At 47.8% G+C, this 1153433-nt stretch overlaps 6 protein-coding genes, 3 long non-coding RNA genes and 1 pseudogene across 17 annotated transcripts; 8 read left to right on the forward strand and 2 right to left on the reverse strand.

Moving 5' to 3' along the window:
• Positions 1-14045: 14045 nt before the first annotated feature.
• Positions 14046-19150, reverse strand: LOC113598588 (uncharacterized). Its single transcript, XR_008298213.1, has 4 exons — positions 18238-19150; positions 15671-15910; positions 14776-14870; positions 14046-14408 (listed from the first exon to the last, which is right to left on the reverse strand). It is a non-coding gene; the product is annotated as an uncharacterized LOC113598588 (long non-coding RNA).
• Positions 19109-28420, forward strand: MPC1 (mitochondrial pyruvate carrier 1). Of its 2 annotated transcripts, none has more exons than XM_053221997.1 (5): positions 19109-19303; positions 24641-24701; positions 26698-26794; positions 27413-27545; positions 27911-28420. In XM_053221997.1, the coding sequence occupies exons 1-5, from the start codon at positions 19233-19235 to the stop codon at positions 27933-27935; spliced, it is 387 nt and encodes a 128-aa protein (XP_053077972.1). In that variant the 5' UTR covers positions 19109-19232; the 3' UTR covers positions 27936-28420. The 2 variants fall into 2 exon arrangements, with proteins under 2 accessions (XP_053077972.1, XP_026912282.1); XM_027056481.2 differs by having other exon boundaries at positions 19110-19303; positions 24641-24644.
• Positions 28421-49190: 20770 nt separating this feature from the next.
• Positions 49191-65092, forward strand: SFT2D1 (SFT2 domain containing 1). The gene is made up of 8 exons (XM_027056483.2): positions 49191-49346; positions 55226-55312; positions 56088-56170; positions 57343-57424; positions 59519-59554; positions 61243-61301; positions 62970-62999; positions 64582-65092. The coding sequence occupies exons 1-8, from the start codon at positions 49284-49286 to the stop codon at positions 64619-64621; spliced, it is 480 nt and encodes a 159-aa protein (XP_026912284.2). The 5' UTR covers positions 49191-49283; the 3' UTR covers positions 64622-65092.
• Positions 65093-66557: 1465 nt separating this feature from the next.
• LOC113598590 (uncharacterized) lies at positions 66558-67907 on the forward strand. The gene is made up of 3 exons (XR_003419197.2): positions 66558-66890; positions 67067-67473; positions 67567-67907. It is a non-coding gene; the product is annotated as an uncharacterized LOC113598590 (long non-coding RNA).
• Positions 67908-72531: 4624 nt separating this feature from the next.
• PRR18 (proline rich 18) lies at positions 72532-76046 on the forward strand. Its single transcript, XM_027056339.2, has one exon. It carries the CDS (start codon positions 72532-72534, stop codon positions 73195-73197), a length of 666 nt encoding a protein of 221 aa, XP_026912140.2. The 3' UTR covers positions 73198-76046.
• A 69146-nt stretch (positions 76047-145192) lies between these two features.
• On the reverse strand, positions 145193-149628 carry LOC128315453 (uncharacterized). Its single transcript, XR_008298214.1, has 3 exons — positions 149266-149628; positions 148497-148575; positions 145193-146379 (listed from the first exon to the last, which is right to left on the reverse strand). It is a non-coding gene; the product is annotated as an uncharacterized LOC128315453 (long non-coding RNA).
• Positions 149629-209368: 59740 nt separating this feature from the next.
• Positions 209369-218145, forward strand: TBXT (T-box transcription factor T). 2 transcript variants are annotated; one of them, XM_027056340.2, is made up of 8 exons: positions 209369-209580; positions 209985-210249; positions 211007-211141; positions 211940-212001; positions 212123-212184; positions 213710-213886; positions 215315-215444; positions 217241-218145. In XM_027056340.2, exons 1-8 carry the CDS (start codon positions 209375-209377, stop codon positions 217512-217514), a joined length of 1311 nt encoding a protein of 436 aa, XP_026912141.1. In that variant the 5' UTR covers positions 209369-209374; the 3' UTR covers positions 217515-218145. The 2 variants fall into 2 exon arrangements, with proteins under 2 accessions (XP_026912141.1, XP_053079390.1); XM_053223415.1 differs by having other exon boundaries at positions 213713-213886.
• Positions 218146-332233: 114088 nt separating this feature from the next.
• PDE10A (phosphodiesterase 10A) lies at positions 332234-940832 on the forward strand. 7 transcript variants are annotated; one of them, XM_053222003.1, is made up of 23 exons: positions 332234-332837; positions 591615-591749; positions 759464-759592; positions 820416-820444; positions 838933-839053; positions 840069-840118; positions 851288-851428; positions 854308-854463; positions 856022-856072; positions 857108-857166; positions 859219-859270; positions 867024-867166; positions 869656-869748; positions 872518-872704; positions 892220-892362; positions 894659-894742; positions 897092-897242; positions 900478-900633; positions 906442-906614; positions 925843-925954; positions 928692-928772; positions 932390-932478; positions 934969-940831. In XM_053222003.1, exons 2-23 carry the CDS (start codon positions 591701-591703, stop codon positions 935084-935086), a joined length of 2367 nt encoding a protein of 788 aa, XP_053077978.1. In that variant the 5' UTR covers positions 332234-332837; positions 591615-591700; the 3' UTR covers positions 935087-940831. The 7 variants fall into 7 exon arrangements, with proteins under 7 accessions (XP_053077978.1, XP_053077976.1, XP_053077975.1 ...); XM_053222001.1 differs by lacking the exon at positions 332234-332837 and adding an exon at positions 332927-334089; XM_053222000.1 differs by lacking the exon at positions 332234-332837 and adding an exon at positions 378143-380511.
• Positions 459340-552727, forward strand: LOC113598449 (uncharacterized; annotated as a pseudogene).
• A 14499-nt stretch (positions 940833-955331) lies between the features above and the next one.
• CB2H6orf118 (chromosome B2 C6orf118 homolog) lies at positions 955332-981845 on the forward strand. The gene is made up of 10 exons (XM_015083242.3): positions 955332-955457; positions 961520-962202; positions 963043-963165; positions 963992-964051; positions 965724-965848; positions 972176-972234; positions 975297-975478; positions 978478-978531; positions 979085-979146; positions 981622-981845. Exons 1-10 carry the CDS (start codon positions 955433-955435, stop codon positions 981728-981730), a joined length of 1482 nt encoding a protein of 493 aa, XP_014938728.2. The 5' UTR covers positions 955332-955432; the 3' UTR covers positions 981731-981845.
• The last annotated feature ends 171588 nt before the right edge of the window (positions 981846-1153433 follow it).

A 1153433-nucleotide genomic window follows, 5' to 3' on the forward strand; every position in this document is an offset into this window, starting at 1 on the left:
TCCTTGAGAAAACCGTCCAGTGACGGCTCACACACGCACAGGGACACAAGACCCATGGGGACTCGCCTCCCAACAGTAGCGGCTCTGTGTCTGCTGTCCCCGAGTGTCACCCAAGGACTTGCAGTGGTCCTGCAGATACCTTTCATGTGGCATACTGTGCATTTGTTCTCAGACTCAGCTGGTCCCTTGTCCTAAGGGACACCGACCCAGGCTGAGACCAAGAGGCTGAGGCCACGTGTCGTAAGGGAGCCTTAGGCCTGGCTCTTGGCTTGCCAAGGCTCGGCCCCGGCAGACTCCGACATTTCATCTGGCCTGTGACCTCCTAGGTACAAGGAGCACACTTTGTTTGCGAAGGCGGAATTCCAGAGTCCGAGGCCCACAGCAGGTGCAGGTGTGCCCCCCCCCCCCCGCCCCGGGCAGTGTGCACGCGTCCCGCGTCCCCCTAGCTGGGCTTGCTCAGCCTCGCCCGGGACCAGGACACCTGCCTTCACGCGAGTTCAACCTCATCTGTTGTTGCCAGTTTGTCAGCGTTTCTACCCAGAGTGAAGTGATGTCGTAAACGCTGCATGAAAAATCAGACCGAATGAGACGATCCCTCCCTCGAGGCAGAGATTCAGTAATTCAAAAACCACTTCCTGAGCCCGGACCACCGCCCCTCACTGTCCCCGGAGCTAGAGATGTGGCAGCAGCAAAGCAGCGCCCCCACCCCCGCCCCGGGAAGGCAATCCCCTCGCAGAGGGAGAAAGAAAACAGCAGTAAGATAAGCAGCAGGCTCCCAGCACGACTGCTGAGAAGGGAAGCCAAGGTGGAGTGAGGGGGTTACTGCTTGAGTTAGGAAGGGGATTCACAGCGTAAACCCTTCCTCAAGCTTCCCCAGCTCCTCTCAGCCACAAATGTTACCAGCCTGTGAAGGCACAGCTATGAACTTTGTAGTTTAGTTCATGCATTCCCTGTGCATGGCGATAATTCAGGATCTAAAATCAAAAGCATTCATCCATGACGTCTGTCCAATCCGGGTATATGTTTGTCACTTTACCGTGATGAGGAAAAAACAGCCAATAACGGGCGCCTGGGGGGGCTCAGCCGGTTAAGCGTCCGACTTCAGCGCGGGTCACGACCTCATGGTTCAGGGGTTCGAGCCCCACATCGGGCTCTGTGCTGACAGCTCACCTGAAGACCTTGAGAGCACAGACCAAGGTTTCCCAAAGAAGAGGGAATTCTCCTCAAGACTGCAACATGGAGACCCTGCCCGAGTCTCTGACCATCAGACTCAGACCATCAGACTCATCGCCTCTTACCTGAGTCTCCAGCCTGCTGGCTCGTTCTATGTACGTCAGGTTTGCTAGTCCCCAGGATGGCGTGAGCCAGTTCCTTAAAATAAGTGTCTCTCCCTCTCAGTAGATAGATAGATAGATAGATGATAGATATATACATAGTAGATATAGATAAATAGATAGATGATAGTTAGATACAGAGGGATACCTATGTAGCTAGAGATAGAAATATATCTCCTATTGTCTCTGTTTCCCAGAAAACTCTGATTCAGTAAGACTGCGTTTCCCTTGGAGAAAATGAAGAGGCAAACCTGGCTGTCACCTGGGCCCGATACAGTCACACCAAGTCATATGCACACCATCAAATCCGCAGCAGGGGCCCAGGCAGCTCCCTCATTGTCAAGGACCTCAGACCCGCTTTCATTGTGGCCACGTGTATCCAATCATCTGGCTCAACTACTTCATGCTAAACGTTGTGGGCAAGGCGAGTGCAATGCTGGTCCCAAGTGTTTCTCGGCATCATCAGGGCCTGTCCAGCCAACCAAATTCTGCCCCCTCCTTCACGTGCCAGCTCAGGCACAACCTTCTCTGGACCGTGTCGCTACTCAGAGTCCCTACCACAGCGAGGAAGACGTTGCCAGGAATTCGGTTTGGGTGCGTCCTTCTACCCCTGCCTGGGACGCCGCTGAGGGTATGTTCTCCCTTCCTTCCTTTCTTTGCAAAGTTATTTATTTATTTTTGAGAGAGAGAGAGAGAGAGAGCACGCATGCGCACCTGAGCAGGGGCGGGGCAGAGAGGGAGAGAGCTCACGACTTGAGCGGAAACCAAGAGTCAGTGGGACGCTTAACCTGCTGAGCCCCCCCAGGCGCCCCATGGGCTGTGTTCTTTCTATTCTGAGCCCAGCACAGCGCCTGGCAGAAAAAAAGTATTTGCAAATGAACAAATAGATGAGGTATGGAGCTGCGGGGCATAGGACATTCTAAATAGGGCCTGGCGTCCTCAGGTGGGTTAGGTGGCCTCACTGAGGGCGGCGGGTGGATGACATTAGCTCATTTCTTCTTCCCAAAGCTTCGCTGCTGCGCCCAGCACCCGGCACCTGCCATCGGGGTGCTCGCGGTTGGCACAGACCGCCACCAGAGGGCGCAGGGCAGCTCCCTCCAGACCCAAACTTGGCTCTCCTCCTGGATCCCTGCACTCACCTGAACGCACTGCACAGCATTTCCTAGGGATGAAGCCGCGATCCTTTGATCCGAAGCCTCTCTCCCACCCCTCACCTCCCGACAAGTCACGTGCATGGCGCCTGAGTCTGCACGGCCCTGGGCCACCGAGGTCACCTCCGGACACTGCAGCTCAGAGCTCTGTCCGAAGACGCAGCACCCCCCCCCCCCCACCCCGCCCCGTGACCTTGGCCAGTACGACGTCCTGGGCCGTCTCCAGGCCCACCGCACCCGAACTTTATGCTGTGCTGCTGAGAGGCCATGAGCCCACATGGGGCTATTAACGCTTAAACTTGACATACAGTTCAGCTTCAGTTCTGTGGCCACAGTGGCCACGTTTCAAGTGTCCCACAGCCGCGTGAGGCTAGGGCTCCCGTGCTGGACAGCAGAGACTCTAGAACATTCCCTTAATCGCAGACTATTCTAGTGTGCCGATCGGGAGTCTTAGTTACAGACAAGAGAATCCACCCCAGCCGGGCGTAAGCAGGAAGAGAGTTACTCAAGCGTATTGGGTAACTTGAGCCCGCGGCCGAGCAGGCCTGGAAAGCTGCGTGGCCAGAGACCGCGAAACCAGAGACAGTGTCCCGGCAGCGTTGGGGGGGGGGAGGTGCTGGCAGAAACACCCTGCCCCCCGCCCGCGCACCTGCCCTTGCCCCTCCCCAGGCCCCTGCCCACGCACTGCACCCGTCCCTGCCCCCACCACCTTTCCCTGGCCCTCGCAACCGCACCTGCCCCTCCCCCAGCCCCCTGCACCCGCCCACACACCCAGAACCTGCCCCTGCCCCCACCACCTGGCCCTCTCCCTGCCCCTGTCCCTGCCCCCACCCTGTCTCTCGCCCCCACTCCCTGTCCTCCCCACCCCTGCCCCTGCCCCCTGCCCCTGCCCCTCCCGCTGCCCCCTGCCCCCACCCTGTCCCCCGCCCCCGCTCCCTGTCCTCCCCGCCCCCTGCCCCTGCCCCCACCACCTGGCCCTCCCCCTGCCCCTGCCCCTCCCCCTGCCCCCACCCTGTCCCCCGCCCCCGCTCCCTGTCCTCCCCACCCCCTCACCTGCCCCCTGCCCCTGCCCCCACACCTACACCTACACCCGCACCCACACCCACTCCCTGTCCTCCCCGCACCCGCCACCTGCCGCCCAGCTTAGCCTGCCAGGGACCGCAGGCTGGATCACCCCGGACAAAACTCCCTCCGCCCCCCGCCTCGCGAGGACGACGCCTTTCCACCTGGCTCCCAGACTTCCAGATATCTGCACCACAACAAAGCCGATCCGTCACGCCATCCACACTGCAGCCGGCGGCCCACAGCAGGTGCTACAGCCCCTCTCCCTGTGCTGGGAGCGGCAGTGACAGCGGACGCATGGCCGCCTCTCAGGCAACGACCCTTTGTAAATGATGGGGGCGCAACGCGCCCCCCGCCCCGGAGAGAAAACCCAGACAGGCCTCAGCCCATCAGCTCCGCTGCCGGTGACCCTCCCCGTCCAGCCCGTCCAGGGCCAAAGCCCAAAACGGAGGAACCACGCGGTGCCACCCACGGCCAACTACAGAAACGGGGGACCCCGGGGAGGGGCGGGGGGAGGAAATGGGTTATGGTAAAGCCCAGGAAGAAGTTGTGGGTACTCACCGTTCAATTGTGTCCCCTGCAGACAAGGTCCTCAGCCCACGGAGGACTGTGGGAGCTCAGTCCAGTTAGGGTGGCGTCGCTGGATGGGCCCTCGTCCTGTATGACTTTCCCTGGAGGAAGGGGGTCCACGCCAGGCACCAAGGCCTCCACAGAAACCAAGCCTTCTCACGCCTTGGCTTTGGACCTCCAGCCTCCAGAAGTGAGACAGAGAAATTTCTGTTGTTTAAGCCCCCCGTGTGGTGGTTTGTCACCGCAGCCCGAGTGCACAGACACGGCCACCGTAGCTGTCACAGCAGAAGCTGGTGGCAGCCCCAGCTGCCTCCCCCAGGTCTGATTCCATGTACCTTTCCCCCCAACCAGGGTGTGAGCTGCCTGGGACCTTCTGTCTCGTGTTCACCTTGTTTTGCACCTGGGGGGTGGGCCTTTGTCACGGGGGACCAGGGGGCCACCTCCTCACCCCCCCCCCACCCCCAGGGTAGCAAGAGCCCCGGTGCCCTTGTTCACCAGCTGAGATCACTGGAAGGTGACGCCTGGGGTCTGTGGGTTACGCAAGACATCTGACGGGTCAGTTGGAGCATTTGTGTCGCCTGGGGAAGCATCCTTCCGCAGAGCCCAAGAGCACAGAGAAAGGAAGGAAATGCTTTGCTGGTGAGTCCCCGGCCGCCAAGGGAGGGAGTTCTGCTGGCTGCTGGCACCTACCTCCCACAATCTCCAGCCCAACAAGGGCAGAAAAGCGCCTCGTTGCAGGGCCAGTGTCGGCTGCCCAGGCCAGGACATCCCCCCCCCCACCCCGGTCCCCCAGTGCCGTGACCATCCCTCAGTCGCCCACACCGCTATCCTAACAGGGCACCATCCGTAGGACCGCATGGCAGGACTCGAGAATCCCGGGTCATTGGCTGCTGGGTCTCCTTCCCTCCCGTCTTGGTCAGCTCAGGCCCTAACAAGACACCTGACTGGGGTGGACACAAGGGGCCTTCGTTCCTCGTCGTTCAGGAGCCCAAGAAGTCTGAGGTTGGGGCACCAGCACGTCCCTGTCTGGTGGGACCCACCTCCTGGCTCACAGAAGGTTCTAGTATCTTCCTTTAAGGGGCTCCACCTCCATGACCTCACCTCAACCTAATCACCTCCAAAGGCCCCCCTCCAAATACCGTCACCTCAGGGGGGTAGGGCTTCAAAGTATGGACCTGAGGACACAAACCCTCAGCCTATGGTGCCCCTTGGCCGTGAGTTTCTGGGTCAGAAACTATTCGTGCATTTTCAATGCGTTTGGGCCAAGGGTCGCCCACGGGTGCAGCTGCTGGAGAAAACAGGGCGTGTATCCATGACTGGCACTTACTGTGCCCTCCCTTCGCCCCCCTCCCCCAAGCAGGTCAGGGAGAACCACCCTGAGGCCACCAGGAGGTGCCGGGGGCTGGGCCACCGCTGGCGCAACACACCTGCGCCAGACTGCCCACCGCCTCGCACAGCCTCCAGCTGTGAGCGGGACAGATGGAGCCCGGAGCCCCGGTCTGCTGTGCCCTGCCCCGTCACCTCATGGGACTCCCTCTGGCACTCAGCACGACCTGCCAGATCTATCTCCTCCCCCGCCCCCCACTGCCCCACCTGCCTCTCCGAGCCGCGTCTCCCTTAGAAATACTGCCCTTCCTCCTCCTCCCCACCTGCCCCAAAACTCCCTAGGAATCGATTTCAGCACATGGTACCCGGGCTGCGTGAAAGCAGACGCACTTGTGCACTTTGGCATCTGGGAGTCAGGGTTTCGAATTCGAGCCTGGGCCTTTCTGATGGGCGTGAGGACCCACCCGGGGGTCCTTCCCTCAGGGAGACCTCACAGAAGCGCAGGGGCCTCCCGCACCCCGCGTGCAAGGCCACGGGACCCAGGAGGTGCCCTGTTCCCTTGGCAGAAACATGCAGAGCAACTGACTGCCACCGCAGGCAATGTCCCCTTAAGGTTAATCATTCAGCGGCACTAGAGTTTGACCAGGGAATCCAGTAAAACCGCATCTTCTTATGTGTAGAACGAGGCCAGGGATACGGGATGAGGATAAGCCAAATATTAGCTTTCAGATATGCTGCCTAGGACGGCCTTCCAGACCTGAGCGGTGTGGCCCACGTGGAAGTTGCTCTGAGGTCAAGCAAACACACTTAACCCTGGTGAGCGGCGAACTTCGACCCACTTTGTGGAAGATTCCTACAGAACTGAGCTGAGCTCGCTCTGTGTTTTCACGTCCCTGACTCATCCGTGTGACGGTACGACCCTCCCGGGGAGTTCAGGTCAGATGTGCCTCGGTTCACCTGGCAATTTTCACCTCCAGCACTGAGATCACATTTAGGGGAAAAAAAGAAAAAAGACGGTGTGTCTGCTGAAGTCCAGACAAAGCCCTTGGAATTCAAGTTCCCCACCGCCAGCTCCAGGCGGACAAGAGGCACCATCGTGGAAAGCTCGTGGAGCTTGGTGGGGGCCACGCAGGGAAAACAAGAGGCGACCCCGGGCCATGACCAGGAGGAAACGTTCATGGCGCATCAGAGGCGAGAATCCGCCACGTGTCTTGGGGAAACGAGCCACCGACCACGGGTGGAATGTAGCAAGGAAGGGCCACACTGTGGATCGTGATACAGACAATTCATATTCATGACAATATGCTCAGCCAGTATTATGTACTCAGAATAGACACAAAATCTTCCACTGCCGGAATGTCATTTTTTTAATGTTTATTTTTGAGAGACAGAGAGAGAGAGAGAGCGCGCGCGCAAGCGGGGGAGGGACAGAGAGAGAGGGAGACACAGAATCCAAAGCGGGCTCCAGGCTCTGAGCTGTCAGCACAGAGCCCGACGCGGGGCTCGAGCCCACAAGTCGTGAGATCAGGACCTGAGCCAAAGTCGGAAACCCAACGACTGAGCCACCCAAAGCACCCCATGGAACATCATTTAGCTTAAAAACGGTAACACCTAATGGGCTGATCTAAAACACACTAGCAACTGCAGTATGAACCAACATAGAAAATACAGAACAGAATTTCAAATGTGGAAACAAACGTTGCCAATTCGTCGCCTGAAAAATAAACCCAGGGAGAGGGTGTTTTTGAGTCCTGAGTGTCGGCTAGAGGTGAACAAGCTGATGTGTGTCACAACAGACGGTGCTCTAGCTATGTTAGCTGTGAACTGGGATTTACTGGAATTTTAAACTGCGACCCTGATGTTCCTCTTAGGGCTCTGTGTGTTACATTGTGTGATACACTGTGAAAATACTGTATTCAGTCTTCTGAAGCACACACTAGGAAGAAAGTCACAGAGTTTTTAAATTGTGCAAATACCATGAAGCATCGTCAGTTTCAAAGACCCTGGAAAGAAACAAAGGACAAGGAACAGAATGATGTCTGCCAGTGCTTGTTGGCTGAGTCACAAAAGAGTCCTTTACCTGCAGTCCAAGAATTTCTCAAGGGACGGACGCCTGGGCATCTGAGTCGGTTGGGCATCTGACTCTTGATTTGGGCTCAGGTCATGATCCCAGGGTCGTGGGATCGAGCCTTGCATCCGGCTCCATGCTGACCACAGAACCTGCTTAAGATTCTCTCGCCAAATACTCAATAATCAAAGACAACAAATGGAGTGGGATTTATGTTTTCTCATCAATATCAGCGTGTGCATAGAAGAGCTCAACGTGAAGCTTAACAACACCATTTAAGAGCTTTTTGGGGGCAACTGGCTGGCTCAATCGGCAGAGAGGGTGACTCTTGATCTCAGGGTAGTGAGTTCGGGTCTGACGTCGGGGATCTCAGGGTAGTAAGTTCGGGTCCGACGTCGGGTGTAGAGATTGCTGAAAAGTAAAATCTTTGGCGGGGGGGGAGGGAAAAAGCTTATTGGTGACCTTGCTAGGCAGGTAGGGAAATGTATTTGCAATCCAAATCTTTGGAACACAAATCCATATGCTGATTTTACGAATTTTTCTAACGTGAATAAATAGGCAGAACGTGTTAACAGCACAAATTTACAGCATTATAAGAATTAGCTGCAAACACTACCCCCAGAGCTGAGGGGCTGCTTCTCAGTTTACACAGTAAGGAAACTTTGAATTCAGTGCTAACACAACTGAGTTGAAGCGGGAGGAGGCCGGTTCACCTACATTGAGCTGATGTATTTTGCAACTGATACGCTTTTGCTTCAAAGTAAATTCTCCTAAAAAAGATTAACTAGTATTGCCAGTGCGAACGCAAATGTTAAAGGAAAATGATTTTAGGGGTTACTCGATTCAGTTTTGGACACTTTTTCTATATGCCTGAGATAACTTGGTTACATAAATATAATTTTTAAACTATAAATTCTATGAAATTTAAATACAGATCAAATATTGCTAACGAAGAGGCACCCAGGGGGCTCAGTGGGTTGAGTGTCCGACTTCGGCTCAGGTCATGATCTCACGGTTTGTGAGTTTGAGCCCCGCATCGGGCTCTGTGCCGACAGCTCAGAGCTTTGCACCTGCTTCTGATTCTGTGTCTCCCTCTCTCTCTGCCCCTCCCCTGCTCACGCTCTGTGTCTCTCTCTCTCAAAAATAAATAAACATTTAAAAAAATTTTTTTTAAATATTGTTAATGAAAATTTAGCATCTGGGGAGCGCCTGGCTGGCTTAGTCAGAGGGGTGCGTGGCTATTGATCTCGGGGTCTTGAGTTCACGCCCTACATTGGGTATAGAGATTACTAAAAACATTAAAAAAAGAAAACTTACCATCTGAATTGAAATGAATCATAAGTGTAAAATACTCACCAGATTTTGATGACTTCATATGAAAATAAAATACTTCAATAATAATTTTATACTGATTACACATTGAAATCATATTTTGGATATTCGGCCGGACTATATCACTAAAATTAACCCCACCTATTTCCTTTACAGCTTGAATGTGGTCACTAAAAACTTCAAGTCCTGCGTGTGGCTCCGGTGATATTTCGAGTTCCTTTTTCCTCATGCTGGGGTCTCGTGGGAGAGGGATTCTGTCGCCGGCTGTCCTATTGCATGTTGCACCTGCTGGGACATGTTTGATTACTTCCTGAGAGTGTCCCTGGGTTACATGCCTTAATCCTTGCATTTCCAGGCTTGATGGGACTCAGGTTCCAGATGTGGGTGACCCTTCACCAGCTGTTTACTTGAAGCATCACACCGGGAGGCAGTAAGTTACAGTCCTTCTGATGGTGATGCTAAGTGGAATCTCCTGGATCCCTCCTTGTACATTTGCATTTCCCCTTTCACACAGCGAACAATCCCTGGGAAGATCTGGCTCCCATTTATTTACCAAATGACTAGAGTTCTGTGCTGCCTTCTGTCTGAATCCGTCCCTGCAGTCGGGATTGCAAACTGGTGTTCTTTTCATTCGACCACTCTCCCATATCTATTAGCCGAACTCCTTCTGAGGACAAGAGCTCTCCTCGGTCACTAGGCCTGTCTGAAGTAGTTCATATGGGTAAACGCTTCTTTTCCTTTAATTACCGGAAGAGTTGGCGCACGAATTATGACAAAGGAGTTTCAGGCTTTTATTTTGTTGGCTTTTCTTTCTGTGCCTTTTTTAAGGTTTTTGTTTGTTGCTAAGTTTTTTAAAATAACTTTACCGGGATGCAACTCGCATATGCAATGTCCGCCTTTAAAGTGTACAATTCAGTGGTTTTTAGCACATTCACAGAGTTATCCCACCATCTGTACAACCAATACTGGACGGTTTCCACCCGGAAGAAGAGTGCATGGCCCTGCCCCAAGCCTCGCAGCCCCAGGCGGCCGCTAGTCTGTTTCCTGTCTCCCTGGATGAGCCCATTCTGTGCACATCATATACGTGGCCTCATACTGCATGCGGTCCCGGGTGCCTGGCTCCTTCATAAGCACCGTGCTTGCTAGATCGATCCATGTGGTAGCACGTGCCAGGACTTCGTTTCGTTTTATTGCTGAGTAATATTCCATCGCATGGCTAGTCCACAGTTTATCTGTTCCTCAGTTGACCCAATATTTGGGTTTTCACTCTTCGGCTGTTATTTACAATGCTGCTATGAGCATTTGGATACAAGCGCTGTGTGGACATATGTTTTCAGTTCTCTTGGGTGTGTATCTGGGGGTGGGGTGGCTGAGTCATGTGGCAACCCCGTGTTTCACCCCGGGAAGACAGCCGGGCTGTTTTCCAAAGCAGTCAAGCCACTTTGCACGCCTAGCGGCCGCGAGTGGGGGTTCCCATCCCTCTACATCCTGCCCGACACCTGTTGTGTTCCACTCTCTTGATTGTGGCCTTTCTGGAGAGTGTGAAGGGGGGTCTCATGGTGGTTTTATCATTTCCCTGATGGCTAATAAGTTTCGTGAGCTTATTGGCCATTTGTGTGTCTTCTTTGGAGAAACCTCCATTCGGTCCTTTGCTTGTTACTTAATTGGGCTGTCTTTGTATTACTAGGTTGTAAGTTATTCTTTAAATAGTTCCTTATGGGGCGCCTGGGTGGCTCAGTTGGTTAAGCAGCGACTTCGGCTCGGGTCATGTTCTCGCAGTTCGTGAGTTCGAGCCCCGCGTCGGGCTCTGTGCTGACGGCTCAGATCCTGGAGCCTGTTTCAGATTCTGTGTCTCCCTCTTTCTCTCTGACCCTCCCCCATTTATGCTCTGTCTCTCTCTGTCTCAAAAATAAATAAACGTTAAAAAAATTAAAAAAAAATAAATTAAAAAAAATAAATAGTTCCTTATCAGATATATGACTTGCAACAAGTTTCTCCCATTCTGTGGTCTTCCTTTACATCCTTTGGTTTTCCCTTAGGGGTCCTGCAGTCAGGCTTTGTTCTTTCTGATACTCGGATTGTCCTGGGTTTAATCACTGGGAGGCCCTCCCCACGGCTTCCTTTTCTATCAACACAAAAGGTAGAATTTCAGCCAGCTTCGGAGCAGACCAGGGGGCTTTGCAGGCTCCTGCCGTCACAACCCAAGAGCTCATCCCGTGGCCGCTCCGTCCTGCTGCACAGAGAAGGAGGACTGTCTGCAGTCAGCCATGTGAGCTACCCCTTCTGTGGGTGTGGCTGTAGCCGGGGCCCAGGGCCCCAAACACACCAGGTTCGCCCACTCGCTGCTGGCAAAACCCAAAGGCAGAGAAAGGAGTGATGGAGAAACAGGAAAGGGACTGATTTCAGGGAGGCCAGCTCCGGGAAGACGGCGGACTGGCGTCTCAAAGACGGTCTCCAAAGTGCCGAAGATACTTGCAGGTGTATGCGAGGAGAACGTGGGGCAGAGGTGGGTCTATGCAGGTGGGCAGTGAAGGTCAAAGGCAGCTTGTCTCCCAGTGATCCCGGCTGGTCCTGCTGGCTCAGCTCGGTCCTGATGCTCAAGGGGGTAGTTTGGGTTCCATCAGGTGATGCTTTGCCCTCAAGGGCCCTCGCCCCAAGCCAAGAGACCAGCTGGAAGGAAGAACCAACAGGGAAGCGTGAGGTCAAAGGGGAGGCAGCCTCAGTCCTTTTTCCCAGAGCAACTTGTCCCCACAGGGTGTTTTCACCACACTCAGAGCCAAACCATTGTATGAGAGAAGTTGAGATCCCCCCCCCCCACCTTTCTCCAACATTTACAGCCCCTCACTGATTAGAAAACGGAGCAGCAGCAGCAGGGGGCTCACAGGTAGGCACAGAAACTCAACTGCATATATGGTGCGATATTGGCTCCGTTTATAGATTAAAAACTGAGGCCTAGGCAGTTTTAAAAACTTGCCAAATGCAGGCAGCTAAATAAAAAGTGGCAGGATTTGTTCACCTGACTGGCAGGTCTGGTTTCTTCCATCGGCACACCCTGGCGGCCGGGCACGGGGCCACTGGAGCCCCTGGACCACCAGTCCCACGAGATGCTCCTTCCAAAGGGATCTCTGGTTAAGGACATTTGGTAACTGCTCCATGGATTAACTTTTATGCCATCACAATTCACATGAGCTTCATAAAGGCTCTCAAAAGAGCTGCAGAAAAAAATTAAACTTGTCGGATTCACACGTTTCCTAAATGCCTTTGGCCCAGGAAACCCTGCCCTCCATTGGCCCAGGACCCCCTGCCCTCCACCGGCTTCATTTTTCCCCTGAAGCCCCTAAGAACACCATGGTAGGAGAAAGCTGTCTATACTCACAAAGCGTGTTGGCCTCTTCTTCCCTGTGACCAGCAGTGGGCGATCCGTGGGTGACAGTTTGGCATCCTGTGATTACCCAGTTCCCTCTCGCCTTTCAGGGGTTGGGTTTACTGTCTAGTTCAGTGTTTAGTGGGAGTTGTGGCTCCAATCACTCATTTCAGTATAGAATGCAAACGAGTGATGCCTCTGTTTCCTTTAATCCTTTATCATAAACGATATCCTTTACCGTTTATGCCTAGGAAACTCCTGAATTGCCAAGCAAAATGAAGATTTCTTGCCCGTGAAGCCATTTCTTTGTGACTTCTGGAGGAACAGTATTGATGGGGCTTTGGGGTGATGGTGGGGTTCGGAGCCGACGGCCAAGGAAGAATTCTTGAAGATGTCTTTGCTGCAAAAAGGTGATTTTGTTAAAGCACAGGGACAGGACCCGTGGGCAGAAAGAGCTGCACTGGGGTTGTGGTGAGTGACTCATGATATACCCTCAGGTTGGGAGGGGGTCAGGGACAGAGTAAGTCTCTAAGGTATTTTGGAAGCAAGGTTTCCAGGACCTTGAAAACACTATTTATTACCGTTTAGTAAAACCTCAGTCATGAGACCCTTCAGATGTATACCAGGGGCCATAAGCTTGGAGTATGATTGCCGGCATGTATCCTGGGGGAGTTGAGACAAAGGAGGTTTCCAAAATGAGTTTTTATATGTTAGTTAAAGTAGACTCATGGGATCCTGGGGATCAGGCTAAGGTTAAGCCAAGATTCCCTTTTGCCCCCCAGCAAAGTTATCAACAAGCCAGCTGAGCTCCTAGAGGAAGGTCACTCTGCCTGTTTCAAGGACTTGTAGCTGGGCTGTAGGCAGTAAGGGAATTTAATTTTTCATTTGCCTTTCTTTCCTACACCACCATGGCCAGCAGTTAACCCCCCTTACATCTTGGTGAGGGTGATATTAGGGCTTCAGGAAATGGAGTCTGTAGGTTTCTGTGGCTAAGATTGCCTCTTTTTAAAAAAAAAAAAAATTTGTTAACGTTCATTCATTTTTGAGAGACAGAGAGAGACAGAGCATGAGCGGGGAAAGGGCAAAGAGAGGGAGACACAGAATCTGAAGCAGGCTCCAGGCTCTGAGCTGTCAGCACAGAGCCCGATGCGGGGCTCGAACCCACGAACTGCGAGATCATGACCTGAGCCTAAGTCGGACCCTCAACCGACCGAGCCCCCCAGGCGCCCCTAGATTGCCTCTTTCTTGCAGTTTATTAAGTTCTCCGTAAACTGAAGGAGCCCCCTGTCCCGTATGACGATGATCTCCACCAGTCAGACATTTGCTTTCTTTCCTTTCCCCTGTTCTTGGGCAGCCAGGAGAGTCAGAGGAATATCACACACACATCCCACCTGAGGTGCTGGGTGCTGTTAGCCTGTCCTCTGCCCTCAGCTTGCCCCATGCTCCCTCATCAGTATGGGAACAGTGACCCAGGAGAAAAGTGCGTGGGGGCAGGGGCTGTTGATCTCGAAGTATTCAAGCCTTGGGGGCAGCGCGATGGATTGATTACAGGTAGGACCTGAAGAGCTAAGGAGGCAAGAAAGTACACATCCATATTCTAAACGGTGCACTGGCTTCTGAGTGTCCCTGGTTCTCACTGAACTCCCGAGTTTCTTGGCTTACTCATTTACTGCATTCTTTAAATTACTAAAGCAATCAAACTAATGTGTGTTACCTAGCTGGAATCCATGTAAGGCAGGTGTTGGGCTGCAATAGATGGGCAGCAGGACGTTAACAACACATCTATGTTTTGAGTGTGTGTGTGTGTGTGTGTGTTTTAAGTTTATTTAGAGAGGGGCGCCTGGGTGGCTCAGTCGGTTAAGCAGCCGACTTCAGCTCAGGTCACGATCTCGCGGTCTGTGAGTTTGAGCCCCGCGTCGGGCTCTGTGCTGACAGCTCAGGGCCTGGAGCCTGTTTCCGATTCTGTGTCTCCCTCTCTCTCTGACCCTCCCCCGTTCATGCTCTGTGTCTCAAAAATAAATAAATGTTAAAAAAAATTTTTTTTTAAGTTTATTTAGAGAGCGACAGAGACAGTGCGCACAGGCGGGGGCAGAGAGAGTGGAACGGACACCGAGGTTCGCACAGAGTCGAGACACCGAAGCGTTTCTTTCCAGGAAGGAACTTTGTGCCGGCAACGCTCGGTTGGGTTCGCACTGGAAAAGCTGAGCCCCGAGTGCAGTGAGGTGTAGTCTTTTATAAATGTTTTTCTTGCCCGTCTCCCATACATGGTAACACCCAGTCACGCGGTCTGATTAGGTGGCCTCATGCCACAGGGTCGTGAGACATGTTACGTACATGGCAGACAGCCAGGTTGCCTTCCCTTATCTTGAGGGGTCCCCCCCCAACAGTCCTTAGGGATGAGACAAAATCCCAAGCAGGCTCTGTGCTGTCAGCGCAGAACCCACCATGGGGCTCGATCCCACGAACTGAGAGACCGTGACCTGAGCCGAAATCAAGAGTCAGGGGTCTGACCGACGGAGCCACCCAGGAGCCCGGTCACACATCGATGTTTATAAAACACGTACTCACCCCCCAAGTCCTCCTCGGAAATTGTCTCTTGTCATCACAACAGCTGTCCCAGATGGACAACATGGTCCTCGTTATCCCCATTTCCAGAAGAAAACCTGTGTAATTAAGTGTGTTAGTTCATAAGCAGAACTACCATGTCTTTTCCTTTTCTTTTCTTTCTTTTTTTTTTTGTTTTTTGTTATTTTGATAAGTGAAAAAACATGGCAAGTTTACTGCCATAGAGAAGATTGCTTCCACCGTGTGAGGCATCACAGACCTGCCTGCCAGGAAGCCCTCCACAGGACCCCCACGGAGGACCCCCCTACCCACACAAGCACTGCCCTGGATACGGTGTATATGGACTGCCTACACAACACCGGCCCACATGGGTGCGGTGTAACTAAGGGCCAGCTTCCCCCCTCCTCTGACTTCAATCTGTCTGAGCTCACAGTTCCCGTTCCTCATAGTCAACAGGGAAGCCCTGTGTGTGACCGTCATTTCTGGACTTTGAGAACGCTGGGCGTATGAGGTTCTGGCTTGATGCTAGGCCTTTGCAGCCTCTTCCGGAAACCTGGGACCCAAGCCAGCGATGTTTCATTTTTACTTTTCCATACTCTGTCCGTGTAGGGACCGGGTGAGGTTTCTAGGCCTTTCTAGAATTTCAGGAAATAATGTAGCTGGGTCTCTTGCCTCCTGCTGTGTTCTCTTATACATTAGACCATATTACCTGCTCCGTAGTTGAAGTAGGAAAGATACATATTTACATGGAAGAAGTCCTAATTGTGGCAACACGAAATAAGCAAAGAAAGCACGGCTCTTAGAGAAAGAGAGCCAGATTCAGATCTCGGGGAAGCTGCTGCTTAGCAGAGCGTTATTCCTTTTATATATTCCTTTAATTAAATCCTCTAGCTCCTACCTTCCACGCAATGGGACCTTAACAGAAGCCTCGAAGATCCAAGTGTGGCCGAACTGTGGCAAGCAGAATGTTCAGAAGCTGGCCTGGTGGTGACACCAGGAACTGGGGACAGGAGCCCTCAGTAGTGTTTCTCCACATGCTGTCACTGACCAGCTTTCAGAGGCTCCCCTCCAGATCTCCTGAAGCTCTAAGCTTGCGGGGGTCTAGGAATCTGCAGAGGATTCTTCTGATCCACTGCTCCTGAGGAAAAGAAAATACTAGGAGATAAGACTGAGCCATTGTGAGAACCGGGAGCCTCTTCTCACACTGGGTATTGGGGAGGGACCCTTCCCACGAACCCTGCAGAAGCACCTTGGTTTTATTCAAGAAGCCATTCAGTTTCTTTACGCTGCTCCCACCCCTCTGGGTTGTAAGAACTAATGTAGGAAAAGTGCCTAGCGGTTAACACACGGTAGCGAGCATTAAAAAACAAAACTCAAGAAGTAAAATTTAAAGAGCTACTTGGCTTTATTAAGCGATTCATGAATTGGGCAGCATTCCATCAGGCCAGGAGAGACGTGCTCCAAGGAGTTGTCCAAAATGGAAGGTGCCAGAGTCCAGCCCCAGCAGGCCCAGGGGTTCCCGAAGGATGAACGGCGTCGGCAAAAATAACAAACGCACACAGACGACAGCAGTGTGTTAGACAGGCCGCTTTATTGTGGCAAGCGTGGCATTATACGCGTTATTCCTTGTGGCGTGCATCATCTATGTTTCTCGGCTTTACCTAATGCTAAAAATGCTCCTTTGTGTCATCACCCATTAAGGAACCTCATGGTTATTTCTTTGTAACATTCCCTCCTCCCCTTTGCTTATTAATTTCTTGATACTACTTTCGTTATGTATCTACGTTTACTTATAGTTTATAAAGCGTTTGCTCTGCTATTTTCATGAAAGGCCATCCAGCTCTCAACACCTCAAGTGGAACGTTGACAGGGACATGACTTAATTGTTCAATTGATCCTTTGAACAATTTGCGGTACAAGGAACAAAAGTATTCGCTTTGGTCTGGGGTGCCGGGAGGGAGCCAAGAGGGCCCTGGGAACCCACGCCTTGTGCGCTCCCAGAGAGACAATGTATACCTAGGAATTAATGAACCATTCTATACCTTAACCCACCAGGTCCAATTACCATCTGGAATGCCTCTTGGGGGCCAAGTGGGCCTAGGGGTTGGAGTAACTTGTATCCAGATACATTCCTTTGTGGCCAGAGTGGGGCTTTCGAACCCATTTGCCCCCCTCCCTGGCTGGGAAATATATGGGGCTATCTTTCCTTTAGGGGACAGGCAGGCGGGGATGGCACCCACTGGATAAAAGGTTTCTTTTTTGTACTGGGGGTCATCCCCAGAAAATATCCCCAAGTTTGCCCCCATGGGTTTATTTTGAATCATCAATGCCAGTTGGACCATGGGGATGGCCGTGATGAGTAAGAGGAGGGATACCAGTAGCTTCCCATTCGGAGGGTCGCTGTGCATTGCCCTTCCGCCAACCACCGGGGCTGTGCCATCAGGAAGGCTGGACGGATCGGCTCCCGGCAGGAACGTTTTTATAGGAAAGAGGGAAGCAAGAAGTTATTTGCAAAAGAAAAGATGGTTTCAGGCAAGGTCACCTTGGGAAGGGCAAGGGGTCTTATCACGCACATTATGTCACCTCCTTTGGGGGCAGGGGGGGACTGGAAAGGGCCCAAGTAACATATTACCTCACTGATACTGGCCAGAAAATTCCAGATTGCCTGGCTTCAAATTCCACTCCCAGAAAGTTTGAAACTGCAATTAAGTCTTGGTTTGCAGGACTGGAGGCAAGTGACTCCACCTTGGGCCTGCGTTTTCTTTTTAGCGCTAATAACCATAGCACTATTAATGATCAACCCTCTTGTTTTTTCTCAGCTCATTCATTTATTCCTTCACCTTGAAGCACCAGCTAAACATAACCGACCTTCCTGCGTTATTCTGGGATGGCAGTGCTGCCTATTCAGACAACTTTCAAACAAGATCAAGGTCAGGTGTGACCCACGGAGATCCTGAGCAGAAAATGAATCTGACTCAAAGGCCTGCTGTTTTACTTCTCAAAGGCATTTCTTTAATGCCATTTAAAAAGATTTTTTTTTTTTTTTGAGAGAGAGAGTGAGCCGAGGAGGGGCAGAGAGAGAGAGAAGGAGAAAGAATCCCAAGGAGGCTCTGCACTGTCAGCACAGAAATCAAGAGTCGGAGGTTCACTGACTGAGCCACCCAGCGCCCCTGATGTTTATTTTCGATAGCGTATGTTTCCTGTACAAATTTCAATAGGAATAAAAAAAGTATACAGTGAAAAGGCTGTTTCTCTCCAGCCCTCTGCACTTGGACATCTTTTGAGGCAGTCCCTGCCAACACGTCCCTTTCAACTTTGGAAACAGACTTACAGATTTTCTCTGTCCCCGTGCACAAATGAGTAGCGCACTTTACACACGATTCTGCCCCTTGATTTTTCTTACACATTTTAGAGCTCTTTCCATACCGGCACACACAGAGCACCCTTCCCCTTCCGAGCTGCTACATGATTCAGTGGAATGGATGCAGCGTGATCTAACTCTCCCTGTGGGTGGACATATTAAAAATAATGCTGTGCATCTGAAATTGCACAAGCTTGCCTGTCGGGGGGGCGGGGGGGCCGCTGGAGAAGGGCCAGCTGGGCCAAAGGGCGTGTCCATAGCCAACGTCAATCCACGCCACCAACCGCCCACAGCAGTGTTGACATCCAATTTAGGCTCCTACCAGAGACTGCCTGCCGCCCGTCCCCTACACCTTCACCAAAAGGCATGGTGAGGGCCGATGGTTTTCATCTGGGGCCCCTAACAGAAGATTTTAAAAACCAGGGCGCCTGGGTGGCTCAGTCGGTTAAGCAACCCATTCCGGCTCAGGTCATGTTCTCTCTCGGGTCCTTGAGTTCTAGCCCCGCGTCAGGGTCTCGGCCGCTCTCTGCGCAGGCAGCACAGAGCCTGCTTTGGATCATCTGTCTTCCTCTCTCTCTGCCCTTCCCCCCACCTCAAACATCAGCAAATAAAAAAGCGGGGGAGGGGGGACAGTTAAAAAAGAGACCCGACCAACCGAACCCTCCTGTCCCGCCTCCCCGACAGGGCGTACCCAGAGCGCACCCGGGCCGCCCACGCGGACACTCCGGGCGCACCCCGGCCCGGCCAAGGTGCCCTTGCGGGTACCGCGGCACAGACCCTCGGGCGGCCGCCACCGACCGTCACCTCCGCGCCAGAGGACTGCGGCGGCCGGGGCTGAGCCAGCGCCAGCCAATCCCCGGCCGGCCCCGGCCGTTTTACGGCAGCAGGTCCCAGCCAATCCGCGCCGCCGCCTCCCGCCCTGCGCCCTCCCATAGGCCGAGCGCCCGGCGGCGCGGCGCGGCCGTAAGGCGGAGCCGGCTGTCGTGACGCGGGCCCCGGGGGCGGGGGCGGCGTTCCCGCTGTTCGCCGGACTGGGTGTCATTGGGCTCCGAGGAGCGGCGGCCGGGGCACTGCGGGGTGTCTGGTGTCGGGCACGGCCATGGCGGGCGCGCTGGTGCGGAAAGCGGCGGACTATGTCCGGAGCAAGGACTTTCGGGACTACCTCATGAGGTGACGAGTCCCCCGGGCCAGACCTCCGGAACCCCCGAGGGCTCCCGGAGGTCGGGGTTGACGCCGCCCGGGACGCGGGGGCCACGAGGGCGCGGGGGCCGGGCGGCGGGGCCAGCGGGGGTGGGGGGCAGCGGGGCGGGCTCCGGGCAGCGCCGAGGACCCTGGCCCCTGGCGCGGTTTCCTGGCCGGATGTCGCTTCTCGGCACCTGCGGGGCAGCTGGGCGCCCAGGTGTGGGGCTGGGAGGGGCCGGCGGGAGGCGCCGGGAGAGCGTGCGCGCGTCCAGGACGCGGGCGCTGCTGCAGGTGCGCTGCAGGTGCGCGCGATCGCCCCTCCTGGAGTCCCCGCGATCACTTGTGCCGGGTCCCGCGCGCCTTTCCGTTTTCCGGCTTCGGAGGACTTTCAGTCTGAGCGGGGAAGGGAATCCAATCTCAAATATTTTTATGCACGAATATTCTGACGGCCAAAGTAAAGCAGCGCGTCTCCAAGGACATGCTTTTCCTTACTCGATTTTCCCTTCACTCTTCCTTTCCAGTTAGAAACGAAGGGCATTTGCGGGTGAAAGGGCCCAAGACACACTTTCTACATTCTATTTCCATCTCGAGTCTTGAGACTCTTGCTTTTATTTCAGAATATGTAGTATAACTTTACAAGTTTTATATATTATTATATTATATCAACCAGGTATTAGAGATTTTTAATTTTTTTTAAAGTAATCTCTACACCCAAGGCGGGACTTGAATTCACAACTCCTGAGGTCAAGAGTTGCAGGCGCTACCCACCGAGCCAATCTAGTGCCCCCGAAACAGTTTTAAATACTTTATTTAGGAGTTTAAGTTTTGGTTTTCCTGTCTTGTGATTTTAAAACCTAGGTGTTGGGCTATGTTTTGATTTGTTTTGTTTTGTTTTGTTTTTGGGGGGGGGGGGGGAGAATCCCAAGCAGGCTCCACGCTGGGTGAGCAGCTGGACCTGGGGCTCAGTCCCACCACCCTGAGATTCTGACCTGCGCCGAAATCGAGAGTCCCACGCTTGACGGACTGAGCCATCCAGGCGCCCCTGTTTTGTTTTGTTTTGTTTTGTTTTGTTTTGTTTTGTTTTGTTTTGTTTTGTTTTCCAATGGTGAATAGCGTGCCGAAGAGGCTAAGTGAGGACCACTGAGGACAAATGAGTCCTGTAACCATCCAAAAGGTACAGCGCGAGGGCAACTGAACCTCTGCCAATGTGAAAAGAATTCCTTTTTAAGTCCTGAACTCTGCAAACACTGTTTACTTGTGATTTTACAGAGCAGCAGGGTGAGAGGTACGATTCAGTCTCTCCTGTGATGAATTTGGAAACACCCTTCACTCCCAGCTCTCCAGTTAGGAAGTTTCTGTACTTGAGTAGGACGGTGATCAATGAGGACAGATGTTTAGTGCTGTGGAGCAGGGTGGTTTATCAGAGGAACGTGTTGGGGAAATCTGAGCAAGCAGTCCTGCGAGGGTCAGTTCTCAGCCCTGCGGTTAAGTTTCTCTTGGAATGTTACCTTTTTACTACTGTTTTCTGCTTTGGATAATGGGCCTTCCTAATCATTAGGTACAGCAAAGGATAAAATTGTATGGAATAATTGAGAACAAAGTGGTCACACCTTATTCATTTAAGAAAAAATATTGATTTTTAGGTAACGTCCTATTACCTAAGAATAGTTTGTTGGATTTATTTTCGGGGCGCCTGGGTGGCTCAGTCAGTTTAGCGTCCAACTTTAGCTCAGGCCATGATCTCCCAGTTCATGGGTTCGAGCCCCACAACAGGCTCTGTGCTGACAGCTCAGAGCCTAGAGCCTGCTCTTGACTCTTTGTCTCCCTCTCTCTGCCCCTCCCCTACTCGTGCTCTCTCTCTCTCAAAAATAAACATTAAAAAAATGTTTTTTAAATATATTTTCAAGGAGGTGAGCCCTGCTTTTCTACTTATTTCTATTCTTATTTTTACTATTTTCTATTTCTGTCTTTTTTTCCTAGCAGTTAGGTTTCCCAGAGCCGGACTTTGTAACTCAATATTTTGATATGGTTTAACCTTTCTTCCTAAGATTAACTTCATGTGGTTTACTGTGTGTATACTTTTTCCAGTGTTACTTTGAGTTAAGTCTTGACTAAATGAGGAAGAGAGTGGCAGTGCCCGGGGAAGAGTGCTGTCTCCTGGGGCAGCAGACGGAAGAGTGACTCCTACTCAAGGGATCCCCAGCAAATCCAATCCCAGTGGGCCTCGGTTACCTGCCTGTGAAATGGGTTTAATGATCATGCCCTTTCTGGTTGGGTTGTTGAGAACATTAAACTGGATGAAGGATGTGAAAATAAATACTCAGACTCCCAATCACCATGCAATTCATAATTTATATTACGCTCTGTGTGTGTGTGTGTGTGTGTGTGTGTGTGTGCGATCAGAAACACTCTATACTGTTCTGGAAAAGGTTAAAATCTTGTGAAGCTCTGTGATCCTGACCTGAAATGACTTCTGTGAACTGACTGGATGGAGCGAGATGCCAGGCTGGCTGTGTTTGCCCTGCTGCGGCTGTTGGCAGCAGTGGGGTTTCATGCCCCCCACAGCCGGGGGTGGAGGGCCGCTGAAGGGCTGGTATCAGAACTCTCACCAGGCGATCTTTCTTTGAGCTTTTTCTCCTAGAAAGAGAACCTGCTCCCCCTACAACTTACAGGGGAAAGCTCTCCCTGTGTGTTCTCCCAAGCTGCTGTGCTTTGCAAATGAGAATTAAGCCCAAGGAAGAAAACCTCATCACCTCTCTCTTCCATCAGAAATGAGGGTCTGCACATTCTCACCTCCGCAGTGACTTTGCACTCCCTACCAGCGGAAGATCTGGATCCTTACGACCTACTGAGGGGAGACAGAGATCTTCTAAACTAAAGCTGTTCCTGAATTTTTTTTTTTAATGTTGTATTTATTTTTCAGAGAGAGTGCAAGTGGGGGAGAGGCAGAGTGAGAAAGGGACAGAGGATCTGAAGCAGGCTCCGTGCTCACAGCACAGAGCCCACTGCGGGGCTCGAACTCAAGAACTACGAGATACGACCTGAGCTGAAGTCAGACGCTCAACCAACTGAGCCACCCAGGCGCCCCATAAAAATTATTTTAATAACACAGTTGAGTGTTTCAGCAAAAATATAAAATCCTATTTCATACAGATTATAAAATTCTGTCTGTCACATTGTATGAGTAAGATGGAAATGTCTTTCTTACTAATGTGGATTTCCAAGTGTATTTTAAAATGTTCATTTTTTTTGCACCAAGCAACAGAAGTTAAGGAATCGGCTGTAGCCATAGCAAGAGTGTGGACTTTGATTGGATATAGAGTGGAAAAAAATGAAAGGCATTACGAGGATGTTTAAGTAGGGTCTTTTTTTTTTTTTAATGTTTTTATTTATTTTTAAGGGAGAGAGAGACAGAGCATGAGCAGAGGAGGCGCAGAGAGTGAGAGGGAGACACAGAATCCAAAGCAGGCTCCAGGCTCTGAGCTGTCAGCACAGGGCCCGACACGGGGCTCAAACTCACAGACTGTGAGATCATGACCTGAGCCGAAGTCAGACGCTTAACCAACTAAGCATCCTAGGCACCCCTAAGTAGGGTCTTAATATCAAGTAATTACTGACAGCTTTCGTCAGATGTGATTTATGGTAACGTGAGACCCAAGTGATGAGTTTGAACAGTGAGTGGGAATCCTGGCGCCCATCATTTTTAGCTGCGTGGTCCTGGACAATTACTTATCTTTTGTGCTTTGGTAGCTGTTTGACAGTATAGTATCCTGCTTGGCAAAAGTAAGTGACCCATTTATTCTTTATTATTATGCCATGTTGAATCCTCTGGGTTCTGATACTCTTTTTTTGGTGCCTTCTGTCTCTTCTCCGGCTGATTTTCTTACCCTAACCAGGATCTTGAATCAAGAACTTCCTGGATCTCTGCTATCTTTTTTTTTTTTTTTAAACTAATCGCCAAAGTGGGTCTTGAACTCACAAGCTGAGATCAAGAGTCGTGTGCCCTACCAACTGGAGCTGGACAGGCACCCCTATCTTTTTTTTTTTAATTTTTAAAAATTTTCTCATATACCTTCTTGATGGAGTAAAAGAAATTGCTTTTTGTTTTTCCTTTCTTCATTCTTGCTCCTGAATTTTGGCTAAGGAGAATGAATTAAGATTGAACAAGTAAATTCTGAGGTGTAAGGCATATGCTTTAATGATTGAGTCAGTGACGGTCTGTGCAGATTAATTCTAGAGATTTACCCCCTTTCCTGAGAGAGGTGGATGGATGGGTGGATGGATACACACACACACATCTGTGTGTGTGTGTGTGTGTGTGTGTGTGTGTGTGTGTGTGTATACGTATATAGGGAGACACAGGATCTGAAGCAGGTTCCAGGCCCAGCTGTCAGCACAGAGCCCGACACGGGGCTCGAACCCACAAACCGTGAGATCATGACCTGAGCCGAAGTCAGACGTTCAACCGACTGAGCCACCCAGGTGGCCCTTGATGTATTTTTAAATGGTACCGGGTTTAACGATCAGAAAAAAAAATCACTGGAAAGTTTTTACTATTCATTCAACAAAGACTTTTTGAGTGCGTGGCAAATGCTGGGCACTGTTTGACGTTCCAGAGTTTTAGAAGTGAACAGAATGTAAAATTACTTGCCTGTCTTTAGGGGCTTTCTTTCTGGCGATAACCTGTTCCTAACGGCGAGCTCGCCGTTGCCGGAGCTGTGCGTCACCGCATCTCTCTCCTGCTTGTCCTTTCCAGAGAAACGCCCCCGTTCAGCCTGTGCCGTCCAGCCTGACGGCCGTGAGCGCTTTCGCTGTGGCCACAGTCCAAATGGGGTGCACCCTGAATGTCTACATGCACCGGATCTCAGGAGCTTAGTACAAAAAAAGAATGTAAAATAGCCCATTCATAAGTTTCTCTCGATTACGTGTTCAGATTAAGATATTTCCGGTACGTCAGAATGAACTTAATAAAATCGACTTCTTTTGTTTTACTTTTGTGAACGTGGCTTCTGGAAATCTTAAAATTAATGTGTGGCTGCTGCTAGTCACTTGCATCACCTTTCTGCGGGACAGCTTTGCTCTGAGGCTTCAGCATTAGACCGTGTCGTGAAACGGAGGTCAGCGCTGTTGCTGGGATTACCCCCACATCTCAGGGAGAGAAGAGTGTGCTTGCTCACCTGTGGCTCTGCTTCGGGAACCCGAGCAAAGTGGGAGGTCGCAGGAACCTGGAGGAACAGACGTCTTTCAAAGCAGCTGATCTCTCTCTCTCTCTTTTTTTTTTTTCCATGTCTCTTGTCTGCGCCTTGGTGACTCCTCACCAAATAGTACGGTAAGAAAATTGTTCTCCTTCATTTCAGGCTTTTGCAGACTTTCTGCACTAACAGAGGTATGGACGGCAGGCCCGGCCTCCTTTGCTTGAGATAGCGTATCCAGCCACCGTGCCTGGTGGCTCTCCCGGTGTCCCCCTGGGTGACCTGGTCCACTCTGGGCGCTAACCCCTGGCAGGACCAGTGCCTCGACTGCTGAGCTGATGGGCGTGGGCCAAACACGTATTTCCAAACAGGGAAGTGACACCTAGAGGCGTGTACTAGGCGAAGGATGCGTTACTGACTTTCCAAGGTTAGATCTCTTAGTGAACGAGTATTCAAATTATTTTTACCTTTCATGTTATTTTTAAGAAACAGCGTTCATAATCGAGTGTGTAGATAGCCTTCGACTTGCAGTGCTCTGCCTCACGCTTAAGTCCTCACACCAGAATTTGTAATCTCATCATTTGTGCGGACAACCCCAGGGCTGCTGGGGATGTGGGATTTCTGCCCTGGTCTTGTCCGTGGCCCCAGCCGTGAGGGAAGACGCCTGTGTGCCCGGTGGGGGAAGCCACTCCTAGGCAAACTCTGCAGGCTGTTCCAGCCCGGAGGCTGTGCGCGATAAAGTAGATACCGGGCCACCGCACAGTGCAGAGCTGTGGAAAGATTAACTAGAAAAAGATGAAACTAGACCCAAGTGGAGAAAGGCCTGGTCAAGAAAGGAGGAAAGGAAGACACTGGGTGGTAGCTGGAAAATGAAGGGACTCCCAGGCAAAGGACAGGTGGAGAAGGGAGGAAGTTGGAGACGGAAGGCTGGGGGCCCTCCGTCACCAGGCGTCTGGGATGGAGGGGAGAGAAGGGACAGCGGCCACCCGTCATCCAGGTACTGGAAGTTAAAGTTCTAGAGGTGTGTCTCACCCAGATAACATCCGGTCTAAAGACGAGGACTAGTTAGCCGCCCAGAACCCCGGAGATCGTTTGCACCCGCTGTGTCTAGTTTGCGGGGTCCTGACTCTGTTGTAGACTGTCAGTGCCTAGCGTCCCGGCCCTGCGGGAGCTCTGATGCGTCACCACTGTTTCAGACCTAGCATGCGAAGTAAGCACTGCAGAATGCTCTCCTGTCCGGCCAGGTGTCATTCTCCTCTATTTTTCTTGGATTTCCCTGGTCTCCCGCTGCTTATGGGAGTTTGGGTTTCAATGACTCCTGGTCAGTGTCAGAAACGGATTCAGCAGCTTGAATTTGTCTTAAATGCTCCAGCGGGCAGCACTGCACAGATTACTGCTTAATATTCTGAAAACTAAGAAGGGTGTTTAGCCAATGACGTGTGGTTTCTTTCACATTTTAAAGTACTGAAAATTGCACATTCATAAAACAATTTTTAATGTACTGGAAAAGCCAGCAGCCAGTTTTATCAAATTGGGTGCCGCTGCTGTTAAACACGGGCAACTTCTTGGTTCCGGGGCGGCCGCGGTCACAGTGTGGCACAACAGCGGGGGCTTTGCCATCGAGAGTAGTTTCCAACCTTAATTTCCTAGGATCTGGCAGTTCTGAGTGCGGATTTCCAGGCTCTCTGATCTTAATCTAGTTCACACGAGCTGAAAAGCAGTTTCTCCCCTCTTAGGGTACTTTCTTCAGAAAAAATACCCAGTTTAGGATCTGCATGGTAAGAGATAGTGACAGATCTCTTAATGAGCATTTGAAGGGGGAGGGGGGCTGATAGATTTGAACATTACCTTGCGGAGGATAGTTGTGATGAGGTTTAAGTTGTGCCAGGAGGGCATGGGGTGAGGAGTTAATCGGATTGAAAGTTCTCTGGGCAGGGCATTCAGTTCCCTGGTGGGAAGCTGCCAGATATTTTCTGCTTCTGGGCTCACCTCTGAAGAGCGGCCCATTTCTGGGCTGACCCTTGAACAGTCAGGGCCCGGATGTTAACCGGCCTGCAGGCCGTGCACACGATGGTGAAGTCCTGTCCTGACGCATTTCCATTATCTGCGTTATCACTTAACGGAGGGCCGCAGCTGTTCACTCCCGCCTTACCCTTTTCCTCTTCCCTTTCCCTCCTCTCATTTCTGTAGCACTTCTGGGGCCCTGTAGCCAACTGGGGTCTTCCCATTGCTGCCATCAATGACATGAAAAAGTCTCCAGAGATTATCAGTGGGCGGATGACGTTTGGTAAGGATGCGGCTGCGAACAGCTGGGAGGGCTTCACGCATAGAATCACGCGGAATATGGCTCCCACGCTCCGCTGTTCGCAAATGACCCATGGAGCGACACAGCGTTGGAACGGCGTCGCTTGTCCGTGGGGTGGAAAAAGCAGAGCTGTTTTGAAATATTTATCTCGAAAGTGTTGGGGTCCTGTGTGCCTCTCAGATGGGCACACAACTGAAAACTGTCCTCTTGAACCTCTATTTGGAGGACGTGCCTTTAAGTGCGTTTGGAGCCCTGCTACTTGTCCTTAAGGCGTTGCTGCTGCGGGATTAAGTAGGAGTTCTTCCAGACGGTGGGCCGTAAACAGTCCTGAGGGGACAGGAAGTGGCCAGAGCTACTGGCCACTGCAGCGAGCAGACTGTCCTTAGAGTGTTTGGGAAGTAAGGCACCAAGCGGCAGAGTAAAATGTAGGATGAGCTTCCCATTCACGGAAGCATTTAGGCAGCGACGTTCTTCATCTGCCACGAGTTTTAGCAGGAGAGATTCTTGTTCCGATTAAGCTGATTGAGCCCCGACCTCCGAGCACGCAGCTCGGGGTCTGCTGAGCCGTAAGTCATTGCCTCGCTTTGATGTTTCCGGCAGCCCTCTGCTGTTACTCCTTGACGTTCATGAGATTTGCCTACAAGGTGCAGCCTCGAAACTGGCTTCTCTTCGCCTGTCACGCCACAAACGAAGTCGCCCAGCTCATTCAGGGGAGTCGCCTTATCAAATACGAGTAAGCCCCTTCCGGTCTCATCACTTCCGTTTTGAGAAATTACGGAGAACGAAACTCAAATCTGGAGGCGTCGGGGGCACCGGGCGTGAGTGTGTGCGGAGAGGACGCGTTAGCTGTGGGGGAAGCTGGACTCTGGGCAAAAATATGCTGTTGAAAAAAAAAAATATGCTGCTGAATTGAAAACAGTGAGTGCACTGCAGGTTTGCTTATGAAAACGTGCAAATTAACAGGAAGTAGGATATTGCTGTTTCCATAACACGTTCGGTTTTAATAAATGTAAAGGTGTCTTCTCAAAGTCATCCAAGTTCTTGGAGGCCCCAGTGAAATTTGTCTCAAACTGAATTTTTCTTTGTGTTTATTTCCAGGATGACTAAAAAGGCATCAGCGTAACAAGGGAAAATGAAAAACCAGCTGTTGGAAGGGAAGCTATGCCGCTGCTGAGTCAGTCTGCCTCACGATAGGCTCGCTAAGGAAAACAGGCTGGCTACTATTTTTACTAACCAGTTTTTCTAGAAATAGCTGAGAGTCCCGAAGCCAACTCTCTGCTGCCTTACAAGTACCGAATATTTTACTTCTCTTCGTAAAGAGTAGCTCAAAATATGCGATCAATTTGGTAATTCCCGATGATGGTTTTATCTGCGGTAATATGGATAGTACCTGTTAGAATTTACTTAATGAAAAACCGAAGAGAACATCGTTTGTAATTATTAGCATTTAAGTACTCAGAATTCTTAACTGTAATGACCACAAGACCGACGGCTGGCCACATACTCCAATCTCATTGCCAATGTTTTGAAAAAGTGTGTATTTCCATGCAGTGTGTATATTGAGCTTCTGGAACTTAATGGCAATAAATGATTTAAATATTTGTCAAATGAGTGTGATATTAAGTATCTTGCTGGGCTAAAAAACCGCAGAACCAGAATGTCCCTGGAAAGAGCCTTGTGCGTAGAGTGGTGCTCCTGGAAAACGAGGAAGGCAGCCGGGGGACGGCGAGCTGGACGGCCGGTGTCGGGAAGGCGCCGACGGTCACTCAGGACACGCTCTTTCCTCCGGGCGGCGTTAGAAAGTGCACCCATGGGTGGCACCTGGAGCAGGCCGTGGGGTAGCTGATGTCAGAGCCGAGCCGTGCCCCCGAGAGCCGTCGGGTGACAGCCCACAGCGGACAGGCGCGTGTCCCCAGCTCTGCGGGCGCCCGAGCAGGGGAGCCCGTGGCTCAGGAGCCGCTCCGGGGAGTCGGCCGGGTGGGGAGAGGCCACAGCGCTAACCTCTCCCCACGGATGGCGGCACCGCTTTCTGTGGCAAAGAGCGGCAGGCGGATCCAAGTCATTTCTCGCTGTCACTCTCTTTAAAGGCGTGAGACCGTGGGCAGAGCATTCTCACCTGTGCTCCCGTTTCCCCTCTGGAGGCGAGGGGGCGCCGCCTCCGGGGTCCCCTCAGGCCCGTTGCTCCGCACTTGACCTGAGCGGGGGTCGGGCGAGAGGACCCAGCGACGAGAGCCCGGACTGGCTTAGCGAAGTGAGAGCGCCGGGTTCCAGTCGTGCAGGTAACGTCGCTTGTGAGAACCCCAGACCGCAGGGTGTGGAAAGTGCCAGCTGGAACCTGCCTGGGGCTTCCGGCTGCCCTCTGGTGCCAGTCACCGCTGGCGTTCTGGTTTGGGATCTTCCTCTTTTAAAAAGGTTTTGTTTCAATTTTATTTATTTAGAGAGAGCACACACACACGCGGGGGAGGGTCACAGAGAAGGCGTGACAGAATCCCAAGCAGGGGCTGCAACATCATCACAGAGCCCGATGTGGGGCCCGAACCCACAAACTGTGACATTGTGACCCGAGCCGAGATCAAGAGTCGGACACCCAACCCACTGCGCCCCCAGGCGCCCCTGGGATCTTCCTCTTTCTTTTGTCCCTTGCAAGAATTCTCGTCCACCCGTCTCACGTGCTCCTGGGGAGCAAGGGCCTTTCCTGCCTCTGAAGGTACGGCTGTCCCGAGAGCCTCGGGGATCGTGGTGCAGACACTGCAGACCTGTGAGCAGGAGGCCTGATGACACAGTTCCGCAGGCTGCCTCAGTGGGCCTCCCCATACACCTGAGAAGGCAGGCAGGGGCCAGCATGGTCCCTTCTCCAGCAGGTGTTCCTGACGTGAGACAGAAACCTGCAGGGACGTCTGGGCGGCTCAGGTCACGATCTCAATGGCTTGTAGGTTCAAGACGCACGTCGGGCTCTGTGCTGACAGCACGGAGCCTGCTTGGGATTCTCTCTCTCTCTCTCTCTCTCTCTCTCTCTCTCTCTCTCAAAAATAGACAAATACATTAAAAAGAAATCTGCAGATGGACACAGAGGAACACATGGGATGAAAGTCCATGCAGACGATGCAGAAGTTGCATGAGGAAGGGGTACTGGGTGCCCTAGGGGAGCAGGGAGGTTTCACCATCCTGGGGAAAGGAGCGAGGGACCAGGAGGGGACACTGATCCTGTCCCTGGCTCCCTCAGAGGGTCTGAAGCTCCCAGCCGTCTGCCTTCTCTGCGCAGAGCCGAGTGCTTGCGGGTCGGAGGGAGGGTACGGGCGAGACCAGAAGGTGTGAAGCGTTCCACTGCGGGGGTCTGGGTCCTGATCTCACCCAGATCAACGCCGACGTGAGAAAGTACGTTCCAGAGCAGAATTCCTTTGTGTTTTTGTTCTTGTTGTTTTCAAGCTTCTTGGTTGCTTTAAAATGACCAGTAGCAGAAAGGACACTTCCCGCAAGTGGGCGTCCAGGTCGTCGGTGATCCTTGTCAGGAGAAGACCGACCGGTTAGCCGTCACTCTGCTCTCGGGCAGTGGCAGCCTTCCAGGCGGCAAGGACTCCGAGGCCTGGGCCGGCTCGCGCCCGTACTGCTTTCTTCCTGGGGACTGGCACGGCTCTGCCTCCTAGGGACGTTTGCGGGATATTCTCACGAGAGGTGGCGTCGGGTCCGTGCCCAGGGCCGTGTGTGGTGGAGACACTGCTGGTGACGTTTATACCGTCACCACAACACGAGTCAGCCCTCCAAGTGGTAGTGGCCCCACGAGAAAACGCAGAGACGGGACGGGGTTGAAGCAAAACTCGGTTACCCGAAAAAGCCCAGAAATACACGCTCAGAATGTCTAATGCCTGCACGTGACCATCTCTAAAGGTAACACACAAGGGCTCCCGAGTACTTTTCGTTTTCCGGTAGCAGAATACACGGATGCACGTGTGCTGTCACCAACCTCCAAGGTGAGGCTGGCACCAGCTGTCCGTGCTCACGTGCTGTGGTGGCTTCAGGCATCTCCCTTCTTGCTGTGACCACCCCGTGGGGCGGAGGTGACCACTGTCGAGCACTTCCTGACTGCGCGCCACAGACAGCGGGGGTCCTGGCGCGGCGGCTCAGGGCGAGAACGGCCACAGCCAGCTTGAGGAAACCGGACCCTCAACGGCCTTTTGTTTCCTAATCCTTCCTCCGCAGGCGGCTGGCACCGTGCCCTCAGCCACACGCCCGCCCGGCGGGACCCAGGCTGGGCTCGTTCGTCTCCGTCCTCTTCCACTTGGACCTTGGCTTCCCAGGTGCGTTGCGGGGTCCGTCTGGATGGCGCGTTTACACGCTAGTGAGAAAGTGAGCGTGGGCCCTGGCATGTCGACATTGCATCACTTGGAAGTCACTTGGATGGCCTCAGAGATAATGGCCACGTCATCTAAAGCAAAGCCCGAGTTACCTGGCACCGGAGCCCTTGGGGGAGAGCAGCGGCAGGGGTCCGAGCAGAAAGGGGCCGCTCCGGGCAGGAAAACCCCCAGAAAGCCCCGGCCTCACTGTCAGCCCCCAGGCACCTGCTGAGAGCTGAGCTGAGCCGGGCGGGCCCACAGCACTCCCAGGGTTTTGCTGGTTTGGGTGGAGGTGACAGGAACCGCGGGAGGGTGGCACGAGGAGGATGAGCCCCTGGCAGCTTGACTACGAAAGGACACAGCTGCTTTACCTACGGGCACAGCAAGTGATGTTCCTTGGCCCGTTAGCCAACATCCGCCATATTCCTAACGAACCTGGCGGAACTGCTTTCAGGGGCTCTGGAAGGTCTGTCTGCGGCAGATGGGACCATATCGCAGCCCCGCCTGGACATTCCCACCGAAACCGACAGGTGCGTGGTGCTGGTTAAATGGTGGTTTTCTATTTCTGTTTATCAGCAGGACGCTCACTTACAAACAGCCCTACTGAAACGGCAGGATACGTGCTCCACTCTTTCCTTTCTCACTCGATTTTATTTTATTTAAAAAAAAAATTTATGTTTATTTCTGAGACAGAGAGAGACAGAGCATGAGTGAGGGAGGGGCAGAGAGGGGGAGACACAGAATCCGAAGCAGGCTCCAGGCTCTGAGCTGTCAGCACAGAGCCCCACGCGGGGCTCGAACCCACAGACCGTGAGATCATGCCCTGAGCCGAAGTCAGACGCTTAACCCACTGAGCCACCCAGGCGCCCCGAGTTCACTGCTGTTGCTCAGGTTTGTTTTAAAGGTGAAGGCTTTTGCAATTCTTGGAGCTGATAGTTCTGAGGACGTGGTAGCTTTGGGCCAGTTTTCTCAGTGCGGGAAATCGGGGGTCAGCCTGCGAGCGCACTTCGAGGTGACGGGCCCATCTGAGCAATGCGATCTCTACGAGCGCAGTAGCCACGTGGGGAGGAAGGGGGCACGCGTGCCCAGGGCGTGCTCGCGGAGTCGCTTACCTGAAGTGCTCTGCCCCGGGCTCTGATCGTTTCTCTCCGCCAGAGGCAGAGACGCACCCTTCCCTGGGCTGACCCTTCCCCAGGCTGACAGCCAAGTGCGGCTGAAAGTGGTGTCACTGTGACAGTGGTCTTGGGTTTTTTTGTTTGTATTTTTAAGTACACAACTATAGTCCTTAAAAGGTCTTAAATACAGGGGCGCCGGGGTGGCTCAGCCGGTTGAGCGGCTGACTTCGGCCCACGTGTTCGTGGGTTCGAGCCCTGCATGGGACTCTGTGCTGACCGCTCGGAGCCTGGAGCCTGCTTCAGATGCTGTGTTTCCCTCTCTCCCTGCCCCTCCCCCGCTCCTGCTCTCTCTGCGTCTCAAAAAGAAATAAATGTTAAAAAAAAAATTTTTTTAAAAAGGTTTGATTCTGTCCATCTCCCTAGAATCTCCCAGAGCAGGGTTAAACGGACTCCCACGAAGTCAGGAGGCTGTTCAGAGAGAATTGTTCGGATTTACACGACGTGAGCCTCGGCGCGGAAGTACATAGCCTGGTCCGTGGAAACTGTGGGTGCCACGGGCATTTACGGACAGAAGTCAGAAAGGGCGGGCACGAGGTAGAACTTTCACATCGGGACGAGAGTAGACAGTTGAACTGTGTAGGTCGGTGACAGCACTAGAAACGAAGTAGGAAAAGGTAGAGTTGACTTGTTTGGGCCAGAACTCATCAGTCGTCACAGTGACACTGCTTTTGGCCACACTTGGGCGTCAGCCCGGGGAAGGGTCGGCCCGAGGCCACTGCAAGGCTAACGTGGGCGGTAGGGAGCTTCACCGCAGCGTCTGGTTTTGGCCGAGAGAAACATGTCAGAGCCCAGGGCAGAGCACTCAGGCAGACGATCCGGGAGCACGCCCTGGGCACGCGTGGCCCCTTCCTCCCCAGTGGCTGAGGCACTTTGCACAGAACAGAGAAAACGGAGACTATCAACACAGTAATAGAGTGGTCAGCGGACCCAGTCTTTCAAGTTCTTCTGCATTTCGGTTCAACCACACTCCACTGCCTCCTAAAAGCCTTTCTAATTAAGAATTATATATAACTTGGGGGCGCCTGGGTGGCTCAGGCGGTTGGGCGTCCGACTTCAGGTCATGCTCTTGTGGTTTGTGGGTTCGAGCCCCGCGTCGGGCTCTGTGCTGGCAGCTCGGAGACTGGAGCCTGCTCTTGATTGTTTGTCTCCCTCTTTCTGTGCCCCTCCCCTGCTCATTCTCTCTCAATCTCTCTCTCTCTCCCTCTTTCTCAGAAATAAATATTTTTAAAATTTTTTTAAAAGAATCATAACTTGATGATTTTCTGTCGTAGTTTGCAGAAGTTGCTGCACAGAGTAAGTCTTTAAAAACGCCTGGGGTGTGTCAGACCTGAGGGGCGAGGAAGGCATCTCAGCAAGTGCTTTTTCTAGACTGATCCGAAAGCCCTCTGGTTCAATGAGGTGAGGTCTCAGTAAATAGAAGGCTTACGATGTTTTTAAAGCAGTCTGAAAAATGCTGGACGCATAAGGGAGAACTCTGCCAATTTCATTATTTTCCTTTAATATTTATTTTGGGGACAGCACAAGCAGGGGAGGGGCAGAGAGAGGGGGGGACCAGGATCGGAAGCAGACTCTGCACCGACAGGCTGACAGCAGGAGCCGACGTGGAACTCGAACTCATGACCACAAGGTCCTGACCTGAGCCGAAATCGGATGCTCACCCGACTGAGCCACCCAGGTGCCCCTGCAAATTTCATTTAAAACTTAAAGGTCTTCCTTTTCGTCTGGAAAGGAGACTTAGACAAGCCCTCCAGGGAACTGTTTTTCCGTGTTGATGTCTCAGGGTAGGCGTGACATCTTGGGTCTATCTGGGTCACCCGGCCGGCAGGCAGTTCCGAAATCTCTGTGGTTGGACGGCAGGCTCCCTGGGGGATCGTGGGGAGTGAATGTTTGTCATAAACCGAGGCCCAGAAGGATTCAAACAGCTTTCGCGTATTTTCGGAAGTTCCCAAACTTCCTGTTTATCGGCTCTGCCTCCCGAGGCGCCTCCCCGGTGCCAGGCAGGTGCCAACCGGGCGCTCCCACGCCCTGCTTCCCTCTGGAGGCGAGCGTCCCCAGGCGGGCTCTCCTAGAGCATCTGCCTCCCTGGCCCATGCAGCTCCTGCCTGAAAACCGCATGTGGTCTGGCAGCAGCCGCCAGGCAGGGAGCTGGCAGGGACCCTGGGGCCGGCTCTCTCGTCCTCCCCGTCCAGGGCGCGGGTCACAGGCTGGCCCGGGACACACGCCCCGTCTCCGCGCTCCTCCCGTTCCACACCACCCTGTGACTGACCTCACAGCCCGTAGTCAACCCTCATCTGCTTACGCTGGCCAGAGCACGTGGCGTCCACAATTAAGGACTCGACCGACCTCGCACAGGAGCACGACTTCTTCCTCCCCATGTCCGCCATTCCTGATGAGAAATTAGCAGAGGCCACGGGCATCTGGAAATACCTTTTACAGTTACTAGAATGCAATGCCTTCTTAGGGAAGACCAGAGGCCCCGGGCCCAGAGACTCTTCTCCATGCCTTAGCTCCTGCAAGTGCTCAAAACTTAAAGTGTACTGCAGACACAAGACAGAATGCCTCCTTAAAAGCTGCAGTGATAAATCTCAAATGGACTGAATGGCTCCTGTTGGCAGGATAAGTGTGTCTCCGCCTTTGGCTACAGTAAAAGCCTGAGGGATTAGGGCAGGACTCACTGGAACGTAGATGGGGGGAGGGAGGAGAGAAGGAGGGAGTAGTTCAAGCATAAAGAACGCACAGAAGGCCAAGCAGGGATGACAGAAAAACCACACATGGGGGTAGTATAGCAAAGCCCAAGAATATCAGATGCAAAAGGAAAGTTCTAAAACCTTCCAGAGAAAAGGAATAGACCATCTATAAATAGGATGACTAAACCTATGAATAAATAAACCACGTGTCTTAGTTTACCTACAACCTTCCCGGTTTGTACCTCCCGTCCAAGCTTAATTATTAGTAGCGTCCCGCTCACTCAAAAGTGTCCTGGTTAAATGACGAATTATTTCTTCACTCTACCTACCAAGGGCTAAAAAGATTGATAAATGCTATGCGAGGATAATGGAATATAATCCTTGTAATGTGTTAAAAGGAAAGTTCTGAGTGTTAAATTTTTATCCAAATTGTCATTCAGATGTGAGAGTATAATATACGTTTTCTCACTTACATAAAGCCTCAAACAATTGCCACACGTGGGAAATGCTCTTGAAGGAAGCACTCGGGTCAGAGAAGAAAGGAATCCAGGAGATTGTTCCAGAGACACGGGATTCAGGGTGATCAGACAGCTACGGACAGTCCATTACAGGATCACAGCAAAACAGACTGTGTCTACCACACCGGCTCTGTGTACAGACAACCACGGAGCAGAGGGGACCTCTGGCCTCGAGACAGCGAGGGCCTGAGGCTCGTAGCCCGACACCCGGTGAGGAATTACCTCCTGTCAACAGCAACGCATGTGAGCTGGAGTGTGGTCCTCCCTCAGCCCAGCCTTCAAGTGAGACTGCGGCCCTGCCCTCCGGCCTGTCTGCAGCCTCGCAGGGGAGACCCTCGCCGATGGCCGGGCCACGCTGCTCACAGACTCTTGACCACAGATGCCATGCGATAGTCAATGGTCGCTGTTTTAAGCTACCACATCTGGAGACATTTGTTGCACAGCAGTACAGAACTTACAAGTCCATCAACTGCAAGTTATGTATATACGTGCATTAGGTTAATCATCACAGCATTGGGGCTCCTGGGTGGCTCAGTCGGTTGAGCATCCGACTGCGGCTCAGGTCGTGATCTCGCAGTTTGTGGGTTCGAGCCCCGTGTTGGGCTCTGTGCTGACAGCTCAGGGCCTGGAGCCTGCTTCAGATTCTGTGGCTCCCTCTCTCTCTGCCCCTAACCCACTTGCATTCTGTCTCTCTCTTTCTTAAAAATGAATAAACATTAAAGAAGATTTTTAAAAATCATTACAGCATTGTTTTGTATTGAAAAATTATAGAAAGAGTCGTAGTCATTGAGAAAACTTTGAAACATAACATAGTATTTGGCTGTTGTAACAAAAAAGAGAGAGGGGCACCTGGATGGCTCACTTGGTTAAACGTCCGACTTTGGCTCAGGTCAGGCTCTCACAGATTTGTGAGTTCGAGCCCCAGGTCAGGCTCTGTGCTGACAGCTCGGAGCCTGGAACCTGCTTTGGATTCTGTGTCTCCCTTTCTCTCTGTCCCTCCCCCACTCACTCTCTGTCTCTCTTTCTCTCAAAAATACACATGAAAAAACATTTTTTTTAATTAAAAGAAAATTTTTTTTATGTTTAATGATTTTTGAAAGACAGAGACAGAGCACAAGTAGGGGTGGGGCGGAGAGAGAAGGGGACACAGAATCTGAAGCAGGTTCCAGGCTCCGAGCCGTCAGCACAGGGCGCGATGCGGGGCTCGAACTCACGAACCGTGAGATCATGACCTGAGCCGAAGTCAGACGCTCAACCGACTGAGCCACCCAGGCACCCCTAAAAAATTTTTTTTGCAAAGAGAGCTGGAGGGTGGGGGGAGAGAAAAGTCTCTAAGAACTGATATTGTCTGATTTCAGGATATATCGTTAAGTGAAAAAAGCCAACACGCCATCCTCGTGGAAGAAAGAAGGCCGTGGGACAGATACATGCATCTGATCTTTTCTTTAAAAGAAGTACAAGAAGCATAAACCAGGAATTAATGCGGTAACCTACCTGCAGGGGGTGGGGGGGGGGTGGGGAGGACGGCAGGAGGGGGACGGAAAGGAGGAAAAGAGGCTGAGTGTGCTTGGGTACGGTCCTCTTAGAACAACTCTCCCCAAAATAAATACTTCAGATCAGCCGGGCCGTGGGGGACCCCATTTGGGGTAGCACTAAATGGCCCTCCGTGCACATGGGTGAACCACATAACCGCATTGGGGGGTGGGGTGGGGAGAAAATAACTAACCTGTATCCGTTTGGAGCACGGTGTACCGACTGCACATTGTGAAGCTGCACACAAATCCTGTACTCTCATTGGGAAATGTGTTTTCCACCACGGTGCGGGCAAGAAATTCTGAAACGATGCGGCATTGAATCTAGCAAATACCTAGCTATGCTGTGGTTTCTTATTTGCAGAACAGATGACGCAAATAAGGCAAGGTGGGAGGCATAAGAGCTCATGATGTGAGTGTATACATCTATATATGTATTTATCGTGTATTATATATTATGCATATGAACGTAATCTATGTACATACACACACACGCACGTACACGTGTATCTGATTCCCCCCGCTCAGGTGGCCTAGAGGCTAGGTCCCCCAGGGGTAATGTGCACACCCAGAACTCGGCCAGACATCCGCTCATAAATATGAATTTCCAGGAAAAGAAACCGGGGCTCCCTGGTAAACGGTGGACTCCAGGTGGGGTGGGGAAACGCACGATGAGTCCGGCACATCTTCTGGTGCCAGAAATGAAGGAAGCCCTCAAAAAACGATGAGGGCATATTGAAGGAACACGAGAGCTGGCTTGTGGCGCTCCCAGTCTGGGAAAATCTGAGCAACAAAACCAGTAACGATGGCAATTCCTAACTCATAGAGTAAAATAAAGACCCAGAAGTCCACAGTCCTATAACTGAATAACGAACAGAATGAATAAGTGAACACACACACGGATGCATGCGTACACGGGGGAGGAGGGGCCGCTCTTCCTTAGAATGCCCCAAGATAGATTTTAAAACAGTTTTTAATGTTTATTTTTGAGAGACACAGAGAGACAGAGCACGAGCGGGGGAGGGGCAGAGAGAGAGGGAGACACAGAATCGGAAGCGGGCTCCAGGCTCCGAGCTGTCAGCCCAGGGCCCGAGGCGGGGCTCGAACTCACGGACCGCGAGATCGTGACCTGAGCCGAAGTGGGACGCCTTACGGACTGAGCCGCCCAGGCGCCCAATACTTGTCACAAGACAAGTATTGAGTGGCTGATGGAAGTTTCCGGTAGGCAGCGCCGGTCGTAATGGGCGTGGGCCACAATCATCATTGATGGTAAATTCAAGGCGAAATAATAGTCACACCGTCGGTAAATCTCATCACAGGTGCCATCGGTCACAGAGGGGAAAACAGCAAGGCTCCAGTGAAGGACTCTGGCGGATGGCCCCCGACCCAAGGGATCCAAGTCAGCCGTATCTGTAACGAGATTTCTGCACACCCCGCTTGCGGTTGGGACGCGCCAAGGAGCCCGCAGGCGCCACTCTTGCCAAAGGCCCAACGTCAGCCGAATCATGGGGAAATCCCAGATCATCCCCCAAACAAGGGGCAGGTACAAAATCACGGGCCACTAATCTGCAAAAGCGTTAAGGGTGTGAAACATCAGGACTGAAAAGCCGCCCCAGGCTGGAGACCCCCGGCCGAACAGAAGGTGGAGGCCAGGCCCGCACCTGCCAGCGGCGCGCGGGCGGGACAGCCGCAGAGGTCGAGCGCCACCTGCAGATTAGCGGGCGGTACTGCGTCAGCGTTCGCTTCCTGGTCCAGATCCGGGCGGTCCCGTGATGTAGGAGGTTCACGTTAGGCAACGAGGGGAAAGGCAGAAGCAAACTCTACTTACGTTTGCGACATTTGGGGGAGGCCAAAACTATTCCGAAAGGAGCCATCCTGCAGGACAAAGGGGAGCTACTCCTAGCATGACGGCTTTGCGGTAACAATCATATGCGACGCGCTTCAGGTGCTCTAGGCCCTTTGCAGGTCTTATGTCCCCCCTTCCACATAAGGACAGCGGATACAGAAGGGGAACCAGCATGCCAGATCACTCACACAGCACGGCTTCAGGGTTGGAACCCAGCTCTTCCAGAAGCTACCGGCTAACCCCTAAGCAATGCCCTGAATGGCAGTTCCCAGTTTTCATCGTGCACCATTCGCCAAATTGACAAGTTCTGCCGTGGTGACTGCCACGGCCACCGCGCTAGCTGGGATGCTGGTCTCAGCCCAGGTCCGAGAGAGCAGTGCACGTGATGGGGGTTTGCCGTGGTGGGGGCCAGAGCTGGTGGCCAGGAAGGATTCTTGAGACGTCTTCGGTGCAGAAAGGTGATTTTATTAGAGCATGGGGACAGGACCCGTGGGCAGGAAGAGCCGGCCCAGGATCATGAGGAGAGACTATGCTATGCTATGGGGCTGTGCCGCGGGGCTGGGGGAGGTAAAGTCCAGGGGAAGTTTCCAGTGAGACTTTCATAGGCTAAGGAAGACTCACAGGCTGTGGAGGCCTAGCTATTGTCAAGCTAAGGTTGACCAATTGGCCAAGCATTAACGTTAAGGCTGCAGGGAGTTCCTGGAGAAACGTTACTCTCTGCCTGCCTCAGGTATTTGCCAATGGGCTGTGGGTTATTAGGAAAGGTAATTTTACCTGCCATGTCCTTCTGCCTTTCTTCCCCACATCCCAAGCATCCGTCATCCAGCAGGCATCCCTAACCAGAACTCAGAGGACACCAACTAGTCAGGGAAAAGAACTGTCATCTGTCAAAGCAGCACAGCCAGGATGGAGACGTCCTTCCACAAAGCCTGTGACACAGAGTTGTTCCCCTGGGGGGGGGGGGGGGGGGCTCTGCTCTTCCTCCGGCCACAGAGAAAAGTAATAAAGGAAGTGGAGGCTTCTGAATATGAGAGAGAGAGGGAAAGAGAGAAATGTGGGAGGAAAGGAAGGAGAGGAGGGGAGGGGTGAGAAAGAAGGAGAGGGAGAAAGAGAGAAAGAAAGGATGGAAGGAAAGAGGGAGGGAGGAAAGAAGAAGGAAGAAGGAAAGGAGGAGAAAGGAGGAAGGAAGGAAGGAAGGAAGGAAGGAAGGAAGGAAGGAAGGAAGGAGGAAGGAAGGAAGAAGGAAGGAAGGAGGAAGGAAGGAAGGAAGGAAGGAGGGAGGAAGGAAGGAACGAGGGAGGGAGGGAGGAAGGAAGGAAGGATAAAATCTCCTACGCCATCCACCTGTCTGCAGGGATAACTCCACTGTCCCCCTCTGTCAGTTGAGGCCTCTCAGGGACACTGGCCCGTGCGGGAAGGGACCTCCCTGGGCTTCCAACGAGCCGGCGGCAGTTGAACAGCGCAGACAAGGGACAGATTTGCCCTTTCCCCTGGTCGGAGACTATTTTGTGGCTACGTGACGCCATCTTGTGGCCTCACAAGACTGGAAAGCTGAGGTCACGCGTGATCCATCGATCACGTCCAGCTACTCGTTGTTGTAAAAAGCATACAGACACCTTTCCAAACACGTACACCCTCCTATTGGAGTATCTGTCTTTTCTACTAACGCATCTATGAGAATGGAGGGCAGAGAGCTCGCAGACATGTCAGGTGCGGGGTCCGGGCCAAGTGCAGGGGCGGGGGAGGGGGAGCAAAGACCGAGGGAAGGTGCTGAGATTGTACCACCTGCATTTTTTGTTTGCGCCCAACCCCGTCGCAAGAGCGATTAACAAGTGACCCCGATGCAAAAAGCAAGAGTCGACCCCGTACCTCACTTCCGCCTCCTTAGCTGTATGAATGGGAAAGGCAGCTGGGCAGCTCGGAGGCTGTTCCCACCGGGGATGACTCCTGAGAACCGGTCCTCTCCGCCTCCCACCCAGGCCCACCGACACGGGTTCTGGAGTCATTTGCCCGCCTCCCAACCAGCAAAAACACTGCAAAGTGGGCGCCTGGGTGGCTCGGTCGGTTGAGCGACCGACTGCGGCTCGGGTCACGATCTCCTAGTTTGCGGGTTCGAGCCCCGCGCGGGGCTCTGTGCTGAGAGCTCGGAGTCTGGATGGAGCCTGCTTCCAATTCTCTCTCTCTCTCTCTCTCTCTGCCCCTCCTCCGCTCGTGCTCTCTCTCAAAAATAAATAAACATTAAAAAAATTTTCTTTTTAAGCAAACAGAACGAAACAATCCACACACGATCACGGAAGTGAGTGACCACGCTGGCACACAAGTGGGGGTTTATCCAACGACGGGTTTATCGAAAGCATCATTCGCTGCTGGACCATGTGACACGAGGCAGGCGTCGTTCTGAGATCCCCACTTGTCCCGTTTAACCCTTGCAACGTTCCCGGGATGTCAGTTCTCTTACGATCCCCAATTTACCGAGAAGAAAACAGGAAAATGGACTGGACCGCTCATGTTTAAGGACAGTCGGATTCAAAGACGGACGGCCCCCAACGTTGTAACAAGCGGTTGCTAAGCTGTCCCTGAAGTAACTTCCTGGCCTCCAGCCTCAGCTTCAAGAACGTGCAGGCTGCTGGTATACATCCGTCCACGCTTTTTGTCCCCAGCACTTGCCACAGAAGCCCCACATGCCCCTTGCAAGTCCCCCAGGCGGTTGATCAAGCTTTCTGGCCACGCGCATCTCCCCGGCCCCAGCCCAAGGCCCCAGCCCGAGTCGGGGCAGTTGCCGACCTTGTCTTAGCTCCCACACTGACCTCACAGGGGGCAGCGCCGCGGTGCTCCCTGTCCTCTGTCCTGGGTCACTAGGCTGTCCCCTCTCACCTGTAACCTTGGATGAGCCACCGGAAGCCGGTCGAGCTTCTCTCTAGAACCTGCCAGAGGCTGCTCCCAGAGCATCATGGGCGGATGCAGAAATGAGGGCCTGGACCTCCCCCTCCAGGTAGGCGGCCTCTGTAGGCCGGAAGACTTTGGGGTGGCTATTTGTAGTCCAGTGTCCCTCTGCCCACCTCGGCCCCCCCACCTTCCCCCGGGTGCCGGTCCTGCGTCCTGCTTGCCTGTGTCCTGTGGAACCCAACTGGGGCAGGCTGGAAGGACCTGGCCCGTTTGTAAGGGCGTCCCAGGCGGGCGTGAAGGCCGAGGGGCCATCACCTGCCTTCCACGGGTCACTTGGGCACTGGCACGGGACACGGGTTAGAGCAGAGGAGCCAGAGAGACGGAGAAAGCAGGAGATGAAACCGATTTTGAACTAAGATCTGTGCGTACGAGAATCCACTTCCTGAATAAGATAGCCCTGGCATCTCCCTTTCTGGGAGCATCCGTGGAGACACCAGGGGGGTCCAGCGCCCGTCCCACTTTCCCCGTGCGGATTTCCCACCTGGGGGTCCTGTGAGCAGGAGGCTCTCACGCGTAAGGCCGGCAGGCTCCGGAGACTGCATTTCGCACAAGCTTCCAGGTGCCAACCGGGGGGCCATCGGGGCCACAGTCTCAGTAGCAAGGGTCTAATGGGCGACGTGAGAACCCAGGACACGCCAGGTCGCTTCTGTCCGTCCCCATGAAATCTTATTTCGAAATTTAACTTGTAAATTCTTTGAGGACGAGGTGGTACCTTTTTCTTCCCCGGAGTACCGAGTACACGGCAAACGTGTGTTAATCCACTAGCCCCTTGAAGGCAAGACGGTGTCATTCGTGACGAGGCCGAGACTTGGCCTTGCCGACCCGCACTTTTCCTCTACAGATTGCATCCTGGTCAGCTCCAGCGCAGTTACCAGGGAAACACGTGTGACTCGTAGGTGCCGTATTAAAGTCGCGTTTCCGAGAACTAATAGGGATATTAGCAAATGGACCGGGAGAAAAAAACGAACGAAATGCCAAGTATATTTTTGGTTTGAAGCAACCAACATCCAACACTTGTTTATAGGTGGCTCATTCATTCCAAGCATGAGTCCCGGACCCCTGTTTTCATGGACCACAAATGAGTTTCGCGACGGCCTCAAAAGAACATTAGTAAGTGGCCAGCAGCTACGCTTGGCCGGGACCACAACAGGGATTTTCTGTCTCACAACACCAGCTGTTGTCAGAGAGAGAAAGCAAGGAGCAGAGTTCTGTTCTTAGGGTACGAGGTTCCCTCTCCCGAGAGATGGGATTTAGGGAAGGCATTTTCCCTTATCAGAGATCGAGGTGTAAAAACTTCTTGGAAAGATATAGTGCCTGGTAGGCATTAAAAAGTCATCCTGTGTCTTTATATTTTTATTTTTAATTTATTTAAAAAATTTTTTTAATGTTTATTTATTTTTGAGACAGAGAGAGACAGAGCATGAACGGGGCGAGGGAAAAAGAGAGAAAGGGAGACACAGAATCGGAAGCAGGCTCCAGGCTTCGAGCTGTCGGCACAGAGCCCGACGCGGGGCTCGAACTCATGGACCGCGAGATCATGACCTGAGCCGAAGTCGGACGCTCAGCCGACTGAGCCACCCAGGCGCCCCTACATTTATTTATTTTTGAGAGACAGAGAGAGACAGAGTGAGCAGAGGAAGGGCAGAGAGAGAGGGAGACACAGAATCGGAAGCAGGCTCCAGGCTCTAAGCTGTCAGCACAGAGCCCGACGTGGGGCTCGAACTCATGACCCCCAAATCCAGAGTCATAGGCTCTTCCGACTGAGCCAGCCAGCCGCCCCACAGAGCAGGACATTTTCAACAAAGAGCAGATCCTTGGGGAAAACATTTCAGTCACTCACCGTTCGGTGATTTACGTGGCTCAGCAAACGACAGAGAACAGGAGTGTCACGGCAAATCTGGCGTCGCCGGACGTCAGCAAAGATTCTGGGTCTCCTGCTCAGTAATGGAGTGACGCTCCCTGAGCGCCCACGGTAGAGGAAATGCCTGGTTTATTTGGGCCATTCGAATACGCATTAGCTCTGCAGGGAGAGCAAGGGAATTACAGAGGCGCCTCGGTGGCTGGTGTCCCGCCCAATCGCTCATCGTAGACAAAGGGCCACCCACTGGGCCGCTTCCCTGCCCTCTGCTCCCTGCTCCTCTCCTTGTGCAGATGTCCCTCCCCCGCCCCCACGCCCCTCCTCTGCCACCCTCTCTGCACTCAGTCGAGGCCCGTGGATCCCACCTTTAGTCTGGTGACTGGTCGCTCTGCCCATCTCCATGCCATCGTAGTCTCAGGCACCGTGACCCTCCTCGGGCCCACCGTAAAAACCCGAAGAGATCTCCGCCCGTCCACACCTGCCCTCTGAGACCCACTTATCAAGCATGAGTGGGCGAGCTTTCTAAAATGCAAATCTGGGGGCGCCTGGGTAGCTCAGTGGTTTAAGCATCTGACTCTTGATCTCGGCTCAGGTCTTGATCTCAGGGTTGCGGGATGGAACCCCAAGATGGGCGCCAGGCTGGGTGTGGAGGCTGCTTAAAAATAAACAAATAGCCATTCTGACGTGTCACCTTCGCATTTGCCGTGACAAGTTCAATGGCTCCCCATCCTTTGGAAGTCACAATCCCAGATCCTTAACATGCTTGCTATGGACTGAATGTTGATGTCCCTCCAAGCTTTGTATGCTGAGGCCCTAATCCCCAGTGCGATGGTATTTGGGGAGATGAGGGTTAGATTAGGTCGTGAGAGTGGCGCCCCCTCCTGATGGAACTGATGCCTTCATAGAAGGAGGGAGAGACCAGAGCTTCCTCTCTCCCCGCCTCCTGGGGACACAGGGAGGAGGGGACCGGCTTGGATGTCCAGCCTGCAGAGCTGCGTGGTATAAATTTCCGCAGCGTGAGCTGCTGTTGCCAGAGCCCGTTTCAAAGGTAACGGTGCAGTCACCTTCCAACCTCGTGACCCCCTTCTCCCCCTTGCGCTGCACATACCAGCCGAACAAACTTAACACAACTTCTGTTTCAAATGTGCTGAGTGCCTTCCCACCTCCAGCCCTTCGCCCTTCCTGGAGCGCAGAGCCCGACGCGGGGCTCGAACTCGTGGATCCCAAGATCCTGACCTGAGCCGAAACCAGGAGTCAGACGCTTAACCCACTGAGCCACCACCCAGGTGCCCCTAACTTATTATGTCTTTTATGATTATCACCGTGGCCTTTATTCTAAAAACACAAGAAAGTTGTTGAAGGTTTTTAAGCAGAGGAGTGAGAGGCACGGATTTAAAAGGACCTCCGCACTGAAGAAAGAGAAGGCCCTCGGCAGCCAGGGCATGGAGAGGGGCTACAGGTGGGGAGGGACTGGACGTACCCGCCGGGGGTGACACCGGCCGCTCTGGTATCACCTCCTCAAACCGTGGGGCTTATTGGCCCCCATGTCTGCCTCCCCTTGGAGCAGGTATGTCTCCGAATCGCCCCACTGCCCCTGCTGACCGCGTGGAGGCGTGGGGGTGGGGCTACCCCTCTGTGCCCCACGCACCTGCCTTGTGTCACCGCCCTGGCAGTGGTGGCCGGGCAGCTAGCTTTCTAGGGGCTGTCAGGAACGGAGCTGGGAAACGCCATGGGGAGAATCAAGGTCTGTGCGGACAACCAGAGAGCGTTATTAGAACGTAGGCTGTTTTTCCCAAGGCGTGTCTCCTCTGTTCTCGTCTCAGACATGTTCCTCGTAAGCAATGACTGGAGTCTTTGGACTGGAGTCTTTCCTCTGGTCTGAGCACCCTGCCACCCCCCGCGCTCCCTTGTGCCCAGGCCTCCCCTGGCCCCCCGCACTCTCCTCTGACCCCGGCCCCTTCTGCCATGAGAGCTCAGACGACTACAGCAACAGACTTGCTTTTCTCTCTGCACAAAGCACTCTGGGGCCTCAGTCCTTAAGGAAGATTCGATGTTACTAGTTGTGTCCGGAGTTGCTACCATGTCTAGAGAAGTGGTTGAAATCAGCTCAAGAGAGAGAGTTTTAAAAGACCTGCGAGGGGCACCTGGGTGGCTCAGTCGGTTAAGTGTCCGACCTCAGCTCAGGTCACGATCTTGTGGTCCGTGAGTTTGAGCCCTGCGTCGGGCTCTGTGCTGACAGCTCAGAGCCTGGAGCCTGTTTTGGATTCTGTGTCTCCCTCTCCCTGACCCTCCCCCATTCATGCTCTCCCTCTGTCTCAAAAATAAATAAACGTTAAAAAAAAATTTTTTTTAATAAAAAATAAATAAAAGACCCGTGATTAGACATTAGGAGATCTTTCCCGGACTTGTGGGTTCTGCGCTCTTTCTAAGCTGCTTCTCACTGCTCAGGGCTTAGAATTTCAATTTCAAGGGTCATTTCCTGCCTGGACACTTAAGAGCGTCGGACACATTCAATACTTTCTGCCAAGTGCTTTATGCAGTCTTAAGAGATGGGAGTGGGACATTTGAAAGGTTCTAAAGTATCTTCTTTCAACATGCTTGGCATGCTGCCACTGGGGAAGGGTCCCCACACCCTTTCTGATGCTCCTGCCCTAAGAAGCCCTCTGGGAACCAAGCCAACGTCACCAAAGTCAGTGGGAACAGGGGTGGTGGTTTGTGCACGGGGCCCCTTGGGGGCACGGCTCTGGGAAAGCAGCCTGGGAGACGAGGCCTTCTTGTGCGGACACTAGATGGCCCTTGTGCTAGGCTTGGGGCCATTCAGAACAGTGAGAAACACGGCAAGTTTGTGTGGTTTTGTTACATCACAAAAAATGGCACTCGTGTACGGTGGGAGCCAAAAGAAGAAGGCAGGGAGGGTGTCACCTCGCTCCCTCTTAGCTGGGCCCACGCACCCCAGGTGACTCTGCTTTTTTACTGTTCTGCACATGTCCTTCAGCGACCATGAAAACGTGTGCAGGCATTGATTCTGGGGCTACAGAGGAACTTGGGCAAGTAGGCGAATTTGCAAGTATAGAACCCATGAAGAATGAGGATCTAGGGCTGAGGTGTTTTCTTTAATCCTGGTGACAACCCTGCAAGGGAGGAGCTGTTGTCTTATGCCTTGATTTTCACACCTGAGAAAGCGAAAGCGAAAGGCTTGAGTTGCTGGTTCAAAATCCGGAAGTAACAAAATGGGGGAGCTGGGACTCCAACACAGGCAGGCTGGCTTCAGAGCCTAGACTCAGCGTTGTAGGACTTCTTTTAAGGTTTGTACTTTCAATGAACTTGGTGCAGAATATTTCAGGAAACTAAGTTGGCCCATAAGGCACGAGAAGTCAAAGATCCCAAACCACACTCTTAAACCTCCAGTGTTATTTTCCGAGTGAAATTTCTTACGCCCAGGTACAGGTCGAAACACAGGAAGTTGCCCTTTTTAGGTCAAAAGTAGTTGGGCTTTCCCAGTTTTACATGGTTCAACCCCGTATCTCCTTGGAAAACTTTCTCTCCATCACCGGAGATATTGGTTTATTTCCTCTTTTGGCATATGGAAAACTAAAGTCACTACGCTTCAAATCGAAGTTTCTGAACAATGTGCAGACATACCTTTTTATTGACTAGAAGTGTACAGATTTGTTATCTTACAGCAGACATTTATCATCTATTTTCCGATCTTGTAAAATTAAGGACAAAAAGATAAGATCTCACACTTTAGTAGAAATAGGCCAAATAGAAGTATTTTCTGCCCCCCAAATACTGAGCATTGGACCATTTTCTCAGAGCAGTATATGATCTGCTTTTTCTTTATTTTATTTTTAATGTTTATTTATTTTTGAGACAGGGAGAGACAGCATGAACGGGGGAGGGTCAGAGAGAGAGGGAGACACAGAATCTGAAACAGGCTCTAGGCTCTGAGCGGTCAGCACAGAGCCCAACGCGGGGCTTGAACTCATGGACCGCGAGATCATGACCTGAGCCGAAGTCGGACGCTTAACCGACTGAGCCACCCAGGCGCCCCAGATCTGCTTTTTTAGGGGTCTAATAATACCTGTATTTATCTAATTGGGATTAGACAACATCTCTACTGAAGACAGTAGCATGGGTAATAAAAGTCTCCAGGGGTCCGTCCACCTTTTAACTGTCAGCTCTGAGGAATCTGGGTGATGTAACAAAACAAAATAACAGATGCTCCCATTATGGTCTTGGCAAAGTGAAAAGCAAAAGCTATCCCTTGGTGACCTTAGGGTAGTATATTTGTGGAAAACTCCAAGATACCCTGAAATTCATGTTGTACGGGCAGCCCTAATTTTTAATCTCTCTTTAAAATATCCATGGTGGATAACAAGAAAAAAAAAGCCACTTCCTCGTTTGCTGGCGTTCATTCACCCAGGACCAACCAGAGAACAGTAAACAGTTGTTCAGAGGTTCACAGTGTTTATGCAAAACCAGACAGATGGGTTGGATTATCTCTTCCTCTCCTGAGTAGGGTCTCGCTCTTTCAAATTCCTGGTTGGAAGATAAACTGAGTACATGAGCACCTCTCACACATAAAAAGAAAGAAGGCAGCCTCCTGTTATTTCAACTGAGATGATCTGAAGTACATCTATTCTCATTTAACCTTGAAAAAGTAGGTGCTCCGTCTTGAGGAGATGGGGCTGGGAGAGAGCTGAGCCCCAGCGCCACCTGGCGGTCAGAACACAGAACCGGGTGCCCCAAAGCCGGCCCTCCCTCCCTCCTTGACTCGCCCCAAGTGCAGATGTTTGGAGCACTTCACTCTTAGTAAGGAGATGTCCACTTTAGAACTGAACCCCCGCTAGTATTCCCGAAACGGCCCTCAGTAGTCTCCTGGGGTCAGGCCTGAACATCACGTTTGTTGCACCGGATGTTGGGGCCGCTGCACTTGATGTTGGTGTGCAGTGCCGGACGCAGGACTTAATAGTACTGGGTGTCGGGGCAGCAGCGCTAGACCCTGGGGCTGCAGTACCGGACGCTGGGGCTGTAGCGCTGGGGGACAGGCTGGCAGTACTAGATCTGGGGCTCCAAGACTGGACGTGGGGGCCGCAGTACCGGGTGTCGGGGCTGCAGTGCCGGGGCTCCGGTCTGGGGCACCCGCCGTGGGTCTGCGGTGCGGAGCGCCACGCGCGAGGACCCGCGTTCGCGGGTCTATTCGTCCTACAGCAACGGCTGTGCGTCCGCCGCGACCCGACGCCAGGCGAAGGGAGGCGGCGCCCGCCGCGGTCCGAGGGGGGTGGTCACCGCCACCGCCAGGCTGGCCGGCGGGAAGGGAAGGGGAGGGAAGCGACGGCCGCGACGCCCACGCCCGCCGCTCGCAGGCGCGGACCCCGACCCCCGCCAGACGGGCGCCGGCGCGCATGTGCGCGCTGCTAGATAGCGGCGGGGGGGCCGCGCGGGCGCGCCGGAAGCGGGCGGCCCGGACTTCCGGTCCCGTGGGGTTTTGGGTTCCGGCTTCCTGGTTCCGGGTTCCGGCAGGGCACGGGGGGCCGGCAAGCGGGAGCTGCCAGGGCGGCGGCGGAGCAGGGCCATGGAGAAGCTGCGGCGGGTCCTAAGCGGCCAGGACGACGAGGAGCAGGGCCTCACGGCGCAGGTAGCGGGCTGGGCGGGGGGGAGGTCCTGTGCGGGCCGCGTTGCGGAGGGACGACTCCGCCGCCTCCCGGGGAGACTCTGGGGAGCCTCCCCGGTTTTCGTGGCGTCTGCAGAGGCTCGCTTTGAGACCCACCCCACGCCCCGCTTTTGGCCTTCTGACCCTCGGGAGCCCCTCTGCTGCCCGTCTTCGCGCCCCCGGATCAGCCAGCCGCTCTCAGCCCAGCTCCGCTGGGTTTGCTGCGCTCGGCCTGGACCCTGAACCCGGCTGGGCAGCGCCAGCAGGTGGGCAGCGGCTTTGTCCTGCGAGCCGCAGCGAGCCCAGAGCTTACAGTCCCGTGCGTCCGCCGTGGAGGCGGACGAGGCGCTGGGAGTGCGTGTGTGCGTGTGTCTTTTGGGAGTAGGGACGCAGGAGAGGGGCGGGGAAGGTCGTTGAAAAAGCGAAATACGCGGAATTAGAAGTTGTCCGTTAGGGCATCCAGCCCCTGCCACAAGGTTAAACGTAAAACAAAAACATCCTTTGCTTCTGCGCTCTGAGCCGGGAGGCTTGATGAGGGTTACTTCCTCTAGCGAGAGGGTTAAAAATAGCAGTGGAGAAGGAACTGCTTTGTAAGTGTTTCTGTGGCGCGCATGCTGACGAGCCGTTACTGGCCTGTCCCGGGAGTGGGGCACTTACAACCCCATAGTGCTGCCCGAGGGTCGTTTGTTAGTCCCTTTCCATTCCCATCTCCCTTCCTTGTCGTGTTCACTCAGCACTTCTTGTGGCCAGGGTTCTAGGCTAGTCTGTGGGGGCTCAGGGGCTGGCGGAGAAGCCTCGGCTCTCAGGGGACGCTGTGACCAGTTGGGCCAATCACAGTGGCAACACAAGAATCCACGAGCGGTAGGTAGTGTGAGAAATGCCACTAGGGCAGTAATGGCTCACCCAACTCATTGATCGAGCCACTCTTTTGTTCCCCACCTTATGCCCCACGTCTGTGCTATATAGTACAGGACCCAGAGCTGCGTGTGGTTTTTTACATTTGCGTTAGTGAAAATTAAATACAATTTGGAATTCTTTCTTAGTCACACAGGTCACATTTCAGGTGCTCAGGGGGCACACGTGTTAGTGGCTGCTGTACAGGACAGTACGTGAGTGGGACACCTCGTGGCGGAAAGTTCTGTTGTACTGAGCCGCTCTAAGCCTTGGGGACAGGGAGGTGATAGTGCCCCTTTTCTTGAGCCCACAGTCTAGAGGGGAGAGAGATGTTGAGAATAGTCCAGAAAAGGGGGAAGCTGACGATGCAGTCAAGAGAGGGATCGTTGCTGGGGTGCCGTCCAGGAGTGGTTGGGAAAATCCCAGGAGATGGGACGTGTGCACAAGAGAAGGGGCCGGCCTTGGCCAGCTCACGCAGGCTGGTGTGCGGGCGACGGGAGGAGAGCGGGGAGAGCGTGTGGCACAGCTCCAGGTGCTGCCTTCAGAGCGGGAGAGGATTCTCCCCCGACTCCTTAGCTGTCCACACTGAAGCAGGAAATGAGGTTGCCAGGTGGAAGTTTGGAGGGGGTGAGCGTTGAAGTTCAAGGAGGTGCGAAGTGGTTGGTTAGAGAATAGGAAAACGAATGGAGGGGGGCAGCGTTGGGACTGTTCGCAGCACAGGGCCCCACCTGTGGGCAGTGGTCCTGAATTTGAAGCGGGAGTCACGTTCAGCAGCAGGAGGGCAGGGCAGGGCTGGCAGAGTTGGATTTCACCAGGGTTCACATTTTGCCCAGTGAATGCGTCAGAGGGACAGAGGGCCGAGTGATTATAGGAGGGCAGCCAGGGTGGGGGTCGGGGGGTGCTGGAGGGTAGGGGCTGGTGATCGGAAGGAGGACGCTTGAAACTGAGGTCACGGAGATTGTCGACACGTGGTGTATTTATTGCCAGAGAGAAGGGGCTCGGTTGACGTAAGGTGCAGAATTTGACCTTTGGAGGAGAGACGCTCGAGAAACCAAGAGTCTTAGAGTTTGGAAGCTGGCTTACTGCAGTGATGAAGTCACCAGGAGTTCAGACAGGAGTGGGGGGATGGTGGCGAGCCCCGTGCAGAGTCCTTACAAGAGCAAGAGTTGTGATGGGGCAGTGATGGGGGTGACCCAGGGGATGGTAGTGACAACAGTGAGAAGCAGCAGCAGGTGGCCTGGCGTGATGGCAGGATCTTGGAGGAGGCGTTTCTGGGGCTGAGGAAGGGAGGAGCGTGGCAGTGAACCCCCTAGTTATCAGGACCGGCGGGGGGGTTCTTGAGAAGATGGGGCCCCCCTTGGCGAGTGCAGACAGCGGGGAACGGGCCGGTCAGGGCACGGCTGGGGTGGGGGGGCGGGGAGGATGCCAGGAGCTGCTGGTGATACCTAGGGTGGTGTCCCTTGAGTGTGGCCGGGCGCATAGGAGCCGGGGTTGGAGGACTTGATGGAACTGGCTCAGGGCAGGCTGGGGAGGTGGCCAGACAGTGGAGGAGGGATCTGAGATCTGGGACTGCCCCATCATCCTGCTGAGGGTGGGGAGGGTGGAGGCCAGAGTTCGAGGCACGTCCCCAGAGGCCTTCAGCAGGACCACCCGCTCTGGCTGCTGCCCTCCCTGCCCTCCAGCCTGGGAGCTGCCTGATTTCCCCTGCAGCACATCCCGCCCCTGCTGTTCTGTTCGCTGGGCATTTGCTTGTTTGAAGTCATCTTCTCCCCCCCCCCCCCCCCCAGTCTCCCGCCCCCAGTAGCCGGTTAAAGCACTAGGCCACGAGAGAGGGCACTTCCTGCCTTGGAGCACTTTCTGCGATAGACGCAGCAGGAGGCTGGAATCCAGAAAGGGCTGGCTTCCCTCTGGGCCATTCCCCCAGGGACTCGGCCCTGCCTGGGGCTCCACTCACTGTCAAGGGAGCAGCACGCAAAGGGCTCGCGGGAGCCTGACGTCAGGGAGCAGGTGCGGGGCGCAGGTGCAGGGAGGGCGAGACCCTGAGCGGCCCGTGGAGCTGGCACCCGGGAGCACTCCGTAGGTATTTGCGGAATGGATGAGCAGAGGCCGGAGGGAAATCAGGCGAGCTTTTTCTTCAAGATGGGAGAGGCCCAATCACGGGGACAGGTGGAGAGACATGGTCTCAGGGAGAGAACTCGGGGCGCTCTTGGGGGTGCGGAGCTGACAGTGCAGGTTCCCAGAGAAGGTGGAGGGCTGGGCTCTAGGGCAGGGCGCACCGACCTCCGTGGTGATCCGAGGGAAAGGAGAGAGGTTCTCGAGGTCGGCGCGGCGGTTCGGCGGCAAACGGTGGAGGGAGGGCGTGTTGATGGTTTCCGTTTCCTGTGAAAGACGGGGAGCTGCCCGCTGGAAGTGTCAGGGCAAGACTGGAGGTTTGAGCAGTCAGCTGGCCACGGAGCCAGAGGCAGACAGACATCGCTGTGTCACGTCAGGCTGCCGGGCAGGCAGGGCCCACCGGAAGGTGCCGATGGCCTGAGCACCTGGCTGGGAGCCCCCCGTCCTGCCGTCGGACCGCCCAGAGGAAGAGGACGGCAGGCTGGAGTCGCGGTGGGATTTTGCCAGATGGGTGCGGCGGGAGGGAGATTCCAAAGGCCCTCCTGAGTCGGCATGGCGTGGGAGTTCCGCAGAACAGAAGGGAGGAGGAGGACCGGGGGGGGGGGGGGGCTGGCTAAGGGGACCCAGAGGCCGCGGTGCAGCCGGGACACGAGCAGTTGAATCAGCGCGGCCACCGTCGGGGGCCGGCAGCTGCCGCTTGAAGTTTGGACGTGGGCTGATTCCGGGTGGTGAGAGTGGCCTGGCTCACTGAGTGCACTGGAGGGCAGAGGTCACGGGGACTAGGGGGCGAGGCGCAGGGAGGCCAGGCTGTCCGGGTGGGTGCTGAAAGCATCCAACACTCTGCCGGGATGCAGGGTGGGACCTGTGATCAGGGGTCCCGAGTGGGAGAGGATGACCAGAGAGCAGTAGGTGACAGGAGTGGGGAGGGCAGGGGTGGCCGTTGACGCATGAGCCTGCCAGTCAGGGGAGGGGACTGGGCCAGGCGCAGGGCGCCCGGGAATGTGGGGTGACGATCCCACTCAGGAGAGTCGCTGGACACCTGTTGCCTGTGTTCGCCGTCGGCTCACCTTCAGCTCTTTACGCTGAGCCCAAGACCGGTCTTTGCTCGCGGGTTGAGTATTCTGTATTTACCAATAGAAATAACTCGTTTCGGTTTCGGTTTTAAGATCACCCCGTGGAAGTGGTAACAGGGGGAGACGCCTCCTGTTGTGCAAATAGCTGAGCAGACAGGAGAGCAACAGTGGGGTGAGTTAAACTTGTAGAGAAAGTGCAAACGACACGCGCCCGCATCACGGTGTCCTCACCCTGACCGTTCGGAAGTCGGGCTCACGGAGGACCCTGCCCTGCACGTGTCGTGCTCCACCTCTGGGCTTTGTTGTGCTCTGTGTAGCAGGGACACTGTTGGCGGGCGCCCTTCTGGTCCCATGAGGTTCGGATGTTTTCACGGCCGGTCTGGCCTGCACGTACAGTGGAGCGATTCTGTAAACGGGACGTTGCTGGAAGCAAGAATGGGAATTAAAGCAAATTTTTGAAAAAACCTTTCTTAAATGTGTTAAAAAGTGATGTGTGTTACATTTACAATCTTTATTTAGTTATTTTTATCTACTTTTCATGCTGCATAAGGACTCCCAGACTAACCTGTCGAGGTAAGGAATGTAGCCAAAGGTATTTTGAGCTTTCGCATATAAAACTTTCTGGTTTTGCTTCATTATTCTCGAGAATACATACTAAGCGTGTCTCATTTTTGAGTATATACGGTAACGGTAACCTAAGTCAGAAATGACATGTTGATACATGAGTTCTCAAGATCTGTTTCTAGTTTCTTGAGGCAGCCACTCTTGTCCTGCCCCAGCCTCACTGGGACAGAAGTTGCAAGAGTGTGTTGGCCCCGCCCCCCATCAGTGTGTCAGGAGCGGGGTCACTGCCGCTCTCTTCCCTCACCGTTTGGTCAGAATTTGCACAGCATACAGGAATGTTCTTGCTCTAGCATAAATGATCTTTCCAGTAATGTGTTTTTAATAATGGGTGAGGGCTTTCCTGAGTTGGTTTTAAGTGAACTTGTATAACGCATGGAAATGATCACCCCTGCTGGCTGCCCAGGTCCCCGTCACGGGGCGGGTGTACCCACCTCCCAGCAGCTCACCCTGGATATCCTGCAGTCACCCCACTTTGCCCCCAGCCAGGGACCGGCGGACGGGAGGTGGGTTCCGGAAGGCTGGCCCCCTGCCTCGAGGCAGAAGTGACACTGAGGTGCGGGGTGACGCTGCAGGCCGGGGCTGAACTCCAGCCGACGCCACATCAGGTCCCCCGTCCCCATCCAGCCCCCCGACTTTCTACAGGGTTTCTCCTGAGAGCAGTTCGTGTTCCAGATCCCTGTCTCGGGCTCTGCATCAGGGAGCCTGCCGTATGCGACCTCCGGCGGGGATGCGGGGAGGCGGTGATCCCTGCGTGCCGGGACCGTCTCCGCATCATCAGTCCACAGTCCGCTTGTCTTGTTTCTTTAAGCACTGAGTATTTTATAACACGCATCATACGCTGTGTCCACTGGTCCACGTCCATGTGCGCCTGGCGTCCCGCCCAGGTAAGGCCCTGGAGAACCGGGAGCCCAGGGCTGCTGTCACAGCTGCTCTCACACCTGGGCAGGGCTCTCGGCTTCTCAGGACCATGTGAGTCCCAGGTGATGTTCACATCTCCCTTGGCAGCCGTGGACTGTGGCTCTTCTCCAAGGCCCGACCATGTGCAGCATAAGACCGATTCCCCGTATGGGTCAAAATGAAACTGGGCCATAATTCAGCATAAAGAATCAGATTGGTTCATAGCAGGTTAAGAACGTGTTCTGATCTCCCTTCCTCTTGAAGGTCCTGGATGCCTCGTCCCTTAGTTTCAACACCAGGTTGAAGTGGTTTGCGATCTGCTTCGTGTGCGGCATTCTCTTCTCTATCCTTGTGAGTTAAAGCTTCGTGTTGCCCGATCGCTTTTACTTTTTGTCAGACCGATGACCCCGTGTAGTGGCAGCGAGCAGCCTGTAGTCGATCGCAGTGAGTCTGTTTCCACGGGATGTATGTCGCCTGAAATAGGGGCGAGGAGATCAGGACAGGGAGGCGTTCACATTTCATGGGGTTTAGGGGCTGTGAAAATAATTTAAAAAAAAATTTTTTTTTAATGTTGATTTATTTTTGAGACAGAGAGAGACAGAGCATGAACGGGGGAGGGGCAGAGAGCGAGGGAGACACAGAATCCCAAACAGGCTCCAGGCTCGGGGCTGTCAGCACAGAGCCTGACACGGGGCTCAAACTCACAAACCGTGACACCATGACCTGAGTTGAAGGTGGACGCTCAACCGACTGAGCCCCCCAGGCGCCCCGAAAATCATTTTTTTTAAGAAAACCCATGTGTGTAAAGAGCTGTAGGGTCAGGAATCGAGATGCCTTAACTACTTTGTTTAACTTGCCGTTTACCAGGCCTGTTGACGTAAGAGTGAGGTTGACTCACGTGCGCAGGGGAGGTTGTGTTACCGCTAAGTTGTGCGCACCGACCCGCAAAACAGGCAGAAGGCTCAGAGTCGATGACAAGGAAAGTTAACTGCCTTTTTAAAGCTGCAAAAAGTCTGCATTGGTGCATTTATGCTTAAACTGCATATTATGTAACGATCATACGTAGCACGTTTGTGTTTCAAGCTGTCCCGGTGGTGTCATGATTTTAAAATCTGTCTTAACTCAGGGAACTGGATTACTGTGGCTTCCCGGGGGCATCAAGCTTTTCGCAGTGTTTTACACGCTCGGAAACATCGCCGCGCTGGCCAGGTACGTGTAGAAGCCGGGCTCTTCGGGTCGTTTGGGTTGCTGTTGCCATCGCAGTCTTCCTTCCCGGTGAGCACTTCCTGCTAGGGTCTTCTTCTGTAGCTGCACAGTTGATGTTCGCGCAGGAAACGTTTATCGTTCCCTGCCGTGGGCCAGCGGCGCGGCGGAGTGGGGTGGGCAGGGGGAGCCAGCATTTGGGGCACTTGCCGGGTGTTTCTCTCCGTTACCCCAGTGTGTGATCCTTGGAGCTGGGTGAGTCCCTACCCCGGGGGTGTGCCCAGTTGAGGTGACCAGGCGCACTTCCCACCAGACCGTCCTCCAGAGCCCCGCTCCCTGCTTGTGAAGCCTCGTCTTAGTGAGAGAAAGGACCGGCCCTCCAGCCGACCAGCCCGAAGATCCGGCCTTAATGGTGGCGAGCACCAGCGAGCCCAGTGGCATTTCGGATCGGGCTTTCGCAAATTCCTGTCTGAGGATCTTTGGTGCATGTTTGGGTGTTTGGAGATCTGTTGAAGTAGGTGTCAGAGGCAGGAGTTAGCTTTCCCAGGTGACCTTCTGTCTCCTCCGGAACTTTCTGGATCAGAGGTAGTCACGTGAAGCTGTGTGAGCTGAGGCCAAGCTCAGCCCGCTTTCCTGGGCTTGTGCCTGCAGGCCTTCCCTTCCAGGCTCTGGTCTGAGCAGAGCCCAGCTCAGCACGTGTATGTGTTGCCGCTGTCCGGGGCTTTAAACGGACCTGTGTCCGGAGGGCATCGTTCATCGCTCTGGCCCGTCACGGGCGGAAATGAGGAAGGGTAGTGACTGAGTTGGCACAGATTGGAAGCAGGTCACCTGTGAGTTCAGGATCCCTCCGACCGCCAGTAATTTGTAAAAAGGCATTTATGTGTGTCATAGGAAACTAAGGTTTCCTTTTAGGGCCCCTGGCTGGCTCAGTCCGTAGAGCACGTGACTCTTGATCTCGGAGTCGTGAGTTCACGCCCCACGTTGGGCCTAGAGCTTACTTAAATAAACAAGTTTTAAAAAAAACAAAGGTTTCCTTTTAATATTAAAGAAAAATATAAGTGATTTAGTGAGAAATTTGTATTCGTAAACCAGCATGGGATGTCTTTTCTTGAAAGCATTTTTGTTTATATGGCCAGACAAATTATAGATTCATCTCTGCTCCTGTTTGTTTCAAATAGTACGTGCTTTTTAATGGGACCCGTGAAGCAGCTGAAGAAAATGTTTGAAACGACAAGATTGCTTGCAACAATCATCATGCTTGTAAGTAAACACTGACAATTCAAGCGTTTGGACGTGTCTTGCGTTACTGCTTTGCAGATGGTCGCCCGCCCTTCTGTCTGGACTCTTCTGTTTCTCTCACTGCCTGTATGTCATCCTCACATCCCTAAGCCTGTGTGTCTGCAGGAGGTAGATGGTACAGCATTGCCTAATTGGCCGACTCGGTAAATCCCGCCTTCTGTTGCACGTGCTCCGGAGCTCCGTGGGTTCAAAGCGGAGCTGGGAGGTGCTTGAACGCTGTTTCCAAGCCCCGCAGAGCGCCTCTTACCGGATGTGTGTGCTCTCGGGGAGGTGGGGCTGGAGTACAGGTCTCCTCCGGGGCCACTGGAGTCCTCTCGGGGACGCTGGGCTCAACTGACATAGCCGGTCGTCTGGCTTTGGTGCCTTCCCGTGTCACCGTTTGTACTCCCAACAGCGTGGCTTCTGTGGCCGGACCTGTGAGTGTGCCGGGTCCCTGTCACCGGACTGTGCACGGCTGCCAGGTTGTCACCCTACACTTGGCGTTCTCTTTATCTGTGAACCGGGTGAGGGGCGGGTAACCGTTTTCACGTCGCACATTTTGGGCTCTCGGCTGACGTTTTGGGGCCCCGGGCCGAGGAACTCGAGTGTCCCTGTGTGCACTGAGCCCCCGGCTCCCAGCGTGTTCGTCTGTGTCTCTGGCGGCTTCCTCTTGCCTCTTTAACACACGTTGTGGAGTGTAAGGTCAGTCGTATCGGCCGGTTTGTCCTTGTAACCAGTGCTAAGCTTCTAGACGCAGCTCATTCTCAACCATAATGTGTGTCTCCTCCCACCTCGTTACCAGAGGGAACACCTGTTTCAGACTAACTTCTCGTTCGTGTCCTTTTTCACTGTCGTCCTAGTGTAGGACCGTATTTCCGATTTTTCCAGTTAGAATTTCGTGTGTTAGCATGTACAGCGATACATTAACACTCAACTTTGTCTAGGTTACTGGGAAGTTATCTCATGCTATTAGACCGTGAGAAGTTTATATTTTACTAGGATTTTTTGGAGACTGGCTTTGCGTAGAGTCTCCTGGAACCCGTCTTAGTCGTGTATAAGCATCAAGTGGAGAAGGCTGTGCAAACATTTAGAAATGTAGACCATTTCCCAGAAGAGACCGTTAAGTATTTATATGACACAACTTCGGTGATGACTCCAGTCAGCATGTCCACCTGACTGTTCTGTGTGGTCTCATTTGCTGCTCACGTAAAATTTTGCCTGATGATGGCCGTGCGCCCATCCGGCCACTCACGTGGCGTCTCCTCAGTGCCAGCCCCCACCTCAAGCACGTCACAGACCAGTTCTGCTTCGTTCATTGCCGGAGCCCTTCAGAGCATGTGGATAGACAGCGTCCTCATTTTCAAGAGAAGATTACTGGAGTCTGGACCGAATGACTGATTTAACACTCGAAGCGTCAAAGCCTAGGGCTCTCTGTCCGCCAGCCTCCTGCTTGTCACTGTTGCTGTCACCTGCCCCTTGGGGGACCCAGGGATGTGGAGTGGTGCTGTCATCTTCTGCATGGAAATCATTACAGTAGATTCCTTCTGTAGAGTTAAGTAAAGTAGAATTACTGGGCGTCCCCGGTCATACTAAGCTCTCTGTCGGCGATTTTGTGTTACCAGACACGAACACAAGCGTGCGTAAGAACGGCTGTTGTCTGGGATTAAGAGGGTGGGTGTCGTGACGAGCACGGAGTCATGTGTAGAAGGGTTGAGTCCCTCCGTTGTACACCTGAAACTAATAGAACATAGATGTTAATTATACAAGAATTGGAAAAATTGAAGATCAAATTAAAAGAACAGCTGATATCACTAAGCCATTCCTCAAACGTCCTTTCCGTTGATTTGATCAACGGATTGTTCACTAGGAGCTTCCAGTTTGCCTGGGAACACTGCAGTCACGGACTCGAGGGGAGGATGAACTTGGCACGCAGTGTGGAACGCGGCTAGACTTGGCCGCGGCTCTGATCTTGTCCTGTAGTTTTATTATGCATGCAAATGATGCAGATTAGTTTATGATTTTTTTTAAGGTTTTGAAAGGACTCACATTTGCAATTTTTTCTTTCCTTTCCTATAGTTGTGTTTCATACTTACATTGTGCGCTGCTCTTTGGGTAAGTATGTCAGCTGCGCCTGCTTTCTGCTAACTGGCCCCTCACCGTCATGCTCATCCTGCTGTCCCAAAGGAGCTCAAAGTCTGCTTCTTGAAGCCCACAGAGGTTGGGTGTCCCTAACATTGTGTATCGTGACATGAGCTTAGTGGCTACACTCGCGATGAACCCCGCCATCCAACACAGGCGGGCTCCTGCTTGCCTCTGGAGCACACTGACCTGACCCTGACGGCTCCTGGGCTCCCAGGGGCTCCTGCTGGGGTCTGTCTGCTCTCGTCTGCGGTGCTCGCGAGCCGGGCCATCCTATCCCCTGCGGCAGAGAGGAGGCCGCTGATGAGGGAGTGCGTTTCGAGTCGCAAGATGTCAAAACTAATAAGAAAGGGCAAGAAAACAAACCAAAACAAATTAGCAGAAGGGGGCGCCCGGCCGGCCTGGTCGGAAGAGCGTGCGACTTGATCTTGGGGTTGCGACTTCGAGCCCCACGTTGGGTGCAGAGGTTACTTTAATTAATTAATTTTTAAGAAGATGTAAAATCGCTTAAAAAAAAAAGGGCGGGCGGGCAAAAGAACTTCAGTATACCTGTTACTGTTAAGGTGAACAGCTCTTCATTAGCCTGAAGTTCAGCACACTTTCCAGTGCTCCTGAGTCTTTATTCCCTTTATTTATTTGCCACCCCCCCCATCTACTTAGGGATTTGAGGTGGTTCGTGAGCTATCGAGAAAACTACACATTAAAAAAAAAAAGAAACAGTAGCATATATGTTCTAGAAATATTCTGTCAAAATGGACTGAGCTTTAATTGTGTGACAATTCTCACACCTCATTTCTCAATGATGACTGAAAGAATATTCTTTAGTTTTTTTCATGTTTGTTTATTTTTGAGAGAGAGCATGAGCACGAGCGGGGGTGGGGCAGAGAGGAAGACACAGAATCCAAAGCAGGCTCCAGACTCTGAGCTGTCAGCCCAGAGCCTGACTCAGGGCTCGAACCCACAAACCGTGAGATCATGACCTGAGCCGAAGTCAGAGGCTTAACCGACTGAGCCACCCGGGCGCCCCTAAAAGAATGTTCTTAATTAAACAGTATTTGCATATCTGTATGGAACATTGAGTTTTGGCCTTGGTCTAACAGCCTATTTATTTATAGGCAGTAAGTTAAAATGAATAAAGAAGTAAGCAAAAATAAAAATGAACAAGGAATTCTAAAAACAGGCCATTTTAAAACCGAAACTGTTAATTTTACGTTATTCTAGAAGATCACGGTAAAATGCCGTTTTTCTTCAAAAAATAACTCCAGGAGCAAGAGAGAAAGGAGTAAAGGGTGCACATCCCACCCAGGACAGAGATCGGATAGCTCCGTGGGGTCTTCAGGGTTGATTTTAGTGAAGGTGGCGTCGACTTGGGGAGCTGGCCGGAGAGCACCGGCGCGTGCAGCCTCGCGCGGTTACTTCGGGGACACTCACCCGGTGCCCTGTATTTCCCAGCGTCTAAATTGATACGGAGACTTTAGAAAGGAAAGATGCTTCATGGAGATTTAAAGTTTGGATCTACCGAGTCTCAAATTTGTCACAGTAAAACTTAATAACGTAAATGAAGCTGTCTGCATTTTCGAAGGGGAGGAATTGAAACCTGTTTGAGAAAAATGTTTTTAAAGATTCCTAACTTGCTGTTTGTCTGTTTTTGCTGTTGTTAGTGGCACAAGAAGGGCCTGGCCTTGTTGTTCTGCATATTGCAGTTCTTGTCGATGACCTGGTAAGTCTTGCTTAGGCTGGTGAGAAACTTCAAATGCCCTAAGTCTCGATAAGCATTTTCTTATGGAGCCTTTGAGCCTGGGAACGTCTAGCCTTTCGTGTGATGGTTCGAAGCATGTGCCCTGGAGGGGACGGACCTCCTGAGAGGTCAGATGAGTGCGATTTGCAGTGTCCCGTGGGACCCACACGTCGCTCGGTGGCGACTGGGGAGGGGTGGGGACGCACCAGTGGGGGGTGGGGTGCTGTTGCACAATGATGCCCTTACTTCTTCTTCCTCGTATGAGAAAGAAACGACAGCACATGTAGGGAATACCAGATGGACGTGTACGAGCGAGGCCATGTCAGGGAGAAGCCCGGGAGAATACTGGCTCTTTGCTCCGTGTTGCCCGATGGTTGTAACGGAGAATTCCCTCTGCTGAACGTGGCCCTGTGAGATCTGGCACGTCCCATCTGAATCGTCAGTGAATACAGTTGACCTTCGGCACGAGGGGCACCAACCCCCACCGCGGGAAATCTGTGTATGACCTTTGCCCCAGAACTTAACTACCAAGAGCCTACTGTTGAAGCTTCGCCAGTTACAGAAACAGTCGATTAATACGCATTTTCTGTATGTGTCCCGTAGTGTGGGCTTACGATAATACCTATTCCTTAATTCTTTTTGGTATTCCTCGGCCGCGGGCTTCATCTGCCAGGTTTTTTCAAAATGGTGCAGATCTCCAGCCAAAAAATTTCCCAGTTGTATTTATTGGGGGAAAAAAAGAAATCCACATTTAAGTGGACCCAATGAGTTCAAACCCACGTGGTTCCACAGAGTCAACTGCCCGTGGTTGCAAATCCCGCTTCTCGGCCTTCCCGTTGCCTGTGGTGACCTGTGCCTCCGAGTATTCGGCCTCGCCCTTCCCTCCTGGCCACATGCTCCCCTCCTCCGGGAAGCCTGTTTAGGGTCTGGGCTGCAGTGAGTGTGTGATCGGGTTGGTTGTGCCCCTCCTCACACGCCTCCGTGTTTGTCCCAGATCCAGTATCTGTCAGAGGGTTTTCCTTCTTCAGAGCTTAGTTCGTGCGCTCCCTGCAGGGGTCAGGCCACCCTGCCTGGGCTTGTGGCCTTCAGCCTCTCTTGACGTCGCCCCTGCGAGATCAGTCTTTCCTTGCGCCCTGTTCCCCTCCGCTGGTCGCGGCCTCGACGGGTGTTACCTGTGCTTCTCTGTGCATGGCTTCACTCTTGTTCGGGGAACCGTGGGAAGATGTAAATCCCGTGCCTTGGCCTTTTTCTGTAAGAGGTTGCATTTTGTGGCATCATCTGTACGTGATGGTTGATGTATCCCTGAAGGGGAATGCCGTTTATTCTCGCTTTACTCTCTTGATCGAAAAGACTTAAAAGGGTGACCTTCTTACCGGAACAGGCCCAGACTGTAGCGGGCGGTCGAGTCCCACAGATGGCTCCTGAAAACACAGAGTTTCTTGTTCGGGAGGCGGGGGGCGGGGAACAATCACTTGCCCATTTAACAAGTTCCCGGCTGAAGCTGCCGTTACTGGTCTGGGGCTGTGCTTTGAGGGTTACTGCACAGTATCGTGCAGCTTTGTTTGTTACGGTGTTGGAGTGTGGCCCCTCGGCATGAAGAAGAGCGGCAGGTGTCTGGATCGTCTCCGCATCTTTGAATTTCTCTTGCAGGTACAGCCTGTCGTACATCCCGTATGCAAGGTGAGACTGTTCAAATTCCATCTTGTCATTTCTGGTCCTCTGCTGATCTTGACACAGCTACGTGAATTTTAGGATATGCACATTCAAATATGATGTAAAAAGCTGTTTTTCGTAGACTTTCTCTCCGCATGCCCCCCCCCCATTTACTTTATTTACTTTTTAAATCAGATCAATAGAAGTTTGCCGTATAAAGCAAAACCATTCAGAACATGTGTAGCAACCAGGTTGGAACCTCCTGTTTTTACCAATTAAACATTTACAGTTAGGAAATTTTGACGACAGATTCCTGATCCTTCCCTGACTGCAAATACTCGGTAAATGGGAAGGACAGACACCAGTAAAACAAAATTCCACATTAAAAACAAAAAAACAGGAAGTTAGTGAGAAACTGAGGTCTGATACATCGGTGTTTGTTTGAAGCCAGTAGAAACATATTTATTTTATGTGTCAAGAGTAACTACCATTCTCTTGCATTTTTTTCAGAGAAATGTACTAATTTAGTTGTGGAGGGAAAAACCTAATTATAACCTTAAACCTGACCGGTTCAGAAAAGTACTCTGTTGAGGCACCACTTTGCTTCTGGGTGAAATTTGGGAACAGGTTACATATGAAAAACAGCAAACTCGTATGCCTAACGTGAACAATGAAGGAAACTGTAGAAATACGATTTTTATTCATCTCAAATGGATGATTCTTTCTGATGAGTGCCTGTACGGGGTCAACCCAGGTGGGCAGGCTGTCCAGCAGGGGGACCATAGGTAGCTCGCCTGTCCTCGGGGCCCCAGCTGGGAGATGTCGTGCCGTTTCTCAGCAAGAGGACAGGTCACCTAGAAGTGATAACCACCCCTGTAAGACTGAGTTCAAAGCCGTGGCCAGGCTACTAGAAAGTGCTTAACCCTCTGCCTTTGAGGGCAGCATATAGAATCTGCTCACACAGCTCTAGTCCCCTGGTGAGTGCTTTCCTTAATTTTTTTATTTAGTAAGGTTTTTTTTAAAAAATCCCTACACCCAGTGTGGGGCTCAAGTTCCTAACCCCGAGGTCCAAAGTCTCATGTTCTTCTGACTGAGCCAGCCAGGTGCCCTGACTGGTGCATGCTTTTAACAATCCGTATACAAATAGTAATTTTAAATGCATAAAAGCATCAAGTGGTAGTTCAAACAAACTGTTTTGGAAAGAAAATGTGAAGGGCGAAGTCTTGTGAATTTTATTTTTTTTGAATTCTGAGGATTCGTCATACACGTTTTGCTTTTTAAAATCCAGCTGGTTGTTTTAAAACTTGGTTCTTTTGTCAGGTTATTTTTGGTATTTATGTTTATTTCTTTACATTAAGATTAGCATGTGTGCTGGAAAAGATTTCCTAAAATAAATGCCATTTCAGACGTTAAAACATTATTTTGAAATTTCAGTTCCTGATTTCAAGTGATACTCAGCAGAGTTTTAGTTAGAAAATGTTTTGATGGCTTCACTGAGTTCTCTTGTAAAAGGTCCTCACGTGTCTGTCTCTTGGCGGGAATGTGTTGTCCACGTTTGCTCCTGAGGCAGGTTATTATATTGTTTTCCCTCTTTTTTCCCCCCAACCAGGGATGCGGTAATTAAATGCTGCTCTTCTCTCTTAAGTTGAAAATGAGAAATTCTTTGAAAAGAGCATTGGAAGGACTGATGTTGTGTTTTTGGTGAAGTACGCCTTTCCCGATGCAGTAATCACTCCCCCTACAGCTGCCGTGACCATCGTGACCGTTTTGTGTGCTGGCGGAAAGGCCACGCTTGATTAAACTGTTAAACACTCGTAACGTGAAATTCATGATGTGTCGCTAACATGCTCTCCCCGCAGATTAGGAGCTTTTAATCTCTGCCAATTGTAAATGATTTTTGTCCCTGGTTTTTTAACCTTTTCTAAGCAGCATCTAAGATGTGAATATTTAAGACTGTGCCGCAAGCTCTTTTAAAAATGTCTGTTTTTAAAGTATCTTTTTTTTAAAAAACACCTTAAATGTGAAAGTTTTTACTTTAAGCTAAAAATTGCTTATCATATGTAATAAAATAATATATAAATCTTGACAATTTTGAAATAAATCCACACTTGGACAAAGAATATTTTCTGGATCAAATTTATAACGTTTTAGGTGGGGGGCACACTGATGGAGTTCTGGCACGACACAGTGTTTCTGTAGAAAAATGAATGAGAGACAGTCTCTGTCCTAACAATGCTGTGAACATTTGCACAAGATCACAGGACTGTGATGGTGACGGCAGGGAAGAGGGTGTCATCCAGACCGAAAAACACACCAGAAAGTTGAGGAGGAGGGTGGGGCGTGGGGGACGGTTCCAGAGGTGTGAGGAGTGTCCACGGGGCAAGTCGGGTAGGTGAGGGTAGGTGAGGCAGCCCCAGCAGGAAGCTGCTTTCACCCCTGCGCTGGAAGAATGGTTGGGGGTGGGTGGGTGAAGCCCAGCCCCCCACTCCTGTTCTGAGGTTGTTCCCCCACCCCCACCCCACGTGTGGATCCGTGGTCAGATCCATAGCCAGCAGCACAGGGGAAGGGCCAGCACGGCCCTTGGCCTTGGTGTGGCGATCCTTGATAACGATGTGGGCTCAGACGGGTGGTGGGAGGGTTAGCTCTTCAGTGGTTAACCCCGAAAACATTCCCCGGCCTTTGCCGGGGGGGGGACAGGGCAGATCGGAGCTCGACTGGGGAAGGCTGGCGGTGGGGAGCGAGGCCAGGCCCAGGCCCCACGCCCTAAAGGATACCGCAGGTCAGGGTGGGAACACGGCACCAGGCGGCGGTGACAGGCGACCGCCTGACACCTCCCCCGGCCCCCCAAGAGGTCCCAGTCCCGTGGCGGTTGTGGTTACAGAGAGTCACAGGACACCGTGGGAGGGCGGAGAGGACAGCTCGCTGCGCCGCGGGCAGAGGTGCGTGCAGAGCAGGGAGGGAGGGGAGGGGGGTGTGGTGTGTACCACACGGGAAGCGGGCTGTGCAGGAGGCCCGCCGAGGGGCCGGGGTGTGACCTGGAGGCGTGGAGCTCAGAGAAGTGGGTTATTCTCGGTGTCGGTAGATGACGGTAGCCACAGAGAGTCCGTCTGCGGCCCCAGGAGGATCAGCCTTGAGCCGGCGGCCCCCGTTGGGGTGGCGGTACGGTGACGTGGCCCCGTTGCCGTGTTCGTGCACAGGGTCCCGGGACGGAACACAGAACTTCGGGCGACATTCCTGCTGTGGAGGTGCAGGCTCAGCCTCGGGACGGAGCAGAAGCCCGGTCGGTCCGCCCACCGAGATGGCGCGGGCGCTGCCTTGCCTGGAGCTGCCGGGCTTCCCGGGTGGCCCCCCTGTCCCGGCCCAGGCGGCAGAGGTGGCGGGCGTCCCCCGGGCACGTGCGGGTGGGGGGCGGGGTGGTGGAGAAGGACCGGACGAGGTGAGGTGCATCTTGTTAACTTCCTCGCTCGCTGGACAGGACCCGCCCCCCCGCGGATGACAGCCGGGCCCTGCAGGGGGAGGGGGGACACCTGCGGGGTGCCACAGCCCGCAGGGTGAGTGGACGGGGCGGGGCCCTGGCTGGGGGGGGGGGTGAAAGGTACGGGGGAGTCTCCTTATGACCCCAGAGAGTGCAGGTCAGGGTGTGTGGGCGGGGCCCTGTCCTTGGGAAGGTCACCCCGGTGCCCCCTGCCGCCCCTCCTGTTCTCAGGGCTTACGTCCCCCCGGCTCCACCAGCGCTGGGGGGGGGGGGGGGGGGACCGGCGGGCATGTGTGGGGCCAGCGCCTCCGCCTCCCTGAGAGCAGATCGGCCTGGCAGGTGCAGTGGCTGTTGGCCCCGCATAGGGGTCCCCAAACATTAAAATCGACGGGCGTAAGCAGAGAAGGGCCTTCTGGCTGAACCGAAGAGGGGCATGAGCCGGCGTGGGTCACCCTGGCCGGGATTGTCGGCCGCTCGGTCACTGCAGAGAGCTTGGGGGGGCTCCACGTCCGCGTGGCCGTGCGCGCCCGGGCTGCGTCCTCCCCTCTGGGACCCCCACCCCGCTGCCGTCTGAAGATACTTTATTTGCTTGATAGAAGATCGTTTATTTGCTTGATAGGACGCGCGGGGGCAGAGCCGGCCCGAGATGCACACTGAGGGAAGGCCGCTCTTAACACACTTCTCTGTGCGACCTTGCACGTCACCGGGCCCCACCTGACGGCTCCCGGAGCATGAGTCCGCGTGAGCTCACCCCGCGCTGCTGCAGCGCGGGGCTGTGCGTGCTGCTCACGTCACGGCCGCAGTGACAGGGCTGGGGGGTTGGGTAACCTGCGTGCGACGGTGACCACCGGGATCCTTCGGGGACCTTGGCAAAGGGCTGTCCCCAGAGGGCAAGGCCAAGCAAACGGTTCCGTGAGTCTCCAACTATTCCGTCACCTCCCGGTGTGTGAACCAGCCTTCGGGGTGTCCACGGTCCTCTGAAATGCCACTGCGCATCTCTGCAAGGCCGAACGCGGCAAGGAAGAGGTGCGGTGTAAGCTTCAGGCCTATCGTTTTAAGGGAAGCCTGTGTCTTTTCTCCCCACACCGTCCTGTTCTGATTTGCTTCGGGCTTTTCCAGGCTGTTGCAAGAAAGAGCCACGTGTGAAGTCTCGCTTTCAAAGCAGCTCACCTCCTAGCCACCATTGTGGCTCACCATCCCGAGCGGCGGGTTCCTGGTGCAACACGGCAGGCAGTGTGGCGATTCTCAAAGTGGGGTCCCGGACACCCTGCCGGGGCCCGCTTTGGCGCTAATCCCAAGACCCTGTGCGTCCACTCGTGCTACCATGAACGCACGGCGGAGTCACGGGGCTGTGGACGCGTGATCACACGAGAACCCGGCAGGACGGAGCCCACCCCTCATCTCTGATTTGTTGGTTTTAGCAAATACCGTTATTTTTCATTAAAAACATGTTAACGTGATGGGTGTATTGTTCGTTTTTCAGTTTATTTTTTTACTCATGTCTACACCCGATGTGGGGCTTGAACTCACAACCGCGAGATCGAGAGCCATGTGTTCTTCTTACTGAGCCAGCCGGGCGCCCCAACGTAATGGGTGTATTGTTAATGTCACGAGTTTGTTGTCATTTTTAGATGTGTTAATACACGTTTTTTAAGTCACTTGGAATTTCTACTGAGGTTAACATCCAGAGAGGCCGTAAAAACAGAAGCGGGTCCTCGGAGTGTCAGGGAGGCGTTGAGGCCCCACGGCAGCGAGGGGAGAGGGCTCTGGGGCCTCCCTGACCCGGCAGGTCTCCTTGTGGCTGGTCGTGAAGCTCCTGGGGAAATCTTCGTCGGTCGTCCATAAAACACAGGTCCTTCTGGTTCTTCTCTCCTAAAGCTCGTGAGGTTTGAGTGGAGCAAAATCCAGATAAAGTGGATCATTATGTTAGCGTTGGGGAGAAGGACTCTAAAGCAAACAGTGTCTGAACAGGTTCCTGAATGTTTTCTACCCCCAGACCCTCTCACGGTAACAGACCACTGTGAGAAGAAGGAATGGACGTATTTCTGGTTATCGACCAAGTTGTCTGTGTCTCAGGGGTCCACGAGGATTCTAACAGCCAGAAGGAGACCTCTTGCGGTTTAAAATTCAGACTCCATGTTGGTTCTGGCTGTTGGACGATTTACCGCCCCCTCGCGTGAAGTCATTTGAGTCAAAACACGGGAACAAAGCACAGCATGTGGGAAGAAGGTGTGATTTGGAAAAGCAGGGCATCGATCTCTTTGCCTTTGGACATTTTTCTGAACGTGCGCTGAAGTCGTCATACCGAGGTAAAGCCGAGACACTGATGAGTTCGTGAGAAAAAGGAACTTTCTTAAAATAGCGACTGGTTTCCGGGCACCATGGTGTGATCGCCGGTGCTGCCTCAATTAGCAGCCTCCGTGGGGATGAGCTGGTGAGCGCAGTGTGTCTGTACTCAGGATTTGGGGGGATCCCCGTGGGACCCCAGCCTCCCACAGAGCAGGCTCAGCATCCCGCAGGCTGCACGGTTTTCCCTTCCCTTCAAACCTGCACAGCACTTGTGCTGATTTTAGTGGGGCCTGGATATCGTCTTGCTTCTTTATTTTGGTGATTTAAATATTTTCTGCTTACGTCTTTGTTTGTCCTGGAAACAGTTTCAAGGGTTGTCATAACAAAAAGTCCGCGTTCCTACACTTAACTCTGATACAACAGTGGGAGAAAAAATGACCATGAATTCTCAAATGGTGGACCACACCATGTTCGCGTTTGTTCAGAATCTGAAAATCAAACAAATGTCACGGCATCGTCTGGTGACAGGTGATAGCGACGCTCGTGAGCACAGCATCCCCCACAGACGGGTCGAATCGCTGTGCTGTGCACCTGACGCTGATGTGACAGTGTGCCAAGTGTAATGTTTCAAAAAGGAGCATCGAGGGGCGCCTGGGTGGCACAGTCGGTTAAGCGTCCGACTTCAGCCAGGTCACGATCTCGCGGTCCGTGAGTTCAAGCCCCGTGTCGGGCTCTGTGCTGACAGCTCAGAGCCTGGAGCCTGTTTCCGATGCTGTGTCTCCCTCTCTCTCTCCCCCTCCCCCGTTCATGCTCTGTCTCTCTCTGTCCCCAAAATAAATAAAAAACGTTGAAAAAAAAATTTAAAAAAAAAACAAAAAACAAAAGGAACATCGACGTAATTGGAAAGTGAGACAGCACAGGCAAAAAATACGGACAGTTCTGAGTACGTATATGGGCTTTTGCGTAACTGACCTTGCAAATCGACCAGCTTATAGTTGAGGTAACTTTTGTGACCTCCAGATGAAACATACTCATGGGTTTTAGAGTCCGGAGACCCCAGGAATACAGTGTGAAACTGATAACCCGATCCCAGGATTCTGGTCCTCCTGTTTTCCTGTTTCACACGTAGCTACAGCCCCACTGTTGGGTTCTGGGCCCAGCACGCAAAATCCCACGCAAATGACCAAGTTACAGCTGGCTGTCACTTCTTGACTGTAGTTGCTTTTCTGTCGCGCCCCCAATTCTGGAGGGAAGTTTGGCTGGCTGTCCTAGTGTGGTTTTCCTTCCTGGTAACTGTCACCAGCGGCTCGATTCAACCACACAGACTGTAACGGATTCTGTAACAGCCAGCGGGCCGCGACAGTGCAGGTGATGCGCGCTGCTCTCCCACGGTCACCGCCAGGCCAGGCCACTCTTTCCAGCCTCCAGTTTCCCAGGGGCCGAAGGGTTCGAGTAGAGGAGGTGGCTGGCAGGGAGCAGGGATGCTGTCATCTGGATGCTTGAGCGGAGTCTGAAGAGCAGAGTCCTGTGGGGGACACTCACTCCTCTGCCGCTCCGGGGCCAGTAGCCCACCACCAGGTACCGGAAGTTGTCGCCCCCGGCAGGGGTGCTTACCGGGCCTTTGAGGAAAGACAGGAGAGGAGCGCCCTTCTGACCTGGGCAGGTGACGCGATGGCAGGCGCCCGGCACTCACTTTCTCCTCGGAGGTCAGGCAGAGACTTCCAGCTTCCCAAGTCCCCATGCTTCTGGGCTGGGACAGGATGTGGGGGTTCTGGAGGATCCCAGGGACAGTCTCGTCCGACGTGTGCAGCGGTCTGACGAATCTCACTGTCTCTTCTTGGAGGAAGATGCCCAATCTCTGCTACTGTGGATGTGGGCGTGGCTAATAGCCCCTCACCCTTGCCCAGGACTTTCCTTCGCTTCCTCAAGGTGCTGGCTCAGATGTGGTGTGTCTGGAATTCTGTTGCTGGGATCGTCTCCTCTCCTCCATCCCACTCCGCCCCCAGTTCCTAGCCGAAGGGAAATGGTGACAGAAGCCACACAGGCAGGCGATTATGGGATCGCCAGCTCCGCCTGCTCACCTGCGACTGTCCTGCGGGACTTAGGAATCAGGACCCCGTCACGGATGCCACTGCAGCCACTGGGCATCTGGGACCCATGCTCCAGTCTCGGGAGGATCCAGTTTGCTGCTTTTCCTGTGTGTCACCTTCCCCTCCGAGTCCTCCTGTGCCCCCGTCCTCTCCTGTCTTCACTGTGTCCGCCTGCCCTCCAACCCGGGCTCTCGCGGCGGGATGCTGTCCACCCGCTGCACCACTAACCTACCCGGTCCCGCATCCACCTAGAAATACAGAAACTTGGAATAAAACACACAGGCGCGTTCAGCACCTGCGGCAGAGATTTATGACCCAACCTGCCTCAAACATCCCGGCCTCTGAGCAGCGGGCAGTGGGAGGCTAACCTTGAGGCGCCGGCAGGATGGGGAGAACGTTTGAGAGAACGACGCCTGTCTTGAAGCCGCGTTTGCACATGTTGTGGAGAACACGTATGTAGATGTGGTTTTCGGTTGCAGGTGGAGATTATGGGACCTCAGCCCCCTTCTCCACCCCCAGCTGTGGGGAGAAGGGCTCTGGCCACCGACCGAGTTCCGCTCTTGCCTGGTGCCCTGACACGGGGGCAGGAGGGACAGGGACGCGGCCAGTGCCCTCACGGCCGGAAGGTGCTGCTGGGGTGGGGGGGGGGGGGCGGCCACTGGCCCAGCGCACTTGGAGTTCACCCACACTTGAATGCTTTCGGCTGACCTGGGCCATAGCCGCACAACCTGGTCCCGTCCCCGGTTAGGCCTGAAAGCACCTCCTATGGAAGAGTGTTTCCTGGGGGATAATTCTCCTTGAGTGGTGCCTTGACTTGTGATGCGTCGCCGTGTGACGTCATCACTCATCTGAACGTCGGAGGGAGGTCTCTCCAGGTCTCCTCCTCGAATATGGGATGACAGTCACGATGTGTCACTCGCTTGAACCACCGTTACAGCAGTAAGTACATTGCTCTGCGCCCAGGAATCCCTCCGTGTGCACCGTTTCCTCTGTCATTGTCATGGCATCGCTGACACGGGCCTGTTTTGCCCGTTGATAAAGCTAGGGCTCGAATTTCAGGGGACCGCCTTTCAGCAGTGGCATCAGCATTGTAAAAGGGGGAACTAAGAGGATCCCCCGAGATGCCTTTTCCCCAGCGCCATCGAGGGCGGCCGGCCTTCCCCTCTGACACCAGGGCGCGGGCCGGCAGCCTGGCCTGGCGGGTGACCCCGCGGCCCAACTCCCACCCTCTTAAAGGCGCCAAGCGGTTGTCCAGGACTTTCCCTCCAAGCGGCAGGGACTCCGCCCAGGACTCGGGACCCAGCCGGCCCTCCCGCCTCCGCCCCGGGGTTGATTGAGTCTTGTGGGTGGTGGGGGCCGACGGGGGAGGCCGGTCCCGCCCGGTCCCGCCCCACGCCGTCCGGCTCCGGCTCCGTGGCCGGTCGCACGCAACAGTCGGGTCGTGACACCAGCCAGACGCTCGGCTCCTCCTGCTGGCGCGTCCCCGCCCGGGCCGGGCTCGGGCGGCCGGTGACTGTCCCCGAGCGAGGGGAGGGCCCCGGGAGCCGGGACGTGAGCGAGCCGGCGATGCCGCGGCCGGACGCAGGTGGGTGCGGCGGGGGGCACGCGGCGCCGAGCCCGGCCACCCGCGGGGACGCCCCGGGCCCCCCCCCCCCGCCCCCGCGCCCCCGCGACTGAGAGCCGCCCGTCTCCTTCCAGGGCGCCGATGACCCGCCGGCTCGGTGGCACCATGCCCTTCCCGCCCACGCCGACCCCGGGGGCCCCCGCCGCGCGCCCCCCGCCCCGCAGGCCCGGCGCCCCGCGCAGGGCAGCGCCCTCCCGCGCCCCGCCCGCGCCCGCGCCCTCGCCGCCCGCCGCCGCGGACAGGAGGAGGCCCCCCGAGGGCGCGCTGTCCGGCTCCTGGCCCCCCGCCGCCCTGAAGCGGTCGCCGGCCCGGCGCGGCCCCGGCCCCGGCCCCCCGCGCGCCCCCGCCCGGCCCGCCCGCTCCGGCCACAGCCCCGCGGGGGACGCGGCCCCGGGGACAGGACCCGCCGCCGCCGCCGCCGCCGCCGCGCGCTTCTCGCCCGGCCTGCCCCCCGAGGCCGTCCTGCTGCTCCAGGGGCGCCACCTGCAGAGGCGGCTGCCCGCGCGGCCCTGCCGCCCGCCGCCCTCGCCCTCTCCCGCGGGTCCCGGCCGCCGCCCGGCGCCGCGCGTGTCGCTGCTCAACGAGCGGCACCGGTACGACGACGTGGAGTACGAGGAGGAGGCCCGGGCGGTGGACGAGGGCCTGGTCCGCAGGTGCACCGAGTGGCTGCGCGGCGTGGAGTCGGCGGCTGCCGCGCGCGACCTCGCGGGGCCCCTGGACACGCTGCCGCACCTGAGCACGCTGTGAGCCGGAGCGGGGGTAGGGGGGTGGGGGCTCCCCGCGGACCCGAAGGTGCCCCCCCCCCCGCACCTGCGCCTGCCTCCTGGATGCCCGTGAGCCTGGGGGTCCCCCACCCCCGCACCTGTGCCCACCCCCTGGATGCCCGTGAGCAGGGGAAGGGAACTCCCCACCTCCTGGAAGCGTGGCCGCACCCTGTGAGCCTGCCCTCCCCCCACCCCCAACGCCCACGGCCACCCTCCGACACCTGTGAACCCGCTGCACCCGGTGGGCAGGACCGGATGCCCCTGGCTGACCGCGCGAATGGCCTTTCCTCCGGGGCACCCTGGCGGCACACGCACAGCCTCGTCTGCCTTGCCTGGGCCCCTGTGAGCCGGGGGTGGAGGGGGGGCTAGCCTAGGACACGGCCTCCCTGACCCCCGGGCCCACGTCCTGGCCAGGCTCTGCCCCGTACCCCCAGCTGGGGCAGCCACCCTTTCCCTCTCCCACCCTGGTCGGCCCCACCCCCCAGGTGTTGCCTTCCGGAGACTTCTGGCCTCCTCTTGGCCCCCCAGATGCCTTTAGGGCTCAGGGTGAAAATGCCTCCCGTTCCTCACCCCTAAGGTTCCCGTGGGTCCCAGGGACCCTCTGGCTGGGCCGGTGGTTTGTCTGTGTCACTCCCTGTGGACGACAGCCTGGGGGAGGGCACCCGTGAGGGTGGCTGGCTGTTTGCAGAGCTGGCCTTGGTGCCGCATTTATGATTCCGTTTCTCCGAAACAGAGAACGCGTCTGGGGTTTGGGAAGCTGGGAAACTCAAGTTAACCTAATTTTCAAGCTCGGAGGGGAGAAGGGTGGGAACACCAGCAGCTACTCCACCCGCTGAGCGAGGCCGAGGTTGGAAACTGCTCGTCCACACTGCAGGCCTCCGCCAGGGCCCTGTTGTGCCGCCCCGCGCCCTCTGCCAGCCGGGCCTGCCTGCCCACATTGCCCCCACGCACAGTCACACGCATGCTCACACACCCACGCCCACAGAGCTCTCTCACGAACACTTAGCTCCCGGGGGGCTGGGGGCCTCAGCCGGTCTGGTGTCCGACTTCTGCTCAGCTCACGATCTCCCCTCTTGTGGGTTCGAGCCCCGCGTCGGGCTCTGTGCCGACAGCTCCGAGCCTGGAACGTGCATCGGATTCTGTGTCTCCCTCTCTCTGCCCCTCCCCCTCTCTCATATATAAATAAACGTTAAACATTTTTTAAAACCACGTTCCTGCTCACGTACCCACGTGCACACAGAGTCACGGCCACACACGCACACGCACAGACCCCATCACGCACACAAGTGTGTCCCTGGAGCACAGCGACGGGGATGGACTTGAAAGGCCGGGACAAGATGTGAGCGGGGGTGAAGGTCAGCTTCTGCTGAAGGTCGCTGTTTTTCTTGGAAGCGCCACCTGCAATGTGACTTCTGTGCTGCGGAAAGGCCGACCGCGGGGGGAGGGGAGAAGGCAAAAAGCCGTGTGCGGACAGACGGACGCAGATCAACATGTTCCGGGCCAGGCGGGCAATTCATTTGAGGGAGGAAGTGGGGGGTCCCTGGGGGCAGATGTTACGATTCCAGCGGCTTTAATCACCGGGTAAAAATCGGTGACATAGTGGCTTTGTACAATTGTGTATACTCATTTTTTTAGAAGAGAAAATCTCTGCCTATTATTTGAATAAAGGGTTAAAACTCCTCGGCCTTTTGGGAGCCGCCCATACCCTTTCTTGCTAACTCCAGGCTGGTTTCTACACACTCCCTCCATGCATCTGATTATACTTAACTCTAAGGTTGAGAAAGAGGAGGGAAAAAGTCGTAATCAGAGAAGGCTGGTCATAGAAGAGTAATGTATTACCTCACCTTTTGACTTGTGTGAAAGTCAGTAAGTAGTTGAATGTTTATCTCGTTGGGCTTTAATGTGGGAAGTCTTAATTATATTTTACACGGAAGCCTTACATTTTTAAAAGCCAGTGTTATATTGTGCTTGTGATCTCTGCCCCACTCTCTCTGTCTCGCTCTCTCTCACTAGACACAAACCTAGTCAAACAGGAAGCGTTTAATCCGGCAGGAGCGAGGTCAGCCAGCAGAGGAGTTTGCAAAGCCAAAGCCCCTCCCCACCGACTGGCTTGTCTTTTCCGACTCCTGCCTGGATGCATAGAGCTCAGTTGTCTTTCATGGAAAATGAACGCGTCAGCACCAGAGAGGCCCAGGTGGCAATCCGGCTGAGGCGACACGGAGACGTGGCCGTGGACTCTCAGTCCGGGACGGAGCGCTGGTTCTGGACGTTAACCAGCCCCGGGAGTGAGCGTGAGTGGTGGTCCCGTGGGCAGGGCGCTAACTGCTCTCGCGTGTCCTCTGAGCAGATACCAGGACTCGAGAGACCCAGGTTTCTGTTGAGTTCAGTAACGTTTTAAAGACTTTCGTAAAGTAGGTGACTTTTCGAAGCACCTTTCCGTGGCTGCCCATGTGCGTGCGTGTCCCTCGTCCCGTCACGGTCACAGTGCATGGGTCTGTGTGTCCCTGTTCTTTGTCTCTCCCTCTCCTCACCCTCTTCCTTCTCTGGGTCCCCTCCCCCCCGCCCCCGCCCCAGTTCTCTTGACCGGCCCCAGTCCGGTACTGTGCTCCTTTTTCCCAATGGCATTTGTCAAACAGAGTTTTGTGTGCCTTGTTCTTCACTGTAAAAGCAGATGAGCAGAACGTTTATGTTGCTCCGGCTGATGACCCTCGAAGAGACGGAACTTCTACCTATGACACTGGATGTCTCGTCGTGTTGTTATGGACATTTTGAGAAAGTTTTCGGAGTCACTGTGCTGCAATTTCTTAATGTTTAAATAAAAGAGAAATTCAATGCCTTGTGTTTTCTTTTGGGGGAGGATTTTAAAAACTGGTCTGGGGGCGCCTGGGAGGCTCAGTCGGTTGAGCGTCCGACTTCGGCTCAGGTCATGATCTCTCGGTCCGTGAGTTCGAGCCCCGCATCGGACTCTGTGCTGACCGCTCGGAGCCTGGAGCCTGCTTCGGATTCCGTGTCTCCCTCTCTGCCCCTCCCCCGCTCGCACTGTGTTTCTCAAAAACATAGACATCAAAAAAAATGTTTTTTAAATATTAAAAGCTGGTCGGGAAGAGATTACCAAGGTACTTAGAGTTCATGTGAGGTGGTCCCCCCGTGTTGCTGCCCCCATCCTGCCTGGAGGGCCTGGGATTCGGGGGGTTGGTAGACGTTCAATGGCTTTAAATACTACTGGCAATGACCAGGTTTTTTCGGAGCCCTACATGGGGCTCAAACTCACAAATCGTGAGATCGTGACCTTAGCTGAAATCAAGAGTCAGACGTTTAGCCGACTGAACCACCCAGGTGCCCCGTGATCGAACATTATTGGAAGAAAGCTATTTGGCAATGATACTTAGCCTTGTGTTGGGTCACAAACCCCACGCACGTTATATTCCAGATACACTCCCAAGATGTATCCCGTGACCACAAAAATTTGCATGTATTTTAGGAAGCTCATGGACCCCAGACTAAGAACTCCTGTACTTTCACTGGAACACTTTTCTTTTGCTGAAAGTGATTTCAAAATGGTAGGTGACACCGATCAGAAGTTGAAGGGTCAGTTTGAATAATGGCGAGAGCTATTCGATCACCAAAAAGGATGATGTCACCTAGTAAATGTGGTTTGTCTTTAGAATATTGGGATACCTATCGGGCTCTGGGCTGATGGCTCAGAGCCTGGAGCCTGCTTCCGATTCTGTGTCTCCCTCTCTCTCTGCCCCTCCCCTGTTCATGCTCTGTCTCTGTCTCAAAAATAAATAAACGTTAAAAAAATTTTTTTTAAAAAAAGAATATTGGGATACCCAGAGAAAAAAGTAATAAAAGGGGTCCGTGGAAGTAAGACAGTTGGGAACACGCTGTCTCTGGAGGCGCCGTGGTATTATTGTCAAATTCTCCCAACACCGCACGGTCCTACAGCAGGGACAAGGGAACCCCTCTGCGGAGGCTGAGCCTTCACTACGTGTTGTGGGGACAGATCGTGGGACACCACTGTCTAAGCCAAGTGCATGTAACATGCTGGAGACTGAGCGAATATGACTTAGTCCCATGTATTTAAAGCATACCCAAGCATTTCAAGAGAGGTGTTTACATCGATCTCCTTTGTTTCTGGAAAAAGGAGACGCCAAAAGCCAGAACCTTTGGTTTCGTGGCTTCCCTAGAAACTGCGCAGTTCCGTCGAGGGTGGATGATCTATGGGCTCTGGTCACAGAAAACTTACTCTGAAGCTATACGTTCGTGCCTGTTGTTTCTAAGCATGGAAATACCTGCCTGAGCAAGTCCTGAACTACATCTTATGCACAAAGAACAGTAAGAACCCGTGTGCGCTGTGAGTAAGGCACGCAGGTGTCTTGGTAACCTGTGGGGTGTTTGGAGGGGCCCGGTTCAGACCCGCATCGCTGGTCTCGTGGCCTGCGAGGGTGGCCCCAAGTCCAGCCTAGAGACCGAGTGCCTCCCCAGTGTGGTGCAGGAGGAGAGCCCTCCCCGTGGGTAAAGGTCGAACAGAGAATTTCCATCCTGATTCTGTCCTGCGTCAGCCGTGTCTCGTTAGACTTCTTTGTCATAAGATGCCATCGAAGACCCTGGTAAGGATTATGACGACGTGTGTGTAAAGCCTTTGGGACAATCCCTGCGCGTCGCCAGCTCAGGGTAACTATCACTGCCACAACGAAAAACCTCACCACTCGTTAGAACACATAAGTCTCTGGTACTTGTATGTGCAAAATCAAAGCCTATCTTGGTTACCATATTCTGAGGGTTTTCTCTCTAACCATTTAATGCACACCCGGGGTGGGGGCTACACTTTTAGTTCCCTGAGGAGTTTAAAAATGTCGACTGTGTTTTACCTTCTTATTCCAGAATTATTTATGATCTATGTCCTGAATACAAAACGCACCGCCTTGCTTCCCGGTAGTAAAGACAAAATGAAAAATAATGAATTACGTAATTTCAATATCCAATAACAAGAACACGAACTCGTTACGGGAGATCAACGTTTTCCTTGGAGAAAAGGAATTTTTGTGTGATGCATATATTTGTATTATATGCAATGCGATGGACAGCGTCCTTCAATGCAGCTTCTGGAAGATGCAGAGATGTGCTTCATGGCGGTATCTGTTCCTGATAAAAGCCAGCAGGAGAATTCGCATTTGCATCCTCTCCCCCATTGGACCACCCCCCCCCCCCCGGGACAGGTGGGTTATTTGGACCCCTGGCAACAATGGTAGAGAATCTTTAGGAAGTGCTTTTAGATCAGTAAGTACTGGCCTAAAACTCCAGGAAATTTTATATCAATACCTGAACTTTTTGGTCTCAAGACTCCTTTATACTCTTAAACATTTTTCAGGGAGGCCGCATAACTTTTGTTCATGTGGATTATACTGTCCAACACTTTCTGCATTAGAAATAAAAACCAAGACCCTCAGAGGGCCTCAAAATCTTAGGGCTGCGCTTTGAGAACCATTGTTTTTTACCGTAGAGGTCAGTTCCTAGGTCCTGCTGTCCTTGCCGAGCGGGCTACATCTGAGATACTGGGGAAACATTGCAAGATACAGATGATCCAGACCCCCAACCTAGGGACCCCAATTCAGCAGATGTGAGACAGGGTCCAGCAGGAGCTGGTGTGTACCCGGGTCTGGGAACCACTGCTCTACAGCAGGAAATACAGGGCGGTACTGGAGGAACGTACCAATCGTGTTCTGTCATAAGAGACCTCGAGTGTCAATTTCAGAAAAAGTCATTTTCTAGGGGTCATACCCCCTTCCCAGCTGCATGTTCCTCGTGGCGGAGAGAGCTTAACATGGTGACCAAAATAAGGAAAGTCCTCACCGGTCAGTGTCGCCACTTGGCTCAAAATGCCCGCAGGAACCATGACGCCGGGAACGCTGGATGTCCTGCCTGAGGGGGCCTTGCCTCAGCCCTCCTCTCCCAGAGTCCCTGCCGTCCCCCGGCCGACTGATGTCCCAGCTGGTCCCTCATCCACCTCTGTCATCATAAGTGCTTCCCAGAAACACGTACTCCATAGCCCTACACGCCATGATGTTCCCAGAGGGGCAGGGGGCGAGCCGTGAGGACCACAGACGCCCGCTCTTACGCACTGAAAACCATCTCCAAATGGTGCACATTTGTCCAGTATTTCCTGATTTTATGCACCAACTCTAATAAACATTTATAGAACGTTTTACTTTGAGCAGGATAGTATTCCAGGAGACCCAGAAAAATTCATTCATCCATTCAGCAAATATCTGCCCTGTTTCCACTGGATGGGGGGTACCCGAGATGCAAGACTAATTAGGAACTACTCCCTGTCCAAATGCGTGAATCCACCTGTTAAAAGCCATAATTTAGGAGACCATCTGCCAGGAGCAATGACTGTGGTTGGACAGCACTGAATTTGGGGGGGGGACATCATTCAGTGTATAACATGGACTATGACTTGGGGTGCTTTTTAAGGTCATTTGTTTTTTTTTAATTTTTTTTTAATGTTTTATTTTTGAGACAGAGAGAGACAGAGCATGAGCAGGGGAGGGGGAGAGAGAGAGGGAGACACAGAATCCGAAGCAAGCTCCAGGCTCCGAGCTGTCAGCACAGAGCCCAACACGGGGCTCGAACTCACAGACAGTGAGATCGTGACCTGAGCCGAAGTCGGACGCTCAACTGACTTGAGCCACCCAGGTGCCCCAAGGTCATTTGGTTTTTTTTAAGTTTTTATTTTATTTTATTTTATTTTATTTTATTTTATTTTATTTTATTTTACTTTACTTTACTTTTTACTTTACTTTACTTTACTTTATTTGAGAGACATAGAGAGTGAGCAGGGCAGGGGCAGAGAGAGAGGGAGAGAGAGAATCCACAGACAGCACAGAGCCTGATGCGGGGCTTGAACCCTCGAACAGTGAGATCATGACCTGGGCTGAAGTCAGGAGTCGGACGCTTCACCGACTGAGCCAGCCAGGTGCCCCAAGGTCATTTATATATATGACAGCAGGAAAGGATCATCGGTTCCCTCCTAGCACGCGCACACACATACAACTCTGGGAAGCACAAAGATGTAAGAGAACAAATTTTGACTGAAATCTGGAGAAAAAGAAACAGTCCCTTCTTGGTATTTCTATACACAAGGATTTGGAGGTGAAGAGATTTGCCCAACTGGTCAGAAGGGCTCGAGCTGGGCTGTAACCTAACATTTTAAAGATTTTCTTTGCCCTCCACCTCTCTCTCTCTCTCTCTCCTTGTTTTTGTGCCTGTTTCTGTGTTAACTCCTGTCCTGAGGTTCCTGATGAGGTCTTTGGCGGTGGGTGCCTGGTGGTGGGAGGTTATGTGCAGGGGGAGGCGTGGTTTGGTTTGGGCCCATCCCCTGCACGCTGGGGGCGCCCTGCCAGGCTCTGTCCCCCTCCCCTGGGGTGCGCCCTCACTCGCGCGCTCTTTTCCACTGTCTTCATCCCACTTTCCTTCCTCTCCCACCTCTCCCCTCCTTCCTTCTTCTGACCACTTCCTGGCTACCTTCCTTGTTCCTAAAGGTCCTCTTCCAGGGCATCTGCTGCTGCGAGGCTGTTACTGCCCATTGTTTCTGGCTGATTCCCAGTTATTTGCCTGTCTCTGTGTGGGTGGAGGCCACCACACGAGGAGAAGAGGCCACGCTGCGGGCCTCTTGTGGAGTCTGCGGGGGGCCCGCCGGGCTCAGCTGCCCGGAACCCTTCCTTTTCCTGTCTGTGTTTGCACCTCTGCGCGCACAGGCATGCTTGAACAGGCACGCGTGCACGCACGCGTGGATTCACGTGCCCGTGGACAGGCACCCAGACACGCGTGCACACACACACGTGCACACACGCACGCCGCTGGAGAAGCAATTGTGTGAGCGGTTGCTCTTGACGTGATGTGACTCAATCCGAAGAGGAAGACACACTTGAAATCACATTCAGTAGTGTCTCTGAAAACGCCGAACACTTGCGAGTGGTCTCCTTGAGAAACTGTGCACGATTTCGCTGGTACTGAATGCTGAATGTTTCCAAGGGAACCTCGTCTGTTCCCCACACCCTCTCTCCAGTTCTGTGGGCGAAGCACCGTGTTTCATTTTTTAGTCTTTATATCCTGGGTGACGAATGTCAAGAGTTTGTAGAATGAATGAGCGGACGCTGATGCTCGTATCACGGACTCCTTCGCCTGTGACATACTATGCGATTCAAGAAGGTTCTCATTACGCCTACAAGCAACAGTCAATGGAGCAGGAATGAGGACCCGTTGACAGCTCAACTCTGTGAGTAGGTGAGAGAGACATCCTCAGATGACAGATCGAGAGAGGAGATAGATCGATAGAGGGATACGTGTATCTATCGATACAGATCGATAGAGAGATAATGCCGACTGTCTGTGTCTCCCCAGAATCCACACATTGAAACCTGCCCCCGCATGTGATGGTATTAGGACCCAAGGGAAGTGATTAGGTCATGGGATGGGGTCCTCACAAATGGCATGTGTGCCCTTAGAGACCCCAGGGAGCTCCCTTGCTCCTTCCCCCATGAGGACGCAAGCAGGAAGCGAGTTGTCACCGGATGCCGACTCTGCCGGCATCTGGATCTGGGACTTGGAGCCTCCAGAGCCGAGAGTAATCGATAATCAATGTCTGCTGTGTATCATCCCCCGCCCCTGCCCCAGCCCGTGGTATTCAGTTAGAGCAGCTGGAACTAGAACAGAAATACCAGTGGGTATGCAGGTGGACAGATAGACAGACAGACAGGGCTGAGAACCTGCCCCATCCCTGCCCGGCGTATGCAACATCCCTTCCGTCGGGCCTCAGGCATCACACGGGCTGCGTCTCCCAGTCGAGGGTGGCCGTGCTGCAGACAGCTGAAGAGGGGAGGGAGGGAGGACGGTTTCCTCCAGCTTCTGGTGGTGCCCCAGCAGTAATAGCAGTGGTGTGCGGGGGGTCCTGGGCTCCTGCTCAGGCGGCAGCTGGGGGACCCAGCCACCGTGGCCTGCTGTAGCCCCGACTGTCCTGCAGTGGCCGCGGTGGGCAACTCGGGATGACACTGTGCTCCCCTTCGCTCCTCCAGAACTTCCCACACTTGGAAACCGATGTGCTGTGTCAGGTTCCCCCGCCTCATCCCTACAGCGGTCTCCACTTGGCGGTGACGCACAGGGGTGTCCCAGAGCCTGCGCGAGCCGCCCCTCGTGACTCCCACAGGGAGCTTCCTCCCCGTGTCCGCCTGGCTCCTCCGACCCGCAGGGGGGCTGAGATGCTGTGCTGGCCGCACGGGCACACTGGTCCTCACAGCCAGCTTCCCTCTAGTTCCAGAGGCAGAAGGGGTCTTAGGGTAAGGAGCTCGCACCAAGAGCTCACGACGATCCCGCTGTTGAGCTGGGCATCACACCTAGGTCCACCTGAGTTCTGGTTCCCCACCTTCCTGCAAACGGGCCAGCTGAGCACCGTGGGGGCCACCATGAGCAAACAGCAAGGACTTGTGCGCAGCGTGACTTCTGGGAACCTCTTTCGAGGTGGGTTTTAGGAAGCTTGGAGTTTCTGCGGAACATTGGTTTAAAACTCCTCACGAACAGAGATCACGACAGAGGTCCATGAACCAGGACACAAACAACAGAGAAAATTAGCAGAGCCCCAAGCTGGTTCCTTTAAAAGACTCGTTGCATTGAGCAACCTGTAGCGAGACTCGCCAAGGAAAAAGGAAATTTTTAAAAAATCCCAAATGGCTGACACCGGGAATAACAGAAGGGCTATCAGGTTTTGAAATGGCCGTCGGACAAGACCGTGGACTGAACGACTGAGGGCACAGCCTCCAGCCTCCTGGCGACGGACAGTGTTGTTCAGAGCAGGTGCTGAGCAACGTTGTCTCTGCGTTGTTTCAGCAGATATCCTTTCCGACGTCCGCGTCTAGTTTGCCAAGCAACAAAAACGGCCAGTATTCACACCCGAGACATGGAAGTTTTTGACTCTTCGATGTAGTTCATCAGATTGGATGCAAAGAGGATTCTGCCTCTATTTCCTTAAGCAAAATAGCAGATGCAACTTCGTATCACAGGCAGTCACCGGGACGTGGGAAAAATACTCTCCTTTTGCAAAGAGAGCCTGATGTGCGTGGTCACACGAGTCAGTGAGAAGAGTCTCTCCTGCATCTATGGGAATTCTCACTCCGTCCACAGCGTCCCAGTGTCCCGTGTCCCCATGTCCCATGCGTCTAGGTGCCTGCAGTCCATGTGTCCCAGTGTCTCACAGTGTCCCATGGTGTCCCCCAGTGTCCCAGGTGTCCCAGTCCCCAGTGTCTAGATGTCCCATGTCCGGATGTCTAGGGTCCCATGTCCATGGTGTCCAGGTCCCATGTCCAGTGTCCCATGGTGTCCAGGGTCCAGGTTCCAGGTCCCAGTGTCCCAGTGTCCCAGTGTCCTGTGTCCCCAGTCCATGGTGTCCGGATCCTCAGTGTCCCAGTGTCCCAGTGTCCCAGTGTCCCCCAGTGTCCCATGGGTCAGTGTCCGGTCCCATGGTGTCCCCATGCCCAGTGTCCAGTGTCCCCCATCCCCTAGTGTCTAGGATGTCCCACAGTGTCCCAGGATGTCTAGGGTGTCCCACATGTCCCATGGTGTCCCATGGTGTCTAGGGTGTCCTGCATGTCCCATGGTGTCCCCCAGTGTCCCACATATCCCCGGTATCCTATAGTGTCCCATGGTGTGCCATAGCATCCCATGGTGTACAGAGTGCCCCACATGTCCCATGGTGTCCAGGGTATCCCAGTGTCCCATGGTGTCCCAGTGTCCCACAGTGTCCCTGGTGTCCCACAGTGTCCCATGGTGTCCAGGGTGTCCCCCAGTGTCCCACGGTGTCCCATGATGTCCCCAGTGTCCCACAGTGTCCCATGGTGTCCAGGGTATCCCAGTGTCCCATGGTGTCCCAGTGTCCCACAGTGTCCCTGGTGTCCCACAGTGTCCCATGGTGTCCAGGGTGTCCCCCAGTGTCCCACGGTGTCCCATGATGTCCCCAGTGTCCCACAGTGTCCCATGGTGTCCAGGGTATTCCTCAGTGTCCCACGGTGTCCCAGTGTCCCCAGTGTCCCTGGTGTCCCCCAGTGTCCCATGGTGTCCAGGGTGTCCCTCAGTGTCCCACGGTGTCCCAGTGTCCCCAGTGTCCCTGGTGTCCCCCAGTGTCCCATGGTGTCCAGGGTGTCCCCCAGTGTCCCACGGTGTCCCATGGTGCCCCATGGTGTCCCCGGTGTCCCTCAGTGTCGCACGGTGACCAGGGTGTCCCGCAGTGTCACCGATCCCGGAGCGGAAGCACTGCTGCTTTGTGGGGCCACGCCACAGACTTCCCACACCAGCGTCACTCTCGAGGCAACAGCAGCTTCGAACAAAGTTTCCTCCACGACCAGGACTGGCCCAGGGGGTGCGGACACGACAATGGCTGGCTCGCGGATGGTGCCTGGGGTCCCCTCCTCCTTTGGGGAAGCGCACTGCCCCAGCCGCGGCACCGGATGACCGCGATGATTTTAGCCGCAGGCTCCGCTGTTCACCCCCACCTGCCTCCGGCCACCCACACTTTTCCCAGGGATGCCTGTGTGTGCTGAGAGCCTAGTGCGTCTAGAAGAAATTACACCCAGTCTCCCACCAATAACGGAACGTTTGCCAGAATTTTAGGAAAATGTGGCCAAGATGTCAGCAACACAGCACAAAATGAAGGGACCCCACGCCCAAGAATGGGAAAAGCGTGTGGACGTCCAGGCGAAATAGAACCGACCACATCGGTATCATTTCCCGTGTGTATTTCTTAGTCACACGTCCCTTTGTTCTGGAATTGCCAGCACACTCCCGGAGGGGAATCACTGAGGAGCTGGGGCACAAGGGGAGAGAGCCTTGAGTTCCACGAAGATCTGCTGCCTAAGAAAGGGCCCTGTGCTTTTGGAACCCCAGGGCGGCTGTGTCCAGCTGGGGACCAGGGAAGGGGGCCTGTTTCCTGTGGCTCCCGCGTCACCGAATGCACTGTGGGCACACTTGTTGTCAGTGGCCTGAAGAGTCTTTTTATTATTTTATTTATTTATTTTTTAATGTGTATTTACCTTTGAGACAGAGGGAGACAGAGCGTGAGTGGGGGAGGGGCAGAGAGAGAGGAAGACACAGAATCCGAAGCAGGCTCCAGGCTCCGAGCTGTCGGCACAGAGCCCGACGCGGGGCTCAAACTCACGAACTGTGAGATCATGACCTTGAAACGCCCAGAGTCTAAGAGACCCCCAAAAACGAACCACCAGAGTCCAGAGTCAAAGCTAAGCAGCAAGGGTCATTTATTGCAGGTTCGAACCTGGACCTCTGCGCCCCCGTTGCCGGTGACGCCAAGAGGCCCTGAGAGACGTTTTTACATCCCTTTTATAGACAGGTACAAACAAGTCATGGGGAAATCAGGAATTTTCCACAGTTACAGAGCTGCGATTGGTTGGTGTTTAAAGTTGGACACTTAACAGTATTCGATTGGTTCCTGCCTTTAGGTCAGACCACAACCCGGGGTACGGGTATCACAATGATTGATCAGGAATACACGGATGTGCCAAGCAACAATGATTGATCAGGAGTACACGGATGTGCCAAGTAACAATGGTTGATCAAGAATATACGGATGTGCCAGGCAATAATGATTGATCAGGAATACATGGGCGCGCCAAGCAATTGTACAGAAGCGGAACAAGCTGGTTAAGCTTGGTTAGGTTTCAGTTTCCCGTAACTTAAGCTTTTAAGTTTCAATTTTCTCAGGCCTCTCAACCTGAGCCGAAGTCGGACGCTCAACTGACTGAGCCACCTAGGTGCCCCCCTTTTTAAATTATTGATTGATTGATTGATCTATGTTTATTTACCTTTGAGAGAGAGAGAGAGACAGAGCATGGGGGGGGAGGGGATTGGCCTGAAGATTCTAGCTTTGCCCTGAAACACAGGTATTTATAAGGCTCTGCAGGCAAGACCACCGGCGGGGGGGGGGGGGCGGCATTTGCTCCAGAGTAAGTTGTTGGGTTTCTTTTTTTTTTTCCCAAGGGGAGAGGAGAGGGCATGAAGCATTTGGAGAGGTTGGGGGGCAGGGCATAGGATAGCAGATGGGGGAGACGGGAAGGAAGGAACAGGGTTGGCTGGGGCACTGGCCATCGCACTGTCACCGTTCTGTCTGCTGCCCTGGGGGAGGGGAAGGGGAAGCCTGGAGAGCAGGGCGGGTGGGGAAGGGTGGGCATCGGCGTGGGCCCCTCGGTTCACCCTTCCCAACCCCACCCTCCCGCACTCGAACCCCCACCCTGTCCTTAGGCCCGACCAACCCTCCGGAGCTGACAATACCTCTGATACTTCCCTGTGGGAAATGCCTTCAGAGCCCATTCCTAAGGAGTCAAACCCAAATCAATATCATTACATCATTGTTCAAACGTATATCTGAAAACGTATTTGCCATATTTTTGGACCCTGTTTCCAGGAGACGTGTGAACAGTAGCTCCTGCACAGTGCCCTGACCCTGCTGTGATGGATGTCCCCACGTGCCCAGGGCTCCACGGAACGTCCAGTCACGCTGTCTGGCCGTGTCTCAGAGCCCTGCCTGCTGTGAGGTACGCCAGCTTCTTCAGCTCTGATAGAACCATTAACATCTCCACGTGGAATTGCAGACAACGAAAGTCGTCCCTTCACCTGGGGCTGGAGAGCCTCCTCTTGCTTCCAGAACATGACTGACTGAGTCTGGTGCGGCACGTCCAGTGTTGGCTCGCTCAGCAAATCGAGAGGTCAAGAATTCCCAGCGCTCGGACTGGCGAAGAGCCTCGCAGACGTGGACCAGGAATGGTGCCCTGGTGCCGCTGGGAGACGCGTCCGGATGTGTTTCGGGAAGCTTGAGCGGGCTACCTTCCGAGGATCTGCTCTTTGAGATCATTGAACCACGAGCAAGATGTTTTTAGCGGGTTGTGTTGACATGGCACAAGTTTGTTCCCAAGAGCGCCGGAAGCACCTGGAAGCCGTCTCACATAATTGCTAACAACCCCAGATACTTGACAGGAAGTTCTGCCACATGGAACTGGACGTGGGGCATCACGCAGTAAAATAATTTTCAGTTAAAGTGTTTTTTATCAGCCTGTTTTTTTCATTATAAATTCCACATGTGACCCGAAAGACCAGATATACAAAGAAAAAGTGAGGAGTCCCTGTCCCCGGTGCCCCAAGGCCCTCCTCGCGGGGGAGCCAAGAGGAATCTGGAGTGGGTTCCTCCGACCTTCTCCAGTCATCACTGGGTTTACTCTTGTCCTCGTTGGCTGTGATGCTATACTCTGCATTTTGCATCTAAGAGAAAAGAAGACAAATGAAATTATTTTTTTGGGTTTATTTAAGAAAATATTCATCTGATACTAGAAAAAGGCCTCAGGCACTTGCCCAGCAAAAGGCGTTGACTTTACCAGGGTGAACAGAGGGCCCCAGGCCCCACCCTCCAGCGGTCACCAAGGATGTGGACAAACACACCTGTGGTTGTCATGCTCCGTGACCCCGGGCGGACCTGCCCACGGGTTTCCTGAGAACAAACTGTCTGAGCAGCGTTTCCCGGAGCTGTTTCCCGTGGCACCCGGGATCAGGGTGTTACGGGCATGTACCCGCTGTGTGGCCCCATCTCTCAGCCAGGGTGACCCTGCTCCCCCCACCCATCTGCACCCATCAGCAGGAGCCAGCACCACCCAGGCTGGAGGCGCCTTCACATCACCTCTTGATGTCTCCTCTCATCCCTGGATGGAGGGAAATGCAAAGCGACACCTTTCTCATAGCCACAAATTCTGGATTCTCCAGGGACGTCTGATTCACTAAGATTCTTGCCCCATGTCGATTTTAATGTCGTGTTGGAAGAAATAAATAGATGACCCTCCCACAGACTGGGCGGTGTGGGCCCGGGGTGGGCACCTTCCCTCTGCGGGCTCTAAGTATTTAAAGTCCCTCTATGGGTTCTTCTGTGGGAACCTCTTCTGGCTCCTTTAAGAGTGAGTAAGCGTCACTTCAGTGCACGATAAACCCAAAGTGAGAAAGGGATCGCCTTTATTCGGAATTCTCTCTGTTTCCTGGTCACATAATAATTTCTTAAAATAATAAGAACCTTGCCAAAACATGAGCCAGGGGCGGGGGCGGGGGGGCAAGGTATACGCCTATGCTCTCCAGCTTAAAGCCATCGTCAAAACCAATACACGAGGGACTGTTAAATAAAGAAGAAAACCTCTCATGTGGCTTCCTCAGCTCCCTCCGAATTCTCAGGAAGTCCGTTCTATTGTATATCAACTGATTTGGCTACAGGTCATTACTCCCTTTCTTTTTATTCTCAAACAACTTAGTATCTCACGGAAGCTTACGATCAAGTAAAAATATTATAAATCATAATAAATAGAAGTACTACATCTCTAGTAGCATTTTAGCAACTCCATGGCTATATAATAGTAAAATTTAGGTTATTATTTAAAATTATTGGGGCGCCTGGGTGGCTCAGTCGGTTGAGCGGCCGACTTCAGCTCAGGTCACGATCTCTCGGTCTGTGAGTTCGAGTCCCGCGCCGGGCTCTGTGCTGGCAGCTCAGGGCCTGGAGCCTGTTTCGGATTCTGTGTCTCCCTCTCTCTCTGCCCCTCCCCCACTCATGCTCTGTCTCTCTCTGTCTCAAATAAACGTTAAAAAAAAATTAAAAAAATAAAATAAAAATAAAATTATTTCACACTTAAATTAAAGTTTAAAAGGTGAAAAGATCACAGGGGAGCAAAGGAGAAGAGAAGGCTCTCCATCATCACTGTAATCTTGGTCGAAAAGACTGATTTTCTCTTGTCTCCCCTTTTCTGGGTGTCTGTACGAGGGCAAAGAAGATTTAAACTTAAGTACCTCACGCATTATGCACCTGGAATTAAATATGTTAGGATTCGAACACGGAAGTGGTTCATCTTTAAATCGATATTTAATTCTGGGGCGCCTGGGTGCCTCAATCAGTTAAGTGTCTGACTTTTGATTTGGGCTCAGGTCATGGCCCCAGGGTCATGGGATCGAGCCCCACATGGAGCTCTGTGCGGAGCGTGGAGCCTCCTTAAGATCCTCTCTCTCTCTCTCTCTCTCTCTCTGTCTCTCTTTCTGTGTCAAATAAAAAAAAATTGATCCTTAATTCTAAGGCTAGAGCAGTTTGGATCAGCTCCTCCTGATTTTCCACGAGTGGAGAGACTGAGAGAATCATTACTGACTCTCCCGCTAAGTAAGATTTGAAGCCCGTTTGACCTTCGCGCCCGTAAACTCCTCTATTCGTACCGTTACTCATATTGAGCTCATACTGCAGAACGTGGGTGTTCTCCGGTGATCTTAAAGGGCAGGTGACAATCCAGGAGCTCGTGTTGGGCGTCTGTCCTGCACAGGTGTGTGGCTCCTCACCTGAGGGCTGTCCCCCGCCCTCCCCTCAGGTCCTTGTCGTCTCTGGCTACAAACCCCAGACTCGGAGCCACCAGCAGCTCTCCCTGCCGGTGCGCGCGCGTGAGCTACTAAAAGCAGAAATCACTGTCACCTGCAAGGTCAGGGGTCACCTCCCCGCTGGAGCCACCCTGGGGGCTTTAGCAGTGCAGCTCATGATGGAACGTTCGCCCTGTTTACTCTGCGATGCCCTTTTCCATTCGTGTTTGCCGCAAGTATCAGGCGGCCTGATAAGATGGTCATCTGGTGATTTCCCAACAAAGCAGCAGGAAAGCTGGTGACTGGAAAATCCGTTCACGGGCGTGCCAGGAGCAACCAGAAACGCGGGAACAAGTCGATGTCGTTTGGCTGACAAGACTCTAAGCGAGGGGCCACGGATGCTGGGAAGGACGCGGGGGATTTTTAACATTGCTTCTTTGGTATTGGGTCCTGCCCGTAATTAACACGAGTTCTAGGAAGGGGCTGTTCGAGTGTCATTTGGGCAGGAACCACACACGAGCACATCCCGGGGGCTCAGTCCACGTACTAAGTTAAAGAAAATGACTTCCTAACCTTGGTCTTCATCACCCCCCAAAGAGTTTAAGTAGAGAAACAGGAGAAAGCAGAATCTATGTTCAGGATTCTCTGGTTTCTAGAAATAGCGGCCAAGTCTGCTCCAACTTGAGCAGAGAGGACAGTCCTGAGAAGGCCGTGGGGTGTAGGAAGGCAGGGAGGGGAGGCCGGGCAAGCGGGCCGTGGAAAGGGCGGGCGGGCTGCGGGGACAGAAGGGGGGTCCGTCAGGGGCTGGGGGAGACGGGGGCTGCGGTTTGATCTCACACGCTGCTGGGGGAGGGGCCCGGGCATGTTTGACCAGAGAAGGGCGGCCTGACTGCCGGCTGCCACTACAGCTCGGCCGCGGAGCAGCCCTCTGTGCTGGGCACCGACGCGCACGGTTGTGGCACATGTAGCCCCGGTCATCCACTTACCGCGTGCCCAACACGGGCCGGCCCTGGTCTGAGACTTGGCGTCCCCGCAGGGCTCGGATCCTGGGGTGGGAGACGGTGACAAACGAGGAAGATGGCCCGATGTGTTAGAAGGCGGTTCATGCAGTGGGAGAAAGAAAGCAGATCGGAGGGTCCATCGAGGGGGGCGGGGGGCAGCAGGCTGTGGCAGCGGATCGGGTAGCCGGGTCGGCACCACCGGGACGCTGAGTCCCAACAGAGACTTTGAGAAGTCGGGGGGCTGGCCGCTCGGGTCTGGGGGGCCTGCGGTCAGGCAGGGGGGTCAGCCAAGCGGGGAGATCAAGCCACAAGGAAGCTCGGGTGCCACTGGGCCGCGAGCCCAGAGGAGACGCGCGGGGATGGGGCGGGTCACGCAGGGCCTTGCAGGGACCCCGTGAGCACGGTACGGGGCAGGTAGGTTTCAGAAGTTGCCCACACACGTCTATTTCGTGGCAGAGCTGGTCGCGAAACCTGAGGAATTCTATGCCTTCCACCCTCCCGAGGAAGGACCACGGGGTCCCTACCTCTGCCCATGGGGCCCCGTCCCCGCAACTGAGACTCGGCCCCCCCATAAATGCTGCACCTGTGTTCTGAGCGGAGTGAGGACTGTTCTCTGAATCTCGCGTGCCCACGTTTGGCTTGTCGGTAACGGAATTTGACATTTCCATCTGCTTTGTCTCATTGTTCACCAACGAAAACACCAAATCGAGGGCAAAAACAGCCTGTATCTTAGGAGATGAGGTATCCAAATGCGATACCACACCAGTGAAAGGAACAGGGTGAACCTGGGGCATTTTCCAGGATATGTGGCCCTTGGGAGGGCACCATTGGCATCACGTGACTGTTTCTCCTGAATACCAAAGTGGAATGATGAGGTCTTTTTTAAGAACGAGATTTTCCTACTTATAAAAAACCTAGGAGATATGGAGAAGTATAGATTAGGAAATAAAAATCATGATCCTACTATTTGGGGATGAGCCCTTCTCCCATCTTCGTGTATTTCCTATAGACAAGACGAGCTATTAAAAATTAACACGAGGGATGGGGCGCCTGGGTGGCTCAGTCGGTTAAGCGTCCGACTTCAGCTGGGGTCGTGATCTCACGGTCTGGGAGTTCGAGCCCCACGTCGGGCTCTGCACTGACAGCTCAGAGCCCGGAGCCTGCTTCGGATTCTATGTCTCCCTCTCTGCCCCTCCCCTGCTCGTACTCTGTCTCTCTCTCCTTCAAAAATAAACAAACATTAAAAAAAGTAAAGAACAATTAACACGAGGGGCCTTAAGGAAGACTCTTGTTGGTGGAGCACAAAATTGACACGAGGATTTTTCTCACATTGTTAAATACGTTCCTACCACATGATTCGACTGGCTCTGTAGCTTTGCACTAGTTTCGTAATTCTGAAAACAAATTCCTTGAGCAAACACTTGGCTTGTCCCCCTTCTGGGGCATTATAATACCACCGCGGTGAGCCACTGTGCCTGCTGAATTTCTGTATTTGTGAGTCATGAAAAAGTCACGCGTCTCTAGGTGCGTGTCTGGGTTTTCTTGGGACGCAGCTCTGGAAAAGGGAGCCATGAGTATGCATATTGATTTGTTTATGACGACTTTTCCCCTGGAAAGTCTGCACCAATGTTTGCGCCAAAGCGTGTCTGAGAATGGCCCTTCCATTCACCTGCAAACATGTGACAGGATCAAAGATAGGATCATCTTTGACGCGTTGTTCTTCTGTTCTGTTTTTGAAATGCGACAATACCCAGTAAGGTCCGTAAAGTGTTTAGTGTCTACCGGACTGTCTTTTCATTGGTGGACTTTTCCCTTGACCGGACTTGAGCCTCTTTTTAACGAGGCCTCGTCCTTGGGCCTCGTCCTTGGGCCCTGTCCTTGGCCGGCCCAGCGCCATTGTGGCAACACTCCTGCTCCGTTTGGAGAGTTTCCCCTCCCTTGATGCCTGATCACCCCTGTGACGTCTCCGCAGTGATTCCCCACGCACTGAGCCCCACTCTGCCCCTCTGCCGTGACCCCAGCCGTCTTTGTTCTGTTTGGCGCTGACCTTGCTCTCTCTTGCTGTTTGTGACAGTTTGGGCGACTGGTGCATAGCCCTAAATAAAGTCTTCCTTACCGTTTTTTAACAAGTGGCAGAATAATTATTTCTCTGACACGGTACATATATGAACCCATGCAATTAGCCTGACATCTTTGTGACACAGAGGTTACTTCAAGGCTGAGGCCCAGAGAGGCTGATCCGCCTGCCCACTGTCACCCAGCAGCAGGGGCGGGAGCTGAGGTTTGAATCTCAGCAGGCCTGCTCCCGACTGCTGCCTCGTGTATGTGCCATGGGCTTCAAGGACGGAGGGAAGGGGGCTTGGAGTTGTGAAATTGGTGAAGAGATACCCTACCAAGCGGCTTTACTCTTCTTCCACTACGTTAGCGCTCTGCCCTGGCTGGTCCTGTAGAGATGGCTGGACCAGGGTTGTGGCAGAATAATTCAGGACCCCTGCCTCTCATCAGCACAGCTGCTGACCTCCTTTAGCAGCCCTGCGGCTGGTCTCAAGGGTTAACTTGCTTCAAGGGAACGCACTCCTTGCTTGCTGACTTAGGGCCCGGGATCTGTAACAGAACTCATTGACTGTCTTTGAGATTTGCCTTGGGGAGTGAAGGACCAGAACATCCCCAGGCCCCAGAGGCCAGCGGGTCTGTCTGAAGCCCCCTCGGCTTTGTGATCAGCCCAGTGATCTGTTAGCAAAAAATGTTTTTCTTTTTTAAGGACATGCGCGTGACTTTGCTGACATCCCTTTGCGCATCCGTAGACTTTGAACTCCTTGGTGGAAAGAACAGAATACTCTTGCACAACCCTTGGGCACCGAGGAGCCAGACCTCCTTGCACAACCCGCCTAACCTCCCCCGACCCCGACCCCACCCCAGGCGCCAAGAAGCCAGACTTCCTTGCACAGCTCACCCACCTGACCCCCTGCTCCCCGCCCCAGGCACCAAGGAACTAGACCTTGGACAACTTCGGAGCACCGAGATAACTCCGTGGCTGACATCATCAGTCTGCACGTAGCCAAGAAATGTCACAGACCACTGCCCTCCCTGAACTGATTAAACCCCTCTAAAAATCTCTGGGCCAGGCAGAAAACCGGGAGTTGGCCTTTGGACGAGAGTCCGCCTTCTCCCCAGGTGGCCGGCCTCCAGAGTAAAGCTCATATTCCTTCCCAGTCAACATTCCTCTCTTGAGTGGTGGCCGTTACAGCGACAGGCAGCGGAACATGGTGACACATTCGGCGAGCCGGGCTGGGGGGCGAGCAGGCCTGGGCCTGGGCAGAGGAAGCAGAAGGCCAGGCCGCAAGCCTGGGCTCACTCTTTGCGTCCAGGCTAGTCACTCTGAGGGTCATGGGAGACAAGCTGGAGCTTAGTTGGCCTTGGAAGGGAGCCTGGGGGGCCCGGCCCTGCTGCTGTGCTTGTCTTGAGGAAACTGCCTGCTGATTCCAGACCAACCACACCAACTGCTAGTTTCGCCTTTCGGTTTGAGGGGACAGGACAGGAGCCTTTGGCCGAGCTGCTTCTGGACCAGGTGAGTCGCTCGGAGTAGCCGCCATATTTGGAACTTGGAGCAGGTGTGTTTTGGGGTGTGAGGGGGCTGTATTGTGTTGTGTTAAGGTTGTGTACAATGCGGGTTCTATTTCTGTCCCACCAAACAGCCCATAGGGCCATATGTTGAACACATGGGAAGAATATAACCCAAAGCCCAGGACTACGAAAAGGGTGACTATTTTCTACCGTTACACTACCTGGCCTATGTATGCGGGTGAAACACCCCCCACCCCCACTTTACAGGGGGAAGCAAATGCTAACAGCTGCATCTGGTCATGATTCTGGGTCTTTCGTGTTCGTTCTGGGCTTTGGCCCTGGAGGATGGGGAATGCACCTTTGGTTCCCAAAGAAAGTCCACGAGGACATATTTCCCAGAAACGGTGCAGAGAGCTGGAAAGCAATCGGAGGAAAAGCCTGTTTTGCAGGAAGGGAGACAGGAAACAGAGAAAATGGAATGTTAGTCTAGACTTTAACCGCCCCCCTGCCCTCCCGCCTCACCGGCGGCACCCCCGTCCCCTCTGCCGCCACCTCCCCAACTCCTGTTCCTGTACCACTGCAGGTGTGGCTTGTGTCACGGGCCCCCTGTGCCATCCCCCTGGCATCATTAGCTCCTGACCCTCCTGACCATCACTGTTGAGGAGCCAAGAGCCCTCAAGCTGTTGGACCACTTCCTTACAAGGCTCAAACCGAGGCAAGTCCCACATCAGCACGGACCGTCCCGGGGGCTCCCCCAGCACTGAAACTGCCAGATCTCCCCACAGGTGCCCCAAACACAACAGACAGCGGGAACAAGCGGAGCGACTGTCATGGACGCAGGTGCAACGTATTTGATGTTAAGGCTAGTTCAAAGCTGTTACTTTAACTGAAATAGACATGTCCTTAGAGTTCTTGGCATTGGATATAAAACCTTTATTCTACCAAGGAGCTCATGTTATTTCGACTGCGATTTGTCAGCAAAGGTGGCTTCAAATGATGGTTCCTTTTGTCTCATGAAGTTCTCCTGGGTAATTATTAAGATAGCTTTCAAAATCTTTGGCAACCTAAAACTTGGAGTTTTTGCTAAATTATAAATTGGGTTGAATTCATTGGATAGCTAAGTCTCGAAAATACTGAAACATGAATTATTGAACATATGTATTATCTGCTTTAAAACAATTTTTTTAACGTTTATTTTTGAGAGAGAGAGGAGGAGGGGCAGAGAGAGAGGGAGACACAGTATCCGAAGCAGGCTCCAGGCTCTAAGCTGTCGGCACAGAGCCTGACGCGGGGCTCAAACTCACGAACTGTGAGACCATGACCTGAGCCGAAGCTGGATGTTTAGCCGACTGAGCCACCCAAGAGCCCCAAGGATTATCCGCTTTTGACTTCTTATTGCAGAGAAAATAAAAATGTTTGGGTCCTTACTGAAAGATCGTACTATGAAAAATGCATGTATTCATAACTTTGCCATCTAAAGAATCCTGGTGTAACAAACACTTCAGGGGCACCTGGGTGGCTCAGTCGGTTGGGCGTCCGACTTCAGCTCAGGTCATGATCTTGCGGTTCGTGGGTTCGAGCCCCGCGTCGGGCTCTGCGCTGACAGCCCGGAGCCTGGAGCCTGCTTCCGATTCTGTGTCTCCCTCTCTCTCTGCCCCTCCCCCGCTTGTGCTCTGTCTCTCTCTGTCTCTCAAAAAGAAATAAATGTAAAAAAAAAAAATTTAACCAAACACTTCACAACTGGTTACTAGTTTTCCCTGGAGACTAAGGTTTCCAAGAATTAAAATTCTGCTAAGTGTAGGGAAGCCTGGTGGAAATGATAAGGAAAGTAGGAGATAAGTAAGAAAGGTATAAGAAAGGAGAATACATTTCTGTTGAGGTAAAAGGAAGTAGTTTTGTCCTAAAATGAGACCGGTTATCTAGAGAGAAGGCTTAGAACAGAATCTGAATGCAAAAGACAGTTGTAGAAGTCTTGCAAAGGGAAAGCGTTAGAAAGGAATTTTACGTGTGGTCAGGACCAAGATTGAAATGAATGAATTTCAAAAACTCTACTGGTAGAGGCTTTTCTCTCGGTTCAAAAGACGAAGTGTTCTTGGACTGTTGGTTTGCACTTGATAAGAAATTGTAAACAAAGCCTTCCTCTTTTCTTTGCCCGGAAAACCAAAGTTTCTATGTTTTGTCTTTATTGGATGTTTGGTTCCTAAAGAGAACTAAAATTTCTCAGTGTTAAAGGAGCTGAGGTTTTTTTTCTTAGCATATTTATTTAGTTATTTAGAAGGCGTGCGTAGGAGGGGCGAGAGAGAGGGAGGGAGAGAATCCCAAGCAGACTCCGCGCTGTCAGCACAGAGCCCAGCACGGGGCTCGATCCCCTGAACCGTGAGATCATGACCTGAGCCGAAATCAAGAGTTGGAGGCTTAACCGTCCGAGCCGCCCGGGTGCCCCTAAAGGAGTCAAGTTTTACGCACAACTATGTATCCCTATGTAGTTGCCTTTGGAGTCTCTTTTGCTACTTTGGTTAAACAAATGATTAAGTTTTAAGTTTTGCAATGAGCTGTAATCCTCGTTTGGCATGCACTTTATAACTTTCTGAGGTTTTACTTATTTATTTAAAGAAAGGCAGTCTGCCACCGTCAGGCTGGGGTCTTGGAAGCCTGACTACCCTACGTTCTCCCACAAACGGACATCGAGGGCATGTTGGGAGGTCTAGCAGGGGGCGCCTAGTATACCCTTGACCAAAGAGCAGTCCTCCTCTCTCGGGGAAGGAAGATCATCTTCTTCCACCAAGAGAGCGCCCGCCAGTTCAGCCAAATGAACCCTGGTGATCAATGCGGTGACAGATGTCACAGCCAGATCGCCATCGCCTCCTTTTTTAAAAAAAAAAAAAAAAACAAAATTCCCAAGATTCAGATTCTTTTTTGTTTTTAATTTTTTTTTTCAACGTTTATTTATTTTGGGGACAGAGAGAGACAGAGCATGAACGGGGGAGGGGCAGAGAGAGAGGGAGACACAGAATCCGAAGCGGGCTCCGGGCTCCGAGCCATCAGCCCAGAGCCCGACACGGGGCTCGAACTCCCGGACCGCGAGATCGTGACCTGGCTGAAGTCGGACGCCCAACCGACTGCGCCACCCAGGCGCCCCAAGATTCAGATTCTAAATGAAATCTTTTTGACTCATTGGGCTTGTTTATTTGGTATGTTAAAGGACATGGGAAGCATTGTCAACCAGACGATGATAGACTTTGGGTTTGATTGCATGGGTAAATGCTGTCACTGTTTTAGGAATTAGGTGAAGTTGCTAACGTGTTAGTATGTGCTGGTGTAAGGCCACCACTTGAATTATGGAAATGCCATGTGTCACAGAAATAACCCGATTTCCTTGTCATATGCATTAGAATGAGCTCTCGTCAGATCTTTAGCTGGGGCTATTTTTTAGGGGTTTTTTTTTGTCATTTATAGTTATTGTTTGTTATAGTTACTGTTTTGGGATCTTCAAGAACATAAAACTAAGCTGAAAGTTTCCAGAATTTATGAAAAAACTGTGTTCAAGCAGAACAAGAATTATTAGTAACATGGGGCTGAATGGATTGAGGAAGATGATGGTAGTTTTTATGACTCGTGCTTGAAATATTGCTGGTTTTCTAATGTTTTCTCTCCCACATTCAAGGAAACGTTCTCTTACCTATGGCTTACAGAAATACGATAAATTATTCTTTTGTGAACAAATTGAAGCATTTAATTTTTCTCCCTACCTGAGCCCTCTGAAATTCAGAAACTCTCAGGAAGCATTCTTTCTTTCATGGTGATTATAGTTACCTATGTAAGTTCAAGAAGAATCTGTTCTCCTTGTCACAGGACACCACTGGGAACATTGGTGACTTTACCAAGGCTTTGACTGGAATGTCATATTTGAGAGTGACATTCATAGACTCACATATGACCAGACAGCTTTAGGGAACTAAGGTTGACTTTACGAAGCATGGAACCAATAAAGCCCCTTGGAAACGTTGGCCTGATACCTGGCTTCCAGGGTTTCTAGCAACCTTACCAGGTGAGTAAAGAGCGTCACTTCCTGGCAGGTGCTGGAACCTCAGGATATTTGGGGACCTCAAGAACAGGAATTTGCCCAAATTTACATGTGTTGCAGGCAAGTGTGATGGCAAGCATTTGACTTGGCTTTTGGCCTCAAGAATCTATTAAAAGTTCAATCCGGAGATTCCTTATATGAAGAGTTCCAGCAAAATGAGTTTTAAAGAATCTACATGGTCAATCACTGTTCTTGCTGAGCTTATATAAATAATTAGGCCAAGTCTGTTAAAACTGGATTTGTTTTCAAATGAATTAATCTTAATTTGGCTATCGTTGGAAGTGAGAGTGGTTATTATGGTTTAATAACACACTTCTGGGGATGTTAAATTCTTGTTCTGATTAACTCTCTTTGAATGTTGTTTCCCTAAGCTAGACAACTCGATGTTAACTTCAGAGAAATGGACACAGTAGGTCATGTATAGACAGTCTTTGTGCTTGTTGCTCTGTGGGGACAGTAACAGCTCCCACGGGCATGTGATTACGTGACCAGCTACACGATAGGATGGACTCCCAGCAATTGTGTAACTCAACTCTCACCTTGACCATCGATGCGGCCACGATGACAAAATCACTTAAAAGCCCGAGTGTACCTCACTCCACTGGGTTGACAATGGACTTGTGGAGACAGTAGGTGGTCCCACTTTCCTTATGGTTGGATTGGATGATGCCCTTGGGGACACCCATAGGCCCAGACATCTTCTCCCACTTGCCCGAAATTCCTCATAATTGGGATATCGTTAAGAGTAGACATCAAACGAAAAGAGCTTCTTGGTGGTTTGATCTCTTAGCCATATTCTTCCCAGGAACTACCTCTGTTATGTAAAATTGCAACTAGAGGCTTGACCCGAGCATCCAGTGGCCACCTGTAACCAAATCTGCCACACAGTCACCCACAAATTTGAAAGGTGGCTCTCCAAAACCAAATGGCCCTTGGTATGCCGACTGTAGTTGAAGGAGGCCCATTTTCATGCTCTCATTAAAACAGAGTGCCGTCTATGTCCAAATTACCTGAAAGATATAACAGAAGTCATGAAAAATTCACATAAACATATCACAGCTATAGATGCCCTCTCCATAAATTCTTTTAGCAGCTGGCTACATTCAACTCCTTCCAAGAGGAAATATAACGTATTAAGCATGGCTGTGTTTCTCATTCCCTTTCTCTTTGGTTGATGTTTGACTTTTTACATCTGTTGAGCAGGAGCTCATGCCATCGGTAATGGCCTGGAGATGCCCTTACTGTCCCCCTCGCAGCAAGCGCAGGAAACAAGATTCTCCCACTCTGTAACAACTTCCGCTCCCAAATCCCTACGCCTCCTGATCAGCAGGAAGTAGCTACAGAAGACGGACCTTTGCCCTTAATCCCATAGTTACAGAATAGTGAGATCAACAGTGGGGATTGATAGCAGCCCTGTGTCTGGTCTTAAGGGTTACCTTGCTTCAAGGGAACACACTCCTCGCTTGCTGACTTACGGCCCTTGATCCGTAACAACTCATTTACTTTCTTTGGGATTTGCAGACCGTTGGCCTTGGGGAATGAAGGACCAGGACATCCCCAGGCCCCAGAGGCCAGCGGGTCCACTTGAATCTGTGTTGGCCTTCTGATCAGCCTGGCGATCTGTTAGCAAAAAATGTTTTTCTTCTTTAAGGTCATGCACATGACTTTGCTGATATCCCTTTGTGCATCCGTAGACCTCGCGCTCCTTTGCGGAAAGAACAGAGCACTCCTGCACAACCCTTGGGCACCAAGAAACCAGACCTCCTTGCACAACCTGCCCAACCTACCCCACCCCCCGCCAAGCCCTGCCCCAGGCACCAAGGAACTAGATATTGCACAACCTCGGAGCACCGAGATAACTCTGTAGCTGACATCATCGGTCTGCACGTAGTCAAGAAATGTCACAGACCACTGCCCTCCCTGAACTGATTAAACCCCTCTAAAAATCTCTGGGCCAGTCAGAAAACTGGGAGTTGGCCTTTGGACGAGAGTCCACCTTCTCCCCAGGGGGCCGGCCTCCAGAGTAAAGCTCGTATTCCTTCCCAGTCAACACTCATCTCTTGAGTGGTGGCCTTTCAGAGTGATGGGCAGCCCAGCTTGGGTTTCGGTGACACTTGGCTGCAGTAGACACATTAAGGGCAAAAGGAAGGGACTCCAGTTGTGTTTCCTTATCACCGGGTGGTGGTGCCCTCTCGGGGATCGGACTCACTCACAGCTCCCCCTCCCAGGGATGCCCAGGCTACCCTCCCAGTGCCAGGATCCAGACCCATGAAAGCACCTATGGGAGGGAATGGTGTGACTTAATGGAACAACAAACACAGAAAATGACTCCTGGGGCGCCTGGGGGGCTCAGTCGGTTAAGCGTCCAACCTCGGCTCGGGTCACTATCTCACGGTTCGTGAGCCCGTGTCAGGCTCTGTGCTGGGCAGGGAGCCTGCTTGGGATTCTCTTTCTCCCTCTCTCTCTGCCCACTCCCCACTCTCTCTCGTTCTCTCTCTCTCTCTCTCTCAAAATAAGTAGATGAACTCTAAAAAATAGAAAAGAAAAATTACAAGTGTTCGTGAGGATATAGAGAAAGGCAAACCCTCATATATTGCTGCTGGGAAAGTGAAATGGTTCAGCAATGTGGAGAACAGATTGGCGGTTCCTCAAATGTTAAACATAGACTTACCGATACCCGACAATTCCGCTCCTAGGTAAATACCCCTCGAAACGGAAAACAGGTACGTAACCTACTAGATGTACGCGCACACTTACAGCAGCCCTATCACAGCGGCCAAGAGATGGAAACAACCCAAACATCCATCAGTGGATGAATGAACACACAGATTGTGGTCCAAACATACAGTAACATATCAGCCATCAAAAAAAATGAAGTTCTGATACCTGCTACCGTGTGGATGAAGTTCAGAATCGTTGCATTGCGTGAAAGAAGCTGGACACAAAATGCCACATATCTTATGATGACCTTTATTTAAAATATCCAAAATAGGTAAATTGGCAGACAGGATGCAGACTGCTGGCTGGCAGGGCCAGGGGAGGGACATATGGGGGCCACTGATTAATAGGGATGGGGTTGCCTTTTGAGGTGATGGAAACGTTTTAGAACTAGGCTGAGGTGTATAACATGATAAATATTCTAATGTCCCTGAACTAGGCACCTTAAAACCATTAGTTTGAGGGGCGCCTGCGTGGCTCTGTCCGTTAAGCGTCCGACTTCAGCTCAGGTCATGATCTCACGTGAGTTTGAGCCCCGCATCGGGTTCACTGCTCTCAGCGCAGAGCCTGCTTCGGATCCCCTGTCTCCCTCTCTCTCCGTCTCTCCCCGGATTCCATACTTGCTCTCTCTCTCTCTCTCTGTCTCAAAAATAAATAAACAGAAAAACGTTAAAGATAAAATAGAGCAAGAAAAATTACACGGCAAGGGCCAACACGCAATGCCCTACCCCCCACACCCCCCTAAGCATAGGTGCCTGTCTGGTAGCTCATGAAGGACAGTGACCGGGGACGCTGGCACAGGGCGCTGGCTCCTGTTGTGACAACTGGCTGGAGACGCGCGGGGCCTGGCCCGCCAGGACCAGGGACCCCACCAGTTGCATTGGCGTCAGAGCTCTGGGCTCGGGGAGGGCGGCAGGGGGCATCGAGGCTGGGTCGGTGGGCGAGGAGAGACACAGAGAGCAGAGGAGGGAGGACCAGCCCCCTGGGAGGCCACCTGGCTCCTGAGTGGGCCCAGGCAGGACCCGGCCAGAGTGCTTCTCTAGGGACTTAGCAGAGATTAAAATCGCCTGGCAGGCCTGTGAGGCCACTTTATTCAAAATACCACGGGGGGGGGGGGGGGGGGCGGGAACAAACATCACATTGTTTGGTGGCTTGTGGATTTTTTTTCTGTTTCTTTTGCAAAGCTAGAGGGAGCACAGACTTGTGAGCCCTTCCAATTGTCATGAAAAGGACTCAGAAGAGAGGAGATTTCTCACATTCTTAAATACGCTTGGTGATAATGTGTAGTTTTTGGCATTAAAATGGCCTTTAAGTGGCAGTACCATTAAATGATTTTTTTTTTCCTTCTCGCCCCGAGTTCAGAGCTCTTGAGCTCTTCCGTGTTGGCCCTGGCTGCCCCGGGAGACTTAAAAACAAAACAGTGAAAACACAACTCTGCCTTCAGAATCCCCGGCTAAAACCTTTCTTCCTGCAACTCCCCCCCCACCCCCATGGACCAGATATTGAAATGTATCTCCAGCGCCGCAACTTAAAATCCATGCAAATTTTGTGTCTTTCCTCCTCATCGTTTACAGAGGAGAAACCTTGCCAATTTGGGTCTTCTGTGTAATTGGGGGGAATGGAAGGAGTTCGGAGAGATGTTAATTCCTGACATGAAAATCCCGGGAGGCTGCTGTCTGGCTTTTGGTAACATGAACCGTCTCCAACACTGGGGAGCAGCACCCCGCACGTTACTGAACCAGACAGAGCCGAGTTGCCTCCAGTGGGTTCCGGGTGTGGACAGGATGAGCCCTTAAGAGTCTGTACCGGAGTTGGTGGGGGGTGGGGGGGGGGTGCTCAGTTGGTTGAGAGTCCGACTTCCACTCAGGTCACGATCTCACAGTCCGTGAGTTCAAGCCCCGCGTCGGGCTCTGTGCTGACAGCTCGGAGCCTGGAGCTGCTTCGGATTCGGTGTCTCCCTCTCTCTCTGCTCCTCCCCCGCTTGTGCATGTTGTCTCTCTCTCTCTCTCTCTCTCAAAAATAAATAAGTAAACATAAAAAAAACAATCAGGGTGAGGGCACCGTCCTGACCAAGTAAATCAGAACGTCCGGGAATGACTGAGGCCCCTGACTTAGGCGTTTTGGTGACACTCCCTGGGGACCCTCACGTGCAGCCAGAGTCCACAGCCGGTGCCCCACTCTGCTCCAAGCCCTGCTCCACGTGGGCAGCAGCACCGACCCTGCCCCAAACCTGCCACATCAAAGTCCCCGTTGAGGGGTCAGGAACGTGTCCCCCCAGCGCCCCAGGGGGCCGTGCGCATTGAGTCCCATCAACGCGAGGGCACCTCTGGCACAAGGAACAGGGTGATGTCGCCTTTGTAAAGCTCCTCGGCCCCCACAGAACGGGCTGTTCCTTAGTGAGAGGGTTTCGAGACCCTGCCGGGGTCCCCCGTTGTCACTGGCCCCCAGCTGTGCTGAGCCACAGTACCGCGGACGTCCAGCCGTCAGGGGTTCCCCGGCAGCACTCGCGGACCCCCGTTTGGGAATGCCCTAGAGTGTCTTGTTTCCTCGTCGCTCGCAGAGAGGGGGGCGCGGCCGTGCTGGGAGGCTGGGACTGGGCAGCCGGCCAGACTCACTGGCCAGCTGAGAGCCGCAGTCTCACGCCAGACCCAGAGCCGACGGGCCTCCGTGGCGGATCCAAACACTGACGCGCGTCATGGGCCTCTGGGGTTCCTCTCAACGAAGCAAAGCTTTGAACGTCCCGCTCTCCCCCTCCTCCCCCGAGTTGTCACCCTCAAGGGCGATGTCTGGCCTCTGAATGCAAGGCCGCTCAGGGCCCGCTTCCCCGAGGGGGCCGGAGACCTCCCAGCAATGTTCCCGAAGGCACTTACAGTTGTGCCACATGGGCGCGTGTGAATTCTTGGAAAGGCAGACAACCCGCGTCTTCAGCTCTGCCGATGAGTCAGGACACGGTGAGGGCTGGTCCGGCCGCCTGGCCCTCCACTCACACACCGGTGAGGCCGTGCCCTGGACGGGGTCACCGACGTAAGGGAAGCGGTGTCTGCTTCCGGCCCTCCTTTCCCACCGCAGGAGGCGGGTACGGGCAGGTGCTCTGTTCCAGGAACACCGGCCGGCAGGTGCCGAGAACCCGCTCTCCAATGGCTCATTTCTACTCGGAAGGTAAAAGCCACGCGGGAACCAGCACGTAGGAGCGGGTGCCCTGCCCACACGGCCCTCACCCCCCACGACCCCCCACCCGGCTGCGGGCCACCTCCCGGCCCCTTCCGCACGCGCACCCCTTGGCCTGCCTGGCGCACTCCAGCTCGGGGTCGTGTCCGCTGCACCCTCACTTCCTCCTGTCTGGTTTTACCTCCTCGTCCTCAGTCCAGGCAAGGTGGGCTTCTTCCTGGCTGCGCTCCCGACGCTGTTGTCCCTCTGTTGTGTGACTTCCCAGGCTGCGATTTATCAGCATTCCAACCCAATTCCCCCGTGGGAAAGCCCGGGGCCCAGGCAACCCCGCTGGCTGGGGGACGAACCTTTTCAGCTCCGGCCACACTTCCTCCCGGGGTCTGTCCACGCGGGGCCTCGGGGCGCAGAGACAAGCTCTTTGGAGAAACCTCACGATGGCTCGGGCACCTGCTGGCCCAGCCCCCACCTGCCGCCAGAGGGTGGGGGCACTTCCTGTGGGACACCAGGTAGGACAGACCGTGAACGCTGGGAATAACCACAGCGGGAACAGCCGAATATGGTAAAGGAAGGACCGTCTCCACCGCCGTGGGCTTCGCCCATCTCCGGCCCTCCGCGGGAAGCGTTTGTCCCTCTAGCGATGGTTATGTTAGACGTGACGCACTGACCCGACCGATTTTTCACAAACTTCCTTCCATAGCTCGGCCAATTATTCTATAGATTTTCTTTGCGTCTCAAATTATCTGCGGTTGAGGATCGTGGTTTTTGTGGCATCACACTTTCAACAAAATGAACCAGACATCCAAAAGACAAACCGAACTTCTCAATGATGAGGCTCAACAGATATTAAACGACTCTGCTCACTTGGCCGTGAAAGTCGGAAACCCTGACTGTCCAGCCCTGTCCTCATGTCCTTGTGCTCACGCGGAGCGCCGTGGTCCGAAGACGGGTGTGCCCGCCAGCAGGCGTCTCTGTGTTTGCACATGTGTGTAATGTGTAGAACCTTCTACACACGCCTTTTTACGAGTAGGAGGCTCGGCTCGTATCCTGACACACCCGCCGAAGGAATGATTTGAACCAAGTTACTCGCTTGCGCAGCACGTGTTTGCGTTGAACCTTCTGTCCGGGCTTGGCTTTATTTTTATCCCTAAACCCACTGGACTTGTTGTTCTCCTTTGTTGTTTCCAATCAGGATGACTCATTTTGTGTAGCGCCCGTCCGGGCTCGCTGGCTTGCCAGGAGAGATTTGCATGTGTGTGACAAGTGTGGGCTTGTCTGTTTTGGTCCCGGAGCTGGGTAGTGAGCGGGACGCCATTCGCCATTCATGACTTCATCTCCCTTCTTTCTGTCAGCTTTGGAAGATATCCAGTTAGCTCCACAAAGGCCCTGTGGTAGCCTTTTCTGCCCACACACGTCCTGCCCCGTGCATGGCACTCCGCTGTCCTCTGAAAAGGTGAGGGCCATCTTGCCGTTCAGCTGGAACATTCAGGGTTCCCTGGCTTTATGTTCCCAATGCCGTCTTTGCTGTCCTTCTTACTCACCATATTTGGTCAACAAAATTGCGGGGGGAGTCCTTTCTAATGCCAGACACACTAAGTGGTGGAGATCGAGCCAGTTAGACTCTTGAAATAAGTTAAGCTAAAAACAAAAACAAAAACGAACAAAAAACCCACAACTGGGGCGCCTGGGTGGCGCAGTCGGTTAAGCGTCCGACTTCAGCCAGGTCACGATCTCGCGGTCCATGAGTTCGAGCCCCGCGTCGGGCTCTGGGCTGATGGCTCAGAGCCTGGAGCCTGTTTCCGATTCTGTGTCTCCCTCTCTCTCTGCCCCTCCCCCGTTCATGCTCTGTCTCTCTCTGTCCCAAAAATAAATAAACGTTGAAAAAAAAAATTAAAAAAAAAAAAACCCACAACTGATTCGAAGAAGCCTGGAAAGCTGCTAGCAGTCTAGAGAGTGTGGCGCGGGAAGGCAAGCAGGTGCGGCCAAAGTCACAACGGGGCGTCACCCGATGCCATCACTACCGCGGTCCCACCCCGTCGAGGCTGCCGCATGCTCTGAGTATCCCCCCCCTCCCAGCCCCAGAAATCATATCCAAGCAGAAGCTTCCGACTGGGCAGGCGTGGGTCCCGAGCCAGTTGAAAACTGCCAAAGGTGCAGGGTTTGGATGGGGGGTGGCCGTGCGGGACCAGAGCACACGAGTGTGCAAAGCTGCACGCCCCTGGGACCCTCTGGCGTCTCCTCTCTGGGGGGCACCACAGTGGGAAGTTAGGAGGGCCGGTCACAAGGGGCTTTGTGGGTCCCGGATGGACTCGGGGCCTCATCCTGCCCCAGGGCCCCTCATTCTCCAGCACACTGACCCCCGAGGCTGGAGGGGCCCTGCTGTGGCGGGGGTGGAGCTGCCCTGGGCCCGGAGGGGTGCGGGCAGCATCCCCGGGCTCCACCCACAAGCTCCCTGGCACACGCCCCTCCCCCACTTATCCCCAAATCAAAACCGTCTGGGGGGTTTCTCACCAGGCCCTTCCCACTTCCCTTCCTCATCGGGCACCGGGCGTTTGGTTAAACTGTCGACTCCTCAGCACCCCTCGGGGCGGCTGAAGCCAAACCTCTGGCCCGGGAGGCTGCACCACCTCTTGAATGATCCTTCCGGAAGCTTCTCACACACAGGCAGGCCCGGCTGCCTCGGGAGGGTTTGCCGGGACGGAGAGGGCCTCGATCTGGCTTTCAGTGGCGCGGCCCTGCCGGTGGAGGCGAGGGAGCAGGGGGACAGGCCGAGGGCTGGGGCGGCAGGTGGCGGGCACGTGGAGCCACGGCTTGGCACGGCCACCACCGGCGGGTGGGGCTCGCGGGCCTGGGGACGGGCCGTCGATGCGGGGGGACGCGTCAGGGCCCCCCTGGCTCTCGGATTTGGAGGACGGCGTGACGTTGCTCAAGATGTACGGGGGGTGGGGAGGTGAGTCTCGGGAGAGGCGAATGGGCGGATTTGAGGCCCTGGGACTGCTGGGGACTCTTGTTGGGTGTGATGTGGAGTCGGGACAGAGGGCAGGGCGCGGGGAGGGGCGCTGAGCCATCAGCGTCCTGGGGCAGCTTCGGAAGGAGTGGCCGAGGCCCCCAAGGACAATGCAGAAGAACAGAAGGCCCACTTGTGAGAAGTAGGCGGTGAGAGAGGGGGAGGGGAGCGGCCGCCGGCTGGGGGGGCCGCGGACCCGCAGTGGCAGCGCGATTACACCCTGCAGGCGAGCAGTGGCCCCCCCAGGAGTGGTTTCCTCGGAATTGGGATGACAGAGATCAGCTCACGGTGGCCACAGGGCAATGAGGACAAACGCCACCTTTAGAGAGAACAGGGCGGGTGACAGGTGGGGACCTGCGGCGGCAAAGGGGGTTCTGTGTGTCCTACAGCTTTCTGGGGCACCCTTGCCGGGCAGTGAGCCGCATAAACCCATCTACTCCAGTAAGTCTGGGCTCTGTATGCACCTGTGAAGCCGTCCCCACATGCAAAACGCCTGACATGCCCAACACCCCCCCAATTTCCTTGTGCCCCTTTGAGAATTTTCCCCTGCCCTCTTCTGGCTCTCTCCCCTCATCGTTCCAAAGCAACCGCTGAGACATTAATTGGTATTTTCTAGAACTCTCTCTTTTTTATTTATTTATTTATTGAGAGAGAGAGAGAGAGAGAGAGAGAGAGAGAGAGAGAGAATCCCAAGCAGGCTCTGAGTCGTCAGCACAGAGCCCGATACGGGGCTCGATCTCATGAACCCTGAGATCGTGACCTGAGCCAAATCAAGTGCCGGACGCTTAACCCACTGAGTCACCCAGGTGCCCCTGCCTTTTTCTAGAATTCTACGCAAGCGACTTTTCCGCTAGGCAGGCTTTGGTCTGTTCTTTTTCCTCTCAGAGGACCGGCCTTGTGCAGGTGCGGCGTGAATCCCTTCTATCGCGGAGCAGCGTTCCTTCAGACGGCCCCCCTACCCTTGGGTTCCCCGTTCCCAACTCAGTAGACCTTGGGGTTCCTTCCAGTTTTGGGGTCGTCACAGCTGAGGCTGCTGTAAACACGCCTGTGCACGCCTTTCTGTGACGCGCACATCATTTCTTTTGGGTAAAGGCCTAGGGGTGGAAAGGGGGCTCTTGGGCAAATGTATGTTTATCTGGTTAAGAAGCCGTGAGACCGGCTTCCGAAGGGGTCGTGCTGACTTACAGCCCCACCGCCAGTAGATGCGAGTTTTAGTTTCTTCCCGTCCCGGCCCAGGCTCTGTGTGGTCACCTGTAGAATTGTAGCCCTCCTCGCAGGTCCCAGGGAGCATCTCGCCGGGGTTTTGATTTTCTTCCCTCCGACGACCAGTGCCGCTGAGTGCCATCTCTGTCCCTAGACCCGCTCTGGGGGAGCGTCCGTTCCCGTGTTTGCCCGTTTTGAAGATAGGTTGCTTCCTAATTATCATCCTCATTCTACTCCAAAAGGGTCCCTTGAACTTACTGAGGCTGGGGTAAATATTTGCGGAGAAATACCACGGATTTAGAGAACACTGGCTTTTGCTGGGTTTTCTTGAACAGTCTTCTCTCCCCGTGCCACTCCTGTCCCTAAGAATCTCCCTTTACTTCCTCAGTGACTGAAGGGTCAAGTTCAGGTAGGGGGGGAGAGGAAGCAGGATCTGACCCGAGATCCCGTCTCCGTTGTGAGCTGGACCAGGTCACAAGGCCACCGTCTGCCAGGCAGCCTCGAGGGCCCTTCCTCCACGTGGAGCAGCGCCTGGGGCCAGCCACGCGCCCCCTCATCATGGGTCTCGTGGTTCGGCCGTGAGGTGTGGGCGCCCCTACCGAGTCCCCCGCCCTCTCCGGAAACGGAGGTTCGGGCTGTCACCAAGGGAACAGGAATGTCTGCCCGTTCTGTCCGCCCTGCCCCCTCCTCTAGACGAGCGTCTCACGGAACAGCGACAAAGACCAGAGCTGAGTTGTGCCCGCTGGCAGAACAAATCGCTCAGCCGGGGGTGGGGGTGGGGGTGCTGCCAGCCCCCCCTGCAGGCCTGGGGGCCTCCCCGGGCTCTGTGGCACAGGAACAATGCAAGGGGCGGGGGGGGGGGGGGGTGGTTGCCTGGGCGGCAGGTGCCGGTAGGCATGGCGACGGCGACGCTGTTTGCAGAAGGCGCAAGCCCTACCAGGTTGCCATAGCAACACAGGCGGCGTCGCCTCTGCACCTGCCCAGCCCCGATTTCTGTGTTGAAAGCGACCTCTGCCTTTGGCCTCGACTGCCTTTGGTAGAGCACTTCTACTGGTTAGGTCACCATCGGAGGCACTTTGTTCGCCTCCAGGAAACCGCCCAGGGCTCCAGCCCCCAGGACCGCGCCTTCCTCCGAGGTCCCCCCTGCGGTGCCCCCCAGCCCCACCTCCTCTTCTCTCTCTGGTGCGACTGGTGCGCAGGTAGCAAAGGCTTCTTCGCATCCTGAAGACAGGTGCACAGACCTCCCCGAGGTTGGGGATCCCAGCCTTCCCAGAACCCTCCGGGGCTGGTGGCCTGCCTCCTCGGCCCCCTCGTCCCTGGAAGGAGTGCCTTTGCTTTTCCTTTCATTTCCTCTGGCGCCGCCGCGACCTACAGTAAGAAGTACATGCACTTCCCACTGTGTGTGTGTGTGTGTGTGTGTGTGTGTGTCTGAAGCAAAACTGGTAACAAAACCACGCTTCCCCTTGCTGTGTTAAGTGCAATCTCTTCTACTCCTTTACGCTCTATGTTACTTAGCATACGTCACATTCTTCTCTCTTCTGTTGCATTAAAAAATGCTGGCCAGACTCACTGAGCTGAATTTGTGAACCACCAACGCTGGCAGACTTGAGGTTTGGACGCAGCCGCCCCCGTGAACACGCCCGATGGGAACGGGGTGGGGGGGGGGGTTCAGACCGCTTCCTCCGGGTGGTCCGCCGCCTCCCCTCCTCAGCTTCCAGGCTGAGCCAGAGGAAGGGTTCGCTAACGTGTGGAGCCTGAGAATTCCAAGTGCACGTCCGTCGGGTCAGTATCGTTTCGGGGAGTAAGTCTAGACACGGTCAGAAGCATGGTTTCTTTCTTCCCGAGGACACCGGGGTGCAGACCCCGGAAGGTCCTTGCATGAAGTCACGCAGCTGAGCCGCAGTCTGACATCTGTCCACCGCTTCCCATCTCTTGGAGGGAAAGCGGCGTCTCGTCCTCGGCTCTCTACACAATTTTGGTCACGCCGACACTGACCTACACGGCCTTCCCTTGAAGGATCCGACTGCTAATGGGAAGGCACTGGAGTATCAGTGTTTCCTTTCCTTTTCTGTTTAAAAAGACGTCCAGGCATAATAGCTAATATTCTTAGGATTTCAAAATCGCCCCAAGGAAGTCACCTCAAAGTTTGGAAAAATTTCTGGGAAGATTTCCTCCAGTTTGGGAAGTTTATGTACGTTGTGAAAGCATGTGTCTCTAGAAGCTCCGTACCATTTCTATTTTTCTTTTCAAAATTGAGTTTACACAATTTTTTAAGTTTATTTATTCTGAGAGAGAGAGAGATTGAGAGAGCAAGCATCAGCGGGGAAAGGGCAGACAGAGAGAGAGAGACTCCCCAGCAGCCTCCTCGATGCCTGTCCAGAGCCTGATGTGGGGATTGAACCCATGAACGATGAGATCATGAGCTGAGCAGAAATCGAGAACCACACGCTTAACCGACTGAGGCACCCAGGTGCCCCGAGCTTATACGATTTAAACATTTTCTTCCTATTTTTATAATTTAGTGCGACAAACTTTTGAGTTGTAAGAAATACACAGCATGGTGAGTTAGGACGGGCCCACGGCCTTTGTATACTTACTTTGCAGAAAACAAACAAAGAAACAAACAAAAAAACCTCTACCAAGAAACATAATTATCGCAAAAGAGTATAAGATAGATTTCAAATGTCAAAACCTTGTTCTGTACTCTCCTCCATTTTCCCTATCGCTCCTTCCTTTTCTTCCCTCCCTCTTTCTCTGTTTCTCTCCTCGTTTAGTCTTTCCCTCCATCCGCTCCCGAGCCTGAGTAAGTTCGTCCACCGTGAACCGTCCGCGCCGATTCTCTGAGGTCACTTGTAGGCCAGGCCGTCTGAATGCCCAGGCTGCCGGACCGTCAGTCCGTTGGTTTCCACGCCGGTGGCCCCTGCCTGGACCCGCCTGGCCGCCCCCTGCCCTGGCCGGAGGGCGGTCGGACTGAGAAGCGCCGAGCGACGCGCAGCGTGTCTCTGGAGATTCCCTGTGAGGTGAAAACATGAGAGGTGGCGCAGATCGGCAAGAGCGCGGCGAGTTGGGTGTGACAAACAAGATCGACGACAATGCCGCCTTTCTTTGCGACCACAAGGCTTTGCGAGGAGTTCGAGCGGCAGCTGCATGGCACTGACCTCACTTTTCGGGGGGGGGGGGCATGAAGGAGAGGTGACCCTCCCAGGTCAGCCGCCGGCCGCCAGCGGGAAGTTAACGTGGCACCTGCCTAACACGGAGCCAAGGAGCAGCTTGGACGTGGAATCCGGAGAACGTAGTGAAAGGGTCCTTCAGGGGGAGGGGGAGGGGGAAGGGGGGGAGGACAAAGGGGAGAGTGGGGGGGGGAGAGCAGGGAGGGAGGGGGGATGGAGCAGGGGTAGAATGAGGGGGAGAGCCGGGCGGGGAGAACGAGGGAGGGGGTGAGGGGGAGAGTGGGGGGGATGAGGGGGAGGGGGGAAAGGAAGAGAGCTGGAGCGAGGGGGAGGGGGGAGAACGAGGGAGCGAGGGGGAGAGTGAGGGGAGGGGGAGAGCGGGGCGGGGAGAACGAGGGAGGGAGTGAGGGGGAGAGTGGGGGGGTGAGGGGGAGGGGGAAAAGGAAGAGAGCTGGAGCGAGGGGGAGGGGGAGAACGAGGGAGGGAGGGGGAGAGTGGGAGGAGGGGGAGGGGGAGAGCAGGGCAGGGAGAACGAGGGAGGGAGCGAGGGGGAGAGTGGGGGGAGGAGCGCTCGCTGCTTAGAGACCTTTGATGCCCCCCACACCTCATGCGTAGTCCCTCGTGTCCCCCCCCCCCCCCGCCTCACACGCTTTCCGTCACACGGTCTCTCACACTCATGCACATTCACACACACACACTCTCAAACTTTCACAACTCTCACTTTCACACACTCACACTTTTTCATATACACTCACAATTCTCTCGCACACACTCAATCTCACACACGTTCACACACTCTCACATTCACGCTCACACACCCTTCACACACACTCTCACTTACACATTCACACATACTCCTGCACACTCACCCATTCTCACTCTTTCACATACACTCTCGAAATTCTCACAAACCCTCTCACACTGTCTCACAACTCTGACACAGTCTCTCACACACTGTCTCACACACACTCCCACACTCACATGCACTCTCATGCACACTCATTCTTTCACACACACTCTCATATACAGTTTCTCACACACTATTTCACAACTCTGGCTCACTCACACATACTCTCACACACACACACACCTACGCTCCCACAGTCTCTCACACTCTCACACACACACACACACACACACACACACACACGGCTGCCATCTCCCTCCCCGAGTCCCGAGAGCGGCACGCCGCAGGCAGGAGTCGCGTCGTCAGCGCGAGACGCTGTCCTTCGAGGCAAAAGTGACCTGGGCGGGCAGCTGGTCCCCTCCTGGAGCCCCGCAGACGTTCTGGAAAGCGGGGGACTGGCTCCGAGGCACGAAGCCGAGCCCCGTTTCTCAACCCTGACGCTCGCACCGCGAGCCCGAGCTCGGCCTCCGAGGCGCCCGCGGGTCTGCGGGTTCGAGGCCCGGCCCCGGCTCAGCTCAGACCCCGCCCCCCCGGGCCGGAGAAGGGAAGAAGCGAGGGGGGGACCGGAAGTCCCTTAGACGGCAGCGTGCAGGGGCCTCTGCCACACGCGCTCGAGTCACTCGTGTCTCCGGGCGTCACGACCGCTGCTGGAGACGGATGACTCGTCCCTGAAGCCAGCGCCCCGAGCCCCAGCGTCTCCAAATGACACACTTCAAAGACGCTAATGGCAGGCGGAGGGGAGTGTGCGGGGTTCAGCCACGTGGAAGACGGCACAATCCTCGGGTGCTTCTGAAGAAGTCACCGGAGTAGGAGGCACAGCGCGGGGACAGTGGGTGTCGTCTTGGCGCCGTGAGGTGACGGCGGCAGCCGCGGCGTGGCGAGCACGGCGTCAGGTACGGCTTGTCGCGCCGCCGTCTGTACGCCTGAAACCAGGGTCACATCGTGTGTCTACGCTCGAGCAGAAGGAAAAGAACAGTAAGGTAATGAAGTAAAAAGAGGATTAAAAACCCCACTGGCTCAGTCGGTGGCGCGTGTGACTCTTGACCTTGGGGTCGTGAGTTCCGGCCCCACGTGAGGTGTAGCGACCTCTTAAAAAACAGAAATAAATATGTACATTTCGAAAAGAGTAAAAAAAAAAAAACATGAAAAAAAAGATTTGTCACGTAATAAAGTAGAGGGGACAAAGAACACTGAACATGATTCTCTCTTCGTCCCATGAAAGACTTGAAGCACCACAAGGGATGGCGGCCTTTACAATAGCCTTGGGGAAATAAGCAAGCAAAGAAATAAAACGGACCTAAAATTAGGCTCCAAAATAGATTTATAATGCTTTTATTTTTATTATTTTCTATTATTTTTATTTTACTTAAATTTTTTCTAATCTTTATTCATTTTCGACACGGAGAGCGAGTGGGCGAGGGGCTGAGAGCGAGGGAAACCCAGAATCCGAAGCAGCTCTGAGCCATCAGCACAGAGCCCGAGGCGGGGCTTGAACCCACGAACCGCGAGATCGTGACCTGAGCTGAAGTCGGAGGCTCAACCGACTGAGCCCCAACCCCCCAGGCGCCCCTTGTTTTTTTGTTTGGAAAGAGAGAGCGCATAACATGCAGGAGAGAGAGAGAGAGAATCTGCTCTGGGCTCTGGGTTCTGCCCCACAGACCCTCTCCACGCACAAGGCCGGGAGCCAGCCTTTTTGGTTTGCTTGTGCCTTACGTCCCCTTGGGGCCGGCGACCGCCCTGCTCAGGCCCGGCCTGTGGTCTCGGAACCTCTGAGCACATCCCGGCCTGGGCCCCGGCGGGACAGTCCCGTCCCCAAGAGGCGAAGCCAGGAGCCGAGCTGACGCGTTATCCGGACCTGCCTCTCCAGGAGGTGCACGAGGTGTCCTTGGCTTTAGAACGAGGAGGAACGTCCCAGCAGGAACTCAGGCCCGCCCGCCAGGTGCCCCAGGGGCCGATTCCGGCCCGCCCGCGGTCTGGGGGACTCCAGCTCCGTTTCCGAGGCGCTGGCCTCCGCCCAGGGCCGTGTCACGTTCCAAAGTCGGCTTTAGCACACGGGCTTTTCTCCGGGTCTCTCCAGGCTCTGCCTCCAGCTTCTGAGGGGGGCAGCTGGGGGGGTGGTGGGTGGTGCAGGGGCAGGCGGGGCCTCGGCACAGCCCGGCACCCAGGGCGTGGAGCCCGGGAATGGGCCCCGTTACGCAGACGCTTGCTGGGTCCCCTGATGCCCCATCAGTCGTCTGCCGCCAGCCCCGCTGGGGGCCAAGGCGGTCGGCTGTTCACGTGACTCTCACGTGGCCTGTGTTACACCGTTTTGTGAAGTTGCACTAAGGCACCCAAGGAGATGGCCCAAAACTGGATTGCAAAACTAACCTGGAAGGGCGTCTGGGTGGCTCAGTTGGTTGAGCGTCTGACTCTCAATGTCGGCCCAGGGTCACGGGCTCACAGTTTGTGAGTCTGAGCCCCACCTCTGGCTCTGCGCACTGACAGGGCCTGCTTGGGATTCTCTCTCTCCCTCTCTCTCTGCCCCTTCCCCTCTTGCGCACACACTGTCAAAATCAATACATAAATTAAAAAAAAAAATTAGCGTGGAGATACAGAATTTGAACGGAAGACACTAGGCCTTTCTGGAAAGGTATAGGCTGGGGGCTGTGACCAGGGCCCCAGTCACGGAATCTGTGCTCTGATGGGGGACAGGTACGCCAGTGCACAGCTCCGTGCAAGCCAGGTGACGGTGGAGGTGGTGGGGAACAAGGAGGGAGTGGATGTGTTCTGCTGGAGGGAGACGGAAGGGCATGTTCGAAGAGACTTACAAGAGGCTGCGTACGGGGAGGGCAGAGGAATGTTCTGGGAAGCGGTCGGGGCCAGACCGGAGAGTTTTCTAGGTCGCGCTGCAGTGTGTGGGCTCCGTCCTCGGGGGAACAAGACGCCGTGGCGTGGTTTTTTGTTTTTTGTTTTTTAATGTTTACTTATTTTTGAGAGAGAGAGAGAAAGAGAGGGAGAAAGAGCACGAGTGGGGGAGGGGCAGAGAGAGAGGGAGACACGGAATCCAAAGGAGGCTCCGGGCTTGAGCCGTCAGCACAGAGCCCGGCGCAGGGTTCGAACCGGGAACGGCGAGATCATGACCTGAGCCGAAGTCAGACGCCCAACCACCCGAGTCACCCAGGCGCCCCGTGGAGTGTTTTTAAATACTCCGATGAGGTCACCTCCCAGAGACACCGCTCAGGGACCGTGTGTAGTGAGTGGTTGGCTTGGAGGCCGGAGGACCCGAGGTGGGAGGTTTGTCCGGGTGAGCAGCGGCCTGAACAGAGGTGGTGGCAGTGGGGGGGTGGGGGTGGGGATGGGGAGAGGGGCTAACACGTCGCAGAGTCCAGATGCACGAGTGGCAAGAGTTGGCACCGGCGGGGGCGTGGAGGGGAGGGGAAGCCCAGCAGAGTCCCAGGCTCCCGGCCGCGCCGCCGTGTCACTGGGGGGGGGTGGGGGTGGCTGTGTCGCTGGGGGTGCCGGTCCCTGAAGGGAGCGCTCACACATGTAGCTGGGGCCATGCTGCTTATCGGAAGCGCAGGAGACACCCGATGAGACTTCCTACCTGGTGACAGGGACACCTTGAGGAGGGACAGTGTGAGGTGTCCCTGGGAGGCTTGGGCACAGGCGGGAGCGTCTGGAGAGAACGAGCCGGAGCGTGCGGAGGAGACGTCCAAGGACCGTGAGAAGACGACGCCAGCAGAAGTCACTGGAAGAGAGCTTGGGGGTTTGGATACGGGCTCCAGGTGCCAACGTAAGACGCAGACCAAAAAGCGCCCAGAGATTTAGCGGCACAGAGGTCCCCGGCGTCCCAGGGGGCAGCTTCCGAGGGCTGATGGGAGGACAGCAGGCGGGGAGGTGGAGGAGAGCACAGGTGTCAGAGAAGGTGACTGACAGGCTCGAAGCCTCTGCGGGGTGACGGGGGTGAGGCCACGTTATCAAGAGAGGGCGTGCGGTCAGCAACTTCAGGAGGAGAGAGGACGTTCGAATCGGCCTCTGCGTGGAGCAGATTTGGGCGTCAGAAGCCTCGCCGGGCAGCGGGGGCTCCTGATGGGGTGGAGGGCGTCAACCGAGCCACCTGATCACCCGCCGCGCTGGACACGGTGGTCGGCGGGGCAGACCCAGGGCTGGGCTGGGCTGCAAGTTTCAGCAACAGGACACAGGCATCGAGGGGGCCGGGCAGGGAACAATGAGAATGTACCACAGAAACGTTCCGACTCGCGGTTCCGGAGGCCAGAGGTCGGAGACCCAGGTGTGGACGGGGATTGGCTCCTTCGGAGGCTGGGGGAGAAACTGATCCAGGCCTCTGACCAGCGTCTGGGGGGCCGCTGGCACGTGTGACGTTCCCCGGCTTGTAGTAACGGGTCTGCCTCCTCGTCCCAGGGTGCCCCCCCTCCCCCGTGTGTGTCTGCGTCCAGATCTCGGTCTCTGAGGACACCAGTGACAGCGAATCAGAGGCCCAGCCTGCTCCAGCATGACCTCGTCTTCACTAATTCGATCCTCAGCAACCCCTATTTCCGAATAAGGTCGCATGCTAGGCGCTGGGGGTGCAGACACACACGTGTGGGTTTTTAGTGGGTACAATTCAACCCCTAAGTGTACGATCCCATTGTAGTTGTCACATCTTCCCTTTTTAAGCTGCATCTTGGCTTTAGCATACGGGACGTCAAGACCTCAGGGTTTCAAGGTGAGTTCTGTTTTCTGTGGCTGGTGTGTGAGCGGGGTGGGGGGGGGGGTAGGTAAAAACGACAGTCTGCATGCCTGAGCCATGCTTCCTTCCGTCACATTTGGACCAGACCACCGAGGGCCAACGCAGCGCCAGGAAGGATGTTAGGGTCCAACGTGATAACGTTTGCTGCTTTTTGTGGAACTCTGTGACCCTGTTCGAGACATCACCGCTCCTCAAATGGAGGGTTCGTGTACACGTATGTTTTAATCCCGTGTAACACCTCCCTCTGCTCCGCGCTGAGCTTTTCTTCTTCTGCAGCCCTCTCTTCTGTCACCCTGCAAAAGCCCAGGTGCAGCGGGAAGAGATCTACTGAGATCTAAAGCACTCTGAACAATTGCTTTAAAAGCATAGAGTCAAGTTGACCCAAGGAGATTTCAACTGTATTATTGCATTATCAAAAATTTTTAAGTTTATTTATTTATTTTTGAGAGAGAGACAGAGAATCCTAAGCAAGCTCCGCACCGTCAGTACAGAGCCCAGTGCGGGGCTCAACCTCAGGAACGGTGAGATCATGACTTGAGCAGAAACCAAGAGTCGGATGCTTAACTGACCGAGCCACCCAGGCGTCCCTCATTATCAAATTTAGAACAATTTCATTTAAGACACTCATAACTGCTGGATCACTTGGACTTGTGCTGGAGAAATACTACCACTCATTTTCTGCTCTGTTGGGACTAAAGTGACCATCACAGGGGCCACCAGCTTATCAGTCGTTCTCACCCCTCCCGGACATCATAATACACATTCAGTTCAACAAATATTCACTGGGTGCCTCCTGTGTGCCAGGCAGTGCTCTGGTCGTAGGGATACGAGCCGTGGACAGAACGTACAAATCCCTGGCCTTGTGAACCTCAACGTGGGTGGAAAGAGACCACGAAGCCAGATAAGTGAGTCAACTGTTTCTAAAACTACCGAAAATTACACGTAAGCAGGTTGTATTTCTGTGCGCGACGTGTTAGAATGACGACATCGCTCATGACCGGGGGGATGATCTGCTTACGTGGGAGAAGACGCATGCACACGGGTCTGCGGGCACACACGTGCACATATGCACACCTAGACGGTCTCAACCATGCCAACACGGACGGACCACAAAACCGATACTCGGATTCAACAGCGGGCTGTACAACCAGTGAGAATGTGCCTGCTGCTTGCGAAAAGCACAGCTATTGGAAGTGAGGTACGGAGAATTGGAACCCTTGTCCGTTACTGGGGAACCCAAAATGGTGCAGCCACTTTGGGGGGGTCTGGCAGTTGCTTAGAAAAGTTAAACATAGGATTACCACACGGTCCAGAAATTCTACTTCTAGGTATATATATATATACACACACACACCCAGGATAACTGAAAATACGTGTTCACACAAAACTTGCAAATGATTTTCGCAACAGCATTTTCCTAACAGTGAAAACCACCCAGACATCCATCAAGTGATAAATGGAAAATCAAAATGTGGGCTCTCTATACAGCGGAAGCCTATCCTGCCGTGAAAAGGTGCAAAGTACTTGACAGATGCCACAACAGCGATGACCCTTGAAACCACGAGGCTGAGCGACGGAAGCCAGACTCCATGTTGGCGGATTCCCCTCGTGTGCGAAGTCGGGAATTGGAAAGTCTATGGCATCAGGCTGCTGGGGTTGCCCTAACAGAGCACCACAGACTGGGGGCTTACACAACAGACAGTTGTGTTCTCACCGCCCTGGAGACGGAAGTCCGAGATCCGCGGCGGGCAGCTTCGTTTCCTCTGAGGCCTCTCTCCTTGGCCTGCAGACGGCCGCCTTCTTGCTGTGTGCCCACATCTTTTCTCAGCGTGTGCACCTCCCTGCTGTCTCTCTGTGTGTCCAAATTTCCCTTCTTGCAAGGGCGCCATTCAGACTGAAGGAATGCCTGCCATAAGGGCCTCGTTTTAACTGAATCCCCTCTTTTTTAAAGAAAAAATTTTTTGAATGCTTATTTATTTTTGAAGGAGAGAGAGAGAACACAGCGTGAGCAGGGGAGGAGCAGAGAGAAAGGGAGACAGAATCCGGAGCAGGCCCCAGGCTCTGAGCTGTCAGCACAGAGCCCCACGCGGGACGCGGGGTTCGAACTCGCAAACCGTGAGTTCGTGACCTAAGCCAAAGTCGACGCTCAACCGACTGAGCCACCCAGGCACCCCTGACTGAACCCTCTCTTTAAAGGCCCTGTGTCCAGATACAGTCACGTGCTGAGGTCCTGGGGTCAGGACTTCAACATACCAATGGAAGGGGGACACAGTTCAGCCCCGAACACTGGTAGAGACGGAAAGCGGGTTGGTGGACGCCAGGGGCCAGGGGGAGGGGAAATCAGGAATGCCCGCTAGGGGGTGGGGGCCTTCTTTTTGGGGGTGGTGAAAATGTTCCACAACCGATTGTGGAGATGGTTGTGCATGAACCGCACACCCTGAAAGGGGGAGTTTTATGGCATGAGAACTATGTATCTCAATTAAAAACCCATATTCTGCTCACCTCAGGAAAAGACGAATACAGGCACCAGTGAGGGGAAGACAAGAGAAACGGACAAGGTCACGAAGCAAGCGTTTTCCTGCGGGTCTCCAGCCCCCTGGGCTGGTTTCCTGCTTTGACGGCCACCTGCCAGGGCCAGGGCTCCCCCCTTCTCCTGCCCAGCACCTCTGCCCCCTGCCACCAGGCTCCCTAATCCAGGAAGGAGAGGAGGCCAAGAAAGCAGCGAGGGCCTCAGGGTGGCTGCGGAGGGCCCCGGTGCGGCTCTGGCTTCTGCGGGAGGGACAGGGCCGCCTGGGTGCCGCCCTCTTGGAAAGACTGTGACTCCGTGGCCTGGTTCTCTGTCACTCCTGTCTCAACACAACCTTCCTCTTTTGCAAGAGTCATGGTTCCTGCTTGGCACCCAAGCCCGCGGGAGCCTGGGGAGAGAGGGACCCCCTCATCTGCCTGCAGCGCTCCCCGCGGGGCAGGGGAGCACCCGCCGTGGTTACCCCCTGCGTGCTGGTCCCCTGGGCTGTGAGTTTGCACACAGGCAAACACAACACCACAACCCCTCTCCCGGCCACAGTTGTGGGAGAAAAAAAAAAAAAACAACACAAAGCAAAACACGTCTTGGAGTAAAAGTTCACCTGATCCAAAATTTGATAACACTTTTGAAAAAGGTGTGTGACTCAGGATGTCACAAATCTTAATTTTTTGGATTTTGTACTTATTGTTATTCAAGTGTGACGGACACACAATGTTATGTTAGCTTCAGGTGTGCGATACAGTGAGTCGAGAACTCCATACACTACTCAGTGCTCATCATAAGTGTGCTCCTGGGGGTGCTTGGGTGGCTGAGTAGGTTAAGTGCCTGACTCTTGATTTCAGCTCAGGTCGTGATCCCACACTTTGGTTCCTGAGTTCGAGCCCCACGTCAGCCTCTACACTGGCAGGGAGGAAGCTGCTTGGGATTCTCTTTCTCTCTCTGCCCCTGCCCCCTTCACATGCTCGCCCTCTCTCCTTCTAAATCAATAAACTTTAGAGGAAAAAAAAGTGTGCTCCTACTCGCCTTCACCTGTTTCACCCGCCCCCCCACCCGCCTCCCCTCTGGTGACCATTAGTTTGTTTTCTCTAATTAAGAGTCCGTTTTTGTCTCCGTCTTCTCCTTTCTTTCGTTTCTTAAATTCCACATACGAGTGAAATCATACGGTATTCGTCGTTTTCTGACTTATTTCACTTAGTATACTCTCTAGCTCCATATATGCTGTTGCAAATGGCGGGACCATTTATTTATTATTATTTTTTAATGTTTATTTATTTTTGAGAGAGAGAGAGAGTGCCACGTGGGGAAGGGGCACAGAGAGAGGGAGACACAGAATCCAAAGCAGGCTCCAGGCTCCGAGCTGTCAGCACAGAGCCCGACGCGGGGCTCGAACCCACGAACTGTGAGATCGTGACCTGAGCCGAAGTCAGACGCCACCCAGGCACCGCCACAGGTCATTTAAACCAAAAGTCTACAGTCTGACAAAATCCAAACTTTTCTTTGAGGGCGTCAACTCGCAATTTCTAACAAAAGTTTTAGAAAAAGGTCACTTTCTTTGACATGATGCATGTGAAAAATTCACACAGCTTCGGCCATCCACGGTCACAAAAGAGAAGACGACCAACCGAAATCAACCCAAAATACTGAAAACCCTAGACCCCCCACCCCCACCCCCGTGTGTAGTTTATTTCCCTGTTCCCAGGAGACCTGCGCCCAGCAGCGCAGTGAGCTGCGGCTCGTTGTCCTACGGCGCCCTCTAGGGGACGAAAGGGGAAGCAGCGCCGGGGCGGAGGGGCGTCTGGGCCCGGACCGGACCGCGGGCAGCAGGGGCTCCCGTGAACACCCGCTGTGCCCCCACACATGCCCCGTATTGGGGGGAAAGGTATAGGTCCGCCACCCCCCCAGCACCACAGCCTCCTCACCACCTCTGCCCTTGGCACATGAAACTTCCGCACAGAGATACACACGCAGGAGCGTGCACACACACACACATGCGCAAATACACAGAGGAGCGTGCACAAGACATGGGCACATACGTGCACACAGACGCACAGGGGCGTGCACACAGACACATGTGGGGAAACACAGATACACACGCAGGAGCGTGCACACACACATGCGCAAATACACACAGGAACGTGCACAAGACACATATGGGCACATACGTGCACACAGATGCACAGGAGCGTGCACACAGACACGTGGGGAAACACGCACAGCTACGCAGGAGCGTGCACACACACAAGGACACACAGATACACATACAGGAGTGTGCACACAGACACATGAGCGCGCACACACAGATACACACACAGACATAAACGCACGGGCACACACTCTAACAGAAGCCAGACACAGACACGAGCATCCACACAGACACACACGAGCACACGCACACACACATACACACTCGAAGGAGAAGAAGACCGTGAAAACGAACGCGCAGACACAGCAAGGGCTCAGCAGTGTAGAGCAGGGGAGTCATTCTGAGGCTTCAGGATGAATAGTATCCGATAAAACCAATGTACTTGTTCATACAGGAGGAAACATCTCAATGAGGTTTCAGAGATGATCTCATCTAACAGGCGAGATGGGCTGGGGTCGGTTTCAGATTAAAAACACGATTTTATTCTAAAGAGCAATAAATTACCCTCCGACAGGATTGTTTGTAACCGCAGCATTGTTTGCGGCAGCGCGAGGCTGGAAGCGCCTGGAATCTATCTCCCTGAATGGAGCGCTGGAGGTGAAGCTCCCAAAAGAGGGGGAAGACCTCTGTGCACCACACAGTAAGGTCTCCGAAAGGTCACATCAGGCAACAAAAGGCCAGGGTTGGGGCGCCTGGGTGGCTCAGTCAGTTGGGCGACCGACTTTGGCTCAGGTCATGATCTCGCAGTCTGTGAGTTCGAGCCCCGCATCGGGCTCTGTGCTGAAAGCTCAGAGCCTGGAGCCTGTTTCGGATTCTGTGTCTCCGTCTCTCTCTGACCCTCCCCCCTTCATGCTCTCTGTCTCAAAAATAAATAAACATTAAAAAAAAATTTTTTTTAAAAGGCCAGGGTCGAAACAGAATAAATGGGATGTTCCATCTCGTGTACTGTAGGCGAGAAGTAAGAAAACAGACTAGCACCGGAAGAAACAGGTGAAAGTCGTGGGCAGGTGGTTGTCTGTAGTGGCCACGTGGGGAACACAAGTCTCGTGGGAGAGGGAGACTGCAGTCCTTGATCCTCTAACCCCCCTCGAGTTTCGAACAATGTAATTTTATCACGCGACCAGCAGAAAAAAAAACCCTTGAAATTGAAAACTCAGATGAGGGAACCTAACTGTATATCACATTCATAATGTAACTGGAGAGAGAATGTTTAATTCATGGGTGTTTAAAGCATAGTGTTTGTATTATTGTACGTGCACAGTGGAATATAGTCTAGTAAAAAAGGAATTGCAAAGAGATCTTAAACTTTACATAGTAATTTGTTGTTCGTAATGATATTAGAAATATGACTTGGATATTATCTTATGCATGTTATAAAAAAGAAGTAATTTTAGGGGCGCCTGGGTGGTTCAGTCAGTTAAGCTTCTGACTCTTGATTTTGGCTCAGATCATGATCTCCCAGTTCATGAGTTTGAGCCCCGTACCGGGCTCTGTGCTGACAGTGTGGAGCCTGCTTGGGATTCTCTCCCTCTCTCTCTCTCTCTCTGTCTCTCTCTCTCTCTCCCCCTCTTCTGCGCTCTCTCAAAATAAATAAACTTTTTATTTTTTTTTAATTTTTTTTTCAACGTTTATTTATTTTTTGGGACAGAGAGAGACAGAGCATGAACGGGGGAGGGGCAGAGAGAGAGGGAGACACAGAATCGGAAACAGGCTCCAGGCTCCGAGCCATCAGCCCAGAGCCTGACGCGGGGCTCGAACTCACGGACCGCGAGATCGTGACCTGGCTGAAGTCAGACGCTTAACCGACTGCGCCACCCAGGCGCCCCTAAATAAACTTTTTAAAAAAAGAAGTAATTTTATTAATGTTCTTGTAAACCAAGGATTTTAGCGTGAGGGAGAAAATACAAGTAGACAAATGTCTATGCAGAACCGTCAATGGTACGTTCACACTGAAAACATGGATGTGAAGTCATGCTTTCTTTTCCAGATGTGCTTTCTCACTTCAGTCTGCTGAAAGGGGCCAAGGAGCAAGGGCACCCCCATAGCAATGAGCACCCATCCTTGAACACAGATCTGATCTCTAAGTGTTCTTCCCACTATGAGGGACAAGAGCTCTGTGGTAGAGAGAACTATTTATCCTCCCCGCCTCCTGCCCCTGCTGTGTCCCTGTGTACCTCCTCTCATTTCGGTGGAGACTCTGCTGGGCTGTGTGATTTTCTCTGGCTGATGGGATCATGGCAGGCCCGTCGGGCATGCTGGGGTTAAACGTGGTGGTTGGGCATGCCCTCTGTGCCTCCGCCGTCACCACGGAAGGCATGTCCCTAGGCTAGCCGACTGGTTAAAGAATGTTTCATCATACTATATACAACTCTAAAGTAAACATTCGGAGCATCTGCATAGAGTGAGGGGTTTGTTACGCATATATAAAGTAGTAACCAGGGGCACCTGGTTGAGTGGCTCAATCCAGCCGACTGGGTGGCTCGGTCGGTTAAGCGTCCAACTTCAGCTCAGGTCATGATCTCACGGTTCATGGGTTCAAGCCCTGTGTTGGGCTCTGTGCTGACAGTTCAGGGTCTGGAGCCCGCTTCGGATTCTGTGTTTCCCTCTCTCTCTGACCCTCCCTGGCTTGTGCTCTGTCTCTCAAAAATAAACGTTAAAAAAAAAAAGGCACAGCAAATAGAAGAGTTAATCAAAGAACTATCTTCCTAAAATGCACTCTGACAGTTTTAACATGTTTTCATAAAATTGGTCACTTTTTTGCTATTTAAACTGATTCAGTGCATTAAGAAATTTTTTGAGATGAGAAAAATGTTGATTTTGGAAAAGATACTTTACCTAAAGATCAAAAATAAAGAACTGATCTTACTTATGAATATAGATTCAAAAATCCTAAATAAATTTCTATCTAGTAAAATCCATTAAAATATAAACAGAATATAAAAGTAATATGGGACCAAGCCGGAATTTTACTTGGAAAAAAATGGTTCAGTATTGTGAAATACACTATTATAATTTACCATATTATTAATTCAAATGAGAAAATCATATATGATTTCAATAGATATTGGAAAAGAATCTGAAAAAACTAAATTTCATTCCTTGATTAAAAGAAACTCTACAGAAAATAAGAATAAAAGAATATTGACTTGATTACTGTATCATGCTTCATGGTGAAAAATGACAAGTGCTCCTCAATGAGATTAATAGACAATCGATTTCTCATCAGAAACCATAAAGGTGAGAAGAAAGTGGTTCAATGTTTTCAGACGTTGAAAGAGAAGAACTGTCAACCCAGAATCTTATACCCAGTGAAGATATCTCTGAGGAATGAATGGGAAATTAACATGTTCAGAAGAAGAAAAATAAAGAGATTTGTCACCAGCAGACAGACCCTAAAATAATCACTAAAGACAGTTCCCTGAAAAGAAAAAGAAATAATAAAGAAGGAACTTAGGACATCAAGAAAGAAGAATGGGCACAGAAAGACAAATCTGGGTGAATATAGTAGGCTTTCCTTCTCTTCTTGAGTTTTTTAAATTATGTTTGACAGTTGAAGAAAAAAGCATAATATTGTTTCATATGGTTATAAATGGATATAAAGGAAATATTTAAGATGATTAATTCATAAGCAGTGGAGGAGAAAGAAGTTTGAAGGAGATAAGTTCTCTCTACTTCACTCAAATTAGTATAAAGGCCAGTAATGTGTATATAATGTAAGACCTAGAACAGCCACTAAAAAAGCTAAGCAAGTTTATCCACTCAACAATGCTATAGTTAAACTAGAAATCCAAAAGGGTTCAGATAATCCACAGGAAAGCAGGGAAAAGGAACCAGAGAAACAGAAAACAAGGAGAGAGCACAGAGAAAAGAAAAGTGACAGAACTAAGCCCTAATATAATGGGGCGCCTGGGTGGCTCAGTCGGTTAAGCGTCCGACTTCGGCTCAGGTCACAATCTCGCGGTCCGTGCGTTCGAGCCCCGCGTCAGGCTCTGTGCTGACAGCTCAGAGCCTGGAGCCTGTTTCAGATTCTATGTCTCCCTCTTCCTCTGACCCTCCCCTGTTCATGCTCTCTCTCTCTCTGTCTCAAAAATAAATAAATATTAAAAAAAATTTTTTTAAATAATTTCCATTAAATGTAAATGGCCTAATTACACCAATTAAGAGAGGTAGAATGAATTTATTTATTTATTTATTTATTTATTTATTTTAATTTTTTTTTGAACGTTTATTTATTTTTGAGACAGAGAGAGAGCACGAACGGGGGAGGGGCAGAGAGAGAGGGAGACACAGAATCTCAAGCAGGCTCCAGGCTCCGAGGTGTCAGCACAGAGCCCGACACGGGGCTCGAACTCACGGACTGCGAGATCGTGACCTGAGTCGAAGTCGGACGCCTAACCGACTGAGCCACCCAGGTGCCCCAAGAGAGGTAGAATGAATTTAAAACATGACCAGCTTTATGCTTTCTACAAGGAACTCATTTTAAATATTAGAATATTGGCAGCTTGAAAGTAAGAGAATGGAATAAAGGTATGTTGTGCGAAGATTAATCAAAGGAAATCAGGGGCAGTCATGATAATGATATGACATGATAATGTCCACGTAAAGTAGACATGAGCACAAAGAAAATTACCGGAGAAAGATGTTACGTTGTGATAAAGGAGTCAGTCCACCAAGAGGACCCGCAGTCCTAACATCATGAACATGCGCACATAACAGTGCAACCACACAGGCCTGGAGATTGTATTGTCAATTGTCAACGTCGGGATCTCCTGAACAAACAATTCTTTGTTTTGTCGATTTTCTCTATTGTTGTTCTGTTGTTACGTTCATTAATTTCTACTTTTATCTTTATATCTTCATAATTTCCTTGGTTCTGCTGCAAAGTATGTGGAAAAATGAATAGAAGTGAAAAGAGAAATCGAGAAATCCACGATCGTATTTGGACACCTCAGCATGATTCTATCAACACTGACAACACAGCAGACCGCAACGTCCGGAGGATCTAAGAGACCCCAACGGTGTCTTCAACCAGCGGGTTCTCATTGACGTTTGTGGAACTCGCCACCCAACAGCAGAGACTACACATTCTTTCAAGTGCCCATGGAACATGGACCAAGATAGACCGCATCCTGGGACACGAGACAAACCTCAAAAAATGTAAAAAAGTTGAAATCGTACAGAGTTCATTTTTGACCACAGTGGAATCAAACTAAAAATCAATAGCAGAAACATGACAGAAAAATCTCTGAAGCAAAAACAACACACTTGTGAAAAATCCACGGGCCAAAGAGGAAGTCTCAGTGGAAAAAATACATAGAACTGGATGAAAATGAAAATACAGCATATCAGAATTTGTGGGAAACAACGTTGTTCAGCTAAAGCAATCCAGAGAAGCAAATGTATAGCAATAAATCATCTATTAGAAAAGAAGCAAGTCTCAAATCAATAACCTAAGCTCCCACCTCAAGAACCTAAGGAATAAAGAGGAAAATAAACCCAAAGGAAGCAGAAGAAAAGAAAGAATAAAGATGAGCAAAAATTAAATTAACTTGAAAACAGAAAAATAATACAGAAAATCTCAGAAACAAAGAATTGAGTTTTTGAAGACTAATACAAACCCTAGTCAGACTGACAAAAAAATTACTAATCTCAGAAATGACACAGGATGTCACTGTAGAACCTGATGAAAGGATAACGCTATGAACAACTTTACACACATAAATTTGACAACTTGGATGAAACGGACCAAATTCTCCAAAAACCCTAACTACCATACTCAAGATGAAACAGATCATTTGATAGCCCCATAGCTATCAAAGACATTGAATTTGCCATCTTAAAACTCCCCCCAAAAGAAGTCTCCAGACCAATATTGTTCTCTGGAGAATTCTATCAATTACTTGAAGAATAATTAACATAAACTCTATATATTTTTCCCCAGGAAATAGAAAAGAACACTTTCCAACTCATTTCATGAAGCTAGTTTTAGCCTGATACCAAAAACAAAGACAGTACAAAAAAAAACCACACTACCTAACAACATCCCTTATGAATATGGACACAAAAATCCTTAACAAAATATTAGCAAGTAAAATTTAGCAAAGCATGAAGATAATATATTACAACCATGTAGGATTTCTTCTAGGCATTCAAGGCTGGTTTCGTATTTGAAAAAATCAATCAATTTATTTAATTAGCTATGTTGGCAGGTTAGAGCTTATGTGATCATATCGATCAATGCAGACAAAGCATTCATTCAACACCCATTCATGATAAAAGCTGTCAGAAAAACAGAAATAGAGGGAACTTCCTTACTAAAACTCTCTCCAAGGACCACATCATTGATATTATGCTTAATGGTGAAAAATTGAATGCTTCCCCTCAAAGTTTGGAAACAAGGCAAGAATGTCTACCCTCACCCCTCTTGTTCAACATACAGCCAACTCAATAAAGCAAGAAGAGGAAATAAAAGATATTCAGATGGGAAAGGAAGAAATAAAAGTGTCTCTGTTTGCCTTTTATAATCACTCCAAAAAATTAAGTACTTTTTAACAAAACAATGATCAGATCCGTATGCTGAAAAGTACACGATGCAGATACATAAATAAATGGGGAGACATCCACATTTATGGACTGGAAGACGTAACGTATTAAAGGTGTCAACTCTCCCCAACATGATATATAGGTATAATGTAATTTCTTTTTTTTTTTTTAAGTATATTTATTTCTTTCTGGGGATGCAGAGAGAGAGGGGGAGAAAGAATGCCAAGCCAGCTTCACGCTGTCAGCACAGTCTGACAGGGCACGATCCCACACACCGTGAGATCATGACTTCAGTCAAAATCAAGAGTCGGTCAATTTACCGACTGAGCCACCCAGATGCCCCTGTACTGCAATTTCTATTGAAATGCTGGCAAGACTTTTTTTTGCAGGTAGGAAACAATTATTTTAAAATTTAGATGGAAAGGCAAAGGAACTAAAATGGCTAAAACAAGTTTTTAAGAGAATAAAATGGGAGAAATCATTCGACCTGATTTCAAGACTTGGTATAAAGCTACAGTAATCAGGATTCTGCAGTATCTATGGAGGGACTGACACTACAACAATGGAACGGACTAAAGAACTCAGAGACAGACCCACACAAATGTCCCAGCTGATTTTAACAAAGGTTCAAGAGCAATTCAACGGAGGAAAGACAGCGATGGCACTGGAGCGATCTGCCAAGCACAGGCAGAAACAGAGAAGCCCAACCCTGGCCTCACACCGTCCACAGAAACTAACTCAAATACGTTCCTTAAAAGGAAACCGTAAATCTGGAAGACTTTTAGCAGAAAACCTACGAGAAAATAATTCAAAATATAGGCAAAGATTTCTTAAACTCGATAGCAAAAACACAATCCAGGGAAAGAAAAATCGTTACGTTGAACTTCACCAAAATTAAAGCCTTTTCCTCTGTAAAAGACCTGTTAAGAGGATGAAAAGACAAAATGCAGAGTGGAAGAAAATCTTCGCAAATCACCTATTGACCAAAGACTGATATTCCAGAATGTATAAAAATGACCGGAAACTCAACAGTAAAAAGCACAGAACCCAGTTAGAATATGAGCGAAAGACACGAAGAGACATTTTCCCAAAGGAGATACGCAGATGGCAGGTAAGTGCATGGAAGGATATTCGCTGCCGTCAGCCGTTGAGTTAATGCAAGCGAAAGCCACAAGGACGTCGCACCACACACGATCAGAATGGCTAAAATAAAAAATAGTGACAACACCAGGTGCTGACGAGGATGTGGAGGAACGAGATCACGCATACGTTGCTGCTGGGAATCTAAAATGGTGCACTGTTCTGGAAAACAGTTCGATGCAACAGTTCGATCGTAACAACTGTACGATGCAACTACCATAGGACCCAGAGAAATGAAGACTTACATCCACACCAACACTTGTACGGGATTGTTCATAGCAGCTTTATTTAGAACCGCTGACAACTGGAAACAACCAGAATGTGCTTCAGGGGGTAAGTGGTTAAACAATCCAAGCACGGGACACGTCTTAGCAATAAAAAGGCATGAACTACACACGCACACACACACACACACACATACGCACACCCACGCACACACAATAATCTGCACGAATCTCCAGAGAATTACACTAAGTGTGAAACACCACTAAGTGATTCCATTTTTATAACTTTCTTGAAATGACACAATTATAGAAATGGAGAACAGATTTGTGGTTGCCAAGGGTTACAGAGGGGGCAAGGGCAGGCGGGACATAGGCTGTAAAGCGAAAGCAGGAGGGACCCTTGTAGAGGTGGAAACATCCTGAATCTTGATTTTATCGATGTCTATAGTCTGGTTGTGGGACAGTGAACCCTAGTTTTGAAAGATGCCATCACTGGGTGAAATTGGATAAAAGTACACAGATCTCTTTGCATCCTCTTTCTTCTTTCTTTCTTTCTTTCTTTCTTTCTCTCTTTCTTTCTTGAGACAGAGAGAGCAGGCGGGGGAGGGGCAAAGAGAGAGGGAGACACAGAATCCCAAGCAGGCTCCAGGCTCTGAGCTGCTAGCACAGAACCCAAGGTGGGGCTCGAACCCACAGACCGCGAGATCATGACCTGAGCTGAGATCAAGTCAGACGCTTAACTGACCGAGCCACCCAGGTGCCCCTCTTTGCACCATTTCTTACAGCCACATGTGACTCTACAAGAATCTCAGAATGTAAAGTTTAATTAGAAAACAAATTATATATGTATAAATATATCAATTACATATGCATAAACCATGTATACGTGCCCGTATATATATGAAATGCCTTAAATACCTACTGGGAGACACCAGATCAGACTTTCATAAATGGGAAGATGCACAATATTTTTGTGTAGGAAGATTCACATAGAGATGTCAATACTCCCTAGTTAACTTTCAAAATATTATGTAATGCCAAGGGAAAAGCAGCAATTTTTTCCTGGAGCTACACAAATGATTATAAAGCTTACTTGGAAAAATAAATAAGAGGGGCACCTAGGTGGCCCGGGCAGTTAAGCATCTGACTCTTGATTTGGGCTCAGGTCACGATCTCATGGTTCATGGGTTCGAGCCCCGCATCAGGCTCTGCGTTGACAGCGTGGAGCCTGCTTGGGATTCTCTCTCTCCTTCTCCCTCTGCCCTTCTCCCACTCGCACCCTGTCTCTCTCTCTCTCTCAAAATAAATAAACAAACATTAAAAAATAAACCAGAATAACCGGGAAAATCTTGAAAATGAACATTTTAGGTGGGGGACGCGACTAAGCCTTCCGGACACGAAGACCTATTAAAAGTCTCTATAAAGCAATCAGAGTGTCATCAACGCACCATTGGAACAGAACAGAAATTCAAGACGTGCACCAAGTGCATACGGAAAGTTAGAGCGACCAATGCAGCACCTCGGAGCAGATGAGCTCTTTACGAAAGAGCTCTTCATAGGAAGATGAGCTCTTTACGAAATGATACTGAGACAAGTGGATCATCCATCCTTTGGAAAAAAGAAAAATTGGATCTACACCCCCACAGTGCACCCGGGATGGATTTCAGTGCTTCAGGTCAAAACGTCAAAAGAGAAACTGACAAGTACCTAAAGAAGTCAGCTATCCCAGACCCTTACGTACGTGGTGCTACATTTGGGGGCTCTTCCTAGCAAGGAACCTGTGGTCTGTCCCCTTTGCTAGAAGTGTGGAGTTGGGAGTCCGTTGAATGTGTCACCTGCATAAACTCAGGACTTTTCAGGTTGCTTGTGCCCAAGCAAGCAAGATTCTCACTGCCACTGCTCACTCACAACCGGTTCATGGAACCGGTTAACCAATATCCTCGTTCTTCTGAGAGACAGAACCTTCACCGAGAATAATTTCCTCTAAAGGGAAAGGATTAAAAAGAACAAAAGCGCCATTACACATTTGGCCCCTTGAACTTTATTTATTTTTATGTAAATAACAGTGATATTCCCCAACCCTGAAAAAGATTTACCAAAAAAAATTTTTTTAAGTTTATTTATTTTGAGAGAGACAGAGACAGCATGAGCGGGGGAGGGGCAGAGAGAGGGGGAGAGAGAGAATCCCAAGCGGGCTCCTCACCGTCAGCACAGAACCTGATGCAAGGCTCAAACCCATAAAACCATGAGATTGTGACCTGAGCCGAAACCAAGAGTCGGATGTTTAACCGACTGAGCCACCCAGGTGCCCCTACAAAAAATTTTTGATCTGAGACAAAGTATTTTTCTTCTGGAGAGGAGCGTCCGTGCTCAGTGGACCACGGCTGAGTTTTGTGCAGGTCTGTCTCCCTCCAGCCTACCAACTAAAAAGCGTGTCTAAATTCTGGAAAGCGGACACTTCTTCAAGGCTTTCCTCCTCCTTTGCCCCGAATGCGAGGACAGAGAGGCTCCATGATGAGCAGAAGTCTACGCGTACACCTGTTTTCCTCCTGCGTGCGTCCTGACCCAAACATGCAGTTTTTCAAGATTAAGTCAAAGGGATGAATGTGATTCTCAAATGCAATTCTAAATTATCCGTGGCAATTGTGCACGACCTCACATTCTTCCCTCTTGTGACCAAGCGATCCTAAAATAATAAGACTGGGTTTCATGCCTGCGTGTAGATGTTAGCCTTATTTCTTTATAGTGAGAGGTTGTCCACACAGATCTCAGAAGTTTCTTAACTGAAGGATCACCTGTGATGTAGAATAGGATAGGGACATATTGCATGTTATTACTTAAAAAAAATCATATATTTAATCAACTTTATTGAAGTGTGATTTACACACACTAAAGTTCACATTTTTTGAGTGTACCGTGGGTGGCTTTTTTTTTTTTAATGTTTATTTATTTTTGAGAGAGAGAGAGAGAGAGACAGAGCATGAGCAGGGGAGGGGCAGAGACAGAAGGAGAGACAGAATCAGAAGCAGGCTCCAGGCTCCGAGCTGTCAGCACAGAGCCCGACGTGGGGCTCGAACTCAGGAAAGCTGAGATCATGACCTAGGCCGAAGTCTCACGCTTAACCCACTGAGCCCCCCAGGTGCCCCTGGGCTGCGATTTCAAATCAGATGACCAGGGTTGGCTCCAAGGAGGGGGCTCAGAGGAGGAGAGGGACTGGTCAGGGGACAGAGGTGGGACAGCGTGCCCAGAGGGCCTAGGAGGGACTTTGGCTTTTACTCTGGGTCAGATGGGGAGCCGTTGCAGGGTCCCGGCAGCAGACTGGCACAGACTATTGACACGTTCACACTTAATACCCCCAAACTCCAGAACCCGCTTGAATCCTTCTGTGGGTTTTTGCCTATCGCTGTGAAGGCGACCTCGGGTGTATTTACATTGCGTTTCTTTTTCATACAGCATATTCAGCAGCTGGAATATGTCTGAAATGGTCCTGTTTCCCGAGAGGAGAGGGCCGGGCGTGTCTGTGAGGCAGGGGGGAAGGCATCACACTTTAAGGGACCCCAAGCCTGTGTCACAGGCAACAGATTTCACGGTTATTAACTGGCCCATTCGACTGAATGGAGCCTTCGACTCTTGATCTCGGGTCATGAGTTCAAGCCCCACATTGGGCATAGATACTGCTTTAAACAATGGGGAAAAAATAGGGTCATGGAAGATGTAATAAGAGGAAGATGTAATAAGATGTAATAAGATGTAAGATGAGGGGTGTCCCAAACCCAACATGACTGTGTCCTCATATAAGGGGGGGGGGGGTGGCACACGGAGGAGACGGCTGCGTGAAGCCAGAGCAGAGACCAAGAGACTTCGGGAAGAGCCCAGGGATCCAAAAGCTGGGGAGGCCAGGCAGGATCCCCCCCCCCCCCCCCCCCCCGAGGCCTTGGCAGAGAGCCTGGCCCTGGCTTTCAGACTCAAGTCTCCAGGCTGCCGGGAATGTGCTCCTGCTGTTCCCAGCCACCCGGACTGTGCCACTCTGTTTGGGGCGCTAAGGAACGAATTCGTCCCGCCGTGGCTCCTGCGCTGACTTCTGGGGCTGTGGCTGCGCGTGCCTGGGCTCAGGGGACCTCGGGGCCCCCTTGACAGCCCTTGCTGTCCACGTGCACGCCTCCTGGCCCCGCCGCCCGCGGAACTCGGTCGCCCCGGGAGCCGTCCCCCAGGCGGACGTCGCTTCTCCCCTGGACGACGGTGGCTCCGGTCGCTGGCACCACCGTGGACGCCTCTCCACCGGCGGCCACGCTCTGCTCCGGCCACCCGCCGTCCCGCCGCCCTCGCGGGCCTCCCTCCTGAGCACCAGGTACGCCCCTACCCACCCGGACGGCCACCCGCTCTGCCTTGTCGCGGGGCCAGGACTTCATCTGTCGTGTTCACCCCTGTGTCCCCGAAAGCCGAGAGCGGCGTGGCCACAGGTGAGGCGTTTCATAGGTGGGTTTGAAGGAACGAGGGGACGCCCGCGAGACAAGCCACTAGAGTTTCTCCTCGGTGCGGCTGCAGCTTCCTGCAGTGTAGCCTGTGGTTAAACAGTCCGTCTGCCTGCACCGGGCAGCACTTGGGTGCAGACAGGACAGCCACGCGACCCGGGCTGCGGGTGTGGATTTCCTCCGCGGGGAGCCTCCCCGGACCCCCCCCCCCCCCCCCCCCGGGCTTCTCCGTCCTCCCCTCCTTCCCCTTCCTCCCGCCTCCCACCGGCTTCCCCGCCCTCCCCCCTTCCCCTTCCTCCCCCCTCCCACCGGCTTCCCCGCCCTCGCCTCTTCCCCTTCCTCCCCCCTCCCCCCGGCTTCCCCGCCCTCCCCCCTTCCCCCTCCCACCGGCTTCCCCGCCCTCCCCCCTTCCCCTTCCCCCTCCCACCGGCTTCCCCGCCCTCCCCCCTTCCCCTTCCTCCCCCCTCCCACCGGCTTCCCCGCCCTCCCGCCCCCCACCCCACCAGCTTCCCCTCCCCCGGGGGGTGCTAGATAGGCTTTCTCTGGGCTCTGAACCAGCGTCCTTTCCTTATCCAGCACATGGTAAACGCGCCCCCTTTTCGGAACATGAAAGCTTTAGGGTATCTGAGAAGCACCCCTGGTGCCTGAGAGCAGGGAGTCTCCAGAGTGGCCCTCGGACCAGCAGCAAGGGTGTTCCGGGAGCACTCAGAAATGCAGAGGCTGGGCCCCACCCGGGGCCTGTGGCATCAGCAGGGGCGCCGGCCCAGTTGCGGCAGGAAGCACCCCCCCCCCCAGGTGAGGCCCACTCAAGTTGGGGAGCCCCTGCTCTCCTGGTGGCGTTAAACAAATAGAGCCACCCGAAGACTTTGAAGGAGACGTTTGCGCCTTTTACAAGACCCCCTTGATGTGGAGATAATTCCTAAATCACTCTGCCGTCCACCGGGCCCAAGTCAAGCCAGAAATTCATTCCCAGGCCCTGGGATCTCCCACCTCCCCAGCCCCGCCCCCGCCCCGCCCCCTCCCCCCCCAATAGGCACCTTGATGGGATTAAAAAATGCACCAAAAACCTTTTTGTTGACAATACTCAGCGCCAAATACCAGGGTCCTTCCAGGAGGCTCATTAACATTCTGTTAATTATGTGCATAAAATCTTGTCTGCGTCTGAGCCCAAATACACAGACTGGGGACTCAAAGAGAAACGCTTCCCACCTTTTGCCGGCTTCCTCCCGAACAGTTATTTGTTTTAAAACAACTTCCTCGGGGAATTTGCTTTCTCAAAGAAACTCCTCTCCATTTTAAAGGAAAATTACCCCCTGTTCCCCTCTCCTTAACCCGTCTCTGACAGGGAGCCCCTAATGAGTGCCCGGAGATCGCAACTGGGGTTTTCTCTCCTCTTTTCTAAGGCTGCGGGCACGGCTCCTTAAAAAAGCCTCTGAGGAAGCGTGGGGGCCACAAATGACTCACAGTCTGTGGGCCGGGTGACCCCTGAATCTCACAGGCTGAGCCTCCCCGAGGTTCTCCGCACTCAGCCTTGTCGAGGCAGGACGAGAGTCAGGTCACAAAAGCTAAGCACTTCAGGCTGTGGCGGCAAAGGCTGTGCTCTAAAACGCGTTTTTAAAATTGGCTTTTGAAGGGTGGGACACCTTTTATACAGTCTCGTTTCTCCAAGACACAGGAGAGTGAGTTTCGGACTCTGCAAACGCCTCCCCGTTTCCCCGCGCGTGCATTTAAGACATGATTCTCGTTGCACCTTCCCGGAGCCTCTCCCCGCACAGTGAGCCACACGTACAGACCAAACCTACCCGACGGGGATGTGGGGTCACTGGGCGAAAGGCAGAGGAATTGTTTCTGCCTTATCTGCTGTGCGTAAACTGCACTGATTGCCCTGAAACATAAAAAGGCCTATTTCGTAGCACCGGGAAGGTCCACACACGGACTTCGCTCATGACCCATTCACACCTTATTTAATCCTGGAGGAGAACGTAGCGGATCCATGAGACTTTATAAGGAAGGCGGACCCAGGAGGCAGGCTTCAATCGGTTCAGGAAAGGACCTGTATTTTCCAGTTAGAAGGACTCACACTAAGAGAGCTAGGGTGTTTCCGTCAAGGCAGTCAGCATTTCCACCGCGACTTGCCTTAGCCAGAGACTTAGAATGCCGTGGGAATTGTAAAGGGTGCGTGCTTTTGAGGTTTACTGTGCTACATGTGCTAAATGGCTACGCTTAAATTCGGTTTTGCTTTTTTGCGGTTTCGATTCTTCCTTCGCGTAAAGGATCTAGACTTTCTCATTTAAGACAATTAATAGATACGGGGCGCCTGGGTGGCTCGGGAGGGTGGGCGTCCGACTCTCGATTTTGGTTCGGGTCAGGTTCTCACCGTTCGTGGGATCGAGCCTCACGTTGGGCTCTGCGCTAGCAGTGCTGAGCCTGCTTGGGATTCTCTCTCTGTCCCTCCCCCACGGTCTCTCTCTCTCAAAATGAATAAATAAACATTTTTAAAAAAAAGAAAATTAGGGGCGCCCGGGTGGGTGGCTCAGTCGGTTGAGCGTCCGACTCCGGCTCAGGTCATGATCCCACCGCTTGTGATTTCGAGCCCTGCGTCAGGCTCTGTGCTGACGGCTCAGAGCCCGGAGCCTGCTTCGGATTCTGTGTCTCCCTCTCTCTCTCTGCTCCTCCCCCACCTGTGCTCTCTCTCTCTCTCTCTCCGTCTCACAAAAATAAGTAAACATTAAAAAAAAAGGAAAGTTAATAGATACGAATGTCAAGTGGACTGTTGAAATAGCAAACAAAGTATAATGCAGAGAATTTGCATGCTGAGTGGGAGGCAGGCAGGACCCAACTGCCATCCTCCTCCCCCCCCACCAGCCTCCTCACTCCCCCTAAAGTGTAGGTTCTACCTCCACGTGTTTAGGACCAGGCTTACGCGCGCACTTCCTGGTACCCCTGTCCTTGGAAGGAAATCCAAAGCCCACGTTTCCCTTTCAAGCAGCCGTTCCGTGAGTGCCATCTTACTCATCGTCAGTGTGCTGGTGAGGACCGTTGTCACTAGGCACAGTGAGTCTCTGGTCCAGAGGAAAGAGCTGCAGGAGGGCAGAGCAAGGTACGTTAGCAAGAGGGGGCACAGGCATAGGCCGATTCTCCAAGGGTGGACGTCGGGGTTCCTCTGAACGGGCTCGACGGTCATTCCTCGTGGAACCTGACGCGGCTGGCACTCTGAGCCCCAAATAAACGACACGAGCCCCGGCCCAGCTCGGCCCGCAGATTAACTGCGTTTTCCAACCTCCATCCCCAGAGAAGAACCCAGTTTGGGATGTTAGGATCCCCTGTATTAAGCCTAAAAGAGGGCAGATGGCCATCTTTCCCATTTCTGAAATGATCAACTTGCCTGTGACGCAATTGGAGCTCTGTGAACTCGCTCCCTCAGAGCTGGTCCTTACCAAGGAGATAAAATTGCTGACTTAATGAATTTGAATACAATAAATGTGAATAATTTACTTTTTAAACTTTATATTTTTTTTCTTCACGGTACGTGCCCTCTTTAATCCCCATCCCCTACTTCGCCCCCACCCACCTCCCCTCTGGTGACCATCAGTGTGTTCTCTATAGTTAAGAATCTGTTTCCCAGCTTGCCTCTCTCTCTCTCTCTCTCTCTTTTTTCCTTTGCTCATTTGTTTCTTAAATTCCACAGAGAGTGAAATCATACGGTATTTGGCTGTCTCTGACTTGTTTCACTTGGCATGATACTCTCTGGGTCCACTCACGTCGTTGCAAATGGCGAGATTTCATTCTTTTTCATGGCTAAGTAATATTCCATTTATGTATATACCACATTGTCCTCATTCTTCAGTTGATGGACACTTGGGGTGCTCCCATAGTTTGGCTATTGTAAACAATGCTGCAGTAAACATAGGGGTGCACATATCCCTATTTCTGTATTTTTTTTTTGTAATTCATATTTTTGTATTTTTTTTTTTTTTGTAAATACCCAATAGTACAAACACTGGGTGGTAGGTAAGTTCTATTTTTAACTTTTCGAAGGACCTCCATACTGTTTTCCACAGTGGCTGCACTAATTTGCATTCCCGCCAACAGGGCAAGAGGCTTCCTTTTTTTCCACATCCTCGCCAACACCTGTGGTTCCTTGTGTTTTTGATTTTAGCCATTTGACAGGTGTGAAGTGATAGCTCACTGTGGCTTTGGTTTGCAGTTCCCTGATGATCAGTGGGGTTGAGCATCTTTTCATGTGTCGGTTGGCCATCTGGATGTCTTTGAAGATATGTCTTCTCATAGCTTCTGTCCATTTTTTTTAATCGGAGTATTTGTTTTTTGGATATTGAGCTGTGCCAGTTCTTTATATATTTTGGACCGAACTCTTTCTTGCGTATGTCATTTGCAAATATCTTCTCCCATCCGGTAGATCGCCTTTTAAGTTTTGTTGATTATTTCCCTCACTGTACAGAAGCTTTTTATTTTGATGTAATCCCAACAGTTTATCTTTGCTCTTGCTTCCCTTGCCTCGGGAGACATGTCTAGAAAAATGTTGCTATGGCCAATGTCAGGGACCTTACTACAGCCTGTGCCCTCTTCTAGGATTTTTATCGTTTCAGGTCTCATATTTAGGCCTTCAATCCATTTCGAATTTATTTTTGCGCATAGTGAGGGGAAGTGGTCCATTTCCATTCTTTTGCGTGTGGCCGTCTAGTCTTTCCAACGCCATTTGTTGAAGACACTGTCCTTTTCCCATTGGATATTCATTCCTCCTTTGTCGAGGATTAATTGGCCATATCGTTGTGGATCTATTTCTGGGTTTTCTAGTCTCTTCCATTGATCTGTGTGTCTATTTTTATGCTAGTACTGTACTGTTTTAATTACTACCACTTTGAAACATAACTTGAAATCTGGAATTGTGATACCTCCGGTTTTTCCTTTTTCAAGATCGCTTTGGTTATTCGAGGCCTTTTGTGGTCCCATACGAATTTTAGGACTGTTTGTTCTAGTTTTGAAACACGCCGTTGGTATTTTGATCGGGAGAGCAATAAATTCGTAGATTGCATAGTGAGCACTGGGTGGCGTATGTAAGTGACGAATCACTAAATTCTACTCCTGAAACCAATACTACACTACACGTTAACTAACTAGAATTTAAATAAAAATTTAAAAGAGAAAAAAAAATGCGTAGATTGCCTTGGGTAGTATAGACATTTTAACAGTATTTGTTCTTTCAACCCATGAACGTGGACTGTTTTTCTATTTCTTTGCATCATCTTGAGTTTTTTTCATCAGCGTCTTATAGTTTGGGGAGTACAGGTCTTTCCCCCTTTTGAGTACGTTTATTTCTAGATATTGTATTGCTTTGGGTGCACTTGTAAATGGGATTATTTTCTTAATTTCACTTTCTGCTGCTTCATAATTAGTGTATAGAAATGCAGCAGACGTCTGCACCTGATTTTGTATCCTGCAACTTTACTGAATTCTTTGATCAGTTCTAGTAGTTTGTTGGGTCTTCTATATGGAGCATCATGTCATCTGCAAATAGTGAATGTTTTAATTTTTCCTTACCAGTTTGGATGCATTTTATTTCTTTTTATTGTCTGATTACTGTGGCTGGGACTCCCAGTATTATGTTACAAAACAGTGGTGAAAATGGACATCCTTGCCTCGTTCCGGACCTGAGGGGAAGAGCTCTCAATTTTTAACCATTGAGCTCCATGACGTTAGCCATGGGTTTCTCATATATGGCCTTTATTATGTTGAAGTATGTTCCCTCCAAGTCTACTTTGTTGAGGGTTATCGTGAATGGATGTTGTTAATGAACTGAGACAGGAATGAAAGCATTAGCATTTGGCAGATTTGGGTGGGCTCAGAAAATATCATTATTTTCAGCAAACATTTTTCCAGGTGGGCATTGTTCTATTAATAATTATACCTCAGAGTATTAATATCAAATAATCAATTAAAAATACATTTTAGTCATGGAAAAATGATTACAATTAATTATTTTTGATACAAGAAATCATTTAGTGGTTTTCAGAATAATAGAAAATTGTATTTCATTTGCTACTTGGCATACATATGCTTTGCACAATAAATATTGGTTTCGTGGGCTTTGCTTACAAAGCACCAAAAATAACTGATTATATGATCAAAATGGAGCTTTAAAAAAAATGTTTATTTACTTTTGACAGAGAGAGAGTGCAAGTGGAAGGGGGCAGAGAGGGGGACAGAGGATCTGAACGGGCTCTGTGCTGAGAGCAGAGAGCCCCATGTGGGGCCTGAACCCACGAACCATGTGATCATGCCTTGGGCCGAAGTCAGATGCTTAACGAACTGAGCCACCCAGGCGCCCCGCAAAATGGTGTTTTATGTCAAGGAATCTAGTATGCAATTTCCTGTGAACTTGAACCTGGTGGAGAAGACTGCATCATGAAAAGTTACATTATAACCACAGAGTAATCAGAATCGAACGAGAGAATCCATTTCAGTATGCGAGCACCATTTTTTCCGTTCCTCAAGCAGAGTGCTATCTGCTAGTCGCAGTTTCTTTAAATCTACTTTGCACAAATGAATGCATGAGATGTGTATGTATGCATGCGTCTGTGTATGTGCATCTTTTAAAATCACACTACCAAGAAAAATCAAGATCAACTCGAGAAATCCTAGCACTCATGCATTACTCAGGCATGTGTAATGGCATCTCTTCTAAATATGACTTAACTACCCAGCACTTCCTGCCGTTTGGAACTTTGCTGAGAACAGCAACTGAGCCAAATGACCTTAGAGAATCGAAACACATGTCACAGAGCCCGTGTGCTACGTACTCATAATTACTGACATATTGATAAAGCTGTAACAGCCACAAACACTTAGAGAGGATTTAGCGTGGCCAGCCCACCTCCGCGTACTTTGTCTGTATCAACGAACATGGCTCTTGAAAAAACCACAGAACCTAGGCCCTGTTGTTTCCGAGTCCATTCCACAAGCAAGGAAAACCTCTCTCTCTCAAAATAAATAAAATAAAAAATAAATAAAGTCCTGTGGCTTGTAAGTGGCAACGCTGGAATTTGAGGCTAGATTCTGGCTGCCGCACACACCCTTTGACCTTTCAGCCTTTCGAATGACCCTTTGTTATGAAGGCATTCATGGAAACTCATGCATTTTCCTTGTGGGCAGGATAAACATTCATCTGGACTTTATGGAGAAGTTTAATTGTCTACACAGTTGGCCAAGTATCTGATTCTTTTGTTCTTGTTGCTTATCAAATATGGTCATTATGGGGCGCCTGGGTGGCTCAGTTGGTTAAGCGTCCAGCTCTTGGTTTCAGCTCAGGTCGTGATCGTGCAACTTGTGAGTTTGAGCCCCACAGTGGGCTCTTTGCTGACAGCCCAGAGCCTGCTTGGGATTCTCTGTCTCCCTCTCTCTCTGCTTCTCCACCTCTCTCTGTCTCTTTTAAAAACAGTACTAAAATATGGTCAATTTACACATTTTTTACACTCTTTATTTTTTTTTGAATGTCTATTTATTTTTGAGAGAGAGGGAGAGCGCGAGAGTGTGAAGAGGGAGGGGCAGAGAGAGAGGGAGAGAAAACATACAAAGCAGGTTCCCGGCTGTCAGTGCAGAGCCGGATGCGGGGTTCAAACCCACGAACCGTGAGATCACGACCTGAGCCGAAATCAAGAGTCAGACGCTCAACCAACGGAGCCACCTGGGTGCCCCCGGAAGATTTACTTCTCAGATTTTTAGAGTACAAAGGGGCCTCATAAACTGCTGTTTGCTTTTAATTTACACCCATGGCCTGAAGGAATGGGACACACACACACACACACACACTCACAGCTTTTTTTTTTTTTTTTAATACCAAACCCAATTGAGTGTTTAGGACATGACATGAAATCATAGCTCATTCAACATGTATTTATATCCTCAGCACCACCCGTCAGGATGCAGTGTAGCATAGCTTGCTCTGTGGACTACCCAGGGAGCAAGCAGGGGATGGGGGTGCGGGGCTGGGGAGGCGGGGGCCTGTGTCCGCTCTACCGGGTAAGCTGTCGTTGCCCTTTCCATCCACAGACATGAACCATGAAGCCCAGAGAGGTCAGGGAACCTCCCAGAAACCCAACTGGAAAGCACCGGGGCTGGGAGTTGGGCTCTGGAAGTCTGGTGGCAGGAACCCAGCCCAGTGAGGGGCAGAGGCACATCGACAGGTATATTCTCTAAAGTGTGGGAACACGGAGGTGCGTGAGTGATCTTTTGGCGGAAGTACAGGCGTCCCCACAAGACAGCTGGTATGACTCCGGGAACCTCGCCTCTGGGACTCTAGGTTGATAAACGGTAACGTTTAAACAACACGGAGGAAAAAGTGCTGTAAGCGTCCTGGGGTTCACTGCGTCGGCTCTGAGGCTCCCAGGAAGTGACCACAAACCGAGCAGCTGACACAGAATTTATTCCGTCACAGCTCTGGAGTCCAGAAGTCTGAAATCAGACTGTCAACCTCTCCCGATGGCAAACGATGCAAAACTTGAGTCATCAGGGTCAAGAGAAAAAGCCGAGGACATGCCTGCACAACGTCCGCACGATGCCTCACAAAGATCCCAAGGTCGGGGAGTCCGGTCACACAGGGCCTTTTCAAAACAGTCAAGGTGAGCCTCAGATCCTGTTGGTCAACCCTGGCGCCTCCATGGAGATTCAGAGCATGCCCCAGGGTCATCTTAGCAGGATCCAGAGGCAGAGAAGGGTCATCTCAAAAAGACCTGTGGGTGAGGTCTTTGTTTCATGAAATGGGTCCCATCGAAATCCACGGGAGACACACGAAGTTTTGACAAAATTGCTTCTGCAGAAACCCTGCCAGCCTGGCCAGAAAGGAGGCCGTCAGACCCCCGGGCCCCCAAACCCTATTGTCAGAAAGCAGGCTGAGAAAACCACTCAGCTGCAAACATGTGGCGCCTTTTGTTTCCAAGCAAGGAAGACTCAGAAAGTGCAGCCAAGGGCCCGGATTGGTGAAACCGCAAGCGTCATTCCCGTGCCTCGAACCGTCATCAAGGGACTTCCAACCGCACCCGTCTGGATTCTGAGACCCCTTTGAGCCTTCCATTTTCTCTCTTCTGGAGCAGAACTGTCTGTGGCTGTTTTCCGCTGCCTGTCCCACCAGTGCACGCTCGGTGTGTTGGGAGCGGATAATTCTTCTCTTTGGTTCACAGGTCCGAGGATGGGCAGAAGTTGAGCCCCGGGAACTGAGCTTAATGATTAGACCCAGGAGCCTAATAATGAGATTTTGAAATCTGAGCTGATGTCATGAAGAGAAGAGAATCTTGGGAACTTTGGGAGGTGCCGAATGTCTTTTGCCCATGGGAAGCACGACGACACAAGAGCCAGACGGCAGACGACGGCAGGTGGACTCCCAAGGTGGCCCCCGTGATTCTTGCCTCCTGATATTTATGCCTGTGTGTAATCCCCTACCCTGAATTGCAAAGCAAGACCTGTGACTTGCTCCTAAACAATGGCACATGGCAACAGTGACGGAGGCCACCCTGGGATCCTGCAGCATCATATAAGCCTTCATCCCACTAGTAACTCACTCTCTCTCTCTAATGTTTTTAATGTTTATTTATCTGTGAGAGAAAGAGAAACGTCACAAGCGGGGGAGGGGCAGAGAGCCAGAGGGAGACACAGAATCTGAGTCAGGCTCCGGGCTCCAAGCCATCAGCACAGAGCCCAATGCGGGGCTCGAACCCATGAACTGCCAGATCGTAACCTGAGCCGAAGTCGGACGCTCCACCGACTGAGCCACCCGGGCGCCCCTCTCCCTCCCTTTGTTGACTTTGAGGAAGCCAGCTGCCATAAATCCCGTGACAGAAAGGAACTGACTTCTGCCAACATCCTCGTGAGCAGGGGTGCACACGCTTCCCCAGTCGGACCTCCAGATGAGGGTGCAGCCTGGTCAACACCTTGACTGCAACCTCGAGACTATAAGCAGAGTCCCCAGCTAACCCATTTCTACATTTCTGGCTCACAGGCACCGTGTGGTTGTAAATGTGTGTCGTTTGAAGCGGCTACAGCTGTGGTGCTTTGTTACACAGCAATAGATAACTAATGCATGCCATTTATTCCATTTATTCCACTGACACGAGTTAAGAGTTGTGATGCCGATACATAAAGATGTTAATGGCCACATGGTTATCGGTCGGCATCATTTTTATTAATCTGAGCATATCTGTAGAGTATTGATAGCCTAGTCCATTCATGAAATAGATAAAAGTCACGACTGTTTTTAAAAGTCACTTATTTTGATAGAGAGTGAGCAAGCGTGAGCCAGGGAAGGGCAGAGAGAAGGAGAGAGAGAATCCCAAGCGGGCTCTGCACTGTTAACACAGAGCCCCACGTGGGGCTTGATCTCATGAGCATGAGATCATGATGACCTGAGCTGAAATCAAGAATCAAACGCTTAACCGAGCCACCCAGGTGCCACCTAAGTTACGATTTGTAAACAATTTTGCACACAATACCAGCTCCTCTATATAATTAGCCCTCAAATTAGTTGACACAATTAGTAGATAAAACTTTAAGACCCAAGGGGTGCAAAAGGATTATTTAAATCCACTGATTTCCCACCATTTACCAGGCTGCTCTGGGCACTTTACAGACTCCAGCTTCTTACCCTCAGGACGATGCTGGAAGGAAGCTGTCTTCAGTAAATCTAGTTTCCACCGGGAAAACTCAGGATTGGAGAGATTAAGCAACTTGCCCAAAGGACGGAGCTTGGATTTGAGCCCGAGTTAGACTGACCCCAAACGTTTATGTCCTTTTCATATATTATGCTGCTTATTTTTCACGTTTTTAAACGCCAAAGGTAGGAGATTCTTTTCCCGCGGTTTTATTCATTTACTTTTACCAGTACGTTTTTTAAAGGAAGATGTTTAAATGGTTTTAAACGTTCGTAAATATGCTGAACACACGAGGTAGTGGAATCGCAAGCATTTTCCTTTATTCTTTCACCAAACGGTTTTGAGCATCTTTTATTAAATGCCATGCAAATACAAAATAAGTAATTTTAATTTTGCTAGTTGTCAGCCACATTCTTTCACTTTATTCCTTCCATAAATATTTGCATCACAAAAGATATTGCATTCTGTATTTATTCTGGATGTGAAAGAGCCGCAATTAATGTTTACCAAGCACTTCACAGATGTTAAAGTATAATTTTCAAAAACTTAAAACCATAGTTCCCGCACAAGCAAAAAATGAACATGTAGAAAAGACCAATGAAGCTAAGAATTGGTTCTTGGTAAAAATAAACAAAATCGGCAAAAAAAAAAAAATTTACTGGAGAGAGGACTCAAATAAAATCAAACGAAAGAAGAGACATTATGACTGATGCCACAAAGATACAAAGGATCACAAGAGACGACTATGAACAATTACACTCCAAGAAATTGGCCAAACTAGAAGGAATGGATGAATTCCTAGAAACACACCATGTTGAATGACTGAATCATGACGCAATAGAAAATCTGAAGAGATGAATTACTAGTAAGGAGATTGGATCATTAATCAAAAACCTCCCGACAAAATCCGGGACGAGATGGCTTCACTGGTGAATTCTACCAAACATTCAAAGAAGAAATAATACCAGTCCTTCTAAAACTCTGCTGAAAACCAGAAGAAGAAGGAACTTTTCTAAGCTAATTTTACCAGACCACCATTACCCTGTTACGAAAACGAGACGAAGAGACCACAAGAATAGAAATGTACAGGCCGCTATCTCTGATGAAAATATATGCAAAACTCCTCAATAAAACATTAGCAAATTGATGGGGCCCCTGGGTGGCTCAGTCGGTTGTGCGTAAATAAGGCCGGGGTGGGGTGGGTAGAAGTCAGAGGCTGAAGGTATAAGGCAGGAGGAGGGCACACCGGTTCCCGGAGGGTGTGACTGTTTCCCTTGAGCTCTGGCTTTATGACTTTTAAAGTGAAGGGGCGCCCTGGTGGTTTAGTCTGTTAGGCGTCCGACTTCAGTTCAGGTCATGATCTCACAGTTCATGGGTTCGAGCCCCGCCTCGGGCTCTGTGCTGACAGCTCAGAGCCTGGAGCCTGCTTCGGATTCTGTGTCTCCTTCTCTTTCTGCCCCTCCGTCGCTCACACTCTGTCTCTCTCTGTCTCCCAAAAATAAATAAAGGTTAAAAAAAATTTTTTTTGAATATGAACAAATTGAATTCAACGATGTATTAAAAGGACCATATACTGGGATCGAGTGGGATTTTCCCCAGGAATGCAAGGATGGCTCGCTATTTGCACATTGGTCAATGCGATCCACCACATTAACAAAAGGAAGGATAAAAGTCGTATGAACCTCTCAATAAATGCAAAAAAAGCATTTGACAAAATTGAACATCCATTTATGATAAAAAAACCTCTCAACAAGTGGATATAGAAAGAACATTTCTCAACATAATGAAGGTCTCATAGGACAAGCCACAGCCACACGGTGCTCCATGATGAAGAGCTGAAGGCTTTTGCTCTAAGATCTGGAGCAAGACAAGCCTACCCACTCTTGCCATTTTTATTCAACACAGTATTAGAAGTTTTAGCCAGAACAATTAGGCAAGAAAAAGAAATAAGAGGCACCCAAATTGGAAACGAAGAAATAAAACTTTCACTATTTGCAGATGATATAATATTGTATTTCGAAAGCCTAGACTCCACCGAAAAACTTACAGGCTTATAAAAGAATTCAGTAAAACTGCACGATACAAAATCAATGCACAAAAATCGGCTGCTTTTCTATATGCTAATAACAAACTCTCAGGAAGAGACATTAAGAAAATTATCCCATTCACAATTGCATCAAAAAGAATCAAATACTTAGGAATAAATTTAACTAAGGAGGTGAAAGCCTTCTACATTGAGACCTACAAGATATTAATAAGAGACACTGAAAAAGACACCAATAGATGGGAAGCTATACCCTGCTCACGGATTGGACTATTGCTAAAATGTCCACACTACCCCAAGCAATCTACAGATTCAATCCAACCCCTATCAAAATACCAATGGCATTTTTTCTAGAAAGAGAACAAACCATTCTAAAATTTGCGTGGAACCATAAAAGACTCCTAGCAGCCAAAGCCATCTTGGATAATTTGTCATGGTTTAAGAATATCTCTAAGGCAATTTTATATTTATAGATTTCTTTCTGTGTTCCTAGGGGAAATATTCTCCCAAAACACTGATTTGAAAGAAAGGGCCAAATTTGATGATCAAGTCTGGTGTGCCTGGTATGTAGATACTATAATTTATGACTACAGAGATTTAAAATTCCCCACAGTAATGAGATTCCCGCTGCCACGGTGGTTCCATGACTTGAAGCTCCTTCCTCAGTCCATGGTGAGCAGTGGAGAATAATAAGGTGTAAAGTTTGGGGTCTTAGGGAGGAGACCTCAGTGGGTCTGGTGCTGTACATCCTGGGAAATCAATGCAAATGAGCTATTACCCAAGAAAAAGGAAAATCTTCCGAGGGCACTCAGGTTTGTGTAAGGAAAATTCTCCTCGGACACCTCCATTCTTCTGAGAGGTGTCACTCGTTCACAATGAAAGAGAAAAAGGAACAGTAAACACACTTGCTATACATCTAAAGAAAGAAGAGACTGCAGAAAGTTGCAAAAATTTTTTTTTCCACGGTGGTGGTTATTCTCTTTGGGACTAGGCTTATTCAAACATAATTACCAACGGAAGTGGGTCAAGTTGAAATTTCTGTGAAGCCGGCTTGGGGTGGATTGGACGGAAGAGGGGTCAATTGCTTTTTACTTTAAGCCTTCTGAAAAATGTGATTTAAAAACAAACAAACAAACAAACAAAAAACCCATGCCCGTATGTTAATGTGATATTTTACAACAAAATTACGAAGGAATCTAAAATTTTAGATTCAGAAGGCACTGAAGGCACCCTCTAATCCAACTCATTTTATAGAGAGGTTTTAGTGTTAGGATCAGAGATGTTGGGTTTAAAACTAAAAATAATGAACAAGCTATGCAGAGAACATATATATATTCCAGTCCAAATTCCTGTGTTTCCAGTTAAAACCAATGCAATAGCGTGATAGCATTATTAAAGCTTAGTTCAAGGAATTCTAACTCAACACCCAGGCACAACACAGGAAATTTAACCATGAGAATATATTTGAATTAATTTTCACTGACAAAGGCAAACCGAAAGAGGCGGCAAGACTCAACTCAGAAGACAGAACGCCTCCAGCGGACAGAGGGCCCCGCACCCAAGTTTCTTTTAGGATCATCGGAGATGATCTGCTGTTGTCTCCTTCAACTTCACCAATGTCTACACCGCCAGGCGACCTATGGAGATGTATTTATGATTAAATATAGTCTCTTCTCAGAAAGGGAGCACCGTATGTAAAGGCATCATCAAGAAAGAATGCCCAAGTCTTGGGGAAGGCCTAGCGATTCTTGCTTGTCCAAGCATCTGGAGCCGGCTTTCTGAAATGAAATTTACCCTAAGCCACTTTCCCACTGGCTTTCTAAAATGCTTAAAGTAAACAAGCTGGAAAGGCACGACTCTGCCGCTCTTGGAGGGCTCGGCAGGGGTCCCGAAGTTCATAAGCCCTTCTCTGTGGGTGGTCGCCCCCCCCTGGCTTCCCGCCGAGGCCCAGGCACCCAGGCCCGGGGCGCACGCGGCCTCCGGGTGTCGCTGCTGCCGGGGCCTCGGCCCAGGAGGTGGCCGCGGGCCGCGCGCCGGCGGCGCCACCTGCCCCAGGGGCACTTGTCGAATCGGGACCCACCCGTCCGGAGAGAGCACTGTCGCTGCCAACATGAAAGCCGGCGACACGGTAGCTTAAACAGTCCAGACAGAAAACTCGCCGCGGGACGATTAACTCGCTCGGCAAACCGCTGCGACCTGGGAACATTATTTTCTCGAGACTCGTTTAAGCTTTACGGGAGCACAGAGGCACATCTGGTCGCTCGACAGAGTTGACTTTTACGAGAAGCTAGTCGGCCGGACTGCGTGGAAAGCGGCTCGATACTCACATCTTGGCGCTCGCACGCGGCCGCTGAAGGGCAGACGTGAGAATGTGCAAGATCACAGAATCCCGGTTTTCTCTCGGCCCCTGGAGTCTTCTCACCGCCAAGCCAGTAATTGCGGCTTCTGATGGCACGACCGCGGGGGACAGAGGGGCCCAGCAGGTTTACGGCCTGCCAGCGGGGCTCCGGGCGGGTCGGGGCCCCCGCGGCGCGCTCATTAGCGCCCACTCTCCTTAATGGCTTCCTGTGGCTGGGTGTTTACTTGTCATTTGTTGTCGCCTTTGTCTCCCCGCCACGGAACCGCAGGCCGACGGGGCTTTTCTTTCCTGCCCCGCGGCTCGCTCCTGGGGGCGAACAGGCGCCCCCGAGACCCCCCGCCCCGCGCCCCGCGCCCCGCAGACACCTCCCCCTCACGGCCCCCTCGCGTACACCCCACCCTCCCCGCGCACAGCCGCCCCCCTGCCCCGGCCCGCTGCGTGCACCCCGCCCCCCAGGCATCCCACGCACCGCAAACAGCCCTGTCTCGCCGCCCCCAGCCTGCACCCCACGAACCGCCCCTCCCCTTGCACCCCGCTCCCCCACGCCTCCCACACACCCCGAACACCCACCCCCCGCCTCACCGCCCCCCTGCGCGTCCCGCAGGGGGCGCCACTGCGCACGGCGCCTCCCCGCCCGCACTGCCCCTTCCGCCCGTCGTCCCCCATTCGCTCCACGCTCCGCGAATAGCTCCACTGCCCCGCCCCCGTGCATGGACCCCAGCGGCGCCACCCCACCTGCTCCGCGCGCCCCGTGTCCCCACGCGCACCCCGCGCACGCGAACCCCGCGCTCCAGCGCCTACCCGGAGGACCGGGGAGCAGCCGGGCTGGAAGCGGGGCTGAGCAGCCCCGGACGGGCGCTCCCGCTCCCGCTGCCGCAGTGTCCCGGTTCGCACGTGCCTCGCCGTCAGAACGACCCGGGAATCGGGGGCCCCGGACCCCGCAGCCCCTCCGCCCCGCGTAGGGGAGCACGGTGCCAGGGCCTGTCAGCCGCTCAGGGACACGTGAATCGCCGACAGCGGGACAGAGGGAAGACCCAAACACCGCGCCCCCCCTCCCCCAAGCCCCTACGCTTCCCCGAGGGGCCGCTGTCCTTGCAGAGCAGGGACTAGCGGTGGCGGGCACCGCGGACCTCGGTGCACCCCAGCGCCCCGAGCGGAGCCGGGACAGCAGCCGGGGGACGAGCGCCCTTCCCGCCAAGGCCGGGCGGGGGAGGGGGACCTCCCTGGGGCCCCCAGCCTCCAGGAGGCTGACCTCGTGAGGAATCGCTCTAGAAATTGCACGGAAACACGGTCTGATTAGTGCCGACGCCGTGACCTTTGCGTCGTCCGCACAGCACCCCCCCCCCCCCTGACCTCGGCGGCGCCCCGTGCTGCCCGATTCCATTCTCCCTGAGCCGGACGCGGGAAATCCCAGCCCCAGGTTAACCCCCCCCGCCCCCCCCCCCGGTAAATGAGCTCTTCTGGGGGTCCCTCTATCAAAGAAGCCCTTCCATGTATGCGGTCATACTAAGGCCTCATCGGTGCGACCGGGACTCCCAGTTAGGAGGCGAACTGGTAATTCACAAGAGACGGGATTTCCGGCCCCCTCATTTGTTATTACAAGCATCGTATTCCCGTGTGACAGTTGGTTTCTAGTGTGCGGTAATCCAAAGTCTCCCTGTGAAAGGGAGATAAAACTAGAAATTGAATTATGAAGGAAAAGTATCTGTATCGACTTCCTTTCATTGTCCTCAAAGCTGCCCTTCCCGTCTCTCCCTTCCCTCCCAAACGGATCTTCCTCCAGCCTCGTCTATTAACTCCTAGCAGCTACCCTTGAGGAGAGGAGGGGGGAGGAGGAGGTGGGGGAGGGGGGAGGAGGAGGTGGGTGAGGAGGGAGGGGAGGAGGAGGAGGGGGAGGGGGAGGGGAGAAATAAAACCATTACTTCCCCTCAAAGTGTTCCCTTTAATTTTTGAGTACCAATGAACCCCTAGAATTTAGGGACAGAGACTTTCAAAGGTGTTACTCTTTTGGGGTCACTTTGAAAATACCTGCAAGGTATCCACATGTCGGATTCCTATGCTTAGAAATGGCATTAGGGGCATCTGGGTGGCTCAGGTTTAGCATCTGACTTTGTCTCAGGTCATAGTCTCACCTTTCAGAGGCTGGAGTCTGTTTCGGATTCTGTGTCTCCCTCTCTCTGCCCCTCCCTGCTGGAGCGCTCTCTCTCTCTCTCTCTCTCTCTCTGTCTCAAAAAATGAATAACCATTAAAAGAAAAAAAAAGAAAAATGGGAAATGGGATTTTAAGTTCCTAGCTATCTGCTGGTTTATAATTTGCCATTAAAAATATCACTGCGAAATACAAGGATTGTTCTAAGATTACAGAGTTGCAAAGTGGCTTGGCCACGTGTGTGGACTCTTGAAGCATGTGGACAACTGTGAGTTTTGGAAGCTGATTCAGGAGGGAGCTTGTGGAACAGAGATCACACAAAAGCTCCAGAATGTAAAATTTACAAGTTTGTATGTTTCTTGCTTGCTTGCTTGCTTGCTTTTTCTGGATTTTGATTAATGTTTTCACTTTTTAGGAGTTAGTTCTGGTAAGTAGTGATATATATAATCTGCCTTATAGTTAGGTTAACATCACAGGAGGAATGTTTTTAAGGTTTTTCAAAGTGTGTATTTGACACTATGTTGATCTCAATATAATTTTTTTAAATAAACAGCTACTGCAAAATCGAGCTTATCCGGTTGGCATTTCCTTTTGTGAACTGATGTCCTTGACAGCGTGAATCATCAAGTTAAATTTCTTTATCACGTCCTGTCACGCCGATCATGTCCCACCGTGGGCTTCCTCTCGACAGTATCGTTCACGCTTGGGGAAGCGTGATGGTTAAACGTGGAGGAGAGGGGCGCCTGGGTGGCTCAGTCAGTTAAGCGTCTGATTTCAGCTCAGGTCATGATCTCACACGCCATGAGTTCGAGCCCCGTGTCGGGCTCTGTGCTGACAGCTCAGAGCCTGGAGCCCGCTTCAGATTCTGTGTGTCTCCCCCTCTCTCTGCCCCTCCCCTGCTCATGCTCAGTCTCTCTCTGTCTCAAAAATAAATAAAAACATAAAAAAAAAAATAAAACAAAGTGAATGAAACTCCTGCCAATACCATTGGGTGGCTTGTGGTGTTTTCAGATGAACTAATTGGTTCAAGTGACCCCTGTAAGAAATCTCACAGGGTCGGGGGCATGAAGGCTACCTTCTCTGAGGTCTAGTGGTATTCCAGGACGAACAAAGTCCTCTCAAAATCTTGCCTAAGTGTTTGTTCAGTGTTCCCCACGCCAGGCGCTGTTCTAGGCAATGTTGGTATACAGTGACTGTGACCTGATGACATGCACACCTTTTTCTTTGGGCAAAATGCTGAGGTGAAGTATTTTTAGACGAGCATCGTGTTTCGTTAACTACGCATTCACATTCATAGCTTGCATGAATATTCTAGACTCCCTTCTCTATCCTGTGTTCTGGGTTTTACAGACAATGTTACCTTTCACATGATCCCAAATACCGTTTTGTGCCGTTTCCATAAAAACATCCCAAGAAATTTTGCTCAACCGGAAAGGTTGCTTCTGGTAATTTAGTGCACTTAATCCATTTAACACAAAAAGTTAACTTCCAGAGAAGATTCAAACATTGTTAGCAAAGCAACTGGTTTTTTTTTTTTTTTTTTTTTTTGGAAAAATTCAAATGCAAATTTCGGTGAGGTGTGTTGGGGCAAAAGGCCTGTGGCTTTTTCATGTGCACGCAGATCTCCTGCTGAGAGATGCTTCCACCTGGGAATTCATGGCCAGGTGCCAGTGCTCCCGGTGGAAGGAAGGAGGGAGGGACAGTTTGGAGCCGGTCACCGGTCACCGGGGAACGCATGTCTTATGCGTGTGCCCCCTGACCTGTAAACTGGGCTCAAACCCTGGAACCCTGGGTTCCACAGACAGTGGATCTTTTTGAGTGGGCATGGACACTGGGACATCTGAGCAAAGCCTGTAAATTAGAGACAGAAGGAATCAAAAAGCCCCAAACAACCATCCTTATTCTTGAGAGCATGTAGGTGTGCAGGTGCAATATGGACCTTCTGCCCTGAGCTCAGAAGAGTATCTGTCGCCAAATATGTCTTTCCGCCCTTAGCAAGTGTTCTGTGTTTTGTAACAGACCAGCGCGGTGAGGGGGAGATGGCCTAACCACTGGAAATCTCCACCATCATCTGTCAATTGCAGATCTGTTACAGTCACAACGCTAGACTTCCGGGTGTGATATGAAAGAGTCTGGACACCCAAGTGGGCAGCCTGCTCATAAACGTTCGCCAAAGAAAATTAGTGCCATTTTCTGGAAAACACGGGACCTTGTTCCTAATAAGTATCTACAAACGCTGTTTACCATAAGTTTGGGATATTTAAATGGTACATATAAAATGTGTTTTTCGTCTCTACCAAGAAGTTTAGTTTTTCTTGGCGTTTTAAGAATTGAAACGTATTGGTGTAATGTTTGATTTTTGTACAGTGATAAATAAAAGATCTACCAGTATCCATGTGTATAAATAATATTATTAAATATTGAAATACCAGAATAAATCTTTTTAATTTTTTTAATGTTTACTTTCTTAAACATTTCAGAGAGACAGAGTGTGAGCGGGGGAGGGACAGAGAGAGAGGAAGACACAGAATCAGAAGCAGGCTCCGGGCTCTCAGCTGTCAGCACGGAGCCCAATGCAGGGCTTGAACCCATGAACTGTGAGACCATGACCTGAGCCAAGGTCGGACACTTAACTGACTGAGGCACCCAGGAGCCCCCGGAATAAACCTTGCGTAACAAGCACTTTAAATTTCCAGTTTTATGTCAAAAGGATGAATTTACTGTTCAAATGTTAAACTTGATCTTAAATATTAACCAATGTATCTCAATGTGAATTCATATTCCTTTCTATTTATAAGGTAGTGAAGGGGCGCCTAGGTAGCTCAGTCGGTTGAGCGTCCAGCTTCAGCTCAGGTCATGATCACGCGGTCTGTGAGTTCGAGCCCTGTGTCGGGCTCTGTGCTGACAGCTCAGAGCCTGGAGTCTGCTTCTGATTCTGTGTCTCCCTTTCTCTCTGCCCCTCCCCCACTCATGCTCTGTCTCTCTCTGTCTCAGAAATAAATAAACATTTTAAAAAATTTTACAGGGTGGTGAAAATTTGCAATATCAAATGCTACATTGCGTTACCCCATGAGTGGATGGGTCCTTGATCACTTTAAAACATCTCTCTCCAGTGTCTACTCGGAGCCCCTGGGCTGCTTCCAGGACAAGAGAGACCAGGCTGATGGCCAACGCTGATCAGAAAAAAGAGGTGAGATTTCTCATATGGAAGAAAAATGGGTTTTCTAACACTATATTTTAATTCCATTAGGGAATATTTTTTTGCATGTCTACTATGTTTCATGATTTTTAACTAGTTAGATTTAAAATATCCCTTTCAGCAAAGTGGTGAGTGTAATAAGTATTTTTCAATTCTTATTTTATGCGAAGTAATGCTTTGCACCATCCAAATAATTTTCATCTGGATGATCTAAAAAAAGATGGTCAAGGTCCCTGCCTCTGGAGAGAATACAGCGTGTCTGGGGAGATGAGACATAACTAACTAACATACTAACAAGGAGAGTAACAAAATCACCAAGTAGAAATACAGGTTTGGAGAGGAAGAAAAGAAACGACGCCTGTTCCTTATTAAATAAAGTCAGGGTGAGAATGGAGCAAGGCATTTCTCTATAAACATCGGGTTTAGTACAGTCTTAAAAGGTTTGTTTTTCCAGAAAGGTGAGTGCTTTGTCCCCACGTGTCTCTGGTCTTCTGAGCTGGTTTTAGCTGGTGTGGCTCTGGAAGTTGATGGCTCCACTGTCACAGGGGTTGGGGATGGGTTTATTCGGCTTCTTTTTTAAAAGTTTATTATTTATTTTTGAGAGAGAGACAGGAACAGAGCACGAGCGGGGGAGGGGCAGAGAGAGAGGGAGACACGGAATCCGAAGCAGACTCCGGGCTCTGAGTTGTCAGCATAGAGCCCGATGCAGGGCTCGAACTCATGAACCATGAGATCATGACCTGAGCCAAAGTCGGACGCTTAACCTACTGAGCCCCCCAGGCGCCCCGAGATGGATTTCTTCTGACAGGTTGTGTGCTTTCCTTCATTCATTCTTTTGCTATTCTGTGCACCTCCATTCCCTCCCTGAGTGGCATCTTACCTGTTATTCCAAAGCTTGATGGCACAATTTGGAAATTAAGACCAGAAGGATCTAGGATAGAGTGTAGACCGTTATGAAGTGCATTTTCATAGCTGCGCTTTGCTGGTTAGATTTCAAAACCATGATAACTTTGTTTTCTTGGCTCAGAGTGTTGGATTTTTTGTTTGGTTTTGTTTGTTTTGCATCCCACACAAGGCGTTGGTGGCAAAGGGAAGGCTCAGTCCCGGAGTCAGGAAATCTGGGTCTGGCTTCTCATGTTGCTCCTCTGAGGGGATCTGAGCAGGTCCTCAACCCTCTCGAGCTCATCTAGAAGGTGGTGATGACCGTGGCTATTTCGTGAGAGGAGCCCAACGTGAAAGTGCCCGGCACGAAGTCATTTAAAGATAAAATGAAGAGTGTCTGGTCTTTGCAGTAGGGTTTGTTCACTGTGCATGGTCTCGGCTGCTCTTTTCCCGAACAACGTGCTACGTACGTTGCGTCCCGAACCGGGTCTTCACCGGAACATCGTTTGGGCACGCGTGGTACCCACGGCCGTGTGGCGGTGGGCACAGTTGTCGGTGCCCTCCTACGTGAGCAGGGGAGGCCGGCCCCTTGCGCCTGGGCGCGAGGCAGGCACGGCCCTCGGGCTGCCGGACAGGGCAGCATTGCCAGGGCCATTTGGTCAGATGGCCGGAAGAGGCTGGAGGCTTGCAGCGCGCACCGTGCTCTCGGAGGAGGAGACAACGTGGTCTCATGACGGCAGGCTCGAAGTTCCACTTCATACCTTCCAATCAAGATAAACCCTACATATTGAACTAGGTAGGAGAGATGGGTTTCCGGAGTAATGTTAGAAATGTGGAGCTTTTGAAAACAGTCACTATCTGCCTGAGAGGAAGACTTGTCTCTGGAGCCACTGAAGCCAGGACAACCGGTTTTGATGTGAGTGACTTCTGGTCACCCCCACCCGCTCCCCCAGCGCTCAAAGAACTGAAAGTAGTTTCTCCAGCCACACCTCCACGCACGTGTGTAGGAGCATTTATGCTGGCAACGGTGGGGAAGATTTAGTAGACGACTTAAAAGATTTCATGCAAGTTTCAAGACAAGGATGAAAATGTCACCCCCTTTTCAAAAGAAAGCTGGACTGTATAGGAAAGCTCTAGAAACTTGCACACAGGAAGGACTCCGGCAGGTTTACCTGGGCCTGGGAAGAGGGAGCGTCAGTGTCTCCAGACACCTGGGGTTTTCATGTGGGTTTCATATTATTTCGTAATGATTTCATGTTCCAATCAGCATATTCGGATGTATTTGGCATTTTTCCTAAGTAGCTTCAGAGACCAGACTAGAACCCAACGGAAGCAATTACAAAGAAGTAAATTTCAGTGCAGCAGGAGAGGGAATGTTTTCAATGGCTAAAGGAGCATCTTTGCTCCAGCCTGACTCTGGGTAGCTTGGAACTAACTGTGCATGTCAAAACCGGGCACCACCACCCACCTTGCCCCCATCCTGCCATCCTCCCCGCACCCCCACACCAAGGATTTTGGTTTTGAAAGACAGGTTCACGTAGATGGATGCTAACGTTCCTTCCGATTCAAAGTGTATAGTCATCTGGATACAGAAGAAAAAAAAAACCTAGAAAAATAAAAACACACAAAGTGAAAAACAAACACACTGTGCACAAAACTCTTATTCAGAAGACTGCTTGCGTATGGAAGCTAGTTTATGAACCAGAAACCGCAATCCACGTGCAAGTGTTTGCTGATGTGTAATGATTAATTACAGCTTTCCACTTTACAAGTTTTTAGGAGATGTTAACATTACTTTACGCATGAAGGAAATTACCGCTGAATTTAAGTAAGACTTATTTTACAGGCATTGATCTGCAGTATCACGCTGCCATGGGAAAAGGCTCCAGCGAGTAGACTAAAAACAACAAAAAAAGTCCCGTATGAAATATTATATTAAGGTGAAAAAGGGCTTTTAGTTCATATTAAAGCAAAAAGATGTGGGCAAGGCAAATGACAAAAACTATGATACTACGTATTTATTTAATATATTTCAAGCATTGTACCCGGGTTATCCCAATTAATCCTCCCCCAAACCCTGTGACATGGTGTACCTACTATTTTTTTTAGTAAGTCCTCTTTGCAGATGAGGAAATGGAAACTTAAGACAATTGATAACTCACTCACATGGGTTAACCATTTACCCGTGTAACTGGTTACGGACCCTGTGTCCAAACCCAGCCTGCCTCCAAAGCCTGTGGACTATCTAGGGTAGAGCACAAAATTAACATGCAACAAATGGACAGAGAAACCCTTCCTTGTGCCCAGTGAACATTAGCCTGCCAATTTCATTCTTAGTGTTATTAATAAAGTGATATACATTACATTACAAGAAAAGACAACTACAGACCAATATCTGGCATGACCATAAATGCAAAAGTTCCCAACAAAATAGTAGCAAATCAAATCCCCCAAAATATAAAAAGAATTACATACTATAACCGAGTGGGATTGATCTCAGGTATATAAGGCTGGTTCAACATTTGAAAATCAATTAATGTAATTCGTTACATCAACTGACTGAAAAAGAAAAATCACACGATCACATGAGTAGAGGCAGAAAACACATGTGAGAAAAATCCAACACCCGTGCACGATAAAACAACTCTCAGTAAAGTCGAAATAGGAGGTATGTCCTTAGCTTGATAAATGTCTACAGAAACCTGCAAGTAAGATCACACTTAATGATGAGAAACTCAAAGCTTTCTCACTAAGATCAAGTACAAGGAAAGTGTCCCTTCTCATCATTCCTTTTCAAGATTGTACTGGAACTCCGTATTTGTGCAATTAGATAAGAAAAGGAAATAAAAGGTATACAGATTGACAAGAAAGACATAAAACTATCTTTGTTCTCAGATAACATGATTATCTATGTACAAAATCTGACAGTATGGACCAAAGAGCTCTTGGAGCTAATCAGCAATTATAGTGTAGTTGGAGGAAACACGGCTAATATACGAAAGTCAGTTGTTTTACTACAGACCAGCAGTGAACAAGTGAAGTTTGAAATTAAAAACACAGCACCAATTACATCAACATCCGCACGCCCCCCAAAAAAGAAAGACTTAGGCATAACTCTAACAAACCATGGACAAGATGAGCAAAACTGCAAAGTTCTGACAAAGAAATGAAAAGAACTAAATAAGTGGGAAAATATCCCATGTTCATGGATATGAAGACTCAGCATTATCAGGATATCAGTTCTTCCCAGTTTGATCTCTAGATTCAGTGCAATCCCAATTAAAATCCCAGGAAATTATTTGGTGAATATCAACAAACGGTTTCTGAAGCTTATTTAGGAAGCAAAAGGCCCAGAATAGTCAACACAATATTGAAGAATAAACTTGGAGGACTGACACTACCCTACATCGACACTTACTATAAAGCTATGGGAATCGAGACAGTGACGTATTGGAGAAAGAACAGACAAATGGTTCGGTGGAACAGAGCAGAGAGCCCAGAAATAGACCCACGTAAATTAGTCAACTGGTCTTTGACAAACGGGCAAAGGCACCACAATGGAGCAAAGGTCGTTTTTGTAATAAGGGTGCTGGAACAAGCAGAGATTCACACAAAATGAACCTAGAGCTTACGCCCTTCCTAAAAGTTAACTCAAATGGATTATATTATTTTCTTATTAACAATTTATTTATTTTTTAATTTACATCCAAGTTAGCATATGGTACAACAATGATTTCAGGAGTGGATTCCTCAATGCCCCTTACCCATTTGGACCATCCTCCCTCCCGCAACCCCCCCCCCCCCCAGTAACCCTCTGTTGGCTTTAAGAGTCTCTTCTGTTTTGTCCCCCGCCGTTTTTATATTATTTTTGCTTCCCTTCCCTCGTGTTCATCTGTTTTCTCTCTTAAAGTCCTCATATGAGTGAGGTCATATGATATTTGTCTTTCTCCAACTGACTAATTTCACTTAGCATGATACCCTCCAGTTCCATCCACGTAGTTGCAAATGGCAAGATTTCATTCTTTTTGACTGCCGAGTAATACTCCATTGTCTTTATTATACCACATTTTCTTTATCCGTTCAACAAATGGATTATATTCTTAAATCTAAATGCAAAAGTGTAAAAGTAGCAGAAAACAGAGGAGTAAACCCATATGACCCTGGTATGGTGATGACTTTTTAGATACAACACCAAAGCCGTGGTCCATGAAAGAAAGAATTGATAAGCTGGACCTCATTAAAATTAAAAACTTCTGCTCTGTGACAATGTCAAGGGAACTTAGAAGACAAGCCAAAAGATGGGAAGAATAGATTTGCAAAAGGCACATCTGACTGATAAAGGACTATTATCTAAAATATACAGGGGTACCTGGGTGACTCAGTCAGTTAAGCGTCCGACTTCGGCTCAGGTCATGATCTCACGATTCGTGGGTTCAAGCCCCACGTCAGGCTCTGGGCAGACAGCTCAGAGCCTGGAGCCTGCTTCAGATTCCCTGTTTCCCTTTCTCTCTGCCCCTCCCTCCCTCACTCCGTCTCTATCTCTGTCTCCCCAAAATAAAAACTTAAAATATACAAAGAACTCGTAAGACGCAACAATAGGAGAACAACTCAATTTAAAATGGACCAAAGACTGTAACAGACACGTCACCAAAGAAGACGTCCAGATGGCAAATAAACTAGGAAAAGAGGCTCTGGATCATGTCCTTAGGGAAATGCAAATTCAAACAATGAAATACTGCTGGACGCCTATTAGAATGGCCAAAATCTGGCCAACACTCAGTGCTGGCAAGGATGTAGAGCCCCAGGAACTCTCGTCGCTGGTGGGAAAGCAAAATGGGGCATCTGCGTGCAAGACGGTGCGACAGTTTCTTACGAAACTACACACGCTCTTGTCATACGATCCAGCGATCACGCTTCTTGTCATTTGCCCGAAGGAGTCGAAAACTCTGTCCACACAAAAGTCTGCCCACGGATGCTTATAGCAGCTTCATTCATAACTGCTTTCCCTGGGAAGCAACCAAGGTGTCCTGTAGTAGGTGAGTGAATGAAGAAACTGGTCCATTCAGGCAACGGAATACTATTCAGTGCTAGAAAGAAATACACCATCAAGCCACGAAAGGCACAGAGAAACCTCACATGTGTATTACTAAGTGAAAGAAGTCGCTCTGTAAAGGCTTCATACTGTAGGATTCCAGCTATATGGCATTCTGGAAAAGTAAAACTACAAGGAGGTGAAAAGATCTGTAATTGATCGGTAATTGATCGGTAGTTGATGGGGCTGGGGAGGCAGAAAAAAGGAGGACACGGAAGACTTTTAGGGCAGTGAAGACATTCTGCTTGTTATTATGTTGCATATATGTCATTATACATTGGCCCGCCCCACAGAACGTCCATCAAGAGTGTATCAGTGGAGCGGCGCCTGGGTGGCTCAGTCGGTTGAGCCTCCGACTTTGGCCTCTGACGGTTCGTGAGTTTGAGCCCCGCATCGGGCTCTGAGCTGACAGCTCAGAGCCTGGAGCTGCTTCAGACTCTCCCTCTCTCCCTCTCTCTTTCTCTCTCTCAAAAATAAATTAACATTAAACAGAAATGATATAATGCGACTCGGAAGTCGGGAAGTGCCTTCCTAATCATTGCTTCCTGCTAGATGCAGGTGTTTTCACCAGAAACCTTTCTGCAGAAGGGCCCTTCAGGTGAATTTGGAACTGGGTGAGTGCAGCTCGCACCTAGCTGTGAGAAAGCCTCTTGGCCTTTTATCTGGCCCTTGGGTCTCTGCCGGCTGCGGAGCCCCTGTTTGGTTTGCCTGTATTTAAGGCAAACATATCCTTGACTCAACATTGTTACCCACTAGCTGACCGAGGAGGAGATTGTTCACAGAAAGGCGAGAAAAAAATAAAACTGAAATGAGGCAAGACCGTTTTTTAACAAGAGAAGGAAAAGTACCACTTGAGATTGCATCCAAAATGAATTTAAGGTGATTGCCCTAACAACTTGTCAACAGAAAGGGCAAGTGAGTGTGGCAAGCCCTGCTCTGGGGACCTGACAACGGAGAAAAGGAAGAAAAAGTGCAGATGAGGGGAGGACGTGTCTCTGGCTCCCAGTGGGTCCGGTTGTACCGTTTTCGCCTCCCCAGTTGCACGCTTTCCTCCCCAAACCGTGTGGCACAGGGTCATGGTTTTTACCGCCCCGCGACCCAAGAGGGTGCGGGACAGTGGTCCCTGGGGCGAGGGGCTGGCCGAAATTTAGCCACTCAGCCTGGCATCTGCTTAATTACTTGGACTTCAGAAACTCTGGAAAGAATGCCCTCGAAAGACTGAAACCGGGTCACGTGGTTTGGGAGCATCTCGGGCCCATGTGGCCATGAGAACCCTTTGAGCAGCCCCAAGTCCGCCCCGCCCCCCTGGAAACGCAGACGCTCGGTGGCCATCTTAGCAGAGAGTGCGGGATTTGGGCCACAAAAAGTAAATGTCTGGCCGCAGTGGGAACTGCCCCCTTCAAAGTCAACGTCAGGCTGCTGGTTGAATCATGTTGGGAGCCCACTCTCCTTTGATCCCTAAATACTCTGTTTTATTATCGCCTTTTGACTTTTCTATACCGCCAAAGAGTTATGTGCATGGACCTTGTCTCTCACGGAGGGAGCCTCTCTGAAGGTCTAGGGCGAGATCGTTAGTCCTGCTCCTGTGGATCCGCCCCTCTGCCAGCTCGTCGGCCTCTCAGCAGCCCAGCCTGGGCGGGAGTGCTGCACTGAGCAGGGCACGACACCAGGGGACTTACGTGCACAGACGTGGGCGTATCAGCAAATCTGGGCTCTCTTAGATGTGTTGGGATAGATTCTGCACCATCAACAGCAACAATATACCCAATCCCTTACCTCTCTCCCTCTCTCTTTCCCTCTCTCTCTCTCTCTCTCTCTCTCTCTCACACACACACACACACACACACACACACACACACACACAGCGAGAGTGGCCGAGAGTGGCCGTGGCCAGCCCAGCACCCACTGGAACTTCTTAGAAGTTCGAATCCCCAGCCCATCACAGACTCGTTGAATGGGAAACTCTGGGGTGGGGCCCAGCCGGCTGTTTTGAACAAGCTTCCTGGGATTCTGGTGCAGCTGGAGTGTGAGAACCGGGGCCCTGGGCAACCCCCCGGCGTCTCGCTGTCCTGATTGAATTGCCCGCTGTCGGATCAGCTAGTGAGAGTCTGCCTGACTTCACGTAATGACATCAGGGCTTGCTTCTGGAAGTGATTCTTTTCTATTTTGTGCACCAGCCCCAAAGGGGGCAGCAGACGGGGACTCTCCCCATGCCTGTCTAGGGACACACCTGCACCCTAAGACAGCCTCGGGTGGCCTGGGCTGAGTCCTCCCTTCCCTGCTGGGAGTGGATTTGCCCCAGCTGGGCACCTGGCCACCAGGGGCACATATTTGAGAGAAATTCATTTGTGATTAAGTTCTTCTACTTGGGGCTAAAGCTAACCGTGGCCTTGGTTAGCCCGAGTCTAAGCCCCTGGGCTACAGGGACGCACCTGCTAAGGTCCATCTGCCCCTGGCCCAGCTCGGGAGGGTGAGGGAGGAGACTCTCCTTTACGGTGTGAACAAGCGTTTGTTTGTGTGAATCAGCGGCTTAGCGCTTCCTGGAATTCACGCTCCGGGCCCCGCAGAGCACAGGGCAGCCACCAAAACTGGTTCCCAGCTTTGGTTCCCAGCCAAGTTTCCGTGTGCTTCAAAATCCAATTAATTGCACACAACCTGTATCCTCAGTGGGTGTTTTACTGGGCCTTAGGGCCCGTGTTAAGCACCTGCTGGCTACAGAGGAATCAGGGGGCCCTTTCAGAGCACATGGTTGGCTCTCTAGCTGTGCCCAGATACTCGTTCTGCTGCCCAGTTAACTGCGCCCCCTCGTCCCGTCTCCTTACCCTCCGCAGCATGGGATGTAGAACTGTCACACGTCAGGCCCCGATCACCTGTGACTGCGGCAGGTGAGCGGAGAATTGGGTGGAGGAGAGGGAGGGGGAGGGGAGGAGAGTGACACACAGGAGACTAGGGGTGCTTGTGTCGTCTTATAGAGCGTGTCAGGGAGAGATCTCTTAGAAGGGAGATTGCGGACGCCCTGGGAAGGCCATAGCAGGCCAGAGACGTTTACAAGCTGCTAGTGTCCAAAGAGCCAGATGCGAACCGCGGTTTTCTGACTCTGGGGAAAGACTGTCTCGGAAGCAATGTGTTCCTGGGCATGTGGTAGGTGCCAGTACATCACTGAGGACTGAGGAACTCCTAGAATCATGGAGCTCATTCCCCAGTGAGGCGGGCGGAGCGCCAGCTGGATCCCCTAGAAATGAGCATCGTTTCTGCCTGGGAACGTCCAGGGAGAACAGAACCGAGGCTGGGTGGCTGTTTGTGGCTTGGCGTCCCTGTGACGCTGTCCTCGTGAGATCCCCCCACAACCGTTCTCCCTTTCGGTGTCGCGTCCCCTCGGTGAGCTGCTTCTGGAGGACGGGAAGGGCTGGGTCCCTCCTTCAACTCTCAGAGACAAACGGCCATCGGCGTCCATGACTCTGGAAGGGTCTGTGGTATCAAGCTTTACCTTGCTGCCCTCTCACGGTCTCGGCACCCGGACGCGGAGCTGTAAGGAGTTCCTAGTTCCCTGTGCGTCCTTGGGGGACCGGTGACTCTTGCCAGCTCTGTCCACTCCCAGCGCAGGCCCGCTTCCGCTTCCGAGTGCAGGAACGTCCATCTGGCCCGGTCTCGGGAACACGTGCCTGGTACCCTCAGACCGTGCCACTGGCGACGGGGACTTGGGACCGGATTCATGCTCCTGCTCTGGGGAAGAATGAGCTCCCGGCTGTGAGGGCGACTTTGTCCTTGCCTCGTCTCTCTCGTCCCCGCTCGCGTCCGATGTCCACGGTTGTGTGGGCCCTCCCTTCGCAGAATACCCAGAGGAAGCCCCAGAAAAGCTGTGCCTGTGTCAGAACTTTGTGTAAATGCAAACATACTCCGGAGTCGGGGGACGTCTAGGCGCGTCGCCGAATTTGTGACTAACGACACGGCCAGGCCAGGCTCACCTCTTGTCAAGGTCCTTGCCCCTCCGCTTCCAACGCACATGCATGTAGTCTGGTGTTAACGCAGGAGCCACACTGATCCCGCACAGGGCTGCCATAATCTGGAGGATTCTTTCGTTGGTCTCCTCGGGGCTCAATCACGTGGCTGCGTTTGGCTGTGAGCTGGGCTGACGCTAGTTTGTCCAAGATGGCCTTAGACCTTCTCTGTCTGTGTGTGTGTGTCCGTCTCTTTCTCCCTCTTGCTCTCTGCCTCTCTATACCTCTGTTTCTGCGTCTGTCTCTCCACCTCTGTTTCTGTGTCTGTCTCTGTTTTTCTCTCTTTTCTGTCTCTCTCGGTCTCTCTGTGTCTGTCTCTCTATACCTCTCTTTCTGTCTCTATCTCTGCTTCTGTCCCCCTCTATCTCTGTGTCTGTTTCTCTGTCTCTCTCTCTCTCTCTCTGTCTCTCTCCCTTTCTCGGCCGGGGCCGCTGCGTTTCCTGAGTGGTGACTGTCTTCTAAGCCAAAGGAAGCAAAAATGGGTTGTCCTCTCAAGGCTGGTTTGGGAGTCCCAGAACTGCACTCTGTCACATGCTAGGAGTCAGAGCAAGTCACAGGGCCACCCGGGTGCGAGGGGAGGGGAGACCCATCCCGCCTCTTCATGGGAGCAGCCACAGAGGCGAAGGAGCTGGGCTGCCCTCAGAGACCAGCTCCCATAGACGTAAGCCTGCGAACTCACCCAGACGGCTTCTTTTGCTGCAAAAGCCAACGCCCCGCCTCACTACAGCCTATAAGACCTACTTGTTTTCTGCTTATTTGTCCCGGCGCCTGCCCCCCTTCACCTGAATGCAAGTTCCTTGAGGGCGGGCATTTCTATTCACTTGTCCCCTGTTGTCCTCACCGCCCAGAGCAGCGACTCGTGAGTAGGAAGAGGCGGATGATATTTGTTGAATGAGTCGAGGGGACGTTTGGGCGAACCCATACCTGGGCTCCCACCTAAGTGCCTGACTGTATTTGTAAGCGTGCGCCAAAGGAGGCACAGACACGACACCACGTGACTGGTGGCTGCGGTGACGTGTGTGACACAGGAAATGCCGCCTTGAGTCTGGCTTTTGAAGGTTTTCAAAACCTTTGAAGGTTTTGTGCTTGGAGCTCAGGTGCCGTCTGGCTGAGCCCGTGTGCGCCGCACCTGTGCGGCCAGCTGCTCGGAACCTGGGAACGGCGTGGCAGGCCCACGACACTGAGAGACCACAGCGCGAGGTGCCCATGCTGGGCCTGTTCGGTCACGGGATTTGCCAGACAAGTTTCTCTCTTCCTACAGAATGAGACCTGACGCTTAGGGTGGTGACGACCATCCCCCCCGGCATCTTGATCGTCTGTGGATTCCCGTCACGTTGGGTTTTCTTCCCCCTCTTCTGGGTGGGAAACCCAAACATGCTAGTTTTACAATGAAAACTATATTAAACAAATATAGAAAATATTTTTGGCTCGGATCGATCTCCAGTGCTGAATTCTTTCCTTTAACATGCCTTTGGGGCATAGAGGTAGATTAGCCTAAGAACAACACGAGCTTCGTCTGTTGAGAGTCCTATTCTAGAAACTTGGTCCATGCCACAACAGGGCCCTCAACGTTGGGAGGTGTTCCCTAATTTTTTTTAATGTTTATTATTTATTTTTGAGAGAGAGCGAGATGGAGCGTGAACAGGGGAGGGGCAGAGAGAGAGGGAGACACAGAGTCTGAAGCAGGCTCCAGGCTCCGAGCTGTCGGCACAGAGCCTGACGCGGGGCTCGAACTCACGAACCGCGAGATCGTGACCTGCGCTGACGTCGGACTCCTGGCCGACTGGCCCCCCTGGGCGCCCCGCTAATTTTCATACCATCGGAAGGGTATCTGCTAGTGTTTTCAGTAGGGATGGAGGAAGAAATGTCATAGTTACACTGCGTCCAGGGTCATAGTAAGGAGGAATCCATGTGTCTAAACGCCAAGGACACATCAGCAATGTGGGAATGTCCTTTGGCAAGAGCACTACCTGGCCATTCTTCCCTTGTGAGTGTCACTCTCTCTACATTGTCATTTCTCTCTCCCGGGGCCGGCGCCTCCGTGGTTTAGGGGTGAACTGTCAGCCCGCCCTGTTCTCGCACACGCTCAGTTTTCGCAGATGCCGCGGGTTGAAATCTCCATGTTACTTACACCTAAATGGAAACAATATTTGTCGTTGATCGATCAGGAATAATAAAACTTTTCACACTTGAAACATGAAAAGATGAAACAATTATGGTCATATTAAATATAGACTACTTTGACTTGACTCACTTCTAATGAAGCTGGAATTGCAAAAAAATATCGGTTCAACTTTTCTTGTGATGTTACTTTTCTCCACCGCGGGTCTGCCCACCCTTACTTTGACCAGAGCGCTGTGCCGAAAGCTTAGGTAGATATCCCGAGAAGCAACAAATAACACACTTTTGGATACTTAGTGCTGCGCTCTATGAATCTTATCAGTCACTGATATTGACATAAAAGGACATTTTCCAGAACCAAAAATAGTTTTCCTCTAAAAGTGATACAAAATAATAATGCATTTTGGGTTCCTTGTTACATTCAGGTATTATTGTACGTTGAGAATCTAGACTGTATTTATTCGAGTGGGGAAATACTGGAATGACCAAATGTATGTGCAAGGGTATGCCTTTTCATTCCGGAAATATTGAAACACACGGTAACGTCTCCAGATAAGAGGTGTTTTATGTTTGCGAAATGCTTTTGATCAGTGAGGCATCTCTTCGTTGGAGCTGACCTTTCACGGAGTTGAACATCTAGTGTTTTCTTACAGACCGGGGTCTCTTCCCGGGCGTCAGCGGCCTGCATGCCTCAAGCACAGGAAGGTTGTCAGCAGCCCCTTCCCAGGGTGACGGACATGAGACCCTTCTTTGTGGCCTTGAAACCGAAGGGGTATTGGCCAAGTTGATAATTAAACCAGGACTCAGCGTGGCGAAAAATGGCCTCCCTGCCCCAGACACTAACTGTAGAATCTGTGTGGGTGTGCTCATGCCTGGGTGAATGTGTGGACATGTGCGTGCACGCGCGTGTGTAAACCAGGAGAATATGGCCGCTGTCTTTGCTGTTAGCACATTGTCCTGTAAGTGAGGGTGTGAGTCTCTAAAAATCCGGGGCTTCTGAACTTCATCAAGTATCATCATCCGTCCCTCCACCCAGCCGTAAATTGATCTGCTGAAACCACTTATTTGAGGATACACCAAAATAGATTCTGAGACAGAGAAGGAGAGGAATCAGCTCCTCAAATGACTAACATTTTGGTAAATTCTTAGCATTTATCGCACCGCCACCTGATCTGGGTTTTAGAAATAGCGGTAGAGTGATTTTTCACGATGATAATGTGCAATTTGATGTTTTTTCCCTTAAAAACAATTCCAGTATACGAAAGTGTGTAAAAGGGCAGAGAAGTTCCAGCCAATGGGAAAAAGTCAACGAAAATACATACACGTTGTCCCCTTGTTCTCTCTCTGATTCACTTGGCAATGTTTCCATTTTTCTTGGTTTGTCCAGGGGCTCCCTCCCACCCGCACTCCCCGCACACAATCTGCACTGAATGGGGAGGGAGTGGTTTAGGATTATGTTTGCAAAGAGTTCCTAAAAGATAAACAAACAAACAAACAAACAAACAGTACTCTTTCCGAAGCTCTTATCATCGAACCATGAAAGACATTTTTGTAGTTGCAAGATCTTAAGGGTTCGGATAACCCCCAGAAGCAAACAGGGGAGGGTGGGAGAGGGGTCCACCTTGCTCTACGTTTTTCTTGAAATGCCAGCATCAGAGAACCAGTCCCCTCCCCTTTCACCTGGTGAAATGAAAGCGGAAAGAATCTGACTGGCTTTCACAAGATCGAGGTGACGTTTTAGGAAAAACGAACTCTCCTAAGGAGGGGCGTGCACGTCCTGGGACTCCGGGTGGGCACTCCCTGGTGCCTGGAGCCGAAGGGCTGATTCCCGGGTGCTCAGACCATAAACAGCCTTCAAGGCACTTCAAAAATCTGCATTTTGTGGGTGTTGGCAAAACCACCCTGGCTTCCTCCTCCGCCATCTGTTCTTTGTGTGTGAGTCTCCCTTTGAACATTTGCCTTGGCTCGTAAATACCTCCATTTATTTCACTCTGGGCTTCGAGTTGATGCTATTTTGCCAAATGCACTTGTGGTGGCTCTGTTCCCAAAAAAGTCTGTGCTTTTGTTACCCGGACTCCGCTTTCCTTGGTAAAAGCCCGGTGCAGGTTTTAGGGAACTTAGGGGCGCCCTTGGGAGCCGCCAGCCTGTCCTGCTGATGGCCATGGTGAGGACAGGAGCCACCTTTCCCAGCTCCTTTTACGACCCGCTCCAGACTGTCACTTTAGAGCCCACATGCAGATCCCTGCAGGCCCACTTAGGAGACGTGCCCTCAAATCCAACGTCCCCTCGTCCCCTCAGGACTCTCCAGACCCAGGCCGGTGTCTCGGCCCCACTCCGTCACTCATGGGCACACGACACTCGTATCCGAGAGAACGCTTTGCTTCAGGGAGCAGAAATGCTGGGGTCTCGCTGTGGGCACGATGGACCGGGTCCCTGTTTTATGGATTTTCTCGAAGAGGCTTCCTAATACCTCAGGAGGACTAAAGAGGACTTTGCGACCTCTGCGACTTGCAAAACCTTCACGACGTAAGGACGGAGCCAGAATTGGTGAAGCATCTCGTGGCTGTGAGATAAATCTAAAGATCGTGCCATGATGTAACAAAAGGCAGTCTCCCCCTTTGTGGGTCTGATGACATTCTGGGAACTGTCCTTCTGTCTGGGGTCTCAGCTCCCTGTTTCCAGGCCTTTCCGTAGGTTTATCCCAGTAGCTGTCCGCTCCTTGCTCTTTCTGCCCTGGCCACCCCAGGGCCTTTGCACACACAGGTCCCTATTCCAGGAAGGCCCTCCCCGCAGATTTCCCCATCGCTAACCCCTCACTTCCTTCTTTAATCAAAAGGCTCACCCCGAGGACCCTAGTGGAGCTCCCACACGGCCTCCACGCCCTGCCCTATGTCTAATCACCGTGGCCCGCTTTGGTTTTCTTCCTGGGCGCTCATCACCATCCAGCGTCATGAGTACTTTATTATCCTCGTTAGTGCTTTGCTCTCCCGTCTACTCCAGAGCATCATTCTCACTCTGTACAGTGTTTTCTGTGTCTAAAATAAAGGGGGGGGGAGGGCCTGTCATTCAACAAACACTTGATGGATTCGTGAAAAGATTAGATTTTCCTTTTTTTTTTTTTTAAATCTTTTTTAACGTTTATTTATCATTGAGAGACAGAGAGAGACAGAGCATGAGCAGGGGAGGGGCAGAGAGAGAGAGGGAGACACAGAATCCGAAGCAGGCTCCAGGCTCTGAGCTGTCGGCACAGAGCCCGACGCAGGGCTCGAACTCACGGACCGCGAAATTGTGACCTGAGCCGAAGGCGGACGCTTAACCGCCTGAGCCACCCAGGCCCCCCAAAAGTTTAGATTTTCTAGGAAATGTTGTTTTCCTCAGCAGCGCTTTTCATTTGATTTCGTTACATGGTTTCTGAGCCACCGGCACAAGGCGGACGGAGCGTGTTTAACCTGGAGATAAGGTCAGACCTGGCGTTGGAGGGTCTGCCATCTGGCGGCCGCTCCCCCCCCTCCCCCCGGGCCGCAGGGCCTCTGATCCCCTTGCCCCGGCCACCCACCGTTCGTTCCCTCCTCCCGGGCCTGCTCGAAGTTTCCTGGGCCAGGCTCGTGCCTCCCCTGCCCTGCAGACCTTCCCGGACCGGCCGCTGCTCCTGGCTCTTCCCCAAGGTGTGCGTGGGCAGCTCGGTCCTGGCAGGGACCCCACGTTCCTCGGTGGGACCGCTGTGCCCTCTGCTTCGGCACCCCCACCCCGGGCTGGCCCCCCGAGCAGCGCTGTGCATACTGCGGGCTCGGCCCAGGCTGCGGGGAGCCCCGTGCTCCCCACGGCACATCTCGTCCGGTTCGTTGACCTCCTCCTCCGCCCCGTTTTCCCTCTTCCTCTCACACCCACACCTTCCATGGGCAGCCCCTGTCATCAGCCTCTGGGGTCACAGCTCGGTAGGGACACAGGTGCCTTCAGACAGAGTTGCGATGATCATTCGGTTAGAAATGGGGTTCCCGAGGCCATGGCCACCGGTCCCCTCCTGCACGCTGGATCCGTCGGCTCCAAGGGGCGGAAAACTTCCTCCCCCGGCGCCAGCCTCCCTGGCGGTCATTCCCGCGTGTTTACTGAGCTGGGGACAGGGTGCCTGTGCCCCGTGCCGCATGTAGGTCTGTGAGGAAGGCTCAAACACACCTGCTGAGCGATCCTCCTTTTTAAAACAATTTTCTTTTGGCTCAAAGTTCCATTTCAGGGAGCGCCTGGGGGGCTCAGTCGGTTGAGCGTCCGACGTCGGCTCAGGGCATGATCTCACGGTTCGTGAGTTCGAGCCCCGCGTTGGGCTCTGGGGCCTGGAGCCTGCTTTGGATTCTGTGTCTCCGTCTCTCTCCCTGTCCCTGCCCAGCTTGCACTCTGTCCGTCTCTGTCTCAAAAATAAACAAAAACATTTAACAACTTTTTAAAAAGTTCCATTTCAGGAAATCTCTTCCTGACCCGAGAGAGATGGCTCAATTCTACTGACTACTTTTTCATGAGCGGCATTAGACCCTCTATTAGACCAGTTGTAGGCTTTGGAGATGGAAGGAATAAAGGATCCGCACAGCGAAGGAAAAATAAGTGGTTATGATCGCGTCTCACAGCTGGCGACCTCTATGTTTTAAATATCTCCTTTTCCTCCGCGAATACTCATTATGATTGGGTTATGTACCTCCGGTTTGGGCAGTGTTTTCACCCATCTCGTTTTCTCATTTACTCTGTGTCCGAGACCGAGTGTCTTCAGGCCAGAACTAGACCTTTGTCTGTATGCGTCGAGGGTCTAGCACAGAGTTAGTAGGAGCACGATTAACATTTAAGATACAAGGAGCAAGCCAGTGAATGACTGAATTCACGAAGTCCTCACCGACTGTACTGGGTCAGGAGAATGACCGGTGATAATATGTCTCGGGTGGGGCGGGGGGCGGCGCCTGGGTGGCTCAGTCGGGTGAGCGTCTGACTCTTGATTTGGGCTCAGGTCATGATCCCAAGGTCATGGGATCAAGCCCCGAGTTAGACTTCGCCCTGAGCGTGGAGCCTGCCTGAGCTCCTCTCTCTGCCTCTGCTTCTCTCCCCCACTCGTGTTCTCTCTCCCTCAAAAAATAAACAAATGCATCCGTACGGACATAAAAATAACAGGTCTGGGGATATCTCACGGGTGGTGAAGTTGTTAGGAGTACTGATGACATTGTCTTGGCCTTCTATGGGGACCACAAGTTCGTTGCCTCCTCTCCCAGAGAGGCTGTCGGCTCACCAGATGCCCCGCCCTCCCCCGGGAACGGTCACGATACGGATTCTACTCCGTCGGAATGCACGGACAGGTAGAAAAAATATACTTTTAAAGCTTACCTACCACCCACATGTAGGGTATTCTCAATTATGCCTCGAAGCCCTTCACTTTTTTATCTTTGTCGGAAAATGTTTTGAGCTGCGACACGCCATGCTGCCGACTTATTCTGTGTCACCCACATGTGGGCTGTGATGCCACCTGTCGGTCGGCAACCTTGGCTAAGTCCCTCGCGTTTATCATGTGTCAGCTTTTTTTCTAAGCTTTTATTGTGATTCCAGTTGGTTGACACACGGTGTTATGTCACCATCAGGTGTGCAAGATCGCGATCTGGTGACCATCAGTGTGTTCTCCAGGGTGAAGAGTCTGTTTCTTGGTTTGTCTCTCTTCTCTCGTTTTTTTCCGCCCTCTTGTTTTTCCATTTGTTTTGTTTCTTAAATTCCACACATGAGTGAGGTCATAGGGTATTTGTCTTTCTCTAACTGAGCTTATTTCAATCAGCATAACACTCTCTAGCTCCACCCATGTCATTGGAAATGGCAAGATTTCGTTCTTTTTTGTGGTTGAGTAATATTCCAGTGTGTGTGTGTGTGTGTGTGTGTGTGTGTGTGTGTGTGTGTATACACCACATCTCTACCCACTCATCCGTCGACGGACACCAGGGCTGCGTCCACAATTTGGCTGTTGTAAATATTGCTGCCATGAGCCTAAGGATGCGTGTGTTCCTGTAAATTAGTTCTTCTATCCTTTGGGTAAATACCTAGGAATGCACTTCCTGGCTCAGAGGGGAGCTCTCCTTTTAGCTTTTTGAGGAAGCTCCACACTGTTTGGCACGGTGGCTGAACCGCTTTGCGGTCCCACCGGCAGTGCCTGAGGGGTCCTTCTCCCCCACGTCCTGGCCAACACCTGTCGTTGTGGCTTCAGCCATCGTGACAGGTGTGAGGTGCGCGCGTCAGCTTTCTTATCTGTAAGATGGGAGCACTGATTCCTACCTCCTAAGGTGACTGAAGAATTCAACGAGACGAGTTACACAAAGTAGCTCATACAAACTTACCCCTCATTAAATGCACTTTCTTCTTTTCTTATTTCTCCAGCTGAGGTCAAGTTAAAAAATAATAGCCATTCTGGGGCGCCTGGGTGGCTCAGTCGGTTGAGCATCCGACTTCGGCTCAGGTCACGATCTCGCGGTCCGTGGGTTCGAGCCCCGCGTTGGGCTCTGTGCTGCCAGCTCGGAGCCTGGAGCCTGTTTCGGATTCTGTGTCTCCCTCTCTCTGACCCTCCCCCGTTCATGCTCTGTCTCTTTCTGTCTCAAAAATAAATAAACGTTTAAAAAAATTTAAAAAAATAGCCATTTAAATTAAAAATGTCAGTGGAAATATGAAGAACTGAAAATAATGGGGAGACAACTTATGCTATCCGGCATCTCTGCTTATAAGTTTGTCCTAATTTAGAATAAACTCAGTAGTCAGGTAATGCCACAGCTAGTTTCTCTGTTTTATAAACTTAAGAAATGGTTTCGTATCAGGTCAATCCAGTGCACAGTTTTATTCTTTTATATGAGCAGGGGTGGGAAGGCTTGGTTGCCTCCTCCTGGGGCAGTGTGAGGTCCTCCCTGCACTGCCAGGCGCTCCTCCCCACCTTGTGAGGTCCTCCCTGCACTGCCAGGCGCTCCTCCAGAGGCAGGTGGCTGCTTGATGTCAGATGCAGACGACGTCATTCTCTGTTAAGTGGTTTTGTTTACTAGGGAAAGTTACATTCCTGCTTCTCAACAAGAGGATTCGATATGAATCCCAAAGTTCTTGGAACGTTTAGGGGAGTCTGTCTGCCTCGTCTGTCCTCGCATTTACTCCAATAATCTTCCCTAATTACTTGTGTCTGTTTGTATCTCCCCAAAACTTCGCAACTCAGCACAGTCCCCCGGGCCACCAAGATGTGTCTTATCACATTCTACGCAAAGCGATTGAAAAATAGACTTTGGGACAATACGTGGCTGCAGCTGACAGAGCGGCTTGCCATCGTGCAGATGTAGAGGAGACTTCTTGTTGTGCCTAGTTGATGGGGTGGGATGGGGGTTTTGCATGCAGTTGGCTAACCGTGGCAGGCAGCATGTACTTAATGAGACCCCACTCGTCCTGCAGGTAAGTTGTAACAAGTCAGTCAGTGCCTGTCCCTGTGGGGTCCAGTGTGACTCCAGGTCTGGCCAGTACAAATGGCATTAATGGCCTCGAACGGGCATATGCCAAATGGAGTCATCGGTTTTAGGAACTAGCCATACCCTCCACTTAGATCAAGGATCCAACTTTTATTTTGCCTGCTTCCAGAAAAACACGTCTTGTTATGGTTATACTGAGCAAACAAATAATCACTAAGAGGAGGACAGTCCAGAACAAATTTCCTTCTCATCTGATTTGCTTTCTTTTTAGATGCTCTGCATATGAACAGATAAATCTAGGCTGATCGGTTTCGCCTTAATTTCTCAAAATGCTTCAATTTCCCCTCATTACCAAATAGACTTAAAACTAACATAAAATAGCAAAAATAATGTAAAAGTTCTGAAAATTCCAACTTCAGCCTACGAGTAGTTTACCGCATCCACCTGAGGACAGCGTGTAACTTCACCAGCAGGAACGGAAACGGCTTCCTTGTTCCTCTTAAACCATGGAAGGTAGCCGGGCGTAATTTGGTAATTAAAGACTTCTCTTCAATTACACCTGAAAAGTAGCTGTATCCCAGGTGACACAGTCTGGGTGGTTTCGATGCGGTTAGGAACCATGGTTCTTAAAAATGCAGGTTGGCATGCACACTCATACACACGGGCACATAGTTTAGTTTAACCACGTAAAGTGTCTGGGTTAGAAGAGTCAGCAGACGGAGTGGGCCCGAAAGACCTTTCAGAAAGCCACGGTGTTCGGATGCCCTTGAATGTGTAACGTACTGATTTCCTCGTGAGGACTAATGTGCCCTCAGTGCTAACTCGGGAATTCAGAAATAGCGTTAAGATTAATCTTAATTAAACATAGAGCCCGCCAATATCTGAGACCCTGACAACTCTAAGAGCAGGAAGGAAATGATGTGGAGTCAGTATGCCTTTTTTTCTCGCTGTACTCAGATCCAGGCATTTTCTGGAAAGGACTAGGTGCCAGTCGTCTTGGCCACATTTGGTTCGGTCGCTGTCATTTTTCTTTCTTTTTCTGTGTTTTTTCTTTCTTTCTTTTTCTGTTTTCTTTCTTTCTTTCTTTCTTTCTTTCTTTCTTTCTTTCTTCCTTCTTTCCTTCCTTCCTTCATTCCTCTCTCTCTTTCTCCCTCCCTCTCTCTTTCTCCCTCCCTCTTTTTTCTTTCTTTTTCTCTTTCTCTCTTTTCTTTCTCCCTTTTCTTTCTTTCTTTCTTTCTTTCTCTTTCTTTCTCCCTCCCTTCTTCCTTCTTTCCTTTCTTCCCTCCCTCCCTCCCTTTCCTTTCTTTCTTTCTTCCTTCCTTTCTTCCTCTCTCTTTCTCCCTCCCTCGTTTTTCTTTTTTCTCTTTCTCTTTCTTTCTTTCTTTCTTTCTTTCTTTCTTTCTTTCTCTTTCTCTCTCCCTCCCTTCTTCCTTCTTTCCTTTCTTCCCTCAGTCTTTCCCTTTTCTTTCTTTCTTTCTTTCTTTCTTTCTTTCTTTCTTTCTTTCTTCCTCTCTTTCTCCCTCCCTCTCTCTTTCTCCTTCCCTCTTTTTTCTTTCTTTCTTTCTTTCTTTCTTTCTTTCTTTCTTTCTTTCTTTCTCTTTCTCCCTCCCTTCTTCCTTCTTTCCTTTCTTCTCTCAGTCTTTCCCTTTTCTTTCTTTCTTTCTTTCTTTCTTTCTTTCTTTCTCTCTCTCTCTGTCTTTCTCCCTCTCTCTCTCTTTCTCCCTCCCTGTTTTTTCTTTTTCTCTTTCTTCCTTTCTCTATTTTCTTTCTTCCTTTCTCTATTTTCTTTCTTCCTTTCTCTATTTTCTTTCTTTCTTTCTTTCTTTCCTTCTTTCTTTCTTTCTTTTTTGTTGTTTTTAAATAACCGTTTGAAAATGTAAAAGCCACACTCTGGGCTCACAAGCTAGAGTTTGCAGAACTCTGATCTAGGATGTTAACTCGGTGGTTCTCCTTTCTAGACTCGGATGATAGAAAAACGAATGGAAATACGCCGTTCATCTTTTGGAAGCTAAAAGTACCAAAGCCCACCTTCTTTATGACCTTGCGTGCTTCTTTATGATCTTGTGTGCCTTATTGTGTTTGATCCTCATATGCCAAGATCCTCGCCCAATGCCTGGCATATGGCAGGTTCTCAGAAAATGTTTGCTACAGAATAGCATTCCTTATTTTCATCTAATGCTACAGGATCGAAAGGACGGCTTCATTTCCGAAAGATGGTTATTTTACCGCTGGCCTTAACAGTGGTGTTTCCAGGGCCACCCCTCCCCCCACCCAACAGTTCTCTCTGGAAGTTAAAGTATGGAGCCCAACAGATGGAGCTGATCTAAACTGCAGCCTCGATGAGCAGCATTATGTATGATGCAAACACAATATTAAAGAGTAAAAATAAGAGTGCAAGATAAATTCCTGGCTGCCTGTTTTAAAAATGCATCTAAACCCAGTTTATGTTTATTTTGGGGGTATCCCGATTATAAAGTAATGTCTTATAACATCGTACGTCAACTATATTTCAATAAAAATTCACATAATGTCCTTGAGGACAAAACCAGGACATTAAAATTTTCTTTCTTTCCTTCATTCCCACCTCCCCCCTGCCCCCCGCCCCCTGCAAAGTGGTAAAGTGATCACTAGTGAACACACAGGGGCTTAATAAATACCACAGACCACTGTATTTGCTTTGCGAACCGTCTCTAGGATGGGTCCTCCCCTCTTCTATGTTTCCTTTCCCGTGGCAAAATGCCGCGCCCACTTTTTCCATTCCTTTAAAGAAGTGTGCTCATCTTTCAATCTGCCAAGTAAAAACAATATAAACACTTTATCTTTCGATCCATTTTCTGGGTTTCTCCCCTCCCCATCTGCTTCAAAACACGGGATCAAAACCATAAGGTGGGATGAGCTAGTGCTTTGCAAAGTTTTGTTACGATCGACTAACACACCGTCTGTAATTACCGATTTCTTCTGTCAGTAAAAGGAAAGGGCAAACACAGTCCATTTTTCCTATTCAGTGCCACTGGGCAACTGACGTCTTGGAGAACGCGCATGATGTTTATTTCTGTCTCCCAGCCTGGGGAAGCGACAGAACTCGATCTTGCAGATTTTAAAGCACTCCGCCGTGGGACTTGACGTGGTTTGACCTCTTTTTTTCCCTTGGGTTGTCACATGTTGGGGTTGACGGGGCTTCTGTCTGCTTCCCCCGTCCCGGTGGCCTGAGTTCCAATGGACTTGTGCGCGGGACCCAAGTCTCTGTGGGAGGTTCTGAGACCCGCTTCCCCGCAGCCCCTCCCGGTGCTGAGGGCAGCAATTTTGGGGATCGTTTTTGGGGGGAGCTGACCCGCTCACCCTCCCAAACAGACAGAGCTCCCATCTCCCTCCAGCCCCAGCTCAGCTGGCCAGGGTGTCAGGGAAATCATTAAGGGGGCATCCTGGCCTCTCCCGCCCACACCTGCGGGTCCTGGTCCCCTGCTGTAGTTTTATGGGCCGTGAGGAGGCAGGTTTGACGCCACGGGGCACAGGCCCTGCCAGCGGCTGCAGACGAGTCAGCTCCCCAGACAGTAAAATGTAAAGCGGGGGGAGGGAGAGATAACCTTTGAAGTTCACAAAAAAGCCTGACTTTGACCACTTCCTTCTTCCTTTTTCAATTGGTGTCCCAGGTATGGTGAGAGGAGCCATCCGCTAACTTTACAAGGAAAGACCCACTTGCTCCCAACACTTTAGGGCCACGGGATTCCCAGCATGTGAGTCCTCGGCGGCCTCCTTCGATCTGGCCCGTCTGCAGCGAGCAGGGGAGGAGGGTGTTTGAAGCCAAGCGGCGTGTGGGCGCCCAGAGGTGACGCAGACGTGTCTCTGGAAATGTGCGCTCACGTATATGCAAAGGGCATCTGGATTCAAGTTTAAGGTTAAAGACGCGAACCCTCCCCGGCCGCCCCCCCCCCCACCGGCCACCTTCCCCACGGGCTGACGCCGCTTGGGGGCTTCTCGGTTTCCTCCTGAGAAGAGGTGACGGGAATCTGGGTCCCTGTATTTTCCCCTGATTTTCATCTCAATTTTGTTCTATTTTTTTTTAATTTTTTAACGTTTATTTATTTTTGAGAGAGACAGAGAGACAGAGAGCGCGCGAGTGGGGGAGGGGCAGAGGGAGAAGGAGGCACAGACTCCCAGGCAGGCCCCAGACCCCACGGTGGGCTGGGTGTCGTCCCCCACGTGCTGGGTGTCCCCTGGCTGTCAGACACCAGCAAACTAACTAATAGTCCCGGGGGTCGACAGGACAAAGCTGTGCGGAGGGTGGAGGGTGTCCAAGAGGGACGGTTTCTGAGTCCGGTGGGCGGGGGGGAGGCACACAGAGGCTCGTCCTTTGATGGGCACCTAGAAGCTTTGCACACGAATCATCACATAAGAGCACAGAGTGGGACTGCTGAGTTGAGTGTGACGTCTTCACGGTCATGGTGACCTAAGCTGTCTTCTCGTGCACACCGTGCAAGCACCTGTCTTCACACTGCCCAGCCCTGAGGGGTCCATAACACCCGTTGATACCACATTATAAATACTAGCGGTTGGTTTCTCATCCTTTATGCTGGTGAGCTGGAACACGCTTTCACGGTCTCCTGGGTGTGTATTCCTCACGTCCCTCTCCCTAGCAGCCATCCCTGTGTGTACACAGGGGGCCAGAGGAGGGATTTTGATGGCCCGGTTTCTTTTTGCTTCCTAAGATCTCATCATCGCGCTATCAGCCCTGTGCCTGTCATAGAGGGGCAAAAAGTTACCGGTTTGTCATTTACCTTTCAGTGCTCGTGTTTTTTAAATTTGTGGGAGCCAACGATAGCTTCAATTCGGAGGTGATTGCAATGTTTCAATCTTTCCCTTTATGTCGTTTATCTTCCTAAAGCAAGCGGTATATAAGTATTGATCTGTATTGTGGTTTGTCACTTTGGCCACACAGTGGAGCCCCCTGAGGAGCCTGAAAACCTAGACGCCTGGGACCCGCCCGGGGCGGGGGGGGGGGGAGGGTTTCACCACGCGGCCGCACTTGAAAACCCGTTTATGTGGTGTGGTAATTTTTATAATTTCACTCTCTACATTTGCTTGCTCATGAGGTCGGAATCTGACCTTATATTGCCAAAGTATTTAGCCGTTTTTCTTAAAGCCATTTGTTAGACAATTCATTCTCTACCAGATACTACCCTTTCAAAGATGTTTGAGTGTTTTCCTTTAAAACATTTTTTTAATGTTTATTTCTGAGAGAGAGAGAGAGATGAAGAGAGGGAGAGAGAGACAGAGTGTGAGCAGGGGAGGGGCAGAGAGAGAAAGGAAGACACAGAATCCGAAGCAGCTCCGGGCTCTGAGCCATCAGCACAGAGCCCAACGCGGGGCTCGAACTCGCAGACCGTGAGATCTTGACCTGAGCCAAAGTCGGAAGCTCAACCGACTGAGCCACCCAGGTGCCCCTTTCCTTTTTTATTTTTTAAAGATTTCTATTTTTAAGTAATCTCTACAGCTCCCGTGGGGCTGTAACTCACAACCACGAGGTCAACAGTTGCCCGCTCAACCGACTGAGCCACCCAGGCGCCCCTGGGTATTTTTCTGTGTTTCGATTCTGTCCACCCGATTCCTGTGAAAGTACTTTACGGTATCGCAGAGGACGAATCTCCCATTGTTACTTTTTGAGATGTGGAGGTCACATGTCACTCCTAAATTGAGACTAACTGGACGGAACCTAGAGGCTAACAATTCGTCGAGCCATCTGCATCAGGTGGCAGGCAGTTAATATTAAAAGCTGCTCTGTCCTCGAATCACTTACCGTGAATACGTTTAAAGGAAATGCACACATATTCATCCCCTGGCTTTTGGTGGCGCCCAGGCTTTCCCTTTGAGGCTGGGTCTGCTGACTGGTTCGGTGTGGTTTTCGTGCGTCCTCCGTAACTGGATGTGTTGTCTGCGTCCTAGACTTCCTGTTGGTGATGGTGTCAGCGCCGGGGACGGCCAGCCCAAGTGCAGACGCCTTTCCGACTCGACGGTTCTCTCCCCTGCGCTGATTCGCTGGCTGTTTCTTAGGTGACTCACCTCCATCATGTTTCCCCAAAGCGGTCAGCTTGATGGTTTTGTTTTTTCGGAAAGAACCCCCTTTAATAGTCCCATTTTACGAGGTTATGTCAAAGCTTCGCTGAATTATAAAACCCGACTGTAACTGCGCTTGGCCTCAGTGGGGAACACACGCAGACGGCTGATGACCATCAACCTGATGGTGGACAGAGCCAGGCGGCCGCCCACGGGGGGCCTGCCGTGGGCTCAGCCTGACCTGGGACCCCTCGGTGTATTTCGAAGAGGGTCATGGGCTCACCTGGTCGATGGGTTCAGTGGGGTTTCGGGGAGGTTCTGGGGTGCCCGTGGTGGGGAGGCAGCATGGAGGCAGGAAGCAAGCGTGGCCAGCAGAAGAAGGTGGGCCAGTGGGAACCCGCGTCTGCCCAGCGGTGGGGCTCTGGGAACGCTCTTTCTGTCCCTGCCACTCTCATTCTGTGCCAACGAGGGGGATGCCACAATCGCCGTGAGCATTCAGCGTAAGGGGGCTATAGTGCCTGCACCCCGGAACCTGGGAGTGACCCCTTCCATCACCCTCTACTCCCGCAACACCTAACGTACCCCAAGCTCCTTCTCATATCCCGAACTCGCGCATCTCTCAGGCCCCCACACTTGGCCGGGCCACCGTGACCTGGACCAGTGGCCTCCCTGTGTCCACTCTTGCCCCTCTCACACCAATTTTCAACTGGATAGTGATTTTAAAACACATCTAGGGATATCAGCCTCCCCTTCTAAACATCTGTGTCTCCCCCCCGCCCCACCCCGCTCTTATGATAAAGATGGAAACCGTCATCCGTCCTGCTCTGTCCTCAGCTCTCATCTCCCTGGCCTCTGGGTGCTTGTGGTGGTGGTGGCTGATGGGGGGTGGACAGAGTGCTTCTTCACAGGGAGTCTGGTGCCCAAACTTCCCTCCGGCCCCCTGCTGGCTTAGCCTCACTCCTGGGGGGGGTGGGGATTCTCCTCCTCCAACACACTGGGTTCTCAGGCCTGGGGGTCTCCTTCCTCAGGGACACTCACTCAGCTGTAGGCGGGGGTCTGTGGTTACCTGGTTACCATCTGTCTCCCCTGGGGGACGGTGGGCCCCATGGCCAAGGAACCCTGTCACTGAGCGAATGCTCTACAGAAAAGCTTCAAGTTTCGGGAGTATTCTCAACTGGTCCTGAGTCAACTGCTCTCCCTCAACCTTAATCCTTGGTAACAAACTGTCACAGTTTCGGATCATACCAAATTGTGGTTTATTTGTAATTATATTAGACTTCTTTCTCCCCCGTTGAGCTCTGGCAGGGAAGGTGAGGCCGGCTTTGATCTGGGAGCAGGTATGTTAATGCTGCAGCTACAGGAAGCCCTCGGGATTGCCGCCCACCCCGCCCCGCTCCCGGCCTCCACGCCATTTATCTGCCCGGCCAGATTAAGGAGACCAACTTGAAAGGCGCAGGCACTTGGTCATATTTACATCAGCTGTATCCATTCTAAGGAAAAAGAAAAACTTTATGGGGGAAAGAAAAAGCCTTAGTGACTCAGGGGTTCGTCAGAATCCCCGGTTAGTACAAGGTTTGGGACTTCTTATTCGTATTTTCTAGGGGTCTGCAGGCTTTTTCCGTAAAGGGCCCAGGGTGGGGGTGGGGCGCGTCTACACTCCTCTTTATGGGGGCTGCTCAGCCCATCGAGTCTTATTGCGGGGGGGGGGCTTCGAGAACCACCCCCCCTCGCCCGCTTTCCTCCCACACCCCTCCCACAGCACGGCAGAGGAATCTTCCTGATGGGACCACTTGAGGGTCTAAGTCGCCCCTCCCCACAGGGCTTCCCAGGTACCTGACCGCCTCCGGCCCCCCTGCTGCCCCGCAGCCACTCCCCTCTGCTCTCCCAGCACTGGCACTCACCCGGGCCCTCTCCCCCCGCCCCCCCTGCTTGCAGACCCCTCCAGGGCGGAAGCTTAGATTCCCACGTATCCCCTCAAAACGTGGTGGGAACAGAAACTCTGGGCAGAGGGGCACATGTCTGTCCCATGGCACTTTGCACGCGGGAGCTTGGGGATCTGTACCCCGTGGCCTGGTGCACAGAGGGCCGGCCACCCCGCCACGGGGATTGCTGTTGTGGCAAGAACGCCCTCCCCTTGAAAGGGGACAAAAGCTTGAGATTCAAGTGTGGGAGTCAGTGTTCTCCAAAGTAGGGTGCTCTCCGTTACCCATTTGGGGGAGAAATCTTCTATTCACGTTTTTTTTTTTTTTCTAAAAAAAAAAAAAAAAAAGGTGTGAAGGGTCGCTGATATTTAACCTACGGGCAGAGGCTGGGGGCCTGTCCTGTGTCATCAGTCACAGGGCGCCGTGGCGGGGCCGGGATTCGTGGGGCCTGGAGCGCACACGCTTTCCAGAGCAAAAGGGGTTCTTGGGGGGTTCGGCAATGAAAAGACTCGCACTGTATGTGACATCATGCTGAGGCCGCCCGGTGGGACAGCCGTGCTGCCGTCACTCACTGCAGCTCTTTGGGACACGCCGTGGCTTTCACGGTTGGGTAAGCGAGCGTACAGATTATGCTTCTTCCACACCCCTCGGTGCCGGCCCCCCCGAAGGCAGCGGGAAACCACAGGAAATGGCAAAAAGAAAGCCTTTGGGGCCTAGGCTGAAACCTTGGTCAGTTTTATGAAGCCGGGGACTGGGCACGACAATCGAATCAGAGGCTAAGTCAGGAAAAAAATGACAAAAGCCCTGTTGAAAATGTAGATTCATATCCTAATCTCCCACGGGGGCAAAATCCCCCGGGGTGCACACCGTGCTTTGGGAGACTGGCGAGTGACCCCACAAAACCTTGGTGACTTAGCAAGACATTTAAAGGGAAGGATGGGGTGGGTGCACCTGGGTGGCCCGGTGGTCGGTTGAGCGTCTGACTTCAGCTCCAGTCACGATCTTGTGATTCACGAGTTCGAGCCCCGCGTCGGGCTCTGTGCTGACAGCTCAGAGCCTGGAGCCTGCTCCACTTTCTGTCTCTCCCTCTCTCTCTCTGCCCCTCCCCAGCTCCCGCTGCGTCTCTGTCTCTCTCAAAAATAAATAAAAACATTAAAAAAAATTTTTTTAAGTAAATTTAAAAAAGTAAACCAAAATATGTCAGGATTGTCAGAATGGCATGTGCCATGACACGGGCTGTGGTCACGGCATCTCGTGCCACACAGAGGCTACTGGTCACATCTACAAGGGGTACTTGGAAGATTTCAGTGACAGATGAATCACACGCCTTTATTCTATGCAGAGAAGGTGACCTAAATTTGCCGGCGTTTTCTGTGTGACAAGTGACTGGTAGATTGCAGAGGGTTAAAAAGAAAAGCCGAATCCACATCCTTCAAGGTAAAGACAGAATGATCAATTTGTGACTTATTTGTTTTAATTTTTTTTTTTAATGTTTACTTTATTTTTGAGAGAGACAGAGGTCAGAATGCGAGTGGGTTAGGGGCAGAGAGAGAGGGAGACACAGAATCCGCAGCAGGCTCCGGGCTCCCAGCTGTCAGCACAGAGCTCGACGCAGGCCTCGAACCCACAAGCCGCGAGATCATGACCTGAGCCGAAGTCGGACGTTCAACCGACTGAGCCACCCAGGCTTCCCCAATTTGTCATTATTAACTGTAGTCCACAGCGGACTTTAGGGTTCACTCTTGGTGTTACACATCCTACGGGCTTCGACACACGTGCCACGTCACGTGTCCACCGTTTGAATATCACGCACTTTCCCTGCCCTAAAAATCCTCTGTGCTCTGACTGTTCACCCCTCCCGCCCTCAGTGCCTGGCACACAGGGATCATGTCACCGTCTCCGCAGTTTAGCCTTTTCCAGAATGGCGTGTCGCCGGCGTCATGCAGGGCACAGCCTTTTCAGATTGGTTTCTTTCCCTCAGTGATACCATTTAAGGGTTCTTCGTGCCTTTCCGTGGCTTGATCATTTCTTCTGAGTGCTGAACAATATGCTATTGTGGGGCGGCGCCACGGTTTATGTATTCATTTACTTACTGAAGAACATTTTGCTTACTTCCTAGTTTGGGCAATTGTAAATAAAGCTGCTATAAACATCTGTGTGCCGCTTTTCACGGGGACAGAAGCTACAGCCCCTTTGGGTAAATACCAAGGGGCCCAAAAGCCAAATCTTACGGTAAGAGCATGCGTAGTCGTGTAAGAAACCGCCCGTCTGTCTTCCGCGTGGCCGCACGATTTTGCACGCCCACCAGCAGTGACAGTTCCCGCCGCACCACAGCCCTGCCGGCATTGGGTGTCAGTGTTGCAGGTTTTGGCCATTTTGGCCTTTCTAACAGGCGGGTGGTGCTAATCAATTTGCATTTCCCTGAAGACATGACCTGATCACGTGTTCATGTGATTATCTGCCGTGGGTTTGTTTTCTTGGGTCAGGTGCCTGCGAAGATCTTTGGCGCATTTTTTTATCTTTTTGTTTTTTTAAGTTTATTTATTTATTTTTGAGAGAGTAGGGGGGAGGGGCAGAGTGAGAGGGAGAGAGAGAGAATCCCAAGCAGGCTCCGATCTGTCAGCACAGAGCCCGATGCGGGGCTGGAACCCATGAACTGCGAGATCGTGACCTGAGTAGCATTCAGACGCTTAACCAACTGAGCCCCCCCCCCCCCCCCGCCGCCTCCAGGTGCCCCTTGGTTGTTCCATTTCTTGAGAAGACTATCCTCTCTCTGTTGAATAGCCTTCACTCCTTCGTCAAAGATCAGTTGATGTGTTTGTGTAAGTCTGTGTTTATTCTGTCCCATTGGTGTGTTTGTCTATTTGTTCACCAAGAACACACCATCATGATTTTTGTAGCCTTGCTAAATCTTCAAGTTGCATAGTTTTCACCCTCTGACTTTGTTCTTCTCTTGTGCTACTGTGATGGCTATTCGGGGTCTTTTGACTTTTCTTTCTTTCTTTTTTTAAGATTATTTATTTTGAGAGAGAGAGAGGCCGAGTGAGAGGGAGAGAGAGAATCCCAAGCAGGCTCCAGACTGTCAGCGCAGAGCCTGACGTAGGGCTCGAACTCAAGAACTGTGAGATCATGACCTGAGCTGCAGTCAAATCGGAAACTTAACCAACTGAGCCCTGCAGGTGCCCTGCTCTGTACTGTGTTGTGTGTGGTTGTTCTAGATATTACAGTCTATAAGTGACTTATCCCACACTCCTCATATCAAAGACTTAACATTTCGAGCGAAGCATCGAATGTTTCCTTCCATTTAGGTCCTTTTATTCTTTCCACTTTTTAAAAAGATTGGATTTCCTCTGCGTACACTGAGCGCTGCGTCAGGTAGTGTTAAAAGATTTGTTTCAACCATGAAGTCTGATTTAAGAAACTCATAGAATGGTACTCTATTATTTCCCTCCTATTTTCCCCCAATGCATCAGTCTGCTAGGGCCCCCATAACAAAATACTGCAGACGGGAGGGATTAAACCGCAGGAATTTCTTTCTCAGGGTACAAGAGGCTGCGAGTGCAACATCAAGGTGCCAGGATGGCGGCTTCCCAGCGAGGCTCTCCTCCCACCCTGCAGACGGCCGCCTTCTCCCTGCCTCCTCACTTGGCCTTTCCTCTGTGCGAGCGCACATCCTCATAAGGACACCAGTCCTATTGGGTTAGGGCCCCACCCTTATGACCTCATGTAACCTTAATTACTTTCCAAAAAACGCGGTCTCCAAATATGTCACATTGAGGGCTGGGACTTCCATATGTGAATCTGGGGGAACACGATTTGGTTCATAACACTCGCCCCCTTTTTCCCTTTCTGCAAACAATATCGAGCGCCTCGAGAACTCACGGGCCATCCTCGCGCAGGCAGGTGGATCTCTGCGTGGTTTCGTTTTCCCTGTGTGTGGCTGAAGTGAGCGCCCCAGTCGCTCTTTGAATACTTAAGTAATTCCTTTTGATTGAGTCTGATTGTCATCCTAGGAACAGGCATGTTGCACCTTTCTGATATAGACGCATTCTCAGAGTTAACGTCCCCTTCTCTTAGTCGGCTGGATCTCAATATAACCTTAACACATTATCTTCACCGGTGTATCGGAGCCACTGGTGAAATTTGAATCGAGTTGTACATGAGACAATAGCATTACAGCAATACTCAATTCCTAAATTTGTCAGTTGGCTAAGGTTATATGAAAGCATGACCTTTTTACTGGGAAGCATATGATGAACTATTTAGGGGTAAAGGGTCATTATGTCTGTAACTTTCTCTCAGATGATGAAGTAATAATAATAATAATATAATTATATCTACAATGTATGTATATGTAAGGTAGGTATCATATATATGCATGTATATGAAAACCCACATATAGAAGGAGAGAAAGAGAGACCCGAAACATGTATTTCATGTGACGCACAATGCGAAAAAAATGTTTACAACGGATACATCTGACTCAAGGACATATAGGAGCTCATTATACTATTCCTGTAACTTACGCGTAAGTTTAAAACATTTTGCCAATAAACAGTCGAAACGTTTCAGAGTTAAAAAGACAACCCTTCCCCTCCCCGCAACTTGACCTGGGGGTATTATATCGTCCAAGATATTAAAAGTAGGATGAGGTCTATTTTTTTTTCTTCAGTATATAGTGTTACCAGTAAAGACAGATTGAAAACAAAATCACACTACTAATTCCAACTGGCCAATAGTCGGTATGTGTCTCCAAGTACAGAAAGCAGCTCCACAGAATTTGGTGTTTCCGTCGATTCCCCCGGAAGATTTGGTGATATTGTTTAACGTGGCAGAAGCTGTGGGAAAAGTGTGCTCATCATGAACCATTGACGAGCTTGTTATGAACCACAGATACGCAGTTTGAGACGGAGACCGGAGGTAAATTAACTTTGTGCCCCCAAAGATCGGAAGGCTATCACCTAGACCCAGGAGCAGACGAGGCAAGTCAGATGTCTCTCAGATTACGGTGGGTGGTTGTGTAAAACACCTGAAGACCCGGACAAGCGCTTGGGAACGGACATGACCGATTTGGCGGACGACGTCAGCACAGCCAAAATTCCACAACGGGGTGAGAAAATGAAAACCTGCAACAAACGGGAAGGTCGTAAGTGACGGAGGATCGTGACCAGAAGTGTTTGAGAACGTTAACCATCTCTGAGATACAAACGCTTCTAGAATAAAAGGAGGAAATAAAATACGTGAAGACCTTTGCTGCAGGTGTGACCTTTTACATGAGAATGGGACATAGTCGGGGACAGTGTAGCTGCCATGAATTGCTCGGAGCCCACGCTCAGCTTTATGATTTAAGAAGCATTACGTCAAACTTTCAAAAACCCTACTTAAGCATGTAGAACATGAGAACATGCAAAATCTTCACCGTAATTCCCAAACTGAGCCGAGGCCATCGGATGGCAGCTCGCCAGCAACTTGAGGCTTCCGTCCGAAGTGGCGAACATCCAGCAGAGAACCATAGAAGGCTGAGGAAGAAAAGACTTCCTCCCCAGCACCCTCCTTGGTTCACGCGGGGATCCACAGGCTGGGTATTGACGAAGGAGGAGGCGAAGAGGAGAGGAGGGGGCGCGAAGAGGGGAAGGGGAAGACGAGGAAGACAAGGAAGAGGAATTGGTGAATGAAAAGGAGGCGCGCAAGCAGAGAAGGGGTGCGTCCGGTAAGGCATTGCAACTCCAACTAAGTAAACAAACGTCTTCCAGGGAAACTTTCCCAACGTAGATTTAATCACTGATCGTCGCCAACGGCGACATCTCTACCGATCAAGCGATACAAAGATCAAACACACCCACAAATGGAGAGATTATGTGACCATCAGTGACAGTGGCTTATCACCCAATGGGATCCTCTAAAAAAAAATTGTCACTAGGATCGAGTCACTTTAGCAAACAAGAGGATGGCAACCTCACCGGGGGGTGGGGGGTTGGTGGCTGAGCTCAAACCCAGAACTGCACGTTAGGACGCCTAGACAGGCCTTTGCTTTCTCACTCGCTGCTCTTCCCCTTGCTGAGGGACGAGGGAACCCCCATAAGAGACAATGTGCATTCCCAGGGCATCAGCTGCCCTGGAAATATGGACAAAAGCACATTATTCTGAGGTTGAAGCAAACATGTGAAACGTAGAGTAAAAGAACAATTTGCAAGAATTTTTAGTGAAACATATGATGTCAAGGAAATGTTGCTCTTGAAGTGGCTGAGTCCCTGGTGCCGTGGGGGGCGAGCCTGCTTCCCGCTGACATCAGTGGGGCTTTTTGGAAGCTTCACCCAAAAATTCCCTTACATATCGTTGTCCCGAGCTCCATCACATTGCCATTGGAACTCACAAGGGGGCCGGAAAACACGGTTTCTTCAGCTGGGCGCCTCGCCCCCCCACAGCGTGGCTGGGGCCCTGTTAGTTAAGGAAGACATGGGTGACAGGCATTGGGTCCTTAGCCAGCAGCGTTGGCCACCTCGGGAGAGCCCCTGCCACTTGCTGGGCCTGGCGGTGGCTTCGCGCTGATCACTGGGAAATGGGCATGGAAAGCCTGCGACGGGTACCGAGCACTCAGTGACGCTGCTGCAGGTGGCCGGTGCTGAGGGGGCGGGGCTTTGCCAGAGTGACCTTGTTTATGTTTATTCTTGTTTCATTTGCTTTGCTCATGTGCTTTGCTCAGTTTGTTTCCCGTAGGCTCCTCGAGTCCCATTATAAATAACCCCGCAGCAGGCGTGCCCTAGGCGAGCGACAGGTGTGGTGATATTGTGAACTTAGGCGTCCCCACCATTTCTGTATTTGAAACATTCAGCTGTCCCTGTGTCACCATCGGGTGAATGAACGAGGCCAATTATTCTCCATAAAAGGCTTTAAAATCTCATCGGCCCCCTGGATTTTTCTGTCTTTTTTTAAGCCCCGAAAATCATTCTTCATTTCAGTCTCGGAGTGGGGCTTACCTTACCGAAGACTTCACCCTCGCTGCGTTTGATGTTCTCTTGCCACATTTCGTCTCACTTGTCACTAAAAGTGGATTTCTCCTTTGCATACTGAAATTCTATTTCTGAGACCTTCCAGTTCCGGAATTTGTCCAAAACTCTCGCTTTTTTATGGTAAGGACTTAGGAAACAAGAGAATCAGACGTGTCGAATTGCTTTGTTACGTAATAGGCCAATACGCCTTGAATTTGACGCCACACGTGTCATGACGTTGACCTCCTTTATTTTTTTTATTTAAAAAAAATTTTTTTTTCAACGTTTGTTTATTTTTGGGACAGAGAGAGACAGAGCATGAACGGGGGAGGGGCAAAGAGAGAGGGAGACACAGAATCGGAAACAGGCTCCAGGCTCTGAGCCATCAGCCCAGAGCCCGACGCGGGGCTCGAACTCACAGACCGCGAGATCGTGACCTGGCTGAAGTCGGAAGCTTAACAGACTGCGCCACCCAGGCGCCCCAACCTCCTTTTTGCTCCGAACTGGCCTTTGCTATAAAACATTAATGTATAAATAAGTAGGCTCCAGTATACTGAGGAATAAAAGTACAGGAAATTCTTTCTGTTCGCATAAAGATCATGTCGTGCTCTAAGCATGGGAGTGACGTATACTGTTTGGAGGGTGTGGGCTGGGTGGAGCGATGGCCGGCATTGGGGCTGCCTTGTCCCTGTCTCGCTTGGTGTGTGTGGCCCCCTCCCCCCACCCCAGCCCCGCCCCGCCCCCAGCCGCCCTTCCGGGGGTGTTTGGGGGTGTGGCCGAGTGCACGCTTCTGCACCCACATTCTATGTTGTTAACACAATTCAACGGGGTACCTTTTCAAGGTCCCATTGGCTTTATTTGGCGATTCACGAATTGGGCAGCGTCCCATCGAGCAGAGAGAGAGGAGCTCTGAGGAGCTGGACACAACGGAAGGCTTACGGGCAGAAGAGAGTGGGGACAAGAAACTGATAGGAGTCAAAAAAGCACTCTTTCCCTCGGGGACGGCTGATGTCTCGCAAGTACCTAATGGTAGTTAGAGCTGGTCAGGTGATTCCTCACGGGCGGGCTGAAGTCTCCGTTTCCCGGAAAGCGGAAACCCCGCCGAAGTCTCAGTTTGGTGACGCGGGGCTTGGCGTAAGTGACTCCATTTTGAGCCTTGTTGTTTAAATGACGTCTGCATCCAATCTCATGCTTCCAGCGGTTGCACCATATTCCGTGGTGAGCGTTCCACCCCGTTTTTCTTACCCGCTCTCACTGGGTGGCTTACGTCCGCAGAGATGACACCAAGGGCGAGAGCAAGTGGCCCGGAGAGGCCAGCGCCGCAGCATCAGATGAAAGAGCGCCAGGCCGGGGACCCCGCACAGGGCAAGCCCGGTGCGCGCAGGCCGGGGTGACGTGTGGTCACGGGAAGCTGGAAGAAGGTCCTGGAGGCAAGAAGGGGCCAGATCAGACCGCCAGCCTCGTGGCAAAGGGTCCCCGGGAGCTGAAAGGCAGAAACGGCCAATTACCCTTATCAGCCAGCGTGCATTAAACGTCCCCAGGTGCCAACATGTCACCCACCGCGCAGCTTGGCGGGATGCCATGGCCTTTGCCGGGCCGGCGAGACGCACGGGGCGTGAGTCGGTCATCACCCAGAGTGACAGGACAGAAGGCCCGGAGCTCCATTTCAACCCGGAAAGACCGAGTTCCGGATGCACACGCCCCCGCCCCCCTGCACAGTCAACTGCAAGGCCGAGCGGAGGGCAGGGGGAGACGGGGGCCCGCCACACAGATTTTGCCTGGTTTTCCCCTGAGATGATTGGAGAGAAAGAAATAGACAAACCCGAAGGAAGACTAGGGACCGGCATCCCCAAAGCCTGCGAGCCAGTGAGGAGGAACCAGTACGTGCTCTTGTGCGTCTGATAGGACACACGATACTGACGTGTAACCGGGCGGCTGGCATCGTGCGTAAGGCACAGTGAGGCCAGTGCCGGTGCTGTCCAATCAGAGGGCCTGAATGGCGGGGGGCAGCATGTAGGGGCGACAGGGGTCACCGAAACGTGGGTGTGGCAACAACCCCGCGCCCCGTTTGCAATCTTGGCCTTACGTTCCAGGGGGGACCTGGCCCCCGTCGGGGTGCAGACGTGAGGCGAGTTTCCCAGTTTTTAAGGTGTGGCGGAAATCAGAAGGCCTCCGCGTGGCTGAGGGCATCACCGATCTGCGGCACCGAAGGGTGTGTGTAAAAGTCTGTCTCCTGTTCCCTCTCAGGACTTTGTCGGCTGGTGGAATCCAGGATAAAGTGGGATAAATCCAGGATAAAGCAGGATGTGGCAGAAAGGCTGGCCCGAGGCCAGGACCAGGTGAGCTGCTCCCGGACACCTTTGCTTGCCTCTCTCACCTCTTTCTGCCCTGGCCCCCCGTCCAGTCGGGCTGTCTGTACCCGAGAGAAGGCCCAAGGTGCTGGGGGTTCAATGTGGAATCTAGAAGAATCCATAGTAGACAAGAAAAAAATGAAAGGATTCAGACAAATGCTTTTTCTTCTTGTTTTTTTGGTTTTTTTCTTTTTTTCCAGACAAATGTTTGTTTTCTTGTTTTTTCGTTTTTTTTTTTCTTTTTTTCCAGACAGATGCTTTCTTTATCCTGAGAATAGTGACAGAGCCCAGCTGAGTGTTGGGTAAAGGTGACCGTCCCACCCGTGTTTCCTCTGACTGAGGCCAGACTTCTCTTTACCAATCACAAAGCCAGATAGCTGGGCTTAGTTTCCTAAAGCATGTCAAGATTACATCAGTATAACCTGAGAAACAGTCGGCCTTCTTAAGGTGCATGTGACTTCTTGAAATTCATGAAACGAAATGAACAAACTTTCCCCCGAGGACTGCCCATAATGGATTATGAGCTAGAATTGGACTCTGTTTAATATGTACAGGCTATGGGTTAAGGGGCTTGGCTGCAGAATGCTCCCAAACTCAGGAAGGGGTAAAGACACACACCTGTAATATGTGCTCACACGCACACAGACGCACAAACTTACACGGCTCACAGAGGTGCACCTGTTGTCTGTTGGATGAGGGACCCTGACGGGATGATGTTCTTGGCGGCCCATCCTGCCTCTAACATTCTGTGAATATATATGATCTAGAAATCCAGGGATGTGTTTATCACCACGACCCCAACAGCACAACCACACTGGAAACACACACATGCGCTTACTTGGGCCTTTAATTTAGAAAACAAAACGTGTCCTATTGCTAAGATAGTCTAGCTGTAAGTTGGATTGTTTTTTTAAAAACGTATTTATTTTTGAGCGGGGGAGGGGCAGAGAGAGAGGGAGACCCAGAATCCGAAGCAGGCTCCAGGCTTCGAGCTGGCAGCCCAGAGCCCGACGCGGGGCTCGAACTCATGGACCGTGAGATCGTGACCTGAGCTGAAGTCGGACGCTTAACCGACTGAGCCACCCAGGCGCCCCTATATTTGATTCTTGAAGCAAAGAATACAGTGGCAAGTTGTTGGCATATGTTTGGGGCTGTCCAAGAAGGCTGGTTTGTTTTCCTGAGCCGGACTCGGCGGTACCAGGGTTCCCCAAATGTGCTGAGTCATCGTGGTCACGGGGGCTCTTGGTAAAAACGTGCAGTTCTAGGCCTTTCCCCGAAGACTCGGATTTAGTTGGTCTGTGTTGGGACCCAGGAATCTGTGCTGTTATCAAGCTCCTCGGGTAATTCCTGTGATTACCTGTGATTCCTGTGATTAGACAAGTCTGGGACATCCTGAACGGGGTAACCTGCTGTCCCTACTGGTACCCGATTCTGTCTGGACGTGAAGTTCAAGGACAGGTCATGATCGTAGGCGTCTCCGTTGGAGCACTGACTGAGGGTGTGCTTTGCTTTACGTGTAATAATTTCTGCACCAAGGACCACTGGGGCTTGAAAATGCTCTGCTGTGCGTCCTTCCGGGCCCCCCCTTATATTCCCACTTGTTCTTATTTCTTGTTTTTCCATCTTTTTGAAATTCTCACAGACCTAATACTCTTTCATTTGGGATTCAGTTGGATGTAACTTTCTAGCTACTTGTATGGGTTTTTTTTCTCCTCGTTTTCTTAGAGGGGTGCAGTTTATGTGACTACGTTTGGATTTTTTAAATATTATCTCAAATACTATACTTGATAACACCCTTAATTGTGCTTCAGTTAATATCATCCACTTTTTTTTTTTTTTTAAGTTTATTTATTCTGAGAGAGACAGAGAGTGAGCAGGGGCAGGGCGGAGAGACAGGGAGAGAGAAGGAATCCCAAGCGGGCTCCACACTGTCAGCGCGGAGCCCGAGGCGGGAATGGAACTCACAAACCGTGAGATCATGGCCTGAGCTGAAACCAAGAGCCAGACACTTAATCGACTGAGCCCCCCAGACGCTTCAGTCCGTTTGCTTTTTACCAGCCTGAGCCTGGGTACCTCGCTGTCTGTCGGACTCCTGCTTTTCTGTAGAATTAGCCTGCTCTCACGAACTAACTTATCCTGGAGGATCAAGGCCAAGGAGTCGAGGTATTTGCAGCATGCCCAGAATATTTTGACACGCATCCGAAAGCAGAAGTGTAAACCGGGAAGGATTTGTGCTGGATTCGCTCGTCTTGAGAAGCAGCCCAGTGTGCTGCCCGTGTGGGATAGATCGATCTGTGCGTTAGAGATGTAAAGAGGGAGAGAGAGGAACCTGTCCTCGGCAGTTCTCAATTCCAGCGGTGGAGGCAGGACATGAACAGAAACAAGCATAAAACGTTTGTTTCAGAACAAGACGGTGTGTAAGTCAGAGGAGAAGGAATCCCGAAGCAAAGCATACCTTCGCCGCTTACGTCGCATGTATTCTGCTTCTCTCGCCAGCATGGACTTCTCCAGGAGGTGAGTTCCTTCCTGAATGTGTGGGGGTATGTGGATTTTCTAAATAGTACTTTGCAAACTCATATTCACTGCCTTGTCACAGATCCACGAGAGAATCGTCACTCTACATAGTGGTAGCACACGGTTCCCCAGTAAAAGAAGGGTCACAGGGGCGCCTGGGTGGCTCAGTCGGTTGAGCGTCCGACTTCGGCTCAGGTCACCATCTCGCGGTTCGTGGGTTCGCGCCCCGCATCGGGCTCTGCGCTGACGGCTCGGAGCCTGGAGCCTGCTGTGGATTCTGTGTCTCCCTCTCTCTCTGCCCCTCCCCTGCTCACGTCGTCTCTGTCTGTCTCTCAAAAAATAATAAATAAACATTAAAAAAAAAAGATGTTACAAAGGCCAATCGGCAAGAAAGAAGCTGTCAGAGTGTAGATCTAAACCGTAAACCGGAGTAACCCCTGCTCTTTGAGACCCTCGGGGACCGTAGGAAGTAGCCCCGCGGGAGGGGATCCTTACCCTTGAGGATTGTATAATTATTCCGTCGCGGCTGGAAATTGCGAAAGCATCTTATTGGCACAAACTGAAAACCAGTGTTGCTCTCCCAGACACACATACGCCCGCAGAATGGAGCTAACCCTCACAAGGCACCCAGGGAACCCGGGAGCGGGCCACTTGGTGAGCGGTGTGCCCCATGCCGGGCACAGCGTAGGTGCAAGGCCAAAACGTGCGGGGCTGCACAAGTGGTGGACAAGGCAAACGCAAAACCAAATGTTACGAAAGCGCACTGAAACAATGGCAAAAGAGAGACAGAGGAGAGGAGTTGTTAAAACCTCTCCATCATCTGCCCCGTGTTCCAACCCCGAGGGCTTTCCCAGGCCCCTCGGCAACAGAGGCAAGCTAGTGTCTCCTGGGACAGGGAACAGGGATGGGGGTGACAGAAGAGACCACGTTCTTGGAGTCAGAGCCTCTTTCAAAGCGAAGGCCCCCTTCTCTTCTGCAGAACCCCACACGCTGAGCATGCCTCACCCCCAGGCCACCACGGATGTTTCCCATGAAGCGGTTTAACAGACGGCCCCGCCCGCCCGACTGGAAGAATCCTGTAGATTTCTTGCAGCAAAGGAGTGAGTTTCTGGTTGTTTGCAGGGAAGAGCGTCTCCCTTTTAGGGGCCAATTCAGCTCCGGCCATTAGCATTTGAATCGGTCCACCAGGCTGTTTTGATTGAAGAGAGAAACACAGCCTTTGTTGCTGTGATTTAGGGGCGTAAGTAATTTTCCAACCCCCTTTAATCAGTTCACACAGTTGGGGAAATGGTAATATATAGGAAGGGTGTGGTCTGGCCTCGGAAATGCAGATGGGGCTCCTGTCCGGAAGGTTCCCCGTGGCAGCTCCTGGCCCTGCCTGCGGCCGCTCCCTGAGCTCTGGGGACCTCCCCCCCAGGGCCGCCTGTCCTTCTCATCAAAAATTGGCTGAAAGTCTTCAACACGTTCTTTGTTTGGGTTAAACCGACTCAGGTAATCACAGAAACCCAAGGGGCCCGGAATGACACATGGCCGTCGCCTCATCTTCCGGGGCTGACCCGTGCTTCCGACACACGGATATGGGCCAACACAGGGGTCCCGTCCGAAACATGACGGGAAGCTGGGCTCCCTGGGTTCACCGGGCCACTTTACAACCTGTCATTGACTCGCTTAGCAGACGTGCTTCTGTGGCTGAGAAAAACCGCCAAACTTTAGGTTTAAAGAGAGGGGAGACGGCGTCTTCCAAGATCCCGTTGGCCGCGTTTTCCTGCCGCACCTTTGCTCATCTCGTGCGTGTAGACGCGTGGCGGTTTAGGCTGCGTAGCAAGGCAGCGCCTGGGGACGACCTAGCTGGGAAAAGCAAGGTCTTCGCGAAGCTGCTGCCCGTGCCGCCGGGCTCAGAGCCGAGTTTCACGCGGCGTGTTGGTTTCTCCGTGGACACTCAGGCAGAGGCCTCGGCCGAGCCGGGTACACTTCTCAGCGCTCCGAGGCTTTAGCTCCGTGGCCCGACGGAGAGTGACCGGTTGGCTGAGTATCCCCCCCCCGCGCCCCCGCTGCCCCCAGCGTTGACCAAACACCCCTGGAGGACACCCGAGCCCCGAGGCCCCACACAGGGGGGTGCACCGGGACCCCAGACGGCCGTCGGGGGGCGGGCCTTGGGCTCCAGCCGTGAAGGAGCTGCAGTGGTAGCCGCGGAGGCGACGGGAAGATGCTTCACCCCGCTCGGCCCGAGACCAGAGTCAACGACGACACGTTCGCCCCAAAACGTGCCTTCAGAGGGCACCCGCGCCCACCCGAACGCACTCTGCCCGCTACCTTGGCTACCGTATTTGCGAGCCACCTTTCCCTCCGCGGGCAAATTCCCTCTCTGAGACTGGGTTCCAGTCTCCCTTTACCTCTTCCCTCCTGTCAGCTAATCCATCACCTCCTCCAGGAGGCATTCCTGGACTCCTCTACCTCTCTCACTAGCTCCTGCCTCAGCTGGGGCTGAACTTGTCCCTCGGCGAGTTACGTTCTTCGGCTTTCTCGGAGCTCTCAGCGCCTCCGAGGCGGGTACTGCGGCTCCTAATCACCGCGTGTCCTCCCGTCGCCGGGCCCGGGTCCTTTTCCAAGAAAAGCAAAGTGTCAAGCAGCTGTTCCCCGGGAGCTGATGAAAGGCTGTGTTTGTTTCTTCGTTGGTGTTTGCTGTGTCGTGTGCACAGGGACAAATGGCAGGAGGGGCTTTCAGGCACCTGTCTCATCCCAGTGGGAGAGGCACCGTCCTGCTCCTGCGCCCGCTGGTGCCCCCAGCCCTGCCCGGGGCCCCCGGGGCCTTGCTGTGGGCTCGCCCTGGGGTGGGGCTCACCCTGTGCCCTGCTTCACCTGGCCTCACCAGGAGGAGCACCGGGAAGGAAGGAGTCCCCTGGGGCCGGGCGGTGGTCGCTGTGAGGTCTGGAACTTGACCTGGACAGCGCCCAGGGCTGGTGGAGGCCTGAGGGGAAGTCCCCACGAGACACAGTCTCCCCACCTCCTTCTCCAAGGTCACAGGGCGCAGGATGCAGGCCGTGGAGGGGAGGGGACAGCACAGTGACAAACGTTCATGTCCCATTAGCACTGAGAGAGAGGCAGCAGCTTGGGGCGCAGGGTGGGGGGGCGATGACTGCATTCTAGGCCCGGGGCGAGCTTCCCCGAGGACCGCCGTCCCTTCGTCCCCCCCCCCCCCCCGAGCGATGAGGGGTTCTCGTCACATATCGCAGCTCAGCGGCTGCGAGGGTCTCGGCCAAGCGGAGACTGACACCCTCCATCCAGGAACCACCCCCTTGGGCCATCGACACTTCTTTGGCCCCACACTTCCCGGCTCGAGACCCACTTTATTTTTAATTCTCCGAGTGAGCGAAAGGAAAATGCAGTTTCAGGGGCTACACCAGGGGGCCGGCGGCACCACTCGTCCGTCCGCGGTCGCCTCCCGCGTGGCACGTCGAATGCTTCCCTCACCGCGCCCAGCCGACCGTTGCGTCTTCCAAGATGCCTGTGAGCCACAGGCTCCCAGCAAGAAAAGCTGTCGAGGCCGCTCTAACAACAGCACTGTGTGTTCAAGGAGTGCTGATCTTGACAGCTTTGCTTCTGTTTGCTTTTCTCTGCTTGGTGCTACCGCGAGCAAACTCCTGGAGAGGGGCAGCTGGTTTGCAGATGTGGACGCGGAGGGCAGAGCCGGAGACCTGGTCAGTGTCATCTGGTCCGAGGCCGCACAGCGAGGCTCTGTCTTCGGGCTGCGGGGATGTGGGCCAGGGGCCAGCAGGGCGGGGGCGGCCGGGGGTGAGCAAAAATCTCCAGTGAGAGCTCTGATCAATGCCAGAGGGCTGCCTGTAAGCGGGGGCTGCCGTTTAGAACTAAGGGTGAAGAGGCACATGCCCTGCCCTCCTCCCAAACTACACTTCCATCCCGGGGCTTCACGTGGGGACCAGAGGACAGAGGGGTTGGTGACAGTGGTTACAGAGATAAAAATAGAATCTTGAGTCTGACTCAACGACAAAACACGATGTAAACAGCACTTGCCTGTCCGTGTTCTGGCTTCCCTGTCCCTTCCCTGCATCGCCAGGGCACTGCCCAGCAAGGCTGGCACGCAGGGGGCTGACCGGACAAGACGAGCCCGGGGCTTCCAGGGGACATAATGCTATTTCTTGGCCGTAAGGAACTATCTCCTACAATACCAAAGGGTATGCGAGGGAAGATTTTAAGATCGGAGTAAATAAACCCACACTTTAATGATCCTTCTGGTCCAGCTTTACCAAGTTCTGCTTTAAAAGTTGACATTCACACCCTAAATGTCATGTTTGCTTCCTAAAGCGGGATTGCGTGTTCCCAAGTGGACATGGGCAGCGTGGAGCGCGGCCCGGGCCCAGGGGGAGGAGGACAGGGGGCAGCGTGTGCCCACCTAGGCAGCGGCCTGCAGCACAGCCTCCCCTCAGCTTCCTGAAATGCGACAGTCCAGCTGCTAAAACAGAAGGTCCCAATCGGAAGACGAGAGGGCACCAACCAGCCCGGTGTGGCATGTGAGTAGTCTGGAAAAAAAAAAAAAAATGCCAGAGAGAAGAAATAGTGCAAAAAACCCCAAAGTGCAGTTTTTGAGAATTTAGCGGTGAAGGGGTAACGGCGACCGAACGCGAAGGATGCCAGGTTTAGGGGGCAGGCTCCCACCTCAGATCTCCGCCTGAGGCCACTTTCTCCGGGAAGCCTTCCGGGACGCCCCCCAGGAAAAGGTGGGTACCCCGCATTTCCCTCCACTCCCACCACAGACCCGCTCTTTGCCTGTCTGCCTGCCCCTCCCCCACGGTCCCCCCTGTTGGAAACCCAGCGAGGGGACCCGGCCTACCACGTTCCCTGTATGCCTCCTGCTTCTGGTTCAGTCGCTGGCAAACAGCAGGAGCTCGGTTAATTTTTCTTGAATGAATGAATGAATGAATGAATGAACGAGCTCCCTCTGGTTCAGTTTTCCACCTATGTCTACGGCCCCCTTTCTCGCTCCGAGGCAGGATGGCACCCCAGGCGTCGCAGGGCATACCTGATTCGACTCCCGGCCACCCCATCTATCCACGAGGCCTTTGTCAGGCCCAGCCTTGGTTTCCTCATTTTGCGCGGTGCGTATGGAGATACCCACGCGAGGGTCTTGCGCGGACTCAGTTGACTGACGTCTGTCAGGCGCTTTTCGTACCCCCGGGACGTGTTACCAGCTCTTTGAACGCTGAGTTCTTTGTACAATCCGGGTCCCGTGTGTGCAGGCAATGTAGGTGGCGGTCGTCGAGAGTGCCTCGTGCGGGCGGGAGCAGGCGCCCCTGGCCAGGCATCTCCCATCCCTCCAGCGACCAGGTCCACCAGCGGAAGCAGCGAGGGCCCCCTGCTTCCTTCCAGGGAGACACCCAGGTGCGGCCGGGCCTCTGACTGTGTTCAATTGCGTTGGGGGGACAGCTGTTTTCAGCCGTAGTCTGTCTCGAGGTGGCGTGGCAAGGCCTAAGGTGCCTGGATCGGTCTCTTACAACCCGGGTACCCCGTCAGCATCCGCTTTTCGTTTCAGAGTCCTTTCCAGCGTGACTGAAATGAACAGAATTACTATTTGCATCAAGGCAACTTGTACTTTCGAGCGTAACCGTCACACTGTCACCACAAAGATGAAGCTTAGCCCAGAGGCCGGTGACGCCTGAGGAATCAGGTGCACGCTCCGTGCAGGTCGGGAGCTGGTAAGGAGCCGGAATTTGCTCTTAACCCAACGAACTCTGCTCTCCGGCCTCCAAAAAATGTCACAGGTGGCGTTCCTCTGGGCACTCGGGTGTAGACCCGGAACTGAAGACGAGACAGGATCATCGGATACCAGCTGTCCTCTGATCTCTGTTTCCTGGGTAGCCCTCAAATTCTACTCGATTATAGATGTTTTATGGATATTAGTTTCAAGCCAACACTTACAGCCCACGTGTGTGCCTCCTGAGTCATTTATTTGTTTGGCTTTTCACGCGACTGCAGCGGAGATCTTTCTTTCCTGCACGCACACGTAAGCATACGCGCACACAAACCCTCCTTAATAGTGATTTGTTTTCATTTCTCTGATAACTGGTTTTGGTGAAGCTTACTTTGTCTTGTTGGCAGCAGACATGGTTTTATTTAGCCGAGATATGTGGCTCTCAAAACGTCTTCCGAAGCAGAATTGCGGAGTATAAAATGTGAATCCGAAATTTACACGCCTTATTTTCCGAATTTTGAAAACATTTCCCTGAGTTCCCCAGTGCTCAAAATTTCCAGCCTGAGATATAACTGCCTTACGGATTCGCATATCAGAAAAAGAGGTCGGGGTGCCTGGGTGGCTGACTCGGTTGAACGTCCGACTTCGGCTCCGGTCACGATCTCACAGTCTGTGAGTTCGAGCCCCGCGTCCGGCTCTGTGCTGATGGCTCGGAGCCCGAAACCTGCTTAAGGTTTTGTGTCTCCCTCTCTCTCTGCCCCTCCCCTGCTTGTGCTCTGTCTCTCTCTGTCTCAAAAATAAATAAATGTTGGGGCGCCTGGGTGGCTCAGTCGGTTAAGCGTCCGACTTCGGCTCAGGTCACGATCTCGAGGTCCGTGAGTTCGAGCCCCGCGTCAGGCTCTGGGCTGACGGCTCGGAGCCTGGAGCCTGCTTCCGATTCTGTGTCTCCCTCTCTCTCTGCCCCTCCCCCGTTCATGCTCTGTCTCTCTCTGTCTCAAAAATAAATAAACGTTAAAAAATTTTTTTTTTAAATAAATAAATGAACTTAAAAATAAATAAATAAACGAACTCTTGTAATAGAATTTTAGAAAGAAGATCAACGGGAATCTCAAAATCCTTCGTAGTCAGGAAAATGTAATTCGAAACCATAACATTCTTTGTATACCTATCAGATGGGAAAAATGATAAAATTGGACGAAGGCCCGTGTTGGGCAGGCTGCAAAGCGAGTGGATGCTCGCTCACTGCAGGTGGCCTCTAAAACTGGTTCAGCCTTTTTGGGAAAAAATTCGGATATTCCAGAAATCCTACAGGTGGATATTAACCCAGAAATTCCCTTTCGAGGCTTAAAACGCAGCTGTGGAAACTCTTGCACAGGGGGCATCAAAAGATACGTGTCAGAATCTTCTCATGGATTCATGAGACTGACAGGGAGATCCGAACCCTGACTAGATTTCTGATGACATTAAGGAATTATTATTATTTTTTTTTGGTTTTGATAATGGTGTTACGGTCAGGTAGAACCAGAAAGAATCCTGTCTTTTTTTTTTTTTTTAATTTTTTTTTTTTAACATTTATTTATTTTTGAGACAGGGAGAGACAGAGCATGAACGGGGGAGGGTCAGAGAGAGAGGGAGACACAGAATCCGAAACAGGCTCCAGGCTCTGAGCTGTCAGCACAGAGCCTGACGCGGGGCTCGAACTCACGGACCGCGAGATCGTGACCTGAGCCAAAGTCGGACGCTTAACCGACTGAGCCACCCAGGCGCCCCAAGAATCCTGTCTTTAAGGGATACACGCCACAATAGTTCTTTCATGGGTGAGGATCGGACATCAAAGGGATCTGGAGGTGTGGGAGATGGGGCGAGGGGTCCGATGAAACAAGACGGCCCACGAGTATGTCTCATTGATGCTGGGTCATGAGTCCACGAAGGTTCACCAGGGGGTTTACTCTCTAGGCAGTCTAGACCCGCTTGCTCAGCCCCAATGCTGGCTCGCATCACCGCACCGTCTTCGGGAACGCGATGCAGCCAAGAGACCCAGACCCGCGGCTCCAGGTAGTGAGGGCCCCCCACCCAAGCGGGCTGACGCCCTCCATCTCCTTTCCTTTGCTGCTCACGGGGTGTCTAGTTGATTCAACCTTGTGATCTGAGCCTCTTCACTTGGCCTGTGAACCCTTCTGTTTTGTGACTTCTGCAACGGCTATGCTGGCAGTGAACTTGAAGGCTGTATCTCCATCAGAGTCACTTCCCACTGTGCCACCACCAGGCGCCCCCGGAGCCCAGCTTGGCACGAGCATCTGGGGCCGGGGAGGGACGTGGAGGAGGAGTTGATTTTGACCGTTGTGTTGAGAACGGACCACAGGGCAAGATGGCTAGGGAAGCCGGATGCAGGTAAAGAATTTGCTAGATTGGGTCCAGGGTTTTAAGTAAGCCAAGGATTATGGCAGACAGTCGAACAATCGTTCAATATGTTTGTATTTTTCCGAACGGAAGGTGTTCCCAAGGGAACTGTTCGGCACGTTGCAATCCCGCAGACTCGATCTTTGGCAGGTCTGTTACTTGGAGGGCTTATTTTCAAAAGACTCAAAAAACAAGCGGTGGCCCAGTGTTGGGCACGGAGCCCAGCGATTTTCGGAGGACCTCTTGCACCTCAGTGCAGAGCCGAAAATGGCACCGATTCAAAACGGCATCTTATTAGCCCTCACAAACCTTTGCACGGAGCCAGCATACCTACGTTACAAATTGTGAAAGAAACTCAGGCTACAGATGTCAAGTGATTTTCTCGGGTGATGGCCGTAACTGACCCGATCTCTAATCCCCTACCCTGGCCAGCTCGCCAGCGGATGATTCACGTTATTGCTTGTCGTGAAAAGTAACAAAATTCCCCCATCTTTAAGTTTTAATTAGGTTTTCAATTTTAACACAGTTTTTGTTTTGCCCCAAACATGAGCCAACAAGTTTCCGTAACACTGCCAGGGTCCTTCACCGCCTTCGGTCTCACGAACCTTTCTCGCACCCCGGTGAAGAAGCTATCACAGTAGCGTGGTGTTTCCAAAAGCCTCCGTCTGGGGTTAATGATGATGTCAGAAACCTAGACGACAAGCAGACGAGCAAAGACCAAGAACGTGACTTGACTCTCCCTACCCCTGTGTTGGAGTCACCTTAGTCCGCTAGCATAACGTGCGATTCTTGCTGTGTGACCCTGGGGAACTTCTCTACCTCTCAGATCTACATTCTCTTTTACTACGAAACATGTTGTTTATTTATTTATTTTTAAAAGTTTTATTTATTTTGAGAGAGAGAGAGAGAGAGAGCATAAGCAGGGGAGGGGCAGAGAGAGAAAGAGGGAGGGAGAGAGAGAGAATCCCAAGCAGGCTCTGCACTGTCAGCGTGAGATCATGACCTGGGCCAAAATCCAGAGTCTGCTGCTTAACCGGCTGAGCCACCCAGGCGCCCCACTATGAAAGAATTTAAAGGGGGAGGCTAACAGTGCTGACGTTCCCAGGGTTCTGTGGGATCGGGACCAGGAGAATGTGTTCAGCCCGAAGCTCTAGTCGGCTTTGGCCCCTCTTCCCTCTAGTTTCCGACACCTTTGACCGCACGGCCAGCTGTTTAAGGATTGAGATGTTCCTTCTTCAGCCCCTAGTTTACCGTCGTCCTTCGTGTGACTATCGCGTGTTTCAGATTTCCAAAGTATTTAAGCTGACCCTTGCCCCTTCCCCAAACGCACACACCCCAGGTTCCTTTTATAACTGGAATGTATGCGCGTGGCGGGCGACAGGGGGACGGTGCGTTTGTCTGCACTTGCCATGTGCTTAACCTGGTTTAGTGGAAACAGGATGGGTTTAAACGGATGGCTTCTTTACCCCAAGCCGTAGTTGCCTGAACCTGAAGGAGAGGCTCTCAGCCCCCCGCACCCCCACACCTCCCCCGGGCAGGGCCGCCGGCGTCCAGATCATGGCTTGGGGACAGTGGCCTCCGTGAACGCGAATTCCTCCTGCTTGCGTCCGGGGGTGGGAGGCTGGGCTGGGGCGGGGGTTGGGGGGGGGACCATCCTGCAGGCAGTGTGTGTTAGCACCTATGTAGAAAGGGCAGATTCTAGTTTCCGGAGGACTTTCCTCCCCAGCGGCTGTGGTGAGAACCATGGATGGAGCGGCTCTTCCTGGGGCCCTGCTGAGCCCTCCCGTGGCCTCATCAGTCTGCTACTTGACCCGTAGGGAGCTCATACCTTAGGCCCTCCCTCCCCATCCTTCTGAGCAGACACGAGGGGGCCAGGCCAGCAACCCCCACCCCCAGCCCTGCCGTCTTCTGCCTCCTCTCCTCCCTCGGGCAGGTTTCTGCCCGGCTCTGCCTCTGGCCTCCCTCCTCTCGCCTGCCCCCAGCCAGCCATCCCCAAACTATTCCTACAATTTGATCGCTCTCTTATTCTTCCTTGTTCGTTTTTGGTCTTCATCTGCGTTGTTTATGGGAATCCCTACAGGAAGCCCCCGGAAGGGTTCCACTACCTTCACAGGCTACACTGCAGACCTTTTCAGGGCCTTCCTATCTATCCTTGTAGATGCTGAAAGCCCATCCCCTTCAGGAAGTCTGCTCCGGGCCTCACCCCCATCCCAACCTACCTGACTGCTGCCCCCTTTCTCTTCCCACATCGTGCACTTAGCACGCCTGTCTCGCCGTGGAATGTCCTGCCCGCGTGGCCTCGCTCTTGCTAGATCGGGGACTGTGTCTTTGAGTCTCTGCTGTCATGAAAAGTGGACTCCCTCCTAGCCACACATCCCTTGCTTCTACAAAAAGCTCCGTCTCTCTTCCAGTCCCGGGCCGGGAACCCTGCCCTGTCCCCGGGGCCACACCCCCAGGCTGCCTCTGCTCTCTCCACACAAATGTCGGGTGTCCCAGCTCTGAGCCCGAGCCGCTGCGTGGCCCTTGCAGCAATGAGGACAACCCTTCAGGATGACGTCCACCCTCACTGCTAACTAGTGATTGTGGCGACCAGAGCTGGGCAGGCCTGGACGCGTGTCTGTATCCCCAACATTCTTTTCTACGAGACAATACATTTGGGATCTCATGTTGCTTTCAGTAGCAAAATAGGAGTTTCCAAAACATAGGTGCAGATGTAGAGAAGGTACAAAGAAAGGAGACAGCAGGTCCCACAGTGTTAAGTGTATCATCATCCCTTAGATGATGGAGTGGAGGCCCGGTCAGGGCTTCTTGAGTAATTTTAAATGGTGGGGGGATGCTCTGATCGCTTTCACACTCACTTAGTTAATTTCTCTTCCTTCTCTGGGCCTCATTCGATACACAGTTTCCACAGAGAATCCCTCCTTCATGGTCTTCAAGACAATGGACTATTTGAGCCCATGAGTGTGGGAGCCTGCACCTGGCCTGTGACGGGGCGTCCACGTCCACACATCGAGACCACGGAGAGCGAGCCCCAGGCACCGAGGCCTCCCTATTTAGGAGGAGTGAGTGCGGAAAGCAAGTGGCGCAGAGCTGAGTGTTGGGGGCTAAGGGCGGTGGGATTATCTAGAAGGATCAGAGGAAATAATAAACTATACGAACCAGAAGACGAATCCAGAAAACTGCTGGGCCTTCTCAGTGAGACCCAGAAAGCTGTGGCCTCTGAGAGACAGAGCCCTGGGGAGCGGGAGCCTGCGAAAGGGGCCAGCGAGGCCACGGAGGGCGCGGGGGCTGCTGGAAGGCCACCACAGAAGCGAAATCTCCATCGGAAGCACTAGACCCAAAAGGGACACTGAGACGAGTGGACACTTCGAGAGCCACTTACGACATGCAGAAAGGCCTGGGGGCCACAGCTGCGGGAGCCAGCAGGGCAAACAGAACAGGCCCTGGCCAGGGGCCGGGTGTGGATGCGGGGAGTCCCCAGAAGACAGCAACTGTCAGTTGCAGACAGCAACTGTCAGCAACTATGACCGACCACGGAAGGGCTCCCCTTGCATTCGAGAGACGTCGGGGGAAAGACACCCCACTCACACACCATGGGGAAACCCGTGCCCCGCAAGCATGGACAAAATTGAGCGTCCCTACAGAGAGCACTCGAGCTCCCACCGCGGGAGGGACGGCAGTCCGGCCGGCCCACGGAGCCCTCCTCCGCAGCCTTGAACCCGAGGGGACCTGAGCAGCCGCCCTGGAGTTTTAAGGAGACGCGCCCCAATCCCAGGCCCTGAGCCTCTCACCAGGCTTGTTTGTTTTTAATGTGTGAACTCCCGTCAGGAAACCGTGCACGGTCATGTGCCACAAAGCACACAGAACGTCTACTGAGGACGTATTTGGGTTGAAGTGCTTCTCCAGTGGACCATCCTCCAATCCAGGGGCTGTGAGGGCCGTCCCAGCAGGCCAGGGGACAGCAGGCCGCAGCTCAAGATGGCGGCCTGACCGTCACCTTCCCGTGGCTGCACTGAGCTGGGCCAGGGTACTCAGAAAAAGACAGGTCCCTGTTCTTCTCCACAAACCACAAGTGCCCCCCAAACAACCCAATGGCCTTAACATTTTTTTTTAATGGTGAGGAGTCCAGAGAATTATATTATGGAACTCTACAAACCATAATACAATTAATTGGGTTCCTTTCAATGGGAGAGACAAATAAACCAACTGATGACACAAATGATTTGCTATTCCCCACTCTATCTACGTTGTTTTAAATTTAGGACTTGCCAAAGCTTTTGGCCGCCGGGCCTGACCAGTACGGGAGAGTGAGCTCGGCAGAAGGAAAAAAATGAACAAAAGTGAGGAAAGGCCAGCAAAATGTGAAGAGTGGTTAGTGACGGAGGTTTTTATTTTCACACACACATGCATACATAAGTCTCTATTATATTCCACACTGAACAGAAATTTTACAATCAGAAAGTAAAACTTAGTTTTTCTTCCAGAAAAGGAGGGTCCCGCAATGCTGTCCCCTGCCCCTGCCGGCCTTGAGCCTGCTTTGGGACATCGATACCTACTCCTTAAAGAGAAACGGTTTTGTTGCTTGAAAAGGGTTGGGCCTGGGGAAAATGGTCTCTGGGAATTGAGGGGTGTGTGTGTGTGTGTGTGTGTGTGTGTGAGAGAGAGAGATTTCTTGTAAAGTGTTTGCTAAGTTATTTTGGGGGTGACCATTTGCATTCTGAGGTCCAGCCGTAAGACCTTTTGCAGATTTTCCCCTGAAAGGCTGGGCTTCCCGAGGAAAGACAGACAGACTTTTGGACAGAGCAGCTGGCCGCACCTCCTCCTTCCCAAGGAGGCACATTGTTACTAACCGGGAATCCTTTATAGCTGGGCCTGAGGAAGTTTTTGGCTGTAAACTGTCATGCACGGAAGCCTTCAGTGAAAAGGCTGGAGAGTTGGAGATGCTTCTCCTGGGAACCGAGGAACAAAGATCCAGAAGACAAGGCCCAGAAAGGTGAAGGTGAAAAAGGAGAGTGCTTCCCAGCTCCGCACAGTCGGGAACCCCCAGCCCCTAGCTGCACCAGCTACGGGGGCCGAATTTCTGGGTGGTGTTCTTGAACCCTTGGGACGTTCTTTGTGGAGAGTAAAAATGGCATTGCACGGCTTTGAAACTTAACATTCTTTCCTGATGGGGTTTTATTCTTAGCTGGTCGTGCCCCCTCCTGTTTGTGGAGCCCGCTGAAATCAGAACCATAGTTCTGGAACGATCTGGAAAACCTTCATCACCGGGAGCTCTACTGGGCTTTGTGCAATACACCGACATAACTCGCGCCTTACCGGTCAGGGGGCGTTGGAAGCGCCGCTTCTGATGGGGGGAGGGCTTCAGAGAGCCTCCATTGCCGGATCCCCTCCCTTCTTTCTCCACCTCACACCCGGCCTCTCCCCTTTAGGACAAGTGCGGACTTAGAAATGACCTTTGACACATTCGAATTCTCTCGGAAAAGACTCGCCCCCAAATCCTAAGGCCCAAAGAGCCGGGTGGATGGCAACTCGGGAGGGCCCGGCTGTCAGGGGCAAATGAGGTCCTTTCGGTGCCTCTTTCCAGAAGGAAAAATCCCCCCTCCCCCCACCCCCCCCTCGGGTCAGCCCCTTGGGAATCGCCTGCGTCCTAGACAACAAAAGAAACCGAGAAATGCGTACAGGGACGAGGTGCGCTGGGCTTCCCGAATCTTCAGGACCCATTTGGAGAGGGGCGGAAACCAGCTCTGGAAACACGCTATCTCCACCCCAGGGGGGCGGCGGGCGTCCCCTGTACCCCCAGGGCTGGCTCCCGGGAGGCAAAGGCCCGGATCCCTCCCGCGGCTTGCCCCGGCATGGAGGGGGTGGCCGGGGCGCAGACCCCGCGTCCTGCCTGGAGAGCCCCATAGCTCCGGCGCGGGGCTTTCCTGCGTGGGCCGCCCTACCCGATGCACTGGCTCCCCCCCCCCTCCCCGGGCCGTGGGGGCGGAGTGCGCGCGGCGAAGACCCGGGAACCGGCTGGAACCGCACGCTCGGGTTAGAGCGGTGGCCATGGGGTTCAGAGGCGCGCAGCCGGCGCTCTCTGAGCTGCTGCTCCTCCTCGCCTCCCGGGCTCCCGTTTTAGGAGGAATGTTATTGTTTAAAGAGACCTCATTGAACTATTTCCTGCTCATTGTCACCTTTCCTTCGCTCTTCTGGCGGAGGTTCTCACCGAAAGGTCATAAACCACCCGTTCCCCACGCCGCCGGGCGCTGCGGCCCCCCGGGGCCTGGCGGGGAGGCGCACCCCGATCCCTGCTCTCCGGGGCGCACCCTGGCCAGCCTCCTCCCGCGCCCACCTTCCGCGGAAGGAAAGATCAGACCACAGAAGCCACGCAAACCCCCAGGTCCCACTCAGTGCACGCGCAAACCCCGTCATCCAAGTCCCGCGTTTACGCAGCAGGCGGAAAACTTCCTAAAGGGACCCGTTTGGTTGATTTCTGAGTATTTCCCTCTCTGGGCTCGGAGCCCACCGTCGGGCAGAGGCTCGGGCCGCCGAGGCGCGGGGACGGGGGCGCCGGGTGGGCCGATCCCCGGTCTCGGGCGCTAGCGGAGCGGAGGCCGGGGCGCACGACCGGGCGACGCGGCGCGGGGGCGCGCGCCTTCTGCGGGGGCCGGGCTCCGGGCGCCGGCGGGGCGATCCCGGGCCGGCTCCCGCGCGACGGCAGCCCCTCGGGGACGCGCGGGCAGGGGCCCAGCCCCAGTGTCCGGCCCCGCGGCCCCCGCCCCGCCGCTTTGATGGAGGCGCAAACGTTTGGGGGAGGGCGGGGGCGGAGGGGCCGGGCCGGGGACGCGTCGGGCCGGGGCCCCGGCTGACAGGAAGCGGGCGCGGGAGCCCGGGGTGGGTCCCCCGGCGTCCCCAGCCCCCGCGCCGGGTCTGAAATGGCCGCGCGCGGCCAATGGGCAGTCGCCCCCGCACTTCAAAGGGCGCGCGGCCCAATCGGCCGCTCCCCTCGGCGGCCGCCGCGGCCCTATTTATGGGAGGGGACGCCGGTGCGGTCCCCGGAGACCTACTCGGGTCGTGCGTCGCGGGGGTTCAAGTGGAAGAGCCTTCCCCCCCACCCCTCTCCCCCGCCCCCTCCCCCCCCAGGTCGCGCTCCTCGCCCTCCGCCCGGGAGCCCGGCGCCGTCTCGGAAAAGCGGCCGCCGGCCGGGGTGAAGGTGGCCGTCGCGTCGCGAGTCGGGGCTTCGGGGGGCGGCGGGGAGGGGGCGGGCGGGAGGATGAGCTCGCCCGGCGCCGAGGGCGCGGGGAAGAGCCTGCAGTACCGAGTGGACCACCTGCTGAGCGCCGTGGAGAGCGAGCTGCAGGCGGGCAGCGAGAAGGGCGACCCCACGGAGCGCGAGCTGCGCGTGGGCCTGGAGGAGAGCGAGCTGTGGCTGCGCTTCAAGGAGCTCACCAACGAGATGATCGTGACCAAGAACGGCCGGTAGGCGCGCGCGGGGCGCCCGGGGGCCCGGAGAAGTCTTCCTGCCGGGACGGGGGGGGGGGGGGGGGGGGCGGTTTCTTGCTCCCTTCCGCTCGCTCGGCCGCGGAGCCCGGTGTGCCCCCGCCGCCACTCTCCTGAGGTCTTCCCCGCGGAAGTTCGGGAGGCGTCCCGGGGACACGCGCTTGCCCCGCGCGCGGAGAACCCTCGGCCAGTGCTCCCCGACCCTGCCTCCGGAGGCCGTGAGAGTGCGTGGGGGACGCCTGCGGACCTAGGGGGGCTCTGGGAAGCGGGGGCGTGGGGGCTTCTCTCTGCCCCCACATGACAGCCGCCTCTGTCCCAGGTTGCGTGCCTTCCGTCCGAAAGCTCCTCTCTGGGGGTCCTCCTGCGCACTCCTTCCTTTCCAGGAGGATGTTCCCGGTGCTGAAGGTGAACGTGTCCGGCCTGGACCCCAACGCCATGTACTCCTTCCTGCTGGACTTCGTGGCGGCCGACAACCACCGCTGGAAGTATGTGAACGGAGAGTGGGTCCCGGGCGGCAAGCCCGAGCCGCAGGCGCCCAGCTGCGTCTACATCCACCCCGACTCGCCCAACTTCGGGGCGCACTGGATGAAGGCGCCTGTATCCTTCAGCAAAGTCAAGCTCACCAACAAGCTCAACGGAGGGGGTCAGGTAGGTGTGATGGAGCCCGCGCCGGGCGGGGGCAGGGGCCGCGCCAGGCGGGCCGGGGGCCGCACCTTCCGCTGGCGGAGCCTTGGGAGGGGCTGTGCTTGCGCGCCAGGTGACCTCTGTCCGGGAGAAACTGCCACCGCCGGCCTCAATTAAGCCTTCGGTGTTGTTTACGGGAAAGCGATGACGGCAACACCAAGGCCTGCAGCGCGGGGCAGGGGGCAAAGCTTCCCCTTTGAAGACTCAGCGGGTCTGGGTCTCAGGCTGGGGGGGAGCTTTTGCAATCAAGCCCGCGACCGCCCTAGGGGCAGAGAAAATACCAGCCTTGAGGGGCAGTGGTCACTTTGGAGCTAAATATGGGCTGCCATGTGGCCCCGTGCTCTGAACAAACTTGTAAATTTGGCATTTTCTGAGAGCCCAACCGGGAGACCCCAGGTTCAGGCGCCTCGCACACAAGCTCAGGGTTTTAAAGACGTCTACTTCCCATCCTGGAAGCATTAACAGGTTACTCCACCGGGTCAGAGGATTTCATGATGGGCATTCATTGCCTTTAATGGGGTGTAGCATCTCACATTCCTTTTTTTTTTTTTAACGCTAGTCGTGGGAAGCAGTGCCCGTGGGCAAGCCCGCCCACTTACCAGCAGAGAGACACTTTGCTGTGAGCTCCACGGCTCTGTGCACATCGCGTGTATTTTTCTCCTCGGCAGCAGGGCAAGGGACGTTTCCTTATCTGACGGTCTGGTTTCTCTGCTTCCCCCAGATCATGCTGAACTCCTTACATAAGTACGAGCCTCGGATCCACATAGTGAGAGTTGGGGGCGCCCAGCGCATGATCACCAGCCACTGCTTCCCCGAGACCCAGTTCATAGCGGTGACCGCTTATCAGAACGAAGAGGTGAGCGGCGGGGAGGGCGTCCGGGTGGGCGACGTTCCCTCGGAGCTCACAAAGCATGCAGAGACTCTGCGTGTGGGGCCCTGGGGCATTTTAGCCTGGTAAGTAAGGCCTCATCAGATAACCTGCCATGAGCGTGGAATCGGCCCAGAGCGGTGAAAAGTTTAGTCCCGGTCCTTGGCCAGGCCTTTTGCCTTTATTTCTCTGTCAACGCGTCTAAAACTAGAACCATCTAGCAAATGAATCTCCGAACGAAAAGAGCAAAAGTTTTAGGCGAAGTGCCATGCGAATTTCTTGAGAGCAAGATGAGGGAGGGAGGGAGAAAATCTTTGGAAAGCGTCCTGACCGGCAGCGGGGAGGGGCAAGAATCCGCAAGGTGCCCAACCCTGGTCCCTGCCTGTAAATCTCGAAGTCTGAGCCCCGCGTGCAGAAGTTTTGTGATGAGCTGGTTAGGTTGTCCGTGTTGGCCACCTGAGGGCCCTGGAAGGTCGCTCTTTCCCAAGCAGATCCGGGTTATGTTTTGAACCACGTTGGTTTGATTTCTGCGCGCAGAACGTTGTCAGCCGCGGGTTAAACTCCTTCCCGTGATTTCCGCTCAGAAAAGCAGCTTTTAACAACGTACTTTGTGAAATGTTCCCATCGCTCAGCCACCTCAGACCCAAACAGAAAAATCCACCGGGAGGGGGTCCGGTTCTGTCGGAATCTTTAAAGGGACGCACTGATGTTTCCCAATTTCCCGGTACCAAACAATCCTCCAGCTGACGAGCAGTGTACCAGTAACCGCGAATTCTTGTTTTGCAGATTACAGCTCTTAAAATTAAATACAATCCGTTTGCAAAAGCTTTCCTTGACGCAAAGGAAAGGTGAGCGATTTCTAACTTCTACCCTGCGGGCCAAGAAATATGCAGAAAGAGGAAATATTTCTGCAAATGCAGTTTTTCGAAAAGTTCTCCTTTTTGACAGTTCGATGCGTTGTTTTGACAGAAGCGATCACAAGGATATGACGGAGGAGCCTGGAGACAGCCAGCAGCCCGGGTACTCCCAATGTACGGTTTGTTGCACTCTGTCTCGGCGTCCCTTCCCTCGGGGACTAGGCAGCTGAGGGCCGGAAGCCGGAGGGGCGACCCGCGGCGCGTTTGGGGGAGTTGACCGCCCTTCTGCCGTGCAGGGCACGTGGGCCCATGATGTTGAGGCTCCTTTACTACTGGTCTTCACCCTCGATCCAACTGGGAGGGCTGTGGGTGCCATTCAGCACCCTTGACCCAGAAGCCCGGGGAGAGTTTACCTGGGGTCTTTTGTCCGGCTCCGAGGCAGCTCGAGCCAGGGCTGGGTCGGATCGCTGAGATCTTGGTGGGTGGCTGGACCCTGCCGTGTTGGGCAAGTGGAGAAGCCAGCTCGTTAGACACGGTTTCTCTCTTTTGTCAGCGATAGGAGACTGGAGGATCGTGTTGGGAACGATGCTCATGAGGGGTGTGGTTTTTCCCTTGGCCCGTTTCGGTTCCAGGGGTGGCCGTCACCTGAGGCTGGTTTTAGAGGGAACGGCAGCTTGCAGGCTGGGAAGAGGGCTCCCAGTCCAGCTCCCTTTTCCAGTTGCACCAGCCAGAGCCCGGGGGTGCGGGTCTAGAGAGCCATCAGGAGACCAAGTTCCGTGTAGCTGTCCTCTCTATACAGGGAAGGGGCTTGGAATTTAAATAATGGACAGAAAAGTTCACGTTTGCCGCCTCTTCCAGAGGCATGGCACGTTTCCGGTCTATTTCTTCTTTAACCCTCTTCTCGGCTAATTTAACAAACAGCTCTTCTAAAGTGGCTCCCGCGTGGGCTGCCACCGCTCGGCACACGGGACCTTTCCCTCATTTAAATGTGGTCCCAGGAATTGTTTGTCATTTGGAAATTAGAGCCAGAATAGCTGTCCCTTTAGAGGTTGCGTTTCTGAATTAAAAAAAAAAAAAAATGCCTTAGAAACCAGTGACTGGAAAAGAGATTGGAGGGTGAGAGGCGGGCGGGGTGTGGAGGGAGTGATTCTCTGATGCACAACGGGGAGAACCTTGAGCCTAGAGCAGAAGAAAAGCAGGAGGAAACTGGCTCCAGTGGGGACACAGCTCCTGGGGCGGGGGGGGGGGTGGCGGTAGGAGCAGGTGAAGGGTGGGGAGGGGGCGCCACGCGCGCGTCGCCCCATGTGTCTTGAGCGCGTCTGGTTCTGAATTTCATCTGTTTCCGCATTTTTTTCATGCTCAGCAGTTAGGGCCTGGGAGTTGACGGGCCTCGGAAGGTTCTGGGGGGTTGAAGCAGAGGGGGTGAGGAAGCAGCAGGTGTTGGCCGAGGCTGGGGTTCCCCAGCCCTTCTCGGGTGCCCTGTGGCTGTGGAAACCCTCGTCCGCCTATGGCCTCTCATGTGGAGCTGAAGCCCAGATGCCTCGGGACTTGATCTGGGGACTTGGTGTTAGACACTATGAGTCCTCTCTTCGTCGGGGACCCCTCAGGAAGACACCCCCGGTCTTCTGGTCTCCGCTCTCCTGTCCTTTAAATAAGGGAGGTATGCAAATGCCAGTTACTCAGCACTCTCTTCTCACAGCAGGGGGGTGGCTCATCCCTGGAACCAGCACCCTGTGCCCGCCCGCCGCCCCCCACCCACAGTTCGGAGGGCCCCTCTCACTTCCCTCCACTCACGGCTGTGAAAGGTACCCCGCCCTGAGGAACCACCGTCCGTCCCCCTACCCCAGCCCTTATGCACATCGGAATAATTCTCCAAGTAAGTTCTAAGTCGCAGTAGACCCGGGCTTTGGGGGTGGATGGGAGACCGCGTCTGGAAAAGCCTCTATGGGTAGGATGGGTTCTGGAGACCAGGATTGGAAGAATGTCCTCTGGAGCGGACCCAAGCCAGCCCTTTAGTGGCTCAAGACGGACCTTCGTTTCGCATCCCGCCCACCGCTGGCTTCGCATTGAAGGTGTGAGGTCTGGACCAGGGGGCTTGCGGTGCTGAAATGCATCTGTTTTTCCTGAGCTGTGGGTCTGTCTCCGGGGGCCCAGGTTTGGATATTTTATGGACCCCTCTAAAGTGATGATGCTGGGTCAGATGGGCGTGAGAATTACTGGCTGAACCAGACCCACGCGTGATTTTCCAGTGTCTCTCCAAGTGTGGTGCCTGGGCCAGCGGCGTGGGCATCACCTGGAAACTGCCCCACACCTACTGAATCCGCAGTCTTCCGGCTGATCCTGACGAGGGCTTAAGGACTGTGAGCACAGGGCTGGACCACTGACATCCCTTCCCTAACTTCCTCTAACACCGTGCACGGCTAGACTCGATATTGTCTGGCTCTACAAAGAGGAGCATAGTTAATGAACACCATAAAACAATTAAGCAATTAAAGCTGATTTGAAATGAAAGGAGCTTATTTGGGAAAGAAATAGTCACTGGGACTTGTTCAACCAGCGGCCGGACCCTGAGGTTAGAAGATCATAGTTTTGTCTGAAGCAAGTGTTTCTAAAGTCCTTTCAAATCTTAAGAAATAATGTTTTGGGAAAAGACAGGCTGAAGTTACATTTATTATTTTTTTTTAGCGTGTATTTATTATTGAAAGAGAGAGACAGAGTGGGAGCCAGGGAGGGGCAGAGAGAGAGGGAGACACAGAATCCGGAGCAGGCTCTAGGCTCCAAGCTGTCAGCACGGAGCCCGACGCGGGGCTCGAACTCACGAGCCGCGAGATCGTGACCTGAGCCAAAGTCCGATGCCCCTGTTTATTTTTATTTTTAAAGATAATTAATCCCTAGGGCGCCTGGGTGGCTCAGTTGGTTGAGCGTCCGACTTCGGCTCAGGTCATGATCTCGCGGTCCCTGAGTTCGAGCCCCACATCGGGCTCTGTGCTGACAGCTCGGCGCCGGGAGCCTGCTTCGGATTCTGTGTCTCCTTCTCTTTCTGCCTCTCCGTCGCTCACGCTCTGTCTCTCTCTGTCTCCCAAAAATAAATAAACGTTAACAAAATTTAAAGATAATTAATCCCCCATCCAGTGGTTGTAGGATTCTGTTTCTGCGGGGCATCTGCTGATCTAAAGATACAGAAAAGGCTTGGGTTGACTTGGATGTATTTTCCAAAACAGACGTACGGCCATAAGTATTTGCCTTTGATGACCAATGAAACAGGCCAATGGCGTCCATAACGATGGCTTGTCACCTCCCACAGCCTATTCTGACAATCCGTCTGCATGCTTATCCATGCTCCAGTCCCACGACAGCTGGCCCAGCCTTGGAACGCCTGCCCATACCAGCATGCTCCCCGTGGGCCACAGCGCCGGCCCGCCCGCTGGCTCCAGGTAATGTACGTCTGGACATGATGCAGAGCGTCCTGGGACCCCGAATGTGGCGTCCTGCCGTTTCCATCCTTGGTCTTTATTCTGCCCTTCACCTGGGGGTGGCTGGGCAGTTATTTGTAGCCATACCGCTAACCCGGGGATCCCAGGTTGCATGACCGTGGTGAGGCATGGATAGAGATATAACAGGGAAGCCAGGGCCCCCATCCTGGCTCTGGCACTTACTAGTTCCTGCGAAGGACAAGTCTCTTAAACTCTCGGAGCCTCGTTTCTACAAGAATGCCAACTGACCCCATCTCTTTGTCTTTAACAGAGTTGGGGTCAGCAGGTGTAATCTGAAGAAATGTTTCTAGCACCTTTTTTTGAGAAGAGCTATTAAATTAAGGGAAAAGATGTAGTTGGCTTTCCTGTGGTATAGGACCAAAGTCCTTAACGTGGTTGCTGGTAACTAGTAAAGAACAATGAATGCTTTATTATTAACTTGAAAATAACGTAGAGGGAGATGGACTTAAAAAATCAAGCTGATTGGTGAACATACGGAGGGTTTTCATAGGATTATTATAAAAAACTAAGACAAAGTTGAAAGTCAACTCTCATTTTCTACCGAGGAAACAGGCTCAGGGATATTAAATGATTTGGCAAGTTGGTGGCTCACGGTAGAATGAGTCTGTAGACAAGTTATCTCGACTTCGAAAGCAGTGCCTTTATTCTATTTAGCATATCATAATATGCCTCAGATCTTAATTCTTTTGTCTAGGAAAGAATTCTTTGATAATAAGAATCTAAGTGTCTGCCTGTAAAAAATAAAGCAAACAGCACTTCAGGTGCGTAAAGCAGCCAACTTTTCAAGGGCTGGACGGTCGCTTAGAAACCAGCACAGAAATGGAATCACCTGCCGGTTACAGACCCCTGGCGGGGGGGGGGGGGAGGACCCCACAGCACCATCCGGACTGGGCATCTCAGAGCCATGTGTTCTGTCTATAAACAGGGGGCAGTAGACTACTTCCTTCACCTCAGGGTTGTTTTCAAGTTCAGATACAGCTGAAATACAGCACATGGCTCGGTAAGCATTATAGCACCACGTAGAGTAAGGTCGCCTTCATTTATAGGAAGACGTTTTCTCCAAACGATTTTAGCAGGTTTGCAACCTGCTGAAGTCTATGTTCCCAGACTGAAGGGTCTAATACCGATGTCCAACCCCTCCTTCCACGGATTGGGAGACAGGCTCAAAACTGGTTACAGGCCAGTGTTCCCTGACGCAGCTAGGGAAGGGCGGGGCTCCGGGTCGGACTCTCAGACCCGTTCTTGCTGCACTGCGCCCCGCTGGCGGGCATTGCTGCCCAGGACAAGGTGCAGGGGACGGTGTCTGTTTTGGAGTCACCGTAAGAAGCACCTTCCAAACCATCATGCTTCAGGAGGGTGTTGTCTGCCTCTCGAGGGTCGGTACAGTGGGGTGGGGGCGTGCCGAAGCATCCGACTGGGGGGATTCGGGGGTTCGGGATTCTGCATGAGGGCGCCAAACCACGAGCCTGGCGTCCTTGGCAGCGAGAGTTGCCGTGTGCGCGCGCAGCGCTCTGCGTGTGGCTCCCACGGTCGGTCGTGTGTCTTGTTGATAGGTGTGCCCGGCGCTTGTGCACGCCTCAGGGTGTGGTTGACTAACAGAGCGGGTGACCTGCTCGGAAGACGCTGTCCGGCGCCCTGGTCAGCACTCGGGTCGTTGGCCGTTGCTGTCCCTCCCGCAGCCGGTCTGGGGCCCCGCTCCTGGTCTCCGCCTGACTGTCTCCACGTTTGCATTTCAGCCAGTACCCGAGCCTGTGGTCCGTGAGCAGCGGCTCCATCACGCCCGGCGCCCAGGCCGCGGGGATGTCCAACGGGCTGGGCGCCCAGTTCTTCCGGGGACCCTCCGCACACGCGGCGCCTCTGGCCCACCCGGTCCCGGCCTCCCCCTCCTCGGGATCCCCGCTGTACGAAGGGGCCCCCGCGGCCACAGACATCCCTGACAGCCAGTACGACGCCTCGGCCCAAGCCCGCCTCATAGCCTCGTGGACGCCCGTGTCGCCACCTTCCATGTGAATCGAGGCCTGTGTCGTAAACGACGCGGGACTTCGCTGTGGCGGCTGCGAGTGCGGGCCCGATTCACCTCCCAGGTACCGAGGTGGCCGCTCCTGGGTTGAGGGAAGGAAACAGGCCCTGTCACCCTCCCTTTACGGGTAGGAGGAGGGACACGTGTCCCGCTGTCCCTCAGGAGTGCTGTGCCCGCCGCGCACCCGCAGGGAACTCTGCACGGACGCAGCGCGGCGGCCCGAATTTACCGCGATTCGCGATAAACGCCATTTGCTGGGGTCAGACACGTGGCGTTTCTCATACGGCCCGTGCAGCCTCGGCCCGCTGGCAGTTGTGAACCCCGCCGGTCCCACTCGTGCAAGAGACACGCACACTCAGTTCTCTTCCTTGTGGCTTTGGAGGACTTCCCAGACCCTCTGTGGCGGCGGTCACAGGTGGGCCTGTGCCGGGAAGGACAGGATCACGTCACAGCCGAGCACAGCAGGTTGTAGTTGAAACGCAGACTTGCCCGCTCTGCCCACTAGAACGTGTTCATTTTGAGCATCGGTAGTTGATCTCTTGTGTTGTTAAACCTACGATCGTTTATGTTTGTCTTTTAAGTAGCCAAAGACAATCAGCAGGAGGCCTTTTTCTGCAAAATAAAAGCAATATCCAAATTTGGTTGGTCTAGTTTTTCTTCAGATTCCTCTTTTGGGGGGGCGAGAGTCTGTGACGGCCGGTGGCAAAGACCTTGTCCCAAAGGAGCATTGTAATCTGTTGCGAACCTTAATGCTTCATCTAACGAGCTGCAGAACTGTGTGTGAACTGCGTGTGTTTACTCGTTGCTCATTACCACAAAAATGCAGAAGGTGATCATTGATGACATCGTGGGCGATGGCCAGGGCTAAAATGGGCGATGGCCAGGGCTAAAATGAACTGACACAAAGCGACAGTTGATATGTGGGAACAATAGGGCATTGGTAAATATCTTCCCTGCTGGCGTTCTGAGCAGAGAACCAGACGGCTCGATCGGGGCAGTCTTTCCATCTAGTGGCCGAACCCTTAGTTTGATGCTGCGTATTTGAACCTCCTATTCAGAATTGCCAAGGGCTACAGATGGCCAGTCCGTCGGAGCTCGGCCAGTAAGGTGACACTGGATACACGTGGTGTCGTGGACGTTAAGGGTGAAGAGGAACGAGGCAGAGGGGCTTCGAAACTTCCCGAGGGAGTGGGAGAAGTGTTTTTACAAGTCAGCACTGCTAACTTTTTAGCGCCCTTGGTGAACTCCTTAGGTATCATGGCCAGGGGCCCAGCCCAATGCTGGGGCTTCCTTCGGCTCCACTGCTCTTTCTAGGACCCGCGGCGATCCATTTGTCGTACTGAGCGTGAACCCAGAACTCAGCGCAAAGGGCTGAGTGTGCAGGGCCCTTGTGCCTGCTTTCCAAGCGGGACACGGCTCTCGTCCACTCTTTGCCCCTAGTTTTCCTTGATTTCGTAACCACTGCTCACGTGCAGACCTATCCCACATCAGCAGGTTTATTGGCAAGGCTGTTACGAGCATGATTTTTGAATTATGCGCGAGTAGAGGTGGGAAATGAAACGGGCCGTAGTCTGCACTGTGGCTCCTGCCCAGCACAGGCGGGGTCTGCTGGAGAAGCACTGGGCTTTGGAGGGACGGACAGTCCCCTGGGATCCCGAAAACTTGCACTCCCCTGCAGCCGGCTGCTCTGTGAAGGCTGGCATCAGGGTCTTGTCCCCCAGGACTGACCTGCGGGAGCAAGAGGAGACTGGGTGGAGGGTTCTTGTCTTGAGGACATGTTCCTGGAGGTCGCGGCCAGGGAACACGGCCCTGCCCCATGCTGGGGACTGCAGGGAGACTGAGTCACACGGCCCTTTCTCCAGGGGCCTTCCACTCTGGCCAGGGAGACTGATTTTACATGTAGAAGAGGGACACGGGAGTTTCTAAAGGTGACCCCCGGTTCAATTTCAGGGAATTAATACTGAAGTAACCAAACAGTGATTTCCTGCTTGTGCGGTGGGGCGGCGACAGCCATGTGGTGCAAAGAGCCCACAGTTTGGTGCAAAAGACCTGGATTTGAGTGCCCGTTGGCCTCACTTGCTGTGGGACCCCAGGAGAGTGAGTTGCGCACTCCGGAAATTCAAGTTCCTTATCTGTAAAGACGGAGGAAGAACATGCTTGTCTGCTGGGGTTGTGGTGAGAAATGAGAGAGATAAAGGTGTTGGAAAGCGGGTTGAAACAGTGATTTGTGCTACAGCATCATAGATAAAATTCTAAGCCAATAAAACAAACAGTTGCCCAGTTCTACTTATGGAATCCTTAGAATAAGGTATGGCTGCATGTAAGAAACATCTAGTCAAGATCCTAGGCCATCTGTCCCGATTTGGACTGCAAATTTCTTTCTTATCTGGAGGGACATTCCTAGGAATTATTTCTCTACCAAGATTAAGGCAGGCTCTCAATTATTCATGAACAACAAAAGATATACAGCCCAATATTTGAAAAGAAATTGTATAATCTGCATCCCTTGTCTGTGGCTTCTGGGCGGACTGAGCCCTGTGCGTATATAAAGTGAAGGTGGTCTTTAGAAACTGTTCTCTACAACTTTTAATGTGTGTGGCTGGATTGTTTTATTAGATCTTTTTCCTTTTGGGGGGAAGGTGGTGGTGATAGGGTTATGCCTTCTAAAAAGAAAAATACTTTTTGGGGCACCTGGGTGGCTCAGTTGGTTGAGCATCCGACTTCAGCTCAGGTCATGATCTCACAGTTCATGGGTTCGAGCCCCACATCGGGCTCTGTGCTGACAGCTCGGAGCCCGGAGCCTGCTTCCGATTCTGTGTCTCCCTCTCTCTCTGCCCCTCCCCACTCACCCTCTGTCTGTCTGTCTTTCCCTCTCAAAAATAAATAAACGTTAAAAAAAAAAAAGATCTGTTTTATCCAGAACTTGAACTTTTCAGGGCAGCACTTTGTCCCATTGGCTACCTCTGGGTCAGTTGAAAATGCTGTGACATTCATTCACCGGAAGAAAGACAACCCAAAAGACACCAGGAACTTTCACCACCAGTGCACAAGAGGAAAGAGGACTGCGGAGGAAGAAAAGAGGCCACCAGGCAGTGTAGAGGCAGAAGCGATCGGAATGTTCGAAGGGGCTCTCCGATTGTTGGCAGGGGCGCTGCATTCGGGTCCACGTGGTAATAGAGACAAGAGACGACAGAGGACAGCCATCGAGTCTGAGAGGACTTGATGGCAAATGTTAGAATATTAAAAAAAGAACACGAGAGAAACCGCAACATCTCTATGAGAAATCCGGGATCGGAACACGACTTTCTGATGGAGTGGTTTGGCTCATCTCTGGAAAGACAAAGCAGAGGGCTTAGTGGAACCCACATGTAGCTCGTAGAAAGGTGGTTGCCTTTGAAGGTAAGAGTCAACCGCTCATCAGAAAGGACGTGAAGCTGGAAAGCCAGAAATCTACAGAAGTGCTAGAAGGGTCTAGAAAGAAGTCTTTAGAATGGAAGAAGAAAAATAATGAGGAAAAGGGAGGTCAAATACGAACCCCCTTGGGGTCGGGAGAATAAGTCAGACTACAAAGGGCACAGAGAATATGTGAGAATATGTATCAGAAGATCGGAAGGATGTATCAGACCACACGGAGCACGGAGCTCTTGCTGCTAAGAACGGAAGACTGACAGGGCTGCCTTCAGAGCTCTGGGGACAGATGGACAATATTGGACAGCTCAGGACGACTCGGAAGACACTTTCCCTTCCAACGGGGATGAAAATGAACTGCGCTCCACCCGACTTCTCCAGGCGGGAGCGCAGTTGCGAAAACAAGCAGTGGAATGTATCAGGCGACCCTGAGTTGGCCGGTCACTAGAGCGAGAGGGTCAAAATTGAAGAGGAGACACTGACAAGCATTTTCTGGGCAAAACTCTGCGCGCGACAGAAGGTAAGAGAATCTGAAGCCAAACCTGAGTGGGGGAAAGGTTTCGGTTCCGGGAGAGTGACGTGAAACTCGCCGTGTTCAGGTGGAAAACGCGTGGAAATGCCTGCACCTCCAAGTTGAAGGCAACATGTTGTCTCTTTCTTCTACACCCAGAAGTGCCCCCCGTGGCGTCATCAGCGAGGCCTCCTCTGGGCCCAGAGCCAGCTCCTCGGCTAGGAGGGGCCAAAAGGCTCCACTGGCCACACTCGTGAGCCAGCCGGTGTTTTCTTCCCCTTTATTTTTGTTATTATTTTTTATTTTAAGTAAACTCTGCACCCCACGTGGGGCTCGAACTCATGACCCCAAGATCAAGAATCACACGATCCACCCGAGGCAGCCTGGTGCCCCTCTCTCTCGTTAAACAGGCAGTAACTCTGGGGTTTTTCTCCTCTTGGCCTTCATTTGCATAGGTTTGGGGTTATGGAGGGCCTCAGGTCTTAAGAGTAAATAGCTTTTGGACCGAAAAGAGCGGGCCAATCTGCTTAGGGCCTTATTTCAGACAAGACTTTATTCTGATATCTCTTGTCTCTTTCTCAGAAAGAATCCATCCCTAACAAATGAGACGATCGTTTTTGATGGATACCCTCTCTTACCTTGTTCTAGGAACAAAGCCTAGGCTTGCACGTGAGTAAGGATAGTGACCCCTGATCCCAGCGTGTCATGTTTGACACCTGTGTAAACATCTGCCTCCCATCAAGCCTCTATGTATGTGCTCAAGGAGTGTGTGGCTGGAATATCCCATTTAGACAAAGAATTCCATGTGCTTCCAAGTCCCTGCTGAGTTTCACGTTGGTTACGAAATTCTCCAATTCTCTTTTTCCGGTTTATTTATTTATTTTGAGAGAGAGAGAGATCGCGCGAGAGAGCTGGCATGTGCGAGTGAGAGTGAGGGGGGTGCCGAGAGAGGGGGAGAGAGAGAGAGAGAGAGACAGAGAGAACCCCAAGCAGGTTCCGTGCTGTCAGCACAGAGTCCAACTCGGGGCTCAATCTCACGAACTGTGAGATCACGACCTGTGCCGAAACCAAGATTCGGACGCTTAATCACCTGAGCCACCCAGGCGCCCCAGGAAGTCTGCAGTTCTCAAGCTTTATCAGGTTTTGACGTGGCAATGCTGTGTAACAACCTCAAAATCTCAGGTGCTCGCAAAACCAGACCCTTATTTGGTTTCAGCCCAGCCCTGCCTGGAAGGGAGCCACAGACCCCGATCTTGTTTGTCAGGGTCTGCAGATTGGGGTCTGTGGCTCCCTTCCAGGCAGGGCTGGTCTAAGTATGGTCCATGGGTTTTTTTTTTTTTTTTCCCCGGGGACGAGGCTCAAGGGACACACCATCTGGGGACGCGGTTCTCACGGTGGAGGTTAGAAGTGACCGGAGATCCAACGGAAATTTCCACGCTTCTTAAACCTTTTACTCATAGCCCGCCAGCTTTAACTTTCACCCATATTCTGCGATTCCAATCAAGTCACACGGCTAAGCCCTACATCGGTGGGACGGGGAACCATAACTCCCCACCCAGGGCATTCGGTGGGAGATGAGACCCAAGAGTCAGGAGACAGTAATTCAACTTATCGTCGACTCTCTGTCCATTTCTGAGTCAAATAATTCGGGGTGAATCCAAAAATATATATTTTTTTCTCATTACAAATGAACACCGCTTTTTAACTAATAGCTTCTTATGCCTTTTATGTGTTTAATTTAGACATACTGGGTTTCAGTTCTAATGAAGGCACCTCACGTGTTTGGTAAATGATCCCAAATGACATTACAATGTACTATAGAAAACACCCTTAAACGGGAAAAACGTATCCCCCCCTTTATCCTGTCCTTCTTTTTTAACCTATGATTACTCTTCGGCGTCGTTTATAGAGAACCTGTGTTAATAAATAAACATTATCTGGGGCGCCTGGGTGGCCCAGTCCGTGAAGCGTCCGACTTTGGCTTCTAAGTGAGGTGAGCTGTCTCACCAGGTAAATGGCGGTAAAAAGCCTGATGGTGTGAGAACCAGTGGTGAGCATTCCCCACAGAGTGGTTTCCCCTGGTGAGAGTTTGAGTGGAGGTGTTTTTCCAGCTCCTCCCTTCCACGTACACTCTCCCCTAGAAGTGACCTGCTTGCAGAGGTTCTGGAAGGTGGAGGTTCCCCTTCCCAATCCTGCTCACTATGGCCCTTCTTCCACTTAAAAGGAAAGGTTTACTGCTGACTCACCCGGGATCTTCATTGACTCAGGTGTAAAAGCTTCCAGACATCAAACGAAGAGACCATTGTTCAGTCCCAGGGCATCGTAAAGGTCCCAGACGCCCCCCCGCTCCCCCAATAAATCCCAGGGAGAATCCTCTCGGTAGAAGACGCTCGCTTCCCAGCACCCAAATGGACACCACCGCTTTGGTTCCCGCACCCACAGAAGCCAGCTGGCTGACCCGACTCCCAGCTTTACATTCCTGGGACTTGGCAACAGCTGCCATGTTGGGTGCTTATGACGCGCCTGTTACTATTCTAAGTGCATCGCATGTGTCAACTCAACCTCCTAAGAAACGATCCCCTTTTTGTAGAAAAGGAGGTAGAGGTGTGAACGGGCAGGAAAGGGAGAGACGTGTGGACCCCCCCAAGCCTCCACAGCTGTGGCTGTCCTGCCCCCTTCTGTCGGTCCGTATGTACTGAATACGCATGTGTGCTAACACACAGCGTTGGGTGGAGAAGGAACGCAGTGGATGAAACCCCGTCACTTCGTCTAAAACAAGAGGAAAAGTTCTTAAAGGAACACACGTGTGAATCGTGCTAAGTACATGGGAGAAAACAAGCCGTGTCTTAGGAGGAAGGGCGACCTGGGCTGGGAGCCCTTAAGGTAAGGTAAGAAGAGTGCTTCTCCAGGGAGGTGACTGAAGCCAAGCCTGAGGTCACACAGACCTGTGGGCAGGGGCAGATCTGTGGGAGCACTTTCCTGGGGCCGAGCAGCAAGCCAGAGACCCTGAGAGTAGAGATAGCCGTTCCGCTTAAGGAACGAGAAGGGCAACATGGACGGAGCGTAGGGAGCGAAGGCGGGCGGTGGGGAGTGGGGGACATGGGCAGGCCGGGACCGGGCAGGCCCCGGTGGGCCAGCCGAGACTTGTGTGGTTTTCTTTTGAATGTTCATTTATTTATTTTGGGAGAGACAGAGACAGAGCACGGGCGGGGGGGGGGGGTGCGGGGGGGGGGTGGTGGGGGGAGAATCCCAAGCAGGCTCTGCGCTCAGTGCCAAGTCCGATGCCCGTTCCATCCCATGACCGTGAGATCACGACCTGAGCCCAGACCAAGAGTCAGGTGCTCCGCCGACTGAGCCCCCGGGCGCCCGAGACTTGTACGTTTTTAAAATTGTCGTAAAATACACACGACATGAAAAGTGGACCGTCGTAACCCTTTTTATGTGGCATCACGTACATTCATGTTGTGCACCTATTCCCACCATCCGTCTCCAGAACATTCTCATGATGGCAAACTGAAACGCTATCCCCTTTAAACACTCACTCCCCCCCGCCCCCGCCCGGGCACCCACCCTTCTCCTTTCTGTCTCGGGGGCTGTCCTGACTCTAGGGGCCTCACAGAAGACAGATCATACAGGATTTGTCTTTTTGTAACTGGCTTATTTCACTGAGCAGGATGTCCTCAAGACTTATCCCTGTAAAGGGAATTTCCTTCCTTTTTAAGGCTAAATAATATTCCGTCGTTTGTATGGACCACATTTTGTTTATCCACCCATCTGTCCGCGGACACTTGGGTGGTCTCTACCGTTTGGCCGTTGGGAATAGCATTGCTGTGAATCCAGGAGAGCAAATACCGTTTTGAGACCCTGCTTTCCGGTCTTTTGGATGTATGCCTAGAAATGGGACAGCTGCTGAGTCATGTGGTGATTCGATCCCTTTTCTTCTTAATGTTTTTCTTTTTATTTTTTTGAGAGCAAGAGAGAGCGAGAGAGAGCGAGAGACAGTGAGAGCGGGGTGGGGAGGGGAGCAGGGAGAGAGAGGGTGACACAGAATCGGAAGCAGGCTCCAGGCTCTGAGCTGTCAGCACAGAGCCCGACCCGGAGCTTGAACCCATGAACCACAAGATCATGACCTGGGCCGAAGTCGGAGGCTCAACCGACTGAGCCACCCGGGCACCCCTGGTAATTCTATTCTTAATCGTTACCATGATGTACTACTTTATTTGGTCTTCAAACTTTAAACCAATCTTGCTTTCTTCAGATAAATACCATTGATCATTATGTAATATCCTTTTTATACATTACTGGATTCATTTGCTAATATTTTTAATAATGATTTTTGTCGATATACTTCTGAGGGATATGAACATGACCTTTTTTTGGATAACCTCTTTATCAGTTTTTATTATCAGAATAATGCTGATTTCATAAAAAGTTATGTAAAAATGTTTTGTAAAATTTACCAGAGAAGTCACTTGTCCTTGGAATTTTCTTTTCTTTTCTTTTTTCTTTTCTTTTCTTTTCTTTTCTTTTCTTTTCTTTTCTTTTCCTCTCCTCTCCTCTCCTCTCCCCTCCCCTCCCCTCCCCTCCCCTCCCTTCCCTTCCCTTCCCTTCCCTTCCCTTCCCTTCCCTTCCCTTCCCTTCCCTTTCCTTTCTCTTTCCCTTCCCTTCCCTTCCTTTCCTCTTTCCCTTCCCTTCCCTTCCTCTTTCCCTTTCCTTTCTCTTTCCCTTCCCTTCCCTTCCTTTCCTCTTTCCCTTCCCTTCCCTTCCTCTTTCCCTTCCCTTCCCTTCCCTTCCCTTCCCTTCCTTTCCTTTCCTTTCCTTCTTTCCTTTCCTTCCTTCCTTTCTTTTCCTTTATTTTCAGCTTCTAAAGAGTTACAACTTTCATTCACGAATCTATCAACTGTAAGATTGAATGAATTTCACGAAAGAAGAGATGTCAGTCAGGAAGGGCCGGGTTCATGATGGCTTTGCAATGGAGACCATCACGCTTGGTGCACGCCTGGTGATCAGCGCAGAAGAGGAAAACCAGGCAATGGGCATTTGTTTCACGTTTTGCGAGGGCTCCTTATAGTATTTCCACTGCTCATGTGAAAAGCATTGACCATAGTTCAGGAAAAGAGACCGCTAATGTTAAAAGAACTTATTTAATATTAACAATCTGGTACCGTCCTAAAATTTGGAGGAAGGTATTCCATTGATCCAAAGATCTTGCCCCAAGGAGAACTGAGATGCCGATCACATCCAGCTTTTCACGAGGCTTCCGTAGAAAAGTTTACTTGAGTCTTTCATTTGGGATTAAAATACGCGGAGTTTATAACTCAAATTCGTATGAAATTTCGTGCAAAATGTCTTGGGCTCAGAAGGCGATTCTTAAATCATCTCTGTTTCCATATAATGTTTGGATTGTAGTAACCATTGTTAACCGGATCCAAAGAAAAAGCTGGTTTAGATGATGCATGCGTGCTTTATTTGAATTGCTGGGTGGATCTGCTTTAATTATTTAATTAATTATTTATTTATTTATTTAAAAACTACCTACAAAGACTGAGTGGGGTCAAGAGTCTGAGTGCCACGTTGAGGATGACGGGATGTTTTTGTTTTGTTCATTTAGTTTTGAGAGAGAGAGAGAGTGTGTGAGCAGGGGTGGGGGCTGTGTAGAGAAAGAGAACAGAGGATCCAAAGTGGGCTCTGAGAAGAGCGAGCCCGACACGGGGCCCGAACCCACAAACTGTGAGATCACGACCTGAGCCGAAGTTGGATGCCTAAGTGACCGAGCCACCCAGGTGGCTGATGTTACTGATATATCACTGATGTTACGGATTTATTTTTCTATCTCTCGCATTTACAGCGGTTCTAATTTCTGGGGTCCACGTCTCTGCCGAGTTTCGCCATCTCTCTACAGATGGAATGGACCTCTTCCCACTGGATACCCCCTCAGCGTTTTAATTGTCAAGTCTCTGACTCTTCACGATGTCTGAGTCTTGACAATTGTCCTTTTTTTTTAAAAAAACCATGGGTCACTTTTTCATATATCTTGTAATTTCAGTTTCCTGCTGGATATTTTTGTAGAAAAGAGCCGTCGCGGTTGAAGTTAACGACACTGCCTCTTACTCTGTTGGGCTGAAGAGAGGACAGGTTGACCTGATTTCTCGTGGAGTGTGGTCTGGGCTTGGTTGCAGTTTCTTAAGTTCGGCTCGCTCCTGGCTCATGTAATTTGAGGGATGGGTCAGCAGAACCTGGGATCTGGAGTTGGCATGGTTCCAGGGCCTGTCTGAGCGGCTTCGTATCTGAGCTGCGATATCTGAAGAGCTGGAATGCCTCGGAAGGATCGCTGTCAGCCATCTCGCTCATCCCCCGCCGTCCGAGTGACTCCTTGCACTTGGGTGAGACCCTGCACACCTCACCGGGCAGCCCCCTCCCCGATCCCAGCTTTTGCTCCCAGAAGCCAGTGAGGCATGCGGTGGAGGCCTGTGGAAGAGGGTTAGAGGCTGGTGCAGGACCGGTCGGTGGCTCAGGCTCCTCAGGGTCCCAGCCACGCAGATGTAAAACATTCCCCTAGACCATCCCTACCGCCATCCTTCGCACATTCCTCCCATCCTTGCCGTTCTGACACGGATGCCAGTGTTCTCGGGTGTTTCCCTCCTACAGATGGTTTGTCACCGTCTAGAGTTTAGTCCGTTTATGTGTCTTTGTCTCCTGAGAAATTTGAACAAAGGCTGTTATTTTGTAGCTCATGTCCCTCTTTTTCTTGCTAAGTTGCAATCAACGGTCTCAGGAATTCAGTTTTTACTGAAACCAGAAGCAAAGACTCCCCTGTGTTATTCATGTATCAATGCATTCTGGTTTCTTTCCTCCAATTTCTTTTCTTCCTTGTGGTTTCAATGTCTAATATTGAGCTGGCGCCTTTCTCATTGCTCACCTTTAAATGAAATGAGTTTCGGGGCGCCTGGGTAGGCTCAGTCTGTTGAGCGCCCAACTCTGGGTTTCGGCTCAGGTCATGATCTCACAGTTCCGTGGGTTCAAGCCCCAGGTCGGGCTCTGTGCTGACTGTGTGGAGCCTGCCTGGGATTCTCTCTCTGTCTCTCTCTCTCTCTGTCTCTCAAAATAAGCTTAAAAAAAATCTTAAAAAAGAAATAAATGAAGTGAGTTTCCTCCTGGCCAGCTGCTGAAGGCAGAGGTAAGAACATGCTTTACACTAGGAACAAGTCCTCGTTTCCCCGTGTGTGTGTGTGTGTGTGTATGTGTGTGTGTGTATGAGTGCGTGTCTCCAGCCCGGCAGGCAAGCACAGATGCCCGTGACCAGTCACTCTTCTCCTCTGTCTCTGTGATGCACCTGTTCCTCCCAGGTAGCTGCTTGTGCCTGTGCTCATTTCCAACTGAACTCCCTGACTTTTAAAGTCCCAACAATCATAATTTAATTCTGAGCTTCTTTCTGAAACGGAGAACTTAACACGCAATTAAACGTATATTGGTTTGCATGATGGTCTGACTTCCGTACCTTATGTTAAACTGTGTGCTCTGAGTTCCTGGGGCCTCATCCGAGTGGAAACCCAGATACCACTGATTCTCATTCCCAGACACCGGGAGACCATGTCTCCGTCATAATCTGGCGAGCCCTCTGCACCGCACCCTTTTGTCGCTGGAAGGCGTGTCCGGGGCCAGCCGGGGCCCGCGCAGAGCCCCCGTCGGGTCAGAATGAGAAACCTGCTCAGGGCTCCCGCAGCCGCAGTGGACGGGCAGCACCGGGCGCACGTGGGTTTCGGCCCCACCTGTTCCCCGCCAGGTCCGCTCCCGCAGGGTCCCCGGCACCCGTGAGACAGCACGGACCTCACCCCGAGACGCCTGTCGCTTTGCGGTCCCAGAAGTCCGGGGGACCTGCCGTTTGCCAAGCGTTGATCTCCGGCTGCATACTGAAGACTGGCTGCGGCTGCCCCTGCCGGGGGGCCACCTGGCTGCCCTGGGGCCCACTCAGTGCCAAGGACGGAAGAGGGGAAGGCACGGCCTCTCGCGTCTGCATCGCACTCTGCAAGAGAAGCTGGCAGCCGTTTCTGTCTGGCCCTCGGGGACTGATAGAATTTTTAGTGACAGTTTTTTTTCTAATTTGAAAAACCCTGACGACTGGTTTCTCCCCAAGGTACAGACACGGAGATGATGTCAGTGTGGGGAGAAACAGCCACCACAACCCAGATCACTCTTTCCCCCTACTTTTTTTGAACGTTTATTTATTTATTTACTGATGTGGAGAGAGACAGGGAGTGCACACACAGGGGAGTAGCAGAGAGAGAGAGGGAGAGAGAGAATCCCAAGCAGGCTCCGCTCTGTCCCCGCAGAGCCCGACGTGGGCCTCGAACTCATGAACTGTGAGATCACGACCTGAGCCGAAGTCAGAGTCTTACCCGACTGAGCCACCCAGACGCCCCTTCCCTCTGACCGTTAACACCTTTTCCCAGGTCAAACCCATCACACTTGGCTTCTTCAGCCCTCCTAGAAATCAGCTTTCACTGGATCGTTGGCCGGACAGGCCCAGGTACTTGTGAACGCAGGTAAGTGTAGGCGTCCGTCCAGTTCTTGCCACAGCGCTGCCTCCAAGACCCGCGAAAGCAGGCTGCACAGGGGAGCCCGGCCTGAGTGCCTTTCACTCTGGATTCTTGCGCACAGCCTGCTGAAGTCCACGCCGCTGGATAAATATTTGTGTCTGACTTAATGGTTCCCACCTTCCCTACGTGGGATCTGATGCTCTGATCAGAATCTGCTTTATTTATGCTCAAGAGAGGTATGAGTTCTGCAAAAGCCACACGGCTCCAAGTAATTGGGCTTCCTTTGCATTACACAACGAGAGACGGGTGAGAGGCGGACCCGGGTTTATGATGAGGCTGTGGGTTGTTACTAGGATCACACATTGTTGTCTCTGTCTGCCCCACCCTGTTGGATTTAATCCTCTGTCCCGGGGCTTCTGTGTTTGCAGGCTTCCGTCCAGGTCTCAAGCAGAGGAAAGAGAAAAGGAGGCACAGGAGCGACTCGTTGTCCCCGTGCCATCCTGCCATGGCCAGAACTGTCCCTCGGCATGTCCCTCGGCTGCTTGCAGCCAGGCGGGAGGTGGAGAAACCAGACCGACAGCCTTTCGTGGTGGGAGCAGGAAAGGTAGAGGAGGGCAGAGGAAGTGACCTGCCCTAGAGAAACTGAAGTTTCTCTAGACAATGAAACTCCCAACCCCAGGGGTGCTGAAATGTTGAAAAGTGGTGTAGGTGGACAAGGAAGTGGCTTTCTTGGTTCCTCATGAGTAACACCACCATCAGCATAACCTTCGTCCCGCGCTCCTCCTCGGGTGCACGACATACTGTGGTTTAGCCCCGTCCTTTTCCTCGGAATTACACCTAGTTTTCCAGGAGGCTGGGGGGGCATCGCCTCTGTGGAGGGCAGCGTCTCCGTCCACGCCTGTCTGTGTGCTCAGTTCTTAGAGGCCAAGTGTGGGAAATGAATGCCATTCCTCACCTATGTAGGAGAATCTTCTCATCGGGAAAAACACATAGTTCAGACAGCGTTGGGGAAAATTCCTTGGGTCTGGGTGATTGATGGGCCGGAAAGCAGGAGGTGGGGTGTATCCTAATTAAATGGTACATGGTTTTGGAGAAAGTGGCACATCCTTTTTTTTTTTTTAATTTAATGTTTATTTTTGAGAGAGGCAGAGTGCAAGTAGGGGAGGGGCAGAGAGAGAGGGAGACACAGAATCTGAAGCGGGCTCTGGGCTCTGAGCTGTCAGCACGGAGCCCGACGCAGGACTCGAACCCATGAACCTTGAGATCGTGACCTGAGCCGAAGTCAGACTAACCCACTGAGCGACCCTGGTGCCCCTCCTTCTTGCTTTTGAATGCGCTTAATCCAGTAAGATTCTTCTACAAAAGACAAAGCTAGGTTGCTTCTAATTCCAAAATCATGTGTGTTCTTTCTGTGATCTCATCACAATATATTGAAGAACAACATAAAAGCATCTTAGAAACATTCTCAGTTCATAAAACACTGCTCTTTGGCTGTGCTCTTGAGGCTACGCAACTTCCTGAAAATGTCTGCCCGAACACGAAAGTCACCGTTAAAAACGAGTCACATGAACCCCAGCTGCAGTTTTTGTAAGAGACACTTTAGGAAGAAGTCAAATACGAAGGAAGGTTCAACCACAGCTAATTAGCCACGTCAAAAATAAATAAGTTAGCTACCGTTAGGATGTGCCACTTTCTGGGGCGCCTGGGTGGCTCAGTCAGTTAAGCGTCCCACTTCGGCTGAGGTCATGATCTCGAGGTTTGTGAATTCGAGCCCCGCGTCAGGATCTGGGCTGACAGCTCGGAGCCCGGAGCCCGCTTCGGATTCTGTGTCTCCCCCTCTCTCTGCCCCTCCCCTGCTCACGCTCTGTCTCTCTCTCAAAAATAAACATTAAAAAAAATTACAAAAGCAAGGAGGAACGGCATTTTAAAACTCTCGTATTAGAAACCTTGTAAGCTGTCATTAGATTTGAATTATTTGTCGTAATTTTTAGTCTACCGTACTTCCAGAAGTAAAATATTTTGTTGTGTTACTTAATTCTGTGCTCCAAGTTTTGGCTTGGGAAGTGTGTGTGTCCACTCCGTGTGCGGAGGTCTTGTGAGAAATATGTCAACATCACGGCCTAAGTCTTTACGGAGACTTTCAAGTACCTTGGTCAAAGTTCCTTTCTTTCAATAAAGTGGAGAGCTCTCGACTCTGTCCTTCCCTCACTAACTTCTCATCTCCTGTCCTTTCAGGCAATCTCTTTGACATTGTCATTTTCCGTGTCTGTTGTAGACAGTGACCCTTCTGAAAATCTAACAGGCCCCTGAGAGAAAGCCCGGTTGTTACCGCTGACGTCTACGGGCCCACTTACTCTGTGCCCGGAGTTATACCTAATAACGTGTTCCTATTTTGTCTCCACACTAACTCATGGAGACAAACACGGTTCCTATGTGCACTGCACACAACAGAAACCGGGGTGGGGGAGCCTCTGCAGTACAGCACGCCCCCAAATTCGAGATGTAAACTTGGGAAAACCAAAGAAGGGGAAAGGGAGACCAATGGGCCAGTTTTATGCCAATGGAATGCCTTCTCGTAGCTATTCGTGTCCACGGTAACCGAGATGGGGGAGGCGTCACGGAATTCTACTTTTATAATCATAGCGTAGCTTGGAGTTTTCAGATGTGCGTCCAAACTTATATAATTAACGGGATGTTCAAAGTACAACCATGTCTGAGTCTGTCTCTAAAGTCCGTGGTCTGTCCAGGATGTCTTCCCTGGGTGTTCACACGGGCACGATAGTTACCATGTTAGGTGGTCCCTCTCCACTAGCACGACTAAAGCAAAATTAAGTTGTTGGGTCAGTCTGCGTTATTTTGAAGTCAGTCTACATTATTGTTAAGCCGTGTAACTCTTTAAAGCATGAGAACGTGAGTTTCAAACAGGACAACACCTGACTCCTTTGCTCACAATCTCACACATCTCAAAGTTGAACATATTCTGGAAAGAAATGATCATTCATTTCTTCGTCTTGGTAAACTAACGTCACAGATAACATGTTGGAAACAATTTCCAGCGGCTAACACGGAGCTTCACAGAAAAGATGTTAAATATTCTGAAGATGTGACGAGGCCATATTTTCTGAGATGCTTTTCCAGCTTCCGATAGGTGAGGCCACAAGGATTCTGACCTCTGGTTTCAATGTCTTCTCGGCCAAGGCAGTCAGCACAGCGGGGTGACCATGCATCCCAGGGCTGGTGGCTGAGTCACCCCGTGTCGATCGAGATGTAGCCGGAGCGCCCACCCGCTCCTTTCTTGCCTCCTGCCCGGCTAATCCCAAGTCGGGTAAGATGTGAAATTCTCCCTTCAGAACTAACCTGTGGCGCTGGGTGGATGTTTTGTCCCCTGCCATGGTGACGGTTAGTGAAAAGTTGCCAGTGGAATTTTTAGAAAGAAAACGTGGTGAGTCAGAGTTCTCTAAGTGGGTTTGTCATTTGTTTCCAAAGCACTTTTGAGGTCCCATCAGTTTTAATGAGATGTGACTGGCCCCCCGGCGTCTTTCTCCTGGTGGAGGGCGGGGCGGTGAGGCGGGTGGTGGGTGGGCTGGGCAGCCGTGGGTCAGAAATGTCAAAGGGAGGAGGGTGACGTATGACTCATACTTACTGCAGTGCCGACCGTGAGGACATTCCCTCCAGATGAGGCAAACGGAATCTGTGTGTGTCCGTGAACGCTTGGCCGTCCACGAAGGCAAACGGGCCTGACCCGAGGGCTCCCGGGGCAGACAGTGGGCTTGGCGGCTTGCAAAGGTAACTGCACAAGTTAGTGGTGGTACTTTTGTGGTGCCACCTCATCCTGGACGCTTGACCAGGTCAAAGGAGAGCCTCACAGCTCTGGACTGACGGCAAGGGGAGGCAGAGACAGAATGAGGGGCACGAGAAGCTACGCAGCGGAGCTGTTACCAACGTGGGTTGCAGTAATTGGATGGGGTTGAATGCACGCTCATCAGGTTCCAAAGCGGATGATTCTCCGTGACTCAAGGCTGACTCCCTTCTAGGCAGATGATACGAAGCTCACAGTGGAAGACGATGGGTACAGACTGGACGTCAATGATTATAACGCAAAGCTGCTTTGCTCACCGCACCCCCCACGGCCCAACCACCGCCAGCCCGCACCTGTTCTCCGAGTCCCTCATCGCCCTCCCCTCTGCACAGCGTCTCATCCCTCCCATCCCCCATTACGACAACCTCGCTTTACCTCCTATGTTAACAAAAACATCAGGATCGGAAACCCTTGTCCTGTGTATCTGACCTGCAGAAATACTTTGTTCAGTCACACCATGTTTTAAAAATAGGTTGAATTCGGGGCACCTGGGTGGTTCAGTCGGTTGAGCCTCTGACTCTTGATTGCAGCCCAGGTCATGATCCCAAGGTCATGGGATGGAGCCCCGCCTTGGGTTCTGTGCTGTGCGTGGAGCCTGCTTGGGATTCTCTCTCTTCCCCTCTCTCTGCCCCTACCCCACTGTCGTGTGTGCACGTGTTCTCTCTCTCTCTCTCTCTCTCTCTGTCTTTCGCTCTCTCAAAAAAATAAAAATAAAAAAATGAAAATAGTTTGAATTCAAATGCCTTTTCCAGGTAGACTCTACCAATGGCTATTATTGTTTACTGCCTGTTCAACTAATAGACTGTACCTTCCTAGACGTGACAACAGTGAATTTAAGACCCTTATATACATGCAAGGTAACCCGCAGGGAAGAAAACATGTGGTCTCGCCTCCGATGGTGGCCCCATTTTGCAGGTGGAACCCTGTTACCAGTTTCTCACCCAGGCGTGTTTCATTTTACGTGCTTTTACTTTGTGTTTTTAATATATTACATGCGTTAGGTTTTGCCTTTTGATCCAGTTTGAGAGTCTATCTTTTAAAAACAATTAGTTCAGTTGCCTTTATTGTTATGGAGGGCACTTTTCATATTCACTTTGTCATGATTTTTATGTCGCATTTATTATTTTTATTGCTTATTTAGAACATGTTTTCCACTAAGTTGATCTGTGTGTTTTTGTTGTTTTACGTATGTACTTCTAGTAAACTCGACTTTTCTATTTTGTTCTAGCAGTGACTTTTATTTCTATTTTTTTACTCTATATTCTATTCTTTTATGCTTTAAAATTTTTTAATGCTTATTTATATTTGAGAGAGAGAGAGAGAGGCAGAGCCTGAGCAGGGGAGGGGAAGAGAGAGAGGGAGACACAGAATCTGCAGCAGGCTCCGGGCTCTGAGCTGTCAGCACAGAGCCCGACACGGGGCTCGAGCTCACAAACTGCGAGATCATGACCTGAGCTGAAGTCAGACGTTTAACCTACTGAGCCATCCAGGTGTCCCTATTCTTTTATGCTTTAAATAACAGGTCGGGTGAAAAATTGATTGACCCCTCATTTTTTCTTTAAGAATCTGTAGGGATTGCTGCACCAATGGATGGAACATGCTGAGAATTATTCTGCAGCCATTTCGACAGTTTTCTTTTATAGGTTACTTCATCTTTTTCTCTCCAGATGTTTAAACATTTCTTCTTTACCATTGCTTTACAGTATCTTCTGGATTGTCCTGTGTCTGTTTTTCAATGGCTGTAGTGGGCTAACGCGCATATATTTTTTATTTCTCTTTTTAAAGTTTATTTATTTTGAGAGGAGAGAGAGACAGACAGACGGAGACAGAGTCCCAAGCAGGCTCCACGTTGCCAGTGCAGAGACCAACGCGGGGCTCAATCCCATGAACTATGAGATCATGACCTCAGCCGAAATCAAGAGTTAGACGTTTAACTGACTGAGCCACCCAGTCTCCCCCTAATTTCTTTAATTTCTTATAGTTTATAATTTATAACATATTTCTTTATAAGCATTCTGTTCTGTTATTTTGGTTCTCCCTTTTGGGAGAATGAATCTGTCGTATCTCATCTGAATGTCATTTGAATACACCACTTTTTACCCTTACTTCTTTAAATTATTATTAATTTCCACTCTAAACTCTTAATCTTCCCTGCTGTGTTATAAGCAGTACCCCCTCTGGCTTTTTGTCTGTATTATGGGTGAGTTGACTATGGGTCAAGCTGTCTGCTTGACCACGGATGAAAGCCGTGTGGTAAAACTAATAGGGAAGAAATACAGAGCCACCTGGGCCTCGAAAACCATCATGGATCTCCCGCACAAACTTTGAACTGCCTCTTTTAAGATTTATACGTTACAGAAAATTAAACTTCCATCTTTTTACGCTACTGTAATTTGAGTTTTCTATTTTATCTAATAACACCTCTCTTATCTGATGTAACATGGAGGCATTACAATTTACCTAATTATGGATATTTGTCTTATTTGTAATATCTTGCTGCAAAACATTGCTGAGAAGTATAGAAGAAGATGTAGATAAATGGAGAGATATACTATGTTCATGGATGAGAAGACAATATTGTTAAGATGTCAGTTCTTTAATTGATTGATGGATTCAAGGCAATTTCAATTAAATCCCAGGAGATTTTTTAGTCTAGATGTTGAAAAGCTAATTATAAAGTTTAAATGGCAATGCAAATGAATTGACATGGTCAAAATAACATTCAAAGAGAACAGATTTGGCTAATTTATCCTAAATGATTTAAAGAAACATTATATATTTACATTAAAGCCGTGTGATATTGGCAGACAGATAGAAAAGAATAAATGGAAAGTGCAGAAATAGACCCATATCGTTCTAACCAATTGATTTTTGACAAAGTGCCAAGGCAATTCAAGGATAACCTCCTCAAAACAAATGGTCCTAGGACAATTGGTAGCCATATAAAAACAAAAACAAAAACGCAGGCCCTTACCTCACACCATATGTAGCATCAACTTGAAATAGGTCTCAGACCCAAATGCAACAGATAAAACTATAAAACTTCTAGAAGAAAACAGGAGAAAATCTTAGTGACCTCGAATTTGGCCAGATTTCTTCAAAAGGACTCCCAAACCACAAATTGTAAAAGACACACACAAAAATGATAAATTTGATTTCCTCAAAATGAAACTTGCTGTTTAAAACACACACTTTAGAACTCATGAAAAGGCAAGTCACCGATTGGGAGAACATATTTGTAAACTATATATCCAACAGAGGACTTGTACATGTAAAGAACTCTTACTGTTAAATTATAAGAGACATTTCACTAAATAAAAAGTATAGCTAGCAAATAAAAAATGAAACTCTGCTCAGTGTAATTAGTTGTATAGAAATGTGAATGGAAACCACAGTAAGAAACCACTACACCTGCTATGATGGCTAAAATTAAAAAGACTGACCATATTAAGTATTAGCAAAAATGTGGAAACTTTCACACACTGGTGGTAGCGATATAAAATACTCCATCTACTTTGGGAAATGTTTCATAGTTTCTTAAACAATTGAAGAGCTATCTTCTATATGGTCCAGCCTTTCTACTCCGAAATACTTACCAAGAAAAATGCGCATTTTGTTCCAAAGAAATGGAAGCATACAATGTTCACAGAAGCTTTATTTGTAACGCTAAACAACTGAAAACAGCCGAAGTGCTCATCAACAGGTGAATGGATAATCATATTTTGGTATATTCACACAATGAAATATTATTCAATGATAAAAAAAAAAGTATTGATCCATGAAACAACATTGAAAAATCTCAAAATAATTATTTTACATAAAAGAAGCCAGACAATAAAAAGTACATGGTCTAGGGGCGCCTGGGTGGCTCAGTCAGCTGAGCGTCTGACTTTGGTTCAAGTCATGATCTCGCGGTTCGTGAGTTCAAGTCCCACGTCGGGCTCTGTGCTGACAGCTCGGAGCCTGGGCCTGCTTTGGATTCTGTGTCTCCCTCTCTCTCTTCCCCTCCCCAGCTCATGCTCTGTCTCTCCCTCTCTCTCAAAAATAAATAAACATTAAAAAAAAGCACATGGTCTATTATTCCATTTACACAGGGTTGTATAAAATACAAAGTGATATTTAGCTACAGAAAACTTATCTGTGGTCGTGCAGGATGGAAGTCGGGAGGGAGATGAGTCACAGAGGGTGTGGGGAAAAGCTGAGGTGTGCTGGAAACACTCACAGTCCTGATTGTGCTGATGACGTCACAGGAGCACACACATGTCAAAACACATCAAATAAATAGTACAGCCTAAATATGTACAATTTGTTATAGGTTACTTACACACCAGTAAAGCAGTACAAATTTAAAATAAAAAGGGAGCTCTCAGATGTGCAGGGGAAGGGTTTGGGAGGGTGGAAAACTGGGTCAGACTGGGGAGTGCACGGAGCAGGGGGAACAGGGCATCTGGGTGAGGGTGGTCTGCGCACACTGGCCCAGCGCAGGATGGCAAGGCCACCCTGGGGCATTGCTCTCTCAGGCAAGGGTAGGGCTCTGGGGAGACCTTCTCTACCTGGGATGTGGGAGCCATGGCGGGGGTGGGGGAGCAGGAACCTAGCTGTGGCAGGGGACAAACAAGCGATCATGTGACAGTCACTATGCATACAATATACATATTCATATGGGCATACCCACACAGGTGTATGCATATATTCATATATATGCACACACACATCATATACGTGCACATGCATATTTGCATATGTGCACATAGTCATAGATGTAACGTAACACAGATACATATTCATATATGTAAACATGCACTCATACACATATTCATATAATAAATGCACATGACAATGCATGACATTACGTATTTATATAATACACATATATGAAATTTTGTATATGCATACACATTCGTATCCATAATATATTCATATACATATACACACATACACATAATATACATGTACACAGGATACATACTTATAAGCATACTCATATACATTGATACATACGTATTAATATACATGTTTATATGCATGTACACACATACATATGCATACGCCCATATATACACTCACATATACTTTTAATTCTTCCTATAACCTTGCCAAGTGCTTCTCATCCCCATTTTGCCCACGAGGAAACTGCATCTTCGAGAGGCTAACAATTGACAATTAACACTGATGATTAGCAATTAACCCGTGCGGCCCCCTCTCCCAGGGCCGAGAGTCAGTCCAGGGTCCCCTTCAGAGAACCTGTGGGCAGCAGTCCCGAGGGCCTGGCTCCGCGCCCCGATGCCCCGGCTGCGCTCCGGGGCTGGCTCAGGGCCCGGGGCTGAGCAGGGGTGTGGTGGGGGGCGGGGTGCCGCCCGCTCCCCGCACGGCCCTCCCCCGAGCGCCTCCTGCGGACCTGGCAGGTGTCACGTACCACCGGCCTCCTGGCGGTGACTCGGCTGCTGCGCGCAGGGGTGTGTGTGGAATCTCAGGGAGAGACCCCGCCAGGGCGCCCCCTGTGCCCCGACGGCGGCGGGACAGGGGGCTCGTGTTTCCAGGAGGGCAGGCGGGCCCCGTGGAGACGTCCCACAAACAAATTTGTGTGTTGTCTCCTAGCTGTTTGCCGTCCCACGCGCCTGTGGGCATTGGGATGGCACTGAACGTGCCGGCGTTGAGTCAGCGGTTTGAGCGAGGTGCTAACTTTCGCACGGTCCTCCTATTTGGCCATCCCTCCTCCCCGGGGACGAGGTGGCGAGCCGGCCCCAGAGACCCGACGACGTAAGGCTGCAGGGCTGTCTCCCCGCCAGCCCCGGAGGGGGCGCCGCGCTCTTCGTTGCACCTGCTGCAGGAACCCCAGCGCGCCGGCCCTGCGCCCAGCTCTTCCCTTCTCCGAGTAAACCATCTCGGGGGAGCGAGCGCTCCGCAGCAACGTGCGGGAAGCACGTTGGCCTTTGTGCCAACAGCCCTGTTGCCGCAGCCCGCGGGCAGTGAGCCCCCCTCCCCGCGCCCGGTCGCTCCTGCGGCCACCATGGAGTCATTGCCGCTGTCGCCGGGGCTCCCGCGTATATAGTGTTGCCGGTGGAAATGTTCCTCGGGGCCCAGCCACCTGAGCGCTCTGTGGGGTGTCAGGAGGGAACCACCTCCTGTTCCTGGCGCTGCAGCCCCCCCCCCCCCCCCCCCCCGTCGAGATTTTCCCGGAAGAGTGGACAAAGCCGGCTGAGATGGGCGGTGACAGTGACTCCCAGGTCCCTGAGGAGCAAGAAGGTAACACAGGCAGCAGTGTGTGCAGCCTGGAAACCTGGGCCCCTCCAGGGGGAAATAAGATAATTCCAGACACACCGTTGGGTGTACCTGTGCCCTTCCCAAGTGGGTTTGTCAAATAACCATTTAGAGAAGTTTGGGCTGGGAGCCCTTGGGGCCTGGATGGGTCATGAAGTCAAAGACTGGATGCTGTTACTTCGGATTCCAGGCAGGGCTCGGAAGACGCCTTGGTGCCTGAATCTGAGACACTATCGGTTTTAGATCAGAAAGGCCTGCAGAGCTGGCGAAAGGCCAAGGACTGGCCGGAGGGAAAGACAAGGAAGGTCAAGGAGGTGGTGATGACGGAGGGGAGCACCCCACCAAGGAGAGTGCATCCCCAGGAGCACAGTCCTGCTCAGGAGCACGAGGGCTAATGTGGAGCAAATCCATAGGAACCAGATTTAAAGGACTTGCTGGGAACACAGCTCAGTCTCTCTCCTGCTTATTCTGGTCCCTATGCACTTTGCTCTCTGTACTTATTTTCTTGGACGTTCAGTATCAGATCTAGAATCAGGAGGCCATGGAACTGCCTGGGCACGGCCCATGTCCATCCTGACCTTTGGAGGCCATGAAGCAGTTAAAGGCTGAGAGGAAGCTGAGATAACTCCTGGTGCCTTGCCCCTTAAGGTTTAAAAAGTGTAAGAGTTGGGGCGCCTGGGTGGCTCAGTCGGTTAAGCGTCTGACTTCAGGTCATGATCTCATGGCTTGTGAGTTGGAGCCCTGCGTCGGACTCTGGGCTGACAGCTTGGAGCCTGGAGCCTGCTTTGGATTCTGTGTCCCTCTCTCGCTCTGCCCCTCCCCTGCTCATGCTCTCTCTGTCTCTCTCTGTCTCTCTCAAGAATAAACATTAAAATTTTTTAAAGGACAAGAGCAGCCTGCCTAATTGAAGAATCTGGGTCCACAGCCGGTTTTCTGCTGTCATTTTGGCCCAATCCACATCCACGCCTGCTGATTAGAAAGTGGAAAAGCCGTACAGATTTTGTCTTGGGTGCCACATCAAGACTGAAGTAAGAAGAAAATACCAGTCTCCATAGGAATCCAGAGAAGCTGGACGTGTCTGCGTGTTGCTAGGGACTGGCTGTTTTCAGTTGACGCTATGAGTCACCAATCTGGACGAAAATAGTTCGTACCAGCGTGGGGAGCCCAGGCAGAGAATCTCACCGCCCCTTCCCGGACGGGCAGGTGGCATCTCTCTGTGAATACGAGGACAGCGCTAGCCACAAACACATGCTTGTTGAAAGGGTTTCCCTCTGTCTCCAGCCCATCAGACTCCCCTCCCTCCCTCCCAGCGACAGAAGGGCACCCCAGCAGAACTGCTTCCTTCTGGATGCTTCTGGTAGTGGAGGAGAAAGTACCTCTCTGAAGCAAGTGGATTTACGAACGCTGGAATGTTCTTCAAACCAAGAGTTTTCATCCTGGAATCTATGGGGGTTCAGGGACGTTTGGAGACTTACGAAATTGATTGCAAATTTTTTTGCATTGTCTTTTTCTTGTACACTTTCCTGTTAATAACCTGTTAGAAAAAACGTATGCAAAATTTTCAAAGAGTAATACAATAAACACGTTAATCTCTATCGTTCAGCTTATAAAGCAAAATACTACAAACAGAGTTGAAGTCTCTCGTCTCTGCCTCTCCCTGATTGTATTACCCATACTCTCGGCTGTAGGAAACCGTTCTCCTGAATGTGGTGTTCATTTCCGCAAACAGCTATATTTTGACAGTATACACATTTATCACAAAACTATATACAGTGTTTTTAACCTTTTATTTTGTAATGGTCTTAGACTTAACAAAAAAGGTAGCAAAAACTAGTCCAGGAAGTTCCCAAATAACCTTTATCCAGTTTATTTGGATACCAAAATCTTATATAACCATTATATATCTATCAAAATCGGAAATTAAAATTGGCACAATACCATTAACTAAACCACAGAACTTTCTCAAATTTTGTCACTCGTACAATATTTATAGCTCATTACATATCGACACATGTAGAGCTACCAAATCTGTTGTGTACCTCTATGAACTTACTAATAGAACATGTTTCTAGAACTTGAAATTCTGGGTGTATGCATATTAAATATTGACAGATACTACTGTGTCGTCCGTGAAAGAGGCTGGACCAATTTACGTGACCACCTTCAGGGGATAGAGTCCCTACGTATCCATGGCCTTATCGGCCTTACCTGTTCGCAAGCTTTTAGACATTATCGCTGTGGTAGGTGAAAATGCTGCCTCATTTAAAAAATGACAGCTTTATTGAGTTCAAATTCACAAGCTATAGACTCACCCTATTTCAGCGTGCAGTTCACGGTTTTAGTATATTCAAGATTGTGCAACGAGTATGACCACCGAATGTGAGGGTGCTTTTCGCCACCCACACCTGTCAGCTGTCACTCCACATTCTTCCCTCTCCCCAGCTCCTGGAAACCACCAGCCCTATCCCAGTGGGTTTGCCTATTCTGGGCATTTTGTATACGTGGAACCATATACTATGCGTTCTTTTGTCCTGGCTTCTTTTACTTAGCGTAATGTTTTCTCAAGATTCATCTACGTCACAGCGGGTATCAGTATGCCCTTCCTTTCTATCAATGAATAAGAATCCACTGCACGATACATCACATTGTGTTTATCCATTCATCTTCCAGTGGACATTTGGGTTGTTTCCACTTTCGGGGTGTTGTGAATAACACCGCTATGAACATTTATGTGTAAGTTTTTGTACGGACATATGTTTTCATTTCTCTTGGCTATATCCCTAGAAGTAGGATTGCTGGGTCATATGGTGACTCCATATTTAATGTTTGAGGGACTGCCAAAATGTTTCCCAAGTTGCCGCAACATTTTGCAATCCCATTAGTGATGTGTGAGGCTTCCAAGTTATCCAGATTCTTGCCCGCCATTGGTATTGTCTTTCTTTTTAAAGTCTTAGCCATCCTAATGGATGTAAGATCGTATGTCATGGTGGTTTTGATTTGCATTTCCCTATTGACTAATTATGTTGAACATCTTTTCATGTGTGTTATGTCTGTGTTTCCTCAAAATTCATGTATGGAAACCCTAATCCCCAATGTGATGATATTTGGGAATGGGCCTTTGTGGGGGGGCGGGGTGGTGATTAGGTTATGAAAGTGGAGCCCTCATGAATGGGATTAATGCCTTTATAAAAGACACCCCAGGGGCGCCTGGGTGGCTCAGTCGGTTGGGCGGCCGACTTCGGCTCAGGTCACGATCTCGCGGTCCGTGAGTTCGAGCCCCGCGTCGGGCTCTGGGCTGACGGCTCAGAGCCTGGAGCCTGCTTCCGATTCTGTGTCTCCCTCTCTCTCTGCCCCTCCCCCGCTCATGCTCTGTCTCTCTCTGTCTCAAAAATGAATAAAACGTTAAAAAACAAAATTAAAAAAAAAAAAAAGACACCCCAGAGAGCTCTTCTGTCCCTTCGGTCATGTGAGGACACAGTGAGAAGACAGCTGTCTATGAGATAAGAAGCGGACCCTCACCAGACACTGAATCTGCTGAGGCCTCAGTCTTAGACTTTCCAGGCTCCAGAAACTGTAAGAAATAAGTGTTTGTGGTTGAAGCTATGGTCATTTGTTATGGTAGCCCGAGCTAACCATGACAATGAGCTTAGCGGCCATTCTGCATCCTTAAAAAAAATACCTATTCCAATCTTTTGCATATTAGAAAAATGGAATTATTGGTTCTTTTATTGTTGAGTTGTCAGAGCTCTTTATGCATCCTGGATATAAGTCCCTTCTCAGATACATGATTTGCAAATGTTTCTCCTGTTCTGTAGGTTATTTTCTCACTTTCCTGATGATTTCTTCTGATGTACAAAAGTATTTAATTTTGATGGGATCCAATTTATCCATTTTTAATTTTGCTGCTTGTGCTTTTGGTGTCCTATCTAAGAAACCATTGTTCAACCAAGATCACAAAGATTTACTCCTAGGTTTTCTTCTAAGAGTTTTATACTTTTAGCTCTTACAGGTTGATCTTAGATACATTTTGAGTTAATTTTTGTATATGGTGTGTGGAAGGGATTCAACTTCATCTTTTTTTGAGTTTTTTTTGTGTTGTTGTTTTTTTTTTGCATGTAAATATCAAGTTGTTTTAGCAACGTTTGCTGAAAAAACTATTTTCTCCCATTTTATTGTTTTGGTATCATTGGTAAAAATAAATAGGAAGCTTACTGCATTTCATGTCATTTCTCCAACTTTTTTTTTTCTTTAGAGAGATCAGGGGACAGAGGCAGAGGGAGAGAGAGAGAGAATCCTAAGCAGGCTCCACACCAAGCACAGAGCCTGACAGGGGGCTCAGTCCTATGACCTTGGGTTCATGACCTGAGCTGAAATCAAGAGTCGGTCACTCCAACTGACCTAGCCACCCAGGCACCCCATTTCTCCAACTCTTTCCTTCCCTTCAAAAACTACTTGCTTTCGTTTACTTTTCAGAGTTCAGAGTAGTTCCTTTTTTTTGTTTTGTCCAGAGATTTTAGGTTTAATCAGGAGAACAGACAGTAGTGAGCATATACTGTTAGTCAAAACTCCTCCCAGAAGATAAACACAAAACCCGCTCACAAATGCCTACAGCAGCTTTATTCATAATTTCCCAAACTTGGAGGCAGCCAAGAGAATTGTCATTGTCTGACCTGTGAGTCCTCGGAAAAGACTCAGAGGGCTTGTCTGTATTTGACCTGGCTCAGAGCTTGCTCAGTGGCAGAGCCCTACCCTCAGGGCATTTATCAAAAACAATCAACTGTGATTGTTGACCCTCATATCTGCCTGAGGTGGGAATGTGTGTTCTCAGAATCTAATTGTGTTGGTTGGTTGGTAAAACAAAACAATATTCTCCAAAGATTATAATGGAAATCAGAATCAAAACAACATAACATTCACAACATTCACGTGTCTGCGATATCATCCAAAATTGCTTAACTTACAAAAAATCAGGAAAATATATGATCAGATGAAAAGGCAATAAACAGAGACCAACCACAAGGTATCCAGACATGGAGATTATGAGACAAGGATTTCAATCTGCTATTAGCACTATGCTCCGTGAAATAATGGTAAACAATTTTGAGATTAACAGGATGACAGAAGTGACTAGCAGAGAAATCAAAATTATTAAAAAGAACCAAAAGGAAATTTGAGAAAAAATAAACTTGTTGAAGTTAAAAATTCACTGGATGGGCTCAATCAATATCAGAGGACAGAATAGTGTCCGTGAATTTAAAGGTAGATCAATAAGATAATCTAATCTGAAGAACAGAGGACAATTATTAAAAAAAAAAGACACACTCTCAGGGAGCTGTGAGACTGTGAGGAAACGTCATAAGGTCTAAAATGTGTGTCATTAAAGTTTCAGAGCATCAGAAAAAGACATTGGCATAGAAAGAGTATCTGAAGAAATAATCACTGAAAACTTCCCAAATTTGATGAAAGACATATTTATTTACAGACTCAAAAAGCTCAGTGAATCCCAAATAAGATAAACTCAAAGAAAACTATGCCTAGACGTAGCATAAGCAAATTGTTCAAACCCAAAGATAAGGAAAATCTCTTTAGTGCAGCTAGAGAAAAAATGGCACACATCATACCGGGAAACAATAATTTGAATAACCACGGATGTCACATTGGAAACCATGAAAGTCGGAACACATTGGAACAGCACGTTCAAAATGCCGAAAGAAAAGAACTGTCAATCCAGAATTCTGTATTAACCAAAAATATTTTTTCAAGGATGAGGCAAAATAAAGATATTCTCCGGTAAAGGAAAACTAAGAAACTATCACTGGTGGACCAAAATATGAAAAACAGTTCTTGATGCTGAAAGAAAATGGCACCTGTGAGACTTGCATCTTCACTAAGAAAGGCAAAGTGATGATAAATAGCTTGGACAATATGCGTGCCTATTTTTCTTCCTCTGAAGTTCTTTAAACACTTATGACTATTGAAAGAAAAAGCTATAGTATCGTCTGGTGAGGTTTTCAATGAATGCAGACATCCTTCTCAGACAACTGAAGCATAAAGGTCAGTGGGACGGTGTCGGTAGAGGGGCCGATAAGTCTGCGAGTCTTCCACGTTTTACTAGAAGTGAGACAATATTAACTGTAACTCAAATGTCAAACAAGGGGTATGTACATTTTAATCTGTAAAGCAACAACTAAAAACACACAGGGGACATAGCTGAAAAGTTCTTGGATAAATTAAAATGGAATACTAACAATTTAGATTATCCAAAAGAAGGACGGAAATGAGAATCAGAGGAACAAACACAGAGGGAACAAACAGAAAACAATAACCTAACCATGACAACCATTACATTAAATGTTAATGGTATAAATGCTCTAATTAAAACCCAAAGACTATGAAAACAACAACAACAGAGATTGTCAAAATGGACAAAAACAAGACCAAACTATATGGTGGCTATAAGAGACACACTTTAAATATAACGACAAAGATAGGTTGAAAGAAATGGAACAAAAAAGACATACCATTAGCAAATGTTAAGCATAAGAAGACTTAAGTGGTTATTGTAATATCAGAGTATTACCAGAGACGTTTCATTATCATAATCAGAAAAGTAACAGTTCATCAGGAAGGCTTAGAGATTAAATAAAAATTAAATAAATATTTACACTTAATAACAAAACTTCAGATACATAAAGCAAGCTGAACGTAGTAGGTCCTATCAGCTTCTGACTTAATTCCACTAGCCAGTGGGGCAAACACCGCAATTTCTTTCCCCCACCTGGGCCAACGGTTGTGAAATGCAGCCCGGCTTAAAAGCCTTTAGATGCAATACCCTAAAAGGCCACACGATGGCGAGACAACCTCGGCAAAGCTTCGCAGGTCGCTGTGTTTGAAAATGGCTGGTTAGCGCACCCTCTTCTGTGTGTGAACAGACACACTCACCCCTTCACCAAGTCCCTTGTTGGTTCAGTTAATATTTACGGAGCCGTTACTACGTGTCAGGTCCTGGCACTACCACTATGAGCAATACACTTTTCTCCCCAGGTGGGATACTGGGGTGCAGAAAAAAGCTAAAGTAAGTCAAAAAGGATAATTTTGCAACGTGGAAAAGACTCCAGGGCAATAGATATAGGCATTCTGGAGAGCAAGTTGTACTGGTGGAGAAGCAGAGCCGTGGACAAGGCACGGCTGTCCCTGGGTTCAGGACCACAGGGAGTGGACCGCCGACGCCCGGGCGCCATATGCACGCTGACTCACAATGGTGTGGGGCAGGCTCCGTGCACACATTCGATCACATTTACTGTGCTTGTCAACTTCCAGCACTGAACTAGACAGCTTTTATCTTGCCTGGCTGTGGTTTGACTTTGCTTCTGATGTATGGATCCAGTTTATCTATCGATCTGCAGTCCCTCTGCCTATCTCTACCCATCTGTCTCTCCATCTCTCTACCTGGGATCCCATTCCAGCTGGGAATCAACCTCCCATATGCATCTTCTCTAGAACCAGAGGGGTGGGCATCCCTCTGTATTTCAAAAAGGTCCTCTCAGGCAAGCAAAATTCAGAGTGTAAAGGTAGGGAAATTGGGATGTGCTCCGAGACAGAAGAGCGGAGCATAAGAAACCGTATTTCATGAGTTGTGGTTGAAGAATCTTGGGTTGCTATCTGGAAAGAAGAAACCTCAGAGTTTTGGGGCAAAGTCGGGGCCACGCGAGAGCCTTCTGTGTCTGGAGTGATTGTGCGGAGAACAGGGACAGTTCTTGTACTTGGTGACTTCGAGGGGCAGAACTGCCAAAGGCTGTAGGAAGCCAGTTTTTTTGGGTAACCGATAGATCTTCCTACACTGTAGCTAGGTGAAGGTACATTGCTCTGCACACGGGCAGTTAGAGAGGGCTGTGGGGAGGGTATTAAACTGTAGATCGTGGCTGGAACATAACTTTTGAGATTCGCTATCATTCTGAAATTCCCTGATCTTTAAGAGAAATTCGGACAGTCCAGAGACAGCATAAAGAGGAGTCAAGAAAAGAAACTAGACAAGTTGGCAAAGTTAGAGCAAGGAAGGAAAATACAAAAGTGGGTCAGGAAGCCGAGGGAAGGGGCTCGGGGACTGGGAGGTGCCTAGGGGTGCTTAGTGCTGTCAAGGTGGGGACGGAAGACAGAGTAAAGCATTGGCTATCTGTCTACATCTATCTATCTATCATCTATCTATCCATCTATTATCTACCTTTCTATCTATCTGTCTATATCTATCCATCCATCATCTATCTATCCATCTATTGATTATCTATCTGTCTACCCATCTATCATTGATCTACCCATCTATTTTCTATTTATCCATCTACATTATCTATCTCTCCATCTATCTATTATCTACCTATCCATCTATTATCTATCTATCTATCTATCTCTCCATCTATCTATCATCGATCTATCCATTTATCTATTATCTATCTGTCTATCTATCTATCATCACTGGGACCCCTGCAGTTCAGTATAATAGGAAGATTGTAGCCAGATTTCAAGGGGACGAACAGAAGGGTTGGCAGAGCAGGTGAATAGCAGAAGACTCTATAAACACGAGTGTGCCGGGAAGGGACAAGATAGGTCTGAAGCTGACAGGGAGGCAGGAAGGAGAAAACGTGCTTTTGTTTCTTTCTTTGTTTCTTTTAGGATTTTTCCACAGAGAGACGTTACCCAGCAGAGTAGATGGACAGGGAACCACGGAAGATGTAAGTAATCGTGGAAAGACTTAGTTTATAGAAGAGACCTATCAGCATCCGGGGGAATCACGTCAACACATCTGGGCAAAGGAAAGGTGTCACCTGTGATGCCGTCACGGCAAGACTGAGTGGAAAAGCTGGCTGAGAAGCTGGTGAAGAAGAAGGGACCAGAGCTTAAAATCCAAAGCCGGGTTTGAACCCTGGCTCGACTTCCTACAACTGCCAGGATCTCGGGCAGGTCATGTGACCAGAGGAATCTTGGGTTCTCGTCTGTCAATAATCATCAAACAATTGCTACTATTTGTTTACTGACGCCCAGCCCTGGGCTAAGTCAGCGTTTCCCCTGCACCGGCTCACAGAATTCCCACAAGGTGACGGGGCCAATCTGATGCCTGTTCCTCTAGACACTGGGGTGCAGGATACCCCTTCCCCCCAGTCGTCTGCCTCTCACAGTTGTCCTGAGGGTTAAGAAATAATGGACATTCAACATATTGTGATTATTATAGTGGGATTAGGACCTCCCATGATCTGACAAATATGCTTCTATTAATATAACCCCACGTTCCAGGTTAGCTAAGTTTCACAGTAAGCACATGATTAAACTCTGGGGGGCATTTGATTGATTTGAAGAATCTGCCCCAAGTTTAGCGTAAGGCATTTAGAATGATCATGAAATTACTCCCTTTTAGACTGTGTGACGTCATCTCACACTCTTTTTAGCGGGCTCTGGGTAAAGTGGCCTCAGCTGGAAAGAGTCTGACCGCTGACCTGGAGCTCACGATACGCTCCTCCAAGTGTAAAGAACATTTGTTTGCTTTTCCCTTTAGGCTTCAGGCGATGTCGTGTCCTTTCTTCTGAGGTTACTCCCCGAGACGTCACCGCTGTGTTTGAGAGCCAACAAAACTCAACCTCTGCCCCGCCGTCCTCCTCCCTGGTGCTCCCAGCGGGGAAATACATCTACCTCATTGCCTCTTGTTCCAGACGCCTCTGTAATTCTGAGCAGCATACACAGCGTCTCAGATGCTGAAGCCCCGAATCGGGCTGTTCCTGGGTTTCTAACTCCCTCCTGTGGATTTGCTGCTGTGACCTTCTGAACGACCTTGCCCAGTCTCTGCTGCTTGTTAACGCTTTACCAGGTGGAACCACACCGATCCGTAGGGTCACGCATGCAGCGGTGCCCCGGGAGGGACAGGGTCTCAGCCTTCCAAATCCAGGATTTACGTGTTTAGCTTTTCTCACAGTGAAACATCCTGTACGGTTCTGGTGTTTCCTCCGCCGTTTGCAATTTCTTAGATGGATGGCGGTAACTAGGTAACTGTCAAGAAAAAAACAGCGACTCGTTTATTGCTTTAAAATATGCAACCAAAGCCAAGAGTACGAAATGCGTTCTTAAGATGAATAGGTCAGTTAAGTTGTGCTTCCCAACTCGATAAGGGCTATAATTAATCTTTTTAAAGTTATGCTACAGTGCTCTTACGCACTTACGCGAGCGTACACCTTGAGCGTATAAAATGCGTCAGTGGCCTTGCTAGATGACAAGGATGAATTGTGAGCAACAACAACAGAGAAAGGTGCATATCTTCGTGAAGCTCAGGGTCCAGTGGGACGGGCCGGCGTTGGTGACGTCATCGAGGGACGAGATGTCACACTGACTGTGACAGGCCACACGGAAAAGAATGCCTGGGTCAGCGGTGGCTTTTCGGAGTGATCCGGGAGGTCACGCCTGTGGGATCTCCTTTTAGAAGCTTCGAGTTTCATCTCGCGCTGGATTCTCCTGCTTTATTCCCTACTGGGTCTCTCCGGCAGATGCCTGTCTGCAGTCTTGGAGGTAGGAGAATAAACCCAGAATTCATCGGGGCCCCTGGGTTCCTGTAAAATCACTGACATTCCTTTCGGTTTCCAAGAGAACATCCCGACTCCCGCTCATTAGAGACGACTTTGTAAAGATTGCGCCGTCTTTTTATTTTAAAGGAATGGAAACGACTGTCCTTCCAGTTACGCAGCTAACACATACATACGGGGAAAATTCAGGTGACGCAGAAAATCAAAAAGAAGAAATTAAAAATCGTTAAAAAGAAACTTGCAGCTGCTGTTACCGTTCGCTAAACCTCCTTTCCCCATCTCTCTTTGTGCAAGCACGGACCTACTCTTTTAAACCTTGTTAAACAACAATTGACAAATGCAATTGTATAGATTTAGTGTGCAGTGTGGTGACTGGATATACATGTCCGCTGGGAGGGATTGCCAAGACCAAGAGAATGAGCACATCCATCACCTCACCTCGCTGACGTGTGTGTGAGTGTGCGTGTAAGTGGTGTGGACACGTAAGGTCTACGCCCAGCAATTTCCGGTATATGATACCGAATTATTAGCCATGGTCCCCACGCTGTACACTAGGTCCTCAGAACTTCTTCTTCCGACTGAACATTTGTATCCTTTTAACCGTAGCTCCCCATTTATACTCCTTCCCACCCCTGAAACCACGATTCGGTTCTGTTTCTGTGACCTTTTTTCTTGATTCCACATGTAAGTGATATCATACAGCCTTTGCCTTTCTCCGTCCGGCTTATTTCACGTAGCACAAAACCGTCCAGATTTATCCGTGTTGTTGCAAATGGTAGGATTTCCCTCGTTTTATGGAAGAAGAATATTCCAGTGTGTGTGTGTGTGTGTGTGTGTGTGTGTGACCTTGTCTTTATTCACTCATCCCTCGAAGGACACTTAGGCTGTTTCCGCGTCTTGGCCATTGTAAATGATGGTGCAGTGAACGTGGGGGAGCGGGCATCTCTTCGAGATACGGATTTCATTTCCTTCGGATATACGCTCAGAAACAGGATTGCTGGGTCCTACGATGGGCTCATTTTTAATTTTTTGATTCACGTTCATACTGTTTTCCATAGTGGTTGCAGCAATTTACAGCACCACAAAGAGTGCATGAGGGTTCCCTTTTCTCCACATCCTCTTGACGCTTGTCATCCTTACCCTTTCCGTAATAGCATCCCAACAGGTGTGAGGTGATATCTCACTGTGATTCTGGCCGGCCTCCTGTGCCTCTTGTTGGCAGAAATGCACACTCAGGTTGATACCAACATGCCTTGGCCTTCTCGCCACACGAGCGCTAGGGACGAGGGTCCTTCTCCCCGCGGTGAGTCGCATTCCACTGAGGGGTGGGGTCCTCTGGTAGGGAACCAGGCCCACGATGATGGACGTGAATTCATTTCCAATTTTTCATTATTTTACACCACGCTGGGGAGCCTCGGCTGAGCGTCCGACTTCGACTCAGGTCATGATCTCGCAGTCCGTGAGTTCGAGCCCCGCGTCGGACTCTGTGCTGACAGCTGAGAGCCTGGAGCTTGCTTGGGATTCTGTGTCTCCCTCTCTCTCTGCCCCTCCCCAATTCGTGCTCTGTCTCTCTCTCTCTCTCAAAAATAAACATTTAAAAAAATAAAAAAAAAAACAATGCTAAAGTGAGTACCTTTGCACATACAGTTTTGTTTTTCTCTCATCGGTAAGTTACTAGATTCTTTCTGTAGCTAAGGTGGGTTTCTGTTTTTGTTGGTTTGACACCAAGGTAATCCCAGAGCTGACACCCAAGGCAGCCACCAGGGGGAGCCCCAGCAGCCCTGGGTCACTGGGCAGAAGGGATAGGGCGCAGAATTCACCCACGGCACACATAGCCCGGGTTTCCCAAGGCACAACACGAAGACGCTACATCACCGCCGTTTTCACTGCAAAATGGATTTGGTGAATCGTATCTTTCAATTGTAGTAAAGGATGTGTTTTGCAGGACGGAGCTGCACAGGGAGTTCAGTTTTAAAGGTAGAGAGGATGAAGGCTGGCGGGGCTTGCTGAGTTGTGCTCTGTTAGCTGGGCCGTGTGACTTCGCTTCGAAAGCTCCTCCCTGTTCAGAGGGGAGGAAGGCTTTACGCGGGATTTTTTAATGGGATCACAGCAGAGAGCTCGAGCTGAGTCTGTGCGGCGAACCTGCCCGAGTAAAGGGGGTGTTTCTCCCCCACGCGTGGGTTTTGGTTCAGAACAGTCCTGCAGCCGGCATCAGTTTGGTCTGAAACTTATAAACAATTTATAATCATTTTCCTTCTGGGGAATGAGCATCTGTTTTGCGCTTGTCTTCTTAATTTCTCCTGGGAGACGGTTGGTGACCTCCAATGTAGCGACGTCCGACTGCCTTGGGCACCACTCGAGGTTAGTCGACAGTAGAAGCCACATAAAGGCTCCTTGGTTTGGACTCTGGTTTTCTTTCTTCTTCTTCTTCTTCTTTTTTTAAGTTTAGCATTTATTTCATTTTAAAACATTTGCATACAGTAACATTCGCTTTTTTGGTGTCCTGTTCTGCGGGCTTTAACACACGTGATTTTTGTAACCAGCAGCACAAACGGGACACAGAGCAATTCTAACAAGCAAAGAATCCCCCGGTGCCTCCCTCCCACCCCACCCCACCCCAGTCCCTGGCAACCACTGATCCTACAGGCGTTCCTTTTCCAGAGTGTCACGGAGGCGGAACCACGTGGTACATGCACCTCACACTGGCTTCCTCGCTCGTCAGCGTCATGCACTGAGGCTGGCCACACTGTCACCCATGTCACTGGCACATGGGTGGAGCCATGCTGTGGACAGAGCGCAGCTGGTTTGTCCGCGTACCCATCGAAGGCCATTTGCGGCGCGTCCGGTTTTGGACGAGGATGAATAATGTTGCTGTAAATACTCACGGACAGGTTTTTGCGTAAAGATCGTTTCTCATTCCCCTGGGACAGATACCTAGACATGGGGTGCCTCCAGGCTGGGCCACATGGTCCGTGGATGCGCGCCTCTGTAAGAAAGTGTCTGGCCTTTTTAACCACACTTCCTTCTTCGCTCTTTCCTTCAGTGGCCTCAGTATTTCCAGGTGTTGACACGCCGTCTACGCACTGAGAAGGTCCAAATGATATCTCTAGCCCAGACGTTTCTTCTGAAACCCAAGTTGGATGATGACATTGCTCGTTAACACAGACAACGCAACCACAATGGATACAGGCAGCTCAAACGTGGCCTGTCTAGAAGGAGCTCTTGAGACTCCCTCCCGAACTGAACCGTCTGCCTCCCATCTCAGTAAATGGCACCTGCCTCCACCATGAGGTCCGTCCAGCCATGGGGTCACCTTGAGTCGACCCTTCCGCTTTCCCTCTTCCTGGTCACCAATAAATCCCGTCGATTTGATCTTCAAAATACGTCTCGAGACCACCCACTTTTCTCTGTCTCCACCTTGCTCTCTCTGTCCATGTCACTGCCATCCTGAGCTGGATTATCCCAGCAGCTTCCTGACTGGTTTAGCTGTTCTCGTTTTTGCTTTGCTCACCAACGCAGTCTCCAAATAGTAGACAGAATGAACTTTTAAAGGGATAAACCAATCAGATAACAACACACCCTTCAAGCTCCCGATGGCCCTCGGTGCAATATTTGGCTCCTGCCTGCCTATCCAGCCTCAGCATCTAGAAGTGTCTGCTTGGCTCACCAAGCACCATCCCTGGGCCGTAGGGTGCTAGAACATGCCTGGTGTGTTCCTGCAGCAGGGCCTGGGGGCCTGGGATGCCCCCAGACCCATCACATGGCTGTGGTTCTCATCCTTCGGGCCTCCTTCAAAAGCCATCCCTGACCACACACATCCCCTAGCATAGGTGTCTCTGCTTTTTTCTCCTGTTGGAACCTCATTTCCCTCTCCAGGATGAAAACAATCTTCAATTACCCAATTCGGTGAATTTTTCTTTATTAGAATTACTGGACTGTGGGCTCTGCAGTGTGCATTTACTTTTGAGAGTTTCAATTCTACAGTGAGAAGTGAACGTTTGTAAACCAGGGTGAAAACGTAAGACATGTTAAGTACAGAAAAGGAGCTAGAAGCAAAAAGTTTGTTAGGCACGGGCAGAGCTCTTGGGTGGTGCTAAGTATAGATAAGTAGTCGGCAGTGTGTGAGTGTTAAATAGAGAAGAGAGAGATGGAGGAAATGGGCACCTAATATTCATGAGTTGCCTGGGTACTGAATATTCATGATCCATTCAATACACAAAGGTGCCAAATACTTATGACCTCCTGAATAATTATATACAGAATATGCGTGATCCAAATTCATGAGTCACTAAAGTTTCAGGATACACTAAATATACAATAGTGTATACAAATATACACTAAATATACAACATATATGCCCTTAATATTCACGAGGCTGTAATTCAATTCAGCTTGGTGACACCCATCCTGGTCTTATGTGTTCCCTTCCCAAGAAACCCAAATAAAGCTTGTCCAGTAGAACAGCTGGGTGTCGTTGGCCCAGGCCACCTTCTTAACGTGGACCCCCTCTTGCTCAAAAGTCAACTTTGGTCCGCATGACAGCATCATCAGTGGGAAAAGCTGATGCAAGAGAAAGAGAGAGGCAGACAGATAGAGAGACAAACAGATGGACAGGTATGTAGATAGATAAAGATCTGACCCACAGAACTGCTTTGGTGACCAACCAGAGCAGGGAGCCAGGAACAAGGTGTAATAGAGAAATTATTCACCAGGCAGCTGTTAAAAACAGGAAGGCAGATTTTGTTTGAGCTACTGCAGTAGAGGAGAGAGACTTTATCCAGAACTGGGCTCCACTCCCCACGCAGCAAAGGCGACGGGGATTTACAGCTGGTGAGCAGAGCAGGGGGGGGTGGGGGGGTGGGGGGCGGGCCAGAAAACTACTCCGGAGCCTGATTAGACATCAACGGTGAAGGGATTTTTGCTAAACTGACCTAGCAGGATTCTTCGCTAACACTGGGCTTCGCTAACACTTCAGGTCGAGGGCAGGGTGGCTGGTCAAGGTCAAGTCCCAGTCGAGAAGAGAGCTCAGAGGGGCCTGCTTCAGGTCTGGTCAAGGAGAGAGTCTTTGTGAGGGGAAGGTGGCGTGGAGAGATCTTTCCATGTGAGGACCGTCTCTGAGAGACTGTGATTCTGACGAAAGTGGTTTCATGCAATTTATGTCTGAGATTATAAAGGAGACTATAAATTCCCTTACGATTTTAAGTCCGTTTGAATCCTGTCGTTGTTATTATTTTTGTTGTACTTCTGTTTGTCGCTCGCAGCCAGATGATCCCAACTGACCAGACACAGCCTGTCACGGAGCAGGCTGTCAGAATTCGGGTGAATAAAGAAAACATCCGGGGCGCCTGGGTGGCGCAGTCGGTTAAGCGTCCGACTTCGGCTCAGGTCACAATCTCGCGGTCCATGAGTTCGAGCCCCGCATCGGGCTCTGTGCTGACCGCTCAGAGCCTGGAGCCTGTTTCCGATTCTGTGTCTCCCTCTCTCTCTGCCCCTCCCCCGTTCATGCTCTGTTTCTCTCTGTCCCAAAAATAAACGTTGAAAAAAAAAATTAAAAAAAAAGAAAACATCCACGTCCGTGGCATTGGCATTCGAAGTTAGTAGGCTACAGAGGAGTTTTACAACTCTGTATGGTTATTCTTTTTTTAAATGTCAACGGCTTCTATTTTCGTTTTATTAGGCCTCCTCTATTAGATTTTTACCAATATATATGCATCGTGGGTAAAGTGCTAATGTTACTTAAGCGGTTTTACAATTACAAAGTATTTTCCAGTAACTCTGTTTACTTGGATTTGCCTTCCCCGACAAAGTATGCAGCCCGAGTTTTCACTCCCTCTTCAGATCTTTATTAGGTGCCCGCTGTACCCCAGGCATGGTGCTGGGCACTGGGCGTGCCCTACCCCCACGGAGTCGGCTCTGGAGCCAGCAGATGAGGTTCTCGGAATAGGCGGTAGGAGATGGAATAGATTCACGGGGTGTGATGTTTGGTTAAGACACGAGCATGAGAAGGACTACTTGTGCGAGCGGTTCAGATGTGTGGATTCCAGGCAGAGGAATGGCCTTAAAGAAAAGGACGCTTTGGTGCGTTGCCGAAGAAATGCCACAGGACTGGGTGAGAGAGAGAGATAGGAAAGATGAGGGTGGGAAGACAGGTGGGGCCCCTGGGACGAGGACTCTCAGAGGCCGTGAGGAATTTAGGGGAAAGAGATCAGTTGGTGGGGTCGGGACAACAGCAAACGCCGAGAGACCTGTGAGGTGTCGGGGCCCACGAGACACGAGTGGCCAGGCGGAGACAGAGCCGAGGGGACGCACAGACGTCATTCTGGCCACTGGTTTGACTGGGTTTGCTGGGACCTGGGTGTGAACATTAAGAGAAAGGGGACGCCGGGGTACGTGCCTGGGTTTCTGTCTGGAGTGACCGGATGAACCGTGGCCCCAGGGACGGGTGGCACAGGTACGTATCGTTTGGGGGGGGGGGGCACATCGAAGAGTCTCCCTTCGGACACGCGGAGTTTGAGATCCTTGTGATTTCTGTCGCATATTCAGGTTTGAAGCCAGGAAGAAAATCCAGGCCAGAGATGATCGTTTGGAGTCCCCAGCACGCGGATGGTCAGTGGATTTCTGGGAGAGACGAGAAGAAGGCCTCGGGTCCACACAATGTTTAGGGCGGGGAGGGCGAGGAGACAGTCATCAAGAAGGCGGAGCTGGAGTCACTGCCCAGGTGGGGAGGCAGAAGAGAGCCAGAGGGACGAAGCCCGGGGCCCATGGTGTTTCCAGGAGGGGGTGTCAACTGGGCAGAGTGCTCCCCCAGGGAAGGTCAGGGCAGAAATGTCACCGGGGGGGGGGGGGGTGAGGTGGGCAGCTAACACGAGTGTCATGTTGGGGATGGAAGCCAGCCGGGGAGAAAAGGGGTGAATGGGAGGTAGAGATGAACACACAGTGTAGACGAACCCACGGAAGGGCTTGTCCACGAGGAAAACGGAGCCGGAGGCCCTCAGTACGGGGAACCCCCTTGTCCTGGAGGGGGTCTCCCGCGGAGACGCAGGTGCAGATGGGATGGTCCTGGGGCGCGTGCGGGGCGCGGGGGGGGGGGACCCTGCCAGCGTCGCCAAGTCTCAGAGCCCCGCTGACGGCTCCTGATACCCCTCTTACAGTGGGAGAAACCGGTCTCAGACACGGACGGTTGTCCGCAGTGACGAGGACGGCAGGCGTCCGGGCAGCTGGCACCGCGTCCCCCTTTTCCTCTTCTTCCCCACGGTTTGTCCCACGATGCGCGGGGCTGCATGACTGGGATGTTGGCTGAGGGGCATCCTTGGGGCAGTGGTGACGGGGTCCCCGGGGACCCCTCGGGGAGCCTCCTTCCTGCCCGGCGCCCACCCGACACGCACGCAGGCAGAGGGTGCTGGCCGGTCATTCCCCTCGGGGCGGCGGGGCAGGTGCTGTGGGCCAGTAGGCCTCTGGGTTGGGGGGGGGGTGCACAGGTGACGCGGGCCGGGTGCCCCCTCGGGGCGCGGGAGCAGGTGGCATGGGTCTGGCGCTCCCTGGGGGTGGGGAGCTGCTGTCGCGGGCAGGGACCCCACGTCTCAGGGTGGTGGGGCGGGTGGTGCGGGCAGGGCGCCCCCTGGCGGAGCTCCTCTTGGACAGGTTTAATGGAGCATCTTTGACTTCTGTGCGGCCTTCACCGGCCCCGGCAGGCCCTAAAACAGAACCTTCCGCAGATGGAAAGTAGTTTTCGTTATTTGAGATCAGGTGTGGAGAGTTTTAAACTGGAATCGCTTCAGAATGTAATACAAGGTCAAGGTGAATGCCTTACAAATTCCCCCTCAATCCTTTTGCAAGCGCACAGCCACTCTGACTTAATTCTAAGGTACTTTGTAAGTAAAATCAGGATTAGTGTGTGCATGTGATTTTTGGGTGAACTTTAGAAAAATTCTAAACTCATAATTTCTTCCTTCCCTACCCCCACGCCCCACCTCCCACCCCCCACCCCAGGAGCTTGGGATGTGGAGCATCTCGGAAACTGATTCTGTGGTTTATCTGTTTCATTTCCACCCTTTCTTGACCCATCCAATTGCTAAGCTGGTATTTGTCCTCACAAGACATTCAAATTAAAAAAGGTAATTCCAGGGGCGCCTGGGTGGCTCAGTCAGTTACGCGTCCGACTTCGGCTCAGGTCATGATCTCTCAGTCAGTGAGTTCAAGCCTGGCATCGGGCTCTGTGCTGACAGCTCAGAGCCTGGAGCCTGCTTTGGATTCTGTGTCTGCCCCCCTCTCTGCCCCTTCCCCACCCATGTTCTGTCTTGCTCTGCCTCTCAAAGATAAATGTTAAAAAAACATTAATAAAAAAAAGATAATTCCAAATCTTTGCCAAATAAAAATGTGCACATTTGAAGCTAAGTCTGAAGATATTCTGTATTTCTTCTGTTTTCAGAGTCAGTGATGGGGTTGGGGGGGGGGTGTCCCCAGGCGAGGAGTTCTGTGGGTGATATATTGCTACTTCTTCCCTGAACCTGCACTTATAATAATATGCCCTGTGTGTGTATATCCCCTTAAGATGCAAAATCGCTGTCATATTCATCATTACTTTGAACTCTTACAGTCGTCTTGCAAGCTAGGGATGGTTATTCCAAATTTATGTATGAGCAAGTGGGCTTATACTGGATAAGTGGTTTGCCTGTCCAATTGATAAGCAGCAAATTCTGAATAAGTACCTGTTATTTTAAAAGTATATGGTTTTGGGGAGCCTGGGTGGTTCAGTCGGTTAAGCATCTGACCTCGGCTCAGGTCACGATCTCACGGCTCGTGGATTCGAGCCCCGCGTCGGCTCTGTGCCGACAGCTCAGAGCCTGGAGCCTGTTTCAGATTCTGTGTCTCCCTCTGTCTCTGCCCCTCCCCCGCCCACACTCTGTCTCTCTCTCCGTCAAAAATAAGTTAAAAAAATATAATATAAAAAAAGTATATGGTTTTGAATGATCTGTTACTCTCCCCAGTGGCTCAAAAATATACGGGCAAAATATTTTATATGTTTACTAGCATTTAGTTTTTTCGTGCTTCATATAGACAAAAACTACCCTTATGAAAAAGAAGATGGGTGTTACATTATTAACTCAGCCGCATCAAATCTTATTTTCCTTTTCATTAAAGGTAATATGGTACAACTAAAAATAAAACTATTTTCATTGATGTCGAAAGTCGGGGAGTGTTCAGTATACCAAACAACCCCTGCACTTCTGCATTGGCCCAAGGAGAAGGCACTTTGCCACATCAAAGCTACGAAAATTTGAAATCCTTCTGTTAACCTTTAGTATCTTGGAGATTAATTTCTTCAACATTTGAAAATGTGATTTCCAGCAGGCGATACAGCTGTTTGGTGAAGAATTCTAAACACAAAGTACTTGTTTGGTATATTTGCCACGGCTTTAATCTATCGCTGGTGCCTCTCAATCTGCCTTGTGCAACAAAGCTCCAAATAAGTTTGTGAATGTCAGCGAACAATGACGCGTGCGCATTTACTCACGGGCTGTTGAAAAACCAAGTCTACGGTAAGAGCTTAGCTTTTGACAATGCGGTGGGAAGGAGCCTTTAAGTGTCTCCCAAGAGAATAGGGGGCAAACAGTACAAATATGACCTTTGTGCTTTTCAGGACTCTACGCCATCTAGCCCCAAACTAATTTGTCTCCTTTTCATGTCTTTACATATTTTTTGCCTACTTTTTTTGTGTTTTTATATTTACACACCTTGATCCTTCTAGGTAACAGATATCAGTGTCTGTGAAACTACCCCCTTTCCCCCAAAATTTGGAGGGATGTGTCTTAAATATGCGTTGTTAAGATATTAAATTACAAACTAGCATTAGAGAAAAGGTCTACTCTTAAATTTCGACATGCTTTTTAAAAAAATACGTGACACAGTATTGTTGAGTGGTATTAATTAATGTACACATCTGAAAACAGGTGAGTATTATCCCATGCTAGAAGCCTTTCTGGGGGTGTTTGGCTTAAGGGCATGAACATGCAGTCCATCCTGAAGGGTGCCCCAAATCCAGTAACAGCAAAAATTCGAACCACCAGAGCAGTAAAATAGTATTTAGGACGCGTTTATAAGTACAGTTTGCAACTGGGAGCCTCCAAACCCCAACTGATGTGAACTCAGCAGCGTGGCATTACGGGATGGCTTGTAAAGCGACAATGAAGAGGCTGTCCAACCGTCACCCTGACCGGCTACTGCAGTGTGGGTTTCCAGACGGCAAGGGACTGGCTAAACGCAATTCTCTCATGCCATTTTAGAAAGATGGCTTCAGGTCCTTCCGCGACTATCAGAGGCATTTACGAGAACTGGCTTGGGTGTCACTTAACAGTCGCGACATAAGCTAGATTTAGTTTTGCTGACGTGGCTTAAATAATTTTGCGTGCTTGGGAGATTTTCTTTTTTCTTTTTTCTTTTCTCTTAACGTTTTATTCATTTTTGGGACAGAGAGAGACAGAGCATGAGCGGGGGAGGGGCAGAGAGCGAGGGAGACACAGAATCGGAAGCAGGCTCCAGGCTCCGAGCCGTCGGCCCAGAGCCCGACGCGGGGCTCGAACTCCCGGGCCGCGAGATCGTGACCTGAGCCGAAGTCGGCCGCCCAACCAACGGAGCCACCCAGGCGCCCCGTGCTTGGGAGATTTTCAAGCCTGGTCTCCACTTAATTTTCTTTTAACAAAGGTTAACGCAGTGGTGAGGAGACAGGCTGGTCGTGAAAGGAAAGATGACAAAGTGGCAGGTGCTTGTGCATATGCCATGTCTTTTGTCTTTTGTAGTGTGCTCGGTGCTTAAACTTTTCCGATCTGATCTGAGTCTCAAGAATCGTGGGTGGTGGTTGTTATTTTCGTAGGTATTTCTAGCGCTGGGCCACAGTGATAAGGAAGTGACGCTGCCTCACTTAGAGATGATTAGCTGGTAGGTGCCCACAGGTTAGTAGAGGAAGTCGTATTCACGTTCTGACCTAAAATGCCACAGCCCAAATTTTTGTGCGTATGTTTAAGCGCTTATTCATTTCCGTTGCAGAAACAAAGATGTTCATGAGGAGATTCAGAAAAGGGGGGGTACCTGGGTGGCTCAGTCGATGAAGGGTCGTATTCTTGATTTCGGCTCCGGTCATGATCTCGTGGCTCGTGACTTCGAGCTCCGCACAGGGCTTTGGACTGACAGCGTGGAGCCTGCTTGGGATTCTCTCTCTTTCCCTCTCTCTGTTCCTCCCCTGCTTGTTCTCTCTCAAAATAAATCAATAAAAACTTAAAAAAAAAAGAGATTCAGAAAAGTATAAGGAAGAAAAAAATAATCTAAGTTTCTGCCAAGCAGTATTTTCGTGCATAGTTCTCATGTGTTTATATTTTACTGAGGTAGCCGTGTGGCTCTCTTGCATCCAGAGACGGGCAGTCTCACAACCAACAATAACATAGAGGGGAATCCGGTCTTTTAAGAGCCCCTCTCAAAGCCACACCCCACGGCAACCCTGAGCATCTCACAAGACCCCAGAGCCTTGCCTCTTCCGTTGCCAACACTTGTTAAATGCTATCGAGGTGCATGAGCGGGGTCCCCATAAAGGCAAGTAAAACATGCAGACTGTTGGTGTGGGCAGGTGTCAAATTTCTCTATTCATCGGGTTCCTCGTTGTGGCCTGGGGTCTCAGGCTGCCTGGTGAGCAGACGTGTGAGTGACGCCTGACCCGGAGCACGGTGCGGCTTCAGTACGTGGTCTCCTCCCGGCTTCCTGCTACTCCTTCTCATGGAACATTTTTCCGTGCCGAAAGTATTTATTGTGCAGCACGTCGATGAAAAAATGGAGGTCACTGGCCTTCCACCAGATTCTGGTCGGAGAGCCAAGATTCGTCCACCCACAAGAGTCAAGTAATAACACACAAGCATCTGTCATTATTGGAGGAAGGTCATCACGAGTCCTTCATTCACAGAAGGTCCGACCTTGTTGCCCTCTTGCAGTCATTCATTTCACTCCTGCTCCAGTGGGGTAACTGCATGCCGTAAAACATCCCGGTGTCTTCGGTGGGAACTGAAGGTTGGAGTGGGTTGAAGAGAGGCTGGTTCCATGTTCACCCGGAGCCTCAGAATGTGAGGTTATTTGAAATAGGGTTTTCACGGAGGTCATCAAGTTGGTCATCAAGTTGGATAGGGTGGCGGTAATGACTCAGTGTCCTTAGAAGCAGAGGGGAATTTGGACACAGGCTCACAGAGAGAATGCCACGTGCAGACACAGAAACACGCATGGAGAACACATGATACCGTGGATGCGGTGACCGGAGTTACGCTGTCCCAGGCCAAGGAACTCCAAGGATCGTTGGCGGCCACCAGAATCTTGAAGAGGCAGGGAAGGAGCCTCCGTGAGAGGCTTCAGGGACAGTGTAGTTCTGCCACCATCTTGATTTAGAACTTCCAGCCTCCAGATGGTGAAAGAACAGTTCCCTGGTGTCACAAGTCACCTCGGTTGTGGTACTCTGTTACGGTGGCCCTGGGAGACTGAGGAGAGGTCTTCTGCGGTGGTTTAGGACCATGTCGGCAGCTCTGTCCCGCGGTCCTCCACTTTGCCACACTGGTCCTGAGCACGCCCGCCCTTTCACCACCTCTAGGCCTTGGGCAGGACGTCTGTTCCATCGGGATGAACTTCTCTTCCTACACAGTCTCATCTCTGACTCTTCAGTGTGGTTACAGGCTCAACCGGAAACCCAGGAGAAGGGCTTAAGAGTAACGATTTCAGAACCAAACCTCTCATTTTTCGTGGATGTGTATCTTGTGTGGGGGATGCTTCGTGCAGTTGTTGAGAGCGCTTTCTGATCTCGTTAACCATAAATAACCGTGTCACCTCCAGCATTTAACTGGTATACAGGTAACAGCCTACATAACCCTTTGATTTATTTAGTGATCTGGAAGTTTTTTGTTTTTTAAAATTGTTTATGCTTATTTCCTTTTGAGAGAGAGAGAAAGACAGAGCACGAGCAGGGGAGGGGCAGAGGGGGAGAGAGAAAGACAGACAGACAGAGACATAGAATCCTAAGAAGGCTCCAGGCTCCAAGCTACCAGCACGGAGCCCGAGGCCAGACTCAAACCCACGAGCCGCAAGATCATGACCGGAGCCAAAGTCTGATGCTCAACCGACTGAGCCACACAGGCGCCCCTAGCGATCAACAAGTATTAATGCTTAATGTTAGATTTTACTTGTTTACTTTTTTAGTTTGGGGAAAGGAGGTCTTTGTGGGTGTTTTGACACATATGCTTTTAATTTTTTTCCAAGTGTGGAGGTATTTTAGTAATCCAAGGCCATTTGGCAAACTAGCCCAAACCTCAGGGACTGAAACCAGTAGCCATTGGTTTGCGTATGATTTTGTTTTCTTTTTCACTTTGTAAATGTTTATTTATTTTTGAGAGGTGGGGAGGGAAAGAGAGAGGGGGTCAGAGGATCCAAAGCAGGCTCTGCGCTCTTTGCACAGAGACCAACGCGGGCCTCAAGCCCACAAAACCGTGAGATTATGACCTGAGCTGAAGTCAGACACCAGGCGCCCTGGTTTGGGTCTACCATGCAGACCGGGCTCGCCTTGACAGCTCTGCTCAGGTCACTTGGTGTCGCTCATATGGCAGCAAGACGTCTCCGCTCACATATCTGGTGCTTCTGCTCAACGGCTGTAATGGCTGGTGGCTGCCCCAACGTGGTCTCTCCCTGTGGTCTCTCCGGCAGGGTAGCCATACCTCTTAACATGGAGTCAGACATCAGTCACATTTCCGGGAGCAGCCGAGGAAAGCGTGGGGCGCATCCGGCCCCTCGGTGGTACTCCTGGCTGGCGTGAATCCTTGCAGCGCCTGTTGGCCCGTCTGGTGGCGAGCACCGCACGAGCCACCTTGAACCAAGACTTCCCGTCCGCCTGTCTTTGAACCCAGACAAGACTTGGGGAGATGACCTAGTTGACTAAGCTAGAGGCACGGTGGCCATTCTCTGTGTTGTGATCAAGCCAGAACTGCTTTCCAAGGAAAACCTGGGCTTGGGCTCTGTCTTCAGATACCGCCTCGGAGCTCCTCCCTCTGAGGGGAAATGGCCGTCGAGCTGTCCAGGTCAGTACCCATCCTGACCTGGGCATGATGGGCATGGCGTGCAGAAGCCCCTCCTACCAGACTGTCAGAGAGCTGTGGGTCCGGGCTGCATTATTTTGATACAAAATAGAAGTACTTTTCTCCAGCTGTACTCTGGTGGTTGTGCCTCAGGTCCCTCGGAAGGGGAGCTATTTCCATTCACACTTTTCTTAATGTCCAGACCTTGTCAAGGACACTGTTCACTACGTCATGAAGAATCACCCGGAGACACACGTCAGGGTTCCATGAAATTAACCCATGCGTCTCTGGCGCAATTAATTTTTTCTTAATTTGGATTTATTTATTCATTTTTAATTTTTTTGTTTTAATGTGTATTTTTGAGAGGAGACAGAGACAGAGCACAAGCGGGGGAGGGGCAGAGAGAGGGAGACACAGAGTCCCAAGCGGGCTCCGGGCTCCCAGCTGTCAGCACAGAGCCCGACGCGGTGCCTGAACCCGCCAACCGCGAGATCATGGCCTGAGCCGAAGTTAGACGCTTCACCGACTGAGCCACCCAGGCGCCCCCCCCCCCCACCCCCAGCAATTGATTCTTTTAAAATTTGGTTTCCACTGGCAACGAGGCAACCGATTGTGTCTTCCTCTTTTCGTTGGTTGGTTGGAAGTACAGAGCCAATTTTAAGCGCAACTTACGGTAGGTATTTTGAGTACTAATCTCATTCTTGTCTTTATTTAACATTTTCTGTCCTGTTGTCCCATGTCCCCAAATTCTTTTTTTTTTAAGTTTATTTATTTATTTCGAGGGGGAGGGCGGGTGAGGAGCAGAGAGGGAAGGACAGAGAGAATCCCAAGTAGGCTCCACAATGTCAGCACAGCCCGACGCGGGGTTCAAACCCACGAACCTGTCAGGAGATGATGACCTGAGCCGAAATCGAGAGTCTGCTGCTCAACTGACTGAGCCACTCAGGTGCCCCTGTCCCCCAGGTTCTTACTCTTCATTTCCAGCTGCATATACATATTTCTTTTCTTTGTCGTTTTATTCTCGTAACGTCCGGTCCTGTTTCTTAGTTGTGGGAAGTGCTTGGTATGTGTGTTCATTGCCCCCGCCACCAGATGTTCAGTCCCCACCCCCCCTTGGGTGTGTTATGAAGGATGCTCGTCTCCGGGCGTCTTCTCCTCCTACTTGGCTGCCAAGGAAATTCCTAACTACTTTTCAAGTCTCAGTTCCAAGATGTAGATAACCTTTCTGAAGTTTGGCAACCCTTTCGGGAAGACTTGTATCGTCCTCCTCCTGCGTGCCCATGTGTTTCGTCCCAAACCTCCCAGGCTAAACGTCTGACCCAGATTTTATTGCACGACAAATATTGTTGAATGGTTACAGGATCCTAGTGTGTCTTGACTTGAGCTTGGGTATGATCTATTTCTCACTGAACTGGGGAGTGTGAATGTTCTTTCACTGCTGACCTTTTTCTTCTTTTGTCCCCAGCAGCCCCACTGTCCAGAGAGATCCCAGACAATGTCCACATCTATGTCACCACTCCACACAGGGCCCTGCGCTGACTCAACAAGCCAGGATGTGGGGCGCCTGGGGGGCTCAGTCGGTTAAGCGTCCGACTTCGGCTCCGGTCATCATCTCACAGTTTGCGGGTTTGAGCCCGCATCAGGCTCTGTCCTGACAGCTCGGAGCCTGGAGCCTGTTTCGGATTCTGTGTCTCCCTCTCTCTCTGCCTCTCCCCCGCTCACACTCTGTCTCTCTTGATCTCTCAAAAATAAATAAATGTTATAAAGAATTAAAACAAATGAGCCAGTAGTGTTCTGTGTCATTTGCTTTGTAGACCCCAAAAGTTGTTAGCCAAATTACCAAAAAAGAAAAAAAAAACCTCTTTGAAAATGTATCTATTATAATAGGAATTAATGGCAACTTTCACTGAAATGTGTCTAGATTTCTGGCTCAACACATTGCTCTCTGCTGTGTGGATGCTTTCAGCACAATAACAACTTGTTGATAGCCCTGAGTTTCCCCAGAGTTTCAACAGTTAGTTCTGATCTCCTCACATGTAGAAAAGCCGAAATTGTAGAATGTGTGATATTTTTAAGCTAGTTATTTCCACATGGTATTGAAATCTATAATCCCCAGATCACAAAATGTGAGCTGAGACCATTTACACACCTCCCACATTTAGTTTTTCCTTGGGTTCTCATAAAGGATCAGTTTTCAAATACTGGAGGAGACGAAATCCAGGAAATTGGAAATACTTACAAAATTTGGAGGTACATATGATTCTGATTATTTTAACTACAGACGTTTGGTTCAGAAAAATCCGTGGAAAAAACTGCTCGGTGGTTGAAAACTTTAGCATTCACAAATTTATGCGTTTATGATTTTAAGAAATGTCCTGTTTCACATCACTTCACCGTGTCACATGGATGAGTTTTAGAAATTGCTTAAGAATGTATATTCCATGGGGCGCCTGGGTGGCTCAGTGAAGCGTCCAGCTCTGATTCTGGCTCAGGTCGTGATCTCACGGTCATGGGATCGAGCCCTGTGTTAGGCTTCTAGCTGGGTGTAGAACCGGCTTGAGATTCTCTCTCTCCCCCGTTCGTGCTCACTCTCTCTCTCTCAAAAAAAAAAAAAAAAAAAAATCAGAAAGAACGTACATTCCATGATCAATCTCTAGAAAAAGGAAGGGGCAACCCCACATAAATGGCTTATTTTTTAAATAATGGCATTTGTTGGAATTTTTATTTTTTATTATTTATTTGTTTGTTTATTTATTTATTAATTAAAATCTTTGTTCCTGGAGTTCTGTTCATCACCACATCGTTTTGTTTTTTTTTTGAAGTTTATTTATTTATTTTGAGAGAATGAGAGCAGGGGAGGGACAGAGAGAGAGAATGAATCCCAAGCCGACAGTGCAGAGCCTGCTGCGGGACTCGAACCCACAAACCGCGAGGTCACGACCTGAGCCGGAACATAGAGTCGGAAGCTTAACCAACTGAGCCATCTAGGCGCCCGTTGGTGGAATTTTCAGCTTGTGTCAAAATGCTGAAAATTTTGTGTCTGAAGGGTGCCTCGAAGAGAAATAAACTGGCCCTGTAGCAAGCTACTATTTCATCATGAATGATGCGGAAAACTCACAGAAGATTTGATTATTTGGTGGAAAAGGATGAGAGGGAGCAGCTGGGGACCCAAGTTTACTCGACTTTGATGATCTGTCTGTAGGGGTCCCCCCCTCAGTTCATTTTTAATTCAGAAAGTCGGGTAGATATTTCCTCAGCTTCAGGGCTGGTGCCGAGGGTTCTCGCTCGACAAAGAAAGGTGCCAAAAGAGGTCAGGCAGCCCACGGGTCTGTGGCATTGTCACCTACGACCCTGGCCACTCAGCCCCTTCAGTCAAGGGATGCCTTAGGAGCACGCGGACTGACCTTCAGGGCTTGGCGATTGATACTGCAGCTGTTGGTGCCACTGGCCCTCGCCCGTCAGGCACCAGTTTCATGAGCCAGGTCCCCCCTGAGTGAAAGGAAACGGTCAGCATGTGTTAAAACTTGTCCTGAGTTCAAAATGTCCCTTGGCTCACAGCCGGTATTTCACAGTTTGTAGATAAAGACGTAGAAAACGAGGAAAACTCCAAAGAATGCTGCTTGGGAGATTCTTGGTCCGATTCCTTTCCGGGCACTTATTTCTGAGCCCTGTAACTGATGGCTCTGTTTCCCTTTCTCTGGAGAATAAAATGGAATTTTAAAAGTGTATCCATGAAGGCTGTTAGACCAGGATCTGAGCGTTCTTCCTGAAACAGTAACTCACAAGCCATGTAACGAGGGAAGAAAATGCGTCATGCTGGCAGAGTTCTGGGGAGCAGTCTGCCTTTGTCCACAAAGTGGGTTCGCTTCCTGCTTGTGCTCCCGCTTAGTGCCCGAACCTCACCTCAGCGCACTGCTTCCGCCACGGCCCTAGCCCTCCGAAGCAGTGACTCAGTAGGTAGTCCCGTGAGGGACGGTCTGTGGCTGTGGAAAAATGCCTATTTGTCTCTGGGCCCCATTAGGTAGCCAAGTTCATCACCATTTGAGTAGAGGGCAGAAAACGGAGCCAGAAGGTTTTGAATATTCATCCCTTCACACCTCCTTCTCTCACTCTCTCTCTTTTTTTGAATTTATTTGAGGCGGGGGCGGGGGGGGGGGGAGGCAGAAAGAGAGAGAGACACAGAAACCCAAGCAGGCTCCAGGCTCCGAGCTGTCAGCACAGAGCCCGCCGCGGGGCTCGAACCCACAAACCATGAGATCATGACCTGAGCCAAAGTTGGAAGCTCAACCGACTGAGCCACCCAGGTGTGCTCCCTTCACGTGTCTTAAGGTACAAGGGGGAGTAAAATGTTTGGATGTTTGCCAAATGACGGGATCACCCATGCAGAGCCAGGTTCCAAGGAAGCAAACCATTGAAGCCTGAAGGCAAGTCAATGAAATCAGATCAAATTCCAGTTGGATCAGACCAGCCGATCCGAGAAACGGCACATGGGACGTACAGAATGCAGATAAGATTACTGCGTTTCATAGCAGCCAAAGGAATCTAATAAACAAACAAAACCCCCCAAACTTCGGGCAAACGAAAAACTTGCTATTTTATCCGACACCGGGCAAACTGTAGTATATTCGCTACTGGGACACCGTGAGTCGGTCTCATTGTATTCAAACTATGACCGTGGTTTTTCCTGGTCTTCGGCCGCCCCCAGAAATTTATGATACACAGAATAACCGGTGTGTATGTGCTCAAGCGTAACGCCTCCTTGTTCCCCTAAATTGCCAACGCTGTGTTTTGATCCACATCAACTCTAGATGAGGTGAGGACAGAAATTGGTTCTCGGAAAATACACCTTTTCTTCTTCAGTGGTGATAATGCGTAGTCAAATTTTTTACGTTCATATGGCGGTAGGTTATTTTGATCTCAATGTTTAACCGTAAACAAACACGAATAGAAGCCTTACATACATTCCCCGCTTGGATTTTGCTTTTATTACTATCTGCTCTATTCCTGTCAATCGTAGGGCATTCTCTGTCTTCCAACAGGACTATATTATTCTAACAAACCCGAGACTAGGCAAATTCTCCTTCCAGTCGAGCATCTTGTTCAAAAACGTCTTTTGAAAACTTGTATAGGCCACGCCGTCTTTAAAGCGATCCATGTGGTAAAGACAAAGGCAGGCCAAAGAGATGTTCTAGATCAAAGGAAGGTAAACAGACAAAAAAAAAAAAACATCATCCCGGATGATAGCCCAAACCGGAGTTTGATTTGCGTGTCTGTTTCTCTGTAAACGCCCATTTGTGGAACACTTGGCATCGTTTTAAAAAGGTCTGTTGTTGGGGCGCCTGGGTGGCTCAGTCGGTTGAGCGGCCGACTTCGGCTCAGGTCACGATCTCGCAGCCCGTGAGTTCGAGCCCCGCGTCGGGCTCTGGGCTGACGGCTCAGAGCCTGGAGCCTGCTTCCGATTCTGTGTCTCCCTCTCTCTCTGCCCCTCCCCCGCTCATGCTCTGTCTCAAAAATAAATAAAACGTTAAAAAAAAAATTTTTTTTTTAAATAAAAAAAAAAAAGGTCTGTCGTTGTAGATGTTAGTGCCGTATCAAGGTTACTTCCCGATTTCATCCACCGCACTGTGGCTGGATAACAGCACGTTCTTGTTTTTAAGGAATGTCCACAGAAGCGTTCATGGATAAAAGTGGCATTCTGTCCGTAGCATTGTGTTTGCAGCTATGCGTGGAATTCTAATGGCAAGGAGGATCAGGAAACCAAGAGAAAACATGCAAAGGCATGCTGTTAGTGTTGCTGTATGATCATAGAGAAGAGGTCAAGGAAATTATAAACATGCGTCCTGCCCAGTTCTACGATAATAAATGGGGGAAGTTTGGTTGGAATAGCAAATAGACTCTCAAGAATCAGAAAGTGTAGCTTTATTGAGCTTTACTGGTGACCCGACAGGTGCAGGTAATCCCGAGACCCCGGGGAATCGAGGGGAGGGCTAGGTCACCAGTGCAACTCCCAGGGTCTTGCTTGAAAGATCTATCTTGTGAGGCTCCTGGTCAGGCGTGCAGGGCACGGCTGTCCCCCAAAGGGGGCATTTCAATCATACGGTGGCTCTACTTTATAGTCTAATAATTACGTATTTGATGTTGACATTTTCCATAGGCTCATGGGCTATAAATTTATAAATCCTGTAGTCATGCGTCACGTGCAACCTAGACAGACCACGTGTAGCCTGCTAAAAGCACTCTCTAGACAAAGCCTCTCTGTTACCTTTTGCTTGTAAATCTCGTGGAGAAGTGTGATGAGCAGGCTTCCAGGGAGATTTGAATAGGACATTGTTTTTTCATTTTTCCTCGTCTCCTCAGGTCCTCCAGAGAGAGAATGCATCACAGAGCCCAACTTACCCTGAACTTCCCTAGACCCACAACATCCCTCGTCTGTCTGGGGGCATCTTGGTTTTATGTCTGTTTGGGCATCTGTGTGGTTGGCGCCCTTCTTAAATCTTAAAAATGCTCCACTTTGAAAAATAAATTGCTTGCCCCTCATACTTACAAGCAATCCCAGAAGTTTTTCAAAAGGCACAAGGCTTTGGGAGTTTTATGCAAATAAGCTCAAAACTTTAAAGAAAACGATTGTGGACTATATACTATTCCAGGACATAGTCTATATACTGGAAAGCATTTTAACTGTTTTAGAGAAGGGGCGCCTGGGTGGCGCAGTCGGTTAAGCGTCCGACTTCAGCCAGGTCACGATCTCACGGTCCGTGAGTTCAACCCCCGTGTCGGGCTCTGGGCTGATGGCTCGGAGCCTGGAGCCTGTTTCCGATTCTGTGTCTCCCTCTCTCTCTGCCCCTCCCCCATTCATGCTCTGTCTCTCTCTGTCCCAAAAATAAATAAACGTTGAAAACAAAATTTTTTTTTTAACTGTTTTAGAGAATAACCCTGATACCTTGGCAGGACAAATGTGGTATAAATAAAGATTACTACAGATCAATTTAAGTCTATTACCTCTTGCAGCATGGCCGGAACAGGGAGTGATTAATGAAATTTAAAAATCTGGGGGTGCCTGGGTGACTCAGTCAGTTAAGCATCTGACTCTTGATTTCAGCTCAGGTCATGATCCCAGAGTCGTGGGATCGAGCCCCGCGTCGGGCTCTGCACTGAGCCTGGAGCCTGCTTAAGAGTCTTTCTCTCTCCCTCTCTCTGCCCCTCCCCTGCTCCGGCGCACCCCCCCCCCATATAAATAAATGAACATTAAAAAAAATCTGTTTCTGGGGTGGCTGTGTGGCTCGGTCAGTGGAGCGTCTGACTTTAGCTCAGGTCAGGATCTTCCCCTGAGTTCGAGCCCTGCATCGGGCTCTGTGCTGATGGCTTGGAGCCTGGAGCCCGGAGCCTGCTTTGGATTCTGTGTCTCCCTCTCTCTCTGCCCCTCCCCTGCTCACAGTCTCTCTCTCTCTTTCTTTTTTTTTTTTTTAATTTTTTTCAACGTTTATTTATTTTTGGGACAGAGAGAGACAGAGCATGAACGGGCGAGGGGCAGAGAGAGAGGGAGACACAGAATCCCAAACAGGCTCCAGGCTCTGAGCCATCAGCCCAGAGCCCGACGCGGGGCTCGAACTCACGGACCGTGAGATCGTGACCTGGCTGAAGTCGGACGCTTAACCGACTGCGCCACCCAGGCGCCCCTCTCTCTCTCTTTCTCAAAACAAACAAACATTACAAAATTTTTAAAAAATCTGTTTCTCGTTCTGTCATTTGCTTTTAATTTCATCTGTGTTAGCTTTATCCTAGGGCAACATCATATATATATATATAATACATATGTTATATGTTACATGTTATATGTTTTATATTATATGTTATATTATATGTATCATATCATACATACATATATTTTATATATATCAATTATCTAATGCATACTGGTGAGAGAACACATGTATTCTGAAAACCATCCCTTTCAATGTTACTTTTCATGTTAATGACACAACTACCGTTTGAACCTTCCGAAGTTGGCTTATTGTAACAGATGTACCTGTAAACTGGTGCTAAGTGTGGGAAAGGTTGACAAGCACTCTGGAATCTTCATCAAACAGACTTTCGGTAACAGCAGCTCTCATTAAAGCAAGGAAGAAGGATCGATTCCGTGCAGGTTTAGGAAAGAACGGTTTTCCTGAATAAAGACTGATTCATATAAGAACATTAGTGTGTCTTTATCTACCTTTAAATATTTGGTTTATGCCTTTATGACGTCACACGCTGCCTTTTATCATGAAAAGCTCTGTAGGAGGCTGTTGGTTCCACTGCATTGTGAACCCTTTAGAGGAGGGGCTGGCACCATTTTTATCCCCAAAGTGACTTTCAGAGAGAGACGGCTAACCCACGTCTGTGCGACAAGTGACTTCATTCATCATCGTGTTCTCCAATCTCTGCTCTCTTCTAAGCTTTGGTATTTCAAAGTTTCCTCTCTGTTTAGTTCTTATTTCATACGGACAAAGCATAGATCTGGGGGCCCCGATGAGAGTTCTAATTAGGCCAGGTTGGATTCTGACCACACAGAAACGGCTTCTTGGAAGGAACGTTCATTTATTTAATAAGCAAGGGAGCTCTGGTAACGCAGTTTAGTTAGGCTGACAAGCAGATCAGCATCATTCTTGTTTCCAAGATGCCTGCGAGTGTCTGTAGGCTTAAGAGATGTTCTGACAGAAGAGTTCTCATGTTTCTAACCTACCAGGTTGAAGGGTCAGGCTGTGGGGACGACAGGCCTACCATGACCACACTGCTGGGACGTCTGGCGTCCCATTCTTGTGTCCACTTAGCCCGTGGGCCTGGGACGCCCCTCGCGAGCCAGCGGGAGCCCTGGCTGTGTGGCCGGGCTCTGCTTCCCCCAGGGAGCTGCGTTGGGACCTCACCGAGTGGTCACCACAGTGCCCTGCTTCATCTCTGCTCACACTGCTCCTTCGGTTCCCTCCCAGCTCTCTCTATCTGTCCCCCGTCTCCTCTGGCTGTCTCTTCCTGTGCACCGGCTCTGCTCCTGCCCACTGCCTTCCTCTGCCCCGTATTTATACGCCCCAAGAAAAGTCCTCAGTGGAGGCCCCTGTAGATAACTTGGCCCCAGACCTTCTAGCAGACGCCCGCCTTTGGTCTGCTCGGTTGTGGCGGGGGGAGGGTTGCATGGCATAAGGCAGGGTCTAGCAAACGACCTTCAGATTTTTGAATGACATGGCCAATCACTCGTGATTAAAGATGGGCCCCCTTCTCCGCCACCTGACTCCAGGCGGGCTGTTGCAACCCGAGAAGTCTCGAACTCGGTTCTGCCTCACCTGTGTCTGTTAAGAGGCAGACCCCAAGGCCACATACAGCTGGCTTTGTGGTCTTTGGTGGAATCCTTTCTACATGTCCCCAGGTACAAGTGGGGAGCCCCAAAGTACCCCATGTCAGGGTCAGGCTTCTCGGATGAAGTAGGCGACCATTGTCTTTCGTCCTCTCTAGGTGGAGAGCCCCAGATCTAGGGCCCCGCTCCCTGTGGATTAGATGTAACCAGACTTTAACACCTGTCTGTACAAGGGCAGTGGAAACTGTAAAACTTCCCACACAATTGCGGTTTCTGAAAACTATTTCCTTCACCAAGGAAAATTTGCTAATTCAAGACATTTCTACAGCAGATTTATGTAGCAGTGCCTCAAAATCCTGTTACAGTTACCCGTGAAGTGTAGATTTCTGATTAGCTACCTACTCGCTAAGTACCCTTAGGCTTTAGATTAAAATGAACTTGTATGCACATCCGTTCACTACTCCTTATTTCGAAGTAGTTAAAAGTTCGCTGTGCGTGGGGACCTATGTGTCAGCTGACATATATGTAGCTGCTTCCAACATTCTTAAGAAAAGGGAAGGGTGAGGTGCGGCCTGGGTGGCTCCGTCGGTTAAGCGGCCAACTTCGGCTCAGGTCACAATCTCGCGGTCCGTGGGTTCCAGCCCCGCATCGGGCTCTGTGCTCACAGCTCGGAGCCTGGAGCCCGCTTCCGATTCTGTGTCTCGCTCTCTCTGCCCTTCCGCTGCCCGCTCTCTGTCTCTCTTTCTCTCTCAAAAATAAATAAACGTTAAAAACATTGAAGACAAAACAGAAAGGGGACGGTGGTAATTTAAGAATTTCCATCATCCACAATCCCGTCCAAGACAGAAATGAAATTAGCAAGATGTGGTTTGTTCCTGAACTCAAAATGTGGATGAACGCGTGCACTAATCACACAGGAAAGAATGGCCTGGGATCAAGTAATTTATCAACCTACCCTCTCTTTTGTCCGTCATTTTTTCCTTTGTGCATTTTGAAAATAAAAAGCTGATTTACATGTTTTCCCCCTCATTTTTAAAGTTCCTCAAGCATTACACGCAGTTTTCCGTCCATTTCATACACAAGTATTTTCCACGTCTTTGGAACTAGTTGGTTCAGGCCGACAGCCTCAAACTCATTTGCATCAACAATTTTAAGATTCCTCTTCGTATCTTAATTTTGTCTCCTTTTACCTCTTACTTCTTTTTTTCCCCCCAAAGATAATTCTGGGTAGAGACATTTTGTTGTCTGTTGACTTCGCAGGGCGTGAGCCCTGGCTAGACGATCATGCATGAGCGTGGGTAGCGGGCCGCAGCTCTGGAGTATCAACCCCTTGGCTCTCTGTTTTTCTGCTTTCCACTCCCTTTTTTCTTGGTGCCTCATGAGCACCTGCAGCAGAAACGGAGTCCCAAGGGACCTCTAACCCAAATGTCTGGCATAAATATTTAGAGGCAGGATCCCAGAGCCTGATTTTTTGTCTCAAAGGTTGCCTTGGTCTGTTTGGGTTGCCATAACGAATTGCCACAGAGTAGTGGCTCATAAACAACAGACATTTATCGGTCACAGTTCTGAGGCCGGGAGCCTGAGAGCCGGGTGCCAGCACGGTCGCGGTCTGGTGAGGGATCTCTCCTGGATCTCCGTCTCTGAACTTCTGTCTGTCTCCTCACACGGCTGGAAGCGGGAAGGAAGTTCTCTGGGGTCTTTTAAGAGGGCACTAATCCCATTCACGAGGGAACCCCTCTCATGAGCTAATCACCTGCAGAAGGCCCCACCTGCTAATTCCATCAGCTTGGAATCAGGATTCCAAGGCATGAATTTGGGCAGGACACAGACATTCGGTCCACAATAAAGATGAATCAGTCCAGAGATGGGGGGAAAGACAGAAGGCTGGAAAATTGTTCTCAGAGAGACAAATATTTGAAAACGGTGGCGTTCTTGGGATATTCTGTTCCCCACAAGCAGGGAGTGGTCCCCCTGCCCTTGAATGGGCACCTCCCTCACATCAGCGTGCACTCCCCACCTTCCAATGGTGGGGGCACCATTGGAAGGGACACATGTAAGATGGGGACACATGTAAGTGAGACCCTGAACGGAACCCAGGCGCTCATGTAGCTTGTGGCATATGGAGACCGGAAGGCCAGTTCTGTCCTCTGCCAAGGTCAACAGAACCATACCTGTGGAGGCAAAGACGGACTCACTTCTATTGCTTCAGTTGGTTATGTCTAACACCTGAAGTTCAAGATGCTAAAGAAGTTCGGGGGTTGAGTGGGGAGGGGAAAAGGCAACTATTTACAGTGAGACAAGGTAGGTAATTTCACTAGGGCTTCTGGGCAGGAAGGAGGCAATGGTGACAGGTGCCTGAATTTGATCGGTTCCAACGATGCAGTCAGCGTGACTCATAGAGGGATATGAAGAGGGGTTGGGCAGGTGGTAAAGAAAAGGACGTTGTGACTCCCCTAACCAGGGCTTTTGAGATTTTTTTTTTTTACCACACTTTTAATTGGCCCCCAGTACCTAGATATAAATATAACATTTAGAAAACATCTTTTTTTCTCTCTCCAGAACCCTAAGGGCCAGATGGTTGTATTGATAAGTTGTATTCAATTTGTAGGAAACAATTCATTTCTACTTGACAACGTTTCCCCCCCCCCTTTGTATAAAAAATGCACTTTTCATTCTATTGCTAGAACAGGACAATTCAAGAGAGGACAATTACAAGCATAGTTTATTTTGAACACAGGTGTAAATGTTTTCAGTGAGAGATAGCAAAGAAAATCCCATAGTATATTTTTTAAAAAGAGGTGGTAATTAAATGAGACTTATTCATGAATGCGAGAGGGAACACATCAATGGAATTCACCACATTGACTAAGACTCAAGTATATGATGCATGATTACCCGAATGGATGCAGAAAACATTCTTGGTAAATTCAACACGTAGTGAGAATGACTACTAGAAGCATAAAAGACATTCTTGTTACCGTTATGTACTCTGAAAGTGACAGCATACTTTAGTCTTATTAAGGACATTTTACTGTTTCCTCTGAAATTGTCAACAAGGTGGGGATACACATCATCACTACGGTTATTTAACATTTGTACTTAAGCTTCTGACAGGTGTTACCAAGAGAGAAACAGAAGTAAGAATCGGAGGGACATAAAAACTGTTGTTACTTCCAGATGATATAATCATCTATCAAAAAAAAAATCCAGTAATAGTTGGAACTAGTAACAGAATTCACCAACATTTTCGGATCCAAGAACTTATGAAATGTTAGCATCTCTCTACCATGACAATACTAACTAAAAAAAATATAATGAACACACTAAAATTGTCAGAACTCTAGAGTAAACAGGAAATAATCATCAATGCACCGGAACTCCACATGGGAAACTATAAGATATCCCTCGATATCTGTTAGATCGGTGAAAGTCATGCATAGTGTCAGTTTGGTGGAATAGAAGTATAGGAATCCCATGTGTCGACAGGTGCAACCATTTTGAAGAGTGCCCTAGCAATATTAGTCAAATTAATATATGTTTGTTAAATCTTCACATGGGTTCACCACGGACACATGAAAGAATGTTTATTGTGGTGTATTTCTATGGCAGGAATTTGGAGATAGTGATGGACAAATGCAGTAGGTGTATATCTGGTGTGCAAGGTGGTGGTTAGAAGCAAAGCGAATAGATCTTAAAAACATGGTGCTCGGTGAATAAAAACAGAAGCAATATAGGAGCTAGAGCACAATGTCACTCACCTAAATGAAAATATGTGCGCACGTGTGCGCGCGCACACACGCATTACAAGCAGAAGAATGCTCCTGTGGGACTTGTTAAAAATATTTACAATTGGTGTAAATTCAGACGTAAATCAAGAAATGAGACGCGTATGTCCCTTTTGTTTATTACTAACCTGTACCCCTCATTCAACTGGTGGGAGATTGTGATGCAGAGCATTGGTTTCTTGACAAGTCACTCTAAGACATTTCCATGGATTTGTCCATTTGCTACAACCTGTTGACGCGCTCTTTCTTGTAGCGTGGACATCTCTGGTTGGACGGTTTTCCTGTCCGAGTCACGATCTGATGTGGGAACCGCTTCAAACTCTCCCAAGGATTTGAAGGGAAGGGATATGGGGATGGGGAGGAAAACTAAAATATTCATTCGTAAGTACATAAAAGAAACACGAAAAGGGCTAGAGATGGGTAGCCCCGTGGGTAGAGATGATATTGTGCCAAGAACTTAGGAGTGTGATCAACTCAACTTTTTATACTTGATGCTCCAAACAGAAACTTTAAGAACATGCTGGCCATGACTCGTAGGAATGTAAGTGAAAGAGATGCCAGCCTTCTCCGCACACAGACTTTACGGGAATGTTCATGGCAGCTTTGCCTGAAATAGCCAAAACCTAGGAAAAACCCCAAATGTCGATCAACAGGTGAATGGATATAAAATTGTGGTTTCCATACAATGGAAAGCTACACGGTAATAAAAAGGCCCTGACACGTGTAAGAGTGATGAATCCCAAAGAAAAATTTACCCTGATCAAAAGCCAGGCACGAGACCGTGTGTAAATGATTCTATTTGGATGAAATTCTAGAAGGGGGACCTAACCTATGATGGTTCTAAAGCACATCCATGGTTGCCTGGTTGCAGGTTAATGAGGCCATGTGGCCCCGTGACCTCTGGGTGATGGAAAGGTTGATTGTAGTGGCAGCCCCACGGGTGTAGACACCAAAAGCCATCGATGCCAGATCAGAAATATTCCCATGTAGTCACCTATTATAGTCCAGGCAGATCCTGAGATGTTGGGAAATGCGATAGCATGAAGGGAAATGAGGACTCTTGGTTTTCCATGTCAGTCTCTGGCTTAGTGATATTTTAAAATGTTAATTACTTTTAATAATGCAATTATGAGGCAAGAACACCTCCTGCATGTTGCAGACATTCCCAAGACTCGTGGGAAATACGCACTTGCATAGCAAAGGTTGATACGCCAACTTGGCAACATGTTCCAGGAGAAAAAAATAATAACCTGGGGGTATCTGTATCAGGTTGCATTGGCACTGGAGATAAAAATCTATTCCTTGTAACTGCGTCAACATCTCTAGATATTTGAGGTCAGCTCTCAGGTCTCCTGTTTTCTTCTTGAAGCTCAATGTCACCAGTAACTTTGGTCTTCCCAATAAACAATGGTTCCTTCCAGGAACAATCCTTCCCTCCAGGATTCCAGCTGCCCATAGCTGGATTTACACAAGTCTGTCAAAGTGTTTCCAAAAGCATGCCCGCAGACCCTTCCACAGTGCTGGGTCACGTCAGGGTTAACATCTCCCTTTCTTCTAGAATCTCTTTTAATATAGCACAAGGGCACACTCCCTTGGGGTTTGGGTCAGTGAATGAATGATGCCACGCATTCCCTTGGGAGTTTAGAGTTTCTGAATCCTAAAATTCTGCGGCAACCTGCTGTGAGGCGGTGCCTTTCTGGTGCCGAATTCGAACGCAAGACTTGAGATGACACTTACCAAGTTTCACCACCTGGGAGTCAGACTGATGTTTGAGACTGCCGAGGTCTCTGTTTTTTGTTTTATTTTGGTTTTTAGTCTGACCTACACATTGACTTTCCTTGAGAACTTTCCATCTTGAATGCATGTGACAAGGAGACCATTTGCTTTCAAGATTTGTTTCTAAGACCATATTGAAGCTCTGTGGTGCTCCACGGGAGACTGTCCACATGGCATCGTTCCGCTAACTGCCCCACGGAACTCGCAATGGGGCCACCAGTCTTCACGGTCATCCAGCCTACATCGAAATGGTTTCCATTGGGGTGCCTCAGTGTGGCTCAGTCGGTTGAGCATCCGACTTTGGCTCGGGTCATGAGCTCGTGGTTCGTGAGTTCGAGCCCCACGTCGGGCTCTCTGCTGTCAGCACAGATCCTGTCTCCCCTTCTATCTGCTCCTCCCCTGCTCTCTCTCTCTCTCTCTCTCTCTCTCTCTCTCAAAATAAATAAACGTTAAACAAATTGGTCAGCAAATAACTGCAGGATTCTGAGAATCGGGTGACGTTGGGAGAAAACGAGGGCAGCTGAGGGAGGGGTGGTGTGGTGCAGGATTGTCACCAAGAGCACGGGTCCACACAGTACAGAAGTTCTGGGGACCCAAGCGCCCGAGCCTGGTCGGTCAGCCAGCGGCGCGGCTTTCTGCGGGCCGGCCTCCACACCTCCTCTCCCGTCTCCAGGTTTGGAGCCTCAGGCCCTCATAGTCTGTAATTAAGTTAGGCTGCCAGCTCTGCGGGAGGAATTTCAGATGAAAGTAAGCGCTGATAGAAGAGAACATTTCCTATTTAGATCACGAACTGGGCCAGTTTCGTCCGTTTCCTTCCACCCAGCACCCTAAGCTTCCGTGAGTCCCGCCGTGTGAGTTCCCTCCCGGGTTTATTCGCCCCACCGTAGCGACAAAGAGATGCACGGTTTACTAAGCCCATGGAAAAGCCTCAAAGAATGGGTTCCAACATTAAAAAAAAAAACCTGGCACTATCGTGAGAAAGAAATGCATCGTTAAGGGTGGCGTTCGTCGTAACCACGCACGCTTAACTCCTGTATTTTTCATCGACAGAGTCACAGCCTGAGAACGGGATGACCGAAGGGCCCGGGAGAGCCCCAAATGTCCTTGTTGAGAAAATCAGAGAAGGTGAATGTGAATACCGAGAAGCAAAGTCAGCTGATAACAGGGGACGGAAAAGACAGAAACACGTGGGAGGCAGGCTAAGCGCGAGCTCCTTCCAGACTGGGCTCTGCCAGTTGACGTCAGCCCCCCACGAGCCTCCCCCGGATCCTGCAGACCAGCTGGGCCGCCCAACTGTGCAGGCTGTGGATTGGTGTTGAAATATTTGGATGTGGTCGTGGAGACTGAACAGACTCTTAGAATCACAGACTGTTTTCATTGCTAGCAGGATCCCGGGAGACAAAATCCCTATCAGAAAGGATATTTTCCTGCGTTCATTTTTGTCAGTTACATAAATCAGGAAAACTCGTGATTTCAAATCCGATTTGAAGTTAGTAACAAGACAGATGAATTAAAACCTTTTGAACATAAGCCACTTTGCATGTCCACGGTTTAGGGCCTAAGGATGTGATGACATTGCAGGGGCCCCCGGGTGGTTCAGCCGATCAAGTGGGTCCAACTTTTCAGCTCAGGTCGTGATCTCAGGGTCTGTGGTGGGTTCAAGCCCCGCATCGGGCTCTGCGCTGACAGCGTGGAGCCTGCTTGGGTTTCTCTCTCTCCCTCTCTCTGGTCCTCCATCACTCGTGCTTTCTCTCTCTCTAAATAAACACATAAACATTAAAAAAAAAAAAAAGAATGTGCACTCCAGTACATGCATGAGAATCAGGATTTTAAAAATGGGAGTAAGCTCTGGAGAAAAGACAAGTCAAAGCTCGGGGTCCCTCGGGGTCCCTCCATCACCACTGACAGCTTCTACGAATGATTACTGAGCGCCTACGTGGGCCAGGCTACATTCTACCCACCCCCCTCCCAGGAATACATCTGTGCACGAAAAACCAGAACTCCCTGCCCTCCTGTGATCGAAAGCCCAGTAAAGGAGACAGAAAAAGTGGAAACACGGCACACTGTTTAGCGTGCTATAGGAAGGAAATGCTGTAAAAAGTGGAACAGAGAAAGGGTTTTGGACGAGGCCAAACAGAAGGGTGGAGTGTGGGTCTGGTTTACAGGTAGTTATTTGGCCAGGACCTGGAGAAGGAGAAGTGAGCCACGAGGATGTCCTGACAAAGAGCCTTCCAGGCCCTGAGGTGGGGGCCCCTTGCGCTGATGGAGTGACTGTGAAGAGAAGTTTCCGGAACAGCGAGAGGGGCGGCCATGTGGGACATGTGTTCAGAGAGGCTGGGGGGACACTGGCAGGGATTTACGGACCGTTGTCACGTCTCAGCCTCTCACTCTGAGTGAAATGGAGGGAGACCAGAGGGTCTTGAGTGCGGAGTAGGACCAATGTTACCTGACTTAACGTTTTTAAAGGATCGTTTCGGCGGAAGTCTGGAAGCTCACCCCAGGGCCGCAGCAGCCAAGGGGGAAGAAGGGCTCGGCCTCCGACACGTCGCGTTTTGAAGGGGGAGCCAGCCCCACCAGGTGGAGGGACAGATGTGGGATGTGAGAGAAAAGGATGAGTCAGGAGTAACTTGACATGTTTGGCCCGAGCTACCGGAGAGAAGGCGTTTCCTTGCCGTCGACAGAGACGGGATTACAGTGGGATGCTGTCACCCGCTATGAGCTCAGCAAGGTGCCAGGTGCTGACTCCCCAAGCGGGAGCCGGGCCAGTATGTTTCCAGCTTCGGGCCATGACCAGCTGGGAAGCTAGAATTCAGTGAGTCTCAGTGAGAATGTTTTTTAAAAAATCAAATAGAATGACGCTGTGGGTACTTGGGGGCCCCACCCACCGCAGCTGGGGTGCGGGGAACATCGATAGATAAGAGTCCTCACCGGGCAGTGTCTGTGAGCGCGGGGAAGCACCTTGTTTGAGGAGCACATGGCCCATGTCTGGCGGGTGGGGATATAGCATCTGGCCTCTTGATTTCAGCTTGGAAGGCACTGGAAGGGTCACCCCAGTTCCAAAGTCTCCCACAGGATTGGCTGCGGCCTCAGCGCAAAAGCTCCGTGTTCTCTTCTGGAAGCTAGAGGAACATCGAGGGCCAAATCCTCCTGAAATCCATCTGAAGATAGGCGGGCTTGCCGAGAGAACAGAGGGGCCGTGTGGAGATGAGCGGGAGCAGTGGCATCTAGAAAATACCTACTGGCGGAGGCCTGAGGCACGCGAAGAGCAGAGAGAGAGATCCGGAAGCTCGAGTATGGCCCTTGGGTCCTGCATCTCCATGGGAGACACACGAGGTGAGCCCAGAACGGTAGAAGAGGTCCCTCGGCAAGGTGCAGGCCACTCAGGGCGCAGGGCGCATGGGAGGTCAGGAAATCTCATCTTACGCACAGATCATTGCGTGGCCCAGGTGACATTTTCCGGGGAAATGTGTACCGCGCACGTGTGGAGTCTAGGTTCGTTTCCCACAGGTTTAAATTTAGATAAGAATATGCAATAGACAGGGACTGTCCCAGAAAATATTCCTTGTCAGGAGGGTCAGTTACCAGCATGTTCAGAAAGAAACCAGACCGGGTCCCCCTACGTTTTTCTCGTTTTCTTTGCGAGCGTCTTTCTGCCAATCTCCCTACGGTGCCAGGTGCTCTTTCCCTGACGTGAGATTTAACACCCTGGCAAGGACTCCCAGGAGGGAGTGCAAACGTATAGCTAGGAATGACCTGGAATTCTGGAAAAGTGATGGCTGTGTCCGCTTAAGGGAAGCGGGAACACAAGGACTCCGGGGGAGATGGTGGAGGGAGGGGTCTCAGGAAGGTGGTCACGGACCAATAGACAACCCAAGTCCAGAGAACCCGTAAGCCGACTGCGTTTGGCACAGTGTCTGGGAAACACCCCATTCGCTACATCAATACAGGACATGCTGGGGACTCCCACGTCCAGCCCAGATGGAGTGAGAGAGACCAGATTTACCTGCCACCTTACCCAACCGTAAAACGATACAGAACGTAGAAAGCAATGGTGTCAGACACGGGGCCACGGGCGGCAGGGGAACGAGATCTCTGAGGGAAGGGGAAACAGAGGAGCTGAGCTCGATGTCCCCTCTGCCTAATGCCCAGAGACTGTCTCCAGGCTGCGGGGCAAGGGTATGAAAGCAGTAGGGCCTGGCAGCATTACGAACACGAGGAGACACAGTTGGAAGCTCGTGGAGGCAGAGGTGGATAGAACTCGCAGGTTCAAAAATACAAGAGATGAGGGAACTACGGAGAAAGAGAAGAATGCACAGAGGGGTCTCCCTGAGCCGCTGAGTGAGTGCGGATGCACACGTACAGGAGGGGGATTTGCCCAAGGCAGCCAAAAAAGAAAGACAAGGGAAAGAGCAGATAATGCAATTCTTGCAGCCCCCACAGGACAAGGAATAATTCCTGCACCAGTAAAGAGAGAAACAGGGAGCGTGAGCATCAGCGAGACCCTCATCAGAAGATTGTTTTAGTAGTGGGGCCGTAGTGCCCTAAGGATGGCCCTGGGCTTCCTAACATAGCTTCAGAGAAAGCCTCCAAAGGATGCCACTACTCGTAACTGCACACGTGGCCGAACAAACAGTTTTTAGAAGAATACGGCAAAACCCAGAAGCCAACAACGCCAACGTCACGGTGTCCAGGATAGCATATCAAACCGCCTGGCAGGCAAAAAGAAGCAGGAAAATACGACCCTTCATCAGGAGATACATCAACCAGTGGAAACAGAACCAGAAATGAAAAGATGATGGAAGGAGCAGGAAAGGAGATCGAAGAGATATTCCCCATGTGCCGTATCTTCCGGGGGACAGAGATGCCCGTGAGCATGGTGCAGACAGAAATGGAAGGTGTCGACAAAGGTTGAGGTCATAGTTCTAGAGATGAAAACGCGTAAAACATCTGAAAGCAATCGGATGGGATTAACAGCAGATTAGGTGTGGTAGATAAATATTTTAAAAAGCAGTGAACTTGAGGACATGATGGTAGAAAGTATCTGAAATGAAGCTCACAGAGGAGAAAAGGCTGGGAAATAATCAACAGAGTATTCCCGGCCTGTGGAAAACATCACGTAGTCTCATATGCACAGAATTGGAGTCCCAGGAGATGGGGGAAGGGGCAGTAGAATAGTATTTGAAGAAATAATGGCAAAACAATTTACAAATTTAAGAAAAACTATAAGCCCACCAACACCAGATACTCAATGAGTAGAAAGAAAGAAAGAAAGAAAGAAAGAAAGAAAGAGAGACTACGTTGTGTGCATCATCATTAACTTGCTAAAAACTAGTAATAAAGAGAAAATTTAGCAGGAGCCAGAAAAAATTACACCTGCCTAGGAGCAATGAGAACAAATACGCCAGGTTTCCCATCAGAAAGTATGGAAGCCAGAGTGCAATGGGAGATGTATTTAAGATAATTAGAAACAAAAATCAACCTAGAAGTCTTTACAAAACAAAAATAATTTTTCAAAAATTAAAACTGAGTAAAGCCTTCGTGAGAGAAAGAAAACTTAAGGGACTTCCCCATGAGCAGAGCAGTAATTCCAAAATGTTAAAGGAAGTTTTTTGGGCAAAGGGAGAATATTCCCAAATAGAAGTGAGATCCTCTCAAAGGAATAGAGAACCCGAAGTGGTAGCTAGGTAGGTCTGTATGATACCTTTTTCCCTCATTTTTAAAAAATTTCTTTAAAACATAATTGACAGTTGAAAGCAAAAATTACAATACTAGGTTAAAGGACTTATAAATTATGTAGAAATACATCATTTCTAGTGTACAAAATACAGCCCAAGGAACAGAAAGGATTAAGGTAAAAGGACTGTCGTTAGGTTCTTCACAGATGCCTAAGGCAGGCTAATACTACTTAAGGTAGATCGTGTTAAGTTAAATATGTATTTTGTAAACTCTAGAAAAACCACTTAGAAATAACACAGAAAAGTATAGCTAATAGCCAACAGTGGAAATGAAATGAAATTGTTAGCAAACCTGATTTAACTGGAAAGGCACAAAAGGAAGATAAGACAAATAGAAAATGCATTGCAAAGTGGTTATTTTCAGTCTATCCACATTGATAATTAGATCACATATATGTGGTCTAAACACCAGAACCGAGTGTGAGGGCTCATCAGATCGGACATGTCCACAAAATACCCACTTTGGATATCAAGCCACGTGCTAAAAAGGAAAGGGTGGGAAACGGTAGCTCATAAAGACGCCCATCACAAGGACACCAGAATGGCTATGTTGATGACAGTCCAAATACACATCAGGGTAAGGAAAATTGCTAGAGATGAAATGAGACACTTCCTGACGAGGAAAGAGACAATTCTCACGAGAACGTAATAGTGTGAAATGTATAACATAGGTACAGAACGCAAGAAGCAGAACGGAGGCAGAAAGAAAAAGAAACAGATCATACAGTTATGGCTGGGGACTGGAACATGCCTCCCTCGTTAATAGAATGAATAGGCCAAAAATAAATAAGGATATAGAAGTCCTGAGCAACGCGATTGTGGTAGTTTCCTACGGCTGCTGAAACAAATTACCACGGACTTGGTGGTTTAAAACAAGACACACGTGCTCTCTTGCAACCTGGAGGTCAGGAGTCAAGAATGGGCTTCACTGGGCCGAAATCAAAGTGAAGAGAAGGCCATGCTCCCTCCAGAGACTCCAGGAAAAGTCGATTTCCTTTCCTTTTCCACGTGTTAAAGCCACGTTCTCTGCATTCCTCGACTCATGGCCCCTTCCTCCACCTTCAATACCAGCAGAGCATTGATCTTCAAATCTCTCTCTGCTTCTGTCTTCACTTTTCCCCTTCTGTGTTCAGATCTGCCCCTCTTCCCTCTTATAAGGACTCTCATGGATACGTGTCGGACGCATCCGGATAATCCAGGGTGATCGCCTCCTCTCAAAATCCTTACCTTAATCACACATGCAAATCTCTTGTTCCCATAAAAGTAATCTTCACAGGTCCCAGGGATTAGGACCTGGATATCTTTGGGGACCGTTATTCAGTTTATCACAACTGTCATCCAACTTGCTATAACTGACATTCGGAACTCACTTCACCCAACAGCAGAATATACCCTCTCCTCAAGTAGAAATAAACACGTATCAGAATAGACCCTATTCTGGCCGTAAAGCAAGTCTAAATAGATCTGAGAGGACAGAGTGCATGTAAGTATATTTTCTTTTCATAACAGCATACAATTAAAACTCGATAACAGAAATAGAGACAATTTCCAAGTATTTGGCTACAGGAAAACACATTCGAAATAACCATGAGGAAAAGAAGAAACCACACGCACACAAATTGAAAACATTTTTAATTGTGTAAAGATGAAGGCCCAGCACGCTGATGTTGGTGGCTGTCCTTAGTGAGCAATGTTCAACATTAAAAGCTTGTGTGAGAAAAGAGGAAAGGTCTCAAATCAATCACCCACGCGTCAGCTCGAAGAAATTAGGAAAGAAGAGAAAACTGAACCGAACGAACCAAGAAGGAAAAATATTAAAGATAAGAAAATAGATCTGTCAAGTAGAAAACAGAAAACCAGGGGCGCCTGGGTGGCTCAGTCCGTGAAGCATCCAACTTTAGCTCAGGTCATGATCTCGTGATTCACGAGTTCGAGCCTGGCGTCGGGCTCTAGGCTGACCACTCAGAGCCTGAAGCCTGCTGAAGATTTCTGTCTCCCTCTTTCTCTGCCTCTCCCCAGCTCGAGCTCTGTCTTTCTGTCTCTCAAAAATAAATACAAACATTAAAAAAAATTTTTTTTAAAGAAAAGAAAACAGAAGACCGATAAAGTCACTGAAACCAGAACTGTGCTATTTGCAAGGGTCAATAATTAATAAAGTATAATCAGACCGACCAGGATAAAATAGAAAAGATAAAATTTACCAAAATCAGGTGAGAGAGAGGGGTCATTGGTACAGATCTCACACATGCTGAAGGGATAATGAGGAAATATCATGAACTACAGTTGACCCTTGAACGACGTGGGGGCTGGAGGCGCTGATCCCCCCCCCCACCATGCACTTGAAAATCCACCTTTAACTTTGACTCCCCCAAAACTTAACTACAAAGTCTACTGTTGACTGGGAGTCTTACCATAACATAAACCATAAGTTAACACACATTCTGTATGTTATCTGTGTCACATACTGTATGCTTACAATAGAGTAAGCTAGAGAAAAGAAGATAAGAAAATCACAAAAAAAGAAAAAATACATTTACAGTACTGTACTGCATTCATTGAAAAAAAATCCATATATAAGTGGATTCAGGTAGTCAAAGTGATATCCTACAAGGGTCAACTGTACTCTACAGAAACCGGTCACTTTACAGGAATTAGTTTCATAGGAACTAATACGTCAACTCAGATGAATTGGACGACAGTCCTTAAAGGTACAAACTACCAGCTGACTCAAGAAGAAACTGATGACCAGAATAGCTCTGCTTCTTCAAAATAATTACAGGATGGTTTAAAACAGCCCCAGCAGAAAACCCCAAGCACAATAATCCTGGCCCAGCGAGCTTCCGGAAGTAGTATAAACCCTTCTAGGACATACCAGGAGGTTGATGGCGCTGAGACCAAAAGCAGATAAACAGACCTCATGATGAGAGACACAGATACCCTTAACAAAATACAGACAGAGCAAATCCTGCCTACTATAAGAAATGTAATACGTCATAAATAAGTGAGCAAAATTTCATGAAAGTAAGGTTGAATCCACATTTGAAAATCAGTTAGTGTGATTTACCATACCAACTGACTAAAAAGGAAACAAAATACGATCATCTCAACGGATGCAAAAGAGACACAAAATTCAATATTCATTTTTGATAAATAAAATTCTTGGAACACTGGGCATATAACTTAATTTTATCCACATAATAAAGCACTGCAATAGAAAAACGTACAGCCAACGTTGTGGGTCATAGGGAAAGCCTGATCTGAAATAAGGCACTTCTACTCACCATGGTTTGGAGGTCCTATCTACCAGTGCCGTAAAACAAGGTGGGGGTTGGGGGGACCATGCAGACTGAAAGGGAAATATAAAGCTGATTTTCTTTAGAGACTACATAATTATCTACATAGAAAAATCCCCAAGAACCTATGAAAAAAAAGCTACTAGAATAATAAATTACTTTAGCAAGGTTGCAGGCGACATGATCAAGACACAGAAATTAATTATTTTTCCATATACGAGCAATGACTGATTGGAAATTAAAATTTAAATGAGACCATTTACAAGAGCAGCAAATAGATGAAATAATTAGGGATAGCCTTAACAAGATACGTGCAAAACCTCTCTATTGTAAGCTAAAAAAAGAAAACTGTTGGAAAACAATACAGAGGTCTTGGCAAGTGTAGACGGCTTTCAACCTCAGGAGATAGAGGGATTAATTAGTATTATTAAGACGTTTTCTTTCCCCACACTGACCTTGGTGTTCATCGAGGTCCTGATCCAAATCCCAGCAGGCATTTTCGTAGAAATTAAGAAATTAAGAAGCTGATTGTAAGCTTTCTTTGAGAGTTATGCAAAGAACCTAGAACATCGAAGACACTTTTGAAAAATTATGACAAAGTAGGAAAGCTCACGCTACCTGACTTCAAGGCTATTATTACAGCATCTGCACATAACAGAATACGATTAGGCAGGAAAAAGGAACACATCACCCACGCACACGACACACGGCTGAACCTCCAAAGCATGACGTCGAGTCACAGAAGCCAACCGTGAAAGACCACATGCTGCCTGAGTCCATTTGTATGAAATTCTGGAAAGGGCTAAGCTGTAGTGACACAGGTCACACTAGTGGTTGCCAAGACCCAGGTTTGGGGGAGTGGACAGGATGCAAAGGAGTAGGAGGAAACTTTGAGATAATAAAAATTCTAATCATGGTAAAACCCACTGGATGCTACCCTTGAAACTGTTGAGTTGCGTTGTATGTAAATTACGCCGGAATGGAGTTGATTGAAAAGATGAGGAATGGACTCGTAGGGGAACACCAGGCTTACTGAGCGGCTCCTTTAACCAGTGACCAGTACGTGGTACTGTGTCCCCAGCAGGTGTGATATACGGGTCTGGGAATCAAGGGGTGGAAGGAAGTCCCGCTACCACCCGCCCCCCCCCTCCCCCCCCCCGCCAACCGTGATCCCAGAAAAGGATCCCAATCTCCCAACGAAATGTGCACCTGCAACTTTAGGTTGGCAGTTGGCGCGTCCCGGTTCCCAGAGGGCAAACATTTCCACATTTCCATCTGGGGGCACGGATGACAGTCCTATTCAAATTCAAGCTGTGGCTGTCACCCAGGCGTTTCAGGATCCTTGTGCCAAGACAGCAGCAGGAAAGGGAGGAGCAGTCATGTTGGCGTGAGAACGGAGCGCTCTTCAGGAAGAGCTGGGGCTGTTACTTCCCGTGGGGGAAGGAAGGGATCTGTTTGTTGTTCAGACCATCCACAGTGCTCCTACGCTCAGGGTTTAAATTTTAAAAAACCCAAAAAACAAAAGACAAAAACTCAAACTTACAAAAAAGGTGCCATTCGGAAGATGCGCAGAATCTGAATCTTTTGAAAGGTATTTGCCAAGCTCAGGACCTACCGCCCACCAGTGCTTCCGTGTGCATTTCTTCAGTAGAAGGACATCTTCTTACGTACGCACAACGCAGCCGTTAAAATCGAGAAATGAACGATGGTACATTACCGTGGTCGAGTCGCAGCCGTTGGGGAGCGTGCTGGTGGGAGGTTCAGAACCAACAATGCAGCCGTGGTGCAGGCTCAGGGACCCCAGCGCAGGCCAGTTCGCGCCCCTGACCCCAGGGACCACGTCACGTTTCATCTCCCTGCCCTCCCCAGCTTTCCCCGCACTGTATAACCTATTGCCTCTAGGCTTGAAATACCTACTGTAATTCCCATTTCCTTGAGTGGGTCCTGCCTCACACACAGACTTCAAAGTCAAAGGGGCAAAGGTTTTACTGCAAAACTTGGCGATATGCATGTGACCCTACAAAGTCCGGGGCCACGCGGTCATTCCCATCTGCCTCCGTGATGGTCATCAGGTGTGCCCGTGGAGATCTCAATTGTCCTCCTTCTCCGGATGCATGCGGCAAGGCTGCACTTGGTCACCCACTTTGAAGTCAGCAGTGACCTGTGACTCGCTTGGACAAGAGCTGAGCCACTTCACAGAAGGAGCCTTGAGTCTGTGCGCATCCACCATAGTCCTTTTCCTCTCTTGGCCCTGGGGGAAACACGTGAGAAGGCGGGCTCCCCACCAGACTGGTTCCGAAGGGGCCACGGTAAATAAAGACACCCTAGTTGCGCACAGTGCCGAAGCACGAGCAAGGAATAAGTACTGTTTCAATCCCTTAGGCGTGGGAGCTGTTCGTTCCCATGGCAGTGCCAAGGCTAAGTGAACCCACATGCTGAGAATGCATTTGACATTTCCCGAGGATTGCTCACGCCCAGAGCGGCAGTATGGACGGGGCTGCGGAAACCGCTTTCTTACACAAATATGCGATTTCTTCCTGCCCTTCCGACTTAGCTCCTCCAGGTGGACGTCTGGCACACGTCACAGGCACGGTGTTCCCATTTCTGTAAAACATGCAGTGGTGGTAGCCGCCAGTGTGTAGAAGGAGTGTGAATGACCATCTCGAGCGTGGCTTGTGTTGTCACGTAAGAGGGCTCGGTGACATGATCCTGATTGGAGATGGAACTTTTCTTTTTGGAGGTTTGTCCTCTTCTTCTTTACATTTCTGGCCTCTGCATGGGCACCAAAAGAAAATGCACAGTCAAGGATAACTTCTGGAAGGAGATGGATTTCCTGGAGGCCAGAGGCTACGTCCTCTCATGGTGCATTGCCGATGCGGTGTTTCTCTCCACTCGAAGAGATTTTGTTACTTATTTTGTCTGGTTTCAAATTTCAAATAAAAAATTCAAAATTCAGGAAGGCATCATGTCATAAAATAATCAGTCAACAATCCACGTCTTCACGTGCATTTAATAATTATACGTAGGTACTCAGGCTTTGCAAAAATGACAAATTTTGCAGACTCTAGCCAAAATAATCTATAAAGGAAATACCTGAGCATGCAACCATGTTGAACACGTCGTGCTCTTTCCAATCGCAGGGTCTGACATATGCTGAACTCTCTGCGACGCTATTTTCCCCATTCTTCCCCTGGCTAAATCTCCTGTCTCAGACAACTTAAATAACCTCGCGTTCAATGTAAGTTCTCCTATGATACTTTGTAGTTTTTCTTCTTAATCTTCACAAATCGGTCATGGCTTATTTCGTTTGATGGTTCCATGTTTTTTTTAATTTATTTTAAAACGTTTATTTATTTTGAGAAAGAGAGCATGTGAGCAGGATAAGGGGCAGAAAGAGAGAATCTCAAGCAGGCTCCGTGATGTCAGCCCAGAGCCTGACACGGGGCTTGATTTCCACGAACCATGAGATCATGACCTGAGCCGAAATGAAGAGTCAGACACTTAACCGACTGAGTCACCCGGGTGCCCCAAAGGAGATTATGTTTCAGTTGTTTTCTCTCTTGAGCGAAATAGGATTGTAAATTTACAGTTAAAATTCTGCCAGTTATAATTTCACCATTTTCCCGACTTCCAATGGAAATGCACCTGTCATCGCTGGAAGCACCATGGGCCTGGGTTGCAGATTCTCCGAGCACGAGACGATGCCCGGTGTCTGGGGCCTCAACACCGGAACAGCAGTTTGTTCCGATGAAACAACACGCTCTAAGTCCAGCATGATCTGACACAAGGAAGAAACACAGTCTTAAAGAAGGAAAGAGCCCTCAATATGAGATGGTCCAGCTGCTTTACTTTAAAACTCTTTTCTTAACGTTTATTCCTTTTTGAGAGATGAAGAGAGACAGAGCACAAGCAGGGGAGGGGCAGAGAGAGAGGGAGACTCAGAATCTGAAGCAGGCTCCAGGCTCCGAGCCCAATGCGGGGCCTGAACTCACGAACCGTGAAATCGTGACCTGAGCCGAAGTCGGAACCTTAACCGACTGAGCCACCCAGGCGCCCCTTCACTGTAAAGACCACAAAGCCAGAGCTCAGAGGAAACAGGCACACCCTCCAGGAAGAGGTTCGGGCTCTCCTGCTGCCTTGCACCCTCGGTCTCCTTGACTTCTTCCCACCCCACCCCACCTTATTTGCGTTTCCTTCTCTCTCAAGTGGAACCCAGAGTCAGCAGAGAGAGGAAACGTGCATGTGTACGGACTTACGTCGTGTGGCTTTGACACGAGCATCTGTTTGACAGCAGCTAGACATCAGTCCTTTTGCCGCGAGCCCGGTGGCCTTAAATCATTCTCGTTGCTTATGAGACTCGCTTCCGTGGTGTCTCCTTCTGAATGCACCAAACAGGTGCTCCTCGAGGTTCTCTGGCAGCCCCTGGAGGGCCCCGTGAGTAATGCCACTGACCTAAGTGGGGAGAAAATCTCTTTCCCTTTGTCCACCCACCAAAGAGAATGGCACCTTGGACCCATTTACACTGATTTCTAGAGCAACACAAGCGCTTCTCAGGTCTCTGGCTGCTTTGAGAGACCTCTTCTATGGTCACCAATCTCCCTGAAGTAATTCACTCAGAAACAGTTTGAAAGGGACTGCCCCAATTATGGCTGCCCCACAGTAGATGGAAACTTCCGGACCATGCATAATTATAGGGGGCCCAGGAGAAAATTCTGTCCATCTCTCACCAAAGAAGTCCTCTGCTGAGTGTTTACTGTCAGCATGTTTTCCACTCTGTCTCGTAGGGGATTCTCTCTGCGTTCAACGCTAAGCTGTGCTCATTCAACAGTCAATTCCACAGACTCACTCAGTACAGTGTCCTCAATGGACACCAGAAGCCAAGCATCCCCAGACGCGTGCGTGAAGGAGGGAGAAAAATAAAGCAGATTAGTTCTCAGTCACCGTGTCATTGCTGGGGACAGAAGATACATTTAGATCATGCGTTTGCCTCCATGAAAACTGTGTGTGGTCTAATAAAAACATGAATTTTTGATCTTTGTCTGGTCCTGGGCACACACCCTTAGAATTCCCGGGTGATAAGTGTCTTTTGTGTGTTAATGAGGTGGCCCAGGTTGGCCTCGTTGCCAGGAAGACCACCACACCAAGAGAGAGTTGGAACCTTCGGCCTAGAAGATCACCAAATCTGAGAAGGCAGTCCTGGGAGCCTCTTGATTTATAACCTATAGTTCGTCAGAAGTCCAGGGGGCCTCTGAGGAGCGAGCCGTCCTTCCCCCCAGGCATCCGTGTGCTGCTAAATGTATTTATTGGGATGCCTCGGCCTGGCCCCTCGGTCCCCCTCCTCGTGCTCTGTGGAGTGCACACCTTGACCCCTAAGCGTGGAGGGCGGCCGAGGCCTTGCGGGGGCTCTGCTGCGACCCTGTTCTCCCAAGCCTCTCTGTTCCTCCAACCCTTGCCTCCCCCTGTCCCCACACTGTACCTGCTAGCCTCCCTCGGTGTCTATGCGAGCTCTTTCGCCAGGGCAATATTCCTGCCCTCCTCCCCCACAAACCCTGCCTTGCTCCCTGGGAACCTTGGTAATCCCAGTAAAATTCTGAGCAAATTCCAAAAAAAAAAAAAAAGATGTCCAGAAGAATTTGTTGGAATGAAGAAAAACGCCCCACATTTGACGTCAGAGTTTTGTGAACAAAATCGGCTCCTACAGTGCACGTCATGGGCCCCGATTCTCCGCTTTTAGATCCCCACCCTAGAGAGTTGCTCCCACATAGGACGTAGCAAGCTGCTGAAAATGTCATTTTCTTCCTGGTAACAGGAGAAAACTGGCTGATCTACAGACTCGTAACTTTCCTCGAGCTGCTCATCAAACGGACTTTGCAAGGCAACCAAGTCACCCGAGTTCCGAAGACAAACTCTCCGAGGACAGACGGACACTCCAAGCGTCTCACTTGAGCAGAGCGTGGGCCAGAGGTGGCTGGGAAATAAAGGGCAAGAAGAAATCACCTTGAATGCCAGCACTGCGCCGAGGGCCAAGGGTGGGCCAGCGGCTGTGCTTGGAGCAGGGGGTCTCGGACACACAGGACGTGGTGCCGCCTTGGCACGGGCCTCCCTCACCGGGACAGACCCAGCACACTACGCACTGCCCTGCTCCTTTTGTCTTAAAAGTCTTACCTCCCTGGAAGAGACACAGCAAAGTGTCACCTCCAGGTTGCAAGCAAAGACCCATGATAGCCAGGGAAGGGAGAAGAGACATCTTCTGCTTCTGGACAAGGGGCAAGAAACCCTCTTGGGCCAGGATCCCGCACTGTGCCAAGAAGGGGTGTGCTGACGTGGGGAAGACAGATCCCTCCCTGCCAAGTTCTTCCGGGGGGTGCGTGGGTGCTCGGGTGCGGGGTGTGTGGATGCAGGGGTGCGGGGGTGTGGGAGTGAGCGGGTGCGCGGGTGCTGGGGGGTCCTGGGGGGTGCGTGGGGGCGGGGGTGTACAGGGGCGAGGGTGCGCGGATGAAGGGGTGCGGGAGAGGTGTACGGGGGCGCCGGGGTGCGCGGATGCGGGGGTTCGCGGATGCAGGGCAAAGGTTCACTGCCCCAGGGCGTGGGGGCAGGGATGCTGCCGGAGCCTCCCCTCCCAGCCCCCGGGCACAGGCTCTGCCTAACTCAGGATGTGCCCGGACACGGAGAAGCCCGCTGCCCCCACCACGACCCAGCCCCGGCGCCAACACCCTTACCCCCCTGCTGGGGAAGGGGGCGCCCCGGTGAGAGGCTGCACTCTGGGGACAGCTGCTCAGGGACAGCTGATTGCCCAGGGGACGCCAGGAGCTGAGAAGAGCTCGGGGCACCTCAGGGTCCCTGCAGGAATGTGAAGCCTGAGGTGCATGATGACAGCTACAAAGCCAGCAGGGTCCCTCTCTTTCTGCCCCGCCCCCACTCATGCTCTCTCTCTCTCTCTCTCTCTCTCTCTCTCTCCCTCTCAAAAAAATAAAAAATAAACATTATAAAAATGTTTAAATAAAGGGGCATCTGGGTGGCTCAGGTCATGATCTCGCTGGTCATGGGTTCGAGCCCCACGTCGGGCTCTGTGCTGACAGCTCGTAGCCCCGAGCCCGCTTCGGATTCTGTGTCTCCCCCTCTCTCTGCCCCTCCCCTGCTCATGCTCTGTCTCTCTGTCTCAAAAATAAATAGGAACATTAAAACCAAAACTTTAGAAAAATGTTGAAATAAATAAATACGCTCAAAATGCTGAAGCAGTTTAAATTGCTAAAACCAGTCTGATGAATTAAAATAAGATGGTTCCACACAGAAAAGAGAGAAATTCTCTAAAAGTACTAAACAGATATCTTGGTGTTGAAAAATAGAACTGTTGAGTGCTTTCCCCCCTCCCTGTGGATTATACTTAGCTGTTTCTGGGCAGTCTGGATAATATGTTAGATCTTACATATCTGGGCAGTCTGGATAATATGTTAGATCAATATTTGGATAACGTTCTGTATATACTGTATATTTAGCAACTATGGAATCTGCTATTTCCCACTGGAGGGTATGGTTGCTGGTGTTTCATTTGTGTAGGGACTTCCTTACACTAAATCTGGGAAATCTGGTTCCCCTATGGTGTGTGGCCAATGCTGTCTTTGCTCAGTTTTGTTTTGTTTTTTTTTTCAATCTTGTTTTATTCTTCAGTCTGGCATTTGAGGGTTTGAGGGCTCATCCTTGTGTCTGCATAGCACAGTGGTTAGCAGGGGACTCTGCTCAGGGGCTGTGCTTAGACAGCTCCAGCCAGTAAAGCTTCCACCACCCGCCGGTAGGTCAGTTTATGACTCAGGGAGGGCCCTCAGGTCTCTCCTGGCTCTAACGTTCCCCTCTCTGCACAAGTGCAGGCCCACGGTCAGTTCACGGAGAGCGCGGGCTCTCTCCAGTCTCTGCCATGTGAATGCACGGAGCTGGCCTCCAGAGCTGTCCCAGTTTCTGGATTGCCCTGCTGATTTTCCGGCCAGTCCTCTGCTCTGCCGCTTGTCCCAGTCAAGACCAGACCGCGGGCTAGCTGACTGTATCCTGACTGCCTTTCCACGGCCTTTGCCACCAGGTCTCTGCTGTTACTGACAACGGCCCTGGAGGCGGGGTTGTCATTTGCTAGTTTTGTACTCCCCTCAAAATAAGTGAGGCTCGGCTAGTGGCAAGGTCGCTGACTTCCACGGCTCACCCCAAACTGGTGCAGCTCTCTCACTGGTGAAGCAGAGAGTGCTGGGGTCCGCTGGGGCAAGGACCCTGCCATCTCCCTCCATTCTTACCTGAGGATCAATAGGTTTTCGTGAATAACCATTTCTCAGTTGTTATATGTTTTGGGTCAATTCCCAGAGCCCTGAAATTGTTGTTTTGTTATTTTTGTCTTTTGGGGGAGAGGACTCGCCACATTCCTTACTCTGCCATATCAGAAGTCTTTCCCCTTACTAGTTTTCTTAGGTTGGGAGCTTAGATCACCGGTTTGAAATATTTATCGTCTAACATAAGCATTTGAGGCTATAACTTTTCCTTTAAGTACTGATTTGGCTGCATCTTGCAAATTTTGACAGACTGTTTTCATTTTTATCCAAATCAAAGTATTTTTCTAATTTCCCTTTTTAATTTCTTCTTTGAAACATTGCATGTTTGTTCAATATCCAAACATTTGGGGACTTGCCACATATATTGCTGTTATTAACTTCTAATTTAATATCACTTTGTTCAGAGAATATTCTTTTTATGATTTCAATCTTTTAAAATTATGGACAGTTAAGGGGCACCTGGGTGGCTCAGTTGGTTCAGCTGAGGTCTGAACTTCAGCTCAGGTCATGATCTCACGGTCCGTGAGTTTGAGCCCTGCGTCGGGCCTGTGCTGATAGTTCAGAGCCTGGAACCTGCTTCAGATTCTGTGTCTCTTTCTCTCTCTACCCCTCCCCCGTTCACACTGTGTCTCTCGAAAATGAATAAATGTTAAAAAAAAATTCCGGACAGTTGTTTTTTGGTCCTGAATGTGGTCTACCTTGGTAAAAGTTCCATGTGCACTTGAAATGAATGTGCATTTTGTAGTTGGGGGTAGTTTTCTATAGATGTCAATTAAGACAATTGATATTAGTGTTTGCCAAAACTTCTGTATCTTTATTTATTTATTTAATGTTTATTTATTTATTTTGAGAGAAAGAAATCGAGAGCACAGGCAGGGGAGGAGCAGAGAGAGAATCCCAAGCAGGCTCTGCACTGTCAGCACAGAGTCCGGTGTGGGGCTCAAACTCACAAACTGTGAGATCATGACCTGAGCCCAAACTAAGAGTCAGATGCTTAACAGACTGAGCCACGTGGGTGCCTCCTGTATATTTATTAATCTTCTGTTTCCTTGTTTTATCAATTATTGAGACAGTAGGTTGAAAGCTCCATTTATAACTATGGATTTGTTTATTTATCCTTTCATTTTTATCAGTTTTTGCTGCAAGTATTTTGAAGATCTGCTATTAAGTGCATTGAATGTTAGCATTGAATGTTCTAATGATGAATTGACCCACTTATCATTATAAAATGTCTCTTTCCATCCTGGGCAACAGTCTTTGTTCTAAATCTACTCTGTCTAATGTTAATCTCGCCACTTCAGCATTTTTTTTTTTTTGACTGCTATTCTAATAATACACGTGTTCCCAATGTTTTATGATTAGCGTCTCAGTCTCTTTATATATAGGTTTGCCTGTTAACTGGACCACTTAGGCCGGAGGCCAGCAAGCTATGGCCCCTGGGCCAAGTCCCACCACCTGGTTTTGTAAATAAATTTTGTTGGAACACGGCCACATCTATTCAATGGCGGAATGTCTGTTACTGATTTCTTGCTACAACAGCAGAGTTTTGTGTTGGTAGCAAAGATCTTATTGCGTGCAAAGCATAAAATGTTTACTCTCTGGCTGCTGGCAGAAATTCCTGAATTAGACCCTTTACATGCCCAGCGGTTATCAATATTTTCGTGTTTACATCTATTCTCTTGCTATTATTTTTGGTTTATGCCATCTGGTGTTTGTCTCTTTCTCTCTTCTCCTGTATTCTGTATTAACTATTTTTTAATAATCCAATTTTATTGCTATAATTGGCTTCTTAGCCGTATTTCTTTCATGCACATGTATAGTTGTCCTGGGGTATATTATGTACGTTAAATTTATCAAGTCTACCTTCAAGTGAGTTTCAGTCACTTTCTGGGTGTTTCCGCATGTGGTGTCTCCTTCAGTCCTTCTATGAGGCTTAGGCCTTTATTCATCATTTATAGGCGGGGGGATGGAAGGTCATCTTCTGCAACTTACAGCATCGCTGATATTTGAAAACTTACCAGAAAGAAAAGCCCATTAATCACAATCGCTGTCAATTTTAGTGAGTCCTAGAGGTGTGCTGTGAGAGTCAGCCTTCAGTCCAGAAGTGTCAGGGGGCCTGGAATGTTCCCCACTCGCAAGCTAACAAATCAGCACGCCCAGCCCACAGTCCCCAGGTGCTGGTCCAGATGAAGGCCAGTCGGTCACTCACCACGTTGGCAGCTGATGGCTCAGTGCCCCCAAACCCCACTTCCTGTAAGCCAACGCGAAGGGGACATGTTAATTTGCAGTTATGCGCAGCTCTGGAGAAGAACCTGCCTGAGGGATGTGAACGGACGGACCGGGCGAGTGTGCCATTGGCTGTGGAAGGGGACATCGTGTGTCCCACTGGACGGTAAGCATGCATGCCGTTTGCTGTGGAGGAAGATTCCACCTTATTCCCAAGGCTGCTCACACGCAAACATCCTTGCAACGATGTCCAGAACAAAAGCAGCCTGTGCCTCGCGTGCAAGGCATCCAGGAACACAAAAGACCCATGGAAAATTGTCTCCCAACATCCAGCTCTTAAAGAACTTAGGGGATCTGGGAGACTGAAATGTGTTCACTATCCCAGCCTCAGGGCCACATGGGGTCGTTTATATGTTGTGGGCATCCATCGGAGGGTCTAAGAGTTGTTAAGGAAAGGATCCAGATGAGTTGGATACTAGGTTTTATTCCTAGATTTGTTACAGTTGTGTGCTTCTATAAAACTCTGTCCTTTTTGGTTGAAATTTATTTTGGATCAGCCTTCAATAATCCACATTCTCAAGATGACGGCACCATGGGAGTTTAGAAGGGGGGCAGGGCCCCCCCCCACAGCTTGCCTGGACCCACACTGGGACAACAGGGTGGTCGCACGGGGGCCACACAGTGGGTACATGATGGGTGGGGTGAAGTTCCATGTCACACACGTTAACCCGGCCTCCTGGCCATTACACCACCGCCTCTCCTACGTGTGTTGCAGAAGAGAATGTGTCACCATCTGAGAGCAGAATTCCCCTGGCTCATCTCGACCAAGGAGGGGTAGAGAGTGTTAGTAACTGTCAGATAGCAGATCAGTGAAGACAGCTGAACTACCAATTCTAGATTTTTCCAAGCTTCAGCCTCCAGCTTAGTATCTCCATTGATGAGAGTAACATGATAAAAACACAGTCTCCTCTTTTCATCTTGTTACTCAGACATGCTTATGTTATCGATCTGTGAATCAACAGATCTGCGTTTTAAGTCACTATGTATGAAATAATCAGCATCAAACACAGTCCTAGCATTTTATGGTAATTTGGAAAACGCATCAAACCAATGCCTTCTTTGCCTTCCTTTGTCTTTCTGGGAGGGTCTGGAGAAGTCACATACAGCCTATAGGATATTTGGTGGGATGACATACAAATAATTCCTATCGTACAAGACATTTCATTTTAGGGTGATAATCGCAAATTAATATGTTTTTAACAGCTCACCAGAAACCCTGAGATTTTCGTATACTACGTAGCAGGCTGAAAACAGAGACACTTTTTTACAAGACCTCCTATTACCCAGGCTGTCATTTTTCCATTCACAACTGGAAAGACTTTAGAGTGAGGTCATTCATGAAACATGACTCATGCACACCTCGGTACAGACTCAGTAAATGCCTAAAATCCGCCCTTTGTCGCCTAGCCCTTGTGATTAGAGGCCATCTCTGTGTGTGCTCATTGCATAGACAGAAGCGCTCTTTTGTTGTAGGAAATCTGAAGGGTGCAGAAGACCAAATAGTGAAAAAAAAAATCATACACACCGTCTTCCTGCCCAAAAGAGCCAAGGGTACCCGAAGGGCGCTGGGTGTGTTAGACAAAGTTGCTGTTTCTGGTGAAAAGCACGAGAGGAAGAAAAATGAGAACGTTACTCACGGTCGCTTCCTGAACCAGAGCAAGGAATAGAATCCTCCAGGCACTCTCATTGCCTGCTTGAGTAACTGAGTCTGTCTGAGGAAGGAGTTCAGAATCCAAGGGCGTTTATCGCCATGAGAGACTAAGGAGTCTCCCCAGAGAGCCTGGCCTGGTCCTTAGTCCTTACCAACCACAGGGCATGTGGAAACAGGGGAGATTCTGAGAACATTATCACTTGGATAAATACACCCCATTTCCCCCCTTCACCACACACACACCAATCAGGACATCACCTGCCCATAGGCTGTAGCTGATGTAAAAACCAAAAAGGTGTTTCACTAAAAACTCTGTGGTATAGGGTTTGCAAAGAGCTACGCTTGCAAAACGTATGACAAAAAGGAGGGAGGGAGAGGGGGTCTGCTGCCCCCAGGAGTCCCGGGGAAGCTGTGTGGCTGTGAGTTCAGTGCAGGCTAACACCACCCAGCCAACAACGATCAAGGGTGTGCAAGCTGGAGGCTCCCGTGGCAGCCCAGAGGCTGGAGAGAAATTCTCCGCAGACACTCATTACTGGGCAAGAGTTAAAGCCAATGAAATTCTAGTTAAAATTCAGTGCCTCCCAAACTTGGCTGCAACTAGAATTCCTTGGAAACTTCTGGAAACAACTTTTGTCTTGGGGGTGGTTCCTGGAAATCTGTATTGGGGTAGGATACCCATTAGCTGAGGCCACCATACAAAGATGGTCTTTAGGAAAAAGAGCCAGGCTGTGGGGCAGGAGCTGTGGGCGGCTGGGTTCCCTCTCCCAGGCCCCAGTTACTGTGAAGGTTAACCACAATTGGCTCAAAGCTGCCTCCTTGGGATACTTGCTCTGGGGGGCGGGGGGGGCGGGTAGAGGGGAATGGGGGTGGGAGCCTGCTACGGCAGGAGTGGCTCCTGGGGTGATGCTTGCTCCAGAGCCCCTCTGGGGTCAGGTCAGAGCTGGCCTTCTGCTAATAACACTTCTGGGAGGTTCCTCTTCTAAGGCATCTCCTGCTTCCCTCCTCCTGACCGGCTCCTCTGGGGACCCTTCCTGGATAACTACTCAGACAAGAACCCCGAGGAGTCAGGCTCTGCTGGGAAAGACCCCAGTCGAAGACAACAGGCATCATCAGGAGCTGGTTAGAGGCTCTGGGCCAGCCCAGACATGCCACTCAGACTGCGCATGTGAACAAGACAGATGCCCACAGGTGATCTGTGCCTTAATGCTGCCCGAGGAACGGGGCTCAGGCTGTCACCCCGGTGTGCGGGGCCAGGGGTGGGTTCACCCCACCCTGCCCACCCCACTCAGTTCTCTGTGGCGTGAGCTCTCTGTAGATGAAAGAGAAGCTTTCAAAAAGAAGAAAAAAAGTCTCCATAGGTACAGAAGTCCTACTGGACTGGATTTGGTGCGATTTTTAAGAACTACAAAGGGAAAAAATTGGCGGCAATTTGTGGGTGGGAGAAACACAGAAAACTTGAAATAAATAAATGTTTAACTAAATGCCCACAAAATATGACATTATGCCAACCGGTTTCCTGCAATTTAACTAAACCCATTTATATTTAATGTGGGATGTGGTGACTTTTTAATATGTGTGCTCTGTAGTGGCAGGGGCCCTACGACCAAGAATGCCCAGAGCTATAAAAAATGGAACCGACTCTGGAAAGAGGAGCCGCAGGGACAGTTTGCCTTGGAGGGACCAGTAAGCTGACTCAGCTCTCCTGACCAGCCTATGAGACTGCCCTCCTCCCCTCTCCCTCCCTGTGCCTCAGCACACCCCTGTGGGGCAGGACCATCACAGGGACAATTGCTGGTCGCTCGGCATGATCATGAGAGCCTGACTTGGTGTCATCAGCCTTAGCTTCCCTGGTTTTTTTTTTTCTTCTTTTTGAAAAATCAGTTCATTAAGTTGATTTTAACTTTGTTAAAGTATAATTTGCATAAACTGCAACACACCCCGTTTAACATTTATTTATTTTTGGGACAGACAGAGACAGAGCATGAACGGGCGAGGGGCAGAGAGAGAGGGAGACACAGAATCGGAAACAGGCTCCAGGCTCTGAGCCGTCAGCCCAGAGCCCGACGCGGGGCTCGAACTCACAGACCGCGAGATCGTGACCTGGCTGAAGTCGGACGCTCAACCGACTGTGCCACCCAGGCGCCCCAACACACCCCGTTTAAAAGCTGTTAAGAGAGTAAATCCTAAGGGTTCTCATCACAAGGAAAACACCATTTTTTTTCCTATCTCCATCAAATGATGGATATTAACAAAACTAATAATGGTCCTCGATTACAATGCATGTAAGCTAATCACTGTGCTGTACACGTTAAACTTTGATAGCATCGTATGTCAATTACATCTCAATAATATTGGGGAAAAAATGGACAAAAGCCAACTCCGAGAAGATGTTGAAAAGCTGTGGTGTGAGGGGACATGTTTGCCTTGTTTCTGATCTTAGCGAGAAAGCTTGGAGTTTCTCACCATGAAGTATGATTGTAGCGATAGGTTTTTGTAAATTTTCTTTATCAATTTGAGAAAGTTCCTTCTATTCTTAGCTTGCTGGGAGTTTTTATTAGGAATGGGTGCTGCATTTTGCCAAACGCTTTTTGTGCATTTATCAAGATGATCATGTGATTTGTCTTCTTTATCCTGTTGATATGATGGGTCACGTTAATTTATTTTCAAATGTTGACCCAGGCTTGCATGCCTGGCATGCATACCAACAAGTTCCAGCTGGTGGTGGTGTATAATTCTTTTTCACATTGTAGGATCTGATTTCATAAGACGTTGTTGAGGACTTTTGCATCTATGTTCACGAGAGACACTGCTTTGTAGTTTCCTCTTTTTTCTTTCGTAATTCCTGTCTTTGTGTGGTTTTGGTACTATGGTAATGCAGGCTTCACACAGTGAGTTAGAAAATAGTCCCTGTGATTCCATCTTCTTGAAGAGATTACAGAGAATCGGTATCATTCCTTCTTTAAATGTTTCATAGAATTCACCAGTGAATCCACATGGGCCTGGGGCTTTCTGTTTCGGAAGGCTGCTGTAGTAGAGGTATCCTCTGCCATTATGGACATTGGTAACATCTCTTCCTTCTTCTTCATCAATCTGGTTAAATTTTTATCAGTTATATACAATTTCTTTTTAAAAGAACCAGTTTGATTTAATTGATTTCCACTCTTGGATTGTCCATTTTGTATTTCGTCTGTAATAATATTCCTTGTTGTATAATCTGTTTTGCCTAGCATTAAGGTAGCCGTTTGAACTTTCTTAACACCTGTTGTTTGCATAATGTATCTTTTTTCCATTCTTTTAGGATATATAAAATGTATATTTGTAATATCCACTTCTTTTAATTTAAAGTGCATTTCTTATAGACCAAAGATAATTGGATCTTACTTTTATATCTAGTCTGATCATCTCTGGTGTTTGACTGGAGTGTTTGGTCCATTTGTGTGTAATAATATGATTGGATTAAGGCCTGCCATTTTGCGATTTGTTTCTTATTTGTTTCCTCTCTTTTTTGTTTTTCTTATTTCCTGTTCTCTTTTGTGGTAAACAGAATTTGTAACACATCATCTTTATATTTTGCCATATTTTGTTTTCCTATCTAGCAGTTATTCAAGGGATTAAAATATATATTTTACATTTATCAAAACAGCCTACAGATTAATACTGACCCAGTTACAGTGAAATATAAGAACTTTACACCAATATGGTGGTGTTCCCCAAAACATTCCCTTTGTGCTAGTATGGTCATATATAATGTCTCTACAAACTTTCTAAATTACCAGTATAATGTTTCAATCCTTGCTATTTAATAGCAATATGTCTTTTAAAGAACATAAGAGAGTACACACACACACACACACACACACACACACAAATTCTTTTATGTTTACCAAATAGTTACCATCTGGTGTGGCTGGGATGGCCACCACACCCAGTTCCTGAAAAATTTTACCTAGAATTTATTGTAGTGCAGGTATTGGATCAACAAATTATCTCAGTTTTCATTTATTAAGAAAGACCCTTTTTAGCCTTCATGTTTGAAGGATGGTTTCATGACATACGGAATTCTTAATTATCTGTATTTTATTTCAACACCTGGAATAGGATATTCCAATGTGTCTGGTCTCCACTGTTCCTGAGGAGATGTCAGCCATTCTGTGTATCATTTTCCCATGTGACCAGATGTATAATTTTCCCTTGTTAATTTCAATATTTTCTCTTTGTTTTTGGCTCTCAGCAATTTGACTACGACTTGTCGAAGTGAGGTTGTGTTCATTCTACTTGGGGTTTGATGCCTTTCTTGAATCTTAGATTTGATTTTTTTTCTCAAGTCTAATTTAAAGATCTTACCATTATTTCTTCTAATAATTTTTGTAACCCTTTCAATCTGCCCTCTTCCTGGGAATACAATCATGCCTACAAAAGTTTGACTAATATTTTTCCACAAGTCCCTGAAACTGTTCGTTTATCTGTCATCTTTGATTACTTAGTTCAAAATAAATAATTTCTAATTATTTTTCTTTAAGTTTACTGATTTTTTTCTCCAGCCATTCCCCAATGTTATTTTAATTTTGTTTTCAGTCATTATACTTTTTAGCCCTAGGGTTTCTGTTTTTTAAGTTTCCATTTCTTTTTCTTTCTTTTTTTTTTAAGTAGGCTCCACACCTAAGGTGGGGCTTGAACTCACAACCCTGAGATCAACAGTCACATGCTCTATTGGCTATGCTGGCCAGGCACCCCAAGTTTCCATTTCAATGTTGAGATTTTCTATTACTTCACTGATGCCCTATTTTCTTTTAGTCCCATGGATAGACTTATAATGTCTGCTTTATTTAAATGTATTTAAATTTTATTTATTTATTTAAATGTCTGATGTTTACCTTAGCTAAATACATCATAAAAACTCAACAGACAGAATATGTTCCATCAACTGTGGATGGTATGAAGGTTCTTGTTTGTTCGTTTTTTCATGGACAATGAACTTACCTGGAATTGAACTGAAATATGTCACCCCTGCATTGTGGAGCCACTGATATTTCCAGGAAGGGTTTTCAACCAGGCAATAGGAACACTTATTACGTGTGATGAGGTTAATCTGTCAGCTGTAACCGGAAAGTTTGTGGAAATCTAATTATGTAAGTAAACATTTACCTCTTCTTAAAACTTTTATTTGTACAACATCTCTATTCTTAATCAAACCTAATTTTTAAAGTGGCTGGTTAATATTATTATCTAAAATGCAGAAATAAAGCCCATGTTACTTATTTTTATTCCTAAATTATTGGTGCTGTACCAAGGCTCCCGCGGCTTTTCTGTCAAGTGTAGTGAATCTCTCCTGAATGCATTATTAATAGTAAACCCAATGATGATAATGAAGGTTAGTTACTCTGAAGAAACGAAGGCAAAACTTTCACTAGTTTTATTGAGAAGTGTGCTCCTTCTTATATTGCCATTGGTTTGATAGCCGTAATCAGTGGTGAAGTGTTAAAACCAGAAAATACTATTTGCACAGGTATACTGGCTGATAAAGTAACGAAGTCATTAGAATCTTAGTGGCATTTACATACAAAACATAGAGAAAAAAATCTTTGAAAGCCCCAGTAGAATGTCTTGAAGAAAAGAGTATCAAAATAAGAAACCACTGAAGCAGATGTTCAATATTTTACAAAAAAAAAAACCCACCACGTTGGTGCACCGTGGGCTTCTTATAAGGCCTGTCTCAGGTTGACCGGACTAAACCATCACACACAACAGCTCAGATCTGGGGGGAAACTGCCCCCAGGACATTCGCTTGCAAATGTTGAGTGAATCTGTGCCCAACAGCGTAGCTCATGTCCCACTCTCTGATGACAACACAGTCCACGTACTCAGGAGCTGCAAATGACACGGAAATCCAACCACAAAACCCAAACAAAACAAAAGAATTTTAAACAAAATTACCTTTTCGCGGCCACGTGACCACTGACTTCCGGTGCCAACATGGCGACTCTTCAGTACTTTGTGACTTGAACGGGATGGTGATGTGAAAGAAATTCCCCTTCTCAGTTTCCTTTCCAGCAAACACAACTAGTTCTCGCCTGAATAACACTATGAAGGATTAACCCACCAACAATGTGGATTGTAGTTCAAATGTCTAGGATAGCTTCTGGTCTATGATTCCAGGCAGCTTTACGTGGTGGCTGTTGTCACAAGCCACTTCCCCATGGGCTCTCTTCAATATGGTGGCCACAGAGACCCTTTAAAAATGTGAGTAAGGTCTTGTCATCCCTCTAACCCACACACTCCATCAGTTGGCTCTGCAGGGCTCTAAAGAGATAAAGTCTAAGGTCAAAGCCCTCACAGAGCTGACACGCTCCATGATTCCTGCTTGCTCAGTCCTTAGTCTTCCCATGGCCATGTCTCTCTGTCTCTCTCTTTCAGCTGAGGTGGTTTGACCCTGTCACACTTTAGTGAGGACGTCACACCCTTAACTTCCTTTCTCTTCCGCCATTTTGTCCACAAAAAGATGTATTGAGGCACCTTGATCCATTCAGAGATTTTTCAAATAAGCCATACCTTTAACTGACCATTGCCTAAAGCCGGGTGGGAATTGGCTTTTGTCCCTCCAAGACTTCCTCCAATATGTATGTTAGTGTTTGAGATTGAAAGTTCTCTCCCAAACTTACGAGTCCTCATGCAGATGTGATGACTAATGGAGAAGGAATTGGTGGGCTCTTGAGATAACATTAGTTTGAGATTAGTTATGGGTGCATGGGGTAATACTTAAATAATAATACTTCTGGGTGGATGCCTTTTAGACCAAGTGTAGAATTTCCCATATTCCCCTCTGACTGAGGGAACTGAAATGTTCCCTCTGACAGGACAGAATACATCTGTATCCAGTCACAAGCTAACGTTAATCAATAAATTTATCCCTCCCCAGAAAATAAAATAGACCTTAGAATATTTCAATTCCATTTATCCCGCTCACACCATACACGGTATTATCTTCATACATTTTAATTCTATGTTTTAACCCCATAATACATTATTATTTTTTGTACTAGCAAGGCAAGGTTAATTTAGATTTACTCCGACGTTTGTCTCTTTCTTTTCTCTTTATTCCTTCAGGCATCTCTGTCTTTCCCTCTGGGCCATTTTCCTTCTGCCTCAAGCACATTCTTTAGAATTTCTTTTAGGGTGGCCTTGTGGTGACAAACCGTATCAGCCACTGCTTGAATGATATGTCCTTCTTTTCGTCGCCGCTGAAGGTTGCCCGGGATTTCGTGTCGGCACTCTCGCTGAGGATGCCATTCGGTCTTCAGGCTTCCTGTCTCAGTTTTCTGGAAATTCAGTGCTCAGTTTTGGGACCCTTTGAAGATAGCCCATTTTTTCTTCTTCGGCTACTTTCTCTTTCCATGTTATGTTTAGGCGAGGACATCTTTTCTTTATCCTGTTTGATACTCTCTGGGTTTCCTGAACCTGTGGATTGATTTCTTTCATCATTTCTGGGAAACCATCCACCGTTATCTCTTCAATTGTCAATTGTTGCCTCTCTCCCATTGAATCATTTCTATCTTTGGGGGATTAAAACACAAAACATTTATACCTCTTCAGTACACCCTACCTCCTTTTAAAATTTGCCCCATATTTGATCACTCTGTGTCATATTCTGGACACTTTCTCCTGATGAATCTTCTTTTTTAATAATTTCTCTTCAGCTGTGTCTGTCCATTGACTTTAAACTTTTATTTTATTTTATATATATTTTTTAACGTTTTTATTTATTTTTTTGGGGACAGAGAGAGACAGAGCATGGATGGGGGAGGAGCAGAGAGAGAGGGAAACACAGAATCGGAAACAGGCTCCAGGCTCTGAGCCATCAGCCCAGAGCCTGACGCGGGGCTCGAACTCACGGACCGCGAGATCGTGACCTGGCTGAAGTCGGAGGCTTAACCGACTGCGCCACCCAGGCGCCCCGACTTTAAACTTTTAAACTCACCCACTGACTTCCTACTTGTGATCAATGCGTTTTTAAAATCCAGAATTGATTTCTGGTTCTTTTCAGATTTGGTGTGTTACTTTCCAGGTTTTGCATTTTCCCAGTAAGACGTTCCCACTGCGATTTTATTTCCTTAGCATCACCCTCTGCTCCCTTTTTCATGACATCCCACATCGAAGCTCACAGAAATCCTCTGGGCTCCACCTTCGAAATATACACAGGATATGACAGCATCTTATCATCTACCACCCTGCTCTGGGTGGCCTCACCCCCCACTGGGGTTTCTGCGATGTCTCCACACTGGCCTCCCTGCTGCCCCCATCTGCCCCCACCAGTCCGTTTTCCACCCTGTAGCCCACGAGATCCTTCTCCCACGCATGCCAGATTCTGTCATTTTTCTGTGCAAAAAGGAATGGCTAGGCCTCCATTTCCAGGTAAAAACTTAAATCCTTGCCATGACCTGCAGGGTTTCCTAATTACTTCATGTCCCAGTCTCTGGTTCTTCCTCGTAACTAGAACATTCTTTGCACCCCCCCCCACCCCACATTACCAACTCCTTCACCAACTCCAATCCTGCTTTAATGCCTGCCATCTCCTTGGTAAAGCCCACCATTACTCCATCACCCTTACATACTCCTGTGTTTGGTTTTTTCTCAAAGCATAGATTGCCTTCTATCGTAATATCTGTTTTTCTCACTTATTATCCTCGATCGTATGTCCCTCAGGCAATAGAACGCAAGTTCTCCAAGTGTAAGAATTATAGCTTATTTTGTTCATGGGTGACTCTCATGCACCTAGAAGGGAGCCTGGAATACAGTTACCCCACCCATCTGTTCAACGAACACAGGCACGGATTCCTTCTTCACTTTATTTGACTCCTTCCCCAGATGGGGTCCTTCATCAAATCCGTGCACACTGTCAGCGGGGAGAACTAATCACAGTAAAGCAGCTAAGCTCTGACCTGAACTGGGAGGCCCGGCACCCCTCCCCTCCCCCTCCCAGGGCTGCTGGACGCCTCTTCCCAGCCCTAGAACTGCTGGAAATCACTGCCTTGCCTGCACTTAACCCAAGGGTCATTTCTTGTAGGCAGACACACATCGCTGCCCCTCAGGAAGCCCTGACACCGAGTGGCACGCATCAGGGTGAAATAGATCCAGCCAACTGTCTGTCCAGTTAACTTGGCACTCAACACAGGGGCGTATGCGCTCGTGTCTACGGATGTCACCAGCTGGAGAAGGGCAGAGGGCCAGGGAATGGAAGGAAGGGCTGTTGGTGCCAAGCCCGCACCTGGAGTCACTGGGCCCTAAAGACCCGTAGGAGACTTCTCTCCCTCTCCTCCTTTGGTTCAGGCTCTGCTGTCCCCACACAACCCTGGGTCATCTGAGAGGCAGGCCAGGGTCTGCTGGCGGGTCTGTCCCCGAGCCACCTCTAAAGCACCTGTCCCACCATCGGCGTGGCCGGGAGCTGCACCTGCTGAGCTGGTTTCTCTCGAGGCTGCTGAAGCCACCCAGCGCACCACGCCGGTGTGAAAATGCTGGATTTCTTCCCTCTGCGACTCTCAGCTGCATCCTTGGAGAAACTCAGCACTAGCTCCTCATGGACCGAGGCGGGGACCATCCAAATGTTACAACCCCAAAGCACCTGCTAAGGCTCAAACTGTGTGCTCTGAGGCAACCCCGACCCCTGGCATCAGTGAACATGATCTTATTTGGAAATCGGGTCTTTGCAGATGTATCAAGTTAAGATGAGGTCATTTGGGTGGGTCCCAATCCAATATGACCGATGTCCTTAGAAGAAAATCAGAGGACACACAGAGAAGGCCATGTGACGGCAGAGGCAAAGAGCAGAGTGATGCAGCAGGAGGCCAAGGAACCCCAGGGATCACAGCTGGCACCAGAAACTGGAGGAACCCAGTCTCAGAGGGCGTGCGGCCCTGCCCTCACCTTGACTCCTGACGTCCAGCCTCCAGGACTGTGACGGGATAAATTTCTAGCCATCTAGTTCCTGGGACTCCATTACAGCAGTTCTAATGGTGTTCATTCACTGCCGTCTGTTAATGGCTCCCGAGACAGAACCCAAACACCTTGACTCTCTTGTCGCAGAGTGATTCCCCCAGCTTCCTGTCTCAACCTCCTTGAGGTTCCAGGAAACGTCTGCCTCCCTTGTCATTCAAGAGCAGGAACCTTGAGGCCCCTGAGCCCAATGACCAGTTCTCAGAGTAGAATTTATGACTGCTTCCAGAATCCCGTCGTGTGTCCTTGCAGAGACACCCCCGGGGCAGCTTGCCCCGGCACCTCGGGGTCCCCACTCAGTCCCCTTGCAACCCGTAAGAACCACGCAAGTATAAGGCCCGGCTCATCCATGACTACTGCTGTGCTCACATCAGAGCCGCCCTTACCATTTCACCACGAGATACTTTAGAAACCGGTCGTGAAGCCCCGTGAAGGCAATTGAGAGGGGGGACAAATGCAAAGATTGATATCACATTTAAAATTATTTTTTCTTAACATTTAATTTTTTATCTGGTAAACATACTTATTTTTGAAAGAGAGAGAGAGAAAGTACCCAAGTGGGCGAGGGGCAGAGAGAGGGAGACACAGCATCCCAAGCGGGCTCCAGAGCCCGGCCGCACAGAGCCCGACGCCAGGCTCGAACTCACAGACCGCGAGATCATGACCTGAGCCAAAGGCAGATGCCTAACCGACTGAGCGCCCAGGCGGCCCTATTTTTCCCTCTTTGGCATTTTGAACAATGATAAACAAAAAGAAGAGAAGCAGTACCATGAAGCGACTTGTGAGTCCTAGCGAAGAAATACTGGCACAGTTCCAGAGAACTCGGTGGACTCTCCTTTCAGCGGAAGCATCTTGCGCCCTGAGCTCGCTCTCTGGTTTACTGTGCCAACCGTTCCTATGGAAAAACAACAACGACATTTTGTAAACACAATCCTAAACTCCTTTAATGTGTCAGTTGCCCTTTCTTTCCTCCTCCTAGCCGTTCCTTTCAACCAGTAAAATTAAAATGTATCAAGACTCTCCAGCTAGAGCCACGCCAAGGTCAAGGATTTCCCCCCACTAGCGGTGCGCGCGTGCGACACCGCAGCGGGTTTGCGGGATCGCAGCGGAACAAAGCCCGAGGCGAGGACGTCAGAGGGGCTACACCTGACGTCCTCGGGCACAGGTCACATCTTTGGCTCCCGCGTTCCCTCCCTGCACACGCTGGGGAGCGTGGTGACAACGGAGGCGGGTGCTGGGTGCCCAAATAGCTGGAGACATATGCGTTGAAGACTATCGCTTATAGGCAGTGCATGTTTCCCAGACTCAGTCCTTCTGCAGGGTTACTGTACGTTCTGTGAGCGTGTATGCTCAGAGGGCGCGCACACACACACACACACACACGCGCGCGCGCGCGCGCAGTACAGTCCCCCTGCAGGGAAAGGATAGGAGATGACACGTTCAACTTGTCACTGGAGGACGTACACAAGACAGTCCCCATTTGGGGGTTTCCCTTGCCCGTGGGCAGGGCTACAGAGGAGGTCGGTGGTTTCCTGCGCCCCTCCCCGCGCCCTCCCCCGCCCCCACCTCCGTGTCTGCCGGCGTGGGGGCGGGGGGGGGCACTGCAAGCTGTGCACCGACGCCGACTCGGTGGGTCTTTCCAGCAGGTGGGCGGGCGGGGCTGGTTCCCGGGTCAGGGTGTGTGGGCGCCTCCCGGGCAGGGATCCGTGCGGCACCCGCACCCGGGACGCACTCGGGAGCCGCAGGGGCGGAGCCAGCCGCTGGCAGGCCCCTCCCCCCCGCATCCCGCCCTTGGTGAAAGTCAGTGCGGGACCCACTCCTCCGTCCTTATCCCTTATCGCGCCCATTTCCTCCTCTGCAAAGGAGTCCTGATCCCCTTTCTCGGCACGGACATCCGTATCTTTACATATTTGCAAAGTCTATCGTTTCTCTGCTTTGGATGCAAACAAACAAAAAAAAAGTGAGCTAATAATTATCTGATAGCATTCACTGCGTCTGCCCAGTTTTGTATAAAAATCGTTTTGCAATAGGACCAATTCTGGCTTGTTTGTGCAGTAAGTGGGATCTTCCACTGAAGTTTATCCGTCACCGTGTTAATACAGGTTTCATCTGTCGCCCCCAGGCTGCACACCACGGTTACCCTCCAGAGCGGAATATGGGCTTAGACACAGATGACAGAGGTTCTATTTGCAATTCTGTCCTAAGGCTACAACGTCCTCACGCCCATTTCTTTTGTTGTTGTTGTGCACCCCAAAACTGCTGGGTGCCACAGTTAGTATAAAAGACGTCATCCTGCACATCCATGGGTTACAATCCTAATGCCGCAAACAGGCCAGGCTGTAAGCGTTCATTTATCCTTTCCACGTCTCCCTCCTTCCACCCTCCTGAGCCCTCTCTTCAGGCCTCGCTCCTTCCCTGTTTTCCTTCTCTCTATCCTTGCTGGAGTGAAAGAAATGTGAGGAATTCAGCAGTTGATGTGATCACTCCTTACATGTATCACTCGCCTCCCTTAGCTGGCCATAGTCAATTTATTAACTCCTTTGGAGGAAGCTCACCCACAAGCAGAGAGCTTGTCTGCTGGAAAAACGCAGCCAGATGTAGATGGTGTGGGTGCAACCGGCCACCCGAACACGGCGGTTCAGGCAGGCAGACAGCCCGCTCCTCTGTGGCAGTGTGCAGCCTGGGTCTCTGGCTGCAGCAGAGTCGGAGAAGAGAAAGGTGTGGAATTGGAACGAACAGACACAACCCCCTCTGCTCCCGGGTGATATTTATGGCCATGGAAGAAATTCGGAGCAACGGAGACCACAGGGGAAAAGGGGACTTAAAATCATTATGAATTTACCCAAAATGGGGTCACGGTCTTTGTAGCTACTTTCCTCCGAAGGCACTGTGCTCTGGGCACCCACTTTTCGTTGAAGGAGCTGGGCTCTGGGAGATGTCCGCGTGAGCCCAAAGAGGCTGCCTGGAGAAGTTACCGGACGCGGTGCAGCTCCATCAGGGAAGCCCCTGACCCCAGGGTTCAGAGCTCCCCCCGAGCACCTGTTCGGGAGAACTTGGCGTGGCTGTTCCAGTAGGTGGCTTCAGAGAGGTGGGAGGGGTCTGTCCACTCCCAGGAGCCGGGACCCCCTCCCCGGGACCCCTACCCCACGGCTCGATCCCTGGGCCTCCCTGTGAAACGGCCGGGCCATCACCAGTGTTGGGACCTCTGACAAGAGTAAGGACGGAGACCCCGTGACATTCCCCGCCCCACCCCCCTCCGGGAGTCAACCTGGGCCTCCCACCCCCCAGCACCGAGAAGCACGAGCGGGCTGGACCGTTTGGGGACAGGCGTTGATCGGATCTACCCGCGCTGTTTATCGTGGCAGAAGCCTGCCGGCGCCCTGGGCATCAGGACGCTGAAGCCTGCCGGCGCCCTGCCACCCCAGACGCCTACTGCCGCTGACGCATTTGCTCCTTGATTTGCATTCATAGCCGGTGCTCTGCTTTGTGTCCGTAACGCACCCCCACAAAAACCCGGCGGGGGGCGAGGCTGCAGCTAATGCCGCTATGCACCAACACCCCCCCACCAACACGACGTCGGGCCGCTCGGCTCGTGTCGCAGCAGCAGCTTGAAGGCGGGCCAGCCCGTCGCCCCGCACCTCCCGGTCTCCCCCTCCGCCCTTGTGAGCGCGGCGCTGGCCGGACCGCCCAGGCTCGGGCGGGCGCGGAGCTCAGGGCGGGCTGCCCGGGGTCCACCTGCGCGCACCGCGCCCGGAGCCGGGGGTTTAAAGCGGTGCGGGGGGGGGGGGGGGCGGGGGGGGACCGGAGGGACGGCCGCCTGCCCCACCCCCTCGCTTGCTGCGGGGGGGCGGGTGGGGGGTGGGGGTGGGGTTGCTGGGCACGTGCCCGGCGTGACGGCCCCGCAGCGTGATTTATGGGTCTGATAATAAAAATCCCATTAGGCTCCTCTCATTGAGAAAAAGGAGCAGGAGAAAAAAAAGCTGCGTGTGTCACCGAGGCATTGACGCAGGCGGCTCTGACGCCAGCAGCCTCGGGCGGGGGTGCGGGGGGAGGGGGCAGGGGGCCCGCGAGGGGAGCGCGAGGGCCGGCCTTCCCTGGGCCTAGCTGCTGCCCTGCCGCCCCTGCTGCTGCTGCCACGCCTCCCCCCCCCCCCCCGCAGCTCCCCCTACACCCCCACCACCGCCGCACTCCCCGCTCCCCCCTGCGCCACTGCCCCCCTGGCCTGTCCCTTCTGTCTCCCCACAGCCGCCACACCCTCCTCTGCTGCACCACTGCCCCCCCCCCCCCCCCCGGGCACCCATCTGGGTCCCTTGTGCTAGCCTTGCAGGACCCTGCCGATCCCCCAGCATCCCCAGCAACTCCTGCCTGGGAGAGCTGGAGAGGATCCGGAATGGGATGGAGGGGGAGGGATACCCCAGTTCCCGGGCTGCGGGCGGGGAGCGACCGCGTTTTCCAGGCCACAGATCTTGATGCCCAAGCCCGCCCCCTCCCCCCAGACGCCATCACTGGAACCCCCTGCAGACCCACGTTGCCCCCAGACCTCCTACCCAGCCACCTCTCCAGCAAGTGCCTATTGTTCGTGGCCTGAGAATCTACCTGAGTCAGTGTTATTTTTCTGTTAAAAAAGTCATCAGGGCAGGAAGAAGATTAGCTGTGATGTGCTGTGAGTGTGCATGTCTGATCCAGGGCCCTGCGCCCGCGTCCACGTGTGTTTCCTCTTGGAAAGTTCTGGGCCTGGGTCCCGGTGTGCTGGAGAAGCCAGGAGCGGTGCTATTGGGTGCCTTGGCCGTGCGGGACGGTGGGCAATCAGACAGCCTGGAAGAGGGGTGTGGGTCGGATGCAGCTTTGTGGCCTAAATGAAATGCTGCTTCTCTATCAGAACTAAATAAAATTGCTGTCTGTAAACATCTGGATTTGCAGACCAGAGGGCTCGTCCACACTCTCCAGAACACAGTAATTTGGGCCATTTTACTCCTGCCTAAATGTGCCACCAAATTCATCCTATAGGATAAGCTTGAACTTGGCAGGCTGGGTTCAGCCCCCAGCTGTAAATTCCGACCTTTCTGCTCTCACCCACTTGATGTGATTGATACCTTGTCCCTAAAGTCCTGGTGGCACGGCACTTCCCAGCCGGACTGCAGTTAAGAGCACCCCCGCTGGTAGAGTCTGAGAAACCCCCTTTTTAACGGTCTTCTCATCACTGATAAACCAGAAGTGTGCCGAGAATGAAAACCGGGAATGTCTGAGGTTTGGACACCATTGCTCACAATAGCCAAAAAGGTGGGTACAACCCAAATGCCCATCAGCTGCTGAGTGGATGAACAAATGTTGATGCACGCAAAGGAATATTATTCAGCCATAAAAAGGAATGGGGTTCTGGCCCGAGCTACAGCTTGGATGAAACTTGAGGACGTCGTGCCAAGTGCCGTAAGCCAGGTACGGTGGACGAAGACCGTGTGCCTCCTCTTAGATGAGGTCTCTGGAGTCATCAAATCCACAGAGACAGGAAGTGGAGGGTGGGAGCCCAGGAAGGGGTTGGGGGGTGTTTGGTGAGGACAGAGTCTGTGTTTGGGATGAGTGGAAAAGTTCTGGGACCGGACGGTGGTGATGGCTTCACGGCACCGTGAATGCGAAAGATGCCACTGAATTGTAGACTTAAAGATGCCTAACGTGGTCTCTTTTGTGTCACGTATGTTTAACATACTGAGAGCAAACATAAATATCTCTTAGAAAGGGTATGTCTCCCACGTGTCCCCTTCAAACGGCCACCTGTGGCAAGAGCGTCCGGTGAGGCGTGACTTCCCCTTCTACGAACACCCGCTAAATGCACCTATGGCTGCCTTAAAACCCAAATGAGAGAAGATGCTGAAAGTCACCAAGGACTTTCGTGCCCTTTCATATTATGCCAAAGAGGTCATTGTATCTCTTTGAGAATGTTTGGGAGTGGACTCAATTCTTATACCTTCTGGATCTTTCTTTGCGAGTGCCTTACGTTAGGCGCCTGAGACACACCCCACCCCCAATACTACCACAGACACAGGCTAACATAACGGGTTTTTTGGAAGAGACGTAATTTCCATATCTTTGGTTATTGCCGACCTAAGTGTATTAGTTTCTTGCTGCTGCTGTAACAAATTTAGTGGCTTAAAGCAACACAGATTGACCGTCTTACAGTTCTGGAGGTCAGAGGTCCAACACAGTCTCACGGGGCTACAGTCAAGGGGTCAGCAAGGCTGTCTGTTCCTTCTAGATTCTCCTCTCGAGAAACCCACCCCTGCTTTGCCCAACTTCTGGAGGTGCCTGCGTCCATGGCCTCTGGCCCCTTCTCCATCTGCCTTTCTCAGCACAGCTGTTAAGGATTCGGGGGATTAAATTGGCCTGGCCTACCTCGATAATTCCATTTACTCTCCCCATCTCAAGTCCCCCTCCGCATCCATGATCACACTGCCGAGTCCCCTTTGCCATGGGAGCTTCCCCACTCCCGGTCCCGAGGATGAGGACGAGGACATCTTTGGGGCCATGAATCCGTAGACCACACTAAGGCACCTGTTTGAGTTCATGGCTTTCTATAAGGGGTATGGCCCTGGGTGAGCGCGGAGGTGCAAACCAGCTTGCTCTCTACATATGAGTACTCGGGGGAGAGATTCACTAAGCTTCTCCTCTGTGATTCATCTCTCAGTGGCTTCACGACTCATTTCAGGATCTGGGATAGTGGCACTGGTGTCTCCATTTTCCTCCAGCGAGGTCTTCTCTTTGCCTCGTGTCACGATGGTACCGCGCCTCAGACGAGCGGAGAGTCTTGCCTGGGAGTGTATCTTGGTGGTTGACACCCCTGGCAACCCCGCGGATTATGTCGCCGGTCCCGGGTGGATGGCATCCGCTGGCCGGCTGGGAGTCCCTGCCGCTGGCCTTCTACCCCGAGCAGCGCTGAGCACCCAGAGCACAGCCGTGCTGGACACTCTCAGATGGACTTGACCATTCGAGGTTCCTGCCGCGGGGGCCTCGGGGGCAAGGGCGATGCCGGCCCGGGTGCCCCCCTGCTCTCATCTGTCAGCGCAGAAGGCTCCGTCGCTCTAACAAGCAGCCTGACGATAAAGCGCCTCAGGGCTAAGGCCTCGGCAGCAAGGAAAGGAAAGCCTAGAGCAGCCACACCGGGTCCCTACGGGCTGGACTGGCACACGTCGAGTTCCCCTCTTGCTGCTGGACAGCACTCTTCCCGCGGTGGCCCCTTCTGCCTGCAAGGAGCCCGGGAGACCTGTAGCTCTGCGTGGGGCAGTAGGTGGACTGGGGCAGAAGGGGCAGGTGGGTTCTGTGGTTCGGCCCTGCCCTCTGCCTCCCTGCATCGCTGGCCCTCCTGCTCCTGGGCTGCACTCTGGCCTGGGTCCCCACCCGCCCTGCCCCGCCATCCGCAGCCCTGCTGTCTCCTTTTTAACCCACTGGCTCTGAGTCTCAGGGGTCCTCACGGTCTCTTCCTCTGAGTGCAGCCATAATGAAATCATTTTTAACAAGGTGTTTCCTCATTCCCCAGGCTTTGGTGCAAGGCAGGGAGACCACAACGCATCCCCAGTTTGCTCCCTAGAAACGTGTGATTTTAAAAATTTTTTTAAAAGTTTATTTATTTATTTTGAGAGAGAGAGTGGGGGAGGGGCAGAGAGAAGGAGTGACAGATTCCCAAGCAGGCTCAGCACGGTCAGCGCAGAGCCCGATGCAGGGCTCGAACTCACGAACCGTGAGATCATGCCCCGAGCCGAAACCGAGAGTCCGAGGCTTAATCGACTGAGCCCCCCAGGCGCCCCTAGAAACATGCCATCTTGAGCTGATGACGTGGACAGGAGAGAGGGGCACGTGCTGGACCTCGGGGGAAATGAAACACGTCCGACGCTGTCACCTTCCCACTGAAACCCCTGTGAGGCCCACCTGTGGGCAGACCTACGTACCCGTCACAAGGCCCCGTGTCACCTCGGCTTTTCTGTGGTGCCCCCAGAATCATCACTTAGGATGTATTTGGCTCCAGTGACATGCACAGAAATAGCAAACGGAAACTAAAAGTATAACAGTGACGAACAAAGACCACTGTTAGTAACTGAAGACTCATCAATCGATTGCTGGAATATCTGATCCATTGGAATATTTTGCTTAGTTCTTACCCTGCACCCTCCCTGGCTTGCCCACTGCTCACCTCTTAGTCTCTGGGAGCTCTCTCTCTCTCTCTCTCTTTCTCAGCCTCGCCTAGAGCCACCCCCCACTCGCTCCTCCGTAGGCCGGGGCCCGCCATGTTTTGAGATCCTGCTAGAAATACCACTTCCAAGATGTCTTCTCTTACGGGTTTCCATCCCGTTCCACAAGCACAGCTTGACCGTGATCTGTGACCTGTGACTGTGCTCGGGCACTTCTCCTTCACCGCCCGAAGCACGCCCGCGCTTACACCTGCCTCGCCAGCCCAGGAATCTCCTCCAGGAGCCTGGGCACTGCTGACGGGCACCCGGTGCCCCAGGGTGCGCGGCGCTGGGCCTGGCCCACGGCGCTGTGTTTTCCAGAAGCAAAGAGATAAACACAGGGATGGTGGGGGGCTAGGCTGAGCCCAGACACGGATGGCAGGAGAGCCCTTGCTTTTGCGGCTGGTGTCCAGCTTCAAGCTCTTCATTACCAGTGACCACTGATGTGGCCTTGAGAAGTGTGAGAAGGCGGGGCCCCCAACCTGCTCCGCAGCCCTCTGGACTCTCTGGTCAGCCTTCCTTTTTTCTGTCCCCCTGCTCATTGTTCTTCCCACGTGCAAATTTCCCGTCTCTGTCACCTATGAACTCTGCGAACCCTATCGATTCCTTTTACAATTTCGAGCGGTGGAAATATTTTGTTAGCTATTTTCAGCATGTATTTAAGATAAACGCACCTCAAGACGTAGAAGACAATTCGCAGACATGAGCAATGGGGTTTTCCTTGAAGGCGCCTTGATATACTTGAAAGAGATTAAAGATGTTTCTTGCCATCCTTACTTGACGCGTATAGAATTTCTTCAGATGGGCAGTTGTGTGAAGTTTCCCAGCTTCCATCTCTGTTCAAGTTGAACATGTGTTCGTGCATACCATAATAATCCTTTTACAACACTCATTGTATACATTTATGCTTTAACACTGCCATGGTGACCAGAATAAGGAGTTGAAAAAAACGTTGACCAAAGATCCAATTACAAATGAGTTACATGTTGCAACAGTATGTACTTTTATTGATTGAGTCAAAATCATAGCATTTCTCAACGGAAAATTCTAGATTTGCAACACCATCTCTAACATTTATTTTGTTTTTTTTTAATTTTTGAGACAGAGAGAGAGACAGAGTGAGAGCAGGTAAAGGGCAGAGAGAGGGGGGGACACAGAATCCGAAGCAGGCTCCAGGCTCCGAGCTGTCAGCACAGAGCCCGACGTGGGGCTCGAACCCACAAGCCGTGAGATCGTGACCTGAGCCGAAGTCAGACACTGAACCAACTGAGTCACCCAGGCACTCCTCTAACATTTCAGACCTCAGTTGTGTTGAGAACTATCTCAAATCTGAGGGAAACAATTTCAGAACTTCCAATGACCTGCTTATATGTTCTCCATGGAAGATAAGCCTTGTGTCGAGCTGTTAACAGATAGCAAGGGGGCTGCGGCCGCTAGACCAGCGATAGAGCTGTGCACACGCCCAAGGAGCTCTGACTTTCAATACGATTGCACTGGCCAGTCCTGCTTATATGCTATAAAAAACTTACTTGCTCCCAGAGGGTGAATGGATGAACACCAGGCCATCCAATTTAACTTTGGCGAACGGCTACATCCTGGTTCTTGTCACATACAGCAAATGGGAGGCATGTTTATGCTGGCATTTGGCTTGGCTCAGCAATCCTTCTACCTTCTTGACCGCGCTTACATCGGTCTCCTCGAGGCTTTTAGCCTCTGGTCAGTCAGTACTGTTTCTGTCACAGCTTATCAGTTGCCATTCTAAAATCAAGGGTGATAGCATAGTTTGATCGTTTTTCTCCTCACAAATGGGTCAACGTGCGCAGTCCCTAATGGGGGACAGGAGTGACATCTCATGATGTCACTGAAAGACGTCTCATGAGGTCTCATGAAGTCATTGAAAAATAAAAACCACCTGCTTTACGCCAAATGAGAACACGTTTGGTATGAAGAGAGTAATGCCTAGGGTAGTTAACTCCTGCCTGGTCATCATCATCGAAAAATGATTTCGTGGGGCGCCTGGGTGGCGCAGTGGGTTGAGCGTCCAGATTCGGTTCAGGCCACGATCTCGCGGTCCGTGAGTTCGAGCCCCACGTCAGGCTCTGTGCTGACAGCTCGGAGCCCGGAGCCTGCTTCGGATTCCGTGTCTCCCTCTCTCTCTCTGCCCCTCCCCTGCTCACACTCTCTGTCTTAAAAATAAATAAACATTAAAAATTAAAAAAAAAAAAGATTTCTTGCGACGACAGAAGAACACTGCCATGGTAAAAGCAGGGTCCTCCTGACCTCCAGCTGACCAGTCCCGATGATGCGCCCACTGCGTGGGGCCGGGGAGGCTGGGCGCTGAGGGGTGGCAGTGGGTGGGTCAGGGCACAGGTGCCACAGCCCTGCTGACTGCATTTCCAGATTCCATCTGGTCTCCCTTCTCCCCCCCAACGGGAGGGGAGCAGCACCAGGTGAAGCGGTCCTGTCCCCCTGCTGCTCTCGTGCCGGGGATGGCCTGTAACACCGTCCTGGCCAACGAGACGTAAGCCAGCGCTGCAGGGGTCCAGCCATGGTTTTATTTTTCCTGGGAACAGGAGCAGATGTCAGTCTTTCTTTTCTCATCTCCACGCCTTGAATACAAAACGGCACCTGGACGTGGGCGGCCGTCGTGCCGGTGAAGCGACCAGCGGGAGGAAGGACCCCAGCACTGACGGCGCCGTCAGCAGCCCATTGCCGGACACGCCGCTGTGTGAGGGCGAGGGGCGGGGGTTCCCGTTGCTTCTGGCAGGACGCGTTTCCACCGATGCACGGGGTCTGACTGCAAGAATGCACTGGGCGAAGGGGGTGCCCTTGCACAGGTGTATCCAATGCCATCCAGGGGACGGGGCATCACCGCGTCCCAGGGAGGAGAACAGAGGAGGAGAGATGCCAGGGCAGGCAGCCCGCGAGCTGCGGACTCGCGGAGAAGGAATCAGTCACCTGGTGGATTTTGGCCTCGGGCAAGCGTCCGGGCAGGACATCCTGGCACAGGGAGGGCGTTGGTGAGGGTGGGGAGGCTGGAGAGGCTGGCACTTGCCGGGAACTTCAGGTGATGGGTGTGGCTGGAGGGGAAGGGACCCAGGGCAGCTGGAGGAGGGTAAACGTAGACAGGTGAGCAAGAGCCAGCTCTCGGGGCCATCCGTGCCCCGTGCACAGTCAGCCTTGTCCTTCTGGGAGTGTTGCACCATGTGAAGCTGGGGTATGGTGTGGTCAGACATCATTTCCTAAGACTGCGTCGGGCAAGGGGTGTGTTAGGTGACCTCCGTGTGGTCTAAGCTGAGAACGACGAGGACCTCAACTCAGACAGGGGGACAGTGAGAGGAGACACCTCCTCGATGCTTGGGGACAGAGGCCCGACCGTCTGTGATGAGTCGGAGGCAGGTGGAAAGAGGAAGGGGATTTTTTTTTGACGACACTGATGGCTCGCTCCCAGACTGGGGTGAGAGCTGTGAAGACAGGTTTTCTAAGAGCCACTGGGAGGATAAAGAGGCTCTGATGGAGACGAAGAAGGGTCGCGCCGGGCCTGGCCGGGGCGGAGGCGGTCAACTGGTCTGAATGGCTGTGGGCTGCGAGAGGTGTAGACGAGACTGCGGCTCCAGACTGGAGCCGGCAGCGTGCTGTCTCAGAGACACCTCGCCTTGCTAACCTGGTCCACCGGGTGGCCGGGGAGTCCCGGGCCTGAAGGGGTTGCTGTGTTGGAGTCAGGGCGTCAGAGCCTTTGAGGAAGGAGAGTCTGAACAATGACAGGGAGCCGTTGGCCAGCTGGTAGGCTCTCTCTTCGTTTGCCTCCTGCCAGGTGAGGCACTTCCTGCATCTCAGCCACTCAGAGTGACAGAGTAGAGGGATGGTGTCCTTCTGTCTCTTTTATGTTATTGTCTTCCCTTGTTGGCTGACTAAGCTCAGACTAATTACCCTGCATCTTACGGCTAGACAAGGGGGGAGAAAAGCCCTGAGTACTTTCCACCAGGTCAAAGGTGGCTGGTTCTGCTGGGTAGAAAAATGATCTTAGACTTTCAGGGACCGCAGAAGCTTGCTTTGGTAAATGTTCCGTTTTCAAGCAACTTACTTCTTGGTGAAGCTCTTTAAAGAGGGGACGTGGTGTTCTTCCCAGACACCCGTGATCTCGCTGCCGGCCTCACATAGGTTACTTGAAGCAGCCACATGTTTTAGGACCATAGAGAGCCTCACAGGGGAAGGAGTTCAACCCTGTCCCCGTATGAAGATGGAACATGATCCAGAAAAGACAGAATAACATTTCCAGAGATAAACAGTGTGTTAACAGTGGTGAGGATGAAAATGAACAAAAACACAGGTTTCTTTTTTTTAATTTATTTAAAAAATTTTTTTTTAATCTTTATTTATTTTTGAGAGAGAGAGAGAGCGTGCGCAGGGGAGGGGCAGAGAGGGAGACACAGAATCCGAAACAGGCTCCAGGCTCTGAGATGTCAGCTCTGAGCTCTGAGCCCGACACGGGGCTCAAACTCACGGACCGCGAGATCATGACCTGAGCCGGAGTCGGACGCTTAACCGGCTGAGCCACTCAGGCGCCCCCAAAGACACAGGTTTCTTAAATTTGAGTTAAATATTCTTTCCCCTTGCTGTCTAGGAAGGAAGATATTTCAAAGACTCTGGACACATAGAGACAAAAGATAGATGATAGATAGATAGATAATACTTTGTCATCTATGTCTATAAATGACACACGCATTTGGTCCTTAAACCAAACTGTTGTGTAGTCAGGGAAAATATTTCTATCCCCATTTTACAGATGAGGAAACAGAGTCATAGTAGCATCAAATGGTTTTCCCAAATTCTCAGAGCAGGAGCATAACGCAATTGAGAACAGAAACTATTCCTGGTTCCAACTCCTCTCTTTCTAGTCGATTTCTTACATAATACGGAGGAATTCCGGGTTCAGCATTCATTTGCTCCACTCAGTAGACAAGAGTTACTGAAGCATGCACTTCTGTTACATCCTGTTAAGTTCGCTACATCCCAAGCTGCCCGATGATAAAGCAGCCTCTAGGCACTAGCCCTTTCGGTTCATTCCTTCCTTAAATTACTTCCTTAAAACATATTAAATATTTTTTTTCATTAGTGGAGATCCATTGACACTTGGGAAAATTTATTTATTTTTATTTTTTAAAAAAGTGATTGATGGGGGCACCTGGGTGGCTTAATCGGTTAAGTGTCTGACTTCGGCTCAGGTCACGATCTCGCGGTCCGTGAGTTCGAGCCCCGCGTCGGGCTCTGTGCCGACCGCCTAGAGCCTGGAGCCTGTTTCAGATTCTGTGTCTCCCTCTCTCTCTGACCCTACCCTGTTCATGCTCTGTCTCTCTCTGTCTCAAAAATAAATAAATGTTTTAAAAAAAAAAGTGATTGATGAATTGTAAACTAAAGCTCTTGACCCTGCCTAAGAAAACTGTGTTTATACTTACCCTGTGGCTCTGCAACCCCACCTGCAGGGATGTGCCCTGAGGTGCACCTCTGACTGTATGAAAATGTAAGTGCACAAAGCAGTTCAGGGCAGCCAAGTTAGCTAAATGCCCAAGCATAGGACATAGGCTGGCTGAGCCATGGGGCACTCATACAGCTGTTCGAGAAAGCAAGAAAAGTGCTGAGAAATCGGCAGAATGTGATTTCCAGGAAATGTGATTCAGCAAAAAATGGCAGATTGCAAAGGAGCATGTATAGGATACGTTCTGTGGAGAAAACAAGGAAACAAACACTACCTGCTCACCTTTACAGAAGGCAACAGAGTGAAGATAAACCAGAAGACAAGAAACTGGCTTCCTACAAGGGGCTGGGGGAGAGACAGAACGGAAGGCACACGGGAAGGAAGGACCTTCTCTCTGGATGTCTCCAAGGATAGCTTTGACCTTCAGGAGCATATTCACAATACTTACAAACGTAAAATTAAATCAGTAAAAATGGGAAGGGGGAACACATGGAAGGAAACCGAAACAAAGGAATCCAGTCATTCTTTTCCAATAAAAGACAGTGAAGGGAACTAAGAAAGAACAAGTCCAGATGATTTCTGAACACAGCCTTTGACTCTAGATCCAACGGACTTGGTAGCACGTGGTACGAGAATCACAGACAAACCCTGACCTCTTGTCGTGGTTGCTTTGTTGTACGGCTGAGGGCAAGGGAATTAGGAAACTGTTAGATGCACTATTGGGCTGAGCAGATGAGCAAATCCACTGATGCTGTCGGGAACAGGACTTCACTGTGGTAGAAGAGATAACACCTGACTTCTCAGATATGCAAACGTGGGCGTATGTGTGCAGGTGTGCTTGTCTATAATGTGCATATGTGCATATATCTGTGTGTGCATGCGTGTGTGCGCTCACTTACTGCCTAGTGTGTGTGCTGCAAAGCCAAGAGGAGCAGACACCCAATAGCAGTGAGCACCCCTGGTCCCAGATCTTGGTCTCTAACTCCACCACAAGGACCAGTGTTCCTCGAGGAAGGGGCTGATTCCAGGCTGAGCACGGTAGGTCCAAGATGGCCCTGAAACATTTTGCTGGTAAGGAATGCTGAGGAAATGACAGGGCACGGCCTGTGGACGCAGGGTCATCTTCAAGGGACTCTCACCTGACCTTTAATAGACCAAATATGAGCAAAATAATTACATACAGAAATGAATTATAAACCATTGAAATAGGAAATTATGGTCTTTACTACTTAAATACTCATAATATCCCCAAGAAGTAGATGCAGGAAATGGTAAAAAGGACGGAGAAGAAGCGAGGGTGTGTGCCCCCTCCAGGGCGGGTGAGTAACTTTGAGGGAGTGCTGAGTGAGGAGGCCGTCACGCACAAGTGGACAAACCGGAACCCTCCATGGAAGCCAGTTCTGGGCAGATAGAGATTCACAGCAGAATACTCGCCAGATCTTCAAGTGTCTCCCTACAGATCGCTTGCTAGTTTCAAGTGAAATGAAAGGAGTGATTACACGGAGGGAAATCAGACAAGGCCTGGATCAGGATTCAGACCAGATGAGCCAGATGGACAGCAAGAGATTCCAGATGCGTATGCTGGTAAAGACACCACCTCCCCTTGGTAGTATTTCGGCTGAAAATGCGTAACCTGAATCGAACCATGAGGAAACATCAAATCCACACGGAGAAATGGTTTATTAAGAATAGGGAGATGAGATGTCTATATTCTTCCAAAATGTCTGTGTCATAAAAGACAAAGAAAGGTTCTGGAAATGTGCCAGATGGAAGGATTCTAAGAAATAGGGCAATTAAAGGCAATCCTTGACCCCTGACTGTATTCTGTTCTGTGGGGTCTGGGGGGGGGGTATTCTAGAAAACACCAACTGGGTGGAAAAAACTGGAATATGGACAGCAACCAGATGAACATACACATCAGTAATTTTAATTTACTGAAGTTGGCCACAGTGCTGTCTTTATATAAGAAAATACTCCTATTCTTAGGAAATACACAATGAAATATGTTGGGGGGCAAAGGGTCTCACTCATAACTGATTTAAAGAATAGAGTGCACACAAGTGACATGCAAATGGAAATAAAAGGTCAGCAAGAGGGGAATCTGGGTGTTCGTGGTATCATTTTTATGCTTGCGACTTTTCTGTAAATTCGAAATTACTTCCAAATAAAAATCTTGAAAAGTGAGTGCTGAGGGGCACCTGGGTGGCTCAGTCGGTTGGGCGTCCAACTTAGGCTCAGGTCATGATCTCACGGTCTGTGGGTTCGAGCCCCGTGTCGGGCCCTGTGCTAACAGCTCGGAGCCTGGAGCCTGTTTCGGATTCTGTCCCTCTCCTGCTCACGCTGTCTCTCTCTCTCTCTCTCTCTCTCTCTCTCTCTCTCTCTCTCTCTCAAAAATAAATAAACATTTAAAAAAATGTTTAAAAAGTGAGTGCTGAAATATACATAGGTGAAATATTTAGGATGAGTTAGGCTGCTTTATGGAAGAAGAGGAATGGATACGATGTGATTAAATTTCTGTGTTTACGTGATCGGTTTTAGCATCCGAACATGATGCGCAGCTATAATATCCTCCTTCTGAAAACAAACCTTCTGAAAGTCCTCACTACTCTTTGGCTGTGTTATGTTGCTTGAGCTCCTTTTCTTCATTTATAACATAGACTTTGGGAGCTAAGGGATTAGTCTCATTAGATAATCGAATGTTCTTTCTGGCTCTACCAATCAGTGATTAGACCAAATGTTTATTTTCTGATTTCAGCTACTCACAACATTAAATAAGCTACTTTCAGATTCTTCATGTCTCCAATATCCTCTTGAGAATCATTTTCTCATGACTCAGAAATTCTTTTGGGCATAGAAACGACTGTGCTTAGTGGGTCAACAGGAACATGGGTTTTTCTAACAAGGTGTTTACAAAACAGGCCGCCTTGTCCGGGCCGGCGACTTTGATCTGGTTCTTTCTATCTGTTCTTGGAAGTGGTCCAAATTAACACCCCAGTATCCTAAGATCTCACTTCCTCTCCAAATGAAAAGAATCTGGGAAAAGAAAAATGAACTGGTCTCTGACTGGGCGAAGGAGTGCCCGCACTAAAACCGAGCCCCTCCCGGTGTTCGAAGAATCTCAAAGTCCCCTGCAGACCTTGTTGTTCCTACAGTCCTCCTCAGTCGGGGTCTGGAAGCAGTAGCCTGAAGCAGCGAAGCCCAGCTCAAAGCCGGTATCTTCCCCTCACGGTGGGGAGCCACGGAGCTCCCTCAGAGACCACAGTGCCTTTGCTCCCCCCACATCCCTTCCATAGTTGGGCGAAATGGCTTCCAAGCCCATATAACGTCCTATAATTTGATGTGTTCTTTCCCTGAACAAAAGGGGAGAGGATCCCAGTCCTCACCAAGATGTGCCCCCCACTGGAAACGGACAAGGAGGCCCTGGCTTGTACATCCGTTTCTCGAAAGTCTTCACGGAAGCTCCTCCTTCCTGCTCTGCTGGGGTCGCGTCAGTAACACGGAGTGTCCAGGCGTGCAAGGTGGGTAACGCATCTCCAGCTACAATCGTTTACGGCCCAGAAGCGGAGCCTGCCTGCCTGCCTGCCTGCTTGACGTGGATTACCTGGCCATCCTCAGCAGAGCCGAACTTATTTTTGGCTCCGACAATCACACCTGCATTCTAGAACCACTTCCGTTGGCCCCTCCACACCCCGCTAGCATGAGACTGGCATGTCCTCGCTCAAGGTCACGTCCGGTCACTGCTTCACTGTCTCTCCTCTTACTTCTTCAGATGCTCTCTCCAATTTTCCTTCTAAAACACCATTTCATCTCTTTCTGAAAACCCATCAAGGCCTGGGACACACTTCCAACTCTTTAGCGAGGCCACGAGGCCCCTCACTACCTGCTCACCTCCAGCCCAACACTGGAGTGCCCTGATATGTTGCAAACCATCCACCCTCTTGAGCCTCCGGGCTTGCTTTCTGTCTATACTGCGGAGCTCCCTCCAGCCTACAGGGCCTGCCTGGGTGTGAGCTGCCCCAGGCCTCTTCTCTGACCAACGGTCCTCTCTGGGGACAGCGCTCAGCCCAGGGCATCTTGTGCACATGCACCTGTTCCCCTCTGCTGGATGGGGGGCCTGGAGGGGAGATCCTGGGACGTTGGGGTTTGGAGCGCAGTGGTTACTGAAGGAATATAATGTTTGACTTCTAGAGTGGGCATTCCAAAGTTTCAGGAACTGGAAGGCAGTTCCTCTTACGGCAGGCATAAGGCTTGGGCGGGAAGGGAAGGACTATGAGGACAAGGAAAGAAGGGGGAAGTGATTGAAGAGGAAAGTGAGGAAGAGAGCGGATGACTCCTCAGGGACCACCCACAGACCTAACGGTGCTCTTGGGCAGGGGGCTCACATACTCTCACACGGATCTTTCATTTGGGGGATATTGTGGCAGAACAAAGAACCCCCCCCCGCCAACAGCCTCCAAGCTCACCTTCTTCTGCTTGCCGACAAATCAAGCATCTCTTGAATGTGTGGTGAGGTGAAGAACTTTCGTGAGGCTAACTCCAGTTTTTATGTGACTATAAGCAAAGATTAAAAAAAAAATCCCCATGATCATGAAGCTGGCATTTTAGTTTTTATTTTTTATTTCTTTTTTTTTAAACATGTTTATTTATTTTTGAGAGAGAGAGAGAGAGGAGAGAGAGAATCCCAAGCAGGCTCTGAGCTGCTGGCACAGAGCCTGATGCAGGGCTTGAACTCGTGAACTGTGAGATCATGACCTGAGTCGAAGTCAGACCCTCCACCGACTCAGCCACCCAGGCGCCCCTGACGCTAGCATTTGAGTGAGGGGGTAGAATAAACAGGGCAAATCAGTTAACTGGAAATAGTCCAGGTAGGAAGATTAAGTAAGGCCAGGGACAGGAAGTGTGTTCAAGTTTTAGGCAGGGTGGCCCCTAGAGGTTCCCGAGGATGCCCGGGTACAGGTGAGGAGGGGAAGAGAATGAGCCTAGTTAGGATTCAGCAGCAGAAGGGTCCAGAGAGGGATCGGCATGGGTGCACCTCTCCACGTGGGTGCCAGAAAAGGCCTGGGGGGCTGGGGACCACGGAGCTGGGAGGCAAGAGGCATAAGCCCTGATGGCCGGGCATGGGGGGTAAGGGGGGCAGGACTGGCAGATCATTATGAGGACCTCGCTTCCTCGGGCCTGGAGGGACTTTTCCTAGAGAAGGAACATGGTTTGGAACTCTACGGGAAAGACAGCAGCAGCCGACAGGAGGTGAGATTGGGGGAGCGTCAGTGGGGAGGTAGCGACTTGGCATCCGGGCATATGTAGAGGTAGAGGGCACAGAATTTGCTGGTGGATGGAACGTGAGGGAAGGAGAACACAGGAGTCCTTGTCACTGCAGCGTTTTCGGCCTCAGGGCAGCAGAAAGGTTGAAACGTTCGTTCATTTACCGACGTGGGAAAAACCATAGGACAAGCAGGTTTGGGGCGAAGGTAACATCCGGAACCTAGTTACAGCCCTGTTAGGTGTGCCTTCCGGGCATCCAGGTGGAGGTGTCACTTAGACTGGGGGTCCAGCCTCATCTTCTGGGCTCAGATAGGACTGGACCGGGGGGGCTGAGTGAGAGCAGCAGGGCTGGAGGCGTGGGACATGATAAGGGGCCGTGGGCCGTGGGCCAGTCCTACAGCCTTCCAACATACAGCCTATATGTCCTTCCAACAGCAGGAAGCTGGGCAGATACAGCTTCAACAGATGCGACCCCAGGGGACAGCCAGTAAGGGAGGAGGCAGTCCCGGGAGTGTGGCGTCCTGAAGGCCGAGGGAAGGACGTGTCGATGCGAGGGAAGCGTGAACTCTGCCCAGTGTGGTTAGCAAGGCAGACGAGGTGAGGACTGAAAACTCGCCTTTGTCCGGGGTGGCGCAGGCTGGCAGGTGGCCGGGGAACAGCAGAGTTTCTCTGAGTAGTTGAGGCAGATGTCTTAAGACAGTGTTACTGGGGCTGGTTCGAGAGCAGGTGGGAGGTGAGAAGCCAGAGCCAGTCCAGGGCACGGGCTGGGTTGTGAACAGGAGAGAGACTGGGTGGGGTGAGGGACAAGGGGGGCTACGGATGGTCGTCTTCCTGCAGGAGAGCCCAGGGCGGGTGTGTGTGTGTGTGTGTGTGTGTGTGTGTGTATGTTGGAGAGCAAACTGCACATGACTTGGGATTAGGCCATGCCGAGGGGGACGGTGAAGGCATTTCTTCTACTGGAAGAGGGGCTGGGGTCCAGTGCCCAAGTGGCAGGGTGACTGTGTACGAGGCAGGATCACCCGGGAGGAGCCTTCTCCCACAGGCTGGGCCACCGCTGGCTGGGAAGGTCTCTGCAGACACCACACTCTTGGTTGCGTGCTGTCCCCAGGCCCAGCTCGGGGGTCTTGGGGAAGCAAAGGGGTTTGGGTTCACTTTGGCCACGTTTGTGGAAGCCTTTGCCAGCAGGTGAGGCTCCTGTGGTGTGCAGGGCGCCTCGGAACTCAATCTTTCGTGTTCCTGGGTGAGAAGCCCGGGGCGGCACCCAGCGAGGGGGTGGGGGTGGGTGCGCTCCCCTGGGCGGGCGTGGGCCCAGCCATCAGGCACCCTCCGGCAACTGCGCGTGGGGGGCGTAAGCCCACGGATTCCCTGGAGCGGGGTTTTGGCCGTGGAACCGCCCCTTGGGGCGCCCCTCACCCCGCACCCCCACCCAGGCGCGAGCACCCCTGGGGGCTCCGGGTGGAGGGCGAGCGGGTTTGGGTTGGCATAGGAGCGCAGAGGGAGGCCCCAGCCTCTGCCCTGTGCCACGTGGCCGCTCCCCTGGCTGTTGCTAAGGTCTGGGAGTTCGGGGGGCACACAGGCCTGGCGGGTCCCGCACCCCCACTCTCACCGCGCGGCCCAGCCTGGCTCCATTCTCTTGGTGCTCGCACTGCATTGGCAAGGAAGGCCCCTGGGGCTGGAGGGGCAGGGCAGGCCGGGCCCCTGGCCTTTGAAGGGTGGTCCTTTGGGATCTCCCCCCGCCCCCGCCCGCCCCCGCCCCGCGGCGAGGGTGGTTGTCCCCGCGTGGGAGCAGCGCCCCCTGCAGAGGCGACGTCCTCACCGAGTGGAGGTCCCCACGCGCGCGGGCATTAGTCCATTCACTGCGACTCCCTGAGCCCCGGGGCGGCCCTGACACGCCAGCCACCGAATCTATGAATGGGGAGAGGGAGAGAAGCCGCGTCTGCCTCCACTCCCCGCCCCTCCCCCGCCTCCCTCCAGGCCCGAGCGGAGCGAGCCAGATACAAAGTGACAAGGGGCCGGGCGGGGGGGGGGGGCACTGCGGGGGCGTGTAAGAGGGGTGCAAGTCTGGCTGGAGACAGCACTATTTATATACTCCCGAGCTCCAGAACAAAGAGGGCTGGTCGGAGTCCCCCGCCCCCCAGCCCCAGAGCCTCCCCGGCCCCCTCCCCGGTGGCTTTGATTTCATTACCCCCCCCCCCCCCGGGGGCGGGCTGGCAGGTGCGGGGGTGGGAGCCGTCTCCGCGGGAGCAGCCTTGCCAAAGGTCCGGCTGCTGACGTCGGAGAGCGCCCGCTCCTGTCAATGAAGGCAGCGGCAGCCTGGGGACGGTCTGGCAACGAGGCTACAGACGTCATCGCCTCCTGTTGGACGCGGGGGGTGTCCGAGCAGCGGCTCCGGCTTAAAGGAAAACTCTCCAAGTTCCAGGCAGCCGCGGAGAGTCGTTCCTGAGAGCCCATGCACCCCCAGATGCCCAGTGTGCGCGGCACACGGGCTGGCACACGCGCGCGCGCACACACACACGCACACACACGCGCGCACACTCGCACTCCTGTTCTGCATAGATGTGTGGGTCCAAACTTGCGGCAGCACCGAGAGAATGGGCTGAGATGGACCGGTCCTCCTTGGCGCCTGGAGGGCTCAGCGCGGCTTCCCTCGACACCCCCAGATGGAAGGGAGGGAAAGAAGACCGTGACACCCCGTTTAGAGTTGTCCCCCCCTTTTCTGAGAAGATCGGCGCGAAAGCCGGGGTGCCCGAAGCCTTTGGAATATGCCTGCTTGGCGGAGCCGAAGCGAGCGTTCTTGGAGAGGTCCCGAACTTGGGCCACCGGCCTCGCCTGGCAACTCGTTTTGCGCAGTTTTCGTCGGAGCCCTGGACCCGCCGCGCTCCTGGCTGGCTGGCGCCGCCACCCCCACCTTTTCCCTCTTCCTTTTTCAAAGGCACGAACTTGAAATGAAGCGGAGACCAGGTCCGCGCCTCAGCACACTTTGGCGGGTAAGTTGATAGTTGCTTTTACCTATTATTTAACCCTTGGGAGTCCGGAAAAACTTCATTCGAACCTTTTCCCCGACTCTCCCCCCCCCCCCCGCCCCCCATCATTTCTGTCCATCCTCTTTGTCAGTGAGATGGGGCGCGAACGCGTCGTTTGGGAACACGGCTGCTCCGGAGGAGAGTGGCTCGCGGGAGGGGGGAGGACGAAGCCTGAGTCTGTAGAAGCCAGACTCAAGGCTGTGAGACTGCAGCCAACTCCGGGTGCTGAGTTGATTGCCTCCGGGCCACTGCCTGGCCCGAGTTTCCAGCCCCAAGTTCCCCGCGAAGGCTGCCCTCCAGCCCCGTGATGCCAGCCTGGCAGGTGCCGGGTGAAGCGGCCAAGAGGAGCTGCTGGTGTTCCAGCACCTTCCTTCCTCCCTTCTTGGCTTCCCCCTGGAGTTCTGGATGGGGGCAAATCCCCCTCCTCCTCTCTCCATCCCTCACCTCTGCTGCCACTCTCCTCTGCCCCCCCACCTCCCCCCCCCCCAGTCCCTTTCTCAAAAGCCTACGTGATGTCATCGGGAGGAGGGTTCGGAACCTCCAGCACCTGAAGGCATCACTGTATCGCACCCTGCAGCATTTGGTTTTCTTCATTCCACCCAATTTTCCTTGCAGTCCATGGAAAGCACCCCCCACCAAATATCACAAACAGTGTCCCCCCTCCCACCCCCCCCCCCACCGCTCTTTCATGAACGGACAGGGCCAGGGGTCCCAGTACAGGGAACCCCCCCTCCCCCTCCCAGATTAGGAAGAAATCAGCTGAGGGGCCCCGAGGAGCCTCTCCTCTCTGGGTGCTGAGCTCTCCTCCGCTCTCAGCTCACCCTTCTAGTGGAAAGAAGAAGAGGCAGGAGGAAGGAGAGAGCCGGCCGGTGCCAACAGCCCCCTAGACGTGGAGCTGCTCGGCTGAACGGAGGGATCTGTGCGCCAGTCCCTGCCTCCCCTGCCTCCCCTGCCTCCCCTGCCCTCCATCTCCCTCCCCGGTCTCTACTCCCCACCCCTTCCGTCGCGCTTGCTCCCCTCCACCTAACCCCACCTTCGCTCTCCTCTCTGAGGGGGGAGGGCCCGGGGTGAGGAAAGAAACCCCCGAAGCCCCAGTCCCGGGCAGAGATGTCGAAGAAACGCAAAGCCCTCGAGGGTGGAGGAGGTGGAGGAGAGTCCCCGAGCCCAGAGGAGGAGCCCAGTGCCCGGCCTGGGGGCCGAGGCAGCCCGGAGCAAGGTAGGGGGAGGGGGGAGGAGGAGAGGGAAGGAGGCGGCCGGCCGGGAAGCCTCTAGGAGTTGAGATCCTCTGCAGAACGCTCTAGCCCAGCTTCTCCGGCACAGCCTTCCGGGTCAAGGCAACTTGAGTAGACTTCTCTCCCCACATATGGGATTTTACTGGTGTCTTGAGGAAATTGGGGGTACGGTGGGATGAGCTGATTCAGCCGGTGCTGGAGGCCCAGACTGGGGAGAACTTGAAGCTCTGTGGAGAGCAAGGGAAGGTGGGGTGGGAGGGGAGAGAGCAGCAGGAGGCCGGGGAGGTGTGGGTTGGGGGCTGCCGACCCTTTCCAGGTCCTCTGCCTGCCCTGCTGTCGCGGGTGCTGGTGTGACCGGCTGTCCTGTGGACGTATGGGCTGCGTGGCTGCTCGTGTTGGACACCTGTGTCGAGAGGGTGGGGTGCCAGGGCTGTCCCTGAGTGTCTGTGGCCGGTGAGGGACAGCAGGGAGGATGTCGACTTCTTCCATGCTTCTCCAATCCAGGCAGGCTGAGGGTTGCGTCATGCTGAATCCTCACCCCTGCACAGGCAGGCCCTCTGCTTTCTCCTGAAGTTGGAGGGGAGGTTTGAAGCAAATTGGGTGACGTGTTGTGATTTCGAGGAGAGATGTTGTGATGAAAGCAGTTGGGTGCTCCTCTGCCTGGAATAATAGCAAGGACAAAGTGAAGAGGGCAGTTTCCTGTGGAAACAAAAGTAATACCTGGGCGTCTGGTCCCCACAGGAAAGAAACCCAAACAGACACCTTTCATTTCACCGAAAGCATCGGGGATTTGGAGGAAAGCAGGCCCCAAGGAGCCAGTCACGCCCGGTCTAGGCTGTCATTAAAATACAAAGGGAAGATGACCCCGGTGCAAATGTTTTGCTGTCGGTTAAGCTGTGGAAGAGGACAGGGGGCGTGACCTGAATCGAGGCAGGTGGAGGGGTTGTTTTGAGCGATGGCTTTGCTTTCCAGAACTCAGCTTTGTGGTCTTGGTCGGCGGCAGGCGCAGGTCTGAGCAGAGCACCGGGAGACATGGGCGTGCGTCTCCAAGATGGGAGTCGATGGCTCTTCTCCCTTGACGTCATAAGAAACACAGAGTCACCAAAGTCCTTCCTGCGCACGAGACCCGAATCTCTGGGCCCACTGGGGACCTTTTGCACGGCTTGTGTGCATTTTAAAGCAGAGGTTGGGTGTTGGCCATCCCTGGACAGCGCGTCTGGGATTTAATAGAAATAGGTGAGAGCATATTGTTGTCCGCTTACCTGGAAACGGGTTGCATTTTCGTGACTGCCCATGTTTTGACTTTATTTGCTCAGTTATGATCTTAGAGCAAAAGTCAGTACGTTTCTTACATTCGTTTTGCTGGAAAACTGGCATTTGGTAAGAAGTGCAAATGTGGCAAATGACTGGATCTGAGTGGTCGGTGGTTTTCCGTCTTTGAGGAGAATAATTTGGTATCACCTTGGGTATCTGACAAATTCATCAGTTGTGTACCCGGCATCCGGGTTTGACCTGAGGGTTACTCTCAAAGATACATAGCATGTTCTTCTGGTGAAGCTGCTAGTGACGTCCATGGGAAATGACATCATTATCATGGCAAATAACAACATGGGGGCATTTTACAGCGTTTTACTAATTGACGAATACATGTCTTCCAGTTGTAAAATAAATACGAGTTGTATCTTCACAGACGCGTCTCGTCTTTTTTTGTTGAAACGCATGGTTTTAGCATTTAAAAAGGTAGGCTGTGGAGGTCCTGTACTAACAGCAAATAATTTCTACATTCCTTTGCTGGGAATATTTTGCAGGTTGGGACCGGGAACAGAACGCATCCATATTACTCCGAGATTACAATAATTTTGGAATGACCTGTTCTACAGATTGGTTTTGTTTTAGGGCTTAAAAATCTCTAATGATTTTACCGTATCCTTTGTATTTGGCAAATAAAAAATGCCACTTGATAATTGCCTGCGAGTATGTAACTGTAGAAACCATTAAGAGTGTAAACATTCAACTACTGTATTACTGTGAATGCGTTTCTTTGGGAAATGGTAGCCGGGCACACGCCCCAGGTGGGGGAAACATATCTTCTGCCTATATGGTAGAGTTTATGGCTGTGCACCCCTTGACAGTGGGAGATGGGGAGGCCGGGAGAAAACGGGTGTGAGCCACGCGTGATGCGCGTGCGCTGAAATGTGCAAAGACCCTCACCCCCGTGGTTAAGGAACTGGATGTCCTCCACCTCCGCACTCAGTGCTGCTGTTCTTGTCTTTTCCTTTGGACCTCTTGGCCAAAGTTGACAGTGTGCACACGGAAGAATAGAGAAAAATATTTACATCCGTCTTGCTGACCTTGACTATCAGAAGGGGCTTCTGTTAAAAGTTTCCACAACTCGGAAGGCCAGTGTGTTTGTTCATTTTAACCATTGAGAGCATATGATATAGCATGTGGTAAGTTAAGGCGATTGGAAATTAAATTCCAGTGGTAGGCATGGATTACAAGACCATCTGTCAGCAGGGTGCATTGATCCAAAGTTTTAAATAGCTGGTAAGCACACAGGCTACCTGGAGAGAGTGTGGTGGGACCTTTGAATGTAGGAACAAACATCCATTGTGCCTTTTCCTGCCCTCACCTCTCACCGGTCTATGCCAGGTGCACACGGTTCCCAGGCCTGGCTGGGAGGTGTGGGTATTTTCCCGGTTGTTGTGTTCGAATGGCTCCTGCCCCCTTGATAGTGTCTCTAAAGGAGATTCCTTATGGGGATGCAGGCAAGGTCGTAAACGGGTCATGGTGAAGGCACATGGAAGGCTTTGGTTTTCTCCCTGACTGTGATCGCGCCATCCTATTTCATTTAGCTGAGTAAACAGGAGAAGGAAGTGCATTGTCCTAGCGTTGGCTGAACATTTCTTTGCATGCCCATTGAAATTATTTGACATGCATGCGTGCGTGTGCACTCGCACGCACATGTGCCTGGCGTGTGTGTGTGTGTGTGCACGCACGCACTAAAATCACGGTCAGGATATAGTCCTCTCGTGGATCCCAGCTGGCCCTGTGTCCAACACGTGTTCGGATTATACTGATGAAAGATGTTTGCATACAATGTTAACTTTGTAAAGTTTTGTCTTTCCAACTAAGAGAAGTTTGGTGTGCGGGTAGACAGTGCCAGCCCACAGTTTTTGTTTTACTGTGCTTGTACTTTTCTTTTTTTTTTTTAATTTTTTTTAACGTTTATTTAGTTTTAAGACAGAGAGAGACAGAGTATGAACGGGGGAGGGTCAGAGAGAGAGGGAGACCCAGAATCCGAAGCAGGCTCCAGGCTCTGAGCAGTCAGCATAGAGCGCGACCCGGGGCTCGAACCCACAAACCGTGAGATCATGACCTGAGCTGAAGTTCGATGCCTAACCGACTGAGCCACCCAGGCGCCCTGTACTTTTCTTGGTTGCTCTGAACTTCTATCCAAGACCACGTCCCATTGTTCAGTTAGCTGTGAAGATGATGGCTGTGTTGAAGGCTGCACGGGAAGAGTCTCTGATGAAAACACTGAATAAGTTTATTGATTGATCTCATTCCACGGGCGGATACTCTTAGTTTCCCACTCTCTTCGCATTCTCTTTATGGTAGTTTCTTTCCGAGGAATTACTGTCTGCTTAGAAACTGGTTTGACCACAGGACATTTCATCAGGCACCCTGCCCTGAGACACAGCAGGAGGCCCTGTTTGCCCAGCTTTGTCCTGGTGGGAAGTCTACCTTCCTGGCCCTGTAGGCTCCCCGAGTCTGTCTTCCTGTCTGCGTCCTCATTGTTCTGCAGCGTTTCGTCTTCTAGTTTTTGCTCTTTTTTTCTTTTAGGATGATATTTGGATGAAAATGATGTCCACTGTTCACTATTGCATTCCCTTTAAAAATAAGTAGTTTCTATTTTTGATGAAATTGGTTAAGACCCCATCTGGCACAGTTTTCCAGATTCCCGCCACGGCAGAGTCTCCTGAAGGGGGGGGGGGGCTCTGTGTAGAGGGGAAGCAGGGCAGGTTTGCACAGGACTATGGTCTACTCATATTTTACACTCCCCAGACTTCCTGAGCTGTGGGAAACCATCTACGGGCAGCTATTCCTTCATCTGATGAGTTAATGACTGAACCAAACATGTTACTTCCTCCGTGTACCTTTTTGACATCACAAAGGCATTCGGGTTTTGTGGCTTCTCTGTGTCACTAATGGATCGTGGGTTTTGGGGGGGCATCTGGAACTGGAGGCAGGGGGAGTATTATCAATTCTCTGGCTCTAAAACTCAGAAGGTAAATAAACATCTAGGTTCGTAGCTGCCTTGCATCTCCATGACCCCCAAAACTAGTTGGAATGACTTTTTTCCTAACAGATCAATTTCTAAAAAATAATTGATGAGACTGTTTTATTATGAGAAAAACTCTCTTAAAGGGTGATTTATAATCATTAGTAAAAAAGAAGTGGTTATGACCTCTGGACCAAGAATTGATGTTAAAGAACATTCTTACAGAGGTTTGATAGCAAAGAGCGACAGTTGAGACGACTTTTCAGTTCCGTTAGTTTCTCTGGCTCCCAGCAGAGAGGCCAGTGTGGTGCAGGCGGTGCCACAGAGGATGCAGGAGAGAGGGGAGTCAGGGAAAGGGATGTTCAAGGGTGCAGAGTGGAGTCCAAGAGTCCGTGCTCAGTTGGGCCAGAAAGGAAATTACACGTGTCTGGAAACAGACACGTGTCTGTTTCCTCCTCCTAACTTTGGAAGGTTGAATTGGATGACCCTGGGGGGGTGGGGTGGGGGTCAGACCTCTAAGACTTTGGTTATGGTTGCGTGAAGAAATGGACAAATTGTACCGACTCCGGACTCAGTGGTAACTCACAAAGGAGGCTGTGCAATGAGAAAAGCGGTAATTCACACGCATAAACAACAATGGCTTATAGAGTGTAAGTGTTGTGTAACTTCATTATGAAGGTCCGGAGAATAGGGGGAAGAGTGATTTGTTGTAACATCCAAGGAAAGTCCTCTGTCAGCTGTTAGTGTGGTCATCTGTCCTACCCGCTGCTTAATATTAAGCTCTTTTCTTGACCATTTCCTCCAGTTTTTGTTATTTTCCGTCTGATCGTCAGGTTTCTGAAGTCATTGCTATTTAGTTGTCTGAAATGCAATGCAAAGGAATTTCAGAGTGGCATTGAAATTCTGCCAATGGCAGGATTTCATGGAGTCACTGAGAGTGACGCTGGGGCCAGCCTCACGCGTGTGCTAAGCCGTTGAAAATAGGGTTAGACTTTCATCAGAAGAAAGAAAATCAACAAGGATTATCCAATGTTCCTGCTACTGTATATTTTATCCCATTTTATTCTGTTTGTCAGACATCTTCGGATTTAGCACTGGGCCAGTGCTAAGTGCTGGCCATACAGGGTCCTTGAGAATGGGCATGACCTTGGGGTTAGGGTCAGGGTCATCACTGGGCGATGAGATGTTTACGTCCTAGGAAAAAATGCTCTCTGAAGTTTTCTTATTTTGCTCACTTTTTTTTTTTTTATGGCCTGCCTGTCTCTCCCTAGGAAAATGTGTTTTTCATAAAGGTAGAAGGTTCTGTTTGTTTGCTTGTTTGTTTGTTTGTTTTTTACAGTGTACTTCTAGAAGATAGAATAAAGCCTGGCAACATTCAGTGCTCTGAAATATTTGCTGAATGAACGTGTAGATGAATGATTGCACTCCCTTTTTCATGGAACTTTTCTGCGGATGTAGGATGCACAGAATGTACTACAGAAAGAGGCAAAGGAGGACTTTTAGGGGAGCCCCTAGATGGACTCCGTGTCCTCAGCTCTCCCTTGAGGCTCCTCGCAGGTACAGGTGGTGAAATCCGAAGAGGAGGAAGTACAGAGCAAGGGGTTTTCAGGAAGGTTCTGGAACCGCACACGGACTTGAGGGACAGTCACGGGGAGAAGGGTGGGACCCACAGTCTTGGACTTGGCTCCTTGCATCATCCATTCCCCCAGATAACGAGGCCAAGGCCAGGTGAGATCCTCCGCCCCAGAGCAGAGAGCCTGCTGGCCCAGCCAAAATAGGAACTAGTCCGGAGATGGAATTCCTCATTCTTGCACAGTGAGACGGGCGGGGTCTCTTTCTCTAAGAGGGCAGGACACGAGATGGTGCATCAAACAGGACAGCCACCCCTACCCCTGCCCCTTCTCCCAGCAGGAAATCACCAGCACTAATTTGGTTCTCTAGTAGAATCAGGCACAAACACTCTCCTTTGGCATGAAGGTCGGCCCCACGGGTGTCCTAAAGGAGACCCAGGGAGATCATGGAGGAGCCCGTGGTTTGTCAACTCACAATAGCGACGCACAGGGAGGCCTTAATATCGGCGTTCACCTCATTCCTGCCTTCCGGGTACCGCACCTTGCCGCTAAGAGGACAAGTACCTTCCAAGAGTGCTTACGAAGCTTCCTCTTCTGAGGGCTCCTTTCTCCGCTCCGTGTCTCTCTGTGGCAACTTGAAGCATCCGTGGATCCCCTCGGAGTTGCTGTCTCCTCCGTGAGGCCAGGGCCATCTCCCCCAGTGGTGGCACCTTCCCCTCCTGAGTCTGGAGCTCCGGTGGGGTCCCAGGCGCTGCCCACGTCCCGTGTGGCTTGGGGACCGGTTCAATAGTGTTCAGACGCTTCTTCCTTCCATTGGCCTGAAAGATTCTAGAGAAGAGGGAAACGCTGTAGAGTCATGAGTTATCACTTGGCAAATATGTACGCACGGGGGGCGGGGTGGGGGGGCAACTCGAAGAAACAAAACCTTACAAATGTGCACTGATGAGCTGCTCTGCACGAATTACTAGTGATGGTCTATACACGGCATGGGAAAGCAATTTCAAAATTGCCGTAAACCTTTATAACGTTATTTAAGAATTAATTAAAAATGTAATAGGCTGAATCAAGTAGTGTGCTGGAGGTGATAGAAAATACCAGAACTTGTTTTGCTTCGATGACTTCTTTACGAGGCAGATAATACATAGGCAAGCATGCTTAAGTTTTGTCAAGAAATTTTGTCGTGTTACCGAAGAAGGGAATTGACCGGATAGCCAAGAGGAGGGATTACGATAAAGAACAAACACCTTGCATGGACAACCGGGGTGCTATGTTTGCAAATAAGCAATGCTGAGTCATTCCACACACATGCGGGCATTCCTGGCGATGATGGGTCTTCTCCCCGCCCCATCATCAGCCTGTCCTCTGCCCTCACCCAGTGTTTCTCAGATGGTGGGTAGTAACCTACTTGGGAGTCACAAAACCTATTTTTGGTGAATCCCAACCAGATTTGTAAGAACAATGGAATGGGGAGAGGGCAAGGGAGAGGAGGAGGGGGGGCAGAAGGGGATGGGGAAGTGGGGAAAAGGAAGGGGAGGGGAGGAGAGGGGGAGGAGGGGGAGGGGAGGGAGGGGAGGGGAAGGACAAGGAGAGCTAGAGGGTCCAGCAGAATGGGCAGGTATTATTTAGTGGCCTGTGTGTATATTTGGTGTATTGTAAGAATACGTTTCTTCCTAGGAGTTGAAAAAGGAACAAAATCGCTGGTCTAGACCATATTTGGCAACTCCCTTAGTGACAGTGGTCCCACAGCTCCAGAATTGTTGTGGCCTCTTGGTGAAAAACAGTAAATTAAAGCCAAGTCTCTTTGGACAAAGGGTTGTGACCCGGAGGGCCCTGTGCTTTGGGAATGCGTTAACGGGGCGGCATCTACGAGGCCTCTGCCCACCCTGGTCTGTCACATCGCTGACCAAGGCAGCCCTGCCCCGCGCCACTTCCAGGGTGGCTCCAAGATTGTGCATCGAAGGTTGTTTCCATGTGAGGCTGTGGCTCCCCAGCTAGATTGAAAAGAATATATATATTAAGAGCCCGATCAACTCATCATTCCTGTTTTTCTTCCAGGGATGGGCACAGAGTAGGTAGACGGCAAATGACTTTACATTAACATCTGAGACAGGAACCCACGCGTTGGAACCCAGCATGGGGAGAGGGAGGAGGAAAGGAACCAGGAAGACAGATGAGAAGGTCCAGGGCGGATCGGAGCAGTCGGTGTGAACCCTTCCCCCCCAGGCAGGTGTCAGTCCCCACCGGGAGCCAGAGTCCTCGATTCCCCGAGGAGCAAAAACAGCTTCACCGTCCACCGCAGAGCGAAAGGCACACTGTCCTCTCTAAAACCATTTCTGTGCTCTTGAAAACTTGTCACATCTGGTTCTCAATCTATATGTGCTTGGGGAGTATTTACCTTTTCTTTATTTTTTTCGAGTGAGAGTCCTTTAGGCTTCCACTGATACAGAACGTAGGTTTTCACGCCCTCAAACCCCAGGAGGCTGGACTTTAGCCCCCGGTATTTACGCCATGGGTACATTTTCAGGGATCACTTGTTATTTTATGCTTTAAAATGTTTCAAGTTAAATGCAGTGGGTACATACAGTTCTTTACTTTTCCACTTCAAGTGCCGAAATCTGGCTAGTCTAGGTTTGATAGGTAAAGAGGTAAAATAACGAAATAAATAAAGAAAAGCTTTGTGGCTGCCCACACACGCCAATCTGCAGAAATTAATGCCAAATAATCTTTGGAAATGTGTGGAACAGCCGTGGTTGTCAGAACCCGGGTCTGATGATTGAGACTTTCTGGCTCTCTTTTTAAAACTTAGAGGCAGTACATTACTGGTGTTTTACTCCCTTTCCACCCCACTTGGTTCTTAACTGATGAGGCCCCAGTAACAATCTGGGTGTGAGTTCGGATCGAGAGAGGGAAAAGAGAACGAGTTCACTGTCACACAGTCTCATGCCTCCTGTGCACAAAGTACCAACCCCCTGGCTACTGGTGGCCAGGGGAGCATTTTTCCCAGCCCTTAAGGAATTTTCAGTCTTTACAGGAAGATAAGAATGTGTAACACCAGCCCTTAAGTGAGCCGTCTCATGGAAGCCATCCAAAGTTTAGAAGAGATGTTTTCAGACCAGCCCTCCCTGAAGCCGGGCCCGCTGAAAATTCTTGTTCCGGCCATATTTGCGTCCACATGCTATCTTTGTTGCTGTAATTTTTTAAATTTTTTGTTTTAATTTTTTAAAATATCTATTTATTTTTGAGGGAGGGAGAGAGAGAGAGAGAGAGAGAGAGAGAGCGAGCATGAGCCAGGGGAGGGGCAGAGAGAGACACACACACAGAATCCGAAGCAGGCTCCAGGCTCCGAGCTGTCAGCACAGAGCCCCCCATGGGGCTCCAACCCACGAACTGTGAAATCATGACCTGAGCCAAAGTCAGACGCTTAACCGACTGAGACATCCAAGCGCCCCTAAAATTTGCTGTTGAATAAAAAGTAAATGTAATTTGTAAAAATTGGAAAGACACAAAAGGTATATAATTTAAAATGTCTGCTTTTTTGGCGGTTAGTAGTATTTCCCACTTTGCTTCATCTGGATCCTGCCTGTTTCCTCTAAATTTATTCTTAAGTATGGTCTTATAAATGGAATTATTTTTCCCATTAATTTTTTTAGACTAGTTTCTTGTGTGTGGTGAATGCTATTTTTATAAACCGCTTCTGATTTTTTTTCAATGTTTATTTATTTTGAGAGAAAGAGTGTGTGTGTGTGCATGAGACCAGGGCAGGGGCAGAGAGAGATGGAGAGAGAGAATCCCAAGCAGGGTCCTCGCTATCAGCACAGAGCCCAACTCGGGGCTCGATCGCAGGAACTTTGAGTCCGTGACCTGAGCCGAAATCAAGAGTCTGACGCTTAACCGACTGAGTCACCCGGGTGCCCCTGTAAACTGCTTTTTAAATCTTGACACGATCTCAAACTTACAGAAAAGTTGAAGTACAGTAGAAAGGCTTTCTTTAACCGGAACCATCACCCTGACCATTTTAGTGTGCACTTTCTACAAACCAGAGCTGGCTTTTACACGAATGCGATACAACCATCAAAAACTAGAACCAAACATTGGTCTCTCATTGCCATCTAACCTCCAGACCCCGCTCACATTTTCTAGCAGTTCTAATAATATCCTTAATAGCAAAGGGTCAGGTCCAGACCTACCTGTGCATTTGTCTTCTCTTTAGTCTCCTTCGGTCTGGAGCTGTTTGAAAGACTTTTATCGCTTTGGTGTTTAAAAATTTCTTTTTTATGTTTATTTAGTTTTTGAGAGAGACAGACGGAGCACGAGTGGTGGAGGGACAGGGAGAGAGGGAGACACAGAATAGGAAGCAGGCTCCAGGCTCTGAGCCGTCAGCACAGAGCCCGACGTGGGGCTCGAACTCGCGAACCAGGAGATCATGGGCTGAGCTGAACTCAGACGCTCAACGGACTGAGCCACCCAGGCGCCCTGCCTTGGTGTTTTTAAAGATAACGAGTAAGGTGTTTTGCAGAATGTCTCTTGGTTTGAGTTAGTTCTGATGTGTGCTCAAGGTAGATCCAGGCTCTGCCCTGCCGGGAGGAACATCACAGAAACCATGCTGTGTTCCTCTTACTGTGTTTTGACAGGTGGCCCCGGAATTAGAGTTACCCTGTAACTGACGACGTCCACCTTGACCGCTCGATCTCTTGTTTAGGGTAGCGTGTTCCAGTTTTCTCCGTCGCAAAGTTACACATCCCCTCTCCCCTCCATTCTGAGCAGTAAGGAATTGTGGGAAGGTACTTCGATCCTGCAAATACTCTTTTCCTTTTCAAACTCCTTCCTTTTCCACTCATTCACTTGTTGATATACATGAGTTTGAAGTCTTGGTCTCTTACAGGTCATCATGCATTACAGCCATTATTATTTTGAAGCTCATGTCGTCCTAGATTTGGCTAGCGCAGGCTGCCTCAAGGTCACCTCTGTGCCTTTGGGCACACACACGTCCACCTCACGTCTTGATCTCTTTCTGTGTATCTCGCTATGTAGAGAGACTGAGACATACACACCTGTATAAACACGTTCACATCTGTAGTCTTTCCTATATTTATCTGTATTCAGAACCGGGAGTTCTTACCAACACTTCCGTTCCAAACCACTGTTTCAGGGCGCGTTCTAGATTTTTCCTTTCCCACTCTCTTCTCTGATAGCGAGACACCCGGCTGGCTGTATCTACACCCATGCTAGCTGATGAACTTTCTCCCCTCACTGCTGCCCTCGCTTCCCCGTGGGGACACGTGCCACACACATCCTGGCTGCACCTCGAAGATCCAGTCCAGCATAGCACTGCCCTTGGCCTTGGCCAAGCTGCCTGTCTGGCCCCGTCTAACGGCCTGAGGACTGAATTATTCAGAAATGAGAAAAGGAAGAGAAAGACGGAGAGGGACGAAGGATATTTGCATGCTGATTTTGTGCTCTGCTACCTTGCTGACTCTTGTGTCGTTTATATTTGTTGTTCGATTATTTTTTCAAGCGTCCCAGGTAGTCAGATACAAATAATGGTGATTTGAGCTTCCCTTCCCACGTGTGATGCCTTTATCTTCCTCATCTGACTGCACTGCCTGATACTTCCGGAATGTCATTAAAAAATGCTGATAAAGACTGTGGGGCTGCGTCTTTTGTTTTCGCACAGACCGAGTTGCTGGCCTTTGGGTAGAGACAGGGAAACCTCATCGGGGTGATTATTCCTAAATGCAAACCCGATCACATCACACGCCTGTATCCAACCGTGAGCGGGATTCCCACGGACCACCGTAAAACTCCCTTCACACCCCGGGCTTCACCTCCTTCCCCAGCTTTGCCTCAGGGCTTCTGATAACAGTTTCATTGAGAGTGGACGTTGGAGGTAGACTTTTTGTCACGTGACTTTCTACTTCTGATGCATATATTCATATGAGTTTTTACTTTTGATCTTTTAATCGCTTCAAAACACTTAAAAATGTTCTTTAACGTTTATTTAGTTTTGAGACACAGAGAGACAGAGCGTGAGCAAGGGTGGGGCAGAGAGAGAGGGAGACACAGAATCGAAAGCAGGTGCCAGGCTCTGAGCCATCAGCACAGAGCCCGACGCGGGGCTTGAACGCACGAACCGTGAGATTATGAAGTCGGACGCTCAACCGACTGAGCCCCCCAGGTGCCCCATTGCTTCAAAACGTTTTAAAGCTCCTCGTTCACAAGGAAGCCCCCGATTAGGTATGACTGAGGTTTCCCACGCCACCTGGTCAGGCCAGGTGACCTAGACAATCCCTGCGACTCGGTCCCTCTCTCCCTGTCTGCCACGACACCTCACCACGGTAGACACCTTGGCGTGGTGCGTCTGATTCTGCTCTTCCTTGGCCAAAAAGTTATCGGTATCTTTGACCCATTTTCTGCACAGGTCTTTGGGTAGGAAACAGCTACCGTGGCAGAGGGTCATGTGACAGATCTTACTGTCATCTGGGCGTGTTAATAAGGCTTTCTGCCTACGCTTCACCACTGGGAATGACTCCGTCCCACGTGCCCGGATAGGCTTGGATCTGGATGTTTTATAAAATACGAGTGTGCATTTGTTTTATGGAAGCCTGGCTTTCGTGCTCGTACACCCTGTAAATCCCCCCGCGACTGTCACGCCTCTTGGTGAGTCATCTTTGCCTTGTGCGTGTCTCCGATGCCTTCTTCAGAGCAGACGTCTGCTGCTCCTTCTCCGTCATTTCCGTCGGATGAGGGACATTGTCACAGATCAGCCCACTTTGTTTCGGTCTTTTGGTGCTACTTTCCCATAGCTTTTGGGTGACTGCTATTCTGTTTTCCCACAGGGTCCTCTGACCTGGGATTTCCGTGTTGGGTGCCCGGACCGCTAAGCGTCTGTGCCCGGATTCCCCTTGGTGTGTTTGACACTCACATACACATTACATATTTGGGGGAGGTGAGCAGAGCAGGATTTCGGGGAATGCTATCGTGACACCTAGGAGGGGACAGACTTTGTGGATAAAACAGCCACCCACCCGTTTACCCATTTAAGGAAACCCAGGGATCCTTCATCATTTCACCTGTGCACAAGTGCGTACCAGCTGATCAGAGAGCGCGATCGCTGGGCTTTCTCCGGGGCAGAGCTGGAGCCCGGGCCCGACCATGAAAACAGAGGCATCGTTTCTCGGGGAAAACGCCCCTGATGTTTCTCTTTCTTCTGCCTCTCGTGTCTCTGCGATGTCACAGAGGGCGCAACCCCAGAGGAAAGGTGGGCTCCAGACGAGGGAGCCGCCCCGCCTCCGTTTTGATACACCTGCGGGAGCTGCCTCCAGAGCTCCACGCAGCGCCGCGCTCCCACGTTCGGTCCCCTACACCTGCACCTGCCTTTGTGCCGCGCACTCTGCAGTTCACCTTGTGTCTGCCCGGAGCAGCTGCACCCCCCCCCCCCCCCACCCCACGCCATTCACCGAGCCGCCCAGCCCGGAAACCTCGGGTCGTCCCTCTTCGTGACGATCGTGTAAGTTCTGAGTCCTCGGCACCTCCGTCCTCCGGGCACTTACACCGTCCCCGCTGCTGCCGCCCTAGTTCTGTCCCTCATCCTCTCTCACCCGGAAGACCCGGGTCCCAGCCCGGGTGCACCCGCTTCTTGTCCGCACTCTGCACGGCCGGACAGGGCGTTCTCAAATGAAGGCCGTCCGTATGGTGCCCTTGTGAACCCTGCGGTGGCCGGTCTCCGGGGTCGAGTTCGGCAAACGGGTCCTTCATCCGCCCTCCTCCCCCACCTCCTCGCTGACCGCCTCCGTCCCAGTCACACGTCCCAGACCCCCCGGGCGCTGGGGCCACGTCTCTGTCCCGCCGCCTCTGCCTCTCCCGCAAAACAGCCTCCCCTTTACAAAGTGTTCCCTCTGTTTTCCGGTCCTTCCTACGTCTTACCAGCGTTCCTAAGACATTCCTCTGCTGATTGCGTGTGTGGATCTGCGTGTCCAGAACAAAACAGATGCCGAAGAAATACTTGAGCTGTTATTTCATTCGCACATCTGTCTAGTGATTATTTGCGTACAAGGCCGCCCCCCTTCCGAACTGGGCACTGCTTGATAATAGGGACCGTGTCTTACACAGTTGTGGATCCCTCGTGCCCAGCACGGCTGGCACCTAAGTGTGCTGTGCGTCTTTGGTGACGAGAGGGAGGGGTCACCGCTAGTCTCGTGGTAAATCCTGGTGTCACTCCAGTAGAGCTGGCTTGACGTTTTTTAGTTGTGAATATTTTAGATGCATTATGCCCAGATTTTCTCCCTATGTTTTATTATTTTGTAGGAGTTTATTTATGTTAGAGAGAGAGAGAAAGCAGGGGAAGGGGCAGAGAGAGAGAGAGAGAGAGAGAGAATGCCAAGCAGGCTCTGTGCTATCAGGACAGAGCCCGACGTGGGGCTCAATCCCACGAACCACGAGATCACGACCTGATGCTTCACTGATGGAGCCACCCAGGTGCACCTGCAGGTTTCAGAACAAGGAAGCGAGTTCAATTTTACAGGGAAGGTTTATAGGTAAAATGAATAATTTCTTGGCAATAGCAGAGAGAAAAGAGTGAGACAGCTGACTAAGAGAAGTCTCCGTGTCCGTGGATTTCAAACCAAGAGGTCACTGTCTTTGCGTGCGTGCGTCTTCACCTCCCAGGAAACCAGGTGACTCTGTGTAGCTGACACACTTGGCTGTATGGTTCCTGCTCTTCCCTGATGATCCGCTGTGACCTGGGGGGGGGGTGTGAATCTGGCCCTCAGAGCCCAGCCAGGCGAGAGGCCTGCCCCAAGGGGCCAGGGAAGTGAGGCCTGGAGTTCCCACGTTAAAAAACTGGGGGAGGGGATCTACGCGGTCACCTGCCGGTCACAGGTGTGCCTGTGGGTTTCCAACGCTCCTCAGCAGCAGGCTTTGGGTCGTTTACCTTCCGGGCCCTTTTCTTTAGTGGTAAAGCCATTTGTGTATTTTTCTGCTTGATGCTTCCAATAGTTTCCACCACAGGCCTCTGAGCCATACTTTGTCCTCCCACTTGAGAAAATTTTGACCCAGAGATTTAAATAACCTGTGCTGTCACGCAGCTCGGATTTGAACCAGAATTATGCCGCTCATGTTGTCTTTTGAAATACGAAGACATCCAGGGGCGCCTGGGGGGCTCAGTCGGTTAAATGTCCGACTTCGGCTCAGGCCGTGATCTCGCGATTGGTGAGCTCGAGCCCCGCGTCGGGCTCTGTGCTGATGGCTCAGAGCCTGGAGCCCGCTTCGGATTCTGTGTCTCCCTCTCTCCCTGCCTGTCCTGTGCTCGCACTCTGTCTCAAAAATAAGTAAACGTTAAAAAAAAAGTTTTGGAATACCAAGTCACCCCCTAAGAAAGTGAAGGTAGCACACGCCAGGCCCGCGGGAGCGTTGGACGAGACGGCGTCCCGGGTGCTGTTCTAGAGATCGATGCGCTGTCCAGACAGGGAACAAGACAGCCCTGTTTTACAGCCGCAGACTTCCAGCTGCCCTGGGTCACCATTAGAGACGTTGTTGGTCCTTCCTTGTGTAAAAGTGTGTGTGAGAAGGTGAGAGACAGGGGGAAGGGGGGAGGAAACCAACACAGCTCTTGATCAATTACTCGAAAACTTGCCTTTCAGAGGACAGAAAGGTTGGTTGCATTTTTGTCAACATCTGAAAAATTATCGTTGCTGGTGCGTGACCTCATGTCTAGGATCAGGTCGTTAGAGCAGTTACAGCCCAGGGATGTGTGTGCGTGCGTGCTTGTTTCGCATTTCAGCATGCAATCATCAAAGTCACTGTGCAGCACACGCATAAACCGTGGGGCGCAGTTGACAGGCAACTTGCTGGTCACACGTGTCTCTGTTGAGGGCGCAAAGGCTTGACCGAAAGCAGGCAGGCAGATTCTCTCCACCCAGGGAGTGTGGCCGGGGTCTTGACTGTCCTTGCCTGGGGCCCCTCGCTGGCGTCTGCATCTGGGTGCCTAAAGACGTGGACAGAGACAGCTGACCTGACCTGGCTCTCGCAGGACCAGATATGACATCACCCACGGCCCATCCGGTGGCTCAAGTTGTGACGAGCGTCATCCAGACGCTTTAACCAACGTACAGAGCACGCGAGGCCCGTCTTCTGCGTCAGGCGGTCAGAGTCTGGAAAGACGGACCCCGGACCCGATCACATCCTTTCTCAGGGCCCACGGGAAAGCACGTTGCTCCGCGAATTTGTCCGAACGTGCATCCCACCTGACTTGTGTGGCCGGGCAACGCTGAACCGGGACCCAGAGCTCACGCATGTCGCTGCCAGCTTCCGAGCCTCGGGCCGCTTACGCCCTGAGCCTCAGTCTGCCCATCTGTCCGTGTCTCTGTGCTGTTGTCGGAATAATACTGGGCCACGGGGTGGTCGTGAGGATTTGAAATCCCGCGTGTAAGGTGTCCAGTGTGGAGCTTCGAGGGCAGGACCCTGGGAGCGGCAGTCGTGCTGACCAGAGGGCCCGGGGTGCTGTATGGTGTGTGGTGTGCAGGCAGGGGTGCTGCTTGCCCTCTGGAGCTGGTGCCCCCTGCCCTGCCCCCAGACCACCTCGTCAGCACGCGTCGTGCCCGGACAGAGAAGACGTGCATCGAGGCCACGGAGACCTTCGGGGATTTCTGGAAAGGAGAACTCACGACGGGCTCCCTGGGCTTCCCTCCGAGGACGGCGTGCCTCCCCTGGGACCACGCTTCTTCCGGCCGCTCGGCCGTGGATTCCGGGCCTCGCCGTCCAGCCCAGGGAACGTCTGCACAGCCTGTGGTGGCAAACTGGGGGGCGCTGGGTGCACAGGGTGGCAGACCCCCTTCTCGTAGTTTCCCAAGCCTTGGGGGGCCCGTCCAAGCAGACACGGGCGGAGAGAGGCGGGCGGCCTGGCCACTGTCTGTGGGTAAAGCTCCAGTCCCGTGAGAAGCCGGCAGTGTCCCTGCCGTTCGGCCCCACTCGCTTGCTGTGACAATGTGCGCCTCCCGTTAAGGGACACGCAGCGTTTCCATGCAACCATTCTAGGTGGCCGTTGCCCCCTGGTCAAGTAGGACGGGACCCCGTTTAGCCAGCATGGAGTCGTCATGCAATCTCATCCCAGGACCCGAGGCCGGGCCGGAATCCCGGGTCCTGACTCTGTCTTCATCCCGGGGTGGGGGGCGCGGGGCGCGGGGGCACGAGCACCTCCGTGATGAGGACTGAGTACCCAACTGTGGGCGCTGTGCACCTGCGCCCATGGGGCCCCTGCCTGCTGCCTTCTGTTAAATATCTTCCTGGATGTCTGGCTCTTCCCTGCCCCGTCTTTTCGCGACATCCAGCCTGTCCTGGTCACCAGTGCTCTGAAATTGGACTAAGACGCGTCTAGGTGTGGCTTCAGCATTGTGTCCCGTTTGCAATCAGCAGACCTCGGACTTAATGCTTTCCCTCCGCTGCAAACAGCGTGCCGCCGTGGGTTGAGATGTGGCCTCTTCCCCTTGCCCCGTGCCCCAGTAGGGGTGCTCTGCGCCACGGCCCCCCCACCCCCACCGCACATGTTGGGTCTTTCTTCTTATTTTTTTAAATGTTTATTTTTGAGACACACACAGAGAGAGAGCTAGAGAGAGAGAGAGCACGAGTGAGGAGATCAGAGAGACCGAGAGAGAATCCCAAGGGGGCTCCACGCTGCCAGCTCAGAGCCCGACATGGGGCCCGAACTCACCAACCGTGAGATCATGACCTGAGCTGAAACCAACCGTCAGACGCTTGATCGACGGCGCCCCCCAGGCGCCCACTGCTTGGGTCTTTGTACGCTGGCCAGCCATTATTAATTCTCTTTTCACCTTGACAATTCGATTTTTCTCCCGTGTGGCCGTCACTGATTCTTGTCAGTCTCACCTGCTCTCTTGCTCCCCGCCCTCCTCTCCTGGCCTTCCAGGGTGGCACATCCTTAAGTGAGCTCCTCGTATGTGCAGGAAGCCCCGGGCGCTGGGCTTGTCACTCTTCCGGTCTCGGGGCCCCGCTTCCTTGCCGCACCCTACCCTGCTTTTGCGCGTGGCGGGCGTGTGCCCCTGCTGACTACGGTGCAAGTGGAGAAGGGCAGGGTGTGCTCTTTGGCTGCTGAGCGTGTGGGGCCGGCCGCTTCTGCCCATCCCCGGGCCTGGCCGCTCGTCCAGGAGGCGCACACCCGAGGGGGCAGCAGGCAGAGAGGCTGGGACGTGTCCTGAGCTGTCCGGCCCGTCCCTGGGAGCCAAGCTTGAGCCCTCCTTGCCCAAAGTATTCAACTACCCCCTTCATGTTCTTTTCCCCAAAAACTAGAGGCTCTGGATGGAATCTTTTTCAGGGAATCCACTTTCTAGGCCGCCTTCCACAGACGCCCCGCGGATCGCCAATCTCCCCCAACGAATGCAACGTCTCGCCAGTTAGCGTGTTTCTCTGACTTCATCCACACAGAATGCTGTGTAACATTTTTCACGAGGAGGACGTGGTTCATTATAAAGGGCTCGTTATACGTTTATGGCGGGAACACTGAAACTTTTTCTTCTATCTTCACCAAATCATTCCAGATGGAGATAAAAGCCAAGGGCTTGGACATGACCTTTCGTTTCCTCCCAGCCCTGTCCTGTGCTGTCCTGTCTTGTCCCTGGCTCCTCCTGTCCCCACCCCACCCAGCTCTGGACGAGGCAGCTCCTCGCACGCCAATCTGGAAACCATTGGGTGGAAACAGGGAGCCGAACATTCTTTAGGAATGGCCTCACCTTGGCGTCTAAGTCTGCCGAGCATATTGCAGACTTCTCGCTCTGTTATGTATGTATGCCGTTTGCCAAGAACAGCCGGAGGCAGAGGTGTTGAGCCTGAAATCCTGTTGCGTTCAGAAGTGAAGCGCAGCACGCCCTCGCCGTGCACACCGCCCGAGCCCAGCCGGTGTCCCTCTCCACGCCCGGTCTGAGGGCCCTGCTGGCCGGGACCCGCGCTTCCCCTGTTCGCAGCAGCCTCTGGCGTTTCGGGTACGGCTGGAACTTTGAAAGGGAAGACGAAACACTGTGGAACAAGACCCTGTGGATTTTTAGAGGACGCGAAACTTTCTTTTAGAACCAGGCCAGGGGCGCCTGGGTGGCTCAGTCCGTGGGGCGTCCAACTTTGGCTCGGGTCATGATCTCGCGGTTGGTGAGTTCGAGCCCCGCGTCGGGCTCTGTGCTGGCAGCTCGGAGCCTGGAGCCTGCTGCGGATTCTGTGTCTCCCTCTCTCTCTGCCCCTCCTCCGTTCGCGCATTGTCTCTGAAAAATAAACATTAAAGAAAAATTTTCTTAATAAAAAAAAAAAATAAAACTAGGCCAAAGGGTAATTATTTGTCATGCCTTGTTCCTGTAGAATAAGAGTTTCTTTCGGCTTTCTTTTGCATCGTGGGCCTTTTTGTACTTTGTTCGTTTGCACGTGAGCTGAGAAAGACCTTTTTGTGCCTTGGGATCCGGCCACTGCCCACCCCCCACCCCCCACCCCCCACCTGGCATCTCTACCTTCCAGCCCTAGCAGCGCAGAGATGAGAGAAAGAGCTAGATTTTTTTTTTAATGTTTATTTTTGAGAGAGAGAAAGAGCATGAGCAGGAGAGGAGCAGAGAGAGAGGGAGACACAGAATCCGAAGCAGGCTCCAGGCTGTTAGCACAGAGCCCAATGTGGGGCTCAAACTCATGAACTGTGAGATCATGACCTGAGCCGAAGTCGGATGCACCACCCAGGCGCCCTGAGAAAGAACTAGACTTTAAGCCAGGGTCTCCAGGGTGGCACGGGCCTAATTCGGATCCCGTCGAACAGTATTTCTGAGGAAGACAGAACAAATCTGTCTTAAAGACGCTTGCTGCTAGCTTTTGTATTATTATTTGTCTCCGAACAAGCTTTCCTCCTTCAAAAGCTTTTAAGCTCTTAGAGGCCAGGGGCTGTATTTCCTGTAGGTCACTCATTTTATCGTCACAAAGGCCCAGCCACAGCGCCCTGGGCGGCAAGTCCTTAATTATGAGGGAGGTCCCGGAGCAAAGTGGTGTCGCGCTGGACCCTGCTGGGCACTGCAGTCAAATTGCCTTAAAGAGAATAATTCATGTGAAGAGCTTAGCACATTGACCAGCAGAGGAGCAACGGGTAAATGTCAGTTGTGATTGTTAGTAATAATACATGCTTCTTTTTTTTTTTTAATTTTTTTCATGTTTATTTATTTTTGAGAGAGACAGAGACAGAATGCGAGTGGGACAGAAAGAGAGGGAGACACAAAAGCAGAAGCAGGCTCCAGGCTTCAGCCTCCGAGCCATCAGCACAGAGCCCGACGCGGGGCTCGAACCCACGAGCCGTGAGATCATGACCTGAGCCGAAGTCGGACGCTCAACCGACAGGGCCCCCCAGGCGCCCCATCATGCAGTAATCAGTTAAGGGGAAGATACATTTGGGAATGTGCCACCCCTTGGGTACAGCGGTCTTAAGACCCCAGGCTTCCTTTCGTTCTGTGATGTGACTGAGCCCTGTACCGCCGCAGACACATCTTCTCTTGTGCCCCACGGACACGGAAATGTTTGTGGTGAAAAATCCTTGTAATTCGCTACTTCCTTGTATGAATAGTTGTTTCTAAAAGTCAAGTGAGAATCATAAGAAGAGGCAGAATCTGGTGAATGGTGCCACAAGTTGTTAAGAAAGATCTAAAATATTCCTCGCATTTGGTGGGGCGGAAGTCTGTCTGCTCACGGGCACTAGAAAGGTCCTGTGAGTAAGTATCACGGGGTGGTGTGAGCGGGCCAGGCTGAAATTCCTCAAGAATTGCTTTCCTTGTGCGACTTCCATCATTCTTGCTAGGTTTCTGGACACCAGTACCGTTTGGAGCTGGGTAGAACCACTCGAAGCAATTACATGAGACACCACAGAATGGAGTCACCCGAATAGGGGTTTTGGAAAAGGACTAAGTGAGGTGGAGAGCAGTTCCTTCTCTTGGACTCTTTTAAAAAAATGTGGTGAAGGGCCGCCTGCGTGGCTCAGGCGGTGGAGCGTCCAACTTCGGCTCCGGTCATGATCTCGCGGTCCGTGAGTTCAAGCCCCGTGCCGGGCTCTGTGCTGATGGCTCGGAGCCTGGAGCCTGCTGGCGATTCTGTGTCTCCCTCTCTCTCTGCCCCACCCCTGCTCAAGCTCTGTCTCTGTCTGTCTCTCTCTTTTTTTTTTTTTAACGTGTATTTATTTTTGAGACAGAGAGAGACAGAGCATGAACGGGGGAGGGTCACTGTCTCTCTCTTTAAATTTAAATAAACTTGGGGAGCCTGGGTGGCTCAGTCGGTTGAGCCTCCAACTTTGGCTCCGGTCATGATCTCGCAGTCTGTGAGTTTGAGCCCCGCATTGGGCTCTGTGCTGATGGCTCAGAGCCTGGAGCCTGCTGCAGAGTCTGTGTCTCCCTCTCTCTGCCCCTCCCCTGCTCAAGCTCAGTCTCTGTCTCTTTCTTTAAATTTAAATAAACTTGGGGCGCCTGGGTGGCTCAGTCGGTTGAGACTCCGACTTCAGCTCAGGTCATGATCTCGCGGTCTGTGGGTTCGAGCCCCACGTCGGGCTCTGTGCTGACAGCTCAGAGCTTGGAGACTGTTTCGGGTCTTGTGTCTCCCTCTTTGCCGCTCCCCAACTCATGCTCTGTCTCTCTCTGTCTCAAAAATAAAATAAACATTAAAAATTTTTTTAAAATAAGAAATGCAGAATTTCTTCGTGCTGCTGTGCTTCCCCCTCCTCCAGACTCTGGATTCCCACATGTGTTAGTCACATGTTTACGTGAGTTAGGGAGAGATTGTTGGAAATGCAGTGCTGCCATTATTAAGTAATTTAGTAACTTTTAAAACATTCTTTTATTTTTCTTCTAAATATCTAACAGTATTGAATGTTTTAAAGCTGGAAGGACCCCCAGTGAGGTTCCCACTCTGTCCGCCTATCTTGTGTCCAGTTTATGAATATGCCCATTTTACTGATGTGACAGTTGAGGCCCAGAAGATTAAGGAATTGCTAAAAAATTGTAGCAAAACAGAATGCATACTATGCTCTTCTCCATGTAGCTTTAGAGATTTTCATATATGTGAAAGTATATAATGTTGTTAGTCGGTTACCAAAGCACAGTCTTTAAATTCTCTGGTTTTATATCGTTCGTCTTCCTTGAATAATTCCTTTGGTGGGGAGAGAGGATTACAAATAATTTTTATTGGGTTTAGGTGTATTCTATTTTTTTAATGTTTCAAGTTTTTATTTAAATTCTAGTTGATTAATATATAGCATAGTATTAGTTTCAGTCCTTCAAATAGCCCTTAAATTTTTAAAAAAATGTTTATTTACTTTTGGGAGAAGGGCAGAGAGAGGGGAGGGGGACAGAGGATCCAAAGCAGGCCCTGCGCTGACAGCACTGAGCCCGATGTGGGGCTTGAACTCACAAACCGTGAGATCAGGACCTGAGCCGAAGTCAGACGCTTCACCGACGGAGCCCCCCAGGCACTCCGGTGCTTAAAATAATCCTTAAAGCACATCTACACTATGAAATAACTTCCAGAGGTGCCTGGGGGGCTCAGTCGGTTGAGCATCTGACCTTGGCTCAGCTCGTGATCTCACAGCTTGTGAGTTCTAGCCCCGCATCCGGCCCTCGGCTGTCAGTGCTGAGCCCGTTTCGGTTCCTGTCTCCCTGTTTCTCTGCCCTTCCCCAGCTCCTGCTTTCTATCTATCTCAAAAATCAATAGAAACATCAAAAAAATTTTTAAGTGTACAATGTTGATGTACTTAAAAAAATAACTTGTACTCACATCTCAAACGCTTTAATATATATGCCATACGAGAGCTGTCTAATTGGATTAGTGCCTGGCTTTCCTTGGTTTGTGCATGGAAATATGCATTTTTGTAAGAAGGGCGCATTACAGACAGAGGGAACAGCATGAGCAGAAGCTCAGAGGCAGGGCCTGTGGTCAGACTGGGGATAGTGAGACGGCAGGCAGGTGGCGGGGAATGTTGTGTGTCAGACTAAGACATCGGGGTTCTGGGCGGCAGGCAGTGGGGAGGCAGCAAAGATTGGGGGGCAAGTAAGAGAGACGCTCTGCCGTGTTTCGGGGTCAGCTGGAAATACAAAGGGGAACGGATGGAATACGGGCAGAGGGAACAGCTAAGCAGTTATCGCAAAGACCTCAGCGAGGGATAGCAAGGCCTGAGCGGAAACAAATGAGAAATGCCACTAAAACGAGCTTTGGCCTCTTCTCTCCTCCCTGTCCCTCCAACTCGGTGTTCAGGGCCCGAGCTTAAACGTCAGGGACGGGCAGAGTTGGGTCTGGTAGCATGCCAGGGGCCCCCCAGAAGACAAGATTGCCCAGGCGTGTTACACGCACACGCTGTTGGGCCGGGGGACAAGCGGCTGTGACAGCAGCCAGGAGGAGAGCTCTTGGAACCCGCGCCCCGTGTTCGCGTCTCTTGCCAGCCGGGTCTCAGCGAGGGCGGCAGGGAGATCCCGGGGGGTTGGGGGGCAGCGAGCATGGGCCGAGCTGGAGCTGTGCCGAGTCTGTTGATCGTGGTTGCTTGTTTCCTGCGGAGGCAAAACGTCCGGGTTGAGCTAGTCCGACACGTTCTTGGTGCCCTCTCCTTTGGTCTCCTCTGCCACGGAACCGGGAGGAGCAAAAGGCTTGCCTCCCTGCCTCCCCCCCGGGCAGAGGGGGCACGGGACGCTGCCTGGCCAGTGAGGTGCAAACCAGAGAAGCCTTCACGGAGGCTCCCTGGTCAAAGGCGTGCTGGCACCGGCCCTCCCGTCCGGCTCGAGGGCTGCGGCACCCACCGTGCAGCCAGGAGCCCACAGGGTAGAGGTGGCCAGCGTGGTGCGTGCGTGGACGGCAGGAGGAGGGGCGGGAGGACCGTGTGACTTGGCTGGCAGCATCAGCAGGTGCCTCCCGCGGGTCTTGTTATCTTGGAGGGATGAAGCTCTATTGTTTCAGGCTCTGTCAGAGGCTGGGTTTTCTGTCGCTCGTCCAGAGCGCGTTCCGACACGCGTTTACCTTTCTGTCTCCTTCCTCAGGAGCACGGCACTTCCTAACAGGTGGATGCCAGGCTCTGAGAATCTAGAATGGGACCAGATGTCGCGGTGGGTGTGGGTGTTCCAGGCGATACGCTGTAGTTGTCTTGTTCGCAGTGCCGTTATTTTCAGGTTCGGTAATGTAACCCTAATAACATCAGCAATCGCGGCGATCATAATGTCAAAAGTGGCATCTGCTGTGATGCTTTTATTTTTAAAAGTGTAGCTTGGGGCGCCCGGGTGGCTCAGTCGGTTAAGCGGCCGACTTTGGCTCAGGTCCTGATCTCGCGGTCCGTGAGTTCGAGCCCCGCGTCGGGCTCTGGGCTGACGGCTCAGAGCCTGGAGCCCGTTTCAGATTCTGTGTCTCCCTCTCTCTGACCCTCCCCCGTTCATGCTCTGTCTCTCCCTGTCTCAAAAATAAATAAAACGTTAAAAAAAATTTAAAAAAAAAGTTTAGCTTAACCATTTTTTTCCTTTATAGAAAAAAGAACTTGCACATGGATATTTGTAACAGCTGTAGTCATAATTGCCAAAACCTGGAAGTAATCGAGATGTCCTTCCGTAGGGGAACAGATACATAAAATGATACCTCTGGACAACGGAATATTATTCAGCACCAGAAAGGAACGAGCCATCACGTCCTGGAAAGACATGAAGGAAACTTAAGTGCGTATGGCTCATTGGAAGGAGCCAGTCTGAAAAGACCACGCAGCGTATGGCATTAACTATGACATTCTGGAAAAGGCGAAACTCTGCAGACGTACAAAGATTAGCTGCTGTCAGGGGTTAAGTGGGGGGAGGGACGAACACAGTCCTTTTTAGGGCAGTGAGACGACTCTGGAGGATGCTGTCATGGTGGATACGTGACAGTTGGCAAAACCTATAGTATATGCAGGGCCAGGCGTGACCCCTGATGTAAACTGTGGACTCCAGTTCATAGTAACGTATCAACATTGGTCCATCAGCTGTAACAAATATGCCACATCATTTTTTAAAAAAAATTTTTTTTAACATTTATTTATTTTTGAGACAGAGAGAGACAGAGCATGAACGTGGGAGGAGCAGAGAGAGAGGGAGACACAGAATCGGAAACAGGCTCCAGGCTCCAAGCCATCAGCCCAGAGCCCGACGCGGGGCTCGAACTCATGGACCGCGAGATCGTGACCTGGGCTGAAGTCGGACGTCTAACCGACTGAGCCAGCCAGGCGCCCCTATGCCACATCATTAACAAGGGAGCTGAGGGAAGGAGGGAAGGAGAATATGGGACCTCTCTACTTCCTGCTCAATTTCCTATAAACTTAACACTGCTCTAAAATATTAATACCTTTGATTTTCAATTTTTTTTTGTCTGAGTATAGTCGACACACAGTGGTATGTTAGTTTTACATGTACAACATAGTTCACTCCTGTGTGGAATCTGAAAAGCAGTAAGTATTTTAGAAAGCAATATTTGGGGGCCCCTGGGCGGCTCAGTCGGTTCAGTGTCTGACTTTGGTTCAGGTTCGTGATCTGTGCTGACAGCTCAGAGCCTGGAGCCTGCTGTGGATTCTCACTCTCTGTCTGTACCCCACTCATGCTCTCTCTCTCTCTCTCTCTCTCTCAAAAATAAATACTTAAAACATTGAAAAAGGAAGAAAGTAATATTTCACCATTGAATATGGTAAAGGGAGAAGTAGGGAGTGATAAAAACTAAAGAGTCTAAAAGCATTTCTGGAAGAACAGAGAGAAGAAAGCCCCAAAGTCATAGCGTAAACCATAGAGCGAAATCTAATATGTAGACTTCAGCTAGTAAGTTTCAGGCAACACAGAAATGGTCATTCCGCAGCAAGCTCGAAAGACTGGGTCTTCATTTCTCAGGCCTGCCCTGTTTCGGTTCCTAATTTCCTCTAATGCTGGGTTTGAAATGCAATGTTCGGGTGGGCGGGAGAGGTTGCTCCCCAAAACGGGATGGAAAACCCACAGCTTTTGGGTAGGAATGCTCTGTGGCCACTTTTTGCTTTTATGAAACTAAAAAGTGGCTGAGGAAGCACACATTAAAGAACTCTCAGCAAAGCCAATGGAGCCAAGTGGGAAGGACAAGAAGAGGTCTCGAATCCTAGCGGCTAGAGCCTCTGTGGACTTGAGGGTGCGGGTGAGGCAGGGCTAGACAGGGCAAGGCAGCCTCGGCCGGTCTCCCAGCCCTGCCTCGGAGCAGGGAGTTGAGAGGTGTGGTTTCCTGCCTCTCCCAGATTTCTCAGGCTGCTGGTGAGTTTTCCCTATTTCTTTGAGAAGACAAAATTAACACCTAAGGGAAAAATGTTGGAAATTTTACTGCAATAGTAATATTGTAGGAAAATCTCAATACAGTAGGCAAGTTCCAGAACTGAGGTTGGAAGCATACATAAGCCTGGGGAGCGTATTCTTTTCTGGAATTTCCCTAAATACAGTAAAACCTTGGCTTGCAAACATAATTTGTTCTGGAAACCCGCTCGTAAACCAAAGCACTTGTATATCAAGGCGTACTTCAAGAACCATGGGCTCAGTTGTGATCACGTGACATTTGGCGTCAGGTACGGCTCGTATTGTGAGACATCGCTCGTTTATCAAGTTAAAACTTATTAGAAATCTTTGCTCCTCTCGCGGAACCCTCCCAGCGCAAGTTCCTTGCGATCCAAGGCTTTACTGCTGTAAAGCATCAGTTCACATCGTAGGCACATTTCCACGGCTCCCACATCTAATTCCGTCTGGATCTCATCCTGGTTTTGTGAATCTGGTTTCCCTAGGAGCTGTAGGGTTATGGTCGCTGAGAGATTCGGAGTCGGCGAAGCTAAGTTGGGGACACAGGACGAGCACAAGTGAAAACCTGACAACGTGGGAAAACAGTATGTGGCAAAAGCAGTAACAGCCACGGCCGCCTGGTGGGACGCAGAGCAGGCTGGTGGCCGTGAGGGGCTTCTGGAGCCAGAACGCCAACTTTTATCCCGGCTGGGGAAATTATTTCATTTCTCTGTGCCTCGTTGCTCATTTGAGAAACTGAAGGTAACGTCAGCCCCTACTTTAGAAGGCCACTGAGAGGGTGCAAGAACGCACACGCTGGGAAGGACTCACATTGCCTGGTGCGGTAAATTGTCGATGAACGTCAACTGTTTATTATAAATCATTACGGCGAGTGTTTGACGACATAACCAGCCCAGCACATTGACCGGCTAGCTCCAGCAATGCCTCGCGCTCAGGAGGTCCTCAGCAAAAGCTTGCTGAATGAACACACGGGACAAGTACCCTTCCGTAAAGAAGGAAGAGACCGTAAAGAGGAAACGAGAAAGGGGAAGGCCTGCCTCGGCCTGGAGTTGGAAGATTTTGCGTTGTGGACGGAAGCGTTGAAATTAAACAGCAAGCAGGGGACGCCGCTGAAGGACAGTGACTGACCTGTGGAAGAACGAGATTTGGGAGGAGACCCAACTAGGAAGGAGATCGGAACCCGACCGAAAAGGATGTTGAATACGAGGGTCGGGCGTTTAAATTTCCCATCATGCTCGTGTGTGTGTGTGTGTGTGTGTGTGTGTGCGTGCGCGCGCGCGCGCGGGAGGGGGGTTCAAGGAAGAATAATCTAGCATCACGCACGAGATCAGTTGGAAGGGCAACCACCTGTTGGTAGGGAAGCAGAAAAGCTGCCGGGTATAAACCGGGCGGTCTGCCAGTAATTCCAGAATGTTCTGAAGAACGGACCTCGGGGTGGGCAGAACCAATTTTGAAAGAGATTCCACCTCAGTTGAAGTTCTGTGAAGCTTTAGAAGGAAACAGAGTACAACACCCCAGGAGGAGACATAAAATACTTTCGGAAGTGGGGTTCACATACTGACCATTGTTATCTTGCCCGTGATGCGATCTGTCACTTTAGAGAGGTGCTGAATCCAGTGTGACGCTTGGTCAGCTCAGAAGGTGGTTTTCCAGATCCCTCCCTGCCGACAGGACACCCCTATCCAGCGATAAAGGCTGACAGGACACCCGTAACCAGTGATAAAGGCCTCTAGGGCCTGGCCCGCTCCACAAACCCACTTTGCAGAGCTTGAAGGGATGTACAACGATATGACGTGTAGGAGCCACAGGGAATCCACATTCTAGATCATTCCAGCCTCTATGAGAGCGGAATGTCCAAAGAAATCCGTACCTTTCCGGAAAGGGTGCGGACACGTTATTGAATCAGTACAGGAGCCCAGATGTCCATACTTGTTCTCTAGGTTTCCGTTACTTCGGTGAATTTTTTGCCATCAGTTTTTCTCTTTTACGTGGAGTCCTGATGTGTGAAGTTTCAGTCAGATCGGGCTTTGAATTGTCCTTTATTCCATCCTTCGCTGCAGATGCCACCCCTCCCCCCCTTTCGGTGCTTTGGACTTGTAAGGTTTGGCTGAAGGCCGGCATAGTTTTTGTTCTCACGATCCATAGGGCCCTGCTTCCAGGCTCGCTGCTTTCTTCCTCCTGGGAAAGGGCCCTCCCTTTCTGCCTCCCAGACGGACCTGTTCGTCCTAAGCACTGGGAGGTTCCCATGAATGCCCACTTGCAGAAAGAGCTCTGTGCGCAACAGAAGTTTCTGAGGAGAAAGAACCCCCTGTGGGGAAGGCCTTTAGGAACGGGAGCTCTCGACAAGCGTTCCTTCCGGGGCAGTGACAAACGTAAAACAGGTAGAGGTTGCTCCCAGCTTAAGATAGTGTTGAAAGGAAGGAAGCTCCTCTCTTGTCCTGGTGATGGAAATCATGAGCTGAAAACTTGAGAAGTGCTCAGAACGCGAGCAGAAAGCGGTAAAAGAAACTATGAACCTGTTACTGTGAGCGAATTATGCCGGATTCAGAACCTGTCGCTAGCAAACTGCATAACCCTATTGCAACCCTCGGCAAAAACTGTACTGTTGTAGACGTAGGATGATTAAGTATTGTTGTAGCATTTTCTGGGCCCTCCCAGTGAGATCACAGAGGATGTTCTGTTTTATGTGTAATTTTGGAAATTTGAAATATGTAAAAGAAATAGGGCGTATTTGCAAGTCAACGTAAGTTCACTTTTTAAGGAAGATAACGGAACAACACAGAAATCCACCATAACAAGATAAAGGGAAAAGGAGAGATTGGACTAAATTCGTGCAAAATAATAGTGATTTTTTAAGAAGTCTGTTAGATCAGGGGCGCCTGGGGGGCTCAGTGGGTTGAGCGTCCGACTTCGGCTCAGGTCACCATCTCACGGTTCGTGGCTTCGAGCCCTGTGTCGGGCTCTGTGCTGACAGCTTGGACCCTGGAGCCTGCTTCGGATTGTGTGTCTCCCTCTCTCTCTGCCCCTCCCCTGCTCGTGCTTTGTCTCTCTCTCTCTCAAAAATAAACAAACATTTAAAAAAAAGTCTGTCACATCAGAGGTGCCTGGGGGGCTCAGTTGGTTGAGCATCGGACTCTTGATTTCAACTCAGGTCATGGTCTCAAGGTCCGTGAGTTTGAGCCCCGCATCAGGCTTTGTGCTGACAGTATAGAGCCTGCTTGGGATTCTTTCTCTCCCTCTCTCTTTCTGCCCCTCCCCCAGTTGCATGGGAGTGTTCTCTTCCCCCCACCCCAGTCTCTCTCAAAATAAAAAAAAAAAACTTAAAAAAATAAAAAAGCCCAGTGTTATTAAAAACAAATCTCTTAGCTCAATATTCTTGTTCTTCCTCACATTTTAGCCCACATTATTATGATATAATTGTACAGTATTTTACATTTTCAGTCTCCCAGTTTTTCCTTAGGTCATTTTTTTTAATGTTATTTTTGAGAGAGAGAGAGAGAGACAGAGTGTGAGAGATGACACAGAATCCGAAGCAGGGAGAGAGGGAGACACAGAATCCGAAGCAGGCTCCGAGCTCCGGGCTCCGAGCTATTAGCACAGAGTCTGAGGCGGGGCTTGAACTTACGAACCGCAAGATTATGATCCGAGCTGAAGTCAGACGCTTAACTGACTGAGCCCCCCAGGTGCCCCTCCCTAGGTCATTTTTATTCTCTATCAAAAACAATAATGGCCAGAGTTATTTTGGAACTCAAAAGATAGCTGCCAATGATAAAGTTTTATGACATCGGAGTTTCTCAGGATTCACATGGGGTCATTTTGGTAAAAGTCCCTTTCGTCAATTTTCTGAAGGACTGTTCATCATCTTTTGATATTCAGATCATTTTGTTTGAAGAACCCACCCCATCCACACCCTTGTTGGTTCTGTCTTCCTCGTACCTGGTCTTACTGCCGGATCCCCCTCTGTCAGCGGGTCGTGGGGATAGGGCGGTCCTTCCAAGTCACTCTCGTCGACTTCCTGGAATCTTCACTTTTATTTTACCGTAAAGGGATGCAGTTTTACTTTACGATAGATTGGCATCGAATCTTGTCCTGACGTGTCTACACTGTGAAGGCAGCAAAGACTGACAAGCACAGGCATCGATCGGATGGTCTGGAACAGACATCCCTAGTAAGTGGGAGAGGTTCGAATGGGGACTCAAATTCCTTAGATACTCAATACCTTAGGGAAAATGTGTTTCAGTGGCCCTGTAACCAGCGGGATCAGATCCTGAATTCTCAGAGCATTTTCGCTGGAATGAACTTGAAAACAGTAAATGTCAACATCGTGACGTCAGCAGTGAATGAGTTACTGTTACTTTCCCAGAGGACAGTTCAGCCCAGGATCCTTCTGCCAGGTCAGAGGGCCCATAACCCAGGAGCTCTAGGGAATCCTTCCTCCAAGGGCAGGCTGGGGTGGGCTGGGGGTGGGCCGGCGAGCCCACATTTGAGCCTAACCCCAGGGGTTCTGTTTCTCCTCCCATTTAATGATCTCTTCGTACTCCCTTCTGTCCTGGGTCCTTCTCTGTGTAAATGCGTACCGGACGAGTGCTTGTCTCGAATTCCTGTGTCCAGGAGTCACCTGGGGATTGTTGCCTGCCGGTTCTGGTTCAGCAGGTGTGGGTGGGCCCTCGGGTCTGCATTTCCGACCAGCAGGTGCTGGCCGGGGGGGGGGCGGGGGGGGTGTGGGCGGTGGTCACACCTGCAGAAGCCATGCTGCAGAGCCCATCCTGTGTGGCGTGACCCGAGGGGGAGGCAGGCAGTGCACGTGTCCTCTGCCTGCAAAACACTCAGAGCTTAGAGAGGGTCACGGACCAGCGCGGGGTCGCACAGCACAGAAGCTGAAGGGCCGAAGAGCTGGGAAGTAAACCCAGACGGGGACAACTCTAAAGCCGACTCAGCCACGGCCGGGGGTGGGGGGGGGGGGCACTTCTTACCCTCTGAAGCCAGGGAGACAGCGGGGGCCACTGCTCCCCCTTCTGGAAGGAAGGAAACGCAGCCGGACCTTCCCGTGGGTAGACCCCGCAGTGTGGGGGTCCAGGATGAGGTTCTAGCAGGTGTCCCCATCACCCCTCCCACGGTGATGAGCAGGAGGACAGGGGGATGGGGGCCTGGCCCTCACACAAAGGAAGGCCGTAGGCCGGCTCTCATCCTGGGCATCCTGGTTCTCGGGGTCTGCACCAGCCGCCTGTGGACGTTATCTGGGAATGTTAGTGACGTAAATTCTCGAGTCCCGCCCTGGCGGAGTGAGGCTACCAACGTGACGTCACCGACGCAGAGTTGGGAACAGATACCCATGATGGGCTCTTGTGAGCGAGAGCCGGTGGAGGGAGGGGGCACCCAAGTTACTTCTGTCCTGACACAACATCCTGAAAGTCAGCACGTCAGGCAAAACCGTGTGGCAAAGAACCCATAGGGCCCGTGGGAACACGGGACTGGGGCCGCCCTGCTCAGACACCGCCCCGGTGACACATCAGAGGACAGCAACCCAGTAAACACGGCAATTTGTACATGCTCCCTGGATAAATAGTGCAAGCAGCACATCACGTGGAGAAGGTCGCCTCGAGGAAGACCTGAAGTTTGCTCTGGAGTTGGTACGTGCATTTGTGTGGCCCCCCTGTTTGCAGGAAGAGGAGAACAAGGCGGGGTGGGGGGGTGGCGAGCCAAGAGGGAGGCAGCCGGAGAAAAGGAACAGAAAACAACAGAAAACAAACCAACCAGCTGGGGAGGAGAAGGGGGAGTCCCGGGGTGGGGGGGGGGGGCAGGCAGCAGGGTCGTCTGTGTCCCAAAGCCGTGTCCCCAGATGTGGGTGGGACGGCGAAACCAGAGTGTGTGGTTTGTGATTCCTGCTGTCTTCACCTGGCTTTTCCGAGATGGAATTGCACACGTGCAGGCCGAAAGGCACATTCTGCTCACATTGTTTGGTATGTGCAATCCCGTTGGAGCAAATCCTCATGTTTGAAACGGGCTTTTAGCACAACTGGCAGAATTTACACCATGGAAATCGGCAAACTCTCGACGTCGGGGCTTTCCCTCCCTGCGGGGCCAGCCGAGTACCTGCCAGCGCACCTGCTGATCGTAGAGCACTGCATGTAGTGGTTGGTATACAGCAAGTGCCTAATAAATGGTCGGAATGAGTAGCACTTTCCCCAGGAGGAAGTCAAGTGGGATTTGAAGGGAACAAGCCGCAAGTAAAGTGGACAAGGCCACGGCGGGTGAGCAGAGGGGCCGGCACAGGCGAGCACCCGTTGGCTGGGACCTCAGGCAGACAGAGAGAGGCGTAGAAACTTCTGGAACCTTCGCCCCCTCCCATCCCCTGGGGGTGCGAAGAGACACCAAATGCGTCACACATTCTTAGCATCTTCCGCAATTATTTTCAAGGTAGAAACAAAACAGAAAGCCAGTAAGTTCCAGGGAGACTTTTAATTATTCCGTGAAGGTGTTTTTTTCATCCAAAGTTGTCATTTTCAACTCTCCTGCCAACCCCAGTGCCTGCACAGCTCACTACAGCGTGCTTATTGGCAAGCCTGAATGGGGTATTTCATAAATGAGGCAGTAGCAGATGTTTACTGAACAAAGTTTTTATGAGGAAAACCAAAATGTGCAAGTTTTTATGGTACTTGCCATCGAGCACAAGGGGCGAAACTTACTCCTAAACCGTTGTGCAAACTGCGTGCTAAGAGGAAGGCTGAGTGAGTGGAGACAAGGGCAAAGCCCAGGTGAGACCCCTCTGCCTGGAGTCTCAGAGAAAGCATCACTGATGATGGGAAGCTGAGGCCGGCCTTGAGCCAGCGTGGAAATTGCAGGAGATGGGTGTGCACACGGCACTGCAGGTGGAAAACAGACTCCAAGGGTAAGGGCGGCGAAGCACGGAGCATGTTCTAAGGACTGGAAGAAGTTTGCTTTGGGCAGACAGTTTATTTTTATTTTTATTATTTTATTTTTGAGAGAGAGTGCCAGCAGGGGAGGGACAGAGGGAGAGGGAGACAGAGAATCCCAAGCAAGCTCCGTGCTGACAGCCAAGAGCCCTATGCGGGGCTCCAGCTCACAAACCGTTTGATCGTGACCCGAGCCAAAGTCGGATGCTTCACCGACTGAGCCACCCGGGCGCCCCAGGCAGACCGTTTATGAAGGGGCATCTCTGTATCTCTTGCGGGATAGTGCCTTGACGGCAGTAGCTGGGGCGATTTGTGCTGGTTTCAGACAGGCTCGTGTCAATGTCCTTATTCGAGGTTCACTGTTAATGAGTTACGAAAGCTCTCACTTGTTGGTCAGAGATGGAAGTGATCAGCCTCTCATTTAATCCTTACAGAGATCTAGGAAGCGGGGGATACTGCCGTTCCCCTTCGACATGAGGGAACTGAGACGGGAAGAGGGTAAGGGGCTTGTGTAAGGTCACGGGGCTGCTGAGTTGCGGATTTGGGTTCACGTCCCAGTCTGACTTGGCGGCTAAGCTCCTGACTTCCCCTGCCACTGCCTCTTCGTGGGTCCACACCAACAGGTGCTGGAATGTGCCTGCAGGCCGTCCTGAAGCTTCGGGCGGACCATGGGTCCTGAAAAGACTACGAAGATAAAACGTTGTCAGCTCTGTGTTCTTTATAGAAAAGCAAAAGGATAGGGTTGCATCAGGATCTGGAGAAAATTACCTTTACTCCCGTATTTCATCCAGGAAAGAGGTTACGGAACTGCGCATGTCATTAGTTAATTCCCAATGACCGATCACATTTCACTTTATGTGAGTCCTCGCAAGAGGTGGGGCTCCGGGCCGAGGGTGGAATCGGTGGGCGCTCTGGGGAGAACCTCCCAGAGGCACAGGAGAGACTAGGTCCCCAGGAAGGCGGATCAGCCCCCAGAAAGGGGTGCTCAGCGGGGCGTGTGGAAAGTCTGCCGAAGGTGACGACGTGAGTTCGGACACTGAACACCCAAATGGATCGGGGCTGAAGGGAGAAAGCCAGCGTGGTCAGCAGGGCACCGGGCCACTGGTCCTACAGATTCATCGTGATGCAGAACTACACTGGGGCCTCAGGTGAACATTCCACGAGCACATGTGTAAGAGGGGGGCTGTTGTTCCCAGCACGTTCCCCCTTCCAATAGGAAATGGTTCGGGTCGATTTTCCCTGATTACACCTTCTCCTTGGCCTAGTGGCTGGCTGGCTGCTGACGGTGTATCTGTGGGCTTCCTCCGTTAGTTTCCATGGTGTGTGTTTTAATACTGGCGTCCGTTTTCCGCATTGATTCAGGCCAACCCTGCCCGCAAAGACTCAGTCTGATAAAATTTGAGTCCCGGTGCCACAGATTGGAAGGCACTAAAGACACTACAACATATTGCTCAAAGAGTCTTTATTCTGAGCATAGAGGAGACACCTAGTAAATGTTCTTGGACAACAAAACACCTGGGACTCGTGTCTTGAGGTTCTCCAACTGAAAGGCCTGGGTGTTGTCACATCTAGGGTTTACCAGTTGCCTCCACGGCATGGATGTGGGATTGCCGAGCACTGAGAATCCTATGACGTCCTCAGCCAATCCCAGGGCCCAGGAACTCAGGGGTGGGTGTTGAGTGCAGTCATCAAAGCGTTCAGTGGCAAAGAGTGTGTCCATTGTTGGAGCTGACTCCGTGTGATTCCCCACGCGGGTCTGATGTGACAGAATCAGACAAGGGTTTCAGGAGGCTCGTGAGTAGTCCATATGATTTGGGAGTTGGGCGGCCTCGGGCGACAGGTCCGGTCCTGCTGGCTATGGGGTTACATAAGCGCAAGCGTCTTAACCTCAGCGGGAACCATTTTCCTCACCTGCATCTCCTTCTGAAGGTCATTACAAGGGCAAGGACAAGGCAGTACCTACAATGTGCCAGACATCGGCTCATACCCAGTGTAGATACTGTTTACAGGGATAGAAATACCGGAAGAAACCAAACGACACAAGTTAAAACAATTTACCTGTTTCATTTCTTCCTTCTAGAAATTGTGGGTAGAATTTTATTACATGGATTTACATAAATACTTTTATAAATGTGGAGATCTTTCATAAATGCAGAAAAGTGGAATAATGCTATTTATTGATGTACACATATAATTATATAACTATATGACTAACTCTATATATACACACACATACATATACACACACGTATACAGATGCCTATGCAGGTGCCTTTCACTATAATGAAATCTCATTATCTGAACTTGTTATTCAAACTCAAGAACAACAGGGCTGGAGAGAAAGCACACATGGCTTCTGTGTTATTGTTTGCTTTACAAAATAAGGACATTATACATATTTTCTATACCTTGGCTCAATGAGCCGTGCTACCTAGAAATCTCACTGAATCAACTGGTGTATATTCTACCTAATTCTTCATGCTGGCTGAATAATATTGTGTGGTGTAGATGAGCGATATTTTACTCATTCCCGTATCAAAGGGCATTTATTTTCTTTCTAGTTTTCTGAGGCTATAAAGAAGGCTGCCATAAATATTCTCGTACAGACATCCAAAGGACTCAAGACTTGACTTCCCTAAATAAAATATCATTTGCACTCTCTAAATAGAATTTCATTTTCCTTTTTGTTTAATCCACTTTTACACAAACACACACACACACACACACACACACACACCCCAGGTAACCTAGTTATTTATAGTAAGTGTTTTATTGTTGTTTTTGTTGGTATAGCCTGAATACTTCTGGACTTCTTTATGTCTATGTCTTGATGAAATACTTAACAAGGGACTCAGGAACTAGTGTGTTGGAACTTTCTCCAGAGAGAAAACCCTAGGTGGGTTCTCTGGGGCCCTGAATTTGTCCGGTGAGCAGTACAAAGCTGCATACCCTCACATAAAACTCTCACAAGCTCAGTAGCATTTTAGCCAAAAGTCAGCTTTATGGCATTATTTCATTAAAAAAAAAAAACATACTGCATTGCAATAAAATTGGTAAACTATGCTGAGTAGTGACTTAAATGAACTCTTCAAAAGATATGAGCTGGTGATGTCCCTTTATTCAAGTAGGAAACTTAATCATATTTCTACAGTGTGTCCAGGGATGCCCATCACTGTCAATGAATTCTATACTACAGTTTTACGAAAGCTTTTTTAAAATTGGAGTATAGGGGCGCCTGGGTGGTGCAGTCGGTTAAGCGTCCGACTTCAGCCGGGTCACGATCTCGAGGTCCGTGAGTTCGAGCCCCGCGTCAGGCTCTGGGCTGATGGCTCAGAGCCTGGAGCCCGTTTCCGATTCTGTGTCTCCCTCTCTCTCTCTGCCCCTCCCCCGTTCATGCTCTGTCTCTCTCTGTCCCAAAAATAAATAAACGTTGAAAAAAAATTAAAAAAAAAATTGGAGTATAGTGGACGTACAACGTTGCATTAGTTTCAGGCGTACGACGGACTAGACAAGTTTATATGTCACGCTGTGTTCACCACAGTGTAACTGCCATCTGTCACCACACAAACTGTTCTGGGTCCTTTGCCTTACTCCTGTGTTGTACCTTTCATCCCTGTGACCTCTTCATTCCGTGACTGTAAGCCCATATCTCCCTCTTCCCATCACCCATTTTGGCCCATCCTCCCGCCCCTCCCACCCCCACAGGCCACCACCAGGTGGTTCTCTGTATTTATGGGTCTGTTTCTGCTTTCTGTTGTTTATTCATTTGTGTGTGTGTGTGTGTGTGTGTGTGTGTGTAAGATTCCACATATAAGTGAAATCATAAATTTGCCTGAAATAAGTTGTCCATGAAATAAGTCACTCCGTCCATGTTGTGGCCCGTGACAAGACCTCATTCTTTTTCATGGCTGTGTAATATTCCACCGCATATGTGTCACGTCTTCCTCATTCCTGCATCTGAATGTTCAGTGGACACTTAGGTTACTTCTGTATCTTGGCTTTTGTAAATAACGCTGCAGTAAACATAGGAGTGCATTTATCTTTTTTGAGTTAATGATTTCGTTTTCTTTGGGTAAATACCCAGTACTGACGTTGCTGGACCATGGGGTAGTTCTATTCTTAATTTTTTTGAGGAACCTCCCTACTGTTTTCCACAGTGGCCGCACCAGTCTGCATTCCCAACACCAGTGCACGAGGGTTCTCTTTATTTTCCACATCCTCACCAACACTTGTTATTTCTTGTCTTTTTGATTCTAGCCGTCCTGACGGTTGTAAGGTGATATCTCATTGTGGTTTTGATTTCCTGACGGTGAGCGACGTGGAGCATTTTTCGTGCGTCTGTTGGCCATCTGGATGGTTTTTTTTTTTTCTGTTCAGGTCCTCTGCCCATTTTTAAATCAGACTTTCTGTTTTTGTTTTTGTTTTGGCATTGCTCGTAGAAGTTATATATTTTGGATGTTAACTCCTTATTTAGTATATCACTTGCAAATATTTTCTCCCATTCATTAGGTCATCTTTTTGTTTCGTTGGTGGTTTCCTTCACTGTGCAAAGGCTTTTTCCTTTGGTGTAGTCCCAATAGTTTATTTTTGCTTTTATTTCCCTTGCCTGAGGAGACCCATCTAGAAAAACGTTGCTACAGCCAGTGTGAAAGAAATTACTGCCTGTGTTTTCTTCTGGGACTTTTATGGTTTCAAGCCTCACATTTAGGTCTTTAATCCATTTTGAGTTTATTTTTGTATATGGTGCAAGAAAAAAAAAACCCACCAGTGTTAGCTTTTGGTGGCACAGCTGTTCTGTTCGTGTCATCAGGCCGTTCTGATTTTGAGCTGGTTTCATCGGGGTGTTTCACTCCGAGTCGCTGCTGTGTTCACGGTTGTGGTTCAAGAGAGCCAAAGCCCATCACGCCGTTTACAAGGGCCCTTGACTTGGTGGGGAGGGGAGCGCGTCATTTACTGAGACTTTGGACATTTACAATCTGATTTTTTTTGCTTCCAAAGTCTTTATGGAGAGAGAAGCCTGGGGACAGACCAACATGCGACCCTTCCCTGGCGTGGGGTTTCTGCAGACGTCTGGATTTTTAAACACTTACGCCGCTTTATTTTCTACATCAGGAGCTGGTTTGTAGGGCCCCGAATTTAAGCTTTGACAGGTAAGAATGTCTGAGCTTAGCAAGACTCTTTTGATTAGCACTCATTAAGAGGCCAGTTTGGCTTAGAGCAAGTCAATTCTTAATTATGTCCTGTTTATAGGACTTGAGTAATGTTTTTTTGTTTCCAGTTGTGATTTGCTGCTCTTGATGGTAGGCTTTGTGTAACAGACAGAAGCTCACTTCTTAGCCTGGTTTTGTGTGTTTGCCGAAAATAACTGGCCACTGTCCTTTCACGGAATGATCACTGTTGATTCTTCATTCTTCCAACAAATATTTATTGAGTCCTACTGTGTGCCAAACAGTGGAGAGCCTCTAACGATGTCTAGACATGTACTGGGCCCACTCTTCTGATAAATATTTCTTTCGTAAGTTGTGAAAAAGTGTTATTCAGAGACATTAAGAAAGAAGGGATCTAGTAAGGTCAGGTTTTTTTTTTTTTTTTTTAATATGTAAGCTTATTTTGGGTGCATACGAGAGCGAATTCCAACGCAAAGTTGTTTTTGGAGAATGTGAACATCTCCTTTGAATGACTTGGGAGAAAAGTTGCTTCGCGGATTCACAGAAGTAGGTCGCAGATGAAAAGAGAGCTCACAGAATAGGGATGTTAGCTGATGTCTCCTTATCTTGTACTTGGGCAAATAATAATAATAATAATAATAATAATAATAATAATAATAAAAGGCAGGTCGAAGCCTCGCAAGATCTCAAGAGGGTGCCGCGTGGAACCCATGCGGAGGATGGACCCACGTCGCAGGCAGCTTGTGGGGGAGGGCCTCCGGGGTGCCGTAAGGGGACTCGTGCAGGCCGAGGAGATCGCGGTCGCCCCCTCGCTACGTAGGACTTCGGTCCAGTGTCGGTAAGCGGTCCTCTGAAATTTGTACAGACCTTTCCCTGACATCGCGGTCCGACTCTCCCATCACGGCCAGGGTCTTTCTCCCCCGTCTGTCCCTCCTCAGTCCTGGCAGGAGAGGACTGAAGAAACACACCTGGGGAGAGGAGGGCTGGTAGCGTTGCTGGCTTGAAAGGGAGGATGCTGGGGAGGATGCCCTGTGGCCCATCTCTACCCCTTGGCCCCTCTTCCTCAGTCTCCCCGCACATTCCTCATTCCTCTAGAATTGCCCCCCACCAAATGCCTACTCCCTCCTCCTCTGCCCTCCCTGACCCATCCGTCTGTTTTCTCCTCATATTAAAAATATTACTGTTCTAGGGGCGCCTGGGGGGGCTCAGTCGGCTGAGCGTCCGACTTCAGCTCAGGTCATGATTTCACAGCTTGTGAGTTTGAGCCCCGCGTCGGGCTCTGTGCCGACAGCTCGGAGCCTGGAGCCTGCTTTGGATTCTGTCTCCCTCTCTCTCTGCCCCTCCCCCGCTCATGCTCTGCTCTCTCCCTGTCTCAAAAATAAATAAATATTCAGCAACAACAACAACAACAACAACAACAACAAAAAGCAAAGAAGCAACCCAAACACAGCCTTGCGTACACAGCCTTCCCCAGTCCTCTCTCGCCGGTGATAACCTTCTTTCCCTGAGCAACCTGCCGTGTGTCTCGGGGTGGGGGGCCCTTCGCATACTGCTCTGGGCTTCTTGATGTACGCGTCCCCGTTCGCCACTAGATGGTGAGAGCTTCCTCAGGGAAGAAGCTGCACGTTACCCATGGCTGGAGCTTTCCGGGAGCCGTGCCTGGCACGGAAAGTTCCTGTCTTCTCAGATGCTTCACGTCGGGGGCGCCCCTTGTGTACGTGTTTCCCACTCCAGTGGCCTGGAGAGAATACTGCCTGTCATCTGCCTCGCGGGATGTGCGACTCTAACACGTGGCGGTGTGTGTGACAGCACTTCCCAAACTGAAGTTCATAGCCAAAAGCACGACAGCATTGTTGTTGTTGTTGTTTTCGCCTACCAGCCCGCTTTGGTTTTGGATCCAGAGCCGTGTTGTGAGGCAGACGTGTCATCGTGGAGGCTGGTGGGGGAGGAAGGGGGGAGTGAGAGCCCTGCGTGGGGGTCCCGTGCTCCCGCGAGCTGGCTGAGCCACCAGGAAAGCCGGATTCCTCTAGAGTCTGTTTTCCCGGCTTCTAAATAAGCACGTTTCAGTGGCCACTCTTTGTGGCTGTTCGGAGAGGTGTGCAATAATAAGCTAGATGTCAGAACGGTAAACGCAGAATTCACGAGAAAAGTGGGGCAAAGAAAAAAATAATGATGATTGAGAAAGATGCATCCAGAGTCCGTCTTTGGTCACCGGGTTCGGGAAAAGTTGATGGTGTGGACAAGGTGGGGGGTAAAGCCACGGTTTCGGGCCGAGAAGCACATTCAGACTCAAAGCGGTGGATGTCCAGCAGCTGGGGACCCGGGAACGGTCAGGTGGTGAGAATTATTCAGAGAAGCCAGTTGGTGTTTCCGCACGAAAAACGGCCACGCGGGGCTCTGCCTGTGTCCCAGAGTTCGCGATCGTAGGCCGTGTGCCAGGCTGTCGATGTCCTACGAGCTCTGCGAAGCCACCGTCCTGCTTGGGCTTCTGCCTGCGGCACCGGGGACGGAAGCTGAGGTCTCGCCCTGCGTGCTTAGTCTAGAGTGTCTCACTGAGTTTTTGAATGTGGGTTGAATATAAATGTTTCCTATGGAAATACTGGGCTAAAAATATTGTGTCGAAAAATCTGTACATCCCATGAAGTTTGGGCTATAAAAACAAAGAAGCACTCTGTTGACAGTTCTTTAACCCGAGAGGTCTTCCTTGGGTTCATGTCTTTATATTTAAAAAAAAAAAAAGATGTTTATTTTTGAGACAGAGCGGAACAGAGCATGAGTTGGGGTAGGGACAGAGCGAGAGGGAGACACAGAATCGGAAGCAGGCTCCAGGCTCCGAGCTGTCAGCACAGAGCCCCACGCGGGGCTTGAACCCATGAGCCATGAGATCATGACCTGAGCCGAAGTCGGCCGCTCAACTGACTGAGCCCCCCAGGCGCCCCAAGTTTATTTAAATTTAAAGAGAGAGAGAGAGAGAGAGAGAGAGAGAGAGACAGAGTGTGAGTGGGGGAGGGGCAGAGAGAGGGAGACACAGAATCCGAAGCAGGATCCAGACTCTGAGCTGTCAGCACAGAGCCCGACATGGGGCTCGAACCCACCAACCGTGAGATCATGACCTGAGCCGATGTCGGAGACTTAACCCACTGAGCCATCCAGGCGCCCCTTGAAATTTTTTTTATCGTGTCTTTATATTTTTAAATGACATTCCAGTCTCTGCATCCCATGTGAGTTTGGATAAATGTACATAACAGATGGACACTGATGCTTTCTTTTCGAGTATGTTCTCTTAGAAGTGGACCCGTGTATTTTTGGGAAGTAATATCAAAGGTCTACTTGGTCTAAGTTCCTTTGTCCCCACCATGTCTAGAATGCTGACGTGAGAAAAACCGGGGTTCCCTGGTAATATCCACATTCATTAAACAATGGCTCTGTGCCACATGCTGGATACTCTGTAAGGTGCTTAAAAAGACAAGGACGATTTAGTTTCTGTTTTAAAGGAACTCAGAGTCTGGTATGAGACAGACCTGAAGTGTGGGATTATAACACAGCATAAGGAAGATTTTAATAAACGTGCGTCAGGGTCCATGAGCAGAGAGGAAGACAGCTGACTTTCCACGAGGAATCCGGGAAGGCGTCAGAAAAGAGTTTGAACTGAAAATTCAAATTGGAATTGACAGCATTTGATGCGAATGTTCAGGGGTTGGTAGGAAGGAAGAGGGATTTCGGACTGAGGATGAACTTGAGAAGTCAGAGCTGGAGGTGTGAAACTGACAGAGACAGACAGAGGGCCCTCACAGCTGGAGTAAAGAGGAAGTTTCTGGGGCAGGCAGGAGTGAAATTGGCCTTCCCATGGGATCCATACAAGTCATACTTTCTCTGACATGACACTTTTCTCTAACATGACACTTACCACACTGCTTGTTTATTTATTGGAATCGCCCACCATGCCCTTCAAAAATACCCGTCAACATGCCCAGCACCAAGTAGGTGTTCAACAAATACCTGACAAAGCTTTAGCAGATGGCTGCAGACCCCAGGCGCTGCTCGGAGTCTAGACGTGTTCCACTTGTTACCGGCAAGGGGACACTGACATTAATGTGCTTTACGGGAGGGAGGTGACACGATCAGACCTCCATTTACAAATCATCTGGGTGCTTATGATCACTTAGTAGTCTCAGATGTTCTTGCCTCGGTATCAGTATGGACTCAATTCCACCTTCTAGAGTGTATTCAGACAGTAATTACAGAACACTTACAACATAGCGGACACCTTCTCTGGGGAACAAGACAGAGTGTCAGCTTTCTCAGGACGTGGAGACTGTACCAGCAGATGGGAATGAGAAGGGACAGACAGTGACCAAGTAAAACAGGTAAATAAATAAGATCATTTCAGGTAGTGATGACTCTTACAATATGATGGAGCACTTTTAAAAATTGGGTTGTTACGGGGCGCCTGGGTGGCTCAGTCGGTTGAGCGTCCGACTTTGGCTCAGATCGTGATCTCACAGTTCCTGAGTTTGAGCCCCTGAGTTGGGCTCTGTGCTGACAGCTCAGAGCCTGGAGCCTCCTTCAGATTCTGTCTCCCCCCTCTCTGCCCCTCTCCTGCTTGCACTCTGCCTCCAAATAAATAAACACTAAAAATTCTAAAAATGAAATAAAAATAAAATTGGGTTGTTATATTGGCCTCTGAGAGAAGGTGACAATTTTTTTTCCCTGAGAACTGAATGATAAGAGGGAATCATAACTGGCTTAGAGCATTCCACTTACTTAGGGCTGATTTGTGTCCCAGTATATGGAGAACGTTCCATGTGCACTGGAGAAGAATGTATATTCTGCTGCTTTAGGATGAAACGTTCTGAATATATCTGTTAAGTCCATCTGGTCCAGTGTGTCATTCAAAGCCGTTGTTTCCTTGTTGATTTTTTGATTCGATGATCCGTCCATGGCTGTGGGTGGGGTGTTGAAGTCTCCTACTATTATGGTATTGCTGTCGATGAGTTTCTTTACGTTTGTGATTAATTGATTTATGTATGTGGGTGCTCGCACATTTGGCGCATAAATGCTTACAATTGTTAGGTCTTCTTGGTGGCTAGACCCCTTGATTAGGATACAATGCCCTTCTGCATCTCTTGATAGTCTTTATTTTAAAGTCTAGGTTGATTGATATAAGTATGGCTACTCTGGCTTTCTTTTGTTGACCATTAGCATGGTAGATGGTTCTCCATCCCTTTATTTTCAATCTGAAGGTGTCTTTAGGTCTCAAGTGGGTCTCTTGTAAACAGCATATAGATGGAGCTTGTTTTCTTATCCATTCTGTTACCCTATGTCTTTTGATTGGATCATTGAGTCCATTGACGTTTAGAGTAAGTACTGAAAGATATGAATTTATTGCCATTATGATGCTTGTAGAGTTGGAGTTTCTGGTGGTGTTCTCTGGTCCTTTCTAATCTTTGTTGCTTTTGGTATTTATTTATTTATTTATTTATTTATTTATTTATTTATATCTTCCTCTTTTCTCCCCTCAGAGAGTCCCCCTTAACATTTCTTGCAGGAGGGCTGGTTGGTCACAAACTCCTTTAATTTTTGTTTGGGAAACTTTTTAACTCTCCTTCTATTTTGAATGACAGCCTTGCTGGATAAAGAATTCTTGGCTGCATATTTTTCTGGTTCAGCACATTGAATATATCCTGTCACTCCTTGCTAACCCTAACCCTAACCCTAACCCTAACCCTAACCCTAACCCTAACCCTAACTCCTTTCTGGCCTGCCAAGTTTCTGTGGCTAGGTCTGCTGCAAACCTGATCTGTCTTCCCTGGTAGGTTAGGGACTTTTTTTCCCCTGCTGCTTTCATGAGTCTCTCCTTGCCTGAGTATTTTGTGAATTTGACTGTGATATGCCTTGCTGATGGTCGGTTTTTGTTGAATCTAATGGGGGTCCTCTGTGCTTCCTGGATTTTGATGTCTGTGTCCTTCCCCAGGTTAGGAAAGTTTTCCGCTATGATTTGCTCACATAACCCTTCTACTCCTATTTCTCTCTCTTCCTCTTCTGGGACCCCTATGATTCTGATATTGTTCCTTTTTAATGAGTCACTGATTTCTCTAATTCCTAAATGATGCTCTTTTGCCTTAATCTCCCTCTTTTTTTCTGCTTCCTTATTCTCTATAAGTTTGTCCGCTGTATGGCTGATTCTCTGTTCTGCCTCATCCATCCTTGCCACCATGGCATCCATCCATGATTGCAGCTCAGTTAGAGCATTTTTAATTTCATTCTGGCTATTTTTTACTTCTTTGATCTCTGCAGAAAGGGATGTTCATCTATTTTCGACTCCAGCTAGTATTCTTATTATCGTGATTCTAAATTCTGGTTCAGACATCTTGCTTGTATCTGTGTTGGTTAAATTCCTGGCTGTCGTTTCTTCGTGCTCTTTCTTTTGGGGTGAATTCCTTCATTTTGTCATTTTGAAGGGAGAAAAGGAATTAATGAGGTAGAAAAATTGAAATAAAATTAAAATTAAGAAAATACTAAAATTAAAAATTACACACACACACACACACACACACACACACACACACACACACACAAATCGAATATATGATGCTAGATCCTAGATGTGTTTTGGTCTAGGTGTTGAAAGTGGTTTGACAGATTAGAGAAAAAAAGGGGGGGAAGAAAAAAAAGAAAAAATGAATTCACTGAAGTAGACTAAAATGAGCTGATGGGGGTAAAATAGAATTTGAAAAAATATACACAAAAGTAAAGAATATAGTAGAAAAAAATTAAAGAAAAATATTTTTAATAAAAACTAAAAATAAATATGAATTTTTTCTTTTTCTGTACTCAAGAGAAAAGAAATGAAAAAGAGAAAAAAGGTTTAAAAAAAGAAAGAAAAAAAGGAAATCGTTTGTAAATTTTAAAAAGTGAATACACTGTAGTAGACTAAAATAAAATGATGGAAGTAAAATAGAATTTGAAAAAATTTACGTAAAAGTAAAAAATATAGTGAAAAATTAAAGAAAAATATTTTAATAGAAATTGAAAGTAAAAATGAAGTTTTTCACTTTCTGCATTCGAGAAAAAGAAAAGAAACGAAAAAGAAAAAAAAGAAAAAAGGAGATCGTTTGAACATTTGAAGAGGTGAATACACTGAAGTAGACTAAAATAAAATGATGGAAATAAAATAGAATTTGAAAAAATTTACACAAAAGCAAAAAATATAGGAATAAAAATTGAAAATAAAAATGAATTTTTTCTCTATCTGTATTCAAGAAAAAAAAGTGTAAAAGAAAAAATAATTAAAAAAAATAAAATTGAATAGATGGACCTGCTAACAGACTGAAGTAGGACTGAAATTACTTCGTTTTCCCCTAGAAGTCAGTCTGTGTAGCGCCTCATAGTCCATAAACTAAGCCGGCGGTGAGACTTGTGTTCTTCAAGAGCGAAGTTGGCCCAGTTGGGCGGGGCTCAGTGTAACGTCTCCGCTGTCCACTGGATGGCGCTGCTAGCCTCCTGGGGTGGAGTGTGGCGGCGCTCCTTGGTGCGTATGCGCATGCGCGGGAGCGGAACATGGCGTCAGCCAGCTACCCGGTCTGTTTTCCCAGATCAGCAATCGCGCACCCGTCTTCTGTCTTCAGCTTTCGTCCACTCTCCGCCCTTTCACTCTCCGCGACCAGGCCCCAGGCAGTACCTCTCTGCCGAGTTTTGTCTCAGATGCGGCTGTTTTCCCCGGCCCCTTACTCCCGAAGGACTGCGGCTTTGACCCGTTCCGCCCCTCCGCGGGAGGGTGTCACCGAGCACTGGCCCAACGAGCAACGGCCGAATGTCCGCTGAACCCAGGAACGCCCGCTGGACCCTGCTGCTGCCGGTGCCCCGAGACTGCGGCCAGGTGCCAGCCCGCCCCAGAAAAAGTTCGCGAGCCGGTGTAGCAGCAGCGTTTCAGGGATGGTGGGAAATCACAACACGCACCTGGCACCAGGCCTCACCCTTAACGACCTTGTTTCCAGCACCAGCGAATGTGGCCGTTTTCCGGGGTCTGCTGGGACCAGGTGGCTTCAACAGTCTCCACCAAATGTCCTTCCAGCAGTGGGACTGCTTCTCCCCGTGTGGCCCGAGCACCTCCCGGACCCCACTCTGCTCCTGGGGATTCGCCCTTCCCACCAGAGCACCGCCAGGTAGGGAGCTGCGGGGTTGCAGCCTTTGCGCCCCCCCTTGTTTACAGTCTGAATGGAATTGAAACCCTCTCCTTTCTCCTTTCTCAGTTGAGTCCCGGCGGCTGTTTCCAATCTTCCACTTTCTCTCCAGCTGCTTTTGGGGGGGGGATGCTTTTCCCGTATTCTCTACCCACCCCCCCGCCTCTGTCCTCTCTCCGCCTGCAAAAGCACCTCCCTTCCTGCGACTTCTCGCTCCCCGAGTTCGCTGCGCCGCGTACCTGCTGAATTCTGTGGTTCAGGTTGTGCGGATTGTTGTGTTTCTCCTCCAGTCAGTTTTCTAGACGTGCAGGATGGCTTAGTGTTGGTCTGGCTGTATTTCGTGGACGCGAGACCCACAAAAAGCTTCCATGCCGTTCCGCCACCTTGGCTGCCCCCAATCTTTGTCCAAGGGTTGGAACATCTTGATTTTGCTCATGAACGTCCCTGGGACTTCCGTTGTTTCTTTGTCCCTTTCCTCTTAGTCTAAATCTCAGTCATTACTTCCACCGTGTTTTCAGATCCTTTCTTTCTCTTCTCTTTCTTGTTTTTTTATTTTCTTTTCCGTTTGCTGGTGCGACTCTTTCTGGCCAGACACAGGTCAGAGCTCTGGTGGCTTGAAGCCGAGATGCCGCGGCTCCATCCGGTCGCCTCAGGCTGGTGTAGAGCATTCCAGGCAGAGTTTTGCAGACACCCTACACTGTCCAGCGAATTCCGTTTTCTCTTTCTTCCGCGATGCAAAGCCAGGCGTCTCCCAGTGCCCTGTGGGAGCAGGTGTGGCCCGGGGACTGGGTGCCTGCCCCTAGAAAGGGAGCCACCTCAAGGTCTGACCCAGGAAGCCGTTCACCGCAGCCCCTGATGCTCCTTCCTCCTCATCTGGGGCTGCAGAGACCCAGGGCGTGACAGCCACATGAGGGAAGGTTCTGGGTCCCTGAGCGACCGCGTGGCAGAGTGCATTTTTCTTCAGTCTAAGCAGGGAAGCAGCTCTCACTTTGTCTCACTTTGTTCCCGAGACACTCTCTTTCTTTTGAATCTGGGACTGTCCATTCTTAACTGCGTTGGACCAACTTTTCCCGTAGCGAAGTCACTGGGATGGTGTTGGGACCTTGAACTTACATCTGTTTATCCGAACCTGGTAGTAATGGATCCTGCTAAACAAGGATGCTTTGACTTCATGATTTTCTAGTAGCAAATTCAAGGCATCTACCCCCTTCCTGCTCACGGGGGTGGGGGTGGAGGGGCCGCCACACTGGAGGTGTCAAGGTTGCCCCAGTACTTGGAGGGGGACGGCTGAACATGCGTTATCGGAATGTTTCTGGCAGCGCTTTAAAGAACCGGAGGGTATTATGCTAAGTGAACTGAGTCAGTCAGAGAAAGACACATACCATATGCTTTCACTCCTCTGTGGATCCTGAGAAACTTAACAGAAGACCTTGGGGGAGGGGAAGGGGAAAAAGAAAAGTTACAGAGAGGGAGGGAGGCAAACCATAAGAGACTCTTAAAAACTGAGAATAAACTGAGGGTGGATGGGGGGTGGGAGGGAGGGGAAAGTGGGTGATGGGCACTGAGGAAGGCCCTTGTTGGGATGAGCACCGGGTGTTGTATGGAAGCCAATTTGACAATAAATTATATAGGAAGGAAGGAAGGGAGGGAGGGAGGGCGGAAGGGAGGACGGTCTGCATAATTCTGTGGGAAAAATTGGAACTTATCCAGAACCCCAGGGCAAGAAAAATAATCTTCCTCGGATCAATATCCACTCTGCCCTTCCCAGAAGCAGACACACAGATGTGAGGCGGGGGGAAGGTGTGCGTCCCATCCCGAATCATTCCCCGTTTCCAGACCCTTCCGGTGCTGTCACCAGATCTACAGGTGAGGAAGCTGCTTGGTGCTTTGCAGATGTCTCGTTTTCTTTCATTTTGTTTTGTACACCAGCCCCTTTTCTGATGGTTATTGAATGTCTACAGCGAGGAAGGCCACAGATGGAATTGGTTCCTTGGTCAACGACTACCTCATGCCAGAGTTGACACACAGGATTTGATGTGGTCCTGGTAGCAGCCTTGCGTGAGGGCAGGATTATTCCCCTGATAGATGGAGACTCAGAAGCTCAAGGAGGCCGGTTCCCTTGATTAAGGACACACAACCTTCAGGGGAAGAGCCCGGGCTGGAAACTAGAACAGGGCCCTGCTCCATGTTGAATTCTTCTGTTGCACCAACAAGACGGGGCCGGCAGGTCCCCAGCGACGGGGTTCCTCGCGTCCACTCCTCCTCCTCCATTCCCCTGAGTACGTTTTGGGGCACCATCTGAGTAATCTCTGGTTTTTCCTGCAACGTCTTGGGGGTCCCAGGGCCTACCGTAGTTCCTAACACTTAGAAGAGGCTGCCCCACGAGTATCTACTGAGAGCGAATTGAAGAGAGCCAGCGATGGCCTGAACCCCCACGACCAACACCACAGGGTGCTGGCACCCCCAGGCTTTCAGAGATGAAGACAGGTTTGTCCTCTTTCCGCGCAGAGTGAATGCCAGGCAAGAGGGGTCCCCACTTGTCCCGCCTGTCGTTCTGAAAATATTTCCATTCTTTAGTTCTAGCAGGGTGACAAGGTTTCAGGGGCGCCCGGTACATCAAGGGTGAGGGGTTGAGCTTTACTGCTCTGTGCTCAGCCACTTAGAGGGTGGGTGTCCAAGCACTTGCTGGCCTGAGGGCCCACTCGGATTCTGCCAGGTGGCTTCCAGAAGGTTCTGTGGCAATTATGTATGGCCCATTCTTCTCTTGGGCTCTGTTAATTTCCTTGAGCCCCATTTAGTCTGATCCTCCAAGAAATCTGCATATAGTACAAATAAGAATGATTCTCATGCAGAGTACCTTTGGATCTCATTTCTGACTTAAAAGCGTCTGTAAGAATGCCCATGTGCGTCCTACGCTTCCCTCTAGCACCTGTGTCTGAGTAAGATGTACACAGAGCCTCGATGTACTGACTTTCCGTATATAATATACATCGTATATTTAATGACGTATAAATAGTAACTAGATATTTTAAATACTGTGTTATAAATTATGTATAATTTAGGTATAAATATATAATCTATACAAATGCATAACTTATACGTAAACTATAAGTAATGAATATATTGTCCTCCTTAATAATTGGAATGAAAGAAACTGAGAAAAGACAGACAAAACTAGGTGAAAATACAAGGCCTCCTGAATTCTACTCATAGACCACTATACGGAATATCTTTGTGTTTGTGCTTCAAACCTTCTGCGTAAAGTCATTTATACATTTATGTTTTTTCTAAAAATAATGGTTTACTGTAGTTTATAAAACATTTTATGCTGTCATTTTAATATGTAACTGTCGATAACTCATACAATCTTTCGTTGTTGACTTTTAGCTATTTTTCTTAATTTATTTTTAATGTTTACTTATTTTTGAAAGAGAGAGACAGAGTGTGAGCAGGGGAGGGCAGAGAGAGCGAGGGAGACACAGAATCCTAAGCAGGCTCCAGGCTCTGAGCTGTCAGCACAAAGACTGCCACGGAGCTCGAACTCGTGAACAGCGAGATCATGACCTGAGCTGAAGTGAGACATTTAACCGAATGAGCCACCCAGGCACCCCGACTCTTAGCTATTTCTAACAATAGTGTAACAGAAATCCTTACAGCTAAATCTTTAATGGCATCCTTAATTATGTTCTTATGCTGAATTCTCGATCGTTTAATGGCTGGCGCATACTTTTTGAAGGGTCTTAGCATACTTCTAGTAAATTTGTTCGATAGCTAATAGTTGGAGAAAAATCCAGCAACCTTTGTTCTGCCCTGAGCAAGCCTATATATGCAACTATAAAATCTGTCGAACTGCAACATAGTTCTGTTAGACAATTAAATCATCTTTGGTGTTAAGTAAAGCATCTTAATTAGAAAACAGAATTATTTTCAGTAGCTCTGATGTTGGAAGATCTCTACAATGACCAATGGAGTCATTCGAGGATAAGGAGAGCCGAATCTGCCTGACACGCTGTGGATGTTTAGCACGGGGTGGGATTGTGGGGAAAGTCTGACTCTTCTCGCCTTCGATGCTGTGCTCTAATGGCCAGGGGCTGGGAGCCCGGCTTGTTTTTTAACTGTCTCTGGTGCAGGGACCTGCAGGGAGAGTGTGTCCAAGCTCACAGCCAAGGTTTCCAAATTAACTGCAAACTTCTGAGTTTTTTAAAGGTCCGACTTTTTTGTTTGATTTTTCCATTTCAAGTGGAACTTTTGTGTCTAAGAAGGATTTAGACACGGACACAAATGCTGCGGAAGAAGTCAAAATAGGATTGCTTTCTCAACACTCAACGACACATGCACATTTAATTCTAGATTATTGTGGCTGATGGGTTATCACCAGCATTTGGTGTTAGCACTAGTTTTTACGGGCTCGGCCATCTGATAGGTGGGTACGGACAACTCACCGTGACGTTCATTTGTGCTTCCCTAAGGGTTAATAATGCCGACCACCTTTTCCTGGGCAGAAAATTGCCATCTGTGTACCCTCTCGAACGAAACGTCTGCTCCTACCTTTTGTCCATTTTCTAATTTGATAATTTGTCTTTCTGTCGAAGCTTGAGAATTCCTTATATATTCGAGATACCAGACCCTTGTTTATGTGGTTTTGCCAATATTTCCTCCCAGTCTGTGGCTTCACCTTTTCAACCTCTCCACAGGGGCTTCTGCTCAGCACGAGTTTTGAATTTCGGTGAAGCCCATTTTGTTGATTTTCCTTTTTATGGGTTATGCTTTTGTCAAGCTGAAGAAGTCTTTGCCTCGCCCCAGGTCCTGAAGATTTTCTCCTGTTGTCTCCTAAAAGTCCTTTTTTTTAAAAAAAAAAATTAATGTTTATTTTTGAGAGAGAAAGAAGAGGGGGCAGAGAGAGACACAGAATCTGAAGGAGCTCCAGGCTCGGAGCTGTCAGCACAGAGCCTGACGCGGGTATCGAACTCATGAACTGTGAGATCATGACCTGGGCCAAAGTCAGATGCTTAACCGACAGAGCCACCCAGGCACCCCTATGTCTTACGTTTAAGTTTGTGGCTCATTTGGAGTGAATTTTTGTATGAAGTGTGAGCTTTGGGTCCAGGTTCCCTTTTTTCTTTCTTTTTCCTTTTTTGTCCTTTGGCTTATGACTACTCAAGATACGGTTTTGTATCAGGGGCGTCTCTGCCCCCACTCCAGGGCTCTGGCCACCCCCGTCCCCACCACCCGCCCACATCTCCCAAACTGTGAAATAGGAATTCAGGTGTCCGTCGTGCCTCCCTAAAGACAGATTCTGAAGAGCGAATTATGTCACGGGTGTGAGAAAGCCAATACGACTACGTCTACTGCAACTATCACAGCCCATCTCGGGTCACCTGCATCCAGGTAACCTAGTCCTTGTCCCTACTGAGGTGGTGTGTTTTGGGTTTCGGAACCTTCCCTCCAGCCCGTTGGAGAAGCCTCGGAGGCCCAGCTTGCACGCGCCCCCCACAGCCATTCGTACGCAGTCAGAGAGGGTCACCCTGAGAGTATGAGCATGTCTGAATATATAGAGTGGCAGACCAGGTCCCCTGTGATTTGAGCAAAGGGAAGGAGCCGTGCACCCATGACCCGGTGGGTTTCTCCCGACAGCACCCGCGCCCCACGACTGGGAAGGCAGGATGTGTCAAGAATGCTGTGTCCGAGCCACAGCCCGTGGCATATGGATACCTTGGTATTTCTGACATCCTGAACTTTCTCTTGAGCCTGCTTTCCCGCCACCTCCTGGACTATTTATTTTCTTTTTGCAGGAAACCCCTTTAATGGCTCATTTGTGCTCACAAGCTCGAGTCTCTCTCTTCTGTGCTTCCCTCTGGGGTTTCCCTCCAGTCAGACCCCCACCCGCCTTTCTCCACAGAAACTGCCTTGTCAGAGTCACCGATGACCTCTGTGTGGCCGAATCCAGAGGTTAGCTCCTGGCCCTCTTCCGTCTGGCTCTGTGAACACACTGGACAGATGACCAGCCGTCCGTGCTCCCCCTCTTTAACACACAGCCCTTTCTTCACGTGGTCCCAACACATCACATTCTGCTCGGCCTTCTCCAGACTCACTCCCGTCCTCGGCTCGTGGCTGCTGTTCCTCTACCCCAGGCTCCCTAATGTGGAAATGCCCCAGAGCTCACTCGTCCGTCTTCTTCTCAACCTGTTCTCCCCTCCTTGGCCGATCTTACCCAGACTCCTGGCATTAGATGACATCTACACACCATCAATTTCCAGACTGATTTCTCTTGTCCACACTTCTGGCCTCCCCTCCAGACTTGTGTATCTGCTCGGCATCTCCATTTGGATGTCTAGGAGATACCTCACACTCGTATATCTGAATCTGAGTCCCTGATCTGTCCCCACCCCAAACTCTCTTACCCTTCAGCCTCCCTCATCTCCGCTGATGACAATTCAGGTCTTTCTGTTGCTCAGGCCAGAAGTCTTGTAGTCATCGTCCAACCCTTTCTTTCTCTCACATCCCCTGCCTGATCCATTGAGTAAATCCTATTCACTCGACCTTCAACATACATCTAGAATCCTACTACTTCTCATTATCTCCATTGCCACTACCCTGACCCAGCCACCGCCATCCTGCACTGGTCTCCCTGCCTCTACTCTTGCTTCCCTGTAGTCTAGTCTCAACACGATGGCAAGAGCAGGCCTGTTACAATGTAAGTCGTATCTTGCTTCTCAGCTCAAAGTTTGTCAATCCTCCCTACTTCACCGAGAGTGAAAGCTAAAGTCCTTCAAAGGGCCAGCATGGCCCCACGTGGCCTGCCCCTGCCTCCCTGAACTAGCTTCCTACTGCTCACCCCTTGGTTCACTCTGTTGTGGCCAACTGGTCTCCCTGCTGTTCTGTGAGCACAGCAAGGCCTCCCTTGTCTTAGGGACGTTACACTGGGTATTCCCTTTGCCTGAAATACCCTTTCCCCGGGAGTCTCCATGTATCATTCCCTCACCTCTTTAAAACCTGGGCTCAAGTGTGATCTTTCTTAACGAGAACTATTACACGATTTAAACTAGAGCACTATTCAGATTTCAACTCGTGCCCCCCCAAATTCCTCTTCCTGTTCTTCCTTATCCTATTCTTTTATCCAAAGCATTATCACCTTCTAATATACGGAGTGACTTTTTTATTACTTTCTTAGAGAGAGAGAGAGAGAGAGAGAGAGAGAGAGAGAGAGGGGGAAGGGGAAGGGGAAGAGAGAGAGAGAGTCCCAATCAGGCTTCATGCTCAGTGCAGAGCCCAATGTGGGGCTTGATCTCACTACTATGAGATCATGACTTGAGCCAAAATCAAGAGTCAAACACTCAAGGGACTGAGCCACCCAAGCGCTCCTATACCCAGTGATTTTTAAGTTTGTGTTGTTCTTATTATTTGACTTCATCTTCAGCTTCTAGAATATTCAGTTCCCTCAAGGCAGCAATCATTGTCATTTTGGTTCCCTGATGTATCCTATGTGTTCAATGTATTGATCCTCCTTAATAATACAAATGAAAGAAAAATGAGAAAAGACGGCCATAAATTGGCAAAAATAAGGCCTCTTGAATTCCACCCCCAGACCAACACAATACCTTTGTGATGTGTTTGCTGGATAAATAAATCACCACCAACAACAGGTTGTTCTTTTTGTGCCTTCTAATCTGACCACGTAGGACTAAACGCCTCCAAGTTTAAGTCCGTTCCTATCCATCTATCTGCAACTGAGATCCACTTACCTTGGCTCTTACCTCTTAGCTGTTGGAGACATTCCAGGATAGTGACAAGCCGTGTGAGCAGGAGCTGGGGAACACTAACAGAGGAAATCTGTGACCCGGAGTCATTCTCGTGGAGAGATGGCTGTCCGTACGGCACACCTCAGAGCCAGCAGGCCCGCACTTGGCTTTTCTATCCCCGAGACTTCGTTGGTAGGGCCTGACAGCACGTATCAGAAGGCACAGACCTGCACTCAAGGCCAGGAGCAACAACAAAGTCCACCTTCAGATTATTCTGTGAGTGTGTGAGTTCCCTTCTCCCTTCTCAAAGAAGATTTTGATCACGTAGAGGTTGGAGAAGGGGCTCTTGGTGTCTTGAGAATGTATGTATTTAACTAGTATTAACTGAGCACTGACTGTGGTCTCAAATGATGGGGCTGTGGTGGTGTAAGATAAAACTCCCTGACCCATGGGATATATTCTGGTATATTATCCTGTGTAGAACAAGTAAATTAACAAATATACAAATAAAAACGTTTCAGGTAACGATAGACATAGTGAGATGGGAAACTATTCATGAGTAGTTATGAGCACAGAAAGAAAGGTGGAAACATCAAAAACAATTTTTTACCAACTTTAAAATATAAACAAAGTTGATCGTACCCGTTGCTGACTTTGATCTTTGTTCTAGAGTCTGTGGCAAGCAGGTGTGTGTGTGTGTGTGCGTGCGCGCACACACATACACACCTGAGAACCCAATCATGGAAGGATAAGCATTTTGATAGTTGCTCAATACAATTATACCAGGATTGGAAGACCAAGGGCCTTGTTCTTAAAGGTAGGGGTTCTTTTTCTGTAACACGTCCTCCCTCCAGACTAACAATGTCCTGTACACAGAAGACTGTCAGTGAGAATTTTTGATGGAAAGAATGAGTGTGAGCGTGCGTGCAGGAGGACAGGTAGGTAACTAAGTAGAAAATACATAAAGAAATAGCCTTGATCCTGCTTTGTACTTTAGAGCGGGGGTCAGGAAACTCTTCCTGTAAAGGGCTAGCAGTAAATATTTCAGGTTTTGTGGGCCACATGGTCTCTATTGCAACCACTCAGCTCTGCAACTGCGGTAAGAAAGCCACCACAGACGACATGCATCCACACGAGTGTGACTGCATCCCGAAAACGGTTCACCAGACGGGCAGAGAGAGGACAGTAGCGGCCGACCACTTTAGATGAGTGCCATTTTGTATGGCGATTGAAGAGAGGCTAATGATGTGTAATGACACAAGCCAAACCTATAAAGACATCGGAGACTCTGAGGCATGTAGAGAGTGCATCACCAGGGGAGTAACCTCATTGCCACGAGGTTTCTGAAAGCCACCAACAGAGAGGTTTCTGGCCTGGCTGGACTTTTACTAGAACATTATATTGCGCTCCTCTGCACAATAAAGTTCAAGGAATGTTGAATGGATAGGATTGAAGGACCACAAAATGATTATTGTTCTGAAGTAGGCTTGTCAAGATAGCTCAAGATGGTTTGCCTGGGTTGGCCAACCGCAGAGGGCAGGCCAGTCAACCCGGGGCCTGTTTCTGTACGGGCGGTCAACAGAATGGTTTCTCAAAGGGTTGTAAAAGAGGAGGAGGAGGAGGGGAAGAAGGGCGGGGATGAGGACAGAGGACAAAGGATCACAGAGATCACAATGTGACCCCCAAAGCCTAAACTATGATCTGGCACTTGCAGAAGTTTGCCGACCCCCGGCTGCAGAACGGAAAGACCATGGTGACAGAAGAAACCGAGTCTGTAGAATGACGAGGCGCTCACTCTCAACAACATGAATGGGCCAGGCCATTCTAGGAGGGTGTAGGCCCGGGCAACGCCTTCGCAGTTGTGCCACCTGTCACCTACGGTGTCTTCACGTCCCATGTCCCAGTGTGGGGCCTAGTATGTCTGCACGGGCTGCCCTGTCCCAGGGCACGGTGTGTGCGGTCCCATCCCAGGAGGCAATGACGAGGCTCTGGGTCTCTGTTTCCTGTCTAAAGAAGCTGGTCCATTCAGAGAGATGCGTGTTTTTTTCAAGGATAGAGTTTTGTGAACCTTGGCCATTTGCCACTGCCGTGGGTACAGACAAAGCGCTTCCCCGAAGTATATGATTTGCGTCCACACTTTGCGTTTGGTAGGAGCAGATTTTCTGCCATCTGTCATTGAAAACAGCTCTCTGGGGCGCCTGGGTGGCGCAGTCGGTTAAGCGTCCGACTTCAGCCAGGTCACGATCTCGCGGTCCGTGAGTTCGAGCCCCGCGTCAGGCTCTGGGCTGATGGCTCGGAGCCTGGAGCCTGTTTCCGATTCTGTGTCTCCCTCTCTCTCTGCCCCTCCCCCGTTCATGCTCTGTCTCTTTCTGTCCCCAAAATAAATAAACGTTGGAAAAAAAAATTTAAAAAAGAAAAGAAAACAGCTCTCTGTAACTGAGCACAAGGTTGCAAACACATCGGACAGAGAATGTGAGACTCTGTCACTCATCAGTGTCATTAATTTCCAAGGTGCCCTCACTGGCTCCCCCTGCAGGCCAGGCTTCAGATGCAGAGAAATGGTTGCGGATAGGCGTGTTTGTAGGAAATGTTCTAATATCTGACACCATAATAAATTTGTTTTAAAAATACAAACTAAGGGGCGCATGTGTGGTTGAGTCAGTTAAGCGTCCAAGTTTGGCTCAGGTCATGATCTCATGGCTCGTGAGTTTGAACCCCGTGTCAGGCTCTGTGCTGACGGCTTGGAGCCTGGAGCCTGCTTCGGATTCTGTGTCTCCCTCTCTCTCTGCCCCTCCGCTGCTCATACACTCTCTCTCTCAAAAATAAATAAACATGAAAAAATATTTTTATTTATTTAATATATTAATTCATACATTAATTAATACATTATTTATTTAAAAAATATTTATTATTTAAATACATTCTGCTTGATTTTGTCAGAACCTAAAACGGCCCTGGAAAAAAAAGACCACTAAAAACAGTACATCCATGTTTGAGCCCACCTTCCAGAGAATTCTATACATGATGAGACCACTGTGGTTAAAAAATGCCCACAGCTTCTAATATGTGGCGTTTGAATGTTCACTCTGTATTGTCCTGCACCACCGTGGTGTTGTTGGATTGCACAATTATTTCCCCTTTTGAAGTATAAGTGAATTAATTCCTGTGGGCTTCCTGTACTTACTGAGCAATGTCTGGGGGATGAGGAGAAAGAGGTTGAAACCAAGAGGCGTCAGAGGCCTGGTCTCTCTCTCAGGAGCAGGTGGGAAGAAATACAAGTCAAAAGGGACGGCTGGATGGAACCGACATCATGAAATCACAAACCCCAGTGCACACGTGGATGTCGGGTCTTGGGATCCTGAGGCTGGAGCAAAGCTAAGGGCTGGAGCACTGCCAGGGGGTGGGGCGGGGGGGGCGCCTGATGGTGGTGTGGGGGGGTCTAATGGCGGTGTGGGGGGTCTGACGGCAGTGTGTGGGAGTCTGATGGCGGTGTGGGGGGTCTGATGGCAGTGTGTGGGGTCTGATGGTGGTGTGTGGGGTCTCATGGCAGTGTGTGTGGGTCTGATGGTGGTGTGGAGGGTCTGATGGCAGTATAGGGGGTCTGATGGCAGTGTGGGGGGTCTGATGGCGGTGTTTGGGGGTCTGATGGTGGTGTGGGGGGTCTGATGGCGGTGTGGGGGGATCTAATGGTGTGGGGGGGTCTGATGACGGTGTGTGAGGGTCTAATGGTGGTGTAGGGGATCTGATGGCAGTGTGTGGGGGTCTGATGGTGGTGTGTGGGGGTCTGATGGTGGTGTGGGGGGTCTGATGGCGGTGTGCGGGGGTCTGATGGCGGTGTGGGGGGGTCTGATGGCGGTGTGGGGGGGTCTGATGGCGGTGTGTGGGGGTCTGATGGTGGTGTGGGGAGTCTGATGGCAGTGTGTGGGGGATCTGATGGCAGTGTGTGGGGGTCTGATGGCGGTGCGGGGGGTTCTGAAGGTGGTTTGAGGGGGTCTGATGGCAGCAAGGCCTGGGAGAGAGGGAGGCTTGCTGGGGGCACTGGCTGCACCTGCACTTGCCCTGCTCAAGCTCTCTACGTGCCCCGCCGAAAGAACATCTTTCTGGCTCTTCTGTTTCTTTTCTTTAGTTGATCTACCCTTGTATGGCTCATAGATGTACTCTTGTGGAGGCCAAGCCCTTATTCCTTGATCTGCCTGACCTGACTTGGGACACTCACCATCTCCTTTGTGTGGGATTGGCAGGCACGTTCACAGCCAGTCTTTCTCTGTGCTTCTGTGTTGCTGGCAGGATCCCAGCTGTGCCCTTGTCTTCACCTCCATGTGTCCTGGGACGGATCTAAGCCTGTGGTGGGTTAGCGATAGCCCAGCATGTGCCCTGCACCCCAGCCCCAGGCTCTGAGTCAGGAGACAGCTGCTGGGAAAAAATGCATATTTGGGGTGCGAGCATGACCCTTTTCCTTCATGGGCTGAGCGCAGTGCTGGGACTTAGTGTCACTGTCTTGAAACCATGAAGGAAATCCAAAGGCATTTCAGCACAGCCAACCAGGGACCCTGATTGAGCTGTGAGCTGTTGAGTTACCGACCTTGGAACCACCCAGCCCCCAGGCTTCTTACGTGAAATACCAAATCCCAGTTTTTTGAACTCTTTTTCACCAGATCTTCTGTTGCCTGTAACTGAGAATATCCCACCAACACATAACTTGAACAAGAGAGGTGACTGTTTGAAGATCCCCCATGTGGTAGAGACAGAACTGGGCAGTGTCGTTTAACAGAGGACATTCGTGGGGCGCCTGGGTGGCTCAGTTGGTTAAGTGTCCAACTTTGGCTCAGGTCACGATCTCACGGTTTGTGGGTTCTAACCTCACGTCAGGCTCTGTGCTGACAGCTCAGAGCCTGGAGCCTGCTTCAGATTCTGTCTCCCTCTGTCTCTGCCTCTCCCCTGCTCATGCTCTGTCTCTCTCTGTCTCAAAAAAAAAAAAAAAAAAAAAATTAAAAAAACAACAACAGGACATTCGTGTTTTAATGTACTAGAATGACAGCATGGTTGGTCCACATCCCACAGAGCGAGTGAAAATTCCAGTCGTTTGACAGCTACAAAACAGGCAGAAATGTTGGTAATTGCTGAAGACCAAAAGAAGTCAGTTTTTTGTTTTGTTTTTACCGTCTCTTAACTCAGAGCCTTGCAACAGGACACTTGCTGTACCCGAAAGTTCGGTACATGCCTGTGAATCTGGCATGAGGGGGACAGACAGGTGGTGGAAGGAAAGGCGTGTTTTCTTTTCTCCTTTGTCATTAGCTTGGGCTGCTCTGTGGTCATGTCAGCTGTAGCCGGCAATGAGGCTCGACCTTATGTTCCTGGTTTGAATCTGAGTACTCACTGACCCAGTTTGGGCAGAAAAGAACATGTGGAAATCAAACTTGGAATTAGGTCACGAGTCTCATGACGCTGACAGACGTCTTACCTTTTTGATACAGGCCGATCTCGCAGAAACATGTTTGCGTCATCGGACCGCAAATTCAGAACTGGCATTAGGTCCGACAATAGCTGACGACAGTTTCGCTTAGCATATTTAAAGCGGAATCATTATACATTGTGAAATTAATATTTCCATGGCAATGTCAGCATAGCCACCTCATGCAAAAGTCATTACTCATGGATTGTTGCTGTTTGCATCTTAATTTAAAGACCGACGTGCGGACCTAACGATAGGGCTGGATTAAGCATTTTTAGGGATACCTTTGTATCAAAATACCTTTCTCTGGTGGATTCATATATTTTAATGCCAGGGTTATCTCAGGCTTTGATTTGTTTCAGAAGGCCGACCAAAAATAGGATTTAAAAAGAGTGATCATCAAAATGGCGATGATGCACCCGTCTTTGCACCCCCGTGTTTGAGCACACCGAGGGGTGCGTTGAAAGGAACCGTTGAATGGGGGCACCTGGGTGGCGCAGTCGGTTAAGCGTCCGACTTCAGCCAGGTCACGATCTCACGGTCCGTGAGTTCGAGCCCCGCGTCGGGCTCTGGGCTGATGGCTCGGAGCCTGGAGCCTGTTTCCGATTCTGTGTCTCCCTCTCTCTCTGCCCCTCCCCCGTTCATGCTCTGTCTCTCTCTGTCCCAAAAAATAAATAAACGTTGAAAAAAAAATTAAAAAAAAAAAAAAAGAAAGGAACGGGAAAGCAGAAGAAGCTTTGAAGTATGCACATGGCCATGATCTAGGCTGGGAGCGGTCATCTGAGCTTTTAGGAAAGCAAAGGGGAGAGCTCATCAGACCACGGTTCCAATGCCACAGTGGGTGTTTAGGCACTGCAGCTTGTAGGGCCGGCCAGGTCACCCGAATCAGAAAGCTGGGAAGAGAAAGGAGGGCTCTGAACTAGGCGGTTCTTCCCCGTCCTATTGTGCGGCTGCTTCTCCGGTGTAGAGAAAACGTGGGCTGAACCGTGACAAGTGATGGCAGGTGTGGAAAGGCCCCCCCTCTGACCTCAGCCCTCTGGGATCTCTTTTTTTATTTTTTATTAAAAATTTTTTTTTTAATGTTTATCCATTTTTGAGAGAGAGAGACAGAGACAGAGACAGAGCATGCATGGGGAGGGGCAGAGAGAGAGGGAGACACAGAATCCGAAGCAGGCTCCATACTCCCTGGCTGTCAGCACAGAGCCCGACACGGAGGTCAAACCCACGAACTGTGCGATCATGACCTGAGCCAAAGTCAGACGCTTAACCACTGAGCCACTCAGGCGCCCCGACCCTCTGGGATTTCTCAGTATGCATTCTAGCCTTCTCATGGAATGTATGGTCTGAATCAAATTTTGGGATTTCATTGTATTTTCTTGTCTTATTCTCAAATTATTTCTCATTATTATGTAATTTTTAAAGCTGCTGGTTAATTTTTTAAAAAATTATTACGGTGTGGGAGGAGAGGCCCTGTTTTGTCCTCTCCTTCAGCCTCAGCATGTACCTGTATTTGGGCACCGGATTGGCCAGGCTTCCATCCGAGCTTCTAGCTGAATACAAGCACTTCTAACAGGCAGTTAGATGACATATTTTCCTGTTGCAAAAGGAAATTGGTTTTGGACACACTCTGTAATTGTGCATTTTCAAGTTAGAACTCCATGCTGTTTGTTAAAAGCCCCCTTTGGGTTAATTACCAAGCGCCTAAATGATATTTGATTATTTTGGAAGCAAAATAGGCATTAGGAGAGTGCTTCCGTGCCTGGAGACCAGTTGAGTGACGTTCCGTCCTCTCATTTCGCTTTTGCTCTCGACACATCCTGAACCACATCTGCCTTCAAACAAACCATCACTGCGATACAGCAGAGAGCAGCACGGAACCCCCTTCCCAAGGCCAAACTTTAGGTCTTCGATGTACGTCAAGACAGCCGACACTCACATAACTCGCTTCTGCCCGTTTGTCCCGTCTCTGATACCTTCCCCCACGAGCTCGCACACTGGAGATAGTGACAGAATGGAACAGAGGTGGGTGTGCCTCTCTACATGTGGGCTGTCCCGTGGCTTGAGGGGGAGAGCGTGTCATGTGGCTCCTGCTTCTCCTCGCCTTTTTCCAGAGTGGCTCCTGCCGCCTGCGTTGGCGATATCACCGGACACTTTCCATTTCGCCCCCTCCCTCTATGCCTGTGCACAGCTGTTGCCCATTTCCCCCTGAGCTGCCGTGTCTCCGTTTTGACCTGTGTTCTGCAGCCGGGAGAAATCTGCAGGGGCAACTTGGTGAGTGCTGTGAACCCCTTGAGAATGAAAGATGCCGTAGCAGTGAAATCCTGGAATTCAGCTTATGAAATGGCCTGAAGACTCTCCATGACGCTGGGCCCGGGACGTCTGCCCTCTAAGCCTCGGAGGCAGACGGAGATGTGGGGACACCCAGGAGGAAACGTCCGCTTGTTTTCCGAGTTAGTGTAGCTCACTGATGACGTCGTAAGATCGCTATCACCTAGGCGATGGAACATGTTGCTATGGGAACCTCAGATCTGTCTGATAACTGTGCTTCAAAATGTTGACAGTTGGAAAAGCCTCCTTTTTCTGTACAGCAAGCCAATAGGGGCGTGTACACAGAGGGTGGGTTTGTTTAAAAAGTTAGCACTTAAAGTTTACTAATACAAACTATTTGGAGACACATTTGTGAAACTGAAAACATTTAGAATATTGACATTTCTTGGAGAAGTATTACCATCTAGCTGCACTGAAGGAAGCCCTCGTGTGCGAGACTCTCATGGGCCTAGTGAAGTCAGAGTTGTTATAAGAAAGATATAAAATCTCCTCACAAGGTGAAGAGCACAGATATCTCCCATGTCACATCTCGTTGGAGTCTTGTGTTGAACTTTGGCCACGGACGAGCGTTTTATGCACAGACTCTTAATGTGTTTCTCTGCCCTCACATTTTCCATCTCCTGAGAATGTTGGTTTCACACTCTAAGTGATATTGAATCAGGACAGCGTTGTCTCATGAAACCATGACCTCAGCCCTATGTCATATCCCCCCCGCATGCTGACATAGTCGCACATATATGTGTGTGAATGTCAATACATACATTTGTAAACACACATAAAGTCACACAAACACCAAACTGGCAAACGCTGGGCCATGGCTCCTAGCAGAAATACAGGGTTAGTTTCCCGCAAACCTCTTCACAGTTTTGTCCGCTGATAAATGTAAAACCTTATTTTATGTGTGTTTCTGATTAAAAACACCTTACTTTTTAAAAACATTTTAATGTTTATTTTATTTTTGAGAGAGACAGAGACAGAGCATGAGTGGGGGAGCGGCAGAGAGAGGGGGAGACACAGAATCCGAACTGGGCTCCAGACTCTGAGCTGTCAGCACAGAGCCCGACGCGGGGCTCGAACCCACGAACTGCAAGATCATGACCTGAGCTGAAGTCAGACGCTTAACCAACTGAGCCCCCCAGGTGCCACCAAAACACCTTACTTACTATATAGTGTTGATTCAGTAACATTGAACTCATGGCCAACGGCAAGTTAGCTCATGCCTGAACAAAGCTTATCTAACACGTGTTTTCTCTATAAGGCGCTAGACAGCGAGCGCTCCAGCACACCCCACACACACAGCCTAAAAATGTAGAGAATGTGGCACTAAGTAGACCACATCAGGACACTTGTTTACGGTATGAGAGCTCAAACAAGAAGGCAAAGCGTTGCCCCATTCGGCCTCCTTGGGGACACGTCCATAAAGAAGCTCAAAGTTTTCGTTTCTCTGCACGTGTTGGGAAACGAGCAGAAACAGTTGCAAGTGCTGATTTGAGGTTTACAAATAAATTTTAGCAAGTAGGCAAATTCACGAGTATGGAATCCGTGACTAATGAGGATCGACTGTAAGCGTCTATCTAGAATCTTCCCACCCACCGGAAGATGCAGTGGTGAACCATTTGCAAGTATAAGGACATGCCCCTCCCCCCAGAGAGAAAACATGCACCGCCTTGTCCCTCGAAGGCCCCTGTCACGGCCCCTTGAGAATGAGCTCTCCCTTCCCGGGCTCTCCAAGCACCGGCCTCATCCCGCTCACATCACAGTCACCATGCCCGTCTGGTGTTATGCATTCTCCGGGTATGTCGTCCCTTCTGGGTTGTGTAGATTGTGGAGGGTGAGACGAGTGTCCCGGACCCAGTGACCGTGTTCGGCACCCAGGGGGTGAGCCACATATGGGGAACGACTGTGATACAGAAACACACATGTCAGGGGACTGAAGGTGAAAAGGCCTCATTCGAAAGGGTGCTAGTGGCTTGCGTCTCGCTTTTCCAAGGTTCATCTGTCTGGTTTTTACCCGGCCATAGGGTCACTGACAGTAAGGGATTAGAAGCCTGGCGACCATGGCGCATCTTGTCTCTACGACCAGATGGGAGTTGGCCATCGAGTCCCTGTCTATAGAACAAGATCATTTATTTCGGGGAATTCTTTGGTTTTAAAGTTCTTTTTAGGAAAAAAAAAATTTCAGTATGGAGTGCTAAGAAACGGATGGAGTTGTGTGACTGGGTCTTCGGATGTCATGTTGGGAGCTGTGCTCTCCTGAAAGTGTTCAGGGAACAGGGCAGATACATTTTTTGTTCTCCATCAAGAGGTAGATGTGTTTTCACCAAAAACACTGATGGGTTTTTCACCAAAAGCACAGTTTTGGGGGAAGGTTTGTTGATGGCTTATGTAGATGCCATACATAACATAATGGGTTGTTAGAAGTTGTAAGATTGAGCTCTAAAAGCACCGTGATTCTAAACAGTGCTTTCATAATGTCACGATTGGTCCATTTTGCTGTCGTTTTTTTTTAACTGAAAAGACATAGATTGTTAGTCACTTCGGAGCTTGAACTATGTGCTGAGTGCCCTTATAGCTACTATAATTACAGCCGTTCTAATCCAAAGCCCTACAAGGTTCCCATTTTTCACATGGTGAAACCAAGGCTCAGAATAGCGACGGTGACTGGTCAGCAATTCAAATCCAGCTCTGATTCCAAAACCTGCACTCTTTCTCTGTGGCTTTAAACTGATTTGTGTTAGATTTTATTCACATCATTTAGAAAAGATTTTTTTTTTTTATAGTCTTTAGCTCCAGTACCGTTATAGGATCCTCTAGTATAAGGGAACAAAGAAATTGAGGAAGCAAATTCATTGTGCTAGGAACCAAAGCTTCATCCCCTTTGCAGAACCAAATTAGACTTCCAAAAAAAAAACAAAAAACAAAAAACAAAAAAACAAAAAACCACAACCCACCCTCAAGATGTTATTAAAAGAAACTTTCAAATATAGTTTTTACAGTGGCAGTATTGCGTCTAAGCTGGCGCACACTGTGTGTGTCAGATGCCTTGTGACTCTTCTGAACAGAAAGCACTGCACTTAGCAAATTTGTCAGCACTTTGTTTAGACGCAGTTTGACTATCTGATGAGCAATCAAAACGTTTCCATCTGTTCGTCGGGGAGATCTGAATGTAAACTTGCCCTGCGGCTCAGCGCGCCCCAGTTCCGGCTTCCTGCGCCTCTGGCCAGCTCGGCCAGCTCACCAGCCTGGTCGCCAGCGTCTTGCGCACTGAGGCTTCCGCACTTTCCAGAGCCTCCCCTGCCGCCACACTGGATGTGTCTCCACGCCCCCCAGTCCAAGAGAGGATGGTTCTGTCTTATCACATCTCATCATTCACTCAGCATGTCTTGGTTGAGCATCGAATTCATGCCAGAGTCCCCTGAAGACATTGAGGACAGAGAGAAGAAAACACTAGAGTAAAACCCCTGCCCGGGGCTTGAACTATAGTGGAGAAAAGAGAAAATAAGCCAGAAAAATACATTTTTAAAGCAGTGGGAAGTGCTAAGAAAAAATAAGGCAGGGAAAGGAGGTGCGGAAGGAAGGGGGGTGGGGACAAGAGTCCAGAGTCGGGCCCCGCAGGAGCAAGCCCTTTGACGCCCCATTGAGGAACATGGCAGGGAGAAGGAGAGGTGAGTGAAGGCAGTGTCGTCGCACAGGAGCCTGGGGGCCTCCGGGGCCGTCCTAAGACCCTGGGCTTGATACAGAGCAAAGTGGGAAGCCGGTCAGGGTTTGAGCGGAATGCGTTTTCACCCTGCTTGCTGTGCCCTGGGATAGCAGAGTGACGAGGGCCCAAAGCAGGGGACCTCTTGGGGCCATCCATGTGAGGGGTGGGGCTTCCATCAGAGCACTGTAGATGCAGGAGAAGGGGTTGGATGCTGGGTCTACGAAAAGCTAAAGGCAGCAGGATGTGCTGGGGGCTGCAAGGGGTGTGAGAGAGGCATGCGTCAGAGGACTCCAAGATCAAAGTCCTGAGCAGCGAGGAGAAAGGGTTCCCGGGGACAGGAAGCCTGGAGAAGGGATTTTGGGGAGCAGGTGAACACAGCAGGGCCTGTAGGGGGATGTCTGTGTCTGCGGCTTGGCCTGAAATATGACGTAGGGTCACCCGTACTGTTGTTGTTTGATGTCATGGGATGGGGAGGGGGTGTAGACAGGAAAGGAAAGAGGCTGGGAGGTGCCCCCCCCCCGTTTGAAGGTCTGGGTGGGGGGGCAGCAGGAAGGAGATTGGGAAAAGGGGGAGCACACAGAGGAGACGTGGCAGGGGGGTACGCGACCCTGACCGGGCATGCAGGCAACGTGCTGAGCCCCGCTCACCGCTGCTGGCCGCTGGGTGCCACTGCCCGTCTCCGGCGTGCAGCCTTGCAAAGGAGGGGTGGGAGGGGAGAGCGTGGAGGGCACAGGAAGCCAGAGGGCCGGCGGGGGAGCCGTGGGGACAGTGTGGTGGAGAAGGAGGGTCACAGGATGGCCTCGAGGCAAGGCCAAGGGAGAAGCAGGGAGTAGGGCAGAGGTGACACGGGGGCGAGTGAAAGGTGGTGCGGGCAATGGTCGTGGTGACTACAGCAGGCTGGACTGCAGGGACTGGAGTGAAGCCCCGACATGTCTGGGACAACCAACCAGGAGCAGGCGGTGGGTGGCGTGGAGAGTGAGTGGGGATGTGGCCAGGAGGCGGTGACACGGAGGAGACACGGAGGAGGCAGGTGACACGGAGGAGACACGGAGGAGGCAGGTGACACGGAGGCAGATGACACGGGGGAGACACGGAGGAGGCAGGTGACACGGAGGAGACACGGAGGAGGCAGGTGACACGGAGGAGACACGGAGGAGGCAGGTGACACGGAGGAGACACGGAGGAGGCAGGTGACATGGAGGAGACACGGAGGAGACAGGTGACACGGAGGAGGCAGGTGACACGGAGGAGACACGGAGGAGGCAGGTGACACGGAGGAGGCAGGTGACATGGAGGAGACACGGAGGAGACAGGTGACACGGAGGAGGCAGGTGACACGGAGGAGGCAAGATGACCAGAGGAGGGATCACCGGGGAAGCCATAATGACAGGCCCGAGGTCATGCAGCGCAGGCACGAGGGGCCTCCCGGGGTCGTGCTGCTGGACCAGGCAGGTTGGATTGAAGCTGTTATTCCAGAGAGGCAGGGGCAGAGCCATAGTTCTCTTCACCGTTATTGTGCTCTAACCGCCTACTTTCTGGGCGCTTTCCGTGCGCCGGGCACCGCGGGAAGGCCTCTGCCCGTCACAGCCAGCTGTGAAGACAGCCCTGGGGGTCTCAGGCCCGCTTTGCCGGAAGGGAGACCCCAAACGTTGAACTACCCGGCCAAGTTCAGACTGCGCGTGCGCAGGGCGCTGCCGGGAAGGGCGGGCCTTCTGGCTCCGGGCTCCGCCCGCTCAGCTGGGTTACTATGATCGACGGGGAGCCGATAATCACGGCCAGGTCTCCGTCCCCCCCTTCGGTGTCTAGAACCCCATATTCGAATCCGCCCCAGGTGACCACAGTTGCTAGAATGTGCAGATTTAGCGGTCCTGACTCTTCATCCTGCATCCTTCCCACGTGGGGTCCCCAGGCGTGAGCCCGAGGGATGCCAAGAGCAGTCACAGTGGGGGGACCCTTGGGACAAACCCCGGGGCTGAGAGGAGATCTGGAGAAGCCATCCCTTCTGGATTGTTACCCTGGGGCAGGGCAGGGCAGACCTCCAGGGCTGGCCGGGGGAGGGGGCACACAGAGTAGGGGGCAGAGGGAGGGGACACCCCTGAGGAGGAGGGCCTCTGCCCACTAGCACTTTCGAGAGCATCGGGACGTCTCTCTCAGAGATGCCATGGTGGTGGGGGGTGGGCAGCTCCAGGTTCCCGCTTGGCCCCTTCCCATTAACCCTGGGTGGCTTACCGGCCAGGCCGGTGGGCAGTCTTGGGCTTTGCTGTCCTTCCCAGGCGAGGTCTTCGCATTAGCAGGGGAGCCACACAGCTCCCGGGGCTGATGCCCGCACCTTCCGAGCCTTGTGTGAGCCCAGGAAAGCGGTCTGTGGCCTCGTGGGCCAGCCTGTACCAGTTTCCCCCGGGAGCAAGGAGGTGGCCGGTTAGAAACGTCTTTTGAATGTGGCTCCCAGACCTCTGTAAAGCATCAGGCCGTTGCTTCGGTTGACTTTTATCCTGCAGCCATAATACACACAGCCAGGGACCCATTTTCTATCTCGTTTCCCATTTGCCTGAAGCTGTCCATGTCTCACGGGCAGCAGCTGACGTAGCTTTGGAAAATTTCCCACCCGGCTCTCGCCCATCGTCAACTCAAGACCTACTGTCAGGATAATTCAAACTCTGGAATCACTGAAAGGCATCTTCGCCACGCCCTTCCTTTCTCTCTCTGGCACTGCCCTCACCAGAGGGCCCAGGGACTGCGTGTCCTGCAAAGACCAGGCTTTCGGAACCGGCGGCGACATTCAGGTTCCCCCGAACGGATGCGGCTCCTTCCGCGGCTTCCAGGTTGGACTGAGCCAACTCTGAGAGTGTGTGTTCCATCGTGTCAACGTTCCACGGAACTGTCACGTGTCACGTGTTATGGAGATAGAGTGGCGGCTTTGCCCGGAACCCTAATTCCCACCTGGGAGGCCCTTGCCATCCAAGGAAACTTGAAACCTGGGAGCGGTGCCCTAAAGAGATTCTCCGGGAATCGGGGGCTAAAATCGTACTGTAAATGGGGAATATTCTGAGTGCGATTTTATTTTGAAAAAGTAAATCATTATATGTTGTAGTCTAAAGAATTAGGTATTTGTTTCAATTACCGGTTAATTCTGAAAGTTTTCCTTACTCTTGGCCAATGACCTCCCCTTGTTGATTATTGCAGTAATAGAACAGAATTCATCACAGAGACTTCCTGGTCTTTTTGCCAACTTGCACAATCCATACCCAGGGGGGGCCCTCCGTCCTCTTCTGTTACGACAGATGAGATCCCTCTGCCCCTCCACTGGGGTTCAGGAGCCTGTGCCTTCTCTTGGGTCAAGGATTTTGTCTCACAGTTACTTTCTCCTGTGCTACCAATTGTTTTCTGTACTTGATCATTTGCCTCCACATGAAGCATTGCTCTTGTGTTTTTCGTCTTTAACAAAACAACCCTCCGAAATCCCGCAATCCTCTCCAGTAGCTGCCCTGCTTCTCTGCTCCCCTGGGAAGCAGACATCTCCATCCCTGCATCCTCAGCCTCAGATTCTGTCCACGGCCTTCTGTCTCTCCACCCAGCGAAAGCTCCCTAGTGTCTCTGTCTTCCAGACCCAGGGGTCATTTCTCTTCTCAATTCCTCAACAGCAGCTCAACATAGGCTCACTTCCTCCTCCTGGAAAAGTCCCCTTCTTTTGGGCCCTGTGACATCTCCCCTCCTGTTTGCCCCTCTTTCCTAGTGTTCTCCATCCAACCTCTCTGTTTGCTCCGTGTTGGGGAACCCAGCCCTCGTCTGTGGCCGCACTTTCTCCCCAGGCGATCTCATCCAAGATAATGGTTTTAAATACTGTCTCTACAAAAGTGATTTCCAGAGTTTGACCTCTGCCTTTCATATTATCAGTGAGCACCAGACTGTGGTATACAGCAGTTTTCTGGACCTCTCCAACACCGATGTCTCGTTGAAATCTCAAACATCCTACGTCCAAAGGAAAACTCCTGCTTTGGCCTCTAATTGCTTTTTGCTCTCCAGTTTTGTGCACTGACCTCTGACCCAAACTGGCCATCGCCTCTTATCTCTCTCCCTTCTATACCAATGGCATCCAAACCTTAAAGAAATGCTGTTGCCTTTACTCTCAAAATCAGTCTGCTCTCTGTCTCCACGCCTGCCAGCCTGCTCACCTTCTACTTCAAATCAGCTTTCCTCCTGGTGTCTGTCTCCTTGTCTTCCTGCAGTGTGGTCAGAGCAGAGACAATTCTTTTAAAAATGGAAACCACATGCGCCGCCTGGGTGGCTCAGTCGGTTAAGCGTCCGACTCTTGATTTCGGCTCAGGTCGTGATCTTGTGGCTCATGAGTTCGAGCCCCGCATCAGGCTTGGCACTGACAGTGTAGGGCCTGCTTGGGATTTTCTCCCTCCCTCTCCCTCTGCCTCCTGCCTCAAAATAAATAAATAAACTGAAAGAAAAAAACAGAAACCACATGAAACTCCATTGATCAATATTCTTCAGTGGGCTCTCAATGCATGAGAACAAAAATTCCAGCTCTTTACCTGACTGTTCCTTATAGAACTCTACAGGAGCTGGAACGCACCCCGTTCGCTCCTTCACCCTGCCTCAGCTGTGCTAGGAAGTCCGGCAACGGGACTTGGTAATGAATTACATACAGGACGCGAGGAAAGCAGTGTCCAGAATGGCCTGTGCGTCTTCCCTGCTCCATCGGATAAGGTATCAGCGACAGTCACACTTGTCACCGTAACAGATAGTTCGCAAAAAAGAGGCTCAAATACAATAGAGGTTTAGTTCTGCTTCACGTGCCGGTATGAGATGTGTGTTTCTGGTCCGGTCAGATTTCCCCCATTCGGAGACTCAGGGGCCCAGGCGCCGCCCATCAGACGGGTGTTCTGTGCGTCCAGACTGTGGAAGGAGAACGAGTGTGTGGCAGTCACATCTGCTTGTGAGTCTTGGTCCAGAGGTGACACCTGGCTTTTTCGCTTGTATCCTGCTGTCAAGGGGCAGCCAGGAGGCCACGTCTAGATGCAAAGTGAGGCTGGGAAATATCGTCCCTGGGGCAAAGCCACTTTCTAGAACCCTTTTCTGTGGTTGGGGAACACAAATCCTGGTGGTCGTCTAGCCAGTTCTGTCACACATAACCACTCTCTGATGTGGGGACCCAGAGCCAGTTTTGTGAAGGGACATAGGAGTTCACAAGGCATCCATCCAGGGAGAAGAAGAAGAGAATGTTTCAGGGTGAGCAGTCTATACATATGATCCCAAAGACCATCACTCCGTCTAGATGGGAATCAATTAGTCAACTGATAATTTGAGACTTTGAAGCCAGAAACACAAATCAAAGGAAAATGCTCATTTCTCAGAAACCATCCAAACACTGCATAAACTCAGCCACCGAGGGGCAGATCCAAATCCCGGTGCCCATTTTGTGGCTCTCTGAGAAACCAGGGCAGTGGTCAGAAAGACAGGCACGTGATAAGATGGGTGGGCTTCCTTGAACACGGATTCTGGAAAGACCATGAGCTTCTAAGACAGAGTGTAATCTGTATATACAGTCAATGCAGGCTCCAAAAAAGACTTGTCTTCATGTTATTCAATTCGGAAATAGTTATTGATCACCACTTCTACAGCTCCCATAAACGATGTAAGAAGAAGGCGATCCATTGTTGATAACAGGCAGACTGTTTGGAAAGCAACTTTGACGATGGAGCATATGTATAAGTAGCTCTAGATATTCGGTCCTCAACACCGACTATCAGATCAGCTAACATTTTGGACTTTTATGTGACAGGACTATGCTTAGTGGTGGCAAAAAAGAAAATTAAAAAAAAAAAAAAGCCTGCTCTCTAGGGCAGACGTCACACCATATGGTAGAGACGTGGGAATAAAAATGGATTATTGCAGTGCCCTTGGATGAGGTCTAAGTAGGACGGCCTGCTCAGGGTGCCGTGGAAAAGAGAGGGGAGGCCGCCTGGCAGGGGGGGAAGACTAAGTTGAGTCTTAAAGCTGAGTATGTCAGAAGGGCGTTCCAGGCAGAGAAGACAATGAAAATTAAGACGCGGCTGCACAGGGACGCCTGGGTGGCTCAGTTGGTTAAACTACTTGATTTCGGCTCAGTTCATGATCTCACGGTTCGTGCTGTGCTGACAGTGCGCAGCCTGCTTGGGGTTCTCTCTCCCTCTCTGTCTGCCCCTCCCCCTCCCTCTTTCTCTCTCACAATAAATAAAAAATAAACTTATAAAAAAACCCACAGCTGCACAAATCAGAAGGGCTGCTGAGGGAGCGCTAGGCCATTCCGTAGTGGCGGAGGGTAGACGGCGAGGGGCTGAGACACACGGGGCTCCCGAGCACACAGAATAAAGTCCAAGTTCGTCAGCAAAGCTGTGGGCCTCGCATGGCCTGGCTCTGCCTGCCTCCTACCCCCACCAGCCCCAGCCTTGCCGTCCACCCCCCACCACTACGGAACGGCCCAGCGCGCCTTGACGTGCCACACTGTCGTCTTACAGCAGAGGAGAGATGAGGCCCCTTGTTACACGTTACACGAAGTGCAGACTGAGTTTGAAGAGATGCCTGGAACAGAGTTGAGAATAACAGAGGAAAGAAAGCCCATCCTTTGCTGCTTGGTGTGGCCGTCTGTTCATTTGTGCACGCGTGGTTCATTCAACTGGTATTTAGGGAACGTCATTGTCATGCGGGCTACTTGGCCCTGTGCTGGAGATGCGATTGAAAACGGGCCCTGTGCAGAAGGTGCTTCCATTTGGGCGAATGTTTCCCTGTGTAGTCATCCAAATCTGCTCATCCAGAATTAGGTTGAGAGTTCAATATGTATTCCAGCGTGGAAAATGCTGGGCTTCTAGACTCTCGATCTCGTCCCTCGTAGGCTCTCCGCTTCTGTGGTTGACCACGCGAGGTGAGAGTGGCCGGCTACAGAACCTCTCTACCGAGTAAGAGAGGGCCCGAGTCTGGTTTTAGCCATGAACTTGCTCAGCACTTCCGTCAGATCCTGTTGTGAACATTCGGGTTAGTCCGGGAAATATCACATATTTTACTCTATGTGATAATCACTGTGTTATCCCATAGCCAACTGTATGCGTGGAAAGTGTACTGAATAAAGGCAAGCTGATTGTTTGGCTTTATGGACCAGTGATGGCGTTTGGACTTAAGACTGGAGTTTGAGAAGGAGAGACTGATCTTCGCACTGATTTGTCCTATAACCTTATTTCCCTTACCATCCAATACCCTCTGAGTTGGAAGAAAGGTATTCACCTTTAGTCTCTAGTCCTTTCCAGTTAGGTAGGTGAGTGTGTGTGTGTGTGTGTGTGTGTGTGTGTGAGAGAGAGAGAGAGAGAGAGAGAGAGAGAGAGAGAGAGAGAGACTTGATGCCCATTGGCCAGATAGATGTCTTTACTCTTGAGTGACAACCAGAAAGGCAACCCTTATGCCCTTTGTGTCCTTGAAGTCCTCCCTGTGGTTTCCTTCAGCCTCTGCCTTTCCTATAAGGTTGGGCAGGAAGCCCCCAGATTCCGCCTGGGTCGTCGGCTCCAGCAGCGAGCCTGCACGGGTTCTGCTTCCCTCCCCTGTGGCGTCACGGTCGCCCTAGCTCTTGCCAGCATGACTTACCACATTGCTCTGACCAATCAGCCCTTCCAGAGTAACTACGCAAAGGGCCAATGAAAAATTAGTGTTCGAGGAGATTCAAAAAGGAAAAGGAAAAAACCAGGTTGCTCAGCAACCTGACTCCGTAAGCAGAGGAAGATGCTATTTTTACACTGAGAAGGTGGCTGCGGTTGATTTTGTAGCAAACTCCTGAGAGGGCAGAGTCCCGGCCTCAGCCAGCGGCACGACCTCCTGAAGATCCGGGAATGAGCCGCAGAGCTTGGCCAACACGCACATCCTCCGGGTCCGTGGGTGTCACGCCTCTGCGTACCTTGCTTTAGGTCTGCGGTTAAATGTGACCTGTTCAGAAAGGACTCCACGCTAATTATGTCCCTTAGAGTGCCCTGTGCGTTTTCTGCATAGCACATGTCAGAATTTGTAATTATCAAGGGACTTTTTTATATTTACAAAAATCTCCCCGGGCGCTAGACTGGAAGCTTGCCGAAGGTACGCACAAGTGCCTGTTTCTGCTTAGCCCATATGTCCCCAGCACGCCTTACGTCAGCTGGGACACAGCCAGTCTCAACCAGTCCTTGTGGAGGGAATTAATGGACAAGGAGACAGGGTGCCTGGGTGGCTCATTGGGTTGAGCCTTGGGCTCCGGCTCAGGTCATGGTCTCGCGGTTCGTCAGGTTGAGCCCCGCATCGGGCCGTCTGCTGTCAGCACAGAGCCCGCTTCACATCCTCTGTCCCCCTCCTCAAAAAATAAAATAAACATTTAGTGGACAAGGTGAGAATGCGGCTCCTAGTGGTTTGGATCTGATTGGCATTAAATGTCCTCTCTGGTCAAAACGTGGGAGGGGGTCACGATCTCAATGGTGTTTCTTTAAGTCGCCAGCAGACGTCTTTCTTGATGATAAAATACCTAGACTCCGGCAGCGCATAATTGAGCATTGTTCCAAAAATTAGCCAACACGCTCGCGTTCGCCGCACACACATTTGTTGATCGCTATTCTGTCAGGCATTCTTCTGGAGGCTGGGAATAAGCACATAAATTACCAAAGTCCCTGGCGGCCTGGAGCCCACATGGGCGGGAACAGTCCCGGCGAGCACGGGCTTCCGGGGGCCGCCCTGTGGGGGAGCACAGCAGGTGGAAGGCTGGGCTGCCCAGCGGAGAAGAGGCTGAGCCACGCCGACCGCGCTCTCCTTCTGGGGTCTCTTCACCCCGCACACCCCTTGTCCTTCTCCATCCTTCCCGCTGCCAAACACTGGAGGCCCCGCCTGCCCAGGCTGCTGATGGATTTTTCCTCTCTCTTCTTGGCTACGAACACCACGTCTCTCTGGCTGGTGTCACCGCCTCTCGAAAACGTGTTTTTCAATACAACCCACACGTGAATGTCTCCCGAACTCATGTTGTCCTTCTGAAACTCTGCCTCTCAATTCCAGCTTGTAAACCAAGTGCCAGAAGCCACTGGCCGCACGTCAACTATTTCTGCGTTAGGCTTCCAAACACAGAGGGTCCGGCCTTTTTCCGGACACCCCGAGTTGTGGGGTGGGGAGCTTCATTCTGCTTCTCTGCTTCCCTTTCAAGTTCCGGAGCCACAAAAACACGCCCACGTTCTTGTCCAACTGATGCTCGTGCTTCTCAAGATGGTTCCTCTAGCTCTTTTCGTTTGCGTGTGTGCGCGGCATGGCACCAGGTGCTTTGGCTGCTACAAGGATGGGCGCAAAGCCGGTCCTCAGGCGTCTCCCGGTTCAACAGGAGTGAGGAGGGTGGGCCTGTGTCAGCGGGGACCGGCTGCACCCGTGGGGCAGAGACCCCCCCAAAAGCCAGGGCCCCGAGGACACGAGTGCTTGTGCAGGGAGGCGCTGGGTCCGGCTGGGGGGTGCAGGGGGCTTGGGGGGAGGAGCGCACTTGAGCAGGAATGTGGAGGGCTGGCAGGATGCAGACACTTGGAGACAGGGAGGCTGAGAGAGCGCTGAGTGCAGGCCAGAAGCAGGGAGGCCCCAGGCGCCAGGCCAGGAAGAGTTCAGGTGTGTGGCTTGAGGACCAGATAAGGAGACTGTGTGATTCCCTGGGTCTGCTGTAGCCAGAGTCCCCCCGACTGGGCTTAAACCACCGAACTTTATTCTCTCCCAGGTTTGTAGGCTGGAAGTCCAAGATCAAGGTGTCAGCAGAGCCTTGCTTTCTCTGAAACTCCAGGGAAGGAGCCTTCCGCACATCCTCCCCCAGCTTCCGGTGGCCCCAGGTGCCCCTTGGCTTCCGGCAGCCTCCTGCCAGGCTCTGTCTTCACGTGACCCCCTTCCCTCTGCGTGTGGGTGTCTCTGCTTCTCTTCTTGTAGGGTCACCTGCCATATTGGACCGCCCCCCCCCCATGACTGCCCCCGCACTGGAGTATGACCTCATTTTAACTTGATTATTATATCTGCCAAGACCCTATTTCCCAATGAAGTGGGGTTCACAGGTACTTGAGGTTAGGACGTCAAACACATCTTCTGGGGGCACACAGTTCAACCCGCAGTGAGAGGGTTTTGGAAGTTACAGAGAGAGAGTGGTCTGGGGGCAAACCCGTATTTCTCTGACGGCCGGGCTGTGGAGTTCAGACTTTGTCCCTTAGGCCAACGGTTCTAAATCCTGGCTTTTCATCGGAAACACCTGGAAATCTTTTAAAAAGGCAGACGCCCAGATTCTGCACCAAACCAGAATCACAGTCATCCCACATATGAAACTTGTAAAGCCCCCCGGGGTTTCTGACACTGAACTGGGGCTCTGAGCCACTCATCCGGTTAATGAGAACCTATTAAAAGGTTTTCTCTTCGTATGATGTCAGTCTTAGGGAGCCTAGAGATCTTGAACAATGATATATGAGTGTTTTCCAGCGTTTCCACCCTAAACTGTGGCCCTCCAAATTGCACATAATCCTTAAGCTATTGTGTGGCCAGTCTGAGCACAGGGGGGGCCACGACCAAGTTTGCTCTGCGTCTTTTTCTTCCATGAACATGGCATAGGGTGGGGGTCCCTCTCACCGTAGTCGCATCTGCCCTGGGCCCCCTATTGAGTTTATGATCTTCCTCAAACTCCTCTGTGTCCTTTTCACACGAATGCCTGTAAATCCCGGTTTTCAGCACTGATGCAATTGATTTTTGGATCCTAAAAGCAAGCCTTAACATACATCTCTGTTTCATTTCGTCTTGGGTTTCAGTCAAGCGTTCTGGCCTGTTGAGGCCTTTGGCAGTTCAAGTCTATCATTTATCATGTTAGCTACATCTCGTAAGTCTGTCGTCTGCAGATTTGGTAAACACGTCTCTTCCGGCTTCCCCCAAATCGCTGTAAAACTGGTTAAACATGTCACGGGGAGAGACATACGACATTCCTCCAGAGACTGACCTCCGTTGGCAAATACACTTTGGGTGCATGGTTCCTAAATCAGCTGTCCTATTGAACCGGCTCTTATTGAAGCCATATTTTGTTCTCAGAGAATTCTTTGAAACTTCAGTCATGCAGGAAGTGCCACAGAATTATCATCGGCCCTTAAAGTACATGACAAGAAGACCAAAGAGCGGCAGGTGAGGTTGACCCGGGCCGTGAGTGCATGAGTACATCAGCAACGAGACAACTCAGGCCATAAACAAGGAATTTGTATCGTCAGCGTTAAACCCAAAGCAACCAGTGAGTCAACTAAGCACCAAGTGACCATATGCTGAGAAACAAATTTGAAAAGCCCACGTAGCGTGAGTTTTGGAACTAGAAGCTAGAGCGTGGTGTTAGCTGTGCTGCAATCCAAGCCCGACTGAAGTTCCGTGTGGTGCCTGGAATGTTCAGCTCCGTCGGAAGACCTTTCCTGAGCTCTGACTGCACATGTAGCCTGTGCTGGGTGCTCTGCAGTAGACTGACACGTGGCCATCTGGGAAGAGGAGACTAAGGATCACAGATGGGCAAGCTGGCGATCTGGCGGCATAGCCGTGTGGCTGCATGAACTGAAGGGCACGCTCCTGGGATGGACAGATGGGACTCACGCACCCATGTGACAGTTGATTGCCGTGGGACTGCCGTGGTGTCATTTAGGTTCTCTGAGCCTCATTCGAGCCGTCAGTTAAGTGTTGGCAACGATAGACGCTCACCTAACAAGATGGAGAGAGTGATGTGGAACGTGTGCAAAAGTGTAACCAGGAGTGAGCCCAGCACAGAGCCTGGGGGTCAAAAATCAGCTTTTTTTTTTTGTTTGTTTAAGAGAGAGAAAGTGACAGCACAGAGAGAGAGGGAGAGAGAATCCCAAGCAGGTTCCACACTATCAGCATGGAGCCTCATGCGGGGTTCGAGCTCCCGAACTTTGAGATCATGACCTGAGCCAAAATCGAGAGTCGGATGCTTAACCCACTGAGCCACAGGGGCGCCCCCAAAAGTCAGCTTTTCTAAGAAGTTCTGACAACTAAATGTAATATGTCATCCTGAACCGGAAAATGGATGTTAGTAGGACAATTGGCAGAATTTGAGGAGCGACGACAGCGCAGTTAGAGTCAGCTGTGTGGATGTTACCTCCTGATTTTGTTCGTCTCACCACAGTTACCAAACGTGTGGAAAGGACACCGGAAACACCTTCCATTCTTCTTGCAGCCCTCCTGTAATCGTCGCAGCATGAAGGACAGATGCGGGCATCAGCTCCTTTAGCATGTTGTCCGTCCCGCTCTCCAGGAGTCTCCAGCCTCAGCGGGGACACAGGCGTAGAATGAGGCAGTCCCAGAGCCACACGGAGGAGGGAGGACTCTAAGCCGGAGTGTGCGTGGTGCAGGCGAAAAAGGCGAGAGACAACAGAGATAGTGCATACAGCCTTCTGGGGTCCCTCTTGTCAGCACCTGAACATTTTCAAGTTCGTAGTCAGCCATCCCTCGGACAGAGTCACTGCTGAGACCCTGCGGTGGGGACAACCAGCAGTTTGGACGTGACGTGGACACAGGGCCTTTTCCCCGGGATTATTCCTAGCAGGATGTGGCCAGACACTCGTCGGACAAGAAGACAGTTACAGTGCTTGGGGACGCACCCTGGGAGCAGCTGGAGGTGACGGGCGCAGGGTGCAGGTACAGCTGCCCACGGGGGTCAGAGAAGCCAGAACACGGGGCTCCGGGACCCACAGGGGGCAGCGAGTGTCAGGAGTCCAAGAGGAACATGAACCCTGAGCTGTGGGGGAGGGGTTAGCAAGGCCAGTCACCAAGAGCTAGTATTTTCTCATAAAAAGGGCCACCAGGGGCTCGCATGACTATCTGGGCTCGGTTTCCCTGTGGCCTCTTTACGACAAAAGGTGTGGGGGGAGCAGTGCTGGTGAGGTTGTAAGCAGGGGCTCACTATTTCCTCTCGTCGTCAGACAGCACCGGGGGACTAGGGGGCTGGGGAGCAGGACCTCTCGTGGCCGTGACCCGCCCGGCCTGACCACCCACTCTCACTCAGCGCACCACCCTTGTCCTCTGTACCCGCAGCTTCTGTCGCCTGCCCCCCATTACTTTCCAGTTATTATCGAGAACTTGGAATTGGAATTTCAGGGGAGGAAGGGCCAGGAGCCTTTGTTCAGAACATATATAAACATTTTCCCTCCATAAGTTTTCTTCTTCAAACATTTTTTCCCAGATATTCCATGCCTGGGGCATGTGGGGCGAGGTTGGTAGGGGGAATTGTGTTGTGTAGGACTTTGGGTGCATGAATATTGGCCGCTGCAAACCCTTGTCATGTTAAAACAAAAAGAAAAAGAGTAAGAACAAGAGGAAAGAAAGAAAGAAAGAAAGAAAGAAAGAAAGAAAGAAAGAGAAAGTGAAAAAGAGAGGAAGGAAGGATGTGAAAGAGGAAGAAAGAACGAAAGAGAAAGAAGAAAAGAAAGAAAAGGTGAGAAAGAAAGAGAGGAAGGAAGGAAGGGAGGAAGAGAAAGAAGAGAAAGAAGGAAAGAAAGAGAAAAGGTGAGAGAGAAAGAGGGAGGGAGGGAAGGAGGAAGGAAGGAAGGAGGGAGGGAGGAGCTCAAGGTGGGTTCTCTCTCTAGAACCACAGTAACCACTCTCCGAATCTCTGTAACTACTGGAATTGATCACGACGCTGCTAATAAGCACACATCTTACTCCCTTTGAGCGGCTGTAACCGAATGCCAGAGACCCAGTGGCTCCTGAACAACAGACATTCATTTGTCTCAGCTCCGAAGGCTGGCGGGTCCAGGGTGCCAGCAGGCTCCGGTTCCCGCCCTCTTCCGGGTTGCACGTGGCTGTCTTCTCGCCGTGTCCTCACCCGGTGGAAAGGGCAGGAGAGCTCGCTGGGGTCTTTTTTGTAAAGGTGCTCCCTGCGTTCGTGACCCGATCACCTCACCTCCTGAAGGCCCCACCTCCAGCCCGATCACGTGGGGAACAGAGCTGAGTGGCAGCCAGCACCTGGGTCCTGGTGGCACCTTTGAGCCCCAGATCCACCCACACCTGCCACTGTGACCATGAACTTATATTTGCATGAATGAATACGTTCTCCAATACAGAAAATACAGGAAAAAATGCTCTAAATGTAGAACCACCATAACTTGAAGTGCCTTCAAATTATCTGCAAAAACCCTTTCAAATATCTTTTTTTTTTTTTATTTTTTAAAAAAAAATTTTTTTTTTCAACGTTTATTTATTTTTGGGACAGAGAGAGACAGAGCATGAACGGGGGAGGGGCAGAGAGAGAGGGAGACACAGAATCGGAAACAGGCTCCAGGCTCCGAGCCATCAGCCCAGAGCCCGACACGGGGCTCGAACTCACGGACCGCGAGATCGTGACCTGGCTGAAGTCGGACGCTTAACCGACTGCGCCACCCAGGCGCCCCTCAAATATCTTTAAAATGAGACCGAAAATCATGACTCTTTATGGAACACAATGGATGGTGTGTTATTTATCAGACATTAAAAGGGTCCGAAAACACCAAGTTCAGCCTCAGCCCCTAGTCTCCCAACATGCTTATGCTTTGGCTATTTTAAAAAGATAGTCTATTAGAAAGAAAATGATGGGGGGGGGGTGCGGGTTCTGTTTTCTTGTAAAATTTGAAAGGAGGTGTGACAGTTTAGGATGAGGGGGTGAGAAGTGATCCTGAAATGTTTGGCCCACCTGTCTGGTACCATGCAGGGCAGGGATCCCTTCGGAAATGTACACATTCGACTCCTTCTTTCCTTGACTTGAAAGTAATGACAAGTTTAGATGGAGTGCTGTCAGAGTTAGAAGGCGCTAACACCATTCATTATATGATGACCCACACCCCATGCCTTCTTTAACTTCATCACTCGGACCCCGTTCCATCGTTGGCTGCTGGTACTTTCCTCGGTGAACAGCGGGAGGGCTCTGTGCGCACCAGGGACCCGCGGGAAGCGTGGGAGTACGACGGGGGACCTACCCAGCTGGAGGAAAAGGAGTAACCTGTAACTGTTTGTTTTTAAAATAATTAACAACTTGTGTATGTTAGAGCCGTTTTAAGCGCAAGCAGAATTGAGCAGAAGGTACAAAGAGCTCCATGGAACTCTTGTCCCCCTTCCGCCACCCCCACTGTCGACACCCCACCCCCGAGGTGCCTTTGTTACAGCCCTCGAGCCACACTGACCGTCCTTCAGTCATTCACGCTGGATTTGATGGTTTTGCCGTAAAGACAAGGAAGGTAAGTGGTGGCTGACAAAGGTCATGAACTTCTCATGAGGTCTCCCCACGGGCCACGGAATCAAAAGTCGAGGCTTCAGAACTTGGGAAAGAGCGAAAGGCAGCCTCGCAGGGGCCCTTGGTTTACTCTCGCCATCCCCCTCGCCTGCCTCCCGTATCTACAGATCTTCCGGCTTAAAAGGCAAATGCCACTGCTGAGCCTCCCGGCCATCTTCCTGTCCTCAGTGGCCAGGGACGTCTTTCCAGAGTTTGCTGCCACCCAGTGGAAACAAGGAAACACAGTGTTTGCACGTCCTCCTCCGGGAGACGTTCATTTGCATCAGGACAACGCGGAGCCCCTCTAGTTTTGCGTAAACGCTTCCTTAAATTGCATTCAGCTGAAGTCACGGGACACTGGTCTGAAGTGGCCATCAGAAGGGGATGTAGCCCCATGTTGGTGGCAATCACTGTCTCTCAGGGCACAGCGGCCAGCATCGGGCACCGAGCGGTGCTTGGGAAAGGTGTGTGGGGGATGGACAGGGGAGGGAAAAACCATGTGCCTCTTGGGTCCCTCGAGGAGAAAAGCAGCTGGACCCTCAGGTCTAGGGAGTCCTAAGTCTCATTGCCTGAAATAGTCTCGCTGTGGAAGATTCTGATGTGGGAGGTGATTCTGAGATTGTTATTTACTGAGGTTAAGGACAAGAGAGCCTAGGGAAGGTCCAGGTTTATCCGTATGTCCTGATGTGTGCCTCGATGGGGTTAACAGCTCAAACAAGGTCTCATACTAGCTTGGTGGCCCTCCCAATCCAGACAGGAAGTCGAGGCGAACCAGCGGTATGGCAGAACCACTTGTGACAGGTGCATTTTACCAAGAAGTGGGCGTGTCATTGCTCTGGTGTGTGTTACACCAGCGGGCCCACCAGGAAACAACTAGCAAGAGTGTGCTTTTGTCTCTGTAACAATTGTGCAAAGGGCGGTCCAAATATAGCTTTCCCTCCTTACTAGTGGTACCCAGAGTTGATCCTTATCAATAGGCAGAATTGCATAGTGATTGCTGGCAATGGACACCGTCGATCATGCCTTCTCGAAGAGGTGGTGTCCACTCCAAGGGAGTAAAAGTTGGTTGGGGAGGGGTGGAAAAATGTCAGATATTGCCATGGTTTGTGGCCCCCCCAAAGCTGAACCCTACTCAGCCGAACTTTTCTCTTAGTGTTTCATTCTTTCGTTGGGTTTTCTTGAGCATCTCGTAGGCAGCGTTGACATTGAACTCATGAAAGTTGCTCAAACGTGCGAGGTCAGGGCTAGGAGACTGCGGTGAAGACATGGCTGTCATCGGAGGACTTGGGCTATGGCCTCTTCTCTGCCACGTTTGTGAGTGTGGATGTTTTCATTACTTACATACTGTACCCCAGGGTCGTTGTATGAGCTCCATCTGAGGTTTGGCACCTCTCTCAAAGGCTCAACTTCTGTCTTTCACCGGTGCCCCTGTCCCTCCGGGACCCCGGTTACTGTATTAGACCCTGTACCCCATCCGCGCTAACACTACACCTGCTTTTTAGTGAAATTCATTGGGGTTTCCAGATGCTCGATGCTGCTACCAACCCGGCAATGGTTTAAAACAGTCTCCTTGTCCGGTCTGTGATCATCGTGTAAATCTGAATCCCGAAGCAGGCAGGCGGTGCTTGCAGATTCTCGCTGGACGTATATTCTCCCCCCGAGGAGCCAAGGCCAACATGGAACACTTTCCGTTGTCTCCTTCTGTAGGTCTGATTTTCTCCTCGTTCACATGCTCGCTGAGGATCTCCTGGTTCTGGCTTCCCAGGGGCCCCTGTTCCTCCACGAGCTTTGCACAGGCCACACGCACCTGTCTGCCTACTTCCTGTGTGGTCATTAGTCCCAGCGGGGGCGGCCCCCAGCTCCAGAGTCGCGGGGCCTGCGGGACAGCCACACTCCCACTTACGACCTCACTAAGGAACTCAACTACGCCATTTAAAGGATTTCGAAAGCATTTTCTCCACTATTTTTAGGTTTTATCGAGACTTTTCAGGCTCTCTGTGGCTGCCCCAAGAGCTGCCAGAGATGACTGCAATTTTCCTTTATCTTTACAGTATCCTTGCATAGTGTCCAGCTTATCGTAGGTATTCAATAAATATTTGAGGTGAATAAGCACACAGTCACAGAGTCATCTAGGCTATATAAACCCTCAAACTTAGTTATCTGAATAATTCCTCTTTCTAGATAGAGATAGAGATATCAGAGCAAGTATATAGAGGCTAAAAGAGCGTAACAGTTCATTCCATTTGGTCTTTCTGCTCTGATTCTCCGCACATTACGTATACATTTATCACATCTACAGGAGATGACAGATCTAAAAGGGAACAAGAGAGCTGTTCGCTGAGCATTTCCTCTCTCTGAAGGCACACGATATAGGAGCAGAGGGCATATTGGAATAACCTTGGGAGCTTCATAAAACTCTAACTATCAACATCTACGACTTTGGACCTGTGGACTCTGCCTCTATCGTTCGGCTAACGGCCACTCCCTCCAGGGGATTTCCAGGTGATTCTGAGAGGCCGCCTGCCCCTAAAATCCCATCGTCCAAGCCGCCATATACATAGTCAGGTGGTACCTTCTGTTCATTACTAGGTCTTCTCCACTTGGGGAAAATCTTTACCTTTCCTTGGCTCCAGCCCGTACCTTATGCACTGTATCCTCACCTGTGTTTCCAGTGGGTTTTGAAAAGAGATATTAACATGGATTTTGCAATCTTAACAATAAGTGTGAGAAATCACCACACACGCCCCTAAAATTTCAAGCTAGCTTTCCGGCCTGGCTTCTTTATCTGGCGGATCCTTCCGTCTAGTGGTTAGCTGCTGCAGAAGCGTGCAGATCATAGCTTGACTGCGTGGTCCCCCCCCCCCCCAGAACTGTGCTCACACCCCCCACACAACAGCATTTCCAAGCCTCGCACTTACACGCACCGTACCTTCCCCCCCCTCCGTGTTTTTCCTTCCCCAAAGTTCTTTGCCGTGCACTTGCCAAATATAGGCCCTCACAGTCAAAGATGCCTGAAATAGTTTATTCTTAAAGTCTAGCACATTGTGGTGTTCAATTAATCCGATCCATTATTGTGCTTGTCAAAAGGAGATCCATTACCCTTGACGTGGGTTAATTCCTGGACTCTTCCTTACTGTTTGGAAGGACATTTTACATAAAATCCCTTTCGGTAACACCAAGACTAAGGCGTTTATATCAACTTTAGATTTCTTTGAGTGATACAAACAAACCCGTGTGATTCAAATGGATTGAAATTATGTGCGTGGTGTATTTTTTTAAGAAATCGTATAGTTGTGAGGCACCTGGTGGCTCAGTCGGTTAAGCGTCCGATTCTTGGTTTCGGCTCCGGTCATGGTCTCACGGTTGGTGAGTTCGAGCCCCACCTTGGGCTCGGTGCTGCCAGCATGGAGCCTGCCTGGGACTCTCTCTACTCCTTCCCCACTCATGCTCGTGCACTCTCTCTATCTCAAAATAAATAAATGGACTTAAAAAATAAGCAATAGAAATTGTATAGTGGAAAATCTTAGAGGCAGGATAGTGTTCTAGAGGTGGGATGAAGGGACCGCATCTCCTGGTTGTCTCCCTGTCACTGCCCAGAAATTGATGGAAGAGGCTTTTTTTAACAAAAGCCTTAGGGAACTTTTAGGAAGAAATGCAGGTTTTAAAATGCACGTCCGCGGGTCCTTCTGCCTTCCTCTGCCAGTGCCCGCCCCCCCCCCACCCCCCCCCCCCCCCATCGGTGCTCTTCTGTGTCTCCAGGGAATAGATGTCACCTGCGGTCTTTACTTCTCCGGAAAGTGGTTTCTGTGACGGAGGGTTCGAGGGCTCTCTGTCGGGCCCCCCATCACCGCCCCCTCAGGATCTCCCCACGCCTCCCTTCCTTCTCTTCACCTCCTTCGGAGGCTTGTTCGGGGCGGAGGCAGGGACTCCTTCAGGCACAGGATGTTCCAGAATCACCTTGGCTTTCTCTCTGGGGTCTGCGCTCCTGGAGCACCACGCAGCCCCCTCCAGGATGGCAAATCCAGGCAGGCCGCTTCCGATCGCAGCCACAGAGCCAAGTTGTGGGGGGCGGCCCCTTCACACTGGGGTCACACCTCTCGAGCTCTGGGTGGGGGTGCTGCACCCGATCACCCTGCTTGACTTCTCCCATAAAATGACCCTCTCCACGTGCCGGGCGCGGTGACCCCAGGACCTCCGCCGCCCACGTTCCGTCCACCAGGCGTCTGGGCTCCCCAGAAGGCTGATGGTGACACTAAGCCCAGCCTGTGACTGTGGGATGCCAGGCCACCGTCGGTGAGGACTGCAGGGGTGCCCGGCAAGCCCCCTCCCAGCCTCACGTTGCCCCCGCCGTGCCCCCGAACCTGGGTGGGAACGCAGTGGAGCATGCTGTGCTTCACAAACCAAAGGCAGGCACGCCTGACCTGTGCCTGTCCCGGCTCCAGATTCCTCTGACTCACACACAGTTCACGGCCACTTTTCTGCTTGGGTTTATGGTACACAACGCCGTTCGTGACTGATGTTCATGCATTTGTTCATGCAACACCCGTAGGCTGCTGTGATGGGCTAGGCATCCGCTTCAGGGCAGGGACAGCTGCACCCTTGAAGATCCCACAGCCTGGTTGCTGGGACAGACACGTCCACAGACACGTGTCACGAAGCACAAGATGTTCTGCGAGAGTACCGTCAGGTGACCTTCAGAGTCCAGGGCTGCTCCCCCGACAAGGTCAGTGTTAGCACTGGGGGTGCAAGCCCACCACATACCCCAGTTCACTTGAAGCTGAATTGCGTCAGGGTGCCCGGGTGGCTCAGCTGGTTGAGCGTCTGACTCTTGATTACAGCTCAGGTCTCGGTCTTGTGGTTCCTGAGTTTGAGCCCCAAGTCGGGCTCTGTGCTGAAGGAGCGGAGCCTTCTTGGGATTCTCTCTCTTCCTCTCCTACTGCCCCTCTCTCTCTCTCTCTCTCTCTCTCTCTCTCAAAAATAGATAAATAAACATTTTCTTAAAAAGCTGAATTGTGTCACCAAGGTCAGAGGGTCTCTTAGCCACAGAACTCTTTCCTCCTGGCCCGGCTGAGATCCGATGAGATGAGGCTGTGCACACAGGTGTGCGGGGGTCAGGTGCTGGGGGTGGCGTGGGGGGAGCTGCACGGTGGGTGTCAGCCAGGGTCCAGAGCACCCAGCCACCTGGCAGACCCCTCCCCCCAGCTGCTAGATTTTGCGTGAGGTACAAATAACACCCCCCCGGGCGGGATGTTTCCAAACGACGTGCACTTTTGCAACAATGAGGAGGGTTGTGCACATGTGTGATGTGGTGCAGGGGGCTCGGAGAGGCAGGGAGACCGCAAACCCCACTCACCTGCTGCCACCGTGGTGCAGTCGCCGTTCCCTACACGTTGTGTGTTCAGACAAACGCGTTCCCCTGAGCTGGAGACGGCTTGCTCCTCTGGCCTCAGCCAGGAAACTACTTCTAAAGGGATGCGACTTGTTTGTATTTAGCAGAGAGTGTTTTACTGTCTTGCAGCAAGGGTGGAATTTAGATATGATTTACTTAAATATTCCTGGGCCTGAAGGGATGACTTTTTGAAGTTGGTTGAAACTTTCCATTCCTATGAGCCAGTGCATTGCCCAATATTCTGGTTTAGTACAGAAGGTAACATTCACTGGACAAGTCTGGAACCCATCCAGGTTTCTTAGTTTTTTCTGAATGGAAGACCCATCGCGAGTCTTTTAAGACTCGGATTCTGTTTGCTCTTTTGTGCTTGCTCAAAAATGTGGCTTTCGTAGTTTAAAGAACAAAAAGACAGGCTTGTGAAACGTACATGGAAAGCTTCTTAAACATCAAAGCTCTTGCGAAATGACAGAAGGATGAGTTGAGTGTGAATGAATGGGGAGCATACGGATTAAATTTCCCTTGAAAGGCACATGGATTTAAAAATTAGGGAGAAAAGTACTTGGCAAAGTGTGCTGAGGGTTTTCCTGGGCCTGGAAAGTTTGACAAATGCCTCGTAGTCCTTTGTTGGACACGCCCAGCCGCCAGTGGGCCTGTTCCCAGTGAAAAGTCTTCACGCGGTAGGGTTTTACGGTTGGAAGTGGAAACATTTCCACCAGCGAAACATGGCTGTCACTACACATCAACAGGCCTTGGCCCAGTTGAGGCAGAGGAGCTCGGGGACAGAAGGAGACGAAATCAGGAAAGACCCTACACTTTCACAAACGTAAGAAGACTCATCAATGTGCATGCCCAAGAACAGAACTTTGAAGTTAGGCATCTCAAAGCAAAACGGAGGTGTCTAGGACGACGTGACAAAAAAGACTGCCGCGTCCAGCAGGTGGCCCAACGCCATCTGACTTGGACCCCTGAGAAGAGATACATCCCATCGGGAACAGGGACATATGTCCTCGTAGGGTCAAACCCCGCCTCTGCGGAAGATTTTGTATCAGTCTGGGTCCGGTCGGGTGAGAGACGCCACATGGTCATCTGAACAGGGGAAGTTCAGACCACGGCAACACCTTCCAAGATCTAATCAAAGCCATCATTGTTGAGCACAGAACAGTGAAGAATATTTACCGACATGAGTCTACACCTCCTTCCAAAGCAGGACTATCAGGAGAAGAAGGACTGGAGGGCGCCATATGGCGCGTCCTCAGCGGGGGTTCATGCCCGCTCACTGGAATGAGACCCAGCACATCATCTGCCTTCTGCGCATGAAACCTTACTGCAATGTTGTGATAGCCTATTTGAACACCTAGATTTTTTTTTTTGATGTTTATTTCTTTTTGAGAGACAGAGCAGAGCAGGGGAGGGTCAGAGAAAGAGGGAGACACAGAATCCGAAGCCGGCTCCAGGCCCCGAGCTGTCAGCACAGAGCCCGACGCGGGGCTCAAACCCACGAACCGCGAGATCGTGACCTGAGCCGAAGTCGGGCGCTTAACCCACTGAGCCACCCAGGAGCCCCTGAAGGCCTAGAAAAGTGTCTGGTATACAATAAGTGCTCAATAAATGTCACCACTGCCACTTTTTATTAATTTCTAACATGTCCCTAACTAACGCAGGAACCTGTCTTGATGAACCTGGACCAGTCAAGGCTGACCGCATCTATAGACAGGGTGCGCGCTTCCCACCTTGCGTAATTTGAGACACGGCGGAAAAAACTTTAAATATCTTCCCCACTCTCCTGCCCACCATTAGTGCTTTATTCTTTATTTCTTAGTCCTGCCTTTTCCACTACACTTTTCAGAGGCAAATACTAAACATATTCTTAAAAACAGAAAAGATCTTACTCTTCACAGTGCAAATAAAACACAAACAGCGTGTGGAGGAGAGCGCCGTGAGTTTGTGACTCTTTAGTGTGGGCTGTGATGTTTGGAAGCCTGCCACGATATTGTGAAGCAAAGCAGAGGGTCCTGAACCTCTGTGCGAGGAGGGAGGTGGAGGAAGAAGGGGCTTGTAGAAACAGATACGGGGGGGCACGCGGGGGGGGGGGGCGGCAATTACTGCTCAATTTTGTTGATGATTGGTCCCCGGAAACCCGCTCAGGCAATGACAGCATGGTCCAGCTTTCCGAGTTGAGAAGGCAGACAGACAGTTCAGCATTTTACTCTGTGTTTTCTTTGATCGGATTATCAGGGGGACGCCTGGGTGGCTCAGTCGGTTAAGCGTCCGACTCTTGATCTCGGCTCAGGTCATGGTCTCGCGGTTCGTGGGTTTGAGCCCTGCGTTGGGCTCCATGCTGACAGTGTGGAGCCTGCTTTGGATTCTCTCTCTCTCTCTCTCTCTCTCTCTCTCGCTTTGCCCCTCCTCAGCTGGCTCGCTCTCTCTGTCTCAAAAAATAATCAAATAAACTTAAAAAAAAAAAGTAAATGGTATTATTAGGAAGTTTGAAGGGTCCTACAGATTCAGCACCATCGTTATTTTCCAAAGGGAGATTGGGAAAAAAAGAACCATCTACAACAAAGGAAGTGACTTGGGCTTTGCCATTATTGCCTGTTCACGTGGTTCTGAACCTGAATGGTCTGTTTTGAGCATGGTTATCAGCACAGCACCCTCACTGACCTGCTAAAGGCACAGACACAGGTCACCCTGAACACCAAACGTGAAACAGCCTCAACTTCTTTTCTTTTTCTTGATGAATTCTGATTGTCTACACCGCAAACCCCAAATTCTGCCTTCAAGGTCCTTTACAAGCTTTCCTCTCCAAAAACTGATCTCCAGTCGCTTGTCCTAAGACCTTCATATAGTCAAACTTACTATTTCTCAAGTCGATCTTGCCTTTTTCTCCTTCCAAGCTTTTATTTTTTATTGTTAACATTTTAATTCCAGTGTAGTTAACATACAGTGTCGTATTAGTTTCAGGAGTGCAATCTAGTGATTCAGCAGTTTCATACGCCACCCAGTGCTCCTTGAGACAAGTGCACTCCTTGATCCCCATCACCTGTGTCCCCATCCCCCATACTCGTCCTTTCTGGGACCATCAGTTTGTCCTCCATAGTGAAGAGTATGTTCCTTGGTTTCTCTCTCTCTCTTTTTCCCTTTGTTCATTTGTTTTGTTTCCTAAATCCCACATATGAGTGAAATCATATGGCATTGCTTTCTCTGAGTGGTTTATTTCACTTAGCATAATACACCCTAGTTCCATCTATATTGTTGCAAATGGCAAGATTTTATTCGTTTTTATGGCCAAATAATATTCCTCTGTGTGTGTGTGTGTACCATACCTTCCTTATCTATTCATCTATCAATGAACACTTGGAAGCAGCCTCAATTTCAGCATTGAACTTGGTTTGGGAGATTGTTGATGACGATGAAGTTCCTACAGAATGGGGAGCGTTTGGAAGACCTGGAATTTCTTTCCGTGAGGTTTTTTTGGGTCTTAAACAATTTTGACTGTGTATTTAGGGTTCATCATATGTAAGTCAGGTGTTACTTGGATTTCTCTGCCCCTCAAGTTCAGAGTCCAGTTGAAGTTCCCGGCCCCACATCCTCTTCTTCCATCCCCCCCACCCCCCATTCTTGGGGCTCTGCGCAAAGTGGATGGGAGTGCCGCCATTTTCCGTAGGAATCCAGTCACACATGTGCATCTCAAAACAGACTGCCTTCCACCTTCTAGAAAGGCAGCTCCAGCCCCTCCCATGGAGGCCCTCCGTCCAGCTGCCTCCATGGTGGAAAGCAGCCTTTTAAAGGTAACATTTCATTAATTCATTTGTAATCTCAGATGAGTTACTCATATCTTGAAGTGCCCAGCATGATTCTTGCGTGGATGAGACAAATTACGCACAACGCGATGTTAGGCTCCTAATTAACCAGGTGGCTCTAAAGATCTGGGAGACATGACACCCAGGTCCTTCTCACCCCTAAATTACAAGCTGACCGCTGTCGTGACTCCCTGTTGCTGCCACAACAAGTTGATAATAGCTTAACACAACACAAATGTGTGAACTTGATCGTTCTGGAGGTCGGAAGTCCAAAGTGTGTCTGCGGGGCTACAGTGAAGGTGCCAGCAGGCCCGCGCTCACGCTGGAGGCTCCAGGGGACAGTCTGTTTCTCTGCCTTGTCCAGCTTCTGGGGACGCCCGCACCCCTTGGCTCATGGCCCTTCCTACCCCGTCAGAGCATCCTACTCCGTCCTGTCTCTGTCGTCACGTCTCTTTTTTCTGCTTTTGGCTCTTTTCTTCCCTCTTACAGGGACCCTTGTGATCACATTGGGCCCACCGGATAACCCAGGATCATCTCTGCAAAGTCCTCCCCATGTAAAGCGCCACATCCACAGCCTCAGGGGTAAGGACGCGGACGGCATTGGGAGCCCATGACTCTATCTCCGTTTCTAAACCAGGGAAGATGAGTCTCACCGTGGAGTCAAGATTTCTAAGTCGGTCACCCTGCATTCCTTGTCCTGACCCTTGCAGCTTCTACGGTATTTTAGGGACATCATCCTGGGTGGTAGTGAGGACTGATGGGTGTGCCCAAGTGGTTGATATTGCTGACCTGACCTCGCTCGTTCACTGAGCCTGTGGATGGTGACGCCCCCAAACACCCTTGAAGACCGCTTATTCTCTGATGATTTAACTCTTCCTCTTAAAACGGCTCCATACGTGCGATGACCGTGAATGGCTTCTGGAGTCTGGGCAAAACTCAGCAAGGGCACAGATGTTAGGCTCTCGCTTCTGACTGTCCATGTAAGAAGGAGGCATCTCTGGTTTGCGTTTGATCTCATTCTCAGAAATCAGGCAGATTTTTTTGTGCAGGACACTGGGCGGTGATGCCTGATGGAGCCCGTCCACTGGTCAGACAGGTTTCCTTTGGGTCAGAGTGGCCGGCATCTGCTTTGCTTTGGAAACACCTGTAAATTCTGGTTCTGCCACTTACTAAATGTGTGGCGTTTGGGCAAATTTAAAAAGTTAACACACTTATTATTCTATTTAATAAATGTAACAAATTCTATTTAATAAATATAATGTAGTATATCAATTAATTGTATTTAGTAACTGTAAGTATACTATAGTAATTAAATGAAAATTAGTAACGAATTAATAATTAAATAAACTAAGTTGTTTCTCTGAGCCTTTATTTCCCATCTCTTCCATAAAACACAGATGATAGTTCCACCTTCCTGAGAAGGTTGTTGCGGGAAGGCTAACTAAGATAGCGTATGAAGAATTTAGCTCAGTCACGGGCACATGGAAAGCTCTTAGAGAATAAGCATCACATATTTAATTTTATGAAACTATTGTGAAGCGTTGCAGTAGGTAAGATTTTCATGTGGGCACTTTAAAAGATTCTGATTTCAAAAGTGATTTTTAAAAGGCATCGCATTCAGATGTGTCGAAGTGTGAAGAGGTTCCGGGAGCACCCGACTGGGCTACGCTTGCAGACCCTCGGCCACTAGCACATGAGCAGGAGCAAGAAGGAGCAGGTGGGGGGTGACAGGTGAGCGCTGGCAGGGAGGGAGGGCCTGGGTGTGAGCAGCGATGGGGACCGAGTGAGCCACGGGGACACGAGGACAAAGCCAGCACAGGAAGCAGCACCTCGTTTCCAGAAGGTGAGGCTCGTCTGTGAGTCCTGGGCACCCAGAGCCCACGGGAGCCAGAACGATTAGTCCTTGTGAAAGCAGACGGTGTCTGCGGGAGGAAACCAAAGTAGTCAGTTTCGAATCCTTTTCCTCGAACCGCGTCAGGCGCATTTGCTGCAGATCCTGCCTGTTGGGTTTCTAAATGCAGGTGCTGAAATGTCCATCTGAAGCCCACAGGATCAGATGAGGTCGGCCGGGCGGATGCTCGGTGCGCATGGTCCGAGACCGCGTCCAGGAATTTTAACCTTTTCTAGCTTCCCAGCGGCCACTCGTCCCTTTGCCCTTTTCCTGCTTGGGGACTTGGGCGGGGGGGACGTCCCGGCCCAGGGGAGTCCGTGCGATGGCGGAAGGGCCGGCAGACAGATTGCAACTCTGAGCCTCGTCTTCAGGCTTCTCCCCGGGATGTTGGGATCATCTGTGGCCTTTGTGTTCCGTGACGCACGGGGGCTTGGCAGCAAGCCTCAGAGCTGAAGGCTGTTGGTTTTTAACCGTGAAGGTCCCGTAGAAGTGCTGTGTCTGCAGTGGCAACTTCTAACTTCGGGGAGAAAAAGAGTCTCGCGGGAAGTGTTTGGGAACGATAGGGTCGTGGACTCCGCTGCCCGACTGCTGGGTTGGTCAGTGCGCAGACTGGGATGGTCAGGTGAACGTGTTTACGGAGAACCTCGCCCGCATTTTGGTTTTCTCCGCCGCTAAGACTTGCACCGTTTGAGGCTCCAGCGAGAGCATTGAATTCATGACAGTAGGTTTCCTTCTGGTAGAAAAGAACTCCTCTTCGGATAGAATGGCATGCTCCTTTATTTTAAACGTGCCAGCATCTGAATTAAGCAATGCCTAGATTCTCCTTTCTTCTTCATTTGACAACATCTGTGATGAGTTAGTGGGCTCATCACTGGTTGTTTTTTTTTTTTTTTTTTTTTTTTTTACAAACTATACGTATCAGATTTGTAAGTAGACCTCTCTCCTCCCCGCTTTTGCCCCTTTTGTGTCCTGTGTCACACTATGGCCTCCCGACCTTGGGGCAGGCCCGCTGTGTTTAAATGGCCCTAGAAGCCCAGCAAGTCCCTGGTATTGGGCACGTATCAGACACACAATGAATGTTTGCAATATTCATTACTTCAGGAGTTTCTAAGCAACATCCAGATATGTGAGAGTCACTTTATTTTTTTTTTTAAGTTCATTTCCTTATTTTGAGAGAGAGAGAGAAGAGGGAGAGAGCAGGGGAGGGGCAGAGAGAATCCCAAGCAGGCTCTGCTCTGTCAGCATGGACCCTGATGTGGGGCTCGAACCCAGGAACCATGAGATCATGACCTGAGCCGAGATTAAGAGCCAGATGCTTAACCGACTGAGCCCCCCAGACACCCCTGTAAGAGTCATTTTACATTCTCATTGCAGCTTCCAAACTCAAAGGCCCATCTCATGTTATCCGTGAAAGTTTCTCCAAAAAGCCACTTCGCGCCAGTATGTTACAGTCAAGCGCTGGGCTCGCTGTCGGGAACATTGCGTTTCAGTCCCTGCTCTGCCCTGTATCGCTTTTCCACCACAAAGTCACTTCATTTCTCCCAAATCCAAACCCCACTCTTAAAAACCAACAGAGAAGGCAGGCAGAGCAATTAGAAAGCATCTAATTAGGCAACATCTCTGGGTTAAAACAAAACAGCAAAAGAAAAGTGATCTTCCTAGAAATCAAAAACCAAGCACATCACAGCGAATTGCCCGCAATCTGAGGATGACGGAAAAAAGAACAAACTGAGTGTTCAAAGCAAGGACTGGAAACTAGTGCGTGTGCCGCCTCTGGGACTGGCGGCTTCCTGAGTAAGCACTTCTCGAACTGATGGCCTCCGTCTTGTGTTAGTCAGGGAGGATCTGAAATTTTAATTCTCTGAAGGCTAGTAAGGTAAATCCGTCTGTAGGACTGAAATCATTCCTAGAGACTCAGATATCCCCGTGCGAAGCTGAGCCCGCCACATAAACTCCCGGGCACTTACTGATACTGGGTATTGGTCTACAGTCTGATGGGACTGGTCATGACAGATGACAAAGAAACGCAACCTGCGTGGTATTTCCGTGGATTTCTGTACTGCTTTATGCAGCGATCGCAGTCGTGACAGGGATTAAAACCCTCGGGTGTCTTCTCCTACGGTGATCTCAACTGCGCCAGTGACCCGGGGGAGAGAGACACAGGGTACCTACCCCCTGATGTCACCCTGACATCGAGAGTGCCCATGCAAGGATGTCAGAAACCAGTCATTTTGGAAGAATTGGAGAAGACATCAATTTATTTAGTAAATACAGGGTCAGGTCTGCCCCTAAACGCTGACCTCGACCCACACCACAAACCCCCCAAGCAAGCCCTCTTTCATGATTGCCTCTGCTCGCCTTTTGCATTAGTCTTAAAAATTGTGCACCTGCTTTGCTTTTGAAGTCCTTTTTTCCTGCTTCCTGTTCCTCTCTTAACCAGTGTCCCTACTGACCCCGCCCAGTGTCCTTTCTTGGACCAAATACTCCTCTGCTTTGGAGCCCCGGAGAGGCAAGGGAGCAAACAAGGTTATAAGTTGCCTTTGGGGATTTGGGGTCTTCTCTGGGGAGGGATCCCGACATCCCAGTGTGGACCGAGTGCGTCACACTGAATCTCATACACGCCACTGAGAATTCGATGGAAGTTTTTAGGGGCTTGAGATATATTTAAGTTTTCCCTCCACTTCCTAATTTCAGTTGGGAATACTGTGGACTGTGCAGCGGACTTTTGCAAAACCATATTAAGAAAATATGTAAAATGTACATTTCACATCCGTCACCAGCACTGTCATTTATAGAATTTTTTGTTTCAGAACCGTTTTAATAGCTAGTGACCGTTTCTGGCAAACCTAGGAATGCCACCTTTCTTATCTTGCACAGAAGAAGAAGTGACATCATGGAACAAATTCGTGCCATGGTTAGCGTGTCTTGGGAGCTGAACCTCAGATCTGAGAACTGGGTCCAGCTGAACAACTTTTTTCTTTTTTTTAATTTATTTTGAAAGAGAGAGAGAGCTCGAGCAAGCAGTGGGGGGTGGGGGGGGTAGAGGCAGAGAGAGAGGGAGAGAGAGAGAGGGAGAGAGAGAATCCCAAGCAGGCTCTGTGCTGTCAGTGCAGAGCCTGACGCGGGGCTCAAACTCACAAACTGTGAGATCGTGACCTGAGCAGAAACCCAAGAGTCAGACGCTTAACTGAGCCCCACAGGCACCCCTGACCACTTTTTTCCCTAATGCCAAGCAAGCCCTTGTCCCCCGTGTAGGTGAACAAGCTACCAAGGAAAAGACTGCATTTTCTTATGTGTTCCATTTATGGGGAAAAAAACAACAGAATTTTCATTATAATTCTTTTTTTTTTTCACATTTTTTTGATGTTTCTTTTATTTTTGACAGACAGAGAGAGACACAGCATGAGCAGGGGAGGGGCAGGGAGGGAGGGAGACACAGAATCCGAAGCAGGCTCCGGGCTCTAAGATGTCAGCACAGAGCCCGATGCGGGGCTCAAACTCACAAACCGGGAGATCATGCCCTGAGCTGAAGTCGGATGCTCAACTGACTGAGCCATCCAGGCGCCCCTAATTCTTTATTTTTTTTATCTCTCTCTGTCAGAATACTTTATTTTTCTTTTGCCATTGAGTGTGTTCTTATTGCAATAAAATAAAAACCCACCAATAAGCAATGGCTGCATTAAAGCATGATGCCACTAAAAATAACGAGTTATATCTTTACAAGTTGGCTTGAAAGGATTTCCACACTGTTTTGTTGTTGTTTTTATTTCTTAATTTAAATCCAAGTTAGTTGACGTATAGTGTAGTAATGATTTCAGGAACAGAATTTAGTGATTCATCACTTACATATAACACCCAGTGCTCATCCCAACAGGTGCCCACCTTAATGCCCGTCACCCGCCTAGCCCACCCCCCACCTCCCTCCCTCCATCCACCTCAGTTTGTTCTTTGTATTTAAGAGTCTCTTATGGTTCAACTCCGTCTCTGTTTTTATATTATTTTTCCCTCACCTCCCTTATCATAATTCTTAACAGAGTCTCCAAACATGCACACACTTTGAATTCCTAAATGGTTAATATTTTTAAAAATCCAGTCGTGAACGAATAGTTTACTTTTAGGCACTTACCAGCTTTCCTTCACAGTATGTGTTTCAGTGAATTGTGAGCAAAAGAAAAAGGGAAAGGCTAATCTTACATCATCCATGTTAAGGAGGACGACTTTTTTTGTACACCTGAGTTTTAAAATGCGTCCTTCACATCTCCTCTAAGAACATAGATCATCAAAATGACAGATCTCGATGGCAAGAATTTTATGTCAATTAAAATATCGACATCAATCTCAAATGACAGTGTGTGTGTGTGTGTGTGTGTGTGTGTGTGAAGGAAAGTTCTTTAAAACCCAAAAGTACAGGCCAGCTGTTACAAATCTCAGTTTTATAAATGAGCTCAGCAAATGTTTGCTCTCTCTTGGCGGAAGGCAGAATCTTAAAAACCTGTTGCCTTTCAGGCTCTGAATTTATAACACGAAGTGATGGATGATCACCATTTTGCGAGTGTTCAAAAGAAAACGGAGAGTGGTCAGCTGACCCTCCGGGCAGAGCAATGTAAAGCCAGAGCCAAGAACCTGTCGGGTTTTGTTCTGTTCCCAGAAGTATTCTAGTAGTTTTGGGTTCTGAATGTGTCGAGAACTCACTTTGTAAGGAGGTGAAAGCCTTGAGGGTTGAGGTAAGAGGTTTGGAGCAGAGGAGGTGACATTGACGTAACCCCCCCCAGGGGTGCTTCTGTTTCCCCTCAGCCAAGCATGAGGCCAAAACCTTTCACATAATGCTGGAAAAACCCCATTTTCCGGCATATGACCTCGTTTCCTTCCTCTACCAGGCGTCCCCCTCAGCAAGCACAATTCCTCCTTCAGTGCTGACACCTGGGGCTAGCCTCGGAATCAACTCCATTCAATGCCACGGGGTCCAGGAGCCGGCTCTCTGGGTGTGGCTGCTGGTTATGGACCCCCTTTTCCCTGTGGTCTCAGGACACCCCTGTCCCACTGAAGAACTCACACTGAATGTGTCTGGGGATTCAGCTGCAGCCCTCTCCTTCCCAGGGAATCTCCTCTGTCACCTTCACTGCCCTGGCTCTTGTTGAAGACAACACAGTCCCCTTTGCAGCTTAGCTCAACATATTTCCTCACGGCTAGTGACTCACCTGCCCACCTGAGCCAGTCCCTCAAGCCAAGAGGACAAAGTAACTGATTGGTGTTAGATCATGGGGAGGGTCCCACCTCTGGGGCTGGGGAGGGGACAGTCCTGCCCACGTAGTGTGGGCTACGGTTAGCGTTAGGTTAACACACTCGGGGTCCTATAGAAGGAAGGGGGGATGATGCCGGAGAGGGAGCCAACGCATGTCCCCGGCTCTCACCTGTGTGCTCAGTGAATGTTGGAACGCCAGTAACACGGTAAAATCCCATCCTAACGTGACCACTGAGGTCCATAAAAGTGAGGGGTCTCCTTGCTGGGAAGTATGTCTGTACTTCTCAGTAGGTTTTCTAGTTAGTAGGTTTGTGTTTAAGGAAAAGATTTTTTATTTGCTTGCATTTATTAAACAAATGAAAAGAGACTATTACAAATATGATAAAACTAAGAGAATTGTGCCAGCAGAAACAGACACGAAGTTATTTTGTAAAGGCATTGTCCAGCCTGTGTGGCATCACCCTCTCTGTGAGGTTTCACGAGGGTGAAGATGCGTTAAGTTGAATAGAGTCCCAAGTGAGTATAAGGCAGTCACTTCTGACTGTCAGCCTCTCCCCAGTCTGGGTCCAGGGGAATTTTCCAGATTTGCTATTCTCCACTGAGAACCTTTACCCGACTTTGACATTTTCTCGGAAACACCTCGATTTCCACCTTTGCTTACGTCTCCCCTGGTCTCTCCCTGGAATGTCCCTCTTTTTCCCACCTGCACTATGATGTTGGTCTGTGAGATCAAATCTTACTCCCCCCAGGCAGCTTTTTCGAGGAGCTTCAGCCCACGGCCACCATCCTGGGAGTTGGCAGGTGCTGCCTTGGGCTTCCACTCAAGTATTCCCTCCCTGCCAGGAGATGTGTGTATTCCTACCACCGCCTGCCAGTGGTGCGCTTCCTGCTTGTCACCTTCACCAACGATCGCGAGAGCACCTCAAATTCAGCGTTGCCGATACTGGTCTTACGCACCCCATTCAGTCCCCTCAAAGTGTCTTCTGATTCCCTCCACACCCCAGTTGCTAGGTATCAGCCAGTCAGCTGTGTGAACTTGAGTTACTCTCGACTTGACCCTGTCCCTGGCATCTCCCTACGTTCACCTTGACCAGGTAATAAGAGCTCTGCCGTCTCAATGTGACCAGTGGCTCTCCTGTCCCTGCCCCCCCCACCCCTTCCTTTACGTTAAAGTTATTTGTAGCTTTTATTGCTTTTTGTTAAAGTTTAAAAACCAAAGCATGCATGTTCTAGAACACCAGGAATACAAAGACAAAAAAGTTCAGGAAGTAAAATCATGAATCCGTATGTCATGACCCCAAGATAGTCCCCATTAACATTTTAATTTACTTGGGTCACGCTGTGCAGATGGTTTCATACACCGAGTTTTCAAAGCCCACGTAACATTCTGTTATGAGCATTTTCCTACCTTCCTGAAATTCCTGAAATTTATCTATTTCACATCTTTTTTAAAAATTTTTTTTTAATGTTTATGTATTTTTGACAGAGAGAGAAACAGAGCATGAGCAGGGGAGGGGCAGAGAGAGAGGGGACACAGAATCGGAAGCAGGCTCCGAGCTGTCAGCACAGAGCCCGACCCGGGCTTGAGCTCACAGACCGTGAGATCACGACCTGAGCCGAAGTCAGATGCTCAACCGACTGAGCCATCCAGGTGCCCCTGTCTATTTCACATCTTTTTATGGTCACATAATATTCTATCATAATTCGCTTAACTGTTTCTCTATGTTTGGACATGCAGAGTTTTTGCTATTCTAACATGCTGTCAACATCTTTATATTTAAATATCAGTTCACATCTCAATGTTTTAGGTTAAATTCCTAGAAATGAAATAAATAGATTGAAATGTATAAATATCTTTCAGGCTCTCGGTGCTTGTCAGGGGGAAGGTGGATGTGAATTTTGTCTCCACTAGCAGCCTATGAGACTTTGTTTCTCACAATGAATCATTGAAAATTCTTTGCCAATTTGCTAGGTGGGAAAGCTAATTCTCTTACGTCTCAGTCCTTAACTAATGAAGTTGAACACTTACTCTTTGTTTTTATTCAATAGTTTTCTCATGGTTCTCTTCCTGTCCTTTGCCCATTCTGGTGGGGACGGGAGCAGGCAGAGCACAGCATGTGAGCTCTTTACCCAATGCCCTTGGTCCCATTTATAGCAAACACATTTCCCCACTTGGTTCTCAGTTCGTTCATTTCGATCATTTTTTTGTTTGTTTGTTTACAATAGCATATAATTTTGTCAGAGTCTTTCGCAACTTTCCCTGAAAACCTTAAGACGATGGGAAGTGTGTGAAGTCTTTTCCACAGATGATGGCAAGATGAGATGGTTTTTTGAGAAAGGTCTCTCTGGCTGCTGGGGAGGGAACGGGCTGGAGGAAAGAAGGCTTAGATTTGGGTCCAGATGAGAAGGCCACAGAGCCAGCCCACGGCCTCCCTGCCTCCCACAGCTCCGTTACTCTCCACCTGGCCCGTCCCGGTGATCACCTTTTCCTGTAGACACTGAGTACGGTCTGTGCCTCGGGGACCTTCCACGATGCTCACGCGGCCACGCTTCCTGCACTCACAACCCCACCTCTGGCTCGGGGGTCCTTTGATCACCCATCCATCCACACCGCACGCTCACCCTCAGTAACTGCACTCACAAGGCTCCATTCTGTTTCTGGCCTCTGGAAGTACCGTGGCCTGCACACCTGCGTGTTGATGCGTCTTCTGTCTGTGTCGTCTTTTATGTCAGTATAACGTGTACGCGCTCGTTTTTCTTTGTTTATTGCTTGGTGGTGAGGGGACTGATGACTAATTCTCATACAATGTAATTGTAATTGTGAGATACAAGTAAGAACTTACACATCGGCAGCTGAGGAGCTATAAATGAGACAACGCTGGGACCGGGAGGGAGAGGAGATAAAGGCTCTGTGTGTCACCATAGGCTGCTGGTGTTCCGCCTCAAATGAAGCTCTGAACTTCCAGCCGAAGTTAAGAGGTAAATATGGACAGTGACTAATCGGTGTCAGAGGGGACCAGATGGCCCTTCTTCCTCCTCACCTACAGCCCATTTTCCAGTCTTCAGCTCCAGAGATACATTCTCACATGGGCTTCGTTTGGGGCTACCTGAGTGCGTCCTCCATGGCAGCCGGGGACAAGGCAGGATGAGCTTCCCAATGCTGTGTCCCTGCGTGCCCTTTATGGATGCTGGCAGCGATAGAAACGAGAACACAACGAATGCAGAAGGAGCCGGCCCCAAGTCAGGGGACCCCCGAGGGACACAGACCGCTCCCCAGCACGGCCGGGTTCACATTTCCTGCTCTAGCAGGCCGAAACCGGAGTTTCAGGTTGCGTGCTACCCAAGGCATTTTGGAGATTATTGAGGAGTTGCTAAAATGTGCGATTTGGAAATTCAAGTTAAAGGCATGTGGCTGAGGCTCCAAGCCAGTGTCCCTGGGGCCCAGGACAGGTGCCTCGCACAAGCAGACGGCACCTTCCTGATTCTCTGCGGGACACATTGTCGTCATCGCACCCACTGGCATTGTCCTGAATGTGTGGGGCTGTCATTCACCGCACGTCTGGCTTCTCTTCCTCGTGAACTGTTGTTACTTCGGTTTCATCGTCACCCTTTAGTTTGGGGGGAATGGCTGGGCGGCCATGTGGGTATCTGGTAATGGATGGGGGGCATTCACTATAAACCCATCTTTTTCTTAACGTTTATTTATTTTTGAGAGAAAGAGGGAGACAGAGGATCCAAAGTGGATGCTCTGCACTGATGGCAGCCAGCCCGATGTGGGGCCCGAACTCACAAACCGCGAGATCGTGGCCTGAGCCAAAATCGGACGCTCAACCGACTGAGCTGTCCAGGCGCCCTTATAAACCCATCTTTAAGATAAGTGTGCAAGTCTGTGAGATTAGACTCAGATGAGTAAGATTGCTAAAGCCTGTCTCCCTGCACCTCAAACTGCCGCTTTCGGGATCCCTCCCTAGTTTTCTGCGGCCCATGAACCGGTGCCATTTAAACAACTTACAGCAGATGCCCAAGGTAAGTGGAAGGAGAGCATGGATTATTTTTAAGTGCTTTAGCACATTTTTTAATAATAAGTCAAGTATTTAAGCTCTCAAGGAAACTGTATGTATTGGTGCCTCTCTCTCTCTCTCTCTCTATTATTCACAAATTCCTCTTTCCCCGGGGAAGGTGGGAAGGGGTGAAGTTGGGGGGTGGGGACTGGCCTTCTGCCTTCACTGTAGCAGTGGCTGCGGAACCCCGGGCCCCATCGCTGAGCTGCGGGCACTTCCCGCAGGTGAAGCCTCCGGAGAGGTTTCCGTGAGCGCTGGGGGAGGAAGGCTGTGTCCCCCGGGGAGCATCTAAAGTGCACAAATGGCAGGGGAAAGGAAGGGAGGTTTCCTTAAAAACAAGCAACAGAACCCTTTCCAGTCATTGGTTATGTCAGTTTTGTTCTCGGCCATCTGTGGACACGTCCATCCGTGGAGAATGGATGTGGGGTTCCGTCCTGAAGGACACCTCTGTCCCCTCCGCCATCAAAATCCGTGCCGAGTGCAGTCCCTTCTCATCTGACCCCTGCGTCCCCTTCTCTGGCTGGAGGACGGTGGTGGCCTCTCTCTGGGCTCTCTGCCTCTGCCCTCCTAACCTTCCACCTCCCTGTCTGTCCTCCCCATGGCTGTCACACAGCCATCCTCAGGGCAGGGCTTTGGAGGTGGTCACTTCTCTGCTCAGAACCCTCACGGGCTCGTTTTCTCTTCACCTGCCCTGGACACTTGAACTCGGGCCCTGATGTCCACACCCTCCTCTGCTAGACTCCGCCCCTCGGCACCTGCCTCGGGGTTTTGCAATTTCATCCTCCACCCTAAGAGCTCTCCCAGGCACCCACCGGGCGCCCTGCCTCATCATCCATGTTTCCTCTCCGTCTGAAACGCAGCCCCCCTCCCTTACCTCGGTTCCCTCCATAAATAGGCTGTGTGTTTATGTTTCACTATTCATCCTATTCATTGTCTGCTGATGAGCACCTCAGCCCCAGAGGGCAGGGAGGTCCCCGCAGCATCCTGGCATCTGGCAGATCGCAGGCGCTCGGTAAATGTTGATTGGAGGGATGAGTGCACCCAGTCCTTCTGGGGACTCCAGCTTTGTCTACCAGGTGACCCGTCTGACGAGGCGTCGGGAGCCTCTAAGGCCACTATAGCATACGCTCCTTCAGTGGGCTGTTAGCAGCACGTGCCCGATTCCTTCCAGACAAAAGCCCTGAGCTGCCCTCAGTGCCTACAACACGAGCCCTCTGTGGGCCCGCAGTCCTGTCCAGCACCCGTCGTGGTCAGGGAGGCTGTGCCCAGCCAACTCATGACTGCACGCTAGATCCTCGTTGCTCGTGGGTTGTGGACTTACCGATCCGCCTACTTGTTAAAATCCATCCGCAACCCCAAATCGATATTCACGTTGCTTCGGCTCACTTTCGGATATCAGGGGGGAAGTAAAAACGCGTGCGTGGCCTGATACACGTGTGTCCAACTGAAGTCAAGCAAGGCGGTGACACTCTGTCCTCTTGTCCCGGCTCGTACTGCGACCAAGTAACCCTTCCTGGTGTATCTAGTGCCCCGCTTTTCACGGGTTTGTGCCTCTGGTTGGTGACTTTGCCGTTTGAAATGGCTCGCAAGGTAGGGAGGAATAGGAAATTACTGTTTAACGGGTATGGAATTTGGGATGATGGAAGTTCTAGACGTGGACGTGGTGGTGGTCACACAACAATGTGAATGTATTGACTGGTACATCTTCGGTATATACATTTTGCCACAGTTGTTTCTTTTTCCTTTTTTAAAAAAAAATTTTAATGTTTATTTATTCTTGAGAGATAGAGAAAGACAGAGTTTGAGCAGGGGAGGGGCAGAGAGAGAGGGAGACACAGAATCGGAAGCAGGCTCCAGGCCCCGAGCTGTCAGCCCAGAGCCTGACGCGGGGCTTGAACCCACGAACCGTGAGATCATGACCTGAGTCAGAGTCGGACACTTTAACGGACTGAGCCACCCAGGCGCCCTGCCGCAGTTGTTTCTTTAAAAGACCCCCAAGCATTGTCTAAAGTTCTGTCCATTCCTAAGCACTAGAGGGCTGTGATGTGCCTTCTGGGGAAAATCCCTGGGTTCCAGAAGCTTTGCTCAGGCAGGAGTGATAGTTAAGGTTAGTTCACAGTCACAGATACATAGTGATGGCCATGTGCTGTTGACCAGGCTTTTGATGTTGATGAGTCAAATCTATATTAGGTACAGTGTCTCCAGATAGAAGCACACATTAAATAAGGTTCTGTATCGATTGTTTGATGACAGTGTGGTAAGCAGGGTCCCATAGGAGCCTAGGCCTGTGCCCCGCCCCCAGGGAGATCGTTCAGTACCACCAATGTGGTGCCCACAGTGACCGTAGAGAACACGACTGGATGACAGGAATCGACTTAGTATCTTTACAATAGTGATTTTCAAAGTTGACTTGAGAACCAGTGAAGTGCTTTTTAACAATGAAGATTCTACCCTCAAAGGGTGTTTCTGTATTGAGCCTGGAGTTTTGTGTTTCTTTTTTTTTTTTTTTTTTAAATATTTATTTTTATTTTTGAGACAGAGAGAGACAGAGCATGAATGGGGGAGGGGCAGAGAGAGAGAGAGGGAGACACAGAATCAGAAGCAGGCTCCAGGCTCTGAGCCATCAGCCCTGAGCCTGACGCGGGGCTCGAACTCACGAACCGTGAGATCATGACCTGAGCTGAAGTCGGACGCTCAACCGACTGAGCCACCCAGGCGCCCCTGGAGTTTTGTGTTTCTAAGGCAGCAGCTCGGATGGCCCAGCCCTTGGGTTCGGGGAGCACACTCCCGGGAGCACGATTTAAGTGGTCAAAGCCGGGAGTACCTCCCTCCGATTTGGGGGTTCCTTCCTTTCTTGCTTTACCCACTGAAGGATCCATACAGGGATTTCAGTGTCCCCACAGTTTCGGATGCACAAAGGATTTGTGAAATTTGCGTATCCCCTGGCAATCGAGTCCTTTAAAAGCCTTACTCTGACGGGAATAAAAGCTAATTTGAGTGTCTCCTAGGTACAACACGCGTAGACACAGGCAGCTCAGAATGTGTCCCCTGGGGTGGTCAGTGTCTCCGTCTCGCCCACAGGTCCCCGCCTTACCACGTGGATGTCTTGGAGGCAACATGGCTGCCGTGGCCAAACCGCCGGTCCAACTCAGTGGTGAAGTCACAGTCCGCCAAAAGAAGAAGGGTTACGGTCAAGGCTCTTACCATCAATGCCAGGAAACATTCCCTTCCCCACTTGTTATCTCCAGAGCAGACAGCTCTCCGCTAGACTGGCCTCCCCCATGGAGGGTCCCCGATAGGCGGCCCCCGCGAACTCAACAGCTCGGGACCCTGGGTGGGACTCAGAGCCTGACCGGTGTGTCCAGGAGCAGTTTTATGAGATGATGCTTCCCAAGACCTCTGGGTGCAAAGAATTTTCTTCGTCTCCACTTCCTTATGTGCTTTTAGCTCCCTACCCTATGAAATACTCACTAATTAACGAAATATGATTCTGAAATACAGTTAATTGATTCAAAAGCCACAGGACCTACACGTATGCCACGGTTTTCACAGAAGCTTAAATAATACTGAACAAGATGCTTAAGACGAAAGTTACTTCCATCCCATTTTCTTTCTCCGTGCTTGTTTGCAAAAAACAAACAAACAAAAAAAAACAGCAGCACAAATCTGTTTTGTGTGTGTACGTGAGCTATGCGGCTGGAAAGTCGCATACCAGTGAAAGTTCTGGCGTCCGTCTTATAACCCTGAGCGTTGTTCTTGACCTCCAGGCACAAAGCAGGTGGGCACTCAGACACAGAATTACCTGCCCTACAATTTGGGGAGAAGTCCACGTAATGAATTGTTCTAATCTGGTTTTGTTGCCTTAGGAAACATAATTGTTCTTTACACACACACACACACACACACACACACACACACACACACACACACACACAGATCGACACCACGTTGCAAAGGCAGGAAAGGGGCTGCAAATGCATTTTCGTTCAGGGATCCTTGTCCTCAGCAACCCTTTTATCATTCCCCTTACCCCAGTGTCCCTAAGGGGCCCCAAGGGATCGGATGCAGCCTTCACAATGGGGGCCAGTTCACAGAGGGACGGCTTCACATTTCCCTGTACTTGGCACGCACTCGGGGAGACAAGAGTGGAATGCAGTGTTGTGCGATAGCAAAAAGCCTTACAAGAGGTATCCTTCTCCTGACCCGTAGAAGAATCTGAGTTTTGTGGAAGGGATGGAAACCTTAAGTGCCGTGCTGGTTTGTTGGGGAGGTGGCAGGGAGGTCATTGTTTGCTGTAACCAAGTGCTGACCCCCCCTGAAGTTCAGGACCTGGTCAAAACTCTCTGGCCGGGAGGGAAGTAGCCCACTGAGATGAAATGCCAGGTTTCTTGGGACATTGGTGAGCCCAGCTCCTTTCACATGTTGAGTGCTCTCTTTGTACGTGAATGTTTTTAACCCCTGGAAGCCTTCGAATTACATAACAGGGTAATGAAGGTAATCAACCCATTGTCCTAATACTTTTGTGTGAACCTTAGGAATGATCTCTGCATGTCTTTGTTAGAGAATGTGTTAAATTAAAGAGGCAAATCATAAGAGACTCTTGGATACTGAGAGCAAATTGAGGGTTGATGGGGGTGGGGGAGAGGGGAAAGTGGGTGATGGGCATTGAGGAGGGCACCTGTTGGGATGAGCACTGGGTGTTGTATGGAAACCAATTTGTCAATAAATTATATTTTAAAAAAAGAATCTGATAGATGACCCTTGTGAGTCTTTCTGTTGAGTAATTTACTTTAAATTATGACTGTGATTTTTAGTTTGTAAGGACTAAAACGTTTACCGGAACTTGAGATTCACACATGTAACCATCGGTTCACTGGGGTTGTTTTACATCTTCGGAAAGGCCGTGTGTCAGCCAGTGGCCTGAAGGGCTTGACAAGAAAATGGGGCAGAGTCCATTTACAGATGAGGCATACAATGTCAAGGGAAACTTGAGGTGCTAAATTTGTAAATACAGCTGAGTGAGGGAGTTTGGTTGACTCAGCGTTAACAGAGGGGCACTAACCAAAGACCCCCAACTGTGGAACTAATGTGGATAATAAAAAGAATAAAAATGACTTGTAAGTTGATCTTGAAAAGGTCAGGGAAATTAGATTTGCTAATTGTGTGATCTTCATAAAATGGATGTTTATTTACAGAATAAAAGTGGCTGCCAATGGTCTTTATCAACCCCTAAAGACCCCTTTACCGACATCAAAACAAGGCACTGGGACAGGCACTAGAGACCAGAGGCCAGTCCTCATTCTTCTGGTGGCTGGAAGGAGAGCCAGATGCAGGGCTGGGTGCCCAAGGAGACAGACTCCGGCTGGGAGCCAGGAGCTGCTGGAGGCAGGGTGGGGTGAGCCGGGAGGGCGCCCCCCGCGCCAGGTCTGGGCGGCCAGCGCTGCTGTGCGGGGGAAGGTGGGCTTCAGACGGCCCCCCACGGGGTGAGCTCTGAGCTCTTTTCCCGGAAGTGCTGTGCCCAGAAGCGTTGGGGGCCAGAAAACACGGATTTCCAGATTCGCTGGGTCTGCGCATCCGTGATTATCTCCAGAGTCATTTCATGCAGCCCAGCGGTGGGGGACCTCGGAACGAGCCGGCCTCCGGGCCCCTTTCCTGCCCGAGCCTCCTGGGTCCGAGAGGGCTTGGTCTGCTGGCATTAAATCAATAGGAACGTTTCATTCTGAGAAGACATGGTGGCAGAAAGAAAACGGGATTTTCTGAAATTTCCTGGGTGCGGATATTTTCTCCACACACAGGGTGGCCGCAGTGATCTGCCCCTTGGTCACCCCGGTGTGTCAGCTGCCGGGCCAAGAAACGCATGATGTCTTCTTCTCGATATTTTCAAAATTGGAGAAGCTTGGTGATGAAATGTTCTCCAGGGTTCATCTGAAAGTCTGAGGTGCTTCTGTGGACCATGTCCCCCCTAGCTTACCGTCCCCTGAACCTGGGAGCGTAGACTCCTGACTTCTGAGACGTCTTTGTGAGAGAAGCCCTTGGTCACAGACTCTGGTTATGATCTGTGTTTGGTGCCGTCTCTCTCACGAGGAAAGTTGGAGGAGTGCTTCTCCTCTGCAAAGTGGGATGTGAGGCTGTGGAGGGCGCTGGGCGAACTTGTCCGGTGACCGCGGGGCTGGGGGCAGCAGCGGGCAGGGCGGCCTTGCGTCCACCCTGGACTCGGGTGACCCTTCCGGGCGGGACACTGCGTGAGGCCCGGCTGCCTTTCTTGCGATGCCGGACCCCTCACCCCGGCATTCAGGGCTCTCCTGAGATGGTCCACACTGGCCAGCTTCTGGCCTGAATCCGCTGACCCATTAACGCCTTCACGGGTGCCTCCATCCACCCGCCCGGCCACCCAGGCATCCGCCCCCGAACCCAGCTACCCCCTTCTGCCCGTTCACTCCGTCCACCTGTCAGCCTGGCTGCCATGTGTGGTCCCGCGGGTGCTCCTTCAGACTCACCGGAGGCCCCTTCCTCAAGCCGTGTGCTGCCTGGCCCACGGCCCACTGCCTTCTCCCCCTGGCGACCCCATGTATACGCCTGGCCTGTATACATGCCCCGTAACACATGCATCCAAGGAAGCCCTCGCCACGGGCCCCGGGGGCCAGGGGATGAATGCCCCGGGTGGGTGCTTCTCACGGGCTCCTGGCAGACCGCAACCCCTCTTGCTCGGTGGCAGCTTCCAAACTACATCCTTGTTTTGGCTTTTCCTCTGTCCCTTTCTCACCGCCCTGTTCCCTGAGGTCACGTCCCACCTAAACTACCTGCACCCGAGCCTCCGTCTCAGGCGCTCCTGTCAGCTGAACCCAAGCTACGCAGTGTCGTTGGTGGATGCGGTCTACCGTCCCCTCCTTCGTGTGGCTCGGGGGCCTGGTGCACCGCCCACTGCGGCTGGACGTTCAGGCGGCCGGCCTCGTCTCGGCCACGCGTCTCCCCCAGGGTCCTCCGCATGCGGAGTGTTGTGCTGCGGTCCTCGGGCCGGGAGGGACCTCGCAGCTGCCGGGGGCTACCGCTGCTGGCTTGGCAGCTGCTCATCTGCGCGGCGCACATCTCCGCCAGGAGGTAGTCTCTATTCGAGGCACCTGCCTGCCTGGGCCTGGGGACCCGGGCCCTGGCTGACCCTGACAGCTGTGCTCCTAATGAACGTTTCCCGAGTGTGGCTAGTGAATCATTTGGGTCTCTGGCCGTCTTCCAAGAGGCTCGGTGGTTTCAGAGCACCGGTGGTAAGTCATTTGGGTCGCACACGGTCGACAATTTGAAGAGTGAGACTGACCGGCGTATTTACGAAATCCTGTTCTGTTCTGAATAATGGTTACCTTCCTAAGAGTTCTAGGCGAGCTACAAAAATTGCTTTCACGGGTTTGTCTCTGTCCCTGCTAACCCACGGCCGACAGGGGAAGTAGATTTTACTTTTTAATTTTTTTTTAATGTTTTTATTTCTTTTTGAGAGACACGGAGAGACAGAGAACGAGCAGGGGAGGGGCAGAGAGAGAGGGAGACACAGAATCGGAAGCAGGCTCCAGGCTCTGAGCTGTCAGCACAGAGCCCGACGTGGGGCTCGAACTCACGGACCATGAGATCACATGTCCTGAGCCGAAGTCGGGCGCTTAACCGACTGAGCCACCCACGCGCCCCTAGATTTTACGTTTTACATCGCTTGTGTATCATGTTTTATCACTTACTAAATTTGCACATCGTAGGTACTGTTGTTTCTTTACATATCACTAGTTCCCAAGAAAAGATGAATTAGTGACACAAGCTTGATTCCTTGTGATGCAGAAGCAGTTTATTTTATTTTTTTTAATGTTTCTTTATTTTTCAGAGAGACAGACAGAAGGCGAGTGGGTTAGGGGCAGAGAGAGAGGGAGACACAGAATCCGAAACGGCCTCCAGGCTCTGAGCTGTCCGCGCAGAGCCCGACAAGAGGCTCGAAGTCACAAGCTGTGAGATCATGACCTGAGCTGAAGTCGGACGCTCAATTGACTGGGCCACCCAGGCGCCCCTACAATGTAGAAGCAGTCTTATGGCCATGTGAATACTGCAATTCGAAATAATACCTTGTGGGCGCCCGAGTGGCTTAGCAGATTGAGTGCCCAACTTTTTATTTTGGCTCAGGTCATGATCTCACAGTTCATGGGTTCGAGCCCCGCATCGGGCTCTTGTGCTGAGTGTGGCACCCTCTTGGGAGTGGCACCTCTCTCTCTCTCAAAAATAAATAAATAAAAATAAAAGTAAACAAACTAATATCCTGAGTGGGAACAGGGAGCACAGCCCCAGTAAATGCGAATAGCAGCTGCACATTGGATGGTTGGGGAGAACCAGCTCGAGACAGACGCATTTTGAGAGAAAAAGCCAGTTTCTGAAACTTGGGTTTTCTCAATGACCCATTGAGTCCTCGTCTTTAGTATGTTTCCATTATGACTCTCTCAGTTCGTGCTGTGACACCATCAAGCCCTTTATGTCACTTTCATTCAAACATGGTGGCCCTTTGGATAGAGCGGATGACTGTTTCTAGAACACACATGGAACGGTGCTTTCCCTTGTGTGAGGATTATTTTTACACTGTGGGAAAAGGAGTCGTAAGACCGCGGGGTGTCGTTCAAAGTCACAGGCACCAGCGGGAGCCCCAGGCTGCAGCGCTGGGTGGGAAGGTGGAGAAGCCTCCCAGTTAACGGCAGATCTGTGTGCAGAGAAGCAGCAACGTGAGCTGCTGGGGGGAGGGGCGGGCATCTTGACCAAATGACTCCATTCAGGGTCACCCAGTGTCAGGGGCATGGGCGTGAAAGGGCAGGTGCCGCCCCCCAGGGGTGAAGGGAGCACAATGAGCACATTTTTGGTGAAGACGCCGATGGGCAGAGAACGAGCCGGCTCACGCCTGACGGCCAAGTGCACTGCCGCTTTTTGGTGTTCTGTAACTGCATCCCTGTGTCTCCGGAAAAGAGGTTTTTGAAGCCAGCTCACGAGCCACGAGCGATGATGTTACCTAGGAGAAGCGGATGACCGAGGACCAGCTTTGGGGCACAGAACGGATTTGCCGCGGGCATCGGGGTACAGCGTGTGGAGAGGAGCAGGAGCTCGTCCGGGCGACTCCTGTCCTTGGCCAGCCCTCGCGGGAACCACAGCGGTGGCAGACCAGGGCCGACGGTGCTGCTGAGAGGGCATCTGTTCAGCGCTGTCCGTGGGGACAGGAGCCACGTTCCGCACACTGATGGGGGCCGTGGGAAAGGGATCACGTGAGGTTTTTAAAGGGGAAGAGTGGAAAATGGTCTTCACGCCACAGGTGGATGTTAGAGAAGACCGCTTCTGTGACTTCGGCAGCTTCTCCTTGCCATATTCGGCATGGCGAACACCTGTTAGGATAAAACAACCGAAGTTTCCACGCCAGGGTCTCGGCATCGGAGCTTTCTAAGGAGGCCAGCCAGCAGAGGTGAGATGATTTCCTTCGTCATCAAACCTGGAGGTACTGTGAGCCGTAGCCACGTGCTATCATAAGCCCTGCAGGGGCAGAGGAAGGAGCAAACTGCCGCGCCTTTTAAGCGGGATCGGCCAAGTTTAAGTGCTCACTTCCGATCTGCTCACTGGCTCAGCTCAAGAAAGCCCGTGTCCGTGTTCAAGCCCGACATCCAGAACCATCGAAGAGGGCTTCCCAGCACACCGTCCGCCTCCAGCACCCCCCCCCCCTCCACGAAGTGGGGCTCCCCACGGCAGGCGAGATAGAGTACGGGAGAGGGGCCCTTGTGGAGGCTGCTGGGGCCCGAGCCACGATTCCGAGCCTAATGTGCACGCTTCGGGGAAAACGCTGCAGACATCATCATTCCTCTTAGGGATACGAAACCATCAGTCCGGGCCACATACTTTTAGTAAGTGATGCTTCATGAATTCTCATTTCCACAATACTTCCGGAACATGTCCGACTTAAAGCTTTTGCTCGTGTGCTGTGCCAGTCCGGAACATTCCACCTCCCACTGGTGCCTCTTACGGTCCAATAGTTCTCAAAACCAGCTCCGGTCCTACCTGCTGTGTCATGACACCTTCCCTCTCTCGACATCCAAAGTCCCTGTTCAGAGGGCCCACCTCCAGTGGCCCACCTTGTGCTGGCAGTTCTGGGGGATCACTAGATTGTACGTGTAGCAGAGCTGAAGCACAGCTCTCAACCTTTGACTCTTCCCAGAGCCTGACGGGGTGCCTAGCGCGTCGTCGGTGCTCAGTTAGTGCCCGGTGACATCTACCCACTTACACAGTGCGTGTATGGGACCAGCCAGGGTGATTTTCTCAAACGGCAGAACCATTCGGGGACCATGGAAAACCATTCAGAACATTAGCCCACATCTCCTGGAACCAAGTGGACTCCTGCTACGTATAAAATAGTTCAATTGCTTTCCTCTACTTCCTGACGGAGCATCATGGAGAACTTACCCAAAACCTGAGTGACTCTCAGAAGAGTTCCAATCCTCACGCGGCATTCACGGGACCGTAACAAGAGCTGGCGTGTGCTGTGGTGACAATTGTGTTTATTAGGGTGGAGTTTATTAGGGAGAGAGTTGTCCCTTGTACGTAAATGAAAAGTAGTCTTTCTGTTATGCGTTCTCTTCCTGAAATCTGCCCGTTGGCTCTCTTTTACTCCCTTCACACGTGCACAGTGCTCTGATCAAAATATCTACTTCATCCAAACGTCAGCGGTTCATGAAGATAAGCAACAAGGAGACTACTTTCGGTTTTGCTTTTAGGTTTCCTAACGAGGGGAGCCTGGGGGGCTCAGTCGCTCATGGGATCGAGCCCCGTGTCAGGCTCTGTGCTGACAGCCCAAGCCCATGCTTGGGATTCTCTGTCTCTCCGTCTCTCTCATTCTCTCTCTCTCTCCCTCTCTCTCTCCTGGCTTCTGCCCTCTCCCCCACTTGTGTTCTCTCGCTTTAAAATAAAAATAGATAAATAAGTAGATAAACAAACAAGCACACACACAAGTAAATAAGTTTCCTAACGAGCTGTGCAGCTAAGTTACAGAAAATTGAATGTCACCAAATATTTTTTTAACGTTTATTTATTTATTTTTGAAAGACAGAGATGAGACAGAGCATGAGCAGGGGAGGGGCAGAGAGAGGAGGAGACACAGAATCCAAAGCAGGCTCTGGGCTCTGAGCTGTCAGCACAGAGCCTGACACGGGGCTCGAACTCCAAACCGGAGATCGTGACCTGAGCTGAAGTCGGACGCTTAACCGACTGAGCCACCCGGGTGCCCCTCACCAAATATCTTTAATCATGTTAGATTCTACCATAATAATCTTGATTCTTTCAAAACACTTTCATATTGAAAAGCAAAGGAAGCATGTGGTTTTAGAATGTTGAATACCCTGAATCTGCCTCTTTGAAGGAGCTCAATAAAAGGACTGGATGGACCCTCAAAGGCACAGAGACCTCTGCTTTCCGGGCCAGTCATTTCCTGTGCTGACCAGCAGAGGGCACCCCCCCTCCAGACGCCACTGCTTCACCTTCCCCAAACCTGACGCTATGAATACGTTTTATTTTGAAAACATACCACATTTATAGGAAAGACGTATAACTAAAGTTAATTAATTTTAATATAGTTTTTACAGTGTGTGAGGGTTCCAACAGAGTTCTCAGCTATCCATGATAAACGGTTCAAAGGATCCCAGGGAATAAGAAGCCAATTCCCAGGGAATAAGTCTGCCAATTCTGCTCTGCAAAGGCGGTCCAGGAGCCCCGGGGGTTCCCCACACTTTTGTGGGGGGGGGTTGAGAGGCCACAAGTCTTCCCACAAAAGTGCGAAGATGTTGTCTGATCTCTGAGTAGGCTGACATTTGCCCTGGCCGTGTAGAAGCCAACGGTGACAGAAAGGACTGGTGCCCGGCATGGCTCAGGGTCATTACCATTCGGCTCTCGTAGTAAAGCAAAGAACAAAACACTGTCACCTAATAATGCCCTTGAGGAACCTGTAAAACGGTTAGCTTTGTGAGACCTTGACACTTGGGTGCATCTTTTTTTTAACTCTCATAAATTTACTTGTTTTTAGGGAGCTAGTATTTGCAGAGTTTCTTTTCTCTTTTTTTTATTTTTTTTATTTTTTTTAAATTTACATCCAAATTAGTTAGCATATAGTGCAACAATGATTTCAGGAGTAGGTTCCTTAATGCCCCTTCCCCATTTAGCCCATCCCCCCTCCCACACCCCCTCCAGTAACCCTCTGTTTGTTTTCCAGATTTATGAGTCTCTTCTGTTTTGTCGCCCTCCCTGGTTTTATATTATTTCTGTTTCCCTTCCCTTATGTTCATCTGTTTGGTCTCTTGAAGTCATCCTATGAGTGAAGTCATATGATTTTTGTCTTTCTCTGACTAATTTCACTTAGCAGAATACCCTCCGGCTCCATCCACGTAGTTGCCAATGGCAAGATTTCATTCTTTTTGATTGCTGAGTAATACTCCCTTGTATGTGTAGACCACATCTTCTTTATCCATTCATCCATCGATGGACATTTGGGCTCTTTCCATCCTTTGGCTATTGTCGATAGCGCTGCTATAAACATGGGGGTGCATGTGTCCCTTCGAAACAGCACACCTGTATCCCTTGGATAAATGCCCAGTAGGGCAATTACTGGGTCGTAGGGTAGTTCTAGTTTTAGTTTTTTGAGGAACCTCCATACTGTTCTGCAGAGTGGCTGCACCAGCTTGCATTGCCATTGGGTGCATCTTTTTAATATTTTTGTGTGATGAATGGGAGGGCGCATGGACTCTCCAATTATTTACAGAATTCCATCGATTGTCTTGGAGAAGAATCGTGTGCAACGTCACAGAGCAAACCGAGCTGCCGACTTTTTTCATAAGTCGCCATTTTTACTTGAGGACAACTGACAAACTCTCGTTCAGATGTGCGTATTTGGCAGACTTCTCCACAAAGAACCGGGAGACTGTCACTTCAAGAAAAATAAGTGACAGTATTTGTGCCTGATGATAAAATTCAAGCTTTTGAGGGAAAATTAGAATTGAAAATTAGGAACTTGTGTTGGGCCACCATAAGCCCGCTTCTCAGTACTTACAAACTTCCCTGATAGACTGGTATCGTGGCTGTGATTTTTTAGTATTGTGTAACTGAGTGAACCAGTATTTTCTAAGTGACCAAGAAATGATGTTACAAATTGGGAATGGGTAATGGGTAAAAGATCGACTCAAAGTTCAAGATCGATTTCTGGATTTTAAGGGTCCAGAGCCCAAAAAGGTCACTATTATTGGTTCAGATTCCATGCTGCAGCTGACTTTTAAGAAGCTGCTACTTCATGAGTTTTGGCACATTATCAAAGAAAAATACCCACAATTTTCTGAAAAGGTTATTAAAGTACTCCTCCCTTTCCCAACCACATGTCTGTATGAGGCTGGATCTTCATGTAAGTCCAATAAAAGCAGAATATCTCAACAGAATGAATGCAAAGACATTCTTATTTGTATTTTTTTTAATTTTTAAATGTTTATTTTTGAGAGAGAGGGACAGAGAGAGAGACAGAGAGAGAGAGAGAATGGGCAGGGGAGGGGCAGAGAGAGGAAGACACAGAATCCAAAGCAGGCTCCAGGCTCCAGGCTCCAAGCTGTCAGCACAGAGCCCAACGTGGAGCTTGAACTCACAAACTGTGAGATCATGACCTGAGCCAAAGCTGGACACTCAAACTGACTGAACCCCCCAGGCGCCCCTGCAAGGGCATTTTTAAAGATCTATTGCCTTCCATTAATCCAGATGCTAAAGAAATTTGTAAAATGTGAAACAGTGCCACTCTCTCCCTAAACTTTTTTCTGCTTTTGAAAACATGTGTTGTCTGTATTCACGTATCATGGGTTCCTTGCTTTTAAAAATAGTTTTGCATTTTCTCCGCGTGAATTTGTAACGTGGCTGTATATCAATACAGATAAAACCCATACAAACCCAAGCTCTTTGGAGTTCTCAGTCACTTTTAAGAATGTGAAAGGAGTTCTGAGACCAAAGATGAGAGAGCTGGCAAGGGGTGTAGGAAGGGGGTGGGATGGAGGGGAGGGTGCCCTGTTCCGCTGAAGACGGGAGGTGGGGTGTGGGTGGGGGGTAGCTGCTAGCAGGTGTCGGCACCAAAGGGGGTGGATGGAAATCCTTAGTCAACATCGGGGCAAAGAATGGGAATCGAGGTCCCCAAATCCCATAGGGGCCAGGAGAACCAGCCTGGACCCGGAGCGGAGCAGTTAGTGGGAGACAGCCATGAATGGTGGACGAAGCCAGCAGGAGTGTGCTGTGGCAAATACCACACATCTGGGGCTTATGCAATGGAAGTGGATTCCCTCCCAGCTCTGGAGACGGGAAGTCTGAGATCCAGGTGAGGTGACCCAGCGACAGGTGCGGGGACAGGGACCAGGGCAACTTCAGGGGTTATTATTCTGCCAACCACACGGCCTTATGGATTCAGCTTGTGTAGACGGAAGGAAAGAGTGCTGGAGACTTACCACCAGGAGTCTGCAGGGGACCTGGGCAGGGACACCTGCATGTTCGTTCGTCTCAATGCAGGGGTGCCCCGGTGAGTGTCCCACAGCCTCACTCCCCATCTTCAGGCATGCAGAATGTGTTACCAGGAGAATATTACCAGATGGGTCTCAGTGTTGGCTTATTTCAGGTGAGTTTCCTGGGCGCTTACTAAACCCGGTTGCCGATAACTGTCAGCCAACGTAATGATAACAAACACGACATTTACTAAGATTTTACTCCACGGCACATAGGAGGTCAGGTCCCCTTCCTGCGTTATCTCGTGCAGTCATCACAAGGAAGCATGAGGAGGCCCCAACATTGTTACCCTCTGTGTACAGAAGAGGGAGGTGGGGCTTGGAGGAGTTCCGTGACTTGACTTTCATCCCGCTGACCTTGACCCCTACCGTCTACTCTCAACACAGCCAGGGGGTGGGCCTTCGACTATAAGCCAGGTTGCCTCACCTCTCTGCTCAAAACCCATCTCAGGCAGAGGAAAGGCCAAGGTCCTACTGAGGTCCTCAGAGTGGACCCCACTCTCCCCTTCTGCCCCTCTGAGCTCGTGTCCGCTTCCCTCTGGCATCCCAGTCTCCTTGCTCCCCTGGAGTACACCAGCGTGCTTCTCACCGCCCACAGCCTCAGGGTCATCGTTCGGGGGTCACCCTCTCTGGAAGACCTTCCCTGATGGTCCCAGTCACATGGCAGGCCTCCTCCTCCCAGCACCCACAGAGGATCCTGATGTCCGGCCTCCCACGGACACACCCTCCAAATTACCCCAAATGGAAACTGCTGGGGAGACAGGGAAGGTAGCCCCTGTTGCTAGCCCAGAACAGGTGCCAGCACGGGAGGCGCTCAAGAAATGCTTGTCAAATGAATGAGTCAGGGCAAAAATGACTGAGCTGGTCCTGCCGATTGATTTCTCCTTGTGATGCATTTATTTCCCAAGCTTCTACCTGAGAAAAAAAATGAATAAAAAAGCTATCCTATGGAAATGTAATCACCAGTGCTGGGCAAAGGCAATAATAATGTTTTTGGCCGATGGAATCAATAACGAGAAACGCTTTGCTAATTGGTGCTGTGTCCCTTCTGAAAGGTCCGTGAGACTTTAGCGAACTTGACCTATGCCACTGAAAGGCAAATTTGGATTGAACACAATAACTTGTAACCAAAAGACCCAGTGAAGTCAAGATTGAGATCCGGGCAAATCTGTTTAGGGCCAAAAAATAGGGCGATTGACATCTTAACGGTTTAGATTTAAGTTAACTTTGTTCTCGTTTCCTTGATAAATTTAAAAATCATCTGTGTTCTTTCTTTTCGTAACTGCTGCCAACCTCCACCCCCTCCCTACCCCCCAAAAACAAACAAAAAACCCCTGGGCTTACCATCTGGGAGTGAATTCGCTTCAAAGCAAGGCACACATGATCAGAAAGGATGTCAGAGGCAAGCCTGTGTATTGGAAGGAGTCACCCAGTTGCCCTTGACTGTTTTCAGATTTAAAGATTAATGTATTTCAGATTTAGGATTTATCTCCTTGTCTGCTCACAAATGTATCTTCCTACCGGTTTTTTACGCACGTTACTAACCTGTTATGACCTCACATCAGATGGTTTTTATGTGAGGCAGTGACTTTGCCATACTTTTGTGCTACTGTGTTTTGTACGATGTCTGATAACATTGCTAGAGACATGTTCCAGATGATCGTGAAAACAACATGCCTAATACAGCAGAACCCACCCACTTTGAATACACTGTAGCCACTTGGGTCAGCTTAGCTACAGCTCCTGTGTTCACCAGGCTTTCCTAGGATAACCGGGTTATTGCCGAGTCCTTCTGAGATCCTCAGCAGCTACGAGGTTTTGTGTCCTTCCTTGCCTGTGCGTCATTATTGATGGTGTATAAATCCTAAGGGCCAGGAAATGAATGTAACGTATCTGCGGCAATTGTGTTTTTGTGGTAGGATGGGAAAATAACTCCTTGTTGGGAAGGCCCTGTCAACAGAAGGACTGCTGGAGTGAGCAATCCCTCTGCCATCTTGAAAAGAAATGCCCCAGGTGTGTGTCTGGTACTCCTTCCACCCTATCCACAGATAGGCCAGCGACTCCGGCCACCGTGGTTCCAATGGGTGCCTGGCTGGGGAAAACATTCAGAAATAGAAACACCACTTACTACGTCTAAAAAAAAAATACTTCGAACTGTGTGAGGGGCCACAGTATCTCAGATGAATAGGGCGGGGTGTTGGGGCTGCAGGGTTTTCTTCCCAGGGAAAGGAGGCAGCAGGGATTGGATGGCTCGGTGTTACCCCCACGGGGCTCGTGGCCTTCCTTTCTCATCCGTGTTTGCTTTTATTTGGTTTCCAAATCGTTCATCTCAACGGCTCCCATGTCCTCCCTCCGCAAACCACTGCAAGGAGAAACAACTCTGCTTGGCATTCCTCAGGGAGCTTTCTGGGCCCTAGTGCGCCTCGAGTCTGAAGTGAAAGAAGGAAGAGAGGGGCCCTGAGACGAGCGTCGCCCTCGTGCCGTGCCTGCAGGAGCAGAGCAGTCCCTCCTGTCCCTGGACCGGCTTGCACCTGCTCTGACCCCAGTGATGGGCTAATCAAAGCTCTCTGTGCTGGCCTTGTTGCAAATGGAGTAACTCGCCCCTTTGGGAGGGCTTCCCTTGTGAGGACAATTCCCCTGGGTTGACACAATTTTGTTTACTCACTGTAAGCACATCACTCTGTGCTTCTGATGGGGGGGTGGGGGGGGGTAGGAATGCTAATCACAGGCTTCTCTCAAAATCTGGCAGCATGGCCTAGGTCTAAAAGCAGAGGGTGTAGCTTGGGACCCCCATCCCACAGGGCACAGCTTTCCTGGGGCCCCTGGGTGAAATGATGGTGTTTGCTTTACCACGTCTGATCTGCTTCGGGACGTCCACAAAGAACCCATTTTCTGTTAGATCCCATAAGCCTCACCAAGCGATGACCAAGACTGATTATGCGCCATCGCGCATTCTGGAAACTGCCCTGAAGGATCCCTGAAGGATCTCTTGCAGATTTATTCCCCACATTCAGGTACCTTTTCCTATCTCAGTACTCACTTTTGAATTGCTGTGTGCTACAGACAGCCTCGGTGGGAATTTGTTTTTTTTTTTTTTTTTTTTTGCATTGAGACATTCCTATGTAGCTAATTAATGAGAGTTTGAAGGTCTCATACCTAGTCATTGGTCAAATTTATAGTCATCTTATTAAACACAGCAAAGAGAACGTAATAAATCACTTACATATTTAGCCGATGTTTGGCAGATTTATGCACCATAGGAAGTTGTCCATCAAATGATACAATGTAATGCTTGTTTGGTAGATTCAGTTGATTCCAAGAAGCGTTAATATTTTCCTTATGAGGTTTAACAGCACATAAATAATGTCTCACAAGCAGCCTCTAAGTGGAAAGGGGAGACACATCCCTGTTGAATGCACTAAGCAGAGCTGTTAGAAACACATTTCCTGGGTCCCGACGGTCTGATGAGTTCTCGCACATACTTCTCCAAATAAGTGGGTTGAAGGGGTTGGCCCAGCAACGTTGTGGGTGAAACTGGTCAAAGATGTGTCATTTCTGGGATGTTTTCCAGCTTTCAGAATGGGTATGATTAGCCACCTGGGTGTGGGGCAAATGTTCTGTGATACTCAGTGGAGGACAGTGGCTTGTCCCAATTCAGCACTCTTGTTTTCCTTATCCTGATTGCATCTCTTCTCAATCCTTTCTCATAGGCAGCAGCATTTTTTCTTTCTTTTCTTTTTTTTTTTTTGTGTGTGTGTTTCCTGAGAATGGTTTGTTAAAGGCCCTCCTATAAGGTGCCTCTGCTTAGAATTGCATTAATGTGGCCGTCATGAACTTGACCCTTGTGATTTTGGCGTAGAAATCACCTACACTGCCATTTCCTTTTCTTTTCTTTCTTTCAGTCCAGACTGGACTAGCCCCCTGCGGTGAAATTTAAAGTCTGACGATTTGTTGCTAATGCTGCATGTATGATGCTCAGACCGGGACCTGCCGCTTTGTGTCTCAGGTTCACGGAACCTCTGAAGACCGGACCCCTAGTATTTAACCTGTTTCCGTTTCTCATTACCTGCTCTCACCTCCAAAAGGAGCGTTGTTGAGAGCGAATCACGGTGAGCCGCAAAGACACAGCACGGCCCCCCTCCCTGCCAGGTAGCTCACAAGAAGGCTGTACATCTGCAGGAGTCGTTAGGTGTAGAATTAGACCCTCTGTGCATGTTTTATGTAACTCTTCAATAAGTTGTCCTGACGCTGATGAACATACCAGTTAACGATTCCATAAATATAAAGCCGAGAATATACAGCACTCTGTCAAAAGGTGCATCCAAGACGTCAGCGTTGTAACAAACTCCCTGGCAATTTTTACACCAAAGTTGGGGGCTCCCTGCTCTCTTCCCAGTGATGCTGGTATTTTCACACTGTTATTTCTTCAATGTAATTCTTTTCAACCTCCTCAAATTATGATTAAAGAGTAAAGGGGCATCTGGGCGGCTCAGTGGGTTAAGTGTCCAGCTTTGGCTCAGGTCATGATCTTGCAGTTCGTGGGTTCAAGCCCCGCGAAGGGCTCTGTGCTGACAGCTCGGAGCCTGGAGCCTGCTTCGGATTCTGTGTCTCCGTCTTTCTCTGTCCCTTCCCCACTCATGCTCTGTCTCTGTCTTTCAAAAATGAATAAACATTAAAAAAAAAAAAGTAAACACAAGGGGCACCTGGGTGCCTCAGTTAGTTGGGCCTCTGACTTCAGCTCAGGTCATGATCTCTTGGTCTGTGGGTTCGAGCCCCGCGTCGGGCTCTGTGCTGACAGCTCAGAGCCTGGAGCCTGGTTTGGATTCTGTGTCTCCCTCTCTCTCTGCCCCTCCCCTGCGCATGCTCTGTCTTTCAAAAATTAATAAACATTAAAAAAAAAAGTAGAAACAAGGGGCCCCTGGGTGGCTCAGTTGGTTGAGCATCTGACTCTTGGTTTCAGCTCAGGTCATGATCTCCCAGTTGTGAGATCGAGCCCCTCATCAGGCTCTGTGGTGAGCATCAAGTCTGCTTGAGATTCTCTCTCTCTCTCTGTCTCTCTCTCTCTCTCTCTCTCTCTCTCCCCCCCCCCCCCCTCTGCCTCACTCCCCCCTGGCCCCCTCACCCATTTGCTCTCTTTCTCTCTCTAAAAAACCTAAAGATAGGGGCACTGGGTGGCTCAGTTGGTTGAGTGTCCGACTTCGGCTCAGGTCATGATCTCACCATTCACAAGTTCAAGCCCGGCATCGGGCTCCATGCTGACAGCTAGTAGCCTGGTGCCTGCTTCGGATTCTGTGTCTCCCTCTCTCTCTGCCCCTCCCCTGCTTGCTCTCTCTCTCTCTCTCTCTCTCTCTCAAAAATAGATAAACATTAAAAAAAACCTAAACATAGAAAATAAAATAAAAATTTTTAAAAAAGAGTAAAGACAAGAATTGGGTATAACAGTGAAAGAGAATGAAATGTATGAGTCAAACTGAACAGGGTGTAAACGTTTTTCCCATCCTGCCTTCTGGTTTTAGAACATACTGGAGTTTTAAGTTAACTTTAAATCAAGAACTTCAAATTCTAGCCTTGTGGTAACTCATGACATTTCGAAACTCAGGTTCAATGAGAGGGCGTTAGGTATCTTATGTTCATCTTCGAAAATGGAAAACGGAGTGACTTGGAACACCTTAGCTGCTCCCTGTTAAATTTCACTGATTAGCAATTTGCATATTATACAACCTGCTTCTCCTGAGCTCCTAATGGTAAGCTTGCCAAGGAAGGCCTCCCCCCCCCACTCCCACCCAGCACCGCTCACGGAACTTGCACCTGGACTTAGACCGGTCAGCTGCCCCCAGCCTCCTTCCTGCTCCCATCCCGTCAGTGCTCTGAGGCCTTCTGACCTTGCCCGTGACCTTGCGGTGAATGACTTTGGACTCCACAGCTCAAACCCAGCCCCTCGCAGCCCTCCAGTCCCCAGTAGAAAAGGCCTATTTTTCTCGGGGTGGGGGGTGGGGGGGAGTCTCTTTCCAGCAGATTGGCCTAGTTGGAGAAACTCGAGTTCACGCTACGACTAGACTCCGCTTTGTCCCCTCCCGCGCCGCATCTCCGGTGAGCGTCCTCGTCCTCTCTGCTTCAGAAACCCAGCACTCCCCCTTCGGGAAGCCGCCCGCCCTGGGGGCCTGGGACCTTCCCTTCTGGTGTGTGTGCACAGCGCCCCGTACAGGCCCTCACTCTTCTCTTGTTGGGACCTCTTGCCCTGCACGGCTCCTCGCGGCCAGCACAGGTTTCTCCGAGCACCCGCTTGACCATCCACTGCCCCGCGCAGTCCTTCCCTGATGGCCCTGTAGCTCCAGGAGAAAGCTCGGGGCTGTGTCTCGGCGTGTTCCTTGCTGCCCTCCTGCCCCACCCCCAACTGTCCCTGCGGAGAAATTCTCTCCTTCTCTCGGCCGGTCCCTTGGCCTCCTCTGATGTGAGTCTCGGCTCCTCAGCTCCTTACATCCCGGTCCCACATGCCCTGTCCCGGGCTTCCGGACTTTCTAGGGATCCCCTTTAACTTTTCCAAGCCACCCTTGAGCTCGCTGCTCTCCTGCCCCAAACTCCTTCAGCTTTTACTGCCCCCAACCTCGTTCGGCGCTGGGGTTTCGTAAAGCCTCTGTGGGCCGATGTCTTTTCAAGTGTGCCCCTTGGGGGGGCGGACCCTGACCCATCTGGTGCTTTCACGCCGGCCGGTGCAGTGGGGATGCTGGGGCGCATGGGCGTTCTGCCCTCTTCCACCTCCCGGAAGAACCTGGACGGGTGTGCCAGGAAAAATCCCTCCGATTTTCACAGAGATCTGGCCTCTGGAGTCTGGCCTCTTCCACTGCTAGCTTGCTGTGTGCCCACGGACAGGTCGCTTCCCCTCTCTGTGCTATGTAAGATGGTGACGAGAACAAAGAGAAATAAAGTGCCTAGTGTAGTCCTTGGCTCGTAGTGAACCGTGGAGTGGTGTCAGCTTCACCGAAGTTGAAATCAGAAGTGGCAACTGTCCCATACTGCTGACCCAGAGGAGGCCCTGGTGAATTTCCAAAGTAAACTTCCTTCTGTCTGTTACCCGTTTTAACTCACCTAGAGAGTTAAAGTAGGTGGATGTTTCTGGGGCTGTGTGCAAGTTGGATTTAAATATGAATGCTTACGTTCCTTAGTATATGCAGAGATTTAACTGCCAAGCCCCTCATAACGGTAATTACAGGGGTTCTAATGGGTACATTGGTGGCACTAAGTGGCTCATTTAATGGAAGTCATGTGGTTACATCACCAGACTGGGTGAAGATAGACGCATCAGCCTTTTCATCTCTCCCTCTGAATTACCCGGCTTTTTGTCTGGTTGATTGATTGTGACAGTTTTAACATTTTAAAAAAATGTGTAACGTTATCTTTGAAGTTTTTAATATGTCAAAGACAAGCACACTGAGATTTTGTTTAGATTTAAGCTATCAAGTATATATGATTTCAGGGGGAAAAGGACCATTGTTACATTACACAAGTTCACTTCTTTCAGCACATCTGTAAAATCTTTTTCAAATTGTGCATATATTTTCCTTTTTTTTTTTTTTTCCTTAGCAAAGTTTTTCTAAAGTAGCTACATGGGGGTGAGGAACACAGGGGCAGCAAGATCGCGTAGCCGTTCAGAGTGAGCAAAATCACAACAGAGATGAACTCTTCGCATAATTTACATCAAATTTATAGTTTAAGAGTTTTTGGTTTTGTGTTTTAATTACCTTCATATTAAAATAAGCAAGGATAGAGGCACCTGGGTGGCTCAGTCGGTTGAGTGTCCGACTTCGGCTCCGGTCATGATCTCGCAGGTTCGAGCCCCGCGTCGGGCTCTGGGCTGACAGCTGGGAGCCTGGAGCCCGCTTCGGATTCTGTGTCTCCCTCTCTCTCTGACCCTCCCCCGTTCACGCTCGGTCTCTCTGTCTCTCAAAAATGAATAAACGTTAAAAAAATTATAAAAGAGAATAAGCAAGCGTATAGTTACTTGCACCTTCTCCGGACAAACGTGAACTGGTTCCCAGCTCTTCTGTGACCGTGAGAGAGTAAGATGGCAGCCTGGGATTCCCTAGTCATTTATTCGCAGCTATTGACGGAATGCTTCTTCTCACTTATGAACCCTGCAGCTTTCTTGGGCTGAGAAGTGCCATTTGAGCGGATTTGTGCCTGCCGGGCCTTCTTCCTCCACACCCAGCACTAAGTAGACCCCAGCAAGGGCCTGCCTGCCAGGGGGACGCCTTTGGTCATTGGTGTTCCGACGGGAGGTGCAGGCCTTCCCATCAGACTCTCGTACATCCGAGACAGAAGGGCCACCTCACCTGACCAGGGCTAATCTAAGTGCCCTTGGCTCAGGATCAGCGAGGGGGAATTTGTGCAGGTGTTCAGGCTGGCCTGAGGTCCACCCAGGACACTCGGAAGTCGGCCGGCCAAGTCGCCCAGCCTGGGCCAGCACATTGTCTGGTCCGAGCCCTCTGGGGGGCGGTGGACGAGGAGGAATGGGCAGCAGGGGCTCTGGGGAGGGCCTGCCCTGTCCTCTGGTCTATAATCAATGCACTGATTTCCACTGCTGAGCTAGAAGACAGGATAACGCTGGGTTTTGTAATGGTAACGATCCAGAAGGGAACTGAGACCCAGAAGTGAGTTGGAAAAACAGCCATTCAAAGTCCTTAAATTCAATTAATTGACTGATAACCTACTGTTTGCAAAGTACTGTGCTGAGATGCCAACCCAACCCATGTGAATAACACATGGTCTTTTAAACAGTCAAATGTAACTGAAATTTGAATTCCCTACGAAGGAAGAGTGCAGGCAGATTCTCCTCCACTTAAGCTCCGGAAGGGCAACGTCCAAAGTGGGAAGCTCTCACACCAGGGGTGCTCACGGACCCTCGCTGGGGAGTGAAAAGAAAGGAGGAGGATGTTTCTAGATATTTGTACATTACCCTTGTGGAATTTCGGATTTTAGTGCATATTTTATCATGCACGTTATTTGTTAGTACTTTTCCTCTGTATATAATTTGTAAAAATAAGTAGATCAAAAAAAGGAGTGGGCTAGACTTCTTTTACTGGTAGGAAGGGGGAACGTGGGTCACGAGAGCACCGTGTTCTAGAGTGCCCTGGATGTTTGCCACCTGCCAGTGAGTCCCTGTGTCCTGCGTCCTGCGTCCAGCTCCCAGCTGGTGACTTGTGAGGAGGGGTAGGTGGGGAGGAAGCCACGCTTTCAGCTGGCTCAGTCACGTCCACGGCTGTGCTTAGGTGGGTATCTGCTGTTCCTTACGTGCTAACGACCGGGAGTCCTGCTTGAGGAGAAGGGTAAGGAAGTAAGTAGTATTTGGGGGGCAGGAGGCAGGATCAGCTCTAGAATGACCCCAGACAAGATCCCTGCTGAGCAAGAGGAAACATCTGTGCCTTCCAATGCTTCGTTCTTGGCGGAAGGTGGGTCCACAGACAACAGCACCCCGGCCCGGCATGCCCAGCGTGATGAGAGGTACCCAGGATTGGTGCCGGGGGAGGAGGAGGAGGGCGGGGAGGAGGAAGAGGGACGCGGAGGAGGAGGGGAAGGAGAGCGGGGAGAAACTCAGGGAAGCAGGGGCCAAGAGTCACCGGGACTCACATGTGCACGGAGGCAGGAATGCCCGCCCCGCCTCCGGAGCGGCCGAGCCACACAGACTGGGCCCTGGAAGCGGGTGGTTCGCCAACCTACTGAAAACTGGGGTTGGGAGAAACCAAACCTCGTTGACATTTTTATGTGTCTTCTCTCAATTTCTTAGACTCAAAAAGTCTTGACCACTTCTTGAGGGGAAAATTGGCCATTGTCCTCAATTTCTCATTTCAAGTTTGAGATGAGTGTGATGCTTCTTAAGGACCCTCTTCATGATTTCTTTGCGGCTCTGCTCTCTCCTTGCCCGGAGGCACTATTTAAAGCACAGAGGACTTTGACTATTAACTCATTAATCCCAGGGGCATCCTTGTGGGGAAGTAGGTGTCGAAATGACTCCGTCAAGGCCACGTCGGCGAGTCAGTTGTAGAGTCTGGCGCCTGAAAGAGTTTCAGGACTTTTGAGAAGTGTTCTTTTCACTGAACTGGTCCAGTCAAACTAGGAAACGTTTACGAGCCTGGAAAAAAAAAAAAAAATCCATGGACGGCCACAGATGTCACATATTTTCATTCGTTTCAGGGTTCTTGTTTGCAAATAATAAGAACCAATTCAGAAGCAAAGAAGGAGCACCTGGGTGGCTCAGCGGGTTAGGCGTCCGACTTGGGTTCAGGTCACGGTCTCGAGGTGTGTGAGGTTGAGCCCCGCATCAGGCTCTGGGCTGACAGTGTGGAGCCTGTATGGGATTCTCTCCCTCTCCCTCTCTCTCTGCCCATCCCCCCCTTGTGCTCTGTCTCTCTTAAAATACGTCCATAAACTTAAAAAAAAAAAAAAAAAAGAAGAAGAAGGAACTTAACTGGAAGGACATCAGCTCACTCAAAGAATCAGAGGGAGTCTTGGGAACCAGGCTCAGATAAGGGACAGTGGCAGAGGGAGGCAGGTGTCTGGACCACAGCCGGCACCAGCTTGGATGTTGGGCACCCTGGATGGTGCAGAATAAACCCTAGGCTCTGCATCTGACATTTCAAAGTCACAGAAGAAACAGTTGATTAGTTGACATCACACTGGGTTCCAGAAAACAACAAAAAAAGTCAAAACAACAGAAGACATTGGAAAAGTGTTGGCTGTCTCCCCCGTGCTGGGCACTGGGTAGCGTGCATGCTGCCGTGGGAAGGACACGGATTGGGTCCTCTGAGGCTGAGGCACAGGCGAAGCCGGCAAACTGAGAAGGAAACAGAGCATGTAGCTTTAGGGTCCATAACAGGAGTCTCACTAGAGACAGAATGCCGGTGGGCTTCCCGGAGGAGGCGAGATCTGATCTAGGTCTTGAAGGGCGAGTGAACGTTACCCTGCAGAAGAGGGAGGGGCTGAAGGAGTTTTTTCAGGCCTGACAGATGGCAAGGTCAGTGGCACAGAAGTAACAGGGAACTGTGAGCTTTGCTGTGTGGCAGAACCGTGATTCGTAGAGCAGGTGGCAGGCGAAGGCGGAAGAGGCGAGCCAGACGTGGAATGTGAAGTCCCGTGAGCTAGGCTGGAGACCTCGGGTTTCTCCTGCGACTGAGGGGCCATAAAAGGACACTGGGGCGGGAATTTGATGGAGTTTCTGAAGGTGTCCTTGAGGACCGTGTGGGGAATTCGGGGTTGCTGGTGCTGGTGCCTTCTCACGTTCATCGTGTTCTGCAGGGACTTTGCACACGCTGTTCCTTCCTTTAGAGACACCCTTCCCCGCATCTGCTCTGCAGGGGAGGGGGAGGACCGGGCAGCCCTGTGGCTGGGAGCTTGGAAGCTGACCGCAGACAAGGCTGTATCTGTTCTCTCTGCCCTGTGATGCTGAGCACTTGGCGCAAACTTAATCATCACTCCCGCATGAGGGAATGAATGTTCCTAGAGCACGAAGTTGAAAAAAGAGAACCAAAATTCCAAGGGCAGATTCACGGTCTTTTACTCAGCTCAATACCTTGCTTTTGAATGCCTTGGGCTCCTCTCTTTAACCTTGACTTGGCGAAAATAGCCGTGCTGATTCTCAAGTGTTTTCTGAGCCAGATACTCAGACGTGCAGTGTCTTGAATTCCCCTCTTGTTCCAGCCCCTCTGGGGTATGTAACCAGAAGTGGGACCTGCTGCATCGCGTGTAATTTGCGGTGTAATTTCTTCAAGAACCGCCACCCTGGTTTCCACAGCGGCCGCACCAGGTTACGACTTCCCACCAGCCGCGCACGGGGCTTCCCATGCCTCCAGTCCCCACCAGCACTTTCTGTCTTCTTTCTTTGCTTTGTTTTTTTTTTTTTTTTTTTTAAAGTAACACCACCCTAGTGGGTGTGAGTGGCATCTCATTGTGATTTCCTGTTTGTTTCTACTTCCTGCGGCTTCTTCTTCGCTCAGTCCTGGGCTTCTGTCCGCCAGCAGGATCTAAGTCACTCGGATGATTGCACCGTCCTCTGCAGTGGCCCCTGGAGGCCCTGAAGGGAGTGATTTGCCTGTTGTCACTTGAATATCCCACGACCTCCGCGCCTCCCGGGTACCACGTGGATGCTTCATAAGCGTTTGCTGACGAACGCGCTGAAAGGTGGCTTAAAGAATAAAGTGGGGCGCCTGGGTGGCTCAGTCGGTTAAGCACCCAACTTCAGCTCAGGTCACGATCTCACAGTTCGTGGGTTCGAGCCCCGCGTCGGGCTCTGGGCTGACGGCTCGGAGCCCGGAGCCCGCTTCGGATTCCGTGTCTCCCTCTCTCTCTGCCCCTCCCCCGCTCATGCTCTCTGTCTCAAAAATAAAAACATTAAAAAAAAATTTAAAAAGAAAGGAATAAAGTGACCGCCCTTCTTATCCAGATGCTTCTGCCATCATCTGCCGGCCCCTCTCCCCAAAGTCACCTTTGCCTCCTGCTGTGCGGCTCGCAGAGGGGGGGACGGGGGCTCTGAGCCCGTGTGTCGCTGGCCCCTGTGTGCACACAGCACAGCAGCATCCGGAACCGAGTCTGCCGGCCCAGAGCTGACCCTTCTGTCACACTCTCTCTCCTTTTCTTCCTGCCTGCACCGCGTGGCCGGGGTCTAGCACTATCCCACCCCACGTGGGAGGCGTGTGCAGCTAGTGATTTCGTTTCTCCGGAGGGTTTACGCAACACATCTAGTGGAGTCGGGACGCGGATTCTCTATCAAGAAACCTGGTATCTCTTCTTCCATTCAAACAGGGGGCTTTGTTCCCCTCGCTGAACGTGGCCAGACATCATAACTTCTTCGGAAATCTCTTTCGTGACCGCGTTTCTGTCGCTTACCGCTGGATCGCGTTAATCGCTCACATTAACTGGTTCGTTCCTCGGACGGATGTTTGGAGAGCCCTCCCGCAGCCCCTGGGCCGAGCCAGGAGCTGGGAGTCAGCTGTGAGCTGGAAATGCTGAATCTCGGGCAAGACCAGGTGTGACTAAGCATCTGGACAGTGAGCATGTCGAGGGCGGAGTGATTGGCGGAGCTGAAGTGGGGCGAGGAGGTCCCGAGAGCCTTCTCGGAGGAAGGGGTTCCTGAGTGAAATCGGAAGGAAGGACAGAGGAGGGACCGAGGTTCCAGGCAGAGGAACTGCGCGTGGCGAGCCCCGCAGGTGACATGTGGGATGGTGCACGTGGAGCTGGCAGGGACCGTGTGGCCGGGGCACGGGCCCAGGGCGTGGTGATGTGACAGGAGGCGGGAGAAGATGTGGCCGCCGGACCTGAGACCTTGTACAAGTGCATTTAGGCCATGCTGAGGATTTTAACCCTGAGCCTCCGAAGAAAGAGAAGGAACAGCATCGGATTTCCATCCTGGAAAACGTCTGGCTGCAGCTGGGAGGGCAGAATGGAGGCAATAATCGGGGCGTGGAAGAGTCTAGAAGAGCCTGGACCAGGCGGATACTGGCGGGGTGGGAAGTAGACGGAGTTGAGATATTTAGAGAGTGGAGTCAACTGGTCTTTAGTGCAGGATTCAGCATGGGGGGTGGGGCGGTGCAGAGAAGGTCTAGGCTTGTCCAAGCGGATGGATCGCACCCCCCAGAGAGGGCTCGCTGAGGGTGGGCTGGACTCTGGGCTTGGTCTCCTTGGACCTGAGGTGTCTTTGAGACATCCCAGGGGACATGCCAGGTGGACGTTGGGGGCTGTGCCGGCGTTCGGAGGAGAGGTCTAGGTCAGAGCAGAGGCACAGAGTGCGACCAGGGAGCCTGGGGAGGCCGTGGCCTCGACGCCACCAGAGGGAGACGGGAGGAGGATGGCCGCCTAAGAGGTCTAGGGAGATGAAGGCTTGAAATCTCCATTGAATTTAGGAAAAGGGGCTGAGTCTGCAGAGGGAGAGGGCAGAAACCAGACTCTTGTGGGTCGAGTGAGGACACAGACGGGCAGCTTGGACCCATCGCTGTGAGGCCTTGGTAACGGGGAGGGGGGCGGCGAGGGGCCGGCTGGAGGACACATGCGATGGCAGTCAGGCTCGCTGCTGGTGTTTGCGGGAGAGCTTGAGGACCCCCCACTCGGCGAGAAGCGTCCCCCGCTCTCAGTGAGCAGCCTCTGTCCCGGGGGGCGGGTCGCGGCTGTTACCGAGCTCCCTGGCAGGTGGAAAGCCGGAGCTGGGATCCGCAGGGTGAGCCCGGAAGAAGGGGAGCACTGTCTCCTTTAACGGATGGGATGGACGTGGGAAGTGGGGTCATGTAATGGCTGAGAGAGGAGGTGAGAGGAGGACGGAAAAAAGTCCGATTTGCAGACAGTGGACGAGAAAGTAGTCTCGAGAAGCCACCGTGGAGCGCTGCTGGCTCCTGGAACTGTGTTAAGTTGTCACCTCACAAGTACGGGCTCATACCAGGCTCCCGTCACATCTGTACGTCGGCCCTCCTCGACCCCCGCACTGATCCAGAGGAAGCAGACGTGGGGTTCTTCTGGAATAGGGATTTTGCCGGACGATACAGTAATGGGGAGGGGCGGCGTTGAACGTGCGGGCCCTGGACCCAGCCTGCATGAGAAGAAGCCTGTGGAAGAAGGGAGGGTGGAAGGGTCAGGACAACGTAAAAGAAGGGGTGAATTCACGTCGGTCCTGGGGAGATGACGCGGCACGTGGAGCTGGGTTTCCGAGTCTTAGCCGTCCGACTTCCGACGTCAGGAGAGGGGTGGGGGGGGGGGGGCGGTCTCAGGCTGGAACACGGCCAGCGCCCATCCTGCACGACGAGTGTTCCTTGCAGGCTCCCTCAAACAGACGCGTCAGCCAGGAGTGTTCTTAGCGGTGACTTCCGTGGACTGGGACCGCTTGGTAACTCAGCAGATATGTGAGGATCCACGTGGGGGAAGCTGAGCCGCCCGCTGCCTTTCTGGTTGACATCAGCCTGTGTCAGTGTCCCTTTGAGGTGGCATCTCCAGAACGGGGCTGATTCTCAGAGTCTGAACCCCACTGTGTATCCTGTCCGGCTGTGGGGTATCTTGTAGCACTTAACGCAGGGGCCTGGCCACCCGGCCCTGCAAAGACCCCTCGTTTGTGTCCCCGCGGGCTGAGACTGAGGTTGAGAGAGGGCGTAGGCAGTGTCTTCGAGGAGCAGTGGCCTGGGGATCGCAGAGTCACGGAGGCAGCACAAAGAGGGCGTGATGGGGCCGGCCCAAGGCCGGGTCTGTGTGTGTGTCCCCTTCTCCTTCAGGACTGTGCAGTGCTGTTGACCCAGACAGAGTGTGCCTGGTAGTAACTAAAAGATAACCAGTGTGGCAGTCAGGATCCAGCCAAGGAAGCAGAAGGAGGACATTCATATAGATGTGTGCACGTGCACATACTCGGGGATTTATTGCTAGGAATTGGCTCACGTGCTTGTCGGGGCTGGATAAGCCAGTCCCAAGTCCAAGGCAGGGCTCAGGAAGGCGGGATGGGCTGGAACAGTGAGCAAGGGGGTTTTGGGGCCTCTGACTCGAGGAAGGTCTGAGCCCCCTTCAGAGGGCTCATCTGATTAGGCCACATCCACTCGGGTTAATCTCCCTTTTGATTAAGCTCAGGTTGACCAGTTAGGGTCCTTAATCACATCCACAAGCCCCCTTTGTGTCGGCACCTAGATTAGTGATTGGGTCACTGGAGACCGTGGTTTGGTTTAGCCAAGGTGACCTCAACCCAAACTGGCTTAGAAAGTAAAGGGCACCCGCAGGCTCCCAGGACTGCCCGGAAATGGGCTTCTGAGCGGCCTTCTCCGCAGCCACCTCGGGTTGTCCCGCCTCCCTGAGTAGACCGGTCCTCAGCTGTGCAGCCCAAATGGGTACAGAGGCTCCAGCCCTCAGAGCCACACGGTGCCAGGTCTGGAGGAAGAGAGAACCACCCCCCACCCCCCAACCGATCCTCAAACGAAGTCCAGACTCCAGGCTGCCCCACAGAGCAGGACTCGGGTGGACGCCAGGAAGCCTCCCGCCAACGGCTCGCACAACCTCCCGGCCTCCGCAGACAGTCCTGTGGAACCGGGGAGACTGTGACCCCCCCCCCCCCCTTGAGAGCAGGAGCCTGTTTTGTTCTTTAAAGATCGTTGAGTGTCCTCGGGGCACCGGGGGCTTTGACACAGACTTCCTCCTCTCGTTGCCACACCAGCTCCGCCTAAGTGGCTTGCGATCCACACGGTGTAGACGAGGAGACAGAGGAGCGCTTCAGTGGGCTGCCTGACAGTCACATAAATGGAATTGGGACCCAGTTTTTCTAAATCCACCCAAGTATCCACTTTGTGGTACCGTGTGTCATCCAAAGCAGCTGAAACCGTCCCAAAGCCATTCTTACTGAATCAGAACAAATTATCTTGAAAGGAGTGGTTGCCTGGGCCTGGCGGAAGGGGACTCTGAGGAGTGACCACCAGTGGGTACGAGATTTCTTTGGGGCTGATGGGAATGTTCTGGAATTAGCGGTGATAATTGTGCCATCTTGTGAATATGCTAAAAACCACCGGATTGTAGACGTTAAAGGGGAGAATGTCATGGTGTGTGAATTGTAGCTCAATCAAAAAGTGTAAAAATATTATGTAAAAAAAGACCTGAATTACAGTATTTAAAGAATAACAGGTCAAAAAAAAAATCATAGAAAACCCTAGTTTACATTCATCATTTCTTGGCTTAAGTTCATTTAGACCAAAAGGTGTCCCATTAATGTGGGTTTTGGTAACTACAGGAAATGATAAATACGATGGTATAATTTTGATGTGAAAAGCTATTTCCCCCAAGGTCGTAAATTGTGTCTTGCTGTTACGTGAACCCTACAATTACAGTGGCTCAAGGCCATGTGCTATGGTTCACGGGCAGAACAAAGCCCGGCTGTTCCGACCCTCTCCGATCAACTTCCGGTCGGAGTTACTGGCAATGCCCTGTTTTTAAAAACGAGAGATGTGAGCCAGGCCCACGTAGGTGGGTTACCCAGAGGGACCTCAGGACCCCTGCCTTAGACATCATTCACAACTAGTGGGGTAACCTGGATCAATCTGTTTTTCTAACGTAACCTCTGACAGCAAACGTTTCCTTGCGTTTTCAAATGACACCCTTGGGCAAAGGTTGAACCTAGAACCACATAATTTATGATGCAGCAAGTGAAGGGATGTTTGAAAACAGAGAAAGTAAGGAAAATTATAAATAAAAGGGAAAAGATTACCGAGGAAGACAGTATACCATTTTAACTCCGTGGCCATACATCACTACACAAATAACACCAAAGCCTGTGAGTTACCTTCTTAGTAAACACTCAAATCTCCTTCTTCCTTACAGCATTTCATTTCTCTGGGCCTTCGGTTTCCCTCTTTAGGCTTTTTGTTGCCCTGCAGTTCTGGAGAATGTTTAGGTCCTCCTGTGAGAGAGGAGTTGCCACACCCCTCTGCCCCTTCCTGACCGTGAAACTTCTAGAAGGCAGTACGTCCCTGAGGCCCGAGCAGACCAGAGAGTCCCATTTCTAATCCTGGGCCTGGGCCACCCGTGACCGGTGGACGGTCACCATCCCGTGGCATGATTCTCTCAGGGACCCATCTGGGATGCAGGTTGGTGTTAACGTGGGATCAATTTGAAAGTGATGCTGAGAATGATCAGCGTGGCCAAAAAGAGCTACAGTGTCACGTGGGTGAGCATCCGTTCACGGTCAGGATCAAGGGGCTTGTCCCTTGTTGCCAGCGGCCGGGAAAGACCCCAGAGGCCTGATGTGCCAACCTGGCCGTGGCCAGAGCTCCACCAGATGGATGCAGCGGGGGGCACTTGGAAGCGGATAGACGAACATTCCTCGGAAAGGAAAGATTTGTACGGTGGGCCCGGGGGCGGGGACGGGGGGCAGGGCGTCCCAGACAACACCCCCTCACCAGAACGCACGGCTCCTGCCAGCTTGGAAGGCGAACGCTGTGGACAGGGGGGAAAAAGAGGGAAGGCCACTTGAGAGAGTGGCCTGTCCGGACAGTGGGGTGGCCCCGCGTTAGGCCAACGCACACAACGACATTGCTAGTATTTGACTATTTTGACCTGCAGAAGTGGCCATTTCATACCTCAGCTGAGTATTCAGAGCAGGCCAGAGGGTTGGGTTTTATTTGCTTTTTTCTTTTGAGGGAGCTGGGAAGGTTTGCATTCTCTGGGGTCATCAGTGACTCTCTGTCCTTAAGGTGGGTGCTCCCCACGTGGCCCCACCTTTCCTTCTTCCAGTTCATTCCTTTCAGGCCCTGAGGAGACTGACCCCTGCCCCCTTCCCTCCCACTCTGCTTCCCCTCCTCCTTCCTACTCTCCTCCCCCTCTCCTTCCCGTCCCCCTCCCCCTTCCTCCCCTCCCCCTTCCTCCCCCCCCTTCCTCCCCTCCCCTTCCTCCCTCCCCCTTCCTCCCCTCCCCCTTCCTCCCCTCCCCCTTCCTCCCTCCCCCTTCCCATCCCCTTCTCCCTCCTCCCTCCCCTCCCCTCCTCCTTCTTCCCCTCCCCCTCCCTTTCTTTCCCTTCCCCTCGTCCTTCATCTCCCCTCCCCCTTCCTTCTACTCCCCCTTCCTCCCCTCCCCCTTCCTCCCCTCCCCCATCCTCTCCTTCCTTCCCTCCCCTCCTCCTTCTTCCCCTCCCCCTCCCTCTCCTTCTCTTTCTCCTCCTCCATCTCCCCTCCCCCTTCCTCCCCTCTCCTCCCCCTTCCTCCCTCCCCCTCCCCCTCCTTCCCTTCCCCCTCCTCCTTCCTCTCTCCTCCCCCTTCCTTCTCCTCCCCCTTCCCCCTCCTCCCCTTCCCCCTCCTCCTTCATCTCCCCTCCTCTACCTCCCCTCCCCCATCCTCTCCTTCCCTCCCTCCCCTCCTCCTTCTTCTCCTCCCCTCCCCCTCCTTCCCTTCCCCCTCCTCCTTCCTTCTCCCCCTTCTTCCCCTCCCCCTCCCCCTCCTTCCCTGCCCCCTCCTCCTTCATCTCCCCTCCCCTCCCTCCCCCCCATCCTCTCCTTCCCTCCCTCCCCTCCTCCTTCTTCTCCTCCCCCTCCCCCTCCTTCCCTTCCCCCTCCTCCTCCCTTCTCCCCCTTCCTCCCCTCCCCCTCCCCCTCCTTCCCTTCCCCCTCCTCCCCTCCCCCTCGGCCTGCCCCTGTAGGACTCCCCAGGTGCTGTCTGCTCCAGGTGTGTCTCCTGATGCACCCCAGTGTCACAGTGCAGAGTCCTCGCCCAGTTCAGTAAGCAGAGCAAGGATGCCCTCCCTGGAAGGTGGTAGGAAGCCAGACCCAGAGTCTACACTGAGGCTTCTTTTTTTTTTTTTTTTTTTTATGTTTATTATGTATTTTTGAGAGACAGAGTGTGAGCAGGGGAGGGGCAGAGAGAGAGGGAGACACAGAATCCGCAGCAGGCTCCAGCCTCTGAGTGGTCAGCACGGAGCCTGACGCAGGGCTCGAACCCACGTGCTGTGAGATGGTTACCTGAGCTGAAGTGAGACGCTTAACCCACTGAGCCCCCCAGGCGCCCTGCACTGAGGCTTCCGGGACTCGGCTGTGTCCAAGCACTTAGACCAGCAGGGGAAGAAGGAAGCATCACAGTCTCAGCTACTCCTGTCCTTGCCTTTGCTGCAGGACAAGTCACATGTGCCACAGCCCCGCTCTTGCATGGGGACATCTGGAGGCATTTGGGGAAGAAGCGCGAAGAAAACCAAGCGTTCAGAAACCAAGTTTCATTCTCAGAGTTGCTGAGAATAGTCTAGCCGAGGTCTCCGGGAGGGGGCGACCAGGGTTCGGTGCTGTCCTGGCAGGCTTAGCCGCTGGCACCACCCAGAACCTCTGAGGCTGAGGACATTGCTTGCTCACCTCCGGGCTCACTCCCTCCGACCTCCGTGTGCAGCCCACAGTGTGGGTCCGGCCAGCGCTTCTCAGGTGCCCTCTGCTCTCTCGGCCCCTGTATTCTGAGCCCTGGGTGGGCCTGACCCGCCCCCCCATAACCCCGGGCGGGGTGGGTAGCAGGACTTTGTACTCTTTGGGGCCTGACGAGAGTCCAGCCCACAAGCCCCCTGCCGCCCTCCAGGGACACCCTCGCTGCCTTCCTCATCCGGTCTGGATGTGAGTCCTGGAGGGCAGCATCTCTGGCTCCCAGGACAGATGGGGGATGGTGGAGGGGGGCAGGGCATCCAGCACGGGGTGGGGGGGGGGGAGCGAGGCCCTGACGCCCCCAGAGCAGCGTCGGGGTTGGTAAGTGACTTGCCCGCAATCCCGCCGTTTGTAGGAGGGTCTTGAACTGACACTCACACGTGTGGCCGGGAGGCCCCTCCGGTCCCTGTCTGGCACCCTTCTCAGGGTTTGTTCACGGAGCTCTCCAGAAGGGGGCTCGAGGACAGGCGCGGCAGGAAGGGCGAAAAGGCCCAGGCCCCGCCCAGACACCCGGCCACTTGGTGGTGGCACTTCCCGGCCACAAGTGCGGCGGCTGGATCCCACGTCTGTCCCCTGCGGCTGCCGCGGAGCAGCTGAAGAGCCAGGCCTGTCCGTGTGGAAGGTTCAGCGTCCGGCCCTGGCAATGCGCTAAGAGATGCACAGCGTTTGTTGAGCCCGTCCCCCAGTCTGGGGGGGGGGGGGGGTCCCCCACCTGGGATGGTGCCTGCCGGTCACCTGCGTACCTGGCCCGGCTGATGGGGCTGCAGACAGGCTCCACAGGACAGGTGCTCTGTGCGGTCACTGGGGACGGCGTGCAGGTGGCCCAGGTGGTGGCCGTGCCTGGTCTGTAAGTGTCTCCAGAGCTCACCCTCCAGAAGCCTCTGCAAGGAGGTCAGCCTCACTGTCTGCTCAGCATGTTGAGTGTGCTTCCTGCTCCCTTCCAGCCACTCTGGAGGCGAAACGGCCGGCTCTGGTCCCTCTCCGGCCCAGTCTCCCGGCTGCCTGCCTGCCTGGCACGTCTCCCGGTCGTCTGCTGCTGAGGCCGCAGTGAATTTACGTGGTCCTGACAAGACAACCTCACAGTCTTACGTCCGGTGTGAACCCTTTGGCTCCTGACACACCCGTCTGTGTCTTCTTCCCCCGCACACCCTCAGCTCGTACTTGGGGGCACACACTTTTGGCCTTGGTCCCTCCGCTCTGACACCTGACCTTCACCGACTGCTACCTAGAACGGAACCCAGAACTTGCACAGGGCTGGGCTTCTCTGCCATTGCCAGTTCGGGCCCGTGACGTAAGATGCAGGAAAGAACGCTCCCGGCTAAGAATAGTGTCTGCACTCCAGCCAGCTCAGGTCTGCCGGCTGAGCAGCCGCTCCCTCGGCCCCCGTGTCCCTGCATCCGGGGGACTTAGGGAACCCTGGGGTGGGTACTGCCCACCCTGGAGTCAAAGGTCCCGGGGCGAGCAGTCCCGCTCGTGCCCCAGGTCACGGGGGATGTTACCATTGCTGAGTCAGAGCCCAGACAGGCTGTTTTGTCGCAGCCCCGGTAGGATCCAGGCGTCCCCCAGCCTTCACATTCCCTCATTTGTCTGGGGGGGCCCCACGGGTGTCCTCCAGCGTCTAAGGGTGGTCTGCCCTCCCTTCTTTCCCACCTCTCTACCCTGGGAACGGCAGGAACTTAACAAAGACACATAATTTTGCCCTGGTATGTGGGCTGGTGAGTCACAGTCAAGGCTGGACAAATAACCCTTTGCTCCTGGTCAAGGACCCCCAAAACCCACACAAAGGGGGAGAGAAATGGCTCATGTTTCTTCGCTGCTCCTTCCAAAGATAACTTGAGTTTTGTTGCTTACTGAAGATCCTGAGAACAGGAGCTACAGAAATGCGTTAATGTCATTTTTATTCATTGAAAACTCCTACAACTAAAGAGAAGAAAGATGACCTAGGAATATGAGAATCAGAGCGAGGGGCGTATTTATCTGGTCTTGGACTAGTGCAGTGTGAATGACTTCCGGTCCAGCTCGCAGCAGGTGGGGCGGAGGTGCGCGCGGTACCGAGCATAGCACCCGCTCCAGCGGTAGACCAGTCCTGGTCGAGCGGGGACCCCCGTTCACAAGCGCTGTGGCCACTTCAGCATTCAGACTTGAAATCGTGTGGGAGGAGGTCACCTAGAATATATAAGGGATCCAGCCCACCTTTTGTCACCAGGAAATGTCTCAGCACACTGCCAGTTGACCCGGTTAAGCCCGGAAACGCCTCTTGCGAACCTTCACCTGTTGCGTGCTGGCCGCAGCTGATGAAATGACGTTAACCGACTTCATTGCCATCTCCTGACAAGGGTGGTCCACCCTGAGGGCAGAGGGCTTTGCATTAAGGGCAGAGAAGGTGACACCTTGGGTTGTTTGGGACCTCGGAGAAATCAGAAATCGGTGGGGCTCGGAGCCCAGCAGGCTGAGGTAGCTGGGACAAGCTGGGGAGGCAGGGGGTCAGGAGGGCAGAGGCATCCTCCCCGGGGAACATAGAATACAGTTTTGCCCAAGAGGAGATCCCTGCTTAGTGCCTTTCTGGAAATCATCAGGAAAAATCATAAACTCAAAAAGGTTTTAAAATCAAGATTCTAAATCTGGTTCTATAGATAAGTTACTTCGTAAACTTGCTAAGTTAGCTAAAACCTTACATTTCCTCGTATGGCAGTTGTAGATACTTAAGAAGACCGACTTTCTTAAAATTCCGTGGTGGGCTATCGTTAAGACGGATAAACATAGCTCTGTGGTATCTCCTCTGACTTCCCATTGACCTGGCGTTGGATGGTGTTTGTGTGTTTTTTAATTGTGTGTTTTTGTCTTTTTAAAAAAAATTTTTTTAACATTTATTCATTTTTGAGAGTGAGAGAGACAGAGCATGAGCAGGGGAGGGGCAGAGAGAGAGGGAGACACAGAATCCGAAGCGGGCTCCAGGCCCCGAGCCATCAGCACAGAGCCCGATGTGGGACTCGAACCCACAGACCGTGAGATCATGACCTGAGCCGAAGTCAGAGGCTCAACCGACAGAGCCACCCAGGCACCCCTGTGTTTTTGTCTTTAAAAAAAAAACAAAACAAAACGATAGGACATCTTGACAGGTGGAAGAGAGAGTGGAGAAATTTGTGAGGTACGAAGGAAAGACATAATATAAAGTATCAATAACTATCCCAGAAACCATTAACAAAGATTTTTAAAAAAGTGATTCCTGAAATTTTTAAGTATACAGAAACTTTACAAAATATTAAAGGTAAATTTAAGTGTGAATTCCTATCCTGGGCCCTAATTTCTTACCAGAAGGGACTGGTAATAATTTCTGACCAGAGAGATAGGAATCTGTTTTTAAAAGTTATGTTAAGCTACTTTATGTAGATAAAATGTCATCTGGTTACCGGTCAGGATCAGGGCCTGGAGGTTGGCAGAGACAAGAAACCTTGTTTTGCAGAGACAAACAAACCTTGTTTTCTATGGCTCCTTCTCAAAGTTGGAGGGTAGGTTTGCATGCAATTTATGGGGGTTAAAGATCTGACAGTTCCAACCTGCTAAGGATTAATGCTCTAAAATCAGCTTCTGGATTTGGTGAGAATTACCCATTTGCATCCGTCTGACCCTGTAAGCACCTGCAGATCCCCTGCCCAGGGGACGGAGGAGAACTGGGGTTTACTCAGCTCCTTCTTTGCTTGTATGGTCTCAGGTGCTCGGGTCGTGTCTCACAAAGGATAGCAGACATCTCTTATCTTTTCTTCACGATCCACACAGAGGGATGGACGTTAGAGGTGACGCGGGCCTGACTCCCTAAGACACGAAGTTCCAGTGTCACACAGACAACTTATGGGGGCATATCTCTCCTGGGGACGGGGCGGGCCCCCCACCCCCACCCCTGAGCATATCGCGAGCCCGCAGTGTGACAGTGACACCGTCCGGCACGGCTCCCTAACATCACGTGTGCAGGCTTCTGCACGGGCATCCACCTGAGGTTTGGGAAAGGACCAGAGGAGCTGTCTCTTGTACACATTCTAGACGAGAGCATTACTCATTATTACTGTGGACGATTGTCAGTGTTTTTGCTTGTGTCTCCAATGTTTAGGTGACATGACTCCCACTCAAGGGAGGGGTGGGTGGCGGGTGACAGTCTGTTTGGAGCCCAGCTTGGAGCTGGAGGAAACTTAGCAGACGATTCCCTGAAGCATTTACTACCAAAAACAATACAGACAAAGTGGTGGTTCTATTTTCATGATCACTTAGTAACCTTTACACGTCTAGTTAGAAAAAGCATTTCTGACCCACAGAATGTTCACCAGTTTCCCAGGTGCTTTTGCAAGATTCCGAGTTTCCAGGTGTCAACATGTCATCTCTAGAGCAAGATTTCTAGAATATTTGGGGCCGGGACCTGGAGCTTCAGCTTATTACCACTGCCCGGGAAGCAGGCCCTCCATTTAGATTCTCATGGGTCCTCTGTCTGTGCAGTTTCTTCCACGAATGTTCCCACCCGCGGATGCAGCTGAGATGGCCTTTCTCCCGGAGGTGTTGCCCTGCAGCCGTGGAGCTAAGAGTGGGGGCTTCCGGCCCCTCCCGCAGACAGGACGCAGCACCCACAAATGTCAGAGAGAGGTGGCCTTTCCTTGTCACGTAGCCACCGCCGTAAGAGGGAGTCGGCCTTCGAGCAAAGGCAGCTTCGGGAAGCAGAAAAGTTCCCAGGGTGTTCCAAGCGGGGTCTCTTCATCAGATGATCTCGAAGCTCATCCTGGTTTTGATCACAGTCCTGATGGAAGGGGTGCCTGGCTCTGCCCTTTCAGAGGAGGCAGCCTGCTTTGTGAGCTCTGTGCCTGGTTTGAGGTAACACGTCTCACGGAGCCTGCTCCTGATGGTGGAAATGCTCCCTTCCCCTGGGACACCAGGACCTCATCTTAGGAAGTCATGGAAGGAGCCTGTGAGTGTTTTAAGCAGGAACGACCCAAGTCCGGCTGCTGGAACCCATGAACTCCGATTCCCGGTGATCACTTCACTGAGAGCGATAAGAGTATAAACCCCTAACTCTGCGCTTGCTTTTACAGCGTGACTGCATGTCTGGCCGAATCCCTAACCCCTTAGGTTACTGGGTCCTCCAGGATCCAGCAGGGGTGCCTGGGGCGGCTCCATTGGGGGAGTGGTGACATCAGGGGACCAGAGTGGCCTGTGGGTGGGCTCTTGGCAGTGGCCACAGAGCTTCCCTGGGGCGTGTCTCATCCACAGGGACACTGGGGATGCCCCTGCGTCCCGGGAGGGAAGCCCGGGACGGCTCCTGGCCCTCCGCGCGCCCTCGCCCCTCGCCCTGACCGGCGCTACCCCAGTTAAAACCCAGCGGAGGCAGGACTGGGAGACGTGCTCTGGTGCACTGGTTCACCCACTGATTGACTTGGATTCAGCCTTTTGTCTCCTGGCAGAGCGAAAAGCTTTGTTCTTCCTTGAAGATGTGTCAGCTGTTACAGAGTAAAAGGATGTTGGTGAGAGGGGGCTGGAGTCCTCACCCGGCATGGGAAGGCTGGTGTTGGGGGCTAAGTGAGCACAGTGCCTGTAGATGCCTCTGCACCTGCGGGCCTGGTGCCCGGACGACGCCAGTTACGGCTGCGGAAGGTTCGGTTCAGGCTTGGACCGGCCCGTTCTAACAAAGGGACAAAACCGCATTCAGGTTTTCAAACTGCAGGTTTCTCTGCGTGTGCGATCTTGCGCATTTTACCAAAGAATTTTCGTCTCTGTACAATGGCAGCATCAACCTCTGCTCAGGGTTAACGGGATATGTGTCTGTATCAGAAATGTGCGCATACACTTAGGGTATGTATTCCTATATTTTCACCTGAGTTTCACCTCCCTTCACCTCCCTTCATTTCTGTCTCGAGATCCCCGGATGACGTTTATGTTTCAGAGCTAACTTGCGGTCAAGTCGGTATTGGATGATTTTCTTACCCTGGGCTGAAATCCTTCTGGGCAGGGCTGCTGGGGGCTTATACTTCTCTAGACAGGATGATCTCTTGCGGGAGCTCCGCTTCCTGAGCCAGCTCTCCGTGCTTTCTCTCCGGTGTGGGGACCGTGTGGGACTCACCGAGGGTCCCCGCTGGAGGGATCCGCGCTCTTTCTAGACCACAGTCCTTAGGGTGGGAGTGAATGGACAATCCGTTTTTGTGACTAATATTTAGAATGCATTGCAAACAAAATAGACTGAAAGCCAGGTATCAAAATAAGTAACGTGGGGGGCCATTGGGTGGCTCCGTCCTGTTAAGCGTTGGAATTCCGCTCAGGTCATGAGCTCATGGTTCGGGGTTCAAACACCGAGTGAGCTCCGTGCTGAGGGCTCAGAGCCTGGAGCCTGCCTCAAGGTCTGTGTTTCCCTCTCTCTCTCTCTCTCTCTCTCACGCTCTCTCTGCCCCTCCCCCATGCTCTCTCAAGAATAAATAAACATTAAAAAAAATAAGTGATGTGTGTTTAATAACAACATCATCTCAATTTTGAGCGCCCACGAAATACTATTGGACCTGGGTCCGGTCAGATCTTAGTGGGTGAAAATCTGTTCCTAAATGTAATTTTTTTCTGCAGGCCGTTGGGTTTAGCCGTGATTGCTTCTGGGGGAAGCGGTGAGGACACCGTCCGGCGGGTTAGAGAGGGGTGTCTGCGTGGGCAGCACCCGTGGGTGGGTTCCGGTGTCACCTCTCAGGTCAGGGGAGGGTGGGAGGGACTAGGGGGAGACGCGGGGGAAGTGGGGGGGAGTGGGGTCCCGGCGGGGAGTGGGGGGGGAGTGCAGGGGACTGGAGGACCCGGTGGGAGACTGGGGGGACGCGGGGGGGACTGCGGGGGACGCGGGGAGAGTGGGGAGACGCTGGGGGACTGGGAAGGATGTGGGGGGAGTGGGGGACGCGGCTCTGCAGTCCGTGCGCGTGTCTGTGCGCCTGTCCTTGGCGGACGGGGTGAGCGCAGGGACCCTGGCCGGCGGTGGGGGGGTGGAGGGTGCCCCTCCCCCCCTCCCAAGCCGCCACGCCACCGCGAGAGGTGAGGTCTGCTGGGACCCGCCTGGCTGCGCCCCTCCCTCACCCAGCCCATCCGCCACCTCCCGGCTCTCTCCGTGCCCACTCCCTACCCTCCCTCCCGGCCACTTGTCCCTCCGGGCCCCCTGGGCGCCCCCTCCGCGCCCTCTCCGGGGGTCCCCTCCGTGCCTCCCCCGCCCTGTCCCCTCGGGCCTCCCAGGCACTGGTGCGCAATGTCTGCGGGGTCCCCGTCTCCAGCCCAACCCCGGAGGCGCCAGGGGGACCCACGTGTGACCCAGCCTACGTGTGACCGGCGGGGACGCGCGGACAGGGTCGTGGGGGCTCCCGCAGGCGGTTAGGGCAGGCACGCCCGGAGGGCGTGGCAGGGCGGCCCGCGGGGACAGAGGGACAAGGCTCCGATCGTGCCCCTGCCGCGTTCCCTGGGATTCCACAGCCGTGTGTTGTATTTGGAGGAAAAATGGAAAGCAGGGACGTTTTATCGGCTCCCTGAGTGAGAAACACAACCTGAGGAAAAAAGGAGGAGAAAAACAGGACATTTCAAAGGCTGACGCAGTGCAAAACTGTCCTTTTGTGCTGTGAGAACAGGAAATTGGAACCGAGGTGTGCGGGGTTCGTTTCTAAGGAGCTTGAGAATCCTTTCTCTTTTGAAATTGTGTTGCTGATCAAAATTATGATCTAATGTTTTAGTATTCCTGAGGACAAAAGGGGTTTCTTGACGTTAATTTGTGAGGCAAGATCCTACCAAGAAAATTGAGAAGACAGAAGAGGACTGATAGAAAGTTGGGAGCGTTGAATGCCTCGGGCCCTTTCGGTTTGAGGGTTGACTTGCGTCCGGGTTGGTGTTTGAGAGGCAGGTGTTCCTGGCGGTGGTGGCTCTCCCACCCCTGGTGGGTGTCCGGAGGACAGACCCCTGCACGGGGGATGCCCAGGCCGCGGGGGCCACAGCAGAGTCGCTCACGGACCTCCTGCAGGTGACTAGCGCTGCGCTGGCCAGCAGGAGGGGCACCCGGGGCGGGTCTGTGGTCACCCTGTTCTCCCAGCCGGCCTCAGGCCAGCCTCTCGGGCAGTTTGTGTGTGTTGCTCTTGCCTCTGTGGCCGCCCGGACGGCCCGAGGAGCACAGCTGGAATCTTCTTTAGACTGGACGTAAGGGATGGGCTCTAGGACGTCAGGCTTCCTCTCTCAAATGTCAAGGAACCACAATGCGGCTGGACCGTTTTCAGCTGATCTAAATCGGGGCTTGGGGACCACACAGCTGGAGGCCCCCTTGCAGGAGTGATGACGTAAGCCCTCAAATCACTTCATCTTTTCTTGTGCTGCTAAAAGCCACTTGACCCTGAGAGACGAGAAAGAGCCACTCGGCCACCACACGTGTCAGGTTTCTTGTCCCCTGTTGAAGGTGGTGGTGGCTGAGATCTTCCCCGGGGCAATAACAAGGAGTTCTGTTCATCCAAACACCGTAGATGGGGACCCTACCTGCAGGGGGTACACGTCTACACCTCTGGGTTAGGTGCCTTTGAGCTGGTGACTTCAACAAGCTGAACCTTGGATTTTTTTTTTTTTTTAACGTTTACTTATTTTTGAGAGACACAGACAGAGTGTGAGTGGGGGAGGGGCAGAGAGAGAGGGAGACACAAGAATCCGAAGCAGGCTCCAGGCTCCCAGCTGCCAGCACAGAGCCCGACATGAGGCTCGAACTCACGAACTGTGGGATCGTGACCTGAGCTAAAGTAGGACACTTAACAGGGCATGGGCGCCGTGGGTTCTTCCTCTTCCCCCTACAGTGGCCGTGGCCAGTGGGTCACATGGTACCTTTGAATGTGGCCCTGCTACCACGTGTGACATGATGGCAGGAAAGCAGATCTGCCCTAAGTCAGCCACCGAATGCCCTGTCCTCGCCGTGGGCGTGAACCCAGGAGGACCCAAACTTAGGAACCCTGTGGAGGTGACCAGCTTGACCGGAGGCTCAGAGCACAGAGCATAGCTCACGGATACGGGTTCTCTCGGTCTTCGCTACAGATCTCCTGCCAGGAATACTTTTTTCTCTCGCGCTGGCCCGTGTCGTTTCCTGAACCGTAAGCAACTTGAGGGGAAGGGTCTGTCTGATTTCATCCACTGCGTCACAGATGCGTAGGCCCCGAGCCCTGCTCTGGGAACACATTTGACTGCGGGCCCTGGAGTGCAGCCGTAAGTGAATGAGACAGAGCCCCTGTTCTCCAGAGCTCACGGCATGGGGCCGAGCGGTAAAACACGGAACAAGTAACTGGAATGTAGTGTCAATGTTCATGGGTGTCATGAAAAAAAAAAAAAAAAAGAAAAGAAAAAGAAAACAAAATGCGAGCTTGAGGGCCAGTGAGGGATGAGGTGGGCATGTGTGGTGGGGTCGTTCATCTACAGTGTTTTGGACAGGAGACAGGGCTTCTCTCCAGGGATGACATTTGGACAGAGATCTGAATGAAGTGACTGCACAAGTCATGTGACCATCTGGAGGAACAGCATTCCAGGCAGAGGGAACAGCAAATGCAAAGGCTCTGAGTCAGGGCGAGGAGTTGGCCGTGTCACGGGTGGGCGGGGTGAAGGGGGCCCGTAGGGCAGGTGCAGCGAGAGCAGTGAGTCCCCTGCAGTGGTCTGGGCCGGGCTCATAGGACTCAGGGCAAGTTGCCCAGATTTGAGCCACGATAATAAGTGGTTTCAGGGGTGCCTGCGGGCTCAGTCGGTGAAGCATCCAACTCTTGATTTCAGCTCAGGTCATGACCTCACCGTTCCTGGGATCGAGCCCCACATGGGGCTCTGAGCTGACAGTGCAGAGCCTGCTTCTTGGGATTCTCTCCCTCCCTCTCTCTCTCAGAAATAAACATTTTTAAAAGAGAGGTTTCAGTTTGTCCAGAAACATGCACATTACTAGCACACGGAATCCAGGTACACAGCCACGTGCCTGCTGGTAGTTACGTGAGCAACTGACAGCTGGTGTGGGGGAGGGGGGTAACTTTTCCTTTGTAACAAGTGGAAAAGTCGAAGCATAAAAACGTGAAGGGCCCCAGTCTCCCTGCCCGTGGCTCTCTCACTTCCGGGAGACTGACAGACCAGCCCAGAGAGTTCACTGTTCTGAGCGCGTCCGCAGAAAAAAGGCTAATTGAAAGCATTGTCTGCCTGAAGCCAGGGAGCACCTCTGTGACTCAAGAGATTTAGGATCAGTACTTTCGATAGAACGATCACCTTCTGACTATATGCAGCAGTGTGCAAAAAATGCAGTGGGTGAAAATGAAATAAAAAAAATTTTTTTTGCAAGAAAGAAGACAGTAGGTTGCCCTGAAAAATACCACGATCGATGCTGCCACAGATCGTCTTACGAGAAATACCCAAATCCTATCAACCACATCCTGATGTTGACATGTTAACAAAGGTTTGTGAACCAGGCTGGTAGTTGCAAATACAAAGAAGGCTACATTCTTTGCTCTGAGATGAAGATTCAGATCGAGTGGTTCACGGTAGGTCAGGAATCAGAGGATCTGGATGAGAATTATGATGGGGTAAACATAGGCTGTTTGCAAAGAGTGTTTTTAATGGTTGTGCATGTGAATTATATAACAGTTACATAACTTTTGCCCAAAGCAAAGCTTCTTAAATATATAGTATCCCAACCAAAACTTCATTTGGTCGTACCGTCTGATATTTTGAGATGCAGTTTTTTCGTTGCAAATGATTCTTTCGTTTGTTTTTTGTTTCATCTTTTACCAAATTTAAGTTCGTGACCCCCTGGGGAAAGACTCAGCCTTTTTGAAGTGACCAAGAGAGCAAGTAACTTTCTGAGGATCTCAAACATTGACGTAGTAGAACCACAGACTGAACTTAGGCATTTCCGAATTCAAATCCCATGGGACTTTTAAACTAAGCAACGGAATGAAACAAAAATTTGTGCAGCAGTTAAAAGGATCGTCATGCGTTAGTCTGAACATACTGGAATGCGTACGTATCCTTTAAAGCAGAAGTTTGAAGTTTGGAGGTCTGAGATTAACAGGGAAAGTTTTTGCCAAGTTCGGAAACTTCGAACTCAGAACAGCGTCAGGTTTGCTGAAGCCTGGAGTTGACCTTTCGGAGGCCACCTTCTGCGTGGCTGGTGGCTCCTCACGGCACCTGCCTGCCTTCAGCTCAAGAATGTCATTGCTGTCACACAGAGAAACCACCCAGCAACTCACCCAAGTCAGTTATCTGACTGAGTCTTTATACTCTGTCAAAAAAAACACCCCACAAATCACAGGCAAGCTGAAACACATTAGCATAATTTAAACTTGTCTCCTACGTTTAAATAATGCCATCTTCCACGTTCCTCGGCAGCATCATAATTATCAGTAATTAAAACATTAAATGCTTCATCACTGGAAGTGGCTTCCATTCTTTTAGCCACGCTGTCAAGATAATGACTTCTCATGTTTGTTCTGAACAGGGCAAAGGGAAGGGAGGCGCACACTGAGGAGAGGCATGTAGGGAAACCGAACGTGAGGGCAGAGCCGTGAGGGCCAACCCCACCGTCGAGGCACCATTTGCCTGGGTCACGAATGTGGCTCGGGATCTCTTGTTAGAATCTGCGTCCTTCCTCTCGGCTGTGGCCACTGACTGAGCAGGTAACAGCTACTCCACGGCTCCACGGCCACCGCCTGCCCCATCCCAGCCCCGACCCCCCACCCCCCGCCCCATACCTTCATTCCTCTGTCCAGGGTCAGCACTTCTGAGGGAGAGCGAGAAGGATGGGGGAATGTGCTAGGCGTTTGGGAAGACAGATCAAAAATCAAGCTGTCCAAATCCACAACAGTATTTACTGAGCACTTACTATCTTCCGGGGTCTCTTCTAGAAGTGCAGTAACCTGCTCGAGGATTTGGTGGTTTGTTTGTTGTGGTTTATGCAATGGAAAAGGAAGTGGTTTCCTTCATCCCAGGTATACTTCTCCTCTTCATCTGAACGGGCTTGCTGCACACTCAATAAAAATAAATAAATAAATAAGTCCTTTGCAGCGGAGCAGTGGGAAGGATGTAAACACACACACACACACACACACACACACACACACACACACAAAGATATTCTGGATGGTACACGTGTACATGTTCGCCTGTGGCCTCAAGGCTGGCTGGGACGTTGGGTCTTTTCAAAAATAATTTCCAGTGCTGCATTTCCTTATTCAACAATTTCTTGAGCTCAAAACGGATTAAAGACCTAACTGTGAGACCTGAAACCATAAAAGTCCTTGAAGAAAGCACAGGCAGTCATTCCTCTGCCATTGGCGGTAGCAACTTTTTCTAGATACGTCTCCTGAGGCAAAGGAAACAAAAGCGAAAATAAACTATTGAGACTACATCAGAATTAAAAGCTCCTGCACAGAGAGGGAAACAATCAGCAAAACTAAAAGGCACCCGATGGAATGGGAGAAGATATTTGCAAATGACGTATCCGATAAAGGGTTAGTCTCCAAAATGCATAAAGAACTTGTAAAATTCAACACTCAAAAAAACAAATAATCCAATTAAAAAATGAGCAGAACACGAATAGACGTTCTTCCAAAGAAGACACACAGATGGCCAACAGACACATGAAAAGATGCTCAACATCACTCATCATTGGGGAAATACAGATCAAAACTACAATGAGGGGCGTCTGGGTGGCTCAGTTGGTTAAGTGTCTGACTCTTGATTTTGGCTCAGGTCGTGATCTCATGATCCCCTTTAAAAAGCTGGTTCTAAGATTCTGTCCTGGACAAAATGCACTCAGTATTTTTTTCAGCTGCAAGTTTTGCACATACTGCTATCTGCAGGCATGGTGTGGTCTTAACTACTTTCCAGTTTTCGGAGGTGTGAATAGATTTATAATCCCATATATGATAAACGTTTGTTTTAATCCAGCTCGTTAGCACTTAATAAGTAGCTTTTAGCCATCTTTTAATAGTCTCTGAGATTAAAATGTTGACGGCATGATTAATTCAAGCCTAATAGAATAAGATTATAGTGTGTATTGATTCTCAATTACAAAATAGCCTGTCTTAAATTTATTTTATCCACTCACCAGACCTTAGTATTTACCCACGTTTTAAGCCTACTGCATATCGCTGCGGTGAATAGGAATATTAGGAGTACCACAGGGTTTCTTTAAACCAAATGCAGCACGATTATGAGAGAGAATGTTTCAGGGAGAGTCCACCTGAAACATGATTAAGGAATTAAAGTCCTGGATTCATGACTATGTCATTTACCTTCTTGACTTGTTATTTATCTACTGCTTTTTCTAAAGCGATCTCTTGTGCCAGTGAAATGCTGGATACAAGTCACCCTGCAGAAGCAAGAGTCCTGGGGAGTCCGTAACCATGCACCTGCCGAGTGGCATCTTTCTGCCATGATGCGCTGAGCCCCAGGACTGGTTTTCACAGGCCCGCACGCTCAAGTTTAAATAAACCAGAGAAATTCAAGGTTTACGTTTAATTAGGGAGCTGGTAACATTCAGTTTTAGGAAACACAAACAAATCTAGAGCTCGGAAAATACAGGGAGGGGCGCCTGGGTGGCTCAGCAGGTTGAGCGAGCATCAGACTTCGCTCAGGTCATGATCTCATGGATCGTGAGTTCCAGCCCTGCTTTGGGCTCTGTGCTGACAGCTCAGATCCTGGAGCCTGCTTCCAATTCTGTGTTTCCCTTTCTCTGCCCCTCCACTGCTTGCACTCTGTCTCTTTCTCAAAACTAAGTAAAAAATTTTAAAAATTTTTAAAAAATACGGGAGAAAGGAGAGAAAACAAATGGTCACTTATGATGAACTTTTGAACTGGTGATTTGTGGGAGTTTACAAAGGATTCCCACTGTTCTTTTCTATGAAAATTAGTATCTGTTCACTGGAGGAGAGTTTTGAAATATAAATAAGTAAAAATTAAAATAAAAGCATCCTTAATCTTGTATCAGTGATAATAATCCTGTTAGAACATTTTGCTATAGATCTTTGTGGTTCCTTCATTCATTATTTTTCTAACAAAAAATGAATTCAAATCATGCATACACTTACCTACTTTTTACTAATATATCAGAAACATTTTTCTATCTCATCTTTGATGGTTGCATCTGTAGTAACAAGCATACATTTTTGCCAAATATAATTTGTTGTATTCAAAAGATATTTCTTTTAAAAAGTTCCCTCCTAGATTTTATATTAGTAACTTGTGTTTCGGGGGTTTTTCAAAAAAGAGTTTTAGGGGCGCCTGGGTGGCTCAGTCAGTTAAGCGTCCGACTCTTGGTTTTGGCTCAGGTGATGATCTCAGGGTTTGTGAATTCGAACCCCACCTCGGGCTCTGTGCTGACAGTGCGGAGCCTGCGTGGGATTCTCTCTCTCCCCCTCTCTCTCTGACCCTTCCTGCTCACTCTGTCTCTCTCTCTCAAAAATAAATAAATAAACTTAAAAAATTTTTTTAAGAAAAAAAATTTTTTAAAACAGTGCCACTGTTAATACGTTTCTGAATACAGTATTAACCACAGATTAGTAAATATAAATAGAGATGAATGGCATCAGACAACCTAGTAACCATCTTTAATATTATTATTTCAGCCAGCTATTCATTTTAGAAACCCTTCTCTGTTTTTGCTTTGTTTTGTTTTTTTAGAGATTTTATTTTGAAGTAATCTCTGCACCCGAGGTGGAGTTTGAACTCAGCACCCCGAAATCAAGACTCACGTGCTCTACCCACTGGGCCAGCCAGGCGCCCCCTAGAGAAACCCTTCTTGCAGCCGATTCCATATCCGGCACTGGGGGTGGGGACAGGGTGTTTTCATAGCCTTACCTCAATGACCTTGCAGCCGGGGTGGGAAGCACGGAAGGCAAAGTCACTGAATCCCAGTCTGGCGGGAGCTCCAGGAGCAACCCGGGAGCAGCTGTGTCTGCCTGATGCATTTCGTTCCAGGGTTGCTACCCCCCAGTGAACACAGAGGGACACATCTCGGGGGGCGGGGGGGAGGGCAGGTCTGCAAGGGTGTAACGTGATTTTAAACTTCGTGGCTTTCTTCAGTTTCTCCTTCTTCCTCCTTTTCCGCTTTGGCTTCTCACCAGAAGGGGAGTCTGGGAGGAAAGCGGGTTGCCGGGGGAGGGGGAGCTGGAGGGGAGTGAGTCCATGCAAGTTTGCAGGGAGCAGGAGGGCGCAGGGAAGGCGGGACAGTCGTCCCTTCATTAGCCAGCGGCCGCCTTGTTGCAACAGTGTCCTCCCTGGAAAACGGGGCTGAGAACCCCGGCCTCTGGGAGCAGGTGTGAGGAGGGATGGACGCTACCGGGTTGGACGCTACCGCTACGGGGTTGACGATCCGATCGACCAACCGACAGCAGGGAAACGTCATCCCTAAGCTGCCGGGCAGGTCGGGCTGGGTGGGCTTGCTCCACTCCTCTTCTGGCAGATAGGAACATTTCGCCTGTGCCATCCCGGCCACTGCCAGATCCCTGTGAGACGATCAGGGGGCATCTATCACTTTACACGTCAGGAAACTGAAGGTTCAGCATCGAAGCTGTTTTTCCAACCTCGCTGGCGGAGTCAGAACCCGAGTCCGGTTCTCCTGTTTCCAGAGCAGGTGTTCCTTGGTTCACGTGAGGTGCAGCGACCGGGTGGCGTCGTGTGGCAAGGACGTGCTGTCTGTGCCCACGTTGGTTCATTCTGCGGCTGATTACGGGCGGTGACAGACACCTACGGCCTCACGACGTCACGCTGCCCCTGTGCTCTTCCACCTGACGCCCAGGGCCACCCCCAGCTGACCTTATCTTAGAGTCTAGCGTTGTGTCTGGCTTGTCACAGCTGTGGGGGGTGTGGGTGCGGGTGGGTGGAGGTTCTCCGGACCGGCTGCCCCCAGCTGTCTCTTCTTCTCGGAAGCATCCTCAACATCCTTCTGCCTTCCCCTCGTTGCAAACCAGCAGCTCCAGTAGAAACGTGAGCCTCCTGTTCACAGCGCCTTGGTCCAGGGGTGAGCCCTTGATCCTCCTGGGCCAGTGAATGTCTTCTCAGGGTTTGTGGCCCCGGGATAACCTCTTTTGGGGCTGCAGAGTTAGATCTGAACTCCAGAGCTACAAGCCGCCCCGTTCTCTTCCACCTGAAGCGCTTAGGTCTCCTGCGGGACGGAGGAGGTAGCCGCCAAGTGGAGAGAACCAAGAGGTGAGAGCGTCTGGAGACCGTTTGAGTTTCTCATTCCAGTTACTCTGTGCTTCCTGGAACTTGGTCATTGAATTTTCCCTCCAGGTTTTTGTGCTTCTTAGGTCGGGTTCCTACCATTTGCAGCCAGAACTGTCATTACTACTCCCCCCAGAGAACCAGAACTGTCATTAGTTTCCCCCCGGAGAGCCAGAACTGTCATTACTTCCCCCCCACCCCCGGCTCGTCACTGTCCCTAGTGTGGCCATGACCCCTCTGGGGGCTTCCTTCTCAGCCCTCTGCCCATGTCCAGCACATGCCCACCCGTGACAAAGCTCCACGCTCCCTAGGAATCGGAGGTGATGAATTTCAAACCCAAGCAGCTTGCCTCCAGAGCACATCTTAACCCCTGCTCTGGCTGCCTCTCTCTCAACAGATGGAAGGATTCCTAAGCCCCGAGACAGTACCAGCCCTGTTAAACACGAAGCCCACTAAGGGAACTAGCAGAGTGAGGACGTAACAAACAATCAATAGATACTCAGCTGAAAGACGACTCTAGGTTTTTCGCCAGGGGCTGGTTCTGCCACGGAGACAGACAGCTTTGGGAGGCATGAGGTGTGAGGTATGAGGCAGGCAAAGGGACTCGGATGGAATGAAGCAGGTCAGCGGAATGAGCTCGGGCCACAAGCGGGGTGTCGGACGCCCCCGCTGCACCACCCTCGCACCCCGTGGACCACAGCTTCTCCCCAGACACAGTGTAAAAGGGAATAAAGTGGGCTGGTGCAAACAACTATATATTTTTTCCTATATTTCTTATCCCGTATGTTTTATCCTACTTCTATCAGACTGTGAGCGCAAGAAATAGAACTTGAAGTTGGAAAGCCAAATACAGTACTCAAAGACCAGTCTCTAGATGACGTCACGCAGCCAGGACCTCAGCACCTGCTTTGAGCTCTCCGGCCCCTGCCCCCCTTCACTCTGGTTGAAACTTGCATGACATGCAAGCCCCAAGCTGGGTGACTCAGGACCCCCTCCTACCCAGCCGTCCCCCATCACGCAAGACTGATCTTGTACTCGCTCCTCTCTGGGCGATTTTCCTGCACAACAGTATCAATGATACACCAGTTGGTTTCTAAATTGTTCTTGACCTCTGCCAAATCTGAAATCCTGATTTCCATAACGAGATCCCCAACCCCGGTTAAAATGTGTACCACCTTAAGGATAAAAAATAAGAATGCCCTGAATGCCATCATTTGGGGCAGAACAGCAGGGAAGAGATCGCCCCCACCCCCCGTCGTTATCTGATTGACTCACTCAGCCGCCAGATATTTACGGATTCAGTGTTTCAGGAGCCGGGCACAGGGCACTGGAACACACGATGATGGAAAGGATTCATTCCTTGCTTATTTTCTCTCTTTCTGCTTGTAATGTTGACCCTGGCAGTGTTTATTCTTTCGTTTGGACAGACAACCAGAAATAGGCATTTTTGTAAACTCTCAGTCCCTTTACGGAAGGATAGATGCATGCAGAGAGTCCATTTTCATCGTGTGATTTATTCATCTTTCTGATGCCGAGGATCATCTGTAGAAATAGGGCAGCGAGCCTCGACATTTCCTTTGTCAGTTACCACATAATATCAGATTTATCGGGGCACAAGCAGAGGAACAGAGCTAATGCCACAGCTACTCTCGCGCACGCGATGGGGGATATTAAAGACCTTTCTTGACATTCTGTTCGTCGTGGACTGGCTTATTGTTCACTCTGCTACAGTCATTTTTCCACATGGGTTTGGTTTTTCTTTTTGCTCCGTTTCGTTTCGGTTTGGTTTGTTTTTGGCAATGAAGAACCCGAACTGACTGTATGAACAAGTTGTTATAAATGTTAGATTTTGGTTTCTGCTTTGTTGTATTCCTATGTAAGGAAATTTAAAACTTTTAAACCCTGTTCGGCGAATCAGAATTTCAAGAATATGGAAATCATGGCAGAAATGGCCGGGAAATAATTTATCAGAAATAAATACGACTCCTTGTCTTTCTCCATTGGTCCAGACATGTAACTCTGGAATGAAATCTTTTTATGAGTCACTTTATAGGCTTTCATCGGCTGTTTTAATTTGACATGCATAATAATCCCGGGTGGAAGGCAAGGCTGGTATCATTCCGTTCTGTTTATGGTCAATGGAAGGAGGTTTGGCGTGGCTGGGTGAGGACAAGCCGTGTGGTAGCGAACGGTAGGGCGAGAACCCAGGCAGCCTGACCACCAACCTCCTGTTCTTTCCGACTGTGGATCAGAATCTCTACACTGCAAGCCCACAGACCCATACCCAAAACCCTTGGGGCTCGATATCCTGCCAAATTCAGTATTTGTTGGATTTTTAAAAGGGGAAATATACACCATACGTTCAATAACACCATCAGCACACACCCTTCCGTAAACTCAGATCAGTTCACTACATCCGCCCCTCTTCAGAAAGTGTGTCGTCTTTTTAGACTGGCTTCCTTCAGGTAGTAATAGGCCTTTGAGGTTCCTCCATGCTTTTTTACGACTTGATAGCTCCTTTCTTTTTTGTGCTGAACAATATTCCATTGTCTGGCTGTATCAGTCTATTTATCCATTCACCTACTACAGACTATCTGGGTGGCTTCCAAGTTTTGGCAGTTATGAACAGAGCTGTTATAAACATCTGCATGCAGGTTTTTGTAGAGACATAACTTTTCAACTCCTTTGAGTAAATACCAAAGAGCGCGACGGCTGGATTATATGATAAGATTATGCTTAGTTTTGTAAGAAACTGCCAGAGAGGCTGAGCCCGCTTTGCATTCTACCAGCAATGAGTGAGAATTCCTGTTTCTTCACACCCTCACCAACATTTGGTGTTGTCAGTGTTCTGGATTCGGGTCCTCCTAATACGTCTGTTGTGGCATCTCATTGCTTTTTTTTTTTAATTGGCATTTCCCTGATGACGTATGGTGTTGAGCCTCTTTGCATAGGTTTCTTTTCCTTCCGCGTGTCTTTTCTGGTGAAGTATCTGTTAAGGCCTTTTAATCGGATTGTTTGTTTCCTTGAGTTTTAAGGTTCTTCGTATATTTTAGGTAGCAGTCCTTTATCTGATGTATTATTTGCAAGTAGAGTCTCCCAGTCTGTGCTTTGTCTTCTCATTTTTTTAACACTGACTTTTGCAGAGCTGAAGTTGTTCATTAAAAAAAAAAAAATTTATTACGTTTCTTTATTTTCGAGAGGCAGAGAGAGACAGAGTGTGAGTGGGGGAGGGGCACAGAGAGAGGGAGACACAGAATCTGAACCTGGCTCCAGGCTCTGAGCTGTCAGTACAGAGCCCGACGCGGAGCTCGAACTCACGACCTGTGAGATCATGACCTGAGCCGAAGTCGGATGCTCAACAGACTTGAGCCACGCAGGCGCCCCTGAAGTTGTTCATTTTAACGAGGTCTAGCTTACCAATTTTTGTTTTTTTCAGGGATCATGCCTTTGGTGCTGTATCTAAAAAAAAAGTCATCGTTACCCCGGTTCATTTAGGTTTTCTCCTGCTTTATCTTCCAGGAGTTTTAGGGTTTGCATTTTACATGTAGGTTTTGCAGTTTGCATGGTCTCTGATCCATTTTGGATTAGTTTTTGTGAAGGGTGTAACATCTGTGTCTGGATTCATTTTTGTGCACATGGGTGTCCATGGTTCCAGCGCCGTTTGTTAAAAGGACCGTCTTTGCTCTGTTGTGCGGTCTTTGCTCCTTTGCCAAAGACCAGTTGACTATATTTATTGAGCCTATTTCTGAGCTCTCGGTTCTGTTCCATGGATCTGTTTGTCTGTTCTTTTGCCACTCCCACATGGTCTTGATTCCTGTAGCTTCATAGTAAGTCTTGAAGTCAGGTGGTGTCAATTCTCCACCTTTGTTCGTCTTCACTATTGTGTTGACTCTTCTGGGTCTTTTGTTTTGTTGGAATCAATTTGTCAATAACCACAAACTAACTTGCTGCGAGTTTTACTGGGATTGTACTGAATCTGTAGATCAATTTGGGAATTGCTGCCATCTTGACAATATTGAGGCTTCCTATCCATGAACATGGAATGTCCCTCCATTTATTTAGTTCTTCTTTGATTTTGCTCATCAGAGTTTTGTAGTTTTCCTCACACATGCCTTGCACACATTGTTAGATTTATTGTTAAGCATTTCATTTTGGCATCATTTTAAAATTACATTTATACAGACTATCATGCCAACACAGCTCTTTTAGAGGAACTAAAGATAATTCTTGGTAAAAAGTTACACGACGTCTCTCAGACTCAACTTCCTCCTTGCAGAATAATGATCATTGTAACTTCTTTGCAGGTTTTTATATAGAGAGTAGAAAGGAATATAAAGAATCTCTAGGTGATGAATAAATTGTATAATAATTTGAAGGAAAGATTTCGTTTTAGACATTTCTCATTCAATTTTAGATTTCCAACTTACATTTCGCTAATCATTTACTATGATACTGCTACCTTAAATTTTAGTGAGGCAACTTGAAACTCTTGAAAAAGCTAGTACTCGTTTTACAAAAATAGCTCATTGATCAACTACAAGCGTGCACTCCGTGAACAGTGCTAGTCAGTGTGGGAAAAAAGTCAATTTTCCTCTTTCACCTAGAGTTGTAGGGTGTTCATTCATTTAGTGAGAGGACACTTTTTTCTCCTTTCAGGATCTTCAGTGTTCCTTGATTGATCACTAATCAGTTTTACTGACATTATTTAAAAAATCTATTTCCCTCTAAAACACTGAACCTGGAGACGAGAAATAAAATGTGTTGTCTGGACAATGTATTATTATCCTCTGAAAAATACTTATCTGGCACCTACAGCGTTGGTAATCCAATGGCTGAGTGGCGAGAAGAGAAGTCAGTGACAGAAGCTGGATCTATTTCTACCTTTCCCACCTCCCCAAAGAACTTGAGGTGATTTACAGTGAAGACATTGGCCCATTACAACCCAAAACCATCGGTGTAAGATTAAATTAACGATGAACTATGTCAGTGGAGGTGGTCAGGGGAGCACTGGTGAGGAGGACGTCCCCATCGGGAGCACACTCTATAGATGAGCACACATGCTGGCGGGGGGCCCCCAGCTGTGGGGGCAGGTTGCTAGCACCGTGGGTTAGTGAACCTGCTGTCTCCCTGCTCTGGTGAGAGGAGGGGGACCCCAGCCTGCAGGACACCCACAGGACATGGATAGGACAAGTGGTGACCGAGGGGAGGGTGGCCGCACAGCTGGGTGGCCCAGGGAACGAATAGGAAGGGTGGGGGATTCCGGTGAGCCTTCCGGAATGGTGGAGGGACAGTCAACACAGCCTAGGCGAGGGCGTGGGGACAGGAAAAGCTATTTCCTGTGGCTGTCTCGAGGCCTGCTTGGCCTGAGCGAAGATTTGTGACGAGGACAGGGGGAAGGCAGGTTGGAAAGACCATCTGATGTGATTGCTAGTGGTCTTTCGTCCCATCTAAGCCGTTCGGACCTTAGCTTCTAGACCGTTTGTGCTGTGTTTGCTTTCTTTTAACCGCAAATGTTAAATGAAGAAACTACGTTCAGAAGATTAATCTCGTAGTAGCTGCCAAGATGGCATCAGGAGAGGCAATTTGAGCAGAAGGCATAGTGTCCTTTCCAGAGGCGGGCGGAGTCCTGGGGGAAAGTCCTCGCTGAGACAAGAGGGAGACAGGGGGTGAGGAGAGGCACGCGTTCCCAGGACGTGGGCTGCTGGGTGATTACAGGCAGAGAAGCATCACAGGAGGCTGGTCAACTCTTCAGTAGATCCTGGAGACGGAACGTGGACATCCAGGGCCACGGCCAGCAATGCTGTGTTGTCGCAACTCTGCACATGGGGGTTACAGTTGGTCAGTGACAGTTTTGCACTCTGAGGAGGTGCCTGCGGGACAAACAGCAGACATTGGAGTGTGGGCAAGTAATCAAGACCGTGAGGAGGCGATGCCAGGACGGGAAGCCAAGCCCCCTTCCTGTGTCCTCAGGGAGCGGAGAAACAACATTCATAAAATATTCGGCCAGTGGTCACATGTCAAACTGCTTAATCTCATCAGCATAGACTTTGGACATCTTGTTTACACAGAGATGAAAGAGGGAATATCCGCAGACAAAAGCCTTGAGACGGTTACGTGTTGATCCCAGAGCAAGCCTGTGTTCTCTCTGCTTCTGTGTCCGAATTTAATGTTTTCAAAACAGATGGGTCAGGGGGGAATAATTCTAGTTCACCTCTCCTGAACCACCTGCCTTGCCAAGTCTGAGACCAGAGAGTGTTGATGTAGAAATCCTCCTTCTGGGGGTGGGGCGACGGACGCGTCCCTGGTCCAGAGTGGAGCCTTCTGAGAGCCCACGGGAAGGTCGGCCAGCCAAGTGTCTTCTACGTCCGGCCAACATATTCCATCGTGTTGCGCCCAGAGTGAATTTATTATTCATTGTCTGGGGGGACACACCAAGTCTGTTGTTTGGGGGACTTATCTTTGTGCTTTCGGCTGCCTCTGGGAACTCATTTCATGGGTCGCTTCATTAATTTTCTACATGGAGACCCCTGACCCCCCCCCCCCCTTTCCGTGGCAGATCTCAATGTGCGTGTGGTTGTGCGTTTCACCAGACGGCAGAGCCAGCGAGGAGCCAAGCGGCGAGGCCTCGTTTCCTGCAAATGCTAGGACATGGCCCCAAGGCATACTTTTTTGTTTGGTTTGTCCATTAAACACCCAACAGGCTTGCTGGGAGTCACAGTGGTGCTGCACGGGACGCCCGGCTGGCCCGTGCCTCGGCTGCCCCATCAGGGAAGAACAGAGCTTCATTTTCTTGCAAAGCTGCAGGCCTTAGAGCCTCCCAGCTCAGGGCAGGGTTCTCTGCCACATGGGCTGGGCGCACTGACGTTTTACTCCTGTAGCAAGGGATACTTAGCTATAGCACTTTGAACTAATTTGTTGCAGAATCTGTAGTGGCCACCAGTGGGGATGATTTACTGACAGGCGTCACGTACCTCCTTAACGGAGCCCCACTGTGACAAAATGTTGGATGTAGAATGCTCTAATTCTATTCCACGTCCACGTTGCCAGTGTTATGTCAAAGAATGTTAGCAAGCAACAATGCCTTGTACTTCACATGAAAGAAAAATTGTAGCAATATATGAAATTTATTGTCAGAGTGGTTTCCAGACAACACCCAGTGCTCATCCCAACAGGTGCCCTCCCCAATACCCATCGCCCACCCACCCCTCCGTCCCACCCCCCATCAACCCTCAGTTTGTTCTCAGTTTTTAGGAGTCTCTTATGTTTTGGCTCCCTCCCTCTCTAACCATTTTTTTCCTTCCCCTCCCCCACGGTCTTCTGTTAAGTTTCTCAGGATCCACATAGGAGTGAAAACATATGGAATCTGTCCTTCTCTGTATGACTTATTTCACTCGGCATAACGCTCTCCAGTTCCATCCGTGTTGGGTAGCCTGCCGTTTTAACGCGCAGCCTTCGTGGTTTTCAGCGGAGGAGCGTTCGGAGGGGTTTGGAGAGTGCTTTCCACGCTGACCCACGCAGAGGCCAGAGGGCAAATCAGTTGACAATAAGCAAGGACCTCCTGTTTTGATTGCCTTAGGCAAGCGAAGACGAAAGGCATCTCTGCTTTGCCGGGACACTGGGCCCCTGCGTCTGTCTGGAGACACTATGCCTTAGCCTTAGCCGTGAGGAGGAACCCCGCAATTCCTTATCCCCTGTCAAGCATAATCGTAGCAGGAGAAAAACTGAGACAGAATCCGAGGCTGGAAAAGATTGTGAACTGACCTAACTTTTCCAGCTTCCAGCGAGGACAGTGGGGGCCCAGAACGGTTCATAGGTTTCTCTGCAGCCCCCGGGTAGTGGTAGGGTTAGGGCCGGCCCTGTCCCCGCCCGGCCCCGGCCCCTCTCCGTCCTCGACGACACCTGCCCGTGCAGTCCGTCACTTCCCTCCCCTACTTGCTTTACGCCGTGGCCTGTAGAACCAGGAGAACAGGGGCCCATTTCAAATTGGCGTGGTTCTTACAGGGGCCCAGAGCTCCTGGCAGTAAGTGAAGGCTCCTCTGAGCCCGCAAAGGCGACCGGTGCCCAGTGTGCCCACCCAGGGTGGTCCTCCCACTGCCCGGGACCCGGGGGGCAGCCAAGACGCAGCTTCCTGAGAGCTTTCCCAGGCAAGTGAGCTCAGGCCTGGAGCGAGAGGCGGCATGACCACAAAGCAAGGTGGGGAAGGGAACACAGGCGGTGAAAACGAGGCCGTGGAAATAGTTGGCCATGCCCAGCGGGGTCCGTCTGCCTCCGCTGGAAGGCTTCACGAGAGGTCTCTGGAATACAATCCTTTTCTTTATATTGGACCTTCTCCCTCTCTCAGCCCTGCAGCAACTGTCCATTCTCGGCAGAAAGCCTGAGCTTTGGACTTAGTGGCAGAGAAAAGGGGGATGTGGCTTTGCAGACCCGTTTGAGCCGGGCACGAGGCGCGCCTGGCTCCAGAAACCACGGAGCCCCCCTCCAAACTGAAATGTCCCCCTGCCACCTTGCACCGCCCGGGGTTGTGACCCTCCTGTGCGGGAGCCGTCCCCGCTAACCCTGCAGCCCCCTGTGTCTTTGGCTCAAATCTGCGTCTCTAAGAGGACTTTGGGGAGGTCGGGCACGTTCTCCTCACATGTCTCTAAAACTCGAAACGAGCGAGAGGTTGAGGCTGAACGTGCCCTTGTCTTCTTTCCAGTTTTTCGTCAGCATTTCCACGAGCCACACCTCTGACTTGACCTCGTGCCATCCTGGTCCCGGCCTCCCTCCAGCCCTGCCTGCCCCCAAGGCCCCTCTCCAAATTTCCATTTCCATTAAGTGTCCTCGCTGCTCTCCTGCCAAGAGGGCCGCTGGGACCTGGCCGGCACTGCACGGCAGACGGGGTGGAAATGCATGGATGTAAGGAACACGAGGGACACGGGGCGGGACACAGCGTATGTCCTCAGGAGCCCGCGCCAGCCCCGTGTGCACGGGGAGGCGTAGGAATACAGAAGGACAGCGATTGCCTCTGTCAGCTTGGTGAAGATCCCAGCACGTGCCAGTGTCCCGCCTGTCCACGGGCTCCCTGCTCGTATCGAGCAATATGCAGGCTTTGCCAGTGTCTCTGTCTTTGACTTATGCACAGTGTGGGCTTGTTTCTTTCTGAGAGAGACTCAAGTGCATTCGTTAAAATGATCGTTGGCCGACGGGAGGAATGTCGTCTCAAGTTGTCCATACGTTTGGATGGGGTGGTGACTCACGCTGGTCCCCAAGCTGTCTCTGTGATGGAAGGACGGGGAACTTGCAAAATCTGATACATAGTGCCTAGTCACTGGACAGTGTCCCTCACGGTAGCATGTGATACCCATGTGTTTGCCGTGTGCAAAGAAATAAGATTATAAGGGATCAGTTCAAGCACTTCAATTCCTGTTGTTTTATGATCAACTTGCTTTTTAAATTTATGAAATAAAGCAAGGGGCGCCTGGGTGGCTCCATCGGTTAAGCGTCTGACTTGATTGTGGCTCAGGTCATGATCTCATGATTCATGGGACAGAGCCCAGCACAGGGCTCTGTACTGACAGCACGGACCCTGCTTGGCTCGCTCTCTCTCCCTCTCTCTCTCTCTCTCTCTCTCTCTCTCTCTCTTTCTTGCGAAAAATAAATAAATAAGCTTTAAAAAATTACTAAATAAAATTCAATAGCTGAAGCAGCTGGTTAGTTTCAAAGGTACATTTGTCATCCGTGTGCAAGGAAGTCCTAGAAGGCTGTGGCTCACAGTGTTTGAGGAAAGGGCCGGGGGCCTCTGTGAGTTGTGGCCCCACCGAGGAAGACCGTCACCAAGTCTCGGGAAGGTCTCGGGAGCTCAGCTGGGCCACACGGCATGTCCACCAGGTGCCGAAGAAACATGAGCAGCAGCATCTAGGCTGCGCTGGGGACACCTAGAATAGTCAGTGTCAGTTCACATATGGGAAATGAGCCTCAGGGTCCATGAAGGCCCCATGTTCCAGGAGGACCTGACACCATCTGGGCAGCAGAGTACGCGACCCAGGAAGGGACGGGTGTCCCCCTGCCCCTGCCGCGGCTGGTACACCGGCCGGCTGGCACAGATGGGAAGAATGGGGGTCCTTTGAACAAAGGTGCTCGATTCATGTAAAATGCCACACCGATGCCATGCAGGAACCTCTCACCGTGGTGGTTTTGCCTTAGTTATACCCCACGGTTAAAACTTTGACACCAAAGAGCACCACCTACACTGATCCTGCCCCCGGCAGACGTGTGGGCACATCCGTGAGGGGTGCAGAAAATCGCCAGTTCACACCCTGGCATGAGAACACACAGATGAGGGCAAGCCCAGAGAGGGTATTCTTGCTCGTTTGATCCTTTCTTTAAAGGCCAAGCAGTTACACAATCGTTTTTGCCAAACCTTTAACTCTTCCGTAGGGGATCAGGAAGATTTAGAACATGTTACATTTCAGTCCAACGATGACTGAATCAAGTGCCCCCTGTTCACTATACCATTGATGGTAAACCTGACACATGTTTCTGGAGGAAGGGTCCTTACTGGGTTTTTATCACTAAAGAATCTGTTATATCTTAGAAATGGGTGCCTCTGGCAATGTGCTTTGCTTTTTATAAAAAATATGCTCGATACTATTTTTATTATTTTCCTCTGACACGTTGTTCTTCGAGTGCCTCTGTGCTCAGGGGCCTGGGTTTTGCCAGTCGAGGAACATTTCAAGAACGTAACCCCTGGGGGTGGCGAGGGATCTGTAGATAATGCGTAAAATGTGTAATCTGGCAAAATTCAACTAATTAATTAGGCCCACATTGACGTTTATATTCTAAAACCAGAAGTGTTTATTTTCGTAGTGTTAGCTGACCACTGAAGAGACTTGAAGGCCTAAAAAAAAAAAAAAAAAAACCCACAACTTATTTTTGGACCAAAAGAATGAACACAACCCTGTTGCCCACATTTCCAAGCTTAATAAACGTGGCTCCTAGGTCCAGTGGCTCCGGATGAGAAGGGTCACTAGATCACTGGGTTGAGAATGGACAAGCTTCCATCAGCCCGTGCTAACTTTCCAACATGTCAGTACAACCCAGGGTAACATCCTGAGACTAACGTGGGCACAGAAATAGCAGGTGTGCTCTGTATGGGCATCCGTAAAGGCGGGTCCCTGAAGGGATGAACATTAGACGTTATTGGCCCCTTTCTGTCTGCGGCGATTCTGGACAGGGATCCTGACAGTTTCAGGTGGCGATCTCAAAGCATGAAGAGCTTACCCTCTTACAGATCTTTGGATGTACCGATGCCACGTTTCCATCACGTGGGACAAGAACAAGTCACGTGGTCAAAGAGGGCGGGGTAGGGGGAGGCCTCATCTGGGTTAGACTAAGGTGGGTAGCCCTCGGCTCTGGAAACAGAAGCCACCCATCCGGGCTCTAATGGGTAAATTGTAGACTTTCTCTTACATCAGATCTCAGAATTCTGGAAGTCGAGGCTGAAACCTCTTATGCTGCCAGCAGTTTAATTCATTCTTTGGACGGTAAACGTATGGGGCCAACTGTTGTGTGTATTCCAGAGGAACTCAACGAGGTGTGGACGGTTCAGATCTCCTGAAAGGAAAGGACCCCACAGAACACCTTGGGGTGGGAGCAAGCCGAGGAAGAGCTAACGTTTGACGTGATCAATACTATTGATCATAATATGCATTCAGTTCAATGGTGAGTGCTGGAAATAGGCTCTTATCTGACTCTTCAGAAGCGTAAGATGTACGAGATTCTTCTCTTCCTTTGGATGAGGGAATAGGCTGAGACATGAGGTCATGCGAGCAGTGTCTGCAGAACTCAGGAACAGGGAGGGTCAGGGCTCAGCCCCGGGGTGATGGATTGCAAACCTGACCCCGTCCCTCACCTCTTGTGTTGCTTCACAGACTCTTGTTTAAATAAATTATTGAGACATTTAAGTATGATAAAGAAGTCCCAAAGGGATTCAGTCAGCTTTGCCAAATATTACCTAATTCAATGGGAATGACCTAAAAATGCACATTCACTGGCCGTGAGAGGCCATGTTGATGGACTGAAGCCGAAGGTACGAAGGGGAGACCCACAGGTGAGGCCTTGAGGCAGCCGCCCTCTCGGGCCATTTTAGGACCCCTCCCTTTCATTCCTGACACCTTAAAACATTATTTAAATATGCTTGTAGGCGCCCCTGGGTGGCTCAGTCGGCTGAGTGTCTGACTGTTGGTTTCGGCTCGGGTCATGATCTCACAGTTCGTCGTAAGTTCAAGCCCTGCGTCGGGATCCTGCTTAGGATTCTTTCTCTCCTCTCTCTCTCTACCCCTCCCCTACTTGCACACTTTCTCTCTCAAAATAAACATTTCAAAAAATAAATAAATATACTTGTAAATCGAGTTCAAAGGGATTCCTGGCTGGGGAGGGGGTGGCGGGGGGGGGACTGGTGAGGTAGGGGATGGGTTTTGAGATGGGGAGAAAGCCCTTTGGAGGGAAGGGTGACCCAGAAGAAAGACGGACTCCCTGTCCTGCTCTGTGGCTGGAGGAGGTGGCTCTTTCTTCCCCCACTGGGGCCTTTTCACTTTTAGACAGTCACTTCCTTTCATTTGTCTTTTGTCCTTGGCGTTTGGCCCTCTCCCACTTCCCCCCCGCATCTGAGCTACTGGAGCTCCAGGTGCTGGGCCCGCGGAGGTGCCTGCAGGGAGGGCGGCCCAGGCTGGGTCTCATCCCCTGGACACCTGCACTAGGCCACAGTGGCCCAGGCGCTCCCAGTCGCTGTGCCACCTGCTTGGAACCTTCTCCTCCGGGACAGGTGCGTCCTCTTTGCCCCAGGCACCCTGGAGATACCCTGCCGCCGTCCAAAGTTCACTCCCACGTTAAAGGGCAGGACGGGCTTCTACACCTGGCTCCATGCTCGCTCTGCCAGGCTGTCCCCCCATCGCACTGTGCCCCCAGCCCCTCCACTCCTGCACCCTGAAGTGCGCCCTGTGCCTTTCTCCCTCACCCTCTGCCCCCCTCACCAGGCACCCCACCTGTCAGCACCTCGGGTTTTCCATAGCTTCTTGACCTTAGAGGAAGTGGACCCTGGCCACTTTTCCAGAGACCCCTTCTTCCTTGGAGCGCTTCTGGTGAGGTGGGGGCTCCGTCACGGACCCCTCTTCTAAGGGTGGGTCATCTGTCCCCCACCTGGTACCTCTTAATAACACAGCATGAGCATTTGTGTCTTCTTGGCCCGCCTAGGGACCAAAACACGAAACAAAACAAGTGAAAACAAACGAGTGATTGAAAGTCAGAAAATTATAACATCAGGATGGAATTCAAGTACATTGGAGCAGCTGTCAACACTGTAACGTGGATTCGGAAGAAAATATTACAATTCGAGGACCTTTGAATATAGGATGAGTCATTGTTTTGAGAAAATATTTCCCATTAAATCTTTCCTATCAACCTACCCCATCAGCCCACCCTCCGAGCACACCTATTTCTGGGGTTCCTTAGGATTTAACTTGTTAAACCCATGTTTTCACTCATAAAGTGAAATCAAATTGAAGAACGGTTCTTCAATTCAAACACAGGTTTGTTTCTTCCTTTCATTTTTTAGTTCCTTCTTCAAAAACATCTACCTTTACATTCTTGGTGTCAAAAACAATGGTTCTTTCATGTAGGAAGGAGAGAGAAGTAGAGATTTTTTTTTTTAGAAGCGAGTCACATACAGAGTACAGTGAGAAGGCCCAGTGCAGGAGGGGCCGAGGGAGGGGCGCTGGGAGCCAAATTCAAGCATGCCTCCTCCAGGTAGGAAAATGCAAGGTTCTGCCAGTTCTAGTAACTGTACCTGTATGTATGGAAACATACATACTGGGGCGCCCTGGGCGGCTCAGTCGGTTGAGCACCCAACTTCGGCTCAGATCATGATCTCGCGGTCCGTGGGTTGGAGCCCCGCGTCGGGCTCTGTGCCGACAGCTCAGAGCCTGGAGTCTGCTTTGGATTCTGTGTCTCCCTCTTTCTCCTCCCCTCCCCTGCTCATGCTCTGTCTCTGTCTGTCTCTCAAAAATAAATATTAAAATAAAATTAAAAAAAAAGAATATATGCTGGAGATGGGGGGGGAGCATGATGGGCACCCCATCTGAAGACATCTTTGACTGGGACATGGTGGAGCCTGTGACCCATGAAGACTCCAAGTGAGCATTTAGATGCAGCACCATTTTTCGCAATGCACAGCAGGAACTGTTCATGTTTTTGCACATTATTTATTAATCCAAAGACTTGAGTAATTCCTACTCTGTTCCAGATGAGGTGACGTGCTAAGCATTTACAGATGGACGAGACTCACCTCTGCCTTTGGGGAGTTTCTCACCTAGCACAGACGCACAGACATCAAAATGGTTCAAACACACTTTTTAGGTTTTGTCTTTTTCACGGCCGCGTTCCTGTACTTAGTTATGGATTCGATCTGTATGGTTTCCTTAGGGACGCAGAGATGTGAAAGAATAGTTAGATAAAGGAGCTGGGAGCTCGGGGGGAAAGTGCTGGCCTAGAAATATAGATCTGGGGTCCTCACACATACAAAACAGTTGAAGTCATGAGAGGCATTGAGACAACCCCCTCCCCCTCCAAGGAGAGTAAGTAGAATGACGAGAGCAGAGCAAACACGCAATCCTAGAGAATTAAGTGTGGGACAGATAAATCTGGGGGGAGGATGCCAGTTTGTGTTCAGAGTTGATTCACCTGGTAGGACCTCATGCAGTGTAAAAAATATGCCCCTTGGTGCCACTAAGCATTGGTTTTGAAGGTGGAATTGTCAAGGTCCACCATTCCTTGTGATGCAAGCAAGTCGTAAGCATCCATCATATGTTGGACGTTAAGCCATAAAACCAAATCATGCCCTCTTAGAACTGATCATCAAATTGCCCCAATAAGTCTAACCCGGAACAATCCAAACGTTTTTCGTGAGACCCTGTATGTAGGTATAGGGCCACCATTAGCATTAGGACATTGAAGAGAGAGAGAATGAAGGGAAAATAATGCAATCAGGGGTGTCTTCATGGAGAAGTCGGGATGAGTGGGGTCCGGTCCAGTTGGTAGAATTTGGCTAGGGAAAGGAGCCTGTAGGTGGAACATACTAGATCAAAGTCTTTGGAGCGAGATAAAGAGCTGGTGGTGGGTGGTAAGGGCACCCGCCTTGCAGTGTCCGCACACGTAAATTGAGCCGGGCGGCAGATTGTCCATGAAGTTAATAAAGCCTACGCGTGAGGACCCGTCACATGCACAGGCCCCTGCAAGGTCCAGGACCTGATTTCGTAGTCAAACATCTGTCATGTTTTTCTTAAAGAGGGTCCCGATGATTGTATAAGCTCGTGGAAGGAGTGGCTGAACTTGACACTGAGCTCAGCCTACCCTTCCCGAGCCGAATCATCATTTATGTGTTGGCACACCCGTGTCCCCCAGAGGGCAGAGGTTTTCGTGTCAGCATCTAAGTGTCCCTGCAGGGGCCTGGGGCAAGAGTTGAGCTAATAGGCATTTCAGTCCAGGTGATCACAGAGCCAGGTCCCAGCTGTGAAGTGCGGAACGTAGAGGTGGATGTTAGCTCGACCGTGGGTCGCGGATCGGGTCTGATGCAGCAGGCAGGTAGCCCCTCCGGATTGTTGTGTGTGCAGCAGAAGTCATGTGGGAGGAAGATGAACCTCACAGCAGGAGGCAGATGGCTTCCAGGAGGAGAGGCTAAGGCAGGGCGATGAGTGGATGGCTACTAAGATGATAATCAAGGGGAGGAGAGAGACTCAGCCTGAGTGATGCAGTGATGGTCACGGGGATCGCTGGAATAACACGCCTTTTTGCTCAACGTGCTTAACAGCAACCAAAGAATCACCTTCACCCACCCCTTCTCTGCCTGCGCTTCCCCTGTGTCGATATCATGACCACCCACCTTGAGGACCCATTGGGTCACTTGGGGGAGTGGCCGTCTCATTCATGACTCGAAGTGACCATTGACAGATCACCCAAACCAGAAACAACCTCGTAGCTCAGACCAGCTTTTATTTTGATCTTTGATAGGAGAAAACACAAAAAGCTAGAAGCTTCTGCTGTAGAAACCTTTGTCCCCATGGCTCCATAGCAAAATACCTAACAAGCATTAACTAGAGATACAGTGCTGATTTGGCTCAAAAATGTGTTTAAACTTGTGGGTGTTTGCATCTTCGTGTGAAGACGGTGACTGTGTCCTAATAATTTAGCAATTGCTGTATCTCAACGCAAAATGTTGCCTTAGAGTTCCTTAGCCAAGTCACCGTGAACCAGAGAAAGCAAAAAGTAGGGGATGATTTGAAATGCTGCCCGTTTCAGTGATGCTGATGTACTCAGGGCTCCACTATGGACCCCCTACACGAGTCAAGTTCTCGGTAGAGACAGACATCTGCTTAAGAGATTTCAGAGAATAATTCATGAGCGCTCATGATACACGGCTGTTTATAAGATCTAAGCAGGGGGGTGCCTGGGTGGCTTAGTTGGTTAAGCATCCGACTCTCGGTTTCGGCTCAGGTCATGATCTCACAGTTTGTGAGTTCGAGCCCCACATTGGGCTCTGTGCTGACAGCACAGAGCCTGCTTGGGATTCTGTTTCTCCCTGTCTCTCTGCCCCTCCCCTGCTCTCTCGCGCGCTCTCTCTCTCTCTCTCTCAAAATAAATAAACTTAAGAAAGATCTAAGAAGGCCAGATGACTGCTAAAAATTAATGCTTTTATAGTAAGCCTCCGGTCTGGTGCAATAGTGGTGGTTCCAGCATGGGATCCAGGGGATGGAGACTCCAGCCCAGCTCTGTTCCAAGAGTAATTTCACTTTTCAGTGGTCTCTTACCTCATCATTTCCATGACAGCAATGGGGGCCCTCCCTGTGTCCCTTCAGGCCGTATGTTGCCTTACAGATAGATTCAAAATGGCAATGCAGTCTGTAGATGTGGGGAATCATCCTCAGTAACCTCTTCCAATCTGTTGCTCTAGTGGTACCAAATGGGGCATTGTTTTAGTTGTGCCTTGGCCAGTAATTGACAGTGTGGCCGTGGACAAGTCACTTCCCTTCCCTGAGTTACATTAAGCTAGACGTCATGGTACCAGGACCATAAACTCCAACCTTAACATGGTGGGATTTGACTGTAGGTTCCCAAGGGCCTTCCAGCTACGGAGGTCAATCATCACTACCACCGGCTTCTGGAAAAAGCTCTGAGGCTTAGCCGACCACACTTTGTGGAGTTCCTTTTGGGGCTCAGGCTGTTGTATGGGGACCAGAGGGGCTCTCAGTCCAGAATCCCGTGAGGCCTTCTGTGTGTGCACCCCCCCACGTGGTGATGTTTCCAGCTCTCAGTGTGCAGTTTCCCGGTTTCATTGCACTTTTACGGGCAGACGGTCCCCAGGCTCCTGTGACATAATATAGTCCCTCACGAGGAGAAGGAGCCCGAGTTATGCATCCCTCAGCTCCCGGCAAGTACCGGCAAAGTCTAGGCTTCTTCCCTCCTGCTCAAGTTCGGGGCTCACAGGGTCGTCCCTCCTTGCTCGGTGAATCACGTGAGTATACTTGTTTTTGAAAAATTCCCTAGCCTGGTTTACGGAGCTAGTAACCCTGGATTCTGAGCACATCTGCTCAGAAAGAAAGTGCCGAGGGTCTCTCTCTCTCGAACTAGGAGTGACTGAAATCTACTCCTGGGGAAATGTGAAATTCCAGGACGTCTGCCATTGGATTTGTCTTCAGTATGTGCTCACAAGAACAAAACAGGAATAGCCTGACAGATGTCCCAGAGGAGCCACCACACCGTCCAGATGACCCGGTTAACAATGTAAAACGTGGGCCAAAAAGCAGGAACAAACATGTTTTCTATGGTCCACACATAAAGGGTTTGGGCGCTTACGCTTCCCAGAGTTAACATCCATTTAGTAAGAATATTCGTATCTGTAAAAGAGGGAAGGAGGTGGTCTGGCCCAGGCGCGTACTCACTTCACTTGTCACGTCTAAAAGACAATCACCATCCGTTTCTGAAGATGGTTCATGATGAAATGGGTTACCTCTTGGATAAGAAGACCGTGGGGGACACTGTTAAAATCTGGCGAGACGCTAATCACATGGACGTTCAGGGCATATTTACTGAATGGATGGCCTCATTAGTGGATGGGTGAACCATTGCTTTGTGGACAGAGGTGCAATAAATTCCACACAAAAGACAAGCCTCTTCGAGGGAAGTCCTTCCTGTTATTTGAGGAAGAACGAGATGAAGTTAGATGTCACCAAGACGCAGGACAAACAAATTGCCCTTAAACACAGACTTTAAAAACTGTAAGAAGAAACTTACCTCTGAACTCTGCTCCCCTATGCGGCTTATGTATTTTACACAGACTCCTTTGTTTGGTAAGATTTTAAATCTCCCACCAACACACACACACACACACACACACACACACACACACACACACAGACTGACAAAGCCCACCCGCAGCTGGCAGGAGGCAGTGGTAACAGCCATCAGAGGCACAGACCTACCCTCTCTGTCCGGTTGTCCAGCCACTGTGTTTTTTTCTTTCACTTTACCCTTCATTGCAGCAGCCTGATCTGAGCTCCAGATTGGAGGTGGGCTTTGGAGGCTGCCTTGGAAATTCCAGCTTTGGCGTTTTTTGGGTTTTTTCTTTTTTCTTTTTGGTTTGTTTTTGGCCAGCATTTAAATTTAAATCGTTGATGTTCCCATGGAGTTCCATTGTCATTAATTTGTCACCAGTCTCGCATCCTCATTCAAATTAATTAAACACCTCTTAGCATGCTACTGGCTTAGAGTTAATTTTGATGATTGGCACCATTAAAAAATTATATTTTCACATGAAGATTTTCAAGTTTTGCTCTCCATGTTGAGGCAGTGGCACATTTTGTGGTGGATTCCAGATTCTTCCCTCCCCGCCCACACGTCTTCCTTCGGCCACCATCTGAAGAGACAACTGCTATTTGGAAACTTTGAACGATGGTGTGGGTTCTGCAAACACATGAATGCTTGGATTCTGTCTTCTTGTGAGGTCTGGAAGTGACCAAAATGGCCATGTTCTAACACACACAGGACAGAACGCCTTAGCTCTGTCTGGGACCCACTGGGCCCAGGCGATAGAAACACCAGACATTTAAAAGACTCTGCTGAGTCTGTGTCTGGTTTTCCCCACAATGTCTCTGTTACAGTTTCACCTTGATTTAACTCCCACCTTGATTTAACTATACCCGACCCACTTTTTTGAAGCAAATGGGCAAAATATAATTAGGAGCTTTACTGTGTGTGTGTGTGTGTGTGTGTGTGTTTTAATTTTTATTTATTTTTGAGAGAGAGAGAGAAATCATGTGAGAGTGGGGGGATCAGAGAGAGAGGGAGACAGAGGACCCAAAGCGGGCTCTGTGTTGACAGCAGAAAGCCTTCCTGACGCTGGGCTTGAACTCTCGAACCATGAGATGATGACCTGAGCCGAAGTCAGCCGCTTAACCCACTGAGCCACCCAGGCACCCCCTTTACTATGTTTTTAAAATCAGTCTTGATGATTAGAATGTTTTTGAGACATGCAATGTTAACAGAATCTTAAACTTTGAGAGTTTCCAGATTTTCCAGCTAAGCATGGACTTTTTTTTTTTATGACATAGATACAAATATGTACGAAAGCATAGCATATATCTGGCACCCTGCAGGACTTCAATAACTATTTCTTCAATTGAATGGAAAGAGGAGAAAATTACTAACTCTATGAACCTTTAACGTGAAGGTTTTCCCACTAATAGAACATGACCTGAATTTACTGACACCCTCACCTACCTTGACTGCTCTCTGCTCAGAATACTTAGATTGTATCCTACCAAATGGAGTGAAGGAAACACAACACTCACAGGACACCATAATGTGTTCTGCTCTCTGCTCAGAAACAAGCCACATTCGGGGTGTAGACATAGCACTTGGCTTTCATTATGTTAAGACCAAAGATCAAGAGCATATTCTCTTTGTTTTAAGTTTATTCATTTATTTTGGGAGAGGGAGAGCAGGGGAGAGGCAGAAAGAGAGGGGAGAGAGAATCCCAAGCAGGCTCTGCACTGTCGACGCAGAGCCTGACATGAGGCTCAAAGCCATAAGCCATGAGATCATGACCTGAACTGAAATCAAGAGTCGGATGCTTAAAATCAAGTGTCGGATACTTAACCGATTGAGCCACCCAGGCACCCAAGTGTATGTTCTAGATACGTCTATTTCCATTTTAATACTGACTACAATGCTTTAGCCATTTGCTACATTTTCAGACTGTGATATACCTTATGATCATATTAAAAATTGAATCCCGATTTGAGGTGACTGTCATCCCAAGTCCTCAACCTGAACATAGTAGACTAAAGGGGAGGACTCTGCCTTGTCTTTGTAGGAGGGACTAAGTTTTCTCTGAGTATTGAGAGGAAGCTCTTCATTATGAAAAAGATACAAACTGTAATACATCCAGGATAAAGGACGGACTTAGAAAACACCATTCTGCGAGCCCCAAGGAAATAATAGCATTGATAAGTTTCATCAGTGGGTCCTAAAACAATTAGGTGCAAGGTGCTGGAGAGAAGATATCCTCAAGGTGCCCTATAAAATAATCACCCCACAAATTAGGTATTAATTGCAAATAGTGAAACCATGCACGTGCACTAGAGGATCCGATGATCACCACTTCACCAGGTAATCAAACTCAGCACTGTGACAAGGTGAAAGACACAGTGTCACCTTAGAAGTATTGCCCCGTAGCTCACCCAGACTCGACTCAAGCCTTTAGACCAAGGGTCAGCACACATCTGTTTGCTGTCCACACCTTTTCCTGTGTCATGCTTGTTATCCAGGTGTAGGTAGTAATGAATCCCTTCTTCACTCACAACAGTACTGCGGTGTGGATGACAAATGATTAGGGGACCCTCTTTGTATCTGACGTCCAGGAGGCAGGAAGTGCAGGGGCTAGAAGATAAAATGGCACCACGGGTCAGGTCCAGAAAGTAGAGCATTCTACAGAAGAATTGGCCTGGTTTATCCACAGCCTCGGTGTCATGAACTTGAGGGGAAAGAAGCGATCTGGGTTTGGAAAAACAAAAAATAAGCCCCGTCATGGAAGGCAACAAGGGATGATTGGGGTATTTCATTCTAAATGACATTTCCGAATTTTAATTGATTTGCACGCATGGCCCTGGTGGGTTTACTCGTACACTCTGGGCAGGACCAGAGGAAAGATTTTGGCTCCAGCACCTGGGGGAAAAGCTCTGTTTGGCCCAGTTGAGCAAGCAAGTGACCAACAAGATGTGAGGAAATCTTTTCTCCAAATTTCAGGCGAATTGAAGAGAGGTGTGCAAGATGCAATCTGGTTGTAAAATCAAGAGTTCCGTTTTGATTGTGTTGAGTTCAGCAACTCGCGGACGAACGTCGAGAAAATCAAAGGTGAAAATCGACAAAACCCCAAATCCCGAATGCGTATCGTAGATGCAGGCCTGACCCAAAGGACAATCTGAATGCATGTGGGGAGGAACGGACTGTAAGGGTCATTCTTTTTTGACCTCCTTTGTGTGCCCGGGTCACAGTCCATGACCTTTCCAGGCAGGAGAGTGAGGAATTGATGTGGGGCGCTGGCCCATTTTGATCCAGGCCAGTGATGCCCCACAAAGACCCCTGAGTCGCCAGCACGGCCACCCCGGGTGCTTCAGTGTGACAGCCCACGAGGGTCACTAGCCGTCACCATTGTCCTCAGACAGCTTGATGGCAAACGGGCACGCAGAGGACAGGAGAAGAGCTAGCAACTTCCCAGCAGGAGGAGCGGGGGAAAAAGCGGAGGAAAGAGCGAGACAAAGGTGTTGGCAGGTTCCCCTCCAGAGGGGGTGCCTTTTGCCACAGCCCCTTCAGAACCACCTCCAGAAAATTCAGTTCAGGTGCCGCGAGATGACGGGAACAATTGTTGGCAAGAACGGGGTATGCAGAAAAATTAACTGCCTTTTTGACGTTGAAATGACAGTTCTGTTTTGACAGAGCTCTAAAATAAGCCCGTGTCACATAAGGTTGGCTTTTCTAATACAGTATCTGTATAATTTTAATTTTTTTCTGCTATAGGACTGTGTGCAGCACAAAACAATGGCACATTTGTGTTTATTCATTACTAGTTTGGTAGATCTTTTTCATTGGTACCGTGAGTTCCTTGTGCCAGAAAGTTTCCCTTACTCCCAGTGATCTGTAAACTCCAGTGATAAAATCACCTTCGTTTTCGAGGTGCTCTGAGAGTGGGGTGGTGTCTGGGAGAGACCAGTTCTCGGACGGTCTAACGGGGTCAGTGTTAGGTGATCGTGTTGTTAAATGGGAAACCAGTCCGCGTGCGTGTCTGAGCGTGAGTGAACGCGAGTGCGCGTGTGTGAGTGCATGTGCACATGCAGGTGTGGGTGTGAGTGTGCAGGTGCTGTGTATTGTGAGTGTGCCGCGAGTGTGTGAGTGTGCGTGCGTGTGCGTGCGCCTACAGAGTGGAGCTGCGTGGTCGTGAACAACACCGGCACACGGAGTCAGCCAGGGTTCGGATCCTGTCTGCCTCTAGCATTGAGACGTCAGGCAGGTTCTACTTTTTTGTGAGACTCTGTGTTTGGATCTGTACAACGAAACTCATCCCTGTTTTAAACCGATTTTGTGAAGACAGAATGAGATCATGTGAGTGAAATGCCGGTCCCAGCAGCTGGCCCGTAGTAGATGCCGGAAACATGTCAGTTGCTATGATTTTGTGCACTTTTGGGCACACCTCCTTTTCCTTCGAGGGACTTGGATGTAGAAATCTTTAAAACCTGGTCTCTGCTCTCTTTTAACCCCGGAGAGCTCCAGACAGAAGCGAAAACGCGAAATGCCAGCCTGTGGCCCATTTGTGCCTGTTTGTGACTCGCTGGAGGGGCGGGGCCGCGCAGAAGTAGCCGGTGCGTCCCTGGAATCTCGAGTAACGGGGTGTGTGGCGCGGGGGGCGCGGTAGGCAGGGACGCCCCAGGAGGTTGGACAGAGGGCCGGGGGTACGAGTGACTGATGGCCGCCCGAAGGGCTCAGCCTCCCCCCTCCCCGCCCCTGCTAAAGCTCGTGGCACATGATCGCGGGGAGCCACGGAGCTAAGCGAGAGCAGAGCCCGGTGCCCGGGAAGCTGGTGCCCCCGCCGGCCCGTGAGGTCCCCGTCCAGGTGCGTGATCCAGGGGGATCGAGGGCAAAACAGGTGCTCCTGAAAAGGCTTTGCATTACATCGTCTACTTCTGAGGACAGGAATTCTGACTCTGTAGAATGGAATTTTGTCTTCTTCGTAGTGAGTTTTTACTTTTCCTACCAGGCCCTGACTTCTTACAGAGCCCAGCGGGTGGGGAGAAGGTTAGAGAGAAGTGTGGTGGTAAGTGTGCACCACGTGGGTAACGTTCGGCTCTCAGCTGGGACTTCACTGTCTTAGGGGACTAATCCCTCCCACGGAAAGCCCATTTGAAATATTTGGCCCAGGATAGTCTGTAAGGTCATTCGTGTAGAATAACTCGAGCGTTTTGCTTTCGTCTTTTTGTACACTCTGCTGTTTTTGAGCAGTTTCATTTGCACTGAAATAAAGATCACATTCTTTTTTATTTCTTTTAAGTTTATTCATTTTTGAGAGACAGAGAGAGAGAGAGCAGGGAAGGGACACAGAGAGGGAGAGAGAGAGAATCTCAAGCAGGCTCTGCATCACCAGCATGGAGCCCAACGTGGGGCTCGAACTCATGAACCGTGAAATCATGACCTGAGCTGAGGTCAGACATTTAACTGACTGAGCCACCCAGGTGCCCCAAATAAAGATATAATTTTTCACAGATATTGGGGCGGCCATCCTTCCTCCACTGTGCCTGCTGGGGCCCTTCCTACCAAACAGGGAACATTTGCAGACACTTTCCTTCGATGGGACTTCTATTGGTTAGAAAATAAAAGAAATTCTTAAGTCCTTTAAATATGTGTTTGTCAGTAAAACAGATGAGCTGAGTCAATACAATGCTATAAGAATGACCTAAAGGTAGCCCACACGTCCCATCCCCATTTGGTGTGTTTGCATGAACAACGGCCACACTGCCACCCTCTTCCTCCGTGATCCCGTCGCCATAGTTCTTTGTCATTAGGTGATTGTAGAAAGATGACATTAATTTTTGAACTATTGGCCATGTGTGCCTAGCCCTAAGATAAAATATTCCTGTCCGTGCCCCTATTTTTTTTTGATAGATTTTAATTTTTTTGGAGCAGTGTGAGGTTTACAGAACAAATTGAGCAAAAAGTACAGAGCATTCCCGTCAATCTCCTCTGCCATTCTCCCCACCCCCTTTGCCCTACTTTTAACATCTTCCATGAGTGTGGCACATCTGTCACAAATGCTGAACGAATATTGATACGTTATTACTAACTAAAGCCTATGCTGTACATTAGGGTTCCGTCTTGCTTATCATCTCATGGCTGTTTTATTTTGCATCTTCCTAAGGACCCAGGATACTGAGCATCTTTTCATATGCTTATTTTCAATTGGCGTATCTTCTTCGATGAGGTGTCTGTTCAGTTCTTTTGCCAGTTTTTATTTGGGTCGTGTCGTGTCTTGTTGTTGTTGAGTTGTAAATGTTCTTTGTATATGTGAGATACAGTTCTTTATCAGATGTGTGTTTTGCAAATATTTTCTCCCAGTCTGTGGCTTGTCTTGTCATTCTATAGACAGTATCTTTCGCAGAGCAGAAATTTTGTAATTTTAATGAAGTCCAGGTTATCCATTCTTTTTTAAAATTTATTTAAAGCGTTTTACTTATTTTTGAGAGAGAGCATGCAAGCAGGGGAGGGGCAGAGGGAGAGGGGGACAGAGGATTGAAAGTGGACTCTGCACGAACAGCAGCGAGCCCGACGCGGGGCTCAAACTCACAAACCGCGAGATCGTGACCTGAGCTGAAGTCAGAAGCTCAACCAACTGAGCCCCCCAGGCGGCCTCCAGCTTCTCAATTCTTTCTTTCATGGATTGTGTCTTTGGTGTGGCGTCTACAAAATCATCACCAAACCCAAGGTCACTTTACATTTTCTTGTATGTTATCTTCTAGAAGGTTTATAGTTTTGCATTTTACCTTTAGGTCGATGATCCATGTTGACTTAACTTTTGTGAAGGACATAAGGTCAGTGTCCAGATTCATATTTTTACACATGGGTTCCCACCTGTACCGGCACCTTGTGTGGACAAGACCCCCTTTCTCCATTGAATTGCCTTTATACCTTTGTTAGAGATCCGTCGACTATATTTGTGTGGGTCTATCTCTGGACTCTCTATTCTACTCCGTAGGTCTGTTTGTCTCCTCTTTTGTCTTTGGTATTGCACCTTTAGAGCGATCTTGAAGTTGTGTAATATTGGTTCCTTGACTTTGTTCTTCAACACTGTGTTGTCGCTTAGACTTTTAACTCTCATGCAACTCTAGTCTTCCTGGATTCTTAGTTCCACCTCTGTTTGGCTTAGCCTTAGTCCAATCCCTAATAAATAAGGAATACTGTGCTCCCTGCCCAAAGCCAGTCTCTTCCCCTTTGTGCCTGAATATGATACTCTTTTCCCATTAACATCATTCCTTGCCCCCCTCCCCGCCGCCCACCTACAAATACCTTTGCACAGAGCGGGGTCTCCATGGTCTCGGGTACGTGTGTTCCAGTTGTTTCTCCTTCTCTGTCTGCGTCTGTGAACAAAGGCAAGATCCCTGGACTTAAGGAACCAACGTTCTACTTAGGAATGGCGGTCAGTAAGCAAGCTGATGATAGTCAGCACCAAGAAGGAACATGACCATGGAAGGCTATGGTGCTGTACAAAGAGTAGTCAGGGAAGGTGTCTCTGAGAAGCCAGCACCTAAGGGAAGCTCCAACACAAGGAGGAACTAAGCCAGGCGGAGATCTGGGGCAAGGGTAGAGGAGCAAGAAGGGCAGGGCTGGGAGGTGGGAATGTGCCGAGTGTGTCTGGGGAGTGTGTCTGAGTGTGTCAGGGAGGACAGTGTGGTTGAGGTGGAGGGGGCAAGGAGGCGTGGATGGGCAGCAGGGAACCGGACCGCGCGTGGCCTTGTTGATCAGGGGGGAAACTCGGACTCTGAGTGTGGGAGCAAAGCCGTTGCAGGATTAGAACATGAAAGATTGTAGGTGATGGTGGGAGCGGATGCATTTCTAATCCATTTTTCAGCCACAGCCAGTCAGATCTGCTGCTAGCGTAGAAGCTGGTGGGGGGAGAAATGTCAAGGTGGGCTTGTAGCTTCTGCCTGAGCCCCTGGAAGGCTACTGTCCATCTCCCGATGGAGCGGACGGCAGGGGTGGGGGGGAAGAGGAGATTTGCCTGGGATGGTCAAGAGGTCCTTTTTGGACTGTGTTAAATCCGACGTGGGTGTTACATCCACGTGGAAATGGAGTAGGCTGTTGTTGGGTCCTCAGGTCTGGAGTTCAGGGTGAGGTCTGGGCTGAGACACAGACTCGGGTGTGGTCAGCAGAGAGACGGCATTTAAGGCCAGGGCAGGGGTGGGGTCCCGGAGGTGAAGAATCAGAGACGAGCCGTGGCCCCAAGATGGAACCCTGTGGAACGTGGGGTCGCATCAGGAATCCAGCAGTGGGGACTGGGTTCCAGTTTCTAAGAAGAGGCAGGGACAGTGCCCCCTGGGGGCAAACGAATAACCATTTGGAGCAGAGAGTGAGCCCCAGGGGTGGAGCCAGAGGAGGGCCATTGATGGGCTCACAGGTGTGGCTCCTGGAGTCACCGTGGACTGTCGCTGGGGTGGTGGCCATGATGGCAAATGTCTGCTCCCTCTCCCACACCCTTTGTGTCTGACTACAGGATTCACCCCGGAGACTGGCACCCGGGGCCGCCTGCAGGCGCTCACATTTGTCCTCTTGGGTTGGGGCAGGCAGGGCAGGCGGGGGCGGGGGTGGGGTGGTGCATCCAGGCCTGAGAATCAGCATGTACGGGGAGCTGGGGCAGTGCGGTCCGGGCGAGGCGCTTGGACCACCGGTGAGGCGTTTGTCCCAGATGATGGGAGCATGTGATCTGCGTCCCGTGGGGCTGACCACACAGCCTAAAGAGGCAGAGAGTAAAAATCACACGGAAATCCAAAATTGAAAGTCCCTGAAGGCACGTATGTCTCTGGAGTCACCGAGACACCGCTCCCCGTGGCCCCGCAAGCTGGCCACGGCCAAGAGAGAGTACGCTCCTCCTGGACTCTGAGCGTGGACGCCACGGCTGTCGTCTTCCGGCCCCTGAGCCTCAGCGTCACAGCACGAAGGAGAGTGGAGCTGGGAGGGACACAGGCCTGCAGGGCTTCGCTGGGATGCTGTCCCCAAGGGCGCCACCTTGGAGGCGGCCAGGGTGGAAAACAGCAGAGCAAGTCGGCCGCACGTAGGACGCCCAGGACAAGGGTCAGCCTACCTGAAGTCACTGGCACGTGACAAAAGCAGGGGTCCCCGGGGAGTGACAGCAGGCAACGAAAGCAAAGAGTGAGAACCCCCCAGTGAAGACCGCGTGTCAGACCTGATGAGAGCTGCTCGGGGGACAAGTCCCCCGAGCACCTCGTGAGCCACTTAACAGGTGGATGAGCGCGTCTCCCCTCTGCGGCCCTCGCAGGCCTAGTCCAACCTGAGCTTCCCTAGGGAAGCGGTGTCGTGAGCGACGTGACCTCCGACCTCACGGCTTTGCTGCGCGTGTGTGTTTGATGGTCCACAGTCCAGGGCTGCTCAGGCCGTGTTCCCCTGGAATCACTACTGGGGACTTTATCCCCTGCAGCCCCTCTGTTTAGCGAAGCCGTGGTGTGTGGGAAGGCGGGGGGGGGGGGGCGGCCTCGCACACCTGGGTTCTAGATCCTTCTGCAGGTGCTTCCTGTCGGGGTTGGTTTCACCAGGCACCGGGTCCCACATCGGAGACACAGGGAGGCTAGGATCACCGTATTCCCACTGCCAGCTGTGTGCCTCTGATGGGACAAATAACCGGTCCCGAAGGGGTGCTGCTGTCTCATCCGGGGGAGAGGCAGCCAGTGTGCCCCTGAAATAATGGCAGGAGGGAACGTCTGCGAATGAGCTCAGGGGCTGTGGGCACAGAGGACAAGCTCAGAGCGTGTTCGCTTCCTCCCTCACAGGCCGTCTCCCAAACCCCCAAAGCCCTGGGTCCTGTCACCTAGAGCACCTGCTGATGGGTCTGTCTGGTCCCCCTGTTGACCTCACTCGAGGGTCCCTTTGGTGTGGGGGAGGGGCCTCTATTTAATACTGTTCCTGCCCCAGGAATTAAATAGAGTATTAAATAGAGGCCCCTCCCCCACCGTGTGGCCCTGCCGGTGCCAGAACACAGAGAGTCTTTGTGACCATCGAGGCCCCCAAATAGGTCCCTCCAGACAGAGGGCCCCCTGGGAGGGCTCCTCAGCCCCCTTCCAGGAGTGACACCACAAGACACAGGACGAGAAGATCCCTGCTCAAACATGGAAGTTTGCCTGACCCCACCAGGACCCGGATGGGTGTCTTTGTTTTTGTAAGCGTCGTGCCTTGGAATACTGGAGCCTTTGATTAAACCTCCGGAATGGGATTCGGCTCTCTGGAGTGTGCTTGCTCCTCGTGGAGCCTGGGCAGGGTTAGGGTTAGGGTTAGGGTGGGCGAGGAGGGGCCTGCCGAGGGGGCGGGGGGCACTGTGCAGTCATTCCAGACGCTCACCCGGTGGCAGGGGGCAGCAGCTTGGGAAGCCTGTGGCAGCCAGATCCTTGTCTGAGAGTCGAATAACATTTCTGTTAAAATGGTAGAATGAATCTCTTTCTTCTCTGTTTTTTTTTTTTTAACCTTCCGTTTCTCCTTTCTACAACCTGGACATTGTATGTATTTGCAGTCACTGCCCCAGCCCCCAATTTATCCCAACCCCCCAATTTACCCCTACCTTACCCACCAAGAAGATCTCAGACACACACACACACACACACACACACACACACACACACTGACACTCACAGAATTTTGTCATTAATTTTAATGCCAAAAAGTACTATGGATGCTTAGTGGTTCATTATAATTTCATATTTTTTTCAAACCTTCTTAGATTAAAAGAGGAAAAAAAACCCCAAAAATGTGCCTCCTTCCCCAGACAGGTATTCAGACTGATCACTGTGTTCACAGCAGCGCTCCAGGTAATAGTTAGAAAATCTCTCCAAATGTGTATTTTCTTTCCACCTCCCTCTTTCTCCTGAATCTTCTCGAGCAGCTAAGGAGAAAACAATGTGTCACTATGATTATGAAAATAGATATTGTTCTCCAGCGTTTGCCATTGTCTGAGTCCGTTTGGGCTGCTGTAATAGAATACCATACTTTCCGTGACTTAATTCACACACCCTGATTTCTCACATTTCTGGAGGTCGAGAGTCTGAGACCAAGGGGCTGGCAGAGTTGCGTCCGGTGAGCCCCGCTTCCAGGTCCAGACACTGGTCTTGTCTCCCGGAGACGGGCGCAGGGGGCTGTCTGGTCTCCCAGCACACTGCGGGGTCAGGATTCGCCGTGAGAATTTGGGGTGGGGGAGATAACAAACATTCTGTCCAAAACAGTAATCCTCACCTATGTCCCGCTGAAGAAAGCCAAATGTTAAGCCACAGAACAATTTTATTAGACGTTAGAAGACCTTTCTGGGTATTTGTAAAAATATACTAAGAACTACATTTTCACTCTGGGATGACAGGAGTGGCCATAGAAACTGGCTTGCAGAGTTTCTGCGTCTACACAGTGCTCTCCTCTCTCTTTGCCCGTAGCTCACACAAGTTGAACATTGCAGTGCCCCAAAGTGGCCTCTCTCTCCCTCCCCCCCCACCCTCCCTCTCTTTCTCACACCCAAAAACACACACTTTGATTATCCGTTTAAATTAAGTGTCAAATTATCAATCATGTAGTGACAGTGAGAACAAACCACATACGTATACACATACGCTCATATATATGTGATCAAACTTTAAGTGAGAATCTGAAGGAGAAAACGAAGAGGAAGCATGTCTGTGGCAAAAAACAAAGATATAAGTTGTCAATCTTTTCAGAGAGAGAGAGAGAGAGAGAGAGAGAGAGAACGAACTACAGCTTGCACAGCGTTGGTTCTGGATTTGGGAGGCCCCCCCACGCAGGAAAAAACACACTTCTTGATCTGTCCAGGTTCATGCATGTCAGACAGTAGCACAATTCGTATTTGCTGTTTTGCTCACATCATTTTCTAATGCAGGGATTTGGTTTGATTAAAGTGATACGTCTTGATTAAGATCATTAGTGGCCAAGAGTAAAAGACTGTGACATTTGATTGGTAAACTTCTTCTATTGTGCATCAAGGCCCCAGAGGAACAGTTAACAAAACCATGAATGTGTATGTTTCTGAATTGGTTTCAGAGGCTAAACGTGCGTTTCAGTCGTGCTCCGTGAACGGACCGAAATGTTCGCCGAGCTTGGCTATCTGTGGTGAAGTAGAAGTTTTAGTCTGTTTGCACAGATATGACTACGCTGCTATTTCCGAGAGGCTTATTACAAAGCAGAATCTGTTGATCGAAAAATATGCTTTAGATTCAAATGAAAGAAAATGTATTAACTGCTGCATTACTTTTAGGCCAGTTATTAACCAGCATTTTGCTGCAACAGACACGTTCAGACGATACCCCAATTCTGAATTCCAGACCTTACCGCCTTGTCGTCTCCATGGTGGGTCAGAATTCCCCAGAAGATGCTTTGCCCTCCTCCTGCCCCGACACCCTCCCCCCTGGGCTGGAACAGTAGCTATGTGACTGCCCTAAGTAATGTCTTGTTCATGACCTTTTTCTTCAACCTCTCCCTGCTTTGTCTCTGTGGGGATGTTGCCAGAACCAGGCTTCCATTTGTGCCCTCTATACACCCTGAATTCCAAGTCTCAAACCTAGAAAGATCATTGCATGTCAATGGCAGTTTAAATTATAGATTAAAAAATGTTAAATATAGTGTTCAGATAAACATCTCCAGGTTAATGCCTAAAACTGAGTTGCTTCTTCTAGAATCAGTTGGCAATATTCCTGAATTATTTCTTCAAATGTAAGGAAAGAGTTTAAGTCCTACAAGGATGTGAGTTTGAGGCTTCTTGGATAAAATATACCCTGAAAGCTAACAGAAACAGAAACATTACTTAGGAAAGAGGTACATTCCAAAAAGGGATATGTAATATTTGATCGGCAAAGCAAAACATAATCGTTGAGTTATACATTAAATTGGGTATTGTCATTTTTCCACCCTTCAAAATAAAGCAAATAGCTCTTTTCCTGATTGCAAAAGTAATGCGTGGTCGTTCCAAGAATGTCAGAAAAGGAGTTAGAAAAAAATTAAAACTACATCTAATCTCACCAGTCTTCTATTTTACTGTATTTTCTTCCAGATGCTCTATATGTGGGCACACGATATACATGTTCTATGTTACTACCAAGAATGGAATGATCCATACAGCCATAACCTGCATTTTCACTTAATGTGGCAAGGGTGTTTTCCCATCTTGGTAGAGGTGGGTCACATGATTGATGAATACGCACGTAAATGGTCATCTCAGGTTACTGAGGAGCGCAAAGGTGGTCTCTTATCTGCTGTGCTGTGCACCTGAAGGGGACAGATTCAAGATCTGCAACGGCTTGGTCAAGGAGTGTTGAAAGGCGTTTAACATACTTATTCCCTGATTTGAGACCAGGCTCCTGGCCAAAGTGCCCGTGAGCGTTCGGCACGTCCTCGGATGGACGCACACTTCTCTCTGAGCAGCGTGCCTGCGAGTGGCCCGGCACGTAGTAAGAAGTCAATAGCTTTTATCAACTGGATTTAGATGACTGAGTAGTGACAGTAAAAGCGGCTGTAGACAGAGAGCTTGAAACTCACGCTGCTGGGTAGTTACCATCATGCTGAAGCAATCTACACGGCGCTGTGTAATTCCAGACAAGCCCGGGTACCAGTGCAGGCAGCCGTCCTTATCCTTCAGGCTGGAGGTTGTTAAACTTCTTGTGTCACGGAGAGACCGTAAATAGGATACCCCCCGCCCCTTTACGCACCTGCTTATCTTCTATTGTTTCATTTGTTCTTTTTTTAAAATTTTTTTTAACGTTTATTTATTTTTGAGACAGAGAGAGACAGAGCATGAACGGGGGAGGGGCAGAGAGAGAGGGAGACACAGAATCGGAAGTAGGCTCCAGGCTCTGAGCCATCAGCCCAGAGCCCGATGCGGGGCTTGAACTCACGGACTGTGAGATTGTGACCTGACCTGAAGTCAGACGCTTAACCGACGGAGCCACCCAGGCGCCCCTTGTTTCATTTATTCTTGTGGTCAGTGATCTTGGAGCACATCCTGCGTGCTTACCGTGCTAGCTCGGGACGCAGAGATGGATGGAGGACAGCAAAGTCAGGCGGGTCGGGCTGTCGTTCAAGCTGGAATGTCTTCGTCAGTTGTCTCCAACCTTCAGTTCCTAATGTGGGCGAAGGTCATCATTTCATCCTATTTCTTTTAAAAATGTAGTATTTATTAACACTCAAAACCACTTGGGTCTTTCAGCTTCAGAAATTGTCTTGTTTGGGGGCACCTGGGTGGCTCAGTTAGTTAAGCGTCCAACTCTTGATTTCCGCTCAGGTCGTGATCTCACGGTTCGGGAGATCGAGCCCCACGCTGGGTTCTGTGCTGACAGCACAGAGCCTTCTTGGGATTCTCTCTCTCTCCCTCTCTCTCAAATAAATAAATAAACTTAAAAAAAGAAAGGAAGGAAGGAAGGAAGGAAGAGAGAAAGAAAGAAGGAAAGAAAGGAAAGAAAGGAAAGAAAGAAAGAAAGAAAGAAAGAAAGAAAGAAAGAAAGAAAGAAAGAAAGAAATTCTCTTGGTAAGAATTTTTAATGGCTATTTATTGCTAATGCCCTGATCATAGTATTTTGTTAATACTTCTGGGAATTTATTAAACCTTATCTTCTTTAGCTCATGTTTTATTCATCTTTGCATTTTTTATGCCACCAACTGTAATGTCTTCTTCATTCCATCGAATTTGAAAATACCCATTGAGAATAATTTGCAGTAGAAGGAATAATGTATTTAATTAGTCAGATGCATTTTCTAAGACAAAGCAAGAAAATGTTTGCATATACTAATTTTAGCTATAGAAAAGTTTCTGATTTTCTTATCATTATAATTGCATGTGAAGATTTGAAATGAGTAACCCAGTTTGAAATAAGAAAATATTAGTAAATATCAAAAGCATTCAAAAAGAAAGACATCTGTAAATGTCCAGTTTTGTATTCAAGCGCTGGGCCAATCCATTTGGAGTTGTTTGGGTCTTCTAAGGTCAGACGTGGAAAACTCTATCTCTCTTTTCTGATAAAGAGAAATCTGAGATCGGTTCCATAGGATACCACTAAAATCCAGGAACAAAAACTTGAAGTGCCATTGGGTGAGATTCAGACTCATTCATGTAAAAGAGCCCATTTTTTTTTTCTAAAAGCTGCTGGAAAACATACTTCCCATTTCCCATTATGTGGAATATAAGTCTTTATGTGAAGGAAAAATGCTTTTTTATTCCTCACGTATAAATTTCAGTTACTTAGACACTCGTTCAAGTCGGTGTTGACTTAATCTTCAGGATGAGTTAGCCGTGTTCTAGAAAATGATACTGCTCTGCACAGACACTGGCCTTGGGTGTCATAATGACTCTTTTTCCCCGTTGTCCAGTGAGTTTGGAAATACAGTCACCACTGTATCGTGAACATCTGTCCCCACTCGGTCAGCCCCCCGTGAACCCCTGGGCACGCACTGTGGACTCCACAGCTTAGACTTAGTTATGTGTGAAATTATCTCTGCAACTGCACGTGCACTATTTTAGGGTCTGGGATTATGTCTTCAATTACTTTCTTCCACGTAGCGTGGCTTCTCAACACATTGGTTCCTTGGCTAAAACATTATTCTGGAACATATCTTTCAGGTCTGTGTCTTAGGCATTGCCGCTCATTGGGAATGTTGAGGAATGCTGTTCATATGGGCAATATGGCGACCATTAATTAAAAAGAGTTAGTAAAGCAGTTTTGAAACAAGTTATGGAAAGAAGTGCTGTAAAAATCTTGATCAGAAGCCGTTATTGGAAACATGCTTGTCCCGAACTCCATCCGTGCCTTCCAAACGTGGTTGCACATCGTGATCACCTTGCTGAAATACCAGCCACAGAGGCGTGTTAGCACATCACAGTGAATCTGTATTTCGAAAGTCCCTCAGGTGATGCTAACGTGCTATATTTGGGAAACACTGACCGGAAGTCTCACTTCATCCCTAATTCTCTTTTTCCTCCTCTAATAAGTAGTTCTGTTCTTGAAAGATGTTTGTAATATTTTGATTTAAAACGAATCTTCTTTTACAACGTGCAGAGATTTGACAAAAGATTATCTTCTTACAGGCAATGGATTTAGAGGCTCTTAAATTTTGGTAATGCCAAGTGGATGATAATTTGATGTAATAAATAAAGGCACGATAACAACAATAATGATGGTTTTAATCATTAAGACTTTTATTATTTTTTTAATGTTTATTCAATTTGAGAGAGAGTGAGCATGAGCAGAGGAGGGGCAGAGAGAGGGGGACAGAGGATCCAAAGCGGGATCTGCGCTGACAGCGGCGTGTCTGATGGGGGGCTTGAACCCATGAACCTCGAGATCATGACCTGAGCCAAAGTCGGACACTAAACAAACTGAGCCACCCAGGCGCTGCATCGTTAAGACTTTTAAAAATTAAGTTTAACTGTCTTTGTGAGGGTATCTATGATAGTAATCAAGAACTCTCTTGAGTTTTTTCAATTTTATCAACTAGGTAACTTGAGTTTTTTTGTTTTATCAACTAGATCTAACTATGGAATCAAAGATCAAGCTAATTTTAAAGTCTCTGCTTTATCAGAATTTCTGCCTCCAATTTAGAAAAGAAGTAGATGGCAAAAAAAGAGAGAGGGAAGAAGAGGAAGAGTGACTGTTACGATTTACTGAGGAGGTATATGGTCAACATTGTGTTAGGCATTTAATGTGCATAACCTCCCTCCCTTCTCGTGGCAACCCTATGAGGGAAGTATTCTTTGCCCATTTTCCAGATTAGGAGACTGAGGTCTGACAGTTGCCTAAATTGTCCAATGCCTAATATTTTATGAAAAGTAAAGCAGAGGTGAAGGAATTAGTCTTTTTGAAGTTTACAAGAAGGCTGGATTCTCCCACCAAATTTAAATCTTGATGTTTGAATGGATGATAATCTATCCTTCCTCTTTGGCGTTAGGACTCGTCCTAATGGAAGAGGGCCTTCGAGACTTTTGGGGGTAAAGGGGCACATTCACTTCGGGTCTTCCCCAGATACCGAACCACCGGGAACTCTCCCAGGTACTGAAGAGTCCCAGCCCAGCTGCGCCTTGATCTTGTTTGATCTGTGTCAATGGGACCTGACCCACGAAAGCATTTTACCCTGGCAGCCCCTTGTGTTTGTGTTCACCCCCTCTTCTCTGTACACAGTTCCCATCTCAAACTCAGTCTCCCTTGTTCCAGTGCCCCGGGCTCTCCCCATATCCCACGTGGTCTGCATGGGAGAGAACAAAATAATAGCAAAGTTATTGGAGACGTTTGAGCTGACTGCTGTCTGAAAGGTGATGTTCAAGTGCATGTTGAAGTAAGAGATTTGGCATTATTTGCTACTGTTTACATTGAACTCCTATTAAAAATGGGGACAATATGAATTGTTTTGTCTGTTAGTTTATATTCTATCATATTCAAAGTTTGGCGTTTGAATTATTTAAATTTCTTCAGTTGTCCTAACTTCCTTTCCTTTGTGGAACGGGCTAAAATTGGAAAGGAGAAGAAAGGATTTAATTGTCACAAGAAAGACGAGTGTCGTCAGAGAGCAAGCGGGAAGTTAATGTTGAAAAGGAGAAAGGAGAAAGCAAATACGAGGAAGGTGGACATGTGAGGGGGGTTGTTGATAAATAGCCGAGAGGGCCAATGGACAGAGTTTCACTGAACTGAAATGGAGCCTCACAGGTCCAATGAATTAGGAGGCATGTTCTCATGGCCTCCTCTTGCTTTCTCCTGACACCAGTCCGTTCATCTCATGTCAGCCGATCTGAGTTGCTCCTGCCATTCAAGTTAACTAGCGGTTTGAAGTTGACAAGTCACTTAACCTCGTTTATTCTAGTTATCTCTTCTCTAAAATGAGTGGGGTTGCGCTAGATGCGTTCTTCCAGTCCTTCTGGATCTCCAGCTATGTGTCTGCAGATGCCTTAAACTCACCTGTCCACAGCCAGCCATGGCTTTGTACAGCATGCATTCTGGTTCGTTCCAAATGCGAGTTTTCTCTAAACCAGTAATCCTACCAGGCTCTTATGCTTTCCTTCTGTGCTTCTGGGAAAGAAAGCTTCCTTCTCGAAAAGGGTCTTCTCTTCTGTGATCAGTGCCCGTCAGTACTCTAGAACCTATGCTTATAACAGAATCACCAAACTGCTACAAAGCCTCTGTCTGAGGAAGTGGCCTCCTTTTCAGTGCATACATTTCTGCTTCTTGATTCATTCATTCTGTAGACATGGCACGAAAGAGTGAAAGTGAGCCATGTTACATGCTCTGGTGGAAGCAAAAAATTCAAAGGACCTGCTCCCAACATTTGAAGAGGACACATCCTGGGGTGCCTGGTGGCTCAGTTGGTTAAGCATCCGACTTCGGCTCAGGTCATGGTCTCGCGGTTTGTGAGTTCAAGCCCCATGTCGGGCTCTGTGCTGACCGCTCGGAGCCTGGAGCCTGCTTCCGATTCTGTGTCTCCCTCTCTCTCTGCCCCTCCCCCGCTCACGCTCTGTCTCTCTCTTTCAAAACATAAGTAAACATTAAATTTTTTTAATAAAGAGGACACATCCTAGTGTGACTAATAAGACATAATATTAAGGCATTAGGACTAAAATTATGGCTGTGCTAGTAATTTCCATTACATTCTGTAACAGCTACCTGGGAATGTGCAGGTGGACAGATGGGGTGAAACCTTGATGATTTTAATCTCTTCAGTAATGGGTTTCAGGCAGAGCATCAACTTGCCAATATATGCTAACAGAATAAAATATTTCAAACATTATTTCATATCACCAGGCAGCCATAAAACGGTCACTGCTTCGGAGGGCTACATAATTCTCTAGCACATGTAAGTCATATACCTGTTAATTTCTAAGGCAAGAAAAGTACGTGTGGAACATCAGAGAGCAGTACAAGGTAATTGTTCAAGAAATGCAGTGGTGTGAAAACAGCATACAAGTCTATTCTTGGATAGATCACTTTCTTCTTTTCTTTGTATTCGAGAGCATTTTCAAAATTGTGCAGAATCCCTACACGAAAAATTGAACTTGACTTTTGGAATGTGTTGTGTGATTTCCTGCTCCGCATGATGTGTGTCGATTAAGTCACGATGCCTCTGCAAGGACTGGTCTGTTGCACCAGTAAGTACGTCACTGGGTGCCCAGTGAGAGTAGTTCTCAATATTCCTCTGAATGGGCGTTTTAGTTTCAAAACTCATTTATGATGGTTTCTACGTTATACGTGGACCCAAGGGAAATATGATGAATCGAGTTAGCAGAAGTCCAAGTTCCACAGGAAATGTCGGGGGAGGGTTAGATAATTGAGTCCAGTGTTCATCTCTGAAGGTCAAGTGAAAAATAGGGAAACCGTGTTGATCTCCAGCTCAGAGTGCAACCTGTCTACACGTCCGATCAGAGCCCCTGGGCTCAGCCTGTTTTAGGCAGCTGGTAATTCACTTGATCAGATTTCCCACACCTTGGCCCTGCTCTGGACCCTCTGAGTAGGTTATACTGTGACTTTCAGTTACGAGGACCAAGTAAATTTCTGTAAATTGCAGTGAGGTGGGATGTCTATGGCAATGCCTGTGAGGGAGTCTTAAATTAGCAATATGATTTCTCTGAAACAGTAAATCAAATTCGTGAGGAGGATGGCAGTAAAATCCCCGAGGACAATTAACTTGTCAGTGAGTCACGTGACTTAGTCCTTTTACCGAGCTATATGCTAACTTTGTGATTAGATTTTGAATTATTAAGAAACTTTTGATTTAAAGAATTCAAGGCGAACATTCTTTAATTAGAACTTTCAGCTTAAAAAAAAAAAGAAGAACTTTCAGATTATGCTTAGTGTCACCAGCCAATCGACTACCTCCATCCCAGATTCTTGAGTCTTTCTCCTCAGTCGGAATTTTTTTGCCCTTAATATTTGGGACATTCTGTTATTTTTCTATGGCTGATATAATAACAATTAACCAAAAATGTAGGGGCCTAAGACCGCATAAATTTATTGTCTTACAGTTCCGTGGGTTAAAAGTCCAACGACAGGCTGTTGGCAGGCTGTGTTCCTTCTTGCGTCTCTAGAGGAAAATTGGTTTCCTTGGCTTTTTGAGTTTCTAAAGACCACCTGTGTTGCTTGGCTTGTGGCTCCTTCCTCCGTCTTTAAAGCCAGCAATGTCCTATGGAGTCTTCCCTCCATAAAATCACCCTGACCTCCTCTTCCGGAGTCACATCTCCCTCTGCTTCCTTTTCTGACATCACCTTTCACTTTTGAGGAGCCTCGTGGTTACACTGGGCTCACTGGGATAATCCAAGATAATCTCCCCATGTCAAGGTCCCTAATGTAATCATACCCTCACATTTCCTGTCACCAAGGAAGAAACCATTCACAGGTTCCAGAGATTAGAATGTGGACATCTTGGCGGGGAGGTATCATTCTGCCAACCACAGGTGCTCACCATAATGCAATGTTAGTGTGTGTATACTTTATTTCCTTTATCAACTCAGCTCAACCCCTGAGCTGGTAATATCATTTCTTGCCTTTATATCTCTTTGCCCTTTGGTTCATTTATCAACACCCACACTTGGGGCTGAGTGCACCAAATAAGGAGCAAATTTAAACCAGAGATGAGCCAGACAGTGGTCAGATACCAAATGGATAGAGAAAGTTAAGCAATCACGAGGCAAACACTGAGTAGAGACACAGTCACGATCGGAAATGATATTAAGCACAGGGCGCTTTGGTGGCTCAGTCTGTTGAGCATCTGACTTCGGCTCGGTCATGATCTCATGGCTTGTGAGTTCGAGCCTCGCGTCGGGCTCTGTGCTGACGGCTCGGAGCCTGGAGCCCGCTTCGGATTCTGTGTTTCCCTTTCTCTCTGCCCCTCCCCTGCTCACGCTGTCTCTTTTTCTCTCAAAAATAAATAAACATGAAAAAAAAAAAAAAGAAATGATCTTAAATACAACAGAAGAGAGCCCAAGACCTCAGGCAAAGTCAGCCAATGGGAAGACAAGGCCCAGCCCTGTGCACATAATATGAGCTCAATCATTATTTAGTGTGAGAATCTGGCAACTAGAAAGAGCACAGAGATGGTCCAAATAAATTCTCATAGGTGATGCTTTCTTCAGGCATTGTTAAACGTGCAGCATGCTGTGTGCCCCTCAAGTTCGCTATCAGTAGTCCCGGGAACCCAAGGTCTGACGGGACATTTTCTGGGCATCGGTATGACTACGCTATCTTACTTTACCATTTCTACCTTCTGCTGTCACGTGTATTCCTATTTTATATAACACAGACTCTAATGTATCATCCGGAAAGCGCAGCATCACAAATTAATCACATTAGGGATTGATTAACTGTTCTCTCATGATACACTCGTTTTGGCTATAAACTCGTTTTTGACACTTTACTAGATTCGGCGTCTCTATTAATTACTTTACATATTGGGATTCATTAAGCATGAAAATTTTCAATTACGTTTTGAAAGGAAACGACTGGCCTTTTTGAATATTAAAGACTACTGCATTTTATTGCATTTTCACACCAAATGTTTAGGCAAAAAAAAAAAATACTGGCCAAGATTATTTTTATTATTGTTAAATTTTAGTTTTCTTAGGAGAACTCCAGGCACTTCACCCTTGAATGCAAACTTGCCCGGCTTAGAGGCAGGAATGGGAATAATCTGAGAAGGGGAAAATATGGAATACAGGGAGAGGGTGGGAAAGACAATGGAACATTCTGACTGGAGGCAAGAACAGGCATCTGTCCCGAGGCAGGGAACGTACTGCAGCCAGCATGGAACCTCTCGTATAAGGTAAATGAAGAATTCCCCGTGGTCGTCCGGATCCTCTCCGGGTTACAGATGTCCCTCTGGATAACCTGACGCCTTTGAATAGCAACCCCCGTCCCATTCCTGCTTTGCCGTTGGTTGCCCGTCTTTTCTCACACAGGTTGAGGTTTTCCTGGGTGTTGTGTGCTGAGTGATTTTTGGACTGGATCCTGTGTGTGGCTTCTTGTGTGGGCCAAGCGGTGGGGGATGAAAAGAGAAAAGGGCAGGGGAAGTTTACCCCTTGTCATGGGATCATGGCTCCACTGTTTGCAGGGAAATCTCAGCCCTCAGAGTTTTGACTCCAGGGGGGCTCCAGATGCCCTGTGAGTCTGAGAGTCTGCCTGCACCACCGGCAGCACCAGATGGCCTGGGGCCTGGGGAGCAGAGGCAAGGAAAAGCGACGTCATTCCCACAGTCTCCCTTCGCAGTAGGGCTTCCTGATGCTCCCTTTGTCGAGCAGATCTAGGGACCAGGCATCGGACACCTTCCTCTAGGTATCAGCTGTGTTGTGCTCGCATGGGGAATACGGGGTGGGGTGGGGTGGGTATGGAATGGGTTAGCTCAACCTCTCCAGGGGTATTTCAAATCCTGGTCTTTTTTTCTCAATCCACCCACTATTGTATAGTTTTCAGGGACCACAAATAGTTTATTGATTCGCATTGTCCGCGTTTTATAGCTGCATTTAGCAAAAGAGACAAGGGAGGATATATTCACTCCTTCTCACCTGAAAGTGGAAACTCTCAGGGCTTAAAAACAGCACTCTTTCTACCACTATGTTATATTGCTTGTAAGTTTCATCTTTGTCAACTTAGACTGAATTTGTCTTTACCAAAGACCATAGACAGTGACTTACAGACAGCAGTCACCTCAAATTTTTTTGGACTGATAAATATAATAATGAGATGAAAGGCATCCCACGCATAAGTAATGCCCCGGAAAAAGAAAAGAAAGGGAAACAATGAAAATAAATGTTCTAGGATAACAAGTTGCCCCAGGTGCATGGATATCACATTGCTTTTGGTAAGTGATGGACAAAAGGCCAGTAAGATGGGTTTGCTAAGACTGTGGAGGCTTCCTTCTGAAGTTTATGAACAAGAGAACTTCAGTGGTTCCTTAGGAAAGAAATCTGGTGGCCTTAGCATAAGGGAATGGACCAGAGAGGGCCCGTTGTGTGCACATCGGAGTGCACATCTGAGTTGGGAGCGTGGAAAGGAGGCTGGGCAGGAAGGAGTGCCTGGAAATGATGTTACACAGTGGAAGGAAAGACTGGGCTTGCTCTGATGGACCAAGTCAAGGGTGAGGAAGATTTTAGATGCAAAAGCAATTTCGAAGGATGCCTGGATGACCCAGTGTGCAACTCTTGATCTCAGGGTCATGAGTTTAAGCCCCATGTTGGGCATGGAGCCCACTTAAAACAAACATTTTAAAAAGCACCAAAGTAGTTTCTAAGGGTATCATTCTTGGACATGAAAACAGAGAACGACTTACAAGACACAAATGACATTGTACAATTTAAATAGCTTGAATTTGAGGTGGTGTTGGAGTTTCCAGATGGGGGTGAAAACCAGGGATGTGGTCAGAGAGGCTAGAGCTTGGGGAGAAAAAAATACGTTAATCGGAGTCATGAACAGAGGCATGGAGCTGAAGCTATGAGAACAGACAAAACTCGTGTGAAGGGAGGGAGCAGAGAAAGTCAGAGGATCTTCAACAGGCTGTAGAGGAACATCCATTTCTGAAGGTGCGACGAGGAAACGGAGATTTAGAGAGACTGGAGTCCATTCCAGTAAGGCCAGCTTTATGGCAATGAAATGAGGAGCTTCCAGAAGGCCCAAGAATATCAGATCCAAGGAGCCTTTCCATCAGTCGATGAGGTGAACACCAGTGGCCTGCAAGGCAGGTGGTATTTTCTCTAGCCTAGAGTCAACCTGGGGAGTGGGGAGGAGAATAAGGTAGGGGCAGCGAGCCCCTGTAGAGCTTCCCTGGAGCTGAAACGACATCCAGAACAGTGGAGACCTTGAAGAACGAGCCAGTAGAAGAGAGGTGTGGACACAAGAGGGAGGAGGTAAAACGAGGGAAGTTTCCGAGGAGGTAGGGGAGAAGCTCTGGAACAATTTGAAGCCGTCTGCGTTCACCCTGACACATTTCTCTTCTTTCTGTGCTCACGTTTTACCCTCTGTACGTCACACATTCTTCCTCCTGGCCCTGCCGAGTCCAGCTCCCTTCCAGGACATTGTCAATGAACCCTCTGCACCCGACCCTGAAGAGCATAGATGCCCCTCCGGATGTGCCCCATTGCAGGTTGTTCATTTCTGCGTCTTGGAACTCACCAGACTGTCCACAGTACTCCGTCTGTGTTCCTGTATGCCCCACTTGTCTGTGAGCACCTCGTGGGCAAGGGCTACATCTTATTCAGTGTGTCACCAATGCTTAAAATATTTGTCATCCGCACACAAGAGCAGATGTGGTAGGCAAGAGACTGTACGAGGTAGCGGGCGAGAAGTTTGCGGTGAATCGAGAATGTGCTGAGTTCTCAAGGCTGGAGTTGGTGCTGGCCCAGGTGCTCATAAAGTCTGCCAAGGCAGTGTATTTGGAGTACCAAGATGAAGGCCGTACGAATTTTGTTTTGTTTTTTAAAAATCACTGATTCAGGGTGCCTGGGTGGCTCAGTCGGTTAAGCATCCAACTCTTGGTTTCGGCTTAGGTCGTGATCTCTCAGTTCATGAGATCGAGCCCCGCATCGGGCTCCGCGCTAATAGCACTGAGCTTTCTTGGGATTCTCTCTCTCTCTCTCTCTCTCTCTCTCCCCCTCTCTCCCCCGCCCCCCTCGCAAAATAAATAAATAATTTTTTTTTTTAATCACTGATTCAAAGTTAGAGTGTTGACCCATCAGAGAGTAAGTGAAATGATACTGAGGGTTAGGAAGATGACAGTGAGAAGCGTAGAGTGGAAAACTCCAGGGAGGGTGCTGACCTCATCCCGGAGGTAGGCGGAGAACAGCAGGACACTGGGGGGCGTGTCATATTACACGGATGAGGATGCCCGAGACGGATGGTGTGAATCCGTAACGGCAAACCTAGAGCACGAGGTTATACGAGCGAAGGCAGCAGAAATGTCCTCATTACGCTCTGTGTCCTTTAGGAGGCCAGCAGGCACGGCACACAGCAGGTGCTCTGTGAATGTGCCCTGTGGAGTAGATAGGCAGCAGTGAATTGCAGGGTAGCAAATGCTCTTTTCTAGCAAGTTGGCGAAGGAGCTCGCTGTGGCCACGTGGGAAGGAGTAGGAGGCAGCAGGTAGGAGCTGAAAAGGCCCCTGTGGGCTGTGAGCCCAGACTGCACCCTGACGCCTGAAAGTGAATTCAGGTCTGCTAGGTGCCCAGAGTCTCGTCTGCCGGTCTGCCCGATGTCGGGATCTGTACGGTCAATTCCAGCAAGTGCAAACAAAAAATAAAATGAATTAACTTTATATCCGCCACCCCAAACAGTCAAGCGATATTTAGAAAGCAAAGCGTGTGACTCTTACTTGCCATTAAAATACAGTTGTTGGGAAAGGAATTAATGGAGTCATCAATGCAGTATTGCAATCAGAAACAAATACCACATTTCACACCTGACTTGAGGTAGATCTAGTAAGAAACTGCAGAAATGATGTGACTCTGGGGATGAGAGGAGTTCCCCCCTTTACCCTAAAAAAATGACCTTTATTTACACACACACACACACACACACACACACACACACACACACACAGTCGTCACTACAGAATTTCTTTCCATTATCGTGAGCCAGACATGACTTCCTTTCCTGTCATGGTGAAAATGAGCCTTCCGTATCACTTGTAAAAGGAGGAGGCCAGGCAAACCATAAGAGACTCTTAAATACAGAGAACAAACTGAGGGTTGAAGGAAGGGAGGTGGGAGGGGATGGGCTAAATGGGGGATGGGCATTAAGGAGGGCACTTGCTGGGATGAGCACTGGGTGTCATATGTAAGTGATGAATCACTAAATTCTACTCCTGGAATCATTATTACACTACATGTTAACTAACTTGGCTTTAAATTTAAAAAATAAAATAAAAAGAAGACAGGAATAAAAACAATGAAAAAGGAGGAGGCCAACTAAGGGGTGGTTGGGGGACTTTGTTAAACATGGAGGGAGAAGGAAAAACCCGATCCTTATCTCACGCCCTCACACCATGAATTCCTGATGGATTAAAGACTTACGTGGGAAAGGCAAGATTTTAAAACTTTAAAAATATCTTTCTGACTCTGGGCAGGGAAGGTTATCCTCAACAAAAACTAAAAGCATTACCCACAAAAGAAACTATAGATAAAGGCATGGCTCCATTAAAATTAGGAACATCTGGGGTGCCTGGGTAGCTCCGTCGGTTAAGCATCCAACTCTTGGTTTCAAGTCAGGTCATGATAATCTCATGGTTCGTGAGTTCAAGCCCCGCCTCAGGCTCTGCATTGTTAGTGTGCAGCCTGCTTGGGATTCTCTCTCTCTCTCTCTCTCTCTCTCTCTCTCTCTGCCCCTCCCCCAGTCATGCTGTCTCTGTCTCTCTCAAAATAAAATTAGCTTTGAAAAGTAAATAAATAAGGGCATGTGAGTGGCTCAGTTGGTTAGGCATCCAACTCTGGCTCAGGCCATGATCTTGTGGTTTGTGGGTTCGAGCCCCACGTCGGGCTCTGTGCTGACAGCTCAGAGCCTGGAGCCTGCTTCGGACTCGGTGTCTCCCTCTGTCCCTGCCCCTCCCCTGCTTGCGCTCTGGCTCTGTTTATTTATCCAAGAATAAAGAAACACTCTATTTATCCAAGAATAAAGAAACACTAAAAAGTGTCTAATAAACAAATCAAAATTTTTAAAAATTGGAAACACCTGCTCATCAAAAGGTAACACGGAGAAAGTACAAGACACACGTTGAGACAAGACGCTTGCAACACGAATGATCCACAAGAGAGTAGGATCCGGAGTATACAAGGGACCCTTAAAATCGATTTAAAAAAACGGACAACCCAACTGAAAATAGAGAGGCAAAAGATACAAATAGGGAATTCACAGAAGAAACACAATGACCAATGAAAATACACAGAGGTGCTGAGCCTCATTAGGAATCACACAAACGTGGATGAGACGCAATTTGTACAAACACTTTATTTTTTTTTTATTTTTATTTAAAAAAATTTTTTTTTAACATTTATTTATTTTTGAGAGAGAGAGAGAGACAGAGCATGATCGGGGGAGGGTCAGAGAGAGAGGGAGACACAGAATCTGAAGCAGGCTCCAGGCTCTGAGCGGTCAGCACAGAGCCCGACGCGGGGCTCGAACCCACGGATAGTGAGATCGTGACCTGAGCCGAAGTCGGACACTTAACCGACTGAGCCACCCAGGCGCCCCTATGAACACTTAAAAGAATGGGCAAGGACAGAGATCAGTGGCAATCCTTACATTATTGGTGGGAAAGCCAGTTGGCTTCGATATCTGGACAGTCCGGTGCCCTTCCTGAAGTTGGGTCACCCACGCGGCGGGCAGCACGTCCACTCCCGGGTGTGCCCATTAGGGAAACCCCGGCACCTGTGCCCCAGGAAGAAGGCTCAGGGAAGCACACATCCTGAGAGATGCACAGCACACTGGGAGGCAAGCCGCAAGCCCAGCACTGGGACGGGTGAGTGAAAATTGTTCTCATCACAAAAGGGAACGCGGTGCAGAAACGGAAATCTTCTACACGTCGTCACGAGGAGGAGGCTTAGAAACAAAATTCTGAGTGGAAACAAGCATGTTGCAAGAGGTTGCTTTTGGTATGGTGACGCGTTTTCTTTAGACCCCAAAGCAAGCCAAGCTAAATAATGCAGCGTTCAAGAGATACTCACCTGGGGCGCCCAGATGGCTCGGTCGGCGGAGCGTCTGACTCATGGTTTCAGCTCAGGTCACGCGATCTCACGGTTCCTGAGTCCGGGCCCCACATTGGGCTCTGTGTCAGTGCAGAACCTGCTTCAGATCCTCTGTACCCCACTCTGTCTCTGCCCCTCCTCTGCTCATGCTCTCTCTCCCTCCCTCAAAATTAAACATTTTTAACTTTCTTTAAAGGAGATGATCATGAACACAAATGTTAAAAACTGAGGTCCTCTGGCGAGAGGAGGCGGACAGGCCAGGAGGAGCAGGCCGAGGTTGCAATGACCCTGGAAACGTTCCTGTTCCCGCCCTGCGCGTGACTCATGGCGGCCAGTTTAGTTTCGTGCTTTATGACTTACCTCTGTGTTTCATACCTGCATGGTTTTGTGTGTATTCAATACCACAGAATAAAACACTCAGATGTACTGCCCCTCATCTGTCTAGTTGGCTTCAGGGTAGGTTTGCACGTCTGGCACTTTCTCTAGCGTGCAACAGAGCACTTCTGTCCATTCAACAGAAAGTGCACAGCTCCGCCGTCTTGCTTAGAATAAGTCGGCATCTCGCTCCCTCCTTCCTGGAGACAGACCGCCGCCGATGGCCAAGATGAGATTCTGGCTGTCTTCTCACCCGTTAGATCGTGTGCCTTGTCACGGCCAGTCCTCAGAAAAGGGTCGTGTGTGAAAACCGCAGCTACAACAACTCCTTCCTCGACAGAAAAACCGGCCGCTGCGTCCCTTGGGACCCATGACCCTTGTCGGGTCATGCCTCCACATCACCTCACATCAGTACACATGCTGGCAAAAGACAAGCTTTCTTGCTACTCGAATGCGGCCTGGGCCACTTTGCAGCAAATTGGCCACCCGGCCCAGAGTGCCAGCCTCTCTGCTCCCCATGTCCCCAAGTGCGGGTCCTCCAGAGGAGAGCTGAGGTCAGTGGGCACTCTCCCTCTGGGCTGCACACCACTCTTCAGGAAACGAGTGAGCATGCCGGGCATTCATGTGTTTTAGAGATCCCGGGAGCAGCTTCCAGATCCTCCTTTCCCCACCCCCACATGCCAAATCCACTTCTCCTTATTTTTAAAGGGAAGAGCATGAGAGAAAAAAAAGCACAGATACGTAGGGTTGACTTTATGACGCGCATCCCTCCCTGGAGAGAAAAACAGCCAGGGTCCTGGTGCCGAATTGGTCAGCCCTGGGGCGGTTTCTCACCAGCCCAGGGCCTCAGTTTCCCATCTGTAACATGGAAGCTCTCTGCCAACTCCCCTCCATTCTGCTGACTCACCTGTGAGTTTCTCACGGGCCGGGATCAGACCCCTGGATGTTTTCAGAGCTGAAAACAAGGCCCTGGGGGGAGGGAGAGAGGGAAGGAGGGACGGAAGGAGGGATGGAAGGAGGGCCGGAAAGCATGGACATCAAAAAATGATGCCCTATTTTGTAAGGAGTTGGAATGAAAACAACTCTTTTATTTACAAAACGTTCATATGCCTTCTGTGTTTTACCACTGTATGTGCTTCCGTGGAAATGGGCCAAAGTGACCCGTGGTTATATCAACTTTGGAGGGTTTTTTTTAAAAGTTTTATTCAGTTAAGTCATCTGTATGCCCAGCTTGGGGCTTGAACTCGTGACCCCAAAGTCAAGAGCCATGGGCTCCGCCGACTGAGCCAGCCAGGTGCCTCCCGACTTCTGAACGTCTTGAGTCTGTTTGGACATGACTGTAATTCACTAGCAGGGAGACATGTTACGGGCGTTCTCAGATTTTCTTATTTTTGTTGCCTTTTTATGCTTTGGAAAAATTTACATGTGTATTATACATATACATAATTAGCCAGAAAAAGCTACTCGATTTATAGAGCTAACAAGAACCAATCTAAAAATAAGCTTATTTTAATTAGTGTGAATTTCACAGCTAAAAATCTTTGGTAAGAAACAGTTTTGGTATTTTTTTCTCATCACATAGGATGTTTTGAAAATAGTTAATAAATAAAAGGAGCTCAATACTATGAGCAAATTTCTCCTGTGTCTTCTCAAAACTACCTGGTGAAAGTGTTTGAAGACTCTGGCAATGTGGAAGCTGATTGAATTTGTTATCAAATGAGTTTTGCAAGAATATGAGACAGTCCCTTTCTGGAAGTAATACAATCGTTGGCCTTTTTTTTTTTTTTTTTTCTGAAAATTAAATGTAAGTCTTAAATCCGAATACTACTTAAAAGTTAAATATCAGGGCATCTGGATGGCTTAATCAGTTAAGTGTCTGACTCTTGATTTCAGCTCAGGTCATGATCTCATGGCTCCACAGTTTGTGAGATCAAGCCCTGAGTAGGGCTCTGCTTTGATAGCGTGGAGCCTGCTTGGGATTCTCTCTCTTCCCCACCCCCCCCCACCCCGTCCCTTCTCTGCTCTCTCTCTCTCTCAAGATAGATAAATAAATTTTTTAAAAAGTTTAATATCAATTACCTGTGTACTTTTGCAAAGTATGAGATTTATAAGTATACTTTAATAACCGACATTGAGGATAAACCATAAAAGTTTTAAATTGTTTAGACAAAATGGTTTGCTTTCCATGTGCTGTTCTTGCCTTCCATCAACAGTAGAGTAAGAAAGCGTGGGCAGTCGACACCAGGATATTTTTTTCTCATATCCCCCAAATAAAATGTTGTGTCCCCATTTCAGAAATGCAGCAAGTGCATTATTTTCTCCTCAAGAAGTGAGGTTTTGTCTTCAGTGCGATGGGTAGGCTTCCCGAATAAGGAAGGGGGTGAGTCAAAGGAAACAGGCTTGTTTTCAGCCGATGACCTTTTAGAAGTTCATGAACGGCGAATTCTCATCCTGTTGCCAAAATAGTGGATGATTTCAAAGTCAGGGTGTGAAATGGTTGCTAAGGAAGTGTCCGGGCAGATGCCATTGTGCAGCAGAGAGAGCTCCGTTAGGAAGACGCCCATGTTCTGGAGAGTTCTGGACTACCTGGCCTCTGGCTCCCAGCGGCGATGGCCACACCGACTCCTTGTTGTAGCAACAGGCCGTTCCTCTGACATGTTTCTGAAGGGTGTGCTTTGTTTGCCCCCATTGACTTGATACAATCACTGAGATAGAGTAGGAGCCTTTTTTTCTTTTTCACTTGGCTGTCTGGAAATACTCAGGTTTCCATTTGATAGACTGTGGATTGTTTTACAAGCCCACCGGTAAGGCACGCCAGCTCTCTTGTCACTCAGCCCAAAGGCATTTCACAGATGCTTGTGTTTGTGTTTCGTGTTCTTTTCTAAATGGTGATTCAGAAAGATGCCCCACGTAAAGTTACTGGTCTCTGAAAAGTTCTAAAAACTCATTGCCCAGAGCTACTGCTTTGGTGAGCTCTCTGGGAATTCTTTTTTTTTAATAGAATTATTAAAGGAACAACAACAACAACAAAAACCTGTAAAAGTAAATAATTAAGCAGAGAGCTATACTCCAACCCTCTGGAATGAAGAGTTCTAATCTTGTCACTTTTGCTTCCACGTCGTGATCCTTTGTTCCAGGTGAAGGAAAGTTATCAGTAACATTAAAGATCTTGTTGACCTTCCCAGCCGCCTCCTGACTGTGGTCCAGAAGCAGTGGCATTTAGGGACCTGGTGTGTTCATTTCTGTTTAACTTTTATGTGTATATTCAAGAGCAACATGGAGTCTCTTGTGCATGCTTTTAAAATACACATAACAACACACGATTATTTCTGTGTCCCCACAATTTGCTTTGTCCCCTTAACATTCTAATCCCTGTTATTGAAAAACTATTCGTATTAAATAGTCACTTTCAAAAGGGACTTGAAATGCAAAGGAAGTACAAAAGTCAAAGATAATTCTGTCCAAGTCACGTTCATTTTACCTTTACACGTCTAGAAGTTCTGTCCATTTCCGCTGACATTCTGCTGTAGTGTTGTTGTTTTTTTCCAATTTGGCTTTCAGGGGAGAGTGTTTAAATTGGAAAGGCCCTTCACTGGAGATTCTTAAAGACGCTGGTGTAACAGGCAAGTGAATTTCCTACACAATCGCCAGATCTTTTTTTAATTGAAAAGTTTTGAAGGAAGTTTTTCCAAAATGACGTCGTAAACACTTCTCAACCTTAAAAAGGAAAGAAAAAACAAAACATGTTGAGCCTGCTTATTGCATCGCATGATTGGTTGTAATACATCTCTTTGAAGATTTTCCAGGGGTAAGGGTGATTTTTCCTTGTTACAAATGGCCCTGTGTGGTTCTGAGTTGTTATATCTAGATTTTGTGGGTTTTTCTTTTCCATTTACTTACTGTCACACTGACAGATATTTTTGCTGTCAGCCGTGGATAAAATTCCGGAAAGCCTCTCCTTCCTTCTCTTACCTGCTTCTTAGGAGATTGTCACCTGAAAAATTTGACAATAAACGAATTAACCCAAGCTAGCCTTTTATCAGTGGGGAACTCATTTAGAGAGAAGCCTCTTTTCTTCTTTATTTTTAGTTTTGGCTATGTCCTCACCAAAATCACTAAACCTAGGATCTGAACTTTTCCAAAATGTGATCCATAGAAAGAAAAAAATAAAATTTGGAAATTAGAAGTACTTTCTAACTTCTAAAGTTGATACTGTTGAGAATATGGGAAGAAACAGTCAAGCAACGGGGAACACGTTGTCGTCACAAAACATAAGATCAACTTTTCAGACATTTCTGTCATAGCAACACGAGGCAAACGTCCTTCATTATTTCAGACGTGGAAACTTCTAAGAGGACTCGTAATGTTGACATGCATTGATTGCTTAAACAAATAAGAGAAATGATATTTTCGAGCACAAAAAGGATTATTTCTTCTGCCAAGAGGTAAGAGACCAGGTATGCATGAGCATATTTTAAAACAATCATTTGTGCCGTTTGAGTAGACAAACAGTGAGCAAAAGCTCACTGATTTGAACCCGAAGGCATTTGAAATGAAAATTCGGAGTGTGGATACGTGTTTTCACAGATCATTTTGCCTATCGACTTAAGAAAAGGATCTGGCCGAGGGAAATGACAAGAACGAGTCTGCTGAAGGAATCACGTAACTGTGGGTGAAGAACTCCCTTCACTGATGTCTGTGAAAAGAGTGGTTTGGGGGCCAGATGCATTCCTACACCTTCGCATGTTGCAAGGCTGGAAGGGGTTGGCCTGTTTCACCGTGGGCGCCTCCAGACGCTAAAATTTTGCATCTTCTGAAGTACCCTGACCTACAGATTTTCCCTCCATCACGAATTCTTGCTTCCCAGCAAAATGGAGCACAGACTTCCTCCCTTGTTATGCTAAAGAAAGAGTCCCAGCCTTTGTCCCCGGAAACTGGAAACTGTCTTCTCCTAAGTAGATTCGTTTGGGGAGTAAAGTTCCCATTCAAATATGTAATGAGAAATGATGATAATCATTAGATCACAGAACAGGGGAGGGACCCTGTGTACAAATGAAGACAGAGAGACCCAGAGAGGGAAAGTGGTGACCCAGGTAAGGCTGCACCCCTGGGGCTAAGCCGGTCCTCTTTACAGGTGAGACGGGAAGCTCGGAAAGACATAGAAAGCATCAGAGGACAGGGGGCTGAGGGCCGTCTCTAGAACTTCCGATGTGACACAGAAACTCAGACCTAGGAAGCAAAGGGTTGGGAGGAGGGGTTCAAGTTCTTGGGCTCTTTCCCTTATGTTCTAGGGCTTTGCTAGACAAGACAGGCGGACGTAAAAGCGTTGAGGGCCATAAAAGGAGCATTTAGCCTAACTAGGCTGCATTTAATAACTGAAGTGCTTTCTCCCTGGAGCTCTAGACGTAATCCCTGGAAAGCGGGGTAGTTTCCTTGCCGGACTTTCTTCAAACCATACGATGCTTTATTGTTCGCCTTGTCGCTGGGCCCAAAAGCATTTTGCATTGTTTCCATAAGATGTTATCAGGGTTAAACATTGTTTTAGTCTCGCGGAACTACGAACATTGCAGGCGGATCTTTTAAAGAAGCACTTCAAGCCCAATAACATACGTATGGTGAATATCCGCCGGGCCATGCTCTGTGGGCCTGTCCGCCCAGCCCCGGCCCTGTGCGGGTCACACGGGCTCAGTCCACGGCCGGTGGCCACTGGAGTTAGCCCGGGCATGGCTGTGGTTAGGCCCCCGCGGTGTCCTCGTGCAGACAGGGCCGGGGGGTCCACAGACTCCCCCCGGTGCTGCCACCAGCTTCTGAGCTGGAGCCTCACTGAGGCGGGGGAGGGGTGCAGGGCTTTCCAGATTCTCCTTTTGCTTCGTTTGCATTTGGTTTCTCTTTTTACACCGGAGATTTGATCCACGTGAGATCAGGATCTGGGAGTTACATTTTTTGCCATTTTCACAGATGTATTCCTTGTTTCCCTTGCAGAATTGTTGGCCAACGTAGTAAGGTTGTTGGAGGAAATGAGTGGGAGTCGGCAGAAACCTCCACCAGGCCGCTGCCCCTCATCAGAAGGTGGCTGTCGGGCCTGGGGGTTCAGGGATGTGCCCGTGAGCCGGGCCTCGCTCCCGTCTGCAGGGCCCGGAGACATGTGGCCAGAGCCACACTGGTAGCCGTGAGGCCGGTGAGACCCCGCGGTGGCCAGCGTGTGTGGCCAGCTGACGGAACCATCTCTGGCCCCCGGGCCTTGCAGGTGCCACAGAGTGAAGCCGGTTCAACTCTCAGGTTTCTTTCACTCTGTGGTAACAGAGTGGCCCCTGTGGGGGTCCCTGGGGCTCCCCACAGTTCAATCAGTACAGAAGCAGCGTCTATTTGGGGTCCTGTCTTTCAGTCATAGGTCGTACTGGGCACGACAGACAGAAATAGTAACAAAACATGAGCCCTGCCCTTGACACCTCTGTCTGTAAATCAGATTCTGCCACCTGCACTGTGTCCCTCGGGGAGAACCGTGTCCCCCGGGGAGGACTGTGTCCCACGGGGAGCACAGGCCTTGGGCGAGGAGTGAGGGCATACCTTGCAGGCCTGTTGGTGGGGTTAGAGGGACCTGCAGGGGTGCGTGTGAGGGGGCCGTGTGCACCTGGGCTGGGGCGGCCAGCTCTTTCTGTTCCTCACTTAGCCCTTCCCCTGTGCTGAAGTCATGACATCAGTGGTTAGAGAATGAAGTGACATCCACGTGAAGTGACATCCTCCGAGGGGACACGGAGGACGGTGGAGAGGCCAGCTTGAAGGCTGGTAAACACCTTTAGAGCAGGGATGATGAACCCGGAGCCGTGACCCTGACACCCTCCTGGAAGGACAAGCTGTGTGTCCTGTGAACAGAGTCCAAAGTGACTCCATTGTTTCTAGGACGGAAACTCAGAGCATAGCTTCAAGCCCCTGAAACTTACATAGCTTCTTGAAATAGAAGGCTGCCTGTTACATATAAATTTCCATACAGAGAGCATTCTGGAAGGATACAAGGAAAATGTGGTTTTATCTCGGCAGTGGATATGGTGATTGGGGGTTGGGAGGGAGACTAGCATTTTCCATGCAACACCTTTCTGTGTGTTTGTTTTCTTTTTTAACAAAGCAGATGTCCCTTGACGATTCCTAAGTCCCTGAGCGCTCAGAGATGTGATGCCATCTGATGTGACACTTTGATTCACTGTCAGTGGGCCCTCCTAGGGCTTGGGACTCTTTTCTAGTCCTGAGAAGAAAAGCCTACCTTTTTTTTTTCTTTGTAATTCTGCATTTAGCTTTGCTTTGTTTTTATTTGGTAATATTTTTATTGTAATGTTCTCATGGAGATTGAAACTAAGATCTCGCCAGGATTCCTTTTTTGAGCAGAGAAATTGTTTTCTTCAGATGTTACTATATCTGTGAGTACTTTCTGGAATTATATCATAAGAAAAATCAATCACATTATAGATTAAGGACAGTCTTTTCATCTACAAGGAGCTGGTGTCTGTAGAGTCCCCCACAATGCTTGAGGGTAGCGTGCTACGTGAATAGCTTGTTATATTTAGATCGCGCACACAAACTCACAAAGGCTGAAGTGCTAAGAAGTGGGCTGGATAGTTCTTAGAATAGAGCACGGAGGCCCCTTTCTCTTCTCAATTCCGTGTTAGAAAATGCTCTATAATCTTTGTTTAGATATGAGACACTCTGCTCACAGACAAACTTGCTAATGTTTTTACATTTTTATTTGAATGTGATTTCTATGATTATGTGCTTTCCAAGATTTTCACAGGGTATAAAAAAAAACTATTAGCAATTAAACTTTTGCTTAATTTTAGTTACACGCTTGGCAGCATATAGGGTATATCCAGCCAGAAGTCTGCATATACTCTTTTCTTTGGCAGAGAAAAAGGAAGGGATTCTAGCAACATGCATCACTGTTTAAATTAACCAATACAAATTACTACAAGCGCTATATCTCAACTTTTTCCTTTTTTGATATAGGTTATAGTTTCAACGGACCACCCCGTCGAGTCTAAAATTCATGTGCGTGGTTTGGCGGGGGCCAGACTCTGGCTATCAGATGGTGGAACCATCAGTTACTTGTGGGTATTTGAATTTGACTTAATTAAAAGTAGATAACATTAAAAATGTAATTCCCCAGCTGGTTTGGCCACCTTTCAAGCACCCGGGAGCCCCCTATGATGGCCACACGTATGGGCAGCACAGATCTAGAACATTCCATCATCACAGAAAGTGCTACTGGGCAGCGTTAGTCTAGAATATACATACTTCATAAGCAGGGCTGAAGTGGAAATGTTTCCATGATACTTTTTAACTTGTAATGAAGAAAAAGATGCAGTTTCATGTAGATTCTTTGTGGACCAGAAACCAAAATACACGTACGAACTTGACAGTTTGCTTCGTACTGTTTTCACTTAGCATGTAACATACTTGCCTTTGTGGAACTCAGTGCCTGTGTGTTTTGTCTGGCTTTCATTTAGACAAAGGGAGGAAAGCGTGAGAATAACAAAGATGATTACACGGTCACAGTGTTTCTCTGGCTTCATATCGAAAAATCTGGTTCAAACGCGGACGAAGCAAGGCTTTGGGTGGGGTTAGTTCGTTAACTGCCCTTCGCTGATGTTCAAGAAAAACTGATTTCACAGACCAGTCTGGACTCCTTATCTTTTTTCCCCGAGTACTCTTTGGATTTCTAGCCCTACGTTATCATTATTGACATATTTGTCATTTGTTTGTGACAGGTTAAGCTTCAAAAGTTCTTCGAAATACCATACGATAGGATTCTTTCCATAGGTGTTCTGACGCTATTAAGGCATAATCTTGCATTTCCCTATAAATACGGAAATGTTTGAGAGATAAATGAAGCAATGTTTATTTATTTTTGAGAGCGAGAGAGCGCACGAGTGGGGGAGATGCAGAGAGGCAGACAGAGGATCTGAGGCGGGCTCTGTGCTGACAGCAGAGAGCCTGACGCGGGGCTTGAACTCACCAACCGTGAGATCATGACCCGACCCAAAGTCGGATGCTCAATCGACTGAGCCACCCGGGTGCCCCAAGTGAGCACATTTAAAACAAATGACTATCTTATACCACATACCAAAATTACCCCAAAATAGATCAAAGGCCTTAATGTAAAAGCTAAAGCTATAAAGCCCTTAGAAGAAACATAGATGTAAACTGTATGGGTTCAGTATAGACAATGCTTTCTTACATAGGACAGTGAAAGCACAGACGTCGAGGGAACAAACGGAAACCAGGCCTCATCAAAATCAAAGATGTTTGTACTTCAAAGCACATTATCAAAATGAGAAGACCAACCCACAGGTGGGAGGACATATTTGCAAATCACAGGATCTACTGTCTGGAATATATAAAGAGCTCTTGGACTCAACAACAAAAGGACAAATGGTTAGTAGTTAAAAATGAATAGATATTTCTCTCAGGAAGACACACAAATAAATGGCCAACAGGCACAAGAAAAGATGCTCAACACCATTAGTCACTAGGTAAATGCAAATCAAAATCCCCACGAGACACTCCTTCGCACCCATTAGGATGGTTAGCATGAAATATATAGGCATCAAATGCCAGGAAGGACGTGGAAAAATTGGAACCCCTTGTGCACCATTGATGGGAAAGGAAACATGGTGCGGCCACTACGGAAAACAGTGTGGCAGTTTCTCGAAGAGTTAAACATACAGACACCCTATGGCCTCCCAGTGCCACCAGTAAATATATACCCAAGACCATTGAAATTGTGCATTCACGTGAAAACTCCTATTGGAGCGTGGATAGGAGTAATGGGAGAATAGTGCGAAAGTGGAAACAGCCCAAATGTCTATCTACCGATAGATAGATCAACAAAATGGGTATGTTCACACCATGGAACATGGTTATTCAGCCATAAAAAGGAGGAAGCACCGATAACATGCTGCAACATGGATGAGCCTTAAGAAGACCATGCCAAGCGAAAGAAGCCCGTCACAGTGACCACCCACTGCGTGATTCCACTTACATGAAGGGCCTGGGGTGGGCGGAGCCACAGAGAACGACATAGGTGAATGATTGCCGGGAGCTGGGCACAGAACGGACAGAGAGTGAATTCTCACCGGTGTGGCCTTTCCCTCGGGGGTGAGGCATGTTCTGGAAGTAGATGGTGGTAATGGCCACACAGCCTTGGGAGTGTACAGACCCCACTGAATAAGGTGCGCTTTTAAAGGGTGCATCTGATGCTCTGTAGGCATATATTATATCCCGATCAGATATTTTATTTTTTATTTATTTTTTAAATGTTTGTTTTTGAGAGAGAGAGACAGAGCACAAGTGGGGAGGGGCAGAGAGAGAGGGAGACCCAGAATCGAAAGCAGGATCTAGGCTCTGAGCTGTCTGCACGGAGCCCGACGCGGGGCTCGAACCCACGGACCGCGAGACGGTGACCTGAGCCGAAGTCGGATGCTCAACCGACTGAACCACCCAGGTGCCCCACAATCAAATATTCTAAAATAAATGTACATTTACATGGACATAATTCGTGTTTTCTCTCTGTGACCCCTTAAGCTCATAACAAGTCATTTGTTTGCAGGGCCATCTGACCCAACAGAGGGAAAGAATCTGAGCACAAGTGGCAGAACTTAAGGAGAGGTGTTTTGGGGTAGAAGGCATCTCTTTTCGCTTGAGCTAAAACTGAAAACTAGAAGTAGAGTGTGCTGTTTGTGAACCAGCCAATTCAATTATAAAACAACGAGAAGTTTGAAAGACTCGAGTAGTTAGCATCTTTTTAAGTCAAAATTGCCTGTTATGTAATCTTTCAACGGCTGCACAGAAGAGCCCTGAGTCACATAGCGTTCCCACACGTGTCCAAAGTTTGAAATAAATGGAATGATTCGGTGCGCCCTGGCCAACCGTGAAGCACATTTATTTCCATTTATTCGTCTCCATCTTTGCATCTATGTTTAAATACCCCCGTGCCTACAGGTCTGGTGACTTCACTTCCTGGGTTCTATAAAATCCCAGCCCGGACAGACAGCTTGCAGGAAGTGGTTTTCCACATGACATGTAAACAGTAAGAAAGAGGGCATAAAAAAATAAACAACCCGACTAGTTTGCAGAACACAATTGCATGCAGAATTGACCTTAATTTTCAGACGCCTTTGGATTATCTGCTGGGGTTTCCAGGCCACCGTCTACACTTTCTGTGGGGCTTTCCAGCTGGGCACGAAACCAAATTAACAAACCAGACTTCAAACAAGGCTCTTCTGAGGCCCTGTAAGCAACGTGTTAGTAGGTACCATAAGCATATACAAGGATGAACCTGCCTATCAGGAAAAGTGTGCTCTTTCCAGGCTTGACGTTTTATTTTGAGTAAATATTAGTGAAAGTCCTATTATACACAGAAGGTGCAAAAGCGGCTGGCAGCAAACCCCTTTCTCGTGGCTCCAGTCTTCATGGCCTGTCAGTAACGGTGGCTGTTTTCTCGTACCCGTGTTCCTTGACACTCTCACCCGGGATTGTACTGCAGAGACAGTGGCCACGGGGACGGGGACTGTACAATAAGGTAGAGGGATAGGTGCCAGCAGTTAGGAACTAAGGACAGGTGTGTGGCCGTTTACCTACTGGGATTTTACTGACGTTGTCTTTAAAAATATTTTCTGGTGCTTTCAGAGGAGATGTTTTAGGAAACTAAACTAGATTTTTATGTTTTTCAGTTTTATTTATTTGTTTTGAAAGAGAGAGAGCACAAGTGGGGTAGGGGCCGAGAGAGAGGGGGGGAGAGAGAGAATCCCAAGCGGGCTCGGCACTGTCAGCGTGGAGCCCGAAGTGGGGCTCGAACTCACAAACCATGAGATCGTGACCTGAGCCGGAATCTAGAGTTAATCTAGGCTTAACTGACTGAGCCACCCAGGTGCCCCTAAACTAGATTTTTCAAACCAAAAGCAGAAAGTTTTCAACAAACTTCACTGTTTAAATTAATGGCCATAGAATATTTTTAAATTTTTGTTCAACGTTTTTTATTTATTTTGGGACAGAGAGAGACAGAGCATGAACGGGGGAGGGGCAGAGAGAGAGGGAGACACAGAATCGGAAACAGGCTCCAGGCTCCAAGCCATCAGCCCAGAGTCTGGCACGGGGCTCGAACCCACGGACCGCGAGATCGTGACCTGGTTGAAGTCGGACGCTTAACCGACTGGGCCACCCAGGCGCCACGACCATAGAATATTTTTAAAAGGCTGTATCTGGGGCGCCTGGGTGGCGCAGTCGGTTAAGCGGCTGACTTCGGCTCAGGTCATGATCTCACGGTCCGTGAGTTCGAGCCCCTGTCGGGCTCTGTGCTGACAGCTCAGAGCCTGGAGCCTGTTTCAGATTCTGTGTCTCCCTCTCTCTGACCGTCCCCTGTTCATGCTCTGTCTCTCCCTGTCTCAAAAATAAATAAAACGTTAAAAAAAAAAATTAAGAAAAAAAAAAAAGGCTGTATCTAAACTCTGTAGATTTTCCCAAAGGGATAGTAATCACAGTAATATCGCCTCATCTACAGGGCTTGATTTTTTTTTTTTTTTTTTGCAAACAGATTTTTGGCACTAGAATATATTAAAACCAGTATGATTTCCTAAATTGGTTTGTAATGATACCTCTCATTTCTTGAGCGCATCTGAGGAAAATGCTAATATTCCTTCTTTTCCAGGTGGTAGAACTGAGATTCAAAACGATAAGTAAAATGCCCAAAGACAACCGCTAAGAATCCAAGCAGAGATTCGGATCCCGGGTCTTCCCCTGGCACAGCCCAAACGTGTAATCCCCCTGCCGCATTGCTCCAACCACAGGTTTTCTCCTACAGTCTATGCTGACCTGGATTTTGTCACATAAAGGCAGCATTTCAAGGTAGTCAGGCACGCTGTTAACGCACTCCGCCATGCGCTAGCTGAGGGGGATCTCGGGCCTCAGTTTCTTCATGTATAACATGGGGAGTAATGAAATGGAAGTTATTATTTCTACCTTCCGATTGTCGTCAAGCTGCATTGCTCCCAGAACAGCACTGGACCATAGACGCATTCATTCAGACGTAGCTGTTACTGTGGGCCAAAGGTTTTCTGTGCCTCCAGCTCAAGGTCAGACCAGGTAGAATGCGCAGTGCTGAAACATTTGTGTCCTTCAGTGCAAGTCTGAGTAACACAAAGCCACTTAAGTAGGCCTGGATGCTACTCTTTAAAACTGTATGATGGGGGCGCCCCGGGGGGCTCAGTCGGTAAAGCATCTGACTTCAGCTCAGGTCGTGATCTCGCAGTTCGTGAGTTCGAGCCCTGCGTCGAGTTCTGTGCTGATGGCTTGGAGCCTGGAGCCTGCTGCGGGTTCTGTGTCTCCTTCTCTCTGCCCCTCCCTCGCTTGTGCTCAGTCTCTCTCTCTCTCAAAAATAAATAAACGTTACAAAAAATAGTAAAACCTTATTGTTTGGCTAGACAGATAGGGCAGAAAAATAGGAAATGAATAGCAATATAAAATATTTGAACAAAATCCCCCAAATACAAGAACTCTCACAGTGGGATTTTCAGGAGAAAAACATTTTGGCGATGTCTTTAAGGAAAGAAGAAACAGGTGAGCCAGTGGCCCTCTGGAGAGTTGCTGACCAATAGTGTGAATACTGGGCTGGGGGGGGGAGGGACCCTGGACACGCCGTCCTCCAGTAACTGTGCAAACGTCCCAGCTGCTAATGAGCGCTGACTGTGTCCTACAAATCCTGATCACATATGGGTCAGTGAGTCACCAGATTTTAGACCAAGCCTTGTGTTCGTCTGTGGCCAATTTTTGGCATAAACAATTGCCTTTATTCTCATTCCCAGACTTTAAAAGTTTTTGTCATTGCTGGAGTAGGTTCCTTTTTTCTTTTGTTTTCCCTCCTTCCCCTTTTCTTTGTCCTTTTCCTTCCTTGCTCCTTTCCTTCCTTCTTACTCTCTGTTGTGTGCAAGACCTTGGGGGAATCTCCATGTCTGAAACATTCGCAGCAGGACTGTGGGACACCCGCTGTTGGGGAGAGAGGGACACTGTCCCCAGAGCTGGCTGAGAAAGCTGAATATAGGCCACGTAGAAAAGGGTGCTAATTATTTGCCTGAGAACAATTATGGGTGAGTGACAGAGCTTTTCCCAGTCTAAAGTGACAGAAGAAAAAGAATGCATAGTGAAATTTTCACAGAGTGATACACACTAGCAGTTGCTGTATGTCTGTGTTCTAATTCACTGAATTTGCAAGGATCCATTGTGTGATGTGACTGTAAAACATAGTTACAGAACAGGTTTACAAAACTGGAAATTGGCTTTCTCGTGTCTCCCCCAGCCCCACCATCTTTTCTTTAAAATGTTTCTGAACTCGAAACATCTGGTAACCACTGATCGTGAGTGGTAATGAACCTTTAAAAAGGTGTTATTTAGAAAGGCCACACGCTGGATTTCCACGAGGGGTGGAAGCAGATGGTCATTGACTAGGCACACAGCTACTTCCGGTCACTGACCGTAGTTCTGGCCACACAGCGGATGTATTGTTTAAGTATTTATAGGGGCGTCTGGGTGGCTCAGTCGGTTAAGCATCCGACTGTAGATTTTGGCCCAGGTCGTGATCTCGCAGTTCCTGAGTTCGGGCCCCATATTGGGCTCCATGCTGGTAGTGTGGAGCCTGCTTAGAATTCTTCCTCTCTGCCCCTCCCCAGCTCTCTCTTTCTCTCTCTCAAAGTTAAGATATAAACTTTAAAGAGAAAGTTAAAAAATTGAACAAAATATTGATATGATAGTTTACATCTCATTTTTCTTTGAAAAAAATGATATTTTGTTAACTGCTGTATTATAGCAGACATAATATGCATATGGCTTATAATTACATATTAATTATTCGCATCAAAACACCAAGCTTTTTATGTTTATAATAACGGAGCCTGCTTTTTTAATCTATTTTTTTTTAATTTTTTTTTTTAACGTTTATTTAGTTTTGAGACAGAGAGAGACAGAGCATGAACGGGGGAGGGTCAGAGAGAGAGAGGGAGACACAGAATCCGAAACAGGCTCCAGGCTCTGAGCGGTCAGCACGGAGCCCGACGCGGGGCTCGAACTCACATACCGCGAGATCGTGACCTGAGCCGAAGTCGGACGCTTAACCGACTAAGCCACCCAGGCGCCCCTTTAATCTGCTATTTTTAAGCATCTAGTTGTGACATGATATCTTAACCTCATGTTGACCATTTTGAATCTAAAGAAAAAGCCAGAGGCGCCTGGGTGGCTCAGTTGGTTAAGTGTCCGACTCTTGGTTTCAGCTCAGGTCATGATCTCACAGTCTGTGGGATCAAGCCCCACGGCAGGCTCTGTGCTGAGAGCATAGAGGCTGCTTGGGATTGTCTCTCTCCTTCTCTCTCTCTGCCCCTCCCCTGCATTCTCTCTTTCTCTCTCTCTCTCTCTACATCAATAAAGAAACATTTTAAAAAATAACAACAAAAAAGAAAAAAACCAGACTCGTATATCAAGCAAAACTGAGGGGAAATTGAAAAACATTCTTACAAAATTATGAAGGACCCAGCAGAGATCTTGCAGGTGACCCGCTGACAGAGTAAAGAATATTAACTGATGGGGGAATTATTATCTGATACCGTTCCCCTGACTTCCCAAGGTCATTACTTGACTGACTTCGTGTGTGTGAATTTCTGGGGCATTTACATTTTCTAGCTGCAGTGGGAAATGTAACGTCCCTTCTTACCTTCCTGTGTTTTCAGTCATCTCTATGAGATTGAGTGTAAACTTTTTGGGGCAGACCAGAAGTGGGCTTTGAGGCCAGCTGGCCCCATGCAGATCCCAAACCCACAACCTCCCAAACCCTGGGCCCCTGCCCCGTGGCTTGCCAGCTGTGGGACCTGGGACAAGTCCCTAAATTTCTGTGAACTCAATGATCTCACCTTTAAAATGATCATGATAATGCCCGTTTTAAAGGATTAGATAAAAATGGGGCACAGTCAGAGGGCACAAGTGTTAGCCCTTAATCTCCCTCCAGTCTGGGAGGCCCCCCTATTTTATTCTTTTGAATGCATCCAGCAAGATGCTTAGCACACACGCTTCACTCAGTCATCGTTCAATAATATTTATTGAAAACCTGTGAGCAGGTATAATGAGAGAAGCATGGGGAGGAGATCAACAAACCTGGCCCAGGCCAACTAAACAGCCGTGTGATGTAGGAAACGTACCCAGGCCTTAACTTTCTCATCTTTAAAGTGGGGCAGTCTAGTGAATAATTGCTTGAAGTAGAAAGGGAAGGATGCCGGAAGGGAAGGATGCTGGAAGGGAAGAAGGTAGAGGAAGAAGGAGGAAAGAAGCCAAGGTTGAAATAAATGCTTTCGGTGAACCGTGAGTCCTGAGAAGACAAAAGCCATGCGTGTTTCTAATCCAGAAGGTGGCCACAGAGAAGAGTTAATTCATATGGAACTGTTTGCTTCTAAGTTAGGTTTCATCATTCAAAATAAAGGAAAGAAACATTAGAATACGTTTTTCTAAAGGGAGCAGCGTGATGGTGCGAACCAATGCCCTTGGGAAATCCAGTGGCCGCGTCTGGCACAAAGGCAAAGCCACGGATCACCTGACCGTGTCCACGGCAGGCTTGAGCTTGGAGAAGCACTGGGCATGCCGCGAGCGCTCATGAAATGTCAGTTATGATGACGGTACTGATAATTACAACATCAGTTGTACATATGTTATATACATAGTTAGACTTATAATACCAGCGTCATTACCATCACCCTGCTGGCTGGGATACCCAAACACTCTCATTCTATTAAATATACGGTGCATCGTAAATTGCCCCTTTATATGTAATAAGACGCCTCCTGGAAATAAAGTTTGAGTCGAGAGCACTTAGGAACCTTAGAACTTCACAGTAAAGAACTGGATGAAAAGTGCCCACCGACAAAGCAAAGAAACAAGTTCGAACCTTGTAGAGTCAGTAGCAGATGGGACGCCGAAGGATGGTGACGAATATCCGGGGGGAAGCGCAATCCTCGCGCATGTTTTTTCTTTAACGTTGGCATTGGCGCAGCAGCCAATTCCACGTTTGGGAGCAACTAGCTTGGAAGTGAGTTTCGAGGAATCAGCAGGCGGAGGTGCGAGCCGGGAGTTCTCCCCGCGGCCGCAGGGAGCGGCCCGGGGACCGGCTGGGGGACTGGCTGGCCTTCTGCTCATTTGCTCCGGGCTGGGAGACAGTGGAGGAAGAATGAATGAAATCACAGTCAAACTCCAGCCAGGGATAGGAAGCGTGTGCTGCTGCGGCCTGGGGCCTCTGCTGCGCCCCCTTGGAGCTCCTCTGTGCCGCACTGTCCCCTGCGCCTGGCTGCAGGGCCTGTGCTGATAGAAACTTCGGGAACATCAACCTGCGGTTATGCCCGAGTCTCATCACAGCGCTCATGGAAGATGGAAACAAGCCGCCAGCTCTGCTTCCCTGCAAAGCCCAACCCCCAGAAATGACGTCAGGCTCCCCGGGCGGCGTGTCCAGCCTCCCGTCCAGTCCCCCAAGGATTTCTTCTCTGTGATCCTTGAAAAAGAAAGTTTATCGGCCATGAGATCCCTCGCCACTGTGAAGCTGGAGCCCCCGCAGATGCTGAGAAGGCGTCCAGGGAGCTGTGGGTGCGCGTCTGGCCACGGGATGAAGAACCACGGAGACCCAGAGCATCCTGGCCACCGCAGAGAAGGCTGGCGCCTCTACAGAACCTGCCCGGGGACTTCTGGAGACGATCTCGACACCAAAGGTGAAGAGGGAGCTGGAGGAGACAGAGAGGCAGCCCGCAAATACGGGGCCTTTGGGCTGCCCGTCCGCCTGGCACATCTGGACGGCCAAAGCCATGTGCTGTTGGGCTCGGCCTGGATGGAACACTGGGACACCGGCCGGGAGAGAAGCCATAAATGCCAGACTTTAAGGATGGGCAAGGGGAAACAAACTACCGCAATCAAAGAGCAGACCGTGTGCTTACCCTTCCACCTTGTGACGCTAGGAGTCTGTTTTCCCTGTCTGACAGAGGCTCCTCTGTGGCCCTGGGGACGCCGGGGAGGGGGCTGTGTGGGACACCCTCTGCCTTTAGTCTCATGGCTGCTCTTACTTCCGTGCCTCACAGATGCCTTTCAAGAGCCCCAAGCTCTGCGTCCCCCAGAATAAGCCTAATGCCATCAGGCGTAAAAAATATATCACACCCCAAGATGAGAAAGCTTTGTGATTGGGCAACTCTTGCTGTATTGACTGTACATGGAAAGAGAAGGAAGTAAAATAACTTAAGGGGTGTCTTTGGTCCTTAAAAAGAAAACATTTCTAGAGAAGAGTCATGGGGTTAGATCGCATACGATTCATTCTAGAATCAGAATCCCTTTAGGTTCAAAAATAAAAAACTGAAATTAGGGGCGCCTGGGTGGCTCAGTAGGTTAAGCGTCCGACTTCAGCTCAGGTCACGATCTCGCGGTCTGTGAGTTCGAGCCCCGCGTCGGGCTCTGGGCTGATGGCTCGGAGCCTGGAGCCTGTTTCTGATTCTGTGTCTCCCTTTCTCTCTGCCCCTCCCCCGTTCATGCTCTGTCTCTCTCTGTCTCAAAAATAAATAAACATTAAAAAAAAAAATTTAAAAAAAACCCCTGAAATTAGCATTGGTTGGACACGTTGATTTTTATCAATATGTGCAATTGAGCACAAAATGATTTTATATGAGGCGAAACAGAAACAGTATTTCTTCCCAGATGTGGTTTAGAGCTCACCTTTCAGCCCACCTCAAGTATAGTTTAGTAAACATGAAAAAGATGAGAGTAGAAAAGTAATTAAAGCCACCACAGAGGCCCAGGGACCTACATGATCTGGGCACTTCACAAACTGCTCTGGGCGTAATTTTCCACACTTTCAGTGAGGAGATTGGACTAGGTCACCTTCAGGGAAGGTCTTTTCAGACGTGACTATGTCATGATCTATCCGATAGGTGAAGAACTCTGCGGGCTGCAAATGGTCTTTGGAAACCCATGGACAAGGCGATGCGTTGTGGCATGCTGATCCCTAATACTCTTTTCTTCACCTTGGGAGTGGGTTTGCGCCTTTGGGGCCACGTTGTCACAGAGCGGAAGGAGACAAACCGAGGTCTTAGAGAGCCCGTCGCTTCTCTCCTTGCAAAAAAGGCAACGCACCATGTGCCCGGCCCCAGGGAGGGATGGTTTGGCCCTGAAAAGTGGGCAGGTCCTTGCTTGGCCGGACCCCATCCTCTCATGCCAAGTGAGAATCCGTGGATTCAAGATGTCCCCGCACCTTTATTCCTTGCATTGCATTTGTCATGCGTCACGACGCTCACCTCTGTCAGGAAGTAGCCTGGGACACTTGAATACCATCTAAGGTTATTAAAAACACCCCAAAGTCTGCATGAAACACTTTGTTCTGTGTCCCATCTTCTTTCTAAAATGTATTTTTGGACATGTCCCAAAAAGTTTCCCCCCCTTCACCTGGGCAGAACTGCCCGAATGACGAGGTCTCACAACCGCTGCGGGCATCACAGGATTGTCCCCGTCTCGAGAAGCGGGCATGGGGTTCCCAGGGCCCCTTTCTCTCGCCAGCGGCCAGCACACCGTGGGCATCACATCACACCGTCTGCTCAGACATCTGCACTTACAGCAACTTAAGCCTGTCTGGTATCTTTTCATTTTGCTGTAAGTAAATGAATGTTTTCCAAACCTCACGACATGGTAAGGGGAAGTCGCACCAGACTTCAAGGCAACAAATGCCATGCCTCACTAGAATAAGGGACTGAGGTGCAGACCTTGAGTAAACCAGATTGGGCAACAAGGTTGGCGATGCACGAACCTTCTGAAAGAGCCTCGTCAAAGAAAGAATACACATGAAGGTTCAATTTCCTGCCATTTTTTAGGGATTTTTCCTCTGGAGAACTACAAATGTGCCTGAAAATGATTAGAAACCAGGGGCGCCTGGGTGGCTCAGTTGGTTGAGCGTCCAGCTTCAGTTCAGGTCATGATTTCTCGGTTCATGGTTTCGAGCCCCATGTTGGGCTCTGTGCTGAGAGCTTGGAGCCTGGAACCTGCTTCCCATTCTGTGTCTCCCTCTCTCTCTGCTCCTCCCCTGCTTGTGTGCCCTCTCTCTCAAAAATAAATAAACATTAAAAAAAATTAGAAATCAAAATAAGCATATCATTTTTTCAGAGGAAAAATCAACCTTATAAACTTGCTAATTCCCTTTAAATTGTTTTATAAATCAGTATTCCAATAAACATGTGAAAATTATTTTTATTTATTTTTTTTAATTTTTTTTAACGTTTTTATTTATTTTTGAGACAGAGACACAGCATGAACGGGGGAGGGGCAGAGAGAGAGGGAGACACAGAATCGGAAACAGGCTCCAGGCTCTGAGCCATCAGCCCAGAGCCCGACGCGGGGCTCGAACTCACGGACCGCGAGATCGTGACCTGAGCCGAAGTCGGACGCTTAACCGACTGAGCCACCCAGGCGCCCCTGAAAATTATTTTTAAGAGGATAAGGTGATTCTAAAGCTCACATGGCAAAATAAATACATTGAAAGTTGCCCTACAGAAATAAAACCTCAGTAATTAAAACCACGATAAAGGCATATGATACACCTAATTCAGTGCAGGAGAATAGAAAGTCCAGAAGTAGGCCCAAACACATGAGAGAATTTTGTATCCCCTGAATGTACTGGTCAATAAATGGTAGCAGAAAATATTGCTGGGGCGCCTGGCTGGCTCACTCAGTTAAGTATCCGACTTCAGCTCAGGTCATGTTCTCTCGGTTCGTGGTTTCGAGCCCCACGTGAGGCTCCGTGCTGACAGCTTGGAGTCTGGAACCTGCTTCGCATTCTGTGTCTCCCTCTCTCTGCTCCTCCCCCACTCACACTCTGTCTCCCTCTCAAGAATAAATATGTTTTAAAAATTTTTTTAAGAAAATATTGTTGCCATCTAGAAAAAACCCGTACATGGATCTATATTTCATGCTGCACCTCAGGATAAATCCCAAATGAATAAAAGATTTAAATTTAAAAAAATCATCAAAACTCTAGAAGAAATATAAGAATTCTTTTATAAATGCAGCAAAGTAATGGCCTTTCTAACTGTATTTGAAAATTCAGAAGGCATGATTCCAAAACCAGACAGAGACCCCACTGAAAAGGAGAACTATAGACCAATTTCCCTGATGAACATGGATGCAAAAATCCTCAACAAGATATTAGCCAACCGGATCCAACAACACATTAAAAAAATTATTCACCACGACCAAGTGGGATTTTTACCTGGGATGTAGGGCTGGTTCAATATCCACAAAACAATTAATGTGATTCATCACATCAATAAAAGAAAGGACAAGAACCATATGATCCTCTCAGTAGATGCAGAGAAAGCATTTGACAAAATACAGCATCCTTTCTTGATAAAAACCCTCAAGAAAGTAGGGATAGAAGGATCATACCTCAAGATGATAAAAACCATATACGAGCAAGCCAACGCTAATATCATCCTCAATGGGGAAAAATTGAGAGCTTTCCCCCTAAGGTCAGGAACAAGACAGGGATGTCCACTCTCGACACTGTTATTCAACTTAGTATTGGAAGGCTTGGCACTCTGCAATCAGATGACACAAAGAAATAAATGGCATCCAAATCGGCCAGGAGGAAGTAAAACTTTCACTCTTCACAGATGACATGATACTCTATATGGAAAACCCAAAAGATTCCACCAGAAAACTTCTAGAACTGATTCATGAATTCAGCAAAGTTGCAGGATATAAAATCAATGCACAGAAATCAGTTGCATTCCTATACACCAACAATGAAGCAACAGAAAGAGAAATCAAGGAATCGATCCCATTTACAGTAGCACCAAAAACCATAAAATACCTAGGAATAAATCTAACCAAAGAGGTGAAAAATCTATACACTGAAAACTATAGAAAGCTTATGAAAGAAATTGAAGAAGACACAAAGAAATGGAAAAAGATTCCATGCTCCTGGATAGGAAGAACAAATATTGGTAAGATGTCGATACTACTCAAAGCAATCTACATATTCAATCCTGTCAAAGTAACACCAGCATTCTTCACAGAGCTAGAACAAATAATCCTAAAATTTGTATGGAACCAGAAAAGACCCCGAATAGCCAAAGCAATCTTGAAAAAGGAAACCAAAGCAGGAGGCATCACAATCCCAGACCTCAAGCTATACTACAAAGCTGTAATCATCAAGACAGTATGGTACTGGCACAAGAACAGACACTCAGATCAATGGAATAGAATAGAGAACCCAGAAATGGACCCACAAACATATGGGAAACTAATCTTTGACAAAGCAGGAAGAATATCCAATGGAATAAAGACAGTCTCTTCAGCAAGTGGTGCTGGGAAAACTGGACAGCAAAATGCAGAAGAATGAACCTGGACCACTTTCTTACGCCAAACACAAAAATAAACTCAAAGTGGATAAAAGACCTCAATGTAAGACAGGAAGCAATCAAAATCCTCGAGGAGAAAGCAGGCAAAAACCTCTTTGATCTTGCCCGCAGCAACTTCTTACTCGACATGTCTCCAGAGGCAAGGGAAACAAAAGCAAAAATGAACTACTGGGACCTCATCAAAATAAAAACCTTCTGCACAGCGAAGGAAACAATCAGCAAAACTAAAAGGCAACCGACAGAATGGGAGAAGATATTTGCAAATGACATATCAGATAAAGGGTTAGTATCCAAAATCTACAAAGAACTTCTCAAACTCAACACCCAAAAAACAAATAATTTGGTGAAGAAATGGGCAAAAGACATGAATAGACACTTCTCCAAGGAAGACATGCAGATGGCCAACCGACACATGAAAAAATGCTCCACATCAGTCATCATCAGGGAAATACAAATCAAAACCACAATGAGATACCACCTGACACCTGGCAGAATGGCTAACATGAACAACTCAGGCAACAACAGAGGTTGGCGAGGATGCGGAGAAAGAGGATCTCTTTTGCATTGTTGGTGGGAATGCAAGCTGGTGCAGCCACTCTGGAGAACAGTATGGAGGTTCGTCAAAAAACTAAAACTAGAACTACCCTATGACCCAGCAATTGCACTACTAGGCATTTATCCAAGGGATACAGGTGTGCTGTTTCGAAGGGACACATGCAACCCCCATGTTTATAGCAGCACTATCGACAATAGCCAAAGTATGGAAAGAGCCCCAATGTCCACTGATGGATGAGTGGAGAAAGAAAATGTGGTTTATATATACAATGGAGTATTACTCGGCAATCAAAAGGAATGAAATCTTGCCATTGGCAACTATGTGGATGGAACTGGAGGGTATTATGCTAAGTGAAATTAGTCAGAGAAAGACAAAAATCATATGACTTCACTCATAGGAGGACTTTAAGAGGCAAAACAGATGAACATAAGGGAAGGGAAACAAAAATAATATAAAACCAAGGAGAGGGACAAAACAAAAGAAACTCATAAATCTGGAGAACAAACTGAGGGTTGCTGGAGGGGTTGTGGGAGGGGGGATGGGCTAAATGGGTAAGGGGCATTAAGGAATTTACTTCTGAAATCATTGCTTCACTATTACTAACTGATTTGGATGTAAATCTTAAAAAATAAAAAAATAAAGTTAAATTATATGAAAAAAAAGAAGAGGCATGAAAGGTATGATTGATATATTTAACTTTGTTTAAAAAGAGAACTCGTCCAATACACCATAAACAAAGTAAAACAGAAAGGAAAAAATGGAAAAGAAATTGGTAACTCCCACAAGACAACAAGAAAAAGACTGATATATTAACAGAAGAAGGGAGGGGCACAAAAGACAAGAACACTGAATTCACAGAAAAGGAAATAAGAGTGACCCATAAACATATGAACAGTGCTCAGCCTCCCCACTGAGATACCATTTGTCACGTACAACTTGAAAAAAACAAGGTTTTAAGAAAATGGGCATAGTCCTATATTGCCAGCAAAGAACGGTCTGGCCACATCCATCAAAAGTACAAAGATGTATGATGCTTTGAATAGCTTCATTTTTTACCTGTTTTTTTTTTTTTAAGTTTATTTATTTTGAAAGAGACACCATGAGTTGGGGAGGAGCAGGGAGAGAGGGAGAGAGAGAGAGAGAGAGAGAGAGAGAGAGAGAATCCCAAGGAGGCTCCACACTGTCAGCGCAGAGCCCTGCTCAGGGCTCGAACTCACGAACCATGAGATCATGACCTGAGCCGAAATCAAGAGTCAGACACAACCGACCACGCCACCCAGGAGCCCCTGAGTAGCTTTAAACCACCTGCCGCATGTGCCAATTCACTGTGACGTTGTCCCCAGCAGCAGAGACTAGAAACAACCTAAATGCCCACCAGGGTGGAGCTGAAAGTTTGCTCTGTCCATCCACCTGCCCCTTCCCATTGTTACAAAAGGAGTGAAGTCTACATATTGAATCGGAAAGATCTCAAAGATGTGTTATTACGAGACAAATCTACAGTGCTCAACTTTGTGTTGTAACAGAGGGAAGCACATATTCGTATTTGCTTAGATCTGCATAAAAATCTGGAAGGAGACAAAAAAGAAAGCAGTGACTGTGCTCAGCTCTTCGGGGGTAGTGGGTAGTAATGGTGAATGGACGGGAGGTGAGCTGTTCATATGTGACTTCTTATCATTTTTTTTGAACACTGTGAATGCATAACCTCTCAAAAACTAAGCAAACATTTTTAAAGTAGGAAATCTGCTGGAGAAAAGTGCTTCTGGACATCTTTATCCTCCCCAAAGAACTTACCCAGTCTTTTTTTATATTGATTTTTTAAAAATTATTTCCCCAACATTTCTAGCATATCGTTATTTGAGTCATTGGGGGTTCCATCCAGGGCTGGGCTTCTCTAGAACGCCGAGTTCACGTTCCTCCTTGGAACTTGCCACCAGACAGGAACTCCCAACACCGTGCAAAGTCCATCCCAGATGTGCACGGCCACAGTGCCTGGGGGTGGGGGGGGGGGGCGCTCTCCACGTCCTCTGTCTCCATCAGCGAGCGCCACATGGAGTTACGTGGCCAGCTGTCCTGCCTCTTCCAGATGAGTGGCATTTCCCTGTCTCCTGGGGTAGCTCCATTCATTCCCTTTACCCTACCGTTCTGTAGTTTAAATCACTGTTTGTCAGCCATTCCTCCAAATTACTAGGTAAAGAACAGCTTTGAAGCTTGTTTGATAATGAAGACTAGACACCCCGCTTTTTGCACTGTGTTTTAAGGAAAAGAGTGATTCTAATAGCAGTGTCTTTGAGTGATGGTAGAATGACATTTATGGAGAGAAGTCTTCGGAGAAAGACTTGTTTAAACACACAGAGCTTGCTCCTGAGATGCCCAGTCATGTGATCGTTTCGGAGCCCTCATTTCCCCAGGCCAACGGTTTATGTTGTGAGTCTTACGAGTAAGTTTAATTAAGCACTTGAAAGGTGGTAACTTGTAATTACTATTTCACAATATGGTGAGAGTCAGGACCCTGTTAGCATGAAATAATAATTGCTAGTAAGCGATTTCATTAAAAGTGCGGCTTTTCATGAGCCAGCACAGAAACACTCAGGACCTGGACCTTCTGAGCACGGTCCCCGTGGGGGGCGGGGCGGGGGGCGGGGGGATGCGCTGCATGTCAGTTTCATCTGGTTTCCTGTGAACAGAGGACATGAGTACATCCTAAGAGAAGCTTTCTAGAAAAAGAAAAATAGTTATGGGAACTCATTTCTGCTCTGTCCTATCACATCCCGCGTGGAGAGTGGAGGGAACTGTGTCTTTTTTCTTACGTTCTTTCATACCTAAAGTAGAGGAAGAACATGTCTAAGACGTGGATGTGGTCCTTTTCTGCCACCACTCCTAGCTTGTGGGTTCACATTGAAACCAACAAAAATCACACAAGTATTTTCAATGAGATTTTGGGGGGGGGCGGGTAGGGCATGGGGATCTTTATTCTTTTTATTTCAGCTTCATTGAGGCATAATTGATGAATAAAATTGTACAACATTTAAAGTGAACAGTGTGGTGATTTCATATTAAAAAGTGATTTGTGCAAAATAAGGAGGATCTGTGGTTGTTGTTAAGTGACCATTAATACATATTGTTTTATTATAGTACATAGCCCAGCTCCGTCATGCCTCACTGGCTGAAGCATAAAATAAAATCAGCAACATTGCATATCAGATGTCCATTCTTCCTAGGCGTCAAAGATATCGATAAGTCATTGCTTTCCTGCCATAATGCAGCTTGGAATATTAATTCGCATCACTTTTAAAACCTCTTTTTTTTCCCACTCCTGAAGCTGATTCTTATTAATAATGGCTCCAAAAACACAACTCTTCAAAGACAGCTGTGAATTTTTATTGTCAATTATCCTTGTCCCCAACTTCCCAGTGGTTTTATTAGTCTTCCTGGAGCTTCAAATATTGTGCATTCACTAAGCATGTCTGTGTAGAGAAAACTCTACTTCTTGGAGCTTCTGTTCAATTTTAAAAATAAACTTTTGTTATTGAAACAATTTACTTTTTATAATTGCAGTAAAAAAAAAAAAATTCAAGATAAAGGCCATCTGAGAGAAGCTTATTCTTGGTGCCCCAGAAATCCGAATTCTGGCTTCATTAAATGATTTGATTTATGATGCATGTTCAGGTTCGGGAGCAAAATAACCTGTATTCTTGAGCCCAAAAGGGTGATCACCTAAGTGCTTTATATATTTTATTTACTTGACTCTTGCAACAAGATGATGAAGGAGGTACCATTATTACTGTAACTCCACAGATAAGGAAACTGGGGCTTAAGAGGCTGGGGGCGCCCGGGTGGCTCAGTTGAGTGTCCAACTTGGGCTCAGGTCATGAGCTCGAGCCCCACAGTGGGCTCTCTGCTGCCTATACAGAGCCTGCTTGGGATCCTTTGTCTCCCTCTCTCCCTCTGCCTCTCTTTCTCTCTCCTGTCAAAAAAAAAAAAAAAAAAAAACCAAAAACAAAAAATGCGGCGCCTGGGTGGCTCTGTTGGTTAAGCGTCCAACTCCTGGTTTCAGCTCGGGTCACAATCTTGCAGTTTCTTGAGTTCAAGCCCCGCATCAGGCTCTGCGCTGGCAGCATGGAGCCTGCTTTGGATTTTCTCTCTCCCTCTGTCTCTGCCCCTCCCCCACTCCCACTCTCTCTGTCTCTCTCAAAATAAATAAGCAAACTTTAAAAAATGCTTTTTAATCTAAAACAATTAAAAAGAGACTACATGACTTGCCAGAGCTCACGGGGTGAGTGGAGAGGAGTGAAGCTGTCTGCTTCCACAACCCATGTGCTTGGCCACCCTCTTAGGTATGTTTTGGCGGCCCATATCTATAAGAACGGTTGTATTAAAATTTAAACGTACTTTTTTCTAAAACCACTTCTAGAGCGACGTTTGTCTCCAACAGCATACTGATTTATTATCGGTATTCGTTTCAGGAATATTAGGTCTTCTCTCTTTTTTTTTTTTTTAATGTTTTTATTTCTGAGAGTGGAACCAGAGCACAACAGGGGAGGGACAGAGAGAGAGGGAGACACAGAATCCGAAGCAGGCTCCGGGCTCCGAGCTGTGAGCACAGAGCCTGACGTGGGGCTGGAACCCACAAACCGTGAGATCATGACCTGAGTCAAAGTTGGACCTTACCCGACTGAGCCACCCAGGCGCCCTGATCTTCTCTTTATACCAGGAAAATGTTCTGTTCTGGTTTGTTTTCTGGGAGGATATTTTCAATCTGTGTTTCAAAAACATTGGAGGCTCCGTTCTACAGTCCCTTATTAAGCACCAACTGTGTGCCAGACGCTGGGTTACAAACATGAGTGGTCACCAGCACCTTCAGAAGCCCAGTATCCTGCAGGGAGACAAGTTAGTACATAGTCCAAGGAAGGTGAATTTCGGCGGGTGGCTGGTGACTGAACCAGCCAGCTGTGGGCGGTCATACATGTTCCGGAACCACATAAGAAGTGATTCTCAAGCTCGCTGTCTCTCACGGAAACACTGCATCAGCCCCTATGCCATATGCACTATGGACAATTCTGGAACTTTCATAGTTGTTAGAAAAAGAGGGAGGCCTAATGATAAAAAACTTATGTGAAACATTTGACAAAGGGACTGCCTATTTGAATTACGTACCTTGCTAGTTTGACATTTGGGAGTTTACGGATATAAGAAAATCAAGTAAGTTATTGTATAAGAATTATGGTGTATGCTTTTTTAATTTCTGGTTGATTGTCACTGTGCTTATCCCAATCCGGGGGGGGGGGTGGGGGGGTGGGGACGGGGGATGTGTGTGACCATTAGCATTTCTGTATATTTCAGTGGAGCAGCATTGTCGATTCCAAGGAGCACCATGGATTCATGAGATTTGGTCACTTCAAGGAAGATATACAAAATTTTAATATGCGTACAATACACAGTTGTAATGGATTTAGTCAAAATTTAAACAAGTTAGCATCTGTGGTGGAAAAAAAACCCTAAACACTAAAATAACATATGTCTGTTCTATAAGAAATGAAACCTGAGAGTTTTTAAAATATTTTTATTGAAAACAAAACCAAAATTCTACCCTTGGCTCAGGTCAAGGAAAGCTGTTTACGTGAGCCTTCCACAATGTGAAATAAAAGTCCTGCCTTAGAATTTGTCTGATAAGCCTGCCCTCAGGTGGCCTCCGACCAAGAGTGTGGCCCTCGGCCGTGGGGAAGCGCGTTCCCTGGATCAAACCTACAAACGCCCTGTGGGTTGATGTTTAAAGTACATGAGTTCATTTGCTACTGAGTCGATCCAAGATGGCATCGACTTACTGGCTAAATTTCGAAGGATTTAATTTGTTTCGGTTCCTTAGGATTCAGGTAATTCAGTTTCACATATTGTTCAAAAAGCATTTCATTGATCATCGACTCAAATGTTCCTAAAATTTCTCTCAAATGCTATTTTCCTTTTCAGTAAAAATAGTTTACGGTTACAGTTGGATACATCTTTTAATGTGTGTCCATAGCAAATAAATGAGCACAGTGTCTCCGAATGTGATATAAATTTGGAACCGATGTTCCCATAAGAATGAAAGAAGAGCGTCTGAGGACACAGGTCTCTAGGTAAGCTTAGCTCAGATTTTCAGTAGCATCTGCTAAAAGGCTTCTTCCTTACAGATACTGACATTGGACGATGTTTCCTTCCGCTCGGGGCCCTTTGGTGTCTAAAGGAATGTGCGGGTTTTAAATACTCCTGTTCTGCTGGTTTATTAACACTGTTTTGGGCGTAAGTAACAGAACAAATTATACTGGTCATCTTTCGCAACGAGTGCCCCCGGATCCCAGTGGTTTAAAGCAGCACACCCTTGTTACCCCCACTCCTCCCACCCCCCCCCCCCCGGGTTTCTCTGGGTCAGGAGTCCAGGCCTAGCTGAGCAGGGGCGCTGGCTCCGAGCCTGGGGGGGGGCAGCCGGCCTCCTGGGGTGTGCTGCGGGGGAGGGGGGGTACCCTCTGCAGGTTCCCCCAGGCTGGCCTCGCCTGGGGGCAGCTCCCCCGAAGGCAGCGACGGCAGCGTGTTGGAGAGGCTCAGGGCACCTAAAGGAATGTGCCTGGGCCTGAAGTTTGCACGGACAGGTGGGGCAGGCAGGGGGCGCGTCGTGGCCTCTGGCCGCTGGGAACTCTCCCGGGTACCCCAGGCAGCCGCCACCCCAACTTCTCTGACACTTGCCCTGAAAACCGGCTGCACCTGCCCTGGGCCCTCGGCCCTCTGTCCCGCTGTGCCGGCCCCCCTGCCCCTCCAGGCCCCCGCGGCTCCACAGAGGCACACACGGGGTGCTGAATGCTGTGGCTGCTGAAAAAGGGTGCGTCCCGGAACCCTCGAAGAAGCTTCTAGAACTGGGGAGTCGGTGCCCCGTGCCTGGGGTCCGGGGGACACCACGCCCTGTGCATCTCAGCGGGCTGTGTCTGGGGAGACGGATGTGAGATAACATTGTGTCTGAAATGGAACCAACGGAAGGAAAAGACAAAGGGTCACCATCCTCCAGCCGGGCCAAGGGCCTCAGTGGGGTGGAAGCCGGATGTGCGGTGTCTATTCTGCTCTGTCCGTCCCCTTGTGAACATCTAGGGTCACAGCAGAGCTTGGGGTGACCTGACTACCTGCTCCCTGCGTGGGGAGAGTGAGCCCAGCCAGCCAGCCCCAGCCCCAGGCCGGGGAGCCCTGCCCCTCCCCTGCCCCGGGAGGCCACCCCCAGCCCCCAGGCACCCCCAGCCCCAAGTGGCCCCCTCCTGCCACCAGCCTCCTTCTGCCTCCTCTGTGCTGCTAAGAGTCCAGGAAGTCCCTGGGAAGAAACCACTTTCACTTTGCACTTGCCATGTTTGACCACTTTGTTTTGGGTCCCTTCTATTTGTCCCCTGGAGTGCAGGTTGTTCGCACGCGCTCAGTGCTTTCTGCGTGAGCTGAGGCTGTCGTCCTCCGCCTCCTTGGTCGGCAGGTCTGCGTCCACTAGAACAGGGCTTATCGCCCACCTTCCTCCTCTGTCCCCAGGCCGTGCCCCCTCCCCTGCCCTGCCCCCAGCATTTCCGTTCCCTCAGCCCCACGGGCTCCCCGCTCAGATCGCACTCGGGGAGCCCTAAGTGGGTCAGTGAGGACAGTCGCTCCCCTTCTGAGATTCTCCACCTAAACACCAGTCACGGGTTCGGCCAGGTAACTTCCGGAAGTGGCTAATCAGTGCTAAGGAAAGAATGAGCCAATGTTTGAGTTGGAAATGTAAGACATTTGAGAATCAGTAGTGATATTTCTCTTTGCCCATTTAATAGCAGAAATGGTCGATACTCAAAGGCAGGGATGTAAAAAAGGAAGTGTTTTTCATACACCAATAAATGTTTTAGAAAGCTAGATTTGGGTGGTAGCCAGAATTAGTTTGTAAGTATACCGGGAGGGGAGGGATATGCATAAAACGGTGCATCCAACAGGAAACATTTGGAGTCTGACCAATGTTTTAGGAGCTTTTGGTTGTTCACTTTGTACTTATCGTTTCTCAATAAGTTCACTTGAAGAAATAGTCCACGGATGAGGGTAAGGGTAGTGATGGTGATGATGGTGACGATGATGGTGATGGTGGTTATGGTGATGCTGGTGGTGGTGGTGGTGGTGGTGATGTTGACGGCATGTGTTTATTGAGGACTTTGCCCGGACCCAATTCAATTCTCATGTGAATTAACTCTAGTATGCATTACCTCATTTACTCACAGCAGCTTTACAAGATTTATTCTCTTATCCTCATTTCACATATGAGGAAACTGAGGCAGAGAGGGGCTAAGTAACTTGCCTGAATTGCACAGTCACAATGGCAGACATCAGAAGACCACGCCTAAGTCCGTGCATCGAACCACATTCTACTGCTTCTCCAGCTGGTCCCTCGGGATGGTGTAATTCTATTTCCGAATCAGAGTGCCTCTTCACTGGTGTGTCAGATCGCACAGACACACACACACACACACACACACACACACACACACACCCCTGACGTGGGTGCTCAGATTTCAGCACTAGGCTTCTTGAACCCCTACTGGGTTCTGCGCCATTTCTCGACACCTATTTTCTGCTGTGAGTTCTGCCCATCTCCAGACAACAGCCCACATAGAAAACCTTTTGGCACAGACAAGAAAACAGAAATATTTATATCATGTTTTTGACATTGAGATAGCAGTGTTATTTCACTGTTAGCGGAATCGGTGACTCTGAAGTTTAGGGGAAGGAAAATACTTGAAAGGGGAAAGGAGTGCAAACCTTCCGGATCCCGTGCAAGGAGAGAACTCGCACGCACTCACATGAGGCTGTTAGAAACCGCACAGCAAGAGGCACGTGGGCGGCTCAGTCGGTTAAGTGTCCGACTCTTGATCTCAGTTCAGGTCATGATCTCACAGTTTGTGAGTTCGAGCCCCGCATCGGGCTCTGCACTGATGGCTCAGAGCCTGCTTGGGATTCTCTCTCTTCTCTCTGCCCCTCTCCCACTTGTGCGCGTGCGTGCGCCCTCTCTCTCTCTTTCAAAATAAATTAATAGACTTAAAAAAAAAAAAGAAAAAAAGAAACCACGCAACAAAATGCAAGTACAGAGCCCAAACCACACCTCTCCCATTCTCCCAGAGCCTTAGGTAGCTTAGCACTTAGTATTTTCTAGTGGTTTGTGTATCCATTTGCGGGGTAAGATCCATCTCGATGCTTCTGTGTTCCAAATACTCAACCAGCATAAATACTGAATTGACAACTAAATGCTAATGGGCCTTTTTGGAGACAAAACGTTCATATTGAAGAAAGACGGACCGGGGCACCTTCTCTGGCGTTGCTTCTCTACTCGTAGCTTAGTGGGTCTGTCTCCGTGCCGGTCTCTGCTGTGAGCAGGACGGCTCCGTGGCAGCTTCTGTGGAAGGTGGGTGGAAGGGGGCAGGGCTGTCCCGCGGAGGCCCACCCAGACGGTGAGCGAGCAAGGAGCTGGACGGGCCAGCGTGAGAGAGGTTATCCAGAGTGCTGGGATGCCCAGGCAATGTGATCAATGCCGAGCCGCGCGAGCCCTGTTTTATTTTCTGGGGTGCGGAGAACAGAGTGGGGATGAAGGGACCGGTCTGTCACCTGCGGTGAGCCCTGTCCCGCCTTCCTGGTCCTACCTGTGGGCTCACAGCCCGGGGCACAGGGCTGTCTCATGCAGGACCCCTGCTCGGGCCCACCGGCCACGTCCTCTTGGGTTTTATTGACCAACAGGCTCATCTCCTGCCGTCGGGAAATCTGTCAAACTCTCTCCTCTCCTGATTGTCCCTTCCGTTCTTTTTGATGTTGTGGATTCATTTACCCCAAACGTTAAAAAATAATTACTTTACTTTTTACCACGTTGCGTGTAGACTTGAGCTGGATTGCCTGAGTTCAAAGATCGTCTCCGCCACTAACTCGCAATGTAATCTTACCTCGGTTTCCTCTTCTGTAAAATAGACGTAACATCGCGCTTACTTCACAGTGTTGACGTAAAGATTGAGTGAACGTGAACATGATATTTTGGACACTGTCTGACGCATAGGGTGCCCTGTTGGCACATTTAATGGAGTCTCGTGAGGGAGTAGAGACAAATATATGTGCTTAGCCTGACATCCTCAACTGAAAGCCTATGTTTCTTTTATAATTTAAAAATGATACGATTTTGAGGGCGCCTGGGTGGCTCGGTTGGTTAAGCGTCCGACTTCGGCTCAGGTCACGATCTCCCTGTTCACGGGTTCAAGCCCCGCGTCGGGCTCTGTGCTGACTGCTCGGAGCCCGCACCTGCTTCGGATTCTGTGTCTCCCCCTCTCTCTGCCCCTCCCCTGCGCACACTCTGTCTCTCTCTCTTTCAAAAATAAACATTAAAAAAATTAAAAAATGAATAAAGATGATATTAATTTTTAAATATTTTTATTTTAAAATGTAATTTAGTTGGTTAGAGAAAACAATTTTTTTTAATTTGTAAGATTTATTTTAAAGCAAAGTATGCTGAGGAAATACGCTGAAGAATGAACCACTTTCTCTAGGTTGTACATTTGTGGTGATCTCCTTTAATTTTGTGAGTTTTCTAAGTTTATATAATTCTAAGATACAGCCTATTCTGATCAGGAAGAGGGCATAGAAAATGTTTGAAGGCAAGCTTTGCGATGAGGTTTTAAAAAAGACTTTTTTGGGGTGCCTGGGTGGCTCAGTCGGTTAAGCGTCCAACTTCAACTCAGGTCACGATCTTGCGGTCCGTGAGTTCGAGCCCCACGTCGGGCTCTGGGCTGATGGCTCAGAGCCTGGAGCCTGCTTCCGATTCTGTGTCTCCCTCTCTCTCTGCCCCTCCCCCGTTCATGCTCTGTCTCTCTCTGTCTCAAAAATAAATAAATGTTAAAAAAAAATTTAAAAAAACCAAACTTTTTTTACACTTAATGTTTATTTTTTTTTAAACACTAAATTTTTTCGGGAGCACTTTCACAAGTAAAATTCTTTCAGCAATTTAGTAAAACATCCTAGAATCAGATCGGGTTTTCAGAGAGTTCACAGGGTTACACGTAACTCAGAGACTTACAACCTTCTGCAACTTGCTAGTTCCTTCTGTATATGTCTTTGTTTTGAAAGATGGCCATCAAGTGCGTGGATACCTTGGCGGATACCTAAGTGTTCTTACATCAAGTGGAGGGTGAACTTGGCTGATCTCCGAGTCAGCCTGGTCCCTGCCTGCCCCCAGCAGCTGTTCCGTGTCGGCCCCGTGTCGGCCTTGACCCGCTCCTCCTGGACCATGGACAGAAACACCGGGGTCCGTGGGCCTTCGTCTTCCAGCACCAACGCTCCTGACCACACCCTTTGCTTAATGACTGTTTGTTGAAGGAACGAAGAAATGCTAGGAAAAGCATTCCGCTAGGAAAAGCCCTCTCTGGTGGTCTTGCTTCAGGGAACAAGTTCCCCTGTGTCTTACTCACTTGAATCTTTGTTCACAGAAGCATAGAAACCGTATATGCTTTTTTTTGCCCAGCCGGTTCCAGGCACTATTCCCGCAACGCTGTGTGATGCCCGGGACGAAAATGGTCGTTCACGGAATCTCGAATGAATGAGTTAATTACTTTACCCCACATGAGTCTAACACTGTCCCCCGCCTTGACCCACATACATATCACTGTCTCTGTTGTTTCTGGTGTCTTTGTTGCGCCATTTTTATCTCCCCGGCCATTATTAATATTTGTTTATCGGGCCAAAAAGTCTTCAAGGACACGTGCTGTGCTTGTTATTTTCAAGCTGCCCCTTGCTCTCGCTCCTGAGATGCTTTTCAAAACCGCAGATTCCTGGCCTCTGCTTACAGAATTTGTTGGGCGGGGCCCCACACACCCGCGTCCACACCCATACCTGTGCGCACACACAAATGTCATCACCGTGGATGTATCGCCAATTATCTCGGGCATGCAGAGAGATATAAAAAACGGTATAGCGAACAACCGTGCAACTCCACCCAACTTAACGTGTAAAAAAAGAGTTGCACAGGCATCCTTCTGCCTGCCGCCCTCCCCCCACATGGTCTCCTCCCCAGTCTCATGGCTGTCCTTCCGCAGCACAGATAAGCACTGTCCTAAATTTGGTGTTGGCCATTCTCTGGTATGCCTTGATTTGTTGGCAACATGTGTGCATGTGTCTAAACAACATTTGGTAAAGCGTTGCAGATTTATAAACCATACAGAAGAAATTTTGTGTGATCCTCTGTGCCTTGCTCTTTTCGGATGCTCGTGTGTATACAGCTCAAGTGCATTTATTTTTCTAAAGTTATGTGAGATTCTGTTACACAGATATGCTTCGATTTATTTGTTTTTCTGGTGAGGAACATTTGCTTCTTGCTTTGATTTTTTTTTTTATTATAAAATGCTTCTATTTTGGGTACATAGCTCCTTGTGCATATGTATGAGATGGGTTGAAAGATAGGTTATCTAGAGAGGGAGGCAAACCTGTAAGAGACTCTTAAATACAGAGAGCAAACTGAGGGTTAATGGGGGGAGGGGAACTTGGGTGATGGGCACTGAGGAGGGCACTGTTGGGATGAGCACTGGGCGTTGCATGGAAGCGATGAATCACGGGAATCTGTCCCCGAAACCAAGAGCACACTGTCAACACCGTATGTTAGCTAACTTGACAATAAATTATATTTAAAAAAAAAAAAAGAAGTGTAATTATTCGGTCATGAATAGATATTTCTTCGCTTTTTACCTGCTGATGTCACACTGCCTCCCAAAGTCATTACACCAATGAGAAAAGGATCCATAGTGTGTGCAAATTATGACCAAGTTGCATGGGCATTTTAACATTAGTTGTTGGCGTAATCAACCACATCAACCTATTAGAAATGGATCCACGCTCTCTCTAGCACGTGCATGTTTTCGGTTTTTGCCAGTTTGCTTGGTGAGAAATCGTACCTAGTGGTCTTGATTATGATGTTTTGTGACTAGCGGATTTAAGCATATTTTCATGTTTATTGAGTATTTGCTTATTTTCGTTTCTTTGCTTATTTTCCAGTGGGTTTTTGATGTCCTTCCTAATTGATTTGTTGTTCTTTAATAGTCCAGACACTTGTGCTCTTCTGTTTGTGTTTATATTCAGAAGCGCCTTCCTGCTGTTTGTGTCGTTTTATTCTCACTATTTATCGTTCCTTTTGATGAACAGCAGTTTTTGATTTGAAAGTTCTCATTTTTGCCAACCATTATTTATATGATTTGTGCTCCTACAGCCTAATGACCCTCTTCCAAATTTTCCTCTGAGTGTGTTCAAGTTTTTGTTTTATAGTAGGGTTTTTTTCCCCCCCACCTGAATTGCTTTCTATATATAATACGTAGTAGGGAGCCAATTTTACTATCTTGCTCGACATGAAAACCAATCGTGCAAGCACTTTATTTCAAAACGTATTGTACGCCTGTCGTATTTTTAATTTCCATGGACATATATCTGAGTCTGTTTCTAGGTTCTATCTTCTGTTCCACCGGTCGGCCATCTCTGCCCAAGTACACCTTGTCTTGTACATCATAGACTGAAGTGTCTTGACATCTGGCATGGCAGGTGCCCCTTAACTAGTCCTTCCACAGTAATCTTAGAGTCATCTTATCAGAGAGACCCTGTGGAGAATCGCGTTGGAATTGGGTAGAACCTGAAAGATAGACTTGGAAGAACTGACAGCTTTAGAATAACGATCCTTCTCGTCTTAGGACTGTGGTACTGTTCCTTCTCTTTAGGTCTTTTAAAAATGTTCTTCAGTGACATGATGATAATCTCTTCCTTCAAAAGAACTAGCTCCTTTTATCAGATTTAGCACGAGTGGGCCTGTACTGTTGGATGCTGTCGAAACAGCATATTATTTAAACGGCATTTTCTAAACCGTTCTTACTAGCTGTAGGGAGGCACCTGGTCTTTTATCCAACAAATTTGAATGCGTTGTAACAATCTGTCCTCAAGTTTCCCTGGGTTCTGCGCAGTTAGCAATGTCATCTGTAGATATGACAACTTTATGTGTTCCTTTCCAACAGTTCACATGATTTCTTTCTCCAGTACTGGAGAGTACTGCGTTGCATATTGATAATGCTGGTGGACGTCGATGTGACATTTCTGATATCATATGAAATGCCAGACAGGGACGTAGGGGAAAAAGTAAACTGTAAGCCAGTCCCTCTTATGAATATAGAAGCAGTAATTCTAAACAAATGAGCAGACTGAATCTGACTGAACTTTTTTAAAAATTATGACCGAGTTGCATGGACATTTTAACATTAGTTGTTGGCGTAATCAACCACATCAACCTATTAGAAATGGATCCACGTTCTCTCTAGCTCGTGCACATTTTAGGTTTTTGCCAGTTTGCTTGGTGAGAAATCGTACCTAGTGGATTTGATAAAAGCCCTGTGATTATCTTTTTTTTTTTACATTGTATTTATTTTTGAGAGAGAGAGAGAGAGCACAAGTGGGGGAGAGGCAGAGAGAGAGGGGGACACAGAATCCAAAATGGGCTCCAGGCTCCGAGCTGTCAGCACAGAGCCCGACACGGGGCTTGAACCCACGAACTGTGAGATCGTGACCTGAGCTGAAGTCGGACGCTTAACCGACTGAACCCCCCAGGCACCCCAAGCCCTGTGATTATCTTAATGCATGCAAGAAAGCACTCAGTACATTTTATTTACTGCTTATATTTTTTAAAAACTTAGAAAACTTTAAAACTTTCTATTTCATGGAAGCGTAGCGGCCATACAATGTCATATTAGTTTCAGTGTGCGACACAGTGATTCGACCGTTCTCTACCTGTGCTCAGCTCCCAAGTGGAGTCACCATCCGTCACCATACATCATTACAACATTACTGACTATATCCCCTACACTGTACTTTTTTATTTTATAAAAAATAAAATTTTTATTTTATTTTGTTTTATAAAATGAATGACTTGTTTATTTTATGACTAGAATTTTGTGCCTCTCCATCCCCTTGACCTGTCTCACCCATCCCTGCCCTCCCCGCCCCCTGATCACGCCTTGGCTCTTACCCAGTTATTCTCAACACTGGAACTACTCTGAATAGTGTCCTGCAGTCAGGCTAAATGACCAGAACTCTGGCTTTCTGGCCTTCACTTAACTTTGTTCCTTGTAAAATCCCGTCTAGGGGTTGCACTCTTGAGTCATTTGCCTGCCTTGCTGTGAGCGGATGCTTATTATCCTGGGTGTGTTGGGAAATTATTGAGGGGAAGTTCGGGTTTTGGACGCAAGAGTCCAGGCCCATCTGATCTCTTCTAGCGAGTGGTCATTTTTAATCATGTGCACACTGTGAGTTTAGAGTATTTTCCCATGTGACCTCATTTGTCAGGAAGTCTCCAGCCACTTTCTAGAAAGTAAAGCAAATAATCTGAGGTTGTGGGCCTTGGCTTTAATTTAATGCTCTCCAATTTGCCTCCTAAGGTCCCAGTTTCTTCTTGTATTAATTTATCCTGGCCTGTCTTACTGGGTGTTTTTTTTTTTTTAAATCATATTTAAGAAATAGTCTTTGGAGAACAGATCTGAGGTGGGTCACCTTATGAGTCCTTCTGAACTGGCCCTTCTGAACTAGACACTCAGCGTTGGGATCACGTTTGGATCTGACGCTTATGACCTTCTTCCCTGACTTTCCACGTCTCCAGGCCCCCTCAGTAAATTGTAAAATATTTGAGCCCCGGGGTCGGCCCTAACACCGCCTTCCTACCCACTTGGAGCCAGGAGGCATTCATGCAACAGTCACTCAGGTAGCCTTACGTGACGGCCAGTTCCCCGATCTTATGCTAGACTGTGCCAGAAGAGACTGGAAAAGGGCTGCCCGCAGTAGGCAGTTTGCTCAAAGTTGTGGAAGTCTTCATGGATGCGGTTCTAGAGAAAGCTAAGATACGTGTTGCGTGTAGTCAGTCAACCAGACTTGAGTTCTGCCATTATGCGACTACATTTGATATGATGAATTAAACGTATTTATAGTATGTGGAGTAGTGGGTTCCAGGGAGCAAACCAACTTTTCTAATCATATGCGAGTCAGAAGTTTATCTCTTTTTAGATCAGGACAGTAGTAAAGGTATCATTGTTACTGGTGTTGAAAGGATCTTAGTTAACTCTTCAGAAATGACGATGTTCTAATAATCGAAGCAATTTAAGGGATTACAAAGGAAAAGGTGAAAGAACTGAATTTTGTGCCACGGAAACCAGTACAACTAAAATAAAATGGAAAACCTTTAAAACTCAGAGAAATATTTGTGATAAATGTGATGGGCCAGGGTCGATAGAGACAGCGCATCATCCATGCTGAAAGACTGTGTAAATGTGTAAAGAAAATCCAAAGACACTTTACATGAAGAAACTGTGATCGAAACTTGCCCACAATTCTGAGCGCCTGATGTCAAGAGATTACTTTTATTGATCTTTTGGAAAATTAAATTAAAGCACCAATAGGCTATCGTTTCAATCCTGTTTAAACTAGCAAAAGTCATTTTTAAAATGAAATGAGTGCCAGAGAGGTTGCAAGGAAAAGGGTATCTTGAAAACTGACTAATGACATTGTAAATCAGAATACTGCCTTTAAATAAAACCCTCTGGGTCTGTTAGGCCGGGAACTCACAACTGGAAACCTATCAAACATAAACAAGTTGAGGGGCACCTGTGTGGCTTAGTCAGCTCAGTGTCCGACTTCCGCTCAGGTCACGATCTCGTGGTTCATGAGTTCGAGCCCCCCATTGGGCTGTGTGTTGACAGCTCGGAGCCTGGAGCCTGCTTCAGAGTCTGTGTCTCCCTCTCTCTCTGCCCCTCCCTCACACCTCAGTCTCTCTCTCTCAAAAATAAACAAACACTAAAAAAAAACTTAATGGCATTCTGCATTTTAGGGTTTCAATGTGTCATCGTTACAAGGGAAATATTAGAAAAATTGAAATAAAATCTCAAGGAAAACCCCTTGGTCTATGGTTTTGGACCTTGTAAGTTTAGAAGCCATGCTCTGCAGTATTTTTTCAAACAGTGAATCATTACGGGTATAAATACATTTTTCTCTGTACCCATAACCAATCCTATTTCCTTCTCTTCCTCTCCATGAGAAACCATAAACCTAAATTTGCGGCTTTTATTCACATGCTTTTACTATGATTTTAAAAGCCATAGAAACTTTTACTGTGTATGTATGTATTCTTACATCGTACGTAATATTGCTGTGCAGACTTTGGAATGTTGTAAGTTGACATCTTTTCTTTTTTTTTTTAATGCATCATCCATGGAGTAAAACTGCCAGCAATTGGATATGCTTATAGTCAGCTTTACTCCCTACTGACAAATCACTTGTCCTCTTAGTCCTGGTCCTCCTGTGATAATCTTTAAAAAAATTTTTTTTAAATGTTTTTACTTATTTTTGAGACAGAGACAGACAGAGCTTGAGGGGGGGAGGGGCAGAGAGAGAGGGAGACACAGAATCCGAAGCAGGGCTCGAACTCACAGACTGCGAGATCATGACCTGAGCCGAAGTCAGACGCTCAACCGATTGAGCCATCCAGGCGCCCGCCCGCCCCCCCCGCTTTTTTTTTTTTTTTTGCCCTTCGCTCTTGAATGAGACGGAGTAAAAAATTCTATATTAACACTTATTTTTTCTCACCACTTTGAAGATATTACGGCAAATACCTTCGGATCTGTGAAGACGACCCTGGAGGCTCAAGTGTCATTCCTTTGTAGGTCAAGTATCTTCCTTCTCTCGTTACTTTAATTGTGTTCTTTCGCCTTTGGTGTTCTGTAGTTACACTAATAAAGAGTCCATGATGGTTAATTTTATGGGACTAATTTGACTGGGCCACTGGGTCCCCAGATACTCAAAGATGATTGCAGGTCTGTCTGTCTGAGGGTATTTTGGGGCAAAGTTAACACTAAGTTGGTAGACTGAGAAAATCCGATTGCCTTTCATAATGTGGGTGGGCTCCATCATCCAATCTGTTGAAGACTTGACTAGACAAAATGCTGACCCCTCCCAGTGAGAGAGAGTTCTCCTGCCGGGCGGCCTTCCAGCTGGAACCCCAGCTCTCCTCTTGGTTCTATGGCCGCTTCCAGCCTTCACACTCCAACTGGGACGCCATTTTGGCAGATCTGGGACTCGCCAGCCTCCATAATCAGATGGGCCAATTTCTTACTATAAACCTCTCTACATATATGTGTATATATTTCCTATTGGCTCGGTTTCTCTGGAGAACGCTGACCACTACAGAATTCAAGTGTGTGGATATCTAACCTGCTTAGAACTTTGATGGTTTACTCATCTGAGAATTCTTTCTTTCAGCCATCTTGAGAATTCTCTACCATCATCTCTGAAAACATCTCTGGCATTCTCTCTGTCTTCTTCTGGCGCTTTGACTGAGGGTATGCTGGATGTTCCCCTTCTGTGTTTCACACCCCGTCATGTTCCTTTCCTCTTCCCTAGCTCATGGATCTAGCCGTGTTCTAGGTAATCCTCACGTCTACCTCCCGGTTCACACGTTCGCTCCCATAGACTTCATCCAATATGCTGTTTTTTCCTCTATTTTCAGTGACTGGATTCTTACCTCTAGAAGCTATTATTTGGTTCATTTCCAAATCCGCCTCCTTTCTTCATAATGTTTTATTTTTTGATTGCAGTTCGGAATCCTTTTCTGTCTCAGAATTTCAAATAGCCATAGAGCTTTTCTCTTGTTCTCATGTCTGAAACTTGGGGGAGTGCTAGTGTTCATGCGTACAGAGTCTCTGTCGTGTATAGTCTCCCCTTTTGTTGTTTTCACCCTGGCCTCTTTTTCTATGGGAAGCGAGTGTGGCTTGGGTGGTGGCGATGTCCTTCCAGAGGGATTTGCTCTTGTTCTTGGAAGGGGTCCCAGGAGGATCACCTCCCCGAGACCCCTCCTTAGACTTCTTCCCCAGCAGGTGGGCTCCCACACCACACACAGTATAATTTTAGATGACAAATGCTGGGTACGTACATCAGGTGTTTATTTCTCAGCTTTCTTTTCACCAAGAGACCAGGGAGGGATATGGCCCTTGGGTTCTCTCCTCCAGTAGATCGATCCTTCTAGTTTCCTTCTTCCATGTGGATGTAGCCCTTGGAGAGCCCTGGCTTTAATCTGAGAGCTCAGCTCCACCTCTCTGCTCGCATGGACCCCAAACCTCACTCCATATCCATGAACAGAAGTTAAAAATTGCCTGGGCACACGGCTGTCGCATTTAGGGTCCTGCACATACCCATGACTGTGGGGGCTGCCATGGACATAGCATAGTTTTTCTTCTGCCGAAACCAGACTGTCATTGCATGGTATGTCTGCGCAATAAGGTTTCGTACATGGAGCTTTCTCGACTTAGGCGAAAGCTTGGTGCAGGAGGAAGAGATTGTGGGGTACAGCAAGTGATGAGAAAGTGGCATCATAGTTTTTGAGACAGGAGAACAGTTCAATTTTCTCCTGTCAAACAACTGGGTGTTTTAATAATCCCAGCCTTTTAAAGTCTCAGACTTTTAAGTTTCCTTACATCTTTGACACGATTCCTCTTTGCAATTCCACCCACTCTTTATGAGAATAATAGTGTGCTAATGCTCTATTCTTCGGTGCTTTTTCTTCGGAGAACTCCAAGCACTTTATAGACATTGCCACTTATCCTGAGGACACCTTGGCATGCTGCGGAAGCGAGTTTGTTGGTAGAAGAGTCGGTTTCATGGCGAATGAGGACCAGCCAGCCCAACGCAACACCGCTGAAAACAGAATACCGGATTACACCGTGAATGAGTCCGCACAAGTGCAACCACAAAATAGGAAGAGCCTCTCCTCTTCATCTCGGCCCGAAGAAGCTCTTTGTAACCTAAGGTGATATGTGCAAAGAGTAAATCACCATCCTGGCTATCCTTCAAGGAATAGCTTCTTGCCTGGTTCTGTTTCACAGATCAGGTGTTGACGGGGCACGGCTGGCGAGGTTGGCAGCAGGACGAGAGCACGGCTTACGTGGCTCGTTGTAGCGGGAAGGAAACCGGAGCATCTGGAGCGCTGACCACTACTGCGTTGGGCATGTGGGGGCATGCCGTTCCTGGAACGATGCAGCGTTCGTTGGCCATGAGAACCATTGGAATTTAGAGCAGGTGGAAGTTAATCGTCCAGACCGGGAGCTGGCGTCGCAGAGAACTGTCACTGGGGAGCAGGGGTCTAAGAGCCAATATACCAGCAGACCCCTTAAGAGAGCTGTCAAGATAGGAAAGCCTGCCAGGGTGTCATTTTGAGTTGGCTTCCACCAGGGAAAACCTATATGGTAAAGCAGGGGGGGGGAAGGCATGGAATAACAGACGAGATAAGGTGGTTCTTGTGAGAAAGCCAAGTCCAGGTCCTCCGGCTGTGTAAACAATCTCCTCGTCACGCTCCCTGACAGCCACGGCCAGCGAGAGGACAGGATGAGTTCATTCACCCACAGTGAAAGGGCGTTTCCTCTGGGGTCCGTCCCGCACCAGGGCTGGGTCACCTGTCATTTTCTGATAAGAGAACTCGAATGGTCCACGCCCAAACCAAAACCAGGAAAGTTAATTTTGTGAACTTCCCAGAAAGAGATCTGAAAACCATGGTCTTATCTTGAATAGCTGTTTCACCAAAAACACAGAGATATCGTCACTGGCCACTTCTTACCCTGATTCTTGATTCTGGGTAAAACTTTCATGTAAAATACTGAGCCTGCTGTGTATCTGCTTTACTGCGAAGATGGCAAGCAAGTCTCCTTGAGCACTTACTGTGTGCTAGACATGGGGCTGAGTGTCCACGCCCGAACTCACAGTCTTCACAGCGATGCCGTCCAGTTCCTCCATGTGGCAGATCAGGAAACTGAGGCACGGGAAGATTAGATAAGTCGCCCATGACTACACTGCTAAAAGGGGGCAGAGGGGCGCCTGGGTGGCTCAGTCGGTTGAGCCCCTCTGACTCCCGCGCAGGTCCTGATCTCACGGTTCGTGAGTTCGAGACCCGGGGCTGCCAGCCCGTCAGCACAGAGCCCGCTTCAGATCCCCTGTCCTCCTCTCTCCGCCCCTCCCCCTCCCTGGCTTGAGCTCTCCCCCAAATAAAATAAATATTTAAAAAATAAATAAATAAAAATCAGTAAAAGCGGGGAGAGCCAGGGTTCAGGCTGGAAGTGTTGGGCTAGGAGGTGGGCACGTCACTGTTCTGCAATATTTCCTGGGACAATAACGCTTAATTGCCCCTAAGACACACTCAGGTTTTAATACCACGTGTTTATCGGTTAGCTGTTACTGTTTTCAAGTAACTGTTAGGTTTCCTTTTTTAAAAATTTTTTTAATTTTTATTTATTTTTAAGAGAGAGAGAGAGAGACAAAGTGTGAGCGAGGAGGGGCAGAGAAAGAGAGGGAGACACAGAATCCGAAGCAGCTCCAGGCTTCCACCTGTCAACACAGAGCCCGACACGGGACTCGAACCCATGAACCCTGAGATCATGACCTGAGCCGAAGCTGGATGCTCAACCGACGGAGCCACCCAGGCGTCCCTAGGTTTCCTTTTTATAAAAATACATATTGATGGCAGCTTGTCCATGCCCCCTCCCCCGCCCGCAGTTACTAAGGCAAAACCCTGGAGTCCTCCTTCTCTCTGCCAGTTGGCCCCCAGCCACACTTGTCTTTGTGATTCTTACAACACGCCAGGCACACTGTCGCCTGGGGACCTGAATCCTTGATGCTTCTGCCCCGACCCTCGGCCCCCCGAAGCCCACACGGCCCTCCGCCTTCCCTGCGTGGCTCTGTTCCTACACCCGCGTGACTCTGTTTACTCCTTTCGGGATTTCCCGCCCGTTTGTTTTACCCCAGTCTTGCTTTCTGGGTTGGCTTGACGTTTTGCTCATCTTTTCATTGGAATGCATCTTGTAGGAATTCGCTTCAAGAAGTACATATAGGTAGCACGTTTACTGAAAACATATGCATCCGTATGTGACTTTCACTTATTCATTTACACGTATGTACATACACATACATCTGTCTATTCGTTGCCTTCCAAAGACAACTTATCACAACCGAAATGGGTCACTCTCTTCTGGCTGGTGATGTTACCCAGCATTCTGAAGCTAGTCTCCTTTGCCCTTTCAAGTGACCTGGGAAATGTCGGTATTGCTGTTGTTGAATAGTCCACAGCAGGTGTGGTTATTTGAGAACTGGTAGGGGGGCTTACGAGGACTGTCAATACGCACCCTTTACAATTGTTTGAAAAGGCGCCCCTATGTATTTACTTACTTACTTACTTACTTATTTATGCGTGCTAAATGCTTATTTATTTATTTTGAGAGAGAGTGAGCCGACATGCGAGTGGGGGACGGGGGAGAGAGAGAGAGGGAGAGAGAGAATCCCAAGCAGGCTCCCCATTGTCAGCGCAGAGCCTGGCAGGGGGCTCGATCTCACGAACCGCGGAATCATGACCTGAGCCGAGATCAAGAGTTGGAGGCTTAACCGGCTGAGCTGCCCAGGTGCCCCAAGGCCCCCCTTTTTAAAGAAATCGCTCCTGGCCATCACTACTCTAGGCCTTGCTGAGCATGTGGCTTTAAAACGTCTAAGTCACAGGCGTATTAAGACTCTGACCACATCAGTACAGGGACTTTGGATCCACGTGGTCGGACCCCCTGGTTACCCATCTGAGTTCCCAAGTCAGGTGAGTATTTATTACTACCCCCCACCCCCCCGCCCCGGGGTAGGAACAGGTGGTGAATGTTTGTTATCTTATTACCTTTATTTATCTTTAAATGTCTCCCAACACGATCCTTGTTTAAAAACACATTTCCAGTTCTCCATATCAGAGAAGGTTACTTCAAATAATTCGTCCAGATAGTCTGATGTCTCCTTTCATCCCCTCACGTCTGTAAGTCAGGAGAACAAAATGAGGATGAGAAAAATGCCACTGCTATATTTTGGGGATCTTCCATGCAGAGAAGGTTGATGTTTAATTTCACTGAAATTGAATTTTCACTGCTTTAAATATATCCATTTTTCCCCTAACCTCTCCTTAATTAGCTCCATTCCAAACAGCTGTACTTTCTTTTATACTAAATGTCTATAACTCTTACATAATATGAATTAGCTAATAGAGAAAAGCAGAGTCTGAACAAATGAAGGACTCGGGGTCTAACTCCGCCCACGGGATGTGTTCTCTTTGGCCCCAGAAGTGGTTTTAAATTTCCCGTGAGGACGTCAGCGGCTTTGCATGTGGTCCGCGGCCTCTCTGAAGCCAAGGCCACCTTCCCTGCTGTCTTCTTTGGGCCGTTTCACACGTCCCTGCATCCGACTCCACTCTGGGTGGCTGACAGGTGCCTTTGGCTCCCGCTGCCTCCAGGCACTGCCCTGTCACTCACAGTCTCAAGGGGTGGGTTTCGCCTGGTGGAAAGCGGCTTGTTGCAATCCCAGACGGATCCTTTGTCTTCAAACCGTCGCATTTCCCAAAATGTGTATTGTTTCTGGCAAGCTCCAAGTGGAAGCAGAAAAGCCAGTGTCAGGGTACCCACATGTCACTCCTGAGGGGAGGGGTGAAGGCAGTCTTACACTTGTGTCCTCCTCTCCCACGGGGAGATGTGTACCAGGAGCTGTTCTGGGGGAGCATGAGGAGTAGCCAAATAAAATGAAAGAGAGAGAGAGAGAGAGAGAGCACCAGTTGTCCTGATGGGGAGCACTGGGAAGGAGCCCCAGACTCTTGGCCAGGGGACAGACTTCCTCCAGGTGATGGGCATCGGGAGAGACCGCAGGTGCACAGAACTCCTGCCATGCACCCCCATCACCACTGTTGTCCCTTCTGAAAGGCGTGTGTGAGCTGAGGTGGGCGAGTGTTCCTTGCACCGTTGGATTTTTGCCTAGTTTACTGCTAAAGACCGAGACCTAGTTGTCTGAGAAAAAACCAAAACAAAACAAAACAAGGGGCACCTGGGTGGCTCAGTTGGTTGAGCATCTGACTTCGGCTCAGGTCATGATCTCTTTGTTCCCGAGTTCCAGCCCTGCATTGGGGTCTGTGCTGGTAGCTCGGAGCCTGGAGCCTGTTTCAGGGTGTGTGTGTGTGTGTGTGTGTGTGTGTGTGTGTGTGTGTGTGTGTGTGTGTATGTATCTTTCTCTCTCTGCCCCTCCCCCACTCATGCTCTGTCTCTCTCTCTCTCTCAAAAAAAAAAAAAAAAAATTAAAAAAACCCAAAACAAACAAGCAAAACAAACCAAACTTAAAGCCACTTTCTTCCTTTCTGCAAACTCACAAAGCAGCTTTGAATTTTGGTCTTTTCAGGAGCATAAGATGAAAAGCAGCTGGTCCCCCCCAAAGTCCTCAATTTTCTTTGGAAGCATGGATTATCCAAGTTAAGTTTCATTAAATAAACCGACATGTCAAGAGTTTTTCTTGCAGTGAATCAAGTGATTGACCAAGAAAGCAAATGATTTATTCGTGTCTTTTATAATTTTTGATCTTCTAACCCATCTTCCTCCTATCGATTACCCCCCAAATTTCCATGGACATTTTGGATTTTGGGGTGCAGCATGGTGACCTCTGCCTTTGGAAGGGAAACCGTAAGCTGGCCCATTCCTGGGACACTCCCATGGCCCTCCGTCAATGTGGGGTCGGCTTCTTATAGAAGTTCCTTCCCAGACCCTGAAATCTTTTAGAGACAGGTTGGAAGAGAAAAGAGACAGCTAGAATCGTCTTCAGGGGACGCCTGGGTGGCTCAGTCGGTTAAGCGTCCAGCTTCGGCTCAAGTCGTGATCTCGCGGTTCGTGAGTTCGAGCCACACGTCGGGCTCTGTGCTGGCAGCTCGGGGCCTGGGGCCTGCTTTGGATTCTGTGTCTCCCTCTCTCTCTGCCCCTCCCACACACTCACTCTCTCTCTCTGTCTCTCTCTCTCTCTCAAAAATTAATAAACATTAAGAAAAAAGAAGAATTGTCTTTACAAAAGTCGCTGGGCTCCTGCAGAGGCCCGTTGCCTTCAGCAAGCTCGGGTTGCACACGATTCACCGGGCGGTGTTTTGGTTTTCTCCGACAAGCCTTGCACGCTGACTTCTGACGAAAGCTCCCGAGTAAGAGTCGTGAGACAATGTTCAGTAAAATTTGGCCTCAACTTCAGTATGTGCGTCCGAGAAGGAAAGAAGCGTCAATCCCCAAGAACCCCCCCTCTCTGTTAGCCACTGAGCTCGTGTGGCCCGTGCTTCTGTGTGAAGTCGGGCCTCAGCTGCTCCCCGGGGTCTCTGGTGTGCGGGCATCACCACCGGGAACACTTCCGGTGCCTCCGGGGGGACCCTTTCCATTTGGACCATCCATCGACGCGGCGCTGCGCGTCTGTTCTGTTCTCCCTAGACTGGCCCATGCGCCCTTGGGGTTATTTTTTGTTCCGTTGGTTTGGGACACGTTTGGCCTTCTCTGTAATCTCCAGTCTGGTCACAAGTGGAGAATGTTTTCCCAAAGGGAAACGTCAGCGTGCCCGCCTTGGGTAGGTGACTCTTGGGAAACGCCGCTCTACGTGCTGAGCTCGGCAAGGGGCATCCGCTGTCACTCTGCACCCCGGGTTGGGGGGGGGAGAGGGGAAGTGCGAGTCCGGCCCAAGGAAGCTGATCCTCAGGGCGAGGTGGGGTCTGACCACAGTCTCCCACCGCCCAGCTCTCACACGGGAACCAGCAGAGGCAGCTGGCCCAGACCCCATTCGAACTTGGAACCGCTGACTGGTGGCAGACCTCCCCCCCCCCGCTTTCCCCTCACACCCCGAGTTTTTGCCAGCATTGCTTGGATGATACCATCTGGCTCATCATTTATTTTGCTTACTTATAAGCCCGGCTATACTTACTACTAATATAAAATGTTGAGGGTCCCCATCTAACTGTTGAGGATAATTCTTTTACCCCGGGGGGGAACAATTTCATTTCTGCTCACATGATAGGGTTTTACAATTCTGTAAGATATTTCCTAACTTATTTGTGTGATTGCTTCAGATAACAGAGAGCCACTAGAGTCCCTGGATTCTCCCGCCCTCTTTTCCTCCATGAGCTGGGACCGGTCTCTGTTCTTCGAACCCCAGACATCTATCCCGTAAACCGTATGGCTCCTTGGTTTTTCCTCTTCCTGCCTGTCCCGCATGTGCGTAGTGATGCAGTCTACTCCGTGCTCATCTGTACTCAGTCAGGTAGAAACAGCTGTTATTTATTCCTAAGACCACATTCTCCCGGCAATGAGGGCCGGCCTCTGAAGAAGGCGGATCGCGCTGCTTTAACTCCACTCACACAGCACGCACAGCGCGGGCAGGAGCCTTCAAAGCCCTGGAGCTCACTCCTTCCCCTGCCAGATTCCTTAAAAACGGCCACGTCGGATGTTTGCAGACAAAGGAGATGTCTTGCTGGAGACAAGTAGGACCCACCCTGGGCTCAAGCGTAGCAGAAACACTGTGTGTTTTGGGGAAGCAAGGTGGACAGAAGGCAGCAGGTGCAGGGCACGGCTCCAGTTACACGGTACCCGGAACAGATAAGCGAGGATGGTTGATTTTTCTAGTAGGTACAAGGGGCACCTGGGGGGCTCGGTCGGTTGAGCGTCTCTTGATTTCGGCTCAGGTCACGATCTCTCGGTTCTTGAGTTCGAGCCCCATGTCAAGCCCTGCACAGACTACGAGGAGCCTGGTTGGGACTCTCTCTCTCTCTCTCTCTCTCTCTCTCTCTGTCTCTTTGTCTCTCTCTCTCTCTCTCTCTCTCCTCTCAAAATAAAGTAATAAAAAAAAAAAAGGCAACGACCAGTTTAAGAAGAACAAGAAGCAAGAAACAGCCCTGTACTTTCAGGGACACAAACCAAGTCCTTGCGTCTGATGTACGAGCCTCATGTATCCTGAAAATTACGCACCAGGAGGAAATCCTCTTTATTGAGCGGCCCCCGACGTCTCGGCCCTCCGCGTCCCTGGACAGGGAGCCTGTGTCTGCTTTGGTGGGAAAGACAGCCCTGGGCGCCTGTGTCGTCCGCGTGATGATCTGTAGTCTCCTGACTTCCAAATGCTGCACCTGCTTCCCTGTGACTCCCCCCTGCGTTTCTCCTTCTCCCCGATTGTTGGTAGTACAGGGAAATTCGAGCAAACTCATTACCCTTGTGCACACATCTTAGAGGAATGATGAGGGGTGATTAAATCAACTTTGGAATTTCCCTGGGCAAATGCAAAGGCTAGGACTTGGTGGCTCTCACAACGATATCAAAAAGAAGCGCTTCCGATTTCCTGTTAACAAAGGCAAGATCACAAGCCTGGGTCTTAGCCAGTCTTTTTCCAAGTCTAGCTGCCTACCCACGGGTCCCCCGGGGTGGTGGTAACAGGAGTGACCGCGGATTTTGCCTGTCTCTCATCCTGCCTCATTTCCTCGCTGCCTCCCACGTCTGTGACGCTCTGTCTCCAAAACAGCCCCGGGGAGAATAGGAACGATTTTATAACCTCCCTTGATAGATGCAAAATCTGAGCCCCTGGGACAGTAGACGAGGTGACATTTACTGTCCTGTTGCCATTTTGCGATTTTAAATAAAGTGCCCAGATTTGCGTGGCGAGTATATGGCAGCCGCCCAGGCTCCCATCTTCCCAGGGTGAGGCCCCTGCCTGCACACAGAAGAAGGTCCCTTACGCTCGTGGCCGAGTGACACTCAGCTGTGCTTTCCTTTTACTTTTGATGGGCTGCAGGCTTGCACTTTAAGCCTGTGGCCTATGCTGGAGAACGTGAATGGTCCTGCTTCTAGAATGGCTTACATAATTCATGGCGTGCGTTTCTCAGCGAAATAAAGTTCTTTTTTTTTTCTTTCTTCAGCATCTCACAGAGAGCTTTTATTATTTGAATAAAATTCATAGACTGACCTCCAAGGGAAAAAGAAAGAAATAATCAAACCTTTATTTGATTTCTTGGCCGTTCCCACACCCTCAAAAATTGGCTTGAAAGTGTTTAAGTAACCAATTGGAGGCAGCTAATCAGAAACAGCCTTTGTTTTGTCGACAGAGCTCAAAACGAGATAGTTAAAATTCATGTCCTACCTGACTGCTCTGGAAAAGGCTAAGGGTTATTCGTCTCACCGCTGTTTTTAAAGGATGGAATTTAAAGTATAGGATTGTTAGCAACGGCAGCAAAATGTGCTCTCCTTTGATCCTTGCGGGTTTCAGAATTCACGCCACCCCACGGGCTCCTGAGCCGGCCAGACAGGAGCTGGGATCCCCGGGTACTCCGGATCATCCGGAGCAAGGGGCAAGTCCCTCCAACTGGGCATGAGTGAGTGGGCTTTGAAGTGAAAAACGACAATGAATCCGGCCTATTTTTGTAGGATGGGTCATGTTTTAAATGTAAAGGACTCAGAGATCTTTGTGCGCCCGGTGGCAAGCACCCTGTCGTGCACTGAGCAAACCGGGAGAGAGAGCACATAAGGGCAGAAGTGGGCACAGGAGAGACAGGAGGTAATCGGGGATCAGCGGGAGTAGATCTCAGAATTGTAACTGGACCCGGGTCAGAGTTCCACGGCCTGGCCTCAGCGGGGGACACTCCCCTCCTCTGAGCCACTGCTGGCCGCCGCGGGACCGTGGCTCGCACCGCCGCCTTTGAAGTTGTTACCTGTGTGTTGGTCTCGTGCCCCAACTGGACTGGGGGTAACCAGAGGTCTGGGGTGTGAGGGCTAATCGTTTGCTTTATTCTCGAAAGCAGAGGGTGTGTTCTCTCATCAGTGTGGTCACATTTGGGTTGTATCGAATCAAGAGGAATTACGTTGAATTCAAACAAAAATGCGCCTGGGCGGCTCAGCTGGTTAAGCGTCCAACGTTGGCTCAGGTCATGATCTCAGGGTCCGTGGGTTCGATCCCCGCGTAGGGCTCTGTGCTGATGGCTCGGAGCCCGGAGCCTGCTTCGGATTCTCTGTCTCCCTCTCTCTCTGCCCCTTCCCCGCTCACTCTCTGTCTCTGTCTCCCAAAAAAAAGCGAATACACATTAAAAAAAAAATTTTTTTTGATGTAGTTTAAGCTTCTGGGTGCAAAATACATATCTGTTTATTTTGGAACGAGTTTTATGGCAGGATTCGTAAGATCAGTAGACCGTGCCTCGGTACCTGCAAAGTTGTAGCATGCTATTCGCTCTGGGTTTTCAAGGCGCTCGGTAGAACTTTGCATATACCAGACTTCACAAGGATCTTACCTCACCTGGCATTATTCTGGAATGAATGCGAGTTAACATTAATGATAGTGTCAGAGGTACAAGCGAATGCAGCGGGATTAGGTGAAAGGGAACCACCTTCTGCTTTTCACAGATAATGCTGAATGTAGCAAAGAAAACCCATCTTATGTGCTTTTTGTGACAACACCGGATGTGCCTTGGGACTAGATTTCCATGAAATTTATATAGTGTCACGATGAGATTCATCGGGTGGAATGAGCTGACATCATCATGTAAATCATTCTGTGCCGCTTGAAAAATTGGGGACAAATGCATTTGCTTAAACATGCAAATTTGTAGTTCCGTGCTCATGGAAGAAATGACTTTGGAGTCCCTAGGTTTAGAAGATAGTTGAAACGTCCTGAAACGTGTAATTTCAGCATCAGCGATATACGGCTCGATGTGGCGAGACTGTAGCAAGGAATTCTCAGAGGAAATTTTTAGTAGCTTTGGGAGTTTTCTTAGGCACTTAGATTCCCTTAATTTATATACTGGCATCTTTTTCATAGGCTGTCTTCACCTCGTCGTTTAAAATATAATCAATGAGCGCGTTAAAAAGAAGAGAGCAGAGCTGTCCGAGACCATGTGTGCCGATGGGTCTGAAACAGCCGGAAAGGCTTCCTCCTGGGTGCAGGGGCACAGAGAGCCGCTCTCAGCCGTGAGTGAGTGTCACAGGGGCGGTCAGTGAATATCCTGTTCTGTTTACTCTTCCTACAAAGGAGCTGTTTACCAGAAAAAGCATCTGGATCGTATTGCTTTTGAATTCATTGTGGACCAGTGATGGAATCTGGAAGCACTTATGTCAGAGGCTCTTAGAACACGGACAGGAAATAAGAGTGACAAAAGTCCCTCTCTCTCCCGGCAGTTGGGCCGTTTAAGCCTACCATTCTTCTCAGGAAACTCTCCTGGGTCTTCCTTCAGACCCCAAGTGTCATTTACCTTGAAGCAAATAAAAAACAATGCAGTGTTTTCAAGCGAAGGAGGAGTGACTGGATGGGGGATGAAATCATTCCGCACCCAACACCCAAATCAAATATTTTTGAAGTGTACTTTCCTGGCCACAGGTTCAAGGGAAGTGATGAGAGGCAGTAAGTCCTAAACACTTCACACAGGGAGCTGGTCTCAGTCAGAGCGAGGAGACCCTCCAACCTGCCCTCCTGTCCCACCCCACAGGGACCTCGTTCCAATCCTCCTAGGGCGAGGCTGTGCATTTGGTCCCCGAATGGCCTCATTGGAATTAGAAAGTCCTTCTTTCTATCCGGCCGACCAGTCTCCGCTTAACATTTTTGAAACACTTTCCTTTGAAAACAATCTGATAAATTACTGTTTTGTACGACGTTCTTAAGTTCTGAGACTGTTTACGGGCAACCGTACATAAGGCCCATGTGATTTCTTTGCCGTTTTCAAGATTCTGTGTGAACGCCGTCAGGGACCTCCTTAGACCTGGGGTCTGAGAACGGTCCTGCGGAAGTGGCCCGGCCAGAGCGCATGGTGGTCCAGACTGTCTTCCGGTTCTTGGGAATGGATTTGCATTTCATTCACCCATGGCAGTGCCTTACCTCTCGGCAATCACGTCAAATCATTGGTTCAATGAGCTAAAAACTACCCAAGATGCCTCGCCAGGCCTTCCTTCGAGAGGATGACTGTTTCCCCAGGTCGGGCAACTCCCGTGTTATCTAAGGGCGTTGCTCAGAGTGTTAGATACATTGGTGTTGATTTCAGCCATTGTGTATTATTTATTATTATATTCACATTCAAACCAGAAGTTGAGAAATAACTCACAGGACATTCATGATACGAGGCTTGATTTTAGGAGAATTTCGGATAGGGGTGGTTTTTTTGTCCCATTTTTTATTCCTTTTTGTTTCTTTACACTGTTTAAATACTTTTTAGAGCAGGGCTACTGTGTGATTTCCAGTTGTCTCTGGTAAGCTGCCCTTGGTAAAGTGGTACGTGGGCTGAAATCCACCCCATTCTGCCCTGTGCTGGCCTGGGGCTGCTCTGTGCCAAAGGGGCACCTTTGCATACACACATTGGGGATTGTATAAGCTGGTGGTGACCCTGAATGTGACCACACTGGAATTCTGAGAATTATAGATAAGTCAAAAAATCACCCCAAACTGTATATACTACCATTAAAAAAATTTTTTTTTAAATTTTTATTTTTGAGAGAGACAGAGAGAGACAGAGCGCAAGCAGGGGAGGAACAGACAGAGAGGGAGACACGGAATCCAAAGGGGGCTCTGGGCTCCGAGCTATCAGCACAGAGCCCGACACGGGGCTTGAACTCATGAACCATGAGACCATGACCTGAGCCGAAGTCGGATGCTTAACCGACTGAGCCACCCGGGCGCCCCTGTATACTATCATTTTTTAAAAATCAAACAAAACTTGGGTGCCTGGGTGGCTCAGCTGGTTAAGCATCCGACTTCAGCCCAGGTCATGATCTCGCAGGCAGTGAGTTCAAGCCCCACATCGAGCTCCACGGTGTGTGGAGCGTGCTAGGATTCTCTTTCCTTCTCTCTCTGTCCCCCCTCCACTTGCACATGCTCTCTCTCTCTCTGTCTCTCTCTCTCTCAAAATAAACAGATAAACCTACAAGAAAAAAAGGAAGGAGATTCTGACACATGCTATAACATGGATGAACCTTGGACGTTTTGTAAAGTGAAATAAGCCAGTCATAAAAGGACAATGGGGTATTAGGTGATTCCATTTATATGAAATTCCTACAGTCGTCAGACTTGCAGAAACAGAAAGCAGAGTCGTGGTTTCCACAGGCCGGCGGGGTACATGGGGGGTCAGGGCTTAATGGGCACAGGGGTTCGGTGTGAGAAGACACAGCGTGTTGGAGATGGACGGTGGTGATGTTCGAACAACCATGTGAATGCACTTCATGCCACAGAGCCAAGCCCTTTAAGATGGTTGAAATGGTAAATGTCGTGTCATATACATTTATCACAGTTTTTTTTTTTTAATTTTAAATGAGCAATAGTCATTGAAAAGACTTTGGGGGCGCCTGGGTGGCTCAGTCGGTTAAGGGTCCGACTCTTGATTTCGGCTCAGGTCATGATCTCAGAGTTCCTGAGTTCAAGCCCCGCGTTGGGCTTTGTGCTGACAGCGTGGAGCCTGCTTGGGATTCTCTCTCTCCCTCTCTTTCTCTGCCCACCCTACTCACGCTCTCATGGTCTCTCTCTTAAAATAAATAAATAAACTTTAAAAAAAAAAAGACTTTGGTCTACAGATAGCTCTTTTCACTCAGACATTCAAAAGCATCTTGAGTGCCTCCCCTCTCTTTTTTTCAGGACAGAATTCTCTGGTCTTTGCCCATCTCTTTGTTTTTCCTGCCTTGTTCTCAGGCCTGATCCTCTGAAACCTGCCTGTAACAGACGCTGGCACCGCTCCCACCTTCCTCCCACAAGGTCAGGTGCTTCCCCCCCCCCCCCAACCTCAGCACCCGCGTCTCTGGGCGTCCAGGGGGCTGAGCCTCACCCGGAAGCCCCCTCCCCACCTTGCCCTGCAACACACAAGAGCAGATTCAAACAGTAAAAGAGAAGGAAGGATCCCGCTGTATAAAGGCATCATGCTGTGAATTTCACACACCAAATCAGTTGCAAGTAACCTGTGAATTTCACAGCTGTGCAAACTTACCACCCAGGCCTCAAAGGTCAGAGGGACTCCCCAACTCGACTCGTGGTTGGTGTCGGTCTGGGCGGGGACAGGCAGGACCTTCACCTGGGCTTCCTGAGTCTGGATGAGAGAATGACTCCGTGGTCTTTCTGTGAGACTTCCTTTCTCATTGTTTGTTCTCGGCGTGTGTCGGCTGCCGTGCGGCCCAGGCTCTAAGGGGGAGGACGTCCGCGGTAAATGAGCCTGCATTTAATGTCACAGTCAATCCCAGTCGCTTTGCACAGAAGAAAGGGAAATCTACCTGCTCTGGTGGAATAGAATAAGGCCCCGGGGGAGAGCAATTTGCAGCAGTAACTGCGGAGCCACAGGAGAAGCCCTTAGGTGCCTGGGAAGTGAGGACTGAGCTCCAAACCTTCCCGAACACCGAACACCGTGCACGGCAGCCGGCAGCCTGGAGGAAGGAGGCTCCCCAGCGCCTTAGAGGATTTCCTCATCCCCACGTCCTGCCAGGCAGGTTTATACTGCCTTCATGCATCTGGCTGGCCTTCTAGGCCACCTAACCTCTCCCACGCTGAAAGAGGCTCGGCGTGTGCTATGTGTGTGAGCGTGTCTGCGTGCGTGTGCACCTGTGTGTGTGCGTCCTCTCCACCTCCCCTCGCTCCCCTGCTTCTCCCTTCCGTACTCACGGAATCTGTTCCTTTCCTGCAGGCTCCTTCTCCTTCAGGGGAACTTGCCCTTTTCGGTGGCCCCGAAACACAACATTCCTGGAATCCGCTGAATGGTTGATTTGGGGGGAGAAAATGTCTCGATGCAACATTGGCTCAAATTTAGGCGATGCTCCTCGGACGCTCCTGGAGCTCCCGTTGCCTGATGTTGAGAGCGTGGGCAGGGTATGGCTCCAGGGTGAATGTTTTTGATCTTACTTAAAAATGTTTACATCGTGATTTTCATCCTGATAAAAATCGGGTCACTTGTCTCAAAAACTTTCATAATTTGTGTGTCCCTAAACTTCACCAGTTTGGGGTGTGAATAGGGCACAGTACATGAACCCCACGTGAGGGTCAGCGGCCCCCAGCCCCCACCAAGGGCTCACCGAGGGGCTGCCTGGCTCCAGTTCTGGCTCAGCATCGTGTCCTGGCTGCCAGCCCCGTCCACCAGGAGCCCAGTGTTCTCCTGCAGCCATCCTGCTCGGGGGCTCCCGTCCGGGGTCTGTCTGTCCCTCACAGCCCTGCAGCATTCTGGAGGTCCCGTCCCAGGACCTTCTTCTCAACAAGTTGCTGCCTGGGGGAGTCAACCTGAACTCAGAGCGACACCTCTTGTGCTCACCCATACACACACACACACACACACACACACTCACACACACACACACACACACACACACACACACCCCTTGTGTGCCCCTGCGGTGAGATCGGTTCATACACCCATCACTTTTATGTCGAACAGTAACTGCCCCCAACCTTACATGCTGGGTGGCCTCCAGTCTCACAGCAGACTTCCACTTCATTGTCAGGCCAATTCATGGATTTCTCTCCAGGGCTGCAAAGATCCCCTTGGCCATTTGATTCCTCCTTCCCCTAGTCTGACAACGGGCCCCTAAACGCCTGAAACCGATACCTGGACACCGTTCCGGCTGTGTGGGTGAAAGTAGGGCTGTATCCCTCCCCCCCCACCGCCCCCACCTGCCTGGGATTTCATGGTGAGTGACACCTCCCACCGACCTTTAATTTATCTTATCTGCACTTGTCACGGTTGAATTTGACCACGATCTATTCTTACTTTAGGAAGAAAGTCTGGCCCTGGTGGTCTAGACCCAGATACTGTCAGAGCATACGGCAGTCTGAAGGACGCACAGGAGATCTGACACGCAGGATGGGGGCGCTGGGGGCTCAGGAGAGGCCAGCCTGGGCCTGCCCACGCCCCCAGGGCTCCCCCCACCCCCCAGCAGCCCGGGCCTCCTGGTTACTGGGTTTCCATCCCACAGGCTCCGGGCAGACGGGGTGGCCTGAGTACGAAACAGCCCTGTCCGACCACTTGGATCCTCCTTGACTCCGTGAGGCAGGCGCGGGAGGCGGGTGGTCCCATGATGGGTGGGGAGGGCGGAAACTGAGACTGAGACACAGGACATCCGACTGCGGTCTTCGCTCCGTTTCGTGTTTTCATTTCCACGCAAGCATCATGACTAAATGTCGTGCTGATGATGGTTTCAGAGGTGTCTACACCGGCCAGAAGCTGTCCACGTGCTGTGGTTCTGGTTCTGTGTCGGTTATGCCATCATAAAGCTGTCGGGAAAGATTTCATGGTCTTATGGGACGTCGCGATGCAAAATGTTTATTACGTCTCCAAAGTCTTCGTCCCGCCAGTAAAGCATTCTGACATCTGTACGTGGGACTTAGCAGTGACTTACCGTTGACTGTCCTATGATTGTTCACTTCCGACCTCTGTGTTCTCGTCTGGCTCCTGCTAGTTGTGCGTGAAAGGTAAGGACAGTGACAGAGGCTCACAGACACGAGCTCACAGCTACAGCCCCACAAATACACATGTTGGGGAGGGTCCTTCCCGCGCCTCTCTCGACACTGCTGTTGGGGGCCCCGGGATGATGGGATGGAACATTTAGAAGCTCCAGTGTTTGCCAAAGTTCTGGTGGTGTTTGCTTCGATGATCTCGTCTCCAAGCCTGGCCTCTGTCTCCCCTCTGTCCTCTCCTGACTCCTTGCCTGTGCCCCGGTGCTCCTCCCCCGGCTCTTCTGCCCTCAATGTCCAGTGGTCCCCAGCCTCATCGTCCTCCTTAATGAGAGCAAGCTTCTATGACCTTCGTGAAAAAGGGCTGGCTAAGCGCCCCCTCTCCCCGTCACACATTTCTGAATTAAACCCATAAAATCTCCGAAGATGCTGTCTCCTGGTCGCTGCTATACAACTTCACGCTGTGGTTTCTCCCTATGGGAGCAAGTGCGCTCTTGCTTTACGGCAAATGACTCGGAAGATGCCACAGAGACGAGCATTGCTTGCGTGAACTCGCATCCTGGGTGGCCCGGGCTCCAGGTCTGCCAGGGAGGTGCGGTTTCCCAGAATCGGCTGCCAGGGGCACTCCTCTGAGTTGCTCCTTCCTGGTTTTACCGTGAGGCCAGTCCCCTGGGGGTACGGATCCAGGAAAGCGTTTCTCAGACCCTGTTAGCCAGGACGGCACTCACTTAAGGCCTGGCCACACCACGCCCATCTCCCAGACGGACGGTCCGCGACTGGAGACTTCCAGGAGGAGCCCCGCTCCTGATGAAAACGGTCCGTGTCGGGGCAGTCGACATTAATATCGTGTCCCGTTGTCCCTTCCAGCCAGCTGTCTTCCCTTCACACTGAGGAGTGGGAGCAAAGGACCGACTTTGCCGACTCTGAGGAGCAGTGTGGACGCCTGGGCGCAGATGGGCGATGACCCAGCGGAAGGCAGCTTGGAGCCCTGCAAGGCAACAGGTACAGAGAGCCCCCGGGACCCTTCTTGCCCTTTGCCTTGGTGTTCTCTCCTCAGCCTGAGTGGGGGTCTCACGGGCGGAGAACCCGAGAAAGCTGTCCATGATTGGGAAAGATATGGGACTTCTCGATGTTCAGGACGAGCAGGCTTACAAGAGATTTCCAAAACGCCTGGCTGGCTTTTTCCTCTTTTACAACTATTCTTGCGTTTTTGAGGATTTCCTTGACCGCTAAACTTTGCTTTTTATCTCTCTTATATTTTGAAGTTAAGTCAGGCACCTTCTTGATTAATCCCACTGCCGAACTAGTCCTTTAATATTACAGCGAAGAGTGACGTCCTCAATCACTATCAAACAAGGGTATTTTCAGCACAAAAACCATTTACGTTATTTTCATCTGATGGCTTTTATGGTGAAACGAAATACCCAACAACAGAGTTCTTAATTGACCGGAAATTTTTCATGAAACGCGACTATTAGAACCTCGGAGGCAAAACTCCTACAATACAAAACAAATGTGCCTTTCTCCGGCTCTGATGTAGAGAAGGTGGTGACCATTCTGAAAAGCGATCCGTTTGTATGTTTAGGGATGTTTATAAGAGGGCACGCTTATAAGTTCTTGGCTGTCTTTTTTTGTATATTTATAAAAACCAGAAGAGCTTTGCATAGGGCCAGCAGAGAACTCCATTTAGGTCTGAGTGTGGCTCCAGGGGCAATGTCCATTCATTCTTCTGGAAATATTCTGTAGCCCTCTCCGGGTGCAAGTTTGATCCTTGGTCCTGGGAATCCACTTAGGACCAGATGTGGGCCCTGTGTCCATGGGCTCACATTCTAGTTGGAGGACAGAAGGTAAGTCAGCAAATGTTGTAGTTTCCGGGAGTGAAGAGAGTGAAGCAGGGTCAGGAAAGAGTGTGGGACTCAAGGCCCAGCTGGATCTGGTACAGTTGTGACGACCTCTGCTCTCTCACGAGGACCTGGAGGAAGAGCGTTCCGGGCCGGCTGGTGAGTGTGGAGGCAGGTGTGAGTTGGTGAGTTCAAGGCAGAGCAGCACGGCGGGCAGGGCAGCACGGGGGAGGGGAGGGCATAGGTTCAGAAAAGAGCGAGATCGGAGCGTCCCTGGGGGCCACAGGTTGTGGTCTCCACGTGTTGGGAAAGCATGAGAAAGTTTGAAGCAAAAGAGACATGTGATTCAGTTTGAAATTTGGAAGATGGCTTGGTCTTACCTGAAGGGTGCTCAGGACAGCAGGCGGGAAAGCAGATGGAAGACAGAGAAATGGCACGGCCTTGGCTTAGGCAGGGTGACCAGGTGAGAGCAGGGATTTTGAAGATACCCTTGACTTGACGAGCCTAGCTGGTAGATCAGAGGGAGGTACGAGGAGAGAGAGAGAAGGAATATTCCTGGTGAACTGTTGTCTTTTGCTTTGGTTTTCTGCCCTGGGTCCCTTTGTCCTGATGGGCGGGGCAGGGCAGATACAGGGCAGGGGAGAAACGGGGCTCTGTTTTGGACGTGCTGGGAGGGAGGAGCCTTTCCGACGTCCCCAAGCTGCCGAGCGGACAGTGGAAGGTGAGGTTAGGGAGCCCTGCCAGTGAACCCCTGAGAAATGGGCCGAGAGCAGGAGGGAGACGGGGGGGGGTAAGGTGGCCCCCAAACCGAGAGGCGGAAGCATTTCGAGGCGAAAGCAAACGACTGGCAAGTGCACGGGAGAACTGGTAGCAGGACTTGGGGGTGTGGATCCCACATAGACCGGTGACCTTGACAAGACCTTCAGTGCAGGGAGAGCCTGAGAGGCCCCAGGGCAGAAGAGGAGGAGGAGGGGAGGCAGGAAACGTCCAGGAGCTTCATTTTAAAAGAACAAAGGGGTCGCCTGGGGGCTCAGGATCCTTTTGATTTAGGCTCAGGTCATGATCTCACGGTTCCTGGGTTCAAGCCCCGAGATGGGCTCTGTGCTGACAGTATGGAGAACGCTTGGGATTCTCTCTCTCTCTCTCTCTCTCTCTCTCTCTCTCTCTTAAAATAAATAAATAAACATTAAAAAGTAAAATAAAGAACCAGGAAGTGGGTGACAGCCGACAGGGGAGGGGGAGGTCCAGTGGTTTGGTGTTTGTGTTTTAATATGGGGCGGGGGCAGACGGGCCGAACCTCACCAGCAGCAAATGCTGACGTCTTGCAGCCAGGGGGAGATTTTCTCCTCCCCGTGGGAGGATCAAGACCAAAATCGGCATGTTTCCGTTCAGCCTTGATCAGAGGCAAAGGCTGCTCATCCCTCCCGGGGCAGGTGCCTTAACGGGAGAACGACCCCGGGAAGCTACCGGTGTGAGCAGCACGCACACCCACAAAATTCAGTTCTGGTGTCAAATTAGTTCTTACCCTGACATTGCTGGGTAGCCATTTGCCCCGTGTGACTGTTGTTACTCAAGCTCATTAAAATTCAGTGAAATTAAAACGTGTTCTGTCTCACTCGCACCGCCACATCCCAGGGGCTCAGTAGTCGCGTGCGGCGAGTGGCTAGTTGTGGGAGAGCAGAGAAGCGGATGATTTGCACTGTCACCTTCTGTGGGGTGGCACTGCTCTGCATCTGGAGGGAAAGGGTATTTTTTAAAGTGAGTTTACTGGTTTATTTTGAGACAGAGCATGCAAGCAGGGGAGGGGCAGAGAAAGAGAGAGAGAGAGAGAGAGAGAGAGAATCCCAAGCAGGCACCGCACCGTCAGCCCAGAGCCTGACACGGGCTTGATCCCACGAACTTGACATCATGACCTGAGCCGAAATCGAGAGTCAGATGGTTACCTGCCAGAGCCATCCAGGCACCCTGAAAGACTTAACTAAATTCTAAATCACTCGCTCTGATAGGGGTAGCCTTGGGGTTAAGTGTAAGACGAATGTTTCATTCTATAAAAACACTTTTGAAAAATCCGCGTTTCCTTGAATGAAACCGTGTAAAACTGTTGTTCACAAGTCTTTTTCTCCTTGAAGTCTAGATGGTAAATGAAGATAGGAGTTTAATGTCTCCTAATACTTGTTCCTAAAGGATCCTTTCGTTAGGTAATGAGAACTAATTAGCCTCCAAGGTTTCCCTTTTCCTCTCGGCTGCCAGGAATCTCCTAGCAAGATGTATTGATTTCATTATACTTGGACATAATAATGAGGAGGAATGTTAACACTAAGGCCAAAGGGAATCATTAGGGATTGAGGCAGGATAGAAACGGGAAGGGACGGTGACTTTGACTCTGGTCCAATGCCTACATTTAGTTGTAGATCAATCATACTGCGTAACATCAGGCTTCTACCTTAAGTACTTATTAGAATGCTAATCTATTGACTTGTAATGGCAAGAAGTTCTGTCGCGTAATGCTCCTGCCCAGGATCTGTGGAAAACTCTTTCCTGCTATCGGGACATCTGACATGCCAACACAGTCATCAGACGTTTGCTTAGGGAACACACAATTAAGGCAAAGGGGAAGAACCGTCTTGAAGGGTGTTTCGTCCAGACCACAGCTCACATCCCTGAGATACCCTTGCTGCCCGGTTGAGGATGTGTTTCTGGTGATAGAAATGCTTTTGCTTCTCAGACTTCATCTTTTCCCCTCGCTGCAGAGCCACACATCCCTAAAATGTGCTTTTCTGAAACCACGGCACCTTGTCGGCCCTGCCTCCGAATTTTCCTGGGATGTGTTTCCATCACTGATGTTATTAGAGTTCTGTTATTAGAGTTCAGGAGGCTGGCCGCCCCCTCGGGGGACAAACATTTCCTTTTACCTCCAAGTTCTTAGAAAGGCGAGGCTCTGTCCTCTCTTCCTCCTATCTTGTCACACCTGTGTTATCCTAAGCAAGCTCAATCTGAACCCAAGGAAGTAAAATTTGCAATGTTTAAATGAAGCCGTCCTCCTTTAGCAAATGATTGCTTTAGTTATTACATTAATGGTGCACAGGCATTGGCCACGTTTTTGAAGTTATGGAATCCTTTTTAAAAAATAGACTTCATATCTTGCCTTTCATCAAAATTATCTGTTTCCTAAATGGTAATAACCTCTATACTTCGGAAGAATTACAACCAGAAGCTGTATATGATTACTTTTGTAGCTAAAGGCCCAGTGACTGTTATATTTGGCATAGCACAATTATGTTCCATCCCATTGTTTGAACAGGCCCCCAAATTCACGGAAATGTCTTACCACCCCAAGGAGTCTTTTCTGAGGACCTGGGCTGCATTTGGGTCATGCTAAGGTGCTATGGGGAAACTTAACGAAGCCTAAAACAACATCCCTCGTGTAAAAGGGTTTGTCTCCGAGACCTTCAAGAGACTCCCCGAATCCTGTCCCAATGGCACCGTCTTGGGGGCCAGGGGTGGGCGCCTGGGACCTGGTGGGTGGCCGGTGGCTCGGGCACCCTCATGTGGTGAGAGAACCGTGCTGCGAAACGGGTAGTGCTGGGCGCTGGGGTTGCAGGGGAGAGAACCACCTTGAGATGGAGGTTTGCCTTTTGAGACCTGGCACCGAGGGCTGTGGGGTCTGCAGTGAAAAGGGGATGCCCTTTAAAAGGAGAGGATTTAGGGGTACCTGGATGGTTCAGCCATTAAGCGTCCAACTTCAGTTCAGGTCATGATCTCGCGGTTCATGAGTTCGAGCCCTCCATTGGGCTCGCGGTTTGTGAGTTCGAGCCCCGCATCGGGCTCTGTGCTGACAGCTCGGAGCCCGGAGCCTGCTTTGGATTCTGTGGGTCCGTCTCCCTCTCCCCTTCCCCTGCTCATGCTCTGTCTCTCAAAACAAATAAACATTTAAAATATTAAAAAGAAAAAAAAGGAGAGGATTTCGAGGGCAGAGACAGAATCAGGTTGACCCGGAGACCGAGGGAACCGCGGATGCTCACCGCAGTTGTGTAGGTGGCTATCGACCTCCAGCGATGGGGCTCATTTGTCGTATTTCTCTTCAGGGTGTCGCTTTGTCTTCCTTGACCTAAAGCGTGGGATGATCAAGCCCAGAGCGGGAAAGATGTTTTCGTTCATCTGCTTGGTGTTGCATCTCTTTGTGTGTGTATTTGATCTCTGGCTCTTTTCAGAGAGACAGAAAACGAAGGGCATTTCCTGTTCTGTGACACCCACTCACAAAACCTAATCAGCAGGGTTTTTGCTGTGGATCACAGCACATTGATGGATGTCCCCTCTTCAACGGTCGGCACGTTGGCGGATTTACAGGTGTGACGGTCGGGACACAAATGCCTCTTGGGGGTTTTAATTGTGACAAATAGGGTACTTCGTGTAAACTCTGTGTGAACTCTTCTTGGAAGGGACCTCGTTCAAAGAAAGCCGCGGTGGCAGGGACGTGCCCGTCCTACTGTGTTTGCCGCCAGCTTTCCTTGAAGTTATCCTCGCCACACGCTCCCTGTTTGGACCTGACGTTGGTGGTTTACAATTGAAGCGGGTGCCCCGGCCCCCCCCTTTCTTTCCTGGTCACCACGCTGCTCCCCCTTTCTTTGGCGTGGGGGGGGCAAAGCAGGTCCCTCCAAAGCCGTTGCCATTGCGCGAGTCTGCTCGTTTGGCAGTGGGCGTCCCAGGACCGCAGCCAACAACACCCACGGCGTTTGCTGGCCCGGAGCCCGCAGACTTGAACCCGTTCCCAAACATATACGGAATTTCTCTGTTAGGGACAACATAGGGTGCTGTGTGACGCTGCTGATGCTGCGTTTACTCCCTCCCTGGTGCACGTGTGTGAATATGTTTGGGTTTATGTGAGAGAAGATGCCAGAAGCCGCGTTTTCCATGACTTGGCTACTCCTGCAGCAGGTGGTTCCATCCATTCTGGACTATCTGACTTTGTGGCTTGGGAAATCACATCCTCACGGCGGTGGGTCCAGCCAGAAGCAGTTCATCTTCGAGAACCCCGTGGGATTTGAACGCAAGGACAGATGGCTGGATGGGCCCCAGTGGGCTTCTCGGCCCCCGCGCCATCCCCCGGCCATCAGCAAGGGTCGGGGACGGGGCACCAGAGGGAGTGAGAGGCAGCGGCGGGAAGGAGTGACAGTCGGGAGGTACAGAAGAGGCGGGACGGAGAAAGGGAGACGGGAGACCCCGTTTTGTTGCTTTCGGCCCAAGCCCAGGATTTACACAGCAAAGAGCGAGGTCCAGTGTGATCTTTGGAGTCAGAGGGAACTGGGCAGTTTCTGAGCGTTCGAGCGGGTAATGTTTCATATCCGTGTTCCCCGAAGAGATCAGATCAGCATGCGTGAGGATTTATCGTCTTGTCTGCAACAACTCTTGAACTCGCTTTTGAAAGCTTTGAGCTGATGTGCGATCTCCACTATGCATTGTCTTTCTTTGGAACTCATGAAGGGGAAACAGTGAATGAACAGCAAGTAAGCGGCCAAGGGCCACCTAGGCATGTGTCACCTTTGTGTTATGGCTTCACCCACACGACCTTCTACTGGCTCTCAGACCTGGTGCCACGACATGCATGATTTTGTCCCTCACTACGCCTGCGTGAGGCTAAGGCAACAACGATATCAGCCCAATATTGCAGCTGCAGAAGCCCCACGATGGTCCCTCTAAAGGAAGGAACACGGCCCTGTTGTCCTGGACCCCACGTCGGGTGTAAGGCAGTGTGACGGCAGTTAGAGTTACACTCTTCCGCTCGGGGGGTGGTGATGGTTTTGTCTGTCTCAACACCAGAAATAATTATTTGCAAGCTTGCAAACAACCCAAGAACCTGGCCTCTGCAACACAACACAACCTTCCTTCTCCAAAGTGAGTTTGTTTTTTGTGAGTCTGTGAAATAGGTGCATTTTACTCGAAAAAGACTGCAGCTGATCTGCCCGAAGCAGTTCAGGCTGCGCGGGCACGTTGAAGACCAGTGGGCTTCCAGACGTTTCTTTGGAATAAAAAAATAAGGGGCGCCAGGTGATGCAGTCGGTTAAGCACCTACTTCCGCTCAGGTCATGATCTCATGGTTCGTGGGTTCGAGCCCCGCGTCGGACTCTGTGCTCACAGCTCGGAGCCTGGAGCCTGCTTCGGATTCAGTGTCTCCCTCTCTCTCTGCTCCTCCCCGGCTCGTGTGCTCTCTCTCCCTCTCTCTCTCTCTCTCTCTCTCTCTGTCTCAAAAATACAATAAACATTAAAAAAAATTTCTTTTTTACTTAATAAAGATTCTGGCGGTGGGTGATCACCGACCTGTTTTCAGCGGTTGACCTTTCCCAGGGCGAGTCGTGGTCCTGGGAGTTAGATCCTTCGGAGTGAGATCAGAGGCCTTATGCTCACCTGATTGTGGTGCAGATGAGACAACGAGAGGGAGCATCGCAGGACCTGGCCCCGGACCGGCCGAGCTCCCTCACAGGACTTGGGAACCGCAGCCGTCTCCAGGGGGAACGGCTGGCTGCCAGCTCCCGGTCCCCGGTGCGTGACGGACGGCCGCCTTGGTCCTGTTCTACTTCTGTTCCTTTGAATTTTGTGACGCTTGTCAGCTTGGCACATTCGGGAGCGGGCCGCACGCTGTCACTCTCCCCCGACGAATGAGTGGATCTTAACCGTCCGTGTCTTGACAAGCAGATTTCTGAAACGTTACAGGAAATCTCCTGCTTCTTTGCCGGGCTTGTGTGTGCGCGTCGGCCCTAGGAGGGCAGCGCTGTCCCACTTACGGGTGTGCTGGCTGGTCGGCCAGGTTTGCAGGGATGCGGCCAGCCCACGTGCCGGAGATTAGAATCAGTCCCCTCGGGTCCGCGGTGAGGTCCTTACTCAGGCGAAAAGCCCACTGACGTCAGCAAGCCGGGAACGCGGCCTGGCTTCATTGTAAGTTAAAAGTAGTCGCCGTCAGGAGGAAGTGGAGAAAGGGCAGGGAGTTTTTAGGAAGCTACATTTTAAAAATGTACCTGCTTTCTGCTTTCATGGCCTTCTTTGGCACTTAACTGCACATGGAGTTGATCCGCAGGCTGACCGTGCCGCGGGGCATGTTCTGAATTCACCGGAACCTGACCCTGACCCTGACCCTGAGGTAGCCCCACCCACCAGGGGCCCCGGCAGTGTTTGCCCCTTGACGGAAAGTACGAAAATACACTAACACAGCTGATCTGGCGCCGTCCTCCTCCCCGCCCGCCCCCTTGCACCTGACCCGCAGGACCCAGGGCCAGGCTGCCCGAGGGTTCCCCGCACGGCATCTTCTTGCCAGCGTGGGAGGACCCGCTGCCTGCAGAATTTCTCTCCTGGCAGTCATTCTTCTAGATTCATCTGAAGTCCGTGAAGTCTCCCCAGAGCCCGCTGCACAGGCACACACACGCAGGAGGAGTAGATCATCCCCCCCTCCTGACACCAAGACAGTTCGCTCTCACATGTCTTGGCATTCTGCAGCTATTGATGTCTCCCCCTCTCCAGACTCTGACTTTCCTGCTGGTAGAAACCATCTATTCACGCCTGTCTGCCCGCTACCAGGCACGGTGTCAGAACGTGTGAGAAATTCAACACAACAGTTTTGGTAAGAATCAAAGAAAACCGCGTATCCAAGCTTAATTGGAACAGAACTGCCCAGTGGCCGGCAAAGTGCGAGGTTTAGTATTTAACTGAGTCTGAGAACGTGTGAAGAGCCGTGAGAGTGACTCAGGTCGCGGGCTGTTCGGTTCCGCCCGCGATCAGAGGACGACGGGGACACCCCTGCAGAAGGCACGGAACCAGCCGCGACTGAGGTGGACGGTCTGTGTCGGTGGCGCCCACGCAGGTGGCTGTTCTGCAAGCTTCCCTGCAGTCCTAGGCGTGCACTCCCAGGCTTGTGAAGTCAGGACCTTGCTGAACAAAATACCGCTCCTTCTGTCTGCCTGGAACAGAGGGGTGCCTCATAACGATCTGTTTATTCCAATAGGCAGGGCATTCGACTGGGTCCCTCCAACCTACGGGCACAAAAGGGTTCAGCACTACCAACGGGACCTCTGCCCCTGTCATCCTGGCTATAATATTGACAGGTGCCAGTGTCACCCCAAACAAGTCGCATACCCTGCGATCTCCCAACCACCTTGCATCAACGAATGCTTCAGACGTGTCACTTTCACTCCCTGGTATCTACCTGTCCGGTCATCAGCACGACGATCTCATTCTCTAGCTGAGAGAAAGACTCCCTTAAATACGAACCAGTGACTTCTTCCCCAGAGGTCCTTCTAGGGGTACAAGGACACTGGTAAGTTGCATGATTTAAATGTTATTTTGAAGTTGAAGATAAGCTGATGATAAAATACTTCCTGTGATGGTAGACTTGCTAAATCTACTTGGAAGAATTGTACTTGGGATTTCATTCCAAGTACAATTGGAGGCCAAGGATGATCCTTATAAAACTAGGCATAAATAAAACTGCATAGGATATACCATGTACTCTGCAGCAAAAGATCATTTAAATTCAAATCTGACTAATTCCTTCCAGTGCCCCATCTATATAATATATTGGGTGATAAATGGCATTTTAATTTCTTGCCCCCAGATTTTCTTTTTTTTTCTTTTTTCTTTTCTTAGAGAGAAATAGAGATCATGAGTGGGATGAGGAGGGGCAGAGAGAGAGAGAGAGAGAGAGAGAGAGAGAGAGAGAGAGAGAGAGAGACAGAGGATCCTAAGCAGGCTCCACACTCAGTGCGATGCAGGACTTGATCCCACAATCCTGGGTTCACGACCTGAGTTAAAATCAAGACTTGGACACTCAACTGACTGAGCCACCCAGGCCCCAGACCCTAGATTTTCTTATATTCCATATGATGTGACCTCAAAAAGGTACTGTGTGTATACATATGCTGTGTATGTGCTAATGTCAGGAGCCCCTAAGTGAGGTTATATTTTTTTAAAAGCAGCTCTATTTAGGTATAATTCACCCATAGAAACACAGAGCTTCATAGGTTTGGCTGTATTCATGGGTATGCGCAATCCTCACCATGGTGGGTCTTAGAATATTTTCATTACTTCAAAAAGAAATCTCATGCCCTTTAGCTCCATACCACATGCCCTTGCCCCCTCTCTGTCCCACATCCCTAAACAACCAGGAATCTGCTCTATAGATTTTCCCGTTCTGGACGTCCATGTGAACGGGACGACACTGTGTGTGTCTTTTCTGTCTGTCATTTTTCACTGAGCACGGGTGTCAGTATTTCATTCCCTTTTATGGATGAATAATTCCCCCATTTTAGGAATATGCCCCATTTTTTCTGTCCATCCATCCACTAAGGGACATTTGGGTTATTTCCACCTTTTGGCTATTGTGAATAACGCTGTTATGAACATTTGTGTACCAGTGTTTGGCTTCACTGATTTCCTATATCCTCTTTCTCTTCTCCATGTTAGTAATCTCCACCCTAATCTTTGTGATTCTCTTCTTCAGGTGCAGTTGACTCTTCTTTTTCTTACGTCTTAAGGTGGAAGCTTAGGTTACTGATTTGAGACCTTTCTGCTTTATTGATCTAGGCTATAAATTTCCCTCCAAGCACCGCATTAGCTGCACCCATAAGTTTTGGTATGTTGTGTCTTTATTTTCATTCATCTGGAAGTATTTTCCAATTTCCTTTTTACTTCTTCTTTGACCCCTTGATTGTTTGGGAGTGTGTTGTTTACTTTTCTCCTATTTGTGGGTTTCCTGAATTTCTCCATGTTCTTGATTTCTGATTTCATTCCACTGTGGCCAGAGAAAATACTTTCCAGCATTTGTATTCTTTTGCACTTATTGAGGTTGTTTTATGGCCTAGCAGATGGTCTATCCTGCAGAATGTTTCCAGTGCCCTTGAGGAAGACTGTAGTCTGCTGCCATTAGGTGAAGTGTTCTGTACAAATCGGTTAGATCTAGTTGGTTTATACTGTTATTCTTCTATTTCCTTGTTGATCTTCTGTCTTATTGTTCTAGCCATTATTGAAATTGGGGTATTGAAGTTTTTAACTATTATTGTTGAATTTTCCCATTTCTGTCTTCAATTCTGTCAGTTTTTGTTTGGTGTATTTTAATGCTCTGTCATTAGGTACATATATCTTTGTGATTGTTACAGCTTTCTGATGGGTTGAACTTTCCATCATTATAAAATGTCCCTCTTTATCTCTAGGAACATTGTTGTTTGTTTGTTTTAAAGTCTACTTTGCTATTATTACAGTCCCTTCTGCTTTCCGGTGGTTGCTGTTTGCCTGATGCATGTTTTTCAATCTTTCACTTCAAAACTATTTGTATCTGAGTCTAAAATGTGTCTTCTGTAGGCAACAAATCGGTGGGTTATGTTTTGCTTTTCATGCACTCAACCTCTGCCTTTTGATTGGATTGTTTAATCCATTTACATTTAATGTGATTATTAATATAGTTGGATTTATTATAGCTTGCCATTTTCCTTTTTTGTTTTCTAAATATCTCATGTCTCTTCTATTTATCTTTATATATATATATTTTTTAATTTCTCTTTTTCTATACTCTTTGACACTGAATGAATATTTTCTAATGTAGAGCTTTAATCTCATTAGTGATGATTTTCACTCTGTTTTTGTCTTTATGATTTCAAACCTGTCGCTCTTTCTACTATATCAGGCTATGTCTCTCATTTGTGATTACAAGTAGTATTCCTTTTATATGGCGCCGGTCTAGGTTGCCCGCCTTCACCTTAGGTAGTAGCCATTATTAGGGTTATTTTTTTCAGTTTTCACCTTTCATAACACTGGGAAAGGAACTAGAATTTAAAGCTTAACCTAAGTGTTTCTGCAGAGACAGAGGAGATTGATAACTAGATTCAAGGAGTCCCCTGCTTCTCCTGTGACTGCTCAACCAAAGGTGCCTTGAGCAACGAGTGTTATTATTGAATAATCTCATTGGTGTTTAGGAGAGAGATGCACACCACTTAAAATTCCGTTAGATACTAAGGAAATGCGGGTGGGGGGAATAGTAGGAGGTTGGGAATTTGAAGAGAAAAGAGGGACTCACTTCATGACATTAATTTTATAAAGCCAAGCCTGAGGAATAAAAGAGTTCTCTTAGGTGTTATTCTAAAGGGCTGATGGGAACCAGTACTCGCTGCTGTCAGTAGGAGTGGTGACCGAGTAAGGATGGCATGTTTTCTTTGTATCTTTTCACCTATAAACACAATTCTTTTTTTATTGTGGTAAAATATACATAACATAAAATTTGCCAGGTCAACCATTCTGAATGGTATTTCATTGTAAGTTACATCACCATTTATTTATCTATCCATCCATCAGCAGGCCCTTGGGTTGCTTCCACCTTGTGGCTGTTGTGCATGAGGCTAAAAGCATAGGTGTACAAATATCTGTTTGAATCCCCGCATCCACTCCTTTCAGACATATACACAGAAGTAGAACTGTTTAAAGTCTTGAAAAGTTGCTGTGTCATTTTCCATAGCAGTTGGCATCATTTTACATTTCCACCAGCAATGACCAAAGCCTTCAGTCTCTCCACATCCTTGTCAACCGTTGCCATTTTCTGGGGTTTGTTTTTGCTTTTGTTTTTGTTTTTGTTTTTGTTTTGTTTTGATCATCGTCATCCTAGTCAGGGTGAAGTGGCCACTCTATATTTTTGAGTTACATTTCAGTGGTTGCTCTAGGGAATACCACATATATTGTATCAGAAGCAGCTTCAAATTTATACTAGCTTAATTCCTGTGATATGTAGGACTGTTACTCCTATATAGCTCTGTTCCCTTTCCCCCTTTTTTATGGTATGGTTATACATATTACATCTATTGTATTACAAACCCAAACCTACTTCCTTATAATTACTTTACCACCTGTCATCGTTTCCTTAGCAATTACAACTCTGCCCCCGACTGCGTTTCCTTTCTACTATTATTGGCAAATACAAGATGGTTCCATTCTATTTTTATATGTTACAGGCCCAACAACAGACTGTATACTTATTTTATAAAACTTTTTATAAAATTATTTCATGCTTTATAGGGGACCTAAGAAAGGAGAAAAACATGCATTTATAGTGTCTCCTATAATTATATAATTCCTTTTACCAGTGGTCTTTGCTCATGTGGATTAGAATTATGATATTCTGCCTAAAGAACATTCTTTAGTATTTCTCATGAAATGGGTCTGGTCGCAACAAATTATCCCAGTTTTTGCCTTAGAAAAAGTTTTTATTTCCCCTTTATTTTTGAAGTATACCTTTCCTGTGAATTGAATTCTTTGTTGACGGTTTTGTTCTCCTTCAAGCACTTTGAATATGTTATTCCACCGCCCTCTGGCCTCCATTGCTTCTGCTGAGAAGTCAGCTGTCCCCTTACTGGGGTTCCCTTGGATGTGCATTGTTTTTCTCTTATTTTCAAGATTTTCTCCTTGTCTTTGACATTTAATGTTTTTATTTGATATGTCTGTCTATAAGTCTCTGAGTTTAGCAGATTTGGAGTTCATTCAGCTTTCTAGGGATGTAGGTGATTGGTTATTGTCCTTCAATAAATTGGGAACGTTTGTGAATTTGAATATTTTTTCTTCTGTTTTCTCTCCTTCTGGTACTTCCTTTATACGTGTGTTGGTGTGCTAAATGATACCCCACTTTTCTTCGAGGCTCTGTTCATTTTCCTTATTCTTTTTGTCTCTCTGTCCTTCCGCTTACAAAATCTCTATCAGTCTATCCTCAAGTTTGCTAATTCTTTCTCTTGCCAGTTCACATGTTCTGTTCGGCTCCTGACCAAGTTTTTATTGTGCTTTTCAGCTCTCTAGTTTCCACCTGGTTCTTTTCCATAATTTCTCTTTCTTTATTGGTGCTCTAGATGTGATGCAACATCACCACACCTTCCCTTCCTTCTTCAATCATGGCATCCTTTAGTTCTGTGAACATATCTATGACTACTTTGAAATATCCTGGTACATCTGGTAAATCCAGGGCATCTGGGGGGCTCATTCAGTTGTGTCTGACTCTTGGTTTTGGCTCTGGTCATGATCTAATGGTTCATGTGTTCGAGTCCCATATCAGGCTCTGAGCTGCCAGCGCTTGGGATTCTCTGTCTCCTTCACTCCCCTGCTCAAGTGTTCTCTTTCTCTCAAAATATACATACATATATATATATATATATATATATATATATATATATATATATATATATTAATCTGTCATCTGGTTACTCTTACAAGCAGTGTCTGAGGAAAGCTCTCTTTATAAAGAGGGGACATTCAAAAGTGAATACCCGCGGACTATAGGCAAGGGTCCTTGTTTTAGGAGGTTCTGGTAGGCCCTCCCCCCCTCCCTTCCCTCTTGTTCCTTCCCAGGTCCCACCCTTATTGGCTTGATAGCTCTGGGTGCTGGGAGGTCCATTCCTGATTGGCTCGTCTCGGTCGTATGAGGGCTGGTCTATGGCCATATCATTCCTTGTGGGTCATATGTTTTATGGTCTATTTCTTATTTTTAGTTAGGTCTTTTGTAAGATTCCTGAGGGGAACCTGAGGGGGAGTAGGTGGGGTCTGTTTCATGCTGGAGAGGAACCTTACCCTTGAGGGGGTCTGCAGTGGTCAGACCCTCCCAGCATTGTTCCAAAATGTGTTTTTCTCCACCCAGGGACCTCAGGTCCCAACATTTCCCCCTCTGCCTATTTTATCCTATTTTTCCCTATCATAATAGTTGGATTATTTTAGTGTAGTGTCTCTCTCTCTCTCTCTCTCTCTCTCTCTCTCTCTCACACACACACACACACACACACACACACACACACACACAACACAAGCTTCTGATAGTCTCCTTAGAGAGACACAGCTTTGGGTGCACAGTCACCCTGGGGGGCAGGGGTGCTGGCGGGGCCCTTTTCCTGCCTTTCTTGTCCACACACAGCTGTTAAACTCCACCAATGCCTTGCTGGCCTATCTTTCAGTTGTTTTCAACACTGCCCTGGGGCATAAATTGCTTCACAGACTAATCCAATCAAATTCTGGCTCCTTTAAAGGAAAAGTTTCTGAGGTCATGTTTGATATTCCGACCCTAGGGAGGCTCCTGCCAGCTGTCTGACTTCCTGCTCCTCTCCTGCAAGCTAGCCGGCGGCAGTCTAGGCGGCCTCTGTCTTAAAATCAAGAAGGTCCCCCTGGTTGCCTCTCGCCACAACCTCTACTGCTCTTGAGGGGGCCCCGGGTGTAAATTCTCCGGCCCTGCTGCAAAGGCAGTCAGTGCCTTGGGAGGAGAGGGGAGCTATCTGGGTCAGGCCTGCTTCTCCCCACCCCCCAGGCCAAGTCTCTGAGCCAGGGCTGTGGGGCTGGGAGTGGGACGGCCGTGAGCTTCTCTCAGAGTGACACCTGTGCTCCAGCAGCCGAGTGCCTGTGAGGGAGGATGCGTGGAAGGCGGGCGGGTCCTCCTTGCTCGCCTCTCCTGGCGTGGAACCACCCCTACCCAGCTAGGGGAGGGCTCTCGGCCTGCTGCGTCAAGGTAAAGGCCGCGTTCCACGGGTGGGGGGGGGTCTGGCCAGAAGGAGGGAGACCCCCCTCGGGTGCGCTCAGCCGGGACACAGGCAGCTGGGAGAAGAATGAGAAACTCATATATATTCTATATATTCCCTCCTCCTGGGAAGAAAGCCCTGTGCCCCGGGGGCTGGTGGGGGACGGCGGGGTGATGCCCGAGGTCTGGCTGCAGCCTTCTGGAGTGAAGTCTCCCCCTTGCTGAGCCTGGAGGAGTGGAGAGGCTACCACCTCAGCCCAAGTGCCGCGGACACTGGCCTTCTGAATGAATTTCCATGGAGTTTCTCGAACAGATGTTCCTTCATTTGCTGTGTGCCCTTAGGGCCTTCCGCGGAGGCTTTAGGTGTCTGGGTTTTTGCAATAGTCCTCCCCAGGTCTCCTGGGAAGGAGGCCACAGAGGTCCTCACATTGCCATGCAGGACGTCCCTCCTAAAAGACGCAGTGTGAGCATTGTGCACGTGGTTTTGCGTAGAGGCAGGACCCTCGTCTCCATCTCGTTGTGCACCTCAGGGGAAAATGGCAGAAAGAAACAGCATTCCTCATCGACTTCATTTTCACAGAAGAGATTTGTTCCTGGGGGGGAAAATCCCATCATTGATCGTACTGAAGTCTGGGCCAAATGCAGGGGGAGGCCGCCAGCTTGAACCAAGCATTGGTTACAACTGTGCTTTTAGGGAGTTGGCCTTCTCGGTGGGCAGGCTTTGTTCCGTTTGGTTCGGGAGCTTGATTTTGTTGTGATTTTGCGTCTTCTCTTTACCGGCCACATTCTCTCCTCACCCATCCTCTGTCCCAGATAGTTTAGCAGCAAACAAAACAAAACCATACTGGGTGAATTTCGGACTCAGAGAAGCGTATAGTGGGACAGGAGCTTCGCGCACACAACACCCCCCTTTCTTGTAAATGGAGACAGGTGGCCCTCGTGGCCACTCAAGTCACCACGTGGTGTGGCTCTCCTGCCCCTGTGCCTCTCCCTCCACCTGCCACTGCTGTAGGACACTGGATGCGGGGTCGGGGACCAGTGGACTCGAACCTGTAGAGCCGCGTGATTCAACAGTGCCACTTCTGGATCTGACTTCCCTCCATCGGTGGCAAAGTCCTCCCGGCCCCTTCACACTGCCTGTCCCTCCTCCCTGCTCCGTTTCCCAGCACGCCTACCGGAGTGGACCCTCACCGCCCTGGCCCACGTTGCCTGTGGTACTCCAGTCAGTCATGGTGCATACGGCTTGGAAATTGGTTAACGATAAGGTTGAGGATAACGTTTAAAAAAATAAAAGGATTCTCTATGTCTCTGATTTTGGAAGTTTGTCTCTGTATTTAATTCACTTATAGTGAGCTATACCTGTGCACTGTGCCCCAAAGGCAGGAAGCCTATTATATAATGAGTCACCTTTCTTTCCGGTTTATATTACATTATAGTGTCTTGAATTATGTATTATCCAACATTATTGCCCTGTGGTTTTATGAGAGGTTTCAACTTGTATCCATTAAAACTAAAATATTTACTTCAAACTAGATTTATCAAATTCAGAATACATTGTAGGAAAATCATATAATAAATTGATTTCCGGAGCGCCTAGGTGGCTCAGTCAGTTAAGCACTTGACTCTTGATTGAAGCTCGGGTCATGATCTCATGGTTTGTGGGTTTGAGCCCCACATGAGGCTCCATGCCTACAGTGTGGAGCCTGCTTGGGACTCTCTCTCTCTGCCCCTCTCCTGCTCTCTCTCTCTCTCAAATACATAAACTTAAAAAAATTATATATATATGTATATTTATATATATGCTTATATATGTCCATATATGTTTGTATATATGGACATATATATGTATATATACACATACATACATACATATATATACACATACATGTTGATTTCATATAATTGTTAGCTGGGAAAAAACTTCTGAGAACTTTTCTGAGCATTATGAGAACAGCAGGCATTATTTGAAGTCTGAAAACTGTTAAAGGCCCCGGAGTCATGTTACCTTCTTGACTGAAGTTAATTGGTCCCAGAAAAAAAATTACCCCTGAGATGAATTTAGTTAATGCCCAGATGTGGAGATTACAAAGCTGTTCTTTTCGATCAGGGAGCACTGTTGAAACAAATCAGGCCCTCACCGATTACTGAACAACCTTTACAACAGGTGCGGGTTTTTAAATAACAGCATAAAGAGAAACCATGATAAGTTATGTGGAGTGCTGGACTTGTCTCCTATCTCTTTCATTAAAAAATTCACTGCAATTTTAAATGTTTCACTTAACTCATGATTTCACACAATATTCCCCAGAAACAATACAAATCTGAACTAACCATTGCACGGGGATCCACAGTGAAACTCAAATCCCCAAAGCCAGTGAGAAATCATTGATCCATAGATTCAACACTTAAAACAAATTAGAGCACAGGGCTGCCTGGGTGACTCCTGATTTCAGCTCAGGTCATGATCTCTTGGTTCGTGAGACTGAGCCCCGCTTCTGGCTCTGCACGGACAGCGCTGAGTTTGCTCGGGATTCTCTCTCTCTCCCTCTCTCTGTCTTCCAGCTCTCTCTCTCTCTCTCTCTCTCTCTCTGTCTCAAAAAATAAATAAACTTAAAAAAAAATTAGAGCACATAATGATTTTTTTAAATTACAGTGTGACACCTGGAACTAATAGGTCTTTTCGGTTATTCATGGTTATCTAGACTTATTCTATCCTCTCTAGGATGTTAACAGGATAAGAGAAAGTCTGGCATCTCGCTGCAGCCCAGCCATTACAGACTTAGGTGGGGTTTGGAAACAAAATGCAATATTCCACTCCTGGTTGTATTGGACAATACTTTTGTTACAAGAATTTTTATTCTGTTAGGAAAGCAAGGAAGGATTGATACTTTATGGCCAAAGATGCCTGCGTACTTTATAGGTAGGAATCTTCTCAACACAGACTGTCTAAGGTGAACAGGGCTTTTGTGTGCAATATGTGTGACTTCCCAGGAGATACTTTCTGGACTCAGGTTTGGGGAGGAACATTTCACCAGATGTATTTACGCACAAGGCAGGTGGAAAGACCAGCAGAGGAGAGAGGGCTGTGGGATCCTGGGACTGTGCCCAGTGGGGACAGTGACCCAGAAGCTGGTGCCTGTGGCTGCCCCAGGAGAAGTCTTTGTAATGGCCAAATTATCGTGACAGAGGGCATGCAAGAGACCTCCTGAAGAGTCCTGTCCCGTGCTGGGGAGTTTCAAAGATGTGGGAATGCCTGTCCCTCTTCACAGCACAAAGGTCTGCTTTGAAATCAGGCATAACTCTCCCAGCGGAAAGGTACGTGATTGTACCTGGTGTCCCAGCCTAAGGCTCCCCTAAGAGCCTCCAGGAGGCTGGGATGTACCGGAGGCGTGTGCCCGGGGCAGGCAGATCTGGATCGGGGCTGAAGTCAGCCTGCACCTCCCTCCACCTAGCCCCTTCGTTGCCACACCACATTGCCCCCCCCGCACTTTTGCACAAGTGAGCGGAAAGCTCACTGGGCCAGGACCTTTATCCAGATTTGACGGTTGGTCTTGCCACTGATTGGGTACTTTAAAAAGCCCCGTCTTTTAACCTAAGATTACTGAGCAGCAAAGGACCTATTCAAGGGCTGAATCATTGCGAAGCCTTCAAGGGATGACATAAGCTGCCTGCTTATCAATTCATTTGGTGTGCATTCAAAAAGTGTCAAGGATATAATTAAAACCCATTAATTCGGGGAGTGCTTACTGAGTGCTTGTTTTAAAAGCAGAAGATGAAATGGTAAACAGCATTGACTCACAGCCTACAGCCCAGCAGGGACACCGAGTAGTCCCCGTAGCCCGGTGCTTCAGGCTGCATGGGGGAGCCTCCCCGGGAGGCGAAGGCAGCAGCAGCCCCTCCTGGGGATCCTGATGGAGGCTGGAGGCTCAAGGGAGGCCGGGGCTGAGCAGAGGCGAGCGGGCAGAGAAGGACGTGAAGGTTTGGAGGAGACGAGAGGAGCTTGTGCGGGTGCCTGGCAGGTGCAGGCCAGCGCTCGAAGGGAGAAGCAGTTCTGCCCTTCCGGGAGCCGGCAGGGGGTGGGCGATCCTGCACTTCCGGGAGCCGGCAGGGGGTGGGCGATCCTGCACTTCCGGGAGCCGGCAGGGGGTGGGCGATGGGGCTGCAGAGCCTCCCAAGACCCTACAGACACACCAACCAGCTTGCGCCCGGCCCCCACGAGCCGAGGAGGTGGCCCGATCCGATCTCACGTTCGTAGAGCTCCCGGTCCTCACAGAGGAGACGGGTCGGAGCAGGGCGAGGCCGAGGGCAGGGACCCCCGAGGCCAGGCAAGCTGCAACGGCAACAATCGGCAAAACACGTTTCGTGTGCGCTTCGAGGAAATGCGCGGGGAGAACGGCCCTGGACGGGCCCGCGGCCGGAGGCGGGTCATTTCCCACGGGGGTGAGCCCGTGCACCGCGCAGAAGGCCAGGCCGTGAGGGTGGAAAGCCAGGGGGACATCAGGAGTGGTCCCTGTGGAGCAGCAGAGGGCGGCTTGGGCCGAAACTCTTTGACCCTGACGTGAAATGAGAGGTGACACGGGGTGGGAGCATCATGAGCTTTGGCGAGAGGCGGCCGCGTGTTCAGCGCTGGCCTCTTGCCGGTTCTGCTGTGACCGAGAGAAAACGACAGGTCTCGCAAGTAGGAGGCACGCAGCACCCCACGGATCACACACCCAGCGGACACGGTGCATCTGAAGGGAGCCGGTGGGGGCGCCTCTGACGTTTGGTTTCGGCCTGGGTCACGAGCTCATGGTCCGTGGGTTCGAGCCCAGAGTCGGGCTCGGAGCCTGCTTGGGATTGGCTGTTTCCCTTTCTCCCTCCGCTCCTCCCCTGCTCACTCACTCCCTCTCAAAAGTAAATAAATAAACGTAAACAATAAATAAATAAATAAAAGTAGCCAGTGAAGGAAAGGCAGGGTCACGATGTTACTTACTACCGAAAAGACACGAGCGCCTCGCGGACGCCTGAGACGGGTCTGCATTTCCTAGCTTTACAGAGTTTCGTTGCACAAGAATGCAAACATGACTGCATATGATTTTCTCCTGTTCCCTTCCACAAAAGGTAGCATTCTACATTCCCTGCTCTTCATCTTGCTTTCTTCAAATAGCAGTGTGGCCTGGAGGTCTTTCCAGACCGCACGTTTTCCGTCCCACTGCTTGGCAACAGCAATGGTTATGTGGCTGGAATTCAGCACTGAAGAGCAATTGACACGGTGCCCCGCTGGCAGGGCTGAGACCTGTCTTCGCAGGGCTTCCGGCCTGAGCTTCCAGCCGGGACACCCCCTGAGCTGTCAGGGGCACCTTGTGGGGCTTCCTCCGTTACTTCACCAAAACCTCTCACGCACGGGGCCAAATCCGAGGGCTTGGGATGAGCCTGAAGACGCGAGAACCATTGACACGCTCAAGCCAACTCTTCAGCGCGCATCTTCTCCCCCTAAACTTCTTTTCAAAGGCTCACAAAGCAGTCTTTCAGGTGTTGAAAGTGCATCCCTGGAGGGGGACACACAAGCTGGACATCCTTCCTTGAAGCCCTGCTCTTGCAAGATGCACATCCACGCGGGGTCCCTGTCGCGTGCTGTCAGTGTCTCACGTGAAGCCCCGGCCCACGGTCACGTGTGTGGGGTCCACCGGCCAGCCCCGGGGTGGTGGTTTAGGGCCGGGGCTGTGGAGGCAGACAGTCCCGGCTCAGACCCTGATTCTGCAACTCCCCAGCAGAGACCGCTGAGAGCTCCCTGCCTCTGCATGGCTCTGTTTTCTAGCCCCTACTTCTCGAGGCTGTTGGATGATTAAATGGGTGAATATTTGGGAAACGCTTCAAATAATGTCTGGCAAAGCGTAAGCACCACGTAGCGTTTGTTTAAAAAATAATAACCTCTCTGGGAACCTTACCCTCCGGATCTAAGGCTGCGCATCTGAAATGTGGAGCCAGTGACAACATTTCACAGGAGCGACTTAGAAAAGATAAAGCCTGACGCATTATGCAAATGTGAGTCCCTGCGTTTTATACTTACGGGAAGAATCGTTTTAAAGTCAGTCCCTTGGTATCACTACCCAACTAGTGAACGTCAGTGTTGAAAACTGCACTTTGCTGATGGAATCCGGGGGAAGGTCGGATCGGTTAGACGATACAGCGTTTCGAGATTGTCTCAGGATGCCGGATGATTGCTCAGAGCAGAAAACTGTCATTTCCTGACCTTCTGGATTTTGTAATTCTTCTCATGTCCGCGTGATATACAAAGTCGTGGTCGCTCATCTTGATTTTAAAGACGCACTTCGGGGTCCCTCAGCTGGGGGCTCTGATCCCACAGTTAAGAAATCTTCCGAAGTTCAGTATTGTGAATGCTCAGCTTTCGCACAACAAGCTGCCTCCTCCACCGGGCAGCCTGCCCCTGGGTGATGCCTGGGAGCTGGGTGGGGTGGGGAGACTGCGCATGCAGCAGGAGGGAGTGGGGACAGAAAGGAGGGTGAGGGCATCTGCCGTAGTGGGAGTTATTGTTGGTGTGTTAAACCTTTGAATAGAGGGAATTGTAAAAGTCGACTAAAAGAACCATTGTTTTGGTTTCTGTGTTATTCCTGTCCGTCTGCTTAACATCAAACTATTTCACATTTCCCCAGACCTTCCTGGAGCATACCTAATAGCACTTAACGGAGAAGCTTATTCTACAGACACACACGTTTGGGTCAGAGCCGATGCCCGTCGTGCGACGATGCTAATGGCCACTAAAGTCAGCAAACACGTCAATTACGCGTATGCTTATGTTTGTCCTCTCATTCAAATTGCGAACATCTATTGCGCTAAGGGTTTTCTAAAAAGCACTTACTAGAAAATGAGGGGAAAAGAACAAATACACACATAGTCTGTGATTTGACTGGGGAAAGAAAAGGCTATGTCCCTTCCCAGCACAGGCTTCTGATATTACGGCCTTTTGTTTGAGAAGGTGCTGTACTCTGCCTTCTTTATAAGAAGTTGTTAATGCTGCCGCTGCAAGAATTCAGGGCCCACCCTCACGTTCCAAACCAAACGGATGAGCCCGACTCTGGGGGGGGGGGGGGGGGCCGCGGCTCCTCCCTGAACAAGAACGCGACTCCGCTGCGTGCTCCCGAAGGTGGAGAGGCCTCAAACCACAAATGTGGCTGCAAAGATGAGAAGCAGCGAGACTGAGAGCAGCGGGCATCTGCGAAGAGTCAGCCTCGCGGGGAAATCAAATAAGGAAATATTTGTTCATCAGGCACGGGCCCAGCACAAAAGACTCCAGAGTTTTACAGGCTGAGAGTGCAAATACATCGTATCGCCGGATCCCGGAGGGCTCGCTATGGAATGATGAGGAAAGACAGCCCGCAGTCGTTCACGTGTTAGTGCTTTCACGGATGCGCCCAGCTGAGTGTGAAAGACACAGCCGGCCCGTCCGTGTGCGTGCGTGTGCACCCGTGCACGTTTAGAGCGTGGAGAGGCCGCTCAGGATTCTGCTACAGTCATTTCCAGCCAGGCCTCTGAGGAGCCCCCATTAAAACCGACAAATTGCTGCCTCTTTCTTTGCTCCCCCAAACAATTAGGCTCATTGGTTCTATTTCCTCATTTTCATATTATTGCTTTTGCTTAATGGCTTCTGTTACCACCTGTCTATGCTGGAATCTGCAGTGACAGTGAATCAAGTAGGTCATATTATAAATCCTGCTTTTGCATTTTAGGTATCGAAGTGTAAGCGTGTTCACAAAGAGCGCCGTGTCCTTCAGGCGTTCTGCCCCCTGCATGCGTCGGAGAAGCATTCCTCTGGCTTCAGCATCCTCGGAGATGGTGGATATAGTACTTGGCGCCTGGCTGAAGTTCTCTTTCCCCGCAGCCGCCCTCCCGCCAGACCGGGCGTCTTGGGCGCGTCCTCTGTGGGAGCTTACTCACGGGAGGGAGCTGCTCCTTGAATGCTTGGCCACGCAAGTAGAACCCTCCGGGTTCTGGTGGAGAAGCCTTCCGGGAACTGACATAAGACGTTTCCTCCAAAGAAAAGGCAGGCGTTGTCCGTCTCTGACCAATGCTGACGAACAGGCAGGCCCTTCTCATTTAACTTGCACCTTAGCTTTGGAATTATCGGCTGAATTACAGCCTTCGAAGAAGGCAGAGCACACACCGTAAGCCTCCTCACGGAAGGATCCTTTGACTTACCTGCAACCATAGGCCATCCTTTTGATCTGTTTTATGGTGCGGGTGAAATGGTTCTCTTCTGGTCAAGTTTCTAAATTGTAAGTTAACAGGTGTCTGGTGAGTCAGTTACTGTAAGATCTAAACAGAAGCAAGATAGTTTATTACAGGCTTACGTGTGCTGATGCTTCGGGCATCCGTACAGTGAAACCTTTGCTGGGGCACCTGGGTAGCTCGGTGGGTTAAGGATCTGACTCCTGATTTCGGCTCGGGTCATGATATTGTGGTTTGTGGGATCGAGCCCCACATTGGGCCCTGCACTGACGGTGTGGATCCTGTTTGAGATTCTCTCTTTCCCTCTCTCTCTGCCCCTTCCCCACTTCCAGTCTCTCTCTCTCTCAAAATGAATAAAGTTTTTTTTTTATTATTTATTTATTTATTAAAAAAAATTTTTTTTAACATTTATTTATTTTTGAGACAGAGAGAGACAGAGCATGAACAGGGGAGGGTCAGAGAGAGGGAGACACAGAATCTGAAACAGGCTCCAGGCTCTGAGCACAGAGCCCGACGTGGGGCTTGAACTCACGGAGCGTGAGATCATGACCTGAACCGAAGTCAGCCGCTTAACCGACTGGGCCACCCAGGCACCCCAAGTTTTTTTTTTTTAAAACAAACGTTTGCTGAAGTGGAATTTGGCAGTTCTGAAACTTTCAAAGCTATATATGGATTTCAAAAAGGAAAGTAATACAGTTAAATAGGGCATTTTCTTAGCCTGTTTCTCTTTTTTTAATTTAATTTTTTCAAATTTAAATTCAATTAGTGGACGTACAGTGTAGTCTTGGCTTTGGGAGTAGAACCCAGTGATTCATCCCTTACATGTGACACCCAGTGCTCATCCCGAAAAGTGCCCTCCCTAATGCCCATCACCTGTCCAGCCCATTCCCCTTCCCTGCCCTCCCTCCAGCAACCCTCAGTGTGTTCTCTGTATTGAAGAACCTCTTATGATTTGCCTCCCTCTCTGTGTTTATCTTATTTTTCCTTCCCTTCCCCTACGTTCATCTGTTGAGTTTCTCAAATTCGACATATGAGCGAAATCATATGGTATTTGTCTTTCTCTGGCTGACTTATTTCTCTTAGCATTAATACACTCTAGTTCCATCCACGTTGTCACAAATGGCAAGATTTCATTCTTTCTCATTGCCGTGTAACATTATATATATATATATATACACATCTCTTTATCATTCATCAGTGGCGGACATTTGGGCTCTTTCCATAATTTGTCTGTTGCCGATAGTGCTGCTATAAACATTGGGGCACATGCCTCTTCAAATCAGCACTTTTCTATCATTTGGATAAATTCCTAGTAGTGCAATTGCTGCGTATCATGAGTATCTTTAGTTAAATAATTTCAAAACTCATAGCTGTATGACTTGGAGCTAATAAAGGTGTTCTGTCTCTTTATGGCTACATATTTGACTTTGGGGAGGTCAGGTGAACGTCTTGTAGCTCCACAATTACTTCACTGATTCAACTGATCCCAGTGTTATTCCAAAGACTGATAGGGTGACAAAATCGATCAGAAAGGAGACTAAAATTATCACATGGGGTATAGAACTTCCAGTGTAATTTTAACATCAAGTAAGTTCTGTTAAAATATCAAACCTCAGTGATTCACGCCACGCATTTACCCTTTGAATGTGGCCTTTGGGGAACATCACCATAATGCCCAGACACAGGTTCTTGAAGGTTCTTCTCACGCTGCCAGGAAACTCACTACAGTACTGCAGTCACATGGGCGAGAGCAAGCGCCTGAAGCCCGCTGAGCCATGGTTCAGAAACAGTACACGATGTCACTGGCGCCCGCGGTAACTCAGCAACAGTGAGGATGGCTTGTCCAGGAGGGGGCCGCTTCGGCATGAAATCTAGGGAACTGCCTCGGAGTAGTCAATAATTAATTCACTTATTCCTTGATAAATATTTAGTGACCGCCAGGTGTGTGGCCGGGCCAGGGCTCAGCCACGTCGCAGATGTGCACGTGTGGAACAAGCGTTTCTCCAAGTACCCACGTGTACCAGGCTGCCCTGTGCTCTGGGGGACAGCCGTGAGCACATCTCCCAGCCCTCGGGGATCCTAGTGGGACAGACCCAGGGAGTAACTGAGTAACCATGGAGTGTATCAGGAGACGAAGCAGGAGAGGGGATGAAGCATGTGGTGAGAAGCATCAGGTGACACCATGGGGAAGGTGACCTTCGCCAACAAGACGAAGGAGAGGACAACATGGATGGGTAGGCAAAGAGCATGCTAGACAGAGGGGACGGCAGGTGCAAAGGCCCAGAGAGACTTCCTGGATGCCTGGCGTGCTTGAGAGGCAGCCAGGAAGCCAGGGCAGCTGGAAGAGAAGGAGCATGGGGTGTACAAGGAGTGTGGAAAGGCGCAGAAAGATCAAATAACAGGAAGACAACCAAAAGCTTGACGGGTCTGTTTTCAATAAATGATGTTCCAGGGCTCTGCCGTCCATCTGTACTCGGTTCTGCCCCTGCAGGTAGCACCTCGCTCCATCAGGCTGGCAAAGCACCTCACTCCATACAGTTGTGCATGTGTGTGTGCATGCACGCTTGTTGTTGTGGTTGAACGGGTCCTTGTCTGACGTTTCCTTCTGGGTACCAGTTGATTGGGCTGTTTTCTTTTTGTTGTTGTCAATTTTTTTTTAATGGTTTTATTTATTTTTGAGACAGAGAGAGACAGAGCATGAGCCGGGGGGGTAGGGGGGGGACACAGAGAGAGAAGGAGACACAGAATCCAAAGCAGACTCCGGGCTCCGAGCTCCGAGCCGTCAGCACAGAGCCCGACGCGGGGCTCGAACTCGCAGACCGTGAGATCATGACCCTGGCCGAAGTCCGACGCTTAACCTGCTGAGCCACGCAGGCACCCCAAATTGGGCTGTTTTCCAGAAGTCTGTACTGGGGACGCCCACCCCAGGGTCTTCCGTGTGTCCTGAGCTGTGTTCTTTTGGGTCCTGCTCCCTCCTCCCACTTGAGATCTGCGTCGGTGTTCTGATACTCGGTCCCTCGGAGACCTCTCCCTGTGAGTCACTGTCTACAGCTTCGGTCTTCATTCAGCAAATGTTTGTGTGGATTCACACTGTATAGTAACAGCTGGGTTATGCGTTAGCACAGTGGTCAGAGTGGACCTGGTCTCTGCCCCACTTTTACATTTGGGCGTAAAATGTACATTGGGTGTAAAAGGTGAGGGGTGAGGACGAAGCCGATGAGGAAGCAGACGGTGTTAAGACAACTGCTCAACTGGGGGAAATTTAGGTGTCCACAGGAGCAAATCGGAGGTCCATCTAACCCACGCCTGAAGTCCGGGTGCAGCTTTCTGGAAGCAGGGACGTACCAGCTGGCAGCCGGATTCCAGACCGTGGCTGTTGATCGTATTTCCGGGTGATGGTAAATGTGGCCCTTAGATAAATTTGGCTGTTTTGATCGATTGGTGAAAAATAAGCAAGTAAAAACTGGATCAAGGACAACTTAGGGCAGTTTCATCATGAAGTAGGTTTTCTGGAATTACACCCACTGTGCTGTGAGCTGTTACACCTTCCTTTGATGATGATAAGTGGTCACAGGAAAATTCGACTCATTGTCATTAATCCAAGTGGACGGATTATCATCAAGTTGGTTTGGGGTCTCAGTGACCCTGTCTAAGCTTCCTGTCTTCCTCCAGCAGCTCTGCGAGAGCAGAACCAACCAGTGGTGACAAATGGCTTTGTGAGACTGACCGGTTCTGTCTGCAGTCCTGTCTGCAAAGGCCAGGCCTTGTGTCGGTGCTGCGTAAACACAAGTGTATTTCGGAACTCTTACCCGGAGATGCTGACTACATCCTGTAGGCAATTTGCTCTTAGAAGCGGGAGGGAAATATGTGAAATAATTAGAGATTTCTTTATAGCTTTAGGCAAGTAGTATCCATATCCCTTGGGAACTTATTAAAAATGTACATCCTCAGCCCCACCCCAGATTAAAGCAGAAACTCTCTGGGGTGTGGCGATCTGTTTTTCTGAGATCCTGCAGATGATTCTGAACCACTGCTTTGAGGGAAAACACACACACACACACACACACACACATGCACGCACACATCTTTCCAGAACAATTATTGATGTTAGTATTGATGCCTAAAACATCATTTTGAAATTTTCTTTTAAAATGGTGTTTTTTGGGGGCGCCTGGGTGGTTCAGTCGGTTAAGCATCTGACTTCGGCTCAGGGCATGATCTCACGGTCTGTGAGTTCGAGCCCCGCGTAGGGCTCTGTGCTGACAGCTCGGAGCCCGGAGCCTGCTTCGGGTTCTGTGTCTCCCTCTCTCTCTGCCCCTCCCCCACTAGCGCTCTGTCTCTCTCTGTCTCTCAAAAATGAATAAATGTAAAAAAAAATTAAAAAAAAAATGGTCTTTTTTTTTTTTTTTTTTTTTTTGGTCTACAGACACATGGACCAAGTATTAGCAAGCTGGCTTTTTATTCCTTTCTGAATAGCAAATGTCTCTGTTCTCCATTTGCAAACTGATTTGATCGTATAGACTCACGTGGGCCTGTTGGATGAGGAGGGAAACTGATGTCCCTGTAGTGCTCTCTAAATACAGGTGTTGTTATAAGGACGGAGGCTCAAAGCCGGTCGGTACCACTGTCTCATGGACAGTCCCATGTGTGACCTGTGTGGGGGCTTTCATGGGCAATTTACAAAGTAACTTGAGAGTCTTCAGAATGGTAGGTCCAATAGCCATGTAAAGATATTAGCACATAAAATCATTTTCTTCAAGTTGGCCACCCTAAAGTTTATAGGAGGAAATAGATGTTTTTAGGCATAAGGTAATGAGTATTTTTGAAAGGAAGCATTTTGGGGTGTATATATTGCATAGTGGTAGAAATTTTTCAAGGTTCCTATATCTTTATGTAAAGATTGTCCACAGACTATGCCTGAAGTTCAAGATCAATTTATGTAAGCAAGACTCCATTTTCTTTTTTTTTTTTCTTATTGTTGTTGAAAGATACCTATCTTCAGGGAAAGCATCTCCAATTGTAGCTGGAAGTTTGCCTTTGGAATGGAGAGATTATATTTTTTCACCTTGTTTGCCCAGTGGAGGTTGCTACAGCTGAACTGTGACCCTTTTTGCTTTTTTGGCAGTAACTCACATTTTAGAACTTGCAAAATTTTATAGTAGGCATTCAGTCTCCCTTTGCCATGTTACGCCCAAAAGTTTGGAGAAGAAATTTCATGATGGAGTTTTTTTGCTTCTCCCAATTATATGTTATTCTCCTTAAGAGAAGAACCAAATAACAAGATTCATGGTTGGTTTTGTTGGCATTCCAGGACTCAATGGTATCCATAACAATACCCAACAGCACACAGTAGTACCCACCATAGGTACCCGAAGGCACCCAACAGTACCTACCATGAGTACTAAATAGTACACAATAGTATCCACAATGAATATCCAATAGTACTCAATACCCACCATGGATACCCAATGGAATCCAAATAGTATCCAAAGTATCTACTGTGGGTACTCTAACATTACCCACAGTGACCATAGATGAAGACTATTCTAGAATGCCAGAGAGAACCTTCTCTCTCTGCACCCTGAACTGGACACATGAAATCTTGTGGGTCTGTGTCCTGAAAGGAAAGTGGAAGAAGGCATAGTTCTGTATGAGGACGAACCATAAAAAAATACCACTTCGGTAGGTCAAAAACAGTTGAGTGCCAGCAATTTTATCGGTCTAGCTTCTATCTGTACATTTCCCCGAACTGTGACATCGAATAGCCTCAATCCTTACGGAGACTGTGAAGTGTTTCCGTGGCGTTCAGGACTTTGAGAGCTTTGGGAGCCCTGCCTGGCTCTATCGACAGCATCTCTGGAGGGAGAAGGAGGCACGCTCACAGCCCCTCAGGGGCCGGTGGGAAAGGAGAGCGCCAGAACCTGGGCTCGCCCTGATGGAACAGCCTCTCCTGCCCGTATCCTTCTCCAGGCTGGGTGTGAAGGCTGGTAGGGGGGTCTTTACACCTTTTCTGAACCCACTTTGGTGCCCCATGTTTTTCTCTGCCAGTACCGATGGCATAAAGAACATTAAGGGGAGGGTCAGGTCACCTGGGCATAAACCAAGACTCATCAGCCTGGTTAGCTTTAGGGATACTGACCCCTCTCCTAGTGTTCCTCCACCTGGTGTGCATTTGGGCGTCCCCATCTGGCGAGGTCGTTCCGAAGAGAAACCGACTTGACCCACGTGCCGATGCCTCGCACCGGACACCCTGGGGACCGTGGGGTGCCTGTGGTGGGTGCCGGTGGGTGTTGTTATGTGCACCTTGAGAACCGGGGTGTAAACAAACAGTCCCCTCACGTGGGACACCTGGACACGTACTGAGCTGACCACAGGCTGTGTGCTTCGTGCATCTGTCACACGTAATGGGATCAAACACGCTTAGGAAAATTCAGACTCTCCCAACGGATCCTCTCGGCGTGATTTCTTTCTAGACGACCTCCCATCTTCTTTCATCTCCTAATGCTCCCCTCGGCATAAAAGACTCGAGAAAAGTCTGGCTGACTGCTTTACATCTTTCTAGAAGAAAACAGACCAGAGCCTTGTGGATGACAGTGGATTTGGTGGCTGTTGCTAGGCTAGAATTTCTACCACGTGTAAAAGCGAACGTGCATGCTAATTTATCATTCAAAGGGAATTTTTTTTTTCTTTTCTGGTAAGAGCTGATGCACAAAACCACAAAACCTGTCAGTACAAAGAGAGAATGAGAGCGAGAAGCGGAGTGTGGGTGGCTGGGGGTTGGCGTGGATCGGGCAGCACAGGAGGGACGGTTTCGGCAAGCCAAGGCGGGGCGGTGGGGGGAACCATTTTTAATAACCTTATTTTGGAATCCAAATGAAACGGTGGCGAGGATTTGAGCTTTTACACGTCTGGTTTGAATTAAAAAAAAATAGGGGCGCCTGGGTGACTCGGTTGAGTGTCCGAGGTCATGATCTCACGGTTCGGGGGTTCAAGCCCCACGTCCGGCCCTGTGCTGACAGCTCGGAGCCCGGAACCTGCCTCAGATTCTGTGTCTCCCTCTCTCTCTGCTCCTCCCCCGCTCACGCTCTGTCTCTCCTTCTCTCAAAAATAAATAAACTTAAAAAAAAATTTTAAAAAATCCCCAAAGGTTATTGCTTCTGAAGAGAGAAAGTGGAATCCCTCTCCCAGCCGCCTAAATACGGAAGCGAAAGGTCTGAACACAAAGGTGGTGATCACAGGGAAGGAAGTGCAGGGACGAGTATTAGTCAGGTGGGGCAGAGAAGCAGCCAGTGGAAGGGGGGTGGGGAGAGAAGGAGAGGGACACAGAGAGACTCAGAGTCTACTGATTTAAATACTAATCTCATCTGAAAGATGCCTTCACAGAAACATCCAGACTAGTAACTGACCAGACATTTGGGCGCCTCAGCCAAGCCAAATGCCACGTAAAATGAACCGTCGTCGTTTAAGGAGGATCTTGTACTTCTTTGAAAGCTATTAGAACAGTTCCGCTTGGGAGGAACGTGTTAGTGTCCGTCCTGCATAAGGAGGTGGCTCTTGGGTGGCCCAGCCCTCTCTGGGGCTCCTGAAGGTCTTGGCCCCCTCTCCGGCACACAGGAAGGGAGCACAAATGTGGATCGCCACTTTGTCCGTCTCATAGCCCCCATCCTTCTAGAGAGCAATTCAGGGAAAAATATGTACATACAATGTAGATGATTTTTCTATTTTCTATCAAACATTTTTAATGTTTATTTATTTTTTGAGAGAGAAAGACAGAAACAGAGCATGAGCAGGGGAGGGGCGGAGAGAGAGAATCCGAAGCAGGCTCCGGGCTCCCAGCTGTCCACACAGAGCCCGACACGGGGCTCGAACCCAGGGCCCGAGAGATCGTGACCTGAGCCAAAGTCGGACGCTTAATCAACTGAGCCACCCAGGCACCCCTGTAGATGGCTTTTTTAAAAACAAAAGTCAGATCATGTGAGCCCACGAGTGCTTCCCCATTTCACGAGGAAGGAAACCAAGGGCAGTGGCCTGAACGGCACACGTGGGCCGGACTCCGTGACCTTCCTGTCTCGGGGCCACCCCCCACCCTCTCCCTTCTCATCTGATCCAGGGACCTGATGTCTCTGCTACTCCTTGGGAAGCCACACGTGCCCTCCCCATGGGCCTTCACCCGGGCCATCCCCTCTGCCCGGGGCCCTCTTGCCCACGTACCCACAAGCTCGCCCTCACCTCTGCCAGGTCGTGGCTCACCGACCGGCCGCCCTGCCCCTCTCTGCAGACCCGTCCAGTGCCGCGGACCTGCCTCACCGTGCTCTTTGTCTGCCCCTGCACTGACCACGTCCACCACATTCCCTAATCGACTCGTTGATGAGGTTTATTGCTTTTTATTTTCCATTCTAGAAGACGAGCTCCACGAGGGCTGTGGGGAGGTTGTCTGTTTGGCTCCCTCGTGTCTCCCAAGTGCCCAGAGCAATGCCTGGAATATGGAAGGCAGCCAGTTGATGTCCGTTCCGCAAATGCATGACTGATTTCCTTGAATGGAACCCGGGTCTGCGGTCAGCTGCCCCCGAATCCTCACGCAGCATTTCTGGGTTTTCCTCATGGGCCTGACGGAGGTAAATCAGGGAAGAGAAGGGATTCCTTTTTAGTTTGCCAGTCTCCTCTGGGGGCGTCCACACATGTGGGCACCTCTGAGAGTTTTGTACATCTGATTTAAAATTATCTTGTTTTAGCTAAACATAGAATACAGATCATCCAAGAAAATTTTGAATTAAATATTTTAAAGGCTTCTTTCCTCTTTTCAATACACAGAATCTGCTTAGAGAATAATATACTTCACTCTTACGAAATAAAAATAAATCTTATTTGAGACCCACACATGTCTAAGTGCGGTCGTATTTTGCTTAGACTTTCCAAGGGTGAAACGGAAAGCTTTATGGTTTTGTCCTCTAAAACAAAAACAAGCAAACAAAGCAGATACTTAAATCTCAGGCTCTCAAAACCATATGAAGAGTTGACTGTTCGCGGAATAGCAACAATTTAGCCATATTTTAAAGGCAGACACAGGAGTGGAGAAAACCATTGATGCTCTAAAAGCAAATTATGTTGATGTCTTCACTTCGATTCTCATCATTAAGATGATGTATGGTAAAAACTCAGCCTTGAACGTTTTGATTCTTTTTCCCCAAAAGGGAAGGTCCCAGGGGCAATGGGTTGGTGCACGCTGTGGGCATCGGGACTGACAAAGACGGGCTCCGGGGGGAAAGTGAGGTCTACAAGTGGATAAGGAAGACGCGCTCAGAATAAAACCACTTTTACAGCGTTGAGAATTGGGATGGGGACACCCACCCACCACGTGAAAAATCCCTAACTGAAAGCGGCTGTGGAAAGTTAGTGTTACAGTGTTCAAAGATGGGAGGCTATACGCGCTCTGCGGTCTTGTTTGGAAGAAAAACCCCTTGGGCGCTTCGCTTGCTTTCGGGACGAGTGCGTTGGCTTTCTTGAGCCTCAAGAATCATCAGTAGGGCTAAGAGCTCATGAGCTAGAACTCAAGCCAGTCTAGGCTGTCCATGAGACAAACTCAAGCCAGTCTAGGTTGTCCACGAGACAAACTCAAGCCAGTCTAGGCTGTCCACGAGACAAACTCTAGGACAAAGAGCAGGTCCCAGTCAGTGGGCATTGGCTCCATGCTACGCATTGGTCTAGCAGTTTCCTTGTGTTTTCTCTCCGAATCCTCATGCTTCTAAAGTGACTTGCCCACGGGCTGCAAGGGTGTGGCCGATCTAGGATTCAAAACCAAGCCTGTTCCGACCCCAGAGACCAATTTCTTTTTCTAGTAATGTTTCTATCTAGCGAGTGCTGACGACATGCCAGGCACCGCTGGAAGGAGGTAAAAGCAAGATTTGGACCCGGAAGCGCCTCCAGAAAAGAGACAGGAAGTGGCTTCTGCGTGAGTCTGCCACACTCAAAGCCTCCTTCCCCACCGGACCTTTATAAAGGTTGAGCCTGTGTATGGACACAAAGAACGCTTTAAAGCCACATTCTTCTACTATAACCCAAAATAAAATCAAATGATAATGTGGTTGACGATATTTTTTACCGCGTGGAAATTGATTATCATACTTCCATATAACCCACGCATGCATCAGGGAGGATAAGAAAACTGAAATTAAGAACCATTTGGAAGGCTGCCTGGGGGGCTCGGTCTGTTAAGCGTCCATCTTCGGCACAGGTCATGATCTCGTGGTCCATAGGTTTGAGCCCCGTGTGAGACTCTGTGCTGACAGCTCTGAGCCTGGAGCCTGCTTCAGATTCTGTGTCTCCCTCTCTTACCACCCCTCCCCCACTTGTACTCTCTCTCCCTCCCTCTCTCTCAACAATAAATAAACATTAAAAATATATATATATTTAAATATAAATATATATAAAATATAAATATTTAAATATAAATATATATATAGTACAAATATATACAATATATATTTAAATATATATATGTAAAGAATCATCTAGAAACATATGAAAGGGGGGATATTTTAATTTGAAGACTATGAGATCCTTGAATGTTCAACTCAGGGAAAATGTATGAACAGAAATGCCTTCAACAGGAAAGAAGAGAGACTAAAACTAAAGGAGGCAAGTACACAGCGTGAATAATTGCGAAACAAAAGAAAAAACTGGAAGAAGGGAATCATAAACAACGGGAACTAATACATAAAGTAAGAATCTGGAGGCAAATGCATGACCTGATTCTTTTTTTTTTTCAGTGTTGATTTTTGACAGAGAGCATGAGTGGGGGAGGGGCAGAGAGAGAGGGAGACACAGAATCTGAAACGGGCTCCAGGCCCTGAGCTGTCAGCACAGAGCCCGACACAGGGCTCGAACTCATGAACCTGTGAGATCATGACCTGAGCTGAAGTCAGATGCTCAACCGACTGAGCCACCCAGGCGCCCCGAATGATTCTTTGAAACCACAGTGGCCACAGAGGCCAGAGCAGTGGGTGGAGGGTCTCAGGATCTCAGCGGGGTCCGCGTCACCCCACCATACCACAGTCACTCCTGCCCTTCGGGGACCTAGGTTTTAACCCTCATCCTTCCAAAACCGGCAGAGAAGATATGTGGATCAAACGCATGAGTAAATAAAGACAAGTAAATAAGTAAAATTTAACAGCTCTGCTTTTCTCATTTTTGGAATCGATCTTTCTGCGCCAAAGTGGAGTTACAGGCCCCTGACTTTTGTGAGCCCAGTGCTGCATCAGCGTTCAGGCAGAGACCGCTCCCTCCTGGGGGGTCTGTGTGAACTTCACTCGTCATGACAACACCCTTTTCTCCTTCTTCAGTCTTGTCGGTTGGAGAGTTTGAATTTTCACCAATTATACCTTCTTCAGGGTTCTGCTGTACCCGGTGATGGCTTATTTAACAAACAAATCGCGATTTTGTCCCCTTTCAATTTTTCGCCATCCCAAGCTCATGGACTACCACTGGTCTGGGCTCTCTGGAAGCTTCTAAACAACAGCCCTAGAACTTGATCCATTTAGTGTGCGCTCCTGCTTGAAAACCATTTACACTAATTTTGGATTTGGCTGTGGTTCCAAAACTTTCGATTCTAATTTTGTGACTGTGAACCTACACTTTTGCCACACCATCAAGATTTACCCCCAGCAAATAGAATTCACATACCACTCCATCATCTGGCCCACACGACCACATTAGTGCCATCACAGCGCCAAGGAATTGGATCGCAATTCTTCTACCCTGCAGTGTTTTAAGAGAAAATGTGAAGTTTACAAGCCAAGATTCGAAAAAAAAATTTTTTTTTAAGTCACTAATTATATTTTCTTCAGGGTGATACATTGCTCGGTGACTGTTTTCTGGGGAAGTTGAGGTAAAATGACAGCTCTGGGAAGTGTTAATTGGTTAGTTTCAGGGTTTTTTTTTTTAATTTTTTAATGTTTATTTATTTTTGAGACAGAGAGAGACAGAGCATGAATGGGGGAGGGTCAAGAGAGAGAGGGAGACACAGAATCGGAAACAGGCTCCAGGCGGTCAGCACAGAGCCCAACGCGGGGCTCGAACTCACGGACCGCGAGATCGTGACCTGAGCTGAAGTCAGACGCTTAACCGACTGAGCCACCCAGGCGCCCCAGTTAGTTTCAGGTTTAATTGCTAGGGGTGGGGGTGGGCCCACTGCTGCTACCTTTTTTCACTCCACCGTTAAGGGCAAAGGGAAGTACTCTTCTCTATCCCAATAGACACTCACAACTCCAGTTGGCCACAGCAAATTGCCAGAGTCTGGTTCAAAAGCTTTGGTCAAGGGTTGGGGCGCCTGGGTGGCTCAGTCGGTTAAGCGTCAGACTTCCGCTCAGATCATGATCTCATGGCTCGTGGGTTTGAGCCCGGTGCCGGGCTCGATGCTGATAGCTCAGAGCCTGGAGCCTGCTTCGGATTCTGTGTGTCTCCCCCCTCCCTCTCTGCCCCTCCCCTGCTGATGCCCTGTCTCTCTTGCTCTCAAAAATAAATAAAAAGCATGAAAAAGAAAAAACAAAAAGCTTGGTCAAGGGGTGCCTGGGTGGCTCAGTCCGTTGGGCATCTGACTTCAGCCCAGGATGATCTCACAACTTGTGAGTTCCAGCCCTGCATTGGGCTCTGTGCGGACAGCTCGGAGCCTGGAGCCTGCTTCGGATTCTGTGTCTCCCTCTCTCTCTGCCCCTCCCCCACTGTGTTCTGTCTGTCTCTGTCTCTGTCTCTCAAAAATGAATATTAGAAAACAAAAAAACTTCGGTCAAGCTGAAAGACGTTGCTTTATACCATTGACCGGTTAGAGATATATGAGGGGCGATACCTTTATGCAGGTAATGAGTTTTCTGATAAGCTTTAGGAAATCTTTTTTGTACCTAGAATCAGTTTCTAAATCAAGACTCAAAGGGATATTTTAGTCATCTCCTTGTGCTCATCTCTCTGTTGAAGACTTACTTATGTTGGGCTTGTTGAAATCAGAGTTCAAAAATAAAAGCAGACTTGACCTGTGTTTTACAGTCACTTAAGAAATGGGAGTTTGACAGAAAACAGACGGGCTGACTTTCAGAGGATATATACTAACCCGGCTATAAACGAGAGTGATTTCATATGCACGCTTGCTTTCATATGGGAAGAGCATTTTTATTGAGCCCTGTGTAGCTGATCTCACCTTAATAAACAGAAATCCAGAAATACTGAATGTTAACATCCTGTCTTAGAGAATAAAGCACACGATATATAACTAAAGGGGAAATCAAGAGGTCTAATTTGCCTGCCTTGGCTGCTTCTCCTCAGGCTTATGCTATGTGTGAAAAATCTACAAAATGGGCCTGCATCCTAGCCATAAACGCTTCCACCTCTGAGGGCTGTTATGAGCAGTTATGGGGGTAAATGAATTGTGTCTTCTGAGCGCAGTCATAATGAACACAGGCATAGAGAGATATACAAAATAGTCGGCAGAATGAATAAGTCATTTTCTCCTCCTGGGTTGACTTAAGTCACAAGTGGCCGTGTAAATGGTATTCAGGTCTTGGGACCAAGTGGGCAAAGCCCCTGGGCTGTATTTGTGCTCTTCAGGGCTTATAGTGCCCTGTGATCACTCTTGGGCTATTGTGCTCAGGACATCCCTAAAAAAAATAAAATTACCTGGGCACCTGGGTGGCTCAGTTGGTTACGCGTCCGACTTCAGCCCAGGTCATAATCTCGCGGTTTGTGGGTTCGAGCCCCGCATCGGGCTCTGTGCTGACAACTCGGAGCCTGGAGCCTGCTTCAGATTCTGTGTCTCCCTCTCTCTCTGCCCCTCCTCTGCTTGCACTCTGTCTCTCTCTGTCTCAAAAATAAAGAAACATTAAAGAAACCTTTTTTTTAATAAAAATAAAATCACCCAAGTTTACGAGTCTTGGGGAAAGCAGGTTAGGAAAGTAGTCAAAACAGTTAAAAATAGACGAGGGTTTCACTCTTGCCTATCGCTGGATGATACTCGCAGAAACAAGTCGACTTTGGGAATTTATAGCAAGCATCACTTACTATTTATTCTTCAAAAACAGTGAACTTTTTGCCAAAACAGGGTGACGGAACACTGACACATGGAAAACGTATGAAATTCGTCTCTTCACTGGGGTAGACTAATCTGAAAGGGTATCAGGTACCTGGAGGCCACAGATACGTACAGGCGTCAGTAGCTAGCGAGAAAGCTACGCTATTGATCGTGTTGTCCATATAATCAACAGACTCCTTGCACCTATAAGAGGATACCATCAACTTCTCCTTCATATGCTGAGACTCTGCCGTAATCCATGGTCCCCCTGCCACTGTTAACGTCTCGTCATGTTTGAACACATTTCTTCCCATTCTTGCCCCGCACCTAAGGCATGGGGAATGCTGGCCCACTGGGCTGTTTTCAGGGCCCGGGAAGTATCTGCCTTCTCCACTCCCTGGAACCTGAACCACTTCCCACTTCCCGTAAGCCTCCTTCTGCTAACTCCAGAAATTATGTCAGGATTTGTCAATTATATGAGATTATTAGATAAAATCACAGTCATTTTTAACTTGGTTTTAATTTGTTCAATCCCATTAACACATTTTTTTAATGTTTATTTTTGAGAGAGAGAGAGAGAGAGAGAGAGAGAGCGAGCGTGCATGAGCAGGGGAGGGGCAGAGAGAGAGGGAGACACAGAATCCGAAGTGGGATCCAGGCTCTGAGCCGTCAGCACAGGGCCCGATCCAGGGCTCGAATCCACGGACCGTGAGATCAGGACCTGAGCCAAACAAAGTCTGACGCTTAACCCACTGAGCCACCGAGGCACCCCTAATTCCACTTGGTTTTTAAACCAAGCGAGAGAATTTTTTCGAATGCACATGTTAACGTTTCTAAACTTTCGGTATCAGATGAGTTGCCTGTGGGTGAATGACGGTCCACTGCAGTGCTCGGCGTGCCTGTGACGAGGCCTTGGCTCCACGGAGGGGAAAACGGTCACCGTGATAGAAGTGCCTTCGAGACGCCCTTCCCCCTGTATTTCGCTCCGCTGCGTTTTCTGACGGCTCGGGCTAGGAAGTGTGTTACGGGTATGGCAGTGTGTATACCACAAGACACGCGTCCTGGGATCCAGACACTCACTTGGGGAGCAAGGCTCACCCTCACACCGTTTGGAAGGACAGGATGGACACGGTCTCACCCAGCCTGCAAATTGCTTCCCATCTGAAGCTTTCTCTCTCTGATACGAGACAGGCCACCGTCACCATCCGTGTGTGGCAGGATTCTTCCTGGCCCCCTGCCAGGTGGCAGAGCTGGGGCATATGCAGCCTCCAGATGTTACCTTCCCGCCCTGTTTGACCGCAAGTGGATAGACTTGGACTTGGGCCAGCTGGGGCCATTCACAGATGGCCGGTGTCACTTGGAAAGCAACAGCAGCAAACTGTCGATGCTGCGGAGGCTTGCTCGGCGGGTCCTTCTGTAAAGTGGGCACGTGCCTGCTGAGGGGCACACTCCTGCCCCTCAGCCGGAGGCTCTCCGTGCACAGCAGACTAACATCTCATAAGTAAAAAGTAAGACGGAGAGTTATCATGGAGATTTCAAATCAGGAGGTATGTTTGGCTTTGTGGTATATTTTTTAAACTCGGGTCGATAAGCCAAAAAATTGTTTTTTCTTACTGATAGCATTGATGGTGGGTGATGTGAGTGGGGTCAGGGTCCTTACGTAGGATTATTTTGAACACTGACAGTCATAATGCAAGATAATGTACCAGGGGCGCAAGACTCCTAGGTAGAGATCTCTGGGAACTTCCAGTGGAAATTTCTACCAGAATGCAGTGCTAGAAGGGAGAAGGACAACAGTAAACTTTCATGCACGCCCACTGGATTGCAATAATCTGACTAGAGACCTGCCGTCAGTGAAGAGACAGGTGAAATTTAGTAGAGGACAGATAGGGAGATTCCTTGTGCAACTTTAGGAAGTCAGAGATGAAATTGGGCCAAGCCCAGTTTTATTGCTAAAGTGGTGAATTCAGGATCCTTCCAGTGGTTGGCCTGTGCCCATACTCACTGGCTATTCTGTTATTTTATTTTATTTTATTTTATTTTATTTTATTTTATTTTATTTTATTTTATTTTATTATTTTTTAAGTTTACATCCAAGTTAGTTAGCATATAGTGCGACAATGATTTCAGGAGTAGATTCCTTAGTGCCTCTTACCCATTTAGCCCATCCCCCCTCCAAAACCCCTCCAGCAACCCTCGGTTTGTTCTCCATATTTAAGGGTTTCTTATGTGTTGTCCCCCTCCCTGGTTTTACATTATTTTTGCTTCCCTTCCCTTACGGTCATCTGTTCTGTGTCTTAAAGTCCTCCTATGAGTGAAGTCATAGGATTTTTGTCTTTCTCTGACTAATTTCACTTAGCATAATACCCTCCACTTCCATCCACATAGTTGCAAATGGCAAGATTTCATTCTTTTTGATTGCCGAGTAATACTCCATTGTATACATATACCACATCTTCTTTATCCATTCATCCATCGATGGACATCTGGGCTCTTTCCATACTTTGGCTGTTGTCGATAGTGCTGCTATAAACACTGGGTGCATATGCCTCTTCAAAACAGCACACCTGTATCCCGTGGATAAATGTCTAGTAGTGCAATTGCTGGGTCGCAGGGTAGTTCTATTTTTAGTTTTTTGAGGAACCTCCATACTGTTTTCCAGAGCGGCTGCACCAGCTTGCATTCCCACCAACAGTGCAAAAGAGATCCTCTTTTTCCACATCCTCGCCAACATCTGTTGTTGCCTGAGTTGTTCATGTTAGCCATTCTGACAGGTGTGAGGTGGTATCTCATTGTGGTTTTGATCTGTATTTCCCTGATGATGAGTGAGGTTGAGCATCTTTTCATGTGTCGGTTGGCCATCCGGATGTCTTCTTTGGAGAAGTGTCTATTCATGTCTTTTGCCCATTTTTTCACTGGACTATTTTTTTGGGGGGGTGTTGAGTTTGATAAGTTCTTTATAGATTTTGAATACTAACCCTTCATCTGATATGTCATTTGCAAATATCTTCTCCCATTCTGTCGGTTGCCTTTTAGTTTTGCTGATTGTTTCCTTCGCTGTGTAGAAGCTTTTTATCTTGATGAGGTCCCAACAGTTCATTTTTGCTTTTGTTTCCCTTGCCTCGGGAGACATGTTGAGTAAGAAGTTGCTGTGGCCAAGATCAAAGAGGTTTTTGCCCGCTTTCTTCTCGAGGATTTTGATGGCTTCTTGTCTCACATTGAAGTCTTTCATCCACTTTGAGTTTATTTTTGTGTTTGGTGTAAGAAAGTGGTCCGGGTTCATTCTTCTGCATGTCGCTGTCCAGTTTTCCCAGCACCACTTGCTGAGTGAAGAGACTGTCTTTATTCCACTGGCTATTCTTTCCTGCTTTGTCAAAGATTAGTTGGCCATAGGTCTGTGGGTCCATTTCTGGGTTCTCTAGTCTGTTCCATTGATCTGAGTGTCTGTTTTTGTGCCAGTACCATACTGTCTTTTTTTTTTTTTTTTAATTTTTTTTCAACGTTTATTTATTTTTGGGACAGAGAGAGACAGAGCATGAACGGGGGAGGGGCAGAGAGAGAGGGAGACACAGAATCGGAAACAGGCTCCAGGCTCTGAGCCATCAGCCCAGAGCCCGACGCGGGGCTCGAACTCACGGACCGCAAGATCGTGACCTGGCTGAAGTCGGACGCCCAACCGACTGCACCACCCAGGCGCCCCAGTAATACCATACTGTCTTGATGCTTACAGATTTGTAATACAGCTGTGGCTCTTCCGTTTGGAACAACGAAGCCCTATTGAAAGATTGTTTCATGCTGGGAGCATAATGAGGATGCAAATGAGCTGTCTGGAGAGGACATCCCACTTTTTTGACTTTACCTTTGTTGTTGGGTACAATATTAATCTGTGCAACACACGGGTGCCTGAGTGGCTCAGTCGGTTAAGCACCCGACTTCAGCTCGGGTCATGATCTCACAGCTCATGAGTTTGAGTCACACATCGGGCTAGGTGCTGACAGCTCGGAGCCTGGAGCCTGCTTCAGATTCTGTGTCTCCCCCTCTCTCTCTATCCCTCCCCAGCTTGCATTCTGTCTCTGTCTCTCAAAAATAAATAAACATTAAAAAAAGTGTAATTAGTGCAACACACAAGCACAAAGTTATTAAACCCCAATTTCTGAACCAAAGGAAATGAATGTGTTCAGAGATTATGGAAGATATGTTGTCTCCACTTTTTTCTTTAACTGCCTACCCAATACATGCTGGCTCCTAACAGATTTCTCTGGCTCTGTCCAAAGTCCGATGCCTCTGAACACGAAAGCTGCTTACCTTTTGGCTTGTGTAGTTATTTTTTTCTTAAAAACATTTTTTTTAATGTTTATTTACTTTTGAGACAATGCGAGAGACAGAGTGCAGGCAGCGGAGGGGCAGACAGAGGGAGAAGCAGAATCTGAAGCGGGCTCCAGGCTCTGAGCTGTCAGCCCAGAGCCTGATGCGGGGCTCGAACTCATGAACCATGAGATCATGACCTGAGCCGAAGTCGGACGCTTAACCGACTGGGCCACTGAGGCGCCCCTGTAGTTGTTTTTTTCTTATACGGGTCCATTTCCAAGGATCTCATATACAAAGTTCTAGGTATAGCTCCCGTGTAACCTGCTGCTTTAAGAGATACTGGATGTGTGTGGACCAGCAAGTCAGGCTGGCTGTGTAGACAAGGGCCTTCTGCCTCGTAAGTCCAAATCCTTGGGATATTGCCTGGGAACTGTGTGTCTGACTTTGTAGAATGCACACCAGCGTGAAACCTTCTCTCTCCTTTTCCTCTGGGCACTTTAATAAGAGAAACTCAGGGAGAAACGGGTCTTTATAAGTCAGGGTCAGAACAATTCACCCATGTGGATGAACTTGGCCTCCCCGCATGCCCTTAAATGCCCGTCCAATCCTGGTCTAGACTGGCACACAACTCAGAGTGCCCACTTGTGCCCCAGGCCATGGCTGGTTTCTCCTCCTCCTCCTCTTCCTCCTCCTCCTCCTTCTTGTCTTTTTTGAGATGAACAGAAAAGAATTCTCTGGATTTAGTGAGCCATTTTTTGGTCCTTATTTTTGAGACAAATCTGGAAGAGCCAACAATTTTTCTTTTCCCCAAAAGTGCATCAGACTCCTTGAATAAATACCAAGGTTCATTGTAAAAATATGGGTATTATACTACAATGATGTTTACAAGGAAAGGATTCCCAAGCCACGGATGAAGACATGCTTAACATTAACAATCCACACAGTGATTTGTGCTGGCACCAATGTCCTCCTCGTGGTGGGGCAGACTCAGTAGGAACTTTGGTGACCTTTCTCTAATTTATCATTAATTAACTTTATTAATTGAAGCCATTCCCTAGCCTGCCTTTTTATCCTGAACGCTCCCTGTGGTCACTTTCTATTTAAATGCGTTCACTGGGCTGTGACTGTCTTAAAGAAGTATTTCTTTCTTTTGGGAATTTCTTTCTCTTAGGTATATGTGTGTGTGTGTGTATGTGTGTGTATAGCTATACAAATAATTCTCTCATACTGTGTTTATTGGACTCTTCAAACATAGTCTCAGATGTAATTGGTATCTCTGACTTGTGGTTCCACTTTGATAGAAGTGTTGATTGTTTAAACAGCACTGGTTATTATTTAAACACAACATGATTATAGTCTAGTTTGCACGTTTTTAAGACATGACGGCTACTTCAGCAGGCTACAGATCACAGTGGATCTCTAAAGCGATTTGATTTTTTTTTTGAATGGAAACAGCTTCAAAATCTAGTTCGATGTCATAACACAGCAGTGTTATGTAAGAGTTAATGCTTACATGGTTATCACCGGAACTTAGTATTGATTACATAACCACAACAGTTCTTTCTCACACTGGTATCCTCAGGGCTGGATGCTCATTAGACATTAAGCAGAGCCTATTTTTAAGGAGGGAATTAAATGCTTTGCTTTTGATTAATGAAAATTTCCACTTGAATCTTATGTATCAAGAAACACCCTGAACCCTCTTTACGGAAGGTATGGGCACTTAGGAAGATTTGTTTGGAATATTAATGGTTTAATAATCTGCCTAAGATCAAAAATATTCTCATCGAAAAGTAAACACTATTTTGAGTTTTTTTAATTAAAAAAAGTTGGTTTTTTTTTACATCTATTCATTTTTGAGAGACAGAGAGAGACAGAGCACAAGCGGGGGCGGGGCAGAGAGAGAGGGAGACACAGAATCCGAAGGAGGCTCCGGGCTCTGAGCTGTCAGCACAGAGCCCGACGTGGGGCTCGAACTCATGAAGGGTGAGATCATGACCTGAGCCGAAGTCAGACGCCCAACCGACTGAGTCACCCAGGCGCCCCACACTATTTTGGTTTTTTAAATGTGAAATAATATACTGGTTTTTACTTGTTTTATAACGTAAGGCAATATAAAATTGTACTTTGTTTTATAGTTAATTAGACTGAATTCATAAAAAATTGTAACCTGAAGATCTAGGAATATGAAGGGTAGCTGAAGAAATTGTCTTTTAAATCATCTTTGTCTACTTTCAAGACTGTGCCATCCAGTGGACTGACTTTATATAATAATATTTTCTTACTGAAATTATAATGACCTTTGTTTTTTAGGCTTGACTACAACAATACTGTAAGAATGCATCCCTCACTTAAGTCAAGATTTGTTAACATCAACACTAACAGAAATTTGTAAGCAGTGAGCATGCAGGTGGAAGGTAGGGGAGCAATCATTGAGCACCTACTGTATGATGGCCTTTATTAAAGGTTATGAGTGGTAAGGGTAGCAGGACACTGACTTCAGACTTTAAAACGGAATCGTCGATGCAAATTGTACACGCATTACGTTTCTTAGGAGATTTAATGCAAAATATTCATATGTGCTGATAAAAACACATCAGTTTCAGGAGTCTACCCCGACACAGCTATGGTGGATTAGGGACGAGAAAAATCGAAGGAGGCTTCCCGGAAAGACAAACTTAGAACTTGTAGCGGGGGAGTTGGTGGGTTTGGGAGGTCGTGAGTAGATGCCTGACAGCTGAACTCCATTTTTCACATGCCAGATAATCACTAATAAATTATTTCATTAGAATGCAGAGCATTGTTGGGATGACATATCACACCTGGGGGACATATAAATTGATAATTTACTAGCAATTAAATTGAAAATCGGACTGTAAAACCCACATGTTTCTTTTGGGCGTGCTTATTAGTTATTTTGCTCCGATAACCATGTACTTCTGTAAGTCATAAAATTTAAAATCAAGGTAAATGTGTCAAAGAATGTGTCTTTTTCATAGACTTTATCTGTGTAAGTAGATGAGTTTAATATTTAATCAACCTTTAGTCTCTGTCTTTCTAAAGAAATATTTGAAAAGAAAAAGCAGGTTATTCAATCAGTTGACAATGTGAAGTTTACAGCTGTCAGCACTAGTAACAAAAGTTGTTAAATAAAATGAATTAAGACACTGGCCTGCCTGTTGACCAAAATTTAATGAAATAAAAACCATATTTATTATAAATTTAACTTTCAGGCTACTAAAAGGAGTGGATGGTTATTATAAAGAAATTTCACAGTTTTAGGAGGAAATCATTTAAAAAATACCTTAGGCTCTACCTTGACCCACGTTTTAAGATCCTTTTAAGAACAAATAAATCAAATTAGATGATAAACAGGCAGATACTGAAGGAAGCATAAGGTTTCATTACCAATATAAACTTCTTTCCTGATCATTCTTCTTGGTGAAGGGCAGAGACAAATGCTTTTAACGTCGATCATCATAATTCTGGCAACTTTACTAGCGTTAACTGCCTTCCTAATGTTATTTTAGTTTTTATGTTTTGCAGTAGGCTAGCATTTTCTCAGTTGAAAATGAGGAAGGTTGTTTATTTCACAAAGAGCACTGTGCTGGCGTGAATCCCGTGCCCCTGGAGTTACAACTAATAATTTCAGTCGTGTTTAAATTGCACTGCAATCTGGTAACATTTGGACATGTAACTGCATCGCAGATTTCATGGGGACTATTGGAACGCGGCGCTCACTGAATTTGGGGCCGATGTGTTTATTCATAAAAGGTTTGCAGTACCAAATGTTTAGTGACATCTTTCCCCTTTTCTGATATATCACTAGAGAAGTTCAAAGGGAAGGAAAAGAATGCACCAGAAACACATTCCACAGGTGTTGCAACACCTGAACACAAGGGTGAGTGACAGAGCGTTTACATCCGCGGGTTTGCAATTTACATCTTGGAGTAAACAAGCTTTGCTGAAGAAAGGACACGTGACGCGGTGCCTGCCACACTTGTGTTAACAGAGCCCAACTCCAGCATTAAGTAGGGAGTTACTTAACCCGTGTAATCGATAATCTGTAAACACCTCCTCAGCGTGTTCCTTTTCCGTTGTCATGCTTTGTCATTTTTGATTTGTCCAGGAAATGCGTGCCTTCCAGCAAGCGTTTGGAGGAAAGAAGGACGGAAAATAGAATGAAGTTTGATGCCAGAAAAGGGTTAGAGAAAATACTAAAGTTTGCGTTCTGATTTTAAAAAGACCCAGAGAACAAGTATTTGATGGTTCCCGCCCCGCTTCCCGCGCCCATATGGAGGCTTGTATTCGAATTACTTGTACATTTTCTTATAATGGGAAGGTCACTTTAACCGCTCCAAAAGGCAACAAAAGAAACGTAACCGACGAGAAGAAACGTTTGGCGCGTAAAAGAACGAGCAGCAAACACTTCGAGGAGAAACGCGTGCCCTCGAGCCCTGGGGAGACCCTGCCTGCGAGGCCAAGTCCGCAGCGGGCGCGGAGTCCCGACGCCCACGAGAATCCCGGAGTCCGGGTCTGCGCCTCTCCGATGCGACGGCCCGGAGGCTTCGGCACCAGACCCGGCAGCATTGTTCTAGTTTTTTCTTCGTCGGAAAAAAAGCAAAGGCAGCGGTAAAAATACCCACTCTGCAAGGTAAGAGTCACCAGAATCTTTTTCCTGTTTCGCAAATTTAGGGATTACGATCTAGTGAGAGAGCCAGGGCTTGACGCCCGCTACGGGCAGCGCTCCGCGTGCGCCCCGCGGTTGCTGAAACGCCCACAGCCTTTGCTGGGAGAGGGGAGTCGCATCAAGTCCCAGGCGCCCCACTTGCCCAGTCTGGTGCAAATACAAATATGTCCTTTCCCACTGTGGGTGTCTGGATGGGAGTGGGGAAGAAGCAGGGACTAGGGAAGGATCTGGAGCACGCTTCAAAATAAAAACACCTGGAAGCTGGACGGTCGGAAGAAGCCATGGAAAGCGAGAAACGCCCGGCTGCAGGGCGCACGCCGGGCCCCGGGCCCTGTGTCAGCCACGCGGCCGCACCGCCGCGCACGCCTTGCGCTCAGGTGCCCGCCCTGCCCGTCGTGCAAGTTGGGCTCCGGTGCGCGCGCTCCACTCCTGGGAAGGGGACCTGGTCGAGGGAGTCTGGACAGCCCGTCCCACCGTGGGGCAGCAGGCCTGTCGCCCCCCTGTCGGACCCCGAGTGCATTGGTGACCCCGCGCAGCGCGCCTTCCCGGACGCAGGCACCTGCGCATCAGTGCGCTCGGGCGCTTGAACTTCCCAAACTTCTGGCGGCTTCTAGTTCTGAGCGCCCATTGGGCGGCACATTTCCCGTCGGCAGCAACTGTTTGGATTCGGGCTGGGAAGGAGGGAGCGGGGGTGGGGTGGGTGATGTTGTGCAAAAGAGCCGCAGGTGACGAGGCGGTCCTCAGGGCTTTGGGGTGACGATCTTACAGTGTTTCTTTTTTGAGCCACAGTTTGCCCTGTCCATTCTCTGACCTCACCCGGGGCAAACTGGGCTGTGCACACCAAGTTCGTTCTAAAGCGTGTATCGCAAAGGGAGTCGCGGGGATGAACAGACTTACTAAATCTTAGTTTATGGGAAACACTGTGCGTTGATTTAAACTCCAACCAAACGTCCGAGTTTGAACTCCTCTCCCGGGAGCTCTGAGCCCAGCTCGGTCGGAGCTGCTGGCCAGCCACCAGGAGGGTTCCCTGGCTCGGGCGAGGGGCAGGCCGACGTGGCTCGCCCAGCGGAGCACAGCTGCTGGCGCAGCTGCTGGGCGGCGGATTTAGAACCCGGAACACCAGACCCAGATGTGACGACGCCCCGCAGAGACGCAGGAGCTCCCCCGCCCCCCACCCCAGCCAGGACGCCCGGCGTCCGCAGAGGCCCGCGGGGGTGCGGGGACCCGGCGCCGGGGGACCCAGCGGCGGCGGGGCGCGCTACGTGGGCGCGGGCGCGGGCGGCGGCGGCGTGGGGAGCGCCCGCTCCGCCAGTGGGCGTCTTCTGCAGCCGCCGCCGCCGCCGCCACCTTCTCCACGGGCAGCGGCACTGCGGCGCTTTTCTGCGCTGCTTTCGAGCAGTCGCCGAGGCTGGGCGGCCGGAGCGCGCACAAACCACGCCACGCTTACAGGCAGCGTCTCCGCGGCCCCTCGCCCCGGCCGGGAGCACGCCGATCGCGCGCGCCAGCCGGCCGCCGGGGACTCGCGCCCGGCCCCAGGTCCTCCCGCACCCGGAGCGGGACGCCATGTGAGGACTGGGCCGCGAGGGGCGGCGGAAGACCGGAGAGGAGGACCGGACCCGCGCGCGGGCCGACCGGCCGGGGAGGGCAGGTCCCGCGGGGGCGGAGCCCGCCGAGTCCGGGCCCGCTGCGCGCCCCTCCCGCCGGCGGCCGGCCCCGCCGCGCGGCCCGGGGAGGAGGGCCATGGCCAGCCCCGCGGAGCCGCTCGCTCCCCGCCCCCAGGCCCCCCTGCCGGCGGCCGAGGACGAGCCCGGCCCCGGCCCCGGCAAACTCCGCCCGGAGCCCCGGCGCGGCGCGGCCGGCGGGGGGAGCGCGGCGGGCCCGGGCCCGGCCCCCGAACGGCCTGGCCGCGGCCGGGCCGAGCGAGCCGCGCCCCCGCGCCCGCCCCCCTCCTCCGCAGGCCGCGCCGGCCCCGCCGGGGGCCCGGGCGCCCCGTGTGCGCGCGGCGGCGGCGGCGGCTGGGTCTCGGCCCGCGCTCCCTTCGCGCTCGCCCTCTCCTCCCCTGTCCCCTCCTCCTCCTCCTCCTCCTCCTCTCCATCTTCCTTTTACTTCTGGCCGCCGCCCCCCCCGCCCCCTCCTTCTCTTCTCCCCTCCTCATCTGCCTTTCACCTCCCCGTGCGTCTCCCAGGAAGGGAGGGCGCGGCGGCGGCGGCGGCTGGAGGAGGCGGCGGCGATGCTGGCGGCGGCGGAGCCCCGGCGGCAGCTCGCTTGAGCGTCCCTCCCGGCGGCAGTCCCCGCGGCGGCGGGCGGCGGCGGCTCTTCCTCTGCTCCGCGCTTCAGGGTTTGCTGCTCCCGGCCCGCGCCGGGCTCCGGCTCCCGCTCGGCCCGGCCGCCCGCCGCGCGGGCTCCCCCGGCTTCCCGGGCGCCGGCGGGGGCTGCCCCGGCCCCAGCCCAGGCGGCGGCGGCCGAACCCCGCGGCGGCCCCGAGGCGCCGGCTTCGCCCTCGCCGCCGCGTCGCCCCTGCTCTTCGGCTCCGACATGGAAGATGGACCTTCTAATAACGCGAGCTGCTTCCGAAGGTTGACGGAGTGTTTCCTGAGCCCCAGTAAGTGCCGGGCTCCTCGTTCCCCGCGGCCGGGGTTGGGGGGGGGGCACTGGGCGCCCAGCGGGCTTCGCGGGGGGCTCGGGGCGCGTTGGTGGCGCGCGGGAGCGTCCGTCCGCGCCGGGACGCCCGGGTTTCCCAGGCTCCGCGCGCTTACCGGGGGGTGGGGTGGGGTGGGGTGGGGGGGGGGGACGACGGATGACCGGGCAGGGCGGCGGACGCCGCGCGGTGAGAGCGGGACCCGCCGCCGGCCTCGGGTACCCCGGTGCTGTTTGTGGCCACACTTGCCTGGCACGTCGTCCTGGTCTCTACTCCGTGACCCCTTACGCCGGGCTCCTCTCTCCTTAGCCTGGGACCGGTGGGCTTGCGCTTGGGGGGTCCCGCCCGCTGGGTCCCCGGGCCGAGGGAGGGCAGGCCGGGACCCCGAGCTCCGCGCTCCCCAAGGTGAAGGCAGTCGCGGTCCCCCGGGGTCGGTGTGGGCGCGGGGGCCGCTTCCCCCCTCCCCGCCCCCCTGCAGTGACCCTGTTCCGGGGCCTGGACTAGCAGAGTGAAACGGGTGCACCTTCGCCCAGAGTCCACTTTGTCTCGATCCTGGGCTTGAGCTGGTGCTTGGGCTGCTGAGGCAAGGACAATGGGGCGTCAGGGTGGAGGAGAAAGGCGCCGCCGGTTCGGACCCCCGGGCCGAGCGCGGCCGCCCCGCCTCCCCGGCCCCGGGTGCGGGGCTGAGAGCGCGCGGGAGCAGGGGTGGTGGAAGGCGTGTCGCGGGGGAGGGGGGCAAGGCTGAGCAGAATAGTCAAGGCAGAGGTTTGCTAGAAGGCAGGAGGCGGGAGATGCCGAGGGAAGAGACACCCGGTGCGCGGAAGGGGGGATCGCCGTTGTCGCGGATGGAGGGCGAGCAAGGTGAGGGCCGGAGACCCGCGGCCGGGAGTGGGGGACGGCGGGAGGTCGCGCCCGCGGGGCACCGGGCGACTCCGGCCCCGGCCGGGGTGGGCGCGGGTTTTCCCGGCCCTCAGCGCGGGGCCCGGGCGCCACCGTCCACCGCGTGCGCACCCGAGCCTTTGTCTGCTGCTCGCTAGGGAACCGCGTTTCCGCGGCGCCTGCTCTCGGCACACTCTCCAGGGTCGCCGTTTTGGCTTCTGGCTCCCGTCTGCCGCTTGTTCCCCAGCCCCGGCCAGTCTTCGCCTCCGGGCACTTGGGGTCCAGCCCTACCTCGCTGCCGGCACTTGTCTGGGTTCGCTGCCCGCCTGAGCGCCCCTGGGGTGCAGACCCTGGGCCTGCGAGCGGGTCCTGCGCGGGCCCAGCAGCCCCCAGCGATCCCGCCTCCCGGGCGCGGGCGGAACCACCGCGGCCGCGTGGCCCAGTGGCCTCTCGCGCCGCGCGCGCCTCGGCCACCGGCTGCCGGCGGCCGTCTCTGCTACTTGCCGGCGGACCTGATAGGACGCCGGACGTGGGCCTTGCACTCCCCCCCCCCCCCGTCCCCGACCCCTCTAGCAGGCGTCTCCCCTTGTCTGACGTGCAGCTCCCCAGCTCCTCCAGCCCCCCCCACCCGCGGGTCGTGGTTGACTCTTAGATGCTCAGTTGGGGAGGGACGTGGTCTGGGCACGAGGGGCCGGGCCTGCTGCCCTTAGTTGCGGGCATTTTTTCTTACTGAAACGGACAACGATTTGCCCCGAATTTTCGGTGGGGTGAGCTCCCAAGGAGCTCTGAAGTGCGTTGGGTAAGCCGTGGGCCTGGGACTGGGGTTCCTGTCTGTCCCCTTCCACCTGCACTGTGCGTTCTACATAAACATCTGCTTCTCACGTTTGGTAGCTGGAGTGTGTTGGGGCGGGGGGGGGGGGGGGGGGGGAAGGGAAGGTTACCTCCATTCACCTGGGATGAACACTGTTTTGGGGGAGAGGGGAGCAGTAAGAAGATGGGGGCAGGCACTTAGATGGAACCGAGTTCTCGAAAATGTTGAGGTTTCTGTTTGTATGTTGCCCCTTACTGCAGTTTGTTACTTTGGGGTGGGGGCATTTGCCAGGGATGTCTGGGGTGGGATAAAGATGAACAGTTCAGGCTGGCTGGGGCTGTCCTAGGGGGACCCAGCAGGCTTCCCCTTTGGAAGGACAGGGGACCTAGAGAAGAAAGCCATCAGGAGGGACCCACTCTGCCAAAAGTTCCGGCTGGGAGAGGACCGCGGATAAACACACTCAAGAGTTGCTGGGATTTTGTCTTTGTGTATCTGTTTCCTTTCCCCTGACCAAGTCAGCGAGGAGCAGCCTGGGGTTTAAGTAAGAACAGGAGGCTATAAAAGGCTTCTCTGGGACATTACCTGGGTCGTGAGTATGAAGGGGCTGCTCTTAAGCAAAATCTCTTATTAGACCTGCCTCAGGCAGAAATGGGACGAGGTGGAGGGATGCCCAAAGGTCGGTGGCCGGTTTCTGCTCTGCTGCTTGTGGGGTCTTTGTTTCTGTCTCACTACAGGATAAACCACACCTGTCGGAACTGCCGAGTACTGAAATCTCGGTAGACTTTTTTGATGTTTGTCGGTAAAAATGAGCCTTTTTGAAAAAAAAATTCTGGATTCTCTAAGAATGTAAAAATGCGCAAACGTATACAGGTGTGCCTTAATTGTTGCGTGCGTATTCCCTTTATTCCCTTTCCGGTTGGTCTCTCCTGGGTCTGACAGTCAAGTTGTCACGTAAAGGCTGCTGTGTCCAATTACTGTTCCTAGGAATGCCGGTTTCATTTCCGTCATTGACAAAAAGCAAGTCGTGTTTGGAAGTTTGATATCCTGGTTCCGCTCCTGTCCGTTTTGGCTGTGCGTTTCGGTTCCCGCTGACTCACTGGTTCAGTCAGTGAATGCACGGAGCAAGTGCTTATTCAAGCCTACTGCCGGTTGCCAGGGACTGCCCTGGCCCTGCCGTGCCTGCGAGGAGCCTCCTGGAAGCAGGTGTAGCATTGATGCCCAGCTCTAGAAGGTCAGTGGTCACAGGCCACCCTCATCAAGCCATGCCCGACTCTCCCCCTCCCCCCTCGTCAGCCAACTACCTTCACATGTTGACCTCTGACCTTGCCCTCAGGCTCCGGGCTGAAGCCCGTCACTGCTTGGAAAGTTGTTGGCTGGAATAGAACAGAATCTGCACCTGGAGAATCCAGATTCTCCCAGAGAGAATGGAGAAGTCCACTTTGCCGGTGTGTGTGTGTGTGTGTGTGTGTGTGTGTGTGTGTGCGCGCGCGCGCGCGCGCAGAGGAGAGCTAAAAAGTCATGCTGCGATAGACCAGTATAAGCTGCAGTTTTCTGGAAAATACGGCTCCCCTTGCCTGCATTCGGTGCTGTGGTGGAAGGTGCGGGAGATATCCCTAGGGGGACAAGACTTGAGGACGTTCAGAAGTCGGCAAGTCTCCCTCACAGATGCCCCTGTCTCTACAGCCGGGCCACTGCGAATGGTGCAGAGCTGTAGGAAGAGGAAGGTGCTGGCTGGTCAAAGAGGGGACGGAGGGAGCAAGGAAAATGACACGGCAGGTTTGTGCATGCACTCCACACACGCGTCTCGGAGGTCAAGTCCGCTAACAGGCAGCCAGCAGGTAAATATTGAGCCCCTACTGGGTGCAGGTTGTTGGCGAGAGATGAAAATAATGAGGACTGTTCCTTCAGAGGACTTGAAATACAGATCTGGATACGTCCCAAGACAACCAGCAAGGCAGAGTTGTGAATTTTTCCTGCCAGGCCAGGGTGCAGGTCATGGCAGAACTCTGTCCCTGGAGACGACAGGGTCTGTTCTGGCCGGAGCACATAGAAGGGCTTAAAAGCCCCGGGGCCGAGCTGTTTAAACGGTGGGGAACTGTGTTGGCTCGTTAATTTAAATTTCGCAGCACTCCTTTTTTAGTTTCAAACGACCTACGTGAACAAAGACAATCCCTGCAAATCTAAGTGAGAGGCAGTGGAAACAGTAGAAGACCGCGTCTTCCGTCAGTCTGGAGCCTTAACCTCAGATAATTTTACGCATCAACCTTTTTTGTATCCCTCAGGAAAAGACATGCATTTCAATAAGATGAGTAAGCCCTGGCAATGTAACAACGTGGTGACTGTAGTTGATAATACAGTGTTGCGGATTTGAAAGTTGCTAAGAATGTGGATCTCAAGGGGCGCCTGGGTGGCTCAGTCGGTCATGAGTTCGAGCCCCGGGTCGGGCTCTGTGCTGACAGCTCGGAGCCTGGAGGCTGCTTTGGATTCTGTGTGTGTATCTCTCTGCCCCTCCCCTGCTCTTTCTCTCCTTGTCTCTCAAAAAAAAAAAAAAAAATGAATAGACATTAAAAAAAAATTAAAAAGGAAATAAAGAATGTGGATCTCAAAAGTCCTTCCTTATCACAAGGAAAAAAAATGCACTGCACTAGATAATTAAGCAAATGTTAGGACTTTGTTTACTGTGAAAGCAGGTGAAACCTGGTGTGACAAGCATTTCATCAATTAATACATGGTTAATTTTTGTTTGTGTAAAAACAGTTCTTGCCATCTGAGAGAGAAAGAAAAAAAACATTTTCATGAAAAAGGAATATTTTTCCCTTAAAAGGAAAGCTCTTAGTTGTGATTCAAAACATTTTAATTTCCTTTTAAAATGTAAATCAGGCTCCCCCAGCTGATCTAAATTGGTGTAAGGGAAAACCCCCTAGTGACAGAGCAGCTCGAGATCTTACTGAGGAAACACGATGCCTAGCACTCTGATTTGATTTGTAGCATTTACCGCTTTCTGGAATTCTCTTGCTCATTTACTGCCTTGCTTGTTTATTATTGCCTGTCCTTCCAGTGCAGAAAGCAAGCTTGGTGAGAGCCTCAGGCAGGACCTCGGCTCTCTTGGTTGTATCCCGAGACCAGGAGCGGCTGACGTACCTATCGAAGGCGCTCGCGTATTTATTTTGGAAATTCAAAGGTGAAAAAACCCAAAAAACAACATGGTGCTTGTGTAGAAGGAGCTTAGAAATTGAAGGCCACTCATTGAAAACTGACTTGGCCTTGGCCTCTGTCCTAGGGTGCCAGGAATCCGCCGTGTGTGAGACAGAGTCTTTGCTCTCGGGAGCACACGGCTCGCAGGAGGGACAGGCAGGGCTTGCGCACATGGTCACTGCCTGGCAGAGGCAGGACAGGATGTCCTGGGGACGGAGGGCTGAGCGCTTTCCGATTGGAGGGCCCTGAAAAGATCTCACCAAGGAGCCAGCAGGGGTCTGAGGCGGCGGGGTGCTTCCAGCCAGGGTCCCTGTGCAACGGTGGCCTTGGGGCGTGGGGGAGCGAAGCCTTGGGGACCCAAGCCGAGGGCCCCATCCAGAGGCTGCTGTCAGAAAACAGCTCGGGGTGAGGCATGGGGAGGGGGTGGTGAGGAGAGACGATTCTCCTGGGTTGACACTCGAGATGTCCTGCTTCTCCTTTAGCGTGAACCTCTCTGAAAGACCACACGCCGAGAGGAGAGGTAAGAGGCAGGGAGACGCCACGTCCTGTGGTTCCACTGGGCTTCTGTGTGACCAGGGTCGGGGGGCTGGTGTCCTCTGCCAGTGAGGTCAGGCTGGAGGCCGAAGGGAGACTAGGAGCATGCACCTGGAACAGAAGCCATAGGGACTGGGTAAGGCAGATGGTTCCATTCTGGATTGGGAAGGGGTGTGTGTGTGAGAGAGTGAGTGAGTTTGGGGTTGGTGCTGGTGGTGGGTCCTTGCCCAGAGAAAAGGAAGAAACGAACAGGAAGCATCAGAATCGCCAACCTGCTCTTGGGTAAGCGCTGTGGTTGGTGATGGGGGTTTCTGACCGTAGGGTGCCTGCACTCTGTGGTGTAGACGCCAACCGATCAAGCACGCAAAGGAAAGAAACCCCGTTGAGCATCAGAAGTGCCGAATATCACCAGAGCTACGCGTTAGGTTAAAATCCAGAGTTGCCGGGGTGGCTCCTCTAGTTCACGTGGCCTGTGGCGGTCTCTCTGGGGAGGGGACCTTCACCTGGGCTCTGAGCGGCCGGTGCGGCCAGGCGTGCGGTGTCCCAGGCAGAGGGAGGGGCAGGTTAGAGGACAGAATGAGGCGCAGGGGCACCCAGCAGAGCAGCGGAGCGGACGGAGCCCACGGGCCAGCGTGGGGCTTCGCAAGTTGGGGGGAAGTTGCACGTGGCTGCACCAGCAGGGGAAGGTCCTGGAAGGTTTTGAGCCGGGGGGGTTGTGTGCTCTGATCTAAGAAGCCCGTTCTAGCTGTGGTCTGGTGAGTGAACGGAGGGGCTGTGGGGGAGACGGAGCGCATGTGGACCACTGTGGTGGGTAGGACAGGAGACGGGGGTGGGGGGTGACAGCTTGGAGCTGGAATGTGGCTTCGGGAGGCGCTGGGAGGCAGAGTGAGCCGGGCGAGCGGTGGGACGGGTGTGTGGACAGAGGGAAAAGGAAGGGGCAGTCAGGACGGCCAGGGAGCGGGCGTTGTGTTCGGCAGCCTTAAGTCCGAGGTGCCTACGGCACCACTTAGTGGAGACGCTAAGAAGGCAGCTGGTGAGTAAAGTCTGGCAGTCGGAGGGTGGGTGCCTGGATGGAGGCTGGGAGCAGAGAGTGGTCCTGGTGCTTACAGTCACGGGGTTGGCCCCCAGGGTGAGGGCGGCCGTGGCCCCAGTGCGAGCGTGGCCCCGGGGTCCCTGTGCAGGGGTGGCCTGGGGCCCCAGTGCGAGCGTGGCCCTGGTGTCCTTGTGCGAGGGTGACTTGGGGCTCCAGTGCAAGCGTGGCCCCGAGGTCCCTGTGCGAGGGTGGCCGTGGCCCCAGTGCAAGCGTGGCCCTAGGGTCCCTGTGTGAGGGTGGCCCGGGGACTCCAGTGTGAGTGTGGCCCCAGGGGTCCCTGTGCAGAGGTGACCCAGGGGCTCCAGTGCGAGCGTGGCCCCGGAGTCCCTGTGCGAGGGTGGCCGTGGCCCCAGTGCAAGCATGGTCCTGGGGTCCTTGTGCAGGGGTGGCCTGGGGCTCCAGTGCGAGCGTGGCCCTGGTGTCCTTGTGCAGGGGTGAGCTGGGGGCTCCAGTGTGAGTGTGGCCCTGGGGTCCCTGTGCAGGGGTGACCTGGGGGCTCCAGTGTGAGCGTGGCCCCGGGGTCCCTGTGCAAGGGTGGCCTGGGGGCTCCAGTGAGAGCGTGGCCCCGGGGTCCCTGTGCAGGGGTGACCTGGGGGCTCCAGTGTGAGTGTGGCCCCGGGGTCCCTGTGCAAGGGTGGCCTGGGAGCTCCAGCGAGAGCGTGGTCCTGGGGTCCCTGTGCAAGGGTGGCCTGGGAGCTCCAGTGAGAGCGTGGCCCCGGGGTCCCTGTGCAAGGGTGGCCTGGGGGTTCCGGTGCTAGCATGGCCCCGGGGGGTCCCTGTGCAGGGGTGACCTGGGGGCTCCAGTGCGAGTGTGGCCCCGGGGTCCCTGTGCGAGTGTGGCCCCGGGGGTCCCTGTGCAAGGGTGGCCCGAGGGTTCCAGTGCGAGCATGGCCCCAGGGTCCCTGTGCAAGGGTGGCCTGGGCCTCCAGTGCGAGCATGGCCCCGGGGGGCCCTGTGCAGGGGTGACCTGGGGGCTCCAGTGTGAGTGTGGCCCCGGGGTCTCTGTGCGAGTGTGGCCCCGGGGGTCCCTGTGCAAGGGTGGCCCGGGGGTTCCAGTGCGAGCATGGCCTTGGGGGGCCCTGTGCAAGGGTGGCCTGGGGTCCAGTGCGAGCATGGCCTTGGGGGGCCCTGTGCAAGGGTGACCTGGGGGCTCCAGTGCGTGTGTGGCCCCGGGGTCCCTGTGCACCGTGAGGTCCTGCTGGCAGAGCTTGGAGGAGTCCAGCCCAGACGGCTGTAGGTCGCTGTGGCTTCCCCCGTAGGGGGTGTGGAATGACACGGTGGCCGTTGTGAATGGTGACCTGCTGTGACCCCTGGGAGCCAAAGACACAGAAGACTGTGTCCCAGGAGCAGAAGGAAGAGCCATGGGAGGCCGGAGTGGGGGTTGAGGCAGAGAGGAGGAGAAACGTATCAGAATCGGCCCCACCCGCGTGGGAAGGGGCCACCTGAGAAGTCAGATGCCCCCGAGGTCAAGTACGTGAGCACAGCCCCGGGGGGGCAGACACGGAGGCCCGTTTTTGGGGGGTGAAGAGTCCGCGGAGACGAAGGCACAGGGCCCTCAAAGTCCTGTGGGCAGGAAAGGGGAGAGCGAGCCCCCTGGCCTCAGGCTCACCCCGGCCGGGAGCAGAGAGCTGGCTTTTCTGCAGGTGGGACGGACGCGACAACGTTACTGCCGAGGTGTTTGAAGAAAGGAGAAGGAAGCGGGACACTGGCAGCGGCCTCTTCCCAGGTCGAGAGCCGCGGGAGGAGGGGTGGGTGCCGCGGGGCGTCAGGTGCGGGGGGGGGGGGGGGGGGGGAGGGGCGGGAAACCGACAGGAGATGAGCCGCCCACGTCGGCCGGCGGGAGGGTCCCCGCGGGGCCCCTGTGGGGGCAGTAGCTGGACAGTCCGCCCGGGAGGGGGTGACGAGAGCTGTTTAGGAGGAAGGTCCTGGGACTCCCGCTGGCCCAGTGACCACGTGCGGAGAGAATTGCAGGAGTAAATGCACACGCTGGGTCCAGGCGCAAATACGCGGAACTACGAAGTGTGGACACTTTGGAGCTCTCAGTGCAAGTCCTGATGACGACTGCCCAGCAGGAAGAAGTTGGAGGAGGGGGGGTCCTGCGGGTGGAAAGGTGTGGGGTGCCTGGAGCTGAGGGAGGGAAAGGTGCCCCAGAGATGGAAGGGCCTCGACGGAGGCCCAGGGGCGCAGGGTGGTTTGGTGCGAGGGCTTGACGCAGAGGAGAAGTGGGAGATCAAGCCGGCGTGACAGACGGGGCAAAGGCCGTCCAGTCTTCGTGTGGGGGTCACCCCGTGCTTATACCGGGGACGGGGTGGGAGGCGCCCAAGACCACCGTGTCATGTGGTCACGTAACAGGCAAATGTTCATGCAGCGTCTGTGTTCCCGTCGCTGTCCTACTCACTGGCGATAAGTGCATCTGCACAGAGCTCCTCCCTGCCTTCGGGGAGCTGCTGTCTAACACGGGGTCCGGGCAAGATCGGAAGCAATTATGACACCTTCTGGGCAGGGACCATTGGAGAGGGGTGCGCAGGTGAGAGAACGCTCTTTAACGGCATCATCGCCCATGGGACTAAGCTGTCTGTGCTGTGAGTCCGTCTCTGCCTCTACCTCTACCTCATCTCCCCTCCACTTCCTACAGTCCCAGACATCTCGGGGGTGGGGGGGGGGGGTGGCTCCGTCCAGTGGCCATCCGCAGGCCTCCCGAATCCCCTCCTCGGTGTCCCCACCCCTCACCCCACAATGCCTCGCGCTTGTACTTTTCCACTTAGTGTTTGCCTCCCTGCCTTCCTGTGGGCAGGGAGCATGTTTCATTCATTCTCTTAACCTCAATGCCTAGTACATTGCCAAGCAATTAGACAATAGGTCTAATGAATAAGTGAGCGAAGGTGTTTAGGTGGGAGAGTGTGATCAAAATGGTCCTTTAAGAATGTTAATTTCCCCCAAAGGAAGGCAGTAATGAAATAAGTAATGTGGTTGTCCAGTTTTAGCATAACTTGAAACATCATCTGATTCACTTTTTTTTTTCTTGTATCGTCCAAATACGCTCTTTGGCACCAATGACCGGGGCTTCTGAGTTACCGAGAACACAGCGTGTTCCTGCACCGGGGCCACCGGGGCGGTGAGCTCAGCACGAGCTGATGGGAAGGAGGGAGACGTGTGTGCAGAGCATTCTGGATGCCTCTGTTTTATTTCCTGAGGCAGTGATAAAAAGCTTTTTACTTTGACAGAAACATTTTCCACGCTAGCAAAGAGAAAGGGTTGCTTATGAAGTGCTGAAACAATGCCATGTGCTGGATATCATGAATTATTTCTAAAACCACAAGCACATTTGGACTTTTAAGAGTTGGTAAGTCCTGTGCGAGAAGCCATTTTGCACGAAGAGCAGGTCGGTCCGCCGGCAAAAAGCATCACGAGTGTGTGGAATTCGAATCGAACGTATTTGTACGGGACGTAATTACGTGTTTCTGTGTTAATAGTTCCGGCAGCTTCCAAAATAAACATTTAAAACGATATCCACAAGGCTTGATTGCCGTGGCCCCCTAGAGTTGGTAATTGCTTATTTTATCATTGCTGTCAGGAGTCTATCCATTTTCAGAGTTTCTTTTTGTCCCAAGACCAGAAGTTTACTCTCAGAAACGTTCTTGTCTCATTGGTCATCGTGCCTTTTTGGGATAATACTCTTTGCGTCTCATGATTAAACCTATCCAATTATTTTAAGGCAGATTAAGGAAAGACCTCGTTTTAAAACCTCAGCAATTAAAACAATGTGGTAGTGACATGTGACTAGATAAACCAGTGCAACAGAATAGAAAACTCTTTTTTTTTAATTTTTTTTTCAACGTTTATTTATTTTTGGGACAGAGACAGAGCATGAACGGGGGAGGGGCAGAGAGAGGGAGACACAGAATCAGAAACAGGCTCCAGGCTCTGAGCCATCAGCCATCAGCCCAGAGCCTGACGCGGGGCTCGAACTCCCGGACCGCGAGATCGTGACCTGGTTGAAGTCGGACGCTTAACCGACTGCGCCACCCAGGCGCCCCCAGAATAGAAAACTCTTAAAACAGACCCAGACACATAAAGGAATTTAGACTATTTTAAAGTGTCATCTTTCTACAAGGAGTAAAAATAGACTATTGAATAAAATGGTTTGGGGACAACTAGGAAGTCATGTAGAAAAAACCAAAATTGTCCATTCTGGAAAGAAGCATTAACCGCTCGTATCTCAGTGTAGGGCTGACTCCTTTGATACACAATGAACTCCAGGAAATGGTTAAGTGAAAGAAGTGAAAGAAAGTAAAAGAATCTAATAAAAAATAGTCAAAGGACATGAACAGATAGTTCCTAGGGAAAGAAAGAAACGGCCATGTAAAAAATGAAATGATGTGGGGCGCCTGGGTGGCTTGGTCGGTTAAGCGTCCGGCTCAGGTCATGATCTCACGGTCCGTGAGTTCGAGCCCCGCGTCAGGCTCTGTGCTGACCACTCAGAGCCTGCAGCCTGTTTCAGATTCTGTGTGTCCCTCTCTCTCTGCCCCTCCCCTGTTCATGCTCTGTCTCTCTCTGTCTCAAAAATAAATAAACGTTAAAAAAAAAATGAAATGATGTTCAACCTCATAATGAGAAAATACATGCTATTTAAAATAACACCATGGTACCATTTTCACCTGTCAGATTTGCAAAGATTAATAAACTTTATAATACCCATTGGCAAGTCTTGTATTCCCCTACATTCCTGGTGGGAGTATTGGTTGGAACAGCCTTCGCAGCGGGCAATTTGGCTGTATCGATCGGTATTAAAAATGCATGTACCCACCGACCCAATAATTCTCCCGGGAACTTATCATTCAGGTACATTCACACGTGGGCACAATGACTTAGCGAGGTATGAAAACATTGCAGCATCATTTGAAAGAGAGTATTGAAAACCACATAAAGATCTATCCGCAGGGGCTTGGCTAAATGAAATTTGCAGCAGAGACCCAAATATACTAAGGATCTTCCGGGTACGTTGCTATAGGAAAGAAGGAAATTGTGTACGCGCACACGTACACATTCCCGTGTTAGGCCGGGCAGTGAAAGTGGACCCTTGTCTGTTTGTAAATTGCCTATGGAAACTGGGTAGAAACTCAGGGAACCGTTGACCACCCCTGCTCGGTGGTGTGGATGGCAGTGGGGACCAGGAGTAACATCATTTACTCTCAACCCAAAAATTAAACTTCCAAATAAGAATTCACTGAAATGCCACTTAACCGCCAGTCGCCCTGCTCTGTGGTTGATCCTGTCTTCCCTTGTTGCTGTGTTTTTTATCATCTTCCTACTGAGATCACAGTTTGCTTTTTCAGCCCCTGAACTCTGTTCACTTGACTTCTGTCTTCCTCTAGCCTCCCACGTATTTCTACGCGAGAGCCCCAAATGTCAGACCGTGAATATTAAAAAACAAAACAAAACAAAACCATGGGCATCAGCACCCCTGGTCCTGTCAGCTCCTTGTGTCCATCATGCACCGACCTGAAAACGGAAAAAGAAAAAAACCCCCCTTCTATTTTAACGTACTTTCCGACTCTGATACGGTCTATGGCTCACAGTTGAGATGCGAAGTTTTGTGGAGGCCCCTGGAGAGCTTCCCAGCTAGCTTCATCTGGTCGAAATCGCTGCGTGTTGGCAAGAACCCCAGTGTCTTCCCTGTGGAGACGTGGGTTTCACATTCTAAGTCTCTTGCAGTGAATGGAAGTGGAGCCTCGCATCGTCTTCTCACTTAGCACCATTCCACAGAGGCCACGGCGGTTTCTTAGGATCCTGTCTAGCGTCCTGTCTAGTGATTTGGCTTTTCATCCAGGGCAGGGACAGCATGAACTTGAGCCTTCACTCATCCGTCGGCACCGGGCTGGTGTGGGAGCCGCTCCGGGCAGACCAGATGAAAGGCAGTCCTTGACCTCCGAAACCTTTCCTCGGGCTGGGCCTTCCGTGGTGGGACTGAATGCTTCAGACCCTCCCGTTTTGTCCCTTCCCTGATTTTATTCCGAGTTTCAAGTTAATACTCACCGTTTTAAGTCTCTAAGTGGGTTTCTTCCTTCCTCCCTGGCTTGGATTCCAGCCCTGCCTGTTTTCCTGTGTTTTGCTTTCTACTGCTGACATTTTCTTTGTCTTATCACTTAATATTATTTCCTCCCAGTCCAGCCATTGGTTTTATTTTAGCTGCTACTTCCTTCCTAGTTACTGGATTCTGTGAAAACCCTTTCCTAACCTTAAATGTCGGCCTTCTCCCCTCCCAAACTTTTCTGGCCCGTATATTCATGCTCCCGGGGTCTCTCCGTGCCCCACACCCTAAGCCTTGCAGATGTACAGTTTGTCAGCTTTGCACTGATTTAGGCCTCTTTCTGGAAGGCGCTGTTTTTTTCCAGAGCAGCCTGGGGTGTTCAGGGAAAACCCTGATGACTGCGGCTGTCCCCTCACCAGCATGGGGACAGGGATGGGTGGGGAAAGGATTGAGCCGTGCAGATGCCTTCAGGGACTTGTTCAGATCACTGGGAAAGTCCTTATGTTACAGTCAGCCCCTATTAATGTGCGTGCTCTGGTTGAATTAAGTTTCTGCTGCGATTCTGCTATAGCTGTAGAGTTTTGGCACCTTCTGTGTTTCGTAACTGTTCTGTTCTTTTTATCAAATGGGCCATCGTTTGGAAATCTGTCATTTTTTCTTCCTCCGTGATTTTGTTAATTGTCTTTGTGTTGTGTTGGAACCTTGCAGAACGCATCCTCGCCAAATCTTTGCGATTTGGAATTAGTATGACGACTTGTTACCTGGGTGCAGTCTGGCGGGAAGTACCTCGTGTTGCTAATACAGTGAGCCACTGAGTATGGGCTTTCGGGATGAGCTTGACGCTTTACAAATGCCTTTCGTTGTCAGGTGGAAACAAACCTCGCAGAGGAGGTGCCTCTGTGGAAAGAGACACCGATGGTCTACTCTTGTTCGTTTTTTTGTTTTCTTTACCGACACAGTGTCGGCCCTTGTTGATGTGTCTCAGTCTCTTGGTGCTGGCAGCTTCTCGGTAAGAAACAGATGTTTTAGAGGTGGGTGTGCGTCTCTGGGGGCGCCTGGGGAGATCAGTCGGCGAAGCGTCCGTCCGACTCTTGGTTTCATTGATCTCGCCCTCGTGAGTTCAAGCCCCGCGTTGGGTTCATGCTGGCAGCGTGGAGCCTGCCGGAGATCCTCTCTCTTGCTCTCTCTCTCTCTGCCTGTCTCTGACTCATGCTGCCTCTGTCTCTCTCGAAATGAATCAATAAACTTAAAAAATTAAAAAAAAAAAAAAGTGGGTATACATCTCTATTTGTTAGGCGGTTACCAAGGACCTGGGGTAGGACAAGCCCTCAGTGGACTGTCATACGACGCCCTGGGGATGAAATGACATAAGGTCAAGTGTTAACAGTAGTGCCTTGGACAGAGTAAGTGCCGGAGCACGTGGGCCATCGTCACCGCCTGGGACTCTGAGTGAGCCCCGGGAGACAGCCTTTCTTGAGAGGGTGGCATGGCCGCCCCCCACGAGGACCTTTGCAGGTGGCAGGGAGATGAAGCAGAGGGCACCCAAAGCATCCGGTTGGCTGGGGAAGGTGTTTCTTTATAGTTACAGGAAGCACAGCTTCTGGAAACACTGATACCAGGAAGTGGCTGGAGTCTGAGACCCGTTCCCCTTTCTTGGCAAAGAATTAAAGGGCAATGTGTTGAAAATAAAAGGGAAGAATTTCTGGAAAGAGAAAGAACTCGGAAAAAAAAAGTGATTGTCATTAGAATTCTTCCATTTAGGGGAATCTAGTTTTTGAGCTGCTGTTATAGTCGTTTGTCCCCATTTATGGATCTCCTGCACCCCCAGCAGATGTGACCTCTGTTCTCTTGGGTGTCTGAATTGCTCACATTCCCTTGGCCTGACTGCAGAGGAATGCTTCCAGGGGGCCTCCCTGCTGCTTGAGGTTGGGGTGGGGGGCGGCGGGGGGAGCTCTGCAGCCCGGGAAAGGCTCAGGTGAGGTGTGTGCCTTGCGAAGATGTGTCTCACATCTCTGGGCCCGTTATCCAGAGGACACTGTAACTCACACTCAGTTTGTATGGTTTAGCTTTTTTCTTTGCAACTGGTTATTTACTTCAGGGTTTTGTAGATTGGTGGTCTATATTCTTTTTTCTTTTTTTATGTTTATTTGAGAGAGAGAGACCTTGTGCACATGAGCAGGGGAGGGGCGGGGAGGGGGGGAAGGACAGAGGATTCAAAGCAGAGAGCCCCACGCAGGGCTTGAACTCCTGAACCATGAGATCATGACCTGAGCCAAAGTCACATGCTTAAGGGACTGAGCCACCCAGGCGCCCCTGTTGGTCTGTATTCTTTTTTTTTTTTTTTTATTTTTTATTTTTTTTTAACGTTTATTTATTTTTGAGACAGAGAGAGAGACAGAGCATGAATGGGGGAAGAGCAGAGAGAGAGGGAGACACAGAATCGGAAGCAGGCTCCAGGCTCAGCCCAGAGCCTGACGCGGGGCTCGAACTCACAGACCATGAGATCATGACCGGAGCCAAAGTCGGACGCCCAACCGACCAAGCCACCCAGGCGCCCCTGTTGGTCTGTATTCTTAGCTAACTCCATGAGTGCTCTTATTCCTATCTGTGTATTCCATTTTTCTTCTGGATTTTAATTCCAAAATTAAATTCTGGAAAGGTAAGAAGGTACCCGTTAGCCATGGTCTCCTTGAGGGTGAATTTTGAGTCTACATTTTATTTTATTATCTTTTGGAAGATTTTGTTTTGAAATAATCTCCACACCCAACGTGGGGCTCGAACTCACAACCCTGAGATCAAGAGTCCCACGCTCTGCCGACTGAGCCAGCCGGGAGCTCTGTGAGTCTACATTTTAGACACCTTTAAAAAACGTTCTACAGGGGCACCTGGGTGGCTCAGTCAGTTGAACGTCTGACTCTTGGTTTCAGCTCAGGTCATGATCTCACGGCTCGGGTTCGTGAGTTTGTGAGTTCGAGCCCTACATCGGGCTCCACTGACAGCGTCAAGTCTGCTTGGGGTTCTCTCCCTCCCTCTCTCCCTGCACCTGCCCAACTCATGCACACATGTTCTTTCTCTCTGGATAAATAAATAAACTTAAATCTGGTTTGCATTTATCTGAAACCTATTATTATAGTATTTTAGTTTAAAACTTCACAAATAAATTGAGGAATTACACTTTTATCTGTCATGATATTTTGGAATCCTTTAATACGATGGAGTGGGCAAATACATTTGAAAAAAAAAAAAGTTATGTAACTGCCTTCTGCTTTTCAGCAGGTAACAGTTCGTAAGCATTAAAAGAAATTCCAGACGGGCATTCAACTATGCCGCCTGGTGAGCGTGCCCCTCCTTCCTTCTGTTCTTCGTACGGAGCACCTGGGCGATGATGCCCCTGTCCTGATACCAAAACTGATGGCCAGTTCATCTCTCTGTCCCTGACATCGGGAGCTTGAGGTTTGCTGTCTGTGTATCTCAGATGACTACCGAGTGTATACTGAATGAGGGGTCCCCAAGAAGCCGTGTGGGACACTGGAAGCCTGGATTTCGGAATAAAGTTTGGGCTCGGATGTCAACTCTGCTTAATTCCCCAGATTGCCAGTTGCCTGCTCAGTAAAATGGGCTCTCAGTAGATGTTAGTTTCCCCCAATACTCTTCCTCCGGAGGAGAAATAGCACGTCTCTTATAAGGGTTCCTACCTCGGAGTTTTCTTAAGTTGAAGACATTTTACTTCTGTAAAATTTTTGTTTTGATTCTAAGTACGAGAAGCCCAGTTTAGGTTTTTAGTATGAAAACCAGAAGCGAACACAGAGCGGTTTTCAGAAATCCTTAACACACTGCTTCTGGTTTTCAGAGGAAACCGACTCTGTGACAGGGTCCGCAGGGAATGTCCTTGCGGCCCCGCGTCCTGCTCGCCGGCCTGTGCCAGGCTGGCCCGCTTTCCAGAGAGGACCTCGCTCCTATTTTAGGGTTTGACCTGCTGCTTAGCTCGCTGGGCGATTTTGCCTCCCTTTCCCGACTTGCTAAGGAGTGTCCTGGGAGTGTCCTCGGGTGGAAGAATCTGGGGATCTTTGTAGGCGTGCCTGGGGCTTGTTCTGGGTGGAGGTTTGTGCTGGGCTGGTGTCCGTGTCCGTGAACTGCTCACGAGCTCCGACGATGGCGCCTCTGGGTTTCCCCGGACGTGAGTGTGGCCGCTTGTCTGTGAAGTCACGCTGAGGTCAGAGCCCTAGGCTGCGCTCCTTTTCTTCATCCCTCAGTTTCCCCAAAGAGAGCTTTGGAAGAATTCCAGTTTCTTTGGTGTTCCCTGAAAGCAGACCTTGGGATTAGGGCAGGTGATGTATTTGAGAGGTGATTCCAGTAGGAGGGAGGGGGCAGCTACGGGAGGGTCCCAGACCGGAGTTGTGGCCACCAGAAGGTGACTTAATTGCATTGAGATGTGGGCAGAAAAGGGCTGGATCCTGGCAGGGACTCCTTCCTCCCAGGTCAAGTGTGTGGGGCTGGGGGGCGTTCACCCCTGGCCCCCTCTGGCTGGGGGAGGGCTGTTTTGGGGAGGACCAGCCCTGTACTTCCAGACTCTTCTTGCCGGAGGGCCACGTGAGCTCTCCTAAAGTGGGGAGGCTCAGGGTTTGCACCCGAGGGAGCCGCGGACGCCGCAGGTGACTGTCCCCTCGCCTGTAGCAAGCCCCGCTGCTGGGCAGTCATCAGGAGAGGCCTGGGAGCAGGGGACGTGGCTTCTGCTGCTAAGACGACACCCAGAGGAGACCCTGTTTACTGCCTTCATTCCATTCGTAGAGTCTGAGGCAGATGGTTTTTTAAAAAGTATTAATTCAAGTTCCAAGAGTTTTCTTCAGATCGATAGAATTCCAAACAGTTGTGCTCTGTATGTTCTACATACGTACGATGTCTGTTTGTTTTAATATTTATTTATTTATTTATTTATTTATTTATTTATTTATTTACTTATTTATTTATTTTTGGGAGAGAGAGAGCGCGCGCACAGAGCCAGGGAGGGTCAGAGAGAGAGGGAGACACAGAATCGGAAGCAGGCTCCAGGCTCTGAGCCGTCAGCACCGAGCCCGACATGGGGCTCGAACTCACGAACTGTGAGATCATGACCTGAGCCGAAGTCGGACGCTTAACCGACTGAGAGCCACCCGGGCACCCCTTATAGGTGATGTTTCAAGGTGACAATTCGTCTATCTAGCGGCAAGGCATTTCAGTATCAAAGAAAGGTTAACTAGGGACACCTGGGTGGCTCAGTCAGTTAAGCAGCTGACTCTTCATCTCCGCTCAAGTCATGATCTCACAGTTCCTGAGTTCGAGCCCCACTTTGGGTTCTGGGCTGACAGCTTGGAGTCTGGAGCCTGCTTGGGATATTCTCTCTCGCTCTCTCTCTCTCGCTCTCGCTCTCGCTCTCCCCCTGCCTCCCCTCTCTAAATTAAATAAACATAAAAATAAATTTTTTTAAAAAAAGAAAGTTTGATTTATATTCTTGTAAGCTGTATGGGAAGGAACATGGACATGACACATTTTGAAAAGGATTTTAGCAACAGTTTGAGAACAGAAAAGGTTTTGCAATTAACACTCCGTTAGAGAGAATGTTAAATAAATCAGAACATTCTATTCAGAGAGCATTCAGATGATCAAGTTTCCACATTTTCGGGTTCCTAGTCCTCAGCCTTTCCAAGTGATTGTTCTAAATAATATTTCAAAATTGTAGGGAGTGTAGCTTTACTTAAAAATTTGGCACAGATGGGATTTAGTTTAGTAAAGTATATCATTGCTTTTTTCTGAATCAGGTTATATACAGCATTGATTAAATTATTAATCAGTGCTATTAATTATTCACAAGTATGGTGACTGCATAAGCCTCATGATAAAGAGACTACTTTAAAATAAATACTAAATCAGGACGCCTGGGTGGCTCAGTTGGTTAACCGTCCGATTTCGCTTCAGGTCATGATCTCGCGGGTGTCATAAGGGCAGCATTTTCACGAAAAAGGAACTTTGGGGTTTCTGCGTAGAATTTGTATCCATGGTTCTCTCTCTCTTAGTGTCTTGTGGTCCTAAGTCACTTTACAAAGAATAAGGTAGAAATCAAGAGACCCATACAAATATATATGCAGTCGTCTCCGAGAACCGTAGGACGTGTGTGCGCTTTCTTTTGGCGGAATGCATTACTTTTTGTGTGGACGGTGAACCTGCTCGGAGAGAGGATATTGACTGCTGTGTCCTGTTTTGTGGATAACTAGGTTAATGCTCACAGAGGTCGATGGCGGTGTGCTCAGAGTGGCCAGTTTTCTCAAGGAATCCCTGTGTCCCATGCATTCTTGTGTTTTCCTTTTTTTCCCCCCCCCAAAGTGTTGATTAGTGATCCTAGTGGAGATTTGGATAATCTGGCCTTACTTATGATTTAGATACGTTAGGATGATTTTAGCAGGGGTCCTGTGCTCAGCGTATAACATGTTGTATGTATGACGTAGGACAACGTATCACGAGGTGTTAGAATACACCATTGTCGAGGAACGCCTGCCTGTGGGCTAATGAATGAATCGTGTGATGGCTACATTACAGAGGGAGAACCACTGGGGCCTCCCTTCATACGTATGATGCCCAGGGATGAACGCAGCCGACGGGGATACTGGGAACGCCCTTCACCTAGAGGAGATGATGGGGATGTTCCAGGGTTACGGGATTTCTTGAAATGGGAATTCTTTTTTTTTTTTTAAGTGTATTTATTTTGGGATAGAAGGAGCACAAGCAGGTAAGGGGCAGAGAGAAGGAGAGACCGAATCCGAAGCAGGCTCCGCGCCATCAACGCAGAGCCCGACGTGGGGCTCGAACTCACAAACCGTGAGATCATGACCTGAGCCGAAATCAAGAGCCGGACGCTTAACCGACTGAGCCACCCAGGCGCCCCTGGTGCACCCACTTTTGAGAGCGTACTTGGGCAAAGATTACTGTAGAGAAATGAATTTCTCTATGCTCAACGTTCGTGTTGACCCTTTTCAAACTGAATTTGCCCGAGAATGCTGCCGAACAGCAGGTCTGCTGGCTCTCCCTGTCTGTTGCACGCGTGCTCCTCTCCCATTTCCAAAAGAAGAAAAAGACTCTTTCCTACCCAGAACCTCACTGTGGTTCGCTGTCCCAGAGTGCACGTGTGGGGGATGAAGCCGGGGTGCGGTCTGAGAAGGTTCTGTGGGTGAGAATCCAGGCAGAGCAAAGCAAGGAGGGCTTCGGCAGGTGAGGCCGAACGTATTTCGTCAGGGTTACGAGCGGCAGGGCCCCCGTGTTTCCGTCCGTCCGTCTGTCCGTCCGTCCGTCCATCCATCCATCTTTGAATTATAATTCAGAAGTGAGACGTCACGGGGTTGCAAGTGAGATGTGTACCTGAATTATAGAATAACCTTTCCAGACAGAAATCAGGTCTGACCTCATTGAAGATTAGCTTTCTGGTGAAGTTCTACAGTAGACCTTAACTGAATGAACTATGCCTCACCTCCAAGGTTTTGACAAAAATACGTATAGAGCGTATTTGCTGTAAAAAAAAAAAAAAAAAAAAAAGAAAAAAAAATATATATGTATACATATACATATATATATATGTATATATTTGCACGTATTTAAACTTGTGATAAACATGTTTGTATGTCTTCTTGGGAGCCTACCAAATGTTTTCGAAGTTTAGTATGTTGCAAGAGAGGGAGCGCATGCTCAGGGGCCCTGGGCCTGAATTAGCGAGTGGGGTGCTGGGGTGCGAGTGCATTCCTGGGCCAGAGGACATTCCCCCCACCCAAGGATCTGAAGGCCATAAAGGGCCACCTATACACTACGGCCTGCAAGACACCAGTGCACCTGGTGGCTGAACCAATGTGGGCAAGTGGGATGGGGTCCCCAAGGGAGGACGAGTCAGAGGAGGAGGGGAAGTCTGATCAGCCAGTTTGGTCGCTTGGCAGAAAGTGGGTTGTGGGCGGGAAGGTGTTCTGGCACAGGACCGACAGGTGTGGGGGCCTGAGCTGGCATCTTGGGCCAGTGGTGTCGCGGTTGCTGCCTTCCCCAGGGCCACGGTGACGTGCCACATTCCCCGCAGGGGGAGCAGAGGAAGTGCACGTGGGATTTTATGATGGCCTCCTTGACAGATGGCGGACGAAACCCAGTTCACAGGAGGACACGCCCCTGAAATGGAGGAAGGCGTGGTCCCAGGAGGCAGGTGCTGCTGGCCTGCCGTGCAGGCGACTCCGTAAGCTGGACAGTTCCGCGGATGAAGTTCCATGGATAACCACGCTTTCCAGATCTGGAAAGATCACCTGTTCTCTGAATTGTTTTCTATCATCCGTGATCTCATTTGGTTCTTAAGACAGTCCAAAGCGGACAAATCATAAGCTAAGTAAGTCCCGGAACCTAAGAGCTTGGCCCCCGGAACTGGTCCCACTGAGGCACGGTCCTGGGACCTTGCCTGTGCCCTAGGAAGACGTGGGCTGAGGGAGCGGACGCTGCCTTTGTGCGCCATCACCCGTCGTGGCCTCCCCGATCCGGCCTTCCTGGGGCCAGGGTGTTTTCCGGGTAACTCAAGTGTAATTTTAAAGCCCCTACTTCTAATGATTTTAGTTATTTTGCATAAGAGCCTTTCAAAAATGTGTGGTGCCTTTCTTCTATCTTACCTGTCATTGAGCATTAATTATTGTTCTCTTATAACCTAGAAATGCCTTGTAAAGAACTCTTAAGGCTTATTGTTCTCTTTGCCGCTCTAGCTAGCACTTGATACAGAATTAAGACAGTTCTGGGGTTTTGCTCACCTTTTTCTCCAACTTTCAGGTTTTTTTTTTCCCCCATTTTTTTTTCTTCCTCTGTGGGTCCGTGTGCATCAGTCACCCTGTGCTGGTGTCCACGTGCTGCCCAGGAAAGCCTGTGTCCCCTCTGTCCCCTAGGCAGCGTGGTGCCCCCTTCCTCTCTGGTCAGGTCGAGCAGAGGACCACTTTTGTGGGTAAGCTCTGAGCCCTGCAGATGGGAACCGCGGGCCAGCCCCTGGATGAAGAACAGCCCTTCTGACTGTGTGGGCAGCGCTTAGGGGAGTAGGGACCTTGGATGGCTGATCGTTATTTTCTGTGTGTATGCATTCTTCGTATTTTCCGGTTGGCCGCAGGGCAAAGTAACAGCCCGCGTAAAGGTACTGTACTGGCTGGGTGACGTATCTTGTTCTCTGCCAGACTTATAAATTATTTTCAATCAGTAATTGTTTATAAACAAATGTATAAACTCTTAACAAGCTGTGTGTGATCTAGATCTGTATCTTAGGTACACCCTTGCATGGTTTATCAAAACTTTGCTGTACGTGTCTGACTTCCAGATATAAGAATATGATGTCCTTTCAGCCGTTGGGAACGAGAAAGCCTAGAGGGCAGGCAGCGGAGGACCATAGAGCTTGGTCGCAGTTAAGAGGGATGTCCTGGGAGTTCTCCTGCGTTTTTACTTTGTTTTCATGCTCTTTACTTTTTCGTCGAGCTAAAGTCATTAGCTGCTTCTCTTCCCATGTTGGAGGGCCGTGAGTAAGCTTGTCTAAATTTGGCAATCCAATTAGTTGATAAAGTGACATGACAGTTTTACTTGTAGTCCTCGTTGGGGGAGGAACAAATGTTCCTCTGCCCTTCAAGGTTTTTCTAGACGGTCTAAGAATCAAACTGACATGAGGCAGATTAACGGGAGAAAATCAAACTAAAGTTTAATAACACATAGATCCCCTATATCTGTTGGAGAGACCCAGGAAAACGAGTTATTCCCCCCAAATGGCCTGAGCTATCACCTTAAATCCCATCTCCAGGTAAAGACGAAAGATGTTGGGGGTGGGGAGTCAGTTCTGGTGGGGACCGGGTTCCCCACGGTAAACAAGGGTGTGATTATTATGCGGACTTAAGTCTTGGCCTTCTAGAGATTTAAAGCCTTCCTCCTCTCCCTGGTGCTGAGGGAGATACCCTTACAAATGGAGATTTCCCTTATACATGTAAATGTCTCTTACAATAGGGTGACCTTTCCTTGGTTTTCAGAGCTTTTCTTGTGTTGCTGTTTCTTAAAAGTTAACCAGTTTAGGATAATCTTTGTGCCTGAGAGGCGTATCTTGGGAAGCGACCTTTACTCCCCTATCACCTTCATTGACCTAGGATAATATAGCTGTACTTATTTGATAAATGATATGTGTTTATTGAGTAAATAGTGTATTATGGTTGGCGATTTGAAAATGGTAGAAAACTTTAATACTACCTGTGTAACAATACAGAAACGGGAAGGCGTACAAGTTTTAAAGGATTAAGAAAACGCTGGTCAATAAAAACCATCGGAATTTTTGTGATTTGAAAATCTCCTGGCAACTTAAAAACATTTACAAGATCTAAAAATTTCACGTGGAGTCTGCCTTGCTCGTATCCTGATGGCAGCGAGGGACACGCGTGCATTTTGGAGAACTTCGGTTCACCTGACGCCGCAGAGGTTGTGTTTTACGTCTCCCTTCATGTTTTCGTCTTCCTTAATAAGCGCAGTTGAGAAGCGTAACAGGTGCTGCTTCCTATAAAGATAAAATTCAGCTCTTGAGTTTACAGTGGTGCACAGTAAGATAATGAGTGAAAAGTCTAGAGCAGCAAATCTGTCCTCTGAAGGTGTCAGGGCGTCCTGTAAAGGAGGTAAGACGTGGGATCGAATGACCCGGAGCTTGAAGGTCAAACAGTTTGGATGTTAGTTCCTCTGTCTCCTGGTAGGGGGAGTTTCTGAATGTTTCTCTCCTTCTCTCCTCTCGCCCTCCCTCCCTTACGTTTTTGCCTGGATAAAGAGGAAATAATGAACGTGAAAGTGCTTGCTAAACGGCAAACTTCGGCGCAAATGTGATGCATGGTTAGGGCATTGTTACAAGATCTGGGGGACACAGAATATAAAAGTTAGTAATTCTCATTGTTATATAATGTTTGAGTGGCAAGTGTGTGTTCTGGGTACCGGGAGACTAGTTCTCTCTAAGCATAGTACTTAATTTGCCATTGTTGTTCGCATATTCTATTTTAGGTTGCTAGGTAGGCAACTAAATACATACCTTATTATACGGTGTGGGTGTTGTGTGGGTGAATTAACCTTGGGATGACGAACTTAACTTTTACCAATTTTGACTAGTCTATATTTAAATGATCAAGTTTTAAGATTTCGTAGTACATGCTTTAAAAATTTTTTGTTGTATTTTTGCATTTATCTGCGTAGCTGTGTTAACAACATAGAAAATACAGCATTAACGTTCTCTCCCAGACACTGGTGCAGATTAGCTGATCCGAGCACGCGAGTACGGCTTACGTACTTTCTTTCAGAATGCGCCACAACGGTGGCAATAATGAGTTTGAGGACATTTTCTTTTCTTTTTATTTTTTTGATTTTTTTTTTTATGATCTTTGTTTATTTTTGAGAGAGAGAGACAGAGCATGAGTGGAGGTGGGGCAGGAGAGGGAGACACACACACTCCAGGCTCTGAGCTGTCCGTACAGAGCCCGACGCCGGGCTGGAACTCCGGGATGGCAAGATCATGACCTGAGCCGAAGCTGGACGCTCACCGACTGAGCCACCCAGGTCCCCCATAAGGGAAATTATTTTTCTTTTAAAGCTAGATTTTCTGTGATACAAAAATGACTTGTGCTCTTCCTTCTTAAACTTCCTTCCTTCCTTCCTTCCTTCCTTCCTTCCTCCTTCCTTCTTCCTTCCTTCCTCCCTCTTTTCTTCCTCCCTCCCTCCCTCCTTCCTCCTTCCTTCTTTCCTTCCTTCCTTCCTTCCTTCTTTCCTTCCTTCCTTCCTTCCTTCCTCATTCCTTCCTTCCTTCCTCCTTCCTTCCTTCTTCCTTCCTTCTTTACTTCCTCCTTCCTCCCTCCCTCCCTCCTTCCTTCTTTCCTTAATTTCCTTCCTCCTTCCTCCTTCCTTCCTCCTTCTTTCATTTCCTTCCTCCTTCCTTCCTTCCTTTCTCCTTCCTTCCTCCTTCTTTCCACCCTTCCTTCCTCCCTCCCTCCCTGCCTCCTTCCTTCATTCCTTCCTTCCTCCCTCCCTCCCTGCCTCCTTCCTTCTTCCTTCCTTCCTTCCTTCCTTCCTTCCTTCCTTCCTTCCTTCCTTCCTTCCTTCCTTCCTTCCTCCTTCCTTCTATCCTTCCTCATTGTTAAAATCCTTTTGCACTTAGCTTTTGTTTTCATTTAGTTTTGACTGCTAAGTGATCAGAATTGTAAAGTGGTTATAAAAAACAGGGGAAGGGTGTTGCGCTGCATTATTAGAATTGCTTTCAAACAGAAAAGAGTAAAATAGTTTTGGGGTTTTTTTGGGAGGGAGCGTGGGGTGGGGCAAAAAGTAGGAGGCTTTACACCCAGGCATTTCACATAAGACACAGTCTTGAAGTCTTGACTGAACTCCATTTTGAGTTGGGCCCTTTCATCCAGCATCAAGAAATTCTGACCCATTTTTGGGAGCGATGTTCCTGACAGCATTTACTAACACCGAGCATGGGACCGGAGAAGGGAGGTGCAGACGGGAATAAGAGCCTTATGGGAAACTTGGATTATGGAGAGTAGTTGCTAAAAAGCATTTTTTTTGCTTCAAGAGGTAGAGACCAGGCACAGTTGTAGAAATTATTTTTTGGCTGTTAGGCGAAACTCAAGCCAGATTTTGCCTTCTGCTTTGCACCCCCCCCCCCCCCCCCGCTTTGTTGTAAATATCATTCCCCAGGGAATTCAGTGATCGCTCCTCAAAGGCTTTAGCCCAAATCTGGGAGGATCTCTCCTGCCTGTGCCAGGAAGGCGCACACTCGCGATAGGAGGGTGCCTGGGTTCTTTATTTCCGCACACTTGGAGGAAGAAATTGGTAGTGTTGGCGTAGAGCCTTTTGCATAAAAAATCGACGCCTTTGTCTTTCTGATGCTGTTATGCTGCCTGATACATAGGTGCTCCCAAAAGTATTTGATCAACAGTGCCTGAACTCTCATGGCAGACACGGGTAATGTTGTGACATCTCTGTGGGGATGTTACTGCCGTCCGCCATAGAGGGCCAGTTTGGGGGAAGGTGAGGACAGGTTGCTGTCCGTCATTCATGGTCAGGTACGATCCGCGCACGTCATAGATGGGTTGATTTGGTCATGAACACACACTGGAAGCCAAGGCAGGCCTGGCGGGGGGTGGGGGGGTTGGCGGTGGGCAGGATACGTGGGCGATGGCCGTGTTCCTCTTCTTCGCCACCCACCCCACAGCCCCCCATCCTGGCCCGTCACCTACTGTCTCTGACAAATCAGTTGCGTAATTTCGTCTTGCCCCACTTACCTCCTCTATGAAACGGAATGGAAAGAATATCACCTTGTTCCTAGGATTAAATTAGCTAAATATTCGGTGCGTAGGACCACGCACTGAATACCCACCAGCTGTTATTTCTGTTATGGAGGACTCCCACATTAATCATCTCAGGTGTGGTCATAGCCATCTTGCTAAAGGTAGGCCGTTGTTTTACATACAATCGGTTTTGAGGTATCAGGTGACCCGGTGACTGTCACTCAGCCCCCGTGGAGGTTGACTCACCCCTGTGCCCTCTCCAGAGACCACCCGGGTCTTCCGAGGTGAGGAGGGGCGGGACTGGGGCTGGTCTGGAAGGCGGGAGGTTTGGACGGTAGATAGAATAATGCCTGATTAAAGTAAGCAAAGGGGGCTCATTGCTGTACCTCCAATTCATTCTTCACAAACGAGTTTGTGTGGCGCATAAACAGTCTGTCCTGTCTTCGCAACACGATTGCCTGTGCGGCAGATTCCCCTGTGTGAATAGCGAGTATTTCGTTTGCGGTGGGAAGTAGACGGAACAGACAGCTGCTGTTCCTGGGATGCACTTAGAGCCTGGCCACGGGGCCACGGAACGTCTGGAATGTCAGGTTTCCTGTAAGGGCTGCTGCCGACTGAGGTTTTCCTTGTGAAGCTTTTCCAAAGAGACGTGAATTGTAATACGATTAGAGTGCTGCTTTTTTTATGATTGATGTTTAATCCTCATAATTCTATGTCGGTAGGAAGACTCTGGATTCCATAAATATAACTTATCAAATCACGTTTCCTTATTTTCACCCTCCGTTTGCTCCTCAGAATAATTGTTATTTTGTCTGGAGGTGTGTGTGTGTGTGTGTGTGTGCGCGTGTGTGTGTGTGTGCATGTGCGCACGTGTGTGTATGTATGTTGTGGGTCAAGATTTTCTTTGCAAGGAGCCAATGAACTCACTTGGATGTTTGCTAACATGATAAAATGTGTGTGGGGCGAGCACGTGAGACGTTTTCCAGGATGTGTGCTAACCCCAGGATAAAAAATATGGGATTCTTTTCGTCGTATGCATCATATGACCTGAGGTGAACAAGAGATTTTTTTCTTGAGTGCATGCATGTAAATGTCTATCCACAGATAGAATTACGCATTTGGAATCTGTAGAAAAACAGACAACACATGGGAAGGGACGTCCTAGAGGTCATGGGAAGGGCTCACGTGACATTGAGACGCTCACATAACGATAACGCTTTGCTTGTGATATTTGCAGTTATTTTGAATGTTTACTCTTTGAAACATTGCATCCAGGAAGCTTACTCTAATTGTACATTAACACTTTTCTGTCAGGAAAACAGAAGCTTTGGTTATCGTTAACTTAGAACATGATATGCCTATCTCTTTATTTTCTGTTTATGGTTATTCCTCAGGTGGTTGTTAAAGGTATCTTTTTTTCCTTGAATGCCCCAGATTCTATATCTCACCAAGGATTATGATCTTTCACGTTTTTGATTTGAACAGACCTGCTCATTTAGTTGGATATAAGTGAAACTCTTCTAGGAAGTAACCCCACGTCTCTGAGAAAAATTGACAAAATGCATAGGTAAGAGAATGTTGAGATTTGTCACACGTCCCCCTTTGGGGTGAAAGACCTGTAAATGTACTCTTAACTCAAAGCAGCCGCTTCCTGTGTTAGTGTATGCTATAATTTACAAATCTGGCCTGATACTTGCTCGGGCCAGACATTTCCTAAGTTAATTGTCTACAAACATGGACCTAAGAATGTTTGCAAGTTTCCTCACCTGATCACCGATGGAAGGGGCTGAGTGTACATCCAGTAAGAGGCAGCACACCATTGAACTCCCCCTCCTTCCCAACTGCAGTGAACACACACACGCACGCTTGACTTTGTGCTGTGCCGACAAATGCAATCTGTGATGGTGTGTTTATGCCAAGACTAAATTGGTGCCTACGTTCAGTCTCCTAAAATGATAAAAATAATAACCACTGCTCCTCGCAAAGATTATAACAAGGAAGCTCCCTTTGGGGATATCACCTTCTTCTGATGCCTTTCAGAAATCCGTTCTCTATGCGAGGCGAGGCGTGCGCCCAGGACGCTCGCTTCACCTGCTCGTGTCTCCACCAGAATGAATCCAAGCCCTTTTCCAAGGAGAAGACTTCCCCTGCCCCGGGGGAAGACACTCTCCGCTTCTGGGCGGAGGTGGGGTGGTTCCACTCCGTGTGCAGCTTGGCGGTTCTAGCATGTTCCCTGCCCCCTCTCTCTCCACTCCTAAGGCAAGTGGGTCTTCGTTTAAGTGGTGGTGGGGGGGGGGTTTGGACCCCACTTTCAGGAGGCACCGTAGAGCGATGATTGCCACATCCAGGCTTGAGTTAAGACGGGCCAGAGACCCGCGGACCCACCCGGACCGCGGCCTGTGACCCTGTCAATGCGCTCGTTCTCCGGACAGCGGGAATAGTGTTCCGTTTGCCCAGAACGAACAGTCTGCTTTCGTTCTGTGGACCCTGAGCGGTGTGAATGAGCAGTTTGCACTTTTGCCATACTGCCGGAAGTTTACAGTCAAATCGGTGGCTTATCTGTAGTGTGTGGGTCACGTTCTGCAGCGTGAGTTTCCTCTCATGCCTATTTCCGCTATCGTATTTTCCTCTCCTCTTTTGCTTTCTTTCTCATTTCTGTTCAATGTGTGTTTTCTCCCTCCCTGTACTTTACGAACACTCACGGCGCATACCGTCCGGAGCAAGGTCGTTTGTTACTATTTAGTACAATCCGGAAACAGCAGGGTGTTTTGCCCTTGTTTTGCATGAGAAGCCAGCATTTCATGGTCACGCGGGATTGAGGGCCAGCAGTGGGTCTTTCTCCCAAAACACCCAGGCTCCTTCTGCCGAGCGAGCCGTGTTCTCTCTTGGAAGGACCAGCCAGCACCTGCAGCGTGGCAACTCATGACGTGTTACTCCACCAGCACAGATGAACTTCACCTGGGCGGTGCTGCAGGCACATCCCGCATCCCACGCCAGACAAACACCTCGGAATTGGCCAAGCTGGCCTAAGGTAGAGGTTCTACCAGTGCCCTGGGTCCCGCCCCAGATCTACTGAATCAGGAACTCTGAGAGTGGGGCCCAGCACCTGCTGATGCGATCTTTACTTTGAGAACCACTCGGAACATTCATTTTGGAAAGCAATAGTTCCACTGATAGAATTTAAAAAAAATGGAATTTTTGAATTCAATTGGTAAGGATTCCGTTTTTATACATAGCTTCAGGGACATACCGGTTGTGTGAGAAGAGGAATTTTTATAAAGAAAAATGATCTAAACCATTCCTTTTCTCCAGTACTCCTCCGAACTCCTGTTCCCTGTTTCCTTTGGAGACATAAATGCTCGGTTTTTAAATGTTTATTTGTTGGTTGCTTTTGTTAATTACCGCATTCTTTCTTTCTTCCAAGGAGACTTTTTTGCTTTTTTTCCAGCCTGTAATTTCTGTAATTTCGAAGAAGGGGTTAGCCTGTAAGTAGAAAGTTGATAATGTCTCTACCAAAGAGATCCCACCTTCTCAAGATACCGAGGCAGATCATTTTTGTTGTAGTGCTCCTTCTCACTCCCGGGAGGGACCCCATCGCTTCAACCTTCATGTCCCTCCTAACCCTCTTCTGCACCGAAGTCACCGGGCTCTTGAGGTCCCCAGGTGTCTGTTCCTGTGGCAGCACAGGGCATGGAGAGGCCACTTCGGAGCTGTGTGTCAGGGACATTAACTTAATGGAGAGGATCAGCTTGGGTGGCTTTTTGAAATATGGTGATTGCGGTGAGCCCTCCCCTTACAGCTTCTTGTCGACCGGGAAGGTGCAGGGCACAGTTGTCTTTTCTTTAGGGGTCTCATCCTCCAAGCAGTGAGTCTCTGGAGTAGGAAATTTGTTAAGTTACGGCAGAAGGAAAGCTCTTTCCAGGGAGAGAGGTCCCACCGTCTCCGTGGTCCAGGCACTCTGACTAGCTGTTAGCTGACGTTTGACTTCCCAGCCTCCCTCCGGAGCTTTCTTCTCAGCCCGGAATTCTGCGTCCTTGGACTGGAAAGCAGCCTAGCTTCTGTGGCCCCCTGCTTAGTGGGCCTCCTTTAGCTCAGCCTCTTGGCGCCCTCTGTAAATAAATAGTTATGTCACCGTCCCCTTGGAGCATTAGTGGTGGTGGTGGTTTGTACCCCACTTCTGCATCTGAGGTTACTTTTGTTAAGGTTGGATTTCAGGGGCCTCGGTTAGGTGTCTGATTCTTGATCTCGGCTCAAGTCATGATCTCACCACTCATGGGTTCGAGCCCCACGTTGGGCTCTGTGCTGATGGCATGGAACCTGCTTGGGACTCAGTCTCTCTTGCTCTCTGCCCCTCACCCGCTTGTGCGCTCTCTCCCTCGCTCTCTCAAAATAAATAAACTTAAAGAAGTTAGGTTTTTTGAGGAGATCTAAATATCTGACAGACGTTTATAAGACACTTCCTAGATCACACACACTGCTTTGGGGGGTCGTCTCCTTTCTCCCCTCTTCACTCTTCATGATAGTTTTAAATTAACGCGTGTAATATTATTTATCTATGATTCTATACCATTTCATCAGGTAATAAAAATGTGGGAGATTATTTAATTCAGACATACTGTAATCAGTCTGTACTGATGCAGATAAGGCACCATTTATTTTTGGAAGGAAATGACTGATGACAGTTTGTTATTGTTCAAATTGTCTCACTGTAACCAATGCCAAGAGGATTGATTTTTTTTTTTAAATGTCTCACCCCTTCCCCCAGGTAGACATTAAGGATGATGCACGCATTAATGAAATGCCAAGTGGCTGAGCTGAAATGAACCTTCCTCTATCTGATCAAAAGGAAACGTTGGCCTCACACACACTGCACAGGAAAATATAAGTGCAGTTATTTTGATGGCAATAGTTATTGTTAAAATACGTCGCACTGGACTGATTTGCAGGAGAGCTAGACAGAGCGTTAGACTCCGTGCACATAAGGACTCCATCCAGCTGATTCTGGAAGAGCTGTGCTTTTTCTTCTGTCTCCCCAAGATTGCTTTTATTCTTCCCCCTTTCTACCCAGAAGACCCGCTCTCCGTGCGTAGAAAGGCCCTACACCATAGATCTTTCTGTAGGCTGCAGGCATCATGCTTTCCATGAGATTACGTCACCTTTTTCCCTATCTGTATCAAAATGATAGGGTAGTCAAGTATACGTTTCTCTAAGAATTTTCAGCAGAAAAAAATTTCTTTTCCAAATACGCTCTGTAAAGGCATCCTACCAGGGTTAGTCATGGCGGTCAGGACGGGAGCCTTGTCAGCATGGGATGTAGGATAACAACTAGAACAAAGCATGATGAGGACAGACTTCCTTCACAAACAACTGCTGTGGGCAGTGGATTCTAGATAGGACACCAGAAGCACAAGCAACAAAAGAAAAAAATAGATACATTGGGCCTCATCAAAATGAAGAACTTTTGTGTGTTAAGGAGACACTATCAAGCAAGTGAAAAGACAACCTATGGAGTGGGAGGAGACATTTGGAAATCTGATAAAGGTTTAATATCCAGAAAAGATACAAAGAACTTCTATAACTCCACAACAAAAAGACCACTCAATTACAAAATGATCAAAGGACTCGGATAGATATTTCTCTAAAGAAATAAACAAATTGCCAATAAGCACATGAAAAGATGCTCGTCATCAGTCATTAGGAAAAGGCAAATCAGAAGCAGAATGAGATAGCGTCTCTCACCTACTACAATAGCTATAATCGGTAAAATGGGAAGGATGTGGCGAACTTAGAACCCTTGTATGCTGCTGCTGGGAATATAAATCAGTTCAGCCAGAAGGGCAAACAGTTTGGTGGTTCTTCAAATGCTAAACATAGAATTACCACGTGACCCAGCAATTTCACTCCTAGGTGTGTGTCCCAAGGAACCCTAACCTGGGATTAGAACAAATACTTGAATGTTAATGTTCATCACAGCATTACAACAGCCAAGGGTCCGAACACCCCAGGTGTCCATCCGCAGATGAATGGATAGACAAAATAGGGCCTATCTATCTATTTATGCAGTTGAATATTATTCAGCCTTAAAAAGGACAGAAATTCTGACACATGCCACAACATGGATGAATCTCAAACACATTATGCCGGATACAAAAGGATAGATATTGTGTGATTCCACTTACACAGATTATCCAGCAAATTTATTGAGACAGAAAGTAGAATAGGATACCATGGGGTGGGGAGAGGAGAGAATAGGAAATTATTATTTAATGGTCGCAGAGTTTCTGTTTGGGGTGCTGAAAAAGTTTTGAAACCCTAACCCTACGGCAGTGGTTACACAACATCGTGAACGTAATGACTGCCATTGAAGTACACACTTAAAAATGGTGGAAACGGGGGCGCCCGGGTGGACATCTGACTTTTGATTTTGGCTCAGGTCATGACCCCAGGGTCGTGGGATCAAGTCCTGAGTCGGGCTCCCGCTCAGGGTGGAGCCTGCTTAAGATTCTCTCTCTCCCTCCGCCCTTCTCCCCTGTCACGTGCGCTGTGTCTGTCTCTCTAAAATAGAACAAAAACAAACGAATGGTCAAAATGGCAAATTTTGTTACATACTTTTTAACCACAATTGAAAAAAATATGCCACAAACCATCGAGTTGTACATTTTAAATGAATTAGTTATGTGGCGTGTGGATTATATCTCAATATGACTGGTAAAACCCAAGTAGTATGGATATTTCAATGGACCTAGTTGACTGTGGATACGCTCATGTCCGTCGTGGAAAGCTCGACCCCCGCCAACCCCACTCTTCTACTTCAGCCCTGCTTCCTGGGCAGTACAGACGGTGGGAAGCTTTGCTTAATCTTCATCCAGATAAAATAAAGGCTCCAGAGATCTACCTGGAGAAACTTCTATTCCATCCAAACACCTACGTCCCTCAATCATTCATTCAGCAGAAGGCAGGGGAAGGAGCAAGGCCAAGTCTGTATGGTTCCTGCAAGTCATTATATGTTAAATTGCATGGAATGACTAAAATCCGTTTTCCCCATAATTACAGCTCCAAGTACGTTCAAATCAATGTTGAAATAGCCACGCTTGGATTCCCTGCTTTTGTACTGAAGTTAAAGGTTTCAAGGAATGTGAAGTGGTTTTGGATGACGAGTGGCTCACGGACGATTCTTCCTAATTGCGACTGAGTTCTTTATATCGACAGTGGGGTTTAATTGAAACCAAAATGAAACTGCTACAGGAAAAATGATTTAATATGATAACAATTTATTCTTGTTAGTTTTTAAATTGAAAGCAATTGCTGCTTCTCAGCTGATTAAAATTCTCAAGTGTGCTTTAATTAAGAGAAACCTCCTAACTCCAAACTGGGCTAATTGAAAGTAGTTTTTAATGTTTCTTCCTGCTTTACTTGGACAGTGTATAAATTAATTTATATCTAATTAAGAAAATAAAAGGTTTCGGTTTGAATGTGTCATTCAAATGACGCGACTTCTGGCTTTCCAAATGCAGGACCGATGGTGATATTTACGAGCCCCAGGTTGGCAGAAACATTTTTCTGTGGAACCTTATGTGCTGTTAAGGTCACACTTTGGGTGGCAGGCAGCTTTCTGGAATTTTTTTCCTAATTTTGTTGTCATATTGTTGTCTAAGGGGAACAAAGAACACATGCTATGCCGTGGGCCCTTTGTAATTAAGTTTCTCTGTGTTCTAGCTGATTCCGTCGAGTGTTTCTCCCTCTCTCTCTCTCTCTCTCTCTCTCTCTCTCTCTCTTGCTCGTTCTCCCGCTCTCTCCCTGCACAGCCTAACTTTTCGACTCTTAGGAGCTCTGCAAAAGTTCTCTCCACGGTTACTCATCACGCCCTCCCACACCATCTACCCACTTGCACATTAAAAATCCTGAAATAGGGTAAAGTCATTTATCTCTGTATTTAAAAAACCACACACACACACACACCCCATGACAATCGTGGTATCAGGGATTCTAACTGGGACAAAAGTCTGTGCCTTTTTAACACAAAGGTCTGCTTTCAGTTAAGTAAGGGGTCTTTTCAATATGTGGATTTTTTTTTTTTTTTAAGTCTGGCACTTGGAGTATTCAGATCATCGCAGTTCTCGTTACTCTGAGGAAAATGTAATTGCAGAATCTCTATAATCTGTCATTCTGGAGGTTTAGATCAGTTTAGTGGGTTTCGCCACCTTTTCAAGTGCTGCACTGGAAAAAAATGAACCATTTTGGGTAGAAGCCTTTGAAACTTTGCTTGAAAATGATGTATGTCACCGTGACTCCCAAATCAGAGCAGACTCATATCGCTGACCCTTTTCTGGATAGAAGTAAATGGAACTTCTGTGTCAGGCACCGTCCTGAACATTTTGCCTGGGTTATTGTAGTTAAGCCTCCGTACGTCCCGGTGAGGGGCTGATGGTAATCCTCGCTGAATATATAAGGGAAAAAAATGTCAGGTTACATCATGAGGCCTCTGAACACGGAGAGAACGGGGGGTGGGGGGGGGCGAAGCTGATCCCAGGGTGGTACTGTTCTCTTGATTTCTGAAGTTGAAGGTTCTAACTCTGGAGTAGTCTCTTAAATCCCGATGATTGGAGGTTTTTATCATTTACAGTCGTTTTTGTTTGTTATGCTGAAGTACCTCGTCATTGGCTAATACTCCAGATAAGTGAGGTTTAGCACCTTGTATCAAGCAAGAAGAATAAACTGCTTTCAAGTGAAAGATTGAGAGGCAACCTTATTAGTAAGTTGCAGTCACTGAACTCTGGAGGCTTTATCTTCTGTGATGTATTCCCAGCTACCGTTTCATCATTCTTTAAAATGTTTTCATGATTTTGTGCCATTTTAAAAAGCTTATGTTTGTAATGTGCTTTCTTTGATAATATTTCAAGCATTTGCTTTTGTTTTTTAAATGTTTATTTTTGAGAGAGAGAGGGAGGGAGGGAGAGGGGGAGAGAGAGAGGGACAGAGAATCAGAAGGAGGCTCGGTGCTGTCCGCACAGAGCCGGACCCGGGGCTCGAACCCACGAACTGTGAGATCGTGACCTGAGCCGAAGTCAGATGCTCAACCCACTGAGCCCCCAGGCGCTCCCAAGCATTTGCTTTTTGCCAGTGTTTAGATTCCTCTGGTTTCCTCTCTCTCTCTCCTCCTCCTCTCTGCACTTCCTGTGCCATAGGTTAGAAGGCACAGGGCATGAGAGTCCCTTAGATCTAAGTTGATCATAAAGGAATTTCTTCCTTTACAGGGTTTCTTTCTGGCATAAACTTTTCAGCAGCAGGTGTTTTCTGCTGGCTCCCCTGTGTGTGTGTGTGTGTGTGTGTGTGTGTGTGTGTGTGTGCGTGCACGTGCGTGCATACTTGTGCGTGTTCTACCATACGGATTTTATTAGGTATTTAGGGCGGAGAGGAAGCGTGTTAGTTCGGGCCGCCCGGGGAAACAGACCAACTCCAATCAGAGCCAGTTGTGGGGGTGTGAGCACAGAGAGAGAGAGACAGAGAGAGGCAGACTCACTTTAAGGAGTTGGCTCACGTGATTGTGGGGGTTGGCAAATCTAAAGTTTGTAGGGCAGGCTGGAAGTTCAGGCAAACACTAGTGTTTGCAGTCTCAGAGTCCAAATTTTGTAGGGCAGCAGGCTGGAAACTTGGGCAGGGTTTCTGTGTTGCCGTCTTGAGAATTCCTCCTTGGAGGAAACCTCAGTCTTTGCCCTCAAGGCCTTTGACTGATTGGACGAGGCCCACCACATTTACGGAAGGTCCTCCGTTTTACCCAGAGTCGCCTGATTTAAATGTCCATCGCATCTAAAATGTACCTTCACAATAACATCTAGCCTGATGTGTGACAAAACAGCTGGGCACCACGGCCTAGCTCTCCTGGGAAGAAAGGAAAACAGTTTAGGAAAATATCTATCAGTTAGTAACAGTGGGTGTGACAGACGAGGGAGAGGCCTCTCTGCGTCTGGGATTTGGTCTTCTCGATCAACCTCCCATATTCCTTTACAGATGAGGATCCCACACAGCTTGCCAGATTCGAAAGACAGAAGGTCTTTTCAATGTCAGAAGAATGCCTTTTGGCTTTCTAAAGTGTATATTGTGAGCATTATAGGCAATTCGTACTTTTATTTATTTATTTATTTATTTTTTATTTTTTTATGTTTATTTTATTTTTTTTAGTTTTTTTTAATGTTTTATTTATTTTTGAGACCAAGAGAGACAGAACATGAACAGGGGAGGGGCAGAGAGAGAGGGAGACACAGAATCCGAAGCAGGCTCCGGGCTCCGAGCTGCCGCACAGAGCCCGACATGGGGCTCGAACTCACGGACTGTGAGATCATGACCTGAGCCGAAGTCGGACGCTCAACCGACGGAGCCACCCAGGCGCCCCATGTGTTTATTTATTTTTGACAGAGAGAGACAGAGCATGAGTGGGGGAGGACAGAGAGAGAAGGAAACACAGCATCCGAAGCAGGCTCCAGGCTCCGAGCCATCAGCCCAGAGCCCGACGTGGGGCTTGAACTCACGGACCGCGAGATCGTGACCTGGCTGAAGTCAGACGCTTGACCGACTGCGCCCCCCGGGTGCCCCTGTTCTCTTCCGTTTCTCCTCCCCGTCGTCACCTCCCCATATTCACGCACTGCTGGGGTGGCGTCAGGGTGGGAGAGGAGACACGAAAGAAAACAATCTGGTGTCTGTATTCCACGGGCACAGACACTGGTCCGTGGTTAAAAACAAAATAAAGAGTGTCATGGCCCAGAATACTGAGCCAGTTTTTTTAAAGTAGAGAATAAGAATTGATAGGAAAGCAACACGAGTAATGGCGAGTAATGGCGACGTGTGAAGGGGTACGAATAGGGAAAGGTTACAATGTGTCTTGGCATTTTTGAAACGGATTCTTCATTGCAGGATTGTAGCTCAGTGCATGTTGAGGCCTCGATAGGGCAGGATAGCTCAGATTGGGTGCTGATCAGATATGTCACCTCATGTAATCCCTGCAACCTCCCCGTCATCTAGGGATTTTAGATGCCACGCCACACCGGAGTTTCAGTAACTTGTCCGGGGCGCTCCAGGTTTGTCTGATTCTTAAGATTCGTCTACGCTTGATCAGTACCCAACACATCGCTCCCATGCTAAGCAGGGCACGGGCCCACGGCCCGTCTGCACTCAGAGGTTCTTCTGATTATTACCCACATAGCATTGCTTTTGACTTTTTGCACTTTGATGCTTATCCAGCCCATGTCGTCCTTCACACCTCATCGGAGGGTTCACGCCGCTGGCCGTGAAGCTCACGTGAACAAGGCTATTACAAGAGGACGGGAGGCCAGTACTGATCACCATGGTCTTGCCCCAGGGATGGTATCTGGTCAAGGTGGGGGACAAGGGGCAGGGCTGACTCATGTGCAGATATAACTGGAGGGGTCCTGAACCCCCTCTTGTGGAAAAGACCCATGTGCTTCTTGGATCTTCTGGCTCAAGTGACTTTTTTCCCCCTCTCTGTTCCTCGTCCTTCCTTCACAGTAGACCATTGTCTCCTCCAGGAAGGCAGGCTATTTGCATGTGAACTGCAGCCGGTTTTATGTCTGACATGGACGTGAGCCGCTGTGGTGGGAGGAGAAGGAGGCTAATACAGATGGGCAACCCAGGACCACGTCTGGAGAATCGTCAAGTGCCTTTACTGTGTTTGCGGGAATGGGCAGGTTTCGGGCCAGATGCAGGCTCTGGGATTTAGACTCGAGGGTTGCTATCAGGGTGAATTCTGCCCCAGTTTCTTTTCTGCCTGTGTAACTTCTAAGTTAACATTTTGTTATGCCATCGTAGAGTAAGAAAACCTCCAAATTACTACAGTTATGTGGTCTATAAATGTAGTTGGTTTTCTTACGTAGCCGATTTATCAATGTAGCAAACACACACGTAACAACACACAGTGTGTACGTATATGTCTGTATATTATCGGAGAAGCAGGCTCAGTGTATTCTTCTGATGGTTTTATTGGTCACTTTTCTAATATTTAATTAATATATGTAACTTATTTTAGGGAAAAGCAGCCTTAATTTTTGTGTGATGATTCCACTGTCGACAGTCCACTTCACTACAGAGAAGTGTGCAAATACATGTGGATCCTAAAGGCAGAAGGGCAGTGGTGGTGTTTATTCTTTATTATTTACTGATTTTGTGGGGCACCTCGGTGCCTCAGTCGGTTGAGTGTCTGACTTGACTTAGGCTCAGATCGTGATCTCATGGTTCGTGGTTTTGACCCCTGCGTTGGGCTCTGTGCTGACAGCACGGAGCCTGCTTGGGATTCTCTCTCTCCCTCTCTCTGCGTCCCTTCCCTGCTCATTCTCACCCTCTCTCTCGAAATAAATATAAATTTAAAAAAGATTGATTTTGCGAGCAATTTTGAGAAAGAAAACTAAAGCTGGATGTATCACAATTCCAGATTTCAAGGTATATTTCAAACCTGTAGTCATTAAAACAGTATAATACTGAGTAGACCTACAGATCAATGGAACAGAAGAGAAAACCCAGAAATCAACCCACATTATATGGTCAGTTACTCTTTGACAAAGCAGGAACAAATATTCCATGGCAGAAAGATAGTTTCTTAAACAAATGGTTTTGGGAAAACGGGACATCTACATGCAAAAGAATGAAACTGGACCCCTTTCTTAACACCATACAGAAAAAACAAAACAAAACAAAACTCAAAATGGATGAAAGACCTAAATGTGAGACCTGAAACCATGAAAATCCTAGAAGAAACCACAGGTGGTAATGTCTCTCACATGGGCCATAGCAAAATTTTTCCAGATATGTCTCCTGAGGCCAGGGAAATAAAAGCAAAAATAAACTGTTGGGACTGCATCCAAATAAAAAGCTTCTGCACAGCAAAGGAAACAGTCAACAAACTAAAAGGCAAACTGCCGAATGGGAGAAGATATTTGCAAATGACATATCTGATAAAGGGTTAGTATCCAAAGTATATAAAGAACTTCTACAACTCAGTATCTCCCAAACCAATAATCCGATTAAAACCGGCAGAAGACAGGGAGATACTTCTCCAAAGAAGACATCCAGAGGGCCAATAGACACATGAAAAAGTGCTCAGTGCCACTCACCATTAGGGAAATGCGTATCAAAAGTACAATGAGGTTATCGCCTCGCACCTGTCAGAGTGGCTAAAATCAAATACACAAAACAACAAATGTTGGCGAGGATGTAGAGAAAAGTAGGAACCCTGCTGCACTGTTGTTGGGAATGCACACTGGTGCAGCCACTGTGGAAAACGATACGGGAGTTCCTCAGAAAGTTGAAAACAGAGCTACCCCACGATCCAGTAATTGAACTCCTGGGTATTTACTCAGTACAAAAACACTAAATCCAAGGGATACATGTACCCGGTGTTCATAGCAGCACTATTTACAATAGCTAAATTAGGGAAGCAACCCATGTGTCCATCGGTGGATGAATGGATAGCGAAGGCGTGGTATGAATATACAATGGAATATTATTCGGCCACAAAAAAGAATGAAATCTTGCCATTTGCAACAACAGGGTTGGAGCTAGGGTATGATGCTAAATCGGAATAAGAGAGAGACAAATACCGTATCATTTCACTCGTGTGTGGAACTTAAGAAACAAATGAAGAAAGGAGAAAAGAAACCCCCAAAGTGACTCTTAACTATAGAGAACACACTGATGGTTACATGAGGGGAGGTTGGGCGGGGGGTGGGGGACATCAGTGATGGAGATTAAAGAGTACACGTATCCCGACGAGCCCTGAGGAACGTACGGAAGCGCTGACTCTCTATATCATACGCCCGAAACTAACAACACTGTGTGTTGACTGTATTGAAATTAAAATGGGAAAAGATGAATCCTGTGTTTGACTGACGCTTCCCTTGGCTTAGTCACATGTGCCCTGGGTAGGCTGACCGGTGGGTCCTGGCTGGCCCGGGGCTTTCCCTCTTTCGGCTCAGAGCATCCTATTACTGCGAAACCCCTCGCTCCCAGCAAGCCGGAGGGCTGTCCGTAGGTACCAGACTTGCCAAGGAGCAGGGCTACAGGCTCCCGCTTCCCCTCCCCCTCCCGCCTTCAGTACAGACGGCCGATGGCTGGCCAGATGTAAATTGTTCCTATGGAGTTGAAGAGGTGTGGCATCGCAGTCCATACCGCGGTTCCTAAGGCTGACCCCTTCCCGAAATCGCGGCCCTGCCTCCTTCAGCATTCTGCCATCGCAAGGGGCCCGCTTGCCTGATGGAGTCAGGTGATGCGCAGGGACTCTTCCTTCCAGGGGAACCTGTGCCCTTGCAGGCTTTTGCCGTGCTTGAACCTGTGCTGCTCCAGCATTCCGGTTTGATGCAGACGTAACCGCACGTGGGAAAGCGCATCTGGGGAAAGGTCAGTCTTGTGTTGTTACAAACCCTTCTGGTAGGAAGATACGTTTGCTTGAAGCCACGCCCTTCGCGTTGATTCTAGGCATCTAACACGGGAACGGCACTGACTCATTCTGCATCCACGCGAGAGACGTCTGCCAGTATAATTCAAAAGTAAAATATTTTCAGTAGCATACGTTGAGAAGATGATCTCAGAGAGTTGAATGGCGTTGAGAACTTGTGAAAATACGGGTGGTGCACTATATCGTGTGTGCCTTTTTTTTCTCTGTTGTTTAGGAACCCGCTGGTTCATTTGTGGAGGAAACTGTAGTGCGTTTTGAATTGTGGGACTCGGGAGCAACCGATCGTGATACGTCGCCTGTTGGCGAAATGCATTTGTGCTAGAAGGAAGCTAGTCTTCGGACATTCAGGGGCCGTGTAATAGTTTGCTAGTAGGACACGAATTTGTGCTTGTAGCAATGACATTGCCTCTTCTGGATGTGTTAACCTGTATTTTGTAGTAGTTGCTAACACAAACTTCAGAATCTTCCACAGAAGGCCCACCCCCGTTAGGCTGTCTGCCTGGAGAAAATGCTTCTCCAAAGGGGTGAAACCACTTGGGGAAGAGATGCAATTGTCTTTTAAAGAGTGTTGACTGTGGCTACCAAGGAGCTGCTATCTCCTGAAATCACGCAGTGGCTGTTGAAGGCTGTTTCCTGGGACCTTGTGCTGCCTCCTTGCTGACTATGGTTAGGGGGCTTCGGGCTCTTTGGGACTGGGCCTTGCACTGAAGACAGCACTTATTTTCAGAATAATTTTATAAATTGGTTCCCGGCAGGGTTTCGGGTAAGGAGATTAGACGTGCCAGGCACGGCTTACATTCAGTTCTGCTGACTTGCGTCCCGTGTCGTGCGGATAGGGACAAATGACACAGCTGACCTGGAGAATGCCTTGTGTGCCCTGGGAGGGAAGAACAGAGGAAATGAAGTTCAGGGAACTTACTAGAAAGCCAGTGTTGCCAAACTGCAAATCGGGCGTAAAAACCAAAGGAAGAAAATTGAAGTCTGTGGGTAAAATCCAGGATTACAAAATCTAACGTGAATCAATGAAAATAGGTTTTGCTTTCTTTCTTTCCCTCCACTTTGGTCTTCAGCGTGTGATGCATATGTTCCCCTGCGATGCTGCAGACCCAGGGGGTTAGATCACAGGAACCAGAAAATGAAAGTGACCACAGACGGGGAATGGTGCAAACTCAGGCAGAGGACAGGAGGGAGGGGCCGAGCCAGAGCAGCAGAAAAGTGAAAAGACACTTGAATTTTAGCAAAACACACTGAGTGGTGGGTAAGCTGATAAAATTAACCTGAACTGAATTAAGTCTTGTTCTTATGCCCAAAATACTGCTTTGCTAGAAGAAGTTTCAAGAGACGACTTTAAGTATCCTACGTAAAAGAATATCAGACTCACAAATCTGATGCCGTATCATCGCTTTTTTTTCCTCCTTCTTTTATCAAACCCACAAAGTGATAATATCTCACTGCTTTCATCAGAGCCAGATAATCTTTGCCGTTTGCTTCTGTGTGTCACATATGGAAGATATCCAAACTTCTCTTCATCACTTCGGTATCAGAAACATCCAGCAAGAGTTGGTTGAGAGTGTCTGCATAAAACGTGTTTTTGGAACACTGACACGTAAAATGATAGGTTTCGCCTAATTGTTATGACAGTTAGCTACCTTATCAAATTTGCTTTGTCTTAAAATAATGAATGGGGTGAGGCTATTTATTTTCTATGTATTTTTGCAAATTCCGCCCAATGGATTTAACATTTTGCTTGGATTCCTGTTTCATCCCATTCTTGACAATGAACAGTTCCCACGCTTAGCATTCCTTGTTTCTGTTTCATCAGGAGACTCCCCGAGTCTGCGCAGGGGTTTTAACGTGTTCTCCATCCCGCTTCATTTAATTCAGATAGTTAGCGAGTGCCTCCTGTGTGCCAGAAACTCTTCTAGGTGCTGGAAATAGAACAGTGAACAGAGGAAGGCAAGTCTCGGTTCCAGAGACAAGATCGGAGAACACCTGATAATGGCTTGGTGGTTTGGTGTGTTGGGGGAAAACCCACTGGAATGGGTCACGGCGAGTCTTGAAGGACAAGTAGGAGTTAACCAGCAGGTGGGGAAGAAGGGGGGTGGGAGGGAGGGTGTCCTGCAAGAGTCAAGGCCAGGCACGAGACACGCGCACGACCTACCCGTGGACGCACGACCTACCATGGAGGTCCGGGCGCTTGGAGTTTATAGTAGGGAGCTGAGTGGTGGGGGGGGGGTGAAGCTGAAGAGGTGATTTGGGATCAGATATTTAGAAGCCATATTGACATTTATTTATTTATTTTTGTATGTACCAGAGATGCGCTTTGTTTTTAAATTTTTATTCAATATATTTGAGCTAAAAAAAAATGCCACAAAAAGCCCATCGCTCATTTCTCACCCCTACCCCTCTGCCTGTTGCAACCTCCAGTCGGTTCTCTGTATCTATGAGTTTGTTGGAGTTTTTGTTTTCAGACTCCACATATAAGAGAGATCCTGTTGTACTTCTCTTTCTCTGATTTAATTCTCTTAGCAAAATGCCCTTGAAGTCCATTCGTATTATTACAGATCGCAAGATGACTTTTTTTTTTTAAGGCTGAGTAATATTCCATTGTGTATATGCACCACAATTTCTTTACCTATTCACCCACCCGTGGACACTTAGGTTGTCTCTGTATCTGGGCTGTTGTAAACATTGTCGCAGTGAATATAGGAGTGCAGACGTATTTTTTGTTTTCTTTCGATAAAAACCCAGAAGTAGGATTTCTGTAGCATATGGTAGTTCTATTATTTTTAATCTTTTTGTAGGTATTATTTTTAGGTTTATCTGTTTATTTTGAGAGAGAGAGAGAGAACATGATCAGGGAGGGCAGAGGTAGAGGGAGGGAGAGAATCCCAAGCAGGCTGCACGCTGTCAGCACAGAGCCCGATGCGGGATTTGTCTCGCAAACCGTGAGATCATGACCTGAGCCGAGATCAAGAGTCAGATGCTCAACTGACTGAGCCACCCAGACGTCCCTGTTTTTAATGTTTTGAGGAATTTCCATACTGTACTTCATCATAGTTGCACCAGTTTACATTCCACAAAGGTTTTTTTTCCTCTCTGTCTCTGTCATTGTCAACGGTTGTTATTTCTTGTCTTTTTGATAATAGCTGTTCTAATGAGTGTGAGGTCATATCTCACTGTGGTTTTGATTTGTGTTTCCCTGACAGTTAGCAAGGTTGAGCATCTTTTCATGTATCTGTTGCCCATCTGTCTATCTTCTTTGGAAAATGTGTGTTCAGATCTTCTGCCCATTTATTAATCAGATTGTTTTTGCTATTGGGTTGTAGGAGTTCTTTGTATAGTTGAGATATTAATCCCTTACGGGATACATGATTTGTAAATATCTTCTCCCATTCAGTCGGTTGCCTTTTCATTTTCTTGATGGTTTCCTGGCAGTGCAGAAGTATTTTAGTTTGACATAGTCCCACTTATTTATTTTTGCTTTTGTTGCCTTGCTTTTGGTGTCAGATTTAAAAATATCCTGAGACTGACGTCAGGGGGCTTACCACCTGTGTTTTCTTCTAGGCGTTTTATGGTTTTAGGTCTTATGTTCAAGCCCTCGAGTTAAGTTTTGTCTATGATGTAAGACAGTGGTCCAGTTTCATTCTGTTGCATGTACGTGGCTGTCCAGTTTTCCCAACACCATGTGTTGAAGAGCCTGTCTTTTCCCCATTGTATGTTCTTGGTTCCTTTGTCATAAATCAGTGGACTATATGCATGGGTTTAGTTATGGGCTGTCTGTTCTGTTCCATTGATACATGTGTCTGTTTCTATACCAGCACCATACTGTTTTAATTACTACAGCTTTGTAATATAGTTTGAAAAATAAGGGGTGTGATGCCTCCAGCTTTGCTCTTTATCCTCAAGGTTGCTTTGGCTATTCAGGGTCTTTTGTGGCTCCCTACAAATTTCAGGATTGTTCTACTTCCGTGATAAGTACTCTTGGGGTTTTGATGAAGATTTCATTGAATCTGTATGTTGCTTGGGGTAGTACGGACATTTTAACTATATTAACTTTTCTAACGTGTGAACACAGAGTATCTTTCCATTTATTTGTATTCTCTTCCGTTCCACTCACTGATGTCCTGTAGTTTTCAATGTGCAGTCTTTTGCTTCCTTGGTTGATTTTATTACGTATTTTATTCTTTTTGAGGCAGTGGTAAATGGGACTGTTTTCTTCATCTCTCTGATAATTTGTTATCAGTGTATAGAAACAGCTGATTTTTGTATTCCGATTTTGTATTGTGCACCTCACTGAATTCGCTTATTCTAACAGTTTTTTGATGGAGTCTCTAGGATTTTCTATGTATAGCAGTATGTTATCTGCAAATAGTGACAGTTTTACTTCTTCCTTTCCAACTTGGACGCTTTTTATTTCTTTTTCTTGCCCAGCTGCTCTGGCTGGGCTTCCAAAACTGTGGACATCCTTGTCTGTTCCGGATCTTAGAGGAAAAGCTTTCAGCTTTTAACCATTGAGTATGATGTTAGCTGGGGGCTTGTCATATGTTGTCTTTATCGCGTTGAGGTACATTTTGTCTGTATGTGCTTTGTTGAGAGTTTTCATCATAAATGGATGTTGAATTTCCTCACACTCACTTTCTCCATCTATTGAGATGATCGTATGATTTTTATCCTTCATTTTGTCACTGTGGTGTATCACATGGATTTGTGGATTCTCTTTAAATGCTTATTTATTTTTGAGAGAGAGAGAGCCAAGGAAGGGCAGAGAGAGAGAGGGAGACAGAGGATCTGAAGCAGGCTCTGAACCGACGGCAGAGAGCCTGACGCGGGGCTCGAACTCAGGGACCGTGAGATCGTGACCTGAGCTGAAGTTGGACCCCTAACCTACCGAGCCACCCAGGTGCCCCTGGATTGTTATTAATTCTTGTGGGCTTTTGTTTGTTGAGAGGTTTTTGGTGACTGATGCAGTCTTCTTGCTGGTTCCCATTTTCCATTTCATCATCACTCAGTTTGGTAGGTTGTACGTTTCTAGGAATTTACCCATTTCTTCTTCTAGGTTGTCCAGTTTGTTGGCATAGGATCGTTTATATCTGTCTATTATGCCCCTTTGTATGTCTGTTGTATCAGTTGTAACATCTCTTGCATTTCTGATTTTGAGTACTCTTTTTTCCCCAGTGAGTTTAGCTAAAGGTCTGCCAATTTTGTTCATCTTTTCGACAAACCAGCTATTAGTTTCACTGGTCGCTTCTGTTGTTTTTAATCTCCGTTTCATTTATTGCTGCAGTAGTCTTTGTTACTTTCTTTCTTCTACTAACTTTGGGCTTCGTTCTTTTAACAGTTTCGGCTTCATCTCCAAATGATGAGAATTGGCTAATGGTTTTGAAGGATGGGAGCACGAAGCGTAAAAGTAGCATTTACAAGGATTACTTGGCGTTTGTGAATAATGGTTTGGAGGGGCAGAATTTAAGACCGAGTAGTTAGAGTGGAGAAAGAGTCCAGAAGTGCGTGGGACCCTAAGTGACAGAAGGGATGGGACGAGTGGAAACACTTGAGAGATGCCTGTGTGCCATAGTTAGCACAACTTGGGGCTGTGGCTGCACGTGTCAGAGATGGGAGGGTGGCTGGGAACACAGGACGACTTCCGGGTTTCACGTATGGGCATGGAGAAAAAGGTCCCAGGAGAAGGGCTGGCCTGGGGAGGGAGATGTTGAGTTCAGTTCAAACTGCATCTGAATGTTTGTTGGATAGATGAGTCAAAATAATAAGTGGGTGTTAGCAAATATGGGAGGCTGAGGCTGAAGGGAGGGAACTAAAGGCTGGGGTACAGTTGTTAATTAAAATATTACTATGTCTTTCACTTTCGTATTCCTGTTGAGATGAGGAACTCTCATATGGACTCACTTAGGTAGTTCCACGCTTAGTTGTGGCAAATAATACGTTTTACAACCTCCACTGTATAGTTCTGTGGGCTTCCTCAGCGTCTACGAGTAGGAGATGTCTTGACTGTAATCAACTAAGTTATCAGTTCGTTGGCCAGTGAGTTACCGAGCGTGAAACGTAAATAACAGTCCAAACACACAAAAAGAATATACAACATTACTCTTGAAGAGGCAGCTGCTGCTGGGAAACTAACATTCCCTTCTAGTTCACCATGTGATACGAGGAACAAAAACAAAGCGAGAGATTTGGTTTTCAGTTGAAAGGATGCCTGTATGCAGGAAAAGTAGGTATAAAAGAGCCACGATCTCCTACGTAAAGAGGAAATATCGTTTTCTGTTTGAATTTTTAGATGCGTCGTGTGTCAGATTTGATTGCACCTTCAGCTTTAAGCATTGTCTCCGATTGCACGTGTAATCAAGGACTTTGCTGATAGCTCTTGTGTCATTCTTGAATTTATGCCCTACCTGCTAAAATAGTAGGGTTTAGTTTCTGATGTGTGGATGCCTAGGTATTTTTATGGTTATTCATGAAAGAAATAACAGCGAGGCGACTTTCTCTTGCTGGCTGTGTGAGTAGTTTCGTAACGTATGCTTTAAACCAGCGTTCGTCTCGGTGGGACAAAGCCATACAGCTGTACTTCTCACCTCGTCTTCGGATGCGAAGACGGTTTCACAGCATCTGTGGAAGAGGAAAGTGCCCCGGACGTTTATTTACATGGTGGGGTTGGGGAAGGGAATGAAAAGCTCCTCCCCTCAGGTTGCAGTCATTCAGAGAAATAGGGGAAGAACGCAGATTTCACATCAAAAGCTACTTTCTACTCTTCTTGGGGCAACATGGGGCTCATTTGGTCCACTTTCAGATTCAGAGTAGGTCACTTAGCGCGATGCCCTTGTGTGGGCATTCGTTCCTAGTGGTATCGTTCGCATACCGGGTGACTTCCGGAACCCTAAATGAAATTTGTCTTTCACACGTTTACGATGCATGTGTCAGTACTAGGGAAAGGGGGTTATAGGAGCGTGCGGAAGAAGCAGGGAAAGATAGTATCCGATCTTGGAAACCAACTGAAGCTGTCTGCAGCAAATTGTGAGGACGGTATAAATTTCTTTTTTATTTTTATTTTTATTTTATTTAAAAAAAATTTTTTTTAACCTTTATTCATTTTTGAGACAGAGAGAGACAGAGCATGAACAGGGGAGGAGCAGAGAGAGAGGGAGACACAGAATCTGGAACAGGCTCCAGGCTCTGAGCTGTCAGCCCAGAGCCCGACGTGGGGCTCGAACTCACAGACCGTGAGATCATGACCCGAGCCGAAGTCAGACGCTTAACCGACTAAGCCACCCAGGCGCCCCATAATTTTCTTTTTTTAAATGTTTATTTATTTCGACAGAGAGAGAGAGAGAGAGAGAGAGAGAGAGAGAGAGACTGTGTGTGTGCCTGCAAGGGAGGGGCAGAGAGAGAAGGGTGAGAATCCCAAGCAGGCTCTCGATGTCCGTGCAGAGCCCAGTATGAGGCTCGATCTCGTGAACCAAGAGATCGTGACGTGAGCCGAATGAAATCGAGAGTCAGATGCTTAACCGGATGAGACGCCCAGGCCCTCCCAACAGTTTAATTTTCAAACAGAATCAGGCAAGTCTTCATATGGTGGGAAAGAGACTTGAGTTTGAACGAGCGAGGTCGAATAAGCCAAACAGCGCGTGATCTTCGTTACGCCTCGGTGCGTGATCTTTTATTGCGCTCCCAGTCGTACAAAACAAACGTAGCCTGTTCGATCCAAACATTGTGGCAGGCTTTCTTAGACAAACTGGATTAATATTTATCAAGAATTTTCTTCCTGTTGCTTTCAAGGCAATGAACATACGTGATGGCTGCACTTACGGTGCTGATAAGCTAGCGGGTGTTTACTCAAGAGACGAGAAGTTGGTGGTAGAGAGAGGGAGAATCCTACGGGTTAGTATGTGCTGCTTCTGTCTCTTTCCCACGCCCCTCTGGTGGCAGGCTTTCCTCTCCTGCTGCGTTAGAAGGCCTGGGAATCGGGGCTGGCACTCCATAGTGTCCCGTCATCTGGGCCAAGGATTCGACCCCATCAGTGCTGCTCAGGGTCTGTCCTCAAGACTGCCAGGACCACAGGTGATGCAGTTTTCTTGTTCCACCGCGGTGGTGAAGCAGAGGGGTGGGCATGCTGTCGGTCCCGTGTGTCCTGACGGTCGGGACAGACTCCGTCATAATGCAGTAACAGGTGCCCTGAAGATCTCCGTGGTTTAGTGCAGTGGTCCCGTACTTCTCTTTTGCACACAGCTGGCCACTGGGCTGGGTGACGGCCTCAGAGCTGCACATCTTTTGTTTTGGTTGTTCTGTTTGGTTTTTGCTTAGCTAGTATGAGTTGCGAGTTTTGCCCCTGGCAGTGGGAAAGGTGGAGAAACAAACACCCGCATTGCGTTCAGTGGAAAAGAACATGGTTTTAGGAGAGTTACAAGCAGAGCCGGGGGTTAGGAACAGTGTTGGGACTGACTGGAACACTGATGTGGGCCCTCAGCTGTTTGCACGAGAAGACATTTCATTAAAACTTGAAGTTGGAGGGGCGCCTGGGTGGCTCAGTGGGGTGAGCGTCTGACTTCGGCTCAGGTCATGATCTCGCGGTCCGCGGGTTTGAGCCCCGCTCTGTGCCGGCAGCTCGGAGCCTGGAGCCTGCTTCTGATCCTGTGTCTCCTTCTCTCTCTGCCCCTCCCCCTGCTCACCCTATCTCTCTCCCTCAAAATAAATGAACATTAAAAAAAAATAAAAAAAAAACAAGCTTCATTGTCTACACTCAGGCAAGGACGGGGGTGCATAGTGTAACCCTTTCCAGTGAGGAGAAGCTGCTCTTTCTTTGTGGTGATGGGTGTGCACGTCTTTAGGTCCTATTGTCAGCGGATTTCTGGAAGTTAACTTTTTTCTCCATCTAAGTGGAAATAATACTTTGAAAAAAGTGATGTTGCTATTTCCAGGTTGTGAAGCAAGAAAAATAGAAAGTGAGTATAATTATGACAAGGTGGGGGCTCCTGAGTGGCTCAGTGGGTTGAGCATCCGACTCTTGGTTCCGGCTCAGGTCATCATCCCAGGGTCGTGGGATCGAGCCCCGTGTCGGGCTCTGCACTGAGCAAGGAGCCTACTTTGAGATTTTCTCTCTCTTTCCCACCCTCTCTCTCTCTCTCTCTCTCTCTGCCCCTCGCCCCTGCTCACACCCTGTCTAAAATAAAAAATCAGTAAATAAAATAATTATGACAAGGTAACAACAGAATAAATACACTTCCTATTGGAATATCAAGAACGCTATGATGATCATACTTAATTCCAAATACCATTCTGATCTCCTGGGTCCCCACCACTCATATGACCGTTGTTATAGCATAAATGCTCTCAACAGTCTGAATCAACCTGTCTTCGTTGATTGGCCCGGGCTCCTGCGGTCCCCACATATCCTGTGTTTCAGCCACATGACGCCACACCACAGATGCCCCTCTCCAGACCTGACTTACCCTTTGGTCTGTGCTGACCCCTGTCCATTCTTGTCCCTCTGCCTACCCTCAGCTTTCCTCCCACTTGTATATATACCCGGTTCACCTACTACTCTAAGAAATGCTTTTCCATTCCCCCTGTGGTCAGTCGTCAACACAAGACTCCATTTCTCCCCCTCCTTCAAGCTTATGATCATGTGGCTTGCTCTGACCAATAAAATGTGGAAGGAGGTGAGGTGTCTTTAATAGCCAGTTCACGGTTTACCGTGTTCTCTTCCCCTGTCATGGTAGGCAGTGACCTTCCATATGAGGTTTTATTCTGAGTTCTTTTTCTTTTTTTCTTAATCTTTATTTTTGAGAGAGGGAGAGAGAAAGACAGAGTGTGAGTGGGGAAGGAGCAGAGAGAGAGAGGGAGACACAGAATCCGAAGCAGGCTCCAGGCTCCGAGCTGTCAGCACAGAGCCCGACATGGGGCTCGAACTCATGGACCGCGAGATCATGACCTGAGCCGAATTCAGACGCTCGACCGACTGTGCCACCCAGGCACCCCTATTCTGAGTTCTTGAGTGAGAGCCAAGTAGAGGTAAGCCACTAGGACTTCCATGGGCAAGTTGAGTGAGTGCAAATAAATCCCTGGTGTTTTGAGGCACTAAGATGCTGGGATAGTTTGTTACATCGGCAGAACTTAGCCATTACGGCTGATGCTTGCCCCTATCGTGAGTTTCTTTTTCTTCATTGATATTGTAACCATCGACAGCATTTTTGAGAATCTGCTGCGTTCCAGGCTGTGTGTCAGGTGCTTTATCTGTGTTATCTCATGACATCTTTTCAGTAGCCCTTATACAAAGTTCGTTTCATCACTTTTGCACTTGTAGGGACACTGAGGCTTGGAGCTGAAATCGTTTGTTCAGGGTCATGGTGTGTGACCCCAAAGCCTGTACCCCTTCAGACTGCGCCCTCCCTGACTCACGTGGCTACATTGCCCAGCGACCAGTTGTGTGTCCAGCTCTGTACTAGGCCTGAGGATCCAAGCATGAATCAGAAATAGTCCCTGTCCCCAAGAAGATTGGGATTTTGCAGAGAAAGGGAGAAATTTAAGCAAGTTAAGGACAATGAAACGTTAATAAAAGTGATGCAACCTAGTGGGTAGCTGGGAATATTTGGTAGCAAAGTCTCTTTTACTGTAAGGTTGTGGACAAGTTCTCGGTCTCCTGCCCTCCCACCCAACCCATCTGACTTCTGTTTTGTCATTCCTCAGATGGGAGCGGTTTCAACATTTTATAAGTTATAAAATGCAGAAGGGTGCCTGCCTCCAAGTAGCATTAATATGGGATGCACGCAGCGTTTGAAGTTCCTGGAACCAACGGCGTCCAGTACACGGGGCTCCTGTTTGATTTTATTGATTCAGTGGCAGCTTGAGCACAGAGGAAGGAGCCTTCCATTTGAGGGACAAGGAGAAGACTTTGATGGAGGAGGTGACGCTTGGCTCGAGTTCCTAATCAGAAGTAATTTTCCTGTCAGTGGAGATAGGAAAGGGAGGCACATTCCAGGCTAAGGGAGATAGCATGAACAAAATCATGGAAGATTGAGGGAGGCGTAAGAAGCTTATTCTTAGAAAAACGTGGAGGACAGTGGGGGACATGGTGGGAGATGATGTTTCGGCAGGTGTCCTGGGCAGGCTGAGTTGATTGAATTCTGCACAAACCGGAAGGCATCGCGGGACGGGTTAAACCTGTGCCGTGGCTTGCTGGCTGGCCGGCTTGCTTCCTTCTTTTAGTGTAGGTTCTGGAAGTGTGGAAGCAATGCCAAGGGTGGAGTCGGGGGTGGGGGGCGGGGGGGTCCAAGGTGAAGGACAGGAAGCCGGTTAGCAGACTGCCGTAGAGCGATATGATGACGGCTCAAATTAAGGTAGAGGGGACGGGGTGGCAAGAATAGATGTAAACGATGCTAAGGAGTTCCAATTGATAAAGATGTGTTTGTTTCTAAAATTTCACACGTGAGGGAAAGCGGGAGCCCAGGAGAGCTAGCACGTTTTGGATTTGGTGAATGTGAGCCAGAAGTTTGTAATAAAGGTTAGGAATGCAGAAGAGGTTCGTTTTCTGATAGCTTTTTACTACTGTTGACGTTCCTTTCTCGTGTCGTGATTATTCCCTTAGAAAACTCATTGATGTGAACAACGTTCGGCATAAAGGGAGAAATTCCCCTCCCCGTACGTGACCCTGTTAACTGTCCCCCAGTGTCTTAAACCGCGTGTGCGTGTAATGATGGTCTTGAACAGGAAGAGTACAGGTTGCAACGTTCTTTTAAAAATTTTTTTAAATGTTTATTTACTTTCGAGGGTGGGGAGGGGCAGAGAGAAAGAGGGAGACGCAGAATCGGAAGCAGGCTCCAGGCTCCGAGCCGTCAGCACAGAGCCCCACGTGGGGCTTGAACTCAGGAACTGTTGAGATTGTGACCTGAGCCGAAGTCGGACGCTTCACCGACTGAGCCCCCCGGGCACCCCTACAGTGGTACAACTTGTTAATGAAGTCCCAGAGGCCAGGAGGTTGATCGTGCAGGGTCACTTCCTTTAGGTGGCTGCTGGCTCTCTCGAGTGTTCAGTTGAGAAAGGGGGTAACGTGGGTTGCAGAGGTGGGTGGGGCGGCTGTGTGGGCTGGTGGCGGGGGGACTGGTTTGCTGCCCGTGTTTGCTACCACGGCCTGAGACCTCAGCTAGAGTTACTTTCTTGACTGACGTTCCTGTCCCTGGCGAGGCCTATGGAGACAGCCGGGGCCGGGTGAGTGGTGAACAGAGGAAAGGACAGCACAGAAAGTACAGACCGGTCTCAGCCACCTGTTTTGCTCAGCATACCCTGATCGTGGTGTCTGCTTTTAAAAAAAGTATTGATTATAGGGGCCCCTGGGGTGGCTCAGTTGGTTAAGCATCTGACTTCGGCTCGGGTCATGGTCTCACGGTCCATGAGTTCAAGCCCCGCGTCGGGCTCTGTGCTGACAGCTCGGAGCTCGGAGCCTGCGTCAGATTCTGTCTCCCTCTCTCTCTTCCCCTGCCTTGCTCGCTCTCTCTCTCTCTCTCTCTCTCTCTCTCTCAAGTAAACGTTAAAAAAATTTAAAAATATGGATTATAAACGCGATTTTTCTCCTTCATTTTCTGACATCTACCATATAACAACGGTTACTGCAACCAGCATAAAGTTGGATTCAAAACTGCAGTAGTCGTGAGGCTCTTCAGTATGGAACTCTTTATACCGAGAGACTTTGAGAGGAAACCATATAATCATAAAATATCAATAATAAATGAGGCAGGCATGGCAGACCTTACTGGTTATTTAATGCATGGAGAACAAAATAAAAACATCAGAGAACAGCCTGCCTGACTAATCAAGGTGAAGTTTTTTGAAGGACTAAGAAGTTGTCTGTTGGCCAGTTCTTAGTGTAAAAATGTCCGCGAGTGGGGCGTCGAGAGACAAGGACATCTCGAAAGCAGTGACTCTTGTGAAGTGAGTTTGGGCGCTGGGGCAACTGCGTCTTAGAGTCTAGGAGTCTCCTGTTTTTGTGCACTGGCTTCCTCCTTTCTCCTTCCTAGGGCAGTTGGAAGCATCGCGTATTAGAATTCTATTTATGTCACTAAGTGACGTAAAATGCAGCATTACGTAGCAAGCCCTCAGTGAATGTTGGCAAATTATGGGTCGTACAGAACTGTTTGCAAAACAACATATTAATGTTACTGCATTTGAGTAGCTAGGGGGAAAATATCAAAGTCGTATTTACGTACATCTTTGGACAGGAGATTTGGCTAATGTTGCTTTCTGCCTTAGGTGTGTTTCAAGAATTAGTTCCTTATTTGGGGCACAAGCGTGGAGGGAATAGCCTGGGAGCCATATTGGAAATACTTCTGTGTGGTTATACTTGATAACGATCCTGTCCCAGTGAGTAGAGGCAGCGTGGCGAGCCCTGTGGATACGTCTGTGGGCAGATACTCTTCTGTGTCCTTGATGAAGTGGTCTCAAGAGCTTTCTAGAGCATGCGTTGCATGAGTGGCAGGTTTGATGAGGAAATACACGGATGTAGATCTGCCGATGCGAAGCTCCGAGGGACCCAGGGAGAAGGACGCAGCGAGGAAGTCAACGCGCGGGGAGTGTGGTCCCACAGCGGAAGAGGGAGGAGGAAGGCAGCTGTGATTTCGTCACAGTGAGCCCGGCCGGGAAGAGTTGGGATGTTATCAGTTGCGGGACACGTTAGGACATCCACACACGCACACAAACACATGCGTTTTGGCTTTTTAAATAGAAACAAGGACCCTCAGTGGACAACCCACTTTGTCTTTGGATTCAGTTTTTCCTGATCTTGAAACCTCACTTTACAGAGAGCTCATTCACTGCCACTGTCGTAGACAGTCGTGCTTTAGAACTGTGCACTGGCTGGCCTCTCTCTCTCTCTCTCTCTCTCTCTCTCTCTGCGGAGTGGTTAGCATGCTGGAAAAGTCTGCAGGCTCTCTTGGCCGTGGGTCCCCCCGTAGTGCCAAAAACTCGGTGAGTGTCCCCCGGAATCCCTGGAGGGGTGAAGGTGGGTGAGTGTAAGGGGCCAGGTGCCCGTGTGGGTGGGAAGCGTAGACCGAGCCAGACGAAGGCCTCTGAGCGGGCAGGGGCGTGTGACGTGCAGTCTGGCGAAGATTCCAGGCTCGCACTGTGATGTCAGCGGCGCCGAAGAGAACGAGGTCGGACTCCGCCTCGGCAGTTAGAACCTGTTGGAGGGCAGTTGGTGGATCCTGTGAGAGTTGGGCAGGAGAAGTCCCCACCGGTGCCTGCTGTGACTCCGCGTGGGAAGGAGGTGATCTGGGGGCCCGTGCAAGTCTCTGCCCCCAGGGCTGCCCGGGAGGCCAGGGAGGCCTGCTTAGAGGCTCCGAGCTGGTGGCCTGAGAAGCGCTCCTGCCTGTGCCCGCGTGCCCTGGCGGTTAGCGGCCAACTGTGGTATGGCCACATTATATGGTGAGGAGGGGGCTTGTCCGAAGGAGGCGGCAGCGAATGCTTATTAGGCACTTACGGTGTACCTGGTGCTCTGCTAAGCCTGTTGAAAGGCCCTGGGCCTCTTGAAGTAGCTGTTTTATGACACGGCAGTGACACAGAGGCGCCCCTAAGGTCTTCCTAGTCAGCGTGGGGCTCGTGACGGAGGCAGGGGCTTTAAGGCTTCCTCCGACTGTTGCTCATTCCAAGACGCACAAGAAGGGCCGATGGGGACACAGCCAGAACCGGCTGGGATGCTGTTGGTCCGACGCGCGGGAAGGGCGCCCTGCATTCGTGCCGCAGGGACACGTCCAACCCGCTTGCAGGCGAGGGGGGGTACACTGGGCACAGAGTGCACGTGCAGGTCCCGTCGCCTTCTGAAGGTCAGGGCGGCCGTGCCGGGTGCCCGGTTTCCCCCCGCGCGGTTTTGGGCAGAGCGCGTGGTGCACACGTGGCGGAGACCCTGGAGGTCACCGTAGGGAGGGGTTGAGCGTGTTCTTTCAAGTTCATCCCCGGTCGTCCTGTAATGCAGCAATTCTGAAGTTAACCGGCACGGAGGAGGGATCAGAAGGTGCTGGGCTGTCTGGGTCAGAGTTCGGGCTGCTGTGGAGGTACTTTCTGGAAGGGCTTGCGGCCCACCTCTCTGAAGGGTTGGGAGGCGCATCTGGGTGAGGTGGCAGGTGAGAGGAAGGCATTCCAGAGAGACGACTGGAGATCTCTTCCAGAGACGACAGAGGGTGAACGGGTGGAAGGGCAGTCACGACGTATTTGCCTTTGAGCTCCACCGCCCGGTGGCTGCTGGCTGGTAGTGAACCAAGTTTCTAACCACTCATCTGCGATTAGTAATGTCTATCCGAAAAAATCGAGAGATGATGGAACTTTTTTCTTTGAAAAAGGATTTGTGATTGTACCCCCTGTATAAGCTTAGCGGAAAATAGAAGAACCCGAGGAACAATTTATTGAGCAACTATCACATTCTAGGCAGTATGTTAAAAGTTTTACATCCGTTATCCTTATTATCCTTTATGATAATCCTTATGAGACTGATCTTACTATCATGACCATTTTACACATCTGAACCTTAGGACGAGCCCGCGGCCCAACGTCACACGTTGGTACCTTCTTTACTGATCAGGGGAAGAACTTCCTTTCTCGTGATGGGGAACCACTTCTGAACCAATGTTTTAAGTTTGGCAAGTTTTAAGTACAGTTTTGCTGAAGAGTATTTTGTCAGTTGCTTTTCCTGTTTGAAGAGATAACTTTGACAGTAAGTTACCAGTGCGTTTGCCCGTAACTCTTAAAAGTTATATTTTTAAGATCTCTTTGATATAGCTAGTCATATGGAACCATCTCTTTCCAAAGTGTGGAAATAAGAACAGAAATTCAATTATGAGTAATAAAGTTTGCTTCTAAACTTTCGCAAAAATAAGTGGGGTAAAAGTCTTTTTAAAGTGTTTTTTTTGTTTTGTTTTGTTTTTGGTGTTTATTCTGAGAGAACGAGAAAGAGACAAGAGAGAGTGCGCAGGGGAGGGGCAGAGAGAGAGGGAGAGAGAGAATCCCCAGCAGGCTCTGTACTGCAGAACTCAGAAACCGTGAGATCACAGCCTGAGCCGAAATCAAGAGTCGGACGCTGAACCGACTGAACCACCCCCAGCGGCCCCCAGTTGGGCTCTGTGCTGACAGCTCAGGGCCCGGAGCCTGCTTCAGATTCTGTCTCCCCCTCTCTCTGCTGTTCCCCTGCTCGTGCTCTGGCTCTCTTTGTCTCTCAAAAATTGAATACACATAAAAAAAAAATTAAAATAAGTAAATCGTGCATCAGTGAGTGCTCGGGAGAAAAATGCAACAGTGAAGGGGGAGATGGAGTGTAGTTATACTTTTGATACAAGCAGGGAAGGCTGTACCAAGAAGGTAAGATCTGAGCAAAGATTTCAAGCAGGTGAGCCATGAAGATTGCTCGTGACAAGGTTTTCCGAGGGAACCGAGAGCAAGTGTAAAAACCTGATTTGAGAGCATGGCTGGAATATTGGGAGGCGAAGCAGAGAGGCCAGAGTGAGAGAGTAAGGGAGAAAAGAAAGATTGTGTAGGGTATTCAGAGCCCCATTAAAAGTTTTGTCTGTTCTTTGAATAACATAGGAAGCCGTGAAAGGGTTTGTAAGGAGAGAAATGACCTGTTCCGACTTACTGACACCATTCCGGCTTCTGTGTTGAGAAGCAGACACAGGGAGACAAGTTAGGAGGCCAGTGAGCAGTCCAGGCAAAGGATCATGGTGGCCTGGGCCACAGTAGGCAGTAGACTGGATGAGCCGTGGTGGGGTCGTGAATATATTTTAAAGGTGCAGCCAACAGGTACAGCCTGGTGCATGGGGTGTGGAGGTGGGGAGAAAGTCACGAAGGATAGCGTCAAAGTTTTGGCCAAGTTGCTTTGCAAAATGTGCGAGAATGGACGATCGGGTTGAGGTTGCCAGTCTCCTGTAGTCAAAAGCATCTGGGTTTTAGACCAGATGGACTTGGTGCGAACTTCAGCTCGGCCAGTGATGAGACAGTGGCTTCTGAGAGAGTTAGGCGACTTCTCTGAAGTTCCGTTTCTTCATCCGTAGGTTGGAGATAATCCCTACTTCACGGTCTGGGTCTTGTTTTACCAGCCTTCCCTCCTGCCATCCCTTTAGATGCTACTTCTCTTTCAAACTCTGCAGGAGAGTATATGGTTCTCTGGCTTAGCACACATTTTCACTGTATCACATGATGTCCGTTCTATTTTTAGTGATGCTAAATTTGCCCTCAGGTTCAGTTGGTGTCAGCCAGATGTCTCCACTGTAAAGGTATCTTTTCTCCTTTGTAATGAGTGATCTGGGGAATGGTACTTGCAGGTGGTGGGACTGTTAGTTCTCAACACCCAGTTATTCAAGTGGTTTTCCCATTCGTTGATGGATTTTGCTTCAACTGTTACTTTGAGGTTTACAGAAGGATGTGTTTTGAAAGATTCCAGTATTCCCTCCTCATTTAAATTTTGAATTATCTTGTACACAAGAGCTACCCCCTTCCTTGTTTTACTTTGGGTATTAACATGGACTCGTGAGTTTCTTGTACGTTTCAATGTACAATAATACATTACCACATTTATCCATTCTCCTTTTGTATTTAATGTATTACAGCCCATAGCTATATATATGATTTCTGATCCTCAAACTGCCCCAGATTTGGCCTGTACGAATCCTTGCAGAACATTTTCTTAGCCCGTTGCCCATACTGCCTGTTAGCCTTAGGTGTTTCTTGGCCTTCTAGCACAGATTTTTCCACATTTACTTTATGTTTTCCTATTTCATACCAGGAATCAGCCATTTCTCCAAGGAGCCTCGGTCCTGTTAACGGAGAAGGGTATTTAGTCACCAAGACTTGAGCACTAGATGTGCTCACTGCAATTTGGGTGTTATTCCATTAAGGGGTTTTCAGTATTTAAAGCCATTTTTTATATTTATGTAAAATATTTTCTCTAATTCAAATCCAATACTATAGAGTTCTTCCTTACCAGGAATGAAAAAAAATTTATATCAAGTAATCCATGTAGAAAGCAATTAATAGAAAGCTCATGTACTACAGGCCAGTTTAATTCAGCAAGAATCTCATCTCCTGGTACAAGTATTAATATTGATGATTTAGCACACTTAGGATAATTTGTTTTGTGGGCTGCGATAGAACAAGAAATCTGAGGAAAGTTTTCATCGCGTCTGGAATTTTGACTCTACTCTTCGCATCCTTACCTTAATCAGAATCACCTACATGACTCATAAGGTTAGTGTCCTTACAAGATGAATAGTTTAGGAGTGCATTTGCCTTTTTAAAATTTCTTAAGTTACAATCAAAATCTCTTTATTAAAACAAATATTTACTGTAAGACTTTAAAGGAATTGAAATGTGACTTATGTAATGTTCTAATACTACCTGTAGATTTTGTTGATGTAATAGTCGATATGTGAATTGTTTGATATTTTAAAAATTGTTTTGTTGTAGTATCCCACATTCATGCTGCTTTTGCTCATTTTAGAATATTGAATCATATAGGGGCATCTGGGGGCTCCGTCGGTTAAGTGTCTGTCTTCGGCTCAGGTCGTGATCTCGCGATTTGTGAGTTCGAGCCCCGCGTCCGGCTCTGTGCTGACAGCTCAGAGCCTGGATCCTGCTTCAGACTCTGTGTCTCCCCTTTTCTCTGTCCCTCCCATGCTCATGCACTCTCTCTGTTTCTCAATAATAAATAAACGTTAAAAATTTTTTTTAATTAAAAAAAAAAGAAAATTGAATCATATCATCAACTTCCCTAATGAGAGCATTTTGAACTGTATCATTCATATATATATATGATACATATATATTTGTGGATTTCAATTAAAACCGATTGTACTATAACGAATGTTTTTTTTAAATGTAATAGCATTTCTTTTTTTTTTTTAATTTTTTTTTTTTTAACGATTATTTATTTTTGAGATAGAGAGAGACAGAGCATGAATGGGGGAGGGTCAGAGAGAGGGAGACACAGAATCCGAAACAGGCACCAGGCTCTGAGCCGTCAGCACAGAGCCCGACGCGGGGCTTGAACTCACGGACCGCGAGATCATGACCTGAGCCGAAGTCGGCCGCCCAACCGACTGAGCCACCCAGGCGCCCCTGTAATAGCATTTCTATTTGTATTTTAAAATAGATATTTGAGATCTTTGTTACAAACACACAGTGTAGTCTTTTAAACAAAAAGCACTGCTGAATGACTGGGTCGGCTTTGTGGATTAAGTTCCTTCTGGCAAACGGCATAAAACTCGTTGAAGGCAATCTCAGGTAGGTTATATTTTTAATTTACGTCAGGCTGCTCTATATTCAGCGGCTACATTAGCATTTTTAAGGGTCTTCCGAGGAGCTGTGTGAGCTCTTCGCTTGTGTGTCCCAAGTGTGAGGTGAACGTGACATTGCCTTTTGGCCAAGATTGCAGAGCAGGGCAGGACCGGATGAGTAATGCTTGTGGTCGTTCACATCTCTGGCAGCCCGTCCCATCCAGCTGTGGTTCTTGTTACTGGAAACCCTGGGCTTTGAAGGAGAGACCACAGCCAGTACTGACTGACAGGTTTACTAGAGTAGAGCAAAGCAAGACAAAACAGTCAACAAATAATTTCTCCATTGACCCGGGACTACCGCACCAGCTTTATTCCAAGTACAAAACTTAAACCTTATTCCAAGTTCTGCCTTGAAAAACTGACAGAGGCGTGCTCAAAATACTTGTCAGGGAAAACGCTTGAGATGCTTTCAGCTATTTTGGGGGCTTGGGAAGAAAAGCCCCCTTGGTGCTGGCTGTGAAGATTTGTAGGCAAGAAGGTTGCAGCGTGATTCCCTTTTGACCGTGCTCGTTTATAACGAATCCTGATACGATGCCACGGGAAGGTATCTGGGCGAAACAACTCTGTCCCATTGTCGAATTCGTTTTGATTCAAGCACTTTGTTAACCGAGGGGAAATAGCTGTAAAAATCTATGATCTCCTCGTGGTGGTTGTGATTGAGTTACACGTCCACGGTTTCTTAAAACAGTGCTTTTTTAAATGCAATTTATTTTTAGTGTCTCTCCCAATGTAGCTTAAATGCAGGCGTTTTAGTTCATATTTATCTTGGAATATATTTGAAAGCACTGACTTTGATGGCAGGGGACCCGGTATATTCATTTTTCTCACTCCTCCGTAGTTTAATGCCACCAGGATTTTGCTCTAGTATTAAGCCAAGGCTGGGGAGGGGTGGAGATGGGAGAGGTATTTTCTCCTAGTGTCTGTTATAACCAGAATAACTTAGTTTGAAATGCAGTAGACATGTAGTTAGAAAGAAAACCCATCCAGTTTTTAAAGCCATATTTGTTCAACTGTATAAATTCCCTTAAGGACAGAAGATAACATTTCTGGTTGGTAATAGGGAAAGGATAAAGGCTAATACTGGTTAAAATAGAATAGGGTCATCTAGTTTCATAGGATTGGCAACAGAAACAAAATGTCAAGGGAGCATTGTACTTGGAGGGGTGGAACTCAGCTCTGGTCGCTGGATCTCTGAGACCCACAGGGTTCTGATAGCTGGGCAGCAGTGTTTTCTGGGTGTTTCTGTGTGGAGACCTTTTATAAGGTGCTTGCCTTCATTTAACCTCTGTAGTTTGCAGCCGGAATTCTAAAAAGGCAGAAATAGTCATTTCTTTTTCCTGGAAGGCATGTGAAAAGTATGTCTTGTTTTGGTTTGCTTTTGAACAGGGCTTTCCCGGAGGACTTACGCCTTAGTTCTTCTATCGTATGAATCAGGGAAGGAGGGAAAGAAATCATTCATACTTTAAATTTGGGGAAACCACCAACTTACTTACGGATGGATTTAAAGTCGGTTTATCCAAGGTCATACGTGATCATCTGACAACCTGGGACCAGAAAGGCTTTTTGGAGGAAGGCTTTTAAGGCTGCATTCAATGTAGCATTCTATTAAGCTGTATGCTTTAAGACTGACTAAATCTTGTTGTTATTTCGAAGAAATAACAAGCATTTTGGTAGATTTGTTAATCCCGGTTGCGAAAACTTTTAAGATGTGTAGGTTTGCATACGTCTCAGTCTTTTCTAACTCTGCTCTCGGGTGCTCTATGAAAATAAGGTCCCCCCCCCCCCCCCCCGCCCGCCTGATAAACAGTCTTTTCCCTTGCGAGGTACGAGCCTGGAGTTTTCTTCCGCATTTGGCCCTCAGTCACGATGGGTGGGCCTAGAACTTGCTAACTGCTAGGTTTCTTACAGTTTTTACTTGATGAGACATGCAGTGGTTCGTTTTTCTCTCAGTCCTGCTAGTGTTAATAAAATGATACAGTGCAGTAAATTGAGAAATGTCTTCATCTTCCTCGGGAATAAGTGCTAAATGTTTACAGCAAAACTAACTTATCCCCATCGAAGAACCTAGAGCCGAAAGGAAATTCCTCGTTTGGTTTTCCTTAAACTGCTGCGAAAGATGAGCAATTTAACTATTAAATTTAAATTTGAGAGCCCAGGGTTTGGTGTGCAGCTTTCTCCTTGAATTGTTCTGATTGGTTTCTCCCCATATATACTTTAACACAATTGGTGCATTCTTGTCTTTTTCTTTCTGCTTTCCTGGGAAGAGAATTATTTGAGCGGCTATAGCGCTGTGTGGGATACCTGGAAGGTGTGAACATGTAGGGGCCCACCTGGAGAATCCGGGCTAAGCTCTTCCTCTCAAAATCTTTAATTTCATGTTTCACCATATAAAGTAACATCCCCAGGTTCCGGGGAGGAGGCACGGCCATCTTTTGAAAGGTTATTTTTTGGCCAACCACAATATTTGGCTTTTAACCTGTGAACGGTTGAGAGGCAGTAAGGTTGACAGGTAGGAGGAGAGTAGGAATTCGAGACTATGGAATCTGAAGGCACACTCATTGGAAACATGGTTCAGTTACGTATTTGCTGGGTAAACTTTAGCAAGTTACTTAGTCTCTTAGTCCTCTTTTCCTCTTCTGTAAGACGTAGACCTACTGATCTGTCATAGGGTCATGTTGAAGATTAAATAATTTAATAAATGGAAAGTGATTAGAATACTGCCTGGTACATCCTGGTACATAGTAGGCACTCGACAAATGTTGACTGTTATTATCGTAAGCAGTTGGCTCAGAAAAGCTTTGCATGAATCAAGCAGCTTGTGAAGGCTGGTATTTTGGTGGTGGATACAGTTGATGTGCTTCGCTTGTATTCATGCAAGTTCATTATTTGCTACCTGAAGGAACATTGGCAAGATACACAGGAAATCATAATTTGTGCGTGTGTTGGTGGCACGCGGGGGGGGGGGGGTCTGGTGACAATCAGACTTCTCTGTGTATACCTTCTTTATATTGCTTTAATTTTTGAATGTATAACAATTTGAAAAGGCCAACAAAATGAAGTTCAAGAAATAAAAGCTCAGAAAGAATCATCTATACTTGATTGTATAGCTAATAAAAATCCCCAAAGAGTAGAATTTGGAGTTTTTTGGGCATCTGTTCCCATGATTCATGAATCTATGTTGTTTCCTTTGGTGTATGTATGATTTTTGTTCTTTCGAATTGAGTCCCATTTTTATATTCAGTATGTTTTCTCAAAACCTTTTTAAATTCCATCTTTTATTGTGCTTTTAAAATAGGTAGATTTATTAAGACTTGGTGAGTAGGTCATTTGATAAGAACAAATTCATCTTGGAAAAATGTATTTAATTTGAAATATGGATCTCTAACTTGTTATTAAATTGAGATAGAGATTTGTGAAGTATAATGATTTAAAACATAGGCTCCTACTTACGAAGCTCTCATCACGTAGTTTTTATTTTCCCATTGGTTTTGTGTTTTGAACCTTGCATTAACTTTAACACTTTTGCTACAGTTCGCTTACTTTTTATTGTATTGCTTTGTACTTCTAGAAATGAAAGACTGAACATGAGTGGGGAAGGGGCAGAGAAAGAGGGAGACACAGAATCTGAAGCAGGCTCCAGGCTCTGAGCTGTCAGCACAGAGCCCGATGCCAGGCTGGAACTCACGAACTGTGAGATCATGACCTGAGCCGAAGTCAGACGCTTAACCCACTGAGCCACCCAGGCGCCCCAAGGACCCTGTTTTTATTACCTCTAGATTTCTAGTACCTGGCATTTTGTTGACGCTCAAAAACAGTTGTTGAATGGACTAATCAATGCATCGTTGGGTGAAGAGATAAAAGCCAAATCACTAAAATTACCTTTTGTGATTTTTGTAGGCTTGTGTGGCAAGTTCATGAAATGGCCAGAACAAAATTCCTTGTCCTTGGACTTCTACTCAATGCTCCTCTCAAAACTACTGATTGATTCCTTTTTTCTGCTTTAAATATGAGATCAGCGGAGGGCTATTCAAATCCTTTGTGCCAAACAGAATAAATTAATCCCCACCCCCAGTAGGATTTAGCACTTTTGCTCATCAGAATCCTCAAAGGAAATTTCTCAAAGCTTGAATGCCTTAGCAGCACATTACGAGAAATTCACTGTTTTGTTAATTCTGTTTATCATACCTTTTCAGTGACATGCATATTCCCCTCTTACTCAGTTTGGGCTGCTGTTACAAATACGTAGGCTGGGTGGCCTAAACCACAGACATTTATGCTCCTCCTTTCTGGAGGCACAGGCTGATTCTGGAGGTGCAGGAGGATTTGGCTCCTACTGAGAGCTCTCCTACTGAGAGTTTGCAGACGGCCACCTTCCTCCATTATCCTCATGGCAGAGAGAGAGGGTGAGAGAAAGTCTCTCCTGTCTCTTCTGGAGCACTAATCCCATCTGGAGGCCTCCACCATCATGAGCTCATTACCTCCCAAAGGTTTCACCTTGAAACACTGAAGATTAGGGCTTCAACGTACGGATTTTCAGGGAACACACACATTCAGTCCATAGCACTATCCCTCTGTCCAAGTGTGCTGATAACTCAAATTAGTATTAAATGGTCCAAACTGTTCTTCTCAATTATAAGGCTTCAATAGACAGACAACTCAATGTTTCCATTTTTATGGGCGTTAAGAGATATGGCAAGTTAGAACTGAACAGTTGACAGGCCTTTTTACTTGGGTTTTCTTCCCTCACTGTCATTATAATGGATCTACAAAGGAAATGAAGGTCTATTTTCATCTGTTTTTCTTACTATGCTAAAAATTGTAGAATTTAACCTGTCCAAATTTGAAGTTCTCGTGTTCTTTCTCATTGGGTCGTGGTACCATACACATAGCTACTGGAGGTGGAAAACCGGGGTTCATCCCCATGGGCCTACCACCTTTAGTCAACTGGTAAGTCTGGTCTCCCTTTTTCCTTTAGGCCTCTTGCACGGTGGTTCCAACGCTGTGTTCTTAGTGGTCTGACTATGAACACCTTAAGGACGGGAGTGGCACTGACGTCTTACATTATCTTGCACAGCCAGATGGGTTGACCCTCAGAGCTTTAAGGCAGACATGGAGAGAAATCAGGTGGAGACAGTGACTTTGTATTATGCATGTAAGAACAGAAGTAGAGAAAGTTCAGCGGCCGAGGAGGGCATGCATATTTGTTAGGAGAGGGTTGAGGTGGGAATGGGCAGCAGTACTTAGAGTCAGAGCAGAGGGGAGGGGGAGAGGGAGAGGGAGAGGGAGAGGAGGGTGTGTTTGGCTCCAGGTCGTGGAGGTGCTTCCATATCTAAGAAGAGTTTTCTCACTTTGTTTTGAAACAGCGAGCAACTGACTAAATGCTGCATTTTAAAATACAAATGTGAAACAGATTATTGCCCTCTCGCTTTAAACCTTAAAACGCACACGTTGCTCCCACCCTACAAAACTGTCAGTGTGCCACCGGGTTGTGGTGTTCGCAGAAGAGGATGTTGAAGGCACCGACTCGCCTGGATTCTTGCGGGGAGGAAAAGGCCTTGGGGAGGGGCAAGGGGTCTGGTTTACCCACGCGGGTAACAAGACACCCGCGGCCACTGAACGAACAGGGATGCGGCCTCCCTGGGCCTGCGGCTCTGCGCACCGCGGGAACCCAGCAGGTTACTCAGCGGTGTTGCCCCTGCACCTCGCAGCCCACCGAGTGGCATCCTCGTGTGTTCTTTTTCAGCCGGGGGGGGAGGGGGGAGGGGGGGCTGGCAGGGGCAAGGGGTTGTGCAATGCTGCTTGTTTAAACAGTCTTCCAGGTGTTCTTGTTTCTTCAGCCCGTCCTCCAATTGTGGGTCCCGGGTTCCAGGCCGCGTGCCCACCTCAGTCGGAGGAAAACTCCGGGTCCCCGAGACGCCGGCAGCCGGGCTGTACTTCCGGCCTGCGCGTGACGTCACCGGAAGTGCCCCCCTCCGCCCGCCCTGCCGTCGGGTATGGCGGCTGGTGGGGCGTGGAGGCCCCGGAGGGACCCCGGGCGGGGTCTGGGTGGACCTCCGGTGCAGGGCGGCCGGGAGGTGGGCCCCAGAGTACGCGGTGAAGGGTCCGCGCGTGGGTGCTGGCGTGTTAGGGGCCCCGCGGCCTGCGGAGGCGTGGGGTCGTCCGGGCGCGGACGGCCGCAGCCTCAGGACCTGCCCAGCTTGCTCGCAGCTTCGCGGTGTCCCTGGTGGTGGACCCGCGTGCAGTGTGGGGTGGCAGGCCGGCCGCCCCGAGGGCCTGTGCTCCCGGTGTCCGTCCTGCCGGCCTGCGCGTCCCCAGGGGGTGGGTTCCCCCACCCAGGGTAGCGTGCAGAGATGCTGGACCCGGAGACCTGAAAGCAGAAACACTAGTTAACTGTGGTGGGGGCGGGGGAGGCGGTAGGGCTGGTTCACGGGACTGTGTCCGTAATCGGGTACCTTTAGGTTGCAACCCATCCAGATCGCTTGAAGACTACGAAAGGTGATGCGCTCAAACCAGGAGCCCCGAGGCAGGGCACCTCCAGGGCTGATGAATTCGTGGCTCATTGACATTCCTAGGATCCGCTTCTTTGCTGCACCCACTCTGCCAGTTGGCTTTGCTCTGATGGCGGCGAGATAGATGCTCTCGCTGTAGCCTGGTTAGCGTGTCGGAGGGAGAGTGGCTAACCGGCTGACTCGCAGGGGACCAGGTTGCTCTCATGATCGATTTGTCCAATCAGGATTTGTTCTGGAGTGGCCACAGTGACCTTCCCTGGTGTGAGGAGAGGAAAGGGCTGTCTGGTGATGTCCTGGTCAGGGGGCAGTCTCGGTGAGAATTGAACAGGCTACTAGGGTGCACAGGTGTCCTGGAGGTAGGAAGACCAGGATTCAGCGGCTTATGCGTGCCTGAGGACTGAGGGAGGGAGTAGATTGCAGGATGGCTGGGATAGTTGGCTTCAGTGACTGGCGGGGGGTGGGGGGGCGGTTCACTTAGAGATGGGGTGCAGAAGAGGGGAAAGTAAAGATGCAGGAAGGTAAGGTATCAATTATCTGATCGTTATTTGATTTTTGTTGTTGTTGTTTAGCAGCTAAAAGTATAGATGTAGAAGTCACCCACAGAGATGTGACAGTTGAAGACATGGGGGTAGAGAAGACTTGGAAGGAAAAGGATATAGAATGAGGATAGGAGAGACGAAATCCCAACAATTTAACAGGTGAGCAGAGGCTCTAAGTCAGCAAAAGACACTTGGAAGGGCCACTTCGGTAGGTAGCAAAGTAGTACTTTGTAGCCCTAAGTGTTAATCTGTCAGTGTCTTAAAATTACCGATCGACGGAAACTTGTTTCGTGAGTACGTTGACGGCTTTTGGACACCAACCCTCAGTGACTCCTCACGGCATCGTTGGCAGGTTTTTATTGTTTTCTGGAGCTTGCAGCATTTAGTATCGGATGGGTTGTAACAGATTTTGAGAATCTCTGTGAAGTTCTGGTTGGCTGTTTTCTATTTTACGCTTCTCAGGATGGGTAGTCTGTGCGATGATTTATTTGCTTTAGGCAAATTGATTGTTGGATAACAGACCTTCTCTGGTGTGTTACGTAGGAGAAATTATCAAGAAAGCACGGGATTGGTTCCTAACATCTGATACGGCTGAGTCTGAGCAGGTGAAGACTGAGGCCGTCAGGAGGCCGAGATGATCGGATTGAACTGCTCAGGGAAGTTTGGCTCGAATCTCCGAAAGCTGTTCCGGGGCAGCGATGGGGTCTGATGTCACAGTGTGGTGATGGAGGCGCGAATCTGACTGAGGGCAGGACGGCGAGCGCGGGATGGTGGAAGAAGGAAAAAGAGAATACATGATGAGTTTCCCCGGCTTGAGGGAAGTTTGATTGTTGTCGCGTCCGGATTGGTGGGCGCCCGAGCGTATTAGAAATCTATGAGAAGGGGATGAAGAGAGTTTGAGGCCCTGAGATGTGGAAAGGGGTAATCGAGTGAACAGAACAAAGAAGGGAATCTCCGGGGTCCCGGGGGAGGGGGTGTGGGGGAGGGGAAGAGCTGGCTGGGGTAAGGGAGAAGGTAGGATGCGGGTAACGGTTCAGAGAGATGCTGAGGAGGAAAAGGGAAGGATCCTCCCGGAAATCCAAGCAGTCAGGTTACGTGTCAGGGAGACAACGATGTGTGTGGGTGCGGAAGAGTGAAGGAAGTCTTCGTTCTGTCCTGGGGACCCGGACACGGAGTCATCCCGGGAGAAATTGAGGGTTTGGCACAGCTGTGCGGTCTCCTCTGAACAATTGAGGCCAGAGAAAGGACTTGGATGTTTGGGTTTACGTTGTGCGGGGATAGGCAAGGGATTCCGTGGTGGTAGCTGAGGCATCGCTACGACAATTCTTCACGCTCAGTAGGGCGGCGGAGACGGCGAGAAGGCCGGGGACACGGATGGAAGGGTGCGGGTGAGGGCACAGAGGCGACTCCATAGGAATGAGAGGAGCACTGAGGTGTGAGGACAGGAAAAGGGGTGTTGGTCCGCTCGGCTGCTGTGACAGGGTGCCCTAGACTGGGGGGCTGACACAGGGCCGCCTAGTCGCACAGTTCTGGCTGGAAGGCCAGCGTCAAGGTCCAGGCTGTTCCAGTTCCTGATGAGAGTTCTCTTCCTGGCTTGCACACGGCCCTCTTCTTGCCACACGCTCGCGTGGCTTGTCTTCTCAGAAGGGCGCGAATCCCGCCCCGAGGGCCCCGCTCGGTGACCTCATCCCCTCCCCAGGAGCCCCGTCTCCAGGGGTCCTCCCATTGAGGGTTAGGGCTTCTACGGAGAATTTTGTGGGAACGCCTTTCAGCCCTTAACAGAAGGTGTGGGCGGTGAGGGGATTTTTTTGTCCCAGAAGGAGACAACCAGGTTTCTACTTGGCCGTGGTTTATGACCTCATGACTCCCAACCCACAGAAGGGAGTATCTGGGTGCAAGTTGATGATTTTCATTTGAATTTAACACGGAAGCTTGAAGGGATAATAAGCAGTAGGTTTGTAATTTCTTAAGTCTGTTTTATTGGCTGTGTCAGCAGGGTCCCATGTCGTTCGTGAAGTGTAATTGGAGACAGCTGTAAATCATGGAATAAACACCTTGTAGTTTTTGAATAGAGGACTCTTTGACGTACAAGCTGAATTGAAACTAGTCCGTAGAAGTCTTTTGTTTTGGATCTTCAAAACGCGAGTTTATTACGTCGGCCAGCTTAATTTTTGGTTAGCAAGTGTGATATTTCTTCAAATGTTAAAAACTTAAGGTAATTTTAAGTCAGGTGTTTTTAAAAATTAATTGTGGGTCGTTTCTAGAAGGCAGTTTCCCTCTTCAGGAAATTCTCGCTCCTGGTTGGAGGGCTATGCCTGAGCCCCACCGGGTCACTGGGTGTGCCTCCGCCTGCCTTTCAGACCCCGTGTTTCCAGATGCACACGTTGGCGAGCACTTGAAAGCAGTTTTAATCCGATTCTCAGCCCCCAAACACCTGTTTCAGTGGAGCTAACGTAAGCGTTACATGCACATTTTCTGACAGATCGCTGTCTCTCTAACTCTCCTAAATGGAGTTTAACGGGATGACTCTTCTGGAACTAGAACTCTGACGTACATCTGCGTAAGTAGAGAGAGTCGTCATGTATAGCTAGCGCACCTTTTAAAAAAATGAAACACTTGCTTCAAAGGTTGAATTTGAGGGCAGAAACTTTTATTGTAATTAATGTAGTATGTTAGGCTGTTTGTTTCATTCCTCAGTGGCTCAAACCTGCTTAGCTCACAACTTTAGCCTACACCCTACCCGACAATTACACACCTCCCTCCCTCTTGGGTTCACACAGGAATGGCCGAAGGTGCCAGACGCTGTAAACTGATAAGAGAAGACGCACACGGGCCTTTGCCATAAGCCAGGGGTCCCTCCTGGGCCGGCTGACGCACACAGCCCCGCTCTGATGTCAGACAGCTGATAAGCAGCGCCCTTGGCTCCTTTCCCACACTTTGTGCAGAGTGGGAAACGGCTCTTTGTCTGCAAAAGCAGCTCTACTGAAGTCTTTCTCTTTCAACTATATTGCTGTTCTTGACTGTAGGCCAGATTCCTGTCTGCTTAAACAGTTTAGTATTCTTTCTGAATTGTTTGGCAGAAATGGATGTTTGTTAGCGAAAATATGTTTAATTCATCGTGCATGGTATTCTGTGGTATGTTTCTTACCCCTTACGAGGCTTCACATTTGGTATTTTTTTGTGAAAAAAGAACGCTGGCAGATATGATGAACGGGGTAGTTCAGTAGGTGGCCGGTACAAAAACTTATATACACTGTCCTCAATATCTGTACCTTCACCTCTGTCTTTCGGAACCTATGGGGAAGGGGAGAGACTGACCACGGACTGAGATCGTTCAGCAGCACAACATCTGGCAGGCCATGTGTCGCAACATATTTACTGGCATTTACGCTGAAACGAGGAGGAATATGAGATTCATGAGATTTAGCTGTTCAAGACTGGTGATAATCTACTGGTACATATGCCAAACATATTCTCTCTACTCATTAAAAAAAAAAAAAATCCAGACGGAGCATGTTCTAGAGCCAAATTGCCATTATAGTGATAAAGTCTGAACAGTATGTCATCCAGTAAAATGCTTAAGTGTATCAATGGCTCATTATGAAATCCTAAAGAGGAAAGATAACATTCAAACCTGGAATTTTGTGCCTCTCTCGTTAAAAAAGGGAACCCAAGGGGCGCCTGGGTGGCGCAGTCGGTTAAGCGTCCGACTTCAGCCAGGTCACGATCTCGCGGTCCGGGAGTTCGAGCCCCGCGTCGGGCTCTGTGCTGACCGCTCAGAGCCTGGAGCCTGTTTCCGATGCTGTGTCTCCCTCTCTCTCTGCCCCTCCCCCATTCATGCTCTGTCTCTCTCTGTCCCAAAAATAAATAAACGTTGAAAAAAAAATTAAAAAAACAAAAGGGAACCCAATTTGGGGCGCCTGGGTGGTTAAGCGTCTGACTCTTGATTTCAGCTTAGGTCATGATCTTACAGTTCATGGGTTTGAGCCCCACATCGGGCTCTGCGCTGACAGTATGGAGCCTGCTTGGGATTCTCTCTCTCTCTCTCTCTCTCTCTCTCTCTCTCTCTCTCTCCCTCCCTCCCTCCCTCCCTCCCTCCCTCCCTCCCTAGGTTGCCCTCTCACTCTCAAAAACTAAATGTATAAACTTAATAAAAAAAATTTAAAAAGGGAGCCCAAGGGGCCCCATATCAAAATGAAAGGTCTATAAACCTGAATAACCTAGCTCACTATATACCAAAAATTTTTAGTTGCTCATCCTGAGATCAGCTCAGATGAGTGCAATTCAAGTTCTGCATTATTGCCTAATCTTACATCTCCAAATATACCCTAGTTGAATGAAGTTAGCAATGAGAATTACAGATCACAGTAATCAGCATGTACAACCAATTAGAAGCAGGAATTATCTGTTTAACATCTATACTTCTATCACCAAGGAAGTCGAGAAAGTGTCTTGGGAATTTAGAAACGCCACTGAATTTCTCCAGGTCTGTCCTTAAGCTATGATATTCTACTGAGGCCACTTTCATAGCAATACAGTAATTTGTTTCTTGACTTCTATAAACTGATATTTTATATTTGTGTGTTAGCGACGGCCAACATTTGCTGAGCACTGTTTTGAGCAGTTGTAATCTCTTCTCCTCATTTAATCCTCACAGCAGTCCTGTGAGCTGTAGATACTATCGTCAGCCCCATTTTACAGGTGAGGCAGTTGAGGCATCGAAGGATGAACTTGCTCCGTGGGTCCGGAAGTGGCGGAGCTCAGAGAAAACCCTGGCAAGCTGTCTTGCACAGGTGGAATTTTATTCCGTGAGTTAGCTGGTGTCAGTGACCAGAAAAATCATGTCCCTTTTCTTCGGCTGTTAACTTATTGTCAGAAAAGTGATTCAGAGTTGAGGCAGGGAATTGGGAGTCTCAGAGCTCATAGGTGACGTTCACGAACCTTTCCAGAAATCAGATGTGCTGTGTGCGGGAGGCTTACACGGGTGGTGTGCGGAATCGGAATCCTGGCACTACTTCGCCACCAGGGAGAATTTGGCTCACGGATGGTGAAGAGCTGGCGGCTGTTGCGTTGGGGGAGGAGGGGGGCACGATATTGACAGGGAGGTAGCAGGTTGAGGGGCGTGTACGTGAGCCGAGGAGGAAAAGCCGTAGCGGGGGCAGGTGGCCGGAAACTTCTGCTGTATTTGCTGCCCCGTGGAGGATGACCATGGGCTCTGAGACGGAGCGGGCCGATCGGCTCGTCACTGAACGCGTGTGAGTGAGAACTTGCTCGAAGAGTCAAATCGGTTTGTCTAAGAGGTGAAGTAAGATGCTTCTCGGATACCGCCGTGTTCGAAAATGGCTACAGTCACAAATCAGAGAACTGTCTTTCCAAGGACAAAGTGTGAAAAGAACTTAGGTTCTGTCAGCACTCTGACCTTACTTTCCGCTCGGTGATGACTTTATCCATAGCGGTGATATTGACGCTTAAGCACAGGAATGAATGTGTTTAGTGTCTCAGTGCCGACGCCTAAGCGGTGTGTAATTTCTTGTTCCGGTCTATTGGCAGGACTTGATCCCTTCGTTTCCCAGCAGAATCTCACGGTGTGTGCTGTTCCGTGTTTTCACATTGATCAGCAAAGAGCTAGTAGAATTGACAAAGAAAATAGCCTGTTGGCAGGGGCTTGGTTCCCACAGACTCAGTTGGTTAGCTTGACTGCTGACGGATAGCGTGGGTCTTGATGTGGACAGCTTCCTGCCCCAGTGGATTCAGTGTAAAACAGGAGTGTCTTAGATGGGGTTATGAGAATACAATGATTTTAATAATAATCATTATTAATAATGAAATTACTAGAAGTAATGGGAGCACTTACTCATTCAGTTCTAAAATATTCGTCAGGTGCCTACTATGTGAAAACAGAGTCAGTCCTCGTTATTTACGGATTCTGTATTTGCGGATGTCTACTCACTAAAATTATCTGTAACCCCCAAATCGGTATTCGTGCTTTTGCTGTCATTTGTGGACACGTGCACACACAGAGCGGCGGAAAATAGGACTCATCCCACGTGTGCCTTCCAGGCTGAGGTTCGACGATGCAACACTCTGCCTTCTTAATTTCAGTTAGCCGTTCCGTAAACCAAATCAGTGTAATGTCCTGTATTTCTCATTTTTGTGCTTTTTAGTTGTGATTTGGCTGTTTAAAAAGGCCCCCACACCGAGTCCGAAGTGCCATCGAATCCTGTGTTCTTAAGCACAAAAACGCTGTGATGTGCCTTATGGAGAAAATGCAGATGGTATTACGGAAGCTTTGTCCAGGCATGCATTAGAGTGCTGTAGGCGGTGACTTCGACGTTAACGAATCAATAATGTATATTAAATAAGGTGTCTTTACATAGACACACACATAAATCAAGGTTACATATTGGTCAGTTGAATGAAAATGTTGTGACTAGAAGCTCCCAGGAGCCTAACTAACCCTGTATTTCCCCTTGGGGGCGATGAGTGGTTCAGTATTTGCTAATGTAGTGTTCGTGTGGACTTTATACGGACAAGAATCCACGGTAATTCCAGGCTCTGGGGAAAAGAAGATGAATTCGACGGTAGTTTCTGCCTTTGAAGATCAGGCTACTTGCGGAGAGAGACTTCAGTCAGTGTTTGGAAAATTGACGTACTGAACATCCTACATAGCTTAGTCTTCCAAGAAAAACTTTGAAGACTCTTTTGGGTTGAGAAAGAAGTTATTAAAGAGAATCAAGTGATTCTGATTTTAAAACAAAGGAGTCCTTGAGAAGGTTGATTTTGGTTCTGAATACATACTTCTCTTAGATAAAGCATTCTAGCTTCTTGATATTAAAATACCAAGCTAATGGAATTGTAATTTCATGTTTGTATTTTTGAAAGCGTATGGGAAAACGCATCATGTGCGTTGCATCGATCGTTACCAGGGGCTCTCCCATTTGTCTCGGTGGTTTCTCTCGTGGGGGCAACTGCATTTAAGCAGGAGGGAGAGCGTGGTCACACAGTTGCATGTTTTAGATGTCAGACCAGATTAATAGTCTCTTTTTCCATGTTCGTTTTTTGGGGGCACAGTATTTACGTGGTTATTTAAAAGATTCATTCTGCCTTTTAAAAAAATCGTTAGATTTTTCAGAGACTTTTATTAGTTCGCAGGGGTTGCCAGAGGACACAGTCACCTTGGACTATACCCTTTTACGTGGCCTCCTATGACTTTCCAGTGCTTTCGGCATATAGAGCACAGTCCTGTCAGTGTTATTTCCCGAGCCAAAATGCTGTGACTGGTCTCTCCTGGTAACACTTCTCTCCGCCCTATTTAACTTTAATATTTTCAGGAAATGTGGGTCAAAAATATCTTCAGATCAATAGTGTCTTCAAAGACCAATTAACATCAGCAAATAAAGATCAGATCACCAGTCGGCCAGGTCGGCTTCAGCTTTCTTTGAAAAAAACCACTTTGATCCGTGTGGTAAGTTTGCGACGAGGCCAGCAGTGTTCTTTCTTCCTTATGGCACCGGTCACAGCAGGAGAAAGGGCTGATTAGTAAGAAACTGCAAATTAGCTCCTCCTTTATGCAGGTGGACTCTTCTTAATAAAGCCTTTCTTGGGCGTAAGCTGTTTGCAGAGCAAGCAAATCTTTAACAGAGGTTTGCAGATTTGGTTTGGTATTGAAGGTAAGCCTAGACGTTGAATTCTTTCCTAAGTCAAAGGAACCTTTTGTAGAGCATATGAGAACTCATCCTTTTAGTAAATTCAGATTTTTATATTTTTACACCATAGATTTTCTTTTTTTAATTTTCTTTTTTCTTTTTTAAAATTTACATCCAAATTAGTATATAGTGAACCAGTGATTCCAGGAGTAGATTCCTTAGTGCCCCTTCCCCATTTAACCCATCCCCCCTCCCACACCCCCTCCAGCAACCCTCAGTTTGTTCTCCATATTTAAGAGTGTCTTATGTTTTTCCCCCTCCCTGTTTTTATATTATTTTTGTTTCCCTTCCCTTATGTTCATCTGTTTTGTACCTTAAATTCCTCATATGAGTGAAGTCGTATCATATTTGTCTTTCTCTGACTAATTTCGCTGAGCATAATACCCTCTGGTTCCATCCATGTAGTTGCAAATGGCTAAATTTCATTCTTTTCGATTGCCGAGTAATACTCCATTGTGTATATATACCACATTTTCTTTATCCATTCATCCATCGATGGACATTTGGGCTCTTTCCATACTTTCGCTCTTGTCAATAGTGCTGCTGTAACCATGGGGGTGCGTGTGTCCCTTCGAAACAGCACACCTGTATCCCTTGGATAAATGCCCAGTGGTGCAATTGCTGGGTCGTAGGGTAGTTCTAGTTTTAGTTTTTTGAGGAACCTCCATACTGTTATCCAGAGCGGCTGCACCAGCTTGCATTCCCACCAACAGTGCAAAAGAGATCCTCTCTCTCCGCATCCTCGCCAACATCTGTTGTTGCCTGAGTTGTTCATGTTAGCCATTCTGCCAGGTGTCAGGTGGTATCTCATTGTGGTTTTGATTTGTATTTCCCTGATGATGAGCGATATTGAGGATTTTTTCATGTGTCGGTTGGCCACCCGGATGTCTTCCTTGGAGAAGTGTCTGTTCATGTCTTTTGCCCATTTCTTCACTGGACTGTTTGTTTTTTGGGTGTTGAGTTTGAGAAGTTCTTTATAGATTTTGGATACTAACCCTTTATCTGATATGTCATTTGCAAATATCTTTTCCCATTCTGTCGGTTGCCTTTTAGATTTGCTGATTGTTTCCTTCGCTGTGCAGAAGCTTTTTATTTTGATGAGGTCCCAGTAGTTCATTTTCGCTTTTGTTTCCCTTGCCTCGGGAGACGTGTTGAGTAAGAAGTTGCTGCGGCTGAGATTAAAGAGGTTTTTGCCCTCTTTCTCCTTGAGGATTTTGATGGCTTCCTGTCTTACACTGAGGTCTTTCATCTACTTTGAGTTTATTTTTGGGTATGGTGTAAGAAAGTGGTTCGGGTTCATTCTTCTGCGTGTCACTGTCCAGTTTTCCCAGCACCACTTGCTGAAGAGACTGTCTTTATTCCATTGGCTATTCTTTTCTGCTTTGTCAAACGTTAGTTGGCCATACGTTTGTGGGTCCATTTCTGGGTTCTCTATTCTATTCCATTGGTCTGAGTGTCTGTTCTTGTGCCAGTACCACACTGTCTTGATGATTACAGCCTTGTAGTATAGCTTGAAGTCTGGGATTGTGAGGCCTCCTGCTTTGGTTTTCTTTTTCAAGATTGCTTTGGCTATTTGGGGTCTTTTCTGGTTCCATACACCATAGATTTTCTTAAGGCTGCACATAACAGATGGGTGCTGGGCTTTCTAAATAACACTCACTGTGAGATACGACCCTAGACATCACTTGACTGAAAGCATAAATCTGGAAAAGAAGGTGGTGCAGGGGCCAAGGTGATACTGGCACAGTGCTGATGGTTTCCTTTGTTTTTTTCCTTTGTTTTTTGTTTTTTAATTTAATGATCATAGAATCCCATCAGGTAGGTGTTACTTTGTCAGAGAAGATAGAACTGAGACCCAGGGAGATGGAATCGTTTTTCCAAAGTCACACAGTTACCAAACATTGAGGCACCTTTTTGGGTCCAGGTCTGCCTGATTCTCCAAATCCTTACTTTTTCCCTAATCAGTCATCATAGTGTTTTGTTTTTATCCTTCCTGGGAAGAAAAGCCAGGACTTATGAACTGGAGGACAGAGTCAAGCTCCTGTCCAGGCCAGAGGCTCTAGGGGCTAAAGGCAAGCAGGGGGTTGAATGGTCCCCGCGCCCCCCCCCCCACCCCCCCAATCCCTACATGTGTTCACATCCTAAACCCAGAGCCTGTGGCTGTTACCTTGTTGGGAAAGAGAGTCTTAGCAGATGCAATCAAGTTAAGCATCTTGTGATGAGTTCATCCTGGATTACTTGGATGGACATGAAATCCAACAAGTGTCTTTATAAGAGAGAGGGAGATATCACAGCCAAAAGAGGAAGTGGCAGTGTGATGGGAAAGGGGGTGTCAGGAGGGGCAGAGATTAAAGGGATGAGGCTACAGGGTCAGGAGATGTCGGCAGCCGGAAACAGTCTTCCAGACGGCCCCCAGGGGTACGGCCCAGGCAGGCTCTGCCTGGGCTTCCGAGTTCTGGCCTCCAGAGCTGCGAGGGAATGAAGTTCTGTTGTTCGAGGTCTCCGGTTAGTGGTGATTTGTTATGGCCTCTGCAGGAAGCTAATACAAAGACTAATTGCTTATTCTGAAGCACCGCTGAGATGGGTCTGAAAACCTGGTTGGAGTCTGCTCCCTGCCAATGACAAGCCTTCTGTTCTCGGGCAAGTCACTCACTTTTGTCTCAGGCTTTGCATCAGAAAAGGGGTAAGAATAATAGCCCTACCCACCTCCAGGCTTTCAGTATCATCGTGAGAGATAATGTACTGATATGAAGAATATTAAAGAAGTATTATATTGATACACCTTACTTTGTATAAATCAGGAGTGTTATTTGTTGTACACACGATAGTCACTCAACAACAGTAAAGTCACAATCGGTATTTAAGTAGTTTGGCGAAGTGGGACCATGTCCTTTGAATACTAACCAGTCTGATAACACTCTCGCAAGGAAAGGAAAAAATAGTGAGGTCACCGCTTCACGTGGAAGCCAAGACCTAGGATGGCAGCTGAGTGGACCGTCACTTAGACTCACTGTGCATTTTAATAGTCTAAGTTAACGGAAAGAGATCTTGAATAAAGAGGTAAAAAAGGGTCCTTAGAGCAGTGCTGTCCCGTGGAAATACAACGTGAACCACATACTAAGTTAAAATTTTCTAGCAGCTAGTTTAAAAAAGTAAACCGCGAAAGCTAATTTCAATAATATACTTAATTTAATATTTCCAAAATATTAGAGTTTTAGCATGTAGTTAGTACAAAGATTATGTGATGAGATATTTTATATTTTTTTCATTTGTACTGTTGTCTTTGAAAGCCAGTGTGTATTTTACACTGAGAGCGGATCTCACTATGGAGTAGCAACTTTCCACGTGCTCCGTAAGCACATGTCGCTAATAGCTACCCTGTTCCTATAAACTTTGTAAGAGAATAGTGTGTTTTTAGTTATTTCTGCAGAAAATGTCAGGGTGTCTGGGGGCATAGGCATTTGGTGAATATTTGAGTGATCTAATAAGCACTGACGTAGTATAATAGAAACTTTATTTTTTTATCTTTGGAGGAAATTACACCTACTGATGACTCAGTTCTTCTGAAAACCTTCCCTGAGCACCTGTTGTTTGCTAGGCCCTTTATTTAGAGCAGATGATATAAATGAATAAGTTCGAGAATCTTGAGGTCAATGCAGATAAATCGATCACTACCAATAAGGTGAAATGAAAGCTGGAAACATAATATAGTAAGTAAGTAGAGCTTTGGATTTGGGTTCGGAAAGTCTTGGGTTTGGATCCGAATTTCAGTATTTTTTAGCTATGTGACCCTGGATTATTTCTGTCTCGAACCCCCATATCCTTACTGAGAAAAGGCTGATAAAACGCCTGGCACTTAGCCCTCCATAAATGATGGTTTTTACAAAGTTATTTAAAAGTAATTTTCAGACAAGCTAGTTACAGAGTCTGATGAGAGTGTAGGGGGAGATTGGGAATGGTTTCTTAGAGGTGACAAACAGATGTTCGTGTGGAAGGGAAGAGCCTAGAAAAGGCACTGTTCGCGGTCACAGCTCATCATGAAGGCTTCACGTTGGGGGAAAACATGATGGTTTTCCTGAGTAGCTTTTAATCCACGGCCCTGTGTGTGTGTGTGTGTGTGTGTGTGTGTGTGTGTGTGTATTTTTGTTGGGTTTTTTTTTTTTTTTTTTTTTTTTTTTTGAGAGAGAGCACATTCACACAATTGAGTGGGAGAGGGGCAGAGAGAGAGAGAGAGAGAAAGAGAGAATTCCAAGCAGGCTCCGTGCTGTCAGTGCAGAATCTGACACGGGGCTCAAACTCATGAACTGTGGGATTCTGACCCGAGTCGAAATCAGGAGTCAGACATTTAATCGACTGAGCCGCCCAGCCTCCCTCATGGCTGTATATTTCTAAAAATTTCATAAATCTGGATTTGAATGCCATTTCTATCACTTACTTAATTGTAAGTAATGTAACCTCTCTGAATCTTAGTTTCCTTGACTGAGAAATGGGGGTGATAATAGTAATAATTCCAAAGCTCCCACTGTGCCCCCTTGCAGTTCCTACACCTAAGGATGACCACTTTCTATGACCTGTTACAGGTGGGAATTTAAAAAAAAACGGTTTGTAGGCAGGATCATGCAGTACGTACTCTTGGTCTCTCGTTTCTTCTGTCCAGCATTCTGTTTGCGAACTTCACACATTTTGTTGCATGCGGTTGTAACTGGTTTGTTCTTGTTGTTGTATGGTGTTCCGGTGTATGACGGACCAGTTTTATTTTTTTATTGTATTTATTTATTTTAATGTTTGTTTATTTTTGAGCGAGAGAGACAGAGGTCTAGTGGGGGAGGGGCAAGAGCGAGGGAGACACAGAATCCAAAGCGGGCTCCAGGCTCTGAGCTGTCAGCGTGGAGCCCGACGCGGGGCTTGAACTCGTGAACCGTGAGATCGTGACCTGGGCCGAAGTCGGACGCTCAACCAACTGAGCCACGCAGGTGCCCCTATTTTTTGATTCTACTGTCGTTGGATGATTGGTGTTTTCGGTGCTCCTTCAGTATTCTAGTACTGGTTGTGTCTTGGTGGACAGAAGGTCTGCGTTGCTGGAGGGTGGGGCTGTTGGATGACAGGGCATGCGTAAGTGCACCTTCTCTACATGCTGCCAAATGCTTTTCCGACACGATTGTACCGATTTACACTCCCACCAGCAGTATATGGGGATGTGAATGGGATTTGGACTTGTTCATTTTGCCATATTTTACATACGAAAGCTGGGTGTGTTTTTAAAATTTGTTTTTAACACTTACTTATTTTTGAAAGACAGAGACAGCGCACCAGTGGGGAGGTGGGCAGAGACAGAGGGAGACCCAGAATCTGAAGCAGTTGTCAGCACAGAGCCCGATGCAGGGCTCGAACCCCTGAACTGTGAGATCATGACCTGAGCCGAGGTCAGATGCTTAACTGGCTGAACCACCCAGGCGCCCCCTATAGGTGTGTTTTTTAAAAGTGTGATTGCTTTAACCTGCAGTATGCCCGACACTCAGGCCAGACTCCGACCCGGGCTGTTCCTTTGTCCGATAGCCTTCCTTCTCCCTCTGGCCACTGTCCTTAGTCCTTGCGGACTCGGTTCAGATCTCACCCCGCTCTGGTAGCCCTCTGTGACTCAGGGAAGTCACCAGGCTTCACCAGATGTTTGTGACTCCCTCACTACGCTTAGAAATCCTGAGTGGGGACGAAGAAAAAAAGGACTGTATTATTGTTTTATTTCAAGCCAACCTCACTGGGTTTTAATTCTGCGGTTGCTGTTGACTAGTTGTTTGACTTCGGACGGATCTTTTAATGTGTCTGACCCTCAGTTGTCTGGTTTGCCAAAGGAGGAGAAGGAGGGAAAGCGGGGCGAGAGGGAGGACACCGCGCAAAAGGAGGGTTACACGTGGGGAAGGTGAATATACGGGGCAGCGCGTAGAACCTGGCGCCGCCTAAGCGATTATAAACGGGAACGTGAGAACTCGTTAGCCCTGAAATGCTGTTGCGCTTTGACTGGCTAATGCAGAATTTAGCGTTTAAGGGTTTTTCTGTCTTGTACTTTCGAAGTTAAGAAAACATCTGTAAGATAGCAAGTTGAGAGCGGAGGCCATATCTTCAGTCAGGTGTGCAGAGGCTCACCGAGTAGCCAGCATCCCGGAGTCCTCGGATGCTACCTTTGCCTTCCTACCTTTTAGCTCACGTCAGCACACGGATGTGTGTCAGGCACCTGTAAAATCCCACCAGGAGGATCTGTGCAACCAGGGAGGCATGGGGGAGTAGTTTGATAGTAAGCGTGTGTTTCTTCAGTTCGTCAATCAGTTAAACTAGATGGAGACTGTTCCGTTAAAAGTAATGTCAGTGTTTATTCGCACTTCTTTGTTATTACGTTATTACGACAAAATGATCTCTTTAATTATGTAGCTTTACGCATTTTTCTGCGCGGAACCTATTTTTATGATAGAAATGGTTAGGAAAACGAATTTGATTTATAGTTAACTTCACAGGCAGCTTTTTAGAAGATTCTGTGAAGTGTGATGCAGTCTTTCTTTGATGAAATAAATTTAGTTTCTTACTTTTACTCTTACCAGTCTTACCCTTTTTGGTCATTATGTGTATTTCTATACATACGTATGGTTGCACCACAGTTTGTTTAACCACTCACCCGTTGAAGGACATGGGGGTTGTTTCTGGATTTTGGTAATTTCGAACAGAGCTGCTGTAAACATTCCTGTGCAGATGTTTTGCAGTGGACGCAAACATTCTTATTTCTTCAGGGAAAACTACTTTTCTAAACTGTTATTTATCATGTGTGCTCTCTGAAGTCTCTTCTTTAAATACGGTCAGCTGCTGTGTGGAGAAGAGATCTCGGTGAGTATCTGGAGCCAAAAAGAAGGCAAAATCCCAACTCTCCCTGTCTTTGTATATTGGCTCTGTGCTGGGACACGTTTTGATGCCCAGTCTTGTGTTTTACAACTGCCTTAGTCTTTGCTTTCTGTTTGCATTGAGGCTGAACATCAGCCAGAGGTCAGAATTTGACACTTTAGGGCCTTCTCGGCTCTTTTCTTAGCATGTGTGCCGTCCCTGGTGTAAGTGGAAACTCGCAGTGTTCTGTCTCCCCAGCTTTTCCTCCCGGGTTTTCAAGTGTGTCTGTTGTTGGCTTCAGCTGTAACATTTTGCCGTCCCCTTTCCCCCCGAACCCCTGCCCCAGCAGCGGGTGATTCTTTGCTTTTCAGTGGTTTCCAGGAAAGCCTTTGAGGGGCTACCTTCTGCCCAAGAGAGTTCTGAATTAGGTGAAGCGAAGTCACGCACCTGAGGTGCGTCCTCCAGAGAGCCCCCGGACACGTCACACGGCCCACCAGGATCCTGAGAGTGAGTTCTGCTTTGGGCTCCCTGGAACCGGGGACCAGGGTCCAACCCTGGAAACAGGCTGCCATCCTCAGGCCCACTGCTGAGCAAGGGAGGGGGCGCGGCAAAGGCAGTTAAAACGGCGCAAAGCTCTTCATCCGTTTTTAAGTTGAGTTTTCCTGGATTCAGTATCTCTCGTTACTGTAAACATCTGACTGTTTTTCAGAGTTCTGACAAAGTTGACTTGGCCAGTTTTTGCTCTTTTTTCGGGGCGGGGGGTGTTTCTGTGGAGGGACAGGCCCTTTAAGTGCCCCGTTTTGCCATTTTTGCTAAGTCAGTCTGTCTACAAAAAACCTACAGCTAGCATCATCCTTAATGATGAGAAAGTTGATGTTTTCTCATTAAGATCGGGTACCAGACAAAGATGTTCCCTCTCACTGTTTCTTTTGAACATTGTACTGGAAGTTCTAGTTAATGCAATAAGACAAGAAAAAGAAATAAAGGTAGCACAGATTGGGAAGGAAGAAATAAAAGTCTTCTATCACAGATATTATGATTGGCACAGATATATATGATTATGATTGATAGAAAATTTGAAAGAACCAGCAAAACTACTCCTGGAATGAATAAGCTGCAGTAGCCGGGTTGCAGACATCTAAAGTTCATACACAGAAATCAGTTGGTTTCCTGTGTACCAGCAACGAACCAGGGAATTTTATTTATTTATTTATTTATTTATTTATTTATTTATTTATTCATTAAAAAAATTTTTTTAAGTGTTTATTTATTTTGGAGAGAGAGAGAGAGAGAGAGAGAGCCAGAGCACGAGCAGGGGAGGAGCAGAGAGAGAGGGAGACACAGACTCCGAAACAGGCTCCAGGCTCCGAGCCGTCTGCACAGAGCCCGACGCGGGGCTCGAACTCCCGGACCGCGAGATCGTGACCTGAGCCGAAGTCAGAAGCTCAATCGGCTGAGCCACCTAGGCGCCCCTGAACAAGGGGATTTTAAATTAAACATCTGATACCATTTATGTTAGCACCCCCCAAAATGAAATACTTAGATACAGACCTAAGAAAATATATACAGAATCCGAGGAAACCCACAAAACTCTGATGAATGAAACCAGAGAACTGAATCAATGGAAAGATAGTCCATGTTCCTGCATAGGGAAAACGGATGCCAAGATGTCCCTTCTTTCCAACTGGACCTACATAGTGGATGCAATCCCCGTCCAAAGCCCAGCAGGTCATTCTGTAGATACTGGCACACCGATTGGGAAGTTTATATAGAGGGCCAAAGACCCAGAGTAGCCAACACAGTCTTGAAGAAGAACCAAATTGGAGGACTGCTAATACCCAGCATCTTGACTTACTATGAACCCACAGTAACAAGACTATGAGGCATTGGTGAGAACAAGTAGATAAATAGATGAGCGGAACAGAATAGGCCCACAAAGATGTGATCAGCTCAAAGAAGCAAGGGCAGTGCACGAGGGCAAGGATGGTGCTTCGGCAGACGGTGCTGGAACAGCCGGACGTTCACATGCAAAAACCCCAAAACAGCAAGATTCTAGACATAGCTCTTACACCCTTCACCAAAAACTACCCCAAGATGGATCATAGACCTACATGTGGAACGGGAAACCGTGAAACTCCTAGAAGAGCGTAGCAGAAGACCTACCTGACTCTGCTTCTGAGCAACGGCTTTTTAGTTACACCCCCAAAGGCTGAAAGAGAAATCGGGCCCATGACAGAAGGATCGGTAAGCTGGACTTAATTGAATTAAAAACGTTTGCCCTCTGAAAGACCACGTCAAGAGAAGGAGAAGACAAACTGCAGGCTGGTTGAAACTATTTGCAGGAGGTGGGACTGGGGCAGGACTAGTACCTAAAATATACAAAAAGCTCATATGACCTGGGGCTAAAACGAGCGGTCAAGCCGTGATACGACGCGGGAGAATTTTAAATGCTTATTACTAAGTGAAACAAAGCACTCTGTAAAGGTTACGTGCCATATGATTTTGACTATAGGACGTTCTAGAAAAGGCAAAACTATGGCGTCAGTTGGAAGGTGAGGGGTTGGAAGTGTGGGGAGGGAGGAACAGGCAGAGCGTAGAGGACCGTTTGTCAGTGACAGTTCTGCGTGCGGTGCCAAAATGACGGACGTGTGTGGTCCTGCGTTTGTCCAGACCCGTGGAGTGTGCGTGTGAACTATACCGTCGGCCGTGGACTTTATTTTTTTTATTTTTCCGAGTTCTATTTATTGTGAGAGAGAGTGAGAGACAGATAGAGGGAGAGAGAGGATCCCAAGCAGGCTCCACGATGGTAGCACACAGCCCGGCGTGGGGCTCAAACTCACAAACCATGAGATCATGACCTGAACCAGGGTCAGGCGTCGGACGCTTAACCAACTGACCCACCCAGGCGCCCCTCAGCCGTGGACTTTTGAGTGAGGAGGATGTGTCCGCACAGGGTCATTGATCGTAACTTCTGTCCCATGCTAGTGCAGGACGTCGATGGTGGGGGAGGCTGTGCACGTGTGGGGGTGGGCCTGTGGCAATTCTTTGAATCTTCTTCTCAGTTTTACTGGGAAACCTAAAACTGCCCTCAAAAAATTCTGTAAAAATGGAATCGACACTTATTCTGTTAGACTTGAATGTATTTCAGTGAGAGTCACTGTAATTGTTTCCCCCAAAGCTCCTATGTATTATAGGAGGGATGTGAACAATTCATTATTTTTAAAGGTACCCTTGGCCCTGTTAAAAATATTTCCTCTGCAGTCCTTTGAACTAAAAAGTTAGTAACAGCCTAGCAGTATGTTACCGTGTCAGAGGCAGGAAATGTCTTTATCACCAGTAACAGTTTGGAGCTCAGCACGCCCTGTGAAAGCTGCTGAGAGACTTAAAAAAGGGCCAGGAGGAATGCCTTTTTTTAAAAAATGAAAAAATCCAAAGATTCAGAATTGTTAGGTGAAATGATGTTACACTGAGATGTGGGGCATCTGGGTGCTCCTTCTGTCACACCTGCTCGGTCACTTAGCTGGGCTGTGGCTGCTTCACTTATAAAAGGCATTCGGTGATTTCCAGGTTGCTTCTGCTTCTAAGACTTGGGTTTTATGTTCCATGTTGATTCTTAACAGTCCTAATTTTGTATGTCTTGTTGAGAAGTGAAGTTATACATCGATAAAATAGTCTCAGAATTTTTATATATATGGCTTTTTAAAACTTGGAAATAGAATGGATTCAGTGAAATGCTTCTTGTCCCGGGATATTTTTGGTCTGTAGTCTTATATGTCTTTATTATGTATTTTTGTGTATTTCCCCTGGAATGTTACCCATTTTTTTTCTTAAAGGAAATTCCTGACTTCTCAATGTATATATACCACAGTATAAAGTCTCCTCTTGTAATGCACTTTGATGATAATGTCATAATTTTTTTACATACTTAGAAGAAAATGTTTAGTATAAGCCCAATTCTAGTCCCTGGCTTCTCCTCTTTTTTTTTTTTTTTTTTTTTTTTTAATTTTTTTTTAATTTATTTATTTTTGAGAGACAGAGTGAGACAAAGTGAGAGTGGGGGAGGAGCAGAGAGGGAGGGAGACGCAGGATCGGAAGCAGGCTCCAGGCTCTGAGCTGTCAGCACAGAGCCCGACGCGGGGCTTGAACCCACAGACTGTGAGATCACGACCTGAGCCAAAGTCAGACGCTCAACCGACTGAGCCCCCCAGGCGCCCCTGGCTTCTCCTCTTTAATTAAGATTGTTAGGGAGGAAGAGTCGATTTCTCTCTCCCACGAAGAAACCCTGATTTATCTATTGCATTTCTATGTGGCAAGTGGAGGATATAACGTTTGGATCTTAGGAAGACATCGTTAGGTGTCAGATAAGCTCCTAGTCAGTGAATTACTTGATAGTAACTTACAAGGACCTATCTGAAAACGAGGGACAGAGTGTATGGCACTTAATCTGCATTGATTAAATAAGTCGTTGTGGCAGCGTCCTCTGAGCATAGCGTGGAGTCCTTTGGGGGGGCGGTGGGCCACCTCATGTGTTGGACTAGACAGGAGCTGAGCTGTCGGCGGTAGGTGTCTCCAGCTCATTCAGGCGTGGGACATTCCTGGGCAGGTGGCCACGGATGGTATTTCTAACTCTTAAGTCTGAATAGTTTGAGGAAAGATTGGTAACATAAATTGTTGCTGCATAATCTCTTTTATCAGAAAGACGTCTCTAGTCAAAACCTTTCCCTGTCTGAGCAGGAGTGTCAGAGCGGTCTTGTCAGCCCCGTTCTCACCCTGGAGTTCACGTGTGCCCAAGGGAAGCAGGACTAGAGGGCCGTGGCTGCCTCCCGGCTCCCCTGCTAGTCCTTCGTGCAGCAGGGGGCAGGCCACAGCACTCTCGGCGGCCCTGCTTTGGAGAACGGGCTTGGGCTGCTCGGCACACCTTTGCTTGAAAGTCTCGACTGTCAGTACTTATTCTGAAGAATAGGGAGTTGGAGTTGAGGGTTTTTTTTTTTCAAGGACTTTTGGGGGAGAAACACTTCAGAGAAGTGTTTTATGCCTAAGAGATGTTTCATTTTCATATTTCTTACAAAGTCACAAAGAATAGTCCCTTCTATTTGAAGACTCAGGATTCCCAGGAGAAAGAGAGGGAGTACAAGCTCGAACCTATGTGGTTGAGGGGGCGGGAGGGGGGTGGGTATGTGTGTCTTCATTTGTGTCATCATTATAGGTACCATTTCTGTGACCCAAGTGTCCTGTCCTTTACGTGTTCTTTTCAGTTCTCATCAGAGCCATGAGATGGCTGTATAATTACTTCATAGGTGAGCAAACGTGTTAGAAAGGCTACCTAACTTGCCAGATTATTCTACCTGTTAGTGATAGGACTGAGACCTCAAATTGTCTCTGTGTGTCTGATACACGTGCACATACGCACCTTATTTTATGTTTACGTGTGTGTGTGTGAGGCTGTCGGACCCACCACAGGAAGACCCAGTTCCTTTTTGTCCAAAATAGTGGGCATGTTCCGCGCTTCATATTTGAACTCGTGTGCTTGACTCCTTGCCAGTGAGCTGTGTATTTAGGGTTGCATTTCCTGGGCTGACGTACCTGCGCTGAATCTGTAAAGTGTTCATTTGCAAAATGGCTTGCGTGTTTAGACGGTCTCCCAGATGCCGGGCTGGACGGACGGCAAGCTGGCCCAGCTTCAGGACTTCACCCTAACTGGTGTTCAAGAGTGGTGCAGCCGAGAGACGCAAACTGCGTTGTGATGACACAGTTTACCCTGGGCACAGAGGAACACGAGTCTCGTGCTTTTGGTAACCCTGCCTTTTCTGAGGCCTGAGCGTTTGTGGCGAGAGGCCCAGGCACCCCTGGCGTCAGAGGAAAGGTAAAAGCGTACGTCCTCGAGACCCGCGTGTGCGGTTAATTACGTACTTCCCCAACTCCCAAGCCCAAGTAGAATTTGGCATTCTAAGACCGCCTCGTCTTTAGTTTTTGATGTTAATATATCCACCCAGAATACCTTTTTGTGTCTCCCGTTGGGTTCTTGTGTTCCGTTTTAGGAGCCATAGACTGTTCTAGTTTCTAAATGTGAAACAAAACCAGTTTACCTGTTAAAGGAGGGTTGGACTCTTCAGTCTTGCTTCTGCTCTTTATTCCTAAAGAAAGTGAAACGTAATCAGTTTGTCAAGTCTTTTAGCTGAATGAACCGTGGGAAAACTCCTTCAACAGGTATTTGAACACCTCTTAGGCACTGTACGTGTGTGGAGTGAAGGGAGTCAAACCCGTAAAGTGCCTGTTCTCAGGAGGCTTCTGTTGTAGCCGGGCTGGGTAGAGAGCAGATAATCGTGTAAATAATTCACACCGTTCCGGTAGTGCCAACGCCAGCTGTGGGACTGTGAACGGCTGTGGGCCTGGGGGATGGGAAGGGAAGGAGTCTTGTTAAATCTAGAGGAGGCAAGGAAGGAAAAGAGAACAGAAAAGTCAGAGGGAACCACCCAGGCCGGGAATGTTCTCACGGCCCCGGAGAGCAGGAGAGAGGACTGGTTGGGGAGGATGAGGGAGGAGAGGCAGGCGGGTGGGCTTGCCGGTGTGCAGAGCTTGTGGGAACATACTAGAATGAGCAAAGATGGAATGAAAATACTTTTTTGAGGGGATAAAAATCCTTCCTTATGTACTTTCTTAGCTTCAGATTAGAGAGGAAAGGTTTGATGAATGTAATGATCATAAATAAAAATTACAATTGAAGAATAGCCTGGATAATAAGAATTTGTACATGAATATATTATTGGTTGTTGGGTACAGAAACACTATTTAATAACTCTTTTCCTCCTGTGAGAGGTCTGCATACAGTAGGAATGGAACCTTTAATTCATTGTGATCACTTGGAACTGAAAATCTAAATTGGCCTATAGAAAGTATAATTTTTAGGTGCCCAGGGAACGTGCAAAGACCATCTTAATCACAGCACAGTGATCCAGAACCAAACTCTGGAGTCAGGCTAAGCCACCTACCCGCCGAGCGACGTGGCCTCTCTTTGCCCCGGTTTTCCCATCTGTGGAACGGGAACACACGGACGTGGTTCTGTTTGTAGAGCAGAGCTCCGTGCGGGTCCCGCTGGGGCGTGGAAGGAGCGTCAGGACAGCTGATGCCTAGATGCTCCCCCCACTCCTGCTCCCCTGCTTCTCTTTGTCGTCTGCCCCGCTCCTTCTGTCTCCCTCTTCGTTTTGGTTTCCTGCTTCTCCTCCTCGTGTACTGAAACTGCACCCGGGGCTCAGGCAGCTTGGCTGAGTGTTGTTCTGCCTGGGACGCTAACAACTTCCGCTGTCATCCCCTGCCGAGTTCTCTCCCTGGCGGTACTTTCTGAATGAGCAGGGTTGCCGGACTCCTCCCTGTCGCGCTCTCCCCGCCTCTCTGCTGTGCTGGTGGGCACCCCTTCTCATCTGGAGGGAAGCACCCACCAGGGCCTGCTGAGAAGATTGATTCCCTTCTTATGTTTAAGTTTACTTATTTATTTTGAGAGAGAGGGAGACACGGGGGGGGGGCGGGGGGGGGAGGAGGGAGAGAATCCCAAGCGGGCTCCGAGCTGTCCGCCCAGAGCCCAACGTGGGGCTCGAACCCACGAACCGTGAGATCGTGACCTGAGCCGAAACCAAGAGTCGGATGCTTAACCGACTGAGCCCTGCAGGCGCCGCGAGAAGATTGTTTTCCTTTTGGGTTCAGGCCTCGAGGGGGTGCGGGGGCTTCCCTGAGGAGAAGCGGGCCCTGCCCCTGCTCCCCACAGGCCCTGCTGCTCGGTGGGACGCTGGAGGACGTGTGTTGTCGCCGTGCCTTGGACGTGCTGACCGTCGCTACCTCTGTGCCCTCGCTCCTCCTGGATCTGGGAGTTGGGAGCGCACCGCTTTTGTGTATCTACGGTGCCGCAGGAAGTTCGTACCTAGACCTCGTCACCAGATACACACGTACCTTAGGAGGAAGTTTTCCTCCTACTGTTTTGCTTGGGGATATTTAATCTCCAGATAGTAAGTACTGAAATTACCCTGAAGGTAATATTTTACACACTTGTCTAAAGTCCGTATCACAGGAGGAGAAACACCATTATTTGGATGATTAAAAAAAAAATAAAGTCCTGGATTTCAGAAATGGACCCCAACGTGCATTTCAAACGTACTTTTCTCGCTGTGTGTTTACAGATGTGGAGAGGGGAGAATGGTGTACCATCGTCCTACAGGGAGAGGAATAGACACCTTTCAGAGAGCTTTCAGTTAATACAGTGTTTCAAATGTTAAAGCAAAAAAAAAAAAAAAAAAAAAAAGATAAATCGCTCTTCTGTGAGAATGTGATAGAATTTACTTGATCAAACTTGGGGACCGCATTGCAGAGAGATGGTTTACTTGGTTAATAAAGTCAGTCCGTGGTTCGTGGGTTCCAGCCCCGCGTCGGGCTCTGTGCTGACGGCTGGGAGCCCGGAGCCCGCTTCGGATTCTGTGTCTCCCTCTCTCCCTGCCCCTGCCCCGCTCATGCTCTGTCTCTCTCTGTCTCTCAAAAATAAATAAACATTAAAAAAGAAAAGTCAATCCAAAATGTCCAGTCAGCAGAGGAAGCGTATGTGGTCTGTGAGCTTTAGGACGTGACTGAAGGAAAAGGATCGGGTTCTAGCTTAGTTGACGGGACTGTAGAACTCTTTGAGATTCCGAGGTACGCGTGTACGCGTCTTGACCGTTCCCCCAGGGAAATGCCCTTGTGTTCAAGACAGCACCATTCACGGACACGTAAGGGAGTTCCTGGGGCGCCTTGGAGCTCATTGACTTGGGGTTAGTGGACTCCAGCCTGGGAAACTACTCGAGGTTTCTGGAAAACTCTGGGAGCACTTCTCAGTCCAGATCACTTGTTTGTGACCTTTCTTCTTCTTTTTTTTTTCCTTCCCTTTAAAAAAAAATTATTTGTTATACTTTATCTTCTTAAAACGGGAAAGCCGAATAAATTCCGGATTGTAATTTGAACTAGGGTATTTCCTATCTCTGTTGGGACACATAATCAATCGTGAGTTTATTCCCAGAGCACTGAAGAAATTAGTTTAGCCACAGATACCTCGCGGTTGGACTCCTGTTTATGCTCACCGCCGTGCGGAGGATGTCTGTCCGCCGCGGTAGCCGTGACCGTGATAGAGACGACACCAGTCGGGCCCCCTGGGCCCTCCGCCCGTGGAAGACCGCCCAGGTCCTCCGGGCCTTCAGAGGACGGCCCGTCTCGGTTTCATACGCCTGCCACCCCAACTGCCACAGACCGTGCGCCGTAAACAGCAGAAGCGGACTCTCCCTATTCTGGAAGCTGGGATCAGAAAGCAGGCTTTGGCAGGGCGGCCTCCTTCTGAGGACCGAGGGAAGATCTCCGTTCCAGGCCCCTCTCCCGGCCTCTGACGCTTCGCTGGCCGTCTTGGTGTCCCTGGGCTTGTGGCACGGCCACCCTGACGCCTGCTTCCGTTTTCACATGCTGTCCCCTTGCGGGGCCTTACTTGGGTAAGGACCCCAGTCACGCTGCATGTAGGGCCCGCGCGATTCCAGCAGGATCTCGTTTCAACCAGTACGTCTCCCCTGACCCTGTTTCCAAAGCAGGTCGCGCCCCGAGGTCCCGGGGGTTAGAGCTTGGATGTAGGAATCTGGGGGGGGCGGGATACAGTTCAACGTGCAACAGCCCCTGCGTGGTTTGGAATTGCCGTAATTTCGTAGGCCTTCTGGTTGAGAGGTGACCTGGAGTGCTCAATTCCAGATGCCAAGACAGCGAAAGCAGCATTCTGTCCACGTCTTCGGCTGCATTTCTTGTAGCACGTCCCCACAGGAGTCACCAGGCTGCTCTTGTAACATCCAACCGTCCTTTCTTTTCTCCTCCCTCCCCTCCCCCCCCCACTTCTTTATGTTCTTCTGAGACCTCTACGTGTGGGCGGGCTGTAGAACCCGTTCTTTCGGCAAAAGTCACTCAAACAGGATTTCTCAACCTCAGCACCGCTGGCGCCTTGTGTGGGTCCAGCCCGTGCATGGTAGGATGTTGAACGGCATCCCTGGCTGGTACCCGCGAGACGCCCGTGCCCGTGCCCCTGCCCCCCCGGCCTGCCTTGACAGCACAGAACATCTCCAGATACCGCTCGCCACATGTCTTCCTGGGGACGAGATCACCCCTGGCTGAGAGTAGTGATTTTGGACTTGCCGTGTGCCAGGCCAGGGAGCCGGGAGTCCAAGGATCTGAGTGTGACAAACTCTCGTTCTCGGGTGACTCAGGTTACTGACGCTGGTCGCACAACACGGGTCATGCCGGGGTGCCGGGAGCGGTGTGGTGGGGTGAGGACGGAATGGAGCGGAAAGGGAGTCCAGAGGCTGAGTAAAGCAGCTGCTTTTGCCCACACGCCTTGAAGAAATGTGGGTTGTCATTCTTGATGGGTGGGATTCACAAGGAATGTTCTTTGATACCCTCCAGATTTTTTTTTTCACCTTTGGTTTAAATTGTTGTAAAGATACTTATCCGCAGGTTATATTGAAGAAGAGCTGATGAGAGGCTCTGTGTTTTAATGTAAATCAGTTGGAGAATGCCGAGGTTTCACGTATTGATTGAAAAGGGACAAATCCATTACTTTTCTTCGTGGATGAGATTTAATAACACGCTATCTTCTGTTTCTCCATGGTGCTGCGCCCTCCGTTTGAACGTGAATAAACATTCGGTTTCCATCTTCTGAAATCTTTTAAACACGATCGTTGTTTTTATTATTAAAATAAACAGCTTGTGTGTCTAGTGAACTAACGATTGCCGTGCTGGTCTAGTTATTTAGTTCTTTTGCTGAGGAACAGCTTGGGGAGAGCATAGATGCTTTTTCTGACATCAGCCTCAGATCATATCAGCGTTACTTTATTTTTTAGTGTAATTACGTTAGAAAATGTGTTGTCTTTCTGGGAGTCTTTTTATCTGATAGAATTGAATTCCATTATAACATTTAAATCATTTAAGTTTCTTACAGAATTTTGAAACAATACACAGTGCCGCTGAAAAGTGATGAAAAAAACTTCCTATGTGACCCGGGGAAACTAATGTTACTAAAATTAGTTCATAAAATTTTGTGTGCTAAGGAGAGGGATTTCCTGGGTTTAAATACAGAATTAACGTTCATGTGGTTGGTCTCTGATGACTTCATCTTGGTGACTATCGGCCTAATTTCAGTGATCAGTTGTCAACAGTGTTTGAGGGGAGTTAAGACCTTGTTATTCGTAAGGATTAAAAGCTCTTTCGGCATTGAAGTCAGAGGCGGCTTGACCGCACTTAACCGCGAGAGGACCTACCGGTGTGCGTTTTGAGCTTCTCCTGGATGTGCGGCCCTCACAGCGTGGAGCCACAGGGACTGAAACGTGCAAGTGTCCTGTGGAGCGGGGGGCCTCAGCATGGCCTGAGCCTGCAGACTCAAAAGGCTGGGCCTTTTGTTGATGGGATCAAGACTTGTTGAACAGCAAGGTCAAGATTTGGAGAGTGAGGAGAAAGAAATAATCTTGTTAGAGTTGTAGTCTTGGGGGGAACTCCTTGATGTATGATGCCTCTTGGGTCTTTATTTATTTTTTTAACTGTTTTATGTTTTATTTATTTTTGAGAGCAAGAGAGCACGAGCAGAGGAGGGGCGCAGAGAGAGGGGGAGACTCAGAGTCCGAAGCAGGCTTCAGGCTCCGAGCTGTCAGCACAGAGCCCGACGCGGGGCTCGAACTCACAGACCGCGAGATCATGACCTGAGCCGAAGTCGGCCGCTTAACCAACAGAGCCCCCTCTTGGATCTTTAAAAAGGATCCTTTTGGAAGACGAAAACCAAGAGCTTTTATTTGTTATAGGAGTTTTTTTTTTTTTTCTTTTAATTTTCTGCAAGAACAGTTGCTCACAATTTCTCCCTTGGTGGGGGATACGAGTCTATTTCTCTATTTTAAGAGACATTATGAAGACCATATTGTGTAGCAGTGGAAGGTGTATTTTTAGTATTTTTCCCCCAAATGCATATTTCTGTTTCAATTGTCGAAGACAAACTTGTCAACTTTTATTAGATTTCGTTTTTAGCCACAGAAATACTGGGTATTTCTGAAATAGAAACTCACTGATTTAAAAAATGCATCTCTCACCTCTACAGCAGAGTTTGGTAAATAATGGTTATAATTTGGCAACTACTAGAAGACGGAGTCAAATTCTATGACTGTAGCTTCTTAGATTTTGCAGGCAGAGGTAGTTTTCTGGTGAACAAAATACCCGAGTTCTGTGAGTTTTGACAATCTGCAATAATTTTAGTGATTTCAGTTTACAGTTAAAGGGCAGGTGTCATAATTCCTCCCCAAGTTTTCTTTCTTTCTTTTCATGTTTATTTATTTATTTTTTGAGAGAGAGGACGCACACAGAATACGAGTGGGGAAAGGGCAGACACAGAATCTGAAGCTGACTCCAGGCTCCAAGCTGTCAGCACAGAGCTCAGCGCAGGGCTCGAACCCACGAACCGTGAGATCATGACCTGAGCTGACGTCAGATGCCTAACTGACTGAGCCCCCCGGGCGCCCCTTTTTTTTTTTTTTTTTTTTTTTTTTTTTTTGCTTTTAAGTTCATATATTTTCTTTTATAATCGCTATACCCCACATGGGGCTGGAACTCACAACCCTGAGATCAGGAGTCGCGTGCTCTTGTGACTGAACCAGCCAGGCGCACCGCTCGAAGATTGATTTCTAAAACACCTGAAACGCTTTAACCTGCTATGCCAGAAAAAAAAGCCATACTCCTTTTACAGTAATAAACTTCTGCTTTTGTCATCATTTCTGTTTTCCAAAGCTTTCCGATTCTTCTCTCCAGGTTCTGAAGTCTTACGTGATTTAACCAAGTCTTATTTTGAACCATATGCTTATTTATATAAAAAAGTTAGTTTGCTGAATTTTCAAAATAGGAATTGTCAAAAGACACACGTTCGTTCATTCGGCAGATAACGTGTTAGGTATTTATTATATGCCAGGCACGATTGTAGGCTGGGAATGAAGTAGTGAAGAAAATAAAACTGGTGTGTTGGTTGTAGATACTAAAAGAAAGATAAAACAGAGAGGAGACTTTCTGTGCATTTGTTTGGTTTTTTTGGGGGGGGGGTGTGGAATAATTGGCAGTTTTACAAAGGGCAGCCAGGGAGCCATCCGTGAGAAAATGACAGTGGAGTGGGTTGAGATGTGAAGGAGTTGGGGGAGTGGGTCATTTGGACAACTGGGCCAAGAGCTTCCCAGGCAAGGACACCCATGTGCAAATGCCCTGAGGCAGCACTCCTGGCATGGCTAAGGTGACCAGACTGAGGTGAGCAAGAGGGAAAATAGAGATGGGAGGGCCGTGGAGGTTGTTTGGGGGACTGGCCATGACTCTGATGATGTGGAAGCCACTTGAGCTGTGGGGTGATATGGTCTGACTTAAATTTTCACAGGATCCCTCCGTGGCAGTGTAGAGAATGCAGTGATGGAGGGCCAGGGAACCATTTAGGATTCAGCAAACTACCGAAAGGTGCAGGTGAGCGAGGAGGCCGCTAGAGCCTGGCGAGCAGGAGTAAAGGTGTTGAGTGGTTGGATTCTGGATTGGGTGCCAGCTGGACCTAGTGAGCGAGAGACAGGGTCAAGGATGACCGAGAGGTTTTGCCCTGAGCAACTGGGAGACTGGCGTTGTTACTTACAGAGATGACAGAGACTGTTAAGGAGAAGGTTTTGCAGAAGTTTTATTTTGGAAATGCATGGATTCGACCATTTTAGGTAGAGTGGCATACTGTAAGAGTGTATTATCGATATACTGCCCCAGCTTTTATAGTGGGTGTCAATCTCAGATACGGAAGTCTTCTCCTTCTCTTTTTCACAATTGTTGTGGTTATTTTAGGTCTTCTGAATCCAGACATGTTTTTGGATCAGCTTATCAGTTTCTTACAAGAAGCTATAGATCAGTCTGGAAGGGACAGACATCCTGATGATACTGAGTTCTCTAGTCCATGTACATGGTATATACTTTGTGGTTGCAGTGTTCTTAGTTTTCAGAGGGTGGATCTCAAACCTATTTTGTGAGTTACTTCTATGTATTTTATTCTTTCTGATGCTATTGATTATGTTCATTTTTGGTTATTCCTAATGTTTAGCAAACTAATTGATTTTTCAGTGTGAATTCTATCCTGTGACCTCAGTATGCTTATTTTCGTAATTTTTTGTGGACTCTTTAAGATTTTTATGTATGTTGCTTGTAGGTATGTGCCACTTTACTTCTTTGTTAATCTATATGCTTTTACTTCCTTTCGCTTTTTTTCTGGCTTCATTACCCTAGCTGGAACCATTAGTACAGTGTTGAATGGAAATGACGAGAGCTGACAAGCTGACTGCTTTGCCTTGTCTGAAGAAAGCTTTTGACCATGAACTACGATGTTTGCTGTACATTTTCATGCATGCCTTTTATCTGGTCAAGAAAACTCCTTTCTGTTTTTACTTTGCTGGGAGTCTATATCACGAATATAATTGATTTTGTCACAGAACTCTGTATCCATTTACATGATGATATGGTTTTTGTCCTTTATTCTATTAACTTGACGTGTCGTGTTAATTGATTTTTGGATGTTAAACAAAACTCACATTTCTGGGAGAAAACCTTCTCGATGGTGGTGCATATTCCTTATTCTGTGCTGTTAGATTTAATTTTCTAATATTTTGTTAAGGATTTTTCTGTGTTCATGAGGTATATTGGTCGTTGATATCAGGGCAAGATGCCACATGAGTTTGGGTCATCTTCCTTCTCGACTTTGTGTGGGATTGCTATTATTTTCTTAAATATTTGAGATAATTAACTAGTGAAACCATATGCTTTTTTTTTTTTTTTTAAGTAAGATAGGCACAGTTATTCAATAAGCCTTTTTTTAAAGTTTATTTCTTTTGAGAGGGAGACAGGGAATCCCAAGCTGGCTTTGCACCATCAGTGCGGAGCCTGATGCGGGGCTCAAACCCATGAAACTTTGAGATCGTGACCTGAGCTGAAACCAAGAGCTGAAACCAGATGCTTAACCGGCTGAGCCACCCAGGCGTCCCCAAACCATATGCTTTTTTTAAAAAGCCGATTCTCAGTATATTGCTGACTGTCTAACCTTTTATGGGTTTATCCCCTCCTTGGGTTGTTCACCTGTTTGCCTGCTAACGGAGCCTTTGATATTAGTATCTTGTAACCACATATTCCCACTCAAATAGGTGTTTAATACCCTTTTAAACTGAAACTTACGATATCTGCCCATGTTTTGCATTTATTGATGTTTTAAAATTTAAGCAAATTTAAAATACCTTTTTTTGAGAATATATCACCAAGTGAAATAATTTAAGATATTTAGATGAGAATCCCCGCTGCTGTGGACTGAACTGTGTTCCCCTCAAATTCATATGTTGAAGCCTTAACCTCCCATGTGACTGTATTTGGAGTAAGGAAATAATTAAGACTGAATGATGTCATAAGAGTGAGCCCGTAATCCCGTAGGATTAGGGTTCTTCCTAAGAAGAGGCCCCAGGGGACAAGCGCTCTCTCCACCATAACATTCCAAGCTGACTAATACAATCTGCTTTATGCGATTCCCTTTGGAACGTACAGTCTTCTGCCCGTGCCCTTCAGGGAATATGGATTGGATGCTTGCTTTGGTGTGCTGGGAGTGTTACAGCGAGTTTAATGAATACTTGCTTTCACAAAGTGTAGCCTTTCAGGAATATTTCACTACCAGTTGGTGCCTCCCATCATAATCACGCACATGCTCCTTCAGAACTTCTGTGCTTATCTCCTTCTGCCTTTTACCGCTCATATGAGATAGGGAACATGGAGAGGTTCTCTTCTGAGTTTGTATGTTTATTAACGAAAACAATGTCAGGGCGCCTGGGTGGCTCAGTTTGTTGAGCATCTGACTTCAGCTCAGGTTGTGATGTCACAGTTTGTGGGTTCGAACCCCACACAGGCTCTGTGCTGACAGCTCAGAGCCTAGAGCCTACTTTACATTCTGTGTCTCCCTCCTCCCCCCCGCCCCTCCCCCGCTCACACTCTGTCTCTGTCTCAAAAATAAACAAACATTAAAAAAAAATGTCTACATCTTTCACAACTGTTGGTAGTTACACTTTTTGTTAAATTGGTTATAGGTAACGTAGTTTGGGAACTGCATTAAAAATTCCTCTTTACTGGGGTGCCTGGATGGCTCAGTCGGTTAAGTGTCTGACTTCGGCTCAGGTCATGATCTCGCGGCGCGTGGGTTCGAGCCCCGCGTCGGGCTCTGTACTGACAGCTCGGAGCCTGGACCCTGATTTGGATTCCGTGTCTCCCTGTCTCTGTGCTCCTCCCCTGCTCACACTCTGTCTCTCTGTCTCCCTCAAAAAAATCAATAAACTCTAAAAAAATTCCTCTTAAACTGGAATAGTCATAAAAATAATCCAACTTTCAGAAGCATATTGGTGATCTATTTTTTGCAAAACAAATCACTGCAAACTCAGTGGCTGAAAACAGTGCCTGTTTATTAGCTCGCAGTTCTGTGGACTAGCAGTCTGGAGCCGTATGGCCTGTTTTGTGTTGTTTCGTTGGCTCACGTTATCGCAAGGCTAACATTAAGGTGTCCGCCGTACTGAATTCTCACCTCGAGGCTCTCCGGAAAGCTCTGCTCCCAAACTCATTCTCGCCATTGACCGAATTCAGTTCCTTGTGATTGTGGGACCGAGGTCCCCATCCCCTCGCCGGCCGGCCGTGTGGGGCCTCCCCCGGCACCCAGAGCCTGTCTGCCGTCCTCAACACGTGGCTTCTCATCTTCCAGGCAGCCCAGGCGCCTTGGGCCCTCCTTGTGCTTCCGGCCCGCCTTTCCTCTTCTGCCGCCAGCACCAGCGGGAGAAAATCTTGGCTCCTAAAAGGGCTCGTGGGCTCAGGTCAGACCCAGCTGGGTCATCTCCTCATTTTAATGCCAGGCTCCGGTGTAACACACCCTGATGATGAGAGTAGAACCCGTCAGATTCACAGCCGTGCGTATTACACGGGGCGTGGGCCCCGAATCTTAGGGTACTGCTGGTCACCGAAGGCCTTTCTGTAGGTGACGGTCTTGAATCTGGATGATTTGAATAAAGAGGGGATGGATCCAAAGGCTGACTCTAGAGTCCACCTGAAAAAGAGTGTATACATGCCTTGAATGTTTAGAATGGCAGAAGTTTTATAATTATTTAAACATTTTAATTCCAGCATAGTTGATACACAGTGTCATATTCATTTCAGCGGTTCTGCACATTACTCAGGGCTCGTCATAAGTGTGCTTGTTAATCTCCATCACCTAGTTCACCCTCCCCCCACCCACCTCCCCACTCGTAGCCGTCAGCTCGTTCTCTGTGGTGAAGAGTCTGTTTCTTGGCTTGTCTCTCTCTCTCTCTTTCTCTCTTTTTTGTCTTTGTGCATTCGTTTTGTTCCTTAAATTACACTTGAGTGAAGTTGTATGGTATTTGCCTTTCTCTGACTTATTTCAGTTAGCATTATACTCTCTAGCTCCATTCATGGTGTTGTCAATGGTAAGATTTCATTGTTGGTTTTTTTTTTTTTTTTTTTTTTTGGCTGAGTAATATTCCATTGTATATGTGTGTGTGTGTGTATAAACCACATCTTCTTTATCCATTCAGCTGTTGATGGACACTTGGGGTACTTCCATAATTTGGCTATTGCAAATAATGCTACAGTAACTAGAGGGGTGCATATATCTTTTCAAATGAGTCTTTTCATATTCTTTGAGTAAATACCCAGTAGTGGAATTACTGGATTATACGGTAATTCTAACTTTTTGTGAGGAACCTCCTCCATACTGTTTTCTAAGTGGCTGCACCAGTTTGCATTCCCGCTAACAACAGTATGTGAGGATTCCTTTTACTCTCCATATTTGCCATCGCTCATTGTTCCCTGTGGTCTTGATTTTAGCCTTTCTAACAGGTGTGAAGTGATATCTCATTATGGTTTAAAAAAATTAAAAAAAAATGTTTTTCTTACATGTTTATTTATTTTTGAGAGAGAGACAGAATGTGAGTGGGTTAGGGGCAGAGAGAGAGGGAGACACAGAATCGGAAGCAGTCTCCAGGCTCTGAGCTGTCAGCACAGAGCCCGACGTGGGGCTCGAACTCATGGACCGCAAGATCATGACCTGAGCCAAAGTGGGGCGCTCAACCGACTGAGCCACCCAGGTGCCCCTCTTTTCTTCCCTGATTTTAAAAAATAGGTCAGAGATGCAGATTAACATTTTCTTTGGCTCTGTAGGTTGTAATGCAGTATTCCTCGGAAATCTGATTCATTTGTACATCTGGTATCAATGTGGACGACTTCTAGTATATACCGCGTAGCCCCTCCTTTCTTCTGAGCTGCAGAAGGAGATCTCCTACTGCTTGCTAGCCATCACCATATAGATAATCTTGTGGGCCACTGCAGTTTGGCACATCTCAAACCAAAACCGCTTTCTTTTCCGTGAATCGTCTGTTACCTCCTGTGTTTCAGGTCACCGTCAGTTACCTAAGCTGGAAATGGTGGAGTCACCTTTGGCGTTTCCTACCCCTTCGTTGTCTTTTTAAATTTGTTGCTAGTTCTCGTTGGCTAGCCTTACCCAGTAGTAAAGAGAATTTTGAGACTCCGTAAGCTTAAGGATATTGTTTGCTTATTGTACCTGAACCACATAGGTATGTCTCGTTCTTAGTACGCATTCAGTAAACGTTTGCTGAATCTCAGTGTTTAGAAGGACTGGTGTCGGACACATTTTGTATTCAGTCGATGTACTTTATCAGCCTTGCAGCGTGGTTATCTGACCGCTCTTCCGACTTTTTCTTACATTCCCTGATTTCATCCTAAAACACAGTATAATACCTGACACGTAAGACTTCAATAATATTTTTAAATCAATTACGTTGCAGAAGTGTAAAAAGTAATAACATACTGTCACAGAGGAAGTTCAGAAAAATACAATTTCTGGATCAATTTATAATACAAAATCTTAAGAAGGTATGTTTTCTAGTAAAGAAAAACGACTTTCAGTCCTTGTGACGAGATGTCGGTATTCTTTCATTTTCTTCGTTTCAAATTTGTATATGAATACATGACTTTTAGAATTCCTTTTGACAAGTAAAATTAGGAATTGTTTATAGAAATCCCTAACGTATGGAATTTGTGTACTTTCACTTTTAGGGTATACTTCTTTTAAACTTAGATAAAGAAAGATGCTGATGTGAATACTAAAAGAACATAATCACCGGGGCATTAAATGGGCCTGAGAAATGACTGTTGTTATTCTGACTGTCTTCTCTAAGTCCTGGTTGTAAAACAGCGAACACTGTGCTTATTGATTCAAAGTCTGTCTGTGTATGTCTTGCAGCATCTTTTTTTTTTTTGTATGTTTCTCTTTTCTCTACTTTTCTGTTCTGTTTCAGCACATTAAATTGCATCACATGAAACCGATTTTCTTTCCTTTATAAAGTACTTTTAAAAAGCTTTCTTCAAACACTGTATACTGTAAGGTTTATTTCCATGGCAGTACTTATCATTAATTTTTTTTGTAACATTTTAGCAAACGCTTCACCAAAGATCGTAGTAGGTTTAAAATTTTTCTTGTTACAAGTTTAAGTGTGTTGGTCGGTAGCTGAGATGATGGTCCACGGATTCGTTGCGTGTTTTGTGGCCGAGGTGCCGAGTGTATTTATTCAGCATTCGGCTTTTCTGTGTGCAGTGGCTGTTGTCCAGCATCGGAGAAACCACTTTCGCTTTTGGGGACAGAGTTTGATCTCCGTCCATTGGTTAATGTTACCATACGGATCATGTTACTAACTTTGACTCGACCTGCTGCTTTTCAGAGTCGAAGGCTGCTTGGTCCTTGTGCCTTTCATCCAGATCAACCATCCCAACTCTCGAACCGTTTCCCCGGTGTCACCACCATCCAAAAAAGGGAGTTTTGTCCATCCCAGCTGTCTTCAGGGCCCAAACCTTGAACTTTCTTGGATTGCTTCTGTCTTTATCTCTAGCCTGTTTGCTCCTTTCCTGTTGTTACCCATCTTCTGATTCACCGATTACCGCCTTCAAGACAGCCCTCAGGTTTACTTATGGATTTGCCCTCAGCTAACCTCACCCTCTGCACTCTGTGCAGCGTCATTATATCCATGCCCTTGAACTCCATGATCCTCTGGCTCTTTCCAGTAGTTAATTGACTTAATCCAGTCTTTGGCACCTATGCTTGTGTGGTCCTGCCTGGGAGCTCTTGAATTTAGACCTGCCTGGGTTCCTGTGCGGTGAGTGGTCAGGTATACGGGTTAGCTGGGCAGTCCCTGGGTTTCATAATTGTCAGTTTAAACAGTCACGGGTATATCTAAAGCATTACTATTTCTGAAAAACACCTAGATGAAATATGTGCCAAATATAGGTAAATATGGGTTTTGTGAGGTCAAATTACATTTGGATTTCGGTCAAAAACTTAAATTCTAGGATTTCTTACTGGTTTGGATGGATGTCATTAAATATAATTCACTAACCACTTCGGATGTGTGCACATCTTTGCCTGTATTCCTATAGATATCCCTATATCCCTACTCCCTATGGAGTAGGTCCCATGATTGGGCCCATCTTTTGTTTGTGGGGATGAGGAGTCTTAGAGGGCTAAGTGACTTTCTTCGTGCACATAGCCCATATTTGAGCTTGGGTCTGGTAGCTCAGAACCTGGGGAGCGAGGGTGTGCTGCCTCCTGCCAGGTTACTTTGGATTTATAACTGAGCTTGAGGTAAAGAGGTGAGTCTGAAACCCTTTGCACTGCATAACCTGTGCCTGAATATCTGCCTCTGTTTTTAGACTTTCCTTTGGAAATGTAGTTTTATGAGTCATGAAGAGGGTGAATTTTGGTGTGCTTAAGCTAATTCTTTTAATTTTAGTTGAAAAATTGTTGTTTTCATCCTTATCACTTTGAGCAGCTTAGGTTTTTATGTGCCTTTCTCAGTTGAAGAAACTTTCATTGATGTTCTCAGCCAAGGGGAAGCACATACTTAATTTTATTTTGGCTTAGAAATACTGCAGTGTGGGATTTGCCCTAGCAAATTAGGATCGTTAGAAGCAGTGTCTCCTCTGCAACCAAAGCACCCTGCAGCTGTTAATTCACTTGGAATAAATAGTCATTTATGTAGGTCAGAATCCTGGCAGTACATTCAATCGAGGTTCATTCGATGACTGCTTTAGGTCGTAGGCGACTCGTCTTTCTGTAGGAATGTACTTGGGTAGGAAGAGATTATTTAGGTGAGGTGGATGGAAGGCAGGGATAATTATTATAAGGCGTTAGATTTTTTCAACTTTATTGAGGTATGATTGTCTTCTGTATAGTTGTGAAGTGCACAAGTTGATGATTCCGTACATGTATATACTGAGAAATGATTACCACGAGAAGGTCAGTTAACATCACCACCCCCCGCGTTTTTTGTGTGGGGCGATAACTTTTAGGACCTACTCTCTTAACAACTGTCAGATGTATAGTGTATGGCTTTGTTAATTATAGTCCCCAGGCTGCACATTAGATCCCCAGAACTTATAGCGATATGTTTGTACGCTGACCCCCTCCCCCTCCAGCTTCTGGAGACCACCATTCCAGTCTGTATTTCTTTGAGTTCGGCTTCTTTAGGTTCTACCTATAAATGACATCGTACAGTATTTGTCTTCCTCTGTCTGCCTTATTTAAGTTAATACAACATCCTCAAGGTCCATCTGTCTTGTCACAGAAGGCAGTTTCCTCCTTCTTTTATGGCTGAGTAATATTCCTGTGTGTGTGTGTGTGTGTGTGTGTGTGCGCGCGTGTGTGTGCGTGTGCGTGCGTGTGTGTTAACACCCCGCCTTCTTGATTCATTCATCTGCTGTTGGACGGTTAGGTTGTGTCCATGGCCTGGTTGTTGGGAATGATGCTGCAGTGAACATAGGGATGCCAACATCTCGTCAAGACAGGGATTGGATTTCCCTCAGGTGTATACCCGGACGTGGGGTTGCTGTCGTTTGAAGAGCCTTCATACTGTTTCCCACAGTGGCTGCACCCAGTTACAGTCCCACCAGCAGTGCACAAGGGTTCCCCTTTTCCCACGAAAATGCTGACACTTGTTATTTCTTGTTTTGATGATGGTCCTTCTCACATGTGCAGTGATACCTCATTGTGGTTTCGATTGGCGTTTCCCCGATGATGAGTGATGTTGAGCATCTTTTTTTTTTTTTTTTTTAATTCTAGTGTAATTAACATACAGTGTTGTGTTAGTTTCAGGTGTACCGTGGGACGATTCACCGATTCCGTACGTTTCTCAGTGCTCGTCACCACAGGTGTCCTCCTCACCCGATTTATCTGTCCCCATCCCCGACCCCCCTCCCCTCTGGCGACCACCAGTTTGTTGCCTGTATTTACCAGTCTGTTTTTTGGCCTCTTTTTCCTTTTTTTGCTCATTTGATTTGTTACTTAAATTCTGCATGTGAGAGATCACGTGGTATTTGTTTTTCTCTGAGCATCTTTTCGTGTATCTGGCGACCATTTTTATGTGCTCTTTGGAAAAATGTCTATTCAGGTCCTTTGCTCATTTTTTAATCAGGTTGGTTTTTTTTGTTTTGTTTTTGAACTATATGAATTCCTTATATGTTTTGAATAGTAATCCCTTATCAACTAGTTTGCAAATATTTTCTCTTACGCATAGGCTGCCTTTTTATTTTGCTGATGGTTTTTTGTTTTTTGTTTTTTGTTTTTTGTTTTTTTTTGTTTGTTTTTTTGCCATGCAGGAGGTTTTGAGTTTGAGTTTGAGGCCGTCCTGCTTACTTTTGCTTCTATTGCTTGTGCTTTGGGTGTCATTTCCATAAAATCATTGTCAAGACCAATGTCAAGGAGCTTTTTCCATGTTTTCTTCTAGGAGTTTTATGGTTTCAGGTCATATTTTATTTTATTTGAGAGAGAGAACAAGCTGGGGAAAGGGGCCATGGAAGGGAGAAAGAGAGAGAGCGAGAGCGAGAGCGAGAGCGAGAGAGAGAGAGAGAGAGAGAGAGAATCCCAAGCAGGCTCCATGCTCAGCACGGAGCCTGATGCAGGGCTCAAGCCCATGACCTTGGGATCATGACCAGAGCTGAAAAAGAGTCGGATGCTTAACCAAGTGAGCTACCCAGGCACCCCAGCTTCAGGTCTTCTTTTAAGTCTTTATTACATTTTGAGTTCATTTTTGTTCGTGGTGTAAAATAAGGATCCGATTTTATTCTTCTGTGGGTGGTTCTTTAGTTTTCCCAGCACTGCTCGTTGAAGAGGCTGTCTTGTCCCCTTCAGTCTTGGAGGCTCCCTTGTCAGTTACGAGTTGAGTGTGTATGTGAAGGTCTATTTCCGGGCTCTTGCTGCCAGGACCATACAGTTTTGATTACTATAAATTTGCAGTTAAGTTTGAAATCGTCATTGTTGTATTCTCTCAGCATTCCCTGAGGCTCGGCGCGGTGTTTTGTGGGTCAACGTGATTTTTAGGATTGTTTTCCTTTTTCTGGGGAAAATAATAAGGCCTCTGTTCTTACTTTCCTACCTGTTTTTCCTCTTTGGTTGAAAACAGTGACATCATTGGCTGTGGGGCTTGACAAAATCCAGAGAAGCATCTAATCTATGTGTTTTGTTATAACTTTGGAGTCATGTCAGTGATACTGAAAACCATTGACATCTGGCACATGATAACCTTTATTTATGGCATGGAAAGGATTTTGCCTTTTTCATTAAAGAAGCCCAAAGAAGAAATTACCTTTAGAGCCCATTTTCCCTTCCCTTTTTTGATAAATGGGTGGAAGAAACTGCTCTATAAAGCCTTATATTCATAAGCTCATGTGTAGTAGCACTTTGTGGGGAAACACATGGATATAAAGGGTTCCATGTTGCACTATTCACAAGGATATATTTCCTGAACTGGTGTTACAGTCTAGGTGGGCTGGAGGATGTCACAATTAGGAAAGCGTATTCAAAACATAAAGACGTTCTAATTTTTCAGAAAACGCTGTAGACCGTAAACTGTTTGGATGGAAAAAGAAACATGAAGGGTAGTGCTAGAGAAAGAGAGACTCTCATCTGGTCTCAAGGAAGATTGGGAACTTGAGTAGGAGCAGTGGGCTGACAGGAGGAGGGGTCTTTTCCTTGGACCCTTGGACACAGGCCTGGACGCACCTTGCAGGACGTGATCTTGCAGGACTCGGCACGGCTTCGAGCACACACATCTGCACTTCTGGGAGGTCACATCAAGACAAAGAATGACTCGTTGGTTAATTCATTTAACGACCGTGGTCCTGTGCCGGGCGCTCCAGAGACGGTTTTTGTAACTTTCGTAACTTGCGAGGGTGACTCCGGGACGCAGCGTGCGGTCATACTCACGGTTAAGATTTCTTACGGCAAAAGGGCAGACAATGCAACATCGGCAAGGGGAAGGTGCCCGAGGCCACGACCCGGGAGACCTGGCCTGTGCGGCCAGCAGTCCTCTCTCAGGGACGTCACGGGGAGCTCGGGTTCCTCAGCAACAACTGTGACAACACGTGTAAAGTGCCATCTACCAGGAAGACTCACTGGAGACTGGGGACTCCGTGTTTTTCCTGGGGCTGGTCGCATAGGCACCCTCCCCCCGGCACTGTCCACACCTGCGGACTCCTGGAAGGCGAACGGGTGTTGGGCATCAACTGTGCTGTCCACACCGGCATCCTGGGCACGGGGCCCTCGGTGCTGCTCCAGAGCCGCGTTCTCGGGGCCCGCCGGCGGCCTCTAGGACGGGAGCGGTCTCAGGCCCCCCGTGTTGTCTTTTCCGCACAGAGCCCGGGACCGTGCTGCGTGGACAGCGGTGGACGATCAGGGTCCGGGGGCCGTGCCGCGTAGCTGATGTCGGAACATCAGTCCCTGACCTCGTGGAGCTGGTTGTCTCCTTGGAGAGGCTGCAGCTTATAAGATCACGCTAACTGAAAGGAAGATTCCAGCGTGGGCCGAGGCTTTGGAGTGTCAGAGCGACTAGAGGGAGGGCTCATGGAGCAGGGCAGTGGACGCAGAAGGGGTGCCTAGTGAGAGGTCTCCGGGAAGGTGCCTTTAGACTGGCTGGGTGCCCCTAGCCAGGCAGAGAGCACGGCAGGGAAGGGGCCGCACCTGTAAGGAAAGAAGGGAGCGTGGGCGACAGCAGAGGCTCAGATTAGACCAATTTTCAGGGCTAGCCCATGACTCGGGCTGTTTCTGCTCCCAGAATTTCTTCCCACCCTCATATCAAAGCCTCAGATTGCGCGATCAGGTGTTTCAATTTATAAATTGAGTTAAAACGTGTGACATAATTACACTTTGGGGGGGTAACACTAGTCGGTGGTGATCCTGTTAAAATATATTAAGATCAGACAGGAGAGAACGGAAGACACAGGCCAATTGTGCTTTAAGAGGTGAGTTTTCAGGACGCCCCGGGGTGGGGCTTAGCCACTTTCGGGTCTGACTTCGGCCCAGGTCGTGATCTCACGGTTCCTGAGTTCAGGCCCCGCGTCCGGCACTGTGCTGATGGTGTGGAGCCCGCTTGTCATCCTCTGTCTCCCTCTCTCTCTCTCCCCTCCCCTGCTCACTCGCTCATTTCCCTCAAAAATAAATACACACTAAAAAAGAAAAAAAAGGTGAGTTTTTAGGCTTGTTATCTTTGTTCCCACCTCCATTATTGGTCCCGTGGCCAGTAGAAAATGGATCCAACTACTTGTCTGTGTTCATTTTCCCTTTTTATAGTGCGAGGGTGATGACCCATGTACAGGCACACCTCGTTTTATCGTACCTCACAAAGAATGCGTTTGTTTGTTTGTTTGTTGTACGAGTTGAAGGTTTGTGGCGACGCCGCATCCGCCAAGTTTACCGTTTTTCCGACGGCGCTTGCTCGCTTTGTGTCTCTGAGGCACGTTTTGGCAATTCTTGGCATACTTCACCCTTTCTCGTTATTATCATGTTTGTTACGGTGATCAGGATGTTACTGTTGTAACTGTTTCGGGGGCACCATGGAGGGCGCCCGGGTGCGATGGCACACTTACTCGATAACTGTGCTTTCCGACTCTTTCACGGACCAGCCGTTCCCTGTGTGCCCCTCTCTGGGGGCCTCCCGAGCCCCTGAAACACGGCAGGATCGAAATGAGGCCAGTTACCCCACACCCTACGGTGGAGTCCCACGTCCTTCACTTCACATCGCTTTCTGAGGAAGGCGTGTTGAAAGCTGAGAAAGGCCAACAGCTGGGCCTTTTGCATCCACCAGGGAGCCACGTTGTGAAATCAAAAGAAAGGTTCTTGGATGAAACTAAGAGGGCTGCTCCAGTGAACGCGCAAATGATACGCAAGCGAAGCAGCCTTATTGCTGAAATGGAGAAAGTTCTCGTAGCCTGGATAGATGAAGTGAGCCCTGTTTCCCCTAAGCCGAGACCGGCCCAGAGCAAGGCCTTAATTCTCTGGACTTTGCTGAAGGCCGAGAGAGGTGAGGAAGCTGCAGGAGGAGAGTCTGACGCTGGAAGGATCCGTCCATGAGGCATCGGCAGACAAGTCGCCTCCGTGACGTCAGAGGTCCAGGTGGGGCGGCAAATCATCCCGAAGATGGAGCGGAGATGATTGATGAAGGTGGCTACGCTAAGTCTAGATTTTCAGTGTAGACAAAAGTGCCTTCTGTTGGAGGCAGATGCCATCGTGGACTGTTGTAGCTAAAAGAAGTCGGTGCCCGGCTTCAGGCCGATGCCCGTTTACTGTTCCAGAAATCATAGTGTTGCATTTCCGTTGAGCCTGATGCTCAAGAAGGTCAGGAAAGAGTTTTGTGTGTTTTTTTTTTTTTTTAAGTTTATTTATTTATTCTGAAAGAGACAGAGTGCAAGGGGGTGGGGGAGGGGCAGAGACAGGGAGGCTGTCACATGGGCTCTGTGCAGAGCCCAACCTGGGGCCTCAAACTCGGGCAAGTGTGAGCTCCTGACCTGAGCTGAAATCAAGAGTCGGATGCTTAACCGACGGAGCTACCCAGGTGTCTCAGGAAAGAATCCTTACGACATTTCAGGGTGCAGTTTAGGGGGGCGCCTGGGTGGCTCTGTCGGTTGAGCATCCGACTTCAGCTCAGGTCATGATCTTGTGGTTTGTGGGTTCGAGCCCCACGTCGGGCTCTGTGCTGACAGCTCAGAGCCTGGAGCCTGCTTCCGATTCCGTGTCTCCCTCTCTCTCTGCCCCTCCCCTGCTCATGCTCTATCTCCCTCTGTCCCAAAAATAAACAAACGTTGTAGGGTGCGGTTTAGGAAGTTCATTTAAGTAGCATGAAGACAGGACCTACAGGGAGAAAGAGCTGCCCTGGCTGCGTGAAGCTGGTGGTTACATGCTCGAGTGGGAGAGGATGCGTGGGAGGTATTAGATCGTAAATGGTTTTTTGAATTTCTACTTGTAAAACCACTTTTGCAAGACTTCCCAGGTGCTTGTCAGTTTGATGTGAACCATTGGTGAGGCTGTTGGACAGGCAGTCATGAGTCGCTTTGAGAATGTAGCCGCCAGGGTGTATCTGATCCTTCCGGGACCTGTGCAGGCCATAGGTCAGCCTTCTGGACTGACGGTGAACATTTTCCTGCTTCTCTGCTTCATCAGTAGGGCCCTTCAGAATGTACTGATCTGCTTTGCCTTACGTTCTACAAATGGAGCCACGAGACCTGGATGACAGCACGTGTGTTTACAACATGGTTTACTGAATACTTTAAGCCTGCTGCTCAGAGAAAGATTTTTTAAAAAATAGGACTGCTCGTTGATAATGTGCCTGGTCACCCAAGAGCTCTGATGGAGGTGGACAGCCAGAGGAATGTTGTTTTCGTGCCTGCTAATCCAGCATCCGTCCTGCAGCCCATGGATCAAGGAGTAGTTTTGACCCTCGAGTCTTACTATTTAAGAAATATATTTCCGGGGTGCCTGGGTGGCTCCGTCGGTTAAGCGTCTGACTTCGGCTCAGGTCATGATCTCCCGGTTTGTGAGTTCGAGCCCCGTGTTGGGCTCTGTGCTGACCGCTCAGAGCCTGGAGCCTGCTTCGGATTCTGTGTCTCCCTCTCTCTCTGCCCCTTCCCTGCTCGTGCCCTGTCTATTTCTCTGTCTCTCAAAAACAAATGAACGTTAAAAAAAGAAAGAAGAAAGAAAGAAAGAAAGAAAGACAGAAAGAGAGAGAGAGAAAGAGAGAGAGAGAAAGAAAGAAATACACTTCCTAAGGCTATAGCTGCCGTAGATAGTGATTCCCCTGATGGATGTGGGCAAAGTAAACTAAAAACCCTGTGGAAAGGATTCACCATTCTAGATGCCATGAAGAGTATTCATAGTTCATGAGAAGGGATCAGAATACCAGTCTGATACTGGTATTGAATGGCGTTTGGAAGAAGTTGATCCAAGCCTCATAGAGGACTTTGAGGGGTTCAAGACTTCGGTGGAGGCAGTAACTGCAGATATGGTGGAAATAGCAAGAAAACTAGGATTAGAAGCAGAGCCTAAAGATGGGACTAAGTGGCTGGAGTGTCAGGATGAAACTTGCGCGGATGAGGAGTCACTTCTTGCGGATGAACAAAGGAAGTGGTTTCTTGAGACGGACCCTACGCCTGCTGAAGATGCTGTGGAGGCTGTTGAAACAACAACAGAGGATCTCGAATATGGTATAAACTTGGTTGATAAAGCAGCGGCAGGTTTGAGAGGGTTGACTCAAATGTTTCTTTCTTGTTGTTGTTGTTGTTTACCTCTATTTATTTATTTATTTTTGAGAGACCGGGAGAGACCGCGTGAGCAGGGGAGGGGCAGAGAGAGAGGGAGACACAGAATCCGGAGCGGGCTCCGGGCTCCGAGCGGTCCGCACAGAGCCCGACGCGGGGCTCGAACCCACGAACCCCGAGATCGTGACCTGAGCCGGAGTCGGACGCCCAACCACCTGAGCCACCCAGGCACCCCTATTTTTTATTTATTTTTGAGAGAGAGAGAGAGAGAGAGAGAGAGAGAGAGAGAGAGAGAGAGAGAGAACGAGCACGAGTGGGAGAGGGGCAGAGAGAGAGGGAGACACAGAATCTGAAGCGGGCTCCGGGCTCCGAGCGGTCCGCACAGAGCCCGACGCGGGGCTGGAACCCACGAACCCCGAGATCGTGACCTGAGCCGGAGTCGGACGCTTAACCCACTGAGCCACCCAGGCGCCCCAGGATTGACTCAAATTTTGAAAGAAGTTCTGTGGGTAGAATGCTATTAAACAGAATCGTGTGCTGCAGAAAAATCATCTGTGAAAGGAAGAGTTCAAGTTCATTGTTATCTTGTTTTACATTTGAAATGGACACCAGCGCCCTAGCCTTCAGCGTGCACCGCTCTGATCGGCCAGTGTCCACCACTGATCGGTCAGCAGCCGTGGAGGTTGCGATATTTGCTTTGTTGTGGCGGTCTGGAACCAAACCTCGGTCTCTCCAACTCAGGCCTGTAACTACAGCTGAAGAAACAGATCAGATGTTTTCAGATCTGTGATTTCGTACTAATACTATTTTTGTTAGTTGCTCACCCACAAGAGATTGCTACTGAACCAATTCCCTGTGAAAATTGTAAATAAAGGGGAACAAATTAAGCATCTGCCCAGTCTTGTTTATACGAACTAAATAGTTAACAAGGTGCCGTTTCTCTTTGTGATATTTCAGTTAATAAATGAAGAACGCATTACAGAATTAGGAAATCACCGTTTTCAAGCCCTAACCAATTAGTAACTCTTGGATCATAGATGCTGCTAATGTCTCAGACAGAGAGAGACAGCCAGACGGTATAAGCCTTTTGACAGAAGAGCACAACACCACTTTGAAACTTGCCTCCCCCCACCGCACCCCTCCCCCCCAAGTTGAACCTCAGTTTGTCTCTAGATCTAACTTCAGTTTTCAGGAAACGCAAAGAGCAGATAAACATCGTAAACACCACCATAGGGGCACAGTGAGATAAACACAGGCTGTAGAAAAGCATAGAACAAAAGATGTGTTTTCTACAAAAATAAATTATAATGGGGACAACAAAATAGATGGGATAAAAGAGACCTCGGGAAAATACCACAGAACTCCAACTGTAGCATATAGACCTTACCTGGGTCTGGGTTCATTTAAGCTACTTAAAACCAACAATGAAAAATAGGAACTTCAACATCTGGATGTCGGTGGTATTAAAAATAATGGCTAATATCTCCGTGCGTGTGATAATAACATTCGTGGTTAGAATAGTTGTTGTTTTTCAGAGATCGACGTTGACATCTATGAACGTATTGAAATGATGCATGAGATTGTTTCAAAATTATATGAGAAGAGAGTGGGTGGGGGGCACAGATGGAAAATATTGGCTACGAGTTGATTATTGTTGAAGCTGGGTGTTGAGGACACGAGAGCCCATTATGTGTTTTCGTGTGGTTGTGTGTGTGTGTGAGTGTGTGCACGGGCGCACATGCGCACACACACAGATACAGAGTCTCCATTGGAAAAAACTGAACTTGTAGGTTGCGGACAGCAGTAACCAAAAGGGTGGTACGATGAGAGGCTCGTGAGATTTCTGCTGAGATGAAGGAAAGTAGTGTTTGTACTGGGTTTAAAAAAAGATGAAGAATGAATGGGGCCGCTCTTAGCATTTCGTCCCTGATACTCTGCATTACCACTGACGGAAACACGGCGAAGCTAATCCTTTTCGTTATCACCCTGTGGTTCCCCTAATAAAATACCGAAGTAGGAGGAATCCCTGTGGCTTCTACCTGTGTGTCTGTTTCTTGAGAAGAGTTACTCGGCACCGAAAGGAAGCTGTTCCTTATCTGTTCCTCAGGTTGTTGGCTCAGTTACCACGGAATCGATTGTCTTTACAGATCTCCTGATCAGTCTTTGTTTTGCTCTTTGTTACATGCCTTCAGGTTCAGTGCTCCAGCTCACCGTTCCATGTACCACTTTGCTGTTTTCGCGTTGGTTTCGTTTAGGTTGCAATCCTTCATGGCGTCTTCGGTGGGCGGTATGGAAATAATGAAATTCATCCAGCGGTCTCTAACTCCGTGTGCACGTTCAGTGTGTCAGGGTCTTTGTGCTTCCCCTTCTGTCTGCACCCCTGCTGCAACCTCTGCCCCTCAGCACCCCTGCCAGAGAATCCCAAGCAGGCTCCACACTGTCAGCGCAGGGCCGGACTTGGGGCCCCGTCTTACAAACGTGGTCGTGACCTGGGCTGAAATCAAGCTTCGCTTGCTTAACCCACTGAGCCACCCAGGCGCTCCGTGAAGTATTTTTTCTGTACATTGTTTCAACATTGCGTGTTACTTGTAATCTGTGTGATTCCTCGTGTGGAGTTTTGGTGGCAAATTTGTAATCGTTGGATGCTACTGTGTGCTAACGACCGCCCTGGTCTAACCTTCTGGCTTTCACTGGGTTTATTTGCAAAAAACAAAAGCAAACAAATAAAAAACAATAATTTTTTTTTTTTTTTGACATAAGCGGAACGTACAGGCCGTGGGAAGCTATGGAAACATTAAACCAAAGTCAGAAACCAAACAAAAACATCCATACATGTTCCACTTTCCAAGAGTGGAGAGTTGTTATTTCAGTGTCTTATTCTGGGTTGGTCCTGTGTTGGCCCGAAGGTTGTTTGCAAAGTTGGATGTTGATAGCAAGTAAAGGGGGATAAAATGTTAGAAAAAATGTGAGGGAGGTTGCTTTTGATGGCTAAGGGCCTTGAGTATACATTAAATGCTACGATAAAAATGGAAGTTTAGGGGTGCCTGGCTGGCTCAGTTGGACCGTGCAACTCTTGATGTCAGGGTGTGGGTTCGAGCCCCACGGTGGGTGTAGAGATTACCTAAAAGTAAAATATTGTAAAAAATGGAAGTTTTAGAAAATCTGGAGTTTCAATGGTAGAGAAATGAAACGTTACAAACCTGTGATTAGAGCCTCTAGACATATGTAAACATTGGCTTCATACAGGTAAAAAAACAGCATTTTTGGCACCGTTCTTGAATGGACCAGGCAAAAATGGTGTCTATGAATTGATTATGTTATTGAGTTGTTGTAATGACCCATGAGGTAGATTCTGTTATTATTCCCATTCCCATTTGAATCTCATTCCCGTGCAAATAGGAAGCCAGGCTGAGAGGTGAGGCACTTTGCCCGGGTCAGCAGGTGAGAAAAGGAAGCTAACTTGTGCCCGTACTTTTGATCGCCAGGCCATAATGCCTCCCGCTACCATGATGCCTCTCTTGCTGAAGGAGGTAGTTATTTTCATGAGATGTGATTGTAATTTGGGAAGAAAATTATACTCAGATTTTTTGAGACCTTTGAGAGGTAAAGCCAGGTGATACCCTTTGGAATTCTAAATGGCATTTCCAGCCAAAATGGTGTGTGTGACCTGTCATTCCTTCTCCGTAATTGAATACAGGATTTGATGAACTTTTTTAGCTTAGACGTTGTAACTCATTTATGACTCAACTGATCTTTAAAAATTTAGTTTTGAGTAATTTATACAAAAGAAGAGTCAAGGAGTGGGGAGTTATCCTCTGCCTCCTGAAGGGCAGTGTCTACGTAGATTGTTTGGAATTCTTCTGAGTGGGCTATTTGTTCTTCTCTGTTTATTTATTCAGTCATTTATTTATATCAGCATGGACTCTGGGGCCGTCTTAGTCCATTCAGGCTGCTATGATACCACAGACTGGGTGGCGTCTAGACAACAGAAATTTATTGCCTACAATTCTGAGGCTGGAAGTCTCAGGTCATGGCACCTGCTTGGTTGGGTGAGGGCCTGCTTTCAGGTCACGGACTTCGTGTATCTGCACGCGGTGGAAAGAGTCCAGGGGTCTCTGGAGCCTCTTACGAAGCGAGAATCCCGTTCATGAGGTCCCACCCTCATGGCTGAGGCATTTCGCGGAGGCCCCACCCACTAACGCCATCACCTTGGCAATTAGGGTTTTAACACAGGAGTTTGGAGGATGGCACACAAACATTCAGACTCTAGGAAGGGTTATTATTTCACTCTTTGGATTATAATCCAGGGCTTTATTTTGCTACTCAAATGGCTCCGTGTTTTAATAATTGGGAACTCTTTCAATCAGCTTTTGTATCCTTGACATACCCCATCGTTTTGCGTATAACTCCCTTACTTTACGGCTCGTCTTACGTTACTTTGTGTACTGCTCCTAGACTCGGCCATTTCTCCAAGGAGCTGTGGTTCCTTTTACTGGGGAGTGGTATTAGAAGCAAAGATCTGGGTGCTACGTGAACTTGTGGGTGCTGGCTTATTGTTGCTTCTAGGCCCTCTCAGCTAACCTAACGAGCAAATGGATGTATGTCTACTGACCTGAGTGTATATAGAGCATACCTACCAGTGTTTGAATGTGTAACCATCTCTGTTTGCGTTAATTTAAATAGGAGTCCATACTGATGTGTGGAACTCTAATCCATTATCCCATAGATCATTCTAGACTCCTCCTCTTGCTTACTCTACCGCTGAGAAGCCTCATTCCCACCATGCACTTATTTAATTGTTCAGTTCCGGGATAAATGACTCGTGGTGTGAGAATTGTTAAATTCTACCCACGTGGGATAACTCGATCAACTCGAGTACCTGGACTCCGTGGAATTTCTTTTGCTTTTAGTCTTACAGACTCCGCTCATTGCCGAAGTTACTTAGCTCAGCACCTTATCCCCCCTCTTCCTTTGCTGAGGTTGTTTCATACATTTGTAATGCATTTAGATTCTTTGGCCGTATGCTGCCTCCCATTAGACAGCCTGACTTTTCCAAATGTTTTCTTAAAATTTTACTACACCTGTGAGTTCTGACGAATACGCCCTTCCTCACCATCAGAGTGTCATGTGGGGTAGTTTTCTCACCTGCAGAGATGCCCTGTGCGTCTTTCTCCCTTCCCTACAGCCCTGGCAGCCGTGGGTCTCTCTGTTCTCTCCGGCTGTAGTTTGGCCTTTTCCACAGCGTCGTATAATTAGAATTACACAACACGCGGCCTTTGCGCACTAGTCCTTTGCACTTAGCAATACGCGTCGAAGCCTAATCCATATTTTTTCATGGCTCGTTGGCACATTTTCTCTTTTGCTGAATAATATCTCATTGTGCGGAGGCACCACAGCTTGTGTGTCCACTGCCCTGCTGCAAGACCGTTTCGGCACCTTCCGTTTGGGATGGCGGTGAATAAAGCTGCTGTCCGCGTTCACATGCAGGTTTTGTGGGGACGTAAGTGTCAGGTCAGCCGGCTAAACACCTAGTAGTGTGGGTGCCAGTCACACGCTAAGATCGTATCTGGCTTTATAAGAAGCTGCCAGTCTTCGGGGCGCCTGGGTGGCGCAGTCGGCTAAGTGTCCGGCTTCGGCTCAGGTCACGATCTCGCGGTCCGTGAGTTCGAGCCCCGCGTCAGGCTCTGGGCTGATGGCTCGGGGCCTGGAGCCTGTTTCCGATTCTGTGTCTCCCTCTCTCTCTGGCCCTCCCCCGTTCATGCTGTGTCTCTCTCTGTCCCCAAAAAATAAATAAACGTGGAAAAAAAAAAAAAAAAGAAGCTGCCAGTCTTCCAAAGTCATTCCCATTTTGCATTCTCACCAGCAGCGAATGAGGAATGTTAGTGCCCCGTATCCTTGCCAAAAATGATGGTCTGTTTTCCAACGTTAGCCACTCTCACAGGTGTATATAGTGGGATCTCACTTTTAACCTCACTTCACGAAGGACAGATGGGCATCTTTTCGTGTGCTTATTTATCGTATCTGTATCTTTTCCGATGAAGTGTCTGTTCAGATCCTCGACTCCGTTTTCTTCTTGTCGAGTTGTAAGTGTTCTTTGTATGTTTTAGACACAAGCCCTTTAATATGATACGCAAGATAGCAAACAGGATGGGTATCGTAGTGCAGTAAGATGAACGGAGACCACAAGGAGAATGAGTCAGTGCCGACTTTCTGTTTCCGGCCTGGGTCTCTGGGACGCTGGGGAGCCCTGGTAGCAGAAAAGAGGAGAGCTGAGAATTGAAACCCCTTTGGGAAGAAGGGGATGGAGGTGACTCACTCAGTTTTGAGTCCAGATGGAAGAATGTCCAGGGACCGGAGATCAAAAATACATTAGGATTCCTGCTTCACATTTTGCTGTCATCGTCCTAGATGAGCGAGGAGAAAGCGGAAGTAAGGAGCAGATAGGAAGTTGGGACAAGAACAGTCACAAAAGTGATGAAGTTTTAGGAAGGAATCAAGTGTCAGACATGAACCGCTGTGAAGGACCGAAGGACACCGTTGAAGAGAGTGTGAAATTTGCATTGTCTGTCTTCTTGGAGGTCAAGTCAGCCATCAGTTTACTTCATCGTCCTGTGCCTTTTGTACCTGGGGACTGTGATTTATTCTGTCAGGAGAGCCCCCTCTCACTTTATTGAGTCTTATCTTCAGCACCTGGTAGAACTTCTCAAACTGAATTTTACATCATGGGGGCTCTTTTGCCCCCTGGCCAGACAGGGTCCGAGTTTTCTTTTGTCTAATACAACTGTGTAATTATACATCCGTAGCTATCCCTCTGTCTGTAGCGTAAATTGACTGTTTTAGTAGTGAATTCATTGAAGAAATTATTTGCCTTCTCGACTATACCATTCTCTCGAAGCATCGAAGCATCGTAGGGGTTGTGACTTTAGTCCCCAGCAGAATTAATTAACACATGTGAATTCTGTGGCTGGTCTGATGTCGGGAACAGGCAGCTTATTCCCTGGAGTTATAAGGATATGCTTCCTTTTCTTCTTTTGGTCACCGAAAGTACAATTTTCTATTTCCTTTTTTATCTGACTGTCCCTAAGGATGGTAATTTATTGAGTAATTCACAGAGGGGACACGGTAGTGAAAAATAATTGCCGTCACAGATTTACAATTATTGATAGCCTGCCTGTCTGTGATTTGGAGTTGGTTGATGAATGGCGTACCAGCACGAAGCACCAGTCTCACAACACAGGATTTTGTATGTTCAACATGAAAATATGCGAAAGCACTTTGCCTGAAAATCCCGTGTGTATATTCAACAGTTGTTATCAGACCGAAAATTGATTTCACTGACACTGACCACATAACATGGAATAGCAGGGAACAGTTGTTGATCATCCTGAGCTGATTGTTGTTAACACCATTGGATTTCGTGCCCCTGAGAGAAAGGATACTTTGTGCTGCCAACAACGAAAGATGTGAATTTGTGCCGCGAACACCTTTTTAGCACCTCAACCGTACCAGTATTATATTCTCCTGTTCACTTCCCCTCCTAGAGTCTCACTCACCTTGAGGATTGGAAGCAGTGGTTACTGTTTCCAGAAAGATCTGAGTGCTTGGTAAGGCTTCCCTGCACAGCACGGGAGCACAGTGCCGGCCCAAGTACACACTGAAAGGTGCTGTTGGAAAGCAGCTGTGTAACGTGATGTAACGTCTGTAGCTTAAAAAAAATTTTTTTTAATGTTTATTTATTTTTGAGAGAGAGAGAGAGAGAGAGAGAGACAGAGCACAGGCAAGGGAGGGGCAGAGAGAGGGAGACACAGAACCCGAAGCAGGCTCCAGGCTCCGGGCTGTCAGCACAGAGCCCAGTGCGGGGCTCGAACTCGTGAACTGTGAGATCATGACCTGAGCTGAAGTCAGACGCTTACCCGACTGAGCCGCCCAGGCACCCCATGTCTGTAGTTTCAAGTTGCTAAAGTTTTAACTTTTGCCATTTTTACTGTTTTTTTTTTATACTGGCAAAATATACATAACCTAAAACTTGCCATTTTGAACATTGCAAGTGTATAATTCATTGGCATTAATTACACTCCCCGTGTGTACTGTGACCATGACCTCTGTCTCCTTCTACAACTTTGCCTTCCCTGGAAACCGATTAAGTAGTAAATTCCCCATCCTCCCCTCCCTCAGTCCCTGGTAACTCCTAATCTACTTTGTCTCTGTGACTTTGCCTGTTCTAGGTAGTTCATAGAAGTGGAATCGGAGGATATCTATCCTTGGTGTTTGGGTTTTTTTATTTACCATACTGTTTTCGGGGTTTCCCCTGTGTTGTAACATGTATCAGGACTTAAATCCTCTTTGTGGATGAAGAATATTCCATGTATGTGTACACATCTTTATGTTCTTTTTATATTTCAGATCAATCTTAGCATAACGGGCCATTTTTCTATATGTTTGATGCTCACAGAGGTGTCATCCAGGTTAATGTTACTCTTTTTAATTCTTTCCCAGGTCTGACAGATGAAAAAGTGAAGGCGTACCTTTCCCTTCATCCCCAGGTGTTAGATGAGTTTGTATCTGAGAGCGTTAGTGCTGAGACCGTAGAAAAATGGCTGAAGAGGAAAAACAAGAAACCAGAAGGTAAGATCTCATTCGGATCGAGCGGGGAATTGTTTTCTAGTTTACGGCGACAAAAACGAACGAACAAAACCGAGTGTTTAGTGCACGTTAGAAAGTATAAAGTAGACAGAACTAGCATTTTTAATTCTGTAAAAGTTTTACTGTGTTTCAAAAGATAAAAGAAGTTAGAATGAGAGGAAATAAATCCACTGAAGTAAGATCCTTGGCTACAAAAACTTGGCAAAGGACTTGTGAAAATTTATTTGGATATGACATGTTGAAAATGCAGAAGGTAATATTAGCCTTGATTTTGTTCAGCAATTACTATTAATGATTATACAAATGTTCTTTATATTTCAAAAACGTATTTATGTTACTGCATTTTGCAAAGAGAAATCATTAAATAATTTTCATGTGGACACAGTAGGAAGAGAACTCTTGACTTTGCATTAGACATTTTGTTCACACTCATGAACTTAAGATGCTCTTATATTTATGACAAAAGAAATGTGGACTCAAAAGGGATGGGAAGTGAAATAAATTTCCTCCCAAGTTGAACATGTGTTAATATATTGGATTTGAATATTGTGGCATAGTTTTAAATGAATTTATATTTGGCCAAATAAGACTTCTTGTTTCCCAGAATGTTCTTCTTAGAGTAGAGATTTATATTACATATGATTTCGACTCTATGAAGAACTTTTATGTTAGAAACAAATATATGCTATTTTCCTGGAAATTTATTTAGTGTAACAGAATGCCATAAGTAAAGCTTATAAATGATCACTATTAAGATGTTATGCTGTTAGATCTGTGGCCCTCGTACGCTCCTTGGGCTGAGTTTCCTCTAATTTTCAAAGTGTCTATACTTTTCTTGCAGAGTTTTTATAATAAAGAAGCCTTTACAAAAGAGAGCTTTTGACATTGAAACACAAATTAGATTTTAAAGTACATGTGCGTGAGTCTGTGTATGTGTGTGTGGATTGAGAGGGAGAGAGAAATGGAAATAAATTGCAGAAACAAACGTAGCATTTTTTTTTTTTGAAAACAATCACAGCTTTTAATAGTGAGAACAAAGCTGGATGTGGCATATTCAGCTATAACATACCTCAGGCATTTGCAAGCAGTCTGAGATGTTTGACGCTTTGAACGTGTGACTCAGTTGTGCTTAAAGCACCTCATATAAAGATGCAGATTTCATCAACTTGCTATATAATGATGGATAATAATATAGTGCAAGAATAAGGGATATTTACGAGATGGGAAATTGAGTATAGGGCTCAGAAGACGACAAATCTTGCGTCGCGTCTTAGTGTTACAGTGATGTTGTTAAACGACTCAGATTTTTATAACTATTTGGATGTGCCATTCCGTGTCTTTCAAATCTGTTTTCTGTATTGGTTAATCCAGTACTACTTTAAACTGTTGAGTACATCCACTCAAGAGGTAAATGATTATTGAGAATAGCAGAGTGGAGCTGTAACAGTGCTCCCTTGTACCCGAAGACAAAATTGTCCTTACACAGAGGCCATCTCGCTTGGTGGCCCCCCCGAGGGCTCAGGACCACTGCTGGGATCAGGAACCAAGAGAAGCTGAATGCGTGTGACCTGGGGCTTCCCTGTAGCGGTGGGGCCCCTGCAGACAGGCTGCGCGCAGCTTAGGGCGGAAACACTACAAGGGAACCTTTCATGGTACGCCTGCCTGCGGGCGGCTGGGCCCCTGCGCCCCTTCCAACAGGGAGAACCGTCTGGGGACTCAGGACGCAGCCCCTGCAGCCCCTGGCAACCCAGGTTTAGGGCTAACCCTGTGGGCGTGGCTTGGGGACAGCCCCGCCCACGTGTGCGGAACTACTGAAAGCCAGTTCCAGGTCCTCGTGTCTTGTGTGTGATTCTGGATTAAGGCTGAAGCCTTGTGTCTCTTCTCCATCGCGCCCTTACTCTTTTTACAATTTTGTGTTCTCCTCTACGAGGCCTCCTTCTCCTTCCAAGGGGCTTCGTGGGAAATGCTCGGAGGAAGGACATTTTGGGGGGGGGGGGTATTTCTGTTTCCACGCCAGACCCGGGAACAGAAAGCGTGGGAGACAGAGGTTCTGGGAGAATATTACTGAAAGTCGGGCCTGTCCGGATTGTTTCCCTTTGTGTCATTTTAGTGAGAGAAAGCGGACGGAGGGAAACCGTGCTTTATGCACAAGGACTCGGTAAACGCTCACGTAGCTTATTTTTCAACCACGGATAAGCCGGCCTCGTGTGGAAGTGGTCTACACTACGGGGAGGTCACGTGAAGGGGTGCGGTACTCCGTTCCGAGAAAGGCCATCTGCGAAATTTCAGATTTAAGCGAATGAGTGAATAACAGATGACGTCTGCTTCTCACACGTCCGGCTGGCACGCCGCTTGCAAGCGGTTTTGTCGCGATGGCGTCACGATGACGTCACGCTGTCCAAACCGCTGGCCTTCCTTCGTGCACGTGCTGTTCTATCGAGCGCCTGCTCGTTCGGTGCTCAGAGAAGCTGAAGACGGAGTGGGGGGCCGATTGCCCCGCGGCGGGTACTCCCCGTGCACCGGGGCTGCGTGACCAGGGCGGCTGTAGCGTCCGGGGGTTTTGCGGGTGTTGACCGTTCACATCTGCCGGCAGCGAGCGAGGCTTACGTGGCCGCCTTCCCTTGCTGGGTCGAGGGTGATCCCCGGACGGTACCGGTGAGCCCCTGGGGGGCACTGGCCGCGGGAGTCGCAGTTACTTGTGTATCCCTCGCCGGCAGCACCCCCGATGCCGCGGGGAGGGGCGCTCTGAACGTTTTGAATGAACGAACAAAGGAGGGTTGGATTCTCAACCTCCTAGTGGCCACCGGTTGTCAGTATTGTGCGTGGAACCAGAACTACTTTCATGCTCTTCCTGTCTCCCCCTGCTCACTGGAAGGCTTCCAGAGGGAAGGGATTCTATACTGTGATTTGTAAATCCCCCCCCCCCCCCCCCGGTGCGTTGTCTTTTCGTGTAGGTAGCAAACTCTGTAAAGCGCTATTGAGATTCTAGATGGTTAGGCAGTTGGTGCTGAGACCAGTCGAAGAGACTCGTAAGTTTCTGTCTCCTTCCGGTTAGTCTGACCGAGGCTGGACGTAGTCCAGGCCCGGGGGCTCTGAGCCAGATGGTCTGCAGAGGGGTCCGCCCCACAGCCAATCGCTCTGCTTTGTGTTGGCAGAGAAGGGGGTTGGGGAAAGCCGACCCCCCCCCCCAGTGTCTTCAGAGATTGACATTTTCAGAGTCTGTACTGTTACTGTTCTCAGTTTGATTTTCCTGCTTTCATAACATTTGCATTTTAAATGCGCAGAGTTCTATCTGTACTTGCGAGGCAAATTGCCTTTTGGAGGTGGACCTCGGATCCAAAATCCCAAACAGTTGGTTTTCAAGCGATGCTGGGAATTGGAGGTAGGGGTTCTTTCTTTTAAAACTTTAGGTTCTCATTTAGAGAGTGTATAAATATTCCCTGAAAGTGTCGGGGACTGTACCCGTAACTCACAGCCATACTTTGATTTGGGAAAACTTTCAGGAAGAAAACAAAGTTACCTAGGTCATGAATTGAATTGTTTTACTGAAGTTTGTACTTTATGTTAATTTTTACGCAAGGTACATTTGACAGGCCCAGCTGGTACTCATCCAGACTCAGATTACTAAACTATTTAACGTCTCCACAAGTATCAAGGCAGAACTATCAAAGTGATAAATCAACGTTAGGATCCGATGAAGATCCTACCCTTTGCATTTCCGGTGGGAAGGTTCCAAGAGGGAACACAGTTTGACGTCCCTAATGCCATTTCAGTGTTTCAGTTATGCTCGGGAAGAATCCTGAATTACTTGGACTCTCAGCGATGTCCCCTTTTGGCTTCTAATGTAAAAAACTTAGTTCTACGTTAGTAAAAACGTACGTACAGCCAGTATGACTGTATTTGGCATCTCCTGGTATTAGAATAATATTTAAAATACATGCGCTTTGTTTAAAACCCCCAAAACGTAACTGTGATATTCATATTCTAAAGGGAAGCTTTTTGGTATTCAAGAGGGCGATTGATTGAACCCAAGTCATTTAAGAATCATGAGTAGCCGTGTCTTTTATGTCCAAGAATTTGTTACTACCGTGTTTATATGTCTGAAATATTAAATAGCAAACCATCTCACCGTCAGTGTTGTCCATACATGTCCAATAATTAATAATGAAAACATTGGTGCTGTCACCTGCCTTAAATATTTTCAACAAATACATGAATGGCTTCCTTTTTTTTTTTCCTCAGAGGATGGAGTTACTCCATATTTTTCACCTCTCCATGATTCTAGAGATGGAACAGTTTTCATTCAAATACAGCTACTAAATACTTCTTACCTAGAATTAGTGAGATTTCCATCCTGTCCCCTAAACCCACTATATGCAGCCTGAAATGCAGATTCAGGAGCATTAGTCCTGCTTAGCGTGTAACAGATGGTTTCTGTGCTAGTGTTTATAATGTCGTGGGATATTAAATTAATGGGGCATGAATTAGTTTGCCAAGGCATGCAACGTTAGAAGGTTTTAGTAAGTAGGACACTAATAAATTACGTGTTAACTATTAGTCCATATCATGAATAAGGAAAAACCCACATCATTGAAATGGTTTACTTGGAACTTCATTTTGTGCACTTTCTTCTCCTTGAAATTGCTTTGTGTCGATTATGGAAGTTACGTCTTCACATAGAAATTTCATATCTCGGTCTTTTTATTTTCTTTTTTTGGAATGGAAACAAAATGTGTTGAATGCCTTGATTTGCATTATAAATAATCATAAGTTCACAATCTGGTTACTAGAAGGGGGATAAAGTTCATTTGCAAAGAGTTACTTGATGTATTCCATGAATTCTGTTAATTGTTCATCTGAGTGCAAAGGTGTATCTTTAATATATTCTTTTTGAGAGTGTTTGGGCTCTGTAGCAATCTAATCAAGTTGATTGGGATTTTGATAATTTTAAAGATTAATTCAGGTCATCACACATTGTTAGTGATTATGAAACTAGTTCAAATAGTTTTAGTAGCTTTGTTACAAGCTAGATTGATTTCGGAAGCAGGTTTTGCAGTATCTGTAAAGTTCCTACCACCGTAGCCATTATTTGTACATTCGACATCATTACTGCAGTTCCTCGGCAGAAATTTTGTTTATAAGTGATGCTAATGAACGAAAATGTTATGAGCTAGTGGATTTTTGAAAGTACTTTATTTTCATTGGTGTTTCTTTGAGTAAAAATCGTATTTTCTGATTGTCCATGTAATAGAAAAGGATGTTGAATTAAAATCATTGCATCTACTTAATAGAATGTATTTCAACATTTAAGTTGATGTTTTACTTACCACAGGTTTTTAAAACTCAAATGAAAACTTGTGAGAGATGAGTGGTATAACCATTTCTCATTTTTTGAATCTACTTTTTAAAAGCTGCCCGAACGTTTCACAGTGATCTAGATTATTTGATTAAAGATTGAATAATAATTTCTAGTTGAGTGGCCAAGTTGTAGCTGGAATGTGAGCAGATACTACTCATTTCTCTAGCCAATGATTCAGTATGCCGATTAGCAAGTATTTCTTGAGGGGCTCTTGGGTGGCTCAGTTGGTTAAGAGTCCGCCTCTTGATTTCGTCTCAGGTCATGATCTTGGTTAGAGCCTGCTTGGGATTCTGTCTCTTCCTTTCCCTCTGCCCCTCTCTCATGCTTGTGTTCTCTTTCTCTCGAGTGAATGAATGAATGAATGAATGAATGAATGAAATTCTGAGTACCTACTATGGGAACGTAATTAGAGAACAAGGGCTAAAAACTTGCTCCCTCGAAGGTCACTTTCTGATAGGAGAACACAGATAATAAGCACATAATCAGAGAGTAAGATCGTTTCAGGATTTGTTGGTGTGGATGTTGGAAAACATGTAGCCCAATGGCTAGCAAACAGAAATTTTTGCTAGAAATAAATTTGCTCGAGATTTTAAGACGCACATCGTTTGCTTTCAGCCAGTCAGGTGGGGCCTGTGGATTAAGCAGATGCATCTATTTGCTGTGTCCCGGGGTCCTGGTGAGTCACAGGAGCCATGTTCCTTGCGTGTACTGTCCTTGCGGGACGCGTAATCTTCTGGTGTGGAAAGAAGGTACTGTGAGAGTACAGCAACCGAGGCTGTGTCATCCAGTGTCGAGAGGTGCAGTGTGGGTTTTCAGGACCATGCTGGGAGAACCAAGGCCACTAAGAGGTGTGCAGATTGAGAAGGCTCTTTGTGGGCATTGGTTCTTCATCGAGGCCACCGATTCTCTGGTGGGATTCCCACATCACCGTGGACATCCTTCGGGAACTAGTTAGAAATGCCATAGGCCTCATCTCACTCAAAACCCCGGAGTCAGAAACTCCTGCAGGGGGACCTAAAATCTGTGTTTTGATAAGCCCCCTCAGGTAATCCTAGTGCAAGTTCAACATTTGAGAGCCCCCGTCCTGGGCACGGAGGGCCTGTGCAAGGGCGAACGCGGTGCTGGTGTTGGCTGGTAGGATCCAAGGCAGGGCTGTGGGGCTTGCTGTGGTTTGCTTCTGGGATAGCCTGGGAGGGAGGGTTGGAATATTTTTCGTATTTTAAGAGTGGGGAGAAGGGAGTGTTAAAATGTTTTGCCTTTCTGCTCTCATTTTTACTGGCTATTCATGTTCCGCATTGACTGTGATAGGAAAAGTGGGAAAAAAAAAACCCTAAAATAGGTGTTTTAATTGGTAGCTTCACTGAAGCATGGTGAGTTGCAGAACAGGATATAGTGCCATCTTTTACAAGGTAATAATCATACATAAAATTGTGTAGACGAAGAGCTAGTTAAATGTGTCATTGTGGTTGTTTCTGGATTTGGGGGATTTATAAGTTCATATTCTTGTATATATTACTTTTTTAATAAAAAAGAAATAGAGTAAACATCAGAAGGAACTTCTAGAGCTTCTCGTATGGAAGGTTTTCCCCCAGGTTTCAGTCATTCTAATTCAGTTTACACCAATTATCCTCTGCTTGTTTGATTACTTTTCCATTGCAAGGTATAATAAACAATGTATATTTCCCAGTCCTTTATTGGCTTTTCCCTGCATTTTGCTTCTCCCTCACTAATATGTTATCATTGGTCATTAAGACTGTTACATAGGAAGTTGGTGGCTGAAATGGGGTCTAGAAAAACACACGGCTCAATTTCTGTCCCAGGGTCATCATTTTTGGTTTAAAATTCATTCATTTTACTAAAAGTTACCAACTATCTACTGTGTGTTTTGCATTTGCTAAGCACTGGACATGAATTCAGTTGTAATGGAACTTAGCGTTTCTACAGGGGGCACAAAATGAAAAGTTTACAATTTATTCTCTTAGTGACTTTCAAATATACCATACAGCAATGTAAACTGTAGTCATCACGTTGTACATTACATCCTTATAATTTGAAGTTTGTAACTTTTGACTGGTTTCACCCAGTCCCTCCATCCTAAGTAAATTATATAACATGCTAAGGTTGAAAGCTTTTTCTCTAAGATCAGGAACAAGACAAAGCTGTCCACTCTTGACACGTCTATTCAATATGGTACCAGAAGTCCTAGCCTGAGGAGTTAGGCAAGAAAAAGAAGTAAAATGTATCCAATTGGACAGGAAGAAGTAAAATGTCTCTATTTGCAGATGGCATGATTTTATATACAGAAGGTCCTGAAGACCTCCACCAAAAAATTATTAGGTCTTATCAATGAATTCAATAAAGTTGCAGGACACAAAATTAATATAGAAAAATCAGTACTGTTTCTATACACAAACAACAAATTATCTAAAAAAGAAAGTGATGCCACTTATAGTAATATCAAAAATAATAAAACACTTAGGAATACATTTGCTCCAGGAGGCGAAAGCTCTGGTCTGAAAATTACAAGACAACTGATGAAAGAAATTGGAGAAGGCACAAGTAAATGGAGATTATCCTGTATGTATAAGTTGGAAGAATTAATACTGTTAAAATGTCAATACTACCAAAAGCCATCTGTAGATTCAGTGTAATTCCTATCAAGATTCCAATGGCATGTCTTCACAGAAGTAGAAGAAACAAACCTAAAATTTATATGAAACTGCAAAAGACTGAATAGCCAAAGCATTCCTGAGAAGGAAGAATGAAGCAGGAGGAATTACACTTTCTGATTTCAGGATATATTAAGCAAAACAGTATGATACTGGCATAAAAAAAAATAGGCCAGTGGAACAGAATAAAGCTCAGAAATAAATAAGTATATGAGGTCAACTAATATTTCACAGTAGAGTCAGTTATACTCCGTGGAGAAAGGACAGTCTGTTCGTTAAATGGTGCTGGGAAAATTGGACATTCACATGGGAAGAGATGAAACTTGACCTCTATCTTACACCATTCATGACAGTTAACTCAACATAGGTCAGAGATTTAAATGGAAGACCTGAAACCATAAAACTTCTAGAGGAAAACATAGGAAAAAAGTTCCTTCACATGGGTCTTGGCAATAATATTTGGATAGGACACCTAGAGCACAGCAACAAAAGCAAACATAAATAAGTGGGACTACATCAAACTAAAAAGCCTTTGCACATCAAAAGGAAAACTCACCAGTGAAAAGACAACCTATGAATGGTAAAACCATCTGTGTGATAAGAGGTTAATATCCAAAATATATAAGGAACTCATGTAAGTCAACAGCAAAAGAAAAAAACAAAAACAAAACATGAAACAAATAATCCAATTAAAACTGGGCGAGGGACCCAAGTAGACATTTTTCCAAAGAATGTATAGGAATGGCCAACAGGTACATGAAAAGATGTTCAACATCACCAACTAGGGAAATGAAAATCAAAACAACAGTAAGGTATCAGCTCTTGCTAGAATGGCTAGCATCAAAAAAGAGAAGAGACAGGTCCAAAATCTTTGGGATGCAACAAAAGTGGTTCTAAGAGGGAAGTTTATAGCAGTACAGGCCTACCCCAAGAAGCAAGAAAAATATCAGATAATCAATCTACCCTCACACCTAAAGGAGCTAGAAAGGGAACTAACAAACCCCCAAACCAGTAGAAGGAAGGAAATAATAGAGATTAGAGCAGAAACATACAAAATCGAAACTAAAAAACAAAACAAAACAAAAAAAACCCACAATAGAACAGATCAGTGAAATCAGGAGCTGGTTCTTTGAAAAGATCAACAAGATTGATAAACCTTTAGCCAGACTCATCAAAGAAAAGAGAGGGCTCAAAAAGCAAAATCAGAAATGGAAGAGGAAAAATAACTGACCCCACAGAAATACAAAGGATTATAAGGGAATATTATAAAAAATTATATGCCAGCAAATTGGAAAACATAGAAAAAAATGGATAAATTTCTAGAAACATGCAACCTTCCAAACTTGAACTAGGAAGAAATAGAAAATTTGAGCAGAATGGGGGCGACTGGGTGGCTCAGTCAGTTAACATCCGACTCTTGATATCAGCTCAGGTCATGATCTCATGGTTCATGAGTTTGAACCTCTGTTTGGGATTCTCTCTTTCCCTCACTCTCTGCCCCTCCCCTGTGCGCGCGCTCTCTCTCTCTCTCTCAATAAAATAAAGATTTATTTTTGAGACAGAGAGAGACAGAGCATGAACAGGGGAGGAGCAGAGAGAGAGGGAGAAACAGAATCTGAAACAGGCTCCAGGCTCTGAGCTGTCAGCACAGAGCCCGACGCGGGGCTCGAACTCACGGACCGTGAGATCACGACCTGAGCCGAAGTCGGACGCTTAACTGACCGAGCCACCCAGGCACCCCAATATAAAATAAAGATTTAAATAAAAATTTCGAACAGACCAATTTCCAGCAATAAAATGTAATCTCTAATAAAAACAAAAAAACTCCCAAGGAAGAAAAGTTCGGGACCAGATGGTGAATTCTACCAGACATTTAAAGAAGAGTTAATACCTGTTCTTCTCAAACTATTCCGAAAAATGGAAGAGGAGGGAAAATTTCCAAATTCATTCGACGAGGCCTACGTTAATTACCCTGATGCCAAAGGCAGATAGAGACATGACAGAAGAGAACTAAAGGCCAAAATCTCTGATGAGCATAAATACAAAAATCAAAAATCCTCAACAAAATATTAGCAAACCAAATCCAACAATACATTTAAAAAAATCATTTGCCACAATCAAGCGGGATGCAATAGAATCAGTCATTGTCCTGCATCACATCGGTAAGAGAACGGACAAAAAAACCATGGGGACATTTCAGTAGATGCAGAAAAAGCATTTGACAAAGTACAACATCCATTCATGATAAAAGCTCTCAAGAAAGTAGGTTTAGAGGGAACACACCTCAACATGATAAAGGTCATATATAAAAAACTCACAGCTACCCTTCTACTCAGGGGTGAAAAACTGTTTCCCCTAAGGTCAGGACCAAGACAAAGGTGGACTCTCACCATTTTATCCAGCCTCATACTTGAAGTCCTAGCCACGGCAGTCAGAGAAGAAAAAGGAATACAAGGCATCCAAATTAGCAAGGAAGAAGTAAAACTTTTCCCGTTTACAGATACCATGAAAGACTCCACAGAAGATCTACTCGAGCTGATCAAGGAGTTCAGTTAAGTTGCAGGATACAGAATCAACGTGCAGAAATCTGTTCCGTTTCGACACACAAATATTGAAGCCGCAGAAAAAGGAATCAGGAAAGAAATCCTATTTACAATTGTTTTAAGCATCCTACAATTGTAGGATTAACAATCTACAATTGCTTTAAGAATCCTAGACACCTAGGAATAAACCTAACCAAGGAGGTGAGAGACCTATCCTCTGATAAAACACTGATGAAAGAAATTGATGAAGACACAAAGAAATGGAAAGACATCCCACGCTCATGGATTAGAAGAACAAATATTGTTAAGATGTCTATCCCACCCAAAGCCATCTACAGATCTAATCATCCCTGCCAAAATACTAACAGCGTTTTTCACAAAACTAGAACAACAAAAAACATCCTAAAATTCATATGGAACCACACACACACAAAAAAACAAACCCAAATTGCCAAATCAATCTTGAAAAAGGAAAGCAGAGCTGGAGGCATCACTGATCCAGACATCAAGTTGTATTACAAAGCTGTAGTGACCAACTAAACAGTATGGTACTCGCACAAAAATAGACATACAGATCCATAGAACAGAGTAGAGCCCCGAAATGAACCCACCACTATATGGTCAGTTAATCTTTGATAATGTAGGAAAGAATATCCAGTGAGAAACAGGCAGTCTCTTCAACAAAGGGTGTTGGGACAACCGGACGGCTACATGCAAAAGAAATAAACGGGACCACTTTCTTATGCCGTACACAAAGAATAAAGTAAAAATGGATTGAAGACCTAAATGTGAGACCTGAAAGTGTAAAAATCCTATAAGAGAGCACAGGCAGTAAGGTCTGACATAGGCTGTGGCAACGGTTTTCTAGGTATGTCCCCTGAGGCAGGGGAAATGAAAGCAAAGTTAAACTACTGGCATTATGTTAAAATAAAATTTCTGCATAGCAAAGGAAACAGTCAGGAAAACTAAAAGGCAACCTATTTGAATGGGAGAAGATACTGCAAATGACATATCCAATAAGGTGTTTATATCCAAAATATATAACATGCATAACTCAACACCCTCAAAACAAATAATCAATTAAAGGCAGAAGATGTGAATAGATGTTTTTCTAAAGAAGACATCCAGATGGCCAACAGATACATGAAAAGATGCTCCATCCCTCATGATCAGGGAAATATAAATTTAAAAAAACTACAATAAGATGTCACCTCACACCTATCAGAATGGCTAAAATCGATGACACGAGCAACAGCAAACGTTGGCAAGGATGTGAAGAAAAAGGAACCCTCCTGCACTAGCTTTGGGAATGCAAACTGGTACAGCCCTTGTGGGAAACAGTTTGGAGGTTACTCAAAAAATTAAAAATAGAGCAAGTGTACAATCCAGTAATCACACTGCTGGGTATTTACCCAAAGAATCCAAAAAAAAAAAAAAAAAAAGAGTCCACTATGGAAGTGAACCAAATGTCCATTGATAGGTGAATGGATAAAGGAGTGTGTGTATACAATGGGATTTTATTCAGCCGTAAAGAAGGATGAAATCTTGCCATTTACGGTGATAAGGATGCACTTACAGAGTGTAATCCTAAGTGAAGTAAGTCATTTAGTAGAAGACGAATGCCATATGTCTCACTCCTATGTGGCCTGTGAGAAACACAGGGAAGAAAAGAGAAACCAACTCTGGAGAACGAGCTGACGCTTGCCGGAAGGGAGGTGGGTGGAGGGATGGGTGAACTAGGCGATGGGGATTAAAGAGCACACTTAGGACGAGCCGGGAGTAACGCACACAATTGTCGACTCACTACATTGTACACCTGAAACGAATACAATACCGCATGTTGCTGCGCTAAAGACTTCATGAAATTTACAACGATGACATAACAAGGCTGGTGAGGATGGAGAGGAAAGGGGGCCCTCACGCGTCGTTGGTGGAATGTCAATGGGTACCGCCTCTGTGGAAAACAGTCTGGAGGGTCCTAAAAGATTAAAAATAGAACTACCCTGCGAACCAGCAATTCCACTGCTGAGACTATATCTGAAGGAAGCGAACGCAACAGTGTAGAAGAACTATCTTCGTCCTTACGTTCACTGCAGCCTTATTTGCAGTAGCCAAGACATGGGTACAATTGAAGTGTCCACCAACGGATGAAAGGATAGAACAGTGGTGGTCTCTGTGCACATGGAATATCACTCGGCTGTGACAAGGGAAGAAATCCTACCACTTGGAGCTGCATGGATCAACTCTGAGGACATTGTGCTGCGTAAAGTCAGTCAGACAGAGCTAAATACTGTATGGTCTTACTTTTATGTGGCATAAAAAAAAAAACACTAAAAGGGATCAGATTTGTGTTTACCGGAGTTTGGGGTGGTTTGAGGGGGGACTGGAGGAAGGTGGTCCAAAGCACAAACGTCCAGTTATAAATACGTGCCAGGGACGTAAGGTGCACAATGTGATGACTGTAGCTAACACCGAGGTATGATGCAGAAGAAAGTTGTTATGAGAGTGGGTCCTAAAAGTTCTCCTCACAAGGAAAAGGACACTTTTTGTGTCTATATGGATGATAGATGTTAACTGAACTTACTGTAATCGTCATTTCCTGATCTATGAAGTCAGATAATTACTCTGTACACCCTAACTTCTACAGTGTGTGGTATGTCGATCATTTGCCATAAAACTGGACAAAGTTTAGGGAGAAAGTGCTAAAAAGGAAGGTTGGCGTATAATGAGTTAATGTTACGAGCTCTTACTGTGTTGCAGCTAGGACAGGGTTCTGTGGGACAGTAGAGTGCGAGGTCTGCAGGATGAGTTTGCTGGTTGGAAGAGAGGGAGCATGAGTGGGGAGCACTGCCCGGGGCGGGGTGGGGAGAGCCCTGTGCAGCATCACGAAGGAGCTGGACACAGACGTGAGCAGAGACCAGTTGTGCAGGACCTCTGAGGTTGTGTTTAAAGGCTTTGGAGTTTATCTGAAGGGCAACATGAGGTTATGTACAGGATTGAAGGAGATTTGATAAGATAGATTTTGAACGGATTTTTACCCTCTATAGTGCCTTGTTCAGTGTGAAAAAAGTCAGTGCCGCGAAGTTTCAATCTCGGCCAGTTGTTCCCACCCACGCGCTGGTCACGTCAGTATCAGTAACTTACAGATCTCGTCACGCAGTTGCTCAATCTTTTGAAACGGAAGCAAAAACTGTGCATGCCTGTGTTTGTGAAACATCAAGGAGTAAAGTTCTGCCGCAAACTTTTTATTGAACCCGTACGACTTTGACATTTTCAAGCGGAGTAAACGAACGCTCCCTTTGGTTTTGGCACAAGTTAAAACCTAAATGGAAAAATGCCGAATGTATTTGGAGGAAAGTGCACATGGCGTGGACCAGATTCGGGAGGAGGGAAGCCCTCATCCCTCCAATCTGTGTAAATCGTGAAACGTTATTAAGAATGACTCATGAAGCCCAGAACACTGTGCAGAGACACAACAAAATAAGGACAGTTCTCACACTTCCAAAACAGTGGAACAGGAAGTGATAAAAATGATGAAAGGAATGCTTTGTCTTTGACTAACTGTAAACACCAAACGCTTGCAATCAATAAGGAGCCATCAATTCTAGGGCTGTTTGAGGAGTTGATCTCAGGCTAAGGGTTTTAAAATTTGAATCTCCTTAGGTCAATCATAGTCGAAACTACTTATTTTGGAATTTATGTGATGTTTTTCACTTAAAGACTTAAAACACTTGTAAACAACCATATTTTCATAATTACATATGCATGAGAATTATTTGAGATGGACTTAATACTACTTCTCACTCACAGCCTTAAAATATTCTTTTAGGGGCGCCTGAGTGGCTCAGTGGGTTAAGCATCTGACTTCAGCTCAGGTCATGATCTCGTGGTTCCTGGGTTCGAGCCCCGCGGGGGGCTCTGTGCTGACAGCTCGGAGCCTGGAGCCTGCTTCGTATTCTGTGTCTCCCTCTCTTTCTGCCCCTCCCCTGCTTGTGCTGTGTCTCTTTCTCCCTCTCAGAGATAAATAAACGTGAAAAAAAATTAAAATATTCTTTTAAATGTCAGTGGAGGCACTTAGATTTCAGTTTGGTTCATGATTATTCTCATACTGTAGTGCCTATTCAGTGTTTTGTACATCATTTTACGGTGGGGCTCAGAAAATGAAGTTCTAGAATAAGTCCTATTAGAGCTGTCTTTATAAAATTTTTATATGAAATTCTAAAATTTAAGGTGGAATGTGTTAAACACTGGTAATTTCTAAGATTTGTAACTTCAGTTCTTTTTTGTGTGTGATGCTCTAAAGAGGAAGTTAGAGAAGTGGCTTTGGATGCAAAATATTTTTTCTTTTTAAAAAATTTTTTTGTTTATTTTGTAGAGAGAGAGAGAGAGAGCGCGCGACAGAGTGAGAGTGGGGGAGGGGCAGAAAGGGAGAGGAAGACACAGAATCTTGAGATGGGCTCCAGGCTCTGAGCTGTCAGCACAGAGCCCGACACGGGGCTCAAACCCAGGGACCGCGAGATCATGACCTGAGCCGAAGTCAGATGGAGACTCAACCGACTGAGCCACCTAAGCGGCCCTATTTTTTTCTTATAATATTGTTTTCACATTAAAAAGGCTTATTATACTTTGCCCATACACATTTAAAGTGTTACATGCAGCATATATTTAAATCATTTTTGCTAAATTTAAGAACTGCAAGTCCATTGCCTAGAACAGTATTCTGTTATGTAGGATTCTTGCTCTAAATATTTATTGAATGAAGGGATACACGTAAGTTATATATGGACATGCAGAGTTTCAGTAAAACTGGGGATTACTAATAAACCTACAGCATTATGAAATGGATTTAATTCCTGACTAGTAAACATTTATAGAAAAGATAATGAGTCAGTGTAGCAAAGCCCATGAGATTGTAGAAACTCCCCATACTTTTTATAAAAAGAAAAGTTTAAAATTGTATTTTTATGCTATTAAGAAAACAACCAAAAAACAGGAAGGAGCAGGTAGAGGAGATGTGCCTATGGATTAAAAAAGTGTATTAACTTACTCAACTATTTAAAAAAAAGAAACCAAAGATCTTAGTAGAGTTGTAAATTTGTGTAAAGATTCAATTTTCAAAATATAATAGCAAATACATTGCACCTGTTTGTCAACCACGATTCTAAATGCATTACTTCTGTTAACTCAGGTAACCCTTAACAAAGTGTTACGAGAAGGATATTATCATCATCCCCATTTTAAAGATGAGGCAAATGAAATAAGGTGGTGAAGCATCAGATTTGGGATACGAACACGGTGTTTTTACCCTAGAGGCTGTACTCTTTTTTTTTTTTTAAGTTTATTTATTTATTCTGAGAGAGAAACAAAAAAGCATGAGTTGGTGGAGGAGGAAGAGGAGGAGGAGAGAGAGAAGAGAGAGAGAGAGGGAGGGAGGGAGAGAATCCCAAGCAGGCTCTGCACTGTCAGTTGGCTCCAACTCACCAACCCTGAGATCATGACCTGAGCCGAAGTCAGACTGACCGAGCCACCCAGGCGCCCCTAGAGGCTGGACCCTTAGCCATGACACTGTTTCCCCTTGCTTAGGCCAACACGTGGCACAACGTGAGCCTGACTTCAGGGTAATAACACCAGCTCAGCTTCAGAGATTGGCTCTGAAAGGTCTGGTGGATTCCCTATTGGCAGAGTCCCACTCAGGGGCCTCGCACAAGGATGTGGAGACATTTGCTGGGCAAATGCTACCCTAAAGAGGTTATTCCAATGTGACGGTTGTATAACCCTGAGTCTCCGGGCTCTCTGTATCCGGCAAATGTTAGCAAGGTGCGGGATAGCAAATAGGCAATAATTAGACAGCTACTTGGTGATTGCCATTAGGTGGAGGGAGATTAGTAAGGACTCTGAGGCTGTATCCATGTTCAGTAGGGAAGAGTGATGTCATCTTTGATTAGTGAGGCCGTCTGGGGGGGACGTGGGGTATGGCAACAGCTTTTTTTCTTGCCTGGTCTGGCCTAGTATCTGCCAGGAGGATGTCCTTTGCCTCCTGCCTCCCAGCTTCCTCGTTTGAGACGTGTAGGTGAAGCATCACAGGAATGGAATGCACGCTCTGTATTTGGTTACCTGGCGCTGACCTTCCGGTGCTTCCGGAATCACGCAGAGTCGCTTTGACTGTATATGTTGTCATACGGGGTATTTACTCGCAACATTATGCCGTAACATCCGCGGTGCACAGACGGTAGCAGGTATGGAAAGTGGGGCGGGGGGGGACCTGTCTGTGTACTCCGCCTGCCTGATTTGCACCATCGGTCAGTCCGTCACCAGGAAAACAGAGTTCGTAGAACTGGCCTCCCAACTAACATTCCCTCGACCAGGGTGGGAAGATGACTCCTTCTTTGAGCACAGGGCGACCGGAAGAAAAACGATTGATTGATTTGATTTGATTTAATTTTTTGTCCCATTGTCTATTTTTTTTTTTTTAATTTTATTGAAATCCAAGTTAGTGAACATACAGGGGAATAATGGCTTCAGGAGGGAACCCAGTGATTCATCGTTTACATACAGCACCCGGTGCTCGTCGCAACAGTGCCCTCCTCAATGCCCGTCACCCGTTTAGCCCGTCTCCCACCCACCTCCGCTCCATCAACCCTCAGAAGGAAGACACTTTAGCACCTCGTGGCACCTTTGGTGAGGAAGAAGAAATGGTTATTGGTAAGGCAACAGAATCTGCTGCGTGTTTCATGATCTAATTTCAAGGCAAAGAGGTAAAGAGGCACCTTCCTCTGGCTACTTTTCAAATATGCCAAGATCCTGATATTTTGATGCCTGCCAAGTAGTCCATTTTCTCATGAGGAAGTATTTCTATGGTCACATTTCCGATTTGTTTTTCGTTTGGCAATAAAATGAAGACTTTATATCGGTTTACACGTTTTTGTTTCAGCTGTCCGCAAAAAAGGGGGCTTGCCACTGAGAGAAGACATTTCCTTACCCAGCCAGCCACTTTTTAAACTGCTTGTACATCCGAGAGGGTTTACATGTCAAGTTGTTCCTGGATTGTAACGTCTCTGTTGCATTGCTTTTATCAGATGGGTTTTTCCAAAGACGACTGACAGAGCAAGTAGCTGCAGTGGAAGACGCACTGTGGTTGGTCATGGCAGGGAGCAGGGAGCTTTCGCAGAGCGGGGACGGCGGGAAGGGGTGGCTGTTCCAGCCAGTGTAAGGAGCCTGCCTGGCTGAGAGGTACATGGGGTCTTTGCAAAAGAACCTTTCTAAAATCTGTCCTCTGTGCTGATGTTACAGTAGGTGCTTGAAAATGTAAACTCCTGCGTTTGGCCTTACTATTTTCCCATGATACTCCCACGGCTAAAATCCTACATTGGGGCAGAACTTTGGGGATAGAGTTCAAAGTCCATTCAAGGCAATTTGGAAGCTGACTTTTTATGGCCATTCTTCCTATCTACATTTGTTTCTCTTTCTTCACATGCACCCTGCGTTTAATCTACACAGAGTACCAACACGGGATTTTGTTTCATGCTCCCATACTAGCACAACTGACATCGATGCCCTTTTCCCCCCTCCCTGGTTTTACTTTTTTATTTTATTTTTTAATGTTTACTTATTTTTGAGTGAGAGGGAGAGCGAGCACGAGTGGGGGAGGGGCAGAGAGAGAGGAGGAGACGCAGAATCGGAAGCAGGCTCCGGGCTCCGAGCTGTCAGCACGGAGCCCGACGCGGGGCTCGAACTCACGAACCGTGAGATCATAACCTGACCTGAAGTCAGACGCTTAACCAATTGAGCCACCCAGGCGCCCCTCCCTTGTTTTGATTATCCACACTTGTCCTTCACATTCAGTGTATGCATCTCAGGAGACAGTCAACAGAGTGAAGAGGCAACCCATGAAATAAGAGAAAATATCTATGAAAGCATGCATCTGGTAAGGCCATCTAAAGAACTCATACAACTTAACAAGAAAACCCCAGATTTAAAAAAGAACAAAGGACTTGAATAGATGTTTCTTTAAGAAGATACACAGATTGCCAGGTTAGTACATGAAAAGGTGTTCAACATCACTCATCATCAGGGAAATGCAAATCAAAACCACAGTGAGATACCACCTCACACCCATTAGGATGGCCAGAGTAACATTGAGCATGACCCAGAAAGTAACAGGTGTTGGCGAGACCGTGGAGCGATTGAAACCCTCGTGCGCCGCTGGTAGGAATGTCAAATGAAGCAATTGCTGTGAGTAACTGGGGTGGTTTCTCAGAAAACTAAAACTAAGCTCACCATACGATCCAGCAGTCCCCCTTCCGGGTGCATGTGCAAAAGAAGCGAAAGCGGGGGCCGGAAGAGATGGTTGTACGTCTGTGAGCAGAGTCGTATTATTTGCAATGGTCAAATGGTGTAAGCGACCCGGGTGTCCACTGAGGCGTGGATGGATGCCACGTGTGATATACGCACATGGCGGAACATTATTCAGCCTTAAAAAGGAAGGAAATTCTGACCCATGCTTCCGCACGGACGAACCTTGAGGAAATTATGCTAAATGAAATAGACCAGTTGCAAAAGGACAGATATTGTATGTTCCACTTACATGAGGTGTCTTGACTAGTCAGATTCTTGGAGACAGAAGTAGAATGGTGGGTGCCAGGGGCTGGGAGGGGAGGGGATGGCGAGTTAGTGGTTAATGGGCACAGACTTTCATTTTTACGAGACGAAAAAGCTCAGAGATTGCACAATACTGTGAAACATTACCACTGGACTATACAATGGATCAATTGGTAATTTTATGCATATTTTACACAATGAAAATATTTTTCATTAAACTTTAATTCAAGTATCCCATCTTCTTGGGAGTCTTTAGGGGGTATTCCCAGATTGACTTAGATGTGCCCACCTGCTGCCTACGTCACCACTGGCTGGCTTTCGTAGCTTGGGTGATTCTGTACATAGGGAGTAGATTCGTGTTTTACGAGGCTGGAGAGAGGGAGAGACCTTCTTTTTTTTTTAATATTTATTTATTTTGAAGGGGAGAGAGCATGAACAGGGAAGGGCAGAGAGAGAGAGAGAGAGAGAGAGAGAGAGAGAGAGAGAGAGAGAGAATCTTAAGCAGACTCCGTGCTGTCAGCACAGAGCCCAGCGTGGGGCTCAATTTCATGAACTGTGAGATCATGACCCGAACCAAAATCAAGAGTTGGACGCTTAACTGACTGAGCCACCCAGGTGCCCCATATACCAAATTTTCTTTAAGAAGGTCTCTTTTGCGTTACCTGGGAAGCTCAGTGAGTTATGTGTCCGACTCTGGATTTTGGCTCAGATCATGATCTCATGGTTCATGAGTCTTAAGCCCCACATCAGGTTCTGTGCTGACAGTGAGGAGCCTGCTTAGGATTCTCTCTCTGTCCCTCTTTCTCTACCCCTCTGCCCCCCCACCTCTTCCTCTTTCTGTCTCAAAATAAGTAAATATATGTGTGTAAAAAATATATATATATACACACATGTATACACATAAAAAATATATATACATGTATATATATCTTATTTATTTTATTTATTTATTTTTATTTATATATACATATTATATATGTATATATAAAATATATATATTTTATATGTATATACATGTATATACATATTAAATATATATATATAAGAAAATTTGGCATAAATGTGAATATTTCTTTGGATTGAGAAAAGAAATACCATAAATTAAGAATTTTTTAAAGTTGGAACATATCATAAACATCACACAAATCCATAAAATTAATACAAAGCTATATTAATTTATTCCCTCACATATCCTTATACTACTTTTTTTTTGCTGCACACTCTTGGACTCTCCCAATGACACTTTTGTATATTCGTTTCACATAGAGAGGATGGAAAAATAATCTTCTGCTAGCATGATTGAGAAAAATAAGATAAAATTTGTTTTGCTAATTTGGAGAATTTTCTTTTAACTTTACAACTCATTATTGATAAAGCCGTGTAAATATTTTAGGATTGTTACCAAATTTGGGGAAATCTGCCTCAAACTTTTTTCATCTGTAAGCTATAAAATTTTAGGGGTTTTCCAGTTTTTCTTGTTTTCCTCGGATTGACAACACATGTTAACCAGTTTGTCACTGATATCCGGTGTCCCTGCCCTAGTCTGGTGTCACAGGACATGTTAGGGGTATTCCTGGGAGGGTAAGTAATAGTTTAACCGTCATGGAAGTGACTAAGCCACTCAAACACATCTCACTAAATCCAAATTAAATACGCCCCCAGATCAATTTCCCTTTGGCTGGGTTCTGAAAACGCTCCACCTGCCCGGTACCTCTCAACATGCCCCACATGTGACAGAGGCAGGTCAGAGTCAAAAATGCCTGACTTTTGTAAATTTTATAAGCAACCACACAAACCCAGTATTGGGGCGCATCTTAGAGCCTGAGAGGGTTTGGACCCGCCCTCGGGTGATGACTTTGCTGAGCTCTTATCCCCGTGCACTGTGATCAGCAGGCTCCTGGGCTCAGGATGTGTCCTCATGACGTTCTTCGTCATCCGTCAGCCTCTCAGTAAGCGTCATTGAGTGAACGAGTCCAGTGACTGACTGACTGCTTACCTAAGGGTAAAATTACACAATACACGTGTCTTGTTCTACTGTAAGCTGCTGACCGGGTCTGGGCCCAGAGAATCAGGGGCTTTTAGTGCTTGAGCTCAGAAATCTGTGGGCTTCGCTTTCCTAGGTGCTCTGTCTGATCGACAGGCACCTTAGAACTTGGTTCCAGCATTGTGCGTGAAGTCATGCGAGCGGAGTCACCTCCTGCTGCTGATTTCATGTGCGTTCCACTACGTCTGTGCTCTATGAAATAACCACCTAGGATTCTAGGTGATAGAACTGGGAGTCTTTTCAAAAGTAAAGGGGGTATTTAAGGTGATTGCGTGACTTACATCTTGAAAGTTATAAAAAATTTTCAGATCAGGGGTACCTGGGTGGCTCATTCAGTTGAGTGTCTGATTCTTGATTTCAGCTCAGATCCTGTTCCCACGTTGTGGGATCGTGTCCCACGCCAGGCTCTGTGCTGAGCGTGGAACCTGCTTAAGATTCTCTCTTGCGCGGGGCGCCTGGGTGGCTCAGTCAGTTAAGCGTCCGACTTCGGCTCAGGTCATGATCTCACGGTTCGTGGGATCGAGCCCTGCGTTGGGCTCTCTGCTGACAGCTCAGAGCCTGGAGCCTGCTTCGGATTCTGTCTCTCTCTCTCTCTCTCTCTCTCTCTCTGCCCATCTCTTTCTCTCTCTCTCTTTCTCTTTCTCCCCCCCCCCAGATAAACATTAAAAAAGAAGGGTAAGTCCTTAAGAGTCTCTCTCTCCTCCCCTCCCCTGCTTGCACACATGCCTGCTCTCTCTCTCTCTCTCTCTTTCTCTCTCTCTCTCTCAAGAAAAAAAAAATTCAGACAATGAGTAGTCTATTGAGATTTTTTGATAGAATATGCTTCAAACTATTGTTCACCTCCTATGAGAAACAAAAAAAAAGGTATATTTGAAGGAGGAGGTAATTTAGTTACTTTGCAGAACGAAATGGGCAGAGGTCCTCATTCAGCCCTGATACGGGTTCGGGGGCACCTCAGGATTTCCGTTCTGAATAGACTTTCATAACTGAAAAGGCAGCACGGTGCTCATGTGGCTTAGTTGATAAGACTTGAGGGGAGCAGAGGCAGCGTGAAGACCTCTGAACTGTCCACGTTTTGATTTTGTGAGATAGGCTCCCCAGACCTGTCCTTTTTCCAGCACCTTGCAGGACTCGAGAGCCCCAAATGAAAGAACGCAAAGGAGCGTTTAGAAGAAGGTTTCTGTAAGAGTACTTAGAGACTTTTTCCCTCACCTAACCAGCCGGTGGTGAGAGTATTAAAAAGAAAAAAAAAAAAAGGAAAAAGTCGTGTCACAGAATTTCTACCCCCAACTTGAAGGAAAGAAATATTTTTAACCACCGTCACAGCTGCAGCAAAGGAACCCCAGGAATTCTTAGAAACCCATCGGTTTCACAGGTTAAAAGAAAGCTGAGGGCAGAGTTCTTCTTTCCCTGTTTTCCATTTAAGTCTCACATCCAGGAATACCTTTAACTTGAAACCAAAGGCAGTTTTTGTGAAGCAGGTGGAGAGCCGTTCACGTGAACAGTGGGAAGGAGAGGGGAGGCTGGACAGAGGCCGGATGAGGCAGGGCAGGGGCCTGACCGGCCCGCCCCAGGCTGGGCCCTCTCCTTGGCCATGAAGTCGCACCCCCGCCCCCAGACTCCTCTGGGGATTCTCAGGGATTAGCCTTCCCGGAGCAGAGGTTCTCACATCTGTCTGCTTAAACAGGGTGAGGTCTTCAGTGCCACGAATTTTAATTCCTGTAGTTCCTTCCCAGTTTCAGATTGCTTGAACTCATTTTACATCTTGGCTTTAATGATGTCTGAATTTTGTTTTCGTCACCTAAAATAATTTTGCCCATACCCTCTTGAGTTCTACTACAGCCTTCAATAGAGTAAGCACGTATGAAAGTACTATTTTATTTTTAGAAAAGTTTTTGTATCATTTTACTTAGTGTGAATATACAGATTTGATTCACTTCTGTCGTTACAACTCCTTGGGCCAGAACTGCAGGTGGTAATAACTTTGCAACAGAGGCCGTAACAAAGGCTAGAGAGCTCATTCGTCCCAAACCGTAAGCCCATCAGTCTGGTTTTCATCGTGGGCTCCCGCACTGTATCTGAAGGTCTGGTTTTCATCGTTTCGTTCTTGAATGCCTTCGTTGAAGCAGAGGCTGGATTGTTCCATCCTTCAAAGGAAGAAATACTTGCTGCCTCTTCTAGTTCGTAAATGACACTGATATCAACGTAAAAAAGTTCTGTTCTGTAGATTTCCGCAGCACCCGGTGAAATTATGGCTTCCTGATCAATCGCAGACATTTGTTAAATACTGTCTCTAATTTTTTTTTTTTCCAATGAGAAAAGAGTTTTCTTCATTGGAGGCCAGCTACTCATTTTTGTCCTTTTAGTTTGTGTCCTGTATTTATTCTCATTAATTTGCTCTCCTCTCGTAATTTGTGGATTGGAATCAGGCTCTGATTTTTTTTAGAAGACAGTATTTTCCAGTCACGTCATAGCGTTCAGCAAACGGCGTTCAGCAAACGGCGTTTCAGCAAATGGCGTTCAGCAAACGGCGTTCAGCAAACGGCTTTGGGATCAGACAGCTCTGAGTTTAAGTCTGGGGTCTGTCACTTAATATTTAGCTGAATGACCTCATTTAATTTCTGTACTAAAACTACTGTTGCCTCATGTCTTTTTTTAAAAAATTTTTTTTCAACGTTTATTTATTTTTGGGACAGACAGAGACAGCGCATGAATGGGGGAGGGGCAGAGAGAGAGGGAGACACAGAATCGGAAACAGGCTCCAGGCTCTGAGCCATCAGCCCAGAGCCCGACGCGGGGCTCGAACTCAGGGACCGCGAGATCGTGACCTGAGCTGAAGTCGGACGCTCAACCGACTGCGCCACCCAGGCGCCCCCTGTTGCCACATGTCTAAAATGAGGTTAAAGAAATTCTAACTACGTATGTTGACGGATATTAACTGGACTTACTGTGGTGATCATTTTGCAACATATACAAAGAGTGAATCATCACTTGTATATTTGTACATCTGAAGCTAATATAATGTTTGTCAATTATATCTCAATAAAAATAAAAGATAAAATGGGGTAAAACTTCCTTCACAGGGCAAATGTAGGGATCAGCACCTGGCGCATACTAATTACTCACAAAGCCCTAGGCAGTGTTCTGTGTTGTGGACGTACCCCAGTTTGCTCGTCCATCCGTCTGCTAAAGCCCATTTAGTTATTTCCAGTTTGGGGGGGGATTGTGAATACTTTTAATGCTATTTTTTTTTAATGTTTTTATTTATTTTTGAGACAGAAAGAGACAGAGGGGCAGAGAGAGGGGGAGACACAGAAACGGAAGCAAGCTCCAGGCTCCCAGCTGTCAGCACAGAGCCCGACGCGGGGCTCAAACTCACGGACCGTGAGATCGTGACCTGAGCCAAAGTCGGACGCTTAACCGATTGAGCCACCCAGGCGCCCCAATGCTATTTTAAATAATTCCTTAGAATAAGAGATTTCACGGGAAATTCTTGGTCCTAATTGTTTTTACTGGAATATTTTTCTGTGTTGACCAGTCTTGTCTTCTGTTTTGGTCTGAGGGTAGGGATAGGGATCTGAGTCCATTTAAGACTTGTCACAGTATGTGTTTAAATATCTGGAGAAGGCAATCCATTTCATACTTCTCCTACCTACCTTACCTTTCATAAAAATTTACTTTCTTTACTAGTCTCTAAATTATACAGAGGAAGCATTTGGTGGCAGAACTCTCCAAGTATTGGCCAAGCTTATAATATCTTATGCAGTGTTGGATATAATGGGGATGTATTAAATACTTATTGAATGAATGAAAGATTGAGTGAATGAATAGTTCAAAAGTACTCTAATGTCTATAATGAGATCAGTTGTGATTAACGATAAAATTGTGACAGAAGCTTGTTAGCTCATCATGTGAAAACTATAGTTTTTAAAAAAATATTAATTGGAAACTGGAGACTTTAGAGTAATTCATATATTGTTCAACACAGAAAATGAGTCATTTGTACCCATGGTCCATTGCCTAAAGATTGGTCCTTTATCCTACTATGGCTTTGTTGCTGTCCAGCATGGTAAAGGGAATGCTTCTGTATGTAATTCAAAGTGAAACGTATTCATTATTTTAAATGCCTTTTTCAATGTTTAGAGTTTTTCCTCAATGATTTTATTTTGATAGATGATAGCAAAGCAGCCTGTGGCTTATTTCAAAGCCCAAGAAGCTCTCGTATGAGCCTCATTCTTTTCCACTGATGGAAAATTACGCTGGAAATGTAAAAGTTGCTTATGATTTGGCCTTGCGTTTTTTCAAATGTGAGGTGGTGTCAGACTGCTAAGTGATTTTACATTGTCATCAAAACTGCTGCCATCAAGTGCGGCTGTTTTCTATGATGGCAGGAGGAGGTTCTTTGATCAATAAAGATAGGCGAGAAAGAGCTGTTTGATGTGGGTAGATCTTTGGGAATAATGTAACTCAAACTTAAGCAGTCATTAATGTGAATCTGTTCAGGAGTTTTACGTTATACTTTTGACACTGGGGTTTAGACTAAGAAAGTATGGTTATAGGTAATCGTCGTCAGTAAATATAATTGGAATTACAGTATTCAGGCAATTTGCTGCCATTCTGCTGCTTTTCTGCACTGGTAGAACATTAGAATGATCACATATTCACCTTGAATTCTCACTGTGCTTTCATGCTTTTTGGGATAGTAAACTTAGTTGGAAATTGTTAATTTGATCACACTTATGTGTCCGTGGTGTTAATGGAAGTACGTTTTTTTTTTTAAAAAAATAGGAGGGATATTATTAACTCTAAAAATTATTTCTGGAAAACGTCTAGAGTTGCAAGAATTATGCTTAATTTCAATATTATCATAATCACAGTGTGATTATACTCTTATTTCTTGATAATAATGCATAGCTAGACTCAGTTTCCAGACACACAGAGGCTAGGCTGTTATTAAAGTGGGCTTTAATTAGAACTGGTCACACTGTCTTCAGAGTGTGTAGCTTAATTGATTGGTTGACTCTCAGTTTATACACTCAGTGTATTTTTAAAAAAATTTTTTTTAATGTTTTTATTTCTTTTCGAGACAGAGAGAGATAGAGCATGAGCAGGGGAGGGGCAGAGAGAGAGGGAGACACAGAATCCGAAGCAGGCTCTAGTCCCTGAGCTGTCAGCACAGAGCCCGACGCGGGGCTCGAACTCACGAACTGGGAGATCATGACCTGAGCCGAAGTCGGACATTTAACCGACTGAGCCACCCAGGCGCCCCTACACTCAGTGTGTTTCTTATCTACTCCTCCATTCATTCTCTCATGGGTTTACTACATGCTGGTCAGTCAGTTCTAATTAAATGCTATATGGTCAGGCTGGGGTTCTGATGCCCCAATAATGTTACGTGAAAAGTTGAAGTATGTTATCTTTTGCATTTATTGTCATTTAAAAACATATTTATTCTTTCCTACTTTCTTAATAAATACAACTCTGCGGTCAGATTCTTCACATTCTAATTTTTGTAGATGTTCTAATACAACCAAATTTTGGAAATGTGTATTTACTAATTTTGGAAATGCTGATTTGTATAGAGAAAGCACATGCTTTTTTTTTTTTTTTTTTTTATTTCAACCTATTAACCTATAAAGCCAGTGTGGAAATTTTATATTCTCCTCCCGATTTGACTGATCCAGTTGAGATTGTGTGATGCTACACTGTCAAATGAGATTTGAGTCCTGGGATAGATCCATTCATTTAATATAGGTTAAGTTAGCTTTGTCCAAGAGCGATGCAGTTTCTTCTGTGAGATAATTAAAAACATTAAAGCAGGACAGTAATTTATAAGGATGACTTACAGCGTTGAAGATTCCCATTTCTCTGTTTGAATGTCCACATAAAAGTAATTCATGCCTTAATAGACACGTAATTACTTCATAACAACAGATGTGTCGAACCTATTTTAACACCAATTTTTAACTTGAAAGCATCTCTTTAGTCTTTATTTCAGAAATAGAAGTTTGAAGACGGGAGGAATATGAAAAGAGCACATTGGGGCGGAGGGGAAGCTAGGCATCAGGAGTTCAGTTCTGGACATAGTGAGCGTGAGGTGTTTATTAGACATACCTGGAGTCAGGTAGGCCTGACGTCTGACGTTCCAAGTGTGGTTAGAACTGAAGATATAAATTGGGGAATCACGAGCGTATAAATGGCATTTAGAGCCACGAGACTGGGTGAGATCACCAAGGGAGTTGAGTATAGATGGTCTGTAAGCACTCGGCCTGGTAGCACTTGAACATAATATTTTGGGGAAAAGGAACTAACAGCGGGAACAGAAAGGGAGTGGCCCGTGAGCTAAGATAACCGAGGGAGCGCGGTGTCCTGGGTGCCAAGGGCAGAAAACCTGTAGCATAGACCGAACAGTTGCGTCAGATGGTGCTTGTGAACCCGATGAGCGGAGGATGAAGAACCGAGCACTCCAGCTCTGTGGGGGTAGCAGGGATTTTGCTAAGTCTAGTTTTGGTGACGTGGTGGCGTGGATTGGGGTGGGTTTAGGAGAGCGTGGAAGAGAGGACGTGGAGGTGAGGCATATGCGCGGGTCTTAAGGTTTATCGTAAAGGAGAGGAGAAAGGGAACGGTAACTGGAGTGGGATGCTTTCGTTTAGTTTGTTTTGTTTTTGTTTGTTTTGTTTTTAACCTGGGCGAAACAAGGGGATGGTACGGTGCTGGAGAATGTTCCGAGAGTGCGGAAAAATTGTTGATGCCCGAGAGAGGGGGGATCGCTGGAGCCATGACTTCCTAGATGGGCAAGGACAGTCCGTGCGTTCATCGCAATAGGAGGAAAGGCCAAAGGTATTGATGCCGCTGTGATGGGGAGACACGTGGACGGTGGTGGAAGATGGCGGTTTTCCTAGACACCTTCCAAGTGTTCAACTTAAAATGGTGAGATGGGGGCAGGAGGCATGGGACGTTTGAGAACAGAGTGGAAGGTGGGGAGTGGCCAGGCAGGGCCATGAATGCGCCATATCTGTGTGATGATGGTTTGGCAGCACGGACGCGCTCCTCCCCCCTTGAGGACTGGATTTCATCAACTGAAATTGATTAGCAGTCAGCGTGATTTGGGGCTTTCTCCCAACCAAGTTCAGTTGCGTGTGTCCAGCCTCCAGGTCGACAAAAAGTGGAATGTAATTGGGGTTGTGGTTTTGCCACACAAACGTAGAAGAAAGAGTGTAGGTGAGGGAAGGGTTATGATCTGGAATTTAAGATGGTTAGATTAGGAGGGGAGGCGATTTGGACAGAAGGGACCAGTAAGGAGGTGACTGGATCTGTGGACTGTAGGTAGGTCTGTGACTCCCCTCACGAACACAACTCTGCTCATACTGAGTATTGAAATAATTTTGAAAAACTGGCCGGTCTGCACCCACGGAGCGCTCCGCTGTCACCTCAACCCCTGAGACATTTCTAGACTTCTTGTCACAAGGTGGGTTTCCTGGGAAACCGACTCTGAAGTGGGGTTTAGCGTGGAGGAGGTTTGTCAGAATTTTCAGGGGATCAACACCTGCAGAGGAGAGGATGGGGAATGAGATGGAAATGGAAAAGCAAGGAAGGACCGGGGCCGTCATTTAAGCCTCTGGTTTGTGGGTTCGAGCCCCTCGTCGGGCTCTGTGCCGACAGCTCGGAGCCTGGAACCTGCTTCGGATTCTGTGTCTCCCTCTCTCTCTGCCCCTCCCCTGCTCATGCTCTCTCTCTCTCTCTCTCTCTCTCTCTCAAAAATAAATAAACGTTAAAAAAAGAAAAGAAAAGAAAAAAGGAAGGGTCTGGCAGAGGGAGGAGTTGACCAGGGTGTCCGGGTAAGTTCTCCACAGAGTTGAGCCAACCCTCCGTGTAATCCTAAAGTTGGGTGGCCTGAGTGGGCTCAGGACTGGGCCTGGGTCCACCCCCACAGTTGGCTAAGGCTCCGGAGAGTCTGGCCCCGGATGGGCGTGACTTTGAGTGAGCTGGCTGTCCCCACTGGAGGCAGTCCTCCTAGAGGAACCGGGTCCTGCGCCGGCGCCGTTCGGAGCGGGGATGAGTTAGTTCCTCGTTGCTCCGGGGCCTCTGGGTGAAAATTCACAGCATCCGCTGTACCAACCAAGTAAAAAGGTCAAAACGGTCCAAATCCACCTTGCAGGCAACCTGCAGGAAACCACTCCTTGCCAAAGCTTGGTTTCATTTCAAAGAATACGTACAGCTGTATACGTACAGGCTGAAAAGCCTTTAAAAATACTCCTCCTGTCTCCAACTACGTATGTTTGTGAGGTCGGATTTTCTTCATTCGGTTCCACCAGAATAACAGGTCACAAAATATTAAATGCAGAGGCAGATTAGAGAAGCCAGCCTTCTCAGTTAAGACTTTAAGAAGATTTATAAAATATAAAACAACGGACCTCTTCCCAGTACATTTTTTTTTGTTTTGGAAAATAGTTATGTTTTCATAAATTGTGTATGTGTGTTTTCCATGGGATTATTAATATTATTTTAAAATGGAAAAATATACATTTTTAATGGTTTTTCTTTTTTAAAAATGTTTTAATGTTTGTTTGTTTTTGAGAGAGAGACAGAAAGAGTGAGAGGGAGACACATTATCAGAAGCAGGCTCCAGGCTGAGCTGTCAGCACAGAGCCCGACACGGGGCTCGAACCCACAGACCATGAGATCATGACCTGAGCCGAAGTCAGACGCTTAACCGACTGAGCCACCCAAGCGCCCCAAGGTTTTTGTTTCTGTCATAGCAGATATCAATACTTACACGTAAATAAAGGCTTTCTGAGGTTCTCAATTTTTCAGAGTATAAGGGAGTATGAGTTTTAAAAATTGGAGACCTATTGGGGCGCCTGGGTGGCTCAGTCAGTTGAGCCTCCCACTTAGGCTCAGGTCATGATCTCGCGGTCCATGAGTTCGAGCCCCGCATCGGGCTCTGTGCTGACAGCTCGGAGCCTGGAGCCTGCTTTATTCTGTGTCTCCCTCTCTCTCTGCCCCTCCCCTGCTCACGCTGTCTCTCCCTGTCTCTCAAAAATGAATAAACACTAAAAAAAAAATTAAAAAAAAAAAATTGGAGACCTATTTCAGTGTCAGAATCTCCCAGCTCTCCTATTGCTGACTTTTAATGAAAGACTAAAATCTTTTAAGAAGTTATGGTCTAAAGAGAGAATTCTGCCTGCTCCCTGTAAGTGCTGTATGCAGTGACTTGTTCATAATATATACATTCATTTAATGTCTTTAATTCGATGATGCACTAACGTCATATTTTCTGATACAGCTGGGCATGTAAGATATGATGTGCTCGTCTTACTCATAGCTCGGGAGTTTTTGTTCCCTAAGAGCCAGCTGAGCGTAGGGCGCCGCAGTCACTCTGTGTTTGATTGTGGAGCCGCCCTACCGCCTTCACAGCAGTGGCACCGAGGGCCGTCTCCCGCCGCCTGCTGAAAGTGCTGGAAGTTGTCTCCACACCCTTGCCAACACTTGCTGTTTTCTGTTGTTTCGACAGTAGCCAGCATAATGGGTGTGACGTGGTATCTTCAAGTTTTGATCTCAGTTTTCCTAATGATTCGTGACACCGGGCATCTTTCCATGCACTTATTGGCTTACTTGTCTTCTTTGGGGAAATGTTCACTCAAGTCCTTTGCCCATTTTTTAATCAGGTTGTTTTTGTTGTTGTTGAGTTTTAGGAGTTATCTGTATATTCTGGATTGCCATCCCTTATGGGATACGTGACTCACAAATATTTTCTCCAGTTCCGTGGGCTGCCTTTCTACTCTGTCGATAGTGTCTTTTGATACACAGTTTGTTCAAGTTTTCATGAAGTTCAGATCTGCTATTTTTTCTTTGGTTATCTGTAGCATTGTAGCCAAGAGATCAGGGCCAAATCTAATGTCATGAAGCTTCTGCACTTTGTTTTCTTTTAAGGGTTTTGTAGTTTTAACTCTTGTGTTTAGGTATTTGATCTATTCTGAGCTAATCTTTCAATGTGGTGTTCCGTAAGGCTCTTCGCTCTCTTTGCATGCGAGTATCCAGTTTTCCCAACGCCCGTTGGTCGAAAAGACTGTTTCACAATTGAGTGGTTTCAACGCTCTTGTCAAAAATCATCTGACTAGTATATGAGCAAGTTTATGTCTGGGCTTTTTATTCTGTTGATCTGTATGTCTGCCTTGGTGCCAGTCCCTCAGTGATTTTGATTACCATAGTATAGTTTTCTAGTAAGTTTTAAAATCAGAAAGTGTGAGTCCTCCAGCTTTGTTCTTCCTTTTGAAGATTGTTTTGGCTTCTGGGGGTCCCTTGAGATTCCATATGAATTCCAGGAAAGGTTTTTCTATTTTTCCAAAAGTCGTATTTGGGATTTTGATGTGGATTGCACAGAGTCTGTTGATCACTTCGGGTAGTACTGACGTCGTAATAATCTGCATCTTCCCCTCTACGAATGTGGGTTGTGTTTGCACTTATTCAAGTCTTCTTTACTTTATTTCATCAATGTTGTGTAGCTTTCATTGTGCAAGTCTTTCACCTCCTTGTTTAAGTTGATTCCTAAATATTTGATTCTTTTTAATGGTCTTGTAAATGACATTGTTTTCTTGGTTTCCTTTTTGGATTGTTCACTGTTAGTGTACAGAAATCCAAGTGCTTTCTGTGGGTCGACTTCGTATCCTGCTACTTTGCTGAATTCATTTATTAAATCCAACACAGTTTTGTTGTGTGGAATTTTTAGGTTGTTTTTTTACCATATGAAAACATATCCTCTGTGAACACAGATAATTTTACTACTTTCCAGTATAGATGCCTTTTATTTATTTATATTTTTTCCTTTCTAATTACTCTGGTAGAACTTCAGTGCCTGTTCTGTGTTGAACAGAAGTGTCGAAAGTGGGCATCCGTGTTTTGTTTTTGATCGGAGAGAAACGTTTTCCTCTGTCACCACTGGACATATTTGCTATGAGCTTTTTATACTTGGGCTTTTATTTTGTTGGAGTGGTTTCTTTCTGTTCCTAGTTTGTCGAGTGTTTTTGTCATAAAAAGGTGTTAAATTTTGTCAAACGCAGTTTCTGAATCAATTCAGAGATCGTGTAGTTTTGTTTTCCTTCTTTCTGTCAGTGTGGCCTATGGTATTGACCAGTATTTGTATGTTGAGCTATCAAGGTAATGCTGGCCTCAAGCAGTGGGTTAGGAAGTGTTCTTTCCTCTTTGTTGTTTTGTTTTTTGTTTTTATTTTTTATTTTTTGAGAAGTTTATAAAAGATTAGCATTAGCCCTTCCTTACATGTTGGATAGCATTCACCAATGAAGCTATCCTGTTCAGGGCTTTCCTTGGTTGGGAGATTTTTGATTATTTTTTTAAGTTCACTTATTTACTTGGAGAGAGAGAGAGCATGCGCAGGGGAGAGGCACAAATAGAGGGAGAGAGAGAGAATCCCAAGCAGGCTCCACAGTGGCCGTGCAGAGCCCGATGTGGGGCTTGAACTTACGAAGCGTGAGATCATGACCTGAGCTAAAATCAAGAGTCAGACGCTTAACTGACTGCGCCACCCAGGCGTCCCAGGTTTTTGATTATTGATTCAGTCTCCTATTAGTCACCAGTCTCCTCACATTTTCTTTTTCTTCATGGTTTATTCTTGGTAGGTCTGTGTTTCTAAGAATTTATGCACTTCATCGAGGTTGTCCAATGTCTTGGTATATAATTGTTTCTAGTACTTCTCTTTCCATCCTTTTTATTTCTGTAGAATTGTTAGTCGTGTCCCCACATGATTTTAGTAACTGGAATCTTCTTTCTTTTTTCTTTAGTCCCTCTATCTAGGACTTGTCAATTTTATTGATCCTTTCAAAGAAACAATTTTTGATTTTGCAGATTTTTCTGTATGGTTTTTCTGTTCTTTTTCATTTACCTCTGCTATACTCTTTGTCATATTTTTCCTCCGGCTGATTCTGGACTTACTTCTTCTTTTTCTAGTTACTATAGTTGTAAAGTTAAGTAGTTGCTTTGAGAGCTTTCTTATTAATGTTTTTAGCACAAGCATTGACAGTTATAATAATATAAATATTAATGTAAACAGTGGTTTCTCTGTGTCCCAGAAGTCTTGGTATGTTGTGTTGTTTTCATTCGTTTTTTAGTATTTTCTAATTTCCATTGTGATTTCTTCTTCACATTGTTTTTTTTAAGAGTGTCTTGTTTACTTGCTACAAATTTGTGAATTGTCCAGTATTCCTTTTGTTACTGACAGAACTTCATCTCAATTGTAGTTGGAGAAGATGCTTTGAATCTATCTTTTAAAGTATCTTGAGACTTTATTTGCGGTCTAATGGGGTCCTGTGAAATGTCCCATGTGCCCTTGAAAAGAATGTGTATTCTGTTGTTGTTGGGTAGTATTCTGTATATGTCGTTCAGACATAGTTGGGTTATTATGTTGTTCAATTCCTCTATTTTTTTTTTTAGCTTCTCTTCTGTCTGATTGGCTTATCCATCCTGGAGAGTAGGGTATTGAAGTTTCCAACTATTACTGTAGAACTGCCTATGTCTCTCTTCAGTTCTGTTAATTTCTGCTTCCTGTATTTTGATGATCTTTTATTAGGTGCTTAAAAGTTTGTAATTATGATATCTTGTTGCTCTATTACAAATTAATGTGTAATTTTCTCTGTCTCTTGTCAGCTTTTTTGATTTAAAATCTATTTTGTCTGATAATCATACCCACCTTTGCTCTCTCTTGGCTATTAGGTGTATGGAACATCTTTTTCTGACCTTTCACTTTCAACCTATCTGTGTCCTCGGATCTAAAGTGAGCCTCTTTTAGATGGCATATAGTTGTATAATGTTTTTAATCTATTCTGCCAATCTCTGTGTTGTGATTAGAGAGTTTAAACTGTTTACATTTAAAATGACTCCTGATAAAGAGGAACTTACTTGTGTTTTCCTATTTCTTTTTCACAAGTCTTATACTGTTTTTTTTTCTGTCCCTCATCTTTGTCCTATTTTGTGTTTAGCTAAATTTTATTGTTGTGACACATTTAAATTCCTTTGTGTGTGTGTGTGTGTGTGTGTGTGTGTGTGTGTGTGTTCTATAGCTATTTCTTTGTGGTTGTTACCACGCTGATTACATTTAATATCCTAGAGTGATAACACTTGAATTTATACCACCTTAACTTCAGTAACATACAAAAACTGTGCTCCTTTAAGGTCTATTCCAAGCCCTCTCAGTTATTTATGTCACAGAATTACATCTTTATACATCGTGTGCTTCGAAACATAAACTAATAATTATTTTATTAAAAAATTTTTTAAATGTTTATTTATTTTTGAGAGAGAGAGAGAGAGAGAGAGAGAGACAGAGCTCAAGAGGGGAAGGGCCAGAGAAAGAGGGAGACACAGAATCCGAAGCAGGCTCCAGGCTCCGAGCCATCAGCACAGAGCCCGACGTGGGGCTCGAACTCACGAACCGCGAGATCATGACCTAAGCTGAAGTCAGACACCCAACCGACTGAACCACCCAGGCGCCCCAAACTAATAATTATTTTAAATGCATTCGTTTCATATGGGAAACAAAATGTGGAGTTACAAACCAAAGTTACAGTAACACCAGTAGAGTAATAATGAAAAAAAAAATACGTTCGTCTCTTAAACGATGTAAAAAAACAAACACTGGAGTTGCAAACCGTTGGTAAAATGATGCCAGTGGACAATTTTTGTTTCCTTTCTGCACTTCGAATTTGTTGGCCCACTGCCTTCAAGTCTCCAATTTTCCTGAGGAGAAATCTGCTCACTATCTTACTGAGGATCCCTTGTATGTGATGAATCACTTCTCTTCCGCTTTCAAGATTCTCTCTTTGTCTTTTGAACATTTAATTATGACACACGTTGTGTGCGTCCCTGAGTACACCTCACTTGGAATTTGTTAAGTTTCTTGGATGTTTACATTCATGTCTTTCATCAAGTTTGGGTAGTTTTCAGGTATTGTTTCTTTAAATATTCTCCTCTTCCGGAGCTCCCACAACGTGTACCTTGATCCAGTTGATAGTGTCCTACAGGTCCCTTAAGTTCTGTTCAGCTTGAGCACGGTGACGACAGTCTCTTAAAGTCTTTGTTTATAGATCTGCCGTTAGGTCTCTGTTGGGACTGTGTTGATTGATTGATTTTTTTGAATAAGCTATCCTCTATTATTTCTTTGCGTGCCTTATGATGTTGTTGTTGTTGTCATTTAAAATTAGATACTTGAACGTAATAGATGGCTCTGGAAATCAGTTCACCTCTTCTCCAGGGTTTTTTTAATTTGTTTTGCTTTTGCCTTTTATAGGCTATTTCTGTCCCGAGGATGTGAGCTTACAGGGTTCTCAGGTCTTTTCTCAGCCTGCTTCTTTCCCTAGGTATGCATGGTCTATGCAGTTGCTTTTGAATGTCTTTTAATGTCTTTAATTCCTGGCTCCCAGAGGAGAAAATGAGAAAATGAAGGGGGGATAAAAAGAAGACCATCTCCTTAATTTCCCAGAAAGTCTCTTTAGCCAGAGGAGAGACCTTTGCAATAATCGGGGCAGCGCGGTAATAATGACTGCTCGCCTCTTTGTTTGTACTTCCGAGATCTGAAGTAGCACTTCCGAGATCAGTGATCAGAGCAGAGATCCTGGATATTTGGAGGACAGGGCCGTTTTTGTTCACGCCGACTGCCGTAGGCTGTGTAGAAGCAACTCCAGGAATACTGTGCCCAGCTCCCTGCCATGGGGGTGGCAATGGGTAGCTGCTACTGTGCTAAGAGCTGAAGTTGACCAAACTGAACTGTAATTTACCATCCTAGTAGTCCCTGAAAATACACTCGAGCCTTTAATACACTCGAGTCTAAAATAGTCGTATGGAACAGTTTCTGCCAGTGACATTGTCATCTGGAGGAGACCGATTCCTGGTGCTTCCTACTCTGCTGTCTTCCCAGAATCCTCTTTCTCCCCTTAGGCAATCTTGTCATATATTTCCTTCCATTGGATTGTATTTACTCGTCTTATAAGATATAATAATATAATTAAATTTTAAATAATGGCTATATTAACCAGCTTGCAGGATTCCTAAAAGTTTTATAGTTGGCCCTTATAAGCCTTTGCAGGCTGGTTTTAGTACATCATTGGGGTATTTGCACCCCAGAGATTGGGAAATGCTACCAATCAGAGCATAGTTTCTCCAGGGAGTCATTTGTGAAATGTTTACAACCTGCCACCGGAGGTGAACCCCACCATGATTAGGAAGTCCTCCTCAAGTCAGCAAAATTTGTAGGTGTTCCGTGGTCCCGGGCCATTGCCCGCACAGTGAATAACTGCATCTGAAACCTGTTAGTACGAAGCAGTTAGCCTACTGCTGGTAGCCTAATTAGGTTCTGGAAGCATATTCCACACCTGAGAACCTTTTCCGTCCTCTACACTGGATAACACAAAAGGCTGGGCTGTGACGGGGGCCCAGAGCAAGCAGTCTGTCTGCAACACTTCCAGGCTGCAGTGCAGGTGAATCTGCACCTGTGATAACCCAAAGGGGCGGGGAGGAGAGGCTGCTCCTGACGTGACCCACTTGGATCCTGTTGGTGACTCTTGCCTTCCGTTGATGGTCAGTGGGCAAGGGGAGCGGTACTGGCCTCCTACATCAAGGTCGTCCTTACGCGAAACTGGCATTGCTGTTCCTATCGGCGTGTGAGAGATCAAAAAGTTACTCGCCACTTAGAATAGGTCATTACCTCCCGTGCTTGCTGCGTAATAACTTACATAGAACATTTACAGTTTTTGCGGGTGTGTGGCGTCGAAAAATACAGTGACCGCTGGTGCAGTTTGACATCGTTACCTTGATTTGTGCCAGCCTCTGGCAGTTTTACCAAAACAGGTGTCAGCCCCGTTGCTCCGGGGCGAACTAGGATCCTTGAAAAAGTTGTCCAGCGCTTTGATATTTCAGCACCTCTCGTGTTTGTTGTCCAAGAATCACATAAAAGCTCTTGATGATTATTACGAGCTGACTTCAGACAAATAGAATGAAAGCGATGACTGCAGACACGTCGATAGACTCCTTCAGATTTGTAGTTGTTCATTCTGTGTGTGTGCAGTTAGGTCTCCAATGAGCTACTGTATCTGTGGAAAAGTGACAGGATTATGAATTGCGTACTGACCTCTCCTGCGGCAGGCATTTGACCGTGCCCACCCCGCGGCCTTGATTACTTTCTCAGCGGCTCTGTGCGTTTCTCCAGTCAGTGCCGAATAGTAAACTCGCCCCAAAGCCGGTGGTTTGGGCATTTCTAGTTTGAAAAGCTGTAACAGACCATTTGGGGGCTTGTAAAAGCGTGTCTTCTTGTCTGTGTTTAATATATTCAGTTCCTTTTTCTTTCTGTACACCTAATGATTGGCCTCAGAAGAACCTTGCAACTTAACTGGTAGCCCAATACCGTTTGCAAATGTTCTGTGGCAGAAGACAGGATAAGGCGAATTATTGAAGCCAAGAGAGTGATATTTTATCGTATTTTTGTTTCGGATTTACAGTATCACCCCGTGTCTTTGGTGTAGATCCCTCCCTTCCATGGGTCAGAGAGTCTTCTGATAGGTCGGTTTCATCTTTCTTAAGTGTCGCGAAACACAACTAGCGTGGCTGTGGGTTGAGAAAATGAGTTTCCTGAGATTCCCTTTTTCAAGCCCATGATCGTTCGTTAAACGTAAGAAAATACACTATAAATCTATTTTACTTGAGGATAAAATAATGAAAACATTCAATGGGAAATGATAGTAGTTGTAGCTGGTGGATACTTTTTACTCGAGGTGGAGTTGATACACGGTGCTGCATTAGTTACCGGTGTCCCGACTGGGATTGGACGCGTCTGTGCCCCATGCAATGCTCACCGTGACAAGTGTGGCCGCCATCTGCCGCCCTACAAAGTGATGACACTGGTGTTGACCGTGTTCCCCGCGCTGTGCTTTTCGTCCCCGTGACTTGTTTATTTTCTAACTGAAGTGTCTGCCTCTCGGTGTAATGCCTTCTATGTGTCCACGGGGTGCAAAGACCACCTGCGATTTCAAGAGAACTATTTGTTGGATGTCAATGGAAGTTACAAAGACTATCACGCCTGTAACCAAAGACACCAGAGAATAGCACGTGCGAGTCTTGAGAACATGAGTCAACCTCCGAAAACACGTTTCCGTCCTAAACCTGCCACCTGAGAACAACTTAGAAAATGTTAGAAAACTAAAGATGCAGTCCATGAATTAGGAGAGTATCCTGTAGCTCCTGAAAATACAACGTATGCTGCTGAGAAAAGGAGAGATAGGCAAATGACATTTTAAAGGTTTTTTTTTATGTTTATTTATTTTTGAGAGAGAGAGAGAACGAGTGGGGAAGGGGCAGAGAGAGGCAGGGGACAGAGGATCCAAAGCAGGCTCTGTACTGACAGCAGTGAACCTGACGCGGGGCTTGAGCTCACAAACCACAGGACCATGACCTGAGCCGAAGTCAGACGCTCAACGGACCGAGCCACCCAGGCGCCCCAGCATGTGACATTTTAGAATTGTTATGAAAATCGTTTTTACCCAGGAGCCTCTGAACAGGCTCTGGGAGCCCGGAAGTCTTGGAACCACACTGATGATTGCTGCTCCGTAGTAACAATGATGAGTTTGAATGCGAAGTTAGACTTGTAGCTGTGGCTGAGTGAAGAACGTGGCCAGTGCTTTTCCCCAAAACAATTACAAATGCACAGCTGGACAAAAACGGCCATTTTGGTCTCTGGACATCCGTGAAAGGCATATGACAATGCGAGAAGCATTTATGACTTGAAAACCGTGACCTTCAGGCAAGAACTTGTGGGCACTTTTCATGTTATGGCCTGGGGCTGCTTGCACTACCCCTGGCCCGTGCCTGGTCGGTGCAGAGGCGCTGAGTTAAAGGGTTTACTCAGTTTGGCGTGGCGGGCGACTCCCTTCCCCCCAACCCTGTGGCGTTTCGGGGGTTGGGGAGTGGGGAAGGCTGGGTCAGTAGCTGGATGCACCAGCCTGAGATCTCAATCAAGATTGAGGCAAACCTGTCCCTAGAATGGAGAAATCTTCACAGCTTCTGCTGGTCAACCCTCGGGAAACACCCGGGTGCAACCTAGAACTCGAGCAGACCTGAAAATGACATAAGTGTTAGGTATGCTCCTTCCCTTCTGGAGGACAGACCCATCTGCCGTAGATGGGGGGTAAACAACCTTATGCCAGAATTAATTAATTAGTTTATTTATATATAAAAGTTGAGAGAGAGAGAGAGAGAGAGAGAGAGAGAGAAAGTGCGAATCGGGGAGGGGCAGAGAGAGAGAGAGAGAGAGGGAAAGAGAGTCCCAAGCAGGCCCTGTACCGTTAGCACAGAGCCCAACCTGGGGCTCAAACCCGTAAACTGTGAGATCTTGGCCTGAGCCGAAGGTGGACACTTGACCGACGGAGCCCCCCAGGTGCCCCTCACCGTTTATGCCAGAATTCGACAACTCAAATGAAACAGTTCCTGGAAAGATGCCGATCACCAAAACTGACTCAGCGACAAATAGACAGTTGGAATAGGCGTATAATGATTAACTGTCTTCACACAACAAAAAGCTTGTTCCCTGTTGACTCTACTGAGAAGTAGCAGACCTTTCAAGTGGAGTAATGCCAACCTTTTACAAACTCTTTCAGAAAACAGAGGAGGAGGAAAACTTGCCAACTTGTTCTGTGAGTCCTGTATTACTCTGTGAAAGCCAGACTAAGGCATCACAAGAAAACTGTAGATCAGTGTCCCTCATGTATATGCATGAATAGTCTTTAAACAAATTAGGAAACCAAATTCAGTAACATATAAAAAAGGTGATACAGTATGACCAAGTGGGAATATCAGGTTGGTTTAATATCAGTAAATCAGTTAATTTTTTTAAATTTTATTTGAGAAAGAGAGAAAGAGCTCACGTGTGGGGGAGATAGGCAGAGAGAGAGAAGGGGTCGGGGGGGGGGAGAGAGAGAGAGAGAGAGAGAGAGAGAGAGAGAGAGAGAGAGGGAGGGAGGGAGGGAGGGAGGGAGGGAGGGAGGGAGAGAGGGAGAGAATCCCAAACAGGCTCCACACTCAGCACAGAGCCTGATGCGGGGCTCAATCCCACAACCCTGGGATCATGATCTAAGCCGAAATCAAGAGTTGGACGCTCAACCAACTGAGCCACCCAGGTGCCCCAGTAACGACTTTTTAAAATGCTGCTTTCCAATTTGCGAAACCCGCCCGCCATCCTTCTGGGCCTTATGTAGACAGAGTCTTTCCTGGTTCTTCTTTTTTTTTTTTTTAGATGTAGTCTTTGAAACAATTATTCGAGTGGTTTTTAAAAAAATATGTGTGTGCATATTCCTTTTTGAGGTAGTTTGTTTGAGCTACAGAAAACACGGTTTCTTCTTGGATGACATTTTGTGAATAGCACAGAATTTGTTGATAAGACTGTTCTGTGTAAGATGTTCAAAGCATTTTTTAAGGGACCAAATTTTATTTCTAATGTTCATTTATTTTAAGAGAGAGCACAAGTGGTGGAGGGGGCAGAGGGAGGGAGAGAGAGAATCCCAAGCAGGCTCCACACTTCAGCATGGGCTCGATCCCGTGACTGTGAGATCACGACCAGAGCTGGATGTTCAACCAACAGAGCCACCGAGGAGCCCCAGGGACCAAACAAATTTTAAATACGGATCGTATGATATTACTATTTTTAATTTTTTGAGGAACCTCCATACTCTTTTCCCAGGATGACTGTGCCAATTTACCATTTCCATCAGTGTACGAATGTTTCTTTTTCTGCACATCTTCTCCGGCACACTTATTATTTCTTATCTTTTTGATTGTAGACATTCTGACCAACGTGAGGTGATCCCTCATTGTGGTTTCGATTTGAATTTTCTGATCGTCATATTGAGCATGTTTGCATTTGTCTATTGGCCATCTGTGTGTCTTTTCTGAACCAACGTCTATTCAGGTCCCCTGCCTATTTTTTAGTTGGGTGATTTGTTTGGGGCACGTTGAGTTATGAAAATTCTTTATGTATTTTGGATATTAACCCCTTATTGGATATGTCATTCGCAGATATCTTGTCCCATTCAGTAGGCTGCCTTTGTATTTGGTGGATGGTGTCCTGCATATTTACCCAAAGAAAATGAAAACACTGATTTGAAAAGATAAAAATGCACTGCTGTGTTCACTGCAGCATTATTGACAGTAGCCAGGATACAGAAGCAACCTAAGTGTCCACGGATACAAGGACGGATAAGGAAGATGTGATACACACACACACACACACACACACACACACACACACACACACAGTGGAATATTAAGCACCATTAAAAAGGATGGGATTGGGCCATTTATGACAATATAGATGGACCTAGAGGGGGTTTATTTAAAATGTTTATTTTTGAAAGAGAGAGATGTTCAGGCGGCGGAGGAGTAAAGAGAGAGGGGAACAGTGGATCCGAGGCAGAGTCTGTGCTGACAGCAGGGCTCGAACTCATGAACCGTGAGATCCTGACTGCAGCTGAAGTCAGACGCTTGACTGACTGAGCCTCCCAGGCGCCCCGCAGATGCACCTAGAGAGTATTAGGCTAATGAAATAAGTCAGACTAGGAAAGGCAAATACATATGACTCATATGGGGGATCTAAAAACATGAATAAACAAAAAAGCAGACTCAGATGTATAAATCCAAAGAATGAACTGATGGTGGCCATAGGGGCGGGGGGAGATGGGTGAAGGGGAGAGGGAGGGACAGGCTTCCCGTTATGGAGTGAATACATCACGGGAGTAAGAGGTACAGCACAGGGAATATATATAGTCAGGGACACTGGACTCGTGGTGCGTGGGGTGACAGTGGCAGCTACGTTTGTGGTGAGTACAGCCTAGCGTCTAAAGAAGTTGAGTCACTGCGTCCATACACCTGAAACTAATGTGCCATTGTGTGTCCACCGAACTCAAAACAATTTTAAAAATATTCTCATTAACTTAGAAGACACCCAGAGAATAGGAACTCTTAATAAAACGTGTTAGTTCTCAAGAAGTATGTCGTTAAATGTTTAATTTGAAAAGCGAAGTAGGAAGGATAAAAAAGCTGACAACCATTCAGCTATGATTTGCTGCTCGGGAGCATCATTTTTTTTTTCTTTCCCGTGATGTGTTGTATCGTCATCCGGAGTTTTCTCAAGGACGACACCGTCCCACAGAAACGTTGTTCCGTGAGCAACGTCTGCTCTTTTTGTTACGTTCTGCTGTCATCATTGGACTTGGGAGACTAATAGTCAGAAACCCACTGAGGCCGTGCGGCGACCCCACACAGGGGCGAGGTGGGGAGCATCCCTGCTTCACGTCCATCAGCTGGGTTGACAAGCAGCGCACGGAGGCCTCAGCAGTTCCCATCGGGGCAGGGATCTGGACAAATCTGGCAGGAGATGGGCCGACACCCTACTAAGTGCAGAATGTCCTGGAGACACTTGCTGAATGTGGCTCGGGACGGGTGGACCCTGATGCCCATGGCGTCTGTCTTCCAGGTGGATCCCGATGGAAGTCCACTGACTCATGCGTATCGGGGGTACAGGAACATGAGTTTACAAATACCGTGTTCTCTCACTTAATCCCCAGCATTCGTGAGGCGTGGGAAGTCAGGAGGCTTTGTCCTCGGGTCTCCACCTTCTGCCCTGCTCACTGTGGTTCTGTGCCTTCTCAGTTCAAGGGCATGCGGTGTGGACGTGCAGGGGAGTCCGTCTGTCCAGGCGGAGTCACAGCTCTCCTGGACTGCAGGAGCCACAAGGGCAGGATCTGTACCTGTCCACGAACCTCCTGCCCAAATCGGGACCTCGTGGGAGTTCCTGCTCAGCCCTCCCGTGCTGCAGAGACAGAATGGCATTTTAGCCCCGCAGGAAGCCCATGCCAGGTATGGAAGCGGAGAGACACTTGTGAGGCAGGAGGGATGGCAGGCGGTCTCAGCCAGAACTCACCCCAGGGGCACCGAACGGTGTTGGTCAGTAGCATGTAGGTCACAGCCAAGGTTGCTGGTAGATAGACACCTGCTGAACTGATGATCGATCGCTGGCTAGAAAAAAACTAGAACGGAGGCCGCGTTTCCCCAGCAGACACACCAGAGTGCAGTCACTTTTTGCTTTGAAGGAACGCGCGGTGCTTTCTAGAGAGAATGAAGATGTATACGCCGAAATATTTATCGCAGCGGTAAGATACTGAAATCAACCCGACCCACTGTGCACAGGGGATGGTGAGGAAACGGCGGTGTGGTTGCCTTACGGAACGTTGTAGACTTCGTGCAGAGATGGGTGGCTCTCTTGTCCAGAGAATATCCGTGGAATTCGAAGTGACGGAAGTAAGCTGCCATGTAACGTGTGCGGTTCAAGGCCGTGTTGGTGAGAAAAAACCCCAAGTACTTTGATTACATGGCTGTGCTTCTAGGCGAGTGGGAACACGTGGGACAGGATGGCCCCCAGAGAGGGAGCGTCGGTCGCCACGAGGGAGGCAGCGTGGATTGGACAACGGGAGCAGGGAGATTATGCCTGTGTGTACGATACGTTTTGGTATCGTTCCATCGGTTGTGTCTGTATCACGTGTCTGGACGCATGCTACCTTCAGGATATTCAAAGCACCACACGAGACAAGTTTTGGGAACTCGTAATTAAGGTGTGTTCGTATCTACCAACTTGTGAACGGAACCGGTTTACAGCCGGACAATCCCGAAGTCAACCTGGGGTCCGCGTAGCCCCTCCGACGTCATACGCGGAGCTGGGGAGCGTGCATTTAATTTTCTGAGAGGAGGTCTGTGGTTTTCCTCAAAGGCGGTCAGGCCTTGCCAAACCGTTGAAGACATTTCTTAGAGGACACGGGAGCTCGATCCTTTCCCAAACCTACATTTTAAGGCTTCGGCCTCGAGCACGACCACTGCAGCTGTGACAGGGAGGACAGGGGGTCGGCTGCTCCGCGCCTGGCTCGGTCTGGCCAGCCCCGCCCCGCCTCCCTCCTCTCCGGTGCCGTCCTTGGTCTTCCGGGTGACCCATCTGTTCTCTGTGTGCGTCTCTGTCCCCAGTGCACAGGATGGATTCAGTGCGGGCTTGAACACTGCTCGTCCCGTGGGCAGAGCCGGAGTTTGGGCCCCTCCGTAGACTCTCCGAGGGCAGCAGCCTCAGGGATGGCCTGATGGTCTCGCACAGGACGGTTTCAGGGTTGTACCCCGCCCTCATCCACACTGCCCGCCTCGTTGACTCCTGCAGAGACGTTCGATCCGGCCTTCCAGCCTTGCACCTGCCAGCTAAGCTTCCCGTGCTGGCGGCCCTGCCCGAGCTCCGTTTCTTCAGGCCTGGTCACCACCTGTCCCCTTGTTCCTCAGAGTCCTGGGAATGCCATTGTCTTTTATCTGGAACTCCCACCGTCTTTGCCCTTTGAAACGTGAGCCCCTTCCAGAATGTCCCTGATTGTGACCCTTCTTTGGCTCCTGAGTACTGTCTGTAAAATGGACTGAATCTATCTTTTTTTTTTTAGATGATTAAACTGGGTTGGGAAGGGTGACCGTAGCTCTGTCCCGGTCTCCCCATAGCCCCGGGGAGGTGCTCTTCCCGCAATTCCAAGGGACGAGTGCAGGTGTATGTAACACCCTAGTCAGCGTGCAAGCCTTTGTGTAGCAGTAGGAATACGTAAGCGGGGAGCATGGCGACCCAGGTGACCATTTGGACCAGCCGTCGTTAGAGAGACTCTAGTATCGACTGATGAATTTTATTCACCAAATAGATAAGGAACAACTCGCCCGTGTCCAAGTGGGAAGCCAGGCACAGGAGGGAGAGCACTGAACAAAACAGAGCCAGCCATTTGTCTCACGTTAAGTGACTTCATTTTAGCGAGGAAAAAGATTGTTTAACCTGCAGACGGGGGGGGGGGGGGAGCGTGGGGAGTGTTGGGCCAGGGGGAGGGCACCGAGGTCACGTGGTCTTTTAGGAGGTTGTGAGGCTCTGGTATCGTGAGCGTGGACTACACCCTCTCCGAGGTATCGTTTAGCCCTGCAATTTCCCCCTCTGTGGATTAAAAAAGTTTTAATGGAAAATTTCTAGCTAGGTATGAAGATATTATTTGAATCAGACATCCTATTGAGGAAAAGCTGTGCTTTTTAAACATTTACAGAAGCATCAATGGTGTCAGTGGAAACCAAAGATTTAAGAACTTAACTGTGTTAGCATGAAAAATACACACACATACACTCGGGCAGCCAAGATTTTGTTTTTGGGTTTTTTTTTTGCATTGTGTAAGGCACTGGGAACTCGTGCACAAGTCCACGTGTGTGTGTGTGTGTGTGACAGAGAGAGCGACATTAGTGAATATAATTTGGCCCACGGAATGCTACATAGCACGTACACAATGTAGCATAATCTATGTGGCATAATCATAAAATGATCATGTTGTACCTATATTTACTTACGTATAAGGACGCTGGTATTTTTAGTTTTTAAAAAGCAAATGAAATATGAGTTTACTATAGAATGACACTATTTTATGAAATGTGAATTATATTTACTTGCATATTGAAGCATGGAAACAATATAGGCACCACCTAAAACTTCTGTGATGTGTAAGTCTGATTTTTGTATTGTACTTCATGATTTAAATTTCATATTCATTTATTTGTATTTTCTAGTTTTTCTGCCTTTTACATATTTATATATTAAAAATGAAATAATAAAAGTTTATATTTTTGAACATGACTGAAATCTATAGAATGTTCTTACTTGATTTCTTCAGATATTTGCAATGTGCTCACCATAATCTCAGATATATAAAATAATCAGGATACCTAGGAAAGGTTGTTTGAACTATTCCAAACAGCTGTTGAACTTACTAGACTATAGAAACATTATTTACCCCGTTAACTTTTTCTTTTACTTTGTTATGTTTTCTTGTTTTTAGAAATAATTTATGTACATGGACCTTTTTGCTCTAAACACTTGGGTCGCTGACTGTCTTATGGCACTATTGTGACAGATCTAAATGGAAATAGAACTTATTTTTACAAGGATCATAGAAGTGAAAATAGCGTAAGCAATTTTTGAAAATGTTTACCCAGCACGTGTTAGAAATGATTTTTTTTAAAAGGCAGAAATGGGGCGCCTGGGTGGCTCAGTCGGTTGGGCGACCGACTTCAGCTCAGGTCATGATCTCGCAGTTCATGGGTTCGAGTCCCGCGTCGGGCTCTGTGCTGACATCTCAGAGCCTGGAGCCTGCTTCAGATTCTGTGTTTCCCTCTCTCTCTGCCCCTCCCTTGCTCACACGCTGTCTCTCTCTCTCTCTTAATAATAAATAAACTTTAAAAAAATTTTAATAAAAAAAGTCTGAAATGCTGAAAGAAAGGGTATGTCTGGGGAGGACAGCACATGCAGCTACTGGGAATATACAATGGGAGGGACAATCACATTGGCACGATTTCTGCTTTCTTACCTTAAACCTGTTCCAGGGTACTCCTGGCCTCCTCAGTAGGTGTTCCTGGATTTCCCGCCGCTCTTGCCATCACGACGATGGTCTTGTTCAGAAGACTTTCTAGTAACCCTGCATCTTTCTCACTGCCCCTTTGTCCTGCAAACCAATGCGGGCCATCAAGTGATGTTCCTGCCTCCATTCAGTAGTTGTTTTTGAAGCATTCGCCAGCACCTGGGAGACGGATTCATGCCCCAGGGAGGGTCATGCCTCACTTTAAGAAACGTAGATCACGCTAAAGTTATGTGAGATAGACTAAAACCGTCTAAATTGCCATTGCAAGTAAATTTGCAACTATGAAACATTTTTCTTTCGTTGAAAGCATAGTTGGGTCCACGGATCTATATTTTCTCCTTATTTGCCCAAGGATTTAATGACTGAAGCTGATGAGGTTTTAGAGAAACGGTGGTATAGCTGACCATTTTCATTCACCCATGGAGGGTAGCAGTGTGGTGAAAAAGAGTAATCATCTAACAGGAAATAAAATCCTTTCACTTCCTATTAAAATCCTGGGAGGTGATCCTTTACATGTATTAGGCTTGTTTGTGTACAGATATCAGGATTTAGTATTTTATTCTTTCACAGTATTAAAATAAAACCCACCTATCAAAGCTCCTCGTCATTTTTTCCTTCCTGCTATAACATTAGTGAACATTATGTTTTCTAAGGTGGTGCTAAGAAGATTATCATAGTATTAGGTGCCATTTTGTCCTAAACCTCCAGGTTATTTTTATATTAAGATCTCGGCTCCCATTTCTACAGCCGTGAACCTTCTGAAATGGTTACGTGCTTTTATATTTTTAAATGTTCATTTGAGTTGTCTGCTGATTTTAAATCATTACTTTTATCAGCATTTTATGAAAATATTTCCTAGTAGATTCGAAGCCTCTGTAATGCCACATATGGATAAATTCTTTGACCTATATCAGAGGGTTGTTTAAATTTTCTGTTCCTCTAATAGTGGCTTCAGGTCTGTTGTATGTTACTGATTTCATTTACCCTGCACTTTTGGTGCTGTGGCAGGTGTGAAATTATTAAATGAGTGTGATTCGGTTCATTGCTAGAAAATAATATATCTTTGGATATTTCAGGCTGAGAACATAGTAGGCATTGGATAAATATTCATAATTATCAATAAACTTATATACCCTGTTTATACCCCTGGATAAATATGATCAAGTGGTTATATACAGCCGTTCATTTAACAGCCGTTCATTCATTTAGAATTCTCTACCTTGCATCAGAGACAGTTCTAGGTGCTGAACTTAAAGAACTCCACAAGAGACGTCTTTGCCCTCCTTGAATTTTCACTGTAGGTGGGGATGGAGGGAAGACCAAGCGATTAAATAATAAATGGGCGCATGGTATAGTAGTAAGTAACAGAGAAAACAAAAGCCAGTGTAGGACAGAGAAGTGTGGGGCAGGGGCCACACTTTCTGCCGGGTGTGCACCGGGCTGGACCTTCCTTCCTTACTAAGGAGTTATCATCTGCTCAGCAGATGACATCTCCGTACAGCAGGGGATTCCAATGAATGTTATTTAGAACTAAAACTGAAAACATTTAAGTGTTTACACGGTAGTAAATGAGAGAGATGAGATGCTAAAATTTCAACCCCAGGGAAATATTTGGGGAGTTGAAATTTACACACCCTGAATGGATGTAAGTCTTGTGTTCTTGGATTTAACGCATGGTTATCTGGGCCAGGTGCCTCATACCTGAACCCCTTGCGCTTATTATATTTGAATGGAGTTCCTCTTATAAGTCATTCACAGACCTAGGATTAGCAGTGTTCTCTTTTCTCTTTAATTGTGGCATAAAAAAAATGGAAATGGAATCACGCGAGCAGTAGTGGCTTTCACGCTGTTCTTCATTCCACCCTTCTACAGAAGGGCTTCAGGGCTTCTGGCCAACCGACTGAGCCACCCAGGTGCCCCTGCCCGAGTTTTTTTCAAAGAAGTTAAGTCAGCACATATTCCAATCACAAAAACATATGCAAGAGTTGGTTTATTGTGTGTTTGTATGTTTCTTGTTATGAGAAATTTGTGTTTGTACTGGCTGCGTGTTTAGAGATTCAACTTTGAAAGAAAATTTTGTAAAACCTATCTGTCAAGTTTCTGAGTCATTTCAATCAAGAGACTTTGAACTTGTAAGGAAGTCTATGAGACAACCACACACTTCCCAAAACAGTGTTTTCTCTCTCGTATCTTGTTATCTGTGTGAACCATTATGGGGCCCTGAGGAAAAAAAAAAAATCCAGAAATGAATGTAATTCTGAGCCTGATGTAAGACTGCAGGTGTCTTCCATAATGTGTGTTTCAAACTTTTATGTTCATCCAAACAGCTTCTTCTCATTTGTTGACTTCATAATGAGATAGGTAATGATTTGTAACTTTGAGAGTGAATTTTTCCTGATAAAATACTTCTGCCAAGGTTGGGTTATAGGTAACAGGAACCAATCTAAGCTAGTTTAAACAGAGAGAAAGATACTGAGCGACTTAAAAATTATTGGAAGGACTGAAGGGACCCACTGTGGGAAGAGTGACCAAGAAAGACTTCCAGGCCCTAGGGGTTCCTCCTCCCCTGGGGACTGCAAACCACTTGCTTCGCTCTGGGAAGCCCCGGGAGGCAGGAATCTGGTGGCTATAGGTCCACGTGTCTTTGCTTTGATCCTCCCAGAAAAGGGGGGGAGCTTACCCCTGTCTGTCTTCCCGTCAACTCAGTTCTGAACTCAGTCTCACATGAGTGGTAACTCTGGTCAGGCGCGAGGAAATTTGGCAGCGTGGTTTTTAACCTCCGGGGCAGGAAGGAGATCTTACAGGAGGCTGGGATTGATACTAAGCCAATTACAGGATCTGCTACTGTGTTTCTTTCCACCTATTTAATCTGTCGGTTTATTCCATATGAGATTTTATTTGAAAAGAGAACCTTGCCCTGTTAGAAAAAGTTTGGAAACTACCGGAAGCTCCAAAATTTAGATCGCAATAGCACCAAACGCTGCAGATCCTCTGGTGACAAGCGAATGGCGGTGCCAGGTTGGAAACCCCCGATCCACCTGTGGTCCTGGCTCCACCTGAGCCCCAGAACCACAGCCGGTTTGTTTAGAGACCTCAAGAGTGTCGGCCCAGGCTTTTAGTAGAGGTGAAGAGTTTATTAGCATTTATCTCAGATAAAAAATGCTATACTTACTTTTAAATTCTAGATACTCAATACTGCAGCTTTTTTGGTTAATTTTCGATAGTGTTAATAGAAAGAGGTCATAATATTGGTCTTCAACGCATTTTGATTATTTTATTTTATTATTTTTTAAATGTTTTTATTTATTTCTGAGACAGACAGAGACAGAGCATGAGCGGGGGAGGGGCAGAGAGCGAGGGAGACACAGAATCCCAAGCAGGCTCCGGGCTCCGAGCTGTCGACACAGAGCCCGTCGCGGGGCTCAAACTCAGGGACCACAGGATCATGACCTGAGCCGAAGTCGGACGCATTTTAATTTAAGAATATGACTTCTTGGGGCTCCTGGGTGGCTCGGTCGGTTGAGCGTCCGACTTCGGCTCAGGTCATGATCCTGTGGTCCCTGAGTTTGAGCCCCGCGACGGGCTCTGTGTCGACAGCTCGGAGCCCGGAGCCTGCTTGGGATTCTGTGTCTCCCTCGCTCTCTGCCCCTCCCCCGCTCATGCTCTGTCTCTCTCTGTCTCAGAAATAAATAAAAACATTAAAAAAAAAGTTAAAAAAAGAATATGACTTCTTATATCTGTTTAGTGGCTATTTTCTCAAATTGTTGAAAATACCATTCTAAAAATTACTTCTTCTTGGGCTGTACTTGTTCTACCAATCGCTACTTGGTACGATTCTGGAATTATTCCATTTCCAGCTCTTTCACCAATGCTCACAAAAGCACAGTCACAATGTTTTTTAATTCAACAGACTCTTCCTCAAATAAAGGTTTAATTCGCTTTTATAATTGATTATAATTAAGGGATGTTACAGAATAATGACTTCCATGCGGATTCTTTAGTCTTCCTTGTGTAAGTGCAGCATTAAGATTGACCTGGACCTACATGTGCAGAAGCATCTGTAATTTTGTTTATCTGATCTCCTCTTGCTCCTGGATTCCATTTCCTACTAGTAGTAGAAAACATATAATCTTAGCAATTGAAGGTCTCAGTTAGTTCTACTTTAAAACCTTTTTTTTTTTTTTTTTTTTTGCACTAGCTTGGTGTTTCTTGGAAAGTTGGTGTTTTGCATACTTAGTCTTAGGTAAATACCCAGGACTAGGATTTCAGAAGCTGCCAACCTGTTTTCCAAGGTGTGCATGTAAAAGTCCAGTCTTGGGCAGCTTCTGACAGACTCCTTTCTTGCATCAGAGAACTGGGCACATAGGGGAATTTAGAGAACGTTGTGGTAGCGATGGTGAGTAGGCTTTGACCTTCCCACACTGTCCTCCGGATTCCGTTGAACCCACTGGTCAGACATCTAAGGGCTGCCATGTCTCAGAGCCTGTTAATTCACAAAGGGTGGGGACAGAGGCTCTCACCTGTCTCCTAGGCCTCCGTACGGGCTCTGGCTCGTGCTACCAGCCCTGCGTCTTGCCTGAAACCCTCACTGAATCTGAGAGCCTATTGCCAGAGCAACTTTACGCTTCCCTGTGAAATTCCTTTGGTTTTGCTTGTCTTCTGCCCTATGTGTTCTTCCGTGTGGACGTCAGAGCCCTACAGAATGACTGGAGGCAGCTTTGAGGGAAAGGAATGAAACTGGTCAGGTGGTGAGGTTCTTAGCAAATATGGAGGGACGACTTCCAGGTTGGTGATCGTGGGACTGACAGAGGGGATGGCGGGACACAACCCTCCCTTCTCCCCAGCTGGCCCCAAAGTGGGGGGGGGGGTCCAGAGGACATTCTGGTCAGGATGGCGTCTTGAGGGAAACACAAGCCAACTGTGGAGCAAAGAACGGCTTCACCCTGAGCTAAAGCCACGACACCACTTTCTGCTTAATCGGCTTATTAGGTATGTTTTATGTACGGTAAATCTGACCGATTGTAAGTATATATAGTTCATTGAGTTTTCACGTGACCACCACCACGTCAACATTTCTGCCGTCGTAGAATGTCTCCGTGTCCCCCTGTGCAGCCAGTCTCCCCTCTGTCCCCCGCCGCTAGTCCCCGGCAGCCCCCAAGCTGCCTTTCGTCCTGCTTCCACGGTTTCCGGTAGATGCATCATCCGGTGTTTCGTGTTCATGTGTGCTTTCCCTCACTTAGCGTAACGCGTCTCTGGGTCACCGGTGTGCTGCTTTGTTCGTTTCTGTTGCTCAGGGATGTTTTGTTACTTGGGTAGAGCACATTTTGAGCAACTCACAAGCGTCCAGTTGCTTCCCATTTTTCCTGTTTCCTTTATGTTCTAATGGGTGTGGATGGTGTCTTATGGTAGCTGCAGTTTGCATTTCTTTCCCAAATATCTGAAGACATTGACCATTTTTGAAATGAATTTGTTTGCCGTTTCTTGGTCTTTTTTTGTGAAGCATCTGTTCAGATGTTTTGCTGATTTTGATTTATATTTATTTCGATTTATATTATTTTATAAATATATGTTTATATATGTTTATTTTATTTATTTATATTTATTATTTGTTTACTTATTTTGAGGCAGAGAGATAATGAATGCATGGGGCAGGGACAGAGAGAGGAAGAGAGAGAACCCCAAGTAGGCTCCGTGCTGTCCGCACAGAGTCTGACACAGGACCCGATCTCGCGAACCGGGACGTCGTGAGCTGAGCCGAAATCAAGAGTTAGACACCTAATTGACTGAGCCACCCAGGTGTCCCAATATTTTGCCCATTTTTAAGTTGGGGATATTCATTATCTTAATATTGAGTTGTAAGATCGCTTTATATATTTTGGGTATAAGTTTTTTGTTAGATATGTAATCCTCTGTGTCTCTCATTTTGTGGTCTTTTTGTTTCTTCGACAGTCTTTTTGAAGAGCCAATATATTTAATTTTGATAAAGTCTGTCTTGTCATTTTTTCCTTTATAGTTTTTTATTCTAATCCAAGAAATATGCTTAACTCAAGATTTTCTCTTATGTTATATAGTTTTCACTCTTGTATATAGGTCAGTGATTCATTTCAAGTAAACTTGTATATGTGGTGTAAGGTAAGGGTCAAATTTTTGTTTTTGTTATTTTCCACACGAATATCGATTTCTTCCAGAAGCATTTGTTAAAAAGATGTTTTTTCTCCAGTGAATCACTTTGGTAGCTCTGTTGAAAAATCACATGTCTGGATACGTCTATTTCTGGATTCTGTTGGGGCTCACTGAACTGCATGTCCATCATTATGTTAGTGCCATTGCACTATTTTCTTTTTGTTTCAGCTTTGCTGAGGTATAATTGAGAAATAAAATCATATATAAATTATGGAACGTTAATATCACTCATCATCAGGGACATACGAATAGAAGCTACAATGAGATGTGACCTCACACCTGTCAGCACGGCTGTTACCAAGTAGACAAGAGATAAGTGCTGCTGAGGATGTGGAGAAAAGTACCACCCAGCTTTGGTTGATAATCACTGCAGAGACTCTTGGGATGTCGTGGGGCTTCTCCAACTTCTTTAGTTTTCTGAATTGACTTGGCTTTTCGTGGCCATTGGCATTATCCTGACAGTGTGTGTCTCTATTTGGTCCTTGATTTTTTTTTTCATCTTGCGTTTCACGACCTTACTAACTTCACGGATTCATCCTAGTGGGTTTTTGGGAAGATTCCTTAGGACTTTCTAGCTGAGGGCTCGCATCCTCTGTGAATAAAGAGTGTTATTTTTTGCTTTCCAATCCCTTGGAAATCCCTTTCCAATCCCTTTCCAATTCCATATATGATATTTACATGTAATATACATTTTATGCAACTTACAAGTTTATATGTGTATGTCTTCCTGTCCAGGTACACACACACACACACACACACACACACACACTTTTGTGTCTTATTTTGCCGGCTAGAACCTCCAGGATAATGTTGCACAGAGACGGTGAGAAGGAAGGATTTAAATCTTTCACCATCAGGTATGGCGGCACCTGTAGGTTTCTCACAGGCGCCCTTTGTAAGGGTAACAAGATCCCATTAAATTCCTCGTTGCTGTGAGTGTTTATTCCGAATGAGCGTGGAAGTTCTTTTCAAATGTTTTATCTCTGGGATGACCGTGTTGAACTGCCTGGTGTGACCAGTGTCTAAAAGCTTTTGTTTCATGTATTTTGTCTGGTTTTCTACTTGTTTATGACTGGAAGTTTCTGTAGCAGTTAATCCTGCGTGAACAGAAGTGGCCTATTATTTTCCTACTGTAGGCAATGTTACCCGTAACAAGCCTCAGACAAAGGGAAAGTAAGAACTCAATGATTCATTGCTGTAAACTGCTGCCTTTGAAACGAAGAAGTCTTTTAATACAGAATTACCTAAAAGTCGTAATTTCTTAACGGATACCAGAAACGTCGAAGAAGTAGGATTGTGGTAACAAGAAAGAGCCAGTGTGCTAAAAATTGTGGACAGTTAAATTCTTTTCAGTTCTACTTTTTTCAGTTCTAGTATTTTTTGTTAGTATCTCGGGAGCACTGAGCAGTCGCCTGGTTTCTCTTATTCCTTTGGGTGGTAAAGAAAACATAATGTTCGATATAAATGAACATTTTCCTAGAGAAAAGCAGTTCCCTGATATAAGTGAACTTCACACCGGCCGCCCTCACCTGCATATGGCTTGCTGCCCTCTTCCCACCGAGACCACCTTGCCCCCCAGCCTGGCCGGACCAGCTCCCTGAGCGGGTCTCCTGGGCTGCCCCGCCCAGCCGGTCTCAGGCAGAAAGAGAACCCCTCACGATCCTCACCTCTCTCCAGATGCTGAGGATTTTTTTTGATAAAAAAAAATTTTAATACAATGAGACTTTTAAAAGTCTTGCTGTTTTCATTGCACTTAGGAACTCAAAAAGAAAGGCAGAATTCTCAACTCCCTCCGTCTCCTGCACACTCGATGTTCTGGAGTGAGTGCAGTGAGCGTGCGACAACTCTGTGGACACATAATCCGGTCCTTACTCTATGTTTCCTTGGAGCAGCTTTAGAGAATTCCAAAGAGGGGAGACTTCAGTTAGTAGTAATCAGGCCACAGCAGACCCACGAGTGACTTAGACACATTTGTAAAGTGAAGTCAGAGGTTTGCTGACAACTAGAAACTCGGGCAGCACACTTCCAGCTTGTTCTTAGTTTTCCTCATGGCGATTGCAATTTGAAAAAAAGATCGAGTCCATAAAATTGAAGCCTTTTTCGGAATTCTTAGTGCTTATCGTCTATTTAGTGCCAGGATCTTCTACTATTTTCGGTTTTCAGTTGAGATCTCTGCTGACATGGTAGCGTGAGATGAGCCAGACTTCATGGAATCACATATAGTCTGGAGAATCTTGGGAATCTGGAGGTGACCAGTGCGTCCTGGGATGGTTCTCCCATCCTCAGAAAACTCCCAGACCGTATAGATGCTATAGGCTTTGCCATTGTCATAAGTAAGACGGGTAAGCTTTGGATTTCTCATGTCTCCTCATCCCTGATATTGAAGCAACGTGATAAAGATATTTCCTAAAATGCACAGACATTGTAAGAGTTTTAGGAAAGCTCAATAATTTTTTATTTGTAATTTTTTAAAATTTTTTTCGCAGATTCTTTTTTCTTTTCTTTTCCCTTTCTTTCCTTTCCTTTTCTTTTCTTTTCTTTTTTTCCTGTAGCACTGCTTTCTCAGCAGGAGAGGAGTGCATAAAAACAGTGAAGGATGTGGTGGGCCTGTTGCTTTTGAGAGGGCCTCATGGGCGAAATCCAAATTGAGCTAATTCTTGAAAGAAGGGGGAATCAACTTTGGCGGCAAGAAACTGCAGGGACACTCATGTCTCAGGGGCTTTGCTCGGGCTGATCCCTCTGCCTAGAATGCTTTTCCCTCAGGTAGCTGCTTTTACAACTCCCTGCCCGCCCTGGGCCCACACTGACCACCTTAGTGCTGCACTTAGTGCTGCTCCCGCCCTTTCCCCATCGCTCTCCGATGCTTCCTAATCTGCTTTGCTTTGTTCCCACTTTGAGGCAGGACCACTTGGACCTTGGCGTATAATTTAGTTTTTTATCATGTTTATGGACTCCCTCCGGCCTTTAGAATTAAGCTTCATGAGGACAGGGATTGCCGTCTTTTTCCTTTGTTCTGAGGTGTGTTGCAGGCACCTACAAGAGTACCAGGCACGTAATGGGGATACTCAATAATTGTAGTTTGAAGGTATGAAGATTTTGAGTTAAGAGTTAGCAAATCCTACTTGGGGCTCTGGAAAGACCAGTCTTACTGGGGCGGGAAGGGAGTCCTGTGTGTTGTGTATTCCAGTGGGAAAAAGAGAGCAGAACCAAACTGTGAGGACTTCAATCCTAAGCAAAGGAATTTGTTTATTTTTTGATAGGAATGGAAGAGCTTTCTGAAGCCTTTATTTTAAGTAGCAGTGTATTAATTGAGTGGTATAAACGTAATATCCTAGGAACGTCTCGTTACATTTCCTTCATGCTTTTTCGAAGTGTTTTTAGTTTTAGCTTATAAAACTGGCTAAAGACATAGGGAAATTAACTCGCATGCGTGGGAGCCCCTAGGCTGAGCAGGCTTCATGGTCGGCTGGTTTCCATTTGCCTCCCCCATGACTTGGAGCCGGCTCCCGCCACCCACTGGGGTGGGTCACTGTGCAGCTGGATGTCTTGAAGCCGTGAGATGTAAGGCCTTCCCTTCAGACCGCGCCAACTGAGACGTTTATTCAGCGTCTGGCAGCATTAGGTGCTTTATAAATGCGTGGGGATGGAATCATTCAGAGTGCTTTGTTGTAAGAAGACAGCTGACTTTAGACAGTTAGTGCCACAGCTATTGCAGAATGCCAGAAGCGCCCGGGGGAAGCTGAAGGGAGCCGTGCCAGCTCCTGAGCCACGAGGGGCTTCGGGGTGCCGACCTGCCTCCCCCCACCCCCACTGTGGTCGAACATCGAGAAAACAAAACCCCTAATAGCCTACTGTTGACCAGAAGAAGCCTTACTAATCCTGTAAACAGTATATTAACACGTATTTTGTAAGTTAATGGATGTACGGTGGTCTTACTACAGGGTAAACTAGAGAACAGAAAATATTATACGATCATAAGAGAAAATACATTTACAGAACTACACTGTATTTATTAAAAAAAACACCCATGTCATCAGTGGACCTGTTCAGTTCGAACCCATGTTCAGTGATCAACTGTATATTGAAAAGATGGCTGGCCGTATTAATTTTCACAGGAACTAAGTATTTTCCATAATAGGAAGACAGATACACTCCATCTAGGAATATTAGAATGCCTGCAAAGCCCAGAAGGCAAAGTGATAGAGGCACAGGGAAGTCCTTCCAGAGAACACCAATTTCTGTCACTTCTGGTCATTGTGTCTCTTCTTCGGATGCATGATACCAATTTGTGACATCTTGGACTTCTGTCTTCTCCGGTAGAGTGAGCGCTGAAAGTAGAGAACTTACCCAAGGAAGATTTAGTAAAAGTGTATGTTATACTTCAAGGAAATGAGCGATCAATTTAAAAAGTAGGAATTGGTCAAAATACCTTCTCTGGACGTAGAGTAATAAAGCCACAGGCTAACCACAGAGTAAAGGAGGACATGATAAGCAGCCACAGAACTTAAATCAGCCGTCACATAGTAGAAGTTCCTTTACGTTCTAATTATGTGTGTGTTCATTCCTGAAATCCCACTTCATATCAAGGAAATAGCAAAAGTGATCGCAAAAATGAAAGTACGAATGTATGCAGAGTTTTAAAGATTTATAAGATAGTCAAAGTTAACTACTTCCCATGAAGGTAATCCCCATGAATCAAACACTTCAAATTGTCCCTAAAGCAAAAAACTAGTTGGTTTTTATAAAGACATCCTGGTGGAGCGTCTAATGCACGCTCAAGTTTGCGAAGCACCAAGCAAAACTAAAGGAGAAAACAAAGGGAACATTTATTTATAGAAATGAAATTCGATTTTTTATTCCATGAGCTGTTCTTCCTAAGACATTGAAAAGTTACTAAAATAATGTTGAGGTTGAAGATACTTTCTTTTTTTTCTCCTGTTGTTAAAAAATAAGTGTCTCTCTAAACAGTTATAAACAATCCCGCTCTCAAATTAGGTTTTGTTTTCTTGTTTATTTATCCTGCCAGAGTGCGAGCGCCTTGAGAACAGGGATCATGCCCGCCATATAACGATTCCATGGTACATATCTGTTGAATAAACAAATGTGAATCGAACCCCTACAGCTGCATAAAAATCTATATCTGCTCTTGTGAACATTGTTACTAATTCGATGCTCGTGAATTATTCAGAATCTTGCATCCACGGCAGTTCCTTACTTTTCCATGATCCCCAACACCTTTCATTTTAAAACAAGCTTTCCTGCTGAACTCTGTGCTCCGTGGTGGTGACAGTTCAGTCCTCGGTGCGTGTTGGAAGGGCACCGAGACATGGCAGTCGTGGGCTCTCAGGAGACAGTCTGAGCCCTGGGCTCTTCCCCTGCGATCGTGAGATGTTTTGCATGAGGAGGATGGGGTGATTTTCTGCTCCGTTACTTTGAAAATGTCTTTGTGGGGAAAGTTGTTTTTCAGAAGCGAATGATGTCCGCAGGATGTTCTTTCAGGTCAGACTTGTAAGGTGGCCAAAGGAGTCGGCCAGCTTGCCCGAAGCAGTGTCCCAGGTAACTGCGGGTGTGGGCTTCCAACGGTGGTCCATGCCCCAAGCCCCTGGTCTCTGTCCTTGAGGCACCACTCTTCCATAGGGGAGACATTCTAAGAGCTCTCTTCCACATGTGTGCATTTTCTTTGGGCAAGAGAGTTCAGCTACATGAATATTCCGCATTTAGAAAAGAGGAAGCAGCTTCCTTCTTCCAGCAGATTTCACTGTGCCCATTAATTTCTTCGGCTAAAATACTACGTTCCCTAAGTATAATAGATATGACATCCATTTAACAAAACTTGACTCCTGAGTCGGAGGGAGAGATAGGGGTACATTTGTGAATCCATGCGTATGGTGGGAACCTAGAAATCAGCTATGGGTAAAATTTTTTCTTTCAAATACTTTATATTGCCCCTAAAGCAAACACTAGTCGGTTTTTATAAATACATCTTGGTGGAGCGTCTTACGCACACTCAAGTTTGAGAAGTGCCAAGTACAACTAAAGGAGAAACCAAAGGGCACATCTGAACCAGCCTTCAGATCTTAGTGATGACTGGAGAGGGGAAGGATCCACATGCCACAGTCGGGAAGGCCATTCGGTCTGGAGAGTAAACCTGTTTGTACAATGGCTGCTTTTCATTATGTGCTTCCTAATCCATTGGGACGTTTGACCACACTTACTGAACGTCTTAGATAAAAATTAAAAACGTAGAAGCCTTCGTCCCTTTCGAATCCGTTAAGAAATTGGCGGTAATGATCAAATCGAATGGTCCCTCCCATCTCCAGGGGGCTTCAGGAGAGGTAAGGGGTTGGGAGTCGAAGAGTAGGTAGGCTACTGCTGTGATGGCATTTCCGCGTGCGTGGAGGGCAACGTAAGTTTTTTTCCTGTAACGTGCTTAGGGATCTTCTCGGGACAATCAGATGCAGTACTCAAATTGCTAGGGAACAATTAGAAGGAGTATGTCGTCAACAAGTGTGTATTAATGGAATACTTGCAAAACTGAGGGCTGCGTGTTGCCCATCTGCTCCCCCGTGGTGCCACACTTGGTCATTTCCGAACGGCCCCAGGTGAAGTCGTTGTGCAGCCAGCTTTGAAATCTGATTGCCTTTCCGTTCTGAAGCATCTGAGGGACAAGACGGACGTGGGTGCGCGTGGGTGCGCCTGCATGCACGTGGCTGTACGCGTGCGTGGGTGAGTTCCTGTGCGCCTCGGCGTGTGCGCACCTGCTTGCGCGTGCGTGGCTGTACGCATGCGTGTGTGCGTTTCTGTGCGTGCGTGCGTGTGCGTGCGTGTGGAGTACGGTCGCCAGGGCAGATACCGGATTCAGTGGCCAGTCTGGAGGCTGCCGGTTGCTGTGGGGTTTGGCACCGGACTTGGTATCTGTGGAAATAAGCAGCGAATTGGAGAAAGATGAGGAAAAAGCAAACGACGGGACTCAGCCGTTTACTTCGTAAGGATGTCGAAAGAGGAAGCGCGAACCCCGTTTGAACTCGGGGGGCGCGGTTTTGCCAGCGTCCGGATAAGTCCGGCCGTGCTTTTGAGTAACGGAGCACACGAGCTCTGGGGCGTGTTCGGTGTACGCTAATGTTGCTACTTAGACACGATCTGGTTGGTGAGGACATGAGTCGGCAGTAGCACTGAATTCCGGGTGGCCTCCCAGGGAGGGCTCCGGTCCAGTCCCTCTCGGCGAGGGCCACATGCGTGTGCTGTGGGTCGGAACCAGTGACCTCGAGCAGAGTCTTGGCCACTTTGTTCCTTGTACCCTGTTGGCCACGTAGGCATGTTCGGGTCACGTGGCCAGCCCCCCCCCCCCCCCCCCCCCCCCCGGGGAAAGCCCTTCCGAGCGTCTCACCTAGACCAGGCACCACCCATCCACGAGTCTCGCTTTGCAGTAACACTGCCGACAGGCTGGCCCAGGCAGGCCCCCAGCGCCCCCGGGACCCACGGTGCAGAGCAGCATCGTGGACCGGGATCTTCGAGCCTCGACCAGGGTGCCGTGCGGGGACGTGTCTTCTAGCAGGGAAGGAATGCTGTAATTAATCCGGCAGCACAGACGTTAAGGGTCACTTGCGATGTCCGAGCAGTTGTGGCACCTAGAAAGTTGTTTGCAGACGCTGCGGTTTCAGAGCCTCTAACAAGGCAGTCTCGAAAATGACCCGTGGTATTTCATTTTCCCTCCAACTCCGCACGTACCTCTAACTCGATCATGTGTAACCTTTACTTGACGGACGGTTGAGGCCAAATTCTTAGATTTTGTAATAGGAAGCATAGCCAGACGGCCTTCTAGTTTATTGAGCGTGAATGACATAGTCTGCATTTCAGAAGCTACTCAGAGTCTCTAATTGTGTTTTCCCTTCCTTTTCCCCCAGATGAATCGGCTCCTAAGGAAGTCAGCAGGGTAAGTAACGCGAATACAATTCCTGCTCCCACCGTGTGGGAAATGAATACTCTCGGACGTACGTGTCCGCAGTGCTCTCACATGTTCAAGCACTAGAAACAGGACGAGCACTGCCTGTCCTCTCCGAAGCATCGCTCATGAGCGGTTGGAAACTGGAGGCCCCAAACCATGCACGGCCAACAGCTGCGTCTCGTCTGGCCTGCACATGCTCATGGGGTTTTCTGAATGAGTTGCCAGCGTGAGGCACCGAGAGACTGCGTGGAAAGACTGGATTTCTGGCTTCTCTTGAGAAACCATAACAGAAGCCGACACCGACCGGCACAGCGTTTTCCCAGCCCAGGCGCGGAGGTCCCCTCCCCACGCTCCCCCGCAAGGTGGCTGTTACCTGCCCACCCCCTGCCTTTGAGTTCACGCACCTTCTCTCTGGGACAACAGGAGGCAGCCACTTGTGTGTTCAAGACGTGACCTTCCCCCGTACTTTTAGGAAACATTAAATGCGCCGTTTTCACGTCCAAGAGAAATGACTTAGGGGGAGCTTTAAGAGACCTAGCAAACTTAAGAGTTGATGGGGCACGAGTACCGAAAGCCCTGAGCATGCTGTGCTTGGACTGCAGAGTCATAACGAATTACGTAGAAACACATTTTAATTATACTGTATCCATAAAGATCTTAAACGTGGATTCAGTAGCGGAAATACTCAGTTTGAATTGCGTTGGACGCGACTTTAGGTGAGGCATCGCTATTATAAAACACAAGCTGAAGTGCTCTTCGTGGGCTCACCTGCACACAGTTATCTTCCTTTACTTTTGAAAATCTGAAGAAAGGAAGCTCAAAAATGACCAGGCCATCCCTGCAGGCTGGGCGCCATCCCCTCTGTCCACAGCAACCTCTACGGGGTTGGATCGGAGACTGCCACAGGTTAACAGAGCTCGCAAGTGGGAAGTTCCCCAGTCTGGGTGCTCCAAGGTGTAGCAGGGGCGGGAAGGGTCAGCCTGGAGCTTCTGTATCCCCCCGGAGGAGCGGCAAAGGCTAAAACGTGATGCTTGAGGACAAAGAGGGCGGCTGAGAAGCGAGCGCGGGCCGGGTCGTAAGCTGCTGGAGTGCCACTGTCTTGTCACATGTCTGAAGCAGCTCTGTGCACTTTGTGAGTGAATCAGGGCAGTCGGGAAGGAAGCTCCAGTTGGCTCACCAGTCGTCCTTTTTGGTTTTTGACTTAAACTATAAGGAATGCCTACCCTCAGTTTAGCGTTTACAATTCTGGAGAAATTTTAGATTTTGGTGGTGTTTTGAGGGAGGTGGGGAAAGGAATAGGGTTGTTGTAGCCGATCTGTGTGTTTTCCCGACATGCTGTTGTGCTGACAACGGTTAGAATTGTATTTCTGTCCTCGGCTTTTGTCAGGATGTTAACTCTGTTCCCTTGTTCTCCAGAACCCTCTTCCTTTGCCTCCAGTGTCCCCAGATACAGAGATTTCCTACCGCGGTGCTATAACCGATTTGGCGATCGCATCCCACTCCTTTAAATATAAACTAGGTTATATTTGGGTAGAACAGTTGTATAGGCGAAGAGTGGCCTTTTTTTTTTTTTTTTTTACTGAATACATTTCTGTGTATTTTAGTTACACAAAATATCGCTGCAGGACATCTCGGATTCAGATCATGACCGTGTCATGGCATCCTCAGTGCGCCTCTTTCTGGGCAAAGCATCTTTGAGTAGAGGGATTGTGTCCTCTCTTTTCTGGTGAAACATACTTTTAAAACAGTTTCTCAGAATGCTTCCTTAGAGTCTGGCTGACGCTCTCTAGACCAAGGGTACATTATCAGTACGTTTTTAGAAGGTGGCAGCTGTGACTTGACGTTACAGACCCATTGTGGCAGGACACCAAGACCGTGAGGTGGGACAGGGAACTCCTTGGAAACAGTGCATCTGTAATACGGTTTTAAGGGAGAATTCCCTTTGTAAAGAAACTTGTAGACAGAGTGGTCGGGGGAGTTTATTTGAGAAGTTGACACTTGAGCAGAGACCAGAGGGAATAAGAAAACCGTCCAGAAGGAGGAGACGAAGGGCAGAAGGGCAGCGAGGGCTGGGGCTGGAGTAGAAGGGGGGTTCAGGCCTGGGAACTCACTGCACAGGCTGTGGGTGGAATTCTGAGAACGATTGGAAACCACTGGGTCACGGTCTAACTTTAAAAACAAATTTGTTTATGTTTATTTTTGAGAGAGAGCGTGCGCGCACCCGAGCAGGAGAGGGGCAGCGAGAGAGGGAGACGCAGAATCCAAAGCAGGCTCCAGGCTCTGAGCTGTCCTCACAGAGCCCTACAAGGGGCTCGAACTCACGGTCCACAAGATCATGACCTAAGCCAAAGTTGGGTGCCTAACCGACTAAGCCACCCAGGTGTCTTTGGGTCACAGTCTAACTTAAACATTAGGCGAGTCCCCGTAGCTGCTGCGCTGAGAGTATACACAGTGGGGAGAGCGTGAGCACAGAGGGCCTGAGGGTAGTTTAGGGGGTGCAGGCAGGGGGTGGTGATGGCTGGCGTGCGGGCTTTAACCGTGGGGTGTGAGCATTCGTCAGGCGTACTAGGAAGCAAGAGCTCACAGAGTTTGCTCACGGCTTATCTGTGGTAAGAAGACAGGGCTCAGGAATGACTCCTGGCTCATTTGGTGTCAGCACCTGCTAGAAAGAAGTTTTTCTTTACAAGTAACTTGGGGCGGTGGGGGGGAACAGCAGGACGAGTGTCGGGGAGTGAGGCTGGTGAGACTGGACTTCTCAGACAGACATCACAGAGATGGTTAGAAAGAAGGTGCTTCTGTTGAGCCAGGAGGAAAGGTCATGGCTAGAGACGTAGAGGTGCCTAGGGGACGGTGTCTCATGGGCAGTGCCAGGGGACAAAACGACATCACTGAGGCAGTTTGTCTTTGGAGGAAAAGGGTCTGAGCACTAAACTCTGGACACTCCAGTTGTTTCGTGGAGGAGACATGGAAAGGTTCGCAAAGGAGATTAAGAAGGAAAAGTCAGTAAAGTGAAGAGAAGCAAGAAAACTTCTTTGTCACGGGGCACCTGGGGGGCTCAGTCGGTTGAGTGTCCGACTTTGGCTCAGGTCATGATCTCGTGGTCCGTGAGTTTGAGCCCCGCGTCGGGCTCTGTGCGGACAGCTCGGAGCCTGGAGCCTGCTTTGGATTCTGTGTTTCCCTCTCTCTCTCTCTGCTCCTCCCCTACTCACTCTCTTGCTCTCAAAAATAAATAAACACTAAAGAAAATTAAAAAAAAAAAAAGAAAAGTTCTTTGTCACAGATTAAAAATAAATAAATTTAACTCTAAGCCTGTACATTTATTTAAGCTGCATTTTATCTGGTTTTGAACCATCCCAGCATTTTGAGGAAAGTCTTACCTCTGCTACCTAACATTCTCTATTTCTCTGTTTTGAAGCTACAAATTTGAGTCATTTTTCCAAGGTGTTTTCCTACGCCCCCTTTTCAGTTTATTAAGTAAAGGGGGCAGTGCCACGCGTGGAGATTTCACCCATAAGAGGGATGGGAGATGCTGTGTCAGACGCCTTTGCTAAAGTCAGCATAATCCTGAGCAGTCGGCTGTACTCTTCTGGTCTCACACCGTCACTCACTCGCCGCATAGAGACTGATCCCCATTCCTCTGGGCCCATCAGGGAGGAAACTAGGTGGAACTTCTCCCATCGCATTGTTTCCATCAGCGTGGGGAGGAGTCGGTAAACACAAGTGCCGAACACGTGCACTGGGTCCCATGGTAATGGATGCGGTAGAGACAGAACCAGGGTGCAAGGTGTCGGGCTGCATGCGGGCACGTGCAGCCAGGCGTGGCTCACGAGGGCAGTGACTGAGGACGGACAGAAGAGACATGAGGCCGTGAACTTTGCTGGGGGTGGGGGGGTGCGGGTAGGGGGCAGGTAGAGCCTTCCAGGCAGTGGCACAGCAGGTGCAGAGGCCTGAGACGGGAGGCTGCCTGCAGCATGCAGGGCAGGGAGGCCATCAGGAGGAGGAGGCTAGGGCCAAGTGCAGGAAAGCCCAGGTCACAGAGGCTGAGCAGGCCAACATCTGGAGGGATGTGCTGTCAGCCACATCTGTCACTCGTTTGCATCTAATCAGCACGATCAGTCTTTTCTTGTGTTATTACTGTTGGTGCTATGTTGACGTGGTTCCAGCTTATAAGTCAAAACAATCATGACAAGGAAAGGGAGAGAAAATACCAGGGTAAGAAGTGTATTTGGATGCAGAGTTGCTAGGACATAACCAGATTCTAGCTGGGTCTAGAATTCTTGGATATCATCTCAGTCTCTCAAAATGCTGTAGATCTGTTCCGCTACGTCTTGATTTTTTTTTTCCCCTTGTAAATGTTGCTGTTTTCTTTTCTGAATATTTAGCAAACTGTCATTTGCTGTTAGAATTCATTACTTGTCCCAGGTCGTATGTAAATGTTTTAGCTTTTGTTAATTGAGCCTGGCACGCGATGAGCTTTCTGAATCCATTTTGTTAAGTCCTGCTTTCGTTCGGCGTGTTTTGTGCATGTCTTTCTTGGCCCATTGGGGCTGTCCTCTTCATTTTGTTCTCTTCCAGATCACCAGATGTCCGGTCTTTCTCTTCTCCCGTTCTCCTCACGTATCTTAGAAGAGCCACTCAGATTTTCTCTCTGCGTCATCGACATGGACTTTGGCAGCATAATTCTGTACTGGTGCTGATTCTGCCTAAACGCACAATGGCTCTTTTTAATGAAAGTTCCTTCTGTATTTTGGTTCTTTCTCTTCGTTTCAGTGTGCCTTTTGACATCATCGACAAATTCTTACTACCTCGTTAATTTTTTGAAAGCAGCTGCTTTCCCAAACTTCATCTTGCAATCATTCTCCCTCTCACGACACCCAAAATCAGCTTTGTCCTGGGCGTCCTCCTGTAATACCGACCGACACCTTGCGTATTTTTGGTGGTTTTCCTTTCTCTGTGATATTGTTATTTATGTTAAGAGGCTACGTTGTCGGCTTCTATTTTTTATGTTTGTGTATCCTCGAACGATGCTAGGTTTGGTGTTCAGAGGCAGAAGTAGTTCCTCGTCTCTGCGTACTGTAAGTGTGAGTGTTGTCCGAGTTCTCCTATCGGATACTGTGACGGAATCCCAGCGAGTGACGTTCAACGACACCAGTTCAGTGGGGGGTGACCCAGGAGAACAGTGATCGAACAGAGTTGTGGACATCCCCACAGGAGAAGCTGATCTGTCACTTGTCTGTAGGTTCAGGGAAACAAACCGCTTGTACTGGAAGCAAGATTTCTTTGCAATGTTGTCGTTTTGACCTGGCCTGGGAAACAGTACGGCTACATCCGGTCTGTTGAGTGATTTTGTAACACTGAAGGAACGCTCAATTCCGTTAGTGAATCCTGGTTCCCTTGGATTTCTGCTCAGTGTATTTCTAAACACGGGGCCCTGCGGCGTAAGCAGGGGGAGCTCACAGCAGTTGGCGTCCTGGGTCATCAATTTCCCCAGAGCATTTGCCACTGACTTCATGCAACGGTGCTGTTGTCGGGACGGGCAATTTTGAGTCAGCCCTTGGTGCCTGTTTTCAGTTTGGTGTCACTAGTTTAATGTCACCTTGAAGTTGGTGGCAGCTGCCCCGTTTCTCTGTTTTTGTCTTCAGTTCTTGACCAAGTGAGAGGGGAGAGATTATAATGGAATCGCAACTTGTAACTCATCGCTTTTCCTGGGATAGTCAGTCTCTTGCTCGTGTTTGTAAAATATCTATTACTGTATTTATTAAGAATTTCTGCGTGACGTGCCTCATACCCACAATCATGCGTTCTGCAGCTTAATTTTGCATCGTGTGATAATCCGCTTCAGTCTAAGAAGCGGTATGATCAGGAGGGGAGGAAAGGTTTCCAGTCCGGGCAAAAAGGTAAACGGTTTTTTCCTCTCAGAGGAGTTTAAGAGGAGAAAGGGTTTGCTGATGACGGACAGTGAGTTCCAGGGCTCAGCGGAAGGGTTCTTGTCAGCAGAGAGGGAGGAGGGGAGGTGGGTTGGGTCGGTAGGTGTGTGCAGTAGGACCAGCATCCGGGTGATGGTGGGTCCGAGCTTTCTAAGATGTGATGGAATCTCTAGAAAACAGTAGCCTGCAAACATTTGCAGACTTCTCTCTCCCTCTCCCTCCCTCCCTCCCTCTCTCTCTCTTCTCCACCCCTTGCTTTGGTTTGGTTTTTCTGTTTGTTCGTTTCACTGTCAGAGATTTATTTCAACCTTCTCTTTATAGAATTTAGTTTTATTGGATTGAAGTCCTACTGCTTTGTGATAGTCAAAAGTCGAGGTGGTAAAGAGGTACGTCTGAATACCGACAGATGCTAACAGCGGTGTGGGGACCTCACCCAGCCTAACAGGAAGTTGGGTAACTCAAGACAGATTATTTTACTTCTAAATGCGTTCACTCCTAACTCAGTTGTAAGAGCAGTGCTCAGTTTCTCGCGGAAGGCAAAGAGTTTATATAAAATTGAGCATCTGTCTTGAGGCATGTGTTGGTAATTTCACACAAGGAGTTTTCTCCCTGCTGTTCGGTTCTTTTGTTTTCATTTGTACTATCTGTGTGCTTCCTTCTTTACAACTTAAAATTGTTTTTGCTCGACATTTTGCATCAAGATTGTTGGACCTTGAGGGGCTGGAGGGTAGTATTTCCTTAATCGACCGCTCTTGAGATGCTGCATAAAATCCAGGACGGATGATTGAGACGCATCTTCTACCAAAAAGTAAGCGTGAAGAAGATTCGGATAACCGCCTACATCGTGTGACTGGAAGTAAAAGCTTGACCAGCAGCCGACTTGATGTCGTCATACCTGTGCTCCTTGACTAACCAGTCACTGAGTGAGAATTCGGGATCTCCAGAGTTATTGTCCGAATCCGTTTCAGGGCGAGCATGCCATTACACCGTGTGACATGAATGAATGCCCTGGAAATTAAAAGCATGTGAGCCTTGTGAAATCGTTAAAGGACTGACCAGATCATTATGATATAGGTGTGGAATTTTCTGAGGGCACACTGCAGCGGTGTTAGGAAAAGCACTGTGGATACTTGGCTGTGAATGTCTCCATTTCCTCTTGGCTGTGTCGTTTGTTTCCATTAAGTATGAGCTGCTTTTGCTAAGTGCGGGTGCTCTTTGCTTTCCTTTGGTAAGCTTGATGAGACTTCTTTTGTGTGGCAGGTGTTCAGGATTTTTCCTCCCCTCTGAATCATGAACGCTAACCTTGTCTCCATCATTCTCAAATTATAGCTGACTCTATATTTATGAGAAGACTCAGGCTATTTGATATAAGCCTCTTTTGTTTGTTGGTTTGTGTGTCACAGTGTCTCTTATTTCTGCATTTGAGGTCGAGTATCATGCACTAACTTTCTTTGCAGAGGCTCTTCTAACAGCTGTGCTTTGGATCCTGTGCCCATCCATCCACCTTACCCAGTGCTGCTTCAGTCTACTGAAAATCACTTACACTTGCATTTTTGAAAAAACCAGAACTACGCCTCTGAAATAAAATTAAGATCACCTTAATGCCGTCAGCGATGGCTGTTAACGAAGATTTCCTTCTGGTCTTTTCTTCACGTGCACATATTTATGCAGTAGTAGTTACAGGGCACATACAGTTGTGATTTTTGGTGTTTTTAGTTTGCATTATGCTGTAAGTAGGTCCTTATGTTACGCAGTCTCATATTATATTTAGTGACTGAAACGATCCCCTTGAATTTCTCTGTGGTATTAGCTTACTTTCTCACAGTTGGATCGTTGGATCTTTAGATTGTTTCTAATTTTTCATAGACTTACTATCTTTATGTGTATGGCAGTTTTATTTACTTATTCATTTTTGAGAGAGAGTGAGTCCCACGAGGGGAAGAGAGAGAGAGAGGGAAAGAAAGTGTGGAGCCCAAAGCGGGGCTTGAGGTTACTCGAAGCAGGGCTTGAGCCTGATGGGGGACTCGAACTCATGAACTGTGAGATCCTGACCTGAGCTGAAGTTGGATGCTTAACTGACTGAGCCACCCAGACGCCCTGGAAATTTTATTCTTGTGAAATACTTCCGAAGGAAAAATGCCAGGATCTGAGGTTAGTAGGTTAACGGACATATTTTATGGCATTTAATGCTCATTTAATACACATTTATCAACTTTTCCAGTTTGTGCTTTCATTTTAGCCAAATTAACAGTTATACATCATCTTGTGTATAAATGGCAGTGACATTGTTTTAATATTTTTACTTAGAGCAAATAAGCATCTTTCCATAGTTAAATAGCTGGTCTTCTTTTCGTGTGAACTGCGTCTCTGTGCCTTTTGTTGTGATACATTGAAAAGAGCTTGTCTGATCCTAGTGTAAATGTAAATCACACTTAGGTTTGAATTCCTAGATTTGAATCGCTACTTTGGCCACTGTTTATCTGGGTGATCTTTTAAAAAAGTAATATTTCAAAGCCTCAAATGTAAACTGGGGATAAAGTCAACCAAATTTAAGGGATGCAGCCAAAATAGGATGGAAATTTGTATTCCTATGTTCATTTATTAGAACACCAAAAATAAACTTTTAAAAAGCAGAAGAGGGGGAAATTAATAAGAGAAGAAATCATTGGTCCTTGATTTAAAATATAGATGTGATTAATAATGCAAAACATATTTTCTTAATCAGCAAAATAGACAATATTTGGCTATGTATTCAAGAAACATAATCCTTAATTCAGGAATCAGAAAGGGAGTATAACTGTAAACAAGGAGACCGACCATTCATAATTTAAGAGCGAATACTATATACGCATACATTGGAAAATTTGGATGTCATGGTCAGTTAGAGGAAATTGTTAAGTCATCAAAACTGAAGAAGCGTTTAGGAACCTAAATATACTATTAGCTGATGAAAAATCTGAAAAGTTAGTAAAAACCACCTAAAATGGCCTGATGGCCGAAAGTTTTACTGGATAGTTCCACCAAACATTAAAGAGAAGAAAACTCCTACCTGATATAAGGTATGTATTTCAAACGTTATGGTAGGAACTCGTTCAAGGAGGAAAGTTTATTCCTGACACAAAAGTTAGAGCATGATACAGAACAGAAAAAGCTACCGACCGCTTTTACTGGTGCAGACCTAAGGGTAGAAATGCAAAGTAAGTGAATTCAGCAGCACTTTAGAAGAATAATTTTTCATTGCCAAGGGTGATGGTGAGGAGGTCGGCGCAGTGATCCTGCAAGAGAGGAGGAGGGTTTGGAGCAGGATAGCGATGAGGGGGGTGGGGAGCGGCGCCTGGGGTGGTCGGTGCAGGTCTAGATGCACCTGGAAGGTAGAGCTGGCTGCCCCGGATGCGTGGCGTAGAACAGGAGGGGAAACGCTGGCCCGGGGGGTCTGTCTGACCCTGGGAGGGTGGGTTGCCATACATGGGGCAGGGGTGGGGGGGGGGGGCGTAGTGGTGTGTGTGCAGGAAGTCGAGGGGTGGGGGAGGTCATCAGGTGCCCAGGGTTGGCGTGCCGCTTGAGAGAGCTGAGAGGGTTCTGGACGGGGCAGGTGAGGAGGTGGCCGGGCGTAACACGAGTGAGTGGGGCCTGCCGGCCCGGGGACGGGGTGTGACGGTGTGGGGCTGGAGGGGATGGTTGAGGGCGCCCGCGTGGCTCGAGTAGAGAAGGGGACGCGCAGAGCAGCCCGGCGACAGGACGTTCACACGGGTGGCACAGGAGGTAGCGGAGCGGCGTCCGCGTGGGCGTGCGGCAGGGGTGCGGGCGTTCACGGTGCGCACCGAGCAGCAGGCTGCCGTCACGCACGCCTGCTCCCGGGGGTCGTGTATGACCCTTGGGGTCTGGACACGTGGAGGTCCCTGGTGATGTCACAGCATTTCATTGGAGCGGCGGGAGCCCACACGAGAGAGGACAGAAGTCTTAGGCGGCGGGTGCGTGGGGCTTCGCCTCCAAAGGAGGGGGGATCGCGGGCGCCAGCTGCGTGGGAGTGGAGGGGACCCCAGCTTTGCTGCCTGCGAGATGGCGCGCGTGTCACTTTCTCAGTCCCGCCCGTGCGGCTGCAGCCCCGGTGCCTGGACGTGTCTACACCCGAGTCTAGCGAACACCGCCAGCACGCAGTGTCTCGTCCCGTGAGGGGGTCCTTATTAGGGTCCACGCCCTGGGCGCACCGCACGCTACACAGATCAGCGTCGCTCACTGTGGCTGGCTCACATCCCGAGGCCTGGTTTCTGTGGTGCAAGTGTTTTACTTCTGTCGTAGGTGCTGTCGTTGCCTTTTTTTAAGTGTTTGTTTATATTCAGAGTGAGAGAGGATCCCACGCGGGCTCTGAGCTGGCAGCACAGCGCCCCCTCGGGGCTCGGTCTCAGGAGCCGTGAGATCGTGATCTGAGCGTCACCGTCTGACCCCCCCCCCCCCAGCCCCCCAAGCTGATGTTCGCTTATCTGTTTTCCCCAGCGAGGATTTAAATTTCATGGGAGTTGGGGCGTTATCTGAATACGTGGTTGAAAAAGATCTGATCACCTGCGATGTTCAGAAATGTATCTGTTGAGTTAAGCACTTAGGTTTGCTTAACTTTATCATTCAGCTGCTCTGATAACTTAATCCTTTCGTACTAGCCTTCTTACACCTTCCAGAAATGCTTGCCCTCAGTGTCCCTCAGTGATTTAAAACTGTTGTATCTCACGGACTCCCTTTTCCTAAATTATTGTTAAGAAAGGCCCTTTCCTCTCATGGACCTTTTTTCGCCCTAAATTAAATTAGTTAATATTATAGACAACCCTTTGAAAACTTACAATAATGTCCTTTAGGATTGTTAAGTTTCCATTATTTCTCTTTCCTTACATTGAGCCGACATGGTTTTCGGAATCCCAGCCTGCTTGTTTCTACCACTTTTAACGGGAACTCACGGCGTAAGGTCTTTCCTGCTCAGTCCCGACCCTGTACTCTGCTCTTTGCTCTCCTGTGGCCTCCAGGGTCTCTGTAAGATGCTGTCTGTGTACTTGCTTCTCCTGCGCCATGGGGGACCCGCCTTGCTGTGGAACACCCCGAAACACCTCTGCGTGGCTTTTCCTCTGTGCTCATGGCAAAGCAGGACGAGTAAAGGCAGCTGCGTTTGCTTTTGCTTTTTCCACATAGTATTAGGATAAGCTCAGGATGAGTGTACTAATCCCTTGGTTGATGTTTAGGATTCGAAAACTTTTTTTAAGTGTATTTATTTCGACAGGGATGGCGCAAGTAGGGGAGGGGCAGAGAGAGAGGGAGAGACAGAGAATCCCAAGCAGGCTTCTCGCTGTCAGTGGAGAGCCTGACGCGGGGCTCGAGCCCACAAAGCCATGAGATCGTGACCCGAGCTGAAATCAAGAGTCAGACGCTTAACCAACTGAGCCACCCAGGTGCCTCTGCTTGGATTTTAAAACTTTTTTTCTAAAAGTGTCAGTGGCACCCTCTTTGCTACTCCCCCCCATTCACTTTGCCTTTGAGGCTCACAGCCATCTGTAACTTCCCATGTGAGAGCTCATTCTTGGTTAGAACTTTTCTGCCAGTGGTGTTTGTGTGACCTGATGACCTATTTATAATTTATTTTAGCCTAAAATACCTAAATCACATTGATAACCCACTTGATATATAGCACCGTAAAGGGTTTCGCAGTTTCTTTGTAAAGTTAAACATACATTTACTTTTCGACCCACGAATTTCACTCTTACAGATTTGCCTAAGATAATCGAAAACCTGTGTCCACAGGAAGACTTCTGGGTTCTTCTGGGTTCACAGGAAGATGTTCACAGCAGCTTTATTCATAATATCCCAGAGCCAGAAAACGCAAACATCCCACACGACCCACAGTGGTAGAACAGAGAAACACATTGTTTTTGTTCACGCAACAGCATGCGGCGAGGCGTGGAAGGGACAGACCCCTGGGACACGACAGTGGACGGCATCTCAGCGATCTTGCAGCAGGCTGATAGACTCGAGTTCAAAACGGAACACGTTGCATGAGTCCGTTTAGATAACATTCTAATGGGCAAGGCTAATCTGTAGCGGACAAAAGTCACAAATAGTGGTAGCCTTGGGGGCAAAGACTGATTCAGAAGGACCGTGGAGATTTTACGAAGAGATTAAATGTTCCGTGTCCTTTGTCGTCGTTGCTCTTACTATTTTTACCGAGATGTTTATTATTTTCTGAAGGACTCTTTTGCTTAAAAATTATTTTATTTTTATTTTTGACGAATAAGAATGGTATATACTTCAGCGCACGTGTACATCGTAGAATACACGATGGCTTGATCCACGTGTGCCTACGAAGCGGTCGCTGCAGTCAAGTCAAGGGACGCACCCGTGCCCGCCAGGGCTGGGGTGTGTGTGGCGACAGCACCGAAAGGCTCCTTCCAGCGGCTTTCCGTTTGGACTACAGCAGTTTTGGTTCCAGACCCGTCCTCTACATCAGATTCCAGAACTTTCTCATCTTATACCTGAAAGTTTGTAACCTTTTTTATTCAGTGTGCGTAGTTAGTATTTCACGTTCATTTGTGTAGAAGTTGTCACAAATGGGCAGAGACGTCCTAGAGTTGGCTGGCTTGTCCCCTACCTGCTGAAGGCCACGCTGCGTCCAAGTCCTTTGCTTTCTGAAACTCCCACAGGGTGCGGGTTGTGTCCGTCTTCTGTGGACACGCAGGGAGGCTGCTGAGTAAACGAGCAGCGGGGGGATCGGTGCTTCCCTGGGCTGTTCCTGGTCTCTTCTTTTCTTTGCGTTTTAACTTCCTTTTGTGGATAGACACTTGCTCTACGTAAAAGAAGAGAGAATTGCGTATTGACCGCCGCATACCTGCCACCCAGCTTCAGTGATGGCCGCGTGGCTGTTCTTTCATCTGCACATCCCCTCCCCTTTTTGATTGCTGGTGTAGTTTAAAGCAAATCTCTGTCATCGTGTAATTTCAGCCCTAAAGGCTTCTGTATAGGTTTCTACTGGGAGATGACATTTTTTTTTTTTACACAAAAACCTCAACTACATGCCATGTTGATGCCTGACAGGCCCACGTAGCAACAATACCTTCATCCTCGGGCCATGTTCAGTTTCCCTCAACTGTCTGAAAAGATTCTTTTTAAGTCGTTTTGTTCAAATCAGGGTCCTTAAGTGGTTGCATGTGGCACTGGATTGGTATGTGTCTGTGTCTGTTTTACTCTTTTAAGTTCCTCTGTCTCTTTTTTTAAATGATCGTCTTTTTCATTTTAATTCCGGTGTAATTGACACACAGTGCTACATTAGTTTCAGGTGTAGGCTATGGTGACTCAACAGTTCTACCTGTTACCCGGTGCTCCTCACAATACGTGCACTCTTTAGTCCCTTGCACCTCTTTTCCCCACCCCCACCCACCTCTCTCCTGATAACCATTGATTTGTTCTCTGTACGTAAGAGTCTGGTTTTTGTTCCTTCTTCTCATTCTTTGTTTCCTAAATCCCACGTCTAAGTGAAATCATCTGGTATTTGTCTTTCTCCGACCCTTGGCATCATACCGTCTAGATCCATCCGTGTTGTTGCAGATGGCAGGATCTCATCCTTTTTTATGGCTGCGTAATCTCCCATTTTGTGTATACACCACACCTTCTTTGTCCGTTCATGTTTTCACGGGCACTCGGGCTGCTTCCGTGCTTTGCCTGTCGTCAGTAATGCTGCTATGAACATAAGGGTGCGTACAGCTTTTCAAATTAGTGTTTTCGTAATCTTTGGGTAAAAAACTCAGAAGTAGAATGACGGGGTCATATGGTAATTCTATTTTTAGTTTCTTGTGGAGCCTCTGGACTGTTTTCCACAGTGGCTGCACCAGTGTGCATTCCCACCAGAAAGTTTGTAACCTTTGACCGTCTTCTCCCCCATTTCCCCCACACCCCAGCCCCGGACACCTGCCAATCTGATCTATACTCCTGTGAGGTTGGCCTTTTAGCTTCCACATGTAAGTGAGATAATATAGCGTTTGTCTTTCTGTGTCTGGTTTATTTTAATTAGCAGAATGCCCTCTAGTTTCATCTGTGTTACCACAAATTAGCAGGATTTCCTCCTTTTTTAGGACTGAACTTCTGTTTCGTGTTTATTTTTGAGAGAGAGAGAGACACAGAGCATGGGCAGGGGGGAGGGGCAGAGAGACAGGGAAACACAGGTTCTGAAGCAGCTCCAGGCTCCGAGCTGTCAGCACAGAGCCCGACACGGGGCTCAAAGTCACGAGCCGTGAGATCATGACCTGAGCCGAAGTCGGACATGTAACTGTGACTGAGCCACCCAGGCACCCCACGGACTGAATAATATTCTGATATTATATCTCCTCTAGTTTGTATACATACATGGTGTGTGTGTGGCGTTTTCTTGATTCATTCATCTACTGACAGACCACTTGGCTCTTGTGAGTCATCTTTGCTGTGTCGATAGGGCTTTGATATTGGAGAGTTGACAGGACATTAATATGCAAGAGTAGCCATAAGAGGACATTTTGCTCTTATGAGGCAATCGTGTCACTAGGAATCAAAGGAAGCGGGGTGTACTCACCCATCCTCCAGGTTAAAGATTAGAATTTGAAGTCTAACGACGAAATTCAAACCCTAGGGCACAGATCATCACAGACCGCGCGTGTTGAAAAGTATTTTAAAGGCAGTGCGCTTTAACCTCCTTGTTTCGCAAATGGGAAGACGAAAGCTCGGAGGCACGGCGGAAGGAAACCCCGCGATAAGCTGCCCGTGTTGTGCATCGCCTCCTTGTTCCCACGGGTGGCACCCCGTCCGGCCCAGAAGAGGTGGGGAACAGCTGTTCGTTCCTCTCCGCCCCACACCCAGGCCTCGGGAACGGCTGTGCTCTCCGAGGTGTGTGGTCAGAGCAAGGGGTCTGCCCGTGTATCGTGTTTATCGGGACCCCTGGCGGGTGACTAAGAACCCAGCTTGAGACCAGCTACAGTTCCCCTGCCCAGAAGAGAGAGAAAGTGTTCAAAGAACGAATTGGTTCGCGAACACCGTGTGTCTAGCGTGAGGTTTTTAGGCAGGAGGGTCTCTGTGTGTCCGGATCTAGGGATTCAGACGCTGTCCTCATGACTTAATCTGTGTCTCTTAGCCTCGCTCTCCTTTGGGTTAGCCTCAGTCTCCGATAAGCTCTTTCCCAGGACTTTGGGGGGAAAAAATGTACAACAAATGTTTCTAATTACTGGTGAGGAAGAGAGAGAGAGTATGCTAGGACGGAATCTTTTCTCTGGAGTTCCTCAAAACTGGCAGCAGTCGAGTTAGGATGCTGTTTACAGATGGTGAGGGAACAGCATAGGCTTTTGCGACCCCATACGGCCCTGCCACGCTTTGGGGGCATCGGGCTTTGAGAGCGCTCTTGATTTTTTCTGCCGGCCTTGCCCTGACACAGGGGTGTCTACCTGAGCAGAGGACCTGGGCAGTATCTGCAGCCGGACCGCAACTGGGCAGTTACGACTGATACGGCGTGCGCAGTACGGAGCCACAGCACCTGGTCGGGAGGCCTGTGGTCTGCGTGCGGCCGGGTGCAGCCAAGCCAACAGGGTGCCCGGGTTAAAGGGGGGGAGGCGGACCCCAGGTAGGAGGCCCAGCAGAGGCCGGAGCAGAGAACGCACCTCCCGGAGAGCCCGATCCGGGGGCAGACACGGGAGCGGCAGCACCAGGTGAGGGTCTCGGAGGAGCGGCCGGCAGTCTTGCGGCTGGTGTTCAAGCGCAAGAAGGAAGGCAAGGCGTGCCGGTGGGCTTCCGTTCTGATGCCTTGGGGTCCCGCGTGCTAGTTCCTTTCTGTCGTTCTCGCTCCTGGGGAAGCTGTCGCTCCAGACTAATGCGGGTCTTGCGTCTTCACCCCTTTTCAGTGACGATCGTCAGGGTGGGATTCTGTCAGCCTCTGGGGACGCCTGGGGCACACGTGTGTTCCGGACTGCAGTCACCACAGGGGTTTGCACGCCAGCTGGGCTCGCGTTTGAGACGCACCTGAACTACGGCCCCCTGGCTGCCCTGACGTCCCCTGCCCCTCCTTCACTCAGAGGATCCTGGGCCTGTGAATTGGCTCCAGCCTGGAATTCGTCCAGGCACCGTGACTTGCCGCGGAGAATCAAGTCAAACTTGTGTCCGCTGAAACCTGGAACTTTTCCCGTGGACACGGATGAGAAGATAGCAGGCCACCCTGTCTCTCCCAGCTCCGGGGACACTGGGATCAGGCAGCCGCCTGGCTGGGTCATTCCGACGGCGGCTTCAGGTCCGTCCAGGATGCGAGCCACCCCGGCTTCGTCTCTGAGTGTTGTCGTAGCCACATGGCCCTGCCGTGCCAGGCCCCACCCCCACCCCCCGCCGTGCATTGAGGAAACCCCCTTGGATGGGCCTTCCTGGCCCACACCACACACTTGTGCACACATGCCAGCACACCCTCCGGGACGTGTTTCGCACAGCCTTGGTGCAGGGATCGTCTGTGATAATGCAGCTCGGGGATTCTTCTAGAAGAAATCCACTCTAGCAGTCCAGTCTTGCTCAGACTGGAAGAGATACCAGGAAGGTCTGGAGTCTCAGTTGTATTTGAAAAAGCGTTGGCCACTTTTGGAACGTACTCCCAAGCCAGCACAAGCCCGTGGAACCCAGCATCTCCGTTGAGTGCACATTGTTGTGTGAATGCCCTGGGATCTCTTCTGTGCAGGGCAGGGTGTGTGATAGATTGCCAGGATCACCGGTACCTGTGGGCAGAATGACTGAGGGACTGATTCATCCATTCTTTGGTCTGTTCATTCACATCCCTTCATTCCCCAGCCATTCGTTGAGAACAGGGCTTTGCAAGGACGTGGATGGAGCTAGAGGACGTCATGCTGAGCTCAGTCAGTCAGCAAAAGACAAGAAGCATATGATTTCACTCATACGTGGAATTTAAGAAACGAAACAAATGGAAAACAAAGAGGGGGGGTTAAAAAAGAGGAAGAAGGACAAACCAAGAAACAGACTCTTCGCTATAGAGAACACACTGATGGCTGCCAGAGCGGAGGGGGGTGGACGATGGGGGAGATAGGTGATGGGGATTAAAGGGTGCACTTGTGATGAGCCCTGGGCGATGCATGGAGTTGCCAAATCATGATATCGGACACCTGACACTGATATAACACTTACACTGGAATTTACGGAAGAAGAAGCATGGCGAGTAATCGGCCTTTAGAAGCAAAAGATATCTGCGTGGTTAAGAAAGAGAAAGGGGGCTTGAGACGGTGTCATAGGCAGACAGTGACCGCATTTTGTAGAATGTGAGAGGCCATCCCGTGGGGAGTCTGCTATTCTAAGTGCAGGGGGAAGGACTTTAAGCCAGGAAGTGACAGAATTTTACTTTGTTTATAGAACTTACCATGGTTGTTGTTTGGAGAACAGGCTTAGGGCGGCAAGCTTAGTGGTGAGGAAGCTTGTTAGAAGACAGCCTTTGGGTCCTTGGAGAGAAGTCACAGCGGTAGCTTGTGCTGGAGTAGCTAAGCTCTAGCGTCCGCCTTTTCCCAAACGCCTCTACTGCTGGTGTCCCTGCCAGAGCCCAGAGCTTTGGGCTTCCGGGGGCAGCTGGCTGGTCCTGCCCCAGGGTGGCCATGAGAGCTGCTCCCTCCTGAGCCGGGGGTAGAGTTTGGATCGGACCAGGGTAGTGGCCCCGTCGTGGCAGGTGGCTGGAGAATAATGACCTTCATTTTACCGAGTGCGGCACACTTTTGGCAAACTTTTATGCTACTTTTACCGAATAGCTATATACAACTCCAGAAATAAAGTTGTAATTTGTAACACTTGATATTTTAATAGAAATATACATGGCGCCTATAAATGATTCTTTTTTTTAATTTTTTTTTTTTACCTTCACTTATTTTTGAGAGACAGAGAGAGAGAGACAGAGCACAGGTGGGGGAGGGGCAGAGAGAGAAGGAGACACAGAATCCAACGCAGGCTCCGGGCTCTGGACTGTCAGCACAGAGCCTGACGCGGGGCTCGAACTCAACAAACGGTGAGATCGTGACCTGAACTGAAGTCGGACACTCAACCGACTGAACCACCCAGGCGCTCCAATAATTTTTTAAGTTTTTATTTATTATTTATTTTTGAGAGACAGAGAGAGACAGAGCGTGAGCAGGGGAGGGGCAGAGAGAGAGGGAGACAGAATCTGAAACAGGCTCCAGGCTCTGAGCTGTCAGCACAGAGACAGATGCAAGGCCTGAACTCACACGCTGTGAGATCATGACCTGAGCCGAAGTCGGAGGCTTAACTGACTGAGCCACCCAGGCACCCCTGTAAATAATTCTATGTCACAGCAATTTAATTTGCAATCAATTTTTTAGTAGATTATAATAGTTAAATAAATGTTCTTTAAAAGCATAATGTGTAAAAGCATAAAATTATACACACACACACATAAAGTTATGTAATTAATAAAATGTTTTATAAATTGAGGAATTTTTATCTTATTATATTTAATTATGCCCTTTCTTTTTCTTTCTTTCTTTCTTCTTTTTTTTTTTTTATTAAAAGTACCAAGATACGAATATGCAGGGAGTTGTGTACGAATTAAACAGCTACATCGAACAGCGATTGGATACAGGAGGAGACAATCAGTTACTCCTTTATGAATTGAGCAGCATCATTAAAATAGGTAAGAAATGTTTTATATTCCTTCTGGTAGAACTTTTGAACCAAAGTGTCTTTTATTCTGTTGCAGAAGATGGAAAGAGTAATATACTTACTACAAGGCAAATGCAAGTCATTTATTTGCTTCTATTCTCGGGCTAATTTTGAAGTGAAAATACTCTATTCTGAAACGACCAGAATGAGTCAAACCTAAAACTTCCTAACTTACCCAGTCTCAAAAAAGTATCTGCCAGATGTGCAAATGGAATATACTATGCTTTCTAAATAAAGCCTAGTTTCTTTGGAACGTGTAGTTTTGTTGAATTAAGTCACATCTTTACGAAGGAAATCCTTAATTTTTAAGCAACACAAAGCATTTTAAATTTATTGGGGCAGATGGCAGATCTTCGTACTTTGATCACCTCTTTTCTGATGGGGAAGCTGTGGCAAAGGCAGGCCAAATATTTGACCCAAGGCCGCACGAGTGAAAAGGAGTGAACCGTGAGTCCGTAGGCAAGCGATCCTCCGGGAGGAATATCGGTTACCTGCCGTGGGAACTGCCTTCACATGGCCCTGACGCAGGGTTAGGAGAGTTCAGCCGTGTTCTCTTCGTGAGGCTGCGTGGATACGTGCATCATCCTCTTTGGGTGATGCTTGCCTTGATTACTCGTTATTATGAATATTGTGTCTGGTATTTTTTAGTACTTTAACAATTAAATCCCGTTCCTAAACGAAACATATTTTCCAATAGTTGTAACGTTTAAAGTTTCACAAACATACTATCGCGTAGTGCATTGGCTGCTGTGTGCATGTGAGGATGTCACGTCTTAAAGTTTGCAATAGCTGATAAATAATGAGTGAAAATGTTCTATGTCAATTGAATAAAGCCATAAATTGGTTGGCTCGATTCGCTGCATGACCGTTAATTATGTTAACAAGCCCTTTCACACGATTCCTCTCTGAGGTCTCACCTTAAAGAATTCATACGTGGTCTGTTCTTCCATTGAGATTAGTTTCTTCCTTTTTTATTACTTTGGCAGCCACCAAAGCTGATGGATTTGCACTGTATTTCCTTGGAGAGTGCAATAACGTAAGTATCTGAATTTAGATTCTGGTGCTCTAGATAAGAACATGTCGTAAGCTCTTTGAAAAAGGTCAGCTGGGCTACAAACCACAGACACATGGCAACTAAGTACTTCAAACTCATTTTGTATTTCGTTTCTGTCTATGGTTGTTGCCAGGTGAAAAATCTCACCAGTGTGGCAACGTTTGGGCATGAAATGTCACAGTTGACTTACTGTTTTGGTTTTGGCCTGTGGTGTCCTGTCTTATGAATGGCACCTCTGGACCGTTTTGTGCAGAAGATGCTTCGCACTGTGGGCTGGGGTGTCAGGGACGGCGTATGCCCTTTTCAGCACGCTGCCTGCAGTAGAATAAAGCAAGGACGAAAGTGGAGCATTTTTTAGGTGAGTTCTTTGGACTTCCTGAAGGCCACTGAAACAGTGTGGGGACGGCGTTACTCCGTGGAGACCCCTGAGCCGCGGTGGCCGTAGCTCATGCTGTTCCGTGGTGTGCCTGTCTTAGTGTTGCGTGCCACAGGCTGGAGCCTCTGTTTCTATTGCAGCTTACTCAGAGCACAGCCCATGGTCAAATGCAGCGTGCATAAGCAGTTCAAGATGTTCGGCTTACTGGCATTTGATTTTTGTTGTGACGTTAAAACCACACACGTAACATCTTAAAAGAATATTCTGAGCCAATAAGAATTACGTTCATAGGTTAACTGTATAGAAAGCGTTTATAAATACATTTGGAAAAATTTCACTGTGTATTTCTTATGTGTTAGGCATTGTTCTTGGAGATTTGGGGTTTCTTTTTGCACTGTGATGCTTGTATTCATGCGTAATCAGAATGTGTGCTATTTATGGTTTATAAAATGGTAATAGGAATAGAGACACAAGTATTCTGAGACGTTTAATGGTGCTCGTGACTAATACAGTAATGCAAAGGATGAAAAGTCGTTGCACAAAAATGTTTCCCGGCCGATTCACTGAACCCATCGTTGATCCTTTTTGTTCCCTCCCCTTGTATCGTAAAAATTTACGTTACAGGATTAAAAGCTCTTTGGGGCAAGGACCTTTTCTTACTAATCTTTGCATTCACCCAGCACCTCTCCTAGTGCCTTCCATGTACAGAGACAAGAGTTCCATTAAGTTGAATTATTCAGATACCACTCCTGCTTCCAAAAACTTTATTTTGTTTTTTTAATTTTTTTTAACGTTTCTTTATTTTTGAGACAGAGAGAGACAGAGCATGAACAGGGGAGGGGCAGAGAGAGAGGGAGACACAGAACCGGAAGCAGGCTCCAGGCTCTGAGCCATCAGCCCAGAGCCCGACATGGGGCTTGAACTCACGGACGGTGAGATCGTGACCTGAGCTGAAGTCGGACGCTTAACCGACTGAGCCACCCAGGCGCCCCGCTTCCGAAAACTTTAAATGATACTTCAGACGCTGGTAGTTTTAAATGGCTAAGCTACTAAAATAACAAAGAGATCTCATTCTTCCCTGTTCATTCTAAAAATTTATTTCTAAAATTTTGGGACTTTTATTTAAAAATTAAGAATTCCTTTAAAAAAAAAACTAGTATATTCCTTTTAAAAAAAAATTAGTATATTCCTTTAAAGAAAAAAAGTGCCGGTGTGTATGTGAGCTCGGTGCGATCAGGAGAGTGCAAGTCTCATTATGACGCCCCTGGGATCTGCAGACAGCTCACAGGGCTTGGCCTTGGCAGCTGAGTACCTGCCGTGTGACCCTTTTCCTTCAGTCACAGCTGTTTATGACCCAAACTTGGACCAATCCAGTTCTCTGATGAAACCTGGATGCTGGACTCTGCATTTCTAACTGTTGACACGAAAAGAAGTGAGTGAACCCGGGCACTCAGGGCCCCATGGGATGACCCTCTTCTGCTGTGTGTGAAAGAGAATTGGAGGGGGTAGTGGGGGAAGAGTGGTTTCGGAGGTCAGAAAGGGCAGGCCACAAGAGGCCAGGGGTCTGCAGGCGGTGAGAGCCTCAAGAAGTGCTTGACTGGAGAGCCTGGGTTTAGATTCCCAGATCCCAGACTCTTAGTCACTTGGCTGCAGGTTTGGCTTTATTTTTGCAGGCTTGTTTGTACATTGACCTCCGTGAAATAGCTTCCTGGAATATGTGACTTAGAAAAACCTTCTGTGTCCACAACATCTACAGCGTATTCTATGTATATCGCTTCTAATTCTTTTACTTCTGTAACTTAATTGAGGGGATGATAGTCTGTCCATCCAGGCTCTAGTCGGCTCTTTATTCTACATTCCTGAATTCCCGAGGTCAGCTAATGGTACTCGGCATGGTTCTCTCTGGGGTCACTGCTTCCTTGGTCCACGTGTGGCCTGGGAACAGCAGAGAGCGTGGCCAAGATGTGGCTAATTCTGACCTTCCCGAGTCAGATCTCACTCTGTCGAGCCTTCTTAGTATCGCATGCTTCTCCTTCGTAGAACTTAGCTGTGAGTGTACATTTGTGCTTTGTGGGACGATTGGTTCATCTGGCTCTCTCTAGAATGTACGCTTCGTGAAGGCAGAGACCTAGGGGTACTACTGTGTTTGCTCGGCCACATTTTTCTTTCTGTGCGTTCAAGTCTTCCATTTGGAATCGGGTCTCTTCTATCCTGTAGAATTTCCCTTAGTGAGGGTACACTGGTGGGAGTCTCTCAGTTTTTGTTGGAGTAGGTCTTTATTTCAACACTTCCTTGAAATACATCTTTGCCGGATAGAGAATTCAGATTAATAAAAATTCTCTCTCTGTATATTGACTTTAACATAGTTGCTTTCGGGTTCCTTTTGATTTTCTCTCAGTTCTTCAATATAGTTTTTTATTCCCTGGATATTTTTTCAAGTTTATCTTTTATTTCTTGGGATATATTAACTAAACCTCTTTTATATTGTTTTTTATTCACCCAGAATTTACATTTCTTGGCTTTTGTTTCACCCACCTGCCAACAGCCGGTGGCTTATTTGCTTGTGTGTCTCATTTTATTTGATGTTTTGACCGTGAATCATACTCTTCCTCGGGCCTTTTAAAATGGGTGTTCTTGAGGGTTGTGTTGAAGTTCTTTTCCTGGAGACAGGATACGTATTCGTTTTGGCCGGTCACCTAAGGCAATACCAATCCAGCCCGACTTTAAGTTATCTCATGAGATTTTTTTTCAGACTACAGAGTAGTGTGGATTCCAGCCTCACAGCCACGCGATGCACAGTTATGATTTCTCAGAAGAGATTTGCATTTTCCCTCCAGCAGTAAATTCAAGACAATCTGGTGTCCTAGTAATCTCCTTGCGCCTGTAGCTACATTGACCGGAACCACCAGCGTCGATGAGCCGCCAGCCCGTTCTGGTCCTGGCCTCCAGCAGGTCTTGTCTCCCGCGGTGCTTTCCTGAGGGAGGGTCAGTACATCCAGGCTTTGCTCCCTCTCTAGAAAAATCCAACTTGGGATTTGCTTGCCTCGCAAGTTCCGTTACTGACTTCTTTTTAGATTCCTGTGCATTCTGTCCATTCTTCTCAGCCCAGCAATGCATTAGAAAGGATTGAAAATGTACTTTATCCAGCCTTTAAAATTTTTTTAAATTGATTTTTTCAGGAGTATCAAATTATCTAATCTGCCCTATTGCTTGAACAGATGTTGACATACTTCTAAAATGTAAGCCAACCATATTAATAAAATAAAGCTTTTTTTTTTTTTTTTTTTTTTTTGGCCGGGATGAGCAGATACACATGTATTTTCTTCTATTCCTTCCTTTGTAAAAAGGGGCATGTTATAGATATTTGTAACTCTTTTTTATTTTATTTTACATATATTTTTTAATGTTTTATTTATTTTTAAGACAGAGCGTGAGCAGGGGAGGGGCAGAGAGAGAGGGAGACATAGAATCTGAAGCAGGCTCTAGGCTCCGAGCTGTCAGCACAGAGCCCCACGCGGGGCTCGAACTCACAAACTGCGAGATCATGACCTGAGCTGAAGTTGAACGCTTAACCGACTGAGCCACCCAGGCTCCCCTTGTAAATCTTTTTTAAATTGCCTCAGGATTTTGAATCATAGTTATAAAGCCTTACTTAAATAACTCACATATATAACAAAATGTATATGCTTTAGTGAAAAAATTATAATAAGGTAGCCCAAACAGACTGAGATAAAATTTTTAGTCTGTATCAAAAATTCCAAGGATTAAGATGGACACAGGGAGAATTATAAAACGCTTATACTTATAAAAGTATTGTTTTCTTTTTTTATAAATAACCAGCAGAAATTAAGTAATTAATTTCTGAAATTGATGCGTTGATAAATATAACTTAAATAAAATTTATGTATGTCAGAAGTTCCCCTAGTAGAATTAAAAACCCACATTAATATTGTTGGAGAGAAAAAATTGAAAGAAAACATGGAAAGTTCAGGAAAAGATAGAAAACAAACGAAATAGTGTTAAAACACTAAAAGTAAAACATAAAATAGATTGTGGAACTCTCTACCAAAATATGTCACAACAAAATTACAAGTAGGATAGACCCAGTTACTGAAAGAAAAAAATTGCAAGTTAGGTTTAAAAAACTCACAACTGTCTTCTGTTTTATAGAGGCACATATAGAAAAGGACTTAACAATGATTGAAAATGAAAAGAGAATTTTAGGTGAAGCAGACCTCTTCCAGAAAAATGAAAACAAAAGGAGAGAAAGTACCACAGGATCAATGACGAAGATGAGTTTGGGGAATAAAGGCATTAAATTGGAACAGGAGATCACTTGGCATTTATGAAGGGTTTAGTCTGCAGCGAGGGGAGACCTGTTACTTAGTTTACCCAATAAGTGTTGATGCGTTAAAATTTGTAAAGCAAAACAGTCACACCAAAAAAAAAAAACCCAAAAGGACAGAAATATACAATAGTGTTTTAGTGGTTGACAGACAAAAATACAATTTGGAGAATGTTAGTAGTATCTGCAAGTAGGTTTATCCAAAAAGTGTGTGTGTGTGTGTGTGTGTGTGTGTGTGTGTATAATTTTAGGATTTACCAACATGGGTTTCCCTTTCCTCTTTGGGTTAGATCCTACTTTGATGTGTTTAGCCCCCATTGAAGAGTTCAGATCCCCATAATGGCTAAAAACAAGGAAATTAAACAAAATTAATGTGCAATGTCACTTCTTGGGAAAAAACCAAGTATAGTTACTGGGATATTTAGACAATAAAGTTTACAAAAGTGAATTCTCATATTGCTACAACCCTGGGCAAGGCTGTCCACAGTGGATACTGCAGATCCTTGAAGCATCTTGTATGCATTTTTGAGCATTAATAAATAAGGGACAAAATAAGTTAATTCATGAATTCAACACATTTTTATTGGGTACGATTACATGGTAGTAACCTCAGGTACTAGAGACACAGTCATAAATTAAAGTATCTGTCCCCTTGGGATGTGCCATTTTAACCTATGGATTTAGAAAGAGAAAATCCATATAAACAAGGGAATCTAAAGACTTTATATACAGATATCCTAATTAACAAAAAGAGAAGACACAGTTATTTATGTTTAATAATTTAGAAAATAAAACAGGATGAAAATGATAAATTATGAGAGGATACTTGTACTAATAAATGTGAAAATGTAGGGGAAAAAATGGTCAGTTTTTGAGGAAAATATAAATTGTCCTGTTTAATGCAAATAGAAAACCTAATAGACCAGTGAATGGAAGAAACTGAAAACGGTATTAAAATAAAGCTCTTCTAAAATAAAATAAAATAAATAAAATAAAATAAAATAAAATAACTCTTCTAAAAGCCAGTAAGACATGTATTCAGCAGGCTATTGTTTGAGTAGGACATGTATTCAGCAGGCTGTTGAGTACCAACCTTGTTTGGGCAGTTTGCTGTCCCCGAGAGCAGTGGTGAGGCGGAAGGGGCTCCCTCGTTCAACACCCCACCCCCGGTGCTCTTCTCGTTCAGTTCCCTCCGCACCCCCGCCAGCCCTTCGGGAAGGACGGGTCCCGTGCTGTGCACGCTGTTTCAGAGCTGGCAAGCAGGACGGCTTCCCAAAGAATCATGATTCTGGAGTTGGCCCCTGTGAGTTCCAGTTCACCACTTTGTGACTTTGACAAGAGTCTTAAACTTCCTGAAGCTTAATCTAACTTCCGTTGGTTAAATGGTATGTCATGGGTGCGATTCATTCAACAAACCACTTAAAATACTTTTCATGTGCCAAAAATCTATGCTAAATCGATGAGCATATGAAGATTATAAAAAACAAAACAAAGCCAAACACAACATTGTCATCAAAGAATGTAGGGGAAATCGAGAAATCCACAGTTGATTATAACATCTGGTCTTGAGTGCAAACGGAGAGAAACCCCAGGTGTTCTGGGATGCCGAATTTGAGGGGGTCTTGGAGGGGGATCACTTTAAAAACAACTTGATGATTAGCTCTGTGTCAGCAGGGCCTGGAAGACCTCTCACTTAGTAGATAAGACGGGAAATAAAGGACTTTCTTAGGTAGAAGGAGCAGTTTGCGACAGGTCCAGAGTTAGGGCACGAAGGAGTGTATTTATATGTCCTGAGCCTTACCAGGGGCTGACATCAATGTGTACAAGGTGCTGTTGAAATACTTGTTGGAAACCTAGTTTTCCTGTGATAGGATTTTGCTTAATTAAACTTTTACTGTTTTTACCATTTTTCTCTTCCATGCCTGGTCTTTTACTCTGATACATAACATCCTTTATAATATTATCATTACAGTTTTTTCTTGTGTTCTCAATAAGAGTTGTTTGGAAAAGCGTAAAACCTTTCAAACTCCTAAATTTTTAATTCATATAGTACATTCGTACCTGGCTTTTCATATATTGGTGTTAGAATCAGTTTATAGCAAGTAGTTTAAAGGAATCGTGTGACTTTCTTCAACTGCACAGTGAACTTCAGTAGGTTAATTTTAAGACTCCTGCAGGGTGGGGGGTGCCGGGTGGCTCAGTTGGTTACGTGTCTGACTCTTGGTTTGGGGTGAGTTTAAGCTCTGCGTCAGGCTTTGGGATTCTCTCTCTCTGCCCTTCCCATTTTCTCTCTCTCTCTCTCTCTCTCTCTCTCTCTCTCTCTCTCTCTCTCAGAAGAAGAAACAAACAAACTTTAAAAAAAAAAAAAAGTCTAAAAAGAATACTGCAGAGTTAGTTCTGTCTTTAAAATTCCAGGTGGATTTGGGGCCAGGTGGTCACGCCCATGTGCATAGATCTAAATTCGTTTACTAACCACTGCCATCTAGTGTCTTGGGAGAAAAACAACTTAAGGGTAAGCTTAAGTGATATATTTTTAAAAGTATTTCTAAAATTTAACTGATTGTGAGTTGAACCCTTAACATAAGAAATGAAGTTTCATGAATAAAGTGATCTTTGAATTGCGTATAGGAAGGAAGATGAGAACAGTGTCTATCACCGGAAGTATCTAATTGACATCAGTGATTTTCCCGTTTCACCAAAAAATCAGTTTTTTTTAATTAAATCGTGATAGTCTTTTCTAGTGTTCGTTTTCCATCAAATTGATTTCTCCAAATTTGCTTTTTTTTTTTTTAATAATTTGAGTGCTTCCTTATTGCTTCACTGAGCCAATCTACTGCTCATGACAACTGTTACCAATCTTAGCGGCTTTAAATTACCTCATCTTAGAAATAAGCAGTATTTGTCAAGTTGCATGCTCTGAGTGCAGTTGATTTCTTCTCTGGAACGAGTAGGGGTGGTTCTGGTTTGAAACTTTGGAATTTTTCCTTGTTTTTAGTTGTTTTTATCTCTAGCCTCTAAAATATGTTTGTGGTGATCAAAGCTTTCATAGATTTATACAGTGTTAGAGAAAGAATTAATTTTAGAGACTCAGTTCAACATTGGATTTTATAGATAATTGATGTATTTTAAGTACATGCGTAAGTAGTCTTAATACAGTCTAAAATATTGCATAGCGACGTTTGATAGAAGTTTCCTTTCGCCCTCCTATAAAAATAATATTTTTTAATCTTAATCATATGAACATCCCAGTCAAACCCATATGCCAAAGATCATAATGATTTTTTTAAATGAAGTTACTGTTTCCTTTGTAAGTGTCCCTAGAACTTACACTCATTATTGGTTAATGCATTAATGCAGCCCCCGTTACCAATGAAAAATGCAAAGTCTATCTTATAAAATAAACTGTGAATGCTTTGAAACATTCAGAACCTAAGCAAGACTTGCCTTGTCAGATCACAAAATGTACTACAAACTTGTCGTAATTAAAACGGTATGGTAGACCAATCAGTCTACTGGCACAGAGTTGAGAATTCAGAAAGAGACCCAAGTATTTGGTGGAGGTGTTAGTTTAACCACTGGGGAGTAACTATTCAGTACACAGCTGTCCATTTGCTTATTTCTGTAGGGTAAATAAAGGTAGGTTTCACAGATCTTCCCCATCCCTTGAATACCTGTAAAATTCAGCCTCTAATTCAGAGGTTTGTTACTGACTTTTTCCGTTTGTGATAATAGCTGCCAGTCAGTCCGTACAAGTGGGAAGGTCATAAAGAACCCATTACTGAACACATAATTCAAGCCAAGTTTGTTACTGACTTTTTCTGTTTGTGATAATAGCTGCCAATCAGTCCGTACAACTGGGAAGGTCATAAAGAACCCATTACTGAACACATAATTCAAGCCAGTGACTGCTCTTCAATCAGAAATGGATGTTATGAAGGGAACTTTTGCACAGGAAATTGTATGGAGTAAAACATAGAAACAAAAAAGAACAGGAAAGCCCCTAATGCAGAGGGGAGAAAGTGAAACCACGTCAGAAACTGGTGTCAGTCCCAGGCTGGTCCTCATTCTCCCTTCCTGCCGGAGCCCTTGGCCTTCATCTGACAACTTATTCAATACTTGTTAGCACTTGTCCTCGGCTCCCATTTGGAAACATTTCTATCCCGTAAATATGAACAAAAATCAGAAGGTAATTGGTAAAACAAGGATTAAGTTTCCAAAGTAAAGAGCTACTTAATTTTTTGGTAATTATTTATTGTTTACAGGTTTTTCAGATTCAATCATGTAATTGAAAGATTTCCAAACCTTTTATTGTCAGGAAGCCCAATACATAGACTAGCTTTCCAGACAACCTTGGTACAGTGTTTGCTTATCTGTTGCTTGTGCCCCATATATGAACTCTATAGAGGCAGTAAACATTTTATGATATTAAATACATGATCTCCTAGTAATATAGGGACGTATAAGCTATTCTTTCATGATTGACTTTTGAAGGTTAATTGTAACTTAAGATATTATTAAATCTAGCCGTGAAGGGCATATATCACAAAGCCATCCAAAAACCATGTCTGTTGTAGATCTTCAAACACAAACAAAGCCAAAGACTATTTTAAAAAAAAGCCCAAGCCACTGCTGTGAGCCTGCCCCAGAGTTTACCTTCTATCACGGTCATGGCCATGGGAAGTCCTGTAGGAGCTCTGCAAGCCCTCAGTTCAATTCAAGTTCATTTCCTGCCTTCTGTCTTTGGTAAAGAAAGAGAACGTTTCTCAGCAGCTTTCTTAGGATTAACTTTCTCATAGTTTGAGAAAATCGTCATTAACTCTGATTTTTCTTCCGGCTAGATATACCGTATCCTTTACACCTTTTTCTTGCAATGATCCCGTCTTGCCATTCTTGAATAATTTTTCTACTCTTCTTTCAATCTTAAGAGAGGGTAGCACACTGGCTTGTCATGTGGTGATGGTAAGAGATCTGATTACATCATCTATGCCATGTACATATTGGTGGGTAATAGAATTATAGTAACTTTAAAAATAGTGACACTGAAGTCTAACCTCTAAAAATAAGGTGAAGTTGTCATTTACCATCTTATATGTAGTTAAATCTTAAAAATCTTTTAAAAGTGCATAACTCGTAATAAGCGTTTTAAACTTAATCCCTTAATAAGAATCATTTTAAAAATATTTTTCACAGGCATTGTACTTAATAGCAAATACTACTTAGGCGCACAGTCCAAACTGATAGAGCTATAGGCGTGAATAAAAATATTTTGAACTTCGCCTCTAATCTGTAGGTAATGACTTATTTCAAGCAGCTGGGGTGCGCCTATGCTTTGCTTTCCTTTCCTTCTCCCTACTCCTGGCTGATTGAAGTAGCTCGAGTTTATAGGGTTTACTCTCCTGTGATTATAAGTTAAGATTTTGTAGGAAGAAAGTATTCTCTGACATTACAAAGCCTTGAAGACCACTGATCTAATACGTGTATAATTAGATCCAATTCGATGTCTTTACCGAGAATTTGCTTAGTAAGTATTAATAGGAACATGTATAGCTTAAGAGGATTGTCTAATCTTACTGCTTCACGGGTCTTCAGGCTTTAACTTACAGCAGTCCAGTCTAAGATAAAAGTAAAGTGCTGGGAGAATTTACTGAACCTTAATACTTTTCAAATTGAGTAGATAATCGTAATATAGTGTTGTCAAAATACTGCCCCCAATCTCTAGGGGATTTGTTTTGGTTAGCAATTCTTAGTAGAAATTTATTCAAAGTACTGGATTTAGTAAAAATCACTGATCATATTAAAAAAAAAAACACATTTATTTTAAGATACCTTCAGGGCTTTACCTTCCCACCTGGTCATTTGAAAGGGAAAGATGCACCCAGATTTGTCCGTAATTTTTTGCACAGAGAAGAGCAAAATGTTTATCGAGAGTATTTTGAAACTGTCATTTTATAGTCAGGCCAGTTTAAAGAATGGAGTGATTGAGTCATAAAAAAAAAAGGGGAAGAAACAATGTTCTGAACAACTTGACTTGTAGTCACTGATCCTGTCTCCAGATCTGTGTGCCAGCCTCTGGGGCAGGTTGGACCCGAGGTTCTCTGTTTCTCATTTGGCAGTATCTGGACCCCAAGGACCACTTACTTTGTATTTTATTATTTTCCATATATCGAGATAAGAGGCCATTTTGCGAGGTTTGCTGTGCCTGGACATTGATTTTAGTCCTACATCAAGCCTGTGTTTTGTGTCCCATTGGGAATACCGGAGAGAATTTCACCTCACACACCCCACTTTGATCATTGCAAAGCATCTTCCTCATTTTCGTTGGCTCAAAGATGCCTCGTGACTGATAAGTAATACCTAGGAGTCTGTCTGTTAGTGCGGAAGTACAGGGAGGTCTGTAAAATCCGTAAGACGTGTTCTTTCCTTCTTCTAGAGTCTGTGTGTGTTCACCCCCCCTGGAATCAAGGAAGGGAAACCCCGGCTCATCCCTGCCGGGCCCATCGCCCAGGGCACCACCATCTCTGCCTACGTGGCCAAATCCAGAAAAACGTTGCTCGTGGAAGACATCCTTGGGGTAAATGGCTTTTTGCTTTTTGTGACATTCGTAACCTAAAATATTTATTTCATGCAGGTGGCATATCATTTTTGCTGTTACAATTCAAGCCATTTTATAAAAGCATTAGAGCGAGATACAGATCAATAAATGAATTTGTTTGTAAATGAACTTTTGTCCTCAGAAAATCCTATCTTACGATACCCACCGAGGGCTACTTTTAGCTCTTATTTCAGTCCATACCAGTACATTTGAACATAAATTGTAGGTTTATATTCATGTAAACTAAATGGTTGCTATGGGTGTTTTGTTTTGTTTTGTTTTGTTTTTTGGTTATTTATTTATTTTGAGAGAGAGAGAGAGAGCACGAGCAAGGAAGGGTCAGAGAGAGGGAGGGAGAGAATCCCGAGGAGGCTCCCTGCTGTCAGTGCAGAGCATGACCCGGGGCTCCATCCTGTGCACCGTGGGATCGTGACCTGAGCCGTCGTCTCACTGACTGAGCCCCCCAGGCGCCCCTAGATGATTACTGTTTTGTGTTTCATGTCATAGCAAGATGCACACGAATGAGTCAGCTGGTGCTGAGGGCCGTGCTGCCCGAGTATCAATGCTGTCACCCAACAGCCACTTGTCCCTTCTCCTGAGCCCTGGATTGGGCCACCTTCAGCTAGGCTTGCTTGTGCATCTGACATCAACTGGCCGTCAACTGGCTGGCCTTAGATGGCCTCAGTTCTCTGTGTTTGTCACTCCCACACCTCCCCAGCTCCCCACCCCACCCCACCCCTAAGTAAGGCCAGCCTGGAATGTTCTCAGCGATGGTGGCAAGGCTTCCAGAGAAGACTTGGAACATGCAAGTGAGTTTTCAAGCCTCTGCTGGTATCGCATTTCCCACCCTCGTGTTGGTTCAAGTGAATCACGTAAGCAAACCCGGACTCGATACTGGAGGGTACTGACGAAGGACGCGGACGTAGGGAACGTGACAAAACGGAGCCCTTAGTGCAGTCTTCCACGCGATAGGTGAGCCTCGTGATGAAGAGTCACTCCCTGAGTTTAGGCTGAAATGGACAGGTAGGCAAACAGGTGTAAGGAAATTGCTCTGGAAAGTGCTAACTCGGAGTCGAGAGACCCGGGTTTTAATTGTGGTTTTGCCTCCAGTTATCTGTAGAGATGCAGATGTAGATGATGAAGGTCACTGAAAGACTAGATCTAGTTGTAGGCTAATCATGTGACGAGATAGAAATGCAAACTACTACAATGGCGGTCATATTACAACATATGAATATGCCAAATCAGCATGTTTGCACTGTAAACTCACACAATGTCCCATCTCAAATACACTGCAGTTTTGGAAAGTGTTAAGATACCACATAGGTTGTCCCTTGAACATGTCCTAGTGTATATTCAAGCTTTCAAAAGACCTATAAATCAGCAATACTGATTTGTGCTGTTGATTTATGAAAAGCTTCCTACAGAACAGCAGAAATTCAATAAGGAGAATTAGTGTTTTGGGATTAATTCATTTGATTTCCCTGTATTCCTTTGAGTGATTTGTTAAGCTAGAAAGTTATTGAAGTCAAAGGACCAATTTCATTCTTTATAAGTAATTGATAATTATTAGATGATTTGAATACTTAATATGGGCCTTTGAGATTCAATCAGAAAGATCATCGTTAACGTACACTTTGACATTATTTGCGGTGCCTGGGTGGTTCAGTTGGTTAAGCATCCGACTTCTGCTCGGGTCATAATCTCACAGCTCGTGAGTTTGAGCCCCGCATCAGGCTCTTGTGCCGACAGCTCAGAGTCTGGAGCCTGCTTCCAACTCTGTGTCTCCCTCTCTCTGCCCCTCTCCTGCTCTCTCTCTCTGTCTCTCTCAAAAATAAATGAAACATTAAACACTTTTTGAAAAACCCACACACTTTGACATTATTCTAACCTGAAAAAAAGAAAAGAACCAATAAACTTTCCTTCTTGTGGTATTTACATGTGGAGTCATTTTTACTCGTGACATTATACCGGTAAAGGCCGCGGAAAAGTTACGGCACATAGACGGTGACGGATAAATACGTGTTAGCCAGCATAATTCCCTTTATTATGGCATGAAATTAATATATATTCATTAATTAAATTCTACTCCACAGGGATAAAGAAACATTAAAGCAGTATCTGTGTATAGGTGCCAGGTTCCTAAAGATAAACTTTTTTTTCCCAAATTATTATTTAAATTCTAGTTAGCTAACATATAGTATAGTAATTGGTTTCAGAAGTAGACTTTAGTGATTTCATCACTCACATATGACACCCCGTGCTCATCTCAACAAGTATCCTTAATGCCCCTCACCCTTCTAGCCCATCCCCCGCCCACCGCCCTCCAACAACCCTCAGTCTGTTCTCTGTATTTAAAAATGTCTTAAATCCAGTCCCTGTCTCTTTTTCCCCCATTCCCATGTATTCACCTGTTCTGTTTCTTAAATTCCACATGTGAGTGAAATCGTATGGTATTTGTCTCTGAGGCATTTCGCTTAGCATAATACACCCTGGTTCCATCCACGTCATTGCAAATGGCACGATTTCATTCTCTTTGGTGGTTGAATAGTATTCCCTTGTATCCATGCACCACGTCTTCTTGACCCGTTTGTTAGTCGATGAACATTTGGGCTCTTTCCGTAGTTTGGCTGCTGTCGATAGTGCTGCTGTAAACATCGGGCTGCGTGTGCCCCCTAAGATAAGCCCCCTAAGATAATACAGTTTATAGTGTCCATTGTCATTTGGTTTTCCTTTTAAAGAGACTAGCTGTGTTTTATTGCAAGTATTAGGCGATTTCTGACAAATAAGAATCATAACATAACCATTCCATCTCTTACTGAAACTGAATTTGTATCTTTTCTCCCTTTATTTTTCAGGACGAACGATTTCCAAGAGGTACTGGCCTGGAGTCTGGGACTCGTATACAGTCTGTTCTTTGTTTACCGATTGTCACTGCAATCGGTGATTTGATTGGCATCCTTGAGCTGTATCGGCACTGGGGCAAAGAAGCCTTCTGTATGAGTCATCAGGAGGTGAGGCTAGCCCGCTGAGGCTACTCATTAATATTGTTCAGTTAATGGATGAGTGAATAGCGCAAACCACACATTGCTTAACAACGTTTTGATGGTTTTTAAAAACTTTTTCTTCTGTACTTATTTAGAGGGAAAACTGATTCGATTAGACGTATAGTAATCTAGGGGCACCTGGGTGGCTCAGTGGGCTAAGTGTCCAGCTTCGGCCCAGGTCACGATCTCATCGTTCGTGAGCTCGAGCCCCGCCTTTGGGCTCTGTGCTGACAGCTCAGAGCCTGCTTGGGATCCTCTGTCCCCCTCGCTCTCTGCCCCTCCCCCAGTCAAGGTCGTACGCATGGGCAGTCTCTCTTTCTTTCTCAAAAATAATACCTACACGTTAATAAAAAAAGAAATCCAATAATTTATTTTAGTAGGAATCCACTCTAACAAGACAAATTGAAGTGTGCCGTATTATGAACTAAATAAAGTAGCAGGATGCCTTTGTAGAATTTTCACTTTCTGGTTGTCTTTATAAAGTTTTCTTAAAAACGACCTCTCCCTAGAGCGTATCCTGAGTAGAGGCTCCAGCACCAAATACGTTTGGAAACCAGTGGGCTCCGTGAAGTATTCCCTGGATCACAATTGGCTCATTAACCCTAAAACCAGTTACTGCCGGGATGTGTGTGTCACTCCCAGGGTGCATATGCGCCCGTCCCTCAGGGGCCTTGTCCACTTACCGGGATGACCCCCACCTCCGGCTCCCCCCTCCCCCAGCCACGCTGGACCCTCGAGCAAGGCTGACCCGCTCCGGCTCGGAGCCCGCGCACGTGCTGTCCCTCGGCCTGGGCTGTGCGTGTCCTCGTTGTCCCGACCCAGCCGCCCCCCTCAGGAGTTGTCCCCACGTGCTGCCCTCTCGCGGATGAGGCCTTCCCTGAGCACTGCATGTGGACTCGGGCGGCTCCCCCAGCATTTCCTCTCCCGCTGGGGCCTCCTTTTCTCTCTGGCCCCTTGTCAGCAGCTGGCGCGCCATGCACCTCACTGACTCTCCTCCTCGTCTTCCTCTCTCCCACGGTCCGCCGTGAGCTGTTGCGGTGTCGCTGCTGGAGGCCGGGTCCCCGGCATCTAGAGGCGTGCCCGGGACCTACTAAGCACCCAGCAAATGTTGGGGAAGCGAACAAACAGTAAAAGAAGCGGCAGGGCCAGGAATTTGAGAACTTGTCAGCAGGAGGTTGCAAATACTTCATCGTTTGATGCTAGTCACCGAGGCCATTTTAATAGTGTTTTTGTTCAACTGGAAAGTAATCGTTTTCTGCGAAAATCATCAGAGGCTAGCTCTCTCGGGCCTTTGTCTTGCTTTTTTTATCTCAAATTAAGAGGATCGAGAGAGCGTTAGGCTCCATTATAAAGGAGCAGGAAATACGAAAGAGAAACCTTCTACATAGTCAATACTCTGCGTTTGGCAAAATGTTCAGATACTCAGTGGGCTCGGGAAATTACTCATACGCGGTTATGCTGGAGGCGCTGTGTTGGGGTCTCTGCATGTGACTAATCAAAACGCGTGTCATCCCTTTTTTTGTAGGTCGCGACAGCAAATCTTGCCTGGGCTTCAGTAGCCATCCATCAGGTGCAGGTGTGTCCCGGGGGTGTTTTCCCGGGGGCTCCGGTGCCCCACCTGGTGGGGGGGGGGGGCTTACTAAGTGACCCTAGTGTGTCATTTTTGGATATTAGGTGTTTTGTTATTTCTCAACTCTTGTGTCTACTCACTTATATTTACTTACTCCCTGCCTTTAATATCTTGCAATTACTGCCGTGTATTTATGTATAACTATAAATCGTTTATACAGTAAATGGTGTGGGCTCTGTCACAGTATTTGCTTTCCACTGACGGCCTCCTGCTGGCAGTAGCATTGATATTATCATGAGTCCCATTTCCTAAATTAAGGCATCCTCTGAACTAAATGGTATATGGAAACTTTCGTGTCCAATTTCAGATACTGGCTTCTCTTGAAAATACGCTCTAATTGGAAAGACCACAGGCTTTGTTGAGTCTCCCAGTAACTCAACCTCAGAATTTGGGGACACAGCAGCAAAACAATTCTGCCCTCGTACCTTCCACCTCTCTTTGTTGCGGAAAAATCTGTTTCAGCAAACTCAGATTGTGGGATAGGAGGAGAAAAAGCACACAGTTACAGAGTGATAGCGTGGGGAGCAAGGACCTCTCGGACCTGACCGTCTCGCGTATAAGTGGGATGCGTGCCCACGTGTCAGTCGTGTAAAGTGGGAAGTAGTTTTAAAGAGCAACCGTGGAGGTTGATCGCCTGGGTCTGAATGCTGGCCCCGTCCCTCAGTGACTCTGGAGCGGGAGCGTGGTTCTGCACGATTTCTTGCTTCAATGAGGAAAGCAAATCCCTAGTCCGTGGTGTTCTGTGCTGATTAAGTGAGATAATAAAGTGCATAAAACAGAGCTTAGCACACGTAAGCCTTCCATAGATACTTGGGATTGAAGTATCTCAAGTCTCAACTTGCCATTGATAGTATTACTATGTTATAAAAAGTGATCGCGTCACGTCTTTCAAAATACAGTGAGGGAAAATAGTATTCTGGAATTGTTCCTTTTCGTAAGGGGAGCTCTCTTACAATTAATAGTCATCATTCTCTTTGGCAGGTGTGCAGAGGCCTTGCCAAGCAGACCGAATTGAATGACTTCCTACTTGACGTATCCAAGTAAGTGTTGGTTTCTAGGGGTGACGTAGTTCTTCCGGATCAGGGGTTTACCCTCAGTGCAGGCTCCGACGGCAATAGGTACTGTGTATTCTGCAGTCGGTAGTCTGGTAAGAAAGGTTCCCGTCCCGGACCGTGAAGTTACGTTCGCATCCGTGGTCACTTTACAAGGGAAGGATTGCAGACGTATATGCGATAATACTTATTTGCAATTTGGTGCATATCTTCTAATCAGACTCACTAGCGCATGTTAAAGGTACTAAGTATTTCTGTTTTTGCAGGAGAAAGCCGAGAGCAGTAGAAGAGGAAATGTTCTAGTTTATTATTTTCCAAAAACCCTCTCTGGCATTTTCTGAAAATGTCAGTAAATTAAACCAGATGAGCAATATCTTTTTTAAGTTTATTTATTTGTTTTGAGAGAGAAAGTGAGCAGGGAGGGGCAGAGAAAGAGAGAGAAGGAGAGACAGAGAATCCCAAGCAGGCTCCACGCTGTTAGCACAGAGCCAACGTGGGGCTGGAACTCACGAACCATGAGATCACGACCTGAGCCGAAACCGAGAGTCGGGCGCTTCGCCGACTGAGCCACCCAAGCGCCCCCGTATCGGCAATATTACTATCATTTTAATTTTCCCATGTATGGGAGCTCAAATACCACCTTAGAGAAAATGTTCCATTTCCCTGAAGTTTGCCCTGGAAAAGCTTCCTTGGGTGGGGGCGGAAGCAGGTAGAGACGTTCACCACAGTGTCGGTTCATATTGGTTCCCCTGCTCCCCGCGGGGTTGTCTGTAGATCTGAGCCATCTGCTGAATGGCCGAAATCTGAAATAATGGCCCAGGAGGTGGTCACTTCAGGGCCACGTCCTCTGGCAAGTTATTGGAGGAATAAGGTACCCGCTGTTCCACGGCCCCCGGCAGCGGCCGGGACCGCGTTCTCCCTCACGGGCCACTTTGGTGGCACCTTAACACCTTCCTCGTCAAGGACTGTTGGGAACCCCAGCACTCATTAGTCTGAAGGTGCTGCTTTGTGTTACGTGGTGTTTTGAAATGCGCAATTAGAGAAGCGTGGGAATGAGGGTGCTTTCCTTTGATCGCCAGGCCCCTGTGTCCCCGAGACAGAATCAAACAGTACTTCTGGGACACATGACTTGACCACCCAAGCGCACAGGAAGGGAAGCCACTCGCCTTCCTTTGCTAGTGTAGTTGAACACCTTGCAAGGCTTCCACAGCCCGATTCGATCCCTGTAAATCTCTTCCCTCGGGGAAACCCACTGGACCTTCCCCCCTTGCTTGTGGTACGTTACATTACCAGCGTCTCAGTGGCTCCAAGCTGGGTAATTTGTCTTTTAAGCGAAAGGCATTGTTTATCACTATTCAGTTATCTCAATTCTGAGTCCCTTGCTGAGTTCCCAGGAACCAGTAGATCCTATATTGAAATATCCCCTAGAATACATGCCTACTCATTCCTCGTTTATCAGGTTGACATTTTAATGTAGCTGCCACGTATCTCCTAAGTATTTACCTGCTGTTTGTAATAATGAACGCAAGTTACTCGTGTAAAATGATCAGGTCGTCATTATTTCTTGTATTCTGATGTTTCTTCTCCGATGAGCTACATGGCTTTCTCGGTACAGTGCAACTGTGTTTTAACTTTCCAGGTTTTCAGTGCTAATTTACATTTTAACTGTATTAATGAGATTAAGCAAATTTGAACATTTTTATTTCAGATCAGAGTTATTCATGAAAATATTAAAAATGGTGAGCAATTTTATCCCTTCATAGTTTTACTTAAATGCTACAGACTTGCTCTCAAAATAGGTACTTACCAATAAAATACTCTTCGAAATTAGATACTCCATACCAAAGTTACCGATAAGGTTTCATTTATCTCTAAAGTAACTTGTTATTGGTTGTTTCCACAAAAGGACAAAAATCACACAACACGTATCTTTACGTTTTTTACTTAAACGTAGACAAAACTGGGAAATGTATGCAAAGTTTAAGATGTTCTGTGTTCCTATTTAGAGTAATTACCAGTTTTCTGTTCCTTTTTTTTCAGGACATATTTTGATAACATAGTCGCAATAGACTCTCTACTTGAACACATAATGGTAGGTTGGTTTTTGTTTGAAAATGATTCATGTCCTAATATATGGGGGAACATTTTAATGCATTATTAGAGGCATAAGCTGTCTTAAAATCATGATGGAAAGACGGCACTTAGTGATCTACAGGTGTTGGTTTGATTTCTTTGTGACTTTTGTTCATTGTGAGGGGGTTTGAGTAACTTTTGGGAAAATGTCTGAGCTTTTCATTATTTAGTGGCGAGCTAAACTTTGAAAAACATTCGGTGCCTTCTTATATTCTCCAAAAGACCTTGTGCATATCGACCATACTGGGGATTCCCAACCACTTGAGGTTCGTTCTGTTTAGTTTTAGTCTTACGTGTTCCTCTCTTCTGGAAGACTAGTGGGCACTTGGAGCTGAAAGCCACAGGAAGTAGACTTCTATGAAGTGAAAAATATTAAGAATATAGAAATATAAATATATGCATCAACATAGCTTGACTAGGGAAAATACTTGTTGACTGGTTCTTGTATTATTTATCTTTTTTAAGACCGTTTTTGTTGAGATGTAATTCACATACCACACTATTCATCCGTTTCGAGAGGTCAGTTCAGTGGTTTTTAGCATATTCAAAGATACGTGAAGCCATCACCAGTCGATTTAGAACATTTTCATTACTTAAAAAAGACACTCCGTGTCATTTTAGCCATCATCTATTGAGGCCCCCATTCTCCTTCCTGCCCACCCCCGCCCCCATCCTAAGCAACCGCTAACCTAATTCTTTTTCTGTGGATTTACCTGTTCTAGACATCTCCCATAAAAGAGATCATGTAATATGTGGGTTTTGTGCCTGGCTTTTTTCCCTTAGCGTGCTGTGTTCAAGTCCTCCCGTGCTGTAGCAAACATCAGCACTTCACTCATTTCTGTGCCTGAATAATACTCTGTTATGTGGATAGACGTGCACGTTCTTTGCCCATCGTCAGCTGGTAAACGTTTGGATTGTTGCCACATTTTGGCTGATGGGAAAAGTACTGCTTTGAACATCTGTATAGCTTTCTTCGCTTGAATACGTGTTTTCAGTCGTTCCGTACTTAGGGAGTGGCACTGCCGGGGCGCGCGGGGATTGTGTGTTTCACTTCCGGAGGAGCTGCTAGGCTGTTTTCCGTGCAGTTGCACCAGGTTCTGTTCCCGTGAGCAGTGCACCCGGGTTCCGGCTTCTCCACGTTCTCACCGACACTGGCTGCTCCTTGACTTTTTGACCTAACGCTCATATTCCCCACCGGTAGAAAAAAAGGAAAGCCACTGAGCAGAATATAGACGCAAACATCCGAAATCAGTGGTAAACAGCAAACCCAGGAGGAAAGGTGACAGCTAAGAAGCATTCACCCCAGGAATGCAAGAGCAGTTCGACGTTAAGTAATAAATTAACGTAGTTCCCGATTCTAATTGAGTAAAGGGAGAAAAATTACATTATTTTAAGAATGGATTACAAAAACTTTATAATACTCAACACCCAGTAGATGCAAACTCCTAGCAAATTAGGAATACGAGGAAAAGTCCTTAAGTAGTTGCATAGTATCTGCTGGGGTCCTACAACCAACATACCTAACGATGAGATATGGGAGCTTACACCCTGAGGAAAATTTGTTACTCTCCCTGCTTCCATCCAACAGTGTGCCTTGTTTTCACTGGATCTTAAATCCACTCTTGTTATCAAGAAGTTGCTTTCCACTTACGAGTAAAGCTGTGTGTGTGTGTGTGTGTGTGTGTGTGTGTGTGTGTGAGTGTGTGTGCACGCGCACACATGTGGGCATGAATGAGAGAGGCAGGTGGCTTTTAGAATGACCTTCTGATGTTTGGAGTTCATAAATGTTCCCAAGACAGGTCTAGGATTTCTGATTTCAGCACATAAGAGTACCAGTTCAAACTGAAAGCCTCTCTTTGGGGAGAATGAAAATGTGAACGTTATGTTCAGAATCACTGATCTTAAAACAGAAGAAGCCTTTCTCACAACCTGTGATTGTTTTTCAGTTGATTTTCTTGATTTTCCGACATATTCAATAGCACACTGAACAGTAAAATTTGCCTTATCAGATATATGCACTCTCTTCTTTCTGTTACCTAATTGTGGGGTTTTTTTTAATGTTTATTTATATATTTTGAGAGATACCTGTGCACAGGTGAGGAAGGGGAGAGAGAGAAACTCGAGCAGACTCTGTGCTGTCAGCCTGGGGCTCTATCTCGTGAACCGTGTGATCGTGACCTGAAGTGAAATCAAGAGTTGGACGCTCAACTAAATGAATCACCCACTACCGCAAATTGTATGTTTTTTTTAAATGAGGCATAATTCGGGCACCTGGGCGGCTCAGTCAGTTGAGCTTCTGACTTGATTTCAAGAGTTTTAGGTAATACGTCATAGAGGTTTTGGTTTGCATTTTCGTGACGATTCATGAGGTTAATTAAGCATCTTTTTCACATACCTGTTGACCATCCGATGTCTTTTTTGGAAAAATATCTGTTCAAGTCCTCTGCCCGTTTATTAATTGGATTGTTGTGTTTTGCTGTTTAGTGGTATGCATTTTTTATATATTTTGCATATTCATCCCTTACTGGATATATGATTTGTAAGTATTTTCTCCCATTCAATAGATTTCCTCTTCATTTTGTTGATGGTTTCCTTTGCTGTGCGAAAGATTTCTTGTTTGTGTATTCCCACTTACTTTTCCTTTTGTTGCCGTTGCTTTTGGAATCAGATCCAAAAACAACAGAAAGGAACAAAAAACAAACCAGAAAAAAAAAAAAAAACATTGCCAAGACCAGGGTCAAAGGACTTACTGCCTATATTTTTGTTCTCGTAATTTTATGGTTCCAGGTCTCCCATTCAAGTCTCTAATCCATTGTGAGTTCGTTTTTCATGTGTTACAAAATACTAGACCAGTTTCATTCCTTTGCATCCTGGCTGTCTAGTTTTCCTGGCAACCCTTATGGAAGAGGAGACCCTTTCCCCATTTATATTCTTGCCTTCTTTGTCACAAATTGACCATCTGTGTGGCCTCTCTATTTTGTTTTTATGCCAGAACCATACTGTTTTGATTATCATAGCTTTGTCATATCGTTTGAAACCAGGGACCGTGATACTTCCAGATTGGTTCTTTCTCAAGATTGCTCTGGCCATTTGCAGTATTGTGTGTGGAATGTTAGGATTCTCTGTTCTAGTTCTGTGAAAAATTCCATTGGGATTTTGATAGGGATTACATTGCATCTGTAGATGTTTCGGATAATACAGTCATCTTAACAATATTAGTCCCTCCAATCCATGAGCATGGAGTATCTTTCCAATTATTTGTGTCTTCAACTTTTTTCATCAGTGTCTTACAATTTCCAGCATACAGGTCTCTCCTTTCCTTGATGAAATTTGTTCCTCGGTATTTTATTCTTTTGATGCAGTTGTAAATGGGATTATTTTCTTAATATCTGTTTGTAATAGTTGGTTAGTATATAGAAATGCAGCAGATTTCTGTATGTTCATTTCATACCCTGCAATTTTACTGAAGTTGTTCATTAGTTCTAAAAGGTTTTGTGTGTGTGTGTGTGTGTGCGTGCCCGCGGAGTCTTTAGGGTTTTCTCTCTATAAAATGTCAGTTTTACTTCTTTTTATCGAATGTGGATGCCTTTTCTTTCTCTTACGTCACTATTCTGGCTAGAACTGCTAATACTCTGTTGAACAAAAACGGTGAGAGTGGCATCCTTGTCTTATTCCTGATCTTAGAGGAAAAGCTCTCAGCTTTTCATCATTGAGTGTGTTGTCTGTTCTCACTGTGTCGGTCTCTTCCCCGTGTTGGGCAAGCGTCTTTATGACCATTCTTGAGTTCTATCTAAGTTACCGATCTCCATTTCATTAGTTTCTTTTTCTGATGCTTTATCTTGTTCCTTTGTTTGGAACATATTCTCTATTTTCTTCATTTTGCTCAACTCTCTGTGTTTGTTTTCTTTTTTAAAAATGTTTATTTATTTTTGAGAGAGAGAGAAAGAGAGAGACAGAGCGTGAGCGGGGGAGGGGCAGAGAGAGAGGGAGACACAGAATCCGAAGCAGGCTCCAGGCTCCGAGCTGTCAACACAGAGCCCCATGCGGGGCTCAGACTCACAGGCCGTGAGACCATGAGCTGAGCCGAAGTCGGATGCTCAACCCACAGAGCCCCCCACCCCAGGCGCCCGTCTCTGTGTTGTTTCTCTGTACGAGGTGAGACAGCTGTCTCCCCCCGGCCTTGCAGGGGCACCTTGTGCAGGCCTCATCGTTCAGCTTCCCCTGGCGCCTGATGGTCTTTCACACCTTTGCGGTCATCTCAGCAGCCGGATGTATTCTTGTTAGGCCCCCTCGTGAAGGGTGTGCTAAGACCTAACAGTGCTACACGCGGAAGGATGTGTCAGTGCCTCGTTCCTGGCTGATGAGAAGGAGAATGTCAGGCAGCAGCTTTTAGAGGATGCAGATGTACGTACGACCGTACGTGGGCCTCAGCTGTGGAGCTGGCCTCCAGGGCGGCTGAACTGGGGGACATTTGTAAAACTTGGGGCTCCAGACGAGCGTACGAGCTCCTTTCTGAGAGGTACTGGCGAGCTGTGACAGGGCCGAGGAGGGCACGAAGATGGTGTCCTCGACCAACCACCCCTGATGCTCCTCTGGGGTCTCCAGGTGGGCAAGCCTGCGACGGCTCCTCAGGTCGAAGCTCCGTGACAAGTCCACAGGCCTTTTTCACAGGAAGGAGGGGTGTGTTTCAGTCTGTTGTCGGTGTCGTGCCCTAGGGGGGATGGGGCGAGGGGTAGCCTGGATTGTCACAGTCCTGTAGGCCCCGATGATGCAAGCCCCCCACCCCCGCCCCGGCCACCAGAGCCAGGTGATCAAGGAGGACCCCCTGTGTGGACTGCATACACCCACCAGCGGTAGTGAGGCTGACGGGCAGCACTGGGCTGGGGTGCACCCACCGGCTTTCACGGCCTCTGGGGTGCACCCATCAGCGCCGTTAAGGTACAGGGGGAGTGCAGAAAAGGCACCAGTGCTTTTGTGTCCCCCAGGGCTCCTGCCCATCTGGCAGACACTTTAAAATTAGCAAATGAATCTCCTTCAGGTACATTCTAGGAGCTTCTCCAACTGCTGCTTGTGCGCTGGTCCCTGAGGCAAGTGAGTCTGTGTGTGAACCCTTTAAGGCAAGTGTCCCAGGTTCCCATAGCGCTTTGGGTCCACCGGGTGTGGCCCCGTCGGTTGTCAAAGCCAGACATTGTAGGGCCTTAGGATATGGGTATAGACGTACACATACGCACATGTGCGTGTGGATCCAGTCTTCGGTTTCACTTGACCAAAGTTTTTATCGTGAAGGATGGCTGAATTGCTTCACGTGCATTTTTGGCGACATGAAGATCATTGTATCATCTCTTCCTTTGTTTTATTGCTATTATGAAATGTTAGAGTTTATGATACTGAACAGTTCTGAATAGTTTTTAAATATTATAATACGTTAATTCCTAAGTCTGATTTACTGAAATTTTTATTTATGAGTTTTCTCTGGGTTCCAAGGTAAATTGGTCTGTGATTTGCTTTTTTATAGTGTCTTTGTTAATTTTCAGTATCAGTGGCATAGCAGAGCTTCGAAAATAACTGAAAAACTTGTGTTCTTTCTGAACATAGGGTGGAAATTTATTTGTTGAAGATTCTTAAGTGATTCATATTTGAAATCATTTGGGCCTGATGCCTTTTATGGAGATAATACTTTGACAATTTTTCAATTGTCTGTATTATTCTGTTTCTTCTTTTTTTTTAATGTTTATTTACTTTGAGAGAAATAAATAGAGGGGCAGAGAGAGAGAGGGAGAGAGAGAATCCCAAGCAGGCTCCGCACTGTCCCCTCAGAGCCCGACACCGGCCTCAGTCTCATGAACTGTGAGATCATGACCTGAGCCGAAACCAAGAGTCAGATTCTTAACTGACTGAGCCACCCAGGAGCCCTATTATTCTGTTTCTGCTCAGATTTTTCAATTACTTGTCAACTCACTTTTCTAGAAAATTGGCCGTTCTGTTTAGATTTTTATAATTATTAACATAAGTATGTGCCAAAGTATTAAGCATTTAACATGACCTAGTCAGTAGGGATGCAAATTTTGCTTTTCATAATGTAATCACTAATAGTTCAGGACCATTATTATTATTTAAAAGTTCAAGATACCATGAGTTTGCAGAATAAATGGGCGATTCTTCCATTTGCCAAAACACAGTCCCATTACTGTCTCCCTAACTTGATGTCGTTCATCCTTCCTCCAATATTTATTGAGACTTCTTGGGTTACGGAAGGCTTATGTGTTTTAACCTAAGGGTTGGCAAACCTTTCTGGTAAAGTTTTACGCTCCATGGGCCAAACGCTATTGCAGACACTGAGCTCTGCTATTGTAGCAGCCTTAAACATTGCGTAAAGGAATGAACGTAATCCTTTCCCAATAAAATTTTATTTATAAAAACAGGCAATGGCCTGGCTTTGGCTGATGGACTTAGTTAGCTGACCTCTACTCTAGGCCTTGTGCTGGGCATTTGCAAGACTGTGGGAGAAAGAAGCAGCTTCTGCTGTCCCAGAACTCACAGGCTAATGGAAAGAGACAAACTGTCAAGTTCTCATAATCTTAATATGCAGTAAAATCAGTCCCTGGCACAGCCTGAACTCAGGGAATGAGTACAATCTATAAAGACAAGTATATGATATGAGATGAACCAGTGTATCTAACCCATGCTGACTTCTTTTCATTGAATCAATAAAGTAATTTCACATGAGATTATATATTTTCCGGTGGCCACAAGGTGGCCCATGTCCCTCTTGCACAGACTTTTGGGATGGCTGTTTTCCTCCAAGAATCAGCTCTTTTTCTCCGAGGAAAAAATCTCATGTCTACAATCTGGGGTCTGCGGTGGCCGGAATTCTCCAACCGTAGTCCCGGCCCGGCAGGGTCAGTGGGATATGTTAGCGTTAAAGAAGTAACTGCGGAAAGAGACTGATGAACAAGTGAATGACAAAGTGAACAGAGTGTTCCAGTTAGAAATGGCAAAGCGTGTTTTTGTTGCAAGAGCCGGACCGTGAAAATAGGTAGCACGAGTTCAAACACGCGGTCTGCCATTTACTAGCCGCGGGAGAGTGGATGAGGAGTGACCTCCTGCCCCGGTTGTCCTCACACGTAAAGTGGAGATGAAAACGCTCCCTGACTTAATGTTATCACCGTGAGGATTAAGTGAATCAAGGCATCCGGAGTGTGTAAACGTGTGGGCACCCGGGAAACGCTTAGTAATAATTACACAGGATCGTTAGTGCAGCAAGTAGGGGCAACAAACGTGAAGACGAACCTCACGAGAGATTACGTGTCGTATTTTGTTCACGACCGACGTGTCGCAAATACCAGCCCGGCAGAATGGCTCACCCGGGGGGCACAAGGGTAAGCCCAGAGGTTCTGGAAGAGGGACCCGCGTGAGGGAAGGGCTCTGAGGGGGCGGGGCCGGTAACTGCGTTCCAGCCCCTTCGAGACCCGTGCGGTGTCGGCAACAGCACGACGTGCATACCCCGCGGCTGTTTGTTTGTCCATATCGGTGCCAGCCGGTGTCAGCACATTAGCAGAGTGCTTATATGCTCGTATTTGTTTAGTTACCGCGCTCATTTGCTGCCCAGGCGGAGTATAGGTCAGCTGACATTTAGATTTATGTCTGATAACGTTTGCCTTTAAACTCTGAATTTCTCGTCGGCTCACTCTTGCTTTATCGTTTGTCTTTAGATATATGCAAAAAATCTGGTGAATGCCGACCGTTGTGCACTTTTCCAGGTAGACCATAAGAACAAGGAGTTATATTCAGACCTTTTTGATATCGGAGAGGAAAAGGAAGGAAAACCTGTCTTCAAGAAGACCAAAGAAATCAGGTACAGCTAGAAGTAGAATGTCCCTATACTGCGAGTGCGGCTGTGCAGGTGTTCCGTTACCCACCTTTCTGTGCCTGTTCACAGGTATGCTGACAGTACTTGTCATACTGTGATATCATTCCCACCAGGACCCGCCTCCTGAAGGTAGTACTTCTGGGAATGACATTGCAGTGCCAGCGAAACCGCGCCTAGGAAGCTTTAGCGTCACTCCTGGAAATGCCGTCTTCCGGAGGCGGTCCTTTTGGAAATCATGTTGGAAAAACTTACTAGTGCTCCCAGGTAGGTAAAGGAACATCCCACCTGGAGTCTGCAGGTCCTCTGTGTAGGAGCGGCGGGGTATCGCCCCCGCCCCTTCCCAGCCGACGGCGGTCTCAGCGTCCAGACCGTAGCGGAAATGGACCTGATAGACTGAATGACTTAAGCACACGAGTCCGTAACCGAACAGCTGGTGTGGTCAGTCAGATAGCACACGCCCGCTGCATCTGGAAACTACAGCCTTCTTCGTTCCTTAAGTGGCAGCTGCCGTCGCTTAAATGGACGGAATGGGGTCTGGCTGTAAGGCGTGCCTGCCACAGGTCGCACAGTCTGAGCCGCTGCGGGGAGCACCGTCACGGACGCCCAGAGATCGATCGTCCTTGCGTTCCTTTGCTTATACGTCTCGTGCAACTGTTTTTCCACGCAAGAGCGTAAGGCGCTCTGGTGGTTGCAAACGCCGTAGGAAAACACAATTCCTCACGAACTAAGTTCCGCTCTTCTTTGGTCTGTCATGTAAGAGAGCGGATCAGGTGCCAGAAACATGCGTGTGGCCCCGAGCCAGGCCTCGCCGCTGCCACTGCCCCTGAGCACTTCCCCTTCTGTGCCGGGCCCTGCATTCCACACTCACGGATTCGCAGTCCGAAGTCGTGGCACTGTTTAGATTTGTTATTTTTACTTGTTTTATTTCTGGTGTATTTGCTTTTTAGCCCCTCAGTAAGTCAGTCTGCACGTAGTCATTTAGGTAAAGAGAGTTCTCTTGCCGAAGGCTCAGTGTCCCTTAACGGTGCTGGTATCGATGTCCTTTTGGAGACGGTCACTCGAAGTTTGCGTGGACGGGCCTGGGAGAGACAGTGAGGGGAATGTGCCGGCCGCGCTCGCTCCAGTGGCCAGCTGATGCCAGCCGTGTATGTGAGCGCCTGCCTTGCCAGGGCCTCCGCTGACAGAGGCAGCCAAGCAGGAAAATCAGGCATAAATCATGAAATGGTTCTAACACTCTTTTCCTACAGCCGCCTAATTTGTTCTGTTCGTCTTGCTCGAAGCGCAAGAAAACCAGGACGAAACAAGCTTGCTCTCTATGCAATGTTGGGTTCATTTTTTGCTCTCTTAAGAAAGTTCATTCTCTTTTGTGTCGACTTTCCTTTTATTTTTTCCCCTAGGGAACAGCCTTAAAGTTGAGCTTTATTTCAGGAACAGTGATTTCCTATAATGTCGAAAATGTAATATTAGGAAAAGTATTTTCCAGCTTTTGAAATCTGTAGATATCGTAGACTGTAGACATCTTTCTTAACTAATTTTGAAACGAGCGCATGAGTTATGATGATACCACAACGAGAAAAGTATAAAATGAGAATATATTTGTAAAAGAAAACACTGATATATCAAAACATAATTAAGGGTAATCAAAGAAAGCGTGCATTTTGACTGTTTTTAAATTTGGCAAATTAGAGAATTAAAGATACTAGACGTTGTAAGTTGTGTTATTTTTAGGCAGCGCTTGTGTCATAAATGCCTTCAAGTCCTAGTCCTGCATAGTGTCTCAAGTCAGGTGTAAACTCTCGTGTAACCTATGAGTTTGGCTGTATGTGTGGTGTGGTGGGAAGTGTACTGGTGTGGACCTCGTTTCTGTTGTGCCACCAGTATTTTAGGAGTACTGACAAATTCCTGAACCTTACGGGCTTCCGTTCACACCACAGTGAGAATTCGTTAAGAAAATTTATGTCCAGGAGTGCCTGGCTGGCTCAGTCGGTAGAGCGTGAGGCTCTTGATCTCAGGGTCATGAGTTCAAGCCCTGTACTGGGCATAGAGCCTACTTAAAAACTAACAAATAAATAAATAAATAAAAATAGGTATAAATAGTTAAAGAAAACTTATATTGCGTCTTGTAAATTACAAGGTGCTTTGCAACTATAAAAGATTATTATTGGTCATGAGAGGAGACTGCTAGTTCATTGTTCAATTTCAACTTGTGACCCAGTGTAGTTTAATGTATTGTGGATTATATCCTACAACAAGCTCTCCCGTGATGACCGTGCAGTGGTTTTCTATTTTACCTGTCCGTATCATGTCCTAATAAGGTGATTTTGAATACGTAAACGTAAAATTAGTGCGAGTATTTAAAATAAAACAGTGCTTTCTCGCTTACTCTTTAGTGGGTGGTGAAATGTTCCATGTTCCGAATTATTTGACATCATCTATATTTTAATTAGCATGTCCCTCTGGTTTTATATCTGCAGATTTTCAATTGAGAAAGGGATTGCTGGTCAGGTAGCAAGAACAGGGGAAGTCCTGAACATTCCAGATGCCTATGCAGACCCACGCTTCAACAGGTAAGAAATAGCTTACGGCCCATCCTTCTCTCTGTCACGTCCCACTTGGCTGGAGCCTCTGTCATGACGCGCCCCCAGTTCCCCACCTGCCATCGCCGTGAGGTCCTTCCTCCTGGGCGCTCTGTGACACTTTCTTTGAACCAACTCTCTTATCAGTCCTCAAGTGTTTTCAGATATTTATAAAATGATGGACTCCAAACCACTAACGCTATCCAGCTACAGGAGATTAAGATGCGATAAACACATTTATACAGGAGCAGTTTAAACTTTTAAGGCTGCTTTCGTTTTTATTATTATTATTATCATTTTATTATTGTTATTATAGTGTCCTCATTTTTTCCTGGGCATATTCTCCATCAAACCGTACCTTACAAGGCAGTAACCTCTCCTGATGAAATTTCCTACCTTGGAATCCCTGTCCCATCATTAATTAACTCTGGAGTGACCTGGAGTGAGTTACTTTATCTCTTGGAGTCTCCGTTTTCTCATCTTTAAAATGGTACAGTGATGCCTATTTTGTAGGGTGTGTGTGTGGGTGTGTGTGCGCGCGCACGCGCGCGCCAGTGTGTCTAAAATTAGAGAAAATACTCATAAGAGATCGGGCAACTTTGCAACAGACAGAAAGCAGGGGCTCCATGGATTGCCGCTTTTATCGGATATTATCCAAGTTGGATATCGGATGGCTTATAAAGGTTTTTTATTTTGTTTTGAGTTTCTTCGGAGAATTAGAAACCAAATTATATAATCTGATTTTAACAAATCTTAAAAATTGAAAGTCTCAAGATTGATGCTGTGACTGGTAGGGTGTAATAGTTCAAATATTTTGACGTTAGTGTTCTATTAATTCAAACATTTGGTTTACTTTAAGAGGCAATTAAATAAACAGTAAGCATTTTTTTCAGAAACTTGATTAATGACGAACATGTGCAACTTGTATATAAACACAACTTTATCTTAGTAATGTTTTATCAATAAATTACGAGCATGTAGAAAATGTCAGGTTTTTTTTCCAGAAAAACCCAAACTTATTATTTTAGCGCTTAAACATTGAAAATATTTATATATCCTTATTTATAAAACTGTTAGATAAAAATTTTATGGGTCAACTTTTAAGAACCATGAAAAGGCAAACAACAGACTGTGAGAAAATATTTGCAAAGCTTGAATCTGACAAAATACTGTCTCCAGAATATGTAAACAACTCTTCCGTTGTAATAGGATACCTCTACCGTAATGAATAGAACCCCACATTTTAACAAACATTTCACAAAAGAAGATGCATGAATGGCCATTAGACACATGAAAAGATGCCTGATGTGAGGGGGATATAATTTGACGATGAGATCTCATTACACAGCAGTGTGAACGGATAGTTTTTAAGAAGTGGCCCCGGCAAGTGCTGGCGAGGATGTGCAGAAGCCTGGGTTCTCATACCTTGCTGGTGGGAATGGAGAAAGGGGCAGCCACTGTGGAGAACAAACAGTTCTGCAGTTTCTTGTAGAGTTAAGCACATACTGACTGCACTCAGTCGGCCGCACTCCGAGGGATCCAGAAAAACAACACGTATCCACCCAGAGATTTGTCTGCACATCTGCAAAACACCATTTTTCACAATTGCCAAAAAACCGGCTGTCAGCAAATACTAATATCCGTGAACTGGTGAGTGGGTAAATAAGATGGGTATTCCATACCCTGGGACACTGCGCAGCCATGAGAGGTGCTGGGCCATTTGTACCGTGGTACCTGCTACGATATGGATCAGTCTCAAAACATTACTCTAAGTGCAGGAAGCCAGGCACGAATGGCTGCCTCTAGCTATCTGGCTGTGTCTGTGGAACTGAGTCCTATTTGTAAAAAAGATTTTCTCGAAATCAGGAGGCCGCAAACATTTTCTATTAAGGATCAGTTAGTAAGTATTTGGGGCCATAACGTCTCTGGCACAAATCCTCAGCTGTGTTGCAGGGGGGTGACAATCCATTCAAGAATGGTGCGGTTGTGTTCCATTAAAACTGTTAACAGGGGCGCCCGGGGGGCTCCGTCGGTGAAGCGTCTGACTCTTGATTTCGGCTCAGGTCATGATCTCACGGATCGTGAGTTCGAGCCCCACATCAGGCTCTGTGCTGACAGCTGCGGAGCCTGCTTGGGATTCTCTCTCTCCCTCTCTCTCTGCCCCTCCCCTGCTCTCTAGTTCTCTCTCGTTCTCTCTCTCTCTCTTTCTCCTATGAATAAATAAATATACATTAAAGAAATAAAAATGTTAACAAAATAGCAGAGGGCTGTTTTGGCCCCTAGTCTGCAGTGTGCTGACCCCTGCTCTAAATTCGTAAGGTGGTAACTCCCATTTAAGTTTGTTTACTAGCAAGTTACATCTCTCATAACATACAGCCAAGTCCAAAAGAATGCTATTTTACCGAATTTATTATATTTTTTCCTCTGCATCCGGTTTGTCTGTGTTGACCTGACCATGCTGGATTCTCAACACCGGATGATAAACTGAAAGCCCCCTAGAGACTGTTCCGAAAAACTCTTGAAAATAAAAGAACAAATTGGTTAGGATGCGTTTGAAAAGATTTTAGCTCAGTACTTCCAAATGTCACACTGTCCTTGAATTTAGAAGCTAAGTGGCCCCATTACAGTTCCTTTGTAATGGAAGCATGTAAATCGCAAAACTCACTTGAGACTTATGACGGAATGTATAGTTCACTTTCTTCTGTGTGTGTGTGTGTGTGTGTGTGTGTGTGTGTGTTTTGCTCTCGAACGCTACCACAGGGAAGTGGACTTGTACACGGGCTACACCACGCGGAACATACTGTGCATGCCCATCGTGAGTCGGGGGAGTGTCATAGGCGTGGTGCAGATGGTCAACAAACTGAGCGGTAGTGCCTTCTCGAAAACGGACGAGAACAACTTCAAGATGTTTGCTGTCTTCTGTGCGTTAGCCCTACACTGTGCCAATGTAAGTGACGCTGTTTTAAATGTCTTTTTACTACTCCGTATCCACTTTGAACCCTTTTAGGTAAAGCAGTGGAAAGGTTTCTCCCCCCCGCCCCCCCCACCCCAGCATTTCCTTCGTAACCCAGAAAAGTGATTCCTGGTTGTACATATTTCACGAGAGGTCTTAAAATGCTTTGGGGAAAAAAAAAAAGCTCTTCTAATAATTTGCATTTGTTTCAAGACGAATCTGTTAAAAACAAAAATGAGGTTATGTAAAGGTGCAATGTTCAAATACAAGGTTTACCTGTCACAGTATGTACTGAAATGAGTAAGGAAATGTTATCTAAACCCTTACTGTCTGTCATATGTCCTGCATCGGAGAGTCTTGTACAAAAGATGGCAGTGACTCCTGTGTTGACACCCCCCCCCCCAGAACAGTCCCACTCGTGAGACCGCGTGGGGCACGTCTCAGCACGGTGGTCAGATTAGGGGTCAGTGCACTCGACCCCCCCACAACACATGTGCCCTGGTCGCTGAATGATCTATTAAGTGAGTTTCCGTTTGTTTTTTAGGCCTTGCTTTAAAATAGTTGAGAGAGGGGCGCCTGGGTGGCGCAGTCGGTTAAGCGTCCGACTTCAGCCAGGTCACGATCTCACAGTCCGTGAGTTCGAGCCCTGCGTCTGTCTCTGGGCTGATGCCTCAGAGCCTGGAGCCTGTTTCCGATTCTGTGTCTCCCTCTCTCTCTGCCCCTCCCCCGTTCATGCTCTGTCTCTCTCTGTCCCAAAAATAAATAAACGTTGAAAAAAAAAATTTAAAATAGTTGAGATAAACATTTGGTATTAGGTAAACTCTGATAATCCTTTAATGATATTACTGGCATTTAAAAGTCCAGGAAAATTGTAACCTTTTACAAAGCTAAACCAATGTAAATGGGAGTCACCACCATACTAATGTGGAAAAGTGTACTTTTTGGAGGTAGAACCTCGAGTTCCATAGGGACAGCCACATAGCTGATGGAAACAGCTGAGAGATGATTAGGAACAAAAGTGGCACAAAGCAGTACTCTGGTGACTAGGGACAACCGTATGCAACTCAGTGCTGTTTAGTAAGAACACCCCTCCTCTGCGTCACCCTGGACCTCTCCTGCCACCCAGTTCATCAGAAATACATTAGTACAGCCGGCAAATACTTTTTGCTTTAAACAAAAGCAAAAAGTACCTGTATTTCTCATAAATCTATATATATATTTATATATAGACAGGCTTACATTTGTTTTCTTTAGTTTAAAAGTTGCAGAGAGGGGACCTCTGGGGGGCTCAGTTGGTTACATGCCCGAGTCTTGATTTCAGTTCAAGTCATGATCTCACAGTTTGTGAGTTCAAGGCCTGCGTCAGGCTCTACACTGACAGCACGGAGTCTGCTTGGGATTCTCTGTCTCTCTCTCTGCCCTCCCCCCAAAATAAATAAGTAAACTTTTAAAAAAGTTGCAGAGAATATAATTTCTATATATCCTGAATATTGGTTTTTATCGGTTTTTTAAATTTTCTTTAGTGTTTTTATTTATTTTCGAGACAGAGAGAGACAGAGCATGAGCAGGGGAGGGGCAGAGAGAGCCAGAGACACAGAATCTGAAGCAGGCTCCGGGCTCCCAGCTATCAGCACAGAGCCCGACACGGGGCTCGAACTCACAAAACTGTGAGATCATGACCTGAGCTGAAGTTGGATGCTTAACCGACCGAGCCACCCAGGCACCCCTTTATGGGTTTTTTAAAAATGTTTCCGGTGGAATCTACTGTAGCAACTTGAGAACCTTATAGTCCATTTAAATATATAACGATAAGGTCATATGATTGTAAACTCTAGCATCATTCTTTTCTCTCTCTGAATATGTATTTCTGTACCCCACAGAAGTTTGATCTAATGTAACATGTTTTAGGCTTTAAAGTGTTTTATTTATTAAGATAAGCTAAAACATGTATAATAAGTGTCAAAAACTAATTTTGGCTTGCGATAGTATATATGTCATTATGTGATCAAAGTAAGCATGTTATGAAATTTTGATAAATGGTTATCAAAAGTAAAAAATATCAATTATTGGAAACTGTTCTATCCTAATAAGATGTCTGTGGCTTAAAAAAATGGTTAATGTACCTATAAATACATTTTACCTATTTTAGACTGAAACTAAGCTTAGTGTAAGTTTTTTATACTTTTTATTTTAAAATAACTTCAGACAGAAGGCAACGTTACAAAAATAATACAAAGGTTCCCTCATACCATTACCTGTGCTCCCCAGTGTTGGTATGTTGCCACTTTTACCTTGATTTTCTTCTTTCCTTCCTCCCTTCCTTCCTTCCTTCCTTCCTTCCTTCCTTCCTTTCTCTCTTTCTTTCTCTTTCTTTCGTTCTTTCGTTCTTTTTCGTTCTTTCGTTCTTTCTTTCCTTCTTTCTTTCTTTCTTTCTTTCTTTCCTTCTTTCTTCTCTCTCCATCCCATTCATAGATGTTGTGTTTCTCTGATCTGTTTGAGAGCGTGTTTTAGACAAAATGTCCCCTAACCCCCAAGTGCTTTTGTTTGTATTTTCTAAAGACAAGTACATCATCTCATTTTTCCACTGCAGAATTTCAAAGTCCAGAAATTCCTGTTGGAACCGTACAAGTTTGTTAGGACTGTCATGACCCGCACTGTAGACTGGCTGGCTTAGACAACAGGAAGTGATCAGCCACAGTCTGGCAATTCCAAGTCCTAGTGTGTCAGTGACTTCGGTTTCTTCTGAGGCCTCTCTCCTTGGTCTCTAGGTGGCCCTCTTCTCCCTGTGTCTACATATGGTCCTCCTCCTGTGTGTGTCTGCGTTCTGATCCCCTTTGCTCAGAAGGACACATGTCCTACCGAATTCAGGCCCAGCCTTTTGACCTCATTTTACCCTAATCGCCTCTTAAAGGCCCTATCTCCTAACATGTCACCTTCTGAGGCACTACAGATTTAAGGTTTCAACATAGGAATTTGGGGACTAAATTCAGCCCCTGACCTATGCCAGGTATCTTACCTACAAACTTCTTTTTTATGTTTATTTTATTTATTTTGAGAGAGAGAGAGTGCGTGAGCAGAGGAGGGGGAGAGAGAAAGGGGGAGAGAGAGAGTCCCAAGCAGGCTCCGCAGCTGTCCGCGCAGAACTCGACGTGGGGCTCGAACTCACGAACCCTGAGATCGTGACCTGAGTCGAAATCAGGAGTCAGACGCTTAACCCACTGAGCCCCCCAGGCGTCCCTAAACTACAGACTTCTTTAGCGTCCTTTCATCTGGCCCCATTCCTTACTCTTGGCCTTTCGTGACCTGGGTATTTTTTAAGCATATAGGCCGTTGATTTTGTAGAATGTTTCTTAATTTGGACTTGTCTGACGTTTCCTCACGATTATATTGAGGTTATAATTTTGGCAGGCCGCTCACAGGCTGATGTGTTTCCAGCAGATCCCCTGAGCAGGGACACATCCTTTGGTGACGTTCGCTTCCTCGTTTGGTTAAGGTGCTGTCGGACAGGTTTCTCCTCTGAAACGTTTTCCCTTTTTCTCACCATTTGAGAAGAGAGATTTTACCTAAGCCTCTGGAGTCACTTCCTCTTTCTCTCTTTCCCTGAGATACGTATTGACACCTCTGCTCTTACGCCACAGAATTCCTTCAAGCCATCTCATTGCCATCGTTGGAACTTTCTTCTTTGACACTGAGAAACTCGATTCCCACTATTCAACATCAATTTTATTCCTACTTGTCCCTTTTCTCTCCAAAGAGGCCTGAAGTATTGCTTTCATTAATAAGGAAATGACAGAAAGCATTTTGTTTTAGCAATTTCTCTTCATTTGCATTCCACCTGAGCTAAGATATGGAAAAAGTTATTTTAAAGTGATCGATCAAAAGTTATTTTAAATGATCTGTCGGCTGAGAACTTATTTCTGTCTACCTTCAATATTTTGTGAAAGCTTTAGAAACCATTATCACATCTCATTAATACCATATATTATATTTCCATTTGTTTTAGGAGGTTTTTATACTAGAGCAATTTAAGGAAGGGGTTAATTTGAAGTGGGAGGTGGAAAAAAGTCATTTTTAGGTGAGTGTATGTGTGGAAGTTAAGGAGGTAGAAATCAGTCCTCTTAAGGTCCATCCGGGATTCCATGTGTTCCTTGAAGAACGCATCACTGTCGGTTTAAACACTCCTGAGTTGGGGAGGAGTTAAGATGGCAGAGAAGCAGGGGGACCCTGGGCTTTCCTCGTCCCTCCGACACGGCTCTATTGAGGTCAGATTTTTAGAACATCTGGGAAGTGGATCTGCAGAGTGGCCGAGGATCTCCACAGTTGGAGGGAGACTGCGTGACAGGTGGGAGGTACGTGGAAATGATTTGGGGCAGAGAAAGACGGTGGTGCCACGGAGGGGGAGGGAACCCTTTCCGTGGAGAGACAAAAGGGAGAGAGAGAGGGAAGGATTGGGAAAGTGTGGCGTAAAGTTTGCACAAGGGGAAAACCTCTTCGGCCCACAGACGGGAGAGCGAGAAGTACTGAGTGTCCCAGTTCTCTTTTGCAAACAGCACTTGGAGCTCAAACTGTGAGGTTTTAGAAGTGCATGACTTTCTCCGGGGCGGAGCTGTGGCCTGTGCTCCTGGGGAGGAGGGAGCCGGCCCTGGAGCGTATAGGATCTCCGGGGCGCACTGGGAGAGAACAGTCCCCTTCCTGGAGTACTGTTGGAAGAGGGTTTATTGCCTCCCAAGGATAAAAGACCCTGCAGGTGCCATCCAAAGGCCTTTTGTCAGCAGGGGACACAAATGCACCCAGAGGAAATATAACCTTTGCTGCCTTCAGCGGTGCTACACCATAGATTCCGCACGCTGTGCAGGCGTGGGACCGTTTCTCAGGGACAGAGGACGTCGCACGGCGTGGAGAGGCTCGACTCCAGAGGAAGGAGGGCACATCCGTGCGGTCCCCCGTGCTTTTAAGACTTTGAGTTTTGAATCCCAGCCCTGTGCCAAAGATAAAAGGCAGGACAGTCGTGGCGCAGGGCGAGCTGACCGCCCTCGCTGTTCCGTGAGGGCTGCCTGAACAGGGCAGGGTGTGAGATCCCTGTCCAAGGACCAGAGATTGGGGTGGCGCCATCTTACTCCCAACACCAACACGGTGCGGCCTCAGAGTGCAACACACAGGCCCCCGGTGGAGGCAGGACCCGTTTACGCCGAACCCAGGCCTGCCAGCTGCTTATCTGTGGGGGCCAGACTGACCCTGAGCCAACGCAGCAGGCCTCTCCTGAAGCCCAACACAGCCAGCACCTTCCAGGCCCCTGGTGTTCTGAAAATCAGCTCCTTCAGAACAACACCTACAGTTGTCTTCTTCTTTCTTCTTCGTTTGTACTTTTGGAATCAGGCTCCTAGTTTCTTGTTTGTTTTGTCATGTCCTTTTCTCTTTTTTTCCATCAGGCTTTTTTATTCCTTTTTTCTTCTTTTTTTCCTTTCTTTTTCTTTGGAATCAGCCTTCATGTTTTTTGATTCTCTGGGTTTATTTTTTGGCTCCCTTTCATTTTCTCTTTTTTTGGGGATCAGGCTTCCCCCCCCCAACACTTTTTTTCAGGGGTACTTCAACAAATAAAGCACACCTCATTAAGGTTCAAACACTCCCCACTACAGGCGAGGAGCTCTGAAGTGGACTGACCAGCGGGAACGAGCAGTGGAATGCGTATAAGATACACCAGAAACACTTCCTGGAGTGCTAGGCCCTGGACAGTGTATGACCTCTTTCTCATATAGCAGTACTCTCAGGTGCAGGAAATATAACACGCTTTTAAAACACCCAAAAGAGTGGGATGAGGTGGCCTGGTGGTTAAGGTGATGGACTGCTAAAACACCCAAAAGACAGAAACTTAGCCAAAATGACAAGACAGAGGAATTCTCCCCAAAAGAAAGGTCAAAAAGAAATCACAGCCAGGGACTGGCTCAAAACAGATGTATGCGATATACCTGAACAAGAACTTAGAACAACAGTCATAAGACTACTAGCTGAGCTTGAAAAAAAAAGCATAGAAGACACCAGAGAAACCCTTGGTGCAGAGGTCAAAGACCTAAGAAGTAATCAGGATGAAATAAAAAATGCCATAACTGGGACGCAAAACAAACTAGATGTACTGACAATGAGGATCAAGGAAGCAGAGGAAAGAATCATTGATACAGAAGATAAAATTATGGAAAATAATAACGCTTGAAAAAAAGAAGGAAAGGATATTATTATATCACAAGGGGAGACTTAGAGAACTAAGTGATTCCATGAAACAAAACAATATCTGTATTATGAGAGTCCCAGAAGAAGAGCTGGAAAACAGGGCAGAGGATCATTTGAACAAATTATAGCTGAGAACTTCCCCAATCTGGGGAAGGAAACAGGCATCCAAGTCCAACAGGCACAGAGGACTGCCTTCAAAATCAGCAAAAATAGATCAACACTGTCGATCATAGTGAAACTTGCAAAATACAAAGAGAGAATTCATAGTGAAACTTACAAAATACAAATATAAAGAGAATTCTGAAAGTAGCTAGGGCCCAAAGGTCCTTCACCTACAAGGGTAAATACATAGAGCAGACCTGTCCACTGAAACTTGGCAGGCCAGAGGGGAGTGGCACGAAGTATTTAACATGCTGAATAGGAAAAATATGCACTAAGAGTCCTTTACTCAGCAAGGCTGTCACTCAGAATAGAAGGAGAGATCCAGACTTTCCCAGACAAACAAAAACTAAAGGAGTTCGTGACCACTAAACCAGCCCTGCAAGAAATTTTAAGGGGGATTCTCTAAGTGGAGAAAAGAAAAGAAGACCAAAAGCAACGAAGACAAGAAAGGACCAGTGAACATCACCAGAAACACCAAGTCTACTGGTAACACAATGGCACTAAATTCCTATCTTTCAGTAATCCCTCTGAATGTAAATGGATTAAATGCCCCAATGAAAAGACTTAGGGTATCAGAATGGATTTTTTAAAAAAAGAAAAAAAAAGATCCATCTATGTGCTGCCGACAAGAGACTCTTTTTAGAGCTAAATACCTTCAGATTGAAAGTGAGGGGATGGAGAACTATCTACCATGCTTCTGGAGGTCAAAAGAAAGAGTCGCCATACTTCTATCAGACAAACTAGATTTAAAACAAAGACCGTAACAAGATATGAAGAAGGTCATTATGTCGTAATTAAGGGGTGTATCCATCAAGGAGATCTAACAATTGTAAATATTTATGCCCCCAACTTGAAAGCACCCAGATATACAAATCAGTTAGTAACCAACATATAGAAACTCATTGTTAATAATACCATGATAGTGAGAGACTTTAATACCCCACTTACAACAATGGACAGATCCTCTAAGCAGAAAATCAACAAGGAAACAATGACAGCGAATGACACACTGGAATAGAGGGATTTAACAGATATATTCAGAACCTAAATTTTACCCTAAAGCGGCAGAATACACATTTTCCCCAAGTGTACCTGGAACATTCTCCAGAATAGATCACATCTGGGTCACAAATCAGCCCTCAACAGATACAAGAAGATCGAGATCATACCGTGCATATTCTCAGATCACAGCGCTATGAAACTTAAAATCAACCACAAGAAAAAATTCTGAAAAGCCCTCAAATACATAGAAGTGAAAGAACATCCTGCTCAAGAATGAATAGGTCAATTGGGAAATTAAAGAAGAAGTTAAAAAAATACTTGGAAGCAAATGAAAATGAAAACACCACAGTCCAAATCCTTTGGGATGCAGCAAAGGCAGTCCTAAGAGGGAAGTGCATTGCAATTCTCAAGAAGTAAGAAGGTCCCAAATACACAACCTCACCTTATACCTAAAGGAACTAGAAAAGCAGCAAATAAAGCCTAAAGCCAACAGAAGAAGGGAAAAAGTAAAAGATTAGAACAGAAATAAACGATATGGAAACCAACAAATAAAAACCCAGCAGAACAGATCAATGAAACTAAATGCTAGTTCTTTGGAACCATAAACAAAATTGATAAATCCCTAGCTGTACTTGTCAAAAAGAAAAGAGAGGACACAAAAAAATAAAATCGTGAATGAAAGAGGAGAGATCACAACCAACACCACAGAAATACAAACGATTATAAGAGAATACTGTGAAAAATTACATGCCAACAAACTAGACAATCTGGAAGAAAGGGAAAAACTCCTAGAAACTCAAACAGTACCAAAACTGAAACAGGAAGAAATAGACAATCTGAACAGGCCCATAACCAGCAAAGAAATTGAATCAATTATCAAAAATCACTCAAGAAACAAGAGCCCTGGGTGAGATGGCTTCCTAGGGGAATTCTACCAGACATCTAAAAGAGTTAATACCTTTTCTTTTCAAACTATTGCAAAAAATGGAAATGGAAGGAAAGCTTCCAAACTTCTCTATGAAGCCAGCATTACCTTGGTTGCAAAACCAGACAAAGGCCCCTCTAGAAAGGAGAATTACAGTCCAATATTCCTGATGAACCTGGATGCAAAAATTCTCAACAAGATATAGGAAACCGAATTTTACGGTACATTAAAAGAATTATTCACCATAATCAAGTGGGATTTATTCCTGGGCTGCCGGGCTGGTTCAGTGTTCACAGATCAATCAACCTGATGTACCACATTAATAAAAGAAAGGAGAAGAACCATATGATCCTCTCAATAGATGGAGAAAAAGCATTTGACAAAGTACAACATCTTTTCTTAATAAAAAAACCCAAGAAAGTAGGGATAGAAGGAACATAACATCATAAAGGTCATGTATGAAAGACCCACAGCTAATAGCATCCTCAATGGGGAAAAACTGAGAGCTTTCCCCCTAAAGTCAGGAACATAACAGGGATATCCACTTTCACTACTGTTGTTCAGCATAGTACTGGAAGTCCTCGCCTCAGCAATCAGACAACAGATTGGCAAAGAAGAAGTCAAACTTTCATTCTTCGCTCATGACGTGGTGCTCTACATGGAAAACCTGAAAGACTCCCTCAGAACGCTGCTAGAACTAATACATGAATTCAGCAAAATCAGAGGATAAAAAAATCAATGTACAGAAATCAGTTGCATTTCTATACACCAATAATGAAGCAGCAGAAAGAGAAATCAAGGAACCGACCCTATCTACAGTTGCACCAAAAACCGTAAGATACCTAGGAATAAACCTAACCAAAGAGGTAAAAGATCTGTACTCTGAAAACTATAGAAAGCTTATGTAAGAAATTGAAGACACAAGGAAGTGGAAAAATGTTCCACGCTCGTAGATTGGAAGAACAAATACTGTTAAAATGTCGATACTACCCAAAGCAATCTGTCTTCAATGCAATCCCTATCAAAATAGCACCAGCGTTGTTCACAGAGCTAGAGCAAACAATTCTAAAATTTGTATGGAACCCAGATAAGATCCCGGATAACCACAGTCATGTTGAAAAAGAAAGCCAGAGCTGGAGGCATCGCAATTTTGGACTTCAAGCTGCATTACAAAGCTGTAATCATCAACACAGAGTGATACTGGCACAAAACCCGACACCTAGATCAGTGGAACAGAAGAGAGAACCCAGGGGCGCCTGGGTGGCTCAGTCGGTTAAGCGTCCAACTCTCGATTTCAGCTCAGGTCATGATCTCCCGGTTGGTGAGTCTGAGCCCCTCGTTGGGCTCTGCACTCACAGTGCAGATCCTGCTTGTGATTCTCTCCCTCTCCCTCACTCCGTCTCCCCCTCCACCACTCATGCCGTTTCTGTCTCTCTCAAAATTAAACTTTAAAAAGGTTAAAAAAAAAAAAAGAATAGAGAACCCAGAAATGAACCCACAAACGTATGGCTAACTAATCTTTGACAAAGCAGGAAAGAGTATCCAGTGGAAAAAAGACAGTCTCTTCAGCAAGTGGTACTGGGAAAACCAGACAGCAACATACAGAAGAATCAAACTGGACCACTTTCTCACACCGTACACAAAAGTAAATTCAGAATGGATTTATGTTTGAATACATAAGACCCAACCTAACAAGACCTAGTAAGACCCAACCTAATAAGACCTAATAAGATGGATTGCTATCCATCAAAATCCTAGAGGAGAAAACAGGTAGCACCCTCTTTGACCTCAGCCACAGCAGTTTCTTACTAGACATGTCTCCAGAGGAAAGGGAAATAAAAGCAAAAGTCAACTGTTGAGATTTCATCAAGATTAAAAGCTTCTGCACAGCCAATGATGCAGTCACCAAAACTCGAAGGCAGCCAACAGAATGGAAGATATTTTCCAATTACAAAGCGGATAAAGGCTTAGTACCCAAAATCTATAAAGAGCTTACCAAGCTTAACGCCTGAAAAACAAAACAAGTAATCCGATGAAGAAATGGGTAGACGACACGTACAGACACTTTTCCTAAGATGTCCAGATTGCTAACAGACACATAAAAAGATGCTCAAAATCACTTCTCATTAGGGAAATACGAGTCAAAACAATGAGACGCCACCTCACACCTGTCAGAATGGATAAAGTGAACAACTCAAGAAACAATTGACGTTGGCAAGGATGCGGAGGTAGGGGGGCTGTTTTGCACTGTTGGTGGAAATGCAGATCGGTGCAGCCACTCTGGAAAACAGTATGGAGGATCCTCCAAAAAATAAAAAATAGAACTATCCTACAACCCAGCAACTGCACTGCTTGGTGTACAAAAGGATACAAAGGGGCACACGCACCCCAATGTTGATAACAGCACTGTCCACAGGAGTCCAAGTATAGAAAGAGCCCAAATGTCTGTCAATAGATAAATGGATAAAGAATACGTGGGGTACATCTACGTGTATATGTACACATGCACAATGGAACATTAGACGTCAAAAAGAATGAATCTTGCCATTTGCAACAGTGTGGATGGAACTAGAGGGTATTACGCTAAGTGAAATGAGTCAGAGAAAGATAAATATATGGTTTCACTCATGTGGAATTTAAGAAACAAAACAGATGAACGTCGGGGAGGGGAAAGAAAAGTAAGATGAAAACAGAGGGAGATCAATCGTAAGAGACCCAAATACAGAGAATAAGCTGAGGGGTGCTGGAGAGGAGGCAGATGGGGGATGGGCATTAAGGAGGGCACTTGCTGGGATGAGCCCTGGGTGTTGTATGTAAGTGATGAATCACTAAATTCTCCTGAAACCGATATTACACTGTCTGCTAACTAACATGAGTTTCAATAAATTAATTTAAAAACAAAACAGAACAGGGGCGCCTGGGTGGCTCAGTCGGTTGAGCGTCCGACTTCAGCTCAGGTCACGATCTCACGGTTCGTGAGTTCGAGCCCCGCGTCAGGCTCTGGGCTGAGGGCTCAGAGCCTGGAGCCTGCTTCCGATTCTGTGTCTCCCTCTCTCTGCCCCTCCCCCATTCATGCTCTGTCTCTCTCTGTCTGAAAAATAAACAAACATTTAAAAAAATTAAGAAACAAAACAAAACAAAACACTCCTGAGTTGATTCAGCCATGTTATTAACGGCTGGCCCGGCGAGTCCCAAGGTCTTCAAACCCGCAGGGTGTTGCATCATAAAACCCGGGCGCAAACGTGATTAAATGTTTATAGCACACTAAAACCAGATTTACACAAGAAAAATAACACTCCGGAAAAGTCGTGACTCAGTTCACAGGCAGTCTATCTTTCCATTGATTTTTTTTTTTTTTTTTTTTTTAGGAAATTACTTACGGTCCAAGTTGCCAAACTATGTGATGCAGTGGCAGCTTTCTGTGGAGTTTGTGACTGTTTTTTGTTTTGGTTTGGTTTTTTTACTGCAATATTTCTTCTCACGAAAAGTTATAAAAAATTATATTGTTTGGACAACTCAAAACAACAGCCTCTTTATCTGAACCTGCTCCAGGGTGACTCCTGTTCTCCACTTCCCTTCCTGGCCTTCCCGCCTGAGGGATTCTTGGAGCTGAGTTTATTTCAAAAGTGCTCCTATTCAGAAAAAGACCCAACTCACATGTCTTCTTTAAAGTAATACTTCTTTTGTTAGTTAGAGCACAAATCCTTCCAAATAAAATAGAAGACTGTTCCCAGTTTCGGTAAGCCAGCCACTGGTTTCTTTGCAATGGGGTTTTCCAGAACCTTCTTCAACTAAAAAGAGTGGCCCACAGACCACGAGAGTAGAGGCTAAGACCTGAATCCGGTCCTCGTGCTGGCACTGACATGATTTCTTTTAGCAAATTTGCTTCCGCATTTGAGCATTCTTCCCCCAACCATCATACGAAGCTTAGGAAAAACACCTTGTAGTAAACCCTGTCCTAAGCATTAATCGCATCTGTGGGCTCCTTGTCTTTCCCTCAATGTTCTATTTGTTTCTAGAGGATATACATAAATTTTTATTAAGATCATAAATGTGAAAAGCTTTGTGCTACTAGTACGAAGTACTTTTTTTTTTTTTTTAAGTTTATTTTGAGAGAGAGAGCACGCGAGCAGGAGAGGGGCAGAGGGAGAGGGAGAGAGAGGATCCCAAGCAGGCTCTGCACTGTCAGCATGGAGCCTGACATGGAGCTTGAACCCGTGAACCGTGAACCCTGAGATCATGACCTAAGCCGAAACCAAGAGTCTGACATTCAGTCGGCTGACCCACCCAGGCGCCCCAGGATGAAGTACTTTTTAATGGTCTGCTGATACAGAGTCAGATTAAGTACGTCGGTCCTAGAAATTTTAAATACTTCCGCTCTTGAAATGATTCTGTGTTTCCTACATGAAAATTGCTTCCTTATTATTATTATTTAAAAAAAAATTTTAATGTTTATTTTTGAGAGAGAGAGAGAGAGACGGTGCAAGTGGGGGAGGGGCAGAGAGGGGGGAGACACAGAATCCGAAGCAGGCTCCGGGCTCCGAGCTGTCAGCGCAGAGCCCGACGCGGGGCTCGAACCCTCGAACTGGGAGATCATGACCTGAGGTGACGTCAGATGCTTAACGTCACTGAACCACCCAGGCGCCCCTGAAAATTGCTTCTAACAGTGAATATGATAATAGAACAGCATATCTTATTGTTGTTTGGCTCAGTCGTCTTTGATTAAAAGTTTTGTCCAAGAGGCAGGGCACATGGGCCGTATGAACACTCCTATTCTTTAGCTCTCCCGTGCTTCCTTTTGATTACACCTCTTGTATCATGCGGGGGCATACCTCTGACTGGCAACATCTCCATTTCATTAATAGATAATGCTCGTACTGTTAGCAGGAAGGTAACAACCACTTTAAAAAAGCTTGAACGCTCTTTTAAAAGCAAGAGTTAATTCATTTAGTCGCGCATATTATGCTTTCAAGTAAATAATTTGATAACGATGCCGAAAGCCAACAGGCTAGCGATAATACCTGTTCCATCTTCTGCCTAGAGAAGGCAATCCTTTAAAGCAGGTTAGATCTTTACAGTTTGGATCAGAAGCCATTTGCCATTAAAGGAATGTGGGGGGAAAATCATTATTAAAATGAAACCAATTGGCTAGGGGCAGATTTAATAAATGGCTTAACCTGTATTCGTTCCTGAATTCACCAGCCAAGCAGTGAGTATCTTCTCTGTCCCGGACGGTGAATGTAAGATCATCATAGTAAGAACCACTCTTAACTCAGTATGACACTTACTCCATGACGGGTTCTGTTTTGGACATTTTACATACAAAAACCACAGGTCTCACACCAGTCCAGAGTGCGGCTATTACCATTTCCATCTGGCACAAGAAAAAACAGCCGTCCAGAGTTCAAGCAATTTACACAAGGTCACACAGCAGCATGTGTATGAGAGAGCCAGGGTCTGAATGCAGGTAGACCTTGCACATGACACTGCCCTTCCCTGAGACTGCTGAAGGGAGAGACAGACAGTAAGGCGTGTTTTGAAGTTTTCTATACAAGGTACAGAGTAGGTGGTACCTAAGAGAGTGTGAAATTTTGCCGGAATGGGGGAAAGCTCAGGAAACCCCTTCACAGACAATGTAATGTAAATGAGAAGGCAAAGATAGGATTAATCAGATAGTTTGGAAAAAGTTGGTAGAAAGTTTAATAATTCGTGGTGTACTTTAGAGGAGAATTGTGTAAGTTGAATTTGTGTCTGTAGATGATGAACTGAATGTTGGGTACAACACTTGAGTTTTTCATACCTTCAACAAAACTTTTCTCAGAAATACCCGCCAGGGGACGCTTGGACTCAGTTGGTTAAGCGTCCAACTCCTGATTTCTGCTCAGGTCATGATCTCCCCGTTCCTGGGACCGAGCCTCGCTTGGGCTCAGCAGTGACAGTGTGGAGGCTGCTTGCTTTCTCTCTCTTTCAAAATAAATTAATAAATATCAAAAGAAATACCCACCTAAAATTTACCTATCTCTTTGTTTGTAGGAACATGGTAACACCCACTTTTCCCCCCTCTAACATCCTTAACTTGAATTCTCTTAGAAAAAAATGACTGAATAAAAATTCTGAGACTGCATCTAATAGGTAACACGAAATAGAAACCTTTTAATCCTTTTCCAAATCTACAAGTGTATAGGTAACGGGTTTTAATGGACTTAGATTTTGGGGGGGGGCTCTCGGACTACAAGGTTTATAAATGATATGCTCATTTATTCATTCCCCAAATAGGAGCTGAACGCTTGAACGTGTTAGGTCCTATGCTAGCTACAGATTAAGAATTAACTGACCCTGAAGCCTAGGTGGTTTCAGGTCCCGCACGTATGTCTGTATTTGTTGAAGCCGCAAGGCGCTGAGTACAGGCAGTTTCCATTCTTGTGTGGATTTTTCAAGGCATCGCTTTCAGACGTGCACTTTTTCTTTCACATTTGACACTCTTTCCCTCTGCCCTTTTAAATCATTCTCTGATCACTTTCTGAGTTGAAGGTTGCTGACTATTATTCTGTCTCCAGCTGGAAATCAGAGAGATGTGCGTTTTATTTTTGCTGCATTTTTAATTTCTTAATGTGTTAACTTTAATTTTTAATTCTCTAACGTGTTAACTTTAATTTGTTTGCTTTTCTAAATATAATTTATTGTCAAGTTAGTTAACATACAGTGTATACAGTGGGCTCTTGGCTTCGGAAGTAGATTCCCATGATTCATCGCTTCCATACAACACCCAGTGCTCATCCCGACAAGTGCCCTCCTCAATGCCCATCACTCATTTTCCCCTCCACCGCTCCATCACCCCTCCCATCAACCTTCAGTTTGTTCTCTGTGTTTAAGAGTCTCTTAAGGTTTGTCTCCCTCTCTGTTTGAAACTATTTTCTTTTTCCCCTTCCCCCCTCCCATGGTCTTCTGTTAAGTGTCTCAAATTCCACATATGAGTGAAAACATACGACGTCTGTCTTTCTCTGACCTATTTCACTTAACATAGCAGTCTCCAGTTCCATCCACATTGTTGAAAATGGCAAGACAGACACATGAAAAGATGCTCAAAATCGCTCATCATCAGGGAAATACAAATCAAAACCACAATGAGATACCACCTCCGTCAGAATGGCTAAAATTAACACCTCGGGCAACAACAGATGCTGGCGAGGATGTGGAGAATGAGGAGTCCTCTTGCACTGTTGGTGGCAATGGAAGCGGGTGCAGTCGCTCTGGAAATCAGTGTGGAAATTCTTCCAGAAATTAAAAATAGAACTACCCTACGACCCAGCAGGAGCGCTACTAGGAATTTATCCAAAGGATACAGGAGTACTGATTCACAGGGGCACATGTACCCCAGCGTTTATAGCAGCGCTTTCAACAATAGCCAAATAATGGAAAGATCCCAAACGTCTATCCACCGGTAAATGGATAAAGAAGATGCGGTATATGTATACAATGGAATACTACGTGGCAATGAGAAAGAATGAAATCCGGCCATTTTAAGACCATTACTTCCAACTTACCCACTTTGGACCTTGAGAAATTTGGCTTGCTTTTGAGTGTCTATTTCCTAAACTAACGAGTAGCAATAACACCAAGCATGGGCTTGCCGTTAGGACTAAATCAGGTAGTGTAGGTAAGGTTCTTAGGACGTGGTTCTCAACAATACTCCCTTTGTGCTTAGCTCTAGTTAGTCATGATATTTGTGTTTTGCGAATAGTCATCGTAGTCCGTTTCATAAAATACCACTTCATTGCTACATATATAGCTGGTGGGTTGTTTCCATGGGCTAAGCTGCTTTTTTTTTTTTTTTTTAATTGGTATTTCCCTCAGTTTTTACTGGAAAGTAGCAAGAAAGAGCTAACAGAGGGAGCTTTGAGGCCTACCCTAAGAGAAAACCTGTACGTTGACAGAGTAAGAGAAGTCAGCGAATCTTACAGGACATCTCCATTTTCCATACAACGAAGCGTGCCAGGACACACAGCTTGGGTCACTTTTCTTGTGACTTAATTCTCTTTGCTTTCTTCTAAACTAAACTGTCCTTGTTAGTAGGAGCATAACACCAAAAATAATATAGATTTGTGTTTGTACATGTTTTTTTCCTGCTCCCCTGTTGGTTTTTCATCAAGCAAAGGGCCTGGAGAACAATATTGTCACACTTGCAAATCTCAGCGTGGAAAGGTTTCTTTCTGGGTTGTCTATGATAGTTTGTTTGGGCCTGGCTTGAAGAAAGACCGCATCTTAAACACATCTCCCTAGGATCTGGTCAAGAAAAAATAATTCTCATTCCTTTGCCTTTTTGGTGCTTGTGGCTTCCGTAAACTAGAGGAGCTTTGTAGGCATAGGAAGTGACGTGCGAAACGGTACATTTTTGCCACAGTACATTTTTAATCTCTCCATTGTCTTTCGTTAACTCAGATCTTAGGATTACCCATCTATGGATTCGGCCTTGTGTTGGTCTCTCCTTTGTTGAATTTTTTTATTCATTTTCTTATTTATTTGATATTTACGTACTTACTCAGATTCATCTGGAATTATTTCCTCTGTGGGAGACCGGTATGCGCAGGGCCTTGTAACTTTCCCCGTGTACCCCAAGTGTTCGTTGTTCTTAGACCAGTTTTGTTTGTTACTTTTTTAGCTCAAAATTATAATATTATATGCCAACAGTATACACTGAGAAACTCCAGCTACGTAAGCTACAGGTCGAGTTTTCATTTCTTCAATGGGGAGGGACTGTTTTCCAACACAGTCTCACACAGGCTTCTCTTCTCTTCACAGAGCTCTTAATTCAGCAGATCCTCTCGCAGAGCACAGCCAAGTCTGTCTGCCTACACAGGCCTTCAGATCCCAGAACCATGAGCCACAAGCTCAGCTGGGCTGATAGCCCTCTGGTCCCCTGGGTCTGATAGCCCCGTGGTCCCCTGGGTCTGACAGCTGCGTATTTCATGCTGCCAAGTAAATAGTCATTTATCAGTAGGTTATTTACAAATATTTGCTTCCAGCGTTTGGCGTGTCTTGTTATTCTCTTATCAGTTTCTTTCTAAGAGCAGTTCTTAACCTTGAAGAAGTCCAATTATTAGTTCTTTTCTTTTTATGATCATGCCGTTTAGCACTGTATCAAAGAAATGTTCGCCTAACCTAAAGTCACAAAGATTTCCTCCTATGTTTCCTTCTCGAAGTTTAGGTTTTACATTTAGGTCTGTGATCCATTTTGAGTCAACTTTGTATAGGGTGCAAGGTGAGGGTAGTCGTGCATTTATTTGCGCGTGGGTGTCCAGTCGGCCTGGCACCGTCTGTCACCTTTACTGTCCTTTCTGCACCACCTTGCCCCTGCGCACCTGTTGAAAACCAGCTGGCATTTAAGAGCATCATGGCCTCTTGACAAATCGACCCCCTTTATCATTCAAAATTATCCTTCTTTTACCCCTGCTAATAGTCTTTGCTCAAAATCTACCTCATCTGATAGTAATACAGCCACCCCAGCTTTCTTTTGAGTGGTATTAAATGGTATAAAATTTCCATCATTTTACCTCATCTGGGTCTTTATTTTTAAGGTAGGATTTTTTGGTAAGACGCATAAGATGGGTGGGTCTTGTTTTTTATCCGGTCTGGCAGTTTTTGCCTCTTACCCAGAATGTTTCAACTATCACATTTTATGTTTAAGGATAAATCCCCCGTCTTGTTGCTTTCTGTTTTCTTCTTTATTTCCTTTTACCTCTCTTTCTTCCTTTAAAATGGAATGGTTTTTTTTTTTACGATTTTAATTTATGAAACAGCTTTTAACTTACTAAACTCTTCTCCATGAAGAGTTCTTTAAGTTTCATAATGAACCTGTTCGATAATATATAAAGATGCAACTAATTCGTTTGCAGGATTAACTGATACTCACCAGGGGAGATGGAAAGTTATGTGAATTTAAGCCACAAATATTAGTGGCTAGGGAACAAAGCTCCGAGTGTGATGTTTAAGAACAGCCAGTACTACGTTTATTCCATTTGGATGGAACTGCCTAGTTTTCGGCATATCTTTTTCGAATAGTATAAATCAAAATCTAAGTATTGAAATAAATCAAACTGAACCCAGACCTTAACATCACCGTGGCACAAATTATTAAAGAAAAAGCTTGACAACTGACAACACACATGTAATTCGTGCTTTCATTTTAAAATATGTGATTGTTTAAAAAAAATAAAAATAAAAATAAAATAAAATATGTGATTGTTTAATAAGAACAAAAAGTCTTATTCAGTAATAAAATATTAAAAAATACATACTTTCTATTTTTTATCTTTTTAAGTTTCTATTTTAGTATAAACAATATATCCACACATTGTATGTGCATGTAACTGCTAAAGGAGTATACATTCATTAGGCATGCATCTCTAAAATTCTTTTACTGATAAAGGACTTCACGATTAAACATTGTCGAGACTGCGTGGACCCGAGGACTTTGACGTCACCAAGAATTAAGATAGATATATATTTTTTAATTTTTTAATCTTTATTTATTTTTGAGAGAGAAAGGCGCAGAGGCAAAGTATAAGCAGGGAGGGGCAGAGAGAGAGGGGAGACACAGAATCAAAAGCAGGCTCCAGGCTCTGAGCTGTCAGCACAGAGCCCGACACGGGGCTCGAACCCACAAACTATGAGATCATGGCCTGAGCTGAAGTCAGACGCTTAACCGACTGAGCCACCCAGGTGCCCCTAAGATAAATATTTTTAAAAGAAGACTTAGAAAAACAGTCTCAACTCCTGACTCATTTAGTCTCTGTCTCAGTGTGTTTGGGGTGCTGTAACAAAATACCATAGACTTGGTGGTCTAGAAACAACAGACGTTGGAGTTTATCCCAGTACCGGAGGCTGGGAATCTAAGAAGAAAGGGACCACCAAGTACCAAATAATCTCACTATCCAGAGAGAATTGCAGAATTTAATAAGCCTTTTAAAATGGAGATACAATTTAAAAAAATCCGAGGTGTTTTGTATCTTCAAAGGCACATGTGTGGGTGTCTTCGTTGTATATGGAAATGTATGGTGATTATAGTTAATGGATAATAATAGTGTTTTCAGTTATAGTTCTGACTGATTCTTTTGTACCGAATTCTGAACTTTAGTGACATAACTACTTGAAACGCTCGTTTAATTTACCCTTAACTTTGCGGGTTTGCCATCCAGATGTATCACAGGATCCGACATTCCGAGTGCATTTACCGGGTGACGATGGAGAAGCTGTCCTACCACAGCATCTGTACCGCGGAAGAGTGGCAAGGCCTCATGCACTTTAACCTCCCGGTGCGCCTCTGCAAGGAGATCGAATTGTGAGTGTTTTGTCCTGTTGCTTCCGGGACAGTTTTAACTTGATTCTGCCTGACACGAACTGGGTGTACAATTAGTGTCATGGACCCCACGTTACACGTGCTCTGTGGGTTCCCATTTTCCCTTCCACCGTGACTTCCCTTCTCGTGATGGAAGGTGGAAAGAAAGGCCACGCCTCTTTTATCTTTAGGAAAAAACATCTGACCGCCATTTTGAAATGGGTTAACTGAGATGTTAGCTTTTTCTCGTTAGTCTTCCGCCTGCTTCACACCAGATAGTACCTGATGTTCAAAGTGGCGTTGAAGATCAGGGATCTAAAAGTTTCTGTTTCCGTGCAATTTTAAATTTAAAAGCTAAATTTTAGAATTTAGTAAGAATGAGTTCACCTTTCACATTTTCTTTTCTGATCCTGTGTTAATATATGTGAGTTCCTGGTGGTAGGACCTCTGATGACATGTATGTTCATTCTGAGTGCAAGCCAGCAATCTCCCTCTCTCTCTCTCTGCCCCTCCTCTGCTCTCACTCTCTCTCTCTCTCAAAAATAAATAAACGTTAAAAATTAAAACTTGAAGTGCAAGCCAGCACCCAACTACATACCAGAGATCTTCAGAAGTAACCCAGAGCTGATACTTGCCCTATCATCGGAACTGTTCATTAAACAAGAAGGCCATCAGACTGAGGCGACTCTAATGCTGGAGCAGCTGGCGTAAGCAAACCAAAATCTAAACCCAAAGGGCCTCGAGGCTACGTGATGGAAACCCCGAGCACGGCCAGGCACGGACAGCCAACTGGGCCTGAAGCCACAGTCAGCAGCAACTGCCTTTCTTGGCTCTTGCAGCGTTTCTGCACCGGGGTCTCTGCTGGCTCCTGTCCCTACAGGCTTCCCACTGCCCTGTTGGAATAGATTTTTGCTCAAATAAGCTCTTACGATTTCTTATTTGCCTCAACTTACCCTCTGATGGTTTGTGTACAATACACATTGTGATAGAATAAGAAATCTGTATATTTGGTCTTTGGAGCCGGGTCCTGGCTCAGAGCTCCTAAACCCCTTGAGTTTCCCGAATGACCGGAGTGAGAGAAGTGTCTTTTCTTGTTCAGAATGAACCTTGTTCAACCACACTTGAGTCTCTGCTATTGAAGGACTCTAGGAGGGTGGGGGCCGGTTGTCCAAGGAGCCAACCGCGTGGTTAGGGGGTTGTAATTTTCAGCCCCACCCTCAGACCTCCTGGGAAGGGACAGGGGCTGGGGATTGAGTCAGTCACCAGCGACCAACGATTTAAGCAAATGTGCCCGTGGAATGGAACCTCCAGAAACCCTCAACAAGGGGTTCGGAGGGCTTTCCGGTTGGCACACACGTTAGGTGCCAGGAGGGTGGTGCCCCTGCCGAGGCCTGAGAGCCCACCCCTTCCCCCGTGCCGTGGCCCATGCATCTCTTCGTTTGCCTGTTCCTGACTTGCATCCCTAATAATAAACTGGTAGTAGTAAGTGAGGTGCTCCCCGAACTTCTGTGAGCCGTTCTGCCTTGCAACACCCGAGGCGGGGGTTGTGGGAACCTCAGCTTTATAGCTGATGGTCAGAGGGGTGGACGGCCTCACGATTGGCACCTGCCGTCGGGGGCAGTATTGCGGGACCGAGCCCGTGACCCACGCAGGCTACGCTAGCTGCGGTGGGGTCGGAAGTACACCGCGTTAGAGGGCATCATCGGTTGGTGTCTGCAGAGGGTTGGAGAATTGCTGGGTGTGGAAAACTCACACGTGTGGCGTCAGAAGTGTGACTGGAGGAAGATGGTTTCTTTTAAATAGTTTACCGCCGTGTCTGTGCCGGTTAAATCTTAGTAGTTAAATTAGCAAACGGAAAATAGGTCATAACTTCAGATGTTTGTATTTATGAAGTTTCTCTCTGGATTTAGATGGGAGATAGAATGATTTTCCACTCTAAAAAAAAATCGCTTTCCCCCCTTGTCTGTAAGTTGTGTAAAACACATGTAGGATTCACAGTAAAGTTATTTTGTATGCTCTCATTGCTCTGATGACGACCGCAACATCATTTTTTAGAGATTGTTTCATAGAAGATTAAGCAATGGCTTAAATATTGGGCTAAGTTCCGGAGGGAATGTGTGGAATTTCCTCCTGGAAACATTTAATACAACAAAGATGTGACTAAGAACGCAGGAAGAGAGATGGCTAGACTCTCAGTGGTTTTTTAGTTTCTTAAAAGACACAAAATTAAATTACTTTATTTGTGTTTATGTTTACCCTAATTATATTTACTAATCAGCCTTGTGTTCTTTCGTTTCAGATTCCACTTTGACATTGGTCCTTTTGAAAACATGTGGCCTGGGATTTTTGTCTACATGGTCCATCGGTCCTGTGGGACATCCTGGTACGAATGACCCAGAAACTTCCTTCTTAACCTCTTGAGTGATATGACCTCTTCCTCCCCCTGCCTACATGCCTGGCCACTTCCTTGGTCGAAAACTATTTGAAAAGATGCCTTATATAAATAACTTTTTTTTTAATATTTAAATTAAAAAAGGCTGAGATTACTGGACAAGTTGATTTTCGGATTTGGATTTCCCTTAGGGCTACCCCTGAGCTCTTTGCCAGGGTGGCTGTCCCTTGGCTAACGACCGTGTCTCTACTAGGTGATGATAAAGATACAGGTGAAAATTACCTTAGGCCGTGTAATGGGAAGAGGTAGGGGTTATTTCTCCACATCACTACATACTATTTTCAAGTGTGTCTTTGGAAAATGTGCATTAAATTTAGCGTCAGCTTTCAACCTACATGCTGTATCTGTTCGAACAGGTGTGAAGCACACAGGTCTCCTAATTCAGTGCCAAGTGCTTTATTAGTGATTTCGCTGTGGTTCCCTTTCCCTGTGGGTCTTTCCCCCTCTTGTGGCCTGTCCCAGAGACCTTTCATGACTTTCCATTTAACTTTTTACAACTTAAACACATACTTAAAATGCAAGTAATTAAAAAAAATGCAAGGAGTAATTTTCTTTTTCTCTTTTTCACTCATTTAATCATAAAGTGGCTTATAGAGGCCCTTAGTTTCTCTGAAGCCAAATTGTCACTCCTTTGCCATTGAATTCTCTGCCTTCTCCTACTTTTATTGGTGACTTTTATAAGTTGCTCTTTTGAAAGAATGCACACAGGGTAATTAACAACACTTATTTCTTAGATATCAGTTGAGAGTTTGACCCGTTGGAACTCTTAAAAATGACCTACCTTATTCTTCAAGGACATTTGAAAATCTTAAGTGGAGGGGCACCTGGGTGGCTCAGTCAGTTGAGCGTCCTACTTTGGCTCAGGTCATGATCTCGTGCTCTGTGAGTTCGAGCCCCCCGTCGGGCTCTGTGCCGACAGCTCGGAGCCTGGAGCCTGCTTCGGATTCTGTGTCTCCCTCTCTCTCTGCCCCTCCCCTGCTCATGCTCATGCTCGCTCGCGCTCTCTCTCTCTCTCTCTCTCTCTCTCTGTCAAAAATAAATAAAACTTTTTTTAAAAATTTCAAAAAAATCTTCAGTGGAGAAGAGTAAAGGTTATATATTTTTAGAAGTTCTATGGACTGTCATCTTCCTGGTATTTCAAAGAGCCTTGTTCTATATTGATGTGCTTTTATTTTAAGCTGCCATAAATTCCTTGAGAGAGTTGGTAGGGACTTAAATAAGTAGAAATACATGAAATGTGAAAATAAAATATAATAACAATGTTGCATGATAAAAACGTATCATTGGGCGCCCGGGTGGCTCAGTCGGTTAAGCATCCAACTTTGGCTCGGGTCATGATCTTACGGTTTGTGAGTTCGAGCCCCTTGTCGGGCTCTCTGCCGTCAGCGCAGAGCCTGCTTTGGATCCTCGGTCCCCCCCTTTCTCTCCCCACCTCCCCCCCAACTCTGGCACGTGCGTTCTCTGTCCCTCAAAAATAAACACACATTAAAAAAACGTTTAAAACGCGTCATATCGTTCTATGTACGGTGTCAGGGTTTTGGCGTGGCCGTTTGCCACTTAATAATTTGAGTGCACCACAATACTTCGAGAGGATAATCACTCATCTAGGAAATTCCTATGCTACATTTGAAGTTTGGGAATCTGAATATGCTTTTTTGGAAAATATTAGCTCACAATGCCCTTAAGCAGGATGATGGTACGTTGCTGTCTGTCGAGCACGGTGCGGGGACGTGAGGGTGAAGTGAGTTAGCGACACGCTCCTACACGCCCCTTCTGGTACTGGCCCCCTGGTGGGCCAGCGAGTGTATCAGATCAGAAGCTCTGAAAGAGTCCTCCTCTCTTAACCAGCCAGAGAAACAGAAGGGAAGTGATGAGAGAGGCTTTGGCACTCCTGGACCCAGTCACTGTGCACATTTTCATAGTTGCAAGTGTATACGGGTACAGATGGATGTGTTTCTTTTTTTTAACATTTATTATTTCATTTTGAGACACAGAAGGTACCGGTGCACCTGAGCGGAGGAGGGGCAAAGAGAGGGGGAGAGAGAGAGAGAGAGAGACAGAATCCCAAGCAGGCCCCGCGCTGTCGGCACAGAGCCTGACATGGGGCTCGATCCCACGAACGGTGAGCTCGAGACCTGAGCTGAACCCAAGAGTGGGATGCTTAACTGACTGAGCCTCCCAGGCGCCCCCAGACGTACGTGTTTAAACCAGAGCTCTAGCGAGAACGTATCGGCTCTTTACCGGTTTCTGTCGTAACGGTTTCTCCTCTTCTCCGCACAGCTTCGAGCTCGAAAAGTTGTGTCGTTTCATCATGTCCGTGAAGAAGAACTACCGGAGGGTTCCTTACCACAACTGGAAACACGCGGTCACCGTGGCGCACTGCATGTATGCCATACTCCAGAACAACCACGGGCTTTTCACCGACCTGGAGGTGGGCGTCCACACGCTTTTTTTTTTTTGCCCCTCCATTTCAAATAACACGAGTGGATTCAGACGCTGTATGTCTGGAGCACCTTCCGGATGTGGCTCCGTGACCTGTTCCCCCAGGACGGTTCGGTAATTTCGTGGGAGCACGCTTTTAAAGTGGCTGTGCCCGTGTGTTTTTCATATTATTTTCTATCACAAAGGTAGATACAGAAATTCCAGCTTCACCAAAACATTCCCAACCCCCCCCCCGCCGAGGAAGCACTAGTTTTGTAGTTTTTTTTTTTCCCTGTTAAAGCTTCAGTCTTCTGGAAGTCTTTGTTACACAAACCAAGTAGATTTTTCTCACTGCCCTTGTGTCCTGGGTAGTGTAGGCAAATCCTACTGATTTGAGAAGCCAGAACATGAAGAACAGTGAGGACGTAAATGATCTCCTGCCTCGTGAGGAGCCGGGCTCTGTGATGCTTCACGGACCCACCTGACTTTACATACCCAGAGCCGGGGACAGACTAAGAGATTTGGGGCTGCCTGGTCCTTTCCTGCACCGCTGGCCGGCCCCTGCGTCGTCCGCCCCACCCGCCCCTCCGTGATGGGAGCACCTCGGGCCCAGCCGAGCTGACCGCCAAGCATGTCCTTTCCCCATGTGGTCCTGGAGGTGCCCGCAAGAAAGCCCGACTCGAATCCCCCTCCCCTCCTCCCTAGCCCTCCTCCTCCCCTGCTTCAGAGAACATGTTGGCCATGCCGACAGGAGGCTGTCAGCTCGGTGACGAGGACACAGTGCTTCTCTCACGGGCACGTTCACACTAGAGCCCGGCACTCCGGAGGGCCATCCTGTGCTCGTCGCGTCCCGTCACCCCAGAGTCACAGTCTGGGCAGGAGACTCGGAAAGTGCATTTTAGAAAAAGTGTTGACGTTTTTGCTTTTTTATTGCTAATCTCTTGGTAGATCTTGGTTAGCCTAACAACTTATTTATTACCAAGAAAATGAAATTTATTCTTTTTTCGTATAAATTATGCTGATTTTCCCCTCCATGAAACCCCATATTTTTGAGACATGCAGCATTTTTTCCATTCAGTTCCTTCTAAGAAAGCAATTTCAGGAATGCCTGGGTGGCTCAGTGGGTTAAGCATCCGACTCTTGATTTCCGCTCAGGAAACGATCTCATGGTTGTGGGATCGAGCCCCTCGTTAGGCTCTGTGCTGACAGCATGGCACCTGCTTGGGATTCTCTCTCCTCTCTCTCTGCACCTCTTCCCACTCATGCGTTCTCTGTCTCTCTAAATAAACAAACAAACAAACAAACAAACATTAAAAAAAAGAGAAAGCAGTTTCATTGTCTTCTTCGCCAGAAGATAGTCTGTCATTTTGACAACCGTAGAAACCATCTTTCAGGTTGCGTTGAAATGTACATTGAAAAAAATGGCAAAGTTTAAGATAAGTGCGAAAATGTAGTGGCCACAAATTAACTCTCGTTTAAGCTTCTAGTTTGTTTTTAGAATTGCATCATTATGTTTTCACAAAACCTCAGGTCCTTCTGCCTGAAAATAATCCCAAAATAATATGTGTAAACATTTTAAATATGTTTTTTAAAAAAGGGTATTTAATCTCTAAAAGAGCTGTTAGAAATGATCATTTGATCTTGTTAAAGTAGCATATTAACAAAAGTAACTCCTCACCTCGTGAATTATTTTCACATGCTTAATTCTGGCATACATTCAGTAAAACTATTGAATATTACGTCAACAAAACTAAAATACGTTAAAAAAAATTGAGAAGAGGTACATAGTAGTTTTTCTCTATTTGTGTATCGTGCAAGATTTAAAAACCTTGGAATCTCTTACCAGATTCATCCTGGGTAACACAGCAGCACAAAATATGGGAAAGACCCCAAACCCAAGTGCTGCTCAGAACATAAGTAATTCAGTTATCCTATGGCCAGCGAGCCTGTGGCAGTGGAGGGGCGTCCGGGAGGCCCCCCCTGCTTGTTAGGTTGTAGGAGAAACCGTTGTGCCCAGGGAGGCTACGAAAGGGGCAGGGCGGACACAGACAGCTAACCTCGTGGGGTTTCTGCAGACCCCCTCCTCCCTGCCAGCATCTGCCTTCTGTGGGCTGTGACCACCCACTCACCGGAACACCCGCCAGGCTCCTGTCCAGAGCTGGCCTTGCCGCTTGACCTCGTCCCTGCCCTGGTGGTTCTTCCCTCCCTCTCCTCCATCCGTGCGGTCTCTGCTGGACTGTCTGGTCCACATGTGGGAGCACCGCGTTGTCACCTCCACCGTAACGCACCCTCCGCCTGCCTTTCCGCTCGGCTCCCCCCTGGGTTCTTAGCTCCCCGTTTCCCCAAACCCGCAGAACAGCTGCCGCAGCGGCTGGCTCCAGTGCTCTCCCCGATCTTCTCCGGCCCACCCCCCGAACACGCTCCGGCCCAGGTCACCAGCACCCTGCACCGTGCCAACGGAGGGTCAGCACCCAGCGTTGTGCCCCTTTCGGTCGCTGTCTCCCCTTGGCCGCACGACGCCCACTGCTCTGCCAGAAACCCTGTCTTCCTTCCCTGGTTCCCACAGAAGATGGTCCGCCTCCCTTCTCTGCCAGGATTCTCTGTCCCCTCCCTGCAGCCCTGCTTCCCTCCTGACCCTCCGACTGTCGGGACAGACCCACCTGCTCCCTGCACCCACCCCTGCGCTCTTTTCCCAGGACCCCTGCTTCTCCCTCGCTCCCGCAAAGGTCTGCTCGCGTGGGCTTTCTGTGGCCTGCCTTGCTGTATTAACCCTTCACCCCCTTGCACCCGCTCTGTGGTCTCTCTCTCACCGTACAGCTGGCCATTTTTTCACCTGCCGTAGGATTTACTTCTTTTCTTCCTTGTTTGTCTGTAAGAACAATGATACTGTTGGAGTTTAACCCGGAACGGGTTTTGAATGAAATGCTGAAACGGTCCCCTCCTACAGAGTTCCTTGCCCTGTAATTCTTGGGAACGTTTGCTTTAATTTGATAACCACCATGGACTTTTCCCCGGAGTTGGGCAGGAACACTCAAGGATGATTCAGTTGTCTATTTTAAAAGCAGAAAAACAACGAAAGAGGTTAAGAAAGAAGACAGATCATGTGGAAATTCAGAGATTCCTAAGGATGTTGGCTGTTCCAATGGCAGGACTCTGTCCCCACGATGGGAATGATAAGCTGTAAATCTCCTATCCGCTTCTTTGTTCTGAACATCTGTGCGCTGGATTTTTTTTTTTTTTTTCAGCGCAAAGGGCTGCTAATTGCGTGCCTGTGTCACGACCTGGACCACAGGGGCTTCAGTAACAGCTACCTGCAGAAATTTGATCACCCCCTGGCCGCCCTCTACTCCACGTCCACCATGGAACAGCACCACTTTTCCCAGACGGTGTCCATCCTGCAGGTGAGACCTCACACCGCCTGCCCGCCCGCGGCCTCCGCGGTCCCCTCCCGGGAGGTTCTAGTGGTTCCGAGTAAACGCGGGGTTTCGGTCGGGCCTCCTTCAACAGCTGCAGCTGTATGGCCCCGCAGAACCTCGTGTGTATATCCTCAGTAGGTAATTGTGGGGCGCTCTGACCAGGAACCCTCGGTGAAGGTTTTGAATACGTATCTGTTTTGCAGCCACGTTCGAGTTTGAAGTAGGTGCTCCTCTAAGGCAAAGTGTGTTTCGCGTGTTGTATTTCTTCATACGGATCGTCATGTTCTCAAACCCCGACATACTGGACGTACACCTGGAGGGTTGGGCAGGTCCAGGTTTAAGTGCAGGGAAGTCCTTTTAGCTGTTCTTTTGTGTGCATTCTTCTCAACTTGCCGCCTTTAAGGTGTTCTTGCTACTTGACCTAGACTCAGACAGCGTCACCGAATCCGTACCCTGACGTGACCTAAAACCTCCCGTGGGGGTTGTGACAGGGAAAGGCGTATCAGGGTCATAAACAGATGGCCCTATCTCTGTTCAGGAAAGGCTTCCTCCCTTTTCTGGAAATTACCGTACTCTCTGCTGGTTTGACATTTTATGCTTAGGATACTTCTCTGAGTAGTTCTCCTCAGACCCATCTAACTGCCCCCTTGAATTCCATTTTGATAGCAAACATATTCATTGAGCTCCTCCCAGCCGCCAACACCCATTTTAGGCCCAGGGGTTGTGGTAAGAACAAAGGCAAGTTGTCCCCTCCCCTCCCCCCCACTGGAGCTCTCGGTGTGGACTGAGGGAGGTCCGCATCCAGAGCTCTGCCCTCACACTGCCATTCTCCCTGCTCCCCCCGCCTTCTCTCTGGGGTCCTCTTGGTCACCGATAGGCTGTGGCTGTCACACCAGCGTCTCAGACCAGGGCGCAGGGAGACTTCTCTCTCCAGACACCTCAACTCAGCGTCCGATGTGACCAAAATGGGGGCGGCCTCCACCACCCAGCCGCCACAGGGGGATGACCTTGGAGTCACTGTTCCCCTCGCCCCCAACGTCCCGTCACCAAGGCCGGCCAGTTTTATGTTTTGTCAAGACCGCTCCAGACTTGACCGATTTAAGGTGATATCCGAGAGGAGCAGTAAAAATTCCAGGTTCCAGTCACTAAACTATGAGAGAGCAATGTATTGTTAGATCGCATGGACGTCCGTGATACCTCTGTGTATCTGTATAAAAGATTATGGAAGGTTTTGCCTGCCGCTGTCCTGATCTCCACAGATCTTTATCACCGTGGCTACCCAATGACTGTGGATCTGGAACTATCCTTCCCCTGTCAACATGGCCCGACCGAAGATAAATAATTTCGTATATAATGGTACAGAGGCCAGCTTAAATCTGTCCTTTTCTGTGGATGCGTTCTGAATGGATAGACGTGATCTTTGGCTACCAAACTGAGCTGTGGGCATAGGTGTGTATTTGCCGAGTGTCCTCACTACCCCCTCTGCTCTGACTGCAGAAGTCATCCTGGAGATTTGGTCCCTTTCATCACCACCATCGTCAGAGTAATCATTCAGTCACTCATCAGGCATTCAGTATAAATACTCTGATAGTTATTACTTAATACTTAGTATACATAAAGAAATAAATCAGAAACTTAAGAATTGTGCACATATTAGCACATTGATTTTTATTACCATTTATTTCCATTTTACAGATGAGAGTAATCTACATCGAAGAGGTTAAGTAACTTGTCCCTTATCGTACAGCTAGTGAGTAACGGACCGGGATTAAAAACTAGAATTGTTTGACCCCAAACCCTGAGTTCTTAATTACAGTCCTAGCACGTGGTTTGATACAGTAGGTGATCAGATACCAGAATGCGCATCAAGCTGCGGCGGTCGCGAATGCTCAACGCCACGGGCTTCGTTCATCTCACGTCCCCCGAATGATTCAGCCTGTGGCTTCCTGTGGTGAGACTCGCACCCACCCGGGCCGCATGGCTGGGGGGTGAGCTCGCTTGGTGGGCATGGGGTATTGAAAGCTGAGCTCCCAGGCCTTCCCTGAGGAATCTCTTTGATAGAGCTAAGCAGCACAGGGCTTTGGGGAGAACGATTTATGATTAATAATAATCTGTAAAAGCCTGCCGAGGACAGATGGGTGAGTATGCCCACCTGCTCCCGTCCTACCCTACCTGCTACCCGTGTTGTAGCCAGTGATTATCCTAGAACAGGCCTCCTCCTGTCGTGACCCTACTAACTACCTTCCCATGATTATTTCAGTTCTGACATGAGGCCTCTGTTGGAACTCTGTCCCCCTGTCACCGTTTCTCTGTGGAGACGATGCGCTTGAGCAGCACGGAAATTGTGTGGTTCCCACCGAACACGTGTGGTCGCGCGCTGCTCCCTGCACGCGTGCGACTCCTGGTCCCTCAGAATCCGTGTCCCCGCCCACGCTCTCCTGGAGCCCTTGACTGCACCTGTCTCCCGTCGTGCTTCTCTGCCTCTCTCCCGCTACACTGTGAACTCCTCCAAGGGTGCACTTCCCTCGTTTAGGGCCACGGCTAGAGTAGGTGCTAAGTATGCTGCAAGTACCCTCACACACGGGGAGACACTGCGGGCTGAGTACCTGCCAGGTGAGCGCCCACGTACGTTCATTTCGTGGTGGGAACGACACGGCCAGTAAGGAACAGCGCCCAGGTGTCGCACCCGAGTCGTTTCTGCGTGTAAAATGCTGGTGGTCTTATGCCTGGTTGATGCAAAATGGGACGAACTGGCTTGAATTAGCATAAAATAAACTTCTGACACTGTAACCTGGGAGATTATGGGAAACTTACCAGTTGATACGTAAAAGCATTAATGGGGTTTCATCAAGCTCACTGATGGGAAATTAGAGCTCTTAAAAGAGCTCAAGCTGTTTATCTGCTGTGTGTGGTTACTGTGTCTCCTTATTTTCTGTGCTTTGGAAGAAAAGAACGTGCTGAAGAGTATAGACTGGATCCTCTTGAAGGGAAGGGGCCACTTACTGTTTGGTGTTCATTTATTGCCTTTGCTCTTGCAAAATATTGAAGGAGGAACTGAAAGGATCCTAGTTACTACTTTTCATTGTAAAGATCCTCTCCTGAGCTTTTCCACCGAATTCCCTTTAATATCAAAAAATAGTCAAAGACATAATAAACTGAAGTCGCCAACAAATATACAGATCCTTTAAAATGGGTCTCCCTCTGCCACAGATCATGGATACTTACACTTTTGAGAATCCGATGAAATACTGTGCTTACGAAGGACATGTTCAGCATATGATATGATATATATAATATCATATATAATATACAATATATCATATGCTGGATGTGATATATATATACACATATATGGATATCATATATGTGTATATATATATGATATCCATATATGGATATCCATATATGTATATATATTTGCAGTGAGTTCACAACTTTGTGGTCCCTGAGAGGATTTCTGGAACCCAGGCTAAGAGGTCCCCGTTTTATCAACTGTGTGGTAGAATATGTTTAGACGTCATCACGTAATGGTCTGTTGCTGATAGAATGAAGCATTACATGCGTGTCGCGTGTGATTCCCCCTCAGACAGCCTGACAGTGGTGCACGTGTTCCAAGGACCCACACCAGTCTGATACGTGGTAATGGCTGGGGAGCGCGGGTGACAAAGTATTGAAACGGCCCAGCCGCCTCGCTGGAATTCGGGGCAGATGAGAGCAAAGCAGGCTTCCTAGCAGCAGGCAGAGCGGGGCTCTTTAGCCTCCTGCCCTGAGATTTCGGCGAGTGGACGTGGGACGGGGCTTAACGGCTAACGGAGTTCGTCCGCCTTCCCAGAGCCCGAGTCCCCTCCCCGTGGTGGCCGACGGGGCTGGTGGCTCTTCCTTGTGCCGAGGCCCTGTCTGCCGTCACGTGCACCCTTTGGCTCCGTTGAGCGTCCACCAAGGCGGCCGCCGGTGAGATCGTGCGGCTCAAATCGCCGACGCGGCCGGTTGATGTGAAACTCTGCCGTTGCTCTGCGGTCACAGAAGAGGCTTGTGCTGTTTCAGCAGATACTTCAGCTCAGCCAGACGTCAAAGAGTCGCGCAGTTTTATGACTTGAGAGTGAAATCACACGTATGAAAACGCCTTCTCAATTTAAAACGTTCCGCAGACGTCAGGCCTTCCTATCGTTATTGTCTGGAAGATACCCAAGTCTGGGGCGCCTGGGTGCCTCAGTCGGCAGAGCATCCGACTCTTGACTTCGGCTCAGGTCATGATCCCAGGGTCGTGGGATCAAGCCCCCAAGTCAGCACAGAGCCTGCTTGAGATTCTATCTCTCTCTCTCTCTCTCTCTCTCTCTCTCTGTCTCTCTCTCTCTCTCCCCCTCTGTCCCTTCCCCCACTGTCTCTCTTCAAAGAAGAAAATAGCCAACTAGAACTAACTCCATTTGCTGCATTTATCATAGGATAATGTAAATATTTATGAAAGCTTAAGAGTAGGTAAGAAAGATTCTGGTGATAGAAAACAAGTGGTGCAGAGGCACCTGGGCAGCTCAGTCGGCTGATCTGACTCCTGATTTCGGTTCAGGTCACGATCTCGTGGTTAGTGAGTTGGAGCCCCATGTCAGGCTCTGCGCCAACAGCATGGAGCCTGCTTGGGATTCTCTCGCTCCCTTTCTCTCTCTGCCCCTCCCCTGCTCATGCTCTCTCTCTCTCTCTTTCTCTCCCTATCAAAATAAATCAATAAACTTAAAAAAAAAAAAGAACAAGAAAACGAGTGTACAGCCTTGTTTCAGCATAGTGGGAAGGTGACAATGTTTCGGTGAGATGTCTGACTTTGTAAAAAAGTACACTTTCATAATTTCAAGTTTTTAATGTATTGTATCAGCCAATAAAGATAGCTTAAAACAAGTGAAAGCAATTAACCATCGATTACAGTAAGATTGTGTTGGCTAATCATGAATAATTGAACAGTAATTGATGAGCCCACAGTTGAATGCGTCTTCATTATTTCAGTCTTTCTTGTTTGAACAAATTGGCCCATTTTTATCTCAATTACCAATAAAGGCTTATAATTCTCAGAGGAAGAAGTTATTATAAAAAGTTTTTAAGAGATTTCATAAGCAAAAGAATGCTTCTGAGGAAATAGAGTCCAAAATGACCCACGTTTTGGTCTTGTCTAGGCTGACAGTCTACCGTCCCACCTCCCATGAGAACAGAAGAGAGGTTGGGCCCCAGTGTCTGCACCTCAGTGACGTGTGCTTTACATGAAAGTGTTGTTGCCTGTAGAGAGAAACCTTAATATGCCTCACTTAACTATTTTGAGGTTGTGGGACATTTTGTTTTAGGATATGGAAAAAGTGTTTACTGTTCATTAGACTTGAAGTGGATGAAGATACACGTGACTTTTTAAGCCCATTAATTTCCAGTATAATATAAAAAATGACCAAAGGCTTGCATTAGTTTAAGAAGAAATGTTTCTTACTTAAATGCATTTTCTAGTCCTTGAATTACTTACTAGAAATATCCAACACCAAGGTATGTATTCGAATCCCTGGGATTTTGTGGTAGCGAATGATGTTACGGTCGTTAAAGGATGCATTTACGCGGTAGCTTGGGTTTTGTAGCCTAAAGAGAAATCGCAATGTTGATTTCCTTCATCATTACAAACTGTTCTTTTGTTTCCCCCAAACGTGTCATTTGTGTGCCAGATGCCACTGGCCAAACTGTGTTGTTTCACGTGACGGGATGGGGACGTGTGGTGAGATGAGAGCTTGTGCTTCCTATTGGTGGTGTTTCTTTGTGTTTTTTCCATAGCTGGAAGGGCACAATATCTTCTCCACCCTCAGCTCCAGTGAATACGAACAGGTGCTTGAGATCATCCGTAAAGCCATCATTGCCACAGACCTTGCTTTGTACTTTGGAAACAGGAAGCAGCTGGAGGAGATGTACCAGACCGGATCGCTAAACCTTAATAATCAATCACATAGGTAAAAATAATTTTTCAAAGTTTAGAAGCCTAGGAAGTATTACCTGAATGAGCGTATCCTTAAAAACAGAAATGCAGTTTAGCATACGTTTGTATTTGAAAGCAGAAACAAAAGAAATTGTGTGTTTTCTTTTTGGGTCACGTGCACTTTATGCTGACTTTGCATATTTCCTCGTCTGACACAATTGCTGAGTCCACGGTGGGGATAATTAAAATATGAATTGCGATTTCAACTGCTCACCCAGGAACGGGTGCTTGCCAAGAGGCCTCTCCTTGAATTTATTTCAGTCCAGGGTTTTTAGTCTTGGGCTTCACAGATTCAAACTCAGATGAAAATGGATTCATTTTTCAGAAACCAGATCATCTTGGCCAAGCCAATGTGATTGACGTATAAAACCGGGATTCCGTTTTACTGATCTACAAACGTGTATTCTAGTTACCGGCATCAGAATATGGGCATTCGGTGTGGTCAGATCACTTGGGAAGCCGAGTGGCAATCCGGAAGCGCATTTCGGACATGCAGTCACAAGAGGGGTTAGATTACTTAAAATGCTCTAATGCAGCCAGCGAAATTAGTCGGAAATTATTTTTTCTGAGAAGGTGTCTCTTGCCCTGTGGATTCAGAAATACCTGAGGTGTGTTCACTGTGAAGCTGGCCACCGGCTGTACATTAGGCCTCGGTCCGCTGGCTAACCTTCCTGCTTGTCACTTGGGAGGTGTGACCGCCAGCTTTTATCGCTAAGACTTTCCCTTTGCCGTTTCCACGTGTGACCAAGGCCATCTTAAGTGATGCTGTCTTTATCTTAGATTTGTGGACGTCCATTTAGCGATCTCTTCTAGTCCTGCTGAACTTGGGTCTGTATTCTCTTTGTCCGGGTGCTTTCGTTCTTCCTCCGTGAGGCGTTAAGGACTGATCAGAACATTTCTTTCTGGAGGAGTCTGTTTGAAGGGTTTTAGAAGCCATCCACTCAGGTACCACAAACACAAAACACGAAGTCTACTAATGACTACGGATAAAAGTTGCCCTCTTCAAGAGTATTATATACACAGGATATAATGCTGTCCATTCCTTTGGGTAAGCCACAGTTGTGGGTGGTTCAGTCCGCCTTCAGACAGGCAGATCTGGATTTTGTGGAGCCTGAAACTTACACAATCTGGGGAACCTTGTTTCAAGAAAACAGAGACATCTTATTTTCCCCTCAGGCAGTGTGAACACACTGTCAGGGCCCTCCCGGCATCATGGAAGGGATCAGTGTGTCATGAAGGGCCACAAAGGTTCTTCCCAGCACAAACGTCTTCCGCCTGCAGCCCAAGGGACGCCCGTGATCTACAATGATGGTGTCTCTGAACCTGCAACGGGCTTTGTGTGCAGCTCTTGTAGGAACAGGTGTTTGTTCACAGTTCTTTCTTACAGCGGTGATGAGATGGGGAAGATATTACCCTGCAGGAAGGTAGTCTTCGGCTTACCCAAACCCATGTGCGTATGTCTTTTTTTTTTAGGTTATAAGTAAGAACCGTGTAATTAATACCAAGTTTCTTGTATATATTTTTAGCAAAATGGTTACAATAATAAGTATTATAAAATAGAAAATTAAAAAATCCAATTGCAAATATTATATTTGGTGCTTAATGCATATGTGTGTGTCTTAGTGGTGTATACTGTCTAGTTGTAGAAGATTAAATAATTTGGGGGCAGTTAATAATTTTAAAGGTAATGCATGTTTGCCTTAACAGTTCAACAAGGGCAGAAGTATAAGAAGAATGTTCTTTGTATTTCTCTTCAAATTTTTATTTAAATTCTAGTTAGTTAACATAGTGTGATCGAGAGAGAGCATGAGTTGGGGAGGAGCAGAGAGAGGGAGACACAGAATCCGAAGCAGGCTCCGGGCTCCGAGCTGTCAGCACAGAGCCTGATGCGGGGCTCGAACTCACAAACCGCGAGATCATGACCTGAGCCGAAGTCAGATGCCCAACCGACTGAGCCACCCAGGGGACCCTGCCCATCACCCATTTAGCCCATTCTTCCACCAACCCTCAGTTTGTTCTCTATAGTTAAGAGTCTCTTACGGTTTGCTAAAGAAGAATATTCTGTTCTTCTGCACTCCATGCCAACAGTCTATTTGGCATAATATCATCCCAGGCACTTGTGTGTGTGTGTGTGTGTGTGTGTGTGTGTGTGTGTGTGTATGTATACATATACGTATATACATATGTATATACATATGTATATATACATATACACACAAATATATGTAACATCTTGCAGTATAGAGTACTACATAAAGGCTTGTTAAACCTTTCCCTATATTGATGGTTAGACATTTCTAGTTTTGCAGTACAAATAAAGCTGCAATAAACTTGCTTAGTTAGTGTTACCTAGTGGTCCTTTATTTATTTGTTTAAAAAAAATTTTTTTTTAACGTTTATTTATTTTTGAGACAGAGAGAGACAGAGCATGAACGGGGAGGGTCAGAGAGAGGGAGCCACAGAATCCAAAACAGGCTCCAGGCTCTGAGCTGTCAGCACAGAGCCCAACGCGTGGCTTAAACCCACGGACTGCGAGATCATGACCTGAGCCAAAGTCGGCCGCTTAACCGACTGAGCCACCCAGGCGCCCCGACCTAGTGGTCCTTTAAAAATATGTGTTGTGTATTGCATGGTGCTAGAAATTTATGAACATAATACATTTTCTAAAAGGATTATGGAAACTCACACTCGTCCTAACATATGGGTGAAAACCATTGCTCATTAAATAATGCCATTTTCTGATAGCTCACTGCATTAAAGATCATCTCATTTTTTGTTGACTATTGTTCCTACTTCTATGTATGTGTGTGCTCAGAACTTTTGTATTTTTTGTTGAATTGCTTACTTTTTTATAAATCAGTTTGCAATTATATATATTATTAAGGATACTAAAAGTTTCTCTATGTCACGAACATTTTCTTCAGGTGATTTTCAAAAATTCTATTCGGAAATTCTTCTGACCATAAAGAAATTTAATTCCATGAGGCCAAATCTTTCATTTGTTTTTATCAAATCTGGTTTCCTGTCTTGCTTCAAATGGCCTCCCCCATCCTCACAGTAATATAAATAGTACTTAAAATTCTATTCATATATTTTTATAATTTTGACTTTCATAGTTCGATCTTAGTTCTTCTGAAGTTATGTCTTTTATTTATTCCCGGTGGGTTGAATCAATACCGTTTAATTAATTCATTCTTCCACTGGTTGAAGTTCTCATATAAACTTGAATAATTGTTTGGATTCCTTAAATCATTTAAATGCTAATTATCTAATCCTCAACTGTGATCATACTGTTTTGATTACTGTAACTATGTTGAAATTTATCATACATGCCCGGTAAGATAATCTTCATCTTCCATTTACCTTCCAAAAACTTTGTTGAAATTCTTAGTTAATAAATGAATTTTTAACATTTTTATGAAAAAATTTGCAGACTTCCAAAGAAGTAGAAATTATATTCAAAGTCTGCAATTTATACCCACTTCCTGCATTCAAAACTTGTTGACATTTGACCATATATTTTTACCTTTCTTTTGCAATGTGCCACTTGAATGTAAATTATAGACATCATGACTTTTATCCCCCTCATTGCGAATACTTAGAAAGAAAAAAATATCCTGCTGTCCGTTAAAAATATCCACGTTGGCATTTTGATTGTGGCTGTGTTTATAAATGTAAGTATATTGCCTTCAAAGACGTTGGCATGAGTCTTTAATACTGACCACATTTTATAGTTTGTCTACACAGGTCCTCTCGGTTTCTTGGTAAAATTTATACAGTCGTTTTACAGATTTTTATCACCTATGAATGTTTCTTCCCCTGTTTTTAACTGGAAATACAACTTCCAGTCTCCATAAAGTTATGGATGTCTGTATATTTCTCAATTTCACGTCGTGTGTTTAGAAACTTTATTAGGTGCTTACACATTTATGTTTGTTGTGTGTTCTTGGTGATTTGCCCCCTTATCAGGGTGAAATCAGCTCTCTTTTTGTCTGTAGTGCTTCTTGCTTTGAGGTCTTCTGTGTTACGAGCCACCCCAGCTTCTGTATGCTTCCTGTTTTACTCTTTTCCGCCCCTCTACTCTCGTCCTCCCTGTGTCGGTATTTACAGTGTGTCTTGTTCCCAGCAGTAGGTGAGGCCCGAAATCACTAACTTCACAATGGACCGTTCAGTCTGTCTGCATTTAAAGTTACTGTGTGTGTGGTTGTCTCATTACCTTGCTTGCTTCCTCTTTAACGCTTTGTTCTTTGTCCCTCCTCTCCTGCCTTGAGTTAGCTGCCTTGAGTGTAACGTTTATTTACTACCGAGGGACAAAGAGAGACAGAGCATGAGCATGGGAGGGGCCGGGAGAGGGGGAGACACAGAATCCGAAGCAGGCTCCAGTCTGAGCCGTCAGCACGGAGCCCGACGCGGGGCTCGAACCCATGAACCTCAAGATCGTGACCTGAGCCGAAGTCGGCCGCTTAACCGACTGAGCCACCCAGGTGCCCCTTCTCACTGGCTTTTATCGTTACACCTCTTTATGTTTTAAGTGGTTGCTCTTGAATTTACAGTCTTCATTTTTATCAGGGTCTTTGAATTTCTATCATTCCATTTCTGTATAATGTAAAAACCTTAAAAAACAACCCACTGATACCCCTTTTTTGTCTTTTATGCTGTTGCTAAGTATTATACTGATACATTAGTTCTGTATCCCAGATAGGTTGCTAACATTTTCAATTAAATAGTCAATTGGTTATTAAAGAGTTAAAAAGAAAGAAAAATAATCTGTCATATTTTCACATATATATATACATATATATGTATATATATATGTATATATATATATATATATATATATATATATATATATACACACACACACACACACACACACACACACAGTTTCCAGTGCTTTGCATTTATTTGAGCAGTTCCAGATTTCTATCTGGTATCATCTTGTTTTAGTCTAGAGAACTTCCTTTAACATTTCTTAAAGTATGTGTTGACAGCAGTTTCTTTCAGCCTTTATCTGAAAAAAACCTTTATTTTGGCTTTACTTTTCAGAGATTTTTGCAGGACTGACAATTCTAAGTTGACAGATTTTCTTTTAGCATTTTAAAAATGTTCAGTTGTCTCCTGGCCTTCATTTTTTTTTTCCTGATGAGAAGTCAGTGGTCATTTTAATGGTTATTCTTCTGTATATAACATGTCTTTTTATTCTGGCTGCTCTTAAGATTTCCTCTGGCTCCTGGTCCTGCTTCAGGTCCTTCCACTGAGCCATCTGGGACTGTGGGCTGCCGATTTCAGTGACATGTAGATGACTTTCCACCGTTATTTTTCTTCAAATATTTTTTCTGCCCCATTTATCACTTTTTTCCCCTGCAGCTCCCATTATGCATGTGAGAGATCGCTTAATGCCATCTTAGAAGCTGCTAAAACTCTGCATTGTGGTTTCAGTCTTTCTCTTCTCTGTCCCTCTGTGTGGGTTAATTGGTTGGTCTGTGTCTTTAATTCCACTGATCCTTTCCAGTGTTCTTCCCAGTCTGTTGTTAACTCCATCCAGTGGTGTATTTTAGCTTATTTAGCTTATAGAGTGTGCTTTTCAGTTCTGAGATTTCTTTTGGGTTCATTTTTGTAGCTTTTATGTGTCTCTGAAAATTCCTTATCTCTTCACCCTTTGTACTCAAATACATATTTTTCTGAAGATTCTTTGACATATCAGTTATTTACAAATTCTTCACACTTTCACCATCTGAGTTTTCTGTGAACCTTTTTTGTTGACTATTTTTTCTCCAGATCATGGAGTACATTTTCCAATTTTTTTAAAGATTTATTTATTTACTACATTGTGGATAATATGCTGTGTTATCTTTCTGGATTCTGTTACCTTTCTCTGAAGATAATTGACTGTTACTCTAGCAGCCAATTAAATTCTTCATGGATCACTCTAAACTTATAGATTCATGCCTTTAAGCATTTTTAGGGTGGTTTCTGTTTCTGTTTTGACCTTGGTCCATAGGTCACTAAGGATATGAGGGAAATATGAATCCAGATTTGGGACCACAATCTCTGTGGCTCTCTCATGGTTTCACTTGTGAATTCTGTCAAACCTTTACGGAAGAAAGAATATCAATCTTATACAAAATGTTTATGAAGAAGGGAATTGTAACCACCTTATTTTATGAAGCCTGCATAATCCTGATACCAACATCTGACAAGCACATTACAGAAAAATCAAAGGGGCGCCTGGGTGGCTCAGTCGGTTAAGCTTCTGACTTCGGCTGAGGTCATGATCTCGGCATTCCTGAGTTCGAGCCCTGCGTCAGGCTCTGCGCTGACAGCTTAGAGCCTGGAGTCTCTTTCAGATTTGTGTCTCCCTCTCTCTGTCCTCCCCTGCTAACACTCTCTCTCAAAAATAAATAAACATTGAAAGAAAGGAAAAAAAAGAAATAGTAAATTAAAGATCAATATTCTTCATAGACATAGATGTAAAATTTATAACAAAGTCTAACAATTTCAGTCACACACAAAAAACATAAAACATAACAAGTGGCTTTTATCTCAGGAATAGCATTTGCTAATATAATTCACAGGAATATTCAAAATAAAGAAGAAACTATATGATCATTTCAAAAGATTGTAGAAAAAGCATTTGACAAAAACCCTTATTAGTGGGGGGAATATCTAAGCAAACGAGGAATATAAGGGATCTTATTTAATTTCTTAAGGAGCATCTTCAAAACACTATACCCAGTATGATGATAGTGGTATATAAGGGTTTTTTCCTCAAGTCTAGAAGCAAATGAAGGATGCCCACCATGATCACTTCTAGTCTACTTTGAGCTGGGAGTCCTAGCCAGTGCATTACAGTGAGAAAAGGAATTAAAGTCATAAGCGTTGAAGGGAAAAAATAAATCTGTCCTTATTTGTAAATCACATGCCATCATCTACTAAAGATAAAATCGTAAGGAATCTCCAAAAAGTCTGCTAGACTTAATAAGTGAATTTAGCAAGTTTACAGGGATATATGGTCAACATTTAAAAAAAAAAAACATTTATTTTTATATACGAATAACTATCAATTGGAAACTGAAGCTAATAAAACACTTCTACTGGCTATGTCATTTAAAAAAAACACTTGAATAGATTTAACATGATACATAAATCTCTATACTAAAAATGCAGAACATTTTTGAGAGAAAGAGCACTGTATGGCTAGACTGATGTGTCATGATTATGAATTGCAAAAGTCAGTATTGCTAAGATGCCAATTCTCTGCAAATACTCCTCCAAAAATGCAATCCCAGTTGAAGCCCTATCAGGCTTTTTTGTAGACATTGACAAGCTCACCTCAAGTTTAGATAGAAATACAGAAGGTCTAGAAGAGTCCAGACAACTTTGACAAAGCAAAAGCCCAAATGGAGGACTTAACACTACCTGCTTTCAAGGCTTACTATAAAGTACTAGTAATCAAGACAGTGTATATTGGTGTTAGGGTAGACAAATAAATTGGTGGAACAGGGAACAGGTTACAGAAGACATACTATGTAGCCTGTTGATTTTCAACCGAGGTGTCAATAATTCAATGGAGGAACAGATAGTCTTTTCAACAAACGGCTCTTGAGTTACTGAGTTTTCAGTTGGATGATAGACTTAAATGTAAAAGCTAAACTTATAAAATCTCTAGAATAAAACATAAGAGAAAGCCTTCATGACCTTGGGTAGGCAGAGATTCCTTGGCACACAAAAAGCACTAACCTTCAGAGATGTTGATCAAAAGGTACATGCTTTCAGTTGTAAGATGAATAATGTCTGGGGATCTAAGGTATAGCATGGTGATTATAGTTAATAATACTGTATTTTATACTTGCAATTTTGCTAAGAGAGTAGATCTTAAGTGTTCTTATCATACACACAAGCGTAACTGCACTGAAGGATGTGTTAATTAATTTGATTGTGGTAATCATTTCACAGCGTATACGTGTATCAAATCACCGTGTTGTACAACCTAAATATATACAACTTTTATTTGTCCATCATATCTCAATGAAGCTGGAAGAAACAAGACAAAAACACTAATCTTCAAATGATAGATTGGACTTTATCATGTTAAGAACTTATAATTTTCAAAACAACCTTTAAGGAAGTCAAAAGTGAAGCCACACCATGTGAATGTGCCAAGCCTGGACCAGGTGCTGGATATGCAACAAAGGACAAGACAGCCGCTTGCCCTACTCCTGCCCAATGCAAATTCTATAGAGAGACAAAGGGATGTTGGACTTCATCTGAGGGAATGGGAAGGTTGAGAGAGATTGAGACGGGAACAGCCATCCACATTGGCCCAGCTCAGCTCCAGACCAGGAACACCCTCAAAATAAAATTTTGTTCTAGGTACTGCCATGGGCTGAATTGTGTCCCCCGCCCCACCCCCCTCCCCCCCAAAAAAACTCCTGTGTTGAAATCCTAATTCTCAGAATGTGGCCTCATTTGAAGGTACAGTCTTGAAAGAGGTAGACAAAATGGGGCCGTAGAGGTAGATCTTAATCCTGTATGGCTGAGATCTTTAGAAGAAGAAATTGAGATACAGACATGGCGGAAGACTGTGTGAAGACACAGGGAGAAGATGGCCACCTGCAAGCCAAGAAGAGCAGTCTGGAACAGATCCTTCCCTCATGGTCCTCACAAGGAGCCCACCTTGCAGACATCTTGATCTTGGACTTCTGGCCTCCAGAACTGTGAGACAGTGCTGTGTTGTTTCAGCCACCAAGTCTGTGGTACTTTGTTGCAGCAACCCTGACAGACTAATACAGAGGCCTAAGTGATTTTTCTGTCTTCTCCACTCAAAAGAGCCCAACCGACCCTGGGGGCAAATAGATTTGAGTTTGGGGAGGGAAGACCCTGGCCAGGCCTGGAGACTTCCCTGAGGCTTCCTGGGTAGGGGACAGCCACCTTTTGGGCCTGTTTGGCTGCCTTGTCCTGTCTCATCCCTACCCAGGTAAATTTACACCAGACACCTGTCTTCCTTCTTGGATAGGTAGCAATTAGGTAAGGGAACGTCTCCTACCAGGCCATGGCCTACTGGATGTCCTAACCTTGAATCAGGGATAACAGTCCTGCAGGGAGGACTGGGTTCATTGCTGGGGAAAGAAACCCCAGGAATCGTACCTTTCGGCTTCTTGGGACAGTGGGGTATAGTGAGATTCTCCAGCCATGATTCATGAAAGGTTTCATGGAGAAGGGAAGGTAAGAGAGTCATAATGACCATAGTAGAAAGCAGTTTTAAGCTCATTTGCACTATAGCATTACATGGAATCAAAAACTGTATGGTTTGATCTTGTCTGTAATCAGAGCTGCCATGAACTAACACCCAAACCAGTGGGGCAAGGTGAGCTTAGTGTCCTGACTCAAGCTGGGCACGTGCGGGCACATGGGCCCGTATGCAGGGTGGGAGCCTTTGAGCTTCACCAGAAGAGGCCTTCTTCCTTCTGTTCCATTCCTGTTCCTTGGAGCCCTTGGAATCCCATGGTTGCCTGCCCCTTCAGTGAGGACGTCATCAGAGCTGGCCGGTGCCATTGAGAGAAGAGCAAGAGCCTTCAGCTCGCCAATCTCAAGAAATTCTGAGACGGAGACTCACTGTGTCCTGGTAAGAAGAAACTGGCCAGGCTATTGGGAAGGTGAAGAATTTGTACACGTGCCTAGAACTGAATAGTCTTCTGTTCTTGGTGTTTCTAGGCCAGAGCAAACACTTGCAGCAGCAGAAAGACAGACGGACAGCATGGAGGAAGTCGCAGAATGGGGGGAGGGTACAGCAAGAAAAAAAAAAACAAGCTCTGCTGTAGAGGACAGGAGATCAACTGATGCCGCATGGGGTGGAGGCTCCGCCAGGGGCTTGTGCAGCACAACCAGGAGTCAGAAGCTGGGAGAACTCCCCATCAGCCAGTCCTCAAGGGCTAGGCACGCAGTACTTTCAGGCACAGCGCTTGACATCAGCCTTTCCATCTGTATGCCAACACTTACTGAGTACCAGGTGTTTACAAAGTGTAATGCCAGCAGTAGAAGAGAGCTTCAAGATAGTAGCAGATTATTCTTTGGTATCCGTATAGGAGTATTTTGGGTTTGTATTTTACATTTACGTCTATGATCCATTTTAAGTCAATTTTTGGTGAAGAGTTTAAGGTCTGTGTCTAGATTCTTTTTTTTTTTTTTTTTTTTTTTTTTTTTTGCAAGGGGATGTCCAGTTTTTCCAACACCCTTTGTTGAAAAGACTACTTTGTTCCACTGTATTGCTTTTGCCTCTGTCACAGATGATTTTCCTATATTTATGTGGATCTGTTTTGGGCTCTCTGTTCCGTTGATACGTTTGTTTATTCTTTCTCCACTACCTCATTTTCTTGATTACTGTAGCTGTATAGTAAATACTGAAGTCAGGTAGTATCTGTCCTCCAATTTTGTTTTCCTTCCATATTGTGTTGGCTATCCTGGGGCTTTTGCTTCTCCCTATGAACATGTATTTCATTTTGTAGGTGATTCTAATGCAAACAGTAATGTGTTTTTAATTTCAAATGTCACTTGTTCTTTGCTGGTATATAGGAAATGATTGCCTTTGCTATGTTAACTTTGTATTCTGTGACCTTGCTGTAATCATTTATTAGTTCCAGAAATGGTTTTATTGATTCTTTCAAACTTTCTACATTGACAGTCATACCATGTGTAAACAAAGACAGTTTTAGTCCTTCTTTCTTAAACAGTATTATCGTTTATTTCTTTTTCTTGTCTTATTGCATTAGCAAGGACTTCTAGTACAGTACTGAAAAGGTGTAGTGAAAGAGAACATTCTTGCCTTGTTCCTGATCTTAGTCGGAAAGCTTTGAGTTTCCCACCATTAAGTATGATGTTGACTATAGGTTTTTTGTAGATATTTATCAAGTTAAGACAGTCCCTGCAACCCCCATGCTTAGCTCATGAATGACTGTTGGATTCTGTCAAATGTTTTTACTGCATCTACTGACAGGATATTGTGATTTTTCTTTTTAGTCTGTTAGTATGATGGATTACGTTAATTGATTTTTGAGTACTGAAATTTATTTACATACCTGGAATAACTCATCCTTGGGATGGTATATAATTCTTTTTATACAGTGTCATATGGAGGATTTTTGCATTTATACTCATGAGAGGTACCATTCTGTAGTTTCCTTGTAATGTCTTTGCACAGTTTTGGTATTAGGGTGATGCTGGCCTCATGGAATGTGTTAGGACATGTTTCCTCTGCTTCTGTCCTCTGAAAGAGAGTATAGAAAATTAGTATAATTTCTTCCTTAAATATTTGGTCGGATTCACCATCTGAATCCATCTGGGTCTGGTGTTTCTGTTTTGGAAGGTTGTTAATGATTGATTCAACTTCTTTAATAGATATCAGCCTATTTGGATTATCTATTTCTTCTTGTGTTTGTTTTGGCAAATTCAAGACATTGGTCCATATCATCCACGTTATCAAATTTGTGGGCATAGGGTTGCTGAGAGTATTCCCTTCATTGTCCTTTTAGTGTCTGTGGAATCCGTAGTGACATTCACTCTCCCATTTCTGAGAATGAGATACAAATTCCTAGTACAGATTACCTCTTTGGTTTTTTTTGTTGTTGTTGTTGTTGTTGTTGTTGTTGTTGTTGTTGTAAGTTAGACTGGCTAGAGAGGCTTATTTTTATTGATCGTTTCAGAGAACCCAGCTTTTGATTTGGTTGATTTTCTCTATTGATTTCCTGTTTTCAAGTTCATTGATTTCTACTCTAATTCTTACTTCTTTTTTTCTGCTTCATTTGGATTTGGATTTACTTGGCTCTTCTTTTTCTAGTTTCCTGAAGTAGAAGCTTAGATGTTTTTACTTTATCTTCATTAAAGTGTGCACATATTCAGTGTTATCAATTTCTCTCCAAACACTTCTTTCCCTGTGCCCCAGAAGTTGCGTAAGCTGTGTTTTCATTTTCATTTAGTCATAAACATTTCAATTTTTTTCTTGATTTCTCCTAGGATCTGAGTGTTATTTCAAAGTGCTTTATTTAATCTCCAGGTATATGGGGGATTTTTCCAGCTATTTTTCTGTCACTGGTAGCTATAACTAGATAAGTTGTTAATTCCATTGTTGTCTAAGAGCATGCCCTGCATGATTTCTATTCTTTTAAATTTGTTAAGGTGTATTCTGTGGCTTGGAAAACAGTCTGTCTTGGTGAATGTTCCAAGTGAGTTTGACAAGAATGTGTTTTCTACAGTTGTTAGATAAAGTAGCCTACAGATGTCAATTATATCCAGTGGTTTGATGAAGTTATTGAATACTCACGTGCCCTCACCGGATCTGCCCATTTCTGAGTCTCCAGATATAATCTGAAGTCTCCAGATATAATAGTGGATTTATCTATTTGTCCTTAGCAGTTCTATCATTTTTTTTCTTTTTTTAGTTTTTTTTTGACTTTTTTTAAGTCAATGTGTACAGTGCAATATTGGTTTCAGAAGTAGAAATCATTGGTTCATCACTTGCATGCAACACCCAGTACTCATCACAAGCGCCCTTCTTAATACCCATCACCCATTTAGCCCGTCTCCCACCGACCTTCCTCTGTCACCCCTCAGTTTGTTCTCTGTTGTTAAGCATCTCTTATGGCTTGTTTCCTTTTCTTCTCTCCCCTCCCTTCCCATATGTTCATCTGTTTTGTTTCTCAAATTCCACATACGAGTGAAATCATATGGTATTTGTCTTTCTCTGACTGACTTATTTCGCTTAGCATAATACATTCTGTCTCCATCCACGTCCTTGCAAATGACAAGATTTCGTTCTCTTTTTTTGGTGGGGGAGTAATATTCCATTGTATCCATTGTATGCATATAACACGTCGTCTTTATCTGTTCATCAGTCAGTGGACATTTGGGCTCTCTCCCGAGATTGGCTGTTGTCGATAATGCTGCTCAAAACATTGGGGTGCAGGTACCACTTTGAATCTGTATTTTTGTATCCTTTGAGTAAATACCTAGTAGCACAGTTGCTGGGTCATAGGGTAATTTTATTTTTAACTTTTTGAGGAACATTCACACTGTTTTCCAGAGTGGCTGCCCCAGTTCGCATTCCCACCAGCAGTGCAAGAGGGGTTCCCCTTTCTCTACACCCTGGCAACACCTGTTGTTTCTTGTGTTGTTAATTTTAGCCATTCTGACTGGTGTGAGGCGGTATCTCGTGGTTTTGATTTCTGTTTCCCTGATGATGAGTGACGTTGAGCATCTTTTCATGTCTCTGTTAACCATCTGGATGTCTTCCTTGGAAAAAGTCTTTTCAGTGTCTTCTGCTCATTTCTTAACTGGGTTGTTTGTTTTTTGGGTGTTGAGTTTGAGAAGTTCTTTATAGATTTTGGATACTAACCCTTTATCAGATATGTTGTTTGCAAATGTCTTCTCCCGTTCCGTCGGTTGCCTTTTAGTGTTGTTGACTGTTTCCTTCTCTGTGTGGAGAAATGACCCCTTTATTATTATAAAATGCTCCTTTTTATTGCTGATAACTTTCCATGCTCTGAAGTCTGTTCTGTCTGAAATTGATATAGCTGTTCCCATTTTCTTATGAATAATGTTCCCTGGTATCTTTCTCCTTTCATTGACTTTTAATCTATATGTGTCTTTATATTTAATCTGAGTTTTTTGTAGACAACATATGGTCTGGTTGGGTCTTGTTTTTCGGTCTACTCTGATGACCTGTTTTAATTGGTATATTTAGACCACTGACATTTAAAGCAATTATTGATACAGTTGTGTTAATATGTGTCCTACTTATTACTGCTTTCTAGTCCTCACAGTTGTTCTTTGTTCCTATTTTTGTCTTCCACTCTTTTCCCACCTTTTGTAGCTTTAATTGATTATTTGATATGATTCCCTTTTTTCTCCTTTTTTGTATCATCTGTCGTTCTTTTTTCCCCCTTTTTTTAGTGCTTGCAATAGAAAGATTTTTTCCAGACCCAACCCCCACTAAGAACATAAATTTTGCTCAACATATTTAGATGTAAGGAAAATCAGGTTAATACCATGATACGCCACTACACATTCACTAGACTGGCCACATTAAAAAGATCAACGATACCCAGTTGTTGGCAACGGTATGGAGCTGCTAAAATACTAATATACTGGTTGTGGGAGGGTAAAACGTACAGCTGCTTTGGAAAGAACTTTGGAAGTTTGTTATAAAACTAAATGTGTGTTTCTTTGTGATTCCACTCTTAGGTTACTCAAGAGAAATAAAAGCATATTGTTCACACAGAGACTCAGACACAAATGTTTACAGCAGCCTTATTCATGATATATCTAAACTGGAAGGAACCCAAATTCCAACAACAGGTGCATGGATAGTCACTTTATGACATTTATACAATGGAGTACTGTTCTATCCAGCAATTAAAAAAAAAAATTAGGAACTGCCGATTCATGCAACAACATGAATGAGTCACACAAGTACTTTGTTGAGCGAAATAGTGTGTACTATGTGAAAACATTTTTATGAAGCTCTAGAATAGGCCAGGGGCGCCTGGGTGGCTCAGTCGGTTAAGCATCTGACCCTTAATATCAGCTCAAGTCGTGAACTCACAGTCATGGGATCGAGCCACACTCGCAGAGCCTGCTTGGGATTCTCTCTCCTGTCTCTGCCCCTCTTCCTGCTTGTGTGCTCTCTTTCTCTTTCTCAAAAAAAAAAAAATATATATATATATATATAAAATGGTCTTTAACCCGGCAGATGAGATCAAATGTCATTTCTGAGGGGATCAGGAGTGGATAAGCTCATAGAAGCAGCCCGTGGGATACGTGTAGTGATGGGTAAGCTTTTCGTCCAGTTTAGAATGGTTGGTACATGAAATATTCCCACATTTGATGTGGCTTTGGTGGCGTTTCATAGATCTCTTTGTGGGCATTTTGTATCGGTGTATGTAAGAACTTGTACGAGTGGAGCCATTCTGTGCTGTCCTTAGAGATGGCAGTCCTAGCGTGCAGTCACAGTGGCTTTTCTTGCAGGGTCCGAACCGCCCTCGTGGCTGCTGCAGCCTTCATGGGCTGTTCCCTAAAGCCCCCTATTCCTCTTGGGTTCCCACAGATGTCACTTCCCTGTGACTAGATGTCTGTTTCATCAGCCCTCCTTGTCACTGACCTGGCCTTGCTCCCAACGCTCCCGAGAGGGCACCGGCTACACCCGGACGCTGTTCCTGCAGCAGGGGCTACGGGCTGCCGGTGGAGTTCACCTCCGCGGCAGGAATCGCTCAGCTGGGCATTGAACAGAATGAACAGGTGCCATCTCCAAATTTTGCCGTTTTTCATATCTCACTCCTAATTTTCTTGCTTGAGTAATTCCTGTTCCAAAGAAACATGAACTGTTCCCTTCCCTGATCCCAGCCGTTAGCACTGCTGTGGTCCAAAGGACCGGAGCCTCCCTTGCCAGCTGTTCCATACTCACAGTGGCCAGGGGTTCTCTGCAAAGTCTTTAAAAAGGATGCTTCTCCAAAGCTACTTTTCTCTCTGTGAGTTAATGTGTGTAGCCCATAAGCTGGAAGCATGTTTTTAAATAAACTTCATTGTGTGTCTGTTATTTGACTGTTAAGATGTTAGTGGATATTTGGGAGACCGGAATGAGGTCAGAGCCTAGGGAGCAGTGATGATAGGGAGTTGGAGACACTGAGTCTACCGTTCCCAGCTCGGTATGGAAATTGAACGAGCCATTCATTCTTCTTGAATTCCAGATATTAACACAAATAAGGAAATGTAATAATAACCATATGAGAATTCATTTTTTTTATAATTTTTTTAAATGTTTATTTGTTTTTGAGAGAGGGAGAGAGAGAGACAGAGCACAAGCAGGGAAGGGGCAGAGAGAGACAAAGACACAGAATCCGAAGCAGGCTCCAGTCTCCGAGCTGTCAGCACAAAAAGCCCAATGTGGGGCTCGAACTCACAGACCGTGAGATCATCACCTGAGCCGAAGATGCTCACCCGATTGAGCCCCCCAGGCGCCCCAAGTTTATTTAAATTTAAAGAGAGAGAGAGAGTGAGCAGGGGAGGAGCAGAGAGAGAGGAAGACACAGAATCCGAAGCAGGCTCCAGGCTCTGAGCTGTCAGCACAGAGCCCGACCCGGGGCTTGAACTCACAGTCCATGAGATCGTGACCTGAGCCAAAGATGCTCACCCGACTGAGCCCCCCAGGCGCCCCGTAGAGAATTCATTCTTCATATTTCGTCATGTTTCTACCTGAACTCTTTTATAAAGTTAATTCTGTTTCATCTGGTCCAGCTGTGCGTTTCTACTTGTCTTCAATAGGACATCATTCATCATCCTTGAGTGATGAACTTTATAGAGAACGGGGGGTCGGAGGGCGCTGGGGGGGCAGTATGGGAGAGCTGGGGCTTCCTTTCTGCCCATCAGTAACCCACCTGTGTGGAGTTCTGTGGTCCTGTGATCTTCCGCTGTGGGAAGAGAATTTTCAGGTTAGGATGGCTCCGAGAAGACAAATGTGTCCCCTGGTGAGAGGCGGATATCCGGAGCCCTCCTCCTTTCCCTTCCCTTTGTCCACTCCTGCCATCGAGTCATGCTGCTGTCATTGGACCGCTGTGGTGTCGTCCTCAACGGTCTGTCCCCATCTGCCCTGGCCCCTGCGGTTGTGTGCTTGATTGTCCACAGCGATCTCTCCACAACCTGGACCATGTCACCCCCCTGCTCACATCCTCCACGGTCTGACCTTCTGACTTGGAACAACGGTCTCCCACCTTGTGTCCAGACCGGGCGGCACCCGATGTGCGCCAGACCAGCTTGTCGTTTGTTCCTCAAACATACCACACTTGTTCGTGACACATCAGGACTTGCATGCCTGTTTATCTCTCTCAGGACTCTCTCGGAGCTTCGTGGTTTTGCCTCTCAAAACACTTTTTACAAACCTGTTCAGCGCAATGTTCGACATGCTTTTCTGCTTTTCCCTGTTAGAATGTTAGTTCTAGAAGAGCAGGGTCTACTTGGTTCATTACTAGAACTGGGCCTGATCCATAGAGACATTCAGAATGTTGGGAGTAAATAAATGTAGTCAAACCCCCTGAGATTACTTACCACGGAATCATCTGTGACATTGCGTTGGCCTCGTTGTTGCTTTCGGTGGCTAGGTTATGTAAGGTCGCATCATCAGTACACTTAACCATGACCCCCACCCCTTTGACAGTTGGTTGTTAGAATGCATTATGAATCAATCATCTATCCCCATTGGGCCTATATCCCACTCGTAGAAAGAAATAAAACGATTCCATTTTACATTAATATTTCCAGACAACCGTGAACGTCTAACTGATTTGTCACTGAGAATGAAAAATAAGTAATTTTACTTATTAAAGGCATTTAATAAAAAAATTGTAATCTCTTATTTATTTATTTATTTGTTTACTTAACAGTAAAATAACTACTGTTAAGTTGTTTTGTCTAAGTTGTTTTGACAGTAACATCTGAATGACAACTGGGTCGTAATCTTTTCAACCCTGCTACCCGTGAAATCCTTTCCAGGGAGAAAATTGGTTCCTTGTGTTTTACAGCGCCCGGTTCTGTTAACATGCCTTGTTTCATAGATTTATGAGCTAGAAAATCTTTTTTGAGACAAAGCTTATTAGAATATTTAGCCAAGAGAAGGAAATGTTGAGATATATATGTGAATACAGATTGAATGAGATTGGATTATTTCAATCTTATGAAACAGAATAATCGATTTATTTCATGTTCTATTTCTGTTTAATGAACTTCCCTGTTGAATCAAGCAGATAATAAACTCACCCGTTTAGAAGCCCAAATCCAGAAATATTCTTCCTTGAAACCGCAAAATGATTAGGAAACTAGCTCATCAAGAAAATAGGGAGTTTCCTGATCACATTAAGGGGTTTGGAACTTTACATGGCATCTGTTTGGGGTCACAGGAAGGATACACAGAAGTCTCATCAACGTTTTTAAAGTTACTCGTTCTGCCCCAGTAGAGACGTGTTCTTATGAAAAGTAAAATGGTAGAAGAGATCGTTACTGAGGCAAATGGCCTAAAGGAAGTGGCTGATGGGAAATTAAGGAACGTCGTGAGTGATCAGCATCCCAGACGCAGGTCACAGACAAAGCAGGGGCCCCCAGACGTCCAGGAATCGTGCCAACGGGTACCACTAGATCGGAAACTCTGCCAAAGCGACAGATAGGTGTTGGTGCCGTGTGCCCTGGTCGACATGGGCTCTGGACCCAGGGCAGGACTGTGCCCCCCGAAGGGGACCATCTGTGAGCCACAAGCAGGCAGCCTTTAGATGCCACGGATCCCAAAGACTCATTGCACTGAGCTGGCAATGGCCATATCTTCACCTGCTACACAGTTTTGTATCTTTCTTCATTATTCGCCTTTTCAAACTTAGGTAATTTGCTTCACAAAAGTTAAAGTCGGCATATGAAAATTCCTTCCTCATTAGCAGTTGGTGTGACCATAGGTGTAGATTTCCTTCAGGGCAAACACACGTCTCTACGCCACATCCCTTAAAATTACAGGGCGGACGTCCGCTGGAAGGCTTTAAGCAGTGTTTTCTTTTTCTTCAAGAGGAAGGATGAAACCAACCCATATTTGGAAAAGGGAAGTCAGAGTGTGGGTGCGAAGCCGCGGAGGTCGGGGTCCGCACAGCGCCCGGCGACAGCCCCCCCGCCGCCCAGCCCAGACTCGGGGGACAGACCCGTGTCCGCTGTGGCCTGGTCTCCAGCTGCTCGCGCCTTGGGGACCTCGCTTCACTTCTTTGCACCTCACGTTTCTCTTCCAGAAACAAGAGGATCGGGGTAGATGGTTTTCTTCAAGGTTTCTTTGCCTCGTGCGTTTCCAGAACTCCATGGAAGGTGTGAATCTGGCCCAGTATAAGCTCAGTAGAGGACTTAGGGTTTAGGTACATGCCTGCATCCTCTCTGGTTTCAGCCGTGGTACCCAGGCAGCAGGGACACGTGCCGATTCCTTCCCGCGGCCGGTGACCGATGCCCTTCCAGTTGGGCTATCACCGCGCTTTCGTTGCACTTCCGTCCTTGCCTGCTGGCTTTGTACCGTCAGCTCCCTCCTCCTCATCATGAAGGAATGCCTGCTTAAAGCCTCTTTTTCTTGAAAATGCAGACGTCTTTCTAGCCTGTCTTGCCCACGCCACGCTGACCCGTTTTATGTTCCTGTGTTCCAGAGACCGTGTCATTGGTTTGATGATGACTGCCTGTGATCTTTGTTCTGTAACAAAACTGTGGCCGGTTACAAAACTGACAGCAAATGATATATATGCAGAATTCTGGGCTGAGGTATGTTTTCGCTTTTTATATGAACGCGGAAATGAGAATAAATTGGACGGGAACGTAAACGTGCGGGTATTTAAGTAACAATATCTTAGTTGCTCTGGGTGCTGGTTCCTTCGGAAAACCGTTGTCAATCACGTGCAGTAGAGGAATTAGCATTTCTGCACAGATACAAAGACATTTACGCAGACGTACAGCCCATTGTGAGTCCCTCAGTGTCACACGCTGTATGTGTCCGCACTTGGAAATTTGGGGGATAATTCTCTTGTACCAGAGATGTATGAGTTTCTGCGAATATACCAGATAGTTAATTCAGCTGCACATTAGGAGTTCTACTGAGCATGTGTGCTTTTAACTCCTAAAACTCCTGATATGTGAAACAACCATGGAAATTACTTTAGTTCATACCTGTTCTTGACTGGATGATCTAAATTATCAGAAATTTTTATTTCTGATCAAGATATCAGTGTTTTATTTCTCCGTTTTCTTTCTGAATTGTCCACGAGTAAGTGGAATATTCTCTTGTTCAAATGACTCCACAAATAGCTAGGCCCCTGCATACTCAAAGATTACAGTGAGGTGGGGGGAGTGAAACTAAATCTTCGGGTACCTCATTTGGTTGGAAGAAGTAAAATTAAATTTGAAAGGCAGAGAGTTTGGTAGTTGTTGATTCAAACCTTAGGCCTCACCCGTATGAAAGAATGGTTGTAAAAAGTAAAAACCAGAAAACCATTCAGTTGAAAATTTAGTAGAAACAATTTATGACATTAAATTGTTTTCATGATGGCAAAGAGAAAAATTTTTGCTGCGTGAGGATCGCAGGCCTCGAGCTGATTATACATGTGTTATTTTTCCAGAATGCCTTACACATTGTGCACACACACTCGCATGAGGTACATTCGGTAAATACCACATAAGGAAACTGGTCTAAAGCTAGCTTATTGTTTTGCAGATAATTTTATTTAACTGATATAACCCATACTTTAATAACTATATTTGGATTCTAAAACACGAATTAAATGTGACAGATGTGTTACGTAGATTTTTTTCCCTCTCTATTCTGCACTGATGAAATGGTGCAGAGAGATTGACCAAGCTCCCAGTGTGCCCAGGGACACCGTCTTCACGGACCTCGTAGTCCATGAGAGGAGACGGATGTCGCTGCGTCTTGCCTGTTGACCTCCTTGGGGTTCACTAGGTCCACTCTCTGCCCAGCACCCACCACGCCTCCCCGCTCCAGGACTTGGCCACCCTGAGCCCAAATTACCGCAGCGTTCTAACCGGAGTCCTTGCCTTTTCGCTTGGAGTCAGAATAGCAGTGACTCAGAGTGTGGTCGTTGATGTCCTGCTGCTTGAGATGAAAATCCTGCTTTTGTACTTGGGGATGAAGCCTCAGGCCAGCCCCCCACCTAGCCCCGTGCCTCAGTTGCCCCATCTGCGGGCTAGTGGCCACCACGTTAGCGCTGTTGGCAGTCTGCCCCTGCGTGCCGTTGTGATAAAGACCGAAAGCACGGACTTCATCTACACGGACCACTGCCCCTCCAGACTATGCCACGTCTCAACCTGTCTGGACTCCCTGACCCAAGGCCCTCTCGTCGCCACCCAGGGCGGCTTCCCTGGCCCCGCCCTGCCCTCTGCAGCCTTCCTGGGCAGGCCTTCCTCTAGGGACGGTCCCCGTTGTGTACCTTCCACAACACTCTGTTGTTTTCCTGGTTAGCATTTATCCTGGTCTGGGAGTACAGTACATAGGTCATTGTTTAGTCGAGATCTGTTCACGTACTGCACTTGTGGTATCCTCGAGCAAGAGGCCTGGCTAGCTTCACTCACTCAGAACGGAAAACGAAGAAGTTTGAGAACCCCTGACGTTAACGTTTAAAAGCGACCACACTATCGCAAAAGCTGTGCTCACGTGCCTTCATGTTGTTAGCACAGCTTCCTTTGTCCTGTACCTGAAAATCTTCATGAGGGTCATAGGTATTTATTTCTGGACCTTAGCAAATCTAGGATGGTCTTAGTTCTGTGCATCTGAATTCTAAACGTAAGCATGATTGCGAAATAATTAAAATAATTGAATAATTAAGACATGTGAGGGACATGGGGTAGTAAGGAAAAAGTTGGGATGTATTAAGAAAGATTTTAATGGTCTTTAACAAATAACTAAAAAAGAGGGAAAGAATTTTTAAAATCTATAAAATGGGGACAATAATTTCTAACTCCCTAGTATTCCATGAAGGTTGAATGAAAGAATAGCCACAAGTTACCTACCCCAGAGGCTGCGACACAGTCAATCTTCAATATAAACATCTGTGATTATAACCTTTGCCATGCTTACAGCCAGTTACACCGTTCTAGCAGGCTCGTGTTTATTCTTGATATACAACATTTCTCTCTAGAGCCTCGCTCCGTCCAGTTCAACACACACGAAGACTCCCTTGAAACGTAAGTGAGGAGAAGGCCGCGAGGTCTGTTCCAGGCTCTGTTGGCCATCACTGGGCCTCCCTGGTTACTCTGCTCCTCTTGTCGTACCTGTCACTAACTCGCACACAGCGGAACCAGAACAGACGGCATCAGGATAGACGCCAAACAATGATACGTTAAGTTTTTGTTTTGACACTTGCGTGGATCAGTAGCCAGAAGCGTTATCCATTTTGAAGGAAATTAATGCATAAAGGGAACTCGTTAATGTCAGAACTTTGTGACCGTTGATAAGTTGAGCAATCTTGGCTTTCCCTGTTTATCTTAGGGTGACGAGATGAAGAAGCTGGGAATACAGCCCATCCCCATGATGGACAGAGACAAGAAGGACGAGGTCCCACAGGGCCAGGTATGGGTCCTGCTGGAAGGTCAGATAACGTGAGGCGCTCCCAGAGTCATCCGTGAATAAAAAGTATCCACCGTCCTGCAGAGCCTAGGCCTGGAAATCTTCTCTACTCAGGTGGAGTTTGCGGGTGGTAAGACCAGGGTCAGGAAGTTCTAGTTGGATTTCAGGAATCCACAGCTGCTCCTGCCTTCAGTTCTTGCTACAGATCTGAGCGCAGTAATCAGTGACTTGAAATAGAGGAATGGATGGATTTGAGTTGTTAATATTTTTAACAAGCAGAAAACCTTTCGTCATTGTGCAAAGGTATCCTTTAGAGAGAAGCGTTCTAGGTTTTGATCAGGTCCTCTCCTCCCAACAAGTAACGCACAGTGTTCTAGTACATGTTGGGTTTTCTCTTCCGGTGAGTTGACATTAATTAATATTTTTTCAGGTCTTACCGCATGGTTGATGTCAGTTTTGTGATGTTTTGACAGCTCTGTGCCTTGTCAGTTCTGCGTGTGTGCATGTGTGGTACAAGGTACTTCTCAGACCCACGGTCTTTCGAAAGTACCGTTCTTCAAACGCTGTCACGAGGAAGTTAGCTGCGGACAAATAATTGTAACCTAGAATTTAGTTTAGAAAACATTTGAGAAAACGCACAGGGTGATGGTTTTGGATGAGGTCTCAAGTTTTCCTACTTTACTTAGAGTTAATTTACTATTAATACAGCAGTTCAGGCAGGTCCACAGGTTTCGAAGACGCCAGCACAGAGAAAGGCAAAGGCCCTGTGGCTTTCTCCTCCTCACTGCCTTCCGTCCACGGGGTGCTCGCGTCCTTGGCCAGCTTTGCTGATGGGGGGGCCTGTTGTTCCTTCCTGCTGAACGTGCACCTGGCAGGCCTGTCTCGTGTGTATTTTGCAGTTTAGTTTCTTTTTAATATTGTTTATGGAGCTTTCCCACGTAGGTGCTCCTGAGACCTGTCTGCCCTCCCTGGCCTCTGCTCATCCTGTCCTGTCCCACCATGTGATTAAGCATTTGCCTCTGTTTTCTTTACTCACCCTATGTTTCATGGCTTCCTATTTGATTTGTTAATTCCCCTGAATCTTATCTTGCTACAATGGCTTAAGATAGGGATCTGACAAAGTTCTTTTTTTTTTTCTTTTTCAAATTTTTATATAAATTCTAGTTAGTTAACATGTTACAGGGCAATATTGGTTTCAAGAGTAGAACCCAGTGATCCATCACCTACATCCGACACCCAGTGCTCATCTCAACAAATGCCCTCCTTAATGCCCATCACCCATCTAGCCCATCCCCCACCCACACCCCTCCAGCAGCCCTCAGTTTGTTCTCTACCATCAAGAGTCTCTTGTGGTTCGTTTCCCTCTCCTCTTTTTTTCCTCTTCCCCGTGTTCATCTGTTTTGCTTCGCAAATTCCACATATGAGTGAAATCATATGATATTTGTCTCTCTGTGACTTACTTGCTTAGCGTAATACATTCTAGCTCCGTCCACGTCATTGCAAATGGCAAGATTTCATTCTTTCTGGTGGTTACATAATATTCCATTGTGTATATAAACCACATCCTCTTTATCTACTCATCTGTCGATGGACATTTGGGGTCTTCCCATAAGCAGGCTGTTCGTAATGCTACTATAAACATTGGGGTGCATGGGCCCCTTTGAATCAGTACTTTTGTATCAATGATATATCTGATAAAGGGTTAGTATCAAAAATCTATAAAGAACTTACCAAATGCAACACCGAAAAAAAACCAAATAATCCAGTGAAGACATAGGCAGAAGACATGAATAGACATTTTTTCCAAAGAAGACATCCAGATGGCTAACAGACACATGAAAAGATGCCCAACATCACTCATCATCAGGGAAATACAAATCCAGACCACAACGAGATATCATCTCACACCTGTCAAAGTGGCTAAAAGTAACAACACAGGAAACAACAGGTGTTGGCAAGGATGTGGAGAAAAAGGAACCCTCATGCACTATTGATGGGAATGCAAAGTGGCACAGCCACTCTGGAAAACAGAATAGAGGTTCCACAAAAAGTTAAAGGGGTGCCTGGGTGGCTCGGTCGGTTAAACATCCCAACTCTTGATTTCGGCTCAGGCTGTGGTCTCACAGTTTATGAGATTGAGGCGTCTGACTCTGCCATGACCACACTAGAGCATGCTTGGGATCCTCTCTCTCCCTGTCTCTCTCTCTGCCCCTCCCCTGCTCGTGCTCTCTCTCTCTCCCTGAGTAGGTAAACATTAAAAAAAAATTTAAGTTAAAAATAGAGCTACCCTACAATCTAGCAATCGCACTGGTAGATACCCACCTAACAGAGTTCTTTCTGGATAGTTAAGCTTTTGTCGCAGCCGAAAGCCCAGGATGGCTGAAGGTGCCGTCGGAGAATGGACCGTGTTCCAGCACCATTGAATTAAGGGAAGAGTTTGGCTTTATGCTAAAATTGCCAAACCCATTTACAGTAGGAGTTTGAGTGCAGATAGTCTGCACAGCAGCAGAAGGCAGAAAGTAACCACCAAGGAGAGTCCGCTCTTCTGTACCTTGGGTGCATCTCATTGAAGTTCGCTTTTTTTTAAACAATTTGGTAAGCCCTGGTTTGGGGGGTCGCCTCATTCAAAGAGGCAGTCGTATCTGGTGATAATTGTAGCTAGACCCTCTGTGTTCCCTGCTAACAGTCTAAAAGGTCTTTTTCATCCAGCCTTCAGTAGGCCAGTCTGGGCTGGAAGCATTTATTTCTACTGTGGCCTGAAAGTCCTAATAAAATGTCCCTTAATATATTTTTTTAAGTGCCAGAGATCAAAAGCTGAAATCTGGCATATTAAAAGAACTGTAACCTGAGAAGAACTGTGATCTAGTCCATGAGATTTGTTGTAGGTCAAAAAAAAAGGGAGGGAGATTAAGAACGTCTCAGGAGACCAAACAATGCACCAGAGGCCAAGGGTAACAGACCCACAAAACACCCTGTGCTGATTCCCCAATATTAAGTTATAAAGAGGCCTCCATGTAGAAAAATAGCAGGTTTGACTCTGAAATGTCTGTGGTAGAAAACTAACTTTCTGGGGCGCCTGGGTGGCTCAGTCGGGTAAGCATCCGACTTGGGCTCAAGTCATGATCTCTCTGTTCCCAGAGTTCAAGCCCCGCATCAGGCTCTGTGCTGACAGCTCAGAGCCCGGAGCCTGCTTCGGATTCTGTGTCTCCCTCTCTCTCTGCCCCTGTCCCACTCGCGTGCGCGCTCTCTCTCTCTCTCTCTCTCAAAAATAAATAAACATTAAAAAGAAAAAAAAAAGAAAACTATTTTTTGACCAGCAACAAGAATAGTACTTGAATTGATAACTTGACTGATCCATAAATGGAGTCTCACTGGCTGTTGCCCTTGGGTTTTGGTTTAACTTCTTTTCCTGTGTGTTATTTCAAAAACTAAGGCATTTCGAACGCCCTCCGCAGCGGTATTCGCCGAGCCCAGATATCACAGAGCAACACTAGAACACTTAATTCCGTAGTTAGGCTTGAGAAGTGGAAAAGTGGAAGCTTCGCTTGAGAAGCGGCATCTACTAGAGTCGCTAACGTGCGGTCTTGTGTCTTCTTGTCCGTGGCTCTGCACGGGGGCAGCTGGGCTTCTACAACGCCGTGGCCATCCCCTGCTATACGACCCTCACCCAGATCTTCCCGCCCACGGAGCCTCTCCTGCAGGCGTGCAGGTACGTACCGTGGCGTAAGCTGGGATGTTAGTCTTATTTTATTTTTTTGGGGGGGGGGGACATCAGTTTTAAAAATGACTAAGACTCCATATAGGATTGTTCTGTCCCATCGGCGTGTGTTGTGTCTTCCCGAAGGTTTACAATGAATGTAATTTTATGGGCCGTGTGTTTTTCTAGGTACCAAGTATATGTTAAGGACATTCATAAAGTCATGCAACCGCCAAAAAGGAGCCAGAAGGCGTGTGGCTTGGGATTTGGTTTGTTACGACCCAGGGATCTATGGCCGGAGTGTGTGTGAAAAGACAGGGGCCATGCTGTGTGTTCGAGGCTGCTTGTGGGGAGGGGCTCAGCCTCAGTCACACAGCTTATTAGGCACATGAAGAGCGGGAACCAGCGTGGGATCTTCTTTCTCGGGGAGTTCTGTCTTTTCCCCAGAAGAGCTGTAAGCCGACTGTCACCCACCCTGACCTCAGACGTCTCTGAGCCCCTTCACCGTCCCTCGCTTTTGAGGGATGAGCTCAGCTAAGGACATGGGAATTTTTGTAAGATTTCCATTTGACTTCGAGAAGAAGTCCCCTGTGGGGATGTCAAAGGGCTATGAGCAGAGCGGCCATACGTGCTGATATTCTGCACGTGAGCTGGTGTCCAGCTGATTTCCCTAACAACTTAACCATGAAGCACCCTGGGGCTTGGGGTGGGCACACTGAGCGGGGGGGGGGGGGGGGGGGGCGGGGGACTGCGTGGACAGACTGATAGTTTTAAACATGAACGTAAGACATCCCAGCCTATTTTGTTGAACTGTCAGACGTTCAGCAGTGGTTAGTTTATTAAAGTATTATCTTTTTACATCAGGACTAAGCCCTGTGGACAACAGGGAGTTTGAACTAGGACTCAATCCTGATGGGATCAGTTGGAAAAGTCAGTGCCCCACCAAAGAGAAATCACTCAAAATCCAGGTGATTAAAGAGAACCTAGGCAACAGTCCAGAGTCTTTTCCTATCTAAACATTATCTGTGTTTTATGCTAAATACTTAGAACCAACAGAAGGGACTACTTTCTATTACATTATCACCATCATGGTCAACACTGGGATTCTTCTGTCTCGGCAGCTTTGACGCATTCTTGCTTCGTTGTACTTGGCTGGACCACGTGATCCGTTAAAGGCCATTTTAATCTTCTCAACACTTAAAAAAGTCATCATGTATCACTGGTGTCCGAGGAAAGAGCAAAATTAGTATAGGCCTTTTTTCCGATGTGTCAAAAACCCCCTTTAGGCTCTGGGAAAAAGTCATGCGATAATGTGGCACAGAAGGTAAAACGTTACAGTTTTCAGGTTGTGTTTTTAGAGACTGCTTTTGTCCAGAGGCGTCTTCCCGTGTGTGTGCTCTGTATGAATTGTGTGTCTCACGTGGACTTTGTGTAGAAGAAAGCAAGCTGCAAGGCGGGAGATGTTGCTAAGATCTCTTCCCGGTTAACCACGGGAGGCAGGATGTTGGTCCCGCGGTGGTGGCGGCCACAGTGTGCCACGCTGTTCCGGAAGGTTGAGGGGCAGTGTCTGCAGCATTGAGCTGCAGATGCGGAGAGAGAAGGGCCGGGGGGGGGGGGGGGGGGGGGTGCGGCAGCCGACACCCGACACCAGAGGTTGCCAGAGCACGAAGATGGCTTTAGTGCAACAAGGAAACGTCCCACTTTTGTGTCACGTGTAACTTAGGGTGAATTTTTATATGTGACACGGTGTTCAGAATAGGACCGCTTTCCGGTTTCGGGTATGACGTGACAGGGAGCCCAGGCGGCGCACTGTTTCCACCTGCAGAGCACGGGCTCCTGGCTGTTGGTGCTGTTGGCAAACGTTTTTGCTGCTGGAGCCTCCCTTCCTTTCCATTTCTCTCCATGCTCCTGGGTAGTACTCCCGACGGCTTGTGCCCCTTTCCAAGTCAGCTTTTTTTTTTTTTTTAATGTTTATTTATTTTGAGAGAGAGAGAGAGAGCAAACGGGAGGGACACAGAGAGGGGGAGGGAGAGAATCCCAAGCAGACTGCACTGTCAGCACAGAGCCCGACCTGGGGCTCGAACTCATGAACTGTGAGATCATGACCTGAGCTGGAACCAAGAGTCGGACGCTTAACCGACTGAGCCACCCAGGCGCCCCTCCAGTCAGCCTTTCTAACTGATGAGGAGGTGATAAGTCCCGAGCTGAGCTCTCCTTTTGTACCCTTGCCTGGAGCTCGTGGGAACGGGTTCTCCCCCACCCCCCCCCCCCCCAAGCCTTGGTGGCTTGAGGCTCTGCTGAGTAAGTCAAGGTGCAGGGCCACATCAGGGAGACCTAGCGGGGTCCTGCGTGGCTACGGCACAAAAGCCATTATCGGAGTCAGGAGGGCGCCAGAAAGCCCTCTTGCTCAGCTATGCCTCAGGGCGGTGTCGTTAAATTCTGAGACCCGAGTCCGGAAATCCTTTTTCAAGCATCACCTGTGCCCGCATCTCTTATCCGTAGGAATAACCTGAGCCAGTGGGAGAAGGTGATCCGAGGGGAGGAGAGTGCCGTGTGGGTCTCGTCCCAGCCGGGGGCCCACGAGCCATCCGAGAAGCTGCCAGTGAAGATGGGGGACTGACCGCTACGCGACCAGCTGTCCCACCTGAAGACGCCCGTCCTGCTTCTTTGACTTTTCTTCCTTTTATTTTTGGGGGGGGGAAACCTACACCTGGTAACTGGGCTGCAGACCTCTTCGACAAGGTGACATCGGGAAACACGGCAAGCGGATGACTCCCCGCCAGTCTCGTCTGTAACGCATCGTAGACGGTGACCAACCAGGACCACCCCGGGGCCAGATCGGCTGTCCACGTGACCCCGTTTGACCTGTGAACTGGCCTTTTCTAATAGGCGCATATTGCTGAGGCCTTAATGGGATAGGACAACAATCATTCAGAAGGGGGTACTTTTCCATTGTATCTTTCTAGTGAGGGGTTAAAATGGTACTACTCTGATATTGTACTTTGGCTCTAACACCAATGTTGCTTTGACGTTGTTGGTTCTAAATAGGAATTTTTACATATTACTGTTGTGAATGTTTGTGTGTGACCTACTTGTAATTAGCGTGAAGTGTAGCAGACGGCCTCAGGACAAGCGTCATTGAGGGGACAGCGTAAGAAGTGTCTTTCTGCAATCAGCGATGGACGGTAGTCAGACTCCTGTTTCAGAGCCTCGTGAATTAAAAGTTAGGTGGACGAAAGTGTGTTCTTTAGGTTTATACTGAAGGGCTTAGATGAATAGGTCGAACACTGAATGAGGTGGACTTTCTGTCCTGAGAAAAGAGGCAAGTATACACCATAACAAATCTCCGAACCACAAGTATCCACCAAAAAATGGCAAAGAATATTTTTTAGTTGGTGTTGTTTTTTTTTTTTTTTTTCCCATCATTGTAGGCAAATTTTCTAAACCCTTTGCATAAAGAACAAAACAAAAGCCAAGCATATGAGTCTTTCTTAACAGACAGGTCTTAGGGGATGTAAAATGTGAATTTTAATAATGATTTCTTTATATTTTCACTTGGTGTCATTGCAAAATTTGAGACTCACACTCAAAATGAGAGGTTTCTTCTACGAATTCTTTCATTAAAATACCATACGTTTCTCTTAAAATCACATTAAACCGTGAAATTTAAGTCGTGTGTAATTTTTACTTTGATCTGCCGTGCCCGCTTCCCGCTCGTCCCCTTTTGTGCTCCTCAGTCGCACTCCCCACGCTCTCCGTCTGTGACCGGGAAGTGGAACCCAGTGCGGATACTTCGGGGCTAACTTCTGTCCTCTTTCCTCTGCTTGAGGTCAAGGATCTACACCGCAACCTGTGATTTGGAGAGTTTCTTCTGTATAATTTTGGGTAGACTCTTATTACCGTACAACGTAAACGTTTTGAAGAATACACAAGAGTCTGGACCCCTTCGTACAAGGATTACAAGCCAGCCAGTCGCTTCTGGTGCCCATTCATGCTGTTGATTTTCAGCACCATGGCAAGGTCACCTCCAAAGCTGTGGTTAGTCCCGACCCCGAAGGAATTCGAGTCTCAAGAAGTGATGGGCTGATTCATAACAAATAGCTTAGCTACTGTTCCCGTGGCAGGAGACTGGCATATTACTTTCAATAAAATCAATTTTGGAAATACTCTCTTACATATTCAGTGATGTACACATTATTATCCATACGGTTTTTGCCAAAAAGATTAAATGTTTCTACAACACGATTTATGTTGTAGAAGAGTTAGCTACATGTAAACGTTCTTATTTTGGAATTAACACTATGTGTTCAGTTTCCCTGTGGGCTTTTGAAAGTTGCCATCTTCCCTACGTGGGGCTCCATTTGCTGTTACGCAATACGAGGTAAAATGAAATACCACTGTAACTAGACACACACACGCGCACGCATGCAGATATACACACGTGTATGAAAGGACATATGTATAAGGGAGACAGATGCAAGACATCAATAAAAAGTAAGAGCCCCTTTCTTCAAAAACTGACGCGTGTTGGAAAATGTATATTGTTTGATAAAGAGCGGACTAGAAAACATCCCTTTTCACGTTAGTGCGTTTACAGGATTGGATTCTAAAACGTTGCATGTTTTTCCGCACCTGCATGTATGAAACTGGGCCCACCAAATCGAACCTCACTCGCGAGAATTAATACAGGCATCTAATTTAACTCGACGACTGAAATGCAAGGGACCAGGGGAGGAAGTATCATTTAAGATGGGTTTAATTAAAAGGATCTTAAAAGAATGCGTGAATTGGGCTTTTTGATACAGAAAACAGTCATGAGGGGGAGGAATCCTATGGCTATCTTTCCATTTTAAGAGTGCCGTTCGAAGATTATTAGAGAAAGGTCTCGTATTTTGGCATAGCCAGGTGTATTATGTCAGGTGATGTGTTCTTTGAACAACTTTCTGAAGAAATGTACGTGGATTTATCGATTGGCTGATTTCTCCTAAGGTATCCTTATGATCAAAGCGAAGTTTGAACAAAGGACTACATTCTAACGTAAACTATGAATATTCCTTAGTACTACTTCGGAATCATAGATTGACCTAAACTGGGCCCAAGATGCAGTGGTATTTAGTCAGTAATCTGCTTCGGAAACAATGCAGTTAGGAGTATTTTTATATTTTGGCAGACAAACTTTTGAGTTCTGTCCTCATCTTTCTCCCAGATCTTTTCTTCAAAGGGCAGATGGCTTTAATTACCAGAAATTTTGACAAGTTTCTCATTAAGGTGGTATTTCATGTTGGGCCAAATTTCCCTCCGCATAAATTTGGTAACCAGCTGTGAGTATGTGTAGCTTGTTCGATTTGTGGAAATTGTTAGTGGTTGTGCTGATGGATAATAGACACAGCTTTGTTGTCAAATGCAATTCGTACATCATCTTCCCCAGAGATACTGACTGTATTTTTTAACTAGAAATTTTCTTGGAAATGCCTGCCAGCAACATGAAATATCGAACTTAGGCAGTGGAATAAAATTCTAAAAATCCCAAGCATCTTATTAATTAATAGCTGACTTTGGTTTAATTCATGAGAAAAACTTAAACAAATATAAATGGATGTGGAAAGTCAGTCTCAAAAGTGGCCCTTTTTTGGGCCGGATTGAGATCCACATCCCAGCCCTCATCACTCTGTGAGGCTCGTCAGAGTCATGGAGGAGAGACGAAGCTGAATTTCTCAGCACAGCCGTCCTCATTCTGGACGCTTCCCTCCGTGGGAAGGCGTCTGTGCAAATGATACAGTGCCGCTCGAGGTGACGTGTTCTCACGGTGACGACGACAGAACTACTTGGAAACTGGATTTATTCAGCGTAGGTTTCCTCTTTTGAGCATGCTTTTTAGATAGCTTTAGATTCCTTTTTTTTCCTTTTCCACAGTTAATCTCAGTGAATTTTGCTTTATTGGTATGATTGGGCACTCTAGATATGTTTGTACGTGATACACATAGATGCATAAAATCCTTAGCTACCTGGATTTTGTAATAGATTTAGTTTGACTATTACGTTTCTGGTCTTTTAACTCAAAATTAAGGTTTGAGCTTTAATAGGACTAAATTCTTCACCATGCCTGGGCCTGTGCTTTCATTTTAAACTCTGTGATTTTACGTCTTTATTCATAGAGTTATTGTTTTCTTCTTCTTGCTTAATTATAAGTAAAAACATTTAAAGGGACACATCTATAGTTCATTTGATCAAATTGAATGAATAGGAAGGACCGTTCTCTCCTCAGATTTCTGTCCTTTATTTGATGTCCTTCGCACACACCCTCATGACTGTAACCAATGAACCGTTCAGATGCAGGCTTTTTTGCAAGCGTTTCCAAGAACTGCGACACGATTACGGTGTGATTTCGTTGGGCTTCAGGTACATACGCATGACTTGGATTTTGAAGATCACTTCTGTATCTGTTTCGGACCTGTGTTTGCTTTCTACACTGCGCTGGTTTTATTTGGGGCTTAATTCTTGAAAGACTCCTTCCTTCGGTCGCACTAGTGTGACCCTTTTGGCTGCAAGTTATCAGCCTGGCTTTAAAAACCTCTGTGAGATGTAAATTACCCGTTCTCGACAGCCCCCCTTCCCCAGCAGTGCGTGGCTGTTCCTTTTTGCCTTCGCTTAAGTATTTACCCTGAGACGCATTCTGCCGATTTCTTTCACCACTTCATCTTAAGTTCGAATTAGTGGTCCCCCAGGCAGTGCTTCACACTTTGTGTGTTTTGTCCTGTTTTTTTGTACTGGATATTTCGGTTGTCTGAAGCATTCGATGCATTTCCGTGACGGTAAAAAAAAAAAAAAAAAAAAAATAGCAGAAAAGAGAGAAAAACGTTTCATTTGTGTTCTGGTTCTAAAGTAAAGGGGTGGGACAAAGAGAAAGACGTGAATGTTCCCGAAGAAACAATATTCGAAATTCAAAGAAGCACCACTCCCTTCGCTCGCCTGTCAAGTTTCCGCCCCCCTCGGCCCTTCGGTGGACCACGGGGCTGTCTACCCAGCGTGCGGTGTGACCGACCTTCACAGCGAGGGTCAGGAAAACGGGCACTGAACGCAGGCTAGACCCGAGCGTGCCTCTCCCGGGGCGTCGATGAGTGTCACCCGAGGACCCGGACCCCAAGTTAGAGCCCAGTCCGCCGTGGCGAGTAGAGACGTCAGTTGGCTGGTGGGGGGTGCCAACTGAGGGTTTTGAGGTATAGCTGCAGAAGTTTAAACGGACCGTTTGCATTCCTACTACGAGTTAAGGTTGAAAAGCGCCCCAGCTGGTACTCCAGCCCACCTGAAAGATGACTAGACCCCGGGCGTTGCGACTTGTGGGTGTTTTCTTTAGCCACTTGAACGATAAGCCAGTCCCGTGCCGTATCTCAAACAGCCTGAGTAAAAGCCAGATCGGCAGGATTGTTTCCCATAGGATCTGTCTGTGGTGTCTGTTCTGCGTCTCCATTTCGTGTGCGCGTGGAAAGGACGATAGACTTCTTTGTAGGAGGAATGTCTATACGATGCCTCCACCGCCTCGCCGGACCCGACCCAGTGACCCGTGTGAAATAACGTGCTCGCCCAAAACACTGTGAAAGTTACCCAAATTTCATGGAAATGCAGCCTCTTGAAACTTTCTGAAGAGGTGGCTTTCTCTGTAGGTCCGTACGAATAGAAGAGATCCTATCTCCCTCCCTAGTCAAGGTACCGAAGAATTTGCTGGCAGTAATCTTGCTGAGCCCACACCGCTAGGGCGTAAGATGGGCTACGAGCCATCAGAAACAGGGCACGCTCGATAAACAGATTTGTGGGGGTGATGGGTCTGCATCCAAAGTTTTAATGGGCTCTCTTTTGGAAGGAGAGTTTCCGGCTTCATGATAGTTGATGAGTTGGCAGATTTCAAACCAATTATTTTGTATGGATGACACATTAAAGATCTTTGTAAAATGCGCAAGGGCAATAATTTAAAGAGGTCTTACCTTGGCATTTATAAATTATAAATATTGTACATGTGTGTAATTTTTTTCACGTTTTCATTTGCAGTCTTTGTACCTAAAAGAAACCTTTACTGTTATGTTTGTATAATAGAACAGTCATCATTTATTATAACCGAGGCCAGTTGTAAATAAACTCATAATGCAGACTGCCGGTATATATGCACATATGGGTGTTACACTGAAAAATGTAGCTTTGTTTTACTCACATGCTTAGAGCAGCAAGAAACCTTTTGTCGATATGTAACTATACATACAAAGTATATATATATATGTATGATACATGAAATATATGTAGAGCTGTTCATAATTTTAATGGATATCCTTTGGTGTGAATAATTGAATACAGAGTTTTTAAAGTATCCTCTTTCACGTTTTATCATTTGCGGGGAAGGTAAGAGATGTTCCGTACGTTGGGGAGGACACACGCTGGCTCCACGGAAGCGTGTTTGCAAACACTCAGGCTTTGTCTGCACAGAAAACCCCAGGTCCACGCTGACACGATGTGGTATGTTTGCCGCAGCCGTTTCCTAGCGGAAAGGAAGAGACCGCCTGAGTGCGATGTGAAATCGTGTAACATGATCTATGAATCCCATTGTGTCGTTTGAAAGGTTTGAAGAGTATTTGAGAGCAACTCAAGCATCAGGTTACAAAGCTAATGGCCCTGAGCGCTGACCCTGAGACTTCCAAAGTAGCTTCCCTGGCCTTCGGGATCCCCAGGAACCATCCAAATTGTTGGAGGGGGGGAAGACTCAGGAGCAGGAAGGACTCGTGTCGCACGCACGCGTCTGTGTGCAAGTGCGGGGATTCCTTCTGCTAGGGCGACGAAAATGTTCTAGGCTAAACCTCACGTAATCTATATACCACGATAAGCACACTCGTGGCTTTACTTTAAACCTCTGCTTCAAGAAACTGTGACTTCTCTGCTGACCATCAGGTGGGCAGGCAAATGATAAATCTTTAAGACCGAAAGGGTGAGGAGTTCAATTGTATATCCACAGACCCTCCGTCACCAGAAAGGTATTAAGACGAAATTCGGGAGCAAACACGATACATGTCTCCTGAAATAAAGACCTGTTACGGTATTAAATATGAGAGTCCACAGCCTTGTGAATTAGACAAAAGTGTAGAAATCCCTTAAAAAGGAACTGCCCCCCCCCACACCCAACTCTTACTAACAGAATGCCCTCTGAGTGCATAGCACCGTATTGTGTTGTAGACAGGAGTTTCGTTCAGTATTCATTTCCCGTGAAACCGAATAAAAAGCATTTACTATCATATATTTCAGGAGCTAATATAGCCATGAACTTCTTTGGTAATTCGGGCTGTAGACTGGTACCCTGGACAGCTGATCCGAATCTGGATCCTTTATATGCCCATGTCTGATTTTTCCACCAGCCTTCTGTAACTCAAGAGCTTTGAGGAGAGGAACGTTTCCCCGTCGTACCCATTTCCTAAAGCGAAAGGAACCCTAAAAAGCAACACTTCTCAGGCCAACATGCATTCAACATGCTTACCGGGCACTTGACGTGTGGAAGGAGGGGAATTAGGAGCAGGAGACACCGTTTCCATAGGTTTCGAATTGACCCCTTCACCTCCCCGAAGCCTCTGACACTTGGACACTTGCCCAGCAGTTAATGTCCACATCGTCACGGTTCCGAGAGAGGGGAAACTACTCATTTACAGACCTGAAAATCTCACACGTTTCATGATTTTTAAACACTTCCCAAATAACACACGGCTGACGCTGTTCTCATAAGAATACCGAAGCGCCATGCTGGAACAGCAGAGTTGTTCCGTGACCTCTGTGCTGTCTTCTTCTTCTACTCCCTTCTCCCGTCGTCAAACACAAAAAAAAGAAGCCTCTCACCGGCTGCATGACAGATTTAGGCTTTTCCCTCACTGATGTTGAGGAGAGAAAGGAAACTGTCCAGAAAAGAAACATCAGGAACGTATGTGAAACACACACTTCTAAATTTTCACACGGTAATTACGCATAATCAGGATCTGGTCTTTCTGACGTCTGTATCACTAATTACGTAGAAGTCTTGCTCAGAAGAATGCTCTTAGCGTATGGGAAAGGCTAAGTCACTGGGGAGAAAATGATTCAGACCTTTCAGCACGCGGAAGGACTGAGACACGTGAATAAAATTAAAGTACATCAAGAAAATAGCTTTCCCCTGTTCACCCTGGCAGGCGTCTCTGGACCCGGACTGGCCGTAGACCAAAAAAAGGACCCTGTAAAAGGCATGCGCTGGAACACCCCATTTCCTGAGCCTCCTGGGAACTGAGTTGTGTCCACGTGGAACCATGACTGTGGGGGCACTGGTCCAACCTTCCAGCCGCAATGCAAGATCTTTTATGTGCCGTTTCTGATAGATGGTCATCCGACTTCTCACTCCAGGGGTACTGTAATAATGTAATACTCTAATACAAGCCGGACCACTGTTGGACGGCTCTGGTGGCCAGAAAATTCTATCTGAAGTTGCCCAGAAATCTGTAGCTTTATAATTTCTACTCCAAGGTATGAGTGTGTCACGTGTCATGCGACACGTGTCACGTGACACGTGTCACGTGTCAGATGGATGTCCTCTTCCATCTGACAGCCTGTCAGTTATTTGGCGAAAGCTGTCTCGCCTTCTTTATGCCCGAATCTTTTTTAAGGTTTTAGAAATGGGGCGCCTGAGTGGCTCAGTCGGTTAAGCGTCCGACTTCGGCTCGGGTCATGATCTCGCGGTTCATGAGTTCGAGCCCCGCGTCGGGCTCTGTGCTGACAGCTCAGTCCCTGGAGCCCGCTTCGGATTCTGTGTCTCCCTCTCTCTCTGCCCCTCCTCTGCTTGCACTCTCTCTCTGTGTCTCAAAAATAAACATTAGAAAAAGTTTCCTATATTGGACAAATTGGGAATTCAAGGCAAATTGAACACGGTTCTAGAAAAATAGTCACATTTTTGTCACTGAAGTCAGGGCTAGTGAAATGTGTATTTGCTATCCCGGCATATCCCATCCCCGGTTTCACATTTCTGGTTCCAGTGGTTCAGAGAATTCCTTAGATTGTTCTTTACACAGGCCGGCCGAGACCCCCCCCCTCCCCTCCCCCCCCCGTGCTGTCCCGACAGACAGGATTTACGGAGGAGCTGATATCTCGGTCCACACAGCACAGTGAGGTGCAGCCATCACCAACGGAATTATTCAAATTCCCTAAAGTTGCTTTTCTTTCAGAATAAAAGTGCTACTCCTGTTCGATGCCCTGCTAGCATTCAGAGTCTATCGGGGTCGGCCCAGCTGTACTAGTTATTTCTGTGTTGCTCCTGAGAAACAGAGCTGGTGGGATGTCTACACATACACGTTACATATATGTGTGTATATGTGTGTGTGTGTGTGTGTGTACATCCCATTGGTTCTGTTTCTCAGGAGAACCCTGACTGACGCACACACACACACACACACACACAGAGGCATTTATTATGACGACTGGCTCCCACGGTGTTGAAAGCCGAGGAGTCCTGTGACCAGCCACCTGCAAGGTGGAGACCCCGGAAAGCTGTGGTTTACGTTCTAGTCCAAGGGCAGGAGAGACCGATGTTCCAGCTCCGGGTCGGGCAGAGAGAGCGAGATTCCCCTTTTTCCTCCTTTTGCTCTGCTCAGGCCTCCAGCCGGTGGGAGGGGCTGGCCCCCCGTGGGAGGACAGCAGGGCGCGGGCAGTTCACCGATTCCAGCGCCGTTGTGGTCCAGCCACACCCCTCCCCGGACACGCCTGGACTGATGTTCAGCCAGATGCTGACACATGAAATGAACCGTCACGCCAGGATTTGCTCTCCCCTCTCAGGGCGCTTACTGTTTGTAAAAAGTCTCCAACGCACAGAGCCCTCCCAGGATATCTCTGCTCTTTAAATATGTTTGTCTTGGTTTTGTTTTGCGTTGGCTCCTTCACAGTCCTCCAGTGTGCTCTGTAAAATTCCAGCCGCCCAGGGCCTTTGCTCTGACGCATTTGGCCAGCCCCGCTTGGGCTCTGGCATGGGGCCGTTTTGCCTTGTGCTCTGCCTGGGCATCATTTCCTCGGCTATGGTGACTTCCTGCCATGAGCCTGGCTCTGTTCCAGACACTGGGCATCCAGCCCCGGGAAAAAGCGAGAGAAGCTTTACTTTCAAGGAAGGGACGGTCCGGTGTGGAAGACGGAGGGGGACAGGCGAGCCAGTGCGAACGTAGCGTGTCAGGTAGGGGCAACTGCAAGGAAGAAAATCAGGGCAGGCGAGAGACAGAGCGGTGATGGACGGTGGTGAACCTGTCTAATGAGACGGCGCTCTAGCAGATAACTGATGGAAGTGACCTTGGGGTAGGCAATAGTCTCTTAGCTATGGCACCAAAACTACCAGCAACAAAAGGAAAAAATAGAAACATCAGACTTCACTGCAAAAAGAACAGTTCTGCTTCAGAGGACACCATCAAAAGAGTAAAAACTCCACGCACAAAATGAAAGAAAAAAGTTGCAAATCACATATATGATAAGGGTCTTGCATCCAAAATACCTAAACCGTTGTTAAAACTCCACGATAAAAAGGGAAGTCACCCAATCGAGAAATAGACAAAGGATTTGAATAGACATTTCTCGAAGGAAGATCTATAAATGGCCAAGAAACACATGAACAGGCATTCAACATTAGTTATTAGGGAAATGCAATGAAAGGCCACATCACACCCACAGAAATGGCTGGAACAAACAAGACACTAACAAGGGAGGGTGGAGAGGTGGAGAAGTTACAGCCACCACGGTTTTTTTGTTTTGTTTTGTTTTTTTGGTTTTTTTTTGCGGGATTGCGGAACGGCGCGGCCACTTGGGAAAACAGGTTGGCACTTTCTCAAAATGTTCACCGTAACGTTTCCCTACAACCCAGCAATTCTACCCCCGGTTCTAGACCCAAGAGAAACGAATACGTAGGTTTACACAAAAGGTTGTACACAGATGTTCACGGCAGCATCACTCGGAATATCCTAACGGGGAAACAAGCCAAGTGTCTGTCACATGACGAATGGACACTCAAACGTGTTGGAGCCACACGACAGAGTGGCATTGGGTCACAAAACGGGAGGAAGCGCTGACACACCACGAAGACGACACATCGTATGGTTCCATTTATACGAAATGTTTGGAGCAGGTGAATTCGTAGAGACAGAAAAGTCAGCGGTTGCTGCGGGCTGGCAGGGAAATGAACACGGGGAGCCTCTGCTCGCGTGTGGGCTTTGTTCTGGGACGACGAATGTCCCCTGGAGAGAAGAGCCGTGGGCGCACATCTCTGCGAATGTACCACGAACCACTCCACTGTGGACGTGCCATAGACCGCTGAATGCACACCTTGGAAGAGTGCTTCGTGGGAGATTACATGTATTTCGATAAGACTTATGCAAAAGCATCATGAGTATAATTGATGACTTTCCATGGGATAAGTAAAGTTCTGTAAGTCCGTACTGAGACGCAAAGTAACAAGGACTGAGTTCGTTAGGCAGTTTTGGGGGCGACTCACGCACAAACTCCTTCCTCGGAAAGTCGCACTTAAAGGGAAAAAGTAAGCCATGAGGCAGGGAGAGCCCGTGGAAGGAAGATTCCTGTGAGACTGGACAGCTTCGTGACCCCACGTATACATCACAGCCCGCTCACCAATCACAGAGGGAAGGACCTACCGTCACAGCAACAAGACGGCGTGGTAACCACCGCCCCCCACAAGGCAGTGACCAAATCCTACATCACCAGTAACAGAAGGTACGGATCACCAGCCACGAGGTGTTCTTACCGTCCACCCTAAACAAAATCGAGCCCTAAACCCAACCTCCACGTGACGGACGACACAGGCCAGCGGGCAAGTTCAACCACAGCACAAAAGGAAACAGCCAGACAAACCCCAAAAGTGGGCAGTTGACGAGACAAATGTCAATGTCATTAACAGAAATGGAAAAGTGGGACCACTTGTGAAAAGAGACACTTTAGACGGGTGAATTGTGTCGTCTGTAAATTATACAGTAAAGCTATTGAAAAAAGAGGTGACAAATGTATGGATTCGTGTCTGAAAAGGGAGCTATAATTGATATTTTGTGGGTGATTAGCGAAGTTTTAATCCTGGGCTGGGTATTAGCAGACAACAGGTAAGGACTGGGAGTTCTTACGTGTAAAGACGGCCTGTGCTTTGGGACGAGGTCTGTATTTCAGATGTGTGCTCCAGGACTCAGGGCCAACGACTCATGATGTCTGCTGCTGAGTCACAAGTTTCAGCACGACGGAGAGAGAAACAGATAAAGCAAATAAGTCAAAATGTGAAGTTTTGCATGTGGGTGGTGGGTACGCGGCTGTCCATTCTACTGTTCTTTTTTGAAAGAATAGCACATGATACCGTTCGTGCGTACGAGTTTGACCCTATAATACAGGAGTACAAAAGTGTTCGTTTCATTTTCAAAACCCACATCTGACTTGCAACTCCCTTCCTGCTGGCTGGTGGGAAACTTGCTGTCACGTATCAGCAGGGACTCGAGCTCACGTGAGAGTCCCTGGGCTTTGCATGGAGGGAGTCCTCTGCTCCACACCGGTTCCCGTGAGGTGCCCTTTGTCCAGGGCAGCCGGAGAGCGGGATCAGTGCGGGGCACTCCGGGGGACCCCCTGGACATTCGGGGTCCACTCGGATCTCCTGCACCGCGCCCGGTGCCTTGAGAGCTGGGTGGTCTGGGAAAGCCCCCTACCACCCTCTTGTCTCAAGTTTCGGAGGCTCCTCTCCTGTTCTGCTTCTCCCCTGCAAAGGCTCTTTTCTTCTCCCGGAGCCATGCTTCCTCCCAAGAAATCAGTTTTCCAAAACAAACACCAAGCCCAAGAAAGGAGAGCCATTGCAAACAACGGCTGTCCTCTGCCTGCGTCACAACCCTCCCCAGAGGTGGGGACAGACAAGTCCCCAGAGGACAAAGAAAAATCATACCGCTTGACCTTACCCTGCAATCCCCCCAAAAGCAACTATGTTGGTGCTATTTGAGGACACAGAGGCTTAGAAAGGGAATAAAACGAATTTGGCTTTTCTTAATTTTTTCTAATGTTTACTTTTGAGAGAGAGAGAGAGAGAGAAAGAGAGAGAGCAGGGGGCGGGCAGAGAGAGAGGGAGACACAGACTCTGAAGTGGGCTCCAGGCTCTGAGGGGCCAGCACAGAGCTTGATGCCGGGCTTGAACTCACCAATCATGAGATCATGACCTGAGCGAAAGTTGGAGGCTTAACCCACTGAGCCACCCAGGTGTCCCTGAATTTAGCTTTTTTTAAAAGCATGTTGTCTCATCAGAGTCCTACCTTGAAAGAAAAGAAAAGAAAAGAACAAAAGGAAAGGAAAGAAAAAGAAAGAAAAGGAAAGGAAAGAAAGAAAAGGAAAGGAAAGAAAAAAGAAAAACAAAAAAGAGAAGAAAAATAAGAAAACAGCGTGATCAACTAAGTTTGGGCGCTGCTAGAAAGAAAGAATTGTTGAAGATTCTCAAAATCCTCCCCCCCACCCGCCGGGTCGGGTGTGAATCCTTCTGGGCTCTCAGAACACGTGCAGTGGAGAAGTGGGGGCGGTCTGGGTCCCTAGGGTGGGGGGGGAGCGGCAGGTGCCAGCCTCTGGGGTGCCAGGGGGGCCCTTCCCCAGGGGACCCAGCGGGGGTGGGGGGAGGGGCGCTGAGCGGACCCAGTGGGGGGGAGGGGCGCTGAGAGGGCCCAGCAGGGGGTGGTGGGAGGGGGTCACTGAGGGGCCCCAGCGGGGGGGGGGGGGTGAGGGGAGGGGCGCTGAGGGCGCCGGGGTGGGGGGGGCGCTCTCACCCCTCCCCTCCCCTGCGCCCTGTCCGCACGGCCAGTGCGCTCCGTGAGTCACTTGCACAGCATTGCTGACACACTTTGCCTTTTTATAGTGACTTAAACTCAGGCTCGATTTCTTCTCTGGGTAACAGTGTCCCCTCCACCCCAACCTCGGGAGAATAATCCTTCCTCGGGCACATGGCCAGGAAAACGCCCCTTGGGAAGACAAAACAAAGAATTCCCCTTTCCTCCACTTTTCTACCCGGACGGCTGCCACGCCGCCCTTCCTGACCACCTGCGCTCGGGAACGTGAAGAAAACCCTGCCTTACCCTTAAGGCCCGTCCGTCGGGCGGGACAGTCACACCTGGGACTCCGGGACTCCAGCGAGGTGAGCTCCCCGCTCCTGCCTAGTTTCGCGTTCAGGGAAGGATGGGCCGAGATTCTCGTTCTTAAGGTGAGCAACCCTCAGCTTCCGGTGGAAATACAAGCCGTGCGAAGTAAGGCTAAGCAACAGGAAGTGATCAGCAAGGCCAAGAAGTTTTGAACCAGGTGGCGGAGAGTCCCGGTCCCCTTGCGCAGCGCCCTCCGTTTGCAGCGGGGGCTGGGCTGGTGCAGGGCTCAGGCGGGATCGCTGAGCAGTTGGCCTGTGTTTGCCCTTGCGCGGGGCCGCTCCCTCGGGGAAATTAAAAGGCCACACCTAATACCAGGACCGCCAGTTTCTGGAAAAAGGCACTCTGGCGAGGGTTCTGGGCCTCAAAGGCGGTGCCACCACGGAATCCCGCGTGGGAGCTGCCGGCTCGCTTTTAGGTGTACTTTCCGCAAGCATCGCGTTGACATCAGAATGACTGGAGGCCCGCAGACAACATGCAGTAGCCGGCTGCTTTCGTTTTGTTTCCTGCAGGGACAGGGAGCTCCTGCCCCCCTTGCCTTTGGCAGCTGACGTGTGCCTTTCAGAGGTGTACCGGCCACGGGATCCAGCGTCCTCCACCTTGGACACTGTCAACCTTTCCTCCTCCGCGGGCCCCGTTCCTTAAACATGCTCCGCTCTCTCCCATCATGAAACATCAACCAAAACTCAACAAAGCCCCAATCCGTGACCATCTGCGCCCCCTACTCGAGCTGGCCTTCACGTCCTGCCAGAGACGACCTGGGGGCAGCGGGTCCGTCGCGCTCCAGGCCAGTCTCTGCCTTCCATTCACTGCCCAGACTCCAGCCGTCTCTTCTCTGGCCCTGAGCGCGGCCCCGGGAGGCTGAATGGGCGTCCCCAGAAGGGTCCGCAGCCTGATGCCCGGAGCAGGAGGGTAGGTCAGGGCCAGCCGGCGGGGTGAAGGCTGCTTTCAGGTGACTTGAGGATGAGGAGAACGACCCTCCTGTCCACGGGGACCCAGTGCAGTCCCCAGAGTATTTCTAAATGGGAGAGGGGCACCAAAGACGTCTCAAGAATCCTTTCCTGGCCATCTGCTCGGGCCCCCACGAACCCCTCCCCCCATACTCCAAAAACCTCATCAGAAAGAATCCACCCGCCCTGGCTTATCGATGACCCTGAAGGCGGAAGAAGGGGCCAGGAGCCCAGGAATGCAGGCCCGTCTGGGATGCGGTTGGAAGTGTTGCGGTTTGGGACCCAACAGCCAAGAAAGAATTCTTGAGTCGTTTTGGTAGAAGAAGGTGTTTTTATTACAGCACGGGGACAGGACCTGTGGGCTGCACTGGGGTAGTGAGGAGTGACTGATCTATAAGATTTTCTATCCTGTGGAGGGGAGGGTGATGTTAGGGCTCTAGGAAATTGAGTCTGTAAGTTTCTGGAGCTTGCTTTGTTTTTTGTAAATCATTACACAGTCCTGCCTGACTGATCAGTTAGCCATTTGATTTTCCCTCTTCTTTGTTCTCGGGCAGCCGGGAGTGCCCGAGGAGGGTCACACACATCCCACCTGGGGGGGCGGGGAGCTGTGGGGTGTTGGCTTTGCCCTCAGCTTGCCTTTCGCTCCCTCCTTGTCTGGACCCCAGAAAGGCAAGGGAAGAGATTCTCCCCTGGAGCCTCCCCAGGAACGCCGCCCTGCCCGCTCCTGGATTCGATCCCGTGAACCTGGTCGGAACTTCTGACTTTGTACTGTTGTAAGCTACTAAATTTGTGGTTGCCAGAGAAGCCACAGGAAACACGGAGAGGCCTCTCTGGTCCTCTGACCTGAAAGAGTAAGCCTGACGTTGCTTTTAAAAATCTTCGCATCTTGCTTATTTCCTTCACGGTTTGATTGCAGATGTTTCCCTCCCTCACCAGCCAATCGGCAGCTTCGTATTGGCGGAGGTCCGAGGTGCGGTAACACTGATCGATGCCACTTATTTGGGGGAGAGGAAGCGGGGGTGGGGTGGGGCTGGGGTGGCGGGGGGCAGGCATCCTTGAGGGGAGGCAATGGAGCGAAGGCCGGACTTTGCTGCAGCTCCCTGCCTCCAGACAGGAGTCCTGAGTCACTGAGGCTCGCAGACTGTGACAGTCCCCCAGCTCCAACAAGGCCTTCCTTTACTGTCTTACCACGATACCTCCGCTCTGGTTAGTGTTACTTCCCTCGGATAACCGTAACCCCCCCACCCCAGATGCGTGTTAGTGAGCATCATTCAAACGTGGCCCGTTCCCCTGAAGGCGTTCAAGACAAATGTTTTACTAGAATAAATAAAGAAGTAAAGTAAATAAACTTAACAGCAGCTAGTCCCTCGAGGTCCTGGAAGCCTTGCTTCCAAATTCCTTAGAGACCTTCTTATCCCTCACCCCCGCTAATCAAAAAGTATATAATCAGTCACTCCTCATGACCCCAGGGCAGCTCTTTCTGCCCACGGGTCCCGTCCGTGCCATAATAAAAACACCCCTTTTTGCACCAAAAACGTCGTCTCGAGAATTCTTTCTTGACCGTTGGCTCCGGGCCCCACATCACCTCCCTGTGGCGGGTACCGGTGGACCCAGCCTCCGTGGAGGACAGTCCTATTCCCTGCATATTCTCACACCGAAGGAATGATCTAAAGGCAAGCACAGGAGTTCAATACAAAAGAGCAGAGACAGAAGAAACGTCAGTTAATTGTGTGCTGATTATACATAGAATGGAATACAATACAGCTGTTTTAAAAGTCAGGTTCTTGGGGCACCTGGGTGGCTCGGACGGTTAAGCGTCCAACTCTTGGTTTCAGTTCTGGCCATGATCTCATGGTTCGTGGCTTTGAGCCCCACATCGGGCTCTGCTCTGACAAGCAAGGAGGCTGTTTGGGATTCTCTCCCTCTCTCTCCCTCACTGCCCTTCCACATCTCTCTCTCAAAATAAATAAATAAACTTAAGAAAAAAAAAAAGAAAAGGCCCTACAGGTACGGGTGTGGGATGATTTCCAAAATGTTTTTGTAAGAGAAGGACGGCGGGTCCAGGATGGAGAGAGAGGCCGGCCGTGCTGTGTGCAGGGGAAGCGTGGAGGGGGGTGGCTGCGCCCACCCGTGTGGGCCCGCCTGCCTCCTGGAGGCTACCCAAGGGATGTGGGTCGTCTTTGAGGACAGACTAGAGGCTCCGGAGGAAGGCGGGGTTGGTAGGCAGAGTTTTCATCCCTCACTTAATGGCTGAAATTCTTCTGGAAAACCACGCTGTTAGGTGAAAAGCCATTACATCAAAAATATTTTCATTGTTTTTAATGACACATCCTGGCCCAAGGCAGCAATTTTCACAGGTGAGACAAACATTTGGATGGAACGCTGAAACAGTTTTAGACAGGTAGCAACTGGCAGTTTGAAAGGAAAGACATGTCAGGGCGCCGGGGGGGCGGGGGATCAACCTGTGAGCCTGGGGCTCTTGATCTGGACCCAGGTCAGCAGCTGACACTTCATGAGATGGAGACCCCAGTCGGGCTCTGAGCCAGCAACAGCACAGAGCCTGCTTGGGATTCTCTCTCTCCCTCTCCCTCTGCCTCTCCTCTGCTCTCTCTATCTCATAATAAACTTTAAAAAAAGAAAGGAAAGAAATGCGGTTTTATGTACAAACGTGATGGGATGAAGCCTTGTTTTACTTTTGGAGGAGGAGGAGGCCTGCAGAGGACACGGGTGGGGAGAGTCACGGGGCCCTTCTGGGGGATCTGTGTCCCTGCTACACCTTCTTCTTCATTTTTCAATCTTCCCGGGTCTTGTCGTTCCTTTGTCCTTACGCGCCACCTAAAAATACAGTTCTTTGCATTAAAGGACCTTTGGGGCAAAAGTCGAGGAGACAGCGCCCCTTGCGGCAGACACGGGCCCGGCGGGAGACCCTGCCCTCCCGGGGTCAGGCCGCGCTGGGTTGGCGACCCACCTGCACCTGCCAGCCGCATGCCCTCCCCGGGCGGGTCTCTGACAGCGATCTGCTGGGTCCGGTCAGGGTGAGGGGGCCCTTGCCTTAGACACGTGCCGACTCAGAGCCAAGGTTTCGCTCTCCTGTATTTTCAAGATTGGAAAAACAAGAACACGTTTGTTTTCCGGGAAACCTTCCATCCGATGGCGACAGAACGAACAGCGGGCAGAGTCTTCCCGGCGGGTGCGGCCCCTGGAGAGGGGAGGGCAAAGGGCAGGGACCCCAGCCCCCTGGGCCCTTTGGTGGATGGAGAGTCCGCTTCCACTGCGTGAGGCCGGAGGGGGGAGATTTGGGGGTGTCGGTGCGTGCAGCACTTTTAAGGGTACAGAGCTGGGATGCAGTTCCTGACTCGTCACTGCCCCCGTTCACCGTCCACAGGGTGAAGCAGCAGGGAGAGGGAAATCTGTGGTCTCTCCGCGTGCTGAATTCTCCCCGGGCTCCTTGCGGTGGGCAGGACCGAACTGAGATGCCGTCCGGCCTCTGCAGCTCCCAGACTCCCCGTCGCTTTCCACGTGCTCCTGTCAGGCTGGCACAGACTCTCAGCCCACAGTCTCCCTCCCCGGAGTTCCCTAAACACACCACTCTGTCACTCCGGAGCTTAGAAAGCACAGAGGTGCTCGAAAAGTTGTCTTGGCCTTTTTCCGTTCGTGCACAACACATTCCAGTGGGTGCAAAGGCCGTAACTAAAAACGTTCACTTTTGGCCAAGTACGTTTCCAACCCGTCGGTTGTAATCACCGCACAGGAGGCTCTCCCCCGTCCTGCTGCAGGCCCGTCGTGGGCACCTTGAACGTGGGGTCCTCCAGGAGCACTCCCAGACGGCCCTCCTCCGGGCCCCGGTGCACCTGTCTCCGCGTGCTCCCTCTGCCGCCTCCTGCGCGGAAGTGGTTTGTCTCCTCTGCCCCGAGCGTCTGTAGAGCAGGGAACAAATCGTGCGTGTCGGCATTCTTGGCAAAGTGGTCAAGGCAGACAACGCTTCCTGTTTTCTTCTTGGACCCGGCAGGATGAAAGGATGTGTGGACAAGGGAATTCCCAGGGATGAAGGCCCGAGTCTCCCGTGGAGGCAGGAACTCAGGCGAGGGTTTTAAGATGTGTTCCGGCGCCACCTAGAGCTGAAAAGACGCAATAGCAGAACACAAATCCAAATACCTGCGCGCGCAGTTCGCCCGGTGAGCCCTTCCTGGGGATTCGTTCCTACGAATAGAACTAGAAATCCGGCCTCAAGGAAGATCTGGTTTGCGCAGGTCACTTCATTTCACTGGTAATGATAACTTTCTGTCTCAAACACTTTGTTGACATCTCTAGCAATAGGAGAGCTGCAGTGGGCTTTAATGTTTGGTGTTGATTTGACCACTGGCTTCCTGATTTTTAGTGGATGCAGGGTGGATGAATTTAACTGTATGTGTCCGACCATAAGGGGTCGCTTGGGAGAAACTCAGGTCTTGGGAACAAATACATTAATTTCTTTCTGATCTAAACCAAGACTCGGTAATTCCATGTAGAATAAGCCAAATCCATTTTGGCGCCAGCGTGAGGGCGGCACAGGCTGAACCCTGGGGGTGACCCACTGGCCCCGGGGGGCCCCCACTTATCATGGAAGTCTCTCCCGAAGCCAGGGAGCCCTGTCCCCTTAGCCCATCTGTGGAAGGAGAGAGGAGAATGCCTCTGTCACCTGTCTGCCTGCCACCAAGTCGCTAAGCAACTCGGAGCGGAAAAGCTCATGGTTTCATCTCAAATGGTTGGTAATACAAACACCTGGATTGCCACATCCCCGACCCTGATTTATAATTAAAGGAATGTGGGGAACACCACTTTTCCTGTCCTGGGTCAGTGCTTAGATGTCCTTACCTTTTGTGGGCATTTTCATGTCAGTATTTCTAGTTATGATCAGATGCCTAAGACTGTGAATGTTGGAGAGAACCAGGAAAACACTGCCGCTATTATTATTATTATTTTTTTCCAGGTCAAATTCAAACGTTCCTAATTATGGACCACTTGAGTTCGCTAGGGTCGGGGCAACCGCATGGTTTCCAAAACGTTAGCAAAGTGTCTGACCAGCATCACTGGGGATGAAAGAAGATTCTGTGCCCAAATTTCTCGGACACCGACGCGCCTTAGCATCACTTTCTCCCTGGGGAGCTGGTCAGCAGTTCGGGGCTGCCCGAAATCATGTCTGAGACCAGCCGCCACCACGCCACGCCACTTGAATTCTCCCTGGCTGCAAGAAATTTAAATAGATTTACAGTTTTCAGAGATAGGAAACGTAGAGATTTTTAGCTTTTCCTCCGTTGACACGTCACAGCCTGATGAGAGGCTGCAAACAGAGGTGCGTTTACATTCTTCTCTTCTTCTAACTGATCGTGGCCAAGTTTTTACCTCACGTGATCTCAGTTTCCTACTAGGAGAGTCATGGAAAATAACACAAAAATAACTAAGTGATAACTTAGTGACAGGCACCTACTGTGTGCTGGAACTCCTTGTACAGTTGCCTGGGTTGTGCATGGCGCAACCCGCAGGGCTCTATAAAATAGATGGCCAGCCAAAGACCAGTTGCCTTTTGTGCTCCCCGGGCTTTGGCAAAGTATTAACGTACAAGGGTATTTTGACGGTTATCAAATCGTAAGAAGTGTTTTATTAAAAATGATAATAATAATAATAAGCCAGGAAATGTAGTACTTCCAGTTTGAGAAGACCTATAAGGGAGGGAGGGGCGGAGGGCGGGGCCGGGTGGCGGTTGCCCAGCAGCAGAGGGCCCCTCCCCGCGGGGGCGGGGCTCCGAATGTTTGTCCGTCTCCGTGGTAACCGCGGGCTCCCGGGAGCTGCGGCGGAGCGACGATGGCCCGGGAGTCAGAGCCCGAGTGTAAGTGCGCCCCGAGCGCGCCGTGGGCGCCGCCTGACGTCCGTTCGCGGTGTGATCGTCCAGGCCCCGGCTGCCCTGAGCCTGGTGTGACGAATGAAACCGCTTCTGGCGGCTGCGCCTCGGCCGCCGGGTCACCCGGGTTTGGGACTGCGTGCGGAGGGGGGCGGGGGATGCGGTGCCTCCCCGGAACAGCTCAGGGTCACGTTCAAAGGAACAAGGTCGTGTGCGCGCACGTGCGTGTGTGCACTCGAGCGTGCGTGTGGGCACGTGCTCGTGTGCGTCCCCCGGCGGGAGGAGGGATGAGGGCGGGATTTCTAGAAGCCGTTGGGAGCGCCCTTTGTAAAGAGCCCCGCTTCGGGGCCCGTCCCGCGGCGCCGCGTCCTGCGGGGCCTCGCTGGGCAGCCGCAGACCGCAGGCGGGCCGCCCCGCGAGGTGGTTTCCCGTGGTTTCGGACCCTTTCTTCTGTTCCCCGTGCAATGACTCGACGAGCTGTGTTCGAGAAACCTCTCCACCACCCCCGTTCCCCGCCCCTTTTTTTAAAATAAAGACTCTGCATGATAATGGCCCATGATAATCTCCAGTCCCCGGGCACGTGGTCTGAATGGATTTCCAGGTGCGCTGTTTCAGCCCTTTCAGAGTCCTTTTGTGCCCGCGCACCGTGAGGTCTGTTGCCCGCCACGGACGGTGGCCGATTGTTCAGACGGCCTGGCGCGGAATACGCGTTTCTGCGCGCGCCCCCGCGGTGTCTGCGGGGCTCCTTTGGGTGGCGGGATGGGGAGGTGGCGGGGGCTCCCAGACGTGGTCACTCACGCTGGCCTTGCAGTGTCTGTGTGCGTGGTCCCTAAGCGCCGCCCCCCCCCCTCCCGGCACTGCCCGAGAAGGTTCCAGTCACGGGGCGGCTGCGTGGTGTGTGCAAAACGTGCCACGCGGTGGTGGGACATACACCAGCTCGTCCTTTTTTTTTGTTTTTTGTTTTGGTATTTCTTAATAAGTGCATATTCTGTACAGTGAAAAGGAGGAGGAGAAATTCGTTGCCAGGCCGGCCCCACACCAGGAGATCGGGTGAAATGCAAAAAAGTAAGGGCCGAGGCATCGCACAGGCTGTGCCGCAGGCGGTGGTTAGAAATTTACAGCGTCCCAGGCTTTTGAGGTCGTTTTTTTTGTTTAACACGTAGGTAAAGAAACTGAAGCCTCTGGGCGCCTGGGGCCTCAGTCAGTTTCGCCTCGGACTCTTGCTTTTGGCTCAGGTCACGATCTCGATCTCAAGGTTGGTGGGATTGAGCCCCGGAGTCAGGCTCTGTGCTGACAGCAAGGAGGTGGCTTGGCTCTCTCTCTCTCTCCCTCTCTCTCTCCCTCTCTCTCTTTTTCTCCCCCTCCCTCCCTCCATTTCTGCCCCTTCCCAGCTTGTGCTGTCTGAATTAATTAACTAATTAATAATAATAAAAGGAACTGAAGCTTCTCCCTGACTTTGGGAGGCATCACTGCGTTCTTCCTTTTGGGATCTAGGGGGTGGGGGACCCTGGGGTGGGGGGTTCCAGGGAGGGGGCGATGGTGTTCAGGGGTGGCCACCCATCCCCTCTCCCGGCAGTGCTGGCCCTCCCGAGTTGTCAAGTCTCTTGGGTGGTTTTCCCGCCCCTCCCACTGGCCGCAAGCCTTCCCCTGACCGTCATCACCAACTGGCCTGTCCAGTCCTGGATACGGCGTAGCCTGCACGCCCCTTGCTGTATTCGTTCGTTTTCTGCTGCTGCTGTAACGGATGACCACAGATGTAGTGACACAAAGCAAACCAAACTCCGCATCTCTGTCCTGTGGGGCAGAAGTCTGGTTGGCTCTGCTGGGCCCTGCTGGGGTCTCTCTGGGCAGAACTCTCAGTACCAGCTGGGCTCCCTTCCTTTCTGAAGGCTCTGGGGCGGACTGTCCTCCAGGATCACTCAGGTTGTCGGGCAGGACCCACATTGTTGCCGTTGTAGGACTTGAGGTCCTGTCCCTGTCGCCTGTCAGCTCCTGGACGCCTCTCCCCAGGGCCCCACCTGGCCCCCCACCCCCATCCCAGAGCCCCCAGTGGCCATGGAATCCTTCCATCACAGGGAATCTCTCCGACTCCCCTTCTGGCCCCAGCCAGGGAAGGTTCTGTGCTGTTAGGGGCCCATGGGATTAGATCGCGACCCCCAGGTAATTCAGGAAACCCTATTTTAAGGGCATAACTTTAATTCTGCAAAGTCCCTTTGTTAGGAGCATAGAAATGGGAGGTGGGCTCACGAATCCGCCTTCCGGGCCCAGCGATTGCAGGATAATTAAGGTGAGGTGCTTTCCCGCTTCTCACTACTGCACTATAGACGCTCCCACGGTCTCCCTGTCGTGGGTACTCATAGCTCATTCCTACTGGACTTTGGGATTCCTGGTGGGATGGGGGCGCCTGGGGGGCTCAGTCAGTTAAGTGTCTGGCTCTTGATTTCAGCTCAGGCGATGATGTCACAGTTCATGGGTTCAAGCCCGGGGGTTCAGGCCCGGTGTCAGGCTCCAGGCGAGCAGTGTGGAGCCTGCTGGGGATTCTCCCTCCCTCCCCCTCTCCCTCCCCCCCCTCAAAATAAATAAATAAACTTAAACAAAACAAAACGAACATGATTCCTGGTGCGGAATCCTCTGAGGGAGAGAGCACGGTGTGGTGCGGAGTAAAATTTTATATTATTATTTCAAATTCTAAGAATATGACTTCCTTTCCCGCGTTTATTCATGAAGCAAAACAGTTAACTCTTGGTCTCTTTCTGACACAGCTGATGTTAATAAAAACACAGTTTCTTCCCTTGAGGAACTGTCGAAATCGCCCCGGAAGCGTGTGACGGTTGGTGGCAGAGAGTGAACGAGGACAGGACGAGGCCGTGTGCGGAGTTCAGGAGAGAGGGATTACAATCTCGAGAAGCGTTGTAGACCCCCGACAGGTGATTAAAATGCCGGAGGGGGCAAAACCAACCCGAGTATCTGCACAGATGGAGGCTTCCCCCTGTAGATTCTTTCAGGAGTTCAAGCACCCAGCCTGGCTTGGCCGGTTCCCCACGGCCCTGGGCCTCTGCTCTGGCCGCTCTCAGGAGAATGATTTTGCTAATTTTCCGGTGGTTCCAAAGCCTTCTGGGAAATAAAATCGACAGGATAGCACAACACCAGAAATGCCTCTTTCTCCTGCTTTCCAAAGAGAGTCGGTATCATGTAGGTGATGGGGAATTTTAGTTCTCAGCGCAGCTAGGCCACGGTGCCCAGATGGTTTGGTCAAATTTCATTCTGGATGTCTCTGTTGAGGATGTTTGTTGGATGAAGGTAACATTTATCCCAGTAGACTTTGAGTAGAGCAGATTGCTCTCTGAAATGTGGGCGGGCCTCGTCTGCTGTCGAAGGCCTTACTCGAATAAACACTGACCCTCCCCAGAACAAGAGGGAATTCTCCAGCAGAACGCCTTGGGCATGAGGTGGGTTTGTAGCATAATCACGTGAGCCGATTCCTTAGAAGAAATCTCTGTATATTCTCTCTCTCTACACCCTTTTGGTTCTGTCCTCTGGAGAAGCCCAACAAATACGATGTGGTTTTAGCACCTTCTTTAAGTGTTGATGCCTTTGATTACGTATGATCATCTGTCTTGAAAAAATGTTCTGTTGATATTTTAACATTTTATGAGTGGTTTCTTTGAAGTAAGAAGCTAACCAACAGGGAGAAGGGGAGACTGTGGTCTGGGCTTGGCAGTATCCCCGAGGTGGGTAGAATTCTGGAATGGCTCAAGTTTGCCTGACCTCTCGTGGACACTTGGCATAGTCCCCAAGCCTTTGAACAGGGGGACAGAGTGCTCTGCGATTGTGCTGTATCCCACGGCACCAGAGACCTCAAGACAGGTAGCATGTTGGGTGGGCCTGACCTAATCACACGAAGCTGGTCATAGTGGAGGGGTCAGAGGTCAGGGAGCATGAGAAGTATGTGAAGGGGGTTCAGGGATGAAGGATGAAGGGTCTCAGAAAGAGACCAAGAGTTAACTGTTTTGCTTCATGAATAAATGTGGGAAAGGAAGTCATATTTTTAGAACGAGGGCAGCCACTAGGAGCTGAGCGTCACCCCCACCAACAGCCAACGAGGAAGTGGGGACCTCGGTCCTACCATCGCAAGAACTCGATTCGCTCAACAATAGGAATAAGGCTGCAAGCAGGTTCCCCACCCCACTTCCAAGGCTTCCAAGAGCTCAGCCAGGCCCACATTTTGATATCTGTGTTGTGATATCCCCAGTGGAGAATCCAGCCCCTTCAGGCTGAAGTCCGGACCCATATAACCTTGAGCTAAACACGGGTTTGAAGCTGCTGTTTGTAGTAATTTGTTATATGGTAACAGAAGTTACCCCGGTTCTTCATGTTCTCTGGGCCTTTCTTACTTTTCACAGGTGAAAACAGAGGAAATACTGTGTCCTGATTTATTGTCACTGCTTCTGGACATGGACTGGTCAGGGTTTGGATGTGGCACGGGTCCCAGAAAGCCCTCCCCTGGAGCCCAGGCACTTGTGGGATAAGAGAGCTGATCCAACAGTTTGGTACAAATGCTGTATTCAGGGATCAGTTCTCCTCATGCCCCCCGACCTCTGACCCCTCCTCTATGACCATCTTCATGTGATTAGGTGAGGCCCACCCAACACGCTACCTGCCTCGAGAGGTGTCTGGACCCGAGTGGGTCACATAAGTCCTTCTGCTTCCCTTTTACAGCATGGGGACGAAACTAGTCACAGATGGAATCATCGTGGGGCCCAGGGTCACGGATGTGGGCAACGCTTGGATGGGGGGTGTTTAGGGTGGGCCCTCAAGGGCTCTGTTGCCAGTACCCTCCCCAGCCCAGGTTGACGTGTGGGATCTCAGATCTGGTCAGCTACTCCTCTGGGGTTCTCTGGAAAGTTACGCCGTATGCTCGTGGCTCCGGGGCCCTCACGGCGCGTGGCCGAAATCTCCTTTCCTCGAGTTGAAGTCTGGGTCAACTCTTGTTCTACCAGAAGCATTTGGCAAGGTGTTCCCTGTGCTGTAGTCCTTTCCTGAAAATAGATACCGTTCATGGAGTGTCTGTTCTAGGCCGTGTGCTTCTTTGCCAAAAGTGATTCCATTTAGCTGTCAATCAACCCTTGTGAGTAGGATGATTATCCTGATCTTTCAGAGGAAGAAATTATGATTCAGAGAGATTATGTGAGCGTTTAGAGCTCACGTGGTTAGGAGTCTGATTCGAACAGCCAGGTTTTTCCAGTTTTATGTCCTGGACCATGTGCCCACGTGGCACCCCACCACGGGGACATATGAGAAGCTGGGCCCTTTGTGGAAGGAGCTGGGGTCCCCGTCAGCTCTCCCACGGGGTTTACTCCGTGGCTCCTTATCTTCTACAAGCGGGGATGGGAGCAGAAGGGGTGACTGACTTGTCAGTCCCTGGGGGTTTGGTCAGGGACGCTGAGACATTTCAGTATTGAGAGGGAAAACACCTGTGTTTATTTCCTATGTTGGGTGTCTCTGAGCATCATCATTATGAATTCTAATTATGCCGTTAAACTTCCCTTTCAGAACCTTTGCTAATATTGTAAGAAACCCTCTGTTGAATCGAAAGCCCCATCCTCCTCCTTCTTGGCTTTGTAGGGCCCTGGTTTCTTTCTTTCTTTCCTTCTTTCTTTCTTTCTTTCTTTCTTTCTTTCTTTCTTTCTTTCTTTCTTTCCTCTCTTTCTCTCCCTCTCTGTCTTACTTTATTTTGAAGTAATCTCCACACCCAACAGAGGACTAAAACCTGCCACCCCAAGACCGAGAGTCTTACGCTCTACCAACTGAGCCAGCCAGGTGCACCCCTGCGGGGCTCTGGGCTCTCTGATCAGACGTGCACATCATGTGCACCTAGCAGCCCCCCGTTTGCAGCAGGCCTGGCCTGTGTGCTGTTTCCTCTCGTGTCTGTCAGCTCCTCCTCTGGGACTGGGAGGTAGCAGCTCAGCAGATACACACAGCGGTCTTATTGTCTTATTGTCTTATTGTGGAACCTCCGACTTAATAGTCTCATTATCTTTCCTGACCAGTTTACCTGCGGTGGAAACACTGTGAGGTGCCAGGTGTTCAGACTTTATGCAATCTAAGGACACTTCTGAACAAGCTTCAGAAAGATCACAGAGAGGATGTCTATCTTTACACCTCTGGGCACTTGAATCCCAATAAGCTCTACAGGCCTCCTGAGACCATCCTGTATCACTGGCCCAACGCCAATAGACCAAAAGGGGAAAAGATCTTCCAGGTGGAAAAGCCGATCGGAAAATCCGATAAGGAGATCACCAAGATGAAAGACGCTCTGGCTTATTTTACCATCAATACAGCTCTGGGGCCCAATGAGGCACAGAACACACCGCTGTTCAGGTATTTGAACCCTGCGGAGCATAGTTCCCACACTGCAGAAGAGGATTTCATTCAAAGGAAGTCTCCGAGGAAAGAGGGTTCTCCCGAGTGGCGGAGGAGAGAAGAGCTGAGGTTGCCAGAGATGAAGGTTCTCAAGTACAGAGCGGTGGAGTCCAGCCGTCAGTGCGTGATGCCTCCCCGACATAAGGATGAGTATCAGTACATCAGCTCATACTTAGCCGGCCTGACGAAGACAGACAAGTACAGGAAGTTCTTGCGTTTCCAAAAAGAAGTTCTTGCGAAGCACCATCTCCGGAAGAACGACTTCACTGGGAGGCAGGCAGCAACACGGCATGAGAAGAAGTTGGAACAGGTAAGGAGGTTGACCTTGCAGTCCCGGGGGCACACCGCGGGAGTTCCGGGTGTCCAAATGTTGTGGGTGGACGTCGGCATTCAGACACCTCATTTACATTTCCGGGTAGCATGTAGGATATCCACCAGGGGCTGGGAACATCTGACACGAGGTAAATCACCACGGGGAGAAGTAGAAGAAGGCTAAATCCAGAAACTTAATCAGTTGGAGGTGATTTCATAGGGAGAGCATCAGATGCTGCCCGGCAACTGTGATATACAATGTTCATGGATAGCAGATGCATCTGAGGAAAGGTTTGCCTAACTTGCTATGAAAGCACTGAGGGCAGAGTGAGGCGGGGGTAGACAGTCAGGTGACAGAGGCACATTCTGCCCTGAGTCACTCGTGTCTGTGGAAGATAATTAGTGTGATGGGAGGCGCTTTAGTGAACTCCCAGGGGCCATGAGTCGTGCATAGTGACCGGGCATGTGATGCAAGAGAGAGACTACGGGAAGAGAGGAAGTAGCAGTGTGCCCGAGAAGTAACCAAACCTGATGAGGGTTTTGGCTGAGAGGACTAATGGAAAGAGAAGGACCCTGTGGGTGCAGCAAGTCCTTAAATACAGGGTGCAAGGAGGTGAATGAAGAAAACAAAGACAAACACGCCTTGGACAATCAAGCAAACAGACCTCCTCAGGCTCCTTGGTTGGCCGCCTGGCTCTGCCCAGACCCAGCTCTGGGCTGGTATGAGCTGGACCCGCTGATAGAAAACCCCATGGAAATTCTCATTCCTCCCCCTGAGAAACTCTTTGGAAAGGAAGATTAAGACATCCTGAAATGTCTGTTTCTGTTTTTCTACCAGGAGCTCCAAAACGTGTGTGTATGTGACTCCCAACTGTTCAACAGACTGCAGGTCTATGGAAAAGTCTTTGAAGATATTTGCAATAGTTCTTTGATATTTGGGGATATCTTGAAAGAAGTTAAGGTAATAATAAGGGTATATTTGTCACATAACAGTTGAGAGCCATACACGACATTCTGCGCACAGGATTGCTGTTCTCACAGAATTCCTGCCAAGTATCATGGCTTCCATTTTACAGAGACGGAAAGTGACTCACAGACTCAAAGTAATGTGCTTATGGCCACGCAAATCACCAGGGGGATATGTGAATAAACAACCAGCTAGCTCACTCCTTAAGCCCATTTTCTTTCCTGCTAAAGCTTCCCAACTATTTATAGACTTTTACAGATTGTATATATATAACATATAAACATTTATAATTGTGCATAATAAGTTTATATAAATTCTTATGGAATTATAAGTTTGTTGTGATTTCATGATGAACGTTGAGCTTCATATCAAAAGTGAGTTGAAACGGGTTTTCTTACACATGTTTCTCTTATCCAAATCCTAAAGACGAGGATACTTAAAAGCAGGAATACAGTGGCCTGTTCTCCAGAGAATGTCCCCATCCCTAGGGAGCCCATCTCTGGCAGGTCGGCAGGACCCAAGTCCCCAGAGCACCCATATGGCAGGAGATCATGTGCTGTGTGTGCGTGTCAGAGTATTTGATGATACTCTTCTGAGGTGATCCATAGTTAACATTCAGACCTGCTTCCAGGTTGGTGAGATTTTATACACTTTGTTGTGTGTATTGGTTAATATGTTGAAGGAACATTTTATATTTTTGAAATGATCTAGACTGACATCTTTAACTTCCATATTATTTATACATGCAAAGAAACTTACATAGTAGTGTTAAACACGTTTTCAATGGATTTTTTTTTTTTTTTTTTTTTTTTTGGTATAGGATGAATACGAACTCTACATGGCAATACTCCTGTGGTCCCAGACCACATCACAGTATAAGGTAATGAATGATCATGCAAGTGCCTAAATAGAGCCTGTTTCTTCATTCTTTCATATTTCACGGGCAGGAGAAAACATTCAGAATCCAAGAGGCCCCATCTGCTTCCATAGTAGAAAAGCTGGAGACCAGCTGAGGGCCTTGTGGGTAAGGACTTCACCTTCTGCTCGCAGTGAGCGCCAGCGGTGGGGTGGAGGAGAGGCATACATGTTGCTTGTGTTGTGCCGATGTCTCTGGCCACCAGTTCTCAGGGATCTCTCTGGCTCATCCCCCTGTAACCCTGTCCTCCCATGGCTGTTTCACTCAGCACTGGCCCTTTTCTCCCTCTTTCTCTGGTTGTACGATATATCTGCTCACCTTTATACTGATGATCCCCAGCTCTGTCTATGGCACCCAGATACTTCCTGGGAGTTCCAGGTTATACCTGTGTCCAGGTATAATCCCATTGGATGTTGACACTTAGGTGTCTGGGGCAGGCAGATTACAGACCTAAAGATAGGGAAACTATCCTGAATTACCTGGGGGGCCCAATCTAATCCCACGGACCCCTACAAGCTGAGGCCTACGTCTGCTTCCCTGGGTGGGGCCAGAAGGGGAGTCGGAGAGGTAATGCAGCACGTACAAGTGCATGGTGTCCTCGCCTAACTGCTGACAGCCCCCAGGTGTCCCCTCCAGGCTGAGGTCGCACCTGTGGATGTTCTAGTAAGGAAAATAGACTGCGAGATCAACTCCCTCGTTCACAAAAACTAAGAGGATGTAGCATTACTAAAACTACTTTTGACTTTTTGAATTCAATAAAGTTTAAGAATTCTGTCTTATAAATTGGGAAGTACAGTTGCCTTGTATTTGAAAAACATCACAGCCTTACAGGGAGGTCAGTTCTGATTTACTCCTTAAATCTTTTCTTTTCATCTGTAATTATTTTATTATTTTATTTTAATTTTATTTTGTCTTATTTTACTTTATCTTACCTCATCTTAGGAGCAGAGGAAGAGGGAGAGACAGCCTTTTTTTTAAAGTTTATTTATTTTGAGAGCGAGCGAGCGAGCGAGCAGCATGAGTGGGGAAGCGGCCGAGAGAGGGGGAGAGAGAATCCCAAGTAGGATCCGCACTGTCGGGGCACGGAGCCCGACGCGGGGCTCCCTCTCACGAACTGTGACATCATGACTTGAACTAAAACCAAGAGTCAGATGCTTAACTCGCTGAGCCGCCCAGGCGCCCCAGAAAAGTAAGCTTTTGTTTGAGAGGAACAAGCAAAGGCTCCGGTTGGCGGCCTACCCTGTTCCTTGGGTTTTTCACCTTGAGTCCAGATGAACGTATGTGCGCTAATTTCAATCAAACACCAGCATGAAAAGTTCCCTGGCCAACAGGGCATCAGCTCTTTCTTTCTGTTTCTGGAAATGTGGCAGCCCATCACGTAAAGAGGCAGGGATCTTTGTGTCTCCACATCCTACGGTGAAACCCCACCACTTTTTAAATGTCTTCATAAAATAAAGCCTTCATAAATTTTAAAACAATATTTTGTCCAGATCTTTACATGACGAGTTATCCCTCCTCCCATATTTTCCTATTTACCTATTTTACCGAGAATTTCTATTTTGACTCAAAATATCTTGAATACACTGTAATATTCCTTCCTGTGTGCGTCTCATCCGTTACGGCCTTGTCCTCCTAGACTCTGCTGGCTAATGCCAAGGGGCTGGAGAAGAGGTCCGTGAAGACAGCAGATGTCAACCAGGCCAGGGAGGAGCTGAGGGCGATTGTGACGGCCACCAAGGCTGCCCTGGAGCATAATGACAAGTGAGGGTTGACAGTCTGATTTGATTTACGTTGGGATTATACTGTTGTACAATGCATTAAAGCCACGTGACAAGCGTGTATTTACATTTTTCCTGCGTTGTTGGGTGAGATGTGTTGCCTTCGCTAACAGCGTGCCTGTCATCTGGCCCCTCTCCCAAGCCATCACATCTGTGACTGGGAAATTCAACCAAACCCGGCATTTGTATGGGGGACGGTGGTTTGGGATGGTTTCCGAGGGAATCTCGTCTTCCGTGGTGGTCTCCTGGGGACCTACTGGTAGGTGACCCAGCTGCAAAGTCAAGACACCTTTCATGAATGGGCTATTATTTTCTCTTAACTTAAAAACATCTTTTGACCTTTCTGTATAGTCTTCCAGATGAAATGACAATTGGATAGGGCGCATGTTTTGTAGAGGGTTAAAAAAAAAAAAGATTGAAGCAAAGCCAGCACACTCAAGAAAACAAAACAGGAAACAAAAACCAAAAAATGAAACGGTGCCTTCAGTATAACTAGAAGACAAAAAGCATCCAGACTTCAGAATACCTGAAAATGGAAAAATGCACATCAAATGGCAGTGAATCATTATCTACGGTCTTTCTACAAACCTTCGTGACAGAAAGGGCAGTGGGGGAAGGGAGAACAATGGAACTGGTAGAAAACATAACCTGTTCTAAGACCAGTGAGAGAGGTGAAGAGAGAGTGGGAGGAGGAGAGAGGGAAAGGGAGAGAGAAGGACAGAGGGATGGGGAGAAAAAGAAAGGGGGTAGGAAGAAGGAGGAGAGAGAGGGGAGTGAGGTTTTTTTTTTTCAATGTTGATTTGTTTTTGAGAGAGCAGGTGGGGGAAGGGCAGAGAGAGAGGAGGACAGAGGATCTGAAGCAGGCTCTGTGCTGATAGCAATGCACCGGATGTGGTGCTTGAACTCATGAACCACGAGATATTGACCTGAGCAGAAGTTGGACACTGAAATGACTGAGCCACGAAGGCGCCCCCTTTTGCAGACTTTGTATTAAAGATACGTCCTTTTCATTTCTGCTGAAATGGCCTTTGGGACTTTGGTAGGGATTGAATTGATTGGTAGATGGCCTGGGAGGGTATCATCACCTTTACCACATTGCGCCTTCCAAGCTGTGATCCTGGGAGGCCATTCCATTGACTTAGGTCTTTTTTTAAATATAATTTAAAATACAATTTTTAAAAATATAATTTATTGTCAAATTGGCTGACATACGGTGCGTAAAGTGTGCTCTTAGTTTTGGGGGTAGATTTCCGTGGTTCATGGCTTCCATACAACACCCAGTGCTCATCCCAACAGGTGCCCTCCTCAATGCCCATCACCCATTTTCCCTTCCCCCACTCTCCCATCAACCCTCAGTTTGTTCTCTGGATTTAAGAGTCTCTGATGGTTTACCTCCCTCCGTCTCTGTTTGAAACTATTGTTTTCCCCCCTTCCCCTCCCCCATGGTCTTCTATTAAGTTTCTCAGATTCCACATATGAGTGAAAACATGTGGTATCTGTCTTTCTCTGCCTGACGTATTTCACTCAGCATAATACCCTCCAGTTCCATCCACATTGCTGCACATGGCAGGATTTCATTCTTCCTTATTGCCAAGTAGTATTCCATTGTATATATAAACCATATCTTCTTTATCCATTCATCCATTGATGGACATTTGGGCTCTTTCCATAATTTGGCTATTGCTGAAAGTGCTGCTATAAATATTGGGGTATATGTGCCCCTATGAGTCAGCACTCCTGTATCGCTTGGGTAAATTCCTAGTAGCACTGTTGTTGGGTCATAGGGTAGTTCTAGCTTTAATTTTTTGAGGAGCCTCCACACTGTTTTCCAGAGCGGCTGCACCAGTTTGCATTCCCACCAACAGTGCAAGAGGGTTCCGTTTCTCCACATCCTCGCCAGCATCTAGAGTCTCCTGATTTGTTCATTTTAGCCACTCTGACTGGTGTGAGGTGATATCTCGTCGTGGCTTTGATTTGTATTTCCCTGATGATGAGTGATGTTGAGCATCTTTTCATGTGTGGGTTGGCCATCTGGATGTCTTCTTTGGAGAAGTGTCTATTCATGTCTTTTGCCCATTTCTTCACTGGATTATTTGTTTTGTTTTTTGGGTGTGGAGTTTGGTAAGTTCTTTATAGATTTTGGAGAGCAACCCTTTATCTGATATGTCATTTGCGAATATCTTTTCCCATTCCGTCGGTTGCCTTTTAGTTTTGTTGATGGTTTCCTTTGCAGTGCAGAAGCTTTTTATCTTGATGAGGTCCCAATAGTTCATTTTTGCTTTTAATTCCCTTGCCTTTGGAGACGTGTCGAGCAGGAAATTGCTGCGGCTGAGGTCAAAGAGGCTGTTGCCTATTTTCTCCTTTAGGGTTTTGATGGTTTCTTGTCTCACATTTAAGTCTTTCATCCATTTTGAATTTATTTTTGTGAATGGTGTAAGAAAGTGGTCTAGTTTCATTCTTCCGCATGTTTCTGTCCAGTTCTCCCAGCACCATTTGCTAAAGAGACTGTCTTTTTTCCATTGGATACTCTTTCCTGCTTTGCCAAAGATTAGTTGGCCATACATTTGTGGGTACATTCTGGGTTCTCTTTTCTATTCCACTGGTCTGTGTGTCTGTTTTTGTGCGAATCTTGATGGTTACAGCTTTGTAGTAGAGGCTAAAGTCTGGGATTGTGATGTCTCCCACTTTGGTTTTTTTTTTCAACGTTACTTTGGCTAGTCAGGGTCTTTGGTGGTTCCGTACAAATTTTAGGATTGTTTGTTCTAGCTTTGAGAAGAATGCCAGTGCAATTTTGATTGGGATTGCATTGAATGTGTAGATTGCTTTGGGTAGTACTGACATGTTAACAATATCCATTCTTCCAATGCATGAGCATGGAATGTTTTTCCATTTATTTGTGTCTTCTTCAATTTACTTCATAAGTTTTCTATAGTTTTCAGCATACAGATCTTTTACCTCTTTGGTTAGGTTTATTCCTAGGTATTTTATGGTTCTTGGTGCAATTGCAAATGGGATAGATTTCTTGATTTCTCTTTCTGTTGCTTCATTATTGGTGTATAGGGATGCCAACTGATTTCTGTACATTGGTTTTGTACCCTGCGACTCTGCTGAATTCATGTATCAGTTCTAGCAGCTTTTTTGTGGAGTCTTTTGGGTTTTCCATGTAGAGTATCACGTCGTCTATGAAAAGTGAAAGTTTGACTTCGTCTTTGCCAGTTTTGATGCCTTTTATTTCATTTTGTTGTATGATTGCTGAGGCTAGGACTTCCAACACTATGTTAAACAACAGTGGTGAGAGTGGAAATCCCTGTCATGTTCCTGATCTCAGGGGGAAAGCTCTCACTTTTCATTGAGGATTATGTTAGCTGTGGGTTTTTCATATATGGCTTTTATGATGTTTAAGTATGTTCCTTCTGTCCCAACTTTCTTGAGGGTTTTTTATGAAGAAAAGTTGCTGTATTTTGTCAAATACTTTTCTACATCTATTGACAGGATCATATGGTTCTTATCCTTTCTATTTATTTATTTATTTATTTTATTTTATTTATTTGTTATTTTATTAATGTGATGTACCACAATGATTTGCAAATATTGTACCAGCCCTGCAGCCCAGGAGGGGCTGCATTTTTGCATCCCTGTTCATCAGGGAAATTGGCCTGTACTTCTTTTTTGTGGGGTCTCTGTCTGGTTTGGGAATCAAGGGAATGCTGGCTTCATAGAATGAGTGCAGAAGCTTTCCTTCCATTTCTATTTTTTGGAACAGCTTGAGGAAAATAGGTATTAACTCTGCTTTAAATGTCTGGTAGAATTCCCCTGGGAAGCCCTGTGGCCCAGGACTCTTATTTCTTGGGAGATTTTTGATAATTGATTCAATTTCTTCACTAGTTGTGGGTCTGTCCAAGTTTTCTCTTTCTTCCCACTTGAGTTTTGGAAGCGTGTGGGTGTCTAGGAGTTTGTCCAGTTCTTCCAGGTTGTCCAGTTTGCTGGCATAGAATTTTTCATAGTATTCTCTGATAATTGTTTGTATTTTGGAAGGGGTGGTTGTGGTAAGTCCAATTTCATTCGTGATTTTATCTATTTATCCCCTATTTCTTCTTTTTGAGGAGTCTAGCGGGTTATCAATTTTGTTTATGTTTTTCAAAAAAACCACCTCTTAGTTTCGTTGATCTGTTCTCTGTTTTTTTTTTTGATTCTATATTGTTTATTTCTACTCTAATCTTTATTATATCTCTTCTGCTGGCAGAGGGGTGAGGCTTGAAAGGGAGGGAGAGAGAGAAAGAGAGAGGGGTGAGGAGAGAAATGGAGAAGACAGAGGGAAAGGGAGAGAGAGACAAGGATAGAGGGGTGGGGGAAGAAAGGGAGGGGGAGAAGGGAGAGATAGAGAGGAAGAGAGAGAAGGAGGGAGGGAGAGAGAGCAGCTTCCTTAAATAATACAGATAATAACAGATGTTACTGGTCGGTCTCTCAGAGCACTGACTTAGAAGGAGAGGACTTTGGAGTGAGTGTGGAAGCAAAGAGCCAATTCTGAAATGATGATATGGTGGGAACAGGTTTAAAAGGAAGTGATCGGCATCCTTTAAAGCTGTGCATTGAAGAGAAAAAGAAGCAGAGGAGGGAGATTTAGAAACCTGTACCTCAAACACTCCCCGAACCACTAGCCCTGCCCACCACAGTGCAGAGGTGCAAGTGATCTCTGTCTGTACAAATGGCTTCAAGAGAGAACAGAAAATGGGGGCCCAAGCAATTTAGTTGATGAAAATCTCGGCCATCCGACAACAACAAAAAGTCGGAGAAGGAAACTGCCACAACGCTCCACACTTAAATATTCCCTGAAGAGCGTTTCTGGATATGAAAACGATCTGGAGTCAGTAATGTAAACAATAAGCACAGCAATGAATGGCAATAAAAAAGGAAGATGTGAATCAAGGTTTGGCCACTGAGGAAAAGCTAGTTGGAAAAGTCAAGATTATGTCATAGATCCAGACTAAATTATGACGCTCCCAGCAGGAATAGTCTTGAGTGACACTACAATAAAGAGCGTTAGAGAAAAGCGGGAGAATAAGCAAGAGAATGAAAATGAGATAAGAAAAGAAAGTCAGAGAAAAAGTGGTTGAAGTGGAAGACAGGCAAAGAAGATCCATTGCACATAATTAAAGTCTCAGAAGAAGAAAAATCAATGGGACAGAACATCACACTTGAAACTGTAATACATTAAACATTTCTAGAAACTAAATGCTCTGGATCTACATGCTGAAAAGACTGTTAAGATTATTATTAATTCACTTAATCTCAATCTCTTAACATTGGGGGTCATAATACCTTTCTATTTCTTTTAATCTCTGATGCAATGAGCTAACGTATGTGGAAATATTTAACCATTAAACCTCTTGTAGGCAGGCAGCATCGACTCATTTGTGGTAGTGATGTTGTTAACCAAATCGCAGGGGCTTTCTGTACATAATTAGCGCCCCTTTTTCCCTCCAAATCAGAGATAATACAGTTGATTTCGTTTAATTATTGTGTTCGTGTTTTTGTTTTTGTTTTTTCTTTTGGAACCAGGGGGAGGATACAAAGAAATTACAACTGTTTTCATTTCCTTCTTTTAAAATGTTTTTTAAGTTTATTTATTTGTTTTGAGAGAGAAGGAGAGAGTCCGGGAGGGGGAAGGATACAGAGAGAGAGGGAGACAGAGAATCCCAAGCAGGCTTCAGGCTCAGCGCAGAGCCCAATGTGGGGCTTGATCCCACAGACTGTAAGATTGTGACCTGAGCCACAAACGAGAGTTGGACGCTTAACTGACTGAGCCACCTAGGCGCTCCTAAAATTTCTCGCATTTTACTTTTAGCGTGAATGTACTGGAATTTGTGAATTGTATCTGTGGAAGGAAATCGAAAGGCACAGGGGACATGCGGTGTGCCTTCCAACAGCAGTGATGTGCTTCCACTGGCCCTCATCTCTGGTTCGTCTCAGAGTGTAAACGCTGGTTTCTTTGCTTCCCTGCTTTGTAGAAATTTAAGTAACAAAATAATATCCATAAACCCTATGGGAGATCATTTGTTTATTTTCCAGCTTCTTCAGCTAGTGGCTTGTGCAATCTTGGTAAGAAAGTATCCTTTGGTTTATTTAATTTGACGGCTGTAGGCTCTCATCTTACGTCGATGTTCAAAATCACCTTTTTTGATAGAAACCGAGATCACTTGGTATTTGTCAATTTTTTTTTAAAAAAGACCTGTGGCATAAAATAGACAAAGGAAGAACGGTGCAAACGGAGTTCTGATGTTTTACTCTCTTTTTATTATCAAACCTGTAGACTCAGAAGTGAACTAGAGGTGGAACGCGCGTTGCTGCAATCAGCTAAGGAAGAGTCAGGCAAGTAATTGTGTTTCTCGGGAGCCAGATACAACCTGTGCACTAATTCATTCTTCTCTCAGATCTTTGTGGTTTTTAGTAGAACACTGAATTAAGCCAAGACCTCCTGTAGAAAGAATTCCGTCAAGTTTTGACCAAGACATTTGGACGAGAGCCCGAGAAACTGACCAAATGAGGGGCGCCTGGGTGGCTCAGTTGGTTAAGCTTTTAAACCACCACCCCCCCCAGCAGCTTTTAGGATATACTCACAGATATGACCTGTTTTACGTTCTTAGAAGACCTTGGCCCCAAGGGTTCTTTCTGGAGTCTCTTGCTTCCTCCTGCTAGTTCTTTCTTCCTGTGAGCAACACCCATGTGATTTACCTGCTGGCCATCCTCCGAGGGTCTCTTGTGGGGCTGGCTCAGTGCTCGTCTTCTGACTCCTTCTCAGGGCTCGGAGCGTGGTGGGGTCCACCCTTCTCCTGCATCCACGTTGCCTATTCTTGGGATCCTCTTCCACACGGGTCATGGATGGAACTCCAGCTCACCATTTTCTGTCTCCTTGCTGTCTCCTAACACAAGCCCACCATTTTCCTTTTTTCTTAATTTTAATTTGAGTAGCATTGACACACAATGTTTACATTAGTTTCAGGTGCACAACTTGGTGATTTGACAAGTTTATGCATATGCTCTGCGCTCACCGCGAGCACGGCTACCATGAGCCCCAGTACATTGCTGTTATAGTATCATTGACTACATTCCTTATGCTCTGCTTTCGTTGCCATGACTTACTCATTCCGTAACTGGAGCCCTATGGCTCCCTCTCCCCTTCACCCCCTTTATCCATCCCTCCATCCCCTTCCCTCTGCCCACCATCAGTTTGTTCTCTGTGGTTATAGGTCTGATTCTGCTTTCTGTTTGTTTCTTCTTCTCCTTCTCCTCCTTCTTCTTAAGATTCCATTTACGAGTGGAATCATATGGTGTTTGTCCCATTTTTCTTTTAAATCTAAGGGCTTTATTGTCAATTGCTAACAGGATAAAATGAAAGATATAAAAAAATAAGAGGATGTTACTAATTTCTAAAACTGAAGTAAGCTTTTCTTAATATTTGATTCTAGCTGTTTCTGACACTTTTCCAGTGCTATTGAAGAAATCTGGTGGCTTGTGTTCATCCTTTTCTTTTTTTCCCAAAGCTTTCTCATTCAGGAGCCTCTCCTCCAACCATACATTTCCTGTGGAATTTCCCCATGTTGGTGCCTCAGTCTTCCTCCTTAGGTAGAAAACGGGTAACAGTTGGGTCATTTTAGTGACTTCACATCCCTTTTGACTTCTGTGCCCTCAGTCAATTGTTGCAGGTTAAAATGCTCAGCTTAGGTTAAGGTGGGGATCAGACTTCGTGGGTAGAAGCTTAACCATGGCTGTTTCTACCCGCTTGGTTAGTTCCTCATGCATCTGTTTAGCTCATTTCCCAGATTTCAGAACTCACCTTCAGAGTTTTCCCTTCTTCCAAATCTGGCAAGTTTGAATGATGGCAGTGGTTTCCATCTTGTTCATTTTGTACAGGTAAGCATTATCACTCTTTTGACTTGCCTTTTTTTTTTCTAGCAAAAAGGGGTAGTCATTCTTTCTCAAAAAATTGTCTTCCGCTCTAGTGAGTTACCTCTAATGAGTTACATTCTAGTAACTCAAGTACTGTATAATCAAGTGAGTTACTGTCAATGTCTCCACCTCCTTTCTGAATCCTTAGATATTGATGTCTGTTGGAGCCTTGGCATGTCTTTGGTTCAACACACACATCTTTGATTCCAGCTCTTTCCTGCCCAGATCTCTTTTTTGGCTTCAGATTTGTATACCCAACTTCCCTCTGGACGTGTCCACTTGAGTATCCCATAGGTGCCTCAACCCAACACCGTCAAGACTAAACTCTCTGTTTCAATGAATGACACCACCAAACACATGGAGGTCAAGTCAGGAAACCTGTGGCAGAAATCTTTCCCTCCTCACCCCATCAACCACCTCAGCAGAGCTTGGAGTTAATGGCCAACATGGAATCTTACCTCTCTGCTGCAGTGAACTCACTTCCTTCGCACCACATCTGTCCCTAGCTGTGGCAGAGCTGAAACCTAGGGGTTACTTGGATATCTACCTCTTCCTCTACATTCAGATCCCGTGAGCCCTCCTTGTTTCCAGTCCCTTAAATCATTTTTGTATCTCTCCGCTTCTCTAGGCGACAGGCACCATCCTGATCTGATCTTGTTTGAATGATGGCAGTGGCTTTCTGACTGGTTTTCCTGTTCCAGCCTTGCTCTTTCTCTTCCACTTTTGGTGCTGTAGACAGTGACCTTTGTGTGGTTGTGTTTATCCCGGCCTAAAAACCTTCCACAGCTTCGACTGATGTCCCAACATAGATTATAAGGCCTTTTCAGGTAATCCCCCTGCTTCCTTCCTAGTGTTATTTACCGATGCCACTCACCTGGCCCTCAAAGTCCCCACACTACTGCAAACCTTTCTTTTTACTGAAATGTGCTGAAATCTGCCCCTCCGCCCCCTCTCCGTCTCCCCGTCCCCTTCCGCCTCTCTAACGCCTGTTCATCATTTGGTTATCGATTTTGCCGTGATTCTGCAGAGTTGTCCTCATACCTTCCCCACACTGTGTTAGGTGCTCAGATTGGGCACTCAGTAGATACTTTTTGATAATATAAATGAATTAGAAGAGGCATGTCCCCATTCTCGGATCAGATCATTTTTATTGATGTGCTTGAACCTTGACTTACATTATTATATTTTAGCATTACATATATATACACACACTATACACATTATACACAATATATATATACACACTTTATATATATGTAATATATATATAATATATATAATACACACATATATATACACATATATACACGTTATATATAATATATAATATATATATTATACACATATATACACACACACATATATATATACACACATTATATATGGCAGTATATAACATACACCAGTGTTAATAATGCATAATACTATTCATAAGAGATGACATATTAAACACAGTAATACTTTGCTTTTAAAAATATTTTCAGAATCATCTAAGAAAAATGTAATGGATGAGGATCACCTTACCCTTATTGAGAAGGTTGAAAAGAAGAGGTGTGAAATACTCAGTAAATGGGATGAAATTCATGCTCTTGAAAGAGAAATTAAAACGACTCTGATTCATACTGGCATTTCACATATCACTGAAAATAGGATTAAAAGCATAGAGGTATGTAGTTTATTCATTTGAATGTCTACATTGTTCTTTTGCCTGAAGAGGTTGGCAAACACCTGAAGCAATTTCATTTGGCCATTGGGTGAAAAATAATGGACAGTTGGGTCCAAATACATTTTAATTGCAAAACATTTGTAGCAAATGGTTAGAATAATGAAGAGATCTAGCTAAAACAACAAAAATAAAGGTGATAAAAATTATGTAGAGTTCTGGTAAGGTGCAAAGTGGATCTCTTTCAGGTCAATTGATGTCTCTTAACAATTTTGTATAGAAGATGCTTGTCATGAAGGTGATGACAATTGTCATCCGATATGTACTAAGTAGCTTGAGCTGAAGCTCAGAGGGGTTCAGAACTACCTGCCCCACGTGACACAGGTTAGAGGCGGCAAAGCTGGGATTCGAGCTTAATACTTTGGGGGTTCCAAAGCCCTAACAGTTTTCATTGTGTCACACTGAAACTTCGTAGTTAGATTTTCAGTGAGTTGAACAATTATGCTAGAAGATAGAAATTCGCTACTGCCGTGGAAAAGGAAGTCTACTATACTAGAAGTAGTCTTTAACAGTTATTACTAACCATTTTGACGAACCAATGATGAACAATATAAATTGTAGCCTGTGTTTTGAAATGTTATGGTACTCTACTTTTTGTATGTCGTAACCTAATTAATTTGTGCAATATCTGACTCAATGTTACCACTTTGTTATAGAGTTTATAAATGATATATGATTATTCTTTGTCTCATGGTTATATAATTACATAGATTTTTCCAGCACTATTTTTTCAATCTTTTTTTAAAAAGCAGAATTATAAAGGGACGCCTGGGTGGCTCAGTCAGTTGAATGTCCGACTTCGGCTCAGGTCACGATCTCGCGGTTCATGAGTTCAAGCCCCGCGTCGGGCTCTGTGCTGACAGCTCAGAGCCTGGAGCTGCTTCAGATTCTGTGTCTCCCTCTCTCTCTGCCCCTCTCCCGCTCATGTTCTTTCTCTCTCTCTCTCAAAAATAAACATTAAAATTTTTTAAAAAAGCAGAATTATAAAGTGTATAGGAAGTTAGTAGTGGTTTAAACTTATTTTGACTTCTCTCTTTCTTTTAAAATAGTATGTTCAGATTTCTTTCTGTGATTTTGTTTATAGTCCTTTTTTTTTTTTATGTTTCTTTATTTTGAGAGGGGGGAGGGGCAGAGAGAGAGACACACACACACAGAATCCAAAGCAGGCTCCAGGCTCTGAGCTGTCAGCACAGAGCCCGACCCGGGGTTCGAATCCACGAACATGAGATCACGACCTAACCGAAGTCGAGGGTTAACCGACTAAGCCACCCAGGTACCCCTACAGTCTATTCTTTTTTAAATGACATAATGTCCTGAGAATGAACACTAATTTACAGTTGAATTTTTAAACATTGAAAATAATATGTTATAGTTTAAATATATTATAACTTTAAATATATTAAATTGTATTATATATTATGCAATGTATATATAATTAAATAATATAACTTTAAATATGTTACAGCTTTAAATCATGTAATAATGTAAACATATCACAAGATACATCACAAATGTAATGTAAAATTATGTAAATTTTTCCTTCATGATTAAAACCTCTTGAAGTGGATTGAATCTAAGAAATAGAAAAGTCTGTATAAGGGTTCCATATCACTAATTTATATTACTTTAGCTATTTATTATTTATATTTTGCTCCTTAAATCAAATGCTAGAAGCTACAATAGAATTGCTTTTACTATCTTATGAAATAATTCATTTCTGGTTTTGGATTTGATATATGTCATTTATTTTAAAAAAACTTTTTTTTTTTACATTTATTTATTTTTGAGAGACAGAGAGAGGCAGACTGCAAGTGGGGGAGGGGCAGAGAGAAGGAGACACAGAACCCAAGCAGGCTCCAGGCTCCGAGCTGTCAACACAGAGCCGTACGCGGGGCTCGAACTCACGAACCGCGAGATCGTGACCTGAGCCGAAGTCAGACGCTTAACCGACGGAGCCACCCAGGCGCCCCTGAAATATGTCATTTCCAACCAAAATAAAAAATAACTAAATGCATCAGGGATTTACAGTGTGCCAGATACTACTGTGAACATTTAAAAAATACTATTTCGTATAATTTCCAACAACCCTAAGCCATTATTAACCCTCTTTTTCAGATAAGGAAACCACAGCACAGATACACTCAGTAACTTGATTGAGGTCACAGTGAGAAAGCAGTAGGATTGGGATGAAAGCTCAATTTAGGTTTTTAATTATATACTATCTAGGTTCACTGATCTAACTGCTAATCTGAACGAGCAAATGTTTACACCCTCTGCCCGTCATTATTTTGCTCACAATTATCTTGGATATTCTCACTCACAGTATGAAATATTTTTCAAGTTTCAGTAATAATACTCTCAGTATTTTGGTTGTGTTTACAGCGTACCTATAGATTAATTCGGGAAGAAGTTACAGCTTTACAATATTCACACTCCCATCAGGGGTCATTTTACATTTATTTAATTTATTTTTATGCATTGGCTCATAATTTTTTATGTTTGCTCTCGGGACTTTATGGCATCTGTTACTATTGTTAATGGAAACTTTAAAACCATTTTACATTACAGTTTGTAATCAGTTATTGCTGGTATATATGTGACTTATTGATATTTGTATTTTTATATTGTATCAAGCCACTTTACCAGATTCTGTGATTAGTTATGAAAATTGAGGAACTGCTTTAGAATTTCCCTAAAATTCTCTAGGTTTTTGTAATATCAACCCTTATGTCCTCTCGTTTTTGATCTAGAGGGCTAGGATCTGTCTTACTACCTGTCCTTCCAGTCGCGCTTTGTTTATTCATGTTTTTAAATGATGTGCTATTGGCTACTTTTGAACTTAGAATAACATCATTTACATATTTTTGTTCCATAAGTGGGGAAAAGTATTTAACATATATTCTTAACCAAGTATCTTACTTTTAAAACCGTTTCTCCTTCAGACTGAAGCTATAAAATTAGAAACAGCAAATCGAATTTTAAAGAAGAAAATACATGTAAGTTTATGTGAATCAGTGTTTTTCAATAGAAATATTTCCTTTAGTGCTGTGTGCTTCTTGTATTGTGTCATATACAAAATAAGAATATATGCATTATCTTTCTAAACGATAATTTCTGTAATGCTAGGAATATCTCAGTATGTAGACAGTAGCTTAAAACCAGACAGGTGTAACCTAATGTATTAGTGAAAAACATAAACAACCTTTTTGAATAGTTGGATATACCAATCAGAATTGACCGTTCCTCTAACCCTTCCACACCTAACAATGAACTGTAACGAGTTTACGTGGTGACAAGGAATGTAGTGAACTGGCTCCTCTAATGACTTTCAGGATAGCCCTCCAAAATTCGTACTAAGAATCTGCTGCTTAACTGATTATAGTTCTACTTCTAGGCTATATATATATATATTCCTCTGCATTATATATGGTATACGTATGTTATGCCTGATTCCAGAAATTGTGTTCCATTTTGGTTCAATGTTCTCGTTGATATGTATGAGCAATACCATGCCATTATACGGAAACAATGATTTTTTATTCTTGGTAGATTATTGAAAACAATGTGAAGCAGAACCTAGAGAAGCATGAGACAAGTGAGCGGGAGCAGCAGTAAGTATTGATGTCATTGTAGGAGACGTGGGAGAATCTCATGCCACTCTCAAAACCATCCATTCAAAGCGAGATTAGACTACACAGTACTTTGGAAGTGTTTATACTCATGAGTGTTAAATATGCATGTTTCATCCTGTGCTTAAGAATGCTTAGACCAACTCCATCGGTTAAGCATTCGACTTCAGCTCAGGTCACGATCTCATGGTTCGTGGGTTCGAGCCCCGCGTCGGGCTCTGTGCTGACAGCTCGGGGCCCGGAGCCTGCTTCGGATTCTGTGTCTTCCTCTCTCTCTGCTCCTCCCCTGCTCACTCTCTCTCTCTCTTTAAATTTAAATAAACTTGGGGCGCCTGGGGGGCTCAATCGGGTGAGCATCTTCGGCTCAGGTGATGATCTCACGGTCTGTGAGTTCGAGCCCCACATTGGGCTTTTTGTGCTGACAGCTCGGGGCCCGGAGCCTGCTTCGGATGCTGCGTCTCCCTCTCTCTCTGCCCCTCCCCCACTCATACTCTGTCTCTCTCTCCTTCAAAAATAAATAAACGTTAAAAAATGTATGTATATACACACACACACACACACACACACACGTATAAAAGAATGCTTAGCCCAAGATTTAAATCTCAGTCAGTATATATTGTTTAGCAATATAGAAATAAATTATTTGGAAAGAAGTGAAGAATTGAGACTAAATTCTCATGGGCAAGGATCGGGAAAGTGGGGAGACGTGTGACTAGGGGTGGCTTTCTTTTCTCAAATTATACAGCTTTCAGAGATATTAAATTTAAAAATTTTTTTAAACATTTATTTATTATTGACAGATAGAGACAGAGCATGAGCGGGGCAGGGGCACAGAGAGGGGGAGACACAGAATCTGAAGCGGCCTCCAGGCTCCGAGCTGTCAGCACAGAGCCCAGTGTGGGGCTCAAACTCACAAACTGTGAGATCATCACCTGAGCCGAAGTTGGATGCTCAACCGTTGGATGCTCACCCAGGCCCCCTAGAGATATTAAATTTTTGAAGAAGCCTATATAGGTATTGCTCTGACAACTTTAATTTAAAAATGAAATGGCTGAGTTATATTATCTGTTTTACATGTTTAGCCTTTTATGGTTAATTTCCTTGCAGTTGATCCTATAGTTCAAATCTCAGGATTTGGTAAGGCTGAGAGCAACAGAAAACTACTGGTTTAAGCATGGAAAAGACTAATTTGTAAAAACAGTAAAAAGACGTTTAGTTGTAGGGGGCCTAGGTTCAATGATAATATTGGGAACTGGTGTCTTTCTCTCTTCCTTCTCTGTTCCCTGTAAGTATCATTTTCCTCCTCAATGTGGCTGTCTCCAGGGGAACCTGGGTGGCTCTGTCGGTTAAGCATCTGACTTCGGCTCAGGTCACGATCTCGCGGTCTGTGAGTTCGAGTCCCGCGTGGGGGCTCTGTGCCGACAGCGCGGAGCCTGGAGCCTGCTTCAGAGTCTGTGTCTCCCTCTCTCTCTGTCCCTCCCCCACTGATGCTCTCTCTTTCAAAAATGAATAAACATTAAAATTTTTTTTTTTTAAGGGGGCGCCTGGGTGGCTCAGTCAGTTAAGCGGCCGACTTCGGCTCAGGTCATGATCTCACGGTCGGTGAGTTCGAGCCCCGCGTCGGGCTCTGGCCTGATGGCTCAGAGCCTGGAGCCTGCTTCCCATTCTGTGTCTCCCTCTCTCTCTGCCCCTCCCCCATTCATGCTCTGTCTCTCTCTGTCTCAAAAATAAATAAACGTTAAAAAAAATTAAAAATTTTTTTTTAAATATGCCTGTTGAGAGGCATGAATCTCTGTCCCACGGAGGAACAAAGGGGGAAGAAAGGGACAAAAGCCAAGGAGCTTCTCATCATGAGGCTTTTCTGTTTTATTGAGAGGGGAAGGCCCTTCCCAGGGGTCCACACATATCTCGTGGCCCAGCACTGTGTCCCCAGGGCATCTTTAGCTGCAAAGGACTCTATGAAACAGAACACCCTACTTTCCAGTTTACATCGTAGAGACAGTCACCAGAGAAAGGTGTTGGAATGGTTGCTGAGTGAACCGTACGGGTGGATCCAGGTTTTGTCGGGTCTTAGATCATATTGGGTGTCCTCAATGGAAAAGAAGACGGAATTAAAAATACCAAATTGGGGAGGCTCCTTCCATATTTCTGGCCACGAGAGCGAATGGACCTAAGGTTTAAACATCACTGTCTTCAAGGTAAATTCTGCTTCTGCTGCCACACTGTGTGTAGTCTGGAAAATGCTGCAGGGGGTTGTCCCCCTCGTTAGGGAGAATCTTTGCTACACTCAAGGCCAAAATGCTACAAAAAATCCTTTAAAATCAAAGGGGAAGGTTACAAAGTCTCGCCGTGTGTCTTTGAGTAAACATGTGCCGAAATAGATGTTTATTTAAAAATTTCCTTTTATGCTTAAGGTACTTTCTTTCTCATCTATCGTATTCATTTGTTGTGTTTAAGGAACCTTTGGGATTTCATTACAGAATTTGTAAACTTGAAGGAAACAGACAACAGCCCTCAAGGGACAGGAAAAATGACCCATGAAAATTCACAGCCATCATGTACATAGCGTGAATGTCTGCAGATGTATAAAGTAATCAAGATACATCTCATTTTGTCAGTTTTTTTCAGTTTTAATTTCTAATAAAGTTAATGCACTATATGCATCAAGATACTGGAATAAATACATGTGTCATGTGATTAGTTTTACTTTGTGTACATATTCATAACAGTAGTAGTTGTTAGGGTATTTTCTGCTTTCATTTAATAGTTTTCTCCAAGGAAAACTACTTTTTGCTTATTTGATAGAAATAAGAAATTCATCCCTGCTACAATACAGATCAAATATGTTTCCTTTTTTTTGTCTTATTATTATTTATTTAAATCTTTGATTGATATTTTTCTTTTTCTTTTTTTTCAATATATGAAATTTATTGTCAAATTGGTTTCCATACAACACCCAGTGCTCATCCCAAAAGGTGCCCTCCTCAATACCCATCCCCTACCCTCCCCTCCCTCCCACCCCCCATCAACCCTCAGTTTGTTCTCAGTTTTTAAGAGTCTCTTATGCTTGATCAAATATGTTTCTTGTTTGCCAGTGCAAGTTTATATACATACATTTGATAAGATGTAGTGATCATGTAGTTAATACTCACTCAATTAAATCATCTTTACTGATTGTAAGTGTTGCAGTGCTCTGAAACATTCCAGCCTGGCCTGGCTTTGCACCACACACGTCTCAACTGATTGTGATCTTCATGACAACGTTGTGACTTGATTTTTTTGACCCCCACTTTGCCTATAATGTGGCCTGAGCGCTTAGAGTTAATACAAGTCCAGTTTCTTGAAAAGCATTTTTTTAATGTTTATTTATGTATTTTTTTGAGAGACAGAGTGTGAGCAGGGGAGGGGCAGAGAGAGAGGGAGACACAGAACCCAAAGCAGGTTCCAGGCTCCGAGCTGTCAGCAAAGAGCCCGACGCGGGGCTCGAACCCATGAACTGTGAGATCATGACCTGAGCCGAAGTCAGATGCTCAATCGACTGAGCTCCCCAGGCGCCCCAGTACCAGTCCCAATTTCTTTGGGCAACCGTATACAGGGCTGTTGTGAAAATCAGTGTAAGGGTCGAGTTACATAAGGGATTTGATCCCAACCTGGAAGAGTAGAGTTTGAGGTCAGGGAGAGAGAGAAACAAGATGGGCAGGGTCTGCTTTCTGTGGGCCAGGAGGTCAATGTCAGGTGGTGTTCTTGCCACAGGTTTAAATCCATTAGCTCTTCCTGGGGCGTGATTCACTCTGCTTTTAGAGACGAAAAGGTGGCAGCTGAAACAGCAGATGTTTATCATATACAGAAATAAATTGGACTTTACTGTTTTTGAATTCCCTATGTTCAAGTTGCCTTCTATTGATTATATATGCTCACTGGAATCTTATTAAGTAGGCACTAAATTTCCCATTATACTGGGGAGAGAATGAAAATGGGAAGTGGTGAATTGATCTGCTTAAACTACACGGTAAAAAATAGAGCTGGGATCAAACTCTGATAGCAGGCACTTTGTCGTGTGTATCCTTTGGATTGGTAAACTTTTCATTGAAAAGCAATAGAAGTAAAAAAAGAAAAGAAAAGAAAGCAATATAAGTTATCTTAGCATTCATTCATGTATTCTAGCGACATGCATTAGATCGACATTACGGGTCTATTTCAGACAGTTGGCTAGTTGCTGGAAGTGGGGAAAGGAAGACGTGGCCTCAATCCTTAGGGAGTTGACAGTTTGTGGGGCAGACGTGTGAAAAGCAGCAACAAAAAAGAAAGCCTGATAAACTAAACGCGTACAAGGACACCGGTGGGCACATTCTTACCCACTGCTGGAGCAGGTGTGAGTTGACATGAACGGTGGGGGATGTGATCTGGCAAAAAGCTCACCGAATACCTGTGTGTCCCCAGCATCTTGCAGCCCTCCTTGCGTGAGGGCCGTGTGACTTGTTTGGGCCAACGTGGGATGGTTGTGATCGCACACGACAAGAAAGGTGAACTCTGGAAAGATGGGCTTATTTGTAAAACGAAATAAAAGGGAATACAGAGGCCAGAAATGTGACTTCTCAGTGTGGGAAAAGCGGGCAGCTTTGAATTTACAGATGTCAGAGGTGAGATTTTGAAAGAGCCACCGCCTGATTATATGTCGGAAAGTAAAGAATGAATTACAGGTGCGGCCTTTCCGCCAAAGCCCCACAGCCTCTGGGCTGTGGGAGGTAAATTAGGGATGGGCCATGAGGATGAGGAAGTAAAGGGCTCTGAGAGCACCTCTAAGCGAGTCGTGGGCTCGTGGAACAGACTGGAAGCAAACAGATTGGATGTGCACCGAGTTTTGAGGGAGTTTTACTATTAAAGGCGATCAGGAACCCAAGGTAAGTAAGTCCGTTGCTGCTCAAAAGCTTTAACCGCTGAGTTCCCTGAACATCCACAAAGAGGAGCAGGAAGGAAGGAAACCACATATCCCCTAAGAGAATGTATTCCCCAAAGGCCACTTCACAGACGCCCAAGGGGACAAAAGGGGACCAAACCAGCGACAAGGATGATGAAGGAGAGCTCTGTCCTGATGCAGCCAGGACTTCACTCTGCTCCTTAGTAGGGGACCCTTGCAAAACCTTCTCTGTAAGGCTACGGAGCAAGGACTTCTTACCCTTTGTATAAATCGCCATTTGTAACTTCTTGTAATTATCCTGGTTCTCGACTGATGGAGAAAGCACTGTGTATCCCGCGGGGACCTTGGCCTTTGAGCTGGATGTAGTGATGGGGTGGGATTTGTCTGCTTTAGAGAGGATGGCGTTGTGCTTTATGAAAAGAAATAAGTGAGCAGAGAGAGAGTGTTAATCAGAGTGTAGACTATGAAAGATATTTATGGCAGAAGCTGTGAAGACTTGTATTCTAGGTGGTGAGGCTCCTGGGACACTGGATCCTCTGCGAACCGAGTTCTTAAACACAGCCCACCATTTTGGATATGCAACACGATTACCACGTGAGCTTTATTCAGTCAGGCAGTGGATGTTAGGGTCAAGTTGTTATTGTAGCTCAACCTAGTCTATCTTGATTTGCTGTGTTTGCCCTAAAGTGTCGCAAGGAGATTGCTCTGTCTCTCATTCTTTCTTGTTCTCTATCTGTCCTGTCTATCTATCTATCTGTCTATCATCATCATCATCTGTCATCTAAATATTTATCTATTGATGTTCACTGAATGATACTGTAGAAGAAGCACCATGGTTTCTGAGTCGGGTAGGAATGGTCCTGGTGGTCAAGTCTTTAAGTGGAACACTGCAAAGCAGATAAGAGAAATCGCGCTAAATATGTCCACGTGGCGAAATATACAAAACATAATGTTGGTTGAAAAAAGCAAGTCTCAGGAGAGTACACACAATGGTAGTGCTATTAATATAATTAGAAAATAAAAGCACACATAATTAAACATGCATTGGTATGAAATTCACTGCTTCTAGGATGTCGATTAACTGTAGGGAAGAGAGGAGGGAGGAACGGGAAGGCTCAGGCTGGCTTTAGTATTTTAGCCGTATCTGTAGTGTTTTCTTTCTTTTAAAAAAGACGAACATGAAGCAAATATTCTAAGATCTTAGTGTAGTTTAATATTGAAAGCGGATTCATAAGCATTGGTTATATTATTTTCTATCAGTTGCTACATAATGACAGTTATGCTGACACTTGTTCAGCCCTTATCATAGAGGGGACACTGGTCTATACACTTTGCCTGTGTTCTTTAATTCTCATGTGATCCTATGAGGTCGGTTACGGTTATTATTCTTATTTTGTAGCTCAGGGAATTATTTAAAATTTCTCAATGTATTCTCTAGAATTTAAATTTCATCCCAATCTAATATTTTGTGTAAAGCAATGAATGCGATAATTTGTCATGGGGCTGCGGGGTATTCGTGATGGTGTAAGCAGAGAACAAAGATGAGCCCGCAGATGTCATTCATACTATCCATGAGGGACAAGGGACAAAAAGCCCAGTCGACTCTGTGGGTTATTCCTTACCTCATGTTCCCATGAGGGGAGTGGTGATTCTGGGTAGAAGGAGCCGTGTGAGTGAAACGGCACGTGGATAGGCACTGGCGTGGGCATTGGTGGGGGTGATGGCTGTGGGGTGTGTGTGCGTGTGTGTGTGTGTATCTCCTGACACTGGGGGCTGGTGGTTCTGGAAAATGAAAGGATGGAGTCAAATAAGACTGTTCAGAAAAGTGTTGTGGGAAGCCAGGCTGGAGGTGATGTGAGTCTGAGCCGTGGGGGTGGCAGTGAGGACACAAGAGGGACCAAGTGTAAGGGGTCTAAGTCGGTGGGAGGGACTGGATGAGGAAACCAAGGGGTGCAGGATTCCGAGGTGACTCCAGGTTTCTGGCTTGGATGGCAACTCAGATGCTGCTGTCCTTCAGTAAGACAGGGAACACAGGGTAAAGGTTAGTTCAGTTGGGGACATACGAAGCTTACCGTCTCTGGGGAATTACATCCAGAGGGAGACGTCTGGCGGAGCTGAGTCTGTGGCCCGGGTGCTGGGAGGAGACAGACCCTGGGGAGTCAGCAGGGGGTGGAAGCAGAATCCAGAGGATGAGGGGAACCCCCGTGGAGGGTCTCCAGAGGGAGGAGGAGGTGAACAGGGCTGGAGCCCGGAGCCTGGAGTCCCGGGAGCCAGGACAGAAGGAGAGGACCGAGCGGGAAGAAGACAGGGCTCCCAGGCCCAGGTGTACAGGAGAGCAGGTGCAGGGGGGGCTCAGGTTGAAGTGAGCCCCCAGGTAACACACCTAGAAGCTGGGAGTGAATGCCCGTGAGTTACGATGGTGACTGTGGAGCAGGAGGGCCGGTAAGTTTCAAGGCCGGGTGTCTCTTCCAGGTGCTGACTTAGGGGTGGTCCCGTCGGTTCCCAGCTTTCCTCTCCCTGCCGGGCTGCGCTCACTCTGGGCTGCCCCCCGCACCCTCAGAGGCCTTTCTGGGTTCTGACTTGAGAGCAGTTTGCAGGACCTCCCTCCCTTCCCTCTAACCCAGAATTCTGTCTCCAGGTTCTTCTGGACTTCCTCCCCTGCCAGGTGCTGTGTCTCGTGTTTGAGCAGCTGGCTGTTCGCCACGTTGCCGTAAATGGCCTCGCGCCCTCACGTCTGCTGATAAGGGGAATGTTCATCTTTTAATGTTTGCGGGCCCTGACCCCGGGATCCCAGCGAAGCTGTGCTCTTACCAAGGTCACAACGACTTAAGCAAACTTCAAAGCGCGGGCTCTGTTTCTGCCCCGAGCTCGCATCGGACATCTGCTTTGTTAGCAAGTGGCCTCAAAGAAACATTTCAAACTAGAGAGTAAAAATCTCCCTGGGTTCCCAAGCCGGGAAGCCTGCGACCTTGCCCGTCCGGCAAGCGTGAGATCAATTTTCTGCAGTTTTCTGGAATGGCCTTGCTGCTGAGGGTTCCTAATTCTTGGCACAAAAACATACACAGTCCTGTCTCACACGTTCCTTCACTCTCTTCTTCGTGAAGATTGTGTATCCCTGGCAGGTGTCCTCGCTTGGGCTCCGATAAAACTCTCTTCCTTTTTCAAAAAAAAACAAATATTCTAAAAGGTTTGTTCATTTGGCATCGACACTGCGGCCAACGGAGGTCTCTGCTCTGTTTGGGGTTGTGCAGGGCCCGAGACCTTGACCGTTCTGTGAAGAGCTTCTTTTTTCCCTCCAGTTTTACTGAGAGAGACATTTGACATAAAACATGCCGTCACTTTAAAGCCTACGTACGTACGTTTATATGCCGGGAAATGGTCACCACCGTGGAGTCAGCTACCCCATCTGTCACATCACAGAATTACCATTCTTTTGTGGGGACAACACGTCGCATTTACTCGCAACCACTCTCAAGGATATCATGCAGGGTTATGAACCGTAATCACCGTATTGTACATTATAGCCAGAACTTACTCATCTTGTAACTGTACATTTGCCCCCTTTGACCCTTACCTCCCCTTTTCCTTCACCCCACCCCCACCCCGGTAGCCATCATTCCATTCTCCTGATGACGTGAGCTTTTCTAGATTCCACACATAAGTGAGACCACAAAGTATTTGTCTTTCTCTCTCTGCCTTATTTTACTTAGCATAATGCCCTCAAGTTCATCCACGCTGTCCCAAATGGCAGGGTTTCCTTCTTCCTCATGGCTGAGTAATATTTCATTATATATATACCCAAATGGACACATATATACACATCTATAGAACATAAAAAAATATGTGTTATATATGCATACGTTTTACTTTTATATACGATGTACATATTATATAATGTAATATAATACATAATTATATATAACACACATATATAATGGAGTATATACAGATGTGTGACATATATAAAAATTGTGTATTTATATATTTTATTTACATATATATATATATATATCTCCATCATTCATTCCATTCATTTGTTGACTTTCAGTCTGTTTCCATATCTCAACTACGTGAATAATGCTGTAATGAGCATGGGTGTGTAGATATCTCTGGCCTACTAATTTCAGTTTTTTCGGATTTATAGCCACAGTCGGAATTTCTGGATCATAGGGCAGTTCTATGTTTAATTTTTTTGAGGAATCTCCATACTGTTTTCTGCAGTGGCTTCACCAATTTGCCACACTCCCGCCAACGGTTCATAAGGGTTCCCTTTTCTCCACCTCTTTGACAACACTTACTGGGGCTTTTTTTCAAACCGAGGTAAACAGTTGACATGCAATGTTATGTGAGTTTCAACACAGTGACTGGACAGTTCTATATATTACTTAATGCTTACCGCAGCGAGTGTAGCCACCAGAGGAGGTTGTTGCAATGATATTGACTCTGCCCTCTGCTGTACTTTTCGTCTCCGTGACTCATTTATTTTAGAGCTAGAAGTTTGTACTTAATGCCCTCCTCCGCCCCCACCCCTTTTCCTTCGTGCAGCCACCAGTTCTCTGTATTTATGAGTCCTTTCCATTTGCTTGTTTTGTTTTTCAGATTTCACATAGAAGTGAAATCATATGGTATAGGAAACAAAAACACTAACTCGAAAATATATACGCACTCTTCCGTTTATTGCAGCGTTCAGAGCTCTGCCCATTTTTAAATTGGATTGTTTGTTATTTTGCTGTTGGGTGAAAGGAGTTCTTTACATATTTCAGATGCTAATGCTTATCGGATACGTGATTTGCAGATATTTTCTCTCTTTCAGGAGGTTGTCTTTCCATTTTGTTGTTGGTTTCTTTTGCTGTGCAGAAGCTTCTCAGTTTGATGTAGTCCCATTTATTAATTTTCATTTTTGTGGTTGATGCTTTTGATGTCTTAGCCAAAAAAAAAAAAAAAATCATTGCCAAGACCCATGTTAAGTTGCTTTTCCCTGCCGCCCCCGTTTTCTTCCAGGAGTTTTCCAGAACTCAGTCTTTAAGTCTTTGATCCATTTCGAGTTAACTTTCATGAGTTATGTAAGGTAGGTGGCCAATTTCTTTCTTCTGCACACGGTTATCCATTTTCCTGACACCGTTTATTGCACACACTCTCCTTTATCTGTCGAGTCTTCCTGGCTCCCTTGTCAAATGTGAGTGGATTGTTCATGTGGACGTTTATTTCCGGGACCTCGATTCTTTCCGTTGGTGTACGTGTCTATTTTAATGCCAGTATCACACTGTTTGATTATAGCTTTGTAGTTGATAAAGGAAGTTTTCCACTTTTCATGTTTGTGGACTCTGCTCCTGGGCTCCCAGGGATGCTGGACTTTAACATTTACCAAGGTCAGAATGACTCGGCAAAACCTCAAAGCATGGGCTCTATTTCTGCCCCAAGCACACACGATACCACTGCTTTGTTAAAGAAAATAACCAAAAAGGAGCATTCTGAACACAAAAGATAAGAAAAAGGAAGAAACTTCCCTGGTTCTCATAAGATTAAAGTCATACCGCCCTGAATATACCTGAAGGTTAAGATAAGGACTGCAACTTTCTGCAATGTCCTTTGGTTTTGATTTGTAACTTTTTAATGTAAACAAAGTATATGACCCTCCCCCAAAAGTTCCTTTCCCAGAGTGCTCTCTTCTTTGTGAAGATGGTGTATCCTGGAAGGCTGTCCTAACTTGGGCTCAGATAAAACTCTCTTCGTTTCTTTTAGACATTCTAGAAGTTTTGTTTATTTTATGTTAACCTAGTGTAATTTGAAATCAGAAAGCATAATGCCTCCAGCTTTGTTCTTTCTCGGGATTGTTTTAGCTATTCAGGGTTTTTTTGTGGTTCTATAGAAATTGTAGGATTGTTTTTCTATTTCTGTGAAAAATGCCATTAGAATTGTGATGGGGACTACATTGAATATATAGATGGTTTTGAGCAGTATGGTAATTTAAAAAAAATTTCAAGTTTATTTATTTCTTTTGAGGGAGAGAGAGAGAGAGAGAGAGAATGTGTGTGCATGCAGGGATGCAGGGGAGGGGCAGAGAGAAGGAGAGAGAATCCCAAGCAGGCCCTGCACTGTTAGAGTGGAGCCCGACATGGGGCTCAATCCCTCGAACAGTGAGATCGTGACCTGAGCCGAAAGCAAGATGTTCCACCGACTGAGCCACCCAGTCACCCCGATTTTTACTGAAGCTTTTAAAAATATTTTATTTTCTTTGCTTATTAACAAGAGTGAGCATCTTGAACTAGACTTACCTCTTTTTTCCCCCTTCTGTGTGTTCTCTGGCATGTAGCAAATATTCAGTAACTATTTTTTTTTATTTTTTTAATGTTTTATTATTTATTTTTGGGAGAGAGAGTGAGAGCGGGCGGGGGGGAGGGCAGAGAGAGAGGGAGACACATCAGTAACTATTTTTAATTGCTTATTGACTACCCAATTATGTCACGACCATTTGTTGTATGCGTTTTTCATCTTAATTCTGTGCAATGGGCCCATGGTACCTTGTGTTGCATTGAGCAAATACAAAGCATTGATTTCTATTTGGAAGAAGAGAGTTCACACAATTGGATTCTGGGTTCTAAGTAATCATGAATCTATTCACCTGTCAGGAATATACAAGATGCTTAGTATTAGTGCTACTTTGTTTCTCCAAGTAAAACAACGAGAAAGTTGAAATTATGTTATTTGTAATAAAAAAAGGTCTTAGTATTTTTCTAAAGCGTATGCCTGCCTTAGTTTGGTTATGAGGTCCGTAGGGATATGCTAGTTTCTATCATAACAAATCAGTCTTTTTGTTCAGGTAGTTGTTGAATGGCACTTGATGGCATCTTTAATTTGGGCCTGTCCACTTGTAAAGAGTTGCCAGATTCTAAATTTTGTTAATGTTTATTTATTTTTGAGAGAGAGGGAGAGACAGAATGAGCAGGGGAGGGGCAGAGAGAGGGGGAGACACAGAATCCCAAGCAGGCTCCGGGCTCTGAGCCGTCAGCACGGAGCCCGACGTGGGGCTCGAACCCATGAACTGCGAGATCCTGACCCAAGCCGAAGCCGGACGCTCAGCCGACTGAGCCTCCCAGGCGCCCCTCAGAGTTGAGCATTTGAAAGGACCACGTGCTTTCACTTCGACGGTCTGTGGGCTGATGTTTGAGTCTGTGTGCGAGGCACCATGGTGGGGGTGCACAGACACTGGGGAGCCGTGCAGTGGGCTTGCTGCTTGAGACCATGAAGCCTGAGAGTCTGTCGTGGCCGCGAGTGTGGACAGTGTTAACGGGCAATATGTATTCCACACACAACGCCCTCCTGCTTTCTTTCTAAACCCGATGACAGTTGGCTCTGGAAGCCCCAAGCCCCGGAAGGAAAGGATAACTTACACTGCTCGGTATCACCCTTCTTCTCTCCAGCTCCTCTCTGGTGGGCACAGAAGTCCTGGGGGTGCTTTTTCTCTAGAAACTGACCAGGTCGTTTTGAAATGTATGTGGAAAGGACCGAGAGGCAGGCACTCCACTCACCTGCCTTCGAAACTTCCCATAAAGTTCATCGAGAGTGTGCGGTATTGGTAAAACGATAGGAAGAGACCAGAAACAGACTCACTCACACGGTCAGACGTTTTTGAGGAAGAGGGCAACGCAACCCCACAGGGAAGGAAAAGTGTCCTCAGTGCACGTTGCCAGAGGAGCCGTGTGTGCGTAAGGGAGGTGAGAGCGGCCTCAGGCCCTGCTTCTTGCGGTCCGTGAAAACCCACGAGAGCTGCGCCCGCACCTTCCAGAAACACCAGAGCACTAAAGCTGCCAGACGGCCACCAGGAGAATGTCCCCGGGGGGCTGGGGGGCCAAAGATGGTTTCTGGGAAGGACGGAAACCACAAAACCAAAAACAAAGTGCGATGTGGCGTTCTGGGGAGGGATCCTGGCACAGAAAACAGACAGTTAGTAGAAAAACTGGTGAAATCTAATCAAAGCTGGCAGTCGAGAGGGGCGCCTGGGTGGCTCGGTCGGTTAAGCATCTGACTTGGGCTCAGGTCAGGATCTCACGCTTCATGGGGTTCGAGCCCCGCGTTGGGCTCTGTGTCTCCCTCTCTCTCTGCCCCTCCCCCGCTGGTGCTCTGTCTCTCTGTGTCTCAAAAATAAAAAATACAAACATGAAAAAAAATTCAAGTTATTCCAAAATAAAAACTAATAAGCACCAAAGACATATTATTTTATTTCTTTTTTATTTGAAAGAGAGAGTGCAAGTAGGGGAGAGGGGTAAAAGGAAGTAGAGAGAGAGAGAGAAAATCTGTTTTAAATTTTTTTAATGTTTATTTATTTTTGAGAGAGACATAGCATGAGCAGGGGAGGGGCAGAGAGAGAGAGGGAGACACAGAATCAGAAGCAGGTTCCGGGCTCCGAGCGGTCAACACAGAGCCCGATCATGACCTGAGCTGGTCAGCTCAGCTTAACCGACTGAGCCCCCCAGGCACCCCAAGAGAGCAAGAATCTTAAGCATGTTCTATGCTCAGGGCGGAGTCCAACACAGGGCTCGATGACCCAAGGGATCATGACCTAAGCTGAAATCAAGAGTCCTATGCTCAACTCAGTGAGCCCCCCAGCCGCCCCAAAGACATATTATTTTAAATGTCCAGCAGCCCGGAGGTGGGCAGTCCCAGAACTGGCCCAGTGGCTGCACAGCGCCTTCCAGTATCCAAGCGCCCTCCCTTCCCTGGTTCCTCCATCCTAGGATTTGGGCCTGATATTTAGACTTCTTCCCTGATGGGTCAAGGGCCAAGGAAGAGAGTATTTTGTGTCGCTCCTTGCTTTTACAGGGAAGAGAAACTTTCCCGGGAGCTGTCATCAGCCTTCCCCCCGGATCTCGTACTACAGGAAGGAGGCAGGCTCAAATTAGGATAATCTCGGAACAGTTTCTTACAGAGAACTGTTTTCCGAGGTGCTGCAGTGGGGGACCCACAAGGGCCAGGGCAGTAACCCACACCTTGTCCTTTTGCTGGAGTGTTGGCATACCTGGGCCAGAGGACTGAGTGGTGGGGAGCAGTCCTGGACCCCTAAAGGAGGGCAGCATGTAGGAGAGGCCACCTGCAGAGGGCAGAGGCGCAGCAACCCCGGGGTGATCTCCGGGGAAAGGGTCAGTTACATGCTGTGGCCTCACGGTTCATGCTGGGGCTCCAGTGGGGCTTGTCCCCAGCAGACCCGTGCTGGTCAAGTGCAGATAGGGCTTGCCTCTCCAGGGCAGGCCAGAGAAGGAAGGACGGTGGATCGTCCTCCACAGGAGGCATGTGGAACAGCTGGGAAACTGAGAATCTGGCGTTTCCAGCCCAGATGTGGGAGCTGGGGGCGCTCTGTGGGCCAGAAGCGGTGGCCCCAGGGCTCCCAGCCCCGGCTGCACGAGCTGCTCTACGTGTCTGTGTGTTTCTCTGTCTGGGAAACTGCAGTGATGATCATCTCCCTTCATGTAATTAATTATCTGGGGATTAAATGGGGGAAATAAAGCTTAAGCATTTAACATACTGCCTGGACCATAGGAAATAGTCCATGTCAGCTCATATTAGCATGACTTTTATTAAGTCTCTTTCCTAACCCCATTCCCTTTCCCTGTGCCCTGAACTGGGACTCCTCGTTGCCTTGGGATGTGCTAACAGCTGTGTGTGGCCATAGTTTTCCAGGTCTGCTCCTTAACCAGCAGCATCAGTGTCCCTGGGAACGTGTTGGGAAGGGACATTCTCAGATCCACTCCCAACGTACTGCATCAGAAACTCCGGGGCTGGGGCCCCAGGGACTGACTCTCCAGGCACAGTGGGAGGTGGCATCAGTCAGAGGGGACATCGGGGTGGGGGGCGGGGGGTTGATGTTTCGAATGTCGGTGGAGCGTTGAAGGCAGGTCTCTGCGTGTGGTGAGAGGGGTGGCGCTAGAATGAAACGAGACTCGGGAAAAGCCAAGAATCCCTGGGGAATCCGGAACCTACTGTGGGGGGGTGAGGGGGAGACAGTCCTCCAAAGTCCTAGAATCCCTGGGAGGAAGTGTGAGGAGGGGCGGGTGTGTCAACACAGGAGGGCAGGTGTGACCGTGATCCCAGCACTCTTACCCAGCACATGAGGTACTAGTTACTAGGTGGGAACGACACTGGACAATGACGTTCCTGGTAGTCTGAGTTGCAGTGGATTCTGTCATGACACCATCTCACTTGCCGGCCGCTTTGTGTTTTGTTTTGGAAATGAAGGAGGGGGGCTGAGGTTAGATATTAAGTCTGCTCCCGCCCCCACCCCATAACACCGCCTGTGTGCGAGCTGGAGAAAAAGGTGGGGATGTATTTTCTAAGGAATTCCATGCATTTTCTATGTACATTAGAGCCAAAGTTAGAGATCAAGTCACATAACCTGCAAACTCTAATTACACATAGAAGTATTGTAAGGATTGCAAGGACGTTTTTAGTAGTTAGCGTTTCTGGACACTTTTTAGCTCATTAAAGAAATGCTGCTTTTCTTGGGGCGCCTGCGTGGCTCATTCGGTTAAACGTTCAGCTCTCGATCTCAGATCAGGTCATGATCTCACGGCTCGTGGCATCGAACCCCGTGCCAGGCGCTGCACTGACAGTAAGGAGGCTGCTTGGGAGTCTCTCTCTCCCTCTCTCTCCGCCCCTCCCTTGCTTGCGCTCTCTCTCTCATAATAAACTTAAAAAATAAATACCTAAGAGGAGTGAACAAGCACCTGCCAGTGATCTTTGTTTCTCTTGCTACTTTACTAGCTTTGATGAGAATTTGTATTTTCTTTAAAGGACAGAACTCTTTTCAAGGGATAGCAAGCAACTTACATTAGTAGCACTTAAAAAGCGGATCTCCTATTGGCATGTTTTATAGGTAAATCCAGGCACGTAGCTGGCCCCAGGCTGGTGACAGGCGTAGGTGGTGGATGGCAGGTTTTGGGGTGTTTGGGGACCCAAGGGCCCGGGCAATGTTCTCTTTATAGATCCTCAAGATTATTCCCCCGGCTTCTCCACTATCTCTGCATTATTCTTTGCGTTAAAAGCAGTGATTTAAAATCCTAACGGCAGGGACAGTCTATTTACCTTTATAAATCGTTATTTTATTTTTTCATAGACGGTATGTTTTAGAGTAGCTTTAGCTTACAGCAAAATTGAGCAGCAAGGACAGAGATTTCCCCGGTCATCTCTGCCCCCACCAGCGTGTAATGACATATCACCACTTTAACATCGTACAGAATAGGTTTATTGCCCTAAAAACCCCATGCTCTGCATACGTATCCCTCCCCCAACCACCTCTGACAACCACTGATATTTTCACGGCCTCCGTAGTTTTGCCTTTCCCAAAATGTCATACGGTTGGAATCATACTGTATGTGGCCTTTTCAGCTTTGCCTCTTTCGCTGAGTTACATGCATTTATGTTTCCTCTATGCCTTTTCGTGGACTGATAGCGCGTGCCTTTTCGGCACTGAATAATATTCCACGGTTTGGAGTTACCGCAGTTCCTTTATCCACTCACCTGTGAAGGACATGTTGGTTTGGGCAATGACGAGCAAAGCTGCTACCAACCTGCTCTAATATGCAGGTTTTTGTGTGGACGTAAGCATCCGACTAATTTGGGTTAATACTAAGGAGTGTTGCTGGAGCATTCGGCACGAGCGTATTTCGTTTGGTAAAGAACTCCAAGACTACCTTCCAAGTGGCTGCGCCATCTTGCACGCGCACCAACAGTAAGGGGAGTTCTGTGGCTCCACGGCTCCGCCAGCGTTTGGTGTTCCCAGGGTTCTGGGCTTTGGTCATTCTGATCGGCGCAAAGTGGTACCTCCTTGTTCTCATTTGCGTTTCCCCGATGGCACACGATATGGGGCATCTTTTCATACGGGGTTTGTCATCTGTACGTCTTCTTTGGTGAGGTGTGTGTTCAGATCTTTTGCCCATTTTGTAATTGGGTTGTTCATATTTCCTCATTGTTGAGTTTTAAGAGCTCTTTGCATGTTTTGGACGACAGTCCTGCAACAGATGTGTCTTTTGCAAAACTCGGTCTCAGTCGATGGCTTGCCTTCCCATTCTCTTGACAGTAATTCACTTTTGACCTACAATTAAACTCTCTTGACAATCTTTGAAAAATGGATTGAGCAACTAACAGAATTTTCACTCACTCTTACATTCCCCTGGTTTGGAAATGAGGGCGTTGAGCTTTTCTGGAGGGGGAAGGGTAAAACTTCAGAATGTATATTATTTTCTGAGAGTACGTGTTTTGCTATTATTATAAAAGTAATATTGGGGCACCCGGGTGGCTCTGTTGGTTGAGTGTCTGACTTCAGCTCAGGTCATGATCTCGCGGTTTATGGGTTTGAGCCCGCATTGGGCTCTGTGCTGACAGCTCAGAGCCTGGAGCCTGCTCTGAATTCTGTGCCTCTCTCTCTTTCTGCCCCTCCCCTGTTCACACTCTGTCCCTCTCTCTCTCTCTCAAAAATAAAATAAACATTAAAAGCAATTTAAAAAAAGTAATATTGGCTCCTCTTAGACATTTTGGGGGGTTAGAAATTTTGGGGGGTGCCTGGGTGACTCAGTCGGTTGAGCGTCCAACTTCTCCAACTTCAGGTCGTGATCTCACAGTTCGTGAGTTTCAGCCCCACATCGGGCTCTGCACCGACAGCTTGGAGCCTGGAGCCTGCCTCGGATTCTGTGCCTCCCTCTCTCTGCCTTTCCCCCGCTCGTGCTGTCTCTATTTCTCACAAATAAATTAACTTAAAATTAAAAAAGAAAAAAAGAAATTTTGGAAAACACTCAACGGTGTAAAAAGGTAGGAAAATGTCTATAATTCTGTGTACTCAGAGCTGTTGATGTTCATACTTTGGCATGGTTACTTATACCTGCCAATGCCTTCTTATTTTTTCAGTTCTTTACACATTTCTTTTACAAAAATAAATTATCTGGCCCCTTTCACTGAAATTATTTTCAATGTCTTCCCTTGCTACCTCTTTTCCATAATAGGCAACTTTTAGCACCATTTATTAGATAATCCTTTCATAAGAAAAAAATAACAGCTTTTCATAACACTACATGCACACACATGAAACAGAAACACAGGTTTGATCAGACCAGATGGCTCTAAAACTTCCCTTCCAATTCCACATGTCTGTACGTTGTTAATCCAGGCCCTAATTTAGAGATTAAGAATGAAAAAGCAATTAGATGAAGGGATTTGTCCAAGATTCCACAGCAAGTCGAGGGGATAATTAGAACTGAGACTGAGATCACCTCATCTTTCAGACCGTGCTTTCAGTGCCCTGTCAGTCTCTAAGAAGGAGATGTACCACGTGGTATTTTCCCAAAATAACTCATTTTCTTTTTTGAGCGTCTAGTGGGGCTTGTGCATATATAGACATAGTGAAGCCTTGATCTGGATCCTGAGGGTTTCTCTCATCTCTGTGATGTGGGAAACATAAAAAGAACAGGAGGGATAGGCAGTGAAGGGAATTGGGAAAATGTTCAAGGGTAAGGCATTAATAGTAGCAGAATAGAAGTGTCTTAACGCCAAAGTATTTCTAGATGATGTTTAAAATTGCACGGAATCTAGCAAAACTTAAAGGCAACCGACAGAATGGGAAAAGATATTTTCAAATGGCATATCAGATAAAGGGTTGGTATCCAAAATCTGTAGAGAATTTATCAAACTCAACCCCCAAAAAACAAATAGTCCAGTGAAGAAATGGGCAAAAGACGTGAATAGACACTTCTCCAAAGAAGACATCCAGATGGCCAACCGACACATGAAAAGATGCTCAACCTCACTCATCATCAGGGAAATACAAATCAAAACCACAATGAGATACCACCTGACAGCTGGCAGAATGGCTGACATGAACAACTCAGGCAACAACAGATGTTGGCGAGGATGCAGAGAGAGAGGATCTCTTTTGCACTGTTGGTGGCAATGCAAGGTGGTGCAGCCACTCTGGAAAACAGTATGGAGGTTCCTCAAAAAACTAAAAATAGAACTACCCTACGACCCAGCAATTGCATTACTAGGCATTTATCCACGGGATATGGGTGTGCTGTTTTGAAGGGACACATGCACCCCCATGGTTATAGCAGCACTATCGACAATTGCCAAAGTATGGAAAGAGCCCAAATGTCCACCGATGGATGAATGGATAAAGAAGATGTGGTCTATATATACAAGGGAGTATTACTCGGCAATCAAAAAGAAATCTTGCCATTGGCAACTACGTGGATGGAGCCAGAGGGTATTCTGCTAAGTGAAATTAGTCAGAGAAAGACAAAAATCATATGACTTCACTCATATGAGGACTTTAAGAGACAAAACAGATGAACATAAAGGAAGGGAAACAAAAATAATATAAAACCAGGGAGGGCAACAAAACAGAAGAGACTCAGAGAACAAACTGAGAGTTGCTGGAGGGGGTGTGGGGGGGGGAATGGGCTAAATGGGGGAAGGGCATCAAGGAACCTACTCCTAAAATCATTGTTGCACTAGATGCTAACTAATTTGGATGTAGATTTTAAAAAATAAAAAATAAAATTAAAAAACATTGCGTGGAATCTCAGAAGGGTCCTGTGCCTTTAATAATGTTTTATCACAAAGGATACTTTGTCACTAGGTCAAATGTACCCAATTCTATGTAATTCTCTTAAAGAATTGTGAAACATATTCATGGCCATATATAATGCTAATAAAAGACATTGACCAAATTAACAGAATGAGTGAAACAGCAATAACTTTAATCAGACACCATTGCCTTTTTGGGGGAATTATTTTTATAATCTTAATTCACTTGAACTTGCAGTTAATGAGCACATTGTTATGGTCAGCTAGTGAGCACATTTAAACTTATTTAGGATATATCTTTATCTTCAGAATGCTGAATATCTTAACTTGGATTTGGTCCCATATTCTAATTTGCTTTAGATTCATTCGTAAATGTAACAATAAATTCTAAACAGGAACATTTTTGCAAGACTAAACTATAATTTTTCATAGTCTCCATTTATTGTTATTGTAGAGACCAGATCTAAAATTACCGCCTTATCATCTGAGTTTGCTCGGCTTTAGTGCTCAGTTCAGCCTTCTGGTTATTATATTTAAATGAGTATTATGTTTTATGTTCAAATATGTATAAATCTCTTGAATCTAATTCTTATAAATGTGAATTACTGGGGCGCCTGGGTGGCTCAGATGGTTAAGCATCCAACTCTTGATTCTGGCTCAGGTCATGATCTCGTGGTTCGTGGGTTCGAGCCCTGCATCGGTTCCATCAGCACAGAGCCTGCTTGGGATTCTGTCTCCCTCTCTCTCTGCCCCTCCCCTACTCATGCTCTGTCTCTCTCTCTCAAAATAAATAAACGTTAAAAAAAAATACTGTCTCTCTCTTTCTCTCTCTCTCTCTCTGCCCCTCCCCCCCCCAATAAAGTGTGAATGACCTCAAGAACTGTTGAAGCTGTTCCAGTGACATGCCATTTCTCCCATGCTTTCTGCTTGCAAAGTTTAATAGGAGAATTTTAACCCCGAGATGGGTTACCAGATTCTGCTCTCAGGTGTGTTGTAGATTTGCTCTCGTCTTTCTTGCCAGGAACAGTGAGTCAGGGCGCTCGGAGACTGTCCTGAGCGGACAGCAGTCATTGGGTAAAGGGCACCCAATGAAAGGAGGGACGTTCTCGTGCAGGTGGACGTTTTCTTGCAGCTTCTGGAGCCCCACGGGGGCAGGGCCGAGAGGGGCCCCGAGAAACCAGGCGGACCCAGGCCTGGGCGCAGGGAGGAGCCCTCCCCGCAGGACGCTGCCCTGCGCCCTTCCCGGCCCTGCCCTGTGGGCTCTCCTCCACTGGCTGGGGGACCGGGCCTCACGGGAGCCACGCCGGCAGGTCGCAAGGAGCCTTCTTCGTCTTGCAGCTTTCCTCCTCCCCGGCAAACGTGCCTGAAAAGGGGTGTCGTGCCATCGCCGGCCACCCGCCTCACTTCTGGTCAAAGGGGCTGCCCCAGGCGTCTGCCAGGCGCTGGCCTGCCACCATTCTCGTTAACGTGGGCGAGCCTTCCTGCTTAGCGCCCTGTCCGTCCTATGTCACTGCCCCCTTCACAAGCACCCCTTGCCCCAGGCCTCCCCACATCGTCTGCAGTCGACAGGGACGGTTTCCCAGCCTAGAGCAGCCTGGCCTCTCTTCCGGCTGCATTAAGTAGGATTCAGAGCTAAGACCAGCTCAAATGTTCACCTTGTCCCAAAGGCGGCCTTTGCTGTCCCTGAGTGGTCCTGTGGCCCCTCCTGTGCATGTATCATCACAGATATGGTAGTTTTCTTTTCTTTTCGTACTTTTATTTATTTTGAGAGAGACAGAGAGAACAGGTGTGAGTGGCAAAGGGGCAGAGAGAGGGAGAGAGAGAGAATCCCAAGCAGGCTCTGCACCCTGAACTTGGGATCATGGGATCATGACCTGAGCCAAAACCCAGAGTCAGACACTCAACTGACTGAGCCATGCAGGCGCCCCTCTTTTTCTTTTTTTATGTTTATTCATTTTTGAGAGAGAGAAAGACTGGGGCAGGGGCAGAGAAGGGGAGACAGAGGATCCCAAGTGGGCTAGGATCTGTTAGCACAGAGCCTGATGTGAGGCTAGAACTTAGGAACAGTGAGATCGTGACCTGAGCTGAATTGTATGCTTAACCGACTGAGCCACCCAGGCGCCCCTATGGTAATTTTCTGTTGATGAATCAGTGTCTCCCAGAAAGAGGGGCTTGATTCCTGAAGGAAGACACCATAAGTTATATCAGCACCTTCAAAACCTTCATAATGTTTGATGCGTTTTAGTGACTCTCTGCGTTGAATCACCTTCTCCCAGAAGATGTTGGAATTCTAAGACCCAGAACTTCAGATGTGTGTGACCTTACTTGGACATGAGGTCTTGGCAGAAGGTGAGATCATATCAGAGTAGGTGGGTCCTCACCTACGGCAGCTGGTGTCCCTCTGAATGGGGAATGTGGACACAGAGGCACCCACGGGGAACACCGTGGAAGGTGGAGTTCTGCCACCAGCCTGGGAGCCTCCAGCAGCCGGGAGGGCGGCCCAGATCTCCCAGCTCCTTCAGAGGGAGCACGGCCCTGCCGATGCCCGGATCCCAGGCTCACAGTTTCCAGAACCAGAAGGCAGTAAGTTTCTGCTGGTGAAGACACCTCGACTGTGGTGCTTTGCTACAGCAGCTGTAGGGAGCAGACACCGTGAGGCCTCCCCGTATGTCTGCTGGGTGACCCGGGGACAAGTGAACGGGCAGGTAAGCTTAACCTCAGTAATGAGTTCCATCCCCAATGCCAGGTACACTCAAGGGCCAGGGGAAAGCTGGCTTGGCATTGGGCTATGTCGGGGGATGCAAATCTAGAACACTCTGGCTTCACATAAATATTGGGCGTGACCTTTTGCATGTGAATTCAGACCCCTCATTTTTAGTTGAGAAAATGATCTTTGAACGAGGTCATCTAGATTTCTTATTGTCCACTCTAACAGGAATTGATCTTGGACTTTTCCGAAATGCAAGCACTCTCCTAAGTGATTGCATATTTAAGATCTATTTCGAGGTAATTATTTGCTTCACTGTATTTTCCATTTCATGTCCTCTCGGTTCATTGAAAATAATTCAAATTTTCCCTCTCTCCGGACAACGCTTCGCTACACATTTTCCTGTACTTTCAATACATACCGGACTCACGTTCTTGGCAGAAATGACAAAATGTGCTAAGATTCTCTTGAGGTAGTAAAGTGAAACGGCCTCTATTGATTTTTCCAATCTCAAGGACTTTGCCCACAAATAAAATTGGTTTATGCTCTTGTAAAATGGCTGAACGTTTATTAACCTAATTGTTTCAGGAACCTAGCTATTAGCTTATTCTTTCTTAGAGCGTCACCCTTTACATTTGTAGTAAGCCTATCGGGCTATTTCCTTTGTTCATGTGTAAGATTTAGGGCGTGATTTTTTCATCCCCCTGCCTGCTCTAAATTGTACACTTTCAGGCTGCCTTAGCATGTGCAGAACCATGGCTTTGAGAGCTAAGGTGATTCTCACTGGCCCACGATCCACAAGATTTCAAAGAACCTCAAGTATTTGAGGAGAGCATTCCATCACTGAGGCAGAAGCTGATACGGGTGATCTTTCGGTCCCCGCTGTGTGTCCTGCTGGGAAGGGACAGGGATCTTGGTGTGGTGAAAACTGTGTTAGTGCCTTGACTTCCTCCGGCTTCCTTCTTTCTCTTCCTTTCAAGATGGGAGGTAGTCATAACTCGGGATAACTATTGAGAGAATCAAGTCCCCTGAGCTCCTTGCACTGGAGACCCCAGTGACCACAGCAGTCCCCTTCTGCGGGAATCCCACACCTTCCACGGTGGGCAAATTACCAGACGCCAGCCCTCAATGGGACGGACGCCTGAGTCCTAGAATGATTGCCCAATGGAAGCCATATTGTAGGCCTGCTTGGGCATCTGGGACACCTGGGGAGACCGAGGCTCCGAACGATCCCACCGAGGTGTGTGGAGGTTGGGGAAGTTACTTGCTCAGTCCCATCCTTCCTGGTTCAAGGTTGCTCCTGAGTGTGGCTCACCAGGCCAGCGCCCCTGCACGAGCCAGCAGGCCTCCATGGCCAAAGAAAGACCTCTGGAGAGAAGCACCGGGACTCGGGAGTCGAGCGTGGAGACTGCCCACGAGGCTGTGGTGACATCCAGGGTGGGGGAAGGGACTGTGGGTGGCAGGGACCATCAGGCTGCGACGGTGAAGAGGGAACACCCATCAGAAGCAGGACAGAGACGACATGGCGTGTCTGTGCGGACAAGCTGAGCTGAGCTGTGCCACTCGGCCCCTGGGGGCTGAGACTCACTCCGTGTCCCCCCCAGGGATACCAGCCTTGCACGTCCCAGCTCCGGCCTGTGGCATCCCCGTAAGACCTGTCCTGCCAGCGTGATTAGACTTCTCCTCCTCACAGAGCTCTAACCAGAGCGTTTTTATGATGTCATGCACTCACGCATTTATTCCACACGCTCGATCGGGTACTGAGTTTCTGCCGGCCAGGGCTGGGGAGACGGACGAATACAATCGTCTGGAGTCGCTTACACTGTGCGGAGCTGTTTAAACTGAAACCGGTTATCATTCCCGGAAAAGGGGACTGGGAGATGTTAATGCACAGAGAAACGTTTTCATACGTGTTTGGAATCCAGATTTGTATATTCACCGCCTTGGAAAGGGGCGCATCTGGAAAAAAATGTATCTATTGCTCGAGAGCAGACGCGGCAATGCAACTTGATTTTATCTCCTCGGGGCAGCTCAGCTTGGCCTTGTCACCTGCCTGCGCGGGCTGGGGGCTGGGCGCAGCCTCCCTCCCGGCGTGTGCAGGTGCTTGGGGCCTCTTCTGCATCCTGGCGGGTCTGCCCTGAAGCCATCCAAAGCCTGGTGCTTTTCTCTCCCCCCCACCCCCACCATGCACCTGGAAATCCTTAAATTTCAGGGAGAAAGGTGAGTTTCCTCCTGTAGATATAATTATCCCTCTAAAGAAACCTTGTTTCGAGGTCCCACCGGATGCATGCATACTGCAGTTGAAGCGAATTTCCGTTTTTTTTCTTAATGTTTCTTTATTTACTTTGTGAGAGAGAGCGACAGTGAGTCAGGGACGGGCAGACAGAGAGGGAGAGAGAGTATCCCAAGCAGATTCCATGCTGTCAGTGCAGCTCGAAGGCACTGCGAGATCATGACCTGAGCGAAAATCAAGGTCGTGCAGCCGACTCCGCCCCCCAGGGACCCTGTGAATTTCTGTTTGTAACAGTCTCTCTGGATATTAACACCAGAGAGCAGTTAGCAATTCTGACACTCTTGCTAACTTTGGAGCCTCTCTCGTTTCTGTACATTGCACAGAAAGGATGAGCCTAGAATACGAAGCGAGGTGGCTACACCCCTGTGGGCGGGGGGCCGAGGGCAGGCCGCCCCAAAGGGCACTTTGGCACGGATTGTTTTAAATAGAAGTTACTTAGGTCACAGCTGCTCCAAGGACAGTGAGAGCCTCTTCTGTCCCCCTGAGTAGGAAAACAGGAAACAAACCACTCATGAAAAATACCTTCCTTTTACTAAGAAGTCAAAAGACATCCCCATCTTCAAAGGTCAAGACTTTCCAGTTGAGAAAGCCGTAGAAACAACCCTTGTTGCCGGTTTTCTAATCTCTTGCCTCAGCCCAAATTCTGTTTAGGATTCCCTACTTTATCCTGTCAATTCCTCACAAATGGCTTGTCTCTTCGTCTAAAATGTATAAAAAGTGTTCTCCTGGTCATTTTCTTTAAAAAAAAAATGTTTATTTCTTTTGAGAGAGAGCATGGGCAGGGGAGAGGCAGAGAGAATCCCAAGCAGGCTCCATGCTGTCAGAGGCTCAACATGGGGCCCGAACTCCCAAACCGTGGGATTGTGACCTGAGCTGAAATCGAAAGTCAGACATTTAACCGACTGAGCCACCTAGGCTCCCCTCTCCTGGTCATTTTCGTTATCGGCCTCTGTGCGCAGGTTAGTAGAATTTTGGGTTTTTTTTTTTTTCCCCTGTTAATCTGTCTCCTGGAAATGTGCTTCTTACTCCAGCTGGAAGAACTTCAAAGGTAGAGGAGGAGATTTTCCTCCCCCACCCGTGGCTAATAAGGGTGCAGTCACACAAGTCACGTGTTGCGGTTTCTGGGTAGATCTCACCTCAGTGGCCGAGCCTCGGTGGCTAGGATCCGGAGGTGCCCGTCACTGACCACCGCCTGGCACCTGCTGATGTTTCCAGCCTGCCCATTCATAGAAGATTTTTCTCTTATTGACTTACTGCACCTTCCTAAGCCTGCCTCGTATTAGAAAACATGAATACTTTGCAATCCATAGAAATACGTTAATTAGACTTGGACTGAACTTACAGTCGCCATATATGAGCGGCGTCCTGGAGTATTGACATGCAGATCGTCTGCATCTAGAGTCAGAGACTGAACATCTGAGTCGGCAAAATATTTTAGAGACGTGGTGAAAAGCGTTTGTTTCTGGCTATCTCTGCCCCCACCCCCTTGGCTCATCTGCTGTGACAAGAACTCACCAAGAGAGTGACGATAGGGATTGAGTGTCCGGTTCCCTGTTACAAATAGCTCTGCTTCCTTTACCCAAAGTGCAGATCTGGAGTCACAGGACTCTCACCCGCCAAAGCCAGCTGGGCACCGTGTTACGCTCAGCCACGGTCATATTTTGCCTGGTTTATGGTGATTGCCTCCTACTGGCCCCCCTGCTTCGCTCCTTGGTCTCCCCCACTTCTGTCCCAGCTCAACAGACAGAGGGGTCCTTCTAAGACCCAAGGCAAGGACTCCTGTTCACAGGGACGTGTCTCTCTGGCACCCCAGTCCTCCAGGGTGGATTCCAAGGTCCCCAGCCTGGTGCCATCAGGTTCCCACGGGTGCCTCCCACCCATTGTTTTGTGACCCTTCCGACTGTTACCATCCTGGGTCATCCCACCTGGGCTACGCCCCCCTCTGCCTGGCATCCCTCAGGCTCCTCTGTAGACTGAGCCTTTGCTCAACAGTGCCCTGGTAGAGCCTCCCACGACTGCCTCATTCAAAATTACAACTGTCCCCTCTCTGCTAAAGTCTTCTCCACCACATATAGGCAATGTAATATCCTAATCAATTTCCTCATTTGTTTTGTTTTTTATGGCCTGTTGTGGTTAGCTTGAATGTCAGCTCTGAGAGTCGCAGGGTGGAGGTTGGTTTTGTCCACCCCACCCACCCAGTCTAAAGCAGTGATGGGCACGGCGAATTTGTGAACACTGACCTCGATGCTTTCTTTGCACATTCATTCATTCGGTCCTCCTTCCGCCATCCGAGCAGGTACCGTTCTGATCCTCATCGTGTAGCAAGAAGGTTGAAGCGGGCCCTGCGGAGCCTAATGATGAACCGAGAGAAGCGAGTCATGGAGTTTGTAAGCAAGGAAGGGGCCCCAGCTCCAGAGTGCATGTTCTGTTGTTGTTGTTGTTTTTGATCTTTTTTTTTTTATGTTTATTTCTTGAGAAAGAGAGAGCAAGCAGGGAAGGAGCAGACAGAGAGAGAGAGAGAGAGAGAGAGAGGGAGAGGGAGACAGAGGATCTGATGTGGGCTCTGAGCTGTCAGCCCAGAGCCTGATGCGGGACTCAAACTCACAAACTGTGAGATCATGACCTGAGCGGAAATTGGACACTTAACCGGCTGAGCCACCCAGGGTCCCCAGAGTGCATGTATTTGAACCTCTGACTGCCACTCAAGATGCAATGGATCCCCACGTAGAGCCCCACTGTCGAGCTCATGCTCCTAATGCTGGGATTTCAGCTTCAGAGCTGGCCTGGCCTCCCTTTACTGCTCCGGGTATGTTTCAGTCTCTCCATTGGTGCACATGAACCAGTGGTAGGTTTGCCCCAGATACACAGGTAGTTAGAGATACTTAAAATAAAACACTTGCGTGTTCCCTCTTACACATTTCTTAGCATCCTTCTTCTCGACACATCTAAGCCGTCACCACCAAGCTCCAAGTCCTGGTTTTATAGCCTGTCCCCGTTCCTTACTTGTAGGACTTTGTTGTAAGCCTCCTTTACCTGCTTTGCCATCTGCTTTCGGTTCCATCCGATTCTATCCCCAAATCCCAGTGTTCTCCTTTCCCAGTTATCCCCAGGAAGAGAGGCTACAATCCCATATGTCCTAGAGTTGAAATTCTTGCCACGGTTGGGAAGGTATCCGTAAATCCATTTATGCACATTAGGGTTTTGTCTAAGTGCAAATATTTGGTTGTAGATGGGTGTTGAGTGTAATAGTTGAAGCCTAAATATGCATAAAGTATGAGCACGGTTGATAATAGTTAAAAAACGTCAACTAGACAAAGTCATCACACTTTAATAGATTTATAAATATGGATTATTTAATTGGATCTGGTGATTGGGCTTCCCCCCAAATTCCATGCTTGTCTCTGTCCCATTCTTCTGTTTTCATCCTGCAATGTGACCCACTCCCTCTACTCACCCTTCCTCGTGCTTCTCTCCCCACCCCAGAATATTCGTCACCTTCCGACATACTGTGTCATTTACTTACCTCTCTTTTAGTCTCTTTCTGCCAAAGTGTAAGCTCCTTGAAGGCCTTGAAGGTATTTTTGTTTTGTTTTGTTTGTTCACTGACGTATCTCAAATGCCTTGGGAAGTACCTGGCATGTGGTAGGCATTTAGTAATGTTTGATGAATGAATGAATGAGTTGTCAAAAGGTGCATGATCTTTCTTTGCAATAGCATTGCATTTAAAGTCCTCTTCTAACCCCGTGCAAATCAAATTTTTAACAAGGATTCTCAGACTTACCAACGATTATTTCTCTAACATGCGGTCTCCAGATTGTGCCAAATGAAGGAACTTTAACTAAGATTTTCTGAGGGGGCACGTTATTTTCCTTTCCCCTCTAGTATAACTTAATTCTAACCCCCTTATGCAAAAGACTGTCATTGGATAAAATACATTGAAACGTCGGACTCGAGTCTCCTGCTAAAGCTGTCGATGTGAGCAAAAGTTTTGATGAATTAAAAAACATTGTATACTCTTTTCAAATTAAAAATAAACTTCCGGCAGAATTTAGATTACTTGAGTCTGGAAATGCAAATGAACACAAATAGGACATGCTTAGATAGTTATGACAGGTTGAATAAGGAAGGGAAACTATGAGATGAAATACAGAGCAGCTCACATAAGACCAGAAGTATTTCAGTTGTTTGCAATTATTCAATTAACTGGATTACGTCTCCAGAGACCCTGTTTCCGAACGACGTCACATTCACAGGTACCAGGGGTTAAGACTGACAGACATCTTTTTTTCCGGGGGAGTGACACAATTCAGCCCACACCAGGGGATTTCCAGGGGGAAGCTGCTGTCACTTGCTTCTTCGGCTGGCTAGCTTAGTGGCGGGGCCTGGGGAGGGGACGTTTCTCTGTGGTCCCTGGTTAGCCTCAGCCCCCAGAAGGTGCTGCGTATCTGGCTGGTGGGTTTTATCCTCCGTGACTCTGGGAGACCTTGTATGGAGTAGATTTTCTTTTCCTCCAGCAGCGATGGAAGGTCCCACTGTAGTGGTTTCGGACCCTGGTCCGGGAGTTTCCTTCATTTTTCCCAAGCAGAGAGCTTTCTCTGTTTTACTCTGTCCCCAGGGGCAGTGAGGACATCGAATGTGCACTGGGAATGACTGGGTTCGCACCTCTTACTAGTGGCTTAAAGCTTTATTTTCACAGAAGAGGAGAGTCCAGAAGCCACCTTGTGCCTTGTCTGCAGTGAACCACCCCTCCTCCGGGCCGCACCAGACCCCAGGCTTTCTCTGTCCTGTCTTTCCGTGAGCACCTGATAGAAGGATGTGAGGCAGCTTCTGTGTGTCTGGCTTCCAGAGGTTCTGTAAACTCAGGCTTGCCCACAAATACCTTTCGGAATTTTTAACTAATCCCAAGGCGTCTAGAAATCTCGACAAGCCTTTTGAGTCATGTGAGAGTCTAAGTTATCTAGCACTGCTTTGGAATTACATTTACTTACAGATTTCTAGATTTGTTGAAACTAGGTTGTACTTGTAGGGCGAAGACTCAGTCAACATCAGGCCTCCAGATCCCCTTCCCAAGTTGGTGTAACCTCCCCTGGAACTTGAGGGGAGACCCATCCCATGGAAGCAGTCAGGCAAGGGGTCCCAGTTAATAGTTTGGACCAAACTCCTCCTGAAAATCGTACTGTTGAGGCCAGCTTGGAGTTTTGGGGCTTGTGCTTCTGTTATTTGATCACGTCGTCATCCCCGTCCCACCCTGCCCCGTGCTGCCTATCCCCGACCCCCAGTTTCATGGTTTTATTCTCGTATTAAGTCACTTAAAATGGCTGAAAGTATTTTCTATTTTGCATTCAATTTACACATCATTTTTCACTCAAGACTTTCTATGGAGAAACGTCAGTTGAAAACGTACAGAAGCCTTTATAGTGAACGGGTGAAATATTCACCCAGATCTCACTTTCTCTATTCAATATGGCACGTGATCCATTTGTGGTCACCTGCTGGAGGGTCCCCAATGGAGAGAACGGGTAATAGAAGTAAATATGTGAATGGAACGGAGGATGAGATTTTTGTTTTTTGTTTCTAATTTTATTTATTTTGAGAGAGACAGAGAGAGAGAGATTGCACATGCAGGAGAGGGGCAGAGAAGAGGCAGAGAGAGTATCCCAAGCAGGTTCCACACTGTCAGTGCAGAGCCTGACGTGGGGCTTGCACTCAGCAACTGTGAGATCATGACCTGAGCTAAAATCAAGAGTCAGATGCTTAACCAACTGAGCCACCCAGATGCCCCAAGAAGAGAGGATTTTTAAAAAGTCTAATATCTATCGCTGTTACTGATAGGTTTGTGAGCTAGATGAAATATTTTACAGGTATTTTTTCCTAAGTAATTGCTTACCTTTGAAAAACAGTGTTATTTTATTTAAGTTGGCTTAAGTGGCATATATAAATGAAATACAGTACAGAGACATATGGGGGAGTAAGGATATTTATTGCTGTTTAATTTTGTCAGGTCAGGAGTTCAGCAGAAAGAACTATTAAACTTCAGCTGAAAGAAATATTAAATTTCACTCAGCATCTCATTTTGAAATTCATGTTTTTTTACATTATTAAGTTTATAATAATAACAATAATAATAATAATGAAATACTTTTATTAAAACTGAAGATCTTTTTATTCCAGAAAAACAGAAGTCTATCCTATAGGAATATCTACAGAATTATTCAAATATTTATTAATTCCCTTCTGTGTGCTACAGGCTGTGATGAATGAGGCTTAGCCCATAGCATCTATCGGTTTACCTTCTAATGTAAATGCCAAGGGTTCAAGCTGAATTATTCATTTCCTTCAGTGGATCCAAGGAAGAGTTCTTATGCCATTGTGTATTAACTCTGATAACATTAGTGTCTTTTTAAATAGCATTTAATCTGTTTAAGTGGAAACTTCAGTAGTCACTAGGGTTCTGTTTTGTTTTTTTCCTAACCAGTATGACTTTTGAATTTATTTGGATTGATTGAATTGACTGGTGGTTTGGCTTTGAGAACACACAAAAATCATTTTCAAGCTGATCCTTAGCTAAAAATGTTAGTCATGTAAACTTTCATGTAGAGGTTATTCTCTAGCCCTCTAAAACATCATTGCAGACCACTTAAAAATTTTTTTTTTACCCTGTTCCCAATTGATCTATGGAATACTGGAACGGGTTCAAGGCAAAGTACTAAATTAAGCCCATTGAGCATTTCATTTGTGCCCTTTCTTTAAAGCCATTAGAATATCTGAAAATATTTGCTGTGAAGCCCCTGGTTAGGATATGTTTTGGGAAGGCTTTATAGCTGTCACTAATAAGAAATGTAGGACATGTGTTCATTTTTAGGGAAAGGCTTTTAGCCTAAAGATGGGAATTTACTCTAGAAGAATCATTGGGAACCCCTGTTCTAGGGTTTCCTCATTCCCTGGTGAACCGGGGGTGCAAAAAACTCTGAAATGTGGCCAATGGCTTTCCATCATGATCAGCTTGCTAGCAGTCCAGATTTGGAGAAGGAGGGAATGTGTCTTAGTATGAATCCAAGTGAAAATATCTAATAATCATGTTTCAAGGAAGGCTAGAGTTTCTTTTATTGTGGAGAGTATGGTATCAGTTCTAGCTCTAGTCTAACAAAGGTAGCACGATGTAAAAGTACCCGTTCTGAGGTTGCCAGTGTTATCAGCTGTCTGCCTGGTGTTTTACCCTGTTCCTTTGGCTTGCGGGATTTTTTATTTACTTCATTTCCTGGCCAGGAGAGAGCCCTTTGAATGCTGTTTCTCGGTGTGGTCCACTGACCACCTATACCGGAAACTATTTTTGAGTTTGGGAAAATTCAGATCCCCTGTTCTTAGTCCAAACCCACTAACTCAGAGTCTCCGAGCGGGAGGTCTAGGAGTCCTACATTTCCTCTGCTTCCTGAGTGGGAATATCTATGTCACAATTTGGGGCTTCAGCTTCCACATTTTTAAATCTGAGGATTAGGCCTCATGTGACGCAGACACAAGTCAAGGAATGCTGACGGCCACCAGAAATGGAAAGAAGCAAAGAACAGACTTTCTCCTAAAGCCGCTCTGGGGAATACAGCACTGCCAACATGCTGGGATCAGACTGTGGCTTCCAGAGCTGGGAGAGAAGAACTTCCTGCCATCCTAAAGTATCAAGTTTGTGGCGGTTTATTATGGCAGCCACAGAGTGCTAATATACCATGGTGTTCACTGATGATCAAAAGAGAGCTTCCTGGGAATTCCTAGTTTATCAACTGATGGATTATCTGGGATTAGTTTTACCTTCTTACTACAAAAAGCCAGAAAACAATGAAATAATGAAACAACTGCTTTCGGATACTGGACAGCCAGCGGTCTAGTCCCGTGCTCCCTGAAAGAAGAGAACAGATGGGGTGAGCCTTGGAGAAGGAGGGAGGTCGCAGTGAATGAACTGACTGAGTGGAGGAGACAGAGACAGTAGGCAGAGGGACAGAAGTGCTGAAATTGACGGGACAGAGTACAGAAGGGTTGGGAGCCTTGCAGAGAACAAGCTCCAGAAACCCACTTAAGGGATTCTTTGAAGCTTCCCTACATGCTTATCTGTACACGTGTAGTGTGAAACTCCATGAAGCTATGAAATCAACAATAGCTGGGGGCTATAAGGTGAACAGTTCTGAGAGTTCACCCTGAATAAGGCCAGGAGACATTCAGATTTCACTCAGCCAGAGCAAGAGGCATTTCGAACTCTTGCGGCAACCAGTACAGATGATGGAAGGGTCACTTCTTACTAGCAGGGCTAAGTCATCCTTAGAGGAAAGACTACTTTAGAATTGGTCTTGCTTAAACAAAGTTCAAGAGGATTAGCTTGATTACCACTGTCTATGAAAAAAAATAATTCAATACTTCTTAAAGGGAGAAAAGGCAATCCAAACACTTAACAATATAACATTCAAAATACCCAGCATCTTATAAAAAATTATCAACATGTAAAGGGACAGGAAGTGTTCACCTCTGATCAGGAAGAAAATCAGTCACTACAAATAGATCCAGAAATTGCAAGGATCTTAAAACAGCTACTGTAAATATTACAAATATGCTCATGTAATTGAAGGAAAACAAGAATACAATGAGGAAAGAAACAAAACACACAAAAAACCCAAATGTCACTTCTTTTTCTTAAGTGCATATTTCTTTTTGAGAGAGAGAGAGAGAGAGAGAGAGAGAGAGATGGAGGAGGAGGGACAGAGGCGTGGGGAGGATCCAAAGCAGGCTCTGTGCTGACAGCAGGGAGCCCAATGTGGGGCTCGAATTCATGAACCATGAGATCAAAGTCAGATGCTAAACTGACTGAGCCACTCAGGCACCCCCAAAATGTCACTTTTTTTAAGTTTATTTATTTATTTTGAGACAGACAGAGCATATGAGCAGGGGAGGGGCAGAGAGAGAGAAGGAAAGAGAGAATCCCAAGCAGGCTCCACACTACCAGCATAGAGCCCAATGTGGGGTGTGAACCCATGAACGGTGAGATCATGACCTGAGCTGAAGTCAGGAGCAGGATGCTTAACCGACTGAACCACCCAGGAGCCCTGCCCCAAATGTCACTTCTAAAGGTGAAAAATACCATTTCACTGGATGGAACAGCAGCATAGCAGGCGAGAGAAAACACAAGTAAACTTGAAGACAGGAATAGAAAGATTCAAACCAAAGCACACAGAGAATAAAAAAAAAAGAGGTTGAAAGAACTTAACAGAACCTCACTGATGTGGGAAAATTCAAGTAGTCTAACTTACATGAAATTGTTGGATCAGAAGAAATAGGAGAAGGCAGTTATTGAAGAAATAATGGTCAATAGGTGCTCAAATTTGATGAAATGTACAAATACACATCGTTGAAGAAGCTAAAATATCCCAAGAGATATTTTTTGTTTACATTTATTTTTGAGAGACAGAGAGAGACAGCATGAGCAGGGGAGGAGCAGAGAGAAAGGGAGACACAGAATCAGAAGGAGGCTCCAGGCTCCGAGCTGTCAGCACAGAGCCTGACGTGGGGCTTGAACCCGCAAACTGTGAGATCATGACCTGAGCTGAAGTCGGAAGCTTAACCGACTGAGCCACCCAGGCACCCTGTCCTAAGAAGTATTTTTAAATGGGTACTTTATAATTAAACTGCTTAACCTAAGTAATGGAAAGAACATCTAATAAGCAGCTGGAGGGAAAAAAAAGACATTATATAGCTCACCAGACATAAGAATTATTACAGACTTCTCAATGGAAACTATGCAACCCTGAAGACAATGGAACATCTTACAAATGTTGAAGATCATGTGGGGTGGGAGACCCTTGTCAATCTGGCTTCATATTTTTCAAGGGAAGCCTTTTACATAAAAACAAAACCTGGGAATACTCACTGTCTGCTGAGCTGGACTGCAAGGAATGCTGACAGGCATTCTTTCTGCCCAAGAAAATGACACTAGAAACTTGGATTTATGCAAAAGAATGAGGAACACTAGAATTGGTGACTGTGGTGTAAATAGAAAACACTTTGTTTTTTTTACATTTTTTCATCTATTTCAAAGACAATTGATTGTTGAAAGCACAATGACACTGCATTGTGGAGGGTATAGCATATGCAGAAGTTCAAAAACACAAAAGCACAAAGAATAGAGAGGAAGCAAAAGGACATTGCCTTAAGGTTTTGCAGGTGTGTGAAGACATATGACATGAGTTGAAGGTGGGTGGTGATTACATATAGATGCATATTACAAAATCTAGAGCAACTCTAAAACAAAGGCAAAAATAAGAACAAGGACATGGAAAAGGGTAAAATTGGAACAAAGGTCAAGGAGGACAATTATAACAAAGATGTCAGGGTTGTAGTGTAAACCTGACTACATGGATGCATTGCAATAAATGTGAATGGCACAAACATTCCAAATAAAAGGCACATTGAGTAGACACGAGACTCAACCGAATGCTATGAACTAGCAACCCTCTTTAAATACTTACACGTGGGAAAAAATATTCTATACAAACACTATTAAAAAAACACGGTATGGTCATATTAATATCGGACAAAGTGGTCTTTAAAACAAGGAATGTTACCAGGCAAAATGACCAGCACTTTGTAATAATGAAGGTGTTAATTCATTAAGATGATAGAATGATTCCAAATTTTTAAACGAAAATGGCAGAGTGCCTGGGTGGCTCAGTCCATTGGATGTCTGACTCTTGATTTGAGCTCAGGTCATGATCTTGTGGTTTGTGGGTTCTAGCCCCACATCAGGCTCTGTGCTGATGATGTGGAGCCTGCTTGGGATTCTCTCTCCCTCTCTCTCTGTGACTCCCCTGCTTGGGTTCTCTCTCTCTCTCTCTCTCTCTCCCTCAAAATAAATAAATAAACTTAAAAACATAAAATAAAATGGCAATACACAGACTGGGAGAAAACTACTTGCAGCACATATATTTGACAAAAGACTAATGCTCAGACTATGTAAGGAATTCCAAACATTCACTAATAAGAAGAATTAAAATCTGGGCAAAGATTCAAACAGACACTTCATAAGAGATGAATATATAAAATTTAAACAATATTTTTATATAATTTTTTTTCATCTGCTTAAAAGATAATTGATTATTGAAAGCATAATGATACTGGCCCGTGAAAGAGTATATATCTGCAATGCACATACAAAAAGATGTTCTTAGTAACCAGGGCAATGCATGTTGAAACTGCAGCGAGATGTTAAAACGGGATAGATTGGCATCACCTACTGCTGGCCTGGATGTGGTGCGGCAGGTACAGCCATAATTAATCGTTGGAATGTCAGATGATATAACCAGTTGGGGGAAAGGTCAGGCTGCTCCATGTGAAGCTGTCACCCACTTACAATATGATCATGTGGATTTACTCCTAGCCATTTACCCAGAGAAGCGAAAGACACATGTCCACACAAAGACGTGTGTACAAGTGTTCAGACTGATTCATTTATAATTGCCCCAAACTGGGACAACCTTGACATCTACCAGCTAATGAATGGACAAATTGTGGTATACCTGTACAATGATACGGCACTCAGCAACAAAAAGGATTCGATTACTTGTATCTACCTGCAAAGGTGGATAAATTTCAAAATCGTGGTGAGTGAAAGAAGTCAGGAAGCAAAAGGAAGTTACTGTACGATTCAGGTTGTTGAAAATTCTAGAGTTGGCACACCATGGGAGAAAAAAGATCGGTGGTTAGGCGGGGATGGGGTGTGGTTGGGCAACATGGCAAGAGGGAAATTTGGGGGGTGAAGGCAATTTTTATTTATAGTTGTGGTAGTGCCACCTTTGTCAAAACTCATTGAGCTGTATACTCAAAATACATGCATCGATCAATTTGATTGGCAATGTGAGGTCGTGAACTTTTTCTTGGGAGTTCCAAATAAGTGTTCAGGGAGCGCCATGGGGGTGGGTGAAGTTGGGCCAAGTTGTGGGCTCCTGTCAGCCTCTCTCCTGATTTCAGTTCTCTCTCTCTGGAACATTCCGTGTGACGTAGGGACAGTATCATTTCAAGTGATAACAGATCAAGTGATGTCAATGTTGAGCAGAGTGTTTTTCTTTCTATTTGCCACAAGATGGCAGGGTAACCCGCTTTATAGCATTTAAAAATGCTTCACCCTCCATGCAGAGCTATGTTTAGAAAATTGCTGTGATTCTAACAATGATCACTGGACATTTTGGATGGCAAACTTCTCTGTGAGGCTGCAGGCTGAGGGAGGGAGCTATCCATTCAACCAGGGACTCCCGGCCATGCCTTGTCCATTTGAAGAGCTGTGCACAGAGAGTCTGTCCCACTTACGTTTTTATTCGTCGCCAAAGCTAAGCAAATTCCTCGGGAGGCATCAATATAGAGACAGGCAGACCTGAGCACGGCTGGGCGGCACTTAGCGGACTCTTTCGCTTCATAACGTCAGAATTTTTGGGACGCGGGTAATAATAATTTGACTTGATACAAGGCCTTCGGCAGCCGGGTCAAGAGGCCGAGCGTTACAATCAAAACTCTATCTTGGAAGGCTTCGATCACTGGCTTGCTGTTGCCAAAGCTCTGTCCTTCACACCTGCTGCCAGCGTGGAGGAGGAGAGGGGAGGGCAGCGGAAGGGAGGGCAGAAGGACTCGAGTAGCACCTTATTCCTCGTCTGGCACAGGGACAGGCTCTGTCTTGCCTTCTGCCAGCTCCTGCTGTCCCCACACCAGAAATTATTTCACATGGTGGGAGGTCAGTCATCTCCAGCCTACACGTGAGGGGGCATGAAATATCTAAAGAGAAAATAGCAACAACAATAACACATAACGACAAGCGAGAAATAGGGAAGCGTTTGCAGCCGGGAAATAGGTATTTGACGGTGTGAAATATTGCAATCTTCCGCTAAGAAGTTGTTCTTTTATGTCCCTTGGAGTCAAGGACGTTTAAACAACTACAACAACACTTCTCAAAACAACACCACAGTGATTGGGAGACAAAAATTCTTCAGGGTTTGTTTTCCCTGGAGATTTTCACAGACCTCCTGAAGCGCCATCGTTTACAACTTTGGGGGTAACAAAGGAGAAAGGAGTTGGCTAAAACAATAGAAAATGAAAAGCAGTACTTTTGCAGCGGAAAGACTAAGTTTTAATGATGCTAATGGAGTGTGTGCCTAACTCCAGGGATGCCTTTCCAGAAGTTAAATGCGCATTTTTCTCTTTATTAAGAGAGGATGCCAGGTCCTTGATATGCAGCCTGGATGAAATTGCCTATGAATTACGGAGATAGAATTTTCTTCCAAGGGCGGGGTAAGACAACTAATGTCTGTTGAAAAGTAGGCAGCCAAATATCTTGTTCTTGGAGGACTTAAAAGATGTTCTGCCCCTCAGAGGCTGGTCTCTAGAGGGAAAGGGAAGCTGGCTTTGGCTCCCTGAGGTGTGGGTTTCCCCCAGCCAGTCTCCCTCTGGCTGGCTTGCACCTTGAGAAATTCTCTGCATGTAACCAGAAAGAGCAGCTTCCAGAGCCATGATCTTGGGCTTGGCGATCTTAGAGTAAGAGTCTCAAGGGCTGGGGGCTTCCTCCCCGAAGAACCACACGGCCAAGCAGGATCACCTGGACGGACGAGTGTTGTGGATGATGCCAAGTCCAAGGTCAACAGCAAGAAGCAGGAAGAAGTAGTAGCAGCGATTCTGTGTAAACCTTGTGCAGAAAGAACCCGGATCTCCCCTGCCTGCCCACCCTTGTCTACAGCTCCTTTGGACAGAATGAGAGCGTTAGGGCTGCAGTTAGGAAAGCTGAGAAATCGAGTGAAAAAGTTGTGAGAAACATCGGTGTATTGATACCCCAAGGTCACAGAGCGGTCGTGACAATTACAGGGTGTTTGAAAGCTTTCTAGAGTTTTACTCCCACAAGCATATTGTCCCGGACCGGTGTGAATCAGCAGAGGACTTTGTTTGGCCTCAGGGGCCCAGGTGGAGTCATTCGATGGCATGGAACCAGAAGCATCAACCAGAAAGAGAACCTGAACCATAACCGTTAAGACCTCTGAGTTCTAGTTTTTCCTTTTGATTTGTGAAAGAAAAAATTGGTAGTCAATGCCAGAATACTAGTCATGGATGCTTCGTAGATGATTAATTATGCATGCATAATTGTTATGGATATAACTGTGAATATATGTTAGATACATGTCATTGGTCTAATACACACAGTACGGTTATGTGTGCGTATGTATATACACGTATATGCAAATAGCATAGCCTGTCTGTCCATCCATCCGTCTTAACCAGGAGATGTACCTGAAATAGGAAAACACAACCCACTATCATAGTAAACTTCCAGGGAGCACAGACCAGTGGGCAGTAAGCATTTAAACGATGGTTCTCAAGTCGGACAAAGGACTGCTTGGGGACCACATTCCTATCTCCTGGGCTGGCCTCGTGTGGCATCCACACACGAAAGGGCTGGAAATTAGAGAACTGGTAATTCATTATTATTTCCCGGAGTCCTCTGCTAAAATATAAATACATTAGGCCGTTTGCCCTCCGTAATATCCGAGGCGAAACGGCAGAGGTGATTGCTACGCACGAGTATAAGTACCTGTAGGGAGAGTCACAAGTCAGGGGACACCCTGTCGTCTGATGGAACATATCTGAAGCATGGGGTGCTGACCAAGGAGGGCAGGTCTGGAAAAAACCTGAAATCGCAGAAGATCTCGGTGTCAGGTGAAGGAAGGGTGACTGGGAAGATACTGGGAAGTGTGTTTGGGGACAAGATAAAAGGCAGCTCGGTTCGTGCTTCGTAAACTTCCAGGCTTCGTCTTTGATCGGAGCGATGGTAGCGCCCAGTGGAGAGAGTTCTGGAGAAGAAGCGAATCCCAGGGTGTCTGGAGAACCATCCTCGGGAGGGTTTGCGGGGTTCAGTCCTGCTTCAACACAAAGAACTTTGTGCGTGTTAGAGACTCTGTTGGTGCAGGAGTGGCGTGGTGAATAGAACATGCGGAACGCATTTGCCGCTCCAAGTGTGGATATAAATACATTTAGCTTGGAGCTACGGCAGAGATAAGTGTATAGGATCTATATTAAGCAACCTAGTAAGGTGCTTAAAAAGAGCATGCCCAAATATTGCTGGTAACCATGTAAATTAGTGCAAATATTCCGGAGAGCGATTTGCAATGTAGATGAACAGCTTCAACGGGTGAGCAGTTTCGACTTGCTAAGCTCACTTGGAGGAATTTCTCTGATGACAGTGACCAGAGATGGGCACACTTAGGTCGCAAGGATGATGGTAAAAAAAACATACGTTGTTTTTCAAAAAGAGACGTATCAAACAATCCAAAAAATCATGTTTTCAAAGAACATGTATTGGAAAAGCAAGACTCTCATCTGAATGATGGCTTATAGGCAAGGTTTTTATTTTCCACTTTTCTCTATTTTGCAAACTTACTGCAATTTTAAAATAGAATTTTAGAAAAAAAAATCTCAAGCAGAGTGAGACAAAAATTGATCTTTAGCTTACAAGGTCAAGGAATCAAGACCTCAGCTTTCTGTGTTTCTGAGTTGCATTGAAAAGACAAAACCGTGGTCAGATTAAATATAGCCAAGAAAATCAGTTCCAGCTACTTAAAGTACATGCTTAAAGATTTCCTTTCTGGATGATTGTCCCAGCGTACTAGGGTATTTAAAAAATTTTTTTTAATGTTTTTATTTTTGACAGAGAGAGAGAGAGAGAGAGAGAGAGAGAGACAGAGCATGAGTGGGGGAGGGGCAGAGAGAGAGGGAGACAGAATCTGAAGCAGGCTCCAGGCTCTGAGCTGTCAGCATAGAGCCTGATGTGGGGCTTGAACTCATGAATCACGAGATCATGACCTAAGCCGAAGTCAGACACTTTACCGACTGAACCACGTAGGCGCCCCCAGGATATTAGGGTATTAAAGGGACTTTTTTTTACATGTTCTGTCAAGATATTAATGATATCTTTCAGGTATTTAAGCGGATGGCAACGAAATACTTAATTTTCTCAACCAGACTAGGTGTGCCTGTCGATGACGCTCTTTGGCGGGTATGACAATGCACCCTGATGTCGCTGGTAGCATTTCTTGCTGTATTTCCGCGTTTCACTCACATGTAGTAGATATTTAGTGGTTGATGTTCTTTGTGCATTTTCTTTTGTTTTGGGGAATGTCTTGCCATCACATGACTTTGGTAATTTCTGGTGAAAAAGCTGGTTCCTGGGAGTGCCCCCAAAAGATTAGGGTTCCTAAGGGTGCTCACGCACTGAGAAGTGGCTTCTGGTAGACCTGACCCAGGGTGGTGCTGGGCAGGCTAGGGCCGGGCTGAGCGCTGGGCCGGGTGATGGAAATTCTCTTTAATAATCTGTGTTTGCCTCAGGGGTGCCTGGGTGGCTCAGTGGGTTAAGCCTCTGACTTTGGCCCAGGTCATGATCTCATGGTTTGTGAGTTCCAGCCCCACGTCGGGCTCTGTGCTGATGGCTCAGAGCCTGGAGCCTGCTTCGGATTCTGTGTCTCCCTCTCTCTCTCCGCCCCTACCCCAACTCATGCTCTGTTTCTCTCTCTCTCTCAAATAAATGTTAAGGAAAAAAGGACAGCCATGAGAGTCATGTGCACGTACAGGAAGGCACAAAGAATTCAGAAGGTCTGAATTGGTTTCGCAGCAAAGTAATGGAACCCCTCAGCTCTGACATCAGAATCACCATCCAGGGACAGTCGCTGGTGGGGAGGGCAGCACATCACCCCAGGCCTGCGGGCAGGGGAGCAGAGGACCCCAAGTCTGGACAGGCTGTGGGCCCAGCTTTAGAAAGCAAATCACGCTAGGTTTGCAAAATAGGGCATTCTCCCACTCAAATTTCTAAAATAATAAGTATTTTTTATTTGAAGGTAGATAGACCACATTCTCCAGTACATTACTTTTCTTTTCTTTTCTTTTCTTTTCTTTTCTTTTCTTTTCTTTTCTTTTCTTTTCTTTTCTTTTCTTTTTTTTCTTTTCTTTTCTTTTTTTTCTTTTCTTTTCTTTTCTTTTCTTTCTTTCTTTCTTTTTTTTTTTTTTTTACTATTTTTTGGTTGGCCTGTGTTTCTAACAGCTTTGTTGAGACACGTTTCATATACAGTACCCTGTGCATATCAAGGTGCACAGTCTGGGAACTTTGACAAGTTTATAAACCACAGTCAAGCTTAGGGATATGTGAACCACGCAAAGTTCATTTCCGCACCTTTGAAACCCTTCCTTCCTACCCCTCCCACCCCCCACCTTCGTCCCCAAGAACGGATAGTCCACAATCAATCCTCACAGATAAATTTGCAGTTTAGAGTTTTACACCAACGAAACCATGCAGCTTATACCTTTATCCGGTCGCGTCTTTCCCTCAGCGTCGTCGTTTTGGGAGTCGCCGTTTGTGACCAGTGTCAATAGCATATTCCCTTTTCTTGTTGGCCAGCGTCCTATTATACGGACAGACCACCTCTCGTTTATCCATTCATCTACTGATGGACATTTGGGTTTTGGTGGTTTTTTTTTTTTTTTTTCCCAGTTTGCAGCTATGGCCAAAAAAAAAAAAAATAAGCGAATAAAATCTCAAAAAACGAAAAACCGGTCATGAGCGTTTTTGCAGAAATCTCTGCGGGGACGTGTGCTTCCATTTGTCCGGAGTGAATGCCTCCGAACAAGACGCCTGAGTCATGTAGAAGGCGCAGGTCTGGGTGGCTGAGAAACTGCCAGGCTGTGTCCCAGAGTGACGCACGGGTCGGCAGTCACACCAGCGGCGAAGAGAGCTCTTCTGGAAATAGGAGGCGTGTCCCGTGATGGTTTGAGGGCACATTTCCCTGACGTCTAGCAGAGCAAAGCATCTTTGCATGAACTTATTTGTCATGGTTTTATTGATTTTTTCCATCGATCGATGGCATCATCAGCGATTAACATTTTTGGCTTTCCTATCACAATTTGTAATTCATTTCGCATCGATGCCCAACGTGCAATTTTCTTCCGATCCCTATTATTTACTCGTGGACCACACAGCATGACACTAATAATCCATCAGTGGTAAGACAGCTCTTCTAGGCAAAAATGAACCAAAGTAAGTGCTTAGAGCTTTATACCCAAATCCATTTGAGAGAGAAACTTTCCTATACCTCAGTTTATCAAAGACAAAGATGTACTTTCAAATGAGGACATGGGCTCGTCTAATAAGGAGTGATTTCAGATAATTTGGAGAAGATGGGGAATGCTAACTTGACAACTTATTTTCTTAAGTATGAGTTCTCAGCCCAAGGGCTTTTCACACAGATTAAAAAAAAATTAATGTTTTGTTTATTTTTGAAAGAGAGACAGAGAGAGAGAGAGAGACAGAGGGGCAGAGAGAGGGAGACACAGAATCCGAAGCAGGCTCCAGGCTCCAAGCTGTCGGCATGGAGCCCGACGCGAGGCTCCGCAAGATCGTGACCTGAGCCAAAGTCGGACGTTTAACTGACTTGTCCTTTAACCAGCACGGGCACCTTGTCTGTCTGTACCTGATTTCAGGTGTTTGTTAGCACTTTGAACAACCCCTGTCCTTTAGGTCTCTTCCTCGGCCACGCCGTGTCCAGACAGGCCCGCGGACTGTGGTTGCTGAGCTGAAGGATGACAGCATCCTACCTGCCGTTGTCTCCACTGCCTGACTCTAGAAGAGAACTAACACCTCTTGGAGTTTGGTCTCACGGTGCCACACCCCGTGCATGCTTTACGAAGCACTTGCTGTGTGAGCGGGTCATGGGCACGGGAGGGATGGCGCCATAGTCCTTCCCTGCCAGGGGTGAGGGAGGAGGGCTTCTGTCTTGGTGGCAGTCCCCTGTGGCCCATCTGATAGTGATGGTGACCCAGACTATACCAGGCGTCCTCTGAGAAGCCTCAGGGATGAGGACAGTGGGTGGCACCTGTTGGGTGTGATGGAGCTGCACCTGTGTCCCTGCTTGCCGTGGCTGGTGCACCTATGTCCCTGCTTGCCGTGGCTGGTACAGCCTGTGGGTTCTGCATCGCTGTGCCATCGAATCTTTTGTCACTTTCTGCCTGCCTGCAGGGCTGCAGCAGCCCCGATGGGCCAGGAGATGGAGCCCGCAGCGGGGACTTTCCCTGCGGTCAGTGCATGGAGTTGGGTTGAAATCCCGCGGAGGGCAAGTCCGTGGCCTTGGAAGAAAGGTGGGGTGCCGGCCACCGAGGCTGCTACCTGGACGGCCTGCCAGTGACCCGGCCAGAGATCCCAGATGCTTCAGACTCTTTCCATGGTGCTGGGTGAAAGAATAAACACATGTAAATTCTCCCGGAAATGAAAAAAAAAAAATAACCCAGCATATCGGGATATACTCGCTAATTCTATTCCAGTTCCCTATCCAGGCACTGGTGTGCACTCGGAGCGGCTTCTCTGGGCCCCGGCCGACGCAGGAGCCTTTTCTAAGGAGGCCAGCTGACCCCTCAGGCAGCCGGAGCTGGCGAGAGAGAACGACAGAAGAGATCTCGTTATATTTCAGCCAGGATCTAATTATTACAGCATCTGAAGTGACCTGAAAGGGACGTGGTTTTGTATCTAGTACGTAAGCCTCTTGGGTGGCCAGGAAGAGAACGGGGCTATCTGGGATGGTGCGCACAGAGGTTACCTGCACACGGCAGGTTGGCTGGGGTGGCGATGCCTGGTTGCTCGGGCCCACAGCGGTCCGTGTGCCGCTGTGAGGGTACTGTGGAGAAGTGGTGAGTACTTACCATCATGTGACATTAAGTAAAACGCGGAACTCTGTGGCATGCGGGTGGGCCTCAGCCAATCAGGTGACGGCTTGAAGAGCAAAAACAGATTTCTGGGAGAAGGAGTTAATTCAGCCTCAAGACCGCGAGGTCGAGTCCTGCCTGAACGTCCAGGCTGCCCTCCTGCCCCATGGAATTCTGCCTTGTCAGCCCTCACAGGCTCACAAGCCCGTTTCTTAAAAAAATTTTTTTGTAAAAATATTTATTTATTTTTGAGAGAGAGAGGGAGACACAGAATCCGAAGCAGGCTCCAGGCTTGAGCTGTCAGCACAGAGCCGATGTGGGGCTCGAGCTCACGAACCGTGAGATCATGACCTGAGCTGAACTCACTCAACGGACTGAGCCACCCAGGCGCCCCTATAAGCCCATTTCTTATGAGAAGTCTCTTGCTGTCTCTCTCTTGGTGCTGTTTCTCTGGAGACGTCTGACGGATGCAGCATGGGAGGGGCCTTTAAAGACAGAAGAGGAAGTTGTCATAATTTGCTGGTAGATCATTTACCTTTTGAGCATTTGAGGCCCTGGCTTCCCCTGTGCTGGCTCCAGTGGCGGGGGCCCAGGCTTGGCCTCCACCCACCTTGTCTCCGCCTCAGGGGAGGCTGGGTGGGGTTGCATGGTTTTCTGGAACGTGGGGCCCGCCTGGCCCGGGCCCGAGGCCGGTGAGCAGTGGCGCGGGGCCCGTTCACGTCTCTGCGATTCCACAGCAGCATGTCTCTGGGGGCACCTTCCTCCCTTATCTAAACAGCTCTCCTCACGAACCTTGGGGTGAGGATCTGAAATGATCCAATTCTCACCGTAGGAGTGAATGTGCATCTTGTGGGAGACGTTCCCGACCTCGGTGGGTCTGTTCCAGGCCACGTTTGAGGACAGCGTGTGCTTAGGCTTTTCCCTAAAAGACCCGGTGTCATACCCTCTTTTGCTGGAGGCAGGACATGGCACGAAAGGGACCCTTCTTCTGAGTTAGCCTTAAATGCACCCTTATTTCTGCTTTCGTGCCGTCTGAGAAGAGCCGCCTCTTGGTGGCCCCGAAGCCTTCGGACTTGGCGGGTGTCAGTCACGCGGGGTCGGTATTCCTAGAGCTGTGATCCTTCCAGGTCCACCTCCTTCTTTGCAGCATGTTTGTTTCTGTCGCCAAGAGCTAGGATTCGGCCTTTGACAAATTCTCATTTGCCAAAGGTAAGTAAAAGGAGGGAAAACGCATTCGGGTCACCATTTTACCCCAACTCTTTACCGTGTGATGGTTTTGAAGTTTGAAGGGCAACACACACACACACACACACACACACACACACACACACACTTCAAGCATGACAAGAATGTGAATTAAATCAGGCACCAGGCACGGGATGGAACTGAGAGAAGAGAGACGGCTGAGGGCTCTGACAAGCCTTTTCTTTATTCTCTTGAGTTAATTGTGTCACTTTGCACACTGGCATCAGGACTAGTGGAATTCTGACAGGCTAATATGAGCTTGTGGGTCCAATGAAATGCACATGAGGCACTTGTTACATCTGGTGACAGTCAGCGTCAGTGTCTGTTTCGGAGCCATCCGATGATACGGTCGTAGGTGGGTGCAGTAGCCTCTCAGGCGAGTGGCAGGCAGAGTCAGGGTCTGGTTACAGCGGGGACGATGCGGGGTCCAGGACAGGAGGGCAGAGGGAAGGTGCGGCTCTCCGTTATCCGCGGGTTTGTTGACGAAGGGGAGGGCGGGCCCCGAGAAAACACCAGAAAATGGCTCCGATGTGGCATTTGAAATAAAAACAGAGCCCCAGCCTTGCCTCAGCCATTTTATTTATGCCTCGGTGGCAAGATCTTAACCGATTTTGATTAGGAGGGGTTGCAATGGGGCTTTTGTGTGATTATTCACCCAACTTGTGTTTAGAAGTGGAAAGATAAAAGCGAAATCCTTATGGGGTTAGAGGGAACACTGAGCACTCGAACAGAAAAAAAAAAAATGAGTAAAATTCGGACGGGGACAGAACGCTTTTTTGCCAGTAGGTGGCAGTACCACACCGCTCCAGAGCCCTGCTTCCCGGCAGGGTTCTAACGGGGGAGATACGAGTTGTATAAAATTTCCTGTTGGCAGAGGTGAAGTCAAGGGTTGTGATAAAGACCACTCTGAGTCTCTGAAAATGCGGCATGTCAGTTGCAACTAAGACTGACCCTTAAAAGAAAAAAAAAAAAGCTCAGGGACGAGGTCACAGAAGAGGGGACTGAAACAGTGTCCTGATTGAAAGAATGTCTGATGTCACGGGTGGAAATAGTCACCCAGGGCTTGTCGGTGTATCCCAGCCATGAAGCGGTCATGTTCGTGGGGTGACGGGAAGCCTCGTTTCGCCGTGAAAGAGAGAGCCCTATGACCATACCTCTCGGTACAGTTTATTTCTCAGAAAGGTGAGGAAGATATTCTAAATAATGTCTCTTCTCACCCCGCCCCCCGGTCCCCCCCCAGATCTTGGCGCTTGGAGCAGGAAGGACCGTTGCAGGACAAGGGTAGTATATGTCATCACAGTGCCGGATGGGAGGTTACATCTGCCAACTGTGATTCTAATTTAGTCCTTGCCTTTACCCAGTACTAAACGTACCCCACTTAATAGAGCCCGCGTGGGGTTCTGATCCGGACGTAGGTTGTAACGTTGCAGAAAAGCCACGCGTCTTAGACCGAACGAAGACGAGACGGCAGCATTGCAAGTGGGACTGAGTCCCAAAGAGGGGGCAGGAGCATTAAACGCTCAACCAGCATCAACCAGGCTGACGTCCTCTGACCCTGGCAGACCGTAGCTGGAGGGTGTGACCTGACCAGTGGCTTCACAGCTGAGCTCCCGCCTCCTGAACCACGTGCCCCGGCCGTCCCAGCAAGGGTTGTGCTCAAAAGGCTTTGTGGAGCCAGTCGGTTTCCCCCTTATTGAGAATGAGCGTCAGCAAAGGTTGTGGTAAAACCCCTTTCCTCCCTCCCCCCCCCCCCCCCCCCCCGCCGAGTCGCTGTAGGTTCAGGGCAGTGAAATGCAGTCAAGGCACAGATGGGCTCGTTTTCCTAAAACAGTGGTCCAGCGATAACTGGGGGTCTGGCTTCTCTCTGGACACACGTGCCGGTTCTAGATTGTTAGGGAGTAGCAAAACCGGGCACAGAAATGGAAGGAACAGGGCTAGAAAAATTAGTGGGGAGAGAGAGGGAGGGCGAACTCAGAAGAATCCAGGGGAAGGGGGGTAAGGATGAACGGGGGTGGGGGCGGAGTACGATTTGTTTGGCTCAGTTTTTTCTTGCTAGGGAGGCTGACTGCTACCAAAGTCAGAGCCCTAGGGGGACAATTATGGCAATTTTCCAAAAGGATTTTGGGTGGGTCATCTTCGTAACTCCGGTAGCCAAATTCTTCATCATTCCTTGTATGACCCCTCGAGCAAACACCACTTAATCAACCAATCTCCTCATTCACTCAGTCCCAATGCATCCGATTACTGCTACAGGCGTAAGCTCGTACCCCAGCTCTGTCCTTGTGGAAGGGAGTCTGCACTTGGCCTCAGAAGCTCCGACTTGGGCTCACGTCTGGAATTTGCCAGTTCTTGGCTTTACTCCAGCCCAAACCCAGCCAGGCCGTGCTGACTTCACTTTTTGGAGCGTCCCTCTGATGGAGTGTCTCCTTCCCGTATTTCTGGACTCCCAGAGAAGGAACAGGTGCTGTCAGCCTCTCTGCTCTCCTCTGTGCTTCTAGAAGGTCATCCTACCCCAATTCCTTAATAGTCCCTTCCCTTCCCAATCCTCACCGTCTCATTATGTTGCCCTCTTCAGAGTCTTGATGGTCCCGGTCCACTGACCTTCAGCGTGTTCGGACACAGTTTTTGGAGACAGTGACCAGCCTGTCGGCCCTGTCACAGGCCCAGTACAGTGCCGGCTAAGAAGTGGGGAGACATCCTGGAACGTGGCGGTCACTGCATTCTGCTTCCTGGATGTCCCACAGCTCATGCTGTGTCTCCTCAACCTGTCTTCCCTTCCATGCATCTTAGAGAAAAAGAAGCCTCGTGTCCAAGGCAAGCCCTTCCAATAGGCAGCTCTGTGTCCTTCTGGATTTTATTCTTTTAATTCTTCCTTTCTGTCTCTCTTTTTTCCCAATGTTTGTTTGTTTGCTTGTTTATTTTGAGAGGGAGAGAGACTGAGCATGAGCGGGGGCGGAGCAGAGACAGAGACAGAATCCTAAGCAGGCTCCGTGTTGTCAGCGCAGAGCCCGACGTGGGGCTCGAACCCATGAACGATGGGATCATGACCTGAGCTGAAATCTAGAGTCTGATGCGTAACCACCTGAACCACCCGGGCAGCCCCCCGTTTGCCTCTCTTTTATCTCAACGTTTTCCCTCCTCACTGCTCCTTCTCTGTGACTTAGAGACAGAGAAGATATTTCCCCTAAGATACAGATTTTTTCCCATAAGAATAAAAATGGCTAAGCATTCTCCTGCAGTGTTATCCAGGATCGCTTTCGGTAGCAAAACAACGGTCCTTTCCTTGGAAACCACTTGAGAGGGTCACCATCTGTCTTCTGGACTTTGACAGTAGTCACGTAATTGGTATCTTCACTTCCATATACACCCCCTCCGTGGTTTCCCCACACATCGGCACTTAAGACATCTTAAAAAAACTTTTTTTATTTTAAAAATAATTTTAAAGTTTATTTACTTTAAGAGACAGAGAGAAAATGTGGGGGGGGGGGAGAGGGAGATTGAGAGAGCAGGGGAGGGGCAGAGGGAGAGGGGGAGAGAGAATCCCAAGCAGGCTCTGCTCTGTCAGCCCGGAGTCCAACTTGGAGCTTGAACTCACGAACCGTAAGATCGTGACCTGAGCAGAAATCAAGATTCCGACACTCAAGCAACTGAGCCACCCAGGCGCGCCCCCTGGCATCTTTTAAACATAAACCCGGGTTAGAATACTCCCCGGTGTTCCAGTTAACTCTTAGGGTGCCACCCCAGCTCCTTCCCGTGTTGTGCGAGCCCCATCCCTACAGAAGGCGCAGCTGTCCAGGGCTGGCGCCTGGCTGTGTGCGGCTTAACGCCCTTGTGGTGCACCTGCCGCCCCTCCGTCGACTTTACCGTCGGAACACATCGTGCCCTTCCCGTCAGAAGCTTCGCATGCACTGTCCCCACCTGGGCTGTTCCTCTTCCAGCGCCCTGTGACCCCTGCTCCATTGCCCACCCGACCTCACAGGACCCCGCACTTTCCTTTCTGGCACGGACACAACTTGTAACTTACTGGTTAGCACGCTTGTTTAGCTCTGTTTCCGGTACTAAAATCTGAGCTCCACAAGGGCACACATTCTTTCTGTTCGGCTGTGTCCTCTGCACCCACTCAACACAGCGTGTGGCGTGTTGAACACAACGCTAAGAAACTTCTCGAACTAGCGGATTCATAAATGAAGATGAGTTGATTAGCCCTCTGAGCTCAACCAGCCATCTGTGCAGACGTGTGTCCACGGAGCCCTGCTGCCTCTGCTTTTCTCCAGGGGCCCTCATGGCCCTCATGAGTCATGCAAACTGGTTTTTGAGACACAGACCCCCATCTCTTCTGTTCAGACGACGCCAGTCCTAATCGGTGTAGACTTAAAGCCATTCCCTTTTCTCTGAGTCTTAGTATGTTACCCTGTACTTTCTACAGAAACAGCGACTTTTCACGAAAGCATGCTTTATGCTTTTTGCTGGATTATGCGCCTTGATGAAAAACAAATCAAAACACAACAAAAACCACGTATGCTATCTTTCCGGTGTCCTAGCACTCTTTGACAGTCTGGTGATTGACTGATAGATTCGAGAAGGAAGACTCAAGCGGACTCACTTAATGTTTAAACTCTCCCCGGGAGGAAATAAATCACGCAAGACTGAATACCTGTGACTCTCCTCATCTGTATATGCTTTTCTCTGAGATTCCCTTGCACTGTGTTGGAGAAAAAAAAAATTAGAACATTTTAAAACAACAAATGATGTGCGTTGTCCTTCGTGGGTTTGACAAACAGGGGACAGCATGGTAGACAAGACTGTAGTGTCATCATCAGTCCCCCGTGTCCCATCTTTTGAGATGAAACCATTCTTTCTCTTTCTAGAACAATCTCTCAGGTCGTGTTCAGAAACTACTTCTGGAGGAAAATCAATGAACGGGAGTCAGTTAGGGAAGGAGAATCATGATGCTCCTGATGATGCTACTCATGATGCTACGAACCCACTTCATGGTGCTGCCACGGGCACGGCGGAGACACGCTCCGAACCGGTTCAGCCAGCGCCACCCGCCGTCGGACAAAAGAAGTTCTGAAACTGATCCAAAGGGCTTTGTGGTTTGGCTCAGGTTCGTGCCACTCCCGTGCCGAGAGAGAGGAAGCCTGTGTGATTTCTTCTCATCAAGACGCACGTGAACGGGGCAGCAGAGGCCAGTGTCGTAAATTGAGAATTGAAAAGGTAATAGAGAAAGAGACATTTGGGACGAGTTAGAAATTGGGGTATAGAGATCGAGGCCAAAGTTTGAACAAAATGCAGCCTGGGTGGTTGTCACTCAAGGAGCGAACAGCCTGGGGGGAGACAGTCGGATTTAATCAGTTACTCAAATTAGGACTGACCACCGAAGGTGAAGTCAGAAGTCTGCAGGACTGGCAAGGCGAGGAAGGGCAGAGGAGAAGTTCCTTGGCCTTCCTGCTTTTCTCTGAGAGAAAGGAGGATCCAGGAGGCTGATGGGTCTGTTTCTTGGCTCTCTCCTCCCAAACCGCCTGTTGGGAGGAACCCGATGGATTCATCCATGTGACACACACTGAGTACCGACCGTGTTCCAGGCACAGTTCTCAGCGGGATTCATCAGTGAACAAGACGGACAAGGAGTCTTGCCCTCTGGAGTTCATCTTCTAATGGGGGTGGTGGGGATCTGAAGACAGAAAGGAACAAACTCACGCCATCTTTAAGTTGCACCTTGTCGGAAGACGAGGCGTCCTGTGAGAAGGAACACACAAAGAGCAGGGTGGGGTGAACTGGGTGGGGAGAATGAGAGAGAGGAGTCAGGGTGAGTAGGTTCTGTTATGAATGACTCAGTGCAGCGTGCATGTAGAACAAACACACATTCTTCACTGTTTTGCCCGTTCAGGGTGTCAACTCTTGGGGGATAGGACGTGGGCCACCAATGCCATGACCACCTTCCTGCATCTAATTCGGGCCAGCTCGTTTTCTTATGGAGAAAAAGGTTTGTAGCGCGAATCCATCTACTGAAACTATGAGTTGATTACAAAAGCAAGTGGGCAAAAAGTGTGGACGGAGTGGCAGAAGCCATCGTCAGCTGGAAACAAACAGATTATTGATTTTCTGAGTTCCCCTCCCTGGTGGGAAACCCGGCAAAGTTGACCTGGTGGTTATAGGTCCCCGTGGACCTGGATGGGTAGGAGGAGTATCTTTGACCTTCAGCCTTATATGTATGACCTGGAGGGACATTTGATTTGAATTAGGCTTATTATGGGCCGACGGTAATTACTTGGGGCACTATTTCCAAATGGAAAGCTGAGTCTGAGCTTGCTCAATGAAACCAGAGGGTAGACAGACAAGAATTCTCACAGGCACTGTGAGAGCAAGAGAAAGAGGTCCACAGAAGGGAAATCTGGTCAACCCCAGAGATAGGGAGCTGTGGCCAGGCATGTGCCCGCTCAGATTAGGATTGCATGATTGTAAAAGCTTCAAGTGGAGTAGGCCTTAAAGGGAGGCTATAGCCTTCCCTGACTTGTTCCGGAGGGCCAATTTTTAGATGCCTGTAACTTTGGGACATTGTCCATGTTATAGTTACCATTTGGCACACTTCCCTGAACAGAAGCACGTTTCTGCTGGATAAGTTTTGCGGATAGCTGAAGAAGCTAATGGAATTCCGATGATACACTAATATCCAGTCACTTTAATATTGGGGTTGGGACAGTAAGTCAAGAATGGAGGTTGGATGAGTCCTAAGTGATGGCTTTGTCCTCACATCACCCTGTGCCTGGATCCTATATGGTGAAGCTCTCAGCCGGCTGGACCAATGGCTAAATGGGAGGGAGAATATTTTAGTGACGATGAGCTTCCCAAGCGTTTCTTTTTTCCTCCCATGACACCTGTGATGGTTGATTTTAATGTGTCAATGTGACTGGGCAGTGAGGTCCCCAGATACTTGGTCCAACATTACTCTGGGGTGTCTGGGGGAGGGCGTGTTTCTGGATGAGACTCGTACTTGATCTCTAGACCGAGTGAAGCAGATGGCCTCCCACCAGGTGGGTGGGCTCTACCCAACCAGGCGAGGAGCAGAATAGAACAAAAGAACTGACTGGCCCGTCAGGAAGAGGAAATTCCTCCGGCCTGACTGTCTTCAAGGTGAGAAATCACTTTTCTCTTGTTTTCCGGCTTGAATCGTCTACCGGGAGAAACCCCGTTTTGTTTTTTTTCTTCCCGTGTTGGGAAAAAGCCAGTTCTTCCCCCTCGTGTTTCTCTCCTGTGAGTCTCCTTTACTGTCACAGGGAACACGTCACTCCTGACACTCTGGTTACCAAGCATGGGGAGGCTTTTCCCCACCCCAAGTAAGTCTGCGACACCAGCTGGGTATCCTGCGACGCAACTCGGTTCTGACACTGTCTACCTGGAGGTGGTATTAGACTCCACAGGTGAGGGCTCAGTCCCACAGCACCGCCCATCCCCCCCACTTCAGACTCCACTCATAAGCGTCTGACCACATGACTAGAGCCATCAGAGGTTCCAATGGCCCCTTCCTTGGCTTTGACTAATTTGCAAGAGCGGTTCACAGAAATCAGAGAAGTGCTTACTTAGGCTTCCCGGTTTATGTAGATGAACAGCCAGATGGAGAGACACATAGGATGAGGTCTGGGAGGGGGCTGAGCCCAGGAGCTCCTGGGGAGTTGGGGGGTCTCTCTCTCCCAGTGTGTGGATATATTTGCCAGCCTGGAAGCTCACCGAACTTTATGGAGGCTTCCTCACGTAGGCATGGTCAATTATTAACTCTGTCTCCAGCCCCCCTGTCCTTTCTAGAGAGCTGTGGTGTGGGGGTTCCAACACCAGAAGTTCCAACCTTCTCATCATGGCTGCTCTTTCTGGAACCCGGGCCTCATCCAGGTGCCCACCTGGAGTTGCCTCATTACAACCAAAGATTCTCCTAGTCTTCTTCTTTCTTAGGAATTTTCTAGGGTTTCAGGAGCCCTGGGCCATAGGCTGGAGGCCGAGACCAATATGTATTTTTTCTTTTTTTTATTATAAAAATTTTATTTGTTTAATTAAAATAATGTTTTAATGTTTATTTATGTTTGGGAGAGAGAGACAGAGTGCGAGCAGGGGAGGGGCAGAGAGGGAGGGAGACACGGAATCCGAAGCAGGCCCCAGGCTCCCTGCTGTCGGCACAGAGCCCAACGCGGGGCTTGAACCCACGAACCATGAGATCGTGACCTGAGCCGAAGCCGGAGCTCAACCAACTGAGCCACCCAGGCGCCCCTAATCATGAAAATTTTAAATTGATGTGTGTTTGACATACGATGTTATACAAGTTTCAGTTGTACAACAGAGTGATTCGACCATTCTATACATTATGCACAATAACTATAGTTACTGTCTGTCACCATACAAAGTTTACATTTCCTATTATCTCAAAGACTAAAACATTAGGTCTTCCTGTCTTGAGCCTGCTGGTCTCGGGACCAGAACCATCCCATGAGGATTATCATGACCGCCCTGTTGACAAGCCCCGTGTTCACTCTCTTTCCACAGTGCATTGGACTGTTGAGTATTACCTGATGCAGTTCACAGCTCGTTTTTGTCCTGCCAGAGCAGTGGTTCTCAACTGGGGGTGATCTGGGCCCCCAAGGTGTTACTCAGTAATGTCTAGAGACTTTTTGGGGGGTCAGAAATGGGAGGGGGTACTGCTGGCGTCCAGGGGATGGAGGCCAGCAAACCCCGACAATGAAGAATCATCCAGTCCAACATGTCAATGCAAAGGGCCAAGGTGCCAAGGTTACCTTTTGTTTGTAACTACCTGATGATTGCATGGGATACTCCTGTCTTATTGGCTGTTTTCTCATCTTCCGGATAACGTCTGAATTTTTTGATTTTTCCAAGATTTGGTCCTGGATCTCATTCTCTTATTTATCTTCTCTCCATGGGTGGTCACGTGTGTTTCCATGTTTTAGAATACCATTAATGTGCTGCTGATGCTGGGTCTGAACACCTGAATACATCTACACTCATGTATCTAATTGCTTACTTGATGTCACCATCTGGATGAAAAATGGAGATCATGGACTTCATGTATGCAAAATGGAACTTGGATTGCTTCACTTTTCCACTTCTCTGTAAAGACTACCCTAACTTCCCCAGCAGCTAAAGCCTTATGTGTCATGCATGATTTCTCTGCCTCTGTACTGCCCACAGTTTATACATCAGCATGTCCTATCAGCTCTATTTATAAGACATTTTCTGGTTAATTGACATTTCTCCAGTTCCCCAGCAGCGCATCCAAGATGCCACCAAATATTGCCTGCATTACTGCAATTACTTGTAAATGATCACTCCACTTGCGTTCTTACCCTTCGCAGCCTATCACCCATGCGGGATTCCTAAGTAATATTTCAAACACATGAATCACACTAGCTTCCAGTGACTTACACTGTGTTCGGTGAAAAGACTCCGCTCCCTTCCCGTGACCTACATGCTTGGAACCGTCTGGCCATTGCCCATCTCTCTCTTTGCACGCACTGCCTCGGCCACCGTGGTGCAGATGGCAATAGTAGCCCTGAATGCCAACTTCCCAGATCTGTGACTCTTTGCAGTGGGACCTGGAATCTTCTCCCGTCAAGAGTCGAAGCCTGTCTCTCTACTCCGCAAATCTGTGTTGGCCTCGTGACTAGCTCGGGCGAAGGGGCGCCGTGGGAGAGAAGTAGAGGGCTGCGGGCTGGAGGATCAGAGGCCATGTGGAGCAGAGACGTGTGACAGCTGAGGCGGTCCGTGAGCAGGAAGCCCGCAGCAGACCCAGCAGCTGACCGCTGACGCGACAGTGAGCCCAGCTGAGACCAGACGTGCAGTGCATCTGAACTTGGTCAAATTTGGTGACTCACAGAAAGAAAGGTAGGCCAAGTTCATCGTCGCTGTTTAAAGGCATTAAAGATATTTGGGGTGGTTTGATATGCAGCTATGCCAGCCTTCTTCCCATTCCTCTAACAGACAAAACTGGTTCCCTCACCCGGATGGTTATATTTGCTGTTTCCTCTGTCTGGAATTGGAATAGTCTTCTGTCAGCTTGTTTTGGTCTTAACTGCTTCCAAGTTCTTGTGATGGGAGAGAAACTTTAAAGTTTTTTTTTTCTTTTTTGCATGGTTTTCTCACTTGATGCTAACAGCATTATTATTTCTGTGTTCCCGAGAAGAAGACTCAAGAACCAAAAGGTTAAGGATCCTGCTGGGTTTTCACAGGTAGCCAGTGGGGGAACTGGGACTCAAACCAGGAAAACTGTGATTACAGGAGCCCATGCTTCTAACAGCTGTGCCATTTTCCCTCCATTTACACATACGTAGTAAGCTATTAATAAATATTTGTGAAATGGGAAAGAATGTATAAACGAATGCATAAGGCAAACGTGGCAGAGATACAAGAGGAACAGCCTTCCTTTGGGGATGCTCTGTGGGGAGCAAAACATTTCTTAGGAACCTTGCTGAGGTATTTGTTTTTTAGCATTTAAAACATAGTGGGAGGGGTACCTGAGTGGCTCATTTGATGGAGCTTCTGATTTCGGCTCAGGTCATGATTTCAGGGTTGTGGGATCAAGCCCCACGTCAGGCTCTATGATGAGTGTGGAGTCTGCTTGGGATTCTTCCCCCACCCTCCTCTGTCCCCCTCCATGACTTGTGCTCTCTTTCCCCCTGAAACCAACCAACCAACCAACCAACCAACCATAGTGGGAGGGAAAATATATTAAGGAAACATTGAAGATTAACGCTCACAACAGGTTTACTGAGCGATCTGGGTTCTGAATAGTGAATAAGGAAGCAGATCTTCCTGACCCCTGCCACACGGCCCTCCCCACCCCAAAAGAAATGCTCTGGCAGATTTCCCGTCAATTCGACATGTGACATATCGATAGGGTTTCATACACTTGATCTCAACTGGAATTTCAGCTTGTCATTCAACTGAAACTTTGTCTCTTTTTCACGTATCTTCTGGCCTGATCCGTAAGCCTATAGTGAGGAAGAAAATATGGTTGGTTATTTTCTTTGTGCTCTTTTTCTTCTCTTAGCTCTGTTTCCTCTGCTCCTTCCTGGGTGAGCGGAGGGAGGAAAGGGGCAGGCGGGTTAAGGTCTTGCTTGACTTGCGCCTTTGCAATCGGGTGTTGATGCTGCTACTGTGAATATGCGGAGACTTCAGTCATGGGGTGGGGGTGGGGTACCTCGAATGCTCTTTCCCTCAACATCCTCTCTTTCTGACAAGCTGTTGCCTGGGGTAGGCTCTTTCATGGCGATCTATGGGCTACTTCCCATGGTGACCGGTCTGGCCCGTGGGAAGCTCCTGGCAGGCCACTCTCAAGGAAGCTCATCTCTCACGGATAACTTCAGCCAACCTCTTGCCCTAAGAATCTTTTTGGGATGAAGGTCAAGTACCCAGTCTCTATGTCTCTTAAATGTTATAGGGGAAGCGTCATGCTCCCTTTCACCTGGCTTGAATTAGAAGAAATACATTCTTTGCTTGGAGCGGGGGGAGGCGGTGGAGGGTTGGGTCTCCCAAGGGCTCTCACAGTCTTGCACATGGCTTGCTTGTGTTGGCTAGGGTATCTCTTTAGAACAGGGGGCTACTTGAAACCTAGCCTCTTCCATAGAAATTCTGACTCCAAAGGCCTAATTCAACATGTTTAATGACTTAGCTCCTTGACAGGCAGCTCAGATCTGATGGCTGAGCAAACCACAGGGAAGAGAGGTTGAGGGAGAGGTTTGAACACACGCCAATAGGAAGTTTTCAGGATGTGGCAAGGGCGCTGTAGGGCAGGAGAGGCAAAGAAAACCCATAACAGGGCACCGAGCAGGTGCCCAGAATAAATATAATTGGCCTGATTTTCACAACCAGGGCCTGTGATATGGTTATTCTTATTTTACAGATGATGAAGCAGAAGGTTACACCAGATATGTTGTTTTTACTGTTTTCTGGGCAAGGGAGCAGACAAATATTTTGACTGGTAACGTTGATGAAAATATCATCACCCAGGAAATATGTATTTCATTGTCGGCGCTCAATTTGAGAAATAATTTTAGCCACCTTGCTTCGTCTTCCTGTCTGCACTCTAAATGAGTGGAATGATAATTAACTTTAACGTCCCATGTGTTAATTGTTTTCCCTTTCCTGTTTCATTTCACACTGAATTCTCAGCTACCAGGTGCTGGGTTAGTTTTGCCAGTAGCGAAGGAACTTGACCACTCTAGTTAATTCCCATCCTGCTGCATTTAACGTTTGTACCAGTCTGGGCCATTACAAATAAAAATTCACACGGACATCCACATGTGCTCTCTTCCTGCCACTTCTCTTCCCGAACGGTCGGAAACGACCTCGCTCTTGTCAACTCTACCACCTTCGCTATACATCCGTTTCTGTGACCTTAATCTGTGGTATCTGGGTTCTGCACAAATATTCACTCAGAATGAGGCGAAAACACTCAGTGTAGGATTCCAAGGGACACTAATCACGCTCTCCTTATCGGAACGCACACAGCGAATGTAAGTGTCGTTGTCAAGTACTTTTTAGTCCATGCAGAGATAAGAGACTTTGTTCTCACCTTCCAATTTGTCATTGTCCATCGGAATGTTTTCCCTGTGTCAGGAAAACAGCCCCAGACATTGATTTTTCTACTCGAATAGTCTGACAGACACAGGTGCCCAAGTGGTTTTTATTTCTTAACGTCTCCCCATTTTCATTACCCTTACTGTCTGTTGGTCATAAATTACCGGACACAACAAACCTGACCGGGTTCTTAAAATATATGGCATGACACATGATAAGGGTTGGGGTTTTAGACCATTTGGACTGAATGATGCTGGTTCCAGTGTTGCTGAACCAGATCGTGACTTTTCCCGATGGAAGTGATGTGAATACGTTAGAGTCACATGATCTGCCCTTCCTATCCGCATGCACGGTTGGCAGATTTTAAGCAAAAAATAATCACAGCTGCCCCGTCGGTGCTCACATCACGGAAGCAGCTGTGCTAACATGCTGTCGCCTCTCCCTGCCCCCTGTCCAACCTGTCTGGGTGCGCGAGGTCAAGGGTCACGCTTGTGGACAGCTGTGAGGCCCTGGGATCTTTCATCAGGATAACCAGCTCCGGGGTGACACCATCTGTCTTCATCTATCTCGGCAGAACATCCAGTTTAGAAAAATGAAATGTCTGCGTGAGTTTAGATTTGGGGACGGTTCAAGCCAAGCTGAAATCTCTATCAATTAGTTTATGTTTCCCCGGGCTATGGTCCAGTCTGCTTTAATACAGTAAGCATGAAATGCACACAGATGCAGTAACACCGAAAGATAGAGGCACAGGCACCTTTTTGGTGTAGGAATGGGACAAGTTATGGGGCAATGATTCATATTTTCCGTGCGTACTACTTACTGAAAAGGCGGCCAGCGTGTCTTGCCTCGCTGTTCGCTGTGGGCAGGCTGCGGTTCCGAAGGTCAGCCATCTCCAGGTAAGAAGCCGAGAGCCGGTGGGTATCAGCAGTACGACACCGCTGTCTGTTCAGATTTTTCCTCAAGGTGAAGACTCCAAGAGTAAATTCTACAATTGAAGTGGCATTGGGAATATCAGGTCCACAAAACACAATTACGTGAACTGAAAACCGACCTGGTCACAAGAGCAAATGCTCCATATCGTACAAGAGTGTTTTAGGAGGCCCTCTAAAAGAATTTTCCATCACGTGTGCTTACTCAAGCAGGTGCAATGTGCACCAGCTTACAAAGCCCTCCTCACCCTGGGCTGCTTTCATTGCAGATAATAATTTTGACTCAACTTCTTTCTATTGCCTGAGACACGTAATAAAAAGTTTCTTAGAGCCACGGCTGGTATGGAAAATGTTAGAATTCGCCCATTGCATGGTTCAAGGGAAGTTTAAGAAGAGCGTGTCACACATCGTTTTAAGAGTATTTCTCTGTTTGTAGTCTTTTTCCTCTTGTCCCTGGACCAGCTTCAAAGGAAGGAGGAAGAATGTGACTTAAGATAGCACCAGGCGTCCCTGGTGCTTCGAACAGCAGCTGTTTCTTTGGTTAAGAGTATCGCCACTACTCAATGGATTTACCTAGATCTTGTTTTAATATGTGGGCCAACCTTCTCAAAAAGACCTTTTAACACCAACAGAAAGTTAGCTGTGACTTTGCAAAGCAAAATGGTCCCGGAAGTTCCCCCAAGAGCGTGACAGAGGATTAGTAGGCGGTGAAACAAGACGGAGCAGGGAGAATTCTCTGCCTCGTGGAGGCCGGGAGTGGAGGAGAGCAGGCTTCGTGTGTGTCCCTGGGTGGGGGGCACTCACACCAGCAGTGCGTGAGGGCTCCACTTTCTTCCACATCCTTGAAAACATCTGTTGTCATCTTTTTTATTTTAGCTATCCTAGAGGGTATGAAGAGGCACTTCCTTGTGCGTTGGATTTGCATTTCCCCGATGCCTAATGTTACTGAGCATCCTTTCATGTGCTTACTGGGCATTTGTGTATCTTTCCCGGAAAAGTACGTCCTTGGATTCTTGCTCATGTTTAATTGGTTTTCTTTTTATAATGATGCATTTTAGCATCTTGATATACGACCTTGAAAACCACCACGTAGAAAGTTTTATTAGAATCTACAAATTACATATATTTTTATTTGAGAGAGAGGGAGTGAGCAGGGCGAGGGGCAGAAGGAGAGAGAGAGAGAGAGAGAGAGAGAGAGAATCTTAAGCAGGTTCCGTGCTTAGCGAGGAGCCCAATGTGGGGCTGGATTCCACAATCCAGGGATCATGACTTGAGCCAAAACCAAGAGTTGGATGCTCAACCAACTGAGCCATCTAGGCACCCCTTAGAAATTGTATTTTTTAAAAAAAGATGATTAATTTCCATATCTTATGTTCAGCTAAATCACCTTCATTGGGTGGGAATATGATGTTTTAAAAATACAAGTAAACCTTATTCAATTTTTAAAAATATTTATTAATTTTTGAGAGAGAGAGAGAGAGAGAGACAGAGTGCAGGTGGGGGAGGGGCAGACACACACACACACACACACACACACACACACACACTGAATTCGAAGCAGGCTCCAGGCTCTGAGCTGTCAGCACAGAGCCCGACATGGGCCTTGAACCCACGAACCTTGGGATCATGACTTCAGCCAAAGTCACATGCTTAACTGACTGAGCCACCCAGGAGCCTCACAAGTAAACCTTATCATAGGTCAATAAATAAGTATCTATTCCCTTTCTGACCTGAGTCATCTGCATAATTCACAAGGAAGCATTCAAATCTTAGCAAGGACAACCTGTCAACAAAATTTCAAGCTTCCTCAACAAGTATAGCTAACTTGGCCAGTTGAATGTTTATATTTTTGTGATTTTGATGATGGGAAGCTGAAAAATGGTTGTTTCATAGTTTTTCCTCAAGAGTATTTATTGAGTGCCTGCTATAGGCCAGACACTGTAGCAGATGCTAAGGATATAAAGAAACAGAATGATAATGGATCCTTACCTCTAAGAGATGCTCCACACATGCTCACTGCTGATGGGAATGTTGCTTTGTTCAGGGCACACAGACCCAGGAGAAATGGCAAAGAAAGTTAGTTATTACTTAGCTCTTTGGTCTAGAATGGTTGCTTTCTATAGATTTTAAGATTAGACAGTCCTTCCTTCCACCCACTCACCCATCCATGCACTCATTCATTCAGCAAGCATTTAAATTTTTTTTTCTAGTTTGTTTTTATTTATTTCAAGAGGGAGAGAGTGCAAGTGGGGAAGGGGCAGAGAGAGAGGGAAAGAGAGCTCATGCTGTCAGCACAGAGCCCAATGCAGAGCTCAAACTCACGGACCTTGAGATCACCACCTGGGCCGAAATCAAGAGTTGGGTGCTTAACCAAAAGAGCTACCCAGGCACCCTCAGTGAACATTAAGGGTTCACTGGGTCCAGTATATGTTAGCAAATGGTAAATAATGAGTGTTGCTGGTCCAATACTGGCATATGAGGAATAGTCACAATGAATAGGAATAAGCACAAGAACCTGATGTCACCTGTCGCCTGGATTCCAACGAAACGGGGAAGTTGAATTTCAAACTAAGTGATAATACACTGTAACTTTTCCAGGGAGAAAAATCTACAAAAGGGGGAAACACTAAGGAAGCTCCATGGAGGAATGATTAAGAAGGAAATTCCTTTGTCATTTTTGTTCCCTTTCCCTCAAATCCTCCCTTTCCCTTACATGACGCTCTGGGTGAAGAAAGATTTGCGGATCAAAATAAATACTTAAGATATTTTGGGTTTTTTTTGTACTTAAGTTGTCTCCTTTTGTTGTCAATGCTGCCCTGTTTCTTCCTTACCAAATTCGTGGCAACTTTTTCTTGTTCACCAATGGTTTTTGCACACATGCATTTTCTTGGGCGAATCTGAAGATGTTCTGGGTTCTACATCAGAATGGGGGGAGCGTTGGCCCAGTTGATGAGGCACTAATATGCCAAAATCTGAGACCAGGTGACAGCCTGAGTGAGGTGAAGAGTAAACAGAATTATCTAAGTTTTATTTATTTATTTGCCCATAAATATATACGAATATGCTTACATCTCTCTAGACCCAGGTCTCTGTCTCTCTGTCGACCTTTTTGTGTGTCTTTCCCTGTTTCTCTGTCTCTTTGAAGGAAATATTGGAATCAAATTATATGCGTGGGGGTCATAGAAGAGTTGAAGTCACCTATTACTTTTATTTTTTTTTAATTATTTTTTTTAACGTTTATTTATTTTTGAGAGAGAGAGACAGAGTGTGAGCTGGGGAGGGGCAGAGAGAGAGGGAGACACAGAATCTGAAGCAGGCTCCAGGCTCCGAGCCGTTAGCACAGGGCGCGATGTGGGGCTCGAACCCGTGAACCGCCAGATCATGACCTGAGCCGAAGTCGGACGCTCAACCGACTGAGCCACCTGGGCGCCCCACCTTTTACTTTTATTTTATATAATCTTAACTTTGGAAAATGTGAAGATGAGTAGAACATACAACTTCTTTATAGAGCTTTCCTGAGATATAGTTCTAGATAGCATGCAACCCACCCTTTTCAAGTGTACAGTCAATATTTTGTAGTATATTCAGACTTGTGCGACTATCACCACAACCTAATTTTTAAGACACTTGGTCGGGCACCTGGGTGGCTCAGTCGGTTGAGCGTCCGACTTCAGCTCAGGTCATGATCTCATGGTCCGTGGGTTCGATCCCCGCGTGGGGCTCTGTGCTGACGGCTGAGAGCCCGGAGCCTGCTTCGGATTCTGTGTCTCCTTCTCTCTCTGCCCCTCCCCCGCTCAAGCTCTGTCTCTGTCTCTCTCAAAAATAAATAACCATTAAAAAAAAATTAAGACATTTTGGTCGCCCTTCAAGAAATTCATACTCCTTAGTGGCCAGTCTCTGTTACCCGCTCCCCCAGGCCCTGGCAACCACTAAACATCTGCTTCCTCTCGCTCTATGGACTCGTCTAATGGTTCTGGACATTTCACGGATGGAATCCTACTGCACACGTGGTCTTTCATGACCGGCCCCTTGTAGGTAGCACACTGTTCAAGGTTCAACCAGACGCACGGCACGCATCACGCATCACTACTTAATTCCTGTGTGATATGCCGTTGTCTGGACATAGCACTTTGATTTTCCTACCGACGCGCTGATAGACTTTTAAATCGTTTTCACTTTTTTGGGTATCATGAATAATACTGCTGTGAATATTCCTGTACATATTTTTGTGTGTGGATGAATGTTCGCTTCTCTTGGGCATATATGTGAGGTATGAATTGCGGGGTTAAGTGGCAGCTCCAAGTTTATCATTTTGAGGAAACCCCAGACCAGTTTCCTAAGTGGCTGCACCATTTTCTAGTCCCACAGCATATGAGGGTTGCAATGTCTTCACATCCTTGTCAACACTTATTATTCTCTGTCTTTGTTATCTTATCCAGCTTAGTGGGTGTAAACGATCTCGTTGTCCCTTCAATTTGCATTCCCCTGATGACTGACCATATTGAGCATCTTGGCATGTGCTTATTGGCCACATATATCTTCTTTGGACAAAGGTCTATTCAAATCCTTCATTTAAATTTTTAATTGGATTATTTGTCTTTCTGTCTTGTAATCGTTCAGCTTATTTCACTCACCATGATAAATTCGCGATTCATTCAAAATGTGGTTTGTACCAAGCGTTTATTCCTTTTTATTGCTGAATTAATCATAGGCCACAATTTGTCTATCTGATCACCAGTTGATGGACATTTGAGTTGTCTTGATTCCTGGTGAATTTGAACAAAGCTGCTGTAAACATTTTGTACAGGTCTTTGTGCAGACATGTGCTTTCATTTCTGCATTTCCATTTTCTCTTCTCTCTTGGTGTATCAGCTATACTATTTGTTTTTACCTTTTTTGTAGTTAGGCATAGAGTTTGCAATACACATTTACAACTATTCCAAGTGCACATTCCAATAACACTATCCCACTTCATGGGTGATGTGAGTACCTTATGGAAACAAAATAATCCTCATTCTTGCCTCTTTCCCCTTGTATTACTTTTGTCATGTATTTCACTTATATGTAAACATACGTAAGCCTACATGCACACAAGTACACATATATACACATGTACATGCGTGTATAGGCATACATAATTGAGTATATTGTTGCTGTTACTATTTCGAACAAACTGTTTTTGTTAGATCAACTAAGAATAAGAAAAATTAAAGTTTAAGAAAAAGAAGAAGAAAAATTTATCTTACCTTATTCCTTCTTTCGTGCTCTTTCTTTATGTACATCTGGGTTTCTCACCTCCAGCGTTATTCTTCTCTCTAAAGAACTTTCAATATTAAAAATAAATTAAATTAAGTTTATTTAAAATAAAATAAAATTAAAAATAAAATAAAATAAAAAATAAATAAAATAAAGTTTATTTAAAATAAAAAAAAGTTTATTTATTTTTAAGAGAGAGAGATTGCAAGCAGGGAATGGGCAGAGAGAGAGGGAGAGAGAGAATCCCAAGCAGCCTCCTTAGTGTTAGTTCAGAGCCGACATGGGGCTCAAACTCACCAACCTCGAGATCACAACCTGAGCCAAAATGAAGAGTCAGGCGGGTCACCGACTGAGCCACTCATATGCCCTTAAAGAACTTTGACATTTCTTGCAAGGCAGGTGTCCTGACAACAAATCCCTTCGATATTTGTTTGTCTGAGAAAGTCTTTATCTCTCTTCCACTTTAAAAAGATACAATTTTCAAGGTACAGAATTCTAGGTTGGTGATTTTATTCTCTCAACTCGAGGCATTTCACCCCACTCTCTTCTTGCCTGTGTGGTTTTTGTGGGAAAGTTGATATAACCCTTACTTTTGCTCTCCTACAGGTGAAGGGGCTTTTCCTCTGGCTTCTTTCAAGACTTTTCTTTTTTCGTTATCTTTGATTTCTTGGACCTTGAAAACGATAAGCTTTGGTGTGGTGTTCTTTTGTTTTGTTTTGGCACGTATCCTGCTTGGTGTTCTCCAAGCTTCCCGAATCTACAGCTTAGTGTCCAACATTAATTTGGCGGGGAGGGGGCAGATTCTTAGTCATTCTTGTCTCAAATATTTTTTTCTGTTCCTTTCCCTCTTCCTTCTCGTGGTTTCCCCATTGTGCATATGCTACACCCTTTGTCCCACGACCCTTAGAAAGAGTCTGTCTTGTTTTTTCCATCTTCGATCTCTTTGCTTCCTCAGTTTTTGAGGATTCTAGCGATGTTTCAGCTAGCTCAGAGATTCTTTCCTCAGCTGTGTCAAGTCGACTAATGAGCCCATCAAAGGCGTTTTTTGTTGTTGTTATGGTGCTTTTATTTCCAGCATGTCTTTTGGGTCCTATCTTAGGATTTCTCTCTCTCTGCTTATATTCCATTAAAGTTCTTACCTCATTAATTATAGCTGGTTTAAACTTTCGGCCTTATAATTCCAACATCCCTGCCAGTCTGGCTCTGATGCTTGCTTGCCTCTTCCAATTGCCTTTTGCTATGCCTTATAATTTTTCCTTCAGAGACAGACACGACGTACCTGCTAAAGGGAGCTGCTGTCACAGGTCTTTAATGCTGTGATGCTGAGGTGTGGGGGAGGGGAGCATTCTCTAGTCCCAGGTGACATTGATGTGAGCGTGTTTACTTACGCCGATTTATGGCATTTAGGGGTGGGGGATCTTGAAGATTCGGGGATGATGCCCAAGTTTCTTTGGAGGGTGCATGGTAGGGACAACTTCCATGATCGTTGAAAAGAGAATTTTATGGGGAGAGGCTTGGAAGGGAGGCGGTCGGTTCGTTTGTGGATATGTTGTCATTGAGATGCTTGTGGGCATCCAGGTGGGAGCGTACTATAGATATTTGGCGCCCAAATGTATCTGAGCTGGGGAAATACATTCGAGACTCGTACGCCATGAGAATGGGGAGAGAAGAGTATTTGTGGGACTGTGGTTGCAAAGATGGAAAGAAAAGCTCAGTGGTTTGGTTTAGTTTTGACAGGAAATCAGAACTCAAGATGAAATGCATCGTCGTTGTAGACAATGCCTCTTTGATGATGTATCGTTTGTCAGAGTAGAGCTGCTTCACGGGGTAAACCCCGTATTCATTTATTTTGTACCTCACCTTGTTACCAAACGCACTTCGGGTGGCTTTCAAGGGTGGATGATGTGTGAGGATATGAGGTGATTTGAGGACGATGGTGTGAAGAAGGAAGAAAAGGAGGAAGAGAAGGAGGAGGAGGAGAAAAAGAGGAGAGGAAGAGGAGAAGGGAGGGAAGAAGGATGGGAACAAATTGCAGACCAGGACGATGTGAACATGTGTCCTATTAAGGCCTGTAGGTGTTCTAGGAGTGAGTCTTAAGATGTTCTGGTAGCTCATGTGACAAAGGAGATCGATAGAAATATTATTATATTAATTATTATTGTTATTATTTCTTTATTCTTACTTATTTTTATTTAGTATGTATTGTTAACATATAATATATTAATATAACATTAATATATTACACACATATATATTATTTATTATTATTAATTATTTATTAATTATTAATTAATATATCACATACATACATATTATTTACATATATAATATTAAATTTAAATGCTTATAGATTTATATTTTATATATTTAGGATATGTATATATACATATTCTATATTTAGAATTGGAGCTGATCTGTGGCTAACATCAGGCAAGAATTCAGAATTCAGAATAAAGAATTACATTCTATGGGAGTGCCTCGGTGGCTCAGTCAGTTGAGCATCTGACTTCGCCTCAGGTCATGATCTCACAGTTCACGAGTTCGAGCCCCGCATTAGGCTCTCTGCTGTCAGCACAAGACATCCTCTGTCCCCTCTCTCTCTGCCCCTCCCCCCTTTGCACTCTCCCCCCAAATAAGTAAATATTAAGAAAAAAAAAAAAAGAATTACATTCTATATAGTATCACAAAGCCCTCAGCTGTGTCTTTACGGCAGTCATGGATTGTGTTATGAATAAGGGAGAACTTTCCGCCGCCCTGGAATGTCCCTCCACATGGAGGATGCTTCATTAAAAAAGAGTCCTGGCCTCTCTCCACCCTCTCATTTTCTTTGTGAGGTGGTGGAAAGCAAAGTTGGCACGAGTAATACAGGTGTGGCTTCCCCCTGTCCTCGAAGGTGAGGTGCCTGCAGGGGTACGGGCTCTCCTTTGCTTCTCGAAGTTTTTACCTCTTAAGCGGGAACTGTTGCTGCCATCAGATATGATGCAAAAAGGTGCCAGGCCGTGATTGCTTACGACTGGTGGTGCTCGTCTCCTGATTCTGTGAATTAATCCTAGCAATCCTGTTGCCTGAAGATTCTTTAATTTTAGTATATCAGTATATCAGAAGGTGATATATTGGCTTTCCACTTCTTTGCTTGTTTGCCTGTTTCTCAGTTGGCTCAGCTCTTTCATGGCCAAGGGTTGTCTACTTCCGGACCCCTGGAAATGCAATCATTTCAACAGAGTTATTTATTTTAAAGATAATGCATGTAAGCTGAGGTCAAAAAGAATGCAATTTAGTATAAATAATTCTACAGTGTACAAACTTGATTTTCGTACCACGTTTTGCTGGGTTTTCTAGATCCAGGAATAGATTTTAGAATGTCTAGAAGAGAGTGGATGGTCTGCATGGCCTTGAGTTCATTTTTTCTGCCAGTAAATGGTCGGGAGAGACACCGGCTTGGGAACCGGGAAACCTTTGTTATAGTTTTACCTCTACTGTTTGTTTCAGGACTTGGAACAAGTCAACAAACATCTGGGGAGCTTCTGCTCCTTTAAGGCTCTGCTCCCAGACCTACAGACCACACTTATTCAGGAGCTTGTCCTGTGTTGTGTCCCAAAGATTCTGAGCCAGAAAGTCACTTGTGTGCAATGCTTGCATCTGGATTTAATTAGTGGCTCGGGAAGTAAAGGTCTCTTCCATGGGCTTGCTGACCTCTCCAGCTGATGGACCAATTTTCTTTTTTTTTTTTTTTTTAAATTTTGTTAATGTTTATTACTTATTTTCGAGACCGAGACAGAATGCGAGTGGGGGAGGGGCAGAGAGTGAGGGAGACACAGAATCGGAAGCAGGCTCCGGGCTCTGAGCTGTCAGCACAGAGCCCGACGCAGGGCTCGAACTCATGGACCACGAGATCATGCCCTGAGCCAAAGTTGGACGCTTAATCGACGGAGCCACCCAGGCGCCCCTGATGGGTCAATTTTCTGTCTCACCCTTTGTAGGTCGCTGACCACACCATTCCCAGTATCCTCATGTGTTTTTATGTGGAAGAGTTTCCAAACTGATTGGTGATATAGCACCTTCAGGCAGGGCATCGGGTTTACACACACTGTTAACTGGAAGACCCCAGATGGAGCAGGGACGGGAGACTGGTCTCTTCTGCTTGGTGCTGGAGGTGACGTGCGGTCCCTGGTTTCCGCCGCTAGTTGCCCGATCCGGGTGGCTGTGAACATGGTCCCACTCGGTCCCTTTCAGATCACTCATTATTCGCCTGCTTCACGAAGGAACAAAAGTCGCCCACGCCTAGGAGCCTGGGGCCTCACGGTGGAGCTCCGACCATGTGTCTTGTCCGCCGGCTGCTCCTAGACACGAATTAAGAATCTTTCAGACAAAGTGTGCTGTCAATCTGTGGTTTGCGCATTTGCATAGATAGGATTTCTTGATGTGATGGCTTGGGGCAGCCCCACATGTGCTTTGTCAGTGTGCTGTGCCAGTCTGCAGGGAACAGTTGTGATATTAACAGTGTCACAATGGGCCAAGCTTATTTCGGGACCGATGAGCCGATCTTACGGAAGGCGCAGGCCGTGGGGTGGGGAGCGCTGGAAAGTGAGAAGAAAAGGGATTCGCCGTTTTTTGTTGTTGTGGTTGTTGTTTTGTTTTGTTTTGTCCATAAAAAGGCATGAGATAGATTATCGGTTGTTTGCCCTCAGCTCTCTGAGCCACCCCCCAGGTACCATCAGCCCCACACGTGATTTAGGGAGGGAAAGACGGAGGGGCGGTTTATTTAGTCAAATCCCCTCACTGCAAAAATGACGAAGGTGGGTTTCAGAGATGGGAAGTGATTTTTCTAAGGTAACACAGCTCGTTGACAATCGATCCAAAAATACGAAATCATTTACACGGTGAAAATAGTAACATGATACATTCTTCCTGTCAATTCCCAATCCTGTGAAAGTACTATTTTTCCATTGCCTAGCTGTCATGTCATGAGTATATCATATCTGACGATTTCCTAATTTATGCATCCACTGCATTATCTTCTTGAAAATCATTTCCCCACCCACTTATCAAAAGTGATACACATGCCAGTGACTTGGTGGGTTTCTGATGTGGGCTTTGCAAAATTTGGTTGGCATGGAGCCACAAGGGATTCAACGACGAGAAAAGTCCTCATGTGAAGGAGCATCCCATAGTTCATTCAAATATGCATTTCTGGAAGGATACCGGGATTATCCAATTTTAAATAGAGAGCATTAGGAGCAAAACACTAAGACCTGGGCTGAGATGGAGTCTGGACAGCAAATGGCACGATGTTTAGTTGTTTTAAACCCGTTGATACGCACTTCCCTCATGTTATATAGACCTTGCTAGTTAAACATGGAGGTTCTGGAGACCAAATTAGTCGCCCCTGAAAATAAAGGGGCCCAGGGGTGCCTGGGTGGCTCAGTCGGTTAAGCTTCTGACTTCGGCTCAGGTCATGATCTCACGGTTTGTGGATTCAAGTCCCACGTGGGGCTCTGTGCTGACAGCTCAGAGCCCGGAGCCTGCTTCGGATTCTGTGTCTCCTTGTCTCTCTGCCCTCCTCCTCTCACTCTCTGTCTCTCTCTCTGAAATAAATAAACACTAAAGAAAAAGAAAGAAAGAAAGAAAGAAAGAAAGAAAGAAAGAAAGAAAGAAAGGAAAAGGGCCCGGAAACACACATCCTTGTTGTTCTTTTTTTCCCCCCTCATTAAGAGAGTTAAATGCATCAAATGGGCTCCAGTGAAACAGGTCATGTTACTCCTTCTGTTTCTCATTTCATGTGTCTTTCATTCCTAGAAAGAGAGAGAGGATGCTGGCTTTGGGACAGAATTTGAATCAAGCTTGTGATCACGGAACAGTCGCTGTTAGCTCTTGATGACAAGTCGGTGGGGGAGGGGATGCTGTGCTCTCTCTGCGCCAGAGCAGGTAAGTGTGGGTGTCAGGTGGGAGGCGAGGTGGGACTTGGGACAGTTACTCGTCTAGGCGGCGGGTTGGGATGATGCGTCTCTGTGGCATTTCTTCCTTCATAGACGTTCTCGCTGATCTGTTTAGTCTTGCAATTATCATGTCAGTGTCTTGGGAGTAACTGTTGGGCAGGCGGACAGAGGAAAGGCTCCGTCGTCTCTTTTTCAAGAGCTCATGCGTCACCTGTATCTTGAAACCCTCTCATGTATGAGCAGCTCTGTTAGGAGCTATGGGGAACATCAATGCCAGGAAGGTATGGAAGAGCCCTACACTCGAGAACAGGGGTGACCCCATTTCTTTTTAAGGTGCTCTAAAGATGTGAAATGTTACTGTCTCCATTCAGTGTATTTAAACATTGAGATCATGGGACGCTCAGTCCGTCAAGCATCTGACTTAATTTCAGCTCAGGTCTTGATCTCAGGGTTCGTGAGATCAAGCCCACGTCGGGCTCCGTATTGTCGGTACGAAGTCTGTTTGGGATTCTTTCTCTCTCCCTCTCTCTCTGTCCCTCCCCTGCTCATTCTCTCCCTCTGCCTTCCTCAATAAATGAATGAATGAATGAATGAATGAATGAATAAAACAAATATTTAAAAAAAAACCATTGAGACCATATCAGAATAAGCAGAGAATATTTTTTCTTTTATTACACCTTGTGGGCCACCTCTTAGGGTATCATTATTTCAAACTTGGCAGCTTCAGAACTGTGAAAATGAAGACCCCCCCCCCTCCACAGCCCCCTCCCAAACAGGACACCCCTATCCACTGGAATGGGGCTCGAGGATATGATGCCGATGCAGGTCATCTTACTTCTAGAAGAAAGCCCTGTGTTCAAATGATCTGTCATCCCTCATTTCTAGTCTGGGCGTTAATGGAAAAAATTTTAAACATCACGTGCTCATTACGTTAACTCCGTAAAAGCAGCCTTTTTGCTCTCCCTTTTGTGTCTTAGATTTTATGAATTCATAACATTCAAACATTGGGGAAATCCTGCGTCTGGAAACATCAGTCCTGAGCTGACGAGCCTCTGAACTCCCTTGCAGCCTTTGCGAAAAAGAAGCTTTGTCACATGAATCTGATCTCTCTTCTGTGCCAGAATGAAATTCTGGTGAACCAGGAGGGCGAGGGCTTTAGTGCACACTGACCGAGACGGGCTTTGTAACCAGAATGTTCCTAGGGCGCAGGGTGGGCAGCAGCAAGAGCAGGAACAAAGACAATCATGAAGACAGGAGACCCCACGTGTAATACGACACCGCCATCCTGGCCGGCCGTCCAGCCTTGCCTCTGCTTATGTCCCAGGGTTGCTCCTGAGCATTTTGGCAGGATTTGATTTGATATGATTTTACTTTACTTTACTTTACTTTATTTTATTTTATTTTATTTTATTTTATTTTATTTTACTTTACTTTGTTTTATTGTATTTTACTTTATTTTATTTTATTTTACTTATTATTATTTTTAAAGTTTATTTATTTTGAGAAAGAGAGAGAGAGTGGGAGTGGGAGAGGGGCAGAGAGAGAGAGGGAGAGAGAGAATCCCATGGTAAGCTCCGCATGCGGGACTTGATCCCATGAACCGTGAGATCATGACCTGAGCCGAAATCAAGAGTAGGATGCTTAACCAACTGAGGCACCCAGGCACCCCTATTTTATATTTTTAAGAGGGGGAAGGGGGGCACCTGGGTGGCTCAGTCAGTTGAGCATCCGACTTCAGCTCAGGTCATGATCTCGTGGTCTGTGGGTTCAAGCCCTGCATCGGGCTCTGTGCTGACAGCTCACAGCCTGGAGCCTGCTTCGGATTCTGTGTCTCCCTCTCTCTCTGCCCCTCCCCCGCTCATGCTCTGTCTCTCTGTCTCTGTCAAAAATAAACATTAGAAAAAAAAGAGAGGGAGGGAGAGCTTCTTCTTGAGTGAAGACTTAACGTGGTTACGGTTCATCCCCAGTTGTTGGATCTCTGGGTGGATCAGTTTGGTTCTCAGACAGGAGGCTATCACGTGGGATTAAGTTTCGAGATGGTAATTGGGGTTTGAGGCCAATCTCTGGGGGAAGCCCTTTCTAGAACTCTCTGCAGAGGAGGGATAAGCTGATCACGGACTCCCACAGTCCTCACTGTGATGGAGACCCATGTCACGGTGAATCCAAGAATTCCTGTCCTCTGGAATTTCATCGAGATGGCAAATGCCATTCCTGCTGATTTCGTTCTGCTGTGTTTAAAACCTTCTGAGTGTGGGCTATTTAGAAAAGCAAGGCATCCTGTTCAGAGAAGCATGCAAACCATGCAGAACATTTTAATGTGGCAATTCAATACGTTTTGTGAAGTAACCATAGGCATCTGAGAACACAAATTTGTGATAGTGCCTAACACAGCAGCCCCATAACTCCCGGATTTGGGCAGGAAAGGCCAAGCGAAGGGACAGAGGTGATGTGTGATGTCAGGGTGGCTTCGTCTCCCTCTCTGGAGACCCGGCGTGTCAGATGCCGGCTGCTATGTGGCAAATTACCCCCAAACCTACAGACAAAGATGACACTCACTGCTTCACACAAGTTTTGAGGGTCAGGCTTCTGGGCACGGCTTCGCTGGGTGCTTCTGGCTCAGAGGTTCTGCAGGTGTGGCCACGGGGCTGGCCGCGGCTTTGGTCATCCGAAGGCCGGACCGGGGTGGGAGAGCGGCTTGCAATCTCCCTCACATGGCCGCCGGCGGGAGGCCTCAGTTCCTCACCACGTGGGCTGCTCTGTGGGGTTGCTCAGGACTCGGCAGCTGGCTTCACACAGAGACTTCACACAGGGCGAGGGGAGAGAGAGAGAGGGAGTGAGAGAGAGAGAATGTGGAGATGTAAACACAGTGTCTCTCACACCATCATCTCAGAAGTAACATATTACTTCTGCCGTATTCTCTTGGTCACGGGGGCCAATCCTAGTACAGTGGGAGGTGGGCTCATTGGAGCTATCGTGACCTTCTTAGAGCTACCTAGATCCTTCTCGTCCTCTGACTATTTGATGTATGAATTTATTTGGAAAATGAGACCCATCTTCTTTTCCTGTTTGGCTCCGTTAAGTGAATGTAAGAAAGGCTCTGATAAGTGAATGTAATATACTTCTTTTTTTGCAATAAATACGACAAAATGGCCTTATGATACTCACAATGAAATGGAACATGCTTTTGTAAACTTTGACCTCTTTGTCTGTGGCCTCATAGTCTCCTGAGTATGACGTGTGAGAGCTTGGTTGAACCATGGACGTATTCCTCTGAGCTGGAGGCTGGGACCAGAACACCTCTGCAGAGACAATGCGGGAGATCAGAATCCTAGTAATGCCCAGACTACCCTCCTTGTATGGTGTTACAAGCCCCTGAGTCTTTACAGTACAGCAGGTGGAGCAAAGCAAGTGTGTGTGTGTGTGGGGGGGAGGGGGTGGTCCAAGCAGGTGTGGACAGAAAGAATCTTGGGTAGAGACTTCTGGAAGACTCACAAGCTAGTCAAGGAGAAAATGGGTCCAAATCATGTTCGTCAGCAAATCAGCATTGACTTGAGTGGGCGAGTCTGGGTAAAGCCCATGGACGTTGTTCTTTTGTTGTTTTCCCCAAACACCGTTTCACCGGTTCAAATAATTCCCGCTCTGGCTGGCATCCTGGCACACAGCAGGCCTCTGCCATGTCACCAATAAAAGGCAATTGCCTCTAATGGGATGGAAACCCATGGCAGGATAGGATCAGCGATTACATAAGATTACGTTCTGTCCTCAGGCTGTAAGAGGCTCTTACAGCGGTGGAGATCTGTGTAAATGGCATTAACTTCAGCTCATTAGGACCCCTCCCGACCTGAGAAATCTGAATTCTGGAAGCAGACGTGAGAACACTTGGACCTGTTTGCTGAGTTACAAAGCAGCTTACAGTTGCCTGTGGCTGATGCTTGTTTAAATCCTCACGTCTTAAAGGGCTTAGCGGAGGCTCCTCGTTCCAGCTTGAACAGAAGAGCAACTGGCCACAAATGCTTGGACTTCTCCACTGAGGTCGTTAAGACTTTGGCCGTGGGACTGTAATTGTTCGGGCTGGGTCCACCAGGTTCAGACCGGTTAAGAATGTGCGGAGGCCCGCTTCCCATCAGAACTCTGAGGGAGATGAGCATTTAGGAACATGTTACAACCCCTTTCTGGGTGTGAATGGCACCACTGTTTCTTCCAAGATGTCCCATGCACTCAAGGGCCACCTCGGAGGTCCTGCTTTTCTTCAGATTGCACCTGACTTAAGACCCCTGACCATGCTAGGGGACACCTGGGTGGCTCAGTCAGGTAAGTGTCTGACTCTTGACTTCTGCTCAGCTCATGATCTCATGGTTCATGGGATCGAGCCCTACATTGGGCTCTGTGCTGACAGTGTGGAGCCTGCTTGGGATTCTCTCTCTCCCTCTCTCTCTCTCTGTCTAACCCCCCCTCTCAAAACAAACAAACAAACAAACAAACATTAAAAAAAAAGATGCTAAACAAACATCAGGGAATCATCCGCCCTCTTAAGTTCAGTTCTTGAAGACCATCCCTAGCCTTTGCTTAGGTCCACATTCAAGCTTCCTTGGATACACAGGTTGGGGAACTGGTTTCTGTCAAGGTTTGTATATTCCTGGCTACATATCACCTCAGGGGTACCCTTCTAGATCAGTGTCCCCGGGTTCCCCTTTCTGACTGCCGCTGGTTGGCCCTCCGAATTCTCTGCCATGCGGGGCTAGTGGAGGGTGTGGAGAGGAGTCCTGTCCTGTCGGGAATACGTGTGGAAAGCTGGGCCTTCGCAACCACATTAAATACTTCCCTCTAGAAATCCTGCTCTTCCCTCTAGTGCAAGAAAGTGTGTCCAAAACAGGCACACACATGATAGAGGCAGGGTTGACTACATCATGCTGACCTTGTCCGTCCTAGATAGCTCTTAGCTTATTTGCATAGGTGTCTAGAGTATTGGCTAAGAACTCAAGCTCTGGGTCACACCGTGTCTGAAGATTCTCTCTTCTCCATGTTTGGCCTTGAGCAACTTCCTTAACTGCTCTATGTCAGTTTCCTCACCTGAAAAGTGGATATCTATTATCTATATATCTAATCTATCAATCATCTATCTATCTATTATATATTACCCATCTATCATCTATTATCTATCTATCTATCATCTATCTTTTATCTATCTACCTATTATCTATCTACGTATCTATGTATCTATGTATCTTTTATCTATCTACCTATTATCTATCTACGTATCTATGTATCTATGTATCTTTTATCTATCTATTATCTATCTATCTATGTATCTATCTACCTACCTATCTCTATCCTCTTATCTATCATCTATTGATCTGTCATCTTATCTGTCTATCTACCTATCGTCAAGTATCTGTCCACACCTCATGGGTTGTTATGAGGATTAAACAGGTTACTATACGCAAGACGCTTCGAACAGTGCCTGGCAATATAGTATATAATAAATGCTAGCTTTTAAAATGGCTGGTGGCACCCTTAAACTTGCCCCTGATAACAACCAATATTCTCCTTCTCCAGTCTTCTTGTTCGCATACATGCCCTGCTGTGTTGTTTTATCTTTAACTCTTGTGGAAAGCGCTCTCTTTGGCAGCACAAATACTAACTGCTGTGTATGTCTTTCTCCCTATTGTACTGAAGGGCGGGAAAGACAGTTGGAAATATTGCAAAATTGTCGATTCTGACGCAGTAAGTAGATGTGTATGTTTAGCAAAACTCCAACCAAACGCTTAATGCTTTGGCTTTTAGAACTGGACAAGACTTTGAAATTTATAATGTAGAAGAGCATGAAAATAAAGGTATATTTGTCAATCAATAATGAGGCCTCTTGCCATATGAGACCTTGCGCTAATCACCCTGGGTGGGGTAGATGGAAGGGCGTGCAGCCTCCGTAGGGTGTACTCACACGTGTAAAGATGAAGGATACAGCAATGCCGCACCCTGGTACTCATATCATCAAGCATGAAGAAACATCCAGATGCAGCTGCCTTCCCTCCCCCACCCCTTTCCCCCTTTCCGGGGATGTGCTTGGTGAACCACTGAGAGATATCATTGGGTGTCAGAGGAGACCAGACAGAAGTGTAGCGAAGGTATCTTTTCTGTCGGCTGGTGCGGAGCTGAAGCTAGTGTGCGTAGCCCAGGAAGGCTGGAGCACGTCATCCGTCTCTCACCCCTTAACAAGGCAAACACACGAATTCAAAACATCTCCAGGGGGGTTTCAAACCCTAAACAGCACAGGACAAACCATTAGCCAACCCATCTCATCTTTCTTTTGGCCAACAGTCAGGACGACACTCTGAGCGTCCCCAAAGGTAAGCCTAGAGTGTCCCAGTCCCGTTGGGAGACAGCCACGCTCCCACCCAGTTCCCGCATGTACTTAAAAAAAATTATTTTTTAATGTTTATTTATTTCTGAGACAGAGAGAGACAGAGCATGCATGGGGGAGGGGCAGACAGAGAGGGAGACACAGAATCCGAAGCAGTCTCCAATAGTCGCAACGTCGGGGATTGGTGAAAATCTAGACCACTACAAGAACAAAATACATATTAAAATTGGTGCTGCACATCAGTGAGGAAGGGATAAATCATTCAGGAAATTATATCTCGGTTTGTTCTAGCCATTTGCTGTTTTTCTGGAGCAATCATTTTTGTTCAATGATAGAAGTGACCTTTAATTTTACCTCTTAGTAGCTCAGGGACTCTTCTGGTGGCAATATTTCAGTAAGATGTCAAGAATACGCAGATTTCAGGAAAAATGTGTTATTGTAGTTTTCTGTCAAATTTTCAAAACCATACTATCATACATGACCGGTGGCATAGATTTCGGGGGAGCAGGGCACACACACAAAAAGATTTGTTTGATGTTCATTTTTACTGGAAGTTCATGAAATTTACTAAGGAATCTCTTCTTACTTGATTTTTTAGATGTTTTCTTTTTTAATATAAGCCAAATGCACGTCTAATCATGAACTTTAACTCCATTATTTCTTAGCCTCTCTTTTTATGCATCAGTGTTTTCACAGGCATGCTTAAAAATGCGTTTTATAAGTACAAATTTAGGGGCACCTGGGTGGCTCAGTCGGTTGAGCGTCCGACTTCGGCTCAGGTCCTGATCTCAGGGCCCGTGAGTTCGAGCCCCCCCTCGGGCTCTGTGATGACAGCTCAGAGCCTGGAGCCTGCTTCCGGTTCTGTGTCTCCTGTCTCTCTGCCCCCAACCCACTCGCATTCTGTCTCTGTCTCTCTCAAAAATAAATAAACATTAAAAAAATTAAGTACAAATTTAGGGGCATCTGGGTGGCTCAGTCGGTTGAGCATCTAACTCTTGACTTCAGCTCAGGTCATGAACCTATGGTTCATCGGTTCAAGCACAGGGCCTGCTTGGGATTCTCTTTCTCCCTATCTGTGCGCCTCCTCTGCTGGTTCTCGCTCTCTCTCTCTCTCTCTCTCTATTTCTCTCTCTCTCTCTCAAAATAAATAAATAAACTTAAAAAGATAAAGGTACAAATCTAACTGCATTTATCATCTTCAACATATTTGTTAGTTATCATTTGTGCGTGTTGAGGAATGCATTCAGTTCTGTCTTCTAAGTCTGCTTCTGGGATAGGAGGTTTCTTGGAGCGTACATAGGCTGATCGTCAGAAAATTATCTATTTCCGGGGCACCCAGCGGGCTCAGTCAGTTAAGTGTCCGACTCTTGGTTTCCGCTTAGGTCGTGGTCTTGCAGTTGGGTTTGTGGGACCGAGCCCTGTATGGGGCTCAGTGCGACATTCTCTCTCTCCTCTCTCTCTCTTTCAAAATAAATAAATAAACTTAAAAAAACTTGTCTACTTCCTCATTATTATGAGCAAATACATTGGCATTCTGTGTTGCAATCTGCTGGCCTGGCCTCCAGAAGTCTGGGTTGGTTTAATTTTTTAAATTTTTAAATTTTTTTACGTTTGTTTATTTTTGAGAAAGAGAGAGAGGGAAAAAAAAAGTGTGAGTGGGGGGTAGCACCAAAAGAGAGGGAGACAGAGATTCCGAAGCAGGCTCCAGGCTCTGAGCTGTTAGCCCAGAGCCTGACACGGGGCTCGAACCCACGAACTGTGAGATCATGACCTGAGTGGAAGTCGGACGCTCAACCCACGGAGCCCCCTGGGTGCTTCGGGGCTGGGTTAGTTTAAATCAGTTCCTTGGCGCTTCTCTTCTTTCTCTTCATCCTCTGGAACTGAGACTAAAAGGAACATTCACAGCACAGGTCAGACAAGATGGTCCTACAAAGTGACTTAGGGCTGGTGCACGTGAAGGTTGAACAAGGTGTTTTCGGGGTCATTCCTGGTCAGAAAAATGTAACATTCCACAGCAACTTTGCTTATACAGTGGTAACTGTGTTCTCACTTTGTAGTGTTTTGGGGCACATGCTCTCTCTCTGTGCTCGAGTTTTATACTCATGACTGATGCTCAGCCAAATACACTTGCACATTTTATTGGTCAAGACACACGTGCAAGGGAAGTAGTGTTGTCAGGGGAAAACTGCAGAAATGCACAAATGCACCCTTTTCCTACCCTTCATGAATTAGAAAGCTTCATCAGTGATCGCTTTAAATTACAGGCTCCTGGTCTCACCGCCTAGTAGTCACATCATCACCAACTCCTTATCTGTTGCCCACTAATCTACCATTTGTAAGGTGTCCTTTCTGGAATGACAGGGTAGCTCCGCAAGAGATTCTAAAATAAGAGGGGTGGTGATAAAAACTTCAATGGCTCTGGCAAATGGGGACACAGCCATCCTTATCTCATCTCCGTTTCGTGTCCTCGTCTGCGTCACAGTCTCTCTTGAAGACCCGGGAAGCCGCTGGGATGTTTATGGGATGATGCCGATATCTCAAAGGATCGGACCGCAACACTGACTCTGATATAATAAAATGAAAAAGTGAACACATTCAACCTTTAACGTTCATGGAGATCTTGGATTTCTTCTTTTCTTGAAGCGAGTTATATAAACACCTACTGCTAGTGTGAATGAAACCCTTTAATGTTGCATATGTATGTGTACATATTAAATATTATGGGATTACGCAAGTTGGGCATTTAGAGATGTTTCCTAAATTAATTTTATAACTAAACAGAATACCTGGAGAATGAAACCCATGTGCTACTTAAAACACAACAGACATGGGAAGACCACGTTTAACAACCAGGTCTTTAAGGTGAGAACTTGCTCTGAGATGCTTGCATGTCGTGGCATCACCACTATAGTGTAGGGATTTTAAAAGTCCGCTGACCTCCTGGATGAGACGAATCACACAGAACCAACGTTTAATTTTTCCTGATGCAGATCTCCAGGTTAAAAAAAAGAATTGTTTCAGGAACTATGCCAGGCACTTGCATCATTGATTCTTCTAAAATAGCCCCATTTGTGGTGCTTGGGTACCTCAGTCAGTTAAGTGCCTAAGTGTCCAACTCTTGATTTTGACTCAGGTCACGATCTCACCGTTTCTACATTCGAGCCCCACGTCGGGCTCTGTGCTCACTGCTCGGGGCCTGCTTGGGATTCTCTTTCTCCCCCTCTTTATGCCCCTCTCCCACTCATGCTCACTCTCTCTCTTTCTCTCAAAATAAATAAATGAACTTAAAAAATAAAATAGCCCATTTAACATCTGAAGAAACTAAGTGAGAGATTTTAATTGAATTTGCTAAGGTCGTACAAGCAAAAAAAAAAAAAAAAAACCACAAAAACAAACCAAGTTTTTCAAATTCCCTGCTCTTTGGCAAGAATTTACTGACGTGGCCATCGTCCCAGTATACAAAGATAAAAATTGAGATCTTGTTATCAGCCAGAAAAGAAAATAGATGCTGGGGCAGAAATTAAAGTTCCAACATGTATCGAGTCAGGGTTCCAGAATGAGATAATAAAGTAACGCTGAGGAAATTTTCCGGAATTGAAAAAAGGCATCGATCTTGAGTGTGGAAAAACGCAGTAAGTCTCAATCAAAACACGTGAACCCAAACTTCGTCATAGGTACATTATCAGAACACCATGAACCATCAAACACAGAGAGAAATATCTAAACAGCCATCAAAGAGAAAAGACAGAATGTCTAGAAAGAGGAGCGACAGCACGAATGTCTACTCTTCGGGGGGAAATGAATGTCATGAGATAATGAAATAGCTGAGCTGTTGTGTTGGGTGGGTAATGGGAAGGGCTGGAATCAGAATCTCTTCACGCGTCTTCCTGGAAACAAGAGTCCTAAAGGAGCATAAATGAAGTCACACGCAAGCCCCAGCACCCTAATTGCTGGGAGGCAGAGAATACCAAAAATTTCAATGACCTAAAGAAACAAATATCAAATTCCAGAGGAGTTTCCATCACCGTTATAAGCCATTAGGTGCAGAAAACAGGGGAGGGGAAGGAAGGCTTCAGAGACCCTGTGAACAATAGAAGAGGACAGTGGGAATCCACAATGAAATACAGGCGAAATCACTCTCAGAAAGAGAAAGTCCGACCCTGAGTCTAAACTGCTCAACCGTGGTCAGGAACTGGTTCCAGGGGTAGGGATTCGACTGTGCTACACTGGATTTTGTGGCTTCAGGGAAACACTGTCCCTTGGGGAGAATCAGATCTGTAAGGAGGGTGCCTCTCAGAGGGGCGTCAGGGTAGAGACAGAAGGAAGAGAAAGAATTTGCAGAAACTAAGAAATGAGATGTATCCACCTGTAACCTTCTACCAATACCTAAATCACCACTTAATAAACTTGGTTTTACTAACCTGATGAGAGAGAAAGTTTGTAATGAGGAGCCCTATTCATAAATGTCTGGGAATGGAAAAAAATCAAAGCAACCTCATATAAACCTTTTCTAAAAAACTAGAAAATGCAAATCACAACCTTTACTACTGATAAAAATTATCCCCCCACAAAACAACCAGGAAGCAATAATTATAGATTATCTATAATCTAAATTATATACACATATAATCTATCTATCTATGTATAATCAATTCAAAAAAATTTTAACATTTATTCATTTTTGAGAGACAGAGAGAGACAGAGAGTGAACAGGGGAGGGACAGAGAGAGAGGAAGATAACAGAATCCAAAGCAGGCTCCAGGCTCTGAGCTGTCAGCACAGAGCCCAACGTGGGGCTTGAACTCACAAACTGTGAGATCATGACCTGAGCCAAATCAAACACTCAACCGACTGAGCCATCCAGGCACCCTGATATACATATGTAATCTAAATATATAATACATATATAATCTGAATATGTATATATATAATCTTGACATACATACTCACATATATACCTGGATGTATATAGTTTGAACATCTGTAAACTGCACATATATAACCTGTGTGAGTGTGTATTTTTTTTTTTAATGTTTATTTAGTTTTCGAGAAGAGATAGAGTGCGAGCAGGGGAGGGACAGAGAGAGAGGGAGGCACAGAATCCGAAGCAGGCTCCAGGCTCCAAGCTATCAGCACAGAGCCGACACCGGGCTCAAACTCACAAACTGTGAGATCATGACCTGAGAGGAAGTCAGACGTTTAACCAACTGAGCCACCCAGGTGCCCCTGTGTGTATGTGTGTATTAACCAGAGTGAATAGAAATCAGGAACAATATGGAAGGAAAAGGCAAAATCCATCTCAGAAGTGAAGAAAAAATTACTTGGTGTCCTAGGGTGAGTCGACTAGAATGAAAATTTAATAAGAAACATTAAAGGAAGACAGGAAAGCAACCAAGAATTTGATTAAACAGAAGTAAAAATGACTAGAGGGAAAGTGGTTGAAGTGGAAGATGGGAAATAGATATCATTGCAATTCCTGAAAAAATAAAACAAGATAAAGGGAAAGAACGAATATTTAAATAATGATCCACATAAAATTTCTGGATAATGGGAAAAGGTATAATTGTATATAATGAAAGGGGCAGTTGTTTTTCAGGGAAAATTGAACTGGAAATGGTTAACTCATTCAAAGCACTCACTGAGCCTTTGCAAACAAACAGCCTTACTTGTGTGTTTGAATGAGCTGGGCAGGCGTGAGACCAAGTTGTTCTGGAAGCATGACTTTCAGGACGGAGAGTGCGCATGTGTATGAGCTCAGGGAGCACGGTGCACAGAAACCTCTGGAGACACCGACTAGAGAATGATCATCATCTGACTGGGGACAGACTGGGGACCAGCCGGGAAAGGACCAGCAAGTGCTGGTAATTCAGTACTTTCATTGATGAGCCGAGATTAAACCAAGACTGTCGTATCTTGTGACAAAGTAGAAAGAAACATACAGAAAGTGCAAGGAAAGGAGGGGATGGAGGGCAAAGTAGAATGACATCGGTGACTAATGACTAGTGACTAATGACACTGATCACTGACTAATACATAGAAAAGAGATGTAAGTCAGATGTTGCTGCTTGTTAAACCTCAGAGCCTGGGTGGTAATGGTTAGGTGAAAAAAAATGGGATTGCTGTAAGAACTATAAATATACCGCTAACTACTAGAACCAAAGGTTAGCGATTCCAAAAGTGCCAAAAGTATTTGCAAAAATATGAAGAAAGAAGCCTCACCATACAAAGAAAGAAACACAATGACTATGACCAAATACATAGAGTAATCAGAACAGAAGATTATGTGACAGGTTTGAAACCAATATACCAGTGGTATAAATACAAGGCGAATGGGATTAACTCATCCATTAAAAGAGAACTGTTTTCACAGTGGCACATAAAATAGAACCCAACTCTGTGCTGTGGAGAGAGACCCAATATACATTGATTCAAAAGGCTAAAAATAAAGGAATGAGGACCATATACGAGGCAGATGGAAACAAGGAGAAGATTGGTGATAAATTCTGATTTCAGATAAAGGGGAATTTGGGCGGAAGAGCATTAAACAAGGATATTTTATAATCCGGAGTCAAAACTCATAATGAAGATGTGAATATCTACGCACCACATGGCCCCTACCTGCATGGAGCAGAAACTGTAGGAAAGGCAAGGAGGACCAGACATTGGCACTGAAAGGGTAGAAAACTGTCATAACCGTCAGTCTAAGACGGGTCAGCTGCATTGATAAGTAAGAACATAAACAATCTAAACAGTGTCCGAAACAAAGCGTATCACGTGTGTATGGAACTACATCCTGAAAACAGAGAATGTACCTCCCTCACAGTTGCACGTAGACCATTCAAAAATTATATGTTGATCATATATTGGATCATCGCGAAAGCATTAGAAAATCCCGTGGAATAAATACAAGCAAACTCTGATCAAAATATAAAAGATCTAGAAATTTAAAAGGGAATTAGAAAAATGAAAACTCCCCCAATTCTTTTCGTTTGGGAATTTAAAGCCTTCTCTTCAATGACTCCGGAAAGAAAGGGGAAATATGAATTGAAATTTAAGAATTTCCAGGGAAAAAATAAGAATTACATCTCAGAATCAACGGAATACATTTAAAGCTGTGACTAGAGGAAAATTCACAGTCTTAAATAAATAGCTGCAGCAATAAACACACAAGGGTGAAAATAAATGGATTGAATTAGCAATTTGAAAAGTTATTCAAAGCGCGAGGTGAACAGAACAAAGCATAATAAGGAAATAATAAAAATAAAGAAAAAAAAACTAATGAGGTACAGAGCAGAAAAATATTAGATCAAGATAATCATCAAAATCTTGATTCTTTGAAGATACTTTAAAAAAAGAAAGAGGGGGCGCCTGGGTGGCTCAGTCGGTTAAGCGGCGGACTTCGGCTCAGGTCCTGATCTCGCGGTCCGTGAGTTCGAGCCCCGCGTCGGGCTCTGTGCTGACAGCTCAGAGCCTGGAGCCTGTTTCAGATTCTGTGTCTCCCTTTCTCTGACCCTCCCCCGTTCATGCTCTCTGTCTCTCTCTGTCTCAAAAATTAATAAACGTTAAAAAAAATAAAAAAAATAATAAAAAATAAAGAAAAAAGAAAATCCACTAGCAATTTTATGAAGTAAAAGGAGAAAGCACAAATATATAAAATATCTATTGATATTGAAGGAAATTTGAAACAAAATAACACCATTTTTACACCATTGTGCTAATACATTTGAAAACCTCAGCGAAATTAACAATCTCTTAGGAAAATAAAATTGACCCAAGATGATCTCATTAGAGCTAAAAAAAACCTTCCACCAGTTCCCACAGAAGAAACAGAAGGTTATCAAGGCTCACCCCACAAAAATCACCCCCCGCTCAGTTGCTATCACAGGGATTCTACCAAATGTTCGAAGCCCAGATGATCTCAAAGTCAAAAACATTCTTTCGGACCATAGAAAATGAGTCAAAACTTAAATTCATTTTGTGAATCAAGATTAGATACAAGTCAATATACCAAAAAGAAAATGTAGATCAATGTTGCTTATTCATATCAACGCAAAAACACTACTGTTAGTAAACATTGAAAAACCACATTAAGAAAAAAAAAAGTACACCATGACTAGGTGGAATTTATACCACGAATCCGATTTATCATTAAGAAATCTATTAATATAATTCTCCATACTACTGGGTCTAAGAAAAAAAAAAATCCTATGATTGTCTCCAAATGAATTTAAAAACACTTTGGCAAATTCAACAGCTGTCCTACTAAAAACTTCCGAGGAAGTAAGAAAGGATGGACACAGTTTTAACATCATAGCATATAAATACTGAAGTATCAGGGCCGGATTCTTATTGGGGAGATGAGAGGCCTTGGGTTCATGGTCAGAAACAAGGCAAGGATATTAAACGTGGTGGGAAATCCAGTGCAAGCGAGGAAGACAGAACAATTAGGGCATAAGACACAGAATTCAAGGAAGACCATTACTGATAGCTGCTATGATAGCACGCCTCGAATGTCCTAGAAAAGCAAGAAGAAAACTAACTCAAACCATCAAGGGATCTGTTGGGTTGGTAGGATATGAGCTTTACCTAAAAAATCAATAGCGTTCATATATAGAAAAAGTAACCAGTTACAGTATAATGAAGGAGAAAACTCCATTTAGAACAGGAACAAAAGAGGTAATATGTTTGAGATTCGATTTAATAATTTAAGTGGGTAACATGCACCTATTAAAAGACAAATATTCTCAGAATCAAGAAAACCTAGCTACATGACCTTTGAAAGAGCTATGTACCTAAAACGTGAGGCTCTAGAAGGCTCAAAAACATAGAAAGGGCAGAAGTTAAACCACAAAGGCATTACTTTACAGAGAGCTCTATTAGCTACCTCAGAAAAAAGTTAGGAGAAAAGCATCCAGAAGGATAAGGAAGAAAAAGTCTCAAGGATAGAAAGCAAACATTAATTAAGAAGATACGAAAATCAAGTCCCTTTCCGCGTAACTCCATTGCCTCAAAATATTTAAAGCAATAGAAAAAAGAGTGGATTGTGAAACTGATGACAAATCTACTCACATAGCAGATGTTTCAATAAACTTACAGAAGGAAGGGATAGCCCATTGCCCATTGAATGAATTGAATCAATTAGTCCTTACAGTAATCCCATGAGGAAGATAGGAATTTATTTCCAGATGAGGAATCTGGGAGCACAGAGTAGTTAAGTAACTTGCCCAGGGACACACAGCAAGTAAGCAGTGGACCCAGAAATCAAAAGTTGGCAATCTGACCCCAGAGCCTGTGTGCTTTAGCTCTGAAGACAGAAGAAAGGACCTAGTGGACTAGCTGTGACCTTCAGTCACCTTAAAATAACTTGCATTACTTAGGTTCTCAGCTTACCGTTTGTAAACTACAGCCGACCCTTGAACAATGCAGGATGAGGGGCGCTGATCCCCCACGTAATTGAAAATTCACATATAACTTGTGATCCCCCAAACCTAACCACTAGTAGTAGCCTACTGTTGAGTAGAAGCCTGATATAAGCAGTTGATGAACTCATATGGCACGTGATGTGTATTATATACCGGAGTCTTACAGTAAAGCAAGCAAGAGAGAGGAGGTGTTACTAAGAAAATCCTGAAAGAACATACATTTACAGTGCCGTATTTCTTGGGAAAAAAAAAAATCTGTATAGGAACAAACCCACACGGTTCAAACCCGCCCTGTGCAAGGGTCAGCTGTAAGTGAAATGACGTCAGGTGCCTGGTGCACAGCGGTCTCAATAAATGACAACTGTCGTCAGTCTTGGCAGCTCTAACAGCTTTTCCTCCCGAAGAGGGCCCCGAAGAAAGCACCGTCTCTTCATTCCCGGCTTCATTTCTCGCGGATCACTCTAATCGGTCTTCCCCGGGGTGGGAAGGATTCCTCGAGAGAATTGCCAAAGGACAAACCCAAATGACCCACAATGAGAAAAACAGTCAGCTGGTAAACATTTGACAACAGTAGAGGTCATCCCCACTGGTAGTCAAGGACATGGGCGATTAAAACAACATTTTCAAATACCAGGTCCGAAGCTACTTTGAAAAGTGTTACTACTCAGTGTGTGAGTCCTGGGGGTTTATTATGCTCATCCACGGGCTGGTGGGGATTTTAACTGGTATCCTCGTTCTGAAAAGAAAAGTTTGTATTACAACCCTTTGAGAAAGTTCGTGTAACTATGTATAAGGCTACTTGAGACATTTGCATGGTGTGAATGACGAATGTTTATCAAGTTAAGCACAACCGCCTCTATGATTGTGGGTTACCTGTTCGCATTCGGCTCCTACCTGCAGCCCAGCTCCTTCTTGAAGATGCTGAGAGACACAGCCAGGACCCTCTCTGACAATGCAGGGAGGGTGGGGAGCTCATAATCATCAAGATCCCAAGATTGGCCGAGGAAGGAGGCACCAAATCATAGGGCAATTTCTGGAATCTCCACACTGCCCTTAAGTCTCAGCCAACTAACCACAAGACTCAAAGTTATCTCCTTTGCTAAGTAAGGTGGACAATGGCCACGAAGGAGCTCAAGGCACAGCCGAACTTGGGATGGATTTGGAGGCTGCTGTGGGCGATGCCCTGAACTCCTGGCCGGACCTCCCAGTGGGGTTAGATAGCTCGGACGTGGGCTCTGTACATTGCTTTATTTCATTCTCTGCACTTTCCCTTATGTTTTCTCCTATCTCCGTTAGGGATTATTTTTTCTAGAGGGTGAGCTTTACTGCCCAAACATCCCCACACCTTTAGCACATTGCCTTCTAAAGGACATACACCCAGTAACAACGGATGGTTGCTGCTCTGTGAGTTTTCTCATATTGTCCCTCGCTATCTCGTCTTGTATTTTGAGCAAAGCAGATTACATTAAAAAGCAAAGAACCTAACTAGCCTAGCGTGGTCCAATCCAGCACGGTTGACAACGCATATAGCTGTGCATTTAGGCTTTTCCATAGATGGGCAGCTGTTGTGGCGTTATTTTCTCACTCAAATTATACTTGTATTTGCTTGAGTTGACATCTCAAGTTCACTGTGTAAGGGTTACCTTTAGAAGTATAAGGACAAAGAAAAAAAATTTTTAAGTTTTATTTATTTATTTTGAGAGAGAGAAAGCATGAGTAGGGGAGGGGCAGAGAGACAGGGAGGGAGAGAGGATCCCAAGCAGGCTCCACAGTGTCAGCACAGAGCCCGACGCGGGGCTCCGACTCACAAATCGTGAGATCGTGACCCGAGCTGAAGTCCGTAGCTTAATCAACTGAGCCACCCAGGCGCCCTGAAAAAAAAATTTTGGTCAAGTGAAACTTTTACATTCTGCGTATTTTTTCCAGGTCAACAAAAACAATTATGAAATGATAAGGCACAAAGGAAAGAAAAAGGAGAAATAAGGGGAAACTCCCCAGCCCTGGTTAACATCTCTGTTGGAATATCTGCCCTAAATTGAGGTGCTGCTTTGTTTTTTTAAATGTTGATTTATTTTTGAGAGAGAGTGCATGTGAGCTGGGGAGGAGCGGAGTGAGGGGGACTGGGGACCCAAAGCAGGCTCCGTGCTGACAGCACAGAGCCCCACGCCGGGCTCAAACTCAGGAACCGCGAGATCATGACCTGAGCTGAAGTCGGATGCCCAACCGACTGAGCCCCCCAGGCGCCCCTGAAATGCTGCTTTTTTTTGATTTTCGGAGGTTTCTTTGTCTCAGCAGTGGTCATGCTGACAACTGGAGACCAACTTACTGTGTTCTTTGGAGCCTCCAAAGTGGCTGGCCCCGGCTGTAGCAGATATGCTCCCATCCACTGAGAAGCGGGATTATACGGGAGTTAGGATCCCAAACGGTAATTAATTCATTAAAACGAGGAATGAAATAAAACAGCTATCTTACGAAATCATCTGCTTAATTCATAAGCTAGTGGTTTAGATTTCAAATTTCCGTTCAAACTTCAAATCAAGTCATTAATTCGATGTATAAGCCAACTGCTGTCCTGGGTATGGAGGCCGCTATGGACATGGGCAGGTTAGACCATCAAGGAGCACACGGTCCGGCCATTTCTCTGCAAATACATTGTACCATTGATTCAAATGCTGGCATATCTGAGGACGAGAAGCTGTATGGTTCTTCAGAGAGATCATGGTTTCCATGCTAAATAGTTTTCAGAAGTGCCGAGAAATTCATTGACTTTCTGAAGAACTTTGCCTGCCCGGTATCCATCCTGTTATGTATTCTAGGTATGAAGGGCCAGGCCTTCAGAATTTCACATGGTGCGGTTGGTTCTTCATCAGTATGGGGGCTCCTGTCTCACTGTGCTCACTGGAGAGGTTGGTAAGTTCTGCCCGGTCCATTGTAATTTCACTGTGACGGGTGCTGCGATAGTGATGTGACGTGGTGAAGTGCATTTCATGAAGCACCTGCTGATGGCGTTTGAGCTCTGACATACCCCCTGTGGTATGTTTTCTCTCCTTATAATATGGTCCATGCTTTTTTTTTTAAAGTTTATTTATTTATTTTTTGAGACAGAGAGAGAGAGAGAGACAGTGAGCAAGCACCAGCTGGGACAGGCAGAGAGAGAGAGAGAGAGAGAGAGAGAGAACTCCAAGCAGACTCTGCACCATCCGTAAAGCCCAATGAAGGGCTCGATCCCAAGAACCTTGACATCACCACCTGAGCCGACACCAAGAGCCAAACACTTAACGGACTGAGCCACCAAGGTGCCCCACCATGCCTGTTTTTTAATAAAAAAAAATTTTACCCATATTTAAAAATTTTTTAAAAATTTATTTATTTTTTACGTTTTTGCTATTTATTTTTGAGAGAGAAGCAGAGTGTGAGCGGGGGGGGGGGGGAAGCGCAGAGAGAGAGGGAGACACAGAATCAGAAGCAGGCTCCAGGCTCTGAGTAAGACGCGGGGCTCGAACTCACGCCCAGCGAGATCGTGACCTGAGCTGAAGTCGGGTGCTCAACTGACTGAGCCACCCAGGCACCCCCATACCCATATTTTTTAAAGAGGAAGAACGAAAACTTCCCAGAGCAAAGACAGCCCTCTCTTGAAATGTTCAGGGGAGGGAGAAAGCGTTTAGAAAGCTGTTTAAGCTGTTTAAGCTTTTCTTTTACAGATGGCTCACTGCCTTTAAAATGTCGCGATCGTACGGCAACTTTTATAAGTAAAAGAGGAAATGCTCTACCTTGGCAGAGACTGTGGAATGTTTTCATCCATTGATAGTGAATCTTCTGGACTCATTGTTGATGAAAATCAGTGGGCCTCTCTTTGAAGAATGCCTGGGTAGTTTATATACAGAATAGGATCTTCGATCCTTTTTATTTTATAAGAGCACACAGTTAACGGATTTCTCCAGTGTTGGAAGCCTTCCCCAGATTGCAAAGGCTATCAGGAGCCAAGAAGCATCACGGTCATGGGGAGTGGGACCCGTCTCATTTCCTGCCGGAAGTCCTTCTTCCAATGCCCCAGGCTTTCTTTTCCCTTGTTCCTTATGAGTTCTGCCCTTCGAAGAAGAGGGTGAATTCATGAATTGATAATGTTTCTCATCGTTGCAGAAAACAAAATTTGCATATATATTTCAGAGCATAAGGCATTGATGTGGATGACAAACAGAATCCTTCTAATCAATAGTTCAAATGTCATCTGGTGGTTTTTAGCCCTGGCAAAAAATATATTTTTCTGGAAACTTATAACAGGACACTGGATAAAATCTCTGCGATCTGCTCAAGGCAAATGTCTGACACACACTCCAATCGGGTTTTCTCTGATGCCATTGTCGGCTGAAGGAAAGAACACATCCTAAGGTGTGAAATACAAGGAGTATTGATGGGGAAAAAGTCTGCAAGAGAGACCTAATGAAAACACTTCCATCACCATCAAAACATCTCCTACCAACCGTTATCTTGGGAAGAAAAGTCATCAGACTGGCTAAGACCTTACGTATGCTCAGTTGTCCTGATCTGCTTTTGAGGAGTAGCATCTATCTATCTATCTATCTATCTATCTATCTATTTTTAGTTTATTTACTTATTTTTGAGAGGAAGAGAGAGTGACAGAGAGAGAGAGAGAAAGAGAGCTGGGGAAGGGTAGAGAGAGAGGGAGCGAGAACCCCAAGCGGACTTCACACTGTCAGCACAGAGCCCTACATGGGGCTCGAACTCGCGAACTGTGAGATCATGGCCTGAGCCAAAACCAAGAGTTGGACACTTAACCGACTGAGCTACCCTGGCATCCCGGAGGAGCAGAATTTTTTAAAAATGATATTTGGAATCAATGTCTTCCTCTGATTACAGGACAGTAAGTCCGCTGTGCCTGTCTTGCTCCCTCCCTCCTGCCTCTCTCTTTCTTTCTCTTTTTCTCTTTCTGACATTGTGGAATAGAACGGTGACATTTTAAGCTTAGGTTATGATCATTCCAATCTTTTATAAAGGAAGGGAAGAGTAAATGTGCCTGAATTAGATTTTGGTGGAAAAACCGTGTCTAAATAATACTCGTTTTCAATGCATGTAACTTTAGGGTCTAAAATAATTCAGTAGTAATTCATTCAACATGTATTCCATTCGCACTTACTCCCATAACAGGGGTGGTGTCCTCAGTCGGACCCTGGGATTAACAAGGTGACCAAGAACCTGTCCCTCTTCTCTAGAGTTTCAACATCCAGTCAGGGAGCCAGGCACATCTGTAAATGATTTTATTCCAGGGCAGATATCTGAGGAGTAAGGCACAATATGGTACTGAGGGCAGAGAAGTGGAGAGGGCTCCTTTATTTGTGGATATAGACATACACACACACACATATACAGTCAGTAGAATAGCCTCTTGAAGAAACCAGAACTGGAGAGATCATTTGAAAGATGTCCAGAATCAAGAAGGGTAATTCACGCAGAAGAAACAACTTTAGTGAAGAAAGATTAAGTACTGATTGTGTTAAGGGGAATAGAACTTCATCACCTTATGGGATTTTTAGGGGCCAGGGTGAAAAGCTGGCAATAGAAAGCTACGGAATATTTTATAACAAAGGAGTGCCCTTCTAACAGCTCTAACAATGTCAACAGCAACAATAACATTCCACTGTCAAGGGCTATGGTAGCGAGCTTGCAACGGGGCCCTGAACAATTCTCAGACCTTGGTGTTGGTGTCTATACTGGGTTGAACAGGCTCCCCCACCCTTCTCCTCTAATCATGTCCACCAGAATCACAGAATGTGGTATTTTTTTGGAAATAGGGCTTTTGCAGATGTAATTGAGTTAAGATGTGCTCATACTAGATTGGGTGGATCTCTAAATCCAATGGCCGATGTCCACATATAAGACACAGACAAAGCCTGGAACACCATGCGAAGGTGGGTACAGAGATCAGATGATGCGTCTACAAGCCAATGATGGCTAAGAATCACCGGCAACCACCAAAAGCTAGGAGAGAGGTGAGGAAGAAGTTCTTCCCTCCAGAAGGAAGTGACCCCTAAAGACACCTTGATTTTGGACTTCCTGCCTCCAGAGCTGAGGTAGAACGTTGTTTTAAGTCATGTGACTTGTGGTACTTTGTTACAGGAAACTAGTACAAGGTCCTGTGCCATGCAGTCTTCTCTCGTGTGAGATAGGGCTGGCCTGCATGGCCAATGGGATATTGCCAGAATGACAACACGTGGCTTCTACCTTGTTCTCTTGTGCATGGAACTCTCTGGGGGAAGCTGTTTGCTATCTCTGAGGACACATACACACAACCCGGTGGGGGGGTTCATGGGGTGAGGAGCGTCAGGGATCACCAGCACTGACCTGCTCGGTCTGAGAACAGGCCACCTTGAAACAGACCTTCCGGCCCCGGTCAAGCCCAGATGACTGCAGCCCCAGTGCCCCTCTTGGCTGCAACCTCCTGAGGGACCCTGACCCTGAAACTCCCAGCTGAGCTGACCCCCGATTCCTGTCCCACAAAAATTGTGTGAGATACTGAGTTTACTTTCTTGAGCTGCTAAGTTTTGGGGGTAACTTGTTATATGCTAATCCCAAGTATGCACATTTGGGAACTTTCTTTTCCATGGCTGCTTTTGAGTAGGTTGTGTGGAGTATGCTCTCTTTAATGATGGAATAACTTGCATTTTACTCCCTGCTTATGCAGAGTTTAGCTCTTGAAGCCTTTTTCAAGACCTACCCAATGGTCATGGAACTTTTTAGACCAGGATCATGGTTTTCGGGCAGCACCCTTTCCTCAGAAGCTGTGGGCATTCTGACCTGTTTATTTCTGGTTGGCTGCATGTGGGACTGACCATACCCCAGTTCATTCCTGGACATGCCTTTTAGCTTTTCTTCCTCTGCCCATGCTTCCCTGCTGCCATTTTGAACCTTAAACCACAGGCTCAGGGGTGGAGTCTGGTATTGAACACACATCTGGGCCACTGGTCGACCGAGGAATCTCATTAGCCTTTGTGGCCCAAAGCTCTGATTGGTCTTATTCTCTTCCATTTGGGGCCAGAAGCACTTGGTTTTTCTAACCAGACTTGCTCAGTTTCAGATGTTCTGTGTTTCCTTTAAGTTCTTCTTGAAAACCATCAATGTGTTGCCCAAGCTTATTTTATCCCTTGCGAAGGGCGGACCAAAGCAGCCCAAACACAGTGATGCTCTGACTCTGTCCTGACCCACTATGCTCTGTCGACCACATTACTCAGGACACAGTTTCACCAGCTGTTTTCCATGGCATCACGAGACTCTCCAGTGTGCTGTGTTGCCTGCCACCTTCCTGCTAAAACCATGTCACAAATTTAAGGTTTCCTTAGGGCAACACCCCCCTTCAAGATAACAAGTTCCGTATGGGTGACTGTAGGCTGATTGCTATAAAAACCAAATGCCCAAGTTCCATGGGTTTAACACAGAGAAAATTTATTTCCTGTGCCTCTAACAAGACCCTATGGGTCCAATTCAGAGTTGGTAGATGTGGGGAATTCTGTTCCTCGTGTTTCATTCAGGGACCCAGGATGCCAAACATTACCATCTTTATATCACTGGCCAATGTTTGGCCAGCAGATATATAAGAATATGGTGGATTGTGCATACAATGTTTTTACAAGTATGACTTGGCGGGTTTACAAATCATTCCCGGCGGCCGCACATGGGAAGTTGGAAAATGCAGCCTGGCTGTGGCCTGAAATACGAGGAAATAGGATTGATGGTCAGTTAGGAGTCTTGGACACAGATATTGAATCTCAAGAAATACCATCACTTCAGGAGTAATTATAAGAAGAAAGAAAAAGAAAGAAAGAAAATATGATTAAAGAGAAGCTGTTCAAGTGGAGTGAGGACCAGCAGAATTCAGTGACCAAAACGAAGCAAAACAAAGAAAATGATAGTTCTAAGGATGGAGGGGTCAGATTTGTGTTTCAGTCATGTACATTTCTCCTCTCACCACTTACGTGTTCACAGAAATATGCTACACGCATCGGGTGTGTGCGTGTGTGGGTGTATCTAGAAAGGATGGGTTCACACGCTGGGTGTAAGCAGTAAAGTAGAGAGCAAATGACATCTGATTACCTACAGTATCTCTTATCTTAAAACCTACACGAACATGTGGAATGAAGTAAAGGACGAGCAGATTAAAGTTATCTCTGCCCTGGTTATAACACAAGTTGATGTGGTTAAGTTGGTCAGTTCTCCAGGCAGCGTGGTCGAGATGTGAAGAACGAAGTCTCCGACTTCAGACACATTTGGGCGAGAATCCCAGACCCGCCTCTCTCCCTCTTGGGGTCTCAAGTTCCCCATCTTTAAAATGTAGCAATCACGGTACTTATTTTGTACAGCTGATAGGATTAGTTAAAACGATAAGGGGAAATTCTAAGCACAGTGCCTAGAACATAACAAAATATACAGCAATAGCTACTTTCTTCATTTTTAAAGAAAGCGTCCAAGCAGCTTGTGGTTGTGGCTAGAGAATACCTCTAGGGGGCGTGCAGTTTCCCAATCCCCTCCACCCATAGGGATGAGCCATGCCAATGAATATGGGGAAAGTGACCTTCCCTCTGGCAAGTAAGTCTTGTACACTTTTGTAAGTAAAGTAAGTAAGGCTTTTGGGTGGCAAAGCCCAGTGGTTGGAGAAGATCTGTTTCATGTCCTTTTCTGATGTTTTTTGTCGCTTAGAATCATCTCTTATTGTATTCCGCTTCCACGAGGGTGATGATGAAACATGGGCCAGAATTCCTCCAACATGGGGAAAATACTTCTCCCGACCCTCTTTCTCCTAACTCCGAGTTAGAAAGCCGCCTAGTTGCAACCCATGGGACCCAGGACAGAGTAAGCCTGGGAGAGACCACATAAACTCTCATTTTGTCTGATCTTTACTGAAGGAAAACCCAACATTTCATGCTGACACTGAGAGCACACTCGGACTTTTTATGGAGATTGGAGGCTGAATTTCTAGGAATCACTGAGGTGCAGTTTTTTTCTGGAGTGCCTTTCGTGATATGTGCCCAGAGGAAACTAGCAGAGAATGAATTTTCAGAAATTCTGATTCTTTGGTTCTCTCCCCAGAAGAGAGAACATAATAGTGATGAGAGAACAAATCAAATTAGTAAGTGAGACTTCCACCTGGAACTGAATTTTGTTCCCTTTCTAGTTTGAATTGTTTCTCTCTCAGTCGATCATCTATCAGCTTTTATTTTAGGAAATGTTGGGAAGCACTAATCATTTCTTTTTTTCCTTTTTTACACTTTTTTAATGTTTGAGAGAGAGAAAAAGAGAGAAACAGAGCATGAGCAGGGGAGGGGCAGAGAGAGAGTGGGAGACAGAGAATTTGAAGCAGGCACAGAGCCCGACGTGGGGCTCGAACTCCAAACTGTGAGATCATGACCTGAGCCGAAATCAGGTGCTCAACCAACTGAGCCACCCAGGCGCCCCAAGAAGCGCTGATCATTTCTAACCTACACATGGGTACTTCTTGATAAAGTATTTCTTTCAGTACTATAAATACTTCCAGAATGTCTTCCGTAAGTTTATTCACATCATGTCCAGTATAGTTTGCTTCGAACAATATCTAAATAGGATTCACTGTTGGGGTAAATCAACTGTTGAACTTCTTTTCTTACCATTATTTGGGCTGTGATTATGTTACTGTGGTAACACGGCTATGTCTAATTCTGTGCTATGCACTCAATAATGTTTTGAGGTCTGAATAACAATTAAAAGCAAGCCAAAAATACTAATTTTGTATCAGAGCATGAACTCATGTCTTTCTTTCTCGGTAATAAAAATATTTTTATGACGTTACTTGTTTCTATTCTAATTTCAAAAGAAATGTAACCTCATAGCAGGGTCTATTAGAAATAGAAAAGATTGAGGAAAAAATTAGAAATTGTTACATAAAAATCATTACTAACACATTTTTATATTCATTTCCTGCAGTTTTTTTGGTAAACATATATTTAAACCCGTATTTATGTGGTGAAAGAATCTGCTTACACAAATATAGATGTAGAGAACAAAATTGGGGTAACCCTGTACATGATATTTTGTGTGACAGAGTTATAAAACGTTTTTGACTTAATATGATATAATGAGCATTTTTAGATGGTATTAAGTATATTTTTAAAAATAACCTAAAACATTGCATAAGATCTCAGTATAGATTTGCATTTTAAGCCTTATTCCAATGTTGGTACTTTGGTTTTCTGTTATAAATAATGCTGTGAATACTAATTATTATATTTATTACTATAGTTATCATTATTGTTTCCTTAGAATAAATTCCTGGAAGGAGATTGAAAGGGTGCAATCTTTTTTATAAACCTGCCCTGATTTGCTTTCTCACCAATAATGCATATTCACAAAATAACTGCTTTAAAATCTTGACTAAGATTAGAGAGAAATATACTGGCATGTATCATTTTTTTCAAGTTGTAGGTCTGTCATTTCTCATGAGATGGAATTTTCCCATATTTTTATCAGACATTTGTATTTCTTTACACTCCTAGGAGAAAAAAAAACAAGACAGAAGGTAGGTGGTGGGGTGGTGGTGGGTGGGGAGGAGAGATGATAGCAACACCCTGACTTTGCAGGTCAGGGTCACAGGGAGAGAGGAATCAGGACCACTCCATGGCAGTGCATGCTGGGATTTGTGGCTGGTCTTGTGCTTCACTGGTTGGGACTATTAGGAGGACCCACCGTAGAAGACCCAACAGAGCCCAACTGGATGAATGTCTACTGAGCACTCGGAGAGTGGGATAGAAATTATGTCTGTCAACTCGTCCTGCACCTGAATATCCAAGGAGGGATTTTGGTTGTCATCCAAGTGGATGGGGAATGGGTCAAAAGCAAGCCACATACCCCTCCTATTGGTAAAAAAATGTTTCTGCCTAGAACTTGACTTACTTTATTTTTATTAAAAAAAATGCTTATTTTTGAGGGGGGCGGGCAGAGAGAGAGAGAGACTGAGGATTCAAAGTGGGCTTTGTTCTGATAACAGAGAGCCCAACACAGGGCTCGGCTCCTGAACTGACAGATCATGCATGACTTGAGCCAAAGTCAGACACTTCACCTACTGAGCCACCCAGACGCCCTTGAGAGCTTGACTTATTTTAACAACAAACAAAGTGTTTTATGGAATACCAAAAGTCCAAGTGACTAACATCTTGAGTCATAGAGAGAAGTTTACATAACCTTTAATTGCTTTATGACCCAAATAAGAAGAAAAACGTAGAAAACTGCTTAACGTTAATAGGTTGTAGGGTAGAATAAACTCAGAGAAACGCATAAGAGAAGAGAAGAGAAAGCCTCACCAGGGTAGAATAAATATAGAGATGCATGAGGCAAGAAAGGGCTGCAGTGAAAATTTAAAAACATAATAGTACACTTAAGTCAATGTGAAAGATTTGTCTACAAAATCATGACTGCATTTTGGAGTTAGAAGTGAGAACAGATCCATTCCTCTGTCCACATAGGTATTTTTTTCTTTTTCTTTCTTCTTTCTTTCTTTCTTTCTTTCTTTCTTTCTTTCTTTCTTTCTTTCTTTCTTCTTTCTCTTTTTCTTGTTTTTTAAGTTGACTATATTTTTTAGAGCAGTTTTAGGTTCACAGCAAAATCGAGCAGAAAGTACAGGGGGGTCCCATATGTTCTCTGACCCCACACGTGCACAGCCTTCCCTATGCTACTTTTCTTTTTAGTTACAAGAGCTTGGAAAGATTCTGGAAGTATTGGAGACATGTGAATAGTTTACATTCAGAGGTGCAAAAACTTCACTTGCCCTGCATCGTTTCCTCCGTCCCCAGTTTCAGAAGACAATTGTGCTACAGTCAACAATTTTCAGGATAAATGCCTGCTACCCAAGAAATGTGCCCGGAGAAGTCTTTTATGGAGAAAGGCATTTAAAGCATGTTTAGATATACAGGAATGGGGAACATATACTGCAAATTTGCTCTTCTTAGAGAAAAAAGAATACTTTGAACACGTACCAAGATGTATTGAAGCTATGACTTTAAGAGCAAAATATTCATGGATTCAAAGGGCTGACGAGGCTTCCCTTCCTGGTTTTCACTCCAGATCCCGGCATCCAGGGGTGCTGTGTGCCCTGGCCTGCTCCGCAGGTGGACCCCAGCTTCCCTCGGTGGTCCCATACCTGTCTGTTCTTCTCACCAGGAGCCCCCTCCCCTGGCCAGGCCCCCCACAGAAACAGAACCTCCTGCTCAGTTTCACCTGCACTTAATACGGTTGCTTTTTTTCTCTATTAAAACTTAATTTTGGTAAAATAGGTCCCTCGTTTGGACTCTGAGACCAGAGAATTAAAAAGTCAGCCAACAGAATCTATTTTGAAGTGTATGATGCTGTTCCTATTATAGATTCTCCATTCCCTTAATTTAGTCCCTGGGGTTATTTAAAACCTCTCCTCTACTGACAATCAAAATATTCTCAAGGTTCATTAGTTTAGGATTTTTTCAACATGTATTTATTTACTGATGATTTTATGCCAAGTTACTGGGCTGGGCACTGGGGATAAAATGATGGCAAAAAACAAACATGATTCCTATCCTTGGGAAATTTAAACCGTAACAGGGAACACAAGCATTAGTCAAACAATCCACAGACTCATGCAAATGGCTATAGTGGCAAATATTGCACAGAGGGGGTGCACAGTGCTGTGAGGCCTCGCTAGGGAGTCAGAGTAGTGTGCGAAATGGTCATTTAATATATTGTTTTTGTAAACATCAGTTAAAATATCTAATACCGCTTTCCCCTCCTTTTTGTTATTAGAATCTGACCCCAGCTTGTTCAGGGCAACACCATGCAACTATGAGGGGGAGTGGGGGTGGGGGTGGGGGTGCGGGGGGCAGGTGAGCTGGTGCTGGCCCATAGGATGTGCTGGGTGGGGTTATCAAGAAGGCTTTCTTTGAACCAGAGACTCAGTGGACACGTTCTTTTAGCTCTTTGCTCTCCACAGTTTGCGTATTTCCTCCATTTACTTGAGGAAAAAATACAGCTCAACTGAGATATAATCCACAGATCATCATTTTTTTCTTTTTAATTTATAGGCATCAGTGGTTTTCAGTATATTCACAGAGGGGCATGCTCATCAGCCCTGTCTGGTTTCAGGTGTGTTTCATCCCCTCCCCCCACCAGGGTTAGAAAACCCTGTACCTGCCAATGATCAGTCCCTCGTCCTCCCTTCCATGTAGCCTCTGGCAACCAGTAACCCGCTTTCTGCTTTCCTGCGTTTGCTGATTCTAGACATTTCACACAGGTAGCACCAAGCAGTCTGTGACCTTTTGTGTCTGGCTTCTGTCACTGGGCGTGCTTTACGGGTTCATCCATGTCGTACCTGTGACAGTACTTCGTTCTTTCTATTGCCCAAGATATATCATTGTATGGATTTGCCACATTTTGTGGTGTTAATTCCTTAAACATTCGGTGGAATTCACCCGTGAAGTCATCTGGGTCTGGACTTTCCTTTGTGGGAACATTTCGATTACTAGTAGAATCTCTTCCCTTGTTATGTGTGGATTCATATTTTATCCTTTTTCTTGAGCCCCTTTTGATAGTTTGTGTCCTTCTAGGAATTTGACCCTTTCTCGTAGGTTATATAATTTCTTGGCACACAGTTGTCCATAGTATTGCCTATAGTCCTTTTTGTTTCTGTAAAGTTGGTAGTGATGTCCCCTCTTTCATTCCTGATTTTAGTAATGTGAGTGTTGTCTCCCTTTTCTTCTTGGTCAGTGTAGCTAAACATTTGTCAGAGAACAAACTTTTGGGTTTAGTTGATTTTTCTCTATTGCTTTCTATTCCTTAGTTCATCATTTCCACACTAATCTTTATTATACTGTTCCTACTGCTTGCTTTGGGTTAACTTTTCTCGTTTTTTTTTTAAATTTTTTAAAATGTTTTTATTTACTTATTTTTGAGAGAGAGAGACAGACAGAGCATGAGCGGGGGAGGGATCGAGAGAGAGGGAGACAGAATCCGAAGCAGGCTCCAGGCTCTGAGCTGTCAGCACAGAGCCCGACGCGGGGCTCGAACACATGGATTGTGAGATCATGACCTGAGCCGAAGTCGGATGCTCAACCGACTGAGCCATCCAGGTGCCCCACTTTTCTCGTATTTTTTCCAGTACCTTGGGTAGAAGGCTAGGTTATTGATTTGAGATCTTTCTTCCTTTTAAATGTGAGCACTTGGAGCTGTGGAATTCTCTCTGTTCCAGGAGTACTTGAGGAGAGTGTTCAGTCTGTTGTGGGTGGGTGTTCTATAGATATCTGTTCGGTCTGGCTGGTTCTTAGTGGTCTTCCAGTCTTCTATTTCTGTTTTGATCTTTCGCTTAATTTTTCCATCTGTTACTGAAAGCGGGGAAATGAAAGTCTCCAGCTATTCTTGCTGAATAATCTGTGTATCCCTTCAATTCTATCGGGATTTGGCTCGTGTATTTTGGGATCTATTATTCAGTGCGTGTAAGTTTATAATTGTTATATCTCTCCAATGGATTGACTCTTGTTATGAATATAAAAAGTCCTTCTTTGTCTCTACTAACAATCCTTGTATTACAGTCTGTTTTGTCAGATATGAGGTTAGCTACTCCAGCTCTCTTTTCATTACTCTATGCCTGGGAAGAGTTTTCTACACTTTTAGTTCCAACTTATTCGTGTCTTTCAACCTGAAGTATGCTTCTTGATCTATACTTGTATCGTTTTTTTAAAAACTCATCCTGCCAATCTCTGCCCCTAGATTTTAGTGTTTAATTAATTTATTTTAATGTAATTACTAATGTATGTAAGATCTATTATGGTAATTACTATTTGTTTTCTGTATATTTGATGTCTATCACCTTTATTCCTTATTAATGTCTTTTTATGTCTTATTAATGTCTTTTTTATGTTAACTGAATATTTTCTAGTGTACCATTTTAATTCCCTTATTTCCTTTGCTATATTTCTTGAACTAACTTTACTAGTTCCCCTGGAATTACTTTAGCATCTAACCATTTAATTATAAATTTAATTTTTTAATCTTTATTGATTTTTGAGAGAGACAGAGAGACAGAGACAGAGCATGAGCATGGGAGGGACAGAGAGAGAGGGAGACACAGAATCGGAAGCAGGCTCCAGGCTCTGAGCTACCAGCACAGAGACCGATGTGGGGCTTGAACTCACGAACTGCGAAATCATGACCTGAACCGAAGTCGGATGCTTAGCCAACTGAGCTACCCAGGCACCCTATAACCATTTAGTTTTTATCGATTTAATTTCAGCAGTACACAAAAATGTTGCTGTTATTCAGGTTTACTCTTCCCCCTCCATTGTGCTATTCTTGTACAAATCACAATTTTGCAATCCACGATCACAGTTTTACCATTATAGCTTTATGCAGTATTCCTTTAGCTAGAGGGATGAAACCCTTGCCAACAAAGACTGTTTATGCTGTTGTTTTACATTGACCTACATAGCTCCCTGGACTAGCGCTCTGTCTTTCCTCACGTGGATTGAGTGGCTATCCATTGTCCTTTTATTTCCATCTGAAGTGCCTCTTCTTGGGGATCCCTGCTACTGACAAATGTCCTCAGTTTTTGTGTTTCTGGGGAGATCTTCATTTCTCCTTCATTTTTGCAGGGTGGTTTTGTTCTGTGTAGAATTCTTGTTTGACATTCTTTTCCTTCCAGCGCTTTGAATGTGTTATTCCATTGCTTTCTAGTCACCGTGAGAGATTAGCCGTTAATATTTTTGAGGATAGGTGACAATTGGCTTCTTTCTTGCCGCTTTCAGTTTCTCTCTTTGACAGTTTACGATGTGTCTTGGTCGAGATCTCTTTGAATTTTTCGTATGTGGAGTTTACGGAGCTTCTTGAATGGGTAGATTAACATTTTCAAAAAGTCAAATTTGGGGCGGGGCGGGGGACCTGGGTGGCTCAGTCGGTTAGGCATCCGATTTTGGCTCAGGTCATTATCTTACAGTTTGTGAGTTTGAGCCTGGCGTCGGGCCCTGTGCAGACAGCTTGGAGCCTTGTGCTTTGGATTCTGTGTCTCCCTCTCTCTGCCCCCCTCCCCAGCTTGTGCTCTCTTTCTCAAAAACAAATAAATGAACATTTTAAAAAATGCCAAATTTGGCAAGTTTTCAGACATTATTTAAATATCCTATTTGCCCATTTCTTTCTCCCTTCTCTTTCTGGGACTCCCATTATGTATATGTTGGCCCAGTTGATGGCCCATAGGTCTCTGAGGCTCTGCCAATTTTTCTTCATTATTTTTTATTTCTGTGCTTCCAACTGGAGAGTATCAATTGACTGGTTTAAAGTTTACTGACTTTTTCTTCTGCCAGCTCAAATCTACGTTAAGCCACTCTACTGAACTTTTTGGTCAAGTTACTAAACTTTCCGACTCCAGATTTCCTATTCAGTACCTTTCAAAACCTTCTCTTTTTGATATTTCTTATTTGGTGAAGCATTCCCCCTCCCCTCATATTTTCCTCCAGGTCTTTAGATGTGGTTTCTTTTACTTTGAACATATTTATGATAGTTGACCTAACATCTTTGTCTGGTAAGTCCAATATGTGGGTTACCTCAGGGCTCATTTCTATTGACTGTTTTTTCCCTGCACATGGGCCGTATCTTACTGCTTCTCTGAACGTCATGTGATTTTTTTTTTTTACTGAAAAGTAGACTTTTACATAGTAAAATGTGACAACTCTGGAAATCAGATTCTTCACCAGCCCCTCTTCAGAGTTTGTTATTGTGGCTTTTCTTTTTGTTGTTGTTGCTGATGATTTTCTTTAACGACTTGATTGAGCAGATTCTGTGAAGTCTGTCATGTAAAACCACTGAAGTTCCTGCCTTGTTGACTTGGTGGTCAGCTACGATTGGACAGAAATGTCTTTAAATTGAGTCACTAGGTCTCCAATGCTTGCTAAGAGCTCTGCGTGTGTGTGCTGGGTTTCCACCTCAGCGCTTCTGTACTTTCCAGCTCTGCATTGTCTCCTCCTCACGCTTGCACAAAGCCTCAAGGTTCACGAGATGGGGGCGTTTAGGACCTTGTAAGGTGTTTGCTGGGGATTCGTGTAGCTTTGCATGTACATGTGGGCTTCTCGATTTCCAGAAGTATGTGGGAGTTTTTCAAGCTTTCTATGGATGTCTCATGCTTTGGATTTTCTTTGTAACTGTTTTTTTGCAAACCTCTTGTTGTATCCAATGGTTATTCCCTCCTCAGGTGGCTGTAATGTTTAGCAATCACCACCGATCATTTTTAATAACTGTCTGGAGGAAAGGAGCTCAGAGAGTGTTACTTCTGAGTAAGGTCAAATAAAGAAAACTCCGAAAGTAGGGGTTTCCAGAGAGTTCACAGATGGGTCAAATACTGACAGTTCACTGAGGATGGGGCATGGGGGCTCTAATCCAGTTCCTCCCTGTCCCATGGTGGTGAAGCTGCCGGCCTTCCGATCGGCGGTGGTGGGGCTGCTGGTTTGCAAGGCTCTCATGGGGGGAGGGGGGTGAGGAACACAGCAACAGGGCAAGTGAAAACACCAACACCTCACTGAAGGGATGTTGTTTCTCTTGAATAAGCTCTTCTTGGAGTGTTACAAGCCTTTGTTTAATTTCCAGAGTTCTAAAAAGGTTGAGTTGCCATTTTTGCTGGTGTTGTGATTGCTTTTGCGGAGGAGTGTATTTTCATATAATTGGTTCTTCTTTTTTCAAGAAAAATTTTAAGTTTATTTATTTTTTATTTATTTTGAGAGAGAGAGAGAGAGAGCAAGCAGGGGAGGAGCAGAGAGAGAGGGGGAGAGAGAATCCCAAGCAGGCTCTGCACTGACAGCACAGAGCCTGCTATGGGGCTCCATCTCATGAACCATGAAACATGACCTGAGCCAAAGTCAGATGCTTAACTGGCTGAGCCACCGAGGCTCCCCTGTAATTAGTATTTAGTTCTTATTAATGTACTTGGTCCTTACTCCACCATTCTGAATGTTACCTCTCCCTCTCCCCACTCTTCTTACCAGGAATGTGGAAGATATGTTTGGAGTGGGAAGAGAATCTCATTACCATGAACCCAACAGTTGCACAAGTAAGGGCGGTGGCACAGGAAGATAAATAGAGCTTAAATCCTTTATATGGTTGGACCGTCATGTCCATTCTGTACTGGGATTCCTATTTGTGGGAGAGAATCAAACCCTTATTTTAAAAAATCGTCGTTTGAGTTTTGTTGTTGTTACTTGTAACTGCAGGCAAGCGCAACATGGGGTGTGGCACGGAACACTTGTTTAATACATTATTTTTGAAAAACATTACTTGATCATCTCAACTATATGCGACTGAGCAGAGGTTTGCTAAGAAATGCTTCTTCTGTGACAATTTGTGCTAATTTAATGAATGGCTTTACTATGGAATGCCCCCACCCCCTCCCCCGGAAACTTACCTTGAAGGAGTTCAATGGGCAGAGCAGGGTGGGAGGGGGAAAGTGTTGGGAGTACAGCACGGTGAATGGCAAGGAGACAGAGAAGGGTGGGGCCCAAAAGGGGATGCTGAGGAAATGGGGTTCCATGCTGGGATTTGGATTGAGAAAGCCACCTTTCCATCAGGCATCAGAGCGTCTTCAGTGGCATGTTAGGGGGTTTGGCCCTTCTAACGTATGCAAATAGGTGGTGGAGTCTGTCTTTTCCCCCAAGTTAAGAAAAACCCCCTTAAAGATACTTTCAGCCTTTGCTTTAAAAGAGTGAGAGCCGCACACCCCCATTTTTCCAGCCTGCTAGCTCTCGGCTGGCGTGGAGAGATAGGACCGGCCCAATTTCAATTTCGCTATCTCTTCTACAAACACATTAGAGCATGGCCAGCAATAGAAATGGAAAACTCATCCTACGGCTTGATAAATGCCTCTGGAGAAGTGCCTGTTTTCCCAGGGGCAGCATCATCTTCTGCAGGATGGGAGGCCTAATGAGAAGGGCCACTCCACCGGTGTGAAGGGCAAATAAAATGCAGAAAACATGAAACCTAAATTCTTCCCAACAACATATTATTGTTTCACAGAATCGCTCCACGACGGTCATCTTTACGTGCCTCTTTAAAGCAAAACAACTGTGTTACAACTGTTTACCAATTTGTGGTGAAAGCTCTCCCACGTAGAAAGGGGAAATACGGGAATGGCTAGTTTTTATACCAGGAGACACGGGGAAAACAGTTCTTGCGGAAACATACAAATCACGAGCACACTTGAAGTTGACTTGAACTGGATGTGACAGTAGCTATTAGGCTACCCCACCCCCGACCCCCCGCCCCCAAATAGGGAGTCACTGCAGCCCGGGTTTATGTTTAATCCATGGGAGGTCCTTATGAAATGTTATTTTCATGTTATTAATATTCCTGTCCATGAATGTACTGCAAGTGAGAATCAGTAAAAACACATTCTTTCTGGTGGGAGCATATCACCCCTCTCAGGGATATATTTCAAGAGGAAAAAGCAAGAAAGTAGGTTGAGAGGAATTGATCTCTTGCCTACGTGGACAGTAAAGGTCAGTGTTTATGTGTGGGTACAAGACTCCATGAGAATGTGTCCCTCGTTTGCTTTCCCGTCTCCGTCAATATTTAATCAGCTCTCAACTTTACGGGTCTTTACTTATAGTCTCTCGCTAGATTGCATGAAAGAGACCATTATCTCCCATGATTACCTGCCTTGCGTTCTAACCGAGAACTGCCCAAACTATCCTTTCTTTTGCTCAAAATATAAAATAATGAAAGCTTTAAGTTTCCATTAGGTAGCCTCCCTGAGTACCTTTACAATATCAGTATAGGGCTGGACAAAATGGAGAATTAATGTCTTTCTCCTTTTGGATCTGAAAATAATGTGCTTTCCTTGCATATTATTTTTATTTTTTAAATTTTTTTTTGAAAGAGAGAGAGAGAGAGAGAGAGAGAATGAGCAGGGGAGGGGCAGAGAGAGGAAAACAGAGGATCCAAAGCAGACTCAGTGCTAACAGCATAGAGCCTAATGAGGATCTCCCAAACCACGAGATCATGACCTGAGACCAAGAGTTAGACACTTAACCAACTGAACCCCCCAGGCCTCCTTCTTTGTGCGTCATTTTATATTAGTGCTGTCCAATAGAACTTTCTGCAGTGGCCACTGAGCACTTGACATGTTGTTGGTGGGACTGAGGAAATGCTACATTTTTCTGCTGTTAATTAATTTACATTTAAATAGACCCAAGGTATTAGTGGCTAATGTACTGAATGTACTGGACAGTGCAATTCTAGAAAACTCAGTGCGTAGTTCAAATCATAATAATTAGACAGCATGCCCAGGAAAACTTTATTAATTTATGTCTGAATGCACATTTCCTTTTGAGCTTCAGAAAAAGACCTCTGCATGTGTGTGTTTGTTCTTGTGTCTGTGTTTTGTTTTTTAAACTAAGATTTACCGAGGTCTAATTTACATACAACAAAATACACCAATTTTTAGCTACAGTTCAATGAGTTTTGATAAGCATTTACAGTTGTGTAACCACCACCAGAAAGTTCCCTGCACAGTCACCCAGGTCCCTCACCCCAGCCCATGGCCACTGCTGACATCTTTCCTGTTGTTAGGACCTCGCTGTTCTTTTTGTCCGACATCATCTTTCTGTAATGTTTTGGGGTTTACTCGTGTTGTGTTTTGTATTGGCAGCTTGTTCGTTTTCGGTTGAATAATATGCCATCGTAGGGATCCGCCACAGTTTGTTTGTCCTTTTACCTGTTCAGGGACATTTGGATTGTTCATATTGTTTTGTTACTATGAATAAGTCTCGGTGAAAATAATTTTTACAATTTATTTTCAGTAGGTTGGAGGGAGATTGCTGGGTTGTATGATAAAAGCATGGGTAACATGTAAGAAATGGCCAAAACTGTCTTCCAAAGCAGCTGTCCATTTTGCACTCCTGCGGGGCATGTGTGAGGGTTCTGGTTCTTTCCTTTATTGGCCAATAGGCAGAAAAGTCAGTGTTTTAATTTTTCACCATTCTAGGGCGTCTGTCATGGTATCTCACTGTGGTTTTCATTTGTACTTGCCTAATAACTACTTACAGGGGGCATCTTTTGTTATGCTTATTAGCCATTGGTATATTTTCTTTGGTAAAATGTCTGAATATTTTCCCCATTTTTTTCAGATGGGTTTTTTTTTGTCTTTTTATTGAGCTCTAAGAGTTCTTTACATATTCTGGATCCAAGGTTTCTTTCTTTCTTTCTTCCGAGAGAACATATGAGTGGAGGAGAGGGGGCAGAAAGAGACAGAGAGAGAATCTTAAGCAGGCTCCTTGCTCCGCACAGAGCCTGACACGAGGCTCAATCCCATGACCCTGGCACCATGACCAAAACCAAGAGTTGGAAGCTCAACCAGTTCAGCTACCCCGGTCCCCAGTGGATCCAAGGTTTCTAAATTGGATACACATTTTAAAAATATTTGCTTCCAGGGGCGCCTGGGTGGCTCAGTCGGTTAAGCGTCCGACTTCAGCCAGGTCACGATCTTGCGGTCCGTGAGTTCAAGCCCCGCGTCGGGCTCTGGGCTGATGGCTCAGAGCCTGGAGCCTGTTTCTGATTCTGTGTCTCCCTCTCTCTGCCCCTCCCCCGTTCATGCTCTGTCTCTCTCTGTCCCAAAAATAAATAAAACGTTGAAAAAAAAATTTAAAAATATTTGCTTCCAGTATGTGGATTGCCTGTTTCATTTTTAAATGCCTTTAAATAGCAAAATTCTTAATTTGAGGAAGTCTAATTTTCAATTTTTGTTTTATGGTTTGTGCTTCTTGAGTACTACCCTTGAAATCTATTCTTAACCCACAGTCCTAAATTCTTTTCATATGAAAATACAGGTTTAACTCTTACATTTAGATTTGACTTTTGTTTGCAGTGTAAGGTGAGGTTGAATCAGAGGAAATCTGAATCTGCCCTCTGCAGTGGAGTTTGAAATCATTAAGGTGGTTAAATCCACGTGAAAGTTTAGAAATACAACTTTAGAGTTGTTTGCGTTCTTTAAATTTTTTTTTAATGTTTATTTATTTTTAGGAGACAGAGAGACAGAGTGCAAGCAGGGGAGGGGCAGAGAGAGAATGAGACACAGAATCTGAAGCAGGCTCCAGGCTCTGAGCTGTCAGCACAGAGCCCGACGTGGGCCTCAAACTCACGAAGTGCAGGATCATGACCTGGGTCAAAGTCGGAGGCTTAACTGACTGAGCCGCCTAGGCGCCCTAAGTTGTTCACATTCTTAATTTCATTAGTTACCTTAGAAAAAAATTCTGGCAACTCTTTGGGAGAGATAAAATTTTAGGCTAAAATTAACTGGCTAAAAATAGGCAGGAAATTATCATTCTTTTGCAGAAGATATACCCTTGCAACAGCTTTCAATGTCTTCTTCGTTGTCAGAAAACATATGAAGCTCCCATCTCTTGGCTTCTTTAACCACTAGATTATTCCATGTATTCCCTCTTGTATGGAAACAACTCAAATCTACCAGCCTCTCCCCTCCCTGTAACATTTTATAACACCTAGTAATTTTGGCCGTAGGATTAGATAGGGTCTACTATCTGGAATTTACTTTATCTGCCGACAGTCTTTTATTTAGGGATTCATAATATATATTCACCTACTTTATCCACCCCATTAATATTTAGATAGATGCCCACCAATTAAGAGAATGGGCTCAGTACCTTAAAAGGTATTTACAGAAGAAGGTGCACATTCTGAGACTTACTTAGCTCTTATCTCGCACCCATTTGATAAACATATCTATCTTCCCTTTATGGATAGATCAAAAATGATTACAAGGCCAAGCCCTATGTTTTTACCTCTTTTTCTCTTTCTCATCGTGTAAGCATTCGGTTGGAACCAAGTCAGCCACTTACTGGTTCATTGAGGATGACTGCAGACCTCCATAAAGTGCAGAAGGTTCATGTTCAGAGGGGGCAGAGGAAGGGCACTGGACTGGGGCATGGGGAAAAGACCAAGAGGGTGAGGGTTCCATGGCCCAAATACAGTGTGGTGGGTGCCCCCCCCACTCTGGGGAGTTTGGAGGGAGGACAAGATGGCACTGAGGGGTTGAGTTCATTTATATTGCAAGAAGACCTAGCTGGACGTTGGTGGTGCCTCTAATGGACACATGGCAAGAGGGAAGCCAGAGAACCCAAGGTAGCAAGGCCAAAGCCTCAACTAGATCAGAACGCTGATAATACATGGGGGCCATATTCACTCTCCACCCTTCATAAGCACCCTGCTCAGTGTTGGGGGGCAGCGTGAATGCAGTGCCCGGCCTGGGGTTCTATGTGCAACGTTATTTTGGCAACATCACTCTCCTGCGGTGGCATCTGACCGCCTGCACCTGCTCCAGTCCCTTCTTCCTGCCTCTGATCGAATGACTCCTCCTTTTAAATATAAATGATAAAATTAAATAGTCTCATCTGGATTTTTTTTTAAATATTATTTTCACAGCCCGGCGTCTGCGGTTTTATTTCTAATCAAAACACGTATTCGAAGACCCTAGTATCTGAACACTTTCAGAAAGTGAAGTATTTTATGACATAAAATATGGAGAAGGGAGGCCTCGCTGGCTCCATGGGTGGAAGATGCGACTCCTGATCTCGGTGTCATGAGTTCGAGCCCCATGTTGGGTGTAGAGATTATACTGTTAAAAATTATTATTACATTATTACCATTATTAAAAAATATGGGGAATTGATGACACAGGACAAGCCCATCATACTGGAACATCTATCGTTCCCTAAATGTGACCTACAATTTTATTCTTTCTGTTTTTTTTCTGTGGTATCCTTTTCTCCAATCCTTCCCAGACTGAAGACCTTGCTTACATGTGGAATCCACCAGAAGCCTTCTGTTCTTCGTGTGCTGCCGTGAACCTGCCTGTACTAATCCTCCCAGGATGGCTGTGCGAGAAGTCTCTCTGTATTTATTCTCTTACGATTGTGTATATACCTCCACTGTAGCACATCTTATATTTGTCTTGTTTGAGAGCAGGTTGTAAAAGTCTTCCCGAGGAAAGGGACCTAATTTTTGTATGAATTTGCCTCAAAACACTTAGTGTACTAAAACATAGAGTGGTCCTTATCACGTCTTGGTTGAATAGGCTTAAGCTAGAAAGCATCAAGAAAAGCATCAGAAAGCATCAAGATTTCAAAATACACAGAATGATAGAGCCAAGAGTAATAAAAGCCATGTGAATATCCTGTCACCGCTCTCAGTCACCCATTGATTGATGAGTTAGCTCAGAGAGGGTCAGTTAAGAATGTAAATCGTTTCCGTGATGGGTCCTGTCCTGGTTCCTCTCATTAGCCTCTCCCCATAGAAAGAGCATATTTCTAGACACATTTTACAGATGCTACATTCCTTGTTAAGTGTGAGACTCAACCACTGTTTGAATGTGCTAATGCCTCAAATTAGGAAACGAATCTTAAGGGAGTTCACCTTGAAATAAACACACAAACTATAAACTTAATTACATAAATGAAGAATTTCTTAGTGGGGCTTTCCTGCCTAACATTTGGTGATTATCTGCAACACAAATTTGCATACATAAATATTTTTGTACATTTAGAGTACATTAGGGTATTTTGGTCTCCTAGTTATGTGTACACACACACATGCGTGCACACACACACACAAGCATGCACATATGTGCACGCACACACAGATGTGCATCCAGAAGCATGCACATGTACACACTCACAAACAAGCATGCACACATGGGCACATGCATGTACACACACACACAAGCATGCACACACACACAAGCATGCACACACACACAAGCATGCACACACGCACACACACGTGCACACACAGCCAGTTCACCCAAGTGAATTAATGTTGTACCTTTAAATCGAATGTGATTGTGGGGCCCCTGGGTGGCTCAGTTGGTTAAGTGACTGACTCTGGGTTTTGGCTCAGGTCATGATCTCATGATTTCACGAGTTCAAGCCTGTGTTGGGCTCTGTGCTGTCAGCATGGAGCTTGCTAGGGATTCTCTCTCTCTCTGTTCCTCACCCATTCACACTGTCTCTGTCTCTTAAATAAAGAAAAAAGTTTTAAAAATTTTAAATTGAGTGTCATTACTTTCATTTTAAGACATTGAAAAAAAATTTAAATGGTAGAGTTAGTTTCTCAAGGCTTTCCTCGTGTCTTATGTTCTTGGACTCTAAGCTAGGACTTGGATTTTGGTGCCCATCTTTTAGCTCTCATGCATTACGTAATGTCTAGGCATTATCTTGCCTCCCCATGACTCATGAGCATGTGGAGACGTGTAAGTAACCTATAGCTACAAGAAATGAGGGGAAGATGGTGTACCCAAGGAACAATACAGTCATTACAGAAAGGTCACATGAATGTAACACATTTACTTTCTCACAAAACGGAGACCTGAGGAATTAAGACCTGAGGAATTAAGACCTGAGGAAACTTTGAATGTTTGACGAGAAAAAATAAATTTTGTTAAGGAAAAAAAGCTCCTATATCTTAAACAGTTCCACAAATATTGAAGTTAAGGAGGGGTGACCATTGGAAGACACTATGAAGAGCGCTGTTATATAGGGTGTGCTTTTGACTAGTGGATTTATGAGGTGGCCCTGGGGACACGGTCTGACCTGGGAGTGGGACATGAGTCCATAAGTTTGCACTTTTCATTTATCTTATTGTTTTTTTTTTATCTTGATGGTGATATTTATAAAGTTTATACTTTTGTAGAACAAATGGAATAATCACTTGCCTCGTACAACTTACAGAGCGGATTCCGTACGCAATCATAGTTTAAGTTCTGTCATATTTTCAGTAAATGTACGTACTCTTTTCATAAGTATTGGGATTTTAAGTTGTTCTAGCACACAGTTGGGGTGGGGGCTATGTTGTGTACCCTCTTTGTTTCCCTTCCCCCCTGCTCCCCGCCATGTGCAATCAGGACCATGGACAACCGCCAATGTGGTAGTTGTATCTGTGCTTTCTTTCAATGCTGAGACTTCTATGATTTATGTTTAGTCTTTCTCTTTCCTACTGAGGTTGGGTCCTAATGTATTGGACATGATCAATTTTTCTGTATATATTTCTAAAGAAAATACTAGACACGAAATTGGTTAATGAAGAAAGCGTGAATGAAGAACTGTATTTTACCTTATATCAACTGTAAATGGGATTCCCTGGGCCACCAATTCCTGTTACTTTAGTTTATAACATTGTATCTCCTATGCCTTTTATTATTCCGTTCTTTAAATTCATTCTCCATTGATACACAGAGTTTTATGTTTTTTTATGAAGAATTAAAAAAGGATAGATTTCTTTGGGTTTTCCAGTTTAATAATGCCTTTCTTATTTTTTTCAAATTTTGTTAAATTATAGTTGGTTAACATAAAGTGTAATATTGGTTTTGGGAGTAGAATTTATTGATTCATCACTTACAGATAAAAGCCAGTGCTCATCCCAACAAATGCCCTCCTTAGTACCCATCACCCCACCCATAATTGTGCTTTTAAATTTACCTGGTTATGGAAGTCACTTGATATCATATTAAGCTACTTGATACTGGAAATTGTGTTCTTGAAAACAGTGAAATATTGAAGCTGAAAATCCTCAGACTTGATCTGTAGTTCTAATTCTACATCAACATGCATTAAAAAAAAACAAAAAAACTAATTTTAGACTGACTTTATTGCATGTGACATCTCCATCCACATTCGGAGCACCCTTATGTCGAATGAGGGACTGAAATACCATTTTCCACGGAAAGGAATAACAACTACTTAGAGAAATAGCAGTTCTGGGTCTGTGGCAGTAAAACCTTTAGACATTCTATTGTGCTGCAAAGTAAGGAAGCTATCAGAGACTGCAGGGGCAGCTTTCTTTGAAGTTTTCCATTGTTCAAATTAGGTCCTAGGCTTGATCTCCAGCGCTGTTTGCCTCTGGCTGCGGATGGGAATATCCATTTACATAGAGTCAAAGAAGTTCACCGACCTTCACATTATGCTCTACATTGCGATTCATGGATCTGAGCCTGCCATTTTCTCTCTTTAAGGAATCTATGGCACTTGGGAATATCCACCCAAATCTGCAGTCTTTATAATTCTCACTATCCCCCTGTTGTTGTTGTTGTTTTTCAAATCCTGGAGACACTGCAGGAGGTGGTGTATCTCCTTCTGTGTTTGTCCTGTTCCAGTTTACAGAGGCCAAGGCCTCAGCACTCATACTTTTACGTACCTGAGGGGTCCTCTGAATACACCTCTTGCCGTGCCAATCTTAGCAACGTCACTGCCTTAGCAACGCGCAGCCAGGCGTGCAAGTCCAGAAGCCCATCCATCTAGAATCCCTTCTTAGGACCTCGACTGTCACCAACCACATTACACTGAGTTCCCTAAAAGAAGTTGCCTCGCAGGGCTCAGTGGATGTGATTTATTGAGAGAGTGCGCCCCCAGGAAAAGCTATAGGTTGGGAAGTCCAGGAGGGCAGGGAGAGCACTGAGCAAGCTGGTCTCAGGTAAGGTCTACTTCGATGGGTTTGGTGGACCAGTGGCCACCAGTGGCGGTGACCCGGCAGTCATCACAGATCCATCTACAAGGAGCTAACTGAAGCTTTGGGGCATAGACAAGCATCCTAAATCTAGGATGTGGGTGTATTAATTTGCTGTGGGGGACATAACAAAATACCACAGCATGGTCTAAGTAAGACAACTTTATTTCCTTACAGTTCCGGAAGCCGGAAGTCAGAGATCAAAGTTTTGGCAGGCTTGGTTTCCCCTAAGACCTGTCTCCTTGGCTTGTGATGGCCACCATCTCACAGTGTCCTCACATGGTCTTTCTTCTGTGTGCCCGTGTGCTAACCCCCTCTTCTTGTAAAGACACTAGTCAGATTGAATTAAGGTCCACCCCAATGACCTCATTGTAACTTAACTACCTCTGTAATGACTCCCTCTCCAAACACAGTCACATTCTGAGAGGTAGAGAGGAGTAGAGCTTCAAATAGGAGTTTTGAGGGCACACAGTTTAATCCTAGTCCAAAAAAGGGGGTGGGGAGGGGAACCTGCTATAGGTTAAAAAACATCAACAAAGTGTAAGATAAGGGCCTTCCTAGGTCCTAATTCAAGCAAATCAACAATAAAAAGATATTTTTGAGTGAATGGCACCTGTTGGGATGAGCACTGGGTGTTTTACGGAAACCAACTTGACAGTAAATTTCATATTAAAGCAAAAAAGAAATCCCAATTCAGACTGGGTATTATAAGATATCAAGAAATAAATTTTAATTTGGTTAAATGCATTAATGGTGGTTTTATTTTTATAAAAATGTTCTTACATGAGAATAGGTACTAAGCATATATTGATGCCTGGGATTGGTTTATTTATTTAAAACGTTTTTTTTTTAAACATTTATTCATTTCTGAGAGACAGAGAGAGACAGAGTGCAAGAGGGGTGGGGCAGAGAGAGAGGCAGCCCTGGAATCCGAAGCAGGCTCCAGGCTCCGAGCCGTCAGCACAGAGCCCAACATGGGGCTTGAACTCACAAACTGTGAGATCATGGCCTCAGCTGAAGTTGGATGCTTAACTGACTCTGCCAGGGATTTATTTTAATGTAGCCTAGATGTGCTGTCCCCCATAACAAGAGTGGAAGCGTATTGCTGAAAGAATAAAGGCAAAAATTCAGACGTGTTTGAAAGTGGGTCATTGAAGATTCATTGTGCCACTTTTTCTAATTTATTTTTTTTTGCATTTTAAAAACGTCCATAAAAATGGTAATTAAACATAAATTAAGAAGGGTGTTCACATTGTTCCTTGAGGAGAACATATATGTTGAAGCGAATAGACACCCCTTGCTCTCGCTGTATATTACCATGGGTCAGGGTGATTAGTGCATTTCTTTTATCTTAACTATTAAAATGGGAGTTAATTGAGGGCAAAAAAGCAAGTTTTCTTCATCTTTTTTACCCATTACATTTTTCACGGGGTCTTGCACAAAGCGAATTCTCAACAAACAAGGGAATTAGCTACGGATTAGAATGTCAGGTTCATAGCATTTATTTTTTTGTTCTTGTTAGATGTTCTACATTAAACATTTTTTTTTGCCTGTATTGTTATTTATCTGAAATAATTTGGATGATTTCCCAAAGATTTTTTTTTTGGCTGAGTAATTTTGACTTTGAAATTTCTCATGCAATAACATTTTTGTCAGTAGGCATATTAAATACATTCAGATAGTAGCTCTCATTCAAAATCTAAGGCATAGTAAAAAGGTAGCATGAGTAACCATAGAAATTTCTTTTGAATACCCTAAAAAAACCTCTTCTCATGAAGACTTGAGGTCATCGTACTGATGGGCAGCCAATATATGAAGTGCTCATAAACAAATGTTTATGGTTAATATCTATTTAAGACCTTTTTTTCTTTTGTTTTCTCTTTTTAGGGGCCTCCCAGTTGACGCTGTAGGAAGTAACATCCAAAGCTTTAAGTTTCCTACAGACCAAATGCCGGTGAGATGCTCGCGTCTCCTTCTATCTCCGTCCTTCTCTGTCCCTCTGTCCCTTTTTTACTTTAAACCTAGTAACAAACATAGAGTTTGAAAGCTGAGAAGCAGGTATGGGTTACAGGTGCCAAAGCGTTGGCACACTGGTCTGGCTTCTCATCTCGGTCACCTACCAGATAATGACAGTCTCTTGCCTGTCTGTGCACGCAGTTGTCAAATTTGTGGTGGCAAATCTCATGCACTTAAGTGGAGACTGCATGCTCCTGCTTGTCCGGCCCTTTCTCAAACTCAAAAGAACCAACCAAGAGGCTGAAGTGCCTTGATACAGTCTGCCATTTTACTTTGGAGTTGGCGTTTCTTCCCCGGCGCACTTTGGTCTCCTTCTGCTTTCAGAATATCTCTGTTGGCAGCCTGAAAATTGCTGAATGTGTTGATAAAATTCGGATTGCAACACTGAGTCCCAGCTGGAAGACAGGCCCTTTGGCTTTGGGACATTCTTTATGTTGATGCATAAGATTTCTTCTTTTCTGCCTACTCTGCTCTGACCCTTGTTTTATTTCTTTAGTGGTAGCCTGAAAAATCTGGCATGGCTAAGAAGTGTCATGTTCTGGAAAGATTAGTTCATGAAATAACTTGTATTGGTGGGCAATGTATTGGAATTTAAAAAATCTTTAGTAAATAAAGAGTCCTGGGGACTCTTTCCAAAGTTTCAACTAAAGGGCACACGATTTAAATCAATTCCACCGTATGTTTATTTTACTATTGTTTTTGCTTTTTAACTAAACAGACAGACAAAAAAACCCAACAATAACACCAGCTTGGGAAAAGGGCTTAAAAGTATGTCATCTCATAAAACAAGGTTCCAATTACCTTTGACCTGCATTTCCTTTTTTTTTTTTTGGCCTCCATTTTCTGTTTGGATCCAATTGTGCTAAAACAGCAGTAACACAAACAAAAGAAAACACAAGCAGCCTCATTATTTCCCAGCCTAGGACACACATGAGCCATATGGACCTCACACTGAAGTTCTGATCATCAGTCTATGGCAGGGCATTCACGTTTTATCTCCAGAAGATCAAGCAGATAGAGAAGCCACTTCGCGTGGATGGGGAATTCTTACTCAAAGCACAGACAGCTGGAATACTAATGAAGGAAATTCTGCAAAGAGCTAAACTAGTCACAGGTGCAATTTTTTCTTTCCTTTTATAACTTTACCAAGTCTGAAAATTCACGGACGTAAAGACACGGCAGAGAAGAAGAGCACAAATATAAAGTTTCTATTTAAAGTGGTGAGCTAACAGCCATGGATTAGTGGGTCACAGAAATCCCGATGATTGTCCATCGGAAATGCCACAAGGAATACCCTACACGTCTTCCTCTTTGGTCCCAGTGGTAGAACAAGGTGTTAAGAGTATTACAAATATGTACATTTCGTTTTTTTCCACACTAGAAGAGGGGACATTCCTCTTCTCTTCCTCTTTGAAATACCAATAAGACACACACACACACACACACACACACCCGTGTGCGCACACAGAGATCGCCACACAAGTGTTGGTTGTGATGGCTGTCACATGGCATTAATGGATTGTATCAGGTGGCACAACGTGGGAACAACTCTGCCTGTGAGTCATTTGTGGGTTTTGTTGCTTTTTCTGAAGGTAGAACCTGTATCAAGAGGAATGTAATTTGTTTCTATAAGAGGGATGGGTAACTCTTTTGTAGGGTCACTGAGGTATGACGAAAGCTGCCATACTTCATTAGACCAGCTTGTCGCACACTGTTTAGTGGAAATACCTTCCAGCCTTTCTGTCAGTTGTTCTGACAGACCAGAGAGACCTCAGATTTTAAGGAAATATTCCATTTGACGATGGGAAGGGAGGTTGCAGGGTGAGAGGACGCAGGCACGACTGGAAGGCACAAACGCTCGTGGAAAACGTAAGTCTTCCCTGGGTGTCACCGGAATTGATTTCAAGATGCTGCACAATGAAATTTAAGGCAAAGTTTTCCAGAATCTCGCAATTCAGAACATCCTCAAGTCTTTGGGTTCCACGCGAAGGTTAGTCTGGCCTATTGATGCTAGAATAATACTATTTTCATCTTACTACTAATTTCTGACATTGCGTAGTTTATCGTAGGTCAGGGCACAGTGGAACGCGCATCAGCTTACGGGATACACTTTTCCTGTCACATTCATGTTCTGCTGTTTTTATTTTTTAACTCTGGCAGGGGTAAGAGTAGCCATATGCCCTACAATTAAAATGCAAGCATCTATTTTTATGCAAATTTTCTCATCTAAGAGAAACTTCCCCTTGAATGTTGGCACATTATATATGTTGATAATAAATAGCAATTTATGTTTGGTATTATGAAAGGAAAGTCACAAAAAAGGTCTTTGATCTCAATGGGCCCAAGTAGATAAAACAGGATACTGCAATTAGCAACTAATGTAAGCCCTGGAGAGGCATAAAGAAGGGAAGGAGGAATAGGCATTTTTCTTCTGGAAGGATTTTAAAAGAACTAAAGCAAAGAAGGATATTAAAGCAGGAAGATAATGGTTTCTTTTATATGTCTACCAGGATAACGGTGTCCATTGTTATCTGTGTGAAAAACATTCATTAAACATCTAATGGCACACCGAAGGATAATAACACTAATTCAATATTTTAGTCCAGAAATCATTTACGAAAGTTGTTAGTACCATAAAATTCTCCTTGGAAAGTTCGACTCCATCAACATTTGCTAGAAGAAGAGTTCCATTGGTTCAAAGCAATGCATACCACGGTTTCAGGGGCTGCAAAGTCAAATTCTTTGTGGAATTTTGTGATACCCTCGTTGTCTCTTAAAACCATAACACCATTTGTTTTTTGAATTTCAGAGAAATTAATGTAATTCAATTCTGAGGCTCGTTGAAATGCCTAAGCATGCTCTTGAAACCTTTGGCAGGAGTAGCAATTTCATACATTAGGCTTGGAATTATTGAACTACGGGAAGAGGTGATATACTCAGTTAATTTGATAAATTTCTGATTATGAATTCACAGTAAAATGTTTTAAGTTTTTTTTGTTTTTTGTCTTTTGCCATACAGCCAGCGGAAAACACAGTGACACATTATAAGCATACAGCCGAATGCCTGATCACACGGGCACAAACCTACGATTCCTCCATCCAGGATGGGATGACATTGAACAGCGCAGACACCTTCGAAGCCCTCTGACCTCTTCCCCATGCCTTTCCTGCCCATAGATAACCATCGTGTTGGCTTCTAACATGACGGATTAGTACTTGAGTCTTATGCAAAACGAATCATATATACATATTCTTTGTGTCTTGTTCCTTTCACTCATGACGATGCTGGTAAGTCTCATCTCTTGCGCGTAGTGGCGGTTTGTTCATTACTTTGTGACGCCCCATCGTATTCCACAATCTATTGTCTCTCCACTGCACTGTGATAAAAACTGTCCATTTATGGGGCACCTGGGTGGCTCAATTTCATGACATTTGTATGACAATATGGGGGCGAACTGGCATACAAGGGGGGTCTCTCCCCTGTAACTTTCTCTGACGTCATATATTTTTCGGCGTACCAAACATTGCATGACAGTGACTTCCACGTCTGTAACAGGAATATACGTAACTTGTAAAGATGTTATATTAAGTCATGTAGTACTTTTGCTCTTTTTAAAAAAAGTTTAAAGCAATCGTAAAATTATAAACAGGTTGTGAGACAGGACGAGGCTTTTAAAACTCCTGAACTATTCGATGCTTCATTTCCTCTAAATATTTTCATCTTCATCTCCTACGAATGCTGACGTCTTCCTACCTAACAGCGATTAAAATCATGTCATTAACACTGATACAGTAATAATATTTAGTTCAGGCTGCATTTGAATTTCTCTGATTGTCCCAATGACATCCCACAGCAAAGGAATACAGTTCAGAATCAGCACGTTTAGTTGTCGGGTCTCTTTAATCTACCCCAGCCTGGATGAGTTCCTCAATATTTGACTTTGGGGGACCGGGCACTTTTGGAGATGACAGGCCAGTTATTTTGCAAAATGTTCTTGGTTTGGGTTTGTCTGCTGTTCCTCATGATTAGATTTTGGAGTTGAGTTTGGTCAGTGTGATGGGCAACTGGACAGAAGCGACCCCGGAGAGCTGGTAAGCATCATCCCCCGGTGTGTCTGTGAGGGGGTGTGTGCAGGAGACGAGCATTTGATTCCATAAAGAGACCCACCCTCACCACCGTGGGGGGCACGGTCCCATCCATGGGGGGGCACCATCCCATCCGTGGGGGACCTGATGGGACAACAAACCGAAGGAAGGGAAAATTTCTGTCTCTTTTCTCGAGCTGAACATTCATTTCTTCCCCCCCCCCCGTCAACCACCGGGGCTTCTAGTCCTCAGGCCCTTCAGCCTCAGACCGAGTGACACCAGAGGCTTCCCGGGTTCTCCAGCCTGCACATGGCAGGTGGCAGGACTTCCAGGTGACCGGAACTGCATGAGCCAATCCGTGTGATAAATGTCCCCTTCCATGCCGACCTATATATCCTCTCGGGTTCGTTTTCTGGAGAACCCTAACACAGGAATACAATGGTGGGGCTGTTCTACATCTTACATGGAGGCTCGAAAACTTTATTTGTTCTGCTGCTGAAGATGATGAATTGGATCACAGTGATGAATGCAGTGTCTGCCAGGGTCCCTCCTGTGAAGACACTTGTTTACTCCTTGTCATTAATGAACGTGTTTTTTTTTTTATGGGGAGGGATTTCCAAACCGTGTGGTATAACCCGTCCCTTACGCGTGGAGGTTATGTATGTAGCTATCGGGGACTACTGGTTTCCTATTGTATCCAATGAATTACAATTATATTTATTTGTTTGTTGTATTCTGATGTTTCAATGGTCCCAGATTTGGCCACTGGAGGTGCTTCAACTTGGTTTCTGTGTCCTTTTGCACATCATTTTTTGAGCACTTTTTTTGGTTTGTTTTCAAGAATCGCAAGATATCCCAGGTACTTTTTTTTTTTTTTTTTTTTTTACTTTCTCTGTCCCAGATCTAGAATCAGCCCATTCTCCAGGGAGCCTGGTTCCTTCTGGCACACAATGGTGTTAAGAATGTACTATGTGTGCAGCACTAGGTGTAATCATGCTGCTGGGGCCCGGCTGCTCCCAGGCCTGGCGGTAGAGTAGGACACTATACGAATATGTGTACATGCACGATAGGGGCGTGTATGTGCATGAGTGAGTGTGTGCATGTACACGTCTATTTGCTTCTATACATTTCTGCATATTTTGAAGAATGTTAGCTCACACTGACAACTCTAATTATGATCTCATACCATAGCATTAATTCTAGCTTTCTTCTCCCTTGCAATCCAAAAAAAATTTTTTTAACTGTTTAATTTTGAGAGAGAGAGAAAGAGAGAGAGAGCAGGAGAGAAGCAGAGAGAGAGAGAGAGGGAGGCACAGAATCCGAAGCAGACTCCGGGCTCCGAGCTGCCAGCACAGAGCCCGAAGCGGGGCTCGAACTCACGAACCGCCAGATTACGACCTGAGCGGAAGTCGGACGCGCCCCCCGGGCGCCCCTCCCTTGCAAGTTTTTGGTCACCTGTTTGCAGACATAAACCTGCTCTCATTCTCTTGAAGATGTTTACCTCCTTGGCCAAGCCTCACATGTCACCCATCAATTTCTCCTCCCCCCTTTCCTTGGATGGGGAGGCTCACCCTGTTCAGGTTCAGACGCCACAGGCCAGACCTTCCACCCTGCCGGCGCGCCCTCCTTGGCCCGCTCACCACTCTGGCTCTGACTTCCCGTCTGCTTCCCCTCCAGCCCGAGATCACCCTGCTCACCCTGCTTGGAGTCACTGCAAAGCAGGCCTGCCCCTCTGCTTGGGTCTGAGACCCTGTGGGGCTCCCACGCACGCATATCTTCCTTCCACTGTTCCGGTTCCCAGACTCCGCACTGGGCCACCCCCCAGGCCCCAGCAGAAAGCTATTTTGCTTGGCTCCGCACCGTGGCTTGGAGCTGATTTGTTCAGGAAGAGAAGGAAAGGAAAAGGCGGCGCTACCTCTCTGTATTTTTGTTTCCTCTTTGCTGCTGGTAGTAAAAAATGTGTTCGAATTTGGCATTTTTACTTTTCTACTTTCGTATCTGTAGCAGGTTAGAGAGAGCAACCTTTGTAAACATACCCATTAATTCTAATAAATTATGTATAGACTCTAGTACATAGTTTAGCACCTAGCTATGCCTCCCGTAAATAGTTGCAGGTTTAATTTCACTTTCCCATCGGTATACTTTTCTTTCTGTTTCTCTCCTAGGTTACGGTGGGTATGTAATAAGAGCAGCAGGTAGGATTTTAACACAACCCACTGTGGAGGAAGGCTTCGAACATTCCGCCACTGAGGATGTTTTTGCCATTTTGTGTATTTCACAGATGCCCTTTATCAGATTAACGTTTACGTTCCATTCTTAGTTTGCAGAAAGACTTTTCATCCTTTTTAAAAAAAAATTATTTCGAAAGAGAAAGAACAGGGGAGGGGCACAGAGAGAGAGAGAGAGAGAGAGAAAGAGAGAGAGAGAGAGAGAGAGAGAGAGAGAGAGAGAGAATGCCTGTACTGACAGTGTTCAAGCTCAAGAACTGAGAGATCATGACCTGAGTGGAAATCAAGCTGAAATCCAGAGTCGCACGATTAACCGACTGAGCCACCCAGACCCCCATCCTTAATAGATACATTATAAACATGCTTTCTGTGTTCATTGATTTAATTATATGAATTTCCCCACCTACTCTATTGATTTGGAAAATTACAATGAGTCTTGATATTATTACTAAGACCTTGCTTTTGAGGTCACTTCAATATATCTTAGTATATTATCCTTTTTATTTGCTGCTTGATTCAGTCTGCTTCTTGTTCAGGAGTTTTGTATCTATGTTCATGACAGATGGGTCTGAGTTTCCTTTTGTAATGTTTTTTTTTAGTTTTGTTATAAAGATTTTCGCTGCCTTGGCTATTCCCTAAAACAGTTAGTGTAAGAATGTCATTTCTTCCTTCAAAAACATGCAGAACTTTTTGGCAAAGCTTCCTGGAACTAGAATTTTTATTGTTTCATTTTTATGTGGTAGTTTTTCATTGTAAGTTTACTTACTCTCATCATAATAGTGCTATTCAGTTAGTCTATTTTATTTCAATATACCCTGGAAAGTTTTGCTTTTTTGGGGCATTTTCTAATTTCATCTAAGTTTTTAAACGTATTGGTCACTACAAAAACTACAGCGAACTATTGACTACTGGCAACATCTCACCTGCTTAGGGCTGTGATTTTAGTGAAGGCAAACACGAGCCGGGGCAGAATTTAAAAGGACGCTTAGATAATGAGAAGGAGCTTGAAAAGCTCTGATCTAGTCCTTGTGATCTAAAAGGCTGCGTGCATATACACAGCTGTGTGAAAGACCAGCAAAGACTTTGGGAAAGAGTAAGTACCATGAGTTCACCTCTGGCTGACCTTGACTGTATGCACAGCAGGAAGTGAAAGTTAAAGCTGTCTTGTTAAGCGCCTGATGTTTGAAGACCTGTATCCGCATACTGACCCACTTGGCAAAAGTAGGAGACATACAGAGAAGGCATAGAAAAATATCTTCCAACGAAGTAATCGTTGGTTGGTCACTAAATTAGACTGATCCAGGTCTGACCCATATGAAGCCAGTTTTAAAAATAAAAATGAGGATTTAAAGAAAAAGTTATCAGAGAAGTCAGTTGCTTTATATAACCTATATAAAATAATACATAATAATAATACACGATATATAGTAATACATAATATTATATATAGGATATATAATGCTATCTATCTATCTATCTATCTAATGCTATATATATATAATGCTATATATATCCTATATATATTATTATAATATACTATATATTTCAATACACAGAATCTATAGATTAGTTTAGGAAAGTTGCTAAACAAGTGAGCTACAACGAAGAAAATTAAGATCGGCAACAAACACAATAATGGGGTGTGTGTGTGTGTGTGAAGGAGTCTAATACTAGATATGTTATTATCTAAAATGTTCAGGTTTCGATAAAAAAGTATGTGTCATACAAAGAAGTAAGAAAGAATGACGCACTTACCATAAAAAGAAGAGTTGACAGAAAGTGTCCCTGGGGGGCTCAGATGTGTACTTAGTAGACAGAGAGAGTCTAAACAATGAAAGGAAAATGTGGCTACAAGGTCTTACCAAACAAAGAATGTCAATAAAGAAAGAGAGATTTATCTTAGTCAGTTCAAGCGGCCATAACAAAATACCCATAGACTAAATGTGTAAGAATATAATTAATTTCTTAAGTTCTGGAGCCTGGGAAATCTAAGATCAGCATGCTGGCAGATCGGGTATCTGGTGAGGACCCTTTTTCTGGTTCATAGGCCATCTTCTCATTGAAGCATCACATGGTGGGAGAGAGAGGGGTGGGGGAGAGCTTTCTGTCGTTTCTCCTTATAAGGGCATCAATCCCATTCTAAGGGCTCCACTTTTACGACCCAATTAATTTCCAAGAAAATATCCTTCTGATACCATCATATTACGGTGAGGGTTTCAACTTCTAAATTTTGGGGCATATAAACATCACTCCATAGCAAAATTTATATAGCAAAAAATAGATTTATATTATTTATATCATCTCAAATAGCAATTTTGGACTCAAAAACTAAATAACTGAAATAAAAAATTTACTAGATGGACGTAATACAGATTTGAGCTGTTAGGATAAAGAATCAGTGAACTTGAAGATCTGTCAATAGAGATTATACAGATTATACATAAAGAAAATGGAGTGAAGAAAAATCAATAGAGCCTCAGAGACCTGTTGGACCCCATCAAGGGTACCAGCAAATGCATAATGGAATACCACAAAGATTAGAGAAAGACAAAGGGTCAAAGGGTCAGAAAGAATATTTGAGGAAATAATGTCAAAAATTTCTCAAATTTGATGAACAAAATTAATCTACACATCGAGGAACCCCAACAATCAATCGGGGCAGTGCATCATATTCATAGAATAATGGAAAAATCAGATGAACATTTCAATAGATACAGCAAAAATCATTTGACAAAAATCCAACATGCTTTTATTATAAAAACTTTTACTCAACAAACTACAAGTCGAGGGAACTTCCTAAATCCAACAGAGGTCATCTGGGAAAGTCCCACAGCCAATATCATACTTATTGGGGACACATTAAGTGCTTTGCCCCTAAGGTCAAGAACAAGATGCTTCTATTCAACATGGCACTGAAGGTTCTAGCCAGTGAAATTAGGCAAGGGAAAGAGGTAAAAACCACCAAGATTGGAAAGGGAGATGTACAGATAGAAGCGCTCTATCTGCCCATTATATGATCTTGTTTATAGAGAAATCTAAGAATTCCCCAATAAAACTATTAGAAATAATAAGTTCAGCAATACGCAAATTAAAAATGGGCAAGTGATGGGAATAGATATTTCTCCAAAGAAATGGCTAATATTTCTCCAAATGGCTAAAAAACAAAGTGAACAGGGACATGTAAGTTAGAATCACAACTGTGTGATGCCACTTCCTACACGGTAGGATGGTTATAATAAGAAAGGCAGACAATGGCATCCATCAGCGAGGCTGGGGAGAAATTGAAACCCTCCTACATTACTGGTGGGAATGTAAAATGATGCAGAACTTTGGAAAAGTGATAGCTGTCAAAAGATTAAACATGGAGTCACTGGATGGGCCAGAAATTCCGCTCATAGGTATAGTGAAGGAAAGCAGGCACAGAAGACCATGTATGGTATGATTTCACTTGTATGGTAGGATTTCACTTACATAAAATGTCCAAACAACACATACGGAAAGTAGACCCGTGGTTTTTAGGGACTGGGGGGTGGAGAAGGGATTGCAGAATGACTGTTACTGAGGACAGGTGTTTTGGGGATGGGGTGACGAAAATGTCCCAGTGGTAATGGTTGTACAATGATGTGAATATTGAAAAACCACGGATATGTACATTTTAAATGGGTGAATTTTATGATGTGTGAAATATATCTCAGGAAAGATGTTTAAAAATCGAAAACTTTAGGGGCATCTGGGTGGATCAGTCGGTCAAGTTCTGAATCTTGATTTCGGCACAGGTCATGATCTCACAGTCATGGGATTCAGCCCTGAGTCGGGCTCCGTGCTGAGCCTGCTTGGGATTCTCTCTCTCCCTCTCTCTCTCTCTGCCCCTCTCCCCTACTTGCACACACACACTCTGTAAATAAATAAACATTATGTAATGTAAATAAATTAAATAAATTTATTTGTAAAATTTATTAATTTATTTATAATTAATTCATAAATTAATTATTAATTTATTTATAATTAATTCATAAATTAATTATTAATTTATTTATAATTAATTCATAAATTAATTATTAATTAATTTATTTAGAAATTAATCAATTTATTTATAAATTTATTAAATAAAGTAAATAAATTTACATTACATTATGTAATGTAAATAAATGAACATTAAAAAAATAAAAATTGAAAAATTTAGGGTCTCTGGATCATGTCCTCCTTCCTCATTTTTTTTTTTTTTTTTATAACATATACAGAGTATGTTAAGTAATGAAGTAATCACTTAAATTCTGGTGAGGATTGTTTTTAAGCCTTGTTCAGGCTGGTCTGTTTTAATAGCCTCGTCCTTATTCTGAGAAAGTGGCCCCTCTGGTATTTTTATTACAACTGCTCCACCTTGACCCGAACTCCAATCTCTGTGACATTTAGTCCCTCTGTGTTGAAAATGTGAAAGTTCTGGGTAATGGTGTTGGGATGAATGTGAGGTCTCACCTCATTCTGCTTCCCTTGGAGGACAGGGACACTTCATTCTTTCTCGCTTGGGCTATGCTCCGAAGTTTTGTTTTGTTTTTTTGTTTTTTTTTTTTAGCAGTGCTTTCTTCATTTTCCCAGATTTCATGTTTCCTGCTGGAGATATAATAATAACCCAATTCTCCGTGACAAGTACTGAACACCCCTCTGTAGTGACTGCTTTTAGCATGGAGAATCTCAAGACCCCTATGGCAGACGTCCTTCGTGCTGACACACCCGAGTGCTGCCTCCCTCCTTGCAGGACGTGGGCGTATTTCAAAAACTACCAGGACCTCCATTCCAACCATGGGATCTGAGTGGGAGCTGCCAATCACGCCCTCCCACCCCCGGGCGATCAAATCAACCATAGATCTCTAGTTTTTATTCTTCACTGGTTACATACACTCTTTCCTGTATAGTTACACCAAGAAGTTTGTCTTATTCTTTGAGTTAGTTCCTACTTTTGTCCTAAGCAACGAGGCTTTGGATCTGTAGACCAGGCGGTGACTGTTGTGCCTTCACACCTTGATTCAGAAAATATGTATGTATATTGGTTTTCTGTCCACAGTTTGGGGACCATTGCTTTAGGCAATAGGGAGAAATAGAATATTTATCAAGAGAAACACATGCCTGGATTTATCTCAAAAAGCTAGTTTTGATCACAAGGCAGCACAGGAAATAGGGAGGGAAGAATCAGAAGTCAGAGAAAAGAATTGAGAAGCACAGTGTAATTTAGATAAGTAACAAACCAGGAAAGTTGTAGAAGATGAGCAAATGAGAGAAGATGGGTATGAGAAGTATTCTGGCAGGAGGACTGACAAGACACGGATATTGACGCGAAAAGAAAAATGAAATAAGAAGAAGTCGTAATTTCAGAAGTTGCCAAGAACTGTCACAGGGGAGGATAGGATAGAGGAAGAAACCTCGTGTGTGTGTTTCCTGGGCATCAGTCCTTGAAAATATTGGTGGAGACCACATCTTACCCTGTTGTCACATGGTCTGATCATGGACTACACACTTGGAAACAATCGGAACTCATCTATCCTTTGTTATTTCCCTATTCTCGCTCTTTGATCTATTTCCTGGGATGGCTTCAGCTCCCCAGCTTCTCAGAGATTTGGGATGTTATAACCATGCTTATCTGTAACTACAGTGATGTAACATTGGAAACGATACCCAGCTTGTTGGCTGGGTAAACACGTTTTATTTTTCTAATCATGTTTTAGATAACAAAAGAAGAAACAATCACACGTGTCGGTAAGCAAATGGAACCAAGTCTGGATGAGCTCAGCGTTAGAACAATGACAAAATGTTGACTCAAAAATAACCAAGCTTCTTATATGTAACAGTGTCCAATGTGTTTTGATTCTTATTTTGTTGTTTTTCTGTCATCTTATCTATGTCCTTGGAAATTGTAGCCTCATGTTTTATTATAACGAGAAGAAATATTCCCAGGATGCATACAGCTATGATATTGAACTTGTGACATTTAAAGGGCAATAGAATGCTAATGTGACTAATAAAACAGAAAAAAAAAAGGTTTTCTAACAGGCCATGTGATCATCCTCGGTTCTTGTTCACTTGTCTTTTAAACTGACTAAATTTGACAACTTAGTTTGTAAAAATTGCGATAAAGAGGCGCCACGGATTCAAACTGAAATATCACTAAAACAAAGACATTTCTTAGCTTTCAATACACAGGTTGTCATCTTCTCCCTTTTTTCTGTAAAGAAAAATCTATCAGGAAAGAGGTGAAGGGTGTGTTTCTATGAATGTGATGGTCTCTAATGATTTTTGGATTACTCTGGGAGGCAAGAGGTTGCAATACAAAAGTAATCCTTCTTTGGTAATTGATTTTTGTACTTTTCCTTTGAACACACAAAATTGGTTTCAGGGCTGGCGTATTACAAGGTGCCAGTGAACAAGGTTATTGATAACTATAGTACGTGAACTCTGCAAGCTTTCAGTGGCCAGTTTTGACCCCGGTGGTTATAGTTGGCATGTAAAAGCCACGTCTCAGTAGCTACAGTGACTGTGGGGCTGAGAATCAGAGCACTTGGTCTGTCCAAGGTAAGTGTGCGTAAGGGAGAATATTGAGTGAGGTTATTCAAGATAAGGATACTCTAGAAATTCTACGACATCTAGCCACTCTAGCTAAAAGCTATTTTAAGGAGAAAAGACCACGACATCCTTCCTTCCTTCTTTCATGAACTCAATAGGCATTTTATGACTGTATGGTAATCACCAAACACTTGAATAGGGAGTTGGGAATGGAACCATGAACAGGACTTCCTCTCTAACCTCCTCTTTTTTTTTTTAAGTTTTTAAATTGATTTTGAAAGAGAGAGAGAGAAGGAGAGAGAGAATCCCAGCAGGTTCTGCACCATCAGCATGGAGCCCAACATGCTTGAACCCACGAACCGTGAGATCATGACCTGAGCCGAAATCAAGAGTTGGATGCTTAACCTACTGAGCTACCCAGGCACCCCCAATTTTTCCATTTTTAAAAAATTACAGTCAGCTTAGTGGGTATAAAGTGGTGCCCAGTTGTGGTTTTGATTTACATTTCCTTAAAGATGGATAATGTTGAGCATCTTCTTGTGTGAATGTTGGCAATTTGTATGTTTTGTTTGATGAGATATCTATTCAAGTCCTTTGCCCATGTTTAAATTGAGTTGTTTACCTTTTTGTTCTTTCTTTTTTTTGGCATTTACATATTTTATTTGAGTGTAGTTGGCACACAGGGTTACATTAGTTTCAAGTGTATAACTTAGTGATTTGCCAAGTTTACAGATTATGCTATGTTCACCACAAGTATAGGTACCATCCGTCCCAGTACACTGCTGTCACAGTATCATTGACTGTATTTCCTATGCTCTGCTTTTTATTCCTGTGACTTATTCATTCCATAACTGGAGTCCTGTGTCTCCCACTCCCCTTCACCCAGTTTGCCTCCCCTCCCCAGCTTCCCTTTCCTCTGGCAACCATCAGTTTGTTCTCTGTATTTATAATTCTGATGCTGCTTTTTGTTTGTTTATTCATTTTTTTAAGATCCCATTTATGAGTGGAATCATATGATATTTGCCTTTCTCAGTCTGACTTATTTCACTTAGGACAATACTCTCTAGGTCCATTCGTGTTGTCTCAAATGGCACAATCTCGTCCTTTTTTACAGCTGCGTAATATTCATTGTGTATATCTGTGTGTGCACATTTTCCTTATCCACTCATCTATTCCAAGTGATGGTCACTTAGGTTGCTTCCATGTCTTGGCTGTTGCAATAACGATGCAATAAACATAGAGGCTATATCATAGATCTTTTCGACTTAGTGTTTTCATTTTCCCTGGCTACATACCCGGTAGTGGAATTATTGGATCATATGCTATTTCTATTTTTAGTTTTTTGAGGAACCTCCATACTGTTTCCCACAGTGGCTGCACCCATTTACATGCCCGCCAACAGTGCACGAGGGTTCCTTTCTCTTCAAGTCCTGCCAACACTTGTTGTTTCTTGCCTTCTTGATTTAGCCATTCTAACGGGCATAAGGTGGTATTTCATCGTTCTTTAGATGTGAGAGTTATTTATACATTTTGGACTCTAGACTCTTACCAAATATGTGATTGGCAACTATCCTCTCCTATTTTGTAGGTCATCTGTTATTTTTTTGATTAATGTCCTTGGATGCACAAAAGTTCTTAACTTTGATGAAGTCCAATGTATTCATATTTACTTTAGTTTCTCATGCTTTTGATGTCATATCAAGGAATTCATTGTGAAATGCAAAGTCATACTGGTTTACTGCTATGTTTGCTTCTAAGAGTTTTATGGTTTCAGTTATTGTATTTAGGTTGTTGATGTCTTTTGAGTTAATTATTGTATATGGTGTGAGCTAGGAGTCTGATCTCATTCTTCTGGATGCGGAAAGCCATGCTCCAGCACCACCTGTTAAAAAGACCGTACTTCCCACACTCAACAGTCCTGGTGTCATTGTGGAAAATCAATAGGCAGGAAAATTGTATATTTTAATACAGTCAAATTATGACTACATTTCATTTTTCATTTTCGTGAAAGCAGATCCTCTGAGTAAACGATGTCTTAATTGTGGATCATAAAGAGGAAGCTAGTCTGCTGGGAGAGGAGATTGAAGCAGAACTAGACAAGAAAGAGCTGTGAGGGATGGAGAGTCCCTGCCCCTGACCAGTTTCCATTTCCAGTCTCTCTGAGGCCCAGCACTGTCCCTGCACTGGGTTTCCTCATCACACCTCTATCCCCATCGGAAGTTCCACTTAACTTGCGACTCACAGAATTTCTCTTTAGATGCAGTTAGTGAGGATGATCCTTAAGACAAGGGATACTCTCATTGTGCCCAGGAGAAATGGAAAGATAGAAAACTACGCTTGAATTATTGCATGTAGCCCCACCTTGGCAGGATATTTATGTGCAACCACATGAATGGGACAGAGGCCGAATGGCTAGGCTACCATCAAGTGTGTGAGGCTAGAAGGGCTCTTACGGCTTCATAGATGCAAAAGAAACCCTAGTCCAGCTTGTGCACGAGGGTTCCTAGATTTTTATTGCCGGTGGACACATCTTGATCAGAGCTGGCAGTTGTCACAGACATTTACTATGCGGTGGCCAGAAATCCGTGATGCCCAGACAACCTCTCTATTTGCTGATTTTGTCCAGAATTTTAATATCCCAGCTCCATTCCTTTGTTTACATAGTTTTTTTTTTTTAATTGAGGAGTGCTTATTAAACAATGGGTCAGATTCCCTACACTTTATATGAAAAGACATATTTTTTACTTTACTTATATTAAACAGTCTTTAAAAATGACTTATTACACAAGAATTTGTCCTTTTCTTTGGCTTTTCCTAAATGACCCCACTTCATCAAGTTTTTATATAAAATTTTAATTTTGATATGAATTAATAGTTTGAAGTCATTTAAAACCTATAGAAAAGTTATAGGAGTAGCTAAATAAAACCTGTATATCCTTCATCCAGATTTACTCATTATTTACATTTTACCCAATTGCTCTGGTGTGTTCTCTCTAGATGTATACATAACATACAAGCGAAATCATACTTATATATTAGATAAATTTATATATTTATAAATTAAATTATACATTTAATATATATTATTTTCCTAAACCATTAGACATTAAGTGGCAACAATAGCTCTCCACCCTTAAATACTTCAGAATGTCTCTCTTAAGGAAAGGAGATGTTCTTTTAAATAATCATAGTACATTTATCAAAATCAGGATACTTAACATCGATGCAATACTACTAAATAATTTAGGGGTCAGATGGAAATTTTGTCAATTGACTCAATAACGTTTTCCAGCTTTATCGTCTAAGGAATTTTTCAATGTGAACTAAGCATTTTTAAAAGGTCTAGTCTTGAAAATTTTGCCTTATCCAGCTGTTTTAGCCTCTAATTTTACAAACTGTCTTTAGCTTTTTCAGTTGACTTTCCTGGCACTCAAGTCCTGCCTGCGTGCCCACAAGAGCCCAGCCCACACGTCTCTCCAGACTTCCAGAGTTGTGTATCTAACTGAACATTCCAGTTCTTCCTAATGCGGGCACGTAGGAGTTACTAGACATTCGGTAAAAGTATGCGTTAATGAGTGAATGTGTGGATTTCTGTGCCATGGGCTCATCAACTTCTCCACAAATCCATCCAACTCAGAAATCTGGACATTCATTCTCCTCTCATTTCTTCCCCCAATCAGCCATCACTCCCCACTATCCATGATGGTTCTGAAGTGTTTTTTGTCTCTATTCCTCTGGTCTCAGGTTCCCATTTTCATTTTCTTTGGTAAGGGTATATTTCTCTGCCTCCCGTCTCCTCTCTTCTACGACCCTCCCAGAATGTCTTCTTCAACACTTGAAAGTCTGATTCTATTACTCCTCTCCTCAATATTTCCCTCGGTAGGAAACTTATATGCCATATCCTAGCACACGGGCCCTTGACCCCATTTCTGTGCTTGGCCAGCTGTATCTCTATCTACATGGCCTTCAATGTCATTAGTTGGTATTTGCCGGTTGAATGTTTTTGCAGATGGCAGAAGTGCTTTTATGTTTTTTAAGTTTATTTATTTATTTAGAGAAAGAAAGAGTGCAAGTTGGGGAGGGGCAGAGGGAGAGAGAGAATCCCAAGAAGGTTCCGCATTGCTGTGCAGAGCCTGGCTCGGGACTTGAACTCATGAACCAGAAGACAGTGACCTGAGCTGAAACCAAGAGTCAGACGCTTAACTGACTGAGCCACCCAGGTGCCCGTAGATATCAGAATTGCTTTTAAAGCTTAGATTGCATCAAACCTGGTGTAATTGCTCCTAAGGTAGACTAGGCTGAGAAAGAGCAAGGCTAAAGGGAATTTGATCCCCGCAATGGCCATCTGAGGGCCCTGTGGGGGTCCACTCCAAAGCCAAGGCATGTAAGTCAAAGGATCTGACAAATGATGAGTGAAAATTCAACCAAAAAACTAGCGTGGTGGTCTTATGTGAGGTAGGGGGAGGCAGTGGGAAATCTAAGTGACGTGGCAGGTGCAGGCTTGGGTAGACAGGCAGTTGGCATTAGCAGGGTACTTCCTCAAACACTGAAGCTCCATCTCAAGGCTGAGGCCAGGACCAGGAAGATTCCATGCAGGTGTCAGAAGAGCTCTGTGACCTTGGAGCTGGACTGTCAGGCCCCTTACATTTCTGAGTCATGGGTGGTGTAGAAACTGGGCCGGATTTGTCCTTCTACGTGAGCCCAGTGTCTAGAAGGAAATAGAGTAGGGCGTGCCCAGAACCTGGGAGCACCGGGGTGCATAGACTAGTGTAGATATTCTGGAAAGCACCTGCTCCTGTATCAGTGATGTCACCTGCTCTTTCCCCTGCAGGCTTATAAGCTCACCTGTGCTCCATTAGCTATTGAAATAATTGTTTGTGACTCAGTTTCATTAAATATCTTTCAAAGCAGATTAAATCAGTATCCTGTTGATTTGAAAATGAAGGTTTTTAAAATAATCTTTTAATTGAATCTTAAAAGTGAAGAGGCTTTTAATTAAGCACCTGAGAGACAATTAACAAGTGAAAAATCTATTGTTTCAACCGAATCTTACTGACATTTGTAGTTAAAATGGAGACATCTCAAAGTAGTGCTTTTCACGGAGCTTGGATTCTGTTAGTATCTTAATCATTTCTTTTAAAATACTGGAAAAGGAAGAAGTGTGTTCTGGAAAATTAGAAAATATTGAGTACTTTGTAAAAATAGTTGCTGTGGAAATTCAGGTAAAAGCACACTTGGATAATTCCAACAAAATAAAATTAGTGTCTCCAGATGGCATTCAATGCAGGGGTGCAGCGGAATTAGCGACGAGACATTCAACTACTAAGGATTATTTTGAGAGTACAGAAATAGAGACCTGGGAAGGTATCAGGAGGTCAGAAACTAAGAAGTAGGACACATCATTTTAAAAGAGAAAAATAACCATGGTAATTACCCTAAATGTATAATTCGTGTTCATTTTATAAGAAATTGTAAGATAAAATAGCTCAGGAATCTGGATTCTACTGACACTATTTTTTTTTTTTTTGAGAGAGAGAGAGAGCAGAGGAGAGGGGCAGAAGGAGAGAATTTTTTTTTAATGTTTATTTATTTTTAGAGAGAGAGAGAGCGATAGAATGTGAGCACACAAGCAGAGAGAGGAGCAGAGAGAGGGAGAGAGAGAGTCCCGAACAGGCTCCGAGCTTTTGGTGCAGAACCTGATGTGGGGCTCGAACCCAGGACCCTGGATCGTGACCTGAGCCGAAATCGAGTGTTAACGCTCTGTCACCTGAGCCACCCAGGTGCCCCTCTACCCACACTATCAAAAATAAAATTCATCAGGGGCACCTGGGTGGCTCAGTCCGTTAAGAGTCCGACTCTTGGTTTCGGCTCAGGTCATGATCTCACAGTGTGTGAGTTCGAGCCCCGCATTGGGCTCCATGCTGACAGCACAGAGCCTGCTTGAGATTCTCTCTTTCTCCCTCTCTCTGCCCCTCCCCCACTCACTCTCTCTGTCTCTCTCTCAAAAATAAATAAATAAAACTTAAAAAAAAATTCATCAGATTTAAAAGGTTGGTAGCAATTCGTCTAGAGGGTTTTCTTCTCTTTCTTGAGTTGAACTGCTTTTCCCACATTGGATTCCCCTTTCCCTGCCACCTTCTGCTGCTTTAGTGAAATCATCCACTAGCTTGCCACAGGATGACCGTCAGGCTTAAGTGAGACCAGGTAGGAAATCCCTGCCACACTGAGCCTGGCACATGATGCGAGGTAAGTGTTAACTTTCCTCCCTTCCTACTCCTCCCCAGCCTTACATTCTACTTCTCTGCAGTACTCAGTCTATTCTACTCACTACCCTCCCAACATGAATGTCAGGGTCCTAATCTGTGAATTTCGTCAATCAGAAATGTACTATCTGCTGTTGTGCGGACAGCGGGCTGGGAACCGTGATGGACAAGAGTGTCCACATAACTCACTTGTGCCTTTTAAGAGCTCAGTGTCCGCCTTCAACCTGCAGCCTCCTCTGATCCCCGTCTTGGAAAGTCTTTCCTTCCCTCTTCTCTGACGCTGGCCTTTTGCCACTCGTTCTGGCTCCATGAAATGCCCCCAGCTCTTCCTCACTCGCCCGGCGATCACGCGGAACTTCTAGAACAGCCCTTCGTGAACATGGCCTGAGGGATTTCTTTGGAATGTTGATAATTTTCAGGCTCCAATACATTCGGGAGTGGTTGATTTAACTGAGGTTACACTAACAGCTTGGATTCTGAGTAACTTGTTTGGTGAGTGTTCTGGAAGATGAGCAAACATTTCTGATAAATTTTAGCTCGATAAACGAGCGATGTCTTCCAATAGGAGTCGTCCGTGACGCCGAACGTCACATGATTGCAACTGAGTCAATGGTTCTTGAAATCCGCTTTGCTATATGAGTGCTTTGGATGACAAGTGTGTTTCTGGAAGGAATTAAGCTCGCAAACCGAGGTTTTACTGTAACTGAGTTTCTTCCCCACAAGATTTCTCAGAGCTTTCAACATCCAAATCTGCAAGTGTTCTGGCGGTGGTGGTGGGGGGAGGGTTATGGTTTACATTTATATATTTGAGAACATACATGATTTCACGGGAGGACAAACGTGGCCCGTGTCCTGCAGCCATGCCCCTCACAGCTCTGTTCTGATTACATGCTGTGTCACTCCCTGATCGTTCCTGTTATGTTTACATGTCTCATTTCTTCAATTAGCATTCTCCCTCTTTTTGAGGACTATGGCTTATGCTCCTTTGTCCCACACAAAGCATGGCACACTTTGCCTTATCCAAAACACAAGGTGCAATTTCAAAGAAAAGCCAGACTACTACTTATCAACACCTTATCTGCAAGGTGCTGGACAGGTCTTTGCAGGGGACACAAAGCTTCTTCTGCAATAGTTACCATTATGCTTCTGTGATATTTTAGAATTTGCCTCATACTTTTCAAAAAATGTTTATTTATTTATTTTGAGGGTGTGGGGGGGCAGGGCAGAGCAGGGGAAAGAGAGGATCCCAAGCGGGCTGTCGGCGCAGAGCCTGGGATTGGACTCGATCGTACGAACAGTGAGATCATGACCCGAGCTGATCACGAGTTGGACGCTTAACCAGTGAGCCACCCGGGCGACCTTAGAATTTACCTCATACTTGAAAATACAGTGCTGTTGTTCAGCTTCACAGCAATCTGGTGACGTTTGACAAGTGTCACTCTACCCACTCAACAAATGACTCAACTGGGTTCCAGTCAAGGTTGCCAACTTCAGAGTTGTGTGCCCAGTAAGCACCAGATGAGGGATGCGATGTGGCTTTGCCCAGCAGGAACGGAGTCCCGCCTGGGTGTTCACGCTAAGGGGTCCGGGAAGTTACCCAAACACACGCCACCCGATTAACTACCATGTTGACGGGTGCTGGAGGGGCGATTATTTGCTCGAGAGCAACAGTGTTGCCAAAAGACTTCACACAGCTTTGCATCACTGATAGGTTAATTAGGCCAGGTGGTGGGTTGAACAGTTCTTGGGTGTCACAGAGGACCAGACCCATGCCAAGATAAGCTGTGTGATTTGGGGCCAATTATCTAACTTTCCTGGGGTCTCCACGCATCAGGTAGAATCCAGCAGCCCATATGCAAATCAAGGAGTCATTTGGTCCCTGTTGCCGTGAAAGCATGGCCACATTTTACCAGAAACATTGCTTTCGCTTTTGCCTTTTAAAGGCACCCAGGCAAGGAATGTCCTTATTCTAGAGAAGAGCCAAGTTTTCTATTCTAGAAAGAAATTAGAAATTCTCATTGCTTTATTTGTGAATTTCATAATTTCTGAAATTATGGAGGGGAACGAACCTGTTGGAATTGGTACCCATCGTGAATGCTTGGCATGATGATAAAAATGCAATAAAAACTGAATTCGGACATATAGGGACAGGTGGCCACATGAGTACTGGAAACGTGACAAGTAGTGGCAGTCTTACAAATTCATGATAAAGGAAGGATTGTACTTACAAATGAATTAAGGCTGCAACAAACAAGTAACAGGCTGTGAAAAATGTTGTATTTATCGTGATAAGTATAGGTATTTTGACTTGCAGAATTTTATAAGCTTTAAGAGCTCACTGCTTTCTACTTTATATTTCATTATGAGAGTCTTAAAAATATTAGTCATTAAGTCATATATATATTTAAATTTTAAGTGGGAGGTATGAAATTGTCCATATTTTCTATAAAAGTTTTTAACTTTCTTAGTAATGCAGAAATAGTGTAGTCATCCTGGATAAAAGAAATATCAATGCTTTAAAATTGTAGCAAGTGTTAAGATTTTAACTAGAAATAGGAAAGTCTGAGCATATGAAGTAAAGTGTCATTTACCTGTCTGTCTATCTATCTATTTACCCAAGTTAAAATTTTTAATTCCAGTTAGTTATAATACAGTGTGATATTAGTGTTGGGTATGCAATACAGTGATTCAACTCTCCCAGCCATCAGCCAGTGCCCAACAGGATAAGTGACCCTTCCACCCCCATATCTTATTACCCCCATTCTCCTGCTCACCTCACCTCTCATGTCCATCGATTTGTCCTCTGTAGTTAAGAGTCTGTTTCTTGGCTTGCCTCTCTCTCTTTCTCTCTTGTGCTCATTTGTTCTGATTCTTAAGTTCTACATTTGAGTGAAATCACATGTATTTGTCTTTGTCCGACTTATTTCACTTAGCATTATTCCTTCTACAGGTGTTCTCAATGTCTTTTAACATTTTGCCAGTCCTTTCTGCATCAGTACAAACATAAAGATTTGTTGAAGGACTTCCTCTTAGCTTCAGAGTCCTTTCAATTTGGGATTTATCACCGTTACTGTTTGCATCCTCACTGCTCATTAGTGGGCATCTTGTTCATTGATAATGTTTGGAGAAGAGCTTTGAATTGTTCTTTAAAATGACACATGGACGATACAGTATTATATATATTTTTAAGTGTGTTTATTTATTTTGAGACAGACAGAGACAACATGAGTGGAGGAGGGGCCGAGAGAGAGGGAGAATCCCAAGCAGGCTCAGCACTGTCAGCGTGGAGCCCAATGTGGGGCTCGAACTCATGAACTGTAAGATCATGAACTGAGCTGAAATCAAGAGTGGGATGCCTAATTGACTGAGCCCTGCCGATAGAGTATTATTAAAGCACGGTGACAGCCATGCCTACTGGTCTTGGGTGTGGCTTCTGTGGATGACAGAGCTCGGGGTTAGCAAACTGAGCAGCTGCAGACTCTTGTACATGAAGCTGTTAGGAACATAGCCACACTCACCTACTTGTATGTCGTCTGTGGCCACTTTTGCACTGTGGTGGCAGAATTGAGTAGTTGTGGCAAGAACCTCAGAGCCCACAAATCCTTTTTCTACCCGAGCCTTTACGGAGAGTTTGTCTACTCTGACTTAGAGGCTGTGTCGGGGGGAAAATACTGTTTCCTCTGGCCAGTATTCCGTTTTCCGTTTTCTGGTAATAGCTCATGGTGTCCCTTTAAGGAACCAACCTCCTTTGCTCTCAGTCCGTGTTCTTTGATGAGTTTAGTCCTGCTCCAGTCCCGGGAGTAGGCACCTTGGGCAATCAAGGTCAGCATGACTGCTCAGGGACAGGCACTTTATTTGCTTCAGTCCAATTCAGAAACTTTGAAAGAAGCATTTTTGTCAGACGAGAGGCCTTTTTTCTTGCTGGCTTGCCAAGTTTAGAGGAGATATAACTCAGTTGCCATGTTGAGAGAGCCTCCCAAGAAAGGAGCTAACCAAAGGAAAGTGAGTCAGCACTGAAGGGGAAGGGATGAGGCAGAAATTGACGATACCTGTATACCTGGATGTATACGTCTATTTATCAACCAAATCCTGATGATGTGGTTGCTGCCCGGAATCTAGTGGTGCTGGACCTCCCACCCTTGCAAATAGAGACCCCAGTTTAGGTCAGGATTTAAAGAATTCCAATGGGTATTGGGGTGGGGAGCAGGGTGTAGATAGTGGATTGAAGACAGCATCTTCCAAGATCATAACAATGGAAGTTATAGTAAAGGGTCAAAATGTCACACTACCTGGCAGAGGAAAAGACGGGAAGGTAGAGAAAAGGGGAGCCATGCCCATCTGCTGTCCTTGAGGCAAAACAGTGGGTGTAGAAATAGCTGGTCTGTAGTAACCCAGACCATTGGGTTCATCTCGGGGATTAGGACAGACATGACCCAGCTAGCAGTTGAACTCCAAAGTCTTTGAAGTGAGGTTTTAAAACAAGGCCCTCCTCAGAAGCATTATGCTCAATGAAAGACTTCATATTGTATGATTCTATTTATATCATGCATCCTGAAAAGGCAAATTTATAGAGACAGAAAGCAGACTAGTGCTTGCCTTGTGCTGAACTTGGGATGGGGATTAGTTGTAAGTGGGCATCAGAGATACGTTTGTTTTTAAAAGAGAGAAATGGGGGAGGGGCAGAGGGAGAGGGAGGAAGAGAATATTAGGCAGGTTCCATGCTCAGCTCAGAGCCTGATGCGAGGCTCGAGCCCACGAATCGTGACATCATGAACTGAGCCGGAATCAAGATTCAGACGCCTAACTGACTGAGCTCCCTAGGCTGCCCAGGCATCAGAGATCTTTCTGGAGGGATGAAAATATTCCCAAACCATATTTCCAAATATGGTTATCGTTGTATCACTCAGTAAAGTTAATAAAAGTCATTGAATTGTATGTTTGAAATGGGTGGATTTTATGATGTGTAAAATATACTTTGATAAGATTGCTTAAAAAAGAGGCAAGAAAGATAAAAATAAGACGAAATAAACGAGTTTGCCTAAAACAGAAGATTTTATTTAAAAACATTGTTCCTACTGAGCTGGTGCACAGTGCCATTAATAATATCACTTATAACTAAATGCAATACATACACCTTGGGTGAATTCTGGTGAAGAAAGAAACCCAGTGGTACCAGGCATTCTTGGGACCGTTGAAGACACTTGAGTATGGATTAGCTATCAGGTGGCATCATAGGGGCGTTTTTAATTTTCTGAGGTGTAATAATTACACCTTGTTTTTACAAGAGACTAGCCTTAGTCTTAAGAGGATGTTGAACCATTCAAGGTGGCAGGTAATGATAATTTAAAAAGCCTGGACATTTCATTGTATTTCGTTGTATCTAATACCCCACTGGTCGTAAGGTGCATCAGTATTGTTTATACCAGGGAAAGGGAAAGAAAGTTGCCTATAAAATGACATAGTCCTTTTACGTGAAAACAAAGCCAACCAGGGGACCAAAGACAAAAACCGATCTCGTGGAGTGAAACAAGATTCTGGAGCTGCAAACCTGAAGGTGTGTAAGTATCCACGGGGAAGATACAAGCTGGTCTTCTGCTTCTCCATCCATTGTGAGTGAGGTAGGAGAAAGGGGAAGCTGTGAGATCTTGGCGGTTTCGGAAATTTTCATTCCCAAATGAGTTCTATTGATTTAATGTTTGTTTTATATTACGACGCACACTTGGCAGTTATCACTCAATAACGTTTTTTTAAGTGTATTTATTTTGAGACAGAGATAGAAAGAGAGAGAGAGAGAGAGAGAGAGAGAGAGAGAGAGAGAAGGAGGACAGAGAAAGAGGGAGACAGAATCCCAAGCAGGCTGTGCACAGGCAGCACAGAACCGACGTGGTGCTCAATCTCACGAACCGTGAGATCGTGACCTGAGCCCAACGCTTAACTGGCCGAACCACCCAGGTGCCGTAGTAACTTTGTTTTAGGAGGGGTAGCAGAACTAGCTCTACTGCACACATCACCATGGCGCTGGAAAAGCTGCGGTCCGCTTCCTGAAACCAACATGAGTCAACTAGTGACCTGGAGGGACATGTTGGATGACACATGGTCCTTCACACGGCGACCACTGCAATCCAGATGTGGCTCCTAGTTTCCGGAAAATCTCATTCTCATGTGGACCACACTGATGAACAACATAGCCAGTCAAGCACAAAGGCTGTCAGGCATCCAAGCCCGTCAAGGAGCTGCTGTTACGTTCACTTTTTTGAAGGAAAGAGATTAGGTTTCATATAAGACGGTGAACGAATTAACATATGAGTTAAAGGAAAGTTGAAAATAAGGGGATGGGGAGAGAGGTCCTAGGAAGCCTCAGAGAGAAACAACAGTAAGCAAAGGGGTGTGTACATTTGTGTGAGGAAGACGTTAGCGGAAGGGGCATGCCTCTAAATTTTGGCAGTGAGTAAACGAGGACCATTGCAAATACCTTAATACATGTGCCTTCACAACCGTCCACCCATTCAAGAAGGGAGAGAACGAAAGTGTTAATATATTCCTTGCCGTGGGAAACTGAACAAGGTGAACATAAAGTATGTCTGGCTTTTGGTTAAAGAAGAGCTTCAAAAATATACTCTCAGAGTAACTTGTTATTTTCCCTTCGTGTTACCTACCAAATTTATAACTGAGTAAGTATTTCTGTAGTTATTTGCGTACTGGCTATGACGTGAACAGATTATAAACCACGTAGGAACGAAACCGTCTCTCTCTTGTATGGGCCTATCCTTAGTGCTGACGCTCTGCTTATCAGAATGTTCATGCTTATTTAGCGATTTTTTGAATGAACAAATGCACGTGCTAGCAAGTTAAAAATATTTCAGAAAAATAAAAGCTCCATAAACTGTTGAGATGTAAGAACGTAAGGGGCCTTGAAAGGTAGTAGAGGGGTTAAAATGGTAAATAATTATTTCTTGAAAGAGCAGACGAGCTGGTCTGCATGACAGAAGCTAAAACAAGAATGCATAGTGCGAGGGGAGGGCTCAATGATCATATCTAATTACACTGGAGTACATGTCACTCCTCCATTCCTGGCAAAATCCTGCTCATCCCCAAGACTCACTTCTATAAACACTGTCTCACCATATGCCTCTAGACGACTCCCATCTTTCCTACAGATTTGGGGTATCATTGTGTTGGTTGGCTAGAAACAATGGCTATGGCTTGGCATGAGTGTGGGCAGGTGGCCACATGTTGGGGACAGAGCAGGAGGCAGAAGGCAGCCTCAGGAAAGAGTGGTCTGAGACTGTAAAGAGAGGATGGGGTGACCAGTGAGGAAGGGTCAGACAGGGTATGGCTGGTGAGTCAGGCAGAGTGCAATCACAGAGAGTGAGTTTGCCATGCTACAGAGTTTTTCTGAAAGTGATGGTGGGCATTTGGAGGGTTTGGGGCAGGGAAGAATTCAGCTATTTAGAAAGATGATTGTTTTGGTAATATGGAGAATGGGATAGATTGGAGGCAGGTAACCTTTTTAGGAAGCAAAGGTTTTAAGAACTTTAGGACATGGGTAATAGCAATAGAAAGGACAGTGTGGATAGATATTAAAGTAGGATGGACGAAACTTTGCAATATATTGGGTATGAGGGTTGAAGGAGAGATCAGAGGGTGAGATGATTCTTGGCTTTTTAGAGTCCATGGACTTTTGAGAATCACATAAAATGTTGACTTAGAAAACGTTATCAGCTCACAAACACACAAAGTTTTGCTGAGAGACTGGAGAAGGAGTTCAAAGATCTACCCCCCGCCCCAAGCGTGCTCTTGTTCTATCCCTCAGGTTCCGACCTCAGCAACAGCAATTTCCTACCCAACACATACCCAAAGGCAAGGGAATTAAAAGAAAAAATGAACTACTGGGACCTCATGAAGATAAAAAGCTTCTACACCGCAAAGGAAACAATCAACAAAACTAAAAGGCAACTGACAGAATGGGAAAAGATATTTGCAAATGACATATTGGACAAAGGGCTAGTATCCAAAATCTATAAAGAACTCACCAAACTCCACACCCAAAAAACAAATAATGGGCAGAAGACATGAATAAACTCTTCTCTAAAGAAGACATCCAGATGGCCAACAGGCACATGAAAAGATGCTCAACATCACTCCTCATCAGGGAAATACAAATCAAAACCACACTGAGATATCACCTCACGCTGGTCAGAGTGGCTAAAATGAATAAATCAGGAGACCATAGATGCTGGTGAGGATGTGGAGAAACGGGAACCCTCCTGCACTGTTGGTGGGAATGCAAACCGGTGCAGCCGCTCTGGAAAGCAGTGTGGAGGTTCCTCAAAAAATTCAAAATAGATCTACCCTATGACCCAGCAATAGCACTACTAGGAATTTACCCAAGGAATACAGGAGTGCTGATGCATAGGGGCACTTGTACCCCAATGTTTATAGCAGCACTTTCAACAATAGCCAAATTTTGGAAAGAGCCCAAATGTCCATCAATTGAGGAATGGATAAAGAAGTTGTGGTTTATATATACAATGAAATACTATTTGGCAATGAGAAAGAATAAAATATGGCCTTTTGCAGCAACGTGGATGGAACTGGAAAGCGTTATGCTAAGTGAAATAAGTCATACAGAGAAAGACAGATACCATATATTTTCACTCTTATGTGGATCCTCAGAAACTTAACAGAAGACCATGGGGGAGGGGAAGGGTAAAAAAAAGTTCAAGAGGGAGGGAGGCAAACCATAAGAGACTCTTAAAAACTGAGAACAAACTGAGGGTTGATGGGGGGTGGGAGGGAGGAGAGGGTGGGTGATGGGCATTGAGGAGGGCACCTGTTGGGAGGAGCACTGGGTGTTGTATGGAAACCAATTTGACAATAAATTTCATATTAAAAAAATAAATGTAGTTTCAGTTAAGGACCCCGGCTTTAAGGCGGCCACCCAAGGTGGGGCTGGCATAGCCTGCCAGACAATGGAATCATCCCCTAGCATAGGAAACATGAACAAGAGTGAAGTTTTCAGGGGAAAGATGAAGACACCAGCTGAGGAAATGTCGGAACCTAATAGATACTATTATTAATGTAGCTAAAGTGCCGGGTGTAAGCTAGGGAAGAATGCCCTGCCGGGCGCAATCAGTTAACAGGTGGTATTTAAACATCGGGAATAAATAAGGTAGTCTGGGAAGTGTGCCAAGAGAAGAGAAAGGACAAAGGACAGAATCTGCGAGAACACAAGAAGAGCGTTCCTTCAAATGCACTGAGAGTTGAGCAGACGATTAAAGGGAGTCAGAAACTCATGTTACTTAAACAGAGAGTTTTGAGAAGAACCTTAACATGCTCCAGAGAGGTCCCCGAGGGCGAGAAGTACACAGTCTATTGGATCCGGTGTTGGTCACCAAAGTTGTGTCACTGGGGGTTTGGGGGGTCCACGGGCACCGAGAGAGTGAGGCAGCGAGTACGGAGTCTTCTGGTGGAGGACTCGTTTGTGAAGGGCAGGCGAGGAGAGGAGTGTGTCAAGAGAGATACAGTCGTCGCTGATGGTTATGAAGGTAAGTTAAAGATGCCCACGGTCCATCCACTTCCTTTTGCAACTGACCCTGCCCTCAAAAAGATCAGCACGTGTCCCCACTTGCAGAGATCCCAGTAGGTTGCACGGACACTTGGCTTGACCCAGAGGACAGTTATCGCGTTGGACGAGGTGTTCTATCGCCGCGCATGTGCCGGAAATAGAATTGGCACCACGGATTTCTAGGGCAAGGGGGCGCTGTTGATAACCCCATAGGGCGTTCTTGATTCATTGTTTCCTCTCATAAATAATACATACGAGTGTTTCAGCCATGTAGTCCAAACGGTAAAAGTGCAAGTTTTGTCTTACTCCGTGTGTCTAGAATGTAGACCAAACAGAAAAAAAGGGGTAAGATCTAAAATCATTAGTTCTTTATATTAATTAGCATTAATTAACAGTTTATATATTTTCCTGTATCTGAAGACATGGACACTAGATAAATTCTTTAACTATTTCAGGAGTAAGTAATACATTACTTTTACTATGTCTACACTCTGCGCTAGCTTAAAAAACTCTAGTTTTGAAGGCGCCTGGGTGGCTCAGTCGTTTTGGTCTCCTGCTCTTGGTTTCGGCTCAGGTCGTGATCTCCTGGTTTGTGGGATTTTCGGTCGGTGGGGAGCCTGCTTGGATTCTGTCCCTCTCCCTCTCTCTCTGCGCCTCTGCCACTCGTTCTTTCTCTCTCGAAAGAAATAAACAAATTTCAAAAAAGAAAGAAGGATGGAGAGAATTGTACATGGAGGACACTGGCACTTATAGAGGATCTTGGTACATTTAGGGAACGAGAGAAGACAGATGTGTCAGGGGCTTAAAAGCATCCTGGACGGTGCCACGAAATGGCCTTGCCGAAGGCAGACACGGACCAGAACGCTCAGGACTTTGATGCAGAAAGTACAACAGGATGTCAGCAGATGATGTTGTCAAACGTAGTTTAAATAATCTCTGTGGCTGCCAAAGGGAGAAAGGATTGTGGAAGGCACGAATGGCCGCAGAAAACCGTTCAGGGACCATCGTAGTGATCAGGGTGAGATGATCAGGAGGGAGAACAGAGCCGTGTGGGGTGCTGCGAGGAGCTGGTGAAGTCACACAGGTCTGAGAGGCATCCTGGTAAGTGAGGGATTGTTGGCACTGGGCACCAGCCTCTGGATTCCTCTCCGGGTGTGAGGGGCATTGGGGAATCAGGGCAGGGTGGGGAAGCATGGGTTGTGAGAGCATAAGGCGAGGCATAATAACAGTTAAAACTGTTTTGGTCTTTATTGCAAGGCACCAGTATTATTTTATCTAACTACCAATGACGATCAAGCTTATGAGATCATTTCCTTGATGACATTTTGAGTGGCTTCAGGCTGTATTTACAGGAAGTAGATGGTTCCCGACTACGTGGCTTTTGTCAAAGACACAGTTAAGACATCAGGGGGCTATGTTCTGCTTTGGTTCTCTTCCTCTTCATAGGAGATGACCTGAAATGAGAGAACGAGCAGATAATTTCAGCAACGATGATTTATTGCTCTCCGGCCTGTGCCTGGGCACACGTACCAACTCTGCCTCAGTTCCCTCAGCACCCACCGTGATGTGAGTGAAACCCAGCTCCCCTTCAGGAGCTATTCTACAAACGTCCCCCTGCGAACAGTGTCTCTCAGCAGAGAACATCACAGGCGGACATTCTGGGGCTCGGGTCCTGACAGGCGGAGGGGGGAATTCACAGGGGATGTATATGCACTGGGATTCAAGCCCAGGAAACAAGCCAACAAAAGAAAAGGACTTACTTAAAAAACAATCTCAGAAGAAGTTTTCAGGAGAATGCAATCTAAAACTCCCCCACCCTCGACACTGGGGATATTCCCATCTTCAGGGAACACTCAGATGTCCCGCAAGATCCAGAAAGGCCTTCAGAGACCCGTAGGAGGGAGCTGCAGGGTGGCCGTGGGGAGGCAGGGCTCACAGCCCGCGCCTCTGCGGGTGGGCGCACTCGTGACCCAGTGCTGGGCACCTGCCCCAGGTGCCCGCAGAAGGGACCTCACATTAGAGTATATGGGCCCAGGAAATTTCTGGAAGTTTCTGGAAAGCAACTCTCAGTCGACTTAAATAACAAAGAAATGACATTTCCTAAATATTACTGTGGACTCCTCTCCAAATGGAGCAAACGTCACTGTCACCATTCTGCTCCCCTGTGTGACAAAGTTCTGTTTTTGGATGCACAGCAGCTGGGTTTAATCCAATTAACACAAGATGCATGAGATGTTGGCTGGCAAGAAAAATATCCCCAATAGCTGCCCATTATTGTGCCTTTACTTCTTTCGAAATTGGGCGCTGATTGCCAATTCTCAAGACAGTGTGGTGCTTTACCGCCATTATGCACTTGTGTCTCTGCTTTAAGAACCTAAATATCTCATCCTTTTCTAGAAAAGAAAATCCTTTTCCTCTTCTTTACCAGCTCCATAAGAATTAATACGATTATTATTTTTTACAAAGGCCTGAACATGAAACATGTTCTCTAGCGCTGCCAGTATAAAGCCTCAACTATTTCAAACATAATGTTGATTATCTCTCAGAAGGAGAAAAATACATTGTTTCTGCTTGGCTTATCAAGGGACGCAGCTTAGACTGGGTTCTAAGGCGCGTTGTTTGCTGAGTTTCCTGGTAAAAAGAGGTTTAAAATTAACTCGTGGTAAAATAAGGCAGGGCTGGGACTCATCGATATCAATTTGGAAACCCTTCTTTATCTGGGGGCTAGTGGAGAAATGGATAATTGTATAGGAAAGGCATTAAGATAGCGCAGGCCCTATCCATAAGTGGAGCAATTTCAGGCCAACATCTTAGCGACCTGAAGACTGGTTCATCTGTCCTGCATTTCCCTCCATATGCTTCTCATGGCTTATCTCTTGCGGGGATCACACGTATTTGAAGGACCCCAGCTTGCTATTTTCTTAACCTCGAGTAGACTCCCCTCATCTAGCGAGTTCAGTTAGTATTTAGATCCATATCTGTATAGTACTGACGATTCTCTAGCATTGAAATTTGTGCTTATATACAAAAAAAGGCAAATAAGGTCAAGGTTATGAAATTTCATCAGGAGAAATGGCGGTAGCCACTTGCCTCTTCCAATGAAAATATTTTCTGTGGTTCAATGAAGATTGCTAAAGATCTCTCAAAATCTTTCAGGTGGCCCATACAGTCACATCCTTTAGAAATTTATTTTAGGCCATTATTTACTTTTGCAAAGGGAACAGGGCTGGGTGTCTCCATATCCGGCACTCAACGTGCCAGCATATCAGGCACTGTATGGTGAGTTCATGCATGCATCCAGCCACCTGCTGGCTCGCAGACGCCCTGGGAGCATCCTGGGTGTGATCTGAAACCAGACCCTTTATGTGGAGCTCAGGGAGGGACCAAAGAAAGGGGCAGGCCACCCCAGAGGACCGGTAGCAGGTTTAATAAGCAAGGGAACTTGACCCATGAGGCTTCCGTTGGGCGGCCACACGATGAGTAGATCTCTCTGCCTGCACACCAAATCTTAAAAGATTATATGGAGGCCTGGATCGAGTTTAGCCACATCTACAGATGGTCGGTCTCAACACCGCATCACTGTCTCAAGCCTGTGCCCTTGGGGCAGCTTCTGGGGAGCAGGGAAGGCAGGCAGAAGGCACATTCCAAGGACCAGGGTGCCTAAAATTGTTGGGGTCCACCTCATGGGCCAACCAGTGCCTACATATACTCAGCGACCTCCGCCAACACCATGAGTCCGTGAGTTCGAGCCCCGCGTCGGGCTCTGTGCTGACCGCTCGGAGCCTGGAGCCTGTTTCAGATTCTGTGTCTCCCTCTCTCTCTGCCCCTCCCCTGTTCATGCTCTGTCTCTCTCTGTCTCAAAAATAAAAATAAACGTTAAAAAAAAACTGCAGAGAATTGAGGGTTTCGATTCAAATTTTAGATCCCTATTATTATGAATGAAAACAATAACACAATTGTAAAGTACTGTGGATCTAGAAAGAGGCTTAACATTTAGCCTTCGAAATTCAGACTTTGCATGAAATGTCTTTATGGTAATTGGCATGTTCAGACATCAGTTTTAATTGTAGATGCACAGTGTCAGGAAATAAAACTGTCAATCTGGCCATCAAGGGAGAACAAGACATTCAAAGATATGCCTAGAGAAAAGAAATTATATCCCTGAAGCAAAAATAGAAAACTTTGAAATATGTGCAATATTAGAAAACACTCTACAAAAGAAAGTAACATACTTCAAGTCACGTATTGTAACCAGTGGGTATTAAAATGAAAGCCACAAGAACATTTTTTTCTTAGGATAAACATATGTTATTTTTCTAAGGAAAAACGTCTGATCTCTACCACTTTCTGGATAATTCTGCCAGCACAGAGGACTTGGGAGAGGGCGGTATAAAAATTCCTTAAGAAATGACGGTTCCTTCCCAAGACTCAATTCTTCAGTTGTTTTGTTACAAATATTTATGGCGAGGCCCGTTGATTGGGCTTCATAAAACAGTAATAGTTACCTCCATCAAGTCAGTCTCTGTGATTTTGTTGAAGTGTTCATAAGCACTGCTTGTCTACAGTAAGGCCATGTTCTTCTGGTTACAAAAATCACCAAAATTTGGAAGTATCGTGGAAGCTGCCTTCACCGAGGAAAGTCACCTGAACGAATCATGCCTTGACAGTTCAGTTTGCAAAGGCGTATTCATGTAACGCAAATGTCATAATTCTTTTTCCAACTGGTTTCTATATCAGGTACGCTCCCAAAGAGAGAAACATAACCCAGTTATCTTGCATTTTCTACTGTGAGAAAACTTTAATTAGGTATAAATGAGTTTGATCAATGATAATTAACTTCTGTTAAAGTTTAAGGAGATTGCCTGACCTGTGGCCGCTCTATTCTGAATTTAATCTGGAATAGGCTGGATAATTAGTGTTAAACGAGTTGATGCTGGAGGCTGTCCTTCTCGGTCTTCCCACCGGACAGGGTTGAGTCAGCCAAAGAGTTCATTTTACAGTCAACTTCTCAGGGTTCAACAGACTGTAGTGGGCAATTCTACCGTTAAACATAGTCTATTAAGAAGCTGATGCTGCTGTTTTCGCTGGGGGCTCCCAACCTTCAGGAGACGTGGTGATCGCTATCTGAACGGCTGTTGGCCCATGTTTCTCAGATCTAAAATTTTAGAGCGCACTTTCAAGTTTCACTCAGCAATCGTGGATACCTTTGTTCATCTACTCATTTGCCTTTTATTTCATACCTACGATAGGCTGGCAGTGTGCTGGTTGCTAAGGATAAAAATTTACTCCAAACACAGTTCCAGGTCCTGGGGAACCTACAATGAGGGAGGCAGAAAAATACATGAACAGTTTAGGGGCGCTTGGGGGGCTCAGCCGGTTAAGCGTTTGACTCTTGATTTCGGCTCCTGTCATGATCTCACGGTTCGTGGGATAGAGCCCCGTGTCAGGCTCTACTCTGGAAGCGCAGAGCCTGCTTGGGATTCTCTCTCTCTCTGTCTTTGCCCTTCCCCCACTTTCATGCATTCTCTCTCTCTCTCTCAAAGTAAATAAATAAACGTTAAAAAAAGAGAAAAATACATGGACAGTTGAAGTGTGATGTGACAAGTGCTATATTAGAGGCTCGCAAAATGCTGAGGGTCACAGAAGACACAAGCCCTAACTGTCTCTGATTAACAGTAATGGGCGAGCTGAGCCTTTGTGACTGTGTTTCTCTGGCTCGACTGCACCAACGAAAGCGTGGGAGTGAGGTTGGGTGGGGTGCGCGGGGCAGTGCGGTGAATGGGTGTGGACTAGACTTGAAACAGTGCTGACGGATGCAGTTCTCAGAAAACCCCATTTCTCACCCGTGTGCTTGATCTCTTGTTCTCAGCTCTCTGAATTAGTTTGTTGTAAAAATTCGGCAATTACGACGTAATTTTACGTAATTACGACGTAAAAGGTGATATTGAGGGCAAGGTAAGAATAAAATGATACAAGGATACTTCTCTCTCTATTACAGTGTAAAGTTTACTGTTAATAACACAAAAACTCTATTTGGGAGAAATTCGAGTACCGAAGTCCTCACCTTTACTAGTGATTATCTGAAGTGTCTACCAGGTTTTATAAGAAGGTAAGAATTCTAAGCCAATACTAAGAGTCACATAGATTTGAGGGCAGCAGAATGATTCACGTTTTAGTGTTTCTGTTCCTCCATATTATTATTCATCACATTTAATAAATGCAAGTTACTCCTGGGGAGGTCAAGAGTGTCGTTCCATAACCACGGCTGCCGTTAGTATAGGAGTCACGTTTTTAGAAGTTTCAAAGCCTCGTATTCTCTCACTTACCAGTTTACACAACCCTTTCAGTTGGAAACTGTCCTTGCACTTCTGGGTGGGGAAACCGAGCTGGCGGATGGAGGGCGGCCTCACGCAGGGAGCCATCAGATGGTCAGATCCGGGTGGGAGGTTCAAGCTGGAACACATGTTCCGGAGATTCTGATTCTCCACCTCCCCACTCAGTGTAGGGGAACCACTAGTTACTGAGTCTCTGCAGCCGCTGAAGAGAGTCTACCCCTAGGACACGTTGTAGAAGGGGAAAGCGTTGAGGACCACTGGCTGAACATCTCAGCAGTGGAGCTTCTTCTGTAAAGAGTACTGTTTTATGAAAGCCACTGCAGTAAACACATTTTCATGATTTCTGTACATTGACTGACTGTCGAAACTTGATGAAATAAAGGAAACCTTAATATTGGTCAATTATTGATTCATCCTGAGTAAGTAACACTACAGTTGACCTTTGAACGTGTGGGTGTTGAGGTGTTGACTCCCCATGTAGTTGGAAATCTGCATATGACTTTTCTTTTTGAAGAGGGGGAGGGGTAGAGAGAGAAGGAGAGAGAGAATCTTAAACAGGCTCAATGCTCAGTGCAGAGCCCGGCACAGGGCTTGATCTCACCACCCTAGGATCATGTCCTGAGCCCCAATCAAGAGTCTGATGCTCAACTGACTGAGCCACCCAGGTGCCCCCGGTGTATGACTTTTGACTCCCCCCAAAAATTAACTACTAGAAGCTTACTGTGGACCGAAAGCCTTACCAATAACACAAACAATCCCTCAACACAAATTTTGTATATGTATTATATGCTGCATTATTGAAATAAAGTAGGCTAAAGGAAAGAAAATATCATTACAGAAATCACCAGAAAAAGAGTGATTACAGTACCATACTGTATTTATTCATGTGTAAGTAGACCCGCACGGTTCAGAACTTTGCTGTTCAAGGGTCAATTGTTCTTTGGATTCCTTCCCTTTTTTAAAAACCCCCATGAAAGGAAAAGGAAAAATAATTGTCATGTGTAAGTGGTACAGGGTAGGGACATGGGAAAGAGAAAAATGCTGAGGCCCTGTGAACAGAGATTAATTTAGATTATCCCGTAGGCTATGCTTGAAGTAACGCTTGAAGGGAACAGACGGTAGGAATCAGATTGAGACAGATCAGCAGCACGCACTGTGCGCAGGTGTCTGGAGGCGAAGGTGGGCCAGCTGACTGGGTTGGGACTTCCTTAATTGTGCCTCATCGTTTCTGCGATTGTGAAGTTGCAGCAACTGGGGAAAGACTTTTTTTTTTAAATTTTTTTTTTGTAATGTTTTTATTTATTTTTGAGACAGAGAGAGACAGAGCATGAATGGGTTAGGGGCAGAGAGAGAGGGAGACAGAGAATCGGAAGCAGGCTCCAGGCTCTGAGCTGTCAGCACAGAGCCTGACGCGGGGCCCAAACCCACGGACTGTGAGATCATGACCTGAGCTCAGTCGGACGCTAAACCAGACGCCCCATGACTTTAAAATAAAAAGTGTGGGACCCAAAAGGGGTATTTCCTGAGGCTGGGGGAGGGGGAGGACTTCCTGGAATCTGGAAGTTTCCGGAAGCTGTCTCTACGCGACCCTGTGGGGGCTGCAGGGCTGGGACAGGCCTACCCCGGTGACGATGGGTGGCCGCCTCTTTTTTATTTTTTAAAAAATTGAAGTATAGCTCACCCATGACTTGACCTTAATTTCAGGTGTACAGATAGGGATTTGACCACCGTGCACCCCATGCTGGGCTCACTGCACGTGTGGCCACCAGAGTCACCACACAACGCCATTGCAATACCTTTCGGTATATTCCCTACACTGTGCTTTTTCTTCCCGTGACTTACTCCAAACCCGGACGCCCGTGTCTCCCTCTCCCCTCCGCCCCCTTCATACCCTACCCGTGTGTGGCCTATTCTTGAAAGACATTTTGCATGGGGGAGGGGGACCCTGGGGGAGAGGGTCCGGTTCAGGCCAAACCCTCACCAGCACCAGATGCGGCAGAATGAAGGGAAACCCATGGAAAGGGAAAAGGGTAGGCGGGGCTCATTTGCGACCACCCATCAGAGTAGCCTTCTGCGAGGACAGAGGCGGGAGCCACCCGGGACCGCCTTGCGGTGCGCGTGTGCTGGACCTCCAGGCCGTACAAAGGCCTTACAGGTGCAGTGACTATGGGCCGACCTTCCCCTGTTCCACCCGAGCACCACACCGGTGGTGAATGTGGACGTTCTTTATCTCCTTCAACAGCAGAGAGTTCACACAGGAGAAAAGCCTTCCGAGTACAGCAGATGGAGAAGTTCTTTAAACAGCTCATGACAGATCAGAGTTCAGCCAGGGGAATGGGCTTCTTCTGAGTGCAGTGAATGCGGGGAGGCCTCAGGTCTGGTCCCACCTGGCAGGGCCCTAGAAAGCTCACGCCAGGGGCAGCCCTAGGAGGACAGCGACCGTGGGAGAGCAGTCATCCTGTGGGCTAATCTGATTAGCACCAGAAATTTAACAACCCAGAGAGGCTGTTTGTTGAGGCAGCAGATGTGGGAAAACCTTTGCACAAAGATCGAAACTCTTCCAGAACCAGGAAGTTCCCAATGGAGAGAGGCTTTAGTGTTGCAGAGATCATGCTCTCTTTTTTCTTTAACGTAACAGCTCATGACAGAGACAAGTCCTCAGGACAGCCTTTTATTTCTTTTTTTTTTAAGTTTATTTATTTACTTTGAGAGGGAAAGAGAGATCAGGAAAGGGACAGAGAGAGAGGCAGAGAGAGAATCCCAAGCAGGGTTCACACTGTCAGCACACAGCCCAACACGGGGCTCAATCCCAGGAACTGAACGGTGAGATCATGCCCTGAGCCGAAATCAAGTCTGACGCTTAACCGACTGAGCCACCCAAGTGACCCATGACAGAGGAGTCTTGATGACCCAGATGGAAAGGGCTCTCATTGTTCACTGGTCTTTGCAGCCAAGGTTGAGGACAGAGATGGCCGAGTGAATACGGGGTTATGAAACCTTCTGGTTTTCTAAAATAAGAGGTAAATCCAGATTTTCTTGTGCAGAGATTCATTTAAACATTTTATTGAAGGATGATTGATGTATACGAAACTATAAATACCTGGTGTGTGCAATTTTGTAAGTTTTGAAATACATATTCATGGATGAAAGCATCATCATAGTGAGCATACCCGTCGCCCCCAAGTTTACCCTTCTAATCGCTCTCTGCCACTTCTCTCCAGCGTCACGTCTTCAGGAAACCAATGCTTTCCTTTCCTTCTATTAGTGAATTGTTTGTCTCTTCTAGAATCATAAAGTGTTCACTTCTTTTTGTCTGATTTCTTCATTACAGCATGATTCTCTTGTGCTTCTCCCTGCTGTGCATGTGAAGGGTTCATTCATACGATGAATGTACCACGGTTAATCTACTCTTGTTAATTGACTTACGAATTTTTAGCTTTCACAAATGAGTCTGCGAGGACCATGAACATATAAGCCTCTATATGAACATATGCTTTCATTTCTCCTGAGCTAATGCCTGTGTCAGAGAGCACATGAATGTTTAACTTCTTAAGAGACTGCCAAATTGTGTTTTAAAATGTGTGCTTCTGACAGCAATGTGGAGTGGTTATGGTTCTTTAACATCCTCACTTAAAATTTCCATGGTGGGGGTTTTTAATTGTTTCCCTGCCGATAGATGTGTCTTGTGGTTTTAACTCGTATTTCTCTAATGAGTCATGATTTTGAGCAATTCTCATGTGTTTATTTGCAACCCCCATAGCTTCTTTGGTGAAACGTAAATCTCTTTTGTCTATGTTTAAATGCACGTTGGTTAATATTTCCATTTTCATTACGAAGGAAACAGTGAAACAGCAAAATATTTGGAAAGGTCAGTCATTTATCAGGGATACCAATAGCTTCTTTTCGGAAGGGTAGAGCTGTTTGAATCTTAGAAGTGTATTTCGGGGCGCCTGGGTGGCTCAGTCGGTTGGGCGACCGACTTTGGCTCAGGTCAGGATCTCGCGGTCTGTGAGTTCGAGCCCCGTGTCAGGCTCTGTGCTGACACCTCAGAGCCTGGAGCCTGCTTCTGATTTTGTGTCTCCCTCCCTCTCTTCCCCTCCCCCGCTCATGCTCTCTCTCTGTCTCAGAAATAAATAAACATAAAAAAAATTAAAAAAAGTGTATTTCATCCATTTTTCTGTGGTGTTCACAATGTCAAGCTGTGGACGTGGTGTACTTTTCAAATCCATCAGAACTATTATATCGTCACCGCTCTAAGTGAGGTAAACAATAAATCAATTCAGTGACAACGCAAACTCTGGAAATAACTTAAAAATAAAAACAATACATGCAGATTTCCACAGCCAGGTGTGTTGTGTATACAAGTGTGTGGAGATGCATGTTTGGGGATGCTTACGCTAATATGTTTATAACAAGAATGTAGAAGCAACTAGTCACTGGTGGGGCGTTGGCTCAGTCCGCTGTGGAGGGTCCGTGGAAGAGAAGGCCATGTGGTGTGAAAAGGACAGGTAGATTCACGTGTGCTGCTGCGAAAAATTTCCAGGACACGTGGGAAATGATGTGCACAGGCACGTGTGTGTTAAAAAGTCCTACCTCTAGATGGCGCACCTGGGTGGCCCAGTCGGTTGAGGGTCAGATGCTTAATTTCGGCTCAGGCCTCGTTCTCAAGGTTCGTGGGATTGATCCGTGCATCAGGTTCTGCGCCGACAGTGTGGAGCCTGCTTGCGATTCTCTCTCTCCCTCTCCCTGCCCCTCCCTGGCTCTCTCTTTCTCAAAAATAAAATAAAATAAAATAAAAATAAATATTTAAAAAAACGTACTACTTCTAGAAATGAAATGAGGTATCACTGGGGTCGAGTGGCGGTTACTTTCATTCCGTATTCATGCCTTCTTTAGGAGTTTACTATGGACATGGGCTACGTTATGTTAGAGACTCCATATTTAACTCTGGCAATCGAAGCTGAAAAGCAAATGTGAGATTTAGGACAAGGGGTGTGTTTGAGACGTAGACGCACACGTAATTCCAAATCAGCAAAGTCGATGTTTTAGAGATTTCTTCGACACGTGAGAGTACAATGTCTTTGGTTTTCGAAATAATTTGCACCACTCTGCGGTCGGTGTTAGATATCAGCTAGCTTGAAAAGTTACCTAGAATCAGAAGAAAAGACCACAGACCTAGGAAGTCAGGAGGCCCGTGCTGTGCCGGTGGCCTGGCTGCGTGGGGTGCCAGGCACACTTGACTTTAGTTTTAGGGCGCACGGCGCATGGGGGCAGACGTCCAAGCGGAAAACGAGGCTGCTGGAAGGGTGCTAACGCATGAAGGCATCTCTCAGAAACCATCTGGAAATCAGAGCCCCTCAAGCCCTTTGTGGAGGCTTTTTGCTTTTCCTTTTAGTGGGATTTCCTTGTTGTTCTGTGAAGGGGCAACGATCATGTGATCATGTTACACCTGAGAAGGGGCCGGCCTGGTTTCTCAGAGTCCCCGGAAACAAATGGAGGTTCCTGTGATGGGCTTCAGTGCTCCTTGGTCCGGCGTGTTAAAAGAAAATTTTCCGTAGACAATTTACTCATCTACGAGGCTTTTATCCTGTGATGAATGAGTCGGGCAGTGTCTGGTCTAGCAAGGAGAAAGGTGTTCTAGAAGAGCTGAGCAAAGCGAGATTTTTATCAACCAAATGGAGCAGGAACAAGCAAGTTATCCAGGGCATTTGCTGATGGGTGAAAACAGGGTTATTTTCTGTAGGTGCAGCAAAGGGAAGGCTTGGAGCTGGTGGGGTCAGGTAATGTGTGCCGAGCAGGCAAGGGTGGGTTGGTGGACCCTGGCCTTCCTTTTCCAGGACAGCAAGCTTAGGAACTTCAGCGTTACTGGTTTACTGATGTGGGGCTTAGCATGAGCGACTCCATCTTGGGCTTAATCTGGTTACTTTAACAGGTGTGAGCCACAGGGGTCCTTGTCCCTGGGCTTCCCTCCTTGTGTTTTCAAGCAATCCTCCCTTCCTCTAAACTCGGACTTTCCCGGTACACACGTCAATGATGATGTGACCCTCTGTGATGTTTCGGTCACAGTGTGAGTGTGGCCACGCGGGCATTTGTGTGGTTTCTATTTTATTGACACTTAGGTGGTTTTAGCTCTTTCGTTTATTTGGTAGTTGATGGATTTCACTTCAAATTTACTTTAAAATAAAAACCAGGGATTTACTTTCCAATGGAACAATGATGAGTATGTTTCATGCCGTGGATGACAGTGGCCTCCTTTGATTCTGAGGTGGGGTTCTGTGGGTTCACCCTGGACTTAAAACCAACCCTATCATGCTTGTGCCCAATGAAGCACCAGGTCCCAGAATCAGTGTCCATCGGCTGCTGTCCAAAATTCAGTCAGCTTGATCACTCAAGTTTGCGAGGTCTATTTTACCAAAGACGAATGATGAGATTGGGTCCGGCAAACATTCAGAGGCCTGCTGGAATTGATTATAAAGTCACCGGGGAAACAGGATTCCATCTCCCAAGATTTTGTTTCCCTGCAACTTTTTAGGATCTCATCTAGTTTATGATAATTGCACACTTATTAGAAAAACACTAGCACGAATGATTTGGTCTCAGCTCCACTGGCAGATTTTGTTTTAGATTTGTTTCCCCAATTACATCCTTCTATGATGGGAACTTTAAAAATGAGGAGGAACAGAAATATTTGCATCCCTGTCACAAACCTCATCTCTAAAATGAGCTTTTTTGGTACTTAATATGTAACACGTTATAAATTGTAACACATTTTCAAAATAAATTTTACTAGCTAATGAGTTTTTGCAATTTCTTGTTGCAGTTGTATTAACTACCCATATCGATTCGATTCAAGTTTCCTTCTGTTGAAGAGCCATGAGAACTTTCTAAGAGAAAACATTTGTTAAGGCTTTATTGCCTATGGTACATAATACACAGGCTCAGAATCCTGTGGGGGCAGTTGTCGCTGAACGTGTTGCTTTACAGATTGTAACGCTGATCCTTGAGGAGGTAAAGCGATGCGTAAGTCATGGGACTTGGGAATTTTGAGGTTTTCGACTCAACCCAACGTCATTCGTCACTCGAAGTCTTCGGCAGTGTTTCAGTTGAGGAAGTTAAGAGGCAATTCTCCCAGCCAGCAGTGTGGTTTGACCGAAGACGTGTGGGCATCAGCACCTCTTCTGATGAGCAACGTTTTACTGGTTAGTTATGTCACCTAACACAGTTAAGTTACTGTTTCCTATGGAATGGGAATAGATCATTGCATAAAGACCGATTTCTCTGAGAGGAAAAGATGGAGGCAGTTTCTGCACAAACTACCGAAAGTAACCGAGAAGAAAAGAGAGACTATGGAGCATATAAGAGTATTAATGTCCAACGATCAAAAGAAGTAAGATATCGTTACAGCAGCGAAAGAGAAATCAGGAGATGAAGAAAGCCTGGTTCTCAACATCAGTCGTCACCAGGGAAATGCAAATCAAAACCACAGTGAGATACCGCCTCATACCTGTTAGAATGACTGTCATCAGAAACTCAAAAATAACAAATGCTGGCCAGGTTGTAGAGAAAAGGGAACTCATGTGCACTGTTGATGAGAATATAAATTGGTGTGGTCACTATAAAAAAACAGTTGGGAGGGTCCTCAGAAAATTAAAAATAGGATTATCCTATGACCCCGCAATTCTACTTCTGGGCATATATCCAAAGGCATATATTCAAAATGGGATCTCAAAGCGATATGTTCACCCCCATGTTTATTCTGATATTATTCTCAGTAGCCAGGAGATGGACACAAAGTGTCGGCAATGAATGGATAAAGAAGTTGTGGTACATATATATGGTGAAGTATTATTCTGCCATGAGAAATAAAGAAACCTGCCATTTAAAACAACATGGGTGAGTCTTGAGCGCATTATGCTAAGTGAAATAAGTCAGACAGCGAAAGATACTGCATGGTATCATGTATATGTGAAATAACAATAATAACAACGATAATAAAAAGTAAACCCCATGGAAACTGAGAGTAGAAAAGTGATTTCCAGGGGCTGGAGGTAGAGGGAACAGGGAGAGGTGGGTAACAGGGTGTAAGTTTCAGGTATAACATGAGTAAGGTCTGAGGATCTAAGCTAAACCATGGTGACTACAGTTGATAACACTGTATTATGTAATTGAAATTCACTAAGAGAGTAGAAGTTACGTGTTTCCATCAAAACAACACCAACAAAACTGTAAACACGTGAGATGGTGAATGTGTAAGGAAAGGAAAGCAAGTCTGGTGCTGAAGGCATAAAACTCAAGAGCAAAGAACTAAGGTGAGTGGGTACAGCTGTAGGAGTTGGGGGAGGTCAGAAACGATCACGCAAAATTGTTCCTCTAGTATTTGCCAGTAAGCAAGGGGAGATTAACACTGGCCCTGAGAACGATATTGCACGTCACACCATCAGGGAGATGGTGAGCAAATACTCCTTCAACATCTACAGAATTATATGTTTTCCCTTAACTCTGCTGTTATTAGTGCTAATGCTTTATCTAAAGAATGAGGTTGGGGGAGCAGAGGGTATGGTTTGATAAAGGGACGCCCAAGGACTTAGACATGGATTTGGGGCAGTAAGCCCTAAGTTCCTTCTATCATTGTGTATAATGTATATATAATGCATATATGTGTATATTATTCATATCCACACACATATATGGTGAATATATAAAGTATACATATATATTAGCCATAGCAGACATACATGCACACTTACAATGGAACATTTCAGTAGTTAACTTCTCATAGTGGAATGCTTCAGGCGTGAAAATGTCTCTCTCACACCCATCTTTTCTCTCTAGTAAACATGGTTAAGAAATGTCTGTATTTCGGTTTTCCCGAGGAAAAACACAGGAAGAATGTACTCAAGGTTTTCTGGAAGGTACACCCACAGGTAAAATGTGATTCCTTAGAAGTCGAAATCCAACCCCTGGGCCAGGGGAAGGGAGAGGCAATGTAGGGTAGGGAGCAAAATTAAAAATGGCGGGGGTAAGTGGGGTTGTGGCAGACGCCCAACAAAGGAGCACGGGGGTAAAAGGGAATTAATGAATATAAGTAAGAGAGCAAAGGCAGATTCGAGAATATAGGCAGTAGAAATAAACGGCTTCATGATGCCCTTGCAGGCAGCGAAAAAGCAAAGAAAGTGTGCAAGACAAGAATAGATGAAACTTCAGAACAATCCGAGAAGCATGACATATAGAAACAGAGAACAACATTCAGGGCGGGGAGACTCACACCACAGAAGCCCTTTACCTGTGAGAATGAAAATAAAGCCCTGAGCAGAGAGAGAGTGATGGGGTCAAAAATGTTAATAACATTAAGCCCATGGAATGTAAGGACAGAGACTATGTGACTTTGAGAACAATAAAGGCTCTATATTGCTCTCCTGTCCAAGTCCAACCCAAAGCCAAAGAGAATGATGAGTGATGCCAGAAGGTGTAGGATTGAATGAATTCCACTGAAGTTTTGCTACGAGTAATTTATATGTGGCTGCCACCACCTGGATGCATGGGTTTCGCAGCCATGATTTTTATATTGCTTTTTGGGACAGCATTATTTAGAATCACTCCTTGACCTTACTTTGTCTTCAGGCTTATGTGTTCACTATGCTCTATGTAATTTTGATAAATTGCTTTGTAATTGTTCTGTCGGTTCACGTTGCGGCTCCCTGAAAATATTTTAAGTTCTTTGAGGTTAGGGACTTTGTCCTCTCTGGTTTTGTATTTATAACCTATGTTTCCCTTCTCTGAACTTCCTTCCTTCCTCCCCTTCTCTCCAACACACACACACACACACACACACACACACACGCACGCGCGCGCGCGCGCGCACTCAAGCACACACATGGCCCCTTGTGTATGGAAAATGATCTTTAAGACTTGCCTACTGACCGAAGACATCGGAAAACGCTAACTGGCAGCTTTTCTTTGCATTAAATGGGCATGACATTTTATTTTTAAAAGTTATGGATAAATGGGGCTTTTGAATGGTCAGCTGAAAAATTTCAGTATTTAAAAATTGATAGAAGATTTACCCTGCTTTTGGAAGGAGCCCTGTGCTGGAAGTTGCCACACGCCAGTTTAGTTCTGACCGTGTCTTAGCTGTATGACACGGGCAATTTACATATCTCTCCCGAAGGGAGTTTTCTCACCTATAAAATGTGAAGTTTGGCTAAATGATCTCTAGAATTCTCCCAGTGATACAAATAGCTTGCTTTGGAAAGAAAGTAAGGGGGGAATAGAAAGACGGTGCCCCGAAAGAAGACAACTGAATGCTAACAGTGGGGTAGGGTTGGAAACAAAAACAAGAAGATGGAGCACGGTGATTATTTTTTAATTCTCTACCTTCAGCCAACTCTCAAGGGCTTACTGAATTTATTTTCTGTCCTCCTCACTTCCATTCCTTTATTCTTATCCCATTGAACTAATAATTGAATCCCCCAGATCAACCACTCTTCTTAAAAGAAACTACTTCATTTCTCTGTCCTGGTCAACTCATAGCTAGTTCACCGCACAGTGGATCATCCCCACTTGGTCATCATGACTTCTCAATCACTTCTCTTTGCATGCTTTCTTTGATGTGCTGGCCCGTATTGGCAAAGGCATTGCTAAGTAAGAGCCTTTCCTCTCATCTAGAAGGGAGATTGGAATAAGTTTCAGAAGCCAGAAATCAAAAGAAGCATCAATCTATGAGTTTCCATTAAGAGATGCCATAGCTGACGTCCTTGGAGGCCACCACTGGGAGAGACCTGAAAACCGAGCACTTGAATGCAGGCTTGCTTCCTTGGACTAGGACTTGTGAGGGGCGTGGTCTGTCCAGACTTTAGTAGCTTCTCTTAGGTCCTGAGCATCCTTTCCCACACCCTGACAAACTGACTTGGAGACGACTGACGCAACATTGGAAGACCTACTATCTTCCAGCCCCACCTTGCTTACGCCAAACCACCATCAGTCACCCAGAAGTGCTGTGCCTCTCCTGTGGGTCCCTTCCTGCACTTGCAGCCTCCTTACCTCTCCTTCTGTGCACACTTGCCCCACTCCTCCCCAAACAACACTCTGTGCCCAAACAAACCGCACCCCCATGATGAGAGAACTACATCTTGACTTTCTCCTTCAATGTTCCCTTCAGTTAACGGCCTCAGCTGTGCCATGGTGGCCGTCACATCAATGGCTGGTGCTCATTTCCCTTACTTTCACCTCCATCGAGTTCAGAAGGAGAGGGTGACATTTTCCTTCAGTCCAACTTCTACTTCTAGACTCTTACTCCTCCACCTTGTATTAAATAAATGAACAAATAAAAGAAATCAAACAGAACCACACACACACACACACACACACACACACACACACACACAGAGCTCAGCTTTTCCAAAATATGTGCTGTATAGTTTTACCTCCTGCTCATCACAGATCTGCAGAAATATACACCCCGCCATTCACTGAGGGTTTTGGAGGCCACTTCACAATCTTCTCCCCACCTGAGTCCACCTTTCACTCTGACTTTCATGACTGTAGTGTCTCGGTTTTCCTTCTTCTCTTGCTCATCCTTCCAAGTCTTCCTGACAGCAATCACGTTCTCTCCCTGTAAGTATTGTTGGCCCTGTGCCTGCGTCCTAGGCTCTTCTCTTCCCACTACCTACGTGGTCCTTGTCAGTCTCTTTCATATCAACATCTTCTCTGACTTTTTAGATTTTTTTAAATGTTTATTTATTTTTGAGAGACAGAAACAGATAGAGAGAGAGAGAGAGAGAGAGAGAGACAGGGTGAGAGCAGGGGAGAGGCAGAGAGAGAAGACATACAGAACTGGAATCAAGCTCCGGGTTCTGAGCTTTCAGCACAGAGCTGACGTGGGTCTCGAACCCATGAACTGTGAGATCATGACCTGTGCTGAAGTTGGATACTCAACTGACTGGGCCACCCAGACACCCCTTCTACGGCTCGTACTCAGCTTGTTTCTCTCAACTCTCTATTTCTTGTGCAAACGGATTGTCCAGACCCCATATGGATCCTGAATTTTCCACTTGCATGATGTACAGATAAGGGTTAGAGAACTCTCTACGTGCAAGACTCAACAGCCACATATCACTTCCTGCAGTTAACAGCCTCTAATTAAAACTTCAGCCACAGATTTCATGATCTCCAATTTATTCTCCACCTTGAAAACAGAGTGCTGGCTCTATACGAATCTGGTTATATCGCCCTCTGCTTAACAAGTAGTTTCCTGTAACTCTGAGGACTTATCCTCGCACTGTGCATTCCAGCTAACTGTCCCTGTTGTGTATAAAGGCCTATATATGATGTGTGTGTGTGTGTGTGTGTGTGTGTGTGTGTGTATGGAACACTTGCACTGTTCTCTTCATTTGGTTCAGTTCTACTCATTTTCTTAGTTGAGACATCACTTTCTTCAGGAGGTTATTCTAGAAACTTCAAACAGAGCCATTAATCCCAGAGTCCCTGGACTTACCCCTAAGGTAGTGCTTTTCACATTATGAATTCTCTTTCTTTGTTTGTGTCTCCTACCATACTGAAAGTTTCTTGCGGTCAAAAAGTCTGTCTTGTTTACTGTTTTATGTACAGTCCCAACACAGTGCCTGGAAAGAATGGATTCTTGTCAAAAATTTATGGAATGAATTGATACTTTCCTGTCATTATGTTGTGATTACTCAGCTTTCTGTAGGCTTTTGTTTTTAAGTACATTTCATTAAATATCTTTGTAGAGAAAGAGAAGACACTGGGGAGGGGTTGAAACTTACCATTATGGAGACATAGTTTATGGCTCTGCAAAGTGGTGATTCAGAGGGGCAGGGGGGCACATGCTGAGCACACGGGAAATTACAGCAGCACTCTCGATAGTGTAAATAAGGTCGAAGTCATAGAATCACTTTCTGAAAAGTGATCGCAAGACCACTGAGCAAAAATAAGGTAATAAATTACCCAAAGACAGACATTTATAGGAACAGTTTTGGGTGTTGGCTGATAGTCGATGGGTGTTGAGGGAGCATAGGGGTAGGGTGAGGAGAGCTTTCTTCCAAGCAGGCAGATCTGGGTGCTGCCTGGACATACAAACCAGGAATCATACTGGAGTTGGTCTTGGTCTAAGTTTGCACGTCTGTAAAATGGAGGTCTGTAAACCGAATGTTTGTGCCCTCCCCAAACGCGTATGTTGAAACGTAACCTGCAATGTGACAGTGTTAGAGGAGGGCCTTTGGTGGGTAATTAGGTGATGAGCGAGGAGTCTCCATGATAGGGATTAGTGTCCTTCTGGAGGGACCCCAGAGACCCCACCCCCCTTTGCCCTTCCAATGAGTGAGGAAACAGGCAGAAGACAGCTCTCTGGGAACCAGAATGCAGGTTCTCACCAGACGCAGGATCTACCAGTCCCTGGACTTGGACTTCCAGACCCCAGACCCGTGAGAAATAAATGTCTGTTGTTTACAAGCCCTTGGTCTGTGGTATTTTTGTTACAGCAGCCCAAACGGACGGACACATGAGGATAACAAAAACCATCTACTTTAAAGCTCAGTGGCAAAGATGAAATAATGTATGTGTGACGCCCTCATCATTAAAGAAACTCAGTCCAAAGTGGTCACTGTAGTTCCTGCCATCATTGCTTCACCGCCAAGTGTTTCTTAAAGGACTGCTTCCCATCAGGAATTGTGGGCAGACAGTTAGACGCAGGGGATGAGACACGTGTAAGAAAGCAACGTATGTACTTAGTTCTTCGTGATGCTGACTCCTTCTGAAAGGGAGGAAGAAAACAATTGTATTTTCAAGAGAAAAATAGTCAATAGATGATACTGCTGGGAAGGAAACAAAAAGTACTTTTGGGGAACACTTTTTGTAAACTGTCTTTTAAAAAAGAACTGTATTCATGTATCTCCACTGGAGGCGGGGGGGAATCTTTTTTTCTAGCGAAGCCTGTGAAAATTCAAGGGATAATGTATGCGGATCTATATTTGCTATTTGTGTTGCTTGGAAGAAACTGCTTAAAAATAGGTGTTTGTTTGTTTGTTTGTTTTGACAAAACTCATAGATACAGAGAGCAGATGGGTGGTTGCCAGAGGGAGTGGGGGCAAGAGGCGGGTGAAATGAATGGAGGGCTCAAGAGGGAGAAATCTTCAGTTATAAAATAAATAAGTCCTGGGGGTGTAGCTACAGCACGTGACGATAGCATTAATACTGTGCTACATCTTGGAAAGTTGCGAAAACGACAGATCTTGAAAGTTCTCATGAAAAAATTATAACAGCTCACTGTGACTGACGTGACGTAATGTGGTGATCGGTTCCCGGTGTATACCAACATTGCATCATCTCGCACACCGGAAATTACTGGAACGTTACATGTGAGTTATACTTTAATTAAAAAATAGGTGATTAAAAAAGCTCTTTTTAAGGGGAGAAAAATATTTTAAAAAGTTGCATCGTTTCCTTTTTCTTCCGCCTTTCCAGTCCTTTTGACACAGCTTAAAAAATGGGCAAGAGTTTGGTTTCTTAATGATATTGTTAATGGCACACTCACCGTGAAGTAGGTTAGTTCACATCTTTGTGCTTAACAAGTGCGGGCTTCAGTAAGAGAGCAAGTGTTATGGGTCAGAAGAAGTTACTGGGAGGGGAAAGTGTGGTTCTTGCTCAGAAAAAGGGAATTCATTGTTGTTTTTGGAAAAAGAATATAAAGCATCGAGGCTAGGCATTATCAATTCACCTTAAAGGGAAGCTGTGAATCTTTAATCCTCATATTTCTGAGTCATTTGGAAACCTTTTGTGTTACTAATGGAGTCCTAAGAAAGTGTGGGTGGCAATCAAGGGTTCACATCACAATCTCATGGTACCTGAAATAATTATGATCCTATTTTAAAAGGTACACGAACGGGTGTTCCAGAAGAAGAAGAATAGCGTACCAAAACAACACAAGACAAAAGAACAGTACATGTTTCTGGGTCAAATGCATTTTGTAGACATTGGGTCAAATGATGTCCAACGGGTATCTCTTCTAAAACACTCCTCACAGACATTAATATACAAAAGGGGGTTAGTTCGCAGTTTCCCAATGTTTTCAGAGGCTGAGCTGTTTTGACTGAGCATATGTTCTGTAGTACACAACAGTTTGCTGGAACATGGTCTGGAAAGTGGTGGTAAAACTCAGAGGTTGGGATTAGGTCAGTGGTTTGGACTGTAAAACAGACTACCGTAGGCTGGGTGCTTATAAACAACAAAAACTGACTTCTCAAAATTCTGGAGGCTGGAAGTTCAAGAGCAGAGTGTCAGCGTGGTCAGGTTCGAGTGAGAACCCTCTTTTGGGTTGCAGACTGCCCACTTCCTGTACCCTCACATGGCAGACAGCAGAGCCAGGAAGTAAGCTCTTTGGTGACTCTTTAAGGGCACTAATCCCACCGTGAGGACCCCACCTGCCTGACCCCATCTAACCCTAATTGCCTCCCAAAGGCTCCACGTGGTTCTATCGTCACACTGGGGTGGGGGCGTAGGGTTTCACTATATGAACTTGGGGGAAACACAAACATTCAGTCTATAGCCATTGGTGCCTCTGTCTCTGCACCAATCAAGATGGTTGCATAGAACCTATCAACAATGATTAAAAATCCAAGGCATATTCTGGAGCCTCATGGTTTGGATATTTGCCTGTCAATGGATCTAGTGCTCAAAGAAAAATAATATGAGGAAGAAACGGATTAAATCACAATGAATTCAAATCTGTTTCCTTCTTACTACCTCCTTTTCCTGTTCAGTGGCACAAATGACATTCACCTTTCACCTGGAAAACCCCAGCATCCTCTCACGTTCTCACTTTCTTCTCTGCGTGACAGCTTCATTGTTTGCCAAAAACAAGTCTGGGGGCTCCTGGGTGGCTCAGTCAGTTGAGCGTGAGACTTTTGATTGTGGCTCAAGCCATGATCGGATCCTTGTGGGATTGACGCCCATGTTGGGAGCCTGCTTAACATTCTCAATCTGTCTCTCTGTCTCTCTCCCTCTGCCCCCTTCCCCACTCCTGCTCTCTCTCTCTCTTTAAAAAAAAAACAAACAAACAAAAAAGCAAATCTGGCTATGTTAGCCTTTGCTTAAAGTTTTCATTGGCTACCGTCTAAAGTCTTCCATAGCTTCGAAGGCTTGGCCAGCCTGGTCTCTCCCCAAGTCTGTGGCCTCATCTACATTTCCCTCTGTGTTATGGTCTGTAGTTAAGCTGTAGCGACCTTCACAAGACCTTGAAAACCCCATCCTATCCCTCATCACAGGCTCCCCCCTGCAGTCCCTTCTCCTCCCAGCCTATCCAGCGTCCTTGAGACAGTTTCTTCCCATCCTCCAGATTATACCTCAAAAGTGATTTATTTGAGGAGGTTTTGTTGATCTCCCCGATTAGGTCGCCTACCTCTGTTATGCACGTTGGTGGTACTTTTTTGATGATAGCACTCATAGCTGTGGTAATTATGCATCCATTTTTGTGATTGGTCAATAATTCTCCGCTTCCCCTCTAGACGACAGCCTATGTGAGCGCAAACACCATTTCTGCTTTCTCCATCTCACTGTATGTCTCAGGCCCAGTATGGTCCTCGTCCCTGGGGAGTATTTAGCACATAGTTTGTTTGCTGAATTAACTAAACAGTTGGTTTTTCAAAAGGCTATCTAATGAGTTGCCTTAAACTCTTTGTCAAGGGAACCTATTCGGTACCATATACAGGCTACATAAACATGGCCAGAAGTAGCCCACGATGTAACATCCCCACCCATGTATGTGTGAACTATATATAATGTACATAAAACATGTTATATATCTTCAGACATAACTGCAGGCATGCGCAGGTACATGCGAACGTGGGCATCCCCAAGCCCACGGCAGGATCCCCTCTTGCTCTGGCCAGTCCCTGGGGTGCTTGTTTCTGTGTAAGTCAAACTGCAGTGATCTTCCGCTTCAAGGGGAGCCCCATGGTAGGGCACTCCACTGTGTCTCAGGGCTGTCTCATTGATTTGATTGTCTAATAAGTCTTTTCATTTAAAACCACAAGCCCGTGTGGCACCAGTTCATCCTTTCCTTGGAACATGCCTCCCCTGGGACAGATTCTTTGGCTTGGCTGCTGCCCTTTTATGACTTTTATCTCTCCCTCTTCCTGCCACTTTATTGCTCTGTCTTTCCCCGATACAAAGCAAGTCGTTTCCTACGTTTTATGAGTCTCAAGCATGGGTCGAGACTCATAATTAATGTGGGCACAAGCCTTGCTCAACACTAGAGTGATGCTACCCTTGAAGAAGGGAAGGAGCCACTTTGCTTTCAGATGGACTTAGAGAAGGAAGGGGTGATTGAGGATAATTTTCCAAACGGGTTTGCCACACGTGCCCCCTGACTGGACATTCTCCAGGGGCAGCGTTGCGGGGACAGCATGGAAGCTGGCTCCCCGTCACCCTGTGGCTCCAGATGTCACATCACCCCGTGGCGCCTGTGGGCCAGCAAATAGCCATCATTTATGTGTATCCTCCATTGGTATGCCACGCGTTATTTCATTTTCTCTCAAGTCCCCACCAACGGAGAACAAATATTTATTTCCTGCTTCCTTCTTGACTCAGAGGGAAACAAAAATCTGCTTCTCTTTCTTTCTCTCCTTTTCCTTCTGAGCTTGTAGAAAAATTGTACCGCAGTTTCAGTCAACATCATCCCTTCCTTCATAAGTTTTCCTGGTGCTGGTGTCTCTGCATTTAAGTCCCATCCGAGCAAAGGTGCGTCCTGAACCGGATGATGAGTCTCAAATAATTCACTGTTTAATTCACATAAGTGAATTATGTAAATATGTGAGTAGGTGCTCAACAACATTTGTTGAGTCAATGAATGGATTTTGAAGATAAGATGGATTTCAAAGCATGACTCAGTATTAAATGAAAAATCTATTCGGTTTAGTTACCTCAACTAAAGTAATTTTCTGGTTTGATTATATATTTTATGGGTGTAGCTCAATAATTCAAATTCCATGACCTTATTAGTTAGCTTTCACTAAATAATGAGCCATCCCCAAACTTAGTGGTTAGAAACAATGAACATGTATTATTTCCCAGGATGCTGTGGGTAAGCTGGGGGATCTTCTGTTCTTCATGGGCACAGTCAGGACTGGATGATCCGGAAGGCCTCACTCATGTCTGGCCATTGGCAGGCTGGCTGGGGGTCTCGGGTGTGTGGGATGTGTGGGATGCTTAGTTGGTTGGCTCATTTCTGCTCCATGAGGGCTCTTAACTACATCATCAGGTGAGTGCAGGGTCCTTCACGTGGCAACAGAAAGATCCAGGGTAGCACGAGACAGCAGGACCCAATGAACATGCATTTTTCATGTCTCTGTCTCTGTTTGCTATTGTTCCACCCCAAACAAGTAACATGGGCAATCTGCGACTCCATGTGGGAGTGGATTATGCAAGTGTATGGACACAGGGAGGTAATTATGGCAGACGTTTTGCAAACAACCCACTACAGTGACATATGGTGAACTAGTGAAATTTAAAAAAGATGATTCACAGTAATGTAACATGTCCACTTTATGGCTAAATCATTTACTTTGTAGCATTTTTTCCCCTTTATTTTCTGGATAGAAAATACAATTTTTTTCTTTAGTTCAAGGCCAGAATTATAGTGCAGCTACTATATATTCAAACATCTTTGTGGAATGATGCTAATGCCAGGATACTAAAGCTGTAACACAGAGCAGAAATGACCTACAATGTCTTTGTGTGAACCTGGAATCCAAGTTTCTCATTGTGAATAAACTAGTTTTTAGCGTTTATTTATTTTTGAGAGAGAGAGAGAGAGAGAGAGCAGGGGAGGGGCAGAGAGAGGGGGAGACACAGAATTCAAAGCAGGCTCCAGGCTCTGAACAGTCAGCACAGAGCCCAATGTGGGGCTCGAATTCAGGAACCGTGAGATCATGACCCGAGCCGAAGTCAGACGCTGAACCGACTGAGCCACTCAGGTGCCCCATCAATAAACTACTTATTCTTAAAAGAAGATCTTGGCATTATGTTATTGGGGCGCCTGGATGGTTCAGTCAGTTAAGTGTCTGACTTCAGGTCAGGTCATGATCTCCCATTCAGAGTTCGAGCCCTGTGTTGGGCTCTGTGCTGACAGCTCAGAGCCTGGAGTCTGTTTCAGAATCTGTCTGTCTGTCTGTCTGTCTCTCTCTCACCCTCCCCTGCTCATGCTTTCTCTCTCTCTTTGCCCCTCCCCCACTCATGCTGTCTCTCTTTCTCTCTCTCAAAAAAAAATAAACATTAAAAAAATTAAAAAAAAGATACGTTATTGTGTTGGAGATACTGACAGAAATGGCAGCATTCCTGCACTCAAAAGGAGAGGCAGACAAAGGCTCAGAACACCACAATGCACTGTGGTAATAACTGGAACAAAGGGTTCCAGAAGTTACTATCAGAGCAGATGAACAGTACCTACTCCAGATGGTAGAGGAGGGAAGAGGTCAGGAAAGACTGGTAGACAAATTTCAAAAGAGAGGACTTAGGTAAAAATACCAGTAGGAGGTCTCCAGACTGAGGGGAGAAGAGGAGTGAGGTCAACAAAGTGGGCATGGCCGTGGCACACTTTGCTAATGTGGGCACGGAGGGCCCCCCAGAGCAGTAGAGACAGAAAGGTGTGCCCCGAAGGGTGTGGGATGCTAAGTTTGGCTTCATCCACTCATTTATCCCACAAATAACTACCAAATTCCCTAATGCTTGAGGGAAAGGACACTAAGTGACTGGGACACAGTAGTAAACAGAGTATATAAGAGTCTTGAAAGGTCAGGAAGCTTAGATTCTAACCGGTGGAAAAGATGGAATCAGAGCAACAGTTCGTAAACAAACATGATTTTACATTGTGACCCACGCCAGAAACGGGGTTTTCCTTTACCCTTGACAGCACCTTGGGGAGCAATGGAAGCATGTTACAAAGAGAAAAGATTGATCGTGTTTTAGTTTGACAAGAATAAGAGGTATCCTGGCAGCCAAGGGAGGGGATAATTTCAGGAAAAACTAGGTGTTACTCATATGCAAGATAAGAGTGAAAGTATCTGCTGTATTCACAACTAAGTAGTTGTATGATCAATGACTGTTGCTTAGTTGTAAGTACATTTTACAGATGTTTTAACTCGTCGTGCCTATTATCTTCAAGTAGGAGATGATGAAAGAAACCAGGTTTTGATATTGTGAATAAAGCCAACAGACACAGTTCAACGGGAGCTCAGAAAATGACCAATTAAGTCCATCAGAAGAATTGAGACTTCGTGGAACATGGAAAATCGAACTGACATTGAAGACTAGAAGCATACGAAAGGGTTGGGCGTCTGACAACATAATGGGAAATATGGAATGAGCATGTGACGTTTTATCCATTAGGATACTTTCAGTTGCAAATGGCAGAATTCGAAAGTTCAAATGAATGAATATATATATAGAAAAGATGTTGGCTCAATATCAGAACCGGCCACATCTCTGACTTCAGACACATCATCGGCAATCTGTCTCTCCGTGTCTTGGCTCCACCTTCCCTCTAAAATACCCTCATTTCCAGGGCAGCTCTCTCAGCTCTAGGAGACCGTTTTTAGCAGCTCCTGGCTTACATAGCTCCAGCACCATGGGATCTAAGTCAGATATGCTTTTGCTCAGAGCATCCATATAAATCTCTAAAAGGGGTATGATTTACTTTTCTCCAACCGTGTGCCCAGACCTTGGATACTACAGTAACTATCAACCACTGGGTTAGTCTAATGTCGGCTCTGACTGTACAAAGCTGAGAGTCAACAGTACAAGCGCTGATGGATCAGGGTGAGTTTAGGCAATGCCACAGTGGGGAGGGATAGCTTATCAAGGATATTGTTTGGAATTACAGGGGTGTGGTGAAAAGTAAAAGCAGACTCTTCAATGTTTCTAATTATCTCTGGACAATTTTATTGTCTCTTATTTTTCCTCTCAATTGGTACATAACCAAGTGCAAGCTGATGTCTTTTTTTTTAAACCTTTTTTTGGTAGTAATTTGACCATTTTGCTTTTTCAAGCGAGAAGGTTATGTCATCTCGATTTTATAGCACTTAAGCAAATGACCATTATTACAGAAGATAAAGTTCTAAGGAAGTGTGCAAAATTAAGTCCTCAAAAAACCTGTAGGGTTAGCATGACTTTAGAGAGACAGAACCATTCAGCAGAAAGAAATCCACTAAATGAGACTGAGAATCGCCTGCTTTTGAAGACTATTCTGTTCTCATGTTCAGCAGGATGTGTCTTATCACTCGTCATCATGGCAATCGAGAGCCTCTGCCAATCTTTGGAAATTTTAGAAGATCTGTGATCAGGTTTTGGGAATGGCTTTTTTGACCGTATTTCTTAAGACTTCAGGCCATATGTTGTTGGCCTTCAGGAGCTCTGTGGGAGCACAAGGCATCCGTGCGCTCTGTGAGTCTAGGCTCTTTGAGGTGCTCCTTACACAGGGGAAGAAAGCAGGCTCTGCAATGCTAGGGGAGCAGTGGGTGAGTCCTCTGCAAATCCCAAACCCTGGGTCAAGTCCTAAATCTGGTAGTAACCAGGGATTATCCTGAGAGACTCACTTCACTGCTTTTTGATGTGGGTTGCTCACCTATAAAGTAAAAGGTCGCTTTGATCATTGCCGATGTCTTCTGTGGCTCCAACTGTGTATGAAATCTAGAGAGTTTATATTAAGTTTGCAAAAATATTTGGATACTTCCTTTATCTACGTAGCTTTGCTATTTTCTAGAGAATCTTGAAGTCTTATTAGGACATAAAGTTAATCTTGAGGATCCTTGGATTCAGAACGAAGTCCAATATTGGCCCAAAGAGACAATGGAAAAAGTCCAGGGAAGAAAAGGGGACTGCGTCAGTCATCATTAAAACAACCACTTTGTTGCTGACCTGTTGCTCGAGCTGAGGCACAGGAGGTGCATCTCAGCAGTGTGTGTGTGTGTGTGTGTGTGTGTGTGTGTGTGTGTCTGCACTGTCCCCTTTTTCATGCCTCCGTGTGGAGGAGGCTGTGAGTCTGTGGTGCGCACTCCCTCTCGCAGGTGGAGGCTCTCTGGAGGGATCGCGCATCTCTAGGGAGCACTTCCTGTTTCTGCTCTTGGCAGTGTGTGGAGCTGTGGGGGATGTCGCGGTTGTCCCCTGCGCCAGGGGTGCGGTAGAGTCACCTGCCCTCTGCATTCCTACCGGTGGCAGCGTGCCGACCTCAGGCTGTCTCACGGCTCTGGTTTTCACTGGGCCTGAGGTGCAGGGAAGGGAAAGGGTGTTATGTGTCCACAATCTCAGGCCGCAAGGTGTGCAGACACACGTGTGCACGTGCTAAGGGAAACAGGGATGCTCCAAGTGTACCATGTGCACCTGCTTGGGAAAAGTTGGGGGTGGGGCGCATTACCCTTTTCTCTGCCACGTTGGCATTGTCGTTCTGGGCTGCCTTCCGGCCCCATGACTCCTCTCCCTTCCTGCCCAGGTGATGCATTCAGCTCAGGTCATCTGGAAGAACGAACATCAGATACTCTGTCAAATGGTTAACTTATGTCACACATTTGTTTTGATTTCAGTCTCGGAAAGCAGTTCTGATTCTTGTAATTCCTGTGGCTTTAGTTAGAAATTGTGTTCATTTGCAAATAATAAAAATCCCTAATTTCAATAGCTTAAAATTATAAGCTATTATAATATTTAAACAGCTTAAAACATGAGCTATTTACGTTCTACCATAATAGCTTAAAGAAGATGAATGTGTATTAGACCATCTCTTTGTCACATATCAAGTAGCCTGGAAGTTGTCATCCAGGTTGGAACGTTGTCTCTGGACAGCCTGCCATCAAGCACCCAGCCCTTTGTTTTCCTCCTTAGCCGTCCAGGAAATATGGTTGCTGCACTTCCAGAAGCCCCGCTGAATAATTTCGACTTAGGCCTGACGGACGTGTGGCAAGCGTCTGGCAAATGGAGCCCTTTAACAAAGAGGACGGGGCGGGTAGATATGGCGGCATCTAATGGTTTCTGAAACACCTGCACTCAGATTCTTTGTTCACACAACAGGACTGACGCCTCACACATGGTGCACGTCTACCTTGGGGCATTTGAATTTTAACGGGGACCAAGTCTATGTAGTTAAAGGAGTTAAATCCCCTTCTGAATGTTAGATATGAGTCAGTTTATAGAGTTGGCCATGTGGGGGCTGTGGGACCCCCTCCAGACCCTTGGACTCACCTATGTATGGAACAGTTGACAGTTAATTTAATTACTAGCATTAGCCCTGACACGCTCAGCACATCTGGCCTAAGACAGTATACTTTTAACCTGATAATAAAGCCATCACATATTAGGTTGATGTAATGATGTCATCACCAAAAGGCAGAATCATGAGCATATTAAATGGCCACTTGGATGGCTTCTATTTCTCGTTCACGGTCTGTTTTTCATCACTATGTTCCATTTTCCCAGTCACGAGATGAAAAGAAAAGGAAACCAAAACCATTAATTCATATCCTTGTGTTTCTTTTTGTCTTCAATTATAAGAAGGAGTTTGTTTTGAGGTGTGTGTTGCAAACATATTTCTGTCTAGCTCTTGATATTTTCCCTGAAGACGTTATCTTCATTCTACGATCTATTTCCCCGTAATAAAAATTGGAGATTATTTATATCTGTAAATCAGTGTTTTTCTTGCCACGTGCTAAACTTGGGTAA

The sequence above is a fragment of the Acinonyx jubatus genome, chromosome B2, assembly GCF_027475565.1.
Source record: "Acinonyx jubatus isolate Ajub_Pintada_27869175 chromosome B2, VMU_Ajub_asm_v1.0, whole genome shotgun sequence".
In the NCBI taxonomy this organism is placed as follows: Eukaryota; Metazoa; Chordata; class Mammalia; order Carnivora; family Felidae; genus Acinonyx; species Acinonyx jubatus.

What these genes read in the sequence shown, in the direction of transcription:
- SFT2D1 (XM_027056483.2), top strand. Translation starts at nt 49,284, where the DNA reads ATGGAGAAGCTGCGGCGGGTCCTAAGCGGCCAGGACGACGAGGAGCAG. An exon ending in AGCAGGGCCTCACGGCGCAG is followed by an intron (nt 49,347 to 55,225) that starts GTAGCGGGCTGG and finishes TTCCTCTTGAAG; the next exon opens with GTCCTGGATGCCTCGTCCCT. An exon ending in CAGTTCTTGTCGATGACCTG is followed by an intron (nt 61,302 to 62,969) that starts GTAAGTCTTGCT and finishes TTTCTCTTGCAG; the next exon opens with GTACAGCCTGTCGTACATCC.
- PDE10A (XM_053221999.1), top strand. Translation starts at nt 640,115, where the DNA reads ATGGCCAGCCCCGCGGAGCCGCTCGCTCCCCGCCCCCAGGCCCCCCTG. An exon ending in TCCTTGGAGAGTGCAATAAC is followed by an intron (nt 840,119 to 851,287) that starts GTAAGTATCTGA and finishes TCCTTCTTCTAG; the next exon opens with AGTCTGTGTGTGTTCACCCC. An exon ending in CTCTGCAAGGAGATCGAATT is followed by an intron (nt 892,363 to 894,658) that starts GTGAGTGTTTTG and finishes CTTTCGTTTCAG; the next exon opens with ATTCCACTTTGACATTGGTC.
- CB2H6orf118 (XM_015083242.3), top strand. Translation starts at nt 955,433, where the DNA reads ATGGCCCGGGAGTCAGAGCCCGAGT. An exon ending in CCGGGAGTCAGAGCCCGAGT is followed by an intron (nt 955,458 to 961,519) that starts GTAAGTGCGCCC and finishes TTTCCTGACCAG; the next exon opens with TTTACCTGCGGTGGAAACAC. An exon ending in ATCAGCTAAGGAAGAGTCAG is followed by an intron (nt 972,235 to 975,296) that starts GCAAGTAATTGT and finishes AAATATTTTCAG; the next exon opens with AATCATCTAAGAAAAATGTA.
- TBXT (XM_027056340.2), top strand. Translation starts at nt 209,375, where the DNA reads ATGAGCTCGCCCGGCGCCGAGGGCGCGGGGAAGAGCCTGCAGTACCGA. An exon ending in TTCCTTGACGCAAAGGAAAG is followed by an intron (nt 212,002 to 212,122) that starts GTGAGCGATTTC and finishes TTGTTTTGACAG; the next exon opens with AAGCGATCACAAGGATATGA. An exon ending in GCAGCCCGGGTACTCCCAAT is followed by an intron (nt 212,185 to 213,709) that starts GTACGGTTTGTT and finishes CTCTTCTCACAG; the next exon opens with CAGGGGGGTGGCTCATCCCT.
- MPC1 (XM_053221997.1), top strand. Translation starts at nt 19,233, where the DNA reads ATGGCGGGCGCGCTGGTGCGGAAAGCGGCGGACTATGTCCGGAGCAAG. An exon ending in TTTCGGGACTACCTCATGAG is followed by an intron (nt 19,304 to 24,640) that starts GTGACGAGTCCC and finishes CTCACCAAATAG; the next exon opens with TACGGTAAGAAAATTGTTCT. An exon ending in CAGTGGGCGGATGACGTTTG is followed by an intron (nt 26,795 to 27,412) that starts GTAAGGATGCGG and finishes TGTTTCCGGCAG; the next exon opens with CCCTCTGCTGTTACTCCTTG.
- PRR18 (XM_027056339.2), top strand. Translation starts at nt 72,532, where the DNA reads ATGACCCGCCGGCTCGGTGGCACCATGCCCTTCCCGCCCACGCCGACC.